Below are 1,044,515 nucleotides of genomic sequence, written 5' to 3' on the forward strand. Positions count from 1 at the left end.
CGAGGCGACGTTACCCGAGCAGAATACCAATACGTGGCAGTGGCTCTTCAGTTGTTTAGACATTCACAGTCTGCCTTTGAGTGGATCCTCTGGCCATAGCGGAAGTAATTTAAACCTGTTAACGTCTATGAAGCCATTTTAGGTGACCATGGTAACAGAATGGTCGAGACATTTTTCTCATTAGGAGATTACATTTTTCGTGATATTAGTGATGCGAATGTTATCGTCCAGATACTCGAGGACAATACAGAAACGCATCCAACAACTCTACAGTGGTCTAAACACAGTTCGCACAAAAATACATTTAACCATAGAAACATAAAGTGACAAAATGTTGAATTTACTCGATCTCGCAATACACAGACCGACCATCACCCGTTCCCCATACTCAGGGAAGTCACCACAACCAGTACAGCCATACACAAATGCTCCAGTCATCCGACTGCGCTGAAACTGGGCGGTTTCCGATATATGCTGCAGAGACTGGTCAAAACCCCACTCAACGAAGCTAACTACAAAAATGAATTACAGATAATCAAACAGATAGCTGTAGAGAATGTATATGATACAAACATTATAGAGAAACAGAGTCAGGAATTAGAAATAAAAATAAAGGGGGCGCCTAGCACACAAAAACAAGCAACCCATCACCACCTTACAAACACTGACACACAGAAAGTAACAAACACACACACACACATACACACAGCTGAACAAGAAACGCCGGCCGGAGTGGCCGAGCGGTTCTAGGCCCAACAGTCTCGAACCGCGCGACAGCTACGGTCGCAGGTTCGAATCCTGCATCGGACATGGATGTGTGTGATGTCCTTACGTTACTTAGGTTTAAGTAGTACTAAGTTCTAGGGGACTGATGACCTCAGAAGTTAAGTCCCATAGTACTCAGACCCATTTGAGCCATTTGATCAAGAAACTCCCGTAACAACAGGCAAATGGTACCGTGTGGTGTCACAACAGCAAAGCAGCCCATAGAGTAGGCAACATACTCTAAAAACAAGGGCTAGAAATAACCTACAAGACAGAAAACTCAATACAGAGAGAACTAAGGGCAGCCAGTACAAGCCTAGACAAACATAAAACATGTGATGTTCACCAGCTGACATACCAGGGCTGAAAACCAATTTAAATGGGACAAACAAATAGGAACTTCAAAAATCAAATGGCTCTGAGGACTATGAGACTTAACTTCTGAGGTCATTAGTCGCCTAGAACTTAGAACTAATTAAACCTAACTAACCTAAGGACATCACGCACATCCATGCCCGAGGCAGGATTCGAACCTGTGACCGGAGCGGTCGCTCGGCTCCAGACTGTAGCGCCTAGAACCGCACGGCCACTCCGACCTGCTAGGAACTTCAATACCAGATACACACAACGCAGTATAGCATTAAAAAGTAGCCGACCGGTGTCGCCGAGCGGTTCTATGCGCTTCAGTGTGGAACCCCGCGACCGCTACGATCGCAGGTTCGAACCCTGCCTCGGGCATGGATGTGTGTGATGTCCTTACGTTAGTTAGATTTAAGTAGTTCTAAGTTCTAGGGGACTGATGACCTAAGATGTTAAGTCCCATAGTGCTCAGAGCCATTTCAACCATTTGTCATTACCTCCGTTTCCTGTTCCAGTCGGGTATGGTTCGCGGGAAGAACAACTGCCGGAAAGCCTCCGTGCGCGCTCTATTCTCTCTATTTTACATTCGTGATCTCCTCGGGAGGTATAAGTAGGTGGAAGCAATATATTCGATACCGCTTCAAGAAACGCACCCTCTCGAAACCTGGCGAGCAAGCTACACCGCGATGCAGAGCGCCTCTCTTGCAGAGTCTGCCACTTGAGTTTGTTAAACATCTCCGTACCGCTATCACGGTTACCAAATAACCCTGTGACGAAACGCGCCGCTCTTCTTTGGATCTTCTCTATCTCCTCCGTCAACCCGACCTGGTACGGATCCCACACTGATGAGCAATACTCAAGTATAGGTCGAACGAGTGTTTTGTAAGCCACCTCCTTTGTTGATGGACTACATTTTCTAAGGACTCTCCCAATGAATCTCAACCTGGTACCCGCCGCACCAACAATTAATTTTATATGATCATTCCACTTCAAATCGTTCCGCACGCATACTCCCAGATATTGTACAGAAGTAACTGCTACCAGTGTTTGTTTCGCTATCATATAATCATACAATAAAGGATCCTTCTTTCCGTGTATTCGCAATACATTACATTTGTCTATGTTAAGGGTCAGCTGGCACTCCCTGCACCAACTGCCTATCCGCTGCAGATCTTCCTGCATTTCGCTACAATTTTCTAATACTGCAATTTATCTGTATACTACAGCATCATCCGCAAAAAGCCGCATGGAACTTGCAACCTCCCCCTCACTTTTCGACCTTAATTACAGTGAAAAATTAAACCGCGTGTACCTAATGGAAATTTGGGAAAAGCAATCGTCACCGAAGTTAATCTGTCGGTGAAGAGGGAGGAAAGGGTTACATCTAAATGAAAGGAAAAATGCAAATGAAACTGGTGGAAATTAATTTTGAAAAGGGGAAAAGTTAATAAAGAAAGTAAATGTGCGGCCATTACGTTAACAATTAACTAGCGGTAATAAGATATTTGAGATTTGGGGGAAATTACGGTCGCCAGTCCTATGGACAATTACTATAGTAACTGAAAAAGAAAGGTTATTACACATATAATTGGCACTAGAAGCGTGGCAACTGAAGGTTGACACGTGTAATGTGAAAACTGAAAGTTTGTCAGAAGTAATAAATTTCGCTACACTCTGACTTAATTTAGCAAAAGAATTAATAAAACCGGAAAATTGAAAGTTAATTTAGTGACTGAAATTAATAGTGAGCTTTGTTTCTGAAGTACATCGAAATTCAGTAAAATACGGTTAGTCTTGGGCTACCTCAACAATCATTTCAAAAGCTACTTGAATCTACGCAATTTAGAAATAAGAGATTTAACTTTGAACTTGAATTAAATGATTCTGAACAATTAACAATAGTAAAATTTAGTACGTACCAAGCTGAGCTGTAGTCACAGGTAAGCTAAAATATGGTAACAAAACTCGCACTCATAATTTGTGCTTGTGTAATCTAAATATTGTAGCCAGCTATGAATACTTTAACTGAACTTTGAAACTAAAGCAGTGAAATGGCGTTTGAATTTCAACGACACTCGGGTTCATTCCGGAAAAGGAAGGGACCCTGCTTGGTAATGCAATTGGGACAATGAGCAACAAATGTTCATGCTAAGTTGCTGTAATTATAGTTACGAAAATGGAACAGTTTGAAAAGCTGAGGTCTGCCATACAGTTCTAAAACTTTACGTGCTCCCAATCTTCCTTGTTGGTTGATTGAAGGTTTGCAGTCGTCGATCGAGGAGGTGGCGACAGTCACTCATTGTCGGCCGTCGCTGTTGCAGAAGCTGGATGTCGGCGCGCCTTCTTCCCGACACGGTCACCAGGCGAAACGGGCTCTTGATGTGCGCCAGCTAATGCTTCCCGTCCGCGACACCGTGTCAGAAACTAACATAGCAAGTCGAGCGCAATTACATGCTGCCCAACCCCGAAAGCGCGGCAACTCGCGGGAGCGTCACACAACACACCTGCTCCACCGCCCTACCCCAGCCAGACTCCCCTCTGCCCACGCTCCACGCGGCCGAGTTCACACTACCAAAGATACTAAACACTTTGGTTCTCCACACCACCTATCGATGTATTCGTTCGATAGCATAGTTTTCCCTAGGCAAGACCCAGCGTAAAAATACAAATAGTATTTACGAAACAAACCAACATAAATACATAAATATACATATATACAAATAGTAAAACAATTACAATATATAAAGACACAGAAATGTCATATCTTTGGGTAACAAAATAAGGAAAAAAATTTATAGTAGAATAGATGGAAATAGGAGGATATGCATTTCCGGCGTTACAAACTTCCGACACTATCTACTAGGTCATTTATATATATTGTGAAAAGCAATGGTCCCATAACACTCCCCTGTGGCACGCCAGACGTTACTTTAACGTCTGTAGACGTCTCTCCATTGAGAACAACATGCTGTGTTCTGTTTGCTAAAAACTCTTCAATCCAGCCACACAGCTAGTCTGATATTCCGTAGGCTCTTACTTTGTTTATCAGGCGACAGTGCGGAACTGTATCGAACGCCTTCCGGAAGTCAAGGAAAATAGCATCTACCTGGGAGCCTGTATCTAATATTTTCTGGGTCTCATGAACAATTAAAGCGATTTGGATCTCACACGATCGCTGTTTCCGGAATCCATGTTGATTCTTACAGACTAGATTCTGGGTTTCCAGAAACGACATGATACGCGAGCAAAAAACATGTTCTAAAATTCTACAACAGATCGACGTCAGAGATATAGGCCTATAGTTTTGCGCATCTGCTCGACGACCCTTCTTGAAGACTGGGACTTCCTGTGCGCTATTGCAATCATTGGGAACCTTCCGTTCCTCTAGAGACTTGCGGTACACGGCTGTTAGAAGGGGGGCAAGTTCTTTCACGTACTCTCTGTAGAATCGAATTGGTATCACATCAGGTCCAGTGGACTTTCCTCTGTTGAGTGATTCCAGTTGCTTTTCTATTCCTTGGACACTTATTTCGATGTCAGCCATTTTTTCGTTTGTGCGAGGATTTAGAGATGGAACTGCAGTGCGGTCTTCCTCTGTGAAACAGCTTTGGGAAAAGGTGTGTAGTATTTCAGCTTTACGCGTGTCATCCTCTGTTTCAATGCCATCATCATCCCGAAGTGTCTGGATATGCTGTTTCGGGCCACTTACTGATTTAACGTAAGACCAGAACTTATTAGGATTTTCTGTCGTCGGTACATACAATTTTACTTTCGAATCCACTGAACTCTTCACGCATAGCCCTCCTTACGCTAACTTTGACATTGTTTACCTTCCGTTTGTCTGAGAGGTTTTGTCTGCGTTTAAACTTGCAGTGAAGCTCTCTTTGCTTTCGCAGTAGTTTCCTAACTTTGTTGTTGAACCACATAGTTTTACTCGGCACGTACCTGTCTAAAACGCATTTTACGATTGCCTTGAACTTTTTCCATAAACACTCAACATTGTCAGTGTCGGAACAGAAATTTTCGTTTTGATCTGTTAGGTAGTCTGAAATCTACCTTCTATTATTCTTGCTAAACAGATAAACCTTCCTCCTTTTTTAATATTCCTATTGACTTGATAAACTAGCTGTACCTCGTCACTCTTTGCTGTGGCTTTGTCTGCTTTAATGGAAAGGAAAGAAAAGAGAAAGCACACATTTTAATATGTATGGAAATTGGATATACGTCATAATCTACTTCTCTCCCGTGTCTCTCTCTATCTCCCCCTCCCAGTTTCTTTGTCCACCTCGTCTTTCTTCCCTCTGTCTGTCCATTACCCCCTCCCTCCCTCCCTCCCTCCCTCCCTCCTTCCCTCCCTCCCTCCCTGTCTCTCTCTCTATTTCTCTCCATCTCTTTCAGCCTCTCACCTTCTCCCTCCCCCCCCCTCTCTCTCTCTGTCTGCTTCCTCTTGCTCCCTCTCTTCATCTCCTCCTGCTCGCTCTCTCCATTTCCTTCCTTCCTCCTTCCCATTTTCTGCATCCATCATTTCCACCCCCACCCCCCTCTGTCCATCTCCTCTTCCCCCCTCCCTGTGACCCTGAGTCTTGCTTATAGTTATAGCAAATTTAGCTTAAGTAGTAGTATTCTCTTCACATAACTGTAACCCACAACTACAACTTTCCTGTTTGCTGGCATCATTCTAGTCTTGCATGTTTTATGTATAACTATATAGTCTGTATGTGTCTAAACGTTCATTACAGTAAGGTGTAAAATTTTGAAGTCGATCGGAATAGTGCATTTTGAGATTTTCAGTAACAATGTCTTCCATATATATACCAGGTGATCAAAAAGTCAGTATAAATTTGAAAACTTAACAAACCACGGAATAATGTAGACAGAGAGGTAAAAACTGACACACATGCTTGGAATGAGATGGGGTTTCAATAGACCCCCAAAAAAAAAAAAAAAAATTATTGCTAGACGCGTGAAAGATCGCTTGCGCGCGTCGTTTGGTGATGATCGTGTGCTCAGCCGCCACTTTCGTCATGCTTGGCCTCCCAGGTCCCCAGACCTCACTCCGTGCGATTATTGGCTTTGGGGTTACCTGAAGTGGCAAGTGTATCGTGATCGACCGACATCTCCAGGTATGCTGAAAGACAACATCCGACGCCAATGCCTCACCATAACTCCGGACATGCTTTACAGTACTGTTCACAACATTATTTCTCGACTACAGCTATTGTTCAGGAATGATGGTGGGCATATTGAGCATTTCCTGTAAAGAACATCATCTTTGCTTTGACTTACTTTGTTATGCTAATTATTGCTATTCTGATCAGATGAAGCGCTGTCTATCGGACATTTTGTGAACTTTTGTATATATTTTTTGTTCTAATAAAACCCCATGTCATTCCAAGCATGTATGTCAATTTGTACCTCTCTATCTACATTATTCAGTAATTTATTCAGTTTTCAAATTTATACTGACCTTTTGATATATATATATATATATATATATATATATATATATATATATATGTGTGTGTGTGTGTGTGTGTGTGTGTGTGTGTGTGTGTGGTGTTGTAAAATACACTCCTGGAAATTGAAATAAGAACACCGTGAATTCATTGTCCCAGGAAGGGGAAACTTTATTGACACATTCCTGGGGTCAGATACATCACATGATCACACTGACAGAACCACAGGCACATAGACACAGGCAACAGAGCATGCACAATGTCGGCACTAGTACAGTGTATATCCACCTTTCGCAGCAATGCAGGCTGCTATTCTCCCATGGAGACGATCGTAGAGATGCTGGATGTAGTCCTGTGGAACGGCTTGCCATGCCTTTTCCACCTGGCGCCTCAGTTGGACCAGCGTTCGTGCTGGACGTGCAGACCGCGTGAGACGACGCTTCATCCAGTCCCAAACATGCTCAATGGGGGACAGATCCGGAGATCTTGCTGGCCAGGGTAGTTGACTTACACCTTCTATAGCACGTTGGGTGGCACGGGATACATGCGGACGTGCATTGTCCTGTTGGAACAGCAAGTTCCCTTGCCGGTCTAGGAATGGTAGAACGAGGGGTTCTATGACGGTGTGGATGTACCGTGCACTATTCAGTGTCCCCTCGACGATCACCAGTGGTGTACGGCCAGTGTAAGAGATCGCTCCCCACACCATGATGCCGGGTGTTGGCCCTGTGTGCCTCGGTCGTATGCAGTCCTGATTGTGGCGCTCACCTGCACGGCGCCAAACACGCATACGACCATCATTGGCACCAAGGCAGAAGCGACTCTCATCGCTGAAGACGACACGTCTCCATTCGTCCCTCCATTCACGCCTGTCGCGACACCACTGGAGGCGGGCTGCACGATGTTGGGGCGTGAGCGGAAGACGGCCTAACGGTGTGCGGGACCGTAGCCCAGCTTCATGGAGACGGTTGCGAATGGTCCTCGCCGATACCCCAGGAGCAACAGTGTCCCTAATTTGCTGGGAAGTGGCGGTGCGGTCCCCTACGGCACTGCGTAGGATCCTACGGTCTTGGCGTGCATCCGTGCGTCGCTGCGGTCCGGTCCCAGGTCGACGGGCACGTGCACCTTCCGCCGACCACTGGCGACAACATCGATGTACTGTGGAGACCTCACGCCCCACGTGTTGAGCAATTCGGCGGTACGTCCACCCGGCCTCCCGCATGCCCACTATATGCCCTCGCTCAAAGTCCGTCAACTGCACATACGGTTCACGTCCACGCTGTCGCGGCATGCTACCAGTGTTAAAGACTGCGATGGAGCTCCGTATGCCACGGCAAACTGGCTGACACTGACGGCGGCGGTGCACAAATGCTGCGCAGCTAGCGCCATTCGACGGCCAACACCGCGGTTCCTGTTGTGTCCGCTGTGCCGTGCGTGTGATCATTGCTTGTACAGCCCTCTCGCAGTGTCCGGAGCAAGTATGGTGGGTCTGACACACCGGAGTGTATATACACTCCTGGAAATGGAAAAAAGAACACATTGACACCGGTGTGTCAGACCCACCATACTTGCTCCGGACACTGCGAGAGGGCTGTACAAGCAATGATCACACGCACGGCACAGCGGACACACCAGGAACCGCGGTGTTGGCCGTCAAATGGCGCTAGCTGCGCAGCATTTGTGCACCACCGCCGTCAGTGTCAGCCAGTTTGCCGTGGCATACGGAGCTCCATCGCAGTCTTTAACACTGGTAGCATGCCGCGACAGCGTGGACGTGAACCGTATGTGCAGTTAACGGACTTTGAGCGAGGGCGTATAGTGGGCATGCGGGAGGCCGGGTGGACGTACCGCCGAATTGCTCAACACGTGGGGCGTGAGGTCTCCACAGTACATCGATGTTGTCGCCAGTGGTCGGCGGAAGGTGCACGTGCCCGTCCACCTGGGACCGGACCGCAGCGACGCACGGATGCACGCCAAGACCGTAGGATCCTACGCAGTGCCGTAGGGGACCGCACCGCCACTTCCCAGCAAATTAGGGACACTGTTGCTCCTGGGGTATCGGTGAGGACCATTCGCAACCGTCTCCATGAAGCTGGGCTACGGTCCCGCACACCGTTAGGACGTCTTCCGCTCACGCCCCAACATCGTGCAGTCCGCCTCCAGTGGTGTCGCGACAGGCGTGAATGGAGGGACGAATGGAGACGTGTCGTCTTCAGCGATGAGAGTCGCTTCTGCCTTGGTGCCAATGATGGTCGTATGCGTGTTTGGCGCCGTGCAGGTGAGCGCCACAATCAGGACTGCATACGACCGAGGCACACAGGGCCAACACCCGGCATCATGGTGTGGGGAGCGATCTCCTACACTGGCCGTACACCACTGGTGATCGTCGAGGGGACACTGAATAGTGCACGGTACATCCAAACCGTCATCGAACCCATCGTTCTACCATTCCTAGACCGGCAAGGGAACTTGCTGTTCCAACAGGACAATGCACGTCCGCATGTATCCCGTGCCACCCAACGTGCTCTAGAAGGTGTAAGTCAACTACCCTGGCCAGCAAGATCTCCGGATCTGTCCCCCATTGAGCATGTTTGGGACTGGATGAAGCGTCGTCTCACGCGGTCTGCACGTCCAGCACGAACGCTGGTCCAACTGAGGCGCCAGGTGGAAATGGCATGGCAAGCCGTTCCACAGGACTACATCGAGCATCTCTACGATCGTCTCCATGGGAGAATAGCAGCCTGCATTGCTGCGAAAGGTGGATATACACTGTACTAGTGCCGACATTGTGCATGCTCTGTTGCCTGTGTCTATGTGCCTGTGGTTCTGTCAGTGTGATCATGTGATGTATCTGACCCCAGGAATGTGTCAATAAAGTTTCCCCTTCCTGGGACAATGAATTCACGGTGTTCTTATTTCAATTTCCAGGAGTGTACACGTATTAAAGAATTAGGTACCAGAAAACTCGCCTGCATAACAATTCAACGTTGTCTCAAAGTTTCAAAGCAATCGGTCAAGAACTTTCGCAGATTAACGATTTCGAACAAACGAACATTTACTATTTTATTTACGTAGACGGCATTTTTCTCCATCTACATCTGCTGATTTGCTGCAATATTTCTCTGTCATTTTGAATTCCTTTCTAGTTGCGATTTTTAATTTTTATTGTCAACCTAACCTTATTGGTATTTTAAGAGAAATTTATTTTTTGAATATTTTGTAGCTTTATTCCCCTAGTAGCTTAGTACCCTGTATTGGCTGGCTGTGTATTTACACACATCAAAAAAAGATTTGCATCACCTCGGTTCCGAGAGTTCCAACGTGTACATAAAATTGAAATAGAGATCAATATAAACTTCTTTTCCGCCCTTTTTATTGCTCCTAAAAACCGCACATTGCATGTTGTACCACCATACAGCGAGACCTTCAGAGGTGGTGGTCCAGATTGCTGTACACACCGTTACCTCTAATACGCAGTAGCACGTCCTCTTGCATTGATGCAAGCCTGTATTCATCGTGGCATACTATTCACAAGTTCATCAAGGCACTGTTAGGCCAGATTGTCCCACTCCTCAACGGCGATTCGGCGTAGATCCCTCAGAGTGGTTAGTGGGTCACGTCGTCCATAAACAGCCCTTTTCAATCTATCCCAGGCATGTTAGATAGGGTTTATGTGTGGAGAACATGCTGGCCACTCTAGTCGAGCGATGTCGTTATCCTGAAGGAAGTCATTCACAAGATGTGCACGATGGGGGAGCGAATTGTCACCCATGAAGACGAATGCCTCGCCAGTATGCTGCCGATATGGTTGCACTATCAGTCGGAGGATGGCATTCACGTAACGTACAGCCGTTACGGCGCCTTCCATGACCACCAGCGGCGTACGTCGGCCCCACATAATGCCACCTCAAAACACCAGGGAACCATCCACCTTGCTACACTCGCTGGACAGTGTATCTAAGGCGTTCAGCCTGACCGGATTGCTTTCAAACACGACGATCGTTTCGTTGAAGCAAGATTTCGCAAGACAAGTAAAGGAAAAAAATTCATTTGGTCTTATCTGAATGTCTGTCCGTCTTTTAAGACCCCTTTTTCTCTAAAACAGATCTATGCTCCCTCGTCAGTGAAAAAGAATTTAACCTTTTAAATAAATGCAGTGAAGAGATACGGCCATTTACGTGATATATTTTGGTACTCGCTATCTCACCCGTCAGTGCATGTAGGCTATGCTTGTTGACCTAGAATTGTGAAATTCGGCAAGACGCAAGCTTCCACAATAGAAGTAAAAACTCTGAAACTTGTTACATTGTAATAATAACACATAACAAATACCTTTTGCCGTATATTGCATTCCAGAACGAAATTTCCAGTCTGTATCGGAGTGTGCGCTGATATGAAACGTCATGACAAATTAAAACTGCGTGCCGGACCGAGACTCGAAATCAGGACCTTTGCATTTCGCGGACAAGTTCTCTGGCATCTGAGCTACCCAAGCACGGTTCACTCTCTCTCTCTCTCTCTCTCTCTCTATTCGTTTAGTCGGTTCCGACTCTTCGTGACCTCATGAACCAAATCACGCCACTTTTTCCTGTCTTGGAATTTCTCCCGTAGACCTTCCAGGTTGGAACACATTGCTTCTGTGATGCCATCGATCCACCTCATCCTCTGACGTCCTCTTCTTCTAGTTCCTTCAATCTTCCCCAGCATTAATGTTTTTTCCAGCGAGGCATGCCTTCGCATTGTGTGTCCAAAGTAGGTCAGCTTTTGTTTTAACATTAGACCTTCCAGGGAGAAATCTGGTTTAATTTGCTCCAATATTGATCTGTTGGTTCTCTTTGCAGTCAATGGAACTCTTAAGAAGTTTCCTCCAACACCACAATTCGAAGGAGTCAATTCTTCGCCGTTCAGCCCTTCTAATGCTCCAGGTCTCACATCCATACATCACAACTGGAAAGACCATAGCCCTCACAATACGGATCTTTGTTGCTAGTGTTATATCTCTGGACCTTATAACCTTGTCAAGGTTTGACATCGCCTGTCTACCGAGCAACAGACGTCTCCGGATTTCGTGGCTGCAGTCGCCGTCAGCAGAGATCTGGGAACCGAGCTAACTGAATGTGGTCACTACCTCCATGGTTTTTGCTGCTATATCCCACGAATTGGTGGGTGTAGTTGCCATAATTTTCGTTTTCTTCACATTCAGCATAAGACCGGCCTTTTCACTTTCGTATTTCACCTTCAGTAAGAGTGTTCTCAATTCTTCTTCACTTTCTGCCAACATGATCGTATCATCCGCGTACCTGAGGTTGTTTACATTTATTCCAGCTATTTTAATTCCTGTTTCTCCTTCATCTAGCCTCGCGTTCCTCATGACATGTTCTGCATACAGATTGAATAAGTACGGTGACAGTATGCAGCCTTGCCGGACCCCTTTCTGAATCTTTATCCATTTCGTTGTTCCATACATAGTTCTCACCGTGGCTTCTTGGTCAAGGTATAAACTCCGTATCAGATGAATGAGGTGATCTGGTACACCCATGTTTTTCAGTACGTTCCATAATTTGTTGTGATCGACGCAGTCAAAGGCTTTGGCGTAGTCAATAAAGCAGAGGTACACATCTTTCTGGAATTCTCTCGCTTTTTCCATAATCCACCGAATGTTAGCAATTTGATCTCTAGTTCCTCTTCCTTTCCTAAATCCAGCTTGTTCTTCTGGTAGCTCTCGATCTAGATATTGGCGAAGTCTATTTTGTAAGATTTTCAACATAACTTTGCTAGCATGTGAAATAAGTGCGATTGTTCGGTAATCTGAGCATTCTTTAGACCTTTTCTTCTTTGGAATGGGGATGAATACTGATCTTTTCCATTCTTCTGGCCACTGCTGCGTGATCCATATTTTTTGACATATTGAGTGCAGCACTTTCACTGCATCCTTTCCAGTGACTTACATTCTGAAGTTTCAGCCGAAATTTTGCAATCAGGAGCTCATGATCTGATCCGCAGTCAGCCCCAGGTCTTGTTGCAGCTGATTGAACCGCGCTCTTCCACCTCTGATTACAAAGTATGTAATCAATTTGGTTCCGGTGATGGCCATCTGGCGAAGTCCAGGTATATAGGCGTCGTTTTGGTAGTTGAAACAGTGTATTAGTAATTATCAATGAATTTTCTTGGCAGAATTCTAGGAGTCTCTGCCCAGCTTCATTTGTTGTACCAAGACCATATTTCCCTGTTATACCTTCTAACGCTTCATTTCCCACTTTTGCATTCCAATCTCCAACTATGAAGACGATATCCTTTTTTGGTGTTGACAGTAGTAATTCTTGTAAATCTCCATAGAATTAGTCAATAATTTCCTTTTCAGCATCGGTTGTTAGTGCATAAATTTGAATTACTGTGATGTTGAGGGGCTGACCTTGAAGTCTGTTGGACATCATTCTATCATTTTTTATATTTACATCCCATTACAGCTTTTCTCACTTTATCACTAACTATGAAGGCTACTCCATTACTTCTGTTGTTATCGTGCCCAGAATAATACACCATATGGCCATCCGAAGCAAATTCTCCCATGCCAGTCCACCTCATTTCACTTATTCCCAATATGTCGATGTTAATTTTCTCCATTTCTCTTTTCACTATGTCTAGTTTTCCTTGATACATGGATCTTACATTCCATGTTCCTATGCAGTGCTTCTCTTTGCACTATCTTACTCTTCGTGAAGCTCCTCTCAACCTGGTTCCCCCCGGAGATCCGATCGGGGAACTTGAAACTCCGGAACATTTTGAGCTGAGCGAAGCCATGGGGTTTTCTTGGGATAGTTCATTGGTGGTTTCCCGTTGCCTTCCACTGTCCTCCAACTCCTATCTGCTCACCGACTCAGTTTCCCGCTGGGGTTGGGTTACCCAACCTTCCGCTGAGTTGCTCGGCTTAACAGGGGCACCACGTGTAGGTAGGAAGTTGGAGAATTGAGGTGACAGAGGCTGTGAGAACTCTCTTGCTGAGTTCTTGTAATCGCGTATCACCCCCATTTTATGCCAGAGTCTCATGATGTCTGCAGAGACCCCCCCCCCCCCCCCAGGTCATTTCCTGGCCCTACGGTTCACTACACGTCCCCATAGCTTTAATTCCGCCAGTACCTCCTCACCTGCCTTCCAAACTTCAAAGAAGCTCTCTTCCAGACCTTGCAGAACTAGCACTCCTGGAAGAACCGATATTGCAGAGATATGGCATAGCCACGGTCTAGGGGATCTTTTCAGAATAAGCACTTGCCCACGAATGTCAAAGGTCCCGAGTTGGAATCTTGGTCTGGCACACAGTTTTAATCGTCCAGGAAGTTTCATACATTGCATTCATTGTACGTCAAAAGCATAACAGATCAGTATTACTATGTTCAAACATAAAGTGTAAGTTGTAATCATGTTTTAATAAGTAACTAAAAAGGTTGTATTAAATCTTATCTCTCTGCATATATAAACTGAAATGAAGAACCTCGAACATCGCAGCGCGTCAGCAATCTTTGGTTAATACGTTAAAAACCTAAAAACCCACCTCGATTACGAAAAAAGCACCTAGTGTTAAGTGTTAACACAGATTTCGGCGTAGATAACTACACCTTCTTCAGAACAACAATAAAATCCACAAGTGCCTAAGAAGACGTTTGTCAAAGATTAAAAGAACACCATAGCTATGCAATAATAAACGAGAAAGAACAGGAAAACACAAACAGTTCTTATGTACAAAGTCAAAACCATTACTTAACTTAATGGTATACGCTCCACCGCACACCGGCCTATGCTCGATGGTCCATGACCCGCCATAAACTGCAGCTACAAACGGTCGCTCACTTACAAGCCTGACCCGCTATGTATGCACATGCGCAAGACAAGGGAAGTTACTTGCATGCGCATATCTCTATTACCACGACGTCTTTTAGATTACGTCCCCTCAGCCTCCCCTCCCTCCCCCCCCCCCCAGGCTAACTACTGGCTTTATGTATAGTTTTTAAGAGTTCCTCCTGTTGTCATAGGTAGCTTCATATATAAGTTTCTTTATTAGCATAAGCAACCGTGTGCAGTTATTTTTAGGTTTCATCTCCTATTTAGCTCGTCTCTTGTTCTATCCATTTCATTTTTTGATATACGTTGATCCACGATGGGAATATATGGGCTATTTAGCCCCAACCCGTGTATAAACCTTCTCGTATTCGTATGTGCATGCGCATTCAAGAAACTTCCCTTGTCTTGAGCATGCGCATAGATAGCTGGTCAGGCTTGTAAGTGAGCGACCGTTCGTAGCTGCAGTTTATGGCGGGTCATGGCCCATCGAACATAGGCCGGTGTGAGGTGGAGCGTACACCATTAAGTAGTGGTTTTGACTTTGTACATATGTACTGTTTGTGTTTTCCTTTTCTTTTTCGTTTATAAATGTATAGCTATGGTGTTCTTTTAATCATTGACAAAGGTCTTCTTAGGCACTTGTGGGTTTTATTGTTGTTCTGAAGAAGGTATAGCTATCTACGCCGAAACCTGAGTTAACACTTAACACTGGGCGCTTTTTTCGCAATCGAGGCGGGTTTTTAGTTTTTTAATATAAACTGAAATCCACTGCACGCTTCTTTTTGTGTGTCCTGGCTAGTCTGAGGAACTACTCTAGAGATTTTGATACGGTCTTGGAACTTCTTGGACCGATACCTTTCCAGAAATTCTCACCGCGCGATTGCTAGTACCACTTGGCCAGTTTTTCTAGAATAACTCGAAGACAGTGACCTCCAGCGAAAAGGTATCCCAGTGCAAAACTTAACATTAAATTTTCTATAAAAAAGGTCCTGTTCATTTTTTTCTGTAGGGGTAATAGCTTGCGCGTAGCCTGGGTACGTATTTATTTTATTAACCTGCTTTCTCATTCCCCTTCTCGTTGTCCATCTCCTCCGCCGTCCTCAATTTCTCCGCCCTCTCTCTGTACAGCTCTTCCAACACCACACGCTGTCTCCTCATCTCCTTCTCTCTCTGCCCATCAGTTACTCCCCCTCTCTGTATGCATCTGCTCCTCCCGTATTTATCTGGCCCTGCCCCGTCTATCCACCTGCTCCTCCCCCCTTTGTCCATGCCTCCTCCCCTCTCTCTGTCTGTGTCCTCTTCCCTCCCTCTATTTATTTCTTTCTCTGCACCTCTCTGTCCGTTCCCTCCTCCATCGTCTCTCAGTCTATCTCCTTTTCTTTTCTCCCTTATCCATCTCCTCCTTCACCCTCCCTGTATTAGTCTCTTCCTCCCCCCTCCTGCCTCTACGTTATCACCTGCAGGACAATAGGAGGTTGCTGGTTCTTTGTCTGACAGTATTTCTTTCCACATAGTAAGTAATATGTGTAGTAAGTTTAGTTGCAGTCGATCTAACTTTTTGAGAGGAGCTTTTTACCCGCAGCTATGCTACTGTTGTGTACATAGTTCCACATAGTCAGCGTGTACACAATTTTCCCACTAGAGCGCGCCCCACTAAGCACAACAGCGCAGGCGCAGCGCTCGTCCGTCTCCGCACTACGAGATGGCGCTGCCTTAGAGACGGACCAAATTCTCCTTCTGTCGATCTGCGTATTAATATGTAACACAGCTAATGGGGATTGGTGCTAACCTAGAACCTTCTCTCCTCGCGGATCACACTTGCGCAGTGATACCTGAACACACGAGGTATTATAACGAGTGTACAGACCTCTGATTAGTCAGTCTGCATTTGTCTGCACCAGCCTGTACCAGTCTGCATTAGTCTGTACCAGTCTATAGTCAAGTTTCAGTCTGCGCCTAGTAAGATTGCCATATTCCTGTACATAGCCATGAAGATAAATGTATAGACACTTTCGTCAAGTATCAGACATACATGTGAGAATAAGATTAACGTACCAATACCAAAGGAACTTCAGATTATCAATTGAAAATAGCATCCAGAACCAAGTTAAATAATTTTTATCCTTGTTATCATTTTAATAAATGTGTGTGAAAATTAATCAAGTTCTGTTTAAAGTTGGTCACTGTCAATCTGCTACTCTAAGCATGCAAGTGGCATTTCTATCGTCTGACCTAACGGCAGAAAATAAACACACCACGATAAGACCTACTTGGTTAGACCGACAGGTCAAATAATCTGATGGTGTGTGTACTGAAGGTCTTACAGTACGCACACCACAGCTACAGTACGCATGTGTCACATATATTTAATATATTTCACACGTATTTGTACACAAGTTGCTGCTGCATTTCTGAACAACTGTTAGCAGAATCATATAATTTTCCAAGTACATTGTGTCTGCGATTTTTGTTGTGAATGGAGTTAGTAGTACTGAAGTAATAAATTAAAACGTCATGCCTGATGCACAGTTTTACCACAGTCACAGCGAAAATGTAGAAACCTATGCAGTTTTCCTCCTTTCATCATCTTATGAGAGAAAGTGTCGTAAGGGTTTGAGATTATGTGTAAAGTTTGTTACGATTCTGCAAGTCCTCTCACTTCTCAAATACTGGATCACTAAAAACTGTGAATTCGCGCGTCGTAGGCTACACACCGAGAAACTTAACATCAGGATTGATGCTCACGAAGTCAATGAAGTTAAGGAATTCTGCTACCTAGGCAGTAAAATAACCAATGACGGACGGAGCAAGGAGGACATCAAAACCAGACTCGCTATGGCAAAAAAGGCATTTCTGGCCAAGATAAGTCTACTAATATCAAATACCGGCCTTAATTTGAGGAAGAAATTTCTGAGGATGTACGTCTGGAGTACAGCATTGTATGGTAGTGAAACGTGGACTGTGGGAAAACCGGAACAGAAGAGAATCGAAGAATTTGAGATGTGGTGCTATAGACGAATTTTGAAAATTAGGTGGACTGATAAGGTAAGGAATGAGGAGGTTCTACGCAGAATCGGAGAGGAAAGGAATATGTGGAAAACACTGATAAGGAGAAGAGACAGGATGATAGGACATCTGCTAAGACATGAGGGAATGACTTCCATGGTACTAGAGGGAGCTGTAGAGGGCAAAAACTGTAGAGGAATACAGAGATTGGAATACGTCAAGCAAATAATTGAGGACGTAGGTTGCAAGTGCTACTCTGAGATGAAGAGGTCAGCACAGGAAAGGAATTCGTGGCGGGCCGCATCAAACCAGTCAGTATACTGATGACCAAAAAAAAAGGCTACACTTCTTTTCCATCCCCACCCCGCCCCTTTGGCAGGTAGACGGTTCGTACCCCACAGAGAATCCCTCCAGACATTAAGTCATCCCTGTACAAAGTTGGGTTAAAGTCGGGCCAGTGGTGAAGGAGGAGATGCGAAACATACACTACTGGCCATTAAAATTGCTACACCAAGAAGAAATGCAAATGATAAACGGGTATTCATTGGACAAATATATTTTACTAGAACTGACATGTCATTACATTTTCACGCAATTTGGGTGCATAGATCCTGCGAAATCAGTACCCAGAACAACCAACTCTGGCCGTAGTAACGACCTTGATACGCCTTGGCATTGAGTCAAACAGAGCTTGGTTGGCGTGTACAAGTACAGCTGCCCATGCAGCTTCCAACACGATATCACAGTTCATCAAGAGTAGTGACTGGCGTATTGTGACAAGCCAGTTCCTCAGACACCATTGACCAGACGTTTTCAATTGGTGAGAGATCTGGAGAATGTGCTGGCAAGGGCAGCAGTCCAAGATTTTCTGTATCCAGAAAGGCCAGTACAGGACCTGCAACATGCGGTCTTGCATTATCCTGCTGAAATGTAGGGTTTCACATCACGGCGGGTGATACACCAGTATGGCGATGGCGAATACACGCTTCCAATGTGCTTTCACCGCGATGTCGCCAAACACGGATGCGACCATTATGATGCTGTAAACAGAACCTAGATTCATCCGAAAAAATGACGTTTTGCCATCCGTGCACCCAGGTTCGTCGTTGAGTACACCATCGCAGGCGCTCCTGTCTGTGATGCAGTGTCAAGGGTAACCGCAGCCACGGTCTCCGAGCTGATACTCTGTGCTGCTGCAAACGTCGCCGAACTGTTCGTGCAGATGGTTGTTGTCTTGCAAATGTCCCCATCTGTTGACTCAGGTATCGAGACGTGGCTGCACGATCCGTTACAGCCGTGCGGATAAGATGCCTGTCATCTCGACTGCTAGTGATACGAGGCCGTTGGGATCCAGAACGGCGTTCCGTATTGCCCTCCTGAACCCACCGATTCCATAATCTGCTAACAATCATTGGATCTCGACCAACGCGAGCAGCAATGTCGCGATACGATAAACCGAAATCGCGATAGGCTACAATCTCACCTTTATCAAAGTCGTGATGGTACGCATTTCTCCTCCTTACACGAGGCATCATTACAACGTTTCACCAGGCAACACCGGTCAACTGCTGTTTGTGTATGAGAAATCGGTTGGAAACTTTCCTCATGTCAGCACGTTGTAGGTGTCGCCACCGGCGCCAACCTTGTGTGAATGCTCTGGAAAGTGAATCATTTCCATATCACAGCATCCTCTTCCTGTGGGTTAAATTTCGCGTCTGTACCACGTCATCTTGGTGGTGTAGCAATTTTAATGGCTAGTAGTGTACATTCAAACGTATACACAAGGTCGTTCATAAGTAATGCAACACTTTTTTTTGTCGGTCAGTTGCGGTTGAAAAACGCAGAATTTTTGTGAGACATCATATAATATTCTCGCTTCAGCCCCGATAGTTTCGTGAAGTTCAGATAGGTGGCGGCGCTGTATGTATCCTTCAAAAATGGCGTCTGTAATGCAGGATCGTTCCAAGCAGAGAGCAGTCACTGAGTTTCTTTTGACGGAGAACCAATCGCAGATATTCACACGCACTTGCAGAATGACTACGGAGACTGTGCAGTGAACAAAAGCATGATGAGTCGTTGGGCGGGGCGCATGTCATCATAGCAAGAAAACCGTGCAGAACTTCTGCGCACCCGAGAGGAGCTCACAGGACTTCACTGGACTGTTCGTGCTCACCCACCCTACTGCGCGGATCTCGCAGCTTCCGACTTCCATCTGTTTGGCACAGTGAAGGACGCACTCCGAAGGGAGCAGTACGTGTATGATGGGGAAGTTACTGACGCAGCGAGACGCTGGCACCGACGTCCGCCAGCAGATGAGGTACCGTGCAGGCATTCATTCCCTGCCAGTAACGTGGCCTAAGCCCGTCGCATTGAACAGAGTAAGTTGAAGACTAGGCTTATGTAGCCAAAAGAGTGGGGAGTTATAGTGTGTATTGCAATCCCAACCAGCTTTAAGAAAAAAATGTGTTGCATTACTTATTGAAATCGCCTCATACATAAATATATACGTACATCCATCTTTATAATATGTATAGACACAATAGCTTCGTATACTTTTGTAATATGACACTATGATTTGAAGTCATTAATTCTAAAAATGTGGTATTAATAATAATGCTAACGATATGAAGCGATGTTGTTGTTGTGGTCTTTAGTCCTGAGACTGGTTTGGTGCAACTCTCCATGCTACTCTATCCTGAGCAAGCTCCTTCATCTCCCAGTACCTACTGCAACCTACATCCTTCTGAATCTGCTTAGTGTATTCATCTCTTGGTCTCTGTGGTGTGCGTACTGTAAGACCCTCAGTACACACACCATCAGATTATTGACCTGTCGCTCTAACGAAGTAGGCGAGTGTCAGCAATATGTCTCGTGGTCTTATTGTGGCGTGTTTATCATCCACCGTTAGGTCAGACGATAGAAATGCCACCTGCACGCTTCGAGTAGCAGATTGACTGTGACCTAAATTGACAATCCGAAGTTCCTTTGGTATTGGTACGTTAATCTTATTCTCACATATATCTGATACTTGACGAAAGTGTCTATACATTTATCTTCATGGCTATGTACAGGAATATGGTAATCTTATTAGGCGCAGACTGAAACTTGACTATAGACTGGTACAGACAAATGTAGAACTCGTACAGACTGGCACAGACTAATGAAGACTGGTACAGACTGGTGTAGACAAACGCAGACTGACTGACTGGAGGTATGTACACTCGTTATAATACCTCGCGCGTTCATGTACCACTGTGCGAGTGTCATCCGCGAAGAGAAAAGGTTCTACGTTAACAGCAATCTCATTGGCTGCGTTACATATTAATACGCGGATCGGCGGAAGCAGAATTTGGTCCGTCTCTATGGAAGCGCCATCTCGTACTGCGGAGACGGACGAGCGCTGCGCCTGCGCTGTTGTGCTTAGCGGGGCGCGCTCTAGTGGGAAAGTTGTGTACGCGCTGACTACGTGGAACTATGTACACAACAGTCTCCCTCTACGATTTTTACCCTCCACCCTGCCCTCCAGCACTAAATTGGTGATTCCTTCATGCCTGAGAACATGTCCTACCAACCGATCCCTTCTTCTATTCAAGTTGTGCCACAAACTCCTCCCCAATTCTATGCATTACCTCCTCATTAGTTATGTGATCTACCCATCTAATCTTCAGCATTCTTATGTAGCACCACATTTTGAAAGCTTCTATTCTCTTCTTGTCCAAAATATTTATCGTACATGTTTCACTTCCATACATGGCTACACTGCATACAAATACTTTCAGAAACGACTTCCTGACACTTCAATCAATACTCGATGTTAACAAATTTCTCTTCTTCAGAAACGCTTTCCTTGCCATTGCCAGTCTACATTTTATATCCTCTCTACTTCGACCATCATCAGTTATTTTGTTCCCCAAATAGTTTCTTACTTGCTATCTTCAGGCGAAGTCTTCGCCTGAATATGGCAAGCAAGAAACTTGCTGAAACGTTGCTGGAGAACAACACATTGACGGCTGTCAACCCGAGAAGATTTCATCATCGAGATTCGCCGAGAAAGCCTGCATTCTCATATGAAGCGATGTAGTTTGCATATACTAATGACATGCTTACTTTTTAGGTATCACTGTAATCTACTTTAAAAAATATATCGAATGGATGGTTATTAGTCCCTTAGGACGGTGTACGTTTAGCGTTGGTCCAGACAAATGTTATTAGAAAACTTAAAAGTCAACAGATTGAAGCAGACACACTCACACACACACACACACTGACAACATCAAAAGAAATGGCTTAATACACACAAAAAACGCACTTGAAAATGGGAATTATTTCTCTAAACGCGTCGTGCGAATAGTAAAATAAACAAAAATCGTGACTGGTCGCAGAAGATTTATTTATTTATAAACAAACCTATTGTTTCTACAGTCGCAGGCTTTCAAAAACCATTTATAATGGATCAAATCATAAATGTTATTCTTGGGGCAGAATACGTCTTCAGATTCAGCAATAAGTTGTAACAAAACAGCTAGTTCAGTGGCTTGTACGACTATAAGTACACTCCTGGAAATGGGAAAAAGAACACATTGACACCGGTGTGTCAGACCCACCATACTTGCTCCGGACACTGCGAGAGGGCTGTACAAGCAATGATCACACGCACGGCACAGCGGACACAACAGGAACCGCGGTGTTGGCCGTCGAATGGCGCTAGCTGCGCAGCATTTGTGCACCGCCGCCGTCAGTGTCAGCCAGTTTGCCGTGGCATACGGAGCTCCATCGCAGTCTTTAACACTGGTAGCATGCCGCGACAGCGTGGACGTGAACCGTATGTGCAGTTGACGGACTTTGAGCGAGGGCGTATAGTGGGCATGCGGGAGGCCGGGTGGACGTACCGCCGAATTGCTCAACACGTGGGGCGTGAGGTCTCCACAGTACATCGATGTTGTCGCCAGTGGTCGGCGGAAGGTGCACGTGCCCGTCGACCTGGGACCGGACCGCAGCGACGCACGGATGCACGCCAAGACCGTAGGATCCTACGCAGTGCCGTAGGGGACCGCACCGCCACTTCCCAGCAAATTAGGGACACTGTTGCTCCTGGGGTATCGGCGAGGACCATTCGCAACCGTCTCCATGAAGCTGGGCTACGGTCCCGCATACCGTTAGGCCGTCTTCCGCTCACGCCCCAACATCGTGCAGCCCGCCTCCAGTGGTGTCGCGACAGGCGTGAATGGAGGGAGGAATGGAGACGTGTCGTCTTCAGCGATGAGAGTCGCTTCTGCCTTGGTGCCAATGATGGTCGTATGCGTGTTTGGCGCCGTGCAGGTGAGCGCCACAATCAGGACTGCATACGACCGAGGCACACAGGGCCAACACCCGGCATCATGGTGTGGGGAGCGATCTCCTACACTGGCCGTACACCACTGGTGATCGTCGAGGGGACACTGAATAGTGCACGGTACATCCAAACCGTCATCGAACCCATCGTTCTACCATTCCTAGACCGGCAAGGGAACTTGCTGTTGCAACAGGACAATGCACGTCCGCATGTATCCCGTGCCACCCAACGTGCTCTAGAAGGTGTAAGTCAACTACCCTGGCCAGCAAGATCTCCGGATCTGTTCCCCATTGAGCATGTTTGGGACTGGATGAAGCGTCGCCTCACGCGGTCTGCACGTCCAGCACGAACGCTGGTCCAACTGAGGCGCCAGGTGGAAATGGCATGGCAAGCCGTTCCACAGGACTACATCCAGCATCTCTACGATCGTCTCCATGGGAGAATAGCAGCCTGCATTGCTGCGAAAGGTGGATATACACTGTACTAGTGCCGACATTGTGCATGCTCTGTTGCCTGTGTCTATGTGCCTGTGGTTCTGTCAGTGTGATCATGTGATGTATCTGACCCCAGGAATGTGTCAATAAAGTTTCCCCTTCCTGGGACAATGAATTCACGGTGTTCTTATTTCAATTTCCAGGAGTGTATCTTAAAGCTTTTACTGTTATAAATGTCTTGAAGCTAAGACATTTATTTTATTTTAATTTAGTTTAGTTTAAATTTTAGTCGTGCTTGACCCTATACTGCAGCCTACATAGCCTAGGGCCGTGAATGGGAATGCAAAAGACATCTACTCATCATTTATGTGAGTCTGTGCTTAGAACTGAAGTGCCTGTTTTCTCTAGAATCGAATTGTTGTCCACACCATTTTTCTCCTGACGAAGGATACGTTGATTCCTCCCAAAGTTTGAGCCAGAATGTTCTATTACTTTCTAAATAAGACTTTCTAAATAAGACTTTCTAAATAAGACTTTCTAAATAAGACTTTCTAAATAAGACTTACTAAATAAGACTTTCTAAATAAGACTTTCTAAATAAATCTATTTGACGATGCTGTGCTGACTATATTTATATGTTTTGACGATGCCATTATGGCCTTATCACTTTAGGACATGGTGGAAGAAAAGATCTGAGGACGGTCATAACGGACTGAAACCGGTCATCATCTAAAGAATTGATATTGTGATCAAAGACTGGAATAAAAAACATTTGACAGTGTTGGATCACTGTTTGTATACGCGACTGTGTCACAGTTGGTGAAACTACTCCTATCTGTACTTCTCGGCCAGCCAGTCTTCCTTTAAATTGGACAGTGCTGCAGCCATGAACATTTACGTGCCAAAGAAAGTGAATACAGAATTTGAAATTCTTTGTCAGGTTGAAGAGTAGAAGATAATAGGATTTAAGTTACATAATTACAGAGGAATGCAAAAGAAACACAACAGTTAAAATTACGCTCAGTCCAGAAGTGTGTTGGCTCACTTCTCTGAGATAGACTTATCGCTCCTATAGCTTTTGCCTCTGATGAAGGACAATATCCCGAAAGCTCGAGTGTGTGTGCTATCGGTTTTCAGTTTAGTGTTTGAGACTTGCAGAGCCGCGCTGATAGCGGACGGGCGTGGTGCGCGGGTGTTGCAGCTGAACCAGCAGGCGCAGGCCGAGTCGGAGCAGCAGCAGCAGCTGAGCCAGCAGCAGCAGCAGCAGCTCAACGGCTTCATCGAGAGCAGCCCCATCTACGTGACGTCGCTGCAGTCGCAGGCGCCGCAAGCCGCCCCCACCACGCGCCTCAAGCAGACCCAGCCCACCACCACCGCCGCCGCCCCCACTGCCGGCTCCAAGACCCCCTCCAAGGTACGTTGCGAGCTCCTGTGCTCCCAAACTGCTGTGCTGTACGCTCTGGACAACTGGGGAGAGCGAATAGATTCTACTTGAAACGACTGAGTAGACACTGTGGTGGGGGAGGGAACGGTGATTGAACTGTGGTACTACCCAATTCCTTAGAAAATCAAAATTACAATCTCACTACAGTTCTTTAAAAGAAATGGGAAGCCCGGAATCACTGGTAATGAAGAAGCTTGTGATTGTTTTACAGTTTGAATTTGACTCAAAACAGACCTTATTATAAACTTCAGTTCGGACATTTGCCCTTTTACTGAAGCGAAACATACACTACTGGCCATTAAAAATTGGTACACCAAGGAGAAATGCAGATGATAAACGGGTATTCAAAGGACAAGTATTACACTTGAACTGACATGTGATTACATTTTCACGCAATTTCGGTGCATAGATCCTGAGAAATCAGTACCCAGAACAACCACCGCTGGCCGTAATAACGGCCTTGATACGCCTGGGCGTTGACTCAGAGCTTGGATGGCGTGTACAGGTACAGCTGCCCATGCAGCTTCAACACTATACCACAGTTCATCAAGAGTAGTGATTGGCCTATTGTGACAAGCCAGTTGCTCGGCCACCATTGACCAGACGTTTTCAGTTGGTGAGAGATCTGGAGAATGTGCTGGCCAGGGCAGCAGTCGAACATTTTTTGTGTCGAGAAAGGCCCGTACAGGACCTGCAACATGCGGTAGTGCATTATCCTGCTGAAATGTAGGGTTTCGCAGGGATCGAATGAAGAGTAGAGCCACGGGTCGTAACACATCTGAAATGTAACGTCCACTGTTCAAAGTGGCGTCAATGCCAACAAGAGGTGACCGAGACGTGTAACCAATGGTACCCCATACCATCACGCCAGGTGATACGCCAATATGGCGATGACGAATACACGCTTCCAATGTTCACCGCGATGTCGCTAAACATGGATGCGACCATCATGATGCTGTAAACAGAACCTGGATTCATTCGAAAAAATGACGTTTTGCCATTCGTGCACCCAGGATCGTCGTTGAGTTCACCATAGCAGGCGCTCCTGTCTGTGACGCAGCGTCAAGGGTAACAGCAGCCATGGCCTCGGAGCTGATAGTCCGTGCTGTTGCAAACGTCGTCGAACTGTTCGTGCAGATGGTTGTTGTCTTCCAATCCCCATCTGTTGACTCAGGGATCGAGACGTGGCTGCACGATGCGTTACAGCCATGCGGATAAGATGCCTGTCATCTCGACTGCTAGTGAAACGAGGCCGTTGGGATCAAGCACGGCGTTCCGTGTTACCCTCGTCAACCCACCGATTCCATATTCTGCTAACAGTCGTTGGATCTCGACCAACGCTAGCAGCAAATGTCGCGATACGATACACCGCAATCGCGATAGGCTACAATCCGAGCTTTATCAAATTCGGGAACGTGATGGTACGCATTTTCCTCCTTACGCGAGGCATCACAACGTTTCACCAGGCAACGCCGGTCAACTGCCGTTTGTTAGAAATTTTCCTCATGTCTGCACGTTGAAGGTGTCGCCACCGGCGCCAACCTAGCGTGAATGCTCTGAAAAGCTAATCATTTGCATATCACAGCATCTTCTTCCTGTCGGTTAAATTTCGCGTCTGTAGCACGCTATTTTCGAGGTGTACTGATTTTAATGGCCAGTAGTGTACAAATCTTCACTTTGAGTGAATTACATAAACACGAATAAGAATCATATTATTTTGCTTCCGCAAGCAAAATCATTGATAGTAGACATGGTTATTAATCAATCACAAACAATCGTTCTTGTTTAACCCTGTCTCAAGAGACTAATAACACTACATACTTCCAATCATACACCGCCACATAATACCACAACTTCACGAAGAACAAAGGGATCTTAAAGCTTAATAAAACTGAACTGCCCACATAAAGGTCCACAGTGAAAGATATTTATACTAAAATACAAAGTGAGCCAACCAAGGTCGCAAAACTTGCACACAGGAATAATAACAACTTGGTCGTTCATTAAAGATGCACAAATGATTAAGATTAATGTTAAATAATAAGGGCTAGTAATAACTCAAACAATAAACTGACTTACAGTAACGCCAATATTAACTAAGTTGCCTCAATTAATTAAGGGACATAATGAGTCAGAAGGATTCCGAAATTGCACTTTAGAGAACAGCGTTAATGCCAACAGCAATCACGCTACGGCCGGCAGGCAAAACGAGCGTTCACTCCGCACGGCTTGTGCACAGGGTTACATAGCAGGCGGTATATATTTATATACAGTCCGACCGGCATCACAATGACAAGAATCCATAACCGCGCCGACGCCAGGGAACGAGCAGTCTTAACAAATGGCCTGCAGCACAGATAGCAATGAAAACAAGGTCAAATCACAGTCACACTGGAATATATAACTACTGTGTTTCACTGTTTAGAGGCACAAACCGCGTGGGCGTTTTCAGCTCGTTACTAAAGGCAGATAAGTAGGAGGCCGAGTTGATAGGAGCTGAAGGAGTCCAGGTTGCAATAATATGCGGTACGGCACACTGTTAGAGAGGAGGATTATCATTCAAGAAACACATAGTACAATTAAATCACTTATCTTCAGTAGTTTGTAGGACTGCAGCTGCGGTTATGAACTGACAATCTCGTAACACGGAATACCGAGAACTAATACAACATATTGTCAGGGACTAAGCCTGATGGGCGCTCCTCAGAGAATCAGTGCAAACATTACAGAACTGGCTGAGGGCCGATTATGAAAGTGCGTCTGTCTAGGTAGAAATCTAGCTAAGAAGTGAACGAGGCACACTCCAGTTCTGTCGAGCTGCACAGCCCGCTAGAGTGCGGCAGACGACGGGCTGCCAACCTTGTGTTGGCGCAGCGTTGTAGTAGCATCTGTGGCAATGATACTACAATAATAAGCATGCCTCCAAATTCTTAAGGAGCAATACTCTAACATTGTCCATCTCCCAGTAAATTAGCCGCAAACTTAGAGATCACTTCCAGTTGCCTTAAGGCACTTTCAACATTAAATAAACATACCAAATGCTACCGTGACAAATGATTAAACCATTAACTCTGCGGCTGGCCGACACTTACACAACCGCAGCCAGACCCAAAGCGGACAATATGTCCTAAAACAGGTTAAAATTTTCATGAAAACCACTTAAAACAGACACTCCACGGACGATCGAAAATGAAATGAGGAATATCAGCCTCCTTAAAATTGCCATTGTGGAACCAAGTTCGGAATCATCTCCGGCAGCTTCCCATGCCGCAATAAGTATCAACAATCTTCTTAGTTAAACACAGAATAAAAGTCATTCGTAACTTGGAGCTGTCAGTTTAATAAGTCACGGCTGCAAAATACTAACACTAATTCTTTACAGACGAATGGAAAAACTGGTAGGAGCCGACCTCGGGGAAGATCAGTTTGGATTCCGTAGAAATATGGGAACACGTGAGGCAATACTGACTCTACGACTTATCTTAGAAGCTAGATTAAGAAAAGGCAAACCTACGCTTCTCGCATTTGTAGACTTGGAGAAAGCTTTTGACAATGTTGACTGGAATAATCTCTTTCAAATTCTGAAGGTGGCAGGGGTAAAATACAGAGAGCGAAAGGCTATTTACAATTTGTACAGAAACCAGATGGCAGTTATAAGAGTCGAGGGGCATGAAAGGGAAGCAGTGAATGGGAAGGGAGTGAGACAGTGTTGTAGCCTCTCCCCGATGCTATTCAATCTGTATATTGATCAAGCAGTGAAGCAAACAAAAGAAAAATTCGGAGTAGGTATTAAAATGCATGGAGAAGAAATAAAAACTTTAAGGTTCGCCGATGACATTGCAATTCTGTCAGAGACAAAAAAAAAAATGGCTCTGAGCACTATGGGACTTAACATCTGAGGTCATCAGTCCCCTAGAACTTAGAACTACTTAAACCTAACTAACCTAAGGACATCACACACATCCATGCCCGAGGCAGGATTCGAACCTGCGACCGTAGCAGTCGCGCGGTTCCAGACTGCGCGCCTAGAACCGCTAGACCACCGCGGCCGGCATGTCAGAGACAGCAAAGGACTTGGAAGAGCAGTTGAACGGAATGGACAGTGTCTTGAAAGGAGGATATAAGATGAACATCAACAAAAGCAAAACGAGGATAATGGAATGTAAAATAAAATCGGGTGATGCTGAGGGAATTAGATTAGGAAATGAGACACTTAAAGTAATAAAGGAGTTTTGCTGTTTGGGGAGCAAAATAACTGATGATGGTCGAAGTAGAGAGGATATGAAACGTAGACTGGCAATGGCAAGGAAAGCGTTTCTGAAGAAGAGAAATTTGTTAACATCGAGTATAGATTTAAGTGTCAGGAAGTCGTTTCTGAAAGTATTTGTATGGAGTGTAGCCATGTATGGAAGTGTTACATGGACGATAAATAGTTTGGGCAAGAAGAGAATAGATGCTGTGGTGCTACAGAAGAATGCTCAAGATTAGATGGGTAGATCACGTACTTAATGATGAAGTATTGAATAGGATTGGGGAGAAGAAGGGATCGGTTGGTAGGACATGTTCTGAGGCATCAAGGGATCACCAATTTAGTATTGGAGGGCAGCGTGGAGGGTAAAAATCGTAGAGGGAGACCAAGAGATGAATACACTAAACAGATTTAGAAGGATGTAGGCTGCAGTACGTATTGGGAGATGAAGAAGCTTGCACAGGATAGAGTAGCATGGAGAGCTACATCAAACCAGTCTCAGGACTGAAGACCACAACAACAACAACAACAACAACAACAACTTGGAGCTTGCAAATTTCGAGCTGGGAAGCTGTTCAGAGAGAGCCGACGAACCCACCACAATTTTGCACGTCAATGCGCCCAATGATCGGCACCGTACATCCGGCGCGCGCCAAAGACAAGGGCGGCGAGCACGGCGAGGCCCATGCACCACGGTTAGGGACGCGGGCCTGTTTCCAACACAAGTTGCCTCGTTGAACGCCGTCCGGAGACTGACCCGTCGCACATTCACCCAGAAAACCTGCCGGGGGGAGCAGTCAAAGATAGCAAGACAGCCGAATATTGATATCAGCGATTCAAGTCGAACACCGTAGTGCCAGCCGCCACGGCTCAGTGATGGTGGTGGGGGCTCCACTGTGTGCGGGCACTTCAGAGTGGGGGAGGAGCGCTTCAACAGCTGGAGGTTACTCACAAACGGAGCCTGTAGGCTACAGCTAGCGACTGTGCAAACGATAGTATTAACAGGTTATGGCAGTAGGATAAATAATCCACCTCGCTGTCTGGTTCCCTCCTCACAAACGAACCAACCAACCAACCTACCAACCTGTCTGGCACCACGCGTCCTCCCCTGCACCTCACCTTTACCTTCGTGTTCTCCAGAATCTCTGTTGTTAGTTCCCGTGTAGCACTGTCCAGTACTGTGTACTCCAGAAGCCTCCCAACGTCTCGCAGCCCCGCCTGTAGATGAACCTCTGTCCATCTGAGCTGGCCGGTGTGTGATCCGCGCGTTGTGGCTGCTGTCGCAGGCGGGCAGCGGCGCGCTCAGCAACGGCCACGCCCCCCAGCCGCCGGCCCAGTCGCAGTCCGAGGACTCTGGAGACACGCTGGAGCTCAAGCAGGACCTCAGCGACGACCAGGAGCACGACCGCGACCGCGACCGGCCGCCGGCCGCCAACACGACCGTCACGACGGCCATCGTAGAGGCGCCCGCGCACGAGCAGCTCATCGACAACAACGCCGGCTCCAGGTAGGGGGCACTGGGCTGCTGCTGCTGCTGCTACTGGTTCTCTAGGCTACACCAGCCACCGACGGCGGCGTGGTGTGCACTTTCCAGGAGGGTCGCTACATTTCCAATCATCTGTACAGATATTTGTAATTTTGTATTAACCTGAAAGCAGTCTTGCCCTTAGCTCGTTTTATGTCGGCTTCGCTGCCTTCTTCGGGGTATTGTTGGCACACGTATTGTCAGTCGAGGAAAGTACAAGGATTTCAGTATTACAATACAGTCTACATTACACTATTTCAATATTAGTAGTGACACGACATTGTTACTTCTTACCTTTAACAATACAAACCAGTGGTTCCCAACAGGTGGTCCGCGGACCCCCAGGGGTCCGCGATCTATGCCAGAGGGGTCAGCAAGATGCTATTAGAATAAAAAAATATGTTAACTGTATTTCGTATGATAACAGATTTTATGTTCTGGCCGCTTCCTGCATGAGCAGAGCTTTAGCGAACGCTAATTTTTGCGTCTAGCGTCTTCCTGGAGCCAACTGACACTAGCACACTCTAGAGCAAATATTTCTGGTGTATGACGTTAGACTGCGCGCGCTGCCTCTTTGGAGCTGACAACTGACAGTCACTTTACACAGAAACTCGTATTTCAGACGACAATCGGCAATTGTTAATTTATTGCCAGTGGTTTCACAGGCCGTGTTGTTTACATATTCAATATTCTGTATTATAACAGTAGTGTTTGTAAAGCGTCGTTTTTCGCGGAAGCCACAAAAAAAAATCGCTCTGAGCACTATGGGACTTAACTTCTGAGGTTATCAGTTCCCTAGAACTTAGAACTACTTAAACCTAACTAAGGACATCACACACATCCACGCCCGGGGCAGGATTCGAACCCGCGACCGTAGCGGTCGCGCGGTTCCAGACTGTAGCGCCTAGAACCGATCGGCCACCACGACCGGCGCGGAAGCTACAGTTCGCCTAGTTAAAAATGGACCGTTGGTTAAAAAGTGGTTTGTTAAAACGAGAAAGGCCTACAGATGAAGAGGAAGTACGAAAAGTGCCAATTATCAAAAATAGAAAACGCATAAAAAGACTCTTAATTTGGCTATTTTAGGTACTTCATACTGTGATATGACAAGGTACCAATCATGGTCGATGAGGGGGTCCTCGAGATAATTTTGTCGGCAACCCCTGGAAATTACACCGTTCACCACCTTCGACACGCGCAGTAAAATTTATTTGCGATGCAAAGTCAACATCCGCACCACTCAAGCTCTTGCAAATATTAAAGTGGAGGCTGCGCTTTATTCCAAGCACCGCATGCGTTCGCTATGTGCAGACTCGAGAAACACCAGGTGGCTCATATTATGCGCCGGCCTATAACAACCGCAGTTCTTCTAAGTTGTCAGTGAAGATTCATTGGGACAGTCGACAGTACGTGCAGTCCACACGCGGTGGAGGCGGCTTACAAAACCTTCGGTCGACCAATACAGTACTGCTCGTCAGTCTGGGACACTTACCAGCAGGATTAGCAGAAAGAACAGGCGAGATCCAAAGAAGAGCAGCACTTTTTTGGTCGCTTAAGTCTGAAAGCGTGACACAGGTGATCGTACAACTCCAGTGGCAGAAACACACATCGCCTGTGGAGGTGTAACTTACTGTCAAAACATTGATAGGGCACCTCCGTCGAAGAGTCGCCATGTTGCTTCCTCCAAAATACACCTCGCGAGAAAACCGTGACGCTCAAGTCAGAGAATTCTGAACTAGGACACAGGCTTACAAACAGTTGTTCTTCCTGCGGGCCATTCGCGAATGGAACTGCAAAGAGACAAATTGCACATGAAACACCCTCCGCCTCATACCGTAGGGTAGTATAGATAGGCGAGCTTGTACAGCTGATCGCGGTTCTGGGTAACGCCACAAGCCGTCGAGGTCCGCCATTTCCCGGCTGAAGGGCCGTGAAGAAAGACTCGGAAGACCAGCAATCGCCAGTGAGGTAACGCAATGGTTGCAAGCCACGGGGGTTGTCTGCGGTTGTTCGATCTTGTGGCCAAGACCGCTACACGCCCGCGTTTCGTGCAGCTCGCAGCTTTTCGTATATTTCCTTAAACTGAGAGCGGGTTACCAGCCTTTGCCGAAGAGTGTTGTTCAGTACCCAGGTGACTCCACAGTACTGTAGCTTTTATCGGAATAAAATTGTTCACAAGTATCATCTAATCACTGAAAATATGGATAGCATTTGTTTTCTCTATGAATTCCTGTCCAGGATAGCGAAGTAGTATGTTCTGCCTGTCATTAAGAGGTTAGTATAGTCCCGAATTCTGTTAAGCCAGGCGTATTGGATGGCATCACCGTTTCTGTTGCATTCAGGCCACTCAGATCGTCTGCCAGAATGCCGACAGGTACTAATGCCTTGTGACCACATTATATTCCTCACATACTTCAGAGCTCAAAGTACACCTAGAAAAGCTTCAGTGTGCCACAGAGTCATGTGAGCCCTTCTTGAAAGAGAGGCTATATTAGTAGCAACGTCAGACGTTTCGCAGGTCATGCAGTCATCTGTGATGTGCTGTCTGAAAAGAGCAGCACAAATATTCAATGAGAGTTTGATAAAATTCTAATGTGTCGCAAAGGACTGCAGTTACTTAAAACGTTCAGATACGTAAAACTGTATACTTGAAGGAATGAAAGAAATATAGTACACTATGACCCAAACATCAGTGAGTCATAGTTGGGATTGGTCAACTCAGACGAGTATCAGAATGTTCCAGTCTGTGCAGATATGAAATTCGATGAACACATAGCCTCATTTGTTAGTAAGACAGGTGGAGAACTGCGATTCACACGTAGGACATTGGAAAAATGCAGTCTGAATGTAAAAGATGTTGCTTACAGAACATACCATTTTGTGTATTGCATGCGAAAGTTGTCTGTGTTTACCAAGTTAGCTACACAATTACAGAGTGACAAAACTAATCAAAGTCACCAAGTGTATTGTAAGTACAGTAAATACATCGATCTTGACTGGAAAGCAACTCGGTGCTGACTAGAGGGCAACTCGCTGCTTTCGGGTCCTGTACAGCCTAAGTAAACGACGAACAGATGAATACAATCACGCTTCAGTACGGAGCACACGGCTGGCGTAGTAAAGTAGTGCAGCTACGTTGGCAGCACGTGGCAGAGTTGGGCCCATCCGTAAGTCAGTCCATAGACGTACTGCTATGAAGCTGTTTACGCCTGCGAGTACGCAATCATGCAGACACAGCTGTAGTGCAGGAAGTCGCAGACCGCCTGAAATACAATAGTACCAGGCACGGCTAACAGGGGTTACTGAATCAAAGTAGGGCAGCATGTATGATGACAGGCTGTTTGATCCTTGGGAAAATGTCACGGAGATTTTGGAAAATCCTGAACCTGTCTATGTTTGTCTATCCCATGAAAGCCAACTAAGGTTGAAGAACCAGTATTAAATGAAGAATCTAAGACTACACCACGAGCTCCTAGGTATCGTTGCCATACGTATCGTGAGGACAAGATTAAATTAATTACAGCAGGCGCAGAGACATTTACGTAGTCAGTTTTCCCCCACTCCATAAGCGAATCGAATTGTAAGAAGTTCCACTTATGGTATTGTCTGCAGCTCGTGGTCGTGCGGTAGCGTTCTCGCTTCCCACGCCCGGGTTCCCGGGTTCGATTCCCGGCGGGGTCAGGGATTTTGTCTGCCTCGTGATGAGTGGGTGTTGTGTGATGTCCTTAGGTTAGTTAGGTTTAAGTAGTTCTAAGTTCTAGGGGACTGATGACCATAGATGTTAAGTCCCATAGTGCTCAGAGCCATTTGAACCATTTTTTGAACTTATGGTATTGTGACTTAGGAAGTGGAGATTAGCATGGAAGGTGAAGGCCCCTATAATGTCACTCCTTAAACACAACTAGTAGATCAATAATTTATTTAAGACCACATTCACAAAAACATACAACCAATATGTGGCCATCTTTAAGACAATCTCGAAAAATGACAGCTTCCTTCTTAAGCAAGGAGGAAAATACACTCCTGGAAATTGAAATAAGAACACCGTGAATTCATTGTCCCAGGAAGGGGAAACTTTATTGACACTGACAGAACCACAGGCACATAGACACAGGCAACAGAGCATGCACAATGTCGGCACTAGTACAGTGTATATCCACCTTTCGCAGCAATGCAGGCTGCTATTCTCCCATGGAGACGATCGTAGAGATGCTGGATGTAGTCCTGTGGAACGGCTTGCCATGCCATTTCCACCTGGCGCCTCAGTTGGACCAGCGTTCGTGCTGGACGTGCAGACCGCGTGAGACGACGCTTCATCCAGTCCCAAACATGCTCAATGGGGGACAGATCCGGAGATCTTGCTGGCCAGGGTAGTTGACTTACACCTTCTAGAGCACGTTGGGTGGCACGGGATACATGCGGACGTGCATTGTCCTGTTGGAACAGCAAGTTCCCTTGCCGGTCTAGGAATGGTAGAACGATGGGTTCGATGACGGTTTGGATGTACCGTGCACTATTCAGTGTCCCCTCGACGATCACCTGTGGTGTACGGCCACTGTAGGAGATCGCTCCCCACACCATGATGCCGGGTGTTGGCCCTGTGTGCCTCGGTCGTATGCAGTCCTGATTGTGGCGCTCACCTGCACGGCGCCAAACACGCATACGACCATCATTGGCACCAAGGCAGAAGCGACTCTCATCGCTGAAGACGACACGTCTCCATTCGTCCCTCCATTCACGCCTGTCGCGACACCACTGGAGGGGGGCTGCACGATGTTGGGGCGTGAGCGGAAGACGGCCTAACGGTGTGCGGGACCGTAGCCCAGCTTCATGGAGACGGTTGCGAATGGTCCTCGCCAAGTGTCAGACCCACCATACTTGCTCCGGACACTGCGAGAGGGCTGTACAAGCAATGATCACACGCACGGCACAGCGGACACACCAGGAACCGCGGTGTTGGCCGTCGAATGGCGATAGCTGCGCAGCATTTGTGCACCGCCGCCGTCAGTGTCAGCCAGTTTGCCGTGGCATACGGAGCTCCATCGCAGTCTTTAACACTGGCAGCATGCCGCGACAGCGTGGACGTGAACCGTATGTGCAGTTGACGGACTTTGAGCGAGGGCGTATAGTGGGCATGCGGGAGGCCGGGTGGACGTACCGCCGAATTGCTCAACATGTGGGGCGTGAGGTCTCCACAGTACATCGATGTTGTCGCCACTGGTCGGCGGAAGGTGCACGTGCCCGTCGACCTGGGACCGGACCGCAGCGACGCACGGATGCACGCCAAGACCGTAGGATCCTACGCAGTGCCGTAGGGGACCGCACCGCCACTTCCCAGCAAATTAGGGACACTGTTTCTCCTGGGGTATCGGCGAGGACCATTCGCAACCGTCTCCATGAAGCTGCACTACGGTCCCGCACACCGTTAGGCCGTCTTCCGCTCACGCCCCAACATCGTGCAGCCCGCCTCCAGTGGTGTCGCGACAGGCGTGAATGGAGGGACGAATGGAGACGTGTCGTCTTCAGCGATGAGAGTCGCTTCTGCCTCGGTGCCAATGATGGTCGTATGCGTGTTTGGCGCCGCGCAGGTGAGCGCCACAATCAGGACTGCATACGACCGAGGCACACAGGGCCAACACCCGGCATCATGGTGTGGGGAGCGATGTCCTACAGTGGCCGTACACCACTGGTGATCGTCGAGGGGACACTGAATAGTGCACGGTACATCCAAACCGTCATCGAACCCATCGTTCTACCATTCCTAGACCGGCAAGGGAACTTGCTGTTCCAACAGGACAATGCACGTCCGCATGTATCCCGTGCCACCCAACGTGCTCTAGAAGGTGTAAGTCAACTACCCTGGCCAGCAAGATCTCCGGATCTGTCCCCCATTGAGCATGTTTGGGACTGGATGAAGCGTCGTCTCACGCGGTCTGCACGTCCAGCACGAACGCTGGTCCAACTGAGGCGCCAGGTGGAAATGGCATGGCAAGCCGTTCCACAGGACTACATCCAGCATCTCTACGATCGTCTCCATGGGAGAATAGCAGCCTGCATTGCTGCGAAAGGTGGATATACACTGTACTAGTGCCGACATTGTGCATGCTCTGTTGCCTGTGTCTATGTGCCTGTGGTTCTGTCAGTATGATCATGTGATGTATCTGACCCCAGGAATGTGTCAATAAAGTTTCCCCTTCCTGGGACAATGAATTCACGGTGTTCTTATTTCAATTTCCAGGAGTGTATTATGAAACTTAGGTGAACAAGTATCACTGCCAAGCCCGTGCTAAACACAGTCACTCACAATCCCTTTCACTCACGTTAGTAAGTTTATGGTGTTGCATTTCCCGGAAACGTAATAGCTGCTCAATACGCCACGCGGAATATATGTCTTATCTCGAAACAAAATTCACTTAAAAGTTTCGAAATTTCTACACACACACATCAGAATAATTATGCCGTCACTTTCCAACACTTTTGATGTATGAAACACTGCTGGATCCGGCAACTTCTTATTTCTATGGGAACTACAAGTACACACGTCTGAACTGTTTCATGGCTCGGCTCCGACTCCTCTCTGGAATACTCTAAGTCCTTTCCACAAGCAGAGAAAGGCGCGCGAAGAATATTGCTTTACCATTGGTCAGTTTACTAAACAGCCAATAGCAAAACAACATTCTCCCGCGTCAGTCCGCGCTTTTCATCAATAACCAATTGCAAAATAGTAAACCTAACGACTGCACTTTTTACCGACGTAATTATCTAATATTTTGAAGTTTTGCTTACGCGTAAAGTTATTTATACCTGAATTAACTTTCGATTTACCATAAACTTACTTTACAAAACTATTCTACAAAAATCCCCTTTGTCCATATCCATACTTCTTCGAAATGTTCCCACACTAAATCCCACTACATAACGTTAAACAATTATCTTCATATTAACCTTAAACCACACTCACACATCATTCATACTGCTAAAACACATTTATAACATTTTATATATATAAAAAGAAATATAACGCAAAATTCTCAGAAAAATATTTGGACCAATTCAGAGAGATGGCATATGGATGAAGCGACCTACCAAAGAGCTGTACCAGCACACTGACAGACTAACAGACGCGATCAGAAAACGCAGATTAACTTTTTATGGGCGCATACAGAGAATGGACAACAACCGACTTACAAAGAAAATTTTTGATGTAGTTAACAGCTCAAGCAAGAAAACAAATTGGTATCATGAAATAGACGAAGACTTAAGGCAGATAGGGATCAACAGGCAAATGATAGGAAATACTTCAGAAACAAAGTTAGGAGTGCAAAATTTATTGTAAAGGAGAGAAAGAAGACAGGAACATTATGGACAGAGCAAAGGAAACAGGAGCACAGCCAAAGGATGAAGAGATTTTGGGAAGAGAAGAGGAAGAAAGGAAAGAAGTGAAAATTGTGTCATCATGTGATTTTCGAGTTCAAACACTGTCCATAAGGGCAACAATGAAATGAATGAATGAATGAAAAAGAAATAATAACACTTTATGAAAATACTAGAACAGTTTATGAAAAACATTCTATTACTTTAGTGCACTCTAGTGGGCACAATCGAAACTAAAATCACAGTCCCCCTATCCAGTATTGTCCTCTATCGGCTGATACATAAACTACGTGTGCGTCCAGTCTCGCGTCACCATCTGTCACTATCCACCTCTGAGACACATCTCGCACTTAACCGCCTCCAAGGAAGGACCGGTATACGGCGCTACGCCTCAACAGAAAAGGCGCACCACGGCTCAGGTGTAAAGGGAAGTTTCCTCCGGCATCCACATCACGTTAGTTTGCTGGGTACAGGTGCAGATGTACGTACGGCTTGTGACGAAATTATCTTGAGAACGCTTCAGTACGGTATTATAGTGATAGACAAACTTGGAGGTTTATTTATTTATTGTTTATCGTATGACTTTACCAGTGCAAGTGCGGTATTGACATCGTAAATTTACATAACATATAAATATACATATACATATACACACATACATAATAATATAAACAGAACAAACACCAGTCATTATTAAATCTGAGCAAAGTTGAAATATAATCACAGCTACAATTCGTCAAAAAGTTATGTCCAAATGAGACAGCCACTTAATGGCAGCAGGGCTGGCCTCCACGAAGTCTCTCCAGTCACCACAGAATCTTCGCAGTGGGCAATCCTGCACCAGATGTTGTAATGTTTGTTTGTTCATCAGTTTCACAGTCACACATTGGGTTAGGCCGGTATTACACTATCAAATTTCTTTGTCAAAGAGTTGATCAAAGATGTGATCAAATATTCCGTCAAATATATTTGACAAAGATCTTTGACATAGGCCGGTATTACACTATCAAATTTCTTTGTCAAAGATTTGATCAAAGATGTGATCCAATATTCCGTCCAATATATTTGACAAAGATCTTTGACGTAGCGCTACAAGGGGTATTACACTGTCATCAAATTTTTCGTCAAAGTTCAAGATGGCTGACAACAACATGTTATTAACCGCAGCAGTTCTACGTACTCGAATTGCATTGTGTGCACATGTGGAAAAGAAGTGGGGGGAAAAAATGGAACCATACATACGAGGTTGACAGTCTTAAAAGTCCTGGGATTACAACTTGATAATAAATTCAGTTGGGAGGAGCACACCACAGAACTGCAGAAACGCCTTAACAAATCTGTATTTGCAATTCGAGTGTTAGCAGACATAGGCAACATAAAAATGAAAAAGCTTCCATACTTTCATTCCATAATGTCATATGGGATAATATTTTGGGGTAAATCTTGAAGTCAAACAAAAGTTTTCAAGGTCCAAAAGCGTGTAATACGTATTATTTGTGGAGTAAATTCACGGACCTCCTGCAGAAACCTCTTCAAAGAACTGGGTATACTAACTACTGCCTCTAAGTATATTTACTTCTTAATAAAATTTGTCGTAAATAATATATCTCTTTTTCCAACAAACAACTCAGTTCATACATACAATACCAGGAACAAAAATGATCTGCACAAGGACTTAAAAGCACTTACTTTAGTTCAAAAAGGGGTCCACTACTCAGGAACACTCATCTTCAATAATTTGCCAGTAAACATAAAAAATTTAGTTAGAAATAAAGATCAGTTTAAAAGGAGCCTGAAAGACTTACTACTGGCCAACTCCTACTCCATTGGCAAAATTTTTAATAGAAACAAATGATGTATTTATTCATACTATTAGTATTTTTATTTCAGCTTAAAAAAAATCGACATGTTCCACATCCACGAGGATCTCCTCAGCACGGATCTATGGAACGAAAAACTAATCTAATCTGGGTGAAGCCGTGGGTTTTACGACGACACGATAAAAGCAATCAACAAAACTTGTTACGTGAGCTTACAGTGGAAGACGTCAAGTCGTACATCAATTACTTAAGAATGGATGAGCATACATTTCTGTATGTGCTCAATGAAGTGTATCCTCATATCATAAAGCACAATTTTCACTTAAGAACTGCTACATCTTCAGAAGACAGGCTCACTAAGGGCTCACTATAACACTCCGATTCCTTGCTACAGGAGAGGGTTATGTTAGGTTAGGTAAGGTCTCCAATCTTCTTAATCTATTTTTTGTATTCAGGGTGCCTCACGTTGTAAAGCGCCTCATAAGCTTCAGACATCTCTATTAATTCTGTAGTTGTCGGCACACACCAATTGTATTTACCGGCAATGGTTATAAAAACACTACAGACGACAGAACGCTGCAGCGATGCTAGCGCTCCGCGTGGTAACATATCGCATTGCAGTGAACAGAAGACAAGCGATTTCTTTGATCAAATATACGGCCTCGGCCTAGATTTGATCAAATATTGGACGACATTTGTCAAAGATCCCTATTACACTATCAAATATCTTTGACAAAGATATTGGACAAAGATATTGGACAAAGAAATTTGATAGTGTAATACCGGCCATAGCGCTAGAAGGGGTACTACACTGTCATCATATTTTTCGTCAAAGTTCAAGATGGCTGACAACAACAACTCGTTATTAACCGCAGCAGTTCCATGTACCACAATTGCACTGTGTGCACATGCGGAAGAGAAGCGGGGGAAAAAAGGAAACATACCTGGGTGAAGCCGTGGGTTTTAGGACGACACGATGAAAGCATTCAACAAAAACTTGTTATGTGAGCTTATAATGGAGGACGTCAAGTCGTACATCAATTACTTAAGAACGGATGAGCATACATTTCTGTATGTGCTCAGTGAAGTGTATCCTATCATAAAGCACAAAACTCACTTAAGAATTGCTACATCTGTAGAAGACAGGCTCACTGTAACACTCCGGTTCCCTGCTACAGGAGAGGGTTATGTTACGTTAGGTGTCTAATCTTCTTAATCTATTTTTGTATTAGGGTGCCTCACGTTGTAAAGCGCCGCATCATACATCTCTATTAATTTTGTAGTTGTCGGCACACACCAATTGTATTTACCGGCAATGGTTATAAAAACACTACAGACGACAGAACGCTGCAGCGATGCTAGCGCTCCACGTGGTAACATGTCACATTGCAGTGAACAGAAGACAAGCGACTTCTTTGATCAAGTCTACAGCGAGGCCCTAGATTTGATCAAATATTGGACGAATTTGACAAACTTCCCTATTACACCATCAAATATCTTTGACAAAGATATTTGACAAAGAAATTTGATAGTGTAACACCGGCATTATCATTGGCGCCCTATTTGTACAGCATGGATTTAGTTCTCGTGTGTCCAGTTCTCACACGGTTAAGCTAGCACCAGATTTTACGAGGAAGCTGCATTCCTGGGAGTTGTTGGCTGCGGTCCTCTATATTGTGCCGGTTAATGTCACTATTGTTCCACTTGGTTTTCCAGGATTTGTGGCAGTCATAGGTATTTCCTTGGGCAACTGTTCTGTCTTCCCATAATCCGCTCTTGAGTAGTACTTGGCGTATCGGTAGTACTCTTGCCTTATCTGCGTGATTCATTTTTTGCCATTCCTGAATTGTTGCCTGCTGTCTACGGATTTCAGGCAGAGTGAGGTTTGAGAGGACATGAAGCCATTCTAGAGGTGTTGACTTTCGTGTCCCTGTTCTTATGGCTTCATTGATCTGGGCGTCAATCTTCTTTACATGGTCACTCCTACTCCACACAGGGGCACACTACTCTGCCACGGAATAGACGTGTGATATTGCTGCAACACGTAGTGTATTTGCATCCGCTCCCCATGTGGTACCTGCTAACCTCTGGATGATGTTATTTCGGGTTTTCAATTTCTGGCTAGTTAGTTCCTGGGGTTTCTTCAAGGTAAGTGACCTGTCAAGTGTTATGCCTAAATATTTGGGAAATTTGTTATGTTTAATTCGTTTTCCGCAGAAAGAAATATTTAGTTCTCTGTCTGCTAGTCTGTTATTTAAATGGAAGGCGCAGGTCTCTGTTTTATTTGGGTTTGGGCACAGTCTCCATTTTTTGTAGTACTGATTAGCAGTTAGAGTTCTTTCACCATCTTCTAGCCATTTGCTTTGAGTAGCTATAGCCATGTCATCAGCGTAGCAAAACTTACTTGACACTATCATGTCACTGATGTAAAAATTAAAAAGCAGTGGAGCCAATACAGATGCTTGGGGGAGTCCGTATTTATTCTTTTTGACTTGCTGCTTTGTGACCCCAGGTTCACTTTAAAATATCGGACTTTCAGCACTTTTTCCAAGAGGTTTGTCAATTTCAGGCATAGAATAATGTTGGGAAATTTCAGGATATGACCATCTATCCATACCGTATCATAAGTTGCGCTGAGGTCGACAAAGACTGATGATGTTTTCAATCCTCTTTGGAATCCCGATTCTATGTATGATGTGAGGACTAATACTTGTTCGCAGCAACTTCGATTAGTTCTGAATCCGGCTTGTTCGTGAGGGACGTGTTTGTCTATCGTTGGGTATATCCTATTGTAGATCAGTCTCTCCAGCAACTTATAGAAAATGCTCAGTAATGCTATTGGGCGGTAGTTTGCAGGGTTTTCACCAGATTTCCCTGGTTTAAGGATGGCCAGAGTAAGAGACATTCTAAATTCCTTCGGGATATCTCCAGTTTTTACGTAGTATGTCATTGAAGTAGTCTTTAAGCCAGGTTCTTGCTATTGGTCCCAGATTTTTTATAAATTCAGGAAATATATTATCAGCTCCAGCTGTTTCCGTAGTTTGAGGGTTTTTATACCTTTGTTTACCTCCCTGATAGTAAAAGGTTTTGAAAACTGTCTGCCGGCCTATGTGGACGAGCGGTTCTAGGCGATACAGTTCTAGGGGACTGATGACCTCAGATGTCAAGTCCCATAGTGCTCAGAGCCATTTGAACCATTTTTTTGAAAACTGTCTGTTTTCTTGTACGGTTCTCTTTACTTCTTTGAGTGACTCCTTAACGGATGTTACATTGTCTTGACTCAACATTACATTTTCAGCTCTCTCTTTTATATGTGAGGCAATCTGGTTTGGTGATATTGGTGGTTTCGGGGATGGTGTATGAGTAGCTGCCCACAGACGCCTCAACAATGACAAGCTTTTCCGGCTAGAATGCGTGAAGTTCATATTTGCAGTGGTTTCTTCCCATCTTTTCTTCCTTTCCTCATTGAGCGTAGGAGACGAGGCTCTGGCGGAAGTAAAACTGTGAGGAATCGTGATTGGGTAGCTCATTCGGTAGAGCACTTGCCCGCGAAAGGCAAGGAGGTCCAGATTTCGAGTTTCGGTGCAGCACACGAGTTTAATCTATCAGGAAGTGAAAATTTCATTCTGGAGCGATAGCTTGTCAAAACTCAATCCTCCGGTCGCGCCTGTCCACGGCTGGCGTGATACTTCTACATCTACATTTACATCTACATCCATACTCAGCAAGCCACCTGACGGTGTGTGGCGGAGGGTACCTTGAGTACCTCTATCTGTTCTCCTTTCTATTCCAGTCTCGTATTGTTCGTGGAAAGAAGGATTGTCGGTATGCCTCTGTGTGGGCTCTAATCTTTCTCATTTTATCCTCACGGACTCCTCGCGAGATATACGTAGGAGGGAGTAATATACTGCTTGACTCCTCGGTGAAGGTATGTTCTCGAAACTTCAACAAAAGCCCGTACCGAGCTACTGAGCGTCTCTCCTGCAGTGTCTTCCACTAGAGTTTATCAGTCATCTCCGTAACGCTTTCGCGATTACTAAATTATCCTGTAACGAAGAGCGCTGCTCTCCGCTGTATCTTCTCTATCTCTTCTATCAACCCTATCTGGTACGGATCCCACACTGCTGAGCAGTATTCGAGCAGTGGGCGAACAAGCGTACTGTAACCTACTTCCTTTGTTTTCGGATTGCATTTCCTTAGGATTCTTCCAATGAATCTCAGTCTGGCATCTGACTTACCGACGATCAACTTTATATGATCATTCCATTTTAAATCAGTCCTAATGCGTACTCCCAGATAATTTATGGAATTAACTGCTTCCAGTTACTGACCTGCTATATTTCTATGTATTCGCAGCACATTACACTTGCCTACATTGAGATTCAATTGCCATTCCCTGCACCATGCGTCAATTCGCTGCAGATCCTCCTGCATTTCAGTACAATTTTCCGTTGTTACAACCTCTCGATATACCACAGCATCTTCCGCAAAATGCCTCAGTGAACTTCCGATGTCATCCACAAGGTCATTTATGTCTATTGTGAATAGCAACGGTACTACGACACCCCCCTGCGGCACTCCTTAAATCACTCTTACTTCGGAGGACTTCTCTCTTCTACTTACTTACTCCTCGGCTCTACAGCCCTTGACGGCCCCTGCCACTCTATCCGATCCGTGGCTTTCCGTCTCCACCCTCTGACACGCAGCTTATTCACGTCTTCTTGAACTCCAGCCACCCATCTCTATCTGAGGCGTCCCGTCCGCCGTCTGCCTCCAGCCTTGCCATGACAAATCCTCTTGCACGCTCTGTCTCCTTCCACTCTGACCACGTGCCCTGCCCACCGCAGTCTTCTTATTTTAACGGTGATGTCACGCGTGATAACGCCAGTGTGCCTCGTTACTCGCGGGTCAGTCCGCCGCTGCCTCGACTGCTGTGGCCGCGGTTTCAAAGGCGGGATCTGAAGCGTTCGCCGCGGTCGGCGCTCTGACGTCACGGGGTTCGGCGCCGCTGGCCCGGAACAGCAGGTGCGGCGCCCTTCACAGTCCGCGGCGCTGCAGGCCGGCGGCTCTCCCAGCACCGCCCACCCTGCCAGCAGGGTCCGCCGCGGGTGGCGGTTCTTCCTTAGCCTCAAAAGTCACGTCCTTTAGCGCCCGCAACATGCACTGATCAAACATTTGTCTTAATATCATCAGCTCCTTTCTAAAAGTGTACAGGGTGTTACAAAAAGGTACGGCCAAACTTTCAGGAAACATTCCTCACACACAAATAAAGAAAAGATGTTATGTGGACATGTGTCCGCAAACGCTTAATTTCCACGTTAGAGCTCATTCTAGTTTCGTCAGTATGTACTGTACTTCCTCGATTCACCGCCAGTTGGCCCAATTGAAGGAAGTTAATGTTGACTTCGGTGCTTGTGTTGACATGCGACTCATTGCTCTACAGTACTAGCATCGAGCACATCAGTACGTAGCATTAACAGGTTAGTGTTCATCACGAACGTGGTTTTGCAGTCAGTGCACTGTTTACAAACGCGGAGATGGCAGATGCCCATTTGATGTATGGATTATCTCGGGCCAATAGCCGTGGCGCGGTACGTTTGTATCGAGACAGATTTCCAGAACGAAAGTGTCCCCACAGGGAGACGGTCGAAGCAATTGATCGGCGTCTTAGGGAGCACGGAACATTCCAGCCTATGACTTGCGACTGGGGAAGACCTAGAACGACGAGGACACCTACAATGGACGAGGCAATTCTTCGTGCAGTTGACGATAACCCTAATGTCAGCGTCAGAGAAGTTGCTGCTGTACAACGTAACGTTGAGCACGTCACTGTATGGAGAGTGCTACGGGAGAACCAGTTGTTTCCGTACCATGTACAGCGTGTGCAGACACTATCAGCAGCTGATTGGCCTCCACGGGTGCACTTCTGCGAATGGTACATCCAACAATGTGTCAATCCTCATTTCAGTGCAAATGTTCTCTTTACGGATGAGGCTTCATTCCAACGTGCTCAAATTGTAAATTTTCACAATCAACATGTGTGGGCTGACGATAATCCGCACGCAATTGTGCAATCACGTGATCAACACAGATTTTCTGTGAACGTTTGGGTAGGCTTTGTTGGTGATGTCTTGATTGGGCCCCATGTTCTTCCACCTACGCTCAATGGAGCACGTTATCATGATTTCATACGGGATACTCTACCTGTGCTGCTAGAACATGTGCCTTTACAAATACGACACAACATGTGGTTCATGCACGACGGAGCTTCTGCACATTTCAATCGAAGTGTTCGTACGCTTCTCAACAACAGATTCGGTGACCGATGGATTGGTAGAGGCGGACCAATTCCATGGCCTCCACGCTCCCCTGACCTCAACCCTCTTGACTTTCATTTACGGGGGCATTTGAAATCTCTTGTCTACGCAACCCCGGTACCAAATGTAGAGACGCTTCGTGCTCGTATTGTGGACGGCTCTGATAACAATACGCCATTCTCCAGGGCTGCATCAGCGCATCAGGGATTCCATGCGACGGAGGGTGGATGCATGTATCCTCGCTAACGGAGGACATTTTGAACATTTCCTGTAACAAAGTGTTTGAAGTCACGCTGGTACGTTCTGTTGCTGTGTGTTTCCATTCCATGATTAATGTGATTTGAAGAGAAGTAATAAAATGAGCTCTAACATGGAAAGTAAGCGTTTCCGGACACATGTCCACATAATATATTTTCTTTCTTTGTGTGTGAGGAATGTTTCCTGAAAGTTTCGCCGTACCTTTTTGTTTCACCATGTATATTCAAATGATATGTTTAAAATTGCTGTTCGCAGTGCCAGAAACTTTGTGTGAGTAACAAAACAACACAAATATAAAAAGAAAAAAATTAAATAGCACTGTAATACCAAGGGTGTTATAACCCTTTAAACTAAGAATTGATGGATGATAATTAATTGAAACCCTCAGCTGCCAACAGGTGTTGTTGATATACCTCGATGGGGACAGCTGAAAATGTGTGCCCCGACCGGGACTCGAACCCGGGATCTCCTGCTTACGTGGCAGACGCTCTATCCATCTGAGCCACCGAGGTCACAGATGAATAGGTTCGAGTCCCGGTCGGGCACACGTTTTCAGCTGTCCCCATCGAGGTATGTCAGCAACACCTGTCGGCAGCTGAGGCTTTCAATTAATTATCGTTTATTCTAGAGAAGCTGCACGGTCATCAGTGGTATCTTCATGTAAACAACTGATGGTTCTTTTTTTTGCAATGTTCACATTCACTGATCAGGCAAAACATTACGACCACTGCCCATGGAACGTTGGATACCGCTTGGTGGCGTTGTGTGGCCACGTGACGCGGTAGCAAAAGTACGTAAGCGTAGCAGACACGGACGGGGATCACCCTAGCGAAGATGTGGGCTGCAAATGGGGAAATTCATTGAGAAAAGCTAGTTTAACATAGGGCAGATAATTATTAAGCAGAGCCTGTGAACGAGTCACTCGAAAACGGCGAAGCTGGTTGAATGTTCACGTGCTACTGTCGTGAGCATCTACGGAAAGAGGTAGGAGGACAGTGAAACTCCACCAGGAGCTAAACGGTTGGACGTCAACGACTCTTCGCAGAGCGTGGGGTGTGGAGCGTTGCCTGCTCTGTAAGTCAGTATACAGGGTGAAAAGTATTTAAACCGACAAACTCTGGGAGGTTGTAGGGGACATCAAAACAAATATTTTTCCCTAATGTCATTTTTTCCTATGAGATTTAAACCGGTAGAGGAAGATTTCTCTGGCGGCAAATTTTTTTATGTCCAAGAGACAACAACTAGGTAGCAGATACGGCCCAATTAAACAGTCTCCAACAACACCGATCCACACATTAACGAAGAATCGCACTTGATGAGCGCTAGTAACTGTGGCATGTGGGTTATCCTCACTGCAAACATGCGAATTGTGCATGTTGAAGACTCCATCAAGCCCGAACGTTGCTTCATCGGTAAACAACACAGAGGATGGAAATGTAGGATGCATTTCACACTGTTCCAGGTACCACTGCGAAAACTGTGCTCTGGGTGGATAATCAACTGGTTCCTGGTTGTGAACACGCTGTAAGTTAAATGGACGTCTCCATGTTACGTGCAATTGCACGCCGTGTTGATTGAAGGATCCCGCTCCACATGCTGCAAGACAGCTTCCTCAAATTGCAGCGTTCTTACCGTGCGACGGCAGCCCTGTCCATGTAATCTGCTAAGTGACCTGGTCTCACGCAGACGTTGGTACACAGCATCAAATGTCGTATGACGCGGGATACGGCGATTAGGATATCGTTGTGCAGCTCGTCCGTTGTGGTGCGCTACGTAGTACGCACCAACCATATCACTGTACTCACTCCAGGTGTATCGCTGCATTAGTAAACAGAGACAATGCACTACTACACTGGTGGACAGCAGTTGCATACTACTGAAGATCGTAATAAGGCCTCTATCAACTGAAGAGCGGTTTAGATAATGACATTAGGGAAAAATATTTGTTTTGATGTCCCCTACAACCTCCCAGAGTTTGTCAATTTAAATACTTTTCACCCTGTAGGTTGTGACCTATGGCACCTCTGCCGAAACAGCACAATGTTGGCGCACGTGCAAGCGTTTCGGAGCACACCGTTCATTGTAAATTGTCGAACATGGAGCTCCGCAGCAGACCAACCCTATATGTTCACATGTTGACCCAACGACATCGGCAGTTACGATTGCTCTGTTCTTTGGACCATCGGAAATCGACCGTTAATCAATGGAAACGTGTCGGCTTTTAAGGTGAATCACTTATTTGCTACAGTCGTCTCAACGGACGCCGTCATCGAGATGAATGGCGGCTGGAAACGTGCAACGCGCCACGGACGGAGTCTGGTGGGAGCAGTATTATGCTATGTGGAGACATTCTCTATTATGCTATGTGGAGACATTCTCCTGCGCTTGCGTGGGACCTGTGGTAGTAAACGAAGACACGCTGATGGCTGCGAACCGCCTACATCTCCTCATACTTGATCTCTTACCCGACAGCGACGCCATGATTCAGCAGTATAACTGTGCGTGTCTCGGAGCCAGAAGCGTGCTACAGTGAACTAAATCTGGGTCGCTATGGGGCGTCTCACCACCTACAAAAATTAGCTGCCCTTTATTTACGCGAATTACATGCCCTGTGCGTAGACATCTAATATACCTCCACAAAACTACAAACAAACCATCGGGTTCCTGATACTCGGAGTCAGTTATGTATTTCGTTGAAGACGGACAAACAAGCTATTAAGTAGGCGGTCATAATGTTTTTGCCCATCAGCGTAAGTTACAACAGATAAGCAAACTAATACTAAACTTTTTGAACACACATGTGGTACTGTAAACAGAATATTGAACAACAAGGAAAGGAATGGACCCAAAATGAAAATTTATAAACTGACAGTAACACACAATATTTGGGACTGAGACTTGGTTTGCCTGCACAAAAAGACATTAGTAAGATCCAAACAGCAGAAGTGAAATTTTTAAGAAGTAATAAAGGATAGGTTTACATGGTAGTTCAACAGAACTTTATAACACTGTGGGAAAAGTGGACAACTACAGAAGAAAATGGAAAAAACGTATCAGAATCAGTGAGGATACGTAAAGAGATAAGGCTTTATCAGCCACAAGGAAGAAGAGATGCTGGAAGGCCTGGAAAAACATGAATCTCAATTGCCAACTGTGACCTTTCTCTGTCAAAACTGTCACATTTAATAATAAAACATTCCGGGTTACTGTACACAGCTATAATGAATTTCTTGCGGAGCTATACGTTTTGTCCCCTTCTGTAGACAGCATCTTTAAAGAGGTGGTTGTAGGTTCCATCAATCTTCCTATTCACAATATGGCCAGTGCCAAGTAAGGGTGCGAGTCAGTGTCAGGAAGTCGTTTCTGAAAGTATTTGTATGGGGTGTAGCCAAGTATGGAAGTGAAACATGGAAGATAAATAGTTTGGACAAGAAGAGAATAGAAGCTTTCGAAATGTGGTGCTACAGAAGAATACTGAATATTACACTCCTGGAAATTGAAATAAGAACACCGTGAATTCATTGTCCCAGGAAGGGGAAACTTTATTGACACATTCCTGGGGTCAGATACATCACATGATCACACTGACAGAACCACAGGCACATAGACACAGGCAACAGAGCATGCACAATGTCGGCACTAGTACAGTGTATATCCACCTTTCGCAGCAATGCAGGCTGCTATTCTCCCATGGAGACGATCGTAGAGATGCTGGATGTAGTCCTGTGGAACGGCTTGCCATGCCATTTCCACCTGGCGCCTCAGTTGGACCAGCGTTCGTGCTGGACGTGCAGACCGCGTGAGACGACGCTTCATCCAGTCCCAAACATGCTCAATGGGGGACAGATCCGGAGATCTTCCTGGTCAGGGTAGTTGACTTACACCTTCTAGAGCACGTTGGGTGGCACGGGATACATGCGGACATGCATTGTCCTGTTGGAACAGCCAGTTCCCTTGCCGGTCTAGGAATGGTAGAACGATGGGGTCGATGACGGTTTGGATGTACCGTGCACTATTCAGTGTCCCCTCGACGATCACCAGTGGTGTACAGCCATTGTAGGAGATCGCTCCCCACACCATGATGCCGGGTGTTGGCCCTGTGTGCCTCGGTCGTATGCAGTCCTGATTGTGGCGCTCACCTGCACGGCGCCAAACACGCATACGACCATCACTGGCACCAAGGCAGAAGCGACTCTCATCGCTGAAGACGACACGTCTCCATTCGTCCCTCCATTCACGCCTGTCGCGACACCATTGGAGGGGGGCTGCACGATGTTGGGGCGTGAGGGGAAGACGGCCTAACGGTGTGCGGGACCGTAGCCCAGCTTCATGGAGACGGTTGCGAATGGTCCTCGCCGATACCCCAGGAGCAACAGTGTCCCTAATTTGCTGGGAAGTGGCGGTGCGGTCCCCTACAGCACTGCGTAGGATCCTACGGTCTTGGCGTGCATCCGTGCGTCGCTGCGGTCCGGTCCCAGGTCGACGGGCACGTGCACCTTCCGCCGACCACTGGCGACAACATCGATGTACTGTGGAGACCTCACGCCCCACGTGTTGAGCAATTCGGCGGTACGTCCACCCGGCCTCCCACATGGCCACTATACGCCCTCGCTCAAAGTCCGTCAACTGCACATACGGTTCACGTCCACGCTGTCGCGGCATGCTACCAGTGTTAAAGACTGCGATGGAGCTCCGTATGCCACGGCAAACTGGCTGACACTGACGGCGGTGGTGCACAAATGCTGCGCAGCTATCGCCATTCGACGGCCAACACCGCGGTTCCTGGTGTGTCCGCTGTGCCGTGCGTGTGATCATTGCTTGTACAGCCCTCTCGCAGTGTCCGGAGCAAGTATGGTGGGTCTGACACACCGGTGTCAATGTGTTCTTTTTTCCATTTCCAGGAGTGTAGATGGGTACATCACATAACTAATGAGGAGGTATTGAATAGTATTGGGGAGAAGTTTCTGGCACAAGTTGATTAGTAGAAGGGATCGGTTGGTATGACATGTTTTGAGGCATCAAGCGATCACAAATTTAGTATTGGAGGGCAGCGTGGAGGGTTAAAATCGTAGAGGGAGACCAAGAGATGAATACACTAAGTAGATTCAGAAGGATGTAGGTTGCAGTAGGTGCTGGTAGATGAAGAAGCTTGCACAGGATAGAGTAGCATGGACAGCTGCATCAAACCAGTCTCAGGACTGAAGACCGCAACAACAAACCACCTTGAAGATATCCTCTGCATATGACCACCAAGCGTTGGGTTTCAACAAGAAATTCATTCAACCACAGCACAACAGCTCGGAATGTCTCCGTAAGTGCAATAGTTTCAATACATACGTAAATGTTTTAGTTACAACGCAGTGCACAGCCGAAATATTTTTTTTCTGACAAACACGTAACTCCCAACAAATCAGCAGGGAGCAAGAAACAGCGCGCAATGACGTAACCCTAAGACAAAAAAAAAAAAATGCATCACGAAGGAATTATCCGAAAGGAACGGAAATCGGTACATGTGATGTGCATGTACAGACAAACAGATGATTATAATTTCAGAAAAATTAGATGATTTATTCAAAACAAATATCTTCACAAATTGAGCAAGTTAATAACATGTTGGTTCTCCTCTGGCCCCTATGCAAGCAATTACTCGGTTTGGCGTTGACTGACAGTTGTTTTATGTCCCCCTGAGGTATACCGTGCCACATTCTGTCGAACTGGCGCGTTAGCTCATGAGAGTCCCCAGCTGGTGGCAGGGCGCTGCCCTTAACGTTACAAACGTTCTCATTTGGGGAGAGATCCGGTAAGGTTGGCCGAGGTAGGCTTTGGCAAGTACGAAGGCAAGCATTAGAAACGCTCACCGAGTGCAGGAGGGCATTTTCTTTGCTGAATTGTAATACAAGATTGGTTTGCCACGGAGGGAAACAAAACACGACGTACAGTGCCGTCGACATTCCACTGTGCTCTAACGGTGTCGCGGATGACGACCAAAGGGGGCTGTAAATTGAAGTATTCCGCCGTGTTTTTCCATCTCTGTGTAATGGCTTAGGGCTTTTGTTATTGTTTTCACCACTAGACAGGTTGATTCACAAGGAAGATTCGTATGGGGCGAGTCAAATGAAAACCTTAAATATTTTTTAAATCTTATTTATTGTGTAGAAGTGGTACAAAGTGTATCACTTTTCAACATAATCTCCCCCACGCTCAATGCCAGTCCTCCAGCGCTTACAAACTGCATAAATTCCTTTAGAAAAAAATTATTTTGATAGTCCGCGCAACCACTCATGCACCGCGTGGCGTACCTCTTCATCAAAACGGATCTTCTTTCCTCCCATTGCGCCTTTGAGTGGTCCAAACATATGGAAATCACTTGGGGCAAGGTCTGGTGAGTATGGTGGATGAGGAAGACACTCCAAATGCAGGTCTGTGATTGTTCCAACTGCTGTACAGGCAGTGTGGGGTCTTGCATTGTCATGTTGCAAAAGGACACCTGCTGACAGCGATCCACGTCGCTTTGATTTGATTGCAGGCCGCTGATGATTTTTGAGAAGATCTGCGTATGATGCACTGGTGACAGTGGTCCCTCTAGGCATGTAATGCTCCAAAATGACGCCTTTTTCGTCCCAAAAGAGAGTCAGTATAACCTTCCCTACTGATGGTTCTGTTCGAAACTTGTTTGGTTTTGGTGATGAGGAATGGCGCCATTCCTTGCAAGCTCTCTTCCTTTCCGTTTGGTGCAAGCGAACCCAGGTTTCGTCCCCAGTAACGATACTTGCAAGGAAGCCATCACCTTCTCGTTCAAAGCGCTGAAGAAGTTCTTCACAAGCATCAACACGTCGTTTTCTCATTTCAGGAGTCAGCTGCCGTGGTACCCATCTTGCAGACACTTTGTGAAACTGGAGCATATCGTGCACAATATGGTGTGCTGACCCATGACTAATCTGTAAACATGCTGCAGTGTCATTCAGTGTCACTCGGCGGTTTTCCTTCACTATGGCTTCGACTGGTGCAATGTTCTGTGGAGTCACAACTCGTTGTGCCTAACCTGGACGAGGAGCATCTTCCACTGAAGTCATACCATTTGCGAACTTCCTACTCCATTCGTAGACTTGCTGCTGTGACAGACATGTATCGCCGTACTGAACCTTCATTCGTCGATAAATTTCAATAGATTTCACACTTCACTACGGAAAAACCTAATAACAGAACGCTGTTCTTCCCTGGTGCAAGTAGCAAGTGGGGCCGCCATCTTTATACTGATACTGCGACGGTATGTGTGCATCTGCACTATGCTGCCACCTACAAGCCATTCTGCACGCTGTTTGTAGCACGCTTACCAACTTACAAGACAACGGCGCGAAAATTCGATTTGTTTTTACAAATTTAAGATTTTCATTTGACTCACCCTCGTATAAGTTACACTGTCCGGAAACATTAATGTGACCGCTTGTGAAAAGCCTGAGTAGCTATGTTTTGGAGTGTGAGACGTACAGGAAGAGAGTCACTGAGGTTCTGGAACGTGCCGACAGGGGTGTGGAGCCATGGCGACTCCAGTGCGTGGCCAGCTGCGCCAGGTTTCTCGGTAAAGGTCACATGGAGCGAACAGCCCGCTGACGGTAGCTCCACAGATTCTGCGTTGGGAGTCTGGTGGACAGCGGAGCACGGCAAACTCAGCCTGGTGTTCTTCGAACCACACACGTTCACGGCGAGGTGTGCGGCACGTTGCGTTGCGCTGCTGGTAGATGCCATCGTGCCGAGGACAAAATAGACTGTATGTAGGGGTGGGCACAGTCCACATGGAGGGCCGTAGACACGGGATCCCAGGTAGATGCCGTGTCTCTTGACTTCCGCAAGGCGTTCGATACAGTTCCCCACAGTCGTTTAATGAACAAAGTATGAGCATATGGACTATCAGACCAATTGTGTGATTGGATTGAGGAGTTCCTAGATAACAGAACGCAGCATGTCATTCTCAATGGAGAGAAGTCTTCCGAAGTAAGAGTGATTTCAGGTGTGCCGCAGGGGAGTGTCGTAGGACCGTTGCTATTCACAATATACATCAATGACCTTGTGGATAACATCGGAAGTTCACTGAGGCTTTTTGCGGATCATGCTGTGGTATATCGAGAGGTTGTAACAACGGAAAATTGTACTGAAATGCAGGAGGATCTGCAGCGGATTGACGCATGTTGCAGGGAATGGCCATTGAATCTCAATGTAGACAAGTGTAATGTGCTGCGAATACATAAAAAGAAAGATCCCTTATCATTTAGCTACAATATAGCAGGTCAGCAACTGGAAGCAGTTAATTCCATAAATTATCTGGGAGTAGGCTTTAGGAGTGATTTAAAATGGAATGACCATACACAATTAATTGTCGGTAAAGCAGATGGCAGACTGAGATTCGTTGGAAGAATCCTAAGGAAATGCAATCCGAAAACAAAGGAAGTAGGTTACAGTACGCTTGTTCGCCCACTGCTCAGTAGTGTGGGATCCGTACCAGATAGGGTTGATAGAAGAGATAGAGGAGATCCGACGGAGAGCAGCGCGCTTCGTTACAGGATCATTTAGTAATCGCGAAAGCGTTACAGAGATGATAGATAAACTCCGGTGGAAGACTCTGCAGGAGAGACGCTCAGTAGCTCGGTACGGGCTTTTGTTGAAGTTTCGAGAACATACCTTCACCGAGGAGTCAAGCAGTATATTGCTCTCTCCTACGTATATTCTGCGAAGAGACCACGAGGATAAAATGAGAGAGATTTGAGCCCACACAGAGGCATACCGACAATCCTTCTTTCCACGAACAATGCGAGACTGGAACAGAAGGGAGAAACGATAGAGGTACTCAAGGTACCCTCCGCCACACACCGTCAGGTGGCTTGCGGAGTATGGATGTAGATGTAAATGTAGTAGATAAATGCGCACTTGTGCTGATCGCGAATGGAAAGATTACGTAGCGAATGTAACGAAAACTACCTATCTCTGAGAAAATAGCTGCATACTGTTTGTTTTCAGACGTTTCACGACCGACGGGGCATACAAGGTGATTCGTCTGAAAACGCCAGCTGTCGCCACTAAGTCGACGTCCGGTAGCGGTATTGGCGTGAAAATTCCGGCCTTCGTCGCCGATGAATAGGAGTCGGCACGGGTGTGTGGACCGGACGCGCGCTGCGGACAGCCACACTCAGTAACGTTGGCTGAATGGTCGTTGAGGAGGCACTGTTGATAGCGCCTTCATTTATCTGAGCGTGCTGTAACCCAACCGTTACACGTCTGCTTGTGCCTGCCGCAGTGGCCGAGCGGTTCTAGCCGCTTCAGTCTGGAACCGCGCGTCCGCTACGGTCGCATGTTCCAATTCTGCCTCGCCCACGGATGTGTGTGATGTCCTTAGGTTAGTTAGGTTTAAGTAGTTCTAAGTTCTAGGGGATTGATGACCTCAGATGTTAAGTCCCGTTGTGCTCAGAGCCATTTGAACTATTTTCTACATCTACATCTACATACATACTCCGTAATCCACCATACGGTGCGTGGTGGAGGGTACCTAGTACCACAACTAGTATCTTCTCTCCCTGTTCCACTCCCAAACAGAACGAGGGAAAAATGACTGCCTATATGCCTCTGTACGAGCCCTAATCTCTCTTATCTTATCTTTGTGGTTTTTCCGCGAAATGTAAGTTGCCGGCAGTAAAATTGTACTGCAGTCAGCCTCAAATGCTGGTTCTCTAAATTTCCTCAGTAGCGATTCACGAAAAGAACGCCTCCTTTCCTCTAGAGACTCTCACCCGAGTTCCTGAATCATTTCCGTAACACTCGCGTGATGATCAAACCTACCAGTAACAAATCTAGCAGCCCGCCTCTGAATTGCTTCTATGTCCTCCCTCAATCCGACCTCATAGGGATCCCAAACGCTCGATCAGTACTCAATAATAGGTCGTATTGGTATTTTATAAGCGGTCTCCTTTACAGATGAACCCCATCTTCCCAAAATTCTACCAATGAACCGAAGACGATTATCCGCCTTCCCCACAACTGCCATCACATGCTTGTCCCACTTCATATCGCTCTGCAATGTTACGCCCAAATATTTAATCCACGTGACTGTGTCAAGCGCTACACTACTAATGGAGTATTCAAACATTACGGGATACTTTTTCCTATTCATCTGCATTAATTTACATTTATCTATATTTAGAGTTAGCTGCCATTCTTTACACCAATCACAAATCCTGTCCAAGTCATCTTGTATCCTCCTACAGTCACTCAACGACGATACCTTCCCGAACACCACAGCATCATCAGCAAATAGCCGCACATTGCTATCCACCCCATCGAAAAGATCATTTATGTAGATAGAAAACAACAGCAGACCTACCTACTTTTGAACGGCTGTTTGCCGTTGTTTACCCCCTGTCATCTATGGCCCATGGCGCACCACGTTTATCACACCTTCGGTTTTGGGTTACACCATTTTGCCATGCACGGTATATTTAAACCACGGCGGCACGTGAACAGTTTTCAGACTTAGCCGTTTCTAAAATGCTTCCACCCTTGGCCCGAAAGCCAATAATCGTGCGTTTTTGGAGGTCTGATAAATTGCTCCGTTTCCGTATTACGAAGATTGCATCGGTTTCCGCCTCTCCACGACACGCTTAATACAGGCTGCTTTTTTCCCCTCTGTCTAAAAACTCTAGGGACTGATCGATGACAGAATCCGGAAGAAAAAAGGTCTAATGAAATTATGTCCGGAAATGCACGGTTTCCATGCCAGGGACTATTTATTCAGTCAAAAATGGTTCAAATGGTTCAAAATGGTTCAAATGGCTCTGAGCACTATGGGACTCAACTGCTGTGGTTATCAGTCCCCTAGAACTTAGAACTACTTAAACCTAACTAACCTAAGGACATCACACACATCCATGCCCGAGGCAGGACTCGAACCTGCGACCGTAGCAGTCCCACGGTTCCGGACTGCGCGCCTAGAACCGCGAGACCACCGCGGCCGGCGGTTCAAATGGCTCTGAGCACTATGGGACTCAACTTCTGAGGTCATTAGTCCCCTAGAACTTAGAACTACTTAAACCTAAGGACAACACACACATCCATGCCCGAGGCAGGATTCGAACCTGCGACCGCAGCGGTCTCGCGGGTCCAGACTGCAGCGCCTAGAACCGCACGGCCACTTCGGCCGGCTATTCAGTCATGCTTTGTTACAGGGACTGCGGTCAAATACGCGCTGTACCATGCAGCCACTGTTACAGTATGCCTGGTTTCCTCCTAGAGGCTTCCTCTTACGTCATTTCCTAGCGCCCTCTCCTTCCATAGTAATCGGTAATTCCCTTCTCTTGCTGACTCACCTTGTAGTGGATGTGATACAGCGTTGTTTCATCTCGTGGTCGTGCGGTAGCGTTCTCGCTTCCCACGCCCGGGTTCCCGGGTTCGATTCCCGGCGGGGTCAGGGATTTTCTCTGCCTCGTGATGGCTGGGTGTTGTGTGGTGTCCTTAGGTTAGTTAGGTTTAAGTAGTTCTAAGTTCTAGGGGACTGATGACCACAGCACTTGAGTCCCATAGTGCTCAGAGCCATTTGAACCATTTTTTTGAACAGCGTTGTACACAGTGGTTCCGCATTCTAATCCACACCTTGCCGACGCGGTGTTTACTTACGGGAAGGCAAATGGCAAGGGGCGGCGGGCAGCGAGGTTGTATCGGGAGACCTATCCCCGCCGTCAACAACGACAGCACTCAATGTTTGGAAAAGTGTTTCGCCGTTTGTCTGAGACAGGAAGAGGAAAATCAGGGCGAAGGGCGTACCCGAAATCTTCGGACACCAGACTTTGTGGAAAATGTCATTAACACTGTGGAAGGTGACCGTGCTGTCAGTACCAGGCCAGTTCAGGGTAAGCTAAACGACCGTGTGGAACATTCCGCATGACAACTGCTACTACCCTTATCACTTACAGCGAGTGCAGGGCTTACAAGCAACAGGCTTTTCACATAGGGTGAGAGGCACCCACATGCCTTGCTCATACTGTGGCATCAAGCAGTCAGGCCTGCAAGATGAGTGGTCTGCCAAGCGAGTGGATTCATTCTTAATTTATCGAGTAACATGAACTATCGTATCTTACTATTTAGTTACAAATTATCCTCCTGTATGAATAATACGCAACGGAAACACGCATCTGACTATCAGTAATTTACAGAACTCTGACTGTACACTACGCATTGGCAATACCACATTTACTTTTTGTCTTTTATTTAACGGCTTTTGTCAACACGTGGCCACCGCACTGAATATGAATGGCGCACACATTATAAATTCGGGACATTATGACAGCATAGAATTCGAAGGAAAAGTCCACCAATCTTTTTCTTTTCACTATCTTATTTATTCCGATAAATTCTATAACCTAAGCACACAAATTCTATAACCTACAACAATAACACATGAGAAATTCCGCCCAGTGGGCATGGCTTTACATTGGTGAATCTCTATATTATGGTCTCGTAGTTATTTAACGCTACAGTGCACTTTCTGGATAGGATGGTGGATCTTTTATTATTTCTCACACTTCGACTCTCACAATCATCATCACTAAACTTTCCTCCAGACCGAGCGGTACAGAAGGAACAAGCATAACCCATTAATCTTTTGAAACTACCTCGCTACTCTCCCATGCAAACCACACATACCCAAATTACATGACATACACCACACAATACTACACAGGGAATAGTCACAACATTATCACTTTCAGCTTTCCCACTTCAATTAATATTTATCCCAGTGTCACACGACACTGCCCCACTTTGTAATTCTACTTTCCTACTATGAACTCTGGAGATATACGCACGTCTTCCTGTGCAATGCAAGCCAAGTGGCGTTGCTGGATAGACGGCCGACTCACCTTGATTCTCTCTCAGAGTTTAAATCTAGCGTCACACGGAATCATATCACGCAATGTAACATTAAGAACATATTCATCACACACGCGAGTCCTCAACTGATACCATGGACGAGTACTTCTCTTTATCCTTTGTCTCATACACAGATTGAGACTCACACAGTACTCAGCACGTGGAAGTACTCGTCTCTAATTTCAAGTCCTGCACACGCCATTTCTTAAATATTTCAGCTTATGGTACACACGCTATTTCTTAAATATTTCAACTTATTGTACACACGCTAGTAATTCAGCTTAACTGAAGCACACGGAAGTATTTCAACTTATTGCTACACGTGGTTTCATTGTGACCGTTGGTCACTTCCGAAGATTACTACAATCCCATTAATATTACCTGCCTGACATTTAATTCTCCCCACAAAAGTTCCTGAGATAGAGAAATTATTATTTCAAACTACTCTTAAATATTCCACATGCATACCATGTCTCCACTCTTTCGTCATTACGGAGCACAACTAAAACAGGTCTTAACAGCACAAGATACAGCGGCAGAGTGCTGAAATATGGCCGTTCTTCAGGTCCTCTCGCACCTCTGTCGAAGTGGGGAGGCACCTTGCTGCCCTATTGGTCAGCCACATTTCAGGCGCTCAAAGCGCTGGTAAATTTCATCTCTTTGGTCCCACCAAAGGTGGCCAAAGGATCGTCTCAAAGATGATCATATATTCACATTCACTATCTGCGGTTAGCAGACGACCATACATTCATTCATTTCACAGATCTCACCAAACTGGATGTAGGGATTTATTTTGTGGGAGTGCACATGTGATCAATTAAATAAATAAATTGTCATTCTTTCCCACACTGGTATCCGGCTTCGCTGTATTAATTGAAATTGAGTTATTGTACAAAAAAAATGTGTTGTTCTGACAAAAATAATGAAGTATGTTGTACCTATTTTCAATGTCGGGCGGTACTGTACCCTTTCAAGGGAGCTGTTTTGACACTGGTTTGTCCACCAGGCAACTACGATTCCGGGATTTGTGTCACCCATGCTATTCAGGCATGAGGCGACCTGTTCCCGGAGTGGTGTCTTCAGCTTTCATAACAGGCATCTGTACGATGGTATGCCGATCCCCCATAGTATGGTGACAGCGAATCGTCAGAATCGGTGCAACCGGAATGTGTGGGGCACAGAAATTGGCGATCTTATTTTGGGATCAATCTTCCTTCCACGCACCACGCGGGATTAGCCTAGCGGTCAAAGGCGCTGCAGTCATGGACTGTGCGGCTGGTCCCGGCAGAGGTTCGAGTCCTCCCTCGGGAATGGGTGTGTGTGTGTGTGTGTGTGTGTGTGTTTGTGTGTGTGTGTGTGTGTGTGTTCGTCCTTAGGATAATTTAGGTTAAGCAGCGTGTAAGCTTAGGGACTGATGACCTTTGCAGTAAAGTCCCATAAGATTTAACACACATTTGAACATTTTTTTTCCTCCACGCCGCCCAAGAGGCCGGAACTACCGGCGTTTCTTGCGAGTGACTTTCCCTCCCCTGCTGAAAGAAGACCCACTGATGATTCGAAGCGTTATGTGGCTGCTAGATGATGGCGTTTCAGCCCAATTCGCCGTTAACGTCCAAACGCATCTCAATCGCGTCTTCCGTGGTCGATGGATCGGACGAGGGAGTCCAGTTGTGTGGCCTGCTCGTTCACCAGATCTCGACCCGTGCGATTTCTGGTTATGAGGCCATGTCAACAGTATTGTGAAGGCAGAGTCCATTGCAGATGTGGAGAGACTGGAGCATAGTATTCATGTTCCCTTCGACACTGTTCGGTTGCAGCCCGGCTGATGTGAACGTGTGACACAGAACATACTACGGCACGTACACGTCTGCGTTCAGGCCCATGGAAACAATTATCGACCCATACTGTAACTGTCGCTGCAACGTACTGTGCGTATTAGACCGCAGTCTCTGTAACAATGTATGATTGAATAAATGGTCTCTAGCATGGAAACCATGCATTTCAGGACGTAAGTTCATTAGATCTGTTTTGTTCCGTATCCTCTCATCGATCAATCCCTAGAGATTGTAGACGGAGGAAAATATCGCACTGCATACCCTCCACTGCTAGTAGTGCCACCTGCCGTCTCGTGCACGTGGACGTCAGACACAGCCCTGGTCCGATTAAGGTGAGAGGACAGTGTATCATCCTTACGGCCGATGACTCCTCCGCCGTACAGACTTGGGTGTCATCCGTGAGAAGCCGGAGCGGGTGGGTCATTAATACCGTAGTGAGTTAGCCTGACCTGCTTACTACACCACTGACCATTAAACTTGATACACCACCAAGATGACGTGCTACAGACGCGAAATTTAACCGCCAGGAAGAAGATGCTGTGATATGGAAATGATCAGCGTTTCAGAACATTCACACAAGGTTGGCGCCGGTGGCGACACCTACAACGTGCTAACATGAGGAAAGTTTCCAACCGATTTCCCATACAAAAACACCAGTTGACCGGCGTTGCCTGGTTAAACGTTGTGATGCCTCGTGTAAGGAGGAGGAATGCGTACCATCACGTTTCCGACTTTGATAAAGGTCGGATTGTAGCCTATCGCGATTGCGGTTTATCGTATCGCGACATTGCTGCTCGCGTTGGTCGAGATCCAATGACTGTTAGCAGAATATGGAATCGGTGGGTTCAGGAGGGTAATACGGAACGCCTTGAGTCAACAGATGGGGACGTTTGCAAGACGACAACCATCTGCACGAACAGTTCGACGACGTTTCCAGCAGCATGGACTATCAGCTCGGAGACCGTGGCTGCGATTACCCTTGACGCTGGATCACAGACAGGAGCGCCGGCGATGGTGTACTCGAAGACGAACCTGGGTGCACGAATGGCAAAACGTCATTTTTTCGGATGAATCCAGGTTTTTTTTTACAGCATCGTGATGGTCGCATCCGTGTTTGGCGACATCGCGGTGAACGCACATTGGAAGCGTGTATTCGTCATCGCCATACTGGCGTATCACCAGGCGTGATGGTATGGGGTGCCATTGGTTACACGTGTCTGTCACCTCTTGTTCGCATTGACGGCACTTCGAACAGTGGAAGTTACATTTCAGATGTGTTATTACCCGTGGCTCTACCCTTCATTCGATCCCTGCGGATCACTACATTTCAGCAGGATAATGCACGACCCCATGTTTCAGGTCCTGTACGGGTCTTTCTGGATACAGAAAAAGTTCGACTGCTGCCCTGGCCCGCACATTCTCCAGACCTCTCACCAATTGAAAACTTCTGGTCAATGCTGGCCGAGCAACTGGCTCGTCACAATACGCCACTCACTACTCTTGATGAACTGTGGTATCGTGCTGAAGCTGCATGGGCAGCTGTGCCTGTACACGCCATCCAAGCTGTGTTTGACTCAATGCCCAGGCGTATCAAGGCCGTTATTACGGCCAGAGGTGGTTGTTCTGGGTACCGATTTCTCAGGATCTATGCACCCAAATTGCGTGAAAACGTAATGTCAGTTCTAGTATAATATATTTGTCCAATGAATACCAGTTTATCATCTGCATTTCTTCTTGGTGTAGCAATTTTAATGGCGAGTAGAATACGTTACTTGTCTGCATCGCTAGGTCGTGTTTGAAAAGCGGAGAAACATCATAAAAATTTGATAAGAAATAAAAGGCAGAGACAGATACGAAACTGAACTGTGTTTTAATGATATACGTTGTGGATGTAGCAGTGTAACGTGGCAGGCAGAGAGTAGGTCTCGCTGTGGCGGTACTCGCCGGCCTGGGTTCGGTGCCCAGCGGAGGTCTGTAGCCGCGCCTCCCGCCGTGCGGCCCGAAATGTGTGTCACCACGGCAGCCGCAGCCCGCACCGGGCCGGCAACCTCGCCACTCTATAATTACACACGGCCTCTGGCAGCCCGGACGCGTGATCTTGCGAAACCGCCGCGACACCGCTACTGCGGCACGGCAAGCACACGCTTCGCCACCGCGTGCAACATATTATTTTCGTATAGCTCCTCACTGCGCTTACTGCACTGCGGCCTCTCCGAAAAATTACATTTTCTACATCTACATCTGCATCTACATGATTACTCAGCAATTCACATTTAAGTGCTTGGCAGAGGGTTCATCTACCATTCCACTCCCGAACAGCGCGCGCGAAAAACGAACACGTAAACCCTTCTGTTCGAGCTCTGATTTCTCTTATTTTATTTTGATGATCATTCCTACCTATGTAGGTTGGGCTCAACAAAATATGTTCGCATTCGGAACAGAAAGTTGGTGACTGAAATTTCGTAAATAGATCTCGCTGCGACGAAAAACGTCTTTGCTTTAATGACTTCCATCCCAACTCCCCTATCATATCTGCCACACTCTCTCACCTATTACGTGATGATACAAAACGAGCTACCCTTTTTTTGCACCCTTTCGATGTCCTGCGTCAATCCCACCTGGTAGGGATCCCACACCGCGCAGCAATATTCTAACAGAGGACGAACGAGTGTAGTGTAAGCTGTCTCTTTAGTAGACTTGTTGCATCTTCTAAGTGACCTGCCAATGAAACGCAACGTTTGGCTCGCCTTCCCCACAATATTATGTATGTGGTCTTTCCAACTGAAATTGTTCGTAGTTTTAACACCCAGGTACTTAGTTGAATTGACAGCCTTGAGAATTGCACTATTTATCGAGTAATCGAATTGCAGCGGATTTCTTTTGGAACTCATGTGGATCACCTCACACTTTTCGTTATTTAGCGTCAACTGCCACCTGCCACACCATACAGCAATCTTTTCTAAATCGCTTTGCAACTGCTACTGGTCTTCGGATGACCTTACTAGACGGTAAATTACAGCATCATCTGCGAACAACCTAAGAGAACTGCTCAGATTGTCACCCAGGTCATTTATACAGATCAGGAACAGCAGAGGTCCCAGGACGCTTCCCTGGGGAACACCTGATACCACTTCAGTTTTACTCGATGATTTGCCGTCTATTACTACGAACTGCGACCTTCCTGACAGGAAATCACGAATCCAGTCGCACAACTGAGACGATATCCCATAGGCTCGCAGCTCGATTGTAAGTCCCTTGTGAGGAACGGTGTCAAAAGCTTTCCGGAAATCTAGAAATACGGAATTAACTTGAGCCATTACTTCGTGCGAATAAAGAGCATTGTGAAACGCTCTGGGCCAACCGCATATAGCCGGAAACAGTGGTTTTTGTTTAAATTGTTTCCGTCACGTTTCGATGCCGTTAACCATCGTCGGTGTGATCTTAGATTATACTGAAGTTACAAAAGTCGTATGATACTGCGGCGCGACACGTTACTTTTTACCGCCCTGCCAGTGTCCAGCAATGTTCATTTGTCCAGCGAAAAGCTGTAGTAGAAAATACTATACCACTACTGTCTACTGCAGGTCGCAACATACAGGGTGTTTCAAAAATGACCGGTATATTTGAAACGGCAATAAAAACTAAACGAGCAGCGATAGAAATACACCGTTTGTTGAAATATGCTTGGGACAACAGTACATTTTCAGGCGGACAAACTTTCGAAATTGCAGTAGTTACAATTTTCAACAACAGATGGCGCTGCAAGTGATGTGAAAGATATAGAAGACAACGCAGTCTGTGGGTGCGCCATTCTGTACGTCGTCTTTCTGCTGTAAGCGTGTGCTGTTCACAACGTGCAAGTGTGCTGTAGACAACATGGTTTATTCCTTAGAACAGAGGATTTTTCTGGTGTTGGAATTCCACCGCCTAGAACACAGTGTTGTTGCAACAAGACGAAGTTTTCAACGGAGGTTTAATGTAACCAAAGGACCGAAAAGCGATACAATAAAGGATCTGTTTGAAAAATTTCAACGGACTGGGAACGTGACGGATGAACGTGCTGGAAAGGTAGGGCGACCGCGTACGGCAACCACAGAGGGCAACGCGCAGCTAGTGCAGCAGGTGATCCGACAGCGGCCTCGGGTTTCCGTCCGCCGTGTTGCAGCTGCGGTCCAAATGACGCCAACGTCCACGTATCGTCTCATGCGCCAGAGTTTACACCTCTATCCATACAAAATTCAAACGCGGCAACCCCTCAGCGCCGCTACCATTGCTGCACGAGAGACATTCGCTAACGATATAGTGCACAGGATTGATGACGGCGATATGCATGTGGGCAGCATGTGGTTTACTGACGAAGCTTATTTTTACCTGGACGGCTTCGTCAATAAACAGAACTGGCGCATATGGGGAACCGAAAAGCCCCATGTTGCAGTCCCATCGTCCCTGCATCCTCAAAAAGTACTGGTCTGGGCCGCCATTTCTTCCAAAGGAATCATTGGCCCATTTTTCAGATCCGAAACGATTACTGCATCACGCTATCTGGACATTCTTCGTGAATGTGTGGCGGTACAAACTGCCTTAGATGACACTGCGAACACCTCGTGGTTTATGCAAGATGGTGCCCGGCCACATCGCACGGCCGACGTCTTTAATTTCCTGAATGAATATTTCGATGATCGTGTGATTGCTTTGGGCTATCCGAAACATACAGGAGGAGCCGTGGATTGGCCTCCCTATTCGCCAGACATGAACCCCTGTGACTTCTTTCTGTGGGGACACTTGAAAGACCAGGTGTACGGCCAGAATCCAGAAACAATTGAACAGCTGAAGCAGTACATCTCATCTGCATGTGAAGCCATTCCGCCAGACACGTTGTCAAAGGTTTCGGGTAATTTCATTCAGAGACTACGCCATATTATTGCTACGCATGGTGGATATGTGGAAAATATCGTACTATAGAGTTTCCCAGACCGCAGCGCCATCTGTTGTTGAAAATTGTAACTACTGTAATTTCGAAAGTTTGTCTGCCTGAAAATGTACTGTTGTCCCAAGCATATTGCAACAAACGGTGTATTTCTATCGCTGCTCGTTTAGTTTTTATTGCCGTTTCAAATATACCGGTCATTTTTGAAACACCCTGTGCATAGAATTGTCCCGTAAATGGGATGGGGATAGCTACTGAAAGAAAAGTTTTAACTTGGCAATGTAAATTTTCAGGTGTATTTTTACGATAAAGATCACAGTTAATACTGCCAAGTCCGTACTAAGTGGCGACACAATGTAAGGTTCACACGCACACCACAATCACACACGTTGTGCACTCTGCTCTACACGTAATACCTGTTCCAGTCTTACAAGGAGACGGCACGACCGTGGGGTCGGGGATTTGCCCGCAATTTTGAGTGGTGAAAGAGGACCCCTAACACCTTACGTGGTTAAAATATTAGGACGCACTACCCGGAAAATCCCGGGATAAATCGATCCAAAGGTTCTTAGGTGCCGTAAGAGCATAAAATGTTAGTCCATTGTCGTGCCGCCGTCTGGCCTACATGGTTAGCGCTCGGACCCTTACGCCAGAGGTCTCGGGTTCGATTCCTCCTCCGGCACTTTTTTTTTCTTCTGTTGCTTGCAAAATTGCAGCGCATTGTTACAGAAGAATGGTGAAATTAATTCCCGGGATGATTGTATAAAAATTCATTCTATAATTCACCATCAATTATCGTCACCAATATTCCGAGACATGATTTAATATGCCTGGTTTGCCTCAAAATTGTCAGAAACTCGAAACATTTTCGTAAATGTTAATGGGGCATGTTTGTCTACAGATTTATTGCAAACGCCCTGTGATTGTAAAAAGTCCGCTTTTATATGTTGCGCAAGATGTCGCAAAAATTATTGCTTTGTTTGTTTTTACGATAATTACTACTGCGGTTCTTGTTTATAATTATTATATGTACAAAAATTGAATGTTTCCCAATCGACTTTGTTATTCTGATTAAAAATCCAATGTTTCTTCTCATATACTTTACAATGAAAAATGGAAAACCCACCGCCATGAATCGTGTTGTTGGACAGAAAGAAAATTTTTATTCAATAATGTAACTAATTTGTCAAATATAATGTAGGTTTGGGAAACTTTCTGAATAATTGGTGGGATAACCAAAGAAAATGAACCAGAAGAAAAAAAAAAGTGCCAGAGGACGAATCGAACACGAGACCTCTGGCGTAAGAATCCGAGCCCTAAACATGTAGGCCAGACGGCGGCTCGGCAATGGACTAACATTGTATACTCATAAGGCGCCTAAGAAACTTTGGATCGATTTATCCCGGGATTTTCCGGGTAGTGCGTCCTAATATTTTAACCACGTGACGTGTTAGGGGTCCTCTTTCACCACACAAAATTGCGGGCAAATCCCCGACCCCACGGTCGTGCCGTCTCCTTGTTAGATCGCACAACACGCCACGCGGTTTTAACTAACAGTCAAAAGCAATCATTTTGATATTCCGTCCGAAATTCCACACGACTTCCACTATACCGTTCACTTAAATACACTTTGTACTACTTCGCGAACTCTTATTTATCATTTTTCCGCGATTTTACTGTACTTCCGTCGGAGCTGCTTTCAATGAGACGTTCCTAGTTCGAACCCTCAGCCGCGACCCTCCTAGATCACACCAAAGGCTTTGTTCCTAGCATAGATTGGCGCGAGCTTGTATTTTTGTGATTGGATGATATTACAAACAGTAAATCAGTTTGCACTATTATCCCGCGCTAACCCGCTCTTTACTTCAATGACCAATCATAGTAAAACATTTCTTTCTATGGCAATTGCTAAATAAATAAATTTAGAAAAGTATCAAATATAAAATTACTCCTTCTGAAATTACCGATTAATTTGTGTTCTATTCACGATTTATTAGTACCATAAACTGACTGCACATTTAATTATAGTAAATCCCCTGTATAGTTTAACTGGTACTTCGTGAATAAACAAAACAATTTTCATTTACTTCTGTTCTTCTTCACTCGTACAACACTCACACTGCTAATTACTACACATATAAAACAATTATAATTATGCAAATACATTAAATATTAATGAAACAATACTTAATAACATTGTTTTGACTACGACTGCTAGCACTGTCCGTCAACTGCTGACCTCTGCCGCCTACTAGTACAACTACGTGCAGGTCTGTAACTCAGGTCCATGTCAGCTGGTGACACCTGTCGATGACTCGTGCCTATAACGATATCGTCCTAACAAGTGACAGGAGCGATGCGAAGGCGCCACGCCTCAACACCTGTTAATGTCGAGTCGGACCTCCTCTTGCTCGGCACGGTGCAGCAACTCATAAAGTCGTTGGGAGTCCGCTGCAGAAATATCGAGCCATGCTGACTTTGTAGCCATCTGCAGTTGCAAAAGTGTCGTCGCTACGGGATTTTGTGCACGAATTGACCTCTCCAGAATGTCCCATAAATATTCAACGCGACTCACATCGGGCGACCTGGGTGACCAAATCGTTCGCTCGAATCGCCCAGAATGTTCTTCAAACCAATCGCGAGCGACTGTGGACCGGTGGCATGGAGCATTGTCTTCCTAAAAAGTTCCATCGTTGTTTCCAAACGTGAAGTGCACGTACGGCTGCAAATGGAACAAACTTTTCCAGTCAATCATCCATTCACTTGGACCAGATGGTCCAGTCCATTCCATGAAAACACAGCCCATGACAGCAGTCCGGACAAGAAAAGAATACCAAGTTTCGGAATGTGGTGCTACAGAAGAACACTGAAGGCTAGATGAGGAAACCAAATCTACTTGGGAAAGAAAGAAATTTATAGCTCAACTTGACCAAAGCAATCGATCTGTTGATAGGATGCGTTCTCAGGAATCGAGGATTTCTGAGTTTAGTAATGGAAGAGTAAAAGTTTCAGACGGAGACCAACGTCTGAATACGAGTGCGAGAATAATCGCACGACCAGCTTAAAGGGTCATGTATCGAAGTCAGTGACGAGAGTAATATGCAGAAAAATGGAAAAGAAAATTGAGGACATTTAGGTGACGAGCAGTTTGGCTCTAGGAAAGGTAAAGACACCACAGAGGCAGTGCTGACGTTGCGGTTGATAAAGGAAGCAAAACTAAAGAAAAACTGAAATACGTTCATTTGATTTCTCGAACAGAAAAAAGCGTTTGACAATGTCAAATGGTGCAAGATGTTTGAAACTCTGAGATAAATAGGGGTAGGCTATAGAGGGAGACGGGTAATATACAATATGTACAAGAATCAAGAGGGAATAATAAGAGTGGAAGACTGAAGAGCTCGGATTAAAGATGGTGTAAGAGACGGACGTGGCTTTCCGCCCCCTACTGTTAATTTTTATACACTACTGGCCATTAAAATTGCTAAACCAAGAAGAAATGCAGATGACAAACGGGTATTCGTTGGACAAATATATTATACTAGAACTGACATGTGATTACATTTTCACGCACTTTGGGTGCACACATCCTGAGAAATCAGTACCGAGAACAACCAACTCTGGCCGAAATAACGGCCTCGATACGCTTGGGCACTGAGTCAAACACAGCTTGGATGGCGTGTACAGGTACACCTGCCCATGCAGCCTCAACACGATACCATAGTTCATCAAGACTGGTGACTGGCGTATTGTGACGAGCCTGTTGCTCGGCCACCATTGCCCAGACGTTTTCAGTTGGTGAGAGATCTGGAGAATGTGCTGGCCAGGGCAGCAGTCGAACATTTTCTGTATCAAGAAAGGCCCGTACAGGACCTGCAACATGCCGTCGTGCATTATCGTGCTGAAATGCAGTGTTTCGCAGGAATCGAATGAAGAGTAGAGACACGGGTCGTAACACATCTGAAATGTAACGTCCATCGTTCAAAGTGCCGTCAATGCGAACAAGAGGTGACCGAGACGTGTAACCAATGGCACCCCATACCATCACGCTGGGTGATACGCCAGTATGGCGATGACGAATACACGCTTCCAATATGCGTTCACCGCGATGTCGCCAAAAACGGATGCGACCATCATGATGCTGTAAACAGAACCTCGATTCATCCGAAAAAATGACGTTTTGCCATTCTTGCGCTTAGGTTCGTCGTTGAGTACACCATCGTAGGCACTCCTGTCTGTGATGCAGCGTCGAGGGTAACCGCAGCCATGGACTCCGAGCTGACAGTCCATGATGCCGCAAAGTCGAAAACGTGATGGTACGCATTTCTCCTCCTTTTACGAGGCATCACAACAACGTTTCACCAGGCAATGCCAGTCAACTGCTGTTTGTGTATGAGAAATCGGTTGGAAACTTTCCTTATGTTAGCACGTTGTAGGTGTCGCCACCGGCGCCAACCTTGTGTGAATGCTCTGAAAAGCAAATCATTTGCATATCACAGCATCTTCTTCCTGCCGGTTAAATTTCGCGTCTGTAGCACGTCATCTTCGTGGTGTAGCAATTTTAATGGCCAGTAGTGTACATCGAAGAAGCCATGACGGAAATAAAACAAAGGTTCAAGAGTGGGATTAAAATTCAAGACGAATGGATGTTAGTGATAAGAGTCGTTGATGACATTCTTATCTTTAGTGAAAGAAAAGAAGAATTACAGGATATGTTTAATGGAATGAACAGTGTAAAGAGTACTGAATATGGATTGAGAATAATTCGAAGAAAGACGAAAGTATTGAGAACTAGCACAAGTGAGAACAGGGAGAAACTTATGAATGGTGGCCTCCATGTGGTTCCCAAGTTGTGCAGCGACCGTAAACCATAAAATTACCAAATATGCAGCAACCAGTCGCAAAATCATGTTTTATTTATTCCCTTTTGCAAATCGATATCAACTGATTAATAGCCATCATTCGTGCTCTCAACCAGTATTTGCCCTGAGTAGTAATGAAGACAGTATTACTACTCAGGGCACATATTGGTTGAAAGCATCGATGATGGCTGTTAATCAGTTGAAACCGATTTGCAAAAGTGAATAAATAAAACATTATTTTGCGACTGGTTGCTGCATATTTGGTAATTTTAGGGAGAAACTTATCAGGATTGATGGCCACTAAGTATACGAAGTTATGGAATTCTGCTACCTGGGCAGCAAAATGACCCATATGGACGGAGCTAGGGGGACGTGCAAAGCAGACTGGCGCTGGCAAGAAGGACATTCCTGACCAAGAGAAGTCTACTAGTATGAAAATAGGCCTAAATTTGAGGAAGATATTCCTGAGATTACACGTTTGGAGCACAGCATTGTACGGTAGTGAAACATGTACTGTGGGAAAAGGGAAAAAAAAGAAAATGGAAGCATTTGAGACCAGGTGCTAGAGAAGAATGTTGAAAATTGGGTAGTCTGATAAGGTAAGGAGTGAGAAGCTTGTGCGCAGAATCGCAAGGAAAATGAAAATGTGGAAAACACTGACAAGGGGAAGCGACAGATAGTGTAAAGAAACTTGTTCTCTACTTCTAAAAAAAAAAAAAAAACTTTTTAAATAATAAAACATGATCTGTACAAGGAATCTGATTACCGCTGTTAGTCATGGACGAAAAAGAAAAAAAAAATAAATTAGGTAATTCAGAACGATTGTCATATAGATGCGATAAATCACTTTAACGGGGGCCAAATGAACAATTAATATAATTCCAGTAAACCTGCAAAAGTAAAAACAAATTATTGTAGGGGCCTACATAGACATCGCGCATCAGCTAGATGCCCACGAAATACGTAATTTTGTTTTGAAGCTGACAGCCTATGATAAAATAGGTGCAGTTTTCAAGCACTAATGGCGGACAGCGTCAGCTGGTAATATACATAATTTTATGGCGGCTAACTTTTAATACACAAAAATAAAATATTTACTCCCTCCAAAAGAAGTTACAAACAAACACTGAAATAAAATTATAATGAGCAACAAAATGTCTGAGAAGAATTTTGAAAGAAAATTATTAATTGAACTAATTTGGCGGGTTTTCAACACTGTCAACAATACGAAATAATGGAAAGAATATTTATTGGAACTTATTTATTGTGACAGTATTTTTAAAATAGTTAATTTAAATGCAATTGTCTTTAATTTTGAAATGAGAGAGAGCGTTATAATTTTCTTTTAATGTCTTAACTGTTGCTGCAGGCAGTGCGATGACGTCAGCGGTGGTCTGCACGGACAATGTGTGAAGTGAATCCTGGTTCGTGGAGTGGAGATAATGATGGATCCTCCTGTTTCCTTAATATTCCAGTTACGGCGGTGGTCCACGTCTCCGTTGTGGTCGAATCAGCTGGCAGCACTGGCGTGATAATAATAGTTCCAGTGTGTGCGTTGTCGTTACGCGCGCTACGTTTTATTATTAAAAGTTTATTAATCACGCGGTTCGGGTAGGTCGGAATTACGCAATGTCTTTAGTATTTACGATATATATCCGGTTAATGCCAATACTTCGCACAGTTCTTTCACCGTGTTGCCACAGGAAAACAATCACAAGTGTTTATCACTATAACAGTCCGTTGAACATCAGTTCTATTTACGTCGTCGTCTTTAAGACAGTTTGGACGATATAATAAATGTTCCTTGATCAAATCACAGCGCTGTCCTTTTACTTAACATTTTGGTTTGTTCCGCTTTCACGGAATTCGACAGTTACACGACAGTAACACGACAATGGTGTATGATTCATGGATAATTCTCACAATTTCACACAGTTTGTAAAATCGTCACCGCAAACACTCGATATACTTTTCAGGTTTTAGTGTTCACTTAATAATGCACGATCTCTCCGCAGCTCGTGGTCTTGCGATAGCGTTCTCGCTTCCTGCGCACGGGGTCCCGGGTTCGATTCACGGCGGGGCCAGGGATTTTCTCTACCTCGTGATGACTGGGTGTTGTGTGTTCTTCATCATCATTTCATCATAATTGACGCGCGCAAGTCGCCGAAGTTGCGTCAACTAAGAAGGACTTGCAATACGGCGGCCGAACTTCCCCGCATGGGGCCTCGCGGCCAACAATGCCATACGCTCATTTCATTTCAATGCACGATCTCCTATTAACACAGCGGACGCACTGTAATTAATTGTTCCTCCGCGTATCACCGTCTTTCACGCCTAACTTGGCCACGTTTTTCCACCCGCGAACCAGCCACGTACCACAACAGCTCGCACGCTCTCTATCGATAGTCGTTCGCTCTCTCTCTGACACAGTGCTTCTCCTAGCCTAATCAAAGATTTACCAGAACCTTCATATTCGTACAATATAAAGTATAAAACAGTAGAAAAATGAATGAAGAAACAATGTGACTTATTATCAAATAAAGAATAGTTGAAATAAATGATACATACATACTATGACAAGGTAATGCACAAAAGAAAAAAAATATTATCGACTTTCGGGGAAAGCAATGTCTTTACAATAGGACACCTGTTAAGACGTCAGGGAATGATTGCCACGGCACTAGAGGGAGCTGTAGAGGGCAGAAATTGTAGAGGAAAATAGGGATTAGAACAGATCCAGCAAATAATTGAGGACGTGGCTTGCAAGTGCTGCTCTGTGACGAAGAGGTTGGCACAGGAGAATAATTCGCGGCGGTCGCATCAAACCAGTCGTCGATGACCACAAATAAAAACAAAAAGCAGTTTCAAATTGATGTCGGTTGGAGTAGTTTTTCGGAGATGAACAGGCTTTCGCAGGACAGAGTAGAGTGGGGAGCTGTACGAAATCTTTCTTCAGACTGGACACTACAATAGCAAGAAAGATTGGGAGAATGAGGACAGGCAAAAGTTAGTAGAGATTCGTGCTGCTGTAAATAGAGCGATGCGCGAAGCATTCAACCACTACCATCGTCATACCTTAGCAAAAGATCTTGCTGAAAACCCAAGGGAATTCTGGTCTTACGTAAAATCGGTAAGCGGCTCGAAGGCTTCCATCCAGTCACTCACTGATCAGTTTGGCCTAGCAACGGAAGACAGCAAAACGAAAGCTGAAATTTTAAATTTAGCATTTGAGAAATCTTTCACGCAGGAGGATCGTACAAACATACCGCTGTTTGTGTCTCGTACAGATTCCCGTATGGAGGACATAGTGATTGACATCCCTGGGGCTGTGAAGCAGCTGAATGGGTTGAAAATAAATAAATCGACAGGTCCTGATGGGATTCCAATTCGGTTTTACAGAGAGTACTCTACTGCATTGGCTCCTTACTTAGCTTGCATTTATCGCGAATCTCTTGCCCAACGTGAAGTCCCGAGCGACTGGAAAAAAGCGCAGGTGACGCCTGTATATAAGAAGGGTAGAAGGACGGATCCTCAAAATTACAGACCGATATCCTTAACATCGGTTTGTTGCAGGATTCTAGAACATATTCTCAGTTCGAATACAATAAATTTCCTTGAGACAGAGAAGTTGCTGTCCATGAATCAGCACGGCTTTAGAAAGCATCGCTCCTGCGAAACGCAACTCGCCCTTTTTTCACACGAAATCTTTCTAACCATGGATGAAGGGTATCAGACGGATGCCATATTCCTTGACTTCCGGAAAGCGTTTGACTCGGTGCCCCACTGCAGACTCCTACCAAAGGTACGAGCATATGGGATTGGTTCCCAAGTACGTGAGTGGTTGGAAGATTTCTTAAGTAATAAAACCCAGTACGTTGTCGTCGATGGTGAGTGTTCATCGGAGGTGAGGGTATCATCTGGAGTGCCCCAGGGAAGTGTGGTAGGTCCGCTGTTGTTTTCTATCTACACTCCTGGAAATTGAAATAAGAACACCGTGAATTCATTGTCCCAGGAAGGGGAAACTTTACTGACACATTCCTGGGGTCAGATACATCACATGATCACACTGACAGAACCACAGGCACATAGACACAGGCAACAGAGCATGCACAATGTCGGCACTAGTACAGTGTATATCCACCTTTCGCAGCAATGCAGGCTGCTATTCTCCCATGGAGACGATCGTAGAGATGCTGGATGTAGTCCTGTGGAACGGCTTGCCATGCCATTTCCACCTGGCGCCTCAGTTGGACCAGCGTTCGTGCTGGACGTGCAGACCGCGTGAGACGACGCTTCATCCAGTCCCAAACATGCTCAATGGGGGACAGATCCGGAGATCTTGCTGGCCAGGGTAGTTGACTTACACCTTCTAGAGCACGTTGGGTGGCACGGGATACATGCGGACGTGCATTGTCCTGTTGGAACAGCAAGTTCCCTTGCCGGTCTAGGAATGGTAGAACGATGGGTTCGATGACGGTTTGGATGTACCGTGCACTATTCAGTGTCCCCTCGACGATCACCAGTGGTGTACGGCCAGTGTAGGAGATCGCTCCCCACACCATGATGCCGGGTGTTGGCCCTGTGTGCCTCGGTCGTATGCAGTCCTGATTGTGGCGCTCACCTGGACGGCGCCAAACACGCATACGACCATCATTGGCACCAAGGCAGAAGCGACTCTCATCGCTGAAGACGACACGTCTCCATTCGTCCCTCCATTCACGCCTGTCGCGACACCACGAGGCGGGCTGTACGATGTTGGGGCGTGAGTGGAAGACGGCCTAACGGTGTGCGGGACCGTAGCCCAGCTTCATGGAGACGGTTGCGAATGGTCCTCGCCGATACCCCAGGAGCAACAGTGTCCCTAATTTGCTGGGAAGTGGAGGTGCGGTCCCCTACGGCACTGCGTAGGATCCTACGGTCTTGGCGTGCATCCGTGCGTCGCTGCGGTCCGGTCCCAGGTCGACGGGCACGTGCACCTTCCGCCGACCACTGGCGACAACATCGATGTACTGTGGAGACCTCACGCCCCACGTGTTGAGCAATTCGGCGGTACGTCCACCCGGCCTCCCGCATGCCCACTATACGCCCTCGCTCAAAGTCCGTCAACTGCACATACGGTTCTCGTCCACGCTGTCGCGGCATGCTACCAGTGTTAAAGACTGCGACGGAGCTCCGTATGCCACGGCAAACTGGCTGACACTGACGGCGGCGGTGCACAAATGCTGCGCAGCTAGCGCCATTCGACGGCCAACACCGCGGTTCCTGGTGTGTCCGCTGTGCCGTGCGTGTGATCATTGCTTGTACAGCCCTCTCGCAGTGTCCGGAGCAAGTATGGTGGGTCTGACACACCGGTGTCAATGTGTTCTTTTTTCCATTTCCAGGAGTGTATATAAATGATCTTTTGGATAGGGTGGATAACAATGTGCGGCTGTTTGCTGATGATGCTGTTGTGTACGGGAAGGTGTCGTCGTTGAGTGACTGTAGGACGATACAAGATGACTTGGACAGGATTTGTGATTGGTGTAAAGAATGACGGCTAACTCTAAATATAGATAAATGTAAATTAATGCAGATGAATAGGAAAAAGAATCCCGTAATGTTTGAATACTCCATTAGTAGCGTAGCGCTTGACACAGTCACGTCGATTAAATATTTGGGCGTAACATTGCAGAGCGATATGAAGTGGGGCAAGCATGTAATGGCAGTTATGGCGAAGGCGGATAGTCGTCTTCGGTTCATTGGTAGAATTTTGGGAAGATGTGGTTCATCTGTAAAGGAGACCGCTTATGAAACACCAATACGACCTATTCTTGAGTACTGCTCGAGCGTTTGGGATCCCTATCAGGTCGGATTGAGAGAGGACATAGAAGCAATTCATAGGCGGGCTGCTAGATTTATTACTGGTAGGTTTTATCATCACGCGAGTGTTACGGAAATGCTTCAGGAACTCGGGTGGGAGTCTCTAGAGGAAAGGAGGCGTTCTTTTCGTGAATCGCTACTGATGAAATTTAGAGAACCAGCATTTGAGGCTGACTGCAGTACAATTTTACTGCCACCAACTTACATTTCGCGGAAAGACCGCAAAGATAAGATAAGAGAGATTAGGGCTCGTACAGAGGCATATAGGCGGTCAATTTTCCCTCGTTCTGTTTGGGATGGGAACAGGGAGAGAAGATGCTAGTTGTGGTACGAGGTACCCTCCACCACGCACCGTATGGTGGATTGCGGACTCTGTATGTAGATGTAGATGTAGAACGACGGCGACTCAACACCAGTGAATCCAAAGAAGCCGAATAATACACTCGCTTAGTTCTTACCCGTAGCGGCAATCGTACTGCAAACGCAGATGAAGGAAGAGGCATCGTTAATTGTAGGCAATGGGTCTTCTTGTCCATCTGCAGTACCGAACGCTTGGCACTCTCCACTTGTCGCACGCTGTAGCTTGAGGAGCAGGCGTGCATAGCCGGCCTCGGTGGTTGCACGCCAGAGGCGCTGCCTGCTGATGGACGGTGCAGGGCTTTGCGACCCTCGAAAGCTGTTGACGGGTCGACGTCGGGCGGTAAACACTTCGCAGCCGAGCGCCCCCCCCCCTCCCCCCTCTCCCAGAGACTCGCTTCAGCGAGCTTCAGGGACTCTCCAGAAGCATCGTGGGTAGAGGGCCTGCATATAGGCTGAATATTAACAGCCCCTTAATACCCTGATAAATTTCTGCTTGAAAGAAAAAATCAAAAATCTTACTTTGAAATCAATAATGAAGTCTTACAGAGTGCATAAGATCAAATCTAAGATACGTCAACGTATTATTACATATGTCGCATATTTACAAAGGCATTTCAGAAACTGAACGTTTACACTAGTTAAAGATTTTTATTTGTCAAATGTTCTAATGTGCGTGAAATCTTATGGGACTTAACTGCTAAGGTCATCAGTCCCTAAGCGTACACACTACTTAACCTAAATTATCCTAAGGACAAATACACACACCCATGCCCGAGGGAGGACTCGATACCTCCGCCGGGACTAGCCGCACAGTCGACGGTAGCGCCCTAGACCGCTCGGCTAATCCCGCGCGGCAGTCATTAGAGAATATTATACAAATTTCAAAAGACATTTAGCCGACTTCGTGTCGTTTCCAGGCAGCACTACCATTTACAGTATTTACAAGCTTGCCAATGCTTGCATTAAACTTGTAAGTAGGCTGTTTAGGTTTTTATATTGGTAACGCCACGTAGCGCTCTGTATGAAAATCACTGGCTGTGCTGTGTGCAGTCTGTGGCTGGTTTGCATTGTTGTTGGCCATTGTAGTGTTGGGCAGTTGGCTGTTAACAGCGCGTAGCGTTGCGCAGTTGGAGGTGAGCCGCCAGCAGTGGTGGATGTGGGGAGAGAGATGGCGGAAATTTGAGAGCCGATGATCTGGACGTGTGTCCATCAGAGACAATACATTTGTAAGACTGGATGTCATGAACTGCTATATATATTATCACTTTTGAACACTATTAAGGTAAATACATTGTTTGTTCTCTGTCAAAATCTTTCATTTGCTAAGTATGCCTATCAGTAGTTAGTGCCTTCAGTAGTTTGAATCTTTTATTTAGCTGGCAGTAGTGGCGCTCGCTGCATTGCAGTAGTTCTAGTAACGAAGATTTTTGTGAGGTAAGTGATTTGTGAAAGGTATAGTTTAATGTTAGTCAGGGCCATTCTTTTGTAGGGATTATTGAAAGTAAGATTCCGTTGCGCTAAAGTGTGTCAGTAGTGTTGATCAGAATAGGTAAAGAGCGAAATGTCTGAGTGCGTTCAGTTCTGCTCAGCTGTTTGAAAATCAAATAATGTAAGAGGTTTATCAGCACAGTAATTAATTAATTTTTCTAAGGGGACGTTTTATATGTCGACCCTTAACCGAGGATGCCTCACTGGAATCTTCTGATTTTGTTCTTGTAGTTTGTGTAATTAGTGTAGCTATTGTTTATTGCTAGCGCGTAATCATAGAGAGAATTTCCTTTGTAGTTTTAGTTTTCATTCTTGTACAGTAAAACAGTTGTGGCATGCATGTAGATTTGCACCAAGTATTTCGCAGCTGCGCTTGCAATTAACGAGATATTATTTTCAATGCTATGTTAATGTGTTTTCTTATTTTGCTCTTCAAATTGTGCTTTTCTGTGTTGTTGTGTGAAATATTGTGACAATAATGGCGTGTGAAAAACGTAATACTAGGCTCCAAAGTAAACTGAGAAATGACAGTGAAGACGAAAGCAGTGTGTTAGCGCCACCGTGTAATGAATTAACTAATGTTCAAAGTAGTAATTTGGTAATTGTGCATACGGAAATGAAGCAGGCTGCAAATAATGGTGTAGGCAGTGAAACAATTAGTGAACGGGGAAGCATTATCGATCGATCGGTCGGCAACAGCTTGCCTCAGGAATCCGAAATGCCATGACACAATCTTGCAAATACTGTATTCAGGTTTTGCGTCCTCGCCGTTTTCTCAAATAAGTCAAGACACATTTTCTGCTTTTCAAAATGCGAATATTTCCGGTTCAAATGCATTGCCGAATAGCACTGAGGAAAATGTTTCAGACACCAGTGCATTGTTATTACAATTAATGCAACAAATGGGACAAAATCTTCAAAAGTTAGACACAATGGAACAAAATCTTCAAACGTTAGACACAATGGAACAACACCAGAGACAAACACAGCAACAGTTAGACACAATGGAACAAAATCGGTGACAAAGCAAAGACAGAGCAAAAGCTTCAAAAGTTAAGACACCACACTTGAACAAACACGTGAAGATTTAACTACTGAGTTACACAACATTGAATCGAAATGTAAAAAGTCTGTAATGACGTAAAAACACAAATTTGTGAGCATTTTCAGCCTATTTTTTCGCGGCATGAAAATGCATTACAGAATCACGAAGCAGCCATAAAAGAACTGCAAACCATTGTTCATGAAAATCGTGAGACCTTGTGGGCTAAAATTGACTCAGTTGCATCTAGCGATTCGGTTACGCTACTTGCAAAAACTCAGGAAAACTTAAAGGACACAGTAGATACGATTTCAGCACAAATGGACACTCTGAAACTTGGTTCAGAAAAACACACTGAGGAAATAAGTACACTATCGGAGAAAGTAGCCGAACTTTCGGATCAGTTCACTAACTTATCTGCAAAGGTAGATGATCTGAATGACACAAGACCTGTAGCCATCACTGACACAGAAGAGTATGAACAAATTAAGAAATTCAAACAAAATCAGAATCAAATTAATACGCAACACAAAAGAGAAATCCGGGAAGTACAAGATCAGTTGGCACATGTAATACAAAAATTACATATTTCAGAGGACACTCGCGCTCCAATACGGGAAGAGGGACTTAGAAATACGGAAAAGCCACAAAATAATAACACAGGGCATTTCGGAAATTATGAAAGAAATTGGCAAGGTGCACCGAATTTTGAGATGGAACCGCCGACACGACGTAACAATGACCGATATGTTACTCGCCGACACGATGATTTTGACTATAATCTGTTCATTACTATACGTAAATTCAAAACATTTAAGAATTCTGGCAACGACATTCATCCACAAGCGTGGCTCCATAAATTCTCTAATTGTTTCCCCCCCCCCCCCCCCCCCCCAACAGGTCATTAGAGCACAGATTAGAATTTATGTGTGGCTATTTAGAGAATGAACCAGCTGAAAGAATGCGATCGGTCATTCACGATTGTCACAGTGAAGGGGAATTTTATCATGCCTTCCTCTCAGCATATTGGCCTCAAGCTACACAAGACCGAGTAAAACATAGCATCATAATGATGAAACATTTCGAACAATCTGAATTTCCCAGTCTTGTGAAATATTTTGAAGACATATTGCACAAGAATCAGTACCTGTCAAACCCATACAGCCCCTCAGAACTCATCCGCATTTGCTTAATCAAACTACCTGAACATTAACGACATATGAAACGTCCCCTTAGAAAAATTATACAAGACTGTGCTTAAACTGACACACAATATTTTTAGGGCAACGGAATCTGACTTTCAATAATCCCTACAAAAGAATGGCCCTGACTAACATTAAACTATACCTTTCACAAATCACTTACCTCACAAAAATCTTCGTTACTCGAACTACTTCAACGCAGCGAGCGCCACTACTGCCAGCTAAATAAAAGATTCAAACTACTGAAGGCACTAACTACAGATAGGCATAGCAAATGAAAGATTTTGATAGAGAACAAACAATGTAGCCGGCCGAAGTGGCCGTGCGGTTAAAGACGCTGCAGCCTGGTACCGCGAGACCGTAGGTTCGAATCCTGCCTCGGGCATGGATGTTTGTGATGTCATTAGATTAGTTAGGTTTAACTAGTTCTAAGTTCTAGGGGACTAATGACCTCAGCAGTTGAGTCCCATAGTGCTCAGAACCATTTTTTGAACAAACAATGTATTTACCTTAATAGTGTTCAAAAGTCATAATATATATAGCAGTTCATGACATGCAGTCTTACAAATGTATTGTCTCTGATAGACACACGTCCAGATCATCGGCTCTCAAATTTCCGCCATCTCTCTCCCCACATCCACCACTGCTGGCGGCTCACCTCCAACTGCGCAACGCTACGCGCTGTTAACAGCCAACTGCCCAACACTACAATGGCCAACAACAATGCAAACCAGCCACAGACTGCACACAGCACAGCCAGTGATTTTCATACAGAGCGCTATGTGGCGTTACCAATATAAAAACCTACTTACAAACTACTTTAAATATTTACGAATTTTTCGACGATTCTGACGTTTTCTTACTCATTTTAACTTCTGTGCGTAGGCCACGCAAATCAGAAATGTTTTTAAGTTTCCATCAGTCTGGAGTTTATTTTAAGCCTTTGCAAACGTTTCGTCAGTCTTCTTTGCTGACTTTTTTCCTCTCTTCCCATCAATGTTTACAGTTAGTGGGTCATAATGGTGGCCGTGGTACTCTGCATATTCTCGAAGATTTTTCACTTGTGACTAAACATTCGGATGAACTTTTGATATCAATGTATTTATTCTTCGGCTCCATCCTTCTGCCGTGTCATTAGTGAGTTGGTGCCTTCCACTTCAGTCCCAGATCTCTCTTTGGATGTCTTCGTTATCGAGCCACTGGTCCACAAAATAGTCATAAAAATCCTGATGTTTTAGCTTTTAGGCGTGATTTCCTGCATACGCAGCCAAGCATCGTCAAACATTTCCAGGGGAAGATGTGCTAGAGCAGAATACATGTTTATGCGACAGCGTATTGCCTCGTTTTCCTTATAGGCTGGAATGAGGCCGCAACACTTAACGTGTTTCCACAAACATTGATTAAGATGCTAATTGCAACCAGCAAACTCCGTTCCAAGAAACAAACTGTTAGTCGCTTGGACGATGGCGATGTCGAAGTCCATCATGAGAAATGCGGGGTTCCATCCAGTCACGTTACTTTTAATAGCTTTAAAAAGACGTTCTTGTGTTTGTCGTTTTTTTATTTGGCAGCAAAGTGTAAACAAGTGGAGTTGTGTTTGTTTCCTCCTAAGAACTATTAAGGTCGGCGTGGAGTACAGTATTAACAACTGTCGAAATCACTTGCTCGAACTCTTGAACAGTCCGTCCGCGAAGAATGATTCGCAGTTTGATAAACACACTTTTCCATTCTCTCTGGCAAACACCGATATTCAGCCATTCGATCTCCTGTTATCATCTGCAAGTGAAAAAGTGCTACCATCGTTCCTCAGTAAAGTATATTCCTCCAGACTCGATGTAGTTATGTAGTTCCCGCCTACTGCGATGTAACGATTGTTTCGCACTTCTGAGTGAGGGAAACTATGTTACTAAGTTGTAGCCTCGACTGAAGAGATGCCCTACTTCTTCAACATAAACTGATGAAACTCTAACGTCTGACTGTTTTGCACTATTCTTTGCGCTGAGAAAATGATTCCGCACTTCAGTTACTGATTCATCTGGAATACAAACACGGCTACCTTTCCCTAAAACTGTGTTACTTTATGTAGACAGTCTTCCTTTGCATTCATTCTTTATAAAGTTTATACAACGCGCGTAAGTCATTTCTTGTTTGTTTGTATAGTCTACGATATACGGATCCTCATTGTAAATCAGTAAAGGCTTCCCTTTGGTGGTCTCATTGAATTCCATTATCACAGAACACGGAACACTTCTAGCCAGTCAGAGATCTGAACTTGAACTATGAGAGAAAGCCACGCACACTACAAACAGGTAGGAGGACAGGGAATTTTTTGCAGCAAATGGGTTTTGACCTTCCCCAGGACACGTCGCAGCTAGCGGTACACAGACCGGTGTATCCTTCTTCTGAAACACACTGTCCACTACCTACATTGTTATCGGCTCCGTGCAAACGACAACACATTCCTCTCCATACAAGTGTCACACACTCTCCCTCAGCATCACTCGATTCAGTTTCAATACTTTCCATTATCCTTGTTTTATTTAAGGCGACAGTCATCTTTTAAAACCTCTGCAAGGCACTACCCATTCCACATATTTGCTGTTCCAAGTCCTTCGCCGTCTGCCATAATTAAAATGTCATCAGCAAATCTCAATTTTTTTCCCTCGGTCACTGCTTCCCTTTCATGTCCTCCGACTTTATTAACTCCATACTGGTTTGACGAGATGTGATTAACGTTTCGCTCCCCATATTGTTCGGTAATACTCACACAAGTCTTCTTTGGTACTGAGATAAATACATTCTTGTTGAAGTCTGTCGGTATACCTCCGGTCTCATATAACCTACGTACCAGTTGAATAGCGTTTGTCTTACTACATTCTCCCAAAGTCTTAACAATTCTGGGAGGGGGGGGGGGGGGGGAGTATCGTCTAATCATTCCAACATTTACCCTCTCCTTCGTTGCTTGGTTACGGCTCAACTCTTGATGATCAAACCTCTGACTGTTTTTATCTGTTGTTGTTGTTGTTGTGGTCTTCAGTCCAGAGACTGGTTTGATGCAGCTTTCCATGATACCCTAGCCAGTACAAGCTTCATCTCCCAGTACCTACTGCAACCTACATCCTTCTGAATCTGCTTAGTGTATTCATCTCTTGGCCTCCCTCTACCATTTTTGCCCTCCATGCTACCCTCAAATACTAAAGTGGTGATCGCTAGATGCCTCAGAACATGTCCTACCAACCGATCCCTTCTTGTCAAGTTGTGCCACAAATTTCCCCTCGTTTCTATTCAATACCTCCTTATCAGTTACGTGATCTACCCATCAAATCTTCAGCATTCTTCTGTAGCATCACATTTGGAAAGCTTCTATTCTCTTCTTGTCTACACTATTTATCGTCCACGTTTCACTTCCATACATGGCTACACTCCATACAAATACTTTCAGAAACGACTTCCTCACACAAATCTATACTCGATGTTAACAAATTTCTGTTCTTCAGAAACGCTTTCCTTGCCATTGCCAATTTACATTTTATATCCTCTCTACTTCGACCATCATCAGTTATTTTGCTCCCCAAAAGCAAAACTCCTTTACTACTTTAAGTGTCTCATTTCCTAATCTAATTCCCTCAGCATCACCCGATTTAACTCGACTACATTCCATTATCCTCGTTTTGCTTTTGTTGATGTTCATCTTACATCCTCCTTTCAAGACACTGTCCATTCCGTTCAAGTGCTCTTCCAAATTACAACGTCATCGGCAAACCTCAGTTTTTATTTCTTCTTCATGGAATTTAATACCTACTCCGAATTTGTCTTTTGCTTCCTTTACTGCTTGCTCAATATACAGATTGAATAACATCGGGGATAGGCTACAACCCGGTCTCACTCCCTTCCCAACCGCTGCTTCCCTTTCATGCCCCTCGACTCTTTGTAACTGCCATCTGGTTTCTGTAGAAATTGTAAATAGCCTTTCGCTCCCTGTATTTTACCCCTGCCACCTTTTTATCTAAAGATTGCTTTTATTTCCCTGTATGTTTCTTATGGTCATGCGTGAGCCGGCCGCTGTGACAGAGCGGTTCTGGGAGCTTGTGTCCGGAACCGCGCTGCTGCTGCGGTCGCAGGTTCGAATCCTGCCTCGGGCATGGATGTGTGTGATGTCCTTAGGTTAGTTAGGGAACTGATGACCTCAAAGTCCCAAGTGCTTAGAGCCATTTGAACCATTTTGTCGTGCGTGATTCTATAGATTTGGCTTCTTCGACTAGCTATTCCCGCTTTGTCATTTTTCATCTTCCATCGGCTTCACTTTTAAACGTCTGTATTCCCTTTTTCCTGCTTTATTTGTTGCTTAAATATATTTCCATTTTAATCAATTAACTCACTATATCGTGTGTTATTCACCGACTGCCAATGCGTCTCATCGTTTTGACTTGGTATTGCTCTGCTAGCTTCAGAATTTCATTTCTCAAAGTTAATCCTTTATATTCTGTTCTATTGCATTCGCCTATTTCGGTCAGTCGTTGCCCGATGTTCCTGCAACTCTCAACAGCTGTCGATTGTTTAAATGCAAGTACGAGGAACCGCCATACGCCTGGTGCCACGGGAATGCTACGTGCGTGACGGATCAGTGTTGCGGGTGGCCGAACGATATGTCTGCAGGCGTCACCCATAACTACGGTCTGCTTAATATTAGGTCTACAACTTTGCTTCCGACGTTTTTTCTCAACGTTCGAGACTTTACTGAGAAAAACTTACAAAAACTTTTCGATTCAAAATATTGGCCATCGCTGGCCGGTTCTTTCTGCCATCTTTCGGGCACCGTATGGAACTGGGGGTGGAACAACTGGGCATCTTTTGAAAACATCCACGAATTGATCCAATTTTTCACTTGTTCATATGACCGGAAGTGCTGATCAATCAGGCCCTGTGCCATTAACCAACAAACGTGGTGATCAGAGGGAGCAATGTCTGTAGAATACGGCGGGTGGGATAGGACTTCCCATTTCCACGTTTCTGGAAATGTTTCAGCAGATTTTGCGATACGGAGTCGCGCATTGTCATGCTGCAAAATCAACTTTTCTTGTCTGTCGCTGTACTGTGTCCGTTTGTCTTCCAGTGCTCGCACCAAACGCATCAACCGCGTTCGATAACGATCTCCTGTGACGTTTCCATCGGTTTCAGTAGTTTCGAAGACCTCATCCCCCCCACTGCCATGCCGGTCATCGACGTCAAAACCACCGTTCTTGAAGCTTTGAAATCATTCTCCGCACGTTCTCTCATTAATAAGAGCTCACCCTAGGTATTACCCGGCATTGTAAGAGCCTCGGCCACAGATTTCTTCATGTACAGCACAAAATTAAAACTTCAGTAAATGACGAGAATTGGGGTCGTAAATTGACATACGCAATCGAGAATAACTTTATGATGCAGTCATAAATTGACTAATACGAGGGTGAGTCAAATGAAAACCTTAAATATTTTTTTAAATATTATTTATTATGCAGAAGTGGTACAAAGCTGTATCACTTTTTAACATAACCTCCCCCACGCTCAATAAAAGTCCTCCAGTGCTTACAAAGTGCATAAATTCCTTTAGAAAAAAAATCCTTTGGTTGTCCGCGCAACCACTTATGCACCGCGTGGCGTACCTCTTCATCAGAACGGAACTTCTTTCCTCCCATTGCGTCTTTGAGTGGTCCAAACATATGGAAATCACTTGGGGCAAGGTCTGGTGAGTATGGTGGATGAGGAAGACACTCAAAATGTAGGTATGTGATTGTTGCAACTGTTGTACGGGCAGTGTGGGGCCTTGCATTGTCATGTTGCAAAAGGACACCTGCTGACAGCAATCCACGTATGTGGATGTGATTGTAGGCCGCAGATGATTTTTTAGGAGATCTGTGTATGATTCACTGGTGACAGTTGTCCCTCTAGGCATGTAATGCTCCAAAATGACTCCTTTTTCGTCCCAAAAGAGAGTCAGCATAACCTTCCATGCTGATGGTTTTGTTCTAAACTTCTTTGGTTTTGGTGATGAGGAATGGCACCATCCCTTGCTCGCTCTCTTTGTTTCCGGTTGGTGGAAGTGAATCCAGGTTTCGTCCCCAGTGACGATTCTTGCAAGGAAGCCATCACCTTCTCGTTCAAAGCGCCGAAGAAGTTCTTCACAAGCATCAACACGTCGTTCGCTCATTTCAGGAGTCAGCTGCCGTGGCATCCATCTTGCAGACACTTTGTGAAACTGGATGACATCATGCACAATGTGGTTTGCTGACCCATGACTAACCTGTAAACATGCTGCAATGTCATGCTGACCTGGACGAGTAGCATCTTCCACTGAAGTCACACCATTTGCGAACTTCCTATTTCATTCGTAGACTTGTTGCTGTGACTAACATACATCACCGTACTGAACCTTCATTCGTCGATGAATGACAACAGAACGCTGTTCTTCCCTGGTGCAAGTCGCAAGTGGGGCGGCCATCTTTATACTGATACTGCGACGGTATGTGTGCATCTGCACTATGCTGCCACCTACGGGCCATTCTGCACGCTGTTTGTAGCACGCTTACCATCTTACAGGATAACGCCGAGAAATTTCGATTTGTTATTACAAATTTAAGGTTTTCATTTGATCCACCCTCGCATTTTGATGGTGTTATGTTTACAGATGCCTAAGATTATTGCTTACTGTTACGACCTGCCACCTGCGTCATCATTTGCCGTTGCTGCCATCTTTTGCACAGCGGCGGAAGCAAAGGTGTAGACCCAATACAAAATGAAAAGTCGACATTAATTACCCCGAGAAGAGAGTGTACTGTATGAAGGCCTTATGTGTATCTCAATACAGCAACGATGTAACTGATATGCGGTTGCAGGTCTGGATGTTGAAATGAATTCAGGATATACAGAATTTCAACTATTCCTAACAGAGATTGTATATCGTAGCCCAAATTGCTGATTTGGAACAAACCTGCTTGTATTTGAGTTTATCGAGATCACGATACTAGACATTTCTCCTTTCCACTACTTTGCACTCTTCGCACATTTCAGTTTCCTGTTACATTGAAGAAAAACACTGAAGCAGTTGCTTGTGTCATCCCCATAATTGTCCTCTCATAAATTAATACATGTTTAAGTCGCGGTTTGTTCGACCTATACCACCCGTCCACAGAGAAAAAGCTGCAGTTGGCTCATACTGTAGCTACAGGGTGTTTCAAAAATGACCGGTATATTTGAAACGGCAATAAAAACTAAACGAGCAGCGATAGAAATACACCGTTTGTTGCAATATGCTTGGGACAACAGTACATTTTCAGGCAGACAAACTTTCGAAATTACAGTAGTTACAATTTTCAACAACAGATGGCGCTGCGGTCTAGGAAACTCTATAGTACGATATTTTCCACATATCCACCATGCGTAGCAATAATATGGCGTAGTCTCTGAATGAAATTACCCGAAACCTTTGACAACGTGTCTGGCGGAATGGCTTCACATGCAGATGAGATGTACTGCTTCAACTGTTCAATTGTTTCTGGATTCTGGCGGTACACCTGGTCTTTCAAGTGTCCCCACAGAAAGAAGTCACAGGGGTTCATGTCTGGCGAATAGGGAGGCCAATCCACGCCGCCTCCTGTATGTTTCGGATAGCCCAAAGCAATCACACGATCATCGAAATATTCATTCAGGAAATTAAAGGCGTCGGCCGTGCGATGTGGCCGGGCACCATCTTGCATAAACCACGAGGTGTTCGCAGTGTCGTCTAAGGCAGTTTGTACCGCCACAAATTCACGAAGAATGTCCAGATAGCGTGATGCAGTAATCGTTTCGGATCTGAAAAATGGGCCAATGATTCCTTTGGAGGATGCAGGGACGATGGGACTGCAACACGGGGCTTTTCGGTTCCCCATATGCGCCAGTTCTGTTTATTGACGAAGCCGTCCAGGTAAAAATAAGCTTCGTCGGTAAACCACATGCTGCCCACATGCATATCGCCGTCATCAATCCTGTGCACTATATCGTTAGCGAATGTCTCTCGTGCAGCAATGGTAGCGGCGCTGAGGGGTTGCCGCGTTTGAATTTTGTATGGATAGAGGTGTAAACTCTGGCGCATGAGACGATACGTGGACGTTGGCGTCATTTGGACCGCAGCTGCAACACGGCGAACGGAAACCCGAGGCCGCTGTCGGATCACCTGCTGCACTAGCTGCGCTTTGCCCTCTGTGGTTGCCGTACGCGGTCGCCCTACCTTTCCAGCACGTTCATCCGTCACGTTCCCAGTCCGTTGAAATTTTTCAAACAGATCCTTTATTGTATCGCTTTTCGGTCCTTTGGTTACATTAAACCTCCGTTGAAAACTTCGTCTTGTTGCAACAACACTGTGTTCTAGGCGGTGGAATTCCAACACCAGAAAAATCCTCTGTTCTAAGGAATAAACCATGTTGTCTACAGCACACTTGCACGTTGTGAACAGAACACGCTTACAGCAGAAAGACGACGTACAGAATGGCGCACCCACAGACTGCGTTGTCTTCTATATCGTTCACATCACTTGCAGCGCCATCTGTTGTTGAAAATTGTAACTACTGTAATTTCGAAAGTTTGCCCGCCTGAAAATGTACTGTTGTCCCAAGCATATTGCAACAAACGGTGTATTTCTGACGCTGCTCGTTTAGTTTTTATTGCCGTTTCAAATATACCGGTCATTTTTGAAACACCCTGTATGTTGCTTGCGACTGCTGTAAAAGGCGGTGTGACCTACGAACTGGGCAATATGAGGTGTCAGAGACATATCGTTGCCGTGTTTAACGTCAAATAACTTTCAACTTGTTAAACATATTTAAATCTGTTTCTACCCAGACGGATCACGGAATTAAGGTGTTCCCGACTTCGTCGATGTCTGGTACACATTCACATCTACCACGTCTACACCTGCTCTCCTGTGTGTGGCGGAGCGTACCTGGAGAACCAGTGTCACTGCCCCACTTCCCTATTCGTCTCGATCGGTGCGTAGGAAGAAAGACTGCTTGCTAAGCCTCCGTGGGATAACGAATCTCTCTGGTTTTACCTACTTGGTCGATTCCTGAGAGATACGTAAGTGGAAGAAATATACACTGAAGAGCCAAAGAAACTGGTACACCTGCTTAATATCGTGTAGGGCCTCTTCGAGCATGCAGAAATTCCGCAGTACGACATTGCATGGACTCGACTAATGTCTGAAGAAGTGCTAGAGGGCGTTCACACCATGAATACTGCAGGGCTGTCCATAAATGTGTAAGAGTACCAGGGCGTTGGAGGTCTCTCCTGAACAGCACGTTGCAAGGCATCCCATGCATCCTCAATAATGTTCTTGTATGGGGAGTTTGGTGGTCAGTGGAAGACTGTTCCCGGAGCCACTCTGTAGCAATTCTGGACGTGCGGGGTGTCGGATTGTCCTGCTGGAATTGCCCAGCTCCTTCGGAATGGACAATGGAACAGACGGGATGCTTACATGCGTGCCACCTGTCACAGTCGTACCTAGACGTATCAGAGGATCCCATATCACTCCAACTGCACACGCCGCACACCATTACAGAGCCTCCACCAGCTTGAACAGTCCCCTGCTGACATGCAGAGTCCATGGATCACGAGGTTGTCCCCATACGCGTACACGTCCACCCCCTCGATACAATTTTAAACGAGAGTCGTCCGAGCAGGCAACATGTTTCCAGTCATCAACAGTCCAATGTCGGTGTCGACGGGCCCAGGCGAGGTAGGATTCGAACCTGCGACCGTAGCAGTCGCGCGGTTCCAGACAGCAGCGCCTAGAACCGCACGGCCACACCGGCCGGCTCCGCTTTCGTAATTCTAACCGTAAACAGGGAAGTACTGAGGAATGAAGAAATATGCTCGAAATTCTTTGAGGGTATACATACTGCTATAAAAAATAGCTCAACGGGAAGTTCCGTTGAAAAGAAATGGACGTCTCTAAAATGTAGAATTACAGAAGTTCAAAAAAAAAAAACATAGGCGTAAGGAAGATAACTGCAAGGAAGCCATGGGTTACGGAAGAAATAATTCATTTTATTGACGAAAGAACGAAGTAAGGGGTGTATAAAAAGTCTATCCGCAGTGCCGTATGATTGTTAGCCGCGCGTGCCGTATGCCGCAGTGAATATACCGAAATGAAACTCAGTGAAATACAAGTTATTAATTTATTGAATATTCATTTTTACTAAGATAAACGAAACAGTGGAATGTCGGGAGAGTCTACTTGAAGGGAAGTAACCCAGGCAGGCGAATAATCAAACGGCACTGCGGAGAGACTGCGGAGAGACTTTTTGAACACGCCGTACAACAATATGCATGAAAATTCAGAAATATTGAAATACACTGACAGGAAAAGAATTAGTACACCCTTTTTAGAGGTGTCCCAATTCGCTAATGATGTAGTGTTGCAGCAGTGCATATGGAGCACACGAAGCGACTCTCGCGTTCAGTAGATCGTACAGATGCGGAACACTGTCCTTGGATACGTTATTCCGTACCTGCTCGACCTGTTCACGTAGTTGTCGGTTGACGAGTCACGCGAGTTCTTATCCACCAGTCGTCTCTCTCACGTGCTCTATCGGAGACAAGTCCGGAGGTCGTGCTGGCCAGGGAAGTGGTGCGCGTCTTACAGAGCACGATGAGTTTCACAGGCAGCGTGTGGGCGAGCGTTATCCTGTTGGAGCAACATATCACCTTGCTGTTCCAAGAACGGCAAAAGGACGGATCTGACAACACTCTGCACGTACCGAGCGCTGGTCAGCGTCCCCTCCGGAATGACCAAAGGTGAACGAGAGTTGTGGCTTATCGCACCACGGACTACACAGCCTGGGCTGGGGATAGTGTGTCTTGGACGAATGCATTCTACGAGAGGGTGCTCACCAGATCTACGTGATACGCGCAGACGCCTTGCGTGCAGGGAGAATCTGTTTTCATCGCTGAAGACCACGACGCGCCATCACGTCTTCCGTGTGATCCTCTGACAGCTCCAGTCGAGCCGTGGACGTCGATACTGTGGCCTGAGTGGGAGACAGTTGTCTGCCCTCGGGTGCTTCTCCACGGGAAAGGCTCCGTTGGGACAAGATTAGGATAAGTAGAGCGTTGAGAGTGGCACTTACGGGGACCACACCCTGCCTATCTAACCCATATTAATTGAGGCAAGTATTTGATCCATTTCTGAAAAAAACTACACTGCTGGCCATTGAAATTGCTACACCACGAAGATGACGTGCTACAGACGCAAAATTTAACTGACAGGAAGAACATGCTGTGATATGCAACTGATTAGCTTTTCAGAGCATTCACACAAGGCTGGCGCCGGTGGCGACACCTACAGCGTGCTGACATGAGGAAAGTTTCCAACCGACTTCTCACACACAAACAGAAGTTGACCGGCGTTGCCTGGTGAAACGTTATTGTGATGCCTCGTGTAAGGAGGACAAATGCGTACCATCACGTTTCCGACTTTGTTAATGGTCGGATTGCAGCCTATCGCGATTGCGGTTTATCGTATCGCGACATTGCTGCTCGCGTTGGTCGAGATCCGATGACTTAGCAGAATATGGAGAGTAATAACGGAACGCTGTGCTGGATCCCAACGGTCTCGGATTACTAGCAGTCGAGATGACAGGCATGTTATCCGCTGATCGTGCAGCCACTTCTCGATCCCCGAGTCAACAGTGGGGACGTTTGCAAGACAACAACCATCTGCACGAACAGTTCGACGACGTTTGCAGCAGCATGGCCTATCAGCTCGGAGACCGTGGCTGCGTGCGCTGCATCAGACAGGAGCGCCTGCGATGGTATACTCAACGCCGAACCTCGGTGCATGAATTGCAAAACGTTATTTTTTCGGATGAATCCAGGTTCTGTTTACCGCATCATGATGGTCGCATCCGTGTTTGGCGACATCGTGGTGAACGCACATTGGAAACGTGTATTCGTCATCGCCATACTGGCGTACCACTCGGCGTGATGGTATTGGGTGCCATTGGTTACACGTCTCGGTCACCTCTTGTTCGCATTGACGGCACTTTGAACAGAGGACGTTACATTTCAGATGTATTACGACCCGTGGCTCTACCCTTCATTCGATCCCTGCGAAACCCTACATTTCAGCAGGATAATGCACGACCGCACGTTGCAGGTCCTGTACGCGCCTTTCTGGATACATAAAATGTTCGAATGCTGCCCTGGCCAGCACATTCTCCAGATCTCTCACCAATTGAAAACGTCTGGTAAATGGTGACCGAGCAACTGGCTCGTCACAAAACGCCAGTCACTGCTCTTGATGAACTGTAGTATCGTGTTGAAGCTCCATGGGCAGCCGTACCTGTACACGCCATCCGGGCTCTGTTTGACTCAATGCCCAGGCTATCAAGCCCTTATTACGGCCAGAGGTGGTTGTTCTGGGTACTGATTTCTCAGAATCTATGCACCCAAATTGCGTGAAAATGTAATCACATGTCAGTTCTAGTATAATATATTTATCGAATGAATGGTTCATGGTGTGGGTTCCTGTTGTCATGTCCTAGTTCATGAACCACGGGCAACGTATGAGTGGCCAAGTAAGTGGTCCCGACAGTCGGGATACCAGTTACTTTGGAATAAGGCTTGGCATCTCGGACATATTCTGAGTCGTGGTCACCTTTGTGCTCATACGGCAAAGACTACCAAATCCACCGGTTAGTCCCTCAACCGTTAGGGGTAAAACTCAATGGGACTCGGGGCAAGCAAGGCTAGCAACCTGCTTCCCTGGTACTTTAAATATGATGCTGGCAACAATCAGACCAAAATGCCTCGGACCTTTGGAGGTGACGGAGTCCCACCTCTAACTGACAAACCAGGGACCCCTAAGATACGACTTGGCAAACAAATGGTAATGAGATGGGGAGCTATTAATATCAATGGGGGCTACTCTGGGAAGAAGGTAGAGCTGACAGAGGCTGCAAGTAAGATGGGGCTGGACGTTTTAGCTGTTAGTGACATTCGGGTAAGGGGTGAGAAAGAGGAGGAAGTGGGAGAATACAAGGTCTACCTGTCAGGAGTCAAAGCAGGAATAGTACAATGGGGTGTAGGGCTTTACATCAGGAAAGAAATGGAACCCAGCGTAGTTGCAGTAAGGTATGTAAACGAACGACTGATGTGGATAGATTTGACAGTGTCTAGCAAGAAAATTAGGATTGTGTCAGTATATTCGAATTGTGAAGGGACAGATCAAGATAAGATGGATAGTTTTTATGAGGCACTCAGTGATGTAGTTGTTAGAGTAAAGGACAAGGACAGTGTTCTGCTCATGGGTGATTTTAATGCCAGGATTGGAAATCGAACAGAAGGGTATGAAAAGGTTATGGGTAAATTTGGAGAGGATATGGAGACCAACAGGAACGGGAAACAAATCTTGGATTTCTGTGCCAGTACGGGCTTAGTAATCACAAACTCCTTTTTTAAACATAAGAACATTCACCGGTATACTTGGGAAGGCAGGGGAACCAGATCTGTCATTGACTATATACACTGCTGGCCACCGTAAATGCAACACCCTGAAGGAAGCATCCGAATCAAGTGAAATTTACACCATGGGTTTGCAGCGATGAGATATGCAACTGATTAGAATTTCAGCGCAGACGCACATCACGCGCGCCTGTGGCGCCACCTCATAGCGCCATTTAAGGCTTGGCGATTTCGACGAGTGTACGTTCGGCACGTGTGTTTACCTTGTGGTTGTTTCACAAGACGATCAGTTATGCCTCGTAGACAATAGCGAACATCGTTTGATCAGATATCCGAGTTCGACAGAGGAAGGATAGTGGCTTACCGAGATTGTGGTTTATCATACAGAGAAATCGCTAGTCGTGTTGGACGAAACCAAACAACTGTAATGCGGATATGTGACCGTTGGATGCAGGAGGGTACGACGGACCGACGTGGTCGATCGCATTCACCTCGGTGCACCACTGCACGTGCTGATAGGCAAATTGTGCGCATGGCAGTGACGGATCGCTCAGTGACATCCCGAACCACAGCACAGCACATTGCGTTTGTAACGCATCATCCAGTGTCTGCGCGTACCATTCGACGCCGTTTACAGCAGAGTGGTCTGTCCGCAAGGCGTCCATTGCTTCGTCTACCATCGACGCAGAACCACAGACGTCTCCGTCGCCAATGGTGTGATGACAGACGGATGTGGACGGCAGAATGGAATGACGTTGTCTTTACTGACGAGGCACGCTTCTGTCTGCAGCACCACGATGGTCGAATTCGAGTGTGGAGACACCGTGGAGAGAGGATGCTGGATAGCTGCATTATGCACCGCCACACTGGTCTTGCACCGTATGGTATGGTATGGGGCGGTATTGGTTATTACTCTCGCACGCCTCTAGTACGCATTGCTGGTACTTTAAATAGCCGGCGCTACATATCCGAGGTGCTGGAGCCAGCTGTCCTTCCTTACCTTCAGGGCTCGGCCACAGCCATATTTCAACAGGATAATGCGCGACCACACGTGGCACGCATTGTCCAAAGGTTCTTCGTCCATAACCAGATTGAATTGCTTCCCTGGCCGGCTCGCTCTCCGGATCTTTCGCCGATAGAAAACATGTGGTCCATGGTTGCTCAACGAGTGACCCAGATTACATCCCCAGCTGCCACACCAGATGATCTTTGGCAACGTGTGGAAGCTACTTGGGCTGCTGTACCCCAGGAACACATCCAACGTCTCGTTGACTCAATGCCGAGACGTGTGGCAGCGGTGATCTCCAACAATGGCGGCTACTCTGGCTACTGATTCTGGCAGGAACCACATGTCACAGACGTCTGTAAACGTAATCATTTGATACTTGGTCAACATGTTATCTACAAAATAAATTTTGTTGTGCTACCTCTTGTCTTTCTTGGTGTTGCATTTACGGTGGCCAGCAGTGTAATAACAGATCAGGAATTCAGGAAGGCTGTGAGGGACACACGTGTATTCAGGGGATTCTTTGATGACACTGATCTTTATTTAATCTGCAGTGACATTGGGATTGTGAGGCCGAAAGTGCAGGAGGTCAGGTCCATATGTAGAAGGATAAGAGTGGAGAAACTTCAGGATAAGGAAATCAGGCACAAGTACATAACAGCGATCTCAGAAAGGTACCAGTTAGTTGAATGTAGTCAATTACAGTCATTGGAAAAGGAATGAACAAGGTACAGGGACATAGTACTAGAAGTGGCTAAAGAATGTCTTGGAACAGTAGTGCGTAAAAGTAGGATGAAGCAAACAGCTTGGTGGAATGATACAGTCAAGACAGCCTGTAAAAGGAAAAAGAAGGCGTATCAAAAATGGCTACATACTAGAACTCAGGTAGACAGAGAAAGTTATGTTGAAGAAAGAAACAAAGCCAAACAGATCATTGCAGCATCCAAGAAGAAATCTTGGGAAGACTTTGGAAACAAGTTGGAGACTATGGGTCAAGCTGCTGGAAAACCATTCTGGAGTGTAATTAGCAGTCTTCGAAAGGGAGGTAAGAAGGAAATGACATGTATTTTGGACAGGAAACTGCTGGTGAATCCTGTGGATGCCTTGGGCTGATGGAGGGAATATTTTGAAGAGTTGGTCAATGTAGGTGAAAATACGATCAGTAATGTTTCAGATTTCGAGGTAGAATGGGATAGGAATGATGATGGAAATAGGAACACATTTGAGACAGTGGAGAAAATGGTCAATAGATTGCAGTGCAATAAAGCAGTGGAATGTCAGGTCTTAAATGGCTACACAGGATAATTGAAATGGCCTGGGAGTCGGGACAGGTTCCATCAGACTGGACAAAAGCAGTAATCACACCAATCTTTAAACATGGAAACAGAAAAGCTTGTAACAACTACAGAGGTATCTCTTTAATCAGCGTTGTGCGTAAAATCTTCTCAGGTATTGTTGAAAGGAAAGTGCGAGTATTAGTTGAGGACCAATTCGATGAAAATCAGTGTGGGTTTAGGCCTCTTAGAGGTTGTCAGGACTAGATCTTTAGCTTGCGGCAAATAATGGAGAAGTGTTATGAGTGGAACAGGGAATTGTATCTATGCTTTATAGATCTAGAAAAGGCATATGACGGGTTCCTAGGAGGAAGTTATTGCCTGTTCTACGAGATTATGGAGTAGGAGGCAAACTTTTGCAAGCAATTAAAGGTCTTTACATGGATAGTCAGGCAGCAGTTAGAGTTGACGGTAAATTGAGTTCATGGTTCAGAGTAGTTTCAGGGGTAAGACAAGGCTGCAACCTGTCTCCAGTGTTGTACATATTATTTATGGATCATATGTTGAAAACAATAGACTGGCTGGGTGAGATCAAAATATGTGAACACAAAATAAGCAGTCTTGCATATGCGGATGACTTAGTTGTGATGGCAGATTCCATTGAAAGTTTGCAAAGTAATATTTCAGAGCTAGATCAGAAATGTAAGGACTACGGTATGAAGATTAGCATCTCCAAAACGAAAGTAATGTCAGTGGGAAAGAAATATAAACGGATTGAGTGCCAAATAGGAGGAACAAAGTTAGAACAGGTGAACGGTTTCAAGTACTTAGGATGCATATTCTCACAGGATGGCAACATAGTGAAAGATCTGGAAGAGAGGTGTAGCTAAGCTAATGCAGTGAGCGCTCAGCTACGATCTACTCTCTTCTGCAAGAAGGAAGTCAGTTCCAAGACTAAGCTATCTGTGCACCGTTCAATCTTTCGACCAACTTTGTTGTATGGGAGCGAAAGCTGGGTGGATTCAGGTTACCTTATCAACAAGGTTGAGGTTACGGATATGAAAGTAGCTAGGATGATTGCAGGTACTAGTAGATGGGAACAATGGCAGGAGGGTGCCTACAATGAGGAAATCAAAGAAAAACTGGGAATGAACTCCATAGATGTAGCAGTCAGGACGAACAGGCTTAGATGGTGGGGTCATGTTACACGCATGGGAGAAGCAAGGTTACCCAAGAGACTCATGGGTTCAGCAGTAGAGGGTAGGAGGAGTCGGGGTAGATCAAGGAGAAGGTACCTGGATTCGGTTAAGAATGATTTTGAAGTAATAGGTTTAACATCAGAAGAGGCACCAATGTTAGCACTGAATAGGGGATCATGGAGGAATTTTATAAGGAGGGCTATGCTCCAGACTGAACGCTGAAAGGCACAATCAGTCTTAAATGATGATGATGATGATGATCGAATGAATACCCGTTTATGATCTGCATTTCTTCTTGGTGTAGCAATTTTAATGGTTAGTAGTGTATTTGATGCAGGACCTTAATATTATTACTGTATGTTACATGATGCTAATAGAGTTAACTGTACTAAAATCTATTTTATGCATTTTATAGTTTTTAAGAAATACTTTTTTTTAAATTTATGAATTAAAAATATTAAGTTTTTTTCTGCAGAAAATATTTTTTGTGAACTTCTTAATGGGGGAATATTAATGAATGTAGTACCTAGTACGAGAGGTGGCTTTTCATGTTATGCAGAGTCTCGGAAAATTTCATTCATTTATCTATGATTGTATCTGATATAATGGGGCACATGTACTGAAAATTTTAGTTTGCGGGTCATTGACTTTAAAGAAAAAACTTTTGAAATTTGTTACTTGCAGTTAATTCAAACTTTCCTGCTGCATATGATGGCACTTCTTCGGCCTCTAGCAGGTCTTCCAGCTTCTTTTTCACCTTCTTGGATGTTTGTCTTGCTTTCTTGGCCATATTAGATGCAGACCTATCTGCATCGGCTATCCTCATTTTATACCAATGTTGTAGTCCAGTGATCATATTTTCACCACGATTAATTCCCATCTTTTTCAGTACCCAACAATTTCCAATATTACCACAATTGAATGTAATAACAGCATCATAAACCCCTAGTTTCATTGTATGCATGCCTACAAATACAGTATTAGGAAGGCGGTTCCAAATTATGCTGTTTGGGTTCTGTGTCTGACCATGCAGACATTTCCTTACAATGTCAGGATGAGTCAAGTCTCTGAAAATATGTTTGATTGCTGTATTAACAGCAGCAGGAAGAGAATGCTGGTCAGAATAAGATTCTCCGGTTGCCTGAGCCCAATTGAATTCGCACCACGAATTTTCTCCTGATGGACACAATCCATGACATGGCTTATCATGAGTAGAGAGGACTTACGGAAGAATATGGCCCAAACATCTCTCTTCATTGCGTCCAGATTTTCTTTATTTCTCCTAATTGCCTGCCCATAGTATACCTGCAAGTTTTCTATAACAACTACTCGCAATCACACTTGAACAAAACTAACCGCGTGTTTGAAAGCGTGTTGCTTACAAACGGCAGAAACAAAAGAATACCGACAGTTACATTCCAAGGATAGCCAACACACTCGGGAGTAAAAAAAAATCCCTAACGTGCAGTGTAGGGGATATAAAGATCTAAAATATATGCAGAAAGGTGGGTGACAGAAAAGTGGAGGTGGCACATAAACACACGTGGTAGGAAAATGCTCTTTAAATGCTCGTAAAAATGTTTTTTTCTGCAAAATCGTTTTCAGAGTACTTAAATAAAACCTTAATGTATCGAAATATGATGAAAACCGAAAATCGATCTTTTTCGACCTGAACCACGGTGTGGACCCCTTAACCAGCCACTCTTCGCGCAATCCATACGCGAATGGAACGGGAAGAAGCGCTAGCGCACGGTGCAACGGAAGTACCCTCTGCGACGCACTCCACAGCGTTTTGCAGGATCCGGACGCAGATGCAGACGCAGACGTGCCGTGGAGTGCGCGCAGGCCGCCTTTGTGGAGCCTTTGAGGCCTGCGGCCGAGGCGGCTGCCTTTGTGCCGGGCCGCGGGCGCGCCGATATCTGAGGGCCAGCAGTAAGAGGGGCGGGAGCGGAAGAGGTAGGAAAGGCAGGGGGGGGGGCGCGGCTGGGGAACCTCCCACGCCTCAAGGCCACGGCCGCGCAGGCGCACTACCGCGGCATAATCACCGACAGCGCTTACTCCACCTGTCCCGCGACTCGCGGAAGGCGAAACAATTTCAGTCGCGGTGTTCAGCTCCGTGTGTGCGCCTTAAGGCCGTCATTTTCACGGGACGTGAGAAGTTCTGCATCTACACGGCTACTCTACAAATCACACTCAAGTGCCTGGCAAAGGGTTCATCGAACCATCTTCACAATAGTTCTCTGTTGTTCCACTTTCGAACAGCGCGCGGAAAATTCGGACACCTATATCTTTCCGTTCGAGCTCTAATTTCCCTTATTTTTTTTATGATGCCCGTTTCTCCCAATGTAGGTCGGCATCAACAAAATATTTTCGCATTCGGGAGATATAAATGTAAATGTCGTGTGACTGGGGCCTCCCGTCGGGTAGACCGTTCGCCAGGTGCAAGTCTTTCGATTTGACGCCACTTCGGCGACTTGCGCGTCGATGGGGATGAAATGATGACGATTAGGACAACATAACACCCAGTCCCTGAGCGGAGGAAACCTCCGACCCAGCCGGGAATCGAACCCGGACCCTTAGGATTGACATTCTGTCGCGCTGACCACTCAGCTATCAAATGGTTCAAATGGCTCTGAGCACTATGGGACTTAACATCTATGGTCATCAGCCCCCTAGAACTTAGAACTACTTAAACCTAACTAACCTAAGGACATCACACAACACCCAGTCATCACGAGGCAGAGAAAATCCCTGACCCCGCCGGGAATCGAACCCGGGAACCCGGGCGTGGGAAGCGAGAACGCTACCGCACGACCACCAGCTGCGAACACTCAGCTATCGGGGGAGAAAAATGGTGATAGAAAATCGTGAGAACACTCCAAATCCTATATCGTGTCTACAATAGTCTCTCCCCTATTTTTCGATAATGCAGAACTTGCTGCCGTTCTTCGAACTTCCTCGATGTACTCAGTCAAGTATCCCTCATCGCGCAAATATCCATCAGAGAGGAAGGACGAGCGTTGTGTAAGCAGTCTCTTCAGTAAGTCTGCTGCATCTTCTTCCAAGTTGTTTGCCAATAAAACGCAGTCTTTCATTCACCTTCCACGCAATATTTTCTGTGTGTTCTTTCCAATTTAAGTTGTTCGTAATTTTAATTCCTAGGTATTTTGTTGAATTTACGGCCTATACATTTGATTGATTTCTCGTGTAACCGAACGCTGACGGATTCCTTTTCCTATTTAGGGTCAATTGCCAATTTTCGCACCACACAAATATATTGTCTGAATGGGTTCGCAATTGGATTTGATCTTCTGATGACTTTACTAGTCGATGAGCGACAGCGTCGTCTGCAAACAACCTAAGACGGCTGCTGACATTGTCTCCTAAATCGTTATAGCAGAGGGCCTATGACACTACTGATACGTGTTACAAACCGAACGCAATAGGAAGGACCAGGCCCCTTTGCTTTTTTCTTCTATCACTCCTTTATTACATTAGAGAAATGCACATTTTATGACAAAATTTAACTACATGAAATATTGCTCCCAGTAAAGGTTAACATAAGCAGAAACTTAGTTCTCTTACGGGTTTCCGCTGGCAACAAATTTTAACGAGGCAATGTAAAGTTTATATCAATTTAGCTCAAACACGTAGCTACTGATTGAATCACGACACAGACACTTTAACAACTTCGGCATCAAATAAATAGCGTGAATTTGTACTCACAGTAACCAACTAATCAACAGCCTTGCCATTGAATAAGTAGTAGGCCATTTGGAACGAATTAGCAACACCCAGCAACTAGGGGAGTTAATACCAACAGTCTTTAAATTTCTTGTCCCCCATTAAATAAACAAACTTACAGTAATTAAATGAATAATAAATCAAACACTCTACGCTCCCAGTAATTAAAACTTCCGGGCTAAGAGGCCGTGGTCCAATAGTAGAAATACTTCTCCCTGACGTTTCGTTGCCAGCCTGCGGGCAACATCATCTGAGGTGAGTCTACGTCAGGGAGAAGTGTTTCTACTATTGGACCACGGCCTCTTAGCCCGGAAGTTTTAATTACTGAAGACGCCGGCCGTGAAAGCCTACACGCTATGACTCTACGCTCCATTCAAACTCTTCAGTGGAAGCCAAGCCAAAATGAATATTCCATTAACTGACTAACACTGAAGTCACACTACAGCTCATCTCTGTGTTCCCAGACACACATGGGGCAAACTTATACAAGACAAGATTTTGAAGGGAGCACATCAGTGAAACCGGTAGTGGAGCTAGCTCTTGCCACTGAAAATTAAGGTACTAGACCGCGGCACAAGGTGGTATACAATGAGGTTGCCTTAGTGCTATACTGCGCTCCAAAATATTAATTCAAATGGCCAATTCAAAATTAAGTACCCATACACCAGCATTAATTGACGAGGAGTGACACCAGACCGCTCGAAGGGATGACAACACTTAATTGAAAAGACGAATGTCGGAGGCGGCAGTAACATCAAACACCTTCTCAGAGTTTTAACCAGTTCGCTTCCCGCTATTCAAGTAAACATTTAACCAAGCACAAGGAAGGAACCCCAAAGAGAAAATTCAAATAAACCCCCCAAAAGATTATAAAGGACAGGGAACCCCAACTATTGAAATTTAAAAGAATTAGCTGTCCCCAAAGGCAGTGTAAACGCTAAGGCCACACTTAAGAGGCCACCAAAATTGGTTACAAAAGGTCTTATACATTTGCTCCTTTTCTTTAAAAGAAACACCAGGCTGCTTAACTTCTGCTGGACGTCCGGTATGGCTCGTGTAGGATACCCCAGGCAGCAACCCGACCTAGGCGGTCGCAAGCCACGGCGAGCAAGATTAGGAGAGCAGACAGGCAGCCAGCCAACACATATCCTCCATGCTGGACCGGCAGACCGCGTACAACCAACTCCACATATACGTGGTTGCTTCCCACCTCGTACCTCGCGGCGTCTCAGCATGTAGCCCGAGCAAACGTCAACTGCCACTCGCCCCGCGAATGCGCAAAACAACAAAGATAAGAAACATCGAAGGATCGATAATGGACATCCTAGAGACTGGCGCGCCAGTAACGAACGCCACGGTTCAACTATCTTGGGAAATGCCAGAAATCACTCCTGTTTTATTCGCCGGCTTTGTCAGTTATCACGAACTGTGACAGGGAATCTCGAAACGAGTCGCATAACTGAGACGATATTCCACAAGCACGTAGATTCACTACCAGCTGCTTCAGAGGTACGGTGTTACAAGCCTTAAGTTGCTCTCCTCTACCCTGTTTGTTATTAAATCGGGTAATCGTAAACTGCAAACCACATACATCTGTCATTCATTTGATCTGTGTTCAGACATAAGACGAATAATCAAGGTCTACGCTGCACGTAGAATGTATCAGAAAGTCTACTGTCCACGGGAACATACTAAGTAGCGATCCATTGTTCGTTAGCTCACGAGGACGCTGTACCTTCACTTCACACGATGAGAACAACAATTCCTCTCGCAGGCATTTTGACTATACGTGGCGCATAAGAAAAGCTGCCGTGGTTTTAGCGCGCAATGGGATTAGTAAATAATTGAGAAGTCTTGTGGGTGATATGTTCTGCTGTAAGGTTAGTGATAAAAGTAACATACGTTAGGAGCTATGTGCTACAACGCTTGTCAGGAATGGTGCAGCTGATTTATGAATTAAATTGTCGATCTGCTCCATACCATACCTGGGAATAGCCATGCCTGTATAGCTATACGCAGTGAATACAGCCGACATATCTAGACGCCATTGGAGTAATGAAAGAATAGCCTTATACGCTTATGGTACTGCACACGGATGTCACACGCAATCATGTGTTCAACGTGAAACGTCCCCTTTGAACAATTATACATGACTGTGCTTAAACTGACACACAATATTTTTGGCGCAACGCAATCTGACTTTCAATAATCCCTACAAGAGAATGGCCCTGACTAAATTAACCTATACGTTTCACAAATCACTTACCTCACAAAAATCTTCGTTACTCGAACTTCTCAATACAGAGAGCGCCACTACTGTCAGCTAAATAAAAGATTCAAACTACTGAAGGCACTAACTACTGATAGGCATAGTTAGCAAATGAAAGATTTTGATAGAGAACAAACTTGTAATATTGGATATCATGCACTGATATATATATATATATATTTCAGTGCATGATATCCAATCTGATGGACACACGTCCAGATCGTCCGCTCTCAAAATTCCACCATCTCTCTCCCCACATCCACCACTGCTGGAAGCTCACCTCCAACTGCGCAACGCTACGCGCTGTTAACATCCAGCTGCCCAACACTACAATGGCAGACAACAATGCAAACTAGCCACAGACTGCACACAGCACAGCCAGTGATTTTCATAAAGAGCACGGGCATAGATGCGGAAAAACTTTATTTTCACGGTAGAGCTCAAGTTTCTGCAACTCAGCAGTGAGCGGCTCATTTGAGCCAAAGTGAGAGTTGGGACACTGTTGAATGAACGATTGACAGAAGTGTATCTGTGCCGTAGGGTCGGCTGCTTATAATGCGTGGGCGCGCTGTACGTAGTACGAATTCAGCAAGTTGTATTTTACCACTCTGCAGATAGTGAAATTGCCAACGTTACGTGTTGCAGCTAACTGTCCTGCGCTGACACAAGGGTCGTAGTCAACGGCACGGAGAAGTCTCTTCGAGCTGAGGCGTCCTAGTCCCCGTAGGCCTCCCTCGGTGGCGAGTAGTAGGCTTAAACGTCCCACGTTCCCTAACCGTGGGATTACGATCAGCTGTTTGAAACGCCCCCCTGTCCGGGAAATCTGCGTTGAGCGCCGCGGCCGTTACGACCTGCTAGTCCGTACAGCAAACGGGCATCTGCCGACTCCCCATTTGGGTATACTCCCTTTACACTATGCCGGAAACAAAGTCCATGATGAATACTAAACAGCTGATGCTAGGTGCCTGCACAGTCCGCGACAAACACCAAGCAGTTGTTGCTATGTGCTTGCACAGACCCTGACTAACACTAAACAGTCGCTGTTACGTGCTTGCTGCTAGTAGCGCAATGAAGTCAACTCGAGCAACGAAGTGAATCACATATCAACGTTACCTACATTCCAATGGAACGCAAACATTAGCGGTGGATCTAAGAACTACAACTTTATCCAAGAGGGTATTTAGAACATTTCATGTAATGCTAGTACGTTCTGTCTCTGTGAGCTTCCCATGATAAATGTGATTATGAAGAGAAGTAGAGAATCAGGTCTAACGTTGTATTCTTCTATGGGTGAGCAATGTTTTCTGAAAGTTTGACCCTACCTCTTTGTTACAGCCAGCATAAACACACTGGATCGTGGCTAAGCAAGTGGAGGATAAGACCTATCTCCAAAAAGAGCCAATTAATATTGTTTCGACACCGACACCTCACTAATTTCCGAGTACAAAAACCTCACAAATTAAAAATTTCCACTCTGGAGGCAAAAAATCGTCGCACAGTCAGACGTAAAATACCTTGGTATTCACTTAGACAAACTACTAAACTGGCAAAAAATAAATAAGAGTGTGTCATTTCAAAAGTACTGAACGCTGCTCTTGTGGGTCCGTGAGTGGGACTACAGGCGTGACGGTCGTATATGTGTTTGCTGGTTCGCGTCTCTGTGTCGTGAGTAATTCAGTTTTAAAAAGGATGTTGAAAGCGAGTCTCAGCATTTCCACGCTTAAATCGAACCCGAAGTGGAAAACAACCCAACCCAAATCTATAACGCTTTGAGAGAGGTGCGTGGGAATAATGAAGGTAATGGATCGTAGCACAGTATCACGGTGCTCTGCCGGTTTCCGTGAAGGTCGGGTAAGCAACGAGGACAACCCGAGAAGTGGAAGGCCATCAACTGCAACAGTCTCAGGTTATTGTTAATAACATTTTGAGGGAGAAGCGACGAAAAACGTATGTGGAAAGTCCATATGAGGCTACAATGTCTGTCAGTTCAGTTTAAAGATTCATAAATGAAAAGTTGAAAATGAGAAAAGTTGCTGCCAGATGGGATCCGCGTGAGTTGAGTGAAGAACAGACAGCAGATCGCAAAAGAATCACAGATGAACTGCTTCAACGTATACGAACCTAAGGAGAACAATTTCTGAAAAGGACTGTTCCACTTAAAACACGGATACGACATTTTCAACCAGAACTGAAGTCTCATTCGTCACAGTGGAATAATACCCAGTCTCGACGCCCGAAAAAAATCCGCTGCCAGCAACCAAAGTGAAACCGATGATGATCTTTGCGTATGACATGAAAGGAGTCATAACTACTGGCGGAGTGCCCCAGGCGCGTACTACAGGCCGCGTCTGCAAAAAGCACTGCGCCCGAAAATTCGTCAAAGAAGGCCCGACATACTTGCAACTGTTGTCCTCATTTTGCACGACAATTAAAGACCACAAGCTTCCCTACTACTGAGAGAAACGCTCGAAAAACGTGGACGGGAAATACTTCACCAACCACCATACAGTCCTGACAGAGGTCTACCAGACTTTCATTTGTTTCCAGAATTGAAGTAACGACTCCGTGGAAAACGTTTTGATACAACTGATGGAGCTTCCAGCGAGTAACGCGAGTACACAAACAACTCCACAATGAAAGTGCTCCACTCGGAATACTGAAGTTGCCAATTTGCCAATATTTGAGAGTTGTAGCATCGCGTTTTAGTACCTGAATAGTGTAAATTCGCGTAGTCGTCTGTCTTCTGTTTTTGTTTTGAACGGCCAGTGTCGGTTGGTCACAGCCAGTGTGCTCCCTGCCGCCGTTGGATAATCAGCTGCCAGCAGAAAGTCCTATACTTCTAGCTCACTCATTTGTTACATAATTTAATTCTTAATTTCTTTGCGTGTTTTTGGCACTTGCATTGTTTAAATTCATAAATTTCTGGCGTATTATAGTATTTGATAGTTGTAGCATCGCGTTTTAGTACCTGAATAGTGTAAATTCGCGTAGTCTCCTTCCGCCGCCAAGCAGTGTGTCAGCAGTGCGCAAGTAGCAGCATTACTGCATTTACTAGGCAATCTTGTATTTTAATAACCGTTTAAATTTTGTGTCGATTTGTTTGTGCTCTCTGTAGATTAGTTCAGACGTTTTTTGCACAACAGTTTTTAGCATGGATAGGGACTGCAACTCCTGTGTTCGGATGCAGGCTGAGTTGGCATCCCTTCGCTCCCAGCTTCAGGCAGTGTTGGCTTCGGTCACACAGCTTGAGGCTGTTGCCAATGAGCATCACTGTGGGGCTCCGGATGGGGGTTTGTCGGGGACGGCCAGCTCGTCCCACGCATCCCCCGATCGGACTAAGACTGTGGTTGCCCGGGATACTGCCCGCATTGAGGCTGATCCCTCACCTGTGGTAGAGTGGGAGGTCGTCTCGAGGTGTGGCAGGGGGTGAAAGACATTCCGGAGGGCTGAACGGAAGGCCTCTCCAGTTTGTCTGACGAACCAGTTTAGGCTCTGTCTCCGGCTGATACTGATGTTCGGCCGGAGATGGATGCTTGTCCTGTTCCAGAGGTTGCCCCTCAGTCTGCAAGATCCGGGCAGTCGCAGAGGGTGGGCTTACTGGTAGTTGGGAGCTCCAACGTCAGGCGCGTAATGGGGCCCCTTAGGGATATGGCAGCAAGAGAGGGGAAGAAAACCAATGTGCACTCCGTGTGCATACCGGGGGGAGTCATTCCAGATGTGGAAAGCCGGATGCCATGAAGGGTACAGGGTGCACCCATCTGCAGGTGGTCGCTCATGTCGGCACCAATGATGTGTGTCGCTGTGGATCGGAGGAAATCCTCTCTGGCTTCCGGCGGCTATCTGATTTGGTGAAGACTGCCAGTCTCGCTAGCTGGATGAAAGCAGAGCTCACCATCTGCAGCATCGTCGACAGGACTGACTGCGGAGCTTTGGTACAGAGCCTAGTGGAGGGTCTGAATCAGAGGCTGAGACGGTTCTGCGACCGTGTGGGCTGCAGATTCCTCGACTTGCGCCATAGGGTGGTGGGGTTTCGGGTTCCTCTGGATAGGTCAGGAGTCCACTACACGCAGCAAGCGGCTACACGGGTAGCAGGGGTTGTGTGGCGTGGACTGGACGGTTTTTTAGGTTAGATGGCCTCGGGCAAGTACAGAAAGGGCAACAGCCTCAAAGGGTGCGAGGCAAAGTCAGGACATGCGGGGACCAAGCAGCAATCGGTACTGTAATTGTAAACTGTCGAAGCTGCATTGGTAAAGTTCCGGAACTTCAAGCGCTGATAGAAAGCACCGAAGCTGAAATCGTTATAGGTACAGAAAGCTGGCTGAAGCCAGAGATAAATTCAGCCGAAATTTTTACAAAGGCACAGACGGTGTTTAGAAAGGATAGATTGCATGCAACCGGTGGTGGCGTGTTTGTCGCTGTTAGTAGTAGTTTATCCTGTAGTGAAGTAGAAGTGGATAGTTCCTGTGAAATATTATGGGTGGAGGCTACACTCAACAATCAAGCTAGGTTAATAATTGGCTCCTTTTACCGACCTCCTGACTCAGCAGCATTAGTGGCAGAACAACTGAGAGAAAATTTGGAATACATTTCACATAAATTTTCTCAGCATGTTATAGTCTTAGGTGGAGATTTCAATTTACCAGATATAGATTGGGACACTCAGATGTTTAGGACGGGTGGTAGGGACAGAGCATCGAGTGACATTATACTGAGTGCACTATACGAAAATTACCTCGAGCAATTAAACAGAGAACCGACTCGTGGAGATGACATCTTGGACCTACTGATAACAAACAGACCCGAACTTTTCGACTCTGTATGTGCAGAACAGGGAATCAGTGATCATAAGGCCGTTGCAGCATCCCTGAATATGGAAGTTAATATGAACATAAAAAAATGGAGGAAGGTTTATCTGTTTAGCAAGAGTAATAGAAGGCAGATTTCAGACTACCTAACAGATCAAAACGAAAATTTCTGTTCCGACACTGACAATGTTGAGTGTTTATGGAAAAAGTTTAAGGCAATTGTAAAATGCGTTTTAGACAGGTACGTGCCGAGTAAAACTGTGAGGGACGGGAAAAACCCACCGTGGTTCAACAACAAAATTAGGAAACTACTGCGAAAGCAAAGAGAGCTTCAAGTTTAAACGTAGCCAAAACCTCTCAGACAAACAGAAGCTAAACGATGCCAAAGTTAGCGTAAGGAGGGCTATGCGTGAAGCGTTCAGTGAATTCGAAAGTAAAAGTCTATATACCGACTTAACAGAAAATCCTAGGAAGTTCTGGTCTTACGTTAAATCAGTAAGTGGCTCGAAACAGCATATCCAGACACTCCGGGATGATGATGGCATTGAAACAGAGGATGACACGCATAAAGCTGAAATACTAAACACCTTTTTCCAAAGCTGTTTCACAGAGGAAGACCGCACTGCAGTTCCTTCTCTAAATCCTCGCACAAACGAAGAAATGGCTGACATCGAAATAAGTGTCCAAGGAATAGAAAAGCAACTGGAATCACTCAACAGAGGAAAGTCCATTGGACCTGACGGGATACCAATTCGTTTCTACACAGAGTACGCGAAAGAACTTGCCCCCCTTCTGACAGCCGTGTACCGCAAGTCTCTAAAGGAACGGAAGGTTCCAAATGATTGGAAAAGAGCACAGATAGTCCCAGTCTTCAAGAAGGGTCATCGAGCAGATGCGCAAAACTATAGACCTATATCTCTGACGTCGATCTGTTGTAGAATTTTAGAACATGTTTTTTGCTCGAGTATCATGTCGTTTTTGGAAACCCAGAATCTACTCTGTAGGAATCAACATGGATTCCGGAAACAGCGATCGTGTGAGACCCAACTCGCTTTATTTGTTCATGATACCCAGAAAATATTAGATATAGGCTCCCAGGTAGATGCTATTTTCCTTGAGTTCCGGAAGGCGTTCGATACAGTTCCGCACTGTCGCCTGATAAACAAAGTAAGAGCCTACGGAATATCAGACCAGCTGTGTCGCTGGATTGAAGAGTTTTTAGCAAACAGAACACAGCATGTTGTTATCAATGGAGAGACGTCTATAGACGTTAAAGTAACCTCTGGCGTGCCACAGGGGAGTGTGATGGGACCATTGCTTTTCACAATATATATAAATGACCTAGTAGATAGTGTCGGAAGTTCCATGCGACTTTTCGCGGATAATGCTGTAGTATACAGAGAAGTTGCAGCATTAGAAAATTGTAGCGAAATGCAGGAAGATCTGCAGCGGATAGGCACTTGGTGCAGGGAGTGGCAACTGACCCTTAACATAGACAAATGTAATGTATTGCGAACGCATAGAAAGAAGGATCCTTTATTGTATGATTATATGATAGCGGAACAAACACTGGTAGCAGTTACTTCTGTAAAATATCTGGGAGTATGCGTGCGGAACGATTTGAAGTGGAATGATCATATAAAAGTAATTGTTGGTAAGGCGGGTACCAGGTTGAGATTCATTGGGAGAGTCCTTAGAAAATGTAGTCCATCAACAAAGGAGGTGGCTTACAAAACACTCGTTCGACCTATACTTGAGTATTGCTCAACAGTGTGGGATCCGTACCAGATCGGGTTGACGGAGGAGATAGAGAAGATTCAAAGAAGAGCGGCGCGTTTCGTCACAGGGTTATTTGGTAACCGTGATAGCGTTACGGAGATGTTTAGCAAACTCAAGCGGCAGACTCTGCAAGAGAGGCGCTCTGCATCGCGGTGTAGCTTGCTCGCCAGGTTTCGAGAGGGTGCGTTTCTGGATGAGGTATCGAATATATTGCTTCCCCCTACTTATACCTCCCGAGGAGATCACGAATGTAAAATTAGAGAGATTCGAGCGCGCACGGAGGGTTTCCGACAGTCGTTCTTCCCGCGAACCATACGCGACTGGAACAGAAAAAGGAGGTAATGACAGTGGCACGTAAAGTGCCGTTGGGTGGCTTGCGGAGTATAAATGTAGATGTAGATGTAGGTATAGGCGTGCGTATTCAAATACAGAGATTTGTATACAAGCAGAATACTGCGCTGCAATCGGCAATCCCTATATAAGAGAAGAAGTGTCTGGCGCAGTTGTTAGATCGGTTACTGCTGCTACAATGCCAGGTTATCAAGATTTAAGTGAGTCTGAACGTGGTGTTACAGTCGGCACACAAGCGATGGGACAGAGCATCTGCAAGGTAGATCTTGCAAGAACGGGACCAACGACGACTGAAGGGAATGGTTCAGCGTGACAGAAGTGCAACCCTTCCGCAGATTGCTGCAGATTTCAGTGCTGGGCCATCAACAAGTGTCAGCGTGCGAACCATTCAACGAAACATAATTGATATGGGCTGTCGTAGCCGGAGGCCCACTCGTGTACCCTTGATGAGTGTACGACACAAAGCTTTACGCTTCGTCTGGGCCCATCATCACCGACATTGGACTGTTGATGACTGGAAACATGTCGCCTAGTCGGAGAGTCTAGTTTCAGATTCTATCGAGCGGATGGACGTGTACGGGTATGGGGACAACCTCGTGAATCCATGGATCCTCCATGTCAGCAGGAGACTGTTCAAGCTGGTGGAGGCTCTGTGATGGTGCGAGGCATGCGCAGTTGGAGTGACACGGGACCCCTGATACGTCTAGATATGACTCTGACGGGTGACACGTACGTAAGCATCCTGTCTGATTACCGGCATCCATTCATGTCCATTGTGCATTACGACGGAATTGGGTAATTCCAGCAGGACAATGTGACACCCCAAACGTCAAGAACTGCTACATAGTGGCACCAGGAATACTCTTCTGAATTTAAACACTTTCGTTGACCACCAAACTCCCCAGACATGAACATTATTGAGCATATCTGGGATGCCTTGCAACGTGCTGTTGAGAAGAGATCTCCACCCCCTGGTACTCTACGGATTTATGGAGAGTCCTGCAGGCTCCATGGCGTCAATTGCATCCGACACTATTCCAGACATTAGACGAGTCCATGATCCGCCATGTTGCGGCACTTCCGGCTGCTCCGTGGGGCCCTACACGATATTAGGCTGTGTATCAGTTCAAAAATGGCTCCGAGCGCTATGGGACAGCATCTGAGGTCATCAGTCCCCTAGAACTTAGAACTAATTAAACCTAAGCAACCTAAGAACATCACGCACATCCATGCCCGAGGCAGGATTCGAACCTGCGACCGTAGCGGTAGCGCGGTTCCACACTGAAGTGCCTAGAAGCGCTCGGCCACACCGGCCGGCTGTGTATCAGTTACTTTGGCTCTTCAGTGTGTAACTCGCAACATGGATCTCTCCAAATTACAGTGTTGGACTAGTTTCCTGAGCAAACGTTATGTCACAAATATAAGTCGAATCTCCCAATATTCGATGACGGAAGAAAGTACTTTACTAGCGACCCCGACGGGGGTTCCTGAGCGATCTGCTATGGTATAATCGAACAGTATTGGACCTTCTCGACTGTGATTGGTGGTTCTGTGGAGGCGCGCTAGAACGGTTAGATCTGGAATAGCACATCCAAGGGAAGAGGAATTTCGTCGTTCGACTCTTGGTCTGGCACGCAGTCTTTTTTTTTATTTTATTAGCTGTGGGTCTGTCTAGAGGGAGTGACAGGAAGGGGTGGGGAGCGCGAGAGGCCGCGCGAAGCGATGTCGCGGCAGATAGCGGGGCCGACGGGGAACCGGAAGGGGGCCCTCCATGTGCGGCGGTTGGCCGGAAGCTCCGCCAGGTGGCGCTGTGTGAGGGGGTGGTGGGTGGGGCGGAGCCGTGGAGGGGGCAGAGGGGGGCGGGGTTGCCAGCCTGCCTGTGCTCGCGCTCTGGGCTGACTGTCTGTCACCTTCCGGTATCAGTGCTTTCTGTGACTGCCGCTTTTCGGTAACTGCAACTGTTGCGATGTATGGGATTTATCAGTCTACGTTTTATATTCTCCGTACTTGGCCCATCGTCAGTTACACTACTGGCCATCAAAAACGCTATGCGACGAAGGTGACGTGCTACAAACGCGAAATTTACCCAACAGGAAGAAGATACTGTGGTATGCAAATGATTAGCTTTTCAGAGCATTCACCAAAGGTTGGCGCCGGTGGTGACACCTACAACGTGTTGACATGCGGAAACTTTCCAACCGATTTCTCATACACAAACAGCAGTTGACCGGCGTTGCCTGGTGAAACGTTGTTGTAATGCCTCGTGTAAGGAGGAGAAATGCGTACCATCACGTTTCCGATTTCGATAAAGGTCCGATTGTAGCCTATCACGAATGCGGTTTATCGCGTTGGTCGAGATCCAAACCTGTTAGCAGAATGTGGAATCGGTGGGTTCAGGAGGGTAATACGGAACGCCGTGCTGGATCCCAACGGCCTCGTATCACTAGCAGTCGAGATTTATTTATTTATTTATCGTATCCAAGACATCACCATTTTAGAAAAAAAATTATGTTACAATGCAAGAGAAGCAGTTATAATACAATAATACATGGTTATAAGGTAAATTAACTACAATAATATAGAAAAGTATGTAACATATAATGATAACCGCTAAGGATGCGAAACAGAGCTATTTTCATATCCCACGTGAAGCCCAATACACTGCAGCTTGAATAGCCTTGTCATTTGCTTCAAATAGGTCTCGAGTCGAACACGGATTGTTTAGTTTCCTGCAGACCAGTAGGTGGTGTGGGTCTTGCTGTTCTCCACACAAACAGCGCTCGTCTGCACTGATGTAGCCCCATTTTTCCAAGTTTGCTCTGCATCTTGATACGCCTGTTCGTAGTCTATTCAGGGCTTTCCAGGTCGTATATGGGAGTTCAGAGCCAGCTGTGGGTTCTTCCCTGGAGCTATTCCCTGGTCTTCCTGGGTCCACATTGTACCACAGCTCTTCTCGTCGTGCTCTAGGCGATAAAAGAGTTGCTTCAGTTGTTCGTAGGAAACTCTTCCTTGATTTAAGTCGGCGAGGTTGAAGATTGTATCCGAACATTGGATGCCTGGGATCTGTCTCCTGTTTATGTTTCTCGATTTCTGCGGCAGTCATTCTTCTGATGTCTGGCGGGGCTATGCCCACGAGGTGAGTCGAGATGACAGGCATCTTATCCGCATGGCTGAAACGGATCGTGCAGCCACGTCTCCATCCTTGAGTCAATAGATAGGGACGTTTGCAAGACAACAACCATCTGCACGAACAGTTCGACGACGTTTGCAGCACCATGGACTATCAGCTCGGCGACCGTGGCTGCGGTTACCCTTGACGCTGCATCACAGACAGGAGCGCCTGTGATGGTGTACTCGACGACGAACCTGGGTGCACGAATGGCAAAACATTTTTTCGGATGAATCCAGGTTCTGTTTACAGCATCACGATGGTCGCATCTATGTTCGGCGGCATCGCGGTGAACGCACATTGGTAGCGTGTATTCGTCCTCGCCACACTGGCGTATCACCCGGCGTGATGGTATGGGGTGCCATTGGTCACACGTCTCGGTCACCTCTTGTTCGCATTGACGGCACTTTGAACAGTGGACGTTACATTTCAGTTGTGTTACGACCCGTGGCTCTACCCTTCATTCGATCCCTGCGAAACGCTATATTTCAGCAGGATAATGCACGACTGCATGTTGCAAGTCCTGTACGGGCCTTTCTAGATACAGAAAATGTTCGACTGCTGCCCTGGCCAGCACATTCTCCAGATCTCCCAACAATTGGAAATGTCTGGTCAATGGTGGCCGAGCAACTGTCTCGTCACAATACGCCAGTCACTACTCATGATGATCTGTGGTATCGTGTTGAAGCTGCATGGGCGGCTGTACCTGTACACGCCATCCGAGCTCTGTTTGACTCAATGCCCAGGCGTATCAAGGCCGTTATTACGGGCAGAGGTGGTTGTTCTGGGTACTGATTTCTCAGTATCTATGCACCCAAATTGCGTAAAAATGTAATCACATGTCAGTTGTAGTATAATATATGTTGTTTCTAGGCAAGACAGCCTAGACACAATGAGAGGAAGCCGAAAGGCACGCGCTTAAACTCACGCAGGCTGGCGTGAGGTCTGAAACAGGATACGTAATGAATGCTATAAAGAAAAGTATGTAGCTTCCGGAATACTTAACTTTAATCCACATTTGTAGAACATCGCTCTTGATGATACATTAATAGAACCTCAATATCAATTGAATACGGCGCCTTGCTAGGTCGTAGCAAATGTAGCTGAAGGCTATGCTAACTATCGTCTCGGCAAATGAGAGCGTATTTGTCAGTGAACCATTGCTATGAACGTCGGCTGTACAACTGGGCGAGTGCCAGGACGTCTCTCTAGACCTGCCGTGTGGTGGCGCTCGGTCTGCAATTACTGACAGTGGCGACACGCGGGTCCGACGTATACTAATGGACCGCGGCCGATTTAAAGGCTACCACCTAGCAAGTGTGGTGTCTGGCGGTGACACCACAATATATTTGTCCAATGAATACCCGTTCATCATCTGCTTTTCTTCTCGATGTAGCAGTTTTAATGGCCAGTAGTGTAGCATAACTCATGGACTACTTTAGGTGTCTCATTTCCTAATCTAATCTCCTCAGCATCATCTGATTCAATTCGATTACATTCCATTACCCTCGTTTTGCTTTTCTTGATGTTCATCACTGTCTTCTTTTCAAGACACCCTCCATCCTGCTCAACTGCTCTTCCAAGTCCTTTGCTGTCTCCGACACAATTACAATGTCACCAGCAAACCTCAAAGTTTTTATTTCTTCTGCCTCGTACTCCAATCTTTTCTTTTGTATCCTTTATTACTTGCTCAATATAGAGATTGAATAACATGGGGATAGGATACAACTCTGTCTTACGCCCTTCTCAACCACTGCTTCCCTTTTATGCCTCGCGATTCTTATAACTGTCATGTAGTTTTGTACAAATTGTAAATAGCCTTGTGCTCCCTGTATTTTACCCCTGCCCCTTTAGGATTTGAAAGAGAGTGTTGACAGATGTGAAAATTACCGAACTATCAGTTTAATAAGCCACGGCTGCAAATTACTAACACGAATTCTTTACAGACGAATGGAAGAACTGGTAGAAGCCGACCTCTGGAAAGATCAGTTTGGATTCCGTATAAATATTGACCTTACGTCCTATCTTAGAAAACAGATTAAGGAAAAGCAAACCTACGTTTCTACCAGTAGTAGACTTAGAGAAAGCTTTTGACAGTGTTGACTGGAATAATCTCTTTCGAATTCTGAAGGTGGCAGGAGCGATAGACTATTTACAATTTGTACAGAAACCAGATGGTGGTTATAATAGTCGAGGGGCATGAAGGGGAAGCAGTGGTTGCGAAGGGAGTGAGACAGAGTTGTAGCCTTTCCCCGATGTTATTCAATCTTTATATTGAGCAAGCAGTAAAGGAAACAAAAGAAAAATTCCGAGTAGGAATTAAAATCCATGGAGAAGAAAAAAATGGGTATGAGCACTATGGGACTTAACATCTGTGGTCATTAGTCCCCTAGAACTTAGAACTACTTAAACCTAACTAACCTAAGGACATCACTGACATCCATGCCCGAGGCAGGATTCGAACCTGCGACCGTAGCAGTCGCGCGGTTCCGGACTGATCGCCTAGACATGGAGAATGGCATTGTAATTCTGTCAGAGACAGCAAAGGACTTGGAAGAGTAGGTGAACGGAATGGACAGTGTATTGAAAGGAGGATATAAGATGATCATCAACAAAAGCAAAACGAGGATAATGGAATGTAGTCGAATTAAATCGGATGATGCTGAGGGAATTGGATTAGGAAATGAGACACTTAAAGCATTCGATGAGTTTTGCTATTTGGGGAGCAAAATAACTGAGAATCATGGAAGTAGAGAGGACGCAGACTGGCTATGGGAATGAAAGCTTTTCTGAAGAAAAGAAATTTGTTAACATCGAGTATAGATTCAAGTGTCAGGAAGTCGTTTCTGAAAGTATTTGTACGGAGTGTAGCCATGTATGGAAGTGAAACGTGGACGATAAATAGTTTAGACAAGAAGAGAATAGAAGCTTCGAAATGTGGTGCTACAGAAGAATGCTGAAGATTAGATGAGTAGATCACATAACTAATCAGGAGGTATTGAATAGAATTGGGGAGAAGAGAAATTCGTGGCGCAACTTGACTAAAAGAAGGGATCGGTTGGTAGGACATGTTCTGAGGCATCAAGGGATCACCAATTTAGTATTGGCGGGCAGCGTGGAGGGTAAAAATCGTAGAGGGAGATCAAGAGATGAGTAACAGGTTCAGAAGGATGTAGGTTGCAGTAGGTACTGGGAGATGAAGAAGGTTGCACAGGATAGAGTAGCATGGAGAGCTGCATCAAACCAGTCTCTAGACTGAAGACAACAACAACAACATTCCAGTCAACATTGTCAAAAGCTTCTACAAGTGCTGAAAACGTAGGTTTGCCTTTCCTTAATCTATTTTCTAAGATAAATCATATGGTCAGTATTGCCTCCCGTGTTCCAACATTTCTACGGAATCCAAACTAATCTTCCCCAAGGTCGGCTTCTACCAGTTTTTCCCTTCTTCTGTAAAGGATTCGTGTTTATCACCATACGTTTTACAGTTTCGTTAGTCCAAAGTTCCAACGAACAGGCACTCGTTAAGCGTATCTACTAACTAGTGTTTCTGGCCAGGTGAACTGAATCATTGCGTGTAAAGTGTACAAACTACACTCTAAGACAAAAAAAAAAGAAAAAAATCGACACACCACGGAGGATTTAACAAAGTTGGGTCACAAACTGATATTCATACAGGTAGCGAAGGACAAAGTAAAAGTGTAGGTTTTGGCGGCCGATGGACGAATGTGTGACCCTGCAACACAGTTTCGTCGCTTAGCTGGCAAGGGCAGTAAGCAGGAGGCAAGTCGATACCAGGGCGTAAAGTCTTGGCGAATTTTATTCCGTGTACTGTTAGACACTAATTGTGTCTTGCAGACACGCGCGTAAACAATATAGGCAGATGTATTTGAGAGAGGATGTGCAGTTTGGCTCAAAGAAGCCGGTTAGAGTACTCAGCGAATCGCCCGATATTTGAAGAGGACCGTTGCCACTATTCGACGGTGTTGGCAGGAACGGGTGAATCATGGCGGAATACAGCATCAAGAAGGAAGCGGTCGGCCGAGAGGTGGGTCGCAGAGAGGGGGCTGAACTCACAGCGCCCGTTGCGCCCGACTACCACCGACCCCTGAACACCGCAGGTCCTCCTGGTATATGGTCGACCGGAGCGGAGTTGTCTTCGCTGATGAGTGTAGCTTCCAGATGACCTGCAAAGATGGAGATGCCGCAGGCAGCGGTGCCACACCAGCCTGAGTCTCGCCGTCCAAACGGCCTAACAACCAGCAGTGGTGGTCTTGGCAGACAGTTGACGTTGCGGCAGGACTCCTTTGGTTGCCACCAGCGGCACCCTTACAGCACGGCGGTACGTCGACGATATTCTACGTTCCGTGTGGTTTCCCTTCACGGCAACACGTGCTGGGCTTACGTTTCTGTAAGATAGTGCCCGCCCGTCACGGCGATAGTTTCTACTGCTTGTCAAACCTTATCTTGCCCATCAAAGCCTCCGGGTCTCTCTGTAGTTGAGAATGTTTGGGCCATTATTGGCAGGGCCCTCCAGCCAGCTCCGGATTTTGACAATCTAACGCCGCTGTCGGACAGAATCTGGCACAGCAGCCATCAGGATGACGTCCAACAAATCTACCAATCAGTACCAAGCCGATTAACTGCTCGCATAAGGGCCACAATGGCGCGAATCGTTATTGACTTACTCTGTTTGTCAACGTCTCTCTCTTTAAATCATCCAGTTTTTTCTGATATTGTAATCGTTTCGTTGTCCGTAAACGTATCTATATCCGGATGATCCCACTCCAGCTACTGCCGGGTCTGGGTGCTGACGAGTCCTCTCCATTTGGCTCGGTCCTACCACCACTTTCCTTCCTCCGCTTGCTGCCAGGTCACACCTTTCCTTTCCACAGATATACTCACTCCCGTTTTCCACCGTGTTCTTGGGCGCCCTCTAGGTCTTTTCCCATCCATCTTTAGTTCTTCCATAATTTTGGGGAGTCTCTGCCCACACATCCTCTTAACATGCCCGTACCATCTTAGTCTCTTTTTTTCAATTTCTTTTCTCATACTTTCTTGTTTAAGGTCCTTTCTGATATCTACGTTCCTTACTCTGTCCATTCTCGTTTTTCCCTTAACTGCTCTGAGAAATTTCATTTCCCCTACTCGCAATCTGCTCCAGTCCTTTTCTGTCATTGTCCATGTTTCTCTTCCATAGGTGACAATAGGGAAGTAATAACTCTTATACATAAGGAGTTTTGCTTTTTCTGAAACTTCCTTATTCCAAATCAGGTGTTTTATTGTTTGGTAGAAATTGCCTCCCTTCCGTAACCTCCTATTAATTTCGTTGGTTATTCTTCCATCACTAGATATTACACTCCCTAAGAAAGTGAAACTGTCTACCACTTTCAGGGGTTCTCCATTCAAAGTAATATTTCCGTTGATCCCTTTGTATCTTCCGAATACCATTACTTCACTCTTATCTTATTTTTAATCCACACCTTTTCATTATTTCCTTCCACGCATCAAGTTGTAACTGTACATCTACCTCTTTATCGCCGCCATATAACCATATCATCTGCAAAAATCATCTTTTTGTCTTTTTCTTTTAGTATATCTTTAACTACCATATTCATTCCCTCTATCACAATATTAAAAAGTGCAGGAGATAGAATACTTCGTTGCTTAAGTCCTTGACTTATTTCGAAGTATTCAGAGTTCCCCAATGATGTTCTAATTCTTCAATTGTGTCCTTTGTACATTGTCTTTATTACATTAATGTATCCATCTTCTACATCAATTTTCTTCATTCTTACCAGAGTCCTTCCCTGTTAATTGAGTCATATGCCTTTTCTATGTCTATGAAAACCATTATCACCCTTTTATTGTTGTTGTTGTTGTGGTCTTCAGTCCTGAGACTGGTTTGATGCAGCTATCCATGCTACTCTATCCTGTGCAAACTTCTTCATCTCCCAGTACCTACTGCAACCTACATCCTTCTGAATCTGCTTAGTGTATTGATCTCTTGGTCTCCCTCTACGATTTTTACCCTCCACGCTGCCCTCCAGTGCTAAATTTGTAATCCCTTGATGCCTCAAAACATGTCCTATCAACCGATACCTTCTTCTAGTCAAGTACCCCTTTGTTATACTCCTAATTTTTTCCGTCAGTTGACGGATAGAAAATATCAGGTCGATTGTGCTTCTTCCTTTCCTAAATCCATGCTGTTCTTCACTCAGCTCCTTTTCTGTCTTTTCACTTACTCTATTTTGTAAAATTCTTTCAAAAATCCTGGCTGTATGACTTATAACGCTTATTCATCCGTAATTGTCCGTAAATGTACATCACATATACCGATTTCCGTCACATCACGATAATTCTTTCGTCGTGTTTATTTTTTTGCATTAGAGTGTACAATATTCATTCGTTTTACCAGTAAACGGTCAGTGTGAACTCGCGCAAATTGGAGCGCAGTAATTCAATTATCATTCTGTTTAATACCACGGTCACCAGACTAGTACAACGGTGATAGAATGGGTAAATAGATCACAGGTTTTGACTGTCTCTGGCTGCTGTGTGCCCGATGCGGCAACTACGTATTCCCTTTTTGCCGTTCTTTTTCGTTCCCTTTTCGAGACCACTGAAGGCTCCCACGTTCTCTGGGCACTGGACTTTTTAGGCTTTTCGGATTTCTTTCGATACCAGCTTCCTTCTGACTCGAGTTTTCTTTAATTTAGGGGATACTTACGAGTTGGATGAGAAGGCATCTTTCACTATTTTGTATTTTCAAATTAATCCCGTTTTTCAATTATGTTCCGGCGGGTATTTTCGCTCTCTGACTTTGGCTCCTAGTAGCGCTCCCCAGAGTGACAGCCGCACCGATGCACCCCCTGACGCGTTTCGACGCTACACCAGTTTATAACTTCACACTAAGGTAATTCGTAATAATCACGTGCGTCCGCCTGTACTGCTACGATTACGTGACTGGTGAAACAAAATATTGGGCGACAGACACGTCGAGACATGATCTGTCCCTTGTGGCCTGCCGGCCGCGGTGGTCTTGCGGTTCTAGGCGCTGCAGTCCGGAACCGCGGGACTGCTACGGTCGCAGGTTCGAATCCTGCCTCGGGCGTGGATGTGTGTGATGTCCTTAGGTTAGTTAGGTTTAAGTAGTTCTAAGTTCTAGGGGACTGATGACCTAAGATGTTAAGTCCCATAGTTCTCAGAGCCATTTGAACCTTGTGGCCTCAGCCGCTGTTCCCCATTTAACACGTTGTAACACGGAAACTAGTTATTGCACGAGTAGCAAACTTGGTAGCATTAATGTCAAGAACATGGGGAACAGAAATAATCCACAATCATTTCAACTGAAACACCTTAAATGTGCTGCTACCGTACATCATACCATTACATACCGGTACCACCACTGCTACAAAAGGTGCTCAATCTGGCGGCCATCAGTGTCCAGAAGAGTCTGAAAGCGCAGGATTTCATTCTGCACAGCAGAGCGAAACACGTCCGTTGGTGTGGTGGGTACCTCTCTTGATACGCTGCGCTTCAGATCAGCACCTATGTGAATGTTCCCCTGGTAAACCCCGTCCTTCAGGTAGCCCCGCACTGAATATCACAGGGAGTGAGATCAGCTGATAGTGCTGACCAAGCATTTGGAAACGATAGGCAGATAATTCGATCGTTACCAAATGTCTTTCAGAGAAGCAGGTGAACTTGACGAGCGATGTGCAGTGGCGCGCCATCTTGCATGAAAAGTGTTGATTTCAATGCGTCTCTCTCCTGTAGGGTGGGTATGACGTGCTGGCGAAGTGTATGGCAGTAGTGCTGGCCAGTCACACTGTACGTCTTTGGACCTCGAGCGGCAACCTGCTCAGGAAAGAATGGGCCTATGACGAGCGCAGCCGTGAAGCCACACCATAGGGTGACATCTTCACAATATGAGGAAATTCGTACACAGTGATTGGAGGTGAAGCCCCAACACTTGGCAATTTTTTGTGTTCGCCTCATCCGTCAGAGAAAAATGAGTTTCGTCTGTCCACAGGATGGTCAAGGGCCAGCCCTCGTCAACTCCAATCCTTGCGAGAAAGTGGAGAACGAAGTCAACACGTCATAGTGTGTCCTGTGGTGCAAGCTGCTGTACGATATGGATCTTGAACGGCTGCCATTTGAGAATGGTTCGAAGCACCCGCCGTTCAGTGGGCCACGGGTTATTCAACGTCGTGTCGCACCAGGCGGACTGCCTCACGATCGGGAATTGGGCGCAGCGTCGTCTGCCGTAGCAACCTGTGGTGCAACCGGACTTCGTCCTCTTCCCGGAGCCACGCCCAGTTCTCCAGTTGATTCGAACTTCTTCATCTTGCGCCGCACATCAGGTGCAGAAAGAGGACCCTTCCGTAATCCTTTCAGCTGGCAGTATTCTTGAAGTGCAGCTGCAGCATTACTGTTGTTTTCATAACAGAGCTCCACGAATAACGCATGGTTTCAGAAAACATCGTTCTCGTGCAACGCAGCTAGCTCTTTATTCGCACGACATACTCTGGACATTAATGCTACCAAGTTTGGTACTCGTATGGTAATTAGTTTCCGTGTTTTAAGGGGGGTAGGACGTCAAACGGGCCGACTTGGAGCAGGAGAGGCACCACAGGACATTTTATTTTCTACTGTATATACTTTTACAAATAAATTCGTAATACTTTGTCAGCATGACCAGGAAGGATTCAGGATTCACACTCATAGCAGTCGAAGTGCAAAAACATAACAAAATAAATTTTTTTTGATATGAAATTTCATCATTTTTTGACTTATTGTTGCCTGCATTTGTTGCTATAGGTACATTTTTCTTCACAAGTAAGAGAGATTCTTTGATGACTTTTGCACAGCATACAAACCATACTTACAGGTGTATGAAACTCTAGAATTTTCCAAATCTATTAAAAACAGTGGTAAAAATTGAGATAATTAACTACAGAATTTGATTTGTTTCTAAATACAAAGTTTAAAACGTAACAGTTCATTAATTTTTTCATAAATTAAATAGATTCTAGACACCTGTAAGTATGGTTTGTATGCTGTGCAAAATTGATCGAACAGTCTCTCTAACTTATGAAGAAAAGTGTACCTATAGCAACAAATGTAGCCAATAGTTAGTGAAAAATGATGAAATTTCACATGTAAAAAAAATTATTTTATTATGGTTTTGAACTTCCGCTGCTACGAGTATGAATTCTGAATCCTTCCTGGTGATGCTGACAAAGTTTTATGAATTTACTTGTGAAAGTATAGACAGTGGAAATTAAAATGTCCTGTGGTGCCTCTCCTGCTCCAAGTCGGCCCGTTTGACGTGTTCAGTAGGGAAAGTTTAATTATAACCACCCTGTACATTATTAGTCTCGTAATGATTAGAGGAGTCAACTCAGACGGTGTGTCGCCACACAAGAAAAGTTGGTCGGACGAGGGAGTGGACGGTCTCACGTCCAGAAATACACGGACGCTAGTCACTGAAGAGGAGGGAACGTCAGACAGGGGGGAAGTGTCGGCTACTGTGGGAACGTCCGGCAGTGGCAGAGGGGACGGGAGAGGGCCTGCCTGCCTCAGGGCGGCTGCAGAGGCGGAGGCGCCTGGCTGCGGGCGTGACGGCGCGGCGGCGGGGCACGCCTTCCGGGAAACGCGTGTGCGTGCCGGAGGTGCGTGGGGGCGGCGGAGCGTGCGTCAAGTGCGTGCCGAGCAGAGCAGAGCAGGCAGGCCGCCTCCGCTGCTGCCTGCCGGCCCAGGCGTCCCGCTCGGCAAGAAGGCACCCGGCTCTGGAGGGAAATGTAGGGTTAAGCCGTCGGCACACGGACCGTGCTGTCGAACGTCAACGTTGAGCGTGCCAAGTTCAACGTGCTGCTGAACGCTCAGGAACGATGCGACTCGTGCATACGGTACGTGGGCCCCAACGTTCTATACGCGATCGCGACGCACTCCAGAGGCAGTTGAGCGACGTTTCTAGTTCGTAAATCACACTGTTTACTCAACGGGCGCGCGTAAAATTCCCACGTTAGCTCTATTAAAACGAACATTTCCTCCATTGTCCACGAAAACGGAAGTACCATGTCCAATCGATAAGGACACAGGCTTATAAAAGTTCCATTACAAACAGTGCGTTACAAATTTTGAATACTTCTCCGCACAAGATAAACATTATTTCGTCATTCCCACATTTAATAAAACCCCAAGGTCAGTCTTACTTGATCACTGTTCCTGCCCAGTAGCAGAATCTTTGCAACAAGTGAATTACGAAGCGTAAAAGAAAAAGGAGCAAAATATCTTTATACAAGTAGCGCAAGCTGTCCTGTAGATTAAGCCAATCGAACAGTCACCCGTCAAAAAAAGGTGAGCCTACATAACATCAAATATTATAGTATATACTTATATTAAACTAATAATAATGTATCAGAACCTAATAAAAACGCAAATGTTAGAAAAAAAATTTGGAAGTGCTAAGACGCGAACCACAGCCTCAACAAAAATTCGTTACTAGACAGAGACACTATTGATTACACTAAACCAACAAGACACTTTTCGTTCTTAGCCATAATCCGCTACCCCGTGCTAAAAACGTTAATCGTACATAATAATGTTACTAATTGAAATTTAATTATAACAAATTGTACCAAGAACAGCCGGCCGGACTGGCCGTGGGGTTCTAGGCGCTACAGTTTGGAGCCGAGCGACCGCTACGGTCGCAGGTTCGAATCCTGCCTCGGGCATGGATGTGTGTGATGTCCTTAGGTTAGTTAGGTTTAATTAGTTCTAAGTTCTAGGCGACTGATGACCTCAGAAGTTAAGTCGCATAGTGCTCGGAGCCACTGGAACCATTTTTTTGTACCAAGAACAAGGCGTTTGGGATGGATCGTCAGTGTGTCGCTGCCTTCAAATAGCCTACTCTCATAATAAGCAAGTTACAATAATTATTTTGCCACGAATATGATGTTTCTCATTATTTTATTAGAACGAATAACACAACTAACAACGGGTTTTCCAGTGATTCTCAATTTGCTGGTGCTCAGAAACGGCATATATATATATATATATATATATATATATATATATATATATATATATATATATATATATATATATATAAATGAATGCCAAAATGGGGCCTCACAACTCTCTAGTGAAGGGAGACGGTTTGCGTGTGACGTAGGTGGCGTTGTGGCATCTCATTGGTCAACGCTGAGACGCACGCTCGGAATATCTGACACGCCAGATATTGCTCTGCACGTTCGGAAAGACTCCTGAACGTGCTACTCCACGCTATGACCTCAGAAACTCGGCACGTTCAACGCTCTCATCGTTCGGATGCACGGTCCGTGTGCCGTCGGCTTAAGGTTGCTGTCGGTGGGCCGCTTAAACAAAATGCTTCGCGACAATCGTAAAATTTTTGGCATTTTTGCGGTTCTATGCATCTTAATTACACGACTACTCATATCTCAAAAACAGACGTTACAATTATGAAATGTTAAGTACACATTACAAAAATATAAAATGCAGGATGTATCAAAAGGAATCATCGGATTCGGCACGTCTATATTTCTGAAACTAATAAACATATACAATGAATTTTGTTTCTTGATGAACGGGAAACTCAAAACGTCTTTTTTCGTAACTTTTCATACGTTTTCAATATGCCTCCCTTGAGATGCACGGCATATGTCAATGCGGTATTCAGATTGTTCCCACACTGCAGCAGATATGTCTTGAGTTACAGCTTCCGCAGCTGCGGTTGTGCGATGTCTCCGTTCATTCACTGTTGTTGGCAATGCAGGTGTATAAACAGAATCTTTTATGACCCCCCCCCCCCACAAGAAATAATCAGGTACAACCAGGTCCGGTGACCTTGGAGGCCAGCAATGTAGGGCCGAATCATTTGGTCCAGTGGGACCGATCCATCATCCAGTAATCCTTTGATTTAAAAATTCCCGCACTTCGAGATGCCAGTGTGGCGGTGCTCCATCCTGTTGGTAAATGAAGTCGTTCGAATCAGTCTCCAACTGTGGGAAAAGAAGTTTCTCAAGCATATCGAGACACGTGCTTCGTGCAACAGTGTTCTCTGCAAAGAAATATGGACCATACACCTATTCCTGTGAAGCTGAATAAAACACATTAAATTTTGGAGAGTCCCTCTCATGTTGCACAACTTCATGTGGTTGTTCCGTACCCCACATAGCATATAAAAGGAAATTAAAATAATTTCTTAATGGCAACTCCTTCTACTCATCAGATGAATTTTTGGATATAGTAAGTGGGTAATTTCCCAACCTCCACAAAAAAAAAAAAAAAAAAAAAATTAAAAATATTGAGTGTCATGTAATATTTTGTCTAATTAATATCTTGTATAGACACCTTCTATTAACCTGACACGTTCCACATCATTACGAAGTGTCGTATTCATGGTCTATGGAACAAGTACTAATCTAATCTAATCTAATCCCGTACTCTCACACTGTGACGGTTCCCCTTCCCATTTAAATGGAGTGTTGGCTTGTCACTAAACGCTTCGTGGAAGAAAACTGTCATCCTCCATCTTGCCGAGAACGAAATTACAGAACTCGACACTTTGTTGTTTCTCGCCCTCACGAGAGATTGCAGTAGCTGAATTTTGTACGGTTTCACGTGTAAACGTCGACGCAACACACTCCAGACGGACATAAGGGGCGAGTTGAGCTGTCGGGCTGCGCGGCGAACGGATTCCTACGGACTCCTTGTGAAACTATGGCGGATGCTGAAGACGTCTGTGTCAGACACTCGGGGACGGACTGGCAGTTTGCCTTGACACAGGCAACCTGTTTCTCTGAATTGTTCTCGTCATCGTATAATGCTCTGTGCTGTGTGCTATAGAAGACCCACACCATACCTATCACGAAAGTCCCGCTGAAGAGTTATTACTCACCCTGTAACACGCCCGGGAGTACGAATGGGTGGGAGACCTTAAACTGGTTGTCGTTCCTGCTTTTCGCGACCGTGCGCCCTGTCCACACCACGTACCTGACACTCCCGCGGCGGTCGTATTGTCCTGCTGCACACTGCTGTTGGCCTGCCTGAAATTATCTATCGAAATATGCAAGCTGGTTTAGCGGAGCCGCTCGGCCGGGGTGGCCGACCGGTTCTAGGCGCTACAGTCTGGAACTGCGCGACCGCTACGGTCGCAGGTTCGAATCATGCCTCGGGCATGGATGTGTGTGATGTCTTTAGGTTGTTGTCGTTGTTGTTGTGGTCTTCAGTCCTGAGACTGGTTTGATGCAGCTCTCCATGCTACTCTATCCTCTGCAAGCTTCTTCATCTCCCAGTACCTACTGCAGCCTACATCCTTCTGAATCTGCTTACTGTATTCATCTCTTGGTCTCCCTCTACGATTTTTACCCTCCACACCGCCCTTGATGCCTCAGAACATGTCCTACCAACCGATCCCTTCTTCTAGTCAAGTTGTGCCACAAACTCCTCTTCCCCCCCAATTCTATTCAATACCTCCTCATTAGTTATCTGATCTACCAATCTAATCTTCAGCATTCTTGTGTAGCACCACATTTCGAAAGCTTCTATTCTCTTCTTGTCCAGACTATTTATCGTCCATGTTTCACTTCCACACATGGCTACACTCCATACAAATACTTTCAGAAACGACTTCCTGACACTTAAATCTATACTCGATGCTAACAAATTTCTATTCATCAGAAACGCTTTCCCTGCCATTGCCAGTCTACATTTTATATCCTCTCTACTTCGACCATTTACTACTTTAACTGTCTCATTTCGTAATCTAATTCCTCAGCATCACCCGACTTATTCGACTACATTCCATTATCCTCGTTTTGTTTTTGTTGATGTTCATTTTATACCCTCCTTTCAAGACACTGTCCATTCCGTTCAACTGCTCTTCCAAGTCCTTTACTGTCTCTGACAGAATTACAATGTCATCGGCATCATAGGTTAGTTGGGTTTAAGTAGTTCTAAGTTCTAGGGGACTGATGACCTCAGAAGTTAATTCCCATAGTGCTCAGAGCTATTTGAACCTTTTTTTTTTAGGGGAGCCACTCTACGTTAAAACACAACACTGTCCTATGTCTGGTTTTTTTGTTTTTATTTTTTTGTTTTGTCATCAGTCTACTGACTGGTTTGATGCGGCCCGTCACGAATTCCTTTCCTGTGCTAACCTCTTCATCTCAGAGTAGCACTTGCAACCTACGTCCTCAATTATTTGCTTGACGTATTCCAATCTCTGTCTTCCTCTACAGTTTTTTCCCTCTACAGCTCCCTCTATCACCATGGAAGTCATTCCCTCATGTCTTAGCAGATGTCCTATCATCCTGTCCCTTCTCCTTATCAGTGTTTTCCACATATTCCTTTCCTCTCCGATTCTGCGTAGAACCTCCTCATTCCTTATCTTATCAGTCCACCTAATTTTCAACATTCGTCTATAGCACCACGTCTCAAATGCTTCGATTCTCTTCTGTTCCGGTTTTCCCACAGTCCATGTTTCACTACCATACAATGCTGTACTCCAGACGTACATCCTCAGAAATTTCTTCCTCAAATTAAGGCCGGTATTTGATATTAGTAGACTTCTCTTGGCCAGAAATGCCTTTTTTGCCATAGCGAGTCTGCTTTTGATGTCCTCCTTGCTCCGTCCATCATTGGTTATTTTACTGCCTAGGTAGCAGAATTCCTTAACTTCATTCACTTCGTGACCATCAATCCTGATGTTAAGTTTCACGCTGTTCTCATTTCTACTACTTCTCATTACCTTCGTCTTTCTCCGATTTACTCTCAAACCATACTCTGTACTCATTAGACTGTTCATTCCGTTCAGCAGATCATTTAATTCTTCTTCACTTTCACTCAGGATAGCAATGTCATCAGCGTATCGTATCATTGATATCCTTTCACCTTGTATTTTGATTCCACTCCTGAACCTTTCTTTTATTTCCATCATTGCTTCCTCGATGTACAGATTGAAGAGTAGGGGCGAAAGGCTACAGCCTTGTCTTACACCCTTCTTAATACGAGCACTTCGTTCTTGATCGTCCACTCTTATTATTCCCTCTTGGTTGTTGTACATATTGTATATGACCCGTCTCTCCCTATAGCTTACCCCTACTTTTTTCAGAATCTTGAACAGCTTGCACCATTTTATATTGTCGAACGCTTTTTCCAGGTCGACAAATCCTATGAAAGTGTCTTGATTTTTCTTTAGCCTTGCTTCCATTATTAGCCGTAACGTCAGAATTGCCTCTCTCGTCCCTTTACTTTTCCTAAGCCAAACTGATCGTCACCTAGCGCATTCTCAATTTTCTTTTCCATTCTTCTGTATATTATTCTTGTAAGCAGCTTCGATGCATGAGCTGTTAAGCTGATTGTGCGATAATTCTCGCACTTGTCAGCTCTTACCGTCTTCGGAATTGTGTGGATGATGCTTTTCCGAAAGTCAGATGGTATGTCGCCACACTCATATATTCTACACACCAACGTGAATAGTCTTTTTGTTGCCACTTCCCCCAATGATTTTAGAAATTCTGATGGAATGTTATCTATCCCTTCTGCCTTATTTGACCGTAAGTCCTCGAAAGCTCTTTTAAATTCCGATTCTAATACTGGATCCCCTATCTCTTCTAAATCGACTCCTGTTTCTTCTTCTATCACATCAGACAAATCTTCACCCTCATAGAGGCTTTCAATGTATTCTTTCCACCTATCTGCTCTCTCCTCTGCATTTAACAGTGGAATTCTGGTTGCACTCTTAATGTTACCACCGTTGCTTTTAATGTCACCAAAGGTTGTTTCGACTTTCCTGTATGCTGAGTCTGTCCTTCCGACAATCATATCTTTTTCGATGTCTTCACATTTTTCCTGCAGCCATTTCGTCTTAGCTTCCCTGCACTTCCTATTAATTCATTCCTCAGCGACTTGTATTTCTGTATTCCTGATTTTCCCGGAACATGTTTGTACTCCCTCCTTTCATCAATCAACTGAAGTATTTCTTCTGTTACCCATGGTTTCTTCGCAGCTACCTTCTTTGTATCTATGTTTTCCTTCCCAACTTCTGTGATGGCCCTTTTTAGAGGTGTCCATTCCTCTTCAACTGTACTGCCTACTGCGCTATTCCTTATTGCTGTATCTATAGCGTTAGAGAACTTCAAACGTATCTCGTCATTCCTTAGTACTTCCGTATCCCACTTCTTTGCGTATTGATTCTTCCTGACTAATGTCTTGAACTTCAGCCTACTCTTCATCACTACTATATTGTGATCTGAGTCTATATCTGCTCCTGGGTACGCCTTACAATCCAGTATCTGATTTCGGAATCTCTGTCTGACCATGATGTAATCTAATTGAGATCTTCCCGTATCTCCCGGCCTTTTCCAAGTCTTCCTCTTGTGATTCTTGAACAGGGTATTCGCTATTACTAGCTGAAACTTGTTACAGAACTCAATTAGTCTTTCTCCTCTTTCATTCCTCGTCCCAAGCCCATATTCTTCTGTAACCTTTTCTTCTACTCCTTCTCCTACAACTGCATTCCAGTCGCCCATGACTATTAGATTTTCGTCCCCCTTTACATACTGCATTACCCGTTCAATAACCTCATACACTTTCTCTATCTGTTCATCTTCAGCTTGCGACGTCGGCATGTATACCTGAACTATCGTTGTCGGTGTTGGTCTGCTGTCGATTCTGATTAGAACAACCCGGTCACTGAACTGTTCACAGTAACACACCCTCTGCCCTACCTTCCTATTCATAACGAATCCTACACCTGTTATACCATTTTCTGCTGCTGTTGATATTACCTGATACTCATCTGACCAGAAATCCTTGTCTTCCTTCCACTTCACTTCACTGACCCCTACTATATCTAGATTGAGCCTTTGCATTTCCCTTTTCAGATTTTCTAGGTTCCCTACCACGTTCAAGCTTCTGACATTTCACGCCCCGACTCGTAGAACGTTATCCTTTCGTTGATTATTCAATCTTTTTCTCATGGTAACCTCCCCCTTGGCAGTCCCCTCCCGGAGATCCGAATGGGGGACTATTCCGGAATCTTTTGCCAATGGAGAGATCAACATGAAACTTCTTCAGTTACAGGCCACATGTCCTGTGGATACACGTTACGTGTCTTTAATGCAGTGGTTTCCATTGGCTTCTGCATCCTCATGTCGTTGATCATTGCTGATTCTTCCGCCTTTAGGGGCAATTTCCCACCCCTAGGACAAGAGAGTGCCCTTGAACCTCTATCCGCTCCTCCGCCCTCTTTGACAAGGCCGTTGGCAGAAATGAGGCTGATTTCTTATGCCGGAAGTCTTCGGCCGCCAATGCTGATTTTTTATCAAAATTTAGGCAGTGGCGGGGATCGAACCCGGGACCGAAGACGTTTTGATTATGAATCAAAGACGCTACCACCTTTTTTTTTTTTTTAATTTTAATTTTGTTCACTTTCGTTCGTTGCACTGTTTACACTCTAAATCGTAAATGTTTGTCCCAATTAACAATCTTGACGATTAACAGTCCAAACTATAATTCAGACGAGTGTACGCGTAACCGACACGGCGAGGGTGATTGTTGATGATGCGGAAGTCGAATGATTGAACGGAAATTATCACGCTCGTCACAGATACACATACCTGGTAATAGTCCTCCTTGTCACTAGTAATGATATAACACTGTTCGTGAAGTTAATTTTTCAGTTCTCAGTTGTAAGAGCGTGCGCGTAACCGTCGCGGCGCGGCTGATTGTTGATAAATGCGGAAACGCGATGATTGAACGCACGTCCTCACGCTCGCTACAGGACACTGGCACTTGCCTTGCACTCTTTTATGGTAACTAATTTCTACTGATTCACAACGGTTCATTCTGGGAGACCGAACAGGGCGCGGATGATTGGTACTGTGCGACACGCAAGGCGAGGACACACAAATACGTTATCGGCGGCACTGCTCATATTTAATTACATCTTGACGCACTTTTCCTCTGAATTACTTCCATATTTAATCACTTTACTGTAACAGCACTTGTAGCAACACTTCAACCTGAATACTAACAATGCTTCTACATGCAGAGCTACACAACATAACAGTTTCGTGTCCCGTGCTCGACTTTACGACGCGGCTGCCCGCAAAGATACTCCACAACTAAGCCAGCGATATGACAATACGCTTACAACAAGCTTTTGTGTTGGCAGAAGAGCCAACACCGTGTTACGAGTGGAGGCCGAAATGCATGCGTTTTAGCTCACGCAGGCTGGCGTGAGGAGGGAAGAACTATACTGACGTGAGGTCTGGAACATGACAAGGAATGAGAATTCATAAAGCTGACGTAATTAGTTTGATACTTAACTTTTATCCATTAATGATGAACGTCGCTCTTTACGGTACATGAGTCACAATATTATCTGTTCAGAATACATTCTTGAAGTTGTTACTTATAGTAACTGAATATGGCGCCTTGCTAGGTCGTAGCAAATGACGTAGCTGAAGGCTATGCTAAACTGTCGTCTCTGCAAATGAGAGCATATGTAGACAGTGAACTATCGCTAGCAAAGTCGGCTGTACAACTGGGGCGAGTCCTAGGGAGTCTCTCTAGACTAGACCTGCCCTGTGGCGGCGCTCGGTCTGCAATCACTGTTAGTGGCGACACGCGGGTCCGACGTATACTAACGGACCGCGGCCGATTTAAAGGCTACCACCTAGCAAGTGTGGTGTCTGGCGGTGACACCACACAAGCACTGCGCAGAACGTAAAACACAAAATACTCTCTATTGCCCCGACACCATTTTTACTAGAACTGAAGTAGGCGCACATCACTGCTACCTAGCGGGAAACATGTAAAACTCGAGTGTTTGTCCTCTCCAACAGTACGTTATTCATCTACATATCTCAAATAACATAATAGTTATAATTTTTTTGAATCGGATGACTTTCCTTGATACGCCCTGAATACTGTTTCAATGCTGCTGCACACTGATAATCTGTCAAAGTCCGTGTTTCTGGTACAATTTTCATACTGACATTTCCAGTCTATACCGTCGTGACGTGTTAAAGGAAAGGTAGCAGGCTCGCGCCCAACTCCTTCCTATTTGTTTTCACGTTTTTTTCTTTAAGATTCTGGGTCTTTCGTATGCATTTAATAGAAGCATTATCAGTAAAGTAATTGGTATTTATTATAAACAGCGTGAACCGTGAATTTACTTTCAAAATCCTTTCTTAAAGAATTTACTTTATTTACTAGCGATTCACCAAGAACATTAACACATTTAATCACACTAGGTGAGCGTGGAAGTAGTTTCCAGGGAGTAACTGATGAAACTGAAATTACCTTTAACAAATGGGAATTTTATTCATAAAGCCTTTTCAAAAACAGATTTAAAATTTATAAGCAGAAAAGCACCCTCAGAGTATCAAGTTACAATTTTATTTAGAGGCAGAAAGAACAATATTGACAGTATGAGTTTTCGGGCTGAGAAGCTTGCCGCTCCCTTTCAACACGGCTGTAGTCACGACCGCTCACAATTATTTGCCACCGAAAGTGCAATTCGTTTTTAAAAGGACTCTCACGGTGGAAGGGTGGGTCAGCGTCTTCAAGACGATGACGAAGTCAAAACAGTGGTGATGCAGTGGTTAGCAAGTCAGGCGCCAGACTTCTATGAGGAGGGTATTCAAAAACTGGCACAACGTTATGACAAGTGCCTCAATATTGACGAAAATTACGTAGAAAAGTAGATTAAGGTACAGGCTTTCATGTAAAAATAAATTTATTGAGATATCTTAGCACGTCTGTTTTTAATTTCAAAACGGTGCTTACTTAAAAGACACGCCTCGTATTGTGTAAAAATTTTTGCTAACGATGTTTCCCTCTTTACCCTTTATGTACTGTATATATATGTCAGAGTATCATACAGAAATTCGAAGTACATCGGTAAGGAACTGTTGGATATTTTTGATAACCACAGTAAACAACGACTTGTCGTTGTATAGCAGTACTAGCTTGGCTCCTGCTGTTCCCCTCACGTAGACTGTATGTACAATTTTTTGCTTTGTTTTTCATTAATCGGATTTTTATGTTGTTCACAAAATGCAACACCTTTTAAACGTATCTCAGTAGTTAAAGCTATAGGAGCTTTGTGTTTTGTGGCTGTAGTTCTGGCCAAAAGCTATTCTGAGTAAAATACAGATTTCCATAGATTTTGCTTCAATTTTTTTTTTAATATAACGAAATATTTGTTACAAATTTTTATCCCACATTTCCCCCTTTAAGAGATGAATTTCCAAGAACAATGAAACAAGTATTTTTTATTTCTTTTTAAATTTCTGGTTTTTAATTTTTAATTTCTAAGCCATCTTAGAAGAAAGATTAAGGAAAGGCAAACCTACGTTTCTAGCATTTGTAGACTTAGAGAAAGCTTTTGACAATGTTGACTGGAATACTCTGAAGGCGGCAGGGGTAAAATACAGGGAGCGAAAGGCTATTTACAATTTGTACAGAAAGCAGATGGCAGTTATAAGAGTCGAGGGGCATGGAAGGGAAGCAGTGGTTGGGAAGGGAGTGAGACAGGGTTGTAGCCTATCCCCGATGCTATTCAATCCGTATATTGAGCAAGCAGTAAAGGTAACAAAAGAAAAGTTCGGAGTAGGTATAAAATCTATGGAGAAGAAATAAAAACTTTGAGGTTCGCTGATGACATTGTAATTCTGTCTGAGACAGCAAAGGACTTGGAAGAGCAGTTGAACGGAATGGACAGTGTCTTGAAAGGAGGGTATAAGATGAACATCAACAAAAGCAAAACGAGGATAATTGAATGTAGTCCAATTAAGTCGGGTGATGCTGAGGGAATTAGATTACGAAATGAGACACTTAAAGTAGTAAATGAGTTTTGCTAAAAAAAATGGTTCAAATGGCTCTGAGCACTATGGGACTTAACATCTGTGGTCATCAGTCCCCTAGAACTTAGAACTACTTAAACCTAACTAACCTAAGGACATCACACACATCCATGCCCGAGGCAGGATTCGAACCTGCGACCGTAGCAGCCGCGCGGTTTCGGACTGCGCGCCTAGAACCGCTAGACCACCGCGGCCGGCCGAGTTTTTCTATTTGGGGAGCAAAATAACTGATGATGGTCGAAGTAGAGAGGATATAAAATGGAGACTGGCAATGGCAAAGAAAGCGTTTCTGAAGAAGAGAAATTTGTTAACGTCGAGTATAGATTTAAGTGTCAGGAAATCGTTTCTGAAAGTATTTGTATGGAGTGTAGCCCTGTATGGAAGTGAAACATGGACGATAACTAGTTTGGACAAGAAGAGAATAGAAGCTTTCGAAATGTGGTGCTACACAAGAATGCTGAAGATTAGATGGGTAGATCAGATAACTAATGAGGAGGTATTGAATAGAATTGGGGAGAAGAGGAGTTCGTGGCACAACTTGACTAGAAGAAGGGACATGTTCTGAGGCATCAAGGGATCACCAATTTAGTACTGGAGGGCGGCGTGGAGGGTAAAAATCGTAAAGGGAGACCAAGAGATGAATACAGTAAGCAGATTCAGAAGGATGTAGGCTGCAGTAGGTACTGGGAGATGAAGAGGCTTGCACAGGACAGAGTAGCGTGGAGAGCTGCATCAAACCAGTCTCAGGACTGAAGACCACAACAACAACAAGTCAAATAACAATTTTCATGTTCATTGGTTTGAAACTGCGCATTTTTCTGTAATAATCATTTCTTTTCTAAACAATTTTCCCCTACTGTTTTATTCCCTGAGTACCTGAATTTAAAAAAAACGCTGAATCCTGTATTTTTTATATTTCACTGAGAAACAAAATACTAGTTTTCGTAGTTCTAACTTCAGAATTGCCTTTATAGGCACATATTTTCAAAAAAAGTCTTTCATCCCTATTTTACCCCCCCCCCCCCCTTTAGGAGTGGAATTTCGGAAAACCCCTTCTTAGACGACGCCTGCAGTGTAAGATCAGCACTCCTCCAAACTCCAGGCTTCTCCCCTCAGCAGTCTGGCCTGCGCGGTGATGAGTCAGTGAACCAGCGTGGCCTGACTTCACCCCGCTAGTGGCTCAGTTTCCAAAAACAGTGAAACACGGATTTTTTTCGTTTCCAACCGAAAAGCCAAATACCAATTTTCATAGATTTAGCTTTAAAAACGCTTTCAGGATGAAATATTTCCATAAAAACTTTGGTCCTCTATTTCATTCCCATAGAGGTTGAATTTACGAAAACAGTAAAACATTCATTTTTATTTCTAACCAGGAAGCCAAATTCAAATTTTCATAGATTTAGCTTCAAAAATTAATTCATAACAAAAAATTTCGTAGAACATTTCATCCCCTATTTCGCCAGTTTAGGTGTTGAGGTTCCAAAAACATTGAAGCACACAATTTTTTTTTTACATGTAACCGAGAAATCAAATACCAATTTTCAGAGATGTAACTGTAAAGATACTTCTGTAGTTGTTTAAAGACAAATTTTTCAAAAAAATTTTCAGCCCCTATGTCACCCCCATAAATGTTGATTTTAAAAAATACTGAAACAGGCATTTCTTTATATCTGACCGAGAAACCAAATACCAATTTTCGTAGGTCCAGCTTCAAAATTGCCTTAATAGCGACATATTTTCAAAAAGACCCTTCATGTCCTACTTCACCCCTTCGTGGGTGGAATTTAGAAAACTCCCTACCTATGTGAAGCCTACAGCAGAAGATCAACACCCTCTCCGAATTTCAAGTTTCTGTTCTGAGCGTTTTGGTCCCTCCGATGATGAGTCACTCAGTGAGGTCGGTGCCTTTGATATCTGGAGACAGATCTGTTGTCGGCGAGTTTAACACTATCATATTATAATTATGTCTTTGACTTTGCAGACACACTCACGTTCAGACTTACATTACTTCATATAGTGAGTCTCTACCTAAAACTGAAGTCAAAACTTAAAAACATTTTCGTACATTGAAATTTTAAAATTTTGACAAACTTTTCGATTTCGTTAGCTTTCACAGTACACATCGAATAGCAAAATACGTGGCCACTTCCCTGTCACAGATATACATAGCTGGATTTCATCGTACACACCGTCAAAATTCTGTAAACCTTTCGCTGCATACTTACGTCAGTTCGTTCAACATACTCGCTCGCTTTCTCTTAGCACGCGTGTATGCTTCTGTCTCCTGGAGTACATACGTAACTCTTCCTTTCTTGGTTGTACCTAAAAGTTGTAGCGCTCTACTGACCTCTGACATAGTGTAAGCTGTCCCTTTCAAACGTGTCGCCACTGTAGAACTCCTGCTCTCGCTCAAGCTAGTCCACCCTTTCAGTCTGGTGTTCAAATTACTTACCGTCCGATCTATACAGAATATGTGGTACCCGTTGCAGTTAGTTCTGTAGTTCGCAAACTCTGGCAAGAGGTGCACTTTGCTACTGTCTATTAAATGTGTACTCAGTACGGAGGCAGATATTTCTTTTTATTTTCTTAAACAATCGCGCGTTAAAACATCCCCTTAGAAAAATTAATGAATTACTGTGCTGATAAACCTCTATGTTAATTGATTTTCAAGCAGCTGAGCAAAACTGAACGTACTCTCACATTACTCTCTTTACTTATTCTGATCAACACTAAACTGACACACAATATTTTTAGCGCAACGCAATCTGACTTCCAAAAATCCCTACAAAAGAATGGCCCTGACTAACATTAACCTATGCCTTTCACAAATCACTTACCTCACAAAAATCTTCGTTACTCGATCTGCTGCAATACAGCGAGCGCCACTACTGCCAGCTAAATAAAAGATTCTAACTACTGAAGGCACTAACTGCTGATAGGCACAAATTTACTCTTTCTGGCGGACAAGTCCAGATCGTCCGCTCTTAAAATTGCCCAACACTACAATAGCGAATATTCCAACAATGCTAACCAGCCACAGACTGCACACAGCACAGCCAGTGATTTTCATACAGAGCGCTACGTGGCGTTACCAACATAAAAACCTAAACAGCCTACTTACAGCGTTTCTGTCTGATATTTTATCAATACATGGTACCAAGGAACTACACTCCTGGAAATGGAAAAAAGAACACATTGACACCGGTGTGTCAGACCCACCATACTTGCTCCGGACACTGCGAGAGGGCTGTACAAGCAATGATCACACGCACGGCACAGCGGACACACCAGGAACCGCGGTGTTGGCCGTCGAATGGCGCTAGCTGCGCAGCATTTGTGCATCGCCGCCGTCAGTGTCAGCCAGTTTGCCGTGGCATACGGAGCTCCATCGCAGTCTTTAACACTGGTAGCATGCCGCGACAGCGTGGACGTGAACCGTATGTGCAGTTGACGGACTTTGAGCGAGGGCGTATAGTGGGCATGCGGGAGGCCGGGTGGACGTACCGCCGAATTGCTCAACACGTGGGGCGTGAGGTCTCCACAGTACATCGATGTTGTCGCCAGTGGTCGGCGGAAGGTGCACGTGCCCGTCGACCTGGGACCGGACCGCAGCGACGCACGGATGCACGCCAAGACCGTAGGATCCTACGCAGTGCCGTAGGGGACCGCACCGCCACTTCCCAGTAAATTAGGGACACTGTTGCTCCTGGGGTATCGGCGAGGACCATTCGCAACCGTCTCCATGAAGCTGGGCCACGGTCCCGCACACCGTTAGGCCGTCTTCCGCTCACGCCCCAACATCGTGCAGCCCGCCTCCAGTGGTGTCGCGACAGGCGTGAATGGATGGACGAATGGAGACGTGTCGTCTTCAGCGATGAGAGTCGCTTCTGCCTTGGTGCCAATGAGGGTCGTATGCGTGTTTGGCGCCGTGCAGGTGAGCGCCACAATCAGGACTGCATACGACCGAGGCACACAGGGCCAACACCCGGCATCATGGTGTGGGGAGCGATCTCCTACACTGGCCGTACACCACTGGTGATCGTCGAGGGGACACTGAATAGTGCACGGTACATCCAAACCGTCATCGAACCCATCGTTCTACCATTCCTAGACCGGCAAGGGAACTTGCTGTTCCAACAGGACAATGCACGTCCGCATGTATCCCGTGCCACCCAACGTGCTATAGAAGGTGTAAGTCAACTACCCTGGCCAGCAAGATCTCCGGATCTGTCCCCCATTGAGCATGTTTGGGACTGGATGAAGCGTCGTCTCACGCGGTCTGCACGTCCAGCACGAACGCTGGTCCAACTGAGGCGCCAGGTGGAAATGGCATGGCAAGCCGTTCCACAGGACTACATCCAGCATCTCTACGATCGTCTCCATGGGAGAATAGCAGCCTGCATTGCTGCGAAAGGTGGATATACACTGTACTAGTGCCGACATTGTGCATGCTCTGTTGCCTGTGTCTATGTGCCTGTGGTTCTGTCAGTGTGATCATGTATCTGACCCCAGGAATGTGTCAATAAAGTTTCCCCTTCCTGGGACAATGAATTCACGGTGTTCTTATTTCAATTTCCAGGAGTGTATTTTTCTCATTATTTAATCTTAAGGAATCCACGCTTATTTCGTTGAGTGTTTGCGCTCTACTTTTCTTTATCAGCGGACATTCCATCTATTACACCGGATGGTTACAAATAAACTCTCGCTAATTTAACACGTTATAACACAGACACTAATTACCGTACACGTACCAAACTTGGTAGCATTAATGTCAAGGACATAGGGATGAGAAATAATGCATTATCAATTCAACTGAAACACTTTTAACGCGCTGCTACGGTATATCGTACCATCAAATACAGGTACCGTTACTGCTACAAAAGGGGTTCAATATGGCGCCCATCAGTGACCAGAAAAGCCTGAAACAGCAGGATTGCATTCTGCACAGCAGAACGAAGCATGTCCGTAGGTATACTGCGCTTCAGATCAGCACATGTTCGCTAGTAAATGCTGTCCATGAGGTAGCCCCACAACCAGAAATCACAGGGAGTGAGATCAGGTGATAGCGCCGGCCAAGCATTTGGAAACGATCGGCTGATAATTCGATTCCAGAATGAGATTTCCACTCTGTAGCGGAGTGTACGCTGATATGAAATTTCCTGGCAGATTAAAACTGTGTGCCGGACCGAGACTCGAACTCGGGACCTTTGCCTTTCGCGGGCAAGTGCTCTACCAACTGAGCTACCGACCTACCGAAGCACGACTCACGCCCCGTCCTCACAGCTTTACTTCCGCCAGTACCTCGTCTCCTACCTTCCAAACTTTACAGAAGGTCTCCTGCGAACCATGCAAGACTGGCACTCCTGAAGCAAAGGATATTGCGCAGACATGGCTTAGCCACAGCCTAGGGGATGTTCGCAGGAGAGCTTCTGTAAAGTTTGGAAGGTAGGAGACGAGGTACTGGCGGAAGTAAAGCTGTGAGGACGGGGCGTGAGTCGTGTTTGGGTAGCTCAGTTGGTAGAGCACTTGCCCGCGAAAGGCAAATGTCCCGAGTTCGAGTCTCGGTCCGGCACACAGTTTTAATCTGCCAGGAAGTTTGATAATTCGATTGTTTCCAAATGTCTTTCATATATGCAGGTGAACTTGACGAGCGATGTGCGGTGGGGTTCCATCTCACATTAAAACTGTTGATTTCAATGCGTCTCTCTCCCGCAGGGCGGGTATGACATGCTGGCGAAGCATATCGCAGTAACTCTGGCCAGTTACACAGCACGTCTTCGGACCTCGAGCGCCAACCTGCTCAGAAAAGAATGGGCCTATGATGAGCGTAGCTGTGAAGACACACCATACGGTGACATCTTCAAAATATGAGGAAATTCGTACACAGTGATTGGAAGTGAAGACTCCACACTTGGCAATTTTGTGTCTTCGCCTCACCCGTCAAAGAAAATGAGTTCCGTCTGTCCATAGGATGGTCCAGAGGCAGCCCTCGTCAACTTCAATCCTTGGGTGAAAGTGGAGCGCGAAGTCAACACTACCTTGTGCGCCCTGTGGTGCAAGCTGCTGTACGATATGGATCTTGAACGGATACCATTTGAGAGTGGTTCGAAGGACCTTACGTACAGTGTGCCACAGGATATTCAACTGTCGTGACACAGCAAGCGTTCTGCCTGACGATCGGGAAATACGCGCAGCGTTGTCTGCCATTATCGTCATCATAAACTAAAAGCTATGTCTTATCGATTTAGCCACGCCCCTCTCTCCACTGTCATCGTCTTCAGTTCTTCATGCGATTTTATACCCATATCTTCTTTGATGTTATTAAAATACGTTGCTCTTGGCCTGCCTCTTGGTTATTTCCCTAAAACTTTTCCTTCAAATACATTCTTTAGGAACTGTTGTGTCTCATTATGTGCCCTATCATTTTTGATTTTCTTCTTCCTATATAATGTAGCAGCGTTCTGTTCTCAATCACTTCTCTTAAGACCTGTTCATTACTTTTTCTATCTACCCAACTTGTTTTCGTCATTCTTCTCCGCATTCACATTTCCATTGCTTCCAGTCTCTTTTTCTCTGCCTTCCCCAGAGTCCACGCTTCACATCAGTATGTTAAGACACTCCAGACAAAAGTTTTGGCAAATTTTTTCCTACTTTCTAGGCTTTTTTAATTGTGTGTTAGTAAATTCCTTTTATTTTGGAAAGCTTGCTTTGCCAAGGCTATTCTTCTCTTTATATCTGTGATACATTTATTGCCGTCAGTGATTGTGCTCTCCAAATAACTGAAGTTCTCAACCTGTTCTAGAACATCGTCTTCTAGTTTAATACTAACTTTACCATTTTCTTTTGTCTTCTCTACTACCATAGCTTTTGTTTTCTTCTTATTTATTTTTAGATTAAATTCTCTTAGGATTTTGGCAAATTTTAGTAACATAAAGTGCATTTCCTTAACTGAGTCTGCAAGTACTACTATATCATCTGCAAAACGGATACAGTGTATTCGTTCCCCGTTAATTTTAATTCCTTTGGCTATTCTTTTCAATTTTTCAACGGTTTTTTCAATAAGCAAGTTCAACAAATATGGTGATAATGGGCATCCTTGCCTTACTCCCCTCCTCATTTTTGCTTTCTTCTTCGCACCATTCACTTCTATCTCTGCTGCCTGCCTTTGTACAGGTTCCAGATTAATCTTCTGTCCCTCCAATCAAGATTTATTTCCTTCATTGTTCGGAATAACAATTTCCAATTAACCATGTCCAATGCTTTTTGTAAATCTATAAAGGTAAAGTAGGTTTTCCTATTAACTCCAATTCGTCTTTCTAGTACCATCCTCAGAGCTAGTATTGCCTCTCTAGTTCCTTTGCCGGATCTGAAACCAAATTGTTCTTCTATGTTTGCCTCAATTTTCTTTTTTATTCGATTTTTTTATTATGTTTAACATTATTTTGGAAGTATGGAGTAGTAAGGAGATAGTTCTATAGTTCTCACAGTCTAGAGCATTTCCTTTTTTTGGGATTATTACTGTTTTGCTGTTGCAAATCTGTAGGTGGTTCTTTTCCATCTTCGTAGTACTCTTTAATAAGTTTATACATGTACTCTTTTGTTGATTCTCCAATTTCCTCCAGTATTTCGGCTGGGATGTTATCTGCGCCAGTCGCTTCGCCATTACTTGGATCATTCAAGGCACTGTTGAATTCCTCTTTAGATATAGGTGGCCCTATCATGTCGATATCCACACTGCTCTTTTCTTCCAGAATTTTCCCCTCATTAGCAATATCTTCTCCTTCATATAGTTCCTCAATATACTCTTTCCATCTTTCGCATACATCCTCTAATTCGAAAAGTAAGTCACCGTTTTTTATTCTTGACCATATTTGTTTTTGTTCTTGGCTTTATCTGCATTAATTTAATTTTAGAGTAGGCTCTATCAATTTGACTTCCACTTAGATCTTGTTGGATTTCCTTTTGTTTGTCGAGCATCCACTTTTCTTTTTCAAATATACATTTCTGTGTAATTGCATTTTTTACTCTTTTGTACTTACCGAAATCTTTTTTCCTCAGCCTGTTTCGTTCTTCAATAAGGTCCAGTCTTTCCTTGGTCATCCATGGTTTCCTCGGTTCTAATTTCCTTAATCATACTAGTTCTTTAGCAGATACTTGTACGGTCTCTTTGAATCCTTCCCATCCTTCCCTGTTACCTATCAGGTTATCGGTCAGTTCTTTCATGTCCGCAGCTACTTGCTTTTCCTTAAGTTTTTCTACCAACCATCTCTGTTGGTTAGTTCTTTTATATTTCTGAAATCTGCTACTATAGTCTGCTATCACTAGAACATGGTCACTGTCTACATCATATCCAGGGTATGAGTGGCTACACTTTATTTGATTCATAAATTTCTTCTTGACTAGGATATAATCTGTCCTATACCTTTTGCCATCTGCTGGCCTTTTCCATGTATATCTTCTTCTCTTGGGCATTTCAAAACACGCGTTGGTGACTATCATCTCATACTGTTCACAGAAATCTAGCAACCTTTCTCCTCTAGCATTCATTTTTTCTAGCCCGCACTTGTCATTCCATAATCCTTTGTTACCTTCACCAATCGATGCATTGAAATCACCAGTTGTCTGCCCTAGCTACAGCGATTTCATCAACCACCTGTGGTGCAACAGGTCGTCGGCCTCTTCCCGGAGCGACGCCCAGTTCTCCAGCTGATTCGAACTTCTTCCTCAGGCCGCACACAGCAGGTGGCGAAAGAGGACCCTTCCGTAATCCTTTCACCCGGCGATATTCCCGAAGTGCAGCTGCAGCATTACGGTTGTTTTGATAACAGAGCTTCACCAATAACACCATGCTGCTTTTGTCCAAGCTCATGTTGACACGTCAGCAAGTGCACTGCGACTGGTCAGGTGTGTGAGACTACGAGTCACGATGACTGATCAGGGCACCTGGCGGCCATAGTTGGAACCGGACGGTGGAGCTGTGGAAGCATGGAAATCACGCACCCCGTACTCTGGACATTAATGCTACCAAGTGTGGTACTCGTATGGTAATTAGTTTCCGTTTTATAACGTGTTAAATGGGGAAAGTTTAATTATGACCTCCCAGTATCAGGATGGGTGCTATTTTGAGCCACCTGCCGCAAAATTCTGAATCATTTGTTGACCTCCAGACTTTGTAATTGGATGCTATTCACCCGATGCAGCATGGTGCGAAAATATGTGTTTCATGTACGTTTGAGTGACAAGACGTTTTATGGGGACACGACACGACACGAAGCGCCGTACACATTTCAGTATGCGCGACGTAAGGCAAATATTCGTAGACACGCTTCTTTGTCGGTTCTCCGACCTTCGCGCACGGCTAACTTCAATTCCGGTGCTAGGCCGTCAGTTCAAATTTGCTTTCTGCTCGCGCGTACTCGGCAGGTGTAGGAGTTGTGAGGACGTTGCGTTGTGCGAGGGCGGAACCGCCGCTGCTGCCACGCATCGCCGCCTGCGTAACGCACTGTGGCACACGGACCGTGTGTTCCAGGGTTCAGCGCGCCGCGTGTCTGACGTCAGAGCGTGGCAAAGGCACCTCGGGGAGTCTTTACGAACGTCGGAGCAATGTCTAACACGTCAGATATTACGATCGAGACACGGATGCAACCGTTGGAACCACAAGAATGCATCCCACGTGGGACATTAACCCAGTTCCCGCGGTTGTGTTCGAATGGCGGCCAATAGATGGTTCGACTGACCAAAGGAAATTCTTCTGACTGACTTCAAAGCGTTTAATAACATTACTTCAAGGGGATCAGCGCGCGCTTGCGGATAGCTTCGGTCTCGTAACCTTCTCGAGTATTAGGTTCCTGCTGGCCTTCTAAGGGAACGATACGTATCAACCTTATCAAAATTTAATACATCCTTATGTAATTTTGTTCCCTTGTTGGACTTTTCTGCAGAGATTTGTTGCATATATAAATGAAGGAGTTTAAAAGCAAAAGGATCTCACTATCGTCTGTTAACTTTACTTGCAGATTAAATAAATTTTCGCTCTCACATACAAGTATCGGATCACAAGAGCCGATAATTGTGGATCACACATTATACTCTTTGCTATAAATAGCACGCACACATTTAGTTGTCTCACTTCAAAAGGGGAGACGGCTTAGGTAGAAATACAGCTTAGGTAGAAATACCCATGCCACAGGGTTACACACATGGAAATATGTATGTATGAAATATGATTGAAATTACGTAACTGACAGTAGTCTTAAACACAACTGTTAGATTGGGAATGACATGCGACTGTGTATTTTATCTCGTCACTTACGCGCATTGCCCTGTACTGCGAAAATGTAAATTTAATTTAGCTGCGAGAATGTATACTGTCAATAACTTAAAGCAAGCCAAAACTGCATGAATTTACGTTACACAAAAACTCAAAACTGATGCAACACTATTGATTTGAAATTGGCCCTGGTAATAAAACAAAACTTGATCATTTCGAAAATAATGGTCCCTCTGCTTAATGAATGTTACCATGAAATAGTAAAATTTCTTACCGTACCTTCGTCCGCGCAGTGGTAACGATCTTCGCACTGCTCTCTGTTAGTACTTTAAACAGTTAGCAAACAGCTGATGTGCGACGCTGTCGCTTAGCATACATTTTAATTAAATTGAATATCACAGAATAAGTTCTTGAAAAAAACAGTTAATCAAAAATAACATGGGAACTGATATTGAGTAAGTAATAATATGGCACTAAAACTTGTATTTTGACTCTTTGAAAAGTAATAATGCTCACAATTAATACACTCAATAAACTGATTATACACTCCTGGAAATGCAAAAAAAGAACACATTGACACCGGTGTGTCAGACCCACCATACTTGCTCCGGACACTGTGAGAGGGCTGTACAAGCAATGATCACACGCACGGCACAGCGGACACACCAGGAACCGCGGTGTTGGCCGTCGAATGGCGCTAGCTGCGCAGCATTTGTGCACCGCCGCCGTCAGTGTCAGCCAGTTTGCCGTAGCATACGGAACTCCATCGCAGTCTTTAACACTGGTAGCATGCCGCGACAGCGTGGACGTGAACCGTATGTGCAGTTGACGGACTTTGAGCGAGGGCGTATAGTGGGCATGCGGGAGACCGGGTGGACGTACCGCCGAATTGCTCAACACGTGGGGCGTGAGGTCTCCACAGTACATCGATGTTGTCGCCAGTGGTCGGCGGAAGGTGCACGTGCCCGTCGACCTGGGACCGGACCGCAGCGACGCACGGATGCACGCCAAGACCGTAGGATCCTACGCAGTGCCGTAGGGGACCGCACCGCCACTTCCCAGCAAATTAGGGACACTGTTGCTCCTGGGGTATCGGCGAGGACCATTCGCAACCGTCTCCATGAAGCTGGGCTACGGTCCCGCACATCGTTAGGCCGTCTTCCGCTCACGCCCCAACATCGTGCAGCCCGCCTCCAGTGGTGTCGCGACAGGCGTGAATGGAGGGACGAATGGAGACGTGTCGTCTTCAGCGATGAGAGTCGCTTCTGCCTTGGTGCCAATGAGGGTCGTATGCGTGTTTGGCGCCGTGCAGGTGAGCGCCACAATCAGGACTGCATACGACCGAGGCACACAGGGCCAACACCCGGCATCATGGTGTGGGGAGCGATCTCCTACACTGGCCGTACACCACTGGTGATCGTCGAGGGAACACTGAATAGTGCACGGTACATCCAAACCGTCATCGAACCCATCGTTCTACCATTCCTAGACCGGCAAGGGAACTTGCTGTTCCAACAGGACAATACACTTCCGCATGTATCCCGTGCCACCCAACGTGCTCTAGAAGGTGTAAGTCAACTACCCTGGCCAGCAAGATCTCCGGATCTGTCCCCCATTGAGCATGTTTGGGACTGGATGAAGCGTCGTCTCACGCGGTCTGCACGTCCAGCACGAACGCTGGTCCAACTGAGGCGCCAGGTGGAAATGGCATGGCAAGCCGTTCCACAGGACTACATCCAGCATCTCTACGATCGTCTCCATGGGAGAATAGCAGCCTGCATTGCTGCGAAAGGTGGATATACACTGTACTAGTGCCGACATTGTGCATGCTCTGTTGCCTGTGTCTATGTGCCTGTGGTTCTGTCAGTGTGATCATGTGATCTATCTGACCCCAGGAATGTGTCAATCAAGTTTCCCCTTCCTGGGACAATGAATTCACGGTGTTCCTATTTCAATTTCCAGGAGTGTACATTAGCAATTAGCTTTACGAAATCATTGGATGTGAGTCCTGTACATTGTCTCAATCACCACTTTTGAATACGAGCATTGCATTAGTAACAAAACAACTTTCTTTATCTTAATTATTTCCAACTTCTGTTGAGATTCCTTTTACAGCTAGCAAACATCAAATGAAAGTTTGAGCAGCGACGCTACTAACAATCGGTACTACATTTGGCCGTCTCTGGTTCAATACAAAATTTTCTTACAAAACTAGAATTAATTTACCCTGTATCTACACTTTTCAGTATATTACTCAAATTATGCTGCGTACCTGATTCGTAGCCACTGGACACATTGTACCACTCCCTACCAACTAAACCAGCGACAATTTTTCTTCAAATCAGATAATTTCCAGCATTTGTAATGTCTGGACACTTACTGCATTGTAGTTTCTTAACATTTGTAGTAATTACCTGCAACGTATTGTCGATCAGCAACAAAATTTGTGTTAGTAAAATCAACGAAACAAGCTAGGATGTTGATGAGGAGAGAGACAAATGTCAGGAATAATGCATAGCTTCTTCACTTAACATCTCGTAACAGTTCCAAGAAGTGCCGACCACAAGTCAGAAGCAGAATCGTTTGATTTAATTTCACTCATCCTAATCCATGTTTTTGGAAAACCATTAATTGTGTCGTTCATTATTTAAAAAATGAAACACTGCACCACTTAACGAGTTTTTCCGTCCTTAGCACTACGCGTTCGAGGATTTCTCATTATCATGAAACATTTACATTGTTGTTTTGTATGTTGTTCTGCTTGTCTTGTATTGTTGTCGTCTTTTTATTGTTAGAAAGTTCTGTGCCCCCTCCATTCTCCATAAACATCACACACCCAAACGATAATTGCTTTTGTTCGTTAAATTTCACACTGTATGTGTTGTTTCCTGCATTATGGAGAAGGCACAGCATCTCATTACCTGAAAAGGACGTTACAGTACAGTGCAAGACAGACACAACACCCATACAAACATCAGACGAAATACTTATGTCGCAGAAGAGCTGCTGTAAAGTTTCGAGGGTAGGAGACGAGGTACTGGCAGAATTAAAGCTGTGAGGACGGGGCGTGAGTCGTGTTTGGGTAGCTCAGATGGTAGAGCACTTGCCCGCGAAAGGCAAAGGTCCCGAGTTCGAGTCTCGGTCCGGCACACAGTTTAAATCTGCCAGGAAGTTTCATTTCAGCGCACACTCCGCTGCAGAGTGAATATCCTATTCTGATTTCTTTCCATAGTCACAGCTGCTTCACCTAGGTTCCTAATCCCACTAGTATATCCTATCTAATTTACGACCTGTTAAAGACAGGGCTATTTTGTTCAGACATTCCCTTGTAACATGTCACCAAAACTTACTGTTCAATTTATTTTCTTGTAAGAACAACTGCTTGTAATTTAGTCCATTAGTAATATGTGCCACATTTTATTTCATCTTATTTAACTAATCCTATACCGTGTTTTCACTCAAATAATTCCTCTCGTTTTATTCCTAAATCTAACATTAACAGTTTCGTATTTGGAAACGGAGATAGAATTTACATGCAACGGTTTAAAATCCTACAAAAATTTCAGTGCCCCATACCTTTGCCTTCGTACCTGATGATGGCGCAAAAGTCGAATACCTGTTGGTGAAATGAATAATAAGCATTGTAGAGTATTACACCAGTGATGTGTGTATGTGTATGTGTTTTCATTCATAATGTAGAAAATATTCTACCAAGAACCGACGGAACACAATCAGTGATGAAAGGTCTATAAACGTAACTGCAGTGACCTTTACCCTTACCTTTACTGCAGTGACCTTTACCCTTACCTGTCTTATTTGTGCCCCTTTAGATGAGTTATTTGTGCTGTACAGTTTCTTTGGCGTCTGAAACGGGCCTGTTCAACTGAAACACCATCTGATAATTAAAAAACAGTCTTGATCCCAAATTTATTTTAATCGTAGTGACCGGTTTCAATCCTTAAGGATCATCTTCAGACTCCAGAACTGAGCAGTCACTTCAGCGTCGTGGGTCGGCGCAGCTTACTCCATGGAAGTCCACCCGCCGTTCTGCAGTCTGAAGATGATCCTCAAGGATCGAAACCGGTCACTCCGATTAAAAGAAATTTGCGATCAAGACTGTTTTTAATTATCATATTAATATAATTCCAATCCCAAATAAAGCAGGTGTTGACAGATGTGAAAATTACCGAACTATCAGTTTAATAAGTCACAGCTGCAAAATACTAACGCGAATTCTTTACAGACGAATGGAAAAACTGGTAGAAGCGGACCTCGGGGAAGATCAGTTTGGATTCCGTAGAAGTGTTGGAACAAGTGAGGCAATACTGACCCTACGACTTATCTTAGAAGAAAGATTAAGGAAAGGCAGACCCACGTTTCTAGCATTTGTAGACGTAGAGAAATCTTTTGACAATGTTGAGTGGAATACTCGCTTTCAAATTCTGAATGGAGCGAAAGGCTATTTACAATTTGTACAGAAACCAGGTGGCAGTTATAAGAGTTGATGGGCACGAAAGGGAGGCAGTCGTTGGGAAGGGAGTGAGACAGGGTTGTAGTCTCTCCCCAATGTTATTCAATCTGTATATTGAGCAAGCACTAAAGGAAACAAAAGAAAAGTTTGGAGTAGATATTAAAATCCATGTAGAAGAAATAAAAACATTGAGGTTCGCCGATGACATTGTAATTCTGTCAGAGACAGCAAAGGACTTGGAAGAGCAGTTGAACGGAATGGACAGTGTCCTGAAAGGAGGGTATAAAATGAACATCAACAAAAGCAAAACGAGGATAATAGAAAGTAGTCGAATTAAATCGGGTGATGCTGAGGGAATTAGATTAGGAAATGAGACACTTAAGTAGTAAAGGAGTTTTGCTATTTGGGGAGCAAAATAACTGATGATGGTCGAAGTAGAGAGGATATAAAATGTAGACTGCTAATGGCAAGGAAAGCGTTTCTGAAGAAGAGGAATTTGTTAACATCGAGTATTAATTTGTCAGGAAGTCGTTCGTGAAAGTATTTGTGTGGAGTGTAGCCATGTATTGAAGTGAAACATGGACGATAAATAGTTTAGACAAGAAGAGAATAGAAGCTTTCGAAATGTGGTGCTACAGAAGAATGCTGAAGATTAGATGGGTAGATCACATAACTAATGAGGAGGTATTGAATAGAATTGGGGAGAAGAGGAGTTTGTGGCACAACTTGATTAGAAGAAGGGACCGGTTGGTAGGACATGTTCTGAGACATCAAGGGATCACAAATTTAGTATTTGAGGGCAGCGTGGAGGGTAGAAATCGTAAAAGGAGACCAAGAGATGAGTACACTAAGCAGACACAGAAGGATGCAGGCTGCAGTAGGTACTGGGAGATGAAGAAGCTTGCACAGGATAGAGTAGCATGGAGAGCTGCATCAAACCATGACTGAAGACCACAACAACAACATTAATACAAGATCGCTGATAATGTTATCAAAAACTTTATGAAACTCCGTCGTCTGCGCGCTCATACACTTTCTGTTGTACTGTCTCTCCATCTCTTCACGTTGAAGTTCGCAACTCGAGACTGGTTTCGTGCGGTTCGCCGTGGAGCCGAGCGGTGGACAGTGTTTTAGACTGCCGCCGGACACGGAAGTTGACCCCCAGAGTGACACCTCGTCTGTGACGTGACGTGCGGCGCTGGAGTATGATGCATCGTCTGGAGGGACGCGCGACCATTACAGAAGTTACGCGCAGGGCCTAAGAGTGGGCCGTGATGAATGTGCTGCCCTCTGTTCTCCTCTCCACGGCACTCCATCACGCAGACACCTGCCGCACGCCTCAAAATCCCGCCTACAGTGTTAGCAAGTGTTACAGCCGCTCTGCTGTCCCTAGTCTACATAAACCATTTAGGGGACAATCTGAGCAGCCCTCTTACGTTGCTTACAGAGATGCTGTCATTTACCGTCTATCAAAGTCAGTAAAATATCTAAAACAGTTCAAAACGATTTAGACACGTTTTGCAAGAAGAAAATTCCAGTAGCTGCAATATAAAATTTATTTGCTTGTACCTACACTGGTTTCAGCACGGCTTTAGAAAGCCTCCTGCGAAACGCAACTCGCCCTTTTTTCACATGATATCTTGCGAACCATGGATGAAGGCTATCAGACTGATGCCGTATTCCTTGACTTCCGGAAAGCGTTTACTCGGTGCCCCACTGCAGACTCCTAACTAAGGTACGAGCATATGGGATTGGTTCCCAAGTATGTGAGTGTTTGGAAGATTTCTTAAGTAACAGAACCCAGTACGTTGTCCTGGATGGTGAGTGTTCATCGGAGGTGAGGGTATCATCTGGAGTGCCCCAGGGAAGTGTGGTTGGTCCGCTGTTGTTTTCTATCTACATAAATGATCTTTTGGATAGGGTGGATAGCAATGTGCGGCTGTTTGCTGATGATGCTGTGGTATACGGGAAGGTGTCGTCGTTGAGTGACTGTAGAAGGATACGACTTGGACAGAATTTGTGATTGGTGTAAAGAATGGCAGCTAACTCTAAATATAGATAAATGTAAATTAATGCAGATTAATAGGAAAAAGAATCCCGTAATGTTTGAATACTCCATTAGTAGTGTAGCGGTTGACACAGTCACGTCGATTAAATATTTGGGCGTAACATTGCAGAGCGATATGAAGTGGGACAAGCATGCAATGGCAGTTGTGGGGAAGGCGGATAATCGTCTTCGGTTCATTGTTAGAATTTTTGGGAAGATGTGGTTCATCTGTAAAGGAGACCGCTTATAAAACACTAATACGACCTATTCTTGAGTACTGCTCGAGCGTTTGGGATCCCTGTGAGGTCCGATTGAGGGAGGACATACACTCCTGGAAATTGAAATAAGAACACCGTGAATTCATTGTCCCAGGAAGGGGAAACTTTATTGACACATTCCTGGGGTCAGATACATCACATGATCACACTGACACAACCACAGGCACATAGACACAGGCAACAGAGCATGCACAATGTCGGCACTAGTACAGTGTATATCCACCTTTCGCAGCAATGCAGGCTGCTATTCTCCCATGGAGACGATCGTAGAGATGCTGGATGTAGTCCTGTGGAACGGCTTGCCATGCCATTTCCACCTGGCGCCTCAGTTGGACCAGCGTTCGTGCTGGACGTGCAGACCGCGTGAGACGACGCTTCATCCAGTCCCAAACATGCTCAATGGGGGACAGATCCGGAGATCTTGCTGGCCAGGGTAGTTGACTTACACCTTCTAGAGCACGTTGGGTGGCACGGGATACATGCGGACGTGCATTGTCCTGTTGGAACAGCAAGTTCCCTTGCCGGTCTAGGAATGGTAGAACGATGGGTTCGATGACGGTTTGGATGTACCGTGCACTATTCAGTGTCCCCTCGACGATCACCAGTGGTGTACGGCCAGTGTAGGAGATCGCTCCCCACACCATGATGCCGGGTGTTGGCCCTGTGTGCCTCGGTCGTATGCAGTCCTGATTGTGGCGCTCACCTGCACGGCGCCAAACACGCATACGACCATCATTGGCACCAAGGCAGAAGCGACTCTCATCGCTGAAGACGACACATCTCCATTCGTCCCTCCATTCACGCCTGTCGCGACACCACTGGAGGCGGGCTGCACGATGTTGGGGCGTGAGCGGAAGACGGCCTAACGGTGTGCGGGACCGTAGCCCAGCTTCATGGAGACGGTTGCGAATGGTCCTCGCCGATACCCCAGGAGCAACAGTGTCCCTAATTTGCTGGGAAGTGGCGGTGCGGTCCCCTACGGCACTGCGTAGGATCCTACGGTCTTGGCGTGCATCCGTGCGTCGCTGCGGTCCGGTCCCAGGTCGACGGGCACGTGCACCTTCCGCCGACCACTGGTGACAACATCGATGTACTGTGGAGACCTCACGCCCCACGTGTTGAGCAATTCGGCGGTACGTCCACCCGGCCTCCCGCATGCCCACTATACGCCCTCGCTCAAAGTCCGTCAACTGCACATACGGTTCACGTCCACGCTGTCGCGGCATGCTACCAGTGTTAAAGACTGCGATGGAGCTCCGTATGCCACGGCAAACTGGCTGACACTGACGGCGGCGGTGCACAAATGCTGCGCAGCTAGCGCCATTCGACGGCCAACACCGCGGTTCCTGGTGTGTCCGCTGTGCCGTGCGTGTGATCATTGCTTGTACAGCCCTCTCGCAGTGTCCGGAGCAAGTATGGTGGGTCTGACACACCGGTGTCAATGTGTTCTTTTTTCCATTTCCAGGAGTGTAGAAGTAATTCAGAGGCGGGCTGCTAGATTTGTTACTGGTAGGTTTTATCATCACGCGAGTGTTACGGAAATGCTTCAGGAACTCGGGTGGGAGTCTCTAGAGGAAAGGATGCGTTCTTTTCGTGAATTGCTACTGAGGAAATTTAGAGAACCAGCATTTGAGGCTGACTGCAGTACAATTTTACTGCCGCCAACTTACATTTCGCGGAAAGACCACAAAGATAAGATAAGAGAGATCAGGGCTCGTACAGAGGCATATAGGCGGTCATTATTCCCTCGTTCTGTTTGGGATGGGAACAGGGAGAGAAGATAGTAGTTGTGGTACGAAGTACCCTCCGCCACGCACCGTATGATGGATTACGGAGTATGTATGTAGATGTAGATGGTTTTGCAGAATTAGGGCAACAAACCACTTTTTCCCAGTCCTGTATTTAATTCACCATACTGTCAACAGACGTCCGTATTGTCATGTTCTGCACGGAAGATGGCATTTTGGTCAACGGGAAACCACGCCAACTATGACGTCAGGGCATCTATGAAACGGAAAACTGTTTGTCGGGTAGTCCTACATCCACCATCGCTGTGTACACAGTCACAGATGGCGCAGTATGACACAGGGAAGTCAGTGGAGGAAGGAAGAATGGAAGCAGGACAGTGGCAAACTCATGTGGCCCGATGGCTTAACGTGAGTCGTTCTGTTGTTTCTCGGATGTGGCGACAGTTTATGGAGACCGAAACTGTATCCCAGAGACCAGGGCAAGGCCAACCGCGTGTGAAAGTAGGACCGTTATTTGGCCATAAAGGCACGACGCTACCGTCTGCGTACCAAATGGCATCTGCCCTTGCAGCACCCACTGGACGTGTTGTATCGAGGCAAACGGTGTAGACATGGCTTCGACAAGAGTAGCAGTTACTGTCGGAGACCTGCTGTGCCTCTAACGCGTCTTCACAGAAGGGATCGTCTAGAGTGGATTCGTCAACATACCACCTGGAGACTCCAAGAGTGGGGCAGTCTTCTTTCCACAGATGAGAACCGATATGGTATCGAGAGTGTTTTTTTTTATTTATTTATTGTTCCGTGGGACCAAATTAAGGAGAATACTCCATGGTCATGGAACGAGTCAGTACATGAAGTTATAAGATGATAGTAGAAACATATAAAATGAAATATAAGAAACGTATTCAGGCGACAATTCGTAAGTTTAAATAAAGAGAATCACCAATGTAACACTGGAATTTGCTTAATTTTTCAGCTCTTCTAGGAGCTCGTCGACAGAATAGAAGGAGTGAGCCATGAGGAAACTCTTCAGTTTAGACGTAAAAGAGTTTGGGCTACTGCTAAGATTTTTGAGTTCTTGTGGTAGCTTATTGAAAATGGATGCAGCAGAATACTGCACTCCTTTCTGCACTAGAGTCAAGGAAGTGCATTCCACATGCAGATTGGATTTCTGCCTAGTATTAACCGAGTGAAAGCTGCTAACTCTTGGGAATAAGCTAATATTGCTAACAACAAACATTAAAGAAAATATATACTGTGAGGGCAATGTCAGAATTCCCAGATTATTGAATAGGGGTCGACAAGAGGTTCTCAAAGTTACACCACATATAGCTCGAACAGCCCGTTTTTGAGCCAAAAATACCCTTTTTGAATCAGAAGAATTACCCCAAAAAATAATACCATAAAAGCGTATGAAAATATGCGAAGTAGACTACTTTTCGTGTTGAACTGTCACTTATTTCAGACTCTGTTCCTATGGTAAATAAAGCAGCATTTAGTTTCTGAACAAGATCTTGAACATGGGCTTTCCACAATAGCTTACTATCTATCCGAACGCCTAGGAACTTGAACTGTTCCGTCTCGCTTCTAATATGCCCATTCTGTCTGATCATAATATCGGTTCTTGTTGAATTGTGAGTTAGAAACTGTACAAACTGAGTCTTGCTGTGATTTAGCATCAAATTATTTTCCACAAGCCACGAACTTATTTCTTGAACCACATTATTTGATACTGTCAATATTACACACAAGATCCTTCACTACCAAGCTGGTGTCATCAGCAAACAGAAATATTTTTGAATCACCTGTAATACTAGAAGGCATATCATTTATATAAATCCTCGACGGATTCACATCTGAAGGGAAGGTGGGACGCGACTTGGAGGCCCGAACAGTGTGTAAAGAGACCTATATCGAGGAGGATCGCTAATGGTGAAGTGAGGGATTATGTTGACCACTCGAAGATCTCTTCATGAAATTGTACGGGCAAATTGGAAAGGTTTAACTGCCGTGATGAGGTCTTGGAACCTCACGTACGGTTGTTGCGAGCCCACACTTCCTACCAATACACGATACTACTCGACCTGGTTGATTTTTTCTTGGAAACCGAAGATATTGCACGCGTGGCGTGGCCTGCTCACTCTCCCGATTTGAATCCCATAGAGCTTGTCTGGGATGCACTAGGGAGACGGGTTGCATGACGTCAGCATCCACCGACCACTCTCCAAGACTTGCGAGCGCCTCTGCAGGAGGAATGGCCGTTGTTGCCTCAACATGAGATTCACGAAGATATTGAAACATATGCATAGAAAAATTAAAAATGACAGTGCATGAAAAACTCTAACGTTATTTGATTTTCAAACAGCTGAGCAAAACTGAACGTACTCAGACATTTCTATCTTTACTTATTCTGATCATCACTAAACTGACACACAATATTTTTAGCGCAACGCAGTCTGACTTTCAGTAATCCCTACAAAAGAATGGCCCTTACTAACAATAGCCTACACCTTTCATGAATCACTTACCTCACAAAAATCTTCGTTACTTGAACTAATACAATACAGCGAGCGCCAATACTGCCAGCTAAATAAAAGAGACATAGTTAGGAGATGAAAGATTTTGATAGAGAACAAACAATGTATTTACCTTAATAATGTTCAAAAATCATCATATATATATATATATATATATATATATATATATATATATATATATATATATTTCCTTTTTATAGCAGACACACGTCCAGATCGTCCTCTTATAGTAACCTCTCAAAAGTCTGGCGGCTCACCTCCAACTGCCCAATGCCACGGGCTGTTCCCATCCAACGGCCCAACACTACACAAGCGAATATTCCAACAATGAGTCCAACCAGCCAGAGACTGCACACAGCACAGTCAGTGATTTTCATACAGAGCGCTACGTGGCGTTACCAACATAAAAACCTAAACAGCCTACTTACAATATTCTCAGCATGCTACGTCGTTGTCAGGCCGGTATTTCTGCCAGAGGTGGGCACACCCCTTACTGAGCACATTAACCGGTTGTCGGTATGTGTGCACAAATCTGTTAAGTTGAAAAAAACTAAGAACATTTTCATCTACTGTTCTGCACATTTCAGCTGTATACATTCTGTTTTCTTTACGTAATTTATACTTTTCTATCACCTGTTTATACTGTTTTGTGGCAAAATATACGCAACATTACAAAATTTCCGTATGTTGCTTTAATTTTGAACACCAGTGTAGACATTTCTGCACAACAAGCTTCCATGTTTTGGCTTACACTACCATTTTCAAGTGCACCTCTTGTTGTTGTAAATAATGAATGTTATTTCAACCTTGCTTACGATCAAGCACATATTTTTTAGAGCATTTTGTGGTATTGGCGATCATATGGTGTCCAGGGACGAACTGTGAGCTGTCTATTGTGAAATACTGTTATTATAATCACATAGCTGTCCTAATACGAAATTTGTGATATTAATTATTTGCAGTTGGGGTCATTAGATGCTGCATATTTACAGACTTTTTTATCTTCAAAAGTCAGGGCATGGTGTGTTTGTTGCACAGATTTATGTGGTTAAAATTTTTTGTGTATGTGTTATCTGTAATTTCATATGCTTATCCTTTCAATAAAATTTTCTAAGTAGGTAAGTTTCTTTGTTCAATAAGTCGTTCGGGAAACTTTTTATATGTGTGTATATCCCCAGTTCTTTGATGTGCCTTCCTTTGTGTTCTACGTAAAATTTCTTAGTTTTCACAAGAAAATCCCAGAATTTTCGAACCAAGGAGTCTACAACAGTTCTTGTGAAAATTGTAAAACATTGTTAATCCGTCAAACGGAAAGAAACAGAGTTGTGTTAATTCCTACTGTTGTTCCGTACCTGGCAGCACCAACCATAACACTTCAGAGCGAATTTTCTACCACGATATCAAGTGACAGGCGTTGTCTGTATGATTGGCATATCGCTCATTGACCCTACTGTAAAGAATCCGCTAAATTCCGGTTACACGATGAATCGCAGAAATTTAAACTCTGTCAATTCAACTACGCTGAAGAGCCAAAGAAACTGATACACCTGCCTAATATTATATAGGGCCCTGCGAGCACGCAGAAGTGCCGCAACACGAAGTGGCGTGGACTCGACTAATGTCTGAAGTAGTGCTGGAGGAAACTGACACCATGAATACTGAAGGGCTGTCCATAAATTCGAAAGAATACGAGAGGGTGGGCATATCTTCTGAAGACATCACAGATATGCTCAATAATGTTCATGTTTGCGGAGGTTGGTGGCCAGCGAAAGTGATTAAACTCAGAAGAGTGCTCCTGGAGCCACTCTGTAGCAATCCTTGACGTGTGAGGTGTCGCATTGCCCTGCTGGAATCGTCCATCGGAATGCACAGTGGAAATGAATGGACGCAGGAGATCAGACAGGATGCTTACGTACGTGCCAACTCTCAGAGTCGTATCTAGACGTAGCACGTGTCGCATATCACTCCAACTGCAGACGTCCCACACCATTACAGAGCCTCTACCAGGTTGAGAAGGGTCCATGGATTCGTGGCGTTGTCTCCATACCCGTACACGTCCATCCCCTCGATACAATTTGAAAAGATACAACATGTATTCAGTCATCAACAGTCAAATGTTGATGTTGACGGGGCCAGTCAAGGGAACACGAGTGGGCCTTCGGCTCCGAAAGCCTATATCGATATGTTTCACTGAAAGGTTCGCATGCAGACACTTGTTGATGGCCCAGCATTGAAATCTGCGGAAGGGTTGCACTTTTGTCACGTTGAACGGTTCTCTTCTGACGTCGTTTGTCCCGTTCTTGCACGATCTCTTTCCGCCAGCAGCGATGTCGTAGATTTGATGTTTTACTGGATTCCTGATATTCACCGTACTCTCGTGAAATGATCGTACGGAAAAATCCCCATTTCATCGCTACCTCGGTGATGCTGTGCCCTATCGCTCGTGCGCCGACTATAACACCACGTTTGAACTCACTCACATCTTGATAACCTGCCATTGTAGCAGCAGTAACCGATTTAACAACTGCGCCAGTCACTTGTCTTATACAGGCGACCGCAGCGCCGTGTTCTGCCTGTTTAGATATCTCTGTATTTGAATACCAATTTCTTTGGCGCTTCACTGTAGATGTGGATGTGTGTGAGCTGAGGTTGAAATGAGTAATAATAATAATCAGAAGATGCTTTCTGTGCAAGGCAGTGGTTTGAGAGTTTTGTTAGTTTTTATATCTGCTGGATCACACGCGTGTCCAGAACTAACAGTAAATGCACTTAAAAATCAGTTCGCTCGTTATGTAAAACACTATGGTACAGAATGAGATTTTCACTCTGCAGTGGAGTGTGCGCTGATATGAAACTTCCTGGCAGATTAAAACTGTGTGCCCGACCGAGACTCGAACTCGGGACCTTTGCCTTTCGCGGGCAAGTGTGCGCACACTCCGCTGCAGAGTGAAAATCTCATTCTGGAAACAACCCCCAGGCTGTGGCTAAGCCGTGTCTCCGCAATATCCTTTCTTTCAGGAGTGCTAGTTCTGCAAGATTCGCAGGAGAGCTTCTGTAAAGTTTGGAAGGTAGGAGACGAGATACTGGCAGAAGTAAAGCTGTGAGGACCGGGCGTGAGTCGTGCTTCGGTAGCTCAGTTGGTAGAGCACTTGCCCGCGAAAGGCAAAGGTCCCGAGTTCGAGTCTCGGTCGGGCACACAGTTTTAATCTGCCAGGAAGTTTCATATCAGCGCACACTCCGCTGCAGAGTGAAAATCTCATTCTGGAAACATCCCCCAGGCTGTGGCTAAGCCGTGTCTCCGCAATATCCTTCCTTTCAGGAGTGCTAGTTCTGCTAGATTCGCAGGAGAGCTTCTGTAAAGTTTGGAAGGTAGGAGACGAGATACTGGCAGAAGTAAAGCTGTGAGGACCGGGCGTGAGTCGTGCTTCGGTAGCTCAGTTGGTAGAGCACTTGCCCGCGAAAGGCAAAGGTCCCGAGTTCGAGTCTCGGTCGGGCACACAGTTTTAATCTGCCAGGAAGTTTCAAGTTTCACTATGGTACAGTTTATTAAGGGACACTGTCAGATAATTTGACACTTAAGAGGGCTGTTATCGATATGAATGATTTGCCTTATCGGCTTCTTAAATTATTTAAATCACTTTCGATTATCTCGGCTCCTGAAATTGAATCTGCCGTAATCGGACCTCATACAGATTGAATCAAAACTCCTAGACAGTAAGTGAGTTCGCTTCTTATGCAGGGTGGTTCAAAAAGAAAGAACAGTTTTTCAGTTGTTTATTACAAACAAACTATGAAAGATAGAAACACGTCGCGCACAAAACTGGGCAGAGGAAGGTTTAAAGTTTCGACATACTTGCGCTGTTGTTTGTTAGTAGCAACATGGCGATTACGCCACGAGAGAAACCATTTTGTGTGTTGGAATTTGCGCCAAGTCAGCCAGTTGTTCTGGTGCAACTTGCCTTCCGCCGTCTGTTCAGCAAGAAGTCGCCGCTGCACAAGCGGATTCGTCAGTGGCTCATTGGTTGCAGACGCAAAGGAAAGAACACTGGTCCGCCTCGTACGACTGATAAAAATGTGGAGCGTATTCTGTTTGTTAATGACACGGGTGTTGTAGAGAAAGAGAAGAAAATACTGTATGCAGATGACACGACAACAGTGAACAACGACCAAACTGTGGCACAGATTGGGAGAAGAGCATGCATATCTGCAAACACCACAGCTCAATGTCTCCTGGAAAATGGACTTGTTATAAACCTGAAAGACATTATGTATGCAGTGTTCAGAAATAAAGAGAATGCTGTACACATGGATTTAGAGGTGGATGAAACGAGACTAGAAGAAGTAGAATCCACTAGATTCTCAGGTATTACTGTGGATAACAAGCTGAAGTGGAAACGACATATTAATTCTGTCTGTAAGAGACTCAGCTCCGTCATATTTATAACGGGGCAGCTAGCGCAGTATGCAGACAAACAGAGCTTCTGTGCAAAGTATACCATGGACTCTTCGAGCCATACGTGCAGTATGTAGTGGTAGCGTGTGGAAACTCAAACATTCAATAAATAAAAAGGATGTTCAAACTAAAAAAAAAACGCAGTCAGAATCGTATTATGAAGAAAGACTTCTGGAACATGCAGAAACTCCTTCAAAAGACTAGGCATCTTAAGTTTTCCCTCCTTCTGCATTCATTATACTATATGTGACAAAAGATAGTTCACAAATGCTAGTGTACATAACACACGGAGGAAGAATGACATACGAAGCATACCCCACCGACTGACAATGCTTGAAAAAGGACCCCAGTACTCAGGTATGAAATTACTAAGAACTCTGGCTAAACAACTGCATGACAACGTACATGACACTAAGTTTTCAAAGAATCTAAAAGACTATCTGGTGGAAAATGAGTTTTACAGTGTTGATTACTGCTCACAATAAATTTGTAAATATTGTTAATTATAATCAGTGGTGTTACAATAGTCAGGAAGTATGTGGTACAGGACTTTTTTTTTTATATGTCCTTTGTTACATGCACATCCACTGTGCACCATGTAATCCTACAGGAACAAATAAAATTCAGTTCAAAATTCGTTCACACGGATCCCCCGGAAATCCACAAGCCGGACAGGTCAGGTCAGGAACCTCAAGCGACGGTGTGGCGTGTTCTGAAACGACGCCTGCATGTGAAGCCTTACAAGTTGCAGTTACTGCAACAATTGCGTCCCGGCGACCATAAAAGAAGGTACGAATTTTGCATTTCAGTTTTGCAGGATACGATAGAGAACACTTTTTTTTCCGAACGACTCATCTTTTCTGACGAATCGGCGTTCCAAAAAAATGGTTCAAATGGCTCTGAGCACTATGGGACTCAACTGCTGAGGTCATTAGTCCCCTAGAACTTAGAACTAGTTAAACCTAACTAACCTAAGGACATCACAAACATCCATGCCCGAGGCAGGATTCGAACCTGCGACCGTAGCGGTCTTGCGGCTCCAGACTGCAGCGCCTTTAACCGCACGGCCACTTCGGCCGGCATCGGCGTTCCATCTATCGGCTGCAGTAATGCATTACAGTATAAGAATTTGGGGGTCACAAAACCGTGGCGTCGTCGTCGAACATGAAAGAGACGCACCGAAACCGAGCGTGTGTGTTTTGTGCCGTTTCTGTCCACAAAGTGTACGGACCTTTCATTTTTGTGGAGAAAACTGTGACAGGGACGCTATACCTGGACATGCTACAAAACTGTTTGTTTCCTCAACTTCTCGCAGATTCCAATGATTTGATTTTTATTAATGACTGCACCCCGCCTCGCTGTCACCTTGAGGTGCGGCGTTACCTTGACAACACCATCACCCAACGACGGACTGGAAGATCTTGTTCATTGGACGGTTTCTAATGTTGCTGAACAACAGTCGTACAATACTTTTTAAATGAACACACCGGCATTTGACAATATTGTTACTTATTTAATTACAATCCAAGTTTCGGCATTTTATGTCATTTTAAAGTGATTGAGTTTATATTATTAACATATATTGCAGGACATCAAGCTCGAAACAGGCCATAAATTAAGAAAAGTATTCGCTCCTCATGAAGTGCCAGACGTAAAATCATCATCTTGCAAAAAAAAGTCAGTACATAATAGGGGGAGCACGTCATGATGATGTGTTCATTGGTTTTGCCCTCTCAGGTCACCTGACGTCATACCTTGGGATTTTATTCCGTGCGTCTACATGAAAGACACAGACATAGTCCCACGTATGGCAGCTACTCTTTTAGATCTGAGAAATCTAATTGTTGACGCTGTCGATTCAATAAACAGGGATTCGTATGTACGAGGGCCGTTCAGAAAGTAACCTCCGGTTGATTTAAAAAAAATACACCAAGTTAAATAAAAATATTTTAATATATACATCTTACATCTTTGCACTATTTTTCTACATAGTCTCCATAGCGATTGAGGCACTTATCGTATCTCTTCACAAGCTTTGAAATTCCTTCTGCATAAAAATCACCCGCTTGTGCCTGGAGCCAGCCTGTGACCGCATCTTTGAGCTCTTCGTCGTCATCAAACCGCTGTGTCCCGAGCCATTTCTTCAAATGCATGAAGAGGTGATAATCACTTGGCGCCAGGTCTGGGCTGTAAGGTGGATGGTTGATAGCGTCCCACTTGAAGGACTCAAGAAGGGCCGTTGTTCTGCGAGCAGAGTGAGGACGGGCGTTATCGTGCAAAAAAAAAAACGATACCGGAAGTCAGCATACCACGGCGTTTGTTCTGTATAGCCCGTCGTAACTTTTTTATTGTTTCACAGTACACGTCTTGATTAATGGTCGTACCACGTTCCATGAATTCAACCAACAACACCCCTTTGGCATCCCAAACCACCGTTGCCATCAGTTTTCTGGCAGAAAAATCTTGCGAGGCTTTTCTTGGTTTGGTAGGCGAATTTGAATGTGCCCACATCTTTGATTGTTCTTTTGTCTCAGGGTTCACGTACTTAATCCAGGTTTCGTCATCGGTCACGATTCTGTTTAACAATGGTTCTCCTTCGTCCTCATAACGTGACAGAAAGTCTAATGCAGAGGCCATTCTTTGAGTTTTGTGGTGGTCAGTAAGAGTTGTGGGCACCCATCGTGCACAGAACTTACGGTAACCCAATCTTGCTGTCACTATCTCGTACAAAAGAGTCTTAGAAATCTGTGGAAAACCAGTAGACAACTCCGACATTGAGAAACGTCGATTTTCACGAACTTTTGCATCAACTGTCTGAACGAGGTCGTCAGTCACCAATGATGGTCTACCACTCCTCTCTTCATCATGAACGTTTTCTCGTCCACTTTTAAATAAACGTACCCATTCACGGACAACTCCTTCACTCATAACTCTCGGTCCGTACACGGCACAAAGCTCACGATGAATAGCTGCTGCAGAATATCCTTTGGCTGTAAAAAACCTTATGACAGCACGCACTTCACATTTGGCGGGGTTTTCTATTGCAGCACACATTTCAAACTGCCACAAAAACTAAACTAGCGCAGGTACGACGTTCACTCGACCACGGCTTGATGCCGACTGACCTGTTGAGTGCGTGAACGGACAGATGGCGTCGCTACTCCCCCCACAACCCGCACTGTGACCAATCGGAGGTTACTTTCTGAACCGCCCTCGTATAATGAAATGGACTACCGTTTTGATGATACTCGAGCAACACATCATGCTATTGTTGAATCCATGCTACAGTGTATCTGCGAACATAAAATTTGAACCTTCCTCTATCTAGTGACATGCGCAATGTGTTCCATATTTCACAGTTTGCCTGTAATGAACAACTGAAATACACTGCTGGCCATTAAAATTGCTACACCACGAAGATGACGTGCTACAGACGCGAAATTTAACCGACAGGAAGAAGATGCTGTTATATGCAAATGATTAGCTTTTCAGAGCATTCACACAAGTCTGGCGCCGGTGCCGACACCTACAACGTGCTGACATGAGGAAAGTTTCCGACCGATTTCTCATACACAAACAGCAGTTGACCGGCGTTGCCTGGTGAAACGTTGTTGTGATGCCTCGTGTAAGGAGGAGAAATGCGTACCATCACGTTTCCGACTTTCATCAAAGTCGGATTGCAGCCTATCGCGGTTGCAGTTTATCGTATCGCGACATTGCTGCTCGCGTTGGTCGAGATCCAATGACTGTTACCAGAATATGGAATCGGTGGGTTGAGGAGGGTAATATGGAACGCCGTGCTTGATCCCAACGGCCTCGTATCACTAGCAGTCGAGATGACAGGCATCTTATCCGCATGGCTGTAACGGATCGTGCAGCCACGTCTCGATCCCTGAGTTAACAGATGTGGACGTTTGCAAGACAACAACCATCTGCACGAACAGTTCGACGACGTTTGCAGCAGCATGGACTATCAGCTTGGAGACCATCGGTACGGTTACCCTTGACGCTGCATCACACACAGGAGCGCCTGCGATGGTGTACTCAACGACGAACCTGGGTGCACGAATGACAAGACGTCATTTTTTCGGATGAATCCAGGTTCTGTTTACAGCATCATGATGGTCGCATCCGTGTTTGGCGACATCGCGGTGAACGCACATTGGAAGCGTGTATTCGTCATCGCCATACTGGCGTATCACGCCAGTCACTACTCTTGATGAACTGTGGTATCGCGTCGAAGCTGCATGGGCAGCTGTACCTGTACACGCCATCCAAGCTCTGTTTGACTCAATGCCCAGGCGTATCAAGGCCATTATTACAGCCAGAGGTGGTTGTTCTGGGTACTGATTTCTCAGGATCTATGCACCCAAATTGCGTGAATATGTAATCACATGTCAGTTCTAGTATAATATATTTGTCCAATGAATACCCGTTTATCATCTGCATTTCTTCTTGATGTAGCAATTTTAATGGCCAGTAGTGTATCGTCATTGTTTTTGAATTAGCCTGTATACTTCAATCTTATTTTACAGATGTAATACAGTTCGGAAACAATAGAAATATAAAGTGAATTGTTTCCTTTTTTGTTACAGGTAAGCGTAACCGATGGAATATGGAGGCAGAGCGACATGGTATGTGCTTCATTTTGAAATATTTCGTAGGTGTGTGTGTGTGTGTGTGTGTGTGTGTGTTTTAATTTGATAACGCTCTCGCGATGATCAACGTTTCGCACTTTACCTGACAATTGAGAAATTTGCGTACAGCTGGTTGTTTGGGGAGGTTTGCTCTCTCTGCAGCAGGGTATATTTTTCACTTCAGGCAGATGGCTGCCGAGGTCGATGAAATGTTGTCACTGCTGCTGTTTGAAACGGCATTCTTTCGCTCTGGAATATTAAAATCCATATTATACCGAAACTTTAACATACTAACATGTTGTTGCATCTGAGACATAATTCGACAGTCACTTGTTGTGTTCCTTCAGCAGTATCAGGGTCATGTTCTATATATGTTTACTATCTTCGTGCCATAAGAACGCCCATTTCTCCTAGTAACCTACGGAATGAAATTAATGCAATAAAATTCATTGCTACTATCAATGGATATAAGCAAGACGTAGTAGATCGTATCCTCAGAAACAAAACTGCAAAAAAATTTTCTACTGTACAAGGTAAAGATCTGCATACAGTTGAGGGGACAATAATTAATTCATTTCTATTCCTTTTGAGGCATTGTGTCCCATTGGTGAATAAATATGAATGCAAGGTAACATATTCTTATAACAACAACCTAAAGAAACATCTTGTGCATACTCTAACTATACCACCACTTGCAAAGTAGGTTAGAAATCAGGTTAATAATGTTGCTCACGCAGCATATGTTCGCCTTATCGGGCAACAACAAATTTATTGACTGTGGATGGTATCGTCAGAATAGAAATAATGAAGTCACTGTAAAAAAGTCATCAATTTTGGCACTTATCTTGAATGGATTCCCACGTAGATTTCGTCGAAGTTGTTATGGCTCATCTTGTTGATTCTAGGGTGATTCCACTTTGACTGCTGGAAGGTCCAGATCTGTGTTTTAGCAATATTTGATGACCTAGCAAATGCATTTTTCAGGAAATTCTTAATGATCAAATAATCCCAGATCAGAACAATGGTATGATAAATTTTGACTTGGTGTTCACGATCCACATTTTTATTAAACTTCTTGTAAATTCACATATACTTCGTCTTAATTGTCACATCATCAAGAAAACAGTTTTGTATCAATCTTCATATATTTAATTTCCACTTTAACCAAACACAAGACTTGACTGTTTTTTACAAAGCGAAATAACAACTTAACTTCTGCAAAGTGAAACAACGAATGCTCTGTGCTCATTCGCGCCAAAACGGTTACAAGTAAGTCAAAGATTATGACAGTCTCACAGAAACGAATACACACAAGAACCATATCACTGTAATATATCGATACATCGGAGTACCTACACATTAATAAAATGTGAATATTGTCACAAAAATATGTCTGGTTACTTCGCAGAAAAGTAGTGCGATATTACAGGTATCGAGAACTGGGGTTGGAGTGCCGTAATGGTCACGTAAATAAAGAACCATTACAATACTATCAAAAATTCTGAGGATCTAATTTCAGATTCAGACATTCAGGGAATGATCTGTAGCTATTGTCCCAGTTACCACATTGGAATAACAGGTACAGCAATCAGTGTGGGATATGAATAAAATGTACTGGGAAAGAAAGGCAGTAACGTAACAATTCCATCATTGCAGAACGACCATTATTGCTGGTCATACTCCGAAGGATTTAGAGGATAACATAATCTTACACAAAGAAGTAAAAGGGCATAGATTAGATATATGGGAAGAGCGAAATTTTCATACACTTAAAGACGATGGCTCCATTTTAAATGATCAGCTCAAGCTTACAACTAGACATTTGCTGGAAGGTTTTTAAGGCTCTTCTTCAGGTCGCTCGGTGCTGTTTGTTTCCCTCAAAATTCGATGTTCCACAAGAATACGCCTTTTAATCAGTTATTTTACGGTGTAAAACTTCGTCATGCACAGTTAAGCTGTTGTTCAACATTTTAGTAATGAACCACCTCCCTTAGACCCATTCCTCCTGCCTTTATATTTTTACTGCGTTTTATTCTGCCTAGAACATCGTGATTTCTAGGTAAATATAAGCCGCTTGGAGAGGCGTCGTTTATTCATTACTTTAATGGGTGTTTTACAACAGCCGGCTGAGGCGGCCGAGCCGTTCTAGGCGCTACAGTCTGGAACCGCGCGAGCGCTACGGTCGCAGGTTCGAATCCTGCCTCGGGCATGGATATGTGTGATGTCCTTAGGTTAGTTAGGTTTAGTCAGAGCCATTTGAACCATTTTGTTTTATAACACCCTACCCTTTTATTATAATTGTTTATATACTATGTTTCGTCAGTACGACCACTTCCGTTAGGGTGGTGCTTCACAGTTTTATGGTCTACCCGCTCCCTCATTCCACTATTCTCTTTCCTATTTTGCGTTTCTTTTTTAATATTTGCAGTTTCTCCATCACAGTGCTTTTACGGTATGCCTTTATGTAGAAGATCAGCTTAATACATCAAATATTGGCCCTCTTATACACTGATAACTTTTCCTTGAAGTGTTTTTGGTTTTTTCGCTTAACCTTGTTACGGTTGCGTATTTACGTACAAGTGCTTTTCGTGCATCTTTGCATATTCTTCTAAAGAGATACCTCTGTTTACCTGAGCCTACGGCCTCATTTTGTAATCCATATGACTTCACCCGCACTCTCCCATCCCCCCTACCTCCCCCCCCCCAAATATCTTAATTCAATACAGAACCGCCAAAGAAACTGGAATGGGCATGTGTATTCAAATACAGACTTATTTAAACAGGCAGAACACGGCGCTGCGGTCGGCAACGCCTTTATAAGACGACAAGTGTCTGGTGCAGTTCTTAGATCGGTTACTGCTGCTACTATGGCAGGTTATCAACATTTAAGTGATTTTCAACGTTATTTATAGTCGGCGCACGAGCGATGGGACACAACATCTCCGACGTAGCAATGAAGTGGGGATTTTCCCGTACGAGCATTTCGCGAATGTACCGTGAATATCAGAAATCCTGTAAAACATAAAAACATTCTGCGGCAACGGCACCAACGACGACTGAAGAGAATCTTTTAACGTGACAGAAGTGAAACCCTTCGGGAAATTGCTGCAGATTTCAATGCTGGGCCATCAATAAGTGTCAGCCTGCGAACCATTCAGCGAACGTCATCGATTTGGACTTCCGGAGCCGAAGGCCCATTCGTGTACTCTTGATGACTACACGACACAAGCTTTACGCCTCGCCTGGTCCCGTCAACACCGAATGGAAACATGTTGCCTGGTGGGATGAGTCTCGTCTCAAATTGTATCGAGCTGATGAACGTGTACGGGTGTGGAGACAACCTCCTGAATCCATGTACCCTGCATGTCAGCAGGACACTGTTCAAGGTAGTGGAGGCTCTGGAGTGGTGCGGGGCGTGTGCAGTCGGAGTGATATGGGACCCTAACACCCCTGGATACGACTCTGACAGGTGACACGTACCTAAGCATCCTGTCTGATCACCTGCATCCGTTCGTGTTCATTGTGCATTCCTATGGACTTGAGCAATTTCAGCAGGACAATGCGACGTCCCACACGTCCATAATAGCTACAGAGTGGCTCCAGGATCACTCTTGTGAGTTGAAACACTTCCACTGGTCACCAAACTCCCCCGATATGACCATTATTGTGCATATCTGGGATGCCTTGCAACGGGCTGTTCAGAAGAGATCTCCACCCCCTCGTACTCTTGCTGATATCTGAACAGCCCTGCACGATTCATGGTGTCAGTTCCCTCCAGCACTACTTCAGACATCAGTCGAGTCGGTGCCACGTCGCGTTGCGGTACTTCTGCACGCTCGCGGGGGCCCTACACGATATTGGGCATGTGTACCAGTTTCTTTGGCTCTTCAGTATATCATATCCTTTCCGCACACAATGTAATATCTCTTAATAGGTACAATACGTTAAAACTGACGAAACCACTGTCAGGGTTTTATAAACTTCTATTTCGCAACACTGGTTGGCTGTTATTTCCAATCCATTGAATTTTTCTTGCTTCTGTTGTTATAGACCAGTATCATTTTTCACTTTTCGTCATCATCGTTTTTTTCCAGCCTTTCAGACTGGTATTAGGTGACACACCGACGGAACACGTCGACGTGCACAGGTGGCAACACTCGCAATGAGGGTATATAAGGCGTGTCGGGGGGACCTGCAAAACAGTGCAGTTATATATATAACATGTTGTGGTAAGCTGCTATTTTAATGGAGGTTTCCGTGTGGTATTGAAGTATGGTACGCAACGCCTTCCCAACATCTACCCACACGGAATTCATCACAACTCGCTCGACATGTCGTGAGGAACGAACAACCTGAAAGACACAACAAACATTACGACCATTTACCACCCCCCGAGATTGAATGGCTGCATGGTGACGTGACGCGGTGGGAAAAGTACATAATCAGAACAGAGACAAATGGGGATTCATTCCATCGGTGATGAGGAACGCATATGGGGAAATACGCTAACACAAGCGACTTTGGCGAAGGGCAGATACTTGTCGCCCATGCGCCTGGGAACCAACATTTCGGAAACGGCGAAGTTGCTCGGCTATTCGTGTACTAATTCCGTGAGCGTCTATGGGAAGTGGTTGAAGTACTGTCAAATCATGAGTGTGGGATAATGTGTTGAATATCCATGTCTCACCACACGAAACATCAACGCGCCTTCATTGTTGCAATCATCAAACCACTGTAGAACAATTGTGACGTGCTTGGACAGTTACCCTGCTGAAAGATGCCACCGCCGACGAGAAAGACATAGAGCACGCATGGATGCAGGTTGTAATGCGCCGAACCATCCACAGCCCGAAAAAAGCACATCCGTTGTTCATATATCCTCAACTTGCTATCGACTTTTATGTGCTAGAAGAAGGGACAGATTGTTCATATAGTTTTCTTAAATTTTTGTGTAAGATCGTTGTAGATATGTGACACGTGGTGGCCGAGAAAGTCTGTGTCCTGTCATATCGGCGAGTTTGCAACGACCAACCGATTGCTGAATCGCGACGTGCGGCAAAGATAGCAACTACGGTGCATCGAGTAGTGAGCCTCGAGAGACATTATCTCAGGAGTGTGATGAGATCGGCTCGCACTTACGTACATGAACTAGTCTGCAATGGGAATAGAAAAGTGTGTTCAAAGCAGTGTTTAAGTCGTTTAGAAAGGCATTTTGAGAAGATTATCGGCTTACTTGGTAAATGACTATTTCGCCGATTTTTGGTAGACTGTAGACTCAGCAGGTATAGGCAAATCTCCGATTTATTGAAGTGTGACATCAGTTCCCCCAGATGTGATTAATGGTGCGTTGCGCTGCTTAATACCCAAGCAGTGGTAGGCGAACCGTATTTCATTATTCTTGTGAGATTTTCCGCCGGATGGTGTATGTGAAGGGACGTGTTCGCGCAAAGTCGTTTAGTTGTTTTGTGACTGAGGATTAAAGCAAGCATGGTTGCTTTGTATTATTGTGGTTGTATAGGTGTACGCAAGCACTAAGGGGTAGTGACTTAGCGGCATTCGGGTTAGGACTTCGGCGTGAGCGTCGCAATGTAGTAAATTCCGGAAATCTCGTTGGATGCACTGAATATGTAGAGAGAATTGTCGTCCCTAAATGGTTCAAATGGCTCTGAGCACTATGGGACTTAACATCTGAGGTCGTCAGTCCCCTGGAACTTACAACTACTTAAACCTAACTAACCTAAGGACATCACACACAGCCATGGCCGAGGCAGGATTCGAACCTGCGACCGTAGCGGTCGCGCGGTTCCAGACTGAAAGACCTAGAACCGCTCGGCCACACTGGCCGGTTGTCGTCCCCAAGCCATACTTATTTATTCAGAAACAATCAGAAGTTCATCTACAATGCGACAGCTTTTCTCGTTGGCCCTAAACGATGAATCAAGAACCAATTAAAAGAGAACAAGCTACCTCTCTCTGAAAGAGATCATCGAGTGCTGTGTTTCGAGTGTTAAACATTACTGGGTCGCGAAAGTCAACTCCTGCAGTGGTTGAGCTTTTTCTGATTAATAGAAGTTCATACAGCTGAAAAGTGGCGGTGACAGAGTTTTTGGTTTATTTTATTTTATTTTATTTTTTTTTTAATTTCATATCAGCGCACACTCCGCTGTAGAGTGAAAATTTCATTCCAATTACATTTCCACTTAGTACGGTTTTGAAGAGATAACCAGCACTCGTAGAATAAAACGCTGACTTTTACCTGTAAATGATTTAATTGCAGGAAATAAAGAAAACGGTTTTAAACTGGAAAAGACAGTACACGACTTTATCACCATATTATTTCAAGGAAAATAATCAAAGGCTTAGCAGACTAATATCAGGAATATATCTTTTTCGAATAAAGTCAATCCAAAGGCCAATAAAGCAAAAGACTGGAATACTGGTAAAAGCAAAGTTCAAAGAAATTGGAGAAAGGGGATAGTATTTTTCACTGAACGAATTGTGACGAAAATAAAGATAATTAACCTTTAGACAGGGAAATTAAGTTCGCATGTTGTGGAAAAGTGATTAATTGTAAATGAAAAGTTAGTCTATTTAATTCTGAAAGACTGAGGTTAACGAAAGTATTATGATAAAATTTCGATAGTCAAGGATACTGTTGTAGCAAGGCACCACTTATAGAGGTTATCGTTGAATGACAACGAGACATAAACAGCATAAAACTATTTCTTTGCCTAGTAAACGTGTTATCTAATATACGTTGCTGTTACCGGTAAAGTAAATATATGATTCCTACGCTCTGTAGACTCTCGCATATAGTATTTTTCTGGTTATTATTTTGATACTAACTTTGGTGGTAGTTTATCTTTCGAGCCTAGTGAACCCCGATAGTCGGATGCTTTGTAGTGTTCAATATCCAGATAGCTATCAGTGATGCAATTACACCACGAAAGTGGTATTGTGTCCATTCTTTCGTACCTAGTGGTGTCGTAGCAAGCGGTAGTGTAATTTATAGCGTGAGAAGTTGTATATCAAATCTTACGTGAAGTCGTTGTGTTACTGCAGACGATTTTTTCAAGTCGCACAGACTACGTCGTTGAGTATAGGCAAGATATTGTCAGGACAACTAATTTTAGTATTACGAGAGCGAGCTACGTTGGCCGACGTTGCTTTTCACCTACGTATTAGAGCTTGTTCATACAGTATATATCCTGCTACGGAACAAAGTTGCCGTTAGTGACATCTAAAGGATGGCGCAGTACAAGAAGGTGGTCTGCAATGATGTTCACACACACCACAGCTGTCATGGGGCTTTGGATTGCTGCCACAGGTAGGTCCAAGAAAATGTCCCCCCCCCCCCCCCCACGCACACGACCAAGAGGATAAACACACTACTGGCCATTAAAATTGCTACACCAAGAAGAAATGCAGATGATAAACGAGTATTCATTGGACAAATATATTATACTAGAATTGACATGTGATTACATTTTCACGCAATTTGGCTGCATAGATCCTGAGAAATCAGTACCCAGAACAACCACCTCTGGCCGTAATAAGGGCTTGATAGCCTGGGCATTGAGTCAAACAGAGCTTGGATGGCGTGTACAGGTACAGCTGCCCATGCAGCTTCAACACGATACCAAAGTTCATCAAGAGTAGTGACTGGCGTATTGTGACGAGCCAGTTGCTCGGCCACCATTGACCAGACGTTTTCAGTTGGTGAGAGACCTGGAGAATGTGCTGGCCAGGGCAGCAGTCGAACATTTTCTGTATCCAGAAAGGCCCGTACAGGACCTGCAACATGCAGTCGTGCATTATCCTGCTGAAATGTAGGGATTCGCAGGGATCGAATGAAGGGTAGAGCCACGGATCGTAACACATCTGAAATGTAACGTCCACTGTTCAAAGTGCCGTCAATGCGAACAAGAGGTGACCGAGATGTGTAACCAATGGTACCATATACTATCACGCTGGGTGATACGCCAGTATGGCGATGACGAATACACGCTTCCAATGTACGTTCACCGCGGTGTCGCCAAACATGGATGTGACCATCATGATGCTGTAAACATAACTTGGATTCATCCGAAAAAATGACGTTTTACCATTCGTGCACCCAGGTTCGTCGTCGAGTACACCAACGCAGGCGCTCCTCTGTGTGATGCAGCCATGGCCTCCAAGCTAATACACCATGCTGGTGCAAACGTCGTCGAACTGTTCGTGCAGATGGTTGTTGTATTGCAAACCTCCCCATCTGTTGACTCAGAGACCGAGACGTGGCTGCACGATCCGTTACAGCCATGCGGATAAGATGCCTGTCATCTCGACTGCCAGTGATAACGAGGCCGTTGGGATCCAGCACGGCGTTCCGTATTGCCCTCCTGAACCCACCGATTCCATATTCTGCTAACAGTGATTGGATCTCGACCAACGCGAGCAGCAATGTCGCGATACGATAAACCGCAATCGCGATAGGCTACAATCCGACCTTTATCAAAGCCGGAAACGTGATGGTACGCATTTCTCCTCCTTACACGAGGCATCACAACAACGTTTCACCAGGCAACGCCGGTCAACTGCTGTTTGTGTATGAAAAATCGGTTGGAAACTTTCGTCATGTCAGCACGTTGTAGGTGTCGCCACCGGCGCTAAGCTTGTGTGAATGCTCTGAAAAGCTAATCATTTGCAAATCACAGCATCTTCTTCCTGTCGGTTAAATTTCGCGTCTGTAGCACGTCATCTTCGTGGTGTAGCAGTTTTAATGGCCAGTAGTGTACTACCTCCTGAGACGTGCATGTGTGTGTTTCGTGCAGCTGTTTCCCTGGATTATGATGTAGCCGTACTCTACCATAGACCTGGTGTAACAAGAAATGTGATTCATACGGCCAGGTGAGACATTTACATTGATCAGTGTCTAACCTCAAACATCCCGAGCCCACTGCAATCGTAATTGACGATAACATCAGGACGTGTAGTTTTTTTGTGCTGTGGACCGCGTGTTCAAAAATGTGCACATAACAGTGTGTTCCGCAACACTCGTGCCTACAGCAGCGCTGTGCTCTGTTGTCAGATCTGCCGCGCATCTCCGTCTGTCCGGCTTTACAAGTGGCGGCTGGTTATTATGTGCCCACCGTAAACATCACAATAAAATTACGCCATTTCTCTCGTGGTGGTATGCAGATAAAACAACAGAAAACATGTTTTGTGGTACTCTCGCCGTTAACTAGAAACCAGAGTCGAGGGCTGAAATGGTGATCAGTCATTCTCGCAATGTTAAAGAATTTGTTATAAATTTTAGATCACTTTATATAAATAAATTAAATTTTATTAAATATAGTTACCTTATTAAGGCAAAAGGCTATACAGGGTGAAAAGTGTTTAAACCGACAAACTCTGGGAGGTTGTAGGGGACATCAAAACAAATATTTTTCCCTAATGTCATTTTTTCCTATGAGGAGTATTTAAACCGGTGCAGGCCGTATTACGCTCTTCAGTTGTTAGAGGCCTTATTACAACCTTCAGTTATAGGCAACTGCTGTCCACCAGTGTAGTAGTGCATTGTCTCTGTTTACTAATGGAGCGACACACCTGGAGTGAGTACACTGACATGGTTGGTGCGTACTACGTAGCGCACCACAACGGACGAGCTGCACAGCGGGTTTATCAACAACAATATCCTAATCGCCGTATGCTGCATCATACGACCTTTCCTGATGTGTACCAACGTCTGCGTGAGACCGGGTCATTTAGCAGAATACCTGGACAGGGACGCCGTCGCACGGTAAGAATGCTGCAATTTGAGGAAGCTGTCTTGGAGCATGTGGAGGGGCAACCTTCAATCAGCACTCGTGCAATTGCATGTAATATGGGGACGAATCAGACGAGTGTAAGAACCGTCCTTCGAGAGCAATTGTTCCGTCCATTTCACTTACAGCGTGTCCACTACCTGGAACCAGTTGATTATCCACCCAGAGCACAGTTTTCGCAGTGGTACCTGGAACAGTGTGAAATGCGTCCTACATTTCCATCCTCTGAGTTGTTTACCGAGGAAGGAACGTTCGGGCGTGATGAAGTCTTCAACATGCACAATTCGCAGGTTTGGAGTGAGGGTAACCCCCATGTCACAGTTACTAGCGCTCAAGTGTGGTTCTTCGTTAATGTGTGGGCCGGTGTTGTTGGGGACTGTTTAATTGGGCCGTATCTGCTACATAGGCCATTAAATGGCAGGCACTATTGCAATTTTCTCGCCAGAGCATTGCCAGAATTGCTGGAAAACGTCCCGCTCCCTACCAGACAACGCATGTGGTTCCAACATGACGGGCCGCCGGCACATTTCAGTCGTCGTGTGCGTCGATTCCTGGGCCGACGGTTCCCAGAAACTTGGATTGGCAGAGGTGGTCCTGTACCATGGCCTGTTCGTTCCCCAGACATGTCCCCTCTGGACTTTTGGTGTGGGGAGGAATGCGCAACCTTGTTTACGCAACTCCTGTTGCATCAGAAGAGGATCTGGTTGCCTGGATAGTAGCAGCAGCAGGAACAATTCAGGGTACGCCTGGGGTTTTTGCCCGTGTCAAACAGAATATGATCCGACGGTGTAACCTTTGTTTACGTGTCAATGGAGGCATGTTTGAACATCTACTGTAATTCAAATTGGGTTGTGTTAATGTGTTGTCTCTTGGTCATAAAGAAAAGGAAAAGTGTTTTTGGTTTAATTAATTTGGTGCCAAATAAATCTTCCTCTACCGGTTTAAATACTTCTCACAGGGAAAAATGACATTAGGTAAATATATTTGTTTTGATATCCCCTGCAACCTCCCAGAATTTGTCGGTTTAAATACTTTTCACCCTGTATATTGAGGTGACACGACGTGGGATAGCGAAATGCGCATGTACAGATGGCTGTAGTATCGCGTACAGAAGTGCAGTACATTGGCGGAGTTGTCATACATCTACACTCAGGTGATTCATGTGAGAAGGTTTCCGAAGTGGTTATGGCTGTATGGCGGGAATTTTGACTTTGAACACGGAATGGTAGTCGCAGCTAGACGCATGGGACATTCCATTTGGGAAATCGTTAAGGAATTCATTATTCCGAGATCCACAGTGCCAAGAGTGTGTTGACAATACGAAATTTCAGTGATTGACTCTCACCACCGACAACGCAGTCGCGAATGGCCTTCACTTAACGACCGAGAGCAGCGGGGTTTGCCTCGAGTTGACAGTGCTAATGTAAGTTAGCTTGCGTCATGGTCACTATGTCTAAGTTGCGGAAAAAATTGGCGTTATGTGTAAGTGAAGCTCACTTTAAATAAGAAAATGCTATCTGACATTGAAATCAACATGAAAGATTGGGTCGCCACCAACTCTAGCCACACGACAAATAAAGGTTTCGGCTGAATCGGAAAATTAATTAATTTAATCATAAGAAAAAGACTCGTAAGAAAACATTCATTGTACTATCACTCGTAAAGAATGGGATGTAATTACTAGTTTGGTCCAGGTATTGTTCACGTGAATCAGTTATTAAAATAAAGTAAATAATGCGTGAACACTGTGCTTAAGAGCAGCTTGCAGCAGCACTCCTGAGAACAACATCCATTCTAAAGAATTTGTTTTAAATAAAAAGGGAACACTAATTGTTGGACCTGCGCTCATGGAAATGCTATGGATGGGTTAACAAGGAAACTACGAGGTAAATTACATAGGTGACAGAGACGTAACCTCGGTTGGCAAAATTATTTATTCCTTAAAACATTGATGTAATGCATGTACACAACTGCTGTTACCTGGTAACTAAGTAAAATTTCTTGTGAAACGGTACACGATTCACAACACACTCGTATGTCGATATGTTTTGCGGAGACACAATTTCTACATACTGTGGCCAAGTTTTAATCACATTAAACCACACAGCCGCGAACAATTAACATTTTCCAGAAGGCACATTTGAATGGACAAAGATTGAGGGCATTGGGCCAACAAACTCTAATATTAAACCACGTGGATGGCTTCCAACGGACATAAGGTAAATGAGACAAAGAAAATTCACGAAGAGGCAAAATTAATAAGGTTCAGGATGGATTAGAACGTATATAGACGTAGTTGCAGGCAGACAAACATTCACACTCAACCGAGGGGGCACTTCTTACATATGAAACACCTTTGTGTTACGTTCTTCTTACGGATCAAAGTATGCATTAGGAATCAAACTGAAAGTCTACAAAAGCCTTGCATTCCTCTCTTCGACAAGGTTAAGCAATCTCTATAAGACGAGAGGCGAGACCAAAAACTAAAGGCTCCCCTCTCGCTACGAGCAACACGCCACGCTGTTAAACCGATTCCCCGTCCTTCAAAGAGAGCTCGGTTGCAAACCCTCGGCGCCGTGGAAGCAGACTGACCCTCTCCCACGCGACCCCGTGGACAGGAAAATCCAAAGATGGTGCTTCCGCCACCAACCTAACACCGGTAACTTTCATGCAAGGAGAGCAAACCTCTTTGCCTACCTGAAAACTACAGGTGTTGGCCATTCTGTACGAATACCGCTGATTCTCTGCATCAGACTAAACCACCGTATAGCTACATGAAACACACCACATTCACTCACGCTTGCCAGAGAGTTTTGTATCACTGGAAAGAAAATAAAATGATAATGAAAAGGGACTACAGGACCCTTTCACTAACAGACAAGCAACACTGCGTAAAATAACCGCAGAAATTAATGTGAGGCGCACGACGAACGTACCCGTTTGGACAGTGAAGCGAAATTCGGCGTTAATGGTAGCGGACGACCGACGCGAGTGCCTTCACTAACGCCACGACTAGAGATGGGGGATCCGCTCCTGAACTGTTTTATAGAGTTGAATCTTTCAAAGGAGTGAACAATCAGTGATTCAGAAAAAAAAGAACGGTAGCTCCAAACGTTTCACACAGCAGAGAGAGAGAGAGAGAGAGAGAGACGGAGCATATCAGCGGGGCCTCTGCTGGTCAGAGCACACTGCACGCCACACAACACAGCCAGCGCCGGCCGCTGCCCTGCTTCTGCCTTGGCTGCGCACGTCCTGCCCTCTTGGCAGTTGATACGAGCAACAGGACAGAGAGCCTCCTAGCGGAGAACATAAGAACTACTTGGAACAACCTATTCGCAAGGGAACGGACGATTTGTCTCGGAGCGGGTGAGTTCACCACTCCCCCCACCCTCGGAACTCGCCCGCTCAACGCTCACCCCACCGTTCTCGACTCTAGCCAGAGCGTTGAGCAAAGCAACTCAGGTGTCACTCTGGTCTCTGCGGTCTTAGCTCACGCAGCAATACAGCTCGCGGCTCGACCAGCTTGACTCAGCGCCTCTGCATCGGAGTTCGTCTATTCTGGATATTGTTCTTCGTACTAATACCGATATGTGTATTACATAATTATGTTATATATACATCATTTGTTTTTATTTTATTTTTATTTGTTTAAACTGATCAGATGAGGTTCCTGACGACTCCTCTTACTATAGGATTTTTTATTATGGACACTCGAATTTACACTTTAATTACGAGCGAACCAATAAACGTATCGCAAAATGTGATACACCAATATTTTCCTTGTTTTATTCTGCATAAGGCTATATGCAGCACTTTGGTCTTACAGTCATATATATATTTTTTTTCTAATTGTAGTACGGATTTTGCGATTTTGGGCGTCTTCGGAAGGAAATGTTCACTTTAAAAATATATGGCTTGGGATGTATTTGTACGAGGTTAATGAAATTTTAATACATTATAGCCAAATACATTGTTAATGTAAATCTCAAGTTACAACATTTTCCGGTCACACAAAAAACCACGATAGTGCAAAATAAATCGATAATCAAAAACTTTGTCATATCGTGGAAATTTCAATAAACAATAAAAAATTCTTACTCATTATCTGTGTTACTTGAAAATAGGATCAAATAAGATCAAACTACAGGTATAGTACTGGAATAAACCAAGTTTAAAGGGCAATGTGCCTTCCATTTATTTTCTATTTTGAATGAGTGGTGAGTCATGAAAAAGACGTAGTTCATTTCAGGGAGTGAACAGTTCGGATCCGATCTCTGAAAAGAACAGTTTTGCCATCTCTAGCCACGACATCGCCTGCAGCGCCTCTCCTGGACTCGTGACCGCATCGGTTGGAATCTAGACAAGGGGAAAACCGTGCGCTGGTCAGATGAGTCGCGATTTCAGTTGGTAAGAGTTGATGGTAGGGTTCGAGTGTGACCCAGACGGGGAAAAAAGCCCTTTACCCAAGTTGTGAACAAGGCGCTGTGGAAGCTGGTGGTGGCTCCACAATGGTGTGAGCTGTGTTTACATGGAATGTAGTGTGTCCTGGGTCCAGCTGAACCGAGCATTGGCTGGAAATATGTTTGTTCCCAAACAACGATTGAATTTTTAAGGATAGCAGTCAGCCATGCCACTGGAACACAATTGTTCGCTACTGGTTTGCAGAACATTCTACACAGTTCGTGCGTATGATTTGTCTAACCAGACCGCCACATCGAACATTTATGGCACATAAGCGGGAGGTCATTTCGTGCACAAAATGGTGCAGCAGTGACCCTTCCGCAGTTACGAATGGCTACAAAGTCAGCATGGCTCCGTATTTCTGTTGTGTTGGCAGAAGAGCCAACACCGTGTTGCTAGTGGAGGCCGAAGTGCACGAATTTTAGCTCACGCAGGCTGGCGTGAGGAGGGAAGAACTATACTGACGTGAGGTCTGGAACATGACAAGGAATGAGAATTCAGAAAGCGGACGTAATTAGTTTGATACTTAACTTTAATCCATTAATGATGAACGTCGCTTTTGACGATACACGATTCACAATATTATCTGTTCAGAATACGTTCGTAGTAACTGAATATGGCGCCTTACTAGATCGTAGCAAATGACGTAACTGAAGGCTATGCTAAACTATCGTCTCGGCAAATGAGAGCGTATTTTGTCAGTGAACCATCGCTAGCAAAGTCGGTTGTACAATTGGGGCGAGTGCTAGGGAGTCTCTCTAGACTAGACCTGCCGTGTGGCGGCGCTCGGTCTGCAATCACTGATAGTGGCGACACGCGGGTCCGACGTATACACTCCTGGAAATGGAAAAAAGAACACATTGACACCGGTGTGTCAGACCCACCATACTTGCTCCGGACACTGCGAGAGGGCTGTACAAGCAATGATCACACGCACGGCACAGCGGACACACCAGGAACCGCGGTGTTGGCCGTCGAATGGCGCTAGCTGCGCAGCATTTGTGCACCGCCGCCGTCAGTGTCAGCCAGTTTGCCGTGGCATACGGAGCTCCATCGCAGTCTTTAACACTGATAGCATGCCGCGACAGCGTGGACGTGAACCGTATGTGCAGTTGACGGACTTTGAGCGAGGGCGTATAGTGGGCATGCGGGAGGCCGGGTGGACGTACCGCCGAATTGCTCAACACCTGCGGCGTGAGGTCTCCACAGTACATCGATGTTGTCGCCAGTGGTCGGCGGAAGGTGCACGTGCCCGTCGACCTGGGACCGGACCGCAGCGACGCACGGATGCACGCCAAGACCGTAGGATCCTACGCAGTGCCGTAGGGGACCGCACCGCCACTTCCCAGCAAATTAGGGACACTGTTGCTCCTGGGGTATCGGCGAGGACCATTCGCAACCGTCTCCATGAAGCTGGGCTACGGTCCCGCACACCGTTAGGCCGTCTTCCGCTCACGCCCCAACATCGTGCAGCCCGCCTCCAGTGGTGTCGCGACAGGCGTGAATGGAGGGACGAATTGAGACGTGTCGTCTTCAGCGATGAGAGTCGCTTCTGCCTTGGTGCCAATGATGGTCGTATGCGTGTTTGGCGCCGTGCAGGTGAGCGCCACAATCAGGACTGCATACGACCGAGGCACACAGGGCCAACACCCGGCATCATGGTGTGGGGAGCGATCTCCTACACTGGCCGTACACCACTGGTGATCGTCGAGGGGACACTGAATGGTGCACGGTACATCCAAACCGTCATCCAACCCATCGTTCTACCATTCCTAGACCGGCAAGGGAACTTCTGTTCCAACAGGACAATGCACGTCCGCATGTATCCCGTGCCACCCAACGTGCTCTAGAAGGTGTAAGTCAACTACCCTGGCCAGCAAGATCTCCGGATCTGTCCCGCATTGAGCATGTTTGGGACTGGATGAAGCGTCGTCTCACGCGGTCTGCACGTCCAGCACGAACGCTGGTCCAACTGAGGCGCCAGGTGGAAATGGCATGGCAAGCCGTTCCACAGGACTACATCCAGCATCTCTACGATCGTCTCCATGGGAGAATAGCAGCCTGCATTGCTGCGAAAGGTGGATATACACTGTACTAGTGCCGACATTGTGCATGCTCTGTTGCCTATGTGCCTGTGGTTCTGTCAGTGTGATCATGTGATGTATCTGACCCCAGGAATGTGTCAATAAAGTTTCCCCTTCCTGGTACAATGAATTCACGGTGTTCTTATTTCAATTTCCAGGAGTGTAGTAACGGACCGCGGCCGATTTAAAGGCTACCACCTAGCAAGTGTGGTGTCTGGCGGTGACACCAGAATTTCTGCAGGGGACTCCCAACGACTTGAGTCCATGCCACGTCATGTTGCCGCACTACGCTGAGTAAAAGGTCTGAACCGATATCAGGAGGTACCGCATACTTCCGTCGCCTTAGTGTAAATGAGCATTAAAAAAAAAAAAAAAAAAAAAAACGAGTAGATGAGCAAATTTAGTATGAATTTTTTTTCCATAATGGTTACTACAGCAGTGAAATTATTAAGAGAAGGGGGCAGTTTCAACTTTTGCTGTATTAATTTTATTTCTTCGTGGCTAGTTTCAGTCTTCTAGGCCTTTCTCGACTGATTTTGTGTTTCTATAATACACTGAAGAGCCAAAGAAACAGGTACACCTGCGTAATGTCGTATAGGGCCCGCGCGAGCACGCAGAATGCCGCAACACGACGGGGCTTGGACTCGACTAATGTCTAAAGTTGTGGTGGAGGGAACTGACACCATGAACCCTGCAGGGCTGTCCATAAATCCATAAGACTACGAGGGGGTGGAGATCGATTCTAAAAACCACATTTCAAGGCATCCCAGATATACTTAACAATGTTCATGTCTGGGGAGTTTGGTAGCCAGTGGTAGTGTTTAAACTCGGAAGAATGTTCCAGGAGCCACTCTGCAGCAGTTCTGGACGTGTAGGGTCTCGCATTGTCTTGCTGGAATTGCTCACCTGTCATAGTCGTATCTGGACGTATCAGCGGTCCAACTGCACACGACCCACACCATAACAGAGCCTCAGCCAGTTTGGACAGTCCGCTGCTGACATGCAGGGTCCATGGATTCATGCGGTTGTCTCCATACCTCGACACGTCCATCCACTCGACACAATTTAACACAGGTTAGGTTAGGTTAGGTTAGGTTAGGTTAGGTTAGGTTAGGTTAGGTTAGGTTAGGTTAGGTTAGGTTAGGTTAGGTTAGGTTAGGGAGTCTCGTCCGACAAGGCAACATGTTTCCCGTTATCAACAGTCCAATGTCGATGTTGACGGTCCCAGGCGAGGCGCAATGCTTTGTATCGTGCAGTCATCAAGGTTATACGAGTGGGCCTTCGGCTTCGAAAGCCCATTTCGATGATTTTTAGCACGCTGACACTTGTTGATGGCCCAGAGTTGAAATCTGCAGCAATTTGCGGAAGGATTGCACTTCTGTCACGTTGAATGATTCACTTGAGTCGTCGTTGGTCCCGCTCTTGCAGAATCTTTTATCGGTTGCAGCGATGTCGTGATAGGTGGCATGAGTCCCCTCTCATATTTCTATCTTACTCTGAGTAATTCTATTTTCCTCTCTAATTGCATGCGGTGAAAAGTCGCTATTCCTTCGCACACGGACTTCCCACGCAGCGTCTCTCTCGTCACCCGGGTGGTCCGGTGACAGGCGGGCTCTGCTGATCTTGTAGGGTTAAGCCGACGGGTGTGAGGGAGTCGAGTGGATACTTTCCAGACGCCGACATTGTCATAAGAGCGGGGGCGACACGCCCACAGGGGCCTGAAGGAGCGGCTGGGCTAGAGATTCCGTTACTTCGCAGAAACTTAGTGAAAACACTTTCTGGCGGGCTACCAGCGAGGCATGGGAATGACTTGTGTTCCCAGGCAGTCTCGGCGGGCAAATTCCCGCGTTTTCTGCAAAATCGTAACTGTGATTGGCTTGCTCAGGGCATAGCTCCGTGACGTAGCAAAATCGGCGCAGAAGTTGGCGCCAAGAATCTCCATTGGTGGAATGGTAGTGCTTCGGCAATAGAGTGGAATTTTCCGCCGGTTTTCGAGTTGCTGACTGGAACGTTTAACTACGGCCACTGTCGTGGGGGCGAGAATGTTCTGTGTTCGGCTTGTACAGGTGCTCTTGTGGGGTCGGCTCTCGCCTTTCGGTCGGAGTAGGTTACAAGACTGAGCTCTCGCTGCTCTGGACAGCCTGCCTTCCGTTGGCTGTCTAATATACATTCATTTAATTGTAACTGTTTGACGAAGTTGCTGAAGTTTCGACTTGAACGTAACTTTCTGAGTACAGCTGGCAATTGAGCGTTCTGCGTACAAGCGGCCTAGGTTGTCGGTCTTCAGCAGTTTTGGCTAAAGTTGACTGTATCGGAGCTACTGTGTGACTTAAAATCAATCACTGTACCGTCAGTGATTGTGTGGCGAGCCTTCTTCGTCTCCCTCAGAAGTGCATTTGTGTTGCTAGGAAGTCTTTAGTCTGGAACAACCAGACCAGAATAATTTGTTTCGGGCTATACTCGCGACATTATCATCACCACGATGGGACGTCGAAGCAACCACCCATCGCCTCCGGTACGCCAGATCGTGTCCTTGCAGTTAAGAAGACAGCTTGGTAATGTATGTCCGCAGCACCGGCAGATCAGGGAATTTTGCTAGGTGGTAATCAGAGCTCAGCAGAGCGCGCCTGTTCGTCTTTTCTAACTTCGTTCTGTCTTGGGTGTTCATTGTCTGAGTTCTCGCTACTGTAGCAGGAATTAATGTTGGGTTGGCTGGGTGATTCTCTTAAGATCTGAGTTACAAGGAATTGGCTCCACATACCACTTGGTCATAAATGTCACAATCTAGTTTATGGACAACTTCACCTACACAGCGTTTATTTGAGTATCCAATTTGATGTATTGTAAATGTTTCATGTGTTTTGTTTATTATTTTTGAGTTTAGTCATAATAAATCAAATTTTTATTTTGGACAGAACTTTTATTCTGTTAATCGGTACAGCAGCCCTTTCATTTCTCACTACGTTAATGAAACTTTCGTTTATCTAATTAATTTCTACCAAATTAAATTATTGCAAGTGGCAAACTCTTTTCTATTCCACTTGCAGGGTCGATTACAGTCAGTTCGCGTTCCTTCTTAATCCATGTGCAACAGCAAAAGTCGGAGTTAGAAAAAGGGGGGGGGGTCTTAGAGCATCATTTCCATATGAAGATTCTAGAAGAATTTAGTGTTAAATACACTGCTAGCCCCGGATTCCTGGTATTGACGGAACACTCGTGAAATGGTCGTACGGGAAAATCCCACTTCATCGCTAACTCGGAGATGCTGTGTCGCATGTCTCGTGCGCCGAATATAAAATCACGCTCAAACTAACTTAAATCTTGATAACCTCCCATTGTAGCAGCAGTAACCGATCTAACAACTGCGCCAGACACAGGCACTTGTTCTGTTATATAGGCGTTTCCGATCGCAGCGCCATATTCTGCCTGTTGACAAACCTCTGTATTTGAATTCGCATACCTACATCAGTTTCTTTGGCACTTCAGTGCAAAAAAAAAAAAAAAAAAAAAAAAAAAAAAAAAAAAAAAAAAAAACAGCTTACGTGTTGAAATGTCAGCATCTTTAAATTTCTGTTTTCTATTCGCTTTGCTTCACCCTGTCTTTTAGGTTTGACAGCTTTACATTTACAAGTGTGTAGAACAGAAAACACACATTTAAAGACACTGATTTATGTAGGTTACCAATTAATGATAGTATTGGTGCATTTGCGGCGCGACGTGCCGTCCCATAATGTCGCTATTGGGTGTTGAGCAAAAACGTTTGACGACCTCTGGTGTGAAGGTCGAATCGCGTTTCCCATAAGAGGCGTTTATCTTACAGCAGGCTTTGTTACACAGCAGAACATCGTTCGCCAGCAAGATGGCCTACGATATCGACCAGGCCGTCTGTGTACACGGTGGACGGTTGCGGCTGGCTGGTAAGAAATCAGCGATGCGCGGAGGCGGGAACTGAGTGCCGGCGGTTGTTCCGGCAGCAGCGGCCAGTGAAGAATTCGCCGCCGCGCCGGCCGCTGTTACGGGCCGATGGCGACCCACCGCGCGCTGCTTTGTTTCCTAACGAGCGCGCGGCTTCCCAGAAACCCGCCGGCGCAGATAACGGGCCGAAGTGTCTCTCCAGAAACGTGGGCGGAGTCGACATTCCTGTCTGCTGTGTCCCTCCACGGGCGGGGTCGTAGAGGAACGCGCACGCGGACAGTGGTATTTCCACAGCGGCGTCTACGGCGTATGAATTATTATTTAAGAAAAGGAAGCTTTCTCTATTTTGTATCGCGCTCTTTAGTGGTAACTGAAAAATAAATTTTGATAAGAGGAAATTTACTGGAGTGCCGTTACTTAAAAGAAGCAGCCAAGTAAAAATAAATAAATAATTTCAATGGGAACATTTTAGGTTAGGCTTTACCGTGACTGCTATTGAAGTTAAATGAACCAACAAGTTCACTGTTACCAGTCACTGTTTATTTTTCTCCATATTTGTTTACAAATAATCACAGTTTGTTTGTGTGGCCATCCTCCGCAGCAAGCATATAATACTTGGTTTGCAAATCAAACTGCCTTTTCCTGCTGCTAGTTATTTTATTTATCCCATACGCGTTTCGCCTTCTCCTGTTCTAAGGCATGATCAGCGGGATCTATAACGATACAGTTTTGTTAGTTATAGATTGTCAAACAGTACACTTCGCGATTTTTGCTGATCTGCGTTTCCTCACATCTGGTCTGTGGGACGCACTACCACTTTTATCATTGCCGTCACTGGAGCCACTGTATAGAGAGTGCAAACAAATGATATCGACAAATTTCAGTCGAATGTAGCAGAAGAATTTGAGGATCAAGTTAAACACTTGTCGCTGGCACACAACTTGGGCAGCAAACCTGAGGTTGTTCACTGTCTTTATGCAACTGGCGTTACAACAGTGCCCACCCGTATTCCCTGTTGCCTTCTGTCTCGGTGTCTGTGCTCGACGTTTAGTCGTTATCAGACATTAATCCTCCATTGTTGATGGCGGACTGCAATCGTGCGTCGCTGATGGTGTTGCTGTCAGGGTTCCTCCGAGCCGTAATCCGTACGTAGCGATCATCCATTGCAGTAGAAGCCCTTGGGCGGCCTGAGCGAGGCATGTCATCGACAGTTCCTGTCTCTCTGCATTTCCTCCATGTCCGAACAACATCGCTTTGGTTCACTCCGGGACGCCTGGACACTTCTCTTGTTGAAGGCCCTTCCTAGCACAAAGTAACGATGTGGACTCGATCGACCATCTAGGCATTGTTGAACTACAGACAACACGAGCCGTGTACCTCCATCCTGGTGGAATGACTGGGACTGATCGGCTGTCGGACCCCCTCCGTCTAATAGGCGCTGCTCATGCATTTTTGTTTACATCTTTGGGTGACTTTAGTGACATCTCTGAACAGTCAAAGGGACTCTGTCTGTGATACAATATTGACAGTCAACGTCTAGCTTCAGGAGTTCTGTGAAACGGGGTGAGGCAAAACTTTGATTTGTGTATTTTTATACCGGAAAAGTCACTGATGAAAACTTATAAGGTGCTCCCCGGTGACATAGAATCATGAAATTAAGCAAGAAGCAATATTTCCCAAGACAAGTACAGGAAAAAAAATCATTTTGTCGTTTGCGTATCTGAATGTCTGTCCGTCTTTTAAGACCCCTTTTTCTCTAAAACAGGTTGGCCTATCAGGTTCAGATTCATATCACATACTAAGGTCTATGCTCCCTCGTCAGTGTAAAAACATTTAAGCTTCTACACCAATGCAGTGAAGAGATGCGGCCATATACGTGAGATATTTGGTACTCGCAACCTCACCCGTCAGTACCTGTATGGTATGCGCGTGGACCTAGAATCGTGAAATTCGGCAAGACCCAAGCTTCCACAAGTAAAGTAAAAACTCTGAAACGTGTTAAATTGTAATAATAACACATAAAAAATATCTTTTGCCGTATATTGCATTCCAGAACGAAATTTCCAGTCTGCATCGGAGTGTGCGCTGATATGAAACGTCATGACAGATTACAACTGCGTGCCGGACCGAGACTCGAACTCAGGACCTTTGCTTTCGCGGACAAGTTCTCTGGCATCTGCGCTACCGAAGCACGGTTCACTATCCGTCCCCACAGCTTTAATTCCGCCAGTACCTCCTCACCCACATTCCAAACTTCAGAGAAGTTCTGCTCCAGACCTTGCAGAAGTAGCGCTCCTGGAAGAAAGGATATTGCAGAGATATGGCTTAGCCACAATCTCGTGGATGTTTCCAGAATGAGCACTTGCCCGCGGAAGCCAAACGTCCCAACTTCGTGTGTCGGTCAAGCTGATGTGTCGGCAGCTGGGCCAACACCTTGTAGATAGAGGCTTAAAGGGCACGCGAGACTAACGCAGACGGGCGCGAAGTACTGGAACAGGATACGTGATTAATGCTATGAAGAAAAGTACGTATCTGGTATAATACTTATCTTTAATCAATCATTGTGGTACATCGCACAAAGGAGACTTTAATTACAATCACTGTAAGGCTAATGGCGCCTTGCTAGTTCGTAGCCATTAACTTAGCTGAAGGCTATTCTGTCTCTCGGCTAATGAGAGAGAAAGGCTTCGTACGTCTAGTCGCTAGCTCTGTCGTCCGTACAACTGGGCTGAGTTCGAGTCAGTCTCTCGAGACCTGCCTTGTGGTGGCGCTAGGTTTGCGATCACACAGTGGCGACACGCGGGTCCGACATGTACTACAGGACCGCGGCCGATTTAAGCTACCCTAGCACGTGTGGTGTCTGGCTGTGACACCACACAAGCACACAGTTTTAATCTGCCAGGAAGTTTCATATCAGCTTACACTCCGATGCAGAGTGGAAGTTTTCTGGAAGCATCCCCCAGGCTGTGGCTACGCCATGTCTCCGCAATGTCCTTTCTTCCAGGTGTGCTAGTTCTGCAAGGTCTTCAGGAGAGCTTCTGTGAAGTTAGGAAAGTAGCACACGAGGTAATGGTGGGACTGAAGCTGCGAGGACGGGTCGTGAGTCGTGCTTGGGTAGCTCAGATGGTAGAGCACTTGCCCGCGAAAGGCAAAGGTCCCGAGTTCGAGTCACGGTCCGGCACATAGTTTTAAACTGCCAGGAAGTTTCATATATTGCATTCATCGTCCGTCAAAAGCATAATAGACGAACATTACTGTATTCAAACATAAAATGTCACCAGTAATCATGTTTTAGTAAATAAGTAAAAATGTCGTAGTAAATGTTCTCTCCCTGCACATATAAACTGAAATCCCTTGCTCGCTTCTTTTTTGTGTCCTGGTTAGTCTGAGGAACTACTCTAAAGATTTTAATACGGTCTTGGAACTTCTGGGACCCATTGTGTGATTACCACACTCTATGTCTACTTCGCCGACTCCTCGTCGCGCAAGCACCCCAGTATCTTGCTTCAGAGATTAAACACTTTTCATTCCTTCATAATCAAAACACGCGGTCACACTTATTTGGTATCCTGGCTGTGCCCACTCAAAAAACAAAAACTTTTGCAAACTCCTTCTCAGTTGCAAAATTCAATCCCCTGCTGTTTTTAAGAAGAAGTTGAAGCATTTCCTACTATCAGCCTCATAACGTTTTCCACAAAATTAATGTACAAGGCCAATCCTCTTCTCTGTCAAATAACAAAGCTAGTTTCTCCTATCTTGCTCCTTTCTCTTCTACCTCTTCATCTATCTCTATTAACTAGGCAATCTTCTTTTCCTTTATATTTCCTTAATTATGTTTCATCATGTCTCTATTCTTCTCCTACCTTCACCATCAGTCTCCCTCATACTACCTGCTGATAGCACTCCTATCTAAAATCTCTTTCATAATTTCTAATCATAACAGTACTTATCATCCACGAATATAAACTCTATATATATGTATTTTTCCAAGTGTGCCTTTGTAATTGTTTATTTCACTTTTTGTACTAGATGTAGTTTAACAAGCCTACTACAACATATGAATGTAAAATAAGTAGAATGCCTGGTTAGATGTAAGAGAGGGCCTGATGGCCCTAATCTTGCCAGGTTAAATAAATAAATAAACATCTTTCGAGAAATTCTCACCGCGCGAATGCTAGTACCACTTGGACAGTTTTTCTCGAATAACTCGAAGTCAGTGACCTCCAGCGAAAAGATATGTTGTTGTTGTTGTTGTGGTCATCAGTCCTGAAACTGGTTTGATGCAGCTCTCCATGCTACTCTATCCTATGCAAGCTTCTTCATCCCCCAGTACCTACTGCAGCTTACATCCTTCTGAATCTGCTTAGTGTATTTACCTTTTGGTCTCCCTCTACGATTTTTACCCTCCACACTGCCCTCCAGTACTGAATTGGTGATCCCTTGATGCCTCAGAACAAGTCCTACCAACTGATCCCTTCTTCTAGCCAAGTTGTGCCACAAACTCCTCTTCTCCCCAATTCTATCCAATACCTCCTCATTAGTTATGTGATCTACCCATCTAATCTTCAGAATTTTTCTGTAGCACCACATTTCGAAATCTTCTATTCTCTTCTTCTCCAAACTATTTATCGTCCATGTTTCACTTCCATACGTAGCTACACTCCATACAAATACTTTCAGAAACGACTTCCTCACACAAATCAATATTCGATGTTAACAAATTTCTCTTCTTCAGAAACGCTTTCCTTGCCATTGCCAGTCTACATTTTATATCCTCTCTACTTGGGACCATCATAAGTTATTTTGCTCCCCAAATAGCAAAACTCCTTTACTGCTTTAAGTGTCTCATTTCCTAATCTAATTCCCTCAGCATCACCCGACTTAATTCGACTACATTCCATTATCCTCGTTTTGCTTTTGTTGATGTTCATCTTATATCCTCCTTTCAAGACACTGTCCATTCCGTTCAACTGCTCTTCCACGTCCTTTGCTGTCTCTGACACAATTACAATGTCATTTCTTCTCCATGGATTTCAATACCTACTCCGAACTTTTCTTTTGTTTTCTTTACTGCTTGCTCAATATACATATTGAATAACATCGGGGAGAGGCTACAACCCTGTCTCATTCCCTTCCCAACCACTGCTTCCCTTTCATGTCCCTCGACTCTTATAACTGCCATCTGGTTTCTGTACAAATTGTAAATAGCCTTTCGCTCCCTGTATTTTACCCCTGCCACCTTCAGAATTTGTAAGAGAGTATCCCAGTCAACATTGTCAAAAGCTTTCTCTAAGTATACAAATGCTAGAAACGTAGGTTTGCCTTTCCTTAATCTTTCTCCTAAGATAAGTCGTAGGGTCAGTATTGCCTCACGTGGTCCAACATTTCTACGCAATCCAAACTGAATTTCCCCGAGGTATCGCGGTGCAAAACTTAAGGTTCTGTTGATTTTTTTTTTTTTCTGTGTTAGTTTCGCGTAGCGAGCGAAAGAATAGGAAAATCTCGCGCCTGGTTTTTGAAGGCCAGATGTAACATGACGGGTTGCGCTAAATGACATCGGTAGAGGCATCCGAATCGCCCCGTAGTACGGAGCCACCTGCGCATTTTTTTCCCCAGTCGCTTGGGAACTGGCGCGGGGCCAGAGATACGCGATAAATGCGCATAGCTATCAAGTGCTAGGTGGTGTTTAAGTCTGTGAATTGAGCATTGTGTGCGCAGCTGATGAGGAGGCGTCACCCCGCTGCCGAAACGCAGCGTGTCCGCGGGCGCTGCTGACGAGCGCCCAGCCTGTGAGGTGCGCACTGGCAGGCATTGTCCCCTCCCTCCCTATCTCTCTCCTCATCCCGGCGGCAGGCAGCGCCCGGCGCTGTCCTCTGCCCCCAGACGCGGAAGTCCACATTGTCCCCGCCGCCAGGGCTATGCTGCCCGGCCGTGGCATTAGTCAATGAACGCGCATTGTGGCGCCACCGCGCCTGAATACACCCGCGCTCGGCGTTCGCGCATAAAAGAGCGCGTGTCCCAGGAAGCAGCATTCTCGGCGCCGTAATTAACCGGTAAGAGGCGAGGGTGGCGAGCGGAAAAAAAAAGAACTGCTCGTGGCGAGGGAGCAGATATTCATTTCGAAACAATGGCGCCGATGCTGTTTACTGTTGAAAAGTTGGGCAGAGCAGCCTTACCCTCACCCCGTTGTGGGAGGTGTTTCGCCTCCCTGCATCGCGCCCTGCGCCTACCTTCCTCGTAGTGATGGGGAGCTCGTGAACGAGTCGTTCAAATCAACGCTTCACTCTAGTGAAGTGTGAACTAACCACTCAATTTCAATGAACGGGTACTTCAAACTCTTCACGGATAGGACAGTCCACAATTTTCTAGTTCACTCACTCTCTCTCTCTCCCACTACATCGGCGCTACGTCACTCATCCTCCCTTCACTTCAGTCCTCCCTCTACTGCCTGTCGACGAGTCGCGCGGTGTTTGTGGGGAACGATAGGTTTACGAGGGTTAGGGGAGGTGAGGGGCGAGGGGAAAGCAGCGTCAGTTGCTTCCTGCAGTGCTGACATCATTACCCGTGACTATTTGTGCAGTTAAACTTCACGTCTACGGGTACCCTACCGTTGGCAGCGCTTGCAGACAAATGAATATTAAAGATACAAACGAAGAGGCTGGCTGTGTGAGCACGCACAGCCAACATGAAAATAAAAGGTTTGTTAATAACACTGAAAGAGGGATTTTACCTGAAATCGTACCAATGACTACAGGTGACAGTTTACGTTTTGAATCTGGAGGGTTGTTATTCTCAACAAAAATAAAATCTACAGAAAAACTTCTGAATAATTACTTAACAGGTATATAGACTTTGTGACAGTGGTAAACACACGCACTCTATTTTGGATTAAATTTTAAAAGGAACATAAAATTGGACTGCATTTCGTTGGTAGCCCTAGTTTTCAGTCCATGAATACAACAAATAATGTTTCATTTGGCAGATAGACGTTTTTGGGGGCTTCACGAGAAAATGCCGAAAAGATTAAATGTAATATCTTCTTTATATGTGAGAGGCTTCTCTGTTTAGCCGACCGCTGGTGGCCGAGCGGTTCTGCCGCTACAGTCTGGAACCGCGCGACCGCTACGATCGTAGGTTCGAATCCTGCCTCGGGCATGGATGTGTGTGTTGTCCTTAGGTTAGTTAGGTTTAAGTAGTTCTAAGTTCTAGGGGACTTATGGCCTCAGCAGTTGAGTCCCATAGTGCTCAGAGCCATTTGAACCATTTTTTTATGCTTGTCTGTTTATCTTTCCTTTGTCCTCTTCGACCGTGCTCTATTTAACTCAGACGCTGTGAGGGCGTAAAACGTTGCGTGCACGTTACTGCATAGTTCGGCCATCTGTTGGTAAAATTATGAAGTATTACGATGCTTTATTGCACGAGCGAGGCGAAGCGAGCATAGCCGCGGCTGAACGGCGACCTGGGCAACTTCGCCAGGCTTCCGTACTTCACGAATGAACTACTTCGTTTGAACGCTTCACGGCAAAGAGTGAAATGAATGAAGTAGTTCACGGGAATGGACGAGTTCGACCCATCTCTACTTCCACGGGATTCCGGTCGTCCGGTAACGACTCGCGGCTGCCAGAGAACTGGTTGCTGATTGGCTAACGTCCGTGTCGTCACGAGCGAGGAAGACAGTCTGTAACGGCGCCGCCTGGTGACTTCTCCTGCAAGGAGCTCTTTTAACATTTAAGCTGTCCCATTATGTTACTGCTAAAACAACACGCTCCGAAAAAATACGGAAATACTTGTGACAAGCCATAATGCAAATGCCACTGCTGCTTGTTTCACGGGAGTCCGCAGCTGGTGGTCGTGCGGTAGCGTTCTCGCTTCCCGCGCCCGGGTTCCCGGGTTCGATTCCCAGCGGGGTTAGGGATTTTCTCTGCCTCGTCATGACTGGGTGTTGTGTCATGTCCTTAGGAGTTAGGTTTAAGTAGTTCTAGGGGACTGATGACCATAGTGCTCAGAGCAATTTTTTGTTTCACGGGAAGTAATTTTTTAATCGGACTCAAGTCACAAAATCGAAGAAACTCATTCCTCAGGGAGTGTGCTCGTATACCGAGTGGTTGAAATTAAACTTACACTTCTTCTTCTTCTTCGCGGATGGATCACTTAGGACCACGCGTAATCAACATTTGTTGGCCTTCCTTTTCGCCCAGTATTCCTTCATAAACAACGAATGGGCTAGCTTTCGTTGCGTAGACCACGTATGTCGGTTCGTTTTTCTCTCTTCTTCCTCAAAACCCCGTGTGTTTGTGATTTTTCTGATTTCATTTCTATCATATAGATTTGGAGACCCTAATTCTCTCAGGTCTTTTTCCGTCTGTACCAGTTCGGTCTCGTAGCTTTGTTCTTTAAAAATGTATGGATTTTTTGCGTTAACCTGTTTGAGTCCATTCTTTCTAAATGCCCCATGAACTGCATTCTTCTCATGCGCATTGTGTCTGTTATTTTGGAGATATTTTTATATATTTCTGCATTGAGTTTTGGATAATGCACACCGTCTTTAGTTCTTGGTCCTAGGATTTTCCTCATTATTTTACATTCTTTCACTTCTAATTCCTCTTTTAGTGATCTGTGTTGAAGGTTTAGTGTCTCAGATGCGTAGAGAGCTTCGGTTTTAATTACTGTTGTGTAGTGTCGTCATTTGCAGTTCCACGAGAGACTCTTTCTGTTGTAAATGGCCGGCCGGGGTGGCCTAGCGGTTCTAGGCGCTACAGTGTGGAACCGCGTGACCGTTACGGTCGCAGGTTCGAATCCTGCCCCGGGCAAGGATGTGTGTGATGTCCTTAGGTTAGTTAGGTTTAAGTAGTTCTAAGTGCTAGGGGACTGATGACCTCAGAAGTTAAGTCCCATAGTGCTCAGAGCCATTTGAACCATTTTTTTGTTGTAAATGTTTCTTGTTAACTGAAACGCCGTCTCCATTTTCTGGGCTCTTGATCTGACTGATTTCTTTTCATTACAGTTTTCTGCAATCCATTGACCTAAATATTTAAATTCTTTAACTCGAGAGATGTAGTTATTACCAATTTTAAGATCACAAGTTGCATCTTTGATGTCAGTCATAAATTTTGTTTTTTCGTATGAGATTTGTAATCCTATTTTTTCTGCCTGTTCTTGTAATAATTCTAGCTGTTTCTGTGCATCGGTAATGTCTTGTGCGATCAGTGCCACGTCATCAGCAAATGATAAACAGTATAATTCTACGACCTTACGTCTTGGTGCCAGTCTGTGTGCTGGTGCACCTGCTTTTCTCCATTCTCTAACAACATTTTCTAGAGCACAATTGAAGAGCACTGGGGACAGTACATCCCCTTCCACTATTTAACACGATATAACAGGGTAACTAATTACAGTACGAGTACCAAAGTTGGTAGCATTAATGTCCAGAGTATGGAGTGCATCATTTCCATGCGTCACAGCGCCACGGTCCAGTTCCAACTATGGCCACCAGGTGTCGTGATCTGTCATCGTGATTCGTAGTCTCACACACCTGACCTTATCAACAAGACATTCGACGAAAGGAGAAGGGCATTATTGGAGAAGCTCTGTCATCAAAACAAGAGCAATGCTGGAGCTGCACTTCGAGAATACCGCCGGCTGAAAGGATTATGGAAGGGTCCTATTTCCGCACGTGCTGCGCGGAGCATGACGAAGAAGTTCGAATCGACCGGAGAACTGGCCGTCGCTCCGCGAAGAGGCCTGCGACCGGTTGCACCACAGGTGGTCGATGAAGCCGCTGTTGCTGCGGCAGACGACGCTGCGCGCAAGTCCCGATCTTCGGGCAGTGCACGAGATGTGTCACGACAGTTGAATAACACGTGGGCCACTGTACGTAAGGTCCTTCGAACCATTCTCAAATGATATCCGTTCGAGATCCATATCGTACAGCAGCTTGCACCACAGGACGTGCAACGACGTGTTGACTTCACTCTCCACTTCCTCGCAAGGACTGCAGTTGACGAGAGCTGGCCCTGGACCATCTTGTGGACAGACGAAACTCATTTTAGCTCTGGCTGGTGAGGTGAACACACAGAATTTCCAACTGTGCCGATCTTCACCTCCAATCACTGCGTATGAAGCTCCTTTGTATGGTGAGGTTGTCATCATCCAGTGTAACTTCACTGCTACGTTCACCATTATCCCATCATTTTGTGAACTGGTTGGCACTCAAGGGCCGAAGACGTACAGTATGACTGTCCAGCGTCACTGTGATATGGAAGCATGTCATACCCGCCCTACAGGAGAGAGACGCATTGAACTCAACGGTTTTCACGCAAGACGGGGCCGCACTGCACATCGCTCGTCAAGTTCACCTACTCCTCTGAAAGACATTTGATAACGATGGAATTATCAGAGGATCGTTTCCAAATCCTTGACCGGCACGATCAACTGATCTCACTGCCTGACATTGACATTGACACATGTGCTGATCTGAAGAGCAGCATATCAAGGGAGGTAGCCAGCATACCTACGGACACGTTTCGCTCAGCTGTGCAGAAAGCAGTCCTGCGCTTTCAGACTCTTCTGGACACTGATGGCCGCCATATTGAGCCCCGTTTGTAGCACTAATGGTACCGGTATGTAATGATATGATGTATTGTAGCACCATATTAAAAGTGTTTCAGGTGAATGATTTCTGCATTATTTCTCTTCCCCGTGTCCTTGACATTTCCGGTGTGTGTGGCCGTGCGGTTCTAGGCGCTTCAGTCTGGAACCGCGTGACCGCAACGGTCGCAGGTTCGAATCCTACCTCGGGCAAGGATGTGTGTGCTGTCCTTAGGTTAGTTAGGTTTAAGTAGTTCTAAGTTCTAGGGCACTGATGACCACAGATGTTAAGTCCCATAGTGCTCACAGTCATTTGAACGTTGATATTAATGCTACAAAGTTTGGTATTGGTACGGTAATTAGTTACGGTCTTATGACGTACTAAATAGGGGAAGTTTAATTATAACCACCCGGTATGTGAATATCAGCGAATATTGCGGAACATACCTGTATTGCGTGAATAATAATACCAGAATCTGTTGAAAATGCGAAGATGAAAAAAAAACATAAAAAAACGGCACGTTCACATTAATCTGACTACTTGTCAAAAGGAAGAGGGTCATTGCCTATTATTACAACAAAATCTATTATGAATTACCGTATACGTAAGAAAAGAGTTCGTCTTTTGCAACTGAATAAAACATTCACATGCAAATGATTCAAATCATTATTACCTAGGGTGAAGCGTAATTGCAGTACTACTTGAAAAAAAGTTACTGGAGATATTAACGATATTATTACACAAATGTGACAGGTGATTGCCTAGCCTTTGCGGATAAGATCGTAACTATTTATGATTCGCTAGACGCAGCTGCACTGAAGACGTGCGGTAGCGTTCTCGCTTCCCACGCCCGGGTTCCCGGGTTCGATTCCCGGCGGGGTCAGGGATTTTCTCTGCCTCGTAATGACTGGGTGTTGTGTGATGTCCTTAGCTTAGTTAGGTTTAAGTAGTTCTAAGTTCTAGGGGACTGATGACCATAGCTGTTAAGTCCCATAGTGCTCAGAGCCATTTTTTGCACTGAAGACACACGCTGCACACGTGGGACTCCATATGTCCTTCGAGAAAACTGAATTTATTGCAAGTAGCGAAATACCACGTAGAATACGAGTACTAGAGACCGGAGGAGGGTAAATGAAACGGATGGAGGAAAACACCTCTGAGAAAGAAGCTTTTGCATCACGGATAGAAAATGGAACAGCATATCAGCTAACCAAAAGTGTTTATGAATAGAACTCAGTGTCAGTTAGTGCCAAGATACGACATTGACGCACAGTAATACTACCAGGCAACCTATATGCTCCAGAGTGTCGTGCTATGAATAGAGAAGGTCTCATCGATAAATCAACCATTTAGAAGGACTGGTCTTAGCGAAAATCCAAGCCCCGATAAAAATAAATATAAAAAAACCTGTGGAAATGGAAATGAGCGTACGGCATTGTGGGCCGGGAGTCCCCCATTCGGGGACGTTCAGCCGCCGAGGGCAAGTACTTTCTGCATTCGACGCCACATTGGGTGACTCAAGAGACGTATCGGACTGGGATCTCATTGACTGGAGTAGATTTGACTTCAGTGGTGAGACCCACTTCGAATTAACCTCCGATGACCAACGATTAAATCTGGTATATACAATCCAGCAGGAAAGACAGTTGGAAGAACTGAACCCAAAAACAAGAGGAAATGGATTACAGCAGATATTATCGAGCTTATAGAAAACAGGAGATTATACAAAAATGCAACTGATGAACAAGGAAAAGCTGAATACGCAAGACTAAGGAATTTAGTTAATAGAAAAGCTAGGAAAGCAAAATAAAATTTTCTTGAAGAAATGTGCAGGGAAGTGGAAGAAAATATGCAAAACGGAAGAACTGATTTAGCCTACAGAACAGCAAATCAATTTTTTAACAAACGTAAAACAACGCTCTCAGGCACAATAGAAAATATAGAGGGTAAAATGCTGTTTGGTGAAAACATGGTGAAGAGATGGAAAGAATACATAGAGTTGTATGCCGGAACATCTCTTTCGGAGGAAGTAATAGGAAGAGAAGAACAAGTAGACGAAGATGACAAGGGAGATGACATTCTCCAAGAAGGATTTGACAGAGCTCCAAAAGAACTACGGGACAACAAAGCAACGGTTATTGATGACATACCTGCAGAACTAATAAAGAATGCTGGTGACAGCTTGAAAATAATGCTGCTTAAACACAGGAGAGATACCGACAGACTTCCAGAAATGTATCATTGTTCCTATACCAAAGAATGCAGCAGCTACAAAATGTGAACAGTACCGAACTCTAAGCCTAATATCACATGCATCAAAAATTCTCGTAAAAATAGTTCTGAAGAGAATTGAAGAGAAGGTGGAGGATATGCTGAGTGAAGATCAGTTTGGTTTCAGAAGGGGATTTGGAACAAGAGAGGCGATTCTGGCACTGAGACTCGTTATCGAAAAGCAATTACAGAAAAATAAACCAACCTGTATTGCCTTTGTAGACATGGAAAAGGGATTTATCTGGCAAGAGATGTTCAGAGTGCTGAGGAAAAGTGGAATAAAGTACAAAGACATCCGTGTGATACTCAGCTTCTATAAGAATGAGGTGGCAGTGATTAGGAACTGTCACCAGGAACAAGAAGCAAATATTAGAAAAGGGGTAAGGCAAGGATGTGCTCTCTCTCTTCTTATTCAGTGCTATAGGCCAAGTTCGAGAAACTACTGAGGTGGGGATCAAAATAAATGGGCAGAAGATAGACATGCTACGTTATGCAGATGATATTGCTGTAGTCATGGAGACAAAAGAAGTCCTCAGAACAAGGAAAAAATTCTATGCAATCAATATGGAATGAGAATAAACAAGAAAGAGACTAAAGTGATGGTATGCAGTACAGGAGCAGAATATGAACCTCTGAGAATGAGAATTATAAGAGAGGAGCTGGAAGTGATAGACGAATTTACTTACCTGGGAAGTAAAATCACAAAGGATGGTAGAAGCCGGAAAGAAATTGTGACCAGAATACAAAAGGCCAAAATTGCATTTAATCACCAGCAACAATATCAGCCTGAAAATAAGGAAACGTATCATGAAAGGTTTCGTTTGGAGTGTGGCCCTATACGGATGTGAAACTTGGACAGTTGGAAGAGAAGAGAGAAGACGGGCCTGGAGATGTGGTGCTATAGAAGGATGATGAAGATCAGCTGGAGAGACAAAGTAACAAATGAAGAGGTGCTTAGAAGAGTACAGGAAACCAGATCCCTGTGGAGGCACATCCAAACAAGAAGAGACAAACTTGTAGGGCACAACAACATCATTGAAACAACAGCAGAAGGAGCTATTGAGGGAAGGAATCGGCGGGGGCGACCAATGATGTCATACAGGCAACAGATCATAAATGACGTTGGATGTAACACATACGTGGAAATGAAGCGGAAGGCAGACAGAAGAGAGCAATGGCGCTCTGCTGCAAGCCAATCTCAGGGTTGAACACTAAAAGAAGAAGACGAGCGCAGACGTGTCTGGTGACGCCCCAGTCAGCGATGGGACACCAGCCTCAGTGTTGCCGGCTCCACTGCCCATCAGCCACTTGTGACGGACTGGGGTCCCATTTCTTTTCGTAACAGGATCCCTTTGGTTGTCGCCCGCGGCACCGTTACGGCATAGTGGTACGTCGACGATACTGTACACCCTGTTTTGTTGCCCCTCACGGCAAGCCATCCTGGGCTTACATTTCAGCAAGATAATGCCCGCCCGCACGCGGCGAGAGTTTCTGCTGCTTGCCTTCGTGCATGGCCAGCAACGTCACCGAATCTCTCCCAAATGTAGAAACACCGGAGCATTACGTGCAGGGCCCTCCAACAAACTTGGGATTTTGTCGCTCTAACGCGCCAGTTGGACAGTGTGTGGCACGATATACCTCAGGGGACACCCAACAATCAATCAATTCCAAGCCGAATAACTCCTTGCGTAAGGGCCAGAGGTGGACCAACGCATTATTGACTTGCTCAATTTGTGAAGGTAATTCTCTCGAATAATTCATAAAATTTTACTGAAATTGTAATCATTTGATTGTCTGTACATTTTCTTCCAATTCGGGGAATTCGTTCGTGGCGCGTCTTTCTTTTTTTTCTTAGAGTGCATTATAAATCATATACAATATGAGTGAAAAAGACTACTATGTTAGTTTTTCAGTTTTTACGCACGATACAGTCACAAAACTTCAGAATATATAACCTTTTTCGTTTCTGAATGCTGTTTGGTTTTCTGAACTACCAGTTCCTGAAAGGTCAGTATACAATTAACCATGCGAAAAACATGTATGAGGACGGTATCTGTTCTTTCGGACATGTCCAAAAGAACGGATACCATCGGTGACCATGCAGCTCTCTTAGAATGAAATGATAATTAAATCAAGACCCTAAGCTGTCGACAGGGGTTGATGTACATCAACGGGGACAGTTGAAAATGTGTGCCCCGACCTGGACCTCCTGCTAACATGGCAGACGCTTTATCCATCTGAGCCACCGAGTGCGACTGCAGAGATTTATCCTTTGCACCCTCCCCGTGGGACGCACATTCCCACCTTGATGTCCACACACTACATTCGCAATGCCCCTGCCCATTACACTCATTACTCGCGGCAGACAATCTTGCCGAGTCACGTAAGAGTTCAGGCAATGCGTGTGCATCCACCACAGTGGAGGAAGGTCAATGGCCGGTTAGCCTTAACTATATGAAGATGGTATATGTTCTTTCGGACATGTCCTCTGTGCCCTAGGTGGCTCAGATGGATGGAGCGTCTGCCTTGTAAGTAGGAGATCCTGATTTCCAGTCCCGGTCGGGGCACACATTTTCAACTGTCTCCGTTGATGTATATCAACGCCTGTCAACAGTTTAGGGGCGTATTTAATTATCATTTCATGCGAAAAACACTCTGATCGTAAAGCAATTTCGACGTATTTGAATGTCTGACCTTGAGCGTTTTTATCGTTATTGCAAAATAAATCTTGACTGCGAATTGAATTCGTTTAAAATGTATGGGTAAGTCTGTTGGGATCTCTGGTATACGGGTATAAGAGGCTTCTGCAACTGCAGAAACATGATGTTGTAATGTATGTGACGTGTTTGTGGCAATAATGTTCGACGAGGATAAAAAACAACCAACTCCCTGATGTGTGTGTATATATGTTAAGGTAGACCGTATAAAAATGTATGCACTTATACCACTTACAGTCTGCATATTGGAGAAACAATTTGTCTGATGGTTTAAATGCCTGCTGTCGTAGTTAAAACTGACTGCTAGAAACAGAACTAAACCGCACATTTTCATTGCGCAACACACTATTTTCTTTCTCACAGTAGCTTTTACAGAAAACCCGTACATTGTTGTTTAAAAAATATACAGCCTATTTCCATCAGAATGTTTACAAGAATATCGTGCAAAATTATGATGTAAATCGGTTAACATTTTTCGAGATTTCTTGAAACAACGTTTCTCCCTTGTGTATTACTATGGCTAGTATAGGTTGCGTAGTGCAAAAGTACCTAAAAATTCTGCAGCTCGTTCCGTTAATTTAGTCACGTCAGCACCAGTGAACGAAACTAACCGACTGCGAGGAATTACAAGAGATAGCCTGGGTGCCTACAGTATCGATAAACGATTGTCGACAATTTATTGTCTTTCACATAATTCTCGTTCCATTTTGGGATGTCGTTAGCCGATTATTCAAAATGGATAATGACTTCTGCACATACCGGACGCTGTTGGACGGCACTTTACGTCTGGAGCCTGTGACATGTGAGATGGAGTAAAAAGCGCCCCGCGAGTATTTTCCAGGGACAGAGCTGGCAGCACTTCCAGCAGTTCATCACGAACGCTGTAGTGACTCCATGGACAGCCAGATACTGGTGGCATACGCAGACGACCCAGCGACGGGGCATTCTCTGTAGCTAACAGCTGTAAAAATGTCAAGAGGTACTGTGCCGGCTCTAACATAATAAATGAAGGCATTTCTGCTGTGTCAGATAAGCGTCTTTATTTTTGTACTTCGTAGATCGGGCCTTGGCATTTTGAAGGGACACCATTAGCATCACGGTTGCTTACATACACTACTGGCCATTAAAATTGCTACACCACGAAGATGACGTGCTACAGACGCGAAATATAACCAACAGGAAGAAGATGCTGTGATTTGCAAATGATTAGCTTTTCAGGGCATTCACACAAGGTTGGCGCCGGTGGCGACACCTACAAAGTGCTGACACGAGGAAGTTTCCAACCGATTTCTCATACACACAGCAGTCGACCGGCGTTGCCTGGTGCAACGTTGTTGTGATGCCTCGTGTAAGGAGGAGAAATGCGTACCATCGCGTTTCCGACTTTGATAAAAGGTCCGATTGTAGCCTATCGCGATTGCAGTTTATCGTATCGCGACATTGCTGCTCGCGTTGGTCGAGATCCAATGACTGTTAGCAGCATATGGAATCGGTGGGTTCAGGAGGGTAATACGGAACGCCGTGCTGGATCCCAACCACCTCGTATGACTAGCAGTCGAGATGTCAGGCATCTTATCCGCATGGCTGTATGATCGTGCAGCCTCGTCTCGATCCCTGATTCAACAGATGGGGACGTTTGCAAGACAACAACCATCTGCACGAACAGTTCGAAGACGTTTGCAGCAGCAGACAGGAGCGCCTGCGATGGTGTACTCAACGACGAACCTGGGTGCACGAATGACAAAAAGTCATATTTTCGGATGAATCCAGGTTCTGTTTACAGAATCACGATGATCGCATTCGTGTTTGGCGACATCGCGGTGAACGCACATTGGAAGCGTGTATTCGTCATCGCCATACTGGCATATCACCTGGCCTGATGGTATGGGGTGCCATTGGTTACACGTCTCGGTCACCTTTTGTTCGCAATGACGGCACTTTGAACAGTGGACGCTACATTTCAGATGTGTTACGACCCGTGGCTCTACCCTTCATTCGATCCCTGCGAAACCCTACATTTCAGCAGGATAATGCACGACTGCATGTTGCAGGTCCTGTACGGTCCTTTCTGGATACAGAAAATGTTCGACTGCTGCCCTGGCCAGCACATTCTCCAGATCTCTCACAAATTGAAAACGTTTGGTCAATGGTGGCCGAGCAACTGGCTCGTCACAATACGCCAGTCACTACTCTTGATGAAATCTGGTATCGTGTTGAAGCTGCATGGGCAGCTGTACCTGTACACGCCATCCGAGCTCTGTTTGACTCAATGCCCAGGCGTATCAAGGGCGTTATAATTGCCAGAGGTGATTGTTCTGGGTACTGATTTCTCAGGATCTATGCACCCAAATTGCGTGAAAATGTAATCACACGTCAGTTCTAGTATAATATATTTGTCAAATGAATACCCGTTTATCATCTGCATTTCTTCTTGGTGTAGCAATTTTAATGGCCAATAGTGTATTTGTGTTGCCGTGACGCCTCTTCCGGCTCTCGGTGTGTTTCTTTTGGTCATGAAAGGTCATAAAAAAGACAAAGTTGTTAGGAGGAAAGAAAGAAAGAATTCAGGGTTACGGCACTGAGAAATGGTAAAGAGCGCAAATAGAACAAAACCTGGCTTACACATTTCTCGCTTACTTTTTAATCCTTAATAGGCTCTCTCGCACGTACATGTCCATTTCCTTTTACTTTTTGCTTTTAAATAATTACGAGCACGACAGTTGCAATTACATTTTTTTGCTCAGTATAGCTCACTATTAGTTTGGTGCATAAGTTCGTAGCGTTTTTGTTTCTCGTGTTGGTATTCCGGTTGCTATGGGTTTATTTATCTATTGTCAGTTTTTATTTGTAATTCGCTGTTGCTATTTGAGTTTACATGTTGTCATTTTATCATTTGGAGATAGTGAGTAGAGGTGTGGACGCTAGGAAATGGAGTGGCAAGTGGAGAAATCGGAACGTGTGCGGCGTATTCGTCTGTTGAATTCTATCGAGAGGTGACTCCAGAAGGGGTAGCCAGCAACATTTGCGGGTGCGTGGGTATAACGTCATTTCACAGAGCACGCCAAAAAGGTTTTCTCGTTTTAAGGAGAATCGTTTTGACATTAATGACTCTCCACGTTCAGGAAGACCTTCAGGTTTTGATGAAGATCGTTTAAACGCCATTGTACTTGACAACTGGTGCATGCAACGAACTGTGATCATTCGACCATTGTGTGACATATGCATACATTCGGGAAGGTTCAAAAATCGGGTGTATGGGTACCGCGTGCTCTGAGCCGAATCACAAAAATCGTCTGGTGGCCATATTGTAACGTCCCCTTAGAAAAATGATGAATGACTGTGCTGATAAACCTCTTACGTTATTTGATTTTCAAACAGCTGAGCGAAACTGAGCGTACTCAGACATTTCTCTCTCTACTTATTCTGATCATCACTAATCTGACACACGATATTTTTTTAGCTCAACGCAATCTGACTTTCAATAATCCCTACAAAAGAATTGCCCTTACTAACAATAACCTATACCTTTCACGAATCACTTACCTCACAAAAATCTTCGTTACTCGATCTACTGCAATGCAGCGAGCGCCACTACTGCCAGCTAAATAAAAGATTCTAACTACTGAAGGCACTAACTACTGATAGGCACAGTTAGCAAATGAAAGATTTTAATAGAGAACAAACACCTCAATAGTGTTCAAAAGCCATTATATATGTTGTTGTTGTTGTGGTCTTCAGTCCTGAGACTGGTTTGATGCAGCTCTCCATGCTACTCTATCCTGTGCGAGCTTCTTCATCTCCCAGTACTTACTGCAACCTACATCCTTCTGAATCTGCTTAGTGTATTCATCTCTTGGTCTCCCTCTACGATTTTTACCCTCCACGCTGCCCTCCAATGCTAAATTTGTGATCCCTTGATGCCTCAAAACATGTCCTACCAATCGATCCGTTCTTCTAGTCAAGTTGTGCCACAAACTTCTCCTCTCCCCAATCCTATTCAATACCTCCTCATTACTTATGTGATCTACCCATCTAATCTTCAGCATTCTTCTGTAGCACCACATTTCGAAAGCTTCTATTCTCATCTTGTCCAAACTAGTTATCGTCCATGTTTCACTTCCATACATGGCTACACTCCATACAAATACTTTCAGAAACCACTTACTGACACTTAAATCTATACTCGATGTTAACAAGTTTCTCTTCTCCAGAAACGATTTCTTTGCCATTGCCAGTCTACATTTTATATCCTCTCTACTTCGACCATCATCAGTTATTTTACTCCCCAAATAGCAAAACTCCTTTACTACTTTAAGTGTCTCATTTCCTAATCTAATTCCCTCAGCATCACCCGATTTAATTCGACTACATTCCATTATCCTCGTTTTGCTTTTGTTGATGTTCATCTTATATCCTCCTTTCAAGACACTGTCCATTCCGTTCAACTGCTCTTCCAAGTCCTTTGCTGTCTCTGACAGAATTACAATGTCATCGGCGAACCTCAAAGTTCTTATTTCTTCTCCCTGGATTTTAATACCTACTCCGAATTTTTCTTTTGTTTCCTTTACCGCTTCCTCAATATACAGATTGAATAACATCGGGGAGAGGCTACAACCCTGTCTCACTCACTTCCCAACCACTGCTTCCCTTTCATGCCCCTCGACTCTTATAACAGCCATCTGGTTTCTGTACAAATTGTAAATAGCCTTTCGCTCCCTATATTTAACCCCTACCACCTTCAGAATTTGAAAGAGAGTATTCCAGTTAACATTGTCATAAGCTTTCTCTAAGTCTACAAATGCTAGAATCGTAGGTTTCCCTTTTCTGAATCCTTCTTCTAAGATAAGTCGTAACGTTAGTGTTCCAACATTTCTACGGAATCCAAACTGATCTTCCCCAAGGTCCGCTTCTACCAGTTTTTCCATTCGTCTGTAAAGAATTCATGTTAGTATTTTGCAGCTGTGACGTATTAAACTGATAGTTCGGTAATTTTCACATCTGTCAACACTTGCTTTCTTTTGGATTGGAATTATTATATTCTTCTTCAAGTCTGAGGGTATTTCGCGTATCTCATACATCTTGCTCACCAGATGGTAGAGTTTTGTCAGGACTGGCTCTCCCAATGCTGTCAGTAGTTCTAATGGAATGTTATCTACTCCGGGGGCCATGTTTCGACTCAGGTCTTTCAGTGCTCTGTCAAAGGCTTCACGCAGTATCTTATCTCCCATTTCGTCTTCATCTACATCCTCTCCCATTTCCATAATATTGTCCTCAAGTAGATCGCTCTTGTATAAACCCTCTATATACTCCTTCCACCTTTCTGCCTTCCCTTCTTTGCTTAGAACTGGGTTTCCATCTGAGCTCTTGATATTCATACAAGTGGTTCTCTTCTCTCCAAAGATCTCTTTAATTTTCCTGTAGGCAGTATCTATCTTACCCCCAGTGAGATATGCCTCTACATCCTTACATTTGTCCTCTAGCCATCCCTGCTTAGTCATTTTGCACTTCCTGTCGATCTCATTTTTGAGACGTTTGTATTCCTTTTTTACTGCATTTTTATATTTTCTCCTTTCAACATTTAAATTCAATATTTCTTCTGTTACCCAAGGATTTCTATTAGCCCTCGTCATTTTACCTACTTGATCGTCTGCTGCCTTCACTACTTCATCCCTCGGAGCTACCCATTCTTCTTCTACTGTATTTCTTTCCCCCATGCCTGTCAATTGTTCCCTCATGCTCTCCCAGAAACTCTCTACAACCTCTGGTTTAGTCAGTTTATCCAGGTCCCATCTCCTTAAATTAGCACCTTTTTGTAGTTTCTTCAGTTTTGATCTACAGTTCATAACCAATAGATTGTGGTCAGAGTCCACATCTGCCCCTGGAAATGTCTTACAATTTAAGACCTGGTTCCTAAATCTCTGTCTTACCATTATATAATCTATCTGATACCTTTTAGTATCTCCAGGATTCTTCCATGTATACAACCTTCTTTTATGATTCTTGAACCAAGTGTTAGCTATGATTAAGTTATACTCTGTGCAAAATTCTACCAGACGGCTTCCTCTTTCATTTCTTCCCCCCAATCCTTATTCACCTACTATGTTTCCTTCTCTCCCTTTTACTACTGACGAATTACAGTCATCCATGACTATTAAATTTTCGTCTCCCTTCACTACCTGAATAATTTCTTTATTCTGATCATTCATTTCATCAATTTCTTCATCATCTGCAGAGCTAGTTGGCATATAAACTTGTACTACTGTAGTAGGCATGGGCTTCGTGTCTATCTTGGCCACAATAATGCGTTCACTATGCTGTTTGTAGTAGTTTACCCGCACTCCTATTTTTTATTCATTATTAAACCTACTCCTGCATTACCCCTATTTGATTTTGTATTTACAACCCTGTATCCACCTGACCAAAAGTCTTGTTCCTCCTGCCACCGAACTTCACTAATTCCCACTATATCTAACTTTAACCTATCCATTTCCCTTTTTGAATTTTCTAACCTACCTGCCCGATTAAGGGATCTGACATTCCACGCTCCAATCCGCAGAACGCCAGTTTTCTTTCTCCTGATAAGGACGTCCTCTTGAGTAGTCCCCGCCCGGAGATCCGAATGGGGGACTATTTTACCTCCGGAATATTTTACCCAAGAGGACGCCATCATCATTTAATGATACAGTAGAGCTGCATGCCCTCGGGAAAAATTACGGCTGTAGTTTCCCCTTGCTTTCAGCCGTTCGCAGTACTAGCACAGCCAAGGCCGTTTTGGTTAATGTTACAAGGCTAGATCAGTCAATCATCCAGACTGTTGTCCCTGCAACTACTGAAAAGGCTGCTGCCCCTCTTCAGGAACCACACGTTTGTCTGGCCTCTCAACAGATACTCCTCCGTTGTGGTTGCACCTACGGTACGGCCATCTGTATCGCTGAGGCACGCAAGCATCCCCACCAACGGCAAGGTCCATGGTTCATGGGGGGGGCATCATATATATATCTATCAATTCATAACTTCCATCTTTACAAATTTCCTTTTTCTGGCGGACATGCGTCCAGGTCGTCCGCTTATACACTCCTGGAAATGGAAAAAAGAACACATTGACACCGGTGTGTCAGACCCACCATACTTGCTCCGGACACTGCGAGAGGGCTGTACAAGCAATGATCACACGCACGGCACAGCGTACACACCAGGAACCGCGGTGTTGGCCGTCGAATGGCGCTAGCTGCGCAGCATTTGTGCACCGCCGCCGTCAGTGTCAGCCAGTTTGCCGTGGCATACGGTGCTCCATCGCAGTCTTTAACACTGGTAGCATGCCGCGACAGCGTGGACGTGAACCGTATGTGCAGTTGACGGACTTTGAGCGAGGGCGTATATTGGGCATGCGGGAGGCCGGGTGGACGTACCGCCGAATTGCTCAACACGTGGGGCGTGAGGTCTCCACAGTACATCGATGTTGTCGCCAGTGGTCGGCGGAAGGTGCACGTGCCCGTCGACCTGGGACCGGACCGCAGCGACGCACGGATGCACGCCAAGACCGTAGGATCCTACGCAGTGCCGTAGGGGACCGCACCGCCACTTCCCAGCAAATTAGGGACACTGTTGCTCCTGGGCTATCGGCGAGGACCATTCGCAACCGTCTCCATGAAGCTGGGCTACGGTCCCGCACACCGTTAGGCCGTCTTCCGCTCACGCCCCAACATCGTGCAGCCCGCCTCCAGTGGTGTGGCGACAGGCGTGAATGGAGGGACGAATGGAGACGTGTCCTCTTCAGCGATGAGAGTCGCTTCTGCCTTGGTGCCAATGATGGTCGTATGCGTGTTTGGCGCCGTGCAGGTGAGCGCCATAATCAGGACTGCATACGACCGAGGCACACAGGGCCAACACCCGGCATCATGGTGTGGGGAGCGATCTCCTACACTGGCCGTACACCACTGGTGATCGTCGAGGGGACACTGAATAGTGCACGGTACATCCAAACCGTCATCGAACCCATCGTTCTACCATTCCTAGACCGGCAAGGGAACTTGCTGTTCCAACAGGACAATGCACGTCCGCATGTATCCCGTGCCACCCAACGTGCTCTAGAAGGTGTAAGTCAACTACCCTGGCCAGCAAGATCTCCGGATCTGTCCCCCATTGAGCATGTTTGGGACTGGATGAAGCGTCGTCTCACGCGGTCTGCACGTCCAGCACGAACGCTGGTCCAACTGAGGCGCCAGGTGGAAATGGCATGGCAAGCCGTTCCACAGGACTACATCCAGCATCTCTACGATCGTCTCCATGGGAGAATAGCAGCCTGCATTGCTGCGAAAGGTGGATATACACTGTACTAGTGCCGACATTGTGCATGCTCTGTTGCCTGTGTCTATGTGCCTGTGGTTCTGTCAGTGTGATCATGTGATGTATCTGACCCCAGGAATGTGTCAATAAAGTTTCCCCTTCCTGGGACAATGAATTCACGGTGTTCTTATTTCAATTTCCAGGAGTGTAGAAACCTCTCAAAACTCTGGCATCTCTCTCTCAACATCCACCACTGCTGGCGTCTCACCTCTAACTGCACAACGCTACACACTGTTCACATCCAACTGCCCAACACTACAGAAGCGAATATTTCAACAATGAGTCCAACCAGTCACAGACTGCACACAGCACAGTCAGTGATTTTCATACACCGCGCTACGTGGGGTTACCGACATAAAAACCTAAACAGCCTACTTATAATATGCGCATCTCTGCATGCTAGCCATCAATTGGCTCGAGAATAATAATGACCATTACTATTCTGATGACGAGGAATGGTGTCTTTATGCCGACATAAGAAAAAGAAAGGAATGGTTGAGCCCGAACAAAGTAGAAGCTCTCTGCACAAAGACCTGCGCACTTCCACAAAGACAAGATTCGAATATATACAGTTCGCGTTCCGTAGAGCCAAAAATGAGATGATTTTCATGGGTGTGGGACATGTCAGAAAGTATAACATAAAAAACATAGAACATTTGAATGTAATACTCGTTTCACTGATCATTTGTCAGGGTACTGTCAAGACATGTGAATACATTACAGTAAAATAGAACTGCTAATATCTACAGAATTATTTCGCTGTCAGAATGAAACATAGTTACGCACTTCTAATAAATTTACCATACAAAAAATACCAAATCTTGACTTGCGACCAGTGGTGTGAAAACTGAAAACTAACGGACGTTTTTACTTAAGCTGGTCTAACAGTCCCTTTTAAGATATTCGTCTATAGAGGAGGAGTTCCCTATGGAAAAGTCTTTCAAACCCTGTTTAAACTGTGCTTTATATTAAACCAAGAATTTAGTGGTTGCTGACAATTTATTCAAAGCGTGTGTTCCTGAAAACTGGACCTTCTTTTGGGCCAAGGTAAGCGATTTTAGGTCTTTATGTAGATTGTTTTTATTCTTTGGTTGATACTATGTATAGAGCTGTTGGCTGGAAATAGAGTCATATTACTGGCAATAAACTTCATTGAGGAATAAACATATAGAGAAGCAGTGGTTAGAATATAAAGTTCCTTGAATAGGTTTTTACTTCATGGTCTTGAATTTACACCACAAATGAGTTTCATTACCTACTTTTGCACTCTAAAAACTTTCGGTGGGTCTGACGATTTACCCCAAAGTATGATCTCATATGACATAATACAGAGTGACAATTATTGAACTATATGAAAAAGGTAAATTAGTTACAAACTACGGCGTACACACACTTTATTCAACATTTAAACATCGCTACTGATATTCGGATTTAGGTCATGACGTGTTCGATACGCCTGCCACCACTGGGTGATGATGTGCCGCAGACGAATAGCGAAATTCTGCATGACCCGCTGATGTGTTGGAATGTCAATGATGTCGATGACCACCTGAACGGCTGTTTTCAGCCCAGCAATGCTTTTGGGGTCATTGCTGTACACCTTGTCTTTAAAGGAGTTGCATGTGTTCAGATTCGGAGAATATGGCGGCGAATGGAGGCCCACGCCAGTCGCTTCTGGGTACCCCAGAGCCAGAATGCGGTCCCCAGAGTGTTCCTCCAGGACATCAAACACTCTCCTGCTTCGATGGGGTAGAGCTCCGTCTTGCATGAACCACATATTGTCGAAATCAGCGGCACTTTGGGTAATGGGGAAAAAATCATCTTCCAAAACGTTTACGTATCGTTGAGTAGTCACCGTGCCATGGAGCAATATCGCACCGATTATTCCGTGCCTGGACATTGCATATCACACAGTGACTCGTTCAGCGTGAAGAGACCTCTCGATCGCCAAATGCCGATTCTGAGTCCCCCAGAAGCGGCAATTTGGCTTATTGATGAACCCAATCAGATGAAAGTGGGGTTCGCCGCTAAACCAAACCATATTCACATACTAATTCCCATCATGCCCCACGGCGAGCCGCGCAGTTTCAACGTCCTAACGCAAACGGTTCAGACGTATTTTATGTAGTTCAATAATTGTCAACATGTAGAATGAAAATAAGCAAAGTAGGCAACTTTTGTTTATATTAATACCTCCTACATCTGACATCATTCGCATTGAAAATACGGACTTGGCTTAGGTGCTTCAGCTATTCTATGGTATGTCCTTCTCATTACCGAGTTGTAATCATAGAAATTTAACACATTCAGCCTCCTCTATCTGCATGTGTGGTAAGTTATATAGAAGCCGGCAGGAAATCTCGTAGAGGATCTGAACTGCCTATAGCATATCTTTTCAATGTCTAATGACAATTAATTAGCTTTAAACACATTATTGTCAGTGACAAATTGATTAGCAGCCATTTCTAAATTTCTACCTGACTTGCTACTTATTGCAGTGTTTGTATCATCTGCAAACAAAAGAAACTTAGCATCTGGCAGTGTAACAGAGGAGAGATCCTAATGTACACAAGGAAAAGCAAAGGACCCAGGATGGAACATTGAGGTTCACCACCTGTAATTAATTTCCAATCAGATGAAGGCTGATTGCTTATTCCATAGATATTTCGCAGTCACGCACTTTGTTTCCTGTTACTTAGGTAAGACTCGAATCATTCTGCAGCACTGCTAGTGAAGCCTAATATTCTAATATACCTGAGAGCATTCTGTGATTTACACCGTCAATAGTTTTTGACAGGTCACAGAAAATGCTAGTAGCCTCTAATTTTTTGTCTAATGAATTAAGTACATTCTCACTGTACGTGTAAATAACCTTTTTGTATTTGGGCACCCTTAAGGAACCCAAACTGTGATTTGGACAATACACTGTTTGCAGTCAGATGCTTAACAAGACGCTTGAACAGAATCTTTTCAGATAGACGCATGTTCAGGGGAGGCAGCATACCTTGAACGACTACAGATAGGACGTTCATATTCACAGGACATGTACATTAATGTTCTCTGCAGAAATGGTTAGCATTTGAACCATGTCGGCGCTCAGGTTCACGGCCAACATCGATATCGTGGCGCAACTCTATCTACCAGAAAACTGTGCCTGTGGGTCACGTTGTTGCTATAAACCGAGGGTAATGGATCAGTATGACTTGCAGACGTGCGGCAGGCCTCGCAGACATATGCGCGAACCGTACCGTCAAATCAGTGAGTTTCAAAGGGGGCCCATTACTGGCATGAGAGTATTTGATGCATCCATCTGGGGAAATGCTGCTCGTGTGGGGCGAAGCGTTCCGGCACTGCAACGGGTGTGTGCAGAATGATTCACGGAAGGTCGTAGAACACGGCGAGAAGCCCCCCGATATCGACACCTCATCCGAATAGCATTGCAGAAAGGATCTGCGTCCTCTTCGACTCTGGCTCAACAGTGGAACAATCTAACACATCGTACGCTATCAGGCCTTCTATTATGGCATGGGTCACGTCTACCTTTGACGAATGAGCAGAAACATTCTGGGCGGCAATGGTGTGTGGAACGTCGTCACTGGGGGACAGGAATGGTGTCAGATAGTGTTTTCGGACGAATCCAGGTTCAGCTTGTTTGAAAATGATTGCCGCATTTTCGTTCGCCACAGACAGGGGGAGCGGCATCACAGTGACTGCATTCGCTCAAGATTTACAGCGCCAATTGAAGGCTTTATGGCGTGGGGTGCAACTGGGTACTACCAAAAATCATAGTTGGTGCACGTCTAGGGCACCGTGGCCCTTGTGACCTACTTGAATGATGTCCTGCGATCTGTAGCCATACCCTTACTGCTTAACACCCCAGACGCCATTTTCAGCAAGACAATGCACAAGCACATGTTGCTGCACGAACATGTGTCTTCCTGGTGTCACAGGATGTCAGCCTGGCCCGCCAGATCACCAGACTTATCCCTAGTCGAAAATCTGTGGGATATAGCGAAACGACGGGTGCAGTGCTGAGACGCAATGCCGACCACGACAGATAAACTTTGGAACCAGGTGAATGCAGCGTGGATGGCTGTACCAAAAAAAATGTTCAAATGTGTGTGAAATCTTATGGGACTTAACTGCTAAGGTCATCAGTCCATAAGCTTACAGCCGGCCGCGGTGGTCTCTCGGTTCTAGGCGCGCAGTCCGGAACCGTGCGACTGCTACGGTCGCAGGTTCGAATCCTGCCTCGGGCATGGATGTGTGTGATGTCCTTAGGTTAGTTAGGTTTAAGTAGTTCTAAGTTCTAGGGGACTAATGACCACAGCAGTTGAGTCCCATAGTGCTCAGAGCCAGCCATAAGCTTACACACTACTTAACCTAAATTATCGTAAGGACAAACACACCCACCCATGCCCGAGAGAGGACTCGAACCTCCGCCGGTACCAGCCGCACAGACTATGACTGCAGCGCCCTAGACCGCTCGGCTAATCCCGCTCGGCATGGCTGTACCACAGGACGCCATTTGTGCCTTACACGCATCGGTACCATCACGCATGGAACAAGTTGTCAGGATCTAAGAGGCAGCAAGACACATGATGAACCGAGGTAATTTCTGCTGAGTATACTAATGTACATGTCCTGTCAATATGAACATCCTGTCTCTAGACGATCAGGGTGTTCTGGTTTTTTTCTGTATTTTTGAAAAAGCCGGCAAAAGTGAAATTGGTTGACACTTTGACGGCATCTCTTTATCCCCCTTCTCGTGAGGAGGCCTAACTTCACCATATTTTACCCAGACTGGAAATCTTCCGCTGATACGAGGCCGATTACAAAAATAATTTAAGACAGAACTCAAGTCAAATGAACACTCTTTGATTAACTCCGTTGGTATCTTATCATAACCACTAGAAAACTTTGATTTTAAGGATTTAGTGATGGATACTACTTCTTTGGGAAAAGTGAGTCCTATTTCCAAATTACTGAAGCTATTTATAGAGACTGTTCTCAAATATTCCATTCCACTCTTTACTGAACTCGATAACCCCAAGCTGTCAGTAAAAGGAGCAAAGTACTTGTTTAAGAGATTTGCAGAACTACATACACGTGTTACCAATATCTCATGTATTTTTGGAGCTATCAGTTCCGTTTCCTTTCTGGCCGCACCTGTCTCTGTCTTCACTGTATCCCGTATAGTTTTTATTTTGTTACTTGATGTAATTATCTTTTTTTCTCATAATAAAGCTGCTTAGATTGTTGGATTATATGCTTCAATAAAGGGTGTATTAAAAAGAATCATCCGATTTGGTACGCCTATATTTCTGAAACTAATAAACACATACAATGAATTTTGTTTTTTCATGAACGGGAAATTTAAAAAGTTTTTTTTTCCATACCTTTTCATAGGTGTTCCATATGCCCCCGTTGAGATGCACGGCATATGTCGAGACGGTATTCAAATTGTTCACACACTGCAGCGAACATGTATTGAGTTACAGCTTCCACAGCTGCTGTTATGCGATGTCTCAGTTCATTCACTGTTGTTGGTAACAGAGGCACAAAAACAGAGTCTTTTATAAACCCCTCACAAGAAATAATCACATACAGTCAGGTCCGGTGACCTTGGAGGCCAGAAATGTAAGGCTCAACCATTTGGTCCAGCGTAACTGACCTTGTCGTTCAGTAATCCTTTGATACAAAAATTGCCGCACTTCCAGATGCCAGTGTGGCGGTGCCCCATCCAGGTGGTGAATGAAGTCGTTCGAATCAGTCTCCAACTGTGGGAAAAGAAAGTTCTCAAGCATATCAAGATATGTGCTTCGTGTAACATTGTTCCCTTGAAACTGCACAACAGACATTAAAGACTCCCTTTCATGTTGTACAACTTCATGCGGTTGTTCAGTACCGCATATTCTCACATTATGATGGTTCACCTTTCCATTTAAATAGAATGTTGCCTCGTCACTAAACACTAAACGTGGAAGAAAACTGTCGTCCTCCGTCTTGCCAAGAATAAAATTACAGAACTCCACACGCTGTTGTTTGCCACCTTCACGGAGAGCTTGCAGTAGCTGAATTTTGTACGGTTTCGTGTGTAACCGTCGACGCAACACACGCCAGACGGACATCGGGTCATGTTGAGCTGTCGAACTCCACGGCGAACGGTTTTCTGCTGACTTCTTGTGAAACTATGGCGGATGCGTTCGACGTCTGTGTCAGACACTCGGGGACGGCCCGGCGTTTATGCCTTTACACAGACAACCTGTTTCTCGGAATTGTTTATGCCATCGTTCAAATGGCTCTGAGCAAAAAAAAAATGGTTCAAATGGCTCTGAGCACTATGGGACTTAACATCTTAGGTCATCAGTCCCCTAGAACTTAGAACTACTTAAACCTAACTAACCTAAGGGCATCACACACATCCATGCCCGAGGCAGGATTCGAACCTGCGACCGTAGCAGTTGCGCGGGTCCGGACTGCAGCGCGTAGAACCGCACGGCCACCGCGGCCGGCGCCGTTTGCGGAAATGATTAAATTGAAGTAGTACTATGTAGTAAAAAAGTCGCTTGACTACAGTACAAACGCGGTGCTGAGAGCAATTAGGGGCAAAAAAGGACACCGTCTTTGACGCGCGCCCCTCCCCCCCCCCCCTAAATTTAAGTAAATAACAGAGAAACCAGATAGAGAGCTTTTCATGAATGTTCAGATACACCTGCAATGTGGGCCTACAATACAGATAAACCTGACTCACGGTAAGATCAACAGATCTCAGAAGCACAAATAAATGCTACTGTCTCACAGTCGGCGGTGTGCTTTGAGGTTCTCAGCGCCTCAAATGATTCTTCTATGATAAGATACCAAACTTAGCGTACCTCATCCAAAATCCCACAAAATAGGTTTTTCTGTCAGTATAGCCTGCCGGTGTGGCCGAGCGGTTCTAGGAGATTGAGTCTGGAACTGCGCGACCGCTACGGTCGCAGGTTCGAATCCTGCCTCGGGCATGGATGTGAGTGATGTCCTTAGGTTAGTTAGGTTTAAGTAGTTCTAAGTTCTAGGGGACTGATGACCTCAGATGTTAAGTCCCACAGTGCTCAGAGCCATTTGAACCGCAAACGGCAGTTTGCGTGTGGAGTTGGTTTTCTACTGTATACGAATCGGCTTCCCTGTGGAGTGTCAACGCGAACTCTGTTGGACTTTTATTAGCGGCAACAGGAAAGAAAATTACCAGGAAAATACAGCCCCAAGAAACTAGGCCACTCCAGACCAGGTTGGTTGTCTGAGAAAATGACAAAATCAAACAAGCCTGACTGCACGCGAACGTTTAACATAGCAGTGTATAATAAACATAGGTTTTCCTGCGTGTGGAACGTAAGAGTGCCTGATTTTCAGCCCAGAAGTTAATTCGTTAATTAATTTGATTTAGGAATTTTCTACATTTGTCCGAAAGATAGAAAATTACGGAAGCTCCCGCTTACACAGAAACCGGCCGCGGTGGTCTAGCGGTTCTAGGCGCTCAGTCAGGAACCGCGCGACTGCTACGGTCGCAGGTTCGAATCCTGCATCGGGCATGGATGTGAGTGATGTCCTTAGGTTAGTTAGGTTTAAGTAGTTCTAAGTTCTAGGGGACTTATGACCACAGCTGTTGAGTCCCATAGTGCTCAGAGACATTTGAACCATTTGCTTACACAGAAATGCCAAACGGAGCGCAGCGAAAGGTTAAACATTATTTCGTTATTCCCATAAGCTGTACTTAATTATGTACAAAACAACAAAATTCCATAAAAAATTCTTCCTTTTTTTAAACATTTTGTGCATATTATTACGAGGCGTGTTTTTTAAGTAAGTACCGTTTTGAAAGCGTTACCTTAATCTACGCACTGTCGGCATTACAGTCTGATTCTTCCTTGTTTACGTTGTTTACTTAGTGTTTTTGAGATGTCTCCGATAGTCGTGAGTCCCGCCCACTGTGAAGTACGGGTTGTTAATAGATTTCTTAGTGCTAAAGCCCTAAAAGCGATCGATATTCATCGTGAGATCTGTGCAGTTTACGGAGAAAACATTACAAGTGATGGAATGGTAAGAAAGTGGGTGAGAGCATTTAAAGATGGCCGTACAAATGTGCCACGATGAACAACGGAGTGGGCGTCCTTCGGTCGTTGATAAAAGTTTGGTGCAGGAAGTGGACAATAAAGTGAGAGAAAACAGACGCTTTACCATTTCCTCCTTGCGGGATGACTTTCCTAATGTTTCTCGTAGTGTTTTGTATGGCATTGTGACCGAGCACTTGAATTACCGAAAATTGTGCGCACGTTGGGTACCGAAAATGTTGACGGATGTGCACAAAACCAAACGTTTAGACAGTGGATTGACTTTCCTCGAGCGGTACCACAACGACGGTGATGATTTCTTGAGCCAAATTGTTACGGGCGATGGAACGTGGGTGGCCTACGTCACACCAGAATCAAAGCAACAGTCCATGGAAGTTGAGCAAGGGCATCGTTTTGCTGCAAGACAATGCCTGTCCGCATGTGCCGAATCAGACCAGAGATCTCATCTTTTCGATGGGAAACCCTAGATCATCCTCCGTACAGCCCCGATCTTGCGCCCAGTGACTACCATCTGTTCCTGCACTTGAAGAAACACATGGGTGGTCAGCGTCTTCGAGACGATGACAAAGTCAAAACAGTGGTGATGCAGTGGTTAACAAGTCAGGCGGCAGACTTCTATGAGGAGGGTATTCAAAAACTGGTACAACGTTTTGACAAGTGCCTCATTACTGACAGACATTACGTAGAAAAGTAGATTAAGGTACTGGCTTTCATGTAAAAATAAAATTATTGAGATATCTTAGCACGGCGTTTTTAAATTTCAAAACGGTACTTACTTAAAAAATACACCTCGTATTACCATAACGGTTTTACAGCAGATGCTGTGAATTTCGCACTCTCATATTTGTCTGAATTTAAAAACTTGTGAACACCCAGAATGTATGCTTACGCGCCACCATTGACGCTGTGTTCTCGGTGTTTCCGTATCTTTGTCCACCCCCTGTAGTTCCCGCAGCAGGCTGCCGCACGCCGACTCCGTATCCCTGCCACATGCAATGGTCGAATGAGAACACCTGCCACTCGTGCGGGCCAAACGTCAGGGAAATTAGCTGAACAAAATAAAATGGTTCAAATGGCTCTGAGCACTATGGGACTCAACTGCTGAGGTCATTAGTCCCCTAGAACTTAGAACTAGTTAAACCTAACTAACCTAAGGACATCACAAACAACCATGCCCGAGGCAGGATTCGAACCTGCGACCGTAGCGGTCTTGCGGTTCCAGACTGCAGCGCCTTTAACCGCACGGCCACTTCGGCCGGCTTTAGCTGAACAAATATTGCTCGAAGAACCTGAGACAGAAGCCAACACGCGACACGTATTTCATAATGTCGAAACACAGTACAGGTCCCACAATCCTGCGTTACTGTGCATACTCTACATGTCGTGGTCCACCTTAAAGTGAATGGGAGGCACCGCTTACGGAATGAACCTCTTGGCCACGGCCACGATTCGTTCAGGGAGGCGGGCTTAAGCCGTCGGCACACGGACCGTGCATCCGAACGTTGAGCGTGCCGAGTTTCTGACGTCATAGCGTGGAACGGCACGTTCGGGAGTCTTTCCGAACGTGCAGAGCCATATCTGGCATGTCAGATATTCTGAGCGTTGACCAATGAGATGGCAAAACGCCACCTACGTCACACGCACGCCGTCTCCCTTCTTCAGTACAGAGTTGTGAGGCGCCATATTGGCATTCATTTCAAGCGTACAAGTATATATGCTGTTTCTGAGCACCAGCAAATTGAGAATCACTGCAAAACCCTTTGTTAAATGTGGATTCGTTCCAATAAAGTAATGAGAAACATCATATTCGTGGCAAAAGAATTATTGTAACTTGCGTATTATGAGAGTAGGCTATTTGAAGGCAGCGATACACTGAAGATCCACCCAAAACGCATTTTCTTGGTACAATTTGTTATAATTAAATTTCAGTTAGTAACATCATTATCTAGATTAACGTTTTTAGCAAGGGGTAACACATATGGTTACTTACAAGGAGGGTACTGTTGGTTTAGCGTAATGATTAGTTCCATTTTCCTAAGGGGCTTCAAAATAATAATTAAAAAAATTTGTGTCTGTGTTCACGAATGACATTTTGTTGGGCGATGGTTCGCGTCTTCACACTTCCAATTTTTTTTCTAACATTCGCGTTTTTATTAGTTTCTGATACTTTATTATTAGTTTAATATAAGTATATGCTATAATATTTGATGTTATGTAAATATAAGTTCACCCTTTTTTGAGGGGTTACTTTGTTCGATTGGCTTAATCAACAGGCAGCTTGCGCTGCTTGTATAAAGATATTTTGCTCCTTTTTCTTTTACGCTTCATAATTCACATGTTGCAAAGATTCTGCTACTAGGTACGAACAGTGCTCAAGTAAGACGGGCCTTGGGATTTTACTGAAATGTGGGAATTATGAAATACCGGTTATATTTATCTTATGCGCAGAAGTATTCCAAATATGTACCGCGCTGTTTGTAATGGAACTTTTATAAGCCTGTGTCCTTATTGATTGGACATGGTACTTTCCTTTTCGTGGACGATGGAGGAAATTTACGTTTTAATACAGCTAGCGTGGAAATTTTACGCGCGCCCGTCGAGTAATCAGTGTGATTTACGACCTAGAAACATTCCTCAACTGCCGCTGGAGTGCGTTGCGATCGCATATACCACGTTGGGGCCCACGTACCGTATGCACAAGTCGCATCGTTCCTGAGCGTTCAGCAGCACTTTGAACTTGGCACGCTCACCGTTAACATTCGACAGCACGGTAGACGCACATGACTCAGGGCTGAACCCTCAGCTGGGGACGAAGTTCTAGCGCTTGCTGCGCTTCGCCTTCTTAAATGGTGTGGTGAGGATGAGGGATGACATGGTGGTTGTGGTTGTTACCTGACATTTGTGCTGGTCGACAGCACGGTCCGTGTGCCGACGGCTTTTACCCTCCGGCGTTGGTGCCGTGCCAGCTAAGCGGGCTGGCCGCTGTCGTGACGTCACGTGACGTGGCTCTGGACGGCTGGAGCGGTCGCGTGGCGACGACACGCCCACTTCCGTTCCAGGAAGGCCAGCTGTGCGCGTACGCAAGGGCTGGCTGGCAGGACGGCGGGTTACGCCGTGTCTGCGGGACGTTTATAGCCGGTGCGTCGATATTTCGCCCCCGATCGATCGTGCCCTTCACGTCACCGTGCTGACGGGCAGGCGTGACGTCACCGAGTCGCTGTGGCCGGCAGCTACGACTCGTGTGTTGCCGTACCACGCGACTGCGACGGGTACGGGCTGTCTACTGTAACACATGCTGCTGCTGCTGCTCACATCTATTACTTTCCCCTCTTTGGGGAAGTGTGAGGGGGAGTTTGTAGCCTTTCGGCTTTTACTCCCCTGTGAACGTGTGTGTGTGATTTTTCTATAGTTTTTTGGTGTCTGTGACTTGTGATGTTTGTTGTGAGTGAGTCTGGTACTTGCCTGAGGTAGGCGAAAAGATTGGTGTTATATGGGAAGGAACTGGATTAGGGATTGGATATTGGGATTTTCTCTTCGACTTAATCGTCGAAGATCGTCATAGGGCGCTTATGCTTATCGCGGGACATGTCATACCGACCTAGGGAGTGGATGAGTGCATTTCCGGATCTGGAAGAACCCTCATAGAAGGCCCTTGCCAGATCCTGGAAACGCTCTCTCAGGAGTGGGATTTCGGCTGCGGCGTGCAAGTCGTCCGTGGGGAATCCATAAGGTAGACGCAGCGCCCTTCTGAGGGCGCGGTTCTGCAGCCTCTGGAGTTTGTCCAGGTGCTGCTTTGCCGCGTATCCCCAGACAGGGCACGCATACTCCATTACCGGCCGGATCAGGGCCTGGTATACATTTACTGCTACTGGGCAAGGAAGGGAGCTGGTTGTGTTCAGGATAGGGTATAGGATGGACATTCTGGCGCAGACCTTCCTGTGGACCTCGTCTATGTGGGGTTTCCACGTAAGACGAGAGTCCAGGGTTACACCAAGGTACTTGGCGGTTCTGCGCCAGGGGAGTTGGGTTCCATTTATGTGAAGGTGGAGGGGGGGACGTTGAGGAGGTTCGCGCCTTCCGAGCCTGCGGATAATCAGCATTGCCTGCGTCTTCTCCGAGTTGATGGTGATGCGCCAGCGACGGGCCCAAGTTTCTGTGTCATCTAAAACCCTTTGTAGCCTACGAATGACCAGGTCCTTGTTCGCGTTTCTCGTGTAGAAGGCTGTATCGTCAGCGTACTGTGCAGTGTGCACCAGGGGGGCCGTTGGAGTGTCCGCAGTCTACAAACTGTACAATACGGGCCCCAGGACCGATCCCTGTGGCACCCCAGCACGAATACGCCTTCTGGTGGAGGTGGCATTTTCTACTTTGACGGAGAAAGTCCTATTGGTGAGATAGCTCTTGATCAGCTGAACTGTACTCCCAGGAAACCCTTGTGTGTACAACTTGTAGAGTAGCCCTCTATGCCATACTGAATCAAAGGCTTTGGCTACGTCTAGTAGCACTATCCCGCAGTAGCCTCTGTGGTTGAAGCCCTCCGTGGCTGCTTCAACCACTCTCATGACCTGTTGTGGGGCAGAGTGGTTCTGCCGGAATCCGAATTGGAAATCCGGCAGAATTTGCTCTCTGATAATATGTTCTTGTATGGGTCTTAGCAGGAGGCGCTCATAGATCTTGCTGAGAGTTGGCAAGAGGCTAATCGGCCTGTAGTGCTGCGGGAATAGAGGGTCTTTCCCTGGTTTGTGTATCGCGACCACTTCCGCACGTTTCCAGCAAGCTGGGAAAATACGGGAACGAGTAATCTCGTTGAGGACGTTCGCGAGGTGTGTGATCGCTGTGGTTGGGACTTTTTGACTAACTGGTTTGTGACACTATCGTGCCCTGGCGCCTTTTTTGTAAGGAGGGACCTGATTACTCTTGCCACGTCCTCGGGGGCAAAAAGTATGGGTTCGTCCTCTGGGTCCTCCTCAGCATTGAGGAAGACGGCCAGTTGACGACTGACTACCTCTTCATGCTCTTCATCCTGGGGTTCTGCCGTTTGAAACTGCTTCTCGAAGGAGTCGGCGAGGGCGTTGGCCTTTCCAGCATGGCTGTAGACCAGTCCACGCTCGCCATGCAGTGGCGGCATCCTAGCGCGTACTGTAACACATACACACGCACGCGGACGCATACATACGTATATCCAGGGCGGGCCATTGATCGTGACCGGGCCACATATCTCACGAAATAAGCGTCAAACGAAAAAACTACAAAGAACGAAACTCGTCTAGCTTGAAGGGGGAAACCAGATGGCGCTATGGTTGGATATCAACTGCGTTTTTTTTAAATAGGAACCCCCATTATTTATTACATATTCTTGTAGTACGTAAAGAAATATGAATGTTTTAGTTGGACCACTTTTTTCGCTTTGTGATAGATGGCGCTGTAATAGTCACAAACATATGGCTCACAATTTTAGACGAACAGTTGGTAACAGGCAGGTTTTTTAAATTAAAATACAGAACGTAGGCACGTTTGAACATTTTATTTCGGTTGTTCCAGTGTGATACATGTACATTTGTGAACTTATCATTTCTGAGAACGCATGCTGTTACAGCGTGATTACCCGTAAATACTACATTAATGCAATAAATGCTTAAAATGATGTCCGTCAACCATAATGCATTTGGTAATACGTGTAACGACATTCCTCTTAACAATATCCTTCAACTTTCCCCACAGAAAGAAATCCTAGACACAGAATGGAATATATACCGCAAGGATAGGATAAACGCCAATGGTGGAGGAGTATTTATAGCAGTAAAGAATTCAATAATATCCAGTGAAGTTATTAGCGAATGCGAATGTGAAATAATCTGGGTTAAGTTAAGTATCAAAGGTGGGTCAGATATGATAGTCGGATGCTTCTATAGACCACCTGCATCAGCAACCGTAGTAGTTGAGCGCCTCAGAGAGAACCTGCAGAACGTCGTGAAGAAGTTTCGTGATCATACTATTGTAATAGGGGGAGACTTCAATCTACCAGGTATAGAATGGGATAGTCACACAATCAGAACTGGAGCCAGGGACAGAGACTCTTGTGACATTATCCTGACTGCCTTGTCCGAGAATTACTTCGAGCAGATAGTTAGAGAACCAACTCGTGAAGCTAACGTTTTAGACCTCATAGCAACAAATAGACCGGAACTTTTCGACTCCGTGAATGTAGAAGAGGGTATCAGTGATCATAAGTCAGTGGTTGCATCAATGACTACAAGTGTAATAAGAAATGCCAAGAAAGGAAGGAAAATATATTTGCTTAACAAGAGTGATAGGGCACAAATCGCAGAATATCTGAGTGACCACCATCAAACGTTCATTTCTGAGGAAGAGGATGTGGAACAAAAATGGAAAAAATTCAGAAACATCGTCCAGTACGCCTTAGATAAGTTCGTACCGACTAAGGTCCAAAGCGAGGGGAAAAATCCACCGTGGTATAACAATCATGTACGAAAGGTACTACGGAAACAAAGAAAGCTTCACCATAGGTTTAAGAGTAGTCGAATCATAGCTGATAAGGAAAAGCTGAACGAAGCGAAAAAGAGCGTAAAGAGAGCAATGAGAGAAGCATTCAACGAATTCGAACATAAAACATTGGCAAACAATCTAAACAAGAACCCTAAAAAGTTTTGGTCATATGTAAAATCGGTAAGCGGATCTAAATCCCCTATTCAGTCACTCGTTGACCACGATGGCACCGAAACAGAGGACGACCGAAGAAAGGCAGAAATACTGAATTCAGTGTTCCGAAACTGTTTCACTGCGGAAAATCGTAACACGGTCCCTGACTTCAGCCGTCGCACGGACGCCAAAATGGAAAATATTGAAATAAACGATATCGGAATTGAAAAACAACTGCTATCACTTAGTAGCGGAAAAGCATCCGGACCAGACGAGATACCCTTAAGATTCTACAGTGATTATGCTAAAGAACTTGCCCCCTTTCTATCAGCAATTTATCGTAGATCTCTGGAAGAACGTAAAGTACCTAGCGACTGGAAGAAAGCGCAGGTCGTTCCCATTTTCAAGAAGGGTCATAAATCAGATGCGAATAATTATAGGCCTATTTCACTTACGTCAATCTGTTGTAGAATAATGGAACATGTTTTGTGTTCTCGTATTATGACGTTCTTAGATAATACAAATCTCCTTCATCATAACCAACATGGATTCCGCAAACAGAGATCATGTGAAACTCAGCTCGCCCTATTTGTCCAAGAAATTCACAGTGCCGTAGACACTGGCGAGCAGATTGATGCCGTATTCCTGGACTTCAGGAAGGCATTTGATACGGTTCCGCACTTACGTTTAGTGAAAAAAATACGTGCTTACGGAATATCGGACCAGGTTTGTGATTGGATTCAGGATTTCCTAGAAGAAAGAACACAACATGTCATTCTTAACGGTTCAAAATCTGCAGATGTAGAGGTAATTTCGGGAGTACCGCAAGGAAGCGTGATAGGACCTTTATTGTTTACAATATACATAAATGACTTAGTTGACAACATCGGTAGCTCCGTGAGGCTATTTGCAGATGACACGGTTGTCTACAAGAAAGTAGCAACATCAGAAGACTCGTACGTACTCCAGGAAGACCTGCAGAGGATTAATGAATGGTGCGACAGCTGGCAGCTTTCCCTAAACGTAGATAAATGTAATATAATGCGCATACATAGGGGCAGAAATCCATTCCAGTACGATTATGCCATAGGTGGTAAATCATTGGAAGCGGTAACGACCGTAAAATACTTAGGAGTTACTATCCGGAGCGATCTGAAGTGGAATGATCACATAAAACAAATAGTGGGAAAGGGAGGCGCCAGGTTGAGATTCATAGGAAGAATTCTAAGAAAATGTGACTCATCGACGAAAGAAGTAGCTTACAAAACGCTTGTTCGTCCGATTCTTGAGTATTGCTCATCAGTATGGGACCCTTACCAGGTTGGATTAATAGAAGAGATAGACATGATCCAGCGAAAAGCAGCGCGATTCGTCATGGGGACATTTAGTCAGCGCGAGAGCGTTACGGAGATGCTGAACAAGCTCCAGTGGCGGACACTTCAAGAAAGGCGTTACGCAATACGGAGAGGTTTATTATCGAAATTACGAGAGAGCACATTCCGGGAAGAGATGGGCAACATATTACTACCGCCCACATATATCTCGCGTAATGATCACAACGAAAAGATCCGAGAAATTAGAGCAAATACGGAGACTTACAAGCAGTCATTCTTCCCACGCACAATTCGTGAATGGAACAGGGAAGGGGGGATCAGATAGTGGTACAATAAGTACCCTCCGCCACACACCGTAAGGTGGCTCGCGGAGTATAGATGTAGATGTAGATGTAGATGTCAGATCCGGTGAACGACCAATCCACCTGTCATGAAATATGCTGTTCAATACCGAGCTATGTGCCGGACATCCAACATGTTGGAAGTACATCGCCATTCTGTCATGCAGTGAAACATCTTGTAGTAACATCGGTAGAACCTTACGTAGGAAATCGGCATACTTTTCACCATTTAGATTTCCATCGATAAAATGGGGGCCAATTATCCTTCCTCCCATAACGCAGCAGCATAAATGAACCCTCAAAGTTCGCTGATGTTACACTTGTCGCAGCCATCGTGGATTTTCCGTTGCCCAATAGTGTATATTATGCCGGTTCACGTTACCGGTGTTGGTGAATGACGCTTCTTCGCTAAATAGACCGCGTGCAAAAAATCTGTGATCGTCCCGTAATTTCTCTTGTGCCCAGTGGCAGAACTGTACACGACGTTCAAAGTCGTCGCCATTCAATTCCTGGTGCGTAGAAATATGGTACGGGTGCAATCGATGTTGATGTAGCATTCTCAACACCGACGTTTTAGAGATTCTCGATTCTCGATCAATTTGTCTGCTACTGATGTGCGGATTAGCGGCGACAGCAGCTAAAACACCTACTTGGGCATCATTTGTTGCAGGTCGCGGTTGACTTTTCACACGTGGCTAAACACGTCCTGTTTCCTTAAATAACCTAACTATCCGGCGAACGGTCCGGACACTTGGATGATGTCGTCCAGGATACCGAGCAGCATACATAGCACACGCCCGTTGAGCATTTTGATCACAACAGCCATACATCAACACGATATCGACCTTTTCCGCAATTGGTAAACGCTCCATTTTAACACGGGTAATGTATCACGTTTGTGACTATTACAGCGCCGACTATCACAAAGCGAAAAAAGTGGTCCAACTAAAACATTCATATTTCTTTACGTACTACAAGAATATGTAATAAATAATGGGGGTTCCTATTTTTTTTAAAAAAAAAAGGCAGTTGATATCCGTTTGACCTATGGCAGCGCCATCTAACGGGCCAACTACAGCACCATCTCGTTTCCCCCTTCAAGCTATACGAGTTTCGTTCTTTGTAGATTTTTTATTTTATGCTTATTTCATGTGGTAGTTGGACTACATATATATGTTTCGATTCCGTACAAATGTTGAAACACGCGACACAACCCTGACTTATCGTAGAATATAGGTTAAGGAAAGGCAAACATACGTTTCTAACCTTGGTAGACCTACAGAAAGCTTTTAATAATGTTGACTGGAACACTCTCTTTCAAATTCTCAACGTCACAACAGTAAAATACAGACAGTGGAAGGCTATATACAACTTATACAGAAACCACAGGGCAGCTGTAAGAGTCGACGGGCACGAAACGAAAGCAGTGACGGAGATGCGAGTGAGACAGGGTTGTAGCCTCTCCCCGATGTTATTCAATCTGTATATTGAGCAAACAGTGAATGAAATATAAGAAAAAATTAAGGTAGGAATTAAAATCCTCGGAGAAGAAATAAAAGCTTTGAGGTTTGCCGATGACACTGTAATTCTGTCAGAGACAGCAAATGACCTGGGAGAGCAGCTGAACGGAATGGACAGTGTCTTGAAAGGAGGATATAAGATGAAATCAACAACAGCAAAACGAGGATAATGGAATGTAGAAGAATTAAATCAGTTGATGCTGAGGGTATTAGATTAGGAAATGAGAAACTTAAAGTATTAGATGAGTTTTGCTATTTGGAAACCAAAATAACTGATGATGGTCGAAGTAGACTGGCGATGGCAAGAAAGGCGTTTCTGAAGGAGAGAAAGTTGTTAACATCGAGTGTAGATTTTAGTTCAAAATGGTTCAAATGGCTCTGAGCACTATGGGACTTAACATCTATGGTCATCAGTCCCCTAGAACTTAGAACTACTTAAAGCTAACTAACCTAAGGACATCACACAACACCCAGCCATCACGAGGCAGAGAAAATCCCTGACCCCGCCGGGAATCGAACCCGGGAACACGGGCGTGGGAAGCGAGAACGCTACCGCACGACCACGAGATGCGGGCTAGATTTTAGTGTCTGGAAGTCTTTTCTCAAAGTATTTGTATGGAGAGTATGTAAGTCAAACATGGACAATAAGCAGTTTAGACAAAAAGAGAATAGAAACTTTCGAAATGTGGTGCTGCAGAAGAATGCTGAAGATTAGATGGGTAGATCATGTAACTAATGAGCAGGTTGTGAATAGAACTGGTGGTACATTGCGTAATTAATGAGCTACTGAATGGAATTGTGGCACAAATTGAGTAGAAGAAGGGATCGGTTGGTGAGACACGTTCTGAGGCATCAAGGGATCACAAATTTAGTACTGGAGGGAAGCGTGGAGGGTGAAAATCGTAGAGGGAGACCAAGAGATGAATACAATAAGGAGATTCAGAGGGATGTAGGTTGCAGTAGGTATTGGGAGATGAAGCTTGCACAGGATAAAGTAGCATGGAGAGCTGCATCAAACCAGTCTCAGGACTGAAGACCACAACAACAACAACAACACAGGCTGACAGTTCACGTCTAGAAGAAAGTGGTACATACTTGTCCTGTGAGATAACACGGCTGTAGTTCCTTTTTTTTTATAATTTGTCAGGTTGGTTTTCGCCAGATAATGCAGAGTATCCTAGGAGAAAATGTCAGTATTCGGCGATATGGCACGAACGACCATTCGAAGCAAAAGAGTCTAGGAAACATGGACTCCATAAACGCTCACCTCAGCTCTCTGAGTCCCAACAATATGAAAATATTAGTTCATAGTTTTTGACAAAACTAGTCTTAATTCACATAGTAAGCAACGAATATAAAAAGCAATTGATAAAAAGTCACTAATCGTTCGTTTTAACGACCAGGTTTACAAGTAGGGCATCCATCGCTAAAATAGTTATACGGAATGAAATTTTCACTCTGCAGCGGAGTGTGCGGTGATATGAAACATCCTCACAGATTAAGACTGTGTGCCGGGCCGAGACTCGAACCTGGGACCTTTGTCTCTCGCGGGCAAGTGCTCTACCGATTGAGCTACCCAAGTACGACTCACGCCCCGTCCTCAAGGCTCCACTTCCCGAGTTCGACTCTCGTTGCGGCACACAGTTTTAATCTGCCAGTGTGTTTCGTATCAGCGCACACTGCGCTGCGGAGTGAAAATTTCAATTCTAGAAACATCCCGCAGCCTGTGGCTGATCCATGTCTCCGCAATATCGTTTCTTTCAGGAGTGCCAGCTCCGCAAGGTTCGCAGGAGAGCTTGTGTGAAGTTTGCAAGGTAGGAAACGAGGTACTAGCAGAAATAAAGCTGTGAGGACGGGTTGCGAGTCGTTCTTGGGTAGCTCAGTCGAATGTTCGGTCAGAGGGCTAGCTACCCTTGTAATATAATAACTGAGTGAACGGATCAACGAAGAACCTGAACGGCTACCATCGGACGTTCGCCCTGAACAAATTCAACGAACAATATAGAACAAAATGAGATAAAAAATGTCGATAGAGCACTTGCCCGCCAAAGCTAAAGGTCCAAGTTTGGACTTTCGCTCCGGCACACAGTTTTAACCCCCCAGGAAGTTTCAAAATAATTATACATACTGAAAGGAACACTCAAACCAATAAGAAATATGGACGTATTGCATTGCTGGTGAAACTCTTTGAGAGGACAACTTCCCGCATTAGCTGTTCTGTTGAAGTCGCTCAGAGACTGGTACGTGTAGTTTCGTACCATGCAGGAATATCCTCAGATGTATTCCTGCGTAAAAATGATTTTATACTAAACTTTAGAACAGCCGTGGAACTAACTTACTAAGTTGTTAAAATGGGAACGGTAGACAAAGATAAACTCACCGCTGGCATCTCAAAATTCGGATGTACAGTAGTGGAGATCGTTTCACGTTACCACATGTGAGTCCAACATTATTCTTTAATTATTCGTTTTTTTGGGTCTACTTATAGCCCCTGCTGGACCTTCTTGACCATTACTTTCGTATTACTTTTATTTTAGGAACACCTGGCGCTCTCCGAACGTTAATTATTAGTAATAACTGGCTTCATTAAATTTGAATACCTTTGGTGGTTGCGTCAGTTAGTGCTGCTCATTGTAGCTTTGAACACGCATTAAGTCATTCACATAACGTGGGACATTAGACCTTGTAAGTAATTTTACAATAGCGGCTTATATCTGCTGTTATTAATTCGCATGCCACGATTTTAACTTTTTAGTGTTAACAATTCTGAACTTAGCAAGTTACTAGTACTGCTCTTATAAAGTTTTGTATAAAAAAGTATTACACAGAATTGTATCTGAGGATGTACCCTCATGGTACGAAACCGATTATGTCAGTCTCTGAGCAATTCCAGTAAAACGCCCAACACGGCAAATTGATCTGTCAATCAATTTTACCAGCGTTCCAACATCACAATGTATTTTTGTTTGACTAAACGTTTCAGTATGCACATTTCTTTTAAGGAGGTGATTTCTCGTCGGAACATAATTTTGAAATTTTTCACAAAATTAACCTTTATCATAGTAAGCAACGAATACAAGAAGAAATCGGCAAAAAGTAAACCATCAATTGTTTCTAGGAGGTGGTTTCACTTTGGAATCATTGACACATACTGTTTTCAACCACCTTCCATTTCATGTAATGAATCTGAAAGCAATTTCTCATTTTTCCTAGACACAGTAGGACATGTCGAAAGGGTTCATTGAACCCTCTGCCAGGCACTTTATTGTGAATAGCAGAGTAATCACGTAGACGTAGATGTCCCATGAACTCGTGTCACCTAATACAAAATACAGACATAAATTACAAGCAAACATGGGACTAAAAATGTAATAAACTTATATCAGAACTACATTCTGCTCCATGTGAGTTAACGAGCATTTCGCTCTCATTTAAGCATATGGCCGAAAGAGTCGGCCTTCAGGAATTGTGAAACGAACCCTGTCGTCCAGGACCGTATGCCACAAAGGGCGCAGATTCACCACGAGATGGGGAAACTCATACACATCTATTGCCTATTGCGGCCTAAGCGCCGTAGTGTGCGAGTGAGACAGACGAGAACCTTCGTCATAGGGAACCCTTTTGTGGCGGACGTAAGATCGGCCGTAAAGGGAAACATTTATGAAAACTATTTAATTCTGTAGTAATGCAGGGAATTAAGCCACACTAATTTTAATCTCCCATCCTCCACAAATTTTCATGGTGATCCAAATAAAACTTGAATATTGACCATATCTATAATAGTTTAGGATTTACTGATAAAGTGAAATTAACAAGTTTTGTAACAAAGCCCTGATCGTTAAAATCTGAACGCTTTGGTCAATCTTAACGATCGACATTTCATATACACTCCTGGAAATGGAAAAAAGAACACATTGACACCGGTGTGTCAGACCCACCATACTTGCTCCGGACACTGCGAGAGGGCTGTACAAGCAATGATCACACGCACGGCACAGCGGACACACCAGGAACCGCGGTGTTGGCCGTCGAATGGCGCTAGCTGCGCAGCATTTGTGCACCGCCGCCGGCAGTGTCAGCCAGTTTGCCGTGGCATACGGAGCTCCATCGCAGTCTTTAACACTGGTAGCATGCCGCGACAGCGTGGACGTGAACCGTATGTGCAGTTGACGGACTTTGAGCGAGGGCGTATAGTGGGCATGCGGGAGGCCGGGTGGACGTACCGCCGAATTGCTCAACACGTGGGGCGTGAGGTCTCCACAGTACATCGATGTTGTCGCCAGTGGTCGGCGGAAGGTGCACGTGCCCGTCGACCTGGGACCGGACCGCAGCGACGCACGGATGCACGCCAAGACCGTAGGATCCTACGCAGTGCCGTAGGGGACCGCACCGCCACTTCCCAGCAAATTAGGGACACTGTTGCTCCTGGGGTATCGGCGAGGACCATTCGCAACCGTCTCCATGAAGCTGGGCTACGGTCCCGCACACCGTTAGGCTGTCTTCCGCTCACGCCCCAACATCGTGCAGCCCGCCTCCAGTGGTGTCGCGACAGGCGTGAATGGAGGGACGAATGGAGACGTGTCGTCTTCAGCGATGAGAGTCGCTTCTGCCTTGGTGCCAATGATGGTCGTATGCGTGTTTGGCGCCGTGCAGGTGAGCGCCACAATCAGGACTGCATACGACCGAGGCACACAGGGCCAACACCCGGCATCATGGTGTGGGGAGCGATCTCCTACACTGGCCGTACACCACTGGTGATCGTCGAGGGGACACTGAATAGTTCACGGTACATCCAAACCGTCATCGAACCCATCGTTCTACCATTCCTAGACCGGCAAGGGAACTTGCTGTTCCAACAGGAGAATGCACGTCCGCATGTATCCCGTGCCACCCAACGTGCTCTAGAAGGTGTAAGTCAACTACCCTGGCCAGCAAGATCTCCGGATCTGTCCCGCATTGAGCATGTTTGGGACTGGATGAAGCGTCGTCTCACGCGGTCTGCACGTCCAGCACGAACGCTGGTCCAACTGAGGCGCCAGGTGGAAATGGCATGGCAAGCCGTTCCACAGGACTACATCCAGCATCTCTACGATCGTCTCCATGGGAGAATAGCAGCCTGCATTGCTGCGAAAGGTGGATATACACTGTACTAGTGCCGACATTGTGCATGCTCTGTTGCCTGTGTCTGTGTGCCTGTGGGTCTGTCAGTGTGATCATGTGATGTATCTGACCCCAGGAATGTGTCAATAAAGCTTCCCCTTCCTGGGACAATGAATTCATGGTGTTCTTATTTCAATTTCCAGGAGTGTAGAAGCGCATCATTAAAATGACAAACGTTGTAAATATCAACTCTGTAACTTTATTTCTTTAAAAGACATAGTAAATTTACATTATCAGTATTTACAGTTAAGCATCAGATGATCATTTCCTCCACAAAAAACACATTGAACGATGACAGCATGACACGTTATTGAATCATTGGGTAACAGAATATTTGTTGTAAAGTTTTGTGCATAAAACTTACTTTTGTTCTTTATTTATTTATCAGAAAGCACATTGGTGTGAGGCTACTGGCCGTGACATTCAAAGTTAAGAAGGAAATTGTTCTGGTTCCATGTAAAAGAATTAGCGTCTATTATGTAGTGGATATTATATATTTATATAGAACGTGAAAGTGGGCAAGTTTTGATTATTTAAATATGTTAAAATGTAAAGTAATGTAGAATAAGGTGTACCCAATCAGATGGACGGCTTCAGGTAAGGGAACTGCGCTAGTCAGTTGAGCGAGGAGGTTCGGCGTACGGGAAACGCGGCCGGGGACGGGTAGGCTGTGCTGATGCAGAAGCGAAAGCGGACGGTGGGTCTTTAGGCAGCTAGGAAGTGAAACGACTTAGGAAATTTCGCGTTGTGTGGTATCGCGGGGACTTAACGTCTGTGAGCGGCGAGCAGCCGCGCGCCTGGTGTGAACTCAAACTTTTTGCATATTTAACGAGGTGGAGTAGCGAACTTGTATTTCGCGATGAGACTGTGAATGATCGAACTGTATCAAATAGACATGCGCTCGAGTGTAACAGTAACGCTGAATACGACCACTTTCGCGATTAGTTTGCTTTCTGAATAAACATTATTCTAACCAAATCGCAACTATGTGGCCTACATCACTTAGTTCCCGATATTATTATTACTGTTATTATATGTTATATTAACTTTGTGTTTCGCATACTTGCCATCAGCCAGATAATGTAACCAAAGGGTCACAAGTGTCTAATTTAGAGCGCGTAATGCGACAGATGCGGTTCACCCCCCCCCCCCCCCAGACGAGTTTGAGTCTTTCGACGAAGAGGAACCGCGTGTGAGCACGAACATCTTCGGGACATTACCTCGCATCCACTGATTTCATAAAATCAGTAATAAGACTGCAAATTTGCCTTTCAACAGCTTTAGATGTACTTACTTCCAGTGTCACTGATCTTCTCATCTGCATCTACATCTGATGACTGGGTGTTGTGTGATGTCCTTAGGTTAGTTAGGTTTAAGTAGTTCTAAGTTCTAGGGGACTGATGACCATAGATGTTAAGTCCGATAGTGCTCAGAGCCATTTTGCATCTACATCTGCATGGATACTCTGCAAATCCCACTTAAGTGCCTGGCAGAGGGTTTATCGAACCACCTTCACAATTCTCTATTATTCCACTCTCGTATAGCGCGCGGAAAGAACGAACACCTATATCCTTACGTGCGAGTTCGGCTTTTTCCTAATTTTATCATGGTGATCGTTTCTCCCTGTGTAGGTCGGTGTCAGCAAAATATTTTCGCATTCGGAGGAGAATGTTGGTGATCGGAAGTTCGTGAGAATATTCCGCCGCATCGAAAAACGACTTTGCTTTAGCAATGTCCACCCCAAATCCTGTATCACTTCAGTGACTCTCTCTCCCCTATTTCTCGATAGTACAAAACTTATGTATGCTCACTACAGAAAAAGAAGAAATAAGTATGTCACAATTTCCCACTAACAAGTCGCACTATCTCTTCGCCGACTGTCGCTTTGAACACTGTAAATGACTGCTACCATGAACTACACTGGAGGGTCAAAGAAACTGGTATAAGCATGCGTGTCCAAATGCAGAGAGATGTAAACAGGCAGAAAACGGCGCTGCGGTCGACAACGCCTATATGAGACAGCAAGTGTCTGGCGCAGTTGTTAGATCGGTTACTGCTGCTACAATGACAGGTTATCAAGATTTAAATAAGGTTGAACGTGGTGTTATAGTCGGCGCACGAGCGATGGGACACAGCGTCTCCGAGGTAGCGTTGAAGTGGGGATTTTTCCGTACGACCATTTCACGATTGTACCGTGAATATCAGGAATCGGATAAAACTTTGAATCTCCAACATCGCTGCTGCCGGAAAAAGCTGTTGCAAGAACACGGCCAACGACGACTGAAGACAATCGTTCAACGTGACCGAAGTGCAACGCTTCCGCAAATTTCTGCAGATTCCAATGCAGGGCCATCAACAAGTGTCAGCGTGCGAACCATTCAACGAAACATCATCGATAAGGGCTTTCGGAGCCGAAGGCCCACTCGTATGCCCTTAATGACTGCACGACGCAAAGCCTTTCGCATCGCCTGTGCCCGTCAACACCGACATTGGACTGTTGACTGGAAACATGTTGCCTGGTCGGAAGAGTCTCGTTTCAAATTGTATCGAGCGGATGGACGTGTACAGGTATGGAGACAACCTTACGAATCCATGGACCCTGCATTTCAGCAGGGGACTGTTCAAGCTGGTGGAGGCTCTGTAATGGTGTGGGCCGTGTGCAGTTGGAGTGATATGGGACCCCTGACACATCTAGATACCGCTCTGACAGGTGGCGCGTACGTAATCATCCTGTCTGATCACCTGCATCCATTCATGTCCATTGTGCTTTCCGACGGATTTGGGCAATTCCAGCAGGACAATCCACAGGCCCAGAATTGCTACAGAGTGGCGCCAGCAACACTTTTCTGAGTTTGCTGTTCAGAGGAGATCTCCAGCCTCTTGTACTCTTATGGATTTATGGACAGCCCTGTCAGTTCCCTCCAGCAACACTTCAGGCATTAGTCGAGTCCATGGAACGTCGTGTTGCGGCACTTCTGCGTGTTCACGGGGGACCCTACACGATATGAGGCTGGTGTACCAATTTCTTTGGCTCTTCAGTGTACACCAGTAGGAGTACCTTTGTGTACAGCTGTGTGTCTCTGTAATGGAACAGCTTCACTGATGTCTTTCGAAAGCCACTAGTACTTCAAATAAGAAATTAATAAGCTGTGGTTTGAGGCAGAAACAACTGGTACATAAGGCGCAAAGATCTATGACCACTTCTTGCTCCTCCACTCTGTGAAACAAATCTCTTCTATTACAAGATCTTCGCTTCCCATGTATGGGAGCAGGGAGTATGGACTAAGACAAGGAAAAAACGTCCTGTGAACATGGGCCCTAAAAACCGTACGTTAAGAACTACGAGCACTTGTTCTGCAGAAGAGGTTATTTCACAGCAGCGAATACGAACAAGTTCCCAGAGCTCTTAAGTATGCATTTTAGAGTCCAAGTTTTCTCTACAATTTTTTCTGGTTTTGGTCCATACCATCACTTCACAAAATTTTGGAAGCGAACAGCTACCAGCAAACGAGATTTGACTCAGAACTCAAGACGAATGCTCATGACGTACACGTAAAATCAATAAGTGATTCTAAATCCTCTACTCACGCAGTGACGATATTGGCACTGAACCGCAAGGTAACAGAGAGAAGGTCGGAGAAATGAACACTGCCTTCCGAACCTGTTTCATTGCGGAAGATAGTAACACGGTCCCTCATTTGAATCATCGTACCTACGTCAAAAATGGTTCAAATGGCTCTGAGCACTATGAGACTTAACATCTATGGTCATCAGTCCCCTAGAACTTACAACTACTTAAACCTAACTAACCTAAGAACACCACACAACACCCAGACATCACGAGGCAGAGATAATCCCTGACCCCGCCGGGAATCGAACCCGGGAACCCGGGCGCGGGAAGCGAGAACGCTACCGCACGACCACGAGCTGCGGACAGTTACTACGTCGAAATGGCAGATACTGAGATAACCGACTGCGAAATAGAAAGTCATCAGGAGCAGATGAGAGACCTATAAGATTCTACAGAGGTTACGCGAAGGAAGTAGCTCCTCTACTAGCAGTAATTTATCGTAGATCGCTTAAGCAACGAAGGGTACCTAGAGACAGGAAAAAGAGAGCAGGTCATTCCCGTTTTCGATATGTTTGGCTTAGGACAAATGCAGAAAATTATAGGCCTATATCGTTGACGTCAATCTGTTGTGGAAGTATGGAATACGCTTTATGGTCAAGAATTATGTTGTTTTTGTAGAACGAAAATCGCGTCTATAGAAATCAACATTGATTCCGCAAACAGAGATCCTGCGAAACTCAGCTCGCTCTGTTCCTCGGTCAGATCCACGGGTCTGCAGACATCGGCGGTCAGGTTGATGCCGTGTTCCTTGACTCCAGGAAGGCATCTGACACCGCCCCGCACTGCTGTTTAGTGAAAAAATACTAACTTACCGAGTATCGCACCAAATTTGACACTCGATTCTAGACTTTCTTGAAGACAGAACTCAGCACGTTACTCTTAACGGAATAAAATCGACAGATGTAAAGGAAATTTTCGGAGTATCCCAAGAAAATACACTCCTGGAAATTGAAATAAGAACACCGTGAATTCATTGTCCCAGGAAGGGGAAACTTTATTGACACATTCCTGGGGTCAGATACATCACATGATCACACTGACAGAACCACAGGCACATAGACACAGGCAACAGAGCATGCACAATGTCGGCACTAGTACAGTGTATATCCACCTTTCGCAGCAATGCAGGCTGCTATTCTCCCATGGAGACGATCGTAGAGATGCTGGATGTAGTCCTGTGGAACGGCTTGCCATGCCATTTCCACCTGGCGCCTCAGTTGGACCAGCGTTCGTGCTGGACGTGCAGACCGCGTGAGACGACGCTTCATCCAGTCCCAAACATGCTCAATGGGGGACAGATCCGGAGATCTTGCTGGCCAGGGTAGTTGACTTACACCTTCTAGAGCACGTTGGGTGGCACGGGATACATGCGGACGTGCATTGTCCTGTTGGAACAGCAAGTTCCCTTGCCGGTCTAGGAATGGTAGAACGATGGGTTCGATGACGGTTTGGATGTACCGTGCACTATTCAGTGTCCCCTCGACGATCACCAGTGGTGTACGGCCAGTGTAGGAGATCGCTCCCCACACCATCATGCCGGGTGTTGGCCCTGTGTGCCTCGGTCGTATGCAGTCCTGATTGTGGCGCTCACCTGCACGGCGCCAAACACGCATACGACCATCATTGGCACCAAGGCAGAAGCGACTCTCATCGCTGAAGACGACACGTCTCCATTCGTCCCTCCATTCACGCCTGTCGCGACACCACTGGAGGCGGGCTGCACGATGTTGGGGCGTGAGCGGAAGACGGCCTACCGGTGTGCGGGACCGTGGCCCAGCTTCATGGAGACGGTTGCGAATGGTCCTCGCCGATACCCCAGGAGCCACAGTGTCCCTAATTTGCTGGGAAGTGGCGGTGCGGTCCCCTACGGCACTGCGTAGGATCCTACGGTCTTGGCGTGCATCCGTGCGTCGCTGCGGTCCGGTCCCAGGTCGACGGGCACGTGCACCTTCCGCCGACCACTGGCGACAACATCGATGTACTGTGGAGACCTCACGCCCCACGTGTTGAGCAATTCGGCGGTACGTCCACCCGGCCTCCCGCATGCCCACTATACGCCCTCGCTCAAAGTCCGTCAACTGCACATACGGTTCACGTCCACGCTGTCGCGGCATGCTACCAATGTTAAAGACTGCGATGGAGCTCCGTATGCCACGGCAAACTGGCTGACACTGACGGCGGCGGTGCATAAATGCTGCGCAGCTAGCGCCATTCGACGGCCAACACCGCGGTTCCTGGTGTGTCCGCTGTGCCGTGCGTGTGCTCATTGCTTGTACAGCCCTCTCGCAGTGTCCGGAGCAAGTATGGTGGGTCTGACACACCGGTGTCAATGTGTTCTTTTTTCCATTTCCAGGAGTGTAGAATGAAACATAATGCAAAGCTTTTCTTGATCATCAGGCCTGCAGTTAAATACTCTGAAGAGCCAAAGAAACTGGTACACCTGGCTAATATAGTGAAGGGCCCCCGCGAGCACGCAGATGTGCCGCAACACGACGTGGCGTGGACTCGACTACTTTCTGAAGCAGTGCTGGAGGGAACTGACACCATGAATCCTGCAGGGCTGTCCATAAATCCGTAAGACTACGAAGGGGTGGAGATCTCTTCTGAGCAGCGCGTTGCAAAGCATCCTAGATGTACTCAACAATGTTCATGTCTGGAGAGTTTGGTGGCCAGCGGAAGTGTTTAAAGTTAGAAGAGTTAACTTTCGATAACCTGCCATTGCGCAGCAGCAACCGATATAACAACTGTGAGAGACACTTGTTGTCTTATATAGGCGTTGCCGCATTCTGCCTGTTTACATCTGCCTTTACGCATCCCTATACCAGTCTCTTTCACGCTTCAGTGTACATTGTAACACAACACACACGGTCCAGCCGCACTTATGTGACCGACGCGTATGCTCGACGTCAGCGTGCAGTAGCCACTCACAGACGACAGGTGGCACCACTAGCGGTAGGGGCTACTCTACAGCGCGGGGTAGCCGAGCGGTCTCTGGCGCTTTGCCACGGTTCGCGCGGCTCCCCCCGTCGGAGGTTCGAGTCCTCTCTCGGGCATGGATGTGTGTGTTGTCCTTAGCGTAAGTTAGTTTAAGTTAGGTTAAGTACTGTGTAAGTCTAGGGACCGATAACCTCAGCAGTTCATAGGAACTTACCACAAATTTCCATTTTTGCTACTCTACAGGGTGGAGAAAAATTGTGTCACGAAATTTTAACCCTGGACAGCTGATAGTAGGAACAAAAATTACTGATGTCGTGTAGGTCGACAACGCACAATTTTTAAACTACGGAAACTTGGCGCCACGCGCTCCGATTGGCCGCGGGATTGCCCTGTTGCGGATGCTCTGGACAAAGCATGACCGCGTATGCTTTGGCTGCCGGAGATCTTGATGTATGCAAGGCGGGCCGCACGCTCGGTGGTAGAGCGCCAGTCTTCTTCTCTGGGGGCCTGGGGGCGAATCCGACGGGGTCCCAACACGTGACGTACCGGGAACAAACCCGTAAACAACTGTTAGTTCGCCTACAGAAAGTCTTTTACAAATTCGGCGAATATTTACTATTTGTACTGTTGTGTCTAGACCATACAGCCCAGACACAATGCTGTAGCCGATAGGGCACGCAAGGCTAACGCAGACGGGCGTGAAGTCTGGAACATGAGACTTATAAATGCACTAAAGAAAAATACGTAGCTTTTTTAATACTTAACTTTATTCTCTTGTTGGAATACATCTCTCCTGCATACTCGTAAGCTATTTGCACTGATACAAATGGCGCCTTGCTAGGTGGTCGCCATTTAACTTAGCAGAGGGCTATTCTACTGTCTATCTCTCGGCAAATGAGAGCAAGGCTTAGCACGTCCAATCGCTAGCTATGTTGTCCGTACAACTGGGGACGAGGTCTCCTCAGTCTCTCGAGACCTGCCTTGTGGTGGCGCTAGGTTTGCGATCCCACAGTGGCGACACGCGGGTCCGACATGTACTACAGGACCGCGGCCGATTTAAGTTACCATCTAGTAAGTGTGGTGTCTAGCGGTGACACCACATGTACAATATACGAGAGAGAATTGTGAGAGCATGTACTTCGATAAGTGCCGAAGTGATAAGGAATAGCACTCAATCAATGATAAGAAGATTGCAGTACTGCGTTGATACCTATGGTCATCACTTCCAACACCTTCTGTAATTGCACGTTCATGCGACCTTCTTGACCTTCGTTGACTTTCAAAGACCTTACTGTTACACATCATTGGATTCATCTCGATAGCCGCTATCAGAAAATGAGTACCAAGCTGTAGCATTCCATTCAAAAAAGGTGACCTTCATTTCCCTGAAGTGACCCCATTTCGCAACAAAAAACGAACGTGATCTTATGGCCCCCGTTGTCCAATGCAACTTTTGTCCTACAGACTTTTCAGCTCCTATCATACTTTCGGACCTATTCTTGGTGGCAATAGTTAGTGACTCACCCCGTATGTCTCCATAAACATATGTGTAAACGAAACAACATGTACTACTAAGTGGTCAGTCGTTGCATTGGTACGCAGTGCCCGTCGCGCACACCGTTGCCTAAGTAGGGAGAATGCGGCGAGTTGTCCGTTGCACCGGCACCTGCCAGCACGTGCACTCGCTCTCCTTCCTACGGTGGTGTGGTCCCCTAGTACCCGGCGACACACTCGAGGAACGAGTTTTTCGGTCAAACCGGCGGCGGCCACATTTAATTTTTTTTTTTTTGTGGGATCTAAAATTTAAAAACCTCTCTCACACCGGCCTGATTTAGCTTCACTGATCAGGATAGTAAAAACATGCGTATATTAAGGGAATTTTCAATCACAAAGCAGGCTTATCACATTCACGCAGTTCAATACTGTTCTATCCTGATTAAATTGAGCTTAAATTCCATAAGGCAGTGAAGCAATTTCGAAGTCTCGGTGCGACGAAAATTGTCAGTCGATCTCCTGGAAACATTTGTAATAATTATTAACTTTCGGTGATCACATGGGGAAGACCGGAGATCTGCTGGTAAGACCGTGTTAGCCTGTTTATTTGAAGTAACTGGATATCTTGAGCATACAAAACGGCAGGTTCGTCCAGTGTAAATCAGACGTTCCCCACTGATCCCGTGCAACACAGCGCAGTAAGCAGACACTGTCAATAATAAACAGTAAAATAGTACGCGAACACACTTACTTTAGTTTAGTTGATGTATTAAATTCCTTCTCATACGGAATCTCATCAAGATGGCGACTAGCTCAACAATACATACATATACATCCTCCTTCTTTCACGACTAATCCGCAAGAATTCCTTCATTCTTTTCATAAGAGAAAACATAGATAGCAGAGAAGCTATTCCATGGAGTAAATGGACGCTCCAAGGAATAATTGGGCTTGAAACTACTTTGCATTGATAATCGGTAAGATAAGAAGAGATATTTCGAGATATGTACTGAGTTATATAATTTATAAAATTTTCTGAAAACATCGCGGAGAGACCGCTGCAAGAGGCATTACACACAGACTTGCGAGTCGAGGGTCCGGGCTTACGGAGGCAGCGAGTTAGGAGATGACGTCACAGGAGCCGCTGGCGAGTGTAAAGCGAACAAGGCAGAGCTCACTTCTGACCTCTGCTTGCCGGTCTACTCGTGCGGGTAAGATTTTGGGTCGTTTGCTGTGAGCGTGCAGCAAGTGTCGCTCCACCTGCCCAGTAGTTCCGCGGCCAGCTGTTGCCGGAGTCTGCCATTGGCGTCATCTGGAGGGCGGAGGCCAGCTGGCAGCAGAACGACGACTGCTGCCGGCTGTGACGCGTGTCGCAGTTGGGACGGAGCCTGCCGCACATCACACGCCCCGGCAACAGGTCGCGTTCAGCTGCTATGTGGCTTCTCCCACGTGGCCGAGTGTGCTCTAAGTGCCGTGTTCTTCCCGCGGGTGGGCGTAGCACGTGCCGTCTGTTTGGAACGTTGCGTTACAGCAGCTGCAGCTGACAGCTGCCGCCCTGCTGCAGGGAACTCGCAAGCTCGCGCCGACTCGGGACCTCGCCATCTGGACTTAGACCTCAGCAAGGCTTTCCCGGCTCACAAAGAGGAGGGCCGCATCGCATGAACTGCCGTCGTTGCTTTATCCGAGACGTCTCGTAGGATGAGTCACCCGCAGCGACACAGAGGAAAAGGCAGGAGTACTGCACCAACTAATTCCCGCACCACTGCATTATGGGAATTACACTACTGGCCATTAAAATCGCTACACCACGAAGATGATGCTGTGATATGCAAATGATTAGCTTTTCAGAGCATTCACACAAGGTTGGCGCCGGTGGCGACACCTACAACGTGCTGACATGAGGAAAGTTTCCAACCGATGTCTCGTACACAAACAGCGGTTGACCGGCGTTGCCTGGCGAAACGTTGTTGTGATGCCTCTTGTAAGGAGGAGAAATGCGTACCACCACGTTTCGGACTTTGATAAAAGTCGGATTGTAGCCTATCGCGATTGCGGTTTATCGTATCGAGACATTGATGCTCGCGTTGGTCGAGATCCAATCACTGTTAGCAGAATATGGAATCGGTGGGTTCAGGAGGGCAATACGGAACGCCGTGCTGGATCCCAACGGCCTCGTGTCACCAGCAGTCGAGATGACAGGCATCTTATCCGCACGGCTGTAACGGATCGTGCAGCCACGTCTCGATCCCTGAGTCAACAGATGGGGACGTTTGCAAGACGACAACCATCTGCACGAACAGTTCGACGACGTTTGCAGCAGCACGGCTGCGGTCACCCTTGACGCTGCATCACAGACAGGAGCGCCTGCGATGGTGTGCTCAACGACGAACCTGGGTGCACGAATGGCAAAACGTCAATTTTCGGATGAATCCAGGTTCTGTTTACAGCATCATGATGGTCGCATCTGTGTTTGGCGCCATCGCGGTAACGCACATCGGAACCGTGTATTCGTCATCGCCATACTGGCGTATCACCCGGCATGATGATGTGCCATTGGTTACACGTCTCGGTCCCCTCTTGTTCGCATTGACGGCACTTTGAACAGTGGACGTTACATTTCAGATGTGTTTCGACCCCCTGGCTCTCCCTGCGAAAACCTAGATTTCAGCAGGATAATGCACGACCGCATGTTGCAGGTCCTGTACTGGCCTTTCTGGATACAGTAAATGTTCCACTGATGCCCTGGCCAGCACATTCTCCAGATCTCTCACCAGCTGAAAACGTCTGGTTATTGGTGGCCGAGCAACTGGCTCGTCACTCTTGATGAACTGTGGTATCGTGTTGAAGCTGCATGGGCAGCTGTACGTGTACACGCCGTCCAAGCTCTGTCCGGCTCGTCACTCTTGATGAACTGTGGTATCGTGTTGAAGCTGCATGGGCAGCTGTACGTGTACACGCCGTCCAAGCTCTGTCTGACTCAATGCCCAGGCGTATCAAGGGCGTTATTATGGCCAGAGGCGGTTGTTCTGGGTACTGATTTCTCATGATCTATGCACTCAAATTGCGTGAAAATATAATCACATGTCAGTTCTAGTGTAATATATTTGTCCAATGAATACCCGTTTATCATCTGCATTTCTTCTTGGTGTAGTAGTCTTAATGGCCAGTACTGTAGTACAAAATATGATTTAGTTTAGCGACGAAGTCCACTTCCATTTGGATGGATTCGTCAATAAGCAAAATTGGTGTTTTTGGGGGACTGAGGATCCTCATTCAGCGATGAAAATACCTTAACCCTCAGCGGGCGACTGTGTCTCGTGCAGTGTCCAGTCACGGAATAATCGGTGCGATATTTCTTGACGGCACCGTGACTACCGAACGGTTACGTCAAGGTTTTGGGAGATGATTTCATCCCTATTATCCAAAGTGACCCTGATGTCGACAAGATTTCATGCAAGACAGAGTTCGACCCCATCGAAGCACGAAGTGTTTTATGTCCCCCTGGAGGAGCACTTTGGGGACCGCATTCTGGCTCTGCTTATTATCCGAAAATACCATGATATACAGAATCAAGCGAAATATATCACTGAATTGAGCATTTCTTTTCTGTAGGGAGGAGGAAGCCAATTACCTTGCATGGAGATACAACGACAGATATGTAAGTAACCTCGGGTGTGCTACTCTCTCTGTTCATATTCTATATCAAGGACCTCTCAGACAATATTAATAACTACTTCAGAGTTAGCGCAGATGTTAAAGTTATCTATATAATGAGGTACTGTCTGAAAGTAGCTGTACAAACATTCAGCCGGAATTTGGTAAGACTTCAGAGTCATGTAAAGAATGGAAACCCTCTTTAAAAGGCCAGGAACGTCAAATTAGTCTAAGGCGCTGCAGTCACTGTGCGGCTGGTCCCGGAGGAGGTCCTCCCTCGGGCATGATGACCTTAGCAGTTAAGTCCCATAGGATTTCACAAATGTTTTTTTTTAGTATCCTACGACGATAGTATGAGAGTCACAGTGGGAATCGTCCCACTCTGACAAATATTTGCGTTTAACACATTGTAGGGGAATGAAATGGGCAGATCGTGTAGACTCAGTCGCAGGTAAAAAGCAGGTGGCAGACTCCGTTTCACTAGTAGAGTGTCTGCATCTACAGCTTAATCTGCCAACCACCGCGAAGTGCACGGCAGAGGGTACTTCCGATTTTAGTAATTGTTAGCGCATTCTCCCGTCTCACTCACGCATGGAGTACGGGGAGAATGTCTCTGAGTCTCCCGTGACTGGTCTCACCTCGCCTTCACAGTCCCCATGTGAGCGATGCATAGGGGATTGTAGTGTATTCCTAGAGTTACGATTTAAAGTCGTCTCTTGAAACTTTGTTCGTATACTTTCTAGGAACAGTTTCAGTCTCTCTTCAAGAGTCTTTCAGTTCAGTTTCTTCAGCATTCCTGTGACGCTCTGCCTCGGGTCGAACAAACCTGTGACCATTCGTGCTGGTCTTCTCTGTGTGCGTTTAGTACGCTCTGTTAGTCGTATTTGGTACGGGTTCCTCACACTTCGGCGATACTGGCCGCACGAGTAATTTGTGGGCAATCTCCTTCCCCAGTATTCTACCAATAACCCGGAGTCTACCACCTACCTTATTCGTGACTGCACCAATGTGACTACTTCATTTCATGTCCCTTCAAAGTGTTAACACACAGATATTTGTATTACTGAAGTCCACACTGTATTTCGAACGTGTGCGAACCGTCATCATTCTTGGAGAGTTTTTGCGTGCTTTTAAACCTGGCATGCATTTTTCGTTGCTTCTACAGCTGTGTCCCGACCTGTCTTGTGTAACATGGGGAGAACTGTTCCGTCTCGTATGTATTTAGTCGTTATAAAATTCTCAATTGCCGCCAAAAATATTGCCTTCAATCCAAGCCACACTTGTCGGCGCCTTAACTTGTTTATGTGGAAAGAGTGGAGAATGGCTCTTAGGAACGTAACAAACGAATTTTATCTGCTTTCCTGATTTGATATATTTTGTTCGATTTTAAGGATGTCGACGCAAAGTCCAACTTTATTGGAGAGTAAAATTGAGAATGAATTGGAAATCTTCAATTTCCACGAAATATTATACACTGAAGCGTCAGAGAAACTGGTATAGGTGTGCGTATTCGAATACAGAGGTACGTAAACAGGCAGAACACGGCGGTGCAGTCGGCAACACTATATAAGACGACAAGTGTCTGGCGCAGTTAACAGATCGGTTACTGCTGCTACAATGACAGGTTATCAACATTCAAGTGAGTTTGAACGTCGCGTTATAGTCGGCGCACGAACGATGGGACACAGCATCTCCGAGGTAGCGATGATGTAGGGATTTTTCTGTACGACCATTTCACGAGTGTACCGTGAATATCAGGAATCCGGTAGAACATCAAATGTCCGACATCGCTGCGGCCGGAAAAACATCCTGCAAGAACGGGACCAACGACCACAAGAGAATCGTTCAACGTGACAGAAGTGCAACCCTGCAGATTTCAATGCTGGGCCGCCAACAAACAACAACAACTCGTGTGCGCTTGATGACTGCACGACACGAAGCTTTACGCCTCGCCTTGGCCCCGTCGACACCGACGAGGGACTGTTGATGACTGTAAACATGTTGCCTGGTCGGAAGAGTCTCGTTTCAAATTGTATCGAGAGGGTGGCCGTGTACGGGTTTGGAGAGAACCTCGTGAATCCATGGACTCTGCATGTCAGCAGATGACTGTTCAAGCTGGTGGAGGCTCTGTAATGGTGTGGGGCGTGTGCAGTTGGAGTGATATGAGACCCTTGATACGTGTAGATACGACTCTGACAAGTGACACGTACGTAAGCATCCCGTCTGAACACCTGCATCCATTCATGTCCACTGTGCATTCCGACGGACTTGGGCAATTCCTGCATGACAATGCGACACCGAACACGTCCAGAACTGTTATAGAGTGGCTCCAGGAGCCCTGTTCTCATATTAAACACGTCCGCTGTCCACCAAACTCGCCAGACATGAACATAATTGAGCGTATCTGGGATGCTTTGCAACGTGTTGTTCAGAAGAGATGTCCATCCTCTCGTATACTTATGGATTTATGGACGGTCCTGCAGGAATCATGGAGTCACTTCCCTCCAGCACAACTTCAGACATTAGTCGAGCCCACGCCACGTCGTGTTGCGGCACTTCTGCGAGCTCGCGGGGGCCCTACACGATATTAGGCAGGCGTACCAGTTTCTCTGGCTTTTCAGTGTGTATGTGTTCTAAAAAGAAATATTTCATTTAAACAAGAAAGTAAATGAAAAATACTGTTGTAGCTCTGTGAACAGTATTGACCTTCGCTGCAACGACTTTGTTGTCATGAATCGCTGTCTTCTCTGTGGCGATCTGAGAGAGCCCAGTCCTGTAGCGCCTTCAGGCGAGGCACGAGACACGCACGAGCTTAGAGTGTCTCACGCGATCGAGACCAGAGAGGATCGGGAAGAGTGGCGCTACCGGCCGCGGGCAGGGCGTCGCAGTGTGTGGCGGTCTACCGTCGGTGTTTCTCTTTTCCCCCCTCTTTTCGGCGACGACTGGAAAGGTGGGCGTGAGAAGTGGTCCGCTGTCTGCCGACTGCAGACCACCCACGCAGTGGTTTCCATCCCCCGTCGTCCTCTGACTAACGCGTTCAGCGCTTCCCAAACGCCGATACCCGGAAGTAGCACCCGTCTGCTTTGACCCACGACCCGATGCAGAGAACAGACGTAAACCACGGATCCATCTACATCTGCATATGCATATGTAATCCGCGAGCCACCGTGTGGTGTGTAGTTGAGGGCGTTTTGTACACCACTATAAATCCCCAGCCCCGTTTCCTGTTCCAGTGGCGAATCGTGCGCGGCCAGAACGCTTCTTCGTAACCGTACATGTGGGCTGGAATCTCTCTCGTTTTAATTTTATGGCCTCTCGGCGAAATGTACCGGGTGGCTAACTTTCGCTATTTAACACGTTATAACACAGAAGCTAACTACCGTACGAAGACCGAACTTGGTAGCATTAATGTCGACAACAAGGGGAGGAGAAATTATGCAGAATTAATTCATTTGAATCACGTTAAATGTGCTGCTATGGTACATCATACCATTACATTCCGGTACAGTTACTGCTACGAAGGAGGCTCAATATGGCACCCATGAGTGTCCAGAAGAGTCTGAAAGCGCAGGATTGCACTTTGCACAGTAGAACGAAATACCTCCGCAGGTGTGCTGGCTACCTACCTTGATATGCTGCGCTTCTGATCGGCACGTGTGTGAATGTTCCCCTCGTAAACACTGTCCTTCAGGTAGCCACACAACCAGAAATCACAGGGAGTCAAAAAATGGTTCAAATGGCTCTGAGCACTATGGGACTTAACGTCTGACGTCATCAGTCCCCTAGAACTTAGAACTACTTAAACCTAACTAACCTAAGGACATCACACACATCCATGCCCGAGGCAGGATTCGAACCTGCGACCGTAGCGGTCGCGCGGTTCCAGACTGTAGCGCCTAGAACCGCTCGGCCACTCCGGCCGGCACAGGGAGTCAGATCTGGTGATCGTGCCGGCCAGGCATTTGGAAACGATACGCTGATAATTCGACCGTTTCCAAATGTGTTTCGGACAAACAGGTGAACTTCACGTGCCATGTGCGATGGGGCTCCATGTTGCATGCATGGAAACTAATTTTAATTTTAATAATTAACAGCCCCAGTTGCACTGTTTGTCTAGAATTTACCTAGGTTTCAATCGGGATAACCCAACCTTCTTCAGAATGACAGTAACTACCGTCTTTCCATAGTGGACATCGTCAAGGTAAAACTACAAATCCAGAAATTACCGTCAGACTCTAAAAACTTATCTGAAACTGCCTCGGCCCCACTTCGCGACCGCGATGCGGCAGCCACGAGTGCTGTGCTGGATCTCGCAACTGACGCCGTGAATTATTAAAATTAAAATTAATATTTACACAGTTGCTGACAGGGCCGCGAAATGTTGAAGTTATTTATGCATGAAAACTGTTGACTTGAGTGCGACTCTGTCCTGTAGGGCGGGCATGACATGCGGGCGAAGCGTCTCGTAGCAACGCCGGCCAGTCACACTGCACCTCTTTGGTCCTTGAGCGCCAACCTGTTCAGAAAAGAACGGGCCAGAGGTGAACGTAGCAGTGAAGCCACACCATACGGTGACACGTTCACCACACACAGGAACTTCATGCACAGTGACTGGAGGTGAAGGTTCCCACACTCGGCAGTTCTGTGTGTCCACCACACCCTTGTCCGCCCCGACAGCTGAGTGGTCAGTGCTTTTGGAATGCCTTGTAAATGGGCCCGGGTTGGATTCCCGGCTGGGTTGGAGATTTTCTCCGCTCAGGGACTGGGTGTTGTGTTGTCTTCATTGTCATCATATTGTAAGTGGGCTGTTTATGTTTTCTTATTGGTAACGCCACGTAGCGCTCTGTATGAAAATCACTGGCTGTGCTGTGTGCAGTCTGTGGCTAGTTTGCATTGTTGTCTGCCATTGTAGTGTTGGGCAGTTGGCTGTTAACAGCGCGTAGCGTTGCGCAGTTGGAGGTGAGCCGCCAGCAGTGGTGGATGTAGGGAGAGAGATGGCGGAGTTTTGAAATTTTTAAAACTGGATGTCATGGACTGATACGTATATTATGAGTTTTCAACATTATTAAGGTAAATACATTGTTTGTTCTCTATTAAAATCTTTCATTTGCTAACTATGCCTATCAGTAGTTAGTGCCTTCAGTAGTTTGAATCTTTTATTTAGCTGGCAGTAGTGGCGCTCGCTGTATTGCAGTAGTTCGAGTAACGAAGATTTTTGTGAGGTAAGTGATTTAGTGATTTGTGAAAGGTATAGTTTAATGTTAGTCAGGGCCATTCTTTTGTAGGGAATTCTGAAAGTCAGATTGCGTTGCGCTAAAAAATATTGTGTGTCAGTATAAGCACAGTCTTGTATAATTTTTCAAAGGGGACGTTTCAATGTCATCCCCATCGACGCGCAAGTCGCCAAGGTGGCGTCAACTCAAAAGTCTTGGTTCAAATGGCTCTGAGCTCTATGGGACTTAACTTCTGAGGTCATTAGTCCCCTAGAACTTAGAACTACTTAAACCTAACTAACCTAAGGACATCACACACATCCATGCCCGAGGCAGGATTCGAACGTGCGAACGTAGCGGTCGCGCGGTTCCAGACTGTAGCGCGTAGAACCGCTCGGCCACTTCGGCCGGCTCAAAAGTCTTGCACCAGGCGACTGGTGTACCCGACGGGAGGTCCTAGCCACACGACATTTCATTTCACCTCACCCGTGGGACAAAAGTGAGCTACATCTGTCCATAGGATGGTCCAGGCCTAGCCCTCAACTTCAGTCCTTGAAGGAAAGTCGAGAGCGAAGTCAACATGTCGTACCGCGTTCTGTGGTGCAAGCTGCTGTACGATATGGATCTTGTACGGATACCATTTGAGAATGGTTCGAAATACCTTCCGTACAGTGAAGCAAAGGACGTTCAACTGTCGTGACACGGCACGCGCATTACGTGACGATCGGAAATTGATCGCCGCGTTGTCTGCCATAGCAACAACGATTTCATCCACCACCTGCGGTGCAACCGCTCGTCGGCCTCTTCCCGGAGCGACGCCCAGTTCTCCAGTTGACTGGAATTTCTTCGTCATGCTCCGCACAGCAGGTGGAGAAAGAGGACCCTTCCGTAATACTTTCAGCAGGCGATATTCTCGTAGTGCAGCTGCAGCAATAATGTTGTTTTGATAACAGAGCTTCGCCAATAATACCCTGCTCCTTTTGTCCAAGTCATGTTGACACGTCAACAAGTGCACTGCGACCGATCGGGTGTGTGAGACTACGATCACGATGACGGATCGTGACACCTGGTGGCCACATTTGGAACTGGACGGTGGCGCTGTGACGCATCGAAATCATCCACCCAAAACTGTGGACATTAATGGTACCAAGTTTGGTAATCATAGGATAATTAGTTTACGTTTTATGATCTGTTAAGTACGGAGTGTTTAAGTATGATGGTTGGGACTTAAATAGTGGCAACACTGCTTTGGAGACACTATGCAATGGAATCTACTATTGGCGCTGATAGCACACGTTGTTGAGATACGTCCCTTACCTCCGAGCAAGTAGACTCGCCCGTCCCACGTCACCGGCGTGCGCACAATCGAGGGAAACACAGCCACTTGTGAGCGAGCGGTCTAATGTAGCGGTGTCACTACGTTTTCGAAACAGGAACAACGGAGTTGAATCGAGATTGTATGTGCCAGAGGTCGTACAGCACGACAGTGTCATCAAGGTCTTCTGGAGCACCACCTGCGACCAGCTTTGCGAAAGAAGCGGCGACACTTTCCGCGCAACCCACCCATCATTTTGCACGACAATGCGCGGGCGCATACAAAGCAAGCTGTGGTGGTTTTGTTCGGTCGATGGGACTGGGAAGTACTGTACCATCCATCATACTCCACGGACTTAAGTCCTTGTGACTTTGATTTGATTCCGAAGATGAAGGAACCAGTTCGTGGCATTCGCTTCACAACTGTTCCAGAGATTCGACAGGCAGTAGACCGCTCCATTCTCACCATCAACAGAACTGGCTATGATAACGGTATACTACGCCTTCCACATCGCTGGCAACGTGTTCTACATAACGCTGGTGACTATTTTGAATAATAGTAACAGGTGCAAACATGTAACTCTTTTGTATACGTTGTGAATAAATAGTTGCCATTATTTAAGTTCCTACTCTCGTATAACCATCTGGTACATATCAGGGAAGTAATACACTGCCGCATCAAAAGTACGTGGATACCTTACAGCGGACATTAGTATCAGAAAAGCTCCTCTTCTTGATGTCGATATGCAGTCTGCTGGAGACACGTCGAGATGTGCCGAATGTCTATGGAGGAATGGCAGAACATTCTTCATAGAGGGCCGAAACCAGGGGCGGTCTGGAGCGAAATCGACTTTCTAGTTCATCCCAGAGGTGTTCTGTTGGGTTCAGAGGGGGGCTGTGGGCAGCCCAGTACATTTCAGGAATGTTAACTGTCCACGAAACACTGCCTCACAGCTGCTCCTTTATGACAGAGTGCTTTGTCAGGCTGATACAGTCATCCTCCCCACGGTGCTCTGAAATGTGACCATATCCTTCCGCATTTAGCGGTTTCTTAAGCGCAATAAGGGGACCGCACGCTAATGACGAAAAACACGCGCGTACCGCAACACCACGTGCGTTCTTCAGTATTGCAACTACATATGATGGTAGGAGCGTTCTCCAGGCAGTAACTAAATCCCAAACCGTGATACCGGATTCCCAAAGTGATTCGTCACTCGATTCCAGTGATCCTCTGTCCAGACGCCTGAAGCAGCGTTTACCATTGGCTACAGTGATGCGTGTCTCACGAGAAGCTACCCGACCACCGCACCCCATTCTTCTTAACTCCTTATGCACGTCCACTGTAGTAGCTGGGCTGCTGGTAACACGCTGGAACTCACGAGCGCTTCCTTCCGCTGACTTCGTGCGAGTTTTTACACCCAGACTCCGCTCTAAGGTGCTGTCAGCACGTGCTCATCTTCGCTTCTGCGAAATACACATCTTCTACATCTACATCTACATCCATAGTCCGCAAGCCACCTGAAGGTGTGTGGCGGAGGGTACCCTGAGTACCTCTATCGGTTCTCCCTTCTATTCCAGTCTCGTATTGTTCGTGGAAAGAAGGATTGTTGGTATGGCTCTGTGTGGACTCTAATCTCTCTGATTTTATCCTCATGGTCTCTTCGCGAGATATACGTAGGAGGGAGCAATATACTGCTTGACTCCTCGGTGAAGGTTATGTTCTCGAAACTTCAACAAAAGCCTGTACCGAGCTATTGAGCGTCTCTCCTGCAGAGTCTTCCACTGGAGTTTATCTATCATCTCCGTAACGCTTTCGCGATTACTAAATCATCCTGTAACGAAGCGCGCTGCTCTCCGTTGGATCTTCTCTATCTCTTCTATCAACCCTATCTGGTACGGATCCCACACTGCTGAGCAGTATTCAAGCAGTGGGCGAACAAGTGTACTGTAACCTACTTCCTTTGTTTTCGGACTGCATTTCCTTAGGATGCTTCCAATGAATCTCAGTCTGGCATCTGCTTTACCGACGATCAACTTTATACGATCATTCCATTTTAAATCACTCCTAATGCGTACTCCCAGATAATTTATGGAATTAACTGCTTCCAGTTGCTGACCTGCTATATTGTAACTAAAGGATCTTCCTTTCTGTGTATTCGCAGCACATTACACTTGTCTACATTGAGATTCGATTGCCATTCCCTGCATCATGCGTCAATTCGTTGCAGATCCTCCTGCATTTCAGTACAATTTTCCATTGTTACAACCTCTCGATATACCACAGCATCATCTGCAAAAAGCCCCAGTGAACTTCCGATGTTATCCACAAGGTCACTTATGTATATTGTGAATAGCAACGGTCCTACGACACTCCCCTGCGGCACACCTGAAGTCACTCTTACTTCGGAAGACTTCTCTCCATTGAGAATGACATGCTGCGTTCTGTTATCTAGGAACTCTTAAATCCAATCACACAATTGGTCTGATAGTCCATATGCTCTTACTTTGTTCATTAAACGACTGTGGGGAACTGTATTGAACGCCTTGCGGAAGTCAAGAAACACGGCATCTACCTGGGAACCCGTGTCTATGGCCCTCTGAGTCTCGTGGACGAATAGCGCGAGCTGGGTTTCACACGATCGTCCTTTTCGAAACCCATGCTGATTCCTACAGAGTAGATTCCTACTCTCCGGAAAAGTCATTATATTCGAACACTGAACAAGTGCTCATAACTTTTAAGCTATGCACTTTAGAGCCCATGTTTACTCGACTTTTTTGCTTCGAATGATCGCTGCTGCCATATACCTGAATACTGACCATTCCTCCTGTGACACCCTTAGCCGGCCGGAGTGGCCGTGCGGTTCTAGGCGCTGCAGTCTGGAACCGAGGGACCGCTGCGGTCGCAGGTTCGAATCCTGCCTCGGGCATGGATGTGTGTAATGTCGTTAGGTTAGTTACGTTTAAGTAGTTCTAAGTTCTAGGCGACTGATGACCTCAGAAGTTAAGTCGCATAGTGCTCAGAGCCATTTGAACCCTTTTTTTGTGACACCCTATGTAAATGATCTAGCAGGTAACATAGCATGCCTCCGTTCGTAGAGTTAATGCTGACTGTTGATACAGCGTGAATGAGTGCATTGTTTGGCGCATTTTATGACGGAATACGTAATTTGCGTTAATATGTGACGACAGTGACGAATTCAGAGATTTTATTATCTGACGCCACTACTTCTGTATCGCCTTCTATAGTGATGTACATGCTTTTATGAACCCAATGATGGTCTGTGCGCCGAAAGTGGCAGTCCGATAAAGAAATTTGGTCGGCAGCTCTAGGAGGCGAATCATGACGTTTTTCAAAGTTTGCTGTCTGAGCGAAACACGTGCAAAGGTGAAGATGGGAAATCGTGTAACTTGGGAATTTGAAATCGTAACAGGCCTCAGGCAAGGTGATGGGTTGTCCCCTATCCTGTTCATCTTTGCCCTCGAGAAGGCCGTACGCGAGACCTTCCAAGAGAACGAAGGGATTGACATAGCAGGAAAGAGACTGGCATAGCTGGCCTATGGAAACGACATTTGTTTAGTCTCTAGGTCGGAAGAGGAGTTGGAGCAAATGACCAAAGCACTAAAGGAGGCTGCCAGCAAAGTTGGGCTAAACATGAACGAAGCCAAGACAGAGTACCTCGTATGACGCGTGGTCATTGTTTGACTGCTGGTCATCTACAATCACTGCAGGTTGGGGACCAGTCCTGCAAGAGAGTGCAAGAATTCAAATACCTAGGGGCACTTTTCACTGAGAACTCGTCATGTGAAGCAGAGACCAATGCAGGAAACCGATCTTACCACGACCTAGCGCAACTGCTTCGGTCCAGATATCTCTCCAGACAGTTCAAGATTCGACTATACAAAACCCTGATCCAGCTTGTTGTTCTTTGTGGCTGTTAGACATGGAGTATCCGGATACAGGACTTCCATAAGCTCCTCATTTTTGAGAGAAAAGTGCTTCGAAAGATCTTCGGTCCGGTTTTGGATGCAGGAGAATGGAGGATCAGATAGAACCAAGAGCTTGAGGAACTATACCAGCTGCCCAACATAGCAGGAACGGTCAAAGCCAAACGAATGCAGTGGGCCGGCCATGTGGCCCGGATGGAGGATCACAGATGGCCTCGGAAGCTCCTGGATTTCACACCTACAGGAAAGAGACCGCCAGGGAGACCCAAGAAGCGTTGGAGGGATGGACTCCATGAAGATCTAAACCAAGTGTCAATAGATGTGGACGGATGGCGGATAGCAGCGATGGACAGTACAGTGGAGGAGGAAACTTGTAGATGCGTGCGGTCCACTGGGCCTGATCACGTAGTAGTAGTAGTAGTAGTAGTAGCTTTATTGCTAAATCTCCGAGAGTATACATTCCAACAAGAGGAGCAGGCGAAATATTACTCTGACCCACAAACATTTTGTAAACTGACCATGAATGGAAAATCAGAGAAACTCCAAGTTACAGGAAAGCGCACTGACAATCCTTATAGCGTTTTTTTAATGATTCTGCGAACAGCTGCAGTATTTATGTTAGGCGACTAATTTCGAACCTGGAAGGTTTCCAATCCTGGCCTAATGAGACTGCACTGGCAGGGTTTGATTTTAATAAAAAAAAAAAACATCAAAGTGACTACATATGATTTATAAATGTTTGCAGAATTAATACCACAATACACACATGCCTCTTACCAAGTCAAAAATCAAACTGATTTGATTTGGTAAGAGGCATACATGATTTGATTTTGACCTGGTACGAGACATGTGTGGATTGCATTCATTCTGCAAACATTTGTAGAGTTTGAACACTTCCTCCGGTCACTATACTCCTCAGACATGAACATTATTGAGCATATGTGGGATGCTTTGCAACGTGCTGTTCAAAATACAGGGTGTCCCAAAAAGAACGACCCAATTCTAACCTGTAATAATATTGAGACAAATGCCACTAGGTAACTGAAACAGCGCTAGATGTAATCGGCACGGTCTAGAGTTTCAGAAAAGCACAACAACGTGCGCAGTTTCCTCCGTGCCAACGTACAGGACCACGAGACCAGGCTTTACTCTCTTGGCCTCATAGGTCCCCTGGCTTAACGCCATGTGATTTCTTCCTCTGGCGATATGTTAAAAAATGTGTTTACGTTCCTCCCTTACCTCGTGACACTGATGAACTAAAAACCAGTATATCAGCTGCTGTAGCTTCAGTGACAGAAGACACCTTACGCTCAGTTTGGGATGAATTCGGCTATTGGCTAGATGTCGTCCGTGCAACCAATGGAGGACATATTGTACATTTATGGTGCATTTTTGTAAACTTCTGCCTTTTCTGAGTAATTTAGTATGCAATTTGTTAGTGCCAAGCCCTTCTTGCTAATAAATAATTCTACTTAAAATCGGGTAATTCCTTATTGGACACCCTGTAGGTCTCCACCCCCTCGTACTCTTAGGATTTATGGAAGCCCTGCAAGATTCATGGCCTCATTTCCCTCCAGCACTACTCCAGACATTAGTTGAGTCCATGCCACGTCGTGTTGCGGCACTTCTGCGTGCTCGCAGGGGCCCTACACGATGTTAGGCAGGTCTACCAGTTTCTTTGGCTCTTCAGTGTGTGTCTGAATCCTATTTCGCCGTCCGTTTAAAAGAGTATGCTGCAACTTATTAATAAAAAAATCATCTAATCTGGCACTGAAGAGGGCTCCTTATTGATACCAGTGAGTTCACTTATCGGCTTCTTAAATTGTATAAATCATTTTCGATTATCTCGACATTTGAAAATGGAATGTGCACTAATTTATGCTGATACAGCTGAGTCAAAACACTTGAGCAGAAAGGGTGTCCACATCTTATATACTTCTGTCTTATTTAATAGAAACAATAATATACAGAACCATCAAAAATTTAATTTGCGTTATTTCTTTTTCTTTACAGGTAAGCACAACGATAACCTGTGGGGCTGAAGCGAAATGGTACGTGTTTATTTTTGACATAATTCACATTAGTGCGTGCGTGTGTGTGCGCGCGCGTGTGTGTGTGTGTGTGTTTGGAGGCCTGCTGCTTGGAGTTCCAGAAGTGCTAGCGCTGTCAGAAGAAACTGGAAGTCGTTCGTCCTGCGGCTTTTGTTGATATAGCACGAAATTATGAAATATTATCTTGCACATCTTCTCAGTGGTCAAATACTTCTCAATTAAATCGTGAAGCATGCAAAGATTTCAGTAATGAATGGAGGACAACAAAATTTCATTAACCGCGAATGGTTACGTGAAACGCAAAACTCGTGACGTCACTCACTGTAAAGCTTAATGTCGTTAGTTTTGCGCAAAAGGCATTTATAGTTATCCACCAGCAACTGCAGTCACGTCGTGATGATTAGATTTAATAATCACTTCATTGTAGTTCACAGTTGCGTAATCTGCAAAACTGGTTTTCAACTGCAAGAAGTACATAGAAATTCGAGAATGATTTTACTGGTTTGTTATTCATTAACAGTTACTGAAAATCACTTTGTACAATTACTACCATTGATGCTCAAGACTTGCCGGACAATTCTCACTGCAGTTGGTTTTTTATCACTGCAAAAATATACCTAAAAAGTCTTTTACCGAATTTTAAGCACTGCTTTTGGAATTACTGTTCACTTTGCTAGACATATGCACTTTGGTTAATTACTGTCTTGCAAACAACTGAAACTTCAATTACTGTTACTTATTTCAGCACAGTAAAATGTTATCCACTGTTTAGTTATTTCATTTAACTCAATTTTTTTTTTTTTGTAGAAAGACATTACAAGTGCTTCTCAGTCATTAGGATTTTCTTGAGTTAGTTGTAAGGGATAACATGGATCGAACATTGGTACATTGTCTTAGGTACAACTGATAATCGCCACCTTGAAATATCGTGCTATTATTTTGTCTCAAAATTACTTACGACGCTGGCTAGTCGTTTACAAGTCTAAACCAATAAATGGTTCGATTTTACTTCGTGTCGTCGCTGGTGCATGTAAAACACTGTTCGTTGTCAGTGTGCGGCACAGTCTCTCCTCGTTGCAGCTCCACGGTAAATAACCTTGAACCCACATTACTCTTCGTGTTAACTGGTATTCCCTTGCAGTGATTGTACTGTACCCGCTTAATGCGGCCACACCAAACTTCCGCCGAGTCATTATGTGCTCTGCCATCGCTGCCTTACGACCTCGTCTCGACACACACATGCCGTGTAGCTACCCTCTGCAGCGTTGTCTGTAGACTCGACACGACTCGACTATTCACGCCTCAACACGGTTCTACACTGTAATGCCAACGCGCTCACACGCACGTCCAGTGATAATGCGACTGCAACTTCACAACATTCAAATTGAATGTCTGACGACAACGTCTAACTCTGAGTAGGCCAGCATGTGTACGTAAAACTAGCGTACATTTCATACTCATTCAATCTTACAACAGAAAAACAGTATAACATTTCAACATTTCATAAGAAAAACGTTAGTATAATTATTTACAACCTTTATTTCACAGGAAAAAAGTCCCGGCAACAGACAAATTTGAAAGGAAAAAAAAGAAGTAATTAATAGAGTAGTTGTGACACAACGTAGACGAATTGTTGTCGTTGGTGCTGCAAGGAAGGATGTCGTTTCTCTCTTGTTCGAGATCGCTATAAAATGTCGGAACTTGAACACAGTAACCTGGAGTTGACAATGGGATATGTAAGTAGCAAGTAAGAGTCGAAACCGGTCACTCACTCCAATGAAAAATATTTTAACAAGATTGAGGTCAAGACTGTTTTAAATTTTAATTTTAACATTTCGGTAAGGTACCTGAACTTCTTCGCACTTCAGCGCTTCGAGCTGCAGACACAGAGGCAGGCCCCATTCGGCAGTCAACCTGCGCAGCGATGAGACGTTCCTAATGTAGCGAGAACGAAAGCTCAATGCCCAAATTTTTTTGAATATCACAGAATTTACACCTGCAGTACAAAAATGAAGCCGGCCGTGGTGGTCGAGCGGTTCTAGGCGCTTCAGTGCGGAACCGCGCGACCGCTACGGTCGCAGGTTCGAATCCTGCCTCGGGCATGGATGTGTCTGATATCCTTAGGTTAGTTAGGTTTAAGTAGTTCCAAGTTCTAGGGGACTGATGACCTCAGATATTAAGTCCCATAGTGCTCAGAGCCATTTTGAACCACTTTTGAACAAAAATGAAGATGACCCCATGTAGCGGGATTCCAACCGTTGCCTCTTTGCAAGGCACGAACGCTAACCACTTGACGATTTCATTTTGTTCGTTGCATTTGTTCGGGGGACGTCGCATGACATCCGTGCAAGTTCACCATTGATCCATTCACTCAGGTTAATTTAGTACAGAGAGCAGCTAATCCTCTGACCGAACACGTTGAGCTACCGTTCTGGCAAAATTTAAGCGACGGTGGGGTTCGAACCGCGTAAAATTTAAGCAGTGGTGGGTTTCGAACGCGGGACCGAGAACGTTGACCACATCGACATCTCACAACCGGCACCTTTTGCACAAATAGATGAGTGACATAACAGACCCGTAAAACTTTTCTTGAGATTTTCTGGGAGTTGTCAGACTAGTATACCGTAATACTTACACATTATGTTGTCTGAATGATCTACTGAAGGTGTACGAAATTTTACGTCAATCAGTGATCCCAACGTCGTGGTCTCCGTTTGTGAATATTCTGCACACTGCGCATTCGCAGACACAAGGGACTAATGGCGGCGTCTGCTAACTTTATCTGTTATCTGAGGTCATAAGTCCCCTAGAACTCAGAACTACTTAAACCTAACTAACCTAAGGACATCAGACACATCCATGCCCGAGGCAGGATTCGAACCTGCGACCGTAGCGGTCGCGCGGTTCCGCACTGAAGCGCCTAGAACCGCTCTACCACCACGGCCGGCTTCATTTTTGTACTGCAGGTGTAAATTCTGTGATATTCAAAAAAATTTGGGCATTGAGCTTTCGTTCTCGCTACATTAGGAACGTCTCATCGCTGCGCAGGTTAACTGCCGAATGGGGCCTGCCTCTGTGTCTGCAGCTCGAAGCGCTGAAGTGCAAAGAAGTTCAGGTACCTTACCAAAATGTTAAAATTAAAATTTAAAACAGTCTTGACCTCAATCTTGTTAAAATATTTTTCATTGGAGTGAGTGACCGGTTTCGACTCTATGGAAGAGTCATCTTCAGACTCCGTAAAGATATATTGCCAAAGTAGTATAGACGTTATAATAAGCATATATAAATATATACATATATAAAAATAAGATAAATAGTAATAAATTATACCCAGAGCGGTGGATGGACACTGCTAGGTGAATTCCGTCGACGCTCGTGTAACTGCTGACTGTGCATAGAGGGACCGGGTATTAATAGGGCTAATCACACCCTCCGTTCTGAGTATGACATCATAAGTAGGCAATCAGAAGACACGTTCATGATTAGATAACTTAATACATAACTATGAAGGAACATTTACAATTGGAATACATGGTAATGTCAATTATTGATCATTATTCGCCAATGAATATAAATTATACTATTAAAATGGTTCATTGGTGTAAAATAGGCTTAGAGTATGCTGCCTTCTAAACTCAGAACTACAAATCTACACCAAAGGTTGTCGTTGCCCCAGCGTTTACATGGATAATTGAGGGTTACCATGGAGATAACGTCCTGTTCCGCTGTGGACGTTAGTGGTGTTGTCAAAGATTGTACTAGGGGGAGATACGTCGTATGTTACGCTTATGTGATACCATAGAAATACGGTTAATTTTGCTCTCTTCTGATGTCGCCATAAAGGAGCTGTACTATGGCGGATCCACACCAACATTTCTGTAATAATAGCGGAACGATGTTACTAAAGTGCATCGATAGTTGCCGTAGAAACGGCGTCCTAGCCCGGTGAAGCAGGCATCAGATGATCATAGATTATTGTGTACTGCGAAAGATATCTCACGGGTTGACATTCCGACCACGAAAACAATGTCTGCATACATACATCGGCGGTTGCTATGGAAATACGTCTTATTCTCAATAATTTCAAAAACTTACCAGATTGAATGTATAAGGGATTTCGCGAATCACGACAAGCATACACTTTTAGGAAAACTGTGTGCTTCTTAGTTTACTTTTAGATATAAGTTTGGTTTGATAATATAATTTAATTAAAAATAATGAGTAGTCAAATAATATAATATTCACTAAAGCTTCATGCAAATAGATGTGTGTCTATGTGTTTATTTAAATTACACTCCTGGAAATTGAAATAAGAACATCGTGAATTCATTGTCCCAGGAAGGGGAAACTTTATTGACACATTCCTGGGGTCAGATACATCACATGACCACACTGACAGAACCACAGGCACATAGACACAGGCAACAGAGCATGCACAATATCGGCACTAGTACAGTGTATATCCACCTTTCGCAGCAATGCAGGCTGCTATTCTCCCATGGAGACGATCGTAGAGATGCTGGATGTAGTCCTGTGGAACGGCTTGCCATGCCATTTCCACCTGGCGCCTCAGTTGGACCAGCGTTCGTGCTGGACGTGCAGACCGCGTGAGACGACGCTTCATCCAGTCCCAAACATGCTCAATGGGGGACAGATCCGGAGATCTTGCTGGCCAGGGTAGTTGACTTACACCTTCTAGAGCACGTTGGGTGGCACGGGATACATGCGGACGTGCATTGTCCTGTTGGAACAGCAAGTTCCCTTGCCGGTCTAGGAATGGTAGAACGATGGGTTCGATGACGGTTTGGATGTACCGTGCACTATTCAGTGTCCCCTCGACGATCACCAGTGGTGTACGGCCAGTGTAGGAGATCGCTCCCCACACCATGATGCCGGGTGTTGGCCCTGTGTGCCTCGGTCGTATGCAGTCCTGATTGTGGCGCTCACCTGCACGGCGCCAAACACGCATACGACCATCATTGGCACCAAGGCAGAAGCGACTCTCATCGCTGAAGACGACACGTCTCCATTCGTCCCTCCATTCACGCCTGTCGCGACACCACTGGAGGCGGGCTGCACGATGTTGGGGCGTGAGCGGAAGACGGCCTAACGGTGTGCGGGACAGTAGCCCAGCTTCATGGAGACGGTTGCGAATGGTCCTCGCCGATACCCCAGGAGCAACAGTGTCCCTAATTTGCTGGGAAGTGGCGGTGCGGCCCCCTACGGCACTGCGTAGGATCCTACGGTCTTGGCGTGCATCCGTGCGTCGCTGCGGTCCGGTCCCAGGTCGACGAGCACGTGCACCTTCGGCCGACCACTGGCGACAACATCGATGTACTGTGGAGACCTCACGCCCCACGTGTTGAGCAATTCGGCGGTACGTCCACCCGGCCTCCCGCATGCCCACTATACGCCCTCGCTCAAAGTCCGTCAACTGCACATACGGTTCACGTCCACGCTGTCGCGGCATGCTACCAGTGTTAAACACTGCGATGGAGCTCCGTATGCCACGGCAAACTGGCTGACACTGACGGCGGCGGTGCACAAATGCTGCGCAGCTAGCGCCATTCGACGGCCAACACCGCGGTTCCTGGTGTGTCCGCTGTGCCGTGCGTGTGATCATTGCTTGTACAGCCCTCTCGCAGTGTCCGGAGCAAGTATGGTGGGTCTGACACACCGGTGTCAATGTGTTCTTTTTTCCATTTCCAGGAGTGTATATTATCCCTCAAATATCATACAAATTAAATAATATGACCAGTGACGAAAAAATATAGATTCAGAAGTTAGGAGTCGAACCGTCGCCTTATTCACGGTCGTCATACGAAGCTACAGCGCTAGCCACTCGACCAGCATGAACTCCTATCGCCGCCGCCTACGCGCAAGTACGTACGCCAAACAACAGACGCGTAAAACTTCTCTCGTAATTTTCACAGAACTGTCAAGAGTAGTGCAAGTTACCACTTGCGCATTATGTTGTTTTAAAGACCTCGGGGAAGATCAGTTTGGATTCCGTAGAAATGTTGGAACACGTGAGGCAATACTGACCCTACGACTTATCTTAGAAAATAGATTAAGGAAAGGAAAACCTACGTTTCTAGCACTTCTAGACTTAGAGAAAGATTTTGACAATGTTGACCAAAATACTCTCTTTCAAATTCTGAAGGTAGCAGGGGTAAAATAAAATGGTTCAAATGGCTCTGAGCACTATGGGACTTAACATCTGTCGTAATCAGTCCCCTAGAACTTAGAACTACTTAAACCGCGGCCGGCCAGGGGTAAAATACAGGGAGCGAAAGGCTATTCACAATTTGTACAGAAACCAGATGGCAGTTATAAGAGTCGAGGTGCATGAAAGGGAAGCAGTGGTTGGGAAGGGAGTGAGACAGGGTTGTAGCCTATTCCCGATGTTATTCAATCTGTGTGTTGAGCAAGCAGTAAAGGAAACAAAAGAAAAATTCGTAGTAGGAAGTAAAATCCATGGAGAAGAAATAAAAACTTTGAGGTTCGCCGATGATAATGTAATTCTGTCAGAGACAGTAAAGAACCTGGAAGAGCAGCTGAACGGAATGGACAGTGTCTTGAAAGGAGGATATAAGATGAACATCGACGAAAGCAAAACGAGGATAATGGAATGCAGTGGAATTAAATCAGGTGATGCTGAGGGAATTAGATTAGGAAATGAGAGGCTTAAAGTAGTAAAGGAGTTTTGCTTTTTGGGGAGCAAAATAACTGATGATGGTCGAAGTAGCGAGGATATAAAATGTAGACTGGTAATGGAAGAGAAAGCGTTTCTGAAGAAGAGAAATTTGTTAACATCGAGTATAGATTTAAGGTTCAGGAAGTCGTTTCTGAAAGTATTTTTTTCTAGTGTAGCCATGTATGGAAGTGAAACATGGACGATAAATAGTTTGGACAAGAAGAGAATAGAAACTTTCGAAATGTGTGCTACAGAAGAATGCTGAAGATTAGATGGGTAGATCACATAACTAATGAGGAGGTTTTGGATAGAATTGGGGAGAAGAGGAGTTTGTAGCACAACTTGAGTAGAAGAAGGGATCGGTAGTTAGGGCATATTCTGAGGCATCAAGGGATGGCAGCGTGGAGGGTAAAAATCGTAGAGGGAGACCAAGAGATGAATACACTAAGGAGATTCAGAAGGATGTAGGTTGCAGTAGGTACTGGTAGATGAAGAACCTAGCACAGGATAGAGTAACATGGAGAGCTGCATCAAACCAGTCTCTGGACTGAAGACCACAACAACAACAACAACAACAACAACAACAACTAAAGGTGTACAAAGTTCGAAGTAAATATGTGATCCCAACGTCGTCTGGTCTCGCCTTTATACTCGGCACAGTCTGTAGATCATTGACGTCATTGTTTGATTGTTAATTTACACGCAGGCACGGATCTCGCACGAGTAGTCAATTTTGACCAGAGAAGTCGCTAGTGTAAAACGGGCTTTACGCTTCGAAATAATAGTGTAACCTCCTGTGCACCATCTCGAGATGAGATTGGAAAAAGTTTCGGAAACCTGTTTATGAAAAAAGTAACTATTTTAAGAAAATGTCACTCGTTGCAGCTTTACGTATTTATATAAAAATTTCAAAACACAGTCTGTGTGGTCGACCTCGTCAACAGAGACAGTGTAGCGCCTTCCACTGCTTTCTGGCTCGTGTCCGCACGGTCGCCCCCATTCAGCGGAGCTCGGCTGAGCTTCCAGTTCGTACCGTGCGCGGGAGAATCGTAACGGCCACCTGTCCACCCCCTCCCCCCTCCACTAGCCCGTCAGGTGGCGCAGCAGGTGGAGTGGGGGCGGGCGCCGGCCGTGCCCCCACCACGCACCCCTTCCTCCTCCCGGCGCCCCTGGCCGTGCCGCGCAGTGCGTTGCCCTCCTCCCCTCCCGCGCCGCTACCCCCCACCCCGCCGGCCGTCGTTCCTTGCGCCGCCAGCCCGCGACCAACCTCAGTCCGTCGCCCGGTGCCATCACCGCAGCATCGGTGGCGTCCCGCTATTGAAGTGTCGCGCGCGCCAAAGTGTCGAGCGAAGTGCCGAACTCCGACCAGCAGCCTGCGCGTGCCGTGGCAGCCTCTGAGCTTCTTTATACCGGAACCGACTGCATCTCTCGCAGCTGTTACTAGTCGCATCTCCGTATTACAACGATCCGGCCGGTGTTTTACCTGGCACAATAGAAGGCTGGACCAGTAACGATTCTCCACGTAAAGAAAAGCGATAAAAATTTCGTCTTCGACAGCCTGCTATGTCAAGAAATCTTCTCGAGTCAAACAGTCGCTGAGACCAATCTCAGAATCTCGATATTGTCAAAAATTCTTCGACAACGCGTGAACACCCATTCGAGGATTTCCACAACCAAATTCGCAGATAAAAAGTCGCTGAACCCTACTCCTGGCCGCGACGCGGAAACGGCGGCGCTAGAAACTGTGAACAAGTGTGTATGTGTGTGTGTGTATGTGGCTGTGAGTGTTTTTTTTTGGCTTCGCGGATTGCCGGTTCGCGCCGTCTGATCCTGTTAAGGTGGCGGCGGTGACGTAGTGCCTCCTCCTTCGGCGACGCCACGTGGATCAGCTAGCACGTGTGAGGTCGCACAGCGGCACATTTCTGCAGTTCGCAGTTGGCATCTTCAGCACAGTTTTCTGTCAGGAATGCAAGGAAGTGTTTCGTTATGACGGTTAGTACACAGTTATGTTGTTACGAGTAAATTCAGAGTCTACTGACAGTTATTTGCACGTATATATATATATATATATATATATATATATATATATATATATATATATATATATATATAGTAACATGTCAATTTTTCCCCCCCCTTGCAATTAATAGCACCCGGTTTCTTTCACGATCTTTGCTAGCGTGAATCGAAATACATTTCACCACAGTTGCAACATCGTCAGTGTGTAACCGTCAACTCGTCTCCTCTTGCTATACTTCGATGGTTATTCACAACAATATTGAAACTGTGGGTCCGCCTTGATGCAAAAGACTTTTTTATTTATTTACTTATTTCTTCCCCAAACTAGTTCCGGCGACAAATACCGCCATCATTCGTGGGTCTTTAAAACATGCAAAAAATAGCGTAGTTATAGAAACAAATTATATTTTTACTGTTGGTTTTTTGAAATATAGTTGTCTTTGGATACTTTCATACTACCTTTGCCCATACGTCGTCTTTCTTACGTGCTTTCTCCGCTGACGTTTTTTCTCAGCGTACACCATGTCATCTGCAACTGTATTCGTCGCCGCAACTACTTTGGGCAATAAATAAGTAAACAAATAACAAAGTGTTTTGCATCAAGACTGACTCACAATTGCCAAATTGTTGTTTTTCTAGACAAACACAGACCAAATGGAAGAGTTCCAAGATAGTCATGGTTGACAAACTGCCTATGGCTTCTATCTCGGGTGGGTTCTTCGGCCGATGTTCATCTAATGATTTTACTGACGTTTCGCCAGCACGAGTGGCTGGCATTGTCAAATCTTCACCCTCCATTGCCGGTGGTGAACTGGACCCGAGCTCGCGGCCGCAGACTATATGTACCATGTGGACGTTGGCGCGCCAGGTACATATAGTCTGCGGCCGCGAGCTCGGCTCCAGTTCACCACCGGCAATGGAGGGTGAAGATTTGACAATGCCAGCCACTCGTGCTGGCGAAACGTCAGTAAAATCATTATATGAACGCCAGACGAAGAACCCGAGACAGAAGCCAACAGGCAGTTTGTCAACAAGTGGCCACGAAAGCCTTAACAATTTTGTATAGTCATAGTTATTCACGGTGGCAAATACAGTGTATCAAGAAGAATCATCCGATTTTAAAAACTCATAACTATGTTATTTGGGATATGTACGTGAACAACATACTGTTGGAAAGAGCAAACCAACACGATGGTGCACCGCCACACTGGCATGTGGAAGGGCGGGAAGTTTTAAATCAAAGGTTTACTGAACGATGGTTCGGTCGTACTGGACGTAATGATTCAGCCTTTCGTTATTGGCCTCCAAGGTCACCTGACCTGACTGTATGTGATTATTTCTTGTGGGGGGGGAGGGAGGGGGGTTCATAAGAGACTGTTTACGTCCCTCCATTACCAACAACAAAGAATGGACTGAGGCATCGCATAACAGCTGCTGTGGAAGCTGTATCTCAGGACATGCTCGCTGCAGTGTGGGAACAATCTGAATACCACATCGGCATATCCCGTGAATCTCAAAGGGGGGTATTGAACACTTATGAAAACGTTTGACAAAAAGCCTTTTCAAAAAGCCTTCATCAAAAAACAAAATTCATTGTATAGGTTTATTAGTTTCAGAAATGTAGACGTTCCAAATCGTATGATTCTTCGTGATACACCCTGCATAACTAAAAGCAACTTATGTAGTTGGGTTAATGAAGCCACATACAGGTAATCAAGGCAATAACAGCGATACGGTCCATGACACGCTGTTTCCATTGTAACACAGCTGGATTCTTTTTAGTCGAAATTTTATACATAAATGGATGCTCATGGTTTATATTCAATAATTCTCATGAGCGACACTTGAAATACCACAACCACTGTTTATGAGACACCAGATTCACCTCTACCAAGTTTCAGTTTGACCTCGCAGTTGTCACTATGTTTGCAGTATAGTATTTACACCCTGGTTGGATTGCCGAACGACATAGCACTGTCGTTCGGGAGGACGACGTTTCAAACCCGCGTCCGGCCATCCTCATTTATCATTCCCGTAAATCACTTAAGGCAAATGCCGGGATGGTTCCCTCGAAAGTGCACGGCCGCTGTCCTCCGTCCTTCCGCAGTCCGAGCTTGTGCTCCCTCGCTGATGACACAGTCGTCGACGGGACGCCAGACACTAATGTCGTCACCCCACTCCTGCTTCACCTCCTGCTGTTGGTGCCACTCACGGGAAATTCCCCATGCAAATTAATGAATCGCGCATGAGAAATCACAGATGACAATTAATGATTGTTATCATTCACACGCGGTCGTTAAGCTGTAACACTTGAGATGCTTGTGAGCTAGAACGCAGCTTTCATAACAACTCTTTATTGCCATTTTTCGCTGTGAAATCCCCAGTTGGTTTTCTGCCCCTCCCCATTCAATTTCCACTGCTTTGCTGCTGCCGACATTTCGTCTAAAAAATTCAACACAAAACACTTTTTGCCTCCTCTCGCGACGTGACTCACGCAAAGAACGGACGCTCAGATCGTAAACTTCGTGTATTGAAAAGCCCTCCCAAACCCGTTGCTCGCGTCAGGTATCGTACGCTTACAAATGCTCATTGCTTTTTTTAAAAAAAAACTTGCCAAAATATAGCTCTATAACGTGGGGATAACGAAACTGTTTGCGCGAAATTAATTGCTCCGGTTTACCGTGTTCGTATGGTTTATGAACAGTACTTAGTCACATTTCGTGCTTCATTAGTTATGTGATCTACCCATCTAATCTTCAGCATTCTTCTGTAGCACCACATTTCGAAAGCTTCCATTCTGTTCTTGTCCAAATTATTTATCGTCCTTGTTTCACTTCCATACATGGCTACACTCCATACAAATACTTTCAGAAACGACTTCCTGACACTTAAATCTATACTCGATGTTAACAAATTCCTCTTCTTCAGAAACGATTTCCTTGCCGTTGCCAGTCTACATTTTATATCCTCTCTACTTCGACCATCATCGGTTATTTTACTCCCTAAATAGCAAAACTCCTTTACTACTTTAAGTGTCTCATTTCCTAATCTAATCCCCTCAGCATCACCCAATTTAATTTGACTACATTCCATTATCCTCGTTTTGCTTTTGTTGATGTTCATCTTATATCCTCCTTTCAAGACGCTGTCCATTCCGTTCAACTGCTCTTCCAAGTCCTTTGCTGTCTCTGATAGAATTACAATGCCATCGGCGAACCTCAAAGTTTTTACTTCTTCTCCATGGATTTTAATACCTACTCCGAATTTGTCTTTTGCTTCCTTTACTGCTTGCTCAATATACAGATTGAATAACATCGGGGAGAGGCTACAACCCTGTCTCACTCCCTTCCCAACCACTGCTTCCCTTTCATGTCCCTCTACTCTTATAACGGACATCTGCTTTCTGTACAAACTGTAAATAGCGTTTCGCTCCCTGTATTTTACCTCTACCACCTTCAGAATTTGAAAGAGAGTATTCCAGTCAACATTGTCAAAAGCTTTTTCTAAGTCTACAAATGCTAGAAACGTAGGTTTGCATTTTCTTAATCTAGCTTCTAAGATAAGTCGTGGGGTCAGTATTGCCTTACGTGTTGCCATATTTCTACGGAATCCAAACTGATCTTCCCCGATGTCTGCTTCTACCAGTTTTTCTATTCGTCTGTAATGAATTCGCGTTAGTATTTTGCAGCCGTGACTTATTAAACTGATAGTTAGGTAATTTTCACATCTGTCAACACCTGGTTTCTTTGGGATTGGAATTATTATATTCTTCTTGAAGATAATAGGTATTTTTGAATAACATACGTCGTACAAAAAATTACGAAAATGGCAATGGACGGACTAAGTTACTTTTAGCAGATACTTATATTTTATGGAGAAAAATTCATTTTTAGAACGACAATAATTTGCTTTACGGAGAAATGTGTCCTGTCGACCAGTTTTGGTGGTAATGCCATTTTCAAGCCGATCGCTGTTACGGAGAGGACTGAACATTACAGGATTTTTCCCCCTTCCTTTATTTGAAATTTTGTGACCCTCTACTCAGCCATCCTTGCTGCACCATCATTATCGCCGTAATTACTGCTGCGCCGAAAGCCAGATTTTCTCATGGTAACTCTCCACGATTTCCTGCCTTCTGCTACCCTCGTAATTTCCGCTTCCCTTGATGTCATCTATAGTGTTGTACCTCTTCCTTCCGCTCAGTCTCCTCCCACAAATCGACCTTCCACAACCTCTGTTAACAAACACTCCTGTCTCACCGAATGTCCCATTCAGTTCTTCGTTTCTCTTATATCCCGCAGCAGATTTATTCTGTCACCAACCCTCCCGAACACTCTTATGCTACCCACTTTTTCCATGTAGCTTATCCTTTCTCTTCCACATCCACACCTCAAATGCATCTGCACTTTTTATATACCCTCGTGACAGTGAACATGTTTCTGCACTTTCCGAGTCTTTTCCTCGGATATTATCTAGTCTGCCACATCAAAATATACTTCTACTGAATGTCTCCTTCACTGTAGCGATGCGGGTTTTCACTCCCTGATGACATTTCATGCACTCTGTGACCGTACTTCCAAGATATTTAAAGGCTCCTACATGGTTACACATTATATTAGTAAATAAAATCAGTATTTAATGTCATATACAGTGCATATACACTACTGGCCATTAAAATTGTTACACCACCAAGACGACGTGTTCCAGACGCGAAATTTAACCGACAGGAAGAAGATGCTCTGATATGCAAATGATTAGCTTTTCAGAGCATTCACACAAGGTTGGCGCCGGTGGCGACACCTACAACGTGCTGACATGAGGAAAGTTTCCAACCGATTTCTCGTACACAAACAGCAGTTCACCGGCGTTGCCTGGTGAAACGATGTTGTGATGCCTCGTGTAACGAGGAGAAATGCGTACCATCTCGTTTCCGACATTGATGAAGGTCGGATTGTAGCCTATGGCGATTGCGGTTTATCGTATCGCGACATTGCTGCTCGCGTTGGTCGAGATCCAACGACTGTTAGCAGAATATGGAATCGGTGGGTTCAGGAGGGTAATACGGAACGCGATGCTGGATCACAACGGCCTCGTATCACTAGCAGTCGAGATGACAGGCATCTTATCCGCATGGCTGTAACGGATCGTGCAGCCACGTCTCGATCCCTGAGTCAACAGATGGGGACGTTTGCAAGACAACAACCATATGCACGAACAGTTCGACGACGTTTGCAGCAGCATGGGCTATCAGCTCGGAGACCATGGCTGCGGTTACCATTGACGCTCAATCGCAAACAGGAGCGCCTGCGATGGTGTACTCGACGACGAACCTGGCTGCACGAATGGCGAAACGTCTTTTTTTCGGATGAATCCAGGTTCTGTTTACAGCATCACGATGGTCGCATCCGCGTTTGGCGGTGAACGCACATTGGAAGCGTGTATTCGTCATCGCCATACTGGCGTATGACCCGGCGTGATGGTATGGGGTGCCATTGGTTACACGTCTCGGTCACCTATTGTTCGCATAGACGCCACTTTGAACAATGGACGTTAGATTTGAGATGTGTTACGACCTGTGGCTCTACCCTTCATTCGATCCCAGCAAAACCCTACATTTCAGCAGGATAATGCACGACCGCATGTTGCAGGTCCCGTACGGTCCTTTCTGGATACACAAAATGTTCGACTGCTGCCCTGGCCAGCACAGTCTCCAGATCTCTCACCAATAGGAAACGTTTGGTCAATGGTGCCCGAGCAACTGGCTCGTCACAATACGCCAGTCACTACTCTTGATGAACTGTGGTATCGTGTTGAAGCAGCATGGGCAACTGTACCTGTACACGCCATCCGAGCTCTGTTTGACTCAATGCCCAGGCGTATGAAGGCCGTTATTACGGCCAGAGGTGGTTGTTGTGGGTGCTGATTTCTCAAGATCTATGCACCCAAATCGCGTAAAAATGTAATCACATGTCAGTTCTAGTATAATATATTTGTCCAATTAATACCCGTTTATCGTCTGCATTTCTTCTTGGTGTAGCAATTTTAATGGCCAGTGGTGTAAGAAGCGTCACACGTCGGGCAGACAGGCAGGCGAGTGAGATTCCTTTAGCCTGGTCGGGTCGGGCGCGGCACGGCACGGCTTGGGTGGGAGCAAAGCGGCCTGCGCTTTCTACTGAGAACGTGCGGCAGCTTGCCTGCCTGGCTAACTGGCAAGCGTGCGCAGGTGTACATCTGTGAATGCAAACACACTCGCCGTGTCAAATTGTTTTACGCTGACACGGGCAGATAAAGGACGAGCTGAAGTGACAAAGACTGCGAAAGGTACTGGTGTGAGGTGTAAGCGCCGGTGTCCGGCATCACTGTACACTCTGCTGGCCATCAAAATTGCTTCACCAAGAAGAAATGCAGATGGTAAACGGGCATTCATTGGACAAATATAGTATACTACAACTGACTTGTGATTACATTTTCACGCAGTTTGGATGCATACATCCTGAGAAATCAGTACCCAGAAAAACCACCTCTGGCCGTAATAACGGCCTTGATACGCCTGGGCATTGCGTCAAACAGAGCTTGGATGGCGTGTACAGGCAGCTTCGACGCGATACCACAGTTCATCAAGAGTAGTGAATGGCGTACTGTGACGAGCCAGTTTCTTGGCCACCATTGACCAGACGTTTTCAATTGGTGAGACATCTGGAGAATGTGCTGGCCAGGGCAGCAGTCGAACATTTTCTGTATCCAGAAAGGCCCGTACAGGACCTGTAACATGCGGTCGTGCATTATCCTGCTGAAATGTACGGTTTCGCAGGGATCGAATGAAGGGTAGACCCATGGGTCGTATAACACAGCACAAATGTAACGTCCACTGTTGAAAGTGCCCTCAATGCGAACAAGAGGTGACCGAGACGTGTAACCAATGGCACCCCATACCATAACGCCGGGTGATATACTAGTACGGCGATGACGAATACACGCTTCCAATGTGCGTTCACCGCGATGTCGCCAAACACGCATGCGACCATGACGATGCTGTAAACAGAACCTGGATTCATCCGAAAAAATGACGTTTTGTCATTCGTGCACCCAGGTTCGTCGTAGAGTACACCTTCGCAGGCGCTCCTATCTGTGATGCAACGTCAAGGGTAACTGCAGCCACGGTCTCCGAGCTGATAGTCCGTGCTACTGCAAACGTCATCGAACTGTTCGTGCAGGTGGTTGTTGTCTTGCAAACGTCCCCATGTGTTCACTCAGGGATCGAGACGTGGCTGCACGATCCGTTACAGCCATGCGGACAAGATGTCTGTCATCTCGACTGCTAGTGATACGTGGCCGTTGGGATCCAGCACGGCGTTCCGTATTACCCACCGATTCCATATTCTGCTAACAGTCTTTGGATCTCGACCAACGCGAGCAGCAATGTCGCGATACGATAAACCGCAATCGCGATAGGCTACAGTCCGACCCTTATCAAAGTCGGAAACGTGATGGTACGCAATTCTCCTCCTTACACGAGGCATCACAACAACGTTTCACCAGGCAACGCCGCCGACTGCTTTTTGTGTATGAGAAATCGGTTGGAAACTTTCGTCATGTCAGCACGTTGTAGGTGTCGCCACCGGCGCCAACCTTGTGTGAATGCTCTGAGAAGCTAATCATTTGCATATCACAGCATCTTCTTCGTGTAGGTTAAATCTCGCGTCTGTAGCACGTCGTCTTCGTGGTGTAGCAGTTTTAATGGCCAATAGTGTACTTAGCACCCTGAGCTACGCCGCTGCTACCTGTGCAGGCCTGGGCTGGTCGCCGCAGAAGCGGCAGGAAGCGGCGCATCCCGGCGGAATGGCGAAGCGGCTTCCTCCCATTTGTGGCCGATAGCGTCAGCGTCACCATGCCAGGCGGCGAGGCGTTGGCGAATCGCCCGGCCAGGAAATTGGACGCGTTCTGACGCGGGCGCGGCGGGGGCGGACACCCACTTGGCAATTTCCCACCCCTCCTCCTCGCTGTCGTAACGCCCACGCACCTCTCTACTCCCTTACCTGTTGCCGCGTGCGCGACACACCTGCTATCTGTTCTACCGCCACACTCGGTGCTACCTGTAACACAGACGGTCTGATAAAGAAGATGAAGCATCGAGAAGGGAAGAGACGAGATGATGCTTCACGATCTTATCTGACCTTGTCAAAGGGGAAGATAGGCGATCTGTTAAGCTAAAATGTGTCCTGGGTCAGGACTGCTGAAGTTCCTTTATTCGTTAGTCTACTAGTTTCAGCAAAGAAGAGAAAGCAGGAAGGTGAAAGGAGTAGAGAGGGTCTGTACGAGAGAGATGTATTTGAGGTCAGTATTATGGAAATGGAAGAGGACGTAGATGAAGATGGGAAGGGAGATATGATACTGCGTGAAGAATTTGACAGAAGAACTGAAAGAGTCAAGTGGAAACAAGGCCCCGGGAGTGGATGACCTTCCGTTGGAGCTACTGATAGCCTTGGGAGGGCCAGCCATGACGAAACTCATCCATCTGGCGAGCAAGATGTTTGAGACAGGCGAAATACCCTCAGACAGCTAGAAGAATATAATAATCCCAATTGCAAAGAATGCGCGTGCTGACGGGTGTGAAAATTACCGAACTATCAGTTTAATAAGTCACGGCTGCAAAATACTAACACGAAGACTTGACAGCAGAATGGAAAAAAAACTGGTAGAAGCCGACCCCGGAGAAGATCAGTTTCGATTCCGGAGAAATATTGGAACACGCGACGCATGTCCGAAAGAACAGATACCATCCTAGTATATATATAGTTAAGGCTAACCGGCCACTTGACCATCTTCTTCTTCTGTGCGAATGCACAAACAGTGCCCGAACTCTTACGGGAGTCGATCGGCAACGCGCCGCAAGTAATGAGTACAATGGGCGGGGGCACTACGAATGTAGTGCGGGACAATACGTTGAGAATGTGGGTTTCGCGGGAGGCGTGCCAGAGATAAATCCCTGCAGTCGCGCTATCCTCTGTGTCCTCGGTGGCTCAGACGGATAGAGCGTCTGCCATGTAAGCAGGAGATCCCGGGTTCGAGTCTCCGTTGACGTATGTCAACGCCTGTAAGCAGGTAAGGGTGTTCATCTCATTGTAATTTCATTTCACGAGTGTACCGTTAATACGAGGAATCCGGTAAAACATCAAATCTCCGACATCGCTGCGGCCGGAAAAAGATCCAGCAAGAACGCGACCAACTACGACTGAAGAGAATCGTTCAACGTGACAGAACTGCAACCCTTCCGCAAATTGCTGCACATTTCAATGCTGCACTATCAAAAAGTATCAGCGTGCGATCTATTCAACGAAATATCATCGATATGGCTTTCGGCGCCGAAGGTCCCCTCGTGTAAATGGTTCGAATGGCTCTGAGTACTATGGGACTTAACATCTGACGTCATCAGCCCCCTAGAACTTAGAACTACTTAAACCTAACTAACCTAAGGACATCACACACATCCATGCCCGAGGCTGGATTCGAAGCTGCGACCGTAGCAGCAGCGCGGTTCCGTCTAGAACCGCTCGGCCACAACGGCCGGCTAATTGGAGTGATATGTGACTCGTGACACGTCAAGCTACGATTCTGACAGGTGACACGTACGTAAGAATCCTGTCTGATGACGTGCATCCATCCATGTCCATTGTGAATTCCGACGGACGTGGACAATTCAAGCAGGACAGTGCGACATCCCGCACGTCCAGAATTGCTACAGAGTGGCTCCAGGAACACTCTTTTGAGTTTAAACACTTCCGCTGTCCGCCAAACTCCCCAGATATGAATATTATTGAGCATATCTGGGACGCCCTGCAACGTGCTGTTCAAAATAGATCTCCACCCTCTCGCACTCTTAACGGATTAATGGTTCAAAAATGGTTCAAATGGCCTTGAGCACTATGGGACTTAACATCTGAGGTCATCAGTCCCCTAGAACTTAGAACTACTTAAACCTAACTAACCTAAGGACATCACACACATCCATGCCCGAGGCAGGATTCGAACCTGCGACCGTAGCAGTCGCACGGTTCCGGACTGCGCGTCTAGAACCGCGAGACCACCGCGGCCGGCTATACAGCTACAGGCCGAGTTCCACCAGTTTGCGTAGCGTAATGTACCTCTCGGCTCCACGTCCCCCCCCACCCGCTGATGCCTTATCATACCTGTAGAGACGTCGCGCTCGTTAAGATAACCGCCAGCCAGCCAGCCAGCCAGCCAGATGTGTGTCAGCCGCTTTCTGCTCCTCTCCTGCAGTCGCGGGTCGACCTCGGCTGGACACGGAACTCTCTCCAGCAGACTGGCCAGCAGCAGTGACGTCACTCAGCTGCAACGTCGACTGCGTAAGTCGAACGCTCTGGAGCAGAAGCCGTCGTCGTGGCCTTTAGACAGCCCTGCGCTAATTCTGCGTATCTGGGGACGTGGCAGAAGATACGTCATCGCTCAAGTTGTGTGGCTTCGTGTGGAACCACTGTTAACATTATAGACCACCAACCGATCCGTGAAATCACTTCATCTGTGCGGAATTAGTAATGCGTAAAGTGTCAGTCAGTGCACATTGTTGTGTGATTCTTCTGGGACTCGACAGCAAAGTTTCGTGTCACTTTCGTGTTGAGCCTGTTGCTGTCCTCGATGGTGGGTCAGTATTTCAAATAGAGTATGGGAATACTTTTCCCTGTTAAGCTATCTTTTCACGTCAACAAAGTGGGGAAGGAAGTAGTGTATACGTTTTTAAATGAACACACAGCCATTTGACTGTATTGTTGTTTTATTTAATTACGACTTAAGTTTTGCCCTTTTACGCCATTTTCAAAATGGCGTTTTACTAAATATGACGAGCTCCCACAATTATTTACTGACCTTTTTACAAGATGGTGATTTTACGTCTGGCATTTCGTTCGGAGCGAATTTTCTTCATAATTTACGGCCAATTTTGAGTCTGATGTCCTGCAGTATATGTTAATGACACATACACAATTACTTCGCCGGCCGGTTTGGCCGAGCGGTTCTAGGCGCTTTAGTCTGGAACCGCGCGACCGCTACGGTCGCAGGTTCGAATCCTGCCTCGGGCATGGATGTGTGTGATGTCCTTAGGTTAGTTTGGTTTAGGTAATTCTAAGTTCTAGGGGACTGATGACCTCAGATGTTAAGTCCCATAGTGCTCAGCGCCATTTGAACCAGCCAATTACTTCAAAGTGGCATAAAAGGCCGAAACCTGGGTCGTAATTAAATAAACGACAATACAGTCAAATGGCGGTGTGTTCATTTACAAATTATTGTAGGAGTGTTGCTCAGCAACATCAAAAACTGTTTAGTGTGTATGTTTTGCGGTGATTTTTCTTTAGGCTGCTACTTAAATGTGATTTGCAGAATATCCGTGTAGATGTAGCTATCAGAGCTTGCACGGAAACATATAGGTGTTCCTCTCTTCCACGCGCGCTATTCTAGATTGGAATAATAGAGAATTATTGTGAAGATAGTTCGATGAACCCTCTGCTAGGCACTTAAATGTGATATGCAGAATAGCAATGTCGATTTCAGAACACTGTTTTCTCAATTTAGGCCGGAGAACACTGCATCTGTTTTCGTAAATTATACTGTAAAAAATTCTTCAACCACGTACAAGTTTTTTTGAACGATTTTATTGTAGAATTACTAGTTTCGATCTTGAGCCCATTATCAGATATTAGCGTTGACTTCTTTGTTAGTTTTACATCTGTGTCTGCCTGGAAAGCCCTTCTTGACAGTTTATAAGACAGAGGTATTATTTTCTTTTACGATCCGTATTAATCGAAAAAAATTCAAACCTCTGTCTTATAATACGTAAAGGAGGCCTTTAGAGGAAGGCACAAATGTAATACTTCCAAAGAAGTCAACGCTAACATCTGACAATGGGCTCCGCCACGAAACTAGTATTGCTACAGTCAAATCATTAAAAAAAACTTTTGGGCTGTTCCAGTATTTCTAACAGTGTAACGTTATTTTCTTCCGTGTTTGCATAAAGTATTGTTCTAAGCCGAGGATATGGTTTTGAGCACATGTGTTTCGTTGATGTTACGCCAACATAAGTAATCTTTGAAGAGGATTCTTCTAGCTTAGTATTTTGGACACCAGAGTTTCAAAATCGTTTCAACAAAGGATAAATCGATATTAACAAGTATATGGTAGTAGCAAATGCTAAGAATTAGCGACAAAGTAGTCCTAACACCAATAGTTCCGTCTTGGAACCAAATTTTCACTCCATGTAATCGACTGCAATGCAGACAAAATCAAAAGTAGTTGTAGGTGGCAAACTATGTAAACAGAAAACAACAGTACTTTTCTAAGTTCTTATTGGAACAGTTTTGTGAATGTTATTGGCATGGTCCTCAACTGGCATGCATTTTTATCCACTATTACGTATATCCTATTTAAAATCGCTAAGCGGGTCTAAGGCTTCCACTTAATCCCTTGTTGACCGGTCTGGTGCGGCAACTGAGGGTAGCCGAAATTTTAAATTTCACGTTCAAGAAATCCTTGACGGATGAGAACCGTACAGACTTTCCGTCATCTGACCATCGGACAGACTCCAGTATGGACGACATAGCAGTAAGCGTCCCTGGCGTAGTGAAACAACTGACAAGGGAACCTCCCCATCGCACCCCCCTCAGATTTAGTTATAAGTTGGCACAGTGGATAGGCCTTGATAAACTGAACACAGATAAATTGAGAAAACAGGAAGAAGTTGTGTCGAACTGTGAAAAAATAAGCAAAATATACAAACTGAGTAGTCCATGGGCCACATAAGCAACATTATGGACAATGTAAGCTTAGGAGCGCCGTGGTCCCGTGGTAGCGTGAGCAGCTGCAGAACGAGAGATCCTTGGTTCAAGTCCTCCCTCGACTAAAAATCTTACTTTCTTTATTTTTGCATAGTTATTATCTGTCCGTTCGTTCATTGACATCTCTGTTCACTGTAATAAGTTTAGTTTCTGTGTTTTGCGACCACATCGCAAAACCGTGCGATTAGTAGACGAAAGGACGTGCCTCTCCAATGGGAACAGAAAACATTTGATCGCAAGGTCATAGGTCAACCTATTCCTCCACACGAAAACACATCTGATATATTCTATACGACACTGGTGACGGCATGTGCGTCACATGACACGAATATGTTGTCGACCCACCTAACTTGTACACTTGGCGAATGGGTAAAAAGATTCTTCTACCTTGCCCGATTTAGGTTTTCTTGTGGATGTGATAATCACTCCCAAAAAATTGATGAAAACATAAGAGTTTGTCACATAAACTGAAAATAAAAAAATTAAACTTTTCACTCGACGGAAGATTTGAACCAAGGACCTTTCGTTCCGCAGCTGCTCACGAAAGGACGTGCCTCTCCAATGGGAACAGAAAACATTTGATCGCAAGGTCATAGGTCAACCGATTCCTCCACACGAAAACACATCTGATATATTCTATACGACCACGGGGCTCCTGCGTTCCCATTGTCCTTAATGTTGCCTATCTTCCCTTGAACTACTCAGTTTGTATATTTTGCTTATTTTTTCACAGTTCCACACAACTTCTTCCTGTTTTCGCAATTGATCTGTGTTCAGTTGTTCAAGGCCTATCCACTGTGCCATCTTATAACTAAATCTGAGGGGGGTGCGATGGGGAGGTTCCCTTGTGAGTGATTTGAAAGCAAATAAATCACCAGGTCAGGATGGAATCCCAATTCCGTGCTACAAAGAGTACTCTACGGTGTTGGCCCCTTACCTAGCTTGCATTCATCGTGAATTTCTTGCCCAGCACAAAGTCCCAAGTGACTGGAAAAAAGCGCAGGTGACTCCAGTATATAAGAAGGGCAAAAGAACGGGCCCGTAGACTTACAGGCTCCAGAATCCTTGAACATTCCTCAGTTCGAATATAATAAACTTTCGCGAGACTGAGAAGTTTATGCCCACGAATCAACACGGTTTTAGAAAGCATCGCTCGTTCGAAACTCAGCTTTTCCTTTTCTGACATGATATACGGAGAACTATGGATGAAAGGCAACAGGCAGATTCCATATTTCCAGATCCCCTGAAAGCATTTGACACCGTGCCCCGTTGCAGGCGGTTAACGAAGGTATGAGCATGTGGAATATGTTCCGAGATGTGTGAGTGACTCGAAGACTTCTTAAGAAATAGAACCCAGTATGTTGTCCTCTAAGGCGAATGTTCATCAGAGACGAGGGTATTGTCAGGAGAGCACCAGGGAAGTGTGACAGCACCGCTGTTGTTCTTTATATACGTAAATGATTTGGCGGACAGGGTGGGCAACAATCTGCAATTGTTTGCTGATGATGCCATGGTATAGGTTAAGGTGTCGAAGATGAGTGACTGTAGGAAGATACAAGGCGACTTAGGCAAAATTTCCAGTTGGTGTAATGAATGGCAGCTACCCCTAAATGTGGGAAAATACACTCCTGGAAATGGAAAAAAGAACACATTGACACCGGTGTGTCAGACCCACCATACTTGCTCCGGACACTGCGAGAGGGCTGTACAATCAATGATCACACGCACGGCACAGCGGACACACCAGGAACCGCGGTGTTGGCCGTCGAATGGCGTAGCTGCGCAGCATTTGTGCACCGCCGCCGTCAGTGTCAGCCAGTTTGCCGTGGCATACGGAGCTCCATCGCAGTCTTTAACACTGGTAGCATGCCGCGACAGCGTGGACGTGAACCGTATGTGCAGTTGACGGACTTTGAGCGAGGGCGTATAGTGGGCATGCGGGAGGCCGGGTGGACGTACCGCCGAATTGCTCAACACGTGGGGCGTGAGGTCTCCACAGTACATCGATGTTGTCGCCAGTGGTCGGCGGAAGGTGCACGTGCCCGTCGACCTGGGACCGGACCGCAGCGACGCACGGATGCACGCCAAGACCGTAGGATCCTACGCAGTGCCGTAGGGGACCGCACCGCCACTTCCCAGCAAATTAGGGACACTGTTGCTCCTGGGGTATCGGCGAGGACCATTCGCAACCGTCTCCATGAAGCTGGGCTACGGTCCCGCACACCGTTAGGCCGTCTTCCGCTCACGCCCCAACATCGTGCAGCCCGCCTCCAGTGGTGTCGCGACAGGCGTGAATGGAGGGACGAATGGAGACGTGTCGTCTTCAGCGATGAGAGTCGCTTCTGCTTTGGTGCCAATGATGGTCGTATGCGTGTTTGGCGCCGTGCAGGTGAGCGCCACAGTCAGGACTGCATACGACCGAGGCACACAGGGCCAACACCCGGCATCATGGTGTGGGGAGCGATCTCCTACACTGGCCGTACACCACTGGTGATCGTCGAGGGGCACTGAATAGTGCACGGTACATCCAAACCATCGAACCCATCGTTCTACCATTCCTAGACCGGCAAGGGAACTTGCTGTTCCAACAGACAATGCACGTCCGCATGTATCCCGTGCCACCCAACGTGCTCTAGAAGGTGTAAGTCAACTACCCTGGCCAGCAAGATCTCCGGATGTGTCCCCCATTGAGCATGTTTGGGACTGGATGAAGCGTCGTCTCACGCGGTCTGCACGTCCAGCACGAACGCTGGTCCAACTGAGGCGCCAGGTGGAAATGGCATGGCAAGCCGTTCCACAGGACTACATCCAGCATCTCTACGATCGTCTCCATGGGAGAATAGCAGCCTGCATTGCTGCGAAAGGTGGATATACACTGTACTAGTGCCGACATTGTGCATGCTCTGTTGCCTGTGTCTATGTGCCTGTGGTTCTGTCAGTGTGATCATGTGATGTATCTGACCCCAGGAATGTGTCAATAAAGTTTCCCCTTCCTGAGACAATGAATTCACGGTGTTCTTATTTCAATTTCCAGGAGTGTACAAGTTAATCCGGAAGAACAACCAAGTCGTTTAAATATCTGGGCATAACGCTGCAAAGCGGTATGAGGTGGAACGAGCGTTTGACAACTGTGGTAGGTAAGGCGAATAATCGACTTCGATTAATTGGGAGAATTTTAGGAAAGAGTGGTTCACCTGTAAAGGAGACCGCATATAGGACGCTGGTGCGACCTGTTCTTGAGTACTGCTCGAGTGTTTGGGATCCGTACCAGGTCGGATTGAAGAAATACATCAAAGCAGTTCAGAGCTAGGCTGCTAGATTTGTTACCGGTAGGTTCGTAAAACATGTAAGCGTTATGGAAATGCTTCAGGAAGTCAAATGGAACCACTGCAGCAAAGGCGTCGTTCTTTTCGAGAAACACTATTGAGAAAATTTAGAGAATAGCCATTTGAAGTTAACTGCAAAATGATTTTACTGTCGCCAGCATTTGTTTCGCATGAGGACCGCGAAGATAAGATACGAGAAATTAGGGCTGATACGAAGGCATATAGACAGTCGTTTTCGTTCGCTCTATTTGCGAGTGGAACAGGTAAGGAAATTAACTATAATGGCACATGGTACCCTCCGCCACACACCGCACGGTGGCTTGCGTAGAATTTAAGTAGATGTATTGTGTAGAAAAATAAAAATAAAACCACCGATGATGATCCATCATCAGCGGAACGTATTTGGGTAAACGGAGTGAAAGAAGAAATTGTATTTTGTCCAGGGCGTAACCCTGAAGATATGAGTAAGGAAGTAGCATTAGCGAGTGTTTAGCTTTGTGGGTGTAATGATGCAATGCCGTCCATGTTGGCCTCTTATCCGGGAACCGCGATTATGATGATGAATTAAAACAGTTATCTGTGTCATTCACCTCTTATTCTCTCCCGCGGCGCTTTTCGACACCTCACACTCTTAACTTCTGGTGGAGCAGTGGATTACGTTGCGTTTTTGTTTGCTGGATGTAGCCAGGTGTCTATTTTTAAATTCATTTCGCTACATATACAGTATAATTTACACTTGTTACCGTAATATCGTACTGACATTATAAATTTCAAATAATAATAGCCATAAAGCTACTCAGAAGATGTTTAGCGGAAAGAACCGTGAGGTTGTTTATAAATATTCATTTTCATCATTCGATGGCACACAAACACAAATCGACAACTCAAACAGTCCAGCGATTGTACAGAGGTAGAAATACAGAGCATTGTCAGTCAAAGTGCTCTCATTACCAGTGTACATCGCGAATCTTAGATATTTATTTCTTGATGCATTTGTTTGGTGACCCCCAGATGCGTGAAAATTTTTCTCTCTTCTGTATTTCTCGAATTAGTTTCTTTCCTACATCTAGTTTCTATACTGAATTTGCCTTCGATATACAGTTATTTTTCATACTTTTAGCAAGCTACAGCACATTGAATGACATCAGATTTACTTCCTTTGAAACTGTTATGCAGATTAACTGCATGGTTTCGGAATGTCTTTTTTTTTCAGGTTATCAAATTATATACCATGGATCCCTAGGGATGTGGAACGAAATCAAAAATGCACATATTAAGTGACTTACAATAGAACGACTTAAATTTATAAAATACCTGCTTAACACACGCTGCTTCACTCTCATAGACTCTTCTTTCGTTTCACCCTCTTTGGGGTACGCTGGATCAATCATTTCTTTGTGCGTTGTTCTTTTCTTAGGGTCCAGTATTTCTTCATTCTTTCTGATCTTCTTCTCCTCTCTTCTTCCGAGATGAAGGATTTGGACTTTTGTGTGGATTTGTCTTGGAACCTTATGTTTTCATCTTTAGTAATTAATTTAGCAGTTCGATCAATAAGTGAATTTTCTGAAATATTTAATTCCACTAGGTCTTTCTCAGTTTCTTTAAACCAGATGGGCTTCGTTTTTCGGTTACGGAAGAAGTCAAAGATTTGTTTAGTTAATCTGTTGGAATTCATTCTGAGAAGATGACCATAAAAATTTATTCTCCTTTTTCGCATAGAATCTGAAAGTTTTTCAATTTTCTTGTAGAGAGTTTCATTTTTGATGTATATAATCTTATTGTCTTGAAATTTTGGCCCAATGCTTTTTCTTAAAAATTTTCTTTCCTTTACCTCACGTTTCTCCATTTGGCCTTTGAAATTCATGTTAAGTGTTTCTGCTGCATACAGTGCTTCTGGCGTAATCACTGTCTTGTAATGTGTAATTTTGGACCCCCATGAAAGGGATTTTTTGTTGTATGTGTTTTTTGTTAGTTGCAAGGCCAATTCAAGTTTATTTTTTCTGGATTCCATTGCTTTGCTTTCCCCAGCATTCCATGTAATCCATTCTCCGAGATATTTGAATTCTTTTACTATTTCAATCTTCTGTTCTTGAACTTTGAGGTATTTACATGAGTGCTCGATGTTTGTCAATATCTTAGTTTTTTCAGAGGAGATGTGAAGACCAATTTTAGCTGCTTGTTTCTTTAGTTCAAGGATTTGCTCCCGTGCTTCTTCCATTGTTTCAGCAAACAGGGCCATATCATCTGCAAAAGCAATGCAATTTACTTTAAGGTTCTTCTTTTTGCAACCCAGTCTTATACCACTCTTAATATTTGTCTTCCATTCCCTGACTACTTTCTCAAGCGCACAATTGAACAGCAACGGTGAGAGCCCATCGCCCTGTCGCACTCCCGTTTTTATTTCAAAGGGTTCCGATAGTTCGCCCATAAATTTAACTTTCGAAAATGTATTTGTAAGGGTCGCTTTTATAATATTAGTTGTTTTCTTATCCAAACCCATTTCTTCCAGGACTGATAACAGAGATTCTCTATCAATCGAATCATATGCTTTTTTGAAATCAATGAAGGAGATTACGTATGTCTTTGCCCTTGATTTTTGGTATGCCATAATGTTTTTGAGGTTTAGTATTTGTTCCGAACATGATATACCCTTTCTAAAACCTCCCTGGTATTCCCCGATTTGCGGATCCAATTGCGGCTCTGCCCTGTTCAAAAGGGCTTTAGAAAGAATCTTGTACGTTATATCCAGCAGTGACATTCCTCTGTAATTGTTGGGGTCTGTCTTCAAACCTTTCTTGTGGATAGGGTGGATGAGCGCTGTTCTCCATTCTGCGGGGATCTCTTCTTCTTTCCAGATTTGATCGAAAACACACTTTAGGGATGTACCTGCATTTTTGTCAGCCTTTTTCCATAGTTCGGCCACTATTTGATTTTCTCCGGACGCCTTGTTGTTTTTAAGTTCTGAAATGACCTTCTGTAGTTCTTCAGTCGTCGGTGGTTCTGAATCCGGCTTCTCACGGTTGTTTGGAATGGATTCAAATTTTTCAAGGATGGGTTCAGAATTCAAGAGTTTCTCAAAGTAGCCTGCTAGTATTTTGCAGTTTTCCGTGTTGTTGTGAGCGATGGTCCCATTTACATCTCGAAATTGGAGGGTGGGTGCTTTGTATCTTGATAACCTTTGTTTGAAAGTTCTGTAAAAGCTCCTTGTGTTGTTTTTAGCAAATTGTTCATCAATTTGGAGGAGAGTTTTGTTTTCATGTGTCTTCTTAATCCTTTTTATATTTTTATCTACCTGTTTTCTAACTGTAATGAAATTCAGTCTACTTTCTTCTGTTTTCTGTGATTGCCAATTTTGTCATGCCTGTTTTCTTGTTTCAATGAGGGCATCACATTCCAGCGACCACCAGGCATGTTTTTTACTTTTTTTGTTAGGTGCTATCCGTTCAGCTGTAGTAATGAGGTTTTCCTTGATATCCCCCCAGCTTTTTGTCTGAATGGTTTCTGTTGCTTTTGTGAATTCATCTGATTTTAATATCTTTTCTTTGCTATACTTCCGACCCTTAATTTGTTTCATGCATATCATAGACTCTATGATATGCATAGCTTTTTTTTTTCTTTAATCAAATTTTTATGTCGTTCATAAATTGCAACATTTTCTAAACTTTTCACGCCAATTAAGGCCACATAGATGCACAGTCTTCTCCAAATATACTTGTGACAAAAAAAATCTGGCAACCGGAGGTTTCTGTTAATCCTTACTTTTGAGTTCTCGTGGTGATATTTTCACCAAAGCTTCTCTAGACGTCAAATAACATTTATCATAGTTTCAGCTTTATAAATGTTTTAATGTAACAAAATATTTTCATAAAAATTTTCGTCGTCTACTTTACCCCATTAGGGTTTGAATTTCCAAAACCACTTAAAACATGTTTTTTATTTCCAACCGTGACGCCAAATTTTCATTGATTTAGCGTTGAAAACTATTTCGTAATGAAAGATTTCCATAAAAACTTTCATCCCCTTGTTCACCCCCTTACTGACTGAATTCCCAAAACCACATTTGAAACCTAAAAGTCAAGATACCAGTTTCCATAGATGTAGCTTTAAAAATGCTTCAGTGGTATTTTAATGGCGATTTGTTTTCAAAACAATTCACCAACTATTTCACCCCATAGGGTCTTAATTTCCAAACATGCAGAAACATGTCTTTATATATTTTTGACCGAGAAACCAAATGCTAGTTTTCGTAGTTCTAGTTTCAAAATTTGATTAATACGTTTCATCCTCTATTTCGCCCCCATAGGGATGGGATTTTTTAAAAGAAATCCCTTATTGAAAGATGCCTATAGTACGAGATCAACACCCTCGCGAAATTTCAGGTTTCTAGCCTTTTAGCCGTCTAGGGTGGGCGATGGTTGGTGACTCAGTGAGGACACGGTCTTTTACATGTAGAGACTGTTAGATTATTATCTGTGTTGCCAAAAGCATGTGGTGTTGTTTCGTGGCTACATCCAGCAATGAAAATGTACTGTAATCCACTGATCCACCTGAAGAGGTTTTTGGTCGACATGATTGAAATTTCGACCCCTCTGCTGGAGTATTCTTCAGGATCTTATGGTGTGCCCAGCAATTTGCACGATAACAGTTTCCAAGTCCAACCTGAAACACGTTGGTTTTCTCTCTCTCTTTTTATTTTTTATTTTATTGACCGTATGCCTCTCGCTTTTGTTCGATAGGAAGGCATCAACCTCTCGCGAATATTGTTTGTTTCTTCCAAAGAACTTACGAGATTGGCGTGAAGAGTAAACAACTGTCCACACTGCTTGCTCGAAACAGCCTTTCCCGAGTGATACGCCGCAGGCAGTGGGTGTAGCCCTACTTCTGGAACAGCCTGTTCTCAGGTCCACTACCTGAAGTGCCTCGGGTTTGGCAGACGTGTCAACAACATTCCATCTCCGCACGAGCGTTCCTCACAAATACCTATAAAAGGGGGGTTCGCTGTTTGGCGATAGCTGCCGAGGTCGACTGGAGAAGTGTAGCATCTTCCTGGGCTCTGCCTGCTAACGCGGTTTCTCTGATACCGATCTTCTGTGTAAGGGACCTGTGCGCTGATAACATCCCGCGGGCCGCCGTTTAATTAGCGCGGATTGCCAGAACACAGAATTAGTTTCAGTGCGCGGAAATAAATCCGCCGGTAGAAACGGGTGCGGCGCACGCGAGATTTAATTAAGCCCTCGGTTCGATACTCGGCTAATTCGCAGCAGCCAGGTATTCGCAAGGAACCGCCGTTCTCCAGCGACCGGTTGCGTCTGGTGCGCCGCCCGTGCCGGATCGCTCAAAACACTGTGCTGCACCGACCGCGGAAACGACCGGAATTACGAGTGGATCTCAAACAGACAATGTTTGTTCTACTACTTCAGTGCACGGCTAAAACTACCTGTTCCTTAGCTGATCGACGTGTCCATCAGTTCATCACCTATCTTCTGTAGCACCACAATTCAAAAGCTTCTGTTTATCTTGTTGTCTGAACTGCATATTGCTTACGTCACACTTCCGATCAAGGCTATACTTCGACCAATGCATTCAGAAAAGCCTTTTTTTTTGTCATCAGTCTTCTGACTGGTTTGATGCAGCCCGTCACGAATTCCTCTCGTGTTACAACCTCTTCATCTCATAGTAGCACTACGTCCTCAATTATCTGCTGGATGCATTCCAATCTCTGTCTTCCAGTTTTGCCCTCTGCAGCTGCCTCTAGTACCATGGAAGTCATTCCCTGATGTCTTAACACGTGTCCTATTATCCTGTCCCTTCTCCTTGTGTTTTCCACACATTCCTTTCCACTCCGATCCTGCGCAGAACCTCCTCATTCCTTACATTATCAGTCCACCAAATTTTCGACATTCGTCTTTAGCACCACATCTCAAATGCTTCGATTCACTTCTGTTCCAGTTTTCGCGCAGTCTGTGTTTCACTGTTCTCCAGACGTACATTCTCAGAAATTTCTTCCGCACGTTAAGGCCGATATTTGATACTAGTAGACTTCTCTTGGCCAGGAATGAGCGTTTCGCCAGTGCTACCCTGCTTTTAATGTCCTCCTTACTCCGTCCGTCATTGGTTATTTTGCTGCATAGGTAGCAGAATTCCTTTAGTTCATCTATTTCGTGACCATCAATCCTGATGTTACGTTTTTCGCTGTTCTCACTTCTACTACTACTCGTTACTTTCGTATTTCTTCGATTTACTCTCAAACCATATTCTGTACTCATTAGATTGTTCATTTCATTTAGCATATCATGTAATTCTTCTTCACTTTCACTCAAGATAGCAGTGCCATCAGCGAATCGTGTCATTGATATTCCTTCACCCTGAATTTTATTTCCACTTCTGAATCTTTCTTTTTTCCCGTCATTGCTTTTTCGCTGCACAGATTGAACAATTTGGGAAAAAGGCTACATCTCTGTCTTACACCCCTCTTAATCCGTCGTACCAACAATTAAATATCTGATGTTAACAACTTTCACTTTTGCGGATACACTTTTCTTATTATAGCTCTACTTGGGTAGAGCCGAATCGCTGTAAGTGATTCCGTTCTCAGCAACCTGTGTCTCGTTTCAATTATCACTTGAAAATGGTGTTTGCTGTTGTTGTTCTTCTTGTCGTGGTGGTCTTTTGTCCGAAGACTGGTTAGATCCAGCTCTCCATGCTACTCTATCCTGTGCAAGCCGCATCATCTCCGAATGATTACGGTAACCTATATCCTTCTGAATCTGGTTACTTATTGATCTTTTGCCCAAATCCTGTATCATTTCAGTGACTCTCCCTCCCCTATTTCGCAATAATACAAAACGTGCTGCCCTTGTTTGAACTTTCTCGATGTACTCCGTCAATCCTACCTGGTAAGGATCCCAAACCGCGTAGGAGTATTCTAAAAGAGGACAGACAAGTATAGTGTAGGCAGTCTCTTTAGTAGCTGTATTACATTTTCTAAGTGTCGTCCTAGTAAAACGCAGTCTTTGGTTAGCCTCCCGCAATTTTTTCTAGCTGTTCATCCCAATTTAAGTTACTTCTAATTCGTAATTGTCATTGCCATTCTACATTTTGCGCCCTCTCTACTTCGGCCATCGTCAGTTATTTTACTGCCCAAGTAACAAAACTCACCTACTGCTGTTGTGTCTCGTTTCCTATTCTAATTCCCTCAGCATGATCAGTTTTACTTCGACGACATTCCGTTATCCTTGTTTTGTTGTTGGTGGTGTTCATCTTACGTCCTCCTTTCAAGACACCGTCCATTCCGTTCAGCCGCCACTCACGCCGAAATCCCGATTATAAATAAGACGGTGAGAAATACCGGTATGTTGTCGATTTCGGAACAAAAGTGTTGCTTGTCTCTGTTACCACGCAGCTCCGCCTGCGCTGCGACGAACTCCTTGTTATAAATTTTCCTTTTCCCATTTACTTCTGACGATTTCCTTTTTATTCTATCTTCTACGCGGGAAGGGGGGGGGGGGGAGGCGGTCGAAAAGACAAACTAGAAACACCCCTCCAGTTACGTTGAGGAAGACGGCTTCCGCGATTGTATTATGTTGGAGGAGAGTCGCGCGTGATATAAGGAGCAGCAGTGCGCTGTGATGTGCGTCTCCAGCGCGAAATCCGGCGTGGAGCTCCCAACCTGAGCTGCTGTGCTGCCTGCAAGAGCAGTGGGTGGATTCAACCGCCCCTCCTCCTTCACTGCACGCGCACGCCTGTATAATTCAGAGCGAGGCCTTTCTACACGCGGAAGCGCTGAGGTCTGTATAGAGTCTCAGCCGGTCAGGGCATGGCAGGGGGTTGGGGGAGGGGTGGTATTTACCCCAGTGTAAAATACCCCTGCCGCGCGTCTCAGACGCACACAAAGGCGCACCTGCAGAAAGTCTGCGCAGGTAGCGAGGGGGAGCAGTGTAGGCGCAGGAAGGGACGGGAAGGGACCGAAGGCAGAGTCGAGAATTCCTGGCCGCTACTGCGGAGGCAATAAAGTGATACGGGCCAGATTTCGCCGCTTGCTCGCTCCTCTGCCCTGCGCCCGTCGTAAATAAAACTCCGAGAACGGCGAAACGGGGTCACCCGCATTATGCGCAGCGAAAAATGAAATGTAAGCAGGTGTTCTCTCTCTTTCTCTCTCTCTCTCTCTCTCTTTCACACACACACACACACACACACACACACACACACGCAGTCAGGAAGTTGTACTCAATAATTGAAACTATGTTTGGACGGAGACAAAATTTTAGTGAACGGCTAAAAAATCGTGAAGGGACTCCCACAAGGTTCAATTTTGGATCCACTCATAAAGTATAGGAAAGAACTTTCACTTCCTTCCACATCATTTCGATAAACCATTCGTTAACCCAAACACACGGTGCAAAACGTTCTGTTGAATAATTCAAACGATGTTAGAGGGAGACTAAAGTTTAGTGATCGGTAAGAAATTGCGAAGTGAGTCCCACAAGGCTAAATTTTGGAGAGAGAGAGAGAGAGAGAGAGAGAGAGAGAGAGAGAGAGGAGGGGAGAGGGAGTGTAAGAAAATCATATTGAAAAGGCCATTGTTGTTGTTGTGGTCTTCAGTCCTGAGACTGGTTTGATGCAGCTCTCCATGCTACTCTATGCTGTGCAAGCTTCTTCATATCCCAGTACCTACTGCAGCCTACATCCTTCTGAATCTGCTTAGTGTATTCATCTCTTGGTCTCCCTCTACGATTTTTACCCTCCACACTGCCCTCCAGTACTAAACTGGTGATCCCTTGATGCCTCAAAACATGTCCTACCAACCGATCCCTTCTTCCAGTCAAGTTGTGCCACAAACTCCTCTTCTCCCCAATTCTATTCAACACCTCCTCATTAGTTATGTGATCTACCCATCTAATCTTCAGGATTCTTCTGTAGCACCACATTTCGAAAGTTTCTATTCTCTTCTTGTCCAAACTATTTATCGTCCATGTTTCACTTCCATACATGGCTACACTTAAATAATTACTCGATGTTAACAAATTTCTCTTCTTCAGAAACGCTTTCCTTGCCATTGCCAGTCTACATTTTATATCCTCTCTACTTCGACCATCATCAGTTATTTTGCTCCCCAAATAGCAAAACTCATTTACTACTTTAAGCCTCTCATTTCCTGATCTAGTTCCCGCAGCATCACCCGACTTAGTTCGACTATATTCCATTATCCTCGTTTAGCTTTTGTTGATGTTCATTTTATATCCTCCTTTCGAGACACTGTCCATTCCGTTCAACTGCTCTTCCAAGTCCTTTGCTGTCTCTGACAGATTTACAATGTCATCGGCGAACCTCAAAGTTTTTATTTCTTCTCCGTGGATTTTCATACCTACTCCGAACTTTTCTTTTGTTTCCTTTACTGCATGCTCAGTATACAGATTGAATAACGTCGGGGATAGGCTCCAACACTGTCTCACTCCCTTCCCAACCACTGCGTCCCTTTTATGTCTCTCGACTCTTATAACTGCCATCTGGTTTCTGCACAAATTGTAAATAGCTTTTCGCTCCCTGTATTTTACCCCTGCCACCTTCAGAATTTGAAAGAGAGTATTCCAGTCAACACTGTGTTTGCCTTTCCTTAATCTTTCTTCTAAGATAAGTTGTAGGGTCAGTATTGGCTCACGTGTTCCAACATTTCTACGGAATACAAACTGATCTTCCCCGAGGTCGGCTTCTACCAGTTTTTCCATTCGTCTATAAAGAATTCGCGTTAGTATTTTGTGAAAAGGCCATAAATTAGTTTATAAAAAAAGTAAAACTAAAAAGGCGGTGAACATATGCAAGAATGCACAGAAAATTTGTTTCGACTATTACGTCTTCTAGTCACTTTGTTACGGTGTAGACTCAGATAGGCGGAAAGGCAGAAGCAAAGCAAACGCGAAATCTGTCTCTGGGAGTAGCTCCAAATTTGAGCCTCTGCTACCTGCGACACGGGAATGTATTATCTCAATCCGAGCCAGTAACACACACGATCATACGCCACTACCTGCATCTACATGCACGCTATGCAAACCACTGTGAAGTGCATGGCGGAGAGCACTCCACACCGTACCAGTTACTCGGGGCCGGCTGGAGTGGCCGAGCGGTTCTAGGCGCTACAGTCTGGAACCGCGCTACCGCTACGGTCGCAGGTTCGAATCCTGCCTCTGGCATGGATGTGTGTGATGTCCTTAGGTTAGTTAGGTTTAAGTAGTTCTAAGTTCTAGGGGACTGATGACCTCAGAAGTCCCATAGTGCTCAGAGCCATTTCGAGTTACTCGGGCTTCGTGTTCCACTCACAAGAATGGCAGTTTACACGCCGCTGTGTGCGCTGTAGCTAATTTGATATCTAATATTGGCTTCACGATCCCAATGTGAGCGATATGTAGACCGTTGTAGCATAGTTCTAATGTCATAACTTACAGATGACTCATTAAATTATGTAAGTAGATTTCCTCAGCACTGTTGCGTCGATCTTCATCCGCCTGCTAGTTCAGTTTCTTCAAACACCCTCCCATACGTGGAACTAAGGTGTTTAGAATCGCGCTGCCCACATCTGAAGAATATTCCAGTATGGGTCGCTCGAGTAATTTGTAAGTAATCTGATTTGTAGACTGATAGCATTTCCGTAGTATTCTACCAAAAAACCGTAGATTCCCACCTGCTTTATTCGTGAGTGGGCCATTTCATATCCCTATAAAGTTTCAGATCCAGTTATTTGTATGATTTGACCGATTCCATCGGTGAGTCATTGATATTACTTATAGTCATAGGAAGCTAGGCTTTTTCGTTTTGCGAATCGCACAATTTTGTAATTATGAACATTCAAAGCTGTCTTTGAACTACTTTGAAAACTTATCAAGGACTGAAAATATTTGTGCAGTTTTTTTTCAGACTTCATTAGAAATAAACACGTCACTGAAGAAAGCCTGCACTATTAATATTGTTTTCCAGGGACATTAATACTCAGTATGAACACCACGAGGTCCAACACACATCCCTGGAGTATACTTGAAGTTACTTCTGCATCTGTTGACGACTCTCGGTCGAAGATAACATTCTGCGACCCTTTTACTAAAAAACCCTCCACACATTTACAAATTTGACTCGATACACCATACGATCGTACTTTTGGTAACAAGCGTAAATGTAGTGTAGAGTCAAATACTTTTCAAAAATCGAGAAATACTGCATCTACTTGACTGCCTGTAACCACGGCTTTCAAGATATCATATGAGAAAAGTGCAAGTTGGGCTTCATATGATTGATGTTTGCGGAATCCATGCCAACAGGCATTCTGTTTTAGATGCCTCATTACGTTTGAGCTAGTCCTGGACTGTGCGGCTGGTCCCAGCGGAGGTTCGAGTCCTCCCTCGGGCATGGGTGTGTGTGTTTGTCCTTAGGATAATTTAGGTTAAGTAGTGTGTACGCTTAGGGACTGATGACCTTTGCAGTTAAGTCCCATTAAGATTTCACACATATGTGAACATTTTTTTACCTGTGAGCTCAGAAAATGTTATACGATTCCACATCAAATGCATGTAAAGGATATTGGACAGTAGTTTTGCGGATCATTTTAGCTACCCTGCTTGTAGGCGGGTGTAACCTGTGCTTTCTTCCAACTACTGGCGACACTAAGATAGACTACAATTAAAAAAAGGGCTAACTCAGCCGCAAATTCCCTACGGTATCTGACAGTGATTCCATCGGGTCCTGGAGCTACGTTCAGGTTAAGCAATTTGAGCTTTTTCTCAACGCCAGTGACTCTAATAACTATTTCACTCATCTTGACAAAAAATGCGACAATACACTTGGATTTTCATTTGTAAGCAAATATTTGAAAAGTGGGTTTAGAGTTTCTACTTTAAATCTTTTTGTGGGAGATGAAGGACATTGTTTCACAAATGCACTGACGGAAAAAAACAGCGCCAAAAAATAATTAATATAGAGTAACGAAATTTTGGGAAAAAATTCGCGTAGGTAACATATTCAAGTGATTAACATAGCGAGATTACAGGTTAATGTCAGCGTGTGATAAGCCATTGCAATTGTGAAATTCTGGTACATTAATAACCGGTGTATCGGTCAGAATGTTGAGCGGAAGCATGCAAACGGGGATGCATTGGTATTGTACAGGTGCCGGATGTCAGCCTGTGCCGTGGAGTTGCACGCCTGTTGCACTCGGTCGGTCAATACACGGACGGTTAATGCGCTGGAATTGTCGTCCAATGATGCCTCACATGTGTTCGGTTGGAAACTGATCTGGTGATCGAGCAGGCTAATGCAACATTCGCACACCCCATAGAGTACTTTGGGTTACAAAAGCAGTATGTGAGCGAGCGTTATCCTGTTGGAAGATACCCCCTATAATTCCGTTCATGAATTGCAGCACAGTAGGTCGAATCACCACCAGCCTGGCGTTGCTGCCTCTGGATCACGGGGTCGCGGGTTCGATTACCGGCCGGATTGGGGATTTTTGCTGCCTGGGGACTGTGTGTGGGTGTTGTCCTCGTCATTTCATCATCATCATCACCATCATCATCGTCATTCGTGACAGTGGCTCGATTGGATTGCGTGAAAAATTGGACTGGGTAAAAATTGGGACTTTGTATGGGCACTGATGACAGCGCAGTTGAGCGCCCCACAAACTAAACGTCATCATCATCATCATCACCATCACCAGCCTGACGTAAAAGATTTGCCGTCATGGTGAGTGGGATAGCAAGTAGAGTGGTGCTGCTGTCATAGGAGATCACACCCCAGAGCATAACTGTAGTTGTAGATCCAGTGTGTCAGCACGGCTGGAATCGTCGTAACTAACACACAGCCATGACTGGCACCTCGGCTGAACCAGCTCTCACTGGAAAAGACTCCCGGACCTCCGCCCTGCTCTGCAGCGAGCTCTCGCTTGACACCGCTAAAGTCGCAAACGGCGGTGGTTTGGGTTCACTGGGTTGCACGCTACAGGGCTCGGAGGTGTCCTTGAAATAACGGATTAGTGAAAGTTGGCTGTCTTCCCTCTCGGTAGCACCGTGTGGCCTCCCGGAGCCCAGTCTCCTTGTGACCGCACACTGTCCACCGCTGCCAGCAATCGCGTACAGTGGCTACATTCCTGCTAGACCTTTCTCCAATATCGCAGAAGTAAAATCCAGCTTCTCGTAGGCTCAGCGTGGTATTTATAATTCCTTAAAGGCATTTTTGACTAATATTACCTCACCATGTCCGGTCTCAAAGGTACCTAACGCCCACGACCGGTATTTTTTTATTTATTTATTTAACCTGGCAATATTAGGGCCATCAGGCATTCTACTTATTTTACATTCATATGTTTTAGTAGGCATGTTAAACTACATCTAGTACAAAAAGTGAAATAAACAGTTACAAAGGCACACTTGGAAAAAATACATACATATAGAGGTTTTTTTTTTCAATTGGATTCCGTAGAAATGTTGGAACACGTGAGGCAATACTAACCTTACGACTTATCTTAGAAGCAAGATTAAGAAAAGGCAAACCTACGTTTCTAGCATTTGTAGACTTAGAGAAAGCTTTTGACAATGTTAACTGGAATACTCTCTTTCAAATTCTGAAGGTGGCAGGGGTAAAATACAGGGAGCGAAAGGCTATTTACAATTTGTACAGAAACCAGATGCCAGTTATAAGAGTCGAGGGGCATGAAAGGGAAGCAGTGGTTGGGAAAGGAGTGAGACAGGGTTGTAGCCTCTCCCCGATGTTATTCAATCTGTGTATTGAGCAAGCAGTAAAGGAAACAAAAGAAAAATTCGGAGTAGGTATTAAAATTCATGGAGAAGAAGTAAAAACTTTGAGGTTCGCCGATGACATTGTAATTGTGTCAGAGACAGCAAAGGACTTGGAAGAGCAGTTGAACGGAATGGACAGTGTCTTGAAAGGAGGGTATAAGATGAACATCAACAAAAGCAAAACGAGGATAATGGAATGTAGTCTAATTATGTCGGGTGATGCTGAGGCAATTAATTTAGGAAATGAGACACTTAAAGTAGTATAGGAGTTTTGCTATTTGGGGAGCAAAATAACTGATGATGGTCGAAGTAGAGAGGATATAAAATGTAGACTGGCAATGGCAAGGAAAGCGTTTCTGAAGAAGAGAAATTTGTCAACATCGAGTATAGATTTAAGTGTCAGGAAGTCGTTTCTGAAAGTATTTGTATGGAGTGTAGCCATGTATGGAAGTGAAACATGCACGATAACGCAGAAGTGGCACCGACTCGGCTAGTGTCTGAAGTAGTGCTGGAGGGAACTGACACCATGAATCGTGCAGAGCTGTTCAGATACCAGTAAGAGTACGAGGGGGTGGAGATCTCTTCTGAACAGCCCGTTTCAAGGCATCCCAGATATGATCATTAATGTTAAACTCAGAAGAGTGTTCCTGAAGCCACTCTGTAGCAGTTCTGGACGTGTGGTGTGTCGCAATTTCGTGCTGGAATTGCCCAAGTCCGTGGGAATGCACAATGGACACGAATGGATGCAGGTGATCAGACAGGATGCTTACGTACGTGTCACCTGTCAGAGTGGTAGCTAGACGTGTCACGGGTCCCGTATCACTCCAACTGCAAACACCCTCACCATTACAGAGCCATCAGCTTGAAGAGAACCCTGCTCACATGCAGGGTCCATGCATTCATGAAGTTGTCTCCATACATGTACACGTCCATCCGCTCGATACGTTTTGAAACGAGACTCGTCCGACTAGGCAACATGTTTCCAGTCATCAACAGTCCAATGTCGGTTCTGACTGGCCCAGCCGAGTCGTAAAGCTTTGTGTCGTGCTGTCATCATGGGTGCACGAGTGGGACTTCGGCTGCGAAAGCCCGTATCATGGTGCTTCGTTGAATGGCTCGCACGCTGACTCTTGTTCATGGCCCAGCATTGAAATCTGAAGCAATTTGCCGAAGGGTTGGACTTCTGTCACACTGAACGATTCCCTTCAGTCGTCGTTGTCCCGATCTTGCAGGATCTTTTTCCGGCCGCAGCGATGTCTGAGTTTTGATGTTTTACCAGATTCCTCATCTTGATGGTGCACTCGTGAAATAGTCGTACGGGAAAATCCCCACATGATCGGTACCTCGGAGAGCATGTATCCTATCGCTCTTGCGCCGACTGTGACACCACATTGAAGCTCACTGAAATCTTGAAAAACTGGCATTGTAGCAGCAGTAACTGATCTAACAACTGCGCCAGAGACGAGCTGAGTTATATAGGCGTTGCCGACCGCAGCGCCGTATTCTGCCTGTTTACATATCTCTGTATTTGAATACGCTTGCCTTACCAGTTTCTTTGGCGGTTCAGTGTATTTACGCTCTTAAAGTTTTCGAGGTACTCTGTGTGTCACTGGCCATCGTTTTCTCAGAAGCGGTCTAGATCTACGAATACGCCGAGACATTTGTTCGCTTATTACGATTCCCCTTCCACTGAGATCGCGTTATGGCACTTGCCGTGCTCTATGCGTTACAGCAGCAAGTGGAGCTTCCCAAGTAGTACGAAGTAACTGTAGCGGCTGACAGCTTGGTGCATCCTAATTCTGAAACAGCCCGTTCGGACGTTCTACTGCCCGAAACGCCTCGGGCTCCGTGGAAATATCGGCGCATTCCATCTCCTTGTAAGCGTCGCTTCGTGGAAGTGTCACAATCTCAGCGTCGGGGGTTCCGCAACCTGCCGCGGCTACTGGCGACCCTGCCAGGCGCGGGATAAGGATGAGACTGGAGGCTGAAGGCCGAGGTGTCGGGCGCGTAAGGAGCGCGCGGGCAACCAGCCGCAGGCTTCACGCTCGGCGGAGCGTGCGCGCCGCGGCTGCACGGCCGTTCCCAGGGCTGGAAAGCCGACACTCCGCATCCCGCACCACGTCACCACTCGCCGCTTCTCGGCTCCCAGCGACTCGACACCCTGCGGCAGCTGCCCCGCTGGACACTTAGTGCGCTGCGCTGCGCGATACGCACGTACACAGACGGCGACGGTACCGCGTACACAGGGCAGTGTAATTTGTACTCAGGTCATTCATTTGAAAAGCTGTCCGACGTGATCGTGGCCACGCGACGGCAATTAACACACTTTGACGCTTTGGAGATTCCATTTCGGAAATCGTTAGAGAATTCAATATGGCGAAGCTTCACTTAACGACCGAGAGCAGCGTCGTAAGAGTAGAGTTGTCAGTGGTAACAGACAAAGCTACTCCAGAAATCAATGTAGGACGTACGACGAACCTATGCGTTTAATGATTTTTGACAACATTTCTCTTGGAGAGCAGCGTTTTTTGTATTACAGGGTGATTCAAAAAGAATACCACAACTTTAGGAATTTAAAACTCTGCAACGACAAAAGGCAGAGCTAAGCACTATCTGTCGGCGAATTAAGGGAGCTATAAAGTTTCATTTAGTTGTACATTTGTTCGCTTGAGGCGCTGTTGACTAGGCGTCAGCGTCAGTTGATGCTAAGATGGCGACCGCTCAACAGAAAGCTTTTTGTGTTATTGAGTACGGCAGAAGTGAATCGACGACGGTTGTTCAGCGTGCATTTCGAACGAAGTATGGTGTTAAACCTCCTGATAGGTGGTGTATTAAACGTTGGTATAAACAGTTTACAGAGAATGGGTGTTTGTGCAAAGGGAAAAGTTCTGGACGGCCGAGAACGAGTGATGAAAATGTAGCACGCATCCAGCAAGCATTTGTTCGCAGCTCAGGAAAATCGACTCGCAGAGCTAGCAGAGAGCTGCAAATTCCACAATCAACTGTATGGAGAGTCCTACGAAAAAGGTTAGTTATGAAACCTTATCGTCTGAAATTGGTTCAAGCACTGTCTGCAGCTGATAAGATTAAAAGAATCGATTTCTGTGATTTTATCCTTGCTCAAATGGAAACAGATGAATCTGTCGTTTCAAAGATTGTGTTTAGTGATGAAGCAACTTTCCACACTAACGGGAAAGTCGACCGTCACAATGTCTGTATGTGGGGCACTGAGAATCCGCGGGAAACAACTCAGTATGAACGTGACTCGCCTAAGGTGAACGTTTTCTGTGCCATTTCAGCCTATAAAGTTTTTGGTCCCTTTTTCTTCGAAGTTGCTACTGTAACTGGACTACAGTATCTGGAGATGTTAGAGAATTGGCTGTTCCCTCAGCTCGAACAAGAAGCACAACAATTCATATTTCAGCAGGATGGAGCGCCACCACATTGGCACTTATCTGTCCGTAACTAGCTGAACGTCAACTACCCGAGGCGATGGATCGGCCGCCAGGCAGCCCGTGACAGAGCACTTCATCACTGGCCTCCAAGAAGCCCTGATCTTACCCCCTACGATTTTTTCTTATTGGGGTATGTTAAGGATATGGTGTTTCGGCCACCTCTCCCAGCCACCATTGATGATTTGAAACGAGAAATAACAGCAGCTATCCAAACTGATACGCCTGATATGCTACAGAGAGTGTGGAACGAGTTGGAGTATCGGGTTGATATTGCTCGTGTGTCTGGAGGGGGCCATATTGAACATCTCTGAACTTGATTTTGAGTGAAAAAAAAACCTTTTTAAATACTCTTTGTAATGATGTATAAGACAAGGTTATATTATGTTTCTTTCATTAAATACACATTTTTAGAGTTGTGGTATTCTTTTTGAATCACCCTGTACTTAGAAATGAACATAAACAGTCACAACCCCCAAGAAACTTCTTTTTCTTGTGAGGTTACCGGTTTCGATTTATTTTAGACCATCTTCAGACTTCACACCATGATGGTGCATGGTGGCTGTGGGCGGAGTAGTTATCGTTCATGGAGCCGTAGCGCCTCCTTCGTTCACAGCCAACATCTACCATCATGGTGTGAGGTCTCAAGATGGTCTAAAACAGACCGAAACCGGTAACCTCATAAAAAAAAGAAGCTTCTTGCGGTTGTGACTGTTCACGTTCATTTTTAAGTATCTTTTAGAACAGTGCGGTCAAGTTTGGCATTAATGGCCTATGGCAGCAGACGACCGACGCGACTGCCTCTGCTGACAGCACGACATCGGCTGCCTGCAGCGCCTCTCCTGGGCTCGTCACCACATCGGTTGGACCCTAGACGGCTGGATAGCCGTGGCGTGGCCAGATGAGTCCCTAGGGTTCGAGAGTGGCGCAGACCCCTAAAAATCCGTGGTCCCAAGTTGTCAACGAGGCACTGTGCACGGTGGTGGTGGCTCGGTAATGGTGTGGAATGTGTTCGCATGGAATTGACTGGGTCCTCTGGTCCGACTGTACCTATGAGTGGCTGGAAATGACGATGTTCGGCTACTTTGGGAGCATTTGCAGCTATTCCTGGAATTCATGTTCCCAAATAACGAAACAGTTTTCATGAGTGACAATAGGCGATGTCAATTATTGTTCGCGATTGTTTTGAAGAACCTTCCCGACATTTCAAGCGAATGATTTGGCCTCCCAGATTGCCCGACATCAATCCCATCTAACATTTGTGGGACATAATCGAGCGTGTAGTTCGTACACTCATCTTTGCAGTGGTATGACAAAAAAATGCGACAGTACTCTTGGATTTTCATTTGTAAACAAATATTTCAAAAGTCTCTACTTTAAATTTTTCTGTGGGCGCCGGCAACACTTTCGCAATTGTGGACGGCTGTATAGGCAGCATGGCTTAATATTTCAGCAGGGGACCTCCAACGAGTTGGTGTGTCGATACCACGTCGAGTTTCTGCACCACACCGAGCGAAAGGAGGTCCGACACGGTATTAGGAGATAGCTAGCGAGCTTATTAGGTTGGGGTTGGGTTCTTTGGGGAAGAAGACCAGACGTCGAGGTCATCGGTCTCATCGGATTAGGGAAGGAAGGGGAAGGAAGTCGGCCGTGCCCTTTCAAAGGAACCATCCCGGCATTTGCCTGGAGCGATTTAGGGAAATCACGGAAAAACTAAATCAGGATGGCCGGACGCGGGATTGAACCGTCGTCCTCCCGAATGCGAGTCCAGTGTCTAACCACTGCGCCACCGCGCTCGGTATTAGAAGATATCCGACGACTTTTGTCACCTTAATTTATAACGTTCTATCTGGATTTCCCTTCACGCTGCACACAGCCAGTGCGACGAGGTTTCGGGAAGTCCTGTCTTCGAATACCAGTCAGGGAAATTTTGTAGCGATGGCACACTTCATGAAGTTAACACGTTGCTCTTATTCTGCTCATCAGATGATTCTATGATTTTCATCTGATGTTCAATAAAGAGTCCAACATCCGCATGTTGTTCCGTCTATACAGTCTGAGCTGCCTTAAGCGTTAAAACAGGGGTGTCCAACCCGCTGCTCGCGGGCCGCATGCGGCCCAAAGCAAGCATCAGTGAGGCGCAGAAAGTGCGCAGCTATTACACAATTGTGAAAGAACATAAACTTCCTTTTATGTGAAGTTATGATAAACTGAACATTTTCAGTTTTGGTGTTTGCTGGTTTAGAGCATATTATGTACCGCCGCAAAATATTGCTCTTCTTCTGTTGTGGCCCAGATGAGCTAAAAGACTGTATACCCCTGATTTAGAATCAGATTACTGTGTGGTTTGATTACACTTCTCAAACTGCTTGCTTACTTACTTCAGTTAATCACAAGCACAAGAGAGTTCCTTGACGCAAAGAGCAAGCACATAAATAGAAACACAGGAGTAATTGGAAAAAGACTGCGGAAAAAAAGGCGCAGGCTCGGTGGTGTAAGATGTTCAAACAGACCATCCAGAGGCAGCGTTGAATTTAAAAAGTTGTAACACAGAACTATTACAAAATTAATTAAAATCGGAAACTCATCACATTAAATTTTTACGTCGTTGCATTCAACAAATGGTTCTTGTTGCAGAAGCAACCAGCTACAGGCCCTCTCTGAATGCCAACATCGGTCCCCCAGACATCAGCTTTACACAAAATTTTGCATTAGTATGTACAGGAATTTGTAAAACACATACAAAGTAAAAATAAATTACAACACGTTAAATATTTCAATAAACCACTGAGTTAAAATTTAAAAAAAAAACCTTTAACAGAAAACCCATTCGAGCTCGGGACTACATGTGACTTTTAACCAAATTTGCCTGGAGCGATTTAGGGAAATAACGGAAAACCTAAATCAGGATGGCCGGACGCGGGATTGAACCGTCGTCCTCCCGAATGCGAGTCCAGCGTGCTAGCCACTGCGCCGCCTCGCTAGGGTGGACGATTTTAGAGAGTGGGTTCAGAAGTGCTGAACCAGCGAGGTAACAAAGGTGTGCCCTGACAAACGAGAACATGTGCTAGACTCCGGCAGCCTCCAGCTTACTGCTGGAAGTCGTCTCGCCTCCATTTTTTTTAATTTTTATTTATTTGATTTTTACGTAAGCGGCTCAGGCTATTGACCGTCCTTCGTAGCCGTTAGTGACTTCGGATTCTTTCCACAGGAGATGATTTTTTGTCGTCTACAAACAAAACTTCTTTACTTTTGAAAATGAAGCTTAAAACGGAAATGTGTACATTTTTAAAACTAAAATAATCGTTTCGAGTTGATTTTTGTCCCATTGACAAATTAAACTACTTTACTCTCGAGTACTGAAAATTCTTCAAACCTTATAAAAGAAATTTTTCTTTCCTTTTCTTCTTCTTCTTCTTCACCCGATTTTCCGGATACAATAGAGCAGTCAGTTTTTTATGCTCTGTGCTTTCTGTCAGCCCAGTATTGATACACTCTTTCTGATCTTGCTTTCCTTTCTTCGGAGATTTAGAGCGTTCATTTGGCTTGCATTTGCAGCTTTACCTATGACCATATTTTCTGTGATTCAGAATTCTTTTAAGTCCTTCTCCTTTTCCTTAAACCGATTTGTTTGAACTTAAAATTTTTCCTTCTTTAAAATTAAATTTCTCCCTTATTTAAGATTTAACTTTTTCCTTTTTCACAACTTCAAATGATTCTTCAGTTTTTAATTGTAATTATTTTTTTCACCTCTGCTGACGACCTGTAGATTTTAAACGAGGATATAAAGAAAGCTTCTCTCGGAGTTGGTACTTTGCGTCTCCTACACTTTGGACAGGGTCTGCACAATTTATTAAATATTTGCTCTCGTTATTCCAACAAACAAAGCACAGAATAAACCCCTCGAGGGAATATTTTAAACTTATTTCCGTGTAAAAAGCCATGTCGACTGTGTCTCTAAGGACACGGTGAATTTTCTTGCTTCTTGTCTGAGATGTTAATAAAAAGTTACATTGAAACGAAGACGATCTTCTGTCACTCCTCTAATACAAAGTGTGTCGTGGTACTGGGGCCGGGACTTGTGTCACATTTAGCACTGTTGTGTCGCCAGGTATTAAGAAACCATTAGGCTATCCAAATACGCCTCAAGGTCAGACTTAAATTTCCATTGTCTCTCACGTTTCCATCTTTGATTACGGAACGCTTCTACCACATAAGTTGCGACTTACAGACACGTAGGAGGCCTGCAAGTGTAAGGTAAATTGTAAATGCTTCTTATACATTACTGTATTGTGTCGGTCAAAAAGACCAGATCCCTTGTTGATTAAAAAAAAAGTCGTATTTGACACGTTTCGGGCTTAGACCGTCCAGAGAACATAAAACAAAACGCCTTTTTGCTTACTATAGCGTCACATACATCGGTGCTCAACTCAGCTAAGCTCGAAATGGGGGAAAGATACACAAAAAAATTAGTAACAGGGAATCTCTTTGTTTTGAAGCAACGTATAACATCAGTGTACAAGAAGTGCTTTCGAACTACTATCTGACGTCCTCCAACACTGGGTGTTGTGTGATGTCCTTAGGTTAGTTAGGTTTAAGTAGTTCTAAGTTCTAGGGGACTGATGACCATAGATGTTAAGTCCCATAGTGCTCAGAGCCATTTGAACCATTTTTTCCCCCAACAAAATATTTGAGACTAGGATATACAGCACCACTCGTGAGATGGGGGGGGGGGGAGTACTTATCTCAACAGAACTACTGTATCGAATCTTATTTCATTGTTCACGACATATCACTACATCGCAAAGTCATCATTTCTGAGGTTGCTTTGCCGTTATTGTTCCATCCTATTACGTCTGTATTGGTTTCGCGCTCACGACCTCTGTGCGTTTTATGTCAGTGAATTAAATTATTATACTTGCATCGTAGTAAGGCCGTGGAGAGACCACCTAGTTCCGCGAAAAAAAAAAAAGAAACACGTCGGTTACAAATGAAATTTTTTGTCAGATAGCTGGATGGCGAAGGAGGTCTGGGTTCGGTTCCTGCTGTAGCACTAATGTCCATTTTCAGGACGTATTCAAAAATTTAATAATCAGCTTCACGAAAACTGAGTGTTTAACACGTTCTGCCTGAGTAAATTTTCTGTATCCCATGACAGATATTTTTATTCCTAAAATGGTTATCGAATAAAATTCCAGGCTAGAGCGCTCACATTTATTATCTTTGATAATTAAGACTCTCGATAATCCTAATATATGTTTGATGTAGAAACAGCCAAAGTTCCAAGATTAATTTTTTTATTTAATTGATGACTCGTTACGGGTTACCTGAACCCATTTTCAAATCATCCTACGGGACGCAAAGTTAAAATTACAATTTATCCAATAAACTGTTCCAAATCACAGTACATGTTACAGGATACAGAGCGTATCGTACGAGAATATATGAATCAGTCAGGCAAAACAGTATTTTCGGTAATATCATGCAAACCATGTTAATACTGTACATAAACGTACAACAAAGTCAAGTTTATCTATGAACATTGCCAGGACGAACGTAGAACTGATAGACCACTTTCGTGCTACCGACCTCAGGCATAAGGCGCCCTATCAGGTTGCACGGAATTTCTCTTTTTACAATTTCCAAAGAAGGACAAAAAAGTTGGTACAATAAAAGTACAAGTCAGCTACCACATTTCAACTTTTTTTTAAAATTTTCCAGAAACAGCAGATCATGTAAAAGCTCTTCAAAATTTTCAAATCAGTAGGCCATTTAAATGCAATGAACAGTAAGCAGCAGCGCCACATTCAGCGTATACGATCAAAAATGGTATACTATAGCGACATAAAACAACGTACGTTGTGAACACATCATCAGAATAACAAGCATTGTAGTGTAACCCTTAAAACACATCACCACCTTTCGAGTTACTTCATAATCGTGAAACACTGAACCAGAAGCAAACCTAAGAGAATGTATGTCTATGAAGGCCATTTTAATGAAACTTCAGAGCTAAAACAGAAATTAAAATGCTAAGTTGTCTTTCAGTGTACCAAATCCTAGGGCCGTTAATTGCATATGACAACATGAGGTATCTACTTAGTTCCCCTGTGGAGTAGGGATTTCAGGTACGTAAAATATATAAAAGGTTAAAGGCAAATAAAAATGGCTCTGAGCACTATGGGACTTAACATCTATGGTCATCAGTCCCCTAGAACTTAGAACTACTTAAACCTAACTAACCTAAGGACAGCACACAACACCCAGCCATCACGAGGCAGAGAAAATCCCTGACCCCGCCGGGAATCGAACCCGGGAACCCGTGCGTGGGAAGCGAGAACGCTACCGCACGACCACGAGATGCGGGCTAAAGGCAAATAGGCAAGCGATGGAAAAACAAGGGGAGGCGTGGTGTTGTGGGGGGGGGGGTGGAGGGGGTGGTGGTGGAGGAAAGTAGTCAACAATTAAATCAATGAAGTGAATCTTGGAACTACATCAAACTGGTTAACAAAAGTTGCTATCTCGTTATCAACCCAGCATTCTAGAAATCCTTAATTTATGTGATTTTATTTTAGTAGTGTCCTTATGGGACTAATTGTGGTGTTTTATCCTGGCAGGCTTCATTGACTGTCGGTTGTGATTCGTCTCTCGGCTGAGAGAGATAGCTAGCGAATCATCGACGGCTGAAATCCCGGTGGTCGCTTCGAGCGCACAGTACTCGCGACCTGTTTGCCACAACAAACTGGTTAGAGTCGCCAGCGCACGCAAACACTGCCCCTCGGTCCGGCAGCTAGAGCTGGCCAGCGCTTCGGCTGTGCTGCCTGCCTGCGTGTGTGTGAGTGTGTCGAGGCGGACACGGACTAGGTGGATGTCGGCGTCGGTGGCCGACTGCGTGTGTCGCAAAGTGCGTGTGTCTGTGGCGGCGCCGTGTGCGTGATGCGTGTGGCAGGGACAGGTGCGCGACGCAGCTGCGTGGGAGCGTGACAGCGGCGGGCCCGGCCAGCAGGGGACGAGAGACACACGACGCGGGGAACAGCGGCAGTAGCAGACGGCCGCCATGAGGCTCATCAAGAAGTACTGGTGAGTACCCGCCTAGCACAGCCTCTGAAAGCACCGGGCCAAGTGTCGCGGCTCTGGCAAAACAGCCCTACAACTCGTCATCTTGTCAAAAGTCAGATCTTATCTTACTCGTAATGGTGGAAATGTGACGGCGACTGCATGCATTACTTTCAACTTCAATAAACCAAAACACTGTTTACTTCGCTGTGGTGAACAGACGTGTAAAAGGTTAAGGGCCCTACACACCAACCGACCGACCGACCGTCTGACAGACAAACTGCACGAGTTAGACGATATGGCCAACCGACCGACCAACTTTTCTTGTCGGGCTGTCTGTTGCGTAGGACCACTCGATTCCCCCCCCCCCTCCCTCTTCTCTCCCCTACCCTTTTACACGCTAACTAGGGAACCTCCCCATCGCACCCCCCTCAGATTTAGTTATACGTTGGCACAGTGGATAGGCCCGAGAAAACAGGAAGAAGTTGTGTGTAACTATGAAAAAATAAGCAAAATGTACAAACTGAGTAGTCCACGCGCAAGATAAGCAACATCAGGGACAGTGCAAGCTCAGGAGCGCCGTGGTCCCGTGGTTAGCGTGAGCAGCTGCGGAACGAGAGGTCCTTGGTTCAAGTATTCCCCCGCGTGAAAAGTATACGGAAATACGGAAGCGTCCGATCCCGCCCGTCTGCTTTGACCCATGAAGTCACAAATATAGCTGAAACGACCATAAACCACAATTCCAATATGGCGCATATAAAGTCGGTACGTACACATTATGAGGACGAAAATACATCGAGAAACAAACACACACACTTTCCACAAAAAGCGTAATGACACTAACGGGACAAGCGCGGGAAATGGGGTGTTTTTTGGTGTGGCCAAACTTAATATAAACAAATTTAGACACCAACCCCCAAATACCACTAAACACAATATCATCTGGAATCGGACACTTCCCTTGACCTATATAGCTCAACAGCAGCTCCCGATCCCATAAATTAGGGTCAAACACTTCCCTTGGTCTGTATAGTTCAAAAACATCTCCCGATACCAATATCAACATACACAGCCACACACTGGGACCGAACACTTCCCTTGACCTGCGCACTGTTAATTTTATCCGTCATATCCATTCCTGAACAAAAACAACAACCGATTAATTTGACTAAAATTACCACACGATGTACAGCGAACAACACTAAATTAACCTTCACACAAAATCGTTAACTCACTGAAACGAATTCCACTACAAAACAGATCCGACACTCAAATAGAGCTCATTACACCACACAAACGAAAACCCTGAACATACGACCAGAGAGCACAACAAACCACAACACGACAACATCTACAAACACGCCACACTCACAAACCAAACTCCGCGCCGTCATGACGCCACACACGACAACACCCTTACGTCACGGGTCAAAGCCGACGCGTGGGATCGGACGCTTCTGTCGACCCAAGTATACTTTCTTTATTTTCGCAAAGTTATTATCTGTCCGTTCGTTCATTGCCGTCTCTGTTCACTGTAATAAGTTTAGTGTCTGTGTTTTGCGACCGCACCATCAAAACCGTGCGATTAGTAGACGAAAGGACGTGCCTCTCCAATGGGAACCGAAAACATTTGAACACAAGGTAATAGGTCAACCGATTCCTCCACAGGAAAACACGTCTGATGTATCCTATACGACACTGGTGACGGAATATGTTGTCGACGCACCTAACTTGTACACTTGGCGAATGGGTAAAAAGATTCTTCTACCTTGCCCCATTTAGGTTTTCTTGTGGATGTGATAATCACTCCCAAAAAAGTGATGAAAACATAAGACTTTGTCGCATAAACTGCAACAAATGAATGCAACACAGTCGCACAGTTTTCCCTGATATCTGTCAAAACACATGTTTTTAATGTTTTCAAATTTTTCCGTGTGCAGACCGTCAAATCCTGCATATGTCCAAGTAAGTCTGAACATGACATGGAATTTTGGAGAGCGACGTTGATTACGTGTGAGTGCCTGAACTCTGATAATTGACACACGATCACGAAAATAATACTGCTCTGTGTACCTGTGCAGCTTCGCAAAATCATAGAATCTTTTCACAAAGTATTTCACTTGCCGAAAACCAAACACATCTAACGGTTGCACAAGAGGTGTACAACCTGAAGGAATGGTAATCACATCTACTCCTACACTAAAATTGTACAATGCCTGATCCTTTTGTCCTGTATAGCTGTCAAGGAGTACGGCAAAATCTTTGTCCGCGTAAGGAGCAATCACACGTCCATTAAAGTCTTTCACTAGTCTTTTCTCCATTTTTCCTGACGCACGGCGATTCACAATGACATTCGGTGTTTGCGCAAGTACCCTATTCACCTGTTGCTGAACTTGCGGTCCAAATACACAAAAAATTAAACTTTTCACTCGAGGGAAGACTTGAACCGACGACCTCCCGTTCCGCAGCTGCTCACGCTAACCACGGCGCTCCTGAGCTCACACGATCCATGATGTTGCCTATCTTGCACATGGACTACTCAGTTTGTATATTTTGCTTAATTTTTTTCATTGTTCCACACAACTTCTTCCTGTTTTCTCGATTGATCCGTGTTCAGTTTTTCAAGGCCTATCCACTGTGCCTGCTTATAACTAAATCTGAGGGGGGTACGATGGGGAGGTTCCCTTGTAAGTAGTATGGCGTGTTTCGCTCTCCACTTGCTTTGAATGACGTTAGTGGTCGCGCACTTAATCTGGCGCTGACTACCTGAGTAAAGATAGCGTGGCGGCGCGTTGCTATTTACGAGCAACAATTCTGATTAAGCTCCACCTGCTTCACAGCATACTGTATGCACCTACGTTCGATTAGGGAAACCTGGCCTGCTATATCGCCTCACGTTTCCCTCAAGGGCAAGCATAGAATGGAACCAAAACCTTCCAACATCTGAACGGCAACACCCGTCAATCGGCTCAGTCTGATGTAAGAAGCACCTGTGCCAGTAGCACCAAGCAGACGCAGAGTTCACTCTTGCGTAATTACAGTGATTCTACAAATAATTGCTTAACAAATGTTACCGCATGTTATGCAACAAAAATGACAGTAACTACGCAGGTACTATATGTTACAGTTAATTAAGTAATAACCCATAAGCTCACTGCACTCCTGTTTCCACTCTTCTGTGATAGACTGACCATTAGTTATTTGATTAAAGAGACGCTACATTCTAATTAACATGTATTTGATATGGGTTATTGCCATCACAAAACAGTGAGGAAGAAAAATATGCCGTTAAAGCGTTATTACACAGCCTACAAGATATATGTTCCCCCAATCACATTTTTTGTCTCAAAAACACTACTGTTTATACAACCTACCATCCAGGAAACGTTTGTTAATGATAGTCGACGGATTTTCAGAAATGGAGCTGAATTATCCATCTAGGTCCACTAGATATTTACTGGTAATTGTGATGAAATATTTTGAACCGTTTGTACGTAATAAGTGACAAGCAATCGGAAAATTCAAATTTTCGACTGCAAGAAGGTTGTTATAAGGGTAAATCACAATTCCCCGTCGTTTACTTTGTGGTAAACTTCCTTGTTTTCTGCTGTTGACCCTACTACAGTAATGAATGTTCACGTTTTCGATACACTAGTTGTTTGCTACTCCGTATCTAGCCACAGATTTAAATCCAGCTGGAAACGTATATTTAAAGTCAGATAGCTTTTCTCTGTTTTGATTGAACAGGACCGCAACGAATTTAAGTTGCGGAATCCTACGAAACGCGTGAGTTCGTACTGCAGTGCTGTGTAGGTAAAAAAAGGTACCATTTCATAATCGTCAGATGACTGAGGGAATCTGCTGAACTTAATTATTATGTATTACTTGTAGGCGCTTTTCTGTCGCTTATGTGCACTGTTTTTTGAGTTGTGGAGTTGTAACGTTTATGTCTTCAGTAGGTGTGATGTTTATGACTAACAAAGAACAGTTATATCAAGTGGTTTGCTGACTGCGTACCTCAGTGTGTGTGTCTGTATATTTATTTACCTGACCCCTTTTTAAACAATCCGTCTACTAGCAAGAAAGCAATACCAGTAAACCTAAACCAATTAAAACCTGTGCTCGATAACGTCAAATTAGAGGTAAGTACATTCAGATCTTACTGCGACCCTGTAAATCTGGATAAGCACAAAAGTGTCCCTGTGCGAAAATCCATAAAATGTGTGGAATAAATATCTTACCTCTTATTCGTGTCGCCTTGGATGTTAGCGTTGTTCTGTTCTCAGCACTACTAAACAAACTACTGTTGCAAAAGCCACAATACAAGACGTTTGACTAAGTCAGATTTAGAATTTGTTTAAATTAAACGACTTGGATTTGGGAGGCGGAACATGACTGAGGAGAATCGCTGTAATACCTTACTTGAAAATCGTACTGTATTGTGAAACTGACTTGCAGTTTTTAAGCCATACCATAAAAATAAGATTTATGCAAACAAATGATCTTTACAAATAAATACAATAAAAAACGTGGGGTTACATACAAAGGCGGTCTCATTCAAATTCGTTCTATAGCAAAAGCGCATAAACACATGAATATTGATTATCTTATTGTAGATTGATGTAACAATATGTAGATTCTTCAACAAAATTTCATAATAATATTTACAGCATTTTCTTAATAATTTTTTTTCAAGGAATCCTACAAACGTGTGAGTTCGTATTGCTGCAGCTTTGCGTAGGTAAAAAGGTAGCCATTCATAATCGTCAGATGACTCATGAAGTTTGCGAAACTTAAGTAATAATTATTTACTAGTTACAGGCTCTTTTGACTTTTTTGGTGGTGGAGTAGGAACGATGGAAACATCGGACGTGCGCCATACGGAATTTCGTATTTACCTGAAGTATTTATCTTCAGACCAACGACAGAATAACCACTGAGAAAAGCTGACAAGAAGCTGCTCAGTATACATCGTGATTCCGTGATGATGTCACAGACTCCCAAGGATGATGGAGAAGGCTAAGTGGATCAGTTTGAGGTAAGAGAACCGAAAATTATAAGCGAAAATCGTTCTGATACCTCTGATGACTCGACCTCTTCTAATGAACTTCTTTGCTTTCCATATTTTGGGAGGAGGTAGTATGGACCAAACAAGAAACACTGTGTCGTAAACATGGGCTCTAAATTACGTTCCTTAAGAACTACGAGCACTTGTTCAATGGAAGAGAGGTGTTTCGCAGTAGTGAAGGTGAGCACTTTAGAGCCCAGTATCAGTGGTCGCTTTGTCTTGTTATGGTCCATAGTACCAGATCTCTAAGCAAAGATCGAGAAGCAGAAGAGGGCCACTGTCAGAGGTATGAGAAAGATTTTCGTTTATAACTTTAGATTCGGTAGTTTCCGAACCAGAGGTCCCATATCGCAAATTCATACAATTATTTTTCTCCATCATTCCCAAAAATTTGTACCACCATCACGTAATCATGCTGTAGGTATAAATCTGCGTTCATTGGTGTAGTAGACCGTAACAATTTTTTCTAGCCTCCGAAAAGGGATGCTAGTTTGGTGCAAAGGAAATTAAATTGTCGGCAGAAAGATGCAAGCATAGAGCGTTTTGATGCGATTAACTGGTATGTAACTGGTCTGTGTTTTTTTTTTTGGCATGCGAAGGTGTTGACACTGTTCGTCCACTATTGTGCGGTTCTTTCACAGGCAGAATTTACTCGTGGGGCTGACCTACAATCCGACGTAATGGTAGTTCGGCATTATGTATAAGGGCCGTAAGGCCAGTCTCGACAAATTCTAGAACCGTCTGCCCATCTGTGCCGTCGCATTGCAGCTCGATAATTCTTAACAGATTTTTATGGCAGTCGGGAGGCACCGTTCGAGTGAAAACGTCAGGGGCTAAATCAGCAGACGCTGCATAGAACATCAGCACCACGTTGATCTTGCTAAACCAGTTGTTATTTCGGGTTCTCTCTGTTTTAAAGCGTAGACGCTTTTATTGACAAAGCATCAGAAGTGGTGATATCGTAATCATTACAAGTAGATGACTTTTCTCGCTCTTTCAGTGTTCACAGACTGAATGACACTGCATGACCGTCTTTCTTAAGCATGACTTATTCAAGACATTACTGTCAGCGTTCCGTGTTCCTTGTTCCACTTTCTGGTGACAAATGCTTCTCCTCTCACGTTAGCTGATTTAATTTTCTCCACTCGCTTTGGGGACACGGCGTATGGTTTCCGTGCACATTCACAGCTTACGAAGAGTCTCTGTGGATGTTCACGTTTTGCAGTCAATGCTGCGTTGTTAAATTTTCACTTGTACTTTTCTGTTTTGAGGACAGTGCTAATGACAGAATTCTTAAGGAAAATATTTTCATAGTGTATGAGACCAATAGATGTGTCGCCTACTCATAATGTTTACAATATAACCACCGGAACGGTCCAAATATGTGACTCCAGTCTTTTGAATGAGATTTTGAGTATTCAGGGCGCTTAAGATAGAAAAAAATAATTCTTACAGTTATTGATTTAGTGTATTTAATTTGTAGTGTCAGTGCATGTAAGTATTACGACTACGCCCCCTAAAGCTAGTTAAAGAAATGGCTATAAAACTGAGTGATGTATACTGTTGATATTCCGATCCTGAGCGGCCTCGACCTTGAGTAATCACTTCCGAGGCTGCTCAGGGCTGGTATTCTCCCTGCTGGTAACGTAGCTGACCCTTGGCAACAACGGAGAATGAGTGCGGTAACTCTGGGACCGACGAGTTACTTCCTGCATAGCACAGAATTATCCCGCTAAATTCACTTGGCTTTACATGTCATTACCATTGAATCATTTTCACGTAAGGTGAGGCGTGATGTTATCAATTTACGGTTACGAGTCCAGGAAAGTCGTTCCACGTGGACATTGCAGCTAATTCCGTCTTTCACGTTGCGGTTTATCTGTCCTAGCCACCACTGCGGGAAGAAGTGGGAGGCTAATACTCCAGCCTTTCGCTAGCTCTGGATTAATGTAGTCACGTATCAAACTAAGGCTGTATTGGATTATGGTTTTAGTCCTGCTGAAGCCAATATTTTTAGCTGTTCTGTCACAGAGCTACAAGCAACCACATTGAAAGTCAATAAGGACATCTTAAGAAAACTTCTCCATCGAATATCATCTCTCTACTTCCAGTATCTCTTCGTGTAAGGGCGAGAAACTTATGATATTGCACAACTCACAATGTCTCTTTCTGCTTCTACTGGCATAACTATCGGTTTTGGTGAATGCACAGTTTTATTTATGAAATTCCACATTCCCGTAGTACCTGAGTATGACCTAGGACAGCAAGTAAAGATAGACCGTTTAGAAGCTGAAAGTGGATATCATCTAATTCATGCTGATATACGAACACTCGTGTTACAGATACTTATTCTTTTATTAAAATAGACTTTCGTCATAAGGTTATATTGGTAAGTTGTATCTCATTCACGTTTGTGGTTCAAATGGCTCTGAGCACTATGGGACTTAACTTCTGAGGTCATCAGTCCCCTAGAACTTAGAACTACTTAAACCTAACTAACCTAAGGACATCATACGCATCCATGCCAGAGGCAGGATTCGAACCTGCGACCGTAACAGTCGCGCGGTTGCGGACTGAAGCGCCTAGAAACGCTCGGCCACCGCGGCCGGCTCTTAATTCTCTCAGCATCACCTGATTTAATTCGACTACATTCCATTATCCTCGTTTTGCTTTTGTTGATGTTCATCTTATACCCTCCTTTCAAGATACTGTGCATTCCGTTCAATTGCTCTTCCAGGTGCTTTGCTGTCTCTGACAGAATTACAATGTCGTCGGCAAAGCTCGAAGCTTTAATTTCTCCTCCATGGATTTTAATTCCTACTTCAAATTTTTCTTTTGTTTCCTTTATTGCTTGCTCAGTATACAGATTGAATAACGTAACGATTGCTTGTAAGTCGCAGAATATCGGAACAGATCGAGTGTGTTATGACCACTAATCTGATCGATTTCTCTGCTTTAGAATGGTGTACAACATGTCATACCATGTATTAAAGGAGATGGAGAAACACTAAGAAGAAACTGTAGCTGGTCGGCCCGTCTCGCAGCAGGGCAATGGAAATGAGAGCACGGCGTCGAGGGCCGGGAGTCCCCCATTCAGGAAGGCAAGTACTTACTGCGTTCGACGCCACATTGGGGATGAAATGATGATGAGGACAACACAACACCCAGTCCCTGAGCGGAAAGCCGGCCGGAGTGGCCGAGCGGTTCTAGGCGCTACAGTGTGGAACCGCGCGACCGCTGCCGTCGCAGGTTCCAATCCTGCCTCGGGCATGGATGTGTGTGATGTCCTTAGTTTAGTTAGGATTAAGTAGTTGTAGGGGACTGATGACCTCAGAAATTAAGACCCGTAATGGTCAGATCCATTTCAACCATTTTAAACCTGAGCGGAGAAAATCTCCTGCCCCAGCCGGGAATCGAACCCGAGCCCCTTGGCTTGGCATTCCGCCGCGCTGACCATGCAGCTAATGGTGGCGGACTACCCGGCAATGAAAGAAAGGACTAGAAACCTGCGACCGACTGTGAGCTGGCTGTGTGACTTCCTGGAAGGAAGGAAGCCAGCCGACCTGCAACCTTTCAGCTGTGAAGTCGACGCAGACAGCCCGCTAGCTGACCGTTCTTTCTAGCGCGGGCCCCTCTCGGCTAGCCCAGCACGTGCAGCAGAACAAGTGCGTGACGTGGGACTGGCTGTCGTGCCCGGACGCCGGCCTGTAGAGCCCTCCGCCTCAGTGTCAACCTGTCCCTCCCTGCGGGAATTATGCAGGACCAGAGCTCGCCGTATCGACGGCTTTTCCCGCGCTGGTGACGTAAGCAGGCCAGTCTGGGCCGCCCTACAATGAGGCGCCCACCCCGGCCACAATAACACACTTATCGACCACCCCCTCCACCCCCACCCCACCTGACGCTGCTATTCTCGTTCTCCCCCCCCCTCCTCCAAACCCTCCCCTTAGTGCCGGCTCTCTTTTGTTAAGAGCCAATTTTCCCCTCTGGCCGCCTTATTCTGCAAAAGCCTCCGCGCAATCTTATTCCTGCGAGTATCCAACAACAAACGTGCCGTCTACACAGGAACGAAGCTTCGGATACAATGGACTTCGCAAATTAAGGAACGAGATGGGAGTGCCTAGCAAACCGAAAAAGGTTTGTTCCGAGAGCGTACCATTCCGATACGCACAGCCACCACAATTACTGTTACCAGTCAACTGATGTGCAATGCTTCATCAACAATATACTGCTGCCTTTTTTTAATTTATCATTGCTTAATTAGAGAAAGATATTTCCGTGAACGGATTTCCGCAGCACAAAACTGTATGGAAGAAACGATTCGAACGCAAGCGACACACACACACACACACACTCACTCACTCCCACTCGTGTGTGTGTGTGTGTGTGTGTGTGTGTGTGTGTGTGTGTGTTTTCAGTGCCTCCCTGTACCAAAAAAGGAAGACAACCAGGATTTGAGCTGATGCGGAATTCCCAGATGGCAGCCAAACCTATACGCACGTGATGTACGATGGGCATTCAGTAAGTAATCCAACAGGCCTAAAGTATTATTTTTTTCTGGAAGGAGGTTGGTTTTGTTCAGGATCACTAACGTCGATTTGCAGTAGGGCTTTGGAACATATACTGTATTCGAACATTATGAAGTACCCCGAAGAAAACGATTTATTGACGTATAGTCAGCAGGGATTCGGAAAATATCGTTCTTGTGAAAGACAACTAGCTCTTTATACTCATGAAGTAGTAAGTGCTATTGACGGGAGATGTCAATTGGGTTCCATATTTTTAGATTTCCAGAAGGCTTTAGACACCGTTCCTCACAGGGGTCTTCTAACCAAACTGCGTGCCTACGGAGTATCGCCTCAGTTGTGCGACTGGATTCGTGATTCCCTGTCAGAAAGGTCACAGTTCGTAGTAATGGACGGAAAGTCATCGAGTAAAACATAAGTAATATCCGGCGTCCCCCAAGGAAGTGTTATAGGCCGTCTGTTGTTTCTGATCTATATTAACGACATAGGAGACAATCTGAGGAGCCCTCTTAGATTATTCGCAGATGATGCTGTCATTTAACGTCTTGTAAAGTCATCAGATGATCAAAACGACTTGAAAAATGGTTTAGATAAGATATCTGTATGGTGCGAAAAGTGGAAATTGACCCTGAATAAGGAGAAGTGCGAAGTTGTTCACATGAGTACTAAAAGAAATCAGCTAAATTTAGATTGCGCGGTAGGTCACACAAATCTGAAGGCTGTAAATTCAACTAAATACTTAGGGATTACAATTACAAATAACCTGAGTTGGAACGGTCACATAGATAATGTTGTGGGTAGAGCAAACCAAAGACTGCGATTCACTGGCAGAACACTTAAGAGGTGCAACAGGTCTACTAAAGAGACTGCTTCCACCACGCTTGTCCGCCCTATTCTGGAGTACTGCTGTGCGGTGTGGGATCCACATCAGGTGGGACTGACGGATGACATCGAAAAAGTAGAAACAAGGCGGCTCGTTTTGTATTATCGCGAAATAGGGGAGATAGTGTCACAGACATGATACGTGAATTGGAGTGGCAATCATTAAAACATAGGCGTTTTTCGTTGCGACGGGATCTTCTCATCAAATTTGAATCACCAGTTTTCTCCTCCGATTTAAAAAACATTCTGTCGGCACCCACCTACATAGGGAGAAATGATCATCACGATAAAATAAGAGAAATCAGGGATCGCACAGAAAAATTGAAGTGCTCGTTTTTCCCGCGTGCCGTTCGAGAGTGGGACGGTAGAGATACAGCTTGAATGTGGTTCATTGAACCCTCTGCCAGGCACTTTATTGTGAGTAGCAGAGTAATCACGTAGATGTAGAATACACCATAATATTCTTCATTCTTTTGGCTACGAAGCCATATTTTTCAACACAACCTCCATTCAATGCGACGGCCTTACTCCACCTTACTACGGGGACCTGTACACCTGCATGGTGCCACTCCATTGGCCGAAGTCGGAGGCAACGTCTTGCTGCGTCAATAACATCCCCACAGCAGCCACGCACTCCTTCCTGCTGAGAGCATCCTTCATTCAGATAAACACGTGGAAGTCGGAAGAAGCGAGATCCGCGTTGCAGGGGGGATGAGAGAGAACACTCAGACGAAGTTTTGTCAGCTCCTCTCGGGTCTACACACTTGTTGGGTTGCGTTGTGTTGGGGGAAGAGACCAAACAGCGAGGTCAACGTTCTCATCGGATTAGGGAAGGACGGGGAAGGAAATGGGCAGTGCCCTTTCAAAGGAAACTTCCCGGCATTTGCCCGGGGCGATTTAGGGAAAACGCAGAAAACCTAAATCAGGATGGCCGGACGCGGGATTGAACCGTCGTCCGCCCGAAGTCCAGTGTGCTAGACTCGTCTGAGGCCTTGCGTTGTGACGGCGAAGCAAAAGTTCGTTTGCACTTTTGTGGCGACGGACTCGCTGAAGTCGGTTCTTCATATACCTGAGTTTACCGCAAGACACTTGACAGTTGATCGTTGCATCATGAGGGAGAACGACAAACAGAATAGCACCTTCAGTGTCCAGGAAAACCGCCGCCTTGACTTGACCGGTGGCGGGTGCGGCTTTGAACACTTTATTCTGAGGAGATGTGGTGTCAAGCCACTTCTTATAGCGGGCCGGGATGGCCGAGCGGTTCTAGGCGCTTCAGTCTGGAACCGCGCGACCACTACGGTCGCAGGTTCGAATCCTGCCTCGGGCATGGATGTGTGTGATGTCCTTAGGTTGGTTAGGTTTAAGTAGTTCTAAGTTCTAGGGGACTGATTACCACAGCAGTTAAGTCCCATAGTGCTCGGAGCCATTTGAACCATTTTTGAACTCCTTGGACTGTCATTTTGTTTCCGGTTCAAAATTATGAACCCATGTCTCAACGCCTGTGACGATGTTTGACAAAAAATTGTCTCAGTTAGCGTCGTAACCCCTAAGTAGTTCCGTACAGCTGATTCTTCACTACCTGTTATGGACTGTTAGGAAGTCAGCGGCCATACTCCTTTGAGTATCCCAACTGGTGGACGAATGTGTCAGCACTACCAATAAAGACGTCCGGTTGACGAGCGAGGTGTTAAGAGTGCGATCCGTCGATCACCTTCAGTGAGAGTGTCCGCACGTTCCAGCATTGCAGGAATCACAGCTGTCTAGCGGCCGGTCGTTAGAAGCGACACCGGGCAGGTTTGCATGACCTTCTGTCGGTGCCAGACATCTCGCTCAACGACTCACCGAGCTTTTGTTCACTGCCAGTTATCCGTAGACATTCTCCAAGCGGGTATGAATATCATCGATGCTGTAGCCTCCCGCCGAAAGAAACTCGGTGACAGCTCAAATGGTTCAAATGGCTCTGAGCACTGTGGGACTTAACACCTGAGGTCATCAGTCCCTTGAACTTAGAACTACTTAAACCTAACTAAGCTACGGACATCACACACATCTATGTCCGAGGCAGGATTCGAACGTGCTACGGTAGCGGTCGCGCGGTTCCAGACTGAAGCGCCTAGAACCGCTCGGCCACAGCGGCCGGCCTCGGTGACAGCTCCCTGCTTGGAACGCACCTCCGTTACAGACGCCATTTTGAAGGCTGCGTATTGCACCGCCACGTAAGGGAACTGAGATGCTGTGCCCCATCGCATGTGCGCCGACTATAGCACCACGTTCAAACTTACTTAAATCTTGATAACCTGCCATGTAGCGGCAGTAACCGATCTAACAACTGCGCCAGACACTTGCTGTTGCCGACCGCAGCGCCGTCTTCTGCGTGTTCGCATATCTCTGTATTTCAATACGCATGCCTATACCAGTCTCAGTGTATAACAAAAAGGGAAAATGTGCAGTAGACACGGACTCTAAAACGCGTACCTTAGGAATTATGAGCAGTTTTTCAACAGAAAAGTCGTTCCACAGTAGCGTAGATGAACTAATGATCGTACCTCTATAGTATGCATGTTTACTATACTTCTTTTTTGTGTTACGAGAAATCGTTTCCCTAAGTTTTGTCGCCGAGTTTTGAAACACCCTGTACATTAGACGCAGTGGGAAGCTAGGAGAGCTACACGTTCGTGTAAGTTGCTCGAATAAAAGTGTAATAATCAACACTTGTATATGCCACTTCACTCCTGAACTTCCTCTGATTAACGCAGCTGATAGAAAAGCTAATGTTTCTAGCGGCGAGGTTGTGTTTCTGTGTTTCCGTGCCCTGTAGTTCGGCATAGTTAAGACTAACCGGCAGACACGGAGACACGCTACGAAGCCGTTCCAACGAGGCACCTTTCCCGTAAAATACTTTTTTTTAGCGCCACAGCAGAGTAACTGAAGTAGTAGAACGCTCAGAAAGGGAGCGCTACTTTGCGAATGGCTATTGCGGTCACACTTCGAGGAAGAGATGCAAACTCGGCAGCGTACGTCATGGCAGGCGTGCCGTAAAGCGCAGCCGGCGATAAGATAAGGGCAATTACTGCCGAGGCTCGGCCGGCGGGCGAAGACAGCCGCCGGCGCGTGTCCTGCACTGGCCGGAGGAGGCCAGGTGTGCGAGGCACCCTCTGCCACTCACCGGGCACCGACAGGCAGGCAGAGAGGCAGGCAGGCGCGCTTCCTGTAAGGACGTGCGGCGCTGGCAGGACCTGCTGGCGGTTAGACTTGAAATTCCTATTTGGTGTTATGAATGGCAGCTTGATGTGAATGTCGAAGTAATATAAACTAATCCAAATGATAGTAATGGAAACTGAAGAAATGAATTAAAATTTGTGCCACCGCTGGGATTTGAACCCGAGTCGCCTTTGCTTACGAAGCAGGAATGCTGACCATTACACCAGAGCAGCACTATGGACTACCCAGGTCCAATGCCCCCCCTCGCACGAACTTCATATCTTCTACTTACCCCGTAAATCGTCACTATTATTATAAGATCTAATCCAGAATACTCTAGGCATAACGTTGCGACGAGGACATAACGATGCCCGTAGGGAAGGCGAATCGTCAACTTCGGGTTTATTGCGAAATTTACAGGAAGGTGTAGCTCATCTGTGAAGGAGACCATCTGCAGAACAGTTGAGAAACCCATTCTCGAGTACTCCTCCAGTGATCGGGGTGCACATTAAGTCGGATCAAAGGGAGACAGCGGAACAAATCGAATGCCTGCTGCTAGATTTTTTCTTTTTTACCTTTAAGGTTCGAGAATGTAAAATGGTGCCAGATGTTCGAGACAGAGAAAATTGGGGTGAGCTATAGGTAGAGACTGGTAATATACAACATATGTAAGAGCCAAGAGGGAATAATAAAGCCGGCCATTGTGGCCGAGCGGTTCTAGGCGCTTCATTCCGGAATCGCGCTGCTGCCACGGTCGCAGGTTCGAATCCTGCCTCGGGCGTGGATGTCTGTGATGTCCTTAGTTAGGCTTAAGTAGTTCTAAGTCTAGGGGACCGATGACCGCCGATGTTAAGTCCTATAGTGCTTAGGGCCATTTTGGAATAATAAATGTGAACGATCAAGAACGAAGTGTTCGGATTAAAAAGGGTGTAACAAAGGGATGTAGCCTTTCCCCCCTACTGTTCAATCTATACCTCGAAAAATCAATGATGGACGTAAAAGAGAAGTTCAGGTAGGGATCAAAATTGAAGGCGAAAGGACATCAATGACACGGTTTGGTGATGACATTGCTGTCCTGTCTGAAAGTGAAGAAGAATTACAGGATATGTTGAACGGAAGCAACAGTCTAATGGGTACAGAATATGAACTCAGAGTGAACCGAAGAAAGACGAAAGTAATGGGAAGAGTCAGTAATGATAACAGTGAGAAACTTAACATCATAATTGATGGTGACGAAGTAGATGAAGTTAAGGAATTCTGCTACCTAGGCAGTAAAATAACCAATGACGGACGTAGCAAGGGGGACATCAAAAGCAGACTAGCACTGACAGAAAGGGCAATCCTCGCGCAGACAAGAATTATCAAACATTGTCCTTAATTTGAGGAAGAAATTTCTGAGAATGTACGTTTGGAGCACAGCATTATATGGTAGTGAAACATGGATTGTGGGAAAAACGGAACAGAAGAGAATCGAAGCATTTGAGATGTGGTGCTACAGACGAATGTTGAAAATTAGGACTGATAAGGAATGGGGAGGTTCTGCGCAGAATCGGAGAGGAAAGGAATATGTGGAAAGCACTGAGAAGGAGAAGACACAGGACGATAGAACATCTATTAAGACATCAGGGAATGACTTCACTGGTACTAGAGGGAGCTGTAGAGGGCAAAAACTGTAGAGGAAGACAGAGACTGGAATACATCCAGCAGATAATGGAGGACGTAGGTTGCAAGTGCTGCTCTGAGATGAAGAGGTGGACGCAGGAGAGGAATTCGTGGCGGGCCGCATCAAACCAGTCAGAAGACTGATGACTCAAAGAAAAGGGAGTTGGATGAACACGTGACTTATGGAAATGCTGCATCAATTCAAATGGATCTCCCCGGAGCGAAAATGTCCTCTCCGCGAGATACCATTGACGTAGTTTAAGACAAGCGGTATGTGGGACAAAATGCAAAACGATTCTAGTGCCACTAAGACATATCTCTAGTAAGAGCCGGAAAGAAGACAGAAATCACTGCTCATGCGAAACCATGTAGTTTCTCCCTCGCTCTGTTTGCGAGTGGAACAGCAAAAGAAATGACTAGTGATGGTAGACGGTATCCCCCACCATGCACCGATTGGTGACTTGCTGCTTGTATGTACCGAGATGTACACCAATGGTCGTTGTATCCAATTATGAGCTACAAACGTCCCCCGAAACACCCATGCAGGTCTACGGGTTACCCCAATACACCGTTTCTCACAAATGTCATCTACAGGTTTAAACTCTTAAAACGTTTTAACCAAAAACATTTCTAACAGTCTACATCTTTGTTCTTCATGTCTACATACTGATTCCTCAATTTAGTCACCGTGGCGACGAACACAGTTCTCCCAACGAGGGACCAGTTTGTTGATACAGTCACTGTAGAATGTTTGACTTTTTTGACAGAGCCACGACATCAGCTCTGCTTGCATCGCTTCATCACTATAAAGCGAAGTCCTCGAAGGTTTTGGAAGCAAATAATAATCGGATGGGGCCAAGTCGTGAGTATGCGGAAGACGATTGATGACAGTGAACCAGAGGCGTCAGATTGTTGCAGATGTCGCAGCACTGGCAAGTGGTGTGGCATTGTTAGGGTGAAGGAGAGGGTCCGAAGTCGTCGGATTCGAAGGAAACAGCACGCTATTTCTCACGCACAGACATACCTGTAGTTACAGGGTCACAGTTATTCAACTACATGAAATACATCATGCTTGGCCGCGGGGCATGATGGGAATTTGTATGGTATGGTTTGGTTTAGAAACGAATCCCACTTTCATTTGGATGGGTTCGTCAATAAGCAAAAGTGACGCATTTGGGGGACTGAGAATCCGATCGTGAAGTCTCTTCATCCTCAACAGGTAACTGTGTAGTGTGGAATGTCCAGTCACCGAATAATCGGTGCGATATTCCTTGATGGCATAGTGACTACCGAACGGTACGTGAGAGTTTTGGAAGGTGATTTCATCCCCGTTATCGAAAGTGACGCTGATTTCCCCAAGATGTGGTTCATGCAAGACGGTGCTCGACCCCATCGAAGCAAAAAATGGTTCAAATGGCTCTGAGCAGTATGGGACTTAACTGCTGTGGTCATCAGTCCCCTAGAACTTAGAACTACTTAAACCTAACCAACCTAAGGACATCACACACATCCATGCCCGAGGCAGGATTCGAACCTGCGACCGTAGCAACAGCGCGGTTCCGGACTGAAGCGCCTAGGACCGCTCGGCCACAACTGCCGGCCAATCGAAGCAGGAGAGTGTTTGATGTCCTGGAGGAGCACTTTGGGAACCCCTGTGTGCTACTGTGGTCCCAGAGGCGACTAGTTCTCCGGATCTAAACAAGTGCGACTCCTTTCTGCGGAGCTATGTTAAAAACAAGGTGTACAGCAGTAACTCCAAAACGATTGCTGAGCTTGAAAACAGCCATTCAGGTGGTCATCGACAGCATCAATGTTTAGACACTTCAGCGGGTCATGCAGAATATCACTCTTCGTCTGCACCATCGCCAATGATGGCAGGGACATCGGTCATAACCTAAACCCGATTATCTGTAGTGAAGTTTACATGTTGAATAAAGTGTGCGCACGCCATAGATTGCAGCTAATTTACGTTTTTTTTCATATAGTTCAGTAATTGTCACCATGCAGGTTACACGTTACACGCTACAATGCGGAGCCCTATATATTGGTATGTAGAAATGAAGAATAAAGATGTTGAATGTTAGTAACGCTTGTTTTATTTAACACATATTCGGGGTAATTACTTCTCAGCATACCCTCGTAATCAGTATGCATGCATGTGGAGTGTCATCTGAGGTGTGCGATTGGATTAGTGATTTCCTGTCGTAAAATTCCCTGTTCGTGCTAACTGGCCGGAACTCGTTTAGTTCGACAGAAGTGATATGCTGGCCATTCCCCGAGGAAGTGTTACAGATCCTCTGCTATTATTACTCGGCCGGGGTGGCCGAGCGGTTCTAGGCGCTACAGTCTGGAACTGCGCAACCGCTACGGTCGCAGGTTCGAATCCTGCCTCGGGCATGGATGTGTGTGATGTCCTTAGGTTAGTTAGGGGACTGATGACCTCAGAAGTTAAGTCCCATAGTCCTCAGAGCCATGTGGTATTATTATTAATTACATAAACTGTTAATGAGAAAATCTCAGCGGCCGTCTTAGGTTGTTTGCAGATGATGCTGTCGTTTACCGTCTCCTAAACAGCTGAGAAGATCAGAGCAAATGGCGAAATGATTCAAACAAGATATCTTTGGTAGAAATTTTCACCTGCAAGGGGAAGAGAAATGGTGGCGTATAATTCCCGACAGCCACACTTAGCGGAAATTGTACCATTAGATTGTAAGCTTTTCTGGGGTCTTGATGCTGATCAGTCGTCCGGATGGGGACGTTAACCTCCGCGCCTCGAACCGGCTGCCTCTGAATCGAGCGCCAAGGCATGAGCGTGGTCCGGTGAACCTCGATTACAGAGGCAGGTGCTTCCCTAGAAACTTTGTCCATCTTTCCTGCTTTTTATAGCTGGCAGAGGGGTTACATAAGGAAACGCAATTGTTTCCATGTCCGTGCACCACTCCCACGTACGCCTGTATTTATGGATGCTACGGAACTTGCCGCAAAGACGCGGGCTTTTCCAGAGAGGGCAGGTTTAGAGGAAAGGCCCCGCTAAACTGGCGGGTACTTACTCTCGTCTTGCATAACTGGGCTGCTCTCTCCCTGATCGAGGACTCCTGGGCAGAAAGGGCGCGCGATGCGTCTCGTAACTCAGCCGAAGCGAGCCCCATAAATCTCGCCGTCCTTCCAGAGTATTTTTTCCCCCCTCAGTGTATCCCCGATGGATATACGCGTGGCTCTCGTGACTAGAGACTGAAACTGTATTTTTTTTTTTTTTTTTTGTGGAAACAGACTGTTTTCAGGTATGTCGTTTTATTCACACTCATCTTGAAAACAACAGATGCTGATGACGAGGTTGATTCCGATTTCCTACGAGAGACTTCCAATAAGTAATTTTTTCTGAAAGATTGGCTTTATTCAGGATCCTAATGCACCACATTATTCGTCACTTTTTTGGCTACAAAAGCCATATTTTTCAACGTAATCTCCGTTCAGTGCGACGGCCGTTTAAGCCATCCAAAAAAAAATTCCGTCACTATTCCTTCCCTACTCTTACACAGTTATAAATACACAGCAACATAATTAAATAGAATTACACACATACAATAATGTAATAATATTAAAAAATATCGTAGGTCATCATAGGTCAAAGACAAACATGGCAAGGATATGTTGGCAACACTACAAAACACAAATCACAACATATATTTAGAAGTATAAAAACAAACAGAAAACAGTGGTGTGCGAAAAAGTGTGCTGTGAAAAACATAAGAAATGCACAGAGCTGCAGAATAACGAAAAATTAGACCACAGCTATCAGTGTCTAAAGTAGAAAAGCATCAACGACGTGCTAGCATATGGAGATGGCATTTCCCGATGTAAGCAAGTAGTTAAGCGAAAATCACTGTAAGTACAAACCAACATATTGTTAGCGAACTGTTTTTCGATATTAAAGCGAATCAAAATGTAAATAACTTAATTACAGACCACTGATGATGCTTAACCTCAATAAAGCGAAACGTTTCCGCTGAGAGAGATCACGCATTTTTGTAGCTGCAAAAGAAAAATACCCTCAAGAATTGTAAAGCAACTACGGACTGTATGGCCACACGAATGAACACATTTTACTGAATTGTATACTACTTACAGTGGAGGAGCAGTTCGGAGATGATGATTGTGTCGGCATGACAATCCACCCCGTTATAACGCACGTTTGTGTGACAGTGTTGTTTGGACAGCAACATTCCTAAATTGGCCTGGCGCTGTGGACCACCTAGGGGTTGAGTCAGGACGTCAACTTCGCTCCGGACCCGAGCGTAGAAAACCACGATCTTCTGTGGTTTCGCGTTGTGAAGGAGAATGGGCCGCCATTACTCCACACACACCTCAGTGAAAGTGTTGCCAGTAGAGTTCAAGCTGCCGTAAAGGCGAAGAGCGTTCACATTCCGTCATATTAATGTCCACTAATAGGTTACCGAATACTTTTTATGATGTAGGATACGGTCATATGGACTATACATGCGGGTACGTGATTGGTTTCATGAATATCCAAAATTTTTGAGAAAGTAATGTATTCAAGAGTAGCTTCACATATCTGTAAAAATGAAGTACTAACAAAATGTCAGTTTGGCTTCCAGAAAGGTTTTTCAACAGAAAATGCCATATATGCTTTCACCAGTCAAATTTTGAATGATCTGAATAACCGAACACCACCCATTGGGATTTTTTGTGATCTCTCAAAGGCTTTTGATTGTGTAAATCATGAAATTCTGCTAGACAAGCTCAAATATTGTGGCATGAGTGGAACAGTGTACAAATGGTTCAATTCGTACCTAACTGGACGAGTGCAGAAAGTTGAAATAAGCAATTCTCATAATATGCAAAGATCAGCACATTCCTCAAACTGGGGAACTATCAAGAATGGGGTTCCACAAGGGTCAGTCTTGGGTCCTATGTTGTTCTTAATATATATTAATGACTTGCCATTCTGTATTCATGAAGAGGCAAAGTTAGTTCTCTTTGCTGATGATACAAGTATAGTAATCACACCTGACAAACAAGAATTAACTGATAAAATTGTCAATAATGTCTTTCATAAAATTACTAAGTGGTTCCTTGTAAACGGACTCTCACTGAATTTTGATAAGACACAGTACATACAGTTCCGTACAGTAAATGGTATGACGCCATTAATAAATATAGACCTTAATCAGAAGCATATAGCTAAGGTAGAATATTCCAAATTTTTAGGTGTGTCCATTGATGAGAGATTAAATTGGAAGAAACACATTGATGATCTGCTGAAACATTTGAGTTCAGCTACTTATGCAATAAGGGTCATTGCAAATTTTGGTGATAAACATCTTAGTAAATTAGCTTACTACGCCTACTTTCACTCATTGCTTTCATATGGTATCATATTTTGGGGTAATTCATCACTGATGAATAAAGTATTTATTGCACAAAAGCGTGTAATCAGAATAATAGCTGGAGTCCACCCAAGATCATCCTGCAGACATTTATTTAAAGATCTAGGGATATTCACAGTAGCTTCTCAGTATATATACTCTCTTATGAAATTTGTTAGTAACAACCAAACCCAATTCAAAAGTAATAGCAGTGTGCATAACTACAATACTAGGAGAAAGGATGATCTTCACTATTCAAGATTAAATCTAACTTTGTCACAGAAAGGGGTGAATTATACTGGCACTAGTCTTTGGTCACTTACCAAATAGTATCAAAAGTCTGGCAGATAACCAACAAGTACTTAAGAAGAAATTAAAAGAATTTCTGAAAGACAACTCCTTCTACTCCATAGAGGAATTTTTAGATATAAATTAAGAAAAAAAGAAAACAAAAAAAAATATTTAAAAAAATAAAAAAAGTTGTTATATTAACTTAAGTATGTTGTTAAATTAACTTAATTATGTCATGCATTGGAAAATTTGACTCGTTCCACATCATTACGAAATATCGTATTCATGATCCATGGAACTAGTATTAATCTAATCTAACCTACCACGAATTACATTTGAGACTCACAGAAAAGGAGGAAGCGATCAGTTGTGGGTGTCTTAAAATCAAAAGTAAAGAAACTAATTTTAATTTTTGATTAAGCGAGGATCTTCAGATCTGAGAATAAAAAACTGAAAAATTGCTTGAAGTTAAATTTTACGAACTACATCTCAAACTTCGAAAAGTTTGGAAGACAGGAAACAATTAAAAGTAGTAATGTACCACTTCTGATAAAATACATTAATTATTTTTAGTTTATGAACCGTCTCCTTTCACCTGAATAATGGTAATGTATGTTTTGCTAGGCACGTTTCGCCTCAGTTTATTAGGGCATCGTCAGTGGCGTGAAATCCATACAAGTACATGTTTTCATTTGTGTGGAGCAGTATCAAGTGAAATACTCTGTTAGTGTATGTTGTTTGAACCATTCAGCACAACGCTCTGCATTATATGCACTGTAAGTTAGGTTCCAGCATCACTGCTTAAACCGTTTATTGATTATTGCGACAGCTTTTTCGGAAAATTTCCATTTTCAGTTATATCCGCTTTGTCCTGCAGTATATATAACGTCTAGTGTGACTTTATCTGGAGACTGTTCTCGGTAGATTTCAAGTGAAATTCTAAGATATAGAAATCACATCCATTTTGTGCTGTTCCTTACAGTGTGGCGTGATATTTTCATATAACATAACTCCGGAATATTTTGATATAATACGGTAGATATATTTTGATATAGCATAACTCCGTAATATTTTGATATAATATTGTGGATATTACTGGGTGATCAAAAAGTCAGTATAAATTTGAAAACTTAATAAACCACGGAATAATGTAGATAGAGAGGTAAAAATTGACACACATGCTTGGAAGGACATGGAGTTTTATCAGAACCAAAAAAAAGTTCACAAAATGTCCGACAGATGGCGCTGGACAGCAAAACATCAGTGACTGCGCATGACAATCTTGTATAAAAGAAGCTGTAATGAGAGAGAGAGACTCAGTTGCGCTAGCAATCGCAGCATGTTGACGTTTCCTGAAAAGGCGCTTTTAGTGAAGCTGTATTATCAGAATGGGGAATGTGCTAGTTCAGCGTTACGATCCTATCGCCATAGGAAGGGGATTTGAACGGGTAAAGGTCCGTTGGCAAATGCAGCTGTGGCGAGAATGATTTCGAAGTTCGAAGCCACGGGTTGTTTAGACGATAAACCCCGTAGTAGCCGACCGAGCACAGGGCGTAATGCTGCTGAGACAGTTCAGGAAGAAATGGAGACTGTAGCGGGTTCGTCTATGCACGGGGAAGTCAGCGCTCGTGCAGTCGCACGTCGCACCGGCATTCCATACACTACTGTTTGGTTGGCACTGAGGCGTACCCTGCGATGCTATCCGTACAAAATCCATCGGCATCATGAACTGTTACCTGGCGACTTAGTGAAGCGGAGGGCATTTGCGGCGTGGGAGTTTCAAAAGGTGGTGGAAGATGACGATTGGCTGAGTAACGTGTTGTGGACCGACGAAGCTCATTTGACGCACCGAGGGTCTGTCAACGCCAACAACTGCAGAATTTGGGCTACCGAAAATCCTAGAACTGTCGTGGAAACTCCATTGCACGACGTGAATGTCACGGTATGGGTTGGATTTACCACATCTACCGTTATCGGACCTTTTTTTCTTCGAGGAAATGCGTGATTCTAGTTTTGTAACTGCTACCGTGACGGGTGAGAGGTACGCCGGTATGTTACAGAATCGCATCATCCCCAGCCTGGCTGATATACACCTGCTGGAACGTACGATGTTTATGCAGAATGGAGCTCCATATTGCTAGACGCGTGAAAGATCTCTTGCGCGCGTCGTTTCGTGATGATGGTGTGCTCAGCCGCCACTTTCGTCATGCTTGGCCTCTCAGGTCCCCAGACATCAGTCCGTGCGATTATTGGCTTTGGGGTTACCTGAAGTCGCAAGTGTATCGTGATCCACCGACATCTCTATGGATGCTGAAAGACAACATCCGACGCCAATGCCTCACCATAACTCCGGACATGCTTTACAGTGCTGTTCACAACATTATTCCTCGACTACAGCTATTGTTGAGGAATGATGGTGGACATATTGAGCATTTCCTGTAAAGAACATCATCTTTGCTTTGTCTTACTTAGTTATGCTAATTATTGCTATTCTGATCAGATCAAGCGCCATCTGTCGGACATTTTTTGAACTTTTGTATTTTTTTGGTTCTAATAAAACCCCATGTCATTCCAAGCATGTGTGTCAATCTGTACCTCTCTATCTACATTATTCCGTGATTTATTCAGTTTTCAAATTTATACTGACTTTTTGATCACCCGGTATATCAAAATATCACTCCACGCTGTATAAAACAGCCCAGAATCGACGTGAAATAGATATTTTGTAATTTCACGTGAAATATAACGAGAACACTCAGCAATTGCGAATGAGGACTACAATCAGCTGTAGAATGGAATGGCGACAGTGAAAATTTCTGCCGGACCGGGACTCGGATTTCCCGCTTATCGCGAGCGGTCGCCTTACCGGTTTTTTCTTCTTTTTATCATTCTGGGGTCATGTTACACGCATGGGAGAAGCAAAGTTACCCAAGAGACTCATGGGTTCAGCAGTAGAGGGCAGGAGGAGTCGGGGTAGACCAAGGAGAAGGTACTTCGATTCGGTTATGAATGATTTTGAAGTAATAGGCTTAACATCAGACGAGGCACCAATGTTAGCACTGAATAGGGGATCATGGAAGAATTTTATAAGGGGTCTCCAGACTGAACGCTGAAAGGCATAATCAGTCTTAAATGATGATGATGATGATGATTTTTCATTCTGTTCGATGTAGTTCGCTGCGTTTGGATTGAGCGGACGCCACAAGACATCCGTTCAAGTTGATCGTTGATGACTTGACTCAGTTTTTTTATTACAGAGAGCACGGAACCCTCTGACCGATCCCGCTGAGCTACCGTGCCGGCATAAAGAAATGAAATGATCGTATGGCATTTATTGGCCGGGATATCCCAATCGGGGTTCCGGCTGATACGTGCACGACTCGCGGCCAAACCCAAAGTTCCATTTGTCGTCAACATGCGTTTACGACCTCAGCTCGTGCATCCAGTATGTATATTCCCGCATGCATGCGTGCATGTCCAAAGGAACTTTGCATGGCAATCAGAATAACACAGGCACTGCAATATCGTACTCAGCAGATAAAGTAAAGCCAGATGTTATACACTGAAGCGCCAAAGAAACTGGTACAGGCGTGCATATTCAAATACAGAGATATGTAAACAGGCAGAATATTGCGCTGCGGTCGGTAATGCCCATATAAGACAACAAGTGTCTGGCGCAGTTGTCAGATCGGCTACTGGTACTACAATGGCAGGTTACCAAGATTTAAGTGAGTTTGAACGCGATGTTATAGTCGGCGCACGAGCGATGTGACGCAGCATCTCCGGGTTGCGATGAAGTGGGGATCTTCCAGGACGAACATTTCACGAGTGTACCGCGAATATCAGGAATCCGGTAAAACATCAAATCTACGACATCGCTCCAGCCGGAAAAGACATACTGCAAGAACGGGACCAACGACGGCTGAAAAGATGGTTGGTTGGTTGTTATGGGGGAAGAGACCAAATTACGAGGTCATCGGTCTCATCGAATTAGGGAAGGACGGGGAAGGAATTCGGCTGTGCCCTTTCAAAGGAACCATCCCGGAATTTGCCTGGAGCGATTTAGGGAAATCACGGAAAACATAAATCAGGATGGCCAGATGCGGGATTGAACCGCCGTCCTCCCGAATGCGGGTCCAGTGTGGGCTGAAAAGAATCCTTCAACGTGACAGAACTGTAACCCTTCCGCAAATTGCTGCAGATCTCAATGCTGAGCCATGAACAAGTGTCTGCAAGCGAACCATTTAGCTAAACGTCGTCCATATGGGCTTTCGGAGCCGAAGGCCCATTCATGTACCCTTGATAACTGCACTACACAAAGCTTTACGCCTCGCCTAGGTCCGTCAACACCGACATCGGACTGTTGATGACTGGAAACATCTTTCCTGGTCGGACGAGTCTCGTTTCAAATTCTATCGAGCGGATTCGACGTGTACCGGTATGGAGACAACCTCGTGAATGCATCGACCTTGCATGTCAGCAGGGGACCGTTCAAACTGGTGGAGGCTGTGTAACGCTGGGGGCATGTGCAGTTGGAGTGATACGTTTAGATACGACTGTGACAGGTGATACGTACGTAAACATCCTGTCTGATCAGCTGCGTCCATTCATGTGCATTGAGCATTCCGACGGTCCTCGGAAATTCCAGCAAGACAATGCGACACCCCACACGTCCAGAATTGCTACAGAGTGGCTACAGGAACACACTTCTGAGTTTAAACACTTCCGCTGACCACCAAAATCCCCAGGAACGTTATTGAGCATATCTGGGACGCCTTGCCTCGTACTCTCACGGATTTATGGACAGCCCTGCACGATTCATGGTATCAGTTCCCCCCAGCACTACAGGGTGAAAAGTATTTAAATCGACAAACTCTGGGAGGTTGTAGGGGACATCAAAACAAATATTTTTCCCTAATGTCATTTTTTTCCTATGAGGATTATTTAAACCGGTGAAGACCGTATTATGCTCTTCAGTTGTTAAGGGCGTATTACGCTCTTCAGTTGTAGGCAACTGCTGTCCACCAGTGTACTAGTGCATTGTCTCTGTTTACTAATGGAGCGATACTCCTGGAGTGAGTACACTGATACGGTTAGTGCGTACTACGTAGCACACCACAACGGACGAGCTCCACACCGGGTTTATCAAAACAATATCCTAATCGCCGTATCCCGCATCATAAGACCTTTGCTGCTTTGTATCAACGTCTGCGTGAGACCGGGCGATTTAGCAGATTATCTGGACAGGGACGCCGTCACACGGTAAGAACGCTGCAATTTGAGGAAGCTGTCTTGCAGCATGTGGAGCGGGATCCTTCAATCAGCACTCTTGCAGTTGCACGTAACATGGGGACGAATCAGACGAATGTAACCTGGAACAGTTTGAAATCCATCCTACATTTCCATCCTCTGTGTTTACCGATGAAGCAACGTTCGGGCCTGCTGGAGTCTTCAACATGCACAATTCGCATGTTTGGAGTGAGGATAACCCACATGCCGCAGTTACTAGCGCTCATCAAGTGCGGTTCTTAGTTGATGTGTGGGTCGGTGTTGTTGGGACTGTTTAATTGGACCGTATCTGCTACCTAGCCCATTGAATGGTAGGCACTATTGCAATTTTCTCGCCAGAGCATTGCCAGAATTGCTGGTAGACGTCCCGCTCCCTGCAAGACAACGCATGTTGTTCCAACATGACGGGGCGGCGGTACATTTCAGTCGTCGTGTGCATCGATCCCTGGACCAACAGTTCTCAGAAACGTGGATTGGCAGAGGTGGTCTTGTACCGTGGCCTGCTCGATCCCCAGATATGTCTCCTCTGGTCCGGCCGGTGTGGCCGTGCGGTTCTAGGCGCTACAGTCAGGAACCGAGCGACCGCTACGGTCGCAGGTTCGAATCCTGCCTCGGGCATAGATGTGTGTGATGTCCTTAGGTTGGTTAGGTTTAATTAGTTCTAGGCGACTGATGGCCTCAGAAGTCGCATAGTGCTCAGAGCCATTTGTCCGCTCTCGACTTTTTTGTCTGGGGAGAGATGCGCAACCTTGTTTACGGAACTCCTGTTGCATCAGAAGAGGATCTGGTTGCCCGGATAGTAGCAGCAGCAGGAACAATTCAGGATACTCCTGGGATTTTTGCCCGTGTCAGACAGAACATGATCCGACGGTGTAACCTTAGTTTACGTGTTAATGGGGGCATTTTTGAAAATCTACTGTAATTGAAATTGGGTTGTGTTTTCTCTTGGTCATAAAAAAACGGAAAATTGTTGGTTGATTTAATTAATTTACCGCCAGAGAAATTTTCCTCTGCCGGTTTAAATACTCCTCATAGGAAAGAATGACATTAGGGGCAAGTATTTGTTTCGATGTTCCCTACAACCTCCCAGAGTTTGTCGGTTTAAATACTTTTCACCTTGTATATCGGACATTAGTCGAGTCCACGCCACGTCGTGTTGCGGCACTTTTGCGTGCTCGCGGGGACCCTACACTATATTAGCCAGGTGTAGCAGTTTCTTTGGCTGTTCAGAGTATTTCACTGCAGGCCTGATCGTCAAGAAAAGCTTTGCATTATGTTTGTTGGGTATGTGGTTCACAGCGACGTCAGCAAGTTAGGGCAGACGAAGCGGCGACGTTTCCTTTCCTCCGTACTGTCACGTAACATGTGGCGGCGGGTTCAGTTGTTGGGAAACACGTGGGAGGCGAACCCGGCCGGCCGCTTACGGTCGCCGCTGCCACACTTGGAGTGCACTCCGGCCGGCTTATCGCAGCCTAACTCGCTTTACGGCCCTCTAGCCCCGCTTTACGGCGCGCCAGCCCAGCGGCGTGCAGCCAGCCGCCTCCAGGGTCTGCTCCGTCGTGTTCTCTCGTACCGGCCTCTGGGGCTAATTCTGGCCCCCTCGGCTCTCCGCCGCTTCCCTTTCCGTGTGCTGCTGGGAAAGGCTGCCTAAAGTCCCAAGCGACCGCCCGTATTCTTCAACTCTCACACAGCATTCAACATGGCTCCACGTTACTTCAGGAGCAGCTGACTTAACCTGTCGTATAGTCGTTTCACAGCATTTCGGGAGAAATGGTAGATGTCGCTAACTCCGTGCCACCATGTTGTTGTTGTGGTCTTTAGTCCAGAGACTGCTTTGATGCAGCCCTCCACGCTACTCTATCCTGTGCAAGCTTCTTCATCTCCCAGTACCTACTGCAACCTACATCCTTCTGAATCTGCTTAGTGTATTCATCTCTTGGTCTCCGTCTACGATTTTCACCCTCCACGCTGCCCTCCAATACTAAATTGGTGATCCCTTGATGCCTCAGAACATGTCCTACCAACCGATCCCTTCTTCTAGTCAAGTTGTGCCCCAAACTCCTCTTCTTCCCAATTCTACCTCCTCATTAGTTATGTGATCTACCCATCTAATCTTCAGAATTCTTCTGTAGCACCACATTTCGAAAGCTTCTATTCTCATCTTGTCCAAACTATTTATCGTCCATTTTTCGCTTCCATACATGGCTACACTCCATACAAATACTTTCAGAAACGACTTCCTCAGACTTAAATCTATACTCAATGTTAACAAATTTCTCTTCTTCAGAAACGCTTTCCTTGCCATTGCCAGTCTACATTTTATATCCTCTCTACTTCGACCATCATCAGTTATTTTGCTCCCCAAATAGCAAAACTTTACTACTTTAAGTGTCTCATTTCCTAATCTAATTCCCTCAGCATCACCCGAGTTAACTCGACTACATTCCATTATTCTCGTTTTGCTATTGTTGATGTTCATCTTATATCCTCCTTTCAAGACACTGTCCATTCCGTTCAACTGCTCTTCCAAGTCCTTTGCTGTCTCTGACAGAATTACAATGTCATCGGTGAACCTCAAAGTTTTTATTTCTTCTCCATGGATTTTCATACCTACTCCGAACTTTTCTTTTGTTTCCTTTACTGCTTGCTCAATATACAGATTGAATAACATCGGGGATAGGCTACAACCCTGTCTCACTCCCTTCCCAATCACTGCTTCCCTTTCACACCCCTCGACTCTTATAACTGCCATCTGCTTTCTGTACAAATTGTAAATAGCCTTTCGCTCCCTGTATTTTACCCCTGCCACCTTCAGAATTTGAAAGATAGTATTCCAGTCAATATTGTCAAAAGCTTTCTCTAAGTCTAGAAATGCTAGAAAAGTAGGTTTGCCTTTCCTTAATCTATTTTCTAAGATAAGTCGTAGGGTCAGTATTGCCTCATGTTTTCCAACATTTCTACGGAATCCAAACTGATCGTCAAAAAAATGGTTCAAATGGCTCTGAGCACTATGGGACTTAACTTCTGTGGTCATCAGTCCCGTAGAACTTAGAACTAGTTAAACCTAACAACCTAAGGACATCACACACATCCATGCCCGAGGCAGGATTCGAACCTGCGACCGTAGCGGTCACGCGGCTCCACACTGTAGCGTCCAGAACCACACGGCTACTCTACCCGGCAACTGATCTTCCCCGAGGTCTGCTTCGACCACCATATTTCGACGTATTCTCCTCATCTTCAGGTGTGGGGTCACATCAAAATACCTATACAACATTACGGCAGAATGTCAAGGAACTCTCTATAGAGAGGAAGGTTTCAAATGGCACTTAACACTGCCCGGAAGAAAAGTTTTTTGAGCGATACAACCGCAGTTTGACAGTACAACAGGTTTTATTCCGCAATCCAGAGTTTAGCCTGTGACTACTTTCAAGCGTTACAAGTATCAAAATGGCCTAAGGCCGAAGCGTGTGTGTCGCATATTTTTGACGGAGGCCTTACTGGCTGAAAGCTTTATTTGTGACAGACTTTTTGTTGCGCCCATCTGCGGCTCAGTGTCTCCGCTACATGGTGAGTGGCAACTTTCCTTTTGATAATATTGTTACATTCCATTCTGGATTTTCCATTGTTTCATTTGAAGTATTAACAGTGATTAGATTTGAGTAGAATACAAGTCGCCGTCGAAAAATGTGTTCCTGTTGTATAAACCAATTTTGTCTGAAGTAAATGCGAGTACATTTGTGTAATAGGGTAATTTACTGGCAATTAGCGTGACTTGTTTACTTGATATGGTTGTGGAATAAAATAGATGACCGAACCACGGTTTCAAATATTCGCTGCACTGTGATTTGGGCATCTATTTTATTCCACAACCATATCAAGTAAACAAGTCACGCTAATTACCAGTAATTTAGCCTGTTACACAAATCTTCTCGCATTTACTTTTGACAAAATTGGTTTATATAACTAAAGACAGAAATTTTGTCTACAGTGTACCGATTCACGGCTCAAAATATTAAATGCTGTGACAACAAGTCAGACACAAAGTAAAGTAAAATGAAACACTGAAAATGAGCGCGCAATTAGCTGTCATACTTGTAATTTGTGATGAAATGAAATAATAACGGTACAAATAGACTCTATAAGATAACTGTATAGGATCTTTGTGGTAATTAATTGTTCTTTTAGTCGCTGGCAAAAGGAACTAAGAAAGACCAGCGTTATTACTCTCTGTTCTAGTCTCGAAGCTAGCGCACTCTACAGCGGCCATTTCGCGTTGTAAGTCGTAAATTTTAAATAATATATGATAATTTATGCTGATCGTGCATGTTTTTCTTTCAGATGCCTAGTGACCATCATGCGGAAGTAAAAATATCATTTGTAAGGTTTTCAGCATGCTGGATAATTAACAAGAATGGCTGAACAATCGACCATTCTCGGCAGACATCTTGCGTAGGAATAATTTGAGTGCGTTTCGTCATCAACGGACGCTCTAAACGACTCGCACCATAATTATGAAGGAAAAGAAAGTGAATCTATTAATTTATGTGGAATTAAGGTAAAATCTAAGAACATTCAGTTAAGTTCAGACATTGGCCGCTTCTCGACAAGACGAAGATTATTACGTTTAAGAAAGGGAAATACTGTCTTTCATTACAAGGTTTCCTTTAATTAAATTTCACTACAGTAAATATATCCTGCAGCAATATTTTAATGTGATAACACGAAATATAATCCCTGAGATTATGTTTAATTTTTTTTGTCAGTATGAACGCTCCACGTAGACATTAATTTTAACAAAATGTAAAAGCGCCTCGCGCAATCCTATATTAACAAGGCGCGCTGTTAAATAATCAGAATTCAGAGAATTATTTTACGAAAGTACAGATTCAGGTCCCACATATTATCATGATTCCTTCTTGTGTCCGCTCCGCAAATTAAGTGATCTATTCAAGCTCTTGCGGGGCGTAAATATCAGGAAAGTTAGGCGGTAAGATCTTACACTCTTTCCGTCAAATTCATGGAGTATACCGCAAGTATATTTGAGGCACGTCCTGAGCTGGGCGGTAGCGGTACAACAACATGTACACTACTGAAGTCTAAAAATTTTTGATACTTGTACCGCTTCAAATTGGCGTAAGGCCAAAATCTACACTGGGAATAAAACCTGTTATGCAGTGAAATGGCGGTTATATCTTTCAGCAAGCATTATATGACTGTGGCTCCACACCAAAGTTAGTCGGCCGCTGTGGCCGAGCGGTTCTAGGCACTTCAGTCCGGAACCGCGCTGTTGCTACGGCCGCAAGTTCGAATCCTGCCTCGGGCATGGATGTGTGTGACGTCCTTAGGTTAGTTAGGTTTAAGTAGTTCTAAGTTCCAGGGGACTGATGACCTGAGATGTTAAGTCCCATAGTGCTCAGAGCCATTTGATGTCCTCAATCTCGTGTTGAGGCAATAACGCCCATTCTCCATGCAGAGCTGCTCGCAAGTCTTGTACAGTGGTTGGTGGATGCTGACTTTATGCATCCCGCCTCCCTAGTGCATCCCACACACGCTCTATGTGATTCAGATCGGGAGAGCGAGCAGACCACGCCATGCATGCAATATCTTCTCTTTTAATGAGAGCTTTAATCGTGATCGTAGCGTGTTGTTTAGTGAATTTCGATTCCATTTTTTGCGAGTTGCTATCGCTGTTTGTGGTGGTAAGTCAAAAATCCTGCCTAAGTAAGCGGGAGACATATTTTGCTTTCGTCAGGCGGAAAGCACACGCATGCGCCTACAGCAACTCTCGTTTGGAATGGTCAGTGCCTAGACATAGTTTGTGAACAGTAACATTCCAGAAATGGACTGACCTGCCCAGAGTCACAACCAGAACCAAATGGAAGATCTCTGCGATGAGTTGGAACATTGACTTTGGTCAAGACCCAAGTGTCCTACATGAATACCTGCTGCGGTTGCGAGTCTTGAGGAAGAATAGGCTGCCATTCCTCCAATGGTTTGTGAACAGTAACATTCCAGAAATGGACTGACCTGCCCAGAGTCACAACCAGAACCAAATGGAAAATCTCTAGGATGAGTTGGAACATTGACTTTGCTCAATACCTGCTGTGGTTGCGAGTGTTGAGGAGGAATGGTCTGCCATTCGTCCAATGGTTTGTGAACAGTAACGTTCCAGAAATGGACTGACCTGCCCAGAGTCCCAACCAGAACCAAATGGAAGATCTCTGGGATGAGTTGGAACGTTGACTTTGCTCAAGACCCCAGTGTCCAACATGAATACCTGCTGTGGTTGCTAGTCTTGAGGAAGAATGGGCTGCCATTCCTCCAATGGTTTGTGAACAGTAGCATTCCAGACATGGACTGACCTCCATCGTTCGTGGATCGGACTTTTTTTATAGTAATGAATAAAACGTTCACTTTTAGCTTCTTTGTTTTTAAACACACAAACAGCTAGTCTACGATTACTCAGCTTCCATAGTAATACAATTGACATATGTTGCCACGCGCTAGAAAATTCCAAATATTCACTAAGGTTGCGGGAACATCGAAGACATACATAATTTCTTTCCTTCTAGAGGGACAAGTCAGAAGTCAGAGGTCAAAGGTTGTAGGCAACGAATCTAATCATTTGCTTTACTGGCAACGGAAGTATTTAAATTGACTTCCTACATATTTTCGCGTAAATATAACAAAACGTAGCAAAAATATTACTCTAAACAGCTTTGTAGAATTTACACAGTTACGTTTCTTGTTATTTAACTTTACAATTAGTGTATTCATATCGAGTGAAAGGAAATCGTTTACACAGAAATTTATTGACGTACGATTCTTATACCCACTGGTATCGAAGGTTTCCTAATATGCATTAGTCTTGATTACATCTTATCGCATAGAACAAAGTACTCAATGACGACACGGTATTTCAATTTGTACATTTAGACCGGGACTAGCGAAGTTTTCCATTTAAGAAAATCACTTACACCACTCAAGTTAAAAAAAAAGGAATAATGAAATACTTTGTACCATATAGCCCCTCTCTCTAACATGCAATGTGCAATGAGGATAATCGTGTGTGACTTCTGCAACGACGACTTCGGCGAATTGTGATTTACGAATTTCTCATACTTGCATCTCACATGAACGACGTTTTCCTATAGAGGATAATATTTACAGAACACGTTGGTTTAATATTTACAGTTTCGCTTCTCCCTCCTCCCCTCCCCGTTCGCTTTTAAGGAAGTGGAACGAGTGCGTGCATCACGCAAGCATACCGTGACCTTAAACAAAGGGTAAACGTTTCAGACAGCATAGCAGCTGTTAGAAAAAGCTGGGAACAGTGTCTTTTTTTATTTTTGGTACACGTTTCTGCTGCACTACTGATTTTATTACCTGTGGTGTTTCAAAAGCTACACGATTAACTCGTTTCGGCGGTTTTGCCGTTATCAATCGTATCTGTACAGATGGTCTAATAAGTGTAATATTGTTCCTTACGTCTGTGTTAGTTTTTATGTCTGCATATGGTACACTATACCAATTATACCATCCGCACAGGTACGCTTGATAGTGACAATAACGCCGAAATGAGCTTTTCTTGTAACTTTGTAATCACTACGGGCAAATAAACCAATAGTGCAGCAGAAACTTGTACGAAAAAATAAACATTTCGTTCTTCGAACTCAGGCATGCTGCGGACTCAATACAAAAGAAGAATTTGGGAGTCTGAAAGTTCATGTCTCCAGTTTATATTAAAAGTGGGCAGGCGACTTGAAGCTGGTTGACACTGGTGGAAGTGTTACGAAATCAGTACGGTGGTTTTTGGTGTGCATACCAAATTAATATGGACGAATGAGGTTAAAAACTATGCTGAGAGAGAGAGAGAACCATTTTTTGCTTCCATTATCAACCACAACGTCAGAACTGATTCTCTGGTGGCTTTATCTTTTCTCGCAGATTCTCAATTTCGTTTGCCATATTTCTGTATAATATTCTTGCCAGCAAGTTGGATGCATGACCTACCAAGGTGATTGCGCATAGGTTTCGCACGTATATGTGCGTGGAATCTTTGTCACTGTGTGGATCATGTTTTTTCTGGAAGTCTAACGGAATGTCGCCAGTCTGATACATTCTTCACATTAACGTGAATAATACACTCCTGGAAATTGAAATAAGAACACTGTGAATTCATTGTCCCAGGAAGGGGAAACTTTATTGACACATTCCTGGGGTCAGATACATCACATGATCACACTGACAGAACCACAGGCACATAGACACAGGCAACAGAGCATGCACAATGTCGGCACTAGTACAGTGTATATCCACCTTTCGCAGCAATGCAGGCTGCTATTCTCCCATGGAGACGATCGTAGAGATGCTGGATGTAGTCCTGTGGAACGGCTTGCCATGCCATTTCCACCTGGCGCCTCAGTTGGACCAGCGTTCGTGCTGGACGTGCAGACCGCGTGAGACGACGCTTCATCCAGTCCCAAACATGCTCAATGGGGGACAGATCCGGAGATCTTGCTGGCCAGGGTAGTTGACGTACACCTTCTAGAGCACGTTGGGTGGCACGGGATACATGCGGACGTGCATTGTCCTGTTGGAACAGCAAGTTCCCTTGCCGGTATAGGAATGGTAGAACGATGGGTTCGATGACGGTTTGGATGTACCGTGCACTATTCAGTGTCCCCTCGACGATCACCAGTGGTGTACGGCCAGTGTAGGAGATCGCTCCCCACACCATGATGCCGGGTGTTGGCCCTGTGTGCCTCGGTCGTATGCAGTCCTGATTGTGGCGCTCACCTGGACGGCGCCAAACACGCATACGACCATCATTGGCACCAAGGCAGAAGCGACTCTCATCGCTGAAGACGACACGTCTCCATTCGTCCCTCCATTCACGCCTGTCGCGACACCACTGGAGGCGGGCTGCACGATGTTGGGGCGTGAGCGGAAGACGGCCGCCTAACGGTGTGCGGGACCGTAGCCCAGCTTCATGGAGACGGTTGCGAATGGTCCTCGCCGATACCCCAGGAGCAAGAGTGTCCCTAATTTGCTGGGAAGTGGCGGTGCGGTCCCCTACGGCACTGCGTAGGATCCTACGGTCTTGGCGTGCATCCGTGCGTCGCTGCGGTCCGGTCCCAGGTCGACGGGCACGTGCACCTTCCGCCGACCACTGGCGACAACATCGATGTACTGTGGAGACCTCACGCCCCACGTGTTGAGCAATTCGGCGGTACGTCCACCCGGCCTCCCGCACGCCCACTATACGCCCTCGCTCAAAGTCCGTCAACGGCACATACGGTTCACGTCCACGCTGTCGCGGCATGCTACCAGTGTTAAAGACTGCGATGGAGCTCCGTATGCCACGGCAAACTGGCTGACACTGACGGCGGCGGTGCACAAATGCTGCGCAGCTAGCGCCATTCGACGGCCAACACCGCGGTTCCTGGTGTGTCCGCTGTGCCGTGCGTGTGATCATTGCTTGTACAGCCCTCTCGCAGTGTCCGGAGCAAGTATGGTGGGTCTGACACACCGGTGTCAATGTGTTCTTTTTTCCATTTCCAGGAGTGTGGTTTTGTAGCCATTTCCCCCAATGATATTAGATATTCCATTGTAATGTTGCCTATCCATTCTGCCTTATCCGATCCTAAGTCTTCCAAAGCTCTTGTAAATTCTGAAAACGCAAGATCCCCCATCTCTTCTATATCGCCTCCTGTTTCTTCTTCCAACACATTATCAGATAAATCCTTTCCCTCATAGAGACCCAGACACCCTCGGTGTATCCTTTGTACCTGTCTGCAGCATCATCACCGTCATCATAATCGTCGTCATAAGATAACTGACGTCGCTTGTGTCTCTTGCGGAAGTAGGACGTGTAGCTCTTTCGACTGCTGAGAGCTCCATTACGCGAATCTGTGTGTCCCGCTGCCACCGCCGCAGCCGCCGCTGTCCCATTTGTGTTTGTGCTGGAGTGGGCCGCTTGAATAATTAATGTGTGGGTCTGTTTAGAGGCGGCGAGGCCCCAATTACGCGTAAACACTTCAGCACGGCCGTAATCACCCGCGATGGCACGGGCGAACTCCAGAGCACAGCAGAGGGTCTGTCCGGCACTACGACCTCACGAGGGAGTTCTTTTCACAAGAATAAAAAGTGGTATGCATTCGTCTATCTCGCGTAGTTCGTTACGCTTCCGTTTGCTGGCTCATTCGAACCAATTTCAACGATATCCACTATCTGATCGAAAGTATTGGGTCACCTATGAGTGAAAATCAATATGGGGTTCGTCGACGCTTCGCCTTCATGACTGCTTCATCTCAGCTGGGACATAAAGAGGTGTCTGAATGTCCACAGATGAATGTCAGCCCATCCTTTCTCAACACTCGCAACCTCAGCAGGTATTCATGTTGGACGCTGGGGTCTTGAGCAGAGCCAACGTTCAACTCATCCCAGAGATCTTCCATTTGGTTCTGGTTGGGACTCTGGGCAGGTCAGTCCATTTCTGGAATGTTACTGCTCACAAACCATTGGAGGTATGGCAGGCCATTCTTCCTCAAGACTCGCAACCACAGCAGGTATTCGTGTTGGATGATGGGGTCTTGAGCAAAGTCAACGTTCCAACTCATCCCAGAGATCTTCCATTTGGTTCTGGTTGGGACACTGGGCAGGTCAGTCCATTTCGGGAATGTTACTGTTCACAAACCATTGGAGGAATGGCAGCCCATTCTTCCTCAAGACTCGCAACGACAACAGGTATTCGTATTGGACGCTGGGGTCTTGAGCCAAGTCAACGTTCCAATTGATCCCAGAGCTGTTCCATTTGGTTCTAGTTGCGACCCTGGGCAGGTCAGTCGATTTGTGGAATGTTATTTTTCACGAACCGTTGCCTCGAACATGTTTTTCGACATGGTTCATGATGGTATTGATAGATTCATCGTTTCCAAGCTGTTGCTCTACTGTAACCAGTACACAGTACTGTAGCAAGTATTCTTGTGCAAAAAGGAGACCACACCGTACACATGAGAAACACATCGATACCGTAACACCACCTCACCTGTACTCCAATGGCTGCAGGTAACATTTTCGAGGCACTCGCGAATCCCAAATCTTTCCATCGGATTGCCACAGGGTACAGCGTGAATCATCGCTTCAGATGACTCGTTTCCAATCATCCACTGTCGAGTCGCATCACTCTTTACACCGCCCCAAGGGTAGCTTATAATTGACTATAGTGACGTATGGGTCATGAGGAGCCGGCCGCGGTGGTCTAGCGGTTCTAGGCGCTCAGTCCGGAGCCGCGCAACTGCTACGGTCGCAGGTTCGAATCCTGCCTCGGGCATGGATGTGTGTGATGTCCTTAGGTTAGTTAGGTTTAAGTAGTTCTAAGTCTAGGGGACTGATGACCATAGATGTTAAGTCCCATAGTGTTCAGAGCCATTTGAACCATTTTTTTTTTTGGTCATGAGGATGGAGTGCTATTGACAAGGAATTTCAAATTGATTCCGTATTCCTAGATTTCCGGAAGGCTTTTGACACTGCACCACACAAGCGGCTTGTAGCGAAATTGCTTTCTTGCGGAAAATCGTCTCAGCTATGTGACTGGACTCGTGATTTCCTGTCAGAGAGGTAACAGTTCGTAGTAATTGACGGAGGGTCATCGGATTAGACAGAAGTAATTTCTGGCGTTGCGCATGGTAGTGTTATAGGCCCTCTGCTGTTCGTTATGTATATAAATGATTAGGAGACAATTTGAACAACCGTCTTAAGTTGTTTGCAAATGATGCTGTCGTTTATCGACTAGTAAAGTCATCAGAAGATCAAATCGCAAAACGATTTAGAAAAGATACCTGAATGGTGCAAAAATTGGCAACTGACCCAAAATAATGAAAAGTGTGAGGTCATCCGCGCGAGTGCTAAAAGGAAGTCGTTAAATTTCGGTTACACGATAAATGAGTCAAATCTAAAGGCCTTAGATTCGACTGAATACCTGGGAACTACAATTACGAACAATTTAAATTGTAAAGAACACACAGAAAATGTGGTGAAGGCAAACCAAAGACTGCGTTTTATTGGCAGGACACTTTGAAAATGTAACAGATCTACCAAGGAGACTGCCTACACTACTCTTGTTCGTCCTCTCTTAGAATACTGCTGCGCGGTGTGGGATCCTTACCAGACAGGAGCCACAGAGTACATCGTGAAAGTTCAAAGAAGAGCAACACGTTTCGTATTATCGCGAGGTGGGGGAGAGTGAGTCACTGAAATGATACAGGATTTGGGATGGGCACCATTAAAAAAAAAAGGCATTTTTCGCTGCGGCGGAATCTTCACAAAAAATTTGTCACCAAACTTCTCCTCCAAATACCATAACATTTCCTCGACGTCGACGGCTCCTCCATACAATCACCGTTCAGTGCTATGTTGGGGGATGACTTGCCGCAGAGCTTTGTGGTAGAAGTTTTCTCCCTTCATCCGCCATATCACCCGTGACAACTCAAAAATGGTGAGAACATGCGCATTTCGCGCAGTAACTCTGCGGGAACCGAAAAGTGAACGAGTCTCAAAGGACACAGCAGCGCACTGCGGTCGAATCCGCCCACGCATAGAGAGCAGCGCGGAATCGACAATACTTACGCACCAACCGCACGGCGCCTGACCAAGACTACTCTGGTCAGTCTATAACACCCCCCCCCCCCTGCTTCCCGGGATTTGCGAAATTACAAGTTGACAATGACCGTGAATTATGAATTTTGACCCGCGTCGGGATAAGGCATCCGAATCCGAAGTAAATAATGATTATTCCGCGGGAAACAGGAGACGTTATAACTTGATCGTTATTGAATGACTAATTTCATTCAATAACGATCGGTAAATGAAATAATTTGGAAATAAATTTTGCCAGTGGAAATTTTGCCGAAAGAAATGATTTAGTTGTAAAAGCAATTAAAGAATCGGTCGCCAGCTCAACTGACGAGCGACAGTATTGTTAAGTACGTGAATACTTGTGTCAAAAATAAAGTTTACCTGTTTGTAGCGCAGCAGGTGGAACGGGAACTTTTACGTAAGTGCTGTGTCAGGCTCAGTAGTCATATAAAACAATGTCATAACAATGTAAATACACTTAAACATTAATGGTTAACTTTCAATAAGTGTTTTGTTAATTGTTTTGTTCATAATTTGTCAGCTCAGTGCTATGCTGACAACACAGATAATTATCTATCGAGATTTTGAATAATGGACTGTCATTCTGTCTTTAAAATTAGGTACTTTGCACAGTTTAGGCTACTGATAATGACATATATTGCCAATAATTGATTAACTATGTTTTGAATGATAATAATTCATTAATTGGGGGATTGTCAGGTGGAATAAGCTTTATAGTTTCATGAAATATCCTTGAATTAACTTCAGCTGAATATGCATTGAAATAAATCTTAATAATCAAATTTATTACTTCAGTCTATTATTAAGTTACTACGATTGGCATAAGCTTATTAAGTGCAACAATTAACTACGATAACCAGTCTGAAATTTACTCTTAACCGTCTATGCAAATAATTTTATAATTAACATATTTCTCTTGATAATGGCGTGACACACTAGGTTCAATAAGGTAAGGATCGGAAGGAACCTACTTGGTGTTATTGTCGGGTGGAATGTAACTGCAACACTTCGATTATAAAGTACTTGTTATTAATTGTTCACCTTCAGAGAAAAGCAAAGTCACTGGCAAGCCTCCTACAAAAATTACGTATATCTTACTTCCCTCGTTGTCGGTGGATCGACGGAAGTCCACGGCAGCGACACAATGTGGCGGCGGGCTTTTACTGTTGCCACTTGGGCCCACAGTGCGCTTCACATTTAAGCCCTCGTTTCTTCAGCACTGTGCCCATTAATCCATAATAACTTGCCCGGCCATGCTTCCAGATATGCCGACCATTACTTTCCCGTCGTACTTAGATCCACACCCTAGCCGTTAGATGCAACACAGCTAGGACTAGCAGCACTCGACTGCACGTCTTACTCCGAGCACGGCGTCACTGCTACTACTACCCGCTGGCGCGCTCCCGCGCCCAGAGGCGCGACAAAACAATCTCTCTGACTTCAACGTTAACTAAATATGCCCTGTATTACGGTATATTAATAATTTTTACTTATGGACCGTCTGACAGCAACTGAATAAAACACAATTTTAGTGCCATTCGCGTTTCGCCTTTATTTTCTGCATGGCATCATCAGTGGCCTGGAATATGTACATATGTTAGCTATTTTATTTACATTTTTGTCATTGTGCCTTTGATACAAAGAACATATCAGATGTTGGAAGTATGAAACAAACCATTCCACATTTGCAGAGCATTTAAAACACTACAACCATCATCCTACAAACATGGAACAAGAAATGAAAATAATGAGAATAAGCAACCATGACAAACATCTTATACAAATGCAAGAAAACTTCCACATCCAGAAAGCCATAGCAGAAAACAAACATGTGATAAATGAACAAACACACATCAGCACAGGCTCCCTACTACACTTAGTAAAGGAAATAACATAAAACAAAACAAAAGAAAGAAAACTCTTCCCCACATCATCTGGAGACACACACTCACACAGCAAAAAAAAAAAAATTATATATATATATATATATATATATATATATATATATATATATATATATCACACCAAAAAACACTCACACACATACACACATACATACACGAACAGACCACAGATACTTCAATAGTTACACTCATAAGTTTGGCAATAACATTCGATCTTTGGCAAAAACATTTGACAGTAGGTAACAGAAACCAAAACATTGCTTTAAAACAAGCGTTCAGTGCATAGTGTTGTGGAATGGGGAAAAAACCGCAAATTGGCGTTCATAAAAAGAAGAACAACACCAAAAATGCAACAGGAGCGCAATATGTAGGAAATTGTCCACGCAACCTGTAAGTACAGTTCGAAACATTACTACTTAATAGGAAATACCAATCACCAGAACGTTTATAACCTATAGGCACAATGACAAAAATGTAAATAAAATAGCTAACATATGTACATATTCCAGGCTACTGATGATGCCTTGCAGAAAATAAAGGCGAAACGCGTATGGCACTAAAATTGTGTTTTATTCAGTTGCTGTCAGACGGTCCATAAGTAAAAATTATTAATATACCGTAATATTACACGCAACTGAGGAAGACAGGACTATAAAAGTTGAAGATGTAAATATGCCCTGACTTGCCAGTGTTAAATATTACATAATTTAAACATAGTATTTACAATACATGTTTACACTAGACAACACATCGTATATAAACAGTTTCATGTGTTAAGTAAGCGAAAAAATTCATAGCAAGGACTGCGTTGTAGCGTCACAAGTCGTCGAAATGTCGCCCAAAAATGGAACCGACAGTCTGGCTCCGCCGCCGGAAGCACGCCGCTCGAGGCGTCTAAGCGCCTTATCTCTCTTCCCAACTCTCTCAGTCGCGCGTGTGGATAAAGACCTGTTCACTGATGACTCAAAACTTGCTCGCCTCTAAGAAAGCGCTTGCTCGCAAACCGTATAGACCTGTATCTGCCCTTCAACATTTTACCCTGACGAGAGTCACAACGGATTTACGAACATTGGCCTCCCACTAATTACTGGGGTGACTCCTCCGTCAAACCCACGCACACGTCATCACCCCGTCTCTGTGCAGCTGGCGCAACAGTCCGTCCCTGATGACCTGAGCGTCCACAGGACTGTTTCCAGTGTCACGGCGTAGTGTTATTGCCACTGATTAGATCGCTGGAAAGAGAAGCAGCAACAGGAACTCGTTTTGGACGAGTACTTCTTAAGTGCTGGCGTTTCACAAGACTGCCATTTATCGCCAGAGGTAAGGAATTTTCCACTCAATTATAGCCATCGTTGCATAACGCGTTTAAATGCCGTGTCTTTGACATCAGTTGAATCGATTGTATTGCGTCATCAGTAGCTCTCGTGCCTATGATCGTGCACGAAACCAACTCTCTTTCCATGATAACGCCCTACACCACACTTGAGAGTCCTTAAAAACTCGAACTACCGTGTATAGAACAGAGTTTAGAACAGGGTAGGTGTGAAATTATATTCAGAGTCTGTACGTTTTTTCATGACAATAAAATGCATGAGTACAGTGTGTGTAATTTGCGTTCTGTATTAAGAAAAGCTAGTTTTTACCGCATCTCAATGTTTCTGACGTCATACCTCCTGACTGTGTCGCACAGTCAAATACTTCTGCAGATCTATTTAGTGGTATGCGTTGATACTGAGAATAAAAAGAAATTTACGAACTTGGGTCAGAAACTTCAATTAATCAATAGATCGAAAAACCAGTCCAGGTTGCAAATGTTTCATTTTTCATTCGCGTACTAGTTTCGGTCCCAGACACGTTTTCAAATCAACATGAGAGTCGAAAGTGTTTCCGATTATGTCAAATAAATGTGTAATGTACATTCACAGGGCATACAGATAATATTGAGTCCAGAGACTGGTTTGATGCAGCTCTCCATGCTACTCTATCCTATCTTCATCTCCCAGTACCTACTGCAGCCTACATCCTTCTGAATCTGCTTAGTCTAGTCATCTCTTGGTCTCCCTCTACGATATTTACCCTCCAATCTTCCCTCCAGTACTAAATTGGTGATCCCTTGACGTCTCAGAATGTGTCCTACCAACCGATCCCTTCTTTTATTCAAGTTGTACCACAAATTTCTCTTCTCCCCAATTCTATTTAGTACATCTTCGTTACTTATGTGATCTACCCATCTGATCTTCAGCATTCTTCTGTAGTTCCACATTTCGAAACCTTCTATTCTCTTCTTGTCTAGACTGTTTATCGTCCATGTTTCACTTTTATACATGGCTACATACCATGCAAATACTTTCAGTAAGTACTTCCTGACACTTAAATCTATACTCGATATTAACAAATTTCTCTTCTTTAGAAGTGCTTTTCTTGCCATTCCTAGTCTACATTTTATATCCTTCCTGCCTCCGCTATCATTAATTAGTTTGTTGCCCAAATAACAAAACTCATATTACTTTGTGTGTCCTTTCCTATTCCAAATCCCCCAGTATCACCCGATTTAATTAGGCTGCACTCCAATATCCTCGTTTTGCTTTTTTTGATGCTCATCTTACATCCTCCTTTGAAGACACTGTCAATTCCGTTCAACTGCTCTTCCAAGTCCTTTGCTGTCTCTGACAGAATTACAATGTCATCGGTGAACCTCAAAGTTTTTATTTCTTCACCATGGATCTTAATTCCTGCTCCAAATTTTTCTTTTGTTTCCTTTACTGCTTGCTCAATATACAGATCGAATAACGTCGGAGAGAGGCTACAACCCTGTCTCACTCCCTTCCCAACCACTGCTTCCTTTTCATGTCCCTCGACTCTTATACCTGCCGTCTGGTTTCTGTACAAATTGTAAGGAGCCTTTTGTTCCCTGTTACTCCTGCCACCTTTAGAATTTCAAAGACAGTTTTCCAGTCAACATTGTGAAATGCTTTCTCTAAGTGCACAAATGCTATATACTATATAGCAAGCACTTCAGCGTAATTTTGTGAATGAAACAACTGATAAAGTTGCACTAAATACTCAAATGTTCTTGAGCAGTGTGGAGTAGAAGTCATTCTGTTAATCAAAACATCTATGTAACGAAAAATGTTATCCCTCTGAAGATCGGCATGGTAGTCCGAAACCGGTTATGGCAGTAAAATAAATAATTCATAAAGTATTTGCAGCTGCTTGCGACATTCACCAACTATAATTAACGGTCGCGGAGTTCACGAGATCCAACACGGATAAAATAAGTACGTATTTGATGTTAAGGTCGTAACATTGCAACTCCCGCGACGTCAAAGTAGTTTCGTAAGAGGAGTCGACACGTTTTCTCACAGCGAGGTGACACGGTTAGAAACCAAGGTGCAGCGGATAACAAGACTGTTCTTTTTTTTTCCTTTCTTTCCCAAGACTGCTGCTAACGACGGAGTAATCCCTTGGAAGGCCATCGGATTTTCTGGACCCGCACTTGGTCTGCGTACACAACAGTTCAAGGCGAGTTTTGCTTGCGGCGGTTATGAACTATTCCAGATGGAGTTACTGTTACTGTTTCCGTTGTTCAGCAAATTCTGGCGTGTTAGGTGTAAGCTATGGGCTCCCACTAGCGAGCAACAATGGTACTTGGAGGGCATTCCCAGGCAAGGTGCGAGGAAATTTTCTCTGCGACTTTTGTCGGAAATGGACGCTGGGAATTTCCTTGTGGCTTTCTGTGGGAACACACACGGGGCGCACCCACCGTTGTGAGGCAGATGGGTCTGCTAGCGCAGGTTCTCCGTGACGTCAGTGGAATTGGGCGGAAGGCTTAATTTGGGGGGTGGGTGAAGCGAAACTTATCGTCAGGAACAGCTCGGCCCGAAACCGCGAATAACCAATAGCATTTCACGGTAGCGGGAAACAATAGGATTGCCTCGTTTCGGATGAGTCTGTGTGCGATCTGGCGGTGCTTGTTCGTGGACGCTGTGACGGACCTAACGGAAGCACTGAGGTAACAGTTTGTCGGTGAATGATTGATGGAATAGTGTGTATTGTCACTGCAGCTATTTTTGTGAAAAAGGCGAGCGAAATAACACATCGTCCGTATTTGCAATACGTGAGTGGTCGTGTTGCTGGCTTCTGCTTCTTGTGTATATTCACGTATTGTATAGATTGACCGAAAACTTTCTATTATTTGTAGCACAAGCTGTCTTCGCAAATACTGCAGCAGTTAAGTGTGTATTTCGTCTTTAAATGATCATTTAGCGAGACGTAAAACGTGTAATATGGGCATTATGGTGCAAATTAGACAATAATCTCAATGTCCAATTTTTGTTTTGCACATAGTTCCTTATCACTCGCTGCGTTGTGCTATCCTAGTCTCGACCGCTGAATTTACGAAAGTGTTGTCAACGATTCGACTGCAGCTATATATTTGTGACAAGTAAGAATATGCATTTAATTAATGCTCGGCCGGCCGGAGTGACCGTGCGGTTCTAGGCGCTACAGTCTGGAACCGAGCGACCGCTACGGTCGCAGGTTCGAATCCCGCCTCGGGCATAGATGTGTGTGATGTCCTTAGGTTGGTTAGGTTTAATTAGTTCTAAGTTCTAGGCGACTGATGACCTCAGAAGTTAAGTCGCATAGTGCTCAGAGCCAATTAATGCTCGTTGCAGTCACAGCGCCGGCCGAAGTGGCCGTGCGGTTAAAGGCGCTGCAGTCTGGAACCGCAAGACCGCTACGGTCGCAGGTTCGAATCCTGCCTCGGGCATGGATGTTCGTGATGTCCTTAGGTTAGTTAGGTTTAACTAGTTCTAAGTTCTAGGGGACTAATGACCTCAGATGTTAAGTCCCATAGTGCTCAGAGCCATTTGAACCATTTTTTTTGCAGTCACAGCAAATTAAACTGTGCTGTGCGACATACTTGGAAATAAACAGCAAAGTATATCCGACAAGCAACACTAGAAATACACTCCTGGAAATTGAAATAAGAACACCGTGAATTCATTGTCCCAGGAAGGGGAAACTTTATTGACACATTCCTGGGGTCAGATACATCACATGATCACACTGACAGAACCACAGGCACATAGACACAGGCAACAGAGCATGCACAATGTCGGCACTAGTACAGTGTATATCCACCTTTCGCAGCAATGCAGGCTGCTATTCTCCCATGGAGACGATCGTAGAGATGCTGGATGTAGTCCTGTGGAACGGCTTGCCATGCCATTTCCACCTGGCGCCTCAGTTGGACCAGCGTTCGTGCTGGACGTGCAGACCGCGTGAGACGACGCTTCATCCAGTCCCAAACATGCTCAATGGGGGACAGATCCGGAGATCTTGCTGGCCAGGGTAGTTGACTTACACCTTCTAGAGCACGTTGGGTGGCACGGGATACATGCGGACGTGCATTGTCCTGTTGGAACAGCAAGTTCCCTTGCCGGTCTAGGAATGGTAGAACGATGGGTTCGATGACGGTTTGGATGTACCGTGCACTATTCAGTGTCCCCTCGACGATCACCAGTGGTGTACGGCCAGTGTAGGAGATCGCTCCCCACACCATGATGCCGGGTGTTGGCCCTGTGTGCCTCGGTCGTATGCAGTCCTGATTGTGGCGCTCACCTGCACGGCGCCAAACACGCATACGACCATCATTGGCACCAAGGCAGAAGCGACTCTCATCGCTGAAGACGACACGTCTCCATTCGTCCCTCCATTCACGCCTGTCGCGACACCACTGGAGGCGGGCTGCACGATGTTGGGGCGTGAGCGGAAGACGGCCTAACGGTGTGCGGGACCGTAGCCCAGCTTCATGGAGACGGTTTCGAATGGTCCTCGCCGATACCCCAGGAGCAACAGTGTCCCTAATTTGCTGGGAAGTGGCGGTGCGGTCCCCTACGGCACTGCGTAGGATCCTACGGTCTTGGCGTGCATCCGTGCGTCGCTGCGGTCCGGTCCCAGGTCGACGGGCACGTGCACCTTCCGCCGACCACTGGCGACAACATCGATGTACTATGGAGACCTCACGCCCCACGTGTTGAGCAATTCGGCGGTACGTCCACCCGGCCTCCCGCATGCCCACTATACGCCCTCGCTCAAAGTCCGTCAACTGCACATACGGTTCACGTCCACGCTGTCGCGGCATGCTACCAGTGTTAAAGACTGCGATGGAGCTCCGTATGCCACGGCAAACTGGCTGACACTGACGGCGGCGGTGCACAAATGCTGCGCAGCTAACGCCATTCGACGGCCAACACCGCGGTTCCTGGTGTGTCCGCTGTGCCGTGCGTGTGATCATTGCTTGTACAGCCCTCTCGCAGTGTCCGGAGCAAGTATGGTGGGTCTGACACACCGGTGTCAATGTGTTCGTTTTTCCATTTCCAGGAGTGTATGATTGCTGCTTGTTTCACTCGCAGAAATTTAAGCTGTCCTGCTAGTGTCGTGAACAGACGGAACAACGACTGTCTGGCCATAACTGTGGGTTTTTTGATAGATGTGTGAGAAGGGCTTATCAAACTAGAAGATATGAAACATTTGTTATTTTATTACATAAATGAATAAAAAATTTACTTATCGTCGACACAGTTTTCTGTCACAGGAGTACTGGATCATTTACAACTGTCGTTCACTATGCAGGCGTCACTTAACGCACTAAGTGAGGAACTGTACTCTTGAGAGTACAGTGTTTGACATTTGCAACAGTAGAAGTTCATCTGAAACTACACGATGATGTAGACTGCTGCAGCTGACGTCTAGCACTGTGGCCGAGCCCCTCCTGGCTGCACACTATATTGACGTCAGTGTGAGGGAGTAGCCATGCTGAGAGGGAGGCGTGGTCTTCTCGAGGGCCTCCCATTGGTTGTTGTGGAGTGCAGCAATCCCTCGCTAATACTTGTGGTATCCCTTCGCGTCGCCGGCGATGCTGTAGCATCGCAGTGTGTGCACGACACCCCAATTACATTCCTCCCTATCCACACACTCGGACATTGCAACATATTCGGAATAAACAGCAAAGTAATCATAACACACTGCACTGAAAAGTCAAACTGGTACACTAGCTTATTAGCGCGTAGGGCCCCAGCGAGCACGCAGAACGAAGTGGCATGGACTCGACTAATGTCTGAAGTACTGCTGGAAGGAACTGACACCATGAATTCTGCAGGGCTGTCCATAAATCCGTAAGAGTACGAGGGGATGGAGATCTCTTCTGAACAGCACGTTGCAAGGCATTCCAGATATGCTCAGTAATGTTCATGTGTGGGGAGTTTGGTGGGCGGCGGAAGTGTTTAAACTCAGAAGTGTGTTCCTGGAGCCACTCTGTAGCAATTCCGGACGTGTGGGCTATCGCTTTGGCCTGCTGGAATTGTCCAAGTCCGTCGGAATGCACAATGGACATGAATGGATGCAGGTAATTAAACAGCATGCTTACGTACGTGTCACCTGTCAGAGTCGTATCTAGACGTATCAGAGGTCCCATATCACTCCAACCACACACGCCCCACACCATTACAGAGTCTCCACCAGCTTGAACAGTCCCCTGCTGACATGCAGAGTCCAAGGATTCATAAGCTTGTCTCCATACTCGTACACGTCCATCACTCGATATAATTTGAAACGAGACTCGTCCGACCAGGAAACATGGTTCCAGTCATCAACAGTCCAAAGTCGTTGTTCACGGGCCCAGCCGAGACGTAAAGCTTCGTGTCGCGCAATTATCAAGGGTAGACGAGTGCGCCTTCGGCTCCGAAAGCCCGAAAACCTATATCGATGATGATTCATTGAATGCTTCCCAGTGACACTTGAAACTTCCTGGCAGATTAAAACTATGTGCCGGACCGAGACTCGAACTCGGGACGTTTGCCTTTCGCGGGTAAGTGCTCTAGCAGCTGAGCTACCCAAGCACGACTCACGCCCCATCCTCACAGCTTTACTTCTGCCAGTACCTCGTCTCCTACCTTCCAAACTTTACAGAAGCTCTCCTGCGAACCTTGCAGAACTAGCACTCCTGAAAGAAAGGATATTGCGGAGACATGGCTTAGACACAGCCTGGGGGATGTTTCCAGAATGAGATTTTCACTCTGCAGCGGAGTGTGCGCTGATATGAAACTTCCTGGCAGATTGAAACTCATTCTGGAAACATTCCCCAGGCTAAGCGATGTCTCCGCAATATCCTTTCTTTCAGGAGTGCTAGTTCTGCAAGGTTCGCAGGAGAGCTTCTGTAAAGTTTGGAAGGTAGGAGACGAGGTACTGGGAGAAGTAAAGCTGTGAGGATGGGGCGTGAGTCGTGCTTGGGTAGCTCAGTTGGTAGAGCACTTTCCCGTGAAAGGCAAAGGTCCCGAGTTCGAGTCTCGGTCCGGCGCTCAGTTTTAATCTGCCAGGAAGTTTCATATCAGCGCACACTCCGCTGCAGAGTGAAAATCTCATCCTGGAAACATCCCGCTGACACTTTTTTATGGCCCAGCATTGAAATCTGCAGCAGATTGCGGAGCGGTTGCACTTACGTCACGTTGAGCGATTCTCTTCAGTCGGAGTTGGTCCCGTTCTTGGAGGATGTTTTCCCGGCCGCAACGATGGTGGAGTTTTGATGTTTTACCGGAGTCCTCCCACTCGTGAGGTGGTCACACGGCAAAATTGTCACTTTATCGCTACTTCGGAGATGCTGTGTCCTATCGCTCCTGCGCCGACTATAACACCACGTTCAAACTCACTTAAAAGTTGATGACCTGCCATTGTAGGACAATAACCGATCTAACAACTGCGCCAGGCACGCGTTGTGTTATACAGGCAATGCCGACCGTCGCACCGTGTTGTGTTTACTTGTCGCTGTAGTTGAATACGCATGCCTGTACTAGTTTTTAAGGCGCTTCAGTGTATAATCAAAGTTAGAGTCCTACAAAGTTGTGATAAAAGTAATGATCTTCTGAAAATAGTTTAGTTTCGTGACTGAAACAGAATCGTTTCGTTTAGTCTTTACTCCTCAGAAAATTTCGTTTTACCCCTCAGGAGACAATTACCCCCAGGCTGGGACCACCGGTGTACAGTGTATGCAGCAGGGAGGGCCACCACTGCCTGTGAGTCATGTCCTCCAGCCGGACAGCTGTTCCACTGTTGTGACGAGAGTGACGCGGCCGTGGACTGAGGAGAAACTGTTTGGCAGCCGTTGCGCAAACCTGGAGGAATGCGTTGTGTAACGCGAAGGCGCTGTGTGCCGCCGAGTTTCCGTTGCGAGGTATCCGGTCACCTTGGCGGAGGCGGCGGGGGCGGCGGCGGCGAGATCCCACACCAATTACCTGCCGCTGACGTTCGCTGCAGAGATCCACATCGCAGCAAACGCTACTGGTTCCTTCCAGAACTCATGCGGCTCCCCGGTGTCTTCCGCGCTAGACACGACGAGAGTTCTACATTTACATCCATAGTCCGCAAGCCACCTGACGGTGTGTGGCGGAGGGTACCTTGAGTACCTCTATCGGTTCTCCTTTCTATTCCAGTCTCGTATTGTTCGTGGAAAGAAGGATTGTCGGTATGCCTCTGTGTGGGCTCTAATCTCTCTTATTTTATCCTCATGGTCTCTTCACGAGATACTGCTTGACTCTTCGGTGAAGGTATGTTCTCGAAACTTCAACAAAAGCCCGTACCGAGCTATTGAGCGTCTCTCCTGCAGAGTCTTCCACTGGAGTTTATCTGTCATCTCCGTAACGCATTCGCGATCACTAAATGATGCTGTACCGAAGCGCGCTGCTCTACGTTGGATCTTCTCTATCTCTTCTATCAACACTATCTGGTACGGATTCCACACTGCTGAGCAGTATTCTAGCAGTGGGCGAACAAGTGTACTGTAACCTACTTCCTTTGTTTTCGGATTGCATTTCCTTAGGATTCTTCCAATGAATCTCAGTTTGGCTTCTGCTTTACCGACGATCAACTTTATATGATCATTCCATTTTAAATCACTCCTAATGCGTACTCCCAGATAATTTATGGAATTAACTGCTTCCAGTTGCTGACCTGCTATATTGTAGCTAAATGATAAGGGATCTTTCTTTCTATGTATTCGCAGCACATTACACTTCTCTACATTGAGATTCAATTGCCATTCCCTGCACCATGCGTCAATTCGTTACAGATCCTCCCGCATTTCAGTACAATTTTCCATTGTTACAACCTCTCGATATACCACAGCATCATCCGGAAAAAACCTCAGTGAACTTCCGATGTCATCCACAAGGTCATTTATATATATTGTGAATAGCAACAGTCCTACGACACTCCCCTGCGGCACACCTGAAATCAGTCTTACTTCGGAAGACTTCTCTCCATTGAGAATGACATGCTGCGTTCTGTTATCTAGGAACTCTTCAATCCAATCACGCAAATGGTCTGATAGTCCGTATGCTCTTACCTTGTTCATTAAACGACTGTGGGGAACTGTATCGAAGGCCTTGCGGAAGTCAAGAAACACGGCATCTACCTGGGAACCCGTGTCTGTGGCCCTCTGAGTCTCGTGGACGAATAGCGCGAGCTGGGTCTCACAAAACCGTCTCTTTCGAAACCCATGCTGATTCCTACAGAGTACTTGGCGATTATACACTGCTGTTCGAAACCAGACTGCGGATGTTGCGTTTATGCATCTGCACGTGCGCCCCTCTTACGCCGACTCAATACTATCCACCATCGTGGCATCCGTTTGGCCACTGGCGCCTTTTACACCAGCCCGATTGAGAGTCTCTATGCAGAAGCTGCCGAATTACCGCTGTCCTACCACCGTGACTTTCTCCTCAGCAGATAGGTATACTGTTTGTCTGCCCGTTGCAATATTAGTAATTTTCGCCTCACAAACATTAATATACGCTCAATAGTAAACGCCTCATGGCCTAAAGTTATCGAACAATTGTAAAGTAAAAGAAATGAATCATCGCATAGCAGCGATAGAATCTAGTATTCTTTATCTTTGCCGTTCTTGCGCGTTGCCTGTAAATCTGTATGTACATGTATCAATTAATGATATATAAAAAAAGAATTCTGTTGTTTCAAGACAAATGAGGCAATTGGCGCCTCACCCTTTACTGTTCGTATTCCATGAAAGCCGTTCGCGGACTTGCTGAGTCTCGCAACTGTATTTTATATTTTATGTGAAAATATTGAGTGAATATGCTAATTGTTATTTTTTCCAATCAGAAAACATGTAGTTTTGTTCAAGTGGCTCTGAGCACTATGGGACTTAACTTCTGAGGTCATCAGTCCCCTAGAACTTAGAACTGCTTAAACCTAACTAACCTAAGGACATCACACACATCCATGCCCGAGGCAGGATTCGAACCTGCGACCGGAGCGGTCACGCGGTTCCAGCCTGAGGCGCCTAGACCGCACGGCCACTCCGGCCGGCGGCCCGTGTTCACCTTGGCCTTCATTCGCCTGCTAAGGACACACTCCAGACTCGTCTATCGCCCTCAGTTTGACGAGCTTCCCTCGGAACTTCTCCACAGTACCTTTGTGTACACTGACCATTCTCGGACTGACCGTGGTGTCGGGTGTGTCGTCGTTGGCACAGACGTTTCTTCGGTCTCGGCTCCCGTAACACTGTGATCAGTATTTACGGCAGAGCTCTTCAGCCTGTATCAGACCACACAGTGCATTCAGCGACACTCTCTCAGTCCCGCTGTACACCGTCCACACCTTAGTGCAGCTCTCACCTGCTCACTCTTGACGGAGCCACTGCGATGTTTATGTGGATTCCTGGCCACGTCGGTCTGACGGGAAACGAGGCCGCTGGCGCTGCTGCCGAGGCTGCAGTCCTCGTACCTCAGCCCGTCAGTTCCTGTGTTCCCCCCGATGACCTCTGTGTTGCCTCCCGTCAGCCACAGGCATCACCACTGGTCCTCCCTTCATGTGGAGAAGCGTCCGCCCCCAGAAGCTGAATGGTGCCGGCACGGTAGCTCAGCGTGTTCGGTCAGAGGACTCCTTGCCCTCTGTAATAAAAAACTGAGTGAAGTAATCAACGATCAACTTGAACGGATGTCTTGTGATGTCCGCCCACACCAAACGCAACGAACATTTTTTTTTCTTTTTTTACAAGGATACAATGTTTCAAACTTTCGTTACCCTTTCACCTGGCCGAATGTAAACACCATAACTGTCACATTAATATTGGAAGAAATTACGTTCAGTCTACCGCTACATGTGTAATTACGTCACACTAAGACGTTCAGATGAAGATGAAGATGAAACGGGAGATATGATACTGCGTGAAGAGTTTGACAGAGCACTGAAAGACCTGAGTCGAAACAAGGCCCTGCGAGTAGACAACATCCCATTAGAACTACTGATGGCCTCGGGAGAGCCAGTCATGACAAAACTCTACCATCTGGTGAGCAAGATGTATGAGACAGGCGAAATACCCTCAGACTTCAAGAAGAATATAATAGTTCCAATCCCAAAGAAAGCAGGTGTTGACAGATGTGAAAATTACCGAACTATCAGTTTAATAACTCACGACTGCAAAATACTAACGCGAATTCTTTACAGACAAATGGAAAAACTAGTAGAAGCCAACCTCGGGGAAGATCAGTTTGGATTTCGTAGAAATATCGGAACACGTGAGGCAAAACTGACCCTACGACTTATCTTAGAAGCTAGATCAAGGAAAGGCAAACCTACGTTTCTAGCATTTGTAGACTTAGAGAAAGCTTTTGACAATGTTGAGTGGAATACTGCCTTTCAAATTCTAAAGGTGGCAGGGGTAAAATAAAGGGAGCGAAAGGCTATTTACAATTTGTACAGAAACCAGATGGCAGTTATAAGAGTCGAGGGGCATGAAAGGGAAGCAGTGGTTGGGAAGGGAGTGAGACAGGGTTGTAGCCTGTCCCCGATGTTATTCAATCTGTATATTGAGCAAGCAGTGAAGGAAAGAAAAGAAAAGTTCGGAGTAGGTATTAAAATCCATGGAGAAGAGATAAAAACTTTGAGGTTCGCCGATGACATTGTAATTCTGTCAGAGACAGCAAAGGACTTGGAAGAGCAGCTGAACGGAATGGACAGTGTCTTGAAAGGAGGATATAAAATGAAAATCAACAAAAGCTAAACGAGGATAATGGAATGTAGTCGAACTAAGTCGGGTGATGCTGAGGGAATTAGATTAGGAAATGAGACACTTAGAGTAGTAAAGGAGTTTCGATATTTGGGGAGCAAAATAACTGATGATGGTCGAAGTAGAGAGGATATAAAATGTAGACTGGCAATGGCAAGGAAAGCGTTTCTGAAGAAGAGAAATTTGTTAACATCGAGTGTAGATTTAAGTGTCAGGAAGTCGTTTCTGAAAGTATTTGTATGGAGTGTAGCCATGTATGGAAGTGAAACATGGACGATAAATAGTTTGAATAAGAAGAGAATAGAAGCTTTCGAAATGTGGTGCTACAGAAGAATGCTAAAGATTAGATGGGTAGGTCACATAACTAATGAGGAACTACTGAATAGGATTGGGGAGAAGAGAAATTTGTGGCACAACTTGACCAGAAGAAGGGATCGGTTGTTAGGACATGTTCTGAGGCATCGAGGGATCACCAATTTCGTATTGGAGGGCAGCGTGGAGGGTAAAAATCGTAGAGGGAGACAAGAGATGAATACACTAAGCAGATTCAGAAGGATGTAGGTTGCAGTAGGTACTGGGAGATGAAGAAGCTTGCACAGGATAGAGTAGCATGGAGAACTGCATCAAACCAGTCCCAGGACTGAAGACCACAACAACAACAACAACAACAACAAGACGTTCAGTTGTTGAATTCAATGCTCCATTTCAAATATAGATGACAAAAACTGTAAATAACTTAGCCCAGTACGAACGACAGAAACTTGGCTTCTCGGTCCCCGTCACGTGGCACTGGTATTGGTTTCTCATCTCAACAGAGCAGAGATAGGGGCGTGCGAAGTGTTTATAAGAAGACGTTTAATAAGTACTGCAACACATTTTTTTTTATCGACCAATCTCGGTTGAACAAGAGAGAAATTTGTTGTGCGACATCGTGGAATATTCCCGCTTCAGTCCCTGTGGTTTCACGAAGTTCGCATACGTGGCGTGTGTACCGGAGGTGCGTTCCAAGCAGAGAGCTGTCATCGAGTTGCTTATGAGGGAAAACCAGAGCGTCGCAGGTATTCACAGGCGCTTGCGGAATGTCTACGGAGACCTAGCAGTGAACAAAAGCAAGGTGAGTCGTCGGGCGAGGCATCTGCCATCATCGCAAGAACGTCGCGCAAAGCTGTTGCAGCTCCCTCGTGCTGGACGGACGGCCGCGCACAGCTGTGGCTGCTGGAACGTCGAAGCGTGCGGACACTCTCACTCGAGGTGATCGACATATCACACACAAACGCTTCGCTTCAGAATAGGCAGTGCTGACACACTCGTCCACCAGCTGCGGTACTCACAGTGCCTGTCCGCTGGATTCCTCGCCGCCTAACACAAGACCATAAAGATCAGCGAAGGACCGTCTGCGCGGAACCGCGTGCGCGTCGGCAATTTTTTCCGAACATCGTCACAGGCGATGAGACATGGGTGGATCACTTCGAAGTGGGAACAAAACGCAATCCGTGGAGTGACGTCACATCATGTCTCCGAAGGAAAAGTCCAAAGCCGCACTCGCAGCCGTTGAAGTCATGGCAACGGTCTTCTGGGACCCTGGGGAATTGGCTCTGAGCACTATGGGACTTAACTTCTGAGGTCATCAGTCCCCTAGAACTACTTAAACCTAACTAACCTAAGGACATCACACACATCCATGCCCGAGGCAGGATTCGAACCTGCGACCGTAGCACCCTGGGGAATTGTTATGTCTCACATCCTCCCTCGTGATGCAATGATCAAATCTAAAGTGTGTTGTCCAACCGTCAGGAAATTGAAGAGTAGACCTCAGATATTAGTCGTCACAAAATGCAAACGAACTTCTCCATCACAACGCGAAGCCTTAAACATGTCTGCGCATCGTTGAGGAGCTCATAAGACTTTATTGGACTCTCCTCCCTCATCCACCCTACAGCCCGAATATCACATCTTCCTACTTTCATCTGTATGGCCCAATGATTGGTGCACTCCGCGTGAAACAGCCGGTGCATGGTGTGGAGGTCATTGATGCAGCAAGGCTTTGGTTGTGACGTCTACGAATAGAGTGGTACCACGCGGGCTTACCAACCCTGCCAGTAAGGTGGCTTAAGACCGTTGCATTGAACGGAGTTCAGGCTGAATAATAGGGATTTATAGAGAAAAGGGTGGGGAATAATGTGGTGTATTGCAAAATTGTTCCATTACTTACTGAACGCCCTTCGTATGTACCGTGTAAGAGCCCAAATAAAAGTCAGCGACCTTGCTGCCGTGGCAACACCGGTTCCCGTCAGATCACTGAAGTTAAGCGCTGTCGGTGTGGACAAGCACTTGGATGGGTGACCATTCGGTCTTCTGGGCGCTGCGGGCAGTTGCGGTGCATTCAGCCCTTGTGAAGCAAACTGAGGAGCCACTCACTCGATTGAGAAATAGCGGCTCCGGTCTCGTAAACTGACATACGCCTGGGATAGCAATGTGCTCATACATGTCCCTCCACACCCGCAAGAAATGAACACCAAACACAGGGCACAAGAAATGGTGACACCTGAAGCCGTCGGCACACGGGCCGTGCTGCCGAACGTTAACGTTGAGCGTGCCAAGTTCAACGTGCTGCTGAACGCTCAGGGACGATGCGACTCGTGCATACGGTACGTGGGCCCCAACGTGGTATACGCGATCGCAACGCACTCCAGCGGCAGTTGAGAGATGTTTCTAGTTCGTAAATCACACTGTTTACTCAACGGGCGTGCATAATATTCCCACGTTAGCTGTATTAAAACGTAAATTTCCTCCATCGTCCACGAAAAGGAAAGTACCATGTCCAATCAATAACAACACAGGCTCATAAAAGTTTCATTACAAACAGCGCGGTATAAATTTGGAAAACTTCTCTGCATACGATAAACATTACCGGTATTTCATCATTCCCACATTTCAGTAAAACCCCAAGGCCAGTCTTACTTGATTACTGTTCCTACCTAGTACCAGAATCTTAGCAACATGTGAGTTACGAAGCGTAAAGGAAAAATGAGCAAAACATCTTTATACAAGTAGCGCAAGCTGTCCTGTAGATTAAGCCAATCGAATAAAGTCACTTCGCAAAAAAAGGTGAACTTATATTTACATAACATCAAATATTACAGTACATGACACGAACCACCGCTCCAACAAACAACTCATTACAGGAAAGTGACGCTACTCATTAAACTAAACCAACATCACACATTTTGCCTCTAATCATATTATTTTACCCGTTGTTGAAAACCTTAATTGTAGATACGTTACTAACTGAAATTTAATTATAACAGATTGTACCAAGAACAATGCGTTTTGGGTGGATCTTCAGTGTGTCGCTGCCTTCAAATAGCATACCCCCATAATACGCAAGTTACAATAATTCTTTTGCCACGAATATGATGTTTCTCATTATATTACTGGAACGAATCACACAACTAACAACGGGTTTTCCAGTGATTCTCAATTTGCTGGTGCTCAGAAACGGCATATATACATATACGCTTGAAATGAATGCCAATATGGCACCTCACACCTCTGTACTGAAGGGAGACGGCGTGCGTGTGACGTAGGTGGCGTTGTGCCATCTCATTGGTCAACGCTCAGACGCACTCTCAGAATATCTGACATGCAGACTCCCGAGCGTGCTATTCCATGCTGTGACGTCAGAAACCCGGCACGCTCAACGCTCAACGTTCGGATGCACGGTCCGTGTGCTGACGGCTTTTAGGTCTGAGAGTGACACGGCGGCCGGTCGCTACCGTTGAGCCTTCATGGCCTGCTGCACTGCAGTTTAGGTACTACTGAAGAGTAGGAAAAGTGCTGGCAATCGATTATGTATTGAAAGAAAGAAGTATTCAGTACAACTGTGCGGCGCTGCGCTGGTGCGGCATTCGCAGAAATCTCGGCCACAAACGCCGATCGTTATTCAGCGAGTGCTCTGCGGTGATTCCGTACCGGACTGCCAGCCCGCCTCATCTCGGCAAGTGTGCAGCCGCTATTACCGCTCGCGCCGCGGGGTTTGCGATCGGAGCGGTTTTCCGGGTGAGGTTCCGGCATTAGCGGCGCGTGCAACTCGCGTGATGGGCCGCGCGCCCAATCAGCGCTCTGCGGCTTTGGTCTGCTGCTGCTGCGGCCGCCGGTGGCTCCACCACACTATAGAGCCCCCCCCCTCCCCCCCCCCCCACACACACACACAGACACACCATCCATTTTCACCGGCAGACACCGAAAACTTGCGCAGGCATCCGTCTAGCCTGCCGCACACGGCTCTGTGCAGACACCCCAATGTCTACTAAATGGATGGCATTGCAGTAGTGGTGGTGAAAACAGATACCGGTATTTCAGTTCTGATTAACCGGTAGTATTCGGTATTTGTTTGGTCTCGTCTGTAACAGGTGTTTCTTCTCTTTTTTTACTAATAAGTGGCTAAAAAAATCATATACCTACAGCAATAGTGCTAAAATTTTTCGTTTGTAAAAAAACATTTCTAACGAAACGAGTAGCTTTTATTCGTGAAATTTGCAATGCTGCGAAGTATTGCGTTATTGTAGAAAATGGGAAAAGCTCTCGTGCTACTTTAAGAATAATGCCGACAGAAATGAAGACCAAACACGTGGCATAAGAATTGGTACAGCATTGCTGAGACAGTACATCTGCATCTGCATCCATACTCCGCAAGCCACCTGACGGTGTGTGGCGGAGGGTACCTTGAGTACCTCTATCGGTTCTCCCTTCTATTCCAGTCTCGTATTGTTCGTGGAAAGAAGGATTGTCGATATGCCTCTGTGTGGGCTCTGATCTCTCTGATTTTATCCTCATGATCTCTTCGTGAGATATACGTCGGAGGGAACAATATACTGCTTGACTCCTCGGTGAAGGTATGTTCTCGAAACTTCAACAAAAGCCCGTACCGAGCTACTGAGCGTCTCTCCTGCAGTGTCTTCCACTAGAGTTTATCTATCATCTCCGTAACGCTTTCGCAATTACTAAATAATCCTGTAACGAAGCGCGCTGCTCTCCGTTGGATCTTCTCTATCTCTTCTACCAACCCTATCTGGTACGGATCCCACACTGCTGAGCAGTATTCAAGCAGTGGGCGAACAAGTGTACTGTAACTTACTTCCTTTGTTTTCGGACTGCATTTCCTTAGGATTCTTCCACTGAATCTCAGTCTGGCATCTACTTTACCGACGATCAACTTTATATGATCATTCCATTTTAAATCACTCCTAATGTGTACTCCCAGATATTTTATGGAATTAACTGCTTCCAGTTGCTGACCTGCTATGTTGTAGCTAAATGATAAGGGATCTTTCTTTCTCTGTATTCGCACGACATTACACTTGTCTAAATTGACATTCAGTTGCTATTCCCTGCACCATCCGTCAATTCGCTGCAGATCCTCCTGCATTTCAGCACATTTTTCCATTGTTACAACCTCTCGGTATACCACAGCATCATCCGCAAAAAGCCTCAGTGAACTTCCGATGTCATCCACAAGGTCATTTATGTATATTGTGAATAGCAACGGTCCTACGACACTCTCCTGCGGCACACCTGAAATCACTCTTACTTCGGACGACTTCTCTCCGTTGAGAGTGACATGGTGCGTTCTGTGAACCCGTTAGCGTGTGGCGTGGCCTACTGGATGGTACGCGTGTGCGTACAGTGTGCAACACCTGCCGCATCTGTTCTACGCTGAAGAGCCACAGAAACTGCTACACCTGCCTAATATCGTGTAGAGCCTCCGCGAGCACGCAGAAGTGCCGCAACACGACGTGGCAGGGACTCGACTAATGTCTGAAGTGGTGCTGGAGGGAACTGACACCGCGAATCCTGCAAGGCTGTCCATAAATCCGAAGTGTACGAGGGGGTGAAGATCTCTTCTGAACAGCACGTTGCAAGACATGTCAGATATGCTCAATAATGTGCACGTCTGCTGCCTTTGGTGGCCAGTGGAAGTGTTTAAACTCAAAATGTTCCTGAATCGACTCAAGCAATTCTGGACGTGTGGGGTGTCGTATTATCCTGCTGGTATTGCCCAAGTCTGCCGGAATGCAGAGTGGACATGAAGGGATGCAGGTGATCAGATAGGATGCTTACGTACGTGTCACCTCTCACAGTGGTACCTAGACATATCACAGGTCCCATATCATTCAAGCAGCACACGCCCCAGACCATTACAACTTGTCTCCTGTTGACATGCAATGTCCATGGATTCATGAGTTTGTCTCCATACCCCTACACGTCCATCCGCTCTATACAATTTGGAACAAGACTCGTCCGACCAGGCAATATGTTTCCAGTCATACGCACTCAAGTGTCGTGCAGACACCAAGGGTACACGACTGCGCCCTTGGCTCCGAAAGCCCATATCGGTGTTACTACACCACGATTATGACGTCGATCAGACACGAAATTTAACCGACAGGAAGAAGATATGCAAATGATTAGCTTTTCAGAACATTCACACAAGGTTGGCTCCGGTGGCGACACATACAACGTGCTGGCATGAGGAACGTTTCCAACCGATTTTTCATACACAAACAGGAGTTGACCGGCGTTGCCTGGTGAAACGTTGTTGTGATGCCTCGCGTAAGGAGGTGAAATGCGTACCATCACGTTTCCGACTTTGATGAAGGTCGGGTTGTAGCCTATCGCGATTGCGGTTTATCGTATCGCGACATTGCTGCTCGCGTTGGTCGAGATCCAATGACTGTTAGCAGAATATGGAATCGGTGGGTTCAGGAAGGTAATACGGAACGTCGTGCTGGATCCCAACGGCCTCGTATCACTGGCAGTCGAGATGAGAGGCATGGCTGTAACGGATCGTGCAGCCACGTCTCGATCCCTGAATCAACAGATGGGGACATTTGCAAGACAACAACCATCTGCACGAACAGTTCGACGACGTTTGCAGCAGCATGGACTATCAGCTCGGAGACTGTGGCTGCGGTTACCCTTGACGCTGCATCACAGACAGGAGCGCCTGCGATGGTGTACTCAACGACGAACCTGGGTGCACGAATGGCAAAACGTCATTTTTTCGGATGAATCCAGGTTCTGTTTACAGCATCATGATGGTCGCATCCGTGTCTGGCGACATCGCGGTGAAGGCACATTGGAAGCGTGTATTCGTCATCGCCATACTGGCGTATCACCCGGTGCGATCATCGGTTACACGTCTAGGTCACCTCTTGTTCGCACTGACGGCACTTTGAACAGTGGACGTTACATTTCAGATGTGTTACGAGCCGTGGCTCTACCCTTCATTCGATCCCTACGAAACCCTACATTTCAGCAGGATAATGCACGACCGCATGTTGCAGGTCCTGTACGGGCCTTTCTGGATTGGTTCAAATGGCTCTGAGCACTATGGGACTTAACATCTGAGGTCATCAGTCCCCTAGAACTTAGAACTACTTAAACCTAACTAAGGACAACAGACACATCCATGCCCGAGGCAGGATTCGAACCTACGACCGTAGCAGTCGCGCGGTTCCGGACTGAAGCGCCTAGAACCGATCGGCTACCGCGGCCGGCGCCTTTCTGGATACAGATGATGTTCGACTGCTGCCCTGGCCAGCACATTCTCCAGATGTCTCACCAATTGAAAACGTCTGGTCAACGGTGGCCGGCCAACTGGCTCGTCACAATACGCCAGTCACTACTCTTGATGAACTGTGGTATCGTGTCGAAGCTGCATGGGCAGCTGTACCTGTACACGCCATCCAAGCTGTGTTTGACTCAATGCCCAGGCGTATCAAGGCCGTTATTACGGCCAGAGGTGGTTGTTCTGGGTACTGATTTCTCAGGATCTATGTACCCAAAGTGCATGAAAATGTAATCACATATCAGTTCTAGTATAATATATTTGTCCAATGAATACCGGTTTATCATCTGCATTTCTTCTTGGTGTAGCAATTTTAATGTCCAGTAGTGTAACTATGCTAATTCCCATCATGCCCCGCGGCCAACCGTACAGTTTGAACGTCTTAAGGCAAACGTTCAGAAGTCATCTCGTACGATCCTCATGTGGGCATATCTTTGATTACTGATACCGAAAGGTGCATACTGTCGTGTGGTTGATTGTTATTCTGGTAAAAAGATTTTGTCAATTAAGGGGGTTAACTAGCTATTCGATACGGAGGTCACGTGGTTGCCACCTTACAGTACATACGAGGTGCCTGGCGCGGAGCTGCCGCCGGATGATAAGGGCCTGCCCTTGCGGCGTCCTGCGTGTCGCGTGCTGTGGCTATTGTGTTTCGCGCGGGGGCGGCCACAGTGGAACAGCTGTCTGCCTTTGATAGCCGCCGTAAACACGGCGAGCAAGCCGATAGCTGCGGAGCCGGCTGGATAGGCGTACACGTCTTATCAGCTGCGGCAGGCGGGCGGTTAAAAGGCAACCAGCACTCTACTACCCCTGTCTGTCTCCTCGGCAATCACAGTAGTTGTCGTACTGTTTATATTGTGTGTGTGTGTGTGTGTGTGTGTGTGTGTGGTGCAGATAAAGAACCCTGCTCGCATTAAGGACTGGTCTAGAACGCAAACTTGCAATCAGTCGAACAACTGGAGAATAATTCCGCCTTATGCAAGCCTCCGTTCTACACCGGGTGCCACAAAATGACTTGACTAAAAGTGTAGGGCAGAAAGATAGCATCGAACGAAGGAATCTGAGTAGAGGAACTAGGCGGACGCGGCTGAATATTTACAGCGTACAGCGCTGTGCCAGAGTGAAACCGGTGGTCACGTTCAACATTGGCAACAACGTACTGGTGTTAGTTAACTACTGGCAAGTCTGTGTACGAAAGCGTACTCAATTTTCATTCACTTTGAATATTTTAGGACGTATTGACACATGAAACATGGGCATGTGCTCGTTTTGATTTATACACTAGTGCTGTATGGTGCGTCAACAAAGCGCTTTGTGTATGTGTGTATTTTCTGTGAATTACGTTTCATTTTAAGTAAAGACGTCGATCTGTGCCGGCCGTGGTGGCCGAGCGGTTCTAGACGCTTCAGTCCGGAACCGCTACGGTCGCAGGTTCGAATCCTGCCTCGGGCTTGGACGTGTGTGATGTCCTTAGGTTAGTTAGGTTTAAGTAGTTCTAAGTTCTATGGGACTGATGACCTCAGATGTTAAGTCCCATAGTGCTCAGAGCCATTTCTGAACGTCCATCTGACAGATTTCCGTTTCGTTCCTGTAGCGTCGAAAATAAGCAACTGAGACGCTTAGTTCGTATACTCAAAGCCCTTTGTTTGATGCTCTGTTCCTGTCCTACACTTTTGGTCAAACAGCTTTCCGCACCCTGTATTTTTGTTATGACCCACACATGTTTCAGCACTTTACATGTCATTTTCAGTCGGATTTTTTATTTTGTTTATGAAAAATTACCGTTACATGTTAACCTCTCATGTAGGTTGTATAACATTGTTTTGTCCCACATGAATTTATCTTTGCACAGGATCGAATATTTGGTGTCATTTACTTTAATTTACATACTGTGTAATCTCCCCACTACATTTGTTTCTGTTTGAAATTTAGCCCAAATTTACCTTCCACTCTATAAAAGTTCACGTATTACCAAAACTATCTACCCACAAACTGCTCGGCTTAAACTCGTATGCTAACCTTTGACAAAACAGAACGTAGTCTGAACTGAAACTCGTCTGAATGCGACATGCGTGTGTTTGAGCAACTGAAGTAAAGCTCTCCTAATGGGAAGTTTCACTTTTCTCGCGCCTTGACAACATTGCTGCAGATTTCTCGAAAGCACATCATCAGACAGCAAGCAGGCGGCGGCTAAGCTAGATTTATAATTCTAAATAAAATTTGCAACTGTTGCATGCCAGATGTGGTAATGCGTAATGACAAACTGTGGGATGGGGACAATAACTATTCCTATAAAATGACATTCCAAGACAACGATTTTAGAATGAAGTGTGTTTTCAAAAAGGCAGAGTAAAACTTTGCGTGATCTTCAAGGCTAGAATTGGTCCAAGCAATACTATGCTTAACAAAGTGAACAATGCTTTAAAAAGAGTCAGATGTCTATAAAAACCAAACAGCTTAATCAGTTAAGGGGGGGTAGGACGTCAAACGGGCCGACATGGAGCAGGAGAGGCACCACAGGACATTTTAATTTCCACTGTCCATACTTTTGCAAATAAATTCATAAAACTTTAACAGCATGACCAGGAAGGATTCAGGATTCATACTCATAGCAGGGGAAGCTCAAAAACGTAACAAAACACTTTTTTTTACATGTGAAATTTCATCATTTTTTCACTTACTACTGGCTGCATTTGTTGCTATACGTTCACTTTTCTTCCTAAGTAAGAGAGATTCTTCCATGACTTTTGCACTGCGTATAAACCATAGTTACAGGTGTATGAAACTCTAGAAATTATTTAATTTATGAAAAAATGAATGAACTGTTACATTTTAAACTTCATGTTTTGAAAAAACTCAAGTTTTATAGTTAATTATCTCAATTTTTTCCACAGTTTTTTAATAGATTTGGAAAATTCTAGAGTTTCATACACCTGTAACTACTGTTTGTATGCTATGAAAAATTCATCGAAGAATCTCTCTTACTTAGGAAGAAAAGTGAACGTATAGCAACAAATGCAGCCAGCAATAAGTGAAAAAATGATGAAATTTCACATGTAAAAAAATGTGTTTTGTTATGTTTTTGAACTTCCTCTGCTATGAGTGCAAATCCTGAATCCTTCCTGGTCATGCTGTTAAAGTTTTATGAATTTATTTGTAAAAGTATAGACACTGGAAATTAAAATGTCCTGTGGTGCCTCTCCTGCTCCAAGTCGGCCCGTTTGACGTCCTACCCCCCTTAATACGTTAGTGGGTGACTCAGGGAAGTGGGGCGGTCTTTCTCTCCGCTGTGATCAAGTAAAGTAAGTTAATTAGCTGACAATAATCATTTCTACAAGTAGGTGCGCGGGGCTGCAGTCTTACCTCAAACTACATATCTTTAAAAAAATAACATTATTCAAAATTTGTGTTCCTTTCGCTTTCTTCCCTTTACAATAAATCTTCCTTCATCTAACAAGTCAACACAGCACTACATGATTCGTCCATCACCCACCACACTTCAACTCAAAATGTGACAGAATGCGCAAGGCAAAGACTATGTCAAAACCAGAACAACGATTGTTTAACAGTAACGTAACTTTCTTTCTCTCTCTCTCTCTCTCTCTCTGACATGCACGTCAATGGCATACAGAAATCAAAAATGACATGACCACCTTACATCTGTTAAGACACGTGTCGCTGACTTGAGGAATTATTTGTTGGTCAGTCGTTCCTACCATTCCAGAGCTTTCACTGTCTCAGGATTACTTTCAAGAATGTAACTTCCTCTCAAAGCTCTTGCATGTCGACTCGTCTTTCAAGTCCTTCAGTTTGTGCGTAACCTTTTGAATTATCTTTTGAACTGTAAACAATAACAGCAGCAGAACAATACGTTGGTGTAGTCTCGAAACTACCTTCACATACATCGATTTCTGTCTGGTAGGAAATCCCTAATGCAGTTCACAGTTCTGGTCCAGTGCTCTGTAAACTCGCATTTTGTTCAGCAAAAGGCAGTGTGGAACTACAGTGTTTCATCACAAGTGTCCCGCCCAGAATTTGTTTTGGGTCATCCATTTGCCGACCTCTTCTGTGCCAATTTCTTCATCTCAGAGTAGCCCTCGCGACCTACGTCCTCATCTTATCACCCTGTTCCTTCTTCTTGTTAGTGTCTTCTGTACGTTTCTTTCTCCTCTATGCTGAAAGATTTGGGTACAGGCTCCAATTTACGAAGTACTGTACAGATGGTTCGCGTCTTGCTCTAGCCCCTTTTTACTCACCTTTGTGCTTCCTAAAATGTTGTGGAGCTTTCTTATCAATTTCATAGAAATGTTAGCTCTACTGTTCGAAGCTGTGTAAAGAAAAGTGCGCTCTCTAATAGAAATGAGTTCATTCAACTTTATGAACTTATAAAAGAGTGATTCAGGTGCTCCTTCTGATGGCTTTATTCAACCTGCAACAATTTCAAGTACCCCACACAAGATTTTCATATTCTCTCGCTGGCTACACACAGACTACTAGTCCTACTGAAAACATGAACAGAATCATTTTGTAGGAAATTTAATTTAGTTAAATTTTGTACTGGGATACGTTTTTGCTAGAGGTCGCAGTTTTCGAATTGTTCAAGAGAAATGTGCAAAAATGACCTCGAGAAATTTTTTTTAATAATTCAAAAACTGTGACCTCTGGGGAAACATACCCTAGTAGAAAACTAAGCTATGTTAAATATGCTACAAAAAGGACCTGTTCATGTTTTTCCATAGGACTAATACCTTGTGCATAGCAAGCCAGAGAAAACGAAAATGTCACGTGCGTTTTTTTGAAGGCATTGTGGGCTGCATAATACTCATCGGTAGGGGTATTTTTTTTCCTTTATTGTAATTTTAAACACCTATACAGGCGGGCTGTCAGCAGCATAGTACGCTGCTCTTCAGCCTTAAGTGGAACAATAACATGACATAGAGGTGACACAGACAATACAAAAAACGGCGGGCAAAAAATGGAGATACAAAAAACAAGAAACAAGAAGCCGTTCACGTTGGACGATAAAAACACTAACACTTGTAGACTCGGCGCACAAAACACGGAGAACGGTGACGGCACATGTGAACAGTTGAGTTGTAACTCCACAAAACACAAAACGAAGCACACACACTAGACACTGATGGCGAAGATCTCCGGCGCGCGAATGTTCACTGAGCGTGTACGAGTCTGGGGACCTGCCAAGAGAGGAGGTGGAGGAGGAGGAAGGGGAAATGGGAGAGGGGAGAGCAGAGATGCCATGGCAAAGGAGAGAGGGAGAGGGAGGAAGGGGGAGGGGAAGCCCGGTGGAGAGGGTAGGAGGGAGGGGGGAAAGGAAAGAGAAGGGAAGGGAAAGGGGGGAGGGAGGGTGCCTAAAGGAAAGGACACAGGAGGGGGGGGGGAGGATCGGTAGGGGTAGCTGAATCAGCGTGTATAAGATGATGTCCTTACAGACTGCATAGGGAACATTCATTTTTTTTTCTTACAACGTGTTCATGACTATTGAAGTATTAATTTATTTGTAAGTTATTACAGATAAAAGAACATGACAAGCATGTGGACAAGGGAGCGAGTACGTGTTTTAATACAGCTAATGTATGAATTTTACGCGTGTACATTTTCGTAAACAAACTGTGTGGTTAGGGAGCCAGGTAGTACCGACAGGTGTCACTGGAAAGCGCAACACTCGCGAATTACGCTAATCAGCGCGTCTCATGCGGTTAGATTTCCCGTCTGCTTCCACGTTCACGTCAGCTGCCTGTCCGCCTCTGTAGCTGTGCGGTCAGCGCGGCGAAGCGCTAAGCGAAGGGGCTCGGGTTCGATTCCCGGCCGCGTCAGAGATTTTTACCGCTCGGGAACTGGGTGTTGTGTTGTGCTTAAGGAATAGAAAAACAACTGAAATCACTCAACAGAGGAAAGTCCACTGGACCTGACGGGATACCAATTCGATTCTACACAGAGTACACGAAAGAACTTGCCCCCCTTTTAACAGCCGTGTACTGCAAGTCTCTAGAGGAACGGAAGGTTCCAAATGATTGGAAAAGAGCACAGGTAGTGCCAGTCTTCAAGAAGGGTCATCGAGCAGATGCGCAAAACTATAGACCTATATCTCTGCATCGATCCGTTGTAGAATTTTAGAACATGTTTTTTGCTCGCGTATCATGTCATTTCTAGAAAACCCATAATCTACTCTGAAGGAATCAACATGGATTCCGGAAACAGCGATCGTGTGAGACCCAACTCGCTTTATTTGTTCATGAGACCCAGAAAATATTAGATACAGGCTCCCAGGTAGATGCCATTTTCCTTGACTTCCGGAAGGCGTTCGAGACAGTTCCGCACTGTCGCCTGATAAACAAAGTAAGAGCCTAAGGAATATCAGCTGGATTGAAGAGTTTTTAGCAAACAGAACACAGCATGTTGTTCTCAATGGAGAGACGTCTACAGACGTTAAATTAACCTCTGGCGTGCCACAGTGGAGTGTTATTGGACCATTGCTTTTCACAATATATATGACCTAGTAGATAGTGTCGGAAGTTCCATGCGGCTTTTCGGGGATGATGCTGTAGTATACAGAGAAGTTGCAGCATTAGAAAATTGCAGCGAAATGCAGGAAGATCTGCAGCGGATAGGCACTTGGTGCAGGGAGTGGCAACTGACCCTTAACATCGACAAATGCAATGTATTGCGAATACATAGAGAGAAGGATCCTTTATTGAGTGGTTATATGATAGCGGAACAAACACTGGTAGAAGGTACTGCTGTAAAATATCTGGGAGTATGCGTACGGAACGATTTGAAGTGGAGTGATCATATAAAATTAATTGGTGGTAAGGCGGGTGCCAGGTTGAGATTCAGTGGGAGAGTCCACCAACAAAGGAGGTGACTTACAAAACACTCGTTCGACCTATACTTGAGTATTGCTCATCAGTTTGGGATCTGTACCAGGTCGGGTTGACGAAGGAGATACAGAAGATTCAAAGAAGAGCGGCGCGTTTCTGGATGAGGTATCGAATATATTGCTTCCCCCTACTTATACCTCCCGAGGAGATCACGAATGTAAAATTAGATTCGAGCGCGCACGGAAGCTTTGCGGCAGTGGTTCTTCCCGCGAACGACACGCGACTGGAACAGGAAAGGGAGGTAGTGACAGTGGCACGTAAAGTGCCCTCCGCCACATACCGTTGGGTGGCTTGCGGAGTATAAATGTAGATGTAGATGTCATAATTGACATTACGCTCTTGAGATAAAAAGTCAGCTGCCTCGTCCCATGTGAGTACGGCCATTGGCTGTTGCATACTCTCGCTGCCACTATTGAGGAAACCAGTCTCGTCACAGCACGCAAAGTGGAGGCCCTTATGCTCTACCCGCACGCACCTAGCTACATGTGTGCGTGTGCTGTGTCGTATTTCACAACAGTCGCCCACAAATGTGCGGGCTGATAAGAGGCCGGCATGGATTACCGTACAGCCGAGAGCCACGTTCTCATTTCTGCGCAACCATTGGTTAGCACTAGTAACACCGCCGCTTGCTTTCCGCCTTTGTGAATGCAAATCGGAAATCGAGGTGCCTTTGCAAACGAGCAACGGAATTAGGAAGCGTATCGCCCGCTTTCGCTGAACACAGCGGTCTCTGCATTCTTACGTCACGGCGCGCACGGCAGCAGTAGAGTTTCTGAGAGGAATCTGGAATGAGGAGGCCAAACCAGACAGAGGTGGCGGGAGGGAACGCGAGGCAGGGTGGAAAGAATGAAGACAGGCTTGGTTCGGGCGATACTGTGTCAGCAGAACAGAACTGTATAATTCCGGAGAATAATAAGTAAATGTCAGGTGCGACATCGGGGAGGAACATAGCTGCAGATGTAAAAGTAGCAATAACGTTAGATACATCCGTCAACAGTCATGCACGCACGTATAGTATTACTATGTACCGATAAGGGATTAAATTTCAATCAACGCATTGAAACAGAGCTATCTCGAATCTCCCGTCTACCATCTTTACACCAGTACTAATAATTATTTTTTTTCCTTAATTGCTATTTGATTCTGATTTTCTCTAAGATACGTACTTAATGCAGGCAGTCATCCATCAAGTTATTATGTGTACCAGTTTCCCATCAATTTCATAATCCACGTAGAATTCATACCAGCTGTGTGCAAAAATTGGAAATTCTGCTGCTGTATATAATGGGGAAAACATTATGAGTTGACTGATAGATTTGATTGTGATGACGACACTCACTGGAGGGATCGACAGCCACACTTTATACGGGTTTAAAATGGTTCAAATGGCTCCGAGCACTATGGGACTTAACATCTGTGGTCATCAGTCCCCTAGAACTTAGAACGACTTAAACCTAACTAACCTAAGGACGTCACATACATCCATGCCCGAGGCAGGACTCGAACCAGCGACCGTAGCGGTCACGCGGTTCCAGACTGAAGCGCCTAGAACCGCACGGCCACACCGGCCGGCTTTATACAGGGTAACAATTACTGAACTATATTAAATGAAGTCGTCATGGCTTCGGGACGATTTGCGTTAGGACGTTCAAACTGTACGGTTAACCGCGGGGCATGATAGGAATTAGTAAGCGTTGTACGCTTTCGTTTAGCGACGAACCCCACTAGCATCTGGATGGGTTCGTCAACAAGCAAAAGTGGTGCATTTGCGGGACTGAGAATCCGCATTTCGCGATCCAGAAGTCTCTTCACCCTCAACGCGTGACTGTGTGGTGTGCAATGTCGAGACACGGGATAATCGGTGCGATATTACTTGATGGCACGGTGACTACCGAACGGTACGCGAAGGTTTTGGAACACGATTTCATCACCATTATCCAAAGTGACCCTGATTTCGGCAACATGGGATTGATGCAAGACGGAGCTTGATCCCATCAAAGCAGGAGAGCATTTGATGTCCTAGAGGGGGCCGCATTCTGGGTCTGGGGTGCCCAGAGGCCACTGGCTTGGGTCTCGATTGGCCGCCATATTCTCCGGACCTGAACACATGCGACTCCTTTTTTTTTGGGGGGGGGGGGCTATATTAAAGACAATGTGTACAGCAATAATCCCAAAACAACCATTCAGTAGGTCATCGACAGCATGTGCGGTATATATCTCTGTCTGGACGTAGCAGTAGTGCAGCAGATAATGTTTTATTATTCTTGCCACTTTCAGGTCCATTACATTTCGTCACGGCCTTTCCGTAACCAGTAGGACTAGCAACATTCTTTGCAAATATTTCGAGTAGACAATTGGGGGAGTGTACACAGAAAACAAGTTTGAAATTTAGTAGATGCAGTGGCGCGAAACAATCCGCGTACACGACGTGCAAATGGCTTCTTTAAACGCTGACTAACGAAAACGGTTGTACTTCCATTTCTGTGCTCGTAGTACGTAACTGCAAATGTTTTGTAGAAGACATTGCTGTATTATGGTTAAGACGTCAGGTACCGTACCACGCAAAACGTTTAGCAAATAAACCTCGACCCAGCATCGAACCGTCGACCTTCTGATTGGTAACCCAAACCGCTCTCCACTGCACAGCACTGCACACTCAACAGACAGAATTAGTAACGGTACACGTGATTAAAGGGTTGTCAGTTTGCCAATCTTTAACGTCGATTTACTGTCCGAAATACGTGCAGGATGAAATTTTGCCGGCCGAAGTGGCCGTGCGGTTAAAGGCGCTGCAGTCTGGAACCGCAAGACCGCTACGGTCGCAGGTTCGAATCCTGCCTCGGGCATGGATGTTTGTGATGTCCTTAGGTTAGTTAGGTTTAACTAGTTCTAAGTTCTAGGGGACTAATGACCTCAGCAGTTGAGTCCCATAGTGCTCAGAGCCATTTGAACCATTTTTTGATGAAATTTTGTGTGAGACATTTTTGATTTGCCAGTATGTGACAAATCACTCGGCGAAGTCCGAGTGCGCGAATTTTTCTTCGCGCTGTAGACAAACCACTGAAATGAAATGATCGTACGGCGTTGTTGCCCGGGAGACCCCATGCGCGGTGTTCGGCCGCCGAAATTGCAAGTCCATTTTAGCTGACGCCACTGAAGAAATGATGATGAAAGACACACAACCCCCAGTCATCTCGAGGCGGAGAAAATCCCGGGACCCTGTGCGCGGGAAGCGAGAACGCTACTGCAAGACCTCGAGTTCGGAGTTAATAGCAATGTTCTATTGGCAGACCGCTTTCATTTCGTTTATCTGAAAGTAAAGAGTGCGCCAAATGTCGCTAAGTCATGACTTAGTTATAATTGCTGTTTGAAAGCAAAGCACCACAATGCGTTTTACATGCTCAGTCTCCCGTCCTTCCTCCGTTAGGAAACGAAAGAGAGAAGGGAAGAGTAAATAAAGCAGTCAGTCGCAATTATAATCCCTTCGTGACTTTTGCCCCACACTTTAGCAAACCTATAGAGCACGTACGTAGAAAGTAAACATAAACAATGGGAACAGAAGAAAAAAGAAACAATTGCATCACATCTACGGAAGTAGTAATAGTGTTGTTGTTATTATTATTATTATTATTAATTGTTTATTTGAAAGTAGCAAACCTATAGACCAAATTTGTAGTTTCATAGAGTAAACATAAGCAATCGGAAGAGAAGAATAACGAAACAATTGCATCACATACGTGGAAGTATCAATAATAATAATAATAATAATAATGCAGTCCGCTTACCCAATACAACAAATCTACAAAAGAAAAGAGGAGAAAAAATTGAAAAATATATCCAACTGGCTGAGGAAGTCAAGGACATGTGGCATCAGGATAAAGTTGACGTTATACCAATTATACTATCAACTACAGGAGTCATACCACACAATATCCAGCAGTACATCAACGCAATGTAGCTACATCCAAACGTATATATACAACTACAGAAATCTGTAATTATTGATACATGTTCAATTACCCGAAAGTTCCTAAATGGAATGTAACATATACCGTACAGTTAAAAGGAAGTCACGCTTGATCAAGGTCAGCGTCACTTTCGATTTTTAACCAGACATAACGTCTGAGAAAGTAAAGAATAATAATGCAACTGTTTATTCTTCTGTTTCGATTGTTTGTGTTTATTATGTGGAACTACGAATGTTCTCTATAGATTTTCTACTTTCATATAAACGTATCGAAAGCGGACTGCCAACAAAACATTGCTATAAACATCCAATAGTCCTTTTACATATCAGGAACGTGTTGTCCAATAAAACAGTTTGACGCGTAGCACAGTACAAAAGCTGCCATGTCCTTTGTAGGACAAACTAACGCTCTGCTACCGACTTCTTCCACGTCAGCTCTGCATGACAGACGCTCACAGAAAGGCTCTACCTGTGCTCCGTATTACTTGTTACTTACTGTGTAAGCACGTTCTCGCGGACGAGAGCGCGCGACACAAACTGTTTTGGAGTGTTCGTTGACACTCTGACGATTTGCAACGTATGCCACCGATCTGACAGGCATCTGGAGGTTTGGGTGTAAGAGAAGTCGCTGGGTCGCTATTGTCTCGCATACGCCTACATTTCTCCTCCTCGAGGTTGGCTTCAACTAGTTTTCCATTCTTCTGTCGATAATTCGTTTGAGTATTGTGCGCAGTTCGGTATGGATTTCTTATCCAAACTTCACAGAATCCCTTGTAAAACCCCTAGAACATCCTGTATGAATGTTGATTAATGCATTCGCTGGAGGAAAAAGAAGACGGAGTGTTAATTTTCCTCCCATCAAATTCCCATCGGAGCCACGGCCTGTTGTGGACAGAAGAAACGGCCCGTTGCGTCGCTGTGTTGACGCGACTTTCGGCCGTGGGCGGCGTTGGGCAACCTCAGCTGATTGTGTAGGACCGACGCCGGTGACGCACCAGGCGTGTTGTCGCCGCCGGCTCGGGAATTTAATCTGCGCTTATCAGCGATAAGAGACCAGGCGATAGCGGGGCATCAAGCAGCGGCAGGGGCGATCGGCCCACACCACTCCACGTTGTGACACTGCGATACTCGTGCGCCCATTACTGGCTTTTAGGGCTGCTTCACACGGGACGTGGAAGCGGTCGTAAGGCGTGGAGCCGGGGTAGCTTTCTGACGTCGCAGTGTGGAATTTCACGTCGCCGAATACTCCCAAAACCGTCGGCACACGGACCGTGCATCCGAGCGTTGAGCATGCCGAGTTTCTGACGTCATAGCGTCGAATAGCACGCTCGGGAGTCTTTCCGAACTTGTGGAGCAATATCTGGCTTGTCAGATATTCTGATCGTGCGTCAGAACGTTGACGAATGAGATGGCACAACGCGACCTACGTCACACGCACGCCGTCTCCCTTCAGTACAGAGTTGTGAGGCGCCATATTGGCATTCATTTCAAGCCTATATGTATATATGCCGTTTCTGAGCACCAGCAAATTGAGAATCACTGGAAAACCCGTTGTTAACTGTGTGATTCGTTCCAATAAAATAATGAGAAACATCATATTCGTGGCAAAAGAATTATTGTAACTTGCGTATAATGAGAGTAGGCTATTTGAAGGCAGCGACACACTGAAGATGCACCCAAAACGCATTGTTCTTGGTACAATCTGTTATAATTAAATTTCAGTTAGTAACATAACTACGATTAAGGTTTTCAGCAATGGGTAAAATAATATGATTAGAGGCAAAACGTGTGATGTTGGTTTAGTGTAATGAGTGGCGTCACTTTCCTGTAATGAGTTGTTTGTTGGGGCGGTGGTTCGTGTCTTGACACTACCAAATTTTTTCCCTAACATTCGCGTTTTTATTAGATTCTGATACTTTATAATTAGTGTAATATAAGTATGTACTATAATATTTGATGTTATGTAAAAATAAGTTCACCTTTTTTCTGTGGAGTGACTTTTTCTATTGGCTTAATCTAAGGACAACTTGCGCTACTTGTATAACGATATTTTGCTCGTTTTTCTTTTACGCTTCGTCATTCACATGTTGCAAAGATTCTGCTACTGGGTAGGAATAGTGATCAAGTAAGACTGACCTTGCGGTTTTACTAAAATGTGGGAATGACGAAATAATGTTTATGTTATGCGCAGAAGTATTCCAAATTTGTAACGCACTGTTTGTAATGGAACTTTTATAAGCCTGTGTCCTTATTGATTGGACATGGTACTTTCCTTTTCGTGGACGATGGAGGACACGTGCGTTTTAATAGAGCAACGTGGGAATTTTTCGCTCGCCCGTTGAGTAAACGGTGTGATTAACAAACTAGAAACATCCCTCAACTGCCGCTGGAGTGCGTCGCGACAGCGTATACCACGTTGGGGCCCACGTACCGTGTGCACGAGTCGCATCGTTCCTGAGCGTTCAGCAGCACGTTGAACTTGGCACGCTCAACGTTAACGTTCGACAGCACGGTCCGTGTGCCGACGGCTTAAGGTCGTCCTCTCGCGAGTCGTGGCGACGCATATGGGCGAAGAGCCGGTGACGTCAGAGCGTGGAATTGCACGTTCCACTACACTGCGCAGCGTGTTAGGAAGACACCTTAACGTCAGATTTTTGCTTCATGCAGAGGAGCCCGCAGCATTGTATGTCTGGGAACCTCGTATTCGATGGGTTTTGTTTATCGGAGAGTGTGCAGTATGAATATAAGCTGTTTCAAAGCATCAGTAAATGGAGAAACTCACTTGAGCTACAATTTGTTGTAATAAAATGGCAAAAACAACGGATCACTAGTTAAAAACTTCCCTGCATTTGATGTCCTTGGTGTTAGACGTTGTGTGCCACGAAAGCACACCGTTTCACTGCTACGACACAGTCGTGATGTATCAAAAGAGCATCGTTTCGGTACAGTTTGTCGTAGTTACGTACGGAGCGAGGTGGCGCAGTGGCTGGCACACTGGACTCGCATTCTGGAGGACGACGGTTCAAATCCTGATTTAGGTTTTCCGTGATTTCCCTAAGTCACTTCAGGCAAATGCAGGGATGGTCCCTTCGACAGGGCATGGCCGACTTCGTTCCCCATCCTTCCCAAACCCTCGCTTTCTGGTCCCCTCCCCCAAATCAACCAACCAGCCAACCAACAAACAATGGCATTTCTATATACAGTCTTAAGATAATGTATACCAGATGCGGAGATCGTGGTGCCGTGTTGAGACCGCAACGTTGTAGATACCATCGTGATCAGTGAAGAGAAGGGTAGCAGGTTCGTGTCCACCTCATTCCAATTTTTTTTTCATCTTTTATTTTCTGAAATAATCTAGGTCTCTGTTATTAATGTGCTGGCAGTATTATCTGTAACAGTCGATGTTATTTATTATAAGCTAGCTCTACCCGACCACGCTCTGCTTTGGTTCAGTCTGCTTATTTGTAAAAGAAAGAAAAGAGACAACACACGATCCTAGTATGGTAGGTAAATGAATGCATGTCCTAACCTCCCCCTTTTTCCTGTCTCTGTCCATCTCCCGCTCCCACTTTTCTTTGTCCGTCTCGTCTTTATTCCGCCTTTCTCCATCTTCTCCTGCTCTCTCTCTCTCTGCCCATCTCTTCCTTCCCGATTCCTGTTTCCGTTTCCTCACAGCCCTCTGTCCATCTCCTCTTCCCTCATTTGTCTCACCTTGAGCATTGTTTATTGTTATTGCAGATTCAGAGGTTCAAGTGGTTCAAGTGGCTCTGAGCACTATGCGACTTAACTTCTGAGGTCATCAGTCGCCTAGAACTTAGAACTAATTAAACCTAACTAACCTAAGGACATCACACACATCCATGCCCGAGGCAGGATTCGAACCTGCGACCGGAGCGGTCGCTCAGCTCCAGACTGTAGCGCCCAGAACCGCACGGCCACTCCGGCCGGCTATTGCAGATTCAGATTGCGTAGCAGTATTCTAATCATAAACCAGTAAGCCATAGATACAACTTTCCTGTTTCCTAACAACGTTTCGCCATCGTATATTTGTATAGGTATTTATGTATTTAAGAATCAGCCTGTATGTCTCTAAACCATCATTACAGTTAACTCTACAAAGTAAATCAGAAACGTATATTTTTAGATTTTTGGTAACAATGTTTCCTCTTTGTGTATTACATATACATATCTGTATATTACATATATTGAAAGATATAAATATTAAAGAATTAGGTACCTAAAACACGCCTGTTTTAGAATGCAACGATGTCAAAATTTCAAAGAAATTGGTCAAGCACTTTCGGAGATATACGATTTTGAACAAATCTTCATTTACAAAAAAATGGGTTCAGATGGCTCTAAGCACTATGGGAGTTAACATCGGAGGTCATCAGTCCCCTAGCTTAGAACTACTTAAACGTAACTAACCTATGGACATCACACACATCCATGCCCGAGGTAGGACTCGAAACTGCGACGGTAGCAGCAGCGCGGTTCCGGACTGAAGCGCCTAGAACCGCTCAGCCACAGCGGCCGGCTTTCATTTACATTTTCATTTATATAGATAGTGTATTTGTTGCAGTTCTTGTTGCAAAGACCAAGACTAGAGTCTTTCAGCAGTGGCTATAAATTGTTTTTTGAGTGCCAGTATGCCAGAAAGAAGACAGAAGTATCACACTGGAAGTTCATATTTTTGTGAAACTTTATGTAAGATATACATACGTATGTGTTTGTTTTATGGGCTGCCCAATGTTCGAATCTTGCCGGTAACTATCTTTTCAATTATGTTGAGCAGTTTTGAAAAAAACTCCTCTTCTACTCCAAACAAATTGCGAATCGAATCTTGATCTTTAAATCTATATGACGTACGTTACATGGTAGTGGTCAAGCGAAGACCTCGTAGAATGAAACTTCCTGGCAGATTAAAACTGTGTTCCAAACTCGGCACCTTTGCCTTTCGCGGGCAAGTGCTCTAACAACTGAGCTACCCAAGCACGACTCACGCCCCGTCCTCACAACTTTTCTTCTGCCAGTACCTCGTCTCCTACCTTCCGAACTTTACAGAAGCTCTCCTGCGAACGTAACAGAATTAGCACTCCTGAAAGAAAGGATATAGCGGAGACATGGCTTAGCCACAGCCTCGGGGATGTTTCCAGAATGCAGCGGAGTGTGCGCTGATATGAAACTTGCCCGCGAAAGACAAAGTTCCCAAGTTCGAGTCTCGGTCCGACACACAGTTTTAATCTGATAGGAAGTTTCATATCAGCGCTCACTCCGCTGCTCATTCTGGAAACCTCGTAGAATGTTAATTGTTCTGTGGCTGGATATATTAGAAGAGCTGCCGTGGTAGTGGAAATGAGTCCGATTAATTCTGATTTATATTTTGAATAAAATTCCCACTGTAGCTCACTCCGTGCGTGTTACCGTTTTCAATCCTACTCTGATGAAGCCAGGTGCATAGATTGATATTGGACAGCGATAAGGCGGGGAGTACGTGACCGCGAGAAGATGCAGCACCCGACGACAAAATTCTGTCTCTTCGCACGGTAACAACAATCGTACTTCGTATTTAAAACAAATCAGACTGCGATTAACCACGTAGAAGCGCGCGAATGGAGCGCAACCACCACATCAACGAACTTGTGCTTCACAGCGGAAGTAAATAGCTGCACCGTGCACTGAAGCGCCAAAGAAACTGCTGTAGGCATGCATATACAAATACAGAGATATGTAAACTGGCCGAATAAGGCGCGGCGGTCGGCAACTCCTATATAAGACTGGCGCAATTGTTAGATCGGTTACTGCTACTACAATAGCAGATTATCAAGATTTAAGTGAATTTCAACGTTGTGTTATCGTCGGCGCACGAGCGATGGGACACAGCATCTCCGAGCTAGCGATGAAGTGAGCATATTCCTGTACGACCAGTTCACGGGTGTACCGTGAACATCAGGAATCCAGTAAAACATCAATTCTCTGACATCGCTGCGGCCGGAACAAGATCTTGCAAGGACGGGGCCGACGACGACTGAAGAGAATCGTTCAACTTGACAGAGGTGCAACCCTTCCGTAAATGCCGGGTCATCAACAAGTGTCAGGGTGCGAACCATCCAACTAAATATCATTGATATGGGCTTTCGGAGCCGAAGGACCACTCTTGTACGCTTGATGACTGCACGAGACAAAGCTTTACTCCTCGCCTAGGACCGCCATCACCGACACTGGACTGTTGATGACTGGAAACATGTTGCCTGGTCGAACGAGTCTCGTTTCAAACTGTATCGAGCGGATGGACGTGTACGGGTATGGAGACAACCACATGAATCCATGGACCCCGCATGTCAGCAGAGCAGGGGACTGTTGAGTCTGTTGGAGGCTCTGTAATGGTGTGTAGCGTGTGCTGTTGGAGTGATATGGGACCCCTGATATGTCTAGATATGACTCTGACACGTACGTAAGCACCCTGTCTGATCACCTGCAACCATTCATGTCCATTGTGCATTCCGACGGACTTGGGCAATTCCAGCAGGACAAAGTGACAGCCCACACGTCCATAATTGCCACGGAGTGGCTCCAGGAACACACTTCTGAGTTTAAACACTTCCGCTGGCCACCAAAGTACCCAGACACGAACATTATTGAGCATATCTGGAATGCCTTGCAACGTGCTGTTCAGAAGAGATCTCCACCCCGTCGTACTCTTACCAATTTATGGACAGCCCTGCAGGATTCATGGTGTCAGTTCCCTCCAGCAATATTTCAGACATTAGTCGAGTCCATGCTACGTTGTGTTGCGGCACTTCCTCTTGCTCGCGGCAGCCCTATACGATATTAGACTGGTGTACAAGTTTCTTCGGCTCTTCAGTGTATGTTACAATCGTTAATTGTCACCTCTCACTGTTGGTCATGTGTTGCTTGAATCAATTTTTCTTCTTGATTTCCATTCTGTACCACCTTCCGTCCGACAGAGATCGTCCACTGCGTCTCTCTAGTTTTGTTTCTTCAGTCCACATTCCTCCCACAGAGTCTGCCTTTGTGAGGCGCGACGTGACGTAAGAAGGTGAATACCGCTCCGTTTAATGGTCTCGGTGGAGAAAGCGGGTGCCGCGATTCATAATTCCGTGGCTTGTTTGGAATGTCCCTTTGTTTCTCGACGTTCATTCGTGACACAGGAATGAAAGGGCGCTATTATTCGTGCTAAATGATGGCCGTGCAGAAATAAGACCTACCCTGCGATTTCAAATGCATGTGCGCTGTACTGTCGAAGTAACGGCGTTAGTTTAACGAAACTGACTACGCCCAAGTTCTTCACCGTTTCCTGATACGATACTGGGATACTAAAGAACAAAAAAAAAACAGGAGGCAGTTCTTCGCAAAATTTTTATCATTAAACGTGTAAAACGCATCATTGTGTGCAGTGAGAGTTGCAGGTTGCCTATTCAAAAGCTTCCAGGCGTAACAAAAATCTTCATTGGGTTACCTTCCACTTGGAAAGTGGATGCACTCACCTACTGTATGTGACTTATACGAGTGCAGCAATCATTCGTTCTTTTTAGATTTTATTATGCAAATCAGATTTCGGCTAGTAGCTAGCCATTCTCAATGCGCTATATTTTATTCTCAATGCATGTAAGTCCCTGTTGTTCGGGCATCAGACGTGACTTACATGCATTGAGAATAAAAAATAGCGCATTGAGAATGGCTAGCTACTAGCCGAAATCTGGATTTGCATAATAAAATCTAAAAAGGACGAGTGATTGCTGCATTCCATAATTTATTATATAACAAAAATCTGTTTTTCAGTATTTCATACAATTATTGATCGAATTGATAAATCTGAAATGCGCTCACATTCTACTCACTTCGAAGGGCCATGTTACGCTAAAGGTTTAACGTAAGAAGACGAGTTTGACAATCAGAATGTGTGCATAATAGGTGTGTTAAGAAAAGTAGGTGGGCAGAATCGTGCCTTTTTTCGTTGTTGTGTTGGCGAACATGTCTGAAACGAATCTGTACACCGGCAGCCATATTGTCGTCACTCGTCAGGAAGTTGCCCGCGAAAGGCAAAGGTCCAGAGTTCGAGTCTCGGTCGGGCACACAGTTTTAATCTGCCAGGAAGTTTCATATCAGCGCACACTCCGCTGCAGAGTGAAAATCTCATTCTGGAAGGTTTCATGTGTTTGCTTACGAGTGGTGATTGTTGACTTCTTTTAAAAACGAATCAGAGAATTTGCATTAAATTGTGCTATAAAAATGTAAAAAACGCTTTAGAAATGACGAATATTGGTTTCGGCGAGTCAGCTACGAGTAGAAGAAGGGTTTACGTGTGCTGTAAGCTCTTCCAAGATGGCCGTGGAGACGTTGAAGAAGACGAGCATTAAGGCTGTCCCAGCACACCAACAACGGATGAAAACGGGACAAAAGTGAAAGACATGACTATGAACTATTGCCGAATCTCAATTAGAGAAGCTGCTGATGATGTTGGTAGATAACTGGCCTCATGGCATGAAATCTTTTCAGATGTTTTCGGTATGAAACAATTCACGGCTTTTGCACCACAATGATGTGCCTGCTCACGCCTCATTGCTTTGCCCTGAATTTTTGACGGAAAACAACACTGCAACGATGCCCGAGCGCCCATATTCACCAGATACAACCCCGTGTAACTTTTTGCTGTTTCCAAAAATGAAAATAACCTTAAACTACGGTCGTATTACAAGTTTAGATGTAATTAAAAGCGCATCACGGAAAGCAATGAAGTGCTACACCAAAGCTTGAAGTTTAGAAGTGTAACGGGGATTGCAAGAAGTGCTGGCATAAGTATGTAATATCTTATGGGGACTACTTTGAAGGAGATAAAAATAAAGTACACGAATAAATAAAGTTACTTTCAAAAAATGAAAACTCCCGATACTTCTTGAACACACCCCGTACCTGTTTACGCAGTCGCGGCTTTCAAATTACCCAGACCATTTTCATCCTGTATCGAAGAACGACAGCACTTGGTGACTTTCAACAAACTGTAGACAAAATTCCAAACTTTTACGGGATGTTTTTGCGTGACATCCCCCACACAACTATGAAAGACGAAAAGTTTGTTGCTTGCTACATTTTTGCTGCTCATTCAGTGAAACTGCCGCATCAGGCATGACGTTTCAGTTTATAGCCCTTGTGTTGCTTGCTCTATTCGCAACACAGTTTGCACACCGTGTCCGTATTACCACTGAGTGTACCTCACAAATTATATTACTGTACGACCTATAATTCAGGGGGGGGGGGGGGATATGACGCCATAAACACTGAGACTCGCCAAAAGCTAGCTCTTGCTTAAAATGGAGCGCAAATTACCCAGAGTATATTTGTCCAGTGTTTGATAATCAGAGCACTTAGGAACTTCCAACAAACTTTACCAAAAATTTCAAACCTTTTCTAAACTTTTTCTCGCGTTCCTGTTTGAAATCAGATATTTAACACATTTACTCACTTGTAAAGTAATCATAAGATTGAAGCTGCTTCGTACATCGAAGTTAGATTCTTAAAAGAATCGTTGGTGCCAGTTTTGCTGGTTCAGAACTAAATTAATTTTTGGTAGGGTTCTAAAATCAGTTCTAATCTCTTCGCATTCGCTTGTGTGTCACGTTTTGTACCCATGTAAACACTGTAGCCAGATTAATGTTAAAAAAGTTTTAATATAAAGAAGTATTTTCATAAAATTTTTCATCCCGTATTTCACCCCTTTAGAGGCTGGACGTCGAGAAAAACATTGAAGTACGTGTTTCTTTATTTCTCACTAAGAGACCTAATACCAATTTTCGTACTTCTCGCTTCAAAAATGCCTTGTTAGCGACATACTTTCAACAAATTTTTCATTCCCATCTCATCCCCTTAGAGGCGGAATTTCCAAAAATCCAACTTTAAACGTTGCGTACGTTGTAAGGTCAATACGCTCTGCAAATTTTTTCATTTGTGTCCCTAGCGGTTTGGGCTGGGTGATAAGGAGTCGGCCAGTCTTTCAATCAGGACTTTTTTTTTTTAATACACTGAAGAGCGAAAGAAACTGGTACACCCCCCTAATATTGTGTAGGGCCCCCGCGAGAACGCAGAAGTGCCGCAACACGACGTGGCATGGACTCGTCTAATGTCTGAAGTAGTGCTGGTGGGAACTGACACCATGAATCCTGCAAGGCTGTCCATAAATCCGCAAGAGTACGAGGGGTGGAGGTCTCTTCTAAACAGCACGTTGCAAAGCATTCCAGATATGCTCAATAATGTTCGTATCTGGGGCGTCTGGTGGCCAGTGGAAGTGTTTAATCTCAGAAGAGTGTTTCTGCAGCCACTCTATAGCAATTCTGCACGTGTGGGGTGTCGCACTGTCCTGCTGGAATTTCCCAAGGCCGTCGGAATGCGCAATGGACACGAATGGATGCAGGAGATCAGACAGGATGCTTACGTACGTGTCACCTGTCAGAGTCGTATCTAGACGTATCAGGGGTCCCATATCAGTCCCACTGCGCACGCCCCACACAATTACACAGCCTCCACAAGCTTGAAAAGACCCCTGCCGACTTGCAGGCTTCTTGGATTCATGACGTTCAAAATGGTTCAAATGGCTCTGAACGCTATGGGACTCAACATCTGAGGTCATCAGTCCCCTAGAACTTAGAACTTCTTAAGGCTAACTAACCTAAGGACATCACATACATCCATGCCCGAGGCAGGATTCGAACCTGCGACCGTAGCAGTCACGCACTTCCAGATTGAAGCGCCTAGAACCGATCGGCCACAACGGACGGCGATTCATGAGGTTGTCTCGATACCCGTACACGTTCATCCGCCCAATAAAATTCGAAACGAGACTCGTCCTAACAGCCAATATGTTTACAGTCATCAACAGTCCAATGTCAGTGTTGATGGGCCCAGAAGAGGTGTAAAGCTTTGTCGTGCAGTCATCAAGGGTAATCAAGTGTGCCTTCTGCTCCGACAGCCTATATCCATGATGTTTCGTTGAATGGTTGACACGCTGACACTTGTTGAAGGCCCAGCTTTGTAAACTGCAACAATTTGCGGATGGGTTGCACTTCCATCACGTTGAACGATTCTCTTCAGTCGCCGCTGGTGCCGTTCTTGCAAGGTCTTTTTTCCACTCGCAGTGATGTCGGAGATTTGATGTTTTGCCGAATTCCTGATATTCAAGTTACAGTTGCGAAATGGTCGTATGGGAAAATCCCCATGTCATAGCTACCTCGCAGGTGCTGTGTCCCATCGCTCTAGCGCCGACTATATAACACCACGTTCAAACGTTCTTGATAACCTGGCATTGGAGCAGCAGTAACTGATCTAACAACTGCACCAGACGCTTGTCGTATTATAGGTGTTGCCGACCACAGTGCCGTGTTCTGCCTGTTTATCTATCCCTGTATTTGAATACGCATGCCTATAGAAGTTTCTTTGGCGCTTCAGTGTATGTGTATTAGAGAGAGAGAGAGAGAGAGAGAGAGAGAGAGAGAGAGAGAGAGAGATTTCCTCCCTTCACTTGCTCTTCTTAGAGTAGTTCCTAGATTACAGGTCTGATCATAACACGAACGAGGAAGTAAGACCGATTGACAGGACAGGACGCCAGTTTGAAGTGATAGCAATCCGATTCTGACCGATCGTCGATAAATGCCGACAGCGAATGGAGGTTATCAGGAAGACGGTATCCGATAGCAACACGGTTGCGAAAAGCCTCGCAAGGACAAACGTTAGGGGAGCTCTTGTTGGCTGTTATCTGCCTTCCGTGTGTACAAAGTCGCGTATTCTGTAGTGTACGGCAACTTGCAGCTAGACTGCGCCTGCACATCCAGGCATCCCGCGCATCACGCCGGGGGACCCTTATCTGTGCGGCCGAAGACAAACACTCGACACTAAACAATGAACACCCGCTGTGCAAAGTGGCAAACTGTCTCGCCTTCCGGTGCGCCAGTAACAGAGGCTGGATTTAGCGGTGTGCAACCGCCATGCCATCAGTGTAAAACTGCACTTCAAGACACGGAAAGAAAACCTTTTAGTGCTCTTGTTACTACAATCATTAATGAGTCGCAGTCGGAATCAGCGGACACAAACCTGCGTATAACAATTTCGGGGATATTTTTTGAGATCCGTCCTGGTCACGATGGTTCAAATGGCTCTGAGCACTATGGGAGTTAACATCTGAGTTCGTCAGTCCCCTTGAACTTAGAACTACTTAAACCTAACTAACCTAAGGACATCACACACATCCATGCCCGAGGCAGGATTCGAACCTACGACCGTAGCGGTCGCGGTTCCAGACTGTAGCGCCTAGAACCGCTCGGCCACCCCGGCCGGCCCTAGTCAGGAGATCAAGCAGATTGCCTCACTGCCAGACGTGCCTGCTCATTTAGAGTACCGGGAAAAACATTGTAGCTGTTCGTAGTTTTGTAACTTATTGAATGGAAACGAGATGTACTGTCTGTCGCTGTTTCGCTGTCAGGCCGGCCCGAGTGGCCGAGCGGTTCTAGGCGCTACAGTCTGGAACCGAGCGACCGCTACGGTCGCAGGTTCGAATCCTGCCTCGGGCATGGATGTGTGTGATGTCCTTAGGTTAGTTAGGTTTAATTAGTTCTAAGTTCTAGGCGACTGATAACCTCAGAAGTTAAGTCGCATAGTGCTCAGAGCCATTTTTTCCCTGTCAGCAGATAAAAACAATCTCACCTGCTTGTCTTCTAATTCCTGAAGCGTGAAGAGATCTTCCTCCTCATGTGGGAAGTGTTCCTATTGCCTTGGTTAATAGTGTAATTAATGAAAGAGACGGGGGGGGGGGGGGAATTACAGACCAGTAACAGAGAATGAACTGAAAATAAATCAAATACCCTGAAGCGCCAAAGAAACTGATATAGGCATGCGTATTCATATACAGAGATACGTAAACACGCAGAATATGGCGATACGGTCGGCAACGCCTACTTAACACAACAAGTGTCTAGCGCAGTTGTTGGAATGGTTACTGCTTCTACAATGGCAGGTTATCAAGATTTAAGTGAGCTTTGAGGTGGTGTTATAGTCGGCACTGGAGCTATGGGACACAGCATCTCCGAGATAGCGATGAAGTGCGGATTTTCCCGTACGACCATTTCCCCAGTGTACGGTGAATATCGGGAATCATTCCGCAAATTGCTGCAGATTTCAATGCTGGGCGATCAACAAGTGTCAGCGTGCGGACCATTCAAGGAAACATCATCGATATGGGATTTCGAAGCCGAAGGCCCACTCTTGTACCTTTGATTACTGCACGACACAAAGCTTTACGCCTCTCCTGTGCCCGTCAACACCGACATCGGACTGTTGATGACTGTAAAATGTTGCCTGGTCGAACCAGTCTCGTCTCAAAATGTATCGAGCGGATGGAAGTGTACCGGTGTGGAGACAACCTCATGAATCCATGGACCGTGGATGTCAACAGGAGACTGTTCAAGCTGGTGGGGGCTCTGTAATGGTGTGAGGTGTGTGCAGTTGGAATGATATGGGACCCCTGATACGTCTAGATACGGCTCTGAGAGATGACACGCACGTAAGCATCCTGTCTCATCACCTGCATCCATTCACGTCCATTGTGTATTCTGACGGTCTTGGTGATTTCCAGGAGGACAATGCGACCGTCCACACGTCCAGAATTGCTACAGAGTGACTCCAGGAATACTCTTCTGAGTTTAAACACTTCCGCTGGCCACTGTTGAGCATATCTGGGATGCCTTGCAATGTGCTATTCTGAAGAGATCTCCACCCCCTCGCACTCTTCACGGATTCATGGACAGCCCTGCACGGTTCATGGTATCAATCCCTGCAGCACTACTTCAGACATTATTCGAGTCCACGCCACGTCGTGGTGCGGCACTTTTGCGTGGCCCCAGGTGTCCTACACGATATTAGTCAGGTGTACCAATTTCTTTGGATTTTCAGTGTATATCGACGATTAGAAACATGGTAATTCCGAGGTAATCGTGTAACTTAGTTTGGAACTTAGCCAGTCCACAATTGTGGGTTATTCGGATAGCTGCCACCTTGCCACATGACAAGAAAATTCCATGGAAAGACACTGAGAAACAAAGGATAAATAACGCGAAGTCGCCAGTCCCTGTACTCTCATTAAAATTATTTGACACTTGACGTCTGTCACCTGCAGCTACAGTGTTGCCACATTCACTGCTGGCTACCACTCGACTTAGCAACGCGCAAACACGGCGGGTCACTTCACAAATGTTGTTAACGTGTCCTTTCCTTTTCTTTTGCGACCGCCTTTACCCCGCATTGCGCGCAGGGTCAGCAGGGTTAAGTACGGATTTGGCACGGTTAATTGGAATGGGTGGCTGGATGCCCTTCCTGCCACCACCCCATACCCCCCCCCCCTCCCCGGGACAGAATCAGTGTACCCCAGCTGTCTGCGTCTAGTGTAAATCGTGAAATAGTGTGGATGTGTTTCAAATGTCTGTAACTGAGGCCGGACGTGTGGACTACCCCGGTATTCACCTAGTAGGATGTGGAAAACCGCCTAAAAACCACATCCAGGCTGGCCGGCACACCGGCCGTCGTCGTTAATCCGCCGGGCGGATTCGATTTGGGACCGGCGCGCGTACGCGTGTCCAGGAAGCAGCGCTTTAGCGCTCTCGGCTATCCTGGCGGGTAAATGCTGTTAATGTGTAACGGGGAGCAATGTTGGAAGTGGCCGCGAGGTATGACGGAAATCTGAGATGCTTTCTTGACAGCTGATTTTAAGCGACCAATGACTGAACTGCGGCAGAAGACGCGTTTTTTAGCCCGGCGCTTAAACTCGTACTGTAATATCAGTACAACCTCGTGACTTGCAGTGCATCCCACAAAACGCCAATCGACAATGTGCCGCAGAAGTAATGTGAGAATCCGTTTGTGCACTGCGTTTAAGATTAATCTCTACGAGCAAAGTCAAGACTGAAAACTTGTATAGTAGCCGGCCGGTGTCGCCGTGCGGTTCTAGGCGCTTCAGTCTGGAACCGCGTAACCGCTACGGTCGCAGGTTCGAATCCTGCCTCGTGCATGGATGTGTGTGATGTCTTTAGGTTAGTTAGGTTTGAGTAGTTCTAAGTCCTAGGGCACTGATGACCACAGATGTTAAATCCCATAGTGCTCAGAGCCATTTGAACCTTGTATAGTATGTTTGTTTGCACAGCTATTTTCTGTAGCAAAACCTGAGTTTTAGTGGCAAAAGGAAACTGTAGTTTCTCGCTGTCTTTCGTTATCTGGAACTATCCTCACACTGGCCGCACGTGACGCCGCATTACCAACCGATGAGCAGCCCTGGTTGGCACTTGGTTGCACATTATAGGAGAGAGAATGAGATTCCAAACGAAAAAAAAGGTGGGAACAAAGCGAAATCGATGATCAAAATGTAGAGACAAAATATTAGAAATAAAAAAAATTACATTTAAACCGGTAACTAAATAAAAATTCTAATCAAAATATTTTGATTAGATTTAGAAGAATATCAAAATATTCTCACCTTCGGTCTAGAACGCGTCACGTTAATACGCTAACCACTACGCTATGCCATGACGCTGCAAAATGCTGTTGCATTTATGACTCTGGTGATCCAGCCGCAACGGGTAATTGACAGCCTTCAAAAATCCGGCTTCACGCAATGTTGTGCGAAGCTTATCTAATGTACGCCGATCTCTGTGATTATCTTAACTGCCTAAGTATCTTAACTGTGTAAATGAGGCTCCAGCGGCGTCTAGCGCGGAAGGTTCCGTTAGTGTTTGGGTAGCGCTGTGTATGGAACGCGTCTCTTTTGTGTGTGTGTGTGTGTGTGTGTGTGTGTGTGTGTGTGTGTGTGCGCTTACAGCGTGTAATAACGTTGGTTGTCTTTTTGTTTCAGGTAAGAGTTCCCCGCCTGCACTTCCAATGTCTCCAGTTACGGAGTGTACGGTATGTGATATGGCGCACAGTTATTTTCAGCTAATGACGAAGTTGTGAACAAATAGCATGTACAGTCTTCCAGTCCATATGTGGCATAATAGCAAACCAGTGCTGTGAACGGGAACGCGTTATGCAGATCTTGGTGCCTCTCGCGTCCATCTAGAAAAGATAACCTGAAGATGCCTAAATAAGGCGAAACGCGTCGTTGAAAAATAAAAAATAAAAAATAAAATTGCAACCAAGACTGTTTTTAACCAATAGCATGTACAGTTCGTTTTCAAAATAAGGATAGGTGCCGGCCGAAGTGGCCGTGCGGTTAAAGGCGCTGCAGTCTGGAACCGCAAGACCGCTACGGTCGCAGGTTCGAATCCTGCCTCGGGCATGGATGTTTGTGATGTCCTTAGGTTAGTTAGGTTTAACTAGTTCTAAGTTCTAGGGGACTAATGACCTCAGCAGTTGAGTCCCATAGTGCTCAGAGCCATTTGAACCTTTTTTTTTTAAGGATAGGTCACTGAAGGTAAAAAAGGGACTATCGTGTACTGTCCGTTATTTTCGAGAGTGACATCTCATTAAATGTGTAGGACTGAACTTTTCGTTATTGGTATTTGTGTATTGAATCACAGTCTTTTTTTCTCTGTTGCCGCTTTTACGGGTGTGGAACATTTATTTTATTAGTAGGTGAAGACTTCGTTGTGTGGGGACCGGAATAATTTCTGTTTTTAAACTGGCTCTTTGCAAAGTATGTCTTTCTTTGGATAGTCACCCAAATACGTTTCGACAAGTATGTACCGCTGCTGTCTATCGCAGATGAGGCAGATGCCAGATTCATCGGAAGAATCTTGAGGAAATGCAGTTCATCCACACAGCTGGTATCTTACAAAACCTTCGTTCGAGCAGTACAGTGCTTTATTACTGCGCGTCTGGTTCGTATCCCTACCAGCCGGGGGTCTGGTACAGGCAGTGGAGAAATGCGAAGAACAACAGCGCGTTTCGTTACAGGCTCGTTTACGAGGTCGTGCTGAAAAGTAACGGTTCCTAATTTTTTACGTGAAAATTACTGAAGCTTTTAAAATAAAACGTACTTTATTAACATTCTACATCTTTATTCTTCATGTTTACGCATTTACTTCTCAGTATTGTTACCCTGGCGACGAACACATTTCCCAGGACGAGCGATCAGTTTGTTGATGCCGTCACTGTGGAATGCTCCACTTTCTTGTTGGAGCCGGGAACACACCTCGGCTTTCACTGCTTCATCACTGTCGTAGTGAAGTCCTCGAAAATGTTCTGTAAGTTTTGGAAACGGATGAAAATCGGATGGCGCCAAGTCGGGACTGTACGGAGTACGATCGATGACAGCGAACCCAAGGCGTCTCTATTGTTAAAAAAATGGTTCAAATGGCTCCGAGCACTATGGGACTTAACTTCTAAGGTCATCAGTCCCCTAGAACTTAGAACTACTTAAACCTAACTAACCTAAGGACATCACACACATCCATGCCCGAGGCAGGATTCAAACCTGCGACCGTAGCGGTCGTGCGGTTCCAGACTGAAGCGCCTAGAACCGCTCGGCCACCACGGCCGGCTCTTAATTCCCTCAGCATCACCTGATTTAATTCGACTACATTCCATTATCCTCGTTTTGCTTTCCTTGGTGTTCATCTTATATCTTCCTTTCAAAATACTGTGCATTCCGTTCAACTGCTCTTCCAGGTGCTTTGCTGTTGGTGTCGCTTTGTCATGCTGAAAGAGACCGCGCTCCACGTGTGGACGAATTCTTCTGATCCCTGCTGCCGGTTTTCTGACGGTCCCACAGTAGCTTGCATATTGTGATGTGGTGCCTTTAGGCATGAATTCCAAACGCGCCACAGCTTGAACGTCCCAGAACATCCTCGTCCACGAACGTTTTCACGTCCTATTGAAACTTTCTAAATACGATTCTACTGTTGTTGTTGTTGTGGTCTTCAGTCCTGAGACTGGTTTGATGCAGCTCTCCATGCTACTCTATCCTGTGCAAGCTTCTTCATCTCCCAGTACTTACTGCAACTTACATCCTTCTGAATCTGCTTAGTGTATTCATCTCTTGGTCTCCCTCTACGATTTTTACCCTCCACGCTGCCCTCCAATGCTAAATTTGTGATCCCTTGATGCCTCAGAACATGTCCTACCAACCGATCCCTTCTTCTAGTCAAGTTGTGCCACAAACTCCTCTTCTCCCCAGTTATGTTCAGTACCTCATTAGTTATGTGATCTACCCATCTAATCTTCAGCATTCTTCTGTAGCACCACATTTCGAAAGCTTCTATTCTCTTCTTGTCCAAACTATTTATCGTCCACGTTTCACTTCCATACATGGCTACACTCCATACAAATACTTTCAGAAACGACTTCCTGACACTTAAATCTATAATCGATGTTAACAAACTTCTCTTCTTCAGAAACGCTTTCCTTGCCATTGCCAGTCTACATTTTATATCCTCTCTACTTCGACAATCATCAATTATTTTGCTCCCGAAATAGCAAAACTCCTTTACTGCTGTAAGTGTCTCGTTTCCTAATCTAATTCCATCATCATCTCCCGACTTAATTCGACTACATTTCATTATACTCGTTTTGCTTTTGTTGATGTTCATCTTATATCTTCCTTTCAAGATACTGTCCATTCCGTTCAACCGCTCTTCCAGGTCCTGTGCTGTATCTGACAGAATTACAATGACATCGGCGAACCTCAAAGTTTTTATTTCCTCTCCATGGATTTTAACACCTACTCCGAATTTATCTTTTGTTTCTACTACTGTAACTGTATGAACGTCATGCAACTACGAGGCGTGTTTTTTAAGTAAGTACCGTTTTGAAATTTAAAAAAGACGTGCTAAGATATCTGAATAATTTTATTTTTACACGAAAGCCTGTACCTTAATCTACTTTTCTACATAATTTCCGTCAATATTGAGGCACTTGTCATAATGTTGTACCAGTTCTTGAACACCCTATAGACGTCTGCCGCCTGACTTGTTAACCACTGCATTGTCTTGCAGCAAAACGATGCCCATGCTCAACTTCCATGGACTGTTGCTTTGATTCTGGTGTGACGTAGGCCACCCATGTTTCATCGCTCGTAACAATTTGGCTTAAGAAATCATTACCGTCGTTGTGGTACCGCTCAAGGAAAGTCAATGCACTGTCTAAACGTTTGGTTTTGTGCACATCCGTCAACATTTTCTGTACCCAACGTGCGCACAATTTTCGGTAATTCAAGTGATCGGTGACAATGCCATACAAAACACTACGAGAAACATTAGGAAAGTCATCCCGAAAGGAGGAAATCGTAAAGCGTCTGTTTACTCTCACCTTATTGTCCACTTTCTGCACCAAACTTTCATCAACGAACGGAGGACGCCCACTCCGTTGTTCTTCATGCACATTTGTGCGGCCATCTTTAAACGCTCTCACCCACTTTCTTACCATTCCATCACTCATGATGTTTTCTCCGTAAACTGCACAGACCTCACGATGAAATTTGGTGACTTTTAGGCTTTTAGCACTAAGAAATCTTATAACAGCCCGTACTTCACAGTCGGAGGCATCTTAAACACTGAGTACACAACGTAAACAAGGAAGAATCAGACTGTAATGGCGTCAGTGCGTAGATTAAGGTACAGGCTTTCATGCAAAAATAAAATTATTGAGATATCTCAGCACGTCTTTTTTCAATTTCAAAACGGTACTTACTTAAAAAACACGCCTCGTATTACGTTTAACTTGGAAACATAACTTTTAAATTGGAATTACAGATTCTGCTCAAGAATAGCCTTAGCTACCGTACTTTTGAACATCAACATGATTGTGCAAATTACTTTCTACGTGTGCGATTCCAATTAGGCTAAACTGAATCCGACTATTCGTAAATGAAATAGAATAAGTAAGAAAGAAAGACTGTGTGTAGCGTCCCGACGACATCGACGTCATTAGAGACGGAACACAAGCTAGGATTGTGTCAGTGATGGAAAAGGAAATCGGCCGAATGGGGAGTCCATTGTCCTAACCACTGCGCCACCTCTCCCGCTGAAATAGATTATCAGTAATAGTCACCAATAATACGCAGAATGGCTTTCTCATGAAAGAACCACATACAATGCCTATCTGTTGCATATCGAAAATGTGCCCAGTGACAAAAGCGCATCTACTGAATGTACGAGTATGTGACAATTTTGCTAATGAATAGAGTTCCTAATTTTGCCTCAAATTGTTTATTTGGGCCCTACAATTGTTTCGTTCCTGTACCAAGCGTAACTCTCCTCTGCTCTGTCTGCACACTGCAAAAATGTGAAGTGCTGGACCGTGCAGTCCAGTTACCTGAAATAAGTCACTGCGCGGCAGATTGCTTGACCTGACTTTATTTTAGGCTACTTTCGTAAATTAAACTTTTTGCTCCTTTTCCAGAAATACGGTTCACTGTCCTCGCGATAGCGCAAAGCGTAGCAGTGCAGGTTTGACTATACTTATTTTTCACGTAATAGTGGGCATAAGCTTGATGAATATTTATAAAAGGTTAGGTAGTATTTTGAAACTATATCCAATCCTTTGAATGACACAGAAAAGGCTCGAACTCACATGAGCAGTAATCTTTTCTCAGCACTGTCGTACCGAATAAAAATTACTTTTACATACAGTATTATGTAAAATGACTCAATGATTTTTCAAACAAAAATTATTTGGGATGGACATCATTAAAAGAAAGGCGTTTTTCGTTGCGACGGAATCTTCTCACGAAATTCCAATCACCAACTTTCTCCTCCGAATGCGAAAATACTTTGTTGATACCGACTTACATAGGGAGGAACGATCACAAAGATAAAATAAGGGAAATCAGAGCTCGTACATAAAGATATAGGTTTTCATCCTTTCCGCGCGCAATACGAGATTGGAATAATGGATAATTGTGAAGGTGGTTCGATGAACCCTCTACCAGGCACTTAAATGTGATTTGCAGAGTATCCTTGTAGATGTAGATGTAGATCAAATACTTTCAAGCAACAGTGGTGGGAGGAAACTAATTAGGATACTAAAATCATGAATTATAATTCATTCTGGATATCAACATGTAAGTAGTAAGTGAGTTTCGCTGTTTGGGAAACAAAATAAATGATGATGACCGAAGTAGGGAGGATTAAAATGTCGACTGGCAATGCCAAAGAAAGCATTTCTGAAGTAGAGATATTTGTTAACACCGAGCATAGATTTAAGTGTCAGGAAGTCTTTTCAGAAAGTATTCGTCTGGAGTGTAGCCATGTATGGAAGTGAAACATGGACGATAAATAGTTTGGACAAGAAGAGAATAGAAGCTTTTGAAATGGGTGGTACATAAGAATGCTGAAGATTAGATGGGTAGATCACGTAACTAATAAGGAGGTACTGAATATAATTGGGGAGAAGGGAAATTTGTGGCACAACTTGACTAGAAGAAGGGATTGGTTGGCAGGACACATTCTGAGGCATCACGGGATCACCAATTTAGTACTGGAGGGATGGATGGTGGGTAAAAATCTTACAGGGAGACCAAGAGACGGAAGTAGTGAGCATATTCAGAAGGATGTGGGTTGCGGTTGTTACTCAGAGTTGAAGAGGATGGCACAGCGTACAGTAGAATGTAGAGCTACATCAAACCAGTTTCTGGACAGAAGACGACAACAACAACAACAACAATCACCACCACCAACATATGGATATTATTAAAAACAATGAAATCTTTACACTACAATATTTACTCGGCTAGGGTGTGCAGCAAAGTATACTCAATCAAATTACCTTTTTCCAAAAGCGTCGTCATTCTATAGAATCATCTCTAATCATTCTTATCGTCTGTCTTCAATTATACGTCATAGAATGTCTCAAATGAAACCTCTGTGCATGAAATCCGCCTTCCAACCTCCTCACTATCCCATGACATAACTCTCTCTCTCTCTCTCTCTCTCTCTCTCTCTCTCTGTCTCCTCTCCCCCTCCCCTCCCCCTCCTTCACCCCCCCACCTCTCTCACCCCTTCCACCTCATTCTCTCTCTCTCTCTCTCTCTCTCTCTCTTTTTCTCTTTCTCTCTATCCCCTCTCCCCTCTCCCCTCACCTCCTCCCCACCTGTCCCTCTTCCCTGTCCATTCCCTACTCCCCCTCCTGTCACTCTCCACCCTTCACCTTTCCACCCTCCCTCCCCTCTCCTCACCTCCCCACCCCTTTCTACCTCTCCCCTCCATCCTCGCCCGTCCCTCCTATCCCTCCCCTCCTTCCTCCCCACCCCTCCTTCCTCCCCTCCCCTCCCTCCTGCCCCTCTTTCCTCCCCTCCCCTCCCTCCTACCCCTCCGCTCCCTCCCTCCGCCTCCTCCCCTTCTCCTCCATCCTCCTCTCCCACACCCCATCCTCCCCCTCCCCCACTCTGGCTGAAAACTGCACTCTTCACACGGGCTCTACGCAGTAATACTATACAACCTCTGGCAACTGAAGAATACGTGTCACTCACGTGTTTAGAGACACAAATATGTTTGTAGTAGTGTATATCCCAAATAATCTGTCAAATGTATCGGACAAAGTATCGTTTCACGGGATGTGTATGTCTTTCATAACTATTTCTCGTAATGTGTACACATTTCACCGTGAAACAACGCTTTAAGGAGGAGCCGACAGAATGAACAGACAACGTTCGCTGTGGAAAGTGCAAGTTGTGCAGAGGACGGGTCCCGTGCAGTGCCAACACAGACTCCCTTTGTATTACCACCTCTATCTTTGCTTTTCCCTCCGCCTTCCGCCTGCTATATAACAAGGGGAGGCGCCGTTCCGCTATCCTCCGGCCAGGGGGCCGTATACAGGGTATACAAGGCGCGCCTTGTAGCACTGTATACGGTACAAGCCGGAGCTACTCGCGACCTGCAGGAGAGTGTGGTCCAGGACTGGTTGACACACCATTCCGTGTGTGTAGGGGAAAAAAGCAGACACGGACATGTAAGGCGTTCGATACAGTTTCCCACAGTCGTTTAATGAACAAAGTAAGAGCATATGGACTATCAGACCAGTTGTGTGATTGGATTGAAGAGTTCCTAGATAACAGAACGCAGCATGTCATTCTGAATGGAGAGAAGTCTTCCGAAGTAAGAGTGATTTCAGGTGTGCCGCAGGGGAGTGTCGTAGGACCGTTGCTATTCACAATATATGTAAATGACCTTGTGGATGACATCGGAAGTTCACTGAGGTTTTTTCCGGATTATGCTGTGGTATATCGAGAGGTTGTAACAATGAAAAATTGTACTGAAATGCGGGCGGATCTGTAACGAATTGACGCATGGTGCAGGGAATGGCAATTGAATCTCAATGTAGAGAAGTGTAATGTGCTGCGAATACATAGAAAGAAAGATCCGTTATCATTTAGCTACAATATAGCAGGTCAGCAACTGGAAGCAGTTAATTCCATAAATTATCTGGGAGTACGCATTAGGAGTGATTTAAAATTGAATGATCGTATAAAGTTGATCGTCGGCAAAGCAGATGCCAGACTTTCATTGGAAGAATCCTAAGGAAATGCAATCCGAAAACAGAGGAAGTAGGTTACAGTACACTTGGTCCCCCACTGCTCGAATACTGCTCCCCGGTGTGGGATCCGTACCTGATAGGGTTGATAGAAGAGAGAGAGAGAAGATCCAACGGAGAGCAGCGCGCTTCGTTACAGGATCATTTAGTAATCGCGAAAGCGTCACGGAGATGATAGATAAACTCCAGTGGAAGACTCTGCAGGAGAGATGCTCAGCCGGCCAGAGTGGCCGCGCGGTTCTAGACGCTACAGTTAGGAACCGCGCGACCGCTACGGTCGCAAGTTCGAATCCTGCCTCGGGCATGGATGTGTGTGGTGTCCTTAGGTTAGTTAGGTTTACGTTGTTGTAAGTTCTAGGGGACTGATGACCTCAGGTGTTAAGTCCCATAGTGCTCAGAGCGATTTGAACCATTTTTAGAGACGCTCAGTAGCTCGGTACGGGCTTTTGTTGAAGTTTCGAGAACATACCTTCAGCGAGGAGTCAAGCAGTATATTGCTCCCTCCTAGATATATCTCGCGAAGAGACCATGAGGATAAAATCAGAGAGATTAGAGCCCACACAGAGGCATACCGACAATCCTTCTTTCCACGAACAATACGAGACTGGAATAGAAGGGAGACCCGGTAGAGGTACTCCAGGTACCCTCCGTCACACAGCGTCAGGTGGCTTGCGGAGTATGGATGTAGATGTAGATGTAGTGATCCTGGCTCACAGTCCACTGTTCGACGCTGCGCTCGAGACGTACATTCTCAGAAATTTCTTCCTCACGTCGAGGCCGATGTTCGATGCTAGTAGACTTGCTTTGGCGAGGATTGCCTTCTTCGTCCTTCAAATCTACTCTTTCTGTCCTCTCGCTTAGTCCGCGGTGCGTTCTTGCAAGGTAACAGAATTCCTTCACTTCATTTGTCTTGTGGTTTCTTAGTTTGATGGTAAATTTATGGATAATCTGATTTCTGTTTCTCCTCATTACTTCCGTCTTTCTTCGGTTGATTCTCTATCCGTAATGTGTGCTCAAAAGAAAGTTCCTTCCATTCAGCGGTTCCTGCACTTGTTCCCCACTTTCACTGACGAAAGCAGTGTCTTTAGGAAATCTTGTCGTTGGAATCCCTTCACACGAATTATAATCGCACTCTTTTTTTCGTCACTGTGTCTTCGATGTTCAGATTGGAAGAGTAGGGGTAGAAGACTGCATCCCTGTCTTATGCCGTTTTTAAATGGAGACGTTGGTTCTTCGTCTTCCACTGTTAGTTTCCACTCGTGGCCCACGAGAAATAATTTTTCGGTTGGCCATGCTGGTAAAATGTAGTGTGTTCCCGCCATCTAATTCATCTTACCGGATCCACATGGAATGTTATTCAGTTCAGTACGTCACGTTGGTCAGTGAACCTTCGTATCGGGGCAGTTCAGTCGTGTACAGAACGTCGTGGCTGTCCAAAGCGCAGTGCGTCGTGTCAGAGGCCGCCACTTACGTGTTCCAGATGGGAGGACAACACCCAGGTGGATAAGGAAATGTCAGGCGGCACCTACAGGCAACGTGAAGTATTACAGATACGAAATGACAATTCGAACGGCGGGAAGTGCTCCACGAGTTCGTGCAGCTCTGCAACGAAGCTCACAGCTATCTGCCTCTTTCATTCCAGAAGATTACAAATCCCTCGCATGTCTTTGCAGGGGATTGTGAAACAGGATTCAAAATTTCATCCGTACAAGCTGCAGTTGGGTAGGCTCAATTTCTGCGCAGCATTACAGCGTATAATTGACGAAGGTGGCGCATTTTTGAAAAGCCTTGTGATGTCTGACGTTGCAAACTTTCACCTGAGTGGGTCTGTCGATAAACATAAATTCCACATCTACATCTATCTACATCTACATGGATACTCTGCAAATCACATTTAAGTGCCTGGCAGAGGGTTAATCGAACCACCTTTACAATTCTCTATTATTCCGATCTCGTATAGCGCGCGGAAAGGATGAAAACCTATATCTTTCTGTACGAGCTCTGATTTCCCTTATTTCATCGTGGTCATCGTTCCTCCATATGTAGGTCGGTGTCAACAAAATATTTTCGCATTCGGAGGAGAAAGTTGGTGATTGGAATTTCGTAAGATGATTTCGTCGCAACGAAAAACGCCTTTCTTTTAATGATGTCCAGCCTAAATCCTGTATCATTTCTGTGACACCCTCTCCCATATTTCGCAATAATACAAAACGTGCTGCCTTTCTTTGAACTTTTTCGATGTATTCCGTCAGTCCTGTCTGGTTAGGATCCCGCACCGCGCAGCAGTATTCTAAAAAAGGATGGACAAGCTTAGTGTAGGCAGTCTCCTTAGTAGATCTGTTACATTTTCTAAGGGTCCTGCCAATAAAACGCAGTCTTTGGTTAGCCTTCCGCACAACATTTTCTGTGTGTTCTTTTCAATTTAAATTGTTCGTAATTGTAATACCTAGGTATTTAGTTGAATTTACGGCTTCTAGTTTAGACTGATTTATCGTGTAACCGAAGTTTAACGAGTTCCTTTTGGCACTCACGTGGATGACCTCACACTTTTCGTTATTCAGGGTCAACTGCCACTTTTTGCACCATTCAGATATCTTTTCTAAATCGCTTTGGAGTTTGTTTTGGTCTTCTGATGACTTTATTAGTCAATAAATGACAGCGTCATCTGAAACCAACCGGAAACGGCTGCTCAGATTGTCTCAAAAATCGTTAATATAGATAAGGAACAGCAAAGGGCCTATAACACTACCTTGGGGAACGCCAGAAATCAACTCTGTTTTACACGATGACTTTCCTTCAGTTACTACGAACTGTGACCTCTCTGACAGGAAATCACAAATCCAGTCACGTAACTGAGACGATATTCGATGAGCACGCAGTTTTGCTGTCGTCTAGGGACGTCGGGTGCTCTGCCGGATATCAGCTGCATACAGCCTCGCAGCTCACTCACGGAAACGCCGACGAATGACCAAATCTCGTCTGTTGTGCTGTTGGACTGTCCATTGGAATGGTTAAGCATTTTTTTTTTTTAATACGACAAAAGCCAGTGAGTGAGTGTCAATGCTGAGCGGTATGCGGCCATGATTAACAATTTCTTCATGCCAGATCTCCAGGGACATTGCCGTATAAACGCGATATGGAACTTCCTGGCAGATTGAAACTGTGTGCCGGACCGAGACTCGAACTCGGAAACTTTTCCTTTCGTAGTCAAGTGCTCTGCCAACGGAGCCAATGGCGGAGGTAGAGGTGTGGGGACGGGTCAATGGTAGACCACTTGCCCGCGAAAGTCAAAGCTCCCGAGTTGGAGTCTCGGTCCGGCATACAGATTTAATAAGCTACCAGGAAGTTTCATATCAGCGCACACTCCGCTTCAGAGTGAAAATTTGATTCTGAACACGGCATGGCTTCAGCAAGGTGGGGCTAGAGTCCATACGCTCGTAATTCAGTGACAACACTGGGACGCCACTTTGCACATCTACATCTACGTCCATACTCCGCAAGCCATCTGACGGTGTGTGGCGGAGGGTACCTTGAGTACCTCCATCGGTTCTCCCTTCTATTGCAGTCTCGTATTGTTCGTGGAAAGAAGGATTGTCGGTATGCTTCTGTGTGGGCTCTGATCTCTCTGATTTTATCCTCATGGTCTCTTCGCGAGATATACGTAGGAGGGAGCAATATACTGCTTGACTCCTCGGTGAAGGTATGTTCTCGAAACTTCGACAAAAGCCCGTACTGAGCTACTGAGCGTCTCTCCTGCAGAGTCTTCCACTGGAGTCTATCTATCATCTCCGTAACGCTTTCGCGATTACTAAATGATCCTGTAACGAAGCGCGCTGCTCTCCGTTGGATCTTCTCTATCTCTTCTATCAACCCTATCTGGTATGGATACCACACCGGTGAGCAGTATTCAAGCAGTGGTCGAACAAGTGTTGTGTAACCTACTTCCTTTTCGGACTGCATTTCCTTAGGATTCTTCCAATGAATCTCTGTCTGGCATCTGCTTTACCGAAGATTAATTTTATATGGCCATTCCATTTTAAATCACTCCTAATAACTACTCCCAGATAATTTATGGAATTAACAGTTTTCAGTTTCTGACTGCTATATTGTAGCTAAATAATAAGGAATCTTTCTTTCTGTGTATTTGCAGCACATTACACTTGTCTACATTGAGATTCAATTGCCATTCGCTGCACCATGCGTCAATTCGCTGCAGATCCTCCTGCATTTCAGTACAATTTTCCATTGTTACAACCTCTCGATATACCACAGCATCATCCGCAAAAGCCTCAGTGAACTTCCGATGTCATTCACAAGGTCATTTATGTATATTGTGAATAGGAGAGGTCCTACGACACTCCCCTGCGGCACACCTGAAATCACTCTTACTTCGGAAGACTTCTCTCCATTGAGAATGACATGCTGCGTTCTGTTATCTAGGAACTCTTGAATCCAATCACACATTTGGTCTGATAGTCCATATGCTCTTACTTTGTTCATTAAACGACTGTGGGGAACTGTATCGAATGCCTTGCGGAAGTCAAGAAACACGGCATCTACCTGCGAACCCGTGTCTATGGCCCTCTGAGTCTCGTAGACGAGTAGCTGGGTTTCACACGATCGTCTTTTTCTAAACCCATGCTGATTCCTACAGAGTAGATTTCTAGTCTCCAGAAAAGTCATTATACTCGAACATAATACGTGTTCCAAAATTCTACAACTGATAGACGTTAGAGATATAGGTCTATAGTTCGGCACATCTGTTCGACGTCCCTTCTTGAAAACAGGGATTACCTGTGCCCCTTTCCAATCCTTTGGAACGCTACGCTCTTCTAGAGACCTACGGTACACCTCTGCAAGAAGGGGGGCAAGTTCCTTCGCGTACTCTGTGTAAAATCGAACTGGTATCCCATCAGGTCCAGCGGTCTTTCCTCTTTTGAGCGATTTTAGTTGTTTCTCTATCCCTCTGTCGTCTATTTCCATATCTATCATTTTGTCAAATGTGCGACAATTTAGAGAAGGAACTATAGTACAGTCTTCCCCCGTGAAACAGCTTTGGAAAAAGACATTTAGTATTTCGGCCTTTAGTCTGTCATCCTCTGTTTCAGTACCATTTTGGTCACAGAGTGTCTGGATATTTTGTTTTGATCCATCTACCGCTTTGACATGAGAAAAAAATTTCTTAGGATTTTCTGCCAAGTGAGTACATAGTACTTTACTTTCGAATTCATTGAATGCCTCTCACATAGCCCTCCTCACACTACATTTCGCTTCGCGTAATTTTTGTTTGTCTGCAAGGCTTTGGCTATGTTTATATTTGCTGTGAAGTTACCTTTTCTTCCGCAGCAGTTTTCTAACTCGGTTGTTGTACCACGGTGGCTCTTTTCCATCTCTTACGATCTTGCTTGGCACGTACTCATCTAACACATATTGTACGATGGTTTTGAACTTTGTCCACACGATTCGGTGAATACCCATGGCAGGCGAGGTAACCCGATGTTCCAGCATCTGATTTTATTCTGTAGGGACATTTCAAGAATAAGATTTTTTCTTACGGTGACTCCAGAATACTAACGAGTTCAGAGCCGCAGTGGTGGTAGAGAGAGACGCCGTTCCCCAAGAAATGACTAAAGTGACCGCGAACAGAACGAGGAACTACCGCTAATATCCCAAACTATGCGTCCCCAATTATGGAAGCCACTTGTGTAAGGTAACTTTCAAGAAGTAAACCTGTGTTTGCCTCTGTAGTGATGGCGCCCTGTTTAGGACAGTTATCTGTGAGGTACACGGTCCAGTCACGTTGTGAGTGACCACCTTTTGCCGACCGCTGCAGACGCTTTTTTTTTTTAATAAAGGTGTGAGCCCCTCAACGCTCGCACAAGCATGGTGACCAACTCAAAAAGTCTTCTGTCACCTCTGCATTGTTAGTGTTTAGAATCGAGGAGATCGCAGGAGCGAGGAACTGTGATGTTATCCGTACGTCTGGGTTCGGTTACCCATTAATACGGGCGCATCTGAGTGATAGAAGTGGTCGAAAAAGCTCGACAGAGTCAAGCTTGAAAGAAGAGCGGTTTTAAGGGCAGAGGGAGAAAAGTGCCAAGGGAAAAAAACCTCTGCGACAGTGTCAGGTTGGGTAGTAAGGGCAGTAGCGGTTTCTTGCTATCTGCGACAGATCGTGCAAGGTAGGGTTATGTTAGCGGTTGGGTATCATGCATCAGTACCATAGAAGTAATGCCAGATTGTCATGGAATGATCAGTCCTATCGAGGAGGTGAGCGCAGCTTCTGCTGGGCCGACGATGTCTCCTCGGCCAGCTGCTGCTCCTGTAACATAGCCATGTCGTTGTACGTTTGTCAGTTCGATGGTCCTCAAAGGAACTGGCAGTATGATATGTGTAGAGAGTTTGTTTGTGTGTCGTGTGTGGCTTCCCTGCGATTGACAGCTCTCATGGCAGAGGCTCAGCTAGCAAGCTAGTCAGTGGCTTATGTGCAGGGGCTCACCCCATTGTGTCGTTCGCGTACTTACGAGATTACCATAGATGGTTAGTCCCTAAGGAGTGTCTTTGGGCGCTTGTGTTTCCATCTATGGTTGTGGTCGTAGTTGCCCAGGTGTAGGATGTGAGGATTGCTCGAATGACTTGATTTCTTGTACAGTCGTGTGGCGAGTTTTTTGAATACCTCCTGGAGAGTCTCCGGTCGGTATTCTCGGTGAAGGTCCGCTGTCCGCGTGTATCGGGGAGCATTGCTTATGATAGCGAAGGAACAGAGACCGTACTGCTCCCTCATCCTGCCCGGACCACTCCGATGACTGTTCCGGGGCCGTACACGGCGAAGCTCATGTGTCCGATGGAGCATAAAACGTTATTCATCTGCAGAGGCCACCTGTCGGCATTCAGCGGTCGTCCATTTTTTTCTGTTTTTAGCCATGAGCCTTCTAACTATATTGATGCGGCCCGCCACAAATTCCTGCGTCAACCTCTTCATCTCACAAGGAGACGGCACTACCCTGGGGTCGGGGATTTCTCCGCACTTTTGTGCGGTGAAAGAGGACCCCTAACACCTTAAGTCGTTGAAATATTAGGACGCACTACTCGGAAAATCCCGGGAAAAATCGATCCAAAGTTTCTTAGGTGCCGTATGAGTATAAAATGCTAGTCCATTGCCGCCACGCCGTCTGGCATACATGGTAAGCGCTCCGACCCTTACGTCTCGAGTTCGATTCCCCCTCGGGCACCTTTTTTCCCTTCTGTTACTTGCAAAATTGCAGCGCATTGTTACAGAAGAATGGCGAAATTGATTCCCGGGATGATTGTATAAAAATTCATTCTATAATTCACCGTCAATTATCGTCACCAATATTCCGAGACATTATTCAATATGCCTGGTTTGCCTCAAAATTATCAGAAACTTAAAACATTTTCGTAAATGTTAATGGGGCATGTTTTTGTACAGATTTATTGCAAACGCCCTGTGATTGAAAAAAAATATCTGCCTTTATATGTTGCGCAAGATGTCCCAAAAATTATTGCTTTGTTTGTTTTTACGATAATTACCACTGCGGTTCTTGTTTATAATTATTATTTGTCTAAAAACTAAATGTTTCCCAATCGACTTTGTTATTCTGATTAAAAATCCAATGTTTCCCCTCATACAATTTACAATTAAAAATGGAAAACCCACCGCCGTGAATTATGTTGTTGGACAAAAACACTATAATTTTTATTCAATAATGTAACTAATTTGTTAAAGATAATGTAGGTTTGGTAAACTTTCTGAATAATTGGTGGAATAACAAAAGAAAATGAAACAGATGAAAAAAAGTGCCAGAGGAGGAATCGAACCCGAGACCTCTGGTGTAAGACTCCGAGGCCTAACCATGTAGGCCAGACGGCGGCTCGGCAATGGACTAAAATTGTATACTCATAAGGCACCTAAGAAACTTTGGATCGATTTTTCCCGGGATTTTCCGGGTAGTGCGTCCTAATATTTCAACCACGTGAGGTGTTTGGGGTCCTCTTTCACCACACAAAATTTTGGACAAATGCCTGACCCCACGATCGTGCCGTCTCCTTGTCAGAGTAACACTTGGAACCTGCTTCCTCAATTATCTGCTGGATGTATTCCAAGCTCTGTCTTCCTCTGCAGTTTTTCCTCTCTAAAACTCCCTCTTCTACCATGCAAATCATTCCCTCGTGTCTTAACAGATGTCCTATCATCCTGTCCCTTCTCCTTGTCAGTGTTTTCCAAATATTCCTTTCCTTTCCTCTCCGATTCTGCGCAGAACTTCCTAACTCCTCACCTTATCAATCCACCTAACTTTTAACATTCGTCTATAGCACCACATCTGAAACGCTTCGATTCTTTTGTGCTTCGGTTTTCCCTAGTCCATGTTTCATTACCATTCAACGCTGTGGTCCAGACATACATTCTCAGACATTTCTTCCTGAAATTGAGGACTACGTTTGATAATTGTAGAATTCTCTTGGCCAGGAATGCCCTTTTTTTGCAGTGCTACTCTGTTTTTGATGTCCTCGCTCCGTCTCCACTAGGTAGCAGAATTCCTTAAGTTCGTCTACTTCGTTAACATCTGTCCTGACGCCGGCCAGTGTGGCCGAGCGGTTGTAGGCGCTTCAGTCTGGAACCGTGCTACCGCCACGGTCGCAGGTTCGAATCCTGCCTCGGGCATGGATGTGTGTGATGTCCTTAGGTTAGTTAGGCTTAAGTAGTTGTAAGTTCTCGGGGACTGATGACCTCAGATGTTAAGTCCCATAGTGCTCAGAGCCATTTGAACCATCAGTCCTGACGTTAAGTTTCTCGTTGATCTCATTTCTGCTACTTCTCATTACTTTCGTCCTTCTTCGGTTTATTCTCAGTCCATATTCTTTACTCATTAGACTGTTCATTTCGTTCAGTAGATAGTGTCATTCTTTTTCACTTTCACTCAGGGTAGCAATGTCATTAGCAAATCGTGTCATTCATATCCTTTCACCTTGAATTTTAATTCTACCCGTGAACCTTTCTTTTATTTCCATTGTTGCTTTTTTAGTGTACAGATTGAAAGGTAGGGGCGAAAGACTACATCCCTTTCGTACACCCTTTTTAATACGAGCTTTTCGTTCGTGTTTGTCCCCTCTTATTATTCCCTCTCGGTTCTTGTACATATTGTATGTTACCCGTCTCTCCCTATAGCTTACCCCTACTTTCCTCAGAATTTCGAACATCTTGGACCATTTTACACTGTCGAACGCTTTTTCCCAAATGATATGAACATGTCTTGATTTTTCTTTAGTCTTGCCTCCATTATCAAGCGCAACGCCAGAATTGCCTCTCTGATGCCTTTGCTTTCCTAAAGCCAAACCGATCGTCATCTAACACATCCCAATTTCTCTTTTCCATTCTTCTGTATATTACTCTTGTCAGCAACTTGGATGTATGAGCTGCTAAGTTGACTGTGTCAGCCGCACGGGATTAACGGAGCGGTCTAGGGCGCTGCAGTCATGGACTGAACGGCTGATCCCGGCGGAGGTTCGAGCATGGGTGTGTGTGTTTGTCCTTAGGATAATTTAGGTTAAGTAGTGTGTAAGCTTAGGGACTGATGAGCTTCGCAGTTAAGTCCCATAAGATTTCACAGACATTTGAACATCTGAAATTCGGACTTGTCAGCTCTTGCAGTCTTCAAAATTGTGTTGTTGATAGTTTTCCGAAAGGTGGATGGTATGTTGCCAGACTCATACAGTCTCCACACCAACATGAATAGTCATGTTGTTGGCATTTCCCCCAACGATTTTAGAAATTCTGATGGAATGTTATGTATCCCTTCTGCCTTGTTTGATCTTAAGTCCCCCAAAGGTCTCTTAAATTCTGTTTGTACTACTGGATCCCCTATCTCTTCTAAATCGACTCATGTTTCCTCTTCCATGTCATCAGACAAATCTTCCCCTCATGGAGGCGTTCGTTGAACGCCTTCCACCTATCCACTCCCGTTGCACTCTTAATGTTACCAACCCTGCATATTTTTAATTATTTATTCAATCATAATTATTATACAAATTAACCTACTACCTAAATACATTTGTAGGTCCTATTTTTAACTATTACAATTTGCAGTCTGCAGCTTTATTTTCTAACACTACAGGTTAATGCTGTAATACCTTCACCACTATGGGGGTTATTCTACTATTATTTACTGCGCATGTTGTTTTGGTTATTAGATTGAAATTTTCTTCTGCTGTTGGATTTGGATGCTACTTATAACAAGTTACTATAACTGGTGTACCTGCAGTGTGACAGGTGTGCCAGGAGATACAAACCTAATGTTTGCTGGCCTTTCCCACTGAGCTAATCCCAGTGGGAGTGCCCCTGGCACTGGGGTGGCCGATGACTTGGTCGCTGCAGTTCTATACTAACCTTATTATCCTAGTTCTGAACCTATTACTAATCTATATCTACTGTCATAATCGGTGCGTTGTCAAGTCCGGTGATGATGTACAACCCCCCCCCCCAACTTAGTCCTAAAACATGGCGGGTTCCAGCCGTGAGGCGGCTGGCCAAGTCCGTGTCCTGGCGGAACAGGGAGGGTGTACGGAGTCTAAGTCTGGTGCTTTTCATTGATTGTTTCTCAGGTACTCTTTCAGGACTTTGCCTCAGATTGCATCTGCTAGGTTGTTCAGGACGTTAAAAGTGTCTTCTTGCCTGAGCAAGTGGTGCGTGTCGTTGTTTGGCAATTGTTCCCTAAATTGTTGTGCAACGTCGTCGAACAGGGGGCACTCGTACGCCACATTGTGTGGGGTGCCCTGCACTGCTCCACAGTCACACGCTGGTGTGGCCCTTTTCCAGAACCGACACAGATATGTCGGGTAGGGTCCATGCCCAGTAAGAAAGTGCAGCAAGCCTCTAGTTGGTTTGATGTATGTAAGTTTTAAACGTTCCTGTATGTTCGGAAGTAGCCCATGTGTTCTTCGCCCTGTCTCATCATTATTCCAAAGATCCTGCCATAATACGTTGGTTTGACTTTCCTATATGCTGAGTCAGTCCTACCGACAGTCGTTTCTTTTTCGATTTCTTCACATTTTTCCTGAGATCGCGGTGTTGGCGTGCATGTTCTAGCCTCCGTCGACGACGAAGAGCTATCTGGAGCAGGCGCCTGCTGATGAGCCCCACACGCAGCAACGTTCGCTGAACGGTCGTTGAGGAGACCCTGCTGGTGGCCTCTTCGTTCACCTGGGCGGTCGCTTGATCAGCAGTTCCACGTCTGTTTGCCGTCGTTAGGCCCCGTCATCTATGGCGAGTGGCGCACCACAGATACTCTGCGGAGGGCTGCCCGCTGTGGCCGAGTGGTTCTAGGCGCTTCAGTCCGGAACCGCGCGACTGCTACGGTCGCAGGTTCGAATCCTGCCTCGGGCGTGGATGTGTGTGATGTCCTTAGGTTAGTTAGGTTGTAGTAGTTCTCGGGGACTGATGACCCCAGATCTTAAGTCCCATAGTGCTCAGAGCCATTTGAACCTCGGCTCGGATGGTGCCACTTCACAAAACTTAGCCATTTCCGAAATCACCATGACGTTTTGCAAGTCACATACACTACTGGCCATTAAAATTGCTGCACCAAGAAGAAAAGCAGATGATAAACGGGTATTCATTGGACAAATATATTACACTACAACTGACATGTCACTGCATTTATACGCAATCTGGGTGCATAGATCCTGAAAAATCAGTGCCCAGAACAACCACCTCTGGCCGTAATAACGGCCTTGACACGCCTGGGCATTGAGTCAAACAGAGCTTGGATGGCGTGTACAGGTACAGCTGCCCATGCAGCTTCGACACCATACCACAGTTCATCAAGAGTAGTGACTGGCGTATTGTGACGAGCCAGTTGCTCGGCCACCATTGATCAGACGTTTTCAGTTGGTGAGAGATCTGGAGAATGTGCTGGCCAGGGCAGCAGTCGAACATTTTCTGTATCCAGAAAGGCCCGTACAGGACTTGCAACATGCTGTCGTGCATTATCCTGCTGAAATGCAGGGTCTCGCAGGGATCGAATGAAGGGTAGAGCCACCGTTCGTAACACATCTGAAATGTAACGTCCACTGTTCAAAGTGCCGTCAATGTGAACAAGAGGTGACCGAGACGCGTGACCAATGCCACCCCATACCATCACGCCGGGTGATACGCCAGGATGGCGATGACGAATACGCGCTTGCAATGTGCGTTCACCGGGATGTCGCCAAACACGGATGCGATCATGATGATGCTGTAAACAGAACCTGGATTCATCCAAAAAATGACGTATAGCCATTCGTGCACCCAGGTTCGTCATTGAGTACACCATCGCAGGCGGTCCTGTCTGTGATGCAGCGTCAAGGGTAACCGCAGCCACGGTCTGCTAGCTGAGAGTCCATGCTGCTGCAAACATCGTCGAACTAATCGTGCAGATGGTTGTTGTCTTGCTTACGTTCCCATCTGTTGACTCAGGGATCGAGACGTGGCTGTACGATCTGTTACAGCCATGCGGATAACATGCCTCTCATCTCGACTACCAGTGATGCGAGGCCGTTGGGATCGAGCACGGCGTTCCGTATTACCCTCCTGAACCCACCGATTCCATACTCTGCTAACAGTCATTGGATCTCGGCCAAGGCGAGCAGCAATGTCGCGATACGATAAACCGCAATCGCGATAGGCTACAATCCGACCTTTATCAAAGTCGGAAACGCGATGGTAGGCATTTCTGCTCCTTTCACGAGGCAGCAAAACTACTTTTCACCAGGCAACGCCGGTCAACTGCTGTTTGTGTATGAGAAATCGGTTGGTGTCACCGGCGGCAACCGTGTGTGAATGCTCTGAAAAGCTAATCATTTGCATATCACAGGATCTTCTTCCTGCTGGTTAAATTTCGCGTCTGTAGCACCTCATCTTCGTGGTGTAGCAATTTTAATGGCTAGTAGTGTAGATCGCTACGTTTTCGCGTTACGACAACGACTGCACTGTTTTCGTCTTCTTCCCGACTTGCTTTACATACCCTCGACTGCTAGTGCTGCCATCTGCCTTCTGGGAGTAGTTACTGCACAATGACTTTCAGGTTGAACATAGGCGTGGTCATATTGTTACTGTTGTATCCAGGGACCCAACCACCAACCAACCAACTGGCGCACACGCGCCCTGACCGTGACATCGCTGGCCACAATTCCTCTCGCGGCGGTGGCGTCTCAGGGCGTTACCGCCGACGGAAGAGGTCGCGCCACGGCTGGGCTCGGGTCCGCAGCGCCCTCTGCCTTTTGCATATAAGGAGGAGCGCTGGCTCCGAGACGGACAGTCTGTTGTCGATTGTCTATTGCTAGCCTCTCGTGGAGTTTATAGCGGAGACATTGCAGTGTGATATTTGCTATTGTATTCGACTAGGCTCAGTACACGGATTACTCTTGGATAGTACTTGGACTTGTATTGCTGGTGCACGTTTCGTCAGAAATAAAGATAAGTTACTCTTCATTCTAGCTGGCGCAATTCTTGTCATTTTATTTTTTGGCCAACAGACATAGCTACATCCTGGTCAGTACCCACCCTTTATACAATTTGTGGTGGCTGCCCCTAAAGTACCGCCGAGGACCTTGGGTTTGGGAGCCGTCACAAAAGTTATTTGACCGTGTGTATTGGCGTAAATATGCGCTAAACCTCATAATACCCAAATGGAAATGTACTACTCCCGGTGGGCCACCCTGTGTGACGGGCGTTCCGTAACACAGTGATTACCCGCTCGATCCTAGCGCCCCGGCAGCGCCGGTAATTGGCCCACCTGGCGAGCGTTCAGGGGTTCGCAAAGTGCCCGGCTGGAGAAGGTGGGTCCAGCGGCGCGTGAAGCGTTTAGCGGCGGCCAAGTGGCGCTGCTATCGATTACGGGCCTCTCCAGGCGGCCCCGGACACTGTGCCCTGTACAGCAGGGGCGGCTCGCCTCGCCACCAGCGCAGCCTCATCAGCGCTTTCTGGCCCGCACTATCCCGCGGCGCCACTCCTCGCGCTTCAGCCGAGCCGCGTCAGCGCCTCCGAGCCGAAGGGGGCCCAAAGTCGCCACCACCAGACGAAACCATAGGCCTGGCAGACGTCACGATAGAAGACTGCAGGGGGATCAACAGAGGATTCGACGGTGGTGCAGGAACTGGAAGTTCACCATGAAGGCAAATACATTGAAGAGCCAAAGAAACTGCTACACCTGCTTAATATCGTGGACGGCCCTCGCGAGCGCGCAGAAGTGTTGCAACGCGACGTGGCATGGACTTGACTAACGTCTGAAGTAGTGCTGGAGGGCTGTTCATAACTCCGTAAGATTACGAGAGACCTCTTCTGAACAGCTCGTTCCGAGGCACCCCAGATACGCTCAATAATGTTCATGTCAGAGGGAGTTTGGTGGCCAGCAGAAGTGTTTAAACTCAGAAGAAGAGTATTCCTAGAGCCACTCTGTAGCGATTGTCCTACTGGAATTGCCCAACTCCGTCGAAATGCACAATGGACATGGCTGCAAGCGATCAGACAGGAAGCTTACGTTCGTGTCACCTGTCAGAGCCGTTTCTAGATGTATCAGGGGACCATATCACTCGAACTGCACACCACTAACATCATTGCAAAGCCTCCACCAGCTTCAACAGTGCCCTTGCTGACATGCAGATTCCACGGATTCATGAGGTTGTCTCCATACCCGTGCAAGTCCCACCGCTTGGTACAAATTCGAAATTTGGAAATTTGTGGTAAGGTCTTATGCGACCAAACTGCTGAGGTCATCGATCCCTAAGCTTACGCACTACTTAATCTAACTTACACTAAGGACAAAACACACCCATATATATATATATGGTGTTACAAAAAGGTACGGCCAAACTTTCAGGAAACATTCCTCACACACAAAGAAAGAAAATATGTTATGTGGACATGTGTCCGGAAACGCTTACTTTCCATGTTATAGCTCATTTTATTACTTCTCTTCAAATCACATTAATCATGGAATGGAAACACACAGCAACAGAACGTACCAGCGTGACTTCAAACACTTTGTTACAGGAAATGTTCAAAATGTCCTCCGTTAGCGAGGATACATGCATCCACCCTCCGTCGCACGGAATCCCTGATGCGCTGATGCAGCCGTGGATAATGGCGTATTGTATCACAGCCGTCCACAATACGAGCACGAAAAGTCTCTACATTTGGTACCGGGGTTGCGTAGACAAGAGCTTTCTAATGCCCTCATAAATGAAAGTCAAGAGGGTTGAGGTCAGGAGAGCGTGCAGCCCACGGAATTGGTCCGCCTCTACCAATCCATCGGTCACCGAATCTGTTGTTGAGAAGCGTACGAACACTTCGACTGAAATGTGCGGGAGCTCCATCGTGCATGAACCACATGTTGTGTTGTACTTGCAAAGGCACATGTTCTAGCAGCACAGGTAGAGTATCCCGTATGAAATCATGATAACATGCTCCATTGAGCGTACGTGGACGAAACTAAAATGAGCTCTAACATGGAAATTAAGCGTTTCCGGACACATGTCCACATAACATCTTTTCTTTATTTGTGTGTGAGGAATGTTTCCTGAAAGTTTGGCCGTACCTTTTTGTTGAATGGTTTGCACGCTGATACTTGTTGATGAATTCTGCAGCAATTTGGCGGAACTGTTGCACTTCCGTCACGTAAAACGATTCTCTTCAGTCGTCGTTGGTCCCATTCATACAGATCATTTCCGGACGCAGCGGTGTCGGAGGTTCGATGTTTTACAGGATTCGTGGTATTCATAGTACACTCGTGAAATTGTCGTACGGGAAAACCAATACTTCATTGCTACCTGGGAGATACTGTGTTCCACCACTCGTACACGACTACAACACCACGTTCAGACTCACTTAAATCTTGATAACCTGCCATTGTAGCAGCAGTAACGGCTCTAACATATACGTCTGACAGTTGTTTATATAGGCGTTGCCGACCGCAGCGCCGTATGCTGTCTGTTTACATTGTAATTGAATAGGCATGACTATACTAGTTTTTTTGACGCTTCAGTGTATATGGTCATTCTGTTTAAGGTTTCTCTGGATAAACTACCTATTGGCTTCTGTCTCGGGGGAGGCGAGCTCGCGGCCGCAGACTATATGTACCTGGCGCCTCCAGTTCACCACCGGCAATGGAGGGTGAAGCTTTGACAATGCCAGCCACTCGTGCTGGCGAAACGTCAGAAGAATCATTAGATGAACGTCGGCCGAAGAACCCGAGACAGAAGCCAATAGGCAGTTTGTCAACAAGTGGCCACGAAAGCCTTAACAATTTTGTATTTCTCTGGATAGTTACTTCTAGATATTTTGCGGCAGATACAGGTTCCAGCAATTTGTTTTCAATAGTGTAGTTGTACAGTAGTGAATTAATTTTTCTTTGTATGTGCAACTGCTTACATTTATTTACGCCCAAAGTCAACTGCCAGAGAGCTCACCATTCATCAATGTTATGTAGGTCATTTTGCGAATCGGTACTGTCTTCTGTTGTTGCTACTTTCTTGTAGACAACCGCTTCTTACAAGAACAATCTTACAGAGCTTCCGACACTTTCTCTATACACTGTAAACGGTAACGGTCGTATCACACGTCTTGCGGGTACTCCTGAAATTGCGTTTACGTCTTTATTTGTTCTAATAAGAGCGATATTTCGATTTCGTGTCTGCAAGAAACTCTTGAATCCAGTCGCAAATCTGCTCGGTAAGCTCGTATTTACTCGGTAAGCTCGTATTTTTTTGCAGTAGACGTGAGTGTGTCGAAAGTGCCTTCGTGTAGTAACGGAACACGACATCAAACTGACCGCCGTGGTCTGCAGAGTTGTAGGTCTAGTGAAGTAACAGAGCGAGATGCGTTTCGCAAAAACTCTGTTTGCGGAATCCATGATAATTTTGACAGAAGAGATTTTTGTTCTCCAAAAAGTCATAATTGATGAGCGTAAGACATGTTCCGTAGTTCTACAACGGATTCATGTCAACAATGTAGGCACACAGTTACGTGCATCTGTGCTACGGTTCTTAGCGGAAACGGGAATGACCTGCGCTTCTCTCCAGACACTAGGCAGCCTTTGTTTCTCCAGCGAACGAAAAACTTCTGCTAGAAGGAGAGCTACTTCTTCCGTACAATCTTTGTTATAGGTATCTCATCTCGCCTGTTTCCCTCCACTACTAATCGATTTAGTTGTTTTTCTATTCCATTACCGGTTATCTCAGTATCTGCCATTTCGATGTTCGTACATCTTTTGAAAGGAGGGGCTGTATTAAGACTTCCGCAGTGAAACAGTTTCGTAAGACGAAATTCATTAATTGGGCCTTCTCTCCGCTTCGGCGCGCATGTGGTCACTGAGTGACTGAATAGACAGTTACGACCCGCTTACTGATTTTACATAACACCGAAACATCTTAGGGTCGCCAGTTAGATCAGTTGACAAAATTGTACGTTCAGAGCTATTGATCTCCTTACGCTCATTTTCGCTTCGTTCAACTCTTGTTTTTGCCGCTATTTTAACTTCTCCCGATTCTGTGATGAAGCTCTCTTTGTTTACGCAGCAATTATCTAACACGGGTATTAAACCAGAGACATAACTGCAGATTACTACTTCGCTTCATTCACATCAGCTGCCTGCGGTTCTCATTAGTACGCATCTATTTTCCAACCGTCTTTGAATTCATCTACCCGTTATAATTGCTCGAGACAATTCTCCAATGACACCTTTTCAGACGCATCCAAAGCTGCAGAGCACGTATTGATTACATTCTCCAACAGTGAAGTTCATTGTTCTCTTATCGGAAGTGTTTTCTAAAGGCAAAGTCTAGACGCTGTAATTTTTTATGTTCCCCCTCCCCCCGAAGTAATCTCTCTCTGTTTTATACACGATTGCCCGAAAAGGACTTCGGAAAATCATTTCCTACTTGCAATTTTCGCCAAGTGATAAGCTATTTGTGTGTCCGATTTGATGCAAAGGCTTCAATTGTCCTCCGCAAACTAGATCTTGGAATAATTCAGCACCATGAATAAATTTCTTATTCAAAAACACATGAAATATCCTTACACAGCACTACAGAACTAAACCGGTACTTTACTCGTGAAAAGTATCACACTCTTCACCTCTGTTTTTAAAAATCCATCAACAATAGAGATAGACCATTAAACTGCCCCAAACATGACTTTTTGAAGAGTAGAACTCCCGAGTGGAAAATAGCTACAAACGTCTGGTTACTTCACAAATGAGTTAATGGGTTAAATGTTTTACGTTAAGCATGTAAGCGAATATAAGTTAGAATAGAAGGTAAAAATGTTCAAATGTGTGTGAATTCCTAAGGGACCAAACTGCTGAGGTCATCAGTCCCTAGACTTACACACTACTTAAACTAACTTATGGTAAAAACCACACACACACACACACACACACACACACACACACACACACACACACACACACACACGCCCGAGGGAGGACTCGAACCTCCGGCGGGAGGGGCCGCGCAGTCCGTCCCATGGCACCTCTAACCGCGCGGCCACTCCGCGCATGTAAGTTAAGAAAAGGTTCGAAATTACGTGTAAAATTAACTGGAAGTCGCCAAGTATTCCGTCTCAAATAATGAATAATTGTAGTCTGTCTAATTTGCGCACCATGATTTACGCTGCCTCAAGATGCACACACAGTTTATAACTGTAACACTTGTCTCACTGCATGATACATACAAGATTATAGCTTTCAATGAGCAGACCATGAGAGCATTTTAAATTCGCTCAGTAATTGTACGAAACACTGAAAATATTGATAAGTTTGGTAAGAACGTAAGAAAAATTTTTCGTAAACAACTCGCCTTACTTCTCTACATAGTCTTCCTTTTAGGGATATACGCTTGGTTTGGCGATCCTCCTGCTTTTTTATCCCATCGGCGAAATAGGTTCTGTCAAATTTATGATCAGGGTGACGAACTACAAGAAAAATAACGTAAATTAGATACAAACTACGGTGTGCATATATTTTATACAACATTTAAACGTCGGATTTAGGTTATGACATGTTCGATGTGCCTGGCATCATTGGTGTGCTGCTACGGTCACAGGTTCGAATCCTGCCTCCGGCATGGATGTGTGTGATGTCCTTAGGTTAGTTAGGTTTAAGTAGTTCTAAGTCTAGGGGACTGACGACCTCAGATGTTAAGTCCCATAGTGCTTAGGGCCATTTTTGAACCATTATTGGCCGTGATGTGGCGAAGACGAGTAGCGAAATTCTGCATGACCCGCTGAGGTGTCCGAACATCGGTGCTGTCGAAGACCTCCTGAATGGCTGTTTTCACCTCAGCAATATTTTTGGGATTATTGATGTACACCTTGTCTTTAAAACGGAGTCGCATGGGTTTAGATCCGGAGAACATGGCGACCAAGCGAGGCTCTAGCCAGTAGCCTGTGGGTGCCCCAGAGCCAGAATGCGGTCCCCAAAGTGCTCCTCCAGGACATCAAACACTCTCCTGCTTCGAGGAGGTCGAGCTCCGTCTTGCGTGAACCACATCTTGTCGAAATCAGGGGGATGAAATCGTTTTCCAGGACCTTCTCGTATCGTTCGGTAGTCCCCGTGTCGTCAAGGAATATTGCACCACACAGTCACCCGTTGAGGGCGAAGAGACTTTTCGGTCGCCAAATGCGGATTATGACTCCCCCAAATTCTCCAGTTTTGATTGTTGACGAACCCATCCAAATGAAAGTGGGTTTCGTCGCTAAACCAAACCATACATGAAAATACTAACTGAAATGATAATTAATCGAAACCCTCAGCTGCCAACAGGTGTTGTCGATATACCTCAATGGAGACAGCTGAAAATTTGTGCCCCGACCGGGACTCGAACCCGGGATCTCCTGCTTACATGACCGACGCTCTATCCATCTGAACCACCGAGGGTACAGAGGATATCGTGACTGCAGGGACTTGTCCCTTGCACGCTTCGCCGGCCGCGGTGGTCTAGCGGTTCTCGGCGCTCAGTCAGGAACCGCGCGACTGCTACGGTCGCAGGTTCGAATCCTGCCTCGGGCATGGATGTGTGTGATGTCCTTAGGTTAGTTAGGTTTAAGTAGTTCTAAGTTCTAGGGGACTTATGACCACAGATGTTGAGTCCCATAGTGCTCAGAGCCATTTTGAACCTTGCACGCTTCCCGTGAGACCCAAATTCCCACTGTACACAACATACATTCATAATGTTCCTAGGGTAACTGCAGCCACGGTCTCCGAGCTGATAGTCCATGCTGCTGCAAACGTCGTCGAACTGTCTGTGCAGATGGTTGTTGTCTTGCAAACGTCCCCATCTGTTGACTCAGGGATCGAGACGTGGCTGCACGATCCGTTTCAGCCATGCGGATAAGATGCCTGTCATCTGGACTGCTAGTGATACGAGGCCGTTGAAAACCAGCACGGCGTTCCGTATTACCATCCTGAACCAACCGATTTCATATTCTGCTAACAGTCATTGGATCTCGACCAAGGCGAGCAGCAGTGTCGCGATACGATAAACCGCAATCGCGATAGGGTACAATCCGACCTTTATCAAAGTCGGAAACGTGATGGTACGCATTTCTCCTCCTTACACGAGGCATCACAACAACGTTTCACCAGGAAACGCCGGTCAACTGCTGTTTGTGTATGAGAAATCGGTTGGAAACTTTGCTCGTGTCAGGACGTTGTAGGTGTCGCCACCGGCGCCAATCTTGTGTGAATGCTCTGAAAAGCTAATCATTTGCATATCACAGCATCTTCTTCCTGTCGGTTAAATTTCACGTCTGTAGCACGTCATCTTCGTGGTGTAGCAATTTTAATGGTCAGTAGTGTAAATAATGCTCTTTCCTCCTACCCAGTCACTGTGCATTAGGAACAGAGTAACAATAAACGCTTGTGGTCTGTGAGACCGCACCTGGGTCGTTAAGGGTTAATTCAAAAACAAAACTTATCGATATCTGGAAATTTTCAGAGAGGACTACCCCCGTTAATTAACCAGCAGTAGCAGTTAGGTGTTAGTGGCCCACTCGCGGGGAGCCAATGGTGGGCCGAGCGACTGCGCGCCCATTACCGTTCGGGCGGTGCTAACGTTTGCGAAAATTGCGAACCCATTCGCGAGCTGCGGCGTACCACCTCGTTGTCCAGGCGACCAATCCATCATCGCAGAGTGCGGTCTAGCCGCAGTTCTCGTCCGTCCTGAAGCAAGCAATTTCCGATGGAGGATTTCGGATAGCTTAGAACAGATACCTGTAAAGACAATCCGCCCTCCCACCACCTCATTCTCGACTTCTAAAGGATTTGAACTACCGTTTATAAAACATCTTCAAGTTTCTGGCTACTTTACAAATGTGTTAATATGTTAAATACTTGCCTTTAAGCATGTAGCGGGAAGAAGTTTGGAAAAGGTTTAATACTACATCTAAACTCTATTGGGGCTCGACGATAGGTGCGCACATTCTCTGAGTAATTAGCACCTTTACACATATACACCGTTTCGAACTGGATTGTAATTTAAGCTCTAGCCATCCCTGTGCTACGCTGAAGTGTCAAATAAACTAGCTATGTGTATCCAATTACAGAGATACGTAAACAGGCACAATACGGCGTTGCGGTCGGCACCGCCTATATAAGACAAGTGTCTGGTGCAGTTGTTAGATCGGTTACTGCTGCTACAATGGCAGGTTTTCAAGATTTAAGTGTGTCTGAACGTGGTGTTGCAGTCGGCGCACGGGCGATGGGGCACAGCATCTCCGAAGTAGCGATGAAGTGGGGATTTTCCCGAACGACTATTACACAAGTGTAACGTGAATATCAAGAATCCGGTAAAATACCAAATCTCCGGCATCGCTGCGGTCGGAGAAAGATCCTACAAGAACGAGATCATCGACGACTGAAGGGAATCGTGCAACGTGACAGAAGTGCAACCCATCCTCAAATAGCTGCAGATTTCAATGCCGGCCCAACAAGTGTCAGCGTGCGAACCATTCAAGGAAACATCATCGACGTGGGCTTTCGCACCAGAAGGCCCTCTCGTGTGCCCTTGATGACTGCACGACACAAAGCTTTACGCCTCGTCTGGGCCCGTCAACACCGACGTTGGACTGTTGATGACAGGACACATGTTGCCTGGTGAGACGAGTCTCCTTTCAAATTGTATCGAGAGGATGGCCATGTACGGGTATGGAGACAACCTCGTGAATCCATGGACCCTGCATGCCAGCAGTGGACTGTTCAAACTGGTGGACGGTCTGCAAAGGTTTGGGGCGTGTGCAGTTTGAGTGATATGCCATTCAGCCGGCCGTGGTGACCGAGCGGTTCTAGTTGCTTCAGTCCGGAACCGCGCGACTGCTGCGGTCGCAGGTTCGAATCCTGTCTCGGGCATGTATCTGTGTAATTGTGTAATGTCCTTTGGTTAGGTTTAAGTAGTTCTAAGTTCTAGGGGTATGATGACGTCAGATGTTAAGTCCCATAGTGCTCAGAGCCATTTGAACCATTTTTTAACCCTACGACATTTCAGGAACTCCGACCGGCACTGGTGCAAGAATGGGAGGCTATACCCCAGCAGCTGCTCGACCACCTGATCCACAGTATGCCAACCCGTTGTGCGGCCTGTGTACGTGTGCATGGTGATCATATCCCATATTGATGTCGGGGTACATGCGCAGGAAACAGTGGCGTTTTGAAGTACATGTGTTTCGCGACGGTTTTCTCAACTTATCACCAATACCGTGGACGTGTCGTGTGTCCCCTATGTGCCAATGCTATTAGCGCCAGTTTTGAGTAGTGCCACGTTCTGTGCCACCGCACTCTGCAATTATCCTTAATGTATGAGCATGACTGTAGCAACAGTAACTAATCTAACAACTGCGCCAGGCGCTTTTTGTCTTATATAGACGTCGCCGACCGCATCGCCGCATCCTGCCTCTTTTTTTACGTCTCTGTATTTGAATACGGATGCCTATACCAGTTTCTTTGGCGCTTCAGTGTAAATGAAAATGCTCCACCGTAGATCGGTCTACTGTGATTGCCTTGCGGGAAGCAAAGACATTGTATTCGCAGTACATCGAAGGAGTCGAATACCAATATCACGGGGCGCTTCCAGTCCTTCTCGTGCGTGTTCTATTATGAACGAAATCTCGAAGGCAACGGTCGCGTGTTCTCGCACTGCGCAAATGGAGACTAACTGCTGAAGTTTCCCCCGCTGTGTTCAGTCTCGCGGGCGAATCCGTTCTTCACTCGGCTCCTCGGCCGCCTTGAGGCATTATTTATTCACGGTGGCGGACCGCCTCGGGGTCCGCCGAATGAGTTGGATTTGTATTCTTCTGCCGGCCCGGCGGACCCGGGATTACATATTCATAGTGGGGACCCGCGGCGAGTACCTCCCCACGTGATCAGTCCGGATCCCCGGAAGACAATGTGCGCGCTCTGTCCTACGTAGACTGAGAAAATTAGAGTGCCGCTTTCCAGATATTAAAGATATTCTGGGACCCGTTTTAATCACGCAAGTAGGCCTCTGATACGAATAGTTTGACTTTGCCACGATTTTTAGAAGGAGAGGTCCCCATCGGTGGGAATCAACATTCTTGAAATCATCTACAAAGTGAAGAAGTATTTCAAGGTTCCAGGTACCGCACGATGCAGCCGTTCACCCTGGTGGGCCTTCGTGTGCGAGTACTCGACGAAAAAGGCGACGGAATATCGAAGGACGATCTACAGCTGTAATACAGCAACATGTAAGAGATTGATTTCTCAGTGTAACGGCGGAGGTACACGCGTCACCGGTAAAAGATTGCGGGATCGAAACTCATCAGTGGCTGTGGAAATTTTTATTTTTCAATCTTTATCGAATTTTCTGCGGTCGTTATTGTTATTCAGTTAATTCCTCCAAATGGAATTTTTTACTTCCATTGCTTTGTCACATCATATCTACATCTACATCCATACTCCGGAAGCCACCTGACGGTGTGTGGCGGAGAGTACCTTGAGTACCTCTATCGGTTCTCCCTTCTATTCCAGTCTCGTATTGTTCGTGGAAAGCAGGAGTGTCGGAATGCCTCTGTGTGGCCTCTGATCTCTCTGATTTTATCCTCATGGTCTCTTCGCGAGATATACGTAGGAGGGAGCAATATACTGCTTCACTCCTCGGTGAAGGTATGTTCTCGAAACTTCAACAAAAGCCCGTACCGAGCTACTGAGCGTCTCTCTTGCCGAGTCTTCCACTGGAGTGTATCTATCATCTCCGTAACGCTTTCGCGATTACTAAATGATCCTGTAACGAAGCGCGCTGCTCTCCGTTGGATCTTCTCTCTCACTCTCTTCTAAGAACCCTATCTGGTACGGATCCCACACTGCCGAGCAGTATTCAAGCAGTGGGCGATCAAGGGTACTGTAACCTACTTCCTTTGTTTTCGGATTGCATTTCCTTAGGATTCTTCCAAAGAATCTCACTCTGGCATCTGCTTTACCGACGATCAACTTTATATGATCATTCCATTTTAAATCACTCCTAATGCGTACTCCCAGATAATTTATGGAATTGACTGCTTCCAGTTGCTGACCTGCTATATTGTGGCTAAATGATAAGGGATCTTTCTTTCTGTGTATTCGCAGCACATTACACTTGTCTGCATTGAGATTCCATTGCCATTCCCTGAACCATGCGTCAATTCACTGCAGATCCTCGTGCATTTCAGTAGAATTTTCCATTGTTACAACCTCTCGATATACCGCAGCATCATCCGCAATAACCCTCAGTGAAGTTCCGATGTCATCCACAAGGTCATTTATGTATATTGTGAATAGCAACGGTCCTATGATACTCCCCTGCGGCACACCTGAGATCACTCTTACTTCGGAAGACCTCTCCATTGGGAATGACATGCTGCGTTCTGTTATCTAGGAACTCTTCAATCCAATCACACAATCGGTCTGATAGTCCATATGCTCTTACTTTGTTCATTAAACGACTGTGGGGAACTGTATCGAACGCCTTGCGGAAGTGAAGAAACACGGCATCTACCTGCGAACCCGTGTCTATGGCCCTCTTGAGTCTCGTGGACGAATACCGCGAGCTGGGTTTCACACGATCGTCTTTTTCGAAACCCATGCTGATTGTATGTATTTTAACTTTTAAATATTGTTATTTTTGTTCCTATCACTCTTTTTCCACTTGAACTCTTCATTAATACGATGTTAACTATTTTTATGTATTAATTTCGATTTCATTTCTTCCGTTTTATCGTCCTATATTCTTGTCCGTGTTATTGCATTCATTACTTCCGTTCCTCAATTTACTTGAATTTCGTTTTATTTATATACCCTTCTTTTGTTTAAGTCCTCAACTGTGTTACTTTTCCAATAGTGCAATAAGAATTGATGTTTTAAATATTTCTACGACAATTACCATTCCAAAAAATGAACGTCTTGTAACCAAAAATAAAGTCAGTATAAATAGATTATTTCGTCTTTCATTTTTTTATTCACTAAAACATAAGTTTTAAATGTTTAAATGTTATAATAGTTGAATAAAAAGAATTAAATTCACATGCACAAAGATGGCAAGTGGAGAAAGGATGATAGGACGAAAAAAATGAGAGCACCTGAAAAATATTGATATGGTGATTAAAATAATGTGAAATAGAAATAGAAACAGTATATTTAACCCAATTAACTCAATAAAAATAACGACCAGAGTCGTTTCGATAACCATTTAAAATAAGAATTTTCATTGCTCCAGACGAGATTGCAACCCACAACCGTTCGCATGTAATGTTTGCGTCTTCCCCGTACGCTATGCACACAACCTACTAAACTCTGCTTTGCTGAAGCTGTAGAGGATAGCGAGATATTTCTTTTTTCGTTCACTCACAAACGAGGACCCACCAGGTGAATGGAGCCAGGGTGACATACGTGCAATCTTAAACTATTTCACCGTATAGATGGTTTCAAACAATCGGTCCCACCTCTGGGGACCTCTTGTTGTGAGTGCAGCTTCAGCCGTGATAAAAAAAAACACACTTTTCGGACTTTTTGTGTTTTTTTATTACTTTTATTTATTGATTTCTTAATGGGATGTTGTATGAAATATGAAATGTTGTGTGGAAACGAAACGTAGACGATATGAAGTCCCTACATAAAGAGAAGGAAAGCTTTTCAAATGCGGTGCTGCAGAACAATCGAGAAGATCGATGGGTCTGTAAGCCATTGATCACGCCCTTTTGGACGTCCGATAAATCGTTTCGTTTCCGCATTACTACGACGACTGCACTGCTTTCCACGTGTGCGTGACACGCTTTATGTGCCCTCCACTGCTGGTTTTGCCACCTACCGTCTGTGAGAGGCTGTGATACCTAACATAGGCGGTGGCCAAGTTAATGTATGTATACAGGGTGGTCCATTGGTCGTGACCGGGCCAAATATCTCACGAAATAAGCGTCAAACGAAGAAAACTACAAATAACGAAACTTTTCTAGCTTGAAGGGAGAAACAAGATGGCGCTATGGTTGGCCCGCTAGTTGGCGCTGCAATAGGTCAAACGGATATCGACTGCGTTTTTTTTTTTTTTTTAATAGGAACCCCCAAATTTTTATTACATATTCGTGTAGTACGTAAAGAAATATGAATGTTTTAGTTGGACCACTTTTTTCCCTTTGTGATGGATGGCGCTGTACGTGGTATCACGTAACATTCCTCCAAAAAAATGGCTCTGAGCACTATGGGACTTAACATCTGTGGTCATCAGTCCCCTAGAACTTAGGACTACTTAAACCTAACTAACCTAAGGACATCACACACATCCATGCCCGAGGCAGGATTCGAACCTGCGACCGTAGTCCCGGACTGAGCGCCTAGAACCGCGAGACCACTGCGGCCGGCTAACATTCCTCCAGTGCGGACGGTATTTGCTGCGTGATATATTACCCGTGTTAAAATGGACCGTTTACCAATTGCGGAAAAGATCGATATCGTGTTGATGTACGGCTATTGTGATCAAAATGCCCAACGGGCGTGTGCTATGTATGCTGCTCGGTATCCTGGGCGACATCATCCAAGTGTCCGGACCGTTCGCCGGATAGTTACGTTATTTACGGAAACAGGAAGTGTTCAGCCACATGTGAAACGTCAACCACGACCTGCAACAAATGATGATGCCGAAGTAGGTGTTCTAGCTGCTGTCACGGCTAATTCGCACATCATTAGCAGACAAATTGCGCGAGAATCACGTATCTCAAAAACGTCGGTGTTGAGAACGCTACATCAACATCGATTGCACCTGTACCATATTTCTACGCACCAGGAATTGAATCGCGACGACTTTGAACGTCGTGTACAGTTCTGCCACTGGGCACAAGAGAAATTACGGGACGATGACAGATTTTTAGCACGCGTTCTATTTAGCGACGAAGCGTAATTCACCAACAGTGTAACGTAAACCGGCATAATATGCACTATTGGGCAACGGAAAATACACGATGGCTGCGACAAGTGGAACATCAGCGACCTTGGCGGGTTAATGTATGGCGCGGCATTATGGGAGGAAGGATAATTGGCCCCCATTTATTCGATGGCAATCTAAATGGTGCAATGTATGCCGATTTCCTACATAATGTACTACCGATGTTACTACAATATGTTTCACTGCATGACAGAATGGCGATGTACTTGCAACATGATGGATGTGCGGTACATAGCTCGTGTGCGGTTGAAGCGGTATTGAATAGCATGTTTCGTGACAGGTGGATTGGTCGTCGAGCACCATACCGTGGCCCGCACGTTCACCGGACCTGACGTCCCCGGATTTTTTTCTGTGGGGAAAGTTGAAGGATATTTGCTATCGTGATCCACCGACAACGCCTGACAACATTCGTCAGCGCATTGTCAACGCACGTGCGAACATTACGGAAGGCGAACTACTCGCTGTTGACAGGAATGTCGTTACATTGCCAAATGCACTGAGGTTGATGGACGTCATTTTGGGCATTTATTGCATTAATGTGGTACTTACAGGTAATCACGCTGTAACAACATGCTGTCTCAGAAACGATAAGTTCGCAAAGGTACATGTATCACAATGGAACAATCGAAAAAAATATTGAAACGTATCTACGTTCTGTATTTTAATTTAAAAAATCTACCCGTTACCAACTGTTCGTCTAAATTTGTGAGCCACATGTTTGTGACTATTACAGCGCCATCTATCACAAAGCGAAAAATGTGGTCCAACTAAAAGATTCGTATTTCTTTATGTACTACACGAATATGTAATAAAAAATGGGGGTTCCTATTTAAAAAAAAACGCAGTTGATATCCGCTTGACCTATGGCAGCGACATCTAGCGGGCCAACCATAGCGCCATCTGGTTTCCCCCTTCAAGCTAGACGAGTTTGGTTCATGGTAGTTTTTTCGTTTGACGCTTATTTCGTGAGATATTTGGCCAGGTCATTATCAATGGACCAACCTGTATACAAGTTTCATTTGTCTCTAGATGCATAGCATTCCAGAGTAGCTCGTGGAGAGGCGAACTGCCTTCGAGCAAAGGTGTTCCAGGACCCGCGGCGATCGTTGGCCGCCTTGCGTGCCTGGACAGGTGCCAGCGAAAACCAAACTCCAGCCAGGCGAAAGCGGCCTCCCTCTATACGTCTGCTGTACGGGAATGTGGGCGCGCGTCTCTCTCTCTCTCTCTCTCTCTCTATCTCTCTCTCTCTCTCTCTGTGTGTGTGTGTGTGTGTGTGTGTGTGTGTGTGTGTGTGGCCTCAGTTGTGCGACTAGATTCGCGATTTCCTGTCAGAAAGGTCACAGTTCGTAATAATAGACGAGAAGTCATCGAATAAAACAGAAGTAATATCCGGCGTTCCCCAAGGAAGTGTCATATGCCCTCTATTGTTCCTGATCTATATTAACGACAAAGCTGACAATCTGAGTAGCCGTCTTAGATTGTTTCCAGATCATGCTGTCATTTACCGTCTTGTAAAGTCATCAGATGATCAAAACGACTTGCAAAATGATTTAGATGAGATATCTGTATGGTGCGAAAAGTGGCAATTGACCCTGAATAAGGAAAAGTGTGAAGTTATTCACATGAGTACTAAAAGAAATCAGCTAAATTTCGATTACGCGATAGGTCACACAAATCTGAATGCTGTAAATTCAACTAAATGCTTAGAGATTACAATCACAAATAACCTAAAATGGAACTATCACGTAGATAATATTGTGGGTAGAGCAAACCAAAGACTGCGATTCATTCGTAGGACACTTAGAAGGTGGAACAGGTCTACCAAAGAGACTGCGTACACTACGCTTGTCCGCCCTATTCTGGAGTATTGCTGTGCGGTGTCGGATCCGCATCAGATAGGACTTACGGATGACATCAAAAAAGTACAAAGAAGGGCAGCTCGTTTTGTAATATCGCGAAACAGGGGAGAGTGTGTCACAGACATGATACGTGAATTGGAGTGGCAATCATTAAAACAAAGGCGTTTTTCGTTGCGACGGGATCTTCTCATGAAATTTCAATCACCAGTTTTCTCCTCCGATTTAAAAAACATTCTGTCAGCACCCACCTACATAGGGAGAAATGATCATCACGATAAAATAAGAGAAATCAGGGATCGCAAAGAAAAATTGAAGTGCTCGTTTTTCCCGCGTGCCGTTCGAGAGTGGAACGGTAGAGAGACAACTTGAAAGTGATTCATTAAACCCTCTGCCAAGCACTTTTTTGTGAATAGCAAAGTAATCACGTAGATGTAGATTTAAAGATACGGGACTGGCCCGATGTTGATTTGATAAATGTTTATTAACTTTTATCTATCCATCTTAAATGCAAGAATCTGGTTTATTTTAGAAAAAAATTCCGAAGTTATAATATGTCTTAAACTTATAATATGCCATTACATCTTCTCTGTCTTCATAAACTCCTTTGTTCCATTCACAAATCGCTACTTTTAAGATTTTCGTTTCTTAGTTAATTTCAAGTTTGTAAGTATTTATAGTTGCAAAATTATTAATCCTTATTAAAAATAAGAAATAAAGAACTATCACAGTGTTTACATGTATAATGTCGTACTGTGAAAGTACGACCTCCCTTACCCAACCGTGGCAGGTCATTTGTATGTGGCAACAAATAAATAAATCAGTCGTCGACTCAGGGAAAATCAACACAGAACTGGGCTTCAGTAGAAATCCCCATAATTATTATGATTCTACTAATCATTAATAAACCATGACTTGTATGACTGAAATCTGACTAATTAGAAAAAGTCGACGGGAAAAAATTCAACTTAGTCAAAGAGTAATCTCATTGGCACCGACTATACGAACCATCATACGTGTAAACTGCTCTTAGTCCTATTTCAAAAAACTTAATTATGTTAGAGTCCTTATCACACTACAGCATACTTCGCAACTTTTATTCCAGTCCATTCTGGCCAGCTCGTATACAACAACTACTTCGATCTGAAAAACGGTCTGACATGCAATTTAATTGCAATGGACGCGTTTCTCCCTTTTCTGATACCATCAGATTCTACGAAGGTAAGTGGATATACACTACTGGCCATTAAAACTGCTACGCCAAGGAGAAATGCAGATGATAAACGGGTATTCATTGGACAAATATATTATACTAGAACTGACATGTCATTACATTTTCACCCAATTTGGGTGCATAGATCCTGAGAAATCAGTACCCAGAACAACCACCTCTGGCCGTAATAACGGCCTTCATAAGCCTGGGCATTGAGTCAAACAGAGCTCGGATGGCGTGTACAGGTACAGTTGCCCATGCAGCTTCAACACGATACCACAGTTCATCAAGAGTAGTGACTGGCGTATTGCGACGGGCCAGTTGCTCGGCCACCATTGACCAGACGTTTTCAGTTGGTGAGAGATCTGAAGAATGTGCTGGCCAGGGCAGCAGTCGAACATTTCCTGTATCCAGAAAGGCCCGTACAGGACCTGCAACATGCGGTCGTGCGTTATCCTGCTGAAATGTAGGGTTTCGCAGGGATCGAGTGAAGGGTAGAGCCACGAGTCGTAACACATCTGAAATGTAACGTCCACTGTTCAAAGTGCCGTCAATGCGAAGAAGAAGTGACCGAGACGTGTAACCGATGGCACCCCGCACCATCACGCCGGGTGATACGCCAGCTTGGCTGTGACGAATACACGCTTCCAATGTGCGTTCACCGCGATGTCGGAAAACACGGGTGCGACCATCACGATACTGTAAACAGAACCTGGATTCATCTGAAAAATCGACATTTTGCCATTCGTGCACCCAGGTTCGTTGTCGAGTACACCATCGCAGGCGCTCCTGTCTGTGATGCAGCGTCAAGGGTAACCGCAGCCACGGTCTCCGAGCTGATAGTCCACGCTGCTGCAAACGTCGTCGGAGTGTTCGTGCAGATGGTTGTTGTCTTGCAAACGTCCCCATCTGTTGACTCAGGGATCGAGACGTGGCTGCACGATCCGTTACAGCCATGCGGATAAGATGCCTGTCATCTCGACTGCTAGTGATACGAGACCGTTGGGATCCAGCACGGCGTTCCGTATTACCTTCCTGAACGCACCGATTCCATATTCTGCTAACAGTCATTGGATCTCGACCAACGCGAGCAGCAATGTCGCGATACGATAAACCGCAATCGTGATAGGCTACAATCCGACGTTTATCAAAGTCTGAAACGTGATGGTACGCATTCCTCCTCCTTACACGAGGCATCACAACAACCTTTCACGAGGCAAGGCCGGTCAACTGCTGTTTCTGTATGAGAAATCGGTTGGAAAGTTTCCTCATGTCAGCACGTTGTAGGTGTCGCCACCGGCGCTAACCTCGAGTGAATGTTCTGAAAAGCTAATCATTTGCATATCAGAGCATCTTCTTCTTGGCGGTTAAATTTCGCGTCTGTAGCACGTCATCTTGGTGGTGTAGCAATTTTAATGTCCAGTAGTGTACATAAATTTTAAATTTCCTATATTTCACGTCTGTTGTGAAATTTTTTGTAATCGTACTACCGGTTTCGGTATATAATCACCATCTTCAGGTCTCTTTTATAAAAACACCTAATGTACTGGAGCCATAGTGGCAACGTCTAATGCTAAACACAAAATCAGCGCCAGCATCGTGAAATATACATATATATAAATAATATGTATATACAAGAGTCATCTTGTCAGCAGTGCTGCATGCTTTTATAAAACAGAGCTGAAGATGGTCATTATAGACCGAAACCGGTAGTCCGATGACAAAAAATTTCTGACAACAGACGTGAAATAAAGGAAATTTAAAATTTATGTACACTAATGGACATTAACTATTATACATAATAGGTGGGGACTTGATCGAAAAGTTTAAATTTCAAACCCATTTCTATTAAGGTAATATTTAATACTAAAATCTGAGGTGTCACGAACCACACCTTCGGAGTATTCTCTTCACCCGTGTGAAGTTTCACATTACGATAGACGTGAGAATACGCACCGACGCGACGTGTCTCGGTCACGGCCTGGTCTGCGGGCGCGCGTCTCTGCAGCGAGGCCACAGGCCAGGACGTTGTCGGGTGTACCAGACACACACGTGGTCGGCTGGAGACGGACGGCCGCACCGCTGTATAATAGCGGCTCAGTCGGCGCCGGGCAGTATTTTGACGGTTGCCGCGGCAACCGGTAAACAGCGGCCGACAGACTCATCCCCCGGTTATGTGCTGGGCGCCGTTCGTCACACCAGCTGCGTCGCTCCCATCGTCTCCACAACACCGGCCCCGACGCCACACTTATCGTTGGAGTTTCTAACAACCCTACCACAACAAAGGTCAAAAATTAATTATGATTGTATGTTACTCATGCTGCTAAATATTGCATTTTCGGTCAACAACGAAGTTATATTATGTCGCAGGTGTCATTAGAGCATAGTTAATAAAGTCATTTCTTGAAATAATGGATAAACTAGGCACTCATCTTTTCGTGTTTCCCACGCTGGTCTCGTTGTGAACTCGTGGCTCAATCGTCGAAAATCTGGGTAGTTATGATTCCAAGCTCGGATGCAAAGAGGCCTAGGTGTTATTCTGCGATATTCAAAAGTTTTATACGTATATTTCATAAACCATTCTTGAAGATTACACTTTTGCAAGTTAGGACAATGGTAATGTAAAAAAAGTAACCAGCACTCCGAATTCAAGTTACACTTCTTTTTTATTACTTTTGTTGCAATATCTCGTAACTCGTTCCAAAACATCACTTGACAATATAAAACATACCTGAAAATATCTTCCTCACTGTTAAAGTTCACCGTTCATAAACTGAATACAATTTGCGTCTTTTTAACATGACGACCAAAGCTTGACTCTCTAATAAGCGCTTACGCGCCCAAAAATCAGAGTTACAAGTACGTCAGAGATCATAGTGACACATCATTGCACTATATACGTATCGATGTATCGAAGTACCTCTACATTATTGAAATAAAATCTGAATGTTGTCACAGAAATATGTTAACTATTTTGCAGAAACACAGTAGAATATTGCTGGTATCGAGAGGTTGAGGTGAGGTGCCGTAATGTTTACGTAATTCAAGTACCATTACAAGTTCCCTTCCTCAGTCGTTAAAAATTGAACCCTTAAAGGGTCACTTTGTTGCCTGTCTGTCTCTCTGTCTGCCTGACTCACTGTTAAAAAACCATATTTCTTACAAGGGAACCTCCCCATCGCACCCCCCTCAGATTTAGTTATAAGTTGGCACAGTGGATAGGCCTTGAAAAACTGAACACAGATCAATCGAGAAAACAGGAAGAAGTTGTGTGGAACTATGAAAAAAATTAGTAAAATATACAAACTGAGTAGTTCATGCGCAGATATGCAACATCAAGGAAATCGTGAGCCCAGGAGCGCCGTGGTCCCGTGGTTATCGTGAGTAGCTGCGAAACGAGAGGTCCTTGGTTCAAGTCTTCCCTCGAGTGAAAATTTTACATTCTTTATTTTCGCAAAGTTATGATCTGTCCGTTCATTCATTGACGTCTCTGTTCACTGTAATAAGTTTAGTGTCTGTGTTTTGCGACCGCACCGCAAAACCGTGCGATTAGTAGACGAAAGGACGTGCCTTTCCAATGGGAACCGAAAACATTTGATCGCAAGGTCATAGATCAACCGATTCCTCCACAGGAAAACACATCTGATATATTCTATACGACACTGGTGACCGCATGTGCGTCACATGACAGGAATATGTTGTCGACCCACCTAACTTGTACACTTGGCGAATGGGTAAAAAGATTCTTCTACCTTGCCCGATTTAGGTTTTCTTGTGGGTGTGATAATCACTCCTAAAAAAGTGATGAAAACATAAGAGTTTGTCACATAAACTGAAAATAAAAAATTTAACTTTTCACTGGAGGGAAGACTTGAACCTGGGACCTCTAATTTCGTAGCTGCTCTCGCTAACCACGGGACCACGGCGCTCCTTCGGTCCCAGTGTCCTTAATGTTGCCTATCTTCGCATGGACTACTCAGTTTGTATATTTTACTAATTTTTTTCATAGTTCCACACAACTTCTTCCTGTTTTCTCGATTGATCTGTGTTCAGTTTTTCAAGGCCTATCCACTGTGCCAACTTATAACTAAATCTGAGGGGGTGCGATGGGGAGGTTCCCTTGTTAGAAGCATGTAGACTAACGAGTTAAAATTTATACCACATACTAACGTCTGTGACACCTTCGGGTTGCGAAATATTGAAACTTCTAAGTCAGTGCAATCAAAAGATAAGGCAATTTTTCTCACATATTTTCATACTCGAAAACTCGCTCATTACAACCTGTAGGGTACTTCCTGTTGACCTACTTTGAAGAGCAAAAGAAACTGGTTCACCTGCCTTTTACCTTGCCAGGTAAAATAAATGCATAAATAAATAAATAATATCGTGTAGGGGCCCCCGCGAGCACGCAGAAGTGCGCCACACGACGTGGCGTGGACTCGACTCAACTGACACATGAATCCCGCAGGGCTGTCCATAAATCCGTAAAAGTAGAGATCTCTTCTGAACAGGACGTTGCAAGGCATCCCGGATATGCTCAGTAATGTTCATGGGTGCGGAGTTCGGTGGACAGCGGAAGTGCTTAAACTAAGAGGTGCGTTCCTGGGGCCACTCTGTAGCAGTTCTGGACGTGTGGGGTGTCGCATTGCCCTGCTCGAATTGCCCAAATCCATCGGAATGCACAGTGGACATGAATGGATGCAGGTGATCAGACAGGATGCTTACGCACGTGTCACCTGTCAGAGTCGTATCTAGACGTATCAGGGGTCCCATCTCACTCCAACTATACTCGCCCTACACCCTTACAGATCCTCCACCAGCTTGAACAGTCCCCTGTTGACATCCACGGTCCACGGATTCATGAGGTTGTCTCCATACCCGTACGCATCCATCCGCTCGACACAATCTGAAACGAAACTCGTTCGACCAGGCGACATTTTACAGTCATCAACAATCCATTGTCGGTGTTGACGGGCACAGGAGAGCCCTAAAGCTCTGTGTCGTGCAGTCATCAAGAGTACACGAGTGCGCCTTCGGCTCGGAAAGCCCATATCGATGCTGTTTCCTTCAATGGTTCGCACGCCGACACTTGTTGATGGCCCAGCATTGAAATCTGCAGCAATTTGCGGAATGGTTGCACTTCCGTCACGTAAACGATTCCCTTCAGTCGTCGTTGCTTCCGTTCTTGCAGAATCTTTTTCCGGACGCAGCGACGTCGGAGGTTCGATGTTTTACCGGATTCCTAAAATTCACTGTGCACTCCTGAAATGGTCGTTCGGGAAAATTCCCACCTCATCGCTTCTTCAGAGATGCCGTGTCCCATCGCTCGTGCGTTGAAACTCACTAAAATCTTGATAACCTGCCATTGTAGCAGCAGTAACCGATCTAACAACTGCAGCAGACACTTGTAGTGTTGTATAGGTGTTGCCGACCACAGCGCCTGTTTACATCTCTCTGTATTTGAATACGCACGCCTGTGCAGTATCTTTGGCGCTTCAGTGTATTTTGTTCTTTGTTATCCGACTTCAGAATTAAAATTAAGACATTCGCGAGAGTCTTGGAATTCCCGGGACAGGTACCCTGCCAGTATCAGTGTCGACAACAGGATAAGTTTGCAAAAACATACATAATGTCTGCTGGGATACCGCAGTCACTTTTTATACAGTGTTATTTATAATCCGTCTTGATTGCGAAAATGTTTATCCACATGACCCGTTTCGAATGTGACGCAGCATGTGACGGTTGCTGACTGTGGACGGGTTACTCCTGTATCCGAAATTTCAGATCTGTAGATGGTTCTAGAGGAACCGAAACCGGTCATGTGAATATACATTTTTTCAATCTAGACGGATTATGAATAACATCGAACAGGCTAAGTGATCGAGATTCCCGATTCCCAGCTGGATAAACTGTCTGTGCTCATAATTACGTGTGTACCGCACTCCCAGAGCGAGAGATCTGCTTGCACCTTGTCAGTTTTACTCGTAGTGACTTGAGACTGTCGCCGCTCTTATCATAAATAACTCTCAAGATAAAACTGTGGCCAGCCACACTTTTTTTGAACGGACGATTTATTTCGCCCTTACCTGGTTCTGGGGCTGGACTCATCATCGGTCGGTAGCTAGGATATCTCGCACAAATTTTCACATTCTTTCTATCTCTCTCTCTCTCTCTCTAAATGGCTCTGAGCACTATGCGACTTAACTTCTGCGGTCATGAGTCGCCTAGAACTTAGAACTAATTAAACCTAACTAACCTAAGGACATCACACACATCCATGCCCGAGGCAGGATTCGAACCTGCGACCGTAGCGGCCGCGCGGTTCCAGACTGTAGCGCCTTTAACCGCTTGGCCACCACGGCCGGCTCTCTCTCTCTCTCTCTTTCACTAATATCACCCGTTTGAACTGGTAGCTGGCTCTTAATAATAACGCGCCCTTGCTTGTATAGGAAGTCGTCCAACGCACAAAAACTGGAAACGCTTCAACAGAGACTAGCTGCACACAACAATATGGCCGTGTAATTTGACATGTTCAAAGGTAACGGAATATATATATATATATATAATATGAGAGAGAGAGAGAGAGAGAGAGAGAGAATCGTTAACATTCAAGACAACTTTTGAAGAAATTGTGCCATGAAGAAGCCGAAACTGAATTCCACTGTTAAACTCAGAAGAGAGAGCGGGTAGACGGGAGCAGTACGTTAAAGGTCTCTGTGAGTGGGAGGAATTGTCTCATAATGTGGCAGAAGAAGAAACTGGAGTCAACATGGAAGAGATAGGGGATTCAGTGGTAGTCAAAATTTAAAGGAGCTGTTGAAGACGTGAGGTCAAATTAGGAAGAAGTGATATATAACAGTCCATTCTACTTGCTAAAGCCATTGGGGAAGTGGGAACCAAACAACTGTTCATGTTGGTGTATAGAATCTTTGAGAGTGGCGATATACCATCAGATTTTCGGAAAAATATCATCTATACAATTCTGAAGACAGCAAGAGCACGTAAATGCGAGAATTATCGCACAGCCAGGTTAATAGCTCATGCGGCCACGTTGCTGACAGGAATAATACACAGAAGAGTGGAAAAGAAAATTGAGGATCTGTTAGATGACAGTCAGTTTGGCTTTAGGAAAGGTAAAGGTTCCAGAGAGGCAGTTCTGAAGTTGAAGTTGATAATGGAAACAAGACTGAAGAAAAATGAAGACAGGTTCGTAGGGTTTCTCGACCTGAGAAAGGATCTGGACAATGTGAAATTCTGCAAGATGCTCTAAATTCTTAGAAAAACAGGAGTAAGCGTTAAGGAATTTAATGTACAATATGTCCGTGAACGAAGTCCGAAAAATAAGATTCGAAAACCAAGAACGAAGTGCACGAATTAAAAACGGCGTAAGAGATAGATGCAATCCTTCGTCCCAACTTTTTAGTATGGCATCGAGGAACAATGACAATTTCCTACACAAAATGTTCTATTCAGTTTTGCTCTAGGATAATAGTTTGGGGGAAGAGAACGCGAGAATTTTAATAATATCACGAGACGCTCATTCGCTGTTGCTTTGGTGGTTTCAGTAGGCCAATCTCAGGTAGTTTCCAGATTTAATAGATCACGACTGTTCTCTGTCAAACTGTTCGTCTCACACTGATGCGGTGCGTTGTTAACAATGACGACATTTTAATAATAACAGAAAAATAAATAACAATATACATTGAAACTGTTCTATTTCGGAAACCATCGTAATAGGGTATGTGTCGATATGACGTATTTTGTTCAGTGTCAGTAATTATATCACCCCTCAAAGCATGTACCTTTCCTCCTGACTCACCCCATATTTGACTCGACAGTATACTTTCCATTTCATTTCACTAGATGCATATACATACCGAAGGGGTGCTGCGTGTCACTGCGAAGTTCTGTAAGCATGTCTCGCCTTTGGTGTGTTTTGCACAACAGTCATATGGGGAGCAGGATCAAACACATTTTCTAGGTTACTTGTCTCCAAGTGATGTTCTCAGTGGGGACAGGGTAATGTTGTTTCGTTTCTTCCATTTTAGATAGGTTATATCACAGGGTGACAATTACTGTACTATATGAAATAAAATCGTCATAACTTCTGAACGTTTTGCGCTAGGACGTTCAAACTGCAAGGTTGGCCGCGGGGCATGTTGGGAATCACAGTAGCATGTGCATGGTTTGGTTTAGCCACGAAGTCCAATTTCACTTGGATGGGTTCATCAATAAGCAATAGTGGCGCATCTTGGGGACCGAGAATCCGCATTTCGCGATCGAGAAGTCTTTTCACCCTCAACAAGTGACTGTGTGGTGTACAGTGTCCAGTCACGGAATAATCGGTGCGATTTTCCTGGATGGCACTGTGACTACCGGACGGTACGTGGAGGTTTTGGAAGATGATTTCATACCAATTATCCAAAGGAACTCTGACCTCGACAAGATGATGTTCGTGTAAGACGGAGCTCGATCCCATCGAGGCAGGAGAGTGTTTGATGTCCTGGAGCAGCATTCTGCCTCTGGGACACTCAGAGGCCACTGACATTTGCCTCGCTTGGCCGCTATAGTTTCCGGATCTCAACACATGCGACTCTTTTTTGTGGGGCTATATTAAAGACAAGTTGTACAGCGATAACCCCAAAACTATGGCTATGCTGAAAACAGCCATTCAGGAGGTCATCAACAGCATCGATGTTCCGACACTTCAGCGGCCATGCAGAATTTCGCTATTCGTCTTCGCCACATTATCGCCGATCATGGCAGGCATAGCGAGCATGTCTTATCCTAAATTTGGATATCTGTAGTGACGTTTGCATGACGAATAAAGTGTGTGCACGCCGTAGATTGTAACTCAAAAAAATAGCTCTGAGCACTATGGGACTTAACTGCTAAGGTCATCAGTCCCCTAGAACTTAGAACTACTTAAACCTAACTAACCTAAGGACATCAGACACATCCATGCCCGAGGCAGGATTCGAACCTGCGACCGTAGCGGTCGCGCCGTTCCAGACTGTAGCGCCTAGAACCGCTCGGCCACTCCGGCCGGCCCCAGATTGTAACTAATTGCCTTTTTTTTCATGCTGTTGTTGTTGTTGTGGTCTTCGATCCTGAGACTGGTTTGATGCAGCTCTCCATGCTACCCTATCCTGTGCAAGCTTCTTCATCTCCCAGTCCTTACTGCAACCTACATCCTTCTGAATTTGCTTAGTGTATTCATCTCTTGGTCTTCCTCTTCAATTTTTACCCTCCACGCTGCCCTCCAATACTAAATTGGTGATCCCTTGATGCCTCAGAACATGTCCTACCAACCGATCCCTTCTTCTGGTCAAGTTGTGCCACAAACTCCTCTTCTCCCCAATTCTATTCAATACTTCATCATTAGTTATGTGATCCACCCATCTAATCTTCAGCATTCTCCTGTAGCACCACATTTCGAAAGATTCTATTCTCTGCATGTCTAAACTATTTATCGTCCATGTTTCACTTCCATACATGGCTACACTCCATACAAATTTTTTCTGAAACGACTTCCTGACACTTAAAGCTATACTCGATGTTAACAAATTTCTCTTCTTCAGCAACGCTTTCCTTGCTATTGCCCGTCTACATTTTATATCCTCTCTACTTCGACCATCATCAGTTATTTTGCTCCCCATATAGCAAAACTCATGTACTACTTTAAGCGTCTCATTTCCTAATCTAATTCCCTCAGCATCACCCGATTTAATTCGATTACATTCCATTCTCCTCATTTTGCTTTTGTTGATGTTCATCTTATATCCTCCTTTCAAGACACTGTCCATTCCGTTCAACTGCTCTTCCAAGTCCTTTGCTGTCTCTGACAGAATTACAATGTCATCGGCGAACCTCAAAGTTTTTATTTCTTCTCCATGGATTTTTTTCATATAGTTTAATAATTGCCAGCCTGTATATTGTAATATATACGCGTGAACAGCCTGAGACACGAGGTTGTTAGAAACAAGTATGAATGTCTGTCAACACACGGCGTAGAATACTATAATGATACTTTTAATTGTTACTTCACGCTTATACTGTTCTTGACAACTGTCGGAATACAATTTAACAGTCGAAATAACATGCGACTTTCATGGTAGTACGACCGAGGTGGAACATATGGCGCTTGCTTAGTTTCGTTGTCCGAAATCGCAGACAGGTCCTGATAACTTGTTATTAACGATAACTATGCCTCCTCAAACGCTCGTGATTTGCAACAGTTACGCGATTTCTTGCCCACTACTACACGAAACCTTAATTGTGGTTTGTAAGCTCCGTAGTAGGAGGCGCGTGTGTGTGGGTGAGTGTGTAATTTAGTAAGTAGGGTAGGCTGTGTTTGACTATAAGCTGCGGGCCCAGGAGGACACGCGCGTGGATCGGTAGCCATAGCAACGCCCGGTCACTGGCTCGCGCCACGCACAGTACAGGGCCGGATGGAGCTTTCGCCATAGGCCACAGCCTGCCACCATTACCGCTGGGCCACCGCCCTTACCCGCCTAAATTACAGACCCTCTTCTGCTCTCCGTTGACCCGCTTTCCCTCCACAATTATCAACCGTTTCTGCGGCAACGCACGGGTACATCTCGTAATGTCTGCTTTATGCAAGCGGTCACGATAACTAGGCAGCATTCCTGCCTTAGCGAGGACGGAGACACTGACCGAAATCCTTCGCATGTGGCAGAAACAGTTCTTTATCTGTAACGTGACTCGACATCTGTTTGTGAATACAGTCGCGACAGTCGATAATTCGAAGGTCAAAGGGACTCAGAAAAAAGTTCTAATAACTGACGGCTCGACTTAAGTCACACTAATTATTTAATTAAAATTTTACATTGTGTCAGACAGTTGTTTCATTTACGTGTTTAGTCTCACTTGTTATACTGTACTTGTCTGTGATATTGGACCTTTTAAGGACAATATCATCTTCTTCAGTCACTTCCTTAGAACATGTCACCACATCTTACCATATACTGATCTACTTGTATTTCCTCTCAAAACAATTTTTGTAATTTGTAATGTAGTTCATTCTTTAATATGCCACCGTATCTAAGCTAAATATTTTTATATGGCATTTTACCGAAATAATCCCCTCGTTTTAGCACTGTGTCAAACACTAACGATTGTCATATTCGGAAACCAGTCGAGATAGCCAACAGATGCACTATTTTAAAATCTATGACCCCACAAAAATTTCAAAATCTGACATATTTGTCTTTCAAGCAGAGGATGGTGCAACAGCCGAAAACCAGTTTGTAAAATAATAGTTATTGTACAATATTGCACCAGTGTCGTGTTTTTTTCATACACAACATAGCACTCTAATTTCAATAAGATTCGTGTTTCTTTACAAGGGGAAACAAAAAGAAAAAGTGGAACCAAATTAAAAGAAAACTGTTTTTGTTTTTTACATTTTTATTTATTTTAGTATTTCAAACGACAGATGCATAGAAACCTCAAAGAAAAAAGAGAAAAGAAACAACAATATCTCCATTTTATTTTACAAGGGAATCAATGATCTCATTCTCCAACGCTTTGCCAGTCGTATTCCCTATTGTGACCGAAACCTAAAATACATCGTCTGTCTCTGTTCTCAAGCGCCGGCCGGTGTGGCCGAGCGGTTCTAGGCGCTTCAGTCTGGAACCGCGTGACCGCTACGGTCGCAGGTTCGAATCTTGCCTCGGGCATGGATGTGTGTGAAGTCCGTAGGTTAGTTAGGTTTAAGTAGTTCTAAGTTCAAGGGGACTGATAACCTCCGAAGTTAAGTCCCATAGTGCTCAGAGCCATTTGAGCCATCTGTTCTCAGGCTGTTCGTACTCAACGAATTTGCCAGTTGTGGAGTCAGAGGTAGAATCGGCTTTGCTTCTTCTTCTTCTTCTTCCTCCTCCTCCTCCTCCTCCTCATAATCATCATCATCATTACTATCATCTTCGTCGCAACGCTCGAAAAGTCGCCGCTCGTACGCACCACGTTAAATTTTTTATTTATTTTTCTTCGTCCTATGGCAAGTGAAAACCTGGAGATTGAAGGCTATTTTACTTTTTGATCGTAGGTAGCGGGGGAAGGTCGGATAGTATAGCGGACAGCGGGTTGCGCCGTACGAGAACTGTTACTTTCCTATTGCACCTCCAGACAGAGCTGGTAGTATTCTTTAGATTGTAGGACGAGCTGACACAGCAATCCTTGGAGTTGTGTTGAATAAAAGTGAAGATGTAAAATCTTAAATTGGTGCTTTGTTTTCCTGTAACATGGAAAAATGAAGAGGTCGGAACATAAATGAGATGGAAATTACCTGAAGGAAGAGGCGTAGAAAAAGTCATTCAGACTTCTTCAAATGACAGTCAGAGAAGCGAGTGAGAAATATTCATTTCCTAGAAGCGTCATAGGTAATTCCAGTCTTAATGGATAACTTAACACCTGCGGTTCGGCAACAAGCTTATCGTATCGCCACGCTGAACCTCAACACGATACGAACGGCAGTGAAGATCCAGTTGCTGCGTGAGATGCTTCGTTCTTCGGATGTTGACATTGCCCTGTTGCAAGAAGTGTATATAGCGGCCCTCCCCGTTTTCTACGGTTATGTGACACATATGTCACCGGCGGACCGGAATGGCAGCGGTACGGCAATACTAGTTCGCGACGGAATTGCCATCGAAGAAGTGACTTACCTTCCGTCAGGAAGGGGGCTGGCGATCACAGCACTGGGCACGCACGTCATTAACATTTACGCTCCATCAGGAACTGACCGACGCCGCGAACTATCGCTGTTCTACTCGGAGGATATCGCCCCTCTCTTTATCAGCCGCTTCGATCAATATATCTTCGGCGGCGACTTTAACTGTGTGCTCCACCCCAAAGACCAAGTCCCACATTTCTCGACTTGTCAACAACTTCGGCTCCTGGTTCGAGATCTGCTTCTCACCGACACGTGGGAGACAGTGCACGGTGACCGTCCTGGGCCGACATACCTTACTACTCAGCCAGTCGCCTAGACTGCATTTATGTCTCACGAGCTCTAGCGCCGGGAGTATTGGACGCCGAACGTTGGCCGCTTGCCTTCTCCGATCATAGCGCTTTCATATGCACACTCACTCTACAACAGCAGCGGATATGGTGCACCCGAGGACCCTGGAAGCTGAATGTGGCACATCTTCAAGCCCCGGAATGCCGTCGGACTGTCACCAACACATGGCTGGATTGCGAACGTCGTATTCCCCGATACCCTTCGACTCTAGCATGGTGGGTGGACTGTGCAAAACCAGCGTTTCGGCGTGTGCTAACACAATTCGGAAAAGATATCGCAGCTTGGCATCGTCACACATTGGACTTTTATGACACGATGCTTCGCGAACTCGACAGCCAACCACCATCTCCAAAGCGACAAATGGAAAGCCGCCGAATTAAAGGTCGAATATTGTCTCTTACGAGGAAACGTTTGGAGGGGCTCGTAGTGCGATCGCAACGTCAAGACCGAGCGGAAGGAGAAAACCCGTCTATGCATCACATCGTGCTCGACAGCCGCCGACGCCGTCAGCAGCTGGTCACGGACCTCGTATTGCCAGGTGGTAGGGTCGTAATGACTCAGGCGGCGGTTACGGAAGCCTTCGCAGATCACTATCGCCGGTTTTACGACGAGGTGAATACAGAGGACGAGGAAGCGGACGATCACGACATACTGCAGCACGTGTCGCACACCCTCGACAATGCAGCAGCGGCGACGCTGTTAGATGGAATTACACGGGACGACATCGAGGACGCGCTTAACAAGGGAGCACTCAACAAATCTCCCGGGCCAGACGGACTGCCGCTCGAGTTTTATCAGACTTTCCGCGATCTGATGATGCCCCGATGGATCGTCATGTACCAAGAACTGATGACCCCCGGGTCCCACGTGCCACCTGCATTCGTGGAAGGTTTCCTTATACCGATACACAAGCCTTCCAGAGGTCGGAGGGTCGAGGACTACAGGCCCATTACAATGCTCAACTCGGACTATAAAATCTTCGCCCGACTACTCGCCAGCCGCATGAAGAAAGTTCTGCCCCTACTCCTCTCAATGGAGCAAACGACACAGGGCGGAGTGACCAACATGCAAACGGCAACCAGTGAATGCAGGGATTTAATAGCCATCGCCACATCGTGTCGCCTTCGATCTGCTCTGATCTCCATTGATTTCGACCACACCTTCGACAGAGTTCACCACAAGTTCCTTCTGTCCGTTATGGCCCGCATGGGCTTCCCGCCTGACTTTCTCGACATCTTTCAGCGCCTTTTCCGTGGAGCTGCATCCCGTGTACTGGTGAATGGACGGATTGCGGGTCCCTTTCCGATCCGACGGTCAGTTCGCCAAGGATGCCCACTCTCCATGATACTTTACGCGATCGCACTCGAACCACTTGTCGGAGCGTTGAAAAACAGGCTCGCGGGCATGTCATTGAGGGATCACACCTTTCACTGCAGGATATATGCTGATGACCTTCTATTACTTGTCCGATCTGGTGACGAGGTACGCTCGGTGATCCAATGGATCAATCGCTACGGATTGGCAGCGGGCAGCCTCATGAATGTGGCCAAGTCGGCAGCGATGCCCATTGGGAGAGGTCTACAGGAGGACGCTTTAGCCCCACTCCCACTAGTTAACAAGATCCCGTTCTTGGGCATAACATTTACACAGGATGTGCGCCGCACGGCTGCCATGAACTATGCACGATTACTACAGGCAATACGCACAGAAGTTCGCCGGAACCTACTTCGACGGATGGACCTCCTACAGCGTGTGGAATACCTCAACCTTCACGTGGCGACTAAGATGATCCATGTGGCCCAGGTCCTACCGATATCGACAGCGATGGCACACAGACTGCAAGCAGCGTTTGGATATTACCTTAACGCCGGACACCTATTCAAAGTCCGCTACGAAACGCTCACCCTCCCTCCGCTTGATGGCGGACTGGGACTTATAAATGTGCGAGCGAGGGCTACAGCATTATACTTGTGCACAATGATGAAATTGTGGACCCACACAGATGCTTCCCTTACGGGACATCTGTTAGAGCAATTGCTGCCGGCGTCTCTTCTGCCACCTGTCACGGTTGCGCACATTACACCCTCACTCTCGCACCTCTCGGCATTTATTCTTGAATATTGTTACGTGCACCCAGACCTTCCCAACACTCGCACTCCCAAGGCGACAGACTTTTACAGACTGCTGCTGAGGTCCATGCCTCGCAATGTGATTGAGAGGAAGAGCCCTACGACCCTATGGCCGGCAGTGTGGAGAGCGGTCCAGAAGCCGTTCCTCCCCACGCGGGTACGAGCCGCGTGGTACCAGGTGGTGAACGGGAAGGTTGTAACACGACAAAGGCTGCACGCTATTGGGATGGCGGATTCCCCCCTTTTCCCACGTTGCCACCTCGTGGATACTGACGAACACCGTTTAAAATGTGGATCGGCGTTAGAGGTATGGCTGCTAGTGCAGAAGATCCTCGCCTGCTACCTACGTATCGCGCCTCGCACAGTTGAGCCGCGGCTCCTCCTTTGTCCAGTGGATACTTATTTCCCACCTGCGAAGACTCACGCTCTCACATGGTTTAAAGGCATGTCCATATACTACCTCTTTCGAGATGATGAGAAGACGGTGCTTGATTACTGGCAATTTCTCCAGGACAGTCATAGCACACTTGAGTGTACACCCCGATACCGACAACTATTTGCGAACTATTTGTCCAGTGTCTTCGACAACCCCCCTCACAGTTGGGGAGTACCTGGCAGAGGATGACCGCCTTCTTGGGGCTCCACACGCTGCGAAATGTTGTACCAATTTGGAACATGGAATCTGTACGCCGATGGGCCATGCACATGGAATGGCGTGCTGGATTTGGTTACATTTTTCTTTCTTTATTATTTATCATCACACTATTAGTTTCAAATTCTATTTCATAGTTCAGAAGGAACTCTTGTTCTGTTGTTGCTACGGATGTACATTCTACTTCTGTTAGTCGTAACTGAAAGACGCCTTTTTCCATATATAAAAAAAAGAAAAGGTTGGCAGAGGAAATAATTTACAATTAAAAAAACAAAAACATAAAAGACAAACCCAAAAAAACCAAAAAAGACAATGAAAAACACCCAAAAAAAGTTGGTAAAAAGTGATAATAAAAAAAGATGGTAGAGCACTTGCCCGCGAAAGGTAAAAAAGGGGGGTAGCGTCTAAAATAAAAAAAATAAAAAAAAGCGGTCTAAGGCGCTGCAGTCATGGACTGTGGGGCTGGTCCCGGCGGAGGTTCGAGTCCTCCCTCGGGCATGGGTGTGTGTGTTTGTCCTTAGGATAATTTAGGTTAAGTAGTGTGTAAGCAGTTATAAGAATTGCAGTTACCGAAAGGTAGCATTCACAGAAATCAGTGATATCGGAAAATCGCAGTTTAGGCCATTCCTACGCGACATTACGTTTTCAGCAGGAGCTCTGCGCTCTCTCTCTCTCTCTCTCTCTCTGGCAGCCAGTAACGGCACCGCTTCCGGTGGGCCCCTTCCGGTTGTCGTCGCTGCCCTGCCGTCGCATCACCACTTAGAGGCGTACTGTGTCCTGTGTGGCGCCCGTGCTTCACTGTTGTCCTTTCCTTGTTCCCACAGAGGATTTTTTTCTGCGTCCTGCTGTCCCTGTTGTTACAGATGTCGCCCTGTTACCAGAAGACTGTGGAAACAGAACGCAACCAACCACAACTACTTTCGAGAAGCATTATTTTACTACCGTGCCCGCCTTTAAATGGCTACACTCGTCTTTTTGTAGAGCCAGAATCGTCGCCGCTACGGTCGCAGATTCGAATCTTGCCTCGGGCATGGATGTGTGTGCTGTCCTTAGGTTAGTTAAGTTTAAGTAGTTCTACGTTCTAGGGGACTGATGACCTCAGATGTTAAGTCCCATAGTGCTCAGAGCCATTTGAACCATTAAACCCTTTCGTGCGCAAAATTATTGAGCAGTTTTTTTTAATGAATGGAGAGCAGATAGTAGTTAACAGATAGGTATATTTATCATACAGAATATAAAATTTGCTCCAACTGTGAAAGTGAGGACACACAAGGTGGGAAGTATTCTTCCCACTGCCCTTCCTTGGAGTTAAATATGACATATATTGAAAAAGTTGTTTTTTCATTTATTTGATAAATTTACTTCTCTTGTTACAATGATTGTTCACAATTACTTGCCATGAAATTTTCTGAAACATGGGTCTATGCAAAGTGGTATTTGACAATATGTACAAACACAGCGAGTGCTCTTTTCCGCAGCTTTGGTACTACAATGACGGCACGCCCAGTAGGTTTCTCCTGAACTGGGTTGATGCTCCCCTACAGCCAAATGACGAAAATCTTCAGGTACTTTACCCGTTTTTGCCAGAAAGACAGGTTTTTGACCATGCCTTTTTTGGGATGAGAAGCCAGCGATCAATTGTCTGGCTAGATGGATCCTGTATGTGAGCTGATCATGCTGTCCACTTTCTTTTTACTTATTTTCCACAGGATAAAACTGTTCACCGCAGCAACGTCCACCAAGAAATAAAATATTCTGTGCCACCATCTTACAGAACGCCTGCCAATAGCATAACTTTCTCGTAATTGATCAAACTTGACACGACCCATTATTTTGTTGTATTCTGCCCCAACTTCAGGACAAGAAATCTCTGCACTAGTACCATCCTTGTTTTTCCTTTTCACTGTGGCTGCTTCTCATGGGTCATGAATTGAGGACAGGAAACTGGACGGTTATCCATCCATTTTAGTGCAGAAATGGCTCCTTTTATTTCAAACTGGAATTCTCCTCGTTCCAATTTTACGTTTTCCTTCATAAATTTGGGTAAATCAAAAGTTCACTCCTGGAAATTGAAATAAGAACACCGTGAATTCATTGTCCCAGGAAGGGGAAACTTTATTGACACATTCCTGGGGTCAGATACATCACATGATCACACTGACAGAACCACAGGCACATAGACACAGGCAACAGAGCATGCACAATGTCGGCACTAGTACAGTGTATATCCACCTTTCGCAGCAATGCAGGCTGCTATTCTCCCATGGAGACGATCGTAGAGATGCTGGATGTAGTCCTGTGGAACGGCTTGCCATGCCATTTCCACCTGGCGCCTCAGTTGGACCAGCGTTCGTGCTGGACGTGCAGACCGCGTGAGACGACGCTTCATCCAGTCCCAAACATGCTCAATGGGGGACAGATCCGGAGATCTTGCTGGCCAGGGTAGTTGACTTACACCTTCTAGAGCACGTTGGGTGGCACGGGATACATGCGGACGTGCATTGTCCTGTTGGAACAGCAAGTTCCCTTGCCGGTCTAGGAATGGTAGAACGATGGGTTCGATGACGGTTTGGATGTACCGTGCACTATTCAGTGTCCCCTCGACGATCACCAGTGGTGTACGGCCAGTGTAGGAGATCGCTCCCCACACCATGATGCCGGGTGTTGGCCCTGTGTGCCTCGGTCGTATGCAGTCCTGATTGTGGCGCTCACCTGCACGGCGTCAAACACGCATACGACCATCATTGGCACCAAGGCAGAAGCGACTCTCATCGCTGAAGACGACACGTCTCCATTCGTCCCTCCATTCACGCCTGTCGCGACACAACTGGAGGCGGGCTGCACGATGTTGGGGCGTGAGCGGAAGACGGCCTAACGGTGTGCGGGACCGTAGCCCAGCTTCATGGAGACGGTTGCGAATGGTCCTCGCCGATACCCCAGGAGCAACAGTGTCCCTAATTTGCTGGGAAGTGGCGGTGCGGTCCCCTATGGCACTGCGTAGGATCCTACGGTCTTGGCGTGCATCCGTGCGTCGCTCGGTCCGGTCCCAGGTCGACGGGCACGTGCACCTTCCGCCGACCACTGGCGACAACATCGATGTACTGTGGAGACCTCACGCCCCACGTGTTGAGCAATTCGGCGGTACGTCCACCCGGCCTCCCGCATGCCCACTATACGCCCTCGCTCAAAGTCCGTCAACTGCACATACGGTTCACGTCCACGCTGTCGCGGCATGCTACCAGTGTTAAAGACTGCGATGGAGCTCCGTATGCCACGGCAAACTGGCTGACACTGACGGCGGCGGTGCACAAATGCTGCGCAGCTAGCGCCATTCGACCTCCAACACCGCGGTTCCTGGTGTGTCCGCTGTGCCGTGCGTGTGATCATTGCTTGTACAGCCCTCTCGCAGTGTCCGGAGCAAGTATGGTGGGTCTGAGACACCGGTGTCAATGTGTTCTTTTTTCCATTTCCAGGAGTGTATTTACCTTGTACTATAGCTTTGAGGAAAAAAGTCACAAAATATCACGCAGACAGCACTGAAAGGCTCCTCTACAGAGCAACACTCAGCTATACAATGCCTCTGCGCGAAGGTACAGCAAAAACTGCGAGAACTTCCGATTGGAAGTAGTACCCTATACTGTTCACTAGGTGGTAGCATCGTACAGAGGTGGGAACTGTGAATCCCATGGGACTAGGAGCGAGTTCATTTTAGTGGAAAGCATGTTTCCCACGGCTCACGAAAGGGTTAAGTTGCAGGAGCGCTAACGTCTTAACCAACGCAACATGGGGTGGGGGGGGGGGAGGTACTTTGCTACTTTGTGCCCAGCTTTTGAAAATATCGTAATCTTGTCTAACACTTAACGTTTTAAAATTTTGTAAAAAAAAATATTTATTGTTTTTAATGATTCCTTATATCAGATTCCGTAACTGTTTTAAATTTTTCTGTAAAACGTAACACAAAAATTTAAGTGTTAGTAGTGAACCTGACTTTTCGTAACAAATGTTATATTCACATTTTCAGGTTCAGGACCCTTCTTGCTCATCTATATAGCTTTGAACGGTATGTTGTGAACGAAAATCTACTACAGTTAACGAAGTTTGTATTTTTTTTTTAAATTTTTAGTGCTGGTCACAAAGTATCCCTCCACTCGGATGTAAACATTACAGAAAATTCGTTGGTGTTGCTAAAATTGTGCTAAAAGATATTTTCAGATTCTTTACCATACTTATACACCAGAACCCTTTTAAAAAACATGTTAATAAAAAATGAACACGTTTAACGAATTTTTTTCTTTTTTAACCTTATTTAGTGCTGGGCTCGAAGTAACGCACCCCTCATCGCCCCCCGTTACGCGTTACGAAAAATGCGTTGGTATTGCCAGGGTTAAATGTTCCGAGCCACGGGCTTCAACATGATCCAGCGTGGACAAATTGACAAGAAATACTACATTAAGGTGACACGTCCTTCCACAACAATTCTCGTATTCCAGGTCGAAAAACAAAATTGGGCGGAATTTTCGATGTAATTACCATAACCACCTAACCTCACATATTTGTTTGTATTTCATCGTTTGGAGGTTATTTATGTTCACATAGGGCGCTTCCAACACTGTTTTCTACCGTAGGGCACCAACACACCAAAAATACTTCGCCACAGTGGAATAATAAAAATCGAAAACGGACGGTTATGTAAAGTGCATCTTGTAAATCTTGTGGACAGGCGTCTGATGATGAACTTGTCAGTTCGAAACCGGTTACGGCGCTATTTACTTAAATAAATAGCAGTATCAGCAGTGGCTGGTTGCTGTCTTCTTCTTTGTAAGAATCAACCTTCATTAATGGAATGTAAAACTTCGGCCTTCCTTTTGCTGCCTTCTACTGCCAAACCAGACTGATCAACAAGTGATGATCGGGCGGAAGCCTTAGACCCGCTTAACGATCTTACATAGGAGCCGAATTATTGTCGGGTTCTCCGCCATATCTTTAGTCAATGTATGACAGTGTTAGCTGTTGTATGCTTCGCACTTCACAGATGCACGAATCTCTACTAATCTTTGTCTATCGTCACTTGCGCGTCCTCTTTTGAACAGAGTGTGCAAAAGTGGGCTTTGCGTTTTCAGAATTTCCCGAATTTCGCTATTATACCTTGGTGGATCTTTTCCGTTCTTATTCCACTTAAAAGGCACATGCTTGTCCAGAGCACAATATGTTTAAACTTCTCCCATAAATCCCCTGTTTCCATCACTCTGGAAATAAAATAAGCGCAGTTCATTGTCTAAGTGAAATGTTAACAAATAATCAAAATATCCACGGGTGTACTGCCGGTCTACAGTGTGCAACGGGCACAATATTTCGGCGATCATACATGTCGCCATCATCAGGTGAACTGACGGACTGAGCTCCTGTGAACGTGCCGGCACGGAGATCCGTACACTATGGCTGCTCAGAGGGAACTGGGTTCGGTCGTGGCGGCCGCCGATTTAAATACCCTCCGCCCGCGGCGCGCTCACTCCGCCGTCCGCGCCCCGCGCCACCGTCGCGCGGTGGAACAGATTGCGACGGCGTCTGAGATGACGTCGGTGTGATGGCTCTGTCCGCCGTGGTCGTCACAACTATACGTTTGCTCGATTTACTCATGATTAACCCAATCGCTGCTTCCCAAGCCTTGCTAAGATTATAGCCACAGTCACGGCTTATGAGGTCGTCATTGGTGCGAATTTCGATGGCCTTTCTAACAACGCTGTCCCAGTATCTCGACGTCTGTACCAGAATCCTCGTGCGTTCATACTCCATAGCGTGATTTTCCGACAAACAATGTTCAGCGACCGCCGACTTGCTCGGATACATCAGTCGAGTGTGCCTCTGGTGTTCACGGCATCGATCCTCGACGGTACGCATCGTCTGACCAATATACGACTTTCCACATTGACACGGAATCTGGTACACGCCGGCCTTCCTCAAACCGAGGTCACCTTTGGCGCTCCCCACCAGCGCACGAAAAAATGGTTCAAATGGCTCTGAGCACTATGGGACTTAACTTCGGAGGTCATCAGTCCCCTAGAACTTAGAACTACTTAAACCGAACTGACCTAACGACACCACACACATCCATGCCCGAGGCAGGATTCGAACCTGCGACCGTAGCGGTCGCGCATTTCCAGACTGTAGCGCCTAGAACCGCTCGGCCACTCTGGCCGGCTCCAGTGCACGAGTTTTATTCGGAGGACAAAACACAGTTCCGACCCGGTGTTTCTTCAAAATGCGGGCGATTTTCCCCGAGAGTGCGCCTGTATATGGAATAAACGCAGTGCCTCCCTCCTCCCTCGTGATTTCATCCATCTCCACAGGTTGTGCTGTAGTGGTTGGGCGGAGGGCACGTTGAATCTGCCACTCTGAGTACCCAATTTTCCGAAATACAGTTCTCAGATGTTCCAATTCCTGGGGTAGACTCTCTGCGTCAGAGATAGTGCGCGCCCTATGTACTAGAGTTTTAAGTACCCCATTCCTCTGTGAAGGGTGGTGGCAGCTGTCTGCGTGCAAATACAGATCAGTGTGCGTTGTCTTGGAAACCTACTTGCTTTTTCCGTTACGTGGACGACACTTTCGTCATCTGGCCACATGGTATGGATAAACTCCTTGACTTCCTTACACATCTAAACTCCATACACCCCAACATCACATTCACTATGGAGACTGAAACGGAGGGTAAACTACCTTTTCTTGACGTCTTGGTCAAGAGAAGGCCTGACGGCACCCTAGGTCATGGGGTGTATCGGAAGACAACGCACACTGATCTGTATTTGCACGCAGACAGCTGCCACCACCCTTCACAGAGGAATGGGGTACTTAAAACTGTAGTACATAGGGCGCGCACTATCTCTGACGCAGAGAGTCTACCCCAGGAATTGGAACATCTGAGAACTGTATTTCGGAAAAGTGGGTACTCAGAGTGGCAGATTCAACGTGCCCTCCGCCCAACCACTACAGCACAACCTGTGGAGATGGATGAAATCACGAGGGAGGAGGGAGGCACTGCGTTTATTCCATATACAGGCGCACTCTCGGGGAAAATCGCCCGCAGTTTGAAGAAACACCGGGTCGGAACTGTGTTTTGTCCTCCGAATAAAACTCGTGCACTGGTGGGGAGCGCCAAAGATGACCTCGGTTTGAGGAAGGCCGGCGTGTATCAGAGTCCGTGTCAATGTGGAAAGTCGTATATTGGTCAGACGATGCGTACCGTCGAGGATCGATGCCGTGAACACCAGAGGCACACTCGACTGATCTATTCGAGCAAGTCGGCGGTCGCTGAACATTGTTTGTCGGAATATCACGCTATGGAGTATGAATGCACGAGGATTCTGGTACAGACGTCGAGATACTGGGACAGCGTTGTTAGAGAGGCCATCGAAATTCGCACCAATGACGACCTCATAAACCGTGACTGTGGCTATAACCTTAGCAAGGCTTGGGAACCAGCGATCGGGTTAATCATGAGTAAATCGAGCAAACGTGTAGTTGTGACGACCACGGCGGACAGAGCCATCACACCGACGTCATCTCAGACGCCGTCGCAATCTATTCCACCGCGCGACGGTGGCGCGGGGCGCGGACGGCGGAGTGAGCGCGCCGCGGGCGGAGGGCATTTAAATCGGCCGCCGCCACGACCGAACCTAGTTCCCTCTGAGCAGCCATAGTGTACGGATCTCCGTGCCGGCACGATCACAGGAGCTCAGTCCGTCAGTTCACCTGATGATGACGACATGTATGATCGCCGAAATATTGTGCCCGTTGGACACTGTAGACCGGCAGTACACCCGTGGATATTTTGATTATCAAATACGCCGGGAGAAACTCAAGAATCACATCATACACTGTTAACAAATGATTATCTGCTCTGTCTCCTAGCTCACTTGATCGCTTCATTAACTGTCGTAACGATTGTCGCTATGATATGACGATCACTGATCCCCGTCTGCATACTGTAGCCATCGATGAGTTCCGGCCAAACTAGCTGCTCAGGACAGTTTTCGGAAAACGTGTTCAAAAGTACTTCCCAAGACAGTCTGTCTGTACCCCTGCAGTGAATCCATCCACGCCCCAGTAGGTTAAAGAGGCCATCAACAAGTATTGTATCATCTGGGTATTTATGCACAACTGTCCGTTGATTTTCTTTTAAAGACTCTAGAATTGTCACAAGAGAGTCGGGCGGTCGGTAAAAATATCCCACAATTGACGTGGTTTCAGATAGACCTGTTATGAGCGAGCAGATGACTTCACTATCACACTCAATTTCAACCTTGTAGAGAAAATATTTTTGTAGACTGCAATGAACACTCCCTCTCCTACGGCGTCTAATCCGCCTTACCGATAAACACTAAAACCATCGATACTGCGAGAAATGGATAATTTCGAGGAAGTTTATGCTGTAACCGAAAGTGTGTGTGTGTAATACGAAACAATTTAGCTTATGATGAACATAACACTTTAGACTGAAGGAAAAGATCAAATATAAGTTGAGTACTAGCAGTCCATTTGCTATCTAGAAAATGAAACAGATCGGAGAATTCAACAGAATTTTGTGTGTGTGTGTGTGTGTGTGTGTGTGGGTGGGTGGGTGGGTTTGTTCGCAGCCTGTAGTAATGTCGATTCTCTCTTTGTTTCAGGTAAGACTCCCCTGCCTGCTCCTACAATGTCGCCAGTTACGGATTGTGGTATGTAATGTGCGTCATAGTTATTTTCATATTACGTCCAAGGTGTGAACAGAGATATATACTTGTTTTAATAAGGAGATATAGTTGAAGGTAACAAAGGACCTAACGAGTATTTTCCTTTATTTCTGGTTGTGGTTTAACAAATATTATTAAGCGTGGCAGCTGTAACTTCGTTAAGCTGTATGTAACCATCATCTTCCCTTCTATTGCCTCTTTTACAGATGTGGAACTTTTCTTCTAATGTTAGTGTTAGGCGATGACTTCTTTCCGTGAGGACCGGAATAATTTCGGTTCGTGAACTCCGCCTTTTGCAAAACATAATGCATTCCTTTTTTCTGCTTACCCAAACATTCTTCGACACCAATGTATGCACAGTATGATTACAATTAAAGTTAAACTTTAAGACCGCTGTAGAAATAACACCACTGGTCAGAATGACGTCAAATTGCAACGGAATATTACCGGAGAAGGGGGAAAACGTATGGCAGAAGAATAAAAATAGTGTAAAAATTGATCAGTAGATGGCGCTGTATGTGTTAGAATACTAAAAGAATACGTAAATGAAAACATCTGTCATGCGCACGACCCATTGAAGTCGGTATAAACACGCCGGGTACACGACTTTTCCTCCTCTCGCGTCCTGACGTCATTCTGACCAGTGGTGTCATTTCTACAGCGTTTTGGAAGTTTAATTATGACCATCCTGTATTATACGAAGTTCGTGGTTCCTTCACTATCGTTCAGGAAGAAATGTTAACATGTTGATATTTTTTTATTTAGCTCATTGAAGATACAGCCGATATCTGGTCAAGTAAATATGAGTAACAAAGGTCGATGTGGAAAGAATCGGATGATTTAAGTAATTTTATCTAGTGGCCGAAAGTGTCTGCTATGTTACATCAGAACGGACATTTTATTACGTAGATTTAGGCCGTGCCGGACAAAGCAGTTTTCGTGTGGAGAAATCTATTTACAATAGACCAGTTGGTCGTCACAGAGTATCTCGAATTTATGAAAAGAGCAACGAGTTCGGTAGACTTGCGTCATCTCCTATAACAGAGTACAGACGCATTTAACTGAGGACGTCTCGTTAACCGCCTCTCAGTTTGGCTGTCGTGAAAGGTGCATCACACAGAAGTTGAAGATATGGTGGAACGGAGCAGTCGCAAGGAGAGTCCAAGATATCAGCAAATGAGTTATCTACAGGGCAAATCAGAACACCGACAGATTTTCAGAGGTTTGAATTTTTTTGTACACTGCTGTTATGGTTATGATCACTGGACAAAAGTTTTAGTCACTTGCTCTTGAGCAGTTATTAGCAATAAATGGTTCAAATGGCTCTGAGCACTATGGGACTTAACTGCTGTGGTCATCAGCCCCCTAGAACTTAGAACTACTTAAACCTAACTAACCTAAGGAGATCACACACATCCATGCCCGAGGCAGGATTCGAACCTGCGACCGTAGCGGTCACGCGGCTCCAGACTGTAGCGCCTAGAACCGCACGGCCACTCCGGCCGGCAGTTATTAGCACACTACGACAAAGTTGTGTACCCTTTCAGAAATGAAATGAAATGTCGTGTGGCCAGGGTAGACCGTTCGCCTGGTGCAGGTCTTCGATTTGACGCCACTTCGGCGACCTGCGCGTCGATGGCGATGAAATGATGATGATCAGGACAACACAACACCCAGTCCCTGAGCGGAGAAAATCTCCGACCCAGCCGGGAATCGAGCCCGGGCCCTTAGGCTTGACATTCCGTCACGCTGACCACTCAGCTACCGGGGGCGGACACCCTTTCAGAAGTTGTTCAGATATACCTTATGAGTATTTCGGTCTAATGGTCCCACGGTATTTCGCGGCTCGTTACAGAGGTAGCGCATTTCGTTTTGACGACAACGGATTGGTCGCGGAGGTTCTATTTGATGACCAGCTCGGGGAACGGACATAATACCGATGGAACTCCTCCTTCTGGAGTCCAGCTTACGAGATTGCAGTCGACACTCGCACGGATGCGGCTGCCAGAATTATCGCAGCCACTGAGGCAGTACTGCAAACCCTTGGAATTGTCGAGCGTGTGAGACAGTGGATTGTGCTTCGCTGTATACCACTGCTGTGATCGTGGTGATCGTAATTTCGAACAATACGTGTAAGGGAAAAGTTCTGCTGCATTTGTTACCTGCTGTACTGTACACTGACTGAACACACCGTGATAAAAGTGCACCCGTTTCGTCTGAGGGTTGTTGTATTACTCTGTATTATGTGCTGTACCCTTTGGTTAATGGATGTTACAGGCTTCTTCACTGGCGTGAAGGTATTTACACAGGACCGTGCGACCCTTAGACTAAAATACCTCAGAAGGTATCCGTGAACAACCCCAGAAAGTTTGTCAGTGTAGCTGCGGTTAACCCTCCATATTACCGAAGCCGGTTAACAGTTTCAGCTGCACGGTGGCTATTTAACAGCTTCCGGAACCACCGTGGTGAGTCGTGTATTGGCCACACGATTTCCACCGTTCACGACAATGAGTGTACAGCACCATCTCCACACATGATGACCACAACACGCAGAACGGTGTGTGGCACGAACACGTCTCGGATGATAGCACTCATTCGACTGGAATTAAAGACTGGCAGATACAAACACAGGCGAGGGGCCGGCCGAAGTGGCCGTGCGGTTAAAGGCGCTGCAGTCTGGAACCGCGAGACCGCTACGGTCGCAGGTTCGAATCCTGCCTCGGGCATGGATGTTTGTGATGTCCTTAGGTTAGATAGGTTTAACTAGTTCTAAGTTCTAGGGGACTAATGACCTCAGCAGTTAAGTCCCATAGTGCTCAGAGCCATTTTGAACAGGCGAGGGCTAACCCTGACTTGGCCAGCAGAAGCATGTCGTGGGTGGAACACAATGTTACTTAACCCAACATGTTACATGCAATGGAAAACTGCAAAGGGCATGTTTCTACCAATCATTTGATCGTCGTTGAGAGACAAGACGAACAATCGAAGAACCTACGCTGCATATGAAATGTATCAGAATATTTAATGTCCACAGGGATATGCTCAGGAGCGGTTCATCGCTTCTACCAGCTTTCACCACGGGGCTCTATTGCCTCACTTTTTGCTATCGAATCCCTCTCGCAGGCACTTTGGTTACCCTTGGCCTATTAACAGCTGAGTGATACAGAGCACATGGAGATGAAAGTGTGCAATTCGAATTGGCCGTGTATGATAATCCTAGCTGGTCCCTGTAATTAACTTTATAGTTTGTCGTAAGCGCAACATTGAACCAAATCTTATTCGCAATGAATCCCAGTGAAACCAATGCAATAGGTTTCAATACAGAGCACATGGAGACGAAAGTGTGCAATTCGAATTGGCTGTGTATGATGATCCTAGCTGGTCCCTGTAATTAACTTTAGTTTGTCGTAAGCGCAACATTGAACCAAATCTTATTCGCAATGAATCCCAGTGAAACCAATGCAATAGGTTTGAAGCCAATAAAATAATCACAAGACACCTAAAAAATACTTCCCATAAAAACAGTGACCAAAAGACACTGAATTGTATCAACTCTAAACTTTCTGACAAACTGCCTATTGGCTTCTGTCTCGGGTTCTTCGGCCGACGTTCATCTAATGATTTTTCTGACGTTTCGCCAGCACGAGTGGCTGGCATTGTCAAAGCTTCACCCTCCATTGCCGGTGGTGAACTGGAGCCGAGCTCGCGGGCGCAGACTATATGTACCTGGCGCGCCAACGTCCGAGGGCTTCTCCGCGGTCATTTCCGGTGCGGTTCTCCTCTTGCTACCTGCGACGGTCGTTCGCTGCAGTACGGGAAGCCAGGATCCGTTTACCTTAAGGCTTTCCTCTTTCTTGTTCAAACTGTTCGCGTGTTTTTGTATTTCTACAGCTTCTCTGAACAAGCGCGTGTGATAGTGGTTCTCTACAGCCAGAACTTCCGTGTCGGCGAATTTTATTACGTGGTCGGTCTCATTCAGTGCGTGTTCTGCCACGGCCGATTTCTCCACCTGCCCCAACCTGCAATGTCGCTTATGCTCCTTGATCCTGGTGTTAATGGATCGTCCAGTCATCCCGACATAAACTTTTCCGCATGTGCATGGTATGCGGTATATTCCCGACATTGCAAGTGGGTCTCTTTTCTCCTTCGCCGATCTAAGACACTCTTTGATCTTCCTTGTCGGTTTGAAGATCGTCTTTACGCCATGTTTGCGCAATATACTTGCGCAAACATGGCGTAAAGACGATCTTCAAACCGACAAGGAAGATCAAAGAGTGTCTTAGATCGGCGAAGGAGAAAAGAGACCCACTTGCAATGTCGGGAATATACCGCATACCATGCACATGCGGAAAAGTTTATGTCGGGATGACTGGACGATCCATTAACACCAGGATCAAGGAGCATAAGCGACATTGCAGGTTGGGGCAGGTGGAGAAATCGGCCGTGGCAGAACACGCACTGAATGAGACCGACCACGTAATAAAATTCGCCGACACGGAAGTTCTGGCTGTAGAGAACCACTATCACACGCGCTTGTTCAGAGAAGCTGTAGAAATACAAAAACACGCGAACAGTTTGAACAAGAAAGAGGAAAGCCTTAAGGTAAACGGATCCTGGCTTCCCGTACTGCAGCGAACGACCGTCGCAGGTAGCAAGAGGAGAACCGCACCGGAAATGACCGCGGAGAAGCCCTCGGACGTTGGCGCGCCAGGTACATATAGTCTGCGCCCGCGAGCTCGGCTCCAGTTCACCACCGGCAATGGAGGGTGAAGCTTTGACAATGCCAGCCACTCGTGCTGGCGAAACGTCAGAAAAATCATTAGATGAACGTCGGCCGAAGAACCCGAGACAGAAGCCAATAGGCAGTTTGTCAACAAGTGGCCACGAAAGCCTCAACAATTTTCTAAACTTTCTAACAGTAAAGCTCTAATAGTGAAGGCAGAGAAAGATAACTGTCCAGTTGTTAGATTAGATTAGATTAATACTAGTTCCATGGATACCATGGAATTTTTTAGTAGTAATAACTCGTAAGAACTGTAATTTCCTCCTAAGCAAATGGGAAGTACGTGATTGCATTGCTATGAACCCCACTGCCCCTCGCTTAGGTCACAGCCCAAGATACATAAACAGCACTGCCCAATCAGGCCTATTGTTAACTCTAGGAACAGCCCTTCATACAGATTAAATAACAAACTGCTAGCTCTTCTAAATACCCATTACACTTTTGAAACCAACTACTCTATTGGGAACACATTTGAGCTCATTGACAAAATTAAGGATGTGCACATTCCACCGACAGCCAGATTTGCATCGCTTGACATTGTAAATCTCTGTACTAACATCCCTATACAGGACACCATAAATATAATCAAGAATAATATGCTTAAACATAAGAAACTGAGTATGGCAGAAATCTATGACTTCATTGAGTTACTCACATTGGTGCTGTCATACAATTACTTCAGGTTTAATAACAAAATTTACAAACAGAATGATGGATTGGCAATGGGTAGCAGCTCAGCAGGGAAGTTAGGAGACATCTACATAAAATACTTAGAACAAACATTTTTCGAAACTAACAGTCACATCAACAGCACAATCATCTACTACAAAAGGTATGTAGGTGATACAATTATTCTTTTTGATGGCACTAATTATGAAATTGACTCATTAGCAACCAACCTGAGCAACATGCACAGTAACATTAAATTCACTGTTGAACATGAATCCAATAACAGCATCAACTTCTTAGATTTAAAAATTTCCAGCAAAAACCAGAAACATCATTTTGAAATTTATAGAAAGCAAACAGCCACAGATGTGTGCATCAACAGCTCATCTTGCCATCCAAACCAACATAAGATGGCATACTTCAGGTCCATGCTTAATCGCCTGCATAAAATTCCACTGGAACCAGTTGACAACATAAAGAAACAAATATCATCAAAGCCATAGCTCTTAACAATGGATATAACCCACATATAATTGATAAACTATCACAAAAAATCCAAAAAACAGCAAACAACAAAGCTCCACACCAGACACCTATGCAGTCAACACAAAAGTCTGCAGAAAGCAGCAGAAAATATGTCTCACTTCCTTTTCTAGGGAGCATATCCCATAAAATAAGTAATCTCTTCAAAAACACAAACATAAACATAAGCTTCCACACAATCCATAAACTTCAGCAGCTAACTATTCATAACATAAAGAATAACAACCCCCCCTTACAAAAGATCAGGTATATATAAACTCAGATGCCAAAATTGCCCTTCCTTCTATATTGGACAGACTGGGAGAAAATTTGAGATTTGATTCAAAGAACATTTAGATGCCATACGTCTGAACAATCCTTCAAAATCTGCATTTGCAATGCACATAACTCTCAGTAAACATGGAGTAAAAAACATTGAAGACGACATTCAAACATTGCATCATGTTGAGAAAGGTAGCCTCATGAGTGTGCTTGAAGAGAAAGAAATATATACACATGAAAGCAAATCACCACATCATATTCTTAATGAACAGACGGAGCTAGTCAATGCAGCCTTTCTACAAAACTTCACTCACCTATTATCCAGTCTAAATCATAAACAAACACCACTCCTTTTAACAACAACATGCAATCAATAATCCAAATAAAGTATTACATCATAATATAGCTGCCTGCTCAAAAAAAAAAAAAAAATGGTTCAAATGGCTCTGAGCACTATGGGACTCAACTTTTGAGGTCATTAGTCACCTAGAACTTAGAACTAGTTAAACCTAACTAACCTAAGGACATCACACACATCCATGCACGAGGCAGGATTCGAACCTGCGACCGTAGCAGTCTCGCGGATCCAGACTGCAGCGCCTTTAACCGCACGGCCACTTCGCTGCCTGCTCAATCACACATTACTGCAACTGTAAAATTGTTTTAAAAATAAAAGTGGTGTGCCATTCTACATTTATATTATTACTACTGTCATATTATTCATGTATCTCATGTATATGTTGTCACCTATTTATTGCACTGTATTTACACAATACCATATAAGTAAAATTCATACAACTGGCCATCACATTTTCCCAATTTATTTGTAATTAACGCTCATTGAATATGGTATTCTTTGTAATATAAATACTTGTAACGTACTTGTAATGCTACCTTGATTCTTGGGGGGAAAAAATTACTGATACTATACTTGATTCAAAATTTCAGTGCACCATATATAGATGTTAATACAATTGTTACTGTCATATTATTCATTTTATCTCACCTCTGTGTTGCTCCTCGTATATAGCACAGTATTTACATAATACCATATAAGTAGCATTCACGCAAGCTGGTTGCTACATCTGTTAACTTCATTTGTAATATTATACGCTCATAATGTAAGGTTTATCTTTGTGTTTTAATTTTCATTAAGTTATGTTATTCTTCAAAAACAGTCATTCTGTGAAATCAAAGCAACCTGTATACTGTGATGTCTGAGAGAGAACGTCTCTGACACTGTTGTGTTTGTAAATCTACAATCTCTGTGATAACATCACATTCTTTTTGGTGTGTGTGTGTGTGTGTGTGTATGTGTGTGTGTGGTGCTTTGCACAAGATGGTGATGTTCAAATTACGTAAGTGCTGGATATACACTCCTGGAAATTGAAATAAGAACACCGTGAATTCATTGTCCCAGGAAGGGGAAACTTTATTGACACATTCCTGGGGTCAGATACATCACATGATCACACTGACAGAACCACAGGCACATAGACACAGGCAACAGAGCATGCACAATGTCGGCACTAGTACAGTGTATATCCACCTTTCGCAGCAATGCAGGCTGCTATTCTCCCATGGAGACGATCGTAGAGATGCTGGATGTAGTCCTGTGGAACGGCTTGCCATGCCATTTCCACCTGGCGCCTCAGTTGGACCAGCGTTCGTGCTGGACGTGCAGACCGCGTGAGACGACGCTTCATCCAGTCCCAAACATGCTCATTGGGGGACAGATCCGGAGATCTTGCTGGCCAGGGTAGTTGACTTACACCTTCTAGAGCACGTTGGGTGGCACGGGATACATGCGGACGTGCATTGTCCTGTTGGAACAGCAAGTTCCCTTGCCGGTCTAGGAATGGTAGAACGATGGGTTCGATGACGGTTTGGATGTACCGTGCACTATTCAGTGTCCCCTCGACGATCACCAGTGGTGTACGGCCAGTGTAGGAGATCGCTCCCCACACCATGATGCCGGGTGTTGGCCGTGTGTGCCTCGGTCGTATGCAGTCCTGATTGTGGCGCTCGCCTGCACGGCGCCAAACACGCATACGACCATCATTGGCACCAAGGCAGAAGCGACTCTCATCGCTGAAGACGACACGTCTCCATTCGTCCCTCCATTCACACCTGTCGCGACACCACTGGAGGCGGGCTGCACGATGTTGGGGCGTGAGCGGAAGACGGCCTAACGGTGTGCGGGACCGTAGCCCAGCTTCATGGAGACGGTTGCGAATGGTCCTCGCCGATACCCCAGGAGCAACAGTGTCCCTAATTTGCTGGGAAGTGGCGGTGCGGTCCCCTACGGCACTGCGTAGGATCCTACGGTCTTGGCGTGCATCCGTGCGTCGCTGCGGTCCGGTCCCAGGTCGACGGGCACGTGCACCTTCCGCCGACCACTGGCGACAACATCGATGTACTGTGGAGACCTCACGCCCCACGTGTTGAGCAATTCGGCGGTACGTCCACCCGGCCTCCCGCATGCCCACTATACGCCCTCGCTCAAAGTCCGTCAACTGCACATACGGTTCACGTCCACGCTGTCGCGGCATGCTACCAGTGTTACAGACTGCGATGGAGCTCCGTATGCCACGGCAAACTGGCTGACACTGACGCGGCGGTGCACAAATGCTGCGCAGCTAGCGCCATTCGACGGCCAACACCGCGGTTCCTGGTGTGTCCGCTGTGCCGTGCGTGTGATCATTGCTTGTACAGCCCTCTCGCAGTGTCCGGAGCAAGTATGGTGGGTCTGACACACCGGTGTCAATGTGTTCTTTTTTCCATTTCCAGGAGTGTATTTAGGAAGATTCGAAAATTACAATCCTGCAACTTTGCAACAAAATCGCGCGGAATTTTCGACGTAAGTACCATAACCACTTAACCTCACATATTTATTTACGCTGTATTTCATCGTTTGGAGATTAGTTATTTTCACATAGGGCGCTTCTAACACACTTTTCTACCGTAGGGCAACAACACACCAAAAATACTTCGCCACAGTGGAATAATAAAAATCGAAAACGGACGATAATGTGAAGTGTATGTTAAAAATCATGTGAACAGCCGTCTGATGATGAACTCGCCAGTTCGAAACCGGTAACGGCGCTACTTACCTAAATAAATAGCAGAATTAATAGTGGCTGGTTGCTGCTCTCTTCTTTGTAAGAATTAACTTACATTAATTGTACACAGCCACGGTCTCACTGTGTCAGTTTTAGACAAAACACCATTGCTTAGCTCCGTTGGTGGGGAATGCCGTGCAGTCCCCTCTGACCCTACCTCGGTCCTCGCGTTTCTCGGTCGTTACTGCGCCCTAAAAGTAAACAAAACAATCCTAGCCGGTGCAAGTTATGGACCATAGGTGCTACGAAGGCTTGGTAATCACTGACCCTAGTGATAACGCTGATAAAATCCACAGCGCAACAGGCATAATTTAACACTGAATGCTTCACACAGTGTTTCAAGCAATGCCTCCCGCTGACGCCACCCTCAGAACTCCCCCCACACACACCAGAATTCAGGACACGTAGCTCGGGAGATACGACACTTTATACATAGGAATTCCATCCTTCAAAGAATCGTGGATTATGGGTGGGGGGAACATTGATGTCATCCACGATGTGAGTTAGAGCAGGAGCACTGAAATGAGAAGAATAGATACCTGGTAAACGGCAGGATTATATCGGTAAATCTTGTTTGACCTGTTTCGAACTGTCGCCTAAAGGAAAGCGATACCAGTTTTTCGTCCGAGGAGAAAACTTTTACATAGCTTTTGGCAGTGCTGTTCGAAGGTCGAGATTTCATTCCAGCGGTTTAACTGGTTGCTACGCGGAACTTACCTTAAAAACCCGGCGCATCTCCTCTGCTCCGTCGAGAATTTAATTTTTGAGCTGCGTGGAAAGGAGGCGAGGGTGGAGGGAGTGGTTCAGAAAAAAAGGGAGGGGAGGAGCTGGAACCGCCGGCCGTGGCTGCGCGTTAAAATGCTATTTCTGGAGAGCCCAGTCCCACTCTTGTACCGTCTCCAAGTCCGCCGCCTAATTTTCCTCTCCGCTCTCCACTAGCCGCCAGATAGCACAGCGCACTCCCCGTGTTTTGTGCAGCAGTTTGCCAATAATCAAACTTAGACAGTATGTACAAGGTCTGTTCAGAAAATTGCGGAACATTCCTAATGTCGCTCTAACGGTGTGTTGGAGCGAAATGCAGTTGGCATCCCTGCACGCGCCTCAGTTTAATGTGTAACTGCCGGAAGTTTTCTAACATTCTGCGTGGTGTCTGTTCTAAGTCGTGTCTCCCTACCACTTTCGCGCAACGACGCTCTGAGCGTGTTTTTTAGGGAATTGACTAGTTTGAACCTGGGACCCGTTGCTGGCAAGGAGACGCCAGACCACACATGACATGTAGAGTTCAGAAGAGTTCAGTGAGACTAGCGATGATATAACCAAATACTTAATGATTTCAGCGTCAGCTCCACTGCACTCCCTGTAGAAGAATCTTAATACTAACTAAATTTAGTGGAAGGGGTTCAAGGCTTTCCTATTTTTAGTTAGCTGGTAAAATAACGTCGAGAAAGTAGTTAATGTTTATTCTACTCACAAAACATTGTTTATAAATTGCACTATTGATAAAAGGAAATATTTTAATACAGGATAACAATAATGTGAACGAATATTCCCTGAATGGGTTTCCAAGTTCTATAATGGATCGAAGGATGACCTATGCCATATCACATCTATAATCTAGGTTTAAGTTAAGTTTCATAAAAGAGAAAACTATCAAAATGGTCTACAGTGACTCTCAATTATCTTTAATTACTTATTGAGCTTGTCGTAAATTACGGTGTCTGATGTGGCTTCTCAATAATTATATAACAGAAGAATCATCGCGTTTCAGATTTTAACTTCTAGTACCAAATGTGAATACCATGAGCTTTAATTGACGATCGACACTAGTATTACGCAAAAATGGGATGTAACAGATGAGACTTATGCAGTTATGAGTGAAGCCTTATGCAGCATTGCGTGCGTTCATCACCTTGTCGGTGGTTAATCAGCGTCAGGGGGCGGTGGGTGGCGCAGCTCCACACACCTCGCCGTCTCGGAAGCAACTCTCTCTAACTTCTCTTTACTACAATTTACCGAAGTTGGTTTAAGAAAAGCTATCTGGCTGTGTTTTCAACTGACCAATCAGGGTCTCAATGTTACCCTTAAGCTCCGCCTACAAAAATTCTGTCTATCCAACGAGAAACGTTATACTTTTCGTGGTGGAGCAATGTTTTTAATATTTGCAACGTAACGTAACGCGTCTAGTCTCACGCTAAAACTTGCAGCTGGTGTGGCCTTTTTAGTGTTATCGTAAGATCTATACCGTTCTTCTGGAGGGTTCTATCTTTTAACATGGGCTGGGGGGTGGTCTTGGCGGTCGGCCGGCGATGTGGGTGTGCGTCCCTTATCGTAAGGCCTTCTAGCTTACACGGCTCTGCTCTCGGCTTCTCGTCTCTCCCCTCGGAACTGCGTCTGTTTCACGGTGGGAAGGTATGACATGCATTTAGGCGTTCTTGTGTTAGTCTGTGGTATTCTCGTTGATCGTATTACTTTGGTTAATTTACGAGGTGCATTCAAGTTCTAACGCCTCCGTTTTTTTTTTCTCCAGACTGGAAAGAGATAGAAACATGCGCATTGTTTTAAAATGAGGCCGCGTTCATTGTCAATACGTCCCAGAGATGGCAGCACCGTACGGCAGATGGAATTTTACCGCCAGCGGCGAGAATGAGAACTGTTTTAAATACTTAAAATGGCGACGTTTTCCTTACTTGAACAGCGTGCAATCATTCGTTTTCGGCCGGCTGCGGTGGTCTCGCGGTTCTAGGCGCTCAGTCCGGAACCGCGCGACTGCTACAGTCGCAGGTTCGAATCCTGCCTCGGGCATAGATGTGTGTGATGTTTTTAGGTTAGTTAGGTTTAAGTAGTTCTGAGTCCTAGGGGACTGATGACCATAGCTGTTAAGTCCCATAGTGCTCAGAGCCATTTTTGAATCATTCGTTTTCTGAATTTGCGTGGTGTGAAACCAATTGAAATTCATCGACAGTTCAAGGAGACATGTGGTGATGGAGTTATGGATGTGTCGAAAGTGCGTTCGTGGGTGCGACAGATTAATGAAGGCAGAACATCGTGTGACAATAAACCGAAACAACCTCGGGCTCGCACAAACCGGTCTGACGACACGATCGAGGAAGTGGAGAGAATTGTTTTAGGGGATCGCCGAATGACTGTTGAACAGATCGCCTCCAGAGTTGGCATTTCTGTGGGTTCTCTGCACACAATCCTGCATGACGACCTGAAAATGCGAGAAGTGTCACCCAGGTGGGTGCCACGAATGCTGACGGACGACCACACGGCTGCCCGTGTGGCATGTTGCCGAGCAATGTTGACGCGCAACGACAGCACGAATGGGACTTTCTTTTCGTCGGTTGTGACAATGGTTGAGATGTGGATGCCATTTTTCAATCCAGAAACAAAGCGCCAGTCAGCTCAATGGAAGCACACAGATTCACCGCCACCAAAAAAATTTCGGGTAACCGCCAGTGCTGAAAAAATGATGGTGTCCATGTTCTGCGACAGCGAGGGCGTAACCCTTACCCATAGCGTTCCAAAGGGCACTACGGTAACAGGTGCATCCTACGAAAATGTTTTGAAGAACAAATTCCTTCCTGCACTGCAACAAAAACGTCCGGGAAGGGCTGCGCGTGTGCTGTTTCACCGAGACAACGCACCCGCACATCGAGCTAACGTTACGCAACCGTTTCTTCGTGATAACAACTTTGAAGTGATTCTTCATGCTCCCTACTCAGCTGACCTGGCTCCTAGTGACTTTTGGCTTTTTCCAACAACGAAAGACACTCTCCGTGGCCGCACATTCACCAGCCGTGCTGCTATTGCCTGAGCGATTTTCCAATGGTCAAAACAGACTCCTAAAGAAGCCTTCGCCGCTGCCATGGAATCATGGCGTCAGCGTTGTGAAAAATGTGTACGTGTGCAGGGCGATTACGTCGAGAAGTAACGCCAGTTTCATCGATTTCGGGTGAGTAGTTAATTAGAAAACAAACCGGAGGCCTTAGAACTTGAATGCACCTCGTAATGTCAGGATTTATTCGGAATTATGTGACGTACAGTCGGATTTGCTGTCATGTCAGGGTTTTCATGGAAGGTGTTGGATTTACCTGACACCTTACAGTTTCATTGTTGTAAGTCTGTTAGTTATTGCTCAGAACTGTATTGAGTAGAACGTTGTGTCGCACAGTTCCCGAATTTCGAGATGGGAGAGTTAGAGGAGCAACGCGTCTGTATTAAATTTTGTGAGAAACTGAAGAAAACGTTTACAGAGACACACCAAATGATGCAGGAAGCCTATGGTGATGAGTGCTTAAGCCGTACTCGGTGTTACGGATGGTTCACGCGGTTTAGAAAAGGCCGGACGGAAGTTAAAGACGACCCTCGTTCAAGACGCTCTTCGACGCCTACCGACGACGCTCCTGTCAGGAGCGCCAACGAAACTGCGCGTGCCAATCGAAGACTGACCTTACGAAAGATTGCAGAAGAATGTGACATTTCAGTTGGACCATGTCATAGCGTGTTGGACTGCATCGTGTTGCCGCCAAGTTCGTCCAACGGCTCATGAGTAGAAAACAAGAAAGACCTTCGCCTCGCAGTCTGTGAAGAGCTTTTGCATTACGCGAATGACAACGAGATGTTCCTTAAGGGGCTCCGGAAAGGCTCAAAATCATGAAAAGTTCAATTTTTACTTTTTTGCGTTTTCTGAATCTGCAGACTATTACCTTTTAATAGATATATAATTTATTCAATTCCGAAGACTACAACTATTTTTAAATGTTTTTTGAAATGTGTTCTACATGGGCGTGACCCACTGTGGCGCTGTTAAACTGCTGTCAAATGGTGTTATTATTAACGTCCGTGTTCATCAGGTACATTTTAGTGATGTGAGATAAATTATGTGTTGTGGCTAACCTGTGATGGTTCAATATATATCGCTGGTGTGATTGTCGATTGTTTCATGTTTATTTACTCTGTCGTTATCTCGAAAATATTCGTAATTAATTCTGTTTCTTGAGTCTCTGTTTTGTTGAAGTGTAATAATGAGTAAAAGTAAAGTTATTAGAAATCCTCTGAAGGCTTGTAAGAAAAGGAGAAATGTTGGAAAGCCAAAGGTATTTAGAAATATGGGAATGAAGATGGGTTCTAAAATGGTACGAGCGATGCTTGCTTTAGACAAGGAACGCCTTCGGGCTGCAGACAGGGCTGTAAAGAGTCTAGAAATACAAGCAAGAGTAAACAGGAGGAGGTACAAGAGGAAGCTGGAGGAGGAGTTTGCAGAGGATGAAGATAATCCATCCTATGGACCTGGAATGCACTAAAAAGTTAATCCAATCTTTGTCGCTCGATTCCCAAAACATTTATTTTCTCATACTAATTACATGTTTTCTAAGGATCTTCCAAACATATTTGTTTCAAACTTTCAGTAAATGTTACACAGTACCTTCTGCATAATTTAACACAGCCTTTTTCCAAAAAACTGTATATTTTTGAATATATAAATAAAAAATTGCAAAAAAATGTTGTGAATTTTCATTACAATTGAAAAAAAATCATCTTTAATAACTGAACTAAAATTTTGTAAAATCCCTGTGTTAAGTTGTAGCCCATATTCCAATAAATAATCTGTAAAAATTTCAACTTCCTACCTCAAATACTTTGTGAGGAAAGATGTAATTTATAAGCGTTATTTTAACATTGCAAGTATAGGGCGTTCCGGAGCCCCTTAAGAGAATCATAATCGGTGATGAGACGTGGATCTACGGTTACGATGTTGGGGCCAAGGTTCGGTCTTCACAATGAGTCGGGAGAGGTTCTCCAAGACCAGAAACAGATCGTCAGGTCAGATCGAATGTCGAAGCCATACTGATAGTTTTCTCCGACTTTGAAGGAACTGTTACTCGATGCTACTATCGGGACGTATTGGGGCGCCTTCGAGAAATTGTCAGAGAGAAAAGGCCTGAAATGTGGGGGGACAAATTCACGCCTCTTGAGAGATAAAATTTGCGGACGGGTCTTTGTGTGATCCAGCCAGAGGCGTACCAACACTGCTTCCTGAAGTATACTGAAGAGCCAAGGAAACTGGTACACCTGCCAAACATCGTGGAGGACCCCCGTGACGGTGCGTGGGACGCGGAGTCTGCGGAAAGACTTGGACAGTGGAGCAGTTTGCGCGTGGTCGCGGAGGATAGAAATACAGGGTGATTCAAAAAGAATACCACAACTTTAGGAATTTAAAACTGTGCAACGACAAAAGGCAGAGCTAAGCACTATCTGTCGGCGAATTAAGGGAGCTATAAAGTTTCATTTAGTTGTACATTTGTTCGCTTGAGGCGCTGTTGACTAGGCGTTAGCGTCAGTTGATGCTAAGATGGCGACCGCTCAACAGAAAGCTTTTTGTGTTATTGAGTACAGCAGAAGTGAATGGACGACAGTTGTTCAGCGTGCATTTCGAACGAAGTATGGTGTTAAACCTCCTGATAGGTGGTGTATTAAACGTTGGTATAAACAGTTTACAGAGAATGGGTGTTTATGCAAAGGGAAAAGTTCTGGACCTCCGAGAACGAGTGATGAAAATGTAGCACGTTAGAGAATTGGCTGTTCCCTCAGCTCGAACAAGAAGCACAACAATTCATATTTCAGCAGGATGCAGCGCCACCACATTGGCACTTATCTGTCCGTAACTACCTGAACGTCAACTACCCGAGGCGATGGATCGGCCGCCAGGCAGCCCGTGACAGAGCACTTCATCACTGGCCTCCAAGAAGCCCTGATCTTACCCCCTGCGATTTTTTCTTATGGGGGTATGTTAAGGATATGGTGTTTCGGCCACCTCTGCCAGCCACCATTGATGATTTGAAACGAGAAATAACAGCAGCTATCCAACTGTTTCGCCTGAAATGCTACAGAGAGTGTGGAACGAGTTGGAGTATCGGGTTGATATTGCTCGTGTGTCTGGAGGGGGCCATATTGAACATCTCTGAACTTGTTTTTGAGTGAAAAAAAAAAACTTTTTAAATACTCTTTGTAATGATGTATAACAGAAGGTTATGTTTCTTTCATTAAATACACATTTTTAAAGTTGTGGTATTCTTTTTGAATCACCCTGTATTTCGCAGTGCCGACCTGTGCTCTTTTGTGATTTCCGTGGCTTCTGCTGTGAAGTCGTAGTATGCCTTCAGAAGCGAATATCGCGCGAGCTGTGTTGCTGTTCATAACTAATTACGTGAAGTAGGAATCTACTGTTTCCCTGTCATTCAACTTATAATTTATTTAATTTCTGGACACATCGACACCAATAAGAGTTTTGCAGAAATATGCTTCTACTATCGTACTCGTCATTTACAGTCGTTAAAATAGTACCTGCAGATTTTATTTAATTCCAATCCTTCATTTATAAATTTATATGTTACATTGCCGAGTGATAGAAACGTTCGACCATTCGATTCATGTGTGTATTCTTATTGTATACTGTAGACCCAGCAGTGTTTGGCCTGTAATGCGGCAACTACGTATCCCAGCCCCTAGACAACGAAACCAGCCAGAACTTTTAATATTTCAACGTTGATTGAGAGGGTACGTAGTTGAGGGCCACCTACCTCACTTCACATTTGTATTTTTTATTTTTTTTGAAAGCCCATTTTTTACAACTTATTAATGTATCACTATAATCTTTCTTAGTTCATTATGAACCGGCTTTCGACTTCTCAGGCCATCGTCAGGTAACTTAAATGGTCCACAGAACATCAGCGAGAATTCATAGCTGTACTAAGAATGCTGTACAAAGATATGTGACATTTTATGACTATATCGATAGAACACACAAGCATAATGTAGTACCTAAATTGACACTGAAGAAATACATCTTACATTACAATATATTCAAATATTTAATCTACGTTCTACACGTGAGGCTACTACGTCATATGGACAGACTGGTGAAAGTGAGGAACAGGCCGAATAAAGGGAGGGGGAGATGGAAAGACATCTCTCGAATGTGGGTGTGGAACAGTTATAACAAGGTTTCTCGCTAATGGTGAGACGAATGTCATTCACATAATGTGAAATGTGGTGTTCTCCATAAAGGAACTGAAAGGAGAAAACTAACACTACTCGAAACTCTGGCCATTAATAAATGCCAGTCAAAGACTCCTGACCTGGCCCTTAATGACCAAACACAGTTTCATTACTCACCGCTATTAAAGTAGCAACCAGTTATTATTCCTCTCACCATTAGCTAATAAGTTAAATGTGTGTGAGTTCCTAATGGACCAAACTGCTTAGCTCATCGGTCCCTAGACTTACGCACTACTTAAACTAGCTTATGCTAAGAACACCACACACGCCCGTGCCCGACGAAGGACTCGAACCTCCGGCGGGAGGGGCCGCGCAATCCGTGGCATGGCGGCTCAAACCGCGCGGCCACTCCGCTCGGCACCTAATAAGCTAATGGACGTCTTTCTCCCCCTCCCTTTATTCGTTCTGTTCGTCACATTCACCAGTTCATCTATACGATGTAGTAGCCTGTGCCATTATTCACGTGTAGAACATTTCTGTTTTAGACACTCATACAGTCTTAATATTTGAATATACTGTAATGTAAGATTTATTTGCACAGTGTCTCTCTCTGTTACATTATGCTTGTGTGTTCTGTCGATATACTCATAAAATGTCACATATCACTGCACAGCATTCTTAGTACAGCTATGGATTCTCGCTGAAGTTGTGTGGACCATTTAAGTTACCTGACGATGGCCTGAGAAGTCGAAAGCCGGATCATAAATAACGAACTAATAAATATTCCACAATGATATTTTCACTCTGCAGCGGAGTGTGCGCTGATATGAAACTTCATGGCAGATTAAAACTGTGTACCGCACCGATACTCGAACTCGGGAAGTTTCATATCAGCGCACACTCCGCTGCAGAGTGAAAATCTCATTCTGGAAACATCCCCCAGGCTGTGGCTAAGCCATGTCTCCACAATATCCTTTCTTTCAGGAGCGCTAGTTCTGCAAGGTTCGCAGGAGAGCTTCTGTAAAGTTTGGAAGGTAGGAGACGAGGTACTGGCAGAATAAGACTGTGAGGACGGGGCGTGAGTCGTGCTTGAGTAGCTCAGATGGTAGAGCACTTGCCCGCGAAAGGCAAAGGTCCCGAGTTCGAGTCTCGCTCCGGCACACTGTGTTAATCTGCCAGGAACTTTCTAATAAATATTGTTGTGGAACATTAATAGGATGTTTGAAGTTATTAATAAATAACATTTTCGCTACTTTTATTATTAGATTGAAAAGCCAGACTAAAAAGAAATTCTTAGTTTATAAAACCGAACTGATCTTTACAATTCCTGAAAATCGTCATACTTAGTTTCTGTATTAGCACATTTAGTCTTGCTCATTTTCTTTTCAGTTCTTCTTTACTAGCCCACCATTCACGAATGACATATTTTCTGTTGGTGGAGGACCGAAATGCCACACAGCTGCTCTGTCTCCATGTTCTTCTGCATATGCTATTACTTCCAATTTATAGCCCGCATCATATGAATACCTTTTAGTCTTTTCAATTTCGAAACTAGCATCTAACAAAAATGTTGTCCTGTTACCTGTAACGCAAATCACTTCCCAACTCAAGTTCACTGGCACTGTAGACTGTAATGACGCACCACAGGCTAGGCAGTGTTCTGGGTTTGCGATGGCGTGGCGCGGCGGGAGGGAGGCAGTGTTAGCGAGCTTGCGAATGCCCGCGACTCGCGTTCTTCGCATCGTCGCACTGCTGCTACCAGTTAAATACTGTGTCGCCAGAAAGAGGGAGGTTTCCAGCGGCATCGAATATATGGCCGTATGTAAGCCTGGCGGGAATTTTAAATAAAACAGTGCTCCTTTTTGTATTAATTTCGAGTATAAGTCGCACTCTAATTTTAGAGGTAGTTTTTCGGACAACAATGTGCGTGTTCTAGTCCGTAAAATGCGGTAGCTCATTTTACGGTACGGTGGACCGCGTACAGTAGAGGAACACCTCTGACAAGGGAACCTCCCCATGGGACCCCCCTCAGATTTAGTTATAAGTTGGCACAGGGATAGGCCTTGAAAGACTGAACACAGATCAGTCGAGAAAACAGGAAGAAGTTGTGTGGAACTATGAAAAAATAAGCAAAATATACAAACTGAGTAGTCCATGCGCAAGGTATGCAACATCAAGGAACGTGTGAGCTTACGAGCGCCGTGGTCCCGTGGTTAGCGTGAGCAGCTGCGGAACAAGAGGTCCTTAGTTCAAATCTTTTATCGAGTGAAAAGTATAATTTTTTATTTTCAGACAATTATCAAAGTTCAGACACTCAGACGTAATCAACTTCGCTCTCCAAAATTCCAGGACATGTTCAGATTTGCTTGGACATATGCAGGATTTGACGGTCTACACATGGAAATATTTGAAAACGTAAAAAACATATGTTTTGACAGAACACAGGGAAAACTGTGCGATTGTGAAACTGTTGCAATTATTTTTTGCAGTTTATGTGACAAACTCTTATGTTTTCATCACTTTTTTGGGAGCGATTATGACATCCACAAGAAAACCTAAATCGGGCAAGGTAGAAGAATCTTTTTACCCATTCGCCAAGTGTGCAAGTTAGATGGGTCGACAAAATATTCCTGTCACGTGACGCACATGCCGTCACCAGTGTCGGATAGAATATATCAGACGTGTTTTCCTGTGGAGGAATTGGTTGACCTATGACCTTGCGATCAAATGTTTTCGGTTTCTATTGGAGAGGCACGTCCTTTCGTCTACTAATCGCACGGTTTTGCGGTGCGGTCGCAAAACACAGACACTTAACTTATTACAGTGAACAGAGACGTCAATGAATGAACGGGCAGATCGTAACTTTGCAAAAATAAAGAAAGTAAAATTTTCACTCGAGGGAAGACTCGAACCAAGGACCTCACGCTCCACAGCTCCTCCCTCGAACCACGGGACCACGGCGCTCCGTAGCTTGCAGTGTCCTTGATGTTGCCTATCTTGCGCATGGACTACTCAGTTTGTATGTTTTGCTTATTTTTTCATAGTTCCACACAAGTTCTTCCTGTTTTCTCGATTGATCTGGGTTCAGTTTTTCAAGGCCTATCCCTGTGCCAACTTATAACTAAATCTGAGGGGGGTGCGATAGGGAGGTTCCCTTCTGAGGAGATTATTTCAGCATGACAACGCACCGTGTCTTAAAACGGTTTCTGTGAGACAGTGGTTTGTGGAGAGTAACGCTCGTGAAAGCAACTGCACTTCCGAGCGCCTCGACACGAAATCCAGTGCAGCAGCTTTATGATGAGTCAGAACTCGGACTTTGCTCCACATCAGTATCTTCTCTAGTTCCGGCTCTTGGGCTGCTATTCTTACACAGACATTCAGATACCTAACAGAAAGTGTCCCCAGCAGATTGGTCTTGAAGGCTAATATTGGACGCACCACACACTAATGTCCACCGACAAGTGTACAGGTACCTCTGATCGAATAGTGTACCTCTCCATCCACGCTCGCGTATTTCCTACCCATCTGCACGGGTTCCACTTCCTACACTTCTTGTACCCTGTCCTAGCGACACACAGACTCACTGACACACATCGCGTCCCGCACGGTGCGTCGAATTGTGCTCTCAGCTGTGACGCGTCGCCATCTACGAGGGCAGTTCAATAAGTAATGCAACACACTTTTTTTCTCGGCCAATTTTGGTTGAAAAAACGGGAAATTTCTTGTGGAATATTTTCAAACATTCCCGCTTCGTCTCGTATAGTTTCATTGACTTCCGACAGGTGGCAGCGCTGTACGGAGCTGTTAAAATGGCGTCTGTAACGGATGTGCGTTGCAAACAACGGGCAGTGATCGAGTTTCTTTTGGCGGAAAACCAGGGCATCTCAGATATTCATAGGCGCTTGCAGAATGTCTACGGTGATCTGGCAGTGGACAGAAGCACGGTGAGTCGTTGGGCAAAGCGTGTGTCATCATCGCCGCAAGGCCAAGCAAGACTGTCTGATCTCCCGCGTGCGGGCCGGCCGTGCACAGCTGTGACTCCTGCAATGGCGGAGCGTGCGAACACACTCGTTCGAGATGATCGACGGATCACCATCAAACAACTCAGTGCTCAACTTGACATCTCTGTTGGTAGTGCTGTCACAATTGTTCACCAGTTGCGATATTCAAAGGTTTGTTCCCGCTGGGTCCCTCGTTGTCTAACCGAACACCATAAAGAGCAAAGGAGAACCATCTGTGCGGAATTGCTTGCTCGTCATGTGGCTGAGGGTGACAATTTCTTGTCAAAGATTGTTACAGGCGATGAAACATGGGTTCATCACTTCGAACCTGAAACAAAACGGCAATCAATGGAGTGGCGCCACACCCACTCCCCTACCAACAAAAAGTTTAAAGCCATACCCTCAGCCGGTAAAGTGAGGGTTACAGTCTTCTGGGACGCTGAAGGGGTTACTCTGTTCGATGTCCTTCCCCATGGTCAAACGATCAACTCTGAAGTGTATTGTGCTACTCTTCAGAAATTGAAGAAACGACTTCAGCGTGTTCGTAGGCACAAAAATCTGAACGAACTTCTCCTTCTTCGTGACAACGCAAGACCTCACACAAGTCTTCGCACCCGAGAGGAGCTCAAAAAAACTTCAGTGGACTGTTCTTCCCCATGCACCCTACAGCCCCGATCTCGCACCGTCGGATTTCCATATGTTTGGCCCAATGAAGGACGCAATCCGTGGGAGGCACTACGCGGATGATGAAGAAGTTATTGATGCAGTATGACGTTGGCTCCGACATCGACCAGTGGAATGGTACCGTGCAGGCATACAGGCCCTCATTTCAAGGTGGCGTAAGGCCGTAGCATTGAATGGAGATTACATTGAAAAATAGTGTTGTGTAGCTAAAAGTTGGGGAATAACCTGGTGTATTTCAATGCTGAATAAAACAACCCCTGTTTCAGAAAAAAATCTGTTGCATTACTTATTGAACTGCCTTCGTATGTTGACAAGAGTAGGAAGTACTGTAGGAAGTGGTGGGATAGTGTAAATGGAATGCAACATTCATATAACATGTGCCACTTTTTAGTGGGTACATACGACTGGTTTCAGACCTAAGGGCTTGACAGTTATTAAACTATATGAAATAAAATCGTCATGACTCCTACACTGTTTACGTTAGGACTTCAAACTACACGGTTGGCCGCGGAGCATCGTGGCAATTAGTGTGCGCTGTACGGTTCGGTTTAGCGACGATGCCCACTTTCATTTGGATGGATTGGTCAACAAGCAAAATTAGCGCATTTTGGGGGACTGAGATCCCGCGTTTCGCGATCGAGAAGTCTCTTCACCCTCAACAGGTAACTCTGTGGTGTGCATTGTCCAGTCACTGAATAATCGGTGGGATATTCCTTGATGGCATGGTGACTACCCAACGCTACATGAAGGTTTTGGAAGATGATTTCATCCCCAGTATCCAAACTGACCCTCATTCGGAAAAGATGTGGTTCGTGTAAGACGGAGCTCGACCCTATCGAAGCAAGAGAGTGTTTCATGTGCTGCAGAAGCACTTTGGGTACCGCATTCCGGCTCTGGGGTACCCAGAGGCCACTGGCATGGGCCTGGATTGCCGGACACATTCTCCGGATCTGGACACATGCGACTCCTCCTTGTGGGGCTATATTCGAGACAAGGTGCACAGCGATAACCCCAAAACTATTACTGAGCTGGAAGCAGCTATTCAGGACATCATCGACGTCCCGACACTTCAGCGGGTCACGCAGAACTTCACTGTTCGTCTGCGTCACATCATCTCCGATGATGGCAGGCGTATCGAACACGTCATAACCTAAATCCGAATATCTGTAGTGACGTTTTTTACATTTTGAGCAAAGTGTGGGCACGCCTTTGTTTGTAACTAACTTACGTTTTTTTTTTGTTTTTTTTTTCCATGTAGTTCAGTACCTGTCACCCAGTTAGTGTCCATTTCACTTGGTTTCACTCCATTCACTATGAGATCGTCTTCCTCGTTTTGAAGTTGTATTGAGCTTACGTAATTGATTTTCTCAACTATTATTGTGATTCTGTAAAACACACACACACACACACACACACACACACACACACACACAGAGAGAGAGAGAGAGAGAGAGAGAGAGAGAGAGAGAGAGAAGTAGCAGACGCTCCTGCTACCAGCAAAACAAAAGAAAACACGAAACCATCCCGCAATGTCAAAATAAAGAGCTGGCGAGATAGCATTGGGTCTTCACAGCAAAAAACGTCAAAATATTCAGCGTTTGTGAACGTATGACGTGCTAAAATCTGCCACATATGCGTAGAACGTGAATACTGATGTCACATACAAAAAAGTAACGAAAATAATTTAATAGTGTTTATAATAGTAGGTGGAAGAATGAGAACTGTTTGATCCTATGAAAAAAATTGTAAGAAAAAGCCATATTGTTACAGTGACCGCTGAAGTTGCATTAAGATGAAGCGAAATGCGTTTGGTCTTACTAAGGCTTCTGTTACTGTCGGAAAAGACGGTATTAACCTATATAACTTATGAACAAATATTGTATTGAGGAAACTAGAAAGCAGTGCCAACCACAGAGGCCCCCAAACCAATGCCGCAGTTTTTCAGTTTAGACACCCTCTTCCCCCCCCCTCCTCCCTCCCTCCCTCCCTCCCCGTATACTTCTCCAACTTTCGACCTGCCCCATTTGGTCTCGCGGCTATAGTAGTACTGGGACCGCGGCGCGAGGTAACCGCTTTTCCTACCAACGAGCACAGAGCGCTGAGCTCTTTGACCGCGACATACTACGCCATACCATAACGGGCAGGGCTGTGTCGCTAATGGAGTTGGCCGCAGATAAAACGCAAAGATCTGCGCGCCAGCTAAAAGCTCGCGTCGAGACAAAGGGGGCCCTACCTAACACCCCCCACCCCTTTCCCTCTCCTCCACAAACAAATCGCTGCGTCCACGCAGGGCTCCAAAGAGCTCTGTAGCGTTTTCTGTCCTACTGTGCGGTGTTGGAAATTCTCCAAATCTGCCCTGGTGACGCACCGGATAACGAGAAGAGGCAAATACAAAGGCATTGTACAAGGTGTAAACGATAATCGTGTACAACGTACGACAGTAGTATATAGAAAGCCGAGAGTAGCAGCCTGATATGGGTTTCATTCCAAAACGAAATGGTTGTGCCTTGTATTCATTTCAAGTGGCAAAGGGCACAGCAATCAGTTGCAAATGATCTTTATTGCAATTCCAGATTTTGATCACTGTTTGGCCATCTTCAGTGCAGTAAAGGTAACTTAAAACATTAAAAACAGATATGAAACTTCCTGGCAGATTGAAACTGTGTGCCGGACCGAGACTCGAACTCGGGACCTTTGCCTTTCGCGGGCAAGTGCTCTACCAACTGAGCTACCCACGCACGACTCACGCCCCGTCCTCACAGCTTTACTTCTGCCAGTATCTCGTCTCCTACCTTCCAAACTTTACAGAAACACTCCTGCGAACCTTGCAGAACTAGCACTCCTGAAAGAAAGGATATTGCCGAGACATGGCTTAGCCACAGCCACTGGTAGAGCACTTCCCCGCGAACGGCAAAGGTCCCGAGTTCGAGTCTCGGTCCGGCACACAGTTTTAATCTGCCAGGAAGTTTCATATCAGCGCACACTCCGCTGCAGAGTGAGAATCTCATTCATTAAAAACAGTCTTGTACGAACATAGTCCCACCAGGACTATCCATGAGACGTCGAGTTCACACTCAGGAAGCTGAGCTGAATACAATAGATTACGCTGTAGTGCCAAAGAAACCCGTATAGGCATGCTTATTCAGAGACATGCAAACAGGCAGAATACGCTCCTGCGGTCGGCAACGCCTATATAGGACGACAAGTGTCTGGCGCAGTTGTCAGTCAGATCGGATACTGCTGCTACAGTGGCATGCCATCAAGATTTAAGTGACTTTGAATGTAGTGTCACAGTTGGCGCACAGGCGACGGGACACAGCATCTCCGAGGTAGCGATGAAGTAGGGGTTTTCTCGTACAACCATTTCAGGAGAGTACCGTGAATATCAGGAATCCGGTAAAACATCAAATCTCCGACTTCGCTGCGACCCGAGAAAGATACTGCAAGAACGGGACCAACGACGACTGAAGAGAATCTTTCAACTTGACAGAAGTGCAATCATTCCGCACATTTCTGCAGATTTCAATGCTTGGCCATCAACAAGTATCAGCGTGCGAACCACTCAACGAAACACCATGATATGGGCTTTCGCAGCCGAAGGCCCACTCGTGTTCCCTTGATGACTGCACGACACAAAGCTTTATGCCTCGCCTGGGCTCTTCAACACGGACATTGGACTGTTGATGACTGGAAACATGTTGCGTGGTCGGACGATTGTCGTTTCAAATTGCATCGAGCGGATAGACGTGTACGGGTATGGAGACAATCTCATGAATCCATGACCCTACATGTCATCAAAGGGCTGTTCGAGTTGGTGGAGGCTCTGTAATGATGTGGGGGGGGGGGGGGGGGTCTGCAGTTGGAGTGATATGGGGCCCCTGATACGTCTAGATACGACTCTGGTAGGTGACGTGTACGTAAGCATTCTGTCTGATCACCTGCATCCATTCAATTCCAACGTACATTCCGGCGGACTTGGATAATTCCAGTAGGACCATGAAACAACCCACACGACCCGTCCAGAATTGGTACAGAGTGGCTCCAGGAACACTCTTCTAAGTATAAACACGCCCTTGCCACCAAACGTTATTGAGCATATATGGGATGCCTTGCAACGTGCTCTTCACAAGAGATTTCCACCCCCTTGCGCTTAAGGATCTATGGAGAACCCTGCATAACTGATGGTGTCGGTTCCCTCCAGCACTACTTCAGACATTAGTCGACTCCATGCCACGTCGTGTTCCGGTACTTCAGCGTGTTTACTGCGGCCCTATACGATACCGGGCAGGTGTACCAGTTTCTTTGGCCCTTGAGTGTATATTGCTAAGAGCAGGAACTGTAACTACCCACGTAATTATGCCGACGAACCGTATAGCAACATAGTGAACAAATGGCACAAAGAAAATATTTGAAATGGAGGTGACGATAGCAATAATAAGTACGTAGTATTGTAAAATTAGAAACAGTATCGCCTCAGCTTTTAGAAAACAAATAGTAAACACAGCGTTTTCTACTGCGAGTAACTTGGGGTGAATTTTAAGAATAGTGTTGAAAAAAGAAATTTTTTTCCGTACGTTAGCATTTCGGCTCCGAAAGCCCATATCGATGACGTTTCGTTGAATGGTTCGCACGCTGACACTTGTTGACGGCCCAGCGCTGAAATCTGCAGAAGTTTGAGGACGGGTTGCGCTTGGGTCACGTTGCACGATTCTCTTCAGTCGTCGCTGGTCCCGTTTTCGCAGGATCTTTCTCCGCCGGCAGTGATGTCGGAGATATGATGTTTTAGCGAGTTCCTGATATTCACGGTACAGTCGTAAAATGGTCGTACGGGAAAATCCTCACTTCATCGCTGCCTCGAGGGTGCTGTGTTCCATCGCTCGTGCGCCGACTATAGCACCATGTTCAAAGTGACTTAAATCCTGATAACCTGCCATTATAGCAGCAGTAACCGATCTAACAACTGCGCCGACACTTGTTGTCTTATACAGCGCCGTATTCTGCCTGTTTACATCTCTCTGTATGTCAATACGCATCCCTATACCAGTTTCATTGGTGGTGCAGTGTACATACATGCTCATCAGAAAAAGTCTTAAAAGCTTGTAGGGGTTTTGTACTGTAGGTTTTGCTGAGAAAGAATTGTTAAGGAAAAAAATAGATATGTTGCTCCGCTTAAGAGTTCACGGCCAAAATATAATTAATTTTATTGAATTCGTCCATTATGTAATATATTTGTTTACATAATAACTCATAGATTACTGATGTCAGCCGGCCGAAGTGGTCGTGCGGTTCTACGCGCTGCAGTCTGGAACCGCGAGACCGCTCCGGTCGCAGGTTCGAATCCTGCCACGGGCATGGATGTGTGTGATGTCCTTAGGTTAGTTAGGTTTAACTAGTTCTAAGTTCTAGGGGACTAATGACCTCCGAAGTTAAGTCCCATAGTGCTCAGAACCATTTGAACCATTTTGAACTGATGTCACATATGTTGTTGTATGCATGGTGTATTTTTTAGGGCCTGAAGATGACGTTGTTACAACGTTGAAACTAGTTGCCAAAATAAAATCGACACCTTAAACACAGCTGCAGGAATTTCTTCATTTTTATTATAAATTTATACCAGCTGACGTCCCACTGTCCTCCATTTGAAGTATGGATGTACGAAGAATTATGAATAAAAACTTCCTGGCAGATTAAAACTGTGTGCCCGACCGAGACTCGAACTCGGGACCTTTGCCTTTCGCGGGCAAGTGCTCTACCAACTGAGCTACCGAAGCACGACTCACGCCCGGTACTCACAGCTTTACTTCTGCCAGTACCTCGTCTCCTACCTTCCAAACTTTACAGAAGCTCTCCTGCGAACCTTGCAGAACTAGCACTCCTGAAAGAAAGGAATAGAGTTACCCAGTTCGGCCGTTGCCCGCGCAAGTTCAAATGGGCGGGCAGAGGCGATGTCGCCAAACATGTTCTTTGAGTGGTTTCCTAAAGTCGAACAACTGAGCGACACAAAAATTGTCCATGGCACGCTAGTAAGGGTCGAACCCGAGCCAAAGGGCGAGCAGTCTCGTGCGATATCACTCACGCCATGAGACCAACTGCCACTGATCGTACCTGAGGCACCGTCTTCATTCCCCTACACACGTAACGAGATAAGCCGCCCAATCGTTTGTGGTTACTAAAAGAGCCACAATTTAAGACTGGTGTCCGTTGATCTCCTCACCACGGTATTGGACACTCCACACGTTGAACGACAACTGTGAAGTGTCCACGCCTGTGGCGAAGAGATCTACGGTAACTATTTTGATGAAGTGGTTCTTCTACTAATCACAAACGACTGGATGGTTCGCGTTGTTTCGTGTATAGAGTCCTGAATATGGTGCCAATTAGGCTCCGAAACCGGTAGCGTACCAAAATTAGTCCATAAATTCACAGCTGTTGGATGTCTGTTTTTTGCAACTACACTACTGGCCACTACAATTGCTACACCACGAAGATGACGTGCTACAGACGCGAAATTTAACAGACAGGAAGGAGATGTTGTGATATGCAACAGAGCATTCACACAAGGTTGGCGCCGGTGGCGATACCTCCAACGTGCTGACATTGAGGAAAGTTTCCAACCGATTTCTCAAACATAAACAGCAGTTGACCGCCGTTGCCTGGTGAAACGTTGTTGTGATGCCTCGTGTAAGGAGGACAAATGCGTACCATCGCGTTTCCGACTTTGATGAAGGTCGGATTGTAGCCTATCGCGATTGCGGTTTATCGTATTGCGACATTGCTGTTCGCGTTGGTCGAGATCCAATGACTGTTAGCAGAATATGGGTATGGTACCGCGTCATATTGTATAAAACTACTGCTGCTGGAGAAAAATTAGCGTAATTTTCTTGCTGAATGTTTTTTTCAAGGTTCCTGATAAAAAGACCTTGCCACTGATACTGGAAGCATTTTTCGCGACTGCTGGGCGAGGTGTTCTCTTTCAGAATGGCTCACAGCTTCAGTCCTCCAGCAGACACAGTATGTAATTCATTCCTGTACAGTAGTGCTCACACTAGTGTTGTTTACGGGCTGCCTACGTCACCAGCCCTAACTGGTCTCACAACCGAAGCTCTGCCGGCGACCGGGTTTCGAGCCCCGTTGTCTACGTCACTATCCCCCCCCCCCCCCCAACATAACGTTTTACGACGCACCACAATTCGAGCGCTGGCCTGCAGTAATTGTGTTAACGTTCCATGTCGTCCGCGTAATCAAATATGGCGCTACAAATGTTTCCGTGTCCGCGCAGTCAGCAAATTGACATTGCTCTCCTGTGGGTCGCTTCTCATTTTTTAATCGTCCCGCAATAAATTTGCGAATTTAATTTCGTATTTGGTCGAACAGCGAATAGCATTCCCAGAACTACTCGCTTCAGCATGTGTCGAAACGCCGGCGACGCACTCCATTGTATTTCCCGGGCACACTCCAAAGTAATTTCCACATCTTTCCCTCTACACATTCTCTTCAGGCGTAACGCGTGTTATGCAGATGCGGTAGTTTATAAGAAAACGCTTATGCACCAAGGCACGTTTCCCATTTTTAACAAGCCGTTTTCAGTGAATTCCTTGAACGTTATATGGTATTTTTCGCTACCACACGTTGATCATGGATTGGAAACAGTTCATCGGAAGTTTTTTTATAATAATATGGAATGGTATTGACGTATTACCAACTAATTCATTAGTGGATAAAAATGGATCAAATGGCTCTGAGCACTATGCGATTTAGCTGCTGAGGTCATCAGTCCCCTAGAACTTAGAACTACTTAAACCTAACTAAGCTAACGACATCACACACATCCGTGCCCGAGGCAGGATTCGGACCTGCGACTGTAGTGGTAGTACGGTTCCAGACTGAAGTGCCTAGAACCGCTTGGCCACCTCGGCCGGCTCATTAGTGGAAAACCAAGCAGCTTCCCCTCACGTGAAAAGCCTATTGAAAGCCTCAAGTTTATCGTGTAGACACCGAGTTCTCGTAACGCAACACTTACACTGTTAATTTTGCCTGAGTGTCATTTGTTTTTGTAAGTATTGCCAACTTCGCGGTTTATGCTTTCACTTGTTTTATATTTGACTATATGTGTTGATACAAGTCTGTGTGTGTGTGTGTGTGTGTGTGTGTGTGTGTGTGTGTGTGTGTGTTGGCGCGCGCGCGGTAATTTCAAGGAGTGCCAAATTCATATTCTTGAAGAAAGAAAAAAAGAGCCTTACTTCACGAAGCGCGTAGCATGCAACATACGTTGGTCTATTGATTATTCATATGATTTTGAGACGCACTCCTTTTGGTTTCTGAACATTTTTGAATACGCTCTAAATTATTTCTGAACGAATCATGAGTTGATTTGTGAATGCGTGTATAGTGTACGTGATCTCTCTCCCAGGGGAATCCCCGTCGCATCTGCAAACAAAAAAGTCCCTCAGACAAAACGGGACGAGGCTATACGAAATGAGCCGAATAAACCCGAACGGGTGAGTAGCAATTGCTGTTTTTTTTTTTTTATGGGGCTGACTGGGTATGCGAAATCCACAGATTGAGACTACCAGAGTGGAAATAAACGACTATAAAGAATAACAGGCAAGAAAGATTACGTATTATCTGATCGGTGTATGCAAGAAAATGAAAATCTGACTGAAAATTTTTGCTACATCTTCGCACTGCCAAGAGCCAGTTGTACAGTCGCCTGTCAGCATCTGCTCAAGTTCCGTTCTCAGAATGGCTCGGAAAACGCGTTGTACGAACACTTAAGAACGCCTAACAGGAGAATAAACGAGGGGATTCTGGCAGAGTTAGTGAAGTTAACGGGGGGATAAGTTTTGGCAATGGCAGGAATAGTTAGAGAATTAGTAAAGAGAAGATTGTTTGTTAGAACGAGGAAGGAGAACAAACGGGGACATCACACAAATTATATGGAAGAATATGACGATTCCAAATGTATATAAAAATTTCGTACTGGTACTACTTTTCTATCTCATGCTTGACAAACTGGAGTGTGTGAATGAAATGTGAAATTGTTTCCTAATACAAAACTTTTTGCTTGTAGTAGGCCTAATAGGGTACTTCCTGAATTGTATTCAGGCGTGTTATTCATGTAAATGAGGTAGATAAAAATGACCATTTGTGCCAAAACAGTTTCGCTTACTTCGCATATGTTACAACTGCTGCAATATTAGAAGGGCGCCGGCTGGTGTGGCCGTGCGGTTAAAGGCGCTTCAGTCTGGAACAGCGTGACCGCTCCGGTCGCAGGTTCGAATCCTGCCTCGGGCATGGATGTGTGTTATGTCCTTAGGTTAGTTAGGTTTAAGTAGTCCTAAGTTCTAGGGGACTGATGACCACAGATGTTAAGTCCCATAGTGCTCAGGGCCATTTGAGCCATTTTTTATTAGAAGGGCCTATTTCGTTTTATCTAGTAGACAGTGTCAAAACAGATGTAATCAAATCGAGAAACCACACCGCTCTTGGGTACTATTCGCATTAACAGCTTTTTCAATACTAGACAACGACATCTCGATTTTTCATGTAGCAAAACGTTTGACGAACTTTGATGAGGTAATGATTCTAACGCAGAAATGAAAGCACGCCGAGAAAAGCTGTAGGCAAGAGTAGAGAGGAAAAAATGCTGGGACTTAAGCATTGAAGAAATGTGTACCGTCTTGCTTGTCTCTTTTACTGGTTTTGTGTTTCCTATGTTTAATTCTGTGTCACACGAAACAGAAAATTATTAGCTAGTAGGTAGTAAGGAGTGCAAATTTTCTGAAGAGTTCTTATTCTCCCGGTCACAAATAATTCCACCCAGTATAAAACCTGTCCTTTTTTTTAAGGGGGGGGGGAGGGGTAGGATGTCAAACCGGCCGACTGGGAGCAAGAGAGGCACCACAGGGCATTTTAATTTCCGCTGTCCTGAATATGGGGTGATGGCTTCCATTACGAAATATACACGCTTGAATTCCACAGAGTGAAATAAAGTGACATGCGAAAGAAGAATGCTGTGTAAAGAGTCGTGGCACTCGACTTTGGCACGCTTAAGACCAAACATCTCTTACATTTCTTACATGCTTCTTACATGCTTCCGACTGGGAGCAAGAGAGGCACCACAGGGCATTTTAATTTCCGCTGTCCTGAATATGGGGTGATGGCTTCCATTACGAAATATACACGCTTGAATTCCACAGAGTGAAATAAAGTGACATGCGAAAGAAGAATGCTGTGTAAAGAGTCGTGGCACTCGACTTTGGCACGCTTAAGACCAAACAACATCTCTTACATTTCCCGGACATACATGCTTTATATATCAAACTCTTCAGTAAGACGTGCGCTACAAAATGAACATATTTTCGAAAAATCGAGTTTTTTTAAACTTTTGACGTCCTCTCTCTTCGCTCGAGTGGGATGGGGTGGGGTAGGAGGGCGCCACTATCAAGTTTCTGCCCCGGTTCGGAAATATTGTGTAATGTACTGAAGAACACTGCACCAGTATTTGTGTCATTTGACAGACTAATAAGTACAGCTGTTACAAGTCACATGTGTTTAGGTGGCAAGAGCAAGCCATCAATGCTAATTTTCCCCTGGGGAGCAGGTCAGGTGTTCCAGTGTGGACACAAAACGGTTAGTCTATAATGACAGGAGTAGTCCACCTACTGGTGCAGTTTTGGCTTTCGGGAGGTGCCTCCCTTCACTTGTTCAGTTGGCGATCCGCCGAGCTGACTGCCCAACTGCCGAGGGCGGACACAGTGGTGCAGTTGCGACCATGCAGAAGACGTCACGTCATAAAGGTTTGTGACGTGTCTGTGGGAAGAGTGTTCGACGCAGAGAAGAGACAACCAACACCCTGATGCGCGTACGCGTAGATACTGAGGTACAACATATATCTGCACATAACGCCCTTTGCGCACTATACTGTATACAGGGTGATACAAAAAGGTACGGACAAACTTTCAGGAAACATTCCTCACACACAAATAAAGAAAATGTGTTATGTGGACATGTGTCCGGAAACGCTTACTTTCCATGTTAGAGCTCATTTTATTACTTCTCTTCAAATCACATTAATCATGAAATGGAAACACACAGCAACAGAACGTACCAGCGTGACTTCAAACACTTGGTTACAGGAAACTTCAAAATGTCCTCCGTTAGCGAGGATACATGCATACACCCTCCGTCGCATGGAATCCCTGATGCGCTGATGCAGCCCTGGAGAACGGCGTATTGTATCACAGCCGTCCACAATACGAGCACGAAGAGTCTCTACATTTGGTACCGGGGTTGCGTGGACGAGAGCTTTCAAATGCCCCCGTAAATGAAAGTCAAGAGGGTTGAGGTCAGGAGAGCGTGGAGGCCATGGAATTGGTCCGCCTCTACCAATCCATCGGTCACCGAATCTGTTGTTGAGAAGCGTACGAACACTTGGACTGAAATGTGCAGGAGCTCCATCGTGCATGAACCACATGTTGTGTCGTACTTGTAAAGGCACATGTTCTAGCATGGGGCCCAATCAAGACATCACCAACAATGCCTGCCCAAACGTTCACAGAAAATCTGTGTTGATGACGTGATTGCACAATTGCGTGCGGATTCTCATCAGCCCACACATGTTGATTGTGAAAATTTACAATTTGATCACATTGGAATGAAGCCTCATCCGTAAAGAGAACATTTGCACTGAAATGAGGATTGACACATTGTTGGATCAACCATTCGCAGGAGTGTACCCGTGGAGGCCAATCAGCTGCTGATAGTGCCTGCACACGCTGTACATGGTACGGAAACAACTGGTTCTCCCGTAGCACTCTCCATACAGTGACGTGATCAACGTTACCTTGTACAGCAGCAACTTCTCTGACGCTGACATTAGGGTTATCGTCAACTGCACGAAGAATTGCCTCGTCCATTGCAGGTGTCCTCGTCGTTCTCGGTCTTCCCCAGTCGCGAGTCATAGGCTGCAATGTTCCGTGCTCCCTAAGACGCCGATCAATTGCTTCGAACGTCTTCCTGTGGGGACACCTTCGTTCTGGAAATCTGTATCGATACAAACGTACCGCGCTACGGCTTTTGCCCTGTGCTAATCCATACATCAAATGGGCATCTGCAAACTCCGCATTTGTAAACATTGCACTGACTGCAAAACCACGTTCGTGATGAACACTAACCTGTTGATGCTACGTACTGATGTGCTTGATGCTAGTACTGTAGAGCAATGAGTCGCATTTCAATACAAGCACCGAAGTCAACATTACCTTCCTTCAATTGAGCCAACTGGTGGTGAATCGAGGAAGTACAGTTCATACTGACGAAACTAAAATGAGCTCTAACACGGAAACTAAGCGTTTCCGGACACATGTCCACGTAACATCTTTTCTTTATTTGTGTGTGAGGAATGTTTCCTGAAAGTTTGGCCGTACCTTTTTGTAACACCCTGTATACGGGGTGTCTCTCGTTAAGAGTAGCGAGCCGGCCGGAGTGGCCGTGCGGTTCTAGGCGCTACAGTCTGGAACCGAGCGACCGCTACGGTCGCAGGTTCGAATCCTGCCTCGGGCATGGATGTGTGTGATGTCCTTAGGTTAGGTTAGGTTCAATTAGTTCTAAGTTCTAGGCGACTGATGACCACAGAAGTTAAGTCGCATAGTGCTCAGAGCCATTTTAAGAGTCGCGAGGTGCATTTCCTCCGGTGTTTCAGCGGATATTTGCAATTTCGTTTCTGCGTTGTGTAACTGGAGTCACCCGAAACAACTGCCGCTCGTCACGTGTTTTATGCGACTTCCATTGTCCACGGAAAGCGTCGGTTTGTTTTCCGTTACAAACAAAATGGTTTGTGAAGCGGAATTTTGCGTGCCCATCCGATGGTGCGGTCCCACATTAGTGTAATGCGATATTTGTTTTATCGATATGTATTAAGGAGGAGAGTGAAACACAAAGAATAGCCAGTGCTCCGTGCTGACCGCTACCGGCAAGCATGCAGCGCGACTCAGTCGATACTGGATTGCTGTTTGTTCTTCGTGTTCTACTGTCCCTGTTTATACGTATCCATAAAATACACTACTGGACGTTAAAATTGCTACACCAAAAAGAAATGCAGGTGATAAACGGGTATTCATTGGACAAATATATTATACTAGAACTGATATGTGATTACATTTTCACGCAATTTGGGTGCATAGATCCTGAGAAATCAGTACCCAGAACAACCACCTCTGGCCGTAATAACGGTCTTGATACGCCTGGGCGTTGAGTCAAACAGAGCTTGGATGGCGTGCACAGGTACAGCTGCCCATGCAGCTTCAGCACGATACCACAGTTCATCGAGAGTAGTGACTGGCGTATTGTGACGAGCCAGTTGCTCGGCCACGATTGACCAGACGTTTTCAACTGGTGACAGATCTGGAGAATGTCCTGGCCAGGGCAGCAGTCGAACATTTCCTGTATCCAGAAAGGCCCGTACAGGACCTGCAACATCCGGTCGTGCATTATCCTGCTGAAATGTAGGGTTTCGCAGGGATCGAGTGAAGGGTAGAGCCACTGGTCGTAACACATCTGAAATGTAACGTCCACTGTTCAAAGTGCCGTCAGTGTGAACAAGAGGTGACAGAGACGTGTATCCAATGGCACCCCATACCATCACGCCGAGCGATACGCCAGTATGGCGATGACGAATACACGCTTCCAATCTGCGTTCACCGCGATCTCGCCAAACATGGATGCGACCATCTTGATGCTGTAAACAGAACCTGGATTCATCCGAAAAAATGACGTTTTGCCATTCGTGCACCCAGGTTCGTCGTTGAGTACACCGTCCCAGGCGCTCCTGTCTTTGATGCAGCTTCAAGGGTAACCGCAGCCACGGTCTCCGACCTGATAGGCCATGCTGCTGCAAACGTCGTCGAACTGTTCGTGCAGATGGTTGTTGTCTTGCAAACGTCCCCATCTGTTGACTCAGGGATCGAGACGTGGCTGCACGATCCGTTACAGCCTTGCGGATAAGATGCCCGTCATCTCGACTGCTAGTGATAAGAGGCCGTTGGGATCCAGCACGGCGTTCCGTATTACCCTCCTGAACCCACCTATTCCATATTCTGCTAACAGTCATTGGATCTCGACCAACGCGAGCATCAATGTCGCGATACGATAAACCGCAATCGCTGTAGGCTACAATCCGAACTTTATCAAAGTCGGAAACGTGATGGTACGCATTTCTCCTCCTTACACGAGGCATCACAACAACGTTTCACCAGGCAACGCCAGTCAACTGCTATTTGTGTATGAGAAATCGGTTGGAAACTTTGCTCCTGTCAGCACGTTGTAGGTGTCGCCACCTGCGCCAACCTTATGAGAATGCTCTGAAAAGCTAATAATTTGCATATCACAGCATCTTCTTCCTGCCGGTTAAATTTCGCGTCCGTAGCACGTCATCTTTGTGGTGTAGCAGTTTTAATGGCCAGTAGTGTATATACCGCACCATACTAATCTGGGATCGCCCTACCGACGGAGAACGCTAAATTCCGCTTTAAACATCATTTTGTTTGTAACGGGAAACAAACCGACGCTTTCCGTAGACAATAGGGGTCGCATAAAACGTGACGAGCGGCAGTTGTTTCGGCTGACTACACAAAAACGAGATTGGAGATATCTGCTGGAACATCAAAGAAAATGCGGCTGACTACTCTCTGTAGAGACGCTGTATATACATTGTGTATCCGTAAGAGCGAGGAAAAATTTAACAGGATGTAGAGAATGCTCGAGTGAACAGTTTGAGATGGGGAACCTTAGGTCGGAGAAGCCAACTTAAGGACGTGTGGAAGTAAATTTGTCTACCGCTTTGTCTATCGTTACTGTTTTCCATCTTATTTACATCTAAAATGCGTACTTTGATGTTTATTTGCATGTACATACCTTATTTCCTGTAAGGAAACAAGGAGGAAGAAGCTGATTATTAGGAATCTCTGTCGGCCCATCACGGTCACGGGACATCGGCTCGTTAAGTAATTGTCCATGTCAATGAAATTCACCAACAGCAGTGTAACTTAATACGTTATTTTACTTTATTTTGAAGGCTACCAGTTTCAACATCTCACTGTGCCATCTTCAGGCCCCATATCTATCTATCGCTTGCTCCTTGTCCCGCGGTTTCGCAGGGTCGGCCATGGTTAACCGGATTTGGCATGTTAATTGTAAGGGGTGGCCGGATGCCCTTCCAGCCACCACCCAGAACCCCCTGGACGGAATTAGCGTACCCCACCTGTCTGCATCTAGTGTAAATCGTGAAATATGTCTGTGAGTCGTGTAACTGAGGCGGGACGTGGGGACCAGCCCGGTATTCACCTTGTACGATGTGGAAAACCGCCTAAAAACCACATCCAGGCTGGCCGGCACACCGGCCGCCGTCGTTAATCCGCCGGGCGGATTCGATCTGGAACCGGCGCGCGTACCCGAGTCCAGGAAGCAGCGCGTTAGCGCTCTCGGGTCCTTCAGGCCCCATATGCATCTCTCCAAATAAACGAAAATGTCATATAGTGCCATAAAGCCTTGGTTGTCGGGAATTCAATCGTTACATCAGTGCTTCATTCGAAGACTTGAGACCAGTTATACAGAAAGCAAATAAAGTAACCGTCTGCGCATAGCACAAAAAGTTCTGAAACATGTATGGATAAAACTGCAAAGGTGTCTTGCATTAGGGGGTATTCCTCATCCAGTGGTACCAGAAACGTTTTATTGCCGCTAACTACAGTGTTACTTTATACAACTCTCTCACCCACCACCAACTCCACCTCCCAAATTACGCATCTTCCAAGAGACCTACACCTTTTCTGTGAGTATTTCAGAAATTATTAAAGGTATCTTAAATCCGTCTTTGCAACTAAAAAAAAGCGTATTTTTGTCACCAAATGCGTTTCGTGTAATTGAAGTAAAAGATCATCAGTGGTCTGTAACGAAATATTTCTACAACCTGGCTTGCCTAAATGTTAAAGTAGTTCCCTACAAAAACTAGCGATGTTGCTTACGATGTATTATGTCCGATTTTCGCTCACATTACGAAACGGTGTCTGTCGGTATGTGACTGCAGTGTTCCCTCGTTTGCCAATGTTGATAGTTTTTATAACGCTTTGGTCCACAGTTGTATACTTTCTAGAAATGTTTCATCCTTTTCTCTGAACACCATTTTTTTTACATTCTTGTTTGTGTAATGTACATGTGTCAATTTTCACAAACAAGTTATTTCACTGTAGTTGTATAAGTTGTTCAATGTGGTCATTTTTACCATACTTGTATTAACTAAAAGTGGCTGTAAACTGATAACCACATATCACCAGTGGCGAATTCAGAGTATCTCCTGCATTTCTCTTGTTGCTGTGTTAAAATTTGCTTCTTTTGTCAGAACAAAGTGGAGTTTACACCCTGTCACCAACGAACATCCTAATAAATTTGCAAAAGAGACAGAATTCTGAAACAGTGGTTTATGAAACGGGGAACGTAGCACAAATCAGATCAATAGCTTATGAAATGCACATTTTCGGTATGAATACAAACGTGTAATTTTTTTCACCTACCTTGTTGCAAAGCCACACCAAGTCCGCAGCTCGTGGTAGTGCGGTAGCGCTCTCGCTTCCCCCGCTCGGGTTCCCGGGTTCGATTCCCGGCGGGGTTAGGGATTTTCTCTGCCTCGTGATGACTGGGTGTTGTGTGATGTCCTTAGGTTAGTTAGGTTTAAGTAGTTCTAAGTTCTAGGGGCCTGATGAGCATAGATGTTAAGCCCCATAGTGCTCAGAGCCATTTTTGAAAAGCCACACCAATCCTCATTTCTTCAGCTACCGATGACACTTAAAAAATTACATCATTCCATTGCGAAAGTCAGCAGTTACTCGTGTATCACGATACACGAAGTTCCGCTTGTCCTCCATATTCAAACGACGTTTCTCTTTGTCTGCTGTTATTTACTAAAATCTCGTTTCAGTTCCTCAAACAGTTTTTTAGGTATCAGGATTGTTGTGAGTGTTCAATTCTAGCATTATAGCTGGCGTGCGCAATCGCAAAGTAGTCTGAACATAACACGAATTTTCTCGAGATCGGTTATAGAGACCTCCTATTTCATATAAAACAGTATATGGTCTAACATGCACGAAACGCAAATTTATACATAATAACTATGTTTATTACCGAAATGTTAGGCACTTCACCGTGTAGGTGTCCGCAGCTCGTGGTCCGGTGGATAGCGTTACTGCCTCTGGATCACGGGGTCTCGGGTTCGATTCCCGGCCGGTTTGGGGATTTTGTCTGCCCGGGGACGGGTTGTTTGTGTTGTCCTCATCATTTCATCGTCATCATTCGTGACAGGGGCTAGATACGACTGTGTAAAAAAATTGGACTGTGTAAAAATTGGGAATTTGTACGGGCGCTGATGACCGCGCAGTTGAGCGCCCCACAAACCAAACATCATGATCATCATCGTCATCGGCAACATGAAGATGACATGTGAAGCTGTAACTGACGTAAAATCCGTTTTTTACCGAATAGTTTGTTTAGAAATAACTTTTCTGCTACCAGTCACAATTTTCTTTTACTCATTTGTTACACGACGCGTTTCGGGAAAGGATTCCCATTTTCAAGTGTGTGTTCTCTTTGCACTATGTCATTTTTACGTAATATTTTCGATGTGTGAGGCTCTGCTTTCTTTTGTTTACTTTATAATAATACAACAAACGCGCAATTTACAGTTAGTTAACGATTTTTTGTATGTAGTTTGGGACGAAATTTGCAAGAACACACACACTTTAAACATCGCACACAACTTTCAGTGCACGGCGTACTTTGGGAATATATATACACAGCTAAAAATTGCGCGTTTTTTATACATTGCAGTAAAGTCAACAAAACGAAGCAGAACCTCACACATCGAAAACTTAACGCAAAAATAGCTTAGTACAAAGAGGAAACACAGTTGAAAATGGGAATCATTTCCGGAAACATGTAAAATACGAATGAAAGATAATCGGCGACTGATACCAGGAAAGTTATTTATAAACGAACACATCGTTTCCACGGTCGCAGGCTTTCAAAAATCCATTTATAATGCTAAACAGAGAACAAAATAGCTTCATACATCGAAAATACTGCTGAGCTTAAACTTTTTTAAACATGCGCATTAGAAAAGATAAATATTCGCTTCTTGCAACTGAAAGGAGAAACTTTATAAGATAAAAAAATTTATTTGATAAAACAAGTATATCTCTTTTGCCTCTTCTTCTGTCCCCCACCCCCTCCCCCAACGTGTAGAATCGCAAGATATTTCACTAACATTCAGTGCTCCTCACCCCACAGTCAACCAAGATAACTAAAGAAGAGCACCAACATGGTCACAGTTTCTTGTAAAAGCAGCCCAGTACAAATGTAACTTCCTCAGATTTACAAATAAGGTAAAACAGCACGAATTCTCTTGCTGCTGGACCATGAAGTTGTTTTTGTATGTCAGTCGTTAAAACAGGTGGAAATTTAAGTTCAGGAGTACACTATTTGTTAAGAAGTGTAATGAATTGCACAATTAATTGATTGCAGAAATCTCTCAGAACAATGTGTGTTGGTCAACTACCGCCAATGGTTTCACATTTTCCTGTGTCAGAGAGGGAGACACTACCATTATGAGTATGCCTGCAACAGACCTGGCGTTGGCCGTGCCTAGCTGACGTGACGTCACGAACAAGCGCCGAGGCCTTCCTTTGAGTCGGTGTTGGTATCGTTCGCTGGCCGACGGACAGCGCCATCACACGTGATGATCTGGCGAGCACAGAGCCACCTGTCTGCCAAACCGGCGCGCTTCTGGCCGCTCATGTCTCTCTCCTCTCCGTGTGCAGTCTCAACAATTTTTCTTGTAAAATATGTGAAACTGGATCAACATTCTTGCTCAGTTTGCTGGGAAAATGACTTTCTGAAGCACTGTAAACATTTTCTTTATTTAATTACGAATAATGTGAAGAATACGGAGAACGTTCTCAGACTTACCCTCGAATGACGACTGTGAAGTATATATACTGGATGTGCACGGCTTGCCAATACCAAACGCTGACCGGAAGTATCCTGTTTGACTAGGGGCCCCGTACAGTCTCCCAGGTTGAGAGAAAGTGTTCCGTCAGTGGCGGCGCGCCTATTTGGTAAAACATCCACACCCCGCCTCCGTACGACTCATCGCCAGCCACGGGCGGGTCTTGAACCTGTCCTAGAGAGCGGTGGCGTGTTTCAGCCCGAATTAATGGAGCGCTCTGTTAGTTCAGAGAGAGTCTCCGTGCCGGTGCTGACGTACGGCGCGGTAGGGGGTCCACAAAACCTCAGGCGTGGTGGGGATGTTTTGCACTTTTGCAAGGGGAATCAATCAACTTCTACCCGACTCTTACAGCTGGTGTAGCCTTCTTATTTTGAGAAACTGAAATTCTACTCGAATGTTCGTAAGAATCCCTTGGTTCTTGTGCAGGCCTGATATTTTCGTGTTCACTAGTGCAGATTTGCGACTGTGTTCATAGTTTTTCCCCTTTCATTAACATCGTACTTCGAGTTTAGCAGTAACACTTCCCGCCTTCGGTGCTGGACCCATCCAACGGTCTGTCTGTCGCTTTGGGTCGGTCGGTCGGTCTGTCGGTCGGTCGGGCGGTCTGGGTCTTTGCTTGTCTGGCTCGGTCGGTCTGGGTCTTTCGATTGTCTGGGTCGGTCGGTCTGGGTCTTTCGATTGTCTGGCTCGGTCGGTCGGCTGGCCGGCCTGCCTACCTAATAGCCTTTACAAAATATATTACGATAGCGTGCCACATGTTCCCTGACCAATCTTGTATTTTTAACTGCTGAGGTGTTTATAAGTGACATGATTAATGTGTAACACAGCAAAAACTTCAGACCAAGATTAGTATGGCATGGCTGCCCCACTGACATCGTGTCGGCATCAGCGACGTGTGAACGTGTACGGTAAGCAGTTTCGAAATGCGATGCTGTAGAAAAACGCTGATTAAGTAGATGGTTAGATCGAATGACAAATGAGGAATTGGGGGGGAAAAGATATTTATGGGAAGACCTGAGTGAATGAAGAGATCGATATGACACTCTCTGAGGAACAGTCAATTTGGTAATGAAAGAAGCGCAGGGGGGGGGGGGGGGTAAAAATTGTAGACGGAGGCCAAGTGATGAATACAGTAAGCAGGTTCAGATGGATGTAAGTTGCAGTAGCTTTTTGGAGATGAAGGGGCTTGCACAGGATAGAGCAGCATGCAGAACTGCATCAAACCATTCTTCAGGAGACTGCAGAAGAGCCTAGCAGGTGACGTGTGGGTAGACATCGCTAGCTGTGTTGGTGCTAACCGCAGCGGAATAGCAGCGCTTGCAGTGTGGAGTGAAGATAAGAAACGTGAATACTTAAATATGTTGAATTCACCAGACGATCAGGATCTGAGACTAGATTATAGAAGGAAATCAGCTCTAGTCAAAGGGAAAGTCAGACAAGTTAAAAGCCGTAGTTGCGGAAGATATATTATTACTGCTGCTGCTAAGTCCCGCTCAGAACAGTTCTCAGCGGGACTCAGAAGCAGCGTTCTCGTGAAGATGGCGTTACATGGCCGAAATATTGAATCAAGTTGATTGCGGGATACGGCAGCGAACCCGGAGAGACTTTCAAAAAATGTCGCTCGTTACTTTCAGTATGGTCCTCGTAGGTGCAGGTGCTTGCTCGGCCCCTAACGATCTCGTCGTCGAATGCACACTAGAGTCTGCCTAACCTCGACTGCCCCCTCTCCGATTCGTCGAGTCTCACGAGTCAGCAGAGGTTCTGGACTCTGACCAGGCAGTTTCTACGGACGGAAGGGCTCGCCGGCGCACACCGGGAGCTATCGATCTCTCTCTCTCTCTCTCTCTCTCTCTCTCTCTCTCTCTCTCTCTCTCTCTCTCTCCCTCTCTTCCCGTCCCCCCCCCCCTCTGCCCCCAGGCGTGTTAATAACGCCGGCCACCCCTCCCACACTGCAGTGACGCAAAAAATAGCCCTCTGGACACCAAGACGCCGCAGATTCCTGACATCTCCTGCTCCAGGCTCCAGGCCGCTCCAGTTAAAGCCACACGCATTGTGTCACCTCAGCCCCCGGCTGCGTACCCTCGGCGACACGACGTTTCCACTGCACTGAGTGTTTTTCCGACAAAGGCACCATCTCCCGGCCTGGCAGTCTCGCAGAACCCATCCATATCGAGGCCGATCAAACTTTGCACTTGTATGCGTTTCGTGTTGGCAGCGTAAACGGTTAACAAGTGAATAATGAGAAGCGCGAGGCGACAAGCACGCGCCACGAACCAATCCCAGCACAGCAAACGCTTCTGGTCGTGACGTCAAAGCCCGCTTTGTTTCGTGTGTACATAAACAACATGCGTTGTTGAAACTTCCTGGCAGATTAAAACTGTGTGCCGGACCGAGACTCGAACTCCGTTCGGTTCGAGTCTCGGTCGGGCACACAGTTTTAATCTGCCAGGAAGTTTCATATCGGCGCACACTCCGCTGCAGAGTGAAAATCTCATTCTGGAAACATGCGTTGTTATTGGTTAAGAAGTTGTGCTGCAGTGGTTAGAGGCACGAAAATCGCTGCGGATGTGAGCATGACGAAGCTTTTGTTAACGAAAATAAGCCTATGACGCCTACTTAGGTAGTAGACGAAATCGCCATATTGTAATAAGGCTGATACCACATCACTGCCACTTCAACCTCATCGAGTTAATATGGAGTGATGTGAAGACATCAGGAACAACAAGAAGTTCTTTACAGTAAAAGACGTGGAAAAGCTGCTGGTGAAGCTCTTGCAGCTGTGGATGTAACCTCCTGGAGAAAAACAGTCGAGCACACTGAAAAACTTATTCGAGCAGGACAGACAATGGAAGGTATCATTAGTGACCATGAATAGCTGATGATTTTTCTTGGTTATGACGACGGTGATGATGGTTTCGGCGCCGATTCCGACAGCAGTGACGATGGAGACCTGGACGGAATTGCGCCATTGTCGCTGTAAACTGGTGAGTGAAAAGCTACGAATATCGGTTATTTGTTGCATCACTATCATAACAAAACCTAGACCGAGAAGTTACTGTCTCGGTTATTATTTATTTTGTAAAATGTATACCGTACTGTTTTCAAGATATCGGTCATCATAAAATGCTTATTTCCTGCGTTTCTTGGCTCCGTTATCGAAGGCTTGTGCTTTGTTCCATCTACAGTATTATGCGGTCGTTTTATTTGCTATCATTGTGGTAGTAACTCAAAAACGAATTGTTATTACTCAGCTGATATTTACGAGGTGGAACGGAAATTTGTATAGCCTGCTGTATGTATAGAGGGTGCTGCTACTGTATCATCGAAGTTGCAGTGCAGCCAACCTAACCTGACACAAAGCGAACTGTCAAGTGCAGTGTTTCACCAGCGCCGGTGAATAATGTCGATCATTTTGCGCTCCACAGCTGAGTCTTGTAAAACTAATAAAATAAACCACCACAACTGTATTTGAGATACGTTAATTAGCGACCTTTTTTCCTTCCCAAGTGATTATTTTAAGAAGACCACTTTATTTTTAGGATGCCACGCCTCTCTCTGTAAGAAACGGAACCATATAGGACGTTTCTTGTCCATCCGTCTCTCACTTAAAAGATCCCTTTCTCTCTCGAACGGGTACACTTATCAAGTTGAAATTTGGGTCACACATTAACGTCTATGCCCTGTTTGCGATGTAAAAAAATTTTAATCACTTCAATCGAAAGATACAAGCTCAGTCACCAAAACCTAAAGGATACTCTCCGTTGACTTAGAGCCATGAAATTTGGTAAGAAACAACGTTCCGCAATACAAGTAAAGAAAAAAATCCGAAAGTGGTTAGTTTATAGTTATATCACATAAAAAATATCTTCTTGCTATTTGAACACACACTGGTCAACCAGAACATTATGACCACAGAATTACTATCGATATGAACCCGTCGAGGCGATAGCAGCGTCACCTGGCAAGGAATGATTCCTATTCACCCATACGCATGGTGCATGTAGTATCTGTGAGCGTGCTGCCTATGTGCAGAATGGGTAAGGCGCACGATGTAGCTGAGTATGACCGAGGGCGTACTGTGATGGCCCAGGGGCTCGGCACGAGCATTTCAGAAAGTGCACGCCTTGTCGGGTGTCCCAGGAGTGCTGTGGTGGGTGTGTTCAACGAGTGCCGAAGTGACGGTGAAATCATGTCCAGACTAAAAATTAAGTAAAAACAGTCACGATCGCGTTTTCAGATCTTTACTCGTTAGCAACCGGTTTCGGCCCTTTCCTTACACCATCTTCATTCTTTTCGCCGCCATTATGGCTGTTGGCGGCGGCAGATGGAGCGAGAACCGTAGAAATACTTCTACGGATCTCGCTCCATCTGTCGCCACCACCAGCCATTATGGCGGGGAATTGCCTGAAGATGGTGTGAAGAAAGGGTCGAAACCGGTTGCTAACAAATACAAATCTGAAAGCGCGATCGAGACTGTTTTTATTTATCAGGTTACCCTCCATTCAGAGGCTGTTGCACGCAGCGACCGTTACTTTGATTTGTAAATAATAGATTTCAGCTATCAGTCGTCGTTTGGAATTTTTATTGGCAGAGGTAGATTTCAGCTAGAAACTAGCCATTCTCAAAGCACTATCCCTTTTTGGTCAATGCATGTAATGCCTGTTGGTCTGGCTTTGTACACAGTTCATTGTTTTTATTTGATTTTTAGGATTTTATACCGATCGCTGCTTTGCTCCAGTTACAGACATCGAGGAGTTGGGTCGCCATGTCTCATTACAGGTGTCGGGCATTGTAGGTTGGGCAGACTGACAGAACAGGTGGCGATGTGGTGGAACTAACATCAGACGTATATGCTGGTTAGAGTACAAGGGTGTCTGAACACATGGTGCACCGAACACTCTTAAAGATTGACCTCCACAGTCGACGACCCATGCATGTGCCAGTGCTCACATCACGACATCGACAATTACGACTGAAATGGGCACTTGATGGTCGGCACTTGATGAGCGGCACTTGCTGGTCGGCACTTGATGGTCGGCACTTGATGGTCGGCACTTGATGGTCGGCACTTGATGGTCGGCACTTGATGGTCGGCACTTGATGGTCGGCACTTGATGGTCGGCACTTGATGATCAGCACTGGACATTGGCGCAGTGGCAGAGGTCTCATGGATCTCGATATCTCCTTCATCGTCATGCCGATGGAAGGACGCGGATTCGTAGTCTTCCGGCAAACAGCTCCTTGACAGCTGGGCTACGGGACGGAGACAAGCTGGCGGCGACTCGATTATGCTCTGGGGAACATTCACGTGGGCGTCCGTGGCTCCAGTGGAGCTCGTACTGGGCACCATGACGGCCAAGGAGTATCGTACACTGGTTGCAGACCACGTACACCCCTTCATGACAGTTTTGTTTCCTACGGCAGTGGCATTTTTCAACAAGATAATGCACCATGTCACAAGGCCAGGCGAATTCCAGTTGGTGTGCTGGCCCCCCAACTCGCCAACTCGCCGGATCTGAACCCCTATCAAACACGTTTGGGATGTGATCGAACTTGGCGTCAGAGCTCATCGTCCCTCTCTCCGGAATCTACGGGAGTTAGGTGACTTGCTCGTGCAGATGTGGTGCCGAGACCCTCCAGCGACCTACCAAGACCTCATTGCTTCCATGCCACGACGCGTCGCCGCTGTTATCCGTGCAGAAGGTGGACGTACTGGTGGCCACTAGGTAGGTGGTCTTAATGCCCTGGCTGATCCGTGTACATTGGCATGTGATTGAAGTTGGCGTCAGAGCTCATCGTCCCTCTCATCCGTCAGAACCGCAGTAGACAAACATTAATGCATGCAAATTGTAAGTTGCAGTCTTTTTTGGTAGATAAATGACAAATGTTTCGTTAAATCTTTTCTCTTTACATGTGAAAACTGGGGTTCCCTGCTCGCTTCTTATTGTATGTCAGAGCTATTCTGAAGAACATCTGTAAAGATTTGGAATTCCTGTTACTGATATCCTTAACAGACAACAATCTTTGATATGTAAGTCTGCAGGCTTTCTTGGCCGTTGTCACTGAAGTTAAAACCTTCTGGGTTGTAAGGTCGCATCACTGTATTTGTTGTAGTCTTCATTCCAGAGACTGGTTTGATGCAGCTCTCCATGCTACTCAACCCAGTGCAACCTCCTTCATCTCCCAGTACCTACTGAAACCTACATCCTTCTGAATCTGTTTAGTGTATTCATCTCTCGGTCTCCCTCTACGATTTTTCCCCTCCAAGCTGCCCTCCAATACTAAATTAGTGATCCCTTGACGCCTCAGAATATGTCCCTTCTCCTAGTCAAGTTAGCCACAAATTTCTCTTCTCCTCATTAGTTATGTAATCTACTCCTCTAATCTTCAGCAACCTTCTGGGTTGTTAGGCTGCGTCGTATTTCCTCTAAAATAATGGACGTTTCGACCCCTCTGCTGGGATCCTCTTCAGGACTTTCCGGTGTCCACTATTGCTAACGGTAGTGCCAGCAATAGTGGACACTGCAATATCCTGAAGAAGATCCCAGCAGAGAGGTCGAAACGTCCATTATTTTAGAGGAAATACGACGCGGCCTAACAACCCAGAAGATTTTATCTTTGTTATTCTCGATTCCCAGGGAGGATGATAACTAAGTTTGTGCGGAGCTCTGAACAGCAAGTCTTACTCGAACTTGGCCACACTTTTTGCATTGCCCGTTAAAAAATAAATTGTAGTTCCCAGAAGATACGGTCGCACGGCAGAGTAACTTCGTACACAACCATACAATCGGCGGGTGTGTAGATTTGCGATACTCAGCGACAGAATGGCCACGAGAGTACCATTAGTGTTGTTCGTGTCTAGTGTTGTTAAGAGGCCTGTTAGGGTGTAAAGAGGTGTGAACAGCGCCAGATTTTGAGTGATCACTATGAAAGACACAAAAATGCCGTGCGCTCTTGTGAGACGGCGTTATTGTCTTGTGACAGAATTTGAAAGGACTGGCATTGCGGGTCTCTGTTTTGGCGGCTGTTCGAATCGTGCGACAGCTAATTTCGTGGAGCATTACGATGCGACAGCTGCCCAATCTGGAGTAAGTCAGAGTACCACCAGTAAACGTCCTGGCACATTAAAACTGTGTGCCGGACAGAGACTCGAACTCGGGACCTTTGCCCTTCGCGGGCAAGTGCTCTACCGACTGAGCTACCCAAGCACTACTCACGAACCGTCTTCACAGCTTTACTTCCGCCAGTAGCTCGTCTCCTACCTTCCACCAGGAAAGATCGCCGTATTGTGGAACGAGCACATCGTAACCACATGTACGCCTGCTATCCTAGAACAAGTAGTGGACCGGCTGAAACATTCCGTGTCATCGCGTACGACTTGTTGCAGGCTAGCAGCAACCGGAACAGGGAAATCCCGACCCATGCCTCGAGTGGCCTTATCACAAGAATACGAATGGCTGCATTTGGAGTGGTGCCAAGACCACGAACCATGGGCTGCTGTCCCACTGTGTTCAGCAACGACTCACCGTTCTGCAGTGCCCCGGATGGCCATCACCGGCGAGTATGGCGACATACCTGGAAAATAGTGGCTCGAGAAGTGATTACTTATGAAGAAACAGTCACTATCCCAAAATATGAGTTATTTAAAATTACCGATTTCGGCACGTACAGTAGGCCATCTTCAGACTGACTGCGCTGTAAAGATATTTTTTGAGTCAGTCTTCTGACTGGTTTGACGCGGCCCGCCACGAATTTCTCGTCTGTGCCAACCTCTTCATCTCAGAGCAGCACTTGCAACCTACGTCCTCAATTACCTGCTGGATGTATTCCAGTCTCTGTCTTCCTCTACAGTTTTTTCCCTCTACAGCTCCCTCTAGTACCATGGAATGTATTCTATCTCTTAAAAAAATAATGTAACTATTTATTTAGAGGAAACACTCTCCTAGTAAATTTGTTTGTCCTTTGATTTATCGTGATATGTTACTGATTTTTAGTGAAGATAGTTTCTACGTTTAGCTTTCAAAAAAATACAAAAGAGATATAATAAGCAAAATAATGAATTTCGTAGGTTGCCAATTACGTATTAGATCTGGTTTTATCGAGCGCCAGGATCCCTACAAATTGCTGTAAATGCAATAGCGTAGTATTACTCAGCTCCAGTTCACTATCACAGAAAATAGACAAGTTTTAATAAAATTATTTCACTGGATTCCTTCAATTGATCTCACTGAATATTTTTACATAATTTCTTCCGCTCCGGCTATCAGACATTGTGATGTGAAAAAATATTTTTAAATGTACCGCGTAATGGCGGCTAATTGTTAACAGTCAGAGATCACTGTTACTCGCTCCGCAGCAGCTGGAAACATGCTAAATAATTTTCATTAAATGTTCTTTTCATAAGATAAATGTGGCGTAGGTACTTGAAATAACACACGGAGATCACTTTATACTAATATATTCTTACTAGGACACAGTTTACACCATTAAATATTTGCAATTACTTTACGACAGAAACAAATGCTAGCGCAGCACAATAGCTTGCGTACCTTATTCCAGCTAACACCAAAACGAACAGAACAAAACAGACTAGACAGAAGAATGAGCATTGCATTGTATTTTATACTCTTACAAAGATAATAATACTTCTTTTAATTACTTACAGATCATAATCTCATACACTAAAAATAATGTCTTTTCTGCATCTATCGATCTATATTGTATGTTTTTACAGTTAGTGTTATTACCTTTCGCAGATAAATCGATGTTTGCTGCTCATTTTGAGTCACATACAGTCATTTTTATTTATGTTTCACCTCGATAAGGGTGAATATTGCAAAAGGGACACTACAAAGGCACTGCCTCATGCCTTAACAGATGTCCTGTCATCGTGTCCCTTTTCCTTGTCGATGTTTTCCACATACTCCTTTCCTCTAGGATTCTACGCAGAACCTCCTCATTCCTTACGTTATCAGTCCACCTAATTTTCTTCATCTGTCTGTTGTACCACATCTCAAATGCTTCGATTCTCTTCTGTTCCTGTTTTCCCACAGTCCACGTTTCACTACCATACAAACTCCAAACGTATATTGTCAGAAATTTCTTCCACAAATTAAAGGCTGTTTTGGATACTAGTCGACTTGTCTTGGCCAGGAATGCCCTTTTTGCCAGTGCTAGTCTGCTTTTGATGTCCTCCTTGCTCCGTCCGTCATTGGATATTTTGCTGCCTATGTAGCAGAATTCCGTAACTTCATCTACTTCGTGACCATCAATCCTGATGTTAAGTTTCTCGCTGTTCTCATTTCTGCTACATCTCATTACTTCCGTCTTTCTTCGATTTGCTCTCGATCCATATTCTCTGTTCATTAGATTGTTCATTCCATTCAGCAGACCATGTAATTATCCTTCACTTTCATTCAGGATAGCAATGTCATGAGCCAATCGTAACATTGATACCGTTTCACCTTGACTTTTAATTCCACTCCAGAAGCTTTCTTTTATTTCCATTATTGTTTCGTCGATGCACAGATCTAACAGTTCCTTTTTTACACCCTTTTTAATCCGACCACTTCGTTCTTGGTCGTGCACTTACTATCCCCTCTTGGTTCTTGTACATATATTACCCGCCTCTCCCTGTAACTTAAAACTATTTTTCTCAGAATTTTGAACATCTTGCACCATTTTACATTGTCGAACACTTTTTATAGGTGGACAAATGCTAGCAACGTGTTTCGATTTCTCTTCAGTCTTGCTTCCATTATCAACCGCAACGTGAGAATTGCCTCTCTGGTGCTGTAAAGATTGTGGAAGTGCATAGCAATTAGGGGAAGTCAGCCTCGCATAAAATGTAGAGAGATTAAACTGATAAGGGGCGATGCAACGGAACACTTCGCCTAGCAGTCCAATACAGCGGTGTATGCTCTTATATTCCCTGTTCATTTTGTAGGAGTATTTTCGGTGTCACCTGAAGGTGGAAATGTTCCTATAAAAGTAAAATGGTTGTCGTTTGATAAATGTACTTGAATTACAACTGTGGTGTTGGCCGTTTGTTCGTCATTTATTTGAGCAGAGTGAAAGACTTCCGAGAAATTTCGCAATGGATTTTTGTCTGAATGCTTTTAGCCAAACTGGGAGTGAGAAACGGGCAAATGGTGTATCAGATTCACCAGCGTGAGGTCTAGTTTTGCAAAACGAGAGATTTAATTTTCTGAAAGTAATAAGGATAATTAAGAAAATACTTAATTAGTAATCTGGAGAAAAAACTGAAACATATCACGAGCAGTTGCTGTCAGTTACGTAAATAAAATGTCAAAAAGTTCATCTCTTCAACATCTACTTATTTTGCGCATAAAAAATTATTTGGTATGATATTTGTCAACAAATTGTTTTGAGCAGAGCGAAGAAAAGAGGCCATAGAAATTACACAATGGATTTTCATCCTAATTTTTATAACCATGTGAGGAGTGGGAAATGAAATGTAATTGCTTCGAAGTCGTCAGGGTAGTTGAGAACAAAACTTGAAAATAAAATAATGGAAAAAAAGCCGTCAAATGTTTTTGTGAATGATTTGCCCAAAAGTAAGAAATTAAACAAACTGGATAAATATTTGGCGTTTCTTTCAAAGACGCTCGAAATCGCATACGGCAAAAAGGTGCCAACCGAGCATTGAAAGTTCAGTGTTGAGAGTATAAAATAGTAGTAGAGGGTATTTTACTGGTGTTTTATGTAGAGCGCGCCGTCTGCTACTGTGAGGCCTTGAGCCGTTTCTCTCTTTTAAGAGTCCCAATCGTCACCTCAGACACTGGCCAGCAGATCAGTGATCTGGAGGTAAGCTGGGAACAGAGGTCGTCTGGTAGACTTGTCAATTGGAAGGATGCGCCAGACGGAGCGTGAAACGGCGCCCGTTTTTACGGGAAGACGGGGCCAGCAAGTGGGAAGTCGGTGTGGCCGGCCCGACGCCTTCACGGCTGGAGGAAGGCCGCCGCTGGCAGTTCGAGCTGGCAGCCCAACCCTGAAGCGGCTGGGGCGCAGTCGCCGCTCTGGCCCTTAGAGTGCGCTACACCAAATATCGTCATCCGTCGTCAGTCTGCGTCGCACTTTCTTCGTTTTTTCAATATCACCATCTTCTTCATCATCATCTTGTCCTACTTCGTCTTCATTATCGTCTTCAACTTCTTCACCACCACCATCATCTAAATCACCACGACCTACTTCAATGCTTTCATCATTGTCATATCCATCATCATCATCATCATCATATTCTTCATCATCATCATATCCATCTTCACCCTCACCCCTACCTCCATCGCCACTGTCACATTCATCTCAATCACCATCATCATCTCCATCACCATCTCTCTCTCTCTCTCTCTCTGCCTCCAGCTCCATCTCTGCTTCCATCTCTACCTCCACTTAAGTCATGATCACTTTCATCTTCATCATAATCACCTTTATTGCCATTGTAATTACCTTTATTACCATCGTTATCTTTCTGTCGTCGTTGCCACTGTAGAGTCTTGTACGATGGGAAGCAAGGAGAGGATGTTGCTCAGTGGACGGTATCCTCCTTCTAAAACAAAACTGCACACATGTATTAACTGGGTTCTTTATACATAAGAACAAGAATCTACTCATCTTCTAGCTGGTCCATGTGTTGTGGCACAAGCTCTTCCATAACAGTCCAACATTAGTCACACTGCTGATGAAGTACGAGTCCCACTATGAACACTACACCTTCATAGCCAGTTACGTGAACTGACAGATGCCAACTAGAATAGTGACTAAGCTAGTAACTGAGCTAAGTGCTACTACGACTGACTCTGTCTGCGACTGGGCTGACTGAATCTGTCTGAGCCCTCCGTTCCGCGGCGGCGATGCAGATGCAGGCGGTCGAGAGGGCGTTGGCAGCACGTTGCTTGCGAGTCTGTCTTTGGCCTCTCTCCTGATAGGTGCACTTGATTCAATGCCTGTTATCGATTTTCTTGCAACCTCTTTGCCGACAGGTGTGCTGACGACAGCTTACACCAGAGCCATTATCACCTTTGTCACTGTCATTATGACCTTCATCGCCATCGTAATCATTGCCATCTTTGTAACCTACTTCAGCTGTTACTCATTCACTGCTATGCGAAGGCCTCGTCTATACATTGCGACATCAGGTACCACTGTATTCCAACTTTCCTCTTGATATCGTCGACAAATCTCCTCTGGGGTCCTGCAATGCGCCTTTTGTGTCTTATGGCATTAGCTATGCATAGGATCGATAAAAAAGGAAGTTTGTGCCCTTATTCAGGGTAGCACAAGTACTCCATAAATCCGACTTGGGAAATTTAATGGACGTAATGTGACGAATTTGATGACTGTAGTCGACATGAGCCAGCTTAGTGGCTCCCGATAGCATTAAGTTTATCGTTGGCCCGCTTATGCTCAGTACTTGCAAGCGTCAAGTTGTCACTACACGTCACAAACTATGAGCACGCTTAAAACACCCATACACAGACCTCGCACTGCCTCAGATTTAGATGATTTCCGTGAAGAGGCCGCCCGCCTAAAGACAGTGTTCAGAAAAAATGGATATTCCACCCAGCAGATTAGCAGGGCACTCTCGGCTGAAACCAGCTATCAGGAAGTGTGTAAAGAGGAGCACCGGCAGTAAAGTCTTTAGCTACTCTCCCTCTTATGGACAACACTTGGGTTAAAATAGCAAGAACCCTCCATACATTGCAGGTGAAAGTGATTTTCTGTCCACCATCTAAGACCCCAAACCACTTTGGATCAGTGAAGGACTACTCTGTATTGTGGAAGCGCTGAATTAACAAAATACCTTGTGTCAATGTGGTGTGGTGTGTACGTAGGTCGGACCAGGCGCACTGTGGAAGAACGCTGCACTGGCCATCCTTGCTGCACCCCACATTTGCAACCAAGCAAGTCCGCTGCTGCCGAACACTGTATTGCCACTGCAGATTCAGTAGAGTGTGATAGAACAACGATTCTGACCGCAGGAACATCGTTTTGGGTCTTCATTTATTTATTTTATTTATTTATTTTCTTAGCTTACCCCCGCATTAGAGCACTAAAATCAACCATTGCGCAACAGAGTCTACAATGAATAAATTTAGATTTTAGCAGTCAATGTCTTCCTTTCCCGAAACTTCTTCATTCGAAGTGATCCGGCGGCCTGTTCTTCTGCAGACATGACACACTTCTCCCGTTGTGATGTTGATCTTAGTCGTATGCATTTGTTCTTCAGAAGCTGCATCTCCTCTCTGTATACAATTTGATGTTTGTTAATGTTCATTTAATGGAGATCCATTTGTACTTCGTTCGCAGCTGGTGGTCCAGTGGTTAGTGCTGCTGCCCCTGGATCACGGATGTTCAGGGTTCGATTCCCGGCCGGATCGGGGATTTCCTCTGACTGGAGACTGGGTGTTTCTGTTGTCCTCATCATTTTATCATCATTCGGGAAAGTTGCGAGAATGGACAGTCAAAAAATTGGAAATTCGTACCGGCCCTGATAACCACGGAGTTGTTCACTCCCTCCCCCAAACCAGATATCATCATCATCATCATCATCATCATCATCATCATCATCACTTGTACTTCTTTAAACTCGTTGTTTTTTGCTTTATTGTTCCAAAAGAAGTCAAAAAGTTGTTTCAGGAGTCTACTATTTGGTAAGCGAGAAAAGTGGCCAAAAAAATTCAACCCATCTTTTGCGCATTGTGTCAACCATGAATTCACTTTCTTGGTGAACCACCGAATTGACCATTAACACCGCTACGGTCGCAGGTTCGAATCCAGCGTCGGGCATGGATGTGTGTGACGTCCTTAGGTTGGTTAGGTTTAAGTAGTTCTAATTTCTAGGGGACTGATGACCTCAGATGTTAAGTCCCATAGTGCTTAGAGCCATTTGAACCATTTTAGGAAGTTGCGTGCCAAAATAATGATCGTTTATTATTAATGTTAGACAAACTAAACAGCGTATATACTTGCATTTCAAATTAAAGCATTTCTAAATAGCGTGCTGTCATTCCATTACGTCACAAGAATTAACAACGAAAAGAATAATAAACAATTGTTAAACGGAAACGCAGACGAAGCGCTTCGATGATTTTCGGATCGCGCCTAACTTGGATGCTGGGCGAAGTTCTTCGACACATTGTTCGCTGCTACATTAGCGAAAGCTGCACATCTGTATACGAGCAGGAGCCGAAAAGTAATACCTTCAAATTTTTACGTCAAAACTCCTACGGCTTTTTAAGTAAAACAAACATCATTAACGTTCTACATCTATATTCTTGGTATGTACATATTTACAGCCGTTTGCCGCAAGAGGGCTCCGAATTGTATCGCGTAACATTGCGGCGAGTGACGTAACAATGTCGGTGCCTGAGAAACAGCGTGCTGTAATCGAGATGAGATTTCCGCGAGTCAGTCCACAGACGGAGCATACTCTCCTTCAGGGAGAAAATGCCAGACCACAAACGACCGCTGCAACACCTGCAACAATGGCTTCACTATCACTGATCTTCCTCCTTACAGTCCCGATTTGGCTCCATCCGATTGTCATCTGTTTCCAAAACTTAAAGAACACCTTCGAGGACTTCACTTTGGTAGTGATGAAGTGGTGCAAGCAATGGTGAGGTTGCGTTTCCTCAACGAACCTGAACATTCTACAGTGAAGGTATTAACAGACTGGTCTCTTTAAACACACCGTCATTTGACTGTATTGTTGTTTATTTAATTACGACCTAGGTTTTGGTCTTTTATACCATTTTTTGAGTGATTGAGTATATGTCATTAACATATATTGCAGGACGTCAAGCTCAAAATCGGCCATAAATTAAGAAAATATTGGCGCCCCACGAAATGCCAAATGTTATATCATCATCTCATAAAAAGATCATTAGTAATAGTGGGAGCACATGCATTTACATGTAAAATCATCATCTTGTAAAAACATCAGTGAATAATAGTGGGAGCACGTGCATGTACTTCTGGCATTTCGTGGGGAGTCAATATTTTCTTAATTTATGACCAATTTTGAGCTTGATGTCCTGCAATACATGTTAATGACATAAACTCAATCACTCGAAAATGGTGTACAAGACCGGAATCTAGGTAGTAATTACATAAACAACAATACAGTCAAATGATGGTGTGTTCATTTAAAAATTGTTGTATCATTGTTGCTGAGCAACATCAAAAACTGTAAACTGGTCTCTCTTTGCGAGAGATGTGTTCGTTGCCAGGGTGACAATATTTGAGAAATAAATGTGTAGGCACGAAGAATAAAGCTGCAGAATGTTAATAACATTTGTTTTATGTAATAACCGTAAGAGCTTTCACAAAAAAATTCATAGGCATTACTTTTGAGATGCCGTCGTGTTTACTCGTTCTGGCTCTGTATAGAGCGGTCAGGACAGACACGTTGTCTCCGCGGTCGGCATCAGGTCAAGACTTATTAGGGATGTATGGTTATATGGACATGCAGTTGGGGACAGTGCTATAAGAAATGTGGAAATACGCGGTTCATTATTTTGTTGAAGAATGCAAATTATTTGTGACTGTAAAGTGGAATGAAACTGTGCAGTTTTCGTGCTCTGTCAATAAAAAGCGAATGGCATTCCATATAAACAAATTGGAAATTTACTATTCACATAAAATCATTTCTTACAGCCTCAAGACAACGGGTTCGTGACCTACGTGCTGTTTTTTGCGCAGGGGACAGCAACCACAGAAAGACCGCAGGCTGCTGAACGTTTATCAGAACTTCTGCATTCCACTCAGGGCGGTGGAAGCAAATAGGCACCTCGCGGGTACTGCCATCTTACAAGGGAACCTCCCCATCGCACCCCCCTCAGATTTAGTTATAAGTTGGCACAGTGGATAGGCCTTGAAAAACTGAACACAGATCAGTCGAGAAAACAGGGAGAAGTTGTGTGGAACCATGAAAAAAATAAGCAAAATATACAAACGGAGTAGTCCATGCTGACGATATGCAATATTATGGAGAACACTGGCTCAGTAGCGCCGTGGTCTTGTGGTTAGCGTGAGCAGCTGTGATACGAGAGGTGCTTGGTTCGAATCTCCCCTCGAATGAAAGTTCAGGCACACACACACAATCAACTTCGCTCTCCAAAATTCTAGGACATGTTTAGATTTGCTTGGACATAGGCAGGATTTGACGGTCTACACACGGAAAAATTTGAAAACGTTAAAAACGTATGTTTTGACAGAGCACAGGGAAAAGTGTGCGACTGTGAAACTGTTGGATTCATTTGTTGCAGTTTATGTGACAAACTCTTATGTTTTCATCACTTTTTTGGGAGTGATTATCACATCCATAAGAAAACCTAAATCGGGCAAGGTAGAAGAATCTTTTTACCCATTCGCCAAGTGTAAAAGTTAGGTGGGTCGACAACAAATTCCTGTCATGTGACGCACATGCCGTCACCAGTGTCGTATAGAATATAGCAGACGTGTTTTCCTGTGGACGAATCGGTTGACCTATAACCTTGCGATCAAATGTTTGCGGTTCCCATTGGAGAGGCACGTCCTTTCGTCTACTAATCGCACGGTTTTGCGGTGCGGTCGCAAAACACAGACACTAAACTTATTACAGGGAACAGAGACGTCAATGAACGAACGGACAGATCATAACTGCGAAAATAAAGAAAATTAACTTTTCACTCGAGGGAGGACTTGAACCCAGGACCTCTTGTTCTACAGCTGCTCACACTAACCACGAGACCACGGCGCTCCTTATTTCAAACTGTCCTTGATGTTGCCTATCTTGGACATACACTACTCAGTTTGTATATTTTGCTTATTTTTTCATAGTTCCACACAAATTTCTTCCTGCTTTCTTGATTGAGCTGTGTTCAGTTTTTCAAGGCCTATCCACTGTGCCAACTTATAACTAAATCTGAGGGGGGTGCGACGGCGAGGTTCCCTTGTTAGAACAAGTGAGATTAGTTACACGTAATCTGTAGTAACACAGAAGAAGTATGAAGGAGAGAAGGTTTCGAGGGAAGGGGTTCATCGTACGCGCATATATATATCTCGGCTCTCTCTGTCCCTCTCATTTTCAACTTGCCGTAAGTTCTTCATTGGCACCTGCGGACACTGTAGTGTTACGGATCATTGTAAGGAGTTCGATAGCGCCATATCACTGACGACAGGCTTGCCCCCCCCCCCCCCCCCTGACACATACACACCGTATTCCCCTGGTCACCAAACCCATCGGATTTAAACCCATCTGAAGTCTGTGAGACCACAGCACAGCTCGGCTCCACGTCCCGTTCAGCATCCCACAGAACTTCACTGGGTCTCTTCTTTCAAGTCACCCAGCAAAGGCGTTCAACCGGACAGTGTAGGTCATCTACTAAGCTGTAATGGCATATTTAATTTGAAAATGGTTCAAATGGCTCTGAGCACTATGCGACTTAACTTCTGAGGTCATCAGTCCCCTAGAACTTAGAACTTCTTAAACCTAACCTACCTAAGGACATCACACACATCCATGCCCGACGTTTAATTTGATAATGCAGGAAATTGTAGGATGATTGAATTTATAGGGAGAGCAAGGCTTTCATATATCAAGCATGCTTAAATGGACGTCCAAAAAATGGTTCAAATGGCTCTGAGCACTATGGGACTCAACTGCTGAGGTCATTAGTCCCCTAGAACTTAGAACTAGTTAAACCTAACTAACCTAAGGACATCACAAACATCCATGCCCGAGGCAGGATTCGAACCTGCGACCGTAGCGGTCTTGCGGTTCCAGACTGCAGCGCCTTTAACCGCACGGCCACTTCGGCCGGCTAAATGGACGTCCGTTGCAGTAGTGTTCAGAGGTGAGGATGCTAGCATAGGACAAAGTAGCGTGGGGAGCCGCATCAAACCAGTCTTTGTACTGAAGATCACAGGAGCAGTCAAACAGTTCAGAGACCTCACTGGCGACACTAAAGACGTAGTTTAACTGGAGGCGCACACAAGCGCAAAGCTGAGACGGAGCAGCACTGGACATTCGCTGTCTCGCAGACAGGTATGGGTCGTGGGAATACGCGCCGGCAGTGTCACACACCACAGCTATAGTCTGTCGGTAAACTGAAGAGCGAGCGCCCGAGTCCCCACTGTGCCTACCCTCCCACGTCACAGGGCGCTTCTACAGGCTGTTTCACAACTTAGTACCGTCCCTGCCGCGGCGCGCGCTTTAAATCTTTGAGGACGCTGTGTACAGATACGTCCCGTCTGCGTTTATTTTTAGACAAATGCGTTAAGATTATAAGGAAAACAAAAGACGATAGCTTCTTCGAAACAAAACATTATGGAGTAAATAATATTAACATAAGAACGGAAGTCAGGATTCTACTACAAACATAGAACCGAATGCCTATTCATATGAATGTATGTTCCTCTATTCGTAAGACGAACCAGATTTAGTGCAATCAATCTGTAGAATTTAAGGCTTGTTCTTACTTTGTGTTTCTACTAAAAGGTAGAAGTTTTCTTTGAAGGGCTGCATTAAAACTTAACTATTCTTGCAACACGAAGAGTGTTTAAAAAGTAACCAGAAATTTATAATTACGTGTGTTGTATTAGTTCGATTCGCACTGCTTTTTTTGTCATTGTCTTCGTAAACATGTCTGAAAAGTATTTCCAGGTAAATCCCATTTCACGCAATGTCTTGTGTAAAACATCTTTTTGCAACGAAAATGTATTTTTTGTTTCACGCCAGTGAGTAATTTCCGTAATGTGGGCATTATTTTTTGGTTTATGTAAAAGTCCTCCATCGTTTGTCGAATGACCGATTTTGTGAAACTGTCTATAATGATGGGTTTCCTCCCTAAATTATTCGTTTTCCTTCGCGGCGATTCCAGTAAACCATGCGCCTTGTTTTCGCGTCCCTTCCTTATGCGTCCTATTTTGGCGAGGCTGACGTTTGCATAAACTGCAGCCCTTTGATTGGGACTGGTAATATTAGCCAACAGTTCTTTTTGTGTCGCCTCCTTAACACACGCTGTAATAACGTTAGAGACGATCGAACGCTCGTTCTGCGCAAGTATCTTCTTCGTATTCCGCACATTTTCTTGCAATGTAGGGCGATTATTCATCACTTCCGGATATTGAAGTACGTCAGTGAGTACACAGAGTCAACTGACTGAGATCGGCAACTAAGATCCCACGAACAGAAATGACGTACATCACTGCACGCCGAACTACACCGCTACATAGGTAACGGGCAACTGATTTTGGGTTGCCCTGTAGGCCAGTGGCAGGGTTCTTCCGGGAAAGGCCTCTTCCCCCACCAAAAGCGCTGCTCGCTCTTGAGTTTACAGACAGACTATACCTGTGGTGAGGTGTCGCTGGTCTGTCTGCCAACGACCCGGTCCATTATGGCCGCAGCAACTGTAGCAGTGGCAGGTAATAGCCGGCGTTCCTCGCACCGCATTCCTCTGTCATCTCTCCCTCCCCCCCCCCTCCCTCTCTCTCTTTCTTTTATCCCGCAGCAGATGCTCATCAGCCAGTGAAACCATTAGCCGCTATCTGCTACGGCCACGCCGCAGACAAACACGCTTTCAAGTCGCAGACAAGTTACGAAGCCACCGACACGAGACTTGTCCAAAACAGCAACAAATGGAATACCGATGACATACTGTTAAAGTGGTGATTATTACGTATGTTGTACCAGCACACGGAGGACGTACAACGTTTCCATTCCGTACCCCGCACAATTACGATAGTCTAATTCGAAAGTATTTCACATGTAGCGTTGTGAACTTATTTCATCCTAAATTTATCTTCAACATAGGATTAAACAGCCAAGCGGCTGCACACAAGCGGTAGACATGTTTATCTAGATATCGACACCTACCACGGGTGTCTTCATCAGAATAGAATATTGCTAAATCGTAAAATTACATCGCTAAAAGCAGAATCTGAAGCAGCTATGCTCCAGTGAAAAGCAAAATAAAACGTTCTAGCGTCTGCCACGTGTGCCCAGCTGGGCATAGCTGCTCCAGATTCTGACTATTGCTGTTCAGCAATATAATTTTACGGATTAGTAACATTTCATTCTGATGAAGACACTCCCAGTAGCTGTCGAAACCTAGGTCAATGTACGTACCGTTTATGTGCAACCGGTTGGCTGTGTAATCGTATACTAAAACTAGCTACACAGTTACTGAGTAACAGCCATGTTCAGAACTGTAATATTCTAAATTCGTTGTTATTATTACTAAGAAATGCTGCTAACGCTATATGGAATATGCAGTAACACGTAACTACGAGGGCTGTCCACAAAGTAAGTTACGATCGGTCGCCAAATGGAAACGACTATGAAAATCCGATAAAGCTTTGCAAAGATGTGTTGGGTAGTGTCTCTAGTATAACTCTAGGTAGAATTATGTCGCTCTTTTCATTCCTGAGCTCTTAGTGAGCGCGTAAAGATGTTATAGAAAATAGTGTCTCCCGCCAAGTACGAGGGCCTGGTGAGAATTTTCCCCTGAAGCTATGCACCCAACATTACATAACTGTCGTGCGGTTTCTTCTTCAAGACAATTCTCAGCCTCATTCTGCAGGGGCAATGAAGATGTTACTGCATCGTTTCAATTGGAAATGTTTGGTTACCCACAATACAGCAGCCCGTAATTGTCTCCCACTGAGTTTCATCTCTGCTCAAACGAACCGCTGGCTATGAAGGCAACATTCTGGCACAGACAACGAGCTATAGGCCAGCGTAGAGAATTGGCGGAAAGCACTGGCGGCTGCCTTCTATGATGAGGGTACTGGAAAGTTGGTATAACGCTACGACGAATGTCTGAGTCAGAACGGCGACTACGTAGAGAAGTAGCTGAAAGGTGTAGCTAACTGTTACAAATGAAACATTTCTGATTTTCACTGTGATTTTCATTTCGCGATCAATCGTAACTTACTTTCTGGACAGCCCTCGTATAAGAATCGCAATGACCCTGAAGAGCTTTCCGCTTATGTCTCTGTGCAGGGTGTTAAAAGAGGTATTACATATTTTGAGAGGTGGTAGTAGAGACCAAAACTAGGCAAAAATGTCCAGTAAACATGCATATCCTAAGAGCTATGAGCAGTTATTCGTCTTTGCTATTCTAAAACCGATCTACTCTAAGACAAGTTGATCACTACTACGAACGACCTACAGAAGCCGGCCGGTGTGGCCGAGCGGTTCTAGGCGCTTCAGCCTGGAACCGCGTGACCGCTACGGTCGCAGGTTCGAATCCTGGCTCGGGCATGGATGTGTGTGATGTCCTTAGGTTAGTTAGGTTTAGTTAGTTCTAGGTCTAGGCGACTGATGACCTCAGACGTTAAGTCGCATGGTGCTCAGAGCCATTTGAACCATTTGACCTACAGAACACAGTAAACAAACGAGCAAACATTGCTCCATTACTGACCACGGATACGACACACAGTAAACACCTGTTAGTATTGCTGTAACAAGCTGCCTGTTGTGGATACGGCGCGCCGTTGCAGATGCGAAACTCACTCCCCTGATACGATCTGAGCGCTGCCAGCGGCTCTTCGAGGCTGAGTTTTCGTGTACGCCGAGTGGCCCCCCGCTCTCCCGCCCCTGAGATGTCCGCTGCCTGGGACGGGTGGGACAGAGCGCGCCCCCTGGAGGCGGAATGTACGGCCTGGACGACAAACGCTGCCCACGCACAGTCATTAGGGAGCGAGGCCAGCTATGTAGCGGTTCCAGCTAATGGCCCCTCTCACACACACGAATGGGCGGACCGCGTCTGGCGGAGGAGACGTCAACAGCAGAGGACGCCTCTGTTCGACGACTTGCTTCAGGCCCCTTCAGTATTCTGGACTACGAACGGCATGCGTTCCTGCTCTTGCTAAAGCCGTCGGCACACGGACCGTGCTGTCGAACGTTAACGTTGAACGTGCCAAGTTCAGCGCGCTGCTGAACGCTCACGAACGATGCGACTTGTTCATACGGTACGTGGGCCCCAACGTGGTATACCCGATCGCAACGCACTCCAGCGGCAGTTCAGGGATGTTTCTAGTTCGTAAATCACACTGATTACTCAACGGGCGCACGTAAAATTCCCACGTTAGCTCTATAAAAAAGGCACATTTCCTCCGTCGTACACGAAAAGGAAAGTACCATGTCCAATCAGTAAGGACACAGGTTTATAAAAGTTCCATTACAAAAAGTGCGTTACAAATTTGGAATACTTCTCCGCATAAGATAAGCATTATTTCATCATTCCCACATTTTAGTAAAACCCCAAGGTCAGTCTTCCTTGATCACTGTTCCTACCCAGTACCAGAATCTTTGCAACATGTGAATTACGAAGCGTAAAAGAAAAAGGAGCAAAATATCTTTATACAAGTAGCGCAAGCTGTCCTTTAGATTAAGCAACCGAACAAAGTCACCCCTCAAAAAGAGGTGAACTTATATTTACATAACATCAAATATTATAGTATGTACTTATATTATATTAAAGTAATAATTAAGTATCAGAACCTAACAAAAACGCGAATGTTATTAAAAAAAAACTTTGAAATGCCAAGACGCGAACCACCCTCCCATCAAACAACTGCTTATAAAGCGGTGACGCTATCCATCACTCTTAACCAGCAATACACTACTTGTGACTAATCATATTATTGTACCCTGCGTTGAAAACCTTAATCATAGATATGTTACTAATTGAAATTTAATTATAACAAATTGTACCAAGAACAATACGTTTTGGGTGGATCTTCAGTGTGTCGCTGCCTTCAAATACCCTAGTCTCATAATACGGAAGTTAAATAATTCTTTTGCCACGAATATGATGTTTCTCATTATTTTATTGGATCGAATCACACAACTAACAACGCGTTTTCCAGTGATTCTCAGTTTGCTGGTGCTCAGAAACGGCATATATACGTATAGGCTTGAAATGAATGCCAATATGATGCCTCACAACTCTGTACTGAAGGGAGACGGCGTGCGTGTGACGTAGGTTGCGTTGTGCCATCTCATTGGTCAACGCTCAGAATATCTGACATGCCAGATACTGCTCTGCACGTTCGGAAAGACTCCCGAGCGTGCAACAATTCCACGCTGTGACGTCAGAAACTCGGCACGCTCAACGCTCAACGTTCGGAAGCACGGTCCGTGTGCCGACGGCTTAACAGTCGGCGCCGGGTCCGCCTACACACTCGCAAACTACGGCGCGTCGACGTGCAAACCGCTCCCAGATAACGGCTCCCAGGTAGATGCCATTTTCCTTGACTTCCGGAAGGCGTTCGATACAGTTCCGCACTGTCGCCTGATAAACAAAGTACGAGCCTACGGAATATCAGACCAGCTGTGTGGCTGGATTGAAGAGTTTTTAGCAAACAGAACACAGCATGTTGTTCTCAATGGAGAGCCGTCTACAGACGTTAAGGTAACCTCTGGCGTGCCACAGGGGAGTGTTATGGGTCCGTCGCTTTTCACAATATATATAAATGACCCAGTAGATAGTGTCGGAAGTTCCATGCAGCTTTTTGCGGATGATGCTGTAGTATACAGAGAAGTTGCAGCGAAATGCAGGATGGTATGCAGCGGATAGGCACTTCGTGCAGGGAGTGGCAACTGACCCTTAACATAGACAGATGTAATGTACTGCGAATACATAGAAAGAAGGGTCCTTTATTGTATGATTATATTATAGCGGAACAAACACTGGTAGCAGTTACTTCTGTAAAATATCTGGGAGTATGCGTACGGAACGATTTGAAGTGGAATGATCATATAAAATTAATTGTTCGTAAGGCGGGTACCAGGTTGAGATTCATAGGGAGAGTCCTTAGAAAATGTAGTCCATCAATAAAAGAGGTGGCTTACAGAACACTCGTTCGACCTATACTTGAGTATTGCTCATCAGTGTGGGATCCGTACCAGATCGGGATGACACAGGAGATGGAGAAGATCCAAAGACGAGCGGCACGTTTCGTCACAGGGTTATTTGGTAAGCGTGATAGCGTTACGGAGATGTTTAGCAAAGTCGAATGGCAGACTCTGCAAGAGAGGCGCTCTGCATCGTGGTGGAGCTTGCTGTCCAGGTTTCGAGAGGCTGCGCTTCTGGATGAGGTATCGAATATATTGCTTCCCCCTACTTATACCTCCCGAGGAGATCACGAATGTAAAATTAGAGAGATTCGAGCGCGCACGGAGGCTTTCCGGCAGTCGGTTCTTCCCGCGAACCATACGCGACTGGAACAGGAAAGGGAGGTAATGACAGTGGCACGTAAACTGCCCTCCGCCACACACCGTTGGGTGGCTTGCGGAGTATAAATGTAGATGTAGATGTAAACCGTATCTTTCCACCGTGCCCGTCAATCCATCTGACTGTGTAACTCGATAATAACAATGAGTTCCCAGTGATATTAGCGACTCTGATTTAGTATGTTGACTTGCTCGTTCTTTCAGTGCGCCTACACCCAAACCTCCAGACGTCAGACACTTAGATCGCTACCAAGCGTTGTATGCCGAAGGAGTATCAACCAAAACTCCTATTCAGAGCGTGATGTGTGCTGTCGCCCAGTAATTAAAAATAACTCCAGAACTACGGATTATCACAAAATCACATCTTTGCGATGCAAATGTCAATATCTGTTGTAGGTGAGTTGGTAGAGCGTAGAATCGTCGCACTAAAGGTCCCACCTTCGAAACACGCGGACGCTGATTTTTTTTTTTTCTTTCTTAAACAGTTGTTGTTGTGGTCTTCAGTCCTGAGACTGGTTTGATGCAGCTCTCCATGCTACTCTATCGTGTGCAAGCTTCTTCATCTCCCAGTACTTACTGCAATCTACATCCTTCTGAATCTGCTTAGTGTATTCATCTCTTGGTCTCCCTCTACGATTTTTACCCTCCACGCTGCACTCCAATACTAAACTGGTGATCCCTTGATGCCTCAGAACATGCCCCACCAAGCGATCCCTTCTTCTTGTCAAGTTGTGCCACAAACTCCTCTTCTCCCCAATTCTATTCAATACCTCCTCATTAGTTATGTGATCTACCCATCTAATCTTCAGCATTCTTCTGTAGCACCACATTTCGAAAGCTTCTATTCTCTTCTTGTCCAAACTATTTATCGTCTATGTCTCACTTCCATACATGTCTACACTCCATAGAAATACTTTCAGAAGCGACTTCCTGACACTTAAATCTATACTCGATGTTCCCTTCCCTTCCCTTCTTCAGAAACGCTTTCCTTGCCATTGCCAGTCCACGTTTTATATCCTCTCTACTTCGACCATCATCAGTTATTTTGCTCCCCAAATAGCAAAACTCCTTTACTACTTTAAGTGTCTCATTTCCTAATCTAATTCCCTCAGCATCACCCAACTTAATTCGACTGCATTCCATTATCCTCGTTTTGCTTTTGTCGATGTTCATCTTATATCCTTCTTTCAAGACACTGTCCGTTCCGTTCAACTGCTCTTCCAAGTCCTTTGCTGTCTCTGACAGAATTACAATGTCATCGGCGAACCTCAAAGTTTTTATTTCTTCTCCATGGATTTTAAAACCTACTCCGAATTTTTCTTTCTTGCTCAATATACAGATTGAATAACTTGAACAGCTTACGCGTGAAATTGTTATAGGGGATAACAATTTTCTGCCATGTAAAAAGTACATATCGGGCTTTGTAGCAATGGTCTTTTGGCAGTCTGCTTTCGCTTCGTTAGTTCAAAGTAGCGAACCTATAGAGTACATTTGTATAGATAGGCGTCAGCGGGTTTCGAAGACGGAGCCTTTAGTGCGACGATCTGACGCTCTACCAACTCACCTACCACAGATATTACGTTTGCACCTCACATATGAGCTTTTGTGATACTGCGTAGTTCTGGTGTTATTTTTAATTACCGGACGACTGGCTGCTCTACTGGGTGCGGGTGAGCCACTGTTTTCTCCCTCGTGAGTAACAGCCGGGCAGCTCGCGGCTGAGGTTGAGGCGGAAGCCCTACCAGGCTGACCGCAGCTGACTCCTGTCTGATCCCCCCCTTACCAGAAACACTGCAGCCCAGGCGTCTCTGGTAACAACACTGCCAGCCTGCTACACACACACACACACACACACACACACACACACACACACACACACACACACACACACATACTGGCCACGTGCTCCAAGCCGTCCCCACTGATGCCTGCTCAAGCACCTCATGTCCGTCCTAGAAGCACACAGCTTCACTGGTGCTACGTTTCCCTTCTTCTAGTCGAGCTGACTGCTCTGTTTCGGGTATTTACAGCAGCTGAAAATAAAGGCACTGAAGCGTTGTAGGCAAATCGAAACTGTCAGAAAGTCTCAAAGGCAGCAGCAAGCATTCACTCCGTTCGTTGACAGAGTGTTCTTCTTTTATTGCAGTACACCAGGGCTTCCCAACCTGTGGTCCGCGGACCCCTTACGGGTCCGCCGGCTCTTTCTTGGGGGTCCGCGGCCACCTTTCACCAAATCGTGTAAAATAATGAGTAAAATTACTGAATTAAAATGTGAAAATCAGATTTTTTTTTTCTGAGCGAGGTGGCGCAGTGGTTAGCACACTGGACTCGCATTCGGGAGGACGACGGTTCAATCCCGTCTCCGGCCATCCTGATTTAGGTTTTCCGTGATTTCCCTAAATCGTTTCAGGCAAATGCCGGGATGGTTCCTTTGCAAGGGCACGGCCGATTTCCTTCCCAATCCTTCCCTAACCCGAGCTTGCGCTCCGTCTCTAATGACCTCATTGTCGACGGGACGTTAAACACTAACAACCACCACCACTATTTTTTTTGTGTGAAAAACATGTGCAGTTTTACCGAGCGAGGTGGCGCAGTGGTTAGACACTGGACTCGCATTCGGGAGGACGACGGTTCAATCCCGCGTCCGGCCATCCTGATTTAGGTTTTCCGTGATTTCCCTAAATCGCTCCAGGCAAATGCCGGGATGGTTCCTTTCAAAGGGCACGGCCGACTTCCATCCCCGTCCTTCCCTAATCCGATGAGACCGATGACCTCGCTGTGTCATATCTCACAAGGGAACCTCCCCATCGCACTCCCCTCAGATTTAGTTATAAATTGACGCAGTGGACAGGCCTTGAAAAACTGAACACAGATCAATCGAGAAAACAGGAAGAAGTTGTGTGGAACTATGAAAAAATGAACAAAATATACAAACTGAGTAGTCCATGTGCAACATATGCAACATAAAGGACAATGTGAGTTGAGGAGCGCCGTGGTCCCGTGGTTAGAGTGAGCAGCTGCGGAACGAGAGGTCCTTGGTTCGAGTCCGCCCTTGAGTGAAAATTTTACTTTCTTTATTTTCGCAAAGTTACGATCTGTCCGTTCATTCATTGACGTCTCTGTTCACTGTAATAAGTTTAGTGTCTGTGTTTTGCGACCGCACGCAAAACCGTGCGATTAGTAGACGAAAGGACGTGCCTTTCCAATGGGAACCGAAAACATTTGATCGCAAGGTCATAGGTCAACCGATTCCTCCACAGGCAAACACGTATGATATATTCTATACGACACTGGTGACGGCATGTGCGCCACATGACAGGAATATGGTGTCGACCCACCTAACTTTCACACTTGGCGAATGGGTAGAAAGATTCTTCTACCTTGCCCGATTTAGGTTTTCTTGTGGATATGATAATCACTCCCAAAAAAGTGATGAAAACATAAGAGTTTGACACATAAACTGCAACTAATGAATGCAACAGTTTCACAGTCACACAGTTTTTCCTGTGCTCTGTCAAAACATAGGTTTTTTCCGTTTTCAAATGTTTCCGTGTGTAGACCGTCAAATCCTGCATATGTCCAAGCAAATCTAAACATGTCCTGGAATTTTGGAGAGCGAAGTTGATTATGTGTGAGTGCCTGAACTTTAATAATTGTCTGAAAATAAAAAATTTAGCTTTTCACTCGAGAGAAGATTTGAAGCAAAGACCTCTCGTTTCGCAGCTGCTCACGCTAACCACGGGACCACGGCGCTCGTAAGCTGACCCTCTCCTAGATGTTGCCTACCTTGTGCATGGACTACTCAGTTTGTATATTTTGCTTATTTTTTTCATAGTTCCACACAACTTATTCCTGTTTTCTCGATTGATCTGTGTTCAGTTTTTCAAGGCCTATCCCTGTGCCAACTTATAACTAAATCTGAGGGGGGGGGGGGGGCGATGGGGAGGTTCCCTTGTCAGTGAGGAACCTGAAACTTTCGGCACAGGGCAAGAACTATGGCTCAAGCTTAAAAGAATATTTGAACATCCATAGATATGTACCCAGTAGAACAGCTCATAATGGGAGGGAACCTTTACGGTATACGCTCACTGCGAAAAATCTCCTAAAGAGACAAAGATTACAACATAGTAGGAGCAAAACAAAACAAAGGACTATAGTCAGAAAGTTGAGCCGTGTTGCGGCTCGCATTGGTGCCGTTGGTAGGTTGGCATCGTGTAATAGGGATAGTGGCATCTCGTTTTTTCTCGTGTTTACTGGCGCCACTACGTTTGCTTGCAGTGTCTGTCCTCGAGAAGCAGCAGCAGCTGTTATCGATATCTAGTACCCTAGTAGTATCTTTGGTAGGGCGTCAAGTGTTTTCCGGGTCAGAGTGTGTCGGGGAGTTCAGTTGGGCTGGAGCAGCAGTGAGGTCCAACAGTGCGCTGGACATGGCGGGACTGCCGGATCGAGGGGCTGCAGTTGCCAGGGCCACAACCTCGTTCTAGACCGTACACAGGACGTTTGAGTTGAGGGAACATTGACCCAGTAGTGGAACCTCCAGTATTTTGAGATCACGCCGTTCGTTCGCGAACTGCTGCTCGCAGGGTCGCTGACACGAAGAACAACGAGTGGAGTGTTTGGAGTTGGCAAAGTTAATTAGCCATCCTCCACTTCTTATTATTAATCATTGAATTCCTTGTGTTGTTATTGGTGAAGTTCCACCAGCGATATTTTCCTGCCTAGTGGCCGCTAACGCCCCAGCTACCTGCCCTGGAGGTTAGCGTATTTTCGCGGCAGTGTAGCTTTCCGCCGGCCGAAGTGGCCGTGCGGTTAAAGGCGCTGCAGTCTGGAACCGTAAGACCGCTACGGTCGCAGGTTCGAATCCTGCCTCGGGCATGGATGTTTGTGATGTCCGTAGGTTAGTTAGGTTTAACTAGTTCTAAGTTCTAGGGGACTAATGACCTCAGAAGTTGAGTCCCATAGTGCTCAGAGCCATTTGAACCATTTTGTAGCTTTCCTCGCCTTGTCGCTGCTGTCCGGTAAGGCGTGTAGTTAGACAGCCTCCTTGATTATGGTTCGGATATTTGTTTCCATTGGACTACTTTGGTCGTAGTGGGTCCTTCTGCTTCTGCATGTTCTAAACACTGGATTCCGAAGACGCAGTGCTGTCTGCCGGTTCCGCCTTGCCTGTGTTGTTCCATCATTGTGTTGGTTATCAGACGTTAGGTAGATGTTGCAAGAGTGATGGCCTGCGTTTAAGCTGTCACTAGTTTGGGTTAAGCGAGACAACTCTTGGCTGTCTGTCTCATCGTTTACGAAGTTGAGCGACTTTCCCAGGTCGATCCTTGGAGCACTGTCTGAGGCCCACTTCTCTCTTGATTCGGTCAAATTGTAGGCCTTCAGCCGTGAATGCAATTTGTCTTAAGAATTTTAAATTAGATATTGTCTCTTAATAGTGAAAATTTGATGATTGTCCTTCTTTTATAATATTTTAGTATTTCTTAGAGAAGTTACCTCGTTCTTAAGAATGTGCTATCTACGCCTCCAGCCGACAAATAAGTTGAATTCTGGTCAATGAGGCCTGCAGCCGTGAGTGCAACTTGCTTAAGAAATTTTTTAATAGACTGTCTCTTAACAGTCAAATTTGATAATTGTTCCTTATTGTCAACCATAATTGCAATTGTTTTCAAATAAAATGTACGTGATAAAAAAACAAAACACCTGAGCAACCAACGGTAACCGAGCACGGCGCCGTCCACACTGAATTCCGCCTTTCCCTAAGTACCACGTTTGCGTTTTTCTGGTTAAGAGAGCAATGTATGAAGCCTTCACTGACTACCGTAGCAGAATATGGTCGAATGATCTTTCACACAACCCAAAGAAATCTTGATCGCATGTTAAGGCTGTTAGTCGCACCAAAGTCTGTGTCCAGTCCCTAGCAAATGAGATGGGAACTGAGACTGAGGCTAGCAAAGCAAAAGTTGGAACGCTTAACTCCTCTTTCAAATATACCTTTAAAAATGAAAACGCAGGACTGTTGCCCAAATTTATTTCTAGCACCACTGGAAAGTTGAGTGAAATAAGTGTTACACTCAGTGTAGTTGGGAACAGGTGAAATTGTTAAAATCGACCAAAGTTCCAGGATCCGATGGAATCCCTATCAGATTCTATACTGAATTTGCGGCTGAGTCAGCCCTCTCCTAACCATACTATATCGTAGATCCCTCCAACAAAAAGCATGCACGGTAGTTGGAAGAACAACAAGGGTAATGGAAGTGATCCACAGTGCTACAGTCCAATATCCTTGACATCGATTTGTTGTAGGATCTCTCAACATATTCTGAGCTCAAACATACGAGTATCTCGAAAGCTATGAACTCCTCCACGCCAAACAACATGGATTCTGAGAGCACCGATCATCTGAAACCCAGTTCGCACTTTTCTGCTTTTGATTAAGGCAGGCAGGTAGGTCCAGTTTTTCTTGATTTCCGAAAAACATTTGACTCAGTACCATACCTACGCTTATTGTCAAAAGTTTGATCATATGGGGTATCAAGCGAAATATTTGATTTGATTGAGGATTTTTGGTACGGAGGACGCAGCCTGTTATTTTGGATGGAGCGTCTTCGCCACACGTAGAACTTCTTCGCGTTTGCCCAGGGACGTGTGTTTGGACACTTCCTGTTCTTGTTGTATATTAATGAACTTGAGGTCAATATTAATAGTAAGTTCAGACTTTTTGCAGACGATGCAGTTATCTATAATGAACTGCTATCTGAAAGAAGCTGCATAAATATTCGGTCAGATCGTGATAAAATTTCAAATTAGTACAAAGACTGGCAACTTGCTTTGAGTGTTCGGAAATGTAAAATTGTGTACTTCACAAAATGAGAAAACGTAGTATCCTATGACGGTAATATCAGTGAGTCACAGCTGGAATCGACCAACTCATATAAATACTGGATGTAACACTTTGTACGAAATGACCATATAAGCTGAGTCGTGGATAAAGCGGATGATAGACTTTGGTTTATTGGTAGAATACTGAGGAAATGCAATCAATGTACAAAGGCGGGTGCTTACAAATCATTCGTGCGATTCATTCTAGAAGTGTGTGGACACCGTACTAAATAGTACTAACAAGGGTTATTGAAATCGTACAGATAAGGGCAGTACGAATTATCACAGGTTTGTTTGACCCGTGGGAGAGTGTTACAGTGACGCCAAAGAAACTGAATTGGCAGGCTCTTGAAGATGGATGAAACCTATCCCGAAAAAGCTTACTTGTAAAGTTTCAAGAACCGTCTTCAATTTTTAACTCTAGGAATCTACTACAACGTCGTAAGTATTGCTCCCATAGGGATCGTGTGAAAAAAAATTAGAATAATTACAGCACACTCAGAGACGTTCAGACATTCGTTGTTCCCGCGCTGCAAACATGTATGGTACAGGGAATAGCCTAATAACCTGTTCACTGGGACGTACCCTCTGCCACGCACTTCACAGTCATTTGCAGAGTTTAGATGTAGATGTAGATAAACCACTCTTTTCATCTCGATAACGACCCCTTTCACTCGATACTTTTCAGCTGATGCATTTAACCATATCAGTACTGTATGGCAGATTATCTACTCGAATGATCCTCGGAATGGTCTACTGCATTTCAATGACGTGCTCAAAATTTTGACCGCATGACTCTGACAACTTCAGCAATTGAACGGGCTATGTGTGAGCGACATTAAGTGTATGAAGACATTGGCGTTGCTCGACAACCTTGGCAGCATTTCCGTCACAGTTCGTTCACCTGAAGTACCTTTTATTAATTGATTCAACTGTGACTTTTTGGTGAATCACTGTATACTGCATTTCCTAAACGAAACACTTCTTTAGCCTTATTTCACAGCTGTATTATTTCTGTAGAGCACAGGTTTCTAGATAAAAGTCCATTTCCTAGTACATAACTAATCCGAAAGATGAGGAAAATAGCAATGGTAAACACTTCAAAATTTTAATCTATCGTTTCTTAACTCTCTAAAGGTTATCCCTGTTGACAATTTTGGCTCAGCTACGTATGTATTTTACAAAAACCACTACGACAGCGTTTACATTAATTATGAATATACATTCACTGGAATAGAGGTATGTGCAGAGGAATGGGAATCTATGGCATTGTCTATTTATGAATGAAGGTACCAAGAGCCATCTCCTGCGTAGAGGTTGTAACATTTTCTAAAAGGTGGGTGAAACATTGTCTAAAAGGGTGAATAATTGAATTAAATCCAGTTATTCGCCCCTTTCAGACAATGCTACAACCTCTGCAGAGGAGAAAAACCTCGGTACCTTCATTCCTAAATAGATAATGACACAAATTGCCATTCCTAAATGGCTCAGAGCACTAAGGGACTTAGCTTCTGAGGTCATCAGTCCCCTAGAACTTAGAACTACTTAAACCTAACTAACCTAAGGACATCACACACATCCACGCACGAGGCAGGATTCGAACCTGCGACCGTAGCGGTCGCGCGGTTCCAGACTGTAGCGCCTAGAGCCGGCCGCGGTGGTCTAGCGGTTCTAGGCGCGCAGTCCGGAACCGCGCGACTGCTACGGTCGCAGGTTCGAATCCTGCCTCGGGCATGGATGTGTGTGATGTCCTTAGGTTAGTTAGGTTTAAGTAGTTCTAAGTTCTAGGGGACTGATGACCTCAGCAGTTGAGTCCCATAGTGCTCACAGCCATTTGAACCATTTTTGTAGCGCCTAGAACCGCAAGGCCACACCGGCCGCCTGCCATTCCTATGCACATAGCTCTACTCCAATGCGTTATTATTCATAGTTAATGTAAATGCTGGCCTAATAACGGGCTTATAAACCTAAATCTCGCCCCTACGGCAGTAACAAAGTCGTGAAGTAATAAATAGTACAACTGTGAAATGTCCTTGTTTTCACGATGTGATTTAGTTTTCTGTTTTTGTATTGTTGTTTAAAACAGTGGAAATGCAAGAATTTATTAATCAGCAGACAGAAAGTCTGAAATGCGGCATTGTGTTGATAAAGTTAGATAATAATAAAGTGAAATAATTTTCACTGCTTCAGTCGCTTTTCCCCAGCGTTAACTAATAAGACGCGATTCCGCTGCACACTGACACATCAGGTGTGTTATAGTTAGGTGCACTTTAATGTGCAGTTCGATGAAGTCAGACTGGTGGGGGTGTCTGTAAGGTTCTGTGCCGAATTTTAACCAATTTTGCTGGAAATTTCTCTCGCTCACAGAGCACAAGGCACTTCACAAGACCGATTTCAACCGAACTTGATACATACGTATCTTACTGTCGGGCTATAATGGTTGTAGTAGTAAGAAGCTACTCATATCAAAGGGAGGGGGGTGAAAAAGAAGTGCACCCCTCCGCGCGCGAATCCCCGGACTTTATTGGTCCAGTATTTGACAATGAGAGCACTTAGTGACTTGCAACAAACTGTACACACAATTTAAAACTCTTAGGAAATTTTTTCCTTGCTGATAGTCCTTACGAAATGATGTAAGGACAAATGTTTATCGCCTACTATATGTCCGCTGTCCTTGCAGTAAAACCACCGCATGAGTAATGAAATTATAATTTATTACTTCTTTTCTACTGATTACAGTACTCGCGACACATTTTACAAATAGTATGCAGATATACCACTGAATGTAAGTGCAAAAGTACGAGGGTGAGTCAAATGAAAATCTTAAATATTATTTATTGTGCAGAAGTGGTACAAAGCTGTATCACTTTTCAACATTATCTCCCCCATGCTCAATGCAAGTCCTCCAGTGCTTACAAAGTGCATAAATTCCTTTAGAAAAAAGTTCTTTGCTAGTCCGCGCAACCACTCACGCACCGCGTGGCGTACCTCTTCATCAGAACGGAACTTCTCTCCTCCCATTGCGTCTTTGAGTGGTCCAAATATATGGAAATCACTTGGGGCAAGGTCTGGTGAGTATGGTGGATGCTCGCTCTATTCGTTTCAGGTAGGTGGAAGTGAACCCAGGTTTCGTCCCCAGTAACGATTCTTCCAAGGAAGCCATCACCTTCTCGTTCAAGGCGCCGAAGAAGTTCTTCACAAGCATCAACACTTCGTTCTCTCATTTCAGGAGTCAGCTGCCGTGGCATCCATCTTGCAGACACTTTGTAAAACTGGAGCAGATCATACACAATATGGTGTGCTGACCTGTGACGAATCTGTAAACATGCTGCAATGTCATTTTGTGTCTCTCGGCGGTTTTCCTTCACTACGGCTTCAACTGCTGCATTGTTCTGTGGAGTCACAACTCGTTGTGCCCAACCTGGACGAGGAGCATCTTCCACTGAAGTCATCCCATTTGCGAACTTCCTTGCTGCTGTGACGAACATGCATCACCGTACCGAACCTTCATTCGTCGGTGAATTTCAATAGGTTTCACACCTTCACTACGCAAAAACCGAATAACAGAACGCTGTTCTTCCCTGGTGCAAGTCGCAAGTGGGGCGGCCATCTTTATACTGATACTGTGACGGTATGTGTGCATCTGCACTATGCTGCCACCTACAGGCCATTCTGCACGCTGTTTGTAGCACGCTTATCAACTTATAGGATAACGGCGCGGGATTTCGATTTGTTATTACAAATTTAAGGTTTTCATTTGACTCACCCTCGTATATCATTATACGACACACAGTCCAGAGATGTCATAAACACCGAGATACGTGAAAAACTTTCACATCTTGCATCACGTTTAAATTTATTACGTCTTCGCTACTAACTCTATTCGCGATAGATTTAGCGTACAGTGTTCACATTTGCTGCTGAATGTAACTACGAAATTATATCGCTGTACGGCAGAGTTCAGGAGGTGTGACGTCATAACCATTACGTACAAGGCCAGACGCTGTGTGGTAGTGGCGTGGGCGCACAGCAGTAAATAAATACCTGGACCACGCCGGCTTGCTCCCTCGCGTGTTAACAAAAGCATTGAAAACCGGCTTATTACACGGCATACGCAGTACGAGGGTCGCTGTCAGCGTGTGTGAGTCGTGACGTCAGCGGCGCCGCCTCTCAGCTGTCCGTCACACACAGGCCCGGACGGCTCCCATCGTGACCCGTGAACTTATCACACGGGCCTCTCCGGATTTGAAAACAAAAGGTATGGCGGGGGGCACTGGAAGCAGCGAATCCTAATTACCCATCTAACGCACACAGGATTACGCTCCAGACTACATTTGGCCGAAATGTCGTCAGCAAAAAGTTGTGATATGGGATGTATACAGGATGGTCCATTGATCGTGACCGGGCCAAATATCTCACGAAATAAGCGTCAAACGAAAAAACTGCAAAGAACGATACTTGTCTAGCTTGAAGGGGGAAACTAGATGGCGCTATGGTTGGCCCTCTAGATGCCGCTGCCATAGGTCAAATGGATATCTGCTGCGTTTTTTTAAATTGGAACCCCCATTTTTTATTACATATTCGTGTAGTACGTAAAGAAATATGAATGTTTTGGTTGGACCACTTTTTTCGCTTTGTGATAGATGGCGCTGTAATAGTCACAAACATATGGCTCACCATCTTAGACGAACAGTTTGTAACAGGTAGGTTTTTTAAATTAAAATACAGAACGTAGGTACGCTTGAAAATTTTATTTCGGTTGTTCCAATGTGATACATGTATCTTTGTGAACTTGTCATTTCTGAGAACGCATGCTGTTAGAGCGTGATTACCTGTAAATACCACATTAATGCAATAATTGCCCAAAATGGTGTCCGTCAACCTCAATGCATTTGGCAATACGTGTAACGACATTCCTCTCAACAGCGAGTAGTTCGCCTTCCGTAATGTTCGCACATGCATTGTCAATGCGCTGACGCATGTTGTCAGGCGTTGTCGGTGGATCACGATAGCAAATATCCTTCAACTTTCCGCACAGAAAGAAATACGGGGACGTCAGATCCGGTGAACGTGCGGGCCATGGTATGGTGCTTCGACGACCAATCCAGCTGTCATGAAATATGCTATTCAATACCGCTTCAACCACACGCGAGCTATGTGCCGGACATCCATCATGTTGGAAGTACATCGCCATTCTTTCATGCAGTGAAACATCTTGTAGTATCATCGGTAGAACATTACGTAGGAAATCAGCATACATTGCACCATATAGATTGCCATCGATAAAATGGGGCCAATTATCCTTCCTCCCATAATGCCGCACCATACATTAACCCGCCAAGGTCGTTGCTGTTCCACGTGTCGCAGCCATCGTGGATTTTCCGTTGCCCAATAGTGTATATTATGCAGTTGGTGAATGACGCTTCGTCGCTAAATAGAACGCGTACAAGAAATCTGTCATCGTCCCGTAGTTTCTCTTGTGCCCAGTGGCAGAACTGTACACGACGTTCAAAGTCGTGACCATGCAATTCCTGGTGCATAGAAATATGGTACGGGTGCAATCGATGTTGATGTAGCATTCTCAACACCGACGTTTTTAAGATTCCCGATTGTCGCGCAGTTTGTCGAGCGGTCCGGACACTTGGATGATGTCGTCCAGGATACTGAGCAGCATACATAGCACACGTCCGTTGGACATTTTGATCACAATAGCCATACATCAACACGATATCGACCTTTTCCGCAATTGGTAAACGATCCATTTTAATACGGGTAATGTATCACGAAGCAAATACCGTCCGCAGTGGCGGAATGTTACGTGATACCACGTACTTATACGTTTGTGACTGTTACAGCACCATCTATCACAAAGCGAAAAATGTGGGCCAACTAAAACATTCGTATTTTTTAGCGTACTACACTTACATGTAATAAAAAAATGGGGGTTCATATATTTAAAAAAACGCAGTTGATATCCGTTTGACCTAGGGCAGCGCCATCTAGCGGGCCAACTATAGCGCCATCTGGTTTCCCCCTTCAAGCTATACAAGTTTCGTTCTTTGTAGTTTTTTCGTTTCACGCTTATTTCCTGAGATATTTGGCCCGGACACGATCAATGGACCACCCTGCATAACGTTTTGGACACAGTCTTAATGATAGAATTCAGAAAAAAAACAGCGATACACAAAACTGATGGTCGGCTACTCTCTCTGTGACATGAATACAGGTAAAAAGAGTTTAATGTGTCGCCATGAGTAATAGTTATAACACACCGTGTTGAGCAGAAGAAGGAATTCTGTTACTTCCTGCTACAGTACGGTTGGCCTTGTAGTTCATTTCCACCTGACAGTCTTTCATTGTGATTGTCAACTCGTCACAGATTACTCCGCTTTTCACAGTGAATATAAATATATACCGAATGTCACGATGAATCCTTCAGCATCCAGCATGTTCTTTACAACGGAGCCATGTTTCGAAAGACCTCCTGTCAAAGATATGACATGCTTCGTTCGAGACAACTATTCGGCTTTTTTGTGTACATACAATACATTCCATGTGGAGGCAATTAGTTTGATCTAAACTGCAGTTAATACGAGAGCTGGAAAATAGTTACAATTTACTCGTATGTATAACGATTCCAGATTAGCTTCGAAATAAGATTTAGCTTCGATATAAGTTTTAGGTTCGTAGCACAAGCAACAAAAAACGGATCTGCTTATACCATAACCCAATAATTTCAGACCACGTTAATGTAAGTACAGAAATCAGCAGAAAAATGCTCCTATTGGAGAACAAAAAATGCGAATACGTTGCTACTTATTTAAAAAACTGTGACTGAAAAGCGGACTATCAGCTGGCCAAAATTCTGGCACGCGAATGTATTCGAGCCTTTTTTTTTTTTTTACATGCAACATGCAACTCACTTCAAACTTCCACAAACTCGACTAACTGTAACTCATTCATAGAGAGTAGTCCATAGTCTCTCACCTCTCACTTGCCCTTCCACAGTCATTCATCAGAACTCACTGCCATTATCTCTTTGTTTCTCTCTGTCATTGGTCCTGTGCTGCTTTTCTCATTATCACTGGCTCCTCACCGACTTCCACTTTCTCTTTATTCCTCCCCCCCCCACCCCCACCCCCCATCACCCACCACTCTGGCACTGACCCCTTCACACATTTCATAGCACTGTTCTCTGTTCCTCTTTTTCTCTCGCATTACTTCGCTCTTTCTATAACACAACCACTCCATACTGTCTTATAATATTTCAATATTTATTACTCTTCCGTCTCTTTGCCACTAGCACTGACACAGTCTTCTCCTCTCTCGGCATAAAAAAGCGCGAGTAAGTTCACATGCCAAAGTTATTTGGTAACTTTTTGAAGGTTCTGAGGAAGATAAAATGAGGCAGCTGGTACACCACTTTTTAGTCGAATTTTAGATAAGCAGGAGCATGTTCGCCTCTTTTGTGCTCTGATAGGAGAAAAATAGGAGTAAGCTATAGGAAGAGACGGGTAACATACACTACTGGCCATTAAAATTGCTACACCAAGAAGAAATGCAGATGAACGGGTATTCGTTGGACAAATATATTATACCAGAACTGACATGTGATTACATTTTCACCCAATTTGGGTGCATAGATCCTGAGAAATCAGTACCCAGAACAACCACCTCTCGCTGTATTAACGGCCTTGATACACCTGGGCATTCAGTCATACAGAGATTGGGTGGCGTGTACAGATACAGCTGCCCATGCAGCTTCAACACGATACCACAGTTCATCAAGAGTAGTGACTGGCGTATTGTGACCAGCCAGTTGCTCGTCCACCACTGACCAGACGTTTTCAATTGGTGAGAGATCTGGAGAATGTGCTGGCCAGGGCAGCAGTCGAACATTTCCTGTATCCAGAAAGCCCCGTACAGGACCTGTAACACGCGGTCGTGTATTATCCTGCTGAAATGTAGGGTTTCGCAGGGATCGAATGATGGGTAGAGCCACGGGTCGTAACACATCTGAAATGTAACATCCACTGTTCAAAGTGCCGTCAATGCGAACAATAGGTGACCGAGACGTGTAACCAATGGCACCCCATACCATCACGCCGGGTGATACGCCAGTATGGCGATGACGAATACACGCTTCCAATGTGCGTTCACCGCGATGTCGCCAAACATGGATGCGACCGTCATGATGCTGTAAACAGAACCTGGATTCATCCGAAAAAATGACGTTTTGCCATTCGTGCAACCAGGTTCGTCGTTGAGTACACCATCGCAGGCGCTCCTGTCTGTGATGCAGCGTCAAGGATAACCGCAGCCATGATCTCCGAGCTGATAGTCCATGCTGCTGCAAACGTCGTCGAACTGTTCGTGCAGATGGTTGTCGTCTTGCAAACGTCCTCATCTGTTTATTCAGGGATCGAGACGTGGCTGCACGACCCGTTACAGCCATGCGGATAAGATGCCTGTCATCTCGACTGGTAGTGATACGAGGCCATTGGGATCCAGCACGGCGTTTCGTATTACCCTCCTGAACCCACCGATTCCATATTCTGCTAACAGTCATCCAATCTCGACCAGCGCGAGAAGCAATGTCGCGATACGATAAACCGCAATCGCGATAGGCTACAATCCGACCTTCATCGAAGTCGGAAACGTGATGGTACGCATTTCTCCTCCTTTCACGAGGCATCACAACAACGTTTCACCAGGGAACGCCGGTCAGCTGCTGTTTGTGTATGAGAAATCGGTTGGAAACTTTCCTCATGTCAGCACGTTGTAGGTGTCGCCACCGCGCGCCAACCTTGTGTGAATGCTCTGAAAAGCTAATCATTTGAATGTCACAGCATCTTCTTCCTGTCGGTTAAATTTCGCGTCTGTAGCACGTCATCTTCGTGGTGTAGCATTTTTAATGGCCAGTAGTGTACAATATGTACAAAGAGTGGGCGACCAAGAACGAAGCGGTCGAATTAAAAAGGGTGTAAGACAGTTATGTAGTCTTTGTTCCCTGTTGTTCAATCTGTACATCGAAGAAGCAATGATGGAAATAAAAGAAAGGTTCACGAATTGCATTAAAATGCAAGCTGAAAGGATATCGATGATACGATTTGCTGATTACTTTAGTATCCTGACTGAAAGTGATGAAGAATTACATGATATGCTGAATAGAGTGAACAATCTAATGAGTACAGGATATGGAGTGAGAGTAAATCGAAGAAAAAAAATGAAAGTAATGAGAAGTAGCAGAAATGAGAACAGCGAGAAACTTAACATCAGGATTCATGGTCATGAAATAGATGAAGTTAAGGAATTGTGCTAGGTAGGCAGCAAAATAACTAGTGACAGACGGAGCAAGGATGACATCAAAAGCTGACTAGCACTGGCAAAAAAAGGCATTCCTGGCAAAGAAAAGTCTACTAGTATGAAACGTAGGTCTCAATTTGAGGAAGGAATTTCTAAGAATGTACGTCTGAATTACAGCATTGTGTGGCAATGAAACATTAACTGTGGAAAAACCGGAACAGAAGAGAATCGAAGGGTATGAGATGTGGTGCTGCAGACTAATGTTGGAAATTAGGTGGACTGATAAGGCAAGGAATGAGGAGGTTCTGCGCAGAATCGGAGAGGAAAACAATATGTGGAAAACACTGACAAGGAGAAGGGACAGGATGATGGGACATCAGTTAAGACATGAGGAAGAGACTTCTGTGTTGCTGGAGGAAGTAATAGTAGAAGGCAAAAACTGTTGGAGATGGCAGAGAGTGAAATACATCCAGCAAATAATTGAGGACGCATGTTTCCGTCGGTTCCCTTCTTTCCCCTGCTGCATCAGGGCATGTAACCCATATGAAAAATGTATTGGTCAGTAAAATTTAGTTTTCTTACGTGAAATTCTAATAACGCAATACTAATGTTACACTTTATAATGGTCGCCTAGTCGTAGATATTGCTATAATCGCATTATTTCACTCCCATTTACGGAGCTTGTTAGCACTTGATGTTAGGTTGGCGCCATTAAAATGCATTGTGGTAATCGCTGCTGCAAGCTGGATCTCTGCTGTGTCTCGATGCTAATGCTGGCTCTAAATCTGGTTGTCTAGGGGTAAAAAGATGTCTCCTGTTTTTGATGTGCTTTTAATGATAAATAATGAGCGAAACCAACAAATATTTAAACTTCAAATATTTATTACTCTGGTGGCCATCTTAATTCCACTGTCTACCAAAGCCAATGACACGACACAAAGTAGCACTTCTTTTACATGTTCTTTGCAATGTTTATCCACCTCGAACAATAACACACATACACTTTACCAAAGTGACATTCAGACTCCGCTCCCGACCCTTCTTGCTGCTTGTATTTATAACCTTGTCAAAGAACTACTAAAAAGAGATATAGTTTATAAGTCACATGTACATCTGTCATCGTAATTTGTGCAGAAAAGTTATTAATTTATATCGAGTGACATAATTTAACAGGTTATTAAAATGACAGACAGATTTGTTGACTTGGCAGAAAATTATTTGTTACAAAAACGGCGTTTTTTAGAAGTTTGTCAATTGACTTCTCTAACTTGCATAAATAAGTAAAAAACATGAATTATTAAGAATTACATTGGTTTTCGTCTAAAATAGGAGCGTTTACGTGAATACTGAGTGAAAACGGTCCTAGTGAACAAATAGGTTTCACTGGGTGATTTTTGTTTAAGGAGATCCAAAACACGTAAGTTGGCCAGTATTTTTCGTACTTCATATTAATTATTTAAGATGAACTTAGTGTTTTTACATGATGACATTTGCTGTACCAGTGATCAATGGGTTGACTGTTTATGGAGACATGTTATGCAATCATTGTTAACATACACAATAACTTTTCTATAATCATAAATACTCGTTAAACTGGTTGAATTTGGAGGGTATCGCATACTTCGGTAAAGTAAAGCCTTTAATAGGTTCCGTTACAACTTCATACCTAATTTTACGTGCAAAAAAAAAATCTGCAATTGCTTTAGTACTACAACATGGGGCTCCCAGATGATACCGGAAAGTCTTTACAGCACGTTTCTCCGTGCTACGACACATTATAAACTAAGTTTTCGCGTCACACCGGATTTTAAGTGTGTATTTTACGTGTACAACTAGAGTACTTCTGAACCTCTCTATCTCGGAAACAGAGAAATTTACAAGGTTGTTTGTGATGCGGATCTGTGTGTGTGTGTGTGTGTGTGTGTGTGTGTTTATATCGTGTAATAATGTCGGTTCTCTCTTTGTTTCAGGTAAGAGTTCGCTGCCCGAAATTCCAATGTCATCACCTGCGGATTGTACGGTATGTGATGTGCCGCTTAGTTACTTTCAGATTACGACCAAGATGAATTTAGAGATGGGTAATTGAAGGTAACAGAGGATCTAACGAGTATTTTCCTGTATTTTTAAAAGCAATTTAGCGCATCTCATTCAGTGTGATAGACAGATGCTCGTTATGTTGTATATTCAGTCATAATCCTCTTCTGTTGTCGCTTTTAGGGATACGGAACTTTCTTTCTAAGTTCAGTAGCAGTTTTCAGTAGCCGATTTGCAACTGATGATGGATCCACAGGACGGAAGTGCATCGTGTGATTCAATAAAAAACACTAAAGAAATGTGACTGAAGGCACTGTTATTCATACGTCTCGTGTACTAAATACATTCAAGCACACAACTTCAAAATATGGAAAAACTCATGTTGTTTTGAAACTTCCTGGCAGATTAAAACTGTGTGCCGGACCCCGACACTCGAACTCGGGACCTTTGCCTTTCGCACAACTGCTCTACCATGTGAGCTACCCAAGCGCGACTCACGCCCCGTCCTCACAGCTTTACTTCTGCCAGTACCTCGTCTCCTACCTTCCAAACTTTACAGACGTAAGGTTCACAGGAGACCTCCTCATTACTTACGTGATTTACCCATCTCTTCTTCAGCATTCTTCTGTAGTACCACATTTTGATAACTTCTACTCTCTTCTTGTCTGAACTGTTCATTGTCTATGTTTCACTTCCATAGGCACCTACACTCCATACAAATACTTTCAGGAAGGACTTCATGACACTTAAATCTGAACTTGATGTTATCAATTTTTTCTTTTCCAGAAACTCTTTTCTTGTCATTACCAGTCTACATTTATTTATGCTCCTACTTGGATCATTATCAGTTATTTTGCTCCCCAAATAGCAAAACTCATTTACTACTTTAAGTGTCTCATTTCCTAATGTAATTCCCTCAGTATCAACTGATTTAATTCGACTTCATTCCATTATCCTCGTTTTGCTTTTGTTGATGTTAATCTTATACCCTCCTTTGAAGGTACTGTCCATTCCGTTCAGTTGCTCTTCCACGTCCTTTGCTGTCGCTTACAGAATTACAATGTCATCGGCGAACCTCAAAGTTTTTATTTCTTCTCCATGGAATTTAATTGCTGCTCCAAATGTTTCTGTTGTTTCCTTTACTGCTTGCTCAATATACAGATTGTATAGCTGAATCATCGTTTTATAAATTTAATAAGTTTCTAAATGTTTTAATAATTTGTGTTTCGTAGTGTGGCACTTTGTAATACAACAATGTGATCTTGCCTGGCACAGAATTAAACGAAGTGTAAAGTTGATGTACACTGTAAAAGCACCTGAAGGTCACTCCCCAGGGCTCTAAAAGGGTGGTGTATTTTAGTGACATCACGGTTTATGGCTGAAGGCGGTTGTCCTTTATCAAAGCTGACTGCAGTTGAGGCCGGACTACGGTCCGTTGACGTCCGGCTCGGAGCGGCCTTCCGTGTGCCGCGGAGAGAGACGGGGGGCGTACCGTGGGAGGCTCGGCCAGGTAGGCCGGTGCGCTATGGGCGCCCCCTGCCGCCCGCCGCTGTGGAACGTCCGGTGTGCGTCGCACGGCGCAGCCAGCAGCAGCTTTTCCTCTCCTCTCCACTCCTCTCTCTGGCCGCCGTGTCCTTGGCGTGACCGGAATCCCTGGGCGGGCAGGCCATTGTTCTGCGCCTCCGCGGTCCCTTCCCTCGCCGTCCCCAGGGACTCACTGAGTGTCTGCCGCCAACAGGCCGCGGGCTCCCCGCTGACACGGCGCCACCCCACCTCACCTGTCCAGTCTACGTCTGCGTCTCCACTCCGCAACTCGCCGTACGGTCTGTGGCGCGGGGAACCTAGAGCACCCAGACTCATTCATTCCTTAAGCCGTCGGCACACGGACCGTGAATCAGAACGTTGAGCGTGCCGAGTTTCTGACGTCACAGCGTCGGAAGTCTTTCCGAACGTGCAGAGCAATATCTGGCATGTCAGATATTCTGAGCGTGCGTTTGAGCGTTGACCAATGAGATGGCACAACGGCACCTACGTCACACCCACGCCGTCTCCCTTCAGTACAGAGAAACATCATATTCGTGGCAAAATAATTATTGTAACTTGCGTATTATGAGAGTAGGCTATTTGAAGGCAGCGACACACTGAAGTTCCACCCAAAACGCATTGTTTTTGGTACAATTTGTTGCAATAAAATTTCAATTAATAACATAATTATCTACGATTAACGATTTTAGCAAGGGTAAGATAATATGATCTTATTCCTAGCGTGTGTTGTTGGTTTAGCCTAAAGAATAGCGTCAGTGTCCTCTAATAAATTCGTAATTGGGGCGGTGGTTCGCGTCCAAACACTACCAAATTTTTTTCCCTAACATTCGCGTTTTTATTAGGTTCTGATATTTTACTATTAATTTAATGTAAGTATATGCTATAATATTTGATGTTATGTAAATATAAGTTCACCTTTCTTGAGGGGTGACTTTGTTCGATTGGCTTAATGTACAGGACTGCTTGCGCTACTTGAATAAAGATATTTTGCTCCCCTTTCTTCTACGCTTCGTAATTCACATGTTGCAAAGATTCTGCTACTGGGTAGGAACAGTGGTCAAGAAAGACTGCCGGCCGCGGTGGTCTCGCGGTTCTAGGCGCGCAGTCCGGAAACGTGCGACTGCTACGGTCGCAGGTTCGAGTCCTGCCTCGGGCATGGATGTGTGTGATGTCCTTAGGTTAGTTAGGTTTAAGTAGTTCTCAGTTCTAGCGGACTGATGACCAAAGCAGTTGAGTCCCATAGTGCTCAGAGCCATTTGATCCAAGTGAGACTGACCTTGGGGTTTTACTGAAATGTGTGAATGATGAAATAATGTTTATCTTATGCGGAGAAGTATTCCAAATTTGTAACGCAATGTTTCTAATGGAACTTTTATACGCCTGTGTCCTTATTGATTGGACATGGTACTTCCCTTTTCGTGGACGATGGAAGAAATGTGCATTTTAATAGAGCTAACGTGGGAATTTCACGCGGGCCCGATGTGTAAACAATGTGATTTACGAACTAGAAACATCCCTCAAACTGCCGCTGGAGTGCGTTGCGATAGCGTATACCATGTTGGGGTCCACGTACCGTGTGCACAAGTCGCATCGTCCCTGAGCGTTCAGCAGCACGTTGAACTTGGCACGCTCAACGTTAAAGCAGTTGGCACACGGACCGTGCATCCGAGCGTTGAGCGTGCGAAGTTCAACGTGCTGCTGAACGCTCAGGAACGATGCGACTCGTGCACACGGTACGTGGGCCCCAACGTGGTATACGCGATCGCAACGCACTCCAGCGGCAGTTTGAGGGATGTTTTTAGTTCGTTAATCACACTGTTTACTCAACGGGCGCGCTTAAAAATTCCTACGTTACCTCTATTAAAACCCATATTTCCCGCATCGTCCAAGAAAAGGAAAGTACCATGTTCAATCAATAAGGACACAGGCTTCCAAAAGTTCCATTACAAACAGTGCGTTACAAATTTGCAATACTTCTCCGCATAAGATAAACATTATCTCATCATTCCAACATTTCAGTAAAACCCCAACTTGATCACTGTTCCTAACCAGTAGCAGAATGTTTGCAACGTATGAATTAAAAAGCATAAAAGAAAAACGATCAAACTATCTTTATACAAGTAGCGCAAGCTGTCCTGTAATTGAGCCAATCGAACGAAGTCACCCCTCAAAAAAAGGTGAACTTATGTGTACATAACATCAATTATTATAGCATATACTTATATTAAACTAATAATAAAGTATCAGAACTAAATAAAAAAGCGAATGTTAGGAAAAAAAATTTGGGAGTGTAAACACGCGAACCACCGCCTCAACATATACCCTTTGCTGGACAGAAACACTACCCATTACGCTAAACCAGCAACAGGCTGCTCTCCCTTGCCCCTTGCTAAAAACGTTAATCGTAGATAATTATGTTATTAGTTGAAATTTAATTACAACAAATTGTACGATGAACAATGCGTTTTGGGTGGATTTTCAATGTGTCGCTGCCTTCAAATAGCCTACTCTCATAATACGCAAGTTACAATAATTCTTTTGCCACGAATATGATGTTTCTTATTATTTTATTGGAACGAATCACACAACTAACGACGGGTTTTCCAGTGATTCTCAATTTGCTGGTGCTCAGAAACGGCACATATACATATAGGCTTGAAATGAATAAAATATGGCGCCTCACAACTCTGTACTGAAGGGAGACGGCGTGCTTGTGACGTAGGTCGCGTTGCGCCATCTCATCGGTCAACGCTCTGACGCACGCTCAGAATATCTGACATGCCAGATATTGCTCTGCACGTTCGGAAAGACTCCCGAACGTGCTATTGCACGCTATGACGTCAGAAACTCGGCACGCTCAACGTTCGGATGCACGGTCCGTGTGCCGACGGCTTAACGGGCCTCTAAATTCCCGTCCGGCCATCCAGACTTATATTTCATCTCAGGCGATTTGCGGGTCGGTTCCTGCGAGAAGGCGACGACCACTGGCTGGCGCGTCCTTTCCTCGGACGGCCAACAGACGCACCGCGTACAGTGTTTCTGGTGTGGGCGACAGCGGCGGCGGCGTGTAGAAGTGGGACGTGCCAGTTCCGAGTTTCGTGGTCGCGCGCCAGCAGGGGACGGCGGAAGGCAGGCGGCACGCGTGCGAGGAAAGCGGCCGGAGAGAGCTGGCGGACCTACAGCCACTCACCCTGGCGCCGGGCAGCTGTTTACTGCCGCCGCCGCCGCCGCCGCCGCTGCTGCTGGCACGGCAGGACGACACCGGGATTCCATGCGGCCGGCCGTGGCTGACTTTCCCCGTCCTGGCGGACCACCGTAAACCACGGCACACAGATGCGCGCCGCTCCGTGTTTTCAAGGCCGCCGCGTCTTGCAGCTGCATCCAGTGTGTCACACACACACACACACACACACACACACACACACACAGGGTATTCACACATTGGCCGGTGTCCCATTTGTCACAGGACACATTTATACACTTTCAAAGAAATTCTATCAAATATTGCCTACCTGCAACAGTTCATTCATGCATGATGTGTCCAGTGGTTGAGCTAGATAACTTCGGCTGATATTGCAAATTCGGCAGTACAACGCCACTGCGATACTATACCGCACGTATGCGTTGTCCCACTCAAAGCTGTAAATCTCGCAGCTCGTGTACAAACGACGACTGGGTTCAGACACGCGATGGCAGCCGAAAGTCCGAAACCCACAGTGCAATTTCTGTATGACACACACACATATATCAGTGCGGATAAAGATATCACGTTTCTATTTCTTCACGTATTTATTTCACGTGTCACAAAAAAATGGCTCAAATGGTTCTGAGCACTATGGGACTTAACATCTATGGTCATAAATCCCCTAGAACTTAGAACTACTTAAACCTAACTAACCTAAGGACAGCACACAACACTCAGTCATCACGAGGCAGAGAAAATCCCTGACCCCGCCGGGAATCGAACTCGGGAACCCGGTCACGTGTTACAGCCTTCACGCTCTCTCTTACAGCTAACTCGCCTTTTTAGTGAGTTACCGTTATAATTAGTGGGTTTCATATTCCTTGGATCATGTTGCACGTAGATCGTAATGATGTGGAACGAGTAATTTTACAGTCGCTCTGTAAATTACTTTGGACATATGGTTACATTCTGAACATTTCTAAGTTAGTGTTTTTTTTTTTCAGAAAGGAAAATACATATGCAGATGTTGTGCATTAGTAATTCCTACCCACCACCTTTTGCACATTGCGGTAATTCAGATTATTCTAAGGAATAGAAGGAGTTGTCAAGGAGAAACTTTGTCAACTTCTTTTCAAGTCGTACTTTTCTGTTCGTCACACATTTTATATCACTCTGTAAGTGATCAAAAATGAGCATTTATCAACATTGTGCACCCCGTTGTTGGTAAAGACAACTTTAATGTGGAGTTCTGAATGTCATTTTCCGTCTGCTGTTGTAATTATTTACGTCATTCTTCTTTCTGGACTATAGTCGTTTATTTACAACAAACTTCTTCAGGGAGTAAATATACTGTGAAGCAGTAGTAAGAATGCCCAACTCCTTAAACAGACATCTACAACATGATCGTGGATGAGCACCACATATTATCCTGACAGCGCAATGAAGACTTTCTTTCTTAAAGATGAGTCACCCCAGAACTTTATTCCAAATGACTTTATTGAATGACAATACGCAAAATATGTCAACTTACTGATTTATCTCTCCCCAAGATTTCAGTGATTTTAAGAGTAAATGTAGCTGAATTATGTCGTTTTAGGAATTCCAAAATGATATACACAATACATATGGAGTAAACAGAAATAATAATAATCTGGAATGGCCTCCAGATAAACGCTTTGAAATTTAGAATAAATAAAATTGAACTGGCGTTCCAGCTCACCAGAGACACATGTCACAACAGGTCCCTCTCACGGAATGCGAAAATGAGCTTCTACGACATGGTAATCAAACATGAAGCCCTATACGCAGCCGAAACATTATCCATCATCAACCATGGCCCATTTAAAATCCGAAGATCAAAGAGAGAAAGGTGCTAAGAAAAGTCCTAGGCCACAAATTCCATAACAATACTCTGATTCACATCTTAAACAAAACAGTTTATCAAACAACTCAAAAATTATCAGACAAAGTGAGAAAAAGGAGAACTGATTTGTATGAGCGCATCTTCAGAATGAATCAAAATAGACTAAGTACTTAGTTGAAGTCACAGCCTTTACATGTGTGTGATTTATCGTGCAACCGAAATTTAGCGGTCTCCTTTCAGTATTCGTGTGGATGAGTTCACAAACATCTTGTCTAAATCATTTTTCAATTGGTTTTGAAGTTTCGATGACATTACTAGGCGGTCTAAATAAATAAGTAAAATAGACGTTAAATTACAGCATCAGCTGCAAACAATCAAAGATGGCTTTCCAGATTGTTTCCTAAATCGTTTATGTGGATCTGAAACAGCAGAGAGCCCGTAAAATTTCCTTGGAAAACGCCAGATACCACATCTCTTTTACTCGATGACTTTCCGTCTGTTACTACAAACTGTAACGTTTGTGGCAGTCGAGTGGAAAACTGAGCCAATACTCCGTACGCAAGCAATTTCACTAGATGCTGCTTGTGAGAATCGGTGTCAAAAGCCTCCAGTAAATCTAAATCTAGACATATGGAATCAGTTTGAAATTTCTTCGCGCGAATAAAGACCTAGTAGTGTTTCACGAGAACGATATTTTCTCAGTCTCTGAATCGGGCGAAAAGCGCGAAATACTAGGGTAAGGTGAGCAGACGAGCTGAAAATAGACGGAAAAGGAATAGACACAGATGAGGAATATCCTGGTAGTATTCACGGTGTAGCAGAAATGCTGGTTCGCTATAGGACAGAAGAGAAACAGCTAGGATATGTCAGAAGGAAGCCACGCCACTGGTAGAACCTTAATACCTTCTTCAGTCCAGGGTGGTATCTGATCAGATTCGGTTTTTTTTTTTTTTTTGCAAGTAAGAAAACTTTGCGGTAGGAATTAAAATTCATAGAGAAGAAATTAAAACTTTGAGGTTTGCTTACGACATGGTAATTCTGTCAGACAGCAAAGGACCTGGAAGAGCAGTTGAACAGAATGGACAGTATCTTGAAAGGAGGATATAAAATGAACGTCAACAACAAATCAAGGGTTGTGGTTCAAATCGTTCAAATGGCTCTGAGCACTATGGGACTTAACATCTGAGGCCGCCAGTCCCCTCGAACTTAGAACTACTTAAACCTAAACTAAGGACATCACAGACATTCATGCCCGAGGCAGGAGTCGAACCTGCGACCGTAGCGGTCGCGCAGTTTCAGACTGAGGCGCCTAGAACCGCTCGGTCACACCACCCGGCCAAGGGTGATGGAATGTAGTCGAACTAAATCAGGTGATGCTGAGGGAGTTAGACTAGGAAATGAGACACTTAATGTATTAGATGAGTTTCGCTATTTGCGCAGCAAAATAACTGAGGATGGGCGAAGTAGAGAGGACGCCGACGGCTGTGGGAAGGAAAGCTTTTCTGTTGTTGTTGTGGTCTTCAGTCCTGAGACTGGTTTGATGCAGCTCTCCATGTTACTCTATCCTGTGCAAGCTTCTTCATCTCCCAGTACCTACTGCAACCTACATCCTTCTGAATCTGCTTAGTGTATTGATCTCTTGGTCTCCCTCTACGATTTTTACCCTCCACGCTACCCTCCAACGCTAAATTTGTGATCCCTTGATGCCTTAAAACATGTCCTACCAACCGATCCCTTCTTCTAGTCAAGTTGTGCCACAAACTTCTCTTCTCCCCAATCCTATTCAATACCTCCTCATTAGTTACGTGATATACCCACCTTATCTTCAGCATTCTTCTGTAGCACCACATTTCGAAAGCTTCTATTCTCTTCTTGTCTAAACTGGTTATCGTCCATGAAGAAGAGAAATTTTTTAACATCGAGTATAGATTTAAACGTCAGGAAGTCCTTTCTGAAAGTATTTCTACGGAGTTTAGTCCTGTATGGAAGTGAAACATGGACGACAACCAGTTTAGACAAGAAGAGAATAGAAGATTTCGAAATGTGGGGCTGCAGAAGAATGTTGAACATCAGATGGGTAGATCACATAAGTAATGTGGAGTTACTGAACAGAACTGGGGAGAAGAGAAATCTGTGGCACAACTTGACTAGCAAAAGGAATCGGTTGGTAGGAATCGTTCTGAAGCATTATGTAATCACCAATTTAGTACTGGAGGGAAGCGTAGAGCGTAAAAACCGTAGAGGGAGCCCAAGAGATGAATACCCTAAGCAGATTCAGAAGGACTTAGGCTGCAGTAGGTACTCGGAGATGGAGAGGCTTGCACAGGATAGAATAGCATGGAGAGCCGCATCAAACCAGTCTCTGGATTGAAATCAACAACTACAACAACAGTTTTCCCTGACAGTCGTTGTGTCTCGTCGGCTTCGTGCGTAGGTGTCAGACTACAAATCCAGGGAATCGTAACTCGAACCTCAGTCAGTCACCTGTTTCAAAACTTTGAAGTGATTTGATAATGCGAAAAATGCAAAGCCGGCGAGTCTTAGGGAATCCTCGTAAGCTGTAGTTTTCCGTGTAAGTGGCTAGGTAAATCTGTTCAAGGATCAGGCGAAGGTAAAAGCGTACCAGCTGCAGTAGGAGCGCGCCTAACGAAGCACTGAGGTGTTCAAACGAAGTTTCTGTTTGAGGACAGGCTTGCCTTTCTAGCGATATGTTTCAACCACTAGAGTTATTTCAGAGAGAAGGCAGTTCGGGTCGGCGTTATTTCGCTCGTTTCTCGGCACGAACGACGTTAACGGTAGCGATACCTGGCGCCGTATCGGAATCAACAATCCGGCCAATTAGTTCTCGCCTTGCAATTAGTCTGACGACGCGGACTGCTGCCTCGCTTTTTGCTGCTTCCACGTGCATGCGGCCGTGACGAAGGTCTGCTGCCCTCACCTGGCGCTCCAGGCATTGCCGCTCTGAATATTTTCCTTCACAGTCGCCGAATAGATAGAGCATTTTCTTTTGTTGCTATTTTTTGTTTTTTTCCTCACTGTAAGAACCGAAAGGGATTTCATATCGATTCCGTATTCCTGGATTTCCAGACGGTTTTTGACACTGTACCACACAAGCAGCTCGTAGTGAAATTGCGTGCTTATGGAATATCGTCTCAGTTATGTGACTGGATTTGCGATTTCCTGTCAGAGAGGTCACAGTTCGTAGTAATTGACGGAAAGTCATCGAGTAAAACGGAAGTGATTTCAGGCGTTCCCCAAGGTAATGTTATAGGCTCTTTGCTGTTCCTTATCTATATAAACGATTTGGGAGACAATCTGAGCAGCCGTCTTCGGTTGTTTGCAGATGACGCTGTCGTTTATCGACTAATAAAGTCATCAGAAGATCAAAACAAACTGCAAAACGATTTACAAAAAATATCTGAATGGTGCGAAATGTGGCAGTTGACCCTAAATAACGAAAAGTGTGAGGTCATCCACATCAGTACTAAAAGGAACTCGATAAATCAGTCTAATCTAAATGCCGTAAATTCAACTAAATACCTAGGTATTACAATTACGAACAACTTAAATTGGAAGGAACACATAGAAAATGTTGTGGGGAGGGCTAACCAAAGGCTGCGTTTTATTGGCAGGACACTTACAAAATGTAACAGACCTACTAAGGAGACTGCCTACACTACGCTTGTCCATCCTTTTTTAGAATACTGCTGCGCGGTGCGGGATCCTTACCAGACAGGACTGACGGAATACATCGAAAAAGTTCAAAGAAAGGCAGCACGTTTTGTATTATTGCGAAATATGGGAGAGAGTGTCACAGAAATGATACAGGATTTGGGCTGGAAATCATTAAAAGAAAGGCGTTTTTTGTTGCAAGGGAATCTTCTCACGAAATTCCAATCACCAACTTTCTCCACCGAATGCGAAAATATTTTGTTGACACCGACCTACGTAGGGAGAAACGATCACCTGGATAAAATAAGGGAAATCAGAGCTCGTACGGAAAGATATAGGTGTTCGTTCTTTCCGAGCGCTATAAGAGATTGGAATAATAGAGAATTGTGAAGGTGGTTCGATGAATCCTCTGCCAGGCACTTAAATGTGATTTGCAGAGTATCCATGTAGATGTAGATGTCGTCAGCAGCAGGAGGAAGGATGAGTCACTTGCGCAAAAACTAGTTCCTGTATTACGTCTGGTCGTTTCGCTTGCTTTTGCACGTAGCACTCGTAACGCATCAGCCGCACAGTGCAAAGCCTAGACCGGTCTGCTCGTCCGCTATAGTAGCAGCCACGAACGATGGCGGTCGAGCTTAGGCTTGCTCTGCGCACCAACGTCACGTGTGTTCCGACAGCTCTGCTCTGAATGCCGTAGCTAAGCGAACATTAAACGTGATCGTAGCCAGTTGTTTAGTGAATTTTTATTCTATTTGTGGCGAGTTGTGATCGCTGACGGTAAGCTTAAGCAAGTGAGAGACATAATTTGCAGCGTTATACGCTCCTTTCAAGCGGAAAGTACGCACATGCGGGTACCGCAACTCTCGCTTGGAATCGTCTACAATGCAATCCTCGACATGCGCTAGCCGCCATTTTTCGTGGATTGGACTATAGTCCTAAGTGGCAGCAGATATCGGCGCCCAGTTTGATGCTTAACGCGTTTGGCACAGTTCAGCACAGCCGCCTAGTGCAGAAAATTCGAGGGTACGGAACGTCTTCCTCTTGTGATTCCTCAACAGAGTATTCGCTATAAATAACTCAATTTCATTGCAGAACTCTTTCTCCTCTGTCGAGCCTATGTTCTCCCATAAAATCCTTTCTTTTACTCCCCCCCTTACAACCGCATTCCAATCCCCCATGACTATTAGATCTTCATTTCCCTACACGTATCGAACTACCCTTTCAATATCCTCGTATATTTTCTCTGTCTCTTCATCGGCTGCTTGTGATGTCGGCATGTATACTTGAACAATTGTTGCCGGTGTTCGTCTGATGTCGAGTCTGATGAAAACAACTCTCTCACTCAACTGTTCACATTAACTCACTTTCTGCCCTCCCTCGCTATTCACTCATCTGACCAAAAATCCTTGCTTCACTGACCCTCAGCATTTCCCATATCAGACTTCTGACATTCTACGTCCCGACTCGTAGAACGTTAGCCTTTCCTTGATTATTGAATATTTTTCCAAGGTCATCTCCCCCTTTTCACAGTCCTCTCCTGTAGAGGCGGAACTATCCCGGGATCATTTGCCTTGCACAGATCATCATGGCACTTTTTCGATTACAGGGCACATGTCCTGTGGATACACATTATGTATCTTTAATGCCGTGATTTCCATTGCCTTCTGCATACTCTTGCCGTTGACCGTTGCTGATTCTTCCGCCCTTAGAGGCAGTCTTCCACCCGAGGACTAAGAGAGTCCCCTGAACGTCTGTACGCTCCACCACCCCCTCTGACAAGGCCGTTGGCACAACGAGAGTGGCTTCTTGTGCGGGAAGTTTGTGGGTGCCATTGCTGATTATCCTATGTGATTCTTAACGTAGAGAACTCTTCAGACGTAATAGGACCAGTGCTGTTCACAACATATGTAAATTACGTACTAAGTAACATCGGAAGTTCTATGAGAGTTTTCGCTTGATGCTGTTGTATCCAAGAAAGTCGTAACGCTAGAAAATTACAACGAAGTGCAGGAGGACCAGACGAGGGTCGCCGCTTGGTGCAGGCAGTGGCAACTGACCCTCAGCATAAACAAACCTAACCTATTAGATTAGATTAGATTTACTTTCATTCCAATTATTCCGTAGTGAGGAGGCCCTCCAGGATGTAGAACATGTCAGAAAAACAATAATACATGACAAATGTTTACAACTGAAACAAATAAGCTAATGTACCTTCCACAGGTCTCAAGTGGAATGATCGTCATTTTTTTAATGAACACGGTATGAAAGAATCATTTTACAAACACTAATGCACTGAATTTAAAATAAAAAAAAAGTTTTTTTTTATTTATGAGGTAATAAACATGTAATAGAACTAGTATAATCCTTACTTACAATGAACACATTACTGCACTGAAATGGTGCAGAAGTTATATTGAACTTATATACACACCAATAAATCTTTGGGCTTCTCTTAAACTGAATTTCGTTGGTTGTTAAGCTTTTTATGGCTGATGGCAAGTTATTGAAAATGTGTGTTCCTGAATAATGCACAGCTGTTTGTACAAGAGTAAGTGACTATAAATCCTTGTGAAGATTATTCTTATTTCTAGTACTGATTCCATGAATTGAGCTGTTGGTTTGAAAAACTGATATATTTTTAATGACAAATTTCATTTAGGAATAAATATATTGGGAAGCAGTAGTTAGTATCCCTATTTCCCTAAACAGGCTTCTGCAGGATGTTCTTGAGTTCACATCACATATAACTCTTAGTGCACGATTTTGTGCCCGGGAAACTTTAGCTTGGCTTGATGAATTACCCCAAAAAATAATCCCATATGAAAGTAAGCATAGTATGCCAGCTTTTTCAGTTTATATCCCCTATGTCTGACACTATTGTCAATACCTAGAGAGAAAGACCTTTTATTGTATTATTAAAAAAGTCGCATACCAATCGCTAGTAGTACTCGTAGTTACGTGCAGAAAATATCTAGGAATACGCAGACGGAGCAATATGAAGTGGGGAAACCATGTAAAATCAGTCGCGAGTAACGCAGACACCAGACAGATTCATTGCAACAATCTTCAGAAAACGTAGTCCGTCAACAAAGGAAGTAGCTCACAGAACACTTGTTCGACCAATACAGTACTGCTCGACAGTCTGGGATCCTTACCGGACAGGACTGATACAGGAAATACGCTGAAGAGCCAACACCGTGTAGGGCCTCCGCACACAGAAGTGCCGCAACACGGCGTGGCATGGATTCGACTAATGTCTGAAGTAGTGCTGGAGGGAACGCACACCATAAATCCTGCAGGGCTGTCCATAAATCCGTGAGAGTACGAGGGGGTAGAGATCTCTTCTGAACAGCACGTTGCGAGGCTTCCCAGAATAGTGTTCCTGGAGCGACTCTGTAGCAATTCTGGACGTGTGGGGTATCACATTGTCCTGCTGGAATGCACAATGGACATGGATCGATGCAGGTGATCAGACAGGATGCTTACGTACGTGTCACCTGTCAGAGTCGTATCTAGACGTATCAGGCGCTGCACATCACTTCAACCGCACACGCCCCACACCATTACAGAGCCTCCACCAGCTTCAACAGTCCCCTGCCGATATGGACATGCAGGGTCCATTGCTTCGTGATGTTATCTCCATACAGGTACACGTCCATTCTTTCGATACAATTTGAAACGAGACTCGTCCGGCCAGGCAACATGTTTCCAGTGATCAGCAGTCCAACGTCGATGTTGACGGGCCCAGGCGAGGCGTAAATCTTTGTGTCGTGCAGTCATCACGGATACGAAAGTGGGCCTTCGGCTCAGAAAGGCCGTATCGATGATATTTCGTTGAATGGTTCGCAGACTGACATTTGTTGATGGCCCAGCACTGAAATCTGCAGCAATGCGCGCAAGGGTTGCACTTCTGTCACGTTTAACTATTGTCTTCAGTCGTCGTTGGTCCCGTTGGTGCAGGATCTTTTTCCGGCTATGTCGGAGATTTGATGTTTTTCCGCATTCTTGATATTCACGGTACACTCGTGAAATGGTCGTACGGAAAAATACCCGCGCGATCGGTACCTCGGAGATACTGCGTCCCATCGCTCGTGCGCCGACTGTAAAACCACGTTCAAACTCACTTAAATCTTGATAACCTGGCATTGCAACAGCAGTAACAGATCGGAGAACTGCGTCAGACACTTGTCTTATATAGGCGTTGCCGACCGCAGCGCCGTATTCTGCCTCCTTACATATCTCTGTATTTGAATACGCATGCCTAATACCAGTTTCTTTGGCGTTTCAGTGTAGATACACGTCTTGTTACGGGTTCGTTTACAAAGCACGAAAGCGTCATGGAGATTGTGAGTCAACTCCAGTGCCTGACGCTGTAAGAGACGTGTTCTCCGTCACAGTACGGTATGCTGGTAAAATTTCAAGTGCGCAAGTGTCTAGACGAGTCGATCGATATAGTGCTTCGTCCTACACCGTGAATATAAAATTACACATTGAGGCTTACCAGCAATCGTTCTTCCCGCGAACCACACGCGAGTGAAAAGAAAATGGTCGAAGTTACACTGGTACACAAAGTACCCTGCGCCGCACACCGTAAGGTGCTGGTTAAGAATGTGGATGTAGATGTAGATGTAGAACGTGCAGTTACAGGCCATGCGGGAGTGGGGAAAGATGCGTCCGGAAACAGAAATTTTCGGAGAAGGTGTTTCAACTTGGGAACTGACCCAGTGTCTGGGAGGGGGAATCAGTCTTCATTGGCCGCTTATCGCGGCAGAGCCCTGCGTCATACCGCGCGGTCACCGGCAGAGGTCCGTGCAGGCACGCCGCCCACTCGAGGACACGGTGGCTGGTGGTTGGGGGCTGGCCGTCTGAGGAGAGGCCGAGGACGGCGCGCCACAGTTTACAATCCCTGTATACAGAGACCGGTGAAACTTTGCGCTGGACGTATGCGCCTCATGTTGGCAGCGTAACCGGTTAACAAGGCAAGTCGCCAGTCGTATGGCCCGAACCAATCCCAGTGCAGTAATCGCTTCCGGTCGTGGCGTCAAAGCTCTTGCTGTGCCTACTTCGTTTTGTGTGTACAAAACAACGTGCGTTGTTGTTGGTTTTTACGTATGCTTGCATTGTTGTGTGCTTTAGAAAATTGTGATACGTGAAAAATGTACGGAAAAAAGTTCATCCGCCTAGTGAAGTCGTTTGCGTCGAGGTATGCCGCTGAATAGCCGGGCTCTTGGAGTTACACTAAAGAGCCCAAGAAACTGGTACACCTGCCTAGTATCGTGTAGAGCCCCCACGAGCACGCAGAAGTGCCGCAACACGACGTGGCAGGGACTCGTCTGGAGTAGTGCTGGAGGGAACTGACACCATGAAACCTGCAGGGCTGTCCATAAATGGGTGGAGATCTCTTCTGAACAGCACGCTGCAACGCAGCCCAGGCGTCGGAATGCACAGTGGACACGAATGGATGCAGGCCATCAGGCAGGGTACTAATGTACGAGTCACCTGTCAGAGTCGCATCTAGACGCATCACTCCAACTGATTCATGAGGTTTCCTCCATACCCGTACACGTCCATCAGCTCGACACAATTTAAAACGAGACTCGTCCGGCCAGGCACCATGTTTCCAGTCATCAACGATATACTAGTGGGCCTTCGGCTCCGAAAGCCCATATCGATGATGTTTCATTGAGCGGTTCGCACGCTGACGCTTATTGATGGCCGAGAATCATGTTCATCTACGCTATTGTGAAACATCTCATCTACTGAGCAAGTGCCCATAAATCTTACAGTATGCATTGCAGAGCCCGTGTTTTCTAGACTCTTTATTCTTATCTTGGTCAGTACATCCACATCTTAAAGTTGCCTGCCCTACAATCTTAGCAACAACAGCACCAGTACAGGTATTACACTGTGGGTGGTATCAGAACGAATTTCGGTTGTAACTTTAGACTCGATCATTTCCGGACCAGGGCGTTGCGCCTGAAACTGATGGATTTAGCTTTCCCCATCATCCCTGTAATTTTGTAACATTATATGCAATCGCCCTGTATAATGATAAACTTTCAAAATTTCACAATGTGGTTTTTTTTTATTAGAAAATAAATCCGTTGGGATTATTGATATATAGGGTAAGAGAGAGAGACCTCTCCAGAATGTACAGCCAATGTCTGTCTGAATGTTTACTAGAATATCGTGTAAAAATTTGAAGTAAATCGCTTAAGATCTTTTCGAGACTTTTGCTAAGAATATTTCATTATTATGACCATATTTTTCTATCTTACATACAACCTATGTCGGTCTAAATGTTTATTATTAAAGTATAGTGGTGCAAAATTTTGAAATAAGATGGTGAAGAACTTTTCAGAATTTTTACTAACAACATTTCCTATATTAGAAGTCTTGCAAAAATTAGGAGTAAATCGGTCAAGAACTTTTCGAGATTCTTGGTTCCAACGTTGAAAAACATCTTCACGTAGCTGTATCATTTTCTGCTGCTTTACTTCGTTTTCTAATCGATTTCCTTACATTCTTTCAAACTTGCGCTCTTAACTTCTTTAATTTAGTCCCGACGCTCTGTGTACACTGAGGTTACAAAAGACATAGAGTAGCGATATGCACATATACGAGGCTTGGAACTTAAATAGTGGCAACTATTTACTCACAACCGATACAAAAGAGTTACATGTTTGCATCCGTTTGCCTGGCCTTCAAAGTAGTCACCAGCGTTGTATAGAACCCGTTGCCAGCGATGTGGAAGGCGTAGTATACCGTCAGCAGAGCCTGTTCTGTTGATGGTGCGAATGGAGCGGTCTACTGCCTGTCGAATCTCTGGAACAGTTCTGAAGCGAATGCCACGAAGTGGTTTCTTCATCTTCGGAATCAAATCAAAGTCACAAGGATTTAAGTCTGGAAAGTATGGTGGATGGTACAGTACTTCCCAGTCCCATCGATCCAACAGAGCAGCCACAGCTTGCGCTGTATGCGCCCGCGCATTGTCGTGCAAAATGATGGGTGGGTTGCGCAGAAAGTGTCGCCGCTTCTTCCCCGAAGCTGGTCGCAGGTGATGCTCCAAAAACGAACAGTAGTACTGTGCATTGACGGTCTGCCGTGGAGGAACGTAATGCGTTAGGATAACACCATCGCGGTCGTACACGAGAATCACCATAACTTACACCATACTGGGGCTCTGACGCACTTTCTACTTTCGAGGCGACCCATAATGACGCCATTCGTTGGATTGGCGTTTCAGTTTTGGCTTCGTGGCATTTGCTTCAGAACTGTTCCAGAGATTCGACAGGCAGTAGACCGCTCCATTCGCACCATCAACAGAACAGGCTCTGCTGACGGTATACTACGCCTTCCACATCGCTGGCAACGGGTTCTACACAACGCTGGCGACTACTTTGAAGGACAGTAACAGGTGCAAACATGTAACTCTTTTGTACCGGTTGTGAATAAATAATTGCCACTATTTAAGTTCCAACCCTCGTACGTATCGCCGTAATATCACACAAGGGCAGTGGGTTGGCGTAGCTGTCTTTTGTACTCAGATTATTCATGTGAAACGGTGTCCGACCGTCTTTGAACGCGGAATGTGTGACGTCCCCCTCTCCCCTTTTGCTGTCGCTGTTGATGTTGAGCCGCTGCTACTACAGCTCGGTCGGTGGAATGGAGACGCGACGCGCAGCGATGGTTGTCCCCGTCGGGTAACGTGGAACAGCACCTCAAAATCTCTAAAGAAAATTGTTCCTCGCGTAATGTATGAAAGTCCGTTTGCGATTCCGCAGTCTACTCAGCGATGAGAAATGCTGATTTTAATTGTCTCTTATGGTCTTATGATGATTTGCTATGCCCAGTTAGTTAGGCAGAATTGTTCACTATGTCACGACGCAAATCCAGAGATAATCTATAATGCGATCTTGCTTTCGTGCGTCGTGATATTATTTCGGCAAAACACTCCTTTCAATGCTCAATGTTCATCATGTCACTCTTTCAATGTTTGCAGTTAATTAATTTTGATTATCAACTATCACACAGCTCAATTAATGATGGAGCCAACACGTGAGATTTCTGTTACTGACGAACACTTTTATTGTTCCTTCTTAGCAATTACTTTATAATCATCACACCACACGCACACCGATGGCTGAGATCTATTACGATTCTTTTCAGTTCAGTGATCGTGAGAACTACGACAACTTTTACAATCGGCGTATTTGTATTATCTTCGTGTGGTCGTCTTAATGTTTCCTACTCCAGACTAATCAGGTATTGCAGGTCTTCGATACTATGTCCATTCTCCGTTGTAACTGTTCACCTTGATGAAGGTTGAGTCCAATAATAATATCTCCAATAATTAAAGTTCATTAACTCGTCGTACACTATCAGAATATCACTTCAGTTCAAGTTCTCAAGTCAGAATAACTGAGAACAAACTCCGCGCACCTCTATCACATAATATTACTTTTTTTAAAAAAGAAACAATCTCGTAGCGTTCCGTTTGTAGTACTATAACAGACGGTGCTCTCTCTCTCTCTCTCTCTCTCTCTCTCTGTCGACTTGTTACCAACAAGCTAGCAAGCATTTCGCTAGCTTGTTGAATTTCCTTTTCGCCGCGTTTACAACTCTCTTTCAGAATAAATGTTATTTCTGACCGACATATTACTTTGGACTTAACTTTCGTTGTACTGATTTGCAGTTATTACTAAGATGTTTCATAACTAATTAAAAATAACGTTACTTTCTTTCCAGCTTTATATCGTGACAGACTCAGTAATAACTGAAATTGGTGTTCATCAAAACTTTAATGTGTTAAATTATTGTCAACGTTGTCGTATGTGTCAGGATAACACTGTTCCCTACTTTAAATTATCGTGACATTCTTGTTTGGGTTTTCGGGCTTCTTGGGGTGTTACGAATGGTAGTTGGAGCTAGACGCATGGGACATTCAATTTCGGAAATCGTTATGCAATTCAGTATTATGACACCCACAGTGTCAAGAGCGAACCGAGAATGCGAAATTTCAGGCATTACCTCTCACCACGGACAATACGGTGGCTGAGGGCCTTCAATTAACGACCGAGAGCAGCGGCGTTTGCGTAGAGTTGTCAGTGCGAACAGACAAGCAACATTGCGTCACATCAATGTGGGACGTATGACGAACGTCTCCTGTAAGTGCGGCGAAATCTGGCGTTAATGGGCTATGGTAGCAGACGACCGGCGTGATTCCCTGGGCTAACAGCACGACATCGCCTGCAGCGCGTCTCCAGACTCGTGACCATATCGGATGGGTCCCAGACCAATGCAAAACTGTGGCTGGTCGGACGAGTCCCGATTTCAGTTGGCGAGAACTGGTGGTGGGGTCAGAATGTGGCGCTGACACCCGAGTTGTCGACAGGGCACTGTGCGAGCTGATGGAGGCTCCACAATGGTGCGGGTTGTGTTCACAGGGAACGGACTGGGTCCTCTGGTCCAACTGGAGCGATCATTGACTGTAAATGGTTATGTTTGGCAACTTGCAGGCCATTTGCTGTCATTCATGGACTCCGTATTCCCAAATGACGATGGAGTTTTTATGGCTGATAATGTTCCATGTCACCAGGCCACAGTCGTTCGCAATTGGTTTGAAGAACATTCTGAACAGTTCGAGTGAATGATTTGGGCCCCTAGATCGTCCGACATGGGACATAATGGAGAGATCAGTTCGTGCATAAAGTCCTCCACCGGCAATACTTTGGCAATTATGGATGGCTATATAGGGGCAACGTGGCTCAGTACATCTACATCGATACTCCGCAAGCCCCCTGACGGTGTGTGGCGGAGGGTACCTTGAGTACCTCCATCGGTTCTCCCTTCTATTCCACTCACGAATTGTTCGTGGAAAGAAGGATTGTTGGTATGCCTCCGTGTGGGCTCTAATCTCTCTGATTTTATCCTCATGGTGTCTTCGAGAGATATACGTAGGAGGGAGCAATATACTGCTTGACTCCTCGGTGAAGGTATGTTCTCGAAACTTCAACAAAAGCCCGTACCGAGCTACTGAGCGTCTCTCCTGCAGAGTCTTCCACTGGAGTTTGTCTATCACCTCCATAACGTTTTCGCGATTACTAAATGATCCTTTAACGAAGCACGCTGCTCTCCGTTGGATCTTCTCTACCTCTTCTATCAACCCTATCTGGTACGGATCCCACACTGCTGAGCAGTATTCAAGCAGTGGGCGAACAAGCGTACTGTAACCTACTTCGTTTGTTTTCGGACTGCATTTCCTTAGGATTTTTACAATGAATCTCAGTCTGGCATCTGCTTTACCGACGATCAACTTTATATGATCATTCCATTTTAAATCACTCCTAATGCATACTCCCAGATAATTTATGGAATTAACTGCTTCCAGTTGCTTACCTGCTATATTGTAGCTAAATGATAAAGGATGTTTATTTCTATGTATTCGCAGCACATTACACTTGTCTACATTGAGATTCAATTGCCATTCCCTGCACCATGCGTCAATTCGCTGCAGATCTTCCTGCATTTCAGTACAATTTTCCATTGTTAGAACCTCTCGATATCCCTCAGCAGCATCCGCAAAAAGCCTCAGTGAACCTCCGATGTCATCCACAATGTCATTTATGTGTATTGTGAATAGCAACGGTCCTACGACACTCCCCTGCGGCACACCTGAAATCACTCTTACTTCGGAAGACTTCTCTCCATTGAGAATGACATGCTGCGTTCTGTTATCTAGGAACACCTCAATCCAATCACACAATTGGCCTGATAGTCCATATGCTGTTACTATGTTCATTAAACGACTGTGGGGAACTGTATCGAACGCCTTGCGGAAATCAACAAACACGGCATCTACCTGGGAACCCGTGTCTATGGCCCTCTGAGCCTCGTGGACGAATAGCACGAGGTGGGTTTCACACGATCGTGTTTTTCTAAACGCATGCTGATTTCTACAGAGTAGATTTCTAATTTCCAGAAAAGTCATTATACTCGAACATATTTCTGTACGAGTTACTGCACTACGCAGAGCAAAAGAAAGTCCGACACGATGTCAGGAGGTATGCTATGGCTCTTCTCACCCCGGTGCATTTTGACAGCAAGGATAACTGTACCCTCTTGTAACAGGGGGTAGCTAAGATAATTTTGTCACCATTCTGCCAGACCCAGCGCGGGTACTCATAAACAAGTTGTTTTAAAGAGATAGTAAAAGAAAGAGAGAGATTGAGAGAGAGAGAATGAGAGAGGGGGGGAGGAAGCGTGCGAGAGCGAGACAGCCGCTGGAACCGGCCTCGTGCCCGTTTCCTGAGCAGACGGTGCAGCTCGCTGGCCTTGGAACTGCACTCCCAATTAACGCGATGCGTCCAACGGAATCGGTGCCAGGTGTTCCACGCTGCAAGTTTGAGGACTTCTTCGTGTGAGAAAGGAATGCAACACTGGACTGTTAATTAATTAACACAGGGAGACCGCGGCAGAAAGCACGGTAGGAGTTCCACAGGGTCTGTCCCTGGTCCTCTTCAGTTGTTTTTCTATGTAAATACTTCACCATTTTGTCCGCCTTTCCTCTCCATGCTGTCTCAGGACCACATATAAACCCCTGACTCAGCTTCTTTAGTAAATATTGATTCGCGTGCTGACTATTCTCCGTTCCTCTCTTTCTATCGTTCCTTGTATTACTGAGTATTTTAATATTGTACTCCTCGCTTCTTACCTCCACATTCCCATTTAGATCAGGAGATTGTAACAATTACTGAAAAAAAATAAATATTTTAAAGTGAAAGTACGTGTCCTTTGTAAATATTTGTATAATAACTTGTTACGTCCCGATCGCTTAAAGACATACAAAATATATACACTACTAGTTTCGGCAAATAGCTATGATCTTCATACGTGACAGAATCCAGAACAAAGCTTCGTAGAGATATAAAACAAAACCATTCGTGAACTTCGAATAACATGAAGTTGTCTAAAATAAGTGCATGTAAGTTGCACATATTGTTAGGCGCAGTCTGATGTTTGGTGATACTGAAACGTCCCCTTAGAAAAAATTTTGAAGGACTGTGCTGGTAAACTTGTACATTCTTTGATTTTCAAACAGCTGAGCCAAACTCAACGTACTCAAACAGTTTTCTCTTTACTTATTCTGATCATCACTAAACTGACACACAATATTTTTTTAGCGCAACGCAATCTGACTTTCAATAATCCCTACAAAAGAATGGCCCTGACTAACAATAACCTATACCTTTCATGAATCACTTACCTCACAAAAAACTTCGTTACTCAAACTACTGCAATATAGCGAGCGCCAATACTGCCAGCTAAATAAAAGACTTTAACTACAGAAGGCACTAACTACTGATAGGCATAGTTAGCAAATGAAAGATTTTGATAGAGCAAACAATGTATTTACCTTAATAACGTTCAAAAGTCATCATATATATATAAATTCATGATCTCCGTCGTTACAAATTTTCTTTTTCTGGCGGACACACGTCCAGATCGTCCGCTTATGGTAACCTCTCAAATTTCTGGCATCTCTCTCTCTCTCTCTCTCTCTCTCTCTCTCTCTCTCTCCCTCTCTGCACATCCACCAGTGCTGGCGGCAGCACAGTCAGTGATTTTCAAACAGAGCGCTACGTGGCGTTACCAACATAAAAACCTAAACAGCCTACTTACAATACATACGAATTTTTGTAGCCAAGATTGCGTGTTGAAACCCTTTTATTTCCTCAGAGACCAGCTTCAACAAAGTCTAGCTGTCATATTCGGATCTTCGAGAAATAGTATTACTGTTCCTGAATCGCACAACCATAATAAGATTCAGTCTGAAGATGACGGCAAGGCTCGGTCGAAACAGGCCATTGAGGAAACAAAAGAAACAACTGTATTTTTTATATATCTGTACGAAGATTTGTAGCGGATTTTATTAAATCTGAAGGTGGTTGCTATTTCCCAAAAAAGTTAATGTGAATATTTTTTGCTTGATTGAGAGATCGTAACGTAATAAATTATTATACAAACTGTATTATCTCTTTTCCATAATGCTATGAATGCTGTCTAACTGAGAAAAGGAAACCAACAGAATAAAACAGCAAGTAATATTTCATGAAAACTTATCAGTTGCTTTTACGATGGCGTGCTGAGAAGTAATGCCTCCGAATTTTTTCTGAAAACTCATGTCTGCATAGACAGTTTGTGATATTGCTGAGTAATAGTCATACAATAATTTTTATATGAACACACCGCCATTAGACTATACTGTTGTTTATTTCATTACGAGTTAGGTTTCGGCCTTTAATGCCATTTGCAAGTGATTGAGTTTATGTCGTTAACATACATTGCAGGTTCAAATGGCTCTGAGCACTATGGGACTTAACATCTATGGTCATCAGTCCCCTAGAACTTAGAACTACTTAAACCTAACTAACCTAAGGACAGCACACAACACCCAGTCATCACGAGGCGACTCAAGGACATGTGTTCATCTTTTATATACCAAAGTAAACCAGTTTTTATTAAATATGATGTGCCTCCGCTATTATGTAGTGATCTTTCTACAAGACGGTGATTTTCACATCTGTAATTTCGCGAGCAGCCAATACTTTTCTTAATTTATATCCAATTTTGAGCTTGATGTCCTTCAATATATGTTAATGACATAAAGTCAATCACTTGAAAATGGCATAAAAGGCCGAAACCTGGGTCATAATTAAGATGAGGTTTACTATCTTTGACCCGAAAAAAGCATGTTCTTTGAGAATTTTCTTCTCGGGATATGTTATAGATATCAATGTCAAATTTTAGTCAAAATGTTTATTTCCTCTACAAACTGGAATTTTTTCGACCAGAAATGTCGAAGAATAAAGGCGGAAGTGCCGTCGGAACGAAACAAAATTTCGATGTAGACCTACACGCGCGGTATGTCACAGGTCAGCCGGTTCGTCGGAAATCAAAATTGAGTTGACCTTAGCGAAGTATATAAGATTCTTCAGGAGTTATACCTCGCATAAGCTATTTGGACCATAGGAAACAAAATGGTGGCCATTTGAAAAAACAGGGTTTTTCATCGCTTTTTCGACTTCGTCGGCCAAGTAAAAATATTTAGTAGTTGGTGGATCGGAATAAAAGTGGTACAACTCCTAGACAATCTAGTTAGCTTCCTCGGAAACCAAGAATCATGCCAATCGGTTCAAAGTTACCATACCGCGTGATAAAAAAAAGGCCATTTCGAGAAAAACGCGTTTGAAGTTTTGACTGCATATAAATGCAATTTTATGCAACTTACGTTCAATTTCCTATTCCGGGTCCATAAACTAGTCCTTCCTCTTCCTCACAGAGGGTGTTCTGCTTGATCTGGGCCATCCTGCGCTGCTCCAGAGCCGCTCGTACGGCCGTTGACAAGCGGTTTTCGGCTACTTGAATCCAATGGTCGTCCGAATTCTCGGCGAACTGCGTCGAATAGAGTCAAAGGGTGACGACCATCGTCGTCATAGTCTTCAGAATTGCTGAATACCCTTCGTTGAAGCTGCTCACTGCCAAAAAAGTCACTATGTCCACAGTCTTCGCACCATAATGCAAATGCTTGGGCGCTAACTTCCAAACGCACGCGTTCAAACTTTCATTTGAATTGTGTGTGTCTCCTCCCAAGCACCGGTACAATAACTCGTCCTACGAAAGAAAAAATAACTGGTGCGTGGAAAAGGCCGATTTCAGGCAGGTGCAATTTTTTTTTTTTTTTTTTTTTTTTTTTTTTTTTGTTCAACCGCGAGTAACAAACATTTCCGTTCCGTATTCGGAAAAACCGTTTCAGAGGTGGATTCTAAACACTTTTTTGGATCCAAAAATGTAATTTAAAAAAAATCGATTTTTTGAACCGAAAGGTAGTAAACCTCCCCTTAAACAAACAACAATACAGTGAAAAGGCGGTGTGTTCATTTAAAAATCATGTCTACATATTTGCCCCCTCTGACGCCAGAGGGCCCGGATTGTAGCGTGTAGTATGGCGGTGTGTAACGTAACGATGTCGGCGCGTGAGAAACAGAACGCGGCAATCAAATTTCGAATTAGCAGGGTTCGTTCCCAGGCGAGCACGGTCTCCTTCAGCACGACAACGCCAGACCGCGCGCGGTTGCCGCTACCGTCTGCAATAATCTGACGCCTCGCCTTCCCTGTCATCCATCATCCTCCATAGAGTTCGGGTTTTGGCCCATCCGATTTTCAGCTCCTTCCAAAACTTAAAGAACTCTTCGGGGACACCACAGTGATGAAGCGGGGCGAGCAGAGGCGAGGTTGAGGCTGCGTCGAACATTCTACAGTGACGGCACCAACGAACTGATCTCCCGCTGGGAGAAATTTGTTCGTCACCAGAGTGGCTAAGTTGAGAAAACAATATGTAGGCACGGAGAATAAAGATGTGCAATCTTATAATAACGTTTGTTTTATGTAAAAAGCTTTAAGAGTTTTCACGCAAAAAATTCGGAGGCGTTACTTTCCAGCATGTCCTCGTACATAAACAGAAACATGCTTTACTCTTTCGGTAAACAAAATAGTTGATCTTGTTCTCTGTTTCGATAGCTGTAACACTTTCTGTTAACACGATGAAGGAATGAGCAGTAGTAAACGGACTAACTGTTTTGCGAGACTGGACTGTGAATACTGATGAAACATTAAACGGTGCGAACCACAGAGAAACATAACGTTAGATTTTGTTTACACGTCATCATCAGATTGCATGCAGCTGCGCTATATGAATGGAAGACAATAGAAGGCTTTGAGATGTGGTGTTACAAAAGGAGGTTGAAAGTTATGTGGGCCGATAAGGTAAAGAATGAGGAAGTTCTCCGCAAAGTCGATGAGGAAGGCAACTTAGGGGCCGCGTGGGATTAGCCGAGCGGTCATGGACTGTGTGGCTGGTCCCAGCGGAGGTTCGAGTCCTCCCTCGGGCATGGGTGTGAGTTTGTCCTTAGGATAATTTAGGTTAAGTAGTGTGTAAGCTTAGGGACTGATGACCTTAGCAGTTGAGTCCCATAGGATTCCACACACATTTGAATATTTGCCGGCCGATGTGGCCGTACAGTACTAGGCGCTTCAGTCTGGAATCGCGTGACCGCTACGGTCGCAGGTTCGAATCCTGTCTCGGTCATGGATGTGTGTCATGTCCTTAGGTTAGTTAGGTTTAAGTAGTTCTAAGTTCTAGGGGACTAATGACCACAGATATTAAGTCCCTTAGTGCTAAGAGCCATTAGAACCATTTTTTGAACTTAGGGAAAACATTGACAACATGAAGGGACAGGATGTTAGGACAAGACATCACGGAATGACTTCCATGGTACACTGTAAAGGGTGAGAGCGGCAGGGGAAGGCAGAGATTGAAATATGTGCAGCACATAGTTGAGGACGTAGGTATGAAGGTGCTGTTCTCGGAAGAAGTAGTAAGAGTGATTTCAGGTGTGCCGCAGGGGAGTGTCGTAGGACCGTTGCTATTCACAATATATATAAATGACATTGTGGATGACATCGGAGGTTCACTGAGGTTTTTTGCGGATGATGCTTTAGTATATCGAGACGTTGTAACAATGGAAAATTGTAATGAAATGCAGGAGGATCTGCAACAAATTGACGCATGGTGCAGGGAATGGCAATTGAATCTCAATGTAGACAAGTGTAATGTGCTGCGAATACACAGAAAGAAAGATCCTTTATCATTTAGCTACAATATAGCAGGTGAGAAACTGGAAGCAGTTAATTCCATAAATTATCTGGGAGTAGGCCTTAGGAGTGATTTAAAATGGAATGACCATATAAAATTAATCGTCGGTAAAGCAGATGCCAGACTGAGATTCGTTGGAAGAATCCTAAGGAAATGCAATCCGAAAACAAAGGAAGTATGTTACAGTACGCTTGTTCGCCCACTGCTTGAATACTGCTCACCGGTATGGGATCCGTACCAAATGGTTCAAATGGCTCTGAGCACTATCGGATTTAACTTCTGAGGTCATCAGTCCCCTAGAACTTAGAACTACTTAAACCTAACTAACCTAAGGACATCACGCACATCCATGACCGAGGCAGGATTCGAACCTGCGACAGTAGCGGTCGCGCGGTTCCAGACTGTAGCGCCCAGAACCGCTCGGCCACCCCGGTCGGCTAAAAAATGTTCAAATATGTGTGAAATCTTATGGGACTTAACTGCTAAGTTCATCAGTCCCTACGCTTACACACTACTTAACCCAAATTATCCTAAGGACAAACACACACACACACACACACACACACACACACACACACACACACACACACACACATGCCCGAGGGAGGACTCTAACCTCCGCTGGGAGCAGCCGGATCCGTACCAGATAGGGTTGATAGAAGAGATAAGATCCAACGGAGAGCAGCGCGCTTCGTTACAGGATCATTTAGTAATCGCGAAAGCGTTACGGAGATGATAGATAAACTCCAGTGGAAGACTCTGCAGGAGAGACGCTCAGTAGCTCGGTACGGGCTTTTGTTGAAGTTTCGAGATGCCTCCACCGAGGAGTCAAGCAGTATATTGCTCCCTCCGACGTATATCTCGCGAAGAGACCATGAGGATAAAATCAGAGCGATCAGAGCCCACACAGAGGCATACCGACAATCTTTCTTTCCACGAACAATACGAGACTGGAGTAGAAGGGAGAACCGGTAGAGGTACTCAAGGTACTCTCCGCCACACACCGTCAGGTGGCTTGCGGAGTATGGATGTAGATGTAGAAGAGGTTAGTGCAGGTGAGGAATTCATGGCGGGCCGCATCCGACCAGTCAAAAGACTAGTGACTGAGAAAAATGCTACCTAAAATGTTGATCGCCGACAAGACCAACCAAATGCGACCGTACAAAAATTATAAAATAAAATATGAATGCTGTTTCTAAATTGTTTATTTTTTAAGCCCCCCCCCCCACACACACACACACGCGACTGCACGAATTATTAATTGAAACAAGATTTCCTGGGTTTTGCAACGGGTCGTGGAATTTTTTTGATCTGGCTACACTAATATGTAGGGGCCAGCCAACCGCATATGTCGCATTTACTATAAAAATCTTGAGCGAAACTAAAAAACACACGCAAGCAGAAATATACGGTGGAAAATAATGTTCACAAGTCACGGTATTTTATGATTTAACAGAAATAGAAATTATTCACTGTTTCTTTAACACGGTATAAACTTAATAATTGTTTATCACTGAACTAAAGTGCGACTGCTCGGAAACATAAAGGAACGCAGAGCACTACCTTGCGTCCATCTTCACGCGAACGTTCGGTAAAATCTCGGAAATAAACCAAAGCTCATTCAGCGTACGTTTTGAAATTAGTGTTCCACATTCTTATTTTCGAACTACTTTGGTGTAACGTTACAAGTGCCGGGCTGCTATTCAAATTGCTTGCCAATGTTTTATAAAGTTTTAGGCTTCAGATACTTAAAGATTTTTTGTGTTAATATTTGCTGTAAATGTAACTTGTTAGTGGATTTCCATTCACCTCAGCCTTTCTTCTCGTGTTCTTGATTCGAGTGGCGTGTTACTCGCGAGTGTGCTTACGTCATTCATCGAAGTCGCAGCGGTGTGTTTACATTTCGCGGCGTGCGGTTGTAGCTGTAGCAGCTATAAAGCTAAGTAATTACAAAGTTGTTTGTGCACTGTACGCGGATATTAAATTTAGTAGTTTTCAGTCTTTCATCCAAATATTAGCAGTGTGTTTACATTTCGCGGAGTGCAGTTGCAGCTGTAGCGGTTCTTAAGTTGTGACGAAGTTGTTTGTGCGCTGTTATTCGGTTATTAAATTTAGTCGTTTTCATCGGTGTCTTGTGCTGTCACTGGTCAGATAATGGTTTAATAAACTTTCACCCACTCTGTTCTATAGAGTTGTCTGCGCATTGAAGTAATTTATTAAATTTAGTACTGTAGTTTTCAGCTGACGTGTGTAGTGAAATATTTCAGTAAAATTTCCGTTCACGGTGTTTAATTTTGTTGAGTGCTCCAGTGGTCTCTTGTTTTTTGTTTTAGATAAGAAAGTGTGTTAAGTTTTTGTGGTATTGGTATTCGTCGTGGTTTAGTAGTATTAATAAAAGTAGTTGCTTTCGTAGTAGGGAGGGAAATTCGAGATCACTATTGTTAAATTTTTTTATCTTAAATATCTTTGTGACTAATGGCCTCCTGGGATATTTATTATTTTATAAATTACGTATAAGTACTGCCAGTCTTTTACGATGATTCCGTACTTTTACCCTATCACACGTTTTTAGTCATAATTCTGTGACCATGTTATAGAATATAGACCATTCTTTGACTTAAATTCCGAGAAAGACACTGCTACCAGTGTTGAAACCACGTTAATTTGTTAAAAATAGTGACCGAGGGCCGTTTTTCTTTCAGTTGTCACTATTGTCAGTTCTTCAAATAGTTCTACTTTTGTAATTGATCGTAGGTAACGCAGATGTATAGTTGTTTCAGTAACTTTAAACATTTTACCACGAGTGAAAAGAGTGGGTTTTGTCGTAGGTTTGTGAGTAGTGGGTTAAGGTTTGAGATTTGTTCAAAGTATTTTCATTGGCGGGGGTGCAATGGGGAAACCAGTGATCCTCTCTTCTCCCTTGGAAACGCAGAATTGGGTTGATGGAGGACTAGAAGCGTAAGATCCGTGCCCCTCACTTATAGTTACAAAAAGCAAAGGAGGTACCAGATAGGTTGAAGAGGTGAAGGGCACCAGGGACTGGGAACTGGCAGCTGGTAAGAAGGCAACTAGGAGGAAGAGATGTTCAGACAGTTGCACCTTGCGTATAAACAATAGATTGAGAGGAGCCTCTTGTAGCTGTAGGTGTAGGAAACATTCAGCAGTTAGGAGGCTTAGGTCAGTTGCAAAGTCTAGCAGAAAGAAGAAGGTTCTGCTGCTAACAAGGGAACCTCCCCATCGCACCCCCCTCAGATTTAGTTGTAAGTTGGCACAGTCGATAGGCCTTGAAAAACTGAACACAGATCAATCGAGAAAACAGGGAGAAGTTGTGTGGAACTATGAAAAAAATAAGCAAAATATACAAACTGAGTAGTCCACGCGCAAGATAAGCAACATCAAGGATAATCTGAGCTCAGGAGCGCCGTGGTCCCGTGGTTAGCGTGAGCAGCTGCGGAACGAGAGGTCCTTGGTTTAAGTCTTCCCTCGACGGAAAATTTGATTTTTTATTTTCAGACAATTATCAAAGTTCAGGCACTCACACATAATCAACTTCGCTCTCCAAAATTCCAGGACATGTTTAGATTTGCTTGGACATATGCAGGATTTGACGGTCTACACACAGAAAAATTTGAAAACGTTAAAAACGTATGTTTTGACAGAGCACAGGGAAAAGTGTGCGACTGTGAAACTGTTGGATTCATTCGTTGCAGTTTATGTGACAAACTCTTATGTTTTCATCACTTTTTTGGGAGTGATTATCACATCCATAAGAAAACCTAAATCGGGCAAGGTAGAAGAATCTTTTTACCCATTCGCCAAGTGTACAAGTTACATGGGTCGACAACATATCCCTCTCATGTGACGCGCATGCCGTCACCAGTGTCGTATAGAATACATCAGACGTGTTTTCCTGTGGAGGAATCGGTTGACCTATTACCTTGCGATCAAATGTTTTCGGTTCCCATTGGAGAGGCACGTCCTTTCGTCTACTAATCGCACGGTTTTGCGGTGCGGTCGCAAAACACAGACACTAAACTTATTACGGTAAACAAAGACGTCAATGAACGAACGGACAGATCATAACTTTGCGAAAATAAAGAAAGTAAACTTTTCACGCGAGGGAAGACTTGAACGAAGGACCTCCCGTTTCGCAGCTACTCGCGCTAACCACGGGACCACGGCGCTCCTGAGCTCAGATTATCCTTGATGTTGCCTATCTTCGCATGGACTACTCAGTTTGTATATTTTGCTTATTTTTTCATGGTTCCACACAACTTCTCCCTGTTTTCTTGATTGATCTGTGTTCAGTTTTTCAAGGCCTATCCACTGTGCCAACTTATAACTAAATCTGAGGGGGGTGCGATGGGGAGGTTCCCTTGTAAGTAGTTCGCATGGCAGAGGTGTGGGCTAGCAGTTACAGGAAGTGTTGGGGGCGTGAGTACCAGGTCACCAGCATTGTGATGCCTAGTGCGGTGCTGGCTCAAGTGACTGGCAGCCTAGGGGAGTTATGTAGGAATTTTACAAAAGAGGATCGGGTAATGATTTTGGATGGAGCAGGGAATAGTGTTGATAGGGAGGTGACCTGGTAAAGATAGCTACTCAAACTGGTGGCACCAATGTGCACTTCATGTGACTGTTTGAGCGTCTTGATCGGCCTTATCTTAACGCTGCTGTAAGGAGTTTTAACATGGGGCTAGAGAAGGCACTGATGGCGGAGGGCGTGGCTCACGTTGCAGCGGTGCCGGCTGATTCTATCAGTAGATCGGGTTTCACTAGGCGTGGCCTGCACCTCAGTACATATGGGAAGGGGAGGCTGGCAAAGCTTACAGGTGACAGTGTGGTGGGTGGTGGTGGGATCTCTCGTGGGAAAATTCCTGTGCCAGTTGGTCTTAGAGCCGCACCGTTTTTAGATTGCGGTCTGCTGATAGGCATACCTGCTTAAAGGAAGTCCCTCTAAGGGCTCACCTTCAGGGCATGTAATGTTTCCAAGTACATAGGAGGTATTGGAGATTAATGATACATCGCAGCAACTCTGAAATAATTTGACAGTTCAGAGGCTTCCTTTAGCAGGATACAGGTTAGCTGGTTGTCATTTGTGAATTGGGGGAGTGGCTATGTACTCAAAAAAAAGAAAAAAAAACGGTATTCCATCTGAGTTCGTAGATGTATCTCAGCACTGCACTGAACAGGTATTGGATTGTTGCGCTGGGGCAGTTGAGTTTAGTGAGACTAGACTTCTGAGGCAACGAAACGTCAGGAAGGAGTAGTTGTTTTATATATGGACCAGCGTAATTCAGCCCGGAAGTTTCAATTAATGTAGACTTCTGAGTGTTGTTGTTTATAGGTCCCCTAATGCTTGACTTCAGAGCATTTCTGCTCAAGCTGGAGAGGGTTCTTTGTTCAGTTTATACGAAGTACCAAATATTTATTTGTGGTGACTTCAATTTTAATTTTGTATATGGTTGTGCAAAAAAGTATGTTGGAAGATCTCGAAAATTCATAACATCTGATGCAAATTGTGTCTTTTCCATCAGGGTGCAGGGGAACAGTAGCACAGCCACAGACAATATTTTTATTTATTCTTGATTACCAGACGGGCATTCTGTTAGTAGAAGGGTGAATGGCCTTTCAGAGCGTGATGCACAAATTTTGCCACTAAAAGGTTTTTATACTCAATCAACTGTTATATATAATTACGAACTATCTAGGAAAGCTAATCCACCGGCAATGGAGAGTTTCTTAAACCTCGTTAAGGAACAAGAATGGCAGGATGTTTATAGTGCCGATAACATAAATGGCAAGTATAATGCTTTCCTTAACACATTTCTCATGTTCTTTGAAAATAGCTTTCAATTAGAAAGTTCTAAACAGGGTACTAGCAGTAAAAGGCAGCCTGGGTGGCTGACTAGTGGGATAAGGATATCATGTAGAACAAAACTGGAACTATATCAAAATGTTAGAAGTAGTCACAATCAAGCTGCAGTAGCCCATTATAAACAGTACTGTAAGGTGCTTAAAAACGTTATTAGGAAGGCAAAGAGTTTGTGGTACGCAAATAGAACAGCTAATTCACAGGATAAAGTTGAAACCATACCGTCCGTCGTCAAGGAAATGTCTGATCAGCAGCGCAAGGTCGGCGATATAAAGTCATTTCGCATAAAAGTATTTCTGTTTCTTATAAGTCAGATGTATGTACAGTATTAACCATCACTTTCTGAGAATTGCTGCTGAAGTAAATAAAAACTTAGTTTCTGCGGGGAATCGTATAACTCTCTTGGAAAACACCTTTCCGAGGCTGATCTTTGAAATACTCCTCTGTGATACAGACAAGGGGGGAGACTGAGTCAATAATTAAACCACTGAAGACAAGGACTCTCACCGAGCGAGGTGGCGCAGTGGTTAGACACTGGACTCGCATTCGGTAGGACGACGGTTCAATCCTGCGTCCGACCATCCTGATTTAGGTTTTCCGTGATTTCCTTAAATCGTTCCAGGCAAATGCCGGGATGGTTCCTTTCAAAGGGCACGGCCGACTACCTTCCCCGTCCTTCTCTAACCCGATGAGACCGATGACCTCGCTGTCTGGTCTCCTTCCCCAAAACAACCAACGAACCAACCAACCAACAAGGACTCTCATGGATAAGATGGAATACCTAGCAGAAATTACTTTGCTGCACATGTTAGCCCAGTACTTAGCCATATTTGTAAATTTTACGCCTAGATGTGCAGAACTGAATAAGTTGGCTCTTTTTAAAATTGAGGGTGAGACCATTCACCGAAAACCAGTCAATGATAGTTTTGAAAACGCTGTTTACCATTTCTTCCGTTTCTGTATGTATGCTTGGATTGATGACAATACTAGCACCATCTGCAAAAAGAACTAATTATTATATTAGACAGAAGATCGCTTACATATATGAGGAACAATAGTTGACTTTAGTTCGAACCTAGGGGAACCATATACGTGATTTCTCCCCTGCCAGAATAATGTCCCCAGACTACATTGGTTGAATTACTGGGCTGAGCTTTCTGCATTCTTTTGGTTACATACTACATTATCCATGTGTTGACTATACCATCAGTCTCATGTTGCTGTGGTGGTCTTCAGTCTGAAGACTGGTTTGATGCAGCTCTCCATGCTACTCTATCCTGTGCGAGCTTCATCTCCCAGTACGTACTGCAATCTACATCCTTCGGAATCTGCTTACTGTATTCATCCCTTGGCCTTCCTCTGATTTTACCCCCCAACTCCCAAGCGTCCCCCCAATACTAAACTGATGATCCCGTGAGGCCTCAAAATGTGTCCTACCAATTGATCCCTTCTTCTAGTCAGTTTGTGTCAGAAATTTCTCTTCTCCCACGTAGACCCGCCCACACCTCTTACACATCCACCTCTCCACGTGCGATTTCCTTATTTTTGCAGTCTTGAGAAGACTCATTCGTGACCGTCGACTTACTTCGGACGAAGAGGTGCACCCCTGGGTACAATCGTGGTTTCGTAGGCAACAGCAAACTTTTTCCCATGAAGACACTGATCACTTGTCTGTCAGCGAGAAACATGTATTAACAGTTGCGGCGATTACTTTTCGATTAATAAAGTTTACTTACATTTATTCATCTGTGTCGTTTTCATCTGACTGCCCCGAATACAGAACATTTGGTGTAAAATTTAGAGAATCCCTTGAAATATCGACAGCTGGAAATTAATTTCCACTAAAGACAAACTTACCTTCGGTCAAGATCGTTTTCTCAGAAGCGATCAAGCACATCACCTTTAACCATTATCTTCGGTTCTGTCGTATAAAACGGATCGTTCGACACTTAGAAAAATATTTGAACTGGATGTGACGCCGCAAAAGCGCAAGATGGTTTTTGTATGATCATTTTTTCCGTGGTCCACTCCGTTACAGGCAGGCATACGTCGTCATGTTTGAGCTGAGAAGAGGTCTTTATTCCTCACTCTTTCCATCTTCAGCACCTTCCTGCAGCACCACATTTCAAACACCTGTAATTCGTCTTTCGCACAGCCCATGTACACGTACCAGTACACAACTGTGCTCCAAATGCAGATTTTGAGTAATCACTTTCTGGTGGCAAACTGAGACTCAAAATAGTCATATTTTCGGATGTTAGCAACAGTTTGTCTTGGAGGACGGCAAAGGATTCCCGCCCGGCCATTTCACGTTAATGCCGCAAGTTTGCTACAGAACTCGTAGCTCCATATCGGCTGAGTTGCGTGATTCCAGCGGCGCCCTTACACACACACACACACACACACACACACACACACACACACACACGCGCGCGCGCGCGCAGTCTCATTAGCGTGCTTCAATTGCTCTTTTTTTTACCTCTGGTTGATCGGTGCACTCGCGTGAGTGGAGGTTGTACCGCGTGCCAGGAAAAGCAAAAGCTGTCCCTCCCCACCCCAGAACGACGTGTTTTATTTCCGGCTTCACGCGGGTCATTGACGTCCTCGCGTGTGGATCACGCCGGATATAGGGAACGTGTGTGTGTGTGTGTGTGTGTGTGTGTGTGTGTGTTTTAGGGAAGGGGGCGATTGAGGGGAGAGAACATTCATTCATTTTTTCAACTCAGGCTTTAATCGATTTACTGATACTGTTAGCCTGTGACAGCTAACGAATAGAACAGAAGCAAGTGAATCGAGCGTAGGGAAGTTCTATAGCAAAAATGAAATTTCTTATACAGGCAATTGAGATTTATAAGTGGCGATGGTGGTTGTTGTTGTTGTTGTTGTTGTTGTTGTCTTTGTCTACAGTCCGGACACTGGTTTGATGCAGCTATGCACGCTAGTCTATCCTGTGCAAGCCTCTTCATCTTTGCATTACCGCAGCAACCTACAGGGTCACAATAATTGAACTGTATGGGGAAAAAAACGTTAATTAGTTACAAACTACGGCGTATATATACTTCATTCAACATGTAAACGTCACTACAGATAGTCGAATTTAGGTTATGACATGTTCGATATGCCTGCCATCATTGGCGATGATGCGCAGACGAATACCGAAATTCTGCATGACCCGCTGAAGTGTCGGAACATCGATGATGTCTATGACATCCTGAATGCATGTTTTCAGCTCAGCAATGGTTTTGGGGTTACTGCTGTGCACCTTGTCTTTAATGTAGCCCCACAAAAACGGGTCGCGTGTGTCCAGATCCGGAGAATATCGTGGTCAATCGAGGCACACGCCAGTGGCCTCCAGGGTACTCCAGAGCCAGACTGCGGTCTCCAAAGTGCTCCTCCGGGACATCAGACACTCTCCTGCTTCGATGGGGTCGAACTTAGTCTTGCATGAACCACATCTTGTCGACATTACGGTGACTTTGGATAATGGGGACGAATTCATCTTCGAAAACCTTCACGTACAGTTCGGTAGTCACCGCGCCATCAAAGGACATCGCACGGATCATTCCGTGACTGGAAACTGCACGCCACGCAGTCACCCGTTGAGGGTGAAGACACTTCTCGATCGCGAAATGCGGATTCTCAGTCCCTCAAATGCCCCAGTTTTGCTTATTGACGAACCCATCCAAATGAAAGTGGGCTTCGTCGCTAAACCAAACCACGGATGCAAATACTAACACTAATTCCCATCATGCCCCGCGGCCAACTGTGCAGTTTGAACGTCCTGACGCAAACCGTTCAGAAGTTACGACGATTTTATTTCAGTCAGTTCAATAGCTGTCACCCTGTACATACCTTTCGACCTTCTTGCTGTAATCAATCTGAGGTCCCTTTGTACAGTTTTCACCCCCCGTGGGTTCCCTCCACCACCATACTGACGACTGCTTCATGCCACAGACTTTCACCCGTCATCCGATCAGTTCATTTAGTCAGCTTATCCCACAATTTTTTACCGATTATTTTCAGTACAATCTTACAATCTTATTAATTACTCCAGCTACGAATCTAATCTTCGTCATTCTTCTGTAGCACCACACTTTACAAGCTTCCGTTCTCTTCTTGTCTGAACTACTTATCGTCTACAACTCTACAGACTAGACAAATACCTCCAGAAAAGTTTGCCAAAAAGTTAAATTTATATTCAGTATTAACCACCTCATAAAAGCTCATTTTGATATTGCAATTCTGCATTCTATATCCTCGTTACTTTCACCACCACCACCACCACCACCACCACCACCATCACCATCATCATCATCATCAGGTTATTCTACTCCACAAGTATCAGAACTTACCCACTACTGTTAGTAGTCCATTACTTCAATAATTTCTTCAGCATAACCTGCTTTAATTTGAATTTTGTTGTACATCTCATATCCTCCTCTCAAGGTACTATCCATTCCCTTCAACTGCTCTTCCAAGTCCCTAGCCGCCTCTGACGGATTTACAGTATCAACAGCAAGCCTCAGAGTTTTTATTTCTTCTCCATGAACTTTAATTGCCTTTACACATTTCTCCTAGCCTTCCTTTAGAGCTTTCTCAGTTTACAGATTAAATAAAGTCGGAGATACGCTACAATCCTGTGTAATCTCAACTGCTGCCGCCCGTTTATGTGCTTAGAGTTTTTTTATAACTGCAGTCTGGTTTCTGTGTAGTTTACGAATAACCTTTACTTCTTTCATTTTATCCCTGCTACCTTCAGAATTTCGAAAAGTGAATTTCAGTCAACATTGTCAATAGCTTTGTGTAAGTCTACAAACAAAGTTTGTCTTCCTGTAACATTCTTCGATGCAAACAGCGCCAGACCGCTCAGTGGCTCATTATTCCTTGACCCAATAAAAAATCTTTTTTTTTTGTTTGTTTGAGGGTTTTGTTAAATTTTGGCTCGTTACTTTATAATTACAAACATTAATATATATTTTGTAAATAAAAGTCCGACAATTGTCTGTGTTTCGGTATTTTCATCCCGTATGTCAAAAATCCGAAAATTCGAAATACGTACAATCGACGAACTTTTATTCGTGCAATGTATATCTTTCACTGCCTCTATGTGGCATATTAAACAGTTATTGATTCGTTAAAACTAAAAGCCATTGTGTTTGACGCGATTGGTTTAGGTAGGTACCTGCCCTCTTTGGGCGTATTGGCTGTTATCTGATTCCGCTTTGATATTGATGACCACTGTCCTACATTGTATTCACGCTGAGTTATAGTCCACTGTTAAGGGAAGTGGAGGTTGTACACACTGTCAATGCTTCAAAAAGTTTTAGTTTTCGTGTGTTAAAAGCTGAAGCAAGAATCGGTGTGAGAGGAAATTCTCTAGGAGAGGTCACTTGTGACTAATGCCTATATTGATAAAAACCTGCATTAATTGCTGTTTAGGTGAAGGTGGCAGAAGCAAGCTGGGAATACTAATAGTACTTTTGGCGATCTGCAGTCGTGAAGATGTTACAGGAAGCAGAGGTCACCAGTGAAGACTCTGTATGGTGCACGTCGAGAGGCTGGATTGTCTGGTGAGGGACTTACTCCCTCTGTCTGTCGTGAGAAATTCACTTTTGTTAATCATAGTTTCTAATTATAAGACTATGAACTACGTAAAACAACTAAAATCAGTTACAAATAAAAGGGTTAAGTGCACCAGCTGTAGTACTGTAATACACGTACAGTTTTATTAGTTTTATTTCTACCAACGTCTCAAATTTGGCAGTGCCTAGATTGGCTGTGGTCACTAATTCGCCGCGCGGGATTAGCCGAGCGGTCTGAGGCGCTGCAGTCACGGACTGTGCGGCTGCTCCCGGCGGAGGTTTGAGTCCTCCCTCGGGCATGGGTGTGCAGTGTTTGTCCTTACGATAATTTAGGTTAAGTAGTGTGTAAACTTAGGGACTGTGATGAGCTTAACAGTTAAGTCCCCTAAGATTTCACACGCATTTGAACATTTTTTTTTTGGTCACTAATTCCAAAACAACTGCCAGCTTTCCATCAACAGTGATCTGCCCTCTTTATTAATAACTAGCTCAGGGTAGTTTGCACGGATGTTGGACTTTCATACGACGGAAACGTTGGGGAGATTTACGCCATTGCGTAAAGTGGTCACTTGTTTATCAAAATTTATTACATTGACGCGTTTCGGACGCATCTCATCATCAGAACGTCAAAAAGACGAGTCTTCAAACAAAGTACGTAGTTACATGTCCCACTCCCCAGCATCAGTACTCACCTGACCATCAGGTGAGAACCGATGCTGAACGCTGATCCACGTGACTAATACTTTGTACGAAGACTTGTCTTTTTCATATGCTGATGATGGGCAGTGCCCGAAACTCGTCAATGTAATAACTTTTGAACAACAAGGTATCAGAATGAGATTTTCACTCTGCAGCGGAGTGTGCGCTGATAACTTTCTGGCAGATTAAAACTGTGTGCCGGACCGAGACTCGAACTCGGGACCTTTGCCTTTCGCGGCAAGTGCTGTACCATCTGAGCTACCCAAGCACGACTAACGACCCGTCTTCACAGCTTCAGTTCTGCCAGTACCTCGTCTCCTACCTTCCAAACTTTACAGAAGCTCTCCTGCGAACCATTTATTCCCCACGCTTGCATACAAAACCCTATTTTTCAACATAATCTTCCTTGAATGCGACGGCCTTACGCCACCTTACTGGGAGGGCCTGTACATCTACAACTACCTACAAGTAGATACTCCGCAGGCAACCGTAAGGTGCGTGGCGGAGGGTACCTTACCAAATAGAGCGAGAGAAAAACGACTGTCTCTACGCCTCCGTATGAGCCCTAATTACTTGTATCTTATCTTCGTGGTCCTTACGCGCGGTGTGTGTTGGTGGGAGCAGGGTCGTTCGGCAGTCAGCTTCAAATACCGATTTTCTAAATTTTCTCAGCATTGTTTTCCGAAAACAACCCCGCCTTCCCTCCAAGTATTCCCATTTGAGCTCCTGGAAGAGCTTCTGTGAAGTTTGGAAGGTAGGAGACTAGTTACTGGCAGAATTGAAGCTGTGAAGACGGGTCGTGAGTCGTACTTGGGTAGCTCAGATGGCAGGGCACTTGCCCGCGAAAGGTAAAGGTCCCGAGTTCGAGTTACGGTCCGCACACAATTTTAATCTGCCAGAAAGTCTCAACAAGTGCTCAGTTTATTCTAAGGACCTATACAGAAGTGGCGTAACTCTCCTCAAATTTATGTCACGGTTGTAGGCCTCCGGCGCGACTTTATATCGGACACCAAGGAGAACCCTCGAAGGCCAATATTTACGGAAATGTTGTGGAGTACTCGATTGCCACGTGGTGCTCGGATGACTCGTCATGTGGCATCTCCCTGGTGGCGGCTGGGTTTAAGGGGTCGGGCTTCTCCACCACGTAAACGAGACGGAGGCGATCACAGTTCAGCCCAGTTAACTTGCTCGTAGCACTTGCTATCGTCCCTCCCTTCACTGGTCTGCTCCAGCCTGTACCACGGGAGCGCTGCTCTGAGACGCGCCGCCGTCTGTTGCAGGCACCGAGAGTCGTCGGAGCTGTCGTCGAAGAAGGCGGCGGCTGCGGCGTCGGCGTCGGCGTCGGCGGACGACCTGCTGGCGTCCCAGCAGCTCCAGCAGCAGCAGGCCGACCTGGAGCTGGAACTGGCCGCGATGGACGACGGCGCCCCCCACCGCGAGATGGCCGTCGACGTGCCCGACAGCTTCGTGGCGCGCACCAAGACGCCGCCCAGATACCCGCCGCCCAGGCCGCGCTCCCAGCAGGTCAGCCACACTTGTTGTTGTTGCTGCTGCTGCTGCTGCTGCTGCTGCTGCTCTTGTGGTCTTCAGTCCTGAGGCTCGTTTGATGCAGCTTTCCATGATACCCTATCCTGTACGAGCTTCATCATCTCCCAGCACCTACTGCAGCCTTTTTTTTTTTTTTGTCATCAGTGTACTGACTGGTTTGATGCGGCCCACCACGAATTCCTTTCCTGTGCTAACCTCTTCATCTCAGCGTAGCACTTGCAACCTACGTCCTCAATTATTTGCTTGACGTATTCCAATCTCTGTCCTCCTCTACAGTTTTTGCCCTCTACAGCTCCCTCTAGTACCATCGAAGTCATTCCCTCACGTCTTAGCAGATGTCCGATCATCCTGTCCCTTCTCCTTATCAGTGTTTTCCACATATTCCTTTCCTCTCCGATTCTGCATAGAGCCTCCTCATTCCTTACCTTATCAGTCCACCTAATTTTCAACATTCGTCTATAGCACCACATCTCAAATGGTTAGATTCTCTTCTGTTCCGGTTTTCCCACAGCTCATGTTTCACTACCATACAATGCTGTACTCCAGACGTACATCCTCAGAAATTTCTCCCTCAAATTAAGGCCAGAAATGCCTTTTTTGCCATAGCGAGTCTCCTTTTGATGTCCTCCTTGCTCCGTCCGTCATTGGTTATTTTACTGCCTAGGTAGCAGAATTCCTTAACTTCATTGACTTCGTGACCATCAATCCTGATGTTAAGTTTCTCGCTGTTCTCATTTCTACTACATCTCATTACCTTCGTCTTTCTCCGATTTACTCTCAAACCATACTGTGTACTCATTAGACTGTTCATTCCATTCAGCAGGTAATTTAATTCTTCTTCACTTTCACTCAGGATAGCAATGTCATCAGCGAATCGTATCACTGATATCCTTTCACCTTGTATTTTAATTCCACTCCTGAACCTTTCTTTTATTTCCATCATTGCTTCCTCGATGTACAGATTGAAGAGTAGGGGCGAAAGGCTACAGCCTTGTCTTACACCCTTCTTAATACGAGCACTTCGTTCTTGATCGTCCACTCTTATTATTCCCTCTTGGTTGTTGTACATATTGTATATGACCCGTCTCTCCCTATAGCTTACCCCTACTTTTTTCAGAATCTCGAACAGCTTGCACCATTTTATATTGTCGAACGCTTTTTCCAGGTCGACAGATCCTATGAAAGTGTCCTGATTTTTCTTTAGCCTTGCTTCCATTATTAGCCGTAACGTCAGAATTGCCTCTCACGTCCCTTTACGTTTCCTAAAGCCAAACTGATCGTCACCTAGCGCATGATCAATTTTCTTTTCCATTATTTTGTATATTATCCTTGTAAGCAGCTTCGATACATGAGCTGTTAAGCTGATTGTGCGATAATTCTCGCACTTGTCAGCTCTTTCTGTCTTCGGAATTGTGTGGATGATGCTTTTCCGAAAGTCAGATGGTATGTTGCCAGACTCATATATTCTACACACCAACGTGAATAGTCGTTTTGTTGCCACTTCCCCCATTGATTTTAGAAATTCTGATGGAATGTTATCTATCCCTTCTGCCTTATTTGACCGTAAGTCCTCCAAAGCTCTTTTAAATTCCGATTCTAATACTTGATCCCCTATCTCTTCTAAATCGACTCCTGTTTCTTCTTCTATCACATCAGACAAATCTTCACCCTCATAGAGGCTTTCAGTATATTCTTTCCACCTATCTGCTCTCTCTTCTGTATTTAACAGTGGAATTCCCGTTGCACTCTTAATGTTACCACCGTTGCTTTCAATGTCACCAAAGGGTGTTTTGACTTTCCTGTATGCTGAGTCTGTCCTTCCGACAATCATATACTTTTCGATGTCTTTACATTTTTCCTGCAGCCATTTCTTGTTAGCTTCCCTGCACTTCCTATTTATTTCATTCCACAGCGACTTGTACTTCTGTATTCCTGATTTTCCCGGAACTTGTTTGTACTTCCTCCTTTCATCAATCAACTCAAGTATTTCTTCTGTTACCCATGGTTTCTTCGCAGCTACCTTCTTTGTACCTATGTTTTCCTTCCCAACTTCTGTGATGGCCCTTTTTAGAGATGTCCATTCCTCTTCAACTATACTGCATACTGCGCTATTCCTTATTGCTGTATCTATAGCGTTAGAGACCTTCAAACGTATCTCGTCATTCCTTAGTACTTCCGTATCCCACTTCTTTGCGTATTGATTCTTCCTGACTAATGTCTTGAACTTCAGCCTACTCTTCATCACTACTATATTGTGATCTGAGTCTATATCTGCTCCCGGGTACGCCTTACAATCCAGTATCTGATTTCGGAATCACTGTCTGACCATGATGTAATCTAATTGAAATCTTCCCGCATCTCCCGGCCAAGTATACCACCTCCTCTTGTGATTCTTGAACAGGGTATTCGCTATTACTAGCTGAAACTTGTTACAGAACTAAATTAGTCTTTCTCCTCTTTCATTCCTTGTCCCAAGCCCATATTCTCCTGTAACCTTTTCTTCTACTCCTTCCCCTACAACTGCATTCCAGTCGCCCATGACTATTAGATGTTCGTCCCCCTTTACATACTGCATTACCTTACCCTTTCAATATCCTCATACACTTTCTCTATCTGTTCATCTTCAGCTTGCGACGTCGGTATGTATACCTGAACTATCGTTGTTGGTGTTGGTCTGTAACCCGGTCACTGAACTGTTCACAGTAACACACCCTCTGCCCAACCTTCCTATTCATAACGAGTCCTACACCTGTTACACCATTTTCTGCTGCTGTTGATATTACCCGATACTCATCTGACCAGAAATCCTTGTCTTCCTTCCACTTCACTTCACTTCACTTCACTTCACTGACCCCTACTATATCTAGATTGAGCCTTTGCATTTCCCTTTTCAGATTTTCTTGTTTCCCTACCACGTTCAAGCTTCTGACATTCCACGCCCCGACTCGTAGAATGTTATCCTTTCGTTGATTATTCAATCTTTTTCTCATGGTAACCTCCCCCTTGGCAGTCCCCTCCCGGAGATCCGAATGGGGGACTATTCCGGAATCTTTTACCAATGGAGAGATCATCATGACACTTCAATTACAGACCACATGTCCTGTGGATACAAGTTACGTGTCTTTAATGCAGTGGTTTCCATTGCCTTCTGCATCCTCATGTCGTTGATTATTGCTGATTCTTCCGCCTTTGGGGGCAATTTCCCACCCCTAGGACAAGAGTGCCCTGAACCTCTATCCGCTCCTCCGCCCTCTTTGACAAGGCCGTTGGCAGAATGAGGCTGGTTTCTTATGCCGGAAGTCTTCGGCCGCCAATGCTGATTTTTTATCAAAATTTAGGCAGTGGCGGGGATCGAACCCGGGACCGAAGATGTTTTGATTATGAATCAAAGACGCTACCCCTAGACCACGGGTACTCTGCAGCCTACTTCCTTCTGAATCTGCTTAGTGTATTTATCTCTCGGTCTCCCTCTACGATTCTTACCCTCCACGCTGCCCTCCAATGATAAATTTGTGATCCGTTGATGCCTCAGGACATGTCCTACCAACCGATCCCTTCTTCTAGTCAAGTTGTGCCACAAACTCCTCTTCTCCCCAATTCTGTTCAATACCTACTTATTAGTTATGTGATCTATCCATCTAATCTTCAGCATTCTTCTGTAGCACCACATTTCAAAAGCTTCTATTCTCTTCTTGTCCAAACTATTTATCATCCATGTTTCACTTCCATATATGGCTACACTCCATACAAATACTTTCAGAAACGACTTCCTGACACTTAAATCTATACTCGATGTTAACAAATTTCTCTTCTTCAGAAACTCTTTCCTTGCCATTGCCAGTTTACATTTTATGTGCTCTCTACTTCGACCGTCATCAATTATTTTGCTGCCCAAATAGCAAAACTCATTTACTACTTTAAGTGTCTCATTTCGTAATCTGATTCCCTCAGCATCACCCGACTTAATTCGACTACATTCCATTATCACCGATTTGCTTTTGTTGATGTTCATCTTACACCTTCCTTTCAAGACACTGTCCATTCCGTTCAACTGCTCTTCCAAGTCCTTTGCTGTCTCGGACAGAATTACAATGTCATCGGCGAACCTCAAAGTTTTTATTTCCTCTCCGCGGATGTTAATTCCTACTCCGAATTTTTCTTTTGTTTCCTTTACTGCTTGCTCAATAAACAGATAGAAAAACATCAGGGAGAAGCTACAACCCTGTCTCACTCCCTTCCCAACCACTGCTTCCCTTTCATGTCCCTCGACTCTTATAACTGCCATCTGATTTCTGAACAAATTGTAAAAAGCCTTTCGCTCCCAGTATTTTACCCCTGCCACCTTTAGAATTTGAAAGAGAGTATTCCAGTCAACATTGTCAAAAGCTTTCTCTAAGTCTACAAATGCTAGAAAGTTAGGTTTGCCTTTCCTTAATCTTTGTTCTAAGATAAGTCGTAAGGTCAGTATTGCCTCACGTATTCCAATATTTCTACGGAATCCAAACTGATCTTCCCCGAGGTCGGCTTCTACCAGTTGTTCATTCGTCTGTAAAGCATTCGTGTTAGTTTTTCGCAGCTGTGACTTATTGAACTCATAGTTCGGTAATTTTCACATCTGTCAACACATGCTTTCTTTGGGATTGGAATTATTATATTCTTCTTGAAGTCTGAGGGAATTTCGCCTGTCTCATACATCTTGCTCACCAGATGGTAGAGTTTTGTCAGGACTGCCTCTCCCAAGGCTGTCAGTAGTTCTAATGGAATATTGCGTACTCCCGTGGCTTTGTTTCGACTTTTGTCATACCATGTCTAATTGGCCTTGTTTTCCTATTCCTATTCCTACTGCAACCTAAGAGACGCCTGACGTCTGCAGTTAAATGCATCCAACTCAGCAGTCTGATTATGTACGAAGAACAGAAAAGAATCCATCATAATTTTCCGTCATTATCATCTTTGTCCTCATCGTATTCATCGTCACTAATCATCTTTGTCCTCACTTATCACCATATTCGCCCTCACTGATCACCACATTCATCCTCACACATGACCACCTCAGTCCCCACTCGTCACCATGTCCATCCTCAGTCATCACCACCGCACTCCTCAGTCATTGCCACATTCATCCTCCCTTATGACCATCACTTTCCTCACTCATCACCTATCCTGATCACCATCTTCTTCCTAACTCGTCACCACCACCACCACCACCACCACCACCACCACCACCACCACCACCACCACCACCACCACGTCAATCCTTGTCACCACCACCTCCATCTCCTCTCGTCAGCGCCACCCGCGTCCTCCATCATCATCACCTCCAACACCACCACCACCACCACCACCACCACCACCACCACCACCACCTCCGTCCTCTTTCGTCACCACCACCGGCATCCTCTCCTGTCACCACTGCCTCTGTCCTCGCCCACCACCATCCCCTCCATCCTCATTCAACGCCACATCCAAATCGCCACCACTACGACCATCCTTACCACCATCGTAATTATCACAACCATTGTTATTACCACCACAGTTGTCGTTGTCTTCATGCTTGTCACATTCTCCTCCTCCTCCTCCTCCTCCTCCTACTCATCCTCAGGCATTGTATTTTCACTACTGCGCAAGGGCCTCCTCTAACTTTTTTCATGTTTTACGGTGTACTATTGTACATGTCCGTTCTCATCCTGCATGTCTTCCAGAACCCATTATGCACGTACGACTTTCCAGTGAAAATCAGCTACTTGAAACACATGCACCTACCGTGCCCGCGAATAAATCAGCAGCGAAACACATCGCGAGTGTGTCTGTAAAGTCAATTATGTACAGAATGTGCTGAATGTGGGATTCTAAATTTTCAGTTTCCAATGTACTTTGCATATATGCAGAAACTGAATTGTGACAGTACCTTCTACCATTGGAAGTTAATCTACTCTTGGCAAGTTTTCTCCTATTATAGAAATGCATTTAGTGCTTCCGTGTCGTCTTAATCTTTATTGTGTTGTTTGCTTTATTGTGTCACTCATAAAGCCTGCACAAGGTTTTGGTATTTTCCCTGCCAATACTCTTCTGCAAGAGAGGCGATATATCAGAAAGTAAAAAAAAGTATTTACATGTTACAGAGAGAAAGCCAGACTTTGGATAAATAAGAACTAGAACGTGTTCTAATGAAAACTATTTCAACAATGAAGTAGTCTTACTTGCCGAGAAAAAAATTTTGGTGTTAACAAGATACAAAGGATAAAGTGAAAAGGCGCTATTTACGGCGCTCTAGATAATGTTTCTTGTTTTTGCAAGCATATATTTTCTCGTTCAAATAAACGCATGTATTTCGAACTGTATAGGGGAGACATTTCCTATTCTTTCAGTTCTCAGGAGTGCAGGGAATTTAACACACACCGTTTGATAAAAACATCCACTATGAACTTGGCTTTGGTCTGTAGTAAACTCCGTCACCATTCATTTTGTTATGATATTTTGTCGTCTTCGCGAAAAAGATAGTCCCTCATCAGCTCACTTTGACCGTTCAGGTGGCAAGCTGCCCAGCAGACAGCCGCCTGTGGCAATACGCGCAGTTTTTGCGTTCACGTGTAAACAAAAATGACCAGTGAACGTGGACGAGACGCCTGGCCACAGGTTATGTCTGGTTCCATTTCATTTTTGTGGATGATATTAGCGCTGCTGATAATCGGTGGTGTGTGACGATCTGGTGTACTGAAAATTGAAAGACTGCAGAAATGTACGCAGAGGGGTCCAGAAGTATACTGAACGCCAGTTTCAGCTTCCAATCATCTCATTTTACGGCAATGATACGTACACTGAAAGGAAAGGGACGTATTAACGCAGTAAGCGTCTGATTTTCACTGGGCTGCTGTTGTGGTCGCAGTCTACAGATGATTAGCATTCACTATCATAGAGTAACAGCTGTCGTGTGGGGAAGGCAGAACGTGCTTGGGTCTTCGGTTAAGGCAGCCGGGTGCCTACATGGGCTGCCTCTGGGTCCGGAATGTCTTTGGACAGCCGAGTGTTTGTACACTCCCCCAGGTGTATGCACGCTGTTATTGTGTGTACATACGGGGACAATTGCCCAGGCTGGTAACAATGAGGCGCAGTCTCCAGACAATATCGTCTACCTCGCCACTGCGTCAACAGTTCTGATGCAGTAGCGATTTACAAAAATGCCTTTGGAAATCAAGCAAGTGCCGTTTAAGGTAGTCTTTTGCCGTTTGAGACAGTAATGATCGAAAAAAGAGCTTAGTGTCTACTCACACACAGAGATATGCTATGCATATTTGAGTTTTCAAGACGTCGTGATGTCTTTCATGTCCCAGGATTATAACGCTACAAAATACGTAATTCATTTCACAGGCTTGACTCACTTATTTGTAATATACACTGAAGCGAAAAAGAAACTGGTATAGGCACACCTGTTCAGAGATATATGTAAACAGACAGAACACGGCGCTGAGGTCGGAAACGCCTATATAAGACAACAAGTGTCCGGTGCAGTTATTAGATCGGTTACTGCTGCTACAGTGGCAGGTTATGAAGATGTAAGGGAGTTTGAACGTGGTGTTATAGTCGGTACGTAGCATTTCCGACGTAGGGATGAAGTGGGGATTTTCCAGTACGACCATTTCACGAATATCAGGAATCCGGTAAAACATCAAACCTTTGACATTATTGGGTCCGGAAAAACATACTGCAACAACGGGCCGGAAAAGGATTCTGCAACAACGGGATCGACGACGACTGAAAATCGTTCAACGTGACAGAAGTGCTGCGCCGTCAACAAGTGTCAGCATGCGAACCATTTAACGAAACGTCATCGATACGGGGTTTTGGAGCCGAAGGCCCACTGGTGTGCCCTAGATGACTGCACGATACACAGTTTTTCGCCTCGCCTGGACCCGTCAACACCGACATTGGACTGTTGATGACTGGGAACATGTTGCCTGCTCGGACGAGTCTGGTTTCAAATTGTATCGAGCGGATGGACGTGTACGGGTATGGAGACAATGTCGTGAATGCATGGACCTTGCATGTCAGCAGAAGACTGTTCATGCTGGTGATGGTGTGGGGCGTGTGCAGTTGGAGTGATATGGGATCTCTCGTACTTCTAGATACCACTCTGAAAGGTGATAATTACGTAAGCATCCTGTCTCATCACCTGCACCAATTCGTGTCCATTGTGCATTCCGATGGACTCGGGCAATTCCAGCAGGACAATGAGACACCCCAGACGTCCAGAACTGCTACAGAGTGGCTCAAGTAACACACTTCTGAATTTGAACACTTCCGCTGGCCATCAAACATTATTGAGCATATCTGGGACGCCTAACAGAGTGCTGTTCTCCACCCTCTCGTACTTTTATGGTTTATGGACAGCCGTGCAGGATTCATTGTGTCGGTTCCCTCCAGCACTACTTCAGACATTAGTCGAGACCATGCCACGTCGTGTTGCGGCACTGCTGCGTGCTCTCGGGGGCCATACACAATGTTGTGCAGGTGTACCAGTTTCTTTGGTTCAAATGGCTCTGAACACTATGGGACTTAACTTCGGAGGTCATCAGTCCCCTAGAACTTAGAACTACTTAAACCTAACTAACCTAAGGACATCACAAACATCCATGCCCGAGGCAGGATTCGAACCAGCGACCGTTGCGGTCGCGCGGTTCCAAACTGTAGCGCCTAGAACCGTTCGGCCACTCCGGCCGGCAGTTTTTTTGGCACTCCAGTGTATAATGCAAAGGATCGAAATACGTTGGCACCGAGTTGAAGAAAAACATGTCTATTTGTGTATCCTGTAATAGTGGATTTATTTTTTATGCCTTTTCTGACAGACCCGACTAAAACAAGCAAGTAAATCAGCTATCGCCGAGCGCTGTCTCAGACACAATTGTGAAATGAAATAGGGGGCAGTGTAGGAGAGACCAGTATGGAAGTGCAGACTAGTTTATGGGACTGCTTAATTAAGGAGTCTGTTGAAAGAAAGATGTCGGAAAATCTAATAAACAGGGACGCGTAGGTTTCAAATTAAACAAGGCGCGGCGCGGCGTCTGGCACTGAGTTCAATAAGATAGGTCGCTTGCCGCCATGTCCACCAGAGCTAGGCAACACTGCAACACTGACGGAATTTGCGCTACACGGAGGACTTTGGAAAACAAAAGAGCCTCAAGGGCCGTAGTGAGCATTCGGAGTCTCAATTATAAATAAACAGCCGTGCGAGACAGTAGTTCACAGTTTGGTTGGAGCCCAGGCAGCGAGTACATGTAACAGCGCTTGAAGAAGGCGGCGTTGTGCATAAATTGAGAACAAAAATGCTGCTGAATACCCGCAAACGCACTACTTACGTACATACTGCTGTTGAAACTCAGCAAACTATGTGAAGGCTTTGATACAGCAAGTTCGTAATATACAGATTTAAAGTACATGTTGTTGTTGTGGTCTTCAGTCCTGAGACTGGTTTGATGCAGCTCTCCATGCTACTCTATCCTGTGCAAGCCTCTTCATCTCCCAGTACCTACTGCAACCTACATCCTTCTGAATCTCCTTAGTGTATTCATCTCTTGGTCTCCCTCTACGATTTTTACTCTCTACGTTGCCCTCCAATGCTAAATTGGTGATCCCTTGATGTCTCAGAACATGTCCTACCAACCGATCCCTTCTTCTAGTCAAGTTGTGCCACAAGCTCCTCTTCTCCCCAATTCTATTCAATACCTACTTCGACCATCAGTTATTTTGCTCCCCAAATAGCAAAACTCCTTTACTACTTTAAGTATCTGATTTCCTAATCTAATTCCCTCAGCATCACCCGACTTAATTCGACTACATTCCATTATACTCGTTTTGCTTTTGTTGATGTTCATCTTATACCCTCCTTTCAAGACACTGTCCATTCCGTTCAACTGCTCTTCCAAGTCCTTTGCTATCTCTGACAGAATGTCATCGGCGAACCTCAGAGTTTTTATTTCTTCTCCATGGATTTTAATACCTACTCCAAATTTTTCTTTTGTTTCCTTTACTGCTTGCTCAATACACAGATTGAATAGCAACGGGGAGAGGCTACAACCCTGTCTCACTCCCTTCCCAACCACTGCTTCCCTTTCTTCCCGCTCGACTCTTATAACTGCCATCTGGTTTGTGTACAAATTGTAAATAGCCTTTCGCTCCCTGTATTTTACCCCTGCCACCTTTAGAATTTGAAAGAATTCCAGTCAACATTGTCAAAAGCTTTCTCTAAGTATACAAATGCTAGAAACGTAGATTTGCCTTTCCTTAATCTTTCTTATATTCTCTTCTTGTCCAAACTAGTTATCGTCCATGTTTCACTTCCATACATGACTACACTCCGTACAGTATTGCCTCACGTGTTCCAACAAGAGGTAGTACTGGTTAAAGCGGGCAAAAAGCGCGTCACAAACATACTTTTTGTCTAGCCAACGGCATTACTCAACATCTGGATTGAGAATCCTCCACACAGAATTCAGACTAAAAACAAAATCCGCAGTTTCTTCCAGCGGCTTGCCAACAGGTTCGCTTCAGTATCAGTGTGTGAACAGGAATTGTGGGTGACAGGCTAAAATGCATTTTTCGAGACAAATTAACAGGTGCTGTTCATGATCAATTTCTGCGCAAACTATTGGTGAACATTTCCCTAGCAGAAAGGCAACGGATTTGGTTCCTGCATGACTATTTTCTGCGCCTCGTACGCCAGTAGCCGAACAGAAGCCTCTAACGAGCGACTTGTTGGTCCAGAGTTCCAGAAGGATGAGCAGGCACTCTTGCACGCTCAGCAATCAGATTGCTTTCATACGACAGAATGCTTCGTACAACAGCCATACTTTATTAACTTTATCACCAGTTCTACGTTCATTCGCCAGCCATGGTTGGACAGATAGCACCAAGTTCATAATAATATTACTACAATAAAATTAATACGATAGTGCAATTGAAGATAGGATACTAAAGTGGATAGTACAAAACATAAATTTAGGAACTAGATGACAAAAGACGAACAATATTACAACACAGTGTAGAAAAATTGCTCCGTTGCTGCTGTTTTCATTGGCACTGTGTTGGAGCTCACGTATACACCGTTCTGTCATCAGAGAAGTGTTCTCAATACTGTACGAGGAATGCTCCCTAAATATGTTCCGTTGGTAATGAGCGAATATCCTTAGGTAGAACATTGAACAATTTTTGGGCCACCGTTGGGAAGCTCTTCCGCATGTTAGTTAATCGAAATCTTGGCCTGTCTATACTGTGTTTATAGCGAGTGCTGTATTGATCAATTTATAATGTGAAACTTCCTGGCAAATTAAAACTGCGTGCCGGAGTGACAACTCGGGACCTTTGCCTTTCCTGGGCAAGTGCTCTACCAACTGAGCTATCCAAGCACGACTCACGCCCCGTCCTCACAGATTCACTTCTGCCAGTACCTCGTCTCCTACCTTCCTTTCTTTCAGGAGTGCTAGTTCTGCAAGGTTCGCAGCAGAGCGTCTGTAAAGTTGGAAAGGTAGGAGACGAGGTACTGGCAGAGGTGAAGCTGTGAGGACGGGAGTGAGTCGTGCTTGGGTAGCTCAGTTGGTAGAGCACTTGCCCAGGAAAGGCAAAGGTCCTGAGTTCGAGTCTCCGTCCAGCACACAGTTTTAATCTGCCAGGAAGTTTCATATCAGCGCACACTCCGCTGCAGAGTGAAAATCTCGTTCTGGAAACTTATAATGTCTTTTTGGGAACAAGGCAACTGAAAATAATTTGCTGGAAACAGTCAGAACTCCTAATCTGGAAAAAAATTTGTTTGCAGTGGTCAGTTTTTTTTTTTTTTTTTTTTTTTTTTTTTTTTTTTTTTTTTTTTTTTTTTTTTTTTTGCTTGAGGTGATGATCCACATTTCTTTCTGTTGCTATAAAAACACATTCTTGCAACCTGCGCAACGGCTCAACAGGTACAGAACCCATGAGAGTTTGGAACATAGGTTACTGTGCCGTTCACAGGTTAACTTGGTATCAAAGAAAAAGATCAGTAGCTTAACAGCTGCTGTACATCCAGTGTTCCAGCAACTCTGAGGCTGCGTTTTATTCTCTGTTTTTCGTCTTCATTATATTTCATCTTGTTCGTGATGAACCAGACTTTGGCTTCGCTGAATAGGTCTCCTCATTACTGAACAGCCTGAACTGCATTCTCCCTTTTTGAGAACAAATTTGTTTCATCTGCAAACTGCAGTGTGTATCCACTAGAGCCTATGTAATTAACTAAAATTAAGAACGACAGAAGTCCTATTACGGATCTCTGTGGCACACCGTGTTTTGACTTCATTTCACCTGAATCTGCTCCTTGCACTGATACAGTTTGTTATTTAGGTGGCATTCGAGAGTTTGAAAACACCTCCCTCCCCACATGATTTTAGCTGCGCGTTACGTGGGACACAATCAAATGCCTTACTAAGCTCACAGTGTGTCAGTACTGTAGACTCCACCTTAAACACTTGACTTACACTGAAGCGCGAAAGAAACTGGTATAGGCAAGCGTATTCAAATACAGATGTATGTAAACAGGCAGAATACGGCGCTGCTGTCGGCAACGCCTATATAAGACAAATGTCTGGCGCTGTTGTTAGATCGGTTATTGCTGCTACAATGGTAGGTTATCAAGATTTAAATGAGTCTGATATGGGCTTTTCGAGCAGAAGAGCCACTTATGTACCCTTGATGACTGGACGATACAAAGCTTCACGTCTCGCCTGGGCCCGTCAACGCCGACGTTGGACTGTTGATGACTGGAAACATGTTGCCTGTCGGACGAGTCTCGTTTCAAATTGTATAGAGCGTGTGGACGTGTACGGGTGTGGAGACATCCTCATGAATCCATGAACCCTGCATGTCGGCAGGGGACTGTTCAATCTGCTGGAGGCTCTGTAATGGTGTCGGGCGTGTGCAGTCGGAGTGATAGAGGGACCCCTGATAGCCGGCCGCGGTGGTCTAGCGGTTCTGGCGCTGCAGTCCGGAACCGCGGGACTGCTACGGTCGCAGGTTCGAATCCTGCCTCGGGCATGGGTGTGTGTGATGTCCTTAGGTTAGTTAGGTTTACGTAGTTCTAAGTTCTAGGGGACTTATGACCTAAGATGTTGAGTCCCATAGTGCTCAGAGCCTTTTGAACCATTTGACCCCTGATACGTCTACATACGACTCTGGCGGGTGACACATACGTAAGCATCCTGTCTAATCACCTGCATCCATTCATGTCCATTGTGGATTCCGACAGACTTGGGCAATTCCAGCAGGACAATGCGACACTCCACACGTTCAGAAATGCTACAGAATGGCTCCAGTAAACTCTTCTGCGTTTAAACACTTCCGCTGGCCATCAAACTGCCCGGATATGAACATTATTGAGCAAATCTGGGATGCCTTGCAACGTGCTGTTCAGAAGAAATCTCGTCCCCGTCGTTCTCTTATGGATTTATGGACAGCCGTGCAGGGATCGTAGAGTTAATGCCCTGCAGCACTGCTTCAGGCGTTATTCGAGTCCATGCGACTTCTGCGTGCTCTCGAGGATCCTACAGGATATTAGTCAGGTGTAAAAGTTTCTCTGGCTCTTCAGTTTACATTTGTAACTAAGTCACGTAGTGCAGTTGTTGCTAACTAGCCCTAACGAAAGCAGTGCCGCTTGTTATCGAATAGGTTCTCCCCTTCAGAATAACTTAATAGCTGATTTTTCGGTATCGACTCCATCACGCTATAGAGGACTTCGGTTGGCAACCATAGCAGGACTCAGCAGTGGCAGGAGCAGCGGCGGCGTTATCTTCCACAAACGCGGCTGTCAGATGGATCGCCGAAATATTTTTTTTTTTTATTTACACGTCAAGTTCCGTAGGACCAAATTGTGGAGCAAATCTCAAAGGTCATGGAACGTGTCACTACATGAACTTACAACATAAAAGTAATAACAGATAAAAATAAATGTTCACAAACCTGAAAAAAAGTCAGTCCATAAGTTTAAGTAAACGCTATCAGCAATACAATAAGAATCAGCTTAATTTTTCAAGGAGCTCCTCGACAGAATAGAAGCAGTGACGCATGAGGAAACTCTTCAGTTTCGATTTGAAAGCGCGTGGATTACTGCTAAGATTTATGAATTCGAGTGGCAGCTTATTGAAAATGGATGCAGCAGTATACTGCACACCTTCTTGCACAAGAGTTAAGGAAGTCCGATCCAAATGGAGGTTAGATTTCTGCCGAGTATTAACCGAGTGAAAGCTGCTTATTCTTGGAAATAAACCAATATTGGTAACAAATAACGACAATAAGGAATATGCATATTGAGAGGCCAATGTCAAAATACCCAGACTCGTGAACAGAGGTAGACAAGAGGTTCGTGAACTCACACCACTTATTGCCCGAATCGCCCGTTTCTGAGCCAAAAATATCCTTCTAGAATGGGAAGAGTTACCCCAAAACATAATACCATACGACATAAGTGAATGAAAATAAGCAAAGTAGACTAATTTACGTGTCGAAGTATCACTCACTTTTGATACAGTTCGAATAGTGAAAATGGCAGTATTAAGTCTTTGAACAAGATCCTGAACGTGGGCTTTCCACGACAGCTTACTATCTAACTCTACACCTAGAAATTTGAACTGTTCAGTTTCACCAATCACATGCCCGTTCTGTGAGATTAAAACGTCAGGTTTTGTTGAATTGTGTGTAAGAAAATGTAAAAACTGAGTCTTATTGTGATTTAACTTTAGTTTATTTTGCACAAGCCATGAACTGAGGTCATGTACTGCACTACTTGAAACCGAGTCAATGTTGCACACAACATCCTTTACTACCCAGCTAGTGTCATCAGCAAACAGAAATATTTTGGAGTTACCTATAATACTAGAGGACATATCATTTATATAAATAAGGAACAGGAGCGACCCCAACACTGATCCCTGGAGCACCCCCCACTTGACAGTACCCCACATCACAGCCATTATCAACATTGTGAATAATGACCTTTTGCCGTCTGTTGCTAAACTAAGATGTGAACCAATTGTGAGCTACTCTCCTTATTCCGTAATAGTCCAATTTCTGGAGCAATATTGTGAGATCAACACAGTCAAATGCCTTTGTTAAATAAAAAAAAATACGCCAAGCGTTCGAAACTTTTTGTTTAGCCCATCCAGTACCTCACAGAGAAAAGAGAATGTAGCATTTTCAGTTGTCAAACGACTTCTAACCCCGAACTGTACATTTGATAGCAAATCGTGCGATATAAAATGATCGATTAACCTTACATACACAGCCTTTTCGATAACTTTTGCAAAAACTGATGGCATAGAAATAGGTCTAAAATTATCTACATTATCCCTTTCTCCCTTATAAAGCGGATTTACTACTGAGTACTTTAATCGCTCAGGAAACTGACCATTCCTAAAGGAAAAATTACAAATATGGGTAAATACAGGGCTAACATGTGCAGCACAGTACTTAAATATTCTGCTAGACACTCCATCATAACCATGAGAGTCATGCTGATTTTAGGGTACGGCAGCAAACCCGAGGACACCACCAGGAAGCTGAGAAGGCCTGTTCAGTCTGTTCTGGTTCGTCAGGGTGTGTGTGTGTTTCCAGTACTGGAACGTGAAACAACAGTGTGTGATAGGGGTCAGGCTGGCACAGCGTAGGACGCGTACAGCGAGCGCAGTGCGGGCTGCCCTTCGGTAGCCGCTGAGTTAGCCGAGGCGGCTAGTCAGCGTCACCTGTTGCGCCTGGCACGTATGCGCCACTGCACAGCAGCTCCGCCGCGCCCTGCAGTCTGCCTGTGCGGGGCACGGGGAGTACCCTAGGTGCCTATTCTGTATCTTCCCACCATTGTGCTCGAATTAGAGTCTCTGCGTTATTCAGTATGCATTTCGGTAGCGATACCGTTTGGGTCTAGGGAACCGAAGCGCTGTTATCGGTTCGTGTCGCGCAAGCCAATCAAAAGCAAGCAGCCGCAGGTCCGCGCATGAGTACTGCGGCGCGCACAGAGCCACGAACACAAAGCGGCTAGCAGACGACACAGGCGCGCTATTCTTCCAAGTACCGAAAATTGCGTTGACGTTGCCAAAACGCACGACGCCGCATTCCATCTAGCTGACGTGCCCGCCTTCACCCCCCTTGCCTCCTCCTCAACAGTATCAGGCGCAGTATATCCATTTCCATGATTCTGAGCTGAAATGCATAAAAATTTATACAGTTTCTCTGACCGCTTATTTCCATGCATGCATAATAACGATATTGTATTTGACTGTATTCTGCAGATTGTCGTAAATGCCGCATTATGTCATCTTATTCTCATTCACACTGACATTGTGTTTTGGATTTTACGTTTCGGAAAATGAGTTAGGAATAGTGTGTAGTACAAATAATGGTTCTAATGGCTCTGAGCACTATGTGACTTAACTTCTGCGGTCATCAGTCCCCTGGAACTTAGAACTACTTGAACCTAACTAACCTAAGGACATCACACACATCCATGCCCGAGGCAGGATTCGAACCTGCGATCGTAGCGGTCGTGCGGCTCCAGACTGTAGCGCCTAGAACCGCTCGGCCACTCCGGCCGGCAGTGTGTAGTACCACATTGTACTAATGCATCTATAAAAACACCCGAAAAATTGATTCTGGGGGTTTCAAAGAATAAGAAGATAGGATGTGGTTATAACACGTTCCTAGAGATCCAAATGATTTAGTAGCCCACTTCCCTATATAATGCGTCAACGATTTGGGTCTTAAAAACAAAAATTGAAAAAAAAAAAACGCATTTTCGAGAGCTTCTGCAGTTCGTCGAAGTTTATAACATGCATCTCATGAATGAAAATGTTTCGTATATGGTGCTACCGTCTAAAAATACTACGGCAGAGATCTTTCATCTCTGTCTACTGTAGTTGAGGATTCGATCGCGGCCGTGCGGTTCTAGGCGCTACAGTCTGGAACCGCGTGACCGCTACGGTCGCAGGTTCGAATCCTGCCTCGGGCATGGATGTGTGTTATGTCCTTAGGTTAGTTAGGTTTAAGTAGTTCTAACTTCTAGGGGACTAATGACCTCAGATATTAAGTCCCATAGTGCTCAGAGCCACTTGATTCGATCGCAGATAAATACTTGTGACGAGGAAGATTATGGAGATGACTGCTGCTAGTTACATTCCCAGTAATTTGAGTTGTGCAATTGAAGGTCTAACAGCGTACTCGGAAATCACTACATATTCGGAAGAAATGGTGAATTATTTCTGACAAGAAAAAATATAAAGGTCACTGTCGGTTGTTTCACTCACAGCAATTTCGTCTCCAATTTCATATTTCGTATTTTGAACACGCAGAAATCACGAAATCATTACTGAGGAAGAGCGCTCTTACATGTAAGTAATAACGAATATTGCAGACAAATCTTAACTTACACGACTAACAATGTCTCAGAACGTGTTGCATATACGAAGAGGAAAAAACAATTTTTGTCTCCACCCATGCGTGATCCCGCGACCTTTGGTGTCGTAATACCAAAACCGCTAAATATGTTTAAAATAACAAATTATAGATGTACATAAACCACAGCTCACCGATCGACAGGGCCAGACCGAAAACCAAAAGCTCTCGGTGCAATTGTGAAATCGGTGGGAGGACCGTTTGGTAACAAGTTTCAGAAGCTTACTGAATAGGATATTTCGATAAAGAACCGAAAATGACGTCACTACCGAGACTAAACCCACTACACCGATCGGTATGAACGATACAGAATAGGGCCCCTAACCGCAGCTCCCTCCCTCCCTCCCTCCCTCCCTCCCTCCCTCCCTCCCTCCCTCCCTCCCTCCCTCCCTCCCTCCCTCCCTCCCCATTGGTTTTCGACAGACCCAGAGACAATTTCCGCTGCTTCTTGTATACTTCATTATTTGTTGTTACTGCCAGGATGCATATGTCATAAAGCTTCCTCTTTGAATTTATAGAGGTAGTCAGTGTGAGGAGAATGTGACTGAATCTGTCTGTTTCTCTCACGCCAAAAGCCAAGTCAGCAATATTTCGTATACTGCTGACACTTTGCCGTAGTACACGACGGCATGCGAACATTTTAGAGATACTTCCTTCCCTCGCCTTGAAAGCCAAGGATCATGCCCTTTTGATTTATAAATCGCCCCGGCTTCGCATTACTACTACACTACTGGCCATTAAAATTGCTACACCACGAAGATGACGTGGTACAGACGCGAAATTTAACGGACAGGAAGAGGATGCTGTGATATGCAAATGATTAGTTTTTCAGATTATTCACACAAGGTTGGCGCCGGTGGCGACACCTAGAAGGCGCTGACATGAGAAAACTTTAAAACCGATTTCTCATACACAAACAGCAGTTGACCGGCATTTCCTGGTGAAACGTTGTTGTGATGCCTCGTGTATGGAGGAGAAATGCGTACCATCATGTTTCCGACTTTGATAAAGGTCGGATTGTAGCCTGTCACGATTGCGGTTTATCGTATCGCGACACTGCTGCTCGCGTTGGTCGAGATCCAATGACTGTTAGCAGAATATGGAATCGGTGGGTTCAGGAGGGTAATACGGAACGCCGTGCTGGATCCCAACGGCCCCGTATCACTAGCAGTCGAGATGACAGGCATCTTATCCGCATGGCTGTAACGGATCGTGCAGCCACGTCTCGATCCCTGAATCAACATATGGGGACGTTTTCAAGACAACAACAATCCGCACGAACAGTTCGACGACGTTTGCAACATCATGGACTATCAGCTGGGAGACCGTGGCTGCGGTTACTCTTGACGCTGCATCACAGATAGGAGCGCCTGGGACGGTGTACTCAACGACGAACCTGGGTGACGAATGGCAAAACGTTCTTTTTTCGGATGAATCAAGGTTCTGTTTACAGCTTCATGATGGTCACATCCGTGTTTGTTGACATCGCGGTGAACGCACATTGGAAGCGTGTATTCGTCATCGACGTACTGGCGTATCACCCGGCGTGATGGTATAGGGTGCCATTGGTTGCACGTCTCGGTCACCTCTTGTTCGCATTGACGGCACTTTGAACAGTGGACGTTACATTTCAGATGTGTTACGACCCGTGGTTCTACCCTTCATTCGATCCCTGCGAAATCCTACTTTTCGGCAGGATAATGCACGACCGCATGTTGCAGGTCCTGTACGGGCCTTTCTGGATACAGAAAATGTTCGACTGCTGCCCTGGCCAGCATATTCTGCAGATCTCTCATCAGTTGAAAACTTCTGGTCAATGGTGGCCTAGCAATTGGCTCGTCACAATACGCCAGTCACTACTCTTGATGAACTGTGGTATCGTGTTGAAGCTGCATGGGCAGCTGTACCTGTACACGCCATCCAAGCTCTGTTTGACTCAATGCCCAGGCGTATCAAGGCTGTTATTACGGCAAGAGTTGGTTGTTCTGGGTACTGATTTCTCAGGATCTATGCAGCCAAATTGCGAGAAAATGTAATCACATGTCAGTTCTAGTATAATATATTTGTCCAATGAATACCCGTTTCTCATCTGCATTTCTTGTTGGTGTAGCAATTTTAATGGCCAGTAGTGTATCTTGTTTTCCGCGTCCCGCTGACAGACTTGACATACCCTCCACTGCTTGTGCTGCCACCTGCTGTGTGAGTGCTCATTGGACGTCGATGTCGAACATTGGCGGTGGTCACATAAATGTGACGGAACTAGGTGGTTGACGCTTACTCAACCTACACTTCAGAATGTCAACAATAAATTACACCACCGTGCGCAAGAATTTTCTTGCAGCGTTTGCCGCTGGAGTTAGACGAGTGTCTCTGTGATGCTTTCGCACTTACTAGAGAAACTTGCAACGAAACTCGCTGCTGCTCTTTGCATTTTACTCGTTTCATCAGTCACTCCTACCGCGTGGGGATCGAAGACTAAGGAACAATATATGAGTAGCGGTCGAAGGGGGGTTTTCTAAGTGACTTCACTGCTGGGCGAACTACAGTAACGAAATTTTACTTATTGTGCTTATGCTCTAAGAGTTGGTAAAATATATTACTAAACTTGTACGTAATTCGGAGTTGTGTGAGAAATTTGCTTCGAAGAGCTACAACTTCTGGCGACCGGCTGCAATCCATTCAGGCACCAAGTCGAACTGGTTTTAGATCACAGATATAGATGTTCCATGCTCCTTGAATTCTGTGTCGGTGTTCATGTACCATAGTGAGTGGCGAGTGCTGGTGTGCCAGTCTTTCGGCAAACCACCACCAGATGTCTTCTGTGGGTGAGAAATCTGTACAACGTCAAAAGTCCAACAGCCTCTGCATCGAGGAAGGCCAGAACAGCTGGGGCATCATGCGGTCTCGCGTTATCTTGTTGAAAGATAGTGTCACGCAGATTTCGAAAATACAACACAGCTACCGGCCTTAACACGTCACAACTGTAGCACCTGCTGTGCAGATTGCTAGCTGAAGTGATCGTGTTCCATAAGTAATAGCTGCCATAGTGTCACAGCAGGTGCTGGGCCGGTATGACGACGATGAACGCAGTCTCCATTCTCCTTGTGGCCTCCACACAGTGATACGTATCGTGATGCTGTGCCCAGAACGACAAGCTGTCTGTGCTCTGTTTATTGTTGTCGGCGGCGCCTCTCCCTCTGTTGCGTCAGAGAAAGCCGCAGAGTGGTTCCCATTCTGACATGTGCACGATGCCACACATACCGACACACTGTATGTGTGGATGGGACTCTTGCCGGAAACAATCCAGTTTTCCGAATCAAGGTATGCGACGTGGCTGTACCTTCCTGCGCGGCCGAGTGAACATTACGTCTGTCCTATCGGGCGCTAGTCGCGTGGTACCGTTGATATTCTGTATGGCGTTGAGTGTGGCTCTCCTGAACACACAGATGCCATGTTCACACGACAGTCGTGGGACCCCTTACCAATTTAAGCTGCAGTTTCGGAGAACGATAAACCACGGTCTCAACCTGCCACCATCCTGTTGCCATCCAGTGCAACTTGTGCTGACACACGCTTCTCCTTGTTATGTGGACGATAACAGGATTTTCCCACAAACGAACATCATTCAAATTCGATTTTTGGATCAGGCACCCGCTGCGTAATCTTTCGCTGTGTGCAGAATACTGACGGCATTACACCTAGCTACGAGAGGCGTACAATGAGTAATGCTCGGCCAGTTTCCGTTGAAAAAATGCGGAACTGATTGTGGAACATCGCGGAATATTTCGACTTCAGCCCCTATAGTTTCGTGAAGTTCCGATAGATGGCGGCGCGCTACTTAGCTTTCAAAGTGACGTCTGTAGTGGAGGTGCGTTCCAAGCAGAGCTGTCGCCGAACTTCTTTTGACGAAAAACCAGACCGTCGCAGATTTCTTTCTCCTCAGTTTCAACATTATGTTGGCAGGGAACCAGCAACTTCATTAAATTTCATAAAGTGTTTGTTACGGATCGGTCAACAATTGCAGTACTTACATTTGGCGACTAGTCTGAAACCTTACAGGTTCGTTTCCAGTGCTGGCCTGGTGAGGCTGCACTGAAAGTGCCTGATCTTAATAATAACAGTCGAATTGGCAACACATGCTTTTTACAAAATGTCAACAACCAACTAAAACAGTTGACAGGTACGTTAATAAACGCTTTATGAAATCGCAGACATTCATAGGCGCTTGCAGCATGTCTACGGAGACCTGGCAGTGAACAAAAGCACGGGGAGTCGTTGGGCGAGGCGTCTGTCATTATCGAAACACGGTCGCGCAAACATGCCCCACCTCTCGCTGTGATGCCTGCAGTGTCTTCGTCGAAACAAAAATGAAAACGGACTTCTGCATGACAACGCAACGCCTCACACAGGTCTTCGCACCCGAGAGCAGCTCACAGAATTTGATTGGCCTGTTGTTCTTCGTATACCTTTCAGGCTGGGTCTCACACTTTCAGACTTCCATCTCTTCTGCCCAGTGAAGGACGTAGTCTGCGGCACGCAGTATGTGGATAATGCGGGGCTTACTGACGCAGCAAACCGTAGAGTGGCACCACGCGCGCATACACTTCAGCAAAAGAGCTGGAAGAGAACCCGGAAAAAATCTGCTGGTGTGTAAAATGGGTAAGTGGATCTAAGGCTTCCATACAGTCCGTTGTGGACCAGTCTGGTGTGGTAATTGAGGATAACCAAAATTTTAAATTTCAAGTTCAAGAAATCGTTCACGCAGGAGAACCGTACAAACATACCGTCATTCCACCATCGGACAGACTCCCATGTGGACGACATACAAAGAAGCACACCTAGCGTAGAGAAGCAGCTTAAAGATTTGAAAACAAATAAATCACTAGGTCCGGATGTAATCCCAGTTCAATTTTCCAGAAGTGCTCTACGTCATTGGCTCCTTATGTAGCTTGCACTTAGCCGGCCGCGGTGGCCGAGCGGTTCTAGGCGCTTCAGTCCGGAACCGCGCAACTGCTACGGTCGCAGGTACGAATCCTGCCTCGGACATGGATGTGTGTGGTGTCCTTAGGTTAGTTAGGTTTAAGTAGTTCTAAGTCTAGGGGACTGATGACCTCAGATGTTAAGTGCTCAGAGCCATTCGAACCAATTTAGCTTGCATTTATCGTGAATCTCTCGCCCAGCATAAAGCCCCAAGCGACTGGAAAAAGCGCAGGTGACTCCAGTATATAAGAAAGGTACAAGAACGGACCTGCGAAAGTACAGACCAATATCCCTAACTTCTGTTTGCTGCAGATTCCTTGAAAACATTCTCAGTTCGATTATAATACTTTCTTGTGACTGAGAAGCCTACAAACCAGCATTGTTTTAAAAACCATCGCTCGTGCGTGCGAAACTCAACTTGACCTTTACCCACATCATATACCGAGAACTATGGATGAAGGGCAACAGACAGATTCTATATTTCTAGATTTCCGAAAAGGGTTTGACACGTTGCCCCATTATAGGCTGATAATAAAGGCACGAGCATTTGGAATAAGTTCACAGGTATGTGAGTGGCTCGAAGACTTCTTAAGTAACAGAACCCAGTGTGTTGTCCTCAAAGGCGAGTGTTCATCAGAGACAGGGTATCGTCAGGAGTGGCCCAGGGAATTCTACGAGGACCGCTGTGGTTCTCTATACACACAAATGATTTGACGGACTAGGTTGGCCGCAGTCTGCGGTTGTTTGCTGATGATAACGTGGTAAGTGCTAAGGTGTCGAAGTTGAGTGATAGGAAGATACAAGATGACTTAGACAAAATTTGCAGTTGGCGTGATGAACGCCAGATAGCCCTAAATGTGGAAAAATGTAGGATAGCGGATGAGTAGTAAGAACAAACCTGTAATGTTCGGATACAGTATTATTAGTGTCCAGCTTGGCACAGCCAAGTCGTTTAAATATTTGGGCATAACGTTGGAAAGTGATATGAGGAAGAACGAGCATATGAAAACTGCGATAGGGAAGGCGAATTTTCAACTTCGGTTTATTGAGAGAATTTTAAGAAAGAGTGGTTCACTTGCAAAGGAGACCGCATATAGGACGCTAGCGCGACCTAGTCTTGAGTACTGCTCGAATGTTTGGGATCCGTACAAAGATTCAAAGAAGACGTCGAAGCAATTCAGAGAAGGGCTGCTACATTTGTTGCCGGTAGGTTAGAACAAAACTTAAGTGTTACGGAGATGCTTCGGGAACTCAAACGGGAATACTTGGAGGGAAGGAGGCGTTGTTTTCGGGAAACAATGCTGAGAAAATTTAGAAAATTGGTATTTGAAGCTGACTGCCGAACGATTCTGCTCCCGCCGACATACACCGCGCGTAAGGACCACGAAGATAAGATACAAGTAATTATAGCTCATACGGAGGCGTACAGACCGTAGTTTTTCTCTCGCTCTATTTGCGAGTGGGAGGGGAAATGTCAAGAAGCGGTACAGGGTACCCTCCGCCACGCACCTTACGGTTGCTTGCGGAGTATCTACTTGTATGTACTTGTAGATGTACAGGCCCTCCCAGTAAGTTGGCGTAAGGCCGTCGCATTCAAGGAAGATTATGTTGAAAAATAGGGTTTTGTAGTCAAGAGTGGGGAATAAATGGTTCGCAGGAGAGCTTCTGTAAAGTTTGGAAGGTAGGAGACGAGGTACTGGCAGAAGTGAAGCCGTGAGGACGGGGCGTGAGACGTGCTTGGGTAGCTCAGTTGGTAGAGCACTTGCCCGCGAAAGGCAAAGGTCCCGAGTTCGAGTTTCAGTCCGGCACACAGTTTTAATCTGCCAGGAAGTTTCATATCAGCGCACACTCCGCTACAGAGTGAAAATCTCATTCTGAATATGGCGTATTGGAACCCTGGATAAAACCTCCCTGCTTCCAGAAAAAAAGTGTTGCATTACTTACTCAACGCCCGTCGTCCTTCGTGTGGTTGCTATTGTATGCTAATCATTTGCGCACCGAAACAAACAAGCGGTCTAGCGTTGTCTTGTTGAAAGATAGCACCACGGAGACTTCGGAGGACGGCGACAGTCCCCGGCCATAAAACGCTACAATTGTAATTAATCCCTCCTGTCCAAATTGCCAGATATGCGATACAGAACTGTTGGTGTTGTATACTCATTCACTGCCATGCCATGACGCCATGCCTGTTTGATGTTTGTTGCACACCGCTGTCATGCTGTTGCAGTTTTAATGGCCAGTAGCGTATTTCAGAGCCACGTAACTGAGAGCCGAGCTGTACCGGGCTCGCTGTTACCGGTGAGGGCAATGTGGTGGCTTGTCACGCTTACAGAGTACGGCATGAAGAGTGTAATCTCGTTTGCCGTCCGCATTGTGCCCACCGCTGATTCATGACCGTGTTATCGGCTCAGCACCGCCCAGCTATTCATGCGTGCTGTAATCCGATTGCCGACGCAAATAAGTCGGGTTCTGCGGAGAATGCGTGGACACCGCCATGGCGTTTATTAGGAGGAATGTCGTCTTCAAGTGGCCTAGCGGCACCAGGCAGTGAGTCTACGTCCACTGCCTCAGTACAGGAATCTTAGTGGCATCTACATCTGCATCTACATCCCTCCTCCGCCAGTAACGGCATCGTGCGTCGCGGACGATGTCGTGTATCATTGATAGTCATTTCCTTCCCTGGTTCAGTCGCAAAGAGTGCGAGAGAAAACGACTGTCTATATGCCTCTGCTTCAGCCCCAATTTCTCTTTGCTGATATTCGTTGTCTTTAGGCGAAATGTACACTACTGGTCATTAAAATTGCTGCACCACGAAGATGACGTGGTACAGACGCGAAATTTAACCGACACGAAGAAGATGCTGTGATATGCAAGTGATTAGCTTTTCAGAGCATTCACACAAGGTTGGCGCCGGTGGCGACACCTACAACGTGCTGACACGAGGAAAGTTTCCAACCGATTTCTCATACACAAACAGCAGTTCTCATACACAAACAGCAGTTGACCGGCGTTGCCTGGTGAAAAGTTGTTGTGATGCCTCGTATAAGAAGGAGAAATGCGTACCATCACGTTTCCGACTTTGATAAAGGTCGGATTGTAGCCTATCGCGATTGCGGTTTATCGCATAGCGACATTCCTGCTCGCGTTGGTCGATATCCAATGACTCTTAGCAGGATATGGAATCGGTGGGTTCAGAGGGTAATACGGAACGCCGTGCTGGATCCCAATGGCCACGTATCACTGGCAGTCGAGATGACAGGCATCTTATCCGCACGGCTGAAACGGATCGTGCAACCACGTCTCGATCCCTGAGCCAACAGATGGCGACGTTTTCTAGACAACAACCATCTGCACGAATAGTTCGACGACGTTTGCACTAGCATGGACTATCGGCTCGGAGACCGTGGCTGCGGTTACCCTTGACGCTGCATCACAGACAGGAGCGCCTTCGATGGTGCACTCGACGACGAACCTGGGTGATGGATGGCAAAACGTCATTTTTTCGGATGAATCCAGGTTCTGTTTACAGCATCATGATCAACGCATCCGTGTTTGGCGACATTGCGGTGAACGCACATCGAAACCGTGTATTCGTCATCGCCACACTGGCGTATCACCCGGCGTAATGGCATGGGGTGCCATTGGTTACACGTCTCGGTCACCTCTTGTTCGCACTGATGGCACTTTGAAGAGTGGACGTTACATTTCAGATGTGTTACGACCCGTGGTTCTACCCTTCATTCAATTCCTGCGAAACCCTACATTTCAACAGGATAATGCACGACCGCATGTTGCAGGTCCTGTACGGACCTTTCTGAATACAGAAAATGTTGGACTGCTGCCCTGGCCAGCACATTCTCCAGATCACTCACAAATTGAAAACGTCTGGTCAATGGTGGCCGAGCAACTGGCTCGTCACAATACGCCAGTCACTACTCTTGATGAACTGTGGTATCGTGTTGAAGCTGCATGGGCAGCTGTACCTGTACACGCCATCCAAGCTCTGTTTGACTCAATGCCCAGGCGTATGAAGGCATTTATTACGGCCAGAGGTGGTTGTTGTGGGTACTGGTTTCTCATGATCTACGCACCCAAATTATGTGAAAATGTAATCACATGTCAGTTGTAGTATAATATATTTGTCCAATGAATAGCCGTTTATCATCTGCATTTCTTCTTGATGTAGCAATTTTAATGGCCAGTAGTGTATGTTGGGGGCAGTAGAGTCTTTGGCGGCAGTAGTATCGTTCCGCAGTCAGCCTCAAATGGCAGTTCTCTGAATTTTCTCAGTAGTGCTCTTCGTAAAGTACGCTGCCTTCCGTCCAGGGACTGGCATTTGAGTTCCAGAAGCGTCCCCGTAATACTTGCGAGTGGTCCTCACTACCGGTACCAAATGTAGCAGCCTCTGAACTCCTGCGGTTCCCAAACACTCGACTAGTAGTTAAGAATAGGTCGCACCGGCGTCCTACATGCGGTCTCATTTACGCATGAACCACTCTTTCCTAAAATTCTCCTAATAAACCGAAGTCGACTGTTCACCTTCCCCATAACAATCCTTACATCCTGATGCGTTCCGCACGGTTTCGTACCAGGACCTATGTTTCCAGAATTAGAATTAATTTCTACATTATAACGCGTCAGATAATTGCAACAGATTTAAGTTCTCGAAATGAAGCACTGACCTTTTAAGAGAAAATTAATGGAAACACATTCAAATGTATCATAAGACTCGCATGCACCACCGACTCCACGCACAAACGCAAGACGTGAGTCAGGCAAAGGAAGGAGCTCGCTTTCGAAGAAATGCATGCAGCGTACAGTTAAAAGTGACGGAGGAAAATACAGAATGAAAAAAAAAGAACATTGGGAAATACGAGTTTCCAGGGTGAATTTTCCCTCTGTAAAGAAGTGCGCGCTGATTTGCAACTTAATGTCAGATTGAAAGCGTGTGACGGAGGGGGACTCGAACCAGGGACCAGGAAGATTCAGATCGGCTCACACCCTCCGCTACCCCAGATAGTTCATTTCGGAAAAAAGTCACCTAGGCTGTGTGAGAGGTATTTCTCTGCAATATCTCCTCTTCGAGGTGTGGAAGTGTCGCAAGCATTGCAGCTGAACTTCCGTGAAGTTTGGAAGATTGAAAATGAGGTACTGGCAGAAGTCCAAGCTGTTGGTAGCTTAGCCGGTAAGAGCACTGTCCGCGATTGTTAGGGTTCCTGGTTCGAGTCCCCGGCTCGACGCACAGCGTTGGTCTGACAGGAAGTTTCAGTCGTGTGTGTGTGTGTGTGTGTGTGTGTGTGTGTGTGTGTGTGTGTGTGTGTGAAGGATGATGGCGTTGTGGAGGGAGGCCAAGAGATGATGGAGAGAAGTCATTCGCAGCACTCTCTTGGTCGCTCACCACCTGTGATCTTTCGAACGGTTTGCTGACGCCCACAAAAGGTTCGCTGTGAAGACCTCACACATCCTCCATACCCCCCTCTCCCCTCCCTCCCTCCCCCCTCCCTCCCCCTTCCTGCCTCCCTCCCTCTTCCTGCCTCCCTCCCTCTTCCTGCCTCCCTCCCTCTTCCTGCCTCCCTCCCTCTTTCTGCCTCCCTCCCCCCTCTTTCCATGCGATATCCACGTTTTTGGAGCTCTGAAGAAAGACATTTTTGGCTGTTGATTTGCTTCGGACTCAGTGGTGTCCTCCTGGGTACAACTGTGGTTCCATCGGCAATCGTATAAATTTTTCCGTGAGGACATTGACCGATGTATCAGAGGGGGAAAATGTGTTAACACTTATGGCGATCACTTTCGAAATACGAAAAACGTATTCTCCCCCCTCCCCCCCCCCCCGGCCGGTCTCATTTTCATTTGACAGCCCCTCACAATAAATGATAAGCATGCTCGATTATGTAAATTAATTATGTAAAAAAGTCAGGACATCCGTAATCCATTATCAGAATAATTTCGAGTAATTGGAATTAATCGGCCACCCCTAACGTAACTCTGTTTATAGAGGTGATGGATAATAATAATTAGTAAGCTGAATCTTGTTAAATATAACTGTACTGGACTGGTTTCGTATCTTTAACTTTTTGTGTGTCTTGTGTTGTTACCTGAACAATTAAAGTGATGCACATGTGTAACGCTATCTAATAAGAACAGTCGCCAAAACTGTCTGGAACTGGACAACTGCATTTGAATTAACTTTTACCAAAATCACCAGAAAACGTAAAACAGTGTATTAAATAAGCTGTTCTGTGAAGCCCTGTGTTCAGCTGACCAGATGACAGTACAGCAATGTGGGGCGTTACTGTACGTGACTTGTAGCTCCATCACCCAAAGCTAACGGAATAAAAATGCTTCATGCAAGTACAGCACGAGTTCTGAAAGAATAAATAACCAAAAATGTGTCTCAAAAAATGCCCTGTTATTCTGAGTAACTAAGTAAAATTCCAAACGCTAAGTGATACGCGAATATGTCACACAGTTCAGTAAGAGTGAGACACTCTGACAAGAAATGTAATTTCAAATAAACTCTGACATGACTGTGATGTAGCTGGCTTTAACCAATTTGCATAGTTTACTCGTGGCAAGGGAGACTCGGTAGAGTTCGAAGTGATGAATATATATATATATAAAAATGGATAACAGCAGCGAACTAGCTAAAAGGAAGGAAAGCCTTGCCTACAGGAATACACTGAGGTGCAACTATTCTAAGAAGATCATGCTTCAGTTTTAACCACTGTGTTCGGCGTAGGGCAATGCAGTGATAGACATTTTTACAGAAACAAATTTTCGTGATGAGGCTGTGGAACATACTGCATGTACTGAATGACTGAAAAGAGACTAGCGTTCAGAAACTGTGTTTTGAATAATGAAACTTATTCTCAGGCTGTTACAATTATCTTTCAAAAACTACTTCTCACTAAAAATATGGCTCTGCTATGGAATTACTTATTACAGGCAAGCAATGCAGCAATAACATTACCTGAAAATCATCACTTCTCAAATTAATCTTTCATCATCGTCGTTTTCCAGTTCCTGTTTCCTGGCTGTGGAGTACAAGCGCTCGCCATCTCCTTCTGTCTTATACCTCTTCTGTTCCAGGACAACTTCACATTTCTGTCCCTTCTCCTCCACATCTGATCTTACAGTCTCTATCCAGCGTTTTCCTGGTCTTCCCCGTGGTCTTCTTCCTACGAGTTTCAGGTTAACATACCTTTTGGCAGGTTTTTCGCTGTTCATCTCATTGTGTGCCCATACCACTGAAGCCTGCGTTTCTTTACGACACTGGTAACACGAACCTCAATACCAGCTGCTTTTCTATTCACTTCATTCCTGATTTTGTCCTTTCTAGTTGTTTAGTTCACAGTTTTAACAAATTTCATTTCTGTTGCCTGAATTCTGATGAGGTCTTTGCTTAGTAGGGTAAACCATCCTAAATCATAAGTTGGATTGGTACGAAATAGGTGTGGCGCACGGTCGCTTTGGCTTTGTGTGGCATTTTATCGTCCCAGAGAAGATTTCTGATTTGACTGCAAAAGTTGGACGCTTTATGTAACCTGCTGAGTGTTTCCCGCTTGATGGTGGCGTCTTTAGAGATCATGCTTCCTAGGTACTTGAAACGGGAAACAGAAATATATTTGAGGTTGTTCCTTGCCTCTCGATGGTCACTTCTACTGTCTTTCTTTTACTTAGTTTTAGTAAGAATTTTTTGAAGGGATGTTCTAGTCATTAATTTTCTTCTGTTCTTCATCTTCTCTCTCTCCCCATACTATCAAATCATCAGCAAACCCACGGCATATGATTCGGGGTCTATTTTCTTGACAGGTTTTATGCTCTTGGCCATTACTGTCACAAACAGGAGTAGTGATAGGGCATTTCCTTGTTGGACACCTCTCTAGGTTTCAAACCACTTTGATGGTCCGTTGCCTATCTGGACAAAGCTGTAACACTTTTGGTATACTATATTGACTTTATCAGTTAGGTACTTTGACACCTTTAGGTCTTCAAAACATTCCCATGTCTTGTTTTGAGGAACACTGTCGTACGGTTTTTAAATGTCCATAAATACAATAAAAAGATTTCTTCCATATTTCTAGTACTTTTCTGTCAGCATTCTTACTGCAAAATTACTTCTCAAATTAATCCTTACCAAACCATTTTCCCAAAATTCAACACCCTCTGCATTTCTGTCTATGTGCTCTGTTGGGGATCGTCAGCAGACACACTCGGCTATCAGCACTCGGTTTCTTATACTCAACTGTAGAGTACTGTGCTCCTGTCTGGCCTAACAGTCCACACGTGAAAAAGATAGCCCTACAACTTAACGAGGCCGTGCGCATTGTTAGTGGGGGTCAATACGATTTACTCTCACATACTGGCTACATATCTTGGGCCACATTCCACCTGCTGATACCAGACAGAAGAGTGTGCCATTGCGTGAATACCAGAAGATTGCTAATAACACCGACGTATTCCCTGCGGAGCGAAAAAGACTAAGACCAAGACCTCCCACTTTCATCACAGCCAGGACTCTCACAGAAACTGAATTCAATAGCATCGATGAATGGAAACGTTGCTGGCAACAAGACTGTTCGTCACAGTGCCTCAAGCTGCCCTGCATCCAGAAGAAAGCCCCTGGATTCGACCAGCAAATGGCTCTGAGCACTATGGGACTTAACTTCTGAGGTCATCAGTCCCCTAGAACTTAGAACTACTTAAACCTAACTAACCTAAGGACATCACAAACATCCATGCCCGAGGCAGAATTTGAACCTGCGACCGTAGCGGTCGCGCGGTTCCAGACTGTAGCGCCTAGAACCGCTCGGCCAGTCCGGCCGGCCGATTCGACCAGCCTCGGGCAGTTTGGACTATCTTGAACCGCAACCGAACGGGCCATGGACGACGTGCAGACACTCTCTACGAGTGGGCCGAATCTTCATCACCATCCTGTGACTGTGATGCGGAACGACAGACAGTTGCTCTTGTTACACCGTCTATAGCTGCTGTTATTCGTGGTATTTTATGCTGGAGAGATGTGCTTAAATGTTGATGTGTAGTAATTGGTAATCTTTATATATGTTTTTCCATGCTATTGTTGTGGTGTTCAGTCCTAAGACTGGTTTGATGCAACTCTCCATGCTACTTTATCCCGTGCAAGCTTATTCAGCTCCCAGTACCTACTGCAGCCTACATCCTTCTGAATCTGCTTAGTGTATTCATCTCGTGGTCTCCCTCTACGATTTTTACTCTCCACGCTGCCCTCCAATGATAAATTTGTGATCCCTTGATGCCTCAGAATATGTCCTACCAACCGGTCCCTTCTTCTAGTCAAGTTGTGCCACAAACTCCTCGTCTCCCCAATTCTATTCAGTACCTCCTCATTAGTTATGTGATCTACCCATCTAAACTTCAGCATTCTTCTGTAGCACCACATTTCGAAAGCTTCTATTCTCTTCTTGTCCAAACTATTTATCGTCCACGTTTCACTTCCATACATGGCTACACTCCATACAAATACTTTCAGAAACGACTTCCTGACACTTAAATCAATACTCGATGTTAACAAATTTCTCTTCTTCAATAACGCTTTCCTTGCCATTGCCAGTCTACATTTTATATCCTCTCTACTTCGACCTTCATCAGTTACTTTGCTCCCCAAATAGCAAAACTCCTTTACTACTTTAAGTGTCTCATTTCCTAATCTAATTCCCTCAGCATCACCCGATTTAATTCGACTACATTCCATTATCCTCGTTTTGCTTTTGTTGACGTTGATCTTATACTCTCCTTTCAAGACACTGTCCATTCCGTTCAACTCCTCTTCCAAGTCCTTTGCTGTCTCTGACAGAATTACAATGCCATCGGTGAACCTCAAAGTTTTTATTTCTTCTCCATGGATTTTAATACCTACTCCGAATTTTTCTTTTGTTTCCTTCACTGCTTGCTCAATATACAGATTGAATAGCATCGGGGAGAGGCGACAACGCTGTCTCACTCCCTTCCCAACCACTGCTTCCCTTTCGTGCCCCTAGACTCTTATAACTGCCATCTGGTTTCCGTACAAATTGTAGATAGCCTTTCGCTCCTTGTATTTTAGCCCTGCCACCTTCAGAATTTGAAAGAGACACTCGCGTTCTTCTCACTGAATGCTGCTGGGAAGGGCAATGCTACTGCCAGTCAAAGATCCCAGTGCTCGTACTGAGAATATCTGTGGCTTCGCATACCGACTATTTAGGATTACAGTTTGAAAACTGTCCGGTGTATAAATACGAAGTATGGCACATCGAATGTCAATGTCCCTCCTACCCTCCACCTCTACACCCTTCATCTCCTTTCCCAAGGTGGCTTCCGTCAACTAACCCTCCCGGATGATGCCGTCTCTCCCTCCACTTATCCTTCCTATCAACTCTGATCCTCACCCTCCCTTCCTTTCCTCTGTCCTTTTCCTGGGCTCCCTCTCCCCACCTTCCATCCTCTTTTTTTCCCCACCTACCCTCTCTCTGCCCTCCTTCTCTCCCCCGAGTCCTTTTGCATTTCCCTCCTCTGCCTTTTCCCATTCCCTCTCGCGTCTGCTCTGCCCCTCCCCCCCCCACCTTACGTGTCCTCCCCCTTTCGTGCAGTGTTTACAGTGAGTGTTCAGTGTTGTGTGTCTTTTCGGAAGCGTTGCGAACGACCATCATACTGTCGCTGGGTGTGATTTTTATATCTCTTGCGAACAGAAACCAGACTGTCGCCATGTTTTTTTAATTGTCTGTCTACTATGTTACTTGTCTGATTCCTGTGTATTTTAGCATTGCCAACCATTTGCTTTATGTTTTAACTTTCCCCTATTTTTCCGCGTTTTACAATTTAAGTCGCCGTTTTATCGCCCTTTTATTGTTCCTTATCTTCTTCTTACGTAGGCTGCAGAGCAGCGTACTGAGGTGCTGGCAAGCCGCCCGCTTCCGGGGGAATCGAAATTCAATAAAGGAAAAAAACTGTCAAAAATAGACGAGACACCTTACAGCTATAACTGAGACTTGCCGGCAGTTCCCCGTAGCTTCGCCACTGTGCCCCGGCCGAAGCACTGGAGATCCCTCCCGCTCCAGCCTGCTCCGGAGGCGTCGGACGGCGGCAGCAGCCAGTGTGGCTAACGAGCGGCCACCCACCCCTCACGGGCCGCGCCGGCTTGGCTTTCGCCAGCGGCCGTAACGAACCACGCCCCCCCCCTCGGGACGAGGGCTGCCGCCCCCAGAATGCGGCCACGTGGCGGCGGCGGATCCAGTTTCTTCTGCTTTACGACCGCACCACAGGACACAACACCACAGCACACGATCCCGTCCCATATTCTACCCTGGCCCTAGAGGAGCTCTCTCGTTGGTGCCATGCCAGTCTCCACCCAAGTACAGGCTGTCCAGAATTACTCTGGCATTTACTTTCAGAATGGTCCTCATCATCCTCAAGAAGTAGACCTTTGGCCCCTTCCGCCTCAGGATTGTTCACGCCAAATCTTTTAAGCCTCCGGCACACGGACCGTGCATCCGAACGTTGAACGTGCCGAGTTTCTGACGTCATAGCGTGGAATAGCACGTTCGGGAGTCTTTCCGAATGTGCAGAGCAATATCTGGCATGTCAGATATTCTGAGCGTTGACCAATCAGATGGCGCAACGCCACCTACGTCACATGCACGCCGTCTCCCTTCAGTACAGAGTTGTGAGGCGCCTTATTGGCATTCATTTCAAGCCTATATGCCGTTTCTGAGCACCAGCAAATTGAGAAGTTGTTAGTTGTGTGATTCGTTCCAATAAAATAATGAGAAACATCATATTCGTGGCAAAAGAATTATTGTAACTTGCATATTATGAGAATAGGCTATTTGAAGGCAGCGACACACTGAAGATCCACCCAAAACGTATTGTTCTTGGTACAATTTGTTATCATTAACATTCAATTAGTAACATATCTACGATTACGGATTTCAGCAAGGGTAAACGTAATATGACCGTACACAAACCGTGTGGGGTTGGTTTGGCGTAATGAGTAGCGTTACTGTCCAGTATTGCGTTAGTAGTTGAGCGGTGGTTCCCGTCTTGATACTTCCAATTTTTTTCCCAAACTTTCGCGTTTTTATTAGGTTCTGATATTTTATTATTAGTTTAATATAAATATATACTATAATATTTGATGTTACGTAAATATAAATTCAACTTTTTTTTGAGGGGTGACTTTGTGACACCCGAGTTAACATATCCGCCTACTTCTACATGTCTTCCTGCCTTCTTCAGCACCGAGTGAGGTGGCGCAGTGGTTAGACACTGGACGCGCATTCGGCATGACGACGGTTCAATCCCGCGTCCGGCCATCCTGATTTAGGTTTCCCGTGATTTTCCTAAATCACTCCAGACAAATGCCGGGATGGTTCCTTTCAAAGGGCACGGCCGACATCCTTCCCTAATCCGATGAGACCGATGGCCTCGCTGTCTGGTCTCCTTCCCCATACAACCCAACCCCAACGTTCTTCAGCGATGCGGAATCAGTCGCCTGCGACCAACCAACCAACCTAACCCCCAGGCCTCACTGAGTCGCAAACTACGTCGCTCTCTCTCTCTCTCTCTCTCTCTCTCTCTCTCTCTCTCCCCCCCCCCTCCCTCCCACATCTCGCCCCCTCCCTCCCACATCTCCCCCCCTCCCTCCTTGCTGTCCCCCTCCCACAATCTCTCTCCCTCCATCATCCTCTCTCTCTCTCTCTCTCTCTCTCTCTCTCTCTCTCTCTCTCTCTCTCGCTCTGCTCCCTCCCCTCCTTGCTGTCTCTCTGCCTGCCACATCTCTCTCTCCGTACTACAATGTCTCTCCCTCCATCTCCCCCCCCCCCCAAACACACACACACTCACTACTCGTCTCCTTGTCTGCTTTCCTGAGAGCACGGGAGAACACTACTAGACCACGCAAGACAGACTCTCTGTTCCACCAACGGTGTTAACACCCTGTCACTCACCGATCGAAGATAATCTTAGCCACGGTCGAATCTACTTCTACATGTACGTGGATACTCTGAAAATCACATTTAAGTGCCTGGCAGAGGGTTCATCGAACCACCTTCACAATTGTCTATTATTCCAGGCTCGCATAGCACGCGGAAAGAACGAACACCTGTATCTTTCCGTACGAGCTGTGCTGTCCCTTATTTTACCGTGGTGATCGTTCCTCCTTATGTAGGTCGATGTCAACAAAATATTTCGCATTCGGAGGATTGGAATTTCGAGAGAACATTCCGACGCAACGAAAAACGCCTTCGCTTTAATGATGTCCACACCAAATCCTGTATCATTTCTGTGACGCTTTCTCCCATATTTCGTGATAATACAAAACGTGCTGCCTTTCTTTGAACTTTTTCGATCTACTCCGTCATTTCTACGTGGTAAGCATCCCACACCGCGCAGCAGTATTCTAAAAGAGGACGGACAAGCATAGTGTAGGCAGTCTCCTTACTAGATCTGTTACATTTTCTAGGTGTCCTGCCAACAAAACGCAGCCTTTGGTTAGACTTCCCCGCAACATTTTCTATGTGTTCTTTCCAATTTAAGTTGTTCATAATTCTAATACCTAGGTATTTAGTTGAATTTACGGCTTTTAGATTAGACTGATTTATCGTGTAAACGAAATTTAACGAATTCCTTTTAGCACTCATGTGGATGACCTCACACTTTTCGTTATTTCGGGTCGTTATTGTTGTTGTTGTTGTTGTTGTTGTTGTGGTCTTCAGTCCTGAGACTGGTTTGATGCAGCTCTCCATGCTGCTATTTGGGGTCAACTGCCACTTTTCACACCATTCAGGTATTTTTTCTAAATCGTTTTGCAGTTTGTTTTGATCTTCTGATGACTTTATTAGTCGATAAACGACGATGTCATCTGCAAACAACCAAAGACGGCTGCTCAGATTGTCTCCCAAATCGTTTATATAGATAAGGAACAGCAAAAGGCCTTTAACACTATCTTGGGGAACGCCTGAAATCAATTCTCTTTTACTCGATGACTTTCCGTCAATTACTACGAACTGTGACCTCTCTGACAGGAAATCACAAATCCAGTCACATAACTGAGACGATATTCCATAAGCACGCAATTTCACTACAAACCGCTTGTGTGGTACAGTGTCAAAAGCCTTCCGGAATTCGAGAAATCCGGAATCGATCTGAAATGCCTTGTCAATAGCACTCAACACTTCATGTGAATAAAGAGCTAGTTGTGTTTCACAGGAACGACGTTTTCTAAACCCATGTTGACTGTGTGTCAATAGAGCGTTTCCCTCGAGGTAATTCATAATGTTCGAACATAATATATGTTCTAAAATCGAACCGCACATCGACGTTAACGATATGGGCCTGTAATTTAGTGGATTACCCCTACTAGCTTTCTTGAATATTGGTGTGACCTGTGCAACTTTCCAGTCTTTGGGTACGGATCTTTCGTCGAGCAAACGGTTGTATATGATTGTTAAGCATGGAGCTAATTCATCAGCATACTCCGAAACGAACCTAATTGGTATACATTCTGGACCGAAATACTTGCTTTAATTAAGTTATTTAAGTTGCTTCACTACACCGAAGATATTTACTTCTACGTTACTGATGTTGGCAGCTGTTTACGATTCGAATTCTGTAATATTTGCTTCGATTTCTTTTGTGAAGGCAATTCGGAAAGCTGTGTTTAGTAACTCTGCTTTGGCAGCACTCTCTTCGATAATTTCTCAATTACTATCGCGCAGAAAAGGCATTGATTGTTTCTTGCCGCTAACATACTTCACATACGACCAGAATCTCTTTGGATTTCCTGCCAGGTTTCGAGACAAAGTTTCGTTGTGGCAACTGTTATAAGCATCTCGCATTGAAGTCCGCGATAAATTTCGAGCTTCTGTAAAAGATCACCAATCTTGGGGATTTTGCGTCTGTTTAAATTTGTCATGTTTTCTTCATTGTTTCTGCAACAGTGTTCTAGCCCGTTTTGTGTACCAATAAGCATCAGCTCCGTGGTTTGTTAATTTATTTGGTATAAATCTCTAAATTGCTGCCGATACTATTTCTTTGAATTTAAGCCACATCTAGTCTACACGTGATAACTTGGAATGAGTGGAGATTGTCTCTGAGGAAGGCGTCAAGTGAATTTTTATCTTGTATTTTGAGTAGGTATATTTTTCCCTTATTTTTCGAGGATTTGGGGATTACAATATTCAATTTCGCTTCGACGACCTTGTGTTCACTAATCCCTGAATCGGTTTTTATGCTCGTTATTAACTCGATTAAATCGATATGGACCACCCCGCCACGTACCAGATGGTGCAGAACATTGCCTACTCCCTACATAACTAAAACATTTACTCCATGACTGACACTTCCGCAGCAGCACGCGGAACAAGAATTTCCACGTCTCGCGTAATGAATGTCTGGGGAATATCAAAGATAAATTAATACAGTGGTCTCTTTAAGTTAAGCGGCAGGTTACTTAATTCTGTATAAACTGTTTTGAGAGTACTAAAGCATAGGAGGGAAGTTCTCGATTCAGCTGAACCAGCTACGTAAGTGACCAGTCTAATCATTATCTGTATGTAGGACAATCAAAGTAGATGCGGTCGTTCAGGACGTCCCGAAAGTAGCAGTGTTGTGGTGTTGAGGAGGATTCTGTAGAGGCGAGACGGAGGGACATACAGTGGGTCCCGCTTACCCCTGTCAGGAGGAATGCGGCCGCCCGCCACCACCTTCACCACTCGCTGTGGCCTGCCAGACCGCGTGGACCTCTCTTCCGGCGGACGACGACCTTCACAGCAGCAGCAGCAGCAGCAGGAGGCGGCGGCTGCTCCACCTGCTGGTGGGACGCGTAGCGCGGGGCCCGGCCAGCAGACACCGCCGTGATGGAGAGCTTCCTTCCTGTTGCGGCCGCAGGGCAGCCTAACGGCACCGCGCCTCGACCCCACTCGGGTTCGACCGGCGACCTCCCGGGACGGTGGCCCCACGCTGATCGCACCCCCTCTCCATCCGCTGCTCTGCACAGTTCGACAATTCCGACGTCTCCGCCTCCTCGTCCGTACTTCGATATGCAAAACGTGTACAACGCTTCCTTTTTTATCGTCGCGTTGTTGTTGTTTCTGTTGTTGTTTTCACTCCGGTTGACTGGTCTGATGCAGCTCTCCAGTTATATCCTGTGCAAGCTGCTTCATCTCCCAGTACCTACTGCAGCCTACATCCTTCTGAATCTGCTTAGTGTATTCATCTCTTGGCCTCCCTCTTTGATTTTTACGCTCCACGCTGCCCTCCGATGCTAAATGTGTCATCCCTTGACGCCTCAGAACATGTCCTACCAACCGATCCCTTCTTGTCAAGTTGTGCCACAAACCTCTCTTCTCCCCAATCCTATTCAATACCTCCTCATTAGTTACGTGATTTACCCATCTAATCTTCAGCATTCTTCTGTAGCACCACATCTCGAAAGCTTCTATTCTCTTCTTGTCCAAACTATTTATCCTCCATGTTTCACTTCCATACATAGCTACACTCCATACAAATACTTTCAGAAACGACTTCCTGACATTTAAATCTATACTCGATGTTAACAAATTTCTCTTCTTCAGAAACGATTTCCTTCCCATTGCCAGTCTACATTTTATATCCTCTCTACTTCGACCATCATCAGTTATTTTGCTCCCCAAATAGCAAAACTCCTTTACTACTTTATGTGTCTCATTTCCTAATCTAACTCCCTAATTCGACTACATCCCATTATCCTCGTTTTGCTTTTGTTGATGTTCATCTTATATCCTCCTTTCAAGACACTGTCCATTCCGTTCAACTGCTCTTCCAAGTCCTTTGCTGTCTCTGACAGAATTACAATGTCATCGGCGAACCTCAAAGTTTTTATTTCTTCTCCATGGATTTTAATACCTACTCCGAATTTTTCTTTTTTTTCCTTTACTGCTTGCTCAATATACAGATTGAATAACATCGGGGATAGGCTACAACCCTGTCTCACTCCCTTCCCAACCACTGCTTCCCTTTCATGCCCCTCGAGTCTTATAACTGCCATCTGCTTTCTGTACAATTTGTAAATAGCCTTTGGTTCCCTGTATTTTACCCCTGCCACCTTCACAATTTGAATCGGAGTATTCTAGTCAACATTGTCAAAAGCTTTCTCTAAGTCTATAAATGCTAGAACCGTAGGTTTGCCTTTCCTTAATCTAGCTTCTAAGATAAGTCGTAGGGTCAGTATTGCCTCACGTGTTCCAATATTTCTACAGAATCCAAACTGATCTTCCCCGAGCTCGGCTTCTACCAGTTTTTCCACTAGTCTGTAAACAAATCGCGTTAGTATTTTGCATCCGTGACTTATTAAACTGTTTGTTCGGTAATTTTCACATCTTCAGCACCTGCTTTCTTTGGGATTGGAATTATAATATTCTTCTTGAAGTCTGAGGGTATTTTGCCTGTCTCATACATCTTGTTCACCAGATGGTAGAGTTTTGTCAGGACTGGCTCTCCCAAGGCCGTCAGTAGTTCTGATGGAATTTTGTCTACTCCTGGGGCCTTGTTTCGAATCAGGTCTTTCAGTGCTGTATCAAACTCTTCACGCAGTATCGTATCTCCTATTTCATCTTCATCTACATCCTCTTCCATTTCCATAATATTGTCCTCAAGTACATCGCCCTTGTATAGATCCTCTATATACTCCTTCCACCTTTCTGCTTTCCCTTCTTTGCTTAGAACTGGGTTTCCATCTGAGCTCTTGATATTCATACAATAGACCACCACTCATAAATACGCAACAGCTACACTTTGTCTCAGTTTCCTCTGCTTCTAATACTCCTCCAGTCGGTTGCTATGCTGTTCCTTTTGTTGCCCCGTCCATTTGCAGTAAATATGAAAACTCTGGTTACGTTTAGTTTCTGTATGCATTTTAAAATAGGCAATTGCTCAACAATAACTTTGGTGACATAAAATGTCATTCGTACGTTTTTTACGACCAGGTACATTGTTACTTACTTTTGTATTCACGTTTCATTTTTCACCGTTTTTTATCATTTATCTATCGCCAATTTTTGAGCTGACATACACCTCTGTGTGGCTTTGCTGCAGCGCTGACCCGCCTGGTGAGATAGAAGTAGGAACGATGTGGCAATTCTAGCACAGTTTGACCTCGGGCTGTAAGCTCAAAGTGATACAGGGCGAGATGCTGAGTCATCACAACCCAGTATTTTACCAACCATTAAAGTCAAAGAGTGAACCTCATCCCACTATTCTGCCAGCCATTGAAAGGAAATCAGAATGTAACACCTGAGCATCCGCCTAAGCCGTGTAGAAACGTATCTGAAGAATCAAAATTTCATGTGACGTTGAAAAGTACCCGACTTTTTATCAAAGTACACCAAGATAATGGCGTATATTATTTCCACGCGAAAAAATACGAGTACTTCCTTAATTTAGAGGTTAAGCTGCATTTGTCAGAGAGCATAGTTCGATTTATGTACCTCGCTGGTGCAGGGTACAACCGACCGCCAAAAATTAAATATTTTCACGTCTAAAATGTCTGCATTATTTATCAAAATGCCGGGATACTACTGTTGCCGTAACTTACAGTTCAAGCATCATTTGTGGATGTCCATAGTTTGATCTCTGTAGCATGCTTGGTGTAAGGCATCATTAAATATTTCCACGTCTATCTGTCAGAATACATGAACTTCCTTATTTAACACGTTATAACATGGAAACTTATTACCGTAAGAGAATCAAAATTGGCAGCATTAATGTCAACGACATGGGGAAGAGAAATAATGTAGAATCAGTTCCGCTGAAATACTTTTCATGTGCTGCTACGGTACATCGTACCATTCCTGTTACCGAAGGGGCTCAATATGGCGCTCAGTGGTGTCCAGAAGAGCGTCAAAGCGCAGGATTGGACTCTGCACAGCATTACGAAGCATCTCCGTAGGTATGTTGGCTACCCCTCTTGATATGCTGCGCTTCAGATCGGCGCGTGAGTGAGTGTTCTCCTGGTAAACCCTGTCCTTCAAGGTAGCCCCACAACCATAAATCACAGGGAGTGAGATCAGGTGACTGTGCCGGCCAACCATTTGGAAGCGATCGGTTGATACTTCGATCGTTTCCAGATGTGTTTCGGAGAAGCAGCTGAACTTCACGAGCGATATGCGGTAGGACCCGATCTTGCATGAAAAGTGTTGAGTTCAATGCGTCTCTCTCCTGTAGGGCGGGTATGACATGCTGGCGAAGCATATCGCAGTAACTCTGCCCAGTCACATTGCACGCCTTTGATCCTTGAGCGGCGACCTCTTCAAAAAAAGAATGGGTCAATGATGAACGTAGCCATACAGAGGAACTTCATGCACAGTGATTGGAGGTGAAGATCCCCACACTCGGCAGTTGTGTGTTTTCACCTCATCCATCAAAAAAAAAAAAGGCTTCGTCTGACAATAGGATGGTCCAAGGCCAGCGAAAAAGTGGAGAGTGAAGTCAACACGTCGTTGTGTGTCCTGTGGTGCAAGCTGCTGTACGATACGGACTTTGTACGGATACCATTTGAGAATGGTTCGAAGCACCTTCCGTACAGTGGACCACTGATGAAATGTCGCGCCACAGCACGCGCACTGCCCGGCGATCGGGAACTGTGCGCAGCGCTGTCCGCCATAGCTGCAGCGATTTCGTCAACCACCTGCGGTGCAACCGGTCGTCGGCCTCTTCCCAGAGCGATACCCAATCGATTAGAACTTCTTCACCGTGCTCCGCACAGCAGGTGCAGAAAGAGGAACCTTTCGTAATCCTTTCAGCAGGGCGATATTGTCGAAGTGCAGCTGCAGCATTGCTGTCGTTTTGATAACAGAGCTCCACCAATAATGCCCTGCTGCTTTTGTCCAAGCTCATGTTGACACGTCAACAAGTGCACCGGGACTGGTCAGGTGTGTGTGACTACGGATCTCGATGACTGATCACGGCACCTGGTGGCCATAGTTGGAACCGGACGGTGGCGCTGTGGAAGCATGGAAATCATGCACCCCATACTCTGGAAATTAATGCCACCAAGTTTGGTACCCGTACGGTAATAAATTCCGTGTTACAAGGTCTTGAAACGGAAAGTTTAGTAATAGCCACCCGGTATTTCGAATCACGCCCAGTTCTAACATTGAGTTTCCGTGGTGCTGGACTTCTCAGTGTCTTTCGGACCTTCTTCAATGTACGTCGTAGTTGTCTCCTTGTTCCAGAGGTAACCAGGTGTTAGGTTTGGTTGGTCCGTTTTGGGTTCGTTCTGTACAGGTGTCCAAGAAATATCGGTCTGCATTCCCTCGTGGTCTGAGAGATCATCTTCACACTTTGGCCGACTTTTCCGTTGCTCCGAAGTTTCCAGTCAGTCCCACTGTGATTTTTCATGGGACTCTCTTCCCAGGATCTACATCTACTTAGATACTCCCCAAGCCGCCGTAGATTGCGTTGATGAGAATGTCCCGTGCCACTGCTAGTCATTTTATCTCCTGTTCCCCTCGGAAATGGAGCGAGGGAAAAAGCGACTAGTCATACGTCTCCGTACGAACCATAAGTCCTCTTATCCTATCTTGCCGTCGTGGTCCTTACGTGAAATCTGCGTTATCGGCAGTAGAAGCATTCTACAGTCAGTTTGAAATAACGATTTTCTCGATTTTCTAATTTTTTTTTTTTCAAATTGTTCCTCGAGAAGAGCGTCGTCTTCCCCTCGAGGGATTCCCATTTGAGCTCCCGAGTCATCTCCGCAATACGAGCGTATTATTCGAACCTACCGGTAACAGATGCAGCAGCTCGCCTCTCAAATGCTGCAGTGTCTTCCTTCAGTCAGATCTGGTAGGGATCCCAAACGCTCGAGCGGTACTCAAGAATATGTCACACTTGCGTCCATTATGCATAAACTTCGTTAGCATATATTTTACTATCTCATCCTACAGGTAAAACTAAAGAAAAAAGTTCATATAAACATATGCCCGCAAATGTTTATTTAGAGTGTTACGGCTAATAAAAGATTTTGCCAGAAATTCAACAACTTCGCTAGTATGAAGCCATCGGAAAACTGTACAAGGTTAAGTAAAGCACGATTTCCATTTATTTTGTTGTTTTCGATCTGGTGAATTTAATAAAACACGTCCCAGGCGTGTATCTGCTGTAGTTTTCCAGAACATCCAGAGAAGCAAAGAAGTAATTTCGTAAAATTTTTAATTTATTAACTACTTCTACAACGTACGCGATAGTTAACTCCAGCCGTAGCATTACCATCACATTTGTCATAAAAAAACCATCATATCGGCGTATTCCTCTGTGGTAAATCTGAACGGCATCCCTATTTCATAAATAATCTACAAACTACAACAGTTACTATGTGGTTTCCTTTAAATACACTATTGTTGTTATGTTCTTTCACTGTACCATGCAGAAAACGAACTCGCTGCAATGTTAGGAAACGACTGAAACAACTTACTAACGGTTTCCAACAATGACATAAACGTTTCTAGATTTTTAATGGTAAGTAAACAAATTATCTTTGTTTCTTTGGATGTTCTGGAAAACTACTGCAGATACACATCTGGGACATGTTTTCTTAGATCCACCAGACCAAGAACCACAAAATAAATGGAAATCGTGCTTTACTGTAACCCTGTACAGTTTTGCGATGGCTTCATGTTAGCGAAGTTGTTAAATTTCAGGCAAAATCTTTTATTAGCCATAACACAATAACTAAACATTTCCGGATCTATGTTTACATGAACTTTTTTCTTTAGTTTTACTTTTAGAATAACATATTAAAATATTTGCATATCTTCTTGAATCTCTCTCTCTCTCTCTCTCTCTCTCTCTCTCTCTCTCTCTCTCTCTCTCTCTCTCTCTCAACCGTCGTGTTATCCACCAAACCTACCTTTATTCTACAGTTGTCTTGAACTGTGACAAAAGTCCGAACAGGGGACCTACGTACTAGGACATGCATTGACACAATGATACAGTGCATAGATAATGGCTAGCCACCACCCGAAAACTAGATTTGCTTAATTAAACCAAAAATAAAAGGAGTCATATCACAGTCGCTGAGTGCGTCCACATTCATAACGGTAACTTACTGGCCATTAAAACTGCTACACCACGAAGATGACGTGCTACAGACGCGAAATTTAACCGACACGAAGAAGATGCTGTGATATGCGAATGATTAGCTTTTCAGAGCATTCACACAAAGTTGGCGACGGTGGCAACACCTACAATGTGCTGCCATGAGGAAGGTTTCCAACCGATTTCTCATACACAAACAGCAGTTGACCGGCGTTGCCTGGTGAAACGTTGTTGTGATACCTCGTGTAAGGAGGAGAAATGCGTACCATCACGTTTCCGACTTTGATAAAGCTCGGATTGTAGCCTGTCACGATTGCGGTTTATCGTATCGCGACACTGCTGCTCGCGTTGGTCGAGATCCAATGACTGTTAGCAGAATATGGAATCGGTGGCTTCAGGAGGGTAATACGGAACGCCGTGCTGGATCCCAACGGCCTCGTATCACTAGCAGTTGAGATAACAGGCATCTTATGCGCATGGCTGTAACGGATCGTGCAGCCACGTCTCGATCCCTGAATCAACAGATGGGGACGTTTTCAAGACAACAACAATCCGCACGAACAGTTCGACGACGTTTGCAACATCATGGACTATCAGCTGGGAGACCGTGGCTGCGGTTACCCTTGACGCTGCATCACAGACAGGAGCGCCTGGGACGGTGTACTCAACGACGAACCTGGGTGACGGATGGCAAAACGTTCTTTTTTCGGATGAATCCAGGTTCTGTTTACAGCTTCATGATGGTCGCATCCGTGTTTGTTGACATCGCGGTGAACGCACATTGGAAGCGTGTATTCGTCATCGCCAAACTGGCGTATCACACGGCGTGATGGTGTGGGGTGCCATCGGTTACACGTCTCGGTCACTTCTTCTTCGCATTGACGCCACTTTGAACAGTGGACGTTACATTTCAGATGTGTTACGACCCGCGGCTCTACCCTTCACTCGATCCCTGCGAAACCCTACATTTCAGCAGGATAATGCACGACCGCATGTTGCAGGTCCTGTACGGGCCTTTCTGGATACAGGAAATGTTCGACTGCTGCCCTGGCCAGCACATTCTCCAGATCTCTCACCAATTGATAACGTCTGGTCAATCGTGGCCGAGCAAGTGGCTCGTCACAATACGCCAGTCACTACTCTTGATGAACTGTGGTATCGTGTTGAAGCTGCATGGGCAGCTGTACCTGTACACGCGAACCAAGCTATGTTTGACTCAATGCCCAGGCGCATCAAGGCCGGTATTACGGGCAGAGGTGGTTGTTCTGGGTACTGATTTCTCAGGATCTATGCATCCAAATTGCGTGAAAATGTAATCACATGTCAGTTCTAGTACAATATATTTGTCCAATGAATACCCGTTTACCATCTGCATTTCTTCTTTGTGTAGAAATTTTAATGGCCAATAGTTGTACATATACATGAGATGTGTGTGTGTGTGTGTGTGTGTGTGTGTGTGTGTGTGTGTGAGAGAGAGAGAGAGAGAGAGCGAGAGAGAGAGAGAGAGAGAGAGAGAGAGAGACGAAATGCCATAGTGTTGCTGTCACATCTAAAATATCCATCTAAACGATGAGTGTGGTGTCTCAAATTGAATGTCCCGGTTCTATTTCCAAGTCTAATTTGTTACAAAAGACACGAGTCAGACGTGCTGCAGTCGCGTACAGACGGGCAGGGAGCTTCACTGGCTACGTTTGCCCTCAGGGCGGCGCCCCCAACGGCAGCGCGTCGGGCGGCTACTCGACGCCGGCGTCGCCCCCCAAGCCCGTGCCGCCCCCGCGCGACCATCTGCGCATCGAGCAGGACGGCCGGCTCGTCAACCGCGCGCCGCCCCCGCAGCTGCCCGCCAGGTCGCCGCTCGCCGCCGCCGCCGCGGCCGCCGCCTCCTCCGCCGCGCCCGCCGTCCAGGACGCCGCCCCCGCCGTGTCGCCCGCGCCCGGCACCACGCCCACCCGTCAGCAGCTGGACAGCATCCGCAAGTACCAGGTGGGTCTACCCTACCCTAGCCTACCACTAACATTGTTTTGTATTGCATGTTAACCGGGGACCTAGAAACGACGGAGAGGCTCCGTCTCCGCCGCAGCTGCAGTGGTCCACAACCCCACGACGTGCGCCGCCCCACACCGAACCCAGGGTTATAGTGCGGTTCGCCCCCGGTGGACTCCCCCCCCCCCCCCCCAGGGAACGTCTCACACGAGACGAGTGTCACCCCTGTATTTGCGTGGTAGAGTAATGGTGGTGTACGCGTACGTGGAGAACTTGTTTGCGCAGCAATCGCCGACGTAGTGTAACTGAGGCGGAATAAGGGGAACCAGCCCGCATTCGGCGAGGCAGATGGAAAACCGCCTAAGAACCATCCACGGACTGCCCGGTTCACCAGACCTCGACACAAATCCGCCTGGCGGATTCGTGCTGGGGACCAGGAGCTCCTTCCCGCCCGGAAAGCCGTGCGTTAGACCGCACGGCCAACCGGGCGGGCACCACTAGCATTACTTGTTTAAACCGTCTGTTAGGTTGTTTTGCATTGCAAAGCGGTTCGGGGTCGTTAAAGGACCTCGAAAACAACCCAACCAATCAGAGAAGTACAGAAAATGACATTTAAAATTTACATTGACCTCATAAGGGAGTACTGCAAAAAAGAAAAGAAGGAATAAAAAATAAGGGTAAGTGTGAGCTACGAATAAAGTAACAGGGTGAGCTGGTAACGTGGAAGGGTATAAAGACAGGAGGAGGAAGAGGACAGAACGAAGGAAGATAGGAGCAGAAGTAAGAGAGATAGTTGGAGAGGTATTGAGAAGGAAGGTGCAAAAGTATCAAAGATAGTATGAGGACGCAAAAACAATAATGGGATGGGTTATGAAAGGATGCAGGAGAAAGTGAAGAGAGAGAGAGAGAGAGAGAGAGAGAGAGAGAGAGAGAGAGAGAGAGAGAGGGTGGAAGTGGTGAGAAAATGTGATCACTATACACAGAGAAGGAAGGTTATGGAGTGGTAGCGAGAACGGAAAGACAAATATTGAAAGTAAGATACGTAGGAGGGGAAGAAAAGGAAACAAGAAATCTGTGAAGATCGAAAGGAAGCAAGGTAAGTGCCAGGAGAAGAGGAAGGAAGAAGGGAGGGACGGTGGTACCAAAGAAGGAAAAGTATGATGAACAGAAGAGCAAAAATAAGAAACAAACTAGGTGAAAACAAAGTGTAGGAGGGAGAGTGTGGCAGGAAGTGGGAAAGACAGAGAAAAGAGATTCAGGGTAGGTTGGGAGGTATGACGAAATGCTGTTACAGGAAAGACAGTAGTAGTTGAGGAAACTGGGTGTCATAGGAAGAAGATGTAGGAGTTGGAGGCTCAAGAAAAAGGTAGAAGTACAGAAAGTATTAAGGTATGGAGACGAAATTGAGAAACAGTATAAGGAACTGGGGAAATTCAGGAATGAAAGCAGATGGCAAGAGGGTAAGTGGTAGTAACAACAACAAAGGATGAGACATGATACATTTTTTGTTCCAAACTTAAATTTCTGCAATAAATATTGCTTTTCTGGTATATAGGCATGAATAGGAGCAAAGTTGACGACAAATTTGTGTACATTAGAAGACAATTCGAGAGAGAGGTGAAAATATCGTGGCTGAGCGCAACCACTGAAGACTGATTTCGTTATTTTGGGCAGCAGCGCACGTCAGGTGGCGACTTGAATTGCGTGACAGATACGGTTGTCTTAAAGCAGCCAACTGGCGTATGTTTCGTTCGAATGGCTGCACTGTGGAATACTGTACCGGCTTAAATTGATTTGGACGACTTGTCGACAAAGCACACTCGTCCAAAGTTGGTGAAGTTGTTAGCTCCTTTATAAGAGAGACCCAAGATAACAGTTTTCCATTGAAAGTCACTTATTTTTGTGCATTTTGCTGTGTTGAATACGAATATGGTAACAAAGAGCTGTCACCCACTACTTTTCACGTCTAATACTTAATATTTTAAAAAAGAATTTTTAGCGATTTTATTGATATACGTCTTCAGTTAATAATAATATGAAGCTGAAATTCTGATGGTAGTGGGTTGCACTGGGTAGTGACCAACCCAGATAGCCAAGGGATGTTCAGAGAACGCTTCTGGGACGCGTGATGGCGGGCCACCCCCGAACAGAATCTGCACCGCGAATTATCAACAAGGAGTGCCGAGGCGGATTTTGATGTGATTTTTAGGCGGTTTTCCACATCCAGCGGACAGTGTCTTGAAAGGAGGATATAAGATGAACATCAACACAAGCAAAACGAGGATAATGGAATGTAATCGAGTTAACTCGGGTGATGCTGAGGGAATTAGATTAGGAGACACTTAAAGTAGTAAATGAGTTTTGCTATTTGCGGAGCAAAATAACTGATGATGGTCGAAGTAGAGAGGATATAAAATGTAGACTGGCATTGGCAAGGAAAGCGTTTTGAAGAAGAGAAATTTGTTAACATCGACTATAGATTTAAGTGTCAGGAAGTCGTTTCTGAAAGTATTTGTATGCAGTGTGGCCATGTATGGAAATGAAACATGGACGATAAATAGTTTGGACGAGAAGAGAATAGAAGCTTTCGAAATGTGGTGCTACAGAGGAATGCTGAAGATTAGCTGGATAGATCATATAACTAATGAGGAGGTATTGAATAGGATTGGGGAGAAGTTTGTGGCACAACTTGACTAGAAGAAGGGATCGGTTGGTAGGACATGTTCTGAGGCATCAAGGGATCACCAATTTAGTACTGGAGGGCAGCGTGGAGGGTAAAAATCGTAGAGGTTCACCAAGAAATGAATACACTAACTAGATTCAGAAGGATGTAGGCTGCAGTAGGTACTGGGAGATCAAGAAGCCTGCACAGGGTAGAGTAGCATGGAGAGCTGCATCAAAGCAGTTTCTGGACTGAAGACCACAACAACAACAACAACAACAACAGCAGCAACAACGTTCTCGTTTGTGTTTGCCGTCTGAGTTATCTGCCGTTTTAGTGTTCGACGCGCGGGCTGTCGACCGCGTTTTACTTTTTATCCGTCGTAGCAGTTATGGCGAAGGCCGCTTAATTTTTAGTTCACGACCTCCGTTTCTCCACATTCCTGTTTTAGCTTTCTCTTCCATCGTTTGGAATTAACCTGTAGTCGTTTTTAACTCCTCTCTTTGTCTTCGTGTTCTACAGTTCTGACATAGGCGCTCATGACCGTAGTTGTTGTTGCACCCTATAACGGTTCTTCTTCTTGATGATTTGATTTGATTTGTACTTGGCCTCGGCTAAAACTCGGCGACAGTCGGTAGTGTGTTGAGATCGGTATCAAGTTACGAAGACGACGTTTCACAAAATAACAGTGCTGAACCGAAATGTCGACGTGCGTGAGATATTTACTTCAACAAGAATCGTAATTAATCGTTCGTAATCGATGTTTAACTGATCAGTGATGAAATATTAATGATAAAACCAATACAGTCACATCGACAACAAATTCCCTACAAGCTGGTCGTAATTTCAAGTATCTGAGAAATCGTAACAGTCAGTGGGCTTGTTATTTGAGTCAAAGATTCTACACAAGCGCCGAGCGCTACAGTCAAATATTATCGCTGCGCGTAATTATTACTCGGGAGTTTCATGCCAATAATTTGATAGAATTTTGAATCACAAATGCACGACTTGGCACGAGAGGGTGTTTTATTGCACAATGTCAGTCACTTCCTAACCGAGCCTTGAGAAGAAAACTTTCCCAGGTGTTGGGGGGATTTAAATTATATGCTTCGGACCTATCACTGTAGTTCCATAAACCACTGGCTATTATGAATAAAAGTTGTCTACCAGTGTTCGTTGCCTAAAGCACTGTCCAAGTAATGTTTTGTTCAATTATCTAGTTAAAAGTTCACTTTATTCCAGTAGGTAAAAGTCCTCCGTTGGAATTCTAATGCCATGATATTTGAAGTCAGAAGATCGTATTACTGCTTCATAATAGATCGCAATTATTCAATCTCAAAAACAATCTAAGCGCGCCTACATGTACAAGCGTTAAAATATATGAACTGCTTCGGCTATCTCTCGTAACGTAGTGGCAATGCATTGAATTATACTTAGTCATTACTGACGATTCCCAAGGAGTACTTATACGGAGTATTCTTTGGGATCGTTGGTTCTACTTTGCGAATGATGTTGTTGTTGTTGTTGTTGTTGTGGTCTTCAGTCCTGATACTGGTTTGATGCAGCTCTCCATGCTACTCTATCGTGTGCAAGCTTCTTCATCTCCCAGTACCTACTGCAACCTACATCCTTCTGAATCTGCTTAGTGTATTCATCTCTTGGTCTCCGTCTACGATTTTTACCCTCCACGCTGCCCTCCAATGATAAATCTGTGATCCCTTGATGCCTCAGAACATGTTCTACCAACCGGTCCCTTCTTCAAGTCAAGTTGTGCCACAAACTCCTCCCCAATTCTGTTCAATACGTCCTCATTAGTTATGTGATCTACCCAACTAATCTTCAGAATTGTTCTGTAGCACTACATTTCAAAAGCTTCTATTCTCTTCTTGTCTAAACTATTTATCGTCCACGTTTCACTTCCATACATGGGTACACTCCATACAAATACTTTCAGAAACGTTTTCCGGACACTTAAATCTATACTTGATGTTAAAAAATTTCTCTTCTTCAGAAACGCTTTCCTTGCCATTGCCAGTCTACATTTTATATCTTCTCTACTTCGACCATCGCCGGCCGAAATGGCGGTGCGGTTAAAGGCGCTGCAGTCTGGAACCGCAAGACCGCTACGGTCGCAGGTTCGAATCCTGCCTCGGGCATGGATGTTTGTGATGTCCTTAGGTTAGTTAGGTTTAACTAGTTCTAAGTTCTAGGGGACTAATGACCTCAGCAGTTGAGTCCCATAGTGCTCAGAGCCATTTGAACCATTTTGAACTTCGACCATCATCAATTATTTTGCTCCGCAAATAGCAAAACTCTTTTACTAACTTAAGTGTCTCATTTCATAATCTAATTCCCTCAGCATCACCCGACTTAATTCGGCTACATTCCATTTTCCTCGTTTTGCTTTTGTTGATGTTCATCTTATACCCTCCTTTCAAGACACTGTCCATTCCGTTCAAGTGCTGTTGCAAGTCCTTTGCTGTCTGACAGAATTACAATGTGATCGGCGAACCTCAAAGTTTTTATTTCTTCTCCATGGATTTTAATACCTACTCCAAACTTTTCTTTTGTTTACTTTACTGATTGCTCAATATACAGATTGAATAGCATCAGGGAGAGGCTATGACCCTGTCTGACTCGCTTCCCAACCACTGCTTCCCTTTCGTGCCCCTCGACTCTTATAACTGCCATCTGGTTTCTGTACAAATTGTAAATAGCCTTTCGCTCCTGTATTTTACACCTGCTACCTTCAGAATTTGAAAGAGAGTATTCCAGTTAACATTGTCTTTAGTTTCTTTCGTAGATTGCTAAATTGTCAAGTGTTAGATTCCTGATTTAATTACTTGTTATTGTCCTCATAATATTGATAAATGGAACTCCGTTCGCTTATTCACTTTTGTGGGAATTTTGGACTTGGGGGAAATCTTTGGGGTATTGGGAGCTAATTTTTGATTTTTATTTCTCGTCCGAGGAAGTGGCATTACAACCCTAAAACAAAACAATGCGTAGACACGCACGCACGTGAGCGTGTTTCCGCGCACGGCGCTCTGACAGGTGCGCGACGTGCCTGTTGTGTGGCCGCATTCCTGCCGGCTTTACCCCACGCGGGGCTTCTCCCAGCCGCTGTCTGTCCATTACCTGCCGCCGCTGTACCTGCCGGCATTCCTGGCGCAGTCCCGTGGGTTAGCGAGGGGGACGGAACCCAGCCGCCTGCTCTTTCAGAGCCTGTTCGCCAAATGCGCCTGCCAGAGGGTTCAGTGAACCACCTTCAAGCTTTCAAATAACTTCCGGGAATTCAGCCAGGTAACACTTTCAGCGACCGCCGATATTTCGGCGGGAGAACACCCCGCCATTTTCAAGGCAAACTGCAACGGACAGGCGGCGTACATGCATATTTAAAACCTCGGTTCTCAGACTGATGCAGAAAGACAACACACACACTGAACACTAGTGACACCAAAGATGACCAAAGTCAGAGCTATCGATAGTGAGGCTATGAATTCACAGGTGAGGTAGCATTGACTCTGTCCCTCCGTTTTTTTTTTTTTTGGCCGGCCGGAGTGGCCTTGCGGTTCTAGGCGCTTCAGTCTGGAACCGCGTGGCCGCTACGGTCGCAGTTTCAAATCCTGCCTCGGGCATGGATGTGTATGATGTCCTTAGGTTAGTTAGGTTTAAGTAGTTCTAAGTTCTAGGGGACTGATGACCTCAGGTGTTAAGTCCCGTAGTGCTCAGAGCCATTTGAACCATCCTCTGTTTTTTGACAAGGGAGAGAGCCGGATTCCAAACAGAGTTTAAACAGAAACATCCATCCTTGTTAACGAGGTTGCTCGCTAATTTAATCTCAACTGCCTCCCTAATAACACTGTCCCAATAGCTGGGCGTGCATGCCAATATCTCGGTTTTATTATATAACATGGGCTGACCAGTATCCAAGCAATGTTCGGCAATAGCAGATCTATTTGGCTGCTGTAATCGTGTGTGCCGTTTATGCTCAGTACATCGGTCCTCCACGGTCCTGATAGTTTGACCAATATATGCCACGCCGCAGCTACAGCGAATGCGATATACACCCGCCTTACACAGACCAAGATCATCCTTAACAGAACCCAAAAGCTCTCTGATTTTAGATGGAGGTCGGAAAACACATTCCACATCGTATTTCCGTAAAATACGACCGATCTTGTTGGAAGTGTTTCCTACGTAAGGCAAAAAGGCAGTGGACTTAGGTGTCGACCCAGAATTATCATCAATCACCCGATGTACAGTTGGTCGATAGCGCAACGCATGTTCAATCTATCACTATAACCATTTTGACGAAATGTAACTTCAACATGTGCCCTGTGTACCAAGGTACGAAGTACCCCTTCACGCTGAGCTGAATGGTGACAACTATTAGCCTGCAAGTACAAGTCGGCGTGAGTACGTTTCCTGTAGACTGTATGTCCCAATGATCCATCATCCTTCCTCCTAAGCAACACGTCAAGAAAGGGAAGGCAACCATCCTCTTCCACCTCCATCGTAAAACGAATGTTCGGGTGGATCGAGTTAAGATGTTCTAGAAAGACATTCAAATTCTCCCTACCATGAGGCCAAACAACGAAGGTATCGTCAACGTATCTAAAGAAACAGGCGGGTTTCAAACGGGCCGACTCCAATGCACGTTCCTCGAAGTCTTCCATAAACAAATTTGCGATCACAGGAGACAACGGACTACCCATCGCAACTCCATCTGTCTGCTCGTAATACTTCAAGCTGTCTGTCTACCGTTCCACTCTCGAACGGCACAAGGGAAAAACGAGCACTTAAATTTTTCCGTGCGAGCCCTGTTTTCTCTTATTTTATCGGATGAGAAATCTGGTGATCGAAATTTCATGAGAAGATCCCGTCGCAACGAAAAACGCCTTTGTTTTAATGATTGCCACTCTAATTCACGTATCATGTCTGTGGCACTATCTCCCCTATTCCACGATAATACAAAACGAGCTGCCCTTCTTTGTACTTTTTCGATGTCATTCGTCAGTCCCACTTGATGCGGATCCCACTCCGCACAGCAGTACTCCAGAATAGGGCGGACAAGCGTAGTGTAAGCAGTCTCTTTGGTAGACCTGTTGCACCTTCTAAGTGTTCTGCCAATGAATCGCAGTCTTTGGTTTGCTCTACCCACAATATTATCTATGTGATAGTTGCAATTTAGGTTATTTGCAATTGTAATCCCTAAGTATTTAGTTGAATTTACAACCTTCAGATTTGTGCGACTTATCGCGTAATCGAAATTTAGCTGATTTCTTTTAGTACTCATCTGAATAACTTCACACTTTTCCTTATTCACGGTCAATTGCCACTTTTCGCACCATGCAGATATCTTACCTAAAACATGTTGCAAGTCGTTTTAATCGTCTGATGACTTAACAAGACGGTAAATGAGAGCATCATCTGCAAACAAGCTAAGACGGCTGCTCAGATTGTCTCCTGTGTCGTTAATATAGATCAGGAACAATAGAGGGCCTGTAACACTTCCTTGGGGAACGCCGGATATTATTTCTGTTTTACTCGATGACTTTCCGTCTATTACTACGAACTGTGACCTTTCTGACAGGAAATCAGAATCCAGGCGCACGACTGAGGCGATACTTCGTAGGCACGCAATTTGGTTAGAAGACGCTTGTGAGGAACCCTTCTGGAAATCTAAAAATATAGAATCAATTTGACATCCCCTGTCGATAGCACTTATTACTTCATGAGTATAAAGAGCTAGTTGTATTTCACAAGAACTATATTTTCTGAATCCGTGCTGACTGTGTGTCAATAAATCGCTTTCTTCGAGGTACTTCATAATGTTCGAATACAGTATATGTTCCAAAACCCTACTGCAAATCGACGTTAGTGATATAGGCCTGTAATTCAGCGGATTACTCCTACTTTCATTTTTGGGTATTGGTGTGACTTGAGCAATTTTCCAGTCTTTAGGTACGGATCTTTCTATGAGCGAGTGGTTGTATATAATTGCTAAAAACGGAGCTATTGTATCAGCATACTCTGAGAGGAACCTGGCTGGTATATAATCTGGACCGGACGCGCTGCCTTTATTAAGTGATTTAAGCTGCTTTGTTACACGGAGGATATCTACTTCTATGTTTCTCATCTTGGAAGTTGTTCTTGATTGGAATTCAGGAATATTTACTTCGTCTTCTTTGGTGAAGGAGTTTCGGGAAAGCGTGTTTAATAACTCTGCTGTAGTGACACTGTCATCAGTGACTTCACCGTTGTTATCGCCCAGTGAAGGTATTGATTGCGTCTTGCCACTGGTGTGCTTTATGTAAGACCAGAATCGCTTTGGATTTTCTGCCAGATTTCGAGACAGAATTTCGTTGTGGAAATTATTAAAAGCATCTCGCATTGAAGTACGCGCTATATTTCTAACTTCTGTAAAACTTTTCCAATCGTCGCAACTTCCGAACGGTTTGCGTTAGGACGTTAAGACTGTATGGTTGGCCGCGGTGCTTAGTGGGAATTAGTATGCGCTGTATGGTTTTGTTTGGCGTCGAAGCCCACTTTCATTTGGATGGGTTCGTCAGTAAGCAAAACAGGCGCATTTGAGGGACTGAGAATCCGCATTTCGCGATCGAGAAGTCTGTTCAGCCTTAACAGTTAACTCTGTGGTGTGCAGTGTCCCGTCACGGAATAATCGGTGCGATATTGCTCGGTGGCACGGTGACTGCCGCACGGTACCTGCAGGTTTCGGAAGATGATTTCATCCCCTTTATCCAAAGTGACCCTGATTTCTACAAGATGTGGTTCATGAAAAACGGAGCTCGATACCATTGAAGCAGGAGTGTTCGATCACCAGGAGGAGCACTTTGAGGACCGCATTCTGCCTCTTGCGCCCCCTGAGGCCACTGGCATGGCCCCGATCGGCCGCTATATTCTCCGGATATGAACAAGTGCGACTTCTTTTTCCGGGGCTATATTGAAGACAAGGTGTACAGCAATAACCCCAAAACCATTGCTGAGCTGAAAACACCCATTCAGAAGGTCATCGACGGCATCGATGTTCCGACACTTCAGCAAGTCATGCAGGATTTCGCAGTTCGTCTGCGCCATCTCTCCAATGATAGCAGGCATATCGAACAAGTCATAACCAAAATCGGAATACGTTTACATGTTGAATAAAGTGTGTGCACGCCGCAGTTCGTAACTAATTTACGTTTTTCCTTTCATATAGTTCAATAATTGTCACTCAGCAGTATGCTGCTTTCAGTTGAGGTTGTCAGCACGTGCGCGATGTTTTTGACCTGGAGACTGCGATTGAAAGTTACCACCGGTCAAAGCTGTAGATGTACATGTAGAAAGGTAGGTAAGGTGCCTGATGGATTTGGGATAGTTGAGGAAATTCTCAACGTTCACGTGTTCGACGACCATGCTCCGAAACTTGCCCAAAGGTGCCAATAGCAGCTGGTCTGTGCTTATACCTTGCGCACACCCCGCAACACGTCAGTATGCCGTGTTGCAGGCGCGTAACAGTATTAAGCTGAAAAGTACTTCACGTTTGTTGGATGTTTATTTAGATGTAATTAGCAACTTCCTGCTTTTTGATAGCTTAATTATTTTGAGCAGGGGGAAATACAGGTAACATTATTAAGCTGAAAAGTACTGTCACGTTTGTTGGCTGTTTACGAATATTTAGGTATAATTAGCAACTACCCGCTTTTTGATGGCGCAATTATTTTCATGAGAGGGGAATACAGCAACAGGTCATGACACTGAAGAGTGTGTGTGTGTGTGTGTGTGTGTGTGTGTGTGTGTGTGTGTGTGTGTGTGTGTGTGTGTGTTTTTGCTCCTATTATTCCGATGTTTTGTGTCTTCCAGTTTCCCAAAGCCCCTCTCTTAGACCTTGTATATATGATCCTTCAGATGGCTCGTAGCACTGTTTTTACGATGAACGATTTACATGCTGTCCGCTCAGCGTTAGCGGTCACACATTTCCCTCGTAACGGAGCAATGTAGGGGTGCATAAGGTGCAGTCAAATGAAAACAAGACAGATGGAATAAAAAGTAAGTAAACTGTGCATCATTTCAAAAGTAATCGCCTTGCTAATAAATGGATCTCAGTGTGAGACACGGAGCGAGATGGCGCAGTCGCTAGGACACTGGACTCGCATTCGGGAGGACGACGGTTCAAACCAGCGTCCGGCCATCCTTGATTTAGATTTTCCGTGCTTTCCCTAAATCGCTTCAAGTAAATGCTGGGATGGTTCCTGTGAAAGGGCACGGCTGACATCCTTTCCCATTCTTCCCTAATCCGATGGGACGGATCACCCCGCTGTTTGGTCCCCTCCCACCCAAAAAAAAAAAGAAAAAAAAAGTGAGAGGGTGCTTAGCAATTAGATTGAAACATTTTAATAACACAGATAAAAACTCTAATTAACATAAACTTTTTATCTTCCTCAATATTATCTTTCTCAGCACTGCCGTACACTATACTGAATACTTTTAAGACACTTTCTTAAATCATGTAAAATTTAATGTTACAGATTGGTAATGAAAGTACCTCAGCTTAATCTTGGTGGGTGAAACTATTTACAATACTGAAAACATGACTGATCATTCTTGCAGGATACCAACATGTAGATACTGTTAGAGATGTTGAAATCTTTTCGCTGCATTAATTACCAAAGTAGCAAAATAACCTCAGTGCAAGTTATCTTTTCTTTCAAACGAATCGTTTCTCTATACAATCGTATCAAATCGTACTGTATCCTCAATTACTCTTAAGGCAGCATCTCAAATATAAGACGGTTGACTGAAAAGTAATGCCTCCACCTTCGTAATTCAACAGTTGGCAGCATTGGTATGTGGCAGGTACTGGCTTATTCCGTAGCCTCTTCTCTACAGCTCCAGTTGGCGGGAAGCCTCTGAATTGAACGGTTGTGGTGTTGCAGTGTAAAGTATGGAACCCTGCGCAGACGGTCGGTCAGTGTGATTTAAGCAACATGCAGTCAATGAATTCTTGCTAGCAGAAGGTGTCACCCGAAAGGAGATTCATCAGAGAATGAAAGCAGTTTATGTGGTGATTGTGTTGATGTGTGTACTGTGCATCGTTGGGTGAGTATGTTTAAAGATGGCCGGCCGGTGTAGCCGTGCGGTTCTAGGCGCTTCAGTTTGGAACTGCGTGATCGCGACGGTCGCAGGTTCGAATCCTGCCTCGGGCATGGATGTGAGTGATGTCCTTAGGTTAGTTAGGTTTCAGTAGTTCTAAGTTCTAGGGGACTGATGACCACAGATGTTACGTCCCATAGGGCTCAGAGCCATTTGAACCATGTTTAAAGATGTTTAGGCAGGATCATCTGACCCGCATGACAAACAAAGAGTTGGACGTCCTGTGACAGCAACCACCGAGTTTCGCAAGCAAAATGTTGACAGATTGATTCAGGACGATCGTCGTATCACTCACAGAGAAATTGCAAGCGCAATCGGCATTTCACAAGAACGTGTGGGCCACATTATTTCTTTGCTTGGCTACCGGAAGATGGGTACCCCGGATGCTGACTCCTGGAATGAAAGCGCACAGACTCACCACCGTACTGCATCCTCCATACTGTCCTGATTTAGCACCGTCAGACTTCCATCCGTTCCTGATAATGAAAGACGATCTGCGGGGACATGATTATGCTTCTGATGAAGACGTTGAGAGGACTGTGGGACTGTGGTTGCGGAAACAGAGTGTCGACTTCTTCCGTGGCGGCTTCAGAAAACTTGTTCATCGCTGGTAGAACTGTGTCGAATTGGCTGGTGATTATGTGAGAAAGTCAATATCGGTAATTAAAGATGGCATTCTAAGGATTATTTCTGCGTTTGATTAATTAAAATATTCCCATCCGAACCCAATTAACGAAGGTGGAGGCATTACTTTTCATTCAACCCTCGTAATTCCATTTTCTGTGCGGCAAGTCCACTATCCAAGTTCCCCTCTCTGCCACAATACTCTCTCTCTCTCTCTCTCTCTCTCTCTCTCTCTCTCTCTCTCTCTCTCTCTCCCTCTCTCTCACGCCTTTGAGACGTCTAATTTCCAAATTGTTATTTTATTTGGCTAGCAGTTTCGGCGATTTATTGTGCCATCTTCAGGCCCCCTCACCGACGTGTAGGAAGATTCCGATCTCATTTCCGGTCAAAATAGGGGCCAGTTTTCAAAGACTGGTATTTGTAGATTTCTGCTTGATACAACGATCACTTCAGGAATCATCTGCCAAAGGTGGCGTAGTAAATCGCCGAAACTGGTAGCCAAGTAAAATGTTGTTGTGGTCTTTAGTCCAGAGACTGTTTTGATGCAGCTCTCCATGCTGCTCTATCCTGTGCAAGCTTCTTCATCTCCCAGTACCTACTGCAACCTACATATTTCTGAATCTGTTTAGTGTATTCATCTCTTGGTCTCCCTCTACGATTTTTACCCTCCACGCTGCCCCCCACTGCCAAACTGGTGATCCCTTGATGTCTCAGAATATGCCCTACCAACCGATCCCTTCTTCTAGTCAATTTGTGGCACAAATTTCTCTTCTCTCCAATTCTATTCAATACCTCCATATTAGTTATGTGATCTACCCATCTAATCTTCAGCATTCTTCTGTAGCACGACATTTCGAAAGCTTATACCTGTATTCTCTTCTTGCCTAAGCTGTTTATCGTCCACGTTTCACTTCCATACATGGCTACACTTCATACAAATATCTTCAGAAAGCACTTGCTGACACTTAAATCTATACTCGATGTTAACAAATTTCTCTTCTTCAGAAACGCTTTTCTTGCCATTGCCAGTCTACATTTTATATCCTCTCTACTTCGACCATCATCAGTTATTTTGTCCCCAAATAGCAAAACTCCTTTACTATTTTAAGCCTCTCATTTCCTAATCTAATTCCCGCAGCATCACCCAATTTAATTCGATCACATTCCATTATCCTCGTTTTGCTTTTGTAGATGTTCATCTTATACCCTCCTTTCAATACACTATCCATTCCGTTCAGCTGCTCTTCCAGGTCCTTTGCTGTCTCTGACAGAATTACAGTGTCATCGGTGAACCTCAAAGTTTTTATTTCCTCTCCACGGATGTTAATTCCTACTCCGAATTTTTCTGTTGTTTCATTTACTGCTTGCTCAATATACGGATTGAATAACATCGGGGACAGGCTACAACCCTGTCTCACTCCCTTCCCAACAACTGCTTCCCTTTCATGCCCCTCGACTCTTATAACTGCCATCTGGTTTCTGTACAAATTGTAACGGCATGAAGGTGTATAACTTGCAGACACTGCCCACGTCTCCCTCCCCCTCTCTCCCCACTCTCTCCCTCCCCCCCCCCCTCTCTCTCTCTCTCTCTCTCTCTCTCTCTCTCTCTCTCTCTCTCTCTCTCTCTCTCTCTCTCTCTCTCTCTCTCCCCCCCTCTCCCTCTCCCCCCTTCCCTCCCCCCCTCCCCCCTCCCCCCTCCCATCTTCTCTGTACGATAACTGCTTCCACTTCCTTCCCTTGTCCGAGCTCAGTTCAGTAGTACTGAAACCTCTGGTAGCGAAAGAATACGTTATCATTCATGTGTTCAGACTTGCAAATTTACTCATGTTGGTAAGCATTCCAAACAAACGGTCAAATATACCAAGGAGTCATTTCTCATGACATACAAACCTTTCATAGATATTTCTCCTATTACGCGTGTATATGCGTTTCATCCATGTCATTTAATTGCCCCTTATATTAGAACCGTCCCTACGAAACGGCCTCTTAGGGACCGCGGATAGAAGAGACTAATTACGGAGCGCACAGACGCAACAAAGCAACCCTTCTACCTGGGATATTGTACAATGAGGGGTAGCTTGTGTGTTGTGAAAAATTACGGGGTATGTAGTGGGAAAATTGTGTAATTTTTTTAGGTAATACTCCTAAACCCCGCAACGACTGATGCGACCCAAACAGTGCGTGTTTAGCGTGCGGGGCAACACTTGCAGCCGTTCGCTGGCGCTTCAGATGTCACAAGGGCCGACCTGGCCTCTGCCGCAGCACATGGCCGGGGTCTGGAACGTCTCGCCGCAGTCAAAAGCCGCGACACCCGATATCTCCAAACACGGCCGAGCCCCAGCCACCCCCTGACACACTACCCCGCACCTCACCTCACCACGCCACTCTCCACTCCCGACTTCACTTCCTTCACCTCCAAACACTCTTGCCGCCGATGGGAAGTCCAGGTCACGCTGCAAATTCGCCAGTGGGGCTGAAGTTTGGAGGCACGGACCGCATTAATGCCCTACTGAGCCACGCCGCGAAACATCCCACAGAAAGGCCGAGTTTCTGGTCTCAGCTGCTAGAGTAGCGTACGCGATATCGAAACAAGGTTTTCGCCGCACGCGATCTGCACTGAAGCACCAAAGAAACTGGTATAGGCACACGTATTCAAATACAGAGATATGTAAACAGGCATCGCCTGTATAAGACAACAAGTGTCTGGTTCAGTTGTTTGATCGCTTACTGCTGCTACAATGGCAGGTTATCAAGATTTAAGTGAGTTTGAACGTGGCGTTATAGTCGGCGCACGAGCGATGAGACACAGTATCTCCGGGATAGCGATGAAGCGGGGATTTTGCTGTGCGACCATTTCACGAGTGTACCGTGAATATCAGGAATCCGGTAAAACATCAAATCTCAGACATAGATGCGGCCGGAAAAAAAGGGACCAACGACGACTGAAGAGAATCGTTCAACGTGACAGAAGCGCAACCCTTCCGAAAATTGCTGCAGATTTCAATGCTGGGCCGTCAATAAGCGTCAGCGTGCGAACCATTCGACGAAACATCATCGATACGGGCTTTCGGATCCGAAGGCCCACTCGTGCACCCTCGATGGCTGCACGACACAAAGCTTTACGCCTCGCCTGCGCCCGTCAGCACCGACATTGGACAGTTGATGACTGGAAACATGTTGCCTGGTCGGACGAGTCTCGTTTCAAATTGTATTGAGCAGATGGACGTGTACGGCTATGGAGACAACCTCACGAGCCGCGCGGGATTACACGAGCGGTCAAAGACGCTGCAGTCGTGGACTGTGCGGCTGGTCCCGGCGGAGGTTCGAGTCCTCCCTCGGGCATGGTTGTGTGTGTTTGTCCTTAGTATAATTTAGGTTAAGTAGTGTGTAAGCTTAGGGACTGATGACCTTAGCAGTTAAGTCCCATAAGATTTCACACGTAAAAAAAAAAAAAAAAAAAAAAAAAACTCACGAATCCATGGACCTTGCATGTCAACAGGGGACTGTTCAAGTTGGTGTAGGCTCTGTAATAGTGTGGGGCGTGTGCAGTTGGAGTGATATGGCAATACTGATAAGTAAAGGTACGACTCTCACAGGTGACACGTACGTAAGCATTGTGGTTAATAACCAGCATCCATTCGTGTCCAGTTTGCATTCCGACGGACCTGGTCAGTTGGAGCAGGCAATGCGACAGCCTATACGTCCAGAATTGTTACAGAGTGGCTCCACAGACACACTTCTGAGTTTAAACACTTCCGCTGGCCACCGAACTCCCCAGACATGAACATTATTGAGCATATCTGGGATGCCTTGCAATGTGTTGTTCAGAAGAGGTCTCCACCCCCTCGTACTCTTAGCCCAGCAGCATTCATCGTGTCAGTTCCCTCCAGCACTACTTCAGACATTAGTAGAGTCCGTGCCACGTCGTGTTGCGGCACTTCTGGGTGCTCGCGGGCGCCGTACACTATATTAGTCAGGTGTACCAGCTTCTTTGGCCCTATAGTGTACATAAACAATGTAGGATACAATCTGAGGAGCTCTGTGGGGTTCTTTGCGGTTGGCGTAGTCGTTTACCGTCTAGTAAAAGTCATTAGAAGATCAAAACTAATTTCGAAATAACTTAGATGATACAATGGTGCGAAAAGTGGCAATTGACATTAAATAGACAAAGACCGTAAGAAGCTTTACATGTATACTAACAACATTCATTTAAATTTCCTTTACACGATAAATAACACATATTGACATGTTGTTTATGGTGTTGATTCAAATGGTTCAAATGGCTCTGATCACTATGGGACTTAACATCTGTGGTCATCAGTCCCCTAGAACTTAGAATTACGTAAACCTAACTAACCTAAGGACATCTCACACATCCATGCCCGAGGCAGGATTCGAACCTGCGACCGAAGCAGTCGCGCGGTTCCGGACTGCGCGCCTAGAACCGCTAGACCACCGCGGCCGGCTTTATGGTGTTGAGACAGCAATCAGCCACAAATTTATTTTCACTTCCTTTATTCCAAGGGTACCGTTACCGGTTTCCAATAGTTATGATTCATCTTCAGACTGTTTACATGCTTTCATTACAACGATTTTTTCACGGATTAGTTTTCCTAAAATATAAATAATACACAATTATAAGCACGTCACACAGTTGGTTGCGTTATAGATTTTCTTTATATGTGACGTAACGTGAAATTTCGGTTTAGAGTGTTTGTTTTCATTACATTCGTCCAACAGATGTGAATACTTTTCCGCAGCATTCTTATCGTTGCACACGTAAATTTTTCTCGCTGATCATTTTACATTTGTCACACAGAAGATTTCTAGCACACTCCATTTGTTCTGATACAATACCAAGTGCTTACACACATATGAGTGACAAAGATGCTGTGATATATCGTAACATCATGAAGATGTTTGGAAAAATTATAAATTCACTTATGCAACTGAAAAGCTTTTTACACTAGTACGAGGGCAGTTCAATAAGTATTGCAACACTTTTTTTTCTCGGCCAATTTTGGTTGAAAAAACCGGAAATTTCTTGTGGAACATTTTCAAACATTCCCGCTTCGTCTCGTATAGTTTCATTGACTTCCGACAGGTGGCAGCGCTGTACGGAGCTGTTAAAATGGCGTCTGTAACGGATGTGCGTTGCAAACAACGGGCAGTGATCGAGTTTCTTTTGGCGGAAAACCAGGGCATCTCAGATATTCATAGGCGCTTGCAGAATGTCTACGGTGATCTGGCAGTGGACAAAAGCACGGTGAGTCGTTGGGCAAAGCGTGTGTCATCATCGCCGCAAGGTCAAGCAAGACTGTCTGATCTCCCGCGTGCGGGCCGGCCGTGCACAGCTGTGACTCCTGCAATGGCGGAGCGTGCGAACACACTCGTTCGAGATGATCGACGGATCACCATCAAACAACTCAGTGCTCAACTTGACATCTCTGTTGGTAGTGCTGTCACAATTGTTCACCAGTTGGGATATTCAAAGGTTTGTTCTCGCTGGGTCCCTCGTTGTCTAACCGAACACCATAAAGAGCAAAGGAGAACCATCTGTGCGGAATTGCTTGCTCGTCATGTGGCTGAGGGTGACAATTTCTTGTCAAAGATTGTTACAGGCGATGAAACATGGGTTCATCACTTCGAACCTGAAACAAAAAGGCAATCAATGGAGTGGCGTCACACCCACTCCCCTACCAAGAAAAAGTTTAAAGCCATACCCTCAGCCGGTAAAGTCACGGTTACAGTCTTCTGGGACGCTGAAGGGGTTATTCTGTTCGATGTCCTTCCCCATGGTCAAACGATCAACTCTGAAGTGTATTGTGCTACTCTTCAGAAATTGAAGAAACGACTTCAGCGTGTTCGTAGGCACAAAAATCAGAACGAACTTCTCCTTCTTCATGACAACGCAAGACCTCACACAAGTCTTCGCACCCGAGAGGAGCTTTTCTTCCTCATGCACCCTACAGCCCCGATCTCGCACCGTCGGATTTCCATATGTTTGGCCCAATGAAGGACGCAAACCGTGGGAGGCACTACGCGGATGATGAAGAAGCTATTGATGCAGTACGACGTTGGCTCCGACATCGACCAGTGGAATGGTACCGTGCAGGCATACAGGCCCTCATTTCAAGGTGGCGTAAGGCCGTAGCATTGAATGGAGATTACGTTGAAAAATAGTGTTGTGTAGCTAAAAGATTGGGGAATAACCTGTTTTATTTCAATGCTGAATAAAACAACCCCTGTTTCAGAAAAAAAATGTGTTGCATTACTTATTGAACTGCCCTCGTACAAAGACATTGATTTCGTGATCTTTAGAGCGAATACTGTTACATTAATTACAAAGCTCATCGATTTTTTAAGTACTGTATAGCTCTGAGGGATGAAGTGGTGAAGGCAGCAGACGATCAAGTAGGTAAAAAGACGAGGGCTAATAGAAATCCTTGGGTAACAGAAGAAATATTGAATTTAATTGATGAAAGGAGAAAATATAAAAATGCAGTAAATGAAGCAGGCAAAAAGGAATACAAACGTCTCAAAAATGAAATCGACAGGAAGTGCAAAATGGCTAAGCAGGGATGGCTAGAGGACAAATGTAAGGATGTAGAGGCTTGTCTCACTAGGGGTAAGATAGATACTGCCTACAGGAAAATTAAAGAGACCTTTGGAGAGAAGAGAACCACTTGTATGAATATCAAGAGCTCAGATGAAAACCCAGTTCTAAGCAAAGAAGGGAAGGCAGAAAGGTGGAAGGAGTATATAGAGGGTTTATACAAGGGAGATGTACTTGAGGACAATATTATGGAAATGGAAGAGGATGTAGATGAAGACGAAATGGGAGATAAGATACTGCGTGAAGAGTTTGACAGAGCACTGAAAGACCTGAGTCGAAACAAGGCCCCGGGAGTAGACAACATTCCACTAGAACTACTGATAGCCTCGGGAGAGCCAGTCATGACAAAACTCTACCATCTGGTGAGCACGATGTATGAGACAGGCGAAATACCCTCAGACTTCAAGAAGAATATAATAATTCCAATCCCAAAGAAAGCAGGTGTTGACAGATGTGAAAATTACCGAACTATCAGTTTAATAAGTCACAGCTGCAAAATACTAACGCGAATTCTTTACAGACGAATGGAAAAACTGGTAGAAGCCGACCTCGGGGAAGATCAGTTTGGATTCCGTAGAAATGTTGGAACACGTGAGGCAATACTGACCTTACGACTTATCTTGGAAGAAAGATTAAGAAAAGGCAAACCTACGTTTCTAGCATTTGTAGACTTAGAGAAAGCTTTTGACAATGTTGACTGGAATACTCTCTTTCAAATTCTGAAGGTGGCAGGGGTAAAATACAGGGAGCGAAAGGCTATTTACAATTTGTACAGAAACCAGATGGCAGTTATAAGAGTCGAGGGGCATGAAAGGGAAGCAGTGGTTGGGAAAGGAGTGAGACAGGGTTGTAGCCTCTCCCCGATGTTATTCAATCTGTATATTGAGCAAGCAGTAAAGGAAACAAAAGAAAAATTCGGAGTAGGTATTAAAATTCATGGAGAAGAAGTAAAAACTTTGAGGTTCGCCGATGACATTGTAATTCTGTCAGAGACAGCAAAGGACTTGGAAGAGCAGTTGAACGGAATGGACAGTGTCTTGAAAGGAGGATATAAGATGAACATCAACAAAAGCAAAACGAGGATAATGGAATGTAGTCAAATTAAGTCGGGTGATGCTGAGGGAATTAGATTAGGAAATGAGACACTTAAAGTAGTAAAGGAGTTTTGCTATTTAGGGAGTAAAATAACCGATGATGGTCGAAGTAGAGAGGATATAAAATGTAGACTGGCAATGGCAAGGAAAGCGTTTCTCAAGAAGAGAAATCTGTTAACATCGAGTATAGATTTAGGTGTCAGGAAGTCGTTTCTGAAAGTATTTGTATGGAGTGTAGCCATGTATGGAAGTGAGACATGGACGATAACTAGTTTGGACAAGAAGAGAATAGAAGCTTTCGAAATGTGGTGCTACAGAAGAATGCTGAAGATAAGGTGGGTGGATCACGTAACTAATGAGGAGGTATTGAATGGGATTGGGGAGAAGAGAAGTTTGTGGCACAACTTGACTAGAAGAAGGGATCGGTTGGTAGGACATGTTTTGAGGCATCAAGGGGTTACAAATTTAGCATTGGAGGGCAGCGTGGAGGGTAAAAATCGTAGAGGGAGACCAAGAGACCAATACACTAAGCAGATTCAGAAGGATGTAGGTTGCAGTAGGTACTGGGAGATGAAGAAGCTTGCACAGGATAGAGTAGCATGGAGAGCTGCATCAAACCAGTCTCAGGACTGAAGACCACAACAACAACGTAGGTAAGATAGTACATCATTTATTTACACTCCTGGAAATGGAAAAAAGAACACATTGACACCGGTGTGTCAGACCCACCATACTTGCTCCGGACACTGCGAGAGGGCTGTACAAGCAATGATCACACGCACGGCACAGCGGACACACCAGGAACCGCGGTGTTGGCCGTCGAATGGCGCTAGCTGCGCAGCATTTGTGCACCGCCGCCGTCAGTGTCAGCCAGTTTGCCGTGGCATACGGAGCTCCATCGCAGTCTTTAACACTGGTAGCATGCCGCGACAGCGTGGACGTGAACCGTATGTGCAGTTGACGGACTTTGAGCGAGGGCGTATAGTGGGCATGCGGGAGGCCGGGTGGACGTACCGCCGAATTGCTCAACACGTGGGGCGTGATATCTCCACAGTACATCGATGTTGTCGCCAGTGGTCGGCGGAAGGTGCACGTGCCCGTCGACCTGGGACCGGACCGCAGCGACGCACGGATGCACGCCAAGACCGTAGGATCCTACGCAGTGCCGTAGGGGACCGCACCGCCACTTCCCAGCAAATTAGGGACACTGTTGCTCCTGGGGTATCGGCGAGGACCATTCGCAACCGTCTCCATGAAGCTGGGCTACGGTCCCGCACACCGTTAGGCCGTCTTACGCTCACGCCCCGACATCGTGCAGCCCGCCTCCAGTGGTGTCGCGACAGGCGTGAATGGAGGGACGAATGGAGACGTGTCGTCTTCAGCGATGAGAGTCGCTTCTGCCTTGGTGCCAATGATGGTCGTATGCGTGTTTGGCGCCGTGCAGGTGAGCGCCACAATCAGGACTGCATACGACCGAGGCACACAGGGCCAACACCCGGCATCATGGTGTGGGGAGCGATCTCCTACACTGGCCGTACACCACTGGTGATCGTCGAGGGGACACTGAGTAGTGCACGGTACATCCAAACCGTCATCGATCCCATCGTTCTACCATTCCTAGACCGGCAAGGGAACTTGCTGTTCCAACAGGACAATGCACGTCCGCATGTATCCCGTGCCACCCAACGTGCTCTAGAAGGTGTAAGTCAACTACCCTGGCCAGCAAGATCTCCGGATCTGTCCCCCATTGAGCATGTTTGGGACTGGATGAAGCGTCGTCTCACGCGGTCTGCACGTCCAGCACGAACGCTGGTCCAACTGAGGCGCCAGGTGGAAATGGCATGGCAAGCCGTTCCACAGGACTACATCCAGCATCTCTACGATCGTCTCCATGGGAGAATAGCAGCCTGCATTGCTGCGAAAGGTGGATATATACTGTACTAGTGCCGACATTGTGCATGCTCTGTTGCCTGTGTCTATGTGCCTGTGGTTCTGTCAGTGTGATCATGTGATGTATCTGACCCCAGGAATGTGTCAATAAAGTTTCCCCTTCCTGGGACAATGAATTCACGGTGTTCTTATTTCAATTTCCAGGAGTGTATTTTTAGCATGATAAGAAGTGTTCAGCGCGAAAAATTTACGTGTGCAACGATAAGAATGCAGTGGAAATTTATTCACATCTGTTGGACGAATGTAATGAAAACAAACACTCCAAACCGACATTTCACGTAAGTCACATCCAATGAAAATCTATAACGCAAGCAAGTCTGTGGCGTGCTTATAATTCCGTATTATTTATATTTAGGACAGTTAATGTGTGAAAAAAAACGTTGTAATGAAAGCATGTAAACCGTCTGAAGATGAATCATAACGATTCGAAACCGGTAGCGGTACCCTCTGAATAAAGAAGGTGAAAATAAATTTCTGGATTGTTGCTGTCTCGACACCATCAACATTTATCTTGAAATAACAGCCACGGTCCAACCATGTCATCATATGACAAAATTGCATTGGCATGTTGTTGATTGGGCTAAATAGTTATGGATTACAACACCAAACAACTGACATTGGAAACATCACACAGAAAATATTGTGGGAATGGCAACCCAAGACTGCGTTTTATTGACCGAACACTTGAAAGACGCAGCACGTGTACTGAAGAGACTGCCTACCCTGCTATTGTCCGTCCTCTCGTAGTGTGTTAGTGCGCACTATGGGACCTTTAGGAGATAGGTTTTACGAGAGATAGCAATAAATTTCAAAGAAGGGCAGCTCCTTTGATATTACTGAAAAGTAGGAGAGGGAGTATGAAGGATATCATAAGCTAATCTGGGTGACAATCATCAAAGCAAAGGCGTTTTTCGTTACACGCATGTCTTCCCAGAAAATTCTAGTCATCAGCTTTCTCTTCTTCGTGCCGAAATACTTTGTTGGCTGCCAGCTACACAGGGAAAAATGATCATCGCAATAAAATACGGAAAATCAGGGCTCATGCGGAAAGATTTAGGTGTCGTTTTCCCATGTGTGATTCGAGAGTGAAACAGTCGATAAATTTCCTGACCTCTGCCAGACACTCGCGTGTCAATTCCAGAGCACTGTTCGAGCCGTGAACACATACCCGGTACTGTTCCGTTTTCCCTCTTATTATCTTTCCGCGTGCTCTCCAGGTCTGCCACGAGCAGCTCCGGCGCCCTCCAGCTTTATACAGAGGGGGCGAGGAGCCTCTCCAGACCGACAGCTGACAAAATCCAGTCCCTCCAGGCCACTTGCCGCTGGAGCCTCATACCTTCTCCAGGGGCGACCGCAGTGCACCAGACCTGGACACGTCTCGTTAAAGAAAGACACGCAGCTAAATCTTCGATTTTCTTCTTTCCTTTCTCCTCTATCAAATACTGTCGACGACGTACTATAACTACTCGTGGTTTCATTTCGTCCATAACGGACTTCTGTCCACACTGTGGCAAATGTAGACTTACGTGAAATAAAGGCGAGGAGCAGAAGCCGATAAGGGAATGCGTGGTAACTGACGACACAGAATACCGACCTCAGGCGCAAAAGGACGCTGAAGTAACTGAGTGGCGACAAGTGAAAATTTGTGCAGGACGGGCGCTCGAACCGGGATTTCCCACTCCACGCGAGTCGTCGCCTTAAACGTTTCGACTACCTGACTGTGCTTCCCGTCCAGCCCAAGTTTCCAGCCTGACGCACACTACGTTCGTAGCGCCGGCTGTCCATTTTCCTCATTGCTCGCCGCATCTCGCAGGAGCTCGGATCTAGGGTTCAACCACACTGAAGCTATTATGCCGTTCAAAGCTTACGCCACACGTACACCGAAGAGCCAAAAGGAACTGGTACACCTGCCTAATATCGTGTAGGAGCCCAGCGAGCTCACAGAACTCCAGCAACACGACGTGGCATGGACTCGACTAATGTCTGAATTAGTGCTGGAGGGAACTGACACCATGAATCCTGCATGGCTGTCCATAAATCCGTAACCGTACGAGGGGATGGAACAGCACGTTGAACAGCACGTTGCAAGGGATCCTAGATATGCTCTGTAATGTTCATGTCTGGGGAGTTTGGTGGCCAGCGGAAGTGTTTAAACCTCAATAGTGTTCCTGGAGCACCTCCGTAGCAATTCTGGACGTGTGTGGTATCGCATTGTCCTGCTGGAATTGCCCAAGTCCGTCGAAATGCACAAAGGATGTGATTGGATGCAGGTGATCAGACCCGATGTTCACGTACGTGTCACCTGTCAGAGTCGCATCTAGACGTATCACGGGTCCCATATTACTCGAGATGCACACTCCCCACACCATTACAGAGCCTCCACCACCCCTGGTGACGTGCAGGGTCCATGGATTCATGAGGTTGTCTCCATACCCGTACACGTCCATCCGCTCGATACAATTTGAAACGATCGTCCGACCAGGCAACATGTTTCCAGTCACCAACAGGTCAGTGTCGGTCTTGACGGGCCCGGCTACGCATAAAGCTTTGTGTCGTGCAGTCATCAAGAGTACACGAGTGACCCTTGGGCTCCGAAAGCCCAGACCAATGATGTTTCGTCGAATGATGCGCACGCTGACACTTGTCGATGGTCCAGCACTGAAATCTGCAGCAATTTGTGGAAGGGTTGCACTTCCGTCTCGTTGAACGTCTAACAACCCTACCACAACAAAGGTAAAAAATTATTTATGATTGTAGTGTTGCTCACGTTGCTAAATATTGCATTTTCGGGCAACAACAAAGTTATATTATGTGGCAGGTGTCATTAGAGCACAGTTAATAAAGTCATTTCTTCAAATAATGGATAAACTAGGCACTCATCTTTTCGTGTTTCCCACGCTGGTCTCGTTGTGAACTCATGGCTCAATCGTCGAAAATCTAGGTAGCTATGATTCCAAGCTCGGATGCAAAGAGGCCTAGGTGTTATTCTGCGATATTCAAAAGTTCTATAGATGTGTTTCATAAACCATTATTGAAGATTAAACTTTTGCAATTTAGGAAAATGCAGATGTAAAAAAGTAATCAGCACTCCGAATTTAAGTTAACTTCTTTTTTATTACTTTTGTTGCAACATCACTTCACAATATAAAACATACATCAAAATATCTTCCTCGCTATTAAAGTTCACATTTCATAAACTGATTACAATTTGCGTTTTTTCAACATGACGGTCAAGACTTGACTCTCTAATAACTGCTTACGCGCCCAAAAATCAGAGTTACAAGCACGTCAAAGATCATAGTGACGAAAGAATACATATAAGAATAATATCATTGCAAATATAAACATATTGATGTATCAAAGGACCTCTACATTAATGAAATCAAATCTGAATGTTGTCACAGAAATGTGTTAACCATTTCACAGAAACACAATAGAATATTGCTGGAATAGGGAGGTTGAGGTGAGGTGCCGTAATGGTTACGTAATTCAAGTACCATTACAAACGATTCTCTTCAGATGTCGTCGCTCCCGTTCTTGCAAGATCTTCTTCCCGCTCAGCGATGTCGGAGATTAGTTGTTTTACCGAATTTCTCATATTTACTGTGCAGTCGTGAAATGATCGTACGGGAAAATCCCCACTTCATCGGCACCTCGGAGATGCTGTATCCCGTCGGTCGTGCGCAGACTATAACACCACTTTCTAACGCTCTTAGATCTTGATAACCTGCCACTGTAGGACCAGTAACCGATCTAACAACTGAGCCAGACACTTGTTGTCTTATAGAGGCGGTTCCGACCGCAGCGCTTTATTCTGACTGTTTCCATGTGTCTGTATTTGAATTGCATGCCTATACCAGTTTCTCTGGCGCTTCAGTGTAGGTCAATTAGTTAGCACAACAAAAACACGGGCCAGCCACTTTAATGTGAGCTGCGTCTATGCTCGATGTCAGCGTGCTGTAAGGAGTCACGGACAGTTGGTGGCAGCACTAGCAGTGGAGGGTACATTTAGTGTGCCGGTGGGGCGCAGAAAAACAGCGCGAAAGTTGTCGTAATGTGGAAACAGTGCGATTTATCTGACGTCCAAAAGGGCGTGATTATAAACTTTCAGGCGCAGGGTGGTAGCATTTCCGAAACGGGTATGTCTGTAAACTGTTCCCGTGTTCGAGCATACCGTTCATGGCAAAATGGCCCTCTCCAAGACTGGCATCGACGCAACTGCAGTTCCAGACTTAACAACAGCTCCCAGTATGGGTAGCATGGAAGTGATATCCTCGGAGTAGTGGAGTAACTTAGACTTTCGGTCCAGAGTTAAGTTCCTTTCAGAGTATGCAGATACAATAACTTCATAGTTAACAATCATATACAACCGCTCTGTCGACGAAAGATCCGCACCCGAAGACTGGAAAGTTCTGCAGGTCACACCATTATGCAAGAAAGGTGGTAGGAGCAATCCACGAAATGGAAATAAAATGCCGTGTGGCTTGGGCCTCCCGTCGGGCAGGACGCGGGTGTGAACTGACGTTCTCCCGAATGCGAGTCAAGTGTGCTAGCCACTCAGCAACCTCCCTCGGTCCACCTTACGGTACGTGGTGGAGGGTACTTTGTGGAATTCCTACCATTGCCTGGTGCCAGTCTTTCGAGTTTGACCCGGGCCGTTAGGTATGACATTCCGTCAAGTATCAGGGGCGGACAACCCACGAAATTATAGATCCGTATCATTAACGTCATTATGCAGCAGGAATCTGAAACATGTATTGTATTCTAACATTATACGTTACCTCGAAGAGAACGGTCAACTGACACACAGTCGCTGGCTAGAATGGCCGAGCGGTTCTAGGCGTTTCATTCTGGAACCACGCGACCGCTACGGTCGCAGGTTCGAATTCTGCCTCCGGCATGAATGTGTGTGATGTCCTTAAGTTGGTTAGGTTTAAGTAGTTCTAAGTTCTAGGGGACTGATGACCTCAGCTGTTAAGTTCCATAGTGCTCAGAGCCATTTGAACCATTTGACACACAGTCAACATTTTTTTAGAAAACATTTTTCTTGTGAAAAACAACTAGCTCTTTACTCACATGGACTGATATCGTACTTCTAGATTTCCAGAAGCCTTTTGACACTCTACCACACAAGCAGCTCGTAGTGAAATTGCGTGCTTATAGAATATCGTCTTAGTTATGTCAATGACGGACCAGTTATGTAACTGACGGAAAGTCATCGAGTAAATCTCAAGCGATTTCAGGCGTTCCCCAAGGTAGTGTTGTAGGCTCTTTGCTGTTCCTTTTCTATATAAACTACACTCCTGGAAATTGAAATAAGAACACCGTGAATTCATTGTCCCAGGAAGGGGAAACTTTATTGACACATTCCTGGGGTCAGATACATCACATGATCACACTGACAGAACCACAGGCACATAGACACAGGCAACAGAGCATGCACAATGTCGGCACTAGTACAGTGTATATCCACCTTTCGCAGCAATGCAGGCTGCTATTCTCCCATGAAGACGATCGTAGAGATGCTGGATGTAGTCCTGTGGAACGGCTTGCCATGCCATTTCCACCTGGCGCCACAGTTGGACCAGCGTTCGTGCTGGACGTGCAGACCGCGTGAGACGACGCTTCATCCAGTCCCAAACATGCTCAATGGGGGACAGATTCGGAGATCTTGCTGGCCAGGGTAGTTGACTTACACCTTCTAGAGCACGTTGGGTGGCACGGGATACATGCGGACGTGCATTGTCCTGTTGGAACAGCAAGTTCCCTTGCCGGTCTAGTATTGGTAGAACGATGGGTTCGATGACGGTTTGGATGTACCGTGCACTATTCAGTGTCCCCTCGACGATCACCTGTGGTGTACGGCCAGTGTAGGAGATCGCTCCCCACACCATGATGCCGGGTGTTGGCCCTGTGTGCCTCGGTCGTATGCAGTCCTGATTGTGGCGCTCACCTGCACGGCGCCAAACACGCATATGACCATCATTGGCACCGAGGCAGAAGCGACTCTCATCGCTGAAGACGACACGTCTCCATTCGTCCCTCCATTCACGCCTGTCGCGACACCACTGGAGGCGGGCTGCACGATGTTGGGGCGTGAGCGGAAGACGGCCTAACGGTGTGCGGGACCGTAGCCCAGCTTCATGGAGACGGTTGCGAATGGTCCTCGCCGATACCCCAGGAGCAACAGTGTCCCTAATTTGCTGGGAAGTGGCGGTGCGGTCCCCTACGGCACTGCGTAGGATCCTACGGTCTTGGCGTGCATCCGTGCGTCGCTGCGGTCCGGTCCCAGGTCGACGGGCACGTGCACCTTCCGCCGACCAGTGGCGACAACATCGATGTACTGTGGAGACCTCACGCCCCACGTGTTGAGCAATTCGGCGGTACGTCCACCCGGCCTCCCGCATGCCCACTATACGCCCTCGCTCAAAGTCCGTCAACTGCACATACGGTTCACGTCCACGCTGTCGCGGCATGCTACCAGTGTTAAAGATTGCAATGGAGCTCCGTATGACACGGCAAACTGGCTGACACTGACGGCGGCGGTGCACAAATGCTGCGCAGCTAGCGCCATTCGACGGCCAACACCGCGGTTCCTGGTGTGTCCGCTGTGCCGTGCGTGTGATCATTGCTTGTACAGCTCTCTCGCAGTGTCCGGAGCAAGTATGGTGGGTCTGACACACCGGTGTCAATGTGTTCTTTTTTCCATTTCCAGGAGTGTATTCGGGAGACAATCTGAGCAGCCGTACTAGGTTATTTGCAGATGACGCAGAGGTCGTTTATCGACTAGTAAAGTCATCAGAAGATCAAAACAAATTGCAAAACGATTTAGAAAAGATATCTGAATGGTGCGAAAATTGGCAATTGACCCTAAATAGTGAAAAGTGCGACGTCATCCACACGAGTGCTGAAGGGAATCCGTTAAAATGGTTCAAATTGCTCTGAGCACTACGGTAGTTAACTTCTGAGGTCATCAGCCCCCTAGAGCTAAGAACTACTTAAACTTAAGGACAACACACACATCCATGCCCGAGGCAGGATTCGAACCTGCTACTGTAGCGGTCGCGCTGTTCCAGACTGTAGCGCCTGGAACCGCTCGGCCACACCGGCCGGCGAATCCATGAAACTTCTGTTACACGATAAATCAGTCAAACCTAAAGGCCGTAAATTTAGCTAAATAACTAGGAATTAGCGTTGTTGTTGTTGTGGTCTTCAGTCCTGAGACTGGTTTGATGCAGCTCTCCATGCTACTCTATCCAGTGCAATTTTCTTCATCTCCCAGTACCTACTGCAACCTACATCCTTCTGAATCTGCTTAGTGTATTCATCTCTTGTTCTCCCTCTACGATTTTTACCCTCCACGCTGCCCTCCAATGCTAAATTTGTGATCCCTTGATGCCTCAAAACATGTCCTACCAACCGATCCCTTCTTCTAGTCAAGTTGTGCCATAAACTTCTCTTCTCCCCAATCCTACTCAATACCTTCTCATTAGTTACGTGATCTACCCAACTTATCTTCAGCATTCTTCTGTAGCACCACATTTCGAAAGCTTCTATTCTCTTCTTGTCCAAACTGGTTATCGTCCATGTTTCACTTCCATACATGGCTACACTCCATACAAATACTTTCAGAAACGACTTCCTGACACTTAAATCTATAGTCGATGTTAACAAATTTCTCTTCTTCAGAAACGATTTCCTTGCCATTGCCAGTCTACATTTTATATCCTCTCTACTTCGACCATCATCAGTTATTTTACTCCCTAAATAGCAAAACTCCTTTACTACTTTAAGTGTCTCATTTCCTAAGCTAATCCCCTCAGCATCACCCGATTTAATTTGACTACATTCCATTATCCTCGTTTTGCTTTTGTTGATGTTCATCTTATATCCTCCTTTCAAGACACTGTCCATTCCGTTCAACTGCTCTTCCAAGTCCTTTGCTGTCTCTGACAGAATTACAATGTCATCGGCGAACCTCAAAGTTTTTACTTCTTCTCCATGAATTTTAATACCTACTCCGAATTTTTCTTTTGTTTCCTTTACTGCTTGCTCAATATACAGATTGAATAACATCGGGGAGAGGCTACAACCCTGTTTCACTCCTTTCCCAACCACTGCTTCCCTTTCATGCCCCTCGACTCTTATAACTGCCATCTGGTTTCTGTACAAACTGTAAATAGCCTTTCGCTCCCTGTATTTTACCCCTGCCACCTTCAGAATTTGAAACAGAGTATTCCAGTTAACTTTGTCAAAAGCTTTCTCTAAGTCTACAAATGCTAGAAACGTAGGTTTGCCTTTTCTTAATCTTTCTTCTAAGATAAGCCGTAGGGTCAGCATTGCCTCACGTGTTCCAACATTTCTACGGAATCCAAACTGATCTTCCCCGAGGTCCGCTTCTACCAGTTTTTCCATTCGTCTGTAAAGAATTCGCGTTAGTATTTTGCAGCTGTGACTTATTAAACTGATAGTTCGGTAATTTTCACATCTGTCAACACCTGCTTTCTTTGGTATTGGAATTATTATATTCTTCTTGAAGACTGTGGGTATTTCGCCTGTCTCATACATCTTGCTCACCAGATGGTAGAGTTTTGTCATGACTGGCTCTCCCAAGGCCATCAGTAGTTCTAATGGAATGTTGTCTACTCCCGGGGCCTTGTTTCGACTCAGGTCTTTCAGTGCTCTGTCAAACTCTTCACGCAGTATCTTATCTCCCATTTCATCTTCATCTACATCCTCTTCCATTTCCATAATATTGTCCTCAAGTACATCGCCCTTGTATAAACCCTCTATATACTCCTTCCACCTTTCCGCCTTCCCTTCTTTGCTTAGAACTGGGTTGCCATCTGAGCTCTTGATATTCATACAAGTGGTTCTCTTCTCTCCAAAGGTCTCTTTAATTTTCCTGTAGGCAGTATCTATCTTACCCCTAGTGAGACAAGCCTCTACATCCTTACATTTGTCCTCTAGCCATCCCTGCTTAGCCATTTTGCACTTTCTGTCGATCTCATTTTTGAGACGTTTGTGCTCCCTTTTGCCTGCTTCATTTACTGCATTTTTATATTTTCTCCTTTCATCAATTAAATTCAATATTTCTTCTGTTACCCAAGGATTTCTATTAGCTCTCGTCTTTTTACCTACTTGATCCTCTGCTGCCTTCACTACTTCATCCCTCAGAGCTACCCATTCTTCTTCTACTGTATTTCTTTCCCCCATTCCTGTCAATTGTTCCCTTATGCTCTCCCTGAAACTCTGTACAACCTCTGGTTCTTTCAGTTTATCCAGTTCCCATCTCCTTAAATTCCCACCTTTTTGCAGTTTCTTCAGTTTCAATCTCCAGTTCATAACCAATAGATTGTGGTCAGAATCCACATCTGCCCCTGGAAATGTCTTACAATTTAAAACCTGGTTCCTAAATCTCTGTCTTACCATTATATAATCTGATACCTATTAGTATCTCCAGGATTCTTCCAGGTGTACAACCTTCTTTTATGATTCTTGAACCAAGTGTTAGCTATGATTAAGTTATGCTCTGTGCAAAATTCTACAAGGCGGCTTCCTCTTTCATTTCTTCCCTCCAATCCATATTCACCTACTATGTTTCCTTCTCTCCCTTTTCCTACTGACGAATTCCAGTCACCCATGACTATTAAATTTTCGTCTCCCTTCACTACCTGAATAATTTCTTTTATCTCCTCGTACATTTCATCTATTTCTTCATCATCTGCAGAGCTAGTTGGCATATAAACTTGTACTACTGTAGTAGGCATGGGCTTTGTGTCTATCTTGGCCACAATAATGCGTTCACTATGCTGTTTGTAGTAGCTAACCCGCACTCCTATTTTTTTATTCATTATTAAACCTACTCCTGCATTACCCCTATTTGATTTTGTATTTATAACCCTGTAATCACCTGACCAAAAGTCTTGTTCCTCCTGCCACCGAACTTCACTAATTCCCACTATATCTAACTTTAACCTATCCATTTCCCTTTTTAAATTTTCTAACCTACCTGCCCGATTAAGGGATCTGACATTCCACGCTCCGATCCGTAGAATGCCAGTTTTCTTTCTCCTGATAACGACGTCCTCTTGAGTAGTCCCCGCCCGGAGATCCGAATGGGGGACTATTTTACCTCCGGAATATTTTACCCAAGAGGACACCATCATCATTTAATCATACAGTAAAGCTGCATGTCCTCGGGAAAAAGTACGGCTGTAGTTTCCCCTTGCTTTCAGCCGTTCGCAGTACCAGCACAGCAAGGCCGTTTTGGTTAATGTTACAAGGCCAGATCAGTCAATCATCCAGACTGTTGCCCCTGCAACTACTGAAAAGGCTGCTGCCCCTCTTCAGGAACCACATGTTTGTCTGGCCTCTCAACAGATACCCCTCCGTTGTGGTTGCACCTACGGTACGGCCATCTGTATCGCTGAGGCACGCAAGCCTCCCCACCAACGGCAAGGTCCATGGTTCATGGGGGAAGGAATTAGCGTTACTAACAACTTAAATTGGAAGGAACACACAGAAAATGTGGGGAAGGTTAATAAAAGACTGTGTTTTGTTGGCAGGAGCTTAGAATATGTAACAGATCTGCCTACTCTACGCTTATCCGTCGTCTTTTGGAGTACTGCTGCGCTATGTGGGATCCCTACCAGATAGGACTGACGGAGTACATCGAAAAAGTTCAGAGAAAGGCAGCACGTTTTGTAATGTCGCGAAATGCGGGAGAGAGTGTCACGGACATATACAGCATTTGGGATGGACGCCATTAAGACAAGGGCGTTTTCGTTGCGACGGAACCTTCTCACGAAATTTCAGTCACCAACTTTCTCCTCCGAATGCGAAAATATCTTGTTGACGCCGACTTACATACGGAGAAATGATCATCATAATAAAATAAGGGAAATCAGAGGTCGCACGGAAAAATATAGGTGTTCGTTTTTTCCGTGCGATGTACGAGATTAAAATAATAGAGAATTATTGTGAAGGTGGTTCGATGAACCCTCTGCCAGGCACTTAAATGTGACTTGCAGGGTACCCATGTAGATGTAGAACCACGGGCCATAGATGGAGAGGGTGAACAACGGTTGGGAATAGATGTGCAGCTGTTGACCAGTAGCCGGCAGATGTGGCCGAACGGTTCTATGCACTTTAGTCTGGAACCGCGCGACCGCTACGGTCGCAGGTTCGAATCCTGCTTCGGGCATGGATGTGTGTGATGTCCTTAGGTTAGTTAGGTTTAAGTAGTTCTAAGTTCTAGGGGACTGATGTCCTCAGATGTTAAGTCCCATAGTGCTCAGAGCCATTTTGTTGAGCAGTAGACCGTCCAAATGAACCAAGAGGCTGCCTACACTGCCTGCACAACCACTGTTCAGCGACTTTCGCTGCGTGTGGACCTCCTCAGCAGGCGCTCGCTTCACGCACCGATGCTGACGATTGGCGACGAAGGCTGGAATCTGCACGGCAGTATCCCCGTGGGCATCCACTGCGTGGCGACAGGTAGCCTTTTCACATGGATCGCGTTTTATTCTCCGCCGGGCGCGAAACTTATTAGCAAAGAGCGTACAGCTATCACCAGGAGGGTCTAGGCCGTGGGCGGGGGGTTCTTTATGGTCTAGGGAATGTTGTCGTGGCATCGGCTGGGCGGTCTCGTACTTGCTGAAGGTCCAGTGGAGCAACACAAGTATTCATCTATCCTCTGGGGCCATGTCGAGCCTTACATGCAGTCTGTTTTTCGCTCGGCACGATGGCGTCTACCTCCATTTCCTGTTTCAGTCGCGTATGGTTCGCGTGAAGAACGACTGCCGGAAAGCCTCCGTGCGCGCTCGAATATCTCTAATTTTACATTCGTGATCTCCTCGGGAGGTGTAAGTAGGGGGAAGCAATATATTCGATACCTCATCCAGAAACGCACCCTCTCGAAACCTGGACAGCAAGCTACACCGCGATGCAGAGCGCCTCTCTTGCAGAGTCTGCCACTTGAGTTTGCTAAACATCTCCGTAACGCTATCACGCTTACCAAATAACCCTGTGACGAAACGCGCCGCTCTTCTTTGGATCTTCTCTATCTCCTCTGTCAACCCGACCTGGTACGGATCCCACACTGATGAGCAATACTCAGGTATAGGTCGAAAGAGTGTTTTGTAAGCCACCTCCTTTGTTTGCTAAAAACTCTTCAATCCAGCCACACAGCTGGTCTGATATTCCGTAGGCTCTTACTTTGTTTATCAGGCGACAGTGCGGAACTGTATCGAACGCCTTCCGGAAGTCAGGGAAAATAGCATCTACCTCGGAGCCTGTATCTAATATTTTCTTGGTCTCATGAACCAATAAAGCGAGTTGGGTCTCACACGATCGCTGATTCAGGAATCCATGTTGATTCCTACAGAGTAGATTCTGGGTTTCCAGAAATGACATGATACGCGAGAAAAATACATGTTCTAGTTGTCAGAGATAGAGGCCTATAGTTTTGCGCATATGCTCGACGACTCTTCTTGAAAACTGGGACTTCCTGTGCTCTTTTGCAATGATTTGGAAACTTTCGTTGCTCTAGAGACTTGTGGTACACGGCTGTTAGAAGGGGGGCAAGTTCTTTTGCGTACTCTGTGTAGAATCGAATCGGTATCCCGTCAGGTCCAGTAGACTTTCCTCTGTTGAGTGATTTCAGTTGCTTTTCTATTCCTTCGACGCTTATTTCGATGTCAACCATTTTTTCGTTCGTGCGAGGATTTAGAGAAGGAACTGCAGTGCGGTCTTCCTCTGTGAAACAGCTTTGGAAAAAGATGTTTAGTATATCAGCTTTACGCGTGTCATCCTCTGTTTCAATGCCATCATCATCCTAGAGTCTCTGGACATGCTGTTTCGATCCACTTACTGATTTAACGTAAACCAGAACTTCCTAGGATTTTCTATCAAGTCGGTACTAGCCGTGGCAGTGGACTACGAGTGTGCCCACATCCCTGTCGGTACCTCGCAGAACCTCACTGACTCCTTTCCCGGATGTTCAGCTTTCTGACAGACGGTCGCATTGACGTGACTGGACTGTGTGTGTGGCGTGACAACAGTTATCCTGTGGTACACAGCGCACAGTGGCTATCAGGGCACAGGTGTAAATGTTTTGAAGGTGAATCGAGTGCGTTCGACTTGCCGGGGATGAGTCGGGGGGCGGTAAGGGTGGTCCCTGTTACCGGTGTGACGTGCCAAACACGAGGAGTGCGCGGCAGAGGGTGGTGTGAGCACGTCCGCTCCCGGCACCCTCCTCGTACACCCCCGCAGCCGGCCACGCCCACCTGCCGCCTGCGGCTCGTTAGTGCCAGAGGAGTGCGTGACGTCACTGGCTCACGCTGCCCCCGGATCCACGCACTGACGCCGCCACCGGAGACGAGGGGCGGAAACCAACTCCGGGGACCACCGCAGCCAACAGCAGCTGCAGCGAGTACATCCACATGTATCAACTATTCAAAAACAGTCTTAATCGCATTTGTTATTATTATACCGCCAACCGGTTTCAACCCGACGTAGGGGTCATCTTCTGGGCGTTTACACCATTGTTTGACTGCCGGTGGTGTCACTCCTGTCTACACAACGGCAGGAAACTATAGCACCAGCGGTCGACCAATGGTGCAAACGCCGAGAACATGACCCGTACGTCGGGTTGAAACCGGTTGGCGGTATAATAATAATAAATGCGATTAAGACTGTTTTTGAATAGTTGATTAATTATACTAATCGCTGCTGAAATGCAGGAGGATCTGCAGCGAATTGACGCATGGTTCAGTGAATGGCAATTGAATCTCAATGTAGACAAGTGTAATGTGCTGCGAATACATAGAAAGAAAGATCCCTTATCAATATAGCAGGTCAGCAACTGGAAGCAGTTAATTCCATAAGTTATCTGGGGTAGGCATTAGGAGTGATTTAAAATGGAATGACCATATAAAGTTGATCGTCGGTAAAGCAGAAGCCAGGCTGAGATTCATTGGAAGAATCCTAAGGAAATGCAATCCGAAAACAAAGGAAGTAGGTTGCAGTACGCTTGTTCGCCCACTGCTTGAATACTGCTCAGCAGTGTGGGATCCGTACCAGATAGGGTTGACAGAAGAGATAAGATCCAACAGAGAGCAGCTCGCTTCTTTACAGGATCATTTAGTAATCGTGAAAGCGTTACGGAGATGATAGATAAACTCCAGTGGAAGACTCTGCAGAAGAGACGCTCACTAACTCGGTACGAGATTTTGTTGAAGTTTCGAGAACGTACCTTCACCGAGGATTCAAGCAGTATATTGCTCCCTCCTACGTATATCTCGCGAAGAGACCATGAGGATAAAATCAGAGAGATTAGAGCCCAGACAGAGGCATACCGACAATCCTTCTTTCCACGAACAATACGAGACTGGAATAGAAGGTAGAACCGATAGAGGTAGTCAAGGTACCCTCCGCCACACACGGTCAGGTGGCTTGCGGAGTATGGATGTAGATGTAGATGTTCATCTCCACAAGCATGTTGTCCAAAATTCTATCCACACGTATACTCCGCGAACCACCTTACGGCTGGTCGGTTGATTCGGGGGAGGGGACCAAACGGCGAGGTCATCGCTCCCAACGCATTGGGGAAGAATGGGTGAGGGAGTCGGGCGGGCCCTTTCAGCCTGGCGTCTGCCTGAAGCGATTAGGGGAATCACGGAAAAGCTTTATCTTCACGGCCGGAGGCGGGTGTGAACCGACGTCCTCCCGAATGCGAGTCAAGTGTGCTAGCCACTGAGCAACCTCGCTCGGTCCACCTTACGGTACGTGGTGGAGGGTACTTTGTGTAATTCCTACCATTGCCTCGGTGCAATGTTTGGCACGCGCGTGTCACCAGTCCACCTGTTCCAGTCTGGGAAAGAACGATTGTTGGTTAACCTCCGTATAATCTCGAATCCCTCTATCATTCTGGAATTTTAAGTCCTGTTCAGTGCTTAGAGGAAATAATAGTAAATTAAAGGCGATTCGCCTTTTTGCTACAACACTCTTGTTTAGTCTCGAAACGTGTCTCACCATGTTTCCGTATAGAAAGGGCCAGAGTTGCAAGATGCACTTTTTATTTAATTTATGACTGGTTTTGGGTTAATTGAACCCATTGTCAAATCGTCCTGCGAGACGCCAAGTAAAAATTATAATTTATCTAATAAACTGTTACTGTTACTAAATCATTGAGTGATTATAACAAGATACAGAATTTATAGTACTGGAATATGCATACGAGACAGAACAGTATTTCCAGAAATAGCGTATAAACCATGTCAAAATTATGAACATATACGTATAACAAAACTAAGTTGAACCGTCAACAGTGACAGAACGGAAATACACTGGACCGCCAAAGAAACTGGTACAGGCACGCGTATTGAAATACACAGATATGTAAACACGCAGAATACGGCTCTGCGGGCGGCAGCGCATATACAAGACAAATGTCTGACGGAGTTGTTAGATCTGTTACTGCTGCTACAATGGCAGGATATCAAGATTTAAGTGAGTTTGAACGTGGCGTTACAGTCGGCGCACGAGCGATGGGACAGAGCACCTCCGAGGTGGCGATGAAGTGGTGATTTTCCCGTACTATAATATCAGGAATGCGATAAAACATCAAATCTCCGACATCGTTGCGGCCGGAAAAGGATCCTGCAAAAACGGGACCAACGACGACTGAAGAGAATCGTTCAACGTGACAGAAGTGCAGTCCTTCCGCATCCTGCTGCAGATTTCAATGCTGGGCCATTAAAATGTGTCAGCGTGCGAACCATTCAACGAATCATCAATATGGTCTTTCGGAGCCGAAGGCCCATTCTTGTACCCTCGATGACTGCACGACACAAAGCTTTACGCCTCGCCTGGGTCTGTCAACAGCGACATTGACTGGAAACATGTTGCCTGGTCGAGCACGTCTCATTTCAAATTGTATCGAGCAGATGGACGTGTACGGGTATGGAGACAACCTGATGAATCCATGGACCCTGCATGTCAGCAGGGGACTGTTCAAGCTGGTGGAGGCTCTGTAATAGTGTGGGGCGAGTACAGTTGGAGTGATATGGGACCCCTAATACCTCTAGATACGACTCTGACAGGTGACACACATGGAAAGATCCTGCCTGATCACCTGCATCCATTCATGTCCATTGTGCATTCCGACGGACTTGGGCAATTCCAGCAGGACAATGCGACGCCACACACGTCCAGAATTGCTACAGAGTGTCCTTAGGAACAGTCTTCTGCGTTTAAACACTTCCACTGGCCACCAAGCTCCCCAGACATGGACATTATTGAGCATATCTGGGATGCCTTGCTATGTGCTGTTCAGAAGAGATCTCCACCCCCTCGTACTCTTAAGGATTTATGGACAGCCGTTCAGGATTAATAGGATTTATGGTGTCAGTTACCTCCAGCATTACTTCCAGACATTAGTCGAGTCCATGCCACGTCGTGTTGAGACACTTCTGCGTGCTCGCGGGGGCCCTACACAATATCCGTCAGGTGCACCAGTTTCTTTGGTTCTTCATTGTATATTAGCTCAGCATGAGCTAACACCAGATCAAGTTAAAGTCCAAAACCAAATTAACATCAAGATGCAACGGCCTTTATCAAGACCACCCCTTGTGGCGATCTCGATAAATATTGAGGGATTCTCCAGTCATAAGAGTGTTTTATTAGCAGACATGTGCCATAAGCATAAATGAGACGTATTGTTGGTGCAGGAAACACACCGGGGAGCCACCAGCCACAGTCCTAAAATAGCAGGAATGGATTTGGCCATTGAAAGACCTCACGACAAGTATGGGAGTGCGATTTTCATCAGACCCGGGCTCAACGTAACATCAGCCGCAATGACATAAGTAAATAACATTGAAGTACTTACCATTCGCGCTCAGAAGTTCTCTGTGACGTCTGTGTACAAACCACCAGATGTGGACTTTGTTTTCCATTAACCAAACAATTTTACATATGACCATAATAATTTTGTCATGGGCGATTTCAACTGCCATGGTGAAGCATGGGGATATAATGAGACTGATGAGAATGGTGTACAGCTTCAATCCTGGGCTGACACTAATGACCTACAACTCACTCATGACCCAAAACAGCCAGCATCGTTCAACAGCAGAAGATGGAGAAGGGGATATAATCCTGACAACATCTTTGTGAGTAGCAAGTTGGCAGCACAGTGCATGAAGCTTGTTGAAGAACCTATCCCAAGTACACAACACAGACCCGTCATTTGTGTTGTGAATGCCATGGTTAAACCAGAGCAGGTGCCTTTCCGAAGACGGTTTAATTTCAAAAAGGCAGACTGGCAGAAATTTAAAGAGCAATTGGATGAAGAGATTGAGAAAATCCCTCCTCGACCAGATGAGTATGGTAGATTTATCGATCTTGTGAAAAGGATCTCAAGGAAAAACATCCCAAGGGGTTGCCGTACCCAGTACATCCAGGGTCTGACCGGCAGCAGCAAGGTCTTACTTGACAGGTACAAAAAGCTTTTCACTCAGGACCGCTTCAGCGAAGATACGATGGAGGCTGGGGAGGAACTAATGCAGGCTATTGCTGAGGATAAGAGATCACGGTGGTGCAAACTAGTCGAGAATCTTGACATGAAACAAAATAGCAGACGTGCATGGAAATTACTGAAAAACTTAAGTGGAGATCTAGCTGACCACCAGCAGAAGAACAACGGGGTAACAGCAAATCAGATTGCTAGCCAACTTCTGAAGAATGGGAAAACCAAAGGGAAAAGAGAAAGGGAAAGAGTTATACCCCAAGAACAAAAAGATTACGGACTCCTGAATGCTTCATTCACAGCAACCGAACTGGAAGACGCCATTCAGAGTATGAAACTGAATAAGGCCCCTGAAACTGATGACCTTAGAACGGAGCAGATAAACCAGTTTGGACCCAAAGGTCGAAAACTGGTTACTACAAATGATCAACACCTGATTTAAAGAGCTGAATATTCCAAAACTATGGCGACAGGCGACAGTGGTGGCTTTACTAAAACCTGGCAAGGAGATAAAGGACCCCAAAAGTTACAGACCAGTGTCACTTCTATGCCATCTCTATAAGATACTGGAGCGGATGATTCTCAACCGGGTGGCAGAAACTATAGATGGAAAGCTCCTAAAGGAACAAGCCGGTTTCAGACCGGGAAGATCTTGTTGTGGGCAAATACTTAATCTGACGCAACATATAGAAGATGGGTTTGAAAAAAAATTAATAACTGGAGCAGTTTTCATAGATCTTACTGCTGCATACGACACGGTAAACCACAGAAAGCTATTGCACAAATTATATCACCTCACAGGGGACTGTAGGTTGACGACGGTTATTGGTAGTCTTCTGCAGAATCGAAGATTTTATGTCTCCCTAAATGGTAAGAACAGTAGATGGCGACTGCAGAAGAATGGCTTACCACAAGGAAGTGTACTTTCTCCCATTCTGCATAACGTGTACAGTAATGACCAACCTATACCTCAAGATGAAAGACTGTTCGTATATGCTGATGACACAGCTGTGGTGGTCCAGGGGTCCAATTTTGATGCAACATCTGGAAATCTCTCTAGAGCGCTTGAAGAACTGGCTCAATACTATGACGCCGATCACCTCAAGCCAAACCCTGACAAAACCGAAGTATGTGCTTTCCACCTGCGCAATAGAGATGCTGGAGTTGCGCTCGACGTTACATGGCAAGGTAAGAAGCTAAAGCACTGTCCAACACCTAAATACCTTGGGGTTGTACTTGACAGAACGCTTTCCTTCAAGCAGCATTGCCAAAACACCGAGGCTAAAGTCTGCTCCAGGAATAACATCATCCGCAGGCTGACAAACTATGAATGGGGAGCTCAACCAACAGTACTGAGAACATCAGCACTTGCTCTGTGTGTTTCTGCAGCAGACTATGCAGCGCCAGTATGGGAAGCATCTTTACATGCTAAACAGGTTGATGTAAGTGTAAGTGAGACAATGCGAATTGTTACAGGCTGCCTCAGACCCACACCAACGGGTAATTTGTACCTACTTGCTGGAATTGCCCCACCCAAGATCAGAAGGCAGGTGGCAGCAGACGCTGAGAGAACGAAGAAAGAAACAGATTCTCGACACCCACTGAATGGGCACGTCACTCAGGCTCGGAGGCTTAAGTCTAGAAATAGCTTTATTGCAAGAACCAAGATCCTTGACGGTTCACAGGAAGATAAGAGAGTCCGTAAATGGGAGAATGAACAAACCGCACTGCAGATAATACCAAAAGAGCAAATGGCACCTGGAAACAAACTTCCTTACACAGTGTGGAGAACACTAAATAGGCTGAGGGCTGGTGTACCCAGATGCAAAACTAATCTGTGCAAGTGGGGACTGCTGACTAACGATGACGACGTTCTTTGAGGCTGCGGAGAGGTACAAGACGAGGCACACCTGCTCATGTGCCGATTACTGCCGGAGCCCTGCAGTTTTAGTGACCTGCTAAAAGCCAACGACAAAGCCGTAGCTGTGGCTAACTACTGGAAAAATAAAATTTGATCTGGACACGGGAAAGAAAAGAAAGAAAGCTCAGCATGTGGTATTTTGTGTTTGTAGATTTTCTGTAATAGCCATGAGTAAGATGTCTAACGATTTTACAGTCATTTGCAGATAACCGAAAGAAGTCTCGGAACCCCCTAAGTTGTTCGTACAACGTATTGAATTCACCGCTTTCACTTCCCTCACGATTAATACTGTGCACCCTGCATGATGGTATGTTCGGGAACAGTTCACACTTCAATGAAATATTTTCTGCCTGAAGCATTTTCTCGCTCACCATTGGACGAGACTTGAGATGGGTAGTTCGTAAACGAACGGGTGCAAAGGAACGGTTCACCAAGATGAACCAAAGGATCGAGGAACGAATTCCAAGGAACGATCGGTTCATCGTTCACTTCGGTCGTGGCGGTCTACTTCCTGGGAACGAGGAACGATCAGTTCATAGTTCACTAGTTCAGTTCGGTCGCGGCGGTCACTTCGGCAGTTCTCGTTCCAGCCTCGGTCGCGTGCTCGTCTCAGTCTCGGTCTCCCTCGGCCGCACTCGACGTTCTTCGCACGACCACCTGTCTCAGTTCCACTGCCGACTGCTCCTAGTCGGTTCAGTATCCAGTTGCTCGTTTCGTTCACTGCGCTCGCCCACTTTACATGTGTTCCAAACTGTTCTTGCATTTGGTTCTGGCTATTCAGCGTCCACGACCGGTAATCAAAAAGTATTTTATAGTTACGTAAATTACGTAAAAATTACGTTGTATGTGATAGGTACGTCTTTTCAGGTAACAAAAGGGCATATCAGCTCACTTCATTGTATCGATGAACAGCAGAAGACATACTTATAACAAAGCAAGTTTTTTTTGTTATTCATATATTTTTTGGTTTCATCGACTTGATTTAGCAACTAATTTTCAATAATTAGCTTAATTTTTAGTGTAAGAAAATTCATATAAAACGATTTTCGTGTATCTTTCATATACAAAACATTACAATTAGGAAGGCTCTAATTATTTTTGAGTTTGGTTGTTTCCAATTTGCTTTACCTGCTAGTTTGGATGTGGGTCATTTTGGCTCAGTATGAAAAGTGGTGCCTCTCCATTTGATAAGACATAGATTGCCATAAAATCGTATTTACTTACTATCTCAAAAACATTTGTTCAGAAGGAGCTTTTAAACCAAAAACTTTATTACTGTGAATTTAATTATTATTATTATTATTGCTGCATTAACTGTAATAATGCAACATAAAAACCTAATTTTTACTAAGCGTGTGACGCAAGTATGATGAGAAAACCACATTTTATTTTTTGCTTCCGTGAAGTCTCTACTTCGCCTACGAACTCAGAGACAACGTGAAGTATATATAGGGTGTAAACGATTATTGGTTACAACGTAGCATAGCTATGTAGTGGAAGTCGAAACGAAGAATTTTATACAAGACACTTGTGGTCTATTAAGTTGGGAAACAGCCACCAACAAGTTTACAAGACTACACGAGCTATAGCCCATGCGTGTCGCGTGAGATCTTCATGTTCTCTTCTCCAGCTCTCTGCACATCGTCATCGATTGTTTCGCAATTGTTGCTTGCATTAGCGTGTTATTTCTTCACTGCCTAATGATTACATGTTTGTCTGTTTGTTGTATCTACTCGTAACGGGCAAAACATCGTCCGTAATTGGCGAGCAGTCTGTACTCGGGGCCGGTTTTCCGTGCGCCACCCTATATTATGTCCCTGCGATCAGCCACACAAGGCTACGGTTGGCTAAACGAGAGGTTCTGCAGAATCACAGAAATTACTTCTAAAAGCGTATAAGAATTCTGTAATGAATAAAAACTCTATACTCCAGGGGGAAGGCAAGTGCCCCCTCTTGGTGCCCTCCATCCTTCAGTCACCTACACTACTAGTTTTCAGTTTTTCATAAGAACCATATACCAAGCACAAATGAACGGTGAACGAGTAAAAATGAACGATTCCCAAAAAAGAACGATCAGCAGTGAACTAGTTCCCAAGGATGAACGAGTTTGCCCATCTCTAGACGAGACATTTTGGCAGTGCGAGCAGACACTGGTATTCCGGCGACCCGCCAGGCACTACAGCCAGGCGCCGGTATGGCCGCAGCCCCATCTGCTATCAGCGTGTGTCGTATACATGTACACCCGAGTGTCTTAAGAGGACGGGACGGGATGGGATGTGGCGGTGCGGTGCGGTGCGGTGCTGGAATCCCCTAAAAGCCGAGGCGCCACCAGGCAGCCGCTAATGGCCCAACGGAAGGCGAGGCGTCCCCAGCCCCCTCCCCCCCCCCCGCATGTCTCCCCCTTCATCACCTCCCCCACCTCCAGCCACCCCAACCTCCACACGATGTCCCCCCCCCCCCCCCTCCTGCTGTCTATCTTCCTGTTCCCGAAACCTGCCAGACATCTAGGAATGTACTAAACTGTGACTTCACGATATTGGTAACAGGTACTTTCGGTAACAGGTATTTTTACTTGTTTCTTGTTACAGTTCTAAATCGCAGTGTACCAATTCACAGCCTGGATGCCTCCGCATACCGCGAACGTTAAAATGTTCGCCATGTTATTCATCATCGTAGCCGTTACACTGTGCTTGGTCTCAAGTAACAAAAACAACGCGCACTGGCAAATTTGTCTGCTGACTGATACATCTGGTCAGGTGAACTGCGGCACTGAAAAGGAAGTGACACGTTGACTCTCGTAAAAGTGTGCAGAATGAGATCTTCAACTGTGTGTCACTGAGGACATTAAGCGTTCTGAAAGGGATGACAGATACAGTTCGAGCGAATAATGAAAATACATTCTGCCCTTAAACCCGTCCAATTCTCGAAAATTTTCTGCCATGTAGTGAAACTGAAAAGTGTGGGAAATTCGGGTCTTCCAGTTAAAAGGTGACATTGGGAACAGTTCACCCGCAGTACTTGAAGATACACACAAAATTTTACCTGTGTCTTTTGGTGTTGAAAAAAAAAAATTGACATCTTGTCGATACACTACTGCTTTTTTGTAAGACTTATTTAGTCAACCCCCCACCCCTCCCCGATTTATTTCCTTTTATCTTTCTTTGTGTATCATGTATATCATACGCATCGAAATACTCGTCGGAGTCTCGTCTATTATCTAATATACATTTTCTGAATTTGTATTAGAGTTTTAGTTTTCGTAATGAAAAGTGCGTTAAGTGAGTTGGAGAATGGGGTGAACGTAAACGTTACGCTACGCTCCAGGTCAGTCTGTCATAACAACCTTTATCTACCATTCAAATTCGTTGTCTGCTTCAACTCTCACAAGGGGAGGCCGCCAATTGTGAAATTCAGATTCGATTCATACTGCGCATAATAAAAGCACATGGACAGAGGTGTAATGTGGCAAAGCACCAAGATGCACTTCTCAGCCGTTGTCGAGAAAATCGACAGTTAAAAGTAACCGTTGCGGAGAAGTACTCTCTACCATGAATGCTTTAGCTACAGCGTCGTGGCGCAGCGGTAAGCGCGCGGGTTCGTAATCCGAAGGTCGCCGGATCGAATCTCGCGCCATGCAGCTTTTTTTTTATTATTAGTTTTTTGTAATTCAAACATTAATGAATTGCTTATGTATGTTGGTGAAGGCGGATCGCTCTCCAATTGTACCGCCTCCATTTTTCCGTTTGTTTAACAGGTTGTACCAAAGCTCTCACGTCTGCACTGATTTTCGACGATGTTATAAGTTGCGCTAGGGACCGCATCTACATTCTTTCGAAGTTAGCAGGCAACTACGCTGTTACTCGGCGGCTCGTTTCGGCCCATTCAACATCTGTCCAAGTGTAACGAGCGAGTAACGGAGTTTATATTTCATACCTGCCACAGCAAATTTGTGTTCGTGGGGTCTCTATTCTAATTCGGACGTTTGACTTACGCTATACGTATTCGTTTCCGAATATCCCACGTGGTTAACATTATGAAGACAATTAATAACATTTGTGAAATACAACTTTGTTTGCGGAAAACATAATGATGTTCGAAGTCGCCAGTTTTTCCACGACAAACGACTTTCAACAACTTATTATATGCATAATTGTTGCAACTGATTGCCGGGAATTATATATATATATATATATATATATATATATATATATATACACAAAAAACTAATAATAAAAAATTGCATGGCGCGAGATTCGATCCGGCGACCTTCTGTTTACGAACCCGAGCGCTTACCGCTGCGCCACGTCGCTGTAGAAAATTAGTCATCGTAGAGAGTATTTCACCGCAACGGTTACTTTTAACTGTCGATTTTCTCGACAACGGCTGAGAAGTGCATCTTGGTGCTTTGCCACATTACACCTCTGGCCATGAGCTTTTATTATGCGCAGTATGAATCGAATCTGAATTTCACAATTGGCGGCCTCCCCTTGTCAACCGATTTATCACCCTTCAACCTAACCTAGACCTCAGGCTACGCTAGCCGACCAGGGTTTCTGAGGGTCCGATATCACACTCCGGACAAACATACCCATGTTGCTACTGCGACGTAAAACGCCAAGTGTAAAATTGTCACGGTGAATTAGGTTCTCGGTTCATTTCTTCCACTGCAGACAGGTTGTACATACACAGGGTGAGACACAAGTTTGTTAGAACGAGGTACGAACGTCGTTCAACATATGGAATCTGGCGTCGAACGTCGTAATGCTTAAATGCTACTTTCATTTGCGATTTGTGTCTTCTAGTTGTGACTGAAATCTCAGCCAGACTCGACAGCGTCACCCAAGGTTCTTAGAAAGAAGTACATACTTCGCCCGACAGAAGCCGCACAACCTTGAACGGGATCCATGTTGCAGAGCGTGACCACGCACCCTTTTACGAACTTTTGTATTGTTCAGTGAACCATCATCAATAGCGGTGTAATTACCGTGTTTGAATAAAAGTGTCGTTTGTGTTCTTCTCATCGCGTATTTCTTTTAATTACCTTCTGTGCTGTGCTATAGCTGTTCTTTCTATGTACAATCCAGGTTTCATCGAGCTATGTTACTTGACAGTGAGATGACGTACGAAAGCTACTTTCGTCCGAAAAAATGTCGTGTGACTAGGGCCTCCCGTCGGGTAGACCGTTCGCCGGGTGCAGGTCTTTCGATTTGACGCCACGTCGGCGACTTGCGCGTCGATGGTGATGAAATGATGATGATTAGGACAACACAACACCCAGTCCCTGAGCGGAGAAAATCTCCTACCCAGCCGGGAATCGAACCCGGGCCCTTAGAATTGACATTCTGTCGCGCTGACCACTCAGGTACCGGGGGCAGACTTCGTCCGTAATTTTTGGTCACCAGTGCAGTACAAAGGGTACTACCCAGGTTTTGCAATACGACACAACAATAAGTCGCAGTAGGCTGACTGTTGCTGTGTTCTGAGAATACTTCATACCTGCATTGTAGCTGCTGTGAAGTCTGTGGGCGCAGTCGTTAACTAGCAGGGTAGTTTGATGTGCTTGCTATGGCATCGTGGTCACCAAGTGAGATTCGAACACGTTTGCGGTACAACTTCGCAAGCACTTTAAACATAGACCAGTGATTTGAAGAAATGACTCTTGCACTCGGTGCTGTTTGTCCACATCGTACAACTATATTCAGGTGGTACAGAGAATTCGAATGAAGAAATTTCACTCCGGAGGACGCTGAGAGTACAGGAAGACAACGATCATCAGTTACGGAGGAAAACGTTGATGCTGTGAGGAAAATGCTAGACGAAGACAGGCGAGTGACCTATAAGCAGATAGAGGATAAATGCACCAGCAATTCGTTCGATTCTGCACGATCATTTGCAAGTAAAGAAACTTTGTTGTGTCTGGGTCCCGGACAGACTGACGGAAGAGTAGGTGACACGACGCGTGACTTGCCTTGGTGCCGGGAGACGTTAAAGAAGTTTTCTAAGGGACAATCTGATTACGTGAATAACACCGTGACAGGTGACGAGACTTGGCTGTACTATTATGACGTGCCGACTAAGACTCAAAACACAGCTTGGGTCTTTGAAGGTGACGACACAACAGTAGCTGTCAGAAAATACCGATCAGTAAAGATCAAAATGATAGCTTTTCTTTTTTGAAATTGAGTGGAACTGTGGAGCGTGTTGTTATGGACAGACAGAAGACAGTCACAGCTAAGTGATACCTCAGCAGTGCCTGCCCAACGTTATCCAGTCTTTGAAGAACCTGCAACCGAAGTCAAGAATGGACACTCGTTTCCTCCATCACGACAACGCTCCAGCTCACCGCGTCAAAGCATGCACCGAATATTTTCGAGGTGCAGAACTGAAACTTCTTCAGCAGCGTCCTTACGGTCCAGACCTTGCTCCTCGTGACTTTGCACTGCCCCCGCACGTGGAAACGAAGCTGGAAAGAGTGCAGTTTTCAAGTGATTAGGACCTCATGAGTGCTACAGACAACGAGTGTGACTCACTCCCTGCAGAAACTTGGAGAACTGGTTTAGGGACTGGTTTCGGAGGATGCAGGGGTGTATTCAAGGTGGCGGAAATTGATTCGAAAAAAATTAAATAAATAAAGCTGTATTGCAGACGATGGCAACTACCCTTTGTACACTACTGGCCATTAAAATTGCTACACCAAGAAGAATTGCAGATGATAAACGGGTATTCAGTGAACAAATATATTATACTAGAACTGACATGTGATTTCATTTTCACGCAATTTGTGCACATAGATCCTGAGAAATCAGTACCCAGAACAACCACCTCTGGCCGCAATAACGGCCTTGATACGCCTGGGCATTGAGTCAAACGTAGGTTGGATGGCGTGTACAGGTACAGCTGCCCATGTAGCTTCAACACGATACTACAGTTCATCAAGAGTAGTGACTGGCGTATTGACGAGCCAGTTGCTCGGCCACTATTGACCAGACATTTTCAATTGGTGAGAGATGTGGAGAATTTGCTGTCCAGGGCAGCAGTCAAACATTTTCTGTAGCCAGAAAGGCCCGTACAGGACCTGCAACGTGCGGTCGTGCATTATCCTGCTGAAATGTAGGTTTTCGCAGGGATCTAATGAAGGGTAGAGCCACGGGTCGTAACACATCTGAAATGTAACGTCCACTGTTCAAAGTGCCGTCAATGCGAGCAAGAGGTGACCGAGACATGAAACCAATGGCACCCCATACCATCACGCCGGGTGATACGCCAGTATGGCGATAACGAATACACGCTTCCAATGTGCGGTCACCGCGATGTCGAAAAACACGGATGCGACCATCATGATGGTCAAAACAGAACCTGGATTCATCCGAAAAAATGAAGTTTTCCCATTCGTGTCCCCAGGTTGGTCGTCCAATACACCATCGCAGGCGCTCCTGTCTGTGATGCAGCGTCAAGGGTAACCGAAGACACGATCTCCGAGCTGATAGTCCGTGCTGCTGCAAACTTCGTAGAACTGTTCGTGCAGATGGTTGTTGTCTTGCAAACGTCCCCATCTGTTGACTCAGGGATCGAGACGTGGCTGCACGATCCGTTACAGCCATGCGGATAAGATGCCTGTCATCTCGACTGCTAGTGATACGAGGCCGTTGGGATCCAGCACGGTGTTCCGTATTACCCTCCTGAACCCACCGATTCCATATTCTGCCAACAGTCATCGGATCTCGACCAACGCGAGCAGCAATGTCACGATACGATAAACCGCAATCGCGATAGCCTACAATCCGACCTTTATCGAAATCGGAAACGTGATGGTACGCATTTCTCCTCCTTACACGAGGCATCACAACAACGTTTCACCAGGCCGCGCCGGTCAAGTGCAGTTTGTGTATGAGAAATCGGTTGGAAACTTTCGTCATGTCAGCTCGTTGTAGGTGTCACCACCGGCGCCAAGCTTGTGTGAATGCTCTGAAAAGCTAATCATTTGCATATCACAGCATCTTCTTCCTGTCGGTTAAATTTCGCGTCTGTAGCACGTCATCTTCGGGGTATAGCAATTTTAATGGCCAGTAGTGAAAAATAAGGGAAACCAGAGCTCCCACGGTAAGATTGAGAGTGGAAAAGCTGAGAAATAGTCTGAACCCTTTGCCATACACTTGATGTGATGTAGACAGATACTTAATTAACCGGAAATTGTTCTGATTAGTCTGATTATTACTAGTCATTTTTATGACAACTAAATTCAGTCGAAATTTAGTGATTTTGAACAATAGCTGCTGACTCCCCAGATACTGTGCACTTTTGCTATTTATCTACTGTTGGTAGTCGACAGCACGTAATGACGTCACATGAATGTGGAGCCGCGTATAATGACGGAGAAATTGTGTTTGAGTAGCGGTAACTGGGCTCCGCATTGAACTCGTAAGACTTCTGTCGTGTGTTGACACTACAGGGAGCGGCGTTGCCAGTTAATGAATTATTTGCCTGTGGCAGACACCGAGAGTTTGAAACAGTGCTGCCACTTCATTTCTACTCAGGCCTTACCCCCACCTCGCAACAGTTAAGTCGGCTGTGGAATTTGGCAGGCCTGGGAGACGGCTTTGTTCTGCTGCCGCAGGGCGAGTGCTTACACACACACACACACACACACACACACACACACACACACACAGTGTTCATACATGCATACGGGCTCAAGTTGTAGAACGGTGCATGTTTCCCCAGAAACGCATTATCCTGTCAAAACAAAGCCTTTTCTCTATGTCGCTCTACACTACCTCTTCCCGCACTAGTACTGCTTTAACTTGGGACTCCGGAAGCATTGCGGAGAACAACGTTCTCTGTTGTTTCCGCTAAATGCGACTAATTCACTCCCAAGTACCGTCTGCCAGTCAGGAAAGTTTCGCATTCATTAAGCCTACTCAAGAATTACGAAATCCGTCTTATAAGTGGAGAGATAAAGGGACATGAAAGAATCTTTAGCCGGCCGGGGTGGCCAAGCGGTTCTAGGTGCTAGTCTGGAGCCGAGCGAGCGCTTCGGTCGCGGGTTCGAATCCTGCCTCGGGCATGGATGTGTGCGATGTCCTTAGGTTAGTTAGGTTTAAGTAGTTCTGAGTTCTAGGGGACTGGTGACCTCAGAAGTTAAGTCCAATAGTGCTCAGAGCCATTTGAACCAAACAATCTTTTAAGGGGTATTTACACATACACACTTATCTTCTGCCCACTTAAGCACCTAACGTAGGACACCTCCGATTTCAGAGTGAACAGCTTCATTGCATTAAATCCTGTGACAAGAATAATTTAATGGACTTTTCGGCCATCTAACGAAGTTTTCCATATCTCATCCAGTCATCCAGCATAATTGTCTAGAAGAAACTATGTTGGTGCTGCTCCACAGTTGCCGTCTACACACACACACACACACACACATATATATATATATATATATATATATATATATATATATATATATATATATATATATATATATATATATATTCCTGGAAATTGAAATAAGAACACCGTGAATTCATTGTCCCAGGAAGGGGAAACTTTATTGACACATTCCTGGGGTCAGATACATCACATGATCACACTGACAGAACCACAGGCACATAGACACAGGCAACAGAGCATGCACAATGTCGGCACTAGTACAGTGTATATCCACCTTTCGGAGCAATGCAGGCTGCTATTCTCCCATGGAGACGATCGTAGAGATGCTGGATGTAGTCCTGTGGAACGGCTTGCCATGCCATTTCCACCTGGCGCCTCAGTTGGACCAGCGTTCGTGCTGGACGTGCAGACCGCGTGAGACGACGCTTCATCCAGTCCCAAATATGCTCAGTGGGGGACAGATCCGGAGATCTTGCTGGCCAGGGTAGTTGACTTACACCTTCTAGAGCACGTTGGGTGGCACGGGATACATGCGGACGTGCATTGTCCTGTTGGAACAGCAAGTTCCCTTGCCGGTCTAGGAATGGTAGAACGATGGGTTCGATGACGGTTTGGATGTACCGTGCACTATTCAGCGTCCCCTCGACGATCACCAGTGGTGTATGGCCAGTGTAGGAGATCGCTCCCCACACCATGATGCCGGGTGTTGGCCCTGTGTGCCTCGGTCGTATGCAGTCCTGATTGTGGCGCTCACCTGCACGGCGCCAAACACGCATATGACCATCATTGGCACCAAGGCCGAAGCGACTCTCATCGCTGAAGACGACACGTCTCCATTCGTCCCTCCATTCACGCCTGTCGCGACACCACTGGAGGCGGGCTGCACGATGTTGGGGCGTGAGCGGAAGACGGCCTAACGGTGTGCGGGACCGTAGCCCAGCTTCATGGAGACGGTTGCGAATGGTCCTCGCCGATACCCCAGGAGCAACAGTGTCCCTAATTTGCTGGGAAGTGGCGGTGCGGTCCCCTACGGCACTGCGTAGGATCCTACAGTCTTGGCGTGCATCCGTGCGTCGCTGCGGTCCGGTCCCAGGTCGACGGGCACGTGCACCTTCCGCCGACCACTGGCGACAACATCGATGTACTGTGGAGACTTCACGCCCCACGTGTTGAGCAATTCGGCGGTACGTCCACCCGGCCTCCCGCATGCCCACTATACGCCCTCGCTCAAAGTCCGTCAACTGCACATACGGTTCACGTCCACGCTGTCGCGGCATGCTACCAGTGTTAAAGACTGCGATGGAGCTCCGTATGCCACGGCAAACTGGCTGACACTGACGGCGGCGGTGCACAAATGCTGCGCAGCTAGCGCCATTCGACGGCCAACACCGCGGTTCCTGGTGTGTCCGCTGTGCCGTGCGTGTGATCATTGCTTGTACAGCCCTCTCGCAGTGTCCGGAGCAAGTATGGTGGGTCCGACACACCGGTGTCAATGTGTTCTTTTTTCCATTTCCAGGAGTATATATATATATATAATCTGAAAAATCTGTTGCCTATAAATACAGGTCTACGAAATCTCTACATAGTTCGTGGCGGGCCTTACTTCATACAGGTATCAGCAATTTTGCTATTTGTATCTCTAAAAGCCTAATCCGCTTCATGGTCCACTATTTTATTTGTAGGCTCCCTGTTTAACGCCTACAAGGGGCAACAAATGTCCTTGCAGTGTTACGCCTAGATATTCAATTTACGTGACCGTGCCAAGCCGTTCACTACTAATGCTGTATTCGGACATTCAGGGTTCGTTTGTCCTATTCATTTGCATTCACTTCCACCTTTCTACATTTAGACCTAACTGCCATTCATCACACCATCTACAAATTTTGTCTAACACCGAAACGTCCAAATGTCAAACACTCAGATCGGAACCAAACGTTGTATGTCGATCGAGTATCAGCCAAAACTTCGATTTAGTTCGTACTGTGTGCTGTCGTCCGTCAGAACGGGTGTAAACGTCAATTAAAAGTAACACCAGCAGTACGCGGCACAGCTGTGAGTAACTAATACGCATAACTTCCGTGGGGTAGAGCGTTAGATCGTCATATCAAGAGTGCTGGGATCATATCACAATGATGATTTTTTATTATTTATTTTTTTTTTACTGTCTCATTCTTGAAAATGTTACATGGGAATGGTAATACTTCCGCGTATGTGATGTAATTGTATCTTTAATCTGCTGTGGCGATTGTTTATGTTTGTTCTGTGAAACTACGAATGCACCGGCTGCTTCATCACGAGTGCTCTCTGTACTGTCGCACATGTCACTACAGCTGTACACTATAACGAAGCGAAAGCAGACTGCCAAAACAACATTGCTAAAAAAACTCCGAAAAGTTCTTTTACGTTTCAGGAAAATATTCTCCCATATAACAGTGTCATGCGCACACAGTTAAAACAATAGTCATAAGTAGGGTTTGAACGCGGGACCTTTGGCACGACGACCTAACGCGCTGCCAACTCACCAACGTGAGATCCACGAACCTATCATTCACAGATACGCCTTTACTGTACTTCGTATTTCTGGTGTTATCTTTAATTACCGTTCACGCCTGTTCTACTGGACGGCAGCACATAGCACGAAATAAATCGGAGTTTTGGTCCATATCGACACACAACGTTTGGTACCGACCTGGATGTCTGACACCTAGAGGTTTGGGTGTGAGTAATCTCGTCTCCTCCTACATTCACTCAGCGGCGACACTTTCTCGTGTATCGAAGTCCTGCTTGTCAGTCTGTTTACCGATGCTTCACAGAACGCACAACTAACGCCCGTTCCAGCCTAATGACGTAAGCGCAAGAAATAAGCATTAGGAGGAATGAGGAGATATACCATAACAATATATAAAGGGTGACAGTTATTGAACTATATGAAATGAAATCGTCGTAACTTCTGAACGGTTTTCGTTAGGACGTTCAAACTTCCCGGTTGGCCAAGAGGCACGATGTCAACTAGTATGCGCTCTATGGTTTTGTTTAGCGACGAAGCCCACTTTCATTTGGATGGGTTCGTCAACAAGAAAACTGGCTCATTTTGGGGACTGAAAATCCACATTTCGCGATCGCGAAGTCTCTTCACCCTCAACGGGAGAATGTGTGGTACGCCACACGTGCAATGTCCAGTCACGGAATAATCGGTGTGATATTACTTTTTGGGACGGTGTCTACCAAACGGTACATGGAGGTTTTGGAAGAGGAGTTCATCCCCATTATTCAAAGCAACCCTGATTTCGACACTCTGTGATCGATACAAGACGGAGCTCGACCCCATCGAGGCAGGAGAGTGTTTTATGTCCTTGGAGGAGCATTCTGGCTCTGCAGTACCCAGAGGCCACCGGCATGGGCCTGGATATTCTCCGGGTCTCAAAACGTGCCACACCTTTTTGTGGGGCTGTATAAAAGACAAGGTCCACAGCACTGACCCCGAAACCATTGCTGAGCTGAAAACAGCCATTCAGGCGGTCATCGACAGCATCGATGTTCCGACACTTCAGCGGGTCACGCAGAATTTCGCTATTTGTCTGCGCCACATCATCGCCAATGATGCCACGCATATGGAACACGTGATAACCTATCGGCTGATCAAAAAGTCAGTATAAATTTGAAAACTTAATAAACCACGGAATAATGTAGATAGAGAGCTAAAAATTAACACACGTGCTTGGAATGACATGGGGTTTTATTAGAATAAAAAAAAGTTCACAAAATGTCCGACAGATGGCGCTGGACAGCAAAACGTCAGTGACTGCGCATGACAATCGTGTATAAAAGAAGCTGTAATGAGAGAGAGAGTCAGATGCGCCAGCAGTCGCAGCATGTTGACGTTACCGAAAAAGCGCTTTTAGTGGAGCTGTATTATCAGAATGGGGAATGTGCTAGTTCAGCGTTACGATCCTATCGCGATAGGAAGGGGATTCGAGCGGGTAAAGGTCCGTCGACAAATGCAGAAGTGGCGAGAATGATTTCGAAGTTCGAAGCCACGGGTTGTTTAGACGATAGACCCCGTAGTAGCCGACCGAGCACAGGGCGTAATGCTGCTGAGACAGTTCAGGAAGAAATGGAGACTGTAGCGGGTTCGTCTATGCACGGGGAAGTCAGCGCTCGTGCAGTCGCACGTCGCACCGGCATTCTATACACTACTGTTTGGTTGGCACTGAGGCGTACCCTCCGATGCTATCCGTACAAAATCCATTGGCATCATGAACTGTTACCTGGCGACTTAGTGAAGCGGAGGGCATTTGCGGTGTGGGCGTTTCAAAAGATGGCGGAAGATGACGATTGGTTGAGTAACGTGTTGTGCACCGACGAAGCTCATTTCACGCTCCGAGGGTCCGTCAACGCCCACAACTGCAGAATTTGGGCTACCGGGAATCCTAGAACTGTCGTGGAAAATCCATTGCACGACCAGAAAGTCACGGAATGGGTTGGATTTACCACATCTACCGTTATGGGGCCTTTTTTCTTCGAGAAAATGCGTGATTCTAGTTTTGTAACTGCTACCGTGACGGGTGAGAGGTACGCCGATATGTTACAGAATCGCATCATTCCCAGCCTGGCTGATAAACACCTGCTGGAACGTACAGTGTTTATGCAGGATGGCGCTCCACCCCATATTGCTAGACGCGTGAAAGATCTCTTGCGCGCGTCGTTTGCTGATGATCGTGTGCTCAGTCGCCACATTCGTCATGCTTGGCCTCCCAGGTCCCCAGACCTCAGTCCGTGCGATTATTGGCTTTGGGGTTTCCTGAAGTCGCAAGTGTATCGTGATCGACCGACATTTTTATGGATGCTGAAAGACAACATCCCGACATGCTTTACAGTGCTGTTCACAACATTATTCCTCGACTACAGCTATTGTTGAGGAATGATGGTGGACATATTGAGCATTTCCTGTAAAGAACATTGTCTTTGCTTTGTTATGCTAATTATTGCTATTCTGACCAGATGAAGTGCCTTCTGTCTGATATTTTTTGAACTTTTGTATTTTTTTTTTTGTTCTAATAAAACCCCATGTCATTCCAAGCACGTGTGTCAATTTGTACCTCTCTATCTACATTATTCCGTGATTTATTCAGTTTTCAAATTTATTCTGACGCTTTGATCACCCGGTTCATCCGAATATCTGTAGTGACGTTCACATGTGGAATAAAGTGTCTGTACGGCGTAGTTTGTAACTAATTTTTTTCCTATAGCTCAATAATTGTCACCTTGTACAAACCAATTCTTCTCTTATGTCTGTGTGCAGAGTTTTTTTCGTATACCGAATGAGCCTGTCACAATGTCACAACCACGCTACACTCAAAGCGAGCTGGGCAAAACAGGTTGTACTTGACGAAAGAAATTTCCTACTTTTTGTTTCATAGGGGCCTTGCAATAACTCAGTGGCGACAGATAAAAATTTGTGCCGATCGGGGATTCGAAACCGGATTTTCCGCTTTCCGCGAGCGGTCGCTTTAACCGCTTTGGCTATCCGTGCAGTTCTCCCGTCCGACCTAAATCTCCATAACATGCCACAAATCACAGAGCAGCGACCCCTGTCCATCACTCCTCTCCGCTCGCAGCCCTATTGTATTCCCGCGAGAGGTCGCTGAAATTACTCTGCATCTGCACTAAAGGACTGATATGCCGGCAGGCGTAGACACAAATGAATTACACTGCGCGTGAGCATTGATTTAAATCAACGGGGATAGCTGAAGATTTGTGCCGGACCGGGATTGGAACCCCGGCCTTAATTCATAGAGGCTGGAGGCCGGTGTATCAAATTGCTGTCCTTTCGGACGTGTCTGAAAGAACAGACACCGCTTATATATTACGTAGGTATGGTGTCTCTTCTTTCGGAGAAGTGTATTTGAAAGAATAGACACCGTACGTATATCAAACATAATGTGCCGATCAGCCGATGCGAAACCGCCAAGTTTGCCGCCACTGCTAATCTATCATCTCCGTAACACTTTCGCGATTACTAAATGATCTTGTAACGAAGCGTGCTGCTCTCTCTTGGATCTTCTCTATCTCTTCTGTCAACCCTATCTGGTATGGATCCCACACTGCTGAGCAGTATTCAAGCAGTGGGCGAACAAGCGTACTGTAACCAACTTCCTTTGTTTTCGGATTGCATTTCCTTAGGATTCTTCCAATGAATCTCAGTCTGGCATCTGCTTTACCGACAATCAACTTCATATGATCATTCCATTTTAAATCACTCCTAATGCGTACTCCCAGATAATTTATGGAATTAATTGCTTCCAGTTACTGACCTGCTATATTGTAGCTAAATGATATAGGGTCTTTCTTTCTATGTATTCGCAGCACATTACACTTGTCAACATTGAGATTCAATTGCTATTCCCTGCACCATGCGTCAATTCGCTGCAGATCCTCCTGCATTTCAGTACAATTTTCCATTGTTACAACCTATCGATATACGACAGCATCATCCGCAAAAAGCCGCAGTGAACTTCCGATGTCATCCAGAAGGTCATTTATGTGTATTGTGAATAGCAACGGTCCTACGACACTCCCCTGCGGCACACCTGAAATCACTCTTACTTCGGAAGACTTCTCTCCATTGAGAATGACATGCTGCGTTCTGTTATCTAGGAACTCTACAATCCAATCACACAATTGGTCTGATAGTCCACATGCTCTTACTTTGTTCATTAAACGACTGTGGGGAACTGTATCGAACGCCTTACGGAAGTCAAGAAACACGGCATCTACCTAGGAACCCGTGTCTATGGCCCTCTGAGTCTCGTGGACGAATAGCGCGAGCTGGGTTTAACACTATCGTCTTTTTCGAAACCCATGCTGATTCCTACAGAGTAGATTTCTAGTTTCCAGAAAAGTCATTATACTCGAACATAATACGTGTTCCAAAATTCTACACCTGATCGACGTTGGAGATACAGGTCTATAGTTCTAGACATCTGTTAGATGTCCATTCCTGAAAACGGGGATAATTTATAAAGTAATTCCTTTTCATAAATTTTAGCTTGAAAATAACATACTGCACATAAAATTATAGGAAAGTTTTCAGGAAAGCAAGTGAGATAATACTGACCTGTCCAAAATTCGAAAAATAATACTGGTGTCGATAACTACAGTTGAGGAAAAGTAATGCTAGAGGAGGATGTCCCGTTGCAACCTTCGTGAGCGCATCGGAGGGTGTAGTGGTCCCAGTTTTGAAATGGTGTCCAGTTGCGTGCGAGGTAAAAAAAAAAAAAAGACGACGACAGAGAGAGAAATGGGGGCAAGGAGGGGAGGGAAGGGTAGTGGGGAGGGGGGTGGGAGCAGGTAGATCTGACCGGAAGTTGGACAATGGAGCATCGGAAGTGACGCGTGGACTAACCGCGCCCCGCCGGAACTTCCGGGAGATTGTTTTCTAGCGCACCCGGTGCATGTTCTCTCTCTCTCTGTGTGTGTGTGTGTGTGTGTGTGTGTGTGTGTGTGTGTGTGTGTGTGAGAGAGAGAGAGAGAGAGAGAGAGAGAGAGAGAGAACGAACGGTAGGCAACTGGCTAAGCCACCAGTTGTTGGCCAGCGTGATCGGCACGAGTTTCCACAGTGCCTCGCAAGTTCGGCGCGTGTCGATTTCGGGAGTTGTTACTTGTTCGGGATCGGGATTACGTGGTACTGCGACGCGCGTCGGTTCCTTTGACAGTCGAACCGACATTTCTCGCGGCGGGGAACCGTCCAGTAGCTGCACACTGGGACTTCCTCCCATGGAGGATTCTCCGCGTCTTCTGCGAGGGTCTGACGTCATTACGTGCAGTCGGTGTGACGTCAGCGTCTGCTTTCGGTGCGGTACCGCAGTCGCCGTTTTGACCGAGTGTTCCCGCGCCAGTATCTGTCTGTCTGCAGTGTGTCGATGTCTGCGTCACTGTGGCTGCTGGCGGCACGCTCGTGACCGCCTGTGCCTATCCGGAACTGTGTGGGCAGTGTCACCTGCAATATAGTGGGGACTTGAGGCAGTAGTCATTTCCCTCCTCTCGAAAGATACTTATTTGTGGCAAATTGTCTCTTGCGTAGTCGATGGAAACTGCGTGGGTGCACCTAAAGACCCACGACTGAACACCTAGTCGAAGTATTTAGACTGTTCGAGTCTCACATTCTATGAGATTGCAGTTCACATTCCACCTCGCCCAACTAGATTTAGCTACTCTGCGACTTACCTGTTCCGTGGCCTCCCTCAATGCTTAATGCCACGTGCTGGCGTAGTTTCTTTTCTCCATCCTTGGCCGACCTCCCGTCTTCAGACCGTAAAATAAGTGAAAAATACATTACTCAAAAAATACCCAGTAAAAAGTGTCACGTTCACGTTTACCCTCTTCCCGTGTTATGTCGTGGATACCGGCAACGTCTTTGCAACAATAGAATTTCGGTTTTACTGCCGAAGCAGATCAACTTCTACCGAGCCTATCGCACGATTTCGCGTTCGTGCGTGTTAACTGGCTCAAACTTTCGCTGCACGTTGCCAGCTAGTTCTGCTGTCGGTGGCTTCTGCACAGGTTCTCTCTGGTACTATCCGCTGTCTACATCGTGGATACGGCACGCACTAGTATATTCTGTCAGTTATCTCTCTATTTAAGAAATTTCGCTTTTATCTCGTTTTTTTTTTTCGAATATATCTAATTTTGAGAGTACTTAGCTAACGATACGGCAATAGCAGATGTGACATGCTGCTGGTGCGTACTTGATACAGCGATATACAGTACTGTATTAATATTTTCAACCTTCGTTCTGCTATACAGATTTAGGCTCTTCGTCTTTCCGTGAATCATTGCAGGTGAATTCCCGGATGATTCCTTGACCGACTCCCTCGTTCCACTCTTACCCTGCTTAGTTCTAAAGCTGCCTGTTTGAATTTTGGCCTTTTCTTCGTTGTTTGAATTTTGGCCTTTTCTTCGTTGTTTGAATTTTGGCCTTTTCTTCGTTGTTTGAATTTTGGCCTTTTCTTCCTTTCCTTATTAAAATGGCCTCCACAAAAACTTTCGAAGACTTCAGTGCGAGATGTTAAAAGCTATAAATGAATGCTCTAAAGTTATGTAAACACGACACTCAGGTGAAGAGATGTGACAACAAGTTGGAGATTGATATTTAGTCCCTTGAGCATATGGTCATTTTCTGAACACACATTTACATAAAATATACACTGACAATAATTACTTTATTTGAGGTACTGAGCAGGTTGCATAATAGCGGCGAGCGCTTCAATTCAAGATCTCTTCTTACGTAAATACTTTGTCATTTTTACAGTGTAAACCCAGTCATTGTCCTCGCATTGAATGCCGCGTATTTCCGTCGGTATTTAATACGGAGTTGCTCTAAATGTATAAATTACTTTCGCTGAGACACCTTATTACTAGGTCGTAGACGATAATTATCCCTTATCCCAGCAGAGGAACAGAGTACTCCTGGACACGAGGATGCATTTTCGGTTATTAGGTACTTAACAAGCTGTTCTTACTGAATTCCTTAGCAGGGGGCCAGCAAAGAGGAGGTGGTCGACATCCTCAAACTTTTAATTCCTGCCCTCACAGTAGGCTATTTCAGTATCCATTGTAGCTCCATTTTCTTTTGTACTGCTCTATTATGTTGGTGGTCTAATTGTATCTACTGGGTTGGAAACGTCGGCGATATTTCCGTAACTCATAAAAGAAGGAAGCGCCCATAATAGCCGAGGAAGGGAGGAAGAATCGATGGGTTGTTACAGAAGTTGCTGGATTTCAGCTGCAGAAGGACCTCGATGCCACACCGGGTACGGTAAAGAAGTGAACAGTCGAAACTGGTGGCAGTAATGCGCCGAATTTTCCCTGTGGACGGCAAAGAAAGAGGAGCAGAAACGACTGTCGACGGAGCCGCGAGAGAAAAGTTGGATAAAAGAACCGAGGCTAGGAGCGTAGAAACGGTTTCTGGGGGAAGTGTACAGTGTTGCAGGTAGCAGTTGGGTGATCGAGCCGTGTAAGAAGCGAACTGGTGGAGAGGACAGAGAAGTGGTTTCTAAGAGTAAAGTTGATGGAACGATAGGGCAGGGGAAAACGAGAGCTGTGGGGGTGGCATAGCAAGGGGGGAGGAGCAGGCTGGACGTGTCTACAGCAGGGCAAAGGTGACAAAGCTGAAGGCCGCGAGAGGATGCATCGTGTGGACTGTCAGCTGCTTTGTACGGAACAGCAGCGTGCGTGACGTCATACGTAGCCAGCGAAGAAGCACGCCATGGTGTCAGACACGCCAACGCGGAAGAGACTCAAGAACTTCCGACAGGTACAGTACGACCGGCTGACGGAAGCAGCGTCCGAATTTCATTTCTTAATTTACAAGTGAGTTTTGGAAGCCAGGGTGCAAATTTTCGCTCCCTGCGAATTTCCACACCCACACTCTTGTTAAAATTGCTTAAGTCCAGCTTTATACATTTTTTTAGTGAATTCTGGAGGTGGCAGGGGTAAAATACAGGGAGCGAAAGGCTATTTACAATTTGTACAGAAAGCAGATGGCAGTTACAAGAGTCGAGGGGCATGAAAGGGGAGCAGTGGTTGGGAAGCGAGTCAGACAGGGTTGTAGCCTATCCCCGACAGGTACAGTACGACCGGCTGACGGAAGCAGCGTCCGAATTTCATTTCTTAATTTACAAGTGAGTTTTGGAAGCCAGGGTGCAAATTTTCGCTCCCTGCGAATTTCCACACCCACACTCTTGTTAAAATTGCTTAAGTCCAGCTTTATACATTTTTTTAGTGAATTCTGGAGGTGGCAGGGGTAAAATACAGGGAGCGAAAGGCTATTTACAATTTGTACAGAAAGCAGATGGCAGTTACAAGAGTCGAGGGGCATGAAAGGGGAGCAGTGGTTGGGAAGCGAGTCAGACAGGGTTGTAGCCTATCCCCGATGTTATTCGATCTGTATATTGAGCAAGCAGTAAAGGAAACAAAAGAAAAATTCGGAGTAGGAATTAACATCCGTGGAGAGGAAATAAAAACTTTGAGGTTCGCTGATGACATTGTAATTCTGTCAGAGACAGCAAAGGACCTGGAAGAGCAGTTTAACGGAATGGACAGTTTCTTGGGAGGAGGGTATAAGATGAACATCAACAAAAGCAAAACGAGGATAATGGAATGTTGTCGAATTAAGTCGGGTGATGCTGAGGGAATTAGATTAGGAAATGAGACACTTAAAATAGTAAAGGAGTTTTGCTATTTGGGGAGCAAAATAACTGATGGTCGAAGTTGAGAAGATATGGAATGTAGACTGGCAATGGCAAGGAAAGCGTTTCTGAAGAAGAGGAATTTGTTAACATTGATAGATTTAAGTATCAGGAAGTCGTTTCTGAAGGTAATTGTATGGAATGTAGCTATGTGTGGAAGTGAAACACGGACGACAAACAGTTTAGACAAGAACAGAATAGGTTTTGAAACGTGTTGCTACAGAAGAATGCTGAAAATTAGGTGGGTAGATCACATAACTAATGAGTAGGTACTGAATACAATTGGGGAGAAGAGAAATTTGTGGCAAAACCTGACTAAAAGAAGGGATCGGTTGTTAGGATACATTCTGAGACATAAATGGATCGCCAATTTAGTACTGCAGGAAGTGTTTGTGTGGGGGGGAAAGGGGGGAGGGGGGTAAAAATCGTAGAGGGAGACCAAGAGATGAAAACACTAAGTACATTCAGAAGGATGTAGGTTGCAGTAGCTATTCGGAGATGAAGTACTTTGCACAGGATAGAGTAGCATGGAGAGGTGCATCAAACCAGTCTCTGAGCTGAAGACCATAACAACAACAAGATGTCGTCGGGATCTTTACACACACATACGTACGTTAACATTAAAAGAACTTTACTCCTAGCAGTCCCTGACCAAAATCTGTATGAACAGCGTGAAGGCGACTACACACGGAAATAAGTTTAGTTTCTGACCTCAAAGATAATAAAGAGGAAGCTGTGACTTTTTGGTTTTTCTGTATTCATGATTATTTTAGAATTTTAAGATGGTTGACTAACGTTAAGTTGTAAATGAAACAGTAAAAAAAGTTAAAGCGAGGAATATTGTAAATAATGAATCTTATTTTCAAGAAATACAATAAAACAAGCTCGCGTAAAAGGACAACAATACATAAACAGTCGGAATAAACTGTGAAAATGATCGAATTATATGATATATTGAATGTTAGTACCTCGTGGAATAATGGTATAAGAAAACAATACCACCAGTGGAAACAGTGCAATGTTCTGTGCCCCGATCTGAACAAGTGAAGGATATGTAGCGACTTCACTTAACGTAGCCATTGTATGTCATATATTTAAGCTTTTACGGCCTAATGATATGCAAACACCTTAGCATATTCAGACAGCAGGACCTCCGTCAAAACAAAAATGTCACGGACATTCAGCAAGTACTCTCATATGTTTCCCATGGAGGAGAAGAAACGATTTTCTACGAAGCTGCAGTTAACTGGAATGACGTGGCCGGTGCAGATGATGATAGTGAAGTAGAAAGTTCAATGTGCAATCGGTATTTGTAAAATTATTGACTTCGTGCCAGGCTCAAAAACCACGGTTAACGTTTTGTTTGTTGTGTACTTCGATGTTCTAAAAGTACTAAATAATTTTACTTCTGGAATATTGTTTAGATACCTGCAAAAATGAGATAAGTTGTCATACATAAATTTAGCAGTAATTCAAGAAAATTTATTAAGCCACTATTGAGTTTTTTAAAAAAATATGATTTTATTTCAAGTAACAATATCAAGAACAATATGAAATATTATGTATGGAATATTTTCGCAAATGAACTGTTAAATGGACTTACGTCCAAGCACTATAAACGCCTTAAAATACGTCTAAATTGCGTCTGAAATGAGAAGTGGTGTGACAGACACGCCCATGAATAACAGTAGTAGCAGTTATAGTAGTTGACGTCAGGCAGTTGAAGCAGGCTGCAAAGATTTTTTCTGTTTTCTCAAAAGTAGAGTCAATAGACTTCAGCTCTTTTAACAATTGATGATTCATATACATTGTGGGTTGGGCGCAGTGTGGGGTAGTCTCATGCGAGCCGGACTTGCTAAGATTTTATTTTCCTGACGTCGCTATTGTGATGACAGTAAAAGAAATGAACCGACTGAAACTCTTAAAGTAGACCTAGTTACAAATAAATCATTGTGGAAATCACTTCACGTCAGTACTAACGTATCACCTCTGTCTTGATTTGTAGATCAGATGACTGTGTGTTAAACCATAATGTTGTGTGTCTCTTCTGAAGACGGTTGGTGTATTCACTGATTTACAGCGATGACTCAAGCCTACATTTAAAAACATTGTTTTGGATAATTTCTCGAAAACAGATTTTCTAGAATCAGTTTGTAATGAAGATTCTGAAAATTACTTTCGTTTTCTTCTATTACGTAAGAATACTTAACAAAATTACCTATTATGTATTAAAAATTTAAGTAATCGCTACATAAATATTGAAAGTTCAATCAATGCCTATATTTTTGTAATTGTTTTATGCTTTTAGATATATAATAAAAATTCTACAAGCGAGCGACTTAACAACATTTTGAGTACTCCATTTAATATTCAAACTCTCCTCTTTGATTCATCGCTGAACCTCATCTTTATTGCTCTTCTTCAACATCTGACAATAGTCGACCGTCATATTTTCGTTACATCGTCTCTGGTACCTCTCCTTCATATCGTGCTGGAAGTGGTGCTGGAAGTGTTCTCTTAGTTTGTGCCCCAGATTTTCATGGAAGTAGTCAATATGAGAGTGTAGGAAATGGACTTGGAAAAATGTGTGTACAAAACGATTTTGACGATCTTCTTGTAACTCCGGTGTTTTTTATTCCCTAAAACATCGTCAGGAACAGACCCGAAGGCAGTCCACATCCACATCTACACCCATACTCCGCAAGCCAGCTGACGGTGTGGGGCGGAGGGAACCCTCACTACTAGTCAATGTATCTTTCCCTGTAAAATACACGGACTTCTCATATTTGTGACTTTTCATCACTGTGTGACTTTTCATCACTGTGTGACTTTTCATCACTGTGTGACTTTTCATCACTGTGTGACTTTTCATCACTGTGTGACTTTTCATCACTGTGTGACTTTTCATCACTGTGTGACTTTTCATCACTGTGTGACTTTGAGCACCAACAAAAACTTCAGACTTAAATTTATTTTCACTGATGAAAAATTTCACAGAAATCCCAATTAGTCAAGTAATGGTGGAAGCAACGTCCTTTTTTCTTTTCTACCACAAGCGTTTCATGCAAATACCTCCTATTTACCCAGAGTTTTAGCGAAGACGAAAAATAGCGACATACGTAAGATTTGTATGCTGCAATGCACTCGACCTATATAGGTCAAATGAAGAACTTTTACTACCTTCGTAGCTCAATTGTGTTACACGATGCCAGTGTAGCGTAAGTCGCTTTTTTTCTTCCTCGGTAGAACAATATCCTGTTCAGGTGACCTGCGTAGGTAGTAACACCAGTGCTGGCGAAGGTGAGAAAAAGCGAAAGCTGTAAAATTTGTATTCGAACTGCACTTGACCGACTCTGCTTCCATATTCATAGAAATATACCGGGTGATCAAAATGTCAGCATAAATTTGAAAACTGAATAAATCACGGAATAATGTAGATAGAGAGGTACAAATTGACACACGTGCTTGGGATAACACGGGGTTTTGTTAGAACCCAAAAAAAATACAAAAGTTCAAAAAATTTCCGACAGATGGCGCTTCATCTGATCAGAATAGCGGTAATTAGCATAACAAAGTAAGACAAAGCAAAGATGATGTTCTTTACAGGAAATGCTCAATATGTCTACCATCATTCCTCAGCAATAGCTGTAGTCGAGGAATAATGTTGTGAACAGCACTGTAAAGGATGTCCGGAGTTATGGTGAGGCATTGGCGTCGCATGATGTCTTTCAGCATCCCTAGAGATGTCGGTCGATCACGATACACTTGCGACTTCAGGTAACCCCAAAGCCAATAATCGCACGGACTGAGGTCTGGGGACCTGGGAGGCCAAGCATGATGAAAGTGGCGGCTGAGCCTACGATCACCACCAAACGACGCGCGCAAGAGATCTTTAACGCGTCTAGCAACACTTTTTTTTTTGTTCTAATAAAACTCCATGTCATTCCAAGCGTGTGTGTCAATTTTTACCTCTCTATCTACATTATTCCGTGGTTTATTAAGTTTTCAAATTTATACTGACTTTTTGATCACCCAGTATGAATGAGGTAAACTGAAGAGTAGGATACTATCCTTAACATTACGTTTGGAATATGAATGTACATGCTACGTGTCTACCATCTGGTTTCTCATTCCTACTTTCCTTTTTTTCTCAATACTCGTCTTTGCTGTTAAATCTGTGCGATACATCATCTCTGATAACTTCTGACGTCATTGGTCAAAGTATAGGAGCCTTAAGTCAAAGCTGACAGGTTGTATCCCACTGCTCAGTAATTCCAAATGCAGCTTAATAGCTTTTCTCGAATGTCTCACACCTCGCAGCGTGTTTGGTGAGTCTGACGTTTCGACCTCTGTGTCCCGCCATTAGGAGCAGCTGCGGAAGCGCAAGGAGGCGGAGGAGCAGCAGGAGGCGCTGAACCGGTCGCTGCGCGGGTCGCGGAAGCTGCAGGCGCTCGAGTCGCGGCCGCACGGGCTCGTCAACGACGCCTACTCGTCGGCCGACGAGGACGACCTGGGCGCCGTCACGGGTCAGCAGCAGCAGCTGGCCGCCGTGCACAGGGTCATCGGTGAGTAACTTGCCCGACACTACTTCTTTCATTTACTGCAGACTAGCACAGAAACATTTTTCTGTTGCACGGCTTAGGTGGAAGTTCCGTCGTCGCATACGATTCCAACTTCGACGTGTGCAACACGAGGAGATGCAGTAGGCAGACCTTTCGACACCCCTGAATTGGTGTTTGCCTGATTTCAGGCGTATAGCAGCCGCAAGGCAAAATGTGTGTCTAAGTTTCAGACAAACACCGAAGAGCCAAAGAAACTAGTACACTTGCGTAACATCTTGTAGGGCCCGCGCGAGCACGCAGAAGTGCCGCATCACGACGTTGCGTGGACTAGACTAATGTCTGAAGTAGTGCTGGAGGGAACTGACACCGTCAAACTTGCAAGGGTGTCCATAAGTCCGTAAGAGACGTGGCGATCTCTTCTGAACAGCACGCTGCAAGGCATCCCAGACACGCTCAGTAATGTTCACGTCTGGTTAATTTGGTGGCCAGAGGAAGTAGTAAAACACAGAAGAGTATTCCTGGAGCCACTCTGTAGCAATTCTGGACGTGTGGGTGGTTGCATTGTCCTGCTGGAATTGCCCAAGTCAGTCGGAATGCACAGTGGACATGAATAGATACAGGTGGTCAGACGGGATGCTTAGGTACGTGTAACCTGTCGTATGTAGACGTATCAGAGGTCCCATATAACTCCACCTACACACGCCCCACACCATTACAGAGCCTACACCAGCTTGAACAGTCCCCTGCTGACATGCAGGGTCCATGGATTCGTGAGGTTTCTTCATACCCCGTCATACGCCCTGCTGAACCCACGGGACAGGACAGATAGTTGGAATTGTGGTAAGGGGCCAAAATGAGCGGCTGTAAGTTACACTCGAACACATAAAACTTTATTTATTGGTCCAAATATTACAGTACAATTTCTTGAACTTAGTTATCGGCTCAATACGCCACACTATCTTACGCCTCAAGGGCACAACCACTTTAATTTTAAAAAAAGGCTAAAAGCCATTAACTCGATACAAACGCCAAAGAGAATATTTAGAAGGCAGAAGGCCTCACGTTAAATAAGTTCTATAATTTCGCTGAAGCCCCAAAAATCGAACAGTTGGAAAGCAACAACCTTTATTTACAGACGGCTGAAGGCCCATTATTTAAGACTCAAGGTAAAATTAAATAAAAGACACAAGGCAGAAGGCCTTATCTTAAATTAGGCTGAAGGCCCCAAAGAGTCTGATCCTCGAAAGACAAAGATCCTTAATTTAAAAACGGCTGAAGGCCCCATGACTTAACTCAACGTAAAATAAATGTAAACAACAAAGCCTTATCTTAAATTAAGCTGAAGGCCCCAAACAATCTAACACTTGACAAGTAAGCAATTTTAAAGTGGCTGAAGGCCCATGACTTAAAGCACTACTAAAAACAATTCAACTTTAATTCAAAACCATCGGTTTTGAGCCATACAAATACCAGAACAGAAAATAAGAAACCGCAGTGCAGCTAACGGCGCTCAGAAGTTTCGGGGGTCGGCCAGCACTTGAAATACTAACGATCGCTTGGGTCGGTCAGGGAGTCGGCCCAGCCATTCTCGATCCGACGACAACCCAACCAACAGTCAGTCAACAGACCCACCGAGAAGGTAACTTGCGCTCCACTCGCCCAGGACACAACCGGGAATTCAATGCAAAACGTAGAAGGCATGGACGCCCACAACCAATTATACATTAAGCTGTCGAACTACACACCATCATAGACAGCGACAAAACGGTGAGGAAAGGACACTGCCTAAATTTACGTCAACGGCCAGGGCAGGTAACGGCCACAAGGCAGAAAATTCCGCTGGTGCACTTCAACTGCAAATAACCAATATGGTTAAACTCCACCGGACGGCGGCTAAACCTTCGCCAACTCGAACACACACGTTGTTGATCGCAGGAATGACCCGACAGCCAACAACGAGAACCAAACGGCACAATGTGAACAGTCTTGACTTGCTGGTAAATTAAATCCGGACTCAACTTTCGTGTCCAGGGTCGGTGAGCCACGGACCTCGTAGCAATGAGAACAGCCCCACACAAACCGACACTGCGTAGAGGCCGCCAGCAGGCCCAGGCATACTACGCCCCACAGAGATTTCCACGCCAACCGACCGACTGTCGCACATCAGCACGGAGGCAGCACTAAAATAACTGAGCAGTCGGCATCACAAGCTACACACAGTTCCACGAAGACTTGCACGAAGGACCAGACAATACTAACGGCAGCGGCTGTGCAATAATAAGGACGAATCACGAGTCGGCACACGCAGGCAACCCATAAGTGACCGGCGGCCAACATGCACGTCGTCCGACAAGACGACCGACCGACGACCACCCGAGGTAGTCCGCACTGAAGTGATATGTGTTGGCAACTGTCAGGCGAGTCGTGGCTGTCCACTGCAGCCCGCGCCCCGACTGAACTTGTGCCGCATCCCAAGTCAAACACTGCCAGGTCCGAACTGCACTGGTAGCGCCTCCCAACTCACTGGCAGGTCCGAACACACGACAACCGGGAAGCAATAGCAGTCAGCACAGATAATACTCCAGAGCCTACATCGATAAGCGCCGCTGCTGCCGCTCACGGGCAGGCAAGGCGGCAACTCAGTGACACCAGTAATAGAAGTTAACATAACGAGGTGGTAGTACAGTAAAAACAGGATGTCAAATGAGGTATGGCACGGACACGAGCCACGCGCGGCTCAACCTTACACATCCGTCCGCTCGATACAAGTTGAAACGAGACTCGTCCGACCAAGCAACATGTTTCCAGTCGTCAACAGCTCAATGTCGGTGTTGAAGGGCACAAGCGAGTCGTAAAGCTTTGTGTCGTGCAGTCATCAGGGGTACACGAGTGGGGCTTCGGCTCTGAAAGCCCATGTCGACGATGTTTCGTTGAATGGTTCGCACGCTGACACTTGTTGGTGACCGAGCATTGAAATCTGCAGCACTTTGCGGAAGGGTTGCACTTCTGCCACGTTGAACGATTCTCTTCAGTCGTCGTTGGTCGCGTTTCTTTCAGGATCTTTTTCCGGCTGTAGCGATGTCAAAAAATTTGACCAGGTTCCCGATATTCACGGTACACTCGTGAAATGGTCGTACAGGAAAATCCCCACTTCATCGCTGTCTCGGAGATGCTGTGTCCCACCGCTCATGCGTTGACTATGACTCCACGTTCAAACTCACTTAAATGTTGATATAACCGCCATTGTAGCAGCAGTAACCGATCTGACAACTGCGCCACACATTTGTTGTCTTATATAGGCGTCAGCTATCGTAGCGCCGTATTCTGCCTATTTAAATGTCTCGGTATTTGAATACCCATGCCTTTACCAGCTCCTTCGCGCGTCAGTGTAGAAGTGCAATTGGCAGAGATGTCATTTGTTCTCAGGTTGTTCGTGTGGAAAAGTTTCCGACTTGATTATACGGTGGCACGGCAAGAATGACCAATTTTGAACGCGGAATTGTAGATGGAGGTGTCTCGAAAATCGTTAGGGAATTCAATAATCCGAGAGCCACGGTCTCAAAATTGTGCCGATGACATAAAATTTCAGGCATTACCTCTGACCCCGGAAAACGCAATGGCCGACGCCCTTCACTCGGCGACAGAGGGCAGCGGCGTTTCCGTAGAGTTCTCAGTGCTAACGCACAAGCAACACTGCAGAGATCAATGTGGGACATAAGAGTCCTGTACAAGTTTACATTTTTTAACATTTAAAACGCAAGTTGTCAGTCATTGCACCAATTTGAAGTCTGCGTTGATCCAAACCTTTCAGTGTGTCACGTGAGGGAAGTGCGAGTTTGGTTTCACATGATCGATGTTTGCCGATTCCATGCTGCATGACATGGAGGAGACCGTTGTCTTCGAGGTACCTAATTATGTTTCAGCTCATAAAATGTTCTAAGATTCTACAATAAATAGATGTCAGGGATATTAGACAGTAGTTTTGTAGATTACGTCTACTACCCTTCTTGTAAAAGGGTTGTGAGCTGTGCCTTTTTCCAAAAACTAGGCACTGTTTTTGGTTCAAGGGATAGTAGGTTATAGTTACTGCAAATTCAGTATAGAATCTGACAGTGGTCCCGTCGTGCCCTGGAGCTCTGTACAATTTCAACTGTTTCTCAACACCACTGGCACTAATGCCTGTTTCATTCGTCTTTCCGGTGGTACAGGATTAGTTGGGGAAATACTCGTAGTTTTTCCTTTGTAGAGGAACATTTGCAAACGGAGTTAAGCATGTCAGCTTTCGCTTTGCTATCCTCAATTTCAGTTCCTGTCCCATTCACTATGGACTGGACACAACTAACTTCGGTGACACTAAGAGCCTGTACATATGACCAGAATCTTTTGGGTTTTATGAAAGGTGACTTGACAATATTTTGCTGTGGCAGTTATTGAAGCCTATTACTGCCTCTCTACTGACAACACGAAACTCCCCCCTGCTGTTGTATTGTTCGCGCAGAATGCCATGGCCGCTAGATGGGCAGTCGGCTGGAGAAGTGGGGTGACGGCGGCAGTGGGAGGGGGGGGGGGGGGGGCGGCGCTCAGAACGCTGCAGGGGAAATGCTGAGCGCTGGAGAGGAAGTGCCGTTCTAAACTGAGGCTTGCGCTCACATTTATTGTAAATATTAAGGGGGCCACTCCACACTCACACCCACACTTGCACGCTGACCATTCAGAATGATCTACTGACACCTGTCCTTTTGTTAGTATGTAAAAAGAATCTCGCAGAAAATTCCACGATTTATTTTCGCCTGGCTTGTTAACCATTTTTAACTTCCAGAGAAGAGTCACAAGTGGGGAATTTTGTGTAAAACCTACACATTTCTCTGGTTTACAAGTCAAAATTTGCTTCTTCTGCCAAAATACAGTGTTTACACTGTCTTACCTCACTAACATGTTATGCAGACAGAAAATTCTGAAATGGTGGTTTATTAAGCTTATGAAGTGGGGAACAGAGGAAAACTAAAGTCAGTAGCTTATAAAAAAGCACATTCTCGGTACAAAAAAGTGTAATATTTTCACTTGTGTTGATCCATTAAAATATTCAAATGTGTGTGAAATCTTATGGGACTTAACTGCTAAGGTCATCACCCCCTAAGCTTACACACTACTTAACCTAAATCATCCTAAGGACAAACACACACACCCATGCCCGAGGGAGGACTCGAACCTCCGCCGGGACCATCGGCACAGTCCATGACTGCAGCGCCCTAGACCGCTCGGCTAATCCCGCGCTGTTGTTCCAAAATCCTTAGCATTTCTCATTTCACCAGCTATCGATGGCCATTAAAAATTACATTCTTTCGTCAAAAAAGTCTGTGGTTATTGGAATAATGAAATTTGACATATTAACGATATGGTAGAATAATCTTGGCTTTGCGTGGTATCATTTGCCAAAACCTCATTTCGATATCTGAAACCATTTATGAAATATGAAGAATGTTGTATATATTTCACTCTGGCCTTATCACCGGCGCGGTGAGATTGCAAACGAGTGTGCTACATCAGATCAATTTTCTCGAAATTGGTGACAGATCGATACCTCTATTTAAGTCCAGAGAAAAATTCAATTGTTACCTAAGTTTCATACCCAACAACATATCATGTAATATGCACCAAACGCAAACTCGTAGTGACCTGTGTTTTTCATTCCACACTTTTCAGAATTTTGCGAACGGGTTTACTTACACGTAAATATCACAATAGCTGTGACTATTAACGAAATATGGGCACATCATCATGAACCTGACATATAAAGCTGTAAGTAGAGCCAAAATTAAAATTTTTTGCCGAATAGTTGCTGTAAAATCGTTTGAGAAAGATTGCAGGATGTGCTCCTCGATTGCATCACCGCTGACAGGCAGAAAGGTGGACAACGCTTACCGGTCTCCCCTTCCGAACAAATGAGTGAACTGGCCCAGCGCTCTGAACGAAAACTGCTCACTGCTCATTGGCCACCCGCATTCGGGGGGGGGGGGGGGGGCGACGGTTCAAACCCGCGTCCGGCCATCAAGATTTAGGTTTTCCGTGATTTCCCTAAATCGCTTCAGGTAAATGCCGGGATGTTTCCTCTGAAAGAGCACGGCCGATTTCATTCACCATCCTTGCATATCTCAGCTGGTGCTCCGTCTCTAATGACCTCGTTGTGGAACGGACGTTAAACGCTCATCTCATCTCCTCCTCCTCCTCCTCATCATCATCATCATCATCATCATCATCATCATCGGCCACCGTGTCCTGCGCGAGCTGTACCGTCTGCTACGCCTCTGGTGATGTGTAGAGGTCGGTTCCGCGCTGGATTCAGGTGTGCTGCTGCTTTTGGTCAGATTGTCTATGACGGTTTGACAATATTTTTGAGTGTGCGACCACCCCTTCCGCTATTCGCGCTTGCTGGACACGCAGTTTTTTTCCCCCTATATGTAAGCACTCCATTATACAGTTCGTATACTCTTTTGACCTGGGGGTAGGAGGGACTCGTTGGACACATAGTAATCAGGGAAAGTCTGCCCCCCCCCCCCCGCTTTTTTACCCCTGCTCCCACTCTTACCTGCCGGACGGGACTGCAGTGATAAGTGCACAGGTCACACAGCTGGGGCGAGGGCTGCAACGTCATCGGAGAGGACCGGAGAAGGCCACGGGGACATGACCCGCTTCCGGTCAGCGCACGCTCGCCTCTCACCTTCAGCTGACCTCGCACGCACAAAACTGGCAAAAATTAGCCGCCTACGCGCGTGGTCAGTGCTGAGACACACGTTCGTCTCTGCTCTTTAAAGAGCTACACCACCTTCCTGCTTTATTAGTTAGCGACTCCCGTTCGTCTCTGCTCTTTAAAGAGCTACACCACCTTCCTGCTTTATTAGTTAGCGACTGCCACCCATTCCCACAAAAGCTGAAAAAGTAACTTTCTGATGCATTATTTAAAAATAGGATTATACTGTCAAACTGTTGCACACAACTGGTAGGTGCAGTGACCTAGGTTTCGACACCTACTAGGGGTCTCTTCATCAGAAAGAAATTACGATAAATCCTATAAAATAATACATAGAAAATCAGATTCGACAAAAAAAACCGCACTAACCAAGATGATAATTTTCGTGACGTACAAAGGTTACTCACGTAAAATTACGTTGCTAAAAGCAATGGTGAGAATTTTGAGCAGCTATGCTCAAGCCAAAAGTGAAACAAAACGTTCCAGCCTCTGTCACGTGTGCCCAGCTGGGAACATCAGAAGACTGGTCGGCCCCGTGGCTCACATTGTTGCCACGAAAACAATAAGAGTTGCGCCGCCTATCAGGCGCGGACATTGGCATGTGCCCATTTCAAACATTGTAACAGAAATAATTGAAAAATACGACAGTTAATTTTAAAAACGAAATATAAAGAAAGAGACCTTAACGTCTGTCTGAAAACAGACAGGAGTCAAGCAGATTAAGTATAACACAGCCATCTCTTAGGCTTTACGGCAGTTACTATTACGTTAAGGAGAGAACAATATAGAAAAAAGTTGTACAAAAACTTTTACAAACAGCTTTACAATCCAGACAATATTTGCATGAAAGTACATCCGTTTGTAAATTTTTTCTATATCTGTATATATTTTCTACATCATTTTCTATGTCATTCTGTCCTTTACGTAATAGTAAACATCTCCTGGATTTCGCTTAAGGCAAATGCCGGGATGGTTCCTTCGAGAGGGCTGGGTTGATTTCCTTCCCTAATCCTATGGGACCAATAACCTAGCTGTTTGGTCTCCCCCGAATCAACGAACCAACCTGCGCTAACTCGGTTCGGACAGGTGTCCCAGAGCCGTTGTGTCCCAGAGCCGTTGTAACCTCACAGGGCGCCACATGTCCCACAACTGGATACTGGCACTCAGATGGAGATGACGTCCAAGCTGGTCCCACACACATTCTGTCGGACACGGGTCTGGGAATGTTGCTGGCCACGGGAGTATCTCAACACCACGCAGACAGTTCATAGGGAGACGTATCGTGTGTGGTCCAGCATTGTCCTGCTGAAAAGTGGCACTACAGTACTGTCGGATGAGGGGGCAGGTTACCTTTGACGTACCGTCACTACTCGCTGCGACCTGAAGTCATACCCGATGGCCGCCCCCCCCCCCCCCCCCCACCATAACGCCGGGTGTAGCACCGCTCTGCCTTTCCAAAACGAAGTCTGAGCTACACCAGGCGGCCGCTATCCTCGTCGACGATGTTCATCCAGGGTACTGCAGGACCGCGATTCATCGCTGAACGCACTGTGATGCCTTTCAGTGAGTCCATATTCTCGGATGGCAGCTGCAGGAGTGAAGGTGTTTACAACGTGCGAGGCGCAAACAATACGACCGATTTCCCCTTTTCATGATCAGACTTCGTTGACTGGAATCTTGCCGACGCGTATGACTGCAGTCACGTCCCCGCTGTCACATCCGAATGCCCCTTCGCCACGTCTTGATAACGCGACACATCCGTGTGTTTCACAGTGATCATTCGACATCTGGAGCTGCTCGCGCTCCTTATGCAAACTTCGGAAATTCCCGTTACAAACTTCTGACACTTGTGGCGAGAAGTGAGTATATAATATTCTAAATAGAAAGCAGTGGCCGGCCGCTGTGGCCGAGTGGTCCTAGACGCTCCAGTCCGGAACCACGCGGCTGCTACGGGAGCAGGTTCGAATCCTGCCTCTCACATGATTGTTTGTGATATCCTTAGGTTCGTTAGTTTTAAGTTCTAGGGGACTGATGACCTCAGATCGTAAGTCCCATAGTGTTTAGAGCCATTTGAATTTGATTTGAAAAACCCATGTCCGGGAAAGTGCCGATTCAGTGCTACAGCCGTTTGAAAACGTGTTCTCTAGGAGGGTATGCAACGAGGTAGTCTAAGTGGCTGATGTCTGTCCCAAATCTTTGATGTGCTTCGAGCCTGATTCACGTTGAAACCTGTTCGTGATTACTCCTCCTAAGAATTATAAACTAAATCAATTGTCATCTATATGACTGCGAGCTTTAAAATAAAATTCTCTAACATCTCCCAACAACAGTTCTGCAATGCTCCTGTGCGCAACAGACATCTTACCTTGTCTTGCCGCTGCAAAACCGTGACCAGCAGCATGCTAAAATATTTCGAAAGCAGTACTGCTATCCGTGCAGAGTGCGGTGCATGTACTAACTGCAGCAACTACTGTCACATTTTTGTACATAGAAATTGAATGATCAGGAGAGGATCGGTCAGTTACACACATTAAAAAAAAGATTTGCATCACCCAGTTCCCTTACTCCTAAAGACAGACACTGACTGTGGATATTGTATCACAGACACAGTCCCTTTGACTGTTCACAGATGTCACTAAACCCGCCCAAAGACGTAAACAACCATGCATGAACAGCGCCTATTAGACGGAGGGGTACGGCAGCCGATCAGTTCCAGTCATTTCATCAGGAAGGAGGTACATTGCTCGTATTGTCTGTAGTTCAACCACGCGTAGACGGTCAATACCGCGGTTCGATCGCGTCCGCATTGTTACTTTGTGCCAGGAAGGGTTGTCAACAACGGAAGTGTCCAGGCGTCTCGAACTGAACCAAACCGATGTTGTTCGGACATGGAGGAGATACAGAGAGACAAAAATGGTTCAAATGGCTCTGAGCACTGTGGGACAACATCTGAGGTCATCAGTCCCCTAGAACTTGGCACTGCTTAAACCTAACTAACATAAGTACATCACACATATCCATGCCAGAGGCAGGATTTGAAGCTGTGAGCGTAGCGGTCGCGCGGTTCCAGACTGAATCGCCTAGAACCGTTCGACCACAGCGGCCGCCTACAGAGAGACAGGAACTGTCGATGACATGCCTCGCTCAGGCCGCCCAAGGGCTACTACTACAGTCGATGACCACTACCTATGGATTATGGCTCGGAGGAACGCTGACAGCAACGCCACCATATTGAATAATGCTTTTCGTGCAGCCACAGCACGTCGTGTTACGACTCAAACTGTGCGCAATAGGCTGAATGATGAGCAACTTCACTCCCGACGTCCACGGCGAGGCCCATCTTTGCAACCTCGACACCATGCAGCACGGTAGTGATAGGCCAACAACATGCCGAATGGACCGTTCAGGATTGGCGTCACGTTCTCTTGACCGATGGGTTTCGCATATGCCTTCAACCAGACAATCGTCCGAGACATGTTTGGAGGCAACCCGGTTGGGCGGAACGCCTTAGACACACTGTCCAGTGAGTGCAGCAAGGTGGAGGTTCCCTGCTGGTTTGGGGCGGCATTATGCGGGGCCGACGTACGCCGCTGGTGGTGATGGAAGGCGCTGTATCGGCTGTACAGTTCGTGAGTGCAATCCTCCGACCGATAGTGCAACCACATTGGCAGTGTATTGGCGAGGCATGCGTCATCATGGACAACAATTAGCGCCCCCATCGTGGACGTCTTGTGAATGACTTCCTTCAGGATAACGACATCCCTCGACCAGAGTAACCAGCATGTTCTCCAGACATGAACCCTATCGAACATGCCTGGGATAGATTGAAAAGGGCTGTTTTTGGACGACGTGATCCACCAACCGCTCTGCGGGATGTACACCGAATCGCCGTTGAGCAGTGGGACAATCTGGACAAACAGTGCCGTGATGAACTTATGGACAGTATGCCACGACGAATAGAGGCATGCATCAGTGCAAGAGGACTTGCCACTGGGTATTAGAGGTGCCGGTGTGTACAGCAGTCTGGACCACCACCTCTGAAGATCTCGCTGTACCGTGGTAGAACATGCAATGTGTGGTTTTCATGAGCAATAAAAAGGACGGAAATGATGATTGCGGTCCGTAGCTCGTGGTCGTGCGGTAGCGTTCTCGCTTCCCGCGCCCGGATTCCCGGGTTCGATTCCCGGCGGGGTCAGGGATTTTCTCTGCCTCGTAATGACTGGGTGTTATGTGATGTCCTTAGGTTAGTTAGGTTTAAGTAGTTCTAAGTTCTAGGGGACTGATGACCATAGATGTTAAGTCCCAAAGTGCTCAGAGTCATTTGAACCATTTTTTTGATGTTTATGTTGATCTCTATTCCAATTTTCTGTACGGGTTCCGGAACTCTCGGAACCGAGGTGATTCAAAACTTTTTTTGATGTGTGTGGTTTTAAACGGGGGGGAAAATTGGAAGAAACCAATAACGTCTGTAGTCTTTCTTCTTCTTCTTCTTCTTCTTCTTCTTCGCGGATGGATCACTTAGGACCACGCGTAATCAACATTTGTTGGCCTTCCTTTTCGCCCAGTATTCCTTCATAAACAACGAATGGGCTAGCTTTCGTTGCGTAGACCATGTATGTCGGTTAGTTTTTCTCTCTTCTTCCTCAAAACCCCGTGTGTTTGTGATTTTTCTGATTTCATTTCTATCATGTAGATTTGGAGACCCTAATTCTCTCAGGTCTTTTTCCGTCTGTTTGTACCAGTTCGGTCTTGTGGTTTTGTTCTTTAAAAATGTATGGGTTTTGTGCGTTCACCTGTTTGAGTCCATTCTTTCTAAGTGCCCCATGAATTGGATTCTTCTCATGCGCATTGTGTCTGCTATTTTGGAGATATTTTTATATATTTCTGCATTGGGTTTTGGATAATGTACCCCATCTTTAATTCTTGGTCCTAGGATTTTCCTCATTATCTTACGTTCTTTCACTTCTAATTCCTCTTTTAGTGTTCTGTGTTGAAGGTTTAGTGTCTCAGATGCGTTGAGAGCTTCGGGTCTAATTACTGTTGTGCAGTGTCGTATTTTGCAGTTCCACGAGAGACTCTTTTTGTTGTAAATGTTTTTTGTTAGCTGAAACGCCGTCTCCATTTTCTGGACTCTTGATCTGACAGATTTATTTCATTACAATTTTCTGCAATCCATTCACCTAAATATTTAAATTCTTTTACTCGAGAGATGTAGTTATTACCAATTTTGAGATCAGAAGGTGCATCTTTGACGTCAGTCATAAATTTTGTTTTTTCAAATGTAATTTGTAATCCTATTTTAGCTGCCTGTTCTTGTAATAATTCTAGCTGTTTCTGTGCATCAGTAATGTCTTGTGCGATCAGTGCCATGTCATCAGCAAATGCTAAACAGTGTAATTCTATGCCCTTATGTCTTGGTCCCAGTCTGTGTGCTGGTGCACCTGCTTTTTTCCATTCTCTAACAACTTTTTCAAGAGCACAATTGAAGAGCACTGGGGACAGTACATCCCCTTGTCGTACTCCTGTGTCTATTTCAAATTCTGTGCTCAATTCTCCCATAAATTTTACTTTGGATTTGGTCTCCATGAGTGTTTCTTTTATGATGTTTGTTGTCTTTTGATCTAGTCCAAATTCTGCTAATACTTCAAAAAGGGATTCTCGGTCTATACTGTCATATGCTTTTTTAAAGTCGACAAACGTGATGACATTTGTTTGAAGTACTATGTAAATATTTCATTGAGTCTGTAGTCTATTATATTTGCAATACATTATTTAAAGACTGAAAAACTTGACACAGAATTTTAATTATTCCATAGTGTGTATACTCAATAAACTCGTTTCTGGCCACGACAGTCCGCCTGCTTAGCTGGATGGTAACGTGCTTGTTTCCCTTGCAGAGGTCCCGGGTCCGATTCCCGGCCGGGTTAGATTTTCTCCGCTCGTGGATTGAGTGTAGTGCTGTCCTCATCATTATTTCATCTTCATCACCGACGCCAGGTCACCCAATGTGGCGTCGACCGAAATAAGACTCGCACTCGGCGGTCGAACTTCCCCGGATGGGGTCTCCCGGCCGACAATAGCACACGATTTTTTTTTATGCCACAACAAAATTACGAATATTACTCTGTGTATGCATACACAAATCTGATAAATGCCTCCAGCGCGCAAGCACGGAACGCGTGCAAGGAAAAGGCAAATCTCCAAAAAATCCTCAATTAGTACCAAAGTCTCCCGGAGCCACTATGACGATCTCGGCAGGCTGCGTGCGACCTCTGACGCCGCGCGTCCCACCAATTCCGACCCGCCTCGACAACTGCTCGCTCCTCGCTACTACTAGCAATAACGATATCTCAGGCTCAAAGTGTGTATATGCACACAACAGATCATAGACTTCCAAATTTCAACGTGTCTGTAAGTGTTACAGCAACAAAAGTTGAGTACGCGTTTGCAGAATACACGGACACGGTCCTTCTGAAAGGCGAACCTCACGTTGATGGAACAGCTGCTCGTCGCCTTTATCAATATTGTTAGCCACAAACGTCCGACTCCGTCGCGTACCATTTTCGCCGCAATTACGCAACAGCTCCGAGAAGGGGGACCTTCACCGTCGGCAGGCGTGACTGTCATGCACCAAGAAGACGTCGCACACGCCATATAGGAGAGGCTGCACTGCGTCGTGTTGAACAAAAGCCATCAACGAGTACACCAGCACAAAAAAATGATCAAATGTGTGTGAAGTCTTATTGGACTTAACTGCTAAGGTCATCAGTCCCTAAGCATACACACTACTTAACGTAAAGTATCCGAAGGACGGACACACACACACACACACACACACACACACACACACACACACACACACACACATGCCCAAGGGAGGACTCGAACCTCCTCCAGGACCAGCCGCACAGTCCTTGACTGCTGAAGAGAATCGTTCAGCGTGACAGAAGTGCAAGCCATCTGCAAATTCCTGCAGAATTCAATGCTGGGCCATCGACAAGTGTCAGCGTGCGCATCATTCGACGAAACATCATTGGTCTGGGCTTTCAGAGCCCAAGGGTCACTCGTGTGCTCTTGATGACTGCACGACACAAAGCTTTATGCGTAGCCTGGCCCGTCAAGACCGACACTGGACTGTTGCCTGGTCGGACGAGTCTCGTTTCAAATTGTATCGAGCGGATGACGTATACGAGTATGGAGACAACTTCATCAATTCATGGACCCTGTATGTCAGCATGGACTGTTAAAGCTGGTGGAGGCTCTGTAATGGTGTGGGGCGTGTGCAGTTGGAGTGATATGGGACCCTGATACGTCTCTATACGACTCTAACAGGTGACACGTCCGTAAACATCCTGTCTGATCACCTGCATCCGTTCATGTCCATTGTGCATTCCGACGGACTTGGTATATTCCAGCAGGACAATGCGACACCACACACGTCCAGAATTGCTACAGAGACGCTCCAGGAACACTCTTCTGAGTTTATACACTTCCGCTGGCCACCGAACTCACCAAACATGAACATTATTCTGCGTATCTGGAATGCCTTGCAACAAGCTGTTCAGAAGAAATCTACATCCCCTCTTACTCTTACGGATTTACGGACAGCCCTGCAGGATTCATGGTGTCAGTTCCCTCCAGCACTACTCCAGACATCAGTCGAGCCCATGCCACGTAGTGTTGCGGCGATTCTGCGTGCCCACAGGCCCTACACTGTATTAGGCAAGTCTACCAGTTTCTTTGGCTCTAATTGCAGCACACGCTTTCTTCTGGGATTCGACACATTACCATCGTGAAATCGTATTGCCAACTGTCAGTTTTTGTCAGTATAATTGTTGGTATCTACATTTATACTCCGCAAGCCACCGAACGGTGTGTGGCGGAGGGCACTTTATGTGCCACTGTTATTACCTCCCTTTCCTGTTCCAGTCGGGTATGGTTCGCGGAAAGAACGACTGCCGGAAAGCCTCCGTGCGCGCTCGAATCTCTCTAATTTTACATTCGTGATCTCCTCGGGAGGTATAAGTAGGGGGAAGCAATATATTCGATACCTCATCCAGAAACCCACCCTCTCGAAACCTGGGCAGCAAGCTACACCGCGATTCAGAGTCTGTCACTTGAGTTTGCTTAACATCTCCGTGACGCTATCACGCTTACCAGATTACCCTGTGACAAAACGCGCCGCTCTTCTTTGGATCTTCTCTATCTACTCTGTCAACCCGACCTGGTACGGATCCCACACTGATGAGCAATATTCAAGTATAGGTCGAACGAGTGTTTTGTAAGCCACCTCCTTTGTTGATGGACTACATTTTCTAACGACTCTCCCAATGAGTCTCAACCTGGCACCCGCCTTATGAACAATTAATTTTATATGTTCATTCCACTTGAAATCGTTCCGTACGCATAGTCCGAGATATTTTACAGAAGTAACTGCTACCAGTGTTTGTTCCGCTATCATATAATCATACAATAAAGGATCCTTCTTTCTATGTATTCGCAATACATTACATCTGTCTATGTTAAGGGTCAGTTGCCACTCCCTGCACCAAGTGCCTATCCGCTGCAGATCTTCCTGCATTTCGCTGCAATTTTCCAATGTTGCAACTTTTCTGTATACTATAGCATCATCCGCATAAAGCCGCACGGAACTTCCGACACTATCTACTAGGTCATTTATATATACTGTGAAAAGCAATGGTCCCGTAACACTCCCCTGTGGCACGCCAGAGGTTACCTTAACGTCTGTAGACGTCTCTCCATTGATAACAACATGCTGTGTTCTGTTTGCTAAAAACTCTTTAATCCAGCCACACAGCTGGTCTGATGTTCCGTAGGCTCTTATTTTGTTTATCAGGCGACAGTGCGGAACTGTATCGAACGCCTTCCGGAAGTCAAGGAAAATAGCATCTACCTGGGAGCCTGTATCTAATATTTTCTGGGTCTCATGAACAAATAAAGCGAGTTGGGCGTCACACGATCGCTGATTCCGGAATCCATGTTCATTCCTACAGAGAAGATACTGGGTTTCCAGCAATGACATGATACGCGAGCAAAAAACATGTTCTAAAATTCTACAACAGATCGATGTCAGAGATATAGGCCTATAGTTTTGCGCATCCGCTCGACGACACTTTTTGAAAACTGGAACTACCCTTGCTCTTTTCCAATCATTTGGAACCTTCTGTTCCTCTAGACACTTTCGGTACACGTCTGTTAGATGGGGGGCAAGTTCTTTCGCGTACTCTGTGTAGAACCGAATTGGTATCCCGTCAGGTCCAATGGACTTTCCTCTGTTGAATGATTCCAGTTACTTTTCTATTCCTTCGACACTCATTTCGATATCAGCCATTTTTTCGTTTGTGCTAGGATTTATAGAAGGAACTGCAGTGCGGTCTTCCTCTGTGAAACAGCTTTGGAAAAAGGTGTTTAGTATTTCAGCTTTACGCGTGTCATCCTCTGTTTCAACGCCGTCATCATCCCAGAGTGTCTGGGTATGCTGTTTCGAGCCACTTACTGATTTAACGTAAGACTAGAACTTTCTAGGATTTTCTGTCAAGTCGGTACATAGAATTTTACTTTCGAATTCACTTAACGCTTCAAGCATAGCCTTCCTTCGCTAACTTTGACATCGTTTAGGTTCTGTTTGTCTGAGAGGTTTTGGCCGCGTTTAAACTTGCAGTGAAGCTCTCTTTGCTTTCGCAGTAGTTTCCTTTGTTCTTGAACCACAGTGGGTTTTTCCCGTCCCTCACACTTTTACTCGGCACGTATCTATCTAAAAAGCATTTTACGATTGCCTTGAACTTTTTCCATAAACACTGAACATTGTCAGTGTCGGAACAGAAATTTTCGTTTTAATCTGTTAGGTAGTCTGAAATCTGCTTGCTAAACAGATAAACCTTCCTCCCTTTTTATGGACAGCCGTGGTGGATTCACGGTGTCAGATCCCTCCAGCAGTACTTCAGACATCAGTTGCCACGGCACGTCGTGTTGCGGCACTACGATGGCAAGTCTACCAGTTTCTTTGGATCTTCAGTGTATAATTGCAGTACACGATTTCTTCTGCGCATTCGACACATTACCACCGTAAAATCGCGTTGCCAAATGTCAGTATAGTTGTTGGTCTGAGGTCGCTTCTATATATGGATAATCTGACAGACTAGTATTGTCATTACGTATTGAAAGGGTGGTCGTCGTAGATGAGCGATCCTTCGAGGCGGAAGTCCCAGTCCCGTCACTCGATCAGTTCGGTTGCCTTCGGTTCTGCACTTGCGGGGCACGGTGTGGCTGCTGCATTGTGCCGCCCCCGCATGTTCTACCTGCGCCGGCCCCCCGTGTTGGCGAGTCTGGGCACGCGGCGTGCCTTTCCGCCGCCGCCCTGGCTCGCCATACAGGTGAGGCGCCTCCACTTTGACTCCCCCCCCCCCCTCCCCGTACACACGCAGAACGCTCCCTCCCAACGGCGCGACTGGGACCTAGCGTGACCGCGGCGTCACGCGCCTCTGGCCACACCGTGCTTCCTGCCGACGTCCGCAGTCAGCGCTAGGAACCGGCTCTGCTGCCACTTGTCGCGCAGTGCGTCCCATCCTCGGACACCTCCTTTCCAAACGGTAGAGAGACAGACACAACGGAATAGCGCACCTACTGCTGGCGAATCAATCCTCGTCCGCTGGCGTGCTCCTGGTAGCAGTCAGCCACGGTGGCACTGACCACGATCGTGTTCACGCTGGCCGTCGTAGTCGAGGCTGTAGTGATGTTCCCGCCACTTCTGGGGCGCGCGCCGTGGTCGTTGCAGCGCTGACCGCTCGTCCGCGTCCTTCGTTTTTTTTTTTTTAAGACCGTGCTGCGCGCGGAGTAGCGTGCTCGTCAGGAACTGGACTCGAGTGGGGCGCCACGTGACACGTACTCTGTGGTGGGCGGCGCTACGGTCGGGCTCCAGCGGAAGGTGGTCGCGTTGGGTGTCCATTCCGGGAACGGCGACCTTCTCGCACAGGTAAGCGCTCTCGAGAATACGGAGGGGGGTGCTCAATCGAAAGTGGTCCGGAGTGTTTTGCGTACGCCTGATCGGCTTGTTTTGCCAAGACGATGCTCAAACAGCTGAGAATGTTTTAATCTTTTGAGTCCCAACAAAAGGAAAGAAAATATAATTCTAAAATTTTTCACAAAATGAATCTTCATCATCATAGAAAGCAAGGAATACAAGAAGAAATTACAGTTAGGTGTTTTAAGGAGTCAGTATCATTTTGAAACCAGTGTGACGCAGAGTTTCAAACACCCATCACTTCTTGTGATGTACACAATGTTTTTTCGTGGGATATAATTACAAATAAACAAATTTAATTTTTTTCCCTTGGATTGTGTTGTGAAACCTTGCTTCTTGGCAAATTTCATGATTCTAGTTCAACATTTAACGAGCGAGTTTGCGAGAGTCAAAATATGTGACATCTATTGATTGCATTCACTTAGAAGCTTCACTTTTCTACATCGCCTAGGAACCTTAGAAGCCGGCCGGTGTGACCGAGCGGTTATAGGCGCTTCAGTCTGCAACCGCGCGACCGCTACGGTCGCAGGTTCGAATCCTGCCTCGGGCATGGATGTGTGTGATGTCCTTAGGTTAGTTAGGTTTAAGTAGTTCTAAGGGACTGATGACCTCAGATGTTAAGTCCCATAGTGCTCAGAGCCATTTCAACCGTTTTTTGGACCTGTCAACTTAATGTGTGGCATAACTCCCAACTTGACAGGCCTACTACCCACTCTTGAGATAAAGGTTTTTGAACAGTCGGACAGACAAACAACGTACTATCTTAAAAGGGCTTAATTTTAACCGACTGAGGTATCGGAAACGAGAAATTAAAATAATTCATCTAAAGGGTAATTCGTTTATGTGAAGTTATACGACGTGAACGAAATATCGGAATATCCGCAATCGATTATTAGAAGAATAACGATTAGTCCATTAATAGCATTTAATCCAGCATCCCTAATCCGCGCCTCGTTGCAACACCTGGGATCTGTACCTGCCTACTATCGTCAGATACGATTGGAAGACGCGTCGTCGTTTGAAGGACAGGCAGCGGCCAAGCGGCACGTACAGTATGTCGCGACACTGTGGCGATGGTCCGCGATCGCGCTAAGGCCAGTACTACACGGTCACGTTTCTATGTCGAAGTTGATATGGCAAATATTTATGTCAAAGAAACTTGATGGTGTAATAGGGAACTATGTCAAATCTCGCCTGTCGTTCGTCTTATGTTCACTGCAGTGTGAGTTGTAGCTGCTAGGAGCGCTGTCGTCGCTACAGCTATTTGACGTCTCTCTAGTGTGTTTATAAACATGGCTTCAGAGTTGGTTTGTTCCTTAACTCTTCTTTTTAATAAACTTTCTTCGATTAGTGTGGAGGGTGAGCAAGGAGCACTGTGCCTGCTATTAATTGTGTGTTGATGGGCAGGTGGAATATGATCCAGGCGACTTCATGTCCACCATCACAGCTACAGCCATCCACCTCTGCATCTGGAAACGCCCAGGCAGCTTTTCAGCAAGCCGGAATAGAGGATGTGGTCACACTCTAAAATAAAAAATTCTTTCTTTAGCTTTCCATTCTCATTTGTCTATTTTTGAACTCCGGATGCCACAAGTTACAAAGCGCTTAATCTGTTTCGTGCGTTCTATTAACTTTGTACGTTTTGGAACACTAATTCCGAAAATTAAATTATTCAAAAATAAAGATAATTCTTAGTGCTGATATAGTATTCCAAATATTTATTGACCTACACATATTCCTCCCTCAGTGCTTTACAAAGCGCTTCACACATTTCTGGAATTATTCAGGTTAATGTGCAATGTGATATTCGAGTGCTGTGTTGTAAACTTGAGCAGCTCTTCCCTGTGTCAAGAAATAGCAGTGTCATACTTTGCCTGTCTCCTGCACATACAGCATTTCCCAAGAGCGTATTCTGTTTTGTAAAATGAGAAGCCACTTTACTGAGCAATTACTGAAATACTCTTTCATCTATTCGTTAGTATATTATACACTCAAGTACTTGTTTTGTATATAAAACTGCCTTTTCCTGCTGGTAGCTACTTTATTTATCCCGTACGTGTTTCGCCTTCCCCTGTTCTAAGGCATCATCAGTGGAATCTATAGCGGTACAGTCTTGTTAGTTATAGATTATCAAACAGTTCACTTCGCGATTTTTGCTGATCTGCGTTTCCTCACATCTGGTCTGGAGGTCCCACTACCACTTTTATCACTGCCATATAATCACATCTTTGTGTTCTCGCCTTCCACATACTGTTACCATGTTTCTCACTCTTTTTTGTGGTGGACTATTGTTCTTTTGTCACTTGATACAACTATTTCATCGTACACTGCTTTTCACAGAGTAAATATTGCAACTCCCTTACGTGTTTCATCTTCTTTGGTATGTTTACGAATTTGTTGCCAACCTATCGAAGAAAATGTTCGTTACTAACTTCTATTTATTATTTATGAAGTTTATACCGTGTGTGTGTGTGTGTGTGTGTGTGTGTGTGTGTGTGTGAGAGAGAGAGAGAGAGAGGGGGGGGGGAGGGAGAGAGGGGGATAGAGCCGACATTTTTTTTATGTGTGTGTGTGTGTGTGTGTGTGTGTGTGTGTGTGTGTGTGTGTGTGTGTGTGTGTGTGTGTAGGGGTGGGGGGGGGGGGGGGCGGGGTACTAGCTGTTAGCGAGTGGCTGAAAACTTTGGTGATAGCTGTTTTGACTTTTCGTTTCAATATTCTGTAGAGGGGTTCATGGATGACTGAGTGTAAAGATGTTCGGTTCTATTATTATTACATTGGACAGTATTATTATATTAATACTTTTTGGAAACGTTATTCTGTTATTTTAACTATTAGTGTAAATAATGAATTGCTTGGCATGTGTACTTGGTCATTCAAAGGGATTTTCCCCTCTGCTTTGGTTTTATGTATGTGGTAATTTTGTTGCATAGTCAGGAGGCGAAACGCGTATGGGATAAATAAAGTAACTAGCAGCAGGAAAAGGCTGTTTGATTTGCAAAACAAGTATTTATATGCTTGCTGCAGACGATGGCCACACAACCAACCTTGTTATACACTCAAGCACCAAAGAAACTGGCTTAGGCATGCGTATTCAAATACAGAGATATTTAAACAGGCAGTATGTGGCGCTGCGGTCGGCAACGCCTATACAAGACTAGTGTCTGGCTTAGTTGTTAGATCGGTTATTGCAACTACAAAAGCAGGTTAGCAAGATTTAAGTGAATTTGAATGTGGTGCTATAGTCGGCGCACGAGCGGTGGGACACAGCATCACCCCGCGCTGCTGCTAAGGTCGCAGGTTCGAATCCTGCCTGGGGCATCAATGTGTGTGACGTCCTTAGGTTAGTTAGGTTTAAGTAGTTCTAAGTGTAGGGGACTGATGACCTCAGATGTTATGCCCCATAGTGACCAGAGCATCTCCGAGATAGCGATGAAGTGGGGATTTTCCCATACGACCATTTCACGAGTGTACCGTGAATATCAGGAATCCGCTAAAACATTGCATCTCTCTCATCGCTGCGGCCGGATAAAAAAGGACCAACGACGACTGAAGGGAATCGTTCAGCGTGACAGAAGTGCAACACTTCCGCAAATTGCTGCACATTTCAATGCTGGCCCATCAACAAGTGCCAGCGTGAGGGCCGATCAACGAAACGTCATCGATACGGACTTTCGGAGCCGGAGGCCCACTCGCGTACCCTTGATGACTGCACGACACAAAGCTTTATGCCTCGGCTGGGACCGTCAACATGTACACTGGGCTGTTGATGTCATTAAACATGTTGCCTGGTCGGACGAGTCTCGTTTCAAATTGTATCGAGGGGATGGACGTGTACGGGTATGGAGACAATTTCATGAGTCCATGGACGATGCATGTCAGCAGGGGATTGTTGAAACTGGTGGAGGCTCTGTAATGGTGTGGGGCGTGTGCAGTGATATGGGACCACTGATACGTCTCTATACGACTCTGACAGGTGACACGTCCGTAAGCATCCTGTCTGATCACCTGCATCCACTCATGTCAATTGTGCATATTCCAGCAGGACAATGCGACACCCCACACGTCCAGAATTGCTACGGGAATACTCTTCTTAGTTTAAGTGCTTCCGCTGGCCACCGAACTTTCCAGACACGAACATTATTGAGCATATCTGGAATGCCTTGCTACGTGCTGTTCAGAAGAGAGCTCCACCGCATCGTACTCTTACGGATTTATGGACAGCCCTGGAGGATTCATGGTGTCAGCGCTCTCCAGCACTACTTTAGACATTAGTGGAGTTCACGCCACGTCGTGTTGCGCCGCCTCTGCGTGCTCGCGGGGGCCCTACACGACATTAGGCGGGAGTACCAGTTTATTTGGCTCTTATGTATAAATAAGGCTTGACGTCCACCACTTGCAGCTCTCTTAATAAATTTTGCTGAATGCTTTTACTTTCGCGATGTAACACCTATGGTTTCATGGAAGTATGTTTCCCTTTCGTTCGGCGCTTTTCTTCCGAATACACTCAAACAATGCAATTGTGGTACATTCTACTACGGCGCATAATAACTAGTTCGTGTCCGCCATCTTGAAATTTGACGAAAAATATGACTAGAGTGTAATACCCCTTGTTAACGGCACCTCAAAGGTCCCTGTCAAAGAAATTTGACGAATATTTCTTAGTCAAAGAAGAATGCTAGGGTAATATTGACTAACGCCAATTGCGGCCCCACTGTGGGAATTATTCGGACCGGACGGTGCTTATCTCCAGAAGGAACCGTTCGCAGGATATTTGGCGTCTGAGTCACGACGAAGAAATGGCCTGTAGGAGGGCGCTAGCGGGTCGGAATGCAAGCACGGCAGTGTTCGGCGGGCGAGAACTATGATAGCGTCCAGTTGCGGCAGCTCGACGCAATACGCTGTCTAACGCGACCAGAAGAGTGCGAAAGACAGCGCTTCAGAGTTCTGGAACCCGTCTCTAGAGGACAGTCGGATATCTACAAGTCTGTGCGGATGCGGGGGAACTTAGGTACATCTGCCAATATCCACAGTAATAAACACAATAGTAGATGGCGCGAGTTGTTCCGTGTCCACGTAATGGCAGCTTGGGCAGCTTATCAGCTACGTGCCAAATTCAGTGTGTGGAATTTTATGTTCAACTATTAACTTTATATTAAACTTTGTAATGAAGTACTTTGTGGCGAAAGCATTATTGTTCTTAAAGTCCTTCGTCAGTTACTACATGTGAGTACAGTCTTCTTATAAATCTTATGCAGCTGATGGTTATCCATATTCGCAACTGCATTTAATGTACATGGTGACAATTGTTGAAATATGTGAAATAAAATCGTCATAACGTCTGAAAGGTTTGCGTTGTTGTTGTTGTTGTTGTTGTTGTTGCGGTCTTCAGTTCAGCTGGTTTGATGCAGCTCTCCATGCTACTCTATCCTGTGCAAGCCTCTTCATCTCCGACTAACTGCTGCAACCTACATCCTTCTGAACATGTTTACTGCATTCATCTCTTGGTGTCCCTCTACGACTTTCACCTTCCACAATTGCCTACTAAAATAGTGGTTCCTTGCTGTCTCAATTGTGTCCTATAAACCGATCCCTTCTTCTAGTCAAGTTATACCACAAATTCCTCTTCTCCCCAATTCTTTTCAGCACCTCATTAGTTACGTGATCTACTTATCTAATCTTCACCATTCTTCTGTAGCACCACATTTCGAAAGCTTCTATTCTCTTCTTATCGAAACTATTTACCGTCACTGTTTCACTTCTCCACATGGCTACACTCCATACAAATATCTTCAGAAACGACTTCCAGACACTTAAATCTACACTCAATGTTAACAAACTTTTCTTCTTCAGAAACACTTTCCTTGCCGTTGCCAGTCTACATTTTATATCCTGTCTACTTCGACGATCATCAGTTATTTTGCTCGCCAAATAACAAAACTCATCTACTACTTAAAGTGTCTCGTTTCTAATGTAATTCCCTCAGAATCACCTGTTCAAGACACTGTCCATTCCATTCAACTGCTCTTCCAAGCTGTTTGCTGTGTCTGACAGAATTAGAATCTCATCAGGAAACTTCAAAGTTTGTATTTCTTCTCCTGGACTTTTAAATTCCTACTCCAAATTTTCTTTTGTTTCCCTTACTGTTCGCTCACTATACAGATTGAATAACATAGGGGATAGGGTAACCCTGTCTTACTCCCTTCCCAACCACTGCTTCTCTTTCATGCCCCTCGACTCTTATAACTGCAGCCTGGTTTCTGTACAAATTGTAAATGGTCTTTTGCTCCCTGTATTTTACCTCTACCACCTTCATAATTTGAAAGAGAGTATTCCACTCAACATTGTCAAAAGCTTTCTCTAAGTCTACAAATGGTAGAAACGTAGGTTTGCCTTTCCTTAATCTTTCTTCTGAGATAAGTCGCAGTGTCAGTATTGCCTCGTGTGTTCAAACATTTCTACGGAATCCAAAGTGATCTTCCCCGAGGTCACCTTCTACAATTTTTTCCATTCGTCTGTAAACAATTTGTGTTAGTATTTTGTAGGCATGACTTAATAAACTGTTTGCATTAGGACGTTCAAACTGCAGAGTTGGTCGCGGGGCATGATGAGAATAAGTATGCGCTGTATGGTTTAGTTTAGAGACGAAGCCCACTTTTATTTGGATGGATTCGTCAATAAGCAAAACTGGCGCACTTGAGGACTCAGAATCCTCTTTTCGCAATCTTGAAGTCTCCTCACCATCAACGGGTAACTCTGTGATGTGCAATGTCCAGTCACGGAATAATCGGTGCGGTATTCCTCGATGGCACGGTGGGTACCAAATGGTACGTGAAGGTTTTCGAAGATGATTTCATATGCATTGTCTGATTTCGACAAGATGTGGTTCGTGCATGACGGGCCTCGACCCTATCGAAGCAGGAGTGTGTTTGAGGTCCTGGAGGAGCACTTTGGGGTACGCATTCTGTTTCTGGGGTAACCAGAGAACACTTGCATGGGCCTCGGTTGGCCGCCATATTCTACGGATCTGAACACATGGCGATTCGTTTTTGTGGGGCTATATTAAAGGCAAGGTGTACAGCAATGACCCCAAAACAAGTTCTGGGCTGAAAACAGCCATTCAGTAGGTCATCGACACCATCGATGTTACTACACTGCAGAATTTCGCTTTCGTCTGTGCCATATCATCGCCAATGATTGCATATCGTACATGTCATAACCTATATCCCGATATCTATAGTGATGTTTACATGTTGAATTAAGTGTGCGCACGCCGTAATTTGTAACTATTTACGTTTCCTTTCATATACACTCCTGGAAATGGAAAAAAGAACACATTGACACCGGTGTGTCAGACCCACCATACTTGCTCCGGACACTGCGAGAGGGCTGTACAAGCAATGATCACACGCACGGCACAGCGGACACACCAGGAACCGCGGTGTTGGCCGTCGAATGGCGCTAGCTGCGCAGCATTTGTGCACCGCCGCCGTCAGTGTCAGCCAGTTTGCCGTGGCATACGGAGCTCCATCGCAGTCTTTAACACTGGTAGCATGCCGCGACAGCGTGGACGTGAACCGTATGTGCAGTTGACGGACTTTGAGCGAGGGCGTATAGTGGGCATGCGGGAGGCCGGGTGGACGTACCGCCGAATTGCTCAACACGTGGGGCGTGAGGTCTCCACAGTACATCGATGTTGTCGCCAGTGGTCGGCGGAAGGTGCACGTGCCCGTCGACCTGGGACCGGACCGCAGCGACGCACGGATGCACGCCAAGACCGTAGGATCCTACGCAGTGCCGTAGGGGACCGCACCGCCACTTCCCAGCAAATTAGGGACACTGTTGCTCCTGGGGTATCGGCGAGGACCATTCGCAACCGTCTCCATGAAGCTGGGCTACGGTCCTGCACACCGTTAGGCCGTCTTCCGCTCACGCCCCAACATCTTGCAGCCCGCCTCCAGTGGTGTCGCGACAGGCGTGAATGGAGGGACGAATGGAGACGTGTCGTCTTCAGCGATGAGAGTCGCTTCTGCCTTGGTGCCAATGATGGTCGTATGCGTGTTTGGCGCCGTGCAGGTGAGCGTCACAATCAGGACTGCATACGACCGAGGCACACAGGGCCAACACCCGGCATCATGGTGTGGGGAGCGATCTCCTACACTGGCCGTACACCACTGGTGATCGTCGAGGGACACTGAATAGTGCACGGTACATCCAAACCGTCATCGAACCCATCGTTCTACCATTCGTAGACCGGCAAGGGAACTTGCTGTTCCAACAGGACAATGCACGTCCGCATGTATCCCGTGCCACCCAACGTGCTCTAGAAGGTGTAAGTCAACTACCCTGGCCAGCAAGATCTCCGGATCTGTCCCCCATTGAGCATGTTTGGGACTGGATGAAGCGTCGTCTCACGCGGTCTGCACGTCCAGCACGAACGCTGGTCCAACTGAGGCGCCAGGTGGAAATGGCATGGCAAGCCGTTCCACAGGACTACATCCAGCATCTCTACGATCGTCTCCATGGGAGAATAGCAGCCTGCATTGCTGCGAAAGGTGGATATACACTGTACTAGTGCCGACATTGTGCATGCTCTGTTGCCTGTGTCTATGTGCCTGTGGTTCTGTCAGTGTGATCATGTGGTGTATCTGACCCCAGGAATGTGTCAATAAAGTTTCCCCTTCCTGGGACAATGAATTCACGGTGTTCTTATTTCAATTTCCAGGAGTGTAGTTCAATAATTGTCACCACGTGTGTAGTGTATCTTATAAATTTGTTCGGAACATAGAAACTCGTTATTCTTTAGTTTTCTCTGTGTCAATAGTCATTTATAATATTTTTAGGTAATCGCGAATTTTTTGATAAAGACATCCATAGTTGATATCCAAACGTGGTGAAAGGAAAATGTTGTTGCAACCGATGGGCTGTTTTATACCTATCGTAAATGCAATGTGGTTACAAGTTAAATGGCAGTGTCAATATAACTGTTTTGTCAATATTAAAATACGTTAAATCCGCGATTTACTGCATTGGGGAGTGGGGCATGCGAGCGCTCGAATGGAGCCGATGTAACACTGTAGTACAGTACAATAGTTACCGACGGAACAGGGGTACTGTTAGCTTCAGCCACATTCACATGGAATGCGATATACAGCCTGCTATCGGAAACCTACAGAGATGCCGGGAACGTCAGCGACAGACCCGACTAAAACAACAAAGCAAACCAAACCAAACTCTACCTCGAATGTGATCATGAAATGAAACACGAGGAGAGCAGTACCGTGGGGCGCACGCCAAGTTCCGGTGCAGCATAATTAAGGAGTCTATCGAAATAAAGATGTCAGAAAACCTATTCAACAGGGACGGCGGCTTCGATTTACATAACGCTTGGGGTGCAGTACTCAGTTAACTAAAACGTCGCCGGTCACCCGTACGCTTGTGTCGGAAAATACTGAGAAAAAGTGCGTCACGGAGAATATTAATACGAGCTTTGCAAAACAGAAAAGCATCAAAGAGGATTGTGGGAGTGGGTAACCCAACTTGGCTATAAATAGCGTGAAACCAACAATAGCTCACAGCGAGTACACATATGTAACAGCAAAACTCGCACCCCCACCTGAGTCGGTCGAGATATTGTGCCGAAAGTGGAAACACGTCGGCAGTACGCCCGGAAGCACATTATTAATCTTTTTCATTTTTTCGTTTTCTTCGCATTTTTCCTGCAGCCATTACGCCTTGGCTTCTCGGAATTTCCTGATTATTTTATTCCTCAGTGAGTTATATTTCCGTATTCCTTTATAAAGCGAGCATAAAACGTGTTTAATATTCTACAACAGATCGTCAGAGATCGAGGCCTACGGATACAAGGTGTGCTCAGAAAGTATCGGGAAATTTTTAATTTCACGCGTTGTATTAGATTCGCGCCATTTTTCTTTCCTGTGTTGGTAAACATGTTTTAAACGTTTGTGTGCACTAACAGCCATAATGGAATTTTAGTCTGTCGTTAGTTGCGAAGAAGTTTACTCGGGTTTGCTTTCGATTGGCTATTTTTAAAGAAAAAAAAAACAATGCTTCGAGTGATTTGCCTCAGATTTTGCTATAAAAACTGAATAAAATGTGAGAGTTTTATAAATTTTGAATGTTGCTTTTAGCGAGTCCGTTGTAAGCAAAGGAAGCGTTTACGAGCGATGTAAGCGTTTTCAAGACGACTGTGAAGAATTTAAAGGTGACGAACATTCTATAGACACCCCAGAACACCAATAGCCGACGAAAAGGTGGAAAATGAAAAAGAAATTAGTATGAACGATCGCCGAATCACAGTCAGAGAAATTTCTGACGGAGTTAGCGTATCAACTGGCTCGTGCAGCGATCTCTTTTCGTGTGTTTTGAACAGCAACATTCGCGCCAAAGGTGTTGAATTTCGAGCAGAAACGTCGGCGATTAGAAGTCGCTCAGGAGTCGCCAAATGAAGTCAGCAACGACGCACAACTACTGAAACGTGTCATAACTTGTGACGAAACGTGGCTGTACGGGCATGACGTCACAACTGAGACTCAACTGGCCCAGTGAGGCATTCTGGTTCGCCAAGTCAGAAAAAAGCTCGACAAGTGCGGTTGAATGGGAAGGTTCTGCTCACTATTTTCTTCGATTATAACGGCGTTGTGCGTCACGAGTTATTGCCAAAAGGTCAAAGGGTCAATAAACAAACTACCTAGAAGATCAACGCCGTGTGCGAGAAGCAAACTGAAGGAAAAAAAAAGTAGCGAAAGGATTCGTAACTTTCACACCACGACAATTCAATTGCTCACATTTCATTGATTGTTCGTCAATTTTTGGCGAAAAACAACGCTTTCATAATGCCCCAAATTTCATATTCGCTATGTATGTCCTCGTGTGACTTTATTCTGTTTTCGAAGATAAAGGGACGTCGTTTCAGCAGTGTAGATGAGATTAAAAGCACGTCGTTGAAAGAGCTAAGTGCCATATCAGACATTGTTCTGGAAGATACGCTGGTGTACGTGGATAATACACTGAAGCGACAAAGAAACTGTTACAGGCCGGCCGGTGTGGCCGTGCGGTTTAGGCGCTTCAGTCTGGAACCGCGTGAACGCTACGGTCGCAGGTTCGAATCCTGCCTCGGGCAGGGATGTGTGTGATGTCATTAGGTTAGTTAGGTTTAAGTAGTTCTAAGTTCTAGGGGACTGATGACCTCAGATGTTAAGTCCCACAGTACTCAGAGCCGGAACTGTTACAGCCATGCGTATTCAAATACAGAGGTATGTAAAAAAAGCCAGAAAAAACGACGCAGGGATCGGCAAGTGTCTGGCGCAGTTGATACATCGGTTACTGCTGCTACAATGGTAGGTTATAAGATATAAGTGAGTTTGTACGTGGTGTTTTAGTTGGCGCACGAGCGATGGGACACATCTCCGAGGTAGCGACGAAGTGGTGATTTTCCCGTGCGACCATTTCACGAGTACACCGTGAATATCAGGAATGCGGTAAACATCAAATCTCCGACACTGCTTCTGCCGGAAAAGATCCTGCGGGAACGGGACCAGCGATGAGTGAAGAGAATCGTTCAACGTGACAAAAGTGCGTCCCTTCATATTGCTGCAGATTTCAAGGCTGGGCCATCAACAAGTGTCAGCGTGCGAACCATTCAACGAAACATCATCGATATGGGCTTTCGGAGCAGAAGGCCCACTCGCGTACCCTTGACGACTGCACGATACAAAGATTTGCGACTCGCCTGGGCTCGTCAACACCGACATTGGACTGTTAATGACTGGAAACATGTTGCCTGATCGGACGAGTCTCGTTTCAAATTGTATCTAGCGGATGGGCGTGACAACCTCATGAACCCATGGACCATGTATATCAGCAGGGGATTGTTCAAGCTGGTGGAGGATCTGTAATGGTGTGGGGCGTGTGCAGTTGGAGTGATGTGGGACACCTGATTCGTCTAGATACGACTCTGAGAGGTAACACATACGTAAGCATCCTATCTGATCACCTGCATCCATTCATGTCCATTGTACATTCGATGGACTTGGGCAATTCCAGCAGTAGGACCCTGCGACACCCCACACGTCCAGAATTGCTGCAGAGTGGCCCCAGGAACCCTCTTCTGAATTTAAACAGTTCCGCTGGCCACCAAACGCCTGAGACATGAACATTCTTGAGCATATCTGGGATGCCTTGCAACGCGCTGTTCAGAAGAGATCGCCACCCCTTCGTACTCTTACGGATTTATGGACAGCCCTGCAGGATTCGTGGTGTCGATTCCCTCCAGCACTGCTTCAGACGTTAGTCGAGTGAATGCTATGTCGTGTTGCTCGCTTGGTCCCTACACGATATTAGGCAGGTGTTCCAGGTTCTTTGGCTCTCCGGTGTATGTAATGGGACTACTTTTAAGGAATTAACACGTAGACGAATAAATATAATTATTTTTGTTAATCAAAAATTCTTGATACTTTTTAATCACACCTCGTATGTCCTCCTGTTCGACGACCCTCTTTGAAAATGCGGTAATTGGAGTAAAGAAATGCAGTGATGAACGGAAGTCCGGGAGATCCTAACCAGCAGCAGCAGCAGCAGCGGTAGAGTGACAACCAGCGCCCCCTCCCCGGGCAGAAGCATTAGCGAACGAAGCCTTTCAGCTGGGTGTACGGTCGGTAAACACGCAGCGACTGACCTCGGTCTTGTCGTGTTGTGCTCAGCGGGACATTTCCTAGCGACAACAGCTGTGCTCTGCCGCAGCACGGGGACGCCTTAAGTCCCCAGGCGCACAAAGCACACATGAGTCCCTGAGGTCAAGCGGAGAACTGCGCGCACATCCACTACCAACACCGCCAGGTTGCAGGCACGTGGACGCGCTAAAGAAAGTGCGCGGGGGATCAGTGGCGACTTTAACAAAGGTCAGACCTTAGGGCGCAGCGCCTGCGATATAGCGTCTCGGAAACGGCGAAGGTCGGCTGTTGGCGACCTCCTGTGTTCAACATCTCTGGAACGCTGTCGAAAGGCAGAGATACATACATACATACATACATATATTAGTCCTTGTTCCATAGATCATAAATACGACCTTTCGTAATGTTCTGGAACGTGTCACTTTAACGTAAGTTTTGTTTACACAATATATATATATATATATATATATATATATATATATATATATATATATATATATAGTTACTACTTCATAGCTGAAAACTCATCTATTGAGTAGGAGGAGTTGTCATTCAGAAATTCTTTTAATTTACTTCTAAATGTTGGTTGGTTGTCTGTCACACTTTTAATGCTACTTGGCAAATGGCCAAAGATTTTTGCGGCAGCATAATTCACCCTTTTCTGTCCCAAATTGAGGTGTAATCCGGAATAGTGAAGATCATCCTTTCTTCTAGTGTTGTAGCTATGCACTTTGCTGTTATTTTTGAATCGGGATGGGTTATTAATGACAAATTTTATAAGTGAATATATGTATTGCGAAGGTACTGTGAATATCTCGAGTTCCTTAAATAAATGTCTGCAAAGTGATCTTGCGTGGGCCCCAGCTGTTACTCTGATTACACGCTTTTGTGCAATGAATACCTTCTGTCTTAATGACGAATTGCCCCAAAATGTGATGGCATATGAAAGCAGTGAATGGAAATAGGCATAATACGCTAATTTACTGGTATGTTATCACCAAAATTTGCAATAGCCCTAATAGCAGAAGTAGTTGAATCTAACCGTTTCAGCAGATTAGCGATGTGTTTCTTTCAATTCAATTGCTCGTCAATGCACACACCCACAAATTTTGAATATTCTGCCTTAGCAACAGACTTCTGTTCGTACTCTATAATTATCAATGGTTTTATGCCATTTACTGTGCAGAAATATACAAACTGTGTTTTCTCGAAATTTAGTGAGTCCATTTGCAGAGAACCACTTAATAATTTTCTGAAAGACATTATTTACAATTTCCTCAGCTGATTCTTGTTTGTTGGGTGTGATTACTATACTTGTATCATCAGCAAAAAGAACTAGCTTTGTATCTTCATGAGTATAGAGTGGCATTTCATTACTATATGGGGTGTTTCAGAATGAATAAACGGGTTTTAAGGTTTGGTAGCTTTTATTACATTCAACTTATAATTATAAATAACACATCAAATGAAAGAACAACTCAAACAGATTTATTTGTATACCCGTGCGGAAAGGGAAGAGTATGGAACGACCGAGAATGAATGAAGAACGTCTTGAGTGAGTGAGAGTCTATCACGCGTAGTCCCAAGAAATCAGTTCGTCCTTGTCGTTCGCAGTTGTTACAAGCTCTAAAGCCTACATTCTACGATTTACGTGCCAGGTTCGCAAATGAAATTTTGCTGCATGAGATGAAGATTTTCTGGATCGTGTCGTCTTCAGTGGTGAATCGACATTTAACCTGAATGGAAATGTGAACACACGTAATATGTGTATCTGGGGGTAGGCAAATCCCCACGAGATGGTACAGTTGCAACGAGACCCCTATCGACTTTCTCGGTGAAGCAACTGTAACTGGTGTTTCTCAGCAGCAAAACGGTGCGCCATCTCATTGGCATAACTCAGCACGCGACTGGCTAAACGGCGCTGTACCCCACCGCCGGATTGGCCGCAAGGCGCTGGATGACAGAGCTAAATTTATACGATCTTCATGTTCACACACGATCTGACCGCCATCGATTTTTGCGTTTGGGGGGTTCATAAAAGATTATGTGTATTTGTCTCCGCTACCAGGTGATCTATCCGACTTCAGAAGCAGCACTGTTGCAACAATTACTGTAGACATATTGATCAAGGTTTTGGAAAAACTTGCCTATCGTCTCGATGTGTGACGATGGTGCTCATATGGAACACTTTTCTTAAAAACTGTTAGAGTTCCTCTTTCATTTGACGTATTATTTATAATTGTAAGTTAAATGTAATAAGTGCTACAAAGCCTTAAAACCAGTATATTCATTTTGAAACACTGTGTTTAATAAGAACAATAAGGGACCTAAGACTGAACCATGTGGGACCCCATTCTTGCTAGAGGACACTTGATTTTTGCTGACTATCTGTACTGTTAATTTCAACCTTCTGCAAATATGAATTAAACCATTTGTGCACTGTCCCACTCCTACCACAATACTTAAGCTTATCTAGAATAATTTCGTGACTGACACAATCAAAAGCCTTTGAGAGATCACAAAATATCCCAATGGCTGATGTTCTGTTATTCAATGCTTGTAATATTTGATCGGTGAAAGTATATATAGCGTTTTTTGTCGAAAAGCCTTTCTGGAAACGAAATTGACATTTTGTCAGTACTTCATTTTTCAAATATGTGATGCTGCTCTTGAATACATTACTTTTCAAGAAGTTTGGATAAAGCTGTATAAGTGAGATTGGGCGATAGTTGTCTGCATCAGACCTATTCCCGTTTTTATGCAATGGTTTAATAACCACGAGTAGGCGACGAGTTGTTGAAAGTCAACGCCACGTCACACAACGTGAAAGTTAGAGGGTTGCCTGCTGTGTATAGCAGGATAGGCAGCGATCCGTGACAGCAAGGACGGGATAAATTCTGTGCTAGATTCCACTCATGTGCTTTGAGCAATGATGTCATACCAGAGGCGACGCCGCTAGATAGAGACCATCTTTGAAAGTAGCGGAAGAAATTCGTAAACAAAGGAATATAGCGTACGGTAAAATTAAAATCACTGCGGTTACATGTGACACATCTTCAGAAAGACGGAAACCGAATTTCGGAAACAGTTTTTCACTGTCACTAGCGGAGTTAGATGTGGCGTCTGGAAGACAGTTGATCCGGTTTCTGATTGTCACCTCTCTCGTTATTTCTTTTCACTTAAATATTACAGACAGGTAGCTTCATGCTCAGTCTAATATTTCTTTTTCTCCTTCACTAACCATACTAACCGAATATTTTGAAAACAAGACGTAACTTGACAACCCAAGCACGTTTCAAAACCGGTTACGTTTACACTGAAGCGAAAATCGGAAAACCGGCAACTAGAAGCGGAGTTCCAGAATCACTTTGGAAGTGTTTACATGACCACCCAGTAGCGGTATTGAAAAATCGGTATACAATATCCTGTTCTGGGATCTGCATGTAAACGGGGCGAATCACAGTTCACGCGAGTATTTACTTAGGCACAAATTATATCGAAACGAACTGAAGATAGTGGAAATAATTAAGAACAAAACCAAAGAGAAATAAATGTGCGTGAAATATATTACTATCGTAAAAGATGCGACTAAGAAAAGCACCGAGAATCTTTAAATAAAATTCGTTACAGTATAGTGCGTGAAGTCTTCATATTATAAAATAGCGTTAATTTATATTAATAATTATTGAATCTAAAGGGCTACCGCTCGAAAGTGGGGGTTTCGAGCGAGGAGAAACTAAAATGCAACACAACTACGGGAAAACGAAATAAATAATTACGTATATGGAACAGTAGCACGAAATGTGGAGAAACCGACACAGAAATCCGAAAACAAAAGACAGTACACATATAACGAAATTCACAAAAAGTAACAAGTATTGGAATCGATAACTAGAATTGACCGACCTACATTCGTTATTCCTGGTTACCGATCCCAAAATCACTTCTTCGCAGAAGTTCAGAGAGCAATTACGGGCGCAGAAATCCTGTTACGTTTCGGTGCACACGCCTGCTGCAAAAACGATCTAAATAATGAACCGTGCAATGGTTGGATTCGGTAACTAGAATAGCTTATTTGTAGTTACCGATTCTAGTATTTGTCACTTTTCCCAGCGTTTTAAAGAGGAAAAATTATAAAAGCAGAAATCCTATTACATTTCAGTGGACACATCTGTCGGGAAAACGACCTACATAATGAACGATGGAAATGTTGGAATTGGTTGGTTGGTTGGTTGGTTGGTTTGGGGAAGGAGACCAGACAGCGTGGTCATCGGTCTCATCGGATTAGGGAAGGATGGGGAAGGTAGTCGGCCGTGCCCTTTCAGAGGAACCATCCCGGCATTTGCCTGGAGTGATTTAGGGAAATCACGGAAAACCTAAATCAGGATGGCCGGACGCGGGATTGAACCGTCGTCCTCCCGAATGCGAGTCCAGTGTCTAACCACTGCGCCACCTCGCTCGGTAGAAAATGTTGGAATTGGTAGCTAGAATTGACTTATATAGGAGGTCACTTCTAGTTACAGATTCCAACCATTAGATGGTTCATAATTTTGTGTGTGTGTGTGTGTGTGTGTGTGTGTGTGTGTGTGTGTGTGAGAGAGAGAGAGAGAGAGAGAGAGAGAGAGAGAGAACTCGGTTTTTGTAGGATTTGTAGAGTTCTTATTGATCGCTGGACTACTGCAAAGAAGTAACAAATATTTTAGGCACCGATTCCAATCTTCTTTTTTCTTTTCGATAATAGTCAATAGAATAAAATCCTGTAACACTGTAGTTCTAAAACCCGTTGCGAAAACGGTGTAAATAACAAACCGTCTAATGGCTGGAATCGGTAACCGGAATTGATGTATATATCTTAATTCTAGTTATCGATTCCAGTATTTGTTACTTTTTATGAATTTTCGTTGGTTGTGTATTGCTGTGTCTACTAGGATTTCCGTGTTGGTTTCTCCACATTTTATGCTACCATTCTTTTTATGTTTCATATATGTTATTGTTTATCTGAATTTTCCCGTTGTTGTGTTACATTTTAGTTTCTCCCACTTTCCTGCGATAGTTCCCTTAATTCAATAATAATTATTATTATTGTTATTATATTTATTATTGTTGTTATAAATTAACGCTGTTTCTGAATATTTCGAGTGCACAGAGCGCTATAGTATAATGGATGTAAAGGTTCTCTGTGTTTTTCATCCTCGCATAAATGAAAATAATACTTTATTTCAGACACACACATTTTTCTGTTCTTACTTTCATTACCTTCATTTCTTTTCTATATAATTCGTAGCTAAGTAATTAATCACGTGAACTGTGATTGTAATTTCATCGCAAGCCATATTCTTTTGTTTACGAATATGATGGCTGCTTTCAAAGATTGCCTCTGTGTATAGTTTTTGCCTTAGGTGTGACGTCATAGCTCAAAGCTGACGGTTAGAGTCGGACGCTAGAATTGACCCCGAGGACATCCAAGTTGCCGTGTAGGGAAACCGAGAGAGATTTTGATTTTCAATCATACAACTAAAAAAGGATAGGCACTATTGATAGACAGCAAGGCCAATTATAGACTAAAACAATCTATACACCCACAGCATTATCGGCTATCACCAATCCCTGTTTTAGTATTTCTTAACTTGCAGTTGAATTTAATGCGTGTTACCATTTCTTATTTTTGTGCTGTACGTTGTTGTGATTTTTTCTAATTAAAGAAGAATAAAACCGATTTTCATCCGTTCGCAAACGTTATGATAAATTAAAAATATGTACGCTCTGCTATAATAGCCCAATTACCTGTCAACAGCTATGTTTAATGCTAGCACTGGAGTCGTTATTTGGAGGCTTATATTACTTTGGAATGCCAATGTTTTAGTATTTCACAAGGTAGCGGAGCGGTAAATAACTTTACATTAAATCAGTTCATAAAAATACAATGTTTACTCTCCCTAGTATGACTCTGGAATATTCGTCACGTAGTTCACTCGGTCAGCCGCCGTGTACGACAAACAGCATTTCTAACCATACGTGTGCTATTGCTAATGTTAAACACCAGAAGTCTAGCGCTTCTTTGTCTTCGGCGAGAAGCATTTCCAACAGGACTGGTCGTATTCTGCGGGAGTGTGATTTGAAATGTGTTTTTCTACCGCCATCTAAGATTAGAGCGCTTGTGGGATCCGTAAAGGGTGATATTGCTTGTGTAGGTGTCTGCCGTATTCGCTGCACTTGCTTCAAGTGTCAGACTATGAGGACTGTCGAGGGTTGGGGTACTGAGCACAAGCGTCACACACGCTCACAACAGCCGAGCGTGTCTGGTATTGCAGAATATTATCTTGGTCGTAGTAAGTGACATTACCATTAGACATAAAGATTTTTGCTTAAATTTTGCGTGAGGTGTTACTCTCCCCCTGGTCAAACAACAGAGGAACAGAGTTGATGCTACCTCACCCGTTGGTTATTAATATTCACTGTCGATAGCTTCTGACGTTGCTCGTCTTTGGTTTTCTTGTAGCTAGTTCAAATGGCTCTGAGCACTATGCGACTCAACTTCTGAGGTCATCAGTCACCTAGAACTTAGAACTAATTAAACCTAACTAACCTAAGGACATCACACACATCCATGCCCGAGGCAGGATTCGAACCTACGACCGTAGCGGTCACGCGGTTCCAGACTGAAGCGCCTTTAACCGCACGGCCACACCGGCCGGCTTGTAGCTAGTGTTTAGAGAGAGAGAGAGAGAGAGAGAGAGAGAGAGAGAGAGAGAGAGAGAGAGTGAGAGAGAGAGTGAGTGAGTGAGAGTGATCTTTCGGCATATACTCCTCATGACGAGGATTTCAATTTAACTTGTCTTGCTCAGCGCCTTATAATGACAGGCCGTTCACCACTCGAAATATCGGCGGTTGTCGAAGGCGTCACCTGGCTGAAAATAATGTCTTTGAAACGTACCGGCAGATTAAAACTCTCTCGTAGCGTCTGCCAAAGAACAAGTGTTGGATGGCATCTGCTTGTCCTACAATAAACATTAAGTGGTCATTCTGCCTTGGATAGCTCTATATGGGTACTCCTAGGCAGCTTATTTTTCCATCAATTTTTCACCAGAATTGTAACTGTATAGCAGTGGATTTCTTTACCTATGAATGTCCAAAATGTTACATTTACTTGCGTTCAGTGCCACCTCACACCAGGGAACTCATAACTCTTTTGTGAGTACCCACCTAGTTACTACGGGGCCCCAAGCCTTTGCAACATTACTTCCTTTACGTGAGGCATGTTTATACTTCCACTATCCCTTTCGCCCTCTGCCTCTCCACCGGATGGTTTTCTTGATGCTGACCGTGCTTGGACCTGATTTATGATAGGGCCTCGAGTTTCCACTTCTGGCGTATTGTACAACTTTTCATTAAATAAACATACGAGGGTTGTACCAAAAGTAAGGTTCCCAATGAGCTACAGCCTCGAGGGAAGGTGCTAGGCTAAATCCCCCACTCTCGATCCCGCCCGTCCGTGATTCGCTACGTCGCTCAGTGTTGGCTTGGCAGCCGTCAGAGATGATCGCCGCTTCCGCCAAGTGCGAGGTTCGAGCAGTAATCCGGTTTCTCCACGCAACGAAGTTACCCCCCGCGAAGATTCATCGGCAAATGACTGAGGTTTATGGTGAAGAGTGCGTGTCCGTTCAGCACATCCGCAAATGGTGCAGGGCTTTTGCTGAGGTCGCACGGACGTTCACGATGAAGAACGGAGCGGAAGACCCCGGTTTCGGATGCGATTGTCCAGATCGACAGTGATCTGCTCAAAGATCGGAGGGTCACTGTCCGTGAATTTGTTGAGCGCATTCCTGAAGCTTCCCACGGTACAACTGAAAGAATTTTAATAGTAACGTTAGGTTATCGCAAGCTGTGTGCTCACTGCGTCCCCCGGATGCTGACTGACGGACACAATGGGCAATGTCTCGGCTGTGGTCACAATGTTCTTCAACAATGTGAAGGGGAGGCAACAAGGAGAAGTTTGTTGGACTCTATCGTCGTCGGAGGTGAAACGTGGGTGTTTCATTACACCCCCAAAACAAAACAACATTCACGTCAGTGGCGTCACTCCAGGTCACCGCCACCAAAGAAATTCAAACAAATGCAGTCCCAGGAAAGCTCATGGTGACTATGTTTTGGGATCAGGATGGGGTACTCCTCATCAATTTCATGCAACCTGAGACGACAGTAATCTCAGACAGATATTGTGAAATATTGACCCAACTCCGGCGAGCAATCCAGAATCGCCGGAGAGGACGACTGACGGAGGCGGTAGTGCTTCTTCACGATAATGCTCGACTGCACGTCGCTCGACAAACAGGAGATTCTGAAGAAATTTGGGTGGAATGTTATGCCCCATCCCCCGTACAGCCCGGACTTAGCCCCTAGCGATTGTCACCTCTTCCCCAAGCTGAAGGAACACTTAGGTGGCAAATGCTTCAAGAGCGACAATGAAGTCCGAGCAGAGGTCACACGCTTCCTCAGTGGGTTGTCGGGAGACTTCTTCGACTTTGGAACACAAAAGCTGGAGCACTGTCTTCAAAAGTGTGTCGGAAAAAAATGGAGAATATGTTGAAAAATAGACAAAAGTGTAAACTTTCAATGATGTATAAATTAATAACAATAAACAATGTTTTCTATTTGCAAAAAATATGGGCACCTTACGTTTGGTACAACCCTCGTATGGTTCCCATTGTTGGGTTTGACTTGCCACCAATTTTCAAAACTCTCAAGAAGTGCAGTTCATACAGGGGAGGTCACCCAACGTGATGTGTGCTCCAACTTTGTGCCTTTCTATCTGTACACCCTTAGCTTTAATACAGTAATACACCCGAAACCCAGCACGGCAGCCGTCCCCTTGTGGGGGGTCGTCAAGTACCTGCACAGTGGTAGCCCCCCTGACTGTACAGGAATTGCACTGTTGGTACCTGAGCTGCAAACTCCCCTTGTATGCCAAGGAGTATGTGCCTACGCGGAGACTCTGAGCAGTGCATTACTGGCCCCCACAGGGATAGCCTCTGGTCAGGGTGGGTGGCACTGTGACAGGTGAACTGCAAATTAAGCGAATGAAGTTACCTCCTGAATGAGATTTTCACTCTGCAGCGGAGTGTGCGCTGATATGAAACTTCCTGGCAGATTAAAACTGTGTGCCGGACCGAGACTCGAACTCGGGACCTTTGCCTTTCGCGGGCAAGTGCTCTACCGACTGAGCTACCCAAGCACGACTCACGCCCCGTCCTCACAGCTTTACTCCTGCCAGTACCTCGTCTCCTACCTTCCAAACTTCACAGAAGCTCTCCTGCTGGTGCCCGTATGGCCCCAGCAGTTTCTATGGCAGGAAAGTCTTCCTTTAATCAGGAGAGCTATGACCCTAAAATATTCTCTTCGCTGGCTGCACCATGGGAGGAATGTAAAGCTAAGTGGCAAGCAGAGAAATACTCCCTGTAGTTCTTGGTTTGTATGAGGACTGATGGCGATTCTTTCTTGGCCACAAAGCCCTTGTTCTTTTTGGAGAACTTATAAGACAAGTTTGGGGAAGTGGCAGCCACCTCTAAAATGAAAATTGGGCCAGTTTTGATCAAAACAGCATCCCCTGCCTAGTCACAGGCATTGCTCACTTGTAACAAACTGGATGACATACGAGTGACTGCCACTCCCCATAACATTCGAAAGGGCATCATTTTCCACAGAGACTTGCTCTTACAATCTGATGGTGAGCTACGTGCCAACTTGTAGCAATGGTGTGTACATTTTGTCCGTCATGTACATAGTGGGGGAAAGGACGATAGGATTTCTAGCAGCGCCTTCGTCTTGGTCTTTGAGGCCGATTCATTGCTTGAAAAGATCAATGCGATGTGAAATTATGCACCCCCAAATGCAGTGCTTCAGGTACTTGAAATTTGGGCAAATGTCTTTGCGTTGCCCCATCTGCAGAGATTACGGACGAATGCTGCGTGGGTACACTCCCTGTTTACCTCCCCCCCCCCCCCATCTGTGTCAACTGTGAAAAACAACATTGTTTCTGCTTGCCAGATTGCTCTGTTTTCCACAGAGAAAAGAAAATACAGCGAGACTCTGGACAAACTCAGTTACCAATAGGCTAAGAAGTAGGATGAGCAGTTGCACACATGATGTCAAACAACGTCATATACTACAGCTATGACGACGTCGGCCCTTTGGTGATGGCACTCCTGCCCATTAGATCACCTACAGTTGGCCATCAAGACCGCTGTACCATTCCTACCCACCTGATGGTTGGGGGCTCCCCTGTTGCTGCTTCCCACGCACCTACTCTGGGATCGATGGCTTCCCAACCATGAGAGACCTTGGTCCCCACCTTCCATCTGGAGACAAATCACCTTCCTCCAGGTTCTCTGCCAGGGAGGGGTCCCTCAGGACACTTACTTCCAAGGTTTCCACTAGTCTACAACTGGACACCAGCCAGTGTCTGAAGGAGCCACAGGCTGCTGGTCGCAGGGCTTCACAATTGTCATCATTATCTGAAACTGATTCAGAGAAGCCCTTGCAATCATCAAAATTCTCTAAGGAGAGGAAAGACAAGAAAAAATTCTCCAAGAAGGAGAACATTCTGGTGGGCCCCTTGCCACCAGATCACACTTGTTCCACTCCTGCAGACAAGGCGAATGTTCTGGCAGTCCCTGAGGCCCTGGTTCGCACCATACAAAGGAACCCCTCAACCAATGGCAGCAGGTGACCCTAAGGCATAACTCGTCCCCTTGGTCCCTTCATAGCCTCATTGTACATTGACAACATTAGTCTCCAGTGGAATTGTAGCGTTGTTTTCCACCACCTGGCTGAGCTACCACATCTTTGAAGCACTTCACCTGCCTTCTGCATTGCCATTCAGCAGACTTGGTTTCCAGCAAAACACACCCCAGTTCTTCGTGGATACTGCGGATATTGTAAGAATTGTGCTGCCTATGACAGAGTGTTGGGCAGAGTTTGCACACATGTTCTAGACATTCTATATAACAAACTTGTACCTCTTAATCGAGCTTTAGAGGCTTGGCTGTTCTGCGTAAGGTCATTTCAGGATATTATCATCTGCAATGTTTACCTCCCTCCTGATGGCGGTCTCAGAATGTACTTTTTGCAGTGTGTTCTCAGTTCCCGTACCTTTCCTAATCTTCAGTGATTTCAGAGATTTGTGGGATGGAACCAAGGTCACTGGCTGTGGTTTAAAGACCTCGAAAAATTACTGGCACAATTTGGTATTTGCCTCTTGAATACTGGTACCCCCACACACTTCAATGTGATGCACAGAATCTGCTCAATCATTGCCTGCCCATGTATTTTCCCATCCATCCACTGGAGCGTCTACGATGACCTGTGTGGTAGTGACCACTTCATGATCTTCCTGCCCCTCCCTCAGTGCCACTTCCCTGGACGCCTGCCCAGATGGGCTCTCAACAGTGCTGACTGGGATACTTTCGCCTCTGCTACCGATCTTGGCTCCCCGCTGCATGGAGATATCGATACGGCAGTCCAGCATACAACTGCCATTCTTTTGGCAGTTGATTTAGTGATCCTCTTTTCCTCAGGCCTGGCCTATCCGAAGACAGTAACTTGGTGGTCCTCAGAAATCGCAAAAGCCATTCGAGATCAGAAGTGGGCTCTCCAACACCATAAGCAGCACCCATCAATGGAGCATATCTTTACCTTTAAGCACCTCCATGACCAGCTGTGCTACCTAATAAAAAGGAAGTGAGAATTCTGGGAATGGTACATTTCAACCATCGAATTATGAAATCCAGACTCCTGCTGGCATACCTGGTATTATATTTAATGGCACTGTCTACACTGACCCAGATACCATCGCTGAACATTTTGCTGTGTACTATGCTCAAACCTCAGCGTCTGGTAATTATCAACCTCCATTTCATGCCCTAAAACAGCGGTTGGAGCGAAAGCAATTATCTTTTACTATACACCATATAACGCTCCATTCAGTGAGTGGGAATTTGTCAGTGTCCTAGCCCACTGTCGATGCAGCCGATACGACTCACACCCTGACTGCATCCACAACCAAATGGTGAAGCACCTATTGGTGGATTGTCAGTGCCATAACTTAGCCATCTTTCGCCCATCGCAATGGCGAGAACGCATCATTGTCCCAGAACTGAAACAGGTTAAGGATCCTCTAGAGACGGACAGTTATAGCCCAATATGTGTCATCAATGTAAGTGGCTTGAACGCATGGCGAGCTGGTGGCTGTGTTGGCTCCTTGGGGTCTTGTGGCTCCATCCAAGGGTGGTTTTTGACAAGGCCGTTCCACTACTGATAATCTGGTTTACCTGGAGTTGGCCATCTTAACAGATTTTTCCCAATGTCAACACCTTCTTTGACCTGCAAAAGGCTTATGACACCACATGGTGACACCACATCCTTGCTACATTACACAAATGGGATCTTCGGGGTCCACTCCCAATTTTCATCCAGAACTTCCAGTCACACTGTACATTATTGGTTCAATTTGGCGCTTACCACAATACCCCCCCCCCATATCCAAGAGACTGGGATTCCACAGGGCTCTGTCAATGTCGTACCATTCACCAACAACCAAAACTTTACTTTGATGACCAACTGCTCAGTGTGGTGGAGACTTATCGTTTTTTGGGACCGTCTTCGGTTCTCAGTTTACATGGATTCCCCATCTTCGTCATATTAAGTGAATGTGCTGGCAGCACCTTAATACACTTCACTGCATTAGAAACACTAGCTGGGGTGCAGACCACACCACACTACACTTCTGCAGCTTTACAAAGCCCTGACATGATCCCGCCTCAGTTATGAGAGTCTGGCATGTGGTCTGACATCACCTTCGGCGTTGCAGATACTGGATCTGATACTCCCCTGTGAGAATCAACTTGACAGGAGCCTTTCAAACTACCCCTCGTAATAGCTCACTCGTGGAGGCTGGAGTTACTCCACTGTGGATCAGGTGGCAACAACAGCTTGTCAATTATGCTGCCCACATTCGCAGTTCTCCTAAGCATCCGGACTATCATCTCCTCTTTCCAAACACGCTAATCCATTAATGTGGGACATACTGGACTGCTCTGTCTTATAACTGGAGGGTTTTCACTATGGAGTTGGTAGCCATCTTCTACTCTTGAACATATCTATTGCTGTACTGATGGGTCCTTTCTCTTCTGTTGCGACTCCTTGAGCAGTTTGCAAGATCTTGATCGGCCAGCTACACTCACCTCCACTTGGTCATTTCTATCCAGGATTCCCCGTATGCTCCTGAACGATGTGGATGCTCAGTGACATTAGTTTGGGCCACAGGCCATGTCAGGATCGTGGGAAACGAACTCGCTGATAGCCTGGCCAAACTGGCTACCAGTAACCCAACCCTTGAGATTGGTATTCTCGAAACAGACCTCCAATCGGTATTATGCTGTCAAGTTTTAGGTGCATAGAATATGGAATGGCTCGCATTGACTTCACCAATTATGGGTGATAAAGGAGACTACGAATCTGTGGAGGTCCTCCATGCAGTTCTCTCGAGGACTCTTCTGTCCTTTTCTGTCTCTTCATCGGCCGTAAGTAGCTGACTCGTGGTCATCTCCTTCATAGCGAGGACCCAAGCCACTGTTATTGTGGCTCCCGTTTCACAGTGGTCCACATTTTGCTGGACTACCCCAACCTAGCAGCCCTGTGGCGGACTCTTAATCCCCCTGACTCGCTACCCCTGGTGTTGGGAGATAATACCCCAGTGGCTGGCATAGTTTGTTTTATTCATGAATCAGGGTTTTTCAATTCTCCTTAAGGGAGGGCTGGAGGGCTGCAAGGCTGCTTAATCTAATTGGCCCATTGAGGTGTTGGCAGAACACTCTGTTGCCTCTTCTGGCCCAGACCAGGCTGCAGCCGTGGTGGTCGAGCACAGTCCTCATCCTACCTGCTCAAACTATTCTTCCACCTCTCTCGTTAGACTTGGTCATCTTTTGTCTCTGTGTGCTTCTCTTGCCATGTCTGGTTTGCTAGTCTTCCCAAGGCAGTCTCTTGTAAGTGGCTGCAAACAGCCTCATGGATCATCTGACGTCATCCACTAATCATTAAAACAAACTATAAACTTTAATGATCCTTTCACTCTTTCTTGAGGTACTCTTGAAATTACCTTTACGTCTGCTGATTTTGTTCTGTTAAGAGCATCGTGTTGTGTACTGCCTGCAAGGAAGCCTAGAATCCTGTCACAAGTCTGGTACGGTACTCGGTAATCTTGTACATGCCCTCCTGAAGTCAGATCAACCTGAGTTTCAGTGTCAACAGTGCTGTGAATCTTATGGAGGGACAGAGTAAGCTGAGTCTCGCAAGATCTCTGTTTCCAGCATCTACACTCCTGGAAATGGAAAAAAGAACACATTGACCCCGGTGTGTCAGACCCACCATACTTGCTCCGGACACTGCGAGAGGGCTGTACAAGCAATGATCACACGCACGGCACAGCGGACACACCAGGAACCGCGGTGTTGGCCGTCGAATGGCGCTAGCTGCGCAGCATTTGTGCACCGCCGCCGTCAGTGTCAGCCAGTTTGCCGTGGCATACGGAGCTCCATCGCAGTCTTTAACACTGGTAGCATGCCGCGACAGCGTGGACGTGAACCGTATGTGCAGTTGACGGACTTTGAGCGAGGGCGTATAGTGGGCATGCGGGAGGCCGGGTGAACGTACCGCCGAATTGCTCAACACGTGGGGCGTGAGGTCTCCACAGTACATCGATGTTGTCGCCAGTGGTCGGCGGAAGGTGCACGTGCCCGTCGACCTGGGACCGGACCGCAGCGACGCACGGATGCACGCCAAGACCGTAGGATCCTACGCAGTGCCGTAGGGGACCGCACCGCCACTTCCCAGCAAATTAGGGACACTGTTGCTCCTGGGGTATCGGCGAGGACCATTCGCAACCGTCTCCATGAAGCTGGGCTACGGTCCCGCACACCTTTAGGCCGTCTTCCGCTCACGCCCCAACATCGTGCAGCCCGCCTCCAGTGGTGTCGCGACAGGCGTGAATGGAGGGACGAATGGAGACGGGTCGTCTTCAGCGATGAGAGTCGCTTCTGCCTTGGTGCCAATGATGGTCGTATGCGTGTTTGGCGCCGTGCAGGTGAGCGCCACAATCAGGACTGCATACGACCGAGGCACACGGGGCCAACACCCGGCATCATGGTGTGGGGAGCGATCTCCTACACTGGCCGTACACCACTGGTGATCGTCGAGGGGACACTGAATAGTGCACGGTACATCCAAACCGTCATCGAACCCATCGTTCTACCATTCCTAGACCGGCAAGGGAACTTGCTGTTCCAACAGGACAATGCACGTCCGCATGTATCCCGTGCCACCCAACGTGCTCTAGAAGGTGTAAGTCAACTACCCTGGCCAGCAAGATCTCCGGATCTGTCCCCCATTGAGCATGTTTGGGACTGGATGAAGCGTCGTCTCACGCGGTCTGCACGTCCAGCACGAACGCTGGTCCAACTGAGGCGCCAGGTGGAAATGGCATGGCAAGCCGTTCCACAGGACTACATCCAGCATCTCTACGATCGTCTCCATGGGAGAATAGCAGCCTGCATTGCTGCGAAAGGTGGATATACACTGTACTAGTGCCGACATTGTGCATGCTCTGTTGCCTGTGTCTATGTGCCTGTGGTTCTGTCAGTGTGATCATGTGATGTATCTGACCCCAGGAATGTGTCAATAAAGTTTCCCCTTCCTGGAACAATGAATTCACGGTGTTCTTATTTCAATTTCCAGGAGTGTATGTTTATTTTTAAAGGAGGAGATTTTTGTTCACTGAAAGCGCCACAATACGTGATCAGAAAACGTGTTCTGTGTTTCTACACTTGATTGACATCAACGATATAGACCTATAATTATGTGCATTTGTCCTATGACCCTTCTTGAAAATGCGAATGACCTGCGCTTTTTTCCAGTCACTAGGTACTCTCCAGTGCCCCAGCGATCTACTGTATAATCTTTCTATAAAATGCAGTCAAATGAAAACTGAACACACTCCACTCTGGGACCATGGGATGGTTCTAATCAAAGTTACCAGCACAAACGTTAACACATTTACCCCACTAGGAGACGAGATGATAAACTTTTGTTTCGTAGAATGTTGTCAGCCCCTGACTGATGCACAACCATTCTGACACTCGCACTTCTTCGTCCATTTGAAACCGACACCCACGCGTGTCTTTCGTTGAGTCGTAAATGTAAGAAAATCACACGGTGAAAAATTAGGGCTGTGTGGAGGATGTGTGAAGAGTTGCCCTTACTTGATTGGCAGTGTGAGGGTAGGATCTCTCTGGTCTACAGTCGTACAGACCTGTCTGTTCGAGGACAAATGGATTGATGACCTAGTAGGTCGGTCCCTTTAACCATTCAGCCAAGCAACCAGTGTCACCTGTCAGTCCCTGCACCATCCACAAATCCTCTGCTGGTCCTCCTGCAGTGAGATGCAGTTTCCTGACGTCTGTACCTTCTTACAGACAACTGCACTGTCTGCAAACAGCCTCATGGAGCAGCTGACGTTAGCAGGAAGATTCTGTCCGACAGCATTCTGACAGCAAGTGGTAAAGCCAGCAGTGGAAACATCCCACATCTCCCCCACCAAAGTCAGTTAAGTCGCGACGAACACCTCCTCGTACTGCAGGTATCCTCCGCTTGACGAGTTCCTCGAGGCCGGAACCACACCCGACGCGCGATGCTACGGAGACACTTTGCAGAAACTGTCACGTACCGTGGAATCGAAACACCCGGGAATGCTGTCGGACAGAATCGTCCCGTCGCACGATAATGCCCACCCCCCACACTGCCAACTGAATGGAAGCTATGCTTCAGCGATCTGATTGGGTAACGCTGCAACATCATCTCTACTGTTGGCGCCCCGGTGGTCTCAGTCTCCTACGGTGGACTGGAGGCCGAGCGGTGACCTCTCCAGTTGTCAGGATGGTAGGAAATGATTGTGGGCGCGTCAGAAACGCCAAAGAAACATTATTAGTTCGTGATACCTTTATTCCTGCCGAGTACAATGTGGCCCGCGTAACACAGGCTGGCTGAGCTCGGTGATATCAACGACCTTTCCCGAGTCCTCGCTGACTCGGAGCGATGACACCAGCTCCGGACCGCACCAGTCTTGCTAGCGCAGCGCCGCGTGCTGTGACGTAGCAGTGGAATGCCCTTACTTCGGCCGCGCGTGGCTCGGCGGCGGACAGCAGGCCGCTGCACGTACGAGGCTCCGGTTTGGAGTCCCGGCGCTGTCAGCACGAGAGGCGTTCTCGTAGTGTGGAGTGTACTCTATCCCACCCCGTCTTCTACCCTTCTCCTCCTGGTGGCTCGTCCGTGGTGGACTGGCGGAACGGGCTGCAGTCCCCCAGCGTCGTCGGCTCACCCGGTTGTGACGGCAGATGCACAGGGCCTAGGCCCCGCGCGATCTCGACGACGGCTCACCGATGTGGTCAGCATTGGCGGCGAGCGAGTCTGCCACGATGTCTGCTAATCCCCGGTCGACGATTGACGGTGGCAGCAGAGAGGACCAGAGGTGGTACTGTCCCCTCACGTTGCTGCTGGACGGGCCGCCCTTACTGCAACATCTCCTTAATAAAGATTAACATGTCGATCACCGAGCTGAGCGCTTTGCAGCGACCCAGTAGACATCTAACTGCAAGTCTAACTGCGAGTGCGAGTGCCTTGTTGCTATCAAAGCTGGCGTATTTAAAGGAAGCACGTGCGACGTCCTGACGTCATGCTCGTTTGTAATGAACGCGTTCGTTCCACTTATACTGCCGATTTATCTGTCGTACTCGCCCCTTAGGTGTTTTTGTGACAGAGTTACGTTTTGTTACGGCAGACGTACGCGAAGTTACAAAATGCAATACAGCTGACGCTATACCTCTGTCTTACTCTCTACCAAAGTCTCCGTCTAACACAAACCCGCGTGCTAAGCAATTCTCTCTCGCCTGTTGTGTGTAACCAGACCACTGCCCCTACGAGACGACACATTCCGATACGTGTGCAATCCTCTTACTTCTTGGCTAACCTACTGCCTCCGGCTCTCGGCATAGGCAACGAAACTTTGACAATATTCCACGTTTCCAACTCTTTACTATTCTGCGAGACTACAGTACAGTGCGGATCTTTCACCGATCTTTGGCGACCTGAAGAAAGGCGTGTGTGGACGCCAGTTTGTCAGACGAGGAAGTGAATCCGGTCCTCGAGAGATTGGATCCGTTAATGGCTTTCCCGGTGTGTTCGGCAGGGTACGGGGAGCTGGTGGCGTCGCTGCAGCGGCTGCAGTTGCTGCTGAAGAAGAGCGCCGCCGCCGCCGCCGACGGCGTGGGGTCGGGCTCGGCGCTGGGCGCGCAGGTGGCAGCCGTGCAGACGCTGCTGCTGAGCCCGCAGTTCGGGCGCGCGCTCGCCGTCCACAACAGGGTGCAGCGCGCCGCCGCCAGGGGGCTCTGCCGGCCGCCCGCCGCCGACAACGCGCACGCCCTCTCCAGGGACGTACGTATCAGCCAAAGACTCTCCACTCTCGCCTCCTCTCTCTCTGGGTCTCCCGGCCCACTCCTCTGCACCTGCTCGCCACGAGTTTGCACTGTCCATTGTTTGGGCGCAGTATTCAAATTCCGGAAAATTTTGGGTAGGGAATCGTAGATTTAAATCGATGAACAATATAGGCTGTTTCAAAAAGGACTGCACAGCCTTGAAAATTCATATAAATTAATTCATAGTTTCTACAGAGGTTATTGTAGTGTCAATTTATAGGGAAATACATAAAGTTTTGTACGAATGCAGAGTCTCGCAGAGATAACATTCAATAAAATGTTCTCGGGTTTCCAACCGTGTCAATTGCTTAAAACTACACGAGCTTTCAGCCAGGCATTCACAGTGACGACTTTCCAGGTAAATGGATTGGCTGTCATGCGCCAATTGCATGGCCCCCACATTACCCAGACCTGACACCACTCGATATGGGAATTCATCAAGGATATCGTGTTTGTACCTCCTGTGCTAGCTTCTCTACCTGAACTTAGAGCTAGAATTTATGCCATCACTGAGCAAGTTACACCTGCAATGCTAGAGCGAGTTTGGGAAGAAATTGACTTCTAATGGGATTTGTGCAGGATAAGCAACGGAAGCCACATACAACATCATTAGTTTAAGGTAAAAAAATACTTGAAGTGTTTTCCTACAAAATAACACAGCTCTGTATCTTATTTCAATAAATTTATATGAATTTTTAAAGTTGTTAAGTCCTTCTTTATTCGCCCTGTATTGCTGAGAAGGAATCCTGTACAAATTCACAAATGCTATACACTGCCAAACCATGATATGCCTATATGAGATGTGTTCAAAAATAAACCGAACGTTTGTTACATCAGCTTTATTGCTTATTGTACAACGTTCAAAGCACTGTCCCCTTCAAAATAGTCCCCTCTGCTGGCAGAAAACCGTTCCCATCATTTCTTCCTTTGGAACGCATCCTGGAATACATTTTGTGGGATGGCGCGCAGGTTGCTCGTTGCATTGTCCTGTCTCTCATCTATACTTTGGAAACGACGTCCTTTAAAGGTGTTTTTCAGCTTGGGAAACAGGGGAAAGTCTGGTGGGGCTAGGTCCAGAGAATACAGTGGATGGGGCGCAACTGGGATGTGGTGTTTTGCAAAACAGCTGCAGACAAGGAGTGACGCGTCAGCTGGTGCATTGTGATGATGCAACATCTAACTCTGCGTTTGCCACAATTCAGGCCTCTTCCTGCGCGCAGCACCTCTGATGCACACTAGTCTACCCTGGTAGACTTCCTTGTTTACCATCTGACCATTTGACACAAATTCTTGATGGATAGTGCGTTTGTAATCAAAAAGGACAACCACCACCACCTTGATCTTCAGCTAACACATGCACGCTTTTTTTTGGACAATGTGACCCTTTGCCCAACCACTGCGTCGACTGCATCTTCGTTTCAGCGTCATAGCCCTACACCTATGTCTCATCGCCTGTTACGATGTCCTTAAAAAAGTTTTCATTGTCATTAACAGCAGCAAGCAGTTCCTCCCAATTTCAACAAGTGCGCATTTCTGATCTTCAGTCAACAAACGCGGTACGAATTTTGCACTGGCACGATGCATCTCAAGTTTTTCACTCAAAATTTGATGGCATGATCCTACACTGATGCCCACCATCTCAGCATCTTCCCAAACAGTTAAACGACGATTTCGGTGAATCACAGCACGAACGCTATCCATATGGCCATCAGCTGTTGATATGGAAGAACGTCCAGACTTGGAATCGCCACAGACCGACATTCTGCACCGCTGAAAATGTTTAAACCACTCATAGCACTGTGTGCGACTCATACAGTCCTCCCCATGCGCTTTGCTAAGCGTTTGAAATATCTCTGTGAAAGTTTTGCCAAGTTCGTAACAGAATTTCACACACGCACGTTGTTCTTAAAGCTCCTTCATTGCACTAATCTGAAGAGCAGGCTCTACACACGCTTGCTTCAGCGGCTGTGGTTGGCCTGCTGATTTTCCGAGGGAGGATGCTAAGTTCACCGGACTTGGATACGATGTGACGTCATTATGACGTATACACGCTACATCGAAAACGATAGAAATCGTATATCGACTATTCGACTTCTGTGAACTTTCGAGAGATTGTGACAGGGTAGCGCTGTGCTCTGCGTCATTCGTTTAAATGTGTTTTGCGTTCCTTGCGTTTAAATCGTTTATTGTACTGTGTTTGTGTCCTGTGCGTTGTTTTTCGTTTGCTCGTCTCTAATTATGTGTTCAGCATTCGAGAGACTAATGAGAGAAAAGCTTACCACCATGGAATGCTTTGACACTGCATTCAATCATTTCATACGTCAATCAGTACTAGACACTAACCTTTGGTTAAGATTACATTGAGAAATCCACTTCCCCTCGTATTTCATCTCCGGTCGACGATTTTTCTTCAACAATGCCTCATATTTTTCTTTTTAAGTTCGAAATTCAATCATTCTACACATCAGTCATTACTGGACACTAAGGTACCTGTCTCTGCGGTCCGAGTGTAAAATTACATTGAATTATGGTTGATAAAAGACTATCTTGGGATGGACATATAAATTACTTAGCTAACAAACTTGCACGAGTTCTCTTTCAGCTAGAAAAATTAAGAAAAAAAAGTCAGTAAGAGTATGCTGCTACAATCTAATATGTACTGATAAGACCAATTGTATGAAACCATACTAAAATGTTGATAATAAATAAATATTATTTTCGGCGTAAGCATTCAATACAACAATCACACAATCTAATCTGGTCGGGACATAAGAAGACTTCACTTTTTTACGTGGTGTTTTCAAGGCCACGGTCAGGAATATTTCTATTAATGCCCAGCTCTTTTATTTCGGCGAAATACATATACGTTACCACACTGAGCTTCTTTCGGAATCGCACGTGTCAAAACAAGCCACTAGCTGACGACAGTTTAGAATCTCGAACGTTAGTACAAGTCGATAGGTGTGTTAATCGACTAAAGCGCATATACGTCATAATGACGTCACATCATATCCAGGTTGGGTGAACTTAGCATCCTCCTTTTCCGAGTGACACGAGGCAAATGGCAGTTTGTTGGCTAAACGTGCCGCTAGGTGCGCGCTATGCACTACAACGCGCTCTCTCTGCTGGTTGGCGCCATATTTCACATGTTCGGTTTCTTTTTGAACGCACCTCCTAGACAACATGTTGTGTTTGAGATATTTCCAAATGATTCTCGGCAGTTAATTAAGCAGACACCAGAAACTTTAAAATTGTGCCCCCAGGGTTCAACTTATATAATACTGTCAAAAAAACTGAAGCAGTAAGAAGGGGAGAGTGAAGCAAGATGAAACTTCACAGGTTGAAAGGGTATGTGATGTTACTGTAGTGATTACAAAATAGAGTTATATATATTTCAGGGATGAATGAAAATGTGTACCAAGGCAGGGATTTGAACTTGGGTTCCTTGCTCACTAGGCACATGCACTGACCACGTCAGCCCAGCGCAGTGGTTTGGTACGACTGCAAAGACTTCCCTAGCTCGCCTCTCTCCTCAGTCCAAATTTCCATTCACGCATAGCCCACTCGGTATTCCCCCTAAACTACAACATTGCATTCGGAAGGATGATGTTGAACCATGCTCTGCATTGAACAAAATGGGGTATTGTGCCTGAAACCAAGGCATAGATGTTTGAGAAGTAGAAAGGTCTCTGGAACGATATGATTTTATTTGATTAGAACACCCATGGTACATCTACTTTCTGATCCCCAATTCTGATGTTAAGTTGCTCGTTACTTTTGTCTTTCTTCTATATACTATCAATCCATATTCAATACTCATTAGACTGTTCATTCGATTCAACACATCCTGTAAATCATCTTCAGTTCCACTGAGGATAGCAATGTCATCAACAAATCGTATTATTTTTATATTTTCACCTTGAAATTTGATTCCACTCTTAAAGCTTTCTTGTATTTTCATCATTGCTTCTTCAAAGTATAGATTAAACGTATAGCCGGTATCCCTGTCTTACACCATTTTTAATCTGAGCACTTCATTCTAGGTCTTCCAGTTTTACTGTTCCCTCTTGGTTCATGTACAGTGATCAATCACTTCATTATCACCACCTACCTAACAGCTAGCATGTCCACTGTTGGCACAGATAAGAGGGGCAATGTAGCATAGAAGCAGCGAGGGCTTGGTACGTTGCTGGACGGGGACGGGGGGGGGGGGGGGGGGTTGGGCACCACATGTGCAGACACACCACAAATTCTGTCTGGGGATGGGGGCAGTGAGCTCTGACATCCTATTCAACCGTGTCCCAGAGGTATTCAATCGGATTTATATCTGGTAAGTTGGGGGTCCAGAACATCAGTTGCAACTCGCCACTGTGCTCCTGAAACCACTCCATCACACTCCTGGCCTCGTGACACGGCGCATTATCTTGCTCAAAATTTGCACTGCCATCACGAAACGTGATCATCACGAAGAGGTACACGTGGTCTGCAACGAGTGTGCGATACTCCTCGTCCGTCACGGAGCCTTCGACGAGCTCCACTGGAACCGTGGATACTCACGTGAATGTTCCCCAGAGCGTAATGGAGCTGCTGCCAGCTCGTCTCCCTCGCGCATTACAGGTGTCTTTCTCTGGAAGATGACGGATTCGAGCCCTCCCGTCAGCATCGTGAAGGAGATATTGGAATTTGTCAGACCGTGCAACGCTCTGCCACTGCACGAATGTCCAGTGCCGGTGGTCTCGTGTCCATTTCAGTCGTAGTTGCCGGTGTCGTGGTGTTAACATTGGCAGTCGCATAGGTTGTCAGCTGTGGAGGCCCATAATTAGCAGTGTTCAGTGCACTGTGTTCAGAAGCGCTTGTGCTCTGCCCGGCATCAAAGTCTGACATTAGTTCTGTCACAGTTCACCGCCTGTCCTGTTTTACCAATCTGCCCACTCTGTGATATCAGATGTCTGTAATCACGGGTAATTACGTCGGAACACGGTTTCACCACCTAGTGAAGACACTCGCCACTGCACCCCTCGAACACTCGACAGGTTGTGCAGTTTTTGAAATGCCCGTGCCGAGCCTCTTGCCGTCGTAATCTGCCCACGGTCAAAGTCTGACAGATCGCACCTTTCCCGTTCTACACGTGGACGACGTGCTCACCGATATCACGTACACCGTGGATGACTAGCAGTCATTTCTCGCGAGGTGACACTGCTATCCCTTGTACGAGTGTACATTGATAGGTGGTCAGTGATTATAATCTTCTGGCTGATCAGTGCACATATTGTGTATTACCTGTCTTTCCATACGGATTACCTCTATATTCTCACAATTTCAAATATCTTGCATCATTTTACATTGCCAAACACTTTTTCCAGGTCAATAAATCCTATAAAAATGCCTCGTTTTTTCTTCAATCTTGCTTCCATTGTCACCCCTAGTATGGACAATGTAGGGTCTTCAAATGAACTGAAACATTGGAATCTTTCAATTGGCTAGATAAATCCCAGAGGGGTTGTGTAGAGCAGAGACACGATTGTGAGTGTTTGCACTTCTTGCAGTGCCTGGAGGTGCTGCGGCCGTGCAAGCTGCCCGAGGCGGCAGAACTGTGTGACCTGCTCTCCCGTTACGAGCTGGACGCGCTGCTGGTAGCCCACGACGCGGTCGTCGCCACCGCCGAGCCGCGTTCTCCGGCACCCTCACCCGCGCACAGTGCGGGTGGCGGAGGGGGTGTGCCCGGCTCGGGGCGGGGCTCGCCGCCTCCCAGGCACGAGGGGAACATCCGCATCGTCAGCATCGAGAAGACCAACGAGCCGTTGGTGAGTCCGTCAGCCGCAGCTTACCTGAGAGAGACCTGTTGCTGTTCGTATTATCGGTGGTAGAATTTTCCAGAGCCATTCACACTCACATTGCCATAGGTGAGCCAACCGTTAGATACAACATGTGCAAAGGAAGGGCATGCTAGATACTAATACAACTAAATTCAGAGCACAGATTGTCACTACTGATGAAATGTCAAATCAAATTATGGATTCGTGGGTCAGGTACATGTATAAGGAGCAGTAAAATGAAAATGAGGCAGATGGAAGAAAGAGTAAGTAAACAGTCCATTATTTGAAAATTAATCACAATATTTGTTAACACATTTATTCCGCTGCAAGACAAGTCGGTCAATACCTTCGTGAAAAAATGTTTGCAGTTGCCTACTGATCTGATCTGATGGAACCGTGGCTCAGTTAAAGTAGGTTTATCAGATTTCAAAGAGAGAAACCTGGGACACTTGTGTTTATGCTCTATACCTAACTTCATTACTACACTTATGTTTACCTTATGTTTTGAAATCGATAATAGGCCTATGATGATGCAGGATCCGAAAAACCAATAGGAAGTATATATCTTCATTTTGTGAAATGCAAAGGTATCTGTAGGTACATTACACAAGTAAAACTCTTGTCTTCAGAAATAAAAGACACTGATACATACTTTTTATTGTAATAGCCTGGATATATTTTCTGCAGTGTTTAGTTACTTACTACATATCAGGTACAATTTGTTAATCCTATGAATTGTGTAATGTTACTATTTCATCATCAGATACAAATTATACATTTCATAGAAAAATTTAAGTTCTTGTTTGAGTGCAGATAGTTAGGGCAAATGTGCATACAAACCAAACAGTAATCAATAAGCACTTCTAACACACAGTGCATTGCTTGCAGTCTTCACAAAATTAACTTCCTTGTGGCTGCAGTCCCACTAGGATTAATTGGTTTAAGTGAAGCTACTTCATGCCTCCTTTCATTTCGCTTGTCTCAAGGATCGTAAAGTGGAAGGTAAGCAAGATAGCTTCAGCAATGAGACGTACTGGTGTTGGGCTTGTACCTGTTCTGAGGGGCCGTGACTTGCCTCATTTAAACTCTTCTGTTAGTAGAGTTAATTTAGAGGTAGAACGGTTCCTTGGATCAGCTATGGGATCTCATATTGGTGTGGTTCCTGTTGACTATCAACAGGTGGGATCATACAAGACACGGCAAGGAAAGGGAAGGCAAAGGCTAACTATCACGTGTGGTAAAGTATCAGTGATTACAAGTGACAGAAAAGCAGTTTTTTAAGGTAGGAAAGGCAGAAACGAAAGATGTTCAGAGACAGGTTGAAAATGACATTCCCATTGCTAAAACAGTGGAGATGTCCAGAAATTGACAGAATATTCAAGTATTGAGGGGTACGCATAATGAGTTGCGTATTCGTGTTGAAGAATTAGTGTTGAGCAAACTACTGTGCATAATCTGCCTCTCTGAACTCATGTGATGATTGCGATAGATACATTAAATGTTGCAGGATTTAAGTTAGCCTCTTACTTCTGTAGAGAAAATATGTAGAAAGGAGGAGTTGCCACATTTGTCAGAAACTGTTTTAATTTCAAGAATATTGACAATAACAAAATTTGCTCAGAGCAGCACTTATAAGCCTGTGTAACAGAAGTAATATTTCATAAGAAGTCCCTTATAATTGAAAGTGTATACAGAGCACCCCCAGGAAACTTTAACCTCTTCATAAAAATTCTGGAATCTCTGTTGTCCAATCTCACAGTTAAAAAAAAAGAGGGGGTGTGGGGGTAGTGGTTGCTGGTGATTTTAATGTGGATTTATTGAAAACCTCTGTCAGTGGACAGTTATTGCAATCAGTAACACTGTCATTCAATTTCATTCCCACTGTAAACTTTGCAACTGCAGTATATAAATGCTCTAAGACTGCTATTGATAATATCTTTGTAGACAAATCTAGGGAAAAAAGTCATATCACAAAACCAATAGTAAATGGGTTATCTGATCATAACACGCAGTATCTTATGTTAAAGTTGAAACAGTGTCAGGATGTAAAATCTATTAAATCTGAACAGAGGAGGGTAATTAATCACTCAAAAATTGAGAATTTTAGGAGATTGCTCAAAGACTTAAACTGTATAGATGTTTACAGTATTTCAGACTCAAATGGAAAATGCAAATCATTCGTTAATAAAGTAACTTCGTCACTTTAAAATTGTTTTCCCCTAAAGGTAACTCAGCTCAAACAGAAGTCTAAAAATAAACCATGGATTACACAAGGAATAAAGGTATCATGTGGAGCAAAAAGAAAACTGCATCAACTATCTAGGAACAGCTGTGCATTGTAAAGCATTGCAAAGGATACTGCCAAATATTGAAGCAAATAATCGAAATCTAAGCAGCTTTATTATGAGAAAAACATAATTCCACCAGGCAACAAAATAAAAACTGTATGGGATATAGTGCAGACAGACAGAGGTGGGACCAGAAGGGAAGAGGAACAGATAACTTTAAAAATAAATAAGACATCGGTAATAAGTGCATCTAGTGTTACAAACCTCTTAAACAAGTACTTTGCTTATGTTACTGACAGCTTGGGGTTATCAGGTTCAGTAAACAGTGTAATGGAATATCTGAGACCAGTCTCTACAAATGACTTCGGTAAGATGGGAGTGACACTCACTTCTCTAAAAGAAGTATCGTCCATTGTAAAATCCTTAAAATCAAAGTATTCTGGTGGCTATGATAACAAATCAATGAAGTTAACAAAGAGTGTTCTCGTGAGTTGAGTTCTACCTGAAGTAATTGTGAAATCAGTCTCGTATCAGCGAACATTTTCAGATTGGTTAAAACACGCTGAAGTTAAGCCTCATTATGAGAAGGGGGATAAAGAGATACCATCAACTATTGACCAGTTTAACTTTTTCCAGTGCCTTCAAAAACATTTGGAAAGGTTGTGTTAAAGTGTCTTCTTAAGCTTCTGACTGCAAACAATATATTGCCCAGGAACTTCCTGGCAGATTAAAACTGTGTGACCGACCGAGACTCGAACTCGGGACCTTTGCCTTTCACGGGCAAGTGCTCTACCAACTGAGCTACCGAAGCACGACTCACGCCCGGTACTCACAGCCTTACTTCTGCCAGTACCTCGTCTCTGCCAGGAAGTTTCATATCAGCGCACACTCTGCCGCAGAGTGAAAATCTCATTCTGGAAATATATTGCCCAAGTCACAGTTTGGTTTCCTTAAGGGTTCTGACAAAGGGAATGCTTTTTACATATACAGTGAGTATGAACTTAACTCATTAGATAACAAATTAGAGGCTACTGGCAATTTCTGTGACCTGTCAAAAGCCTTAGACTGTGTGTCTCCCTGAATTCTCCTAAGTGAATTAGAATTTTATGTTATCACTGGCAGTACTGCAATATGGTTTGAGCTTTATCTAACTAACAGGAACAAAGGGTGTAATTGTGAAATACCTGTGGAATAATCAACCAGTCTTCATCTGATAGGAACTGATTCCATATTGTGTTCCTCGAGGTTCTATTTTGGGTCTGTTGCTTTTTCTTGTGTACATTAATGACCTCTCACCTGTTACATTGCCAGATGCTAAGTTTGTTTCATTTACAGATGATACAAACATTGCAGGAAATATCAAACCAATTACAGATTCAGAAATAGCTGCTAATCAAATGTTTGCTGACATTAATAAATGGTTTAAAGCTAATTCACTGTCATTAAACTTGGAAAAGACCCACTATATGCAGTTCAGAACCTGTAAGAGATTTCCTTCCAGCATGTGTATAACATATGAAGACATGCAGGTGGAAGAGGTTGACATGTTAAATTTATGGGATTACAACTCGACAATAAATTCAGTTGGGAAGGGCGTACCACAGAATTGCTGAATCACCTAAACAAGTCTGTATTTACAATGTGAATGACGTCAGATGTAAGACATAAATACGAAAAAAACTTGCATACTTCTTTTACTTTATCCTATTATATCATATGGGATCACATTTTGGGGTAACTCATCAAAGCGAGCAAAAGTTTTTAGAGTGCAAAAGTGTGTAATAAGATTCATTTGTTGGGTAAATTCAAGAACATCATGAAGAAACATGTTCAAGGAACTGAGTGTTCTAGCCACTGCTTCTCAGTATATTTATTCCTTAATGATATGAGTTGCAAATAATATGTCTATTTCCAGCCATTAGCTCAATACATAGTATCAGTACTAGGAATAAGAACAGTCTACATAAAGATCTAAAGTTGCCTACATTGGGTCCAGTATTCAGGAACCCAAATTTTCAACAAATTGCCAGCAACCATTAGAAACTTGGTTTCAGATGAAACACAATTTAAATAGAATTTTTTTGATAGGCAACTCCTTCTGCTCTATAGATGAATGTCTTAACAGGAACTGTTAGACCAGCTTAAGTAAAAAGTCTGTTAGATTTCAGTTTTGACAGAACTGGTCACAACAGTCAAGATTTGGTGTTTTTTTTATGGTAAATTTATTAAAAGTGCAAAACTATGTTTCATTCTGACAGTGTATTCATTCTTTAAGTATTAGCATTTCCAGTTTACTATAATGTATTTACATATCTGACAATCTCCTGACAAATGATCAGGGAAGTGAGTACAATATTCAAACATTCTATGTGTTTTGTGTTATACTTTCTGACATTTTCTACACCCAAGAGAATCATCTCATTTTTGGGTCTGTGATGTGAAAACTGAATGTAATCCAATCCAATCTAATCTTAGAGGCATAGGTAGATAATCCTGCTTTTCTTTTCGACATTTCTCTTACTCTTTCTTTAAGTGTAATACGAGTTAAACCAAATGCGGTAGGCCTATAGGGGGCATTGTGAAAATATGTATGTCTATAATGTTCTACTTCTAAGAAACTCGATTTTAATGAACTATTTAATCAAATGAGAATATTATTGCAAATCATTTTGTTTCTCGATTAAAAACCAGGACAATTGTGTGTCACAAATGATTTTATTGGGACAGTTATGTGAAAACTGGGACTGTCCTGGCAAACCCAAGATGTCTAATCAGCCTATCAATATGTAACCAACATCCTGGTAGGGCATGAAGTTTAGTCAGCCTTTTGTAAATATTATCTACGACTGTGATTCTTAAAAGTCTTTAAAGAAATACATGTTGTCAAAAAGTACTTAATAAATTAAATCTGACACAGAATACAAATTGGAAGGCACACTAACACGGAATTGAATCAATTAATGTTCTGAGAGGTTCAAGTAAAAACAGCATGTCCTACATCACTGTTCCCCAGTGTTAATTGCTTCAGACTGATTTTGGAGTTGATAGTATAAACATGCATGAAGCTCTCTGCAATATGGTGCTATGTAAATGGTCTTAAGATGTACTAGAGGGTGACTCAAAAATCCGTTAACGTTTGAAAATACGTCACAGAATAATGTAGCTGCCAAGACAGCAGTTACAGAAGCTAAATCTTCTTGTTATGACTGTCTGAATGATGAACTAGACACACTTGAAGGAATAAATAAAATTTGTTGCTCAGCCAAAGCATGTCTCCGAGCCACCCAGGACATCGGTCACGTCACACACATCGAGGACAAAGAGGGTCGACTCCTTCGGCACCCTCTCGACATTCTCAGCAGATGGAGTTATTATCTCCAAAATCGTCAATGAGGGATTTGACCTTCCTCCAATACTGAGTGTCGATCCCATTGATGGACCTGTACTACCAGTTACCACCCAGGAAGTCAAGGAAGCGGTCAAGAAGATAAAGAATATGAAAATTACTGGCCCTGATTACATAACACGTAAAGTAATGAAGATCCTAGGCCAGAAGGTGCCACAATTCTTACTACCCTCTTTAACAGAACTGCTGATGAGATTATAGTCCCAGCAGTCTGGACAACTAGTGTCACACTGCCAATCTGGAATGGAAAAGGTGATGTGACAGAATTGAAAGATAGGAAGGGTTTTGTAGCCAAAAGGGTGGGGAATGACATGGTGTGTTGGAGTCCTGAACAAAACCAACCTGCTTCCAGAAAAAAAGTCTTGCATGCCTCTTGTAGTATAATCTTGTCTCTGCAGTCCTTACATAGGTAGTTGTACAGTGTTCCTGATACTGCTAATTGAAGACTTGTGACCAAGTTTTTGCTGGGTAGTTGCATCTATTTTCAGACATTTGCCACTTCAAGTTTTCCAGTGTGAACAATAAAGGTGTTTAAACCTGTTTATTCTCAGTATGTCAATCTACATTTTTGCTTTCAGTATTTTACAATGTTAGGCTGTAAACACACAACATGACACATTGTTTATATCAGGAATGTATCAAGTGGCATTTTATAAAGCATTGTGTAAAGGGGAAAATAATAAATAGTAGGCCTATTAAGCAAGAACTTTACAATAACAGTGCTGCAGAAATTATGGTTTTTGTAACAGTTAGAATGGTGTCCCCCTCCCCCACAAACCATGCACCCTGCCCTAGTGGGACAGCTCGCATGCCTCAACACCATGAATAGCCAATCTCTAGATGTGGCCTCATTGGAGGAGCATCTGTGGAGAGGCCAGACTACCATATGGTTCCCAGAGAGGGGCAGTATAGTAGAAACCAACCTGCATACAGATCAGTCTGGATTCCACAGAGATGTAGGAACTCACACAACCAGTTCCGCCCCTTCGTTTGAAGAATAAATGGAGGAAGGCAAAATTAGTTATACACTCCTGGTCAAAAGTTTTTGATCACCCATGATAAAAGCTATATACATTATTTCAACCTACAAACTAGATGGACTAACAAAACAAAATATTTTCTCTCTCTGTCATTAAATACAACAAGTATGGTTTAGTGTGTAGCTTCTTCAAAGTATTTGCTGTTTTCCCTCAGAACAGCTGCACAAAGTATTGGCATTCTGGAGGTAAGATTTTGTAGTGCTTTTGCAGATCTTGCAGTCCAACATCCCTGTAAATTATTCTGTACTTTGTCAGTTTTCTGACCTCTGTGTCAAGTTTATCCCATAAAAGTTCAGCAGGATTTAAGTCAAGTGAATAACTCAGCCAAATGATATTCTCCATTTCTGCCCATTTTCCTTTTCTGTTGACATACCCTCTGTACATAGTCCTACTGAAGAAGAAACCCGTGACCAATAAGTCTCTTGCCAGAGGGAACTAAATTGTTGATCAGTATCCTATGATATCTTTCTTTATCAATGTTCCATTAATTCTCACTAGATCACCAGCTTTATCACCCACAAAACATCCTCATCCACACACCGTGACTGACCCTGTCGCACATTGACTCTTCGTACATCCTCCACAAAGTTGACCGGCAGCCATTCGATGGAGGCTTCCAAAGCAGCAGAAAGGGACGGTCAGTTTGATAGGCGAGAGAAGCGTCGGAGGTAAAGTTTGCAGAGGAGGACCAGTGCTTGAATACAGTAAGCATTTTTAAATGGGCATAGTTTGTGTAGGAATTAAGAGATCTGCACAGTATACAATAGCATGGAAAGCTGCATCAAAGTTGTCTTCAGAATGAAAACAACAACAACAACAACAGTGCTAACTGACAATTTGGTGGGAGTAACAGCCCTATTTTGGTTCCAGGGTGCCACAGTGAGAAACGAAGGAGAAGCTGTCATCATTGGGCGGATAGTGCGGGGAGGGGCGGCAGAGAAGTCTGGCCTGCTCCGCGAGGGCGACGAGATCCTCGAGGTGAATGGCATCGAGATGCGTGGGAAGTCCGTGAACGAGGTGTGCGACATCCTTGCCGGTATGACAGGCACACTGTCCTTTCTCGTGGTTGGCAGCAGCAACCAGCCTCCGCCACCACCACGGGAGACCACCATTGTAAGTGTTCGAGGCTGAGCTCTACTGGTAGTACTGCTCTTGCTCTTTATTTATCTAGAGCTCTTGTTCTTTATTTATCTATAAACCACTTTGGTGCAATGCATTTATTTAGTGTCACAAAAGTTGCTTTTTTTATTTTAAATAAAAACTGCTAATAGCACATTAATAGCTGTTCTTGTACCAAGAAGTTGCTAGAAAGTTAAGCATCAAACAAAGCAAGTTCATTTTATGCATTTTTCTCTCTTGCTTTCCACTCCTTAATTAAGGCTAGGCTTTTCATGTAATGACTGAAATACATTTCTTCAATTTTTCTGTCATTGATCAACATCAGATCAGCTGTTCACAACCCAAGTTTTACAGACAAGAAGACAGTATCTTTCAGGAACTAAGTTAATCAGAGAGTGACTGGCCAAATATCTTTACAGATCAAAAGCTAGACAGGGAATGTCGTAGAATTGAAACGCAGTGACCATATTTATAATCTTATATTTCCCCAAGAAATTTTGGGAGGCAAAAACTTTTTAATTACAGTTTCATTACTAGCACATTAATTTGGGCAAAAAAAGTAACTGCCCTATTACAATCAGAAACTGATAATTAAATGCTGAATAATAAAGTTTAATGTGAAACACCTTTAATAAATTTTCAACAATTTCTGGAACATACTGATTACGTGTAACAATGTATGAAGGTTTCAATAAATAACAGCCCACATTTTTTTTAAAAAAGCCATGAATATACATAGACAAACGTCCTCGTTGGTGCTTCACATTTTATGTTTGTTCTGTGCACCGGTGAAGTTTTGAATGGTTCTGGCAGATGACAGAGTGATAGCACAGTGTCAAAATGGTGACTACATATGACTCACATTACAAGCAGTGTGCTGTTATTGAATTCTTGTGTGCAGAGAAAGAAACCATGCTGAAAATCCATAAACATCTGTGTGTAGTGTATGGCAATGCTGCAGTTGACAGGAATACAGTTGGGCAATGGGTAAAGAAACTTCCAGTCTCAGAAAATGCAGAAACAGAGCTCCGCTCCATGATCAGCCATGCTCGGGATGTCCTGCCACAGCCACTGCTCCAGACATGCTGAATCGGGCAGCGCCATTATTTGTGCAAACCGGCACATCACAACTCTACAACTGGCTCTACTGTTTGAAGATGACGAGAATGGCAGTCGTGCAGTGAAAATGTGGCTATGCGTACAGGACAAGAGCTTTTACCGGCAGGAATTACATGTTGTTCCACAACACTGGCGTATGGCCATAGAATGTGATGGCGACTGCGTAGAAAAATAGGACATGGACAAGACATCTTGATGTATATTGTCACCAAATTCTGACTCTTAACAATAAATATGTTCTGAGAAAAAAATGTGGGGCATTAGTTATTGAACGACCCTTATAACTGAATACATAAAAAATGTACGCACCAAGCAGTGGTGGGAGAACACACATAAAAAAAAGTTTTTTGGGATGCAAGCTTTCGGAGCCAGTGGCTCCTTCTACTGGCAGAAGGGTTGAAGGGGTAAAGGAGGAGGCTGAAGGAAAAGGACTGGAGAGGTTTAGGAAAAGGGGTAGAGTTTGGAAAAGAACCCCGGGTCAGGGTCGACTTGCCAGGCAGGATGAAAAGGAAAGACAGATTGTTGGGGACTACACCAGATGAGATTTTTTCAAATCTTCTCCAGTACAGTCCCCAACAATCAGTTTTTCCTTCTCATCCTATCCAGTAAGACTCCCCTGACCTGGGGTTCTGGCTGACTTTGTCTAACCCTACTCCTTTTCCTAAACCTCTACAGTACTTTTCCTTAACACCCCTCCCTTCCCATTGAACTCTTCTGATGGAAGGCGGAGCCACTGACTCTGAAAGCTTGCACACACAAAACTTTTCTTTTCTTTTTCTTTTTTTTTTCTCTTTTCTCTCTCTCTCTCTCTCTCTCTCTCTCTCTCTCTCTCTCTCTCTCTCTCTCTCTCTCTTTTTTTTTTTTATGCGAGTTCTTCTGCCGCCACTTACTGAGTAGATTTTTTTCTCTATCCAATTACATTATATTGTCAAAAATTGATTTACTTCTTGATTACATGTTATGCATTTTTTATAGACAGTATAAAATAAATATAAAGTGTTACTTGGATCATTAGTTCCACCATTTGTTTTCAATTACTTTTTTTATTACTACATGTTAAACGTACCTGTTATACTTTTCTATAGCTTAAAAGAAATCCTCTTATTAGTTACAACACACACTGAATGGAAGAAAAAAAAATGCTACATTGTGCTAGCATTGCAGTGTCTGTCATTGAGTCGACACTTCCACTGTTCTATGAATTCTTACCTTTATATGAAGTGTTTGAGAAGAGTAATGAGACTACCAAAGTTTTTACCTTCTTCAAACAATAACATTGTCCCATTCAAAGAAAGCCCTTCATCAGCTATACACTGGCAGAGTTAGTTAGTTACGTATTGCATTGCTCAATCTCACAATAACCGTTATGATGTGTAATGTGTCAATTGCATAAGAAATGCACACATGAATCAAGGTTTTTTTCCTTTTTTCTGTTTTTTTTTTTTTCATTATTTTGCTTAAAATTTTTACTGCTTACCCCATTCCCTTAAATGGCACAAAATTCATTCGAATTTCGTTACTGAGTAAATGTACTGTGAGGCTGTTGTAAGAATTCCTAATTTTTTAAACAGATGCCTAGAAGATGTTGTGCCCCCTCACATTATTCTACCATTTTCTTTTGGGCAGTGAGTACTTTTTGACTAACTGTTGAGTTACCACAAAATATTATTCTGTATGGCATCAAAGAGTGAAAGTACGCAAAGTATGTAAGCTTGGTAATTTCTATATCCTCAAAATTGGCAATTATTCTGATTGCAGAAGTTGCTGAACCTAGTTGCTTTAGGAGATCCAAAATCTGAATTTGCCAATGGAGATTCTCATCTATATGTACACCCAAAAACTTAGTATGCTCTACCTTGGCTACTGACTTCAGTTGATGTGCTATATTTATTGAAGGAACCGTACTCATTGCAGTAGAAAATTGGATGTACTGTAATTTTTTCGAAGTTCAGAACAAGCCCATCCGCAGAAAACAATCAATAACTTTTCCAAAGACATTATTTGTATAATCTTCTATTGGAGTTTCTTTTCTAGATAAATAACGACGCTGGTATCGTCATTCCCAGTCTCAGTGGCAGCCCTGGAAGCCTTCAATTGGTAGAGCTTGTACATGTCAGTCACATTCTTTTGATTGCTCTCCACAGTCCCAAAATGACATCCTTTTGGAAAAAGAAAAAAACGCACAAAGACTTAGATTAGGTGAATTGGGAGGGGGGGGGGGGGGTGTAGAACAAGAGGGAAGTCTTTTGAGGTAAAAAATTCCACAATGGAAGTAGCTGTATGACATCGGGTGTTGTCATGATGGGCAGCATCCACTTGTCTGCAATGTGCAATTAACCTTTTACTCATTGTTTCAATGATGTCTTTGTAAAACATTTGGTTCACAGTTTGTCCTGCAGGTACAAATACTTTATGAATGACACCCGTGCTGTCAAGAAAGCAAATCAGCATTGTTTTGATCTTCGATTTGCTCATTCAGGCTTTTTCCACTCGAGGAGATGTCTTGGAGTGCCACTCCTCCTGTTGCCACTTTATTGCAGGATTTCTCCTGGATTACTCGCCTGTGAACACACAATTGAGCCATTCGTCATCATTGGAAATCCTCTCAAGATGATCCATATAGGGATTTTTTCCACTGTTATTCTTCTCAGTGATGAGGCTTTTGAGTATCATTTAGGCACCAAAATTCGATGTATAGTGAAAGTTTGTTACGATTAACAGGCCACCTGCCATCCTTACTGTTAAATATCAGTCCGGTTTCATCAGAGAGCACACGTGCACAATGTTTTTGTCAGTTTTTGAAGTTGAACGTCTCCCTGAGTGAGATTCATCTCCAATGTATTGTCGCCCTTCCGAGAACGATTTATGACGATGAAAAACTTGTGCTCTCGATAAGGAATGATCCCCGCAGACCAGTTTCAACTCTCCAGAGGTCACACCAGTAGACTTCCCAAGTTTAACACAAAAGTTGATGACATAATATCACTCTAAATTCTACTGCTCTATTTTTTTAACATCAACAAAAACACAACTTCACTGATGGCACTCTCAAAAATCATGCGAGGGCTCTACAGAGCTCAAACTTACAAAGGATGAACACACTGGTCTACACAAGTAGAACAGCACAGTGTTGCCAGATAGTTCACAGTGTTGTCAGTCTCATTACTTTTCTCGCACACGTTGTATTTAGTCAAGAACTTTTCATTGCAAAGGTAGCACCACACTTCACAGAAACTACAGAGCTATCATTACTTCTCCGTAGCTCACAAATGACAAGCTGAAAAAGCATAAAACTAACTAATTTATATGTAAATTGATCTCAAATGTTTCATGAACCATTTGTTGCAAAATACATAGAAAGCTTGTTGTGAACCAAGTGAAAAAGGGCAAAAGCTGAGGACACACAGTGTGTGTTCTGGGCTCGCCCAGCAATGCTGTTGTTATACTTTCCCTCGTATGCAGACTTCGTGCACACCCTTCCTGACAGCTGCTTGTTCTGACCAGATGTGGTTTCCAGAGGTCATCCAATAAAAAAAAAAAAACAGCTTTACCAACAATTACTGGCTAAACCACTGGCTAAACAAAATTTTGAAGAGAAATTTTAGTCTGCAATTTGTTTTTTCGGCACACATTTCCATATCACATCAAAAGTCACCTTGTATTTTGAGGGTTTGTGTGGAGAAAGACACAATTTACTGTTTTTTGATCTTCAATCAAAAGAAGAAATTATGTTTTTCTTGAGATGGTATTAGCAAAATATATTTTTCGCAAAGATAGATTAGCAGCAACTCCTACGGTTTACTTTTGTGTCAGTCCAGACTGGCAGAAAAGTGTTCCAAGCTACGATTGCTCGGGTACCTCACACTCGACCGGATGTTTTTTGCGGCAGATCCATATGAAGGCGCACTTCGACTACGACCCTGAGGAAGACCTGTACATCCCGTGCAGGGAGCTGGGAATCAGCTTCCAGAAGGGTGACGTGCTGCACGTTATCAGTCAGGACGATCCCAACTGGTGGCAGGCGTACCGCGAGGGTGAGGAAGACCTCACACTCGCTGGGCTCATCCCTTCCAAGTCCTTCCAACACCAGTGAGTACAAGGGCACAAAAGGCCCCACATCTGTGGGAATCTGCTCTCTATCTGTAATACTTTCCTTGTGCTTGATTCCACAGTCATCAGACTTAAGTTAGACCATAGATCATGCTCATGACAAATGTTATGATATGGAAGAGAGAGAGAGAGAGAGAGAGAGAGAGAGAGAGAGAGAGAATGTGTGACTAATAATTATTTTTATTCAAAAATTCCTCTATGGTGTAGAAGGACAAATAACTTTTAACTACATTTGAACATTCTTCTGCTACGTGTCAGACAGTTTACTTCCACGCACAGTGTGTCAAACAGTTTTGTAGCTGTATGTTTCACCTATTTCTGTGCCAAAAATATTGAGTTGGTGCATAAATTCGTAGTATTTAATATATTCTTCTTCACTATTTACAACAGTCCACCAATGCTGGGGTAGCTTTTCAATTCCACCACATGGTTTTGAGGCAAAGAACTCATCAAGCACTGTTCAGAGCCCATTTTCATCTGGAAAGGAAGTTGCTTGATAGAAGGTGGAGAAGGAGAAAGTCTGAGGGTGCAAGATCAGGTGAATAAGATGGATGCAAAATGACTTCCCAGCCCAACTTCTGTATGCAGAATGCAGGCAGCTGTTATTGCAGAGTAGCATCACTTCACTCAGTCTTTCTGGTCGTTTAACTTTTATCTTTTGTGGATGTGTGCGAGTCTTTGTATGGTGAATTGCTGCTTTGTTTGGGATCAGTCATTCCTTTCTTTTCCTTATGTTGGTGTAGAGACACCATTCCTCATCATCAGTAATCATACAGGATAGGCATGGTCTGTGTCGTTCATGAGCCAACTGATGACAAGCAAGCAGGGATGCACATATGGCAACTGACTGGTTTTTGTGATCTCGATTAGAGCATGCAGTACCCATACACCCGATTTTTTAACCTTCTCCATTGCATGCAAATGCCACACGATGATGGAATGACCACACTTAATCACTTTTGCCAGTTGTTGAGTTCAATAACATGGATCATTGTATATTGATGTGTTTAAATGATGTTGATCAAAGCCCAAAGTGCTTCCTGAATGTGGAGAGCCACTGTCATCAAAATGGCCCTCCTTAAAATGAGAAAACTATTTTCTTGCCATTCTCTGTCCAATGGCATTATCCCTATAAATGGCACAAATGTTTCTGGCTGCTTCCACTGCTGTCACTCCTCTGTTGAAATTAAACAGAGGAATATGTTGGAAATGTTCCAATTTCTCTGCTTGGCACCACCCTTTCTAGTGTCCACAGCTTCACTCATTATCTTGAAATTACAAAATAGCAGTATGTTAACTCAAACAGTAAAAGTGAACTAAAAATGAAGAGTGACAGTTGAGAAATAAACCCATAGCAACTGGAATACAAACATTCAGAAATGCTACAAACTTATACACCGACCCAATATGTTCATTAAAGGGCAACACAGATCATTTCGCCTTCTAGAACTGTATTTGTCAATATCTCTGTTACTGTCAAACTTTGATGGATTGCCGATAACAAAGTTCATAAGTGCTTCATCAGTAAAGAGGGAAGGAGAGGGAAAGACGAAAGGATGTGGGTTTTAAGGGAGAGGGTAAGGAGTCATTCCAATCCCAGGAGCGGAAAGACTTACCTTAGGGAGAAAAAGGGACAGGTATACACTCGCGCACGCGCGCGCGCGCGCGCACACACACACACACACACACACACACACACACACACACACACACACACACACACACACAAGCAGACATATGTTACATATGTCTGCTTGTGTCTGTATATGTGCACAAAATGTCTTGGCAGCTTTGACTTCATCTTTACACTGTTTTTCAGAAGCCTCCACCCTCCTACTATAGTCATCACAAAGCTTCTTTTTCTCTTCTGCACATTTACTACTCATTAATGTTAATTTCTCAGTAGTATTCTGCTCTACTTTTTTTACCTTTTCATTACAATCTTTCCCTACTGTCTCAACCTTCTTATTTAATTCTGAAAGGCTAGAGCTAACTACCTTAATTTCCTTTTTAATTTCTTTCTTCAGATCATCTTTTAGACTAGTCATGTCAGTTTTAATACTACTACTACTGTCTACTTTCTTACTCATATTACCCAAACTACTCATAATTTGCCTTAACATCACTTCCAAATTTTTGTCGCCCATAAACTATTGCCCTTGCTGACTTTTGCTATTAGGTTACTCCTCCTTAACCTTATCGATTTCACCCACTTCAGTACTGTTTTTGTCCATTTTGTTCACATCACCACACAATGTGTCCACCCTCGGTAGCTGAGTGGTCAGTGCGACAGACTGTCAATCCTTAGGGCCCGAGTTCGATTCCCGGCTGGGTCGGAGATTTTCTCTGCCCAGGGACTGGGTGTTGTGTTGTCCTAATCATCATCATCACCATTTCATCCCCATCGATGCGCAAGTCGCCGAAGTGGCGTCAAATTGAAAGACTTGCACCAGGCGAGCGGCTTACCCGACGGGAGGCCCTCGTCATACAACATTATTATTATTACCACACAATGTAGCTGACGCTTTAATCATTTCATCTACAATAGGACCTTTGTCCCCATCATTCAAAGTTATGTTCACGTCTGATTTGTAGCCACCATCGTCTACGGAACAGTCGCCTATTGTCCCTCGTCTCCCATCACACCGTCTTCTTCGTTATGGTCACTCATTATGTATCACTTAATAGAAAACAGCTTTTGCAATGAATTACCTTGTTTTTAATCACTTGTCGGCTGCTGCTGTGCTGTGGATATCTCAATTTGTTGTCTGCTGCAAGTTGTAATTCTCTCGGCAAGGCGTCTCGTTTATCTCGGTCAGCTGTGTCCACCTGCGTGCTGCTCGGCTGCTCTTGTACTTGATGGCTGCTTCCGTAAAACCACTCGCCGATTGGCTGCTGTCCTACTCTGGCCGTGAAACCCCAGTGCTGACTGGCTGTAGCATCTTTTCCATTTAAATACCCTGTAAACCACTCGAGTTCACACTTCACTGTGACAGTTTTGTGAGTTTGAGTTTATTGTGCCTACATACAATAGTCCTCACGTTGGGGCACCATATGAGACAGTTTGCCTTCTTTACTTCTTTTGTTGTCCCCAGTGTCGATGTACTGCACTGCTACACTAGCTGAAAAATGTGTTGTGGAAGCACAACACTGACTACTTTAAATGATGTAGCCAACAGGTACACATTTGTGTTTCACTTTTCACAACCCCCCATATACACATTTGATATGGTCAGTGTGCACTATTGTTTAACTTTCAATAAGCCTCATTAATGGTTTTCAGGCGAACATCCACATACTGCTACAATAGTTTACTGTTGAATATCTATGAGCAGTAAAAACCTAATCAAATAGTTCACAGTTCTTGTGGAATAGAGAGGTACATACGGAGCAGACACTATCGTTGTTTTAACAGACAGCCTAATATCGCGGTCTTGCGGTAGTGTTCTCGCTTCCTGCACCCGGGCTCCCGGGTTCAATTCCCGGCGGGGTCGGAGATTTTCTCTGCCTCGAGAAGACTGGGTGTTGTTGTTGTTGTTGTTGTCGTCTTCATCATCATCATCATCATCATTCATCCCCATTACGTTCAGAAGAAGGCAATGGCAAACCACCTCCACTACGACCTTGCCTATTGGCAGTGCGTGTCTCCCGCATCATTCCCTACACTCCCCAGAGTATGGGACCTCAACATCAATTCTATAACACTTATTTCACAGTTAAGCTGAAGCATTATCTATTGTTCTAACCAACACAGGTTTCTCGCCTGAAACTCGCTCACAATAATACGTACTGAAACTACATATTTTTCAAAGTTTAATTTAGAGAAATTACAATTAAAACTTAACTCAAAAAATTCATTCCTTTTAACAGTTTCTTGTACTACAAGGGTTGTTGTTGTTGTGGTCTTCAGTCCCGAGACTGGTTTGATGCAGCTCTCCATGCTACTCTACCCTGTGCAAGCTTCTGAATCTGCTTAGTGTATTGATCTCTTGGTCTCCCCCTACGATTTTTACCCTCCACGCTGCCCTCCAATGCTAAATTTGTGATCCCTTGATGCCTCAAAACATGTCCTACCAACCGATCCCTTCTTCTAGTCAAGTTATGCCACAAACTTCTCTTCTCCCCAATCCTATTCAATACCTCCTCATTAGTTACGTGATCTACCCACCTTATCTTGAGCATTCTTCTGTAACACCACATTTCGAAAGCTTCTATTCTCTTCTTGTCCAAACTGGTTATCGTCCATGTTTCACTTCGATACATGGCTACACTCCATACAAATACTTTCAGAAACGACTTCCTGACACTTAAATCTATACTCGATGTTAACAAATTTCTCTTCTTCAGAAACGATTTCCTTCCCATTCCCAGTCTACATTTTATATCCTCTCTACTTCGACCATCATCAGTTATTTTACTCCCTAAATAGCAAAACTCCTTTACTACTTTAAGTGTCTCATTTCCTAATCTAATCCCCTCAGCATCACCTGATTTAATTTGGCTACATTCCATTATCCTCGTTTTGCTTTTGTTGATGTTCATCTTATATCCTCCTTTCAAGACACTGTCCATTCCGTTCAACTGCTCTTCCAAGTCCTTTGCTGTCTCTGACAGAATTACAATGTCATCGGCGAACCTCAAAGTTTTTACTTCTTCTCCATGAATTTTAATACCTACTCCGAATTTTTCTTTTGTTTCCTTTACTGCTTGCTCAATATACAGATTGAATAACATCGGGGAGAGGCTACAACCCTGTCTCACTCCTTTCCCAACCACTGCTTCCCTTTCATGCCCCTCGACTCCTATAACTGCCATCTGGTTTCTGTACAAATTGTAAATAGCCTTTCGCTCCCTGTATTTTACCCCTGCTACCTTCAGAATTTGAAAGAGAGTATTCCAGTTAACGTTGTCAAAAGCTTTCTCTAAGTCTACAAATGCTAGAAACGTAGGTTTGCCTTTTCTTAATCTTTCTTCTAAGATAAGTCGTAAGGTTAGTATTGCCTCACGTGTTCCAACATTTCTACGGAATCCAAACTGATCTTCTGCGAGGTCCGCTTCTACCAGTTTTTCCATTCGTCTGTAAAGAATTCGCGTTAGTATTTTGCAGCTGTGACTTATTAAACTGATAGTTCGGTAATTTTCACATCTGTCAACACCTGCTTTCTTTGGTATTGGAATTATTATATTCTTCTTGAAGACTGTGGGTATTTCGCCAGTCTCGTACATCTTGCTCACCAGATGGTAGAGTTTTGTCATGACTGGCTCTCCCAAGGCCATCAGTAGTTCTAATGGAATGTTGTCTACTCCCGGGGCCTTGTTTCGACTCAGGTCTTTCAGTGCTCTGTCAAACTCTTCACGCAGTATCTTATCTCCCATTTCATCTTCATCTACATCCTCTTCCACTTCCATAAGGGTTAGGCCAAATTATTTGTTTTAATCATGAAATTAACAAATATAGTTGTGCAAACAATACTTTTGACAAAAACTGTTAGTTACTTTGGAATTAACTAAGGGCTGGCTTTGCTAACATGTTTTTGAATAGAGCCAAATAGATACTTTAATATTACTATTTGTTGTTCCTCCAAATGGTTATAATTGGCACAGAATTTATATTTGTTTATAAGTGAACAACAGACTTTTAAGTTATGAAGCTATTACTGATTTCATCCTATAACAAGAGATACTAAGGGTTGAAATAAATTAGAAAATCAATTACTTACATAAAACTGTGCACAAAATTAGACCTGATGTTATATTCTTTAAAACTGAGAGCCAATCTTTCTTTGTTATGAAAATGTAGATTATACTCATGTATGTTAATGGTAATTAGTTACGAAAAAATGAATTTTAAGAAGGCAGATGACAAAACAAGAGGGGAAGCAAAAATTATCCCAGCTTGCTTCATCACAAGTATGCCAAACTGTTGTAGATATGATACCTCACATTGTCATTATTACACACTTCTTAGCAACAAACACTATTTTCCTCAATCACGAGTTACCCCAGAATATGATGCCAAAAGACATTACTGAATGATAATTGGAGAAGTAAGTCAACTTTCTTACATCTGCATGCCCAGAATCTAACATTGTGTTTTTCTTGCCCTTCCACGACAATTATGACCACCATCGTAAACACTTACTCTCTCAAACAGTCTTACATTGGTGTTACAGTAATTAATATTATGGCTGTTATCCAAACTGTGGATATTTGTTAATCACAAACTCTTCAAATGCATTGTGAAGCTGTTATTTGTACGGATAGTTTCTTTAACAGCTGTGTTCAAATGGTTTGAAGATGTGCACGACAGAGAAGGCCCCTGCTGTTTTCAAGAGTCATTTTCTAAAGGATATTGGTGTGTGAAAGTAAACTGACCTCCCAACAGTGTCGCCAACAAAATGACATGTAGCAGAAAAGTTGCTTGTGATTTGGTAGCATTATCACACTATAGTAATCTGTATCTTAAATTGTGTTTTGATATTTCCCTTCATATCATCGTCTTCAAAGATAACGGTCAATTCTAGTTGGTTGAAGGCAATGTGAACTGAAAATAATGTAGTAAAATAAACAGCAGAATTGACATAGTTTTGCTTTATCATCTTCATGTTACATGGTAGTTTTTTGGTTTGCTTCTGCCTGAGTCAGCATTTTTTCCCCTAGTGTGCACAGCTGTTCAGATTTTTATACAGTGTGTCTCAGGAGGAATACCAAATATTTTAAAAGGTGGTAGTGTACACTATTTTGAACAATACATTCCATATGATGTGTCCAGAATGTCACCCAAATAAACATGCACAGAAGGTGTTAAGCAAAGGCAAATAATGGAGGTCAAAGTTAATTTTCGTAAATTCCACCTGCAGCTTGAGTGGAGAGTGTGAGGTCATTTTGCCTTTCTTTTATGGGAGCAGCACTGTTCTCAACTGGAACAATCGATTTCTGCCTTGTGTTTACTTTTTCTTCATAGATTTATCTTTCGACTGTACCCACAGGCAAAAATACTGAAGAGGGAGATTCAGGGGCCTTGGGGGCCAAGAAATGTGGCCATTACTGCTGATCTGTTTTCTGAGGAATGTTACAAATTGTGTGAGAAAAGTAATGAGATTAACAGCACTGCAAGCGATCTGGCAATGCTGTGTTGTTCTGCTTGTGTGGACCAGTGTGTTCATCCCTTCCAGATGCACAGCCTGAGATTCAGCTCTGTACAGCCATCTCACGACTTACAAGAGAGCTATCAGTGTTTGTTTGTTGTGTGTTACAAAAATGGAACAGCCAAATTTAGAGCAATGTTATGTCATCGAGTTTTGTATTAAACTTGGGGAATCTGTAAATGTGACCTTTCAAAAGTTGAACCAGGCCTACAGAGAACTCCCTGATCAAGAGCACAAGTTTTTGCTTGCACAAATCATTTTTGGAACGCCAAGAACACATTGAGGATGAACCTCACTCAGAGAGATCGACTTCAAAAACTGACAAAAATGTGGAGCATGTGTGTACTATTTTGAGATTAGACCAATGTTGAACAATGAAGATGCTGTGTGATCTGTTAAACTTGAACCTATTCACTGTACATCAAATTTTGAGTGAAGTTTTGCACACGCAAAAGGTTTGTGCCATAAAAACTCACAACTGGGCAGATGGACAACTGAAGAAATTTGTGCATTGATCTTCTTGAGAGCACTGCCAATGACCATGAGTGGTTCAGACCTGTGGTCACAGGTGGTGAATCCTGAATTTTTGAGTGTGATACTAAGAGCTGGATTTCTGAGTACAATACTGAGACTCTTTTCCATCAGGGCAAACTGCCAACCATGTGTTTTACAAAGATGCCATTGAAAGGCTCAGAAAAAATGGTGAATTGAGTGAGACCAGCCATCACAGACAAGTGAACATTGCATCATGACAGCATCTCGTGTCACACGGCAACTTCTGTCACGGAATGTTTTACCTCAGAAGGCACTCCTGTTATTCCACAGCTCCCCTATTCATCTGATCTGAGCCCTTTTGCCATTTTTTCCTTTCCTGAAATTGAAAAATATTTTGAAAGGAATCATTTTGGGACTCTGGAGAAAATTCAAAAGAATGTGAACAACACTTTAAAGGCCCTAACAGTTAAAGTCTTTCAGTGCTGCTCCAGGACTGGGAAAAGCAACTCCACCAGTGTGCAGCTGCCAAAGAAAACAACTTTGAAGATGACTGTATTGTTGTTTGAAACAAATAAAAACTTTGGTAGATAAAAAATCAGTATCATTACTTTTCCCACACACCTCGTAGGTCTAGATGACTTGGCACCAGATGACTGGAACTTGCAGGAGTTCCATCTTGCTGGAAGAAAATATCAATCCTTGTAGCCAAAGGAATGTCTTCTAATGATGTTGAAAGCTTTTAAAGAAAGCCTATATAATGAGGCCCTGCAACACAGTGTGTTAACAGAACAGTCCCCATCAGCTGATTGATTGTCACACCACACCATACATTTACAGTAAAACATTCCAAAAATGTCTCTCCACAAAGGTAAGTGTGTTTTTACCTTGTCACCAATGTGAGTTACTAATATTGTTGATACCGCTGTGAGTGAAAGTGTCTTCATCGGTAAACAGTGTTTATGGAATTTCTTGGCAATTTGCAAGTAGCCAGTGACACAGTTTCTATCGTCATACATAATGACAGCCGTATTCTTGTATATGTAGAAATTCTGCATGTGCATGTTGAAGGACTACACTCCACCAACTGAATAGTCTTCTGCTTTGTAAACATTCAGTTCATTTTGACACTGAGATGAAACATGAGTGCTGGACATTCCACTCTCTTGCAGTTTGGGGGTAAATACTAATGAATGTGATACTCTGTAACTAAGAAATCATCTACCATTTCCTCTACAAGCAGCAGCACCACCATAAAAATGAAAAAAAACACCATATACCCAAATACCATATTGGCATACCCATCATTTGTCAATACAAGAGGTGTGGTTAAACAATATTGTACCTTTGGGTGGGAGAGGGGCACACACCACAATCACTGCAGAGAAATTCAATAATGTAGACTCAAGCACAACTTGAGACCTTAAACTTAAAAACAAAAATGACATTTGATACATAAATCGATAGCGACTAGAGTGCGAATACCTGAAATGAAAACACATCTCTGTAACGAATAAAACTTGGACACAGTATATCGAATGTTTTATTTGACTTAGTTTGTGCTACTGTTCCTAAAATATGTACTGTTCCTCCTAAAACACCCTGTATATCATTAACACTGTTTCCTGTTGACGGGAAAACCCTGTCACTACCTTTCTCTCGGAGAGTTTAGTAAGGGTGCCTCTGCCCTTTTGCAGACGTGAAACCATGAAGCAGACGATAGCCGGTGACCGACTGACAAAGGAAGGCAAGTCAAAGAAGGCAAGCACGCTTCTCTGTGCCAAGAAAAACCCCAAGAAGAAGAAAAAGAAGCCTTACGGTTCCAGCTACACTGACGGAGGCTACCCACTCTACGCGAGCGCTACCGATGGTACGTGCCTCACAGTTTTACATAAAAAGTTCTGCATATCACATGAAAATTCCAAAAGTATTTATTTTTTCTTGCTTGTTATACACTCATCTTGCACATTTATCTAAATAAATACTTAAGTAGGTGATGGATGAATGTAGTTAAGGCAGTTGTGTGCAAATAATTTTCGATACTGCCTTCAGCATATGCTAATGTAGAACTGAAAGGTGACTTGTCATACAACAACAAATAACAACAAAAATAGTTTTTCAAATGAGCTTGAGGAGACTGATGTACTGCAAACATCACAAAATACTAAAAGTTTTTTGGAGGAGTGTGTGATGTTGGAGAGGTAATATGAGACATATGCAGAAAGTAAGTGTACTACATTTTCATAATTTTTTTTTAGAAAAAGTATATTTGAAAAAAAAGTTACAAGAAATTGTTGATACACTTGTTGACTATTTTTCCACATAATCGCCATCCTGTTCAGTGCATGTGGTGAGCCATGGCTCCTTCTCCCACTTCTGAACCTCTTTCTACACCATTTCGACAGCTGAAAATTTAATACAAGTCATATATGCCTTCAGGGAGGTGAAGAGACGATAATCTGTAGGTGCCAAGGTGAGAGGCACATTGGGGGGGGGGGGGGTTAAAAACATCCCAACCAAATAAGTCTATGAGCAACTTCGTGGCTAAGACTGTTCGAGGACGGGTGTTGTCGAGCAACGAGCACACTCCTCTTGTCAGTATTCCCCTCCTTTTGTTTTGAATGCTCCTTTAGAGTTTTTTAGAGTCTCGTAATATATTTTGCATTGATGGTCTCCCCCCGAGACAGAAATTTGACCAAAATGGTGCTTTTTTTAATCCCAAAACACTGAGGCAATGATTTTTTTGCCTAAAATGGTGGTTTTGAATTTTTTGACTGCTTGCGAAGGAGGAAGGAAGAACATGGCTCTATATAATTTTGAAAAGGCAAGTGCATAATGCTGTTTGATTCATTGAGTGTCACACTTCATTTCTGAGAGACTGCAAGCTCACTGGGGCACGATGAGAGATCTGCTAATTTACTAATCAGTGTTTGGATCGTGCCAGTGCCAGAGACCCTACATCAGTTCTTTTACATTCATTTCACAAACAGCTGCAAACAAAGCTGATAATTACAAGATGTTAATGCAAAAGGGTATATGTGGGTTGTTACATAATTAAATCTGAAAGATATTAATTTAAATATGTGTAAATATATTCACATTTCTTAAGAGCCAACAAGATAGAAGCTTACACAGCGAAAGCTTAAGAACAAGAGACAACACAAAACTGCAAGGCATCTTGCTGGCTGCAGAAAACTGTGAAGGCTGTGCTTTCACTTATTATCATAAAAAAGTATTACAGTTACTTATTAACATCTGTGGACTCTCAGGTCCGTACATTTCTTATATCATAAAGAAAGAATAACTTTTTGGGGGTCTTATAGATGCCACTGTGATGACTGTCTCTTTGTCTCAGGCATGTAATCAGCCAGCCACGTTTCATCTCCAGTTACAACAGAGCTCAAAAAATTCTCACCTTCCAATTCAAATTGTTCGAGAAACTCGCAGGTGCTACTGTCCCAATTTTTGTTGTGTTGCTCTGTTAGCTGTTTTGGGGCCCATCTTGTGCACAGTTTTTGGTATCTCAACATTTCTGTGAGTGTCTTGTATAAGAGAGTTCTAGAAAGTTGTGGAAACATCACATAAATTTCATCCAATGTCAACTGGTGATCTTCACAAAAATTTGCACTGACTCATCAATCGGAATGGAAGGTCTTTCACTCCTCTGTTCATCACAAATATTGGCTCTGCCTCCACTAAACTCCCTGCACCACTTAAACACACTTGTTATGTTCATGAAACCTTTGTGATAATTATTTTGCTTTGAAAAAAAATTTTGGTAGGTGTTATTCCCTCCATGAGTAGGAAGCAAATCGTAGCACGTGTCTCGCACTTTGCAGAATTTCTGACTGTCGTCTTCTACATGACTGGACACTACAATGTGAGTTTACATACTATTGTGTTCCTGCAATGTTCACTGCAGTCAGGAAATCCCCCTCTGCCACTTCATGTTGCCAACCTTCAGAAAAACAAACACAGCCTCTTGTAGTCACAGTACACTAACTTTCTGAACATGCCTCATAAAAATACATGAACATTGCCTACCTCACATTAGTCCACTGAATACACTTATGAGATGAAACTAAAATGAAATAAGGCTAGCAAAATCTTCTTTTACCAGATGGCAGCAATCGTATGATTGAACTAAAGGTAATCTGGAATATCCTGCAAATGTGAGTGGGTTTGAGAAATACAGACTAATAAGGATCTAAGTGTGAAGGCACATAAGAGCTTTGGTCAGCAAAGCACAGCAGAATCAAAGGAATAGGAAACTGGTAGTAGTAAAACAAAGAAGCTGAAAACTGAAAATGTGGAAGCAACAGCAAGGCCAACATTTTAAGAAAAGGATTTCCAAAATGAAACCACAGAATATATATTTTTTCTTTTTCTCTATATCTGCATCAATTTCATTCTTCTTTTTTATCTGCTTTTCTCTAGTTAACTTTTCTGGCTTGTCACTTTTCACTTTTATGTATATCCTTTGCAGTCTGATAAGAAAAAGTTCCTTTTATACTTATCTGAGTGATGTAATATGATTGTAGATGCTGAAGTATTTAACTATGGTACTTCATTTTTACCTTCCACATAATGAGGAAAATAAAAATATAGAGAAACAGGGACATGACAGGGCTGACAGATGTTACACTCTGTTTAACGGTCCTCAGCTCCAGTCATTTTCTGTATGCTTTTTATACCAGTTATTTGTAGGGTAGTGTCCACTAATAAAATGCTGAATAGCAAGTTACAAACTGTTGAATATCAAGTGTTTCATCAACTAAAACTATACTTTACAACCACACAAAGGTGCTTGTTATTATACTGTATGTTAACATTTCACCTCATTACTTGTGTGGACAAAGACTGGGTTGGGAGTAGCTTGTGCTACATGTGTAGTTTACACTGGGTACATGATTGATGATAAAATATTTCGATGGAAGATGCAGAATAAGATAAAATACAGAATACAATAAAACAAAACATAAAACCACAACAGATAACTTGTATCATCATATCCTGTTGCCCAAATTAGCAGACCATTCGATGCAGGATGGTGCAGCATTACAGAATTCAGCCAGGCTACCCTGATAAGCTCTTAGTTCACAGCGCTGGGCAGTGGTTGAGCAGTTTGATTTGGAGTCCTACCGTTGCAGGAAGGGCTCGGTAGCTTTCCTCACTTGTGGAGATAGTGTGCATATATTCTGTGTCTCATTCAAAGTCCGCTTAGGCTTTTCAGTATCTGATGTGGAAGCTCAAAGTCGTCAAGTTTATCTGCTGGATCAATACTGTCAGGGTTCTCGGGGGAGGCACTTTCACTCCAGCAGTTGGGCCATTTAGTATCCTTGCTGAAACTAGTAACTACCAGTTGTTGGGCCACTCCCAGAGGGTGGTTTCTAGAGCAAAGTCAAGTTGTTTCCAAAATTGGGGCATCTTTGTTGATGAAAAGATGAAAATTGCATGTTACTCTCTTATATTCCCTTACCAAAGCTTCCTGTCTCCATAGGGAAGATGAGGCTATGTGACTAAGTGTTGGAAGCCAGTACAGTGGCATAGTCTTTGAACATCTATTTAAAATCCTGATAGCAGTGCCTGGGGGTCAACCTTCTTTACATGCTTACTGGTTAACCACACTGTTGTGCAGCACTCAACTATGCTGAGTGCAGATGTTTGTAGTGTATCAGTTGTGACTACTTGGATCTCTTGCGTATGATACCTGCTCATATGGCACAAAGAGCACTCTAGTGTATTCGTGTAGTTTCTGAAACTTTTTTAACCCATTACCACCAAACTTTTTTAAAAAAATGACTGTTTTTCTATGTTTATATAATATAGTAGTGTCAAATAACATAAATAATTCCTTTGAAAAATAAATAAAGTACTCACATGAACAGAATTGCTTGATCTATAAATAGATCACTGGGCTAATACAGTATCTGATGTTTATACAAACATTTAGATGAAGATTTTTGTGTTGAACATTCACTTTCAGAAGTAAATTATTACAATTTTAGTATTTGTAAAAGTAAATTACATATACTAAACAAAATTATACATATTCATAATATTGCTCATTTTTATTATATTTTTGTGTTACAAATATCTTTCAGTTGTAGGAGAAAAAAAGCTTTATTACTTTTAAAATTAACTTGCATATATCTGTCACTATAAAAACCAATTACTTTCAGTTCCAACCACCTATTTGTGTTCTTATGTCGTTCCATCTTATTTTGTGTGGTAAGGTTCAAAGCAGTTGCGACAAAGGGTAATGTTACATTTCATACAAAATATCAGTGGTCTGACTTTGTGACCAGCAAACTGACAGTGTCTTTGGGAATTACTTCTCGACACAGAGTGGTCCTTTCCACCATATCTGACTTCATGCAATGCTCTTATCACTGTCGATAAGGGACGTTCCAGTCTGTGACTGGTAGCCATTTTCAGACACTGGACAGCCAGACATCATCCATACTCTAATAAATTCAGAGATCTCGGTCAATGTGTCGTGTGGTATACAGTTTTTGTAAAGAGAGCTCTGTACCATTTCTTGCTGTATAAAGAAGTGGCACATGTCCTGATGAGCCCGTCGTGATTGTCTACTCCTCCCATATGTATATTGTAATTCTTGACAAGCTGTGGCTCTTAAATGTTGGTTTTCTGCATCGCTATTCCACCTACTTGCAGAAGTGAGTGCCCCACAGTACCAAAATTGGTGCCAATACAGACACATTTATTATAATTCCATTTGACAAACAGTACACACAAACATTTTCATTGTCTTCATCTCTCAGTCCTTCAAAATTGACATTATTTATAATGTATGAAACTTGATCCATTGTAGTGCCTTTGAACACTACATCATAGTTTGCTTGCATTATTGAATAAAGTAACTTCATGCACCAGTTCCACTACTAGAACTGAATGCTATTATAGTGTTGTTTTTATTACAGGTGTGTCAGCAGATGGAACTGTTTTCTTCCAGTGATCTATGAATTGATCATTTGTCTTAATGCTTGCTAAACAACAATGTAGACCAATAATGGTAAACTGTTTACTTGCAGTATTATTATATGAGCCTTATCCTACACAACCAGAGTCAACAGATACTAAGAAGTAACAGATAAACATAGACAGTATATACAAAGTAACTTGCTGCATTTGGGCAGATGCGGTTCGTTTTAAAATATAAGAAGAATCTCATTTTTGTATGTTCACTAATAAAAAAAGAATACAACAATTACTGTCAATAATGTAGTTTTATATTAGAATAACTATAATTCAATATAAGTTATCCCAGTATTAGTAATAAAATAAAAAAAAACAGCTAAGTCTAGAAGTAGGTCACTGGAAGAAAACTTTTGTGAAATTTTAGATGCCAGTGTGCAAGGTGATTGGGGACTGGTAGGGCAAGGTCATCACATAAGTACTATTCGTACAATCAATGCTTTTATTAAAATAAACCAGCACTGTGCTCACAAATAACAAAATACAAAATGGGCCGAAGTATTAAAATACAATTATAAATGCCAGCAGATGCCCAATTAGCTTCCTTTCACAATTACTTGAATGTGGGCTGGACTTGAACCCAGCACTAGCTCACTGCACTGGATGCGTCATTCTACACAAGATCTGCGGAGTAGTGCAGCCACTGGTACACATTTAACAAACACATAATAACCAAGTCACAAAGAGGGCAGCCCATCCAAGCTCCCCAAATTATACATTTCGTGGCCAGCCCCAAGACATATATTTTATATTTAAAATAACTTTTCATGCTGCTGATAAATAAGCAAATATACAGCATCAATTAAGACAAGTTAAAAGAAATTCACATAATAAAAATCTTAAAATCAGATGCTTTCACTGAGCAAGCTCACACCACCTGTACCACTCAACTTGATTCTCCCCCTCCACCATGGTACTCAGACCAATAAATGAGTGGTTTAAAGATTAAGATAAAAAACATTTAATTCTGATACGTGATAACAAGTTCTTTTTGACTGAATACAGGCTATCCGAAATGGCAAATCCTTGCAAATTTCACAAATAATTAATGATACGCTAATGTGAAATTACGACTTTGCCAATGGTATGATAATAGCAATACACTGTGTTTACATTTATCATTTAAACACACTGTGACAAGATCTTGTGTGAGTTTATAGGTCAGGCCTAGTACACTTGGAGTGCTTCAGTAGACTATAATCTTTCTTCACCACTTTTGTTCATTTTGTAAAAAGGACTTAAAACAGGGTGGTCAGAAATTGGAACAGCTCTAGATTGGCCAATGAAGAGGAGAAAATGGTGCAACATTGGAAGGAAGGAATTACATGCACACTCTATAAGAAAATAGTTCAAATGGTGTGTGTAAACTATCAAGGATTAACACTTCTAAACTTGTAGTGTAAGGTGTTCGTGAGCCTCCTTTTGACTATATCCACCCAATTGTCCTCAGAGAAACAGGTCCGTACCAACATGGATTTCTACCAGGGAAGTCATCAGTAGACAGATTTTTCACTCTGCGACAAATCTTAGATAAAAAAATTTAATTTGGCACACACCAGCTGTTCATTGACTTTTAATCTGAATATATTAGTGTACATAGAGAGAAATGGTACAGCACCCTGAGATAAATGGGAATGCCTTATAAGTTGGTGAGGATGACTGAGAAATGTGAGAAGTAGATTTAGGGTTTGAGGAGTACTATTGGGGTAGTTGGATATCCACTGGGGAGGATGTCCTGGCTTTTCTCCTTTTTAATGTAACTCTGTGACATGACAAGCTAACTTGCTAGCCAGGGGGTAATCTTCCATAGGCCAGTGAAAATATTAACCTCCATTGACGATGCAGACATAATGACAACATTTCTGATAGCAGTGGAGTCCTTTGCTGTGTTAGAACATGCTACTAAGGACATGGGGTTGACAATCAAAAAGTTTAAAACAAAATATGTGGCTTGTGAAACAGCACACATGAGAAGCACTTCAAAGTCAGTAACTGTATCTGGTTGTGAATATACTGAGGAAGTTCAAAGACATAGGCTCGACTGTGACCAAAGACAGTGCTACCACATGCAGAATTAATTGGTGGCTAGCGGTAGTCGACAGAGGCTATTTTTCCCTTTCGAAACTACTTTCCTCGAGGCTCTTGTCTTGAACCAATAAATGAACCATCTACAAAATGTGTGAGACCAGTGTTCAAACACGCCTCAGACCCTTTTTCACTAACAGTAAGGGTTACACCTTTGATAGGAGGTGCTCCACAGAATAGGGCCTTGCTGCAAAGGAGGGACGTGGAGTTGTAATTTCAGCAGCATAGTGTAAGAAAAAGGTAATGTCACGGAAGAAACAATATTGCACAAATGAGTCTCTCTCGATTTGCTGCACAAATGCAAAACCGTGCAAAGCCATGGCACATTCACTACGTTTACATGTGACACATCTTCTGAAAGACAAAAACTGAATTTCGGGAACCATTTTTCGCTATTGTGTTTATATGTTAAGGTCTGAGGTGGATTTGTTAGCAGAGTTAATTATGGTGCCTGGAAAACAGCTGTTACAGTTTCCAATTTAGTCAGTACAATCACTATTTCTCTTCAGTCAGACAAGGTGTAAACAGCTTCCGTCTACTATTTCTACTTATCCTTCACTGTACAAAAAGCCACTCTGTACATATTGGTTGAAAATTTTTAGAAACAAGACAAAAGCTGACAGCCCAAGCACATTTCAATACCAGTTGCATTTACACTGGAACAAGAATCGATTTCGGAACGAAAACCAGCAACTAGAAGTGGACTTTCAGAATTAATTTTGAAGTTTCTCACGCCAAACCAAAAGTGGTATTGGGAAATCAGTTTGTGAAATCCGGTTTTGGGAGCCATGTGTAAACGGGGTGATTGTTATGTATGTCTTTCTATTGGAAAGCACTTTTCGAGTCACGGTTGCAGTTGACGGAAATAGAATGCATTTTACAAGACCATACTAACGTTGCTCATTTGAAAGTAGTGTAGGAAAGTGGAGATTTGTTTTTGAGAGAGCCTGACAGCTGCTAACTACATCAGCAATCAATGATTATATGCATGTCTTCCTGCATTTCAATACAATCTTTGTTTACATTTGGGGCACATCATTCTATAGTAGTGAAACATGAACTGTGGGAAAACTGGAATGGAAGAAATCAAAGCATTTATGTAGTACTACAGGAGAATGTTGAAAATAAGGTGGACTGATAAGGCAAAGGGAGGTTCTCTGCAGAAATGGCATGGAAAGAAATATATTGAAAACACTGACAAGGAGGAGGGACAGGTCGATAGGACATCTGTTAAGACAGTAGGGATTAACTTCCCTTGTACTAGAGGGAGCTGTAGAGATAAAAACTGTAGAGGAAGGCAGAGATTGGAAGACATCCAGCAAATAATTGAGAATTTAGGTTGCAAGTGCTACTCTGAGATGGAAAGGCTGGCACAGCAGAGGAAGGTGTGGCGGACCACACCAAACCAGTCAGAAGACTGTTGGCTCAAAAAAAAAGGGTGGGGGGTGGGGGGGGGGGGGGAGAGAGAGAGAGAGAGAGAGAGAGAGAGAGAGAGAGAGAGAAACGATGATGATGATAATGATGATGATGATGATTGAAAATCTATAATTCCCTGGTAATAGCAGCAGGAGTGAAGTAGACCAACTGGCTAAAATCTGGAAGATTGGAAAAGTACATTATGCAATATTGCCTCTTCAATGGTGCCAACTTGATTATTTTCTGCCATCCATGGCCATGACCTGATTGTTTCCAGAATGTAAAATAACAAGCAGATGGAATGTTTTAACAGTGATTACCTTCCAAACGTGAAATTTTGAGAACTGTCAAAGTTCTGTCTCCTCCTTACTTTATAGTTTCCTGAATAGACTTTTTCCTTTTGCTTCAAAAATATTTGGAAGCTACTTGCTATGAAAATGTGACCAATGGAGCAGAGCTGTTATTCTGATTTTGGCAGTTTTGAAGCATATGTTTGTGGGTGCTTGTGGCCTCAGCTATTTTTCACCCTCTGTGCTTTTTATTTTTATCATCTCTGCACTCTGCAGATTACGAGTCAGACGAGATCCTGACGTACGAAGAGGTGGCGCTGTACTACCCGCGAACGACGCACCGCCGCCCCGTCGTGCTCATCGGGCCGCCTAACATCGGCCGCCACGAGCTGCGCCAGAGGCTCATGGAGGACTCGGAGAGGTTTGCGGCTGCTGTCCCACGTGAGTACCTCCCCTTGTAATCCTGCTGTCTGGTGCCGGATGTTACTCGGCGTCGTTTGTCAAATCACTGAACGAAGAATTTTTGCTGTTAAAAATGGAAATAATATAGATATGTCCGTTGAAAATACAAAAACCTTTAACTGGCCACATTTATTACACAGGGTGCTTGAAAAATAGAGGACATAATCCACATATGTAGACAATAAAATGAGTTGAGAAAAATAAATTTACTGAATTGCTCGGTTTCCGATAGGGTCTTCAAAAACAGTGACGTACACTGGAATGTTTTTTTCCAGCAATTAATTGCCTTTACAGGCGATGATCAAAATGTCCACTTCTTGGTCAAATACGTGCCTCACACTGACGTCTCGTGGCCCTGCAAACGTAATCCCAGATTGCGAGAGTACTGCATATTTTGTCACGACCTGCTACAGTTTGATTCCGAACGGATTCTGTGTCAGATATCAGAGATGTGTATACCAATGATTTCAAACGGTCCTGCAAGTTGAAACTGATAGGATTCAAATAAGGTGAGCACGGAGGCCACCGGGTCGTCTCTACCTATCTGTCGATCGGGAAATGTTCGATCTGAGCATCTGCGAGCCACACGGCTGAGCGTACAGAAGTGGCACCGTGTAAGAACTGAACTTTTAGATGATTGATCTGTGAAGTATCTACAAAAACAGGAGGTATGGCATTTTCTGAAAGTTTTTGTACACCTCCCCCATAGTCTGTTTGAGTACGTGGAGTCCAACTAATGTCACCAATGATACCAGCCCTCGTGTTATGGTAGAAATGCACTTGAGATGAGATGGAACAACTGCATGTGGGTTTTCATATTCCCATATATGCTGATTGCATAAGTTTGTAATACCACTTCATGTGAACTGTGCTTCGTCTGTAAATAATAGTAAGCCAAGAAACGTCTACTTTTGTATCACACTGCTGCGAGAACCACTGGCAAAACATAATATGTGCAGAGTGATATGCCGAAGACAGGGCATAGTGATGTGACGGTAAGGATAGAATTGTTGCTCTTGCATGTCACCCAACAGTTGTCGGGAACACTCACTAGTCAGGAACATTCGCTACTAAATGGTAACCTTTGCAGATAGGAGGAGTTGTGCACAGAATCCAGGATCTCCTCCTCTACATCCGGAGTTGTAGATCTTGCTCATCCCTTCTCCAAACCATGAAATGTAAATTTCCCATGAGCACACAGACAGTGATGGCGAAGTTCAAAGGTCTTCCGAAAAGGATATCTTCACTTTGGGTATCACTCTTGGCACAAAAAATTAGCCAGCATGTCTACATCTATACTCTGCACGTCACTGTGAAGCACAGCAGAGGCTACGTTCTATTGTACCAGTCATTAGGATCTCTTCTCATTCCATTCACATATGGAGTGCAGGAAGAATGATTGTTTAAATGTCTCTGCAGTGTTATAATTATTCTAATCTTGTCCTGACGATCCCTATGTGAGTTATAAGCAGGGTGGTGTTGTGTACAAGGGGGGACCCAAAAGTAACAGGAATTGGACTGTGAGCGGGGGGCAGGGCGGGGGGGGGGGAGTGCGGGAACCCCTTGTTCGACCAGGTGTCCATTACTGTTACACCACCTGAGTCGGTGTCCTAAGTTGGGTCACTGTGAGTGCATTGGTTCACCAGTGAGAGCTTTTTTTTTAGTAAAACAACTTTTTCCATTTTGCCGAAAACATGATGACAGATTGGAAAGAGCAACGTGTGGCTATGAAATTTGTTTCCTGTTGGGGAAATTGGCCGTGGAAACTATTGTAATGCTTAACACTGCTGATGGGGATGCTTCCCTAAGTAAAACCAGTCTATGAGCTGTTTTCATGTTTTAAAAATGGAGAAATGTCAATTGAAGACCAGCCCCATTCGGAATGCCCCTCAACGTCAATAAGCGATGAAAACGTTGACAAACTCGATGCCCTCATTCGTGAAGACTGGTGCTGAACCACTGATCAACTTTGCAGGATGTCTGGAATATCATGGAGTTCGACTCAGAGGATTGAGGGAGAGTATCTGGAGTAAAAGGTTACATCTTCGGTGCACTGACCGAAGATGTTCTGGTTCTTCCATCATGACAACGTGCCAGCCCACACTGCCCTCTCCGCAAAGCAGTTCTTGACCAAAAACGGTGTGACACTGGTTGTCCACACCCCCCTCCCCTTACTCACTGAATCTAGCCCCTGTAATTTCTTCTTGTTCCCCAGAATCAAGAGGGACGTGAATGGAAAGCATTTTGCCACTGTGGAGCTGGTAAAACAAAAATCACCGGAAGGTATAAAGAACATCATGATAAGTGAATTTAAAAACTGTTTTGAACAATGGAAGGATCAGTTGAAGAAGTGTGTTTTGATCAATGGAGAATACTTTGGAAGTGATCAAAATATGGTGTACAAATATTAAAAAATGAAGGCATTATAACGAATTTCCTGCTTTTTTCCGTACACCCTCAAATTCTTAGAATTATCATTTAAACCCAGTTCTCAAAATTTTGTAGTAGGCTTTCTTGGGATAGTGTACATCAATCTTCAAGAGTCTGCCAATTCACTTTCTTCAGCATCTGTGATACTCTCCTATTGGTCAAACAAGCTAGTGACCATTTGTGCTGCCTTCTCTGTATACATTCAATATCCCCTGTTAGACCTATTTGATGCTGGTCCGACACACTTGAGCAACATTTCAGAATGGGTTGCACAAGTGATTTGTAAGCAATCTCCTTTATAGACTGATTGCAATCCCCAGTATTCTAGCAACAAACTGAAGTCTACCACCTGCTTTACCCACAACTGAATCTATGTGATCATTCCATTTCATATCCCTGTAAAGTGTTACACCCAGGTATTTTTGTGAGTTGGTAGGCTCCACCTGTGATTCACTGATATTATAGTCATAGGATACTATGTTTTTTTTTCGTTTTGTGAAGAGCACACTTTTACATTTCTGAACATTTAAAGCAGGTTGCCAATCTTTGCACCACTTTGAAATCTCCTCAAGATACGACTGAATATTTATGCCTCTTATTTAAGACAGTACTTCACTATAGATAAGTGTGTCATCTGCAGAAAGTCTGAGGTTACTATTAATACTGTCCACAAGATCGTTAATGTACAACATTAATAGCAAGTGTCCCAACACACTTTCCTTGGGCATACCTGAAGTTACTTCTATACGTGATGATGACTCTCCGTGTAGGATAACGTGCTGCTTCCTCCCTACCAAGAAATCCTCAATCCAGTCACATATTTTGTCTGATACCCCGTTGACTGTACTTTTTATAATTAGTGCAGATGCGGTACTGAGTCAAACACTTTTCATAAATCAAGATATACTGCCTCTGCCAGACTGCCTTGATCTGAAGATTTCAGTATGTTGTGAGGAAAGTGTGAGTTGGGTTTCGCATGATTGAATTTTTGGAATCTATGCTGGATGGCATGGAGGAGATTGTTCTGTTCAGTATACCTCATTACTTTTGAGCTCATAGTATGTTCTAAGATTCTGAGGGCAGCATTGCCATCTCATTGTGGTGCAATTCTGCCAGCTGCTTATCTGAGTATATGCTGAATGCCAAACAAAACACTTGGTGCACTGTTTTCTTCATAATTAACTGACTTGCTAATATCTTCTGGCAAGACATCTACCTGCAAGAAGAAGAATGTTCTGGTGACTTACTGTTTTGTGGACCATACTTTGGAAACCACATGTTTTCATGAATTTTTTTTTTATTGTCTAAATTTGGGGTATTCTGTATGTACCTGTAATTATGCCCTCTATTTTTGAAACAGGCTGTATAAAACGTCCCACTATTTGAGAGTATTAAAACTCCTTCACTGAGTGGATTTGTCAGTCAATATGGTGTACAATACGTACAGCTCATTGGGTAATTGATGGCACTGCCTTTTAGTGGTCAGTTTCCTTTTGCAAGCCATATTTCAATCATGTACTTTCCACTTGGTGTATATCAGGCAGATAATATAGTTAAACAGTCCGAGCCACAGTCCAACACGTGTACATTGCCTCAACGCTCGGAGTTCATAGTAGTAATTTGATAAATATTACAGAAGCTTCTGATCCGGCTGCGAATTGCCGGTTCTGCTTCTATCGGTCTCATCTGTATTGTCAGCACAGCCCACATGATAAGAGTGGTGCCTTTGCAGATTGACATCTCTGTAGCATTGGTAAGTGTCCCACTACAGTGATTGCCATTGGCTGGATATCTTCTGTCATTTCACAGTTAGCATCTGAAATGCTGTTATCTTCACAGGATACGAGACAAATCACAGTGAGAGGTTGCTTCTTCTTCTTTAACATTTCCTTAACCCAGATATACTGCAGCTGGTAATGAAGTTTGCAGTTACAGGACTAGTGACTGCTATTCATGTTCTCTTGTCTTGTTTTGTGGCTCTCTGGATTTGAGTTGGAGAATTTGGAACTTCACAGAACCACTGTACTTTCTTCTTCATTGGACACCCTGTAGGTCACTAAGAGACATAGCACGCCGTAAACAAATCCCATTAGTCCTGCTGTGTTTACAGTTCATTACAACTACCACATAAAACTTACCCTGGTACACTGCACTCACATTTGGGAGGACGACAGTTTCTAACCCAAGTCCAGCCGTCCCGATTTAGGTTTTCCGCGATTTCCCTGAATCGCTTCAGGCAAATGCCGGGACGGTTCCTCCGAAAGGGCACGGCCGACTTCCTTCCCTTTCCTTCCCTAATCTGACGGGACCGATGACCTCGCTGTGTGGTCCTCTCCCCCCAAACCGACAAACCTTACTGTGGTAGAAACAGTTCACTAATCTACTGCGTGATGCCTTATGCGGTGGTTCTGCATGTAACTGTACCCTCGGTAGCAAGCGTAACAATAGCTACTGTTAACGTAATTATATCGACACGTGCAGGTTACTCCCTCCCCACGAAAATGATAAGAAAAAGCATGTTGTTATCGTAACTGAGAAAGCTTACACAGATATAAAAAGTTGAAATGGTTTTCATCTTCCTCGAATTTAATCCACAGTCCATTAACACTGTAAACATCATCTTACAATACAAGCCTCGCATTAGTCAGCTTTTCCGCATAATCCTTACAGCGTATGTCAAACGCAAAAGTAATTTAAAAGATGCACAAACTGAGGGTCCAGTTGTGAAATTTGACGAGTGCCCGTGTATTCCGTGATGAAGCAAAGAACGATCTAGCCGGAGACCCACGTTCGTTACAAAAAGATAATAAATGTCAATCCTCATGTTTGTGAAGGAAAATTGCCAAAGTTGTTTTATTAAGGGTGACAGTATTGTTATAGTGTAAGCAGCCTGAATGTTTAATGCAAATTTTGTTACACTCCTGATATTACTGTAATAGTGTCTTCCGATCGAGACATTAAAGTTCCAAAGATGTTACTTAACAAATTATTTCCACTGAGGGATAAATGGGAATCGGAACAATAACTCTTTGTGAGAATAAACGGACAAAAAGGGAGACTGAGCAGGAAGCAGGTAAGAACGATACGAAGAAATAAACAACTTTGCTCACGCGTCACACAAAATTCTCTTCGTGCAAATGCCTTTTTGAGAGACAAAGATTCTTTCACTCCTCGCAGACACGAGTCGACCACGCAAGGAGGGTGAAGTGGACGGGCAAGACTACCATTTCATCTCGAGGGCGCAGTTCGAAGCGGATATCTTAGCGCGTCGTTTTGTGGAGCACGGCGAATACGAGAGGGCGTACTACGGGACGTCGCTGGCGGCCATCCGTGCCGTGGTGGATGCGGGGAAGACGTGTGTCCTGAACCTGCACCCACAGTCACTGCGCATCCTGCGTGCTTCCGACCTCAAACCCTACGTCGTGTTCGTCGCGCCGCCTTCCCTGGAGAAACTGCGGCAGAAGAAGGCCCGCGCCGGCGAGGCGTACAAGGTAGGCTGTAAACCGCGGTCGTGGATTGACCTGTTTGACTGTAATGCTGATGTGCACCATTCCTCTCACACTGTGTCCTTAAAGTTGAAAGATTCTAGTCTCAGGACGGTCAATTTACGAGCTTATTTCCCTCGCTGTAAGCCTGCTCGAGCTCTACCGTTAAGGGTATTTTAACTCCTTTGCTAGTCGAGCCGTTCCAACTGTGTGATCGTCACAGAAATAATAAAATGTGACTTATTCACATTGAAGTAAACGGCTATTCGGTGTTCAAAATTTGCTGAACTTAAAACAGTCTTTGCTCACAAAAAGTTTCCTTTATTTTATGACCAGTTCTGATCTGTAAGATCTGGTGAGTCTGCCTACCTTTTTTTTAAAAAATGGTAAACAAATAATAAAAAACTTTTAGCCAAGATAGACACTGTCAAAAGATGTAGAACATAATAAAACTATGATAAAAACAGAAATTACACATAATGCAGGGTCACCATCAGCACGTTGTCACAAATAGAACATGCGCCATCACAAAATAAAATAAAAATTTAAACAATACTTATGAAAATCGAGACAGTTGATTTTTTTTTTTTGTAAAGTACAGATCAATATCTATCCTTACCGAGAGTAGGTGATGCAGTAAACTTATTACAGGGTCGATTCAACACCAATTGTAAACTCTGTTCCCTAGGGTAAATTTTATTGTGTGATGTCGATAAAAAATTTAAAAATAGTTCGTAATACGTGTAGTAAGCCTATTTAACTGTAGTCAGATTGACTGAACGTGTTTCTCTGCCACAAAATCAGAAGTACCAAAAATGTATAGATTATAATAAATCTGAAAAAAGTTCGATAGCGTGACAAATGAGTGTATAGTGTGTAATACAAATTGAAATGTAACTTACAGAGCTTCTGGTGTAGTGGATTGCTTATCCGAATAATCGAAATAATTACAAGCTCTCAAATTATTCCATTAGTTGCGTAAATGCTGTGGCGTCTATGCCTTTAAAATCGAGGAAGTAGAAGTGGTAGTGGACATGAAACCAAACCCGTGAACTCTTTGATTAAAACATTATTTTTCCTGGTCTGTGTATTAACCTTGCATCTCTTAGACTTCTCTCTCTGCACTAGAAGCTACAATATTTCATTGTACCCGAATTAATTTGGGGATAGCCTTTATATTGTATAAGGCAATGCCTGTGTTAAAACTAGTTACATACTGCCTCTGTTTAAAAATGTATTCACACTTCTATTTTCTAGCAGGAAGAAAAAAGAAAAACCACTACTACTCTATCGAGTGTGAATTCTTTTCACCTCTGTGTGACTACTTCAGCCTACACCCACTTGAATCTGATTGCTGTAATTCAGCCTTGATATACCCCCAAAAGTTTTACACTTACCGATTTTAACTATTCACTGGCGCTACAGGAAGGGTTTTATCAACATATCCATTTTTCCTTACTGAGGAGGTGCCACAATTCCCTTTTCTACCCAATTATATGCAGTACATAATCATAACTCATAGCATTCTTCTGTGCCACCATGTCCCAAAAGCTTCTATTCTATTCTCTCCTTTTCTTGTCTGTACTGATTGTTGTCAACGTTTTATCTCCATATTAAGCTTCACTCCAAATAAATACATTCAGTTTTTTTTATTGCCAATATGCATTTCATATCCCCTCCTCTTCGGTCATTGTCACTTGCTCTGCACGCCGACCAAAAAAACTCACCAACTGTCTGTAGTGTCTTGTCTGTAATCTAACTCCCTCAACATTACCTGATTTTGCTTGACTACAACACTTCATTACTGTTAACTGCCATCTAGTTTCTGACAAACATGTTGTTGTTGTTGTTGTTGTCTTCAGTCCTGATGCAGCTCTCCATGCTACTCTATCCTGTGCAAGCTTCTTCATCTCCCAGTACCTATGGCAGCTTACATCCTTCTGAATCTGCTTACTGTATTCATCTCTTGGTCTCCCTCTACGATTTTTACCCTCCACGCTGCCCTCCAATGCTGAATTTGTGATCCCTTGATGCCTCAGAACGTGTCCTACCAACCGGTCCCTTCTTCTTGTCAAGTTGTGCCACAAACTCCTCTTCTCCCCAATTCTGTTCAGTACCTCCTCATTAGTTATGTGATCCACCCATCTTATCTTCAGCATTCTTCTGTAGCACCACATTTCAAAAACTTCTATTCTCTTCTTGTCCAAACTATTTATTGTCCATGTTTCACTTCCATGCATGGCTACACTCCATACAAATACTTTCAGAAACGACTTCCTGACACTTAAATCTATACTCGATGTTAACAAATTTCTCTTCTTCAGAAACGCTTTCCTTGCCATTGCCAGTCTACATTTTATATCCTCTCTGCTTCCACCATCATCAGTTATTTTGCTCCCTAAATAGAAAAACTCCTTTACTACTTTAAGTGTCTCATTTCCTAATCTAATTCCCTCAGCATCACCCGACTTAATTTGACTACATTCCATTATCCTCGTTTTGCTTTTGTTGATGTTCATCTTATATCCTCCTTTCAGGACACTGTCCATTCCGTTCTACTGCTCTTCCAAGTCCTTTGCTGTCTCTGACAGAATCACAATGTCATCGGCGAACCTCAAAGTTTTTACTTCTTCTCCATGAATCTTAATACCTACTCAGAATTTTTCTTTTGTTTCCTTTACTGCTTGCTCAATATACAGATTGAATAACATCGCGGAGAGGCTACAACCCTGTCTCACTCCCTTCCCAACCACTGCTTCCCTCTCATGCCCCTCAACTCTTATAACTGCCGTCTGGTTTCTGTACAAATTGTAAATAGCCTTTCACTCCCTGTATTTTACCCCTGCCACCTTCAGAATTTGAAAGAGAGTATTCCAGTCAACATTGTCGAAAGCTTTCTCTAAGTCTAGAAATGCTAGAAACGTAGGTTTGCCTTTCCTTAATCTGTTTTCTAAGATAAGTTGTAGGGTCAGTATTGCCTCACATGTTCCAACATTTCTGCGGAATCCAAACTGATATTCCCCGAGGATTTCTACATTTTATCCCCGCTGACTTCTGAATTTCAGAGAGTATATTCCAGTAAACAGCACCATCGACACTAATGCTATGAATGCTATACACGTTAGTTGGTCTAAAGTAAGGCAATCTTCAGAGAAAAGTTGTAGGGACAATATTGTGTCACCTCTATCTGCCTAGCTCTGGAATCAAAACTGATACCCCCCAGGTCAGCCTCTGCAGGTCATTCCATTCATCTGTAAATAACTACTGTCAGTTTTTTGCAGCCATTACTTATTAAAAAGATGATTCTGTAATGTTTGCACCTATCAGCATCTGAGTTCTTTGTTACTGAAAGTATTACATTCTTTTGGAAGTGCGGAAGTATTTCCCCTCTCTTGTATATCCTGCGTACCAGTAGAAACAGTTTGTTCATGGCTGGTTAATAATTCTGAGGAAATGGAATTGTAATTCAGTGAAACAAATGAAAAGTAGACAGTGGTGTTCTTACATGAACACTTTAGGTCCATTCGGTTGTATTGTTATAACTGTGTTACTAATAAAAACTGAAAAGCATTGACAGCCTCGGTGTTGAGAGCCAATAAGCTCCTCCTTCCAAACAGAGGTGAAGTACAAGATTTAATTGTACACTGTGGGCTTCCAGAGCTGGTGCTGATTCAGTTGAAAATTCTGGCCTGAGAGACTGAGATTGATGTAAAACTATTCTGTGATGTTTCTTTCATTTCCAACTGTGGGAGATATTTTCTGAGGTAAAGTGACAACTGCATCAAGGGCTCAAAGGGTTCCCAGATTTGTAGAGCTGTACAGAGGGCATATGATGCCAACTGTGTGATTACCTCTGGCTGGCACCTTTGTGCTCGATCGTTGTACCGTTGGCACGAGGTCGACATCTATATTTCATTCTTTTCTGTTAAAATTAGTACGATGTTTATCAATCTCTAACACCTCTCTACGCATATGCGTATCACGGTGAATTGTCTTTGTTAAAATGCCAGTCTCACCGAATTTTATTGCACGGTTTCCATCTCGGAAGGTTCTATCCTCAGTGGCCAATTCACTATGTCCCAAGTGTAGTTCCTTATATGTTCTGCTAAGTGAACGTTAACACTTTTTTTTGTAGTTCCCACGTATACTTTTACACAACTACGAACAATTTTATATACACCAGGAGTCGCTAATGGTTGCCATTCTTAAGCATTTTTTATTTTCTTACTTGGTCTACAAATCCTTTAAGTCCGTACTTGGTCAACACTTTTCGTAAGTGATCTTTTTAATAAAGGGGAGGAGAACTTTCTATTTGGTGGAGTGTTCAAGCCAAATCCTTACTGGAGTAGCCATTTTTTAAATTATTTTTAGTCCACCATACGCGATCAGTTCATCTCGTAAATAAACAGGTTCATAAGTTCTATTAGCCCTTTTTATTATTATTATTATTATTATTATTCCTTACAGAGTTACTGGAGATGAAATGGCAGAGAATAGCTTTATATATCGACCACAGCCTCTCAGCCTGAAAGTTATAATGGAAGTACAACGTTTGTTTACCTGATCCAGCCATCTCAATTGGTGGGGTTTCCATAGTTTTCCCCAAATCACTTCAGGGAAATGCTAAAATGTTTGTTTTAAACAGAAGCTTGACATCTTTGCCTTTCCAATACAAAGTAAATTTGTTTAAGGTATGTGATTATTATTATTTTCATTCTAGAAATTTACAGTTCCAAGAGGACATTTTTATTTGTAATAGACTGTCTATAGATTTGTTATGACACTCTAATTTTCTGCTGATATACACATCAAACTGAACAAAAATTAAGTAAATAAATAAATAAACTAACTTATAGTTGCTTCCTCTGATACAGGAGGAGGAGCTGAAGGATATAATTGAGAAAGCTCGTGAAATGGAGGACAAGTACGGCCACCTGTTCGACTTGATCATCATCAACAACGACACGGACCGTGCCTTCCAGCAGCTGCTCTCCGAGATCAACAGCCTGGAGCGGGAGCCGCAGTGGGTGCCCGCTGCCTGGGTCAAGGGGTCCTGAGCGTGAGCTGCCAGGTGCGGTCACAGCCCTCGAATGAAATGGCATACGGTTAAAAGCAAAAACAAATAGTTTCTTCTTGTACCGTGTCAGCTTTGTGAGTTTTGGTGATTGCTTCTCTGTTGAGCACACCTGAGACTCCTACAGGCATAGATCAGGGTTTGGTTCTGAAGAGATGGTTCTCACGCTTTGTTAGTGGCTGTAAACCCTCCTCCCCCCTCCAATATGATATATATGCCTATCATTTTAATAACATAACAACCACTTTTCGTATAATAATTTATTTAGATCATTGCCTAGAACATCACCGTAATGTAACTGCAATACATAAATTGAATATCATTTGAGCAAAAAATTTAAATTTACATGTCAAGCAATTGACTGAAGAACTACAACAGCAACAATCTTTCAGAAGCACAGTTTTCATGATCAAAGTGTGCAGTCAGCATTTCACTTAGCACTATGATTGCAAACACTGGTCTGCACATGGAACTACACAGGCTTGTGAATAATGAGGAACATTTTTTTCAGTCAGTAGATCCTACCAACTTACGGGAAAGTCAGACAAAATTTTTTTCTTAGTGGAGGCACTTTCCCTTTCTGTCTTATCTTACTCCGTGTCCTGCTAATAATTTTCGAAAATTGCTTGTCATTTTCAAGGTGCTCAGTTTTCGTTCTACTTTATTAATCTACAGACTTTTGTAAACCTTCGTTGCCAGTTTTGTAAAGGTCTCGTCGCTACCGCTGTGGAGGCCGAGCTGCCCCTATTGTTACAGTAGGCCGAGTCTGTGAGTTCTTGAAACTGCTTCTTGTGCAGTACACCGCTAAGACAATTTCTCACTGCCACTATCAAACAGCTATCCCGAGGGTTGGTTTAACAGGATAGGAGAACGAAGGTTCTACAATACTCCAACAAATTAGTAACAAAGTCACACAAATGAATTAAAAAAGTTTACTTATCTTTGTGACTAGTTGAATAAGGAACTCTGCAACATTACTTGTAATATAACACAAACAAAGACCCTCAATGGCTAAGAACAAAACTTAACAGTACACAGCAAATGCCAGTTACAATAGCTGTCTGTTCAGTTCTAAACGACGTTTCCCGTCTGAGTCACCCTCGGACAATGATCTGTAACCAACTGGGCGAGAGCTGCTCTTCTGTCTCCTGTGTAGGCTTCTGTCCGTTTTCATCCAGTTATTGACAGATTGTACACGGCTGGCAATTGGCCGAGGCAAAGTCGGTATCTTCGTCCTCGGTGCCACCCGTGGTGCTGGTTAAACTTGCGCAACTGACGAGTCTTTACAGCAGTGGCACCAGCTCGCATTTTTGTGCCTGTGGCACTTTTGCCCTGGCTGTGTCTTGCTTGTAGACACAGCACAGACATTGGCTGAAATGTATGCATGCAGATTGTTTATATTTTTATATATAATGGTTTCATTAAATTGTTGTTTGGGGTAGGGGGTGTTATAGAGAGGTCTGGACTGTATGGAGGGTGGCCAAGAACTTCCCATTTGAGTTTCTGCAGGAGTGCCAAGATTGTGATGACCGTATGAGGCTTTACATTGTCGTGGAGCAGAATGACCCCGTGGTTGAGATTGCCCGGTCATTTTGATTTGACCGCTTGGCGAAGGGTGGTCAAGGTTTGCGAGTAACGCTGGGCATTCACTGTTGTCCTGTGCTGCAGGAAGTGAATCAGAAGGGGGCCATCTTGGTCAAAGAAGAGCGACAGCATAACCTTTACGATTCACCTTGGACGATGACGTCCAGCTGTACGTGCAGAACTGGTTAACATCGCATCCTCAGGAATTATACAGGAGAGCCATTCACTGCCTCGTGTCACAGTAGGACAAGTGTCTCAACAGCCAGTGTCAATACTTCTAACATACGGGTATTAGGTTTCTGTAATTATGCCTCCGGCTCGTTTCTTTTTGAATGCCCCTTACATAAGCTGCATAGTGCATTTGTTCCTACAATCTGAGGGTTCTGATAAACAAGCGTGCAGTACTTAACAGTTAACCAACAGGTGCCCAGAGGAGACTCAGTGAAAAGACAGTGCTTCACATCCCCTTATGGCCATCCAAATTTTGGTTTTTCCTGATGTTTCTAAATTACTCGAGGCAAGGGCCTGGAAGGATGGTTTCTGTGAAAGAGAACGGCTGATTTTCTCCCCCACTGAGCTAATCTTCCATCTCGTGACGACATTGTCATCAACAGGATGTAAAATCCTTTCCTGACCTGTGCCCATATTCCATGTACCTGTGTTACAACTTGCCTCTCCTGCTGCTGCATTCATAATATTCTCCAGCACAAGTGTTTGGTTCCTCAGTGTTGGATAGGATTTACTCATACAAATGACAACCATCGAGTTACAGTAAAAACTGCTCGTATAATCTGCTGCTCGCAGTTTAAGAATCCCCACTCAGAATCACCACCAGTATTCTTCCGAAGTCAATCTACTTTGTTATTGTTCAAGCCTTTAGAATGTTACGGCAGTGATTTGAATAATTACTTTGCATAACACGACAATATTTCGGATGTTATTTTTGCAATTAACATACGTTCATCTTTGGTTCCAAGTGCCTCTCGCATTTAAGTTCTGCTTCACTTATTACTATTGATGGAGCCCCCACAATCAGATTAAGCATATTCCCACTTTGTACAATTATACACACTCTTTCTTTCTTTCTTTCTTTCTTTCGTACACATTTGTTCTGTAAATCCCGTAATGAAATGAAGTCTTTAAAGATGTGGAATAAGTCACATTACCATGCAGAAGCAACTATTCCTGGCAAGTATGTTAACAATCTATTACAATTAATGTTAATCCACTCACATTGAAAACCAGAGGAATTACCTCTATGTTACTTCCTATTTGCTGACCGAGCGAGGTGGCGCAGTGGCTAGACACTGGACTCACATTCGGGAGGACGACGGTTCAATCCGGCGTCCGGCCATCCTGATTTAGGTTTTCCGTGATTTCCCTAAATCACTCCAGGCGCATGCCGGGATGGTTCCTTTCAAAGGGCATGGCCGACTTCCTTCCCCATCATTCCCTAATCCGATGAGACCGATGCCCTTACTGTCTGGTCTTCTTCCCCAACCTATTTGCTGCAAACAGCAATCCATCCAACTCTGTTACGTAACTTCCAGCTCTGTTAACCCATGATCACAATGCACCAAAACCGTGCTCATGTAAGATTTGCTGCTCCTTTTACTGTGAGCACTCAATTTTTACATTTAGAATCCTCACACAATGCCTTTACATTCTCCATGAGCATGTCAAGCCTAGCAAAATTCTAGTGACCTTTTATCCTTCTACTAGCTGCTAGATATGAGCCAGACCAGACACTTTTTATTCCATATTTGAAGCTCCAGAAATCTGTGTCTGCCTCCAATCTCTCCATCTGACAGCAGCTGCCCAAACTCTCATTGCACAGGTGCTCCCTTCCTGCACCGACAATACGACATAAGCGTGCAGTAATCTCTAACTTATGACACTAAGAGGTAAAGAAAATCCTTTGTAGTATTCATGGAGAATGTCTGGTCTATAAGCGTGTTTTGAAGATCAGTGATTTATGTTGTTTAATTTCTCAGGCCTACCAGGATTTAGTGCTTCCCTGATGGACCTGAGGATGTATGGAATTAGTTATATTTCGGACAAAATGCCTTGGACTGTGGAGCTCTACAATACGACTCAATTCTCTTTGTAGACATATTCGAGGGATTATTATCCCCTACACACACACACACACACACACACACACACACACACAACTTTCATTCACTCCATCTTTTTTTTTTTCCAGTGGGGTATGTGAAAATCCCCAAACTCGTCATTTGAAAAACACAGGGTTGTCTTACTAAACTATTGCTGCTTAGGTAATGTTTTTACGTTGTGTAATAGATTAAAATACGAGTGCCTTACATTTAACAGATGAAGATTTGACAACCAACTGAAGTCATGTGCAGATTTATTTTGAGGAAGTTGTAAGTGTCGGAGGGGAGAACAGTGACATCAGCTTGATTGAGACCGAATCAGTTTGTGGTCGGAATTGAACAGACTTTAAAACTGGACAAAAACACAAGAATAGTGCACATTTTTGCAGGAGACAATAAAAGCCTAGATAGAGGTCAGTGGTGTACATCAGTATTTTGTGCAGCAATACTGTCGATGCTCACCGAAAGAGCTCATGTCATCTGCTAGTTCTATGTAGCCGATGAGAGACAGCGGCAAGCGGCAGATGACACATTTGGAAGCAGGAGAGGGAGAAACAGTGTCGCATTTTCATGTCAATGTAGATGGGAAATTTGCTATAAGTTAAAAGAGAGAGAGAGAACTGTGTTCTCACACACACCACCGTAACTGCAACCTCAAAAATTGCAACATATTTGGAAGAAACAGTCAAATATTTGTGATGACAGGGTTATACATTTCACTGCTCCTCATTAAAAAAAGGCAAAGATAAAAATCAATGTAAGTCATTGCTTATTTTATTTCTCCTTTTTATTATAAAAATGTAAACTATCAGTAAATTGCTTAAGTTTAGAGCAGCTATAATGTTAACTTTTTTGGGCATATAATTTATGTCAACAAAACAGAATGTTTTAAAACATTTCTCAAGTAGCTTCTAAAAAAATAATAATAAAAGAAGATACGCGATCACCTTATACTCGCGTAAATATGATATATTAGACAAGTGTCAATTCGTACACTTGGAAGTGATTACGAGGAGCTACTCTCGAGGACCACCTTGTATTCCACAGCACAATATTGGCTGAGTAGCTAAGCTGCTCTAACAAAAAGACTCATTTCATTTTTAATAACGCTGCTGAGAACGAAGCAAAAACATTTCAAGTTTTGGTTGTCAGGTAAACTGCTGCCTGTTGGTTGCACTAGAAACAGCACGAATACAAGCAGCCACTAATAATGTAGAACCTGAAATCCACAACAGCCGCGGTTAGGGAGGATCCGGCAAAAAGACCTCCCGTGTTTGGAGAAGCCACCGTACGTGTAGCGTATCGACTGATAGTGGTGACGTGTCATTTTCAGTCAGCGCAATGGCTCATCTAGGTGAGCATTGGGTGTTTCTTGTGGAGGAGTATATTTGTAATTGTGGTTCTGTAATTAATACTCACTGAGCATTTTGCATTTGGTTTGAACTTTGTCAATACAATTCTGTTCAAAATTGAAAAATGTTTGAGTTTGGGCATCAAAGTGTAGAGCATCATCAGGTCCTGCACCGAGCTAGGATTGTCTTAAAGGAGTGTAAGAGGAATCCTGCACAATGAAATTCACAGGCACCCATACAAAATGACAGTTACCCAGGAATTAAGTGAGAGAGGTTTTCAAACATGCAGAGCTGTGTATGAGGAAGTTCTTTAAAATATGCTCCCTGATGCTGTTTTCATTTTTTCTGACGGAGCCCTTTTCCACTTGTCATGTACTGTAAGTCAACAACATTTCTGTTGCCAGGCAGCAGGAAACCTCGGGAAATTCAGCAATGACCACTTCACAGCTGTCATGTGACAGTTTGCTGTGCAACTGCCGACTTCAGTGTATGGGATCTGTATTTTTTTGAAGGAGGCAGCAAAATTGTAATCAGTAACTCGAATCGCTACTGTCAGATGATGGAGATATTCCTCTGACCTAAGTTGTTCAGTTTAGTTTAGTAATGTCATGTTCGTAGATCATTTTCATAATTATTTTTCAATATGATGTGGAACAAGTCAGATTACCCGCCAGCACTTTCGTATGGTAAGTCACATCATCTTTGTTTTTAGATATATTATTCGCGCGTGGACTCTCTCTCTCTCTCTCTCTCTCTCATATATATATATATATATATATATATATATATATATATATATATATATATATATATATATATATAGTAGTTGCGGGATGTGAAATATATATACACACACACAAAGATGTTGTGACTTAGCAAATGAAAGTGCTGGCAGGTCGACACACAAACATACACACAAAATTCAAGCTTTCGCAACAAACTGTTGCCTCATCAGGAAAGAGGGAAGGAGAGGGAAAGACGAAAAGATGTGGGTTTTAAGGGAGAGGGTAAGGAGTCATTCCAATCCCGGGAGCAGAAAGACTTACCTTAGGGGGAAAAAAGGACGGGTATACACTCGCACTCCCTATATATATATATAGAGGGAAACATTCCACGTGGGAAAAATATATCTAAAAACAAAGATGATGTGACTTACCATACGAAAGCGCTGGCAGGTCGATAGATACACAAACAAACACATACATACACACAAAATTCAAGCTTTCGCAAACAATGGTTGCTTCATCAGGAAAGAGGGAAGGAGAGGGAAAGATGAAAGGATGTGGGTTTTAAGGGGGAGGGTAAGGAGTCATTCCAATCCCGGGAGCAGAAAGACTTACCTTAGGGGGAAAAAAGGACGGGTATACACTCGCACTCCCTCTATATATATATAGAGGGAAACATTCCACGTGGGAAAAATATGTCTAAAAACAAAGATGATGTGACTTACCACACGAAACCGCTGGCAGGTCGATAGATACACAAACAAACACATACATACACACAAAATTCAAGCTTTTGCAAACAATGGTTGCTTCATCAGGAAAGAGGGAAGGAGAGGGAAAGATGAAAGGATGTGGGTTTTAAGGGGGAGGGTAAGGAGTCATTCCAATCCCGGGAGCGGAAAGACTTACCTTAGGGTGGGAAAAAGGACAGGTATACACTCGCGCACACACACACACATATCCATCCGCACATACACAGACACAAGCAGACATTTGTAAAGGCAAAGAGTTTGGGCAGAGATGTCAGTCGAGGCGGAAGTACAGAGGCAAAGATGTTGTTGAAAGACAGGTGAGGTATGAGCGGCGACAACTTGAAATTAGCGGAGGTTGAGGCCTGGCAGATAACGAGAAGAGAGGATATACTGAAGGGCAAGTTCCCATCTCCGGAGTTCTGACAGGTTGGTGTTAGTGGGAAGTATCCAGATAACCCGGATGGTGCAACACTGTGCCAAGATGTGCTGGCCGTGCACCAAGGCATGTTTAGCCACAGGGTGATCCTAATTACCAACAAACACTGTCTGCCTGTGTCCATTCATGCGAATGGACAGTTTGTTGCTGGTCATTCCCACATAGAAAGCTTCACAGTGTAGGCAGGTCAGTCGGTAAATCACGTGGGTGCTTTCACACGTGGCTCTGCCTTTGATCGTGTACACCTTCCGGGTTACAGGACTGGAGTAGGTGGTGGTGAGAGGGTGCATTGGACAGGTTTTACACCGGGGCGGTTACAAGGGTAGGAGCCAGAGGGTAAGGAAGTTGGTTTGGGGAATTCATAGGGATGAACTAAGAGGTTACTCAGGTTAGGTGGACGGCGGAAAGACACTCTTGGTGGAGTGGGGAGGATTTTGTGAAGGATGGATCTCATTTCAGGGCAGGATTTGAGGAAGTCGTATCCCTGCTGGAGAGCCACATTCAGAGTCTGATCCAGTCCTGGAAAGTATCCTGTCACAAGTGGGGCACTTTTGTGGTTCTTCTGTGGGAGGTTCTGGGTTTGAGGAAGTGGCTCTGGTTATTTGCTTCTGTACCAGGTCGGAAGGGTCATGTGAAAGCTGTGTATGTAGAGGGAAACATTCCACGTGGGAAAAATATATCTAAAAACAAAGATGATGTGACTTACCAAATGAAAGTGCTGGCAGGTCGATAGACACACATACAAACACAAACACACACACACAAAATTCAAGCTTTCGCAACAAACTGTTGCCTCATCCTGCCCTTAAGGTAAGTCTTTCCGCTCCCGGGATTGGAATGACTCCTTACCCTCTCCCTAAAACCCACATCCTTTCGTCTTTCCCTCTCCATCCCTCTTTCCTGATGAGGCAACAGTTTGTTGCGAAAGCTTGAATTTTGTGTGTGTGTTTGTGTTCGTTTGTGTGTCTATCGACGTGCCAGCGCTTTCGTTTGGTAAGTCACATCATCTTTGTTTTACACACACACACACACACACACACACACACACACACACACACACACACACACACACACATGAATAGCGCTGATATTAATATTACTGAAACTTTTAGTTCTACACATGCAACTACATTTAGAGGTACAATTTTTTTTTAATCAAACTCGTCCATGGTATAGAAGGAGTTGTCCAAAAGAAATGATTTTAAGCTAGATTTAAAACTTGATCTGCTACCTGCCAGACACGTTATGTTGTTGGGCAAATGATCAAAGATTTTTGTTGCTGAATAATGTACTCCTTTTTGAGCAACTGACAGCTTCAATAACGGATAGTAAAGGTCATTTTTCCCTCTAGTGTTGTACGTATGAACATCAGTGTTGTTTGCGAATTGAGATGGATTATTTATAATGAATTTATTAGCGAATATATGTACTCTGATGGTGCACTTAAAATACCTAACACCTTGAATAGGTGCCTACATGACGTCCGTGGGTGAACACCACTAATTATTCTCACTGCTCTCTTTTGTGCAATCAATACTTGATGTCTAAGTGGTAAGTTACCCCATAAAACTATTCCATAAGACATCATTGAGTAGAAATATGCAAAGTACATAAGGAGGCTGATCTGTTTATTACCGAGACTAGCGATTATGCGAAGAGCAAAAGAAACTGAACTTGTTTGAGAAGCTCAGTCATATGCTTCTTCCAGTTCTAGTTGTCATCAATGTGAACACCCAAAAATTACGGGAAATCTATCCCGTTAACTGAGCCCTGTTCATATGCTACATCAATTGTCGGTATGACTCTATTCAGTGTACAGAACTGGAATGTGAGCTTTTACAAAATTAAGGGAGAGTGCATTTTCTGTGAACTACTTAATAATTCTTTGAAAGACATCCTTAACAATATCTTCAGCTGCTTTTTCTGGAATGGAATTTATTTTAGCACTTGTGTCATCTGCAAAAAGTACTAGTTCTGCTTGCTGAACATTAAGTGAGAGGTCATTCGCATGAATAAGAAACAGCAGAGGACCCAAAATTGAACCCTGTGGGACTCCCTTTGTGGTAACTCCGTATTCACTAGAATTTACCACCCTTCCATCATTATTGGAGTTATTCAGCACAACCTTTTGCTTTCTGTTTGTTAAGTGTGATTCAAACCAGGTGTATGCATTGCCTTCAATTCCATAAAACCTGAGTTTTTCTACGAGTGTAACGTGATCCACTCAGTCAAATGCCTTGGAAAGATCAAAAAAAATTCCAACTGGCGATAATTTTTTATTTAGGGCTTGTACTATTTGATGCTGAGTAAATTATTTTCACTTAAATGTGAGACTACTCTTGAATACACAACTTTTTCAAATATTTTAGAAAATGAAGTCAGCAATGAGACTGGTCTATAAGTATTTAAGTCACTCTTGTCCCTTTCTTATGAAGAGGTTTGAGAATTAAGTATTTCAATCTGTGTGGAAAAATTCCCTGTGCTAGTGAAGCATTACATATATCACTAAGGACTCCAATTATTAAATTAGAACAACACTTCAAAATACTGTTAAGAGATTCCATCAACACCACATGAGCTATTGTTTTTCAGTATATTTATAATTCCCTTAATTTCAGTGGGGGGATGTTGGTGCTATTTCTAAAGGCCTAAAGTACTGGGGAATGACATTTTAAACATTTTTTTCTTTTCTTTTTCAACTGAACCCTTTAATCCTATTTTTGCTGCTACACTCAGAAAGTGATTGTTAAAAATACTTGCAACTAGTGAATTTTCTCTCATGTCATCATCATTTTGCTTTATTGCTATTGTTTGCTGTGCGCACTGTCAGGCTGCCCCGTCTCCCGTTTGACAATATTCCATGTAGTTTTAATCTTATTATCCACATTATTAATTTCTGTCACAACACGTAAGCTTCTTGACTTCTTAATGACTTCCCTTAAAATATTACAGTATCCTTTGTAGTAAGCAAGTACTGTTAGATTCTGACTTATTCCGGCCTGTACATGTATTTTCCTCTTCCTCTTACACCATACCTCAATTCCCTTAGTAATCCATGGATTATTTAACTTTGTAATGGCTTTTTTGGGTAAAGTTTCAGAAAAGCAACTCTCAAATATTAAGACAAATTTACGGTGGAATAAATTGAATTTGAACCAGTTTGTCAGGGACCGGGAAGAGTAAGAAGTCTTGTACCAAGATGGAGCCACAGCTCACACTTCTCGACATCCTCTACAAGTTTTGAGTCATTTCCTCGACATCTATTTTCGCAATGATATGTTGCCTGCCCCCCACCCCCCCCTGTGGTCACCTTATTTATCGTCTTGTTATAAGATGATGTGACTTACCAAACGAAAGCGTTGGCACGTCGATAGACACACAAACATACACACAAAATTCAAGCTTTCGCAACAAACTGTTGCCTCATCAGGAAAGAGGGAAGGAGAGGGAAAGACGAAAGGATGTGGGTTTTAAGGGAGTGGGTAAGGAGTCATTCCAATCCCGGGAGCGGAATGACTCCTTACCCTCTCCCTTAAAACCCACATCCTTTTTTTTTTTTTTTTTTTTTTTTTTTTTTTTTTTTTTTTTTTTTTTTTTTTTTTTTGTGGGCCTCCTGCCTCCCCTATAGCCCTACCTTTTCCTCTCCAAAAATGCCGCCATCCTCGAGTGTCAACGCAGCACGTAAAGCAGGGTGCTGTGAATAGCAAGCCTTATTGCCAGAAAACGAAAATAAAAACAGAGGCACACTCTGCTATGCCTCAGGGAGCGATGACACATTACTCAGAACTACACCTCACTCTGCAGGTGTGAAGCAAGTGATGGTTTTGTAACTAAAAGAATTAAAGAAATAAAGACAGAAATGAAGGCAAAGTAAAACACGGACGGCAGCACACACAAATGAAAAACGGAACTAGCGAGATAATTACCAAGAATGTCCCATATAAAGGTCATCCAAGTCCTAACCTAACCTAACCTAACCTAACCTCGTCTTTCCCTCTCCTTCCCTCTCTCCTGATGAGGCAACAGTTTGTTGCAAAAGCTTGAATTTTGTGTGTATGTTTGTGTGTCTGTCGACCTACCAGCACTTTCATTTGGTAAGTCACATCATCTTTGTTTTTAGATACATTTTTCCTACGTGGAATGTTTCCCTCTATTATAACCATATCATTAATTTGAACCCAACAATTACGTTTGTTATTGTCGCTGTTGCATTTCGATACCTTTCCTGTCTTCTTATTTTCTCTTTCTGTTTTTACCAGTAGTCTCACTTTGTATTCACCTTCCCCTTTTTACCGTAATCTACTACACAATTTTATCCCGCCTATATATACTCAATAATACGTAACCCACTTCCAAACCATAACCAAAAAAATTTTTATTTTCCGCTTTCAACACCACCGCTGCTATAAAACCCACCCTTTCTAGTTCAATAACAGCTGCTTTCACGTATAAAACAACCATTTCGGCTAGTTCTAATAACTTTCACTATATTTCCACTTCCGTTTTTCGCACATCACTGATCATTTTTAGCCGCTCCCCACAGGTTTTAACGTCATTATTTACAATTGTAAGCCCCATTTTCGTAATCTTTCACCACAACACCACTCCTTTTAATACATTTACACGTTTTTTCGAAACTTCCCCGAATTTCTCCGTCCTTTAACGTGTTTTAGCGGCAACACAACCACCTAACCTTTATGCACATCGCTGTCTACCAACCCAAGTTCACCACAGGATCAACTTAACCAACACTTTTTCGCCTTTTTCCATACCAGATCTCCAGTTGCTTTCTAGTTCACCTTTATCTTTCATTTTCATTTCAATCTCATGTTACACTTTCCACCTTCTAATACCATGTCACCCTCACAACACCCCCACAATGACCCTATTAAGTTTTATTTACATTCCCTCCGCAAACATGCCTTCACCCTAGCCAGATTACACTCACATATTTTATTTTCTCAGGCTTGTCTGACATTTGGCATAACCCCCAAAGGCCTCACACTTAAAGTTCCCATCTCTGGCTGCAACCCTTCTTTCCATCAGTCCCTATACCAGTTCCAAACTGAACAATCCATTGCCCTCACCCACCTAATCCTTCACCTACACATCAACTCAGCCAATGAACACACCCGTCAACTCCTATCCTTAATAAAAGCCCTCAATCTTTCCTCTCCCACATCCACACCGGCTATTAAGAGCATCCTCCTACAGGCCAACCGCAAATTAGAACAGCATGCCACCCTTCACCTCAAAAAACTATCCAATCTCCTGGTTTCCCACCTCCGGAAAGGCAACTCACTCATCCTTCACAACCTTTCTAGCAAACCTCAACCACCTCTCATTGCACACAAACCCAGTCTCTCCCATCTACTCAATCTCCCACTTCCAGCTCCACTCTCTCCAAAACCTCAAAATTCCAATCAACACAATCTGGTACCACAACACTCTAATTCAGTAGTTAACCTTTCCTCCAAACCTCTCTCCCAATCCGAAACCTCTGTCCTATCCAAAGGCCTCACCTTCAGCCCCACTCCCAGATTCAACCAAACAGCCCTCATCAAAGATTTACTGTACTACACTCGTACTCTCTGCTGGAAGTATCACTTTGCCACGAAGAAAAATGATCCTAATCCTACCCCTAATGATCCAACTCCCCAAGACACTATCCAGATTGAACCCTGCCTGGAACAGTTCCGTCCTCCGTCACAGCGGGACCCACCTCCTCTTCCTCAAAATCACCCTCTCCAAACCTTCCAGGAATTTCTGAATTCCAGCCTTGCCTCTCAATCCTTCTTAAAAAACCTTAATCCTACTCCCAACATCACCACTGCTGAAGCCCAGGCTATCCGTGATCTGAAGGCTGACCGGTCCATCATCATTCTTCCGGCGGACAAGGGTTCCATGACCGTGGTACTTGATCGTCGGGAGTATGTGGCTGAGGGACTGCGTCAGCTTTCAGACAACACCACATACAAAGTGTGCCAAGGTAATCCCATTCCTGACGTCCAGGCGGAGCTTCAAGGAATCCTCAGAACCTTAGGCCCCCTACAAAACCTTTCACCTGACTCCATCAACCTCCTCACCCCACCGACACTCCACACCCCTACCTTCTACCTTCTTCCTAAAATTCACAAACCCAATCATCCCGGCTGCCCCATTGTAGCTGGTTACCAAGCCCCCACAGAACGTATCTCTGCCTACGTAGATCAACACCTTCAACCCATTACGTGCAGTCTCCCATCCTTCATCAAAGACACCAACCACTTTCTCGAACGCCTGGAATTCTTACCCAATCCGTTACCCCCAGAAACCATCCTTGTAACCATTGATGCCACTTCCTTATACACAAATATCCCGCACGTCCAGGGCCTCGCTGCGATGGAGCACTTCCTTTCACGCCGATCACCTGCCACCCTACCTAAAACCTCTTTCCTCATTACCTTAGCCAGCTTCATCCTGACCCACAACTTCTTCACTTTTGAAGACCAGACATACCAAAAATTAAAGGGAACAGCCATGGGTACCAGGATGGCCCCTTCGTACGCCAACCTATTCATGGGTCGCTTAGAGGAAGCCTTCTTGGTTACCCAGGCCTGCCAACCCAAAGTTTGGTACAGATTTATTGATGACATCTTCATGATCTGGACTCACAGTGAAGAAGAACTCCAGAATTTCCTCTCCAACCTCAACTCCTTTGGTTCCATCAGATTCACCTGGTCCTACTCCAAATCCCATGCCACTTTCCTTGATGTTGACCTCCACCTGTCCAATGGCCAGCTTCACACGTCCGTCCACATCAAACCCACCAACAAGCAACAGTACCTGCATTATGACAGCTGCCACCCATTCCACATCAAACGGTCCCTTCCCTACAGCCTAGGTCTTCGTGGCAAACGAATCTGCTCCAGTCCGGAATCCCTGAACCATTACACCAACAACCTGACAACAGCTTTCGCATCTCGCAACTACCCTCCCGACCTGGTACAGAAGCAAATAACCAGAGCCACTTCCTCATCCCCTCGAACCCAGAATCCCCCACAGAAGAACCACAAAAGTGCCCCACTTGAGACAGGATACTTTCCGGGACTGGACCAGACTCTGAATGTGGCTCTCCAGCAGGGATACGACTTCCTCAAATCCTGCCCTGAAATGAGATCCATCCTTCATGAAATCCTCCCCACTCCACCAAGAGTGTCTTTCCGCCGTCCACCTAACCTTCGTAACCTGTTAGTTCATCCCTATGAAATCCCCAAACCACCTTCCCTACCCTCTGGTTCCTATCCTTGTAACCGCCCCCGGTGTAAAACCTGTCCCATGCACCCTCCCACCACCACCTACTCCAGTCCTGTAACCCGGAAGGTGTACACGATCAAAGGCAGAGCAACTTGTGAAAGTACCCACGTGATCTATCAACTGACCTGCCTACACTGTGACGCATTCCATGTGGGAATGACCAGCAACAAACTGTCCATTCGCATGAATGGACACAGGCAGACAGTGTTTGTTGGTAATGAGGATCACCCTGTGGCTAAACATGCCTTGGTGCACGGCCAGCGCATCTTGGCACAGTGTTATACCCTCCGGGTTATCTGGATACTTCCCACCAACACCAACCTATCCGAACTCCGGAGATGGGAACTTGCTCTTCAGTATATCCTCTCTTCCCATTACCCACCAGGCCTCAATCTCCGCTAATTTCAAGTTGCCGCCACTCATACCTCACCTGTCATTCAACATCATCTTTGCCTCTTCACTTCCACCTCGACTGACATCTCTGCCCTAACTCTTTGTCTTTAAATATGTCTGCTTGTGTCTGTGTGTGTGTGCGAGTGTATACCTGTCCTTTTTTCCCCCTAAGGTAAGTCTTTCCGCTCCCGGGATTGGAATGACTCCTTACCCTCTCCCTTAAAACCCACATCCTTTTGTCTTTCCCTCTCCTTCCCCTCTTTCCTGATGAGGCAACAGTTTGTTGCGAAAGCTTGAATTTTGTGTGTGTGTGTTTGTGTTTGTTTGTGTGTCTGTCGACCTGCCAGCACTTTCGTTCGGTAAGTCACATCATCTTTGTTTTTATATATATATATATATATATATATATATATATATATATATATATATATATATATATATTTTTTTTTGTTTTTTGAGACACTGAAAGGCCCAACTGTACAAACATCACCCCGCAACACTGCAAGCAGTTCAGGAGACAGTCACCAAGAAGTGGCTGCCATTCTACCACAAATGTCGCAAAGAGTTACAGACAACTTCCAGCCGAGGCTCTGTCAATGTGTGATCAGTGGAGGATACCATTTACTGGGCATATTTTTAAAAGTGGCATGGTGTCTGTTGCTCACAGATAAAAGTATTTCTTTCTGTCTTTCCTTGTTTGTAATTACATTGTGAAACACTGGAGGTCTTTTTGGTGTGTGCAGGCGCATACAGCTGTTGTAGGTCCACAGCTCATGATGATCTCAACTTTATAAACAAACAAAAACTTCGAAAATGTTTGTTTATTATTCTTCAGTACTAAAACAATAACTCGAGTATAAACACTGAAATCTTTGTCTGCCTCAATGTTACCACCTTCACCCTAGGCAAAAATCAGTACAGCGCCATCTTGAAAACTTGCAAATTTGTAGCTGTCAATTTGTATGCTAGCAACTGCCCCCCCCCTCCCCCTCCCTTTCCACTGAAGCTGCCACCATTATTCTAGTGGCTTATATCATCATACCCATTACATCAAACGGGCCCTGTCACGAGTGCAACATGCCTCATTAATCAGATTACTATCATGTTATTTTAATCTTGGCTGAAGGCTAATTATTCAGATAATTCAGTGCATCCAAATGATTGTCTTCCAATATATGTTAGTCAGGCTAGGGATAAATTCTAAAAGAGAAACTGAATACAAAGCCTTAAACCATTTGAAAGAACAGGTAAAATAAATATAAGAAGAACCAAGCAGTGGGAAGTCCAAATGGAATAACAATAATATGAAAAGGATAGATTGTTACTCACCACATAGAGGGAGCACTGAGTTACAGACAGCATAATGGAGACTGCTGAAATATTACAGCTTTCAGACAAAGTCTGTCTTGTGCATTTTTAATTGTAGAAGCAGCTTTAATATTTTAGCAGTCTTTTTTTATTGTGCCTATCTGTGAATGCTTCCTGTGTGTCGTGATATCTTTTGCATCAATCTATCTTTGGCATACCGTTATTAAACACAAGTAAAAAGATAGATATGGACAGGGAACAGTTTCAGTTAATTTTGCATAGTTGCAGAAAGTGTCCATTATGTTACATTAGAATGAACTATTTTATGTAGAATTTTAGGTTCTGATTTGTAAAGGAGATTCCATCTGAAGCAATTGTTTTAGAATTGATCGGAGTGGTCACAACTGATCTCACATTTATGAAAAAGGTGAAGCGTTTGGTAGAACTTTCACACGCCTTGGGTTGCCATTTCAAGAGTTCTCTTGCATTTCCTGTGATCTGTTTAAGCTGAACATATTATTTGTTAATTGCAATCGTTCTTGGTTTATACCTGTTACGGGCTGTAGTGACACTTTCATTTTTGTTGTTACAAGTATTACTTCATAACCATACGTTAAATTATTGGTAACCAGTCACAGTTATTTACCATGCCTACTTTAGCATTACAATGAACTTTCAAATACATTTTTAGAAAATATTAAAGTCAAATTTATAATAATTTTAGATGTAATATCTTTGTAGCAACTCAGTTAAAATAGTTTGTCAGGTGTTTTGCTTTAATCCTAGAACACTAGGGGGAGGGAGGAGGGGCTGTTACAGTGTTACTAAGCCGTCGTAAATTTTACTACTACATATTTTATTGAAAGAGTCATAATTTATGCACTAGTTAATTAGAATTATAAGGCCTTCAATGGTATGTCACATGCAAAATGACAGTACCAGATTGGCAGGAACTGCAAATTTGTACCAACTGCATTCATAAATTTTAGGATTAAGTGATCTAAGAGTTCAAATACAGTCCAATTTAATTATTAAGTTATCCTCAGGCATTTAAATTTTAAATAGACTATGAAAGTTGAAGAGTAATACTTTTTAAAATGTTTCCTGATGATTAAACGACACAGTGGTTTCTGCTGTTGTCCAGTGTACAAAGTAGTTTACTACGTGATGAGATAATGTATACTGTGCTCTTTCCTGCATGAAATGAATTCAAATCCATTACTCTACTCTTCTAATATATTTACATTGTAAAGTAATATTTTACCAGGCACAATACCTTTAAAAAAGTCAATATATGACCACCATAAGTACTTTGAACACAGTTTTGAAAACATACTTAATTAAAACACTGTTTTTATTGCAGGTACTCCTGTGTGACCTACAACATTGGCAACAAAGCCTGACAACAGACATCAGCAATACTGCTCAGAAGGCTGCATTGTCATGAGACAGGGAAGTTCCAACTCATCCTTTACAGGTGAAATATTATGTTAGGCTAAAGGTGCTATGCAATGGACTAAAATCTCTGGTCAGAAAATGGACACAGTAAATGTTCTTGCAAGTTAGGAACTATTGTCAGGTAGAAAGGGCAAGGTGCGTGACATACTTTTACTATAAAAATCGTATAGTGCCTTCACCTTCCAAAGGCACAAATCTTTGTTGTTGTTTATGGATGTAAGGCTCTTATGCATAGTGGTGAAACCCATCACACTGATACTTTGTACAGAAAATGTGACGAAGTTGTAGGCTGAGAGTCCATAAAGGTTATGCTGAAGAGCACACTGTTTTCATTAAGGAACGGACATACATTTCTACTAGTATTACATATGTATATTGTTTAAATGGTGTACAGTCTTTTTTTAAAAATCTGTATTTCTTATATTAATTATACCCCTTCCCCCTCATTAGCTGTAAGATTCACTGCAGTGTGACATTAACATGACAGACAGACAGCATTTCAGCAGCTGGAGCTCTTAGGAGAAAAGTGTATTATCAAGTGCACAGGTTAAATACCCTGTCAGTCCACTGTACATAATTTCTGTCAACTCTTTCATTTCAGAAAAGTTACATCACCTCCACTGCAAGCTGGCTAGAGCAATAAAAAGCCATTACGTTGCTCCAAGTTCACACTGTGTTTCGGTATCTGACAATGGGAGTTGTTTCACAGACAATTCCAAAATTGTTTATTTTGGCAGATATGAGGAGAAAAGGAAAGAATTTTATTTGGAGCAGTGCTATGAATATATCATTTTTTAAGTACCTGTAAGTCATAGATTGAGTATTGAGAATTTTGCTATCCTCTGTATTTTAACAGAAATGTTAGTTACTTTAAAGAATTTTATTTTCTCATTTGTGATCAATGATACAAATGTACACGAATACACTAGACAACGTATGTTGATACCTACTTTTAGTTTCCCCCCCTCCCCCCCCCCGCCCCCCCCCCTGAAGAGAAAGCACTCGGCTCTGGGAAGTTATGAGATACATTCTCCCAAAGACAACCATTCCAAACTGTATGTGCCTGTAGCAGTCTGTAACAAGACATTTACAGATCGTAGAAGCTCAACTATTTATTGGTGCTATAAATTTCCAGAACTAAGGAAACATATTGGCATGTAAAGTTTGACTGTGTGACTTGAAGGAAAAAAATTACATAGTATTTCTCACTGTATCAGAGAGATCAATAGTTTTAGCTTTTTGCATTTAGTGTGCAGTGTAACCAAGTCCATGAAGTGTACAGTTTTCGCAACCCTGGTTTTGTCGGGGGAAAAATTTTTCTTCAGATACAAATTTCAACTGTTGAGGAATTGAGAGATTTCACATAGTAGCTGGTTTACATTCTAAATGTTTATAAATGCTTTTGATGTTAAATTTCATATTTTACAAGTTTTATTTCTATATGTATATTGTACGCAATATTGTGAATTGATAAACAACTGAATGAAAGAAATGTAATCACTGTAAGAATTACTATTATTGGCTGTAGTTCCTTTATATTCTTTCTTTATATAGCTCTATAAGTTAACTGCATCGACTTTAATTGTTAACTGGCAATCACTCTATACCCAAACATCACTGAAGGAATGCCTTTAATTTCATAAACGTCTCCTTTTTAGTGGGTATTAGGAGCACATAAGAACACCTAATTGTTTTGTTTTCTCGCATATCAAAATATTTTCTAAGATATGGCAGGTTGATTTTTATACAAGAAAAGCTACAGAAATCAGTGTTTCAAAGCTTTGTCATTAATTTTAAGGTATGCTGAAGCAGGCACATTTAAAGCATGTTAACGATCTTTGATACAAAGAGAGGAAAGAACTTTTATAAGGTGATGGCATTTCACTCGATGTCAACCAGTACCTCAGGTAAAATTTTTACTGTGCTCTTGTTGTGACAAGTTACGAGTCGAGGCCAACGTGGAAAAAAACAGGTCGACCTGAACTACCTGGCATTTACGAAGTTCAGTAAATAAACAAAATAAAATTGTAAATTTTGTCACTGCAACAGTTGCAGGACCTAATAATAAAATGTAGTGTGCAGTTATGTGAATGAGGGTATGCTGCAAATTTCCCTCGTATACAAGAGTAGGAAAGAACTACTTTCAGAGTTAAAGGTAGGAAATCAAAAGGCAGTTGTATGAGATGCCGGTAGGAAGTGCCAAATTGTCTGTTGTCTTTCCATTTCTGTTAGAGAACTTTACAAATGAGAATTAGTGTGCCTGTGTTTTGATGATAAATGTCGTTATGAAACTTAAGTGTAATCAGGTGAGTGAAAATTTAGTCATATGAGTTACTGAAGGAACAGTTCTGGTATGCAAGCACATTGTTTCTGCCATACCTGTAGCTACAATTTACTTCCATTTAAATAAAATTGGGAGAGACGTAGTCTTTCCATACTGAAGTCATATTGCATTTAAATGCTGTAAAAATCCCATCATTTTGCATTGTTCATATTTCTTTGTCATAAACATCACACTCAAAAAACATTTCCTAACTGACCAACATCGGGCATGATTTTTTATATAAATATTAATTATTACGTGTAAGTATTATTAAAGAGAAGCTAACTTGTAACAACTTTTGTTTTATCAGTGAAGTGTGTTTTAGATAAACAATTGTACAGTTATTTTTATTAATATATTATTAATGATATTCCACACATAGACTTCCAAATAAGATATGACTATATAAATATATATACATATGACTATAAATATTGTGTATTGTTATTAAATTTCATTGTTCATTTCTATTTTCAAATGATAACTTTTAAAAAACGACGAGAGAATGGATCACAGTGCTCAAAGTTCTCGTGAATAATATGTTTTAGCAATGTTATGTAACTGGTGATGAATTGGCATACCATAAGAGCGATCATGTATTTTAAAATTTATTGTACATACATAACGGTTGTTTATACCCAGAGGGGGCAATTTTTCTGCTCCATATATTAATAAAAAGGGAGTAATGTTTTTTTCAGCTGTGTCTGAAGATTGTTCTTGAAAATTGTCACCAGAAAGAGGACTGTGTATATTTGTGTTGTGTCATTCTTTAGTAAAGAGTACTGATACATAGGAAATGTGTCGTCTTGTTTCATCTGTTGTGGACTTCATGCATCCTCCGAACTTACATATCACCCTCAACATACATTTATTCTTCACTTGGGTTTGTGTGTGCAGTTGTTGGAGAAGGAACTTGGGGTTGGGGGGGGGGGGCTGTTGTTATCATGGTGGAGTTTATTCTAAAACAAAGTTTTATGAGAGGCTAGGTGGGGGGATTGAATAAATGAAAAAAAATTGAAGTAGATGTTGTGCTAATGAAGGAATAGGTGCAGAGAGAGAGAGAGAGAGAGAGAGAGAGAGAGAGAGAGAGAGATCTACTGCTAAATTTAGCAACAAATTGTACATGTATAGGCTTGGGTAGTCTGACCACCCAACAACCAATACATCCCCCCCCATCTCCCTCCCTCCCTCCCACCACGACTGACAGTTGTTCGTATTCTGTTACTGTGTGTGGGGAATAAATGCTATTCATATAAGACTAAAATTACACACTACAAGACAGGTGAAACTCTGACCTCAGAGTTTCTGGAGAAGTTTAAAAAATGAAAATGATGGAGAGACAACATTGTGGAGGAGGGAGTATGGCAACAGAAATATGAGATTTCAAAAACAAATGGAATAATTTTATTAGAAACTAAGTAATAAGCTGACATGGAATTTGATTTAACCTCCTTCAAAGTACTGTCCTCGGGTAGCAATGCATTTATCCCAATGCAGAATCTGCGATTGGAAGCATTTCTGGAAGGCTTCTTTTGGAAGCGCATTCACTTGTTCTGTTGTGGTTGTCTCAATGTTCAGACCAGTGTCAAGACATTTTCGTCAAAGCTCTGTTAATTTTTGGGAAAAGCCAGAAGTTACATTGTTTAAATCTGTTGAGGCGGATGTGGACATACTGTAACACTTTCTCCAGCCAAAACCTCATGCATCAAAAATGAGGTGTGGCACAGCACATTGTCATGATGAAGAAGGAAGACACTGGCCCATTTTTCTGATCTCTTTCTTCATACATCATTTGGCAAATGTTGCAGCATGTAAGTCTTGTGTTTACAGCTGTTTTTCCTGGAACAAACCGTGATTGGACTCTGCCCTCAATACCAAAAAATCAAAGTGCATGACTTTGATATTAGATTTTGACTGATGTTACTTTTTAGGGCAAGGAGATTCATTGGTTTTCCACTGGGGACTCTGTTTATGACCCCGAGATGCAAATTCAAAGACCAAAGTTTCACGTGCAGTTGCAAATTTGGATATGAAGTCTGGATCTGAATGTAAACGATCGTTAAAGACTGTACAAACTGGCACACAATTTTCCTTCTGTTCATCATGCAAAAGATTGAGAGCAAATTATCGGTTAAAATGCTTTGCACGGACCTGTACCAGATGCACAGTTCTTTGGTAACCTCTCAAATAGTTATACACCTGTTTGTCCAAACAACTTTTACCATTTTTTTTTTTTTTTGAACATTTTCTTTTGTTGCTTGTCTTCTAGCAACTCATTTCTGTTCTTCAGTCACTCATATGACTTGGAAACAGTCTTCAGAGTTGCAGCATTTCATGAGCTTTTCTGGCACTCATTTGCACCTTAAAATATAATTTATTGTTCGTGCATTGTTTGAAATCTATGGTGCAGGACAGACATGGTAAACACAATCTTATTCTAGCATCTCTGAACACTGACTGACAAGTGAGTACATGTTCCAACTTGACATTGCCTGTCTCAACAGATCTGGCTATTTGTCAAATTACATCAGATGGTTGTAATTTCAGCAGCTGCTGCTAAAAAAAAAAAAAAAAAAAAAAAGTTCATTCGGTGTATTTTTTGATCATACCTCATACAAGAAATGAAGTACTCGTTTCCACAGAAAAACCGACAGCTGACAACTTATATTTTATTAATAACCTTGCTTCATTGTTGTTAAAAAAAGTTCAAATGCCACACATTTTGCTATGAAGAGCAATTGTAGGATTTAATCTTCTCCACAGGCAGATGCTAAACACTTAACACCGGCCGGAGTGGCGCTACAGTCTGGAATCGAGCGACCGCTACGGTCGCAGGTTCGAATCCTGGCTCGGGCATGGCTGTGTGTGATGTCCTTAGGTTAGTTAGGTTTAATTAGTTCTAGGCGACTGATGACCTAAGAAGTTAAGTTGCATAGTGCTCAGAGCCATTTGAACTTAACTTAGCATGTATTTATTGCTGTATTTATTACATGATGTGCACCACCACCATATGTAGTCTTCTCATTTATAATTTGAAATGACTTTATGCAACTTTATATACATGAACGCAATATGTTTAACTTCTCCTGCATTTCCATTGCATGTTTCCTGAGGCACCTGTAAAAGATGCTACAGGTTTCAGGAATAACTGTAGATAATAACTGGATATGCACTGACTTGGAGGGCTTGATAAGTTCTGTTCTGCCAGTAGCTAGGTTAATGTCCATTTGTTATTTCCAAGTGGTTAGGGAGTGTGGAAAACACAGCAGACATTCTTTTTACTAATTTTGAAATTGCAACACTGGATATTGTAATATAAGGTACAAACAATAGTGAACATGAAGTCATTTAGGATACAGCTTGGACTCTTCCCTCGCAGTTTCTCTCATTGTGAACCAATATTCTTCTTTGTTAAATGTGACCTGATGAGCTGTAGCAGCTCAGAATAATTTCTTGTCCATTCTTAAATAATTTCGGTAGTTTCCAGCTCTTTCAGTAATTAAGTATGAGTGAATTTCTTCCTCCAAAGTTTTCTCTCTCTCTCTCTCTCTCTCTTTCCAGGCCTTGCAGTTCTAAAACAGTCAGGGCACATCCCAGTATTTTGTTGCATTCAAAAGCATCTCGAGGAACAACACTTCAACAACAAGCAGCTGGTGGACAGGGTGGCATTATGATCACTATGCCATTGGCGTGCGTGTGTGTGTGTGTGTGTGTGTGTGTGTGTGTGTGTGGATTTCCTTGTCAAGAAAAACTATAGCAACGCAAAATAATTAAAATTTCCATTTGACATACTATTTCAGTCCCCTTGCATATTTCCACCAGTCACTTACAGAGACAGGCTTTTCATAAAGAATATGGGGAATATTTCACAGTGAAAAAGAATGCAGAGATCACAATTCCATGTCTTTATTAGTATGTACAAAGTATACTATCTTGATACCAGTGACACATCCAGACCCATTCACTCCACTGCATATCAGTGTTAATACAGTCAATGCAATGCAATGCCACTGTCACACAGTCCCAAGATGAATGGAAAGCTGCCGCTGGCTGGCTTGAGCACATTCGCATTATTGTTCAGTATAGCACAGTGAAGTGAGAGATCTCAGGAAAGCTCACTGTTGCTCCGATTGGCCACGCAGTTGTGCCATCTCCGATTCGATGCTTTCCAACTTCACCTCCAGAGTTGACACCAAATCCTTCAGTTCCTCTGACAGGGTGTCTGATGCCAGATCAGTCTGTTCTTGCTACATGGAAAACAACAAATCAGTGAAGTAAAAAAGCAAAAACACACACAAAAACAGTACATGGATTATTATTATTACTACTTAATAATTGGATCTCCAGGTTGGAACATCAACCACATACGGAAAATGCTACTTAGATTGCTACTTACTGTGAAGATGACATGTTAAGTTGCAGACAGGCACATTTGAAAGACACTAGAACATTAGCTTTCGGCCACAGTCTTCATCAGAAAAGGAAATGTGTGCACGCGCACACACAGACACACACACACACACAGATTGTCACGAGCAAGCACACGCCACGGCCACGCATATGACCCCTTCTCTGGGAGTGCAGGTCGCGAATGAATGAATGTGTGTTTCCTTTTTCTGACAAGGCTGGAGACCAAAATCTAATGTGTAGGTGTCTTTTGTTGTTCCTGCCTGCAAATTGTGGTGTTGTTTAAATCTTTTTCATACAAAAGGAACCTGCATTTGGGCATTAACATGTACTGTACATTTATTTCACTGATAGCGGCCCCAAACCAAATTGCACAATATTGCAAATGTTGAGCTACCAATACACAGCACCAGGTTTGAGTGCTCAGATTTCCGAACACCTAGTTACTCTAGAGGTGTCTCTCCACTAACAAGTAACTCCTGCAATTACTTATTTGGGTGTTTCCACTTGTGTCCCTTTGTGAGTCACATACAGAAGTTTACCATGACATGTCATGTCATGGTTGACACGATGTTATTATTAAAGACAATTGTGATGTAAAACAAAAATAGAAGAAATGTTTGGGTAAAGACATCTATACAGAGGGTGTATTTATTTTAAGTTTTTTGTGAAATTGGAGGACTCCAATCCGATTTAAACTTGCACACAAGATTGAGAAAGTTTTTATACATCACTTGCCTACTGTACAATCGAGTATTTGAAAACAGGACACAAAAACGCATCAAGCTCACTCACCAATATATCACCTATTAGTTACTCTTCAATTTCCTCAAACAGTATTTATTTCAAATATAATATGTTCATGTTTACACTAACACGAGATTAAATTTAAATAAGTCTGTTTTGTCTTGTACTTCTATTGGTGCAACAATGTGAGCTGCAAACACCAGAAAAAAACCTGGCAAGCATCTGCATTAATATGAAAGAAACTGTTTCCACCAACTTTTTTGGAAGCTACCTCTGGAAGTTTACAGAACTTAGTGACTGACTTGTTAGGGGGTGTTTCCACCACAAAGAAGTTATAGAAGCTACTTCTATAAGAAACTTGCAACACTTAACTTGCTAGTGGACATACACCTGAAGAACAATGAATATCCCGATTCATTACTTTAGCAATAACTATCAGATTCCAACTGTAACAAACACTAAGAACCTCCAGTACCCGTGAGATCCTTCTCCCTAAACAGGAATATTATTATATGACAAATGTTTGGAAATACTCGCATTTAAAAAAGAATCACTAATAGCTCGAACAAAATAATGTTTTTGATCGTTTTGATAAGCAGCTTAGGTTAAATAATCATATGAAATTGATAGCTTAAAGTTAGATATAGTACGAATTAGTGAAGTTCGGTGGCAGGAGGAACAAGACTTTTGGTCAGGTGAATACAGGGTTATAACTACAAAATCAAATAGGGGTAATGCAGGAGTAGGTTTAATAATGAATAAAAAAATAGGAGTGCGGGTAAACTACTACAAACAGCATAGTGAACGCATTATTGTGGCCAAGATAGACACGAAGCCCACGCCTACTACAGTAGTACAAGTTTATATGCCAACTAGCTCTGCAGATGACGAAGAAATTGAAGAAATGTATGATGAAATCAAAAAAAATTATTCAGGTAGTGAAGGGAGATGAAAATTTGATAGTCATGGGTGACTGGAATTCGACAGTAGGAAAAGGGAGAGGAGGAAACGTAGTAGGTGAATATGGATTGGCGCTAAGAAATGAAACAGGAAGCCGCCTGGTAGAATTTTGCGCAGAGCATAACTTAATCATAGCTAACACGTGGTTTAAGAATCATGAAAGAAGGTTGTATACATGGAAGAATCCTGGAGATACTAAAAGGTATCAGATAGATTATATAATGGTAAGACAGAGATTTAGGAACCAGGTTTTAAATTGTAAGACATTTCCAGGGGCAGATGTGGATTCTGACCACAATCTATTGGTTATGAACTGCAGATTGAAACTGAAGAAACTGCAAAAAGGTGGGAATTTAAGGAGATGGGACCTGGATAAACTAACTAAACCAGAGGTTGTACAGAGTTCCAGGGAGAGCATAAGGGAACAATAGACAGGAATGGGGGAAATAACTACAGTAGAAAAAGAATGGGTAGCTCTGAGGGATGAAGTACTGAAGGCAGCGGAGTATCAAGTAGGTAAAAAGACGTGGGCTAGTGGAAATCCTTGGGTAACAGAAGAGATATTGAATTTAATTGATGAAAGGAGAAAATATAAAAATGCAGTAAATGAAGCAGGCAAAAACGAATACAAACGTCTCAAAAATGAGATCGACAGGAAGTGCAAAATGGCTAAGCAGGGATGGCTAGAGGACAAATGTAAGGATGTAGAGGCTTGTCTCACTAGGGGTAAGATAGATACTGCCTACAGGAAAATTAAAGAGACCTTTGGAGAGAAGAGAACCACTTGTATGAATATCAAGAGCTCAGATGGCAACCCAGTTCTAAGCAAAGAAGGGAAAGCAGAAAGGTGGAAGGAGTATGTAGAGGGTCTATACAAGGGCGATGTACTTGAGGACAATATTATGGAAATGGAAGAGGATGTAGATGAAGACGAAATGGGAGATATGATACTGCGTGAAGAGTTTGACAGAGTACTGAAAGACCTGAGTCGAAACAAGGCCCCGGGAGTAGACAACATTCCATTAGAACTACTGACAGCCTTGGGAGAGCCAGTCCTGACAAAACTCTGCCATCTGGTGAGCAAGATGTATGAGACAGGCAAAATACCCTCAGACTTCAAGAAGAATATAATAATTCCAATCCCAAAGAAAGCAGGTGTTGACAGATGTGAAAATTACCGAACTATCAGTTTAATAAGTCACAGCTGCAAAATACTAATGCGAATTCTTTACAGACGAATGAAAAAACTGATAGAAGCCAACCTCGGGGAAGATCAGTTTGGATTCTGTAGAAATATTGGAACACGTGAGGCAATACTGACCTTACGACTTATCTTAGAAGAAAGATTAAGGAAAGGCAAACCTACGTTTCTAGCATTTGTAGACTTAGGTAATGCTTTCGACAATGTTGACTGGAATACTCTCCTTCAAATTCTAAAGATGGCAGGGGTAAAATACAGGGAGCGAAAGGCTATTTACAATTTGTACAGAAACCAGATGGCAGTTATAAGAGTCGAGGGGTATGAAAGGGAAGCAGTGGTTGGGAAAGGAGTGAGACAGGGTTGTAGCCTATCCCCGATGTTATTCAATCTGTATATTGAGCAAGCAATAAAGGAAACAAAAGAAAAATTCAGAGTAGGTATTAAAATCTATGGAGAAGAAATAACTTTGAGGTTCGCCGATGACATTGTAATTCTGTCAGAGACAGCAAAGGACTTGGAAGAGCAGTTGAACGGAATGGACAGTGTCTTGAAAGTAGGGTATAAGACGAACTTCAACAAAAGCAAAACGAGGATAATGGAATGTAGTCGAATTAAGTCAGGTGATGCTGAGGGAATTAGATTACGAAATGAGACACTTAAAATAGTAAAGGAGCAAAATAACTGATGATGGTCGAAGTAGAGAGGATATAAAATGTAGACTGGCAATGGCAAGGAAAGCGTTTCTGAAGAAGAGAAATTTGTTAACATAGAGTATAGATTTAAATATCAGGAAGTTGTTTCTGAAAGTATTTGTATGGAGTGTAGCCATGTATGGAAGTGAAACATGGACAATAAATAGTTTGCACAAATAGAAGCTTTCGAAATGTGGTGCTACAGAAGAATGCTGAAGATTAGAAGGGTAGATCACATAACGAATGAGGAGGTATTGAGTAGAATTGGGGAGAAGAGGAGTATGTGGCACAACTTGACAAAAAGAAGGGACCGGTTAGTAGGACATGTTCTGAGGCATCAAGGGATCACAAATTTAGTATTGGAGGGCAGCGTGGAGGGTAAAAATCGTAGAGGGAGAACAAGAGATGAATACACTAAGCAGATTCAGAAGGATGTAGGTTGCAGTAGGTACTGGGAGATGAAGAGGCTTGCAGAGGATGGAGTAGCATGGAGAGCTGTATCAAACCAGTCTCAGGACTGAAGACAACAACAACAGCAGCAACAATAACGCAGTACACAGAGACAGGTAAGTGACAAAATTACCATCAATCTGCTTCCAGTGACTGATTTTAAAAGTGTAAGACACTGACAATGACTGAGAAAGAAATGACTATAAAGGTAATGTCACAAATTGCTTCATAAATACAGAGTGTATAAAAAACAATCATCCAATTTTTAAAAAATCGTAACTATTATGTTACTCGAAATATATTCATGAACAATTTACTGTTGGAAAAAGCAAACACTCAAATTTGAAAATGATTCCCACTAGGTAGCAGCAGTGTGCGCCCGCTTCACTTCTAGTAAAAATTATGACGGGACAACAGAAAGCATTTTGTGTTCTACGTTTTGTGCAGTGTGGGTCAGTAATAACTGTTCAGCATGACTTTCGTACTGGGTATGGTGTGGATCCTCCTCCAGCACAGAGCATTAGACAATGGCATGAACAATTCCGAGAAACAGGTTGTTTGTGTAAAGACAAAGTGCCGGGCCGTCTCCATGTGTCTGACACAGATATCGAATGCATCCGACGTAGTTTCACGAGTAGTCCGCAGAAATCTGCTTGCCGTGCAGCTCGACAGCTCAACATGCCCTGACGTCCGCCTGGCATGTGTTGCATCTATGTTTACACGCGAAACCATACAAAATTCAGGTACTGCAAGCTCTTCATGAAGGTGACAGGCAACATGTGGAGTTCTGTAATTTAATTCTTGGCAAGATGTAGGATGACAGTTTTCTTCCACACTTAGTGTTTAGTGACGAGGCAACATTCCATTTAAATGGAAAGGTGAACCATCATAATGTGAGAATATGGGGTACAGAACAACCACAAAAAAATTTAATGTGTGTTGTGCGGTGTCACAGGAACAGGTATACGGTCCATTTTTCTTTGCCGAGAACACTGTCATAGGAAGCATGTATCTCGACATGCTTGAGAATTTTCTTTTCCTACAGTTGGAGACTGATTTGAATGACTTCATTCACCAACAGGATGGTGTACCACCACACTGGCATCTGGATGTGTGGGAAATTTAAATCAACCGATTACCAAACGACGGATTGGTCACACTGGATCAAATGATTCAGCCTTACATTACAGGTCTTCAAGGTCACTGGACCTGACTGTATGGGAGTATTTCTTGTGTGTGTGTGTGTGTGTGTGTGTGTGTGTGTGTGTGTGTGTGTGTGTGTGTGTGTGTGAGAGAGGGGGGGGGGGGGGTTACCTACAACAATGAATGAACTGAGACATCACATAACAGCAGCTGTGGAAGCTGTAACTCAAGAAATGCTGCAGTGTGCGAACAATTAGAATACCACACTGTCATATGCCATGCATCTCAAGGGGGTCATAATGAACACCTATGAAAAGGTAAAAAAGTTTTTGAGATTCCTGTTCATCAAGAAACAAAATTCATTGTATATGTTTATTAGTTTCAGAAATATACACATGCCCAATCGGATGATTCTTTTTGATATACCCTGTATACTGATTACACTCTCTTAACAATGAAAATGTGCAAATTCTTGCTGCTCATTGTAACTAGTCTACAGTGTTACCATTTGAATAATTTTCTATTGTTGTTCTACACATGTATACATAATAGTATTCAGTCACTTACAAAGATGGACGGTTTGAGAATGGATGCATGTCCAAAAGTAGTCACCATAACTAAAGAAAACTTCCTAATGCAATTTAGAATGGTATTCCATTACTTCTTTCACAAATAATTAGGTTGTTCAATGACTACCTAATCAAAAATGCTATATTTTTTCAAGATGTTAATTAAAACTTTATGATTATCTCTTGATCCTGTGTGCTAGTGCTGTCTGAAAGGTACAGTACCTGCAAAACAAACAAACACACACACACACACACACACACACACACTCACTCACTCACTCACTCACTCACACACACTCTCTCTCTCTCTCTCTCTCTCTCTCTGAGGACCATCTATTTTCTGTTGCTTCACACCTCTGTTTCTTTCTCTCTTTTTCTGTTATATGCACTTTTTACATGCATACTACTTGACAGTACTGCACATAAACAATGGAGAAAACAAAGTCACATCTTACCTTAACCTTCGCAAGGACACTTTTAAGCGATAGTCTTCCTGAAGATAGCATCTGGAGGCCCTGGTTTGTCGGAAACTTCTGGAAGCACTGGAGGTAGGCTGAACAGAGCAACAGTAACAGAAAGTGAGAGGATGCGGAAATACAAAGAAAACTTTTACACAAAACACTAACAAGGCTAACTTACAGACTGCCCTGCCATCTTTCAGTGAAGACATTCAAAGAGGTCAGGTCAGACAGGGGAACTAAAAATTTCTGCCACGGAACTGAAGAACTGAGCTCTCAATTCATCATATATACGATTTTCTTTCTCTGCGCACACACAGAGTCCAGACAAATAAGTTCATTTGAGCAATGGTCCAAACCTTTTATCCCGTATATATCATCATAAACAGCCATTTGGCAATTTCTCCAAAATGCTATTAACTGCAAAGGGCTCAGAATTTGACGACAAAGATATTCAAGCTACTACCGTCATATATAGTTAAAATATGGCTTCCCGGCCATTGACCTTCTTGTGTGAACGCACACGCTATGCCCGAACTCTTATGGGACTTGGTAGATTAATCTGCCACGAGTAATGAGTATGATGGGCAAACATCTATTAGGGGCACTACGAATGTAGTGGTGTGGACATGTTGGGAATGTGGATCTCACGGGGAGCGTGCAAGGGATAAGTCCCTGCAGACGTACTATCCTCTGTGCCCTCGGTGGCTCAGATGGATAGAGCGTCTGCCATGTAAGCAGGAAATCCCGGGTTCGAGTCCCGGTCGGGGCACACATTTTCAACATGTCCCCAGTGAAGTATATCAACGCCTGTTTGCAGCTAGGGTGTCTAATTAACTATCATTTCAGTTACAATGCTTATTTACACTGGTCATATTACTGCACTGCAGATTTGCAGGTCGGATTTTATGTAACTCATGTTATTTGACATCATCCATAACATATGTACACACAAGTCAGTTCTACTACGAAATTCATCAATGGAGGAAGAGTTGACCACGAACAATATACATTACGCTACTCTTAAACTGAACTTTATTGCTAGTTGAACTTCTAAGGCTGCTGTCACTTTACTGAAAATGTGTGTTCCTCGAGAATGGACACCTTTCTGGACCAAAGTAATTTAAATCTTTGTGAAGATTATTTCTAGTACTGATTCCACTATTTATGACAAAATTAAGTAATTGGTTAGTATCCCCAGTTCGTGAGTTCACTCCACAAATAGTTTATGTTATAAGCAGAACTATGTGAAGTTAGCATATGAACTTTGAAAATTTAGCATTGATATTTTTCAGTGTGTTTATACATTTAAATCTCTCTCTCTCTCTCTCTCTCTCTCTCTCTCTCTCTCTCACACACACACACACACACACACACCATAAAGATTAAGAGCATGGACTTAAGGACAAGTCACTGGAAACCCGTGTAGAAATATTGAGCCAAGCTGCCTCTATAGCCGTCCACAATTGCAAAAGTGTAGCCGCTGCAGGATTTTGTGCCTTAACTGACCTGTTCATTATGTCCTATAAATGTGCAATGGGGTTCACGAGGGGCGATCCGGGTAGCCAAATCATTCCCTAAAATTGTCCAGAATGTTCTTCAAACCCGTTGGCCAATGACACGGTACACCGTTGTTTGGAAACATGAAGCCCAAGAACGGCTGCAAATGGTCTCCGAGTAGCTGAATGTAACCATTTCCAGTCAGTGATCGGTTCAGTCTATTCCGTGTAAACACAGCCCACACCATTACGGAGTCACCACCAGCCGGCACAGGGTCTCGTCGACAACTCAGGTCCACGGCTCAGAGGGGTCTGTGCCTCACTCGAACATGTCAGCTCTTACCGACTGAAATTGGGACTCGTCTGACCGGGCAATTGTCTTCAGTTCATCTAGGGTCCAATCGATACAGTCATCGGCCCGAGAGAGGCACTGCAGGTGGCGGTGTGCCGTTAGGAAAGGCACTTGCATCACTTATCTGCTGCCAGCACACTATCGATACTGTGGATCTCAGATATGAATTCCTTAACAATTTTCGAAATGGAATGTCCCACGTGCCTAGCTCAAACTGCCATTCCACATTGGTAGTCTGTTAACTCCTCTCGTGCAGCCGTAGTCAAATTGCTAGCCTTTTCACACGAGTCACCCGAGTACAAATGACGGCTCAGCCAATGCACTGCCCTTTATACCTCATGTATAGGATACTACTGTCATCTGTACACGTGCACATCACTATCCCACGACTCGTCACCTCAGCGTATACCCACGTAGCGTTGCAGTAACCAATTTTTACACTTTCGAAACATTTCACATTTATAACATATGCAAATTTCATGTAGCTCTAGTTATGTTTTTTGACTTGCAAACTAACTTGGCTCAACGAGTTAGCCGACAAATGATCTCATATGACATTCTGAAATCAAAGTATGCTAGCTTTTTTATGTGCGTGTCACCTCTGTCTGACATCATCTGCCCTGCATTTTTTTTTTTTAACTTGGCTCGATCAGTTAGCCAAAAAATGATCATTTATAACATTATGAAATGAAAGTATGCTAGCTTTTTTGTGTCTACGTCACCTCTGCCTGACAACATCCGCCCTGCAAATAAAGATTTCTGTAGGTGCTTTAGCAGTTCTGTTGTATGCTCCATCCATTTGAATTTGTTGTCCAATTGTAATTGCAAGACTTTAATACTGCCCATCACTTAAATCCACTTGTCATATTTTAGGAGTATACTGGAGGGAAACCTCTCACGGGTTCTGAACTGAATAGAGTGTGTTTCTCCAAAGTTTAAGACTAGATATGCAGTACCTCGACAGTTTACTCGTCATCACTACACTCAATTATCTCGTTATTGTCTTTTTCACTTTAACGCCACAAATATTTGAAGGATGAAGCGACCTCTCTAAACAGGTTTAGTTTCCCAACAAGTATTTGTACACACTCGTGCAGTTCGCGTGTGTGAAATTTTATTGGACACACACAACACTTCGTTTTATGGTGTATCTATTCCTGTCTTTAGTCCACCGTGTGGTTACAAGAGAAAAGACACATTCCACTCACTGAGAAAAAAATGCGGGTTTTGAACACAGGAAATCATTTGTTGCTACAATTAACCATAAATAAATGAGACAGTAAATACTTTTGACCAACAAATTTAGAATTCATTTGGTAAATTTATTCTTGTGTCATTGGCAACAGCAGGTCAACTTCCTACGACAGAAGGCCGCCTCAAGTCATCCAGTGAGCAGGAGGTCTACACATATCGACCGATACTTAAAACACCGTTAGCTTTCACCACCCTGTATACTAAAAAAGTGTTCTGAACACGTCAATACACAGGACAAAGATTATATCTGACGATGGCCATATAGAGTCTGAATTTCAGAATTTGAAGCACACTTTCTGAGAAAATTGTTACAACAATGAAGAAACTGAAGGTTTCAAGTGCCACTGATGAAAGACGCCTGGTGAATTGGCGGATGAAGCCGAGCCAGCTACATTCCTTTCATACTGTGGCACAATTACTAGCAAGATAGGGCACATACTGAGCAGACACAGACTACGACCACTGTTCCAGTCAGCCTCCGAGATAAAAGATATGTAACGCCCTCTCAAAGACAATACAGGTCTTCGAGATCCTGCCACGTGTGGTGTCCCGTGTGAATGTGGTAGTATTTACACAGGTCAAACCATTCACAATGTCGCAGAGTGTCGTGCAGAGCATTCGGACATATCAAACCACAGAGAACTTGAGAAGTCAGCCGCGGCCGAACAGCGCCTAGAAAACGGGCATAAAATACAATTTGAAAAAACAAGAGTTTTGGCTCAAATAACATCGCACTGGGATTCTATTATCAAAGTTGTTGTTGCTGTGGTCTTCAGTTCTGAGACTGGTTTGATGCAGCTCTCCATGCTACTCTATCCTGTGCAAGTTTCTTCATCTCCCAGTACCTACTGCAACCTACATCCTACTGAATCTGCTTACTGTATTCATCTCTTGGTCTCCCCCTACGATTTTTACCCTCCACGCTGCCCTCCAATACTAAATTGGTGATCCCTTGATGCCTCAGAACATGTCCTACCAACCGATCCCTTCTTCTGGTCAAGTTGTGCCATAAACTCCTCTTCTCCCCAATCCTACTCAGTACCTCCTCATTAGTTATGTGGTCTACCCATCTAACCTTCAGCATTCTTCTGTAGCATCACATTTCGAAAGCTTCTATTCTCTTCTTGTCCAAACTATTTACCGTCCATGTTTCACTTCCATACATGGCTACACTCCATACAAATACTTTCAGAAATGACTTCCTGACACTTAAATCTATACTTGATGTTAACAAATTTCTCTTCTTCAGAAACGCTTTCCTTGCCATTGCCAGTCTACATTTTATATCCTCTCTACTTCGACCATCATCAGTTATTTTGCTCCCCAAATAGCAAAACTCCTTTACTACTTTAAGTGTCTCATTCCCTTATCTAATACCCTCAACATGGCCCGACTTAATTCGACTACATTCCATTATCCTCGTTTTGCTTTTGTTGATGTTCATCTTATATCCTCCCTTTAAGACACCATCCATTCCGTTCAACTGCTCTTCCAAGTCCTTTGCTGTTTCTGACAGAATTACAATGTCATCGGCGAACCTCAAAGTTTTTATTTCTTCTCCATGGATTTTAATACCTACTCCGAGTTTTTCTTTTGTTTCCTTTACTGCTTGCTCAATATACAGATTGAATAACATCGGGGAGAGGCTACAACCCTGTCTCACTCCTTTCCCAACCACTGCTTCCCTTTCATGCCCCTCGACTCTTATAACTGCCATCTGGTTTCTGTACAAATTGTAAATAGCCTTTCGCTCCCTGTATTTTACCCCTGCCACCTTCAGAATTTGAAAGAGAGTATTCCAGTCAACATTGTCGAAAGCGTTACCTAAGTCTACAAATGCTAGAAACGTAGGTTTGCCTTTCCTTAATCTTTCTTCTAAGATAAGTCGTAGGTCAGTATTGCCTCACGTGTTCCAATATTTCTACGGAATCTAAACTGATCTTCCCCGAGGTCGGCTTCTATCAGTTTTTTCATTCGTCTGTAAAGAATTCGTGTTAGTATTTTGCAGCTGTGGCTTATTAAACTGATTGTTCGGTAATTCTCACATCTGTCAACACCTACTTTCTTTGGGATTGGAATTATTATATTCTTCTTGAAGTCTGAGGGTATTTCGCCTGTTTCATACATCTTGCTCACCAGATGGTAGAGTTTTGTCAGGACTGGCTCTCCCAAGACCGTCAGTAGTTCCGATGGAATGTTGTCTACTCCGGGGGCCTTGTTTCGACTCAGGTCTTTCAGTGCTCTGCCAAACTCTTCACGCAGTATCGTATCTCCCATTTCATCTTCATCTACATCCTCTTCCATTTCCATAATATTGTCCTCAAGTACATCGCCCTTGTATAGACCCTCTACATACTCCTTCCACCTTTCTGCTTTCCCTTCTTTGCTTAGAACTGGGTTGCCATCTGAGCTCTTGATGTTCATACAAGTGGTTCTCTTATCTCCAAAGGTCTCTTTAATTTTCCTGTAGGCAGTATCTATCCTACCCCTAGTGAGACAGGCCTCTACATCCTTACATTTGTCCTCTAGCCATCCCTGCTTAGCCATTTTGCACTTCCTGTCGATCTCATTTTTGAGACGTTTGTATTCGTTTTTGCCTGCTTCATTTACTGCATTTTTATATTTTCTCCTTTCATCAATTAAATTCAATATCTCTTCTGTTACCCAAGGATTTCTACTAGCCCTCATCTTTTTACCTACTTGATCCTCTGCTGCCTTCACTACTTCATCCCTCAAAGCTACCCATTCTTCTTCTACTGTATTTCTTTCCCCCATTCCTGTCACGTGTTCCCTTATGCTCTCCCTGAAACTCTGTACAACCTCTGGTTCTTTCAGTTTATCTAGGTCCCATCTCCTTAAATTCCCACCTTTTTGCAGTTTCTTAAGTTTTAATCTACAGTTCATAACCAATACATTGTGGTCAGAGTCCACATCTGCCCCTGGAAATGTCTTACAATTTAAAACCTGGTTCCTAAATCTCTGTCTTACCATTATATAATCTATCTGATACTTTTTAGTATCTCCAGGATTCTTCAATGTATACAACCTTCTATCATGATTCTTAAACCAAGTGTTAGCTATGATTAAGTTGTGCTCTGTGCAAAATTCTACCAGGCGGCTTCCTCTTTCATTTCTTAGCCCCAATGCATATTCACCTACTACGTTTCCTTCTCTCCCTTTTCCTACACACGAATTCCAGTCACCCATGACTATTAAATTTTCGTCTCCCTTCACTATCTGAATAATTTCTTTTATTTCATTATATATTTCTTCAGTTTCTTCGTCATCTGCAGAGCTAGTTGGCATATAAACTTGTACTACTGTAGTAGGTGTGGGCTTCATATCTATCTTGGCCACAATAATGCATTCACTATGCTGTTTGTAGTAGCTTACCTGCACTCCTATTTTTTTATTCATTATTAAACCTACTCCTGCATTACCCCTATTTGACTTTGTGTTTATAACCCTGTAGTCACCTGACCAGAAGTCTTGTTCCTCCTGCCACCGAACTTCACTAATTCCCACTATATCTAACTTTAACCTATCCATTTCCCTTTTCAAATTTTCTAACCTACCTGCCCGATTAAGGGATCTGACATTCCACGCTCCGATACGTAGAACGCCAGTTTTCTTTCTCCTGATAACGACATCCTCTTGAGTAGTCTCCGCGCGGAGATCCGAATGGGGGACTATTTTACCTCCGGAATATTTTACAAGAGGACGCCATCATCATTTAATCATACAGTAAAGCTGCATGCCCTCGGGAAAAATTACGGCCGTAGTTTCCCCTTGCTTTCAGTCGTTCGCAGTACCAGCACAGCAAGGCCGTTTTGGTTATTGTTACAAGGCCAGATCAGTCAATCATCCAGACTGTTGCCCTTGCAACTACTGAAAAGGCTGCTGCCCCTCTTCAGGAACCACACGTTTGTCGGGCCTCTCAACAGATAACCCTCCGTTGTGGTTGTACCTACGGTACAGCTATCTGTATCGCTGAGGCACGCAAGCCTCCCCACCAACGGCAAGGTCCATGGTTCATGGGGGTTCATTCAGCACAAGCGTCAACGAACTTTGGCAAGTGACTGTCTCGAGCTGTCAGACTATTTTGTTTGTAAGTAGATGAGATAAGATTATAGACATATTTTTTCTCCATTGATTCACAGTCAGGAGATACTTGAGGATGCAAAACTCGTTATTAAACAAGAATATGTAATGCAAGTTTTAAAAAAATATATACTGATGCCCTCCCACAGATCCTAAGTTAAATGGTCCTCACGAGTATCGAAGAACTCATTTAACAGGCAATAACAAACTTGTACAAAACATGAAAATAATATTATGCTGAGGTGCATACAACAACTTTTAGGCTACTGTAGCCACACATTATCAAACAGAAAATAAGTACGGAACATTCATGTACACTGAACGGACAATGCAGAAGTTAGAACATGGTTCTTAATAGTGTGAGAGATCACCACGTGTTTCCACCTATTGCCATATGAGGGTATGTAATGCATGCAGGAACATTGTCGAATATGATCGTTTTGGTGGACTAGATGTTCTGGTGTAGGGAGGTGTAAAGTTGCATACACACACTGACTTCCAAACCTCTAAACCCAGTACACTCACCAATCAACATTACTGATGCTGTACTCCTTCCTTTCATGTGTATCTTCACAGACGCTTTTGGCACCGACTTCATTTCTACGGATGAAATTGTGTGATTGTACCGATCTGTGCAGATGGAGTAGTTCTCAGAATGGAAAAGTATTTGGCAATGGAATGGCCTGTGCATCCCCCCCCCCCCTCCCGCGCACACACACACAATTTAAATCCCCTCAAGCATGCGGGGGATGCATCGAGGAATCTATTGCAGCACATCCGTACGACTAACGACAAAGCAGCAGTTGTCAACTGTGTTCGAGGAGAAATGGAACACACTACTACAAAAATTTATGGCCAGTGTGGGAGGACACTGGAAACATTGATTTCCATCCATGGTGATCACACATCCTATGAAGGACTGTGTCCCACTTTCTGTAATGTCCAGGGGACAATCATGGATCATGGCAAGTTCAGTGTAATTACTGTCTTTGAATGGAAGTGTCAGTTCCATTCATCTCATTGTGTATTTGTTTCATTTACTTTCCTTTCGTCCTGAAATTTTGCACACTGTATATAAGTCGAGTCTACTAAGAAATTTGTCGACAGGGTAGGAGTCACCCACCGGTAAGTCATGTATACTCCTCTTTATGAAAAAGTACACAAATGGTTATGGGGAAATCTGCAAAATATTTTAATAACGTGAATGTAATAGCGTGAAAGTAAATGCTCTACTAGAAAAAGATAAAGTCAAAACAGGTAATAAACAAAGACAATTTGAGAAGTAGTGAAAGAGTCTGGTAGAACCAGGGATGAGAAATAGCAGATAATTTTAAGAATGAATGATACACGGGTAAAGGTGTAGTATTACGAAATGTTTTAACAAGCATTTCATGACTGTTACTGAAAACATGGGATTGTCAGGTACAGTAGATTGTGCCACGCAAGATCGCGGATCGGACATTACAAATAACTTCAGTTATACGAATATGGACCTCACTACACAAGTAGAAATCATTTTCATCATAAAAAAACTTTAAAATCAGAAAGTTTCATGGTTGTCATAGAAGAACACTTTTCAGTTAACTCTGTTAATATTTTGAGTTCAGTAATGTATTAAGTTATTTGTGCTAGCAGACGTTTATCACATTTCCTAATTGGCTGATGTTTGCTGTGATATAGGAGCTCTGTATGAGAGAGGAGAAAAGAAATACTATTGAACTTCTGTCCAGTTTCATTTTTTTCAGAATTCTAGAAAATTTTAGAAAAGTTCATAATGCAAGCAGATTCTTAACCATATCACTACAAATAACATATTGACAAAGCTCTGATACAGAGAATGTTATTTACAAACACTGTACAGCATTAATGTCTTAATTCATTAGATAATAAATTGCAGGCTACTGATATGTTCTGTGATTTTCTGAAGGAGTTTGACTGGGCAAATCACAATAGCCTTTAAGTAAATTAGAATACTACAGTGTAACAGGAAATACTGGAAAATGGTGCCTGTCTCTCAAGAAACAAATTGTGTCAAAATGAGAGAGTCCTGTATTAAGCTGTGAGTCACCATCCAACTGAGAACTAATTGCATGTGGTATTCATCGTAGAGGCCTTACCTTTTCTTGTATGTATCAATATCTTTCATCAGAAACGTTATGAAATGCCAAGTTTGTTTTGTATGCAGATACTACAAATATTGCAATAAGAAGCAAATCAAGAAAGTTTTAGAAAGACCAGTTACTAAAATTAATCACGGACATTACTTACTGGTTCCAAGCCTTTTGTCACTAAACTTATTTCATATGACATTTAACGCGTGACTGATTAATATGCTACACGTACAATACACAATATGAAAATGATGGATGGCATTATTTTTAAAGCCGTGTGTCCAGCAGCACGTAAACTTCCACAAGTCACTTTCGGAAGCTACTTCTGCGAGTTATATGACATGGAAACAGCACCGTCAATTTTCAGAAGTAGCTTCCACAAGTTAATGAAAACAGTTGTTGCATCTTGCTGCAATTACTTGCGGAATTTAAAGGTTGCCGAAAGATGAAGTAGTTCTGTTCAATACCAGTACAAATATCTCTGTGTTGAAAAAGATAATGGTGCGAAGACAGGTGAGTCGAGACAAATGTACCACTGGGTCCCTCAAACATACATAATTGGCCAGTCAGCCAAGTAAGTTCAAAATGAATTATCTGTTACTTTGTTTCACCAGTGGGGAAAGCACAAGACCATACAAACTTATTCATATTGAAGCTGAGGTTTCTTGTTAGTGTAAAGATAAATGAATTACATTTGCAATAAAAGTAATTAATAATGTTTGTGGATACTGAGCAGTACTTAAAAGGCAATCTCTGGGTGACATAGCTTGTCACATTTTTCAACGTCATTTTTGAATACTCGATTATTTTACTACAGACAAGAGATGTTTGAAATTCGCATACGAGATTCTCAAAATTTTTAATCAGACTGGAGTCCTTTAATTTCTTGAAAACTTAAGATATGTACATCTGTGTATCTGTATCTTCACCAAACATTTCTTTTTTATTTTTTTGTTAATAAAAGTAACAATAAAACAACAGCAGTTGCAGCGGCCCTGGTTTCGAAGCACGATACTGTAAACCTGACTCTAGTGGAAGCACTTGCAGCACGGATCTGAAATCAACTTGCCAGAGCAATTTGCAGAAGTAAGCTCGAGCACATTTTTGTTCTAATTAAACACTCCAATAATAAGTAAAGGCAGAAGTTGCTTGCTAGTGGACACAGGTCTGGAGGAAAATAAAATGAAACGAAATGACTATCGTCAACAAATACCGAACAAAAGACCGTCACTGACCTCTACAAGACACTTCCACACTGCACTGCAATCAAATGCCTTACCGTCAACCAACTCGATACAGAGGCCGAGCACGTCGGCGGCGGTCTGCCGGTCGGAAGCCCACCGGAGGTCCTGCACAGCAGAGCGGTGTGCCCTCTGCAGGTACTGCGCTGTGCGCTGCAGTGTCTCCGGGGTCTGCACCTCCTGGCTCGATGTCAGCTGTGCGTAAAGCCGCCACAGCGTCGGGTTGTTCGTCACCTGTACGCAAGCGGACATACACGTAGGCAACTCACGATACTGTGGCATCGGCTACTTAATAGAGCACAGAAAATGTTATCGCATTACGGCTCGAAAGAGCCGAGCGCCTGTTACACCACACGGACCACTGTGACCCTCTCACTCCGCACTAGTTTTCCTGAAGTCCTCGAGAAATGTAGTCCACCCACAAAGACGGTAGCTTACTAAACCCTCATTCGACCAATACTACTCGTCAAGTTGGCATCCCTACCACAGAGGATTAATAGAGAAAATAGTGCTCCAACAAAGAGCAGTATGTATGTTACAGGTTCATTTAGTAACCGCAGAAGCATCTCAGTGGTGCTCGGCCACCTCCAGCGGCAGACACTACGAGACGGGCCTCCTGAATCACGGTACGGTTTACTAGCAAACATTCTTCCTGTGGACCATTCGTACAATTGGGGAAGTGACAGAGGTACACAAAGTACTCTCCATCGCAATATATCCTCCCATCCCACCACCCTTCTAGACTTCAACTCCATTAACGACACCCCTCTCTCTCTATTTTTTTCCTCTCGCCATTGGTGGTTCGTACCTAAAATAACAACCACAACAGCCTTAAACTGCAAAGAGCAGAAAGTTAGATGTACACTCTCAGAAGATCAGTCCGGATTCTGGAATAACCGGGGAACCAGAGAAGCAATACTAGCTCTATTATTAGCTGTATAGAAACAACTGGGGTATAACTACATGCTTAGCTTTCACAGACACAGAAAAAGCCTTTGATAATATCAAGTGGGACTGAAGCAGCCTTCCGTCGCACGTGTCGAAGCAGTTCCGTATGCCCTTCGCTCCCAACACCCACCTGCTAACAAAGTAAGTTTCTCGCTTTGTGTGTTACTTCTGTCCAAAGCTGTCGATCTTCCCACAGAACCGGATACGTGCACACTATGGTCACCGACTACAAACAGAGAAAAATAGCTCGGTCTGTAGTGAGACTTTCGCCGTTCTAGCCTCGACCAGTCTCCTCCTCCTCCTCATCCTCATGGGGCTTGGACCAGTCTCCTCCCCCTCCTCACGGTGTCAACATGGGTTCCTGTTCTGTGCTCGCACCACTATGGACGTGCCACGTGGCTACAACACAGCTGGGCACATAAATGGTGTTTCGTGCCACATCTCCAGCCGAAGACTATTAATTCCGTGCCTCGCGATGGAATATCGTGCTGGTGAAACTCGGGGATGAGACTGCCACCTTGCTCAGTGTCCACTTCATCTATTGCACCGCACCTTTTCCAGAACCGACCACACTGTTGAGTGACTTTGTTAAGAACTTATGAATTACGAGGTTATTTCGTCTGTTTGTTTGCAGCTGCATAATCAGTTATCAGATGTGTTCCTTTACCGTGTGCAAACATTGTTCTCATGCGGTCATGCAGTGCCTACTGTACCTTGTTCTACTATTGGGTAATCAATTTATAAGTTAGGTACGGAAACATTCCTACAGAACAAAAAATACTCAAGGCTTTGAAAAAAAGCAGGAACATCTATAAAGATCAAAAAATAATATGGGACATTTACAAAAATGAGAAAGCTTTTATTACTGGAAGGATAAACCAAGAAAAAGTGCAGAATTAAGAAAAATGACAAAGCTTTTATTACTGGAAGGATAAACCAAGAAGAAATGCAGAATTAAAAAAATGTCCAACAAGGTCGTACACTAACAATCACTATCTTTAATCTGTATACAGAAGAGGCACTTAAAAACACTGGAGAAGCTTCACAGGCAAGTATACTAATACAAGCTAAAGAATATACATATCGAGACATGTCGATGATACAGTAGCTGTTCTACTGACAGTTCGGATCTTGCAGCCACGTTAATTAGAACGAATAAGGGTATACGGAAGATTGTAATACGAAACTAAAAAAATCCAGTACAAAAGTGACAGCATGCAATGAAGAAGAGAAAGTCAATATAGGAATTCGTGTAGATAAAAGTTACTTAAAAAAAAGGTGACTCAATTAGGAAATAAGGTGAGTACTGATGGACAGAGCAAAGCAGATGTCAGAAGGCAACTTGCTCAAGAAATTAACTGCTTTCAGCAGCAGGAGGAGGAGGAGGAGGAGGAGGAGGAGGAGGAGGAGAAGATGATTTGACTCTAAAAAGGACTAGCTTTGAAATCAGGAAAATATTTCTCATAGCCTATGTTTAGACTTTGGCACATTATGGCAGTGAAACCTGGACTCGGGGTGGGGGGGTGGGGGGGGGGGGGGACAGTAGGAGAGAAGAAACTAAATTCTTTCAAGATATGTTACAAACACCCGCTCAGAACAGAGTGGGCTGACGGGTTTTAAAAACGAAAAGATTCTTGAAAGAGCGGGAGAAAGGATTAGCAGTAAGAGAGGACATATAGAAGGCATTACAAAGACAAGGAACTTGGGAAAGAGAAAATGACGTAAACATAAACGGAGAGCAGAATGTTCATATGACATTCAGGAAGGGAGCAAAAATTTCATCCAAAGACAGTATAATTCTATATAACATACCACTACAAATGGTAAGTAAAAATATAAATGCCTGGGAATTACATTACAGATGACAGTAACATCTTTCAGTACGAATATTCAGGGAATAGCAGCAGCAGCAGCAATAGCACCAGCAGCAATCCAAGCCTCATTCAGTATGCTGAACATGATTAATCTATCGAGAAGTAAAGAGGCAGTGGTGCCACTCACAACATATGATACAGAGATCATATGGAAAAAACTGAAGATAGGTGCTATGGAAGGAATAGAAAAAGTCAATATGATGTTCACAAAACATGTACAAGTAGTGGGAAAAATAGTACCATCCCAACATGCATATGAACTCATGAAAGAGACTTTATTTCATACAGGTCATCAGATCACAACAATGGCTATCTTCAACAGGACTGTACCTTAAACTGGTTAACATCACAGGCCAGAATAAAGAGGCGATAGACCTAGAGTTCTACAACATACTAATTGCGCTGAATGACAGACACACGTAACAACAACATTACAATATTTTGGGGAAACTTGTTTTGTCCAGTGTCAAAAGCAGGCAAACACGAAAGGGTAAGGGTCTATTAATTGTCGGCCAATCGATGTATGGCAAATGATGGTACCCATTAGGAAAATGGCAGCAAGGGGCAGGAAAGGACACCAGGTGCACTCACGTGTTTATGCACGGGGCACCATTCAACACGTTCAAGAGGCTATTCCGGCAGCCACTGAGGGAACAGGGTGCGAGGAACTGCAGACCGTGGCGCACGTTGAAACTAATGGTGCCTACTGTCTGGGCTCTGAGGTCATACTCGGATCATTCCAGCAATGGCAGAGACACTTGAGAAGACCAACACTGTGCACGGAGTTTCAACGAAGCTCACAATTTGCAGCACTGTCCCCAGAACTGACTGTGGACTCTTTGCCGAGTCGAACAGATGGACGGAAACGGAGACTTTGAAACTTCTGTGACAAGCTAGGCTGTAACTTCCGGGACTTGTGCCATAGGGTTGAGAGAGAATTGTAGGGTGCCCCTAAATGGGTCGGGAGTGCACTACACATCGGAGGCTGATACCCGTGTAGCTGATTGTGTGAGGGGTGCACACAAGGGTTTCTACATTAGGTGACTCTCCATTCAATCCAGATAATGAGAGCTATAGGAAACCCAGAAGTAACAGTGGAAGATTGAAAGAAATGCTGCTCACAGGTGAGAGTATTAAAATCCCAGAAGTTAACTGCCGAAGCATTCACAACAAAGTGCCGGAGTTTGAAGAGCTCCTGAAAAGCAGTGAAGCTGGTTAAACCTGAAATTGATAGCAATGAGATTTTTGGTAAAAATTTAAGTGTATGTTGGAAGGATAGGCTAATGGGAAATTGAGGCAATGTATTTGTAGACAAGAAATTCAAATCCACTGAGACAGAAACTGAAGCTTCGTTTGAGATTGTTTGAGCAAGACTCAGTATCAGGGGTGGTCATAAAATTGTAATCGGACCCTTGAATCGTCCAACCGGCCGTAAAATTGTAATTGGATCCTTCTATAGCCCAAAAGACTCATCTCCTGGTGTAATCAAAAACTTCAAGAGAAAACCCCATTTCTCTTGTAAGCATTTTCCTCAATCATACAGTAATTATCAATTGAGACTTTAATTATCATTGTCAAACATACCGTATTTACTCGAATCTAAGTTGCACTTTTTTCCGGTTTTTGTAATCCAAAAAACCGCCTGCAGCTTAGAATAGAGTGCAAAGTAAGCGGAAGTTCTGAAAAATGTTGTTAGGTGCCCCCACAACTAACTTCAGCCGTCGAATATATGTAGCGCTACACAGGCACGTTTTGCAGGCACAATGATAAATACTGGCGCCAAAACCTCTGCGTCAGTAAATAAATTTTAAAAAAAGGTGGAAAACGAGCTTTTTTCTCCGCCCCGAGTTTCGACCACTGTATTTTCATACATTATCCAACGAAGTAAATACAAATTCCGTTTTGTTCATCTTCGAATGTAGCAACATTTCCATGTACTATGAAAATCCGAGAGGCAAGACTGTTTGGGATGTTTGTCAATATGGCCAACAATACGTTCTGAAATTTTCCTACCTGCGAGAAGAGATGGTTGCTAATACGAACTTTTTGAATTGTGAATCACATGCAGTATTCTCGTCACCATAAGAATAATACGAATATAAACATTTTGCCATGTATTCTTTCGTGTTTGCTATCTCATTTAAATCCTGTCTGCCTAATAAACTACGAAACTAGAGTGAGACAACAGCAAACGCGGAAGAATATACATATAATGTCATGTTTATATCCGTATTATTCTTATGCCTAATAGTGATACGGTCAGAAATGAAGTACGGCAATTGACTAGATTTTGAAATCTAAGATGACCCTAATTTCTGTGCTGAATGTAATGTACTAAAGAGGCGTCTGCAAAGATTTTCAAACGGAGAAAATTTTTCGCTAAACTCTCATTCAGAACATCTATCACACGCAGTCTATTATTTAGTTCTTGTTGATCATTATCAAAGAAAGCAGCAGTGTAAGTAACAACAAATAGCAGTCTCTTGCCATTGTTTCGCTAATGAGACGATTTCTCTCTCTCTCTCTCTTTCTTTTTTTTAAATTGTAAGTGGCGGTAGCGTGCACAAAAGCAAGCCATGCCACGAGCGGCGACAGGCCGTAAACACTCATTATCAGAATGTAACAAACAATGCATGACACAATACAATAATGCGTTTTCAGCTTAGAATGACGTAAACACCTATAACAAAAAGAGCGGCACTTATCAGATCAAAGAAAAATAAGCAATCAATTCAAACCAGACGGAGCACATGAAAAAGGAAGGGTACCCATATAAATATGGACGGAGCGCCTGACGCATAGCAATGGCTACCTGGTAAAGCTTAACTGCTAAGCTTACGACTCGAACCAAACTACTGTAGCTGTATCGTCAGTCATTCGACCTAAATTGTCTCATATTACAGTGGACCAACTTTGTTTCGATTTGGAGACGCGGCCTAAAACTTTTCTCTCCCCTTGAATTTCGAGTCTCAAATTTCAGGTGCGGCTTAGATTCGGGAAATTTTTTTTTCCTTGATTTCGAGTCTCATTTTTCATGTGCGGCTTAGATTCGAGTGCGGCTTAGATTCGAGTAAATACGGTAGAAGCTTCAGGTCTGCCACAGGAATGTGTGTTGGGACACTTGCTGTTCATGACATATATTAATTACCTTGCAAACAATATTAATAGTAACCTCAGACTTTTTGCAGATGATGCAGTTATGTATAACAAAGTACAACTTTGAAAGAAGCTGTGTAAATATACAATCAGAACTTGATAAGATTTCAAAGTGATGCAATAACTGGCAACTTACTTTAACTATTCAGAAACGTAAAATTGTGCACTCCACAAAACACAAAAAATGTAGTGTCCTATGAATACAGTATCAATGAGCCACTGTTGGAATTGGTCAACTCATACATCCGGGTGTAATACTTTGTAGGGATACAAAACAGAATGATAACATAGGTTCAATTGTGGGTAAAGCAGGTAAAGGCCCTCAGTTTATTGGTAGAATACTGGAGAAGTGCTATTAGTCCACAAAGGAGATTTCTTAGAAATCAATCATGCAACACTTTCTAGAGTACTGTTCATGCGTGGTACCCGTACCAAATAGGACTAACAGGTGATATTGAATGTGTACACAGAAGGGCAGCATGAATGGTTACAGATCTGTCTGACGCAAGGGAGAGTGTTACAGAGATGCTGAAGAAACTGAAGTGGCATATTCTTGAAGATAGATGTAAACTATCTCGTGAAAGTCTATAAGTTTCAGGAGCTGGCCTTAAATTACAACTCTAGGGATGTACTAAAACCACATAAGTATCACTCACAAACGTATCGTGAGGACAAGTTAAAATAATTACTGCACAAACAGGGGCATTCAAACAATCATTCTTTCTGTGCTCCATACATGAATGGAATGGGTAGGAACCTAAATAAATTGTACAATGGGACATACCCTCTGCTGTGCACTTTGCTGTGGTTTGCCGAGTACGGATGTAGATTTACATGTAGATGTAGATGAACATATCCCACAAACTGACTGAAGAGTGTAAATATCTGCTATGTGGATAAGGATGTAAAAACACTACATTAGAAAGTGTGCAAAGGGAAAGAAAATTATAACGGACTATAGCAAAGAATAAACTCATATATTAATACCCGATCTGAGAATACTTTTCTCATCAATAATAAAATCAATGGGTGATAAGTGAATTTTGTGGGAGTCGACTGTCAAAAGAAGAGGGCAAGTCACTGGACATCCTATGAGACATGACCAACTCCTGTAGACAATAACATAGGGGAATGTTAATGGAAAGAGATCTGAAGGAAGACCACAACTACGATACAGAGACCAAATTAAGAAAGATGTGAGATGCAAGACTTGCGGGAAAATACAGAAGAAATCAGAAAGTCGTGGAGAGTGGAGATTTGCTGCCAACCAATCCTCAGATTAATCACTGAAGAAGAAGAAAAACTTTTTAGGTCTCCTTCTCTCCCCTTCTTCTCCTTTACCACCTTCCTTCTAGTCCTGACTTACACTATTCGTCTCACTTTTCATTTCTTCTCCCCTTTAACGATTCTCTACTTCTCACTCTGCCTTCTGTACCTCTAGAGTGAAGTTTACACAGTGCCTACAGACGTACTTCCTACTCTCTATGATAGTGTCTCCTTTTTCACCTTTGTCTGCCTCTGTCCCGACAACAGGTCGCTCCCTCTCAAGCAGAGACCTGTGTTATCTGATACTCCTTTCTAAACTTCCATAACTTAGCTCTCTTTCCTCTCTGAGGAAGAAACATACATGTTTGAAAAGCTAGATGTAGGTTTTCCTATCAGCAGTAGTTTGGATTTCACCCCACAACAGAAGTAATGGCAGAGACCTCCAACTGAACTGATTTTCATGCAATAATCACAACGTACATTATAGCGCTATTGGTGGATTGTAGTGGCAGATAACTTGCGCGCTTTCAGAAATAAAAATGACGTGGTGTGGCCCTCCACTACGTACCCTCAGACTCAGCATTGAAATATTAAAAGTTTTGGCTGGTTTCATTGTCTAGGGGCTGGGATACGTAGTCGCCACTTTACAAGCCAAATACTGTTGAGTCTACAGTATTCAATATGAATATATCTAAAAACAAAGATGATGTGACTTACCAAACGAAAGCGCTGGCACGTCGATAGACACACAAACAAATACAAACATACACACAAAATTCAAGCTTTCGCAACAAACTGTTGCCTCATCAGGAAAGAGGGAAGGAGAGGGAAAGACGAAAAGATGTGGGTTTTAAGGGAGAGGGTAAGGAGTCATTCCAATCCCGGGAGTGGAAAGACTTACCTTAGGGGGAAAAAAGGACGGGTATACACTCGCACACACACACACATATCCATCCACACATATACAGACACAAGCAGACAAGTCTTTAAATATGTCTGCTTGTGTCTGTATATGTGTGGATGGATATGTGTGTGTGTGCGAGTGTATACCCGTCCTTTTTTCCCCCTAAGGTAAGTCTTTCCGCTCCCGGGATTGGAATGACTCCTTACCCTCTCCCTTAAAACCCACATCCTTTCGTCTTTCCCTCTGCTTCCCTCTTTCCTGATGAGGCAACAGTTTGTTGCGAAAGCTTGAATTTTGTGTGTATGTTTGTATTTGTTTGTGTGTCTATCGACGTGCCAGCGCTTTCGTTTGGTAAGTCACATCATCTTTGTTTTTAGATATATTTTTCCCACGTGGAATGTTTCCCTCTATTAATTTGTATTCAATATGAATATACACATGAATCAAATGGTCGAAGGTTCATATCACTCAGCTATTGCGAATTTTTAAGCAACATAGTAATTTATAAATGTAAGATTGCAATTAAATAAAATCTGCAGGTACTATCTTAACGACTTTAAATGATTAGTACAATAGTAGAAGTATTTTTGAGAATGCGGTATATTTCTGGAAAACACTTAATGGTGTCAACGGTCCAGCAATTAAATAAAATATAAGTTGAATAACAGGGAAACAATAGATTCCTACTTCACGTAATTAGTTACGAATAACAACATCGCTCGCGAGATATTCGCTTCCAAACACATACTACATCTTCACTGCAGAAGCCACGGAAGTCTCACAAGTGCACAAGTCGGCGCTACGAAATATTTCTATCTCCCGCTACCACACGCAAACTGCTCCACTCTCCAAGTCTTTCCTGTGGCTGTCCGTTACTGCTCCACGTCCAGTCTTTCCCGCAACCGTGCATCCGTCGCGCCGTACCGTTCAGAGGTCTCCCGTCGCTCCCCCATACCCCGTGCCCCTCCCCCACTTCAGTAGTCACCTGCTGTAGTAACGAGCGCTGCGATTAGCTAGAGGCACTCCCGCCACGTCTTCAAGCCGACAAGACGACGCACACTCACAAACATATTAAAACATATATGAAATACTGGATTTACATTTAAGTAACTTGAAATTAAATAAATATTCCTACGGCTGGGCCATAAGCGTGCTCTAACACACATTATTAAATACATATACAAATCAAATAAACATACATAAAAAAAAAAGAAACAAGAGCTAGGCCAGTAGCCTAATGTCTCTGTGCTTTCTAAAACAAAGTGAATATCTAACCAGTTTTTTCACGAGTAGTATATATCGGATATAAACAAAGACACAGACGAATAAATATATTTATAAGCATGCTGCTACAGTTTTTTCGTATCACTGTGGAGTACTTACGGCCTGACGCGATTAATATTAATCGGCCTCTTTGACCTCCAATAACTCTTTCTGTTCTCGACTCCTGAACCGCGGGACAAACTTGGCGGCAACACAATGCATTCCAAAGGCTGTCTCAGGATTTCATGACACAATCCAATTGAAATGTTACATTTTTCTGCAATCTCTCGAACAGTCATTCTTTGAGTGGCATGCACAATTTCGTTGATGTTCCTGACACCGAAGGGCATCCTGAGCGAGGGTCACCTGTAACTTGTGTCCGGCCACTTTTAAACTGTACGAACCATTCGTAACACCGAGTACGGCTTAAGCACTCGTCACCGTATGCTTCCTGCATCATTTGGTGTGTGGAAAGGTTTCCTCAAGTTTCACACAAAATTTAATCCAGACATATTGCTCCTCTAACCCTGCCATCTCGAAATTCACAAACAGTGCGACACAATGTTCTACTCTAACAGCACTGAACAATAACTAACAGACTACGACAGTGAAACTTTGGACAGTTCCACATTAAACACACGCGAGTGCAAGGATGCCGACCACACTTTGCACCACCACCGCATCACAACAAATTTACGAATGTTCTGGAATTTTTTGAACAAATCTCATATAATACAAGGTGTACAACTTTGCTTCTGCTACTTTTACCCAACACTTGAGGCTTTAATGAAACAAACTGGTTACACACGTATCATTCAAAGTATTTACCATCACTGGCCACTACTTTCTCCCATCTTTCGGGCAGAGTACGAATCCTGCATCGAAAAAGTTGCTCATCTTTTGAAGCGATCCACGAATCGACCCAATGTGTGACTTCTTTATGAGACTGAAAGTGTTGGTCAACCAGGCCACGCTCCATTGATCTAAAGAGGTGATAGTCAGAGGGAGCAATGTCTGGAGAATAGAGTGGGTGGGATAGGATTTCCCATTTTAACATTTCCTAGTGCGTTTTGACCTCTTTTGCATCATGAGGTCAAGCATTGTCATGCTGCAAAATCACTTAATCGTGCCTCTTGCTGTACTGCGGTCATTTGTCTTAATGCTTTGCTCAAACGCATTAATTGTGTTCGATAACGAGCACCTGTGATTGTTTCAATTGGTTTTAACACCTCAAACCTCATCGTACACGATGCCGAAGTGGTCCCACCATATGCAGAGCATGATATTAGAGCCGTGAATAATCGACAGGGGAGCATGGCAGGGATATCCCCACGATTTTGAGGTTTATTGTAATGAACCCATTTTTCGTCCCCGGTCACAATGCGATGCAGAAATCCCTTCCGTTTTTGCCTCTGAAGCAACTGTTCACAAACACACAAACACCCTTCAATTTCTCTTTGTTTCAGCTCACAAGGGACCCAAGTTCCTTCTTTCTGAATCATGCCCATAGCCTTGAGATCATTTTGAAATGGTTTGCTGTGTCACTCCCACTAACTGTGCCACTTCTTCTCGAGTTTGACGTGAGTCTTCACTCAGCAATGTCTCCAATTCTGCATCTTCGAAAATATTTTCTTGAAGCGTCGAAACCACTCACGACACGTTCTTTCACTAACTGCGTACTTGAGAGCATTCGACGAGACTCGGCCACCGTTTTCTTCATATTGAACCAAAACAGTAACACCTCCCGCAAATGACAAGAATTAGGCTCGTAAACTGACATTTTCAATCGATAACAACTTTATGATGCAGACACAAACCGACTAATGTTTGAATGAGGTTATGTTGACCGAGGTCCAAGCTAACTGCCTGACGTCTGTGATCTGTTTCTTTCAACCGCTACTTACCGTTGTCGCCACCTATTGGGAAATGGTGGAAACAAAGTTGTACACCTTGTACATACTTATTGATGGATATTTTATTCGTCAGAATCAGATCAACTACAAGGAGGAAAAGTTTGAATGAAAGAATATCAGGAACAGTGCTGAAATTTATGAAGTGTAAAATGGCTTAGTTACAGATGTAATGAAAAATCAATACAGTACATATTCTTACTTTAACTGCCTCTACAGGCATGAATAAAACACACACACACACACACACACACACCAACTACGACACAGGTCTGTGCACAACAGTGAAATGTACCTACATGTTCCTGAAAGTCGTATATACCATGGGTTCTATTTATCACAGACATAAGGAGTCAAGTGTTTTGGATAGGTCTTGGCATAGTGACCATTTGTAGCCTTATCAGAAGAATGGGGATACTGTAGCTACCCAACAGTACCAGATCAAAATTTAACTTCACACACTACCTCCAGCCCATGCAAACAGAGCAAACTTGTTGGTTCTTTCGCATTAGGTGTGGTCTAGTGTATGTCATAGGTGGTTTACAAAAGCACCATTTTTTGACGGGTGGTTCCTGGGCAAACCACGAAAAAATATGATTCTTGGGTACCAAAAATACCAACTGTGGAAACGATCACTTTTGTGATTTCTATTCATGGGAGATTGTTGAAATTTTTACCACATCTTCTGAAGATGGTGTTCTTGGAGAACTTTGAAACTGTTTTCACCACAAAGTTAAAACCTTCTGATTTATCAGGACATGTCATGTTTCTTCACTCAATCTGCTGGGATCTTCTTCAGGATCTTGAGCATTCCAGTGGACACCACAAGGTCCAGAAGAAGATCCCAGCAGAGGGGTCAAAACATCGACTGTTGGAGAAATATGATGTGGCCCAATAACCCAAAAGTTTTTAACTTCGGTGCAATGGCCACAAACGCTTGGAGACTTTATTCAATATAATTATCGATTACTGACATCCAGAGGGTCAAAGTTACCGTACTTATGCATGTAATAGCTGGTGGAACCAGAAATGCAGTTTTGACTGACATGGTGAACACATAGCAAGGGTTCTGCAGTCATTTTCTGAGGTCACTAAGTTTTTATCACCATTTTTTCACCACTATATGAAGTGCTTTCCCTGTATATTGGATACTTCATGTCTATACAGGCTGCCTCGATCTGGAAATTATTTGATAGTACTATCTGACAGCATAAGCACCTTACAAAAAAATTGCTTTGTCAAACAACATTCTTTGCACTTGCACGTCAAACATCACATTTTTTGGTATACTGTAAGTGCAGCCTGAAAATGTTGTGGCCTTCTTTTTCTACAGTTGTGTAAAGTGAACTTAGGTGGGTGGGAGATGATTGTCTGTTAACCTCTTATTATGGGTACTTTTATTGTTGTTTACATGTGTCAAACTATGTAAATAAACTGTCAAAACTTTACCAATCTACAGAATTCATTTTATATAAGCAGCACGCCCTGCTGTAACAGAAAAAAGAAGATAACCAGCTGAAAATGCTGCTGTCAGAGAGCAAAAAAGGTGGATAAGGTCCTCTTTAAAAGACTCTGACAGAACAGCGGGGAACCAGCTGCCTCAATCCTTGTTCTGCCTTACTCACCAGAAAGAAAGAAAGAGGAGACATTGATGGTGGGAGAGAGAAAGTGGCAATAAAAGACAAAGAGAGATGGATGAAGACAATAGGAATGGGAGCCAAAGAGAAAGGAGACAGTGTAAATGAGAAAGACAGAGGAGTGGAGATGAATTCGTACACGGTGCATAGGCAAAAACACAACCTGGATTTCCTGGTTAATAACACACTTTTCCAATGTTAAAACACACTTCTGCCAAGGTGAAAAAATACACCTTTCCAAAGTAAGTGACAGTATAATTTTCCTTGGAGCTGTAAAGATATCAATCCTTTGAATGTATAGGTTTTGTACACCAGTGAGGAACTTCAGAGAACGAAAAACTCGGCAAGAAAAAAATATATAGTTTTGAGAAGATCTGTGATGTACAGCAACACTTACATTGCGTATTTTCATATTATGATATGCAGCATATTTTCATGTTATGAAAGTATAGATTCGAGACAGCATGTCAGTTTGCAAAGCACAGAAATCGAGATTGAAATGCGCATTTGTAAGCTCCACGTGATCTCGTCAGCCAGTGACAGCACATATTCAGAGCACAGTACACGTGACAACGTTAACCAATAGCAAAATCACTGTTAATTAGTGCGAACACATAAATACAAAAAGTTTTTGGTTTAAATTATAGCTCAACAAAAGTTAAGCTTTCGCATAGAATATTGGTCTTTTTTGCATGTGTTACACTTTAAAATACAACACACAAATGTGCCGGTAAAATTTTAAATAATGACATTAATGTCTGGTCTTCTGGGCTCGAAAATCTTCTAAGCGGCTAGTCCTCAATGTGTTAAGCTTTAATCGAGACTCAAACACTCCACGATTTAAGAAATTCATTGCACATTCATGCACGTAACATAATTCATCTTGCATAAAAGCAAATTTACTTTGGAACTAACGCTCTTCGAAGCACCATTCATAATATTTTCCCATGACCTGTTACAAATAGCTTCATTTCAGCAACTGCCAGAGAGCACCAGAAAACTGGCATTACTGTATGTGGGCAGCTACAATGCTGTAGAAAGCCCATATGTTCATACATATAGAGTATTAAGAGATCTTACATGACATTATATAAAAGAAACAGGATACTCCACGAGCATCAGAATTTCATACACACACTAAAATGCATAATTAGGCTTAAGTGCACATTCGTATTTCCAGATTCACAATGAAGTAGACCCCAACCTGATATTAAGCTTTTCTGTGCAGTTTTTGGGATGCAAATTTTCCTGGAGTACCAGTGCTGTATTCTCATGTTTGGTTCTTCATTATGGCGCAAAGCCATACACGCCAGAAGATGAAAATGTCCACTTGAAATTGAGTGAACAGTTGACAATAACCAACAACGCGGAATGAAACACTTCATTTCTAATAAATTGACTGCCTCTGGGGAGGAGATTAATAAAAGCCACATTTATTTAGCAAACAGACAAAAATAACTTCATTGTTTTGCAAGGTGACTGACTGTCAAAAACATGGAAATAAAATAAAATCAGAAAGCTTAAACTAATAACATATATTACCTTCCCCCCCGCCCCATAATTATGTGAATGTATTTTAATCCACATGATAGCTCCTAACCAGAGAAATCTGTTTTGTTTTCATTTGTCTGCTTGTGTCTGCGTATGTGCGGATGGATATGTGTATGTGTGCGAGTGTATACCCGCCCTTTTTCCCCCTAAGGTAAGTCTTTCCGCTCCCGGGATTGGAATGACTCCTTACCATCTCCCTTAAGACCCACATCCTTTCATCTTTCCCTCTCCTTCCCTCTTTCCTGATGAGGCAACAGTTTGTTGCGAAAGCTTGAATTTTGTGTGTATGTTTGTGTTTGTTTGTGTGTCTATCGACCTGCCAGCACTTTCATTTGGTAAGTCACACATCATCTTTGTTTTTGGAGATATATATATAGGGAAACATTCCACGTGGGAAAAATATATCTAAAAGCAAAGATGATGTGACTTACCAAACGAAAGCGCTGGCAGGTCGATAGACACACAAACAAACACAAACACACACACAAAATTCAAGCTTTCGCAACAAACTGTTGCCTCATCAGGAAAGAGGGAAGGAGAGGGAAAGATGAAAGGATGTGGGTTTTAAGGGAGAGGGTAAGGAGTCATTCCAATCCCGGGAGCGGAAAGACTTACCTTAGGGGGAAAAAAGGACGGGTATACACTCACACACACACACATATCCATCCACCTCCATCAACCTCCTGACCCCACCGACACCCCGCACCCCTACCTTCTACCTTCTTCCTAAAATTCACAAACCCAATCATCCAGGCCGCCCCATTGTAGCTGGTTACCAAGCCCCCACAGAACGTATCTCCGCCTACATAGATCAACACCTTCAACCCATTACATGCAGTCTCCCATCCTTCATCAAAGACACTTTCTCGAACGCCTGGAATCCGTACCCAATCCGTTACCCCCGGAAACCATCCTTGTAACCATTGATGCCATTTCCTTATACACAAATATCCCGCACGTCCAGGGCCTCGCTGCGATGGAGCACTTCCTTTCACGCCGATCACCTGCCACCCTACCTAAAACCTCTTTCCTCATTACCTTAGCCAGCTTCATCCTGACCCACAACTTCTTCACTTTTGAAGACCAGACATACCAACAATTAAAGGGAACAGCCATGGGTCAGAGGATGGCCCCTTCGTACGCCAACCTATTCATGGGTCGCTTAGAGGAAGCCTTCTTGGTTACCCAGGGCTGCCAACCCAAGGTTTGGTACAGATTTATTAATGACATCTTCATGATCTGGACTCACAGTGAAGAAGAACTCCAGAATTTCCTCTCCAACCTCAACTCCTTTGGTTCCATCTGATTCACCTGGTCCTACTCAAAATCCCATGCCACTTTCCTTGATGTTGACCTTCACCTGTCCAATGGACAGCTTCACACGTCCGTCCACATCAAACCCACCAACAAGCAACAGTACCTCCATTACGACAGCTGCCACCCATTCCACATCAAACGGTCCCTTCCCTACAGCCTAGGTCTTCGTGGCAAACGAATCTGCTTAAGTCCGGAATCCCTGAAGCATCCCGCAACTACCCTCCTGACCTGGTACAGAAGCAAATAACCAGAGCCACTTCCTCATCCTCTCAAACCAAAAACCTCCCACAGAAGAACCACAAAAGTGCCCCACTTGTGACAGGATACTTTCCGGGACTGGATCAGATTCTGAATGTGGCTCTCCAGCAGGGATACGACTTCCTCAAATCCTGCCCTGAAATGAGATCCATCCTTCATTAAATCCTCCCCACACCACCAAGAGTGTCTTTCCGCCGTCCACCTAACCTTCGTAACCTCTTAGTTCATCCCTACGAAATCCCCAAACCACCTTCCCTACCCTCTGGCTCCTACCCTTGTAACCGCCCCCGGTGTAAAACCTGTCCCATGCACCCTCCCACCACCACCTACTCCAGTCCTGTAATCCGGAAGGTGTACACGATCAAAGGCAGAGCCACATGTGAAAGCACCCACGTGATCTACCAACTGACCTGCCTACACTGTGATGCATTCTATGTGGGAATGACCAGCAACAAATTGTCCATTCCCATGAATGGACACAGGCAGACAGTGTTTGTTGGTAATGAGGATCACCCTGTGGCTAAACATGCCTTGGTGCACGGCCAGCACATCTTGGCACAGTGTTACACCGTCCGGGTTATCTGGATACTTCCCACTAACACCAACCTATCCGAACTCCGGAGATGGGAACTTGCTCTTCAATATATCCTCTCTTCCCGTTATCCACCAGGCCTCGATCTCCGCTAATTTCAAGTTGCCGCCACTCATACCTCACCTGTCATTCAACAACATCTTTGCCTCTGCACTTCTGCTTCCCGTTATCCACCAGGCCTCAATCTCCGCTAATTTCAAGTTGCCGCCACTCATACCTCACCTGTCATTCAACATCTTTGCCTCTGCACTTCTGCCTCGACTGACATCTCTGCCCAAACTCTTTGTCTTTAAATATGTCTGCTGTGTCTGTATATGTGTGGATGGATATGTGTGTGTGTGCGCGAGTGTATACCCGTCCTTTTTTCCCCCTAAGGTAAGTCTTTCGCTCCCGGGATTGGAATGACTCCTTACCATCTCCCTTAAAACCCACATCCTTTCGTCTTTCCCACTCCTTCCCTCTTTCCTGATGAGGCAACAGTTTGTTGCGAAAGCTTGAATTTTGTGTGTATGTTTGTGTTTGTTTGTGTGTCTGTCGACCTGCCAGCACTTTCATTTGGTAAGTCACATCATCTTTGTATATATATATATTTGTATATATATATATGTCCTGCCAGTGCTTTCGTTTGGTAAGTCACATCATCTTTGTTTTTACATATATTTTTCCCACGTGGAATGTTTCCCTATATATATATATATATAACTTACCAAACGAAAGCGCTGGCAGGTCGATAGACACACAAACAAACACAAACATACACACAAAATTCTGCTTTCGCAACCAACGGTTGCTTCATCAGGAAAGAGGGAAGGAGAGGGAAAGACGAAAGGATGTGGGTTTTAAGGGAGAGGGTAAGGAGTCATTCCAATCCCGGGAGCGGAAAGACTTACCTTAGGGGGAAAAAAGGACAGGTATACACTCGCACACACACACATATCCATCCACACATATACAGACACAAGCAGACATATTCAAAGACAAAGAGTTTGGGCAGAGATGTCAGTCGAGGCGGAAGTAAAGAGGCAAAGATGTTGTTTTATGACAGGTGAGGTATGGTATGGGTGGCGGTAACTTGAAATTAGCGGAGATTGAGGCCTGGTGGGTAACGGGAAGAGAGGATATATTGAAGAGCAAGTTCCCATCTCCGGAGTTCGGATAGGTTGGTGTTAGTGGGAAGTATCCAGATAACCCGAACGGTGTAACACTGTGCCAAGATGTGCTGGCCGTGCACCAAGGCATGTTTAGCCACAGGGTGATCCTCATTACCAACAAACACTGTCTGCCTGTGTCCATTCATGCGAATGGACAGTTTGTTGCTGGTCATTCCCACATAGAATGCGTCACAGTGTAGGCAGGTTAGTTGGTAAATCACGTGGGTGCTTGTTTTACACCGGGGGCAGTTACAAGTCTATGTGTATGTTTGTGTGTCTATCGACCTGCCAGCACTTTCGTTTGGTAAGTCACTCATCTGGTCCTACTCCAAATCCCATGCCACTTTCCTTGACGTTGACCTCCATCTGTCCAATGGCCAGCTTCACACGTCCGTCCACATCAAACCCACCAACAAGCAACAGTACCTCCATTATGACAGCTGCCACCCATTCCACATCAAACGGTCCCTTCCCTACAGCCTACGTCTTCGTGGCAAACGAATCTGCTCCAGTCTGGAATCCCTGAACCATTACACCAACAACCTGAAAACAGCTTTCGCATCCAGCAACTACCCTCCTGACCTGGTAAAGAAGCAAATAACCAGAGCCACTTCCTCAAACCCAAAACCTCGCACAGAAGAACCACAAAAGTTCCCCACTTGTGACAAGATAATTTCCGGGACTGGATTAGACTCTGAATGTGGCTCTCCAGCAGGGATACGACTTCCTCAAATCCTGCCCTGAAATGAGATCCATCCTTCACGAAATCCCCCCCACTCCACCAAGAGTGTCTTTCCGCCGTCCACCTAACCTTCGTAACCTCTTAGTTCATCCCTATGAAATTCCCAAACCACCTTCCCTACCCTCTGGCTCCTACCTTTGTAACCGCCCCCGGTGTACAACCTGTCCCATGCACCCTCCCACCACCACCTATTCCAACCCAGAAGGTGTACACGATCAAAGGCAGAGCCACGTGTGAAAGCACCCACGTGATTTACCAACTGACCTGCCTACACTGTGACGCATTCTATGTGGGAATGACCAGTAACAAACTGTCCATTCCCATGAATGGACACAGGCAGACAGTGTTTGTTGGTAATGAGGATCACCCTGTGGCTAAACATGCCTTGGTGCACGGCCAGCACATCTTGGTACAGTGTTACACCATCCGGGTTATCTGGATACTTCCCACTATCACCAACCTATCCGAACTCCAGAGATGGGAACTTGCTCTTCAATACATCCTCTCTTCCCGTTACCCACCAGGCCTCAATCTACGCTAATTTCAAGTTGCCGCCACTCATACCTCACCTGTCATTCAACAACATCTTTGCCTCTGCACTTCCGCCTCGTCTGACATCTCTGCCCAAACTCTTTGTCTTTGAATATGTCTGCTTGTGTCTGTATATGTGTGGTAGGATATGTGTGTGTGTGTGCGTGTGTATACCCGTCCTTTTTTCCCCCTAAGGTAAGTCTTTCCGCTCCCGGGACTGGAATGACTCCTTACCCTCTCCCTTAAAACCCACATCCTTTCGTCTTTCCCTCTCCTTCCCTCTTTCCTGACGAAGCAACCGTTGGTTGCGAAAGCTACGAATCCCCTACTGAGACTTTGCAGACGATCCCCCAATAAGGGCAGATTCTTGTGAGATGGCTATAAAACAGATAGAAACTCTAAAAGAATGGGCAGAGAAAATTGGCCTGCAGATATCATCTGGAAAGACAGTGTTTACAACAACAAATTTAGAAATTTTCAAATTCCAAACCAAATATGAATAAAGTAACAGAGTATCACATTTTAAATATCTAGCAGAAATTATCTGTGAAAAATATGCACAACAAGAAAGAATACAAAAAGCTCTTAAAGGTATAAGATTAGTGCAAAATCTCTATAATAAAAAACGCTTATCTTTAAATGCCAAAATTAGACATTACAAAACAGTAATTAAACCATCAATGTTGCATGCCAGCGAAACCTTAGCACTAAATAGGAAAACTGATACAGAAAATCTAAAGAAAGAAGAAAGAAAAATAATTAGGAAAATTTTGGGACCAAGATGGATCGAGAATGGATACAGACTGCAGAAAACATCCAAAATTGAAGAATACTCTAACATAGAGACAGACATGAGGAAAAGACGCCTCAAATTCTATGACCACATAATGAGGCTTCCTGAACACGGACTAACAAAAAGAATAGTAAAATACATAGACTCCCTTGCTAACAGAGGGGGGAAAAAAAAAGAGAGAGACTCGGAATCAGCCAAAATCACCAGAGAAGAAATAGACATAAGGAACAATTTTAGATTAAAAGTAGAAAAATGGGAGGTTAAACGAGAGACAGAAGTCCGAAGAACCGGAACAAAATAGAGCGAAGAAAGAAGAGCTAAACTGTCGCAAACAATGAAAAACTGGTGGGCAAATAAAAAGAATCAGAAGAACAAGAACAGAAAATGAACCATCTTTACTTAGCGTCTTCCACTCTGGGAGTTTTGCAACTAATAATAATAATATTTAATTTTCTTATTGTATAATTTATTATGAAACAGGAGTTATGCTAAATGTCCATCTCAGAAATAAATAGGTACTGTGTCTCTCATATTTCCTGTGATATTTTCATTCTGTTTCTGCGGCTTGAAGCTAGAGGTAGCCCAAATAAATACTGATTGTGGAGAGCTTTATATGCTGTCAAGTGTCAATGGAAACATTCCAGTTCTCAGTACAAACAAGACGTTAAATTGCAATTTTATGCACCTTGGAGCCTCAAATGGGCTTGATGTAATATTCACTTTCAAGAAATTTTATGACAATGACAGCAGGACAGAAAGAACAATCTGTGTCTCCACAAGCGGCAAGGTATGGCAAAAGTAAATAGTGATCATTGCTTATGAAATGCTGCTGCTGTCAAACGCATTTGAACTGTATACCCTATCACACTGATGTGAGCCTATAAATATGGTACATTGTTTCACTTATAGAATGAAGTATAACTAATGACTGGTTTCCAAAGTCACACATCTTTTTTCACATTACTTACATGTTCAAATACCTTCCGGGAATACAGCTGGGTGATGCTGTTTACAACTGCCAATATTTCGACAGGTGACAACCCTGTCATTTTTGAGGCAAAACTGCAGCAAGCAAGCGCTGTGCAAGTGAATCTGATTGTGAGTAACACTGATTTCCAACATACTGTGTAGCAAAACACCTTGCTACTCTGTTGAGCCCAATAGTTGTTCAGTGTGAGCATCATGTTAGTTAGGAACACGGTAGATTCCTTACATTGACTAGAGGGAATGAATTTGAATGACTCTGATATTCTAGTAAGTTTTGATGTGGTCTCTCTCTTCAATTGTGTTCCTCTGTCTGTCGTGTTACAGTTGTTTGAGGATTAGGTTTGGTGTTGAATTAACAAATCTATTGACTTCCAATTCTTTTTATTCAATGACCAGTACTACGAGCAGACAGATGGCATTGTGATGGGAAGCCTGTTGTCAACTATTATTGTAAATTTGTTAATGGAAGACTTCGAGGAACATGCCTCGGAGTTAGCAGTCTCAGCACCGATAATTCTATGAAATATAACAACATGGAGATTTTGGCATGCACTTCAGCAGTTGGGATAGTTTTATTAATGAAGCAGTTGAGCTTAAATTAACAAGTAACCTTGCAAATAGAGATGGAGGTTTTTGCTTAAACTCTGCCTCTGCATGGAATCCTACTCTCCCCCCTGTCAAAAAACAAAGGGACTGAGTTAATGCTAGTTTTTAATTTTCACTACTTTCACTATCAATAACTTCTGGCATCAGTGATCTTTGGTTGTGTGGTGGCACTAGTATTTGTTGTTCTTTCTGTAATTGCTCTGAAAACTCACGTTTTAAATTCACTTGCACAGTGCTTACTTGCTGCAGTTTTGCCTTGAAAATGACAAGGTGTTCGCCTGTCAAAATATTGGTGGTTGTTGAAGACGTTACCCTGCTGGATACGGCAGGAGAAACAGGTACCTACATGTTGTAAACAACTTAAAACTTGATGCTCTACACCCAAAATTACCATTAAATAAATTTTTATGTGCAAGTGACATTCCGTACTGTTGTTGTTGCAGTGGTCTTCAGTCTGAAGACTGATTTGATGCAGCCCTCTACGCTGTTCTATTGTGAGTCTTGTCACTGCATTAACTACTGCAGCCTATACCTATTTCAAACTGCTGACTGAAGTCATGTCATGTCTCGATCTCCCCCTACAATATTTACCTCACACACTTCCTTCCATCAGCAATTTCAGTGATTCCTTGATAGCTTGGGAAGTGAACTATCAATCCTCTCTTCAAGACAAATTCTGACATCAATTTCTTTTCCCTTCAATTGCAGTTAGTACTGCTTCATTAGTTGCCCCTTTTGTTCATCTAATCTTCAGTATTTATCTGTAGCACCACATTTCATAAGCTTCTGTTCTCTTCTTGTCTGGACTGTTTATTGTCCACATTTCACTTCCATACGAATTTACACTCCAGACAAATACCATGCAAAATTTTTCCTAATATTTAAATTTATATTCGACTTTAACAAATTCCTGCATTTTTAGAAATGATTTTCTTGCTCTTGTTGGTTTGCACTTCACATCCACCTTATTTAGCCACTATCAGCTATTTTGTGACCAAAAAGCGAAATTTCTCAACTACTTCTAGAGCCTAATTTCCTTATCTAATTGCCTCAACCTCCACTGATTTAATTTGACTACAATACATTACCATTGATTTACTTTTGTTGATGTTTGTCTCACATTCTCCTTTCAAGACAATATCCCTCTGTTCAACTGAACTTCCAAGTTCTTGCCTTCTATGACGGACTTGCAATGTCGTCAACAAACATAAAAATTTTTATTTCTTCTCTCCGAATTTAATTCCTTCCCATATTTCTCATTGGCTTCCTTTGCTGCGTGCTCAGTGCACAGACTGAATAACATGGAGGATACTTTACAGCCCTGTCTTTGCTATGTTATTAAAATCTAACCATTTGCTGTTGGCCTGAGCTACCACAGCAAATATTACCTAATTTGAGCTTGCTTTAATGGTTGAGCATACATCATCACAATCTGCACAACAGTTAGCTGACATGTTTCAAAAATTATTAGAGGGCAGTGAATCTGTTAGAATAAATGAATACACAACATATGAAACTAATATGACTTAGGACAACAAATAAAGCAACATTACAGGTAACACTAAGTGACAGTTAGCAACTCCTTTCTTTTACCTGTCCTGTAAGACGCCCAAACAGACCCAGTGCAGCCTTTATCAGTCTCCGTGATGGCACACCGGCATTATCTGGGAGGTTGTTTGCCACTGCTTTCACCAGGATCCGAAGGACATCCTCATCGACATGCTTAGCTTTGAGGTCCAATATCCTATGATATGCTTGTATGACCTGCAGTGAGAAATATGCAACAAAATGGTAGTGCAAAAGCAAAGAAATCCATGTGACACTGTATCTTTTTTCATCAGACTGGATATTATTTACGAGTTATTTACTTATCGTTAGCACACTAATGTGGTTCTGAATTATAGTAATGAATGTTGTTTTACAATATGGTAGGAGAGCAAAAAATTTCTTTCATTCATTCATCACATTATGTAGTTTGCGTCATTAAAGAGAAGCTTCAAAAATGTGAAATGAGTCAAGGAATATAGAAATAAAAAGAGAAGTGACTCTATTAAATTAAATCACTGTACAAACACAATACTATGACTGTATTAATTAATATTATTTGCACTTGCACCAGCTAAATCTAACGTGGTAAGTTATACGAGAAGATGCCCCCCCCCCCCCCCATTCCAAGCAATTATTATTATTTCTTTCCTTTCTCAGACATTATGTCTGGTTAAAAATGGAAAGTGACATGGACCTTGATCAAGTGTAACTTCCTTGTAACTCTACAGTATATGTTACATTGCATTTAGGAACTTTCGGATAATTGAACATGTATCAATAATTACAGATTTCTGTAGTTGTATATATACGTCTGGACGTAGCTGTATTGTGTTGATGTACTGGTGGATATTGTGTGGTATGACTCCTGTAGTTGATAGTATGATTGGTATAATGTCAACTTTATCCTGATGCCACATGTCCTTGACTTCCTCAGCCAGTTGGATGTATTTTTCAATTTTTTCTCCTGTTTTCTTCTGTACATTTGTTGTATTGGGTATGGATATTTCGATTAGTTGTGTTAGTTTCTTCTTTTTATTGGTGAGTATGATGTCAGGTTTATTATGTGGTGTTGTTTTATCTCTTATAATGGCTCTGTTCCAGTATAATTTGTATTCATCATTCTCCAGTACATTTTGTAGTGCATACTTGTATGTGGGAATGTGTTGTTTTATTAGTTTATGTTGTAAAGCAAGCTGTTGATGTATTACTTTTGCTACATTGTCATGTCTTCTGGGGTATTCTGTATTTACTAGTATTGTACATCCGCTTGTGATGTGATCTACTGTTTCTATTCGTTGTTTGCAAAGTCTGCATTTATCTGTTGTGGTATTGGGATCTTTAATAATATGCTTGCTGTAATATCTGGTGTTTACTGTTTGATCCTGTATTGCAATCATGAATCCTTCCGTCTCACTGTATATACTGCCTTTTCTTAGCCATGTGTTGGATGCGCCTTGATCGATGTGTGGCTGTGTTAGATGATACGGGTGCTTGCCATGTAGTGTTTTCTTTTTCCAATTTACTTTTTTTGTATCTGTTGATGTTATGTGATCTAAAGGGTTATTATTATTATTATTATTATTATTATTATTATTATTATTATTATTCAAGAAAGAGCATTTCTTAAACTATTTTTCTACACAGTTGCTGCAATTTTTCAGACATTTATCATAGCGTAAAACCATTTTTCTATGCCTTCTTCATACAAAAATTCTGCCAGTGAAGATACCCACTGCTGAACACCATTTTTTGCATCATTAAAGTTGTCAAAGTGTCCTTCTCCAAAACAACACCTCCAAGTTCAAGAGTAAGTTGTAGTCAGAAGGTGCGAGACTGGAACTGTAGGGTGGATCATTGAACAGCTCCCAACTGAATTTTTGAATTAGATTTTGATTAACACCAGCAGAGTGGGATCATGCACTGTCATGAAGCAACACAATGCCCTGACTGAGCATTCCACACCTTTTACTTTGAATTGTGCGCCAAAGTTTTTCCTCGGTGTTTCGCATTATTGTACTGCATTGGCAGTTTCACCTATGGGAAGAAACTCAACAAGCAGAATACTCAGTCTGTCCCAGAACACAGTATATTTGACTTTTTTGCACTGACAACATTGTTTTGAATTTTGTTTTATGGAGGGATCATGAGTGCGTTCACTCCATTGACTGTTGTTTCAATTCTGTAGTGACATGACAAACCTAAGTTTCATCACCAGCCACAAATCTCTTTAAAAATTCATCTACCCTCATCACTGTATCAGGTAAGAAATGTCAAAGCACTGCCAAGTCACTTCTTGTGGACATCCGTAAGCATTTTCGGAAACCAACAGAAACACAATTCACAAAAATTTACGTGATTCATGAGAATCTCATCCAATACAGTTTTTGAAATTTATGGAAGTTCAACACAAAGCGTTCTTATTGTGAAATGTCTGTTTTCACAAATTTTCTCATTCACTTTCCCAACCAAATCATCACTGACAACAGAAAACCAACCTCTCTGTGCTTCATCATGAACAATTGTTCGTCCATCATTGAACTGTCTCACCCACTTTCTAACCATTCCATCAAATACTATATTTTCACCACAAATCTCTACAAATTGATAAAGAATTTAATTTGGCTTAACGTTCTTTGTGTTCAAAAAAGTATTACAGAATGCTCTTCACAGTTGGCAGGTTCAGAGATTGTCCTAAACATTTTGAAGGATTACTAACAAATGTGAACACACTACAATCTGGCTGTCATGACATAAGTGGAAAGATAACGAACCAGAAAGAAAAGTGTGAATGTGAGGAACTGCGACACTAGTACTGCAGCGGCCATAGAATGAAATGGTACTTGCTTTCTGGACATGGGTCAATCCAAATGAAGAGGTCCAATAGAAGTTAAGTTGGTTTCTTGACCATTTTTAAATATTTTAATTTTTTTATGTGATTACCCTATAATTGAGAAGTTCAAAACAGTTTTTTAAAAAATTATACCTTTCACCTTTACTGAATGGTGGCCATTTTCATCTGTAAGCGTGCAACGATGTTCAGTTTACAGACAGCAAAAATATGAATATCTCTGCACTGGGTTAAGTTACAACATTGCAATTGACATGATTATTTTTAGAAAAGTGTCCTCTACAACATTCTCTATTACACAAAATATCCTAAATTCAAAAATAACTAGTCAAAATGACCTCCAAAGTTTGGTATCCAAATTTTCAAAAATCCACTTTTTAAGCCCAAAAATAACAAACAAGGAGTGACTTATGAGAGTCTAATTTTTCCTATAGTTAGATATCATACACTACTAGCCTCATATAGAGCAAGAACACTTACAAATCTTTCCTTAATTTTTTATGAATTTTTGAAATTTGAAAATTTTCATTTTTTGCCAAGTTTGGGGTTAGTTATCTCAGGTGGGACTGAATATAAAAATATGATTTTTGCACAGTTTGTACACCTATATGATAGCAACGTACTGTAAAAATTTCAATATTGATATCTGACTGTGAACAAAGATTTGAATTTTTGAAAATGAGGAGGAAATTCACACACCACAAATCACATTACAGTACAGGGTGATGGGACTATATGACTCTGTACGAGCCCAGTTTCTCTCATCTTGTATTCCTATAAATCAAATGTGTATGTTGGAGGCAATAAAACTATTCTGCAGTCAACCGCAAATGCCAGTACTCAAAATTTTCTCAATAGTGTTTCATGGAAATACCATTGGCTTCCTTCTGGCGATTCCTATTTGATTTCACAAAACATCTTCATAATACTCAGATGTTGATCAAACTTGGCGTAACAAATCTAGCAGCACACCTTTGAATTGCTTCAATGAATACCTTTAATCCAAACATAACGTTTAAATTTTTAATCATCATGACTGTGTCAAGCAGCATACCATCAACATAGTATTTGAACACTACAGGGTTGTTTTTTCTATTCATCTGCATTAACTTACATTTTCTACATTTAGAGGAAGCTGTCACGATCACATCAAACAGAAATTGTGTCAAAGTCATCCTGCACCTCCCTACAAAATCAACCGATGGAAAGTACAGGACGGAATAACAAAAATATTAGGGAAAGAATAGATCGGTATTCATCTTACAGAGCAGTTGTTGAGTCACAGACATGTGCAACGAAAAGACAACTAACCATTTAAGCTTTTGGCTAAAAGCGTTCTTCCAAAATAGAGAACATGCAGACATTCAGACAAGCACAACTCACATACATATGCCCAGTCTCCAAACACGTAACTGCACCTGACTGCAGACTGCGGGAACTGACACTTGTTTATCTGATTTGTGTTTACAATAATTTTTATAGATCACTCCAGACAAATGTTGATTGGTTGCTACAAATAGAACACAATTACCACCTTAGCCTCTCCCTACCCATTAATGTGACATTTACCCTTGAAGCCAATGCAATATCTGGTCACGGTGACCACTAAAACATAAGTAACATCTGTGCGACTACGTAACTTCTTCGGCAGTCGGCTGCTTTTGTGGCAAAATGGCACATACTGTCAAATGCTCAGTTTTTCACAGAGAATTAATACAACAGTTGCACAGAGAACAGTTAATAAAAAACAGCACACGTGCAACTTGCTCTGATGCCCAATGTATTGAGATTCAAATGTGAACATTGTTGCACTGTAGTGGAATTGCTCAAGGTTTATACTTACATCTTCAAACTCTGCGCAGTCAGTGCTCACAATCATGAGATTGTCCCACACTTTCCAGTTCTCAAAATTACATTTGAGAGCTTCTTTCAGTGCCTTCCAGGCGCGAGCCTTTTGACCCAGTTTTACGTAGGCCTTCGCCAGATTGTTCCAAGCCTCGAAGTTCTGGAGGGGAAAAAAGTAGCATTATCTTAAATAAGATTTCACGTGAATGGTAGAAACACTGAAACAAATATCATTTCTGGTGAACCAACACTACAACTACTGTTGCACAATTTATTGAGAGTAAAGTACAGATAAAAATGAAAAGGTAATTAATATGGCTATCAAGTAAATCAGAATAAATTCTGCAGTGGTGAATGAAAAGTTAAAGTCTGTAGCACGAGCTTAGGACCAGGTATCGATTCCTTCACTTTGGCACTAGAAGCGGGTGGGTGGTGAGCATGGTGGCCCAGGAACTTTTTACACCCAGGAATGATCTTCTGGTACTCATTTGATGACAGGCTGAGTGGACATGGAACCATCCTGGTGTGTGTGTGTGGGGGGGGGGAGGGGGGGGGGGGACTGTAAAGAAGAAAAATACCCATTCCTAGCAGACATTGAACCCAGGACCTCCAAGACCAGAGTTTAGTGCTCTACCACCGGGCCACCAATGATGCATTAAAATACATAAAAGAAATTTTGTATATCAGACTGCCCCTTTGCTTGGTGGAGAGGGCAAGTCAGAGACATACAGTTCTATAAATTTTATAAAGGCAAGAAAGTGAGTTAGGTTTTCCTCAGTGTATGACATGAAAGAGTGCAGTGTTACTACCACAATAATACTCTGGATACTGTCATCTAGGGGAAACTTTTCAGGCATTTCAATACAACTTCATGTTCATTAATAAAATATAGGTGATCACAGTCCAAAAGGGAGATCATATATAATAATAATAATAATAATAATAATAATAATAATAATAATAATAATAAAATAATAATATCACATGGGGAGACAGATATTCTTTAATGCACAAGTTGGTAACGTTTTTTCACAAGTTTAATAAACACAACTGATACAGATAACAGAGACTTGTCATCAATAATACAAACATCAAAAAAAGTTTTGCATCACCTCGGTTCCAAGAGTTCCGGAACCTGTACAGAAAATTGAAATAGACATAAACATAAACATCATTTCTGCCCTTTTTATTGCTCATGAAAACCACACACTGCATGTTGCACCACCATATACTGAGACCTTCGGAGGTAGTGGTCCAGATTGCTGTACATACCGGTACCTCTAATACCCAGTAGCAAGTCCCCTTTCATTAATGCATGCCTGTATTCATCGTGATATACTACAACAAGTTCACCAAGGCACTGTTGGTCCAGATCATCCCACTCCTCAACACGATTCGGCGTAGATCCCTCAGATTGGTTGATGGGTCACATCATCCATAAACAGCACTTTCCAATCTATCCCACACATTTTCGATACGGTTCATGTCTGGAGAACATGCTGGCCACTCTCGTCGAGCGATGTCATTGTCCTGAAGCAAGTCATTCACGAGATGTGCACTATGGGGATGGGAATTGTTGTCCATGACGACAATATGTTGCCGATATGGTGGCACTATTGGTCAGAGGATGGCATTCACATATCGTACAGCCATTACAGCACCTTCAGTGACAACCAGCGGCGTACGTCAGCCCCACATAGTGCCACCGCAAAACTGCAGGGGACCTCCACCTTGCTGCACTCGCTGGACAGTGTGTCTAAGGCATTCAGCCTGACCGGGTTGCCTCCAAATACGTCTCCGACGGTTGTATGGATGAAGGCATATGCGACACCCATAATTGAAGAGAATGCGATGCCAGTTCTGAATTGTCCGTTCGGCATGTTGTTGGGCCCATCTGCAGCGCACTGCACGGTGTCGTGGTTGCAAAGATGGACCTCGCCCAAGGATATAGGAAGTGAAGTTGCGCATCATGCAGCCTATTGCGCACAGTTTGATCCATAACACAACATCTTGTGGCTGCACGAAAAGAATTATTCAACATGGTGGCGTTGCTGTCAGGGTTCCTCCGAGCCATAATATGTAGGTAGTGGTCATCCACTGCAGTAGTAGCCCTCGGGCAGCATCAGCAAGGCATCCCATCGACAGTTCCTGTCTCTCTGTATCTCCTCTGTAACCGAACAACACGCTTTGGTTCACTCTGAGACGCGTGGACACTTCCCTTGTTGGGAGCCCATCCCAGCACAAAGTAACAATGAGGACACGATCAAACCGCAGTATTGACCGTCTAGGCATGGTTGAACTACAGACAACACGGGCCGTGTACCTCCTTCCTGGTAGAATGATTGGAACTGACCGGCTGTCGGACCCCCCGTCTAATAGGCGCTGCTCATGCATGGTTTGGACGGGTTTAGTGATATCTCTGAATAGTCAACGGGACTGTGCTGTGATCAATATTGACAGTCAATGTCTATCTTCAGGAGTCCTGGGAACCGGGGTGATGCAAAACTTTTTTTGATGTTTGTATATTTAAAACCTTCCCCATGAACCATGGACCTTGCCGTTGGTGGGGAGACTTGCGTGCCTCAGAGATACAGATGGCCGTACCGTAGGTGCAACCGCAACAGAGGGGTATCTGTTGAGAAACCGGACAAATGTGTGGTTCCTGAAGAGGGGCAGCAACCTTTTCAGTAGTTGCAGGGGCAACAGTCTAGATGATTGACTGACCTGGTCTTGCAACATTAACCAAAACGGCCTTGCTGTGCTGGTACTGCGAACGGCTGAAAGCAAGGGGAAACTACGGCCGTAATTTTTCCCGAGGGCATGCAGCTTTACTGTATGGTTAAATGATGATGGCGTCCTCTTGGGTAAAATATTCCGGAGGTAAAATAGTCCCCCATTCAGATCTCCGGGCGGGGACTACTCAGGATGTCCTTAACAGGAAAAAAGAAAACTAGCTTTCTACGGATCGGAGTGTGGAATGTCAGATCCCTTAACTGGGCAGGTAGATTAGAAAATTTAAAAAGGGAAATGGATAGGTTAAAGTTAGATATAGTGGGAATTAGTGAAGTTCGGTGGCAGGAGGAACAAGACTTCTGGTCAGGTGAATACAGGGCTATAAACACAAAATCAAATAGGGGTAATGCAGGAGTAGGTTTAATAATGAATAAAAAAATAGGAGTGCGGGTAAGCTACTACAAACAGCATAGTGAACGCATTATTGTGGCCAAGATAGACACGAAGCCCACGCCTACTACAGTAGTACAAGTTTATATGCCAACTAGCTCTAAAGATGAAGAAGAAATTGAAGAAATGTATGATGAGATAAAAGAAATTATTCAGGTAGTGAAGGGAGATGAAAATTTAATAGTCATGGGTGACTGGAATTCGAGAGTAGGAAAAGGGAGAGAAGGAAACATAGTAGGTGGATATGGATTGGGGCTAACAAATGAAACAGGAAGCCGCCTGGTAGAGTTTTGCACAGAGCATAACTTAATCATAGCTAACACTTGGTTTAAGAATCATGAAAGAAGGTTGTATACATGGAAGAATCCTGGAGATACTAGAAGGTATCAGATAGATTATATAATGGTAAGACAGATATTTAGGAACCAGATTTTAAATTGTAAGACATTTCCAGGGGCAGATGTGGACTCTGACCACAATCTATTGGTTATGAACTGTAGATTAAAACTGAAGAAACTGCAAAAAGGTGTGAATTTAAGGAGATGGGACCTGGATAAACAAAGAACCAGAGGTTGTACAGAGTTTCAGGGAGAGCATAAGGGAACAATAGACAGGAGGGGGGGGGGGGGGGGAATAACTACAGTAGAAGAAGAATGGGTAGCTCTGAGGGATGAAGTAGTGAAGGCAGCAGAGGATCAAGTAGGTAAAAAGACGAGGGCTAGTAGAAATCCTTGGGTAACAGAAGAAATATTGAATTTAATTGATGAAAGGAGAAAATATAAAAATGCAGTAAATGAAGCAGGCAAAAAGGAATACAAACGTCTCAAAAATGAGATCGACAGGAAGTGCAAAATGGCTAAGCAGGGATGGCTAGAGGACAAATATAAGGATGTAGAGGCTTGTCTAAAAATGGCTCTGAGCACTATGGGACTCAACTGCTGTGGTCATCAGTCCCCTAGAACTTAGAACTACTTAAACCTAACTAACCTAAGGACATCACACACATCCACGCCCGAGGCAGGATTCGAACCTGCGACCGTAGCAGTCGCACGGTTCCGGACTGCGCGCCTAGAACCGCGAGACCACCGCGGCCGGCAGAGGCTTGTCTCACTAGGGGTAAGATAGATACTGCCTACAGGAAAATTAAAGAGACCTTTGGAGAAATGAGAACCACTTGTATGACTATCAAGAGCTCAGATGGAAACCCTGTTCTAAGCAAAGAAGGGAAAGCAGAAAAGTTGAAGGAGTATATAGAGGGTCTATACAAGGGTGATGTACTTGAGGACAATATTATGGAAATGGAAATGTAAGAGGATGTAGATGAAGATGAAATGGGAGATACAATACTGCGTGAAGAGTTGGACAGAGCACTGAAAGACCTGAGTCGAAACAAGGCCCCAGGGGTGGACAAAATTACATTAGAACTACTGATGAACTTGGGAGAGACAGTCCTGACAAAACTACCATGTGGTGAGCAAGATGTATGAGACAGGCGAAATACCCCCAGACTTCAAGAAGAATATAATAATTCCAATCCCAAAGAAAGCAGGTGTTGACAGATGTGAAAATTACCGAACTATCAGTTTAATAAGTCACAGTTGCAAAATACTAACACGAATTCTTTACAGACGAATGGAAAAACTACTAGAAGCCGACCTCGGGGAAGATCAGTTTGGATTCCGTAGAAATATTGGAACATGTGAGGCAATACTGACCTTACGACTTATCTTAGAAGAAAGATTAAGGAAAGGCAAACCTAAGTTTCTAGCATTTGTAGACTTAGAGAAAGCTTTTGACACTGTTGACTGGAATACTCTCTTTCAAATTCTAAAGGTGGCAGGGGTAAAATACAGGGAGCGAAAGGCTGTTTACAATTTGTACAGAAACCAGATGGCAGTTATAAGAGTTGAGGGGCATGAAAGGGAAGCAGTGGTTGGGAAGGGAGTGAGACAGGGTTGTAGCCTGTCCCTGATTTTATTCAATCTGTATATTGAGCAAGCAGTAAAGGAAACAAAAGAAAAATTCGGAGTAGGTATTAAAATCCATGGAGAAGAAATAAAAACTTCGAGGTTCACCGATGACATTGTAATTCTATCAGAGACAGCAAAGGACGTGGAAGAGCAGTTGAACGGAATGGACAGTGTCTTGAAATGAGGATATAAGATGAACATCAACAAAAGCAAAACGAGGATAATGGAATGTAGTCGAATTAAGTCGGGTGATGCTGAGGGAATTAGATTAGGAAATGAGGCACTTACAGTAGTAAAGGAGTTTTGCTATTTGGGGAGCAAAATAACTGATGATGGTCGAAGTAGAGAAGATATAAAATGTAGACTGGCAATGGCAAGGAAAGCGTTTCTGAAGAAGAGAAATTTGTTAACATCAAGTATAGATTTAAGTGTCAGGAAGTCGTTTCTGAAAGTATTTGTATGGAGTGTATCCTTGTATGGAAATGAAACATGGGCGATAAATAGTTTGGACAAGAAGAGAATAGAAGCTTTCGAAATGTGGTGCTACAGAAGAATGCTGCAGATTAGCTGGGTAGATCACATAACTAATGATGAAATATTGAATAGAATTGGGGAGAAGAGGAGTATGTGGCACAACTTGACAAAAAGAAGGGACCGGTTAGTAGGACATGTTCTGAGGCATCAAGGGATCACAAATTTAGCATTGGAGGGCAGCGTGGAGGGTAAAAATCGTAGAGGGAGACCAAGAGATGAATACACTAAGCAGATTCAAAAGGATGTGGGTTGCAGTAAGTACTGGGAGATGGAGAAGCTTGCACAGGATAGGGTAGCATGGAGAGCTGCATCAAACCAGTCTCAGGACTGAAGACCACAACAACAACAACATATTTAAAACAGTTTGCCAATGCTTGGGTAACCATTCGATTCTGTGGCTGCAGAAATCACACTGTTTTCAGATAAGGAGCTCATTGAGCCAACTTCAGAGCACATTTTCATGCAGGAAGTTCCCAGAAAGTTGTTTAATAGACAGCAGAAAAGATGAAAATCTGAGGGCTTAAGATCAGGTGAATAAGGGTGGTACAGAATGGCTTCCGAATTCAACTCCTGTATTCGTGTTTTTTGTCAGTCTAACAGAATGTCGGTGGCCACTATTACGTACTAGCATTACTTGGCGCAGTCTTCCTGGTTCTTGTTCTTGGGTAGGGAAATCCCCAAACCACCTTCCCTACCCTCTGGCTCCTACCCTTGTAACCGCCCCCGGTGTAAAACCTGTCCCATGCACCCTCCCACTACCACCTACACCAGTCCTGTAATCCGCAAGGTGTACACGATCAATGGCAGAGCCACGTGTGAAAGCACCCAGGTGATCTACCAACTGACCTGCCTACACTGTGACGCATTCTATGTGGGAATGACCAGCAACAAACTGTCCATTCGCATGAATGGACACAGGCAGACAGTGTTTGTTGGTAATGAGGATCACCCTGTGGCTAAACATGCCTTGGTGCACGGCCAGCACATCTTGGCACAGTGTTACACCGTCCGGGTTATCTGGATACTTCCCACTAACACCAACCTATCCGAACTCCGGAGATGGGAACTTGCTCTTCAATATATCCTCTCTTCCCGTTGTCCACCAGGCCTCAATCTCAATATATCCTCTCTTCCCGTTGTCCACCAGGCCTCAATCTCCGCTAATTTCAAGTTGCCGCCACTCATACCTCACCTGTCATTCAACATCATCTTTGCCTCTTCACTTCCACCTCGACTGACATCTCTGCCCTAACTCTTTGTCTTTAAATATGTCTGCTTGTGTCTGTGTGTGTGTGCGAGTGTATACCTGTCCTTTTTTCCCCCTAAGGTAAGTCTTTCCGCTCCCGGGATTGGAATGACTCCTTACCCTCTCCCTTAAAACCCACATCCTTTCGTCTTTCCCTCTCCTTCCCCTCTTTCCTGATGAGGCAACAGTTTGTTGTGAAAGCTTGAATTTTGTGTGTGTGTTTGTGTGTCTATCCACCTACCAGCGCTTTCGTATGGTAAGTCACATCATCTTTGTTTTTAGATATATTTTTCCTACGTGGAATGTTTCCCTCTATTATATATATATATAATCTTTTCTGTCATCTTAATTTATATATACACACAAAAACAAAGATGACGTGACTTACCAAATGAAAGCGCTGGCAGGTCGACAGACACACAAGTCACATCATCTTTGTTTTTAGATATATTTTGCCCACGTGGAATGTTTCCCTATATATACAGAAGGAAACATTCCACGTGGAAAAAATATATCTAAAAAGAAAGATGATGAGACTTACCAAACAAAAGCGCTGGCAGGTCGATAGAAACACAAATATACACACAAAATTCAAGCTTTCGCAACAAACTGTTGCCTCATCAGGAAAGAGGGAAGGAGAGGGAAAGACGAAAGGATGTGGGTTTTAAGGGAGAGGGTAAGGAGTCATTCCAATCCCGGGAGCGGAAAGACTTACCTTAGGGGGAAAAAAGGACAGGTATACACTCGCACACACACACATATCCATCCACACATACAGACACAAGCAGACATATTTAAAGACAAAGAGCTTTGTCTTTAAATATGTCTGCTTGTGTCTGTATGTGTGGATGGATATGTGTGTGTGTGCGAGTGTATACCTGTCCTTTTTTCCCCCTAAGGTAAGTCTTTCCGCTCCCGGGATTGGAATGACTCCTTACCCTCTCCCTTAAAACCCACATCCTTTCGTCTTTCCCTCTCCTTCCCTCTTTCCTGATGAGGCAACAGTTTGTTGCGAAAGCTTGAATTTTGTGTGTATATTTGTGTTTGTTTGTGTGTCTATCGACCTGCCAGCGCTTTTGTTTGGTAAGTCTCATCATCTTTCTTTTTTTTTTATATATATATATAGACACACACGTGGGCAAAATATATCTAAAAACACAGATATTGTGTGACTTACCGAACGAAAGTGCTGGCAGGTCGATAGACACACAAACAAACACAAACATATACACAAAATTCAAGCTTTCGCAACAAACTGTTGCCTCATCAGGTAAGGGGGAAGGAGAGGGAAAGACGAAAGGATGTGGGTTTTAAGGGAGAGGGTAAGGAGTCATTCCAATCCCAGGAGCGGAAAGACTTACCTTAGGGGGAAAAAAGGAAAAAAGGACAGGTATACACTCTCACACACACACATATCCATCCGCACATACACAGACACAAGCAGACATTTGTAAAGGCAAAGAGTTTGGGCAGAGATGTCAGTCGGGCAGAAGTAAAGAGGCAAAGATGTTGTTGAAAGACAGGTGAGGTATGAGCGGCGGCAAATTGAAATTAGGGGAGATTGAGGCCTGGCGGATAACGAGAAGAGAGAATATACTGAAGGGCAAGTTCCCATCTCCGGAGTTCTGACAGGTTGGTGTTAGTGGGAAGTATCCAGATAACCCGGACGGTGTATCACTGTGCCAAGATGTGCTGGTCGTGCACCAAGGCATGTTTAGCCACAGTTGCTTTGTAGTTCACCTTATCTCTCGCCATATATTTTTATTTTCATTTTCATTTCAGCCTCATGTTACAGTTTCCACCTTCTAATACCATGTCACCCTCACAACACCCCCACAATGACCCTATTAAGTTTTATTTACATTCCCTCCGCAAACATGCCTTCACCCTAGCCAGATTACACTCACATATTTTATTTTCTCAGGCTTGTCTGACATTTGGCATAACCCCCAAAGGCCTCACACTTAAAGTTCCCATCTCTGGCTGCAACCCTTCTTTCCATCAGTCCCTATACCAGTTCCAAACTGAACAATCCATTGCCCTCACCCACCTAATCCTTCACCTACACATCAACTCAGCCAATGAACACACCCGTCAACTCCTATCCTTAATAAAAGTCCTCAATCTCTCCTCTCCCACATCCACACTGGCTGTTCAGAGCATCCTCCTACAGGCCAATCGCAAATTAGAACAGCATGCCACCCTTCACCTCAAAAAACTATCCAATCTCCTGGTTTCCCACCTCCGGAAAGGCAACTCACTCACCCTTCACAAGCTTTCCAGCAAACCTCAACCTCCTCTCATTGCACACAGACCCAGTCTCTCCCATCTACACAATCTCCCACTTCCAGCTCCACTCCCCCCAAAACCTCAAAATTCTAATCAACACAATCTGAAACCACAACACCCTAATTCAGTAGTTAACCTTTCCTCCAAACCTCTCTCCCAATCCGAAACTTCTGTCCTATCCAAAGGCCTCACCTTCAGCCCCACTCCCAGATTCAACCAAACAGCCCTTGTCAAAGATTTACTGTCCTACACCCGTACTCTCTGCTGGAAATATTACTTTGCCACGAAGAAAAATGATCCTAATCCTACTCCTAATGGTCCAACTCCCCAAGACACCATCCAAATTGAACCCTGCCTGGAACAGTTCCGTCCTCCGTCACAGCGGGACCCACCTCCTCTTCCTCAAAATCACCCTCTCCAAACTTTCCAGGAATTTCTGACTTCCAGCCTTGCCTCTCAATCCTTCTTAAAAAACCTTAATCCTACTCCCAACATCACCACTGCTGAAGCCCAGGCTATCCGTGATCTGAAGGCTGACCGATCCATCGTCATTCTTCCGGCGGACAAGGGTTCCACAACCGTGGTACTTGATCGTCGGGAGTATGTGGCTGAGGGACTGCGTCAGCTTTCAGATAACACTACATACAAAGTTTGCCAAGGTAATAACATTCCTGATGTCCAGGCAGAGCTTCAAGGAATCCTCAGAACCTTAGGCCCCCTACAAAACCTTTCACCTGACTCCATCAACCTCCTGACCCCACCTACACCCCACACCCCTACCTTCTACCTTCTTCCTAAAATTCACAAACCCAATCATCCCTGCCGTCCCATTGTAGCTGACTACCAAGCCCCCACAGAACGTATCTCTGCCTATGCAGATCAACACCTTCAACCCATCACATGCAGTCTCCCATCCTTCATCAAAGACACCAACCACTTTCTCGAACGCCTGGAATCCCTACCCAGTCTGTTATCCCCGGAAACCATCCTTGTAACCATTGATGCCACTTCCTTATACACAAATATTCCGCACGTCCAGGGCCTCGCTGCGATGGAGCACTTCCTTTCACGCCGATCACCTGCCACCCTACCTAAAACCTCTTTCCTCATTACCTTAGCCAGCTTCATCCTGACCCACAACTTCTTCACTTTCGAAGGCCAGACATACCAACAATTAAAGGGAACAGCCATGGGCACCAGGATGGCCCCCTCGTACGCCAACCTATTCATGGGTCGCTTAGAGGAAGCCTTCTTGGTTACCCAGGCCTGCCAACCCAAGGTTTGGTACAGATTTATTGATGACATCTTCATGATCTGGACTCACAGTGAAGAAGAACTCCAGAATTTCCTCTCCAACCTCAACTCCTTTGGTTCCATCAGATTCACCTGGTCCTACTCAAAATCCCATGCCACTTTCCTTGACGTTGACCTCCACCTGTCCAATGGTCAGCTTCACACGTCTGTCCACATCAAACCCACCAACAAGCAACAGTACCTCCATTATGACAGCTGCCACCCATTCCACATCAAACGGTCCCTTCCCTATAGCCTTGGTCTTCGTGGCAATCGAATCTGCTCCAGTCCGGAATCCCTGAACCATTACACCAACAACCTGAAAACAGCTTTCGCATCCCGCAACTACCCTCCCGACCTGGTACAGAAGCAAATAACCAGAGCCACTTCCTCATCTCCTCAAACCCAGAACCTCGCACAGAACAACCCCAAAAGTGCCCCACTTGTGACAGGATACTTTCCGGGACTGGATCAGACTCTGAATGTGGCTCTCCAGCAGGGTTACGACTTCCTCAAATCCTGCCCTGAAATGAGATCCATCCTTCATGAAATCCTCCCCACTCCACCAAGAGTGTCTTTCTGCCGTCCACCTAACCTGAGTAACCTCTTAGTTCATCCCTATGAAATCCCCAAACCACCTTCCCTACCCTCTGGCTCCTACCCTTGTAACCGCCCCCGGTGTAAAACCTGTCCCATGCACCCTCCCACCACCACCTACTCCAACTATGTGAGTGAAGACCAAGGTGACTGCTTTCATATACACTTGTAGCTTATATAAACTGCGCAAGACATGTTCATTATAGTAGCCCTAATGAACTGTATATCTCATAATAATCTCAGGACTATGTATTCTGCTTAGGCTCACTCAACTTTAAAACTTGGGGTAGAATTCTGGTGAATCTGTGGAGGAAGCAAGAAATCTTTCAGATTGTAGAAAAAAATAAGGAGACGAAAGAACATCACGCAGGTGACTACTCACAGAAAATAAATGTCTACCCCTTCCCTGCAAACAGGTATTACAAAATGTACTTACTGTAAAAGAAAAACTGAACAGTAGTGATCGTCGTATCTCACACTGTCAATCTGAAAACAGTTTTTATACAAGAAAGATGGATGATGTGTATGTTCAGCAGGCAAATACAGCACTATTCCAAAAAAGGCATACTTCATCCTAGAATCAAACTGTGTAATGCCATTACTGAGATACATACAAATAATAGCAGATAAAGTTAAAAACAAATTATCAGTAAAACATTACTTGTTTGAGAACCGCTTCTGTTCTGTGACAGAGTATCTAGAAAAATAATACTGTGCCATCCTTTGATACTATAAAATATGTCCTCAGCAGTACGTTATTGTGTGTCATATTATTTCTAGCTGAATAATAATAGTGTTTTAGTGTAAGAAGTGTTAGTAGCATTACACAGTACACCACCACATTTGCACAACTATTAAAGAAACAAATATCCACATCGAAAAAATTTAAATTACTTTTCATTCCAATTATGTGTTTTGCTACCTTTCTACTTTGTAGTTTAAAGTCACCCTATGACAAAACTATGGGACAGAATGTAACTGTGGTAAGATGTGGATTCAGTGTTCAAAACACAATGAGATTAAGCTATTACTTAACAAAACAAAACACGTGTGTGTGTGTGTGTGTGTGTGTGTGTGTGTGTGTGTGTGTGTGTGTGTGTGTGAGAGAGAGAGAGAGAGAGAGAGAGAGAGAGAGAGAGAGAGAGATTGCACACGCTCATGGATATCACTGAAGCAGCTGTTGGCCTAAGAACCTGAAACAGATGCATCATGAAGTACTTACCAAAGCCCCAGGACTAAACAATTCTCACTCACTCCATTATCTACCTACAGCACTCAACAGTACCACTTCAGTACTAAATAGAGATAAGCTTCAATTTGGGTGTCATGTGGCACTCTGCGTTTTATGAACACAGGTACACGACACTGCCATAATAACTACCTCATTATCGAGGGCACAGTAGCGGCGGTAAGCGGTAGCACACATGTCCCACTGGCTTTCCTCGAGGCAGGCAAAACCGAGCCTGGACCACAGACCTGCCTGCAAGCTGTTGATTTCGAGGGACTTTGAGAGATGTTGAATGGCCTTGTCATACTGAAACATAAAACACACAGTTTCATTGCAATACCTGCAGTTGAACATCTTTTTTGTTGTAAGTAGTAGCATGCCGGGGAAGATTGGTGCAATAAATTTAAGTACATGAGAGTGTCTGGCAATGATGCACATGTTCAACAATAAAATCTAAGTATAAAGAGGAGAATGGTGTAGATGATGCATGATGAATATCTGTCTTGAAACTTTCTGGTATTTTAGAACTGTTTGCCATGCCTCGATCCCAGAACCTCACCCGTCATAAGCGGCTCTTTGGCAACTGAGCAATCTCGGCACGACCCACGGCACATCCTCGCAAGCTTCAGTTTGGCCGGCAGATCCCTTCTGATTCCCAAACTTCAATGGAAGTCTTCCACATATCTTGCTGTATTAGCTTCCCCGAAAGAAAGGAAGGTCCAGCAAGGTATAAAGAAAAACTTTGGAAGCTATCAAGATCTACTGGTCGAACTGAAGCTGTAAGGTTGGGTTGAGGGTTGTGCCCAGGTAGCGTAGTCGGTAACTTACATCAGTTAGTTGCATATTCGTAGACCATAATTGTGTTCCCCTGCTATGATATGGAAAAAGTCAATTTTACAATTATAGACATCTCCACAGTGGAAAATATGAAAACAAGCTGACATTCTTAAGGTGTGTTTTCTTTTTTTCTCTCTCCTTGAGGTTTGTGTGTGAACAAAAACTTTCCTGGGCCAACACAAACTTTTAAACTGTCACAAAGTTTCAAAACAGTACACACATTGCTGCAGAGTGAAAGTTCCATTCTGGCATAAACTACTGGAAGATGCTGTTTTATTATACAACTAAATACCTTATAAGACTACAATAGGTGAATTAGAATATCAATCGTGTCGGAAAGTGGGTTTTTGCAGTCCGAGTTTGTACTTTTTACTGTTAGACCACTAAGAGAGGTAGAAGCCATTTCCCCCTCCCAACATCAGCCTTCCCCTGAAAAAATTATCCTTGAAAGAATCATTTGATCCAGAGGAACACTGATAATCAGAATGAGACTAGGTTGCAGCGTGAAAGCCCGAAGTAAAACCATTCCAATGAGTCGGCTTGTGTTTGTTACGGTGTAGAACAATGTTAGCATACAACTAGCCTTTGTGCAAATCCTGACTTGCCAATTACACTTCCTTTAATATCTGCTACTACATGTACACTCAGTTTGCAGGGTGACGAGGCACAAGATCAGTATGTGGTGGATCACCATCTGAGATTACGAACAGTGGAGGAACAACGCTGTACCTCAGATAAAATAACTTTGTGACTAACAGACTGCAGCACTGAGGGCAACGTTGCCAAAGCACAGCCAGCCACATTTTACACGGCTCTGCTTGTAACTGCAAACAGGTAAAACAGCATGTGGCACTCGAGAAAGAGCTACAATAGTCCACCCCTACCACTCGATGCGAAATGTCATTCACAATGTTGTTTCAATCCAAGTATAACTACGTAACATGTAGTTGGGGTGTTTAGCACTTAACTGGCACAGTGTTTTCACTTTTTTTGCTTGTTCCACATATCATGTTCACAATAACTCATCATGATGTGGACTTTGTCAGTAGGCTTATGAATAAGATAAAATTTATCTGTGAAAACATGGCTACATGTTTGTCACTTAGGTAACTGATTTTTTTTATCTTAATTTACAGACTGCCTCTACAGCATCGCTGTCTTTGGTGCAGAAAGACCTCGGTTCGACAACCGGTACCACTTTGTCTCAGGTAGGGAGGTCTGGAATGGGATCCACTCAACCTCATGAGACCAAACGAAAAGCTGCTAATTAATTGAAACCCTCAGCTGCCGACAAGTGTTGTTGATGTACCTCGATGGGAACAGCTGAAAATGTGCCCCCCTACCAGTTGCACCATTCATCTGTGTCCTCCGTGGCTCAGATGGATAGAGCGTCTACCATGTAAGCAGGAGATCCCGGGTTCGAGTCCCAGTCGGGGCACACATTTTTAGCTGTCCTCATTGAGGTAAATCAACGACACCTGTTGGCAGCTGAGGGTTTCGATTAATTACCATTTATTCTAGAGAAGCTGCAGTCACCAATGGCATCTGTTCTTTCGGGAACAGTTACTATCTTCATACATAAACGAAAAGCTGCTTGAATAAAAATGCTGCAGCAGCTTCCGGATTCATCTACTGGCAATAACAGCAGGAAACACCAAAGGTGAATGAGAGTTGTAGCTTATTGCACCCCAGACCATAAGACCTGGGGTAGAGCCACTGTGTCTTAGATGAATGTGCTCTACGAGACAATTTATTTATTTTATTTATCTATTTATTGTTCCGTGGGACCAAATTAAGGAGAAGTCTCCATGGTCATGGAACGAGTCAATACATGAAATTATAAGACGACATTAGAAACAGATAAAATGAAATATAAAAAAACATATTCAGGTGACAAGTCGTAAATTTAAATAAAGAAAATCAACAATGTAACACTGGAATTTGCTTAATTTTTTAGCTCTTCCAGGAGCTCCTCAACAGAATAGAAGGAGTGAGCCATGAGTAAACTCTTCAGTTTGGACTTAAAAGAGTTTGGGCTACTGCTAAGATTTTTGAGTTCTTGTGGTAGCTTACTGAAAATGGATGCAGCAGAATACTGCACTCCTTTCTGCACAAGAGTCAAGGAAGTGCATTCCACATGCAGATTGGATTTCTGCCTAGTATTAACCGAGTGAAAGCTGCTAACTCTCGGGAATAGGCTAATATTGCTAACAACAAACGACATTAAAGAAAATATATACTGTGAGGGCAATGTCAGAATTCCCAGACTATTGAATAGGGGTCGACAAGAGGTTCTCGAACTTACACCACATATAGTTCGAACAGCCCGTTTTTGAGCCAAAAATACCCTTTTTGAATCAGAAGAATTACCCCAAAAAATAATACCATACGACATAAGCGTATGAAAATATGCAAAGTAGACTACTTTTCGTGTTGAAGTGTCACTTATTTCAGATACTGTTCTAATGGTAAATAAAGCAGCATTTAGTTTCTGAACAAGATCCTGGACGTGGGCTTTCCACAACAGCTTACTATCTATCCGAACGCCTTACTATCTATCCGAACGAACTGTTCCATCTCGCTTATAATATGCCCATTCTGTCTGATCGAAATATCGGGTCTTGCTGAATTGTGAGTTAGAAACTGCAAAAACTGAGTCTTACTGTGATTTAGCATCAAATTATTTTCCACAGGCCACGAACTTATTTCATGAACTACGTTATTTGATACTGTTTCAATATTACACACAAGATGCTTCACTATCAAGCTGGTGTCATCAGCAAACAGAAATATTTTTGAATCACCTGTAATACTAGAAGGCATATCATTTATATGAATAAGAAACAGCAGTGGCCCCAGCACCAGCCCTTGGGGAATGCCCCACTTAACAGTGCCCCATTGGGACTAAACATCACTACCACTCTCAATATTGCGGAGAATTACCTTCTGCTTTCTGTTCTTAAAGTAAGAGGCGAACCAATTGTAAGCTACTCCCCTTACTCCATAATGGTCCAACTTCTGCAGTAGTATTTTGTGGTCAACACAGTCAAAAGCATTCGTTAAATCAAAGAAAACACCTAGCGTTCGTAACCTTTTATTTAATCCGTTCAAAACCTCACAAAGAAAAGAGAATATAGCATTTTCAGTTATTAAACCATTTCTAAAACCAAACTGAACATTTGACAGCAAATTATGTGAATTTAAATGCTCCAGTAACCTTGTATATACAACCTTCTCGATAACTTTAGCAAACACCGATGGCATAGAAATAGGTCTATAATTGTCAACATTATCCCTGTCTCCATTTTTATAAAGTGGCTTCACTACCGAGTACTTTAATCGGTCAGGAAACCGACCACTCCTAAAGGAAAAGTTACAGATATGGCTAAGTACTGGGCTAACATACATAGAACAATACTTCAGTATTCTGCTAGATACCCCGTCATATCCATGAGAGTTCTTGGTCTTTAGTGATTTAATTATTAACTCAATCTCCCTCTTGTCAGTATCATGGAGGAGCATTTCAGGTAACAGTCTCGGAACACTTTTTTCTAAGAGCGCTATATGGTTTCCTGTTGGGACTAGGTTTCTATTTAGTTCACCTGCTATATTCAGAAAGTGATTATTAAATACTGTACATATATGCGACTTGTCAGTAACACGGACATTCCCACTATGCACTGATTCTATATCCTCGACCTGTCTCTGCAGACCAGCCGCTTCCTTTACGACTGACCATATGGTTTTAATTTTATCCTGAGACTTAGCTATTCTATCTGCATACCACATACTTTTTGCCTTCCTAATAACATTTTTAAGCACCTTACAATACTGTTTGTAATGGGCTGCTGTTTCTAACGTTTTGATGGAATTGCCACTTTGTTCTACAAGATATTCTTATCCCTCTAGTCAGCCACCCAGGCTGCCTGTTTGTGCTAGTACCCTGTTTTGAGCGTTCTAACGGAAAGCAACTTTCAAAGAGCACGAGAAAAGCATTATATTTATCGTCTACTGTATCAGCGCTATAAACATCTTGCCACTCTTGTTCCTTGATAAGGTTTACAAAGGTCTCTACAGCAACTGGATCAGCTTTCCTAAACAGCTGATGACTATATTTAACACGTGTTGCAGCATAAAAATCTTTTAGAGTTAAAATTTGTGCATCATGATCTGAAAGGCCATTCACGTTTTTGCTAACAGAATGCCCTTCTAATATTGAGGAATGAACAAAAATGTTGTCTATGGTTGTTCTACTGTTCCCTTGCACTCTCGTTGGAAAGAATACGGTTTGCATAAGATCATATGAATTAAGGAGGTCTACCAGCATCCTCTTCCTTGCACAATCACTTATACAATTAATATTGAAGTCACCACATATAACTAACTTTTTGTATTTCCTATAAAGTGAACCAAGAACCTCCTCTAGCTTTAGCAAAAATGTTGTGAAATCGGAGTCTGGGGATCTGTAAATAACAACAGTTAGAAGTTTAGCTCCATTAAATTTAACCACACCTGCACAACATTCAAACACCTTTTCAGTGCAGTACTTTGAAACATCAATTGACTCAAATGGGATGCCGTTTTTCACATACATGGCTACTCCCCCACACCGCAAAGAGCTCCTCGAAAAGCTGCCAGCCAACATGTATCCTGGTAAAGGAAGCCGCTGAATTATCTCCTTATTTAAGAAGTTTTCAGATATACCAATAATTTCAAAGTCAACATCTGTAAGCAGTTCACTAACTTTATCTCTAATACCTTGTATATTTTCATGAAATATACTAATTCCCTCATTACTAGGATACCTAAGCTTTGTCAAAAGTGGTTCCTTTGTTAGAGAGACTTCCCTTAAGCAGGAATACCTATCAGCTGACTTCAATCTAAAAAAGGTGCAGCTCTAACACCCACTACTGCAGGAATTTTCCCATGAGTGATCCCACCAACCCCACCTATGCTGTCACCTAGAAGCTTTGCCAACCTCCCCTTCCCATACCTGTTGAGGTGCAGGCCAAACAGCGCACACTCCGCTGCAGAGTGAAAACCATCACTTGTGTGCAGGCAGAATCTGCTTTCGTTGCTGAACACCAAGACATTCCCAGACTCGCTAAGTTGGCTGTAGGAGACACACGAGTGTGTCTCAGTAGCATGGTTGCCTGCTTGCTTCACACATCTGGACCACACTGAGCCTCCTGGCTGTTAGTAGTCCCTATTAAGGGGACACACAGGTGGCACACAGGTAACTATGCCACTACACTGTCTGTTGGTGGAGGACATTGGAATCATTACCAGTCCACTTACTACTCCCCAGGTGGATATGTCATCATTGGATCAAAATCGGTGTACTATTCCCCCACCCCCTCTAGCAGTGTATTTTTATGGTTGTACATTTCATTTCTTCCTGTGCAAGACTGAGCAGTATATATACATCTAATCGGTTACTATTTTTGTTCCTAGTGTCATATTCATGAACGCTACCATTACTTTGAATAGTGCCAGAGTCTTCTCTAAAATCATATAATGTTAAGTTCAGATTGGAATATCAACAGTTATGAAAAGATAGATTGTAACTCACCATAAAGACACATTGAGTTGTACACAGGCACAACAAAAAGACTGTTACACAATGAGCTTTTGGCCAAAGCCTTCTTCAGAAAACACACACACACACACACACACACACACACGAGACTGCTATCTGCCCAGACGCAATTGCTATGTTGAATAAAAGCAGCAATTTGGAATGAGGCAGGAAAGGGGGAGGGATAGCTGGTGGCGAGTGGAGGGAAAGAAGACTGCTGCCTGGCAGCTGATCACAGGGCTGTTACCACAGACCAGCCAATCGTTGTCACAGAGCTGTTACCACAGCAACAGCCAATCGTCGTCAAATCTCTCTGTTACTGCAGGTAGCGGCTATAGCTAGCTCCAGACGATGCCTGTGGCCGGTAACGTAAACAGTTGTGGTCTGTATTGTTATCTGCTTTGTTTCTCTGTGGCAAGTTTATTTTTTGCAACAGAATGTCTGAAGCTTGTATTGGAAGTGTGCAAAAAAGTGTGGAAGCATTTTGTCAACCCGTGCAACTATGTCCTATGTTAGCGAACCGAATAGTGTGTTATGCTGCTTGTCTCCTATAGCCCTAATAAATAAAGATTTGTTGAAATTGTTGTATTTATTTGTAACAATACCATGTGAAACACTGTCATGTTTATATTCTTGTGTTCTTACAGATATGACAAATATAAGCATTTCTGGCAAAAAATGGCCAAAATATGACCTATTAAGGCAAAAGTTGGCCAAAATATAACCTATTACTAAAATATGTGTAAATATAACTTTATATTCACAGCAAAAATACATTTTTCTACACTAAAATTCCTGGATTCATGCATACCATAGTAAAATTTGCCCTAAACTCAGGGAAAATATGACGTCACTAAAATCCAGGCCCTAATAATAACTCTGCGGCTGTTTGAATGAAGAAGCAAAACTTAAAAACTAATATTTGTAACACGGCATGACTGGGTGGGTAAGTGGGTGTCAGACCACAAATGTAAAGACTGGGGACTCAATCTTTAGCTAGGTGGTCCTAGGATGTTTTAATGTTATTTGTCACTTCTTTCCCCTACGGTGATGGCTCGTAGATTGAAAAGTGTTCAAGTGCACCACGGTTCAGTGCTTATGTTAAACTTTAGGCCCCTTTCAGTCGACTGTGTATCATGAAAACACACCATCTTTTGACTGTTGCACTGTTTACTGTAAGGACAAAATAGAATGAGGCATCCTAGGCACTGAGAAGCAACTGAAAGAGTTGAAACCAAAGAAGTCAATAGGTCCAGACAGAATTTCAATTTTATTTTACACAGAGTATTCTTCATCACCAGCCACTGACTCAGCTTTCATTTATCGCAAACCTCTTGTGTGGCACAAAGTGCCAAGAGACTGTAAGCAAGCACAGGTAACTCCTGTAAACAGGAAGTGTAAAAGAATGGATCCCAATACCCTGGGCATCGGTTTGCTGCAGAATTCATATCTACTTCATATACTACATCTGCCACATGTAGCTTTTTGACATGATATTTAACCGAAAGAAAATGGTTCGTCACGTGAAACGGAGGAACTACTTTCAGACATTATTGCACCTAACATTATCCAATATGGAGTGGTTTTAATGACCAGTACGACTCTGGTGGTTTCACATGCCTCTGCTTTAGAAAACAGTTGAAATAAGTGCCTGTTTAAAATTGTCACTTGTAGTTCCCAATTTTGAAATTATCTCCTACACTGCCAACATACAGGATGTCCTCCATGATTTCCAATGGAAATTACAGAAATTGTGACACACAGAGGCTTGTGGTTTGTGAAACCACGTGAAATAACTCAGAAAGTTTTGTACAAAAAATTAAAACATTTGTACACAGGTTCCTTTCGTAACCTGTAAGGTATCTTGACAATCTCAAGCCATGTGTGCACAACGTTGTCTGGGTGGTGGGGGCTACTGCATTCACATTTCTTCTCCAGTGATTGCCAAGGTCGTGTACTAGCAAGGAAGACACAACGTCTTTCACATCAATCTACAGGAAGAAATTTGGAGGAGTTATGTACAGAGAGCACCAGTGTAGTGGTGCACCATCCTGCCTGAAACAGAAGAAGCTGAGGGACAGCAAGTTACTCAAGCATGTCCAGATAAACAATTCCCGTCACTGTTTGCTTGATGAAGAAAAATACTGTTTTTCATCAGTGCAAACCACACACTCACCTTTTGCTGTTTCTGTAGGGGTTTTCTGTACCCCAGAAGAGAATGTTGTGCCTATTAAACACCCAAAATTTGTGGAAGGTTGCTTCGTTAGAGAAAAAGACATTTTCGGTACTATTGAGGTTATGTCCAAACCTGTCCGACATATCTATAGCAAATTTGTGATGAAGTGGCATATCATTCTGCTTAAATTCTTGCAAAATTTGAACTTTGCAACTGTGCAGACAAAGTCGTTTTATGCAGCACTTTGTGAACTGTTCAGAGGGGGATGTTTAGCTCTCACAATGCTCGGCAAACTAACTGTGATTGGCTTCTTTGGAAGGTCTCTCTGATCTCCTCTACCATTTCACTAGGTGTGCATTTTCAGCCATAACCCGACTTTCTGTTCACACTCCCAGTGGCAAGGCACTTGTCACAACAAACCTCAGTCGTCATAACATCTGGTGGCTCCCGCTGAAATTCACGTCAGAAGTTATTTAGGCAGCAACAGTGATCTCGTTTCCGCATACCACACCACAGAAAATAATGTACACAAAACTTTTTGGGATGCTGTACGTGATTCCACAAACCACAAGTATCTATATCTCAAAGTAGTTCTTTAATTGCATTTGGGAACTGGAAAGGTTTCATATTGGCACCCAGTACATCACACTCTTATACAATGTTTCATTGATAGGATATTGAGAAAATGACATCAGTCTACAAAGAAGATTATTTACGAAACAGGGTGGATCTTTATCAGATAGGACTGTCAGCAGATATTGCAGAAGGGCAGCATAAGTAGACACAGCTTCAAATCATCCGTGGCAGAACATCGTGGACACACTGTAAAAGCTGAACTGGCAGAAGCCTGAAGATAGTAGCTAACTTCCCTGCACTCTACACGCAAATGGAACAGGATAAATCCTAGCACGTTGTACGACGCTAAGTATCCTCTGATGTGCACTTCAAAGTTTACTGGTGTGTATTTATATACAGGGTGAACCAGAACTCCACTGACAGAAATTTCGGAGGTCATTCAGGAATGTTTCCTGTATATTTTGGTATAAGGGACCCGTTGTCTCTAGTGGCTCATTACTGAATAGGTCAGTTTCATTTTATTTCTGACCTCCATTCATATTTGCATCTGTACTGCACCGAAAATATCTGCACAACAGTGCAAATGTTGACCATATATACACCACGTGTGTTGTTTGGAAACAAACTTTATCCACACACTCACAACACCTGCTGCAGACAACAGTACCGCCTGCTCCACTCTTCGCTCTAATGCGTGCACTCGGTAATGCTCGATACTGTTTCGGGTAAGCTCTTCTTGGGATGACAGTTCTACATTAACAAGATATGCAGCCTTGTAATGATAGTTGTACACTGAGGTGGAAAAGTGATGGGACAGCGATATGTACATATACAGAGGGTGATAGTATCACGTACACAAGGTACAAAAGGGTAGTGCACTGGAGGAGCAGCCATTTTTGATCCACGTGAAAAGGTTTCTGACGCGAATATGGGCACACAATGGAAATTAACACTCTGCAAATGTGAAATGGTAGTTGGAGACAATGCGTGGGACATTCCATTCCAGAGACTGTTAGGGAATTCAAAATTCTGAGGTCCACCGTGTCAAACAGAGTGCTGAGAACATCAAATGTCAGGCATTACTTCTCACCACGGACAATGCAGTGGATGATGGCCCTCATTTAACGACTGAGAGCAGCAACTTTTGCATAGAGTTGCCCGTGTTAACAGATATGCAACACTGAAATAACCACAGAAATCAATGTAGGATGTACGATGAAAGTATCCGTTAGGAATGTGCGGCATTAATAAACGATGCCTTTGATGAGTGATGCCTTTGCTAACAGCAGGACACTGCCTCTCCTCGGCTCGTGATCGTATCGGTTGGACCCTCGATGACTGGAAAATTGCAACCTGGTCAGATGATTCCCGATTTCAGTTGGTAGGAGCTGACAGTAGGGTTCGAGTGTGGTGCAGACCCCATGAAGCTGTGGACCTAAGTAATCAATGAGGCACTGTGCCAGTTGGTGGTAGTTCTGGACTGGATCCTCTGTCCAACTCAACCGATCATTGGCTGAAAACGGTTACGTTTAGCTACTTGGAGACCACATGGGGCCATTCATAAATGTCACGTCCCCAAACAAGTCAGTGGGCCGCAACTGTTTGCGATTGTTTTGAAGAAGATTCTGGACTATTCGAGCGAACGATCTGGCCATCCCAATTTCCCGACATTAATCCCATAGAAGAGTTATGGGATATAATCGAGAGATCGGTTTGTGCACAACATCCTACACTGGCAACACTTTCGTAACAATGGACGGTAATAAAGGAAGCAGGGCTCAACATTTCTGCAGGGGACTTCTAACTACTTGCCAAGACCACGCCACATCGAGTTCCTACACTAGGCAAGGGAAAAGGACGTGTAACACTACATTAGGAGATATCCCACGACTTCTCTCGTGTATGTTAATATCTATACATAGAGTTGGCTGACACACACCTCGTATCTCGGTTCACAGAGTGCAGTTGAATAGTGGCACGATGACGGTATGCTGTGCTGTTCCTGCAGTGACACTAACCACGTCACGGTACTTTTGCATCTGGGGGTTGTTGTATTATACCGTATTTAGTGTTGTATATTTTGGTAATTACATAATACAGGATTTTCATTATTGTGGAAGTATTTCCACAGCTAAATGGGGTAACAAACTAAATAGATTGTAATCACATTATTACCCTGTAGTGAGTCACCACGGACAACAGGTCCCTTAAACTGCAGTACCCAGAAAAAACCCTGAACAACTACCAAAATGTTGTCAGAAGAATTACGGTTCACCCCTTAGGTAAACGTGAATGTGGCCCAAGAGAAAGGGTAAATGAGAAGCAGTCCTCAACAAACCACAGCACAGTCACTACGTTAACGAGATTTGCGTCACTGCAGGATGAATGTGCCCATCCGATAAGACCCGGGTGTCAGTTTCACCATCGTCGAGGCACAAATGACAGTTGCGGGCTAAGATGCTCTAGAATAAATGTTCCCTTACAGTATTGCCACACTGATCTGTATCAGCTGGAAAGACGAAGGCGATAAATAGTTTTTGGTGAAAGGCCGTGCCCTACCTGCTTGCGGTTGAAGTAGAACAGCCCCCAGTGGCGCTGGGCACGCGCGCTGCGCCGTCCCGACAGCTCCCAGGCCCTCTCGTAGTACACCGGGTCGTCTGTCGAGTCCCCGAGCAGGCACCACAGCTTCACAGTCTCCTTCTTCTGCAACTCGTGCCTCACTATCTCGGCAGCCTGTAAAATTAAAGTCCCAGAATGTCACGTCACAGGCAAAGACCGATCGCTATTACAACACGTCCAGTACAAAAGTAAAAACACTGCTCGCCATTAAAAGTGCGACACCAGGAGGATTAGCAGACAACAGAATTTTACTTATTGAGTGTATATAGAGTATGATCGGGTTTACGTGGTGCGAAATTTAGTACACAGAGTTGCCACCTCTTGCACGAGTAGCAATTCTTAATTCAAATTGACGTCGAGTCGAACTGAGATCGGATGACGGACACGGGTACGTCACTCCAGGAGTTCACCAATCTAAGTGACTGGCAAGTGGCAGCTTGCCAGTCTCTCAGTAACCCGTGCCTAGACATCAGTAAGCATCAATATGACAAGATGTGAGATACAGATGTACTGAGGAATGATGTACATTTGACATTCTCTGTTCAGCTTTCGCCATTGCATTACCACAGTGCCCTGTGTGGCTGGGAGTCGAGAATTCCCACCCATCTCTTTGCTTTTTTTCCTCATTCTCTATTTCATATAGAAAGTGCCATTAACATGTTGAAAAACTGAAAAGTGATGATTGTCAGAAACAAAGATTCAGCTGACAAAAAACTCAAAACAAGTTTTGATGAAATTAAAAGCAAAAGTGTGAACACTAAGAGCACAAAAGGCCGATGAAATGACAGAAGAAGAAATATGATCAATATGGAAAACGTCTGACAGAGCTTTGAAACACTTGCGATCAAACGAGGCAAAAAAATAGATAACATTCTTTTGGAATTTCTGAATTAATCAGTGTGTCTACTGCTGACAAAGGCCTTAATGGCCGAAAGCTATGATTGTGTAAATCTTTTTAATTGTGCCTATTGCGGCTCAGCATCAGAAGTATAAATTCGAATTCCACCAAACGCCGCATGTTAGTTTCTGAAGTATTGAAATTGAGATTGTGATGCACTTTTGTAAGCCAGCCATAGCTCATGTCATGTGATCTCTCCAGCTGATGACAGCGGATATTCAGAACATAGGACACGTGACGTAGTCGGCCAACATCAACATCACTGTTAAGTAGCGCGCACACATGAACAGTAAAAGTTTCAGTAAAAGTTAATGGTTTAAATTAAATTAATATACATGGTGTTGCTACAGAAAAAGTAATACTTTCACATTTAATATTAGTCTCAAAGGTCAATATGAAGCTTTCACATATAATGTGGATCTTTTTTGCACGTATTACATTTTAAGATATACCACACAAATGTGCCAGTAAAATCTTTATTAATGACATAAATGTCTGATGATCTCAGGACGAAATTCTTCCAAATGGCTCGTCTTCAAAAAGTTGATTTTTAAATGAGAGTCAAACGGTCTGTGATTTAAGAAAGTCATCGTACATTCTTGCACATAGTTCAAATTGAGTAAAAGGAAATTTACTTTGAAATGAACACTTTTCAAGCCACCATTCGCAATATTTTTGTGCAACCTGTTAGAAATAGGTTCATTTCAGCAGTTGCCAGAGAGCGCCAGATGACAGGCACTACCACATTTTTTGCAGCTACAATGACATAGGAGGCCCGTATGTTCGTACGTGTAAAACATTAAAAGATCTTACATTACGTCATAAAAGAAACCAGACATCATCCGAATTTCGTGAGCCATACTAAAATGTGCACATTTGTAGGTACAGATTCCCAACGAAGTAGGCCTCTACCTGATATTAAGCTTTTCAGTGTGGTTTTTGGGATGTAAATTTTCATGGAGTACCAGTACTGTATTATCTCATGTCTGGTTCTTTATTATGGCATAATGTCATACGTGCTAGAAGATGAAAACATTCACTTGAAATGCAGCGAACAGTTGAAACTAGCCAATAGTGTGGAATTAAACACTTCGTTTCAAATACATTGAATGCCTCAGTGGAAAAGATAATAAAAGCCAAATTTCTTTAGCAAACCGACAAAAATAACTTCATTGTTTTGCAATGCAGTTAATACTTAAGTGTCAGAAAGGTGGAAATAAAATAAAATCTGAAACTAGTAACATATTTTAGCCTTCTGTAATGATGTGAATGTATTTTAATTCACTTGACAGTTCCAGGGCACAGAAATCTGTTCTGATTTCATTTGATGTGAGAGCAATAACGAAGAGGAAACAGCAAAATCACTAAATGTAAACACGGGCCATGTGGAGACTACCCTCTTCGCCACTATAACTCAGACTGCTCTGCGCATCAGCCTGAGATCTATAATATTTCCCAACTGAAGCAATACTAGATAGTGGACACCCCCCCTCCCCCACTCAAGCGTTTGCGATAGACCATCAAAAATTTTTTTAAAAATCAAATTTTCAAAAATTTTCAAAAAATCAAATTTTCATTTTTAGCACTTTCTGAAGAGTCTGATACATTTGAAGAAATGTAAGAAATGTTATTGGGTCTTAAGTGTGCCAAAGTGCAGTGCCAAGCCTCTTCACACAGCATTCTTCTATCGCATGTCCCTGTATTTAGCTCTGTGGAATTGAAATGTGTATATTTTGTAACAGAAGCTGTCAAACTATATTAAAGACAGTGGAAATTAAAATGTTCTGTGGTGCCTCTCCTGCTCCCAGTCAACCGGTTTGACATCCCCTTTAAAAAAAAAAAAAAAAAAAGCTTGCAATTAATGCTTAGAGCGGGATTATTTGTAATCGGGAGAACAAGAACTCTTCAGAAAATCTGTACTCTTTATCGCCTATTAGCCAATAACGTGCAGCTTTGTGTGACATGATATTAAATATAGGATACATAAAACCAATAAAGACCAGAGACAAGCAAGAAAGCACACATTTCTTCAATCCTTAGCTCCTAGCATTTTTTTCTCCCTTATCTTGCTACAGCTTTACATGGCATCATGGCATGCTTTCCTTTGTGCGAAAGAATCTATTACCTCATAAAAGTTCGTTAAACGTTTTGCTACACGAAAAATTGAAATGTCATTGTCTAATACTGAAAAAGCTGTTAATGCAAACAGTACCGAGGACTGAGTTGTGTCTCGATCTGATTATGTCTATTTTGGCACTGTCTGCTAGATAAAACAAAATAGGCCTTTCTAATATTGCAGTAATTGTAACACACACCAAATAAACGAGACTGTTTTTGGCACAAATGGTCATTTTTATAACATGACAGAATATAATTAATGAAGTACCAATATCAAATGCATATTAGGTCTACTACAAGCAAACAGTTTCACTTTTCATTCATACGCTCCAGTTTCTCAAGCATGAGATTGAAAAGTAGTAGTACAAACTTTTTATATAAATTAGGAATCGTCACATTCTTGCACAATTTGTGCGATGTCCCCCCTTCTTCCCCCCTCCTTCATTCTAATAACCTCACTATCTCGGCAGCCTGTAAAATTAAAGTCCCAGAATGTCACGTCACAGGCAAAGACCGATCGCTATTACAACACGTCCAGTACAAAAGTAAAAACACTGCTCGCCATTAAAAGTGTGACACCAGGAGGATTAGCAGACAACAGAATTTTACTTATTGAGTGTATATAGAGTATGATCGGGTTTACGTGGTGCGAAATTTAGTACACAGAGTTGCCACCTCTTGCACGAGTAGCAATTCTTAATTCAAATTGACGTCGAGTCAAACTGAGATCGGATGACGGACACGGGTACGTCACTCCAGGAGTTCACCAATCTAAGTGACTGGCAAGTGGCAGCTTGCCAGTCTCTCAGTAACCCGTGCCTAGACATCAGTAAGCATCAATATGACAAGATGTGAGATACAAGCAAACAGTTTCACTTTTCATTCATACGCTCCAGTTTCTCAAGCATGAGATTGAAAAGTAGTAGTACAAACTTTTTATATAAATTAGGAATCGTCACATTCTTGCACAATTTGTGCGATGTCCCCCCTTCTTCCCCCCTCCTTCATTCTAATAACCAACAATCTTGTCATCACTAATTCTGTAACTATCCCTGCCATTGTGAAAACTTATTTGCCTGTTAACTTCACTAACCCTGTCAGAATCACTGGTTTAGTTATCCCACGATTATTCTCCCGTTAGGCATTGTTACACATTTGTACAACGCGTTCTCCCCCTACTTCCAGAATAGGGGCTGCTAGCCAGGACTGTACAACTGGCCCTTACTAGTATAGCGATATGGCCAAAATTTTTCTGTCAAAATTTCATTTTCTTGGATACACCGAGAAGATAATACATAATCTTTCTTACCCATTATTCCTAATAGTCGTTTATTTCCACTGTGGTAGTCTGAATCTACGGAGCACACTAGTAATTTTACCAACACTGATCATTCACAAACCCAACCAACCACATAATCAGACAGCGGTTGGCATTCATCTGTTCAGCTTTACTCCTCTCAGCTTGTATAACCCCTTTTTCCTGCAGGAAAGTTTATTTCTAGATGCGACAAGCATTCCCCTGACAAAGACATCACGCACACTATGCACGCATTCAAAAATAAACTTACTATTCATTCATTTTCCCTAAGAATATGAATTTCGCACGCCCCCTTCCCCCAAAATTGTCACCTGGAACAGATACCCCAGTTTGCCACCCCCCTCCTAGATCCGGGCCTGCTGCGCATGCCTGAATCCGGCAGCTTGGGTGCACCAGTAAAATGTATCAAGGTAGCATGTATAATATATTCATCGTAAGAAATTTTGGAAATCTGTGGTAAGTTCCTGTAGGACCAAACTGCTGAGGTCATCAGTCCCTAGGCTTAAACACTGCTTAACTAACTTATGCTAATGACAAGACACACACCCATGCCCGAGGGAGGACTCTCAACATCAGACAGGTGGAGCCGCGTGAACTGTGGCAAGGTGCCTCAGACCGCACAGCATCATAGGAATAAACCCGATGCAAACAAACACAAACACGATGAATGTGCAGACGCAATAGCACATGTACACTGATGTTGCGCTGTTTGAAGTAAGGCCTACTTACGTACAAGATATATTATTACTAAGTTACGTTAAATGAAACTTTAAGATATTCAAATGTATTAGCAACCATCAATGTTATTCTTAATCACTCTTTAGTTGTGTAGTTCTCATTTCAAAAATCGTGTATAGTCACAGCCTCTGCACTGTTATGCTCTGATTGTCGCACTGTTAATACGCAGTGTGAAAATGGCTGAGGCTGCTTCCTGTTTCATAGTAAAACACACGTGTGGAACACGCTCAGAAAGAGCCGAGATGTAGGTTGTTTTTAATATTTCTCATAAATTTAGAGAGGTAATCAGCTTTGAAGTTTGCAAAGGGACTGTATCAGATACAGCTGATACAATCACTGTTGTACATGCATCAGTAGCAGAACTGCCAGTGTAGTACTGTAATAACGGGTCACGGTAAATAGTTTGCTGGTTCAAATCTCATCCGAATCAGTTTTTTTTCCTCATTGAATTTGAATTACCTACATCTCATAATTGTAAAATTTATTGTAATTTTTTATGAATAATGCACATCTCCTTGTTTTTAATTACATATTGCATGCGAAATTTCAGTTTTCATATCAAATATAAATCCTCAATCACCAATATTTTATGAAAGACTGTTAATAAAGGTTGCTTAAGTTAAGAAAACATAACAATTTAATTTTTAAGGCAAAAATGAAATACTCTTTTATTTGGACTATGTCCACTGTTTTATACCACAGATGTAGGTATGTGTCATAGAAACATGAAAAACAATCAATTTCACAGCATTGAGTATACCGTGCAAATGCTGCATTTTTACATTTGCTACTGTACCATTACAATATGAACCAAACAGAACTGATCAGGAGCCAAATTAAGGGATTTGGCCCAAGAAATAACAAGACTGTTACGCTACCAGACATAGAGAGATTACCAGACGATTGACTGTAATTAATATCTTCAATGGCTTCAGTATTCAACAGTATGGTTAAATCCCTGCAGTATGCTTTTGCCTCACACACAGCTTGCTCAGAAAAATTACCCTGTGTTTATGTTAGGAATTTTCATCACTCTTGTTTGTAATTAGAATACTATACCAGGTGAGAAGGAGAGCATTTCATGCTTTCCGTCTCGTTACCTAAGAAGCGTGTGGTAGTGCTGGAGTTTTATCAAATACTATTTCATTCTCTTTTAAAAATTAAAAGACATTCAAAGCTACATTGTTTCTTTACCCATCTCTTTTATGTCTGAAATGTAACTGCTCACATCATTGCAAGCTAGTTGGACCGCTGGTTGGCCAGGCTGTCCAAGTTTAATGTGCCGGTAAAGCTGTTGTCCCGCATATTATTGCTCAGTCTTTGTGTGTGTAACACAGCATAGAACATATCCTTATGATTATACTTGACTGTACTGGTCACAACTTGGCTTCCGCTCCACGCAAAATGAAATCCAGTGAGATTCAAGCAAATGTTTACATCAGGTTTATTTTTATGATGAACAGAGTATAACCGCTTGCTGTGACTGCTTACACACCCAACAGCCACATTTCTGTAGCCATAAGTGGGAGAAGGTACAACTCATACGTGACTCAACTGCTCGTAACTGCTAAAATGAATCTAATGTAAACAGTTGTGACCTCACACTCATCGGAGGCAATTTGTTGTTATGAGAAGCATTGCATAGTTTTCCAAAAGCCTTTGACACATTTTGCTGTTGGCAGATGCTTGTATGAGCACTATGTTTTGTATATGGCACATCTCCTTTGCAATTTAAGTTTTATTTTCGTTTTTTTCTCTCGTTCATGTTTTATTGCTGCAGTTTTATTTTGCAGTAACAGGGTACAGTAATATCCTTTGTTAGAGTATTGGTTCTTACCAGTCAAAATTACAAAAATTTAACTGAAAACTAAAACAATGAAAAATTCCTGCAATTTTTAAAAAATCCCGGGTTTTTCCCTGTTTTCTCCCAGATGAAAAAAAATCATGGGTTTTCCCCGGATCTACCCGGTTGTCCCAGGTCGTATACACCCCGGTATCTACATTGCTATAGTCTACACCTGAACAACCAGGAATGTTTGCTAACATTTCAATGAATTCAGAGGTTGACAACTTCACAAAGATCAGTGGTGGAATCACAAATAGCAGGCCATACTGTTTTCACAGTCTTCAGAAATGATCACAGTAACGTAGCCGGAAGCGTGGGACCGGAAACCTCGGAGCTACTGCACTGCCATCCTAACTACCATACATATACCCTACTGCACCAACTGTATTCCACAAATTTCTGTTTGTGGTTTTTTACAATAAATCTGTATTAATAAGAGTCAAGTAAAAGTAGTACTTGTGTACTTAGCTTTGCCTATACTGCAACTTTTGAAATCATTATCTTGGAGCATTTTTACTTTTGCACGCCTCCCTCACCCTCGTACATATCACTGCCAACTCTGAACTCACCTTGTGGCGCAGCTTGAGCATGTGGTAGCAGTTGACGACCGCCTCCCACTCCTCGAGACGCAGGAAGATGTCGAGGGCACTGTTCACGGCACCCAGGGACAGCAGCAGGTGTGCCAGCTCCGACTCAATGTGCCACCGCGGCGGCAGCGGAGTCGAGAAGAGCTGCGGCCACCGGAAGGCTACTGGAGGCTTGTCGCTGTCTATGGCATCTACCAGAATCTGCGGAAAATGTTGATCCCAAATTTAATGCTGAAAATACTCCAAAATCTGCCAGCAGTATTAATTCTGCAAGTTGTTGTTATAATCACTATGGCAACTGGTTTCAGGCATCTTTCCATAATGATCAGCCCGGTGCAAGATTCTTTACATCCACACAAATGCTGTAACTTACATTCACTTGCAACTGCTTGATGTGTTCAAGCCTTGTCTCTCACTACAATGTTTAGATTTTTATTCCCAAACTTCCTATCTAACCAAATTACTTGTTCCTTGATTCCTGTCGCTTCTTTACTCAAGTTACGTAATAAATTCCCACTTAAACTAATTTCCCTATTAAAACTGGTATCCCTTCATTAGGTGCCTACATTTCATTTTGATTTAAGGCTACCTTCCAAATAAAACTTAAATAGTACAATTATGACAAGACATTATACAGAAACCTTCAACTTAGTTGTCAAAGATCAATCACAGAAACTGAAAGGCACGGCTCTTCAGTCGATAAAAATTTGGCTCAAAGAGTATTCGGTGGAGATCGAGCTCCTGCACCGAGGAAACTCCTCAGGCACGCTCATCCAGCCACTTTATTGCAGGATGAGTTTTACTGACCACTATGAGCATAATTCATTCAATTTTTATGTACTTTAATAACTCATTTCTTTGTCCACATCCACACCAGAGTGGTCAGCATGTCTGGCTAACATGCAGAGGACACATGTTTAATTCCCAGAAACGTCACAGATTTTCTGTGGTGGGAGATCTGGAACACAGAGCACTCAGCCTCGTGGTGCCAACTGGAGAGCTACTCAAATGAGAAATAAGGACTCCGAGATCCAAGATGCTGGCAATGTCCAGGAGAGCAATGTGCTGACCACGCGCCCCTACACAGCACATCTAAATGATGCCACTGGCAGAGGCCGAGATGCAGTCGGTAGCCATCACTCACAGCTTGAAGGCAGAATTTGGAATAATAACAACAGTAATAATTCTTCACTCTTTTCCACTCGATTTTAAGAGTTCCATTATATGCGCAACAGCTGCGTGAAATTTGATCTTGCAGTTGTCAACAACCATTTACACAAAATACTGCTTTTACTTTCTTTGAGCTTCTGCTGACAGTGTCTTGTAAGTGAAAATATAGTGTTTTACCATTCTATATCACTACATTCTTAGCACAGAAAAACTCCTGCTAAGCCCAGTAGCACTGGAAGAGAGTATCAATAAACCTACAACATCATCCCACTGCACCACATAAAAGACATACGAAAATTGCAACCACACCAGAAATTGTCGAAAATTTGCACAATATGATTTTTGATGAGTGGAGTACAGAAGTGCGTGAAACTGCTAAAATTGTACGGATTTCACAAGACTGCTTCAGCTAAATTTTTCACAAAGAACTATACACAAGAAAGATTTGTGGGTGAAGGATGTCGTGTCTGCTTGAGGAGGATCTGAAACAAATTCGTGTGACAATTTCCAATCAGTGTTTAGTGTGATTTCATGAAGATAAAAGTTTTTTGAATGTTGGTATGTGACACCAGATGGAACGCAGATTAATCACTACGCACCAGAATCAAAACAACAATTGGAGCAGTGGATGGAAGCCAATTCTTCACCTCCAAAGAAGAAGAATATGAAGTCATCAGCAGGGAAATTCATGGCATTAGTGTTTCTGGATGTGAAACGAGTTCTATTAAACAATGACTTGGCATTATCATTTCTTCTGAGCACTCTGGATGCAAAAATTCAACGAAAGAGACCTGGTTGTAGAAAGAAAACAAACTCATCTTTCATTAAGCGAGTGCACACACTTAGAAAAATGTGTCACAAATTGCTAAATTAAAGAATCTGTGCTATTATGTCTTGGAACATTAGCCCTAATCCCCAGATTTGGCTCCCTCAGACTTCCATCTCTTCCCCCCAAAAAATAAAGTCCCACTAGCTTGTCAGTGCTTTTCATCCAACCAAAAAATGACTGCAGCTGTAGACGGTATTTGACAATAATTTCAGAGAAACATTACAGGCATGAAATAATGTCACTGGAACACATTACAATGGCATGTGGAAGTAAAGCAAAAGATAGACTGTCTCCAAAATGACGATTAACACATAATACTGGAAGGACTTAATGAACTATACCTAATAATGAGATTATCAAAAAATACAAAGACTTGGAAACATAAAATATCATTTTCAATATTAGGCTGAGAACTATTCAGACTACCCTCAGAAGTGGTACTATCAGCAGTACTGGGTATTTCACTTCCTGAATCAATAAACCCTCCAACCATTCTGTCACCTTGTTCCTCCTCCATATTCATACAAAATCAGCATCATGAATCAATCAGTTGTGGGATGCAGCAGCACAAGCAATCTCCTTGTGAGTGTAACTCCTACCCTCTGAATTTCCACACCATGTCCAGACACGAGTACGGTTACCAACCTGGCACTGATTCATCGAACGCTCCACTGTGCGTGAATGCCACGACTCCAGTCGGCAGCGAAGCAGCAGCGCTGACATCTGGACACTCCAGGACTGGGGAGCTGCCAGCACACACTGCAACACAGCGACACCTGTCTCAGCAAATTCTCTGTTATACAGAGTTATTACTATGGCATGTGGAAGAAAAGCAAAAGATAGACTGACTCCGAAATGATCATTAACACATAATACTGGAAGGACTTAATGAACTATACCTAATAATGAATCAAGGAAGCAAACCTATGTACAGCATTCCTTGTACACTTTTTAAGTCTACAAATCCTTTGCATGCTAATAGACTACATCCCATAAAAGTGCAATGCATCTATAGGTAATACAAGAAGTCATTCTTCATGCAATTCAGTGCCAAGGCCACGGCTCGTAAATTTGGAATGTCCAATGTTGAATGGTGTACTTAGTTTTCAAAATCAGATCCTCTCCAACTGAAACACTGTCACCGTATCTACAGGATGCAATGAAAATACTTGGGTCTGAATTAGACACAGGTAACTGCTATTTTCCTTGTTACTACCGTTGCAAACAATGTCTAAAATAAGGTGGTACACAAAGTCATGGTGACCATAACCATCTAGGAATTTACATCAGTAGTTATCAAATAGCTAGTATTTAAAAAAAGATGAGAAGTAGCAATAAAATAAGAAAATGCCAATTATAGATGCATTCTGGGAAACAACACAGCTAAAAGGGAAAACAGCACAATTACATTTAAGAGATATCAATTAAATTGTCATAACAATTAATACTGCACACAAAATAAGAGGAAAAACACATTAACTATACATATTCTAACTGGCAAAAATCAAACAATGGAAATTCCAGGCAAGACTGTCAACAATGTAGGAAAAGATAGATTGGTACTTACCGTAAAGAAGACGTGCCAAGTTGCAGTCAGGCACGATTAAAAGACACTCACATATAGCTTTCAGCCACAGCCTTCGTCAGTAAACACACACACACACACACACACACACACACACACACACACACACACACACACACACACCCACACACAAGGAAGCACACCTCACGCACACACAACCGCCAACTCCAGCACCTCGAGCCAGTATGCAACATCACTTGGGATGCAAGCCACAGGTCTGGAGGGGGTGGGGAAGGGATAGTACAGAAGGAGAGATAAGAACGCTGTCTGGTGGAGCGTGCAGGGACTAGACTGCCGGCAGGCTCAGCGACAGGAGGTTGTGGGGCAGGGAGGCAGAGGGGAAAAGTAGCAAAAAAAAGAGAGGTGCGGGAAAAGACAGGCTGACGCATTGCCAGAGGGCTGCAAATAAACATGGTGGTAGACGAGAATGGGGAGGAGATGAGAAGACAGAGGGGGGGGAAACTGTTGGGTGGAGGGTGTGGGGATAGTATGTTACTGTAAGCTCAGAAAAGCTGGTGGTGGAGGGAAGGATCCAGATGGCTCAAGTAGTGAAGCAGCCATTGAAATAAAGTGTGTTATGTTCAGCTGCATGTTGTGCCACAGGTGGTCTACTTTGCTCTTGGCCACAGTTTGGCAGTGGCCATTGATCCTGGTGGACAGCTGGCTGGTAGTCATACCAATATAAAAAGTTGTGCAATGATTGCAGCAGAGCTGGTAAATGACATGGCTGCTTTCACAGGATGGCCCGCCCTGATGGGGTATGATAAACCTGTGAAAGGACCGGGTACTGTGTGGGTGGACTGGCAGGTTTTGCACCTGGGTCTCCCACAGGTAAGGGGTTGGGACTGGGGCTGGCACAGGGGATCGACTGGGATGTCGTGGTGGTTGGGTGGGTGACAATACCACTTTAGGAGGGGTGGGAACTATCCCGGGTAGGACATCTCTCATTTCAGGGCACGATGATAGGTAATCGAAACCCTGGCAAAGGATGTGGTTCAGTTGTTCCAGCCCAAGGTGGTACTGGGAGACAAAGGGGACATTTCTTTGTGGCTGGTTTTTGGGGGTGGTTAGAGGATTGGGGTTGTGAGGGAAAATGGCACAGGAGATCTATTTGCAGACTGTCTGGGAAATAGAGCCTGTCTGTGAAGGCTTTGGTGAGAACCTTAGCCTACTGAGCAAGAGAGTTTTTGTCGCTGCAGATACACGGTCCCCGGGTAGCCAGGCTATATGGAAGGGACTTTTTGGTATGAAGAAGATGACAGCTGTCAAAATGCAGGTACTGTTGGTGGTTGGTGTGTTTAATGTGGACAGAGGTACAGATGGCGCCATCCCACTTCATTCCCCATCCTGATGTACTTATAATTTTGTTTTCGACACCTGTCCGTGCCACATAAACTTTTAATCCTCAACCTAACCCCCCCTCCCCCATCCCCTCCCCCCCTCTCTCTCTCTCTGCTTATCGCAACATACACACGCTACCGTACCTCACTGTTACTTTTCACCCATGTTTCTGTATGATTTAACATAGTTATGCATAGCTTTATGTGGTTTCATGCAGTTTCACGTATTTTTGCGGATCTGTGTGTGTTTTTAAGTGTTTTTTTACAACCTTTCCGCATCTTATTGCTTATCCAGTTCCTTTCACATCTATCAAGATCTATTTTGCCCATTTCTCCATCATTCCCGTTTCCTTTGAGCCATTCCTGCCACAATTGACCCTTGCTCCATCTTTCTGCAGCAGTTTAGAAAAGTATACCTTTCCCTGGCTAAAACCCAGTCCCACATCCTGTTTCTCAAATGTTGCCTAAACCATGGAATCCCCCCCCCCCCCCAAAGATTCCTTTCTCTGGATCCCACTCTTCATTTCCCAATGACCTACAGCTTTTCAGATTCCACCAATTCCTTGTCCTCACAAACCTCGTACTGCAAAAACACATCTCCACAGCATAGGCATCCCAAAACCACCTCTGCTCCCTCCACAAGCTACAACTACTTTGCAATAAATTGAATCACCGGGAGCAGCCTTCCAGACACCGCCTCCATAAATTATCCACCCTGCTGTCATCCTACTGCTGCCTCAGCACACCACTATCCGACCCCTATCACACCCAGTGTTCCTCTCATCCACCCCTCATAGCAGCTAAACCCTGTAAAGCTGACCTTTTCCCTCAGCTCCACGGAAGTTTCAGTCCTATCCAAAGGCCTCACCTGTAGCCCTTTAAACCTGTGACAGAACCAAAATACGAAGTGCTGGCTGGGTGGATTGGCATCTTTTGCACCTAGATCTTCCACAGGGATATGATACTTGTGGTAAGGAGTTGGGATTGAGACTAGCATATTGACCAAAATTTATCCACGTTGGATGTGTGAAAGACCTACTCTACTCCTCCCGATCCCTGCAATGCAAGCACTTCTTTGCTGCCAATCCCTCCAACAAAGCCACCCTAATTCCACACTAAACCCTACTTGTAGTTCGTACCACCATAAAACTGTGATCCTCCCCTTCCACTTAACTACCTGCTGGATACTTCTTGAAATTCCTTACCTCCAACTTCCCCAGAACACCAACCTATCAGTAGAAGAAAGAACAGCCTTACACAACCTCAAAACAAATCCTGACCTAATCATCCTACCTGCAGACAAAGGTTCCACCACTGTTGTTGTGAATCGCAGTGACTACCTGGCACAAGACCTCCGACAATTGTCTTACTCCTCCACCTATAAACTTTTTCAGAGTGATCCCATCCCAGAAGTCCTACAGAAACTCCAATTCCTGCTTAAAGCCTTAGGTCCTTCCCAGAACATCTCCCTGAATCCATTCCCGTTCTCACCCCTATGACACCCAACACACCCACCTTCTACAAGCTCCAAAAAACCAAAAATCATGTACGCCCCATTGAGGCTGGTTATTGTGCACGCACTGAAAGAATTTCAGCGCTCCTTGACCAAGACCTCCTACCATTTTCCCGTAAGACAGCCTCCCATATCAAGGACACCAACCACTTCTTTCACCGACTCTCCACTATCCCCACCCCTATACCTCCTGGATCCCTATTCGTCACTGTTGACACCACCTCCCCAAACACCAGCATCCCTCATGTCCATGGTCTTACCACTATTGAACATTATGTTTCCAAATGTCCTTCAGACTCCAAACCCACAACCTCAATGCTCCTATATCACACTATCTTTATCCTAACCCACAAATACTTCTCATTTGAAGGGAAGGTATATGAACAAATCCATGGCACAGCCACAGGCAACTGCATGGCTATCACCCTGCTATGCCAACCTTTTTATGGGCCTAGCCTGGTTCAGGTTCAATGATGATGTCTTCTTCACGATCTGGACCCAGGGCCAAGACACCCTACCTTCGTTCCTTCACAACCGCAACACCTTCTCTCCCATCTGCTTCACGTGGTCCTCCTGAACCCAGCGTACCATCTTCCTAGATGTTGACCTCCTCCTCTCTGATGACCCCACATCTGCACCTCTGTCTACATTAAACCTATCAACCACCAACAGTACCTGCATTTTGACAGCAGTCATCCCTTTCACACCAGAAAATCCCTCCCATATAGGCTTGCTACCTGGGGACGGCGATCTGCAGTGACAAAAACTCCCTTGCTCAGTAGGCTAAGGTTCTCACCAAGGCCTTCACAGACAGGCTCTATCTCCCAGACAGTCCACAAATAGATCTCCTGTGCCACTTCCCCTTACAACCCTAATCCTCCCACCACCCCCAAAAACCAGTCACAAAGAAGTGTCCCCTGCGTCTCTCGGTACAACCCTGGGCTGGAACAACTGAACTACATCCTCTGCCAGGGTTTTGATTACCTATCATCGTGCCCTGAAATGAGGGACATTCTACCCAAGATATTTCCCATCCCTCCTAAAGTGGTGTTCCATTGCTCACCCTAGCTCCACAACATCCTAGTACATCCCTATGCCACTCCCAATCCCAATCCCAACCCCTTGCCACAAGGATTGTATCCCTGTGGAAGAGCCAGATGCAGAACCTGCCCAATTCGCACACCCAGCTCTTATTCCACTCCCATTACATGTTTGTCCTACCCCATCAGAGGCCAGGCCACCAGTGAAAGCAGACATGTCATTCACCAGCTCTGCTGCAATCACTGCACAGCTTTTTATATCGGTATGTCTACCAACCACCTGTCTCTCAGGATGAATGACCACCATCAGACTGCAGCCAAGAACAACCTGTGACACAACATGCAGCTGAACGTAACCCATTTCAATAACTGCTTCACAACCCGAGTCATCTGGATCCTTCCCTCCACCACCATCTTTTCTGAACTGCACAGGTAGGCATTACCCTTACAACACATTCTTCACTCTCATAATTATCCTGGCCTCAACCTACAGTAACATACTCTCCCCACATCCTCCACCCAATAGTTTCCATCCCTCTATCCTATCATCTCCTCCCCATTCTCGTCTCCCATCCTGTTTATTTGCAGCCCTCTGCCAATGCATCTGCCTGTCTTTCCCTGTGCCTCTCCTTTTTTGTTCCTTTTTCTTCCTCCTCCCTGCCCCACAACCTCATAACGCTGCACCTATCGGCAGTCTAGTCCCTGCATACTCCAGCAGAGCAGACAGTGTTCGTCTCCCTCCCCACCCGTACACTACTATCCCCCCCCCCCTCCCAGATTGCTCCTTGCATCCCAAGTGATAGTGCATACCAGCTCGAGATGCTGAAGTGGTGGTCATGTGTGTGTGTGAGGTGTGCTTGCTTGAGTGTGTGTGAATGTTGTGTGTGTCTTTCTCTTTACTGAAGAAGGCTGTGGCTGAACACTATTAAGAGTGTCTTTTAATTGTGCCTATCTGCAACTTGGTATATCTTCTTTACGGTAAGTAAAGAACAATGATTGATGCGCTGTAAAATATATCACTATCATATGCCAAGTTCAAAAGCTGACTTATGGTATGCAACACCTTGTTCATGTGTTCATTAGTTGATCAGTGTGTCTTCCATATATAAGAAGTTAATCTTTCTTCATGCCACTGTTTATATCCCACCCATAATTTCCCACTGCTGTATCAAAATTTTAGGGAAAAAATTACTAGAAACGTTTACAGTGAGGGAAGAGCAATTTGAATAGGAATAACTGGAGCAGAGCTAAGATACAAATAAATATACAAGTAATTACTTTAACTTTTTAAATATTTTTTTTAATTACAGAGAGAAAATGGAAATTAAAAGTAACAGGAACCAGCTGTGATGAGAAGGGATACTGCCCCAACACTGTGTTAGTAGACACAAAGTGTAGGAAACTTCTAAAAAAGTAAGCATTGATGAACTAAATGCAGAATATTGGGTAATAAACATCGGTAAAAATGAAAAACAAGAGCAAAACTCCAAAGAAATAACGTGAATAAATGTAAAACAAATGGTGGCTTTGTAGCATTTATTATATTCAACTTACAGTTATAAATAACACATCAAATAAAAGAGCAAACACAGACAATTTTGTTTGTACAGGGTGTATATGTGGAGAAGGAAAAACAATTCCCAGATTTCCCAGTTAGGAAATACACTTCTTCCTTGGGAGAAAACACATTTTTCCCATGTTAAGTGACAGCATATTTTCCCACGGAACTTATCAATCCTTTGAATGGTTAACATTTTATACGTCATCAGTGTAGAACTTCCTGCCGCCACTTCAGAAAAACAAAAAAGTCTTGGAAAGTCATGTACACTGCATATTTTCATATTATGATTCACTGCATGTTTTCGTAATAACGAAAGTGTAATTTCGAATTCCACCAAACACAGCACATTCGTTTCCACAGTACTGAAATTGAGACTGCAATGCCCTTTTGTAAGCCAATAATAGCTCACATCACGTGATCTTGCTAGCTGATAACAGCAGATATTCAGAGCACAGGACGTGATGTAGTCAGCCAAAAGCAACATCACTGTTAAGTAGCACAAACACACAAATAGGAAAAGTTAATGGTTTGGTCTCTCTCTCTCTTTCTTTTTGGCACGTGTTACACTTTAAAATACATCACACAAATGTGCCAGTAAAATTTAAGATAATGACATTAATGTCTGATCTTCTGGACTCAAAATTCTCTAAGTGGCCAGTCCTCTAATTGTTAAGTTTTAAACGAAAGTAAAAATCTCTTATGATTTATGAAATTTATCGCAAATTCTCACACATAATGTAATTCATCTTTGCAAGTACCGCTTTTCAAACCACCATTTGCAGTATTTTCCGCAGACCTGTTAGAAATAGGTTTGTTTCAGCAGCTGCCAGGTAGTGCCAGAAAACAGACATTACTGTGCTTGCACAGCTACTATAGCTTAGGAAGTCTGTATGTTCGTACATTTTGCACTGAGATATCTTACGTCATAAAAGAAAAAGGACATCAGAGGATACTCCAAGAGCATCAGAAGTCCTTAAACCATACTAAAATGTATAACTCGGCTTGAAGTGCACATCCATATGTCCAGATTCACAATAAAATAGGCTCCAACCTGATATTAAGCTTTCCAGTGAGGTTTTCGGGATGTAAATTTTCTTATAGTACCTGTACTGTATTATCTCATGTTTGAATCTTTATTATGGCAAAATGCAATACACATCAGAAGATGAAAACATGTACTTGAAATTCAGCAAACAGTTGGAACTAGCCTACACTACGGACCAAAACGCTTCGTTTTAAATAAATTGACTACCTCAGCGGAAATGATTAATAAAAGCCAAATTTCCCTTGCAAACCGACAAAAATAACTTCATTGCTCTGCAAGGTGATTATTGCTCAACTACCAAAAACGTGGAAATAAACTCAGAAAGCTGAAACCTGTAATATATTTCTGCCTTTCGTAATTATGTAAATGTGTTTTAATTCACTCGATAGCTCCCAGCCACAGAAATCCATTCCGTTTTCATTTTGTGTGGGAGCTGTACACAAAGAGGAAACGGCAAATCACTAAATGTGAACACAGATCACGTGGAGACTACCCCTACCCCACTACAACTCGGACCGCTCTGTGCATACACGAATCTAGCAGCTTGGGCGTGCCAGAAAAAATTTTTGCAGTTTGTATCTGGCTTCAAGTAGCGGGAGAAGGTACTGCTCATATGCAACTTAAGTGCGCATGCGCATGTGCCCGCTGGCAACTGCTCAAATGAACCTAATGCAAACAGTTGTGATGTCACACTGATTGGAAGCAGTTTTTTGTTATGAAGTATTGCATAGTCTTTATAGTAAGGCCTTCGACACATTTTGAGGTAGCAGACACTTGTGTGTGCACAGTGTTTTGTCGTAAATGATGCATTTCCTATGCAACTAAAATTTTATTTTGGTATTTTTCTCTCGTTTATCTTTTATTGCTGCAGTATTATTCTGCAGTAGCGGGATACATTACTGAAAATTAATACCATGAAAAATTCCCGGAATTCCGAATAATTCCCGGGTTTTTCCCGGATCTCCCAGGACGTATACACCTTGTTGTGTACCTGTGTGCATGCACTGTTTCTTGTGACCTCCATTAGAAAGCACTAGCAGCAAAGATGACAACTAGTTAACAAAGTTTTTCGGGTTTTATAATTTTGCAATGACTGAGTCTATTGTTACAGGGCAACATGCATTTCATATTAAGTTCCACTATAATCCTCTAAGTGGTGATAACATCTGTAAATGGTATCATCAGCCTGGAGACATACACTGTCTTTGCAAAGGGAAAAGTATGGGATGACCAACAGTGGTTGAAGAACATGTTGAAGAAGTGACAGTGTCTCGTGCGTAGCCCCAAGAATCTGTTCGTAAGGCTAGTCGTGAATCAGCAATTCCAGTGACATCTCTGTGGGGACTTTTAAGGCAATGCTTACAACTATGTCCTTATCATTTACAGCTGTTACAGCTCTAAAGCCTACAGATTGCTGTTTATGTGCTAATTTTGCATGTTGCTGCATGACGAAGATTTTCTGGATCGTGTAGTCTTCAGTGATGAATTGACATTTCATGCAATTGGAAATTTGAACACATGTACTGTGCACATCTGGGCATCAGCAAATACCCAGGACATGCTGCAGTGCAACGAGACTCCCCTAAATAAAATGTTTTTTGTTCCATATACTGGTGGAAAGTTTATGGGCCTTTTTTTCCCATGAGGCAACTGCAACGGATGATTCATATCTTGATGTGCTAGAACTATGGTTCTTCCCTCAACTGAAAGCAGCTGAACCACAGAACTTCATGTGCCAGCAAGATGACGCATCACCTCACTGGTATAACTCAATGTGATTAGTTAAATGACACTGTACCTGACTCCTGGACTGGATGCAAGGGGCCGGATGACAGAGTTCATTTAGCATGGCCTCCAGGTTCACCCAGTCTGTTGCCAAGTGATTTTTGCCTTTGGGGATTTATAAAGGATAACGAGTACATGTGTCCACTACCACAAGGTTTGGAAGAACTCTCCCATCGACTAAATGTGTGCTGTGTGATGAATGATGGTGCCCACATTGAACACTTGTAAGAAAAACTTGTTGACTTGGTCTTCCATTCGATGTCTTATTTATTACTGACAATATAAGGAAAAGGACAGAAAGCTACTCACCATAAAGATGAAAAGTTGAGTTGCTAACAGCACAGTTTGTGACCAAAGCTTTCTTGGCAAAAGGAAACACACACATTCATACACACAAGTAATTACACTTCACGCACACATCATCTCCGGCACCTCGGTATGGACCGAGCTGCCAGAGATGGCAGGAATGTGTGTGTAAGATGTGCTTCCTTGTGTGAATGAAGCTTTGAGTGTTTTCTTTTCTAAAGAAAGCTTTGGCTGACAGGCAAATGTGTAACAGTCTTTTCACTGTGCCCGTCTGCAATTTAACATATCTTTACGGTGAGTAGCAATCTATCCTTTTCCTTGTATTGTGAATATTCCAACCTGGAGTTTCCACTATATATGATTGTTAAGATGAATATAACAAATGCTACAAAGCCTTGAAACACTGATATTCAGTTCGGAACAACCAGAAAAAAAAAGACCAGAAAAAAAAAGAACAGAAAAAAGAAATTAATCAAATAAAGCCTCTCTGAATGATGTTTTGGGGTTTCGAGAATCCTTGGATCTAACTGAATTGCCTATGGGAATAATGTGTTTCCCTAAAGTTTATCAGCTACAGCAGTTTTTTCAACAAAAACGCAAATGCATCAATGAAACTCAAAATTACTTAAAGGACTTGGTCAGATCTGACAGAGATATTCAAAACACATATAAAAATTCAGAACAAAAATCCAACAATCAAAGAGTTCAAGAGGAGAAGGAATTAAGCAAATGTAGAAGAATCTTCGTTAATAAGACAACAGAAATAATAAATCGTTAAGTAAGTATTCTGTGCGTAGCAGAACTGGTCGAGTGTCGTTCGGAGACTGCGAATCCAAAGGTCTAGGTATTGACACCTTGTCAGTTCTACGTTTTTGTACGTCACTTGTCACTCCTTTCACTTCTGGCAATGTTTGTCGATGAGAAAAATGACGAGTTGCGCCATTGTTCGAGCCCACATTAAACTGCAAGTCCACCTGTCACTGGCTGGGTGCCCACCTGTAACTGGCTGAGTAAGTAAGTTCAAAGGTTGGCACAACATCTAGAGCAGGAGTATGCCTAATAAAGCACTGCAGTGATCAAATCAACCTGTAGGTTGACGACAGCTCTTCCTTACCTCTAAGGGCTGCCTGAGAGAGGAACAAAAATCAGATATAAGCGAGAGATGAAAGTCTGGGAAAATGAGAGACACAATGGTTGAAGGATCTAGAGAATTTTCAACAAACCAGCACACTTCATTCCCAACAGAATGTAAATGCTCATTTCATTGCCCTCAACTCTCCACTTTCATTTGTACCTAAAATAGTCGAACAGCCTGGCTAAATAGCGGTATGACACCAACAAAATTTCACAATCTGGTTGGAGCACAGGCAGAAAGTACAGGTAACACCACGGTTCTCAGCACCTGGGGAAGATGACTCGGCCTGTTGTTGAAACACTGTGTGTAAAATGGAAAGAACAACTCAGTCGATTGCTCAAAAACACGCCAGTAGGTAATAACACAGCGAAAATCTGAGAGGAGTAACAACTGATGGTTTATAGTACAGAAGGTTTCACAAGTATCAAACTGAATGATGGATCCAAGTCTACTGTTCCACTTTTTCAGCATTACTGATTTTCTCTCTCTCTCTCAACCTCTCGCACGCACGCGCCCACACATACACACACACATACACACGCACACACACACACACACACACACACACACACACACACACACACACACACAGAGAGAGAGAGAGAGAGAGAGAGAGAGAGAGAGAGAGAGAGAGAGGCAGTGGGATGGGGGAGGGGGAGTGGGACGGGGGAGGGAGTTGAATATGTTCATGCTTATGCAGGGTGTATACGTGGACAAGAAAAAAAAAATTCCCGAATTTTTCCTGGATTCCCCAGTTAGAAATGCACTTTTTCCCAGGTGAAAATATACTTTTTTCCCGGACGAAAGTACACTTTTCCCAAGTTGAGTGACAATACACTTTCCCTCAGAGCTGTAAAACTTGATGCACAGCAACATGTACACTGCATATTTTCATATTACGGAAATATAAATGTGAATTCCACCAAATACACCACATTAGCTTCCAAAGCACTGAAACTGAGACTGGGATGTGCTTTTATCAGACAATCGTAGCTCGTGTCATGTGATCAGTCAATGACAGCATAGGACATGTGATGTATTCAGCCAATGGCAACATCACTGTGAAGCTGCACAGACACCCAAATAGGCAAAGTTAATGGTTTAAATTAATATACGTACGATACGGCTACAGAAAAAGCTAAGCTTTCATATATAATACTGGTCCTTTAAAAATGTTTTGCAGTTTTTTCCCAAGGGTGTAGTTAGGCAGCATCTGGCGAGCACTGCTTAAACTGCAGCAGCTGAATATCTCTAACGAGCATGACCACAAATTTCACTGCTGTGAATTGAACATTTCATGGGTTACCTGGCTGAAAAAAATGTTCCGTCAAGCACTTCGACTTTTCTGTAGAAAAGCCAATCGTGTGCGAAACTGCTCAAGAACTCACCTCACACTTTTTTGAAGCATAATTATACTTTTTGCCATCGTTACTGCATAATTTGTAATCTATGAAATAACTAAAACAAATATGAAAAATTAACCTTGAAGCTTGGTCTCTTTTAGCATGTATTATCCTTCAAGGTATATTAAAGACTGGTATGGCTGGTCCTCAAAGTGTCAAGCTTTGAATGAGATTCAAATGCTCCACAATTTATGAAATTTTTTGAACAAGATTCACACACACACACACACACACACACATACACACACACACACACACACACACACACACACACACACACAGTGATTTAAGAAAATTCATCACACATTCTCACACGTAATGAAGTTCATCTTGCGTAAAAGGAAATTTCCTTTGAAAGTAACGTTTCTCAAACCGCAATTCACAACATTTTCTTGTGGCCTGTTAGAAACGTAAAAAGTTGTGACATCACACTCATTGTAAGCAGTTTGTTGTCATGAATCACTGCGTAGTTTTCTTCGTAAGGCTTCTGACACATTTTGCTGTCAACAGATGCTTGTGTGTGCACCGAGTTCTGCATTTTCTTCGCAACTAAACTTGTTTGTGTTTTATTGCTGCAGTAGAGGGCTAAAGTAAAATTCCTCATTAGATTATCATTTCTTATCAGTCAAAATTACAAAAAATTAACTGAAAACTACAAAAATGAAAAATTCACAGAATTCTAAAAAATACATGTGTTTTGCCAGATTTCGAGGGCATATACAACCAGTTATGTAGGATATATTGTCATAAAGATAAAATTGTTGTAGTACTGTATACTGCAGTTTTAAAGCCCACACTAAATTTCAAGTAATAATCGCTACACCATTTAAGAAACAACCACAAAAAGTCACCTAAACTAAGAAGGTACATGTTCAGAAGGTGAAGACAGCAGAACCTCTGTAAATATCAACTGATTACAGTGAAAGCTCAGAATATACTGCTAGGACAAAATCTCAGTAAAGATTGCTCAAGTAATTCCCATCTCTGGAGATTTGGAAACACTGGTGTTGAGGACGAAGGAATGAAAATTAGTGTTTAACATCTCATTGATGATGGAGTCATAGGAGACAGGGCACAAGGTATTATTTGGGGAGGCTTTCAGCCACGTCTTTTCATGGGAAACACCCCACATGTCCCTTAATCAGTTTGGGGAAGGATACAAACATATTTGCCTAGTGCTGAAAATGTTTGTATCATCCACTGTGTTAGATGGTTCAGTAGCTCTATGTTCCACATTGCAAAAGATCGCAGGCTGCACCTTTTACATTGCAGTACCAATAACGTAAGGTTCATGTTCGCACCAGAACAACAATTTTCAGGCAATGAGATGCTAGAAAGAGAAATAACATGAAGCCAATATTAAAAAGCAGCAGACAAAAGAACTGGTAGAATTAATACACAGTCAAACAGAGATACAGAAAGAAATAACGTAGAGCAAAAATTACAAAACTGTGGAGAACAGCGCGACAAAAGAATCTGTGAAATCAGCACAGTACATTACTAAATGGGAAATTGCTATTTGCAGTGCAGGGGATATTTATTTCAAGATAAACAGGAAGAGTATGATTTCTACTCACATAATAATAATAACGTTGTTCAACAGCTAAGAGGTTTACGAACATGCAAGTGGTACTCCTCTTAAATATAAATAGAAAGCTAAAAGAGTAATGAAGTTTCACACAACTGTCACAGGGTCAGTTCACATTTATAAAAACTTCTAAAACAAGTAGGCAACAATAAAAACAGTATCTACCTCTAGGTAAGGCATCAGTTCCTCATCAGCAAGTCTGTCCTTGGGTTGAGATTTCTGGGTTTGGACACTGGAACAGGAATACTAAGTATGGTAACTAATTAAGTTAGCAACCAGTAACATCTCAAAATGGCACTTCTTAAATCATCTGTAGGTTGCACATCAGTCTATTACAAGCAAATACAGGAAAAATATGCAGAGGATTTATGATTTAAGAAATGAATATATACAGGCACACAAAAACTCAAAAATTGCACTAGCAAGCATTTTTAGAAGCCAAATATGTACTACAGTTTTCACTATTATGAGGTTGTACACAAAAGTTCCTGAAATTTGAATTTTGTGTGAACATGGTTAAGACTACACTGAAATACTTCTTTGTGTTTCCGAATACACTCGTCTCGAATCAGTGTGGATAGTGACTGCGAGCTGAGTGGTTTGGTCGGTTTTCGGTGAGCGTACTTCCGTTATCATGTTTCTATAAGTTTGCGGTTTTTGTCATGGTGACACAAACGAACAGTGTGTCTGTATAAAGATTTATAAATTTGAGACACTGCTGCAGATACACTTCACAGGTTGAAGTTAGCTTTTGGAGATAATGCCATAGGTCACACACAGACTTACAACTGGTATAAGTGTGTGAGAAACGGACGAACATCAACTGGTGAAGACAGCCATATCGGTTAGCCATCTGCTGGACTTCACGGCAGAACATGTTCCGAAAGTGAGGGAACTGATTCTTCAAGATCATAAACAGACCATCTGGTACCTCTGAAACTCCTTGGTAATAATTTATGATACACGAAAGTAAACTGTCAGGAAAACTGAACACGAAAAGGAATGCGAAGAATTCTGTGCGACAACTGACTTGAGACAATCGGGAGCAATACTGTGCAGAAATCTGAGGAGAGAACATCTACAGCTGGGTATTTCACAATAAAAATGAATGACCGCACATGCCCTACATTATTCATAGATTTTTGACTCAATTAAAAATGACAGAGAATGGGTAGAAACTTGGCTGACAGAAAAGGAAGCAACAGGAGCACAAATAAATGAAATGAATTTAGCATACACACTATGAACATCCACATTTCGACTAATGCAAAACTGAGACATTACCAGACAGTCTTCAGATAGCCAAAATGAAAAGAAGAAGAACGTACCAAGCACTTTAGCAAAGACAGACTTCCAGGGTGCATTTCAGAAGTGGTGGCAATATTGGAATTGGTGTATTCATCTACATCTACATGGATACTCTGCAAATCACATTTAAGTGCCTGGCAGAGAATTCATCAAACCACCTTCACAATTCTCTATTATTCCAATCTCGCATAGCACGCGGAAAGAACGAACACTTATCCTATATCTTTCCGTAAGAGCTCTGATTTCCTTTATTTTATCATGGTGATCATTTCTCCCTATGTAGGTTGATGTCAACAAAATATTTTCGCATTTGGAGGAGAAAGTTGGTGATTGGAATTTTGTGAGAAGATTCCATCACAACAAAAACGCCTTTCTTTTAATGATGTCCAGTGCAAATACTGTATCATTTCAGTGACACTCTCTCCCATATTTCATGATAATACAAAAAATGCTGCCCTTCTTTGAACTTTTTCGATGTACTCTGTCAGTCCTGTCTGGTAAGGATCCCACACCGTGCAGCAGTATTCTAAAAGAGGATGGACAAGCATAGTGTAGGCAGTCTCCTTAATAGATCTGTTACATTTTCTAAGTGTCCTGCCAATAAAACGCAGTCTTTGGTTAACCTTCCCCAGAACATTTTCTGTGTGTTCCTTCCAATTTAAGTTGTTCGTAATTGCAATTCCTAGGTATTTAGCTGAATTTACAGCTTTTATATTTGATTGATTTAGCATGTAACCGAAGTGTAACGGATTCCTTTTAGCACTCATGTGGATGATCTTACACTTTTCGTTATTTAGGGTCAAGTGCCAATTTTCGCACCATTCAGATATCTTTTCTAAATCGTTTTGCAGTTTGTTTTGATCTTCTGATGACTTTCATAGTCGATAAATGACAGTGTCATCTGCAAACAATCGAAGACGGCTGCTCAGGTTGTCTCCCAAATCGCTTATATAGATAAGGAACAGCAAAAGGCTTATAACACTACCTTGGGGAACACCAGAAATCACTTCTGTTTTACTCGATGACTTTCCATCAATTACTACGAACTGTGACCTCTCTGACAGGACGTCACAAATCCTGTCACATAACTGAGACGATATTCCATAAGCACGCAATTTCATTAGAGGCCAGTTGTATGGTACAGTGTCAAAACCCTTCTGGAAATCTAGAAATACGGAATCGATCTGAAATCCCTTGTCAATAGCACTGAACACTTCACAGAAGTAAAGAGCTAGTCGTGTTTCACAAGAATGTTGTTTTCTAAACCCTTGTTGACTGTGTGTCAATAGACCGTTTTATTCGGGGTAATTCATAATTTCAAACACAATATATGTTCCAGAATCCTGCTGCATATCAACATTAATGATATGGGCCAATTAAGTGGATTATTCCTACTTTTTTTCTTGAATATTGGTGTGACCTGTGCAACTTTCCAGTCTTTGGATACGGATCTTTCATCAAGCGAACGGTTGTATGTAATTGTCAAGTATGGAGCTAATTCATCACTTCCAAATGGGAATACTTTGAAGGTGATGATGCAGAATAATATCTCAGCATGAGATAATAGTATTAATTAAAACATTTTGGAAACTTTTGGATATCAATTCATTATTAACAGTTTCTGGTATGGCAAGTGTTAAGAGAAGAATCTGTCAGATCCAAGCTTATTATTAAAGAAAATGAACTACAACAGCCGTTATGGTGAAGAAACAAGCAACAAATTACAGAATCAAATAGATGACTATCAGAGCATATTGTATCAATATGTACAATGATGAGACTACACATGGAGCTCAAAGACCATGCAGGACATGCTTTCTTATTCAACAGTAGAGTAAATGCTCAGTTACTAACACTACTAGATCAGTAACACAAATACTTACAAAGGAAATTCCCCAGGTGTAAATAAACGATCTCGATGAAACTTGAAAGGGGGGGGGGGGCGGCATGCGTTTAAAGGGGTCAACATAATGCAAATGTATTTTTTTCATTTTTGCCCAATTTCACTTTCAACAGGTAAAACACACCCTGAAAGATAATTTGGCACAATAAGTTTACAGGCAATATCTTTAAAACCATGATGTATGAAATGTAACTAACATTCTTAAAAAAGTATATAATCAACCGTAGTAATAATTTGAAATTTTACGAAATATCCCACCACCATTAATTAACTTTACAAAAATAAAAACTTTTGTTACAATATTATGAAAAGAAAAGCTACCACTCACCATATACTGGAGATGCTGAATCACAGACAGGCACAACAAAAAGACAGTCACAAATAAGCTTTCGGCCAGCAAGGTCTTCATCGAAAATAGATGACACACACACATCTGCAGTCTCAGGCAACTGAAGCCACACTGCCAGCAGTAACATCAGTGCATGACGGGAGTAGCAACTGGGTGGGGGTAAGGAGGAGGCTGTGGCGGGGAGGGGGAGAGATAGTTGGGTAGGGATGAGGGACAGTGAAGTGTTACTGGGGAATGCGCAGGAACTAGGTGGAGAGAGGGTAGGGCAGCTATGTCCAGTCGGGAGATTAGATGGAGGACAGAGGAGAGATGCGGGGGAGGGGGGGGGGGGTTAACTGGAAAGGAGAGAAGTAAAAAGACTGGGTGCAACGAGGGCTGCGTAGTGCTAGAATGGGAACAGGGAAGGGCCCGGACGGGTGAGGACGACGACTAACGAAGGTCGAGGCCAGGAGGATTACGGAAACGTAGGATATATTGCAGGAAAAGTTCCCATCTGCGCAATTCACAAAAGCTGGTGTTGGTGGTAAGGATCCGTATGACACAGGCTGTGAAGCAGTCATTGAAATGAAGGATGTCGTGTTGGGCAGTGTGCTCAGCAACAGGCAGATCCACTTGTTTCTCGGCCACATTTTGTCGGTGGCCATTCGTGTGGGCAGACAGCTTGTTGGTTGTCATGTCCATATAGAATGCAGTACAGTGGTTGTAGCTCAGCTTGTGACTGGACTGGAGTAGGTGGTGGCGAGAGGATGTATGGGACAGGACTTGCATCTAGGTGTATTACAGGGATACGAGCCACGAGGTAAGGGGTCGGGAGCAGGGTTTGTGTAGGGACGGACGAGTATATTGTGTAGGATCGGCGGACACTAGAATACCACTGTGGGAGGGGTGGGACAGATAGTGGGCGGGATATTTCTCATTTCGAGGCACAACGAAACGTAGTCGAAACTCTGACAGAATATAATTCAGTTGCTCCAGTCCTGGGTGGTACTGAGTTACAGAGCGAAATGCTCCACTGTGGCCGGAGGTGGTGGGAAACTGGAAAGGTAAGGCACAGGAGATTTGTTTTTGTACAAGGTTGGGAGGATAATTGTGGTCTGTGAAGGCTTCAGTGGGACCCTCAGTATATTTTCAGAGGGACCGCTTGTCACAGGTGGCTAGGCTGTACGTAAGGGACTTACTTCTCGGTGTGGAACAGGTGGCAGCTGTCGAAGTGGAGGTATTGTCGGTGGTTAGTAGGTCTGATATGGACGGATGTACTGATGTAGCCTTCTTTGAGGTGGAGGTGGCTTGTTGGGTTGAGTAGGGCCAGGTGAAGCAAATGGGGGAGAAGCTGTCGAGGTTCTGGAGGGTGTCCTCACCCTCGATCCAGATCGCAAAGGTTTTATCAATGAATCTTCACCGGGTAAGGGGTTTAGGATTCTGGGTGTTTAGGAAGGATTCCTCTAGATGGCCCACGATTTTCCATTGTTTAACTTTTGTTACAACATAGATTACGGAGGATTTCATGCCGCATCCATCCTTGTCCAATACCCGTCTTCTGAATTACCATTTTTGGAAAATAAGCTGTATACAATATGCTGTCACAGCATTTTCAACATACATAATTAATACATCTAAGTAATATTTACTTGGATAATTATTTATTTTACCTATTTTTGATTCATGTTTTAAACTGTTATTTTATGTTTTTAACTGGTGTGGCTTCTTCTTCTTCTTTTTTTTTTTTTTTTTTTTTGTTTTTTTTTCAGTTTATGGTTTCACGTGTGTATTTAGTTAATTGAAAGTAATAAGTAAACCTTTATTACGATAGAAAATCATTCCAATAATGATAATCTGTACAGAAATGAAGGGTCAGGAAAAAGAATTAGCTAAGTCTTGTTTTATAAATTTTACAGAACATTTAACATTTTTAGTTAAATCTTTTCATGATCTTTCAATTCTGTAACATTTACACTTATTTTGAAAAATTAGAAACCTTAAGAAATATTCTGTAAATATATAACTATATTACTGCATATTTATTCACACTTTTGATGCTACATGTTAAGAAGTTGAGCAAAGTAACTTGTTCAATGAAAGAAGGGGCTGAGCCCATGAATTCAAATTAAAATAAACATTGAATTTTCCTTTATGACTTCACTTAAGAATCAAACTGCATTTAAAAAGCAGTACAAGATTGCGTTTTATGAGAACTTCAAGCAATGTAAAGACTGTCATAACATTTTCTGCTCCCAACCCACAAAAATTTTCCAAGTTATGCCTCACGAGAGATGGGTAGTAGGCCTGAAAATACATTCACGTTCAGGAAAAAATAGCAAACCTTCAAAGATTAGAGATAGGATGTTCATATTGACAGGACATGTACATTAGTACGGTCTGCAGAAACGATTAGCATTTCAGTCACCTCAGTTCAGCAGACGTCCCGTGCACGGTAGGCACAGGGTCCACCACGGTCGCCGATACCTCGTTCCGAGTGTGACGGCACCGACACGACCGAGGCGCAAATGGCGTCCTGTGGTATAGCCGTCTACGCTGCATTCGTCTGGTTTCAAAATTCAACTGTGGTGGTCGGCATTGGATCACAGCGCTGCATACATTGCTTCACTGTATCCCACACATTTTTGATTGGCGACAAGTCTGGTGACACGGCACGTCAGGGCGGAAGTCTGACATCCTGGACACCAATAAGGCACCTGTGCGGGCATTAACATGAGGTCGTGTATTGTATTGCTGAAAAATGGTATCCTGGTGCTGTGCAGAGGGTACGGCACAGGTCGTGGATGTCATCCACATAGGTCACACTGGTCACAGTGCCCTGGAATACACCAACTGTGATTTGTGGTTGTACCCAATAGCACCCCACACCATAAGACTTCTACTTGGCACTTTATGTCTCATGTGAATGCAGACAGTCATTCCATACACCAGTGTTATCTAGCACGTTTCTGCACATTCATCAAAGATAGGTAGAGACGTGGACGAGGCACGAGTAACCTGTGCCGTAATAAATGGTGACAGACTGTCGCCCCTGATAGTGTACAATGTGTTACAATGTTCCACTGCTATGTCATTCAGATGAGGTGTCAATCTTCTCGGAGGACGGTCTGGACGGTATGACCTTATCCGTATCATCGTGTTCTACCACCTTCCGTGAACCGTTCTGTACATACCCGTCGCACTGCTGAAGTACTTCATCCCACACGAGCAGCAATTTCCTGGATGGATGCATCACATTCTCTTCACCAATAATGTGCCCTCTTTCAAATTCACTGATTTGACAGCACAGTTGTCGCATACATCTGCGAGGCATCCTGCACGTCTGCTCTAGCCACACTGATCCATTACCTTCAGTTTATAGGGACCACGACTAGGTGGTGTTGCACCGTGATATCGATGTTGACCACAAACCTGCACACCGACACGGTTCAAACGCTCATCATTTCTGTAGAACATATTATTGTACATGTCCTTTGTTGAATATGAACATCCTATCTCTAGTCTTCAAGGCATTCTGATTTTTATGAACACAAGTGTATAAAATACAATAATTCTCAATTTGAAACTGTGACTAGTAGAGAGTGAGAGTGAGAGTGAGAGAGAGAGATAGAGAGGGGAGAATTGGGGTAAGGTTAGCAGATTATCGTACAAACTTACTGGTACAAGGAAACTCGGGCAAATCAAACTCTAGTCCGCTAGGTTCCTCAACTGAATGAGTCGATCTCAAATGCAGCAGTTCTGATGCTCCTTTATAACTTGTCCTGAATTTGGCAAGCATTGGGTGAGTTCTGCCTATGATGAGTGCTCTAATTGAACGTGTAGGAAGGGGACGCTTCATAAAAGTGTAGTTCTTATTTTGGTTGGAACACGAATCTCTCTCTCTCTCTCTCTCTCTCTCTCTCTCTCTCTCTCTCTCTCTCTCTCACACACATACACACACACACACACACACACACACACACACACACACAAAGCCATGCCAAGCTAATTGTAACAAAATGCAATAAGGAGAGGAGCAATAAGTTACTTTTAGTCCAATATACCGTATTTCGCTCTGTGATTTTCTACCAGACATAATTAAAGACACCAGGTTATGGGTGCAGGAAAAGGCACACATACGGTATCTGTTCTATGAATTCATTGCCTTTGATCGGAGTTTTATTCGTGTGAACCGTGACGCTCAAGTTCTGGAACCATCGCATTTCACTAGTCTATTGTGGAAAACCTTAATTTTTGTTTTGAACTGAGTATTATAAGTTTGACAAACATTCAGCCTACAAGAAGATGGATAAATTGAAAATGGAATTATTACAGTCAAATTTCTGGATACTGTACAACTGTGGAAATATCAGTTACAAATTATTTTTTGTGCTGAAAAAGTGCTCGATATTGTCAATGGGAAACAGAGACCTAATGAAGATAGCGAGAGTCAAACCACTTGGGACGACTTAAATGCAAAGGCGATGTTCATTCTATCAACTGCAATGGAATTTGACCAGCTGAAATCTGTTTTGGCGAGCACAAATGCAGCAGAAATGTGGGCCAGACTAAAGACTGTTCATGAACGGCGATCCACAGTTAATAAAATGGCCTTGAAGTAGAAATTTTTTGACTACAGAATGTCGTCAACAGTAACACTTGCACAACACACCAGTCGAGTCGAGTCCTTGGCACAAGCATTAGCTGATATTGGGGAACCTGTTCAGAACTGACAAAATGGCTAAAATTTTGCAATTTTTTCAACTACCTGGTACTCATGTGCTGAAGAACAATAAACTTTTGGTAATTTGACTTTAAGGTTATTGGAAGAAGAACAAAAACTTTTACAATGTGATGAAAACTCAACAGCCTTCACAGCAGTCAATGTGGACAAAACACGCAAGTTCATTTCAAATACTGGTAGCAACAGTGCATCTAACATGGTCAGTAGAAAAGATGTTGAATGTTATTATTATCACAAAAAGGGACATTTTAAATCTGAGTGCAGAAAACTTTCAGCAAAACTTAATACGAAAACTGACACATCTGAGCACCATGCTTTGAGGGCAGAACATGAGTATGTTTTTCCTCCAGGTTGCGAAAACATCTGGTTAGCTAACAGTAATGTGTCAAAACATATGACGTCAAACAAAGAGTGGTTCAACACATTTAAGCTAATTCAGTCAGATGATTCATTTGTTCAAATTGGAGACAACTTGATCGTCAAAGCAGGAGGCACTGGATCAATTGCAGTATTGTTATTAGTTAAGCGCAAATGGCAACCTCGCACTTTGGAAAATACATTGTATATTCCTAAGCTAAAGAAAAATTTATTTGAAGTGGGAGCAGTCACAAAAAGAGGAATGAAAGTTGTTTTTGATGACAAGAGAATGGAAGTTCGCAGTTCAGGTCTAACAGCAGCAGGAATGAAGATGGAAAATCAGTGTTATCAAATGCTGTTTAAATGTCCAGATGTACTACAGGCAAATCCTGTTTCCCTAAATTCCACCATGGCCTGGCATGAGAGACTTGGCCACATTCATTTCAGTGGTCCCAAGAATATCGCTGATCTGAACTTAATACCTGGTTTCAATATGAAGAAAGGTGAAAATTTTCATTGTGAACCGTGCCGGTACGGCCTCTGCAACCCTGAGTCAAAAAAAAATTACAATCTCCTGCAATGTCTCTTTCAATGAAGAACACACTTATAGCTTCAATATAGAACAAAGATATACTAAATTTTACCTGGGAGACCATGCTGCAGAAGATGTTTAGGAGGTATCTGAACAGGATGATACTGGTGAACATATGAAAGAAAATCAAAGGATGAATCTGAGAGAGTGGTCTAATCTGCGAGCACCTGCTTGTTTTCGGGACCGAGATATAGCTTGTTCTGCCATTATCTTTGAACCTCAAAATTTTGAAGAAACAATGGCATATCAAAAGAGTCATCTAAGTGCAAACAGGCAATGGGAGAGAAAATGACACCCTTGAAGAAGAACAAATCTTGGGATCTAGACCCATTACCACATAACCACAAGGCAGTTGGATGTAAGTGGGTCTATCATGTAAAGCAGAATTCTGACAGAAAAACTGACCGCTTTAAAGCTAGATTACGTACAAAAGGTTATTCACAACGAGAAGGCATTGACTATGAAGAGACATTCTCTCTTGTGGTCCGATATGATTCAATCAGAGTTTTATTAGCCATTGCAGCGTACCAAGGTATGGAAATTAGGCACTTTGATGTTAAGAATGCATTCCTGAATGGGGATTTGAAAGAAGAAGTTCACATGGAACAACCAAAAGATTTTGTTGTAGAAGTCTCAAATAACGTTTTCAAACTGAAGAAGAGCAGAACTAGATCTCAAAATCTTCTCACAAAGTTCTTCCAACATCGTAAACTATGTACATCCAACAGCTCTACCTGCCCCGTCGAGCCTTTTGGGATCACCAGATGAACAAGTTCCTTGTCCTCAGACACAACACTCAAAACAGTTTTTTCACATTAAACACCCTCTTTCCACACCTTTAAAAGAAACTAATTGAGAGTTTCTACCAAGAATTCAAAAATCTCTTTTTGAGGCCCCAAATGCTCTTGTGACATCACTGGAATCTAGTAAACTAACAAGTTTTCTATCCCAGTGCACGAGAAAAATCTGTATTATTTTTAGATTGTTGGAGAAGTCAATGTGAAAGGGCAAGGAGCTTGTGCATTTGGCGATACCAAAAAGCTCGACAGGACAGTTACTGCCATTGGACATAAATGGCATGCGATGTTGGAGAAACTCTGTGAGAAGATTTTCAGATTTTGTTCTGTTGAATGATTATGACTCCAATGTCCACTCAAGAAACAATACAATCAAACTTCTGTCACTAGTACAGAACTAATTCTTTCTGACAAGGTTTTCCAATCTACTGAAAAATGTCTGATACAAACCAGGATATTTAGAGGATTGACTGCCACAATCTGTGAGTCCTGATGAATTTTGTTTTATACTGTGCTGTCTGTCACATGTATTATGTGAAGAAATTTCAGTCATTTTACATGCGTGGTGCAAAAAGAGTCATGTTTTAAGCATTTCTTTAGATAATAATTTCTGTAATGATTTTGTACTGTAATAATGAGATACTTAGTTTTTCAAATAACAAAATACACATATGTAAAATGGTAAGTTAAAAAAAAAAAAACACCACCACATGAATTTCAAACATAAAATAAAAATTTTAAAAATGAAACAAAAATAATTAAACAAAGAACGAGAACAATAATGGCTGTTCAGATATTTTTATTAGGCTTGTTGAAAATACTCCGACAGCACACTGTGCACAATAAATGAAAAATGCTACTTTGCTTGACATTAAATGTTTGAAGATGATCTTGTAAGCCAAAAACTAGTGAAATAAAAGTAATACTGTAGAGCAAAAGCAAACTATTGCTTTTCATTTATTATGATGTTGCTCCACCAAGAACTGATGGAAGATCCAGTTAAGACTGCGTACAGTTTATTTTCAAAAAAATTTCAGACGTAAGCTTTATAACACATAGATAGATGCAGCATGAAAGCTTCTTTAACTTACACTGTAACAAAAGTTTTCAGTTTTCAAAATTAATTAACGGCGATGGAGTATTTTGTATTACAAAAGTTGATTATACAGTTTTCTAGAACATTAATTACATTTCAACTTTTACACGAAATACATTTTTCTATCTCAGGGTTTCAAAGTTATTCCTTCTAAAACTAAAAGGCCAAATTACCTTTTGGGGGTGTGTTTTATCCCTTAAATGCAAAATTGGGCAAAAATGAAAAAAATATGTATCGTACTATTTTGACCCATCTACATACATGCCTTCCATCAAGACCGTTTAGTTACACCTGGGAACGTTCCTTTGTCAGTTATTAATACTCCTAATGCAAGTCTTAAGCTATTAACACAGCTGCACTATTTCAAAACACACATCCATTTCTGTCTACAATAAAATGTGGCATATGAAAGATGAAGCTATTTTAGGATCTCGATGGAAGAATCTGGAAAGACTTCAATGATACAGATGAAATTTGTAGTCACAAAGACACCACTGGACCACATACAAAAACATAATAAAATGGATTCTTTCCCCAACTTTGGAAATCATTGTTTCCATTAAGGAAATTTAGTCCAGGGTTTAAGGGGCAAATACCTATTCCTCCTAAATTAATCTTAAAGTAGTTAAGAGTTACCAGAGAAAAGTTGTCACAGTTTGTGTCAACGGCCATAAAAAAAAAGTGAAGTCCCTAGCCAAAGCATGGACGCCTCTCCCATTAGCAAAATGGATGCACTCTTACTAAATTTTTTCATCTACTTTTACATCTATACTATGTCATTTCATGCACCACTATTTCCAATCCAAACCTAGTGTTCTTTTCACCCAAGTTTGTGTTGAGTGTATCACAACATCTTGTCGTCCATTACTGCTTCAATGAAATTGGGATCTCTGACGCCAGTCAGCCTTGTTATGCACCCACAAACAAGCACTTACTCACCCACATAGTAGTTGGAATTACTGTTAAGTGTTTGGACTGATATCAAACATATAATAGATGTCAGCCAACTATACAATATCTTTAATATAGAAAAAAATATACTGTTTGCAGTAAGACATGAATAAACTTCGGTCTTTTAGTATTTATTTTATTTCGTTTTACTGGCCATATAGCAAAAATTGCTCTGTTTGACTTAGTATTGTTGTACAAATATTCACAAGTAACAAGTACAAGACACCAAAACATCTTGCTGAGGAAGAATATTTTAAAATTTAAGAATGTAACATAAAGCTACACAGAAGAGAACTAATGCGAAACAGCAGTTACGAAAGTGACTCAGCAACCTCTAAACCTGTATGACTACCCTGCAATCCACACTTAAGTGCTTGGCAGAGGGTCCACAGAATGACTTTCAGACTATTTTTCCACTGTTGCACTCTTAAATAGAATATGAGATAAATGAACGTTTAAGTCTTTCCATGTGAGCTCTGATCCCTGTGTGTGTGTGTGTGTGTGTGTGTGTGTGTGTCTACTGCTGACAAAGGCCTTAATGGCCGAAAGCTTTAATTGTGTGAATCTTTTTGTTGTGCCTATTGCGACTCGGCATCTCCGCTATATGGTGAGTAGCAACTTTCCTTCTCTGGTATTGTAACATACAAATATGTAAAACAAATAATTGTGGCAATGCTGTATAGCACACAATTGAATCATCACCGAAACAGGTAAAACTTGTGAGAGCACTGACACACGTCACGTGCATGCATCATTTTTGCAACAGACCAAACCATGTTATACGTATATTTGCGACAAATACACGTTACTAATAAACAGATGAGTCCATTTTATAGACAAATTGAGCCACAACGATTGATGCGAGTACAATGGAGTAAACTGTTTATTCCTATTAAGTATTTGTTACATATTTGTGCACACTCTCACACATTTTACTTAAGTTTTAATGATGATGCAAACGGTATGCAGTATGTATTGTCTTGCACTCGGCCTCGCGCACAGTACCCGGAAAAATACGGTGATGTTACACTAAACAATAAGAGAACTGACTAAGGAAAACGCTTCGCACTGTGGAAGATTTCAAGACAGTTGTGCATATACTATCAAGAGTTTCCAGCACATCCTTGTGAAATACCACGATAAAAACTCACAATATGCCGGCTGAGACGCCCTCACTCCCAGGTGCCACAATATCGTGGTCGACTAATACGTATACTGTTCATTTTTGTTGGTATTACTTTATAATGGGTACAAGGCTGAAACAAACCAGCTGAGATGAAATAATACACCACCTTACTTTAGACTGAAATGGCCTAGGGGAAAAAAAAAAAGATTTTATTCTTTGTAATTTTTGGAGGCTATGACACTCAGGAGAAAGAAACTAACTGAGTAATCATATAAGTTAAATACCCACTGTATGTCCCTCAACAGCCAAAAACTCTCACATCACACAGAAAATATTCAAAAACATTTTGGAGTTCATCTTGAAAAGAGCGAAATCAATCATAGAACCGAGATTATGTTACTGTAAAAAAATAAACTCACAAGGAATTTGTAAGAAATATAACTATTTTACAAAAATTAAAATTTTATATTTCATTAGGATGATGAAATTGCTTACGAGTGCACTTTTAATGTGCAAGAGTCAGATAAAACTACAGGCACCAGAACCCACATTTTGTCACTTGTAACTATACTCTCTCCAGAAGTTTGAAGAAATGGACAAGAAGGGAATCCACATTGCATGAACAGATCATGGCTTAAATAACATTATTTGCAGATTTTGAGATGGTTTAAGGCTTGGCATGCAGAAATATGTACTGAGTTAAAAAGGTTAACAAACAGAAAAAATTAATAAATAAGTGGCTGACTGATCAAGCATCACTTGCAAAATGCAATGCAAGCCTAGAATTAAGTGCACACTTTTACTACTGTTAGGTACTCCAGAATTAGTTTTGCATATGTTAACAATGTTACACACAATGCACCAAGGATAACTGCCTGATCGGAGGGGCTCAGCTCGGGATATTCACCGGCACCACTGTCTTCTGCATACTGGATGCGGTTCAACCGGACATCGTCATCAAGTTGCAGGTCCTGCAGCAAAATTAAATGCAAAGTCATCTCTGATACAAAAAGTATAATAATTAATAATACATTGCAGTCTTTGAAAATACAATATAATTGGATAGATAAAAAAATCTGTGCAGTGGCACGAGAAAACGCATCTAGAAGTTAAGGGAATGTGCAAGCTTTCAGAGCCAGTGGTTCTTTCTTCTGGCAGACGGGCTGAAGGGGAAGGAAGAGGGATAAAGAATAAGGACTGGCGAGGTTTAGGAAATGGGGAGAGTTACAGAAAAGTTCCCCAGAATCCCAGGTCAGGGGAGACTACCTCGATGACACGAGAAGGAAAGACTGATTGTTAGGAACTGCACCGGATGAGATTTTAAAACATAAGAGCTTAAAGGTGTGTACGGTCTGATCAGGATATTGTGGAGATAGGGAGGGGAAGGGGGCAAAAAGCTAACTAGGTGTGGTAGGCAAACTGTCAGAACGGACCAACAACTGGCCAGACTTCATTTCAAAAAACAACAACAGTCAAGTCTTCACCTCAAGAAGCTATCCTACCTTCTCCTAAACTACCTCAACAGGGGCGTTTCCACTCCTACCTTCTCCGAAAATACCTCAATAGTTAGGAACTGCACCGGATGAGATTTTAAAACATAAGAGCTTAAAGGTGTGTACGGTCTGATCAGGATATTGTGGAGATAGGGAGGGGAAGGGGGCAAAAAGCTAACTAGGTGTGGTAGGCAAACTGTCAGAACGGACCAACAACTGGCCAGACTTCATTTCAAAAAACAACAACAGTCAAGTCTTCACCTCAAGAAGCTATCCTACCTTCTCCTAAACTACCTCAACAGGGGCGTTTCCACTCCTACCTTCTCCGAAAATACCTCAATAGTTGTGTTTCGGTTCCTGTCACTCTCCGGCTACCACCACTCCTCTCCTACAACCCGAGTTTCAGCAACCTTCTTAACTCTCAGACGGTAACACCTGTCTCGTAGGCGGGTATAATATTTCTTTACATTTAGTTGGCACATGTCCACTGCTGATTACATCTGATATTTCAGCTATACTTAATTTGTGAGTTGACACTGTTATTGTGTGGATGTTACCATTTCATTTCCACAATAGTACTGTTTTATTCATTCACATTCATCGGCCACATTGTTTCACAGACAGATGTTACTGCAAATTACAAAAGTTTTCCTTCATCTGATAGATATTACGTCGTATGCTCCCTCCGTTTCAGGTATCTCATTACTACAGATAGCTCCTAGTGGAGGGATACCTCACACGTCACAAAGAAGCAAAACAATGGTGCAGTTGGCCTTTGAGATTCCAAACTTAATGGATGATCTCAGAAAAACTATTTAAAATGTTTTTTGGCGAAGAGCAGAGAGATGGCGATAAAAAAAAAGGAAAAGAGTGACACATGAGAATACAGGAAAAGACTATCACCACTGACCCTACACAGAGAATGATGGCATATGAGTGCTTGGATTTTGGTAAGCCCAACTGATTATAGTGTTCCATGAAAATATGTACCTTGTGTAGAAAGTTTGTAATTTTTTACTTTGTGCGTGTGCGTGTGTGTGTGTGTGTGTGTGTGTATGTGTGTGTGTGTGTGTGTGTGTGTGTGTATCGAGGAATCTGTGAGAACATGTCAATGTTCTATACAACAGCCTCATTATGCACCACTCTCTGTCAATGCACTCACCACTCTCTCTGTATTTTTCCCCCTCTCTGCTCCTCTCCTTTTCTGCTCCCAGTCCCCCAACCCTCCCCAATAGCCTCCTGATGCTGCACCTAGCATTTTTGCATTGTCACCTTCTCGTCCCTGCACACTTCAGCAGACAGCACTCTTCTATTCCCTGATCCGTACCCTGCTATTACTCCCCATTCCCTGCCTCACTACCGATTGCTGCTTTTGCTCAATGCAACAGCTGCAGTCTGGGCAGAGTGGCAAGAGATTGGGGACACAAGGGTGAGGTGTGTTTTCTTGTGTGAATATATAAAAACAAAGATGATGTGACTTACCGAACGAAAGTGCTGGCACGTCGACAGACACACAAACAAACACACACACAAAATTCGAGCTTTCGCAACAAACTGTTGCCTCATCACAAAAGAGGGAAGGAGAGGGAAAGACGAAAGGATGTGGGTTTGTTTGTGTGTCTGTCGACCTGCCAGCACTTTGTTTTTAGATATATTTTTCCTACGTGGAATGTTTCCCTCTATATATATATATATATATATATATATATATATATATATATAGAGAGAGAGAGAGAGAGAGAGAGAGAGAGAGAGAGAAAAACATTCCACGTGGGAAAAATATATCTAAAAACAAAGATGATGTCACTTACCAAACGAAAGCGCTGGCACGTCGATAGACACTCATCAGGAAAGAGGGAAGGAGAGGGAAAGACGAAAGGATGTGGGTTTTAAGGGAGAGGGTAAGGAGTCATTCCAATCCCGGGCACACACACACACATATCCATCCACACATATACAGACACAAGCAGACATGTTTAAAGAAAAAGAGTTTGGGCATATATATATATATATATATATATATATATATATATATATATATATATATATATATATATTACACCGGGAGCGGTTACAAGGATAGGAGCCAGAGGGTAGGAAAGGTGGTTTGGGGATTTCATAGGGATGAACTAACAGGTTACGAAGGTTAGGTGGACGGCGGAAAGACACTCTTGGTGGAGTGGGGAGGATTTCATGAAGGATGGATTTCATTTCGGGGCAGTATTTGAGAAAGTCGTATCCCTGCTGGAGAGCCACATTCAGAGTCTGGTCCAGTCCCGGAAAGTATCCTGTCACAAGTGGGGAACTTTTGTGGTTCTTCTGTGGGGGATTCTGGGTTCGAGGGGATGAGGAAGTGGCTCTGGTTATTTGCTTCTGTACCAGGTCGGGAGGGTCGTTGCGAGATGCGAAAGCTGTTGTCAGGTTGTGGGTGTAATGGTTTAGGGATTCCGGACTGGAGCAGATTCGTTTGCCACGAAGACCTAGGCTGTAGGGAAGGGACCGTTTGATGTGGAATGGGTGGCAGCTGTCATAATGGAGGTACTGTTGCTTGTTGGTGGCTTTGATGTGGACGGACGTGTGAAGCTGGCCATTGGACAGGTGGCGGTCAACGTCAAGGAAAGTGGCATGGGATTTGTAGTAGGACCAGGTGAATCTGATGGAACCAAAGGAGTCAGGTGAAAGGTTTTGCAGGGGACCTAAGGTTCTGAGGATTCCTTGAAGCTCCGCCTGGACATCGGGAATGGGGTTACCTTGGCAAACTTTGTATGTGGTGTTGTCTGAAAGCTGACGCAGTCCCTCAGCCACATACTCCCAACGATCAAGTACCACGGTCGTGGTTGACTCCATCAACCTCCTGACCCCACCTACACCCCACACCCCTACCTTCTACCTTCTTCCTAAAATCCACAAACCCAATCATCCCGGCCGCCCCATTGTAGCTGGTTACCAAGCCCCCACAGAACGTATCTCTGCCTACGTAGATCAACACGTTCAACCCATTACATGCAGTCTCCCATCCTTCATCAAAGACACCAACCACTTTCTCGAACGCCTGGAATCCTTACCCAATCTGTTACCCCCGGAAACCATCCTTGTAACCATTGATGCCACTTCCTTATACACAAATATTCCGCACGTCCAGGGCCTTGCTACAATGGAGCATTTCCTTTCACGCCGATCACCTGCTACCCTACCTAAAACCTCTTTCCTCATTACCTTAGCCAGCTTCATCCTGACACACAACTTCTTCACTTTTGAAGGCCAGACATACCAACAATTAAAGGGAACAGCCATGGGTACCAGGATGGCCCCCTCGTACGCCAACCTATTCATGGGTCACTTAGAGGAAGCCTTCTTGGTTACCCAGGCCTGCTAACCCAAAGTTTGGTACAGATTTATTGATGACATCTTCATGATCTGGACTCACAGTGAAGAAGAACTCCAGAATTTCCTCTCCAACCTCAACTCTTTTGGTTCCATCAGATTCACCTGGTCCTACTCCAAATCCCATGCCACTTTCCTTGACGTTGACCACCTGTCCAATGGCCAGCTTCACACGTCCGTCCACATCAAACCCACCAACAAGCAACAGTACCTCCATTATGACAGCTGCCACCCATTCCACATCAAACGGTCCCCTCCCTACAGCCTAGGTCTTCATGGCAAACAAATCTGCTCCAGTCCGGAATCCCTGAACCATTACACCAACAACCTGACAACAGCTTTCGCATCTCGCAACGACCCTCCCGACCTGGTACAGAAGCAAATAACCAGAGCCACTTCCTCATCCCCTCGAACCCAGAATCCCCCACAGAAGAACCACAAAAGTTCCCCACTTGTGACAGGATACTTTCCGGGACTGGACCAGACTCTGAATGTGGCTCTCCAGCAGGGATACGACTTCCTCAAATCCTGCCTTGAAATGAGATCCATCCTTCATGAAATCCTCCCCACTCCACCAAGAGTGTCTTTCCGCCGTCCACCTAACCTTCGTAACCTGTTAGTTCATCCCTATGAAATCCCCAAACCACCTTTCCTACCCTCTGGCTCCTATCCTTGTAACCGCCCCCGGTGTAAAATCTGTCCCATGCACCCTCCCACCACCACCTACTCCAGTCCTGTAACCCGGAAGGTGTACACGATCAAAGGCAGAGCCACATGTGAAAGCACCCACGTGATTTACCAACTGACCTGCCTACACTGTGATGCATTCTATGTGGGAATGACCAGCAACAAACTGTCCATTCGCATGAATGGACACAGGCAGACAGTGTTTGTTGGTAATGAGGATCACCCTGTGGCTAAACATGCCTTGGTGCACGGCCAGCACATCTTGGCACAGTGTTACACCGTCCGGGTTATCTGGATACTTCCCACCAACACCAACCTATCCGAACTCCGGAGATGGGAACTTGCTCTTCAATATATCCTCTCTTCCCGTTACCCACCAGGCCTCAATCTCCGCTAATTTCAAGTTGCCGCCACTCATACCTCACCTGTCATTCAACATCATCTTTGCCTCTTCACTTCCACCTCGACTGACATCTTTGCCCAAACTCTTTGTCTTTAAATATGTCTGCTTGTGTCTGTATAAGTGTGGATGGATATGTGTGTGTGTGCGCAAGTGTATATCCGTCCTTTTTTCCCCCTAAGCTAAGTCTTTCCGCTCCCGGGACTGGAATGACTCCTTACCCTCTCCCTTAAAACCCACATCCTCTCGTCTTTCCCTCTCCTTCCCTCTTTCCTGATGAGGCAACAGTTTGTTGCGAAAGCTTGAATTTTGTGTGTGTGTTTGTGTTTGTTTGTGTGTCTATCGACCTGCCAGCGCTTTCGTTCGGTAAGTCACATCATCTTTGTTTTTAATGTAGCAATCTATCCTTTCAATAATTGTTCATTTGAAAAACTAATATTTAATTTTGTGACTTTTCCACAACAATAATCAATCCTTACACCATTTAATGTGAAAAATTGATACTTTATTTTCGCAAATTTTATTGCAATCTACAATTTAAACACAATAAACATATTAATATTACATTTTAAATTATTGTTTATTTTTGAAATTCACTACAGTAGGCACAAAATGCAAAATTTGGTCATCTTAGCCTCCTAGACAGATGTTACTGTTAGTGCCAATTTTTCACATGTCACCACAACCTCAGAGAGCAATGGTAGCTGATGATACACAAACCAGCCACAACAGTACACATTTTCAACCTCTCATCTCACACCCTCTCCGATCCTGAATTGTCTTTATTATCCACGGGTCTCACTTTCAGCTCTAAACCTGCATTTAATAATGTTGTTCGGGTTACGGACCCACTTTCCTTCAAATGTAATGTGAACTGGAAATATCTCTTTGCAACCCAATCCACCTTTTCAACAACAAACCTAGCATTGAACCCTGCCTAGAGGAGTTCCGACCATGATCCGCATTTGATCAACCACCACTACCTCAAAATCACACCTTCCAAGAATTCCTAATATCCAGCACTACTTCACAACCCTTTCTCAGATCTCCACAACATGGCCCAAACCTATCCTCTGCAGCACTCCATGCTCTCCACTCCCTAAAACTGATGACTCCAATGTTATCTAAGGACTCTATCACTGCGATGCTCCAGTGACGGGAGTAAATAAAACCTCAGGGCCCTCGAAAGAACTAATTCCTCAATCTATAGAACGACTTATTCCTCTTGAACTACACACTCCCACTTTTTACTTTCTTTGTAAGATCCACAAACCCAATACCCAGGCTGTCCCACAGCTGTTGGCTTCAGAGCACCCACTGAATGTATATCTGCTTTAGGTGATCAACACTTGCAACCTACGGTAAAATGGCTTCCCTTCCATATTAAAGACTCCAAGCATCTCTTAAATCGTCCCACTCCCATCATACACCTAGTGTGTCACCACTGATGCCCCTCTCTCTATACCAGCATCACCCATGTATGTGGCCTGTCTGTTCCTGAACTTTACCACAACCAGGACCCACCTGATTCCACAAATATGACATCATTCCTTGCTCGCCTTAACCAACTCCACACGTAAAACAACTAATTTGCCTTTGAGAGGCATATATACAAAAAAATTAGAGGTGCTGCCATTGGGACCACAAGGCTCCTTCCTGAACTAACTTTCTCATGGGTAACTTAGAGAGGGCTTCCCTGGGATTCATAAGCCTTCATTCTCTGGTTTGGTTTAGGTACACTGATGAAATCTTTCCATATGGACTCATGATACAGCGGACCTGTTAAAATTTTAGGGTACTCTTAAATACAATCTTCCGATTAAGTTTCTTATCGTCCTATTCCGAGACCCGTGCCACTTTCCAAGATGTTGACCTCATTCTTGCTGTGGGTCAGCTATACACTTCTGTTCACATTAAACCAACTAACAAATTCCGCAGATAGGAAATGGTATCACAACAAGTTCTTGTTTCTTGCTACCAAGCTGGCCTTAATTTATGTTAATTTATGCGGCCTAGCATTGCTTTTGACTAACTATACCTTTGTTCGCACCCTTTTAGATTTTTTATATCTTCTTTTACTGTCTCGTTTACCCTGCCGTCCACAACGTGTAATGCACATAGCATTCCTGTTTTATTAATTCTTGTATTAACCTTTCTTCCATCTTTTACTTTCAGGTTTTAAACTTAAACTCACAGCTGGTGCAGTCACCAACAGTCACCTGTAAGTCTCCACTGACCCCGAGGTTCTGGAATGCTTTTGCAAAGCTCTCCCCATTTCCTAACCAACACCAGTCCTTTTCCTTCATCCCTCTCCTTTCCCTTTCAACTATTCTGAAAGAAGGAGTCATTAGCTCTGAAAGCTTACACATTTCCTTAACTTTCAAGTGTGTTTTCTACTGCCTCCAATTGGTGAGCAGATTTTTTAGCTATCCATTTATATTTTCAAAGATTGATTATTTTTGCTGATACATTGCAGTGTCTTTGAGATGTCCACAACACAAATTTTCTTCAAAATACAATGACCAGACCTCTTTGGAGTACATACAGTATACAATTAATAACACAAATTTAACAAGGTTGACAGTATTTATTAAATATTTAACAGTCTGAATGATGACGTGTCTTACCTTTGCCTGATTACATAACAAAAATTAACAAGTTTTGACGTATTATCAGAGTTGTCTTCTTTCAGCGATGATTTAAGAATAAAGAAATTACAATTAGAAGAACAAGTGAGCATACCTTTGGTAGGCGATCAGCCAACTCTTCCGAGCTCAGGCCACTAATCCCATCACCTGAAGGCTGTTCTGTTGCTTCCAGCTCAACTTTTAGAGTCAGCTGAGCGAGCTCCTTTTCTTGATAACGGGTTCTTTTTCCCATAGCACCTATGCAAAAGACCAAGCTCTAATAAACATTACATTTATGAACAATCTCATGTGTACAAAGTGGAATAGGAGAGAGTTGGGGAGTGGGGACATGGGGTGCAGAGCAGGGAGAGGGAGAGGGAGAGGGAGAGGGAGAGGGAGAGGGAGAGGGAGAGGGAGAGGGAGAGGGAGAGGGAGAGGGAGAGGGAGAGGGAGAGGGAGAGGGAGAGGGAGAGGGAGAGGGAGAGGGAGAGGGAGAGGGAGAGGGAGAGGGAGAGGGAGAGGGGGAGGGGGGGTCTGTTATAAACAATTATATACTGTTACAAGAAAGGCAACTACAAGTACAATCAAAATCAGTTTTCCATCAGGATGGAAACAGCTGAGTAGGAAATAATATGAACGAAGGAAGGATCATTAGAAACATAACACAAGCTCGGACTGCAAATAGGAATCGGTTGTGCCCTTTCCAAAGGAACCATGCCAGCTGTTGCTTGCAGTGATTTAGGGAAATTATGGATAACCTAAATCTTGACGGGCAGATGCAGATTTGATCTGTAGTCCTCCCGAGTACGAGTCTCGTGTGTTAACCACTGGTCCACCTCGCTCGGTAGAAATAATATGAAGTGACACAGAACTATCCTCCACATGTATGCTGATAGATTCTGTAGTTGCATACCCACTTTTAAATCAAACTTTTCCTTAATATCTGCTAGCAAATTCTTTTTCCTCCTCTTCCTCCACGTAGAGCCAATACCCCCTTCCCCCTTCTCTCTCTCTCTAAATTTGCAGCCCTTTTTTTACATGGATTGTCACATTCCGCTGCTGGCTTTTTAATTTACTTTTTACTCCTGCTACACGCCGTATCCCATTCATCTCTCTACTTACAGTTTGTGCCTTCCTTCTTTTTCAACTCTTCTGACCAATTACAGGTACTCAGACACCTTAATCAGTCCTGATGCTGGTACTTCACTGTCATATTCCCCTCTCATGTTGCTCTAGCCTCCTGTGTCATCTCTTAATCAGGTCTCGAACGACTTTCCCACCCTTCTCTTATCAATGTATCACATCAACCGATATGACAAAGTTTTGATGGAGTAGACAGGATGATGTCATTTGAAGAACTAAATAAAATTGGAAAATAAAAGACCAATTCTCAATGTATCCAAAAATCAGAGTGCAGAAATGGATATCAACACTTTAACAAAAAGAACAGAATATGATAATGCAAGGAACCCTGTGCTTGTAGGGAGGAGGTGGGGGTATGGGGCAGGGGGGAAATCAGGGAGCTTACAAATTGGAGAGGAACACAAAGGGTTGAGTATAGCAAGCTAGTTCAAATGGATGTGTTTGCAGCAGAGCAATTCACAGCGTTCACTACCATTTGCTCACACATTACTGTGTCAGCCAGTGACGAGTGAAGATTTTATGTGAGAGACATGAGGGAGGCAGTGTATACAAAGGTTACTACCCCTCACAAACTGTACAGCCTACTGTTTGGTTACAGGGAATAGTTACTCATGTGAGAAATATGGCTATGCAGCAAAAGTATACTACCAGAATGGTGAGGATCTGGTGAAAACGTGATGTGCCTTTCAGTACCATTTAAACACAAGTGTTTCATCAGATTATAAGATAAAAATGAGGTCTAGCAACCTTTAACAAACTGAGTTTATGTATATAATAGGAGGTGGGAGAGCAGACACTGTTAGGATTGAATGTAACTCGATCTTCTGTGTGGAGTATGAGACTACGGTTGGTCAGTATCCAATAAAACAATACCAATCGTCGTTATTTTGGTTTTATTTTTAGGCTACCAGTTTCAATTATATACTACATCATCTTCAGGCCTGCGGCTGTTTTTGTAACATGAAGGTTACTCGATTGAAGCAGGCCTGAAGATAACATAGTGTATCGTTGAAACTGGTAGCCTAAAATTAAACCTAAAAAGCGGCGATTGGTATTGTTTTATTGGACTGTTAGGACTGCTGAAAATGTAATCGCTGCTCAACAGGCAATGCTTAGAAGTCCATTTCAATTAACCAGATAACATACCGTACACCTCGGAATAAGTGACACACCAGTGAGAACGGTCATCTGTGAAGGTGTTAGTTTTCATCTGTATAAACTTCAGGTGGTGCAGTCTCCTTAATGTGGGTGATTATCAGCAACTAGATGCTCAGGTTTTTGGGAGAAAATCGTGCCCAAGTTGACAACATGTGAGAGAGTGACAAGATGCATTACCCTCTCTCTCGTTTTGTCAATAAACAGAACTTTCGTGTATATTCGGTACTGGAAAACTTCAGGACAAATCGTCCCGCCATCAGTAAGCTGCAGAGTGACACGCAATTATGCCAAATGGCGCAATCGGAATTTTTAAGCAAGTGTGAAATATCCACTTGTGTTTGTTTCCCTCAGTTTCCCTTTAAACGGTGTATTAAGAGTACGTGTACAGTGGAGGCCCCCGGCCACCCTGCAGCATACTGACCACAGCAGCAGCAGCAGACCGAATAGATTGCCCACGGAACTCGCACGGTGGAATTCGACACTGACCGACAAGCTCCAGCGTGAGCCCGGCCCGCCCCAGTGCGGCGAGCAGCAGCTCCTTGGAGCGCAGCACCTGCCCGAAGTGGAGCCAGACGAGGGCCGACTCGAGGGGCAGCAGCACCCCTGCGGTACCGCCCACCAGCGGGCCCGAGCTCGCCTCCGCCACCTTGCCCTCGAGCAGCGACACGAGGGAAGCGTGCAGCGTGGGGGACGCCTCCTCCAGGACGCGCTGGTGTGCCACCAGGTAGCGCATCAGCCACCATGGGGTCGTCTGCAGAGCAAAATCGCATTCTCGTCAATTCCGTGGCATTTGACATCGAGGACTCGAGCTGTAAATTAATTTGTTATAAAGCGTGGAGGTTATTTTCGTGTAATTTTCGGCTCAGTGGTGTTTGTCGTTCACTTTATTTGCAACTGATTTTCGAACCTTTTATGGCTTCAGTTTAGGGTACTTAGACACAGTTACCAAAGTGGTATACATCTCGAAGTGTATCTCTGTTGATGTATATTATGGTAAATATTATATTCTTTGTGATTTTAGTTGTAGGAACATTAGGCCATGATCTAAGGTATTTTCTGTACCTAAGTTTCATCTCCTAAAGCAACAGTCATCCTCAGAGGCTAAGAGTGCATTATATTAACGAAGTGTTTAAACTGACAAGAAAGATGCAAGAATATTTGAACACTGCAAAGTCTTACACCCACTGTTCACCCACCGGGATACATTATCTCTCGCAAGTGCAGTCGAGATGTACATAAGTATCCTAAATGAAGCAGTAACACCCAATTAAAGAATACGAGAGCAGCTGTCATCTGGGCAACATGGGTAAATCGACAGTAGCAGTCCATCTACTGGGAACTGACAACAGCTAGTGCGATACTCTGACACTAGGTTTATCGAGCTGCAATCATTACTATGCCAGGATGTACCCGAGGCAACGTTTGTCGTTCGAATTTCAAAGCACCACTGGGCTCTGTCCGTCTTGACTTCAGAATGTGCTAGGGGTTTTGCGAAAATTGGATTTGCAGAAAAGTGTTTGTGTTTTTCATGTAAATGTTTATTTTCTGTGTTTGTGGTTGTTATTGCTCCCTAAAGTGGTACGTAAGGGTTAATTATGGGTGTTTGTGAGGAGTTTCAGGGGGGGCTCTTGGCCTAAACTTTGTACTAGAAAGAGGGGTGGAGTTGGTTTGGCATATTCTGTCCATCAATGGCGGGTTGGTGGTCAGGGAGTTTTGGCTTTTTCCTACATAATGTGTAAATAGTGGATTGACCTAGAAGTTAGTGTGTGTGTGTGTGTGTGTGTGTGTGTGTGTGTGTGTGTGTGTGTGTCCGTGATGTATCTGCCAGCACCCAAAATGATGTATAAAGTTTTGGTTTGGAGACATTGTAGGTGTAAGATGTTTGTGTCTGGGGCCATAGACCTTACTTAGAAGCATACATCTCCACTCCATACCTAAATCTGTCACAGAGTCATGCAAAAGCAGATCCTGTCCATCAACGGTGAGTTGGCAGTCACTGAGTTTTAGGTTGGTTGTAAACTATACCACCTACCACTTTTTTAGGATTTATTTTAATATTTTATTTGTGACATCATTGTGTAATTTTGTCAAGGTGTTGTTGCAGTTACCTCTGTACGAATAAAAGACTGTGACAGCTCTGTAGATAGCAGTATTGTCAGCAACTATGGCATATAGGACAGGACCTAAGACCGAACTTTGCAGTACACCTGCCACATCGGCCATGTCTGGCTGGATCATATTATATTTCTTATGAAAAACTGACATCCTATAAGAAATGAATCAAAGATCCAGATTATATGCCATGGGCATCCTAATTGATCTACTCAGTAGATGAGACCATTGTGCCAAGGAATTGGCACAGGGATGCAAGGGTTATTAGTTCTACAATTTTGGTGAAGTCTGTTCGTATGGAGATGGATGTGTAGCTCTCTGGAAGAAGCAGGTTTTTATTGGGCTTGTGAAAGGTGATGACCTTTGAATTTTCCACACTGAGGGGAATAATCTTAGTTTGAAGTACGCTTTATAAACCTCGATAGGTATGTTATGGCAGGAGGCAGAAGCTGCTTTGGGAGTGGAGAGCATATTTGGTCCATACCAGAGGTTTTGTGGCTCACTGATGCTTGATCAGAGCACATATTTTTGGCTCATTGAAGGGTACAAATTCTGTTGCTGGGCTTGTTTTTCTTATCCGATTCACTTATCCAATAGCTACTTTTCACTCTCTTCATCACTGATGATGTGAGTTCACAATTGTGACAGAAAAGAGAGACCACGGGAATTTAAAAAAAGCACAAAAACAACTTTAACACAACAGAAGGACTGCAGTTAGACAAGTTCTTATCTCTATTGCCATATAAAGCAAACAGTGATAGCTCTTCTGCTCTACAAGCTCTGTAACATACGTCTGTGCAACTCCATAATTCGTGGCTGCAGTCTCATAACACCACGACTCGATCTTAACGATGTTACATATAATTAATTTGGTCGATGAGCTTGTTTGAGATCAAAAATCATCTTACAACATCTTATAACTACTGAGGATATGTCCAGCATTAGGGGATGAAATGTTAGGTCCAGACACATGCCTTAAACCACTACCTAACACCCAAACAATAAATCACCAAGGATGTAAATGCCAGCCACAAAAGCCTAAAGGCTAGCTAAAAAACCCGGCACTGCCCAGGTACTAATTCTGCCAATTTTCTATTAGAAACAAAAAAAGTGAACTGTGTTTGTAGTGAAGTATCAAAAAAAAAAATCACTTCCATCTATTTGTGAAAATGACTTTGAAATTATGAAACAGCCACTAAGAAATATGCATAATGTACAAATGTATAAGTTGTTGTTGTTGTTGTTGTTGTTGTTGTTGTGGTCTTCAGTCCAGAGACTGGTTTGATGCAGCTCTCCATGCTACTCTATCCTGTGCAAGCTGCTTCATCATCTAGTACCTACTGCAACCTACATCCTTCTGAATCTGCATAGTGTATTCATCTCTAGGTCTTCCTCTATGATTTTTACTCTCCAAGCTGCCCTCCAATACTAAATTTGTGATCCCCTGATGCCTCAGAACATGTCCTACCAAGCAATCCCTTCTTCTAGTCAAGTTGTGCCACAAACTCCTCTTCTCCCCAATTCTATTCAATACCTCCTCATTAGTTATGTGATCCACCCACCTAATCTTCAGCATTCTTCTGTAGCACCACATTTCGAAAGCTTCTATTCTCTTCTTGTCCGAATTATTTATCGTCCACGTTTCACTTCCATACATGGCTACACTCCATGCAAACAATTTCAGAAATGACTTCCTGACACTTAGGTTGGTTTTGGGGAAGGAGACCAGACAGCAAGGTCATCGGTCTCATCGGATTAGGGAAGGATGGGGAAGGAAGTCAGCCATGCGCTTTGAAAGGAACCATCCCGGCATTTGCCTGGAGCGATTTAGGGAAATCACGGAAAACCTAAATCAGGATGGCCGGACGCGGGATTGAACCGTCGTCCTCCCGAATTCCTGACAATTAAATCTATACTTTATGTTAACAAATTTCTCTTCTTCAGAAATGCTTTCCTTGCCATTGCCAGTCTACATTTTATATCCTCTCTACTTCGACCATCATCAGTTACTTTGCACCCAAATAGCAAAACTCCTTTACTACTTTAAGTGTCTTATTTCCTAATCTAATTCCCAGAGCATCGTCCAATTTAATTCGACTACATTCCATTATCCTCATTTTGCTTTTGTTGATGTTCATCTTATATTCTCCTTTCAAGACACTGTCCATTCTGTTCAACTGCTCTTCCAGGTCCTTTGCTGTCTCTGGCAGAATTACGTCATCGGCAAACCTCAAAGTTTTTTATTTCTTCTCCATGGATTTTAATTCCTACTCGAAATTTTTCTTTTGTTCCCTTCACTGCTTGCTCAATATACACATTGTATAACATCCCAACCACTGCTTCCCTTTCACGTCCCTCGCCTCTTACAAGTGTCATCTGGATTTGGCACAAATTGTAAATAGCCTTTCACTCACTGTACTTTACCCCTGCCACCTTCAGAATTTGAAGCAGAGTATTCCAGTCAACATTGTCAAAAGCTTTCTCTAAGTCTCCAAATGCCAGAAACGTATGTTTGCCTGTTGTTAATCTATCTTCTAAGATAAGTCGTAGGGTCAATATTGCCTCATGTGTTCCAACATTTATACAGAATCCAAACTGATCTTCCCCGAGGTCGGCTTCTACCAGTTTTTCCATTCGTCTGTAAAGAATTCATGTTAGTATTATGCAGCCGTGACTTATTAAACTGATAGTTTTGTAATTTTCACAACTGTCAGCACGTGCTTTCTTTGGGATTGGAATTATTATATTCTTCTTGAAGTCTGAGGGTATTTCACCTGTCTCATACATCTTGCTCACCAGATGGTAGACTTTTGTCAGGGCTTGCCCTCCCAAGGCTATCAGTATTTCTAATTGTATGTTGTCTACTCCCGGGGCTTTGTTTTGACTTGGGTCTTTCAGTGCTCTGTCAAACTCTTCACACAGTGCCATATATCCTATTTCCATCTTCATCTACATCCTCTTCCATAATATTGTCCTCAAGTACATCGCCCTTGTATAGACCTTCTATATACTCCTTCCACCTTTCTGCTTTCCCTTCTTTGCTTAGAAATGGTTTTCCATCTGAGCTCTTGATATTCATACAAGTGGTTATCTTTTCTCTAAAGGTCTCTTTAATTTTCCTGTAGGCAGTATCTATCTTAACCCTATAACCCTAGTGCTACATGCCTCTACATCCTGATCGTTGTCCTCTAGCTATCCCTGCTTAGCCATTTTGTACTTCCTGTCGACCTCAATTTTGAGACGTTTGTATTTCTTTTTGCCTGCTTCATTTACTGCATTTTTATATTTTCTCCTTGCATCAATTAAATTCAACACCGTATATTTTCTGTTACCCAATGATTTCTACTAACCCTCATCTTTTTACCTACTTGATCCTCTGCTGCCTTCACTATTTTCTCTCTCAAAGCTCCCCATTCTTCTTCTACTGCATTTCTTTCCCCCATTCTTGTCAATTGTTCCCTAATGCTCAAATGTAATCAGGTCAAAAAGTACAGTTATATGGTACACCAAGTGAAATTTGTGACTGAATTGAGGACTTTTCGGCACGGAGGATGCAACATGTTATCACGGATGGAGAGTCACCTTCAGATGCAGAATTAACTTTGGGTGTGCCCCAGGGAATTGTGTTGAGACCCTTGCTGTTCATGTCATACATTAATGACCTTACAGACAATGTTAACAGCAACCTCAAAGTTTTTGCAGATGATGCAGTTACCTATAACGAAGCACTAGCTGAAAGAAGTTGCATAAATATTCAGTCGGATCTTGATAAGATTTCAAAGCGATGCAGAGATTGGCAACTTGCTTTGAATGTTCAGAAATGTAAAACTGTGTACTTCACAAAACGAAAAAAGTATTGTCCTGTGACTATAATATCAATAAATCACTGTTGGACCCAACAAGCTCATACAAATATGTGGGTGTAACACTTTGCAGGCATATGAAATGGAAAGATCACGTAGGTTTAGTTGTGGGTAAAGCAGGCAGTACTTCGATTTACCAGTACAATACTGGGGACACGCAATCAATCTGCAAAAGAGATTGCTTACAAATCTCTCATGTGACTGGTTCTAGAATATTGGGACCCGTACCAAATAGAACTTACAGGGGCAGCACAAATTGTCAGAGGTTTGCTTAATCCATGGCAGTGTCTCACAGAGATACTGGAGGAACTGAACTGGAAGACACTTCAAGATAAACATAAATTATCCCTACAAAATTGATTAACAAAGTTTCAAGAAATGGCTTTAAGAGATGACTCTAGGAATATACTACAACCCCTATGTATCGCTCACAAAGGGATCATAATTACTGCACGCACAGAGGCATTCAGTCAATCGTTCTTTCCATGCTCCATAAGAGACTGAAGCAGGAAGAAACCCTAATAACTGGTGTTGTGGGATGTACCCTCTGCCATGCACCACACGGTGTTTTGCAGAGTATAGAAGTAGGTGTAAATACAGCCACAATGGAGACAGCTAGTATCAGGTGTCCCCCGGGATTTCGTATTAAGTCCAATACTCTTTTCATTGTACCTACATCTGCAACCATACTCTGCATGCCACCATTCTGTGCATGATACATGGTACCCTGACTGCTACTGGTCATTTCCTTTCCTGTTCCACTCGCAAATAGAATGAGCGGAAAACAACTGTGTATATGCACCCACATGAGCCATAATTTCTTGTTTCTTGTCTTCGTGGTCCCGTGTGCACTGTCAAAATAGGTGCAGAATATAGGGTTAAAGCTCAAACCACCCAAAACCCACGCAGTACTAGTGGGTCATTCTAGGCTCATCAGCCTGAAATGTTGGGAATCTCCAGCATCTCTAAACCTAAATGGGACAATTAACAAGTAACTCCCTCAGAAAAGTGTCTTAGGAGTAGTAACAGATGAAAATCTAAATTGGACTGAGCACTTAACTACAGTGCGCAAGAAGGCATCAGTACCTCACCGTGCCCTACAAAAATATACTTCCAATTATTGATTACAGCAATGTTATTGTGCAAGGACTTTCTCAGAAAAGCGCACAGCACCTGGACCTCGTAATGTACGCCAGTGTACGATATATCCAATATTCAACTATTTGGTCATATTTCACTATCGTATGCATATGTACGGACAAATGCACAGACATCCACACACCCTGTCTCCTCTATTTTCCTATAAACATATACTGTCCTTCATTTCTCTCCATGATCTTAATGTTCTTGTGTGAACGACGTGACAGAAGTAGCTATTCCCATCAGAGCAAAATTCTTTCGGTCTCACTCCATCATTAAACCACTTTCTCAAAGACCTTCTCAGTAGCAGAAACCCAGCTTGCAGAATAACTTCCCGTATTATGTTAGAGAAATGAATAACATCTCCAGTGTCGGGAAAAAGCTGATGACATATCTACTAAAGCAATGATAATGATCATCATTGTCCATGTATGCACTTGTTACCCTTGTATATCCTTCTTTGCAGCCAGATATTCATTTCCCAGTATTCCTGGCTGGTGTAGTCTACCTAAATTTCCTTCCCCCACAACTTGCTGTATCAGAAAACATCTATTTTGTACACCTATAAATTCTTTTTATACCTGCCAGTATTGTTATTGTTGTTATTATTATTGCCTTTATTGTTATCATTATTATTACTATCTTCATGATTAGTGGTAGCTGCAGCAGCAGTACTGCCAGCATTAACTTTATAGTTCATAGTCACTACCATTTCCACACACTATTACGATACACACTCAATCACTTTAATATTCTCGTCTTTTCTTTTTTCCCCATTTGTACCTACTACACGATACATTTATTATATGTATAAAAAGAAACATATATTACAGGCTACTGAAAATGCTTCACAAATAAAAGAAGTGAAAAGCGTATGGCAAAAAACAAACTGCCTTTCATTTAAATGCATAGACAGAACGTAAGTCCATGCATTTTAATATTATTTGCTATATTAAAAATTGTCATTTCTTATGTAACTATGATGTAAAAATGGTACTGTGTGTGTGAAAACCGGGTCTGGTGTAAAAGACGGTCTGGTGGTCCTAATCAGAACTGGTTAAATAAATAAAATAAATAATTACAGTCCTGGCCTTTAAATTAACAACACCAGAAGGATAGCAAATAAGAAAGTAACACTTATTACGCATACACAGTATAGTAGGAAGAACACAATTAAACTTTTAGGTGATTTGGGAATATATGGGGGTGCAAAATTTAATACGCAGTGCCTCCACAGCTGGCACCAACAGTGGCTCTACTGGTAACCATCTAGCACCGAGTCAAACCGAGTTCAGATGACAGTTATGGGAACTTCATTCTGTGCTGCGTTAATTCATTACCAGAGTTAACGAACCACAGTGGCTGGACATTGGTAATATGTTGTCTCTCGGCAACCTGTGACAAGATGTTTTCAATGGGTGAAAAGTTAGGAAAATGTGGGGGTCAGGGCAACAGGCAAACACACTGCCACGGAAGGTCACGACAGAGATGGCAATGCACAATCTCTCGTTATCTTTTCGCCAGATAACATCACGGTGACCTCTGAGATACGACATGACACCTATGGAAACACCTCAGAAATATTAACAATTGATCTCCAAGTTACTGGTTAGGCAAACAAGAGGTGATTGTTTTATATACGCACTGGCAGACCTTACCATACCAGGTTCTGGGGCCATATAGTGGCAGCGAATGAAATCTGGCAATGCCTGTTCTCCTCTGAGCCTCCAAACGCAGATACGTCGACCGTGATGCTGTATGCGTAAACGGGACTAATCTTAGAAGGTGACACTGCTGCTTCCGCACCCAATGTTACCGTCGGGTGCACCGTTGTTGGCAACCTCTTTCTGCTGCCACGTTGAGGAAAGACATCACAGTAATCAATGAGCTGACAGCCCGTACTGCTCCAGATGTTGTCACACTGTTCGTGTGGATGTTTGTCTTGCAGCAAATGATTCCATTTCCTCACTAAATGCGGCTGTACAACCCTGCACGGATGATCAAACAGTGAATCGGTTCTCCCGAGCACTACTGCAGTTGTGCTGGGCCACTGAGATCCTGTATGGTGCTGTGCTGGGCACGGCCCTCCTGAACCCACCAATTCCACATTCACAGGGCACTCGAGGGATCCCGACCGACGCAAGTAGCAATACTGCATAACACGATCTGCTCTCAGATGGACAATGTGCAAATGTGATTTCTGAATGAGAAACTCCACTGTGTAATCTTTCCCCGTGTACATAACGTGAATCCTGTTACTCCAATTTACTTAGTCGACTGTGCTGAAATCTGCATATCCGAGCATGTAGAACACTTCAGCTCAATTGGATTCTAGCACACTGCAGTGCTGCCATTTTAATAGCCAGCAGTGTAAATAATTGGTACTTACGGGTAGATTGGCAGAGAACCTCTCTGCAGCGGACTTGAAGACTGCAGCGGCGACAGCGAGCAGTTGGACGTGCCTGGTGGAGGGATAGAGGGCCTCCCCGTCCAGCACGAGGCAGGCCGCCGCAACAGCATCCCTGTCCCGCAGCCACGGGGGCAGGTCGCTCGGCTCCACAGGAGGGCCTGTCCAGTTTGCCCGGACAAAGAACAGCAGCGACGAGATGCCGACACACAGCACGTCCAGCTGCCTGAGAACCGATGCCGTAAACTCTCCGGTGTAGAAAAATTCAAGTTAATGCACATGAATTACAAAAATAATCCTGTAATTTTCATACAGGTGGTGTGCTGCTTGACAAAGTCACAGTGACTAAATATCTAGGCACAATGTTGCAAACTGATGTGAAATGGACCAAGTACGTAATGGCATTTGTAGGAAAGGTGAATGGTCAACTCTGGGTTATTGGGATAATTCTAGTAATTCATTCAGCTTGAGCTACTCGTGTACTGCTCAAGTTTTTTTGATTCCCATCATGTCGGATTAAATGTGTGCTGCTAGATTTGCTACTGGCATGTTCTATCAACACATATTACGGAGATGCTTCATGAACTCAAATGCGAATCCCCAGAGGGAAGATGAGGTGTCTTTCATTTCTCGCAAAACATTATTGAGAAAATTTGAGAACCAACGCTTGAGGCTGACTGCAGAACAGTTACCTATTACTGCCGAAATACATTTTGCATAAGACCGCAAAGACAAGATAACACAAATTAGGGCTTATATGGAGCATACAGACAGTAATTTTTCCATCACCCCATTTGCGAATGGAACACTTGCTGTGAAACATCATACGCTGCTATTTTTTCATTAAATATTTTTCTGTTGTTCTGGAACAGCGGACATCACTATTTTTCTGACTGAATCCATGGGTGTCATGTTTTACACATTGTTTTTATCATGGCACCTTATTTCGTATCCATATTCCAAAGCTTGTGTGTGGAACCTTACTTTAAGATATGCAACACACAGAATAGTTATCAAAAGTTCATACTGTCCTGCATTATTTAAGTTAAATGTCAATTAAAAATCAACTGCAAAGTAAGTTTTTGGTTTGCTTGTTACATTCCTTACAAGCATTCTAACTATCAAATAAAAATGCCCTGTGACTTTGTATGGAAAAATCGGAAAACCATCCGCTGTTAGAGGGTTAATGATTCTCACAGTTGGCCACAGTGGTCAATATACTAAAATGTCTCGAATGCTCAATGACAAAATCACACAAATCAGGGCTGGCTCAAACAGTATTTGAAAGTTTTTCAGAAATGACTGAAACCAGTTGCCTTTCGTGATAGTAGGATATTTTCCCTATTATCATTTTCAAGCCACTTAGCGACTCATCTTCAGAAGACACAACAATTTAAGCTGTTCTATTAGGTCACAGCCTAATCGCAACATCATAATTCATGGTGTATCTTGGATAAAATATAATAATAATAAACAATGTTAACGATGAAGAAGAAAATGATTTCAATTTCGGCAATAGACATTCACTGACTCTTTTCTCATCTCTCACTGGTCATGTGAAAATATCGTGCAATTGGCAATGCGAAACTGATACACTGCCAACCTACGTACAGTGGAGAAACACAGCCATGACTGGCACATGTCCTGATATTGGCTTTAGCCTGCTGTATCTAACTAAATAGATAGGGTTCTGAGAAAGACCTCTGGTCTTTTCTGCCCACTTAAGAAGATAAAAGAAAAGATTCATTGTGAGTATGGAAGCAACAACATCTGTCAGTCCATTTGTACTGATACCGAATAATGTGCAGGACACCAATGACGCATTACATATTGGGAACTTGAGCAATCAGCAGCTGCAGATCACAGCTGTACAGGAAGACTTAGAATAATGTTTTATGAAACTCAAACCTTGTCCCACACTTCTCCACACTGGGATTCTGTTATTACAGAGGCGATAGAAATTAGAATGTGTGAGAACAAATTCTATCAAGACAGCAACTCTAATCTTAGTGGTACGAAAGCTGTCTATGGGCTCCTCCTCCACATCATTGTCATTGTCCTCTCCGTGATGCTCTCACATGGGTCAAGCAAACCTATGACCATACATGCTGCCTACCTATATTTAAGTTCAATATCCCTATTAGTCCTATTTGCTATGGGGAAATTTCTAGGATGGGTCATACTAGTGACTTGCAAGCAATCTCCTTTGTCAACTTATTGATTTTTTTTTTCCCAGTATCCTACCAATGAACCGAAGTCTGTAAACTGCTTCCCCTATAACTGAGCCTGCACGATCAGGATGACAATATTATCGAGAGGAGAGGAACTGGCCGAGTGCGAGAAGGGAGGTATGCCATTGTGAGAAGAATTTAGCACGCCTAAGCTGAAACAAGCCCAGTTGAAGTAGATGACATCTCTTCATAATTGTCAGGATCTTTGGGAGGACCACCTATGAAAAAACTGGTATTCGGGATATCAAACATAGATATTATATCCTCAGACTTCAATAACACCTAATGATCCCATCCCAAAGAAGGGAGGTTTTCATCGGTGTGGGTATTAGCAAACTATCAATTTAATAAGCCATTGTTGGGAAAAGTTATCTACATAAGGATGGAAAAAGAATGATAGAATCTGACCTGGGAGATTATCAGTTTGAGTTTCGATGAAATGTAGGATATTAGCAAATAACTTTAGACAACACTGAGTGGTATACTTTCTTTGAAATTCTTGAGTTATCAAGGGTATTATACAAGGAGAAGATAGTTATATACCACTCCTACACAAAATCACATTGCAGTTAGAAGAGTCAAAGGACATGAAAGGGAGATGTAGTTAAGAATGGAGTGATACAGGATCCCCCGTGCTTACCGAGCAAGTAGTAAGAGAAATCAATCAGAAATCTGAAAAAAGATGAGAGTTTATGAGCCGATCAACAATGGGGTCATTAGAGACAGAGCACAAGCTCGAGTTATGGAAGGGTATGGAAGTAAATTAGCCATGCCATATCAAAGGAGCCAGCCAAGAATTTGCCTTAAGTTATTATGGAAATCATAGAAAACCTAAATCTGGATAGCTGGATGCAGGTTTAAACTGTCGTCCTCCCGAATCCAAATTAAGTGTCCTAACCACTGCACCATCTTGCTCACTAAAAAAAAAACTGGAACTAGAATTAAGTGTCTGGGAGAAGAAATAAATTTTGAACTTTGCTGATGACATTTAATGGCATCGCTGATGACATTTAATGGCATCAGAGGTGGCAAAGGCCTTGAAGGATCAGCATGAAGGAATGAATTGCATTTTGAAAAGACATTATGATGAATACTAACAAAAATAAAACAGTGGTAGGGGGGAGTAGTTGAATTAAATCAGATGGTGCTGAGGGAATAAAGTCACAAATAGAGGCACTGAAAGCACCAGACAAAGAAGTGCCGTTTGGTTAGCAAAATAACTACAGATTGCGAGAACCCCAGAACCCTTGCCATGTGTTCACAGCATCAGTTAAAACTACATTTATGCTTCAGAATAGATATTACATGCGTAAGTATGGTAATTTTGACCTTCTGGATCTTGGTAAGGGATAATGATACCGAAAAAATTTTCAATATTCCCCAAGAACATCAGCTTAAGAATGCATGGTAAAAATTTCAACAATTTGTCATGAACACAAATTGTAAATGAGGTCAGCCCCCAAATCAGTACTTTCCGTATCCAAAAATAACTGTTTTTTGATGTATTCTCAGGAACTGCCAATGGAAAAATGGTGTTTTAATAAGCCAGCTACGGTATACACCCCAGACACCACCTAACGCAAAAGAACCAACCAAGTTGCTCAATTTGCCTGAGCTAGAGGAAGTGTGTAATGTTTAAATTTTAATCCTGTACTGCACAATGGCTACAGTATGCCTGTCTTTCAATAAGTATACAAATGGTCACCAGCCCAAGGGCTACCCAAAACCTTACCCCCCTCATCTCCGTGATCAATAGGACCTGAGATATGAGACCCTGAAGAATCACATTTTCATTTGCGGCTTTTGGTACCATGCACTGTCATGTACGAACCAATTAGCCACTCTGAAAAATTCAATCAGTGGACCGAGCGAGGTGGCGCAGTGGTTAGACACTGGACTCGCATTCGGGAGGACGACGGTTCAATCCCGCGTCCGGCCATCCTGATTTGGGTTTTCCGTGATTTCCCTAAATCGCTCCAGGCAAATGCCGGGATGGTTCCTTTCAAAGGGCACGGCCGACTTCCTTCCCCGTCCTTCCCTAATTTGATGAGACCGATGACCTCGCTGTCTGGTCTCCTACCCCCAACAAACCAACCAACCAACCAATCAATCAATCAATCAGTGGAGTAGGCTCCTACTTGCTTTTGAAAGAGTGAGGAACAATATTCACTGTTTAACACATAGATTTACATTTTCTTTAATTAAATATGAATACACATTCACAAATATTATGTCCACTCTAGGAGGCACAGTAATCACACAACTGGAAGAATAACAACTGTTCTTTGTTGTCAACAAGTTGTTCATTTCAACCAAAACAAATGTTTTTGATAAATTTTACATAAACACAGTGTTCTTAAGTGTTAACATCAGACTAACAGATAACAGAACTCATTCTGTATCATCAAATTTTCACCATAATGATTATGTCTTATGAACAAGGAATGTGGTAACTGATGACATGTTTGCTTTCTTACTCATTAATATTCTACAGCAATGGTGTTAAGCAAATAGGCTTATATATTTTTTAAACTAATTATCACTGATCAGTGAGTATAATCTTGAGTCCAGTTTGAGAAATCCGGTAGAGTCCTCTTATACCTACTAATAATACTCATAGCGTAAAAAATAGTAATTTCAAATAAACAGTGGTGACAAATACAGCATGTTGTTAATTTTATTATTTCTGCCAACTAGACTATGAATAGTAACCTATTCTATTTTGTTGTCTGTATTACATCCACCTCTTCCCTTCTATCATGCAATTTCAATGCACAAGAATAGACAATCATGAATGAAACACGTCACGCAATAAGAAAGGATATAAAAACTCAAACCTGTTGGGTGCACACACACACACACACACACACACACACACACACAGAGAGAGAGAGAGAGAGAGAGAGAGAGAGAGAGAGCGATTTATTATTCATCCAGTTTAAATGTGTATGCAGTTACCTCTCCAGTGATAATTCATTCTGGTCGATATAGCACTCAACAGAATACTGCAAGGACTTGTCCAAGAGCTCTTCTGTTGAAGCACAACTCAGAAATTTGTTAAACACAGCTTTTGACAGCTCAGATTCCAATATATCTGCATACTTCCCATGTCTGAGATATACAATGATTTCACTGCATGCACCTGGCGCAAATGAAAGTCTACTGATAATACAAAATATTTAAGTTCAAAAATCTAAAACGCGATACACTGTTAACAATTGTATACAACTTAATACATAGTGATTTTGGTGCAGAGAATGTAGCAAATGAGTCAGAGAAATAATCATGAATATCAAACTTCTTCGCATCGTAATTCCACAACTGTCAATAACAACGGGTGAAGCTAAACAATACAACGTGTAAACATGCAACAGAATGATTGTAAAAACCTTCTTCAACAGGAAATGATTTCTGGAATCCAGTCGCTATATATTCTTCTAATGCTTTCACGTCTGCGTCACGCAATTTCGGCATTATTACAAATCTCTAGCAAATTTCTAAACAAACTGAACGCTACACATCACTCCAGCTTACACAACATATACTGCACTGTACCAACGCCACCTTACACTATGATTGTGCCATCTTCATGACTTTATCCTTGGACAGCGAGCTGTGTATTATGGGTAATCTAGCTGTGTACTGTCTGTACTGTGTAAACAATCATGAACGAAGAGCGCAACTAAGTATCGTGTTTTCGCAGTAACTACATGCACATTGGTTTATTGTAGCGATGTACATGTACTTTCGTTTGTGTGCACTGATTAATTGTTCTTCTGGCTATGTAAAGCGGAAGGAAAATGTCCATGTATGCTCTTCCGAGTAACACAAACTTTGTTTTGTTTTTATTATTGTTGTTTTACTGCTACTGTGCGGGAACAAGCCGATAATGGATCAAGAAAAGGAAGAATGTGTATCAGACACACAGCAGTGGATGAATAAAGCATTTGATATTGCGGAATTAGCCCTTAGCAATGGCGAAGTACCTGTCGGTTGTGTGTTTGTCTGTCGGAATGACGTTATAGCTGATGGTGCAAACACAGTTAATAGAACAAAAAATGCAACAAGACACGCCGAGATGAACTGCATAGATATGGTAATGCGTTCGTGTAAAATAGCTGATGTAGATTGGAGAAAAGTATTCCCCGAAGTTGAGGTTTGTACCCGGTTGCATTTTATTATCGCTCTAATAACACTTGATACGTGAAATGTTTCTCTCACTTCTGCCTTGTTGAGTTTTGAACTCCATTTTATAATGAGATGTTAAAGTTTTTCAACGTAGTATAGATTTCAGTTGCGTTATTACATTTATTTTTTCATCTATTTTTCACATTTATAGTGATATGTCAGATATGCATACAAACATCACAGGAAATATTAGCCTTTATCAGACACAAAGAAATTAATGATTTGGTAAGTTTACAGCCTGTATATATAAAATCAAATAACATATGGTTTCCTTGATTGACACAGATTTCACAAGTATCAGATAGAGTTTTAAATATATGGCTGTGCTCATGAGTTGAGCACCTCTACAAGATATTATTTGGTGGTACATAAAAAGAACAAGAAGATAGTTGCATTTTTTATTCCAATTTTGTTATTTAAATACTGTGGAAATCTTTTCCATGTACAAAAGGTACCTCCATCTGTTTTGGATGAGTGGGGTGGTGCACTGGTTAGTGCACAGGACTCACATTTAGGGTGACGACTGGTCAAATCTGCAATTTAGGTTTTCCTTGATTTCCCTAAATCGTTCCAGGAAAAATGCTGGGATGGTTCCTTTGCAAGAGCGCAGCCGATTTCCTTCCCAATCCTTGAAACAGTTCAAGCTTGTGCTCCATCTCTAATGACCTCGATTTTGATAGGACATTAAATTCTAGCCTTCCTTCCAACTGTTTCAAAATTGTTCGTTGCTTGTCATCAGTTGCCTGTGTATAGTATATGTGGTTGTTATCTTTTTATCTAATGTTGTCATTGCGTAAATCTTTGTTCATCAAACAGAACAGTTGCTTTCAGAAATTTAATTCTTTCATGATTGTACAGTATAGGTACAGTCAGTACTTGTAATTCTTAAACTGATGTTCGCAGGACTGTTAAATGGTAGGTAAACATTGTAGGTTTTAACTGTTATAGTTGACCCTACTTCTCATCTAGGATTTGGATCAACTATTAAATGTTTGAACAAGCTTTGTGAACAAATAAGAATAATTAATGTTCGTGTGTTTATGGGTAATTTCCAAGAATGATTGCCTATCGTAGTCGCGGGGTCCAAACGATACATATTGGACGTCCGATAGAAAATTTATCATTATGCCTTAACTTTCCCCTGCAAACACAAGTTGTGGAAGTATAGGTACTGAAACAAGTACAGTTCATCCCTTTGTCTGGGACGCCCTTCTCTTTTTGTGGAAGACTTAAACAGATTTACACAGCCGCTCAATATTCTGGGTGCGGGCACTGCAGTCATCCGAAGACACAAACTCCACAGAATGGTTCAGAAATTCGTGGTCAAACCCTTCAGCTTTCAGAGTCTTTTAAGACTGAAACCCGTCTGTTATAACTTTAGTACCAGGCAGCATGAAGTGTCTTATGAGACCCACTAAAGTGACCTTGCCTCGAGACAATACTGTGACAACAAAACACTACTGCAGCTCTCTTTCTATTCCACTGAATACCCAAATGTGATCTATTTCACTTTTTGAAGGTCGTCCTCTGGTTCTTTCGCCTAGCTATATGAGATTCGTCTACTTCTACAACTTTATTCACTCCACCAATTGGTACACCAGTATCATTTGTCACTACCACATAACAGACTTCTCGGCAAAACCCGAAGTAGGCACACACAGTATTTGCAGATAACTCAGTTTCTGATGCTGTTGGTTGCAACATGTAGTCTGGAATCCAGCACGATACAAGAATTACGCTCGTCTGAATGGATAACTTGGAAGAGTCAAACCATGTATTTTTCCTGATACTCGTTCGTTTTCCACACTCCCCGCAATGAAATTACAACGGGATTTCAGTATCGACCCTTACGAAGTTTTACAGACTTCGCAGCACCACAGTCAACACAGTCCCTCCTTCCCTCGTCCAGCAGAACTCCATATTTGCAGCAAAAAAGTCAAACAACTCTTTATGCTGGATATACATGGAATTAGAGTTTTCCATGTCAGAGAATCTGCGGAAGAAACCTCAGGAACACCAGACATTACACTCGCTTTCGACAGAAACAGTGTGGGTTTCCCAATAGAGTCACAAATAATTAGGGCGGGAATGTAATGTAAACAAACTAAAGGAATGATGGAAAACAGATAAGAATGACGGTCACAAATGAGTGATCATAAAGCCCGCCACAAGATTCAAAAGATCGATTTACTATCGCACATTTGATATGTATCGTTTGGATCCCGTGACTTTGATAGGCAATCATTCTTGGAAATTACCTGTTTATGTTACCAACAGTAGACACTGGTTGTATATTATATGTGCTAACATGCTTATTGATAAATTGGATTACATTTTGTTTGACCGTTTGGGATTATATGTAATATAGGACATCTGAAAAATAGAAAACATTCATAATCACATAGGCCTACTTCCTAACCATGTTTATTACATTCTAATATCATCGATTATAAATAACAATATACACCCATTTAATGTGGTAAGTACTCTTTAACACAGTAAAATTTCTTTTCCACCATATAGTCTTTGAGGTTCTTTGGAAAGTTAGTGTCATGTACACTGTTTATTTATTTATTTATTTAAATGTCAAGTTCCGTAGGACCAAATTGAGGAGCAAATCTCCAAGGTCATGGAACGTGTCAGTACATGAACTTACAACATAAAAGGTAATAACAGATAAAAATAAATGTTCATGAACTTGGAAGAAAATTAGTCCATAAGTTTAAGCAAACGCTATCAGCAATACAATGAGAATCATCTTAATTTTTCAAGGAACTCCTCGACAGAATAGAAGGAGTGACCCATGAGGAAACTCTTCAGTTTCGATTTGAAAGCGCGTGGATTACTGCTAAGATTTTTGAATTCGAGTGACAGCTTATTGAAAATGGATGCAGCAGTATACTGCACACCTTTCTGCACAAGAGTTAAGGAAGTCCGATCCAAATGGAGGTTTGATTTCTGCCGAGTATTAACCGAGTGAAAGCTGCTTATTGTTGGAAATAAACTAATATTGGTAACAAGAAACGGCAATAAGGAATATACATATTGAGAGGCCAATGTCTAAATACCCAGACTCGTGAAAAGAGGTCGACAAGAGGTTCGTGAACTCACACCACTTATTGCCCGAACTGCCCGTTTCTGAGCCAAAAATATCCTTCTAGAGTGGGAAGAGTTACCCCAAAACATAACACCATACGACATAAGTGAATGAAAATAAGCAAAGTAGACTAATTTACGTGTCGAAATATCACTCACTTTCAATACCGTTCGAATAGTGAAAATGGCAGTATTAAGTCTTTGAACAAGATCCTGAATGTGGGCTTTCCACAACAGCTTACTATCTATCTGAACACCTAGGAATTTGAACTGTTCAGTTTCACTAATCATATGCCCGTTCTGTGAGATTAAAACATCAGGTTTTGTTGAATTGTGTGTTAGGAACTGTAAAAACTGAGTCTTACTGTGATTTAACGTTAGTTTATTTTCTACAAGCCATGAACTGAGGTCATTTACTGCTCTACTTGAAACCGAGTCAATGTTGCACACAACATCCTTTACTACCAAGCTAGTGTCATCAGCAAACAGAAATATTTTAGAGTTACCCATAATACTAGAGGGCATATCATTTATATAAATAAGGAACAGGAGCGGCCCCAACACTGATCCCTGGGGCACACACCCCCCCCCCCCCCACTTTGACAGTACCCCACTCAATCCCACATCACAGCCATTATCAACATTGTGAATAATGACCTTTTGCTGCCTGTTGCTAAAGTAAGAGGTGAACCAATCGTGAGCTACTCCCCTTATTCCGTAATGGTCCAACTTCTGGAGCAATATTGTGTGATCAACACAGTCAAATGCCTTTGTTAAATCAAAAAATACACCAGGCGTTCGAAACTTTTTCTTTAGCCCATCCAGTACCTCACAGAGAAAAGAGAATATAGCATTTTCAGTTGTCAAACGACTTCTAATGCCGAACTGTACATTTGATAGCAAATCGTGTGATATAAAATGATCAATTAACCTTACATACACAGCCTTTTCGATAACTTTTGCGAACACTGATGGCAGAGAAATAGGTCTAAAATTATCTACATTATCCCTTTCTCCCTTTTTATAAAGCGGCTTTACTCCTGAGTACTTTAATCGCTCAGAAAACTGACCATTCCTAAAGGAAAAATTACAAATATGGCTAAATACAGGGCTAACATGTGCAGCACAGTACTTTAATATTCTACTAGACACTCCATCATAACCATGAGAGTCCTTAGTCTTCAGTGATTTGATTATTGTCTCGATCTCCCTCTTGTCTGTATCACAGAGGAGTATTTCAGACGTCAATCTCGGAAAGGCATTTGCTAAGAAATTTATATGATTTCCTGTAGATACTAAATTTTTATTTAATTCACCAGCAATGCTCAGAAATTGGTTGTTAAATACTGTACATATATCTGATTTATCAGTAACAGAAATATTACTGCAAACTGACTTTATATCGCACACCTTGTGCTGCTGACCAGACACTTCCTTCACAACTGACCATATGGCTTTAATTTTATCCTGTGAATTAGCTATTCTATTTGCATACCACATACTTTTTGCCTTGCTAATAACATTTTTAAGCACCTTACAATACTGTTTGTAATGGGCTACTGTAGCGTGATTGTGACTACTTCTAACATTTTGATATAATTCCCGCTTTGTTCTACATGATATCCTTATCCCACTAGTCAGTCAACCAGGCTGTCCATTACTGCTAGTACCCCGTTTAGAATGTTCTAATGGAAAGCAACTCTCAAAGAGCATGATAAATGTGTTATGGAAAGCATTTTATTTATCATCTATATTATCGGCACTATAAACATCTTGCCACTCTTGTTCCTTGACAAGTTTTGAAAAACGTAGTTTGTAATTAAATACGACATTGGTTAGAGTACAAAAACCTTTTAGTGTTAAAATTTGTGCATCATGGTCTGAAAGGCCATTCACCCTTTTACTAACAGAATGCCCATCTAGTAATGAAGAATGAATAAAAATATTGTCTATGACTGTGCTACTGTTCCCCTGCACCCTAGTTGGAAAAAACACAGTTTGCATCAGATCATATGAATTTAGGAGATCTACCAACATCCTTTTTCTTGCACAATCATGTACAAAATTAATATTGAAGTCACCACATACAACTACTTTCTGGTACTTCCTACAAAGTGAATCAAGAACCCTCTCTAGCTTAAGCAAAAATGCTCTGAAGTCGGAGTTAGGGGACCTATAAACAACAGCAATTAGAAGTTTAGTTTCACTAAATTCAACTAATGCTGCACAACTTTCAAATATCTGTTCAGTGCAGTGTCGTGATACGTCTATGGCCTCAAATGAAATACTGTTTTTTACGTACAGAGCCACTCCCCCACCTCGCAAGGAACTCCTTGAGAAACAGCCAGCTAATCTGTAGCCTGGTAAAGGAAGCCTCTGAATTATCAAATTATTTAAGTGGTGCTCTGATATACCAATAATTTCAGAGTTAACATCCATTAGCAGTTCACTAACTTTATCTCTAATACCTCTTATATTTTGATGAAATATGCTAATTCCTTCTCTTGAGCCCTTAGTTAGAGGCACTTCCTTTAAGCAGGTATATCTATCAGCTGACTTCAGTCTAAAAAAGGTGCAGCTCTAACACCAACTACTATAGGAATTTTTCCATGAGTGATACCACCACCGCCACCACCCAGGTGGTTTTTAGGCAGACTTCTTGGTAATTTGATACCTGAGTAATGAGCTCCGTTTTCAAGCATTGTAGGCAGGGAATGCTTTGTATGTCATTCGTCCTCTGTTGTCTTGTGAGTGTGTACGTTAGTATTTGTGTAATCCACTATCTTTTGTGATATGAATATAATAGAGGGAAACATTCCACGTGGGAAAAATATATCTAAAAACAAAGATGATGTGACTTACCAAACGAAAGTGCTGGCTGGTTGATAGACACACAAACAAACACAAACACACACACAAAATTCAAGCTTTCGCAACCAACGGTTGCTTCATCAGGAAAGAGGGAAGGAGAAGGAAAGACGAAAGGATGTGGGTTTTAAGGGAGAGGGTAAGGAGTCATTCCAATCCCGGGAGCGGAAAGACTTACGTTAGGGGGAAAAAGGGACAGGTGTACACTTGCACACACACATATCCATCCGCACATACACAGACACAAGCAGACATTTGTAAAGGCAAAGAGTTTGGGCAGAGATGTCAGTCGAGGCGGAAGTACAGAGGCCTGTAGATTGCCAACATCCATAGGTGTTGTTTGACTAGCCGTAAAGTCTCGAGGAGGAGGAGGCTTCCCGTACGGACGGAAGTGTCCCCGGTGATAACGGGTCGAGATGACAGGAGATGTGGGGGTCGAATCTGCTGGGGCCCCGTGCACCAATCTGCCTGTTGCGGCAAGTCTGGTTGTTATAACAGGAGACATGGCCGATGTGTCTGCGTCCGTAGGAGAAGGAGGCATTTCCAGCACGCGAGGCCAAAGCTGGTCCGAATGACGCACTGCAACACCCGTGTCCGTCTGGATTTCATACAGGCGTCGGCCACGGTGTCGTAAGATGTGGCCAGGACTCAATTTTGGCCGCCTGCCATATCCCCGTACCCATACAAGGTCGTCAGCGGTGAACCGGCCAAGCGAAGGCACCCGCGGCCGTGAGGTGGAAGGCCGCAGAAGATGAAGTAGCGTGCAGGGCTGTCGGCCGTGTAAGAGCTCAGCCGGGCTGTGGTCGCCCATGGGGGTGAAACAGTTAGAAGACAGAAATTGGAGAAGCACATCATCAGCAGAAGAAGTCAGGAGTTTCCTCATCTGAGCCTTAAATGTGCGGACCAGTCGTTCAGCCTCACCCTTTGACTGTGGATGGAACGGAGGGGCCGTGACATGCGTGACGCCGTAACGGGCACGCAATCCGCAAAATCGGAAGAGACAAATTGCGGACTATTATCAGTAACAAGAGTAGAGGGAAGGCCTTCCAAAGAGAAAATGCGAGCTAGAACGTTGGTGGTTGCCACGGTGGTAAGCGACGTGCAACGGACAATGAAAGGAAAGTTAGAGTAGGCGTCAATAACGAGAAGCCAATAAGTACCTAAAAAAGGTCCTGCGAAGTCAGCATGAATACACTCCCAGGGCTTCTGAGGCGAAGGCCACGGTGACAAAGATGACTTCGGGGCGGCGGCCTGTGACGCACAAGGGCCGCAGGCAGCGACCATGTGTGCAATTTCAGCGTCGATGCCGGGCCAGTACACATGATGGCGCGCCAGAGATTTTGTGCGAGAGACACCCCAGTGCCCTTGGTGAAGGAGGCGCAAGACCGATGCACGCAAAGACGCAGGTACCACAACACGCGGCAAAGCATTTTTGGTGGAAAGGAGGACAACACCATCCCTAGCCGTGAGGTGGTAACACAAAACGTAGTAGTCCTGCAACGGATCAGAAGTCTTAGCGGACGGACGATCTGGCCAACCCTTCTGAATACAGCGTAAAACCCGGGAGAGGGTAGCAGCCGCCAGCTGGTCCCCGGTGATGGGGAACCCGTCCACAACTCGCTGCTCAGCAACATCCAGGTGGATACACAAAAGTTCATCCCTATCGAATGCCAGATCAGGACCCATGGGAAGGCGAGACAGTGCATCAGCATTCGCATGTTGAGCTGTCGGCCGGAAATGAATCTCATAATTGAAACGAGACAAGTAAAGAGCCCAACGCTGGAGGCGGTGTGCAGCCTTGTCGGGAAGTGATGTTGCTGGATGAAGCAAGAAAATATGTGGTTTGTGATCCGTAACAAGATGAAATTTGGATCCATAGAGAAAAACACCAAACTTATGAAGAGCATAAATAATGGCCAAAGCTTCTTTTTCAATTTGAGAATACTTTCGTTGGGCATCCGTGAGTGTTTTGGAGGCATAAGCAATGGGTTGTTCAGAACCGTCAGAAAAACAGTGCGCAAGGACTGCACCGACCCCGTATTGAGAGGCAGCCGTGGCAAGAACAAGATGTTGGCCAGGTCGATAAGTAGCCAGGCGCGAGGTCTGTTTCAGCATAGTCTTCCATTTCTGGAAAGCCGCATTGTATGATGTGAACCAGTGAAAAGGTACGTTTTTATGCAACGGCTGAGCCACCGAAGCAGCAGACGGTAAAAACTTGTGATAGTATGCTATTTTCCCCCTGAAGGCCTGCAGTTCCTTAACAGATATAGGGCGAGGAAGGGCATCGATCACAGCGACAGTTTGCTGAAGCGGACGAATACCATCCCGAGAGAGTTGAAACCCCAAGTACGTGATAGATGCCTGAAAAAATTTTGATTTCTGAAGATTACACTTAAGACCGGCAGTCTGTAAGACATGAAAAACTGTGCGGAGATTTTGAATATGTTCGTCAGTGGTGGAGCCAGTGACAACAATGTCGTCCTGGTAATTTATACACCCAGGGATAGTGAGCAATAATTGTTCCAAGAATCGCTGAAAGAGAACAGGGGCGCTGGCAACCCCGAATGGCAATCGTTGGTATTGATAGAGGCCGAAAGACGTGTTAAGGACCAGAAACTGCCAGGAAGCAGCATCGAGAGGAAGTTGATGATAAGCTTCTGACAGGTCAAGTTTAGAAAAATACTGGCCTCCAGCAAGTTTAGTGAACAATTCCTCAGGTCGAGGCATAGGGTAAGTGTCGATAAAGCATTGAGCATTTACAGTGGCTTTGAAATCGACACAGAGACAAATATCACCATTTGGCTTAGCAACAACGACAGGAGAGGACCACTCACTGGAAGTGACAGGAAGCAAGACCCCTGAAGTAGTGAGACGATCCAGCTCCCGTTTTACCCAATCACGATGGGCCACAGGAATGGGCTGAGCCCAAAAAAACTTTGGCCGTGCAGTGGGTTTGAGCGTGATATGAGCTTCAAAGTTGTTTGCACGGCCTGACCCAGGAGAAAAAAGGGACGAAAATGTCGCTGACAAGGAATCCAATTGAGCATAAGGAATAGCATCAGAGACGATATTGACAGAGTCATCTATGGAGAACCCAAAAACTCGAAAGGCATCGAAACACCAAAAAGATTCTCCACATTACTATGGTCGACCACAAATATGGGAACAGTGCGAATAACAGATGTTTAAGATACCTCAGCATCAAATTGTCCCAAGAGAGAAATCTTCTGTTTATTGTAAGTCCGTAATTGCCTAGTGACAGGTGACAGGATGGGAGAACCCAACTGAAGATAAGTCTGAGAATTGATGATAGTGGCAGCAGAACCAGTATCCACCTGCACGCGAACATCTTGACACCAAGTACTTGGACAGTGAGGAATAACTTCCCTGAAAGGGAAGAAGTACAATTGACAGACAACACAGAATCAGAATCAGTGTCATGTTCATAAACATCATGTATGCCGTTGGATTTGCAAACGGATGACACATGACCTTTTTTTTTTTTTTTGCATTTGTGACACACGGCCCAACGTTGTGGACAATCTTCTCGTGAATGTTTCGTAAAACACCGCGGACATGGAAGGAAGTTGCCGTGGGTTTTGTTGCAGTTTCTTAGAGGGTTGTTTACGGTTAGGCCGAGGCTGCGCTTGGGAGCGAACTGCGGCCACGTCAGCCGGCGGGGACACGCCGCACGCTTCGTCAACATCGCACAAGAGGTTGTATTTCCCCGACGTTGACCCATGCCTCTATTTGCGCTCCAGGGGCACGAGAAATTTCAAAAGACTGAGCGATGGATAGGACTTCATCTAGAGTCGGACTTGCCAACTGAAGGGCACGTTGCCTAACTTCTTTGTCGGGCGCCGATCGGATAATAGCATCCCGTACCGTGGAATCGGCGTAGGAGTCTTTGTGAACTTCAGTAACAAATTGACACTTTCTACTGAGGCCGTGGAGTTCAGCAGCCCAAGCGGGATAGGATTGATTTGGTTGTTTTTGACAACGATAAAAGGCAACACGAGAGGCTACCACATGTGTTTGCTTTTGAAAATAGACGGACAGAAGTGAGCACATTTCAACAAACGACAAAGACGCAGGATCTTTCAAAGCAGCCAATTGCGACAACACGATACATTTGAGGTGAAATCCGTGAAAGGAACAGAGACTTACATGTTTGTTCGTCCGCTACATGAAATGCCAAGAAGTGATGTCGAAGACGTTTTTCGTAATCAGACCAGTCTTCCGCCGTCTCGTCGTAAGGACGAAAAGGAGGTAGAGATGACGACGAGAACCGCCCCGCATTTGATGCCGCGACGAAATCACGAATCGCATTTGTGAGAAGCGTTTGCTGTTCTGTGAGACCTTGCAATAGTTACTGAAAAGTAGCCATGGAAGCACATGGGTCAACGACGGAAAAGAAAAATCCTATCCTCGTCACTAACTGTTATAATTTCAAGTTGAACAAATATATTTCAAGGAAGACACAATACATGAAAGTCATAGATCAAGTAAACAGAGTAAGACGTGTGTACACTTTAACAGTCAAATCATAACTGAGTCCAAGTCTGGCGGCCGCTGGCTGGCTGGCCGCGTAGATGGCGCTGGTGCTACATGGCTGGCAGGCAGCACTGCATGTAGAGGACGCGCGTAACTGCGTGGCGGTACTTTGAAAGATGGGCGAGTCACAACATATTATTTCACTGGTAATCAATTGTTTGATTCTGCAGCTTTTCTTGTTTCCCTACTTTGAAGAATGCTACATTAAAATGGTATTCAATTGTTGTAAAAAATTAACCATACTTTTCATTTACATTCTGCACCTATATGGTTTCATCCCAGGTTTCTCCGTATAATATTGTTATGAAGATTTTAGTATTTTGTTTGCTGATGATCCTGATTTCTTTGGTTGTTCGTTTTGATTTTGATAGTATGTCATTACTTCTGAGAAACAGATCAGCTATCAGTGACGATCAGATATTTCTGTTTGGGAGTACATGTGGTGCATTGTTACACCTACTGATATTAGTAATGATGATGTCAGTAGGTGTCTGATTATGGCTCTTGTTATGCAGATATTGATGTCGCAATATTACACCATATTAACAATTCTTGAAAATCATGTCTTGTTTTTGATCCTTTGTCCATGTCAGTATTGAAGTCTCTACGTATAATGTTTTTCTTTGTGCTCTTTCTTAGGAAACTAGCAGTTTTACCCAGAAAGATGCTAATCTTGCCACCTGGTGATCTGTACACACAGAACACTCTAAAATTATCTGTCGCTATTCCAGTAATTTCAAAGGTTTTTTTGCTAGCTGTGGGTAACCTCACACCTTTACTGGTTACAGTCTTTAGGGGTTTTCCTGTTTTAATATATTGTCACGTAGAATATGGTGTAATTAGACGAATGACGAATAATAACTTCACTTAACGAAGGATTATTCAGCACTTGCACATACAAGAGCACGGAGCGAAGTGCCTCCGGCCAGAACACATACAGTATATATACAGTTACAGAACATTCCAGTACAGTGATTCTTGACATTTGTGGATACTTCTAGAATGTACTCAAACCGAATATATAAATTAAAATTTTACAGTTCAGGTGAGTTTTGAACTCTCGACCCTCCATGCAACAGTCTAGTATCATAACTACTACACTACAGTGACTGTGCTAGTCAGCTTCTTCTGTGACATTGCTCCCTCCATAAGAGAACAGCATCTTGATGTTACGTTGTCCTATTCCGGGAACGAATCATTGGTCCTGCATACTCCGACACCCGATGACTGATGTTCGCCTTGGCAGTGATCTTCTTAGAACTTCCCTTGCCGTTACGCTCTTCGTCACCTTTCCACTTGTTGGCTGTCGCTGGAGCTTCGAATTTACCCTGGGTTCCTGGATCCTTATAGGGCTTCATTCGAAGGACGTGGACCATATCTCTGATCTTTCGTCGTCTTGCGTCAGGGTCGAAATCTTCAACTGTCTTACAACCTTATAATTTCCAAAGTAGCGCCTGAGGAGCTTCTCAGAGAGACCCACCCTCCAAACAGGAATGAAGATCCAGACGAGGTCACCAGGCTGGTACACAACAGGGCGGTGCCTCGCGTCATACCTACGGCGATCGTTTTGTTGAACCTGCAGCGTGCGGAGTCAAGCTAACTGCCGAACTTCCTCAGCTCCGGTTAACACCTGGCCGATGTAGTCATTGTCTGCATGATCAGGATATAATGGAAACACAGTGTCCATTGTCTTCGTCGCATCACGCCCATGCACCAGGAAAAATGGTGTAAATCCTGTGCTGTCTTGTTTGGCAGTGTTGTAGGCAAACGTCACGAAAGATAGCACCTCATCCCAGTTGCTCTGCTCAACATTGACGAATATTGATAGCATGTCAGTCAAGGTTTTATTAAGGCGTTCACTAAGACCTTGGCCAATGTACTATAAGTGTTCGTCAGTGTTGAGCAGAGCAACTGGCATGAGGTGCTACCTTTTGTGACATTTGCCTACAACACTGCCAAACAAGACACCACACAATGTACGCCATTTTTCCTGGTGCATGGGCGTGATGCGACGAAGACAATGGACACTGTGTTTCCATTATATCCTGATCACGCAGACAACGACTACATCGGCCAGGTGTTAACCGGAGCTGAGGAAGCTCGGCAGTTAGCTTGACTCCGCACGCTGCAGGTTCAAGAAAACGATCGCCGTAGGTATGACGCGAGGCACCGCCCTGTTGTGTACCAGCCTAGTGACCTCGTCTGGATCTTAACTCCTGTTCGGAAGGCTGGTCTCTCTGAGAAGGTCCTCAGCCGCTACTTTAAACCTTATACGGTTGTAAGACAGTTGTCTGATGTTACTTATGAATTTGAAGATTTCGACCCCAACATAAAACAGTGAAAGATAAGAGATATGGTCCACGTCTTTCGAATGAAGCCCTATAAGGATCCTGAAACCCAGGGTAAATTCGAAGTGCTAGCGACAGGCAACAAGTGGAAAGGTGATGAAGAGTGTAGCTGCAAAAGAAGTTGTAAGAAGATCACTGCCAGGGCGAGAATCAGTCATCGGGAGTCAGAGTATGCAGGACCGATGACTCTTTCCAGTACTAGGTGGATGTAACACCGAGGCGCTGTTCTCTTAAGGAGGGAGCAATGTCACTGAAATTAGTGCTGCCACTACGAGACAAGATCTTCTAGCTCGACTATCACCAGATCTCACTAAGCGACAACAGAAGAAGCTACTTGTGATTCTTCAAGAGTTCTCTGAATGCTTATATCCACAGGTGAAAAGCAAATTAGACAAATCCATGGTGAAGCACCGGATTAGCACTGGAAACCATCAACCAATAAGCCAGAGAGCATAGCGTGTGTCAGCTACGGAACGTTGAATAATTCGCGACGAGGTAGAGAAAATGATGAAGAATGACATCATTCAGCCTTCGCAGAGCCCGTGGTCATCACCAGTGCTCTTTGTCAGGAAGAAAGATGGCAGTTGGCACTTTTGTGTCGATTACAGGAAGCTTAATAAGGTAACTAAAAAGGATGTTTACCCTCTTCCATGAATTGACAATACATTAGATTGTGTGAAGGGGGCTAAGCTTTTCTCAACCGTGGACATGTGCTCGGGATACTGGCGCGAAGTAGATGAGGCTGATAGTGAGAAAACTGCATTCATCTCTCCTGAGGGCCTATATGAGTTTAAGGTAATGCTGTTTGGTTTGTGTAATGCACCAGCAAACTTTGAACGGATGATAGATAATCTTCTAAGGCACCTGAAGTGGATGATGTGTCTTTGTTATTGAGATGACATTATAGTGTTCTCAGAGACATTTGATGAACATATAAAAAGACTGAGGGCCGTTCTTAAGTGTCTCCAACAAGGCGTACTGAAACTTAATCCAAGAAAGTGTCTCTATGGAGCAAAAGAAATCAAAATACTTGGACACCTTGTGTCAAACGAAAGAGTGCGGCCAGACCCAGAAAAGGTGAGATCTATAATGGAATTTCCTATTCCTAAAAGTATTACAGATGTGAGAAGCTTCCTCGAATTATGTTCTTATTACTGTCATTTTATCAAAGACTTTTGTATCAAAGCAAGGCCACTCCAAGAGTTGTCAAAAGCCGATGCTAAATTTATCTGGGGTGGTGCTCAACAAGATGCTTTCGGTGTGCTGCGAAAAGCTCCGACGACTGACCCTGTACTTGGTCTGTATGATGAGAGAGCACCTACAGAACTGCACACAGATGCCGGTGGGTATGGGATCGGTGCTTTTCTGGTGCAAATTCTGGATGGAAAAGAGAAGGTTAAAGTCTATGCTTCTAGGACACTTACAAAAGCTGAGAGAAGCTACTCAGTTACAGAAATAGAATGTCTTGCTGTGATCTGGGCCATGTGCAAATTTCGACAATGTCTCTATGGAAGGCCATTCACAGTTGTTACAGACCATCATTCACTTTGTCGGTTGACAGATCTTAAGGATCCAACAGGACAACTCACCAGGTGGACCTAGAAGATCTCGTCTCTTAGTAGAAGCGCTAATTTCACCCACAGACTTGGCACGGGAGGTTTCTATGACGCTCAGCTGTTCTGTTAACGGCTCAGCGTTTGCTACACGCGTGCGTCTTGGAAGGATCAGCAGTTCTTGGTGACACTTAACTATCCACAATTCACCGAGTCCGTTCTTAAACCAGACGACAGAGGCTGGGAAGACGAAGTTATTCTTCAGTGGAATGTAAGAGAAGCATACCACTGAAGAATATGTGTTGCACTGTAGAGAGTGCCAGAGAGAAAGGCAGTTCCTCAGAAACCACCTGGCCGGCTGGCCAGCTGATACCAATTCCACCAGCCAAAACGTCTTTCCAGCGTCTGCTATTGGCAGTAGATGGATTATTGTTTGCACCTATTATTTGACACGCTGTGCCATTACGAAAGCCGTGAAAACAGCTGAAGCATCCGTGGTAGCCAAATTCGTAGTGGAAGACATTGTATTAAAACACAGTGCCCCAAGGTTGTTAATTACTGATCGAGGAAAAGTTTTTCAACCAAATCTCGTGACAGAGATAAACCGTCGGTGTAACATTACATATCACATGGAGACTGCCTACCTTCCACAAACTAACGAGATTACTGAACGCCTTTATAAGACCTCGGCTGACATGCTATCAATATTCGTCAATGTTGAGCAGAGCAACTGGGATGAGGTGCTATCTTTCGTGACGTTTGCCTACAACACTGCCAAACAAGACACCACAGGATTAATGCCATTTTTCCTGGTGCAGGGGCGTGAGGCGACTAAGACGATGCACACTATGTTTCTGTTACATCCTGATAATGTGGACGACAACTATATTGGCCAGGTGTTAACCAGAGCTGAGGAAGCTCGGCAGTTAGCTCAACTCCGCACGCTGCAGGCTCAAGAAAATGCTCACCGAAGGTATGACGCGAGCCCTTGTCATGTTGTCTACCGGCCTGGTGACCTTGTCTGGATCTTCACTCCTGTTCGGAAGGTTGATCTCTCTGAGAAGCTCCTCAGGTCCCACTTTGGACCTTATAAGATTGTAAGACAGTTGGCTGATGTTATTTATGAAGATTTTGACCCTGACGCAAGACGACCAAAGATCAGAGATACGGTCCACGTCCTTCGAATGAAGCCCTCCGTGGATCCTGCCACCCAGGGTAAATTCAAAGCTCCGGTGACAAGCAACAAGTGGAAAGGTGGCGAAGAATGTAGTGGCAAAAGAAGTTCTAAGAAGATCTCGAGCAGGGCGAGCACGAGTCGTCAGGAGTCTGAGTATGCAGGACTGATGACTCATTCCCGTACTAGGAGGACGTATAACACTGAGACGCTGTTCTCTTAAGGAGGTAGCAATGTCACAGAAGAAGCTGAGTAGCACTGTGGTGTAGTGGTTGTGATACCATAGTGATGCATGGAGGGTCGTGAGTTCAAAACTCACCTGGACAGTACAATTTTAATTTCTATATTCGGTTCGAGTACATTCTAGAAGTATCCACAAATATCAAGAATCATTGTACTGGAATGTTTTGTAGCTGTATGTGTTCTGGCCGGAGGCAGTTCGCTCCGCACTCTTGTATGTACAAGTGTCGAATAAACCTTCGTTAAGTGAAGTTAGTGTTGGTCATTCATCTAATTACACCTTCGTCACTAGAGAACCCAGAAGGATGTCTCGTGTGGTGGCACACAGTTGCTGTCATCGTAACGTCCTCTTCTTCTTCTGTCTCTGATAGATTGTGAACTTGGAGGGCACTGCCAAGCAATAGTATGAGAACAACGAGAAGTAGTTCACAAGCTGGGAAGAATTCCAGGGGGAACTACACAAGTATTTCGGCGAAACATGACGACAGAAGTGCAAAGCTGAAGATAAATTATAGTGCGGGGCACAGCGTCCGGGAGAAACTACAGCATCCTACATTCAAGACGTCTTGGAGCTGTGTAAAGTAGTGGATCCTAGAATGAAGGAGGAAGATAAGGTTGCACATCTCATGAAGGGTGTTGCTGAGAACATGTATCAAGTCCTACTCCTGAAGGAGGTTTCGACAGCAGACGACTTCATAAAATGGTGCCAGTATATCGAGACAGTCAAAAAAGAATTACACGCAAGAAGTTTGAACAGTTTCCAAACATCGTATCGATGTCTGTGATGGAGGAAGTGACTGATTTCACTAGTGTTCTTCGTCAGATAGAGAGAGAGGAAGTTCAGAAGGCATTTGGATTGCATGGCGAGCAAAAATCCGAGATGCTTCAAGAGGTCATAAGTGAGGAAGTGGAACAGACATTGAAGCCAATCTCTTGTCCTTCATTTCCCTTTGAAATGGTGAAAAAGTCGAGATCCAGGCGCAGTTACATTCCTACAATGCCACATGAGGAACCTGTTTGGGAACCAAGGATGACTTGACGTCTGGAGGACCCAAGATAACCAACCAGTATCTTTCCACTGCAGACGACCGGGACACGTGGTGCGCTATTGTCGAGAAAGGTGGCAGATATTTGATGACGCCCACACCAGAAGACAGGAGACCGATCTTAGCCGACACCGACTCCGGGATGATGAAGATGAACAAGAAGATGGTGCAGGACGATATAGGTCACCATCGCCGCAAGCTAGCCACTGGAGAAGACGCTCCCCAACATGCCGATCGAGGTCTCCGGCACTGTTTCGAAGCTCCAGCCGATCACATAGCCGCTGCAACCTGGAAAACTAAAGGGTGTGACCTTCCTTGGAGGTGAGACTGCTAAAGAGAAAAATCCTCCGCCTTTAAACACTACAAAAATTATAGGAAACTACATTGATATCATTGATGGCCAACCAGCCCAAGCCCTTGTGGACTCTGGAGCATCATATTCAATAATTCCACAGAAGTACCGTCGCCAGTTGCAGAAAACTGTATTCGTCGACAACAAAACATCTCTACTGGAGGTGGCTAACGGGAAATATGTAAAATCTATAGGAAAATGTGTCATTCGTGTGGGTATAAGTGGCCATATACAGCCCTTAGAATTTATTGTCTTACAAGAGTGTAGTCATGACATCATTCTCGGATGGGACTTCTTGGAAGCTTCTCAGGCAACTATAGATTGTGGTCGCTCGAAGATTATGCTAGATGAGATGATATACTGTGGACAGGAAGATGCACATCCAAGTGTTTGGAGACTGTGTGCTGGATGAAGTGATCATGCCTGCAGTCAGTGCTAGAAAGGTAACTGTCATGTCATGCCATGCATCATTGCATGGATCTTGTAGTGGAATGTAAGAGAAGCTTAACAAATTTGTTACAGTGCATATAAAGGTACCTCTGTAATAATGCTTGGTTTCAGAAACCAGTTTTGTACGCACTTGTTTTGCTTTTACCATAGTTTTAAAATATTTGTCAACTTGTTGCATTCTAATTCCCGGTAGCATATAGATTTTGCAGTTGCAGGCAGTGATATTTTTCAGTAGTGAATCACCAATTGTTAGAAATTCATTTTCATTCCCTTGCATAGTTGTGGTCTCATCTTTTTCTTTGCCATATGTCACTACCTTTCATTTTCATTTATCTACCAATTTTTGGCTTGTTGTGTTTATCATGACATTGTCAGAAACACTGGATGTGTTGTTTTTAAAGTTTGTATGTACACATGTGTTACCATGGTCTTGTTGTTTTTCTGGTTCATGTATCATTTTATAGTAACTTTATAATTTCCTTCTTTGTGTCCACAGCACTTACAAGATCAGCCATTTTGTTAGTTAAACACCCATGGCTTGTCCACAGAAAATCAACACTGATGAATTTTATGTTCACTTTCACATACTTTTCAAGTAACCCCTAATTGCACTTGTCACAAAAATATTTTATATATCAGGAATATCGCTACTTTGGAAAAAATAGTCTGTTTTTCTTGAAGTTATACTTACCACACACTAAATTCTTTAACAATATTATGAGAAAGAAAGTTGCTACTCACCATATAGCGGAGATGCTGATTCGCATATAGGCACAATTTTCACACGTAAAGCTTTCGGCCAATGGCCTTTGTCAACACTAGACACACATACCAACACACACACTCACGCAAATGCAACTCACACACTCGACTGCAGTCTCAGGCAACTGAAACTATAGTTTCAGTGGTTTCAGTTGCCTGATACTACAGTCACGTGTGCAAGCTGCGTTTGCGCGCGGGCGCGCGCGCATGTGTGTGTGTGTGTGTGTGTGTGTGTGAGAAAATCTTTTTGTTGTGCCTATCTGCAACTCAGTATCTCCACTATATGGCGAATAGCAACTTTCATTCTCATAATATTGTTACATTCCATCCTGGATTTTCCGTTGTTTGACTAAATACTTTAAATACTACTTACTCAACATTTATGTATATTTACTGATATTGTTCCAGTGATGTGGTTACAGTGGTAAGCACACTGCACTTGCCTTCAAGCTTTAGATTGTCCACGTCACCAAACAACTGTAGACAAATTCTTTGATTTTTATTTGATTACATTTGTACAAAGTATGTACATGTAACATAAGACAAGTCAACTTCCTCCACTACACATCTTTTTGTGTCCAATGGCCGTGATACTGAGGGTGCTTGAAATGCTAACTCTGATACTAAAAGAATGTTTTATGTGCTGTAAAAATAGAAGCTCATTTTACTGTTTATATTATCCATTGCACTAGTGAAATATAATTAGAGCACTGAAATAATTCAGCATTTAATTCAAAGATTTCACAAATTGATAACTTGTGTGTTAAAATAACTAAAATGTACCACTATCCATTCAACGTAAGCTCTTGCAGTGATTTGAACGGTCCCATATGTTATCCTCTGTAAATGTAGCTTACATAGGGATAAATGACATACACACCACTTTTAAACTCAGAATATTACTGGTTGGAAGGTTGCAAACTCCATTATCTAACATCATATTTCTTTGAAAACAAATGTGTCATAATTTTTAATTGACTGCTCGGTCTTAACGTCACAGATGGTCAGATTAGTACCTTCAGGATCAGTCTGTTTCACCATAAAATCTGTCTTTAGCTTTCCTATTGCCCCATGTATTACCTTTGCAATAAGAGTTCTGACCTAACCCCAATTGATTAGCTACACATTACATGTAGGAAGGCTGGAAACCTAATGTGTACAACTGGTGCTTTATCACATTACTATTTTGAATTCAGAACCTGATAGATAAGGGAGTTCTACTTTTTCATCTCATCTTGTTTTTCCCTCTTTTTTTGATCAGTTTCTCTAAAGTTATCTTTTCCCCAGAAATGTTTGACACAGGTGCAGGTGATGAAATACAAACAACCCAACCTACAGTGTCAAGTGATTAAAATTACATGAGCTTTTGGCTAAGCACTCCTTGACCATTGTCAAGTGGTATGACTGCCACTGGGCTTCTGGTACCCTCTCCCCCCCTCCCCCCCCCCTCATGTATACACTAGCTGCCGTGTGTGATGTCACTGATGCCCATGGCAACACTATGTATGGGCATATGGCGTTCGATACGTCCACTTATATGGCGCAATTGCTGCATCCCATACAGTGCTGTAATGCAGGCCACTGTCTCTAATTAGGGCGTTATCAATTATTTTTATTTCAATGACTTCTTTAGTTACACGATCCCAGAAGCCGTTACTCCAAGCCGTGACGTATGTTTCATCAAATTTTATCCAGTATCTGTGTTCTAAAGCACGCACAGCTAAAGTAGATTTCTCAGAGTAGCATAGGCGATAAAACCTCTCATTCTCCTTCCGGTGTTGTTCCACAGAGCGTACTGTTTGTCCGTCGTAACACTGGCAGTACTTGCAAGAGATTGTAGACCCCAAATGTTCTGAGACCTGATGCGCCTTTAACTGGTGTCGTTTCAGTAGGCGGCTTATCTTGCCCGACACAGGACCACAGAATGTAAAAAAGGCGAGTTTCTTTTCCTGCTCATCATCAGTGGTCTTTTTTTTTTGTGAGTCGTGCTTGAAATCACTTCATTTATTTGATGAATGTAAGAGGTGGTGTTACTGAAGACCTTGTGTAGGCGGCTCAGTTCGTGGGGCAAGTTATCGGTATCTGATACCATTCTTGAATGGTTCACCAGTGTTCAAAAACATTGTACTTCTGTGTTGACTGATGAGGGCTGATGACATGCAAGTACAGATCAGTGGGGGTGGGTTTTCTATAGACGCTGTAGCCAAGTCATCCATTTCATTTGCATTGGGTGGGGACGTCGAGAAGGGGAAATGCGTCGTCTTTTTCTACGACTGTGGTAAACTGGATATTACTGTTATTGCCATTGAGGACATCCAAGAAGTCATCCAATTTCTCACATCCGTGTGGGCAAATGACGAACATGTGATCAACACATTGAAAGAAACGACGAGGCTTTAATGGCACCATGACTGAGGCTATCTCCCCAAAATTTTCGTTGAAGAGGTACATAAATTTAGTGATGCAGTGTGAGAATGGGCCGAGGATTTTTGCTGGTAAATTGCTCCACTCATTTACCAGCCTAAGCATATTTACTACCATTGTTGTTCCATGGTTCAAACTTACCTTGTACTAATGGTCTTTCCTTTCCTGATATAACCCACCAGAACCCAGTCTGTGTCTTACGTCTTCCCATGCGAGACTTTCTCATTTCAGTTTCTTAATGATTTCCATGACAGTACGCGTGTCCAGTCGTCTCCCATTGTAGACGTGGCTGCTCTCGGCTGGTCTCTTTATTTCTGATTTGACAGTTTTCTTTATCTTTGGTGGGATACTTGATCCGTGCAGCAAACTGCAGCTGGGCTCTTACAAGGGATACATGCGCTTCCTCCTTTATATCCTTGCTCAAAATCTTTAGTACCCTCATTAAGATGTGCCAAGACTTATTGGTATACACACTGTTTACTGCCTCGCCTATATTATGTAGTTCCCAGTATATTTCCTGGCACTCGGTATCACATCCAGGTATCGCCACAGTTGTCTTGCTGTGATGGTGTTGGGTCCCAGTTTGTAATCTTATCAGTTGAAGTGCATTTACAGTGTAACAGGCTCTTCTGCCGCTTGCTACTGTTCGAATTTGTTTCTTTCGATTGTAGCTGATTGGATAATAGAAGATGGTAGCCAGTGAAAAATCACTGAATCTAATGATTTCTTTTGGTAGAATATGTGAACTGATTTGTTCTCAGTGTGAAGAGTGTGAAGGAAACTAGATGTGGTGATAGACTGGACTGTAGCAAAGTCCAAGGCCTAGGTTAGTTTGGGAATATGACAGTTTCATTGTGGATTGGCAGAACGAACTGATGTGAATGGAAAAAGACTAGATACGCAGGCAGGCTGACCTGTAGTGAAGCCTGAGGTGTGGGTTAAGTTGGAATGTGACAATTTCGATGTGATTTCACAAAGTCAGTGTATGTGAATGGAAGAAAACATGACCTGCTGTCAGACAGACCTGTAGGAAAGCCTGATTCCTAGTTTAGGTTTTAATGTGACTATTTGGTTGAGAGTTGGCTAAGCCAAAATAGAATTGCCATCATGACTGATGTGTAGTGTAGCCTGAGATATATGTTTTTCATTGCAATAATGTACATGTGTCTTATTTCTGATATTGGCTACAATTCTAACATAATAGAACAAAATACCAGGGAACTGTATTCACAAACCACATTGCCGACAGGCCGCTGTGATGTAAACACCCCATGGAGGCTAGCACTATATTGGATGACAGAAGGTCACTATACCAAAGACGAAAAGAGTTTTAATTGAGGCGCTACAATATCCTATCAAATTTCAACTATCTGAATTGTTGCCAGCAGCTATTGGGAAGGTTTTCACATTAATTTAATGGCTGTATAACACTCAAATACTACTCCTTTATTAATTTTATAATACTGAAGTATTGATGTAAAGCAGATTATGTTTTAGATTTCATCTTATATCTGCAGTAAACTATGGATTTTGTAAAGTTATGTAGTGCGGCTTCCAGCCTTTGGTTGTTATCCTAGTTATGATTTCCTCCTCGAAGTTGTTCATGTGTTTCCTTTGTTTCCCCTTTGGCACCATGGCCTTCCAGTGTAGAGCTAGCCTCCACAGACAGCTTATACCACATTGGCCTGTTAGCAATACAGTGGAAGTATGCACATCACATGGGATTTTATGTTTTACTTGCATTGATTTTATACAGCTGGTGTCTACTGGTCATGTAATATATCCAACAGGGTGTTACCTGGTAAGCTATTTCTCAGATTTCTACCATTCTCGAAGTTTCAGTTCCATACTAGAGAATCGGATTTGGTTGATATTTCCCATGTATTTATAATATTATCTCTAGAATTTAGTTAATTTTTAGGCATTTTATCCGTGTTCACAGTAGTGCCCAGTAATATCCCATTCATTATTTGTGTTGTTTTTTTTTTCCTGTTGTTTCCTAGGCCTGACTCATTCAGTAGCATTACATCTTAACAAGCATCTTTTGGGAGTTCTCAATTTTATTATGACAACCCACCAATGTGGTTTGAGTCTTAATATGGATAACTTTCTGAATGCTGGGACTCTATAATTGTCCATTTACACTATGAAAATATAGCCATTGTGACTACTTGTCTCTTTTGTATTCTTGACAGATAAAGCTGAATATGCATGTATACTGACATGAAACCAGTATCTGTGAATAAAGCACCTTCGTATAGCCATGTGGCTTTTGGAAACACCTAATGACTTGCTTTTTTAGTGTTATAATTTTTATGATAATTTGAATGGTTATTGAGTTTTGAGTGTTGTTTGTTATTGTTCACATTGTATCTGAGTTGTGTTTGCCCTCCCCAGAAATTTGTTTATATCATAATGTACACCATCTTATGTTTGAAAATATTTTGTTCCATTAACACCAGAAGAAAATTACTTTCCATTGTTCCATTTCCATTAATCTAATGGATTTTACATTTTATCATAATTTTCTGTTATTGAACAATATTGTTTTGTCATGGATTAATTGAAGCTTTATATATTGCTCATCAGTTTTAATCAGTAACGCCATCGAAATGGCTGAAATCCATCACCGGAAGTTACAAATACATGTGACTATATTACAAGATAGTGACCATAACATAAGAGACACATGTTAGAATGCTATTGTGGAGAAAAACATACTGTCAACTATAATGTAGGAATAATGTATCCAACAGAACAAATGTGGGAAGTTGGGGTTTTCGGGTGTGGACAAATGAAATTGGAGAATCATGACAATCATGATATCAAAAAAAACAATCCACAAATTGGTATCAAAAATTTCACTTAACCTTTATAGTACAGTTGAACTGCCTGATACCATCAGAACACAAAAATCGCTGAAACGAATGAACTATGGTTACAAACATTTCATTTAGCTTATGTAAATCGAATGAAGTGCATGATATTAGTACAAAACACGGCCTTTGCAGTGAAATTGATGTAGTACAGAAAGTTACAATTAACTTATTTATTTCAATTGCATTGTCGATTTGCATCACAACAGACATGTAATCTTTCTAGGGGTAATATTATATAACACACCGCAGCTATTTATACTACTGAAAATACCAATATTAAATATGAGAAACAGAAGGAGCATACCTCCCAAGAGAACAAGAGAAGTTGAGACTCAAAGAAATGTGTGTGTGTGTGTGTGTGTGTGTGTGTGTGTGTGTGTGTGTGTGTGTGTGTGTGTGTGTGTGTGTGTGTGTGTGTGTGTGGAGAGAGAGCAAAAAAACATTCATTAAACAGAACTCAGTAACTCAAGCCCACTCCCTACCATTCAACTTGCTACCATTCACCTATACATCCTCACAAGTGTCTTCAAAAAACCATGCAAACAACCTATCAAGAACACTCCTTCGCCGTGAATACTCGTCAAGATGAGCTTGTAAAAGGTGCCTTTTATGCCCCCCCCCCCAAGTCTCCCATTAAACTCAATTTGATGATTTAATACTAAATGATTACACTTTCCCCATTCTATGCCAAAAGCACGTAAGAAGCAAACTCAGCAGAAACTGTAGAGCAATCCCCAGTGACATACTCTTTATGCAACCAACTGAAAACTTCTTTCTACGATTTTCTACTGTCCTGAAAAGATCATCTGCATTTACATCTCAGAAACAACAGCCTTCCGTTCCCATATCAAAGACCTACAGCATTCCATCCCCTCCCATACTAACATTTCCCAAACCTAGATTCATCCATTTTTACAAACACTTCTTGTCCCCCTATTAGATTTCTATAATTAATAAATTTCTCACAAATGTCCCTGCAAAACAAAAACCAATGTATAATAAATTTGGTTTTGTGTGTTTCATAGTAAATTGTAAGATGATGATGAAGATGATATAATAAAACTTATAAACAAAAATGTTACTCGGTGATCAGACCTTAAGCCTGCTCTGACTGGCTGACTGCTGCCTACAAAGCAGTATGAGGAGTAATCTACGATTGTGGAGCAGACAATTGGCATGTCACCAATCCCTCCAGTCATTACTGCCAGTTGCTGAATCATGATGATGTTGCTGGTTCTTTATTTGAGCAGTTGTTCATTTGGTCTCACAAGGCTGAGTGGACCACATTCTAGACATCCCTACCTCCGAAAAATTCTAAGGGATACCGGGAATTGAACCCAGGTCCTTCTGCACCAAAGGCAGTGACACTAACCATTCAGCTATACAGAGGTGATCGTAACATAATTATATGATATAAAATACCATGTTCACCACCTTGGCAACCTACAAATTTGCAAGGAAAATAAAAAAATGATCAATAACCATTAAAGTTCAGTTATATATGTTTGCAACAATGTGCCTGAAAATCACATTTATATAATTTTACAAGAATTTTTCTGTCTAATTTGCGAAGGAAAAACGGAGGGGGGATAGGAGGGAGAGGGGGGGGGAGAGAGAGAGAGAGAGAGAGAGAGAGAGAGAGAGAGAGTTTGGACAGGCCTGCTCATTGTCGTCACCATGCAACACATAATACACAATATATACAAATATATCATATTGTAAATTTGGACATCGGAATGTGTTTTCTAACTGTGTTTCCCATTAGGTTTTTGTGACTGTGGAGCCATGCATCATGTGCTGCAGTGCACTGTCAAGCCTACACGTTAAACGAGTGACATATGGATGCGACAATTTTCGTTTCGGTGGCTGTGGATCTGTCCTCGATGTACCACAGCTCACAGACAATCCACTGGTGACAGTGTCTGGAGTGCAGAAGGACCGTGCCATTGCACTGTTGAAGCAGTTTTATCAGGGCAGCAATCCTAATGCTCCCCCTTCCAAAATTGCAAAGAAGGAGGCACGATTAGAAAGGAGAGCCATTAGGGAAAAGCAGGTGAGAAGGTGTCTCCTTTGTATTTATGCCATTTTGAGGTGAAGCAACCCTTGCAGTGTTAACTATGAGATAAAAAGTAGCTTAAATCTGAGATCATGGGCAGTACAAGCCAGAACACTTTTTCACTACTGAATGTTCATTGGCACTGAGTCAGTTTCTGGTAGACAACACAAAGTAAGCACTGACAGGGGGGGGGGGGGGGGGGAAAGAAACAAGTTTACCAGGACTGCAGATACATATCTGCAAATAAAGAAATTAATATATAACTTGATTTTTTCCTGAGGTGATAATTAAAGCTTTATTACTACCACTCATATAGATGCATTTTTTAACAAGTCTACCAAAAGATTCATTACTGAATTATTGCTCTTCTTTGTAAATGAGTAATTCAAAATGTACTAACTATAAATTGTATTCAAGTAGTTGAAACTGTATATTTAAAAGGTATCAGAAAGGGGCAACACACAATATCAAACAAGAATAAAACTTGGCTTTCTGTAAGTACATGTTTCCAAATTGGAAAAGAGCGAAGAAAAGTGGACTGAGAAAGCTAAGGGAACCACAAAAATCGAGGATTATTGTTGTTGTTTAACCAGTTGCAGCTACTGTGAATAGCCAAGTCCAAAATTGTAAATGTTCAGTATTGTTCAGAGTTCCTTCCTTACTCTTTCTTATTTCTCAGAATATATAGCACAGTCCAAGATTGGGGTTACGCTGCAACATGCAAGTTAAGCTGGAATTGCGGTCACCACAAGAACCGTGTTTTAAAAGCTGCATGAATCTTTAGGCAGACTGACCGTCTCCTCCCCATACACTGCAGTCCAGAGATTTTCTTGCTGTTTGTCCAATGACTGCTTAAAACTACCTGTTAAAATGCCCCCTTGCACTGCAGTCACATCTTAGAGGGTACTGTTAATGTCACTACACAAAGCGTGTTAGTGAGCACTATATCTGTTCTTAATACACTCCTGGAAATGGAAAAAATAACACATTGACACCGGTGTGTCAGACCCACCATACTTGCTGCGGACACTGCGAGAGGGCTGTACAAGCAATGATCACACGCACGGCACAGCGGACACACCAGGAACCGCGGTGTTGGCCGTCGAATGGCGCTAGCTGCGCAGCATTTGTGCACCGCCGCCGTCAGTGTCAGCCAGTTTGCCGTGGCATACGGAGCTCCATCGCAGTCTTTAACACTGGTAGCATGCCGCGACAGCGTGGACGTGAACCGTATGTGCAGTTGACGGACTTTGAGCGAGGGCGTATAGTGGGCATGCGGGAGGCCGGGTGGACGTACCGCCGAATTGCTCAACACGTGGGGCGTGAGGTCTCCACAGTACATCGATGTTGTCGCCAGTGGTCGGCGGAAGGTGCACGTGCCCGTCGACCTGGGACCGGACAGCGACGCACGGATGCACGCCAAGACCGTAGGATCCTACGCAGTGCCGTAGGGGACCGCACCGCCACTTCCCAGCAAATTAGGGACACTGTTGCTCCTGGGGTATCGGCGAGGACCATTCGCAACCGTCTCCATGAAGCTGGGCTACGGTCCTGCACACCGTTAGGCCGTCTTCCGCTCACGCCCCAACATCGTGCAGCCCGCCTCCAGTGGTGTCGCGACAGGCGTGAATGGAGGGACGAATGGAGACGTGTCGTCTTCAGCGATGAGAGTCGCTTCTGCCTTGGTGCCAATGATGGTCGTATGCGTGTTTGGCGCCGTGCAGGTGAGCGCCACAATCAGGACTGCATACGACCGAGGCACACAGGGCCAACACCCGGCATCATGGTGTGGGGAGCGATCTCCTACACTGGCCGTACACCACTGGTGATCGTCGAGGGGACACTGAATAGTGCACGGTACATCCAAACCGTCATCGAACCCATCGTTCTACCATTCCTAGACCGGCAAGGGAACTTGCTGTTCCAACAGGACAATGCACGTCCGCATGTATCCCGTGCCACCCAACGTGCTCTAGAAGGTGTAAGTCAACTACCCTGGCCAGCAAGATCTCCGGATCTGTCCCCCATTGAGCATGTTTGGGACTGGATGAAGCGTCGTCTCACGCGGTCTGCACGTCCAGCACGAACGCTGGTCCAACTGAGGCGCCAGGTGGAAATGGCATGGCAAGCCGTTCCACAGGACTACATCCAGCATCTCTACGATCGTCTCCATGGGAGAATAGCAGCCTGCATTGCTGCGAAAGGTGGATATACACTGTACTAGTGCCGACATTGTGCATGCTCTGTTGCCTGTGTCTATGTGCCTGTGGTTCTGTCAGTGTGATCATGTGATGTATCTGACCCCAGGAATGTGTCAATAAAGTTTCCCCTTCCTGGGACAATGAATTCACGGTGTTCTTATTTCAATTTCCAGGAGTGTAGTTACTGTCAAGATATCTTTCCCTGTAAATTCAACAGTAGAGCACTGTGTGCTAGAGCAGATTTGTTTGTTTATTTTCAGTACTTTGTTTTCCGATCAGCACAATCCCCCCCCCCCCCCCTCTTGGTTATTCAGGAGGGAGACATATTGACAGACTTGTTTTGAGGCCCACATTTACATCTATTTTTTGCAAGATCCTGTTCAATGTGTGATGTCTTGATTTACTGTTACTGGTTGTGTTTGAACAATGTCTTGTTGGGGACTCATCATCAGGAAAAGTACATGTAGCACCTACAGACTTATTTAAGACATATTTAAGATTGAAAAACAAACTGTGTTTGTGTCCTATTAATATTTGTTTATTACCAAGCCGTTTTTGACTTATTAAGCCATCTTCAAGAAACAACTGACTGGTTCCACAAGAGGCACAAGTGCATATGAAACGAAATATTAGAAACAAAGATACTATCAACACACACAGACACATTGGCAGTGACATTCCTCACCTAATGTTGTGGCCAAAGTTTTTGTTTCTAATGTTTGATTTCGTTTGCACTAGTGTCTCTTGGGAATGATAGTTCATTGTTTTTTCATGATGGGCTAATAAGCTGAAAACTGGTCCAAAATAAACAAATATTAGCAGAACTAAAATGTAGTTTGTTTGTTTTTCAACCTTATATATCTGCGTACAATTTATAGTTTGTAACTTTTAAATTCATTGTTTTTATTGAAGAACCATTAGTCCTTAAATAATCTTTTAGTAGTAATTTAAGACTGGAATTTTATTGCTTCATATTATGCTGCAGAGCCTAAGTTTGTGTTATTTATTTCGTCACAAAATACATCTGTATTTTTCACTGTAAATTAAAACAAGTATCTATCAATTAGTCACTTCATTGTGCTGCAGCAACTTAAATCTGGTCACTTTCTAATTTTCTAGGATTGCGAGGACATTCACTCCAAAACAGAAAGTGCTATGAATTGTCCTGTTCCTGACAAGTCTAACAATACTGGGCAAAGTAATCACATTGTGAACTGAAGCACTGAAGATAATTACTATGTATTTATTTGTCGTAATAAAGTACCCCATATCCTCTTACTTCTCTTTGTCTTCCAGTTTTCATCTGGCTCCAGGGATGTGCTGAACATCATTTCCTGTGTTTATGCCATTTGGACTATATGGTATTTTGACTTTGTATATCTGTCATTATCCATTGGAATGACACGGTATGGATACATAAGTGTGTGGGAAGACTGTAATTCATGTTTACAGATAATTCCACATTAGGTTACTATGAAAAATTGCACAACCCGACTACTGACTATTATCACCAAAATTTGCATCATTTACCATAGTACCAACATGATGCAATGTGGTGACTGCCACAGTGGAAACAAAAGATGTACACTAAACACCAAATTCTTAGTTTTTACTGTAACCTACTGAATGTGCCATGCACATGTATGCAGCTTTACTTTCACTCTTGTTTCATGTGAAATAAAGAAGTGTCAAACACTACACTAATTACTGACAGATTGTTTTAAGTTAGTAGAATAACAAAACATGTATTACATGTAATTTATTATGATCCCATTGTATCAGTTATTAGTAGGGACAGGAAAAATTTGTTTCAACAATTAACGTGAATTTGATGATTTTTAAGGAAATAACGCGAATTCAGCTGTTTTTAAGGAGGTAGCGTGAATTTGGCAGTTTTTAAGGAAGTAACGCAAAGTCGGAGTTTATCAGCAAAATTTCTCTGTGTCCTCGTAAGAAGTGTTGTAAATCTAATGAAGTTTAATGTTCTATGTTCAACTGTCACACTATTTTTTGCAGTCGTGACGTAACTAGTGGCCTGTCGACTTTTGCGAGCGCGTACGATGACCCACTGTGTGAATTTAAATTATTTATTTATTTTGCAGTGTATGTGCCGCAGTGTGCCTTTTTCAAGCAATGGTGCAATGAAAATCTATCACAAACACATCGCCAATGTTTATTAAATGCGGTTAATAACACAGCAATGATATAAGGCTTGAAGAAATGTGATCATTGAGACGAGACAGTAGCCGAATGAGTAAGCCATGACGTAATGGATAGTGTTGTGGTTTATGTTATGAATGGCTGTAAGTTTGTGATCCACTGATGCTAATTTTTCCAGTTCAAAAAATTTAATTTCCCTTTCTAATTTGAGTAATTGCCATCCAGGCACACCAACTGCCATCCTGGCAGGGTCACCATTCTGTAAGGTTTTGAGGACAGAACAGCAACTGTGTAAACTGCAAATATATTGTTTTAATGTTGCAGTCTTATCACAGAAATACACACATTTACACAGTTTACGATGTGACAACGTTACAACAGTTGTCAAACGAACGTGTCTCGTCCTCAGAAAGCGAAATAATTCTAAACACAACAATAGTAAATTTTAACTAGAAGTATCTTTACAGATTTATTCTTAAGACTACGTCATGATGTTGGCCTTTATTACGATAGATCATCCAATTCCGGTTCAAAGTTTGGTTCTATTTAGGATGACAATCAAGTCTATGGAGGATCATTAGTTTTGTGACAAGTTGAGCAGAAGGTTACCCAAGGTCGCTCGAGTTTACAGTGAACGCAAGCTGGTGAACCAGCAAGTTTACGCCTCTACTTGCGGTATTTACCTTAGCTGTGATGAGCTGTCGTTTGCATAGCTGCTCTCATCCTCTGAAATTCCTATAAAAACTAATTTAGCCTTTGCAGATTTTTCCAGCAGAAACTCTCCCTATGTTTCTCGTTATGCGAGAAAAAATTTACTCATGCCTAGTCTAGGAACGTGGCGATATGCACGCGCATGGCTGGAGCAGTGTGTATATTAAAATGCTCTCTCAGTCCTCGCAAGAACAATTAATTATCTGGATGGTTCGTTTCTCCACAGTTGGAGCTCAACGACACTACAGCTAATATCCAACGTTCCAGGTGCAGTGAGTGCAGCGTTCACACAAATTTATCATCTGCGTCATTCAGGGCGTTATACGCCCCGTTCTACACTTAATGCCAGTTCAGAGAAGAGTCCCCGAAAACTTCGCTCTTGCCTTTCTCATAGCCAAACTGTCTCCCACCTGGGTTCTTTCGTTCTCCACATCACAGCTTTCCCACCCAATAGGAGCGTTCCTCTTATTTTGTGGAAACTCTCTCTGCCAATCACAAGGGCCCTACCATTAAATTGCGTTGAAATCTCGGCACTTTACTCCTTCCTAGTTCTGCCAATCGGACGTTTTGCGCCCGCTCCCGACGCCTAAAAGTGACGCATACATTACATGTGTACAACTCGCTGTTTATGTGATCAGCTGCGTCACTGTTTTTATTCGTATCCATTTGGAATTCCTAAACGTAGTTTTCTAAAGCTTCTTTATGTCCTACTTCTGGTGGTCCGTTACTTGCTCTCCGTATGCGTTTACCTGTCCGGTCGCTGAGTTTTCGTGGTGCCCTCCGTCATGCAGCATCTGCTTCTGCCCGCACCTGCTTCCACACAAAAGGTTTCCTCTCGTTGCTTGTTTCACCTTCTGCTCATTGACATGTGTTATATAGGAGTGGCTGGGTGTTGTGTGCTGTCCTTAGGTTTAAGTAGTTCTAGGGGACTGATGACCATAGATGTTAAGTCCCATAGTGCTCAGAGCCATTTGAACCATATATAGGAGTGGTGTATTAATACTGTCGATTGAGTGTCATCCCTTTGCATTACATACTCATAGGCAAATCTGTTCATTACCACCGAAATAAGTTAGGTGTCATATTCACCTTCCCGTTACGATGTATAAAACTCTTATGTAAGGTGCTAAATTGACCTTCATATATTTTGCCACCTTAAAAAATTATTACTTTTGAATTTTCTTGTGTAAAATTGCTGCTACATCTCGACACACGCAAAATATTACATTCCTAGGTCCACTGCAAGATACAATAAAAGGTCTATGAGTGAATATTTATTGGATAACCAAAACATGAGCCGTAATATGGTGTACTTGTCGATTGCATTAACTTAGAAGGTTCAATTGTGGGCAGAGCGATGAGTCGGGATACCTTAGTAAGTGTCAAGAGTTCCACTCGATACCAATAACCATTCCCAAGAGAAGGAAGAGCAATGAGATGTTCTGGCATTACGTCAGTACAAAAACAAATGAAAAACAGTACAATTTCTTAAGATTTTATTACAATTTATTACTTTCCGTGATTTCTCGTGTTAAGTTGCTGCTACACCAGGTCTCATGCCAAATATTACATCCCCAGGTGAAATTCATGGCGCTTAAAACGGTCAGTAAATGAGTTTTCGATAACCAATACATGAAAAGTACGCCATATTACGTCTCATGTTTTGGTTATCCAATACTCACTTATAGACCGTTGATTGTGCCTTGCATTTGACCTAGGAATGTAATGTTTTGCAAGTGACGAGGTGTAGCAGCAACTGTGCACAAGAAAATGTGAAAAGTAATAAGTTGTAATGAAATATTAAGAATGGTTTCCGTTTTTTTCATTTGTTTTCGTACTGTCGTAATGCCAGAACATCACTGCTCACCTTTCTCTCGGGAATGGGTATATTTATAGGGTGGAAATTTACGTCACGTTCTTAGGTATCCAGAGTCTTCGTTCTATACGATATAGAAGCTTGTAAGTTAATACAGTTGACAGGTTCGCTATATTACAGCTCGCGTTTTGGTTATCAAAGTCTCACGTATTGACATGATGTTCTGGCATTACGGCTATCCGAAAACAAATGAAGAAAACTGTACATTTTCTTAAGATTTTTTACAATTTATTCCTTTTCGCGATTTCTAGTGACAAGTTGCTGAACACCAGGTCTCATGCCAAATATTACATTATTAGGTGAAATTCATGGCGTTTAAAACGGTCAGTAAATGATTTTTCGATAGCCACTACCTGAGACGTAATGCGGCGTACTTGTCGATTGCATTAACTTAGAAGCTTCTACACTGTAGAGAAATGGTTCTGAACGATATGGGACTTAACATCTGTGGTCATCAGTCCCCTAGAACTTAGAACTACTTAAACCTAAGGACATCACACACATCCATGCCCGAGGCAGGATTCGAAACTGCGACCGTAGCGGTCACGCGGTTCCACACTGAAGCGCCTAGAACCGCACGGCCACAAGGACGGGCCCACTGTAGAGACAAAATGAGTCCAGATGCCTTAGTACGTGACACAAATTACCACTCGCTACCGATAACCATTCCTGAGAGAAAGGTGAGCAATGTGATGCTTTGGCATTACGTCAGTACGAAAACAATTGACAAAAACGGCTCGTTTACTTAAGATTCGATTACAATTTATTACTCTTCGCGTTTTCTCGTGTAAAGTTGCTGCAACACCACGTTTAGTGCAAAATATAACGTTCCTAGGTAAACTTAAAACGGTCCATAAGTGAGTTTTCGATAATCAGAACATGAACCGTAATATAGCGTGCTTGTCGACTGCATTAACTTCAAAGCTTCTATTTTGTACAGAACGAAGAGTCCCGATACCTTAGTACTTAACAACCAGTTTCACTCGATACCAATAACCATTCCCGAGAGAAAGGCGAGCAATATGATGTTCTTTCATTTCGTCAGTACGAAAACAAACAAAAAAAAACGGAACGTTTAAGATTTTACTACAATTTATTACTTTTCGCGCTTGCTCGTGTAACGTTGCTGCTAAACCTCGTTTCATGCCAAATATTACGGTCAACTGCAAGGCACTTCAAAGGTCAATAAGTAAGTTTTCAGTAAACAAATTGTGTGCCGTTATCGCGTAATGAATAATTAAATTTTTAATTGAATACTTCAACGATAACTGTGCTGTTATTTTTATTGTATGAAATGGTTTTGCTAAATAGAATTAATGAATCTTTTCTCATTTATGTTTGTTAAAGGGTACGGCTAAATTTCCTCAGGGCGCTATCATCAACAATAGCATACATGTCCCAAAGTGAAGACATCAGTCCTACTCACGATGGATTAAAGATCCTTTTTTAAAATTGCGCCATAATACATTTAAACAGTGCTTAGTTATTTTTTCTATGGGGCTGGATGCTCCAATATTGCCGCCTACGTGCAGTGGCAGCGTAAACATTCATTGATGTCGTTATTAATTTAAAAAAAAAATGGACCTCTCGCCTAATATGAATTGAAAAGTACTACAAGATGCCGTTTTCAGATTATTAAGATTATTCTTTTTATACTTTTGGTATTATATGACTGTTGGAAGAACTTATTTAGTTTTTGTCATCAGATATCAGACTGATTGTCTTTAACGATAATCTGTTACGTTGTTTAGTATTTATAATGTTCATAGAACTGAATATTCTTTCCACTTCTGCATTTGAATGCGGTATGCATAGAACAGTCATTTCTACCTGTGAAATAAAAGAAAAAAGGATTCTCCCCTGCGGCATTTTTATACTGCAAAACCTCACTCCGAAATCGAACAGTGTTAGTTGTGTTATTCCACTTAATGAAATTGATATTATGCCATTCTTGCAGCATACCGTCTATGAAATCGCCACTAAAATCCAATTCTTTGGCTACATCCACAGCATTATTTTTATTCACTTTTAGTGTTTCTTCAACATTCAGCATTGACATTTTTTTCAGGATGTGACGTTACTTGGCAGTCTTTGTTGAATTTCTTTTATGAGTTTCAGACTAAACTGAATGCATCTCTTCTTCAAATAAACTTTATTTTCTTCAGACAATTTCTGTTCAAACATAAAGCCAAGGTTCGGATTTGCGTACATACATTCGCTTGCAACTGGTGTCACCAAATCAACAGTTGGAAAAACCATTTTTGTCCGAGTGACTGCTTGAGAAATACAAGTGTATCTGGTAATTTAGTGGGGTCATTGTCATCTCCTTCAAAAGCTTTTATTGCTATTCGTACGTCTTTTAAAGCATGTTTAAGGTAAAACATGTAAAGGTGATTTCAGTCGTCACAATACATCTTGTACAAAAGATCGGCAGTGTAACAATTGTTTTGAACCATGGCAAGTGAAAAATGTAGCTTTAGTTCTTCCCACTGCTCCAGAATTCTTCGTATTGCTGGTTCAATTGAAAGCCAACGTGTTGCACAGACCTTCAAAATTTTAGTGGCTGTTTTTCACAATTTATTGTCTCATAAACCTTTTTATATTCCTCTTGTCTTTTGGGTGAAATGGAGAACCAATTGTAGATTTCCCGTACAAGAAACTCTATGTTTCTAGGTATGGTATTCACTGTGGCGTGCGAAACTGCAAGCCGAGGAGAGTGTCACAAATGCAACGGATCAATACCAAATGCTTCAAACCATATTCTCTCTTGAGTTGTTCGAAAAGCCCATTGTTTATTCCAACCATTGCAGAAGCATTATCTGTGCCAATTCCTACCATACTAGCGATTGGAAGTTCGAGATCTTTCAAAGAATTCACAAGAACAGCAGCCAGATTTCTTGCATCTGCAGTTTCTACTACAGCGAGTATGAGGAATGTTGATCTAATGGTTTGGTTGTTTACACTATAGTACCGTATAACGATAGCTAGCAGTTTAGATATTGATACATATGTGGCTGCATCTATTAGTACACTGTATTTCTGGTTACCTATATCTTCAACAATGATTGTGTAAAATATGGAGCCAAAACTTCAGTTATAATGTTAGTGCACTTTGTACGATGTAACTGCATGTTTTTAGCGTCCTCATCACAGGAAAACACCTTCTTGTACATTATTCGAAAATTATCTACAGCTAAAATAGAACAATGTTCAGCAATAAATAAATAAAGGGCGCCTTCCGCTCTGCTTGCTATTCTAACTGTAGTTTTCGGAACAATTTTCACAGGTAAGGTGGTTAGTGTTTTTTTTAATCAGTTTTTTGTTTATACTTAATAGTTTTCGAATGCTTTCTAATATCACACAATTTAGCATAAATTGTAGTAAAATCTTAAACGTTCCGTTTTTTTTTTTTTGTTTGTTTTCGTACTGACGAAATGAAAGAACATCATATTGCTCGCCTTTCTCTCGGGAATGGTTATTGGTATCGAGTGAAACTGGTTGTTAAGTACTAAGGTATCGGGACTCCTCGTTCTGTACAAAATAGAAGCTTTGAAGTTAATGCAGTTGACAAGCACGCTATATTACGGTTCATGTTCTGATTATCGAAAACTCACTTATGGACCGTTTTAAGTTTCACATACTTGACATATTGCCTTGGATAAGTCTCCAACGACTAGTTTCAGCCACCCATTGAATTCAGGTTCTGCTTCCCACGCATCCCGATATTTTTGAGCGTACTGCTTCTTCTTCTGCGGTAAGTCCATTATGTAAGCCACCACAACATAAGTTTCACCAATTTATAATCACTGAAAATACATTAAAACTCAGGCGAACCAGAGGTCATGAAATAATCTACTCACTCGGTAACTCGATATCAGTACTATTGTTCATTGTTTAAAACGTAATAATGTCTGAGATACCCCCACCGAATTGTTCTTGCGTTGCCACTGTGCATGTGGTAATAATTTGACTGCGAGTTAACATTTCGAAAAATTAGAGGTTGCTGGACAGAAATGTATTTTATTATACTTAATATTAAGTATGTTTTTTGTCAATTCGAAAAATAAAGGGAGTTCAAAAGTTGCGGAATTATAGGTCGATACGCTATCGACGATAACAGGCTAGTGGGTAATGAATAATGAATTGTTCTATAGTCTAGGTTTTCTTACTCTGTAGGTAATTCCTACATTCAGGTTTACTATATGCTGAACAATGCTACATGATCTGCTAAGAACTTAATTTAACTTAGTATATCTAGAACAAAGTCAGTGTAGTACCCATTCTATAGTTAAAATCTTAGTTTTGTTATTGAAAATTCTGGCCAAAATAGTTTTGATTTGTACTTCAAAAGTCGTCAGATAAGTCGCTAAATAATTTTTGTCGCTAAAAAGTTTTTTTTTTTTTTTGTCGCTGGGACGAAATCAAAAGTCGTCATTTCTAGCGACAAAGTCGCTAAATTGGCAACACTGGTATCAGTTACAGACCGTGAACAATTAACGTCCGTCAGCGAGTACAGCAGAATCGAGAAGACATTGAAACAAAAAAACTCTCATTCTTCCTCTACAAAAGAATATAGGTAATAGTGTTTGTAATTCTGATAGCGCAGATAACGCCTCTCCATTCTTTTTTACTACTATTTTTTTCTACCGGAGGCAATGCTATAACGTAATCCTGCGTACTTGTCGATTGTATTAACTTAGAAGCGGCAACTTCATACACAAATAAGGCACTTTATACCTGTGGTGTCACCGCCAGACACCACACTTGCTAGGTGGTAGCCTTTAAATCGGCCGCGGTCCGTTAGTATACGTCGGACCCGCGTGTTGCCACTATCTGTCATTGCAGACCGAGCGCCGCCACACGGCAGGTCTAGAGAGACTTCCTAGCACTCGCCCCAGTTGTACAACCGACTTTGCTTGCGATGGTTCACTGACAAAATACGCTCTCATTTGCCGAGACGATAGTTTAACATAGCCTTCAGCTACGTCATTTGCTACGACTTAGCAAGGCGCCATTATCAGTTACTATTGATATTGTGAATGATGTACCATCCAGACCGACGTTCACCATTAATGGATTAAAGTTAAGTATTCCGCCAGCTACGTCCGTTTTTCTAAATTCTAATTTCCTTGTCCTGTTCCAGACCTCACGCCAGCCTGCGTGAGCAAAAACGCGTGCCCTTCGGCCTCCTCTAGTAACACGGTGTTGGCTCTCCTGCCAACCAAAACAATACCTTATAAATTTCCACCCGAAAAATGTAACCATTGCCGAGAGAAAGAGGAACAGTGTCATCTTCTGGCATTACGGCAATACGAAAACAAATGACAAAAACGGAAACTTTAAATGAGATTTTATTACAATTTATTAGTTTTCGCGTTTTTTGAGTAACGCTGCTGCTACACCTCGTCTCATGCCACCAAATATTACGGTCCTAGAAAAACTGCATGGCACCTGAAACGGTCAATAAGTGAGTTTTCCATAACCAAAACATGAGATGCAATAAGGTGTACTTGTCGATTGCATTAACTTAGAAGCCTCAATTTTGTACAGAACGAAGAGTGGGGATCCCTTAGCATGTGACACAAATTTCCACTTGTTACCAATAACCATTCCCGAGAGAAAGGCGAGCAATGTGACGTTCTGGAAATACGACAGGACGAAAACAAAAGACAGTAAAGTAACTTTTTCATAAGATTTTATTACTTTTCTCGTGTAACGTTCTTTTACACCGCATCTCATGCCAAATATTATGATCCTAGGTCAGTTGCATGGTACCTAAAACAGTCAATGAGAGAGCTGTCGATAACCAAAACATGGCCTGTAATATGACGTACTTGTCGATTGCATTAACTTATAAACTTGAATTTTGTACATTAAAAAGTGTCCAGATACCTTAGTATGAGACACAAATTTCCACTCGATACCGATAACCACTGCCGAGAAAAGGGTTGGGTATGTGATGTTCTGGCATTACGACACTATGAAAACAAATTAGAAAAACGGAACGTTAATTAAGATCTCATTACAATTTTTTACTTTTGCGTTTTCTCATATAACGTTGCTGCTACACCTCGTCTCGTGCCAAATATTACGGTCCTAGGTCAAGTGCATGGCACATAAAACAGTCATTTAGTGAGTTTCCAATAATCAAAACATGGGACGTAATATGGCGTACTTGTCGACTGCATTAACTTGGAAGCTTCTATGTTGTACAGAATAAAAAGACTGGATACTTCAGTATGTGACAAAAATTTCAACTCGATAAATGTTACCATTTCCGAGAGAAAGGCGAGCAATGTGATGTTCTGGCATTACAACAGGACGGAAAAAAATGACATAACGGAACGTTTTCTTAAGATTTTATTACAAGTTTATAGTTTCAGCGTTTTATTGCGTTACGTTGCTGCTACACCTTGTCTCGTACCAAATGTTACAGTCCTAGGTCAACTGTAAGTGGCGTAGGTAAAAGGTCGCTATGTGTAAGTGACGTGCACCTACGCGGTGTTTATGAAATGAGTGGAGCTCTGAGCTATATCCAGGCGGCTAAAAGAGCCACACACAAATGGAAATGCTATCTGATAGAAAATAAAAGTAAAAGATTGGTTCGCTACCACCACTAGCCACACAACAAGTAAGAGGTTCGACTGAGTTGGAAAATTAATTAATTTAGTCATAAGATGAAGCTCATAAAAGAACATTCCTTGTAATGTCACTCATAAAGAATGGGAAGTAATTATCAATATGATCCCAGGGATTGTTCACACGAATCAAATATTAAAATTAAGTAAAAAGTGCATGAACACTGTGCATAAGAGCAGCTTGCACCATCACTCCTGAAAACAACATCTATTCTAAAGAAATTGTTTTAAATAAAAAGGGAACACTACTTATTGCACCTGTGCACATGGAAACGCTTGGATGGGCTAACAAGGAAACTACAAGATAAATGGTGTAAGTAAGAGAGACGTAACATCAATACACTGGATAAGACATTCATACACTCCTGGAAATGGAAAAAAGAACACATTGACACCGGTGTGTCAGACCCACCATACTTGCTCCGGACACTGCGAGAGGGCTGTACAAGCAATGATCACACGCACGGCACAGCGGACACACCAGGAACCGCGGTGTTGGCCGTCGAATGGCGCTAGCTGCGCAGCATTTGTGCACCGCCGCCGTCAGTGTCAGCCAGTTTGCCGTGGCATACGGAGCTCCATCGCAGTCTTTAACACTGGTAGCATGCCGCGACAGCGTGGACGTGAACCGTATGTGCAGTTGACGGACTTTGAGCGAGGGCGTATAGTGGGCATGCGGGAGGCCGGGTGGACGTACCGCCGAATTGCTCAACACGTGGGGCGTGAGGTCTCCACAGTACATCGATGTTGTCGCCAGTGGTCGGCGGAAGGTGCACGTGCCCGTCGACCTGGGACCGGACAGCGACGCACGGATGCACGCCAAGACCGTAGGATCCTACGCAGTGCCGTAGGGGACCGCACCGCCACTTCCCAGCAAATTAGGGACACTGTTGCTCCTGGGGTATCGGCGAGGACCATTCGCAACCGTCTCCATGAAGCTGGGCTACGGTCCCGCACACCGTTAGGCCGTCTTCCGCTCACGCCCCAACATCGTGCAGCCCACCTCCAGTGGTGTCGCGACAGGCGTGAATGGAGGGACGAATGGAGACGTGTCGTCTTCAGCGATGAGAGTCGCTTCTGCCTTGGTGCCAATGATGGTCGTATGCGTGTTTGGCGCCGTGCAGGTGAGCGCCACAATCAGGACTGCATACGACCGAGGCACACAGGGCCAACACCCGGCATCATGGTGTGGGGAGCGATCTCCTACACTGGCCGTACACCACTGGTGATCGTCGAGGGGACACTGAATAGTGCACGGTACATCCAAACTGTCATCGAACCCATCGTTCTACCATTCCTAGACCGGCAAGGGAACTTGCTGTTCCAACAGGACAATGCACGTCCGCATGTATCCCGTGCCACCCAACGTGCTCTAGAAGGTGTAAGTCAACTACCCTGGCCAGCAAGATCTCCGGATCTGTCCCCCATTGAGCGTGTTTGGGACTGGATGAAGCGTCGTCTCACGCGGTCTGCACGTCCAGCACGAACGCTGGTCCAACTGAGGCGCCAGGTGGAAATGGCATGGCAAGCCGTTCCACAGGACTACATCCAGCATCTCTACGATCGTCTCCATGGGAGAATAGCAGCCTGCATTGCTGCGAAAGGTGGATATACACTGTACTAGTGCCGACATTGTGCATGCTCTGTTGCCTGTGTCTATGTGCCTGTGGTTCTGTCAGTGTGATCATGTGATGTATCTGACCCCAGGAATGTGTCAATAAAGTTTCCCCTTCCTGGGACAATGAATTCACGGTGTTCTTATTTCAATTTCCAGGAGTGTATAAGACATCTATATAACTGCTGCTGCCTGGTAACTACATACGATTTCTTGTGAAACGCTATAAGATTCACAGCAGAAGCTCTTAACTTAGAATCGCGGTCGTAATTAAAGGGGGATGGGAATGGTTTAATACATTCAGACCCACATTCACTCAAAGAAAGCAAAGACGGCCCCAACACCAGCATGCAACGAAGCTAGGAGGTTTGCTTCGCTGTGTTGAGAAATGATTAAATAAACTAGTAAATCTGAATATCACGGTTGCATTTAAAGTTCAACCTCAGTTTGGAGAAACTGCCCCAACGAGAGCCACACATACCCGCAAACGCGCTTGACATGAATTCACAAACCACGAATACAACTGATTAATATATATATATATATATATATATATATATATATATATATATATATATATATATATATATATTTAATATTCCAAAATCAGAGCAGTAAGTAAACTCTAGGAAAGAGACGGGGGGCCACAGGAAAGCTAGGCTCACAGTTAACACGTGGGCCCACGTGGTTCGCGGTGGCACAATTTCTATGTACCATGACCAAATTTTGGCAACATTAAACCACGCTGCCACGAGCAGTTAACATTTTACAGAGGACACATTTGAATAGACAAAGGGTAACGGCAGGGGGCCAACAAACTCCGATATTAACCCATGGGGATGGTTTCCAACGGACATATAGTAATGAAACAAAGAAAATTCACAAAGAGGCAAAAATTATCAAGATTTGGAAAAAATTGGAATGTATCTACACATAGTCGGAGGCACACAAACATTCACACTGAACTGAGGGCGCACTTCCTATGTGAGATTGCTTCAACATATGCAACACCTTTGTGCTACGTTCTTCTTGCGGCCCAAAGTCTGCATTAGGAATCAAACTGAAAGTCGGCAGAAGCCTTGCAATCCTCGCTGCGACCCAGCATATCAATCTCTATAAGACAAAGGCGAGGCCAAAAGCTAAAAGCTCCCCTCTCGCTATGAGACAACATGCCTCGTGGTTAAATTAACTCGCCCTTCTTCGAAGAGACCTCGGCTGCTGAACCTTGGAGAGCTGGGAGCAGACTGCCTATTTCACACTAAAACTTCTCCCACGCGACCCCTTGGCCAGGAAAGCCCAGAGATAAGGCTCCTGCCACTAACCTAACACTGGAAATTTTCACACAAGGGGAACAAACCTTTTGCCTACCTGAAAACTACAAGGGTTGGCCATTCTGTAAGACTACCAGTTATTCTCTGCAGCAGCTAAACCACCGCACGGCAAAATTAAGCATACCTACATTAATTAACTCACGCATGCCAGAGAGTTTTGGAATAGGAGAACCAGGGATAAGCATTTTATGGCATCATAGCCATGAGTTGGAATACATATAAAAACATGGAAGACTTATAATGGCGTTATAGACGCATTTGCAAGTCTCAAAAGAACCAACATAACAACCATATGATGCTTGCAAATAGTAGAAAGAAATAGGCTACGGCTAGATTGAATCATAGCTCAGTCTTCTCTGGTAGGAAGTTTAGTGACGAAAACACCCGAAGTGTTCTGTGGATGCAAAGTGCACTGGAAAGCAAATAAAATGATAATGAAAGGGGACTATAGGACCCTTTCGCAACTGCATGGCACTTAAAACGGTCAATAAGTGAGTTTTCGATGACCGAAACATGAATTGTAGCATGCCGTACTTGTCAATTGCATTAAGATAGAAGTTTCTATTTTGTACACAACGAGGATTCCTGGTAACGTAGTACGTGACATATATTTACACTCGATACCAATAACCACTCCCGAGAGAAAGGCGAGCAATGTTATTAACTGGCATTACAATAGTACGAAAGCAAATGACAAAATCGGAACGTTTTTTAACATTTTATTAGAAATTAATACATTTCGCGATTTCTTGTGCATCGTTGCTGCTGCATCTCATCTCGTGGAAAATATTATGGTCCTAGATCAACTGCATGGAACTTAAAACGGTCAGTGAATGAGTTTATGATAACCAAAACATGAACCGTAATATGCCATACTTGTCGATTGCATTTACTTAGGAGCTTCTATTTTGTACAGAACGAAGAGGCCAGATAGTTGTTGTTGTGGTCTTCAGTCCTGAGACTGGTTTGATGCAGCTCTCCATGCTACTCTATCCTGTGCAATCTTCTTCATCTCCCAGTACCTACTGCAGCCTACATCCTTCTGAATCTGCTTAGTGTATTCATCTCTTGGTCTACCTCTACGATTTTTACCCTCCATACTGCCCTCCAATGCTAAATTTGTGATCCCTTGATGCCTCAAAACATGTCCTACCAACCGATCCCTTCTTCTAGTCAAGTTGTGCCACAAACTTCTCTTCTCCCCAATCCTATTCAATACCTCCTCATTAGTTACATGATCTACCCACCTTATCTTCAGCATTCTTCTGTAGCACTACATTTCGAAAGCTTCTATTCTCTTCTTGTCCAAACTAGTTATCGTCCATGTTTCACTTCCATACATGGCTACACTCCATACAAATACTTTCAGAAACGACTTCCTGACACTTAAATCTATACCCGATGTTAACAAATTTCTCTTCTTCAGAAACGATTTCCTTGCCATTGCCAGTCTACATTTTATATCCTCTCTACTTCGACCATCATCAGTTATTTTACTCCCTAAATATCAAAACTCCTTTACTACTTTAAGTGTCTCATTTCCTAATCTAATTCCCTCAGCATCACCCGATTTAATATGACTACATTCCATTATCCTCGTTTTGCTTTTGTTGATGTTCATCTTATATCCTAAACTAAACACAAATTTCCATCCGCTGTATGTAACCATACCCGAGAGAAAATAGAGCAATGTGATGCTCTGAGATTAGGACAGTGTCAAAACAAATGACAAAAACGGAACGTTTCCTAAAGATGGTATTATAGATTAAAACTTTTCGACTCTTCTCGTGTAATGTCTTGTGCCAAATATTACGGTCATAGGTCAACTGCATCGCACTCATAACGGTCAATAAGTGGGTTTTGGCTAACCAAAACATGAGCCGTAATATGGCATACTTGTTGATTGCTTTAAGATCCAGCATCTGACTAGAGGGAGAGAGATTCACCACGTGTTTGGTGCGTTGGGAGAGGGGTCAACAGATAGTGTATGCACATGCTCCGCGATGTGAGTGCCATCTACCATCCGCTCAAAGAGTTTGCTGATCTACTTCGACTGAAGTGCCGCTAGCAGATTACTGTGGAGTCGAATGTCAATTCGAAACGCGATATAATAATTATTTTACGATAACCAGTGCAATCCTCTCTAGATTCGGGTGTTGTGTGTGGTAGGATGATCACATGTAATGTGAACATGGATACATGCTAGCTTCGTATGATGTGTACTGTATGCGATAAAGGAGCGGATTTTTGCGAGTGAGGGGAAAACATACTTGGCACAGAACATACCGTGATCATCAACGTGGTTTCTCCAAGACGATGCTCCGCAATTGCACTTCAATTGGGCTGATCCTTACGATTACTCTCAATGTGGGTAACTTGGGTGCATAATTTTTGTTAGTCGGGACTGCTTTCCCACAGACCTGGTCCTATGATAATTTGCTTATAGTTACTGATTTAAAGCAGGTTGACAATTTGTACTGTTCAGTAACCTAGGAAATACTGAGCCAGGTGGCCCAGTAGTTGGCACTCTGGGTTCACATTGTGCAAGACGATGGGTCAGATCACTGTCCAGGCATCCAGGTTTCCTATTTTTTTGTCATGGGTAAATCTTAGTGAATACTGAGTTGTTGTTGTTGATGTGGTCTTCACTCCTGAGACTGGTTTGATGCAGCTCTCCATGCTACTCTATCCTGTGCAAGCTTCTTCATCTCCTAGTACTTACTGCCACATACATCCTTCTGAATCTGCTTAGTGTATTCATTTCTTGGTCTCCCTCTACGATTTTTACCCTCCACGCTGACCTACAATGCTAAATTTGTGATCCCTGATGCCTCAGAACATGTCCTACCAACCGGTCCCTTCTTCTTGTCAAGTTGTGCCACAAACTCCTATTCTCCCCAATTCTATTCAATACCTCCTCATTAGTTATGCGATCTACCCATCTAATCTTCAGCATTCTTCTGTAGCACCACATTTCGAAAGCTTCTATTCTCTTCTTGTCCGAAGTATTTACCGTCCATGTTTCACTTCCATACATGGCTACACTCCATACAAATACTTTCAGAAATGACTTCCTGACACTTAAATCTATACTCGATGTTAACAAATTTCTCTTCTTCAGAAACACTTTCCTTGCCATTGCCAGTCTACATTTTATATCCTCTCTACTTCGACCATCATCAGTTATTTTGCTCTCCAAATAGCCAAACCCATCAACTACTTTAAGTATCTCATTTCCTAATCTAATTCTCTGAGCATCACCCGATTTAATTCGATTACATTCAATTATCCTCATTTTGCTTTTGTTGATGTTCATCTTATATCCTCCTTTCAAGACACTTTCCATTTCGTTCAACTGCTGTTCCAAGTCCTTTGCGGTCTCTGACAGAATTACAATGTCATCGGCAAACCTCAAAGTTTTTATTTCTTCTCCATGGATTTTAATGCCTTCTCCGAATTTTTCTTTTGATTCTGTTACTGTTTGCTCAATATACATATTGAATAACATTGGGGAGAGGCTACAACCCTGTCTCACTCCCTTCCCAACCACTCCTTCCCTTTCGTGCCCCTCAACTCTTATAACTGCCATCCGCTTTCTGTACAAATAACCTTTCGCTCCCTGTATTTTACCCCTACCACCTTCAGAATTTGAAAGAGAGTAATCCAGTTAACATTGTCAAAAGCTTTCTCTAAGTCTACAAATGCTAGAAATGTAGGTTTGCCTTTCCTTAATCTTTCTTCTAAGATAAGTCATAAGGTCAGTATTGCCTCACGTGTTCCAACATTTCTAAGCAATCCAAACTGATCTTCCCCGAGGTCGGCTTCTACCAGTTTTTCCATTCGCCTGTAAAGAATTCACGTTAGTATTTTGCAGCTGTGACATATTAAACTGATAGTTCGGTAATTTTCACATCTGTCAACACCTGCTTTCTTTGGGATTGGAATTATTATATTCTTCTTGAAGTCTGAGGGTATTTCGCCTGTCTCATGCATCTTGCTCACCAGATGGTAGAGTTTTGTCATGACTGGCTCTCCCAAGGCCATCAGTAGTTCTGATGGAATGTTGTCTACTCCCGGGGCCTTGTTTCGACTCAGGTCTTTCAGTGCTCTGTCAAACTCTTCACGCAGTATCTTATCTCCCATTTCATCTTCATCTACATCCTCTTCCATTTCCATAATATTGTCCTATAGTACATCGCCCTTGTATAGACCCTCTATATACTCCTTCCACCTTCCTGCTTTCTCTTCTTTGCTTAGAACTGGGTTTCCATCTGAGCTCTAGATCTTCATACAAGTGGTTCTCTTTTCTCCAAATGTCTCTTTAATTTTCCTGTACTGAGATACGCCTCTACTTCCTTACATTTTTCCTCTAGCCATCCCTGCTTAGCCATTTTGCACTTCCTGTCTATCTCATTTGTGAGACGTTTGTATTCCTTTTTGCCTGCTTCATTTACTGCATTTTTATATTTTCTCCTTTCATCAATTAAATTCAATATTTCTTCTGTTACCCAAGGAGTTCTACTAGCCCTCGTCTTTTTACCTACTTGATCCTATGCTGCCTTCACTACTTCATCCCTCAGAGCTACCCATTCTTCTTCTACTGTATTTCTTTCCCCCATAACTGTCATTTGTTCCCGCATGCTCTCCCTGAAACTCTGTACAACCTCTGGTTTAGTCAGTTTATCTAGGTCCCATCTCCCTAAATTCCCACATTTTTGCAGTTTCTTCAGTTTTAATCTACAGTTCATAACCATTAGATTGTGGTCAAAGTCCTCATCTGCCCCTGGAAATGTCTTACAATTTAAAACCTGGTTCCTAAATCTCTGTCTTACCATTATATAATCTATCTGATACCTTCTAGTATCTCCAGGAATCTTCCATGTATACAACCTTCTTTTATGATTCTAGAACCAAGTGTTAGCTATGATTAAGTTATGCTCTGTGCAAAATTCTACCGACGGCTTCCTCTTTCATTTCTTACCCCCAATCCATATTCACCTACTATGTTTCCTTCTCTCCCTTTTTCCTACTTTCGAATTCCAGTCACCCATGACTATTAAATTTTCGTCTCCCTTCACTACCTGAATAATTTCTTTTATCTCATCATACATTTCATCAATTTCTTTATCATCTGCAGAGCTAGGTGGCATATAAACTTGAACTACTGTAGTAGGCATGGGCTTCGTGTCTATCTTGGCCACAATAACGCGTTCACTATGCTGTTTGTAGTAGCTTACCCACAATCCTATTTTTTTATTCATTATTAAACCTTCTCCTGCATTACCCCTATTTGACTTTGTATTTATAATCGTGTAGTCACCTGACCAAAAGTCTTGTTCCTCCTGCCACCGAACTTCACTAATTCCCACTATATCTAACTTTAACCTATCCATTTCCCTTTTTAAATTTTCTAACCTACCTGCCCGATTAAGGGATCTGATATTCCACGCTCCGATCCGTAAAACGCCAGTTTTCTTTCTCCTGATAACGACATCCTCTTGAGTAGTCCCCGCCCGGAGATCCGAATGGGGTACTATTTTACCTCTGGAATATTTTACCCAAGAGGACGCCGTCATCATTTAACCATACAGTAAAGCTGCATGCCCTCGGGAAAAATTACGGCTGTAGTTTCCCCTTACTTTCAGCCGTTCACAGTACCAGCACAGCAAGGCCGTTTTGGTCAGTGTTACAAGGCCAGATCAGTCAATCATCCAGACTGCCGCCCCTGCAACTACTGAATAGGCTGCTGCCCCTCTTCAGGAACCACACGTTTGTCTGGCCTCTCAACAGATACCCCTCCGTTGTGGTTGCACCTACAGTACGGCCATCTGTATCGCTGAGGCACGCAAGCCTCCCCACCAACGGCAAGGTCCATGGTTCATGGGGAGGAATACTGCGTTACTTTTTTTTTTTAATTTTTGTGCTATATTGCCCCCAATATAGCACAAAAATTAAGAGTCTATGTCGGTACACTTTCGTATTATAACGCCTGCACCACATGGTGCACAAAGTTGTTTTAACTTGGTCCCTGCATTTTTGTTTATCACCAAGTCGGGAAACGGCTTTTAATATCATGTATGACACAACTTAGCTGCCTTTAAATAACTCATTCTAACAAACTCCGAGATGGTGTTTACATTTGCAACTTTTGTTAATATATTTACCTGGAAATCCCTTTTGCTGCCACAGTAATAACGTCCAAGTGTCAAGTAAGATGCTGCATCAGGACATTCGATTAAGATATACCGGTAGTGACTATTAGCAATGTGAATGAGTACTATATTTTGTCGATCATCACAGCCTTGTTTTGTGCCGCAGGAAGCCGACTTTAGCGTAATAGGTCTGTATTATAAGCTGCACACACTTGGCTATGTATTTTTTCCCGAGGTTCGCTACCAAAGGTGTAATTCGCGGAAAAGTGTTGCATCTATAACCGACGTAAATATCTCGATTGGTGGTGTTGTAGAGTGTCTCACACTTTCTCAGTATTTCTATGGCGTGAAACTCAAGCTTATTAGTTAATGTCTGATATGAAGTATGTAGTCTTCTAACAGTAAGTTAAATAGTAGTGACAGCAGAAAAACACAGTGCAAGTCATCAGACAAATTAAAAGCAAAATACCACTACTTTGTGTTTGGAAGAAACGAAAGTGAAGCTAAACGTGCAGTGTGTGATAGTTACGTTAATATTCAATTCAATTCAATTCAATTTATTAGCGTCCTTGTAATACATCATCGAAATGACATAGGACTTGTCAATAAACATTACAATTTAAAATACATATACATGAAAATTTGTCACTTAGACATTACAATTTTAATAGAACTTTTAGAACATTAACATAAAAATATACAAGTAGGATAACAATGTACAAAAAAAAAAAAAGTTTGTGATTCTCACATCAAAGATTATTTACATTCTTACATTAACACTGTTTCACACTTTCATAGAAACAGCAAGTATTTAAATGTGAGCAATTACACATATTTATTATGTTAGGGAAATATTAACTGCGCTTTTATTGTTAACAATTCATAAACTCTTCAATACTGTAAAAACTATTGCTCAATAACATGTTTTTTAATTCTCTTTTAAATATGTACAGTTTTGGTATTATTTTTAGTTCTTTGGGGAGAGCACTGTAGAGGATTTTGGGTTGGTATAGTACACTTTTGTGATACATAGCTGTTTTATGAATTTCTCTGTGGAAATCATTCCTATTCCTTGTTTCGTAGTTGTGAAATTCTCTGTTTAATGTAGAAAATTCCTCGTGTTCTTTCAAGAAACATATGCTTTCATATATGTATAAAGATGGTAGTGTCATGATTTTTAATTCTTTGAAGCTTGCCTACAAGAGTCTCTATATCCTATACCTTTTATTATTCTGACTGCCTTCTTTTGTAGTCTAAATGAGTGTTTTGTTAGACTGATGTTCCCCCAAAACTGTATGCCGTATCTTAATAAACTGTGCATGAATGAGAAATAAACACATAACACTGTTTTAATATTACATGAGCTTTTAAGCATTCTAAGTATGTGTGCTATGGAATAGAAAGACATCTTAGCGTGAAAAAAGCATAAAGAAATTTTACAAACCAGCTCCACATCTGTCGCAGTGTTCGATTTTATGAATTAAAAACACATGACTGTAGTTAAAGTGTTCAGGCCACAGAAGTCACACCGGTGTAACACCACCATTCGTAGAAATCGATGGATAGTGGAAGCAAATCAGATAAAACACAGTTTGCAATATCTGAGACTGCACGGATTTTATCTTCTGGAAGAACTATGATAGAAATCGTTAAAAATGTCTTTGCACCTGACGCAGTAGGTAATTTTGTCAACACTTTGAATGACAAAGTTCGATATTTTAACCTGGGGATAGATGCAAGTATTCATGGTACACTGAAAATATTCCCAACTGTAATTCAAACAAAGTTCATTGACTTAAAAGTTGTCCAAACAAAGTTCAGGAAGTACTGCCAACTATACTACAGGTACTTTGAAAATGTGTAACGTCACTACTTTTCAGTGAATTCCTTTTGTTGGTAACAGTGCAAATGTTAACTTTGATGGTCTTTCCCGCAGGGAAGAAAAAAATGTGTATTCTATTCTCAAGTGACAATTAAACGAAAGCATAAACCGACAGCTCCTAAGCAAATCCAGGACCAGATGGCTATCATTGGACCCAGCAATAGAAAGGATTCTGCAGTAGTGCCCAGCGCTTAAATCTTACTTCCTCTATCAGGACTGAAAATCTGTGCTTACAACAATTATAAATTTTATACAGAACGACTTTTCAGAGCAATTTCTTCTGCTTCTCTCATCGACCGTGCATATTTTTCACAGCAAAATGATGTGTATTGAAAAGGAAAAAAATATGTTGTAGAAGTGCGTGTAAATGTATAATGTTACTACTTCTTAGTGAATTGCTTTTGTTGGTGACAATGAAAAATGTTAACTTTGGTGTTCACGCTCGCATGGAAGGAAAAAAAAATGTGTATTCTACTCGCAAGTGACAGAAACTGTGTTGATTGTCTGAAAAACACAAACTTGAGAACAAGTACATCTCTCTGCGTCAGAGAAGCTTTGAATTCCTTCTCAGTAATTGGCTTGGAGAAACAAAACTAGACCAATAGTTGTGTTCTTCGTTTAAAAAGTGTCGAAATGTTTTCTGAAATATTGAAGGAAATAAATACCAATTCCTCTTTGTCATTCCTGGTAGTAATGTATTTACCGATAGTGTGTTTTCTTTAATAGCTGGATAGTTGGCAAAAGAGAGGGATCATTTCCCAGATAGCACAGTAAGCCGGTTTCAAACTTGTTTCCAGATGTAAAGTTCAAGTTTATAAGCTTGATCAAAGCTGGAATATTCCGGCCTGTTAGTTGGATTCAAGCTTGAAACAAACATCAAAGTTGGCAGAGTTCAAGCTATATTTCAAGCTTAACTTATCAAGTTTGGCTCCAGCTGTATCTACACATGTGGAATACAGCCTGGTATTTACAGCTTGTTTTAAGCTACATAATTATTAATCTAAATTTATTGAACCTAATTAATTAAATAAATATCAGAGTGGAAACGGTGTGAAAAAAAATTATCAAGACATGTATGTTTAAAAAACTTTATTTTCAAAGTGTTTAAAATTGTTTTAATTTAAAATTTAATTATTCTGAAGCCCCTCCAGCCCCAGCACACAGACCAGAGCAGGATCAAATATCGCTGACTTCTGCTGGTATAATGCTCCTGTAACAGGTAAAAGAAAATGTTAGCCATACCTAAACATAAAAAATGTAAAACGTTGAAACTGATCAACCTAAATATAATTTATGCCCCAGATTAGCAAAATAACTTCAAACTCACTGATGTAGTAAGAATCATTAACTAGTATAAACGTCACTGAGTAAGCAGCTGCTTTTGGTGACTTCATTCCAAACAGTTTTTAAAGTAATTAGAAATAACTTTTTGTTTGAAATTTTGAAAGTAAAGATGACATTTGGGTAATTTTGCGATGACTTCATGAAGAAGCCACACATCACTATTTCTAACAGTTTCAGAACCATTTTTTCTGAATTATAAAGAAGCAATTACTTGAAATCATATACACCTCATACAGTAAGCTTATAAGGAAACTACCGTTTAGAAAAATGTAGACGTTTTATTCTATCCACAATTATATTTTGGTGAGTAAAACTGAATCAAAATGAAATAAAAGATGAAATCGAAATGAATCTAAGAAATTACCAGTTCAGTGGAACTGAAATGTAAAACAACAAAAAATGTCCTCCTTGTCATATTTTAATATTGCCTTTTATTAGATTTCAGCCACATTACAAATAGCCTAACAATAAAAGTAAGAAATACCAGTAGGCCTTGCAGTATTATTTCACCTAGGGAACAATAAAATTAAGAGCAATTGAAGACCAGTCAAAGCTACATAAATAAAAAAGACTGACACCTATGTAGTGACTGATTCTTGATGCACTTTTCCCGTTCACCATATCATTACTATTTGTATTAGCAAAGAAACTTTTCACACTTCATGATTATTCATTCATGGCGTGACACACGCAAGTATTTACAAGTAAACAAATGTAATAGGGCGATATATATAAAAAGGCGAGATTTTAAAAAGGTAAAATAACAGTAAGTTTTAATTTATTGGTGCCACGTACTAGAGAGCTAGTTTAAAACGACCTCTTTTTGCTGAACAGCTTGTAATATGTTTTCTTAGCTGGTAATCCATTTCACTTTCATCCAGGTTAAATTTTTCTACGTAAAAGAATATGATATTTCTTTACGTTACGTAATAATATTTAACATTTGTAATATTAACGTACCACTAGAGAAAAAAATGCACCAGCGTACCTGTAATACACTATATATCTTCTTCAGACCCGGCGTAGCAGTAAGGCAGGGGACGCCACACACTTTCCGAAATATTTTCCAGTATAAAACAAACTTCACAACAGTCAACAATCATTAACGCACGTCACAAAAATAAAATGGCCGTAAACCTAGCAGAGTCAGTGCAACTGGAAGGCTTATAAACGCTTGTGGCGCTTCCCGTGGACGTCTATGGAAGCTATGCTGCGCGCGCATCTGCTGTACAGCCTTCCAGGGAAATTACAGTTTATTTCAAGCTTGAGAAAATTATTTTAATTCAAGCTAAATTTTTACAGCTTGATGTAAACTGTGTAACAGGTTGATTTTTCAATCTTGAATTTTCAACTGAACCTAAACTCAATATCCACATTGAAATAAGCTTGAGTGCTAGCTGGGTTGTCGATAGATTCAGTCAAAAGAAGTTTACTAGTACGTACGATTTCAAGGAAGGTGAGGTATATACAGATTTTCCAAAGTCTTTATTAGCAATTTCTCCAATATGGTAAGTACGAAAGGCGATGACATCACGATCGACGAAACTCTCCAGGCCACCGACTGAAGGAACGCCAGATCCACCTCTTACGATGGCTACTGTAAGCCATCCGTTGCCATGTGAAAACGTATCATTCAGGTCAATACTAAAATTGAGTCTGCAGCCGCGGAACATACTTGGTCCTTCGAGTAGTTCACTGGCAGATATATTCTTCAACTTGTTGCTCTTCTTGTCGGCGGCTGAAGTAGTCATTTCAATGTTCTCGATAGTTTTGTAAACTGTTTGACGAGAACGTCGACGGTATCTTCTGTAAGATCTGGCGTTCCTTCAGTCGGTGGCCTGGAGAGTTTCGTCGATCGTGATGTCATCGCCTTTCGTACTTACCATATTGGAGAAATTGCTAATAAAGACTTTGGAAAATCTGTATATACCTCACCTTCCTCACTATCCCTCTACACTAGGTATGTTCTTCAAGCTAATAATTTTGTTCTTCTCTCAACAGTACATTCTATTGAAAATTACACTTTCAAAGAATACACCATCGAAAAGTACTGAGAATCACTTCAAGGCGATTGGATTATATTTGTAACAATTAAATACCGTCATTTAATACTGTAACACACTTTAAACTTATTATTTTCTGCTCATATTAAGATTAGAGCACGTTCGAAACTTTCTGGAAGATTAAAAGTGCGTGCCGGCCCGACATTCGAACTCGGGACCTTTTCCTTTTGCGGGGAAGTGCTCTACCGTGTGAGCTACCCAAGCACGACTCATGGCCCGTCCTCACAGCTTTTAATTCCGCCAGTACGTCGTCTAATACCTTCCAACTTCACAGAACCTCTCCTGTGGAACTTGCAGAACTAGCACTCCAGGAAGAAAGGATATTGTGGAGACACGGCTTTCCCACAGCCTAGGAGACGTTTCCAGAATGAAATTTTCACTCTGCGGCGGAGTGTGCGCTGATATGAAACTTCCCGGTAGAGTAAAACCGCGGAGTGAAAATTTCATTCTGGAAACATCCCCCAGGCTGTGGCAAAGCCATGTCTCCAAAATATCCTTTCTTCCTGGAGTGCTAGTTCTGCAAGTTTCGCAGGAGAGCTTCTGTGAAGTTGGAAGGTAGGAGACGAGATACTGGCGGAATTAAAGCTGTGAGGACGGGCGTGAGTCGTGCTTGGGTAGCTCAGTTGGTACAGCACTTGCCCGCGAATGGCAAAGCTCCCGAGTTCGAGTCTCGGTCCCGGAGACAATTTTAATCAGCCAGGAAGTTTCATATCAGCGCACACTCCGCTGCAGAGTGAAAATTTCATTCTGGTAGAGCATGTTTAATACGCCACTGTGTAAAATATAACCAGTTTATTGATTCCGAAATAAATTGTCAGGTTTTATTGACAAATGCCAGACTTTTTGTGAAGCACCTTCCTGCTTTTGATAATTTTGAGTTGGCAATCTATTCGTATGTGTACATTGAATTACATACGAAGTTCTCTGGGGCGATGTGGCAGAGAGAAGTGGTCTGGTGTATCGATTTAGTAGTCTGATTGAACTTTTATACACAGACTAATTTTTCAGTAATTTATATCTGCTAGGAATATAAGATTTTGCATTCTGGAAGCGAAAGAGTCAGTGGAAGTCGAATGACTTCGAGCCGGTATGGGATGTCACCGCCCGCCACCAAACTTCAGCACTAAACAGTGCAACCCACCATAGCATCTAGCAGGCCCTGTGAATGCTATGCTGACTGCCGCGAGAATGAGGTGGGCTTATTTTCACTACACCTGTCCTTGCGCAGCAGTAGCCATATAGCGTTGTGGCGATCGCGTGCTTAAGCTCCAGCATCCGACTAGAGGGTGCGTAATTTTCGGGAGTCGGGACTACGTTCGCGCAGCTCGGTGTTATTGTAATACAAATACAATATTTGATTTGCCTGTGTCCCAATAACCTTTGCTAGAATTTATTTCCTCGGCGTTGATACAACAAAGGCAAATGCACGGTAGATATAATTTTCGGTAATCTGTGCTGCCTTGTAAGTGAAACTAGACGGATTTCTTGTATGTCGTCTCAGTAGCAACCAGCTAAAATTTAGTTTATGTAAGCGCAACGTGTTTGACGCTTTCGAATTTATGATATTGCAAAAGCAGTTTGATTTCAGGCTGAGTGCGTATTTGTCATTAGTATTTGCCGTTAGCAATTGCACACGTGCGTAGTGTTGTAATTCATCAAGAGACTTGGACATCGGCAGTCAGCTGTCTGATCTACTCTAAATTTAATTTCCTATGTTCGTATTCAGTCGCTGTCCGTGCATGTGATATTTCTGCCGTCACACTTTTCGTGTTGTGTTTGTTGGTCCTAGCAGGATACTGCTCTACCGCCTGACAGGGGTCAGTAACTTAACGTAACGTATTAGTAACATTATACGGGACCCGTAACGAATTAAAGCGTTCCGTAACGCATGCGACTTGAATAGTACTGTTTTGTCCCACGGTACCGGAATAAAGCTAGTGTCGGTTAAAACGTTATACGGTGTACCGTTAACGCAGTAACGAAATGAATAACGATACGTAACGTAGCAATACTGGGTAACAGAAAAGGAATAACGGTACTGGAATACCGTTATTATCGGTTGAAACCCTTTGCCGTGAAATGTTGCTGCAGTAACGAAATGAATTCCGGTGCATAACGAAATGCAGTGTGGTATCACAGAGGGAATAATGTTGTTGGCCTCAATAACGTTACTGTACTGCGGTACAGGGAGAACGGTACTGTACCCATAACAGGGGTTCATAACTTAACAAAACGCATTAGTAACTTCATTTGGGACCTATCACGAATTAATCCGCTTTCTTATATGTTCCATTTGAATTGAACATTGTTAAAAAAACTTAATAACACTGATTTAAGGAAATTTCTACAGAAGCATTATCAGTGGAAAGTTACTGACGAATGTAGCAAAAAAAGTGGGCGCAAACAATGCACATATCTTCTCGTACTTACATTATTACGGAGTGACTAGAGGCAAAATCGTCCTAACGTTGGTTCATATTTACATAACTAGTATTTTAATGAACTTGAGATTGTTTGCACATGATATTAATAACAATTTGTAGGGTAAATTTAGACAATTTAGCAAAAAGCTGTTTTGATGCGTTTTCTAGGTAATCGTCTTATCAATTTTTGAATCTCTGTATATTGGAAGCGGTAAATATATTTGAAAAATGTTATTTAAGTAAAAGATATTTGTTGATTTACAAAAAATCCGCCAGGCAAGTCATATTCAATACGGAACAAACGTCGAAGATTTTTTGAGCTTTTGTTGTTTCGTCAGCAACTAACATTGCAATATAAATTGGATCATATCAACCATTTTCTCATTAAAATGTAAAATTTTAAGGGAAAAATGTGGAGCCTGAGCCTGTGCCCTACGCTCTGTCGCTACAGCCGCCGGGGCGAGGGCAGGTTCAAAAATGGTTCAAATGGCTCTGAGCACTATGGGATGTTGAGATCATCAGTCCCCTAGAACGCAGAACTACTTAAACCTAACTAACCTAAGGACATCACACACATCCACGCCCGAGGCAGGATTCGAACCTGCGACCGTAGCGGTCGCGCAGTTGCAGACTGAAGCGCCTAGAACCGCTCGGCCACAGCGGCCGGCGCGAGGGCAGGAAGCACGCGCTCCTGGTCTAGGGGGAAAATTAGTTCAAATGGTTCAAATGGCTCTGAGCACTATGGGACTCAACTGCTGAGGTCATTAGTCCCCTAGAACTTAGAACTAGTTAAACCTAACTAACCTAAAGACATCACAAACATCCATGCCCGAGGCAGGATTCGAACCTGCGACCGTAGCGGTCTTGCGGTTCCAGACTGCAGCGCCTTTAACCGCACGGCCACTTCGGCCGGCGCGGGAAAATTAGTTAGAACTTAGAACTAGTTAAACCTAACTAACCTAAGGACATCACAAACATCCATGCCCGAGGCAGGATTCGAACCTGCGACCGTAGCGGTCTTGCGGTTCCAGACTGTAGCGCCTTTAACCGCACGGCCACTTCGGCCGGCTAGATAATTGCAAATGGTCCACCACCAGGTACCGTAGGAAGGTTTATGTCAGATCAAGTTTAAAAAAGTAAAGGATAAAAATCACGAACCAACATTTCTTCGCGGTGATGTAATATTCTCTAAGGAGAAGGTAGTAAGCAGATATCTGGTTATCAAGTTATATATATATATATATATATATATATATATATATATATATATATATATATATATATATATATATATATATATATATATATATATATATATATGATAAAGAATTGGTGGAATAAAAGGCAGGGGAAATGGGAGAACCCCGCGAAAGCCTGCTGGGAACCTGTTTTGTCCACCACAAATTCCTCTTGGATCGGCAGGGTTTTGTATTTTCCCTGTTAATGCGAAGTATTTACTCCCAGAAAATTTATATAAATACTAAGTAATTTATTGCAATTGTATTGTAAATGGCTTATGTAAATATATAATAATGAATTGTGTGTTGATTAATGTATTGCAGATTTTGATTTATAATGAATCAACTTTATGAATATTTAATAGGCCTTTTTTGTTTTTAAATACATATGTTCCGGTTTTGAAAACATTTTACGCTTTTGTATGCTCCCATTTTTTACTGCACATAATTTCACCCCCTAGGCCCAAGTGATAACTAGTTGCAATGCATGGGTCAGACGAAGAACAATATTAGTAGCAGTGAACATCTTCGCCCAAGCACGAACGACCATGTAAGACGCTGGCGACCGGGTTCCGTCAGGTCAAATTCGGACAACTTCAGGCGTGTCCTTACCAGCTTTCCGAGCGGATTAGTGCTGCCCCTTCTAACTCACACTCCTCAGCATCCGGATGTCCTGTGTCAGGTGCCAGTTGCTAGTTGCTACACTCCTGGAAATTGAAATAAGAACACCGTCAATTCATTGTCCCAGGAAGGGGAAACTTTATTGACACATTCCTGGGGTCAGATACATCACATGATCACACTGACAGAACCACAGGCACATAGACACAAGCAACAGAGCATGCACAATGTCGGCACTAGTACAGTGTATATCCACCTTTCGCAGCAATGCAGGCTGCTATTCTCCCATGGAGACGATCGTAGAGATGCTGGATGTAGTCCTGTGGAACGGCTTGCCATGCCATTTCCACCTGGCGCCTCAGTTGGACCAGCGTTCGTGCTGGACGTGCAGACCGCGTGAGACGACGCTTCATCCAGTCCCAAACATGCTCAATGGGGGACAGATCCGGAGACCTCGCTGGCCAGGGTAGTTGACTTACACCTTCTAGAGCACGTTGGGTGGCACGGGATACATGCGGACGTGCATTGTCCTGTTGGAACAGCAAGTTCCCTTGCCGGTCTAGGAATGGTAGAACGATGGGTTCGATGACGGTTTGGATGTACCGTGCACTATTCAGTGTCCCCTCGACGATCACCTGTGGTGTACGGCCAGTGTAGGAGATCGCTCCCCACACCATGATGCCGGGTGTTGGCCATGTGTGCCTCGGTCGTATGCAGTCCTGATTGTGGCGCTCACCTGCACGGCGCCAAACACGCATACGACCATCATTGGCACCGAGGCAGAAGCGACTCTCATCGCTGAAGACGACACGTCTCCATTCGTCCCTCCATTCACGCCTGTCGCGACACCACTGGAGGCGGGCTGCACGATGTTGGGGCGTGAGCGGAAGACGGCCTAACGGTGTGCGGGACCGTAGCCCAGCTTCATGGAGACGGTTGCGAATGGTCCTCGCCGATACCCCAGGAGCAACAGTGTCCCTAATTTGCTGAGAAGTGGCGGTGCGGTCCCCTACGGCACTGCGTAGGATCCTACGGTCTTGGCGTGCATCCGTGCGTCGCTGCGGTCCGGTCCCAGGTCGACGGGCACGTGCACCTTCCGCCGACCACTGGCGACAACATCGATGTACTGTGGAGACCTCACGCCCCACGTGTTGAGCAATTCGGCGGTACGTCCACCCGGCCTCCCGCATGCCCACTATACGCCCTCGCTCCAAGTCCGTCAACTGCACATACGGTTCACGTCCACGCTGTCGCGGCATGCTACCAGTGTTAAAGACTGCGATGGAGCTCCGTATGCCACGGCAAACTGGCTGACACTGACGGCGGCGGTGCACAAATGCTGCGCAGCTAGCGCCATTCGACGGCCAACACCGCGGGTCCTGGTGTGTCCGCTGTGCCGTGCGTGTGATCATTGCTTGTACAGCCCTCTCGCAGTGTCCGGAGCAAGTATGGTGGGTCTGACACACCGGTGTCAATGTGTTCTTTTTTCCATTTCCAGGAGTGTAGTTGGAGGGTCACCTCCAAGTGTGAGGTCAGAAACGTCTTTTGTATTCACCATTCGGTCATTCTTTATCTGTTTGTTTCCTTTTTAATTAGAGTTACCAATATGGTTAGTGCCTGTGCAAAATCATCATCAGCAGGGACGAAGAGTTATATGTGAAGCGGCACCACCGTTTAGGATAGGGAAAGTTAGTTTTATGCGATATTCTGAGCACAAGTTTCAGCCAGGTGCAGGCTGGATTCCAGTAAGTTACGCTAACCAGCGGTTGCGAAGTGGAATGGAGGCCACAGGGGCCATCAAACCACTGAAAAGAGTAAATGCAGCTATTCGCATGTCGCAAGCAAGCTAAGGCAGAAGGGGCTCACTGGCGCGACCGGGGTGTGGGCCTTACGTGACTCGGAGCGATGCGTTAGAGAATCAGAGCCACGAAGCCGAGTATAAATAGGTGTTGCTTTGTAACGAGTTTCATTCAAGTGTGGCAGCTCTCCTGGGTGGCGGGACGTTTCACACTACCGGCGACACACGGCAACAGACGGGGCGGCAGTGTCCCAGTCCGAGGCGGGTCGTTGGTTCGACCCTCTGAGGTCGACGCGGGTCCGCAGCCAGCCAGGGCGGACCACTCTTCGGCTCACCACCGTGGACAGTCGTCTCGGCTTCCGACACACGCCTGAGGCGCGGGCCGCAAATTCGGACGCCGGATAGCGGGCGCAGTCGTTGCCGCCACGTCAGCCAAGGAAGAAGCAGCAGCACGGCCGGCTACAGCTCCCGGCGGAGCAGCGCAGAGTCAACGGGGATGGTGGCCGCTGGGTCGGCTGCAGGTGCAGCCATCCTGACGTAATCGGAACTCTACAGCTGGCGAACAAGGCCGGCACGACACAGCGTTGCGTTGCACAGGCCGCTGGGGGTACTTCCTCAGCAATGCAGGGCCTGTGATGCGGACCGAGGTGAACGAAACTCTGTAGTGGAAACGAATAAATCATTTGACAAGTTCGGCCGAGTTTTAATACGGCACCTCCTGGCACCCGTCCACTACATTTGGTGTCAATACGCCGCATTTGACGTCCGGATGCCACTACACATGAAATGTACAATTATGATGAAGTTTTCGGCGAATCAGAGTGTTTGATTTCATATTGTACCTACAGACTGAAGTCGTTCTTGGGTCATTCCAGCATCTGGTAAAGAAGGCTGAGTAGATCAGCCTCCAGCATGGAATTTCAACAAAGCTCACAATTTGCGGCATTGTCCCCAGAACTGATCGTGGCCCGTTGGTTCTGAGTCGAGTGGAAGGACTGAACCAGAGACTGCAAAAGTTCTGCGACAAGCTAGGCTACGACTTCCTGGACTTGCGCCATAGGGTTGAGAACTGTAGGGTCCACCTAAATAGGTCGGGTGTTCACTAGACATCAGAGGCTGCTACTCAGGTAGCTGACTGTGTGTGGGGGGCACACAAGGATTTTTTGGATTAGGCGACACACTATCCAATCCACATAACAATAGCTATACAATACGCAGAAGTATCAGTGTAAGATCGAAAGAAATGACTCTCACACATGAGAGTATTAAAATTCTAATGGTAAAGTGCCGAAGCATTCGCAAAGAAGTGCCAGAGTTTGAAGTGCTCACAAAAAGCTGTGAATCTCACATAATACTAGGTGCAGAAAGCTGGTTCAATCCTGAAATTGATAGCAGTGAAATTTTTGGAGAAACTATAAGTGTATAGCAAAAGTATAGGAAATGGGAAATGGTAATGTATATGTCACAGTGTACAAAAAACTCAAATCCACTGAGATAGAAATTAAAGTTGCATATCAGATTGTTTGGGCAAGACTCAGTATCAGGGGTGGGCATAAAATTATAATTGGATCCTTCTATCACCCACCAGACTCATCTCCTGATGTAGCTGAGAACTTCACAGAAAACTTCAGTTCAATTGAACGTAAGTTTCCAGTCATACCGTAATTGTCGGTGAAGACTTTAATCGTCCTACAATTCATTGGGAAAATTACAGTTTGTTAGAGAAGGGTATGGTAAGACATCGGGTAAAACTTTACTACATGCCTTCTCTGAAAACTACCTAGAACGGATGGTTAGGTATCCCACTCATGATGGAAATATATTGGATTTAATGGCAACAAACAGACCTGACATCTTTGAGGATGTCCACTTTGAAACTGCTATCAGTGACCATGACACGGTTGTGGCAACAATGGTTACCAAAATACACATGACAACTAAAACAAGCAGAAAGATATATATGTTCAGTAAACTAGATAAAACATCAGTAATGTAAAATCTGAATGAGGAACTTGAAACTTTCAGCACAGGTGAGGAGCATGTAGAGGAACTCTGGCTCAAGATTAAAAGAATAATTGCTACACACTGGATAGATGTGTAACCAGTAGAACAGTTCATAATGGGAGGGGACCTCCATGGTATACAGTCACTGCAAAGAAACTTCTAAAGAAACAGAGATTACTGCATAATAGGTGTAAAACGAAGCTTAGGGCTATAGATAGAGAGATGCTGAATGAAACACTTTTGGCTGTCAAGAGAGCAATGTGTGACGCCTTCAATGACTACTGTAGCAGAGTATTCTCAAATGACATTTCACAAAATTCAGATAAATTCTGGCAATATGTAAAGGCTGTCAGTGGCACCAAAGTTAGTGTACAGTCCCTAACAAAGTAGACACGAACTGCTATTGAGGGTAGCAAAGCTAAAGCTGAAATGCATATCCATTTTCAAATGTTCCTTTACGAAGGAAAACGCAAGAGAAACACCCCAATTTAATCCTTTCACTACTGAAAAGGTGAATGAAATAAGTATATGTGTCAGTGGTGCTGAGAAAAAGCTGAAATCGTTAAAATTAAACAAAGCTCCAGGCCCCAATGGAATTCCTGTCAGATTCTGTATTGAATTTGCGGCTGAGTTAGCCCCTTTTCTCACTATAATATCGCAGATCTCTCGGGAAGGGGGGGGGGGGAAGTGCCTAGTTCTTGGAAAAAGGCACAGGTCACACCCCTCTACAAGAAGGGTTGTAGAAGTGTTTCGCAAAACTACTGTCCAATATCCTTGATATCAATTTGTTGTAGAATTTTAGAACATACTATGAGCTCCAACATAATGAGATATCTTGAAAAGAATGACATCCTCAATACCAACCAGCATGGATTTCAAAAACATTTATCATGTGAAACCCAAATTGCACTTTTTCCACACGACATATCGAAAGCTTTGAACCAGGTAGATGCAGTGTTTCTAGATTTCCAAAAAGCATTTAACCCAGTATTGCACCTATGCTTATTGTCAAATGTATGATCATACGGTGTACCAAGTAAAATTTGTAACTGGAGTAAGGACTTTTTGGCAGGGAGGACACAGCATATCTCAGATAGTGTGTCATCGTCAGATATAGAAGTAACTTTGGTTGTGCTCCAGGGAGGTGTGTTGGGACCATTGATGTTCATGTTGTATATTAATGACCTTGCATGCAGACGATATTAACAGTAAAATTAAGCTTTCTGCAGATGAGGCAGTTATCTATAATGAAGTACTATCTGAGAGAAGCTGCATAAATATTCAGTCAGATCTTGGTAAGGTTTCAACATGATGCAGAGATTGGCAGCTGCCCTAAATGTTCAGAAATGTAAAATTTTACACATCACAAAATGAAAAAAAAGTAGTATCATATAACTATAACATCAATGAGTCACCCACTGAAATCGGCCAACTCATACAAATACCTGGATGTAACACTTTGTAGGGATACGGAATGGAATAATCACATAGATTCAATCGAGGGTAAAACAGGTGGTAGACTTCAGTTTATTACTAGAATTCTGGGCAAATGCAATCAGTCTGCAAAAGAGTTTGCTTAAAATCACTCATACAACCCATCCTAGAATATTGCTGAAGTGTGTGGGACCAGTACCAGATAGGACTAAGAAGGAATATTGAACATATACAGTGAAGGACAGCATGAATGGTCTACAGGTTTGTTTAATCAAAGGGGGAGTGTCACAGAGATAGTGAAGGGACTGAAATGGTAGTCCCTTGGAGACAGAAGTAGACTATCCCGAGAAAGTCTACTAACAAAGTTTCACGAACCAGCTTTAAATGATTACTCTAGGGATATACTACAACCCTGTATGTATTGCTCACAAAGGAATCATGAGGATAAGATTAGAATAATTACTGCATGCACAGAGGCATTCAAACAATCATTTTTCCCATGCTCCATTCACGAATGGAACAGAAAGAAGCCCTAATAACTGGGGACATACAAGAATGGAACAGGAAGAAACCCTAATAACTGGGGGACGTACCCCCAGCTATGCACCTCATGTGGTTTTCAGAGTATAGATGTGGATTATTTATACCCCCTCCTCCCCATTTATTGCACACTCCATTGTAATGCTTACCTGTCGTATACATTAAATGAGATAGAGCATCTGAGCGAGTCAGTCCCAAATGTACTGCATGTTCTCATTTAGGTATGCCTATTTGTTGTTATACTGTTTTTATTACTGTAAATACAGTATCACGAATGTCACGGCTGTTATTCTATTGGGTCCAAATATAATGAAGAGTGTTTTTGAATTAAAAAGACCAGAGTTTAGATGCTTAACACATGTGTGCCTGTTAAATTATTAGGACAAATACCATGTGAATAGTTCTACACATATATGCAATGATTCATAAGGATGTTACCAACTGTTTGTTGCCACATAATGTCATCAAAATGGCACTTATATTACTTGATTTTATTCGTGGTTTCGTAATAAATGAATATGAGACCTTTACGAAGTTTGATGGAAGGTTTAGTTTCTAAGAGAATGTCAGTTTACTCCGGGTCCCTAGAACATATTTATCTGGAACCATCTACACTACTGGCCATTAAAATTGCTACACCAAGAAGAAATGCAGATGATAAACAGATATTCATTGGACAAATATATTAAACTAGAAGTGACATGTGATAACATTTTCATGCAATTTGGGTGCATAGATCCTGAGAAATCAGTACCCAGAACAACCACCTCTGACCGTAATAACGGCCTTGATACACCTGGGCATTGAGTCAAACAGAGCTTGGTTGGCGTGTACATGTACAGCTGGCCATGCAGCTTCAACACGATACCACAGTTCATCAAGAGTAGTGACTGGCGTATTGTGACGAGCCAGTTGCTCGGCCACCATTGACCAGACATTTTCAATTGGTGGGAGATCTGGAGAATGTGCTGGCCAGGGCATCAGAAAGGCCCGTACAGGACCTGCAACATGTGGTCGTGCATTATCCTGCTGAAATGTAGGGTTTCGCAGGGATCAGATGAAGGGTAGAGCCACGGGTGGTAACACATCTGAAATGTAACGTCCACTGTTCAAAGTGCCATTAATGCAAACAAGAGGTGACTGAGACATGTAACTGATGGCACCCCATACCATCACGCCAGGTGATATGTCACTATGGCGATGATGAATACACGCTTCCAATGTGCGTTCACCGCGATGTCGCCAAATACAGATGCGACCATCATGATGCTGTAAACAAACCCGGATTCATCCGAAAAAATGACGTTTTGCCATTCGTGCACCCAGATTCGTCATTGAGTACACCATCACAGGCGCTCCTGTCTGTGATGCAGCGTCAAGAGTAACCGCAGCCAAGGTCTCCGAGCTGATTGTCCATGCTGCAAACGTCGTCGAACTGTTCTTGCAGATGGTTGTTGTCTTGCAAACGTCCCCATCTGTTGACTCAGGGAACGAGACGTGGCTGCACGATCCGTTACAGCCATGCGGATAAGATGCCTGTCATCTCGACTGCTAGTGATACGAGGCCGTTGGGATCCAGCACAGCGTTCCGTGTTACCCTCCTGAACCCACCGATTCCATATTCTGTTAACAGTCATTGGATCTCGACCAACGCAAGCAGCAATGTCGCGATACGATAAACCGCAATCGCGATAGGCTACAATCCGACCTTTATCAAAGTTGGAAACCTGACGGTACGCATTTCTCCTCCTTACACGAGGCATCACAACAACGTTTCACCAGGCAACGCTGGTCAACTGCTGTTTGTGTATGAGAAATCGGCTGGAAACTTTCCTCATGTCAGCAAGTTGTAGGTGTCGCCACCGGCGCCAACCTTTTGTGAATGCTCTGAAAAGCTAATCATTTGCATATCACAGCATCTTCTTCCTGTCAGTTAAATTTCGCATCTGTAGCACGTCATCTTCATGGTGTAGCAATTTTAATGGCCAGTAGTGTATAATTTTCCAGCTGATGAACTTTTTGATTCGAGGTGAGTATAAACAAATATATACTCCAGTTTCACCTCAGTACCTGTAACTTAATTTTGAATATTTTGACACAGGTGTGAGTGATCATCCCCCACACCCATTGCCATCTTGTATGATATCATCGGATGATGCTCAGTTAGGATAAGAACTATCACTTATAACCAAATAATTAAATGATCCCAAGTGACTAATCGAAAATGCTGCTAGCTCCTGGACTATATGCTCACTGCATTCACGCACTTGACACGCTTTTACATTCTTGTTTCAGTGTCTATAACATGCTTTGGACCACTTTTTGACGTATTGAAATGAAGCCAATTTGTTAACTGTGAGCTTGTGTGGAAAGAAATGGCTAAGAAAATGAAGTGGGTTTATTTAGTGAATTTAATACCATAGCATTTTGATTTAGTGAGGCATTTGCTGTAAACATGATATGTCATTGACGTTTATCACAATTTTTATTTGAACTTTGCATCCCCAGAGAAGGCACAGTAGAAATCTCATGAAGCACATACAAAGACACCACGAAGATGCTTTTGAAAGACTTCAAGAAAAGTTGGAAAACCAGCCCCCCCAAAAAAGGAAAGTGCATTGAAAGGGCCCTGAGAGGCGTCAGTATGTCTGGCTCACAGCTGAGAAAGCAGGTTGTGCGACTGGTGATGGAACACGGATATGTGTTCACCCTTCTGGACGATGCCGTCCAAAAAATCATATTACCAATGATTGAAGGCATGCCAGCTTCAGACAGGTAAGCAGATCTTTACTTTTTTCTGACAGAAGTTGAAGTGCTAACACTACAGACTGTGCAGCCCATAACCGATTGCCATGCACGATTGAACGTTTGCCTTTCGATATTTCATTGCCTATAGTCTTTTTTTGTTACATGTTAGTGAAAATAGTAAAAACTGATGTGACTCACGGTTGCAAGAATCCCATACATTCATTTGTTATTGCAAAAATAAAACCAGTCAAAATGGAATGATTTTATGCCGCCGACTGTATGGAAATTAGATTAAATTTAGATCAAGTATTGATGATTATAACATTAGCCTACATTGTGGACAGTTTTAAAACACTGGTCAAACAATTAAAAGAATTTGGAATGATTTTGTAGCCATCACTGCCAAATGAAGATGTTGGTGTGCAGTTGAGGAATGTTGAATATGGATGCACCATATTAAAACTTGGCCGCAATCTTCAAGTGTTTTATTATACCCGCTGCAGTGCCGAGTTCCTCTCTGTATAAGTCACATGGCCCCGCAGTGCCGAGGACGCCACTTCGCTGTCTGCAAAACAGCTTAGCACGGAATGGCTACCTCAGTGACCCATGCAACGTACTGTGGTGTGCCGGCTGTGTACAGCTGAGGTGTTTTGACAACATCAGGATGTGCCGACTGCTGACTCAGCGGCCATTGTCTCGGGATGCCTCTGGCTTGTGTTGGGAGCCAACAAGACTGCAAGCCATTGAGTGGCCTGCCGCTGGCTAGCTACGGACCTCATGTCGGTCTCAGAGGGTCGAACCAGCGACCCGCTGTGGACTGGAACGCTGGCGCCCCATCTGCTGCTGCGTGTAGCCGGTGGTGTGACACGTCCCATCGTCCTGGAGAGCTGCCACACTTGACTCCCTCTCGTTAGAAAACCGGCACCTATTTATATGCAGTTGTGCACCTCTGTTTTGCTAACGCGCCGCTCCGAGTCATGTACTCATAAAACCTAGGTAGGCCAGTGGGCCTCTTCTGCCTGTAACTTGCATCATGCAAACCACTGCGTTTACTCTTTTCAGCGGTTCTACTGCCCTGTGGCCTCCATTCTACTTCGCAACTGCTGGTAAGCGTAGCTTACTGTCAACAGGCCCGTGCCTGGCTGTAACTTGTGCGCTCAGAAATATTGCACTAAATCTAACTTTCCTATCTTAAACGGTGATCCCGCTACATTATTCCCCCCCTTCGGAAAGACCCAGTCCCCAGGTCGACCTCTAACTACTCTTAAACTTGTTTGGGTCAGCACGTACTTATGACATATTTACTACTACTATTAGAAAACTTAGATGTCGTGTAGTCCTCTTAAACACATAATTGAGACAAAATGTAAAAATTCCTTACTGGATGACACTCCACTTAATGTTCGATCAACCCCTTATCTACCCATCTACTCGTCTTACACCCTCGGTATCCAATTCACTGGGATTTGGACTACCGTTGGTTCCCTCTTGGAATTGGCTCTCCGCCTGATCTGAATGAAAACAACACCCTACGAAGTTAAGGCTGTAATGGCACTTGGCACAGTGGTGCTCAAAATGATCGTTACTTGTCATTGCCTTTCCCTATATTGAGCGACATGCTGCACAAGATGCTCAGCTGATATGCGCCCCTCTTGCTCTAAAATGAAATGGTTTACGGATCTCAACAGACCTGCCTGCAGAGTTTGATTTAACAAGGTCAGATTCTGCCTTGGCAAAAACTCTATAGTTGCTTCTGGCCAGTAGAGCTGTGGCTGTGTAACATTCAACACTCCTGAAATTGACACTGGCAGATGGAAGGTTGGTCCTATTATGTTACACACAGCTCCATTGATTAAAATTCTGCTCCCCTCGAGCTCTATACATTTGGCTTCTGCAAATACTCCTTGCTCAAAACAACTTGCTACTATTACAAAATTCTCATAGGTGGAGAAGATCCAACGCATCCCGACCCATTGCAAGCTCAATTTTGGCTCCACGATGTCACTTGGACAGTCTATTTCTTTCCTCCTGGCTAAAAATAGCTGCACCATGCACATGTCCTGATTGGTGCTTATCACCCTGGCTGGACATACCATTACCGTCCCTCTATGGCAGCTCTGTAATTCCTCCCTTGTCATCTCGGCATACTGTTTCTTAACTGCCGAGATCAGCAATAGGAGGAGATTAGTGTTTAACGTCCCGTCGACAACGAGGTCATTAGAGACGGAGCGCAAGCTCGGGTGAGGGAAGGATGGGGAAGGAAATCGGCCGTGCCCTTTCAAAGGAACCATCCCGGCATTTGCCTGAAGCGATTTAGGGAAATCACGGAAAACCCAAATCAGGATGGCCGGAGATGGGATTGAACTGTCGTCCTCCCGAATGAGACAGCAATACCTCCTCAGTTTTTTCCCTCTACCAACTTGCTCAACGTTCCCCTTTTCAGTGACCTGAGGACAGTGATCACCATCACCCTTCCTCCCTATTCAAAAAGATTGCTGTCATGAGCAGGCTCATAATACTCGGAAACACATATAACATATGAAAATACAATACCTAATTAATCTACACAAACCCAATGATACATAACAAGAAAACAAAAACTAAAAATACTCTACAACTTTCTGGATCACAAGGCATACGGTACATCATGCTGTACTCTGTCTTCCTGGTTTTCCCTGCACTTAACACCTCTCTCCACTCTCTCGTTCTTCCTCTTCCCTTCCTGTGACATGCCTGGAATCACATCTGCACAACCCTTAAATGGCCGCAACTGCCCAGTGTGTACTATCGTTGTTCTAGCTGGCAGCTGAAGCTTCACATTAACAGGGAATGTGGTTTCAACTACTTGGTACGGTGGCCCTTGATACCTCGTGACGAACTTCTTCGTTTTCCCTTTTGGCATATAGGTGCTGGATATCATTACCAATTGCCCTACTCTATACTGCGGTAAACTTCCTTTCTGCTTCACTGTGTCTTCCTGCCTTTCCAAAGCCTTCGTATTCGCCTTTTGTACCCGTTTCCAAACATCCCAAATTGTCCTCGCGACTTGAAGTACAGATTCACTGGCCCTTCCTTTCTGTAGCTTCACTAAATCAAACGGTGACAGCATTTTTTGCCCATACACTACCTCAAATTGAGACAAACCGGTATTGGTATGGACTTTTGCATTGTATGTGCATACAATATGCTTCAAATACTTGTCCCACTGACGGTGATGGGAATCCACATAAAAACTCAGCATCTTCCCGATTGTTTTGTGTACCCGTTCTGTCCTTCCGTTCACCTGTGGATGCAACGTGCTCGTCCTCAACTTCTTTACGTTCAACAATTTACACAATTCCTCAATTAAATCTGACATGAAGTTGGTCCCTTGGTCAGTAATGATTGTCTCCGGTACACCAAACTTCAAAATCCAGTTGTTTATTAGCGCTTGTGTGACCATTGCTGCCTGTTGATTTGGCATAGCCAGCTTCTCCATATACCTCAAAAAAATGGTCTATTATTGTCAGAACGAATCTGTTTCTCGATGGTGTTCGACTGAAAGGTCCTAAGGCATCAATTCTCAACATAGAAAATGGACACGTTACTTCTGGCAATCGTTGTAGCTGTATCCATTTCCGACTCAAATGTGCTCTCTGCGCACCTGGTATACAACTCTTGACTCACTAATCCACATCTGCTTTCCTACCTCTCCACCAATACCTCTCCGCCACTCTCCTATTCATCGCTCTACCCCCACTATGATCAGATAACACATGATCATGTGCTTCTTTTAAAACCTCATCTCTCAGCTTCGCTGGCACTACTACCCTTGGCCCTAACTTCGCTTCCTTGCACAGAAGACCGTTGTACATATTAAATTGTGGCTGTGTCCAATTTACAATCATTGTCAGCATCCTGTAATTCTTGCCATACTGCTAGGTCATAACCTACGACCTCTACTTTTTCCACCTTTCTACACAGTGCATCCACATTACCGTGCTTCTTCCCTGGCTTGTGCACCACCTCGTAGCCTCACAGCCCATCTAGTGAGTCTTGTGGACGGACCCTTCAATCCCAACAACCACTTCAACGCAGTATGATCTGCCACTACCTGAAATCGTCTACCATATAAATAACATTTAAAATATGTGATTCCATAGATTACACTAAGCACCTCCCCCTCTGTTGTTGAGTAATTCCCCTCTGCTGCATTCAACTGCCTAGACACATAGGTTACAGGATGTTCTTTCCCATCAATTTCCTGACTAAGAACACACCCTATACTTGATTTGATGCATCGCATGCTAGAATAAATTCCTTTTCAAAATCTGGAAACACAAGAACCGGACTTGGTGTTAACACTTCTTTCAGTTTGTCAAACGCTTTCTGACACTCTTCTGTGCACTCAAATTTCACACCCTTCTGTAACAATCGCATCAATGGCTGTGCTGAATCTGCAAAACCCTTCACGAACTTTTGATAGAAATTGCAAATTCCGATGAACGATTGCACTTCCTTAACTGTTTTCGGCTCCCAAAAATCCCTTACAGCCTGTACCAACCTCGGACCTGTTCGCACTCCGTCCTTACTGATGATATGACCCAAATATTTCACTTCTTCTAATGAAAAATGACACTTCTCCAGGCTTAATGTCAAACGAGCTGCTCTTAACCTTATAAAGACTTCCCTTAACCGCTGTCTATGCTGCTCCATACTACTTGAAAACACTGTAATGTCATCCAAATAGACAAGACATGGTTTCAAACCCCACAACACACTGTCTAGCAACCTCTGAAATGTTGCCGGAGTGTTTTTCAAACCGAATGGCATTCTGATGTACTGGTAATGGGCTCCAGGTGTAGAGAAAGCAGTTTTTGGACGATCCTCTGGAGCCACTTAACTGAGAGATAACCACTTGTAATATGCATCGTAGAAAAGTACTGGCACTGTCCTAAGTGATCCAAAGTCTCTGATATGTTTAGAATAGGGTATGCATCCCTTACTGTCTTATTATTGAGGTATCCGTAGTCACAACAGAAACCTGTATTTCTTAGTTCCATCCATAGATTTTTTAGGCCCAACGACAATGCCCGCACCCCAGCAACTATTAATATGCTCTATAATATCGTCTGCAAGCTACTGATCAATGAAATCCTCCACAATCGGCTGCAAATACCTCAGTATTCTGTATGGTTTATAGTAAACAGGTGCTTCGTTTCCTGTTGGTATCCTATGTGGAACTAATGTCCACCTCTACTAACTCCACTTCTCAATCCTCCACGCTGCTGATTTCCACCTCTTCCTCTATTCCTCGGTGACTAGGTACATTGCCTCTGCACATGTCCCATACAACCACGCTCATAACATTTTATACCCACTGTAAATACTGTTTGTCTATCACATACCCTCATTGCCATGTCTATTTCCTCACACTGGATTGCCAGCTGAATGGCGGAACACAAATCTTTCAGAATCCCTTCACGCACTTTCCGCGCCATATGCGCCGGTAACCCCCTCAAAAATACATAAAGTACCCTTTGCTTGGCCTCCTGCAACAGAACACCATTTACTTCATCACTCTGACCCAACTCTAAAGTATACTCATTAATTTCTCTTATTCTGTCTGCAAATTTCTCTACCGTCTCCCCCTGTCTCTTCATCATTGTACTCAACCTCTCCCTAAAGTACTGAGCGCTATTCTGTTTCTTGTACCTCTGTAAAAGCCCCTCTTTCAACTGCTTGAACTGTCCTGCCTTCCTTAAGGACTGAGAACACCTTACAAATGTCTTCACTTCACCCGTTAATCTAATCTTGGCTACATGTAACAACTGTTCATCAGACCAACCATTCATCACAGCTGAAGTTTCCAGGCCCACCACAAACGAATGCACCTCCTCCGATGCCTTGCCAGAAAACGGAATAATCAAACTTGCGGCAGCTGGATCAGTCTCCTGCTGTGGCACCCTAGGCAACAACGACTGATCACATGCTGTTTCCTGCTCACTCCTAGATGTTAATTCACTTATCAATTGCATATTGTCCACTGTCAATTGTGCTACCCTTTCCAACAAAATCTGTACCGCTTCTGGTTCCGACACACCTCACGTGCCTGACTCTGCCATTGTGTTGCTTTCGTTCCAAGTTAGTCCTATTTCAACCTATAAAATCCCACCAAAAAAAAAAAAAATTAACTACAAAAATAAACTGACTTCCTACAGCTCAGTATCTCATCTTACGTTTTAGAAGGGGATAAATAAAACATCATACTCAACCCAATACACAAGTAATTAAATGCGACAAAAGAAAAAAAAAATCTTACTGCCCCAAACACACTAACATGTACTTTGACAACGGAAAGAAAGAAAACGTCCAACACTCAAAAAGAAAAATTGGTCAACATCACCACTGTAATGCAGGCAGTGGGCTCTAACGTTGTACTGTACAGACAACGCCCGCTATCAAATGTAGCCGTCACTGCCAAATGTAGATGTTGGCATGCCGTGGAGGAATTTTGGACGTAGATGGAAACTGTCAGGATCCGCCGTATTAAAACTCGGCATTTCAAGTGTTTTATTATTCCCAGATACAGTGCCGCATTCCTGTCTTGTCTGCATCACAGGGTCCTGCGATGCCAAGGATGCCACTTCGCTGTCTGCAAAGCAGCTTGGTGCGGAAGGGCTACCTCAGTGACCCGTGCAACGTACTGCGGCATGCCGGCCGTGTACAGCTGCGGTGTTTTGACGATGTCAGGATGCACCAGCAGCCGACTCAGCAGTCTAAATCCCTGTTGCCTCAGCGCTGCTCGCTAGGAAGCCACAGGCCGGCCTGCTGCGTGCTTCTTCATCGTCATGGTTAAGATCGCGACGACAACAACCGCCTGCGATCCGACAGCCAAATATGCGGCCCTCACCTTGGGATGCCTCCGACGTTTGTTGGAAGCCAACAAGACTGCCTGCGGTAGTGAGCCGTTGAGTGGCCCATTGCTGGCTGTCTACGGACCCCGCGTTGGCCTCAGAGGGTCGAACCCGCGACCTGCTGTGGACTAGAACACTGGCGCCCCATCTGCTGCTGTGTGTAGCTGGTGGTGTGACACGCCCTGCTGTCCAGGAGAGCTGCCCCACTTGAATCCCTCTCGTTAGAAAACCGGCACCTATATATACGGAGCTATGCGCATCTCTTTTGCTAACGCGCCGCTCCGAGTCATGTACTTATAACACCTAGGCAGGCCAGTGGGCCCCTTTCTGCCTGTAACTTGTGGCATGCAAACCGTTGTGTTTACTCTTTTCAGTGGTTCTATGGCCCTGTGGCCTCCATTCTACTTCACAACCGCTGGTAAGTGCAACTTACTGTCAACAGGCCCGTGCCTGGCTGTAACTTGTGTGCTCAAAAATATTGCACCAAATCTACCTTTCCTATCTTATACGGTGGTGCTGCTACAATTTTATATCATCGGTCTTTACTAAGAATAATTTCTGCTTGTTATATGTGTAGCATCACAACAGCTGCCAACACATTCCATAGACCAAACATGGCTAACGGAGGCAGTGGCATGGTGGCAAAGTGGACGGTGAAGCCAGAGTTTATACTATACTATTATTGCACCTTCAGCATGCATGGCTGTCAGTGGTTGCCTGTCACCATAGTGCCATGCATGGAAGGTCTCCATGTTGGGGAGATGCTGTTGCCTAATCATTAGGAGCGACCTCGGGATTCACTGGGAGCTTACAGTTGCAGGGGTGGTTATCACGAGGTGGTCCTAGGTGTGGTGAGGCACATCCACTCACAAGGGCATGCCATCCACCAGGAGGCAGGTATTGGCTAAGGCAATGGTGTAGCAGTTACTAATGGGATATTGTATGTTCGTAAGTCCTCGCAAGTATTTGGGGGGGGGGGGGGGGGTCTCTTCGAATCATATTAATGTTTCTGTATATATGATTGTATATAGTATCAGTGATTAATTGTTTTGTTGTAAATAAATTGTACAAATCGATGTAATATATGAATCACTCTAGTCACGACATCACGTATGTTAGTTAACCACGTTTCTCTTAGTTGAAAATACATCATACACTCCCATGTCATTGCAGAAACAGTATAAAATGTAAAAATGTTTCATACCTGGTTAAATATTCATCCTAGTTGGAAAAGCATAAGAATGAAAATTGTGTATTCTTTAACGATGAACAACTTTTGTTACTAAATTATTTATTGACAGTATATCTTCTAAACATCACAAGGTTTAGAAAGTTGTCTACAAGGATTGTTTCTTACAAAATAATTTGATTTAATGTTTCAATTATTTTTATTTAACTTAGTCTATGTCTGAAGTTTTTTAAATAGAAAATGTTATATGAATTTTTTAACATCATAGATCTTTGGAATCGCCTGTACTGTATATAATATCAGTTCCATTGTTTTTTGTAGGCTCTGCAAAGGAAAATATGCAAAATTTCATGTTTTTTAACTGTCTAGAATTATTATTTTGGTTTCTGTGGTAATAGTTTTTGGAAAAAAAGTAACATTCTGACTTTTCAGGGTTGTCGTGAATCCTGCAACCATTCCTCCACTCATTCCAGAGTTTGCTGCCACAGTTGAAGCCAAACCGATCCAGGAATTGAAGTGCAGACTGGTCTCTTTAAGAGCTGATGCAACATCAAGAAAACCATCGACATTTTTTAGGAGTAAATGTTCAGGAGGTCAAGGACAGGAAGATTGTAGTTAGGATGCTGGTAGTCATCGAGCTATTTGAAAAGCACTTGGCGGTCAATCTCAAGATGGAAATTCTTCTGTTGCTGGATTGCCTGAAAGTTCTTCTCTAAAACATAGTGAGTTTCACAACAGACAACGGGGCTAATGTGCTGAAGGCCATTCAACTTTTGCATGATGACATTCTTACATTGGAAGACTGCGATGAAGATCATTCATTGCCTGAGTGTGAGCTACTATTTGAGGGGAATCACCTAGAGAGCATCAGATGTGCTGCACATACCCTGCAGTCAGCTGTTGATGAGACAATCACTGCAACTCTGTCCTTTGCACGGTATGACCTCATCGCCCAAGTGCGCTCTTTAGCAAAGTGTCTTTGAACCCCAACAGTCACCTGCCTCATACGAAGAGAACAAGCTCTATACACGCTAGATATCATCACTAGATGGTGAAGAGATTTAGAACTTTCAATCGTGAATTTTTTACAGACAGAGATGATGAAAAGTACAATCTTTGCGATAATGACTGGGGCCTTCTCAACCGTACCATAGCCACACTCGAGCCCATCGAACCGTAATTGCAAGAGGAAGGATTGCTCTTGGGGGATTTTTATGCACTTTGTCTGAAGTGCAAACTTTGACTTGACAATATGCCTGGCAGCAATCTCACTAACTTGAAAATAGCAATGGACAACAGAGAACATGCCCAAATGTATAAAAGTGGTGAAGTGAGATGTACAGCATTGTTCGATTACCCAGGTTTCGAGGCGGCCCTCTTAATGGATCCCTGATTTTTTCATTCTTGGAAGAAGATGACGTGGAAGGTGCTATTTCTTACCTATGTAAAATATGGTTTAAGATCCAGAAGGTGACTGATACCAAAACTGGCACTGAAGAAGTGCGACAAGGTCCTGTGGTGGATGATGAGGATGACAAACTTCAGCAACACTGGCAGAGAAGATTTCCAGTGAAACATAGCTCCAAGAGAGTGTAACCAAACCGCTTTGTATAGGAAGACAAAACTCTGTAATTATTTCAATTGTACAAAGCAACTCTAGAAGAGCACAAATGTCCTCCAATACTGGAAGGAGCAACGTTTAGTACAGCCAGAATTTTATGGCCTTGTTTGTGTCGTTCTCGCTATCCCAGCAACGCAGGTGAGTGTGGAGCAGTTCTTCTCATCTCTGCGATACATGCTGAACCCATTGAGGTACAAACTTGGTGAAAAATACGTGAACAACGTTTTGTACCTCCACCATAACATGGATATTGCACAGGAAATCTTCCTTGACACCTCCGTCCCCATTAACTACATCATCTTGTCTTCTGGGGAAAACTGGTGCTCATCTCCGTTCTCTGATTTGGAATCTGTGTCATCGATGATGGAGACAACTACTGGTAATACCATAACCTAAGTTAAGCCATATATGTCTCTATTTTGTTTTACTGCCTCATATTGCATAATATTTCAGTCCTTATTTGACTGGTTTGCTAGGCACATATTGGAAAAAACCACATCTACCTCTAAATGCGAACAGCATCTTGTCAATTGTTGTGAATTCACCATGACTGCAATTATTATTCCTACAGTTGGCCAAAACCCTGTCATAAATATTGCAGATGGCTACGACCCTGTCAATCTTTTCTCTCTCCACTCTCGTACACAGATAATCAAACCTCATTGATTGACGCAAGAACAGGAAGTGCTTGTAACTGCATGGTGCCCTCATGATCTCCATACCTGTTCCATCATCTTTCCATTGCTCTCTGCAGTTTTCACTTCACTCCAACTAAGAATAAAAGACCCATGCTTCACTCCAACAAAAGAATAAAAGACCCAAACACCCACAATCTCATCCCATGTAGTGTCCTTTCAGTCCCAATCACTTCGTCCCTTTCGTTTGCAATAAAAGCACTGGTACAGCCAACAATTGTTTTCAATAATATCGAGGCTTATAAATTTGAGAAATGCATCAATGGGTTTTGGAGTATTCCTACAAATCTGCCGGTACTCTTGAAGCAGCTTTCAGTGGGGGTTTGCTCCACCAAATAATTTCCTTGTCTTTTCCGATGTGTCGTGTCTGATTTCTTTCCAGCGAGCGGACCAGGAAGAGAGAGCTAGACACTAACCTGGCTGAGGCAGAGTGGGCTCGTCCAACTCGTAGTTCTGAAGCAGAATCTGTGAAGCTGGAATAACTTTAAACCAGGTAACTCGGTGTGATTGTAAATAAGCTCCTAATCAAGAAGAGAGAAAGTTGGAGTAAACATTATTCAAGTTTACGAGGCACTGACATCTGAACTAAACTGTGGGAGGTGTTACTAACGCGTAACTACTACTATGTGCAACTAAATGCCGCGAGAGTCTAAGTCCTGCCCCTGAGGCAGGTTAGCGCAATGACAACGTCGGAGGCAGAATACTATCGGAATCCTTGACAGGCTGTTAAGATGCCATTTATATAGTCTCCTGTGATGTTACTATGATGCTTGGGGAAACTTCCATTACTCTGGGTGCCTTCCGATCTGAGTGGGAGTTGCCTGTTATCAAGCACTGCGCCGCTCCGGCTCTTTCCATTGTGTACTAACCATGTGTGGAGGCTTTCCATCTGTCGAAGCACATTAATCCGTATAACAGTGGCTCCTACTGCTTTGTTACAGGACCATAACTTCACAGACAGCTTAACATATGCCTATCCATTCGCGGCAACTCCCTCCCCCCCCCCCCCCTCGACTGATAATGGCCAGAGCTTGTATATGTGAAACACACTGTTATCGACTAATGGAATGTTTACTACATAACTCAATATATTACCAGCAACAAATAAAACTAAATCAATCAACTTCATTAACTGGTACCCCATGTCTTCAGTTAGAATACTGGGAATTGCTTATCTTTAATCTTATCTTCAATTAGTTCAAGATATTTTACAACTTGTATAGGGTTTATTAAGAGTGATTCTAATATTCCCTTCTAAGCATTGACGATAGCTGTTATCAATAAATCATACTCTCACTCTAGTTTGTTGAATATTGATATCAACCGTATAAGTTGCTCATTTAGTGTCACTGAAATAGCAATTTTTCTTAATTGTCGATCTGTTGAATTCTCTTACTGCAATACCTGCTGATTCGGTTTCAATATCCCTTGTGTAATTATCTCTTCATTTCTCACTATTGAGTTTAATGTATGGTTGAAACTATGTAATGTTGCCTTAACAATAGTTACCTGTTTTTTGACAACCTAAGTAATTCCTTCTGTTCTCCTTCAAGCAGGTTGATCTTGCTTTTGAAATAAGATGTGTCATCTTCACCTAGTGTTTCAAAAAGCACTTTCCTCATTTCACCAACAGTTTAAAATTCCACGTTTTTTAATCCTGTGTCCGTGACGTGGACTCAAATTTTTGTTTTAACTCTGCTAGATTAAAGTAGCTTACAATTCTCCAGATAACGTTATATAAACTGACCGTACCTTTGGTTTCATAATATAAACCTGGGGACGACTGGAATTTGGTAACCTTACGGATGCAAATCCTGTAATTAGGATGACCAATCCTATCTTCATGAACGTTGCCATTTTCCTGCAATTTAAAAGAACTTTTTCAATCTATTTGCATGCACTTTTAAGTACTTGTTCCCTCTTAACCGAATTACTACATTAGGACCTTTTACTTCAGTTACAAGATATGGGCCTCGCCATGCCATTGACTATCTAACTTCTTCAAGAGACCTCTTCATACACCATCGTCAAATAGAAGCACCTTGTCTCCTATCTCAAACGTCTGTGGATTTTGTGCTTTGTCATAGTACTCTTTATTTTTAACTTTTGTTTGTGCCTTTAATTCTCGTGCGCTCTGATGCATATTTCGTAATCTTTCTTTCAGTTCAATAACATAATCATCATAATTGTAAATTACATCTGCGGGCCTTTTCTGTAATACACCTGGAACGTTGCATATTCTTCCAAAGAACAGCTGATGTGGGGTATAACCTGTGGCACTATGCGGAGTAGTGTTAAATACAAACACTGCATATGGAACCCAAGTGTCCCAATTCATTTGATTTTTATTTATACAGTGTCTCAGTCAAAGTCCGATGTGTTCTCTCTAATGCTCCATTAGCTTGCAGATGGTAACTAGTAGTGTGGATCTTTTCTATATGTAATAATCCACACACTCTTCGCATTGTTTCACTCATATAATTGCTTTCCATGCCACTTAATATTATCGATGGTATGCCACATCTTAAAATAATTTTCTCTACCAATACTCTAGCAACTGTTTCTGCGTCTTGTTGCTGAACTGGCTCCGCTACTAGAAATTTTGTTAATGCGTCTTGGAACGTAAGTATGTACTTATGGCCTTGATCCGTTAGTGTGAGTGGGCCAACTATGTCAACATCACAACGCTGAAATACATGTTCTGGGGTCGATGTTATTTCCAAAGGCATCTTCACTTTGTGTTAACTTATTTCTTCAGTAGCTTTCGCACTTGCGAATATACTGCTCAATATCTGCTTTTATACCATCCCATGTACAATATCATTTAATTCTTTCATTCGTCCTACCAATTCCTTGATGTCCCCCAATTGGTGAGTCATGGTACTGCTTAAGAATTTTCAATTTCTCTTCTGGGGTTAGAGTTTTTAATTGCTCTTGGGCTTTAATTCCGTCTTTGGCTTCTCCTGACTTGACGCTATCATTTACTTCCTGTTCATTTACATTCGTTTCTACATTCTGATTTGTTGTCTCAGTGTTTCGTATTCGTTATAGCGCATCTGCTATCAGATTTCTTTTGCCATTTTTGTATACAATCTGATAGTCATACTCTTCGAGTTTGAGCCTAAATTTTAACAACCACAATGAAGGATCTGATACACTACTTATCCACAATAGTGGTTTATGATCCATACAGACAGTGAACCTACGTCCAAACAAATATGGTCGAAAATGTTTGACTGCCCAACATATGGCTAACATTTCCCTTTCGATTGTACTATAATTTTTCTTCGCTTTATTCAAAGTTCTCGACGCATATGCAATAGGTAAATCACTTCCTAACTTACCTTGCGATAAGACTGCTCCAATCGAGGTCTGACTCGCGTCTGTGGTGACAATAAAGTCCTTACTAAAACCAGGGTATTGTAAAATAGGAGGATTCAACAGTTTTTCTTTCAGCCGTCGAAACACCTCTTCTTGCTCATATTCCCACTTATAGTTGTTGTTGTGGTCTTCAGTCCTGAGACTGGTTTGATGCAGCTCTCCATGCTACTCTATCCTGTGCAAGCTTCTTCATCTCCCAGTACCTACTGCAACCTACATCCTTCTGAATCTGCTTAGTGTATTGATCTCTTGGTCTCCCTCTACGATTTTTACCCTCCACGCTGCCCTCCAATGCTAAATTTGTGATCCCTTGATGCCTCAAAACATGTCCTACCAACCGATCCCTTCTTTTAGTCAAGTTGTGCCACAAACTTCTCTTCTCCCCAATCCTATTCAATACCTCCTTATTAGTTACGTGATCTATCCACCTTATCTTCAGCATTCTTCTGTAGCACCACATTTCGAAAGCTTCTATTCTCTTCTTGTCCAAACTAGTTATCGTCCATGTCTCACTTCCATACATGGCTACACTCCATACAAATACTTTCAGAAACGACTTCCTGACACCTAAATCTATACTCGATGTTAACAAATTTCTCTTCTTGAGAAACGCTTTCCTTGCCATTGCCAGTCTACATTTTATATCCTCTCTACTTCGACCATCATCGGTTATTTTACTCCCTAAATAGCAAAACTCCTTTACTACTTTAAGTGTCTCATTTCCTAATCTAATTCCCTCAGCATCACCCGACTTAATTTGACTACATTCCATTATCCTCGTTTTGCTTTTGTTGATGTTCATCTTATATCCTCCTTTCAAGACACTGTCCATTCCGTTCAACTGCTCTTCCAAGTCCTTTGCTGTCTCTGACAGAATTACAATGTCATCGGCGAACCTCAAAGTTTTTACTTCTTCTCCATGAATTTTAATACCTACTCCGAATTTTTCTTTTGTTTCCTTTACTGCTTGCTCAATATACAGATTGAATAACATCGGGGAGAGGCTACAACCCTGTCTCACTCCTTTCCCAACCACTGCTTCCCTTTCATGCCCCTCGACTCTTATAACTGCCATCTGGTTTCTGTACAAATTGTAAATAGCCTTTCGCTCCCTGTATTTTACCCCTGCCACCTTCAGAATTTGAAAGAGAGTATTCCAGTCAACATTGTCAAAAGCTTTCTCTAAGTCTACAAATGCTAGAAACGTAGGTTTGCCTTTTCTTAATCTTTCTTCCAAGGTAAGTCGTAAGGTCAGTATTGCCTCACGTGTTCCAACATTTCTACGGAATCCAAACTGATCTTCCCCGAGGTCGGCTTCTACCAGTTTTTCCATTCGTCTGTAAAGAATTCGCGTTAGTATTTTGCAGCTGTGACTTATTAAACTGATAGTTCGGTAATTTTCACATCTGTCAACACCTGCTTTCTTTGGGATTGGAATTATTATATTCTTCTTGAAGTCTGAGGGTATTTCGCCTGTCTCATACATCGTGCTCACTAGATAGTAGAGTTTTGTCATGACTGGCTCTCCCGAGGCCATCAGTAGTTCTAGTGGAATATTGTCTACTCCCGGGGCCTTGTTTCGACTCAGGTCTTTCAGTGCTCTGTCAAACTCTTCACGCAGTATCATATCTCCCAGTTCGTCTTCATCTACATCCTCTTCCATTTCCATAATATTGTCCTCGAGTACATCTCCCTTGTATAAACCCTCTATATACTCCTTCCACCTTTCTGCCTTCCCTTCTTTGCTTAGAACTGGGTTTCCATCTGAGCTCTTGATATTCATACAAGTGGTTCTCTTCTCTCCAAAGGTCTCTTTAATTTTCCTGTAGGCAGTATCTATCTTACCCCTAGTGAGACAAGCCTCTACATCCTTACATTTGTCCTCTAGCCATCCCTGCTTAGCCATTTTGCACTTCCTGTCGATTTCATTTTTGAGACGTTTGTATTCCTTTTTGCCTGCTTCATTTACTGCATTTTTATATTTTCTCCTTTCATCAATTAAATTCAATATTTCTTCTGTTACCCAAGAATTTCTATTAGCCCTCGTATTTTTACCTACTTGATCGTCTGCTGCCTTCACCACTTCATCCCTCAGAGCTACCCATTCTTCTTCTACTGTATTTCTTTCCCCCATTACTGTCAATTGTCCCCTTATGCTCTCCCTGAAACTCTCTACAACCTCTGGTTCTTTCAGTTTATCCAGGTCCCATCTCCTTAAATTCCCACCTTTTTGCAGTTTCTTCAGTTTCAATCTGCAGTTCATAACCAATAGATTGTGGTCAGAATCCACATCTGCCCCAGGAAATGTCTTACAATTTAAAACCTGGTTCCTAAATCTCTGTCTTACCATTATATAATCTATCTGAAACCTGTCAGTATCTCCTGGCTTCTTCCATGTATACAGCCTCCTTTCATGATTCTTGAACCAAGTGTTAGCTATGATTAAGTTATGCTCTGTGCAAAATTCTACAAGGCGGCTTCCTCTTTCATTCCTTCCCCCCAATCCATATTCACCTACTATGTTTCCTTCTCTCCCTTTTCCTACTGACGAATTCCAGTCACCCATGACTATTAAATTTTCGTCTCCCTTCACTACCTGAATAATTTCTTTTATCTCGTCATACATTTCATCTATTTCTTCATCATCTGCAGAGCTAGTTGGCATATAAACTTGTACTACTGTAGTAGGCATGGGCTTTGTGTCTATCTTGGCCACAATAATGCGTTCACTATGCTGTTTGTAGTAGCTAACCCGCACTCCTATTTTTTTATTCATTATTAAACCTACTCCTGCATTACCCCTATTTGATTTTGTATTTATAACCCTGTAATCACCTGACCAAAAGTCTTGTTCCTCCTGCCACCGAACTTCACTAATTCCCACTATATCTAACTTTAACCTATCCATTTCCCTTTTTAAATTTTCTAACCTACCTGCCCGATTAAGTGATCTGACATTCCACGCTCCGATCCGTAGAACGCCAGTTTTCTTTCTCCTGATAACGACGTCCTCTTGAGTAGTCCCCGCCCGGAGATCCGAATGGGGGACTATTTTACCTCCGGAATATTTTACCCAAGAGGACGCCATCATCATTTAATCATACAGTAGAGCTGCATGTCCTCGGGAAAAATTACGGCTGTAGTTTCCCCTTGCTTTCAGCCGTTCGCAGTACCAGCACAGCAAGGCCGTTTTGGTTAATGTTACAAGGCCAGATCAGTCAATCATCCAGACTGTTGCCCCTGCAACTACTGAAAAGGCTGCTGCCCCTCTTCAGGAACCACATGTTTGTCTGGCCTCTCAACAGATACCCCTCCGTTGTGGTTGCACCTACGGTACGGCCATCTGTATCGCTGAGGCACGCAAGCCTCCCCACCAACGGCAAGGTCCATGGTTCATGGGGGGGCCCACTTATAGATAGTTCCCTTTTTCAACAATTCGTACAACAGCTTTGCTATCTTACTATAATTGTCAAAACTCACCGATAATAGCCACTTAACCCGAGGAATGCCTTCAACTGAGTTGTGTTCGTTGGCCAGCTTCAACCTTACAAGGTTTTGGCTTCAATCCATCGGCTGTAAGTACATGTCCTAGAAACGTAACTTCTTTTCGCAAGAATTCACATTTGTCTACCTGCAATTTTAAATTATACCGTCTGAGTCTCTCAAAGACTTCTTCTAGCCTGCGATTATGTTCTTCTAATGAAAAACCGAAAATTATCACATCATCCAAATAAATGAATACCTTCTCACTTTGAAGTCCCATTAAGACCGTATTCATTAACTTTTGAAAAGTATTTGGAGCCGTTTTCAATCCCATAGGCATCCTTTTACACTCATAATGTCCATAGGGGGTGCTAAAAGCCGTCTTTTCTTGATCTCAATCATCTAATAACACTTGATAATGGCCCTTGGCAAGATCCAGAGTGGAAAAATACTTTGCCTTACCCAGTCCGTCTAAAATTTCATCTATCCTTGGCAAGGGGTATACATTATTAACCATCAATTCATTTAATCATCTGTAGTCCACTACTACACGCCATTTTTGCTTTCCACTGGTGTCCATCTTTTTGGGAACTAATATTAAAGGTGAACACCAGGCACTATTACTGGGTACTACAATGTCATCTTGAACATTTTATTAATTTCGGCCTGCAATACTTCTTTCTGTGATTTTGGTATTCGATAAGGCCTCATGTTAACTACCTTTCCCTTGGCTTCTGGAATTAGTGGAATTTCATGTTTAACAGCCTCTGTATAGGTTAACTTATCTCCCAGCAATTAGAACACATCATTGTAAGCTAGACATATTTCTATTATAGCTTTCTTATCTTCACTATTTAAGTGATTTACACACAGTACTTCTTTTAATTTACTGGCTCTGGATTTCCTATCTGAATGAACTTTTTGTACTTGTATTACTGTCGCTTCTTTCACCAGAGGTAGCTCCTTGGCTAACAATACAGACTCGTCTAACTCAACTTTCTTTTCATTAGTATTTAAGACACTTATTATACACTTACCTTCACTTACTTCACCAGAGGTAGCTCCTTGGCTAACAATACAGGATCGTCTAACTCAACTTTCTTTTCATTAGTATTTAAGACACTTATTATACACTTACCTTCACTTACAGCAACTACTGCATTGGGTACAATTCTACTTGCCTGTAATTCTTGTCTTGGAATGATCACTTCCGATACACCCAATAAACTTACTCATACTTTTACAGTCTTTTCTTCTCTAGGGCCTACAATTAACGTACACTTTTGTTTCACTGCACTTCCTTCACGTCTCGTGGTAGACTTACTATCATAACAGTTTTCTAATTCTGCAGCTTCAACTGCAGCCAGATCGACTTTCGAATCTGTGTTCTGCAACACCTCTGCATATCTGCATTTAGATCTCTCATCAGGTTCTACCTTTACTAACTTGGCTTTTCCCGAAACTGAATCATTGCGATTTTCATTTCTTGCCTTTGCAAAATCATCTCCTTCTGGGCAGCAACGATTACACTGTTCCTTAGTGGGACTCATCAACCTCTTACTAACATTTTTCTTACGTGCGGCTCTTACTGCCAGACTTCTTTCTAACATTTTTCTCATATGTGGCTCCTACCGCAGTCAAAGTACTCACCCCTTCCTTCAATATATCTTGACCTCGTTTCACGGTTCCGACCGTAAATGGATAAACATTTCGCAGTGTCTCTATCTCGCTAGTACCTGCGGAACTCTTCACATTTCTAGTAGCGCTTCCTAATGCTCTCTTAACGACAACTACTCCACGTGACTTTTGCGCCGTTTGCAACTTAAATTGTTTTCCACAAATCATAACATCTCTTGTACCATAATCTATAACTGCCTTATACTTTGCAAGAAAATCTCTGCCTAAAAGTCCATCTAATGGCAGATCCACTTCTTCCCCTATTACATGGAATTGGTGTCTTACAATTACGTCTTCAACCTGTAACTCAGTTTCTAGGGCGTCTTCTGTTTTAACAACATTACTAATACCTTTAATTCTAACACTCTGAGTAGGATCACACTTTTCTGATCCCCGTACACTGTTCTTTTTCAATAAACTTAGTTGTGTCCCACTATCTATCAAAAGCCTCATTGGATTCCGTACGCCCTTTTCACATCTTACGTGATACACTCATTTCTGTTAGTGCAGTCTACCTTAAATATCTTGCCAGATAGGTCGCAATGCGACTGCCTCATTGCGCCTCCTCTTACTTTCCCTGTGCCCCATATTTCTTTCGTATTAAGGGCCTATTCTCACAGTATCGAGTGTAATGACTGTTTTGATTACACTTAAAACACACAATATTTGTCACTGTGTCGTAATGTTCCCCATAAACCTTACCTTCTTTCTGCTTTTCTGCAAAACATTCTTTATCGCCCTTTTCTTCTTTTTGCAGTTTCATCTGTAGTGGTACTGTGCCTACACTACATACCCTCTTATTATCAGAACACTTTTTTGCTATGTGCCCAGTTTAACACAATTAAAACAATTTTGAATTTTATGAGATTCTATTTTCTGAGCTCTCCTTTCCATTGGTTTCTCTCGCACAGATGCAATCGCGCTTTCTTCTGTTGATGCAATATCTACTGCTTCGGAGAGCATTATTGACTCCGCTCTAGCCCTTACTATTGTCTTAATATTGGTGTCATATAAGCCTTGTTTGAATACTGCACGACCTAATTTGAACACTGACGCAAGGCTGCCCGCTAACTCTGATTCCGTCATCACCTCTTTTATTGCCTCATGGAACAGGTGCTGAAGTGCATCTATTCGCAAACCCCATTGGGCTGTGTTTTCCCATGGTTCCTGTCTGCTCCCAAACATTTTGCAAGCGTAATAGTCTAGCGTTCTCTTGCATGCGTAATTTTCTACTAAGATAGCTCTGACTGAAGGCCAAGTGGCAGTTAGATATCGCACTAGCAATTTGCTTCTAGCAGCCCCAACTATACTTGCTTTTACAAATTTCAGCAAAACATCATGCTGCTGTGGTGCTACCAGGTCAAAAGCACTGGCGCAATTGTCCAAAACTTCATTTAATTCTGCCTTACTTCCATAAAAAGGATGCAATAGCAATTTAATAGCCTCACTGAGGTTAATATATTGCCTTGGAGGTGTGGATGGATTTGCCTGATTATCAGAAACAGTTTCTTCATTAGAGATGATGTTACTGATAAACCTTTGTCTCACCTTCTACTTCAAATTTTCTTCTATTGTTGCTGTGCATCGTCGGCTGCGGCAGACCCACAAGTCTGTCTTCTTGGTGATGTAACTGCTACTGGTGGACTACCTTGTCCACCTGATGGCCTCGGATGTCGTCTTCTTCTGTGGGTGGAGTGGATGGAATGGCGTGCCTGTAGTCAACTCGCGATGCAGAGGCCTGGTCGAATTCACTCGATTGGCGGTCCTCCTTAGCCCGTCCGGTCTTCTTCTTCTCCTTCTGTGTGCCTTGCCTCCGAACGTTTGCCTCGACTAATTTCTCTCTCTAAGCCATCAGTCAGTCTCACCTTCAGGCTGAGCTTTATCCGATATAAGAAGCTTCACACCTATTCCTCAAGTTTATGGACCATAACTAAATGGTTGGCAAACTTATGCCAAATTTTATCCAAACGTTGCAAATGATGCCTAAACAGATGCCCGAACAGCTGCCCAAAACCCACACCTGGCACCAAATTTTTATATCATGTCTGATTTTTTTCCTGCGAGCGGACCAGGAAGAGGGACCTAGACATTAATCTGGCTGAGGCAAAGTGGGCCTGTCCAACTCGTAGTTCTGAAGCAGAATCTGTAAAGCTGGAATAACTTTAAACCAGGGAAATTGGTGTGATTGTAAATAAACTTCTAATGAAGAAGAGAGAAAATTGGAGTAAACATTACTCAAGTTTACGAGGCACTGACATCTGAACTAAACTGTGGGAGGTGTTACTAATGTGTAACTAAATGTCGCGAGAGTCTTAAGTCCCGCCCCTGAGGCAGGTTAGCGCAGTGACGACTTCGGAGGCAGAATACTATTGGAATCCTCGACAGGCTGTTAAGATGCCGTTTATATAGTCTCCTGTGATGTTACTTGGGGAAACTTCCATTACTCTGGGTGCCTTCCGATCCTTGAGTATGTCACGTAGCCGCTCTGAGTGGGAGTTGGCTGTTATCATCTGCTGCGTCGCTCTCCGGCTCTTTCCGTTGTGTACTAACCTTATGTGGAGGCTTTCCATCTGTCGAAGCACCTTAATCCGTATAACAGCGGCTCCTACTGCTATGTTACAGGACCGTAACTTCACAGACAGCTTAACATACGCCTATTCATTCGCGACAGATGTAAAAAAAGAAATCCTCACCAGTATCATCAATCTCCATATCATCTGCTTCCTCTTCAGAAACCTCTGAACCACTGACTGCTCATTTGCTTCCACGCCCTCGTCTTCCTCCTCAACATTTCAGCCCTCTATGTCTTCTTCACTATTCTGTGCCCCTTCTTGAACTTGCCTCTTCTCATCAGCGTTCAACTGATCAATATGTCGCCTGATCTCCTCATCGGAAGTGTCACGTTTCGCCCTAGATACAAAATACGACGGTGAAGACTAACAGACACAGATAGGTAAATATAATTAGTAGGTGAAATTATCATAAGATAGGTAGGTAGTGGATATACGTATCTGCATTACACTGCTGATATGAATATAACAGTGTATGGATAGATGAAATAGCTAACCCGTCATATTGTATGTTGATTGCATGAAAAACGTTGATCTAGATACATACTTCTACTAAATAATTCATGGTAAAAATGTTGTACAACAATAAAAAACAATGAGAGCCAAAGCGTCTCAAGAAACAATAACCACTCAGCAATCTTCAAAAAGAAAATTTATGTACACGAGCGGGCTCATGCAGCACGGAGTGCTGCCGAAGTGGAGTACTCACGTTCGACCTTGGTTGGTGACTGCTACAAGGAGGGAAAACGACATCTGGTGCACGGATTGTGTTGACAGCATGGCCGACTGCAGGTACTGTATGTCCGTAGATGATTCAAACACCTTCACTATCACTTATCACATAGACATCATCAATGTGCTGTCATGCACCCACAGGAAGGTTAAACAAAGCTGATCGATCTGTTCATTTATTCCTCCTGGAGTGCTCTCACATTGTTGTGTCTAATGATGAGGGGAACTGGTAAAATGTGATACCGCACACTTTTGGTGACATTTTATATGCCATAATCATTGTACACATTTATTAGCTAGTTAACATCTGTATATAACTAAACAGCTAACCCGGTTTGTGGTGTACAGTCCTAGTTGCAGAGCATTTCATATGAACATTGAACAAATTTAAAAATTTAGAATGCTGTCATAATTTTCTCAATAAGAGGTATAATCCTGTGTTAAAGGTTTAACACAGTAAGACAAGTATTAAATTTAGAAACCGTGCATCTGTTACGGGACACTGTAGCCAACAGCATGCAAGTTGCCCGGATTACATCTATCTGGTATTTGAGAATGAGACCACTTAGCGACTTCATACATGTTTTAAATATAATTTCAAACCTTTACGAAACTTCTTCTTGCTGCCACTCCCTACAAAATGATGAAAGAAAAACACATTTTCTCTGTACGTGTAGTATAACTTCAGCATCTAGCATGACATTTTAAGTTATTAGTTACACTCCTGGAAATGGAAAAAAGAACACATTGACACCGGTGTGTCAGACCCACCATACTTGCTCCGGACACTGCGAGAGGGCTGTACAAGCAATGATAACACGCACGGCACAGCGGACACACCAGGAACCGCGGTGTTGGCCGTCGAATGGCGCTAGCTGCGCAGCATTTGTGCACCGCCGCCGTCAGTGTCAGCCAGTTTGCCGTGGCATACGGAGCTCCATCGCAGTCTTTAACACTGGTAGCATGCCGCGACAGCGTGGACGTGAACCGTATGTGCAGTTGACGGACTTTGAGCGAGGGCGTATAGTGGGCATGCGGGAGGCCGGGTGGACGTACCGCCGAATTGCTCAACACGTGGTGTGTGAGGTCTCCACAGTACATCGATGTTGTCGCCAGTGGTCGGTGGAAGGTGCACGTGCCCGTCGACCTGGGACCGGACCGCAGCGACGCACGGATGCACGCCAAGACCGTAGGATCCTACGCAGTGCCGTAGGGGACCGCACCGCCACTTCCCAGCAAATTAGGGACACTGTTGCTCCTGGGGTATCGGCGAGGACCATTCGCAACCGTCTCCATGAAGCTGGGCTACGGTCCTGCTCACCGTTAGGCTGTATTCTGCTCACGCCCCAACATCGTGCAGCCCGCCTCCAGTGGTGTCACGACAGGCGTGAATGGAGGGACGAATGGAGACGTGTCGTCTTCAGCGATGAGAGTCGCTTCTGCCTTGGTGCTAATGATGGTCGTATGCGTGTTTGGCGCCGTGCAGGTGAGCGCCACAATCAGGACTGCATACGACCGAGGCACACAGGGCCAACACCCGGCATCATGGTGTGGGGAGCGATCTCCTACACTGGCCGTACACCACTGGTGATCGTCGAGGGGACACTGAATAGTGCACGGTACATCCAAACCGTCATCGAACCCATCGTTCTACCATTCCTAGACTGGCAAGGGAACGTGCTGTTCCAACAGGACAATGCACGTCCGCATGTATTCCGTGCCACCCAACGTGCTCTAGAAGGTGTAAGTCAACTACCCTGGCCAGCAAGATCTCCGGATCTGTCCCCCATTGAGCATGTTTGGGACTGGATGAAGCGTCGTCTCACGCGGTCTGCACGTCCAGCACGAACGCTGGTCCAACTGAGGCGCCAGGTGGAAATGACATGGCAAGCCGTTCCACAGGACTACATCCAGCATCTCTACGATCGTCTCCATGGGAGAATAGCAGCCTGCATTGCTGCGAAAGGTGGATATACACTGTACTAGTGCCGACATTGTGCATGCTCTGTTGCCTGTGTCTATGTGCCTGTGGTTCTGTCAGTGTGATCATGTGATGTATCTGACCCCAGGAATGTGTCAATAAAGTTTCCCCTTCCTGGGACAATGAATTCACGGTGTTCTTATTTCAATTTCCAGGAGTGTATTTACTGCTAACTACATATTTAACATAAAATATTTAACACAAAAGGACCTGGAAGAGCAGCTGAACAGAATGGACAGTGTCTTGAAAGGAGGATATAAGATGAACATCAACAAAAGCAAAATGAGGATAATGGAATGTAGTTGAATTAAGTCGGGTGATGCTGAGGGTATTAGGAAATGAGACACTTAAAGTGGTAAAGGAGTTTTGCTATTTGGGGAGCAAAATAACTGATGATGGTCGGAGTAGGGAGGATATACGAGGGCAGTTCAATAAGTAATGCAACACATTTTTTTTCTGAAACAGGGGTTGTTTTATTCAGCATTGAAATACACCAGGTTATTCCCCAATCTTTTAGCTACACAACACTATTTTTCAATGTAATCTCCATTCAATGCTACGGCCTTATGCCACCTTGAAATGAGGGCCTGTAAGCCTGCACGGTACCATTCCACTGGTCGATGTCGGAGCCAACGTCGTACTGCATCAATAACTTCTTCATCATCCGCGTAGTGCGTCCCACGGATTGCGTCCTTCATTGGGCCAAACATATGGAAATCCGACGGTGCGAGATCGGGGCTGTAGGGTGCATGAGGAAGAACAGTCCACTGAAGTTTTGTGAGCTCCTCTCGGGTGCGAAGACTTGTGTGAGGTCTTGCGTTGTCATGAAGAAGGAGAAGTTCGTTCAGATTTTTGTGCCTACGAACACGCTGAAGTCGTTTCTTCAATTTCTGAAGAGTAGCACAATACACTTCAGAGTTGATCGTTTGACCATGGGGAAGGACATCGAACAGAATAGCCCCTTCAGCGTCCAAGAAGACTGTAACCGTGACTTTACCAGCTGAGGGTATGGCTTTAAACTTTTTCTTGGTAGGGGAGTGGGTGTGGCGCCACTCCATTGATTGCCGTTTTGTTTCAGGTTCGAAGTGATGAACCCATGTTTCATCACCTGTAACAATCTTTGACAAGACATTGTCACCCTCAGCCACATGACGAGCAAGCAATTCCGCACAGATGGTTCTCCTTTGCTCTTTATGGTGTTCGGTTAGACAACGAGGGACCCAGCGGGAACAAACCTTTGAATATCCCAACTGGTGAACAATTGTGACAGCACTACCGACAGAGATGTCAAGTTGAGCACTGAGTTGTTTGATGGTGATCCGTCGATCATCTCGAACGAGTGTGTTCGCACGCTCCGCCATTGCAGGAGTCACAGCTGTGCACGGCCGGCCCGCACGCAGGAATCAGACAGTCTTGCTTGACCTTGCGGCGATGATGACACACGCTTTGCCCAACGACTCACCGTGCTTTTGTCCACTGCCAGATCACCGTAGACATTCTGCAAGCGCCTATGAATATCTGAGATGCCCTGGTTTTCCGCCAAAAGAAACTCGATCACTGCCTGTTGTTTGCAACGCACATCCGTTACAGACGCCTCTTTAACAGCTCCGTACAGCTCTGCCACCTGTCGGAAGTCAATGAAACTATTCGAGACGAAGCGGGAATGTTTGAAAATATTCCACAAGAAATTTCCGGTTTTTTGAACCAAAATTGGCCGAGAAAAAATATGTGTTGCATTACTTATTGAACTGCCCTCGTAAATGTAGACTGCCAGTGACAAGGAAAGCGTTTCTGAAGAAGAGAAATTTGTTAACATCGAGTATAGGTTTAAGCGTCAGGAAGTCGTTTCTGAAAGAATTTGTATGGACTGTGGCCATGTAAGGAAGTGAAATGTGCACGATAAATAGTTTGGACAGGAAGAGAATAGAAGCTTTCAAAATGTGATGTTGCAGAAGAATGTTGGAGATTAGACGGGTAGATCACATAACTAATGAGGAGGTATTGAATAGAATTAGGGAGAACAGAAATTTGTGGCACACCTTGACTAAAAGAAGGGATCAGTTGGTAGGGCATGTTCTGAGGCATCAAGGGATCACCAATTTAGTATTGGAGGGTAGTGTGGAGGGTAAAAATCGTAGAGGGAGACCAAGAGATGAATACACTAAGCAGATTCAGGACGATGTAGGTTGCAGTAGGTACTGGAAGATGAAGAAGCTTGCACAGGATAGAGTAGCATGGAGAGCTGCATCAAACCAGTCTCTGGACTGAAGATCACAACAAAAACAAGTCATTTGTAAAGTAGTCAGATATTTGAAGCTGTTTTATAAATGAGAGTTCAATTCTTTAAAAATGGGTGTTCAGATTCAGGCTCTTGATTCTTTATTCATCAGTATATTTACTTACTAATATTACAAAACACATATTTACATTATTGTATTTGGCATTTATAAAAATTCTTCTAAAGAATTAAATGGTTTGGATAGCAATAATTGTGCAGCATTTCCTTAATGATTTGATTGGGACACTAGTAACATGTTTACACAATTTGTTGTATATTTTGACTGTCATGAATGTGTTTGATTTGTTATGTGTAAATTTGGTAGTTCAACGAGTATGTAGGTTACACTTTCTAGAATATACAAATTAATTATAGTTAAAAACTTATAAATATTAAACAAAGGCTTGCAATGAGTTCTACTATTTGCTGTTGCCATTACTCTAATTGCCTTCTCCCGAATTACAAGAATTTCATTTTTTATTTTTATTTATTTTGCTGTTTTGCACAGAGTATTAAACTGTATTTCAAAATAGATTTTTTTTTTTTTTTTTTTAAAAGGCAGAAAGGCGTCACATGACCTGAGTCTCTTTAGGAATTATATCACCCTTGATAACCTAACTTTTACTTGTTCTACATGAGTGTACCATTTTAGTTTGTTGTCAAGTGTAATGCTTAAAAATTTTACATTTGTTTTTCAATTTTTACTGTCTTTGATAGAGTGAATCACATATTCTGCATCTTATTCATATTTAACAGTACACCATTTGCACCGTACCATGGTGCTGCACTTTCTTTTACCAAGCTCATTCTTGTGACAAGGATTACAAATAAATAGTTTCCAGACATAATGTATACATTTTTGTCTTTGCATCTGTATTATCCGGTAAGTCATTTATTTGTACCAGGATCAGAAGAGGTCCTAATTTTGATCCCTGTGACACATTGTTGAACCTTACTTGTGTCTGATGACTGACATGAACTCATCACCTCCTTTTTTTTAGGTTTGATTCCAATAGTTTTAGGCATTTGTCACAGATTCCACAGTATTCTAGTTTGGAGAGTTAGCTGTGCTTACTGGTTGGTAATGAAAGGGATTGTCATTTTTTAGTCAACCTTCAAAGCAAAAGTTGGGTGGTGCAGAAGGTCGGCACTTACATGCGTACGGCTTAGCTCAATGAGAATGAGAATTTGATGTGATACATAGCGAATCCGTTTTACATATTAACACACCACACACTAGCAAAACTTGTCTCTGAATTAAATGTTCTTCTGTGTTTGATTTTTTCATGTTTTCACCTATTTCTCAGATAATGTGTAGTACATAATACACAGCACAATCGCTCAGTGTGATGCAGGCAGTGTTCTTTCATTATATGAAGCTACAGTCACCTTCCCAGTGTGTTTCTTGGATTAACTGAACAGTACACACCATGATATCCTTTTAGTGGAGACATAGATTTCACAGATCAGTTGAGACCAGGGGCGTAGATACAAGGAGTGTGGGGCGTGGTGGTTGCAAGCCATTTGAACAATGATGATGATAGTACATCAAAATTTATTCCTATTTAATGCCATGAATTTCATTAACTATTGTAGATAAATACAATAGTACATGATTTGCTACTTGATCTGCATATTGGTGTAGAAACATTATTTATATTGGAGTGTGGAAATTACTGTCTAAAGGTGTTTCAGGAAAGGAGTATTACCAACTCAGTCTGCTCAATGACTTTACTGTGTGTGTGTGTGTGTGTGTGTGTGTGTGTGTGTGTGTGTGTGTGTGTGTATGTGTGTGTGTGTATGTGTGTGTGTAGATTCATGGTGGCTCATTTTTCTTGAAATGTAATAGTTTCATGTTTCTCTTACCGAGGTCCCATGCTAAATCGATAATATACAAACTCCTGTGTGACCCACACCCAAAATTCTACTTTACAAAACTTCAATTTTCTACTTCGTTTAACACCCTATATTGAATGTAAAGTCTTTTTCCAATTAACACAACAGTAATTTACACCTAATTTCCCAAAATATGAAATCTTTTTATCACAGTATCACAGCATCTTTGACACGTATTTTTAAACTCGGTATTTGCTTTAATATGTTATGAGTCAAAACATATGTTGCACATTGGAAACTTGTTATGTTACCAAACAAAAGTGTTCAATAATGCAAACCAACGTATATGATGGCCCAAATATGAACAACATTGTGAATATGACTCATTAGAAGAAAACTATGTAAGTTGCATTCTAGCACTAGCCTGTAGTGCAACAACCTTTATTACTCATTTGTAACTATGAATTATTGTTTATCCTAGGACAGATCACCACATCATCATACACTATGTGATCAAAAGTATCCAGACAGAATCCATCGGTAATGCTGGAATTCAATATGATGTTGGCCCACACTTAGCCTTGATGACAGCTTCCACTCTCGCAGGCATACATTCAATTAGGTGCTGGAAGGTTTCTTGGGGAATGGCAGCCCATTCTTCACAGAGTGCTGTACTGAGGAGAGGTAACGATGTCAGTTGGCGAGTCCTGGTATGAAGTCGGCATTCCAAAACATACCAAACATGTCCTACAGCATTCAGGTCAG

At 44.1% G+C, this 1,044,515-nt stretch overlaps 3 protein-coding genes and 2 non-coding genes across 8 annotated transcripts; 3 read left to right on the top strand and 2 right to left on the bottom strand.

The window, feature by feature from the left end:
• Positions 1 to 24,394: 24,394 nt before the first annotated feature.
• LOC126210106 (protein PALS1) lies at positions 24,395 to 811,113 on the top strand. Of its 4 annotated transcripts, none has more exons than XM_049939245.1 (14): positions 24,395 to 24,603; positions 30,169 to 30,389; positions 580,849 to 581,092; positions 627,335 to 627,616; positions 694,181 to 694,379; positions 743,147 to 743,391; positions 748,979 to 749,236; positions 756,853 to 757,095; positions 762,110 to 762,309; positions 771,668 to 771,840; positions 781,037 to 781,201; positions 786,830 to 787,143; positions 792,012 to 792,208; positions 809,538 to 811,113. In XM_049939245.1, the coding sequence occupies exons 3-13, from the start codon at positions 580,982 to 580,984 to the stop codon at positions 792,192 to 792,194; spliced, it is 2,373 nt and encodes a 790-aa protein (XP_049795202.1). In that variant the 5' UTR covers positions 24,395 to 24,603; positions 30,169 to 30,389; positions 580,849 to 580,981; the 3' UTR covers positions 792,195 to 792,208; positions 809,538 to 811,113. The 4 variants fall into 4 exon arrangements, with proteins under 4 accessions (XP_049795202.1, XP_049795200.1, XP_049795201.1 ...); XM_049939243.1 differs by lacking the exons at positions 24,395 to 24,603; positions 30,169 to 30,389 and adding exons at positions 264,632 to 265,321; positions 305,361 to 305,823; XM_049939244.1 differs by lacking the exons at positions 24,395 to 24,603; positions 30,169 to 30,389 and adding exons at positions 275,594 to 275,712; positions 305,361 to 305,823.
• On the bottom strand, positions 46,615 to 46,688 carry Trnat-cgu (transfer RNA threonine (anticodon CGU)). Its single transcript has one exon. It is a non-coding gene; the product is annotated as a tRNA-Thr (tRNA).
• A 4,732-nt stretch (positions 811,114 to 815,845) lies between the features above and the next one.
• Positions 815,846 to 948,238, bottom strand: LOC126210065 (tetratricopeptide repeat protein 27). Its single transcript, XM_049939185.1, has 16 exons — positions 948,032 to 948,238; positions 947,601 to 947,784; positions 942,394 to 942,637; positions 933,376 to 933,640; positions 930,704 to 930,846; positions 922,853 to 922,968; positions 908,964 to 909,030; positions 895,143 to 895,256; positions 892,481 to 892,699; positions 884,934 to 885,107; positions 873,361 to 873,513; positions 860,866 to 861,027; positions 856,220 to 856,390; positions 833,179 to 833,374; positions 822,580 to 822,677; positions 815,846 to 816,202 (listed from the first exon to the last, which is right to left on the bottom strand). Exons 1-16 carry the CDS (start codon positions 948,114 to 948,116, stop codon positions 816,071 to 816,073), a joined length of 2,523 nt encoding a protein of 840 aa, XP_049795142.1. The 5' UTR covers positions 948,117 to 948,238; the 3' UTR covers positions 815,846 to 816,070.
• Positions 948,239 to 948,266: 28 nt separating this feature from the next.
• Positions 948,267 to 978,544, top strand: LOC126210066 (tRNA-specific adenosine deaminase 2). Its single transcript, XM_049939186.1, has 3 exons — positions 948,267 to 948,798; positions 974,342 to 974,629; positions 977,953 to 978,544. The coding sequence occupies exons 1-3, from the start codon at positions 948,532 to 948,534 to the stop codon at positions 978,049 to 978,051; spliced, it is 654 nt and encodes a 217-aa protein (XP_049795143.1). The 5' UTR covers positions 948,267 to 948,531; the 3' UTR covers positions 978,052 to 978,544.
• A 14,882-nt stretch (positions 978,545 to 993,426) lies between these two features.
• Positions 993,427 to 993,589, top strand: LOC126210767 (U1 spliceosomal RNA). The gene has a single exon (XR_007540748.1). It is a non-coding gene; the product is annotated as a U1 spliceosomal RNA (small nuclear RNA).
• The last annotated feature ends 50,926 nt before the right edge of the window (positions 993,590 to 1,044,515 follow it).

This window comes from Schistocerca nitens, chromosome 10 (assembly GCF_023898315.1).
Source record: "Schistocerca nitens isolate TAMUIC-IGC-003100 chromosome 10, iqSchNite1.1, whole genome shotgun sequence".
Taxonomy (NCBI): Eukaryota; Metazoa; Arthropoda; class Insecta; order Orthoptera; family Acrididae; genus Schistocerca; species Schistocerca nitens.

Coding starts and splice junctions, on each gene's coding strand:
- LOC126210106 (XM_049939243.1), top strand. CDS start 305,801: ATGAGGCTCATCAAGAAGTACTG. Junction 581,093..627,334: donor CCAGGCCGCGCTCCCAGCAG/GTCAGCCACACT, acceptor GTTTGCCCTCAG/GGCGGCGCCCCCAACGGCAG. Junction 762,310..771,667: donor TCCAAGTCCTTCCAACACCA/GTGAGTACAAGG, acceptor GCCCTTTTGCAG/ACGTGAAACCATGAAGCAGA.
- LOC126210065 (XM_049939185.1), bottom strand. CDS start 948,116: ATGCCGAAATTGCGTGACGCAGACGTGAAAGCATTAGAAGAATATATA. Junction 947,785..948,031: donor ATCATTTCCTGTTGAAGAAG/GTTTTTACAATC, acceptor CATTTGCGCCAG/GTGCATGCAGTGAAATCATT. Junction 922,969..930,703: donor TGGCTGATCGCCTACCAAAG/GTATGCTCACTT, acceptor ATTTTGCTGCAG/GACCTGCAACTTGATGACGA.
- LOC126210066 (XM_049939186.1), top strand. CDS start 948,532: ATGGATCAAGAAAAGGAAGAATGTGTATCAGACACACAGCAGTGGATG. Junction 948,799..974,341: donor AAGTATTCCCCGAAGTTGAG/GTTTGTACCCGG, acceptor GTTTCCCATTAG/GTTTTTGTGACTGTGGAGCC. Junction 974,630..977,952: donor GAGCCATTAGGGAAAAGCAG/GTGAGAAGGTGT, acceptor CTAATTTTCTAG/GATTGCGAGGACATTCACTC.